General features: G+C 40.0%; 9 protein-coding genes, 5 long non-coding RNA genes and 2 pseudogenes across 17 annotated transcripts; 8 read left to right on the top strand and 8 right to left on the bottom strand.

Annotated features, from left to right (window-relative positions):
* Nucleotides 1–16,071: 16,071 nt before the first annotated feature.
* Nucleotides 16,072–23,568, top strand: LOC134219469 (uncharacterized). Its single transcript, XR_009981575.1, has 3 exons — nucleotides 16,072–16,117; nucleotides 22,239–23,219; nucleotides 23,289–23,568. It is a non-coding gene; the product is annotated as an uncharacterized LOC134219469 (long non-coding RNA).
* A 4,969-nt stretch (nucleotides 23,569–28,537) lies between these two features.
* LOC134227690 (zinc finger protein 883-like) lies at nucleotides 28,538–39,060 on the bottom strand. The gene is made up of 2 exons (XM_062709347.1): nucleotides 38,774–39,060; nucleotides 28,538–29,919 (listed from the first exon to the last, which is right to left on the bottom strand). Exons 1-2 carry the CDS (start codon nucleotides 38,903–38,905, stop codon nucleotides 28,726–28,728), a joined length of 1,326 nt encoding a protein of 441 aa, XP_062565331.1. The 5' UTR covers nucleotides 38,906–39,060; the 3' UTR covers nucleotides 28,538–28,725.
* LOC134220488 (uncharacterized) lies at nucleotides 30,960–34,033 on the top strand. Of its 4 annotated transcripts, XR_009981922.1 has the most exons (5): nucleotides 30,960–32,997; nucleotides 33,071–33,150; nucleotides 33,231–33,488; nucleotides 33,548–33,725; nucleotides 33,781–34,033. It is a non-coding gene; the product is annotated as an uncharacterized LOC134220488 (long non-coding RNA). The 4 variants fall into 4 exon arrangements; XR_009981921.1 differs by having other exon boundaries at nucleotides 30,960–33,150; XR_009981923.1 differs by having other exon boundaries at nucleotides 30,960–33,150; nucleotides 33,263–33,488.
* A 339-nt stretch (nucleotides 39,061–39,399) lies between the features above and the next one.
* On the top strand, nucleotides 39,400–40,888 carry LOC134227691 (snRNA-activating protein complex subunit 3). Its single transcript, XM_062709348.1, has 2 exons — nucleotides 39,400–40,408; nucleotides 40,548–40,888. Exons 1-2 carry the CDS (start codon nucleotides 39,584–39,586, stop codon nucleotides 40,878–40,880), a joined length of 1,158 nt encoding a protein of 385 aa, XP_062565332.1. The 5' UTR covers nucleotides 39,400–39,583; the 3' UTR covers nucleotides 40,881–40,888.
* LOC134227693 (uncharacterized) lies at nucleotides 40,889–41,469 on the bottom strand. The gene is made up of 2 exons (XR_009983729.1): nucleotides 41,129–41,469; nucleotides 40,889–41,066 (listed from the first exon to the last, which is right to left on the bottom strand). It is a non-coding gene; the product is annotated as an uncharacterized LOC134227693 (long non-coding RNA).
* Nucleotides 41,470–61,155: 19,686 nt separating this feature from the next.
* LOC134228105 (uncharacterized) lies at nucleotides 61,156–62,179 on the top strand. Its single transcript, XM_062709889.1, has 2 exons — nucleotides 61,156–61,311; nucleotides 61,370–62,179. Exons 1-2 carry the CDS (start codon nucleotides 61,293–61,295, stop codon nucleotides 61,948–61,950), a joined length of 600 nt encoding a protein of 199 aa, XP_062565873.1. The 5' UTR covers nucleotides 61,156–61,292; the 3' UTR covers nucleotides 61,951–62,179.
* Nucleotides 62,180–118,574: 56,395 nt separating this feature from the next.
* Nucleotides 118,575–127,749, top strand: LOC134222166 (protein trunk-like). Its single transcript, XM_062701310.1, has 2 exons — nucleotides 118,575–119,178; nucleotides 127,229–127,749. The coding sequence occupies exons 1-2, from the start codon at nucleotides 118,773–118,775 to the stop codon at nucleotides 127,675–127,677; spliced, it is 855 nt and encodes a 284-aa protein (XP_062557294.1). The 5' UTR covers nucleotides 118,575–118,772; the 3' UTR covers nucleotides 127,678–127,749.
* A 17,730-nt stretch (nucleotides 127,750–145,479) lies between these two features.
* Nucleotides 145,480–146,669, bottom strand: LOC134224812 (uncharacterized). Its single transcript, XR_009983072.1, has 3 exons — nucleotides 146,601–146,669; nucleotides 146,323–146,453; nucleotides 145,480–146,152 (listed from the first exon to the last, which is right to left on the bottom strand). It is a non-coding gene; the product is annotated as an uncharacterized LOC134224812 (long non-coding RNA).
* Nucleotides 146,670–182,683: 36,014 nt separating this feature from the next.
* On the top strand, nucleotides 182,684–193,946 carry LOC134222167 (uncharacterized; annotated as a pseudogene).
* Nucleotides 193,947–198,345: 4,399 nt separating this feature from the next.
* Nucleotides 198,346–199,975, bottom strand: LOC134222168 (putative nuclease HARBI1; annotated as a pseudogene).
* A 73,521-nt stretch (nucleotides 199,976–273,496) lies between these two features.
* On the bottom strand, nucleotides 273,497–275,884 carry LOC134223499 (27 kDa glycoprotein-like). Its single transcript, XM_062702663.1, has 5 exons — nucleotides 275,745–275,884; nucleotides 275,405–275,664; nucleotides 275,173–275,336; nucleotides 274,999–275,119; nucleotides 273,497–273,716 (listed from the first exon to the last, which is right to left on the bottom strand). The coding sequence occupies exons 1-5, from the start codon at nucleotides 275,805–275,807 to the stop codon at nucleotides 273,587–273,589; spliced, it is 738 nt and encodes a 245-aa protein (XP_062558647.1). The 5' UTR covers nucleotides 275,808–275,884; the 3' UTR covers nucleotides 273,497–273,586.
* Nucleotides 275,885–296,627: 20,743 nt separating this feature from the next.
* LOC134225639 (uncharacterized) lies at nucleotides 296,628–297,796 on the bottom strand. Its single transcript, XM_062705893.1, has 4 exons — nucleotides 297,721–297,796; nucleotides 297,503–297,649; nucleotides 297,269–297,439; nucleotides 296,628–296,856 (listed from the first exon to the last, which is right to left on the bottom strand). Exons 1-4 carry the CDS (start codon nucleotides 297,769–297,771, stop codon nucleotides 296,692–296,694), a joined length of 534 nt encoding a protein of 177 aa, XP_062561877.1. The 5' UTR covers nucleotides 297,772–297,796; the 3' UTR covers nucleotides 296,628–296,691.
* Nucleotides 297,797–342,353: 44,557 nt separating this feature from the next.
* LOC134220093 (synaptogenesis protein syg-1) lies at nucleotides 342,354–919,798 on the top strand. The gene is made up of 13 exons (XM_062699069.1): nucleotides 342,354–343,255; nucleotides 516,873–517,971; nucleotides 675,564–675,896; nucleotides 689,049–689,192; nucleotides 717,251–717,445; nucleotides 726,703–726,963; nucleotides 727,088–727,208; nucleotides 728,501–728,832; nucleotides 728,904–729,077; nucleotides 730,604–730,720; nucleotides 730,850–730,883; nucleotides 820,482–820,614; nucleotides 915,522–919,798. The coding sequence occupies exons 2-13, from the start codon at nucleotides 517,917–517,919 to the stop codon at nucleotides 917,049–917,051; spliced, it is 3,429 nt and encodes a 1,142-aa protein (XP_062555053.1). The 5' UTR covers nucleotides 342,354–343,255; nucleotides 516,873–517,916; the 3' UTR covers nucleotides 917,052–919,798.
* On the bottom strand, nucleotides 380,657–381,302 carry LOC134221371 (uncharacterized). The gene is made up of 3 exons (XR_009982346.1): nucleotides 381,240–381,302; nucleotides 380,990–381,076; nucleotides 380,657–380,928 (listed from the first exon to the last, which is right to left on the bottom strand). It is a non-coding gene; the product is annotated as an uncharacterized LOC134221371 (long non-coding RNA).
* LOC134219195 (uncharacterized) lies at nucleotides 796,479–803,200 on the bottom strand. Its single transcript, XM_062697895.1, has 3 exons — nucleotides 803,130–803,200; nucleotides 797,388–797,441; nucleotides 796,479–797,277 (listed from the first exon to the last, which is right to left on the bottom strand). The coding sequence occupies exons 1-3, from the start codon at nucleotides 803,198–803,200 to the stop codon at nucleotides 796,575–796,577; spliced, it is 828 nt and encodes a 275-aa protein (XP_062553879.1). The 3' UTR covers nucleotides 796,479–796,574.
* Nucleotides 919,799–925,908: 6,110 nt separating the features above from the next.
* Nucleotides 925,909–930,219, top strand: LOC134222169 (uncharacterized). The gene is made up of 3 exons (XM_062701312.1): nucleotides 925,909–926,746; nucleotides 926,790–928,533; nucleotides 928,587–930,219. The coding sequence occupies exons 1-3, from the start codon at nucleotides 925,909–925,911 to the stop codon at nucleotides 930,217–930,219; spliced, it is 4,215 nt and encodes a 1,404-aa protein (XP_062557296.1).
* Nucleotides 930,220–930,785: the final 566 nt, after the last annotated feature.

A 930,785-nucleotide genomic window follows, 5' to 3' on the forward strand; every position in this document is an offset into this window, starting at 1 on the left:
TTAATTTTAATTTAATTTTAATTTAATTTTAATTTAATTTTAATTTAATTTTAATTTAATTTTAATTTAATTAAGTAATCCAGAGGTATTCTCATAGGAACTTCCGGAAGAATTCTCAGAGAAACTCCTGGAAGAATTCCCAGTCGAACTCCTGGAAGAATGCTCAGAGAAACTCGTGAAGGAATTTCTGGAAGTATTTTAAGTGGAGCTAGCGGAGGACATTCTGGAGAAATTTCCATTGGAACTCTTGAAGGAATTCTCAAAGAAACTCGCAGAGAAACTTCTGGCGTAATTCCCAGAGGATCTCCTGGAGGAACTTGCGGAGAAGATTCTGAAGGAACTCCTGAAGGAATTCTCATAGACACTCCCGCAGAATGAAGAATTACACAAGAAGCTTCTGGCGTTATTCCCAGAGGAACTCCTGGAGTAATTTCCAGAGAAACTTCTAGAGGAATTTCCAGAAGAACTCCTCGAGGAATTCCCAGTGGAACTCCTGGAAGAATGCTCAAAGAAACTCCTCAAGGACTTTCTGGAAGTATTACAAGTGGAACTCGCGGAGGAGATTCTGGAGGAATTCCCAGTGGAACTCCTGGAGGAATTCTCAGAGAAATACCCGGAAGAATTACACAAGAAACTTCTGGCGTAATTTCCAGGAATTCTCATAGACACTGCCCAGAGGAACTCCTGGAGGAATTCCCATAACAACTTCCGGAGGTATTCCCAAAGGAACTTCCGAAAGAATTCTCAAAGAAACTCCTGGAAGAATGCCCAGTAGAAGAATGTTCAGTGGAACTCCTGGAGAAATTCCCAGTGGAACTCCTGGAAGAATGCTCAGAGAAACTCTGGAATTTCTGGAAGTATTACAAGTGGAACTCGCGGAGGAGATTCTGGAGGAATTCTCACTGGAACTCCTGAAGAAATTCTCATAGAAACTCCCGGAGAAACTTCTGGCGTAATTCCCAGAGAAATTTCCAAAGGAACACCTGGAGGAATTTCCAGAGAAACTTCCGGAGAACTACACAAGAAACTTCTGTCGTTAATCCCAGAGGAACTCCTGGAGGAATTTCCAGAGGAACTCCTGGAGGTATTTCCAGAAGAACTTCTGGAGGTATTCCCAAAAGGAACTCCCGGATGAATTCTCGGAGAAACTCCTGGAGGAATTCCCAGTGGAACTCGTGGAAGAATGCTCAGAGAAACTCCTGAAGGAATTTCTGGAAGTATTACAAGTGGAACTTCGGAGGAGATTCTGGAGGAATTCCCATTGGAACTCCTGAAAGAATTCTCATAGACACTCCCGAAGAAACTTCTGGCGTAATTTCCAGAAAAATTTCCAAAGGAAAACCTGGAGGAATTTCCAGAGAAACTCCCCGAAGAATTACACAAGAAACTTCTGGCGTAATTCCCAGAGGAACTCCTGGAGGAATTTCCAGAGGAACTTGCGGAGGAGATTCTGGAGGAACTCCTGAAGGAATTCTCATAGACACTACCGGAGAAAATCCTGGAAGAATTACACAAGAATTCTCAGAGGAACTCCTGGAGGAATTCCCAGTGGAACTCCTGGAGGAATTCCCAGTGGAACTCCTGGAGGAATTCCCAGTGGAACTCCTGGAAGAATGCTCAGAGAAACTCCTCAAGGACTTTCTGGAAGTATTACAAGTGGAACTCGCGGAGGAGATTTTGAAGGAACTCCTGGAGGAATTCTCAGAGAAAATACCGGAAGAATTACACAAGAAACTTCTCGCGTAATTCCCAGAGGAACTCCTGGAGGAATTTCCAGAGGAACTCCTGGCGGAATTTCCAGAGGAACTCCTGGAGGAATTCCCAGAAGAACTTCCGGAGGTATTCCCAAAGGAACTTTCGAAAGAATTCTCAGAGAAACTCCTGGAAGAATTCCCAGTAGAACTCCTGGAAGTATGTTCAGTGGAACTCCTGGAGGAATTCCCAGTGGAACTCCTGGAAGAATGCTCAGAGAAACTCCTGTAGGAATTTCTGAAAGTATTACAAGCGGAACTGGCGGAGGAGATTCTGAAGGAATTCTCTCTGGAACTCCTGAAGAAATTCTCATAGAAACTCCCGGAGAAACTTCTGGCGTAATCCCCAGAAGAACTCCTAAAGGCGTGGAGATTTTGGAGTAATGCCCAGAGAAACTCTTGAAGGAACTTCTGGAAATATTACAAGAGGAACTCCTGGTGGAATTTTCAGAGAAGCTCCTGGAGGAACTTCTGAAGGAATTCCCGGTGAACTCCTGGAGGAATGCTCAGATAACTCTCAAAGAAACTTCTGGGAGTATTACAAGAGGAAATCCAGGAGGAATTCCCAGAGAAAGTCCTGGAGGAGTTTTCAGAGGAACGCTTGGAAGAATTCTCAAAAGAACCCCTGGAAATATTCTCAGAAGAACTCCTGGAAGAATTCCCAGAGGAACTCTTGGAGGAAATACTGGAATTCGCAGAGATACTCCTAGAGGATTTCGCAGAGCAACTCCTTGAGGATCTTCTGACAGAATTACATTAGTAAGGAACTCCCAGATGAACTCCCGAAGTAACTTCTGGAATAATTACAAAAAGAACTCCTGAAGGTATTCCCAAATAAACTAGAATAACTATTGGAGGAATTTCTTTAGGAACTCCTGGAGGTATTTCCAGAGCAACACTTAGACAATATCCCAGAGAGACTCCTGCAGCAATTCCCAGAGAAACTTCTTCCCGAACTTCCATAGAAACTCATGTAGGAATTTTCAGATTAACTCTTGAAAGCATTTCCAGAGGATCTGGTTGGAGGTGGAATTCTTAGCGGCCCTTCTGGAGGAATTATCTCTTGGAACAAGCTCCAGAGGAATTTGTAGATGAATTTCCGGTAGAAATCCCAAGGAAAATTGTGGCGAATCTCCTGGAAGAACTCATGGACGAATTTTCAGAGAAAATCCTGGAGGAATTTTCAGGGCAAGTCCTGGAGAAATTCCCAGATGAATTTCTGGACAATTTCACAAATAAATTTCTTGGGAACCCCTGAAGGAATTTCTCAAATAAATTTCTAGAGGAACTCCTGGAGGAATTCTGAAATTAGTTTTCGGAGCAATTTCAAGTGGAACTCCTGATAGAATTCCCAGATGAATGGTGGAATACTAAAAAAAATCTGGCCGAACTCCTGATAGAATTTTCAGAGGAAGTTGTGAAGGAGAGGATTTCCCAGCAGAAATCCTGGAGGAATTCCCAGATGAATTTCTGGACAATTTCACAAATAAATTTCTAGAGAAACTCCTTGAAGAATTCCCAAATGAGTTTTTGGAATAAAATCTAGAAGAATTCCTGGGAATTCGTAGTTGAACTTCTGGTGGAATTGCCAGAGAAAGTTGTGGCGGAGTCTACATTTTCAGAATAACTCCTGGCGCAATTCCCAAAGCAACCACCTAGGCATTTTCTGGGGGATTTTTAAGAGACTCATAGAATTCCCAGATTTTCTCTTTTTGAAAAAAAAACATAAATTCCTAGAGGAACTTCTGGAGATATTCTAAAATGTATTCCTAGGGAATTCCTAAAGGAACTCCTAGCGGAATTACCAAAGTAACTCCTGAATAAATTCCCAATTGAGTTTTTAGAGGAACTGCTGGAAGATTTCCTGGAACAATTCCTAGAGGAATTGCTTAAGGAAGTAGCTCCTGGAGGAATCCTAATGACATTCCCTATTTACTGTTTTCGGATTAAAAGAGACTTAAAATCAAAATTCAATGAAGTCTAATATGATTTTATCGAGAGAATTTTTTATTGACGGAGTCAAATCACAACTCCAAGCGACTTTCTTGCTTCGTCACGGCCTGTCCGCCATTGGCCATCTTGTTACCGTGCATCTTCTTCATACGGTTCCTGCGTTCCTTGCGCTGCTTGCGATTCATCTTCTTCCAAACACTTCGTGGCTGACCAATCGGTGCTTGGGCTCAAACGTCTTGGCATGTCAAGGTCATTGCAAAGCCGGTCGAGTTGCCACCGACAAAATTGGTTCCTAATCCAAAAACGAACACTGCATCGGAGGTACATGACCGCCAATTTGTCACGGATTGGAATCTTCGGGACTGAAGCCAGTCCCAGAGGCACGACGTCATAAATCTGCTGCTTGCGGCTCAGCTGTTCATAAACCGGCGGATATGGATCGTTGCTGCCGGCATTTTGGTGCACCGGTCGACTTGCCACCGTCAAAGTTGGTTCCAAATCCAAAAACGAACACTGCATCGGGATACATGGCCGCCAATTTGTCACGGATTGGAGTCTTCGGGACCGAAGCCAGTTCCAGAGGCACGACGTCGTAAATCAGCTGCTTGCGGCTCAGCTTTTCATAAACCGGCGAATATGGATCGTTGCTGCCGGAAATTTGGTGCACCTCTTTTTATAGACTGAGGGTAAGGAAAGCCTTCGCGAACGCACTTTTGTAAAACAAACTTTAAAAATAATAATTTCACAAAAATAAACGAACTATTCTTCATTTAATTCAGTTTTGTTTGCATCTAGCTGTGATTCGGTGCAAAAGTGTGCTTGTGTTGGTTAATAATATTTATATTTCGCGCCAATACATGCACTTTTTGCTCGTATGACAGCTGGATGTAAATAAACCAGCATGAAATCCCACCCGAAAATATACTCAATCCAGTTGAAACCCGAAATTGGGGGCTAGCGAAGTTGGATTTTTATCACAATCCGTACGTTAAACCTAACTTCGGAAGTGGTGCGCTGAATAGCGCTTCGCGATATGAAAACAGCGCACCATTTCCGAAGTTAGGTTTAACGTACGGATTGTGAGAAAAATCCAACTTCGCTGTCCCCCAATTCCGGTTTTCAACTGGATTGAGAATACCCTAACCACTGCCTAACCGCCTAAAGCGAAACATAGCTAACGTTCATCTAATGTGAGCGTAACGTGTTAGATTAAAATATGCATAAATCATAAACATACCTAACAAAAGTGTTGCAGATCTGTCTAATTTTAGTCTCATTTTACTCTAAAGTTAGTGAGAAAATTAGAGTAACTTTCTAACAGGTTACACTCACATTAGGGTCAAGTTAGAGTAACCTTGTTTGCTGGGTATGGCACGATTTGTTTATGCGGGTGCTTTACTTTTTTGGAATTATTTTAATTTCAGTGATTCCGGGTCATGGACATTTTAGTGTATTCTTAAACTAAACAAAATGGTATTTATGGGAATCCGATTAAAGGTTCCCCCAAACACACGCGACGCAACAGTCGCGACGCGATTCTATCGCTTGGCGACAGCGATTCTGTCGCCGTTGGTATGGAAGCGCAAATAGAACATTGCCTGCAGCGACCCAACGATAGAATCGCGGCGACTAGTTGTCGCCGTCGCGGCGATGAAATCGCTTAGGTCTGGGGGAGCCTTAAGAGTCGTCCGTGGGTACTTTCGGGAGGAGTGATGCATGAGAATTCGACTAATCAATTTATTTTTGAAATTTCTATGAATTTGTGGGATTTTTTGGGCTCTTGTGAATTCGGTTGTTTTAATGAAACTACAATCCGCTTTTTAGAAATAGGATTGAATCTCCTGAGAGTCTTTGTGGGTTTTGGGAATCCGGGTGCATGTGGATAGATTTATAAGACTCTGGATGGATTCTGGAGAAACCTGCGTGGATTCGTAAAAATCCGGGAACAATGAGTTTTGGTGACATTTTATTTTTAAATTTCTGCGTTCAAAATCCCGGAGGATTCTGAGGAATCCTGAGGATTCTGAGGAATCGGAGGATTCCCGGAGGATTCTGAATCCCGGAATCCCGGAGGATTCTGAGGAATCCCGGAGGATTCTGAGGAATCCCGGAGGATTCTAAGGAATCCCGGAGGATTCTGAATCCCGGAGGATTCTAAGGAACCCGGAGGATTCTAAGGAATCCCGGAGGATTCTAATCCCGGAGGATTCTAAGGAACCCCGGAGGATTCTAAGGAACCCCGGAGGATTCTAAGGAATCCCGGAGGATTCTAAGGAATCCCGGAGGATTCTAGAATCCCGGAGGATTCTAAGGAATCCCGGAGGATTCTAAGAATCCCGGAGGATTCTAAGGAATCCCGGAGGATTCTAAGGAATCCCGGAGGATTCTGAATCCCGGAGGATTCTAAGGAATCCCGGAGGATTCTACAATCCCGGAGGATCCCGGAGGATTCTGAATCCCGGAGTTCTAAGGAATCCCGGAGGATTCTGAACCCGGAGGATCCCGGAGTTCTAAGGAATCCCGGAGGATTCTGGGAATCCCGGAGGATTCTAAGGAATCCCGGAGGTTCTAGAATCCCGGAGGATTCTAAGGAATCCCGGAGGATTCTGATGAATCCTGAGGAATCCCGGAGGATTCTAGGGAATCCCGGAGGATTCTAAGGAATCCCGGAGGATTCTAAGGAATCCCGGAGGATTCTAAGGAATCCCGGAGGATTCTAAGGAATCCCGGAGGATTCTAAGGAATCCCGGAGGATTCTAAGGAATCCCGGAGGATTCTAAGGAATCCCGGAGGATTCTAAGGAATCCCGGAGGATTCTGAGGAATCCCGGAGGATTCTAAGGAATCCCGGAGGATTCTAAGGAATCCCGGAGGATTCTTAGGAATCCCGGGATTCCTCAGAATCCTCCGGGATTCCTCAGAATCCTCCGGGATTCCTCAGAATCCTCCGGGATTCCTCAGAATCCTCCGGGATTCCTTGAAATCCTTAGAATCCTCCGGGATTCCTCAGAATCCTTAGAATCCTCCGGGATTCCTCAGAATCCTTAGAATCCTCCGGGATTCCTCAGAATCCTCCGGGATTCCTCAGAATCCTCCGGGATTCCTCAGAATCCTCCGGGATTCCTCAGAATCCTCCGGGATTCCTCAGAATCCTCCGGGATTCCTCAGAATCCTCCGGGATTCCTCAGAATCCTCCGGGATTCCTCAGAATCCTCCGGGATTCCTCAGAATCCTCCGATTCCTCAGACTCCTCCGGGAATCCTCAGAATCCTCCGGGATTCCTCAGAATCTTCCGGGATTCCTCAGAATCCTCCGGATTCCTCAGAACTCCGGGATTCCTCAGAATCCTCCGGATTCCTCAGAATCCTCCGATTCCTCAGAATCCTCCGGGATTCCTCAGAATCCTCCGGATTCCTCAGAATCCTCCGGGATTCCTCAGAATCCTCCGGGATTCCTCAGAACCTCCGGGATTCCTCAGAATCCTCCGATTCCTCAGAATCCTCCGGGATTCCTCAGAATCCTCCGGGATTCCTCAGAATCCTCCGGATTCCTCAGAATCCTCCGGGATTCCTCAGAATCCTCCGGGATTCCTCAGAATCCTCCGGGATTCCTCAGAATCCTCCGGGATTCCTCAGAATCCTCCGATTCCTCAGAATCCTCCGGGATTCCTCAGAATCCTCCGGGATTCCTCAGAATCCTCCGGGATTCCTCAGAATCCTCCGGGATTCCTCAGAATCCTCCGGGATTCCTCAGAATCCTCCGGGATTCCTCAGAATCCTCCGGGATTCCTCAGAATCCTCCGGGATACCTCAGAATCCTCCGGGATTCCTCAGAATCCTCCGGGATTCCTCAGAATCCTCCGGGTTTCCTCAGAATCCTCCGGGTTTCCTCAGAATCCTCCGGGTTTCCTCAGAATCCTCCGGGTTTCCTCAGAATCCTCCGGGATTCCTTAGAATCCTTAGAATCCTCGGGATTCCTCAGAATCCTTAGAATCCTCCGGGATTCCTTAGAATCCTCCGGGATTCCTTAGAATCCTCCGGGATTCCTTAGAATCCTCCGGGATTCCTTAGAATCCTCCGGGATTCCTTAGAATCCTCCGGGATTCCTTAGAATCCTCCGGGATTCCTTAGAATCCTCCGGGATTCCTTAGAATCCTCCGGGATTCCTTAGAATCCTCCGGGATTCCTTAGAATCCTCCGGGATTCCTTAGAATCCTCCGGGATTCCTTAGAATCCTCCGGGATTCCTTAGAATCCTCCGGGATTCCTTAGAATCCTCCGGGATTCCTTAGAATCCTCCGGGATTCCTTAGAATCCCCCGGGATCCCTTAGAATCCTCCGGGATTCCTTAGAATCCTCCGGGATTCCTTAGAATCCTCCGGGATTCCTTAGAATCCTCCGGGATTCCTTAGAATCCTCCGGGATTCCTTAGAATCCTCCGGGATTCCTCAGAATCCTCCGGGATTCCTCAGAATCCTCCGGGATTCCTCAGAATCCTCCGGGATTCCTCAGAATCCTCCGGGATTCCTCAGAATCCTCCGGGATTCCTCAGAATCCTCCGGGATTCCTCAGAATCCTCCGGGATTCCTCAGAATCCTCCGGGATTCCTCAGAATCCTCCGGGATTCCTCAGAATCCTCCGGGATTCCTCAGAATCCTCCGGGATTCCTCAGAATCCTCCGGGATTCCTCAGAATCCTCCGGGCTTCCTCAGAATCCTCCGGGATTCCTCAGAATCCTCCGGGATTCCTCAGAATCCTCCGGGATTCCTCAGAATCCTCCGGGATTCCTCAGAATCCTCCAATTCCTCAGAACTCCGATTCCTCAGAACCTCCGTGATCCCTCAGGAACCTCCGGGATTCCTCAGAATCCTCCGGGATTCCTCAGAATCCTCCGGGATTCCTCAGAATCCTCCGGGATTCCTCAGAATCCTCCGGGATTCCTCAGAATCCTCCGGGATTCCTCAGAATCCTCCGGGATTCCTCAGAATCCTCCGGGATTCCTAAGAAATTAAAAAATTAAAAAAATTAGATTCCTAAGGAATCCCGGAATCCTAAGAATCCTCCGGGATTCCTCAGAATCCTCCGGGATTCCTAAGAATCCTCCGGGATTCCTCAGAATCCTCCGGGATTCCTCAGAATCCTCCGGGATTCCTCAGAATCCTCCGGGATTCCTCAGAATCCTCCGGGATTCCTCAGAATCCTCCGGGATTCCTCAGAATCCTCCGGGATTCCTCAGAATCCTCCGGGATACCTCAGAATCCTCCGGGATTCCCCAGAATCCTCCGGGAATCCGAAGAATCCTCCGGGCTTCCTCAGAATCCTCCGGGTTTCCTCAGAATCCTCCGGCTCTCAGAACTCCGGGATTCCTTAGAATCCTTAGAATCCTCAGGATTCCTCAGAATCCTTAGAATCCTCCGGGATTCCTTAGAATCCTCCGGGATTCCTTAGAATCCTCCGGGATTCCTTAGAATCCTCCGGGATTCCTTAGAACACTCCGGGATCCCTTAGAATCCTCCGGGATTCCTTAGAATCCTCCGGGATTCCTTAGAATCCTCCGGGATTCCTTAGAATCCTCCGGGATTCCTTAGAATCCTCCGGGATTCCTTAGAATCCTCCGGGATTCCTTAGAATCCTCCGGGATTCCTTAGAATCCTCCGGGATTCCTTAGAACTCCCGGGATCCCTTAGAATCCTCCCGGATTCCTTAGAATCCTCCGGGATTCCTCAGAATCCTCCGGGATTCCTTAGAATCCTCCGGGATTCCTTAGAATCCTCCGGGATTCCTTAGAATCCTCCGGGATTCCTCAGAATCCTCCGGGATTCCTCAGAATCCTCCGGGATTCCTCAGAATCCTCCGGGATTCCTCAGAATCCTCCGGGATTTTTGAACGCAGAAATTTAAAAATAAAAATGTCACCAAAAACTCATTGTTCCCGGATTTTTACGAATCCACGCAGGTTTCTCCAGAATCCATCCAGAGTCTTATAAATCTATCCACATGCACCCGGATTCCCAAAACCCACAAAGACTCTCAGGAGATTCAATCCTATTTCTAAAAAGCGGATTGTAGTTTCATTAAAACAACCGAATTCACAAGAGCCCAAAAAATCCCACAAATTCATAGAAATTTCAAAAATAAATTGATTAGTCGAATTCTCATGCATCACTCCTCCCGAAAGTACCCACGGACGACTCTTAATCGGATTCCCATAAATACCATTTTGTTTAGTTTAAGAATACACTAAAATGTCCATGACCCGGAATCACTGAAATTAAAATAATTCCAAAAAAGTAAAGCACCCGCATAAACAAATCGTGCCATATCGTCACCGCAGGACGACTACAACTGAATGAAAATTTTCCACCCTACCAGAAGCAAACAAGTCAAATACGAAGTCATTCGTCAATCGTTTGCCTACATGCGTCGGATTTTATTATCAAGGTATCATCCGATTTGGGCGAAAACAAAATAAAAATGATAGTTAATTACTGATGAAAAGCATTATCTGTAAATAAATTATGGCCGCTTATAACAGATAAGCCTTACATCAGACAGCGTGGATAGTTTGCAAATTTAACACTTACGCTCTTCAAAGTTAATCACACAAACGTGCGATTTTTGAACAATTTACGCCCTGATTAAAAATAACCAATTTTTCTATCAGCTGATCCATTGTTTGTTGAACCTCACTTCTGCACGGCATTAGTGGCATGCATGGTGTTTACAAACGATCGCACCACGTGCAGGCAACGAACGCCCGAACAGGTAGGGTTGCCAACCAACATTTTGAAGCAAACATCGCGATGAAAATTGCTGTTCGATGATTTTTCTTAATTATTTTAAATTGAAAATTACGGGTAAACTACAAATCATACAATGTTCCACCAAAGGACATTTTGGAAGCAAAGAAGCATAAGAATGTTTTGTAGAAGAAATTTTTTCATAATATCGAATGTATTGATGAAAAAATCACTAAATTATAAGAAAAAAGCACGTTATTTTTGACACTTTTTCAGAAGTTTGCATAATTACTGTACTTAAAACCACTTTTATCAACATAAGGTCAACGAAGCTCAAAAAGCTTAGACTTTAAGCTTTCGTTCTGTGTGCTGACTGAGATTATACGATCAATGGTTAATGAGATAGAGGTTGGTAAAGTTGACCAAAAATTAAAACATAGAATTTTGAATAACTCACTTAGCAGTGATTTCCGACCCTATGTTCCATGGGCACTTTTTCATGTTTTGGAGTCCCCAAGCTGCCCCCAAAATATGCACACTCAGGAAACAAACACCCTGTATTGACAATACTTTTTTCGTCAAACTTTTCTTCAATATTTTCACTGATTAGCCGGCATGGCCGTAGCTGAAGAAAAACTCATTTTTTTCTTGAACTAATACGAATCAAATAGCGGTATAACGCACAAAACACGCACACACTCAACCGTCATCGACTCATGTGGGCAAACTGCAGGGGGAGATGAGGGGAAATATTGAAAGGAATATCAAACTTTTCTGATTTCCCTCAATATTTACTTCAATATTTTGGGTTCGCCCTCACACCATCAATCTTTTTCTTCAATAATCAAGAGTTTGTCAAACTTTTTCCGTCGTGTGGGGTCTGCTTAAGGCTTTGGTCCGATTCGTGAATTAAAATAAAATTAAACTTAAAAGTGACAGTTCGGAAATTATGAAATCCCCCGCTCATAAGAATGGCTGGTGCTACCCAGCAAGACAAACAAAACATCTATCAAAATGATTCAACATCTGTCAAAAGTAATCTTGCTCTGCGAGCAGGGTTATTTGAAAATTTTTGAGCTGTCATTTTTAAGTTTGATTTGATTTTAATTCACGAATCGGACCAAAGCCTAAGTTTATTTATGGGCTGTAAACCATTCGACCGATTCGTTTAACTTTTAGTTAAAATTTGACAGTTCGATGGTTATTTCTCCGTGGTTAAAAATAACCCTGCTCCGTGTCGTGTCCTACTATAAAATTTCTGGTTGTCTCGAATGAGAAATTCACCTTTTTAAGAAAAATAATTTTTATGGTGTCACACATTCTATTTCTGCAAATATTTTTTTTCCCAGTGTCATACATGTCACAAACGAAACTTTATTATTATTGCGTTTCCGTGTACTTTTTTTTCAAACAAAATTAGCGCTCGCAATTCCGATTTTTTCTCCACTTGCGACCGAGCGTATAATTTCGGGAGCGCCACTGATCATAACGTACCGACTTGGCCATTGTCGTGTCCTCAGGAGACGGCTGCATCCGAATCAGCCGTCTCCAGCTGCTGCTCGATCCGCAGCAGCTCCGAAGCACTACTGCTTCCCGCGAAATACATCACAAAACTGAATGGTCACTTCGTTCAACTGTCACCTCTCACATCTAGTACTCATGACTATATGCCCTCTTATTCAGTCAATATATATACTCATACCCCTCTCAATCCCTACACTAATTAGTTTGACAAATAAAACTTCGGAAGAAAGTTCGGTTCGGAAGTCCCGACTTCCGAATTCTAACTTGGTGCTACGCCGACAATACTAAGGACACACCTGTGGTACTTGTACCATGGTACAAGAGGACAAGAAAATTATACCAAGACTGTCTTTGATAAAGATAATAATCGGTACGGAACTCATATCAAGATTCTTGTACCATGGTACTTATACCACCAATGTGTCATTAGTATAAATCCATTTTGTTTCAAATAACTATCAACCTGTCAAAACTTAAATGGGTCGGTTTCGTGGTGAAATTTTAACCACGATGGGAAAATAACCATCGAACTGTCAAATTTTAACTAAAAGTTAAACGAATCGGTCACTGCCAAAAATATCTATATAAGATATATGTGTCGCCGTTATAAATTTTTGCAATAGCTCCACCCTAATATAGTCGATATAGAACCACACATAAATTGAATAATTGTTAATTCGAGACCACACATAAAGTTTATTTGTATATATATTTTATTAGTAGTTTGCGTGGAGAATGGTTATGTGTGCGCTGATATACATCATAAGTTAAATCTATGGATTTTTGCCAATAAATATGTGTGGATTTTTAGTAGTGGTGGAATGGTTCACAGCCTTAATTTTTCATAACGACTAGGGATCCTATATATATTAAGAGATGTGCGAATACTTTTCCAGACGATTTAGCAACGCTGTTACTTTCGTAAACAAACGCTGCCAGCACTTGCCGCAGTGAAAAATGTTTAGGCTTGCACATGACTTTACATTCTAAGACACTTTTTGATTATTTTGTCTATCCTCTAGCAGTGCTTTTTCGCTAAAATTAAAGAGCAATACGAATAAACACGATATAAGGCATCAAGTAGACTACTTTTACTTACGAATGCAAAACTAATTGTTTATTCGATAAAACTTTTCATAAAATCTATTTCTCCAAAATCGCAATACCTTTCGATCTGCAACAATAACAATGTTCATTTGGCTCAGATTTTGGCAGTTTTCAATGCTCGATTGGCTCAAGATGGCCGCGCTTTCGCATATCGCTGAATATAGGATCCCTAATAACGACTTATCTTCAAGGGTCTGTTCAAATATTACGTAACGCAATAGGGGGTGGGGGGTTATTTATTTTTTGTTACGATTTGTTATATGGGGGGTGAGGGTTTCTCAAAATTTTGTTACGCGTAACAATAGAGAAAATTAGTAAGATATTTTTGAAAAATATTTATGATCTTTAAAATAGCATGAAGTACATATTTACCGCGCTGCCAAACGGCTTAAACTCACCACCGGTAATCTTGCTCTTAGGGTAAAATCAGCAGTGATTCAAATCGTGCGGGGCTGTCAGTTTGAATATGAATCTGAAACATTCATTTTCGGAAATTTATTATGGGAAGAATTTAGTGAAGGGGTCGTTCAAAAATTACGTCCAAGGTTTAAGGGGGGGAGGGGGGTCAGAGTTTTGTGACAGTTTGTGATAGGGGGAGGGAGGGGGGTTCGTCTTATGTGACGTCCATCCACAAGAAAAAATACTGAAAGCATTTAAGGAACAACTTGCATTTTAAAAACATATTCAAACTGTTAGTAAGGGACATAACTCATTATGTTATTGTAAAAATAGTGTACGAAAAAGAAAAATCAAAATAATCGCCAAAATAAAAATGACACATGTACGTACAGGGGGAGGGGGGAGTCAATGATTTGTGACAGTTTGTGACAGGTGGGGGGGAGGGGGGTTGAAAATGCCGAAAAACGATGGACGTAATTTTTGAACGATCCCGAAGTGGATATGTAAAAAGTGAGAAATGTGAGAAGTGTGAAGAGAAAACTAAGGAATGATAAGCGGGAAATGAAAAACTGAGTAAGTAAGCAATGAGCAATGAGCAGTGAGAATAAGAAGTAAGAAGTGTACAATTAGAAGTGAGAGTTGAGTGGTGAGAAATGAGTAGTGTAATGAGTAGTGAGAATGAGGCGCGAGAAGTGAGTTATGAAGAGTGAGAAAAGAAAAGTGAAAAGTTACTAATGAGAATTGAGAAGTGAAGTATGATAAGTGAAAAAATGAGTTGTGATAAGTGAAATGAATAGTGAGTAGTGGGAATTGAGAATGAGAAGTACCCAGAGTAACAATCTGTGAGGCGTTAGGCTCTGGTTAGGGTCTGTTAGTTATGCTTCCCTTCAGAAAGCATAGAACATTGACTCGTTTGTTATGCTCTTTTTCTTTTTTTTTGCGCCTTGTATTATGACAGCTGAAAACAGGAACAGCTTTCTTTTTATGCTGTCTTCTCGGTGCTCCTTGAGTGCTCTCGGCGAGAAAATAAACGTCGGCAAAAGCGACGATGTTGGTTTACTTTTTTCAAGTAAGAACTAGCGATTTTTTTAAATTAAGTTAGATTTTAACGATTTACTTGATTTCCAGAAGCCGTGGTCGTGGCTACAAAGGTGAGTCGAAGAAAAATCCCCGTCGAACGGGAGAAAAAGCGCATGAAAAAAAGATGCGTTAAAAAAAGATGGAGATTGAACGTTTGCTGTCCGACACCGCCTCGGTTGTGTCCTCCGATGAAGAGTTTACTACGATCGAAGTATACTGCTCGAGGTAAGTCATTTTTTAAATTGTTTCAAGTCGTGTTTTTAAATACTGTTTGATAATCTTTTTTTCATCCTTTTAGTGTTGCAAGGAAAAAAGTCCTGTTTGCCGATGGTGTAGTGTTTGAGGACGAATCCTCGTCATCTGGTGCTGAAACAATAAAATCACCTGCCAATATTTCCGCTTCCAAGAAACTGCGTCGGAAACGTACCTTAAAAGCAATTGCTAGGAAGCGGTTAATAGATCGTTTATAGTTACCGGTGAGCGTGGCGTTTATTTTGTAAAATAAGTGCTGTCCAATGAGCAGCTCGAAGTACGTTGAAGTTATTTCCATCCCTCTCATGTCCATTTGTTGATGAAAAAGAACGAGCAGGACGGGAACAACTTCGAGGTACTTCGAACTGCTTATTGGAACAGCACTATAACTTCACAGTATGAATGTAGCACTCGTGTAAGATTTTTTTTTTGGCGAAAGCAATTTAAAAAAAATGTAATCATCATCTCCTATGTACTTTATTGCGAGCTTAATTGTTCAAAATGTTTTTTGTGTCATTACAGGAACGTAACCCTGAAAAACAATAACAAGTATATCCGGAAGTTCGCCTGGTTCGCCGACACCTGATCTATTTCAACCACGTTGCATTAATCCGCTCAAGTGCAAATATTAGATGCTCAAGTGCAAATAAGCGATGCTCTTCAAATGATGTCCTTTCGTGGCAGCTCTACACCTTCGGGCACGCCTTCTTCTGATAGCTCTAGCATCAAACATCAAACGGTTGCAGAAATTCGGCTAATAATCCGAATCACAATATGATGGTACAGAGGCACACCACCACCCTCCTCGGCTGATGTTAGTCCCAGCATGTAAATGCCCGTTCCAAATACTTTGAATGTACATACGATCGCATCATCACCACAGTTATCATTTTCGTTCACACCATTTGTCATCACTGCCACCGCATCTGCATCTTCCGCCACCACCGTCATCCGGCATATCTCCAGGTGGTTTAATAAAAATATTCCGCAGGGAAGTTTAGTGTAGTACGCCTCATCCACGCCCATCAATGGATCAAATGCCTCAGCAGATTGACACAATTGGAACGTCTGGACCTCCTTCACGGCACTCAATATATGAGCCATCGCATTGAGATTATCAAGAGGGTGGATCTGTTGGAAACTACTTTGGAGCAAGAATAGAGCAGCTTTATTTTGAGCTTTCAAAGTTGGACAGCTAGTAAGTATAATATTTAACTTTTAAAAAATGGTTTGTGATTAGCAATAGAAAACCTCTACTTATTTTTTCAGCTATTAGTTATATTTGCTTGTCCACTCGCTTCTGTCCCAGTTGAAGGTTGGTGTTTTGAAACAGCTGATAAAGAATGCGAAGGTGTGCTACAATGATGCCCTTTACTTTAATTCCTTTGGAGAATCCTCCAGTAGTTTCTTTTCCTACAGGAATACTTTCAGAGATGCATTCAGGAACTACTTTGGTGATTCCTCCAGGCATTCCTACTGAGATTCTTCAGGGTGGAAATCCTTTTGGAAACCCGTGGAAACATTTGAGACTTCAACGGAAATACGTCCGAGATTTCGATAGGAATCCTTCTAGGATTCCAAATCTTTTTAGGGTCGCCATAGGAATTCATTTGAGATTCCGAAGGGAAACTTTTGGAGAATTTCTACGGACTTATGAGATTTCAAAAAGAAGCTTTCTGAGACTTCTGCAGGAGCTCTTCCGAGAATTTCTTTTGAAGATTACTGCAGGAATTTCTTCGGGTATTTCTCCAGGAATCCCCACAGAGATTCCTTCAGGAGTTCCTGCAGGAGATATTTTAGATTTTTTGGAAATTCCTACAGAAGTTCCTTGGGAGATTCTTTCAAAAAATCCTTAGCAGATTCCTCCAGTAGTTCCTTCAAAGAAACCTTCAGGATTTTCTCAGGAGATTCCTACAGAAATTCTTTCAGAGATGCATCTAGGAGTTAATTCGGAGATTACTTCAGGAATTCCTATTGAGATTTCTCTGATACATAGTTCCTTCGAAGATTCCTCCAGGAGTTCATTCGGAGATTTCTCCAAGAGTTCCTTCGGCGATGCCTCCAGCAGTTCCTTTGAAGATTCCTCCAGAAGCTCCTTCAGAGGTTCCTCCAGCAGTTCTTTCGAAGATTCCTCCAGGAGTTGCCTCGGAGATTTCTCCTAGAGCTCCTTCGTAGATTCTTCCAGCAGTTCCTTCAAAACTTTCTCCAAGAGTTACTTCGTAGATTTTCCAGAAATTCTGTCGGAAATTCCTCCAGGAGTTCCTTCGAAGATTCCTCCAGGAATCCTTACAGAGATTCGCTCAGGAGTTCCTCCAGGTGAGAGTTCCTCCTTGAGAGCTTCCACCAAAAATTCCTTAGGAGATTTCTCCAGTAGTCTCGAAGATTCCCCCAGGATTTTCTCTGGAGATTCCTACAGGAATTCTTTCAGAGATGCATCTAGGAGTTACTTCGGAGATTCCACAAGGAATTCCTACTGAGATTTCTCTAATAGTTGCTTCGAAGATTCATCCAAAAGTTCCTTTGAAGATTCCTTCAGCAGTTCCTTCGGAGACTTCTCCAGGAGTTGCTTCGAAGAATTCTCCTAGAGTTAGCTTCGGAGATTCCTTGAGGAGTTTGTTCGGTGATTCCTCCTGGAGTTTCTTCGAAGATTTGTCCAAGAGTTCCTTTCGGAGGTTCCTACGAAGATTCCTGCACGAGTTTCTTTAGAGATTCCTTCAGGAGTTACTTAGGAGATTTTCTAGCAGTTCTTTGGGAGATTCCTCCAAAAGTGCCTTAGGTTATTCCTCTAAGAATTCGTTAGGAGTTCTCTTCGGAACTGAGATTTCTCCAATAACTTTTTTGAAGATTCTTCCCGGAGTTCCTTCGGTGATTTCTCCAAAATTTACTTCGGAGATTCCTCCAGCAGTTGCTTCGGAGATTCCTCCAGGAGTTACTTTGTAGATTTTCCATAAACTGTTTCAGAGATATCCCCGGGAGTTCCTTCGGCGATTGCTCCAGGAGTTCTTTCGAAGATCCCTGCTGGAGTTCTTTTGAAGATTCTTCTAGCATTCATTCTAGATTCTTCTAAACAACTTTTGAGACTTCAACGGATATACTTCCGAAATTTCGATAGGAATCCTTCTGGGGTTCGTAATCCTTTTTGGGTCTCGTTTGAGATTTCCATTTGAGATTTCGAAGGAAGTTCTTCCGAAGATTCCTCCAACAGTTTCTTCGGAGATTCTTCCAGCAGTTCCTTCGGAGGTTCGTCCAGGAGTTCCTTTGGAGGTTCCGCCAGGAGTTCTTTCGGAGATTCCTACAGTAGTTCCTTCGGAGATTCCTCCAAAAATTCTTTAGGAGGTTCCTCCAGTAATTTCTTCGAAGATTCCTTCAGGATTTCCTTCGGAGATTTCCACAGGAATTCTTTCAGAGACTCATCTAGGAGTTACTTAGGAGATTCCTCTAGGAATTCCTACTGAGAATTCTCCAATATGTTCGTCGTCCAGGAATTCTTTTGGAGATTCCTCCAGCAGTTCCTTCTAATATTCATCCATGACATTCTTTGGAGATTTCTCCAAGAGTGTTTTTTTCTGTCCAGGAGTCACTTCGTAGATTTTCTAGAAGTTCTTTCGGAGATTCCTCTAGGAGTTACTTCGGCGATTCCTTAATGAGTGCCTTCGAAGCAGTTCCTTTGGAGGTCCCTGCAGGAGTTCCTTCGAAGATCCCTGCAGGAGTTTCTTTGAGAAACCCCTCGGTGAAAATCCTTTTGGGATCCCGTGGAAACATTTGATACTTCAACGGATATACTTCCGAGATTTCGATAGGAATCCCTCTGGGATTCGAAATCCTTTTGAGGTCTCGATGGGAATCCATTTGAGATTTCTAAGAGAAACTTTTAAGATATTTCTACGGGAATACTTCGGAGATTTCAATAAGAAACCTTCAGTGATTCCTGCAGGAATTCTTCCGAAGATTCCTGCAACAGTTCCTTCGGAGATTCCTCCAGCTGTTCCCACGACGATATCACCAGGATTTTTTTCGGAGATTCCTGCAAGAGTTTCTTTGGAGATTACTGTAGGAGTTTCTTCGGAGATTCCTCTAAAATTTCTCTAGGAGGTTCCTACAATAGTTTCTTCGAAGATTCCTCTAGGATTTCCCTCGGAGATTCCCACAGGAATTCTTTTAGAGATCCATCTAGGTGTTACTTCGGAAATTTCTCCAGCAGTTCCTTCGAAGATTCTTCCAGGAGTTGCTTCAGAGACTTCTCCGATAGTTCCTTTGGAGATTGTTTCAACAGTTCCTTCGGAGATTTTTCTAGGAGTTACTTCGTAGATTTTCCAGAAGTCTTCTCGGAGATTCCTCCAGGAGTTCCTTCGAACATTCCTGCAGCAGTTCCTTCGAAGATCCCTGCAGGATTTTCTTTGGGGAATCCTACAGGAGTTCTATCGGAGATTCTTCTAGGAGTTTCTTCGCAGATTGCTCCTGGAGTTTCTTCGATGATTCCTCCAGGATTTTCATCGTAGATTCCTACAGGAATTCTTTCAGAGATGCATCTAGAAGTTACTACGAAGACTTCCAGGCATTCCTTCTGATATTTCTCCAATAGTTTCTTCGTAGATTCCTCCAGTAGTTTCTTCATAGATTTCTCCAATAGTCCCTTTCGGAGATTCCTTCAGGAGTTCCTTCGAAGATTTCTGCAAGAGTTCCTTTAGAGATTCCTGCAGGAGTTTCTTTGGAGATTTAACTGGTATTCATCCGGAGATTCCTCTACGAGTTCCTGCGAAGATTCTTGCACGAGTTTCTTCGGAGATTCCTCCAGGCATTCCTATAGATTTACATACTATTTTATATTCCTCCAGAAATTGTCTTGGGTGATTCCTCCGAAAGTTCCGTAGGAGATTCCTCCAGAAGTTCCTTAGGAGATTCCTAGAAATATCCAAAATAACTTCTGGTGGGATCTCCGAATGAGCTCCTGCAGGAATTTACGAAGGAACTTCAGGAGGAATCTCCGGAAAAACTTCTGGATTAATCTTCGAAGGAACTCCTGTAGGAATCCCTGAAGTAATAACTGGTGCCAACTTGGAAAACCTACGCCTTGCTTGCAAAAGCGTTGTATTTTCTAATCCGGAGATGGCGAGTTCGATTCTTGATCCTGTCTAGTATGTTTCCGGTTGGGAAACATTCTCGACTTCCACATAAGATACATACTCATGCAATGGTGGGCAATGAAAGCTTTCAATTAATAACTGAGGAAATAATAAAATGATGCTAATTTGAATAGCAGACTAAGTTCAAGTTAGAATGTAGAGCCATAGAAGTAGAATAACTTGTGCAACTCCAAAAGTAACACCTGGAGGGACTTTCGAAGGAACTCTCGGAGAAATCTCCGAAGAAACTCCTGCTGAATCTCCGAAAGAACTCCTGCAGGAATCTTCCAAAGTAACTCCTGGAGGAACCTCCGAAGAAAGTTATGAAGGAATCTCCCAAGGAACTCCTGGATGCATCTACAAAAGAATTCTCGGAGAAATCTCCAAAGGAACTCCTGAAGGATATGCTGGAGAGCTCTCAGAAGGGTTCCCTCGAGGTATCTCAGAAGTATTTCCTGGGAAAATCTTCCAGGAATTCCTGGAGGAATCACCGAAGGAACTCCTAGAGAAATATACCAAGGAACTCTTTAAGAAATCTCAGTAGGGATTTCTGTGGGAATCTTCGAAGGAATTCCGTGATGCAGGCTCCGAAAGAATCCTTGAAGGAATCTGAGAAGGAACTCCTGAAGGATTTTTTCCACAGAAGGATTTCCTGGAATTCATGGAGAAATCTCCGAAGAAACTCCTGCAGGAATCTCCGAGGGAACTCCTAGAGGGATCTATCTTGGACGAATCTTCGATGGAATTTCTAAAAGATTTTCTTCCTCAGAAGGAATCTCCCAAGATTGCCAGGATGCAGCTCCGAAAAAAAATCTTGGAGGAATCGCCGAAAAGACTCCTGAAGGATTTTCTTCCTCAGAAGAAAATCTCAGAAATCTCAGAAGTATTTCCTAGAAAAATCTTCCAGGAATTCCTGGAGAAATCTCCTATGTAAGTCCTGTAGCAATCTCCGAAGGAACTCTTACAGGAATCTCGGAAGAAAATCGTGTTAGAATCTCCGAAGGAACTCCTGATGAAATCTCCAATGAAACTTCTGGAGGAATCTCCGGAAGAACTCCTGGAGAAATCTCCGAAGAAACTCCCGCAGGAACTTATGGAGGAATCTCCGAAGGAACTCCAGTAGGCATCTCCGAAAGAACTCATCGAGGAATCTTCGAAGGAACTCCTGAATGAATCTCCGAACAAACTCCTGGAAAAATCACTGAACGAATTCTTGTAGGGATCTCCGAAAGTACTTCCGGAGAAATCTTTGAAGCAACTCTTGGAATCACAGAAAATTAAGAATTCCTGGAGAAATCTCCTAAGGTACTTCTGCAGGAATCTCCCATGGAACTTCTGAAGAAATCTCAGTAGGGATTTGCGTGGGAATCTCGGAAGGAATTTCTGGATGCAGCTCCGAAAGAATCCTTGAGGGAATTAACGAAGGAACTCCTGAAGGATTTCTTCCTTAGAAAGGTTTCCTGGAGGAATCTCAGAAGAATTTCCTGGAGGAATCTCAGAAGGATTTCCTAGAGGTATCTCCGAATGAACTCTTGCAGGAATCTCAGAATGAACTCCTAGAGGATTATCTCAAGGAATTCAAATTCTTGGAGGAATCTGCGAGGGAATTTCTTAAGGGTTTTGTTCCTCATTTCCTAGAAAAATCTTCCAGAAATTCTTGGAGGAATCTAAGAAGGAACTCTTTCAGGAATCTGCAAAAGAACTCCTGGAATCTCCGAAAGAACTCATGTAAGCATCTCCGAAGGAACTTCTGCATGAATATTTCAAAGCACTGTAAGCATCTGCGAAAGGAACTCCTGAATGAATCTCCGAACGAACTCCTGTGTGCTCCGAACGAACTCCTGGAACAATCTCTGAACGAATTATTGTAGGTGTAGGGATTGAGATGGGCCCTCCAAAGGAATTTCTGAAAAATCCCCGATACTCTTGGAGGCATCTCTGAAAGAACTGTTCCAGGAATCTCCGAAACTATTTCTGGAGAAATCTTTGAAAAGAATTCCAGGAGCAATCTCAAAAAAAAATCCAAGAGAAATCTCCGAAGGAATTCCTCGAAGAATCTCCGAAGGAAGTCCTGTAGTAATCTCCGAGAGAACTCTTAGAGGATTCTCCGAATAACTCCTGCACTGCCGTGAATCTGTCCCATCTTTGCTGGGTTTCCTATTCATATCGGACAAATATGCGATTCACGGCAGTGCAGGAATCTCCCAATGAACTCCTGAAGGATGTTCTTCCTCCTTCCTTCTTTTCGACCAGGGCCACCGCAAATGTACCGTAGTCTCACTCCCGTATTAAACTTGGCATCACTAATTACAGTCCCCAGAGCAAACAGCTGGATCTATATTGCGGTCCCCAGCTGGGCCAGCCAGTGGAAACACTCAGCTGGAGCCATAAACCTCCACCACCACCGTAAGTCATCACCGAACAAACGAACAGAGCGCAGGGCATCCAATCTTCGCACTCGTACTATCAGAAAGCTGGCACGCTAGAAAGTCTTGCCGAAAAGGTGCGTTCTACCCAAGCGCCAACCGACGCATGTCAGCCGGAACCGGTGTCACCATGTCGCAATCCTATCAAAGGTTTCCACGAAGCGGTTTCGATCAACACCTGCTTCTACTCGGATACGCAGACTACCAATCACTCGGGAGACACGCCTAACATCCGACCTTATGCAAGCAGCTCCAATCGCCGGCGACACACTTGACCGTTGCGGACATTAGGAACCTCCACCGCCATCATGCAGTCCGAAGTACGGTTCATCGCCACTGGATCCTTTCAAAACCCTCCCGTCCGGCGTTAGATTAGTTCAGACTGCAGTACAAAAACGACGGAAATCTTTTCAGCTCTCAAGTAAGGATCCTCGGGATTTTCGCCATCGTTTAATCGGCATTGCATTAATCTTTGCCTCGGATGAATATCGAGCTTGGTTGCGACGAGCACCCAGCATTTCTGCTACGAACAAATCTTGGCATCCCAAATCAGCAGCGGACCATTGGTTCTCTTGTTCGGCCTACATCTACAGCAGCCGGTTGCTCACTGGACCAGATTATGCCGATGCCGCATGTCTTCACTGCCGGCACGGTCTATGTCCTCGCTACATATCGTCGTCAATTCGTTAATCAAGTGTCCAGCGTATGCGACAGCTGTTGGAACTGACTCAAGCTGGTCGGATGGTGTACCAGGATCAGCAATGGCAGCCCTCATCGGCCATCAGAGCCCGGCACCTAAACCGAGCACAGCACTGCCCCACAACCATCGTCAGATCGACATTAACCCGGCCGAGTATACAAAGCACAGGTGGGACGGAACTTGCTAACAAATTAGAAACTGTGGAATAATAATTTGTTTTGTTTTTTTTTCCTTTAGTTGTTGGCGCATTCGGAATGTCCAGAATGTTGTGGATCCATCTGCTTGCCGGTCGTGGATTACGGGGCATGTCTGAAATGTCCCAAGCGCAGCAACCGATGATCCGAGATGTACTGCTCACTACTTCCCAGCTGCTTCCCAGCGGCAATCCGTGGAGAACCTGCTTACTGCCCGCCACGCTGCCCGCAAGCTGCACCCGGAACGGATCTTGGCTTCGGCACGGCTGTTCTAGCGAAAATTCCGAAAGATGCAGGTGTTCCGTATTACTTATTTGGTACAATAAATAATTTCCCACGATCTATCTTTATTAATAAAGTATTTACATCTAACTGTCATTTGAGGCAGTTATGTAATTATATACTTTCTCTAGTAAATATGTATATACTTTACATAATTCTGCCTTGAATGACAGCTGGATGTAAATAAACCAGCATGAAAATCCCTTTTGGAACGAACCTAACCGCTACCTAACCGCCCAAAGCGAAACATATCTAACGTTTCCCTAACGTGAGAATAACAGGTTAGATGAAATTATGCACCAAACATGAACATACCTAACAAAAGTGTGTCATTCTAGCGTAACTTTAGCCTCACTTTACCCTAACTGTTAGTGAGAATGTTAGTGTAACTATCTCACAGGTTAGATGCACATTATGCTCAAGTTAGAGTAACCTTCCTTGCTGGGTAAGAAGAGTAAAGTGAGAAATGAGTACTAAGAAGTGAGAAGTGAAAAGTGAGCAGTGATAATTGAGAAATAGTGCATAGTGAGGCTTGCTCTAACTCATTCTCACTCACTCGCTCTAATTCTCTATCACTCACTCGCTCTAACTCATTCTCACTCACTTCCTATCACTCATTCACTCTCTCAATCTCACTCATACACACACATTCTCACTCACTCCCTCAATCTTTATTATTATTATTTAATCAGACTAAGGCCGAAGTGGCCTGTGCGGTATATAAGAGTCTTCTCCATTCGGCTCGGTCCATGGCTACACGTCGCCAACCACGCAGTCTACGGAGGGTCCGCAAGTCATCTTCCACCTGATCGATCCACCTTGCCCGCTGCGCACCTCGCCTTCTTGTGCCCGTCGGATCGTTGTCGAGAACCATTTTCACCGGGTTACTGTCCGACATTCTGGCTATGTGCCCGGCCCATCGCAGTCGTCCGATTTTCGCGGTGTGAACGATGGATGGTTCTCCCAACAGCTGATGCAATTCGTGGTTCATTCGCCTCCTCCACGTACCGTCCGCCATCTGCACCCCACCATAGATGGTACGCAGCACTTTCCTTTCGAAAACTCCAAGTGCGCGTTGGTCCTCCACGAGCATCGTCCAGGTCTCGTGTCCGTAGAGGACTACCGGTCTAATTAGCGTTTTGTAGATTGTCAGTTTGGTACGGCGGCGAACTCTATTCGATCGGAGCGTCTTGCGGAGTCCAAAGTACGTACGATTTCCAGCCACTATGCGTCTCCGAATTTCTCTGCTGGTGTCATTTTCGGCAGTCACCAGTGAGCCCAAGTACACAAATTCTTCTACCACCTCGATTTCGTCACCACCGATGCAAACTCGCGGTGGGTGGCTCACATTGTCTTCTCTTGAACCTCTTCCTATCATGTACTTCGTCTTCGACGTGTTGATGACTAGTCCGATCCGCTTAGCTTCCCTCTTCAGTCTGATGTAGGCTTCCTCCATCTTCTCAAAGTTACGTGCCATAATATCTATGTCGTCGGCGAAACCAAATAGCTGGACGGACTTATTGAAAATTGTACCACTCGTGTTAATCCCTGCTCTTCGTATTACCCCTTCCAAAGCGATGTTGAATAGCAAACACGAAAGACCATCACCTTGCCGTAACCCTCTGCGGGTTTCGAAGGGACTCAAGAATGCCCCTGAAACTCGAACTACGCACATCACCCGATCCATCGTCGCTTTGATCAACCGTGTCAGTTTATCCGGAAAACCGTGTTCGTGCATTAGCTGCCATAGCTGGTCCCGATCGATTGTATCATATGCTGCTTTGAAGTCGATGAATAGATGATGTGTGGGCACGTTGTATTCGCGGCATTTCTGCAGTACTTGGCGAATGGCGAACACCTGGTCCGTGGTGGAGCGTTCGCCCATAAAACCCGCCTGGTACTGCCCCACGAACTCCCTTGCAGTTGGTGCTAGTCGACGGCATAAAATTTGGGAGAGTACCTTGTAGGCGGCGTTCAGCAATGTGATTGCGCGGTAGTTGCTACAATCCAGCTTATCGCCCTTTTGTAGATGGGACACACGACACCTTCCATCCACTCCTGCGGCAAAACTTCCTCCTCCCAAATCTTGGTAATGACCCAGTGCAGCGCTCTAGCCAGTGCCTCACCACCGTGTTTAAATAGCTCTCCTGGTAGTTGGTCAACCCCAGGGGCTTTGATGTTTTTCAGCCGGCCAATCTCCTCCTGGATTTCCTGGAGATCCGGAGCCGGTAGAATTATGTCCTGCGCGCGTTCTCCCAGGTCCATCACCATACCGCCATCTTCGTCTGCCACATCGCCATTCAGGTGCTCTTCGTAGTGCTGCCGCCACCTTTGGATCACCTCACGCTCGTTCGTAAGAAGGTTCCCGTTTATGTCCTTACACATATCAGGCTGTGGCACGTGGCCCTTACGTGAACGGTTTAACTTCTCATAGAACTTTCGTGTGTTATTAGCGCGGTACAGTTGCTCCGTCTCTTCACGGTCTCGATCTTCCTGCTGGCGCTTTTTCCTCCGGAAAATCGAGTTTTGTCTGTTCCGCGCCTGTTTATATCGTGCCTCGTTCGCCCTCGTGCGGTGTTGCAGCAATCTTGCCCATGCTGCATTCTTCTTTTCCACTAACTACTCACATTCGCCGTCATACCAGTCGTTTCTCTGATCCGGGGGCACCGTGCCTAGTGCAGCGGTTGCTGTGCTACCAATGGCGGATCGAATATCTCCAGCCATCTTCAAGAGATGCTGCGCCTAGCTGCTCTTCCGTTGGAAGTGCCCATTCCAGCTGCTGCGCGTATTCTTGGGCTAGTCTACCGTCTTGTAGTCGCCCAATGTTAAGCCGCGGCGTCCGACTTCGACGCGTGTTGTACACCGTCGAGAGTTTTGAGCGCAGGCATACTGCAACGAGGTAGTGGTCGGATTCAATATTCGCACTGCGGTAAGTGCGGACGTTCGTGATGTCGGAGAAGAATTTACCGTCGATTAGAACGTGGTCGATTTGGTTTTCCGTTTCTTGGTTAGGTGATCTCCATGTGGCCTTGTGGATATTTTTGCGGGGAAAGAAGGTGCTTCGGACTACCATTCTGCGGGAGGCTGCGAAGTTTATGCATCGTTGGCCGTTGTCATTCGATACGGTGTGCAGACTATCCGGTCCGATGACCGGTCTATACATTTCCTCCCTTCCTACCTGTGCGTTCATGTCACCGATGACGATTTTGACGTCCCGCAGTGGGCATCCATCGTATGTCTGCTCCAGCTGTGCGTAGAACGCTTCTTTCTCGTCGTCGGGTCTCCCTTCGTGTGGGCAGTGCACGTTGATGATGCTATAGTTGAAGAAACGGCCTTTAATCCTCAGCTTGCATATCCTTGCGTTGATTGGCTGCCACCCAATCACGCGTTGGCGCATCTTACCCAGCACTATGAAGCCGGTTCCCAGCTCGTTGGTGGTGCCACAGCTTTGGTAGAAGGTAGCCGCTCGATGCCCGCTTTTCCACACTTTCTGTCCTGTCCAGCAAATCTCCTGCAGCGCCACGACGTCGAAGTTGCGGGGATGTAATTCATCGTAGATCATCCTGTCGCAACCTGCGAAACCTAGCGACTTGCAATTCCATGTTCCAAGCTTCCAATCGTGATCCTGTATTCGTCGCCTAGGTCTTTGCCGATTATATCGAGTCGCATTATCTCTTATATTGTTCGTAATGATTGGTTTTCTAGGCGGCTTATTGGGCCAGCGCAAACCTCCTGTCTCGTCGGAGGGCCGTCGTGTCAGGGCTGTTTAGCGTCCCACCTAACACCAGGACTTGGGCTTGTGCGCTTTGAGCGGCACACGGTCGCTTTGGTGGGGCCTACTTGCGGATACATGCAGCTTTTTATAGAGGTTTAACAGGGCCCACTGTCAAACCCCACCACATCCTAGGCAAGCCCCACAACTCGCAGATGGCCTGGGGAGGGGTCGTCAAGCCCTTGGACATAGTCCCTGCTCCCTCAATCTTACTCACTCACATTCACTAACTCTGGCTAATTTCCATTTTTCTCCAATATTTTGATTTACATATCAATTGGCAAAGTCACCTAATGAAGAAGTGCCTGGCGCTCAGCTCAGTACTAGAATCATGATTTTTTATTTCATGAGCATTGAAAAAATGTGAAATTGAATGAGACAATAACGTATTATAATATTTATTAAATAATTATAATCTGGGGGCTACGGATAGTAAAAAAATCTAATAAATGAGGGGGTCAAAGGCAAAGGGGTGTAAGTGACAAAAAGTTGGTTTTGAAAAAAATGGGTGCAAAGTTTTTCTACATTTTTTCGTTTCATACAAATTGTATGGAAGTTCAAAAAATTACTAATTTTCTGTGAATTTTCACATTTTTTTTAAACATCGTGCAACCTATATATTATACAACAATATATTGCCACAAAGTTCAAGAACCAAAGGATTTTTTGCTGTAGTCAACTCAATTTTGACAAAAATGGTACTTACACCCCTCTGCTTCTAACCCCGTCAAATATTATAACACATAATATATAGGCATCTTTTTCGTGGAATGTGGCCCTTCCATGATTTTGAAACGCTAGCGAACCTAGCCGAGCCGTTCGACCATTGTTGATACACAAAGAGCCTACTTTAAAACTTGCAGTTTGTTCTATGACGCCTATCTGTTTTATGGTTGAGGGGTATCCGATATGATTTGTGATCAACCAAATCTGCTAACCGAAAACTTGCACCGAAAAAATTCTTTATATTGAATATATTTGTCGCACACATAAATTTTTGCAATTTGGCGACCCAAATATATGCAATTTGTACCCACACATAAATTCAATAACTGCATATTAGAGACCACACATACATTATATTTGATTATAGATTATATTTGTACTTCGCGTGGAGAGTGGTTATGTGTGCACTAATTAGAATCATGAATTAAATTAATGGATTTTTGCCAATAAAAATGTGTGGAATTTTTGTAGTGTGGGTCGAAAAATGGGATTTTTTTTGTTGGCACTCGGTTCGATTTGAAAGATTCCCGGCCATACGGGGATATGTTCATTTCGGAACCGCTCGATCATCCTGCAGTCCTTCATTTGACAAGAAGTACGAAATACCTGGACGTCACCTCAAGAAAAACCGCGATAACTTCGAATATTTTAAATCCGTTTTTATTAATCAACAAAAAAAAACCTAGGAAGTTTTAGAAAACTATTCATTTTTTTCACATACTGCATGGCATTTCATATGCGATTTCAAAGTACATTTCAGGGTAAAACCTTTGGAGCAAATTTGGCATACAAATCGTTTTATTTGCGTGTGAGTAAGAGTGTGGGTTATAAGGTGTTGTTTCTCTACGAAGCACTTGCCGCAAGTGTCACATTTGTGGGGCCTCACACCAGTGTGAATCCGTTCGTGTCTCCTCAGAAGTCGGGTACACATAAAAGCTTTGCCGCAAATCTGGCACGAATAGGGTTTCACGCCTGTATGAGCGCGCTCATGCATCACGTGCGACGTATAGTTATTGAAAACTTTTCCACAGTAGGCGCAAACATATGTTTTGACGGTTTTGCTGCGGTACACTTTCAGATTGCATAGTTTGGGATCTCTTTCCTCCGGGGGGAGATGATTTTGCTCGTGGCGCATATAGAACATATAGCTTTTGAAAGCGGCCCCGCAGTGCTTACAAGTGTAATGTTCGCCTGAGTGAACTGAATGGTGCGCTTGCAAGTGCGTTTTTTGAGCAAATCTGTGACCACAAATATTGCAAACGAATTTTCTGTTTTGATCGTGAATTTCCGATATATGTCGAAGTAATGTTGTCCGGCTACAGAAATCTTTCGGACATTTACTACAAGGTACTCTCTCCAATGTACCGGCATGTTTAGATTCGTGTGTTCTCCATTCTGTTCTGCGAGAAAACCATTTCGAGCATGTTCTACACTTGAATCTTTTCTTACCGTGTGTTTTAATGTGCTGGTAATAGTCCTGACTTCTTATAAATTTCTCTTGGCAAGTATCGCATGTGTAGGCTTTGATCTTGTTTTTGACTACTTTAGTCGTAGTATTCACATTACCAGTTTGTTTATTATCTTTATCATTGTCAGATTCAGGATCGCGAGAAAAAACTTCAGCCTGATCTGCTTCAGTTATTTCAGTAACTGCACCTATTTCGATCGGTTTACAAGACTCAAAGTCACTAGAGTAATCTAATACTTCAAGTAGTTCGACATTCGCAATTCCTTCCAATATTATAGATTCCACTTCAACTTTTACTGGTACTTTAAGTGAACGTCGCAGCTTGGCATCCATCTCTTCACATTGTTTGCGAAATCTGTAGGATATTTGGAGATCTGCAAAACACTTTGTGCAAATATGTTGTGGTAGAGCATCGTTTTCAGATATCTGGAAAGAATAATACAATAAAGCTTATCAATGCATCAATATCTCAACTGGTATCAATATTTATAATAATTTCCTATCACCACAAATCTATTTTTCAACATACGACAAACTAATTCGGCCCAAAATATATAAAGAAAAACAATTTTTGGATTCAATGACAAAAGCTATAAAGCCTTTTTCGAATAGTTTAGTTTAAAATTAGACAAATATATAATCCTGTTAGAGTAAAATCAGCAGTGATTCAAATTGTTTGGGGCTGTCAGTTGTACTGTCCATTGTATTCCGTGTATGGTAGAAAATCGGAAATTTGTTTTCAATCAAATTAAAATATCTGCAGTTATCAGACGTCGCCACTAATTTAGATTAGTGCACATGATAGTGCATACATGCGTGCATGATGCGCACTATTAATAACATAATTCGAATTGTCGCGACTCGCGTCGCAGCGCAAGTGCTCAACCACGCGGTCCGGTTTGGTGGCGGCGCGACAATACTTGCCACACAATTAAGATACTGAGCTGAGCTTGGATCGATATTTGAATTGAGAGAGAGTTGGAGAATGAGTACATATTGGGATTCGTTACCGGAACTCGGAAGAAAAAACTAGCAAACTTCTTGAACTAGAGTTCTGTTTTAAACTACCACACTTAAGGTGACTCGGGGAGGCACTAAACACCGTGTTATTTTTCTTATCTTTCTTCTCTTTCTAGCATTATCACCTCACAACTTTAGAGCGGCGTATTTCGGTTTTTAGTTGTTTGATGTAACTGTAAATGTATCACCATGTTGATTACGAGTAAGCACACGCCGGTGATACTTTTTCAAAATCATATTTGTTGTAGAAAAAAAGCTAAGCAGTCAATAATGAAAATGATGACGATTTGATGATTGTTAGTGCTTCCCGTGTCACCTTAACTACACACACTTAAATCATTTCACAGATTTTGGTGAATTTTGCTTCAATTAACCTAAATCTCAACAGCAGAATTGTTCGGTAATTATTTCACAAAATTTTCGGCGATTTTTCCTTTGTCCAACTGTCAAAACCACCGAAAATCTGTAAAATTATTCACCGAACAGTTCTGTTGAAATCTGCGATGTACGCACACTTAAAATAAATCGCAGATTTCTTACAGATCACGCCAGATAGTCATATTGCTTCCGATACTGCTGAGCTGAGAGCGATATATTCTGCCTCACTGGACGACGTAGCCACAGTTGTTTGCTTTTTACTTGACCAGCTGACGATGTTGCCAAATATCAGAAAAGCACATCCGCTCACCGATTTACTGGGTCGTATGAATAAAAAGTAGCAAAACTCAACGCTTGTAGTATCTACTCAAAAATAAAGTCCACAGAGAAAACTACATGTTTGATATGAATAAAAACATTTTCGAACTTATGGCATATGCTACATTCGAACTTAGCCTTTACTACAGTTTACTACCATTTACTACACGGAGAAACGTCAAAACAAAATAGACCCCATGATGACGATGATGATTTCATCATTTTTTGCGGCTAATCAACAAAAGACATGTCTGTTTTGTTTGTTTTCCCTAAATTGGACTTCTATTTTCAAGAACAAAGCCGATTCGTTTCGATTCTGATGAATTATCTGCATTTGAAACATGAGTAGCAACGTCTTGAGCAGACTACAAGAAATCAGTAGTAAACTCTTGTTTTATTCATACCGAATCAGTTGTTTGTAGTATGTTCGAAATGTGTAGTGTAGTGAAGTCTCTTTTATTCATACGAACATGTTCCACAAGTGACGTTTACTACTGAAAATGTAGTAAAGTTGAACTTACTATCCTCGGTATCTGATGCCCAGTCGGCGTCAACGGAACCCACCAATGGTTTGGCAGATTTGGTACGCTTGTACTCCAGACATTTTCCTTTCGTCTTTTTGATGTGCCGGACTACTCTCTTGAGGCTTTGTCAATGTTGAATTGTTGGAGCCTGTTGAAATCTGCCTAGGAACCCTATGGGATAACAAATATCCGGCCTGGTTCACAGCATCACGTACATCAACGACCCGAGAGGTTCTCTATAGGGCTGCGTCGTTGAATCTCCAGAGCGTGTTAGCTGGATCCTCTTTTCCTATGGGTGATTTCACCGGATTGCAGTCTGTCATTTCAAAACGGTCTAGAATCTTATCGACGGCCGTAAGCTTCCTCGCTTTTCGTTGTACACCAAACGCATGCCAAGGAAATGGGTAACTTCTCCACAATCTGACATTGCAAACATCGTAGGTAAACATTTTTTCAACTCCCTAATTGTTCCTGGATTCTTACCGCAAATCAACGGATCGTCTACGTATAGCACAATGTATATTTCATCTTCGTCTTTAATTCTAGTGTAAAGGCAATAGTCATGTCGGGAGCGTACAAATCCGAGTTTCATTAATTTCTCATTAAATTTTTTCCAGCATCTGGGAGATTGTTTTAAACCATACAGAGACTTGAGCAGCCGACATATACAGTATTCGATGATGCCTTGACTCCAAGGATTTTTTCCCCATGTGTTTTTGCATATGCGATGTTTTCGTGATTTGGGCACGGAAAATCAAAATCCCGGCCCCATTTAAAATGCACGGAGACCAAAATCCGGCGGAAGATTTTCCCGAGGTTTAAGGTAACCTTCACGTCCATGTAATGGAAAGAAAAGCCTAGATGAACGCCAACGGATAACACAGTTCGTATTGTGGCAAGTTTTGCGTCAGGAGCGAAGGTCTCCTCGTAGTCCAGTCCAGACTTTTGGAGAAAACCTTTTGCTACGAGCCGAGCCTTATATCGCGTGGAGATACCGTCCACTTCATTTTTGACTCGAAACACCCACTTGGCTTTGAAAGGTTTTACACCATCAGGGCACTTGACAAAGCGCCAAACGTTATTTGCCGTCATCGATCTTAATTCGTCCTCGGTAGCGAAAGCTGTTTATCCTCGCGTTGCATGATGTCATCGTAACATATGGGGATATCTGTGGAGATTGAGCCGCCAGAAGTTGCTCTATAATTTACAAAAAAGTCAAACAACTTACCAGGTAAAAGCACTGTGAATTTCACTTATATTATTGGTAAGTCGGCTTTACCTATATATGAGTAAATTAATTTACTCAAATTTGGATGAAAAAATAATGTTTTCATTAGATTAACGAACCTGTAGTGGCGATAAGAGTCCTTCAAAACAGAAACGCAGAAACTGTTCGTTGACAAATAATGGTCTTTCGGTAAGTAAAAGAAATACAGCCTCTTATAATTACTCTAGTATATTATGCTACCAAATATTTATAATGTTACTTATTTATAGATATCTAAAAAACGAATGAAAACTATCGCAAGAATGTACCGCGACCACTGTTGTCTTCAAGCGCAGCGGGTTCGTGAAATTATTTCCATAATCCACAGCCGGAGGTATACACTATACAAGATGATAAAGACCAATACCGCTTGCTAGGTATCCAGCACCCTAACAAGTAGCTGCCGCTTTTCCCAGAGGCCCCGAAGCTAAAATCTAATCAGATACAACCGGTATCCAAATCAGAGGAAGCTGAATTTTCCCATTCAGGTAAGTTCAAATTTTATTCACTTCTAATCTCACAGTGACTATTTTTTTCCTCTTAACAGTTGGCTCGACGGTATGGCCTTTATAACAACTTTTCTCATGCACCGTGTGACACACGGATATTGACCTAAGGACTGCATCTACTATTCCGTTACGAGTGGACCAAATTGCCCAGTAGGTACATGAATGGATTACTGCTGATTAATTAGCGGGAAGTACAGGATTGCGTGCACGCAACAGGTGGGATATTTCATTATATCGAACAAAACCAATAGTAAATAATTTTGAACAATAGTCTCCAGGTGTACGACAGGATTCTTCAATTCCAACTGATCGTGCTGCATCCCAGAATATGTCCGCTATACCTTGAGCCTCTGAGGAGGTTTGGCATCATGATTCCCGTTCCAACTCTTACTATTAGTGGACCTTGTAAATTTCTCCGTCAGCTCATGCTGCAGCGGCTGTTTAATGCATTGTTGATTTATAATTTGCTTAATTGTATATTTGTCTTGCTTTAATAAATCGGTTTTTACCCGTTTCCAATTAAATCTTAATGTAATTATTAGTAAATGGAAAGTAGTCTCTGAAGGTAAAAACAAACGACGAACAAATCACCCAAATATGGGTGAATTTTACCAATTAATTTTTCATATTCATGTACCTATATATGGGTGAAAACAGTTTACCCATATATGGGTGGAGGGAATTTCACCCATATCTAGGTATGTGCAGTTTTTGGCGATTTTAGGTACTAATCACCCATATTTGGGTGAACTGAACTAAGCGTGTGGGGAAAAAGTCCGCGAACCAAATTTCCGAGGTGGGAGGCTACCTTTAAGGGGGGAAATTTTCCCGAGGTGTAAGGTAGCCTTTAAATGGGGCCGGGATTTTGATTTTCCGCGCTCAAATCCCGAAAACATCCGCATACGCAAAAATACATGGGGAAAAAATCCACGGACCAAAATCCCGAGGTGTGAGGCTACCTTTAAGCCCCAAACGCAATACAACGGAACGGCGACGGAAACGGAAAATTTGACAGTTAACCCATATATTTTCTGTCAAATTTGCCGTTTCCGTCGCCGTTCCGTTGTATTGCGTTTGGGGCTTTAACCGGCGCTCCCGTTCGCTGCGCCTCGACACCGACTCGTTATGAGTTTCGTATCTTTCTGATTGCGAAGGGAGCGCATCCATTGATGCTTCTTCAGGATCAGCTAAATATTCTTCATCGTCAGTCATGTCGTTAGCAATGCCTTCGCCGCCGAAATCATTTTCATCATCGACAGGTATAGTGACAACAGCTTCTTCCTCAAATATTTCCCCCTCTTGCTCGAGCGGGAAATTACTATCATCAACAGGCTTCAGGTGAGTGTTGAGGAAATATGTTCTCGTCGAATTTTACATCTCGAGCAATTTTTACCTTTTGGGCCTTTACCTTTACCTTCTGCGGTGTGTAGGCAACGGTGGCTTCAATTTGGAAACCTTTTTCTTTGTAGAACTTCCTTTGAGCGTAAGAGCAGTATTCTCGTCCTTGGTCAACAGTCATTTTTGAAATCGATAATCCGAATGCTGCTGATATTGTGGCTTCATATTCACGGAACTTGTCGAACACTTCTGATTTCCTGTTTAGCAAGTAGATCATGGCAAAATGACTGTAGTCATCGATGAATGATACGATGTACCTTGACCCATCCCAGGCTGGTGGGTCGATTGGGCCGCACACATCGGAATGAATACGCTCCAACGGCCGATTAGCACGACTACGAGCACCACGAGCTTCACAAAGACCAATATTCTTTACCTTTTTAAGTTCATGCAACATTCCTTCTCGAACCATGGTTTCTATACCATTCTGGCTGATATGACCAAGGCGTCTATGCCACAACTTGTTCGTTTCGCAAACATTTGCATATCCGTTTTCCAACGTAAGCACTATTTCGTACAGACTACCTACTAACGCGCCTGATGCTAAAACATCACCATCCCTCTTCAAGAAGGTCATGCCATGCTGCCGGAGAATACCACATCGATTCTAGCTCGTGCAAGTTTCGTCACTGACATCAAGTTCTCTCTCTGCTCAGGTACGAATAAAACGTCTTTCATCTTGAACAATACTCCTTTGTTACATCGCATCATCGCTTGACCTTCTTTAGCCACTTTAATCTCGATAGCGCTCTCCAGCACGTGAGAACATGAAAACAATGATTTTACACTCACCAAATGATCACTGCAACCGGAGTCCAATTTGAATTTAACTTTGTTAGTAATGGCTTAATTTGAAATAGTCGTGTCTGCCATAAAGCTGACTGCACTGCGTTTTACACAGTTGGCTTCGCTTTTACCATGCCTATGGCGACCGTTACAAGGGTGACCATTGTTCTACCTGTTGCCATCGATATGCTCTCCACCACGTTGCTTGCATTTTTTTTCGTTTGACCAAGCTTACCGCATTTATGGCATTCCCCAACGAATTTGCTCTGGCTAATTCCAGAAAATACTGCTGGTTTTTCCTTCATGCTATCCTCTTTACGATCGAACCGTTTCGATACATCTGCCAAAAGCCTTTGCTTTACCACATCTAAGGTTAAATCTTCTTCGCTAACATTTTCCAACGCCGTCACCAACGGGTCAAACGATTCCAGTAGAGTTAGAAAAGTTGCGACACCAGTTTTAAGCTTTCTCACTAGTCCATCAAACTCCACTAGATGGCTTTGCATATCAGTTCCTGCCTTCATCCTTAGCCGAGCTAACTGCTTCCGAATTACCCGGATAAAAATTTACAGTAACTTGTATGACATAACCCAATGAAATACCATAGATTGTGTGGCAAACAATACAAACTATTGAAATGTTCACGGTTGTAAAAGATCTTTATTGTACGTACATTAAAATAACAATATATTTAAATGTTATCGATATATTCTATTATATTTTTATTGTTCGCTTATGTTTACCACAGATAACAGACATCCAGGCTAGAACAAATTTTACCCAAAAAGCTGTGTAAATCAAAGTACGTTAGAATACTGACTGTGGCAATACGTCGTTTGGTGGCGCTAGGTGTAATTCATGGCGTCATGCGTAATAGCTGTCATATTTCATCAAACAAACATATCGCGCCAAAATGATACCAAGCTTGTCGCCTCTTCCAGCACGTGATAACTGTTGATGTTTATTTTTCATGCACTATGGGATCAAAATAAAACAAATAAAAAAAAAACAAATTCTGCAAAACGTATGTTCATACCTTCAAACAACCTAGTTCAATTGCCAAGTAAAGTTTCTACTACCAAACTTTTCATATTGATGAATAAATATGTGCTTATAATAGTTTTTTTTAAATATTGCAATTAGTTAAAATTGTTAACTACTATCGAAGAGATCATTTTCTTCTTCTCATTGGCATTACATCCCCACACTGGGACAGAGCCGCCTCGCAGCTTACTGTTCATTAAGCACTTCCACAGTTATTAACTGCGAGGTTTCTAAGCCAGGTTACCATTTGTCCATTCGTTTATCATGAGGCTAACATTACGATACTTTTATGCCCAGAGAAGACGAGACAATTTCCAATCCGAAAATTGCCTAGACCGGCACCGGGAATCGAACCCAGCCACCCTCAGCATGGTCTTGCTTTGTAGCCGCGCGTCTTATCGCACGGGTAAGGAGGGCCCCACTATCGAAGAGATATAGTGTTCCAAAACAATTATTCATTGCCGAGAATGCTAGTTATATTCTTATACATAACATGAATTGAAAGACTAAACGGGACATGAAAAGTTGAGGAATCATGAATATACTTGAGCACAAAATATGGCCTTTTCATCCTTTTATATGGGGCACACACTTGTGGTATTCGTACCATGGTACAAGGCGACAAGAAAATAATTTCAAGGCTATCTTTAATGAAGACAATAATTGGTATGGCACTCATTTCAAGATTTTTGTGCCATGGTACGAATACCACAAGTGTGTCCCCCATATTAGTGCTTCGATGCTGGTTGTGACGAGGACTGTGGGCACTGTGGCTAATGGAATGGATGGTAAAGATTCAAAAGAATTACAATAATGAAAATACAAACAAAGGGTGTAGCTGCTGTTCACCATCGAAACATTTCAGGGAACATCCATAAATTACATAACCTTAGAGGGGTGGCCTGAAGTGTGAAAATCTATACAAAAATTCTAGATAATTCATATAAAAAGTGTAACATAGGGAGAGGAGGTGTCATACATCAAGACAAAATTTTCAAAACGACTTATCTGCTTTTGTAAACAAAGATTCGAACGACGATTTGACGAATCTGATAGCTCTCCCACGCAAACCAATACCATATCAATAGGTAGGTGAAAGATTCCGCTACCTGTTGATGGTGTTGGTTTGCGTGGGAGAGCTATCAGATTCGTCAAATCGTCGTTTGAATCTTTGTTTACAAAAGCAGACAAGTCGTTTTGGAAATTTTGTCTTGACATGATAGTTTTAGCGTTACGTATTTAATGGATTTTCCCTCATCAGGAAACAAACCATGCGCTCCATGATGGCAGAGAAAACGCTTGCATTAGTGTGACAAAGAAACATCACATATGGAACTGAAACCAGAGTGAGGAGGATGATGTGTTGTTTATGACTATGGTAGGTGGTTGCGCCTAAAATTTTGACAGCTTCTTGATGAGAGAAACTATGCGATGCCAGCGCCTCCATGAGATTGCCACTTGTGTTGCGTTTCAAATCGTCCGTTAAATTTCTTACACACGATTGAAAACGGACTTGTATGTCTGTTCTCTGTGGTTTTGCAGAATTTGTTTTTTTTTACCTTTTTGATCACATAGTGCATGAAAAATAAACATCAACAGTTATCACGTGCTGGAAGAGGCGGCAAGCTTGGTATCATTTTAACGCGCAATGTTTGTTTGATGAAATATGACAGCTAGTACGCATGACGCCATGAATTACACCTAGCGCCACCAAACGACGTATTGCCACAGTCAGTATTCTAACGTACTTTGATTTACACAGCTTTTTGGGTAAAATTTGTTCTAGCCTGGGATGTCTGTTATTTGTGTTTTAGGTAAAAAATAACGAAATCTTCTGAAAATGCCAAATACCTAAAATTCGGTAAAAATTAACGATAATTATCGCTAATTTATAACGATATCTGTAGTTAACATTTATTACCTAATTTTAGGTAAAAAATAATGTAATTTTAGGTAATGCTATCTAAGAGTGTTCGGGGTACCTCATTTGATATTTTTTTCACTGGGGCAATAAATACCGCACGCTGATTGCTTACCTGAATCGAAGCACAAAAACAAAGTTTTTCCACTATTTTTTGCGACTCATTCACGAATATATTCATCAGGAAATCTTTTGATTGGCACACTCGGCACTTGAATAAGTTGTAGTTATCTTTCAGCGGATACATTTTCAATAAATATTGAAGTTTTGCTAAAATTGTTCTGCTATTCTCTTTTTACACGAAAACACGTCAAGCAAAATGTGCAAAACAAAGGTTTGTTTGATGGGAAAAGGACGGTGATAAAAAACATCGAATCCTTCTGTCGTGCAGTTTTATTTTGCAGCGGGGTGAAGAGAGAAGTTTTTCGAACCTGGTTTTTGAAAAAGTCGTAAGTCAGAATAAAAGCACATCAGAAGCCATTCGTTTTTCCTTCTGAAATAGTCTCAGCAACAAATTTGTTTATGTATATATATTCTGTCGATACATATATGCATGTAGTATACTACAATAAAAACTACATATATCAAGCATAATATTATACCCATTCTTAGGTGACTATTCAGAATACTAAAGATATCCACAAACTATTAATCCAAAATTTAATGTATACTCATGTCTTTTGAGTATACGACCGTTTATAAAATTAAGCCCGATCAAGTTGTTTTCAAACTTTTCAAAGTACACTGGGGGTGGCTTTTTACTCTTTTTACGCGGATAGCAGAGTCCTGAAATAAATGTTCAATTAAATTCCAAAAGCCAAATCAATCAAAAACTAACCGCGTGAAGAACACCACCAGTGTTGTTCGTATACAGCCGCAAAGATTTTAATCAGTTCAAGAGAATTTCTGTACCTAAAACAAAAGAATGGAACAGATTTATAAACCCAAAAATGAAGAAATCGTGTCACCCCGCCAAGTTCAAAGTGAGTTTCAGCGGGAGTTGCTGACAACAAATTTGACCAGAGTTCCCTGCATCGAAGAGGACATCGGAGAAGCTATCGGATTCACTGGCTCGAACGTCCAATTCAATGATCTTATGCAGTCCATCGATCTGGATTTGAATCTATCCAGCACGAAAGATTTGCGAGTTTTGCCTTTCCATCCCTCACGAATCCAGCCAGTCCAGAAGCATATCGAAGTACCGGAAAAAGCTCGGCAGCTTCGTTGTGTTCAGAATGCGCTGAAAATAACGGGAAGGATTCGGAAAAATCTGGACACCAGAATTCGTTATAACAAGCATAAGTACACAGCCGAACCACCGTTGGAAGACCCGGACCTCCAGCCGTTCGGAGAAATATTGCTGCAAATTCGATTCTACGAGCCCTTCAAGTACAAAACCGGTCTTCGATTGGGTCATCCCAAATTTCACCAGGAGTTCTACGTTATTGGGTCTCAAACACTGGCGGAACTGCGAGACAAAATCTACTGTCCGTGTGATTCGGGTCCCTTTTTCGACATAAGCGAGAATCCTCACCAGTCGGAACCGAAACGAGCACCGGAAGAACCGAATCCGGGATTCTTTTTCATCCATGACGTTTTTTACAACGATATGAGAAATCAGCGCAACATGGACTATTCGGAAGTGATTCTCAAGTGGGCCAAGCGACAGAAGTGCATCGGTAAATTGGAAAGCCGAAATATGGAAAACACACGATTTGATGAGTTGAAATTTCGATTGGGCTATCCGCAGGTAAGTTGAAACCAAACTACTAATGAGAAAAGAGCGCTGATGGCGCAATATCTTATTATGCCCATTCATTTATATATAACAATGACCCCTTGGACTTGGATAAAATATGGGTTCAATTGATTCACTGCTTTGCTTTTAGGTTTATCAACATCATGGAAATTGCGAGCACATATTCGTAGTTTCAGATTGCCGGTTGCTATCCCCTTCAGATGTGCTAACCCGTAGGCGATATCCGCTCCTTAATTCGTATGTTTTTCCTCGGTCTATTCCGTGCAATATTTGCGGGCATTGCGAGGCAAACTTTATTGTTAAAAACAGTGATCAGCACATTTTCGATCCCGCTTACGTATGTCAGGCTTGCTTCGAGTCGTATCACTATAAGCATGGCAAGAAAATTGGTGAATTCGAGGCGTATCGATTCCTCGGTACCAAAGTAGCAGTTAAGGAAGACGATGCACAAATAGAAAACTAAAAAAGACATTCAACCTCGGGCTTATTTATTCCGAAACTTCCTAATCTAATTTCGAATATTAATTTGATTTCTGTTTCTCCAACTGCGCCCTCAGCTGCTGGTTGAAATCATCTTCCACGTTATCGTCGTCCCAGTTGTCTTCCCAAACGCTAAGCTCCTCTTCGTCCTCTTTGTTGCCAGTCCAATCTACGGAAGAGGGTTAACAAAACATGAATATTTTTTGCCAATCATTCACAAAGTAAGGTTACCTTCTGCGGGGAACTCCTCGAATTCGTCATCCTCCTCCAAGAGGCCCAGATCCACCTTAGACTTTTCCTTGTTCTCCTTATCGGCCATGGTTGAGTGAGATGTTGATTGCAACGAAGTTCAAATTAGGAAACTCGTAATTTTACGTTTGAAGTTGCAAACACCGAACAATCAACTTGCTGTTTTGTGTTTGTCCCGTTTGTCCGCTTCGGTTTGTGCACGACGTCGCTAGAGATGTCGCAAATTAATCGATTACTTCGATTAATCGATTCATCGTTGTGATAATCGATTAATTTTGAATCGATTATTACCCAACGATTAATCGATTCAATAATCGAGAGGAATCGTGAGTAATCGATTAGTTACTAATCGATTAATCAGAATTTTACGACATCATAAGGCCGGTCCCAATGCTGAAGTTGCAGTTTCAGTTTGGTACTGCTTGATGTTATAAAATTTATAACTGTCAAAATAGAACTACAACTTGGTGCCCGCAACGCAGAGTTGTAAACGAAATGCAACTTGGTTTTATTTTTTCATAAAACAAAAATAAAACAAACTAACATTTTTCGCGGTAGTTTTTACCTCGCATACGAAAACAATGAGTTTGTCCATCATCTCAAACAAACAAACACAATTAAATAAATTTGAAACTCAGTTTCATTCAAGTTTCAAATCAGGTTTTATTTGCAACAAATCAGTCGAGCAGTTGCAAATCAGTTTCAAAAAGTGCTCGAAAAATAAAACTGCAACTCTGCGTTGCGAACTGCTAGTTTTAGTTCTAGTTTGATTTCCAAACACGCCATACAAAACCCAACAGCATTGCGACCGGCCTAAGGATGTCGAAAATTAATTGATTATTTCGATTAATCGATTCATCGTTGTGATAATCGATTAATTTTGAATCGATTACTGTACAATGATTAATCGATTCAATAATCGACCAGAATCAAGAGTAATCGATTAATCGGGATTTTACGACATCTCTAGACGTCGCCTGCAAGTGTCAACGTGTTACACGCGTTTAAAACTACTCAAACGTGAGTAAAAATTGACTCAATTTAAAAGCTTTAAAACTACACTGAAAACAATGTTGCAGTAATTTTAACTATAGATAGTGGAATATATAGATGAGCGAAGATAAATCCTCTGTCTCCAAACGAACTGTCAAACGTGTCTCCAAACGAGCATGACGTCACGATTTCAATGGAAACGTTAAGGGCTGTGACGTCATATGCGCGTGTGCACGGGCAAAAAAATCGACTCAGCCATGCTTTCGCTCATCTATAGATTCTACTATCTATAATTTTAACCATGCAAAAGCTCTTAAGGCTCGATGCCCACGTAGCGTCATTTCAACGCAGAGTGCACGTGGCGTCAAAAAGACGCAAGTGTGCACCGGGATAAAGCGGTAACGCAGCGTCACCACGCCGATGCACACCAGCGTTATTTTAACGATGCGTGCACGTGGCGTTGAAAAGCCGCTACGTGGGCATCGGCCCTAAAGGCCAGTATCGACTTAAAAAGTAGAGAGGTTACGGAATTTTGTTTAATATTACCAAGAGGAATTTGGACATCTGATCTGCATGGAGCAAATTGTCACTTTTACTTACGGAATAATCGAGCAGAATATTTTTCCGAAAGTAAAGTGACAGCTCCCATTACTTTGCGTGAGAACCTTACAAGTGCCAATTTTGTTTTTTGTTCTTTTCATGTGGATACTGCTGTAAGAATTTTGTTTCGATTCTTTACTTTTCCGATTCAGTGAACGGAATTTAACATGTGATTGAGATAGAAAAAGAAATTTCTTTTGAACACGATACCAACCTTAAGGGCCGATGTCCACGTACACTGAGCTTAATTACCATCTAGATTGTATGTGCATTGCACAAAGATTTTTGCAATCAAGCTTTGCCAATAACTTTTATTAATCATGCAAATAAAATTTGAAAATTTGGGGGCTCTTCAATTTTATGTGCTATGCACTCATAAAATAAATGCGTATCTAATCTAATTTAATTTGCTTTTCCAATATAATCTAAATGCAGCTGCAAATATTATTCATGTGGCCTGCTTCATAAACCAAATGTACTTAGTTTAGTTTTTTGTATTATTTATAAAATAGGTTAACAAAAACACAATGTATTTAAATAAAGATTTTTAAATGTAATTTTCTGTTAGAGGAATAAAATCACGATGTTTACAATCGATGGTGTGCGGCCTTGTTCTGCCGAACGAGCTATCACGGGGTGTGCTGTCTAATCGCGCGTGCGACTCTGTTGGTTGTCCCACGAGGGAAGGGCAAAGTCATGGCTTGCTATTTGCTAGTAACTAGCAGTGTTGGCAACCGAACCGTTATACGATATTTGCATATCTGTCATCAATGCACTCTAAACGTGGATTGCCCAACTCTTAATATATCTCACCCTCACATTCCCCTTCTTCTCTCACTAAAAAAGAGAAAAAAAACCATTGACTTAGGATTTTCATAAACAACTATTTAAATCGCATTTTTTTTCTAATTTTACAATCCAGTATCCAGTCCGTACTCAATTCCTATATTCAAAATCATCCTAATTCAAATTGGAACTCAAATATTTTAATGTGATTTTCCAATCTGATACTCAAATCCACTGTATGAGCACGAAAAGCAAATCCAATACTCCTATTCCATGAACAAAGTTTTATTCCCAGACCAACATTGGAACGTTTTTATAATGGAATACTAAAATCAAACATTCATATAAAATGATCAATTTTTTTTTCATTCTCCTCATCTTCACACTTAAAATAAATCGCCGAATTCGGTGAAATTTTACCGAAATCTCAACAGCTGAACTGTTTGGTAAATAATTTTACTGATTTTCGGTGATTTTGACAGTTGAACAATGGAAAAAATAGGGACGACGATGGCATTTCGCCAGCTAGTGGGAAACTCGCCACTGCGCCAGATATTGTTCAACAGCTCGAGAAGCGTCATTTTTACGGATAGCGGAAGATGTTGCAGCAGGGGGTACCCGATCGAATCTGGACCTGTTGAGGCACTTCGCCCTTTGTCGAGGGCCCACAGAAATTCGTTCAAGGTAATATCGGTGTTGTAAACATCATCATTGTGGGGCGAAAGATCAATGGGCCGTCGTTCAGCTGAAGCTTTCGCCATCTGGAACGATGTAGGGTAGCTAGAAGTCGCCGATCTCTCGCAATATACTTTCGCCAGTTCTTCTGCTGCTTCTTTAGGGTCGTCCGTGAATCCGTCCGCTCGCTTGAGAACTACAGGGCGCTGTTGCCGATTACCTCGCAGAGTATTCACCGTTCGCCACAGCTCGGTTGTTGTGCTACTGGGTGATATTTTCGCCACGAAATTTTCCCATGACTGCTCCTTTGCCTTACTGATCGCTTTTCGTGCCGCTGCTCGCGCTTCCTGAAATTTAGCCAACGCCTCGGGGTGGCCCGGATCACCTTGCTGTAGACGTCGGAGGGATCGGAGACATTTTCGCCGGTATCGGATTGCGGCTTTCGCTTCGGGGCACCACCATGGTGCTGCTTTCGGTCCGATTCGGCCGCTGGTTCGTGGGATGGATTTTGTTGCTGCTGCCAGTATCTTCTCGGTGAAGCTGTTAACGTTCCGAACTGCCACGATTCAGGATCAAATGCCTTCCGGCCAATCTCGCTCACCAGTTGCATGGCGAAGCTACTCGAGCGTATTATTAATCGGCGACTGATTACTGAACTCGAATCAAGTGGACGGCTCGACAAGCGACAGCACGCTTTTCGTGCAGGACGTGGCACCGATACGTACTTTGCTGAACTTGAAAGGTCGCTGCCTACTACCGACGAGCACTGCCTGATAGCATCTCTGGATATATCGAAAGCGTACGACACCACCTGGCGACACGGTATCTTGCGAACTCTAAAGTCTTGGCGAATACGTGGTCGGATGCTGAATCTATTGCAAAGTTTCCTGTCGGAACGCACTTTCCAGGTGTCCATAGGAGCACATATGTCTCAACAGTACCTTTTGGAGAACGGAGTACCTCAGGGGTCTGTCCTATCCGTGACGCTGTTTCTTATCGCGATGCAGCCCATTTTCCGCATACTGCCCGCTGGAGTCGAAATCCTTTTGTACGCAGATGACATCCTCTTGGTGGTGCGTAGAGCAAAAGGGGAAGGTTTACACCGCAGATTGCAGACCGCCGTCAAAGCTGTGGATAAATGGGCGAAGAGCGTGGGTTTTCCATATCTGCGACCAAATCGCAGACGTTCTACTGTAGTCCCAACGCACGCCGAGAACCGGCGAAAGAGATCACCATCGATCGAACCCCTGTTCCGAAAACCAACCGTCTAAGGATCTTAGGTATCACTCTGGACCGAACGCTTACGTGTAAGCCGCACTGTAAAGGGGTGAAAAATCGTGCGACTCACGATTGCGAATCCTCCAAATGATTGGAGTAAAGCTTCCACGTGGCAACCGAGCAACCCTGCTGCAAGTAGGCTCGGCGCTAGTCACTGCGAAGTTGATGTATGGAGTTGGACTAGTGAGCCGAGGAGGACCGGAGACCATACAGACCCTCGCCCCAGCATACAACAAAATGGTACGGTACGCTTCCGGAGCGTTTGTGACCAGTCCGATTAATTCCATCATGGCCGAAGCCGGCACTCTCCCATTTGGATTACTTGCCACACAGTCGATAGCGCGTACGGCCATCCGAATTATGGCTAAAAGTCGCAATAACAGCACCCTTCCGTTAATTCGCCGGGCATCAGACCGTCTTTACGAATATACGGGTACAGTACTTCCCACTGTCGACCAGCAAGCAAGGCAAAGTGATCGTGTCTGGCACGCACGAAGACCATCGATAGTGTGGGATGTGAAAAACTGCGTTCGAGCCGGTGCCCCGCCGGAAAGAGCTATACCAGTCGTCCAACAATTGCTCTCGACAAGATTTCGTAGGTCGACTGTGATCTACACTGATGGCTCAAAATCTGATGACGCTGTAGGAGCCGCATTTCACATGACGGGCCTTGTGGATTCCTTCAGCCTTCCGCAAGCATGCAGTGTTTTCTCTGCGGAGGCGTATGCAATCAAGAGAGCGGTTACGACCCCGAATATCAGTGGTGAGATGGTGATCCTTACAGATTCGGCCAGCTGCCTGATGGCATTAGAGTCCGGGACATCAAAACACCCGTGGATACAGGAGATAGAAAATCTGGTGTGCAACAAACTCGTCCAATTTTGCTGGATACCGAGACACGCCGGCATTAGTGGAAATACCAAGGCCGACCGACTAGCAAACGAGGCTCGGAGACAGCCCGCAATCGATGTACCCATTCCTGGCGAAGACGCTTTAAGAGCGGTGAAGCAGGCGATACGATGGTGCTGGAACCATCAGTGGCACGATTCTCGAGACGTGAAACTGAGAGAAATTAAGGACGATACGCTCAGGTGGAAATATCAGATTAGTCCAGCAGACCATGCGTTGACCCGACTTAGAATTGGCCATACGAGGCTGACTCATACGTTCTTACTGAAGAAGGATCCCCCGCCAATTTGCGAGTGCTGCGGAACCATCATCAATGTGCGGCATGTTATCCTCCATTGTCGAAAGTATGAGCAGCAGCGACGGGACAACGACATCAACACGACTAGTCTCAGAGCTGCCCTGGGTAATGCCGACGAAACGACAAAGAAACTGTTGCTGTTCCTGCAGCAAACAAACCTATCCAAACAGCTATAAACGGTCGATCGAACTACACAAAGCCTTTCCCCAGTGCCGGCTGTTGCCGGTGTATCTGGAAACAATGGTGTAGTAGTTTCGGCAACGGCTGGCACTGTGGGGCACTGGCGTCCCACAGGTCAGTACTCGGTCTATTCATCTGCATACATATACTGCTTGTGAATATTACAGGTCACCAACCGCAACCTTATTCTCACCTGGAGAAGGACTGTTACCGAAACAATATTACACAAAGCGCATCCACAGTGCTGGCTGTTGTCGGTATTGGCAAACTAGTGTAATGGTTTCGACAGCAGCTGGTACTGTGGGGCAATGCGCCCCACAGGCAAGTACCAGTGTATTTATACATTTGTAGAGTTTACCGCTGCACCTTCTTCCCAACAGTGATCCACGGAGACGGTATGACTGTTGCTTCACAGCTGTTTTCCAACCAGAAAGGAAGCCTTCGGTTGGTACCACCGGAAAATGTCTGTCACCTGACCAACACGGACCATAGGATAGAGCTCCGACTCGGTCGCCAGAATAGACACCAGTAGAAAAGATAAAGAAGAAAGAGAGAACAAGATAAAGAGATGAGAAGATAAAAAAGATGAGGAGAGAGAGAGAGAAATTTTAGGAGAAGAGTAGAAGATGAGGAAAAATAATAACAATGTAAAGAATTCGAAATTGTATGCCAAAAACCGCTCCCCGACACAAATGCACCCTTCTGGTGTAACGTGTCGTAAATACACAAACAAACAAAACAAACAATGGAAAAAATCACAGAAAATCTGTAAAATAATTACCGAACAGTTCAGCTGTTGAGATTTCGGTAAAATTTACCGAATATTGTGAAATGAGTTAAGTGTGTTCCATGGCTCTGCATTACAACTACCCAAGTAACCATCAAGCATTAATTATTGCAGGTAATCAATCACAGATCAGTATATTAAATGCTAATTGCATTAAATCATTTTTATCGATGTAAAGATGCATTTATTCATCAACTGTCAAGCAACGATGCACTAGTTCTGCATTACGAAAGCATGTTTCTTATGTTTTATTTCAACATGTCAAAGTAATGAAGCATTATTTCGGTCGTAAAAGGGCCTTTTTCCACTTTAAGTCAACTTTAATGGCTGTATTATTTGCAAGCATATATAGCTCCATCACAGACAAACAGACATAACACTCGACAAATTTCCATCGTTCACTGATTTACTGGTCAATTCAAATAATCATTAATTGGCCAATCGATCACTCGTGGCGCGCGCATCGTTTTTGCTCGAGTTTGACGTTTGCTCACTACCGCCATCTGATTCGTGATTTGCCCAACTAACTGAAATCGACAGATGTCGTTAGTGTTTGAACGACGATGAATTTGATGAGTAAATGTTCAATGTGTTATGTCTGTTTGTCTGTGGCTCCATGGTTACTTGGGTAGTTTTCGGTTTACTATTTATGTGTTCTTTAGCATTTCCACAGTAATTATTTGAAAGTTTTATTTATGCCTGCCATTGCATGGTTATGTATTTCGTCCATCCAATTTTTACAACTAATATTCTAATCCAACTCCATCTTTCAAATACAATCTCTAGCTTATAACCAAAAGTTGATTCTAAAATAATATTAAATATTTGCAACCAAGCCAATTCCAATTTTTAAATCTAATAATCATGTTACCTCACCCATTAAATACTGTACATATATGTAAGTCAGTCTAAGCTAAGCTTTTCTGCGGTGCAAAAACCTGCACTTTTCTAGAAACAAATTAAACGACAAAATATGATTGATTCTTTGGAAGCGTGTGATAAGTTTTTTTTGCCCTCACTGTAGATGGTTTTTGTATTGGGTAAATAATACGCCATCTGTAGCTGAAATTCACTCTAAACTTTTATAGAAGCTTGCATGCAATTCGTTGCGATTGAAAGCTAAATAATTTAGTACACAAGTTGAAATGTAAATAGTACTACGAAACTTAACTACAATCAATCAAACAAATCTTTTTTTTTAATCTTTATTATAGAGATTTTTAAATTTGTATAGGGGGAGATCCCCCAGTGCCGGACACATAAGCCATTTAAAAAAAAACTCTTTAATTATCCGGATTATATTTACTTGTATACCGTATAAACAAAATATGATCGTTGATGAATCATACAAACTATAGATTTGATCATGTGAACACGTTTTTGAACGATGTATTTTAATGTTGAATTTTGGTCAAAAATTTAACGGTTCAGAAAATTGTCTCCTAGTACCGTACACTATTGCATCATGTTCATATATGACCAAGTTCTTGTTACAGGAGTAAAGACATCATTAAGAATAGTAATATTTCTCACTTGCTTCAAGTTGTAGATATTAACACGTGTTAGTAGAGCTTATTTGACTCTCCAGCTAAATTTCTCGCTTAACTTTTCAAAAGGACCTAAGTAACATTTTTTTCATTATTTAATTTGAGTACTGCAATCAAAAGCTTTCATGTTTTTCTGTTGATTGCGCTATTCAAATTAATTCATGAAAAAAATGTTACTTAGGTCCTTTTGAAAAGTTAAGCGAGATTTCTTATATCCATTCAAAATTCCCACCTTTTTCAATGACATCCTCTAATTTTGTTTCTGCTCATTTCTGTGGCTTTCTAATACCTTAGCAAGAAAAAAACAATTGAATTGAAGTAAGTTTAACAAAACAAGTGCAAAGAATGGCTATTTGATATACATATACATTATATATCTGTGCAAATCGTGAACGCTATTTAAAATATGATTAATATTGACCATATCTCGACTCATTCAGAATGTATTCGATTGATTTTAATATTGCTGATTCAAACCAATTTTTGACATTTTTGTTCAATTTCAAATTTTGTACAACAGGATCTGATATATTATGCAGGTAAAGGACTTTTCATTAGTTTCCTTTTGTACTACATAAGATGACGGAAGGATCTCTGCAAGTGCCGTTATTAGAAGTGTCCGGTATTGGGAGGTAGCCGGCGCTGGGGGATCTCAAAAGATATTTTAGTTACCAGATAAAGATTGTCGCTTCGGTTCTCTTTGTTCTGCTGTCCGAAACATGTGTGGTACCTAGAGATGGGCAAAACGGATCACTTTGTTGGACGGATCAGAAATGGATCATTCAATCTAATGATCCGGATCTTCCATACGGACCGGATCTTGGGAGCAAAATGTAAGGAGAAAGCAAATTAGTGAAATATGGTTTTCATTCAAGCTCACAATATTGGTCCGTACGTATAATCACAGATAACAGATATTGAGGCTGGCATCCGATACGTGTGTAAACATCCGCAACCGTTAATTCAAATGTATTTTAAATTGGGACCGCGTTTGGCAATCGATTGAAGATGGCGCAAGGATCATTGTTATTGAAAACGCAGCCCGAATGCGGCTGTCAATTGCATTGGCTGAGTTCGACGGTTGTAGATCAGCTACGTCCGTATGTACTGCCGCAATCAGTTGAGTAGATGGCAGTAGTGGGCCAACGTATATCAATTTAAAAGTTTACACAGGATTTTCAATAAAATTTGTACTAGCTTAAATATCTGTTATCTGTGGTATAATAAAGTCATCCTTCTCTCGCTCAGAAGCATTATAACATCTATGGAATACTACAAAAAACTCTTCATTTTGTCATTTTCTCACAAATATAGTCCGATGATTTGCTGATCTGGTGATCCGGGTCCTTTAAAAAGTGAGCTATGAATCATTCGTTCACATCAAAGATCCGGATCATTTTACCGGTTCCGGATCTTAACGCCCATCTCTAGGTACCTAACTGTTAAATCGTATGTATTTTTCCTTCATTGACATTTAGATCTCCTATCCTCGCCAGCAAAAGATGTTCCGGACAGCGACAACAGCGACAATGTTTATCTTGTAACTAAAATATCTTTTGGGATCTCTCTCTGAAGTTTATCACTTATACAAACAAATCATTTTTCATACTTGCAAAGTTGCTGCAAAAACGCGCCTTGGATAGCGCATATTTGGAAGGCGGTCAGACAGCAGTACGGTATTGTAACAGTTTAATCTTCATCTTCATGTTCATTCGGGAAATCAAGAACTGCATCAGTGGATGAGACAATTCTTCACAGTAGAGGAATCCAGTGTTACCGTTAAACCAGAGGCTGAAGAAGATAAGCGAGCTCGAAGTATTATGCAAGCAACCACAAGAAGAGTGAACGACGCTTTCGAGGCGAGACTGTTATGAAAGTATTATCACATCCCCTTTCTTGACAGTTACCAGATGGCGGTAAGACGGATGAACGTACAGAAGCGACTGAGTAAGAATCCAGAACTCGAGGCAAGGATGAAAGAGCAGCTTAAAGACTACGAGGCGAATCGATATGCACATCACATTACACCCGAGGACGGACCCCAGTAAAGTCTGGTATCTGTCTCTAGGAATAGTTCACCAACCCACCAAGCTACGGTTGATTTGGAATGCCAAGGCTCGAGCCGGAGGTGTATCGTTCAACGATATGTTACTGATTGGCCCAGATATGTTGATGGCGCTAGTGCTGTTGCGCCTCAGACAGAGGAACATAGCGGTTGTCGGTGATATAAAAGAGATGTTCCACCAAACCCGCATTCGAGACGAGGACAAACAGTCGCAGCGCTTTCTCTACCGTCACAGTTCAGAATCATCTCCACAGATCTACGTGATGTATGTCGCAATTTTCGGTTCAACCTGTTCTCCCAGCCTGGCACAGTCTGTGAAAAACGAGAACGCAACGTGTGTCCGGTAGCGTGAAGTTCCCGATGCTATTGCCAAGGAAGCATCAAGTAGTGTATCTCCTAGTTGAAGATAATTATCGTCGTTTCCTGCACGGCAACGTCTGCGACGATTCTGTATGCTTGGACTACGAACCCTCATTCGCCAAGTGTCTAAACAATCCGTAGTCTATCGCGTTAGAAAGTCGGTTCCGCAGCTACAATGATGGCACCCCTACCAGAGGCCGGATTCGTGCGCCCGTTCACCCACACAGGAGCGTATTACTTCAGGCCGATACAGGTCAAACAAGGACGCGGTTTGGTGAAACGATGAGTGGCGCTCTTTATGTGTCTGACAGTACGAGCCGTACACGTAGAGTTGGTACATAGCCTGTCAACTTAGTACTGTATCATAGCCATAAAACGTTTCGTCGCCTATCCAGGATCTCCGAAATCCTTCTACAGTGACAACGGGACGAATTTCATCGGAGCCAGTAATATTCTAGGAAAACAGATTCGAGAGATCCATGAAGACAGCGTGGTGACGTTCACCAACTTTGCGATCAATTGGGAATTCAATCCACCTTCGGCAACCCATATGGGCGAACAATTGCAGATCATCCTCATCACCCGAGCGATGCATTCCTGCAGACTGTATTGTGTCGCCAGCACTAAATTGTATTCCGACTTCCGACGTTTTACTTCCGAACTTACTTCCGACATCATGAACGTCAGAACAAAATTTGAATTTGTTACCAACACATTGTCGGAAGAGCGTTCGGAAGTGTGATAATCGACTTCCGAACTTCAACTTGGTGCCAGCGACGTTGTCAGCGACAAAACAAGCTCGATTTTGTGACAGATAACACCGTGCAGTGCTGCATATTTATTTTATTTTTCCGTGTGAATCTCGTCGGAAGTGGGCCTTGCTGCCAGTTAGTCAGCGCCATAGAATCAGTTTTGGTCTAAATGCACAATAATAATAGACGCGGAAGCAATCGTCAATTCTAGACCGCTAACCTATATACTGGACTCCACAGAGCAAGTGGCCCCAACAACCAATCATTTCCTGCTGTTTGGTACCAACCAAGGGCGTTGTGCAAACCCACGAGTCAGATGGAAACAACCGGGACCGTTTAAGGAACAATTTACCCCAATGTAAACCCAATCGCGGGAATAGTGTACGGTTAAAAATCCCATATGTAGAGTAGAGTGGGGCAAGAGTACGCACTTAGTTTTCAATCGATCATGTGGCTCTTATGAAGCAAGCTTCTGCATATCAAATCAGTGTCGATGATTCATGTACTCTTCCTTTATGTTACCCAGTGGAAAAAATATTGAAATTATTGAGATTCGTTTTAGTAGAACCCTTTTTGCAAGACAAGTGAAAAACGCACTCTTACCCCACCGGTGGGGTAAAAGTGCGCATCGAGTGGGGTAAGAGTACGCATTTATCAAATCATGTGCTTTAAGTATATATTAACACAAATAAGAGTTAATAACATTTAATTGATGTTTAATGAGCATATATTTGTTGCCCATAAGAAGGGAACCCCCTCACAAAGAATAACAACAAGAGCTCCCTCTCTACACCACGGCAGGCTACTGACTGATACTTCTGCCAGCAGCTGCAGTTCTCTTCATTCAACAATAGGTATATACAATAATCCGTAACAAACTTCCTTAATCTATACCAAAGAGCAACTACAACTAACCGGCGCCCGCTTCTTATTCATCTTCGATCTACAGCGAAGCGTCGCACACTACCATACTCATGCAGTGCTGCTAGTTTATCTTTTTTTATTACTTCAAAAAATCAAAAACGTACTCTTACCCCACGCGCACTCTTGCCACACTCTACTCTAGAGATGCAAATCCCGCGGGGAAACAATTCCGTTTGAATTGTTTCCGCACGGAAAATGTGTAATCTATAACGGAAATTTATTATTGGAAGAATTTTGTGAAGTGGATAGTGAAAACTGAGAAATGTGAAAAGTGTGAAGAGAAAACTAAGGAATGATAAGCGAGAAATGAGAAAATGAATAAGTAAGCAATGAACAATGAGCAATGAGCAGTGAGAATAAGAAGTAAGAAGTGTACAATTAGAAGTAAGAGTTGAGTAGTGAGAAATGAGTAGTGTAATGAGTAGTGAGAATGAGGCGCGAGAAGTGAGGAGTAGGAAGTGAGTTATGAAAAGTGAGAAAAGAAAAGTGAAAAGTGATTAATAAGAAGTGAAGAGGGAAGAATGATAAGTGAAAAATTAGTTGTGAGAAGTGAAATGAATAGTGAGAAGTTGGAATTGAGAATGAGAAGTAAGAAGAGTAAAGTGAGAAATGAGTACTAAGAAGTGGGAAGTGAAAAGTGCTCTAACTCATTCTCACTCACTCGCTCTAACTCATTCTCACTCACTCGCTCTAACTCATTCTCACTTACTCGCTCTAACTCATTCTCACTCACTCGCTCTAACTGATTCTCACTCACTTGCTCTAACTCATTCTCACTCACTCGCTCTAACTCATTCTCACTCACTCGCTCTAACTCATTCTCACTCACTTGCTCTAACTCATTCTCAGTCACTTTCTCTCACTCATTCACTCTCTCATGCACTCACTCATACACACACATTCTTACTTACTCGCTCTAACTCATTCTCACTCACTCGCTCTAGCTGATTCTCACTCACTCGCTCTAACTCATTCTCACTCACTCGCTCTAACTCATTCTCACTCACTCGCTTAACTCATTCTCAGTCACTTTCTCTCACTCATGCACTCACTCAATCTCACTCATACACACATTCTCACTCACTCGCTCAATCTCACTCACTCACTCACATTCACTTATTCACTCTCACTCAATCACTCACTAACTCTTTCTCACTCACTCACTCTCTCTCATTCACCATGGCTTGTGGAGGCGATGAACCGCAAACGCGATGAGCTTTCGGCCTTCGAGGTGGCGACGGAACAGCTGGACGCCATCATCGACTTTGCGTCATCGAAGCATAATATCAGCAAGGACCTCAAGAGGAGCTTGCAGAAACTTCGATGCTGGACGCCAAGCTGGAGAGGGCGGTCGGGACGGCCAAGTGTAAACCCGTGAAATCGGTGGAGTCGAGGTCTACCCAGACTGAGGCCCAAGGATGCGCGGACTCGGGCAAGGTCGAATCGAAGACGGTGGTGCCAAAGTCTACCCAGACTGAGGCTAAAGTATTTGCGGGTACGTCGGGGGTGACTGCTCGAACGGAGGAGACAGTCTCCAGGGGATGGGCTCCCTGGGGGCCGTTACTACCCCGAACAAGGACTGGGAAGCTTAACCCCAGTCAGGTACCTCCAAAACCGGGGGAGGAAGGACCTGGAAAGGTCCGTCCACTCAGGAAAGAGGGTGGTAAGGGGTTACGGCAGGCTGAAAGTTCTCAGCCGCACCAGACCAGGGAAATAGAGGGGGATGACGCCTCCTGGACCCTGGTCAAGAACAAGAGGGGCGATGCCCTAGTCATCACGGCGGACGAGGCTAAGTACTCGGATGTTTTGAAGGCGATGAGGAGTGACGTCAAGCTCGGTGAACTCGGCGCTGACGTACGTCGAATAAGACGTACCCGAATGGGCGAGATGATACTCGAGCTGAAGCGGGGCGTCTCGCAAAAGGGCGCCGCCTACAAGAAGTTGGCGGAGGAGGTCCTAGGCGAGACGGTCAAGGTGAGGGCACTCACGACGGAGGTGAATCTAAGGGTCAAAGACCTGGACGAGATCGCTGAAGTCGAAGAGCTCGTCACGGCACTGCGGCGACAGTGTGAAGTGGAGACGCCCACCGCAGCCGTTCGGCTACGAAAAGGTCCGCCAGGGACGCAGGTAGCATTGGTTCGGCTATCTGCAGCGGACGCCTCCAAGGTAGTCAAGTTAGGGAGCGTCAAGGTGGGATGGTCGGTATGCCCTGCGCGTATATACGAGCAACCCGAAGTTTGCTTCAAGTGTCTGGAACCGGGGCACAAGCAATGGGACTGCAAAGGCCCTGACAGAAGCAATCTCTGCCGACGCACTGAGGAGTATTTCAGCCCAAATCCTGGCCAAAAGTCAAAAAATTTTTTTTTAGATATTCCCATATTATTTTTCGTTTTTGTACTCTCAAATAGTAATACTAACTTGCCATGGGAACTATAGAACAATCTTGGTTAATTGTAAGCAATGCTGGCTGCCAAAACTTCACCATAATTTACATGCCAATTTAATCGCAATTGTCCATAAAAAAATGTTCACGTTTCATCGTGTTTTTCTGGATTTTTAATGATTTTCAAGATGAAAATCAATATAGGTACTAATAATGAGGGTATGTAGAACGTTTTCAAGCATGATTCGATCTAAAACTGTTTTCAAGTGATCCTTAATGATGATATTAATTCGTAGCTTATTTCTACCTTTTTACAAAAATATGATTTACAAAATAAAACTTTTGCTTGGGTTCCAAACCCGATCAAGCAACAAAATTGTCAGCGTGGGAAAGATTGAAGTTTCCTTAATAAGCTCCACGAAAAACATTTCACGCATCCTCACGCAATCGTGACTTGTTTTGATTTGAATTTAGTGAAGTTTGCTAGAAAAAGTTAGTTTTTCTTATTATTCAATTTAAGTATTTATGATTTTGAGCGACTAAGTTCACATAAACGATTGTTTCCAGAAGAGTTAAGCCCCAAACGCAATACAACGGAACGGCGACGGAAACGGCAAATTTGACAGAAAATATATGGACTAACTGTCAAATTTTCCGTTTCCGTCGCCGTTCCGTTGTATTGCGTTTGGGGCTTTAGACTTTGATGAACTATCCGTAAAAAGCATACGCATTTTTCGTATGTAAAAAGTTATTAAGCGGTTGATTTGCACCTAGAATTTATTTGATCTGCTACAGTGTAATATCGATGCATTATCCAGGGACTTTAACATTATTCGATGATAAATTTACATAGTCGAAGTGAATAAACAAAGTACATCTTTCCGGAAAATTTAGTAAGTAATAATTGAAGAATGAAGATTATCATAAAAATTATACTCAGAGGTAGGCACCACTCGTCGCAAGCACGCTGTAGTTCTCAAAGGCAGCATACTTGTACCAAGTGGTGCTCTATCAAATAACAATTACTGACCCCGCCAGTGATCATATATCACTGCTACATCAATACAAAAAGCACAAAGACAAAAAAGAATACGCTTCACTGCTTATTGTATGCATTTAAAGAGGACAAATGATTGACATAGTTTTGGCCACGCTTTTACACTTCTTCTTCTTCTTCTTATTGGCATTACATCCCCACACTGGGACAGAGCCGCCTCGCAGCTTTTACACTACGTACTCCTATATGCGACGCTGCGGATTGGAGGGACATAAGGCACAATGCTGCACGAACCCTCCCAATTGTTTGATTTGTTCCAGCAAAGCTGTGAACAGCAAGCACCCCATGGGGGGTTCGATGTGCCCGGCGTTTAAGCGTGCTGCAAAATCAAAGTGCAGGTAACGCAGCTGGCTTGCTCGGCCTCGCCCGAGTGTTTGGTGTGCGCAGGTTTAGAGGAAACGGCGGAACACGTGTTGTTCGTGTGCTCACGTTTTCGCGCAATGCATGACCACATGCTTGCCACATGTGGTCTGGACACTACCCCGGACAACCTAGTTCGAAGGATGTGTAAAGATGAAGTTGGCTGGAACGCCGTTTTATCGGCTATCGCCCAAATCGTCTCGGAGCTACACAGAAGGTGGCGCGTGGACTCAAGGATGGCTAGTTCAGGCGCAAATAAGAGGTGGTCCAAGGGATCGGAGTCGGCTTCATGGGTCATACCGGTGGTCATGCTCTGTGGTCGAACTCGATCCTTTTATCGAACAAGTGACCGCGCGAAGAACAACATGGTATCGTCACTTTCGCGGCGTTGGTCAACCGGGCGGGTTCCGAGCCCGAGGACGGAAAGGGGTCCTCGTCAAGGCTGGAGCAGGCGTAGGCACCGCGTCGGCAAGTCCCTCTGTGTGTTGGCGAATAGACCCTATCGCAGAGAGGTCAATATGGGGTGCACGCGGCACCATCATTCTTGATACCACTCGTGCAGAGGGAAGCAGGCGCAAAGTCGACCCTTCCCACCTTCCGAGGCCATAGGCCGTGGTAAGGCCACCTGGAAAGCCGGCAATGCGCTGGCACGATACCGGTACTGCATACCGATGTTCGGTGCTGCAAGGACACGCAGCTAACCTCGAGGGTGCGTTATGCACTGGCCCTCCTTTGAAGCATTACTTTCTGGTTGTACCGAAGGGACTATGGGTTTGGCGGCAATGGAAACGGTTTAGCGGGTCGGGGATGTAGTCCTGCCTCCCTCGTTTGCTGTTGGAGGTGGTCCCTAATCCCGCACTTCCTGGACATCCTGGGTTATGTCTGTTGAGCAGATTCCCCCTCCATTGCTTAGAAAGAAAAAAAAACACGCACACATACATACATACGCACATACAGACATCGCCTTGATTCGTCGAACTGAGTCGATCGGTATATAACATTATGGGTCTCCGGGCCTTCTATCAAAAGTTGTTTTTTGGAGTAGTCCTATAGCCTTTCGGTACAACTTTGTTGTACGAGAAAGGCAAAAATGCGCCCACTTCATTTCATTTAATTTATTTAGTCTACATCTAAACAGATAACACTGAATCAACAATTTGACGCCACAATACACGGTTCGAGGCCGCATCTCTCCATCCTCGAATACGCCCCACGCTCGCCAAGTCGTTCTGCACCTGGTCTGCCCATCTCGCTCGCTGCGCTCCACGTCATCTCGTACCTGCCGGATCAGAAGCGAACACCATCTTTGCAGGGTTGCTGTCCGGCATTCTTGCAACATGCCCTGCCCATCGTACCCTTCCGGCTTTAGCTACCTTCTGGATACTGGGTTCGCCGTAGAGCTGGGCGAGCTCATGGTTCATTCTTCGCCGCCACACACCGTTTTCTTGCACACCGCCAAAGATGGTCCTAAGCACCCGTCTCTCGAATACTCCGAGTCCTTGCAAGTCCTCCTCGAGCATTGTCCATGTTTCATGTCCGTAGAGGACAACCGGTCTTATAAGCGTCTTGTACATGACACATTTGGTGCAGTGGCGAATCTTTTTCGACCGCAGTTTCTCCTGGAGCCCGTAGTAGGCCCGACTCCCGCAGATGATGCGCCTTCGTATTTCTCGACTAACTTTGTTGCCAGCCGTTAGCAAGGATCCGAGGTAGACGAATTCCTCGACCACCTCGAAGGTATCCCCGTCTATCGTAACACTGCTTCCCAGGCGGGCCCTGTCGCGCTCGGTTCCGCCCACAAGCATGTACTTTGTCTTTGACGCATTCACCACCAGTCCAACTTTTGTTGCCTCACGTTTCAGGCGGGTGTACAGTTCTGCCACCTTTGCAAATGTTCGGCCGACAATGTCCATGTCATCCGCGAAGCAAATAAATTGACTGGATCTGTTGAAAATCGTACCCGGCTGTTACACCCGGCTCTCCGCATGACACCTTCTAGCGCAATGTTGAACAACAGGCACGAAAGTCTATCACCCTATCACCTTGTCTTAGTCCCCGGCGCGATTCAAACGAACGAGCTTGTCACCGGCTCGGGGTGAATAGCATTGCGGTGTACCGTTTGGCGCGGCCGTACCTTTCGACAGTCATTCGCCGCGTGAAGTTTTGTGCAAGTACCCATTTGGGAACTTTACAAACGCCACGCAGTGTATCACATCCAGAGAATCTGACAATATGCACTTGCCATGAAAAACACTCTATGTGCTCAGTGACTCTGGTGGTCTCTCACTAATACAATCGAGCAATAAAATACAATTCAATCTAATGTAATTTGAACGGTTTTCTTCGGATATTTCAACAATATATTTACGATAGACTCTATTGTTTGACAAAAAAAGTGTATGAAAAAATCTCAGATTTTGTATAGCTACGATACTTAACAACCCGTAGTTCTAATGCGAAAACTTCATTTACAATTTAATGAATGGTTCATTACAATACATTCTAATGTACTTCTATTATTTCATCTACAATAAAATCTATTGTAAATTTATTGTGTTTTATGGTGATGTTACAATAAATTGTATTGTTTTTCTATAATATTTTTTATTCGGGAGACGCGACAATAAATATTGAATTTTGCTTAAGAATAATTCAAGGCAAAATTTTCAAAACGACTTATCTTCTTCTTCTTCTTATTGGCATTACATCCCCACACTGGGACAGAGCCGCCTCGCAGCTTAGTGTTCACTAAGCACTTCCACAGTTATTAACTGCGAGGTTTCTAATGGGTCAAACACAATTGATACGTATCAATTGTGTTTGGCCCATAAGGGTGCGGCCAGAGTAGACGCGAAGTGCGAAGCGAAGCGAAGCGAAGCGAAGCGTCCATACGATTTGAGCTCCTTATTATTGATTGTTATTCCTTTGTGTGCAATTTTCGCGCCGCCTCGCGTAGACGCGTCTACTCTGGCAGGCACCTAAGCCATGTTACCATTTTTGCATTCGTATATCATGAGGCTAGCACGATGATACTTTTATGCCCAGGGAAGTCGAGACAATTTCCAATCCGAAAATTGCCTAGACCGGCACCGGGAATCGAACCCAGCCACCCTCAGCATGGTCTTGCTTTGTAGCCGCGCGTCTTACCGCACGGCTAAGGAGGGCCCCACCACCAATAGGTAGGTAAAGGTTTCCGCTACCTGTTGATGGTGTTGGTTTGCGTGGGAGAGCTATCAGATTCGAATCGTCAAAATCGTCGTTTGAATCTTCGTTTACAAAAGCAGATAAGTCGTTTTGAAAATTTTGTCTTGAATTATTAAATTGAGATTTTGTTATTTGTGTTAAAGAGGCTGCACTCATAACAAAGAGATGAAGTGTCAAAATTGGAACAGCGCATTTGCTGTCAAATTGGTTGTTCCAATCGAGCACAAGGTTGTTAAAGGTAGGAGTATTGCGTCTCTTTGTTTTTAATCCAGGCTCGTTAATTTGTGTTAACGAGCCTGGATTAAAAACAAAGAGACGCAATACTCCTACCTTTAACAACCTTGTGCTCGATTGGAACAACCAATTTGACAGCAAATGCGCTGTTCCAATTTTGACACTTCATCTCTTTGTTATGAGTGCAGCCTCTTTAATTTGTGTTTGCCATTTTTTCTCCGTGTTATAGCGGAGACTTGTGGAGAGTTTTTTTTTACCGTTTTTGCAGAAAACTTCAATCTCTTCTTATCCGTAGAGATGTCGTAAAATCCCGATTAATCGATTAGTTACTAATCGATTACTCTTGATTCTTGTCGATTATTGAATCGATTAATCATTGTATAGTAATCGATTCAAAATTAATCGATTATCACAACGATGAATCGATTAATCGAAATAATCAATTAATTTTCGACATCCTTATGATGTCGTAAAATTCTGATTAATCGATTAGTAACTAATCGATTACTCACGATTCCTCTCGATTATTGAATCGATTAATCGTTGGGTAATAATCGATTCAAAATTAATCGATTATCACAACGATGAATCGATTAATCGAAGTAATCGATTAATTTGCGACATCTCTACTTATCCGTTCTGCTCACTGCTCCTTCTGCTCAGATTCTGCTTTTCATCAGTGGTTTATAACTGGTTTATAATAATAATTATTGAACATTTCGGAAAATAGTTTTGTGTTTATTCATCGGAAATAATGTCTCCGGCGATCAAAGGTAATTCAACATGTTGTATTATCAATATCATTTTAGGTTCTATAGTACGCATTTTCAGCAAAATCGTCTCTGAAAGGTTCTCCCCAAGAGAGATCCACTTTCATGCAAATGATTGTTCTCACTTTGAACGAAGCCCTAGAGGATCTTCCCAAACGCAAGGGAATCTCCGTAAAAAGCCTAAAAACGAAAATTTCCGAAAAATTTTCCGTTTCGGAGAACGCTATGCGATTTCGCATCAACCGTAATATTCACCAGGCGCTGGACGAGAAGGTGTTGGTGTCCACCAAAGGAAACGGTCTCAACGGATCGGTTCGGTATCATAGCGACTTCGTCAGGGCGCTCGAGAGATTGGACGACCCTTCGGATGAGAAGGAGCTCTTGAAAATATTGACAAGATACCGGAGCAAATACCATGCCGCATCAGATGACGGCGATGATGATAATGACAAGGTTTCTGGCGCAGTGGAGAAGAAGAGACCAAAGGCCACCAAAGCTGCTAAAGACACTCTGAAGAAAAGTGAGCCGATGGTCACTTCCAAGTCGAAGAAAGCCACAGAGGAATCTGCCAAAATGTCCGGAAAAGCAAGTAAGAGGCGTTCAGTAGAAAAGTTGTCGGGAGAACCCGCACCCAAAAAGTAGTTTTGTTTTTCTTTTCACCGTTCCGATTGCTCATTAAATTGAGCTAAAATCGTGAGCAAGCTTTTCTTTTTTGTTTCAGTATTTAAGACATATTTTCTTTGTTTTTATAATGATTTAATTGTCATTAAAAATAACTACTTATGAGATTAGTTATGAATATATTGACTGTTAATTTGCCTTTTATAGTTAAATAAAAGATAAATAAAAAAATAATTTCAAAAGATCATTATTTGAACACTGGTGGTTCCGATATCTCAAAATACAGGGCCGGTAGAAGGTTACTTTTTAACTCTTATCTCAGCTTAGCTCTTATGTCTAGTAATTTTGTGTTCCAAAGTCACTATACTGGGGTCGTACACTAATTACGTAAGCACTTATAGGGGGAGGGGGGGTCTGCCATTTTCTTACGTTCCATATAAATAAAAAAATATTTGTATGGGGAAAATCTTACATGGGGGGAGGGGGGGTTGAAAAACCCAGAAAAAATGCTTACGTAATTAGTGTACGGCCCCACTGCACAAACTTACAGTGGTGTTCGGAATAATAGCAGCAAAACAACAGTTTTTGTTCTGTAAATATCTATGAAACAATTGAATTAATAGTTACTAACTTGATTGTAGGTGTCAAAGGATACCTAGAAGGTTATACATTGTCGACCCGATTTTGTCTACCCCCGATTTTGTCACGCTTTCGACCCGATTTTGTCACCCAAAAAAAATCGAAAAAATTTAATCGTTCTTATTATTTTTGTAAATAATACTGCAAACAGCAATGATTTTCATGAAACAACTTTCACCTCCTATGATTTATTATAAATCATTTCTGAGTACCTGTCAAGGATTTTTTAAGTCTTTCGACAAGAAATAACGGGTACCGTTCACGCATTTTAACTTTCCAAGGCATAAACTATTTCATATGTGGTCGGGGTTCACCAAGCGGCTTTTTGACTGACTTTTTGTTCGCACGAGGAAAACGTGAATCAATTCATACGTATATTTGACGTATGATAACCTCAGTTATGGGGTTAGGTTAGGGGATATTCGATACGATTCGGAATCAAATTAATGCAAAATTATAGAAAACTTGCGATCGGGGAATAGAGTGCTTTTCTGACCTTTATAATGTGATTAAAAAAATTTTATGATGTACGAGAAAGGCAACATCGCAGCTATGTGGAATAATCTGTTTTTTTGTTGTTGTTGAATCAATTCGATGAAGGTAAGGGGGTGCAAAACTTAATGATTCTTTACAGACATCATTAGAGAAGGCTAATTTAAAAAATATCAACCTTAGATATTGCGCACTTCCCACCTTGTTGGACTCCGCACTTCAGAAGTGCGAGACATCAAATTCCTTTGTTCTCCCGGTTGGCGGGCTGATGAATTGGGTGAATGGGGATAGCGCCAACGAATTTGGTTTAATTTTAAGAAACGGCAAACTCCAAGAAAATAATAATGATGGAATTAAATGAAATTTAATCTTTTTCTTACTTTGGATCAAGTTATATTGTGATTTGCTGCAATATATTACGCTAATTGCAGTAGTGCTTCAACAGACGATTTTACCAAGTTTTATGCATTTAGATAAAACTTGGCATAAAAATAAATTGTATGTAAAACATTTGACATCATGCTTAAAGTGTGATCTAAAATATTCCCAAAAATCTATTGAGAGCTTGGCAATACCTTTCGCCATACCGATTTTTTTAACTAATTTTATTTGCTAATTGAAATGATGTTTTTCAAAATTTTATTTTGAATCCTCTGGAGTGCCTTCTTTCTGGTATTGCTTTCAATGTGACTTTTAAAAGTTAATTTTTGATCTAGCAGAAGTCCTAAATATTTAGCTTCGCTAGACCAATTAATTGGAACCTCATTCATAGTGACAATATGTCTGCTAGAAGGTTTCAAATAAGAAGCTCTTGGCTTATGTGGGAAAATTATAAGTTTTGGAAGCATTCGGCGAAATTTTCCATTTTTGTAAGTAAGTGGAGAAAATATCCAAACTTTTTTTGCAATCTACTACAAATGACACGAAGGCTTCGCCCTTTGGCTGAGAAGCCGAGTCATCTGCAAACAAAGATTTTTGACACCCTGGTGGTAAATCAGGTAAGTCAGAAGTAAAAATATTATACAATATGGGCCCATCATGCTGCCTTGGGGGACACCAGCCCTTACTTGTTGAGCCGAATTCATGCCAAACACTGTCAAATGCTTTCTCTATATCAAGAGGAACAACTCCAGTCGAATATCCTTCAGATTTGTTGAGCCGAATTAAATTCGTAACTCTTAATAACTAATGGGTGGTTGAATGCCCATTGCGAAAACCATATTGCTCATCAGCAAAAATAGAAATGTCATTCATATGAACCATCATTCTATTTAAAATAATCTTTTCAAACAGTTTGCTTATTGAATAAAGCAAACTGATTGGGCGATAACTAGAAGCCTCAGCTGGATTTTTGTCCGGCTTCAAAATTGAAACAACTTTGGCGTTTTTTCATTTACCTGGGAAGTATGCCAATTGAAAACATTTGTTAAATAAATCAACCAAAAAGGATAAAGAGCTCTCAGGTTTTTTGATAAGTATGTAAAAAATACCGTCATCACCCGGGGCCTTCACATTTTTAAATTTTCTAAAAATAGATCTCACTTCATCCAAATTAGTTCTCAACAAAGGGTCAAAAACATTCTCTTGATTGAGAGTGTCTTCGAAGCTCCGTGTAACCTGATCCTCAATTGGACTAGTGAGACCTAGACTAAAATAATGGGCACTCTCGAACTGCTGAGCAAGTTTTTGAGCCTATTCGCCATTTGTTAGTACAAAAATTTTATTCCCCTCTTTAAGCGCTGGAATTGGCTTTTGAGGTTTTTTAAAAAATTTCATTGATTTCCAAAAGGGTTTCGAACTGGGATCCAACTTCGAGACATTATTCTCAAAGTTGGTATTTCTCAGAATAGCGAAACGTTTTTTAATTTCATTTTGCAAATCTCGCCACTTTCAAAGCGGTATCGCGAGTTCTTTGGTATTGCCTTTGCCTCACATTTTTAAGACGGATCAGTAGCTGAAGATCGTCGTCAATAATCATGGAGTTGAATTTAATTTCACATTTAGGAATTGCAATGCCTCTAGCTTCGACAATTAAATTAGTCAAAGATACGAGCGCATTGTCAATATCACTTTTGGCATCCAAAGGAATATTAACATCAAAATTCCTATCGATATATGTTTTATATAAATCCCAATCAGCTCTATGATAATTAAAAGTAGAGCTGATTGGATTATAAATGGCTTCTTGAGAGATTTCAAATGTCACAGGAAGTTGATCAGAGTCAAAATCAGCATGAGTTACCAATTGGCCACACAGCTGACTTGAATCAGTTAAAACCAAATCAATTGTAGAAGGATCTCGAGTGGATGAAAAACAAGTTGGGCCATTGGGATATTGAATAGTATAACATACCGCAGAACAATTTTCAAATGAAATTTTGCCGTTGGAATTGCTTTGAGCATTATTCCATGAACAGTGTTTGGCGTTGGTGACAATTACGAAGAATTTAGATTTTTAGATTGCGAGTTAGAATTTGAAGATGGTAAGTTAAAATCAAATAGCCTATAAATGCTGTTAAAAGCAGCCGCAGCAGCACGGAAAGGTTCATTCATGCCATAGGGGAAAGTGTAATTATGCCTTAAGTGAGCATTATATTCACATTATTATTACAAGAGATGATTCACAATAATGTAAAAGGGCTATACAACTGAAAAATGCACTTTGACAACCTCACTTGTTCTTGTAATATTGAATTGAAGATGGTTTAGTTGAAATTTTCTAGTTACATAATTTAACAATTGAAGCCTAAATTACTAATTTTTCTGGACAAATTGATATTTACCGAAGCTTTTATATAACTATAACCTATATACAATAATAATTTGAGGAGGTTCACAGGTTCGATAGGATATAAATCTTTGGAAATACGTCGGCTTGGGGCGGTATTGCCAACTGTATAGGAACAAGGTCATCTCCAGGATTAAAAGTCGCCTAACCCTTAAATGCATTTAAAAAATTATCAAAATAGTTTCTGCATGAATCAGAGATGATTTAAACAAAGGATATGGTTTTAACAGTAGAAATTAGTTTTAGGCAAATTCTGATATGTCGTAGTGCCAGTTGTCAAGAAATGAACATGAAATACGACATTTTTAAACAAAGCATCATTTGAACATAATCCATAGAAGTGCAAGAAATAAGTAATTCTAAATAAATTTAGCACACTTTTGATATAGTTTTTGGTCCATGCTCGTCTTGCCCCGAGGGGGTGGTCATATTGTCCCATAAGTGTAAATATAGGCATCTTAAAAACAGCTTTTTTAAAACCAGTTTATAAGATACTGAAACTTTATTAATCAGTGTTTATTGATACTATGTCAAAGACGGGTCATCATAAAGGTGTTTCGTGGACAAATCTGCAGAATTTGAAGGAGTATCACTATTTTACAAGGGTTACCGCTTAGGATGGCCATCTTGCCCCACTTTCCCCTACATTCGATTACGTGGAGAAAGGTGCAGGAAATCTCGTTGACGCATTGTTCGTTCCGGAGCATAAAGGGTACATAGGGTTGATACAATAATCAAAAACTTTCGGCTTGTGTTTCCGGTAAAAGGAAATAGCATTACATTTTTGAATACTGAGCGCCAGGAGATTAACAGAGCACCAGTTCGCCATTCTATCCACATGCGATTGCAGTTCTCCACAATCCTCGATGCTGTCGATAATCATAAACGTTTTAACATCATCTGCATAAAACAAACGACAACTGCTACGTCAGGAGAGTTCGTTGATAAACAGCGTGAACAAGAGAGGCCCCAGATTATACTTCCTTGTGGTACACCTGAAGTATTAGAGAAGTATTCAGACTGCGAAGATCCGATTTTCACAGAAAGCAAACGGTTTGACAGATATGATTTGAACCAGCACACTAGATGGCGACTAACTCCAAGTTGAACTTTGCAAGCAATATTCCATGGTCGACGCGGTCGAACGCTGCTTTTAAATCCATATAAACTACTTTCTACAGAGCGCTTTGGATAGAAGCCGTGCTGTGCAGTAGAAATGTACGCTTTACTGGCATTGAATAAAACCAGTGGCGTCTGGTCAGCCTGTTCAACCTGTTCATTGCACAGTTAGGCCAACTAATGAAGATTATATTTTGATCTTGTGTTCAAAAACATAGTTGCACGGTTGGCAGAAAACAGAGAGCTGTTGCAACAGCTACGTTCAATTTTGTTTCTGAACCAGTCAACACATTTGAAACATAGGCAAACATGTAGCTTTCCTTTTTGTATTCAGGGTTTTGGTTGTTTGTGTCCTACCAATGCACAAAAAGTCACTCCTGCATCAAAACACGTGTTTTTTTTGTCTCTGCCCGCCTACATGTACCTAGAACACGAAGCGATGCAATAAACCTTGCGTGACGTGAACGAAGAAGAAAATATGAGAGAGAATTGTGAGGAAAATTTTCTCTCTATTCGTCTGTTTGGGAACGAAGTCCTGCAACACACTGCGAGCATAATATCGACGCCTTCTCACATTTCGTTGCAACTCGTTCAACTTCAAATTTGAACGAGCAAATAACATATTCCTATGTCGTTCAACTATGCGCGGAATACAAAACTACAGATTATACGAATGCCAGTAGTAACAACAGTTACATATTTGACTTAGTTCGTGGGGAGCAGCTTGGTTCAGCATAATTATTTGAACGTAGTTCTCTTCTATTTCAATATTGTTTGTTCAAGTTCATATATTTCGAGGATGTCTCTGCATGTGGATGTCTCATATGTGGCTCAAATATAGCTGTAATGATGTGCATAACCTTACTCTTTCAATGAAAATTTATTGGTTGTCAAATGGTTGCATAATGCTGTTCCCTTGCTAACGGCCAACAACGAAAAGTGAGCTTCATAAAGTTATTTTTCCGATGGTCACTGGTGACGCCAGTCATAGTTATTTGGTAGGGCACCATTTGTTGCAGGAACGTTGCCTTTGGCAACAAAGCGTGCTAGCGACGAGTGGCGCCACACCGCGCACGTGCTGAAGGGTTATTAAGATATTTGATTGTTGAACATTTTTGAACAGGTTCCCAATTATTCCACGCGACGCCACTGAATAAAACGTCATCCATGATTATCTCGAACTCCTTGGAGCAAGAACATAAGGATGTGATGCCTCAGTAATTTTGTACATTCCTTTTGTCGCCTTTTTTGAAAACGGCAAACATGTGCGACATCTTAAATTCATCAGGAAACTTTCCCTACAGGAGCGACAGTGTGAAAATTCTGGCTAAGTGGGTAGCCAGCGAGTTCGAACAATTCTTGAGCACAGAAGACGGAATATCACTTGAATTCATTGGAATCTTCTCTCACAGGACATGCGTCCTTGGCGTGAGAGGTTCCACCACAAATCATGCATTTAGCATCCATGTGACAATGTTTGGTTCCATGACCCCACTTTTGGCACTTACGGCACTGGGTGGGGTTTTGGAAATTTCCCCCAGGCCTGCGGAACTGTTCCCATTTTTTGTTAAAATGAACTAAATAAAATTCTTGAGAAATGCCTCCCTGGGAAGTACCAGAGTGAGATTTCTTTTTCATCTTAATTACTTGGACTGGCGCAAATCCAAGTAATTGAGAAATTTCAATTTTAATCTCATCCAGTGATTTATCATCACTAGGAAGACCTTTCAAGACGACTTTGAATAATCGTTCAGTTTTGTCGTCGTACGTGATGAATTTATGCCGCTTCCAAATATACTCTATTACCAATATAGTCCACTCCAAGAATCCCCATACATTAGACAACGGACAGCACAATCGCACCATCTTGCGCCACGAAAGGCAACTAACGTCTGAAAACGATAGCCAAGTAGATTGTAAAAATTACAGTAATATAACAATTTTCACCAATTTGAATTACAGTTTTTATTTAAATTTTATTTACAAACTCAGATATTAAAATAGAATCATATGATGATTTCTAACACATTATTTAGAAATATCATACTGCATATTGCATCATATGTTTGAACACCCCTCGTTATGTCTTCTCACTATATTGCTTGCCTTTTGTAACACAACGGCGCTACTGTGTTGTCTTTCGAAATCAGCCAGAGTGGACTATATTGTTAATCTACTATATTTGCCGATCGTCAAAGGATCCCGGCAAAACGCGGCAGTCACGCTTCCTAGTAATCTGAAATGAAACCTTGATACCCTGAAGGTTACTCAAGATTTCATTCCGAAAGCCAGAAAACTCGGCAACAGATACCACAATTGGCGGAATCCGTTGTTTCTTCGCGTGAATCGAATCACCTGGGCTAGAGGTAGATTCAATTTTCTCAAATTCGTCATTAATCAAATCGAACTGATTGCTCAGTTCGATAGGAGAAGAAATAATGTCAACGTTAGAGTTAGAAGGAATATCTGAACTTTCCAGCTTCCTTCTATTTTTTTTCCGCGCTTGGGCAGGACGGTCTTGAAACCTTGTTTCTTAGAAGGAAGTGGAGAATTCAGCGACTCCCCCTTCCTTTTGTTTTTATTAATGCTCATTGTTGAGCGTGGAGACGTGACCTTCTAAGAGGTTTTTTCCCAGAACGATGTCCCGCAGGATTACTACCGCTTGTCGGAATTTTACTTCCGCAAACGGGTCCAACGTAAAACGAAGGCACGGGTCCTTGCAAAGATCGTAACGGGTCCAATAGGTACAAATAGCGCTGAGAAGCACTGTTGAAATTAAAATAGCTTCGGGTAATATTAAAAACTTCCTTCCGCAAAGAGAGAAAAGAACCGCAAAGCACGAAAGCACGATGCGGTCTGGCCGCCATACTGATTTAAAAATGTTAACTCCTAGCCAGGGATGCCAGAGGATATTTTCAAATGTCTTCACAGTCGAGTAAAAATGTCTTCAAATGTCTTCAATATCAAAATTACGATTATCAGTGAGAAATTTCAAAATCCAACAGGCTTGTAATTTCAAGCATCTCCTTGTTTCTTGTAGCATTTTTTTTAACACTCAAATTGTTAGAATTCAAGAAAATATTCCTTCAAATCTTCACGAGTAAGGGCGGAGCTAAGCTTACAACTTGGAAGCTAAAGGTTTCGAAGTTGTAAGCTTTGCAGATAACGTAGTTGCGGAGAGAATGCAGCAGGCTCTGATGTTCACATATTTGTGGTGCATGGAAGAGGGTCTAAGCATTAATCCTTCAAAGATCACTATAGTTCCTTTTACTAAAAGAAGGAAATATAACTTGAAACCTCTCAGAATTGAGGAAAAGATAATTCCATTCAGTAAAGAGGTAAAATTCTTAGGAGTGATTTTAGATGCCAAACTGAATTGGAATAAACACTTGGACGCTACGATAAATAAGTCAATCAGTGCGTTTTGGGTGTGCTCCAGTACTGTAGGAAGAAAATGGGGTCTTAAACCAAAAATGATTATGTGGATATTTACTTCCATTATAAGACCAAAAGTAACGTATGCTTCGCTAGTGTGGTGGCCAAAAACCAAGGAGGCCACTGCAGCATCAAAACTAGCAAAACTTCAACGACTTGGATGTATTGCTATTACGGGAGCGATGCGCAGCACTAGAAGGCAATCCTAAATCTGCTACCGTTGCATGAGCACGTACAACTGGAAGCGGAGAAGAGTGCGCTGAGGCTTAAAAGATCCATGAATGTTCTACCAGGAGACCTTATCGGAGGTCACTTGAGCATTCTACAACATTTTAAAAGAGGACCGGTGTTGAACATGATCGGAGATTGGATGAATGCGGAGGACAACTACGACATTCCCTATATGGTGCACGCAACGACGCGTACGGATTGGGATGCCGGTGGTCCTATAGTTCGTCAAGGTTCAATTGTATTCTTCACTGACGGCTCAAAAATCGGTACGAAAACTGGTGCAGGAATCTCTGGACCTGGAATATCTATTTCAGTAGCCATGGGCCACTGGCCAACTGTATTCCAAGCAGAAATTTTTGCAATTATAGAGTGTGTAAATGTTTGCTTGAGAAGAAAATATAGACATGCAAATATCTGCATTTTTTCTGACAGCCAAGCTGCACTAAAAGCATTGAGTTCCTTTAAATGCACATCAAGAATTGTCTGGGAATGTATTCTCTCCTTGCGGATCCTGTGTCAACTAAACTCTGTATGTTTGTATTGGGTTCCTGGACACTGTGGTATTTTTTTTTTCCAATTTCGTTTATTTGGTAGGCTCAGGCGTGTATAACACTTTACGGAGCCATGGTTCTTTGTGATATATACAATCAATATCATTTTATTATACAGTTAATAAGAGAGGGGAAGGAGCCAGTGTACTCGTGGTGACTCGAGGTTAGTTTACAATGTTTAAGGATGGACGGGGCTTAGGATTTGGGATAAGGAAATTTCAGCTTCTCATCCGGGCATTTGGCGTCAGTGACGATGTGGCGTGTCGTCATGCTCGAGGAATGGTTCGACTGGGAGCATCTTCCGGATGGCAAGAGCTATGGAGCTCTACGGAACAAAAAGGCAGAGACTAAACAAAAAAAAAACTTTGAAGAAAGAAAAAAAAACAAAATATTAAATTTTGATGTCAGAAGCACAAAGAAAACTATAAATGGCCTGCATATAGACAACACCACGATCTCCCAAAACACCTCGAACTTCCCTGAAGGGTTGTTTACCTCGGGCCACAAGGGTATCCAATAATTGCTCTCTGGAGGCGTCATTTTCCGAGCAGGACCAAACTACGTGATCGATGTCATCATAATCGGCTCCGCACCTACATAAGTTGCTATCGACAAGGTTTATTCTGTACAGATGTGCGTTTAGTGAATAGTGATTGGACATAAGTCTCGACATCACGCGAATGAAGCCTCGACTTAAGTCCTCACCTCTGAACCACGCTCGCCCAGAAACTTTTGGAACTATGGAAAATAGCCACCGTCCAAGTTCATTGTGTGTCCAATTCCTTTGCCAACTTTGAAGAGTACTCTGACGGACTAATGGGAAAAACTCGTTGCTCGAGAATTGTCTATCATAAACCTCACCTTCCTGTGCGCCCACCTTTGCCAGCGAGTCTGCCTTCTCATTGCCGTAGATTGAGCAGTGAGATGGGACCCAAACAAAGGTAATCTTGAATGATCTTTCGACCAAAACACGCATCTGCTCTCTTATGTTTGAAAGAAAGTAAGATGCGTGCTTAACAGGTTTCATCGACCGGAGTGCCTCGATAGAACTAAGACTATCCGAGAAGATGAAATAATGGTCTACGGGCTGATTGGAAATTATCCCCAAAGCGAAGTTAATTGCTGCCAGCTCAGCAACATAAACCGAACACGGTTCCTGAAGTTTTTGGAAGGTGGTTGAAGTTACATTGAAAACACCGAAGCCAGTGGATCCGTTGATGCGAGAACCATCAGTGAAATATCTGTTGTTGCAATTGACATGTTCATATTTTTCAGAAAAAGTGAGGGAATAGATATTTGTCGAAGATGATCTGGTATTCCTTGAATAGCATGTTTCATGGACAGATCGTATACAATTGAGGAACTGTCGTTGGTGAAGTGAACTCGAGGTGGATTATAACACGGAAGACAAAGATCTGACGATATGTAGTTGAGATAAACTCTCAGGAATCTTGAACGACAAGTTAGTTCAAGCATATTATCGAAGTTATCTAGAACAAGTATGTTACTTGTTCCACATTTGATGAGTATTCTAAGTGAGAGCTCCCAGTAACGGTGCTTTAAAGGAGTGACTCCAGCAAGTACCTCCAGGCTCATGTTATGCGTTGAATGCATGCAGCCAAGGGCAATACGCAAACAACGATACTGAATTCGTTCCAATTTGATCAGGTGGCAATCAGCTGCTGAGAGGAAGCAGAAGGAGCCATACTCTAAAACAGAGAGAATAGTCGTTCTATAGAGTTTGATGAGGTCTTCCGGGTGAGCACCCCACCATGTTCCGGAGATAGAACGTAGAAAATGGATCCTTTTCCGGCATTTTTGTATCAAATACTCAATGTGGAGTTTCCAGGTACATTTGGAATCAAACACGACCCCAAGATATTTAGAAGATAAAGATTGGTTGATGTCATCATTCAACAGCTTGAGTTTCAGTTGAGCAGGATACCGCTTCTTAGTAAACACAACCAATTGAGTTTTTGCGGTGAAAACTCGATCCCTAAATGTCTGGCCCAAACAGTCAGATTATCTAAGGTACTTTGCAATGGTCCTTGCAAGACAGCTGCACATGGACCTCTTAGAGAGACCACGGCATCATCTGCAAGTTGTCTGAGCGTGCATTGTCCTTCCAAACAATTGTAAAGCAAGGGACTTAAACACGAACCTTGGGGAAGGCCCATGTAGCTATTTCTGGAAGTTGTCAGAGTGCCGAGTGTGAAGTTCATTTGTTTTTCTGACAACAAATTGTACAAGAAATTATTCAAAATAACGGGTAATCCACTACTGTGCAGATTGCCTGACAGTACTTCTATGGAAACTGAATCAAAAGCGCCCTTAATGTCCAAGAATACTGAAGCCAATTGCTCCTTGTGCGCAAAGGTCAGTTGTATATCTGAAGAAAGCAACGCTAGACAATCGTTTGTTCCTTTCCCTTTTCTAAATCCAAACTGAGTATTTGAAAGCAATGCATTTTCTTCGACCCAATGGTCGACTCTTGATCATTTTCATTTTCATTTTCTCCAATAATTTTCTCATGCATGATAGCATGGCAATCGGTCGGTATGAATTGTGATTAGACGCTGGTTTCCCAGGCTTTTGAATAGCTATTACTTTGACCTGTCGCCATTCAGGTGGCACAATGTTGTACTCCATGAAACAGTTGTACAGGTCAAGTAATCGTCTTTTTGCGATATCTGGGAGGTTTTTAAGAAGATTGAATTTGATGTTATCGCATCCCGGAGCAGAGTTATTCGATGAAAGAAGAGACATAGAAAGTTCCAGCATTGAGAATGGTCCACCCAAAGAACCGGGATCAGCGACTGATTCTCGAAATAGCGGTTCTGCTGGTACGGAATCTGGACAGACCTTTTTTGCGAAGTTGAATATCCATCGATTGGAGTATTCTTCACTCTCGTTGGTGGAAATGCGGTTCCGCATGTTGCGGGCCGTTTTCCAAAGTGTTGTCATTGAGGTTTCTCGTGATAGTCCCTCGACAAAACGTCGCCAGTAGCTACGTTTTTTTGCCTTGAGAAGATTTTTGAGTTTTCTTTCGAGCCTCAAATACTCTTCAAAAAGCTCGGACCTTCCGTGTTTACGGAAGGCCTTGAAAGCATCAGATTTCTCAGAATACAACTTAGTACATTCATCATCCCATCCAGGAGTTGCTGGTCTTCTGATGACAGATGTACTTGGAACGCGTCGTTTCTGAGCTTCTAGTGCGCTTTTTTGAATCAACTCAGTAAGGAATCGATATTCATCCAAAGGTGGAAGAGTATCAGTTGATTCAATACCAATTTTTACCGCCGATGCAAATTTTGACCAGTCAATGTTTTTCGTGAGGTCGAAAGGAACATTAACTGGCTCAGATTGTTGATAGCCACTCTTAATTGTGGTGACTATCGGCATATGGTCACTACCGTGGGGATCTTGGATAACCTTCCACGTGCAATCTAATGATAGTGAATTTGAACATAAAGACAGATCAATACGGCTATGTTGACCATTTGATCCTATTCGAGTTACTTCACCAGTGTTCAAAATATTCAAATTGAAATCGTCACACAAATCATAGAAAATAGGCGCTCTATAATCGTCATACGTTTCGCCCCATCCAATACCATGTGCGTTCATATCACCCAATATCAATACTGGAGATGATAGGAGGGAGACTGCGCTCCAAAATGTCGACGATTAATAGAGGCATTTGGAGGAATGTACACTGAAGCTATGCAAAGATCTTTATTCTTCACATTTACTTGGCATGTGACGATTTCTAAGCCGGGAACAGTTGGAATGGGAATTTTGTAGAAGGAGTAGCATTTTTTGATCCCCAAAAGAACGCCACCATAATCATCATCCCGATCTTGGCGAATAATATTAAAATCGTGGAAGTTGATTTCATCTTCAGAAGAAAGCCATGTTTCACAGAGTGCAAATATATCGCAATCGGAATTGCGAATCAAAAACTTGAACACGTCTAATTTATTTTTCAGACTATGACAGTTCCACTGCAGTACAGTGATTGTATCTTCGGTATTGGCCGTATTATCCATCGAAAGATACAATTTCTGCAAGAAGGGGCCATGAAACAGTCAATTGCTTCAGATAACTTTCAACTGTTGGAATAAAGAGGTCAATGATTGGCCTCAATGAATTCGGAATATTGAACAAGTTCAAAAAACGGTCCACAAGGTCCTTAAAGGAGATCAATCCTCGCTTGGACGGAATACTTTTTCTAGAAGTGCGAATTTGTTTTTTTTTTCTTCCGTTGATTCTCCTAGCCGGATGTTTCTTCGAAACATCGGATTTAGGCAAAGGCGAGAATGTCTTACTGCAACTAGGATCAAAAGAAGCAGTAGGGACAGGTTGCTTCGGGATCTTGAATAACCCCCCATTACCTTCAGATTTTGGCTAGCTTTTATGGATGATTTTTGTTCTCTTACGGCGTGATCCCAGGAAAGACGGTTGCTTCCTCTTTTCGGGCACGTGTACCTCCGCAGAACATCCATATCAGCTACGTCCGAGTCCAATTCATCAATGAATATGGAATCATAATAATCACTTACACGAACGGTGGCTGAAATAGCAGTCGATGCAGTGGCTGTGGCGGATGTGTCTTGCGACCTAACCATTTCCGCATACGACTGCTTGCAGCACTGTACCAACGAGCGCTTCACTTTTTGGGTGCGCTTTTTGTACACCGGGCATTCTTGCAAACCATGGGGAGGGTTCAAACCACAATAAGCACATTTTGTTGCTTGTTGCTGGCAGAACTCCTCCCGATGTCTTTCTGAGCATTTGCCACAACGTGGTTTGTTGTCACAAAACTCGGCAGTGTGACCAAGTTGTTTGCAATTGGTACAATTAAATACCCTTGGCACAAAAAGACGCACCGGAAACAACATATTTTCTATATCGACATATTTTGGAAGCATCGAACCGGCGAATGTCACCCGAAGCGAGCCTGACTTGGAATAAACCTTTTGCCATCTACCGTGGCTGCTGAATGCAATTCCTTGCAGTCCAGAATATCCACGGTAGATTGCAGGGCGTTCTTTAGGCGACCTTTCCCTGCAAGCACATCCTTGCAAGTCAAGCTCGCTGCGTTGATTACGCCTTCTATCTCGACCTCCCGCGAGGGCACATAAACTAAATATTCAACATTGTACGCCCTGTCGCCAGCAATTTCATTCGCCACCTGGTATGTAGGTGCGGTGATGCGTAGTTTGTTCCTGTTGATTTGGTTGAATTCAAGCTTCGTAAAACGATGCGTCAAATCTCGTTTTATGCCCAGAAAATCAAGGCTCTTCACTTTCTGCCGAAAGTAAACAACCCAAGGCCCAGGCGAAGCCGCATGGTACAATCGAGTGCGCCCTGCATCTTTTGGAGGCCCATTGCCTTCCACAGTCTCTGTCTCCATTCTCACCCCGCAAGGTGGAAGGATGATTTTGCTTATGTTAACTTAAGACTAATAGCTAATCAGAAAAAAAACTTTAAAAAACTAATTTTATTTATTCTATCAGTCCCACTCCGAATCAAGCAGATGGGAGAACAATAAAAACGTTTCTACTTATCTGCCCCTGCTGCTGTAGGTAGCAGCAGTAACAATAGCCTGCTTCACTGGCGTCGCCAGAAGCAGCTACTTCACTCGCCGACAGCGATCGCCTTGGATCCGTAGGTAGGAATAGCACCACACAATACAACTCGCACTACCGAACACAATCCGCGATGAGACACAGCACACACGTCTGGCTCGTTCGAACTATCGGCACGGAATGACACTGTGGTATTGAAGGGAATGAAATAGCAGACCATCTCGCAAAGCAGGGCTCCAACTTGCAGCTTGTTGGCCCTGAACCATTTTGTGGTGTATCGAACAGTGCAATTAAAATGGAACTTAAAAGTTGGGAATCACAAAGGGTAATAACCAACTGGTTGGCAGCCACAAAGTGTTACCAGGCAAAAAGATTTATTGTTCCAAATGCAATTGTCACTAAAAAGCTCTTAGAGCTGAACAAACGAGCTCTTTGTACATATACTGGTCTAGTAACTGGGCACTGTCCGTGCAGATATCATTTGAAAAACATTGGACAAATTCAGAATGATATCTGTCGCTTTTGTAATATTGAATGCGAAACATCGGAACATCTGCTTTGCAGTTGTAGTGCACTACATAGACGCAGATCGAAATTTCTCGATAGCGGCTGCATACAGCCCATAGAGATTTGGTCTGCTCATCCAGGGAAAGTGATTGGTTTTATAAATCACATCATTCCTGATTGGTAACGTGTCGTGGCATATGACTGACCATATACTAAGTTGTGGTCAGTAATAAACGACACGTACATAAAACAGGGATATACTACAATAGTTCTAATTAATGGACGCAGTAGTTCTAATCCCCCAACAAAAAAAAAAAGGGCGGATTTTTTTTAACTGAATTTCCATGTGGAATTCTTCCAAGTTTCATTTTTAAGAATTCCCTGAAGGGATTCGGAAGAATTTACCGTGAAATACCTGAAGAACTTCCACAAGATTTTCTGAAGAAATTTCTGGAAGAATTTGTGAAGGAACTTCAGGATAAACTCCTGATGGATTTTTCGGAAGAATTCCTAAAGAAACTCCTAAAAGGTACGGAGGAATTGCTGTTGGAACATCTAAAGGATTTTTTGAAGGAACTTCCGGATAAACTTCTAAAGGAACTTTCGGGTGAAATTCTAGTTCCATTTGCATGGAACTTGCAAATGAATTGCAGGAGAACTTTCAGAAGGATTTCCGGAGGGATTTTCTGGAGGAATTACTGAAGGATTTTCCCGAAGAATTCGTGAAGGATTTTTCTGAGGAATTCCTGAAGGATGTTCCTGAGCAATTACTGAATAGATTTGCTTGCAGTGGAGCTCCTGAAGAAACTTTTGAAGAAACTTCCGGAGGAACTTTTGGACAACTTTTTGGAGGAACTTCCTGAGGTATTGTTGTAGGAATTTCCGAAAGAATTCCTGGAGGAAATAACAGAAAAATTCCGGAGTATAATTTCAGAGGTATTATTGGGGAATCTTTCGGCAACATTCTTGGAGAATCATCAAGAGGAATTACTGGAAAAACTTCCGAGGGGATTTTTGGAAGAGTTTCCGAACGAATGCCTACAGTAGTTTCGAGAGGCATTTCTGGAAGAACTGGTGGAGGAAGTCGTGAAAGAAACAATTTGTGGAGGAACGACTGGAGGTATTTCCGACGGATTTCTTCGAGGATCCTACGGAGAAATTTCTGGAGGTATTTCCGACGGAATTCTTCGAGGATCCTACGGAGAAATTTCTGGAGGAACTTATGGAGGAGCTCCTAGAAATATTTCTAAACGAATTTCTGGAGAAATTTTCTGAAAAATCTCTGAATGAATTTGCGGACGAATTCCTGGAGGAACTTCAGAAGGAATTTCAGAAAGAACTCCAGAGAGGGCTTTACTGGAGAAATTTTTAGAAGGATTCTAAGATAAAAATCTGGAAGAGTTTCCAAAAATATTTCTAAAAAATATACCAATGGAATTAAAGGAAGGAATCAACGACAAAGTGTAACGATAGTCGACTGAACTTTCTACTGAGTCTTTATAAAAACTCTGGCGGATTTTTTAATGAAATTTTCCTGATTTTTTTCATCAAATTATTTACGTGGCAATTGTGAGAAATAGCCATTCAACACCAGAACAATTTTAATTTCGTGCCGACATGCGTAAGAATTTTTAATCTTGGAAACTAAATAAAAATTACTGAGAAAATTGAAAATAATTTCTTGTTGAAATTTAGAACTTTCTACAAAACTGTGGTACATGGAAAATCCGAAGAGACATTCCTAAAATTTCAAATACAAATCCGGAGTGCATCCCACGAAAATTTAGACAAATTTCTTGTGGAAATGAAAAAAAATTCATTGTGGGAGTTAGGGAGTTAGAACTTAGACAAAATCTTGTGGAAATTGAGATGTATCTCCCGTTTAAATTTTGGAGTAATTCCTTTATTTGCTCATACGGTAATTATTATAAATTTCCAAGATAATTTGGAAAGAATTTTCTCTTGAATTTTTACGAGAAATTCCCCAGAATTTTCATGGGAAATTCTCCTTATTTCAAGGGAAATTATTTTTTAAAACGATTTTTCAATAAAAAATATTTCTAAAACTCACAGAAAATTCAAAGAGTTCTTCAAAACCCATTCTCATTCTCGACGGGTATTCTGGAAATACCGATTACACAGAGAAACAGACGTCTTACTCATCGTTCCATCGTTCACCTTTTTAACGGTTGTTAATTTTTTATTTGTAGGTGGTTAATCGGCCCCATATGGCGCTTCGATGGATTTTGCTAGTGTTTGACTTTTGCGCACCACCGCCATTCGGTTGCGGCTTGGCCGCGCTCAATGATTTTAGCTTTGAAAGGCAATGCTTTCGAAAAAAAAATTCTTCTAAAAATTTGGTCTCTGGGGAGGGTTTTATGTCCAAAACCACCCCCGTGGCTACGCCACTGAACCTTATCTTGTGTAAATGTGTTTTGTCGTTTAAGATTTTTAGTCCGGGACATTAGTTTATTATGTATAACTTTTGTAATATTTATATTATCTGCATATAGAAGTCGCAGAATTTATAGGTAAGTTAGTAATGAAATTATATTTTCTATTCACTAGTTTATTATTGTTTTTTCTCCTTTATTTAAGTGATTTTAAAATTTTAAAATTAAGTTCATCACTAGCTTATTGATTGTCTTCAAGTACCTTTAAATAGGAAGATAAGTCTTCAAATATTTTGAAAAGTCTTCAAAATGTCTTCATGAAATAAATGTCTTCACAGAGATTCAAATGTCTTCAAATTGAAGACATGTCTTCAAATCTGGTATCCCTGCTCCTAGCGTGCCGCTCAAAATAGATAATTCATTAAATCTCAACTGTGTTCGTTTTGCCAGAGCGTGAATTTTCTTCCCTAACTTAACTAATAATTCTATGTGACCCGTGATTGTGAGAGTATTGAGATTTACACTGATAGGTATTTTCCGGAAATAATTTTTCAGCATTCTATCACATACTTCGGTTATCATCTATCACCATCCGAAAAAAAAAACAGGACGAAAACCATTATTTGCAGACATTCGTTTTCAACTGTAATTATTTTTCCATTCCCCTACTTCCGTAAATATTTGCCAAGACATCAGTCTCCCAGTCATTGAAACGTGTCAACGTGGGGTGCGACAATTTGAATGCTCGGTCTGTTTCTTTGCTTCCGGTGCGGTCAGGGCCCCATGTATCTGATTTTGTCTGCAGCCAAACTGTATTCGTCCCTAGCTATAGATAGGTGCCTACCCATCCTAAATGATCCAGCAAATCGATGTCATTCATCTGTGGTAGACGGATATTGAAGTGGTTGGTTGGTTTAAAAATAATGCCTAGGTCAGGGAGGACCAAGTCTTTTGTACAGAGATGTCGTTTTAAGAGAATAAACGGAGGCGGAATCGGTATGTTTGCTTTTCATTTCTAATGCTCTCTCTGGTGTACTGCAGTTGATAAATAGTTGTGATGTGTGAGAAGCATTTGAACCGTTTGTTTGAGAAACTGCATATGTAACATTTTGGTCAAAACGTATACATTTTTTTTTTCGTTTGTTTGAGAAACTACATATGTGCAGTGTCCACGCACTTTGAAGACCAATTATGGAGTACTGCGGACAGTTTTCGCACTGGTAGTGCCCCAGGTTTTGTGTTTGGACAAAAACTATTGATCTGTATTGAAGGAAACGAAAGATTCGACGCATTTTGTTGAAAAACAGTTTTTTTTTGTTTTCTCGAGATTGTGGAAAATGGATATATGATGTTTCTCAAACGAATTATTCATTTGGTACCGTTCGATACTGGATGAAGCCATATGAAGATGAAAGGGTTTGAAATAATCGACAATCGGTACTAATGCATTGAAAAATTTGGATACCGTCCAGGGGGCACTAGACTTCAATTAGTTGCATATATTTCATCACATATCTCTGGTTGGTTGAAGTAACCATCCTCTATTGGAACAGAACGTTATAGAGATTGGTCTTTATCAACCTTCAGAATTGAGTTCTACGCGGAAGTTACTAGAGCATTCCCATGCCTGCCTTTGTGATAAATCACCTTGCTGAAAAATGACTATCAACGCTCCATGTTCGTGATACTCATAAGTTATGTTGATCAAACTTTCAAAAAAAATCGCTTAAATTCCGAAATCCGCGTAAACAATGACTTGATTGAAAATCGATTTCGCCATTCTCCGCAGCAATGCTGGTAGAGGTTATAGACGGCCCATGGCTTGTGGAGGCGATGAACCGCAAATGCGATGGGCTTTCGATGGCGACGGAGCAGCTGGACGCCATCATCGACTTTGCGTCATCGAAGCATAATATCAGTAAGGACCTCAAGAGGAGCTTGCTGAAACTTCGAAAGTCGATGTTGTGAGCCAAGCTGGAGAGGGCGGTCGGGACGGCCAAGTGTAAACCCGTGAAATCCGTGGAGTCAAGGTCTACCCAGACTGAGGCCCAAGGATTCGCGGACTCGGGCAAGGTCGAATCGACCGAGGGCGTGCCAGCGAAGACCGTGGTGCCAAAGTCTACCCAGACTGAGGCTCAAGTATTCGCGGGCACGTCGGGGGTGACTGGGTGTCGGGAGCAGACACAAAAACGGGGTAGACAGTCTCCACGGGATGAGCTCCCTGCGGGGCGCTCCAAAACGCGGAGGGTCACTACCCCGAACAAGGGTAGAGCGGCTGAGAAGCTGAACCCCGGCCAGGTAACTCCAAAACCGGGGGATGAAGGACCTGGAAAGGTCCGTCCACCAAGGAAAGACAGTGGTAAGGGGTTACTGCAGGCTGAGAGCTCTCAGCCGCCCCAGACCAGGGAAATAGAGGGGGATGACGCCTCCTGGACCCTGCTGGTCAAGAACAAGAGGAAATCGAAGACGTCAAGGGCCAAAAAAGAAGGCCCAGGCGAATGAGGGTAGCAAGAAGTCTAGGGTAGGCGCCAAACCCTCCAGGGGCGATGCCCTAGTCATCACGACGGACGAGGCTAAGTACTCGGACGTCTTGAAGGAGATGAGGAGTGACGTCAAGATCGGTGAACTCGGCGCCGACGTACGTCGAATAAGACGTCTCGCAAAAGTCTCGCAAAAGGGCGCCGCCTACAAGAAGTTGGCGGAGGAAGTCCTAGGCGAGACGGTCAAGGTGAGAGCACTCACGACGGAGGTGAATCTAAGGGCTAAAGACCTGGACGAGATCACCGAAGTCGAAGAGCTCGTCACGGCTACGGCGACAGTGTGAAGTGGAGACGCTCACCGCAGCCGTTCGGCTACGGAAAGGTCCGGCAGAGACGCAGGTAGCATTTGTTCGGCTATCTGCAGCGGACGCCTCCAAGGTAGTCAAGTTAGGGAGCGTCAAGGTGGGATGGTCGGTGTGCCCTGTGGGCATATACGAGCAACCAGAAGTTTGCTTTAAGTGCATGGAACCGGGGTACAAGCAATGGGACTGCAAAGGCCCTGACAGAAGCAAGCTCTGCCGACGCTGCGGATTGGAGGAACATAAGGCACAATTCTGCACGAACCCTCCCAATTGTTTGATTTATTCCAGCAAAGCTGTGAACAGCAAGCACCCCATGGGGGGGTTCGAAGTGCCCGGCGTTTAAGCGTGCTGCAAAATCACAGTGCAGGTAACGCAGCTGGCTTGCTCGGCCTCGCCCGAGTTTCTGGTGTGCACAGGTTTAGAGGCGGAACACGTGTTGTTCGTTTGCTCACGTTTTCGCACAATGCGTGACCACATGCTTGCCACATGTGGTCGGGACACTACCCCGGACAACCTAGTTCGGAGGATGTGTAAAGATGAAGTTGGCTGGAACGCCGTTTTATCGGCTATCGTCCAAATAGTCTCGGAGCTACACAGAAGTTGTCGCGTGGACTCAAGGATGGCTAGTTCAGGCGCAAACAAGAGGTGGTCTAAGGGTTCGGAGTCGGCTTCATGGGTCATACCGGTGCGGGTTCCGAGCCCGAGGACGGAAAGGGGTCCTCGTCAAGGCTGGGGTTCTTTCTTCTGCTCGCGACGAATAACACACGCGCATTGTACTTACTTGCTCGATGGCTACTGCAAACTATTGAAGATCACGCTTGTTTCTACTGGAGCAAAGCGCAATACATGCGTATGAGCCACCGAATTCACAATGACTAAAACACACATTGTACTTACTTTACTTACTTGGGTGCAGTTGACCTCCACAAACGTCAAATCAGAGACTAGCCCACAGACAAGTTGACGACCATTACCGTTCGCAAAAAACTTAATAGCCTTCTTGCGTTATTTAACAGTGCAATTTAACATATGCAATCTATTCATTCTATGAAGTGTATATGTCATAATAGCTCAGATTCTAAACTGCTGATTCTATTTCAATAACAGCTGAGTCCTAATTTTTTCCATCAATTTATTAATTTGAAAGTTATTGTTCGTTGATTTTCAAAACAAATTGACCAAAATCCTATGCTGCCATACACCCATCGGACGATGTCCTCAATCGCGGTGGGAGACAAATGGATTCGCATTTCTTCCGGAGCAATTGTTTTGGCGTTGTCGTGATAGCCTGCCCTGTGGAAAAAAGCAGAAAGAGAAAAACCATAATTTGTGATTTATTTCCATTTTATGCAAATTTGAGACCGCTGAAAGCGGTTTCTTCCACCAAGCTTAGCCAGCCGGTGCAAGATACTTTTTCTTGTAGCAATTTATCAGGGTGAATGTTCATTGCTGACTTCTTTTGATGGGATGTGATACTAGAGGTCGAGATGGTGCCCCTCACGGAAAGTGGGAAATAGAATGAAAGGTGATAGAGATTGAAGACCCGCTTGATCCGTGAAGTCACCAATAAAATGTTGATTGCTTTTCAAGCGGCGACAGTGATAGTTGCCAGAATATATTTAATTTAAAGTGTTTTCGAACAAAAATTATATTTTGATTACTTATATACGGCAGTAACCACCTGAAATGGATTGTTCAGATACCATGAATCATATTTTATCTCAGTATGGTGCAACCGGTGCAACGTATGAAAACGTTTTTTTCTTGGGTAATTTCAATTCCAATTTATTGAATAAGAAAATATCAAAAGTGTGAAATTATCAAACATTCTGAGTACCTATGGCTTACTTAGCCATGGAGTTAAACCGATATTCCATCATCAAAATGGAGCGCCACAACTTGATTTAATCATTTCTAACGATGCTTTTAAAATTCTATGGTTTAACCAGATTGAGGTACCTGTTCTATCCAACCATGACTTGATATTTGCCGCATTGGATTTTGATATTAAACCATCTCGTAATGAGAGAACATGGTTTGCATGACTACAACGCTATGAATTGTCGTGGGCTTGCTCAACTTTTCCATTCAATGGATTGGTCTGAATATTATCATACAAATGAATTTGAATTTTTCATGAATTTTTTAGCAGAGTATTTCTTCACTTGCACAAAAGATATGTTCCACTGAAATCAAGATTTACCGACCGGAAGGTCAATTCATGGTTTAACTCTAGCATTTGCAGTTCTATGATTGATAGTGATATTATGTACATGTACAAGAAATGGAAATTAATTAACAGCGCATAAAGCTTTCAAACGACTACGTAACAAGGTTACTATACTAATTAGAAATGCAAAACTCGACTATTTCAAGACTTTTCTAGATCCTAAAATAAACCCCCGATTGCTTTGGAAAAATCTCCAGTCACTTGGAATATCCAGAGCTAAATCACATTCATCTTAAGCTTTCAATGCAAACGATAATAATGTAGCGTTTGAGAACAGTTTCACCACACCTGATGTAGAAGATTGTCATTGTACAGATGTTCGACACAATGGTGAATTCTATTTCAACCGTATTGATGAGTTTAATGTTGTTTAAGCTATGTAACCCAGCTTAACCATCAAATGCAGTTGGATTTTATTTACTTCCTATCAAGTTTCTGAAATTAATTTGTCCATTTGTCATAGAACCAATCACGCATTTATTCAACTCTATTGTTACCACCAGAGTATTCCCTTCGAAATGGGATATTTCTAAAATAATACCTTTTATCTAAGAAACTACAGTTAATTCCCTGGAAAATTTGCGTTCGATTAGTATTCTTTCTGCGCTTTCGAAAATGTTTGAAATATTTGTAAAGGCCGACATAAGTGCTTATATTACCAGAAACAATTTGTTACATGAATTTCAATCTGGCTATCGAGTAAAACATAGTACCAAAACTGCTATGTTAAAAATCATTAATGACATTGAAGTTGTAATGAATCACATATAGTGGTTGGTTTCCTACCCGCCGTTGCCATATCCAGGTGCTTACGTATATGTAAAAATAACCATTATGAGTTAACCACCTCACCTGAAGTTTGTATGGCGAAAGACATCTAATGTAGGTTTTCTCAACAGCAGGAACTTTTCCCGAAAATCTATTTGGTACCAGTTATGTAGGAAGGTGTCCGTTACTACGCCTACCGATTATTTTTTCGAATTAGTTGTTTATTTTCGAGATTTTAAACCTTAGATGCTTTTCCCCGATCTATAATGCATAACAAAAATATAACAAGCGGAGTTATTTATTTCAGAAAAATATTGTAACAAAATGTGTTATAAATTTGGCTGGTAAGTTGTTAAAATAACATAAATTATATCAAAAATCCCTCTAGCCGTAGCACAATTAAAACAGAGGTTGATACCTTCATATCAACGTTATAACAAGCGTCGATATAATCATACGGTTCAAAAATCTACTTTCTAGGTAATTGCCTACATCACGGTTAAAAATCTGATGCACTATAAGGACGGATATCTAACTATCTATAATGTAGGCAATTATATTTGTTGCAACTATATCGAAGAGGGGTTCAAGCTATACTGAAGGTGATTACCTCCGATTTTTTTTCCAATATCTGCAAAAATTGTAGGCAATTATTTTGTGAAAACATATATAACTAACGTTGTTATAATTTTGATATGAAATAGAACTGGCCGGAGACACATTTTTATCGAATTATCTAATTATAAAACACGATGTTTTAAATAACAACCATTGATAGGATTGAGTTATAATTTTGTTATGCATTTATGATCTAATGGTCGAAAACCATTCCAAGATTTCCTTCGGGAGTTCCTCCAGAAATTTCTCCGGGAGTTCTTTCGAGTCTTCCTTAAAAGAAATTCCTCCAGAAGTTCCTCAAAGGAATTCCTCCGGAAGCTCCACAAAGGAATTACTCTGGGAGTTCCTCTAAGGAATTCCTGCATAAGCTCATTAAAGAATTTCCTCCGGAAGTTCCTGCAAGAATTCCTCCAAGGGCCATCCCTCTATACCAGCGGTTCTCAACCTTTTTCATGAGCCCTTGGAGTTTTTGCATTAATTGAGGTACCTCCTATTTTTTCTGTGAATGAACATAATCGTTACTTATAACAGATCTGAAAAATAGACCTTAACACTAACGTTCTCTCCATGAAGTTTGAAGTTGGCTCAAATTTTCATTATTCCGTGAAACTTCCCAATACAAATTTAGTTTATACATCAAGCTTCCTACAAGGAAGGTTCCGAACCACTTGAAAGAAGGCTTTCGAGCTGCTTGGAAAGAGGTTCCGAGAAGCGTAGAAATAGGCTAACAGCTTCTTACATGACTTTTATGACTATGAGGACTTCTGGCCCTCTTGAAGGAGCCCTAGCAGCATACATGTTTGACATAGGTTACTGCAACTCATATGTGACCAGATCTAGGCACAATAAAGTTGCTGCAACCATTTTTGTCTAACTTGTGTTGCTCGGGAGGCTTCCGGGCCTCTTGAAAGGAGGCTTTCGGGCCTCTTGAAAGGAGGCTTCCGGGCATCTTGAAAGGAGGCTTCCGGGCCTCTTGAATGGAGGCTTCCGTGACTTTTGAAAGGAAGCTTTCCTAGTAGCACAATTCAGATCGATTTTGTTGCAGCAACATTAATGTGACTGGATTTAATTGCATATGAGTGGATATGACAAGTGTGCTGTTCCGGTTCCGGTCCTCTTTAAAGAAGGCTTCCGGGCCTCTTGAAAGGAGGCTTTCGGGCCTCTTGTAAGGCGGCTTCCGGACCTCTTAAAAAAAGGAGCCTTCTAGGCCTTTTAAAAAAGGAGACTTTCGGGCCTTTTAATAAAATAAAGCTTCCGAGCCTCTTGGAAGGTGGCTTCCGAACGTCATGAAAAGAGGCTTTCGAACCTCTGGAAAGGAGGCTTCTGAGGCTCTTTAAAGAATGGTCCCGAGTCACTTGAAAGGAAGCTTCCAAGGCTCTTAAAAGGAGGGTTCCGTGCCACTTGAAAAGAGGCGTCCAAGCCGGAGGTCTCTTAAAAGTAGGCTTCCGAGCTGCTTGCAAGGAGGCTTCTGATAAGCGTAGAAGGAGGCTGTACATGTACCCCGGGTTGAGAACCGCTGCTCTATACAATTTCCCGAAAGTTCCTCAAAAGAATTACTCCGGAAACCCCTCCGTAAGTTTCTTCAGAATTTCCTCCGGAAGTTTATCCAGGAATTCTTCTGGAAGTTCCTCCATGAATTCTTGCGAAAGTTCCTCCGGGTGTTCCTCAAAGAAATTCCTCCAGAAGTTCCTCGAAGGAATTCCTTCGGAAGTTCCTCAAAGGAATTCCTCCGGAAGTTCTTCAAAGGAATTATTTCTCCGGAATAAATTCTCTTCTGCAAAGGAATTCCTCCGGAAGTTTCTCGAAGGAATTATTCCGGATGTTCCTCAAATAAATTCCTCCGGAAGTTCCTCAAATGAATTCCTCCGGAAGTTCCTCAGTAAAATTCCTCCGGAAGTTCTACGAATGAATTCCATTGGAAGTTCTACAAAGAAATTCGTCCTGAAATGTCCCAAAGGAATTCCTCCGAAAGCTCCTGATACGAAATTTCTCAAAGGAATTACTCCACAAATTCCGTCAGTGTGCTAATTACAATGTATATTATAAAGCAATCCAGTCCAGAATGGTGAATCTAAGAAATAACATTTTGAAACATCTAACATTATGGCGAGCCAGAACGCCCCGCAGGGGCAGATACCCGGACATAACCCCTATTTTTATTTTTTCGCATTTTTTCAAAATTTAATTTAATAACATATTAAATTTGATGATTGTGGCTTGTAAATAAAATTTTCGGTGGCTTGTTGAAGTAACGCTTGACCCCCACCCTCCCCCTACAGCGTTACGTAATTTGTAAAAGGCCCCTAGCCACGCCGCAGCTGGAGATGAACTTTTTCAGTGTTAGAATGAGGACGCTGTTACTGTTGTACAGTCGCACCGGGAGCGGGTGTTACGCATGAATTGTCCTTGGTGGGACAGTCAAAGCATTGTCCTACCCATGATTATGGTAAGAACTTATTAAGTCATTTGCATGGCAACAATTTGTGTGTTAGCAAAAGGTGATTTTAAACTTAATCAGAGTCTAAACAACAATGACCACAGAGGTTTCAGGGATCCTAAAACAATAGACTATTAATTATTTTTTAGGACTTCAGGCAATTTATAACCCTGAAAATACTCGAAGATATCCAAACTTTTCTTCTTTAACTCTAAAGGTTTTCAGAGTTGTTGACATCTGCAAATACGATCAATTAGAATTTTTAGAAGTAGGCTAGATGTACCAGTTGTGGCTATAGCATCAGTTGTCGCACTAGTGCTTTATATGCCAAATGTCCAATCAAATCACCGCCAACCAGTTTTGTTTTCTGCAATCCGCAAAAGGTTTATTATAGAATCTAATTAACCAGAAACATCCCAAAGGCCACCCTAAATCTGATCCGTAAGAGATTTTGATTTCTGTGCTCCCAAAGGATTATTTGACAATCACATTTTTTTGGTATTACGCTTTGAATCTCTAGATTCGTAACTATTTCTGAATATTAATATGAAGTCCCAACAGTAAGCAATAATTGGACCATTGATTTTTTTTTGTAATTTCTGAGATCCGTGATTTCTCCTGGAAGCTTGTGAAGATATTCGATAATCGTAAAAAATCCAAGATGTTGTTCCATTGTTCCATGCTTCTTGGAAATAATTAAACTATCTTGGAAAAACAATAATTATCCTATAAACCGAGGAAATTTTCTCAAATTATGTGAATAGGCTAAAAGCACTGAAGTGCTGATTATTTTTAGAATTGTCCCGTACTGAAATGGTTTTTATATAAACATGGGACAATTATACTTATAGCTGCAGTATAGATATAATATGCATCGATTTCTCAACACGAAAACTTCGGAGACCAACTCGGTGGTCTATTGGCTATCGTTTCGGCCTAGAAGCAGCAAGTCATGGTTTCGGTTGCAGAGTCGTCACCCAACGTATTCTGTATGTAACACAGGAAGGTTTCACGTTCTACCAAAACGATTTCTACTGTTATATCACCCACACTAACAATTCTAAAACCTCCTGAGGCACATATGAGAAGTATAGGTTTCAAATTTTCTCAATAACGTGACCAGGAAATATCACAAATGATGGAGAGTGCCTTGCTTCCAACTAAGAGATAGCGATTAGCTCAAAATCGATATCTGTGACAACGGATGGAAGTGATGCTACTGTCATACAATAGTCTAGGGTTGTAAAACCTTCGAATTCAGGCGAATTGTTGGTCGAATAAATTGATTGTTCGTGCCGCTGTTGGTAAAACTTGATGGATGTTTGAATAAACAAGAGGTGGAGTCAATGTTGGTCAAACTGCTTGACCGTGTGTACGTTCCATCATGGAAGGCATGAGCACAGAGAAACAGACGATTCACTCATAGAACAAAATACAATCAAAAACATCATCAAAACATCAATGCTAAATGCACTGTAGGTGGACAATCGGCAACCAGATGCCGGTAGTGAGCAAACGTCAAACATAAGAACAAGATTAACGGGCGCGAGTATTAGTTGTTTAACCTGTCAGTTTAACAGTAGCGCGACTGACAGGTTACTAAATTTGGTAGCGCGGTAAGAGCGCTGCTATTTGATAAACTGTCAACTGTCAAACATCACCGGTCACCAAATTGAGAGCCGAAAATAGTGACCGATACGGAAACGAGTGACGAAACTAAAATGACAGCGATGCGCGGGTGATTCAAATGCTCGCGACCGATAATGATACTCTAAGCAAAACCGATGCAAGCGCATCGGTGGCCTATCGACCACCTTCAAAAAATTGAATCCGTCGTTAAAAAGAAGAACGATTGAACATGTGTAGAGTGAGACTGTTTCTCTGTGATATGAGCTTCTGGAATAGGGGAACGGTACGGCACTTCATCTCATTGTTCCCATCAGTGGCGTAGCTAGAAAATTGGTCTGGGGTGGGTTTTCTGAACATTTTTTTCCCCTAAAAAAATTTTTCTTCTAAAAATTTCGTCTCTTGGGGGAGGGTTTTATGTCCTGTGTTTCTCTGTTTTGCGATGAGATGAATATATGTTCAGTGAGATGGAAAATGGAACAGTTCCCCTACTTGAGTACCATAGCATATGTCAGATGACAATTCTAACCTCAAAATGAATTCAACAATCCAAAATTACTCTTTGGTGAAAAATTCAAGCATCATATGAGGTATTGTCCGGCATTTTTTGGGGACCCGCCACTGTGCTCCCTTGTGAGACTAACCTACAATGTACTACGCGTCACCATGCTTTGTCCATACCAGAATGTGATTTGCCCACGCGTGATGCGTTGTTTCATAAGATCTGCCAGCTGAAAGGCGTTTTGCTTCATGTATTTTCCGGCCATGAAATATGACCACTTTTTTTTTATTTGAATCTTATCAATATGATTGAGACCTTCTAAAATTCTAGTGTGGCAAATTTGGGGTAAGATGCATGGCTACAAAGCAAGACCATGCTGAGGGTGGCTGGGTTCGATTCTCGGTGCCGGTCTAGACAACTTTCGGATTGGAAATTGTCTCGACTTCCCTGGGCATAAAAGTATCATCGTGTTAGCCTCATATACGAATGCAGAAATGGTAACTTGGCTTAGAAACCTCGCGTCGCAGTTAATAAATGTGGAAGTGCTTGATGAACACTAAGCTGCGAGGCGGCAATGTCCCAGTGGGGGACGTAATGCCAATGAAGAAGAAGGTAAGGTAAAAATACCCATGAAAATTGTTGTAGCTAAGACATTTTTGCTAGGGGGCATATTGTCCCCGTTTACCCTATGCCGAAAATAGCAATAACGTGGTCACAAATAAAAACTCAAATCTGTATCGATTGTGGGCCCATTTGTAAAATACGCTGTTTGCTAAAAATGGATGGATTCGGCTCCCGGTCTAGTCCTGAGATGTCTAGTCAAGGGAATGTTTAGGCTAGAAATTATTTCGATTTTCGTGTGCATTGAGCATCATAATATGGGCGTGTTTGGCTCATGACATTTAGATACAAAACTGGCTCTAATGCAGCTAAAAAAAGTAGTTTCCACCGATTAGATATCTTGTCATGGACGGCGCTTAAACCTTTTTTTTATATAAAACCAGGATATAATGATGTAGGATACACTTATTAATAACCTTTTAGCTGACAATTAATAAATGAAAACTTTCCGAAATCGAAGAAGAATGGGAGGCAGCCGCATAGAAACTAGTGTTTCTAACAACATTAAAATCAGAGACAGGCGGAATGGAGAACTGTAAGAATAATAGTATAGTATTATTAGAAAATTAGTAGAAAATAATAAAAGTATCTTTTGCATCGTAGCCTTAAAATAGTTACCGTTTAATTCGTAGATTGAAAAGTAATGATAATCATGTATTGCTTTTAAACATCTAGAAATTATTAATCGGGGAGGGGAGAGATGCTTGATTTTAATGTAAGACAAACATAACAAAGGATTTAGGGTTACTACCCCCGGCCATTCTTATTTTCATCGTAACTTGGGGGAGGAAGAAAATGTTCATATGGTGCTTACTTCAGAAAGGCACCGATTTAGCGATGTTAGTTCAAGTGGATTCACGTAAAACTTGCTATGTGACCGCATAGTGAATCTTACTCCGCAAAATGCCGAGCCTCCGCCGTTCTTTTATCCAACTATTACTATTGTTCACCAAGAAAAATCACAAAGTTTTGTGGTTCTTGCATCAAAAACGTGAATTGAGCATAGACAAAGCAAAAAGGACAGCTTACGTTCGCAGCCGAGACAAAATCACACGAAAAAGCCGGTCGCAAATTGGTATCGTCGGGAGAAAATAAATTTTTAATTGAATTTTGTGACAAATAAGTCGGAAAAGTGTCACTACAGAGAGGAGGCGTAGAAGCAAAAAAGCCAAGCCGGCCGCCACATGGTGTCACTAATGCGATACGAAGCCGCAGCTATATCCTTCTTGGACGTTGCCACAGACTCAAGTCCAACCTATGTTTCGCACTTTCGCAATGTGCAATGTGCGGGCAGGCAGTGCGGGGAAAGACGAAGATAAATGGGGCCTTTTTTTCGATTCGTGAATAGATGAGTAGCTGTCGGTGTGCTATAAAGAAAAACACAGATTAATCCATCTGGTGGTGATAGTGCCTTTTCTAAAAAATATATTGATAGAGTGTACTTCGATGCATATTTAAGCCCATTAAGACTATTTTACGCAAAATCCATACATTTCGACAGTTTTGTTCCTACCAAGATGATTGCATATGATAAAAGAGAGCACCTCGACAGTTTTCTTCTACAATTTTTATTATTAATTATTTACGACAAATGAGTAAAAGATTTCAAGACAGCCAAAAGCGTCTAAATCAGTTGAAAATAGCCAATGTGTTCGCCGACAAGAATTGAACCCGGACAGTCCTGATGACAATGAGACACTTAATTAACAGCGATTAAAATGTTTTCTTCGATCAAAAATTAAGTCCTAGTATTGCGACAACCGACAAGTATATCGGTGAACGATATATCCCACTCTTTCGAGACAGTGTTCTGGACGTTGCGTTGGTTTAAAATAATCATTCTCTTCTCGCCAAGTCACTATTCATTACAAAAAAAGGCGTTTCGTAAGCTAAATGAGAACTTGGATTGAAAATTATTGATTTGAGGTTAAATTTCGGTTCATTAAAATGTTAATGTAAATCATGAATGTGATTAACCTTCCGGGACTCGCACCGTTGTAAAAAGTACAACACCTTTGAAAAAAGCTCGCAACCATGCGAGTCCCGCCCGGAACAACCATATAGAATCGATAGTCAAATAACGTCAACTCAGCAACAATTTATTTCTGGTTCAATTTATACCTACAAGAAATGGAGATAGTATTTGATTTCATCAAGATTTCAAGCTTGCGCGAAATTTGAAGAATGAAATGATATATGCACTTCACCCTTCCGACCTTTCATCGAAACTTTGATTTAAGTGTGACCATATAGTCTCTCGATATGGCTTGATGTACGCAGAAAGCAATAAAAGTAAAATACTTTCTCTGAGTCGAGTTTAATTGAAAAAAGAAAAAGTACAGGGGTTTTTGTTTGCAGGTTGTTGTTTGATAATTAAACTGCTATCACTAATCACATCAATGATTCGTTTTTAAAACTGTTTTAGGTTTCGGTCGGGTTCTCTCGATAAGAAAGGTGTGCAAAAAATAGGAATAGCCTAGGGTACAACGTCCTATCGTTGTGATATGTATGTCCTAATGCTGCGGTAGTGTTAAAATAGTCCATACTGGATATAAAAGCTTCAAAAATGTGCGTCTTTTGAGCCTTATATTGCAGTAGTGCTAAGGTCCTATTGTTTGGGTTTCGTTCTCCATAAGAAATACACGCAATACCAAAACAATAGGACTGACCTTCATAATAGGTCTTTTTACCATACACTTAATTTAGAATCTTCATAATATAGTGCAGCGGTTCTCAACCTGGGGTACATGTACCCCTGGGGGTACCTTCACTGGTTCCAGGGGGTACCTCGGACATAAATGCCTAATGGCGGATGCATTACAATTCCAATAAAAACTTATTGAAAAACTTCTGATAATTGTTTGACTTTTTATTCTAAAACTTCGTGTCGTACATAATATGCATGGCGATCAGTAAATCAAAGTTTAGCCAAATTTTGCCTACCACAGTGTATGAACGACTTTAGGAAAGGTTAGAAGACGATGAAGGAACAAAATTTGAAAATCTTAGACGTAAAATCTAAATCTATCTGATGAAGAAAAGAAAATGTATTTGTATATGCTTCCGAACTAAACTCTAGAATCTAATGGTTAGGAGCTCCCCAATGTAAAAAGCTTATAACACTTTTTTTGAAAAGCCGAATAGCTCTGTTGCAAAAGGCTTGGAAGCCTGTTGGAAGCGGTTCGTAAGCTTCCTTTCAAGAGCTGTGGAAGCCTTTTTTTATTAGGCCTACTGTGTACACACTTAACTCATTTCACCGTATTCGGTAAATTTTACCGAAATCTCAACAGCAGAACTGTTCAGTAATTTATTTTACAGATTTTTTGTAATTTTTTCCATTGGTCAACTGTCAAAATCACCGAAAAGCAGTAAAATTATTTACCGAACAGTTCTGCTGTTGAGATTTCGGTAAAATTTTACCGAATTCGGTGATTTATTTTAAGTGTCTATATAGAGGTTTCGATGCCTCCTTTCAAGAGGCTCGAGAGTCTGCCATCAAGAGGCTCGCAAGCCTGCTTTCAAGAGCCTGCGAAGTCTTCTTTCAAGAGGCTCGGAAGCCTTCTTTCAGAAGTCTCAAAAACCTTCTTACAAGAGTCTCGGGAACCCCTTCTAAGAGAATCGAAAGCTACCTTTCAAGAGCCTTAGAGGCCTTCTCCCGAATGATTCAGAGGCCTCCTTTCAAGAGGCTCGGAAGCCTCCTTTTAAGAAACATGAAAGCCTCTTTTCAAGATTCTCAGAAGCCTTCTTTCAAGAGGCTCGAAATCCCTTTCTAAGAATCTCGGAAGTCTCATTTAAAGAAACTCATAAGCCTCTTCTTTAAAGGCGTGGAAGCTCGCTTTAGGGAGCTTCAGAGGCCTCCTTCCAAATATTCTAGAGAGATTGGAAGTATCCTTTCAAAAAGGCCCAAAGCTTCCTTTCAAGAGGAAGCAACTCTTAAAGAGCCTTAGATACCTAATTCCGGATGATTTACAGGCATCCTTTCAAGAGGTTTGAAAGCCTCATTTCAAGTGGATCGTAAGGCACCATTCAAGAACCTTAGGGGCCTCCATCGAAATGGTTAAGAGGTCTTCTCACAAGAGGCTCAGATGCAGCCTTCCAAGAGGTTCGAAAGCCTCGTTTCAAGAGGAACGGAAGCCTTCTTTCATGAGCTTTAGAGTTCCAAATGGTTCAGAGGCCTGTTTACAAGAGATTCGGAAGTCCTTTTTCAAAAGTCTCAGAAGCTTTCTTGTAAGTGGTTCAGGATCCTCCTTTCAAGATTCTCAGAGCCTCCTTTCAAGAGGGTCAGACACTTCCTTTCAAGTGGCTTGAAGCGTTCTTTCAAAAGGCTTGGAAGCTTGATGTATAAACTTAATTTGAATTGAAAAGATTCACGGAATAATGAAATTTTCAAACTACTTTTTGGAAAGGGCAACAACTTATTGGATTGAACCATGTGAATAATGGAGAATCATATATCCTTTAGTTTTCTGGTCCATTTTTCATATATTTCATCAGTTTATTTTTTTTCATTACGGCGATAAAAAAGGGGGTACCTCAATGAATGCAAAAGTTCGAAGGGGTACCTCTCAAGAAAAAGGTTGAGAACCGCTGATATAGTGAGAAAAAGTGGAACAGCACAGACTTATTTTCATCAATCAATGTTATTAAACATGAATTGTGACCTGTACAGGGTACCTAATGTGTGGAATTGATTTTTTGGCTGTTTTTAAACTAAGGGCTTGAATATCCTCGTCGACAGATAGTTGCAGAACTATAATATTTTGATAGTTCCATTGTGCAGGATTCTAAGACAAACTTGTTCCGTCTGAGGACATCCCTGCAGGAGTTATCAAGTGATCCGCAGTAGGTCAATGTTGTCTAATGGGATGAAAAGAATGGGACTGAGAGGCTTGGCAAAAGCTGTGAGAACACATTTCTCGGGTACTTATTCAATGTTTTGCGTGAGAGTGCTATCATATTGGAGAAATCAACGTTTGAATCTTTGTTTACAAAATCACTTACGTCCTTTTGAATAAGTACCCGAGATTTATTGTTAGAAAATTTACACTTTGTGAGGACAACTTGGATGATTTTTAATATATATTCAATGAAACATTTAACATTAACAACTGAAGATGGGAGGGCGATATTTTGGCAATAGGCAGTTGGACTAATGAAACTTAGCGGTTACAGATAGAGCTGGAGAGACCACAACAGCGTCTGTTCTCCATGTTCTCCAACGCTCAGGTTGGTCAAGAGCGACTTAAGCAACCTGATGTCGCCACTGCATACGCGCAGCACATCGAGGCAGCGTTGCCGGAAGAGGGTGAGCTCGATGAGGCCCTTGCTGAGGACTGCTGGAATACAGTCAAAGCAGCCATTAACGACGCAGCGGAAAACAACGTCGGGTGTGTGGGACAAAGTCGACGGAACGATTGGTTCGACGAAGAGTGCAGACAGATTCTGGAGGAGAAGGACGCATCAACGCGGGCGATCGCGCTTCAGCAAGGTACCCGGCAGACGTAGAACGTTATAGACGGAAGCGGAGACAGCAGACCCGCCTTTTTCAGGAGAAGAAACGCCGCCGTTCTCAAGAAACACGCGAATTATATCAGAAGCTCAACGCATCCCGCAAAGGCTTCGTGCCGCGAGCCGAAATGTGCAGGGATAAGGATGGGAGCATCTTGACGGACGAACGTGTGGTGATCGAAAGGTGAAAGCAGCACTACAAGGAACATTTGAATGGCGCTGAGAGTACAGGCAGCGGAGGAGATGACCACGTCAGTTCTACAAGAAAGGCGACAAGCAGGAGTGTGAGAACTTTCGAGCGATCACCATCACCATTTTTTCTGTACGACAAATCCTTCAAAAATGCCGTGAATACCAGGTCCCTCCTTAGCCGTGCGGTAAGACGCAATTTTCGGATTAGAAATTGTCTCGACCTCCTTGGGCATAAAAGTATCATCGTGCTAGCCTCATGATATACGAATGCAAAAATGGTAACACGGCTTAGATACCTCGCAGTTAATAACTGTGGAACTGCTTAATGAACACTAAGTTGCGATGCGGCTCTGTCCCAGTGTGGGGATGTAATTCCAATAAGAAGAAGAAGAAGAAGACCAGGTCCCAACGCATCATCTGTTCGTTGATTTCAAGGCGGCGAACGACAGTATAGACCGCGTAGAGCTATGGAAAATTATGGACGAGAGCAGCTTCCCTGGGATTTTTACTAGACTGATCAAAGCAATGGTGGATGGTGTGCAAAACTGTGTGAAGATTCGGGCGAACACTCCAGTTCGTTCGAATCATGCCGAGGACTAAGACAAGGGGCTCGACTTTCGTGCCTGTTGTTCAACATTGCGCTAGAGTGGAGAGTGTCATGCGGAGAGCCGGGTGTAACAGCCGGGGTACGAAAAAAACAGATCCAGTCAATTTATTTGTTTCGCGGATGACATGGACATTGTCGGCCGAACATTTGCAAAGATTGCAGAACTGTACACCCGCCTGAAACGTGAAGCAACAAAAGTTGGACTGGTGGTGAATGATTGTAGGCGAAACCGTGCGCGACAGGGCCCACCTGGGAAGCAGTGCTACGATAGACGGGGATACCTTCGAGGTGGTCGAGGAATTCGTCTACCTTGGATCCTTGCTAACGGATGATAACAATGTTAGTCGAGAAATATGAAGGCGCATCATCTGTGTAAGTCGGGCCTACTACGGACTCAAGAAGAAACTGCGTTTAAAAAAGATTCGCCACCGCACCAAATGTATTATGTACAAGACGCTGATAACACCGGTGGTCCTCTATGGGCACAAAACATGGACAATGCTCGAGGAGGACTTGCAAGCAATCGAAGTATTCGAGAGACGGGTGCTTAGGACCAAGGATGTTATCGATCATTTATGTAGTAATCTGCGTTCGATCATTTAGTAGTTTGTCGACAACTCATTCTAGAGGCCTAATTTTATAATGTATTGTAGGTGGGCTTTTAGTGCGAATGTTTTTCTACAACTCTCCTTAACAGGTCGATGTCCGAATTCCATTATTAAAGGAGTTATGGTGCTAAGTTACTAGTTGCTATACTTATTATAATACTTAGTATAATACTAAATGATAACAAAATATGCATCAATTAGTCTCAGTTACTTCTACTAGCGCTATAGCTCCGTTATTAGTGAAATTCAAACATCGAACTGTTAGGCAGAGTTGTAGATAAGCCTTTGCACTAGAAGTCTACCATACAAAACAAGACGGTGTGTGGCGGCGAAAAATGAACCACGAGCTCGTCCGGCAAACTCAGTATCCAGAAGGTAGCTAAAGCCGGAAGGGTACGATGGGCAGGACATGTTGCAAGAATGCCGGACAGCAACCCTACAAAGATGGTGTTCGCTTCCGATCCGGCAGGCACGAGACGGCGTGAAGCACAGCGAGCAATGAGGGCAGACCAGGTGCAAAACGACTTGGCGAGCGTGGGGCGCATTCGAGGATGGAGAGATGCGGCCTCGAACCGTATATTGTGGCGTCAAATTGTTGATTCAGTGTTATCTGTTTAGATGTAAACTAAATAAAGGAAATTGAAATTTTATGGGAGACCCCAGGAGCCGTGACGGGAGAGGCTGCTAAAAGCGGTTTGTGCTGGAACCATTCAATATTTTGAAAACGGGTGCAGTATCTCTGGTTTCGGCCAGACGTATACCAATATCTGTTACATGGGAGCGAAACTGAGGAGAGCGTGGGGCCCTCCTTAGCCGTGCGGTAAGACGCGCGGCTACAAAGCAAGACCATGCTGAGGGTGGCTGGGTTCGATTCCCGGTTTGGATTGGAAATTGTCTCGATTTCCCAGAAACTTTGATAGCATAAAACCGAAATTTGCTCTAGAAATAATGCAAAATTACGCGATGTAAAGTTAGCAACAAGATTGTTTTCTTTTTTGTTAATTTAAATTTTTTGAAATTTTTGAATTTTTTGAATTTGAAAAAAAAATTGATTTCCTGCTCATGATATACGAATGCAAAAATGGTAACCTGGCTTAGAAACCTCCCAGTTAATAACTGTGGAAGTGCTTAATGAACACTAAGCTGCGAGGCAGCTCTGTCCCAGTGTGGGGATGTAATGCCAATAAGAAGAAGAAGAAGAAGGGAGCGAAACTGGCGTTTCTTGTAGACCAAGCGACTACAGATGGATTTGCATGGAGCTGGTGCGGTATTTCTGGAACCTTTATCCTTTCAGTGACATCATTAGGCGCGCAAAATCATTGACTTCGGCTAGACATTCTTCTTCTTCTTCTTCAACGGCTCTACATTCCAACTGGAACTTGGCCTGCTTTTTCAACTTAATATTCTTCACGGTCTCGATCTTCCTGATGGAACTTTTTTACCCGGAAAATCGAGTTTTATCTGTCCCGAGCTCATTTATATCGTGCCTCGTTCGCAACAATCTCACCCATGCTGCAATCTTCCCCTGCTAACTGCTTACATTCGCTATCATACTAGTCGTTTCCTTGATCTGGATGCACCGTGTCTAGTAAGCAGTTGCGGTGCTACCAATGGAATGGCGGGTCGAATATCTCTCCAGCATCTTAAAAAGAAGTTGCGCTTGATGCAATTTAGAAATTCTGCGATTTAGCAGAACCCCGGCCAATTTTCACTGGATATAATGTATTTGACGTTACATATCAAAATACTCTTTATCAAGAGATAAAGTTGGTAGTTCGAATAGGCTATTTAGCAGACATAGGACATTTCATCAAGACTCATACTTGCCATGATTCAGTTGAATAAGTAATTCAATATAACAAAGTATTACCAAACACTTCATCATTGATAATGTTCCATTGGAATAGCCAACATGCAAAAGAACCTCAGTCGATAATCAACGACACGTTCTTGAAATTTATGGAGCCAATCTCGTACTTGAACGCATCGTTAGAGTAAATTAGACACTGAAGTATGTATTCCATTTTTACACTGCCTTTTTCTCTGTATTGGCATTGCTTCCTCAAATGGGACTTTGCCGCTTCGCAGCTTGACATCAATAAACACTTCCACATCTTGATTGCTGGAATTCAAGGTTAGGTCATATTTCGCCTGCATGTTAAATATAATTTAAACGTATAAAGAACTAAATATTTTAGCATGTCTGTTGTAAATAATAATAAAGATTAAAGATAGAGCTATGGAGTCTCAAATAAAAATAGATGATTTGTGAATAAATGCCAAAACAATCCCTACACGAACAATTCTTAGACCGGAATTGGGTTTGCACTCAGTCACCTCAGTATGGTTTGCTTTGTAATCACTTATCTTACCGCTGAGCTATAAAAGGTAGCACATAGTATTCGCGCCCTTACATTTCGTACGGAAATAATCCCTGTTACCAATTTCGAGAATCCGTCCAACGAGAGTCGGGTATAGAGCACGGTAAAGACCCTCAGTCCACCAACTTTGACAAGCTTCCACTAGAAGGTAGAAATCTAAAACCATCAACTCTATTCGCACCTCCAGCAACATCACGTCTCAGATGAACCATGAAAAATGAAAAAGGAAAAACGGATTTCTTTTCTGCCCTGAGGGGTGATGAATGGAAAAAGTAGCAACTGGCGCTCCTGTGGAAAGCCAAACGAATTGAGAGAGAAAGTTATGGCGAAGTAAGTGAGACGTGAAACTTAATATTTGCGAAATAAATTAGCTTGCTCCCCTTTGCCGCTTTCTCAACCACGCCACCCGCTTAAGGTACTTTATAAGGGGAAATTTGAATTTCGTTGTAATTTGCGTGAACTGTCGTGGCGCACATAAAATAGACATTTCCAGGGTAGTTTAGAACACGACATTTGGGCTTCCTACAAGCAGGAAGGCGACACGAGAAGAAAAACTCCTGGATGCTCCCCACAAACAAACGCAGCACTCAACTCATTAAAATATCATTTTACCCAGGTTATAAAATTTTTTACGTCCTTGCAAATCTACTCCTGCTAAGCATGAGCTGATCTTCGCTTGAAGGAATGTTTTCACAATCAGTGCGTTTACAGCTATGAATATAATACTGTTTTAAAGGATAGGATTAGGCGCGAGGCGATGTTATCAGTTAGCGTGGAGCTATGTAAAAGAACATTCAGTTGACTAAATAAATTGTCATTTTTGCACAATCGCGAAAAGTGTTGGAAACAGCTATGTTGGATATATTTTTAAAATAATAATTAGGTTCTATTGGAAACATTGTGATTAATACTATGGCTGCACTACGGACTTGTAATTGTAACAAGTTATTCATTTATAATGGCCGTTAGGAAAAATGGGCGTGTACATCACCTTACTTTTTTTATATAATTGTTTTCTTCAAAAATTATTAACCTTTGCATTGAGGAGTTTTTATTGTGGAATTCTGTTTAGTCTGTAGGGCACTATTTACGTTCTACATCCTTCATACTAGCTCTTGATTCCGAGATATTGAAATGACAACCGGTATAGTACATGGTCTCCAATCAACCTTGCGAGCAAAGCCGTACAATTGACAATTCGAAGGTAGCGAGTTTGATTCTCAGTCCGGCCTAGAATGTTTTGGGTGGGAAACATTATCGGTTCCCTGGGCATAGTGTATCCGTTGTACATAAGATATATATTGATGCAATGGGGGGCATAGAAAAGCTTTCAATTAATAACTGGGAAAATCATCATCATCGTGTGTCCTGCATCGTCGAAAGAGCTCCATATTCGAGATCCAGTTGTGAGACATCGGTTGATAAATATTTGCAGTTTCTGTGTGATCTCTGCTGATACACTGGCGGTATAACAACACAGATTTCACGATAGAGTTAAATATTCGGAATTTCGTGCGTTGACTAATCTGATTTGATCTGATTTGATATTTCGTAAAATCGCAAAAGCAGCCTTAGCCTTGTTGAACCTTGCTCCTATGTCGATCTTGGTTCCACCGTCCGACGCATACTGGCTTCCAAGATATTGAAAGTTTTCGACCTTCTCCACTGCATGCCCGGCTACCATAAAATTGGAAGCGTTGTTCGTGTTGGCATCTTGTTGACCCGCCGTAAAGGAGCGTTCGGCCAGGTCGTTCTTCTTCTTCTTTCTTCTTATTGGCATTACATCACCCACTGGTACATTGCCGCCTCGCTGCTTAGTGTTCAATCAGCACTTCCACAGTTATTATCCGCGAGGTTTCTAAGCCAAGGTACCATTTATGCATTCGTGTGTTATGAGGCTAACACGATGATACTTTTATGCCCAGGGCAGTCGAGACAATTTCCAAACCAAAAATTGTCTAGACCGGCACCGGGAATCGAAACCAGCTACCCTCAGCATAGTCTTGCTTCATAGCCGTGCATCTTACCTCTAAACTAAGGAGGTTGTCGTTCGCATTTGAGCATATTCTGCATATCAGAGCGCCGTTGCGCTAGTACAGCAATATCGTCAGCCAAATCGAAGTCGTTTAGATGCTCCGTAGTAATAGGCTGCCAGAGCAGCACGCGGTTTGGTATACGGCCAATCACACCCACCATGATCCCGTCGTTTACGATACGGAACAATAGCGGAGATAGAATAAATCGTTGCCTCACTCCAGCGACTACCCGAGTGGGATTAAATAAAGCTCTGTTATGCAGGACTCTGCATGTGGAAGCTTTGTAATGCGCTTCGATGAGGCTGACAATTTTGTTTTGAGGCCTTAAGACCTTAATTTAAGGTCACTCCCGTGACGCAGCAATGCTGAATCAACAAAAATGACAGTCGTCCGCCGCCTCCGTATCGAGTGGTGTGTCCCCGAAAACGCGAGCACTTTGAAACTTGGATTCTGTCAGGAGTGACCTGTGTGAGGCTGTGTGAGGTTGTGCCAGTTGGTCATCAGATCCCACTTTATCGAAGGGAGAGATCGCCACTCAAGTTCAGTCCAATCAAAGGCCTGATAATGTGGCCAAGGGCCAATCAAATTGCCTGATAATGTGTTTACTCAAATAGGGGAAAATACAAATTCTTAGCAATCTAAGACGTTCGTTAAATTGAAAAACTAAAATAATGGATATTTACTCCAAAACGCGGACGAAGTTCAAAGAGAATACAATTGTAGGCTCTTCTTTGGTGCTCACTAAATATTAGAGCTATTATCACAGACTTTTTAATCTCAATTTAAAAGTAACATGTCACATTTCTTTTATTGACATAGTCATTTCTACTGTTCGCAATGAAAATGCGTGCTGTTTTTTTTTCGTGTGAAAGTGTCGTTGAAGGATCCTTAGCTTATAAACTAGGAAGCGGAGCTCATTTGCGACGCAATTGAGTATCTGTGGAGAAAGTTTTTACGTGTTTTCTTTTTAAAAAAATCACACTTGTGCAGAGTCAGTCATGCGCATCCATCGATCTGAACATCATCTGTGCCCCCACGCCGCCTGTCACCGTGGTTCGCATGATTTATCCAGAGCCAGCAGACAGCCGCAGACGTCGATCGCAGCCCAAGCCATTTGTTTGTTCGCTGTGTGCGGGTAGAGAGAAGATCAACACATACGCCCGGTTGGTCTCGTTCGTGCCACGTGCTATCGTCAGTGTTGCCACATATTTTTTTTGAAAACCATCTGTGTTTTTGGGCCAAAAAATCTTTAAAATCTGTGATTTACATAAACAATCTTGGATTTAATCTGTGAATCCTTTGAAAGTGTAAATAGAGACGAGCTCGGTGGTCTAGTGGCTACCGCTTCTGCCTTATGAGCAGGAGGTCGTGGGTTCAATTCCAGGCTCGTCCCTTTCCTACTTTGTATTTCTATCTTAGTTCTTTATGTGTTTCACGTTCTACCAAAACGATTCCTACTGTAATAACCTTCCACACAATCCCAAAACCTCCTGTGGAACCTATGAGAGGTCGTAGAGCTCTCTGCATCTTTCTTAAGGTGTCCAACAAACCATCCTTCCCCTTCCTCAGCATTCGCAAGGACGTGGCCAGGACAGATCTCGACTATTGGAGAGTACATTGCTTCCATCTAAGAGTTAGTGATTAGTCCCAAATCAATATCTGTGGTAACGGATGAAAGTGATGCTACTCTCATACAATAGTCTTGGCTTGTACCACCTACGAATTTGTGCGAACTGCTAAATGCTAATGCTAATCCTTTCAAAGTGTAAATAGGGTAAATCACTACTTGGGCCTATGGACCCGGTTACCGGCTCACTGCACAGAAAACTAATGATTTATGATTAATTATTTTAGAGCGTCTTAGGGAAAATGCTACAAGGTTGAAAGACTATTATTCTTCCATTTACTTCCACTATTCAATATATAGTGGAAGTAAATGAAAGAATAATAGTCTAATGATTTATACTGTTTGGAAGCCGTAGGTTCATGATTGATAATTTTTTGAAAAGTCTCCCATTTATTTTTCACAATACTCAATATTTTTCAACCACTTGTTTTGCTTCTAATTGATCCAATTGTAGAAAATAAAAATGTAGATTTCAAAATTTCGCTCTCCGATGCCACACCACTGAGCCGGAGTGATTCTTTACGCTTTTACAAAACGGTAGGGTTAAGGCAGGCATTTTCGTCTTATCGTCATAGTCTCAAATATCAATAAAATAGAAGCTTTTTTGCCAAATTCATCCGTACCCAAACGTAAGCTTAGGCGAAACGTTCTGCTATAGAAGAGTTCTAGCAAAATGACGTTGATTTCATTGATTTTAACCTCTATGACGATGGACGGAAATACCTGCCGTGTCCCTATCATCGAATAAACACCTACCTGAAATTCGTCACAGTGCTCGATACATTGCTCGATACATTGCTTGAAGCTGTTAATCACCACACCAAAATTCTAAACACACGCGCTTCAATTCTTCCTAATGTTTCGTTTCACTAGAACAAATTTAAACATATTTGAATACATTTTAAAATGTATCCTCAAACCGCACAAAAATTCACCTCGGCCTAAGAACTTCTAGCCGAACCGTGCTGCCAAAAAAACAGGAGCGTCTTTTAGTAAGAAAATAATCCTTCATTGTTAAAAGGAAAACTGTCTAATACGTTGACGCTATCATGTTATTTATAATTCTCTCGATTTCAAAAGGTGAAAAAAATATTGTTTTTAAGTATTTGGAAGAAATTTGCCAAATGAAAATGATTATGAATAATTCCATCTGGCGTCTTGTTGTCGTGGAACGTGCATATTTTTGTTTACGTCGCATTTTATACCGTCCCGAGAGAGAATGAGAGAAAAATGTTGAGAGATTGAGTGAAATTTAGCTTAGGCCGGGAACTGGTTTTTGTATGCCGGAATGGTAATCACTATGACTGAAATGAGTGCTGAACCTCGTTAATTTAAATCAAATAAAAGCTTTTTTGAACGATATTTAGCACGAATAGCTATTTTTTAAGAAGAAGTGAATTTCAATGCAGTATTATACAGCCCTCAAAACTCAGGAAAAGTGGTTTCCTGTCATAAATATCAATTAAATAATGCAGTCGTATGCAAGTTAGGCCGGGAATGTGGTAAGAAACCCTACACAATAACTTTTAGAAATATTATGAAAGTAAAGCATTAGCAATGCTGCAATTGCAATGTTGTTGTATATTTGCTGTGCATGCAAGTATGAAGTATTTATGCTCTGGGGGTAATCTTCCCTCCCTCAACTTTTCTTGATTGGACAGAGCTACAAACCAAGTCAATTTGCTTTTAAATCACGCATGTCATATCTAAAGTACGAAAGGCCCTCTATATTATTCAGAATGCTACTACAATCAATTGACGTGTACTCTTTTACGGCTAAAACGTATCGTCTCGATAAAAAAAGAAGATTTTTGATTCCATGAAATGTGTTCTGGACTATGATGATGTTAATCATCTGTGCGCCTTATTTTAATTCTCAAGTTATGAATAAATAATTAAAATTAAAAAAAATTTACGTGTATGCCTCGTTGCAGCGGGACGTTTGGTCTCCGCAATGCACGAAGGCGGCGGGGGTTCGTTGCATCCCTTGTCCCATGATCTTTTCAGAGTAAAATGGAAACAAGCAACACCGTCTCCATCTTCCCTGTGAATAATGATGCTGCTCTCTTTACGACCCCCCGCCACAAGGCCTACCCACCGGACCCTAGTGGGCCATACGTTGTTTTTTCCGACCCAATCGAATATCAGTCAGATTAGCAAAGATCTGGAAAAGCGATTTTCGTCTGTCTCGACCATTGACATGGTTGGGTCAAGTAAGCTTCGCGTCACGGTCAGTGATCGCAAACAGGCCAACGAGATTGCCACCTGTAAGGGGTGGTGACGGATGGTAGTATGACATGCGACGATTTGAAGCAAGGTTTCGGTCGTTTCAAGAACGTTTCTTTGCATCCTGTTGCGATACTGGATTGTAAACAAATGTATTCGGTTTCGCAGGAGGAAGAGATGCGGATTTATTCCCCGTCTGATTCATTCTGCGTCTCCTTCTTCGGGTCCACGCTGCCTGACTACGTAGTGATTGGTAAACTTCGTCTACCTGCTCGGCTGTATGTACCGAAGGTGATGAATTGTGTCATTGCAAGCAGCTGGGCCACATCGCTCAGTACTGCTGCAATAAACCTCGCTGGCGCGTCCAAGACAGCACCGAATATGTATAGGGGAAGTGCACCGGTTTTGGCCACTTTAGTGCTTAATTTGGCCAACCATGAAAAATACATATTTTTCCAAAATAATCGATCAGCTGAAAGCAGCGTAAAAGCGTAAGAGATATATCTCTTGTTGGAACTAATAAAACCGTCGCGAATTGCTTTATTTTTGGTGTTATTCGCAAAATTGGTCAAATTAGGTACATGGCCAAAACCGGTACAGTTCCCCTATTGTAACGACAACCCTCCCCATGCTCTTGAAGCTTGTCCAACGTACATACAGCAGCGATTTTACCAGAAACTGTCTCTTCAGCAGCGTTCTCGGCGAAGTTACGCCAAAATGTTGAGGAAGGCCGCTTCTCCAGTTGTTTCTGACACCATCTACTCGTCTTTTCTTTTAGACGATCAAGGTAGTTCTGACTCCGAAGCTGGGAATGGGACCCCCTTTGTTTTCAATGGCTCAACGAGGAAAAGAGTAATACAGAGCCAGCGACCCTCGTAAAAGCCAAGAAAACAGCCGCAAAGTGAGCCCCAATCCGACATAGTGAAATTCAAAGCTGGTGGAAATACTCAAAAACGTTCAACTTTTGTGGTTTCGCATCAGGATGATCAAGAGTTTCCACTGCTTCCGAGAACCTCTAAAATCCCAGATTACCCAGCCGGAAAGAGTGCATAGAGTGCGAGCAGAACAACCTTCGAGCGCTCTAATGTTCACATCTTCTGGCAACATCAGGTTTCTCATGTCCAGGTTGCTATCTGATATCAAGGTAGGTGTAGTCCTTGATTTCAGTTTAAGACAAAAATTACAAAAAGCGTGAGGATTATTATTCCTGCCTACGCCCATATGTACCACAACCAGAGGGGTAGAAAATGATGGTGTGACGACTCAGCTATAAAAAGACTGTTGTAAATGAGAATATATCAGTTGTGAAGACTTATTACGTTTAAAATTCAAAATGGATAAATCATGTGCCAATAAGTTCCAAAAATGTTGTGCAAATATTGGAAATCCAAATTGCACTCGCTTCAGAAAACTGTATAGGCATGTATTATTTAAAAAACAAATTCGCTGGGATATACGCACCAACAAATGCCGCGAATACAACGTGCCCACACATCATCTATTCATCGACTTCAAAGCCGCATATGATACAATCGATCGGGACCAGCTATGGCAGCTAATGCACGAACACGGTTTTCCGGATAAACTGACACGGTTGATCAAAGCGACGATGGATCGGGTGATGTGCGTAGTTCGAGTTTCAGGGGCATTCTCGAGTCCCTTCGAAACCCGCAGAGGGTTACGGCAAGGTGATGGTCTTTCGTGTTTGCTATTCAACATCGCTTTGGAAGGGGTAATACGAAGAGCAGGGATTAACACTAGTGGTACAATTTTCAATAAGTCCGTCCAGCTATTTGGTTTCGCCGACGACATAGATATTATGGCACGTAACTTTGAGAAGATGGAGGAAGCCTACATCAGACTGAAGAGGGAAGCTAAGCGGATCGGACTAGTCATCAACACGTCGAAGACGAAGTACATGATAGGCAGAGGTTCAAGAGAAGACAATGTGAGCCACCCACCGCGAGTTTGCATCGGTGGTGACGAAATCGAGGTGGTAGAAGAATTTGTGTACTTGGGCTCACTGGTGACTGTCGAAAATGACACCAGCAGAGAAATTCGGAGACGCATAGTGGCTGGAAATCGTACGTACTTTGGACTCCGCAAGACGCTCCGATCGAATAGAGTTCGCCGCCGTACCAAACTGACAATCTACAAAACGCTAATTAGACCGGTAGTCCTCTACGGACACAAGACCTGGACGATGCTCGTGGAGGACCAACGCGCACTTGGAGTTTTCGAAAGGAAAGTGCTCAAACCATCTACGGTTTGGTGCAGATGGCGGACGGTACGTGGAGGAGGCGAATGAACCACGAATTGCATCAGCTGTTGGGAGAACCATCCATCGTTCACACCGCGAAAATCGGACGACTGCGATGGGCCGGGCACGTAGCCAGAATGTCGGACAGTAACCCGGTGAAAATGGTTCTCGACAACGATCTGACGGGCACAAGAAGGCGAGGTGCGCAGCGGGCAAGGTGGATCGATCAGGTGGAAGATGACTTGCGGACCCTCCGTAGACTGCGTGGTTGGCGACGTGTAGCCATGGACCGAGCCGAATGGAGAAGACTCTTATATACCGCACAGGCCACTTCGGCCTTAGTCTGATTAAATAATAATAATACGCACCAACAAAGTGAAGGAATGCGTATTTGTGATTCCTGTCGATTAATGATAGTGTATAACAGGATCCCAAAATTAAAAAAGCGGCGAACTGAAGTGAAACAAAGCAGCGAAGACGATGATCCACAATCTTCTACAAGTGCCCCCTCAAGTAAACAGCAATATGATGAATCTCAGCAAGTGTGTAGAAGCCCAACATTAGTAGAGCAGCGGACTGGCATGAAAACCAGTGGCGAAGACGAAGATCCAGGACCTTCCACAAGTGCCCCCCATATCTCTAATGACCAATACTCAACAATGGCAGACGATTTTGAAGAACTTTTCAAAAAAGCAAAAACTATAACTGACACACAAAAGTTTCATTTATTTATACCAATCGCTCATAATAAAATCCTGGCTAAAAAATATTTCAACTCAGATGAAGACCCAGAAGTTTTCAGATTGTTCGAGTAAATTAACAAATTAATGAGTATTCAAGTAGAAATAGGGTAAATGATATATTTTGGACATGTACATATTTTGGACAAGCCTGAGCTTCTTCGATCAATTTTAGATAATGTGTAAGAAAATTTTTATCGAAAGTATGATCCTTGCATACTTTTACCTCAACTCTAGCGGCTTCTAATAAGAATTCACAAATCAACTATTATTTATCTTTAAAATTACCTAAAATGTAAAGCTTTCTACCAAAGTGCCTGCTGGACGCCAGTATGCAGGAGAACATGCATTATAGGACTCTTCGTAACATGCACCTGAAACACGTTTAAATTGGTTCAAACGGCAATCTTGAGGTCTTGCGGCCAAAGTTTGATTGTAATTGAGATACTAACATATTCCAATCGCTTACCATGAACTTGAGACGGATGAAAAAGAAGTGAAGTTATGTTTTTATGCATCAGACATTTATTGGTCACCCCATGTACAGTACATGGATGAACCATTAATTGCCAACTTTCAGGCTGTTTTCAATGATATCGATAAGATTGCGAAACAATGTTAATTTCTGGTTTAATCTATGTCAGTTAAGCATTTGCATTTAAATGAATGTGGGTACGTGTAGGTAAGTCATACCATTGAGATCTATAGATGGCCATTTTTAAATTATGAGAAAATGATTCTGTCCAAAATATATGCATTTTCCATGTCGAAATTATATATTTGATGTCCAAAAAGAAAATATTTCAGTTCGCAGTATATCACAGTTTACACCTAGTAAACGTAATTTACTCAAAAATTGGGCAATGGAAACACAATACTAATCATAGGTTATGTATTTGGATGAACCTAGTGGTTTTCAATTGTTTTATACTATTCAATCTCGATATATTTTCTAATGAATGTCCTGCGCTTGTCCAAGATACATCATTTACCCTAAGAATTGAATGTAGTTACAAATAAAATTGAAGAGAAAAAAAAATTAAAATGCGGAAAAGTTATTATTTTTTAATGTACCTTATATCCGGAATCCCCCTAATGAATTATCTACCGAGTTTCATTGTTTGGAATCAAAATGTTCTTCTGATAAAAAAAATCAACCTCCATTTTTGTTTTGCTAAATCAATTTTAATCTTTACATTCATTGATTTATTTTCTCGATGAACGAAACGCTCTTTTATGTTTCAGATTTTACAGTTTAGACAAATTTACAATAGTCCATTAGACATCACAACTTTGTAAATCTGGTCATTTGTGTGTAACATTGATATAAGAAATCAAGGAAAATATACGCCCTTTTCAAATGTTGGTCTACATTAATGTTAGATTAAGTTAAATTGCTCCTAAACAAATTTTTATGCGTCCAAAATATGTCGTTAGTTGATGAATAAAAAAGGAATAAAAAAAACTTTTTTTCCTTAAATATGTCACAAGAACATTATTCCCAGAAAAGTTAGATAATTGAAAAACCTATCTTCGGAAAAAATTTCTTCGATTTCTAAGATGTTTTTTTTTGTAATACATATCGATTTTAATTTTTAAAACCTTTTTTTTCAGTGTAGAAATTATTTTTTTTCTATGTTTTCCAAAAAACTTCTGGGAATTTCACAACAGTCCGCCATACAACACTTTTTTGTAGGTCTTGTCATTTTAGTATTACATCGATTTTTAAAAAATCAATGATAAAAAATTAGGCCCTCATCAAATGTTAGTCTTGATAATTTTTAAAAAACTAAGTATGTAGAGTGGTTTAGAAATACCATATCTTCATGCCCACCAAGTTTCATTCGATTCTGAGATGGTGCTGCCAACCGCTGGTCAAGTTGGCGCGAAATTTGTCAGAAGTGGATTTGAAAGCCAGCGAAGGGCAATATTTGTGATGGTATAAAGTATGACAGAAGGCAGTTCGTCAGATTTATACCATATCATATCATTGTAGAGTATCTCACTTAAATTAACGCACGCTCAACTGACTCAACATGAATTTGGATCAGTTTTCTAAATAAGAAAATCTCAAAGCTCAAAATATAAATTTAATTTGTGGCCTTATAAACTTTGGGTCATGCATGCAGATAGGCAAAACACATGTTTAACACTTTGTAAAACAAATTGAAAATAGACAAAAGATGAGTACGATGTGACTCATTGGTGTAACTACAGGGGGGCTAGGGGGGTATAGCCCCACCTAGAACCAAATTAGCCCCCCCTAGAATTTCTGCCAGGAATGAGTTTTCTTCATTCACATCTCCCTCTATACGTAACATTGAATCTTATTTAACAAATGTTGGACAAATTGTTTAAGGAACACAGGATGCTTAGCTTATCAGCATATTTCTAAAAAATCCTGATTTAAAATTGGTTTTCTCAGCAAGTATTTATTCTTTAGATATTTTAAAGTTTTTACAGAGTTTCTGTAGCTTTAAATTGTAATTTGGGGGATTTTTCTGCTATTTCCAGAAAATCCATTAAAAGATTCGAGAAAGGCAAAACCTTGAGTTTTCAAGAAGAGGTAACAAAAATTTAAATGAGAAAGAAATTGGAGTTCTTTCGGATGGATAAAACTCCACAGGCGTCTTACTATAGCTCATATGTTTTATAAGCTCATATGTCTTCTACTTGCATAAAGTTTTTCTGGAATCTGACGACAGAAAATTCAACACTCACAATCAACCTCCTGTGAAATGATGGTTCTGATACAAACCGACAATGCGCCTTTCCAATCACAGGCAAAATCAGAATTGTGAAAGAAAATTTGTTTTGTCTACTCTGACATCAACGTCAGATGATTTGCCATCCATTCTGCAGCGTCACCAAGCGATTATGATTTGCACTTTGAAGTATGTTCGTCTCGGCTCAACATCCTCTAGTGTATCTGAGAAAAACCGATTTGTTTTCAATAATGTTTCTTTCCAATTACAAACAGAAATAAAATCTGAATTTTGAATACCGCCATCGGGGGTGACAATGGGTCTGGGGGGTGATAGTGGGTCATCGCTCTCACCACACCGGCTGCCTGGAGGTCGTAGAGCGAAATCGTTCAAAAAAGTCTCTTATATTTTAGTCTTCTTGCCCTCAGATACATTCAATCCATACTACAAGCATTCTAAGTAGTTGAAACAGTGACCCATTCTCATTCCATTCCGACGACGGTATCACTTGACTGCTACTGACGCCAACGTTTCTGTAGTGTTGCTCTCCGACTAGCGTTTGTGATTCTGATACTGACGGAAACTTCCTTCAGTACCTACGCCATTGTTTGCTATCAACCCTTTCTTTTCATAAAATGCTGGTCCTGAAAAGAGTTGATTTTCAATCCACAATGCGTCTTTCGAATCACTCACAGCAATCAAACGTTAATCTGAACCGTGTGTTAAAAATTCACTGCTGCTGCTGTCCGACGGCCGCTCGATAATTTCCCGCTAACACGCTAAGAATAAAAGTTCAGCACCGCCACTGATATCCTGAGACCGCAATCGACGCCTATGAAGAACGTTTTTTTTTTTTCACAAAGTGCTTTTCTAATCACTGATAGAAGCGAAACGATAGTCTGAGCATTGCGTGGATATTTCTCTTGAGTACTGCTACTTTCGGCGACGGCCAGCGCATATTCTAATCCATTATTGTTGGGAAAAATCTTAAAGAGTTCGTCGATCGATTGATACCAAAATCTCGAAAATCGGTACTTTTCGCGAAGGTCTCAAATTTGAATATGCAGAATAACCTCCCTATCTTCGCAAAGGAGGTAATCCTACGTCAAGAATTAGCCCCCCTAGAATTTTTCGTTAGTTACGCCAATGAGTGACAATCATTTTAATCCAATTTGTAATCAGCGTAAGAGCCGGATACAAACTAATATATTTTAGCTAATTTTACAAAATGGAAAGATTGCCAACGCCGACAATATTGTTTGTAGTTTGCACTGAAATCAAATCGTGATCCTCCCGCTAGGTATCTATTTAGCGTGTGCTTCATATTTTCACAAATACATCCTCACGCTCTATTCCGAAGTTTGTTGGTGCCAATGAAATCGATACCTATTTTCATCTCGTGATTTAATTTTTCCAAAATGAACCAAAAATATATTTGCTCTTTCTAATGATAATCAAGTCGTGAACAAGTTTTTACAGAGGTATACATTTTAAATTTGTTGTTGTTGGAAAAACGGAGAATCCAAAACAGTAAGTACAAGTGTTCTATTCGTGTACTGTTTTCTTCGGCAATGCATAATGAAAAGGATTTTAATTTCTACGCTAAATAACATAATCAAAATAAGGGTGGTCCCGTAGCATAGTTGGCTACATGTTCGCCTCATAAGCGGGCGGTCATGGGTTCGATTCCCAGCCCAGGTGCAGTCCCAAACGGTGGCGTTTTGGGGTACGCGTCTTACCGACACGGCTGCCCGATGACAACTGACAAATTGTTCTTCTCGGAGGCATTCCTCCAACGTACCCGGATAAATGGCAACCAAACAATGCAACGAGCAATTTAATTCGCGATATGGACGGGGTTCTGCCAAATCACACCAAGTGCCAATGAAAAATTTCCAATTTTTTTGCCAAAGTTTTCGTTTATCGCCGATGACAACTCGCCTACATTTCACACCAAGTTATCAAGAAATTATCCAATAATTATCATATGAGAATGGATCCATCTCCGATGCAAGATGGAACAGAGCTAAGCACCCGTCACTAAGTCAGCCTAAAACTCTGGTGGCTCATTACAGAAAAGCCCATTGTCAAAGCTGGGCTGTCAACAGCGTTTGGTGGTCGTGGTCATTTTGTGGAGGAAGTCAGAGTAGATGCAACGAATAAGTTTGACAATTTATTGATAATAACTATTATTCCTTCACGTGAGTTGCGTCGGACTTTGCGCGTTTAGTTCGGCAGACACCTAGGAATCAACAAAAACAAGCCGGAGAAAGTTTCCTAGAACACATCCACTGTAGCACCGAAGAAGATTCCGAGCCCCTCTACTGGCATCAAAAGACGTAAGCGAGAAGCTGCCGTCAAACGCCCAGAAGCATTCGAGAGAAAACGCGCGTGTAAGTTAACAGAAACGAACCGCACCTGCTAAAAGCCCTGTAAGTTGCATTAATTTGACGTCTATGCGTCGCAGAATCCCGGAGATGACGAGATCGATTCTCGACACCCTGGGCATGGTGTATCCATTATACCAATGCAATGGCGGGCATAGAAAGCTTTCAATTAATAACTAAGGAATGCTAATAGATTACTAAGTTAAAAAGCAGGCCAAGTTCCAGTTGGAATGTAGTGCTATGGAAGAAGAAGCTTGCGATGTACTTACGAGATTGACTGATTCATCGAAACCGATTGCCAAACTGTCAGCAAGTTTTCAATAGTAAATATTATCATACATAAATATTGTAACTCACTGGAGTCGGTTTTTACGCGGAGGATATGAGCCGCGTAAACTTAAACAACGTAAATCCCAAAATATTTCTTATTGAACCACGGAAATCCCGAAATTCGAGTAAAAAATTAGAAGGGTTATGTACAAGACACAACCGCCCAACGTAAACTACGTAAGGCAGTTTTGTTCAGTGAGGATTGTAGTGCCATCATGCATGAATATTTTTAGAAAATTCATTTGATTACTTATGTCACTGGTTTCGAACAAAACTAGCGTATCTTAAGATATGAAAATTGTTGGATACGACAATTGTTTAAAAAATTTACTATGAAAACCCAAATTTATTCCTCAGTGGTTATGATGCCTTTCTTGGATCCGAATTGCCTACATTTGGGTTTTGAAGCATTTGATGAAATATTTCAATAGAAGAAGCCCTAGGAGAGCATCCTCTTTTCCGTTTGCAACATTTATTATTCAGAAACATTCCAATCATAGGCATATCTTGTTTTTCGTGCATCATTAGAAATCATAAAATGTCAATCATGTACCAAAACCCAATTAATTTGGTTGTGATGCGCGTGAGTAGTAAACGTTGCGGACGGGAAAAGAGGGTGTGTGTGTTATTACAATCTAACTCCTACTGTCTGGCAGTGTCACCAGTGTTGGTAAAATCTCAAAATTTCAAATCTCATCGGCGATTCAAACCATGCGTGAGTAAAATCCCATCAGAATCATGGCCCAGAGATTTGCTCATGATTCGAATCGCGATTTGCATCATTGCATGATATTTACGTGTTCTTCATTGTTGAATGCATTGAATTATCTGTTTTTCGTCTAAAACAATGGCTAATAATTGCATATATAAACAAAACATACGCCTCGATTGCGTTTTGACACTTTTTAGAACGAAATCATTTTTCGGTGAGTCTGGCCGAGAATCTCAAGCGCGATGCTCCCCCTACAGAATCGCAGGCGAGTTAGCTCGTGCATGAAACCTCGATGATTCAGATTTGAGTATGATTCTACCAACACTGAGTTCTATGGATAAAATATTCGTGCAACCATTTTAATATTATCATTGCAAGACTTTTGAATCAGGGAGCAAGAAGGTGATAGCTCTTTTGTAACTCATATAGCCCGTCTCAAGAACGTATGCGTTCCGAAGCTTTTGTCGTGTACAATAAGTACCGCATGATTGCACCCACGTATTATAAAAAATATCTTAAGTGCATTCACACTTCCTGAATCAAAGTTAAATCCTTCTGATTCAGGCGCGCATTTAATTGGACAAAATATTATTAGGCCGATAAAAATATTTTTATAATATATGCCCCCCCCCTTTGGATTGTTTTGCTCAAAAATAACAATTTGAGGGGCAACAAAAAAAATTTCGGTAAATTTTGAGAACTTTCAAAACATTCTTTAACAAATCCGAGGATTTTTTTTTCCATTGTAATATTCATTTTTTACTAGCAGACCCGACGAACTTTGTTTCGCCTAAAATTGATTTATTCTCTGATTAGTTCTCGAGTTATGCAGAAATTTTTGGTTCATTTGTATGAAAGCCCCCCTTTCCAGAAGGGGGAGGCGTTGCAAACCACCATAGAAACATATATTCCCTTCCAAAACCTCCACACGCCAGATTTGGTTCCATTTACTTGATCTCGAGTTATGATGAAATTGATGTTTCATTTGTATAGGAGCCAGGTTTCAAAGAGGAGAGGGGTCTCGAACCATCTTAAGAACCTTCCCCGGCCCCAAAAACCTCTGCATTCAAATTTTCACGCCGCTCGATTCAGTAGAAGAAGAAGAAGAAGATTACTCCCTCCTTCTTGACTTTGCGGAGACCAGTAGACCTTGACCTTGCATAGACCATAATTTTTAATAAATATGTGTAACGGCTTTATTAGTTTTCAGTTTGCAAAAAAAAAGGTTCAACATTTTTCCAAAGTCGTTTTTTAATATAAACATGTTTGTGCAATTACATTGCGAATTGCGATGATTGCATTACTAGCAAGGGCATTGGCATTGATAGCAATTGATCGTGACATGCCTGCACAAACATGCCCCTATCTGCATCACTTTTTATGCGCCATGCACTACATAACGCATTTTTGTTACCTTTGTTTCGACCGCGGTCACTGGTCCGGCTCCATTGTTCTACTTTTTGTGCAAAACACCGCACAAAAAGCAAAGTCCAAAAGTCAACCGCACTGAACGGCGACGGCCGAAACGAGACTCTTGCGGACAAGAAAAGAGAGTGCTGCCAAAATGATCCGATACCCTATTTTAAGGTTTATAACCCAAAGTTTCAATATAATTGACAAATTGGTAGAGAATTTCTGAGTCGATTGATATATGAATCTCAAAAATCCATCGTAAGATAAAGGCGCTATTCAAGTTCAAAATCTTACATGATTTCGTGACGGTCTCGAATTTGAAAATTTTCATTTGTCACCCTGTATCCGAGTCTTCCCCTTAGACGTAGTTTACGTCAAAAATCGCATAAAATACGATTTGTTTGAAAAAAAAAAAACTTAAAACGACTTTAGTGTACATTATAGATAGTAGAATCTATAGATGAGCGAAAGCATGGCTGAGTCGATTTTTTTGCCCGTGCACACACGCATATGACGTCACAGCCCTTAACGTTTCCATTGAAATCGTGACGTCATGCTCGTTTGGAGACGCGTTTGACAGTTCGTTTGGAGACAGAGGATTTATCTTCGCTCATCTATATATTCCACTATCTATAGTGTACATCGGGTATGAAACGTTGGCTTGATCGAATGGACCAAGAAAATTTAAAATCCACCAAGAAACGGCTGAGATATTAACGATCAAAGTCTATCATATTTTCGTGACGTTTTTCGATTTTTCCTAATTGTTAAGTGTACCCCAAATTGTGGTCCCCAATATAGAAAAGACAGACGTACTACGTCAAAAACATAATCAAAAGGAAGCCTATACTTTAAAATGTGTGTGTAAAATTTAAGCTAATGTTGCTAAGGCTGCTAACAATCTGAGACGAGACCTGCAAAGACGCTGCTTCTTTTCTCTTGTTTTGACACTTGTTCTTCTTTTCATCACAGTTGACCATCGAGTTTCAACTGTTTACTTGACTGTTTCACCTAAGCCCCAGGTGGACCCTTCTGAGCACAATAAAAGTGTATCTAATTCACGAAATAGTTAATTCATTTTCATAAGGATTTTTATACCGGGAACAAAACACAGGTTTATTACTGATTATTAACAAGCTAAACGGAAGGTTTGGAATACTCGTTAAAGTAAAAAAAGTCTTCGTAAAACAAGAATGATGTGGAATATTTTATTTGGGATACCAATACTTTCACTCAAAAAGCTGCTGGTTGCACCTGACAGTTCGTGACAGCAGTTGACTGGCAGCAGCTGAAGTTACATTTTTTCCTCTTTGCAGGTCTCGTCTCAGCTAACAATAGCCGCGAACTGTCAATGCCATATTTTTCAATAACATGAACTTGGTCATAATTGAACAAGCCGCAGTAGTGTCTGGTACTAGGACTAGGAGACAAGATTTTATGAATCTGCAAAAAGTTCACCAAAATACATCATCAAAATGCATTGAAGAAAAATTTGTTTTATGTATATGGATTACAAGTCATATTACTTTTAGGGTATGAACAATTAAGAGTATTACTGCTTTACCTGACCTCTTGGTACGAAGCATGCATGTATGAATTGTACCTAGTCAAGTCAGTAAATTAGGCGATTTGAAAATGGAATTCTTTTAGTTTTACCTCACATTCCTTTTGTATTCGTGTTTGAGGAAGGTTAATTTTGTGATTAGTGTATGCTGTGAAGAATGCATGTTTCGTTGACTTTGTTAATATTATTAATATTCCAAGATACAATTTCGAGTGAACCTATCCTGAGCTACTTGACCAATAGAAGGCCGAAGAACTGTGCGGAGCTGTCGCCTCCAATACTGTCCAGCATTCTGGGACCGGCATTCAACTCCCGGTACATGAGCATCGACAAACCCCCTGTTATGGATGATGAACCGGCCCACGGTGAGTCGGATGGGAAACGATATGCCACCAATGGACTGTTCCCCGAGTTCTACGTTGATGATGACTATACAGAAGAGCTCGGGAATAAACCTGCTTGGCTTGTGGACCACGTTAACACTCCTCCGACCGTGATAGGTTTTACTTACACGAACGACCATGCCTCGAAAGACACTATTTTCAAATCGCTATATCTCAGCCGTTAGTGAACCGATTTGAACAATTTAGGGACTCACAAATTTTCCCGTCCATCAAGATTTGTCTGAGATGTTGAGACCTCCGATCGGACCAGAAATGACCTCTGTGGATCTCCAAACGTCGGAGCAAGTCGTGATTTTCATACAAATTGCGTGGTTGGTGCTCACCAGCTTGATGTTCATGCTAATATTAGTAAGATATTTCGAAATCCGTGAGATTTAGAAAGTTGCCGTCTTCTACAATCTTGTTCAGAAGTGTAAAACCATACTGTCGCAGATCATATTATTTCGGAACCCGTCCGCTAGGCGGCGCTAGTGTATATGGGAATACTCGTTGGGTCAAATATTTCGGAATACGAAAGATTTAGAAAGCTGTCGTCTTTTACAATTTTGTTCAGGAGGCCAAAACCATACTGTCGCTGATTATATTATTTCGAAGCTCGTCCGCTTGGCGGCGCTAGTGTATATGAGAAAAATCGCTGGGTCAAATATTTCGAAATCTGTAAGATTTAGAAAGCTGCCGTCTTCTACAATCTTGTTCAGAAGTGTAAAACCATACTGTCGCAGATCATATTATTTCGGAACCCGTCCGCTAGGCGGCGCTAGTGTATATGGGAATACTCGTTGGGTCAAATATTTCGGAATACGAAAGAATTAAAAAGCTGACGTCTTCTACAATTTTTCTCAGAAGTGTAAAACCATACTGTCGCAGATCATATTATTTTGGAACCCGTCCGCTAGGCGGCGCTAGTGTATATGGGAATACTCGTTGGGTCAAATATTTCGGAATACGAAAGATTTAGAAAGCTGTCGTCTTTTACAATTTTGTTCAGGAGGCCAAAACCATACTGTCGCTGATTATATTATTTCGAAGCTCGTCCTCTTGGCGGCGCTAGTGTATATGAGAAAAATCGCTGGGTCAAATATTTCGAAATCTGTAAGATTTAGAAAGCTGCCGTCTTCTACAATCTTGTTCAGAAGTGTAAAACCATACTGTCGCAGATCATATTATTTCGGAACCCGTCCGCTAGGCGGCGCTAGTGTATATGGGAATACTCGTTGGGTCAAATATTTCGGAATACGAAAGAATTAGAAAGCTGACGTCTTCTACAATTTTTCTCAGAAGTGTAAAACCATACTGTCGCAGATCATATTATTTTGGAACCCGTCCGCTAGGCGGCGCTAGTGTATATGGGAATACTCGTTGGGTCAAATATTTCGGAATACGAAAGATTTAGAAAGCTGTCGTCTTTTACAATTTTGTTCAGGAGGCCAAAACCATACTGTCGCTGATTATATTATTTCGAAGCTCGTCCTCTTGGCGGCGCTAGTGTATATGAGAAAAATCGCTGGGTCAAATATTTCGAAATCTGTAAGATTTAGAAAGCTGCCGTCTTCTACAATCTTGTTCAGAAGTGTAAAACCATACTGTCGCAGATCATATTATTTCGGAACCCGTCCGCTAGGCGGCGCTAGTGTATATGGGAATACTCGTTGGGTCAAATATTTCGGAATGCGAAAGTTTTAGAAAGCTGTCGTCTTCTACAATTTTGTTCAGGAGGCCGAAACCATACTGTCGCAGATCATATTATTTCTGAACTCGTCCGCTTGGCGGCGCTAGTGTATATGAGAAAGATCGCTGGGTCAAATATTTCGGAATCCGTAAGACTTAGAAAGCTGTCGTCTTTTACAATTTTGTTCAGGAGGCCAAAACCATACTGTCGCTGATTATATTATTTCGGAGCTCATCCCCTTAGCGGTGCTAGTGTATATGAGAAAGATAGCTGGGTCAAATATTTCGAAATCTGTAAGATTTAGAAAGCTGCCGTCTTCTACAATCTTGTTCAGAAGTGTAAAACCATACTGTCGCAGATCATATTATTTCGGAGCCCGTCCGCTAGGCGGCGCTAGTGTATATGGGAATACTCGATGGGTCAAATATTTCGGAATACGAAAAAATTAGAAAGCTGACGTCTTCTACAATTTTTCTCAGGAGTGTAAAACCATACTGTCGCAGATCATATTATTTCGGAACTCGTCCACTTGGCGGCGCTAGTGTACATGGGAATGCCCGTTGGGTCAAATATTTCGGAATCTGTAGGATTTGGAAAGCTGCCGTCTTCTACAATCTTGTTTAGGAGTGTAGAACCATACTGTCACAGATCATATTATTTCGGAACTCGTCCGTTTGGCGGCGCTAGTGTATATGAGAAAGCTCGTTGGGTCAAATTTTTCGGAATCCGAAAGATTTAGAAAGCTGTCGTCTTCTACAATTTTGTTCAGGAGTGTAAAACCATACTGTCAAAGATAATATAATTTCGGAACTCTTCCGCTTAGCGGAACTAGTGTATATGGGAATGCCCGTTGTGTCAAATATTTCGGAATCTGTAGGATTTGGAAAGCTGCCATCTTCTACAATCTTGTTCAGGAGTGCAGAACCATACTGTCGCAGATCATATTATTTCGGAACTCGTCCGCTTGGCGGCGCTAGTGTAAATGGGAATACTCGTTGGGTCAAATATTTTGAAATCCGATAGATGTAGAAAGCTGGCTTCTTCTACAATTTTGTTCAGGAGGCTAAAACCACAGACGAACAGACGTAACAGCTTGAACATTTTTCTAAAAATCGATCGCTCAATTCCTCTACCACCACCACCACCACCACAATGTTTCGTATGACATTTTCACCAGAAAGCGCTGGGATACAAAGAACAAAGGGATCCGATCGATTCCAGTTTGAGACAGCAGCTCGTACCAACGTGTTTTTTGCTCGCGCATTTTTTCCAAGTGTTTTTTCTCGTTCGTTCGCTGTTTACGTTTTCGCTTCGTCGCGTTCGCGTTATTTTCTCCCGGACCCGTCATGGGAGACTCGGTGGCCGATTCGGTGGCTGGAAAAGTGCCTAAGCGCACTGCTCTTGGAGGCGCGGGTAAGCCCTCCAAGCAGCTTTTGCAGAGCAACATGTTCTCGCCGTTGCCGCTTGATGACGCCGACAATCCGCCAAAAAAGAGCTGCCGAAAGTGCAACCGGAGCGGAAGGAGAAGTGCCCGCCCGTGTTTGTGAAGGGCGTTCCGCCGGACTTATGCCCAAAAATTCGCCAGCTGATCGCTAAGGGGCTGAAATGTACTTTTCGGCTCTGCAGCGAGGGCGTGAAAGTGATGCCGGCAAACAAGGACAATCATCAATCCGTCGTGGAGTTCCTCGAGGTCCACAAGTATAAGTACTACACTCATGACCACACCGGCACGAAGCCGCTCAAGGCTTTGCTGCGAGGACTCCACGGAAGGAGAGTCCATGAAGGAGAAAGAGCTCCAAGCAGAGCTTGAAAGTTGCGGACTGAAGCCAGTAGCCGTGCACAAGATCGCTCGTCACGACAAGGCGAGGAGATATCGCTACCAGCTTTACCTGATCCAGGACCTGAAGCTGGTTGGCGTTATAAATTACACCGTCGTTGACTGGGAGCGATTCAATTTCGGGCACGGCACCAGGAACTGCCGCATGAAGCCGCGCTGCAACAAGTGTGGCGAACCCCATCCGACTGACGAGTGCCACAAAATGGAGGTGGCCGATCCCAAGTGCGCCAACTGTGGCGATAAACATCGGGCCACCACAAAGGGCTGTCCAAAGCGAGCCAAGTTCCTGGAAATCCGGAAGAAGGCTTCCACCAGGACCATTCCGAAGAAGAACCGTGTTCCTGTAATCAACGAGCAGGTGAACTTTCCAGCCATCCCGGCTCGCCGTCGTGCGATTCCAATACTCCCACCGCTACAGCCGCACAAGCGACTGGCAGCGACAGCTGCATCGGTCCAAGCTCCAGCATCGCTACACGGCTATATATGGGAATACTCATTGGGTTTGATATTTTGGGATCCGTGAAACTTAGAAAGTTGAAATTTGCTCAATATGTTCAGTAGATCAAAACTGGACTAGACCTGTAGCTGCCGCGCCACACCACTTCCAGAGGAATTTCTGGATGAACTTCTGGAGAAATTCCTGGGTGAGCTTTTGAAGGAATTACTGGATGAAGGACGGAGGAGCTTCCGGAGAAATTCCCGGAGGAGCTTCCGGAGAAATTCCCGGAGGAACTTCCGGAGGAATTCCTGGAGGAACTTCCGGAGGAATTCCTGGAGGAACTTCCGGAGGAATTCCTGGAGGAACCTCCGGAGGAATTCCTGGAGGAACTTCCGGAGGAATTCCTGGAGGAACCTCCGGAGGAATTCCTGGAGGAACTTCCGGAGGAATTCCTGGAGGAACTTCCGGAGGAATTCCTGGAGGAACTTCCGGAGGAATTCCTGGAGGAACTTCCGGAGGAATTCCTGGAGGAACTTCCGGAGGAATTCCTGGAGGAACTTCCGGAGGAATTCCTGGAGGAACTTCCGGAGGAATTCCTGGAGGAACTTCCGGTGGAATTCCTGGAGGAACTTCCGGTGGAATTCCTGGAGGAACTTCCGGTGGAATTCCTGGAGGAACTTCCGGTGGAATTCCTGGAGGAACTTCCGGTGGAATTCCTGGAGGAACTTCCGGAGGAATTCCTGGAGGAACTTCCGGAGGAATTCCTGGAGGAACTTCCGGAGGAATTCCTGGAGGAACTTCCGGAGGAATTCCTGGAGGAACTTCCGGAGGAATTCCTGGAGGAACTTCCGGAGGAATTCCTGGAGGAACTTCTGGAGGAATTCCTGGAGGAACTTCCGGAGGAATTCCTGGAGGAACTTCCGGAGGAATTCCTGGAGGAACTTCCGGAGGAATTCCTGGAGGAACTTCCGGAGGAATTCCTGGAGGAACTTCCGGAGGAATTTATGGAGGAACTTCCGGAGGAATTTCTGGAGGAACTTCCGGAGGAATTCCTGGAGGAACTTCCGGAGGAATTCCTGGAGGAACTTCCGGAGGAATTCCTGGAGGAACTTCCGGAGGAATTCCTGGAGGAACTTCCGGAGGAATTCCTGGAGGAACTTCGGAGGAATTCCTGGAGGAACTTCCGGAGGAATTCCTGGAGGAACTTCCGGAGGAATTCCTGGAGGAACTTCCGGAGGAATTCCTGGAGGAACTTCCGGAGGAATTCCTGGAGGAACTTCCGGAGGAATTCCTGGAGGAACTTCCGGAGGAATTCCTGGAGGAACTTCCGGAGGAATTCCTGGAGGAACTTCCGGAGGAATTCCTGGAGGAACTTCCGGAGGAATTCCTGGAGGAACTTCCGGAGGAATTCCTGGAGGAACTTCCGGAGGAATTCCTGGAGGAACTTCCGGAGGAATTCCTGGAGGAACTTCCGGAGGAATTCCTGGAGGAACTTCCGGAGGAATTCCTGGAGGAACTTCCGGAGGAATTCCTGGAGGAACTTCCGGAGGAATTCCTGGAGGAACTTCCGGAGGAATTCCTGGAGGAACTTCGGAGGAATTCCTGGAGGAACTTCCGGAGGAATTCCTGGAGGAACTTCCGGAGGAATTCCTGGAGGAACTTCCGGAGGAATTCCTGGAGGAACTTCCGGAGGAATTCCTGGAGGAACTTCCGGAGGAATTCCTGGAGGAACTTCCGGAGGAATTCCTGGAGGAACTTCCGGTGGAATTCCTGGAGGAACTTCCGGAGGAATTCCTGGAGAAACTTCCGGAGGAATTCCTGGAGGAACTTCCGGAGGAATTCCTGGAGGAACTTCTGGAGGAATTCCTGGAGGAACTTCCGGAGGAATTCCTGGAGGAACTTCCGGAGGAATTCCTGGAGGAACTTCCGGAGGAATTCCTGGAGGAACTTCCGGAGGAATTCCTGGAGGAACTTCCGGAGGAATTCCTGGAGGAACTTCCGGAGGAATTCCTGGAGGAACTTCGGAGGAATTCCTGGAGGAACTTCCGGAGGAATTCCTGGAGGAACTTCCGGAGGAATTCCTGGAGGAACTTCCGGAGGAATTCCTGGAGGAACTTCCGGAGGAATTCCTGGAGGAACTTCCGGAGGAATTCCTGGAGGAATTTCCGGAGGAATTCCTGGAGGAACTTCCGGAGGAATTCCTGGAGGAACTTCCGGAGGAATTTCTGGAGGAACTTCCGGAGGAATTCCTGGAGGAACTTCCGGAGGAATTCCTGGAGGAACTTCCGGAGGAATTCCTGGAGGAACTTCCGGAGGAATTCCTGGAGGAACTTCCGGAGGAATTCCTGGAAGAACTTCCGGAGGAATTCCTGGAGGAACTTCCGGAGGAATTCCTGGAGGAACTTCCGGAGGAATTCCTGGAGGAACTTCCGGAGGAATTCCTGGAGGAACTTCCGGAGGAATTCCTGGAGGAACTTCCGGAGGAATTCCTGGAGGAACTTCCGGAGGAATTCCTGGAGGAACTTCCGGAGGAATTCCTGGAGGAACTTCCGGAGGAATTCCTGGAGGAACTTCCGGAGGAATTCCTGGAGGAACTTCCGGAGGAATTCCTGGAGGAACTTCCGGAGGAATTCCTGGAGGAACTTCGGAGGAATTCCTGGAGGAACTTCCGGAGGAATTCCTGGAGGAACTTCCGGAGGAATTCCTGGAGGAACTTCCGGAGGAATTCCTGGAGGAACTTCCGGAGGAATTCCTGGAGGAACTTCCGGAGGAATTCCTGGAGGAACTTCCGGAGGAATTCCTGGTGTGAATTTTTTTGACAGTTTGCTATAACATTTAGAAAATTCAAATATCTCTCTATTAGTTAAACTTACTCAGTTATGACTATAAAATCGTTCAGATGGAGTAAAACCAAAGAGCAGAATTTTTTCCCTGAGCGTAGGACAACCTGTGCGACAGTATGGTTTTGGCCTCCTGAACAAAATTGTAAAAGACGACAGCTTTTTGAATCTTGCGAATTCCAAAATATTTGACCCAACGAGTATTCTCATATACACTAGCGCCGCCAAGCGGACGAGTTCCGAAATAATATAATCAGCGACAGTATGGTAGTGGCCTCCTGAACAAAATTGTAGAAGACGACAGCTTTCTAAATCTTACGGATTCCGAAATATTTGACTCAACGGGCATTCCCATATACACTAGCGCCGCCAAGCGGACGAGTTCCGAGACAATATGATCCTCGACAGTATGGTTTTACACTCCTGAACAAGATTGTAGAAGACGGCAGCTTTCTAAATCTTACAGATTTCGAAATATTTGACCCAGCTATCTTTCTCATATACACTAGCGCCGCCAAGCGGACGAGTTCCGAAATAATACGATCTGCAACAGTATGGTTTTGGCCTCCTGATTAAAATTGTAAAAAACGACAGCTTTCTAAATCTTACGGATTCCGAAATATTTGACCCAGCGATCTTTCTCATATAAACTAGCGCCGCCAAGCGGACGAGTTCCTAAATAATATGATCTGCGACAGTATGGTTGTGGCCTCTTGAACAAAATTGTAGAAGAAGGAAGCTTTCTAGATTTTATGGATTCCAAAATATTTGACCAAACGAGTATTCTCATATACACTAGCGCCGCCAAGCGGACGAGTTCCGAAATAATATGATCAGCGACAGTATGGTAGTGGCCTCCTGAACAAAATTGTAGAAGACGACAGCTTTCTAAATCTTACGGATTCCGAAATATTTGACCCAGCTATCTTTCTCATATACACTAGCGCCGCCAAGCGGACGAGTTCCGAAATAATATGATCTGCAACAGTATGGTTTTGGCCTCCTGAACAAAATTGTAAAAGACGACAGCTTTCTAAATCTTACAGATTTCGAAATATTTGGCCCAGCGATCTTTCTCATATACACTAGCGCCGCCAAGCGGACGAGTTCCGAAACAATATAATCAGCGACAGTATTGTTTTGGCCTCCTGAACAAAATTGTAGAAGACGGCAACTTTCTAAATCTCACGGATTTCGAAATATCTTACTAATATTAGCATGAACATCAAGCTGGTGAGCACCAACCACGCAATTTGAATGAAAATCACGACTTGCTCCGACGTTTGGAGGTCCACAGTGGTCATTTTTGGTCCGATCGGAGGTCTCAACATCTCAGACAAATCTTGATGGACGGGAAAATTTGTGAGTCCCTAAATTGTTCAAATCGGTTCATTAACGGCTGAGATATAGCGATTTGAAAATAGCGTTCCGACTGTTTGGGAGGCACGGTCGGAGGAGTGTTAAATTGACGAATAATCATGTGCTGAGAGCTCCGTTGAGCAAACGCGATGCAAATGGATCGAAACTGGCGAACCGTTCAACTCGAAACGCCCGTCGAGGACAGAAAAGTAGCGGCAGCTCTCGACCGTGGAACTGTGAAGCGAAGATCCGCTGGATGGACCTGGGTGATGAGTACTATCCGCGATTCCTACGAACTGTCGAATGTGCCAAGACTAGCTGTTGGTATGGCCACTACCAATGTACACCTCGATCATTCACTATTAAAATATTGCGCAAACGTCCCGGAGAGTGCGTTCCGATTGATGAAACGCACAAAATCGGCATTGAAGGACTTCCAGCGGAACTGAGCGAACTCTGGGTTTGGGAGGAACGAGCTGTCAATTTTTGCTGTGATTGTGCTCCACGGTTTTAAAACTAGTATGTAGGATTTTTAAAAATGTGTAAAAATGAAATAATAAGAATAAACATTGATTGGTAGAACTGAAAACTGAATGCGTTTATTACCTACCTGTACATTTGTTGCTTATATTTCCATTCCTTTTTTATTTGTACCTGAGAGGTAGTTTAAATTTATACCAAAAATAGATCATTTCTTGTTGTACTCACGGAAATATATGTCGCATATTTATATTTCTTCTTCTTCTTCTTATTGGCATTACATCCCCCATTATTGGGACATTGCCGCCTCGCTGCTTAGTAGAGTGGGGCGCAGTTGTATGGAAAAACGCAAACTTCGTCCGATCAAGTGAGATCAAGGTTTTTCTGAATCGTTTTGGGACTCCAATCAACTGTGCAAAATATGGGCTCGATTGGTTGCAACCTCGCATGCCGCATCGCGTTTTAAATTTACACGGAGATTAGTATGGGAAAACGTACTTTTTTACATTTTTGTTATTAGCGGCTTCAATTTATCATCAATCACGTTACTCGATACGCTAGCATACAGTCTGGACGATGCCGAAAGACTTTGCCGAAGAAGGTACATAGCTGGAAGGTCTACAAAAAATGTTATTACGTTTCGAAAATTGATTGTTCAAACCATATGCAAGAAATCAATGTTTCTGCCAGCACTACCGGACGACCTATGGTTATATAAGGGCAAAACCCATCTTACTTCTTGTCGAATTTTTTCTTTGTGAAATGAATCCGGATAGCTCCCATTAGCTCTAAAGCCCTATAAGATCAATTATTTTGAAATAACACTCAGTTAAATTATTGGTCTACGTGGTTCGGCAGTGCTGGCAGAATTAACGATTTTTTTTTGCATATGGTTTGAACACTTAATCTTCGAAGCGTTATAACTTTTTTCGTGGACGTTCCAGCAACGTTCCTTCTTCAGCAAAGTTTTTCAGCATCCTTTGGGTTATACTTTAACGTAATGTGTTACTTGGTTTACGATGAACTGATACCTCTAGTAGTAGAAATGCAAAAATATACGTTCTCCCATACTAATTTCCATACAAACTTCAAACGCGATGCGGAAAGCGAGGAATCAACCAATCGGTCCCAAATTCTGCACAGTTGTTCAGGACCCAGAATGGATTCGGAAAACCATTGATTTGAAATAATGACCATGACGCCCCACTCTACTGCTTAGTGTTCATTTAGCCCTTCCACACTTATCAAACGCGAGGTTTCAGTTTCAGTCACCATTTCTGCATTCGTATATCATGAGGCTAACACGATGATACTTTTAAGCCCAGGGAAGTCGAGACGATTTCCAAACCGAAAATTGCCTAGACCGGCACCGAGAATCAAACCCACCCACTCTCAGCATGGTTTTGCTTTATTTATTTATTTGTCCACCGTCTTCAACATATAATGGTTGCACAGACTGTAACTTAAAGTAGTAACCTTAACCTATTTTTAAACGTAGTCTTACTAATATTAAAATCGAAACAGTCGCTCACGTCGTTAAAATGTCTGCAGCAACTAAGCAGTGGATTATGATGGCCATATAAGGTTCGACGTGAGGGGATATAGAGCAGTGCGCGGCGTCGTAGAGAACGGTGTGGAGCGTAAAAACTCAAAGGTGCAGCCCAATCGGGTTGTACGCAAAGGTGACGTATGACTACGTAGCTATACGAAATGGAGGGTATTTTTCATCATAATTTGTGTAAATTTATTAGCATTGTGCAAACTGCTCGGAGGTCAACCGAATCAAGAAACTGAAGGTAGCTCCCAGTTGGATGAACCAGCCGTGGAAAAGGAACGACTCATCGGCCGCATCGCCACTGAAGGCATTCGTCTATCTTTCAGTGGATATCATCAGAATCCTAGAAGACATTATGCTCACAAATGTCCGGACGAAAGGAAAAATACGCAGAATCGGAGGTGGCGCGAAACAAAACACAAATATATTAATTTGCAACGTTCGACTTCCGCCCGCGATGGAAGCGTACATGCATCGTTTTCTATAGCGCTGGTGGCAACGTGAGCAGGACTTCAAGAATAAATTACAAACAGTCCTTTTCAGGACTTAAACTATTTATCCAAGAAGAGGTTTTGACCGCTAGGAAAATTGTTTACCCAGACAAACAGACTGTTCGGCTGTTTAAACGACAATGACGATTTTGGAAAGATTTGTTGTTTTTAATAATGCGCCATTTGAAAAACTAAGGCAGCTAAACGACATTTTTCACAGTACCATTATTTTACACAAGGGTAGTTTAATCCGGGATGCAAGAATGTTCATCAAAGTCCAAAATTAATAGTTTGGCGTTAACAGAAGGTTTTTCTTCGATAGCAGAATGAAAAGCGCGCGTCGGTGAGTGACAACGCAACAAATTTGTTCGAATGAATGGAATCGCTTACAGCAACCGAACTATCACGCCAAACGCCAATTCCACCGAAACAGTCCATTTTGCAATCAACCCTTTCTGTTCAGAAGATGCTGGTCCTGAGAAGGACCAATTTTGTGTCCCCAATGCACGTTTCCAATAACTAACTGCAACCCAATGCTTGTCGAAACGTTAGGGTTAGAATTCCACTTCGTGTTGTTATTGTTCGACGACCACTCGATGAGTTTTCGCTAAGACGCCACCATCTTCTATATAATAAAAATGAAATGGTCTGTGTTCGTATCCGCATAACTCGAAAACGGCTGGACGGATTTTCTTCATTCCTTCAGCAGTTACGTTCGTTATAGTTTCCGACGGGTTTATATTACATTTCCCAATGTGAAAATCATAAGCAAAGTTGAGTAAATAGCAAAAAAATAAAACAAAGATTCGTATGAGAATTTCGCATAGGCAGTTCACAACACGCATCATTGCCTGCTATGCAGGACAACGTCTGCCGGGTCAACTAGTTTGGAATAAATCGCCACTGCATCGCACGGGATCGAAACAGACGTCATTTTTGTAATCAACTCTTTCTTCACATAAAATGCTGGTTTGTTGAGGTTGAATGACGACCACCAACGCAGACTTCCACCACCAATTCGATGATTTTCCTTTGAAAATGCTATCAGAGCGCCTTCGTGCTGCTGTGTTCGCTCCGCTGCGTCGGCTCTGCGTAAAATCTTATTTAACCGCTCTCTGCGAAATCCCTATCAAAATGGCTCGCGCGCGCTAGAAAGCAGCATTCTTGTATTCAATAAATTAAGCTCCGCCCCTTTGTTTTTTTTTAACTTTAAATTCATTTATTTTAATCTTTTTGTTTTCCACAGTGATTTTTACATTTAAAGTGTTTAGCCCTCTGGCCCTTCATCTTAGGTTATGAGTATTTCTTTTTTTATGTAATTTTTATATAATGAAACTTATTTTCTATTTTTACAGTTTAGCCTTTTGGAGGCATCGATTTGTTTGTGAAATTTGATAACCTAACTACTATGTACACTAATATTTACAATAAAAATTTGATAACCTAGATTGGAACTAGCGCCCTAAGCGCTTGTTGGTCCGAGTGCAAGCAACGGACCCTAAACTTTTCTTTACACTCACCAAAGCGTTCATGTAAGGTTTTTATTCCGGCCAGACGGTGGACCTCGGATGTTCTTGTCCTGGGAGGGGTGTTGAGGATCATCCTCAGGAATTTGTTTTGGACCCGTTGAAGTTTGAGGTGGTGGGTTTTAGCGCAGCTCTCCCAGACCGGCATGCCGTATTCGATCACAGGGAGGATGATTTGCTTGTGGACAGCAAGCTTATTTTTCAGGGACAATGACGACCGGCGGTTGATCAAAGGGTACAGTAGTTTCAACAAGACGTTACACTTTGTCACCGTTTAGTTAAGCTTGCTGTCGAGGGTCAAGCCAAGGTAGTCGGCCTCATTGGCCCATTCCACAGTCGTGCCATTGAGGATGATTTTACAGTCCCCAGGCGGAACAAGTTTAGGGGATTTGGAGTGGGGGAAAATGATGACCTGGGTCGCCGCGTTGATACAGATCTTCCAGCTGGTGAGGTACTCTGTCAGGGCATCCAGGCCTCGTTGGAGTTTTGCCACTAGCGCTCTGATCACTCTACCGTTGTAGACTATGGATGTGTCATCTGCGAACAGAGACAGAATGCCGCCTTCTGGAGGTTCTGGCATGTCGGAGGTGAACAGATTGAAAAGCAGGGGCCCGAGGATACTGCCCTGCGACGATGTTGTGCGCATTGGAACTCGCTCCGCTGATTGAGACCTGGAATGTCCTTGCCGACAGGTAATTGTTGACAGATACTGGGAAGATTGTAGCGTTGTAGTTTGTACACCAGGCCATCATGCCATACATTGTCAAATGCCTTCTCGACATCGAGTAAGGCCATGGCGGATGTTTTCGAGACAAACTTGTTCCGTCTGAGGACGTTGGTAACTCGGGTCAGTTGGTGTACAGTTGACCGACCGCGTCGGAAACCAAACTGTTCCTCGAGCAAGATGTTGAGATTTTCGGCAGACTCAAGTAACCGGTGATGAATAGCTTTTTCGAATAGCTTGGATAATCCTGAGAGAAGGCTGATGGGACGATAGCTTTTGGGTGAGGAAGGATCCTTCCCAGGCTTCCGGATGGGGATGACTTTCGCTGACTTCCAGGCCGGTGGGAAGTAGCTGAGCCGGAGACACTGATTGAAGATCAGCGAGAGGTGCTCAAAGAACGGCGCACTCATGTGTTTGAGCTCGAGATTCAGGATGCTGTCGAAGCCTGGGGCCTTCATATTCTTCGATGATTTGATATAGGCCGTCAATTCGCCAGCTGAGATCTCCAACTCCTCCGAGAAGTCGTTGGGAATCAAATGGATGTTGTTAGCATGCTCGTTGACGGCTGCTTCGTGTGGACTGACGATGTTCTGCCCAAGATTGTGTGAGCTGACGAAGTGACGACCTATTTCAGTGACCTTCTCTGCAGGAGTTATCAAGCGATCCTTAGAGCCATTATTGTCTAGTGGGATCAAAGGTGGAATGGGCCGAGGCTTGGATTTTAGAATTTTGGCCATTTTCCAGAACGGCTTAGCATAATCTGGGAGAGTGCGGATCTTATTCGAGAAGTCGTTATTTTTGAGGTCCACCATTCTGGCCTTGATAATTTTTGTGATTCGATTGCAGCGTGCCTTAAGCTCAGGCCCAGTTCCGCCACCACCGGATAGTGATCCGAACTGAGCTCCTGGTATCCAACCGGCTGCGAGACGTGGTCACTCAGGTTTGTTATGTAGAGGTCGAGCGTTGCGTGGGCACCGGACCGACTCAGCCGAGTGGGGGAATCCGGGCTCAGGATCGTGTAGTGCCCTTCCTCCATGTCGTTGCTCCAGATGGTGCCGTTTCGATTGCCGCGACTGTTGCCCCAGGCTTGATGTTTGGCATTCCGCTCCTTTGTGGTCTGGTATAGGTGTAAATGTAATGTGCACTCATAACGATTAATGAAGGGGCGGGGCTAATGAAATTACTTCATTAGATATAAGAAAGCTGGTTATCGACGCGCGTGAGCCATTTTGATCGGGACTCCGCAGACAACGGACCGTTCGGAGGATGACAAATTTTAAGAATCTTATGAAATTTTCTCGCAAGATTCTGAATTTTGTTATGAGATGTTGTTTATCTAAGATGCGTATTGTTGCGAGGAATGACAACAGAAATTTGACTCAAGACGAAGTTTCTCCATACTACAAAACATTATCTTTCGGCATCTGTCTGTCCGAGCGACGTTCACCGATGGGTGGTTGCTGTAGAAAGTTTCCACTGAGGTGGCGTCTTCATTGATTTTATACAAAAGGCACCATTTTATACAAAAGAAGGTTGATCCGAAATAAACTTTCTTCAAAGTGAAAACTCAATCGTAAATAGCAAATTTGATGGCGCGTCGGAGGGAGATGATGTAGTGAATTTTAATGGATGGAATCACTAACAGCAACCAAGCTACCACGCCAAACCCGATGCCACGGAAACAGTCCTTTTATCTTTCTTTTCGTAAAATGTTGGTCCTGAGAAGAACCAATTTTCTTTTCCCAATTCCCATTCAAATAACTAACTGCATCCAATCGCTTGTCGACACCTTGCGCTGCAACTGTCCGACAGCCACTTGATGATTTTTCGCTAAGCCTCCAAAGGTTGAAATAAATTTACAGCATTGCAACACTGCCACCCACTTCGTGCTGCTGTGTCCGCTCCGCTGCATCGAATGTCGAACCGCTCTCTGTGAAATCCCGATCAAAATGGCTCGCGCGCCGAACAGCAGCTTTCTTATATTTAATAAATTAAGCCCGTTAGCCCCGCCCCTTTGTGAGCTGATATGGTTGTAAATATAATGTGCACTCATAACGATTAATGAAGGGGCGGGACTAATGAAATTACTTCATTAAATATAAGAAAGCTGCTTTTCGATAGCGCGCGAGCCATTTCGATCGGGTTTCTGAACAACGGACCGTTCGGAGAATAATAAATTCTAAGAATCCTATGAAACTTTTTCACAAGATTGTTGCGAGGAATGACAACAGAAGTTTGACTCAAGACGAAGTTTCTTCATATTACAAAACATTTTCTTTCGGCATCTGTCTGTCCGAGCGACGTTCACCGATGGGTGGTTGCTGTAGATAGTTTCCACTGAGATGGCGTCTTCATTGATTTTATACAAAAGAAGGTTGTTCCGATTATCCGAAATAAACTTTCTTCAAAGTGTAAAACTCAATCGTAAATAGCGAATTTTATAGCGCGTCGGAGGGAGATGATGTAGTGAATTTTAATGGATGGAATCACTAACAGCAACCAAACTACCACGCCAAACCCGATGCCACCGAAACAGTCTTTTTTCGCAATTAACTCTTTCTTTTCATAAAATGTTGGTCCTGAGAAGAATCAATTTTTTTCCCAATGTTCCTTTCCAACTAACTGACACCACAATTTGTAATAAATTTTCAGCATCGGCACTGGCGGTGCGGGATCGCCACAGTGCTATTTTTATGGTCAACCTTTTCTTCATATGAAATTCTGGTTCGTTGAGGTTGAATGATCTGCAGCAACACATCGAGGACCACCACCAATGCGATTGATTTCCTTTGAAAATGTTATTAGCGCCTCCGTGATGCTGTGTTCACTCCGCTGCGATCGCTTTGATGCGTCTGCTCTGCATGAAACCTTGTTCAAACTGAGGATTAGATCCAAATCCGCAAGTGATTGATTTTTGATGTCTGTGCTAGTGATGCATGAACGTGATTGGTTAGTTTACCTATTTCTAAACTTTTCATCAATTATCGATAATAAATAGTTGAAAATTAGTATTTACAAATAAATACAAAGAAGCGTTGACTCATCCTTGATCGAATGGTAAAAAAAAATGAAAATCCATCGAGAAACGGCTTAGATATTAAAGTTTAAAGTCTATCATATTTTCGTGACGGTCCCCGATTTTCGCAATCGTAAAGTGTACCCCAATATAGAAAACACAGACGTAGTCCTACGTCAAAATTTACTTGTCTCAATAAGTGTTCACAGTCAATCACATTCCTCACCAGGTCAAAACAGAAAACCCTCTGTAGAAATACACGCCTCGATGTCAGGATACTGAGTCCCATTAACTTGCACCGGTTTTCATACGGAGGGAGTCTAACCCGATAATTCCACGTTATGTTTCTTAAAGCATACCGGACGAAGGATCGTTGTACTCGCTCGATGCGGTCCTCCTGCGTCCGGTGATACGGTGCCCAAACTTGCACCGCGTATTCTAGCACGCTTCGGACTATGGCGCAATATACCGATTTGAGAGCGTGAATGTCGGTAAACGATTTAGCAATCCTCTTTGTCAACCCGAGTAACGCAAAAGCCTTAGAGGTGATAGTGGCGATATGTTCGTTAAAGTTCACTTTGCTGTCAATGACAATTCCAAGATCCTTGATGGAATTTACACGCTGTAATGCTTGTGAAGCCATTGTATATTCCTGCAACAATGGGGAACGTGATCGGGTAAACGATATAATCCTACTTTTCCCGGCATTTATATTCATGCCGTTAATTTGGCACCATTCTTGCAGCACATCAAGGTCACGTTGAATAGCCGCGCATCTTACCGCTAGGTTAAAGAGTGGTCCCTATTTATTCATTCCAATTAATGAGCTGAAATGCATTTTGAGTATTCGCGTTTCTCGTACACATAGTATAAATACGAGATATAGGATCCCTCTGTAAACGAACTTTTGATAGTAGACACAGAACATGCAGGGATATGTACTGTTTGAGCTGATGTATATTGGACATTCAGGACAATGGCATGGATTTGTTTGTGTTTCGATGGCTGACCACGTGGAGTTTTCACGGGTTCCCACATTGTGGCTTTATTCCGCAAACATAGTCAAAAGAATCTATTCCTTGTGACGCGACAGCTGCTGATGCCGTTATTTGATGAATGGCGTCGTTTTAATTGGATTGCAGCCCAACTGATGGGTGTCCAGTTGAAATGTAACACAACGTGCGAAATTCGACATCATAACGCTTAAATGAAAGATGAATCTAATTTCGAACCCTTCATCCCAAATTTCCGAAGGCATGCAAAACAAACTAAGAACAGTATTTCGACGAGAAATTCCATTTACGAATTAGGGTTCCGAATATGGATCTACTTGGAATTTGAAACAAAACGTTAATTATTTTTGAAACGTTTATGAGTAAAAGCACAGGTGCTGGATTGTAACCTTCATTAAAATCCGTGGCGTCGTCAAGCTGAATTTATTGCAATTGGAGCGGCGGAAAGCTCTGTGTTTGGGGTTATACCGCGTAACATATCTCATTATATAGCAATAACAAGCTGCTGCTTTGCGCGCGTATTATGCTTTAATGCTTACACCACTAATGCAACTATTTGCCACATTGTTATCGTTCCACGCTTCTGCTGTTGTATTTATTTTACGGAATAGCTACACTGCACCGTGTGGCAAACAAATCATCTCTAGTGCTATATTAGTCTTTTGTTGCAATTTCGTTTCTCTCCTACTCATACCAGAGTCAGACTGTAAAGCAACACAATATGTCCTGCGAATGAAGCATACTCCAGACCAGCCAGTGCAGTGGAGGCCTCGCGTGGCGTGTGTGGTCTTGAACAAGGAATGGCATCCCATGGGGGGATAGGATGGGGATAATTTTGCAGCTCGATGGAATAAGTCTGATCCGCGGAAAGAACAAGCGTTCATCATGGGCAAACAAACAGACGTGTACGTTCCTAGTCTTCTCGGTCGGGAGGACTAGCGTTCGTTCGTGGGTTGGAAGTTTTAATTTATAGATCTTGAATCAAGCGCTGAGAGGGTATGAACAATGCTCGAAATGTTTCTGGAATTGGAATTTCAACTCACGCTGTACCCACGAGCGGAAAGTGCACATCAGACATTGTTTACTTTAAGTTTTTGGACAGGAGTTCTGGCATGCAATACGGAAGCTCATTCATATGAACGGGCAAAGGTAGAGGATTAGATGAGAAATTGCCAGAGTTTCCAACGGGACGTGATGGAAAGTTTGGCTTTCATTCAAACTGTTCCCTAAAGACGTTAGGTACCTATCTGTATATATGTTTGGTGGAATAATTCTTGCAATTGTTTGAATCAAATTAGAACTACGATAGTATTTTTATCTCGTAGGTTTCCTGTAGGTTATCTGATTCTCATTCTGTTGCTTTAATTACATTGTATCAAAAACTGCATCAAAGCCCATGTTTATGCTGGATCACAAAAAAAAATCTAGCTTGCAAATGGTCTCTGTTAGAAATACCTTCTTTCCAAATATGGGATCCTTTTTCTCTAATTTGCTATTATGCATTAATCTAACGCAGCCGTTCAGGCTAACCTCATACCTTGGGAAATTTTACCGGTTAGCATTGCGAGCGAAGGCGTAGGATTGTCAACCCGAAGATGACGAGTTAATTTCTCGGTCCAGTCTAGGATGTTTTCGGGTGGGGAACATTCTCTACCTCCTGGGCATAGTGTATTCATTGTACTTGCCTCACAAGATATATACTCATGCAATAGCGGGCATAAAAAGCTTTTAATTAATAACTGAGGAAATACTATTCTATGGATTCTATTCTTAAGTTGTAAAGCAGGCCACGTTCCAGTTCGAATGTGGAGCCGTAGAATATGAAGAAGAAGTATTTAAAAATATGGCCGAATTTTCTAGTTTCTATAAACAGGCCCTACCTGCATGGCAAATGCTGGATAATGCGTACCATTGGTACTTCGCGTATTTGAGTATTTAGTTGTGTCTGGCATCTACTCGCCTACGAGTCTGGCATCCTTCTCGGTTGGCGTTGTACACAACAAGGGGTCGTACACTAATTACGTAAGCACTTATGGAGGGACGGGGTTTGCCATTTTCTTACGTTCCATATAAATAAAAAAAAGATTTGTAAAAAATTTGTAAAATCCTAAATGGGGGATGTGGGTTTGAAAAACCCAGAAAAATTAGTGTAGTGGTTAGCTAGTAGTGGTTTTAAAAATTGATTGCGAGAGTTCGACTATGTTGGAAGGTGTTGATCTCATCAGCACCCGCGGTACAAACTGAGCAGAGGAAGACGGCTGAGGTCCTTCGTAGCTTAGTAGGGAAAGCACCTATCTAGCATACTGAGGTCGTGGGAGCAAACCCCACCGAAGGAGGTGGTAACCCTCCAATACAATTTTCGAACTAAATCTTTCACATGTTGTGCAATTGCACATATCGAGTTCAGGCAAAGTAATTCTCCTATGATGATTTTGACGTCGTGGGTTGGGCACATTATCGCATTGATCGGCACCTCCCGATCACGCGCCTTTGCATATTGGTCATCACTATGAAAGCTGTTCCCAGAAAGTGTGTGTTGCCGCAGCTCTGGTAGATGGTACACCCAACTCCGTAAATGGATAAATTTTGTGAAACTTAGTAACACCTGTTGGCGATCCTCAGGATGCGATTAAGTTAAACATGAATATGAAATCTAGGGCGACTCCGAAGATTTCGATACAACCCAATCTTAGGTAATGAAATTTCAGTACACCTGGAGGCGATCCTTAGAGTTTTAGTGAATACTAGGGCGATCCCAGTATTCTGAAAAGAAAATTGTGTCATAGCACCCGTAGACGATTCTCAGTGTGCAGGGTAAAACAAGGTTGAATCCTGAGTTTATGACAAACTGCTCATATTACAAAGCCGATCCTTATGTGTATTTCAGAGGCGATCCTCGGGAAGAAAAAAATAAATAAAGAGAGCATCATTGTAGAGGCATAAGAGAAAAAAAAATCGCACGAAAAAACAATTTACAAGGAACCACATACATGTTTATTGAAGGATTTTTTAAAATGCAACTCGTGGTTCATTCGCCTCCTCCACGTACCGTCCGCCATCTGCACCCACCATAGATTGTATGCAGCACTTTCTTTTCGAAAACTCCCAGTGCGCGTTAGTCCTCCACGAGCATCGTCCAGGTCTCGTGTCCGTGGAGAACTACCGGTCTAATAAGCGTTTTGTAGATAGTTAGTTTGGTAGTTTGGTACGGCGGCGAACTCTATTCGATGGAAGCGTTCTGCGGATTCCAAAGTACGTACGATTTCCTGCCATGATGCGTCTCCGATTTCACCAGTTCACCAGTCACCAGTGAGCCCAAGTACATGAATTCTTCTACTACCTCGATTTCGTCACCACCAATACAAACTCGTGGTGGGTGGCTCACATTGTCTTCTCTTGAGCCTCTTCCTATCATGTACTTCGTCTTCGACGTGTTGATGACTAGTCCAATCCGTTTAGCTTCGCTTCTCAGTCTGATGTAGGCTTCCTCCATCTTCTCAAAGTTAGGTGCCATAATATCAATGTCGTCGGTGAAACCAAATAACTGGACGGACTTCGTTAAAATCGTACCACTCGTGTCAATCTCTGCCCTTCGTATTACTTCCTTCAAAGCGATGTTGAATAGCAGACACGAAAGACCATTACCTTGCCGTAACTCTCTGCGCGTTTCGAAGGGACTCAAGAATGCCCCTGAAACTCGAGCTATGCACATCACCCGATCCATCGTCGCCTTGATCAACCGTATCAGTTTATCCGGAAATCCGTTTTCGTGGCTGCCTGCCATTAGCTGCCATAGCTGGTCCCGATCGATTGTATCATATGCGGCTTTGAAGTTGATAAATAGATGATGTGTGGGCACGCTGTATTCGCGGCATTTCTGCAATTCCTGACGTACGGTGAACACATGATCTGTGGTAGAGCGTTCACCCATAAATCCCGCCAGGTACTGCTCCACGAACTCTCTTACAATTGGTGTTAGTCGGTGCTATAAAATTTGGGAGAGTACCTTGTAGGCGGCGTTCAGCAATATGATTGCGCGGTAGTTGCTTCAATCCAGCCTATCGACCTTTTTGTAGATGGGACACACGACACCTTCCATCCACTCCTGCTGCAGAACCTCATCCTCCCAAACCTTGGTAATTACCCAGTGCAGCGCTCTGCCCAGTGCCTCGCCACCGTGTTAAAACAGCTCTCCTGGTAGTTGATCAACTCCTGAGGTTTTGTTGTTTTTCAGTTGGCCGATCTCCTCCTGGATTTCCTGGATATTCGGAACCGGAAGTCGCATGTCCTGTGCGCGTGCTCCTAGGTTCATTACCATATCGCCACCGTTGTCTGCCACATCGCCATTCAGGTGCTCTTCGTAGTGCTGCCGCCACCTTTGGATCACCTCACGTTCGTTTGTAAGAAGGTTCCCGTTTATGTCCTTACACATATTGGGCTGTGGCACGTGGCCCTTACGTGGACGGTTTAACGTCTCATAGAACTTTCGTGCGTTATTAGCGCGGTACAGTTGCTCCGCCTCTTCACGTTCTCGATCTTCCTGCTGGAGCGAAAAATCGAGTTTTGTCTATTCCGCACCCATTTGTATCACGCCTCGTTCGCCCTCGTGCGGTGTTGCAGCCCATGCTGCATTCTTCTCCTCAACTAACTGTTCACATTCGCCGTCATACCAGTCGTTTCTCCGATCCGGGGACAGCGTGCCTAGTGCAGCGGTTGCAGTGCTTCCAATGGCGGATCGAATATCTCTCCAGCGATCTTCAAGAGACGCTGCGCCTAGCTGCTCTTCCGTTGGGAGTGGTTCTTCCAGCTGCTGCGCGTAGTCTTGTGATGTACACCGTCGAGAGTTTTGAGCGCAGACATACTGCAACGAGGTAGTGGTCGGATTCAATATTCGCACTGCGGTAAGTGCGGAGGTTCGTGATGTCGGAGAAGAATTTGCCGTCTATTAGAACGTGGTTGATTTGGTTTTTCCGTTACTTGATTAGGGGATTTCCATGTGGCCTTGCGGAAATTCTTGCGGGAGAAGAAAGTGCTTCTATTGTGCTAAGTGCGACTACCATTCTGTGGGAGGCTGCAAAGTTTATGCATCGTTGGCCGTTGTCGTTCGATACGGTATCTAGACTATCCGGTCCGATGACCGGTCTATACCGGTCTATACCGGACGATGGGCTTGGCGACAATGGAAACGGTTTAGCTGGTCGGGGATGCAGTCCTGCCTCCCTCATTGGAGGTGGCCCCTAACCCAGCACTTCCTGGTCAACCCAGGATGTCTGTTGAGCAGATAAAAAAAAAACCGGTCTATACATTTCCTCCCTTTCTACCTGAGCGTTCATGTCACCGATGACGATTTTGACATGTTATGTCAGGTCTGTTTAGCGTCCGACCTAACACCAGGACTTGGGCTTTTGCGCTTTGAGCGTCACACGGTCGCATTGGCGGAGCCTACTTGCGGATACATGCAGCTTTTTCTAGAAGTTTAACAGAGCCCATTGTCAAACCCCTCCACATCCTAGGCAAGCACCACAACTCGAAGATGGCCTGGGGAGGGATCGTCAAGCCCTTGGATATAGAGTCTGAAACAGTAATATTACTAACTGTAATAAACCAGTTGAATCGGTAGATAAAGTACTTGAAAATTTCGATGGGTGGATAGGCCCGGGGCTTCAAAAATTATATATTCTAAATCCGATCTCTTCTACATATTTGGACATATTATGGGACCACCAGGAATTGTTGGGCCCTTTCCGACTAAGTCCGCCCCTGCGTGGATGCTGTAGACTGTTTAGAAACCAAAAGCACACAGACAAATAGTTGGTAAATGGAACTGCATGTAGTGCTCCATGAAAGTTTCGATGCATTCTATAAATAACCTACATTTAATAACCGCGATGTAATTTTTTCGAATATTTTGTGTCAAATTTAGAAAATATTTAGCTTTTTTTGGTCAGAAAATTTTGGTTACACAAATGGACTATGTTAGAAACGCTTTTTCTTGAAAAATCACCTAGCTATTGGATCAGTTGAATTCGCATTGGAGGTGTATAGAAATGTAGATCCTGTTGTCGAGAAGAGATTGCAAATATGTTGCGATGGCCAGAAAACCCGGAAAAAGTGAAAACATTACCATGATGAATAAGTTTTTTTTTAATAATATCAACTTGTGTTTGTTTCCATTCTATCTCCCACTGTCCGGCAGTGCTTTTATGGAAGAAACATGTCTACATCTAGGGGAACTGTTCCATTTTCCATCTCACTGAACATATATTCATCTAATCGCGAAACAAAGAAATACGGCACCAATTTCGTCGCTTCTTTTTGCTAACATGCGTGCTTACTGCTGAAAAAAATCACAAAAATTATAAACAAACCAAATACCTTTTCATTGCTTTGTTTTTCGTGAGACCAATATCGGAGCTATGAGATGAAGTCCAGGAGCAGTAACCCTATTTATTGATATTCATAGATGGAAACATTTTTAGTCATGGAGGTAGAAGATGATAGCTCTATTGTGCATCCAAAGACCCTATAACGATAAGCTCAGACCACATCTTGAGGTAATTTTCAACACAGTAAGCCCCACATAAATACACTCAGATATCAAATGGATATAAGCAAGTATTTACACTTCCAAGAACAACAATTTATACCAATGATATTTATCAAAGACGTATATTCCTGATCCTATCGCGTTTTTAGTAAAACAGTTGTATATATTACAATCATGGAACGGACTCACCATATCTACAGTTGGATACATTTTTGATATATGTATTACAAATATAAGTGTATAATTTACAATAATTTTTAAAAGTTTATTGGCGTCAGATTTGTATAGTTTTCAGTGGAAACACAATAATACCAATACATTTTATATACATACACATACATGTCTTGCCCGTTTGACTCTATTATGAAAGTAATTATACAAACAATAAAAAGGCATTAAAAAAGCATGTTTTCTGAAAACGAATGAAATGTAATTTTAAAAAGAGATATTATTGATACTTAACGAACTCCACAAATCGTATGTTCATTCATTTCATTTATTTAGTTTACATCTAAACATCTGAATCAACAATTTGACGTCACAATACACGGTTCGAGGCCGCATCTCTCCATCCTCGGATTCGCTCGCCAAGTCGTTTTGCACCTTGTCTGCCCATCTCGCTCGCTGCGCTCCACATCGTCTCGTACCTGCCGGATCGGAAGCGAACACCATCTTTGCAGGGTTGCTGTCCGGCATTCTTGCAACATGTCCTGCCCCATGTATTTGGAATAGCAAAACTAGGATGGAAAACTTGCACTGTTATCGGATATACCGGAAAATGCTTCTACCGCCGATTCCGAGTTCTCCGTTGAATGTGACGGAGATACTACAGGATTCACTGTTGCTTGTGGGACCATTCCATGTAGAAGTACCGAACTAAATTGGTATCCTCCAGATCTCTTTGAGCACATTTCCTGCTAAAGCTCCTTTTTTGTGGCACTGCAGCAGAGAACCATTCCAAATAATTTCAGAATTTTTTCTTGGCACTTTTTTTAACCTTCACATCGTGATCACCGTTAATTTATCCTCTTCATATTCTTAGAGCTTCGAACTTAGAATGTTAGAACTTTGCTATCCATTTGAGCAAATGTTTGATGAACCCAAATACTTTTACTGCTAAAAAATGCCATAATTGAATAAGTTTTTGACGGGACGAATTCATTTCCACGTCTATCAGCTACCACAGTTATTTAAATTTTTCAACGTATTCTAATAATATCAACGTAGCTCAAAAATCAAATGATTTTGGTGTTTGGTTTATGTTATGTTATTCAGAATCCTAATTATACACAAACACCGATAAAAAAAAAAATGCAAAAAAATATATATATAAGTGAAGGTGCTTTTCAGAGCACCTTACTGCGAATTTCAAATGCCTTGAATTCCCCTTCGAAAACATTATTTTGAGTTTCAGCATCAATGCTTGGTAAATTAGTATAATGACTATATGCAATGGATTTATTTGAGTACAAATTTGAAGAAACTACTTGAAAAAGTGTTGTGCAAAAGCCTCTAATCCATGTGAAGGAAAACATCAATTCTCAACATTATGAGAAACAAGACAAGGTAATAAATTATACGTAACCAAAACACGGCAAAAAAATCGAAATATTTAAAAACTAGGTGTGCGTATAATTTCAACCCATTACGTTGTATAATACTCGAAATTGTGTAGGGTAGCGTAATAACCTGGGTAATAACCATAGAAAATAAGCATTTGAAAGCCTACAAGCAGAAGAATGCAAAACTAAATTTGTGTAATTAGTTATAGTAATAAAAAGTGCGATTAGTTTATTGTAATCTAGGCTTTCCAAATAAAATGACGGCAATTCTGAGAGCACAACTATCCAATCGTACACACTATATTGAGAATCAGAAACATAAACTTCCGCACCCAACAAAGGTCCATGGCACACCGCATGATGGAGCTTCTGAAAAACAAACATTTCCATTGCGATACATTCCACACGTAGGTATGCATAGGATTCTACCATAGATATCCTACAAACCGAGGAAGAGAAGCATCATCACCGCCGCTGGATAAAGCAAAGTAACCACTCTTTGGATGTGGGGCTAAACATTCCACCGTTATGGCTAAACAGTGGGAATGATATTGGACCAAAGGAACATATACCTACATACCGATAACGCAACAGCGACGACGACGACAACGGTGACAGGATCCGCTCCCCAGGTCGTCTGCATGCATGTTTGTTCATATGTTTGGTTTGTGGTTTTAACTTGCCGAGAACTCTGATTGAAAATATGCGAGTTTTCCTTGTCTAGTACCGCATTGTTGGAAGTATGGGAGCGTGGAAGTATGCATTATGTGGAATGTAGGCGATTGCAAAGATTATTGAAATGGTGCACATTAATGCGGTTTTTGCATCATCTGATATGTAAGATGGCGGTGTACTTGGTATGTTGACGACATCATTTTGTAAGATTGACTTATGTTCTATTTTGATTTCTGATGGTTAGTGAAGGTTGATAGTGAAGGTGTCATAATAGCAAACATAGTCTAACTATATATTTTAGGCAAAAATTTAACAGACCCATCCCGGATAAAAAATATCATAGAAAAAACATAAATTTTGCTGCTACAACACCATTTAGTACATAATAATTACCATTGATTATAATGCAAATTTTACAATAAAATTGCATTAGAATTTATGGTTTTGCACGATAAAATGAATGGTAAATGGGACTTTTACATTAAAAAATAGGGGTTGTTATGTATCTTTACAATAAAAAATTCGATTTTTTTTTCATACAAAATTTAGAGCAAAACAATTGATTTTACGGTTAATCAATGGGATGATTTCTATGGATGAAACAATAGAAAACAATGTGTTTTAAATGTTATGCTTCACTTTTTTTATTCTTTTACCATAGACGTACAACAAGTTTTAAAATAAAATTCACTTCAGTATTACAATAGAAATACAATACAATTGAGTATTTTACAATTTATTTTACTAACAGAGAAAAAATCACATTTGTTGTGAAATGCAAAAAAAATGATTCACTTTACAATAATACATCATTGCACTTTGTAATATTGAATCGATATTACAAAGTTCGATGATATTTTTTAATGGTGAAAATCATTTATTGCATCTCACAATAAATGTAAATTTTCCCTGTTAATAAAAAAAATGTAAAACAAATTGTAATGTTAAATTTATATAAATTAAAATTACTCAGTCCATACTTGTCTCGATAGTTGTAGCATTGACGAATTCGTCAATGGTTGTAGAGTCCAAAATATGCACGATTTCTAGCCACGATGTGTCTCCGTATGTCTTGTACTCATGCTGCTGGCGTTGAATTGGTCCACCAAAAGACGATGTAACCGTGGAAGAGGTACCTCATGTGAAATTTACGTCTAGGCATTCATCACGCTCTTGGTCGGAGCTACATCCAGTTCGCTATAATTCAATTCTCTGCGTCGATTTCATCTGGGAACCTCTGGGCAGTTTCAAATAAGAGTCCGCTTGAATCGCTTGGCTTTCAAGATGTTGGATAGAACATTTACTTGAAAGACAGATTTTTTTTGTGCAGATAAGGAGTCTTGTCATGATACTTTGCCAATCGGTTGACCAACCCCCAGCTCTGAGCATCCGTGTAAACTCTGAAACGGTAAGAGAATTACACATATAATACACTGTTTCTAACGAATTGAATGTGAAATAATTCGATCAACCGATTCGTAAATCGTCGTAAATCAGACTAACCAAAGTTTGCGTAATTCACTGCCATCCCTGTCGCAATTCAATAAAAAAATATTCATAACAGACTCACTTAGGATCAATCCGCCTGAATCCAGTCGAGCCACCGGTTAGCCAAATCCGAATCCAAATCAACTGAAACCAGCCGGCTCATCCACTCCGAAAGATAATTTGTTATTGTTGTTTCCAAACAGAGCTCAATAGCTGAAAATAGATTAAGTTGTTAACAAAAACGTTCTCACCTGCTTCGGTGGTAAAAATTAAGAACCCTCCGAAAGAGATTTGAAATATTTCCCTGGCATCAAAATCATCCGGTACATATTATATATGATGATAACACTCAATACTCACCATTATTATGGATAACGCGGCCAATGATCCGTCGCTGGCTCCCTACCACAACAAAAAACACACTTTATACAACATTCCATTTTTTTTACAAATCATAAACAAACTGTACACGCTCAAATAAATTCACTCTTTCTCCGAGTAAAATGAAAGCAAAAGTTTTAGTTATTTTTTATTTAAAAAAAATACAAACTATTCTTAACATGAACATTTGAAGACCCGCAATAAAAAAATATAGGGAAAAATTGGAATAACTTTTTTTTTATTTAATAATAAAAGCTATTGTTATTTTATTGTTGCCCATTGTTTTTTCATCAATATAATGAATCAATAAAATATTCTAAAATTGTGTTATTTTTTCCTTCATGAAGGATTTTTTGATCTCTCAGATAGAATATGTTTATAATTTGTTTAGTTTTTGAATACGCAATACAAAACATAAGCGAACAATAAAAATATAATAGGATGTATCGGTAACATTAAAATTTACTGTGCTTGTAAAGTAAGTACAATAAAGCTTTTTTTCAATCGTGAGAAATCTACAATAAACGTACAATAGATTGTATTATTTATTATACAATCAAAAATATTTTAATGGATTATGCCATACAAGGTACTGTAAATTTTTATCCGGGATATCTATTATTAGCCTAGTGGTAAAATGCGCGGCTATAAAGTAAGACCATGCTGAGGGTGGTTGGGTTCGATTCCCGGTGCCAGTCTAGGCAATTTTCGATTTGGGAATTGTCTTGACTTCCCTGGGCATATAATGAATTTCACTCAAGTAATAGTCTGAACTACGGTTTGAAACTATCGTGTATTTCACCAGACAACATTGGCGTAACTAAGCAAAAATTCTAGGGGAGGGCTAACTTTCTTTTTTAATATTTCCATTTCAATTTTTTTTACCTTTATTAACGTGAGAATTTCTATTTTACAGTCAAAACACAGAAAAGCTACTATTTTCGCTTTATTGGCTTATCAAGCAGCTCTTTCAACACATCTATATACGACTTGAATATTACAAATGATGTTCATCGACAGGATTCTCGAAAATAACAAAGAAAAAAATCTGTTATGTTTTGGAAATCCATCCGAAAGAACTCTAAGTTTTCTCTCATTTAATGATTAGCTACTCAAACCCAGCGTAGCAATTCAAAATTTTCAGAAAATAATGACAAAATCCCTAGAACGCTTTTTTAGACAAATCTGCAGAAAGAAAGTTAGACACAGAGAACAGACGTTGAAGCTGTTTACTGTTAATTTTGATATAACTTGGAATGTCACCGTACTCTGTTATATAGAGTCATACAGTAGGTTGTATTTGCGAAGTCGAAACAAAACTCTTCACACAACTTAACACAACTAATGACTTCGCGAATTTGGCTATCATATTTCCGAAAGTATTCCATTGATAAACTAATTATTAACGACACTCTGGAAAAACTTTAAAATCTTAAATGATTCACTTGCTTACTTACTTGATACTTGATGGGCTACAGCTCTTCGCTGAACCTACGACGAATGGAGTATCCTTCTCCACTGGACTCGATCCTGGGCCAATCGCTTCCAGTCGCCCTGATCATTGAGCGCCCTCAGGTCCTCTTCAACTGCAAAAAGCCATCGTGTACGCTGCCTTCCACGAAGCCTGCGGCCTCTTCCGGGTTCTCTACTAAATACTATCTTCGCTTGACATTTTTCCGGCATACGAACAACGTGACCAGCCCACCGTTGTCTGCCGTGTTGTAAAAGCTTAATAATATCCAGCCCTGGTACAATTCGTGATTCATGCGACGCCGCCAGATACCGTTCTCCTGTTTACCGCCGAGTATTGTCCGCAGCACTTTACGCTCAAACACTCCGAAAGCCCTTCGATCAGCCTCCTTTAACGTCCATGTCTCATGGCCGTATAAAGCCACCGGAAGAATCAGAGTAGTATACAGCGCGAGTTTTGTTTTCGTTTGCAGACTACGGGACTTAAGCTGGTTACGAAGTCCGTATTAAGCCCTATTTGCAGCTGCAATACGCCTTTTCACCTCGCGGGTAACATCATTATCGCACGTCACCAATGTTCCAAGATACACAAATTCTTCCACCACTTCAAATTTTTCACCATCCAGCACCATTTCGCTACCACTACCACTAATGAACCCACGTTGATTGCCAGCGACCATGTACTTCGTTTTGCTGGTATTGATCGTTGGTCCAATCCTCGCTGTCTCCCTCTTAAAAGGCACAAAAGCCTCTTCCACGGCACGGCGATCAATCCCGATAATATCTATATCGTCCGCAAATCCCAGGAGCATATGCGATCTTGTGATAATGGTACCGCTTCTTTGCACACCAGCTCTCCTAATCGCTCCCTCGAGCGCTATATTGAACAGTAGATTCAAAAATGCATCACTCTGCTTTAATCCATCTAAGGTAACAAATGACGTCGATATTTCATCCGCAACCCTTACACTTGATTTCGATCCGTCCAACGTTATACGAATTAGATTGTATCAGTTTCGCCCGAAAACGATGTTCAAGCATAATTTGCCATACTTCATTCCGTTTCACTGAATCGTACGCCGCCTTGAAATCAATAAACAGATGATGTGTCTGCAAGTTGTACTCCCGGAATTTATCAAGGATTTGTCTCAGGGTAAACATTTGATCCGTCGTTGATCGGCCCTCACGAAAACCTGCTTGGCATTCGACGACGAAGGACTCTTCGGACATTCACTTGCTTACTTGCTGACTAAACTAAAAACTGATTTTAATGGATTTGTTAGATTTTTTCAGTAACCTAAACATTCTGTGTCTCTGTAAATCTTAAATATTTTTATAAAATTTTATATTGCCTCAATATTAAGACCATATAAGCCGTTAAGTACTTTACTTAAACTTTCTTTTCCCTCTCAAAATCTCAGAAGTTTTGTTTGTTCTGAAAGATTGTTACTATTATTTATTCAACCAGCATTGAATCAATTTTCTTCATCTCATAGCTCCCATCAAAAACAAAGCTATGGAAAGGAATTTGGTTTGTTTATTATTTTTGTGATTTTTTTCAGCAGTGAGCACGCATGTTGACAAAAAGAAGTAACGAATTTGGTGTCGTATTTCTTTGTTTAGCGATGATATGGAAATATTTACAGTGAGATGGAGATTGGAACAGTGCCCCTACTATATAAAATTGTATGTACTATACTTATGCAAAGTGGCAAAACATTCTAGGGGGGCTTATCAAATCCTAGGTGAGGCTAAAGCCCCCCCAAGCCCCCCTGTAGTTTTGCCAATGCCAGGCAATTCTTCTATGTTGAACAGGAAAATTCTCCGAAGTATTCTATGAAAAGCCTCTAAAATTTTTCAAAATTTCCGATTGGATTTTAACGCAGATTTTACTAGAATATCTTTTGATTTTCGGCATGAACTTCTTTGGAAGCTACATGTGATTCTTTAGAATTTTCACGGGAAATTATGTCGTAGGGGAAAAGACGGCTTTGGCAGGTTTTGTTCTATTATTGGCAGGGGGGGTTTTGTCGACCAAATTTTATGAATTTTGGCCACAATATTCTTTGATATGCAAAGAATGTTTAGGCCAAATTTGAGCATAATCAGTCATAAAAAACCCCCCTGACAATAATAGAACAAAACCTGCCAAAGCCGTCATTCCCCCTACTTCAACGGAAAATTCTGTGGAATTTACAGAGGAAGCATTTTGGCATATCCAAGAAACAGTTTTTGGAACTTCCTAAAGACATTCTTTGGAACCTGTCAGGGGAATTATCCAAAATTTCCGCGAGAAACCCTTCAGAATTTCCACTGGAGATTTGGCTGGCATAAACCCCTAGCTGCTGGTCTAGCCACGGCAGCCGTTTGGAGTGGACTCAAAAGGCCTAGGTGCACTAGTGGCCGGTAGGTGTGGGGCCGGACGATGATGCAGCCTATAAATCCCCCGTCGGGTGGCCAGGTGTCACGACAATGCCTACGGGCTGCCGTTTAACCGCGTGATGGGTGGGATGCCGGGTGGTAGGGTGACCAACAGGTGGATCCACAATCGAGTTGTTCGATGTTCCAGACGGGTGATGTCGGTTGGATGGAGTAGTGTCCACGGGCGTCTACCCAAGATGGCACCTCTGGGTTGCCGAACATAAAAAACACACGATTCACACCGAACTGCCTAAAAACAAGCTCCTTACACCGAGCCACAAATCCAACTGCCTCTCTATCTTATCGGCTTCGCTCACCCACCGTGTGACTTGGTCACTCATCACCCCAAGGAAAGCGCACGTTCTATATTTCCTGATTTCAATCAAACCTTCGCTGTGGTCGAGATCGCTCATTGTCGGGTATGCGTTTAATCCACCCACCGTGTAAATTTGAAATTGCCGTTAAAACTCTAGCAATTTGTTTTCACGCTTGAATGGATTTAATATATATCTAATTAAATGTTACCCGCCGGTAACAGCATAAAAGCAAAATTCTTCGAATTGTCCATGGTAAATTCCTCGCAAATTTCACGGCAATTTCATCGGAAGTTTAAATGTTTTAATTTTGGAATTATCAAGTGTTTAATTATCTTTGAGTTTCCACAAAAAATATTTGTAATTTTTGTGAGAAAGCCTTTGTAATTTTCATTAAAATTTTTACGAGAAAATTTTTCCAGCATTTCAATTGAAAATTGTCCATTATTTCCACCGAAAATTATTCGGAAAGTTCTTTACAATGTTCATAGACATATTTATACATTTACTCGGGAAATTGCTCCAAATTTGAAAATGAAATTTAAAAATATCTAGAAAACTATTTTAAAATTGTAACATGTAATATGTTGGAATGTCCGTTTAAACTCAAAATTTCCTAAGGAAATAATTCTAAATTTTCACGGAATATTAGTCGCAATTTTAACAGGGAAACTTTTGGTATTTAGAAGGAAATTCTTGGGATTTCAAAGGTTGATCATTCAACGGGATATTGCATGGAATTTTCCAGAAAGCATCGAAATTTATTGGAATGTAGAGTTGAGGTGTCGATAGCGATAGGTACCAACAGTTCTAGGCTACGACCCTCCTACCTCGACATGTGCAGTCCATACTCGAACCTTTGCGTTCACTCTTCTGCCATGCCTCGAGGTGGCGCTACGGTGATTGCTACCCGCTGCGACACTCTTACATCGACATGTTCAAACCTCTCAGCCTTTTGACGAGGACTTACGTCTGTCTTTATTATACTGGGTGTCATTTAGATTTTTGGAAATCGAGAGCGTTACGCTGCAAGGGCAGATTTCGAACGTTACTAGCGCCTTTATCTTTCGATGGATTTTTAAGATTTATATATCAATCAACTCGGACACTCTCCAGCAATTTGCCTATTTAATTGAAACTTAAGAAAGGTAACGATAAGCCATTGAAAATTTTAATTTTTGCAAAGCCAGCAAAAATTTCATATGTAACCAATCCCGTCCATTCCTAACACGGACATCAGAATGCGGTATGTCACGAGCCTTCGGGTCCACCGCAAGATTTTCTTTGTGTATAAAAGAAGCAGTGCCTGCCGTGTGCGAGTCATTACAATTTGTGACAGCAGGGCGTAGGGATCCTGAAAGTTGAAACAGAAGCGCTTGATAAAGCCTAGCATATTATTAGCTTTGTGAATGATTGTGTTATTGTGATCAACAAGAGTTAGTTTTGAATCTAAAATCACTCCTAAATCCCTAACTTTTTCACTTCTTTCTACAGTTTTGTTTCCTAGTACAATTTGTGTGTTTGGTGTTGTTCTTTTTCTGCTGAATGATATGATGTTGCATTTCTTTACATTTAGTTGCAATAGGCTTTTTCTGCATCGTGTATAAAACATCTGTATTTCATTCTGGAATATGATAATGTCGCCTTAACTTTTATTTCCATAAATAACTTTATGTCATCGGCATAAATTAAAAGCTTTATATTTTTGAGAATGAGGGAAATGTCATTTACATACAATATAAATAAAAGAGGGCCAAGATTGTGGAACTCCTGAAGTAACTTGAATGGGATTGGATTTCTTTCTATTAAATTTAATCATTTGTTGCCGGTCTGTGAGGTAAGATTCAAGCCATCTAAGGAGTCCTGGCTCAATTCCATTTTTTTGCAATTTGAAGAGTAACAATGGAATGTCAATGCGATCAAACGCCTTGCTAAAGTCAGTGTACAGAGCTTCCACGTAGTTACCATTATCCATCGCATGAAGAGTATAATCAATGAATTCTATTAAATTTGTAGCAGTTGAGCGACCTTTAAAAATCCGTGCTGTTTATTTGTAATTCTGTTTTTAAGTTGTGAAAATAATTTTTCATTAATAATAGATTTAAAAAATTTGGGAATGCAAGAGATAATGGCTATTCCACGGTAATTACGAATGTCCGATTTTTTGCCCGATTTGAAGATAAGTACAAGGTAAGAGCTTTTCCATACCCTGGGAAAACTTCAGGATTCCAGTGACAATCTGAAGAGCCAAAATAAAGGTGCCGTCAGCTCTTTAGCCAGACTCTTCAAAAATACCGGTGGAATACCGTCAGGGCCAGAGCCTTTAGATGCATCTATGTTTAGAATATCGTTTACCATGATCTGATTAACACCAATATCCCTAGCAAATTCTGGGACAGGCGCAAAAAAAATCAAGGTCGCGATCTTGTTCCGAAAAGGTGGTGTATATTTCTTGGAAGAAATCTCCAAAGAGATTACAGATGTCTTCCGAGGAATTACCGACGCGTTCATCTAGATACATGGATGAGGGAAAATTGTCTGATTTTAATTTTGATTTTACGTAATTGAAGAAGTTCTTTGGGCATGACTTTATTTCGTTTTCTGTTTTCGTATTATACTCTTCAAATGCTACATCAATTGCTAACTCCAAACTCCATAGATCCAAAAGTTAGAAATAAAATGTAAATACGTTACGTTTATACAAGTCCTACGTCTACTCGCGGTTATGTTAAAAACATTACCCATTGCTCGTTTTTTTTGCTCTAACTAACCAATCACAAGTTAGTCATGCTTGTTGACTGCTTCTTGGCGCTCTAGATTCTCTGCAAGCTGCAGGCAATTTGAGTGGTTGCAGTCGAAACTGCGTTCCACTTCTCCACCGCTTGGTACATCCTCTTGATAAGATCTGGAGTTGTGTCCCGACCGCAAACGTCTGGCATAGCTCTTCTTTCGACGTCGAAACGAGGACATACGTATGTGCTCTGCAGTTTCATCAACACCTGGGCAGTCAGGGCAGGCGGGGCCCTCCGCGTGCCCAAACCTGTGGAGGTACTGCTGGAAGCAGCCATGGTCTGACAGGAATTGTGTCAGATGGAAGTGAATTTCCCCATGGGGTCTCTCCACCCAGCTCGATATGTTAGTTATTAGCCGGTGGGTCCACCTACCTTTAGAATATTTATCCCACTCGCGCTGCTATATTGCAACCGAAGTGCGGTTGGCATATATCACTCTGATACACATCAAACGGTACGTGCTCTCCAGCTTCCGCAGGTAACTGATTACCCCCAGAGCTCTTGCCCAATCGGCCACCGTGCTGATCGCGTGTGATGCGGTCAGTTCTACTTCGGGAATTGACTCCCCGTAGACCTCCAATGTTACGTCATAGGTGAACTCGACTATCTTAACACCATGAGGGAACTTTGGTTTCAGAACCCCTTCATACATAAGGTTACATAATGCCGGGCCCAGTATTGAATATTTCGGAGCTCCAGCGGTAATAGGAACACTTCTCTGACCGGCATCAATCTCATATAATAGTACACGGTTCTGGAAATAGCTTTCCAAAATCCGGCAGGCAAAGCTGGTGTAACGCAATGGCATTCCAGCTTACGCTGTTGAATGCGTTCTTCACATCAAGTGTCACTAACGCGCAGTATTGAATGCCTCGCCTTTCCTGTTGGATCGCTATCTCAGCGGTCTTTACCACCGAGTTAATAGCGTCCAACGTGGACTTACCCTTGCGAAAACCGAATTGATTGCTTGTCAAGCCGCTCGTACCTTCTGGGTACAGTCGGTGGTTCATCCATCTTCCCTACTACTGTCTGGAATAAAGGCTGCATGTCAAGAAAAACCGACAACCCTAGGGCATAGACAAACAGACGTAACACTGACGAAATTCCCATCGGCCATGAATTCAACGGCCGTTTTAAATTCAATTGATTGCGAGTTTCACATCCAGAGGCGTGCGCATCGTATTCCTTCGTGTTTGACATTTCGCATTAGCGCCTCCTGTTGACATTGTCGTACTAAGCTTGATTTCGTGCAACATGCATGCGATGAATTTGACAGGATAATGTTCTAGCTTTTGCGCCTGTTCGCATTGGCGTAACTAATGAAAAATTCTAGGGGGGAGGGGCTAACTTTTTTTTTAAACTTTTCTAATTTAACACTCATATAACAGAAAGTTTACCATTTTAGCTCGATTCAACTAATGTATATTGTTGGTCTACCAGATATCAATGGACGACTTAAATATTTCAAATGATGTTCATCGACGCTCAGCCCTGTTTCAAAAATCTAGAAATCTCGTAGGATTCCCAAAATCCTTGATAGGTTCAGAAAACCATAGGTGTTGCGCTCGCCGTAAATCCTGATCACAATCCTGATTTTCAAAGGATTTTTTTATTTGCTTCGAACCTAGAATACTATATAAATTAAATAATTGTTGAGCCAGCCTAGGGCTGCAAGCCTCTTTAATAAAGAAATAAAAAAATAAAAAAATAAAAGAATATTAGTAATTCAAACTCTTTTCGCCAGCTTTCAATTCAGTGGCCTGACAATTCCTACGAGCTTTCAAACGGCGATCTGACCACAACAAACTAACCTGTTAGAATAACTTCTAGGATGATTGAAAAAAAAAAATCAGTTTTACATCCCAATACAACTTATTTGTCGTTAATTTTCAATTTAGTTAAAAAATTGCAACAAATTAACTTATAGGAGCATTTGTTAACACATAGGAACATTTAACACATCTTTTCTCTCAGTAGGTCTGTTTCACGCCTACTGAGACATTTTCACTAGTTTCATTGCTGCAGCGACAATAGGAGTTTAGAGAATTAAATAGTGTGCAGAGTTTCTAAAATCCATTCGAAAGAATACAAATTTCTTTCTTATTCAACTTTTTGTTACCTCTACTTGAAATCTAAGAGTTTTACCGAACATTTCTCAAGAAGCCTGCATTGATAATTGAAATGCGCTGCAGCTTTTAGGATTGGTATAAGTTAGGAAGGTTAAGATCATACGCTCGATTTAGATAACAATTACTCACAAAACCCTGGAAAAAACTTAAAAATCTCAAGGAATTGTACATTAGCCATTAAGTACTTGTAATACATACTAATAAATAATATATTTTTTTATTCACTTGTTGATGAGGTATTTCCTTTGGTATTTCATAAGTTATAACGTGTTTTGAGGGGTATAGATTTTGTCGTGAGCAAGCCTTATAACAATTGCTCGAAGTTCAAAAACTTGAGCGAATAAATTCAACTTGCTGTAGTGTTTCGAAGAGAGGGATCCCAAGTAACCAATAAGCACTATATTCCGCAAAATCGGCCATATAGTGCTACTTTAATGCTTATGAGTTTTTAAATAGCCTTATAGTGGCCCTATATGGCGGTTTGACGTAATATAGTGCTAATGGTTACTTGGGATTGGATAATGAAGACAATCCCTTCTCTGCATTTACCCCCGTATATAATCAGTGGACTAGATATGTGCAATACTTATACAAAGTAACAAATTTTCTAGAAAGGGCTAGCCAGATCCTAGGTCTAGCTACGCCAATTCCTGTTTGTCTGTGCCTAGGATTTGTTCAGGAATTGGATGTTGCTGGAAAAACACTTCAAAGATTTTTTAGAGGCATTTCCAATAAATTACTTATTACTGATTATTCAACTCCCCTTTGATTATAGTTCTTACTGTTAACACCAAATTATCAGTGAACCGATCACGCCAAAATTGTCAGAATTCTCCACCATTATCAGAATTCTAGATTCGCCAGTGTTTTCATCGAATCGCCTTTAAAATCAATAGCTGCTAGTTTTATGCAGCAAATATCATCGGAGGATGACCGTCACTAATGCTGATTTGTTTGGTTTCGTACTTTGAATGAAATTCCTCTCAAATCTTTTCTCTATGTCTTGCAATGTGGGACAAATAGATAGGTCGAATCCGAGGCTGTCCCGTATAACCCACCGTCTGGTCACTTGAGGTGATTCCATAACGATAAAAAAAATGTAACCATTTTTATACAGAAATGCTTAACCGATTTTCTCGCAACAAGTTGCAGTCGGCAGGGGGCAAAGCCTTATTGGTCGCTATTTAATTTGATAACGATCGGCAGTTGCGTTTAAATGTTATGAATAAAATGCTGCATCAACCCATATAAGGTTGGTGTTTTGACTGAATGCGAGAAAGGCAGTACAGTAATATCCCGATTTTATCACCCCCCTGGGGAATTTTGGGGTGATAAAACAGGGTATGTGACAAAATTGGAAAAAAAATTATTTCCAATTTTTTAATTTATTCTACAACTATGAATCATGTTATGCCTTGGAAAGGCCAAATGCGTGAACGGTACCCGTTATTTCTTGTCGAAATTACTTACAGAATATTTCCCAGGTACTTAGAAGTCGTTCGTAATAAACTACAGGCGGTGAAAGTTATTTCATGAAAATCAATGTTGTTTGTGGTATTATTTACGAAAATAAAAAGAATGACAAATTTTTTTGGGGTGACAAAATCGGGTCGAAAACGTGATAAAATGGGGACGTGATAAAATCGGATCGAAAACGTGATAAAATCGGGGGTAGACAAAATCGGGGAGTGACAAAATCGGGTCAACACTGTATTACCACTCATCAGTGAATTAAGTTGGGATTTTAAAAAGATTTTTTATCAGCAGTGTTTAATGCTACTGAATCAGAATGAGCATAAACAACATACATCATAAAATAAAAAGCGTATGTAGCCTTCGTTGGTTTCTTGTTGTTCATCTCTGACTGTTTTTCGTTTTCTTCTCTTGCCTCTATGTATAAAACATATGTATATTTATGTATATACGACTGTGGCGACGGATGTGGCTGGTAATGGACTGCTTCACAAGCTGTTTCATACTTTCGCTTCAGATTATGATTTTATTGCTTTTGATGTTACTTTTGTTGTTCAGCCAAAGGGTTCTCTCTAGAACCATTCATCTACCACGTACCGCCACATATTTTTTTCATTCGTCGATTGATAGATATATGATTGAAACAGCTTAGGCCCATCGGAGTGATTTTGAAGTTGAGATGTTCTTTGAAAGTGATACCTTCAATTACCAACCTCAATGGAAAATCTTCTGCTTGCTAAATGCTTACTTGCTAAACCACTACTCCTTCGTGGATAAACGTGGTTCTTTTCGTACCCCCTTCTTCCAAGTTGTCTACGCGGTTTCTAGGTGACTCCTTTGCAGTTCGTGGCCCTTTTAAAAGGATGATGTGTATGTACCATTTTGTTGGGGCATTTTGCGATTCCAAGAGTTCTTTAGCATAGAAGTGGTCTGCAGGCAAGTGGATGTGTAGTGAGTAAACGAATTTTACTCTCGGTTGCAGAACTTCTAAAGCATAAGTGGTCCAGTTCCTGTAATATAAAAAGAATACTAAAAAATTAAATAAAAAGGTTTTCAAACTGCGTGCTGAATGTAATAGAAAAAGTGCTGATCTGAATATCATATTTAATCTTATTTTATATTTAATCTTATTTTATATTTAATCTTATTTTAAAACATAATACATCAATCATACAGATTACCATATCATTTTCAGGAATCTATCATTGTTCTGGATTGTATATCTTTCAAAAGCAGTTGCAGAATACAGTTAAGGTCTTCAGTTAACCTTGAAAGTAATACCACAGGATTGCTAATAAAGAGTTAGATTCTGGGTCAGGATTATGCCGTTCGCGGGTTGGAAACAACTATAGTCATATCAATTTGTCCATTTCGAAACATATGCTGTGCATATGCACAGCCAAGATATTTAACAAAAAAAAACTATAGTCTATTCAAAACAAAGTTAGAACGCTTTTTATACCGAAGTTGGATTTTTCTCCAGATACAGGCAACTTACATAACTTCGGAAGTAGTGCACTAGATTCGCCTAAAGATGCGCTAAACAACGCATCAATTAGTTTGACAGATGAAACTTCGGAAGAAAGTTCGGATCCGAATTATAATTTGGTGCTACGCCGACTATACTGCCTTGAATCGCATATCTGTCCCATATGAATAGGAAACCCAGCAAAGATGGGACAGAACTGCGATTCACGGCAGTAAATGTCTCCCATGTAGACCTGTGCGCCGAAGTATTTGTGAACGGCGGTGGCGTAAGGCCATTTTTACACCAGCGGCGGCGGCGGCGGCGGCGTCACGCCGTGAGCAATGTTCGGCGGCGGCGGCGGCGGCGTGAATCGGCGTGAATGATTTTAAGCTGGGAAAAAAATCACGCAGTAAGGCCTATCATACTTTTATTGTATTTTAGGCTTTTGTACAATTGCTAGCTACAGATAGACTGATAGGGTGAACATGCTAATAGCTATAGCTTGTATCTCCACAGTTTACAAAAAGTTTAGCACACAGTTTACACATTTACACAGTTTAGCAAAAGTTTACATAACATCTTCCATTAGGATATTGCCGCATCACAGCACATAAATTCAGTGGAAAGTACTAAAGATATAAATCCAGAAATTTGTTTGGAAATTCCTCAAGATATTCCTCAGAAAATTCGAAAAAGGAATTCGGTGAACTAATTAAGAATTTCCCCATGAATTCCTTCAGAACTTACTCCAAGAATTCCCTTGAAAAATTATTTGGCTATTGCTTCGGAAATTCTTTCCAAAATTTCTTCAAAAGTTCCTTTAATAAATTCCTTGGAAATTACTTTAGGGATTGCTTCGGAAATTCCTTTACGGAGTCTTTTGGGATTTTTTTCGGAAATTCATTTGAAAACTTTTTTCCTTCGGAAATTCCTTTAAGAATTCTTTAGAAAATACCCATGGAAACTCCTTTATGAATTTCCATCGGAATACCTACGGACACTGTTTGAGGAATACATCCGGAAATCCCTTTAGGAGAAAGCCTTCGAAATTTGATTTACTTTTTTCAATTCCTTCAAGAATTTCTTTTAGGGATTTCTAATAGAAATTCTTCCAGTAATTCCTTAAACATTTCTTCGGAAACTCTAAGAAGATATTTTTGGTATTCTTTCGAAATTTTCCTCTGGAATTTATTCAGAACTTTTTCCAGGAATTCTTTCTGAATTTCCTATAGGAAAGGAATTCCTTCGAAAATTCCTCCGGAAATTCCTTTAGCAGAAATTCCAGAATTCCTGTAGCACTTCGAAAATTTCTTTTAAATTTCCTTTAAGAATTCTTTCGAGAATACCTTCAGACTTTTTTTTTGAGAAATCTTCTAAAATTTCGTTTGTAAATTCCTTTAATTTTTTTGAACCTTTGTTTAAGTGTTTTTTTTAATTGAAAATAAGTTTAACGAATGAGGTGAACCGGTCAAGGGCCGAAAACCTTATTAATAAAGACAATAAAAAAAAAGTTTAACGCTCAAATACCTTTGGAAATTTCTTCGAAGAATCCTTTATAAATTCCTCCAAACTAGAATTCTTTCCGGAATTATTCCTGTATAAATTTTGTTTAGTTTATTGAAGGAATTTCCTAAGGACCTCCTGGAGGAATTTGCGACTCAATTCTTGAAGGAATAACCGAAAGAGAACCTGAAAAGATTTTCTAACAGAATTTTCAAATTAACTTCAAAGAGGTGAACCAGGGCTGAAAAACTCTATAATAAATTTTGTTTAACTCTTTCAGTCATATAAGTATCACGAAAGTATCACATCAACTCTATAATAAAGAGTAAAAAAAAAAAGAATTTCTGAAGGAATATCCGAAAGAATTCTGAAAGTAATTTACGAAGAATTGTTTAATGGATTTACCGAACAAATGGCTATTGGTATGTACACAGAAATTCCTATAGTTCTCCAGGAATTTCTTCGAAAGTCCGGATAGTAGTAGAACAAAATAAGTTTTGGCTTTATAATCAAGACTGCATGTCAAGAAAAACTCCCAAAATATCGAGATTGCAGATATTCGGATATTCTCAAGAATTCTTTGGGAATTTCTTGCACGAGTTTCTTCGAGTATTTCTACAGATTTTTTTTTATAAATACCTTAAGTAATTCCCTAGGAAAAATATTCAGGAATAATTCGGTAAGTCATCAAGAAACTCATCCTAAAATACCTTCTAAAACTCCGTCAGCAATCCGATCAAGAATTTCTTCAAAAATCTCCCCAAATGAAACCAGGCTTTTCTTTTAAATTCCCCCTAGGAGTTGCTTCGGAACTTCTTAGGACCTTAAGAAATTTCTTGAGGAATTCTTCTGGAAATTCCTTCAAAAATTCATATAAGATTCACACTGACCATTCCATAAAGAATTCCTTCAGAATTTCTTTTTAGTAATACTTTTAATAATTTCTACTCATGTAGATGGGTACACTTCCCCACAGTTGTAATGGACTCGACGTGCCCTTCTTCAAAGAGTCCATCCCTCGGAAAACTACACACTTTGAAAAATTTCTACAAAATTCCTTCGGAAATTATTTAAAAAATTCCACTGGATTTTTTTCAGGTATTTCATAACACATTGCATTCCCTCGGAAATTAATCTAGTAATTCCTTCGGAATTTCCAACACCATTTCCTTCCAAAACTGTAGGATGAATTTTAAGATACCTATCTCCGTACGAATTCCTAGAGCAATTTCCAAAGGACCTCCTGACTGACATACTTAAATTTCTTAAACAATTTTTTTGGACATTCCTCGTAGAATTCCTTCATGATTTTTCTCCAGAGATTCCTTCAGAAAATCCTCCAGAAATTACAACGGAGATAAATTTAGAAATTCTACAAGGCTCTAAGAATTTTTTTCAGATATTCCTTCAGAACTTCTTCCAGGACTTCATGGAAATTATTTCAAGAAAATCAAGAAATTGTTTATCGAAATAAATCGAATCCAATTTTTTTAAAACAATTCTAGCAATTACAAGGAAGATGAATGAAATGTTGAATTTGTTGGGTCACGTGCCCAATCGTGCTCAAGCTCCAGAAGCCAAAAGATCAGTTCTGCATTCGCATATCATGAGGCTAACACAATGATACTCCATGCCCAGGGAAGCTAAACAAATCATACCAGACTGGGAATCCAAATCCAACATTCATTATGTTGATTTTTTGTTTTGTTTTTCAACATTCGTTAGTGTTGATTTTTTGTTTTGTTTTTTTTTCGGGATCTCAGCAATTTGTTAAACTTTTACCGAGATTCGCACAGCCGTGCCCCAACAAACGTGTTTTTTGTCAAGATTTCTTTCAAATTTTCTGAAAATCAGCAAATTATTTGCCGAAAACCAGCTAACAAACGTTATTTTTGCCGGGAAATCAGTTTTTATTTTGCTGGGCTGTGTGGAATTTGCCGAGCTGTATAAATAAAAACTGAGTGTGTAAGCACTGGACCAATTAAGATATGTAACATTCCAACCATTAAAAAGATGATGAACCACCCAATGCGACCAGAATGAGGTTATTCCACATGAAGTTACATATGAGATTAGAAGTTAATCGCCACGCTCATTGATTTGTAGATCTGTAGCCAAGAAGTTTTTGAATGACCTAACATTTAACACGCCAAAGCGTGTTAACGTGACAGGGATAAAATTCAACAAATCTGCTAAAGGTATAATAGCTATTTAATTAATGCTTGATAGGTGCCTTGGTTCGGCAGATGCAAACGCACTGCATATTGTGATTTTTGTGTTGGCCAAACATCGGCGTGAAATACGAAATTCGGCGGCGTGGAGCCAACCGGCGTATGGCGCGCCGCCGACACCTTGACCGGCGTCGGCGTACGTCAATAAGTGTCGGCGGCGGCGGCGTGGCGCGGCGGCGCACAGGTTTACTCCCATGTTGATTCATTGTGCTTGCATGACTGTGAGTGTGGACGGACATGGTAACAAAATCACTTAAGCTATCAGTACACTCTTTGCCTTGATGGCAAATATTTGTTCAGGCTACCCGAAATCCATGTCGATATCGAATATGTCTGTTAGATGCCTAGATGAATTAACTTATCAAAGCGTTTCAAAAGAAGTTTGCGTCCATTTTTTTTTAAACATGTTTGAAAGAAATGATTTATAATCTTGATCTTGTAACCGTGAGGTTTGCGGCGCGTATGGTATAGTATATGTGTATGTATTTTGTGTATTCTGAGCTGAGGGTTTGATTCCTGCTTCAGTCGCTGAAATTCTTCGTTAAGCAAAGCATTTTTCACTGGTCGATTAGGTATTTTTCGTTGTCATTTTTTCATTTATTTAGTTAACATCCAAACAGATAACACTGAATCAACAATTTGACGCCGTTGATTTTTCGTTGTCCTTTATCTTATGTATGTTATATGGAACGTACACACGGTCAAGCAGTTTGACCAATATTGACTCCACCTCTCTTTTATTCAAACATCAATCAAGTTTTACCAACAGCGGCATGAACAATCAATTTATTCGACCACACGTATCACACACGAACGGCCGAAGCGCCAACTTGAGCACCAACCATCAAAAAAGATATACGGGTTTGTGCAACTTCACTACAAATGCTCAAACATGTTCGGCAAACATTGGCTCCACCCCCGACAACTCAAATCAAAATCAAACCGTTTTAATTTTTTCCTACCGAGTCGCCAACTGTCAAATGGTTGGTCGAACAACTTCACACACGTTCAAACAAAGCAGTAACCGAAGCGTTTCCTTGGGGGTGGAGTCAATTTTCGTCAAACTGCTTGACTGGTGTGTACGTTGCATTATGTTCAGTCTAGAAAAACCATTGAATGGAGCCGGTGAAGTTTTTCAATCCTCCGGATTTTACACATTTTCTGATATTCCGATTTTCAGATCCTGGAAGTGACACAGAGCCTTCCGACTCAGATCATAGTCACCCAAAGAAAAAAGTCCAATAGAATTACAATAGAAGAAATTGTAACAATACGATAAATTTAATTATAATAACAATAAACTCTATTGTTGCTCACAATAGAATAACAATTAAGAACATACCCTAGTAGTACAGTTCAGATCGATTTGATTGCAGCAACTCCAATGGGACTGGATTTGGTCGCATATGAGTCACAGTGACTGATATGTGATAAGTTTGCTACTCGGGGTGTTTTCCACCTATTTATCCTATTGTAAATGGCAGTTTTACATTAGAAAATAGGGGTTGTTAATTATCGTAACAATAAAAAAAACGTTTTTTCTTGAATGTAGTTTTGCCATTACAATAGAATTTATTGTAATTCTATTGTCAACATTTTTCTGTCAATAGATTTTATTGTACGTTTATTGGAACAACAACACACGCTAACCTACCCAGAATTATGTCAAAGTGACTCAGATTCAGCAAAACCGTGGCTACTCTAATATGGGTAAGGGTACCTTGACTCAAATCTGGGTAACCGTACAAGAGAAAAAATCTGGGTAACCGGTACCCAGCTCTTCTTGCTCCAGAAAATTATTATTGTGTAAAAAATATTAAAGCAAACAATTTTCCCGGCTGTGCCGACAATGCTCCGCCATAAAAAAATCAGCTATTCTTACCTGTTTCTTGCTGCATTCGGCTAAAACCCCCAATATTTATTCCAGCATGCGACTTCAACGCCGGTCGACGCCATGTTGCTATATCCGAAAATGTTTGAGTCCCCACTTACCCAGATTTCGGGTTCGTCTGACTCGGATCCATTTTGTTGACATACCCAGATTTTGACAACTGCTAATATCGAAACAATCCGGGTACAAACGACCCGGCCACTGGGTTGTTTCAGATTAGCGTATAAGGCAATTTAATTGAATAGAAGAACAATAGAATTTAATGTTTATCAATAAAATGTATTGAAATTTCATGATATTTTAATGTAATTGTATTTTCTATTCGGGCATGATCTAAACTTTTCAGAAAATTTTGATGAATTTACATCGTACATCGTACATCAAACTAATTTTCAATATTTCCACATTTTCCAGAACCTTAAGTAAAGTAAGTAAAGGTCACTTTTGAATTGAAGATAGACCACATTTACGATCCTCAATTTTAAATGAATCATTAGAAATCTATATAATAAAGCTTAGTTCACTTTTGTGAACTTCACTATTAATACATCGCAATTAGCCCAAGTGATGTGCGGCAGAAATAAATACTTGATATTTTTCATTCGAATTAAGGACAATCCTCACGGAATCGCGTTTTCAAGGGCACACCACTCAATACGGAAGCAACGCACAACTGTCATTTCTATTATTTCACGCATGCGACGCAGCAAAGCTGAAAAAATAAAAATGACAGTTGTGCGTTGCTTTCGTATTGAGTGGTGTGTTCTTGAAAACGCGAATACTTTTTAATTTGTATTCCGTGAAGATTGTCCTTAAACACTAAAATTGTTCGAAGAAAATACGAATGATTCTATTATGGTTTATTAAATTTACAAGATGATAAATCGATTGATTCAAGTACTTTAATTCGATACTTACTTAGTATCGGATATTAAAGTATCGATTCCAAAAGTACTTGGTATCGAATCAAAAGTATCGATTATTTACTCGTATTTACTAGTATCGATTCATCCCTACTCTACGTATCGATTCATCCCTACGGTAAAAAATCAACACGCTCAATTTAACTGTTCCATCTATTGAATGATCAACTTTTATCTCAACTCACTATTATTGAAAATGATATTCCTTTGATTTTGAAGTGGTGTCACACCTTTCACAAGTGTGTTGAATGCAGACAATTCCATAACATCAACAGTGTTGATCAAAGTGCCACTCACTGGATGTTGAAATGATTAGCACTTCGATCAGCCCCAATAATGTCTCCACTAGAATTGAAAGTGCTATGCTATTGAATTCACAGGTTCAATGCTATTGATTTAAAAGTGGAGCGATATTGGTGTTGTTCTAAAAATAGATGACAGTTCTTTCATCTGTTCTGCTTATTTCAAGAGGTATTTCGAAGTGTGAGATGGAGCCATGGTAAGACGAAGGACTTTCAAGCAAAGGTATGTTATTCAAATCTGAGCTGAGGTAATTCTATTTTTTTATTTTGTTGTTTTATAATCAAAACATTGTGCACGTCAAATGGAAGTGGTGGTCTTTGAAAGCGATAAGCTCAGCTATTGATATTGATTTGATTCCAAAGTAGTGCATATTCAAATGCAGAACAGTTCGCATGAACGTGTATATTTTTTACCGTGTAGGCAATATACCGTATCTCCTCCATCTTCTTGGCGAGTTTTTTGAGCCAATTTACCATTTTTGCATTCGTATATTATGAGGCTAACACGATGATACTTTTATGCCCCCTTAATATACCATGTACGTATATAATTCACCGAAATTTATTCCGAACTAATTATAAAAAACTGATAAGATTTCTTGATATTGATTTGAATAACGTTGTGGTTTTGCCATTCTCATGCCGAAGTTGACGACGGATGCGTGGGGATAAAGGCAATATACGCTAGCTGTGCAAATCCTGCTTAAAATTTTGAATCGTAATAATCTTTTTTTAAGTCATAACCAAAAGTTTCTAATTAAAAGAAAATTATTTTTAAGTAAATGAGTTCAGTAATGAAAGGCTTGTGAAAGAATTCAATAATAAGTTCGGAAAATGCCAAAGTCTCTATCTATGTAGTGAACAAAAGTATTTATTTCACATGGGTGAACTGAAAATATGCGAAAAGAATGCAGACAATGTTTTATCCAACATATCGAAAACAAGAATAGATTTTAAACATGAGTTGTAGCACATGAAATCGCTCTACCCTTGAAATATTTTTTTTTCTATCCGGTAAAACTATTGCGATGGTCTCACCGCAGGTATATTATGATGCTAGTCTAGCTGTCGAATGTTATAGCTGTACTAACTATTGAGCATACAGCAGCCAACCATCATCCCCGGAACATGCCATGCCAACAAAAACCTCCCTCCAGCTTTTCCATTATAGTTAAAGCAACATAGCAGCGGCAGCAACGATGTAAACCAATAACTCCCGGTGGTGTTGATGGGAATGCGAAGCCTTTCATTGTGAGCCATGAAATATGAATAACACCAAAGTTTTTACACAAACCAGACCAAAGCTTGCCAAGCCAATATTGAAAATTGAAATTTATTGATTTCGCCAGATCAAATTATCAAACTTTTGTTTCGTGCATGTCCCGGACGAGGAATGTGCTAACAATGCACATTGGGCCGCGTCGATAAAAATCATGATCACTTAAGTGAATTTCCTGAAATAAAGTATTTTTGACAAGGTTAAAACTTATTATCTTTTCTATGATGTTTTTCGCAATAGGAAATTAAAGTTTAAGACAGAATTTTCATCTTATACCTGATATTTCTTACTTTGAGATTTCATGTTGATCTTCCTAATTCCAAAACATTTTTTTTATCATTATTTATAATCGTTACTTTAATAACTCAACATTCCAACGAGAACTTGGCCTGCTTTTCAACTCAGTGTTCTATTTATTAGCATTTCCACAGTTATCGAATATACTTTTCTATGCCTGCCAATTGCATGTATATGTTTCTTGTGTGGCAAGTACAATGGGCTTTACTCCCGAGATTATCCTCGGGATGTCCGTGGAACCGTTGTGTAAATGTGCCTATATAAGCTCCGTCTTTGAAAATATAGATGAGAGCAGTGATGCTGGCTGCATCCTTCGAGAGTGCGTCCCTGATGCTGGCAGGTATCCCATGGATATCTACGTGAATTTGGAATTTGGGGCATAGGCAGATGAAATCTTCCACTGAACTATGGACCTGGAAAACGGCACATGTTACCAGAAAGGGTCTCCCGCCAAGATTGTACGAGAGCCGCGTATGCAGAGATGCATCCTGAACAGAACATGGGCCAAGAGCGTGCCTTGATGTTCTTAGTTTTGAACTCTGAACACAGTTCAGTGTGCACTGGGTTGGTACGCAAGCAAAACGATAATGGTAACTAAGATTCCTTAGATTTGAAACTATGCAAAAACGAATCTATGACAAAAGGTCGAGGGACAAAAGGTCGACAGACAAAAGGTCGAAGGACAAAAGGTCGAATGGACAAAAGGTCGAAGGGACAAAATGTCGAAAGGACAAAAGGTCGAAGGGACAAAAGGTCGAATTGGTTAAATTGAAAAGCCATAGTATTAAGTACAAAACAAAAGAAAATTATGATGTGAGTACCGTCATCGGGGGTGACACTTGGCCAAATAAAGGTCAGGTTGGCCCATGTTTTCATCAAATTCAGCACAAGGAAAATGTAATATAAGACCCTTTCGAGCGATTCAGATAGCCGACCTACAGACTCTAATTTCTACACAAAACTCTATCACTAATATGCAATATGCATAAGCACATTCATTCATTTATTTAGCTTACATCTAAACAGAAACCACTGAATCAACAATTTGACGCCACAATACACGAGTTAATAATTCGAGAACACGGAGTTCTGTTTAAAAAAATTAAACTTCTCACTACCTTCACTGTACACAACCAACTGATAACTTAACTACATTACAAGTATGCTAAGTCTGCACTGGCTCGGTAGGTACAGGTTTGATGATCGCCCTCGATATCGTTCGCCTGGTTCTGCTGATGCGCCTCGATGTTGCCAACTCCAAAATGCTGACACCGATGGGAACGTCGATGGAAATTCACAAAGTCCGGTCGGCAACGACGTTAACTCACGGTTCGATACCGCATCTCTCCAGCCTCGAATGCGCCCTACGCTCGCCAAGTCGTTTTACACTTGGTCTGCCCACCTTGCTCGCTGTGCTCCATGCCGTCTCGTATCTGCCGGATCGGTAGCGAACACCATCTTTGCAGGGTAGTTGTACGGAATTCTTGCAACATGCCCTGCCCATCGTACCCTTCCGGCTTTAGCTACCTTCTGGATACTGGGTTCGCCGTAGAGCTGGGCTTGCTCGTGGTTCATTGTTCGCCGCTACACACCGTCTTTTTGTACACCGCCAAAGGTGGTCCTCAGCACCCGTTTCTCGAATACTCCGAGTGCTTGCATATGCACAATCATGATTTTATCCTGAAACACTAATGCAGGATCGTTCATGCTGTGTACCATGAGAGAGATTTTTTCGTTAATGTTGTACAATATACAACATCACGCATGTTTGAGTGTTAAAATGATTCGTACGGTTGAATCACCGAATAATGTGCATAATGTAAACTGTTATGTACGGCTTAAGGCCAGTCTTTGTGTACATGATTCAGTGTTTATTTCTTATTTAAAACCAATAATAACGTCACTTTGAATTAAAACCAATAATATTCCCATCTAATACATGATGATGAGTGGAAAATGAATTTGACACACATTTATACAAGAGACTTCTGATTCTCCATGATCGACATCGGAATGTAATGTATAGGAATGTATAGGAAGTCGCGTTGGTGTAATAATTAATTATACGACACTGAATCAAAGATACCAAAACCAACGTATTTCACTCAAACATGCACTCGTAGCGACACGTGTTACAAGAGCACGATCTAACAAGTTTTAATTTTCAGTTCTCGTCCCGAGAACTAATCAAAATCATACAATGCTCGCCCTGGCTGTTGAATATTCACCGTAAATTGATTAAAGAACTGCCCATGAAATAAAGAAGGAGAAATCTCTGGGAAATGTAACAAGCTAATTTTTTTCAGAAACATGTTTTCAAACTTGTCGTATATTTAGTATTTTTCATGTATACAGAATTATAGATTTTTAAATTTTGTCCATTCGACTTTTTGTCCCCTCGACCTTTTGTCCCGTCGACGTTTTGTCCCCTCGACCTTTTGTCCCGTCGACCTTTTGTCCCGTCGACCTTTTGTCCCTTCGACCTTTTGTCCCATCGACCTTTTGTCTCTTCGACCTTTTGTCCGTCGACCTTTTGTCCTTCGACCTTTTGTCTTTCGACATTCTGTCCCAAAGCCGCAAAAACATACGAGCATGCTTGATTTGTATCCGTTAGATGCCCACGTGTTCCATTACTAGCCGAAAAATGTGTAGCATGCCGTCGCTTGAATTTGTTTTCCTAGGATACAAGTTGCTAAGTTAGGTCAGTGCTCTTGAACAGTGTGGAGTGTTCAGAACGTTTTAAACACGAACACGCGTTCTCGTGTTCAGATGCATCTCTGCGCGTATGTCCGGTTCGGAACCAAGAGACCATCCCTTAAGAGGTTAGATCCGCCCAGGCCGTGGTGGTACACTGACGAAGCTGTTGGGTAGTAAAAGCTCTCCAAATCATTTCCTAGTTGTCTCTAGGAAATAGCCGCATAGCCTTTTTCATCTGGGTTTTACGTTTTATCGTTCCAGTCTCGTGTCCGTAGAGAACTACCAGTCGAATGAGTATTTTATAGATAGTCAGTTTGGTATAGTCAGCTGTTGTCACTATTCCTGACGATGAAGAATATTTTGCTGATCCTGAAGAAGCACTAGTGGATGCGCTCCCTTCGCAATCAGGAAGATATGAAACTCAAAATATATCGCTCTCAGCTCAGCAGTATCGGAAAAAATATGGCTATCTGGCGTTCTAGAAGATCTAAATCTAAAAAACTCCTGTACACCTGTAACAATCTATGAAGATAATCAAGGATCCATTGGGCCAAGAATTGCGAATCAAAACGCTCAAAACACATTGATGTGAAACACCATTTCGTTCGCGACCACATTGCTACCGGAAGGGTGAATGTCGAGTATGTCCGGACGGAGAATCAGCTAGCAGATCTCTTCACTAAACTAATGGAAGCTGGTCGGCTAGAGCAACTAGGGCGTCTCCTCGGGATAGCGGATTGAGATGGGGTGTCATCCAAGCAGTCGTCTATCGTATTTATAGCAACGCCCGTTCCCTAACAACTTACTTAGCAACGTGTTTGTCGCACGTTTTAATTTTTTTTCTATCTTCATTCCAAGCGTGTATGTAGTTAAGTGCGGTAGTTTAAAATAAAACTCTAGTTCAAGAAGTTTGCTAGTTTTTCTTTCCGAGTTCCGGTAACGAATCCAAATATCATCGATTCTGGAATTCGTTCAGGGATTCAGAAATTCTTCAAGGGATTTGGTGATTGCTCCATGGAATCATTTTTTTTCAGGAATTCAGATATTCCTGTATATTCTTCAAAAAATTCTGGAAATCTCGCAGGGATTCAGAAAATTTTCCAGGATTTCAAAATTTTCTCAAGCAATTTAGGAACTCCGGGATTCAGAAATATTTCTTCACGAATTCCGGAATTCTTCCAGATTTTCAGGAAATATTTCACGAATTCAGAAATTACTGAATGGGAAATTCATCCGGAGATTAAGAAATTCCTTCAGCGTTGCAGGAATTTATCTAGCGTCCCAGAAATTACTCAAGGGATTCAAAATGTTTTGCATGAATTCAGAGATTACTCCAAAGATTCAGGAATTCATGAATGAATTGAAAAACTTTTCCAAAAAATTTTGGAATTTTTCCAACAATTCGAGTGTTTTAGGAGTTTCAGGAATTCTGAAACTCCTTCAAAACTTCGAGTATTTTTTTCAAGTGTCTAAGACGAATCCACTACATTTTTTGTTAAATATCTTGACTGAGCACATTGGCGTAACTAAGGAAAAATTCTAGGGGGGCTAACTTTTTTTTAATTTTTTTTCTGTTTTACAGTCAAAACACAGAAAAGCTACTATTTTCGCTTTGTTTGCTTATCAACAGGCAGCTCTATCAATACATCTATATACGACTTAAATATTACAAATGATGTTCATCGACGGTCAGCCCTAATGACATACAAAATCTAGGATTCTCGAAAATAACAAAGAAAAAAAACTGTTATGTTTTGGAAATCCTCCCGAAAGAACTCTAAGTTACTAAGTTACTAAGATCTCTAACAATTCAAAAATTTCAGAAAATAATGGCAAAATCCCTATAGAACACTTTCTTAGACAAATTTGCAGATAGAATGGTAGAAACAGAGAACAGGCGTTGACGAGAACTGTTCTCGCTATGTTGTGATAACTGTTTACTGTTCAAATTGAAATAACTTGGAATGTCGCCGTTCTCTGTTATATAGAGTCATACAATAGGTTGTATTTGCGAAGTCGAAGCAAAATTCTTCACACAACTAATGACAGTTCTTTATTGGTTCTTACAGTAGAGCAACAGAGAGGAGGGAATGGTGGCCATGTTTCACTCAAACTATGACAGATAGCAATGGGTTTCGGAAATCTTCACCTACCTATTGGTGGTGTTGGTTTGCGTGGGAGTGCTATCAGATTCGTCAAATCGTCGTTTGAATCTTTGTTTACAAAAGCAGATAAGTCGTTTTGAAAATTTTGTCTTGAATATGTCTCGACTTCGCGAATTTGGCTATCATATTTCCGAAAGTATTCCATTGATATATCTATAGACTAATTACTATCGACGCCCTGGAAAAACTTAAAAATCTTGAAGGATAAACTTGCTCACTTGCTCCATTAAAACTAAGGATTTGTTAGAATTTTTTCAGTAACCTAAACATTCTGTGTCTCTGTAAATCTCAAATATTTTTTTAAATTTTATATTGTCTCAATATTAAGACCATATAAGCCGTTAAGTATTTTACTTAAATTTTCTTCTCCCTCTCAAAAACTCAGAAGTTGTGTTTGTTTTGATAGATTGTTTCTATAACTTATTCAACCAGCATTGAATAAGCATACATTCAGTGTTCCTACTCCAACTTCCTGGGGTTGAGCATCAAAAGAACGTGAAATCCTTCGTGTTTAGCATTATTATTGCAAGATATAACTATTGTTCGAAATAAAAAAAAACTATATATTGCGCTTTTTGCACTTTACAAGAGTTATGCGAGATTATTTTTCTCACAGTCATCTTTTTCTCACACTCAATACACTCAAAAAAGTTCGATGTTCCGTGTATATTATTTGTGTTTGAGTGCTCAATCTGTAAACAAATATACGTCAAATCATGGCGAGAATCGATTTGGTGTACACATTTACATGAACCTAATGAGTAATGAATTATAATTGGGTAGATTTCAGTAACAAAAATTGATCAACCCGAAATGAGGTGTGTGAAAAAGAATCGGGCAAATCACAATCATCACATAACTCTTCAAATTGGTGAAATCAGCAATAAAATTCTATGTACTATACTTATGCAAAGTAGCAAAGAATTCTGGGGGGGGTTAATTAAATCCTAGGTGGGGGTAAAGCCCCCCCTAGCCCCCCTGTAGTTGCGCCAATGACTGTGCATATGCACAGCACATGTTTCGAAACGGACAAATAGATATGAAATTTGCGAAAAACAACAAGACCACAACAGGTCACGTTTTCGGAAAAGCCATCACAATCCGAGTACCTACCTCCACGCGGTTAGCTCTTTTTTTGCAAAAGGAATATCTATCGAATGCTTGATTTGCCTAATCGTTACATGTGCTTTATTGTTGTATATCCACTAGAGTGGGGCGCAGTTGTATGGAAAAACGCAAACTTCGTCCGATCAAGTGAGATCAAGGTTTTTCTGAATCGTTTTGGGACCCCAGTCAACTGTGCAAAATATGGGCTCGATTGGTTGCAACCTCGCATGCCGCATCGCGTTTTAAATTTACATGGAGATTAGTATGGGAAAACGTACTTTTTCACATTTTTGCTCTTAGCAGCTTCAATTTATCATCAATCACGTGACTCAATACGTTAGCATATAGTCTGGAAGATGCCGAAAGACTTTGCCGAAGAAGGTACATAGCTGGAAGGTCTACAAAAAATGTTATTACGTTTCGAAAATTGATTGTTAAAACCATATGCAAGAAATCAATGTTTCTGCCAGCACTACCTATGGTTATCGAAGGGCAAAACCCAACTTCCTTCCTTTCTGATTTTTTCTTTGTTGAAATGATTCCGGATAGCTCCCATTAGCTCTAAAGCCCTATAAGATCAATTATTTTGAAATAACACTCAGTTGAATTATTTGTCTACGTAGTTCGGCAGTGCTGGCAGAATAAACGATTTTTTGCATATGGTTTGAACACTCAATCTTCGAAGCGTTATAACTTTTTTCGTTGACGTTCCAGCAACGTGGCTCCTTCGGCAATGTTTTTCGGCATCCTTTGGGTTATACTTAAATGCAATGTGCCACTTGGTTTATGATGAACTGAAACCTCTAGTAGTAGAAATGCAAAAATATACGTTCTCCCATACTAATTTCCATACAAACTTCAAACGCGATGCGGAAAGCGAGGAAGCAACCAATCGGTCCCAAATTCTGCACAGTTGTTCAGGACCCAGAATGGCTTCGAAAAACCATTGATTTGAAAAAATGACCATGACGCCCCACTCTAATATCCACAGTCAAGCGATCCCATGGCCGAGTTGTCGAATAATATGCAATAAATTGGTTCGAGTATTTTCCTATTTTTAAATTTTTCCAAGAATTCGAGAATACCTTTAGAAATTCGGAAATACCTCCAAAAATTTGAGTATTTTTCCAGGAATATTAGAATATTTCAAGAATACCTTAAGTAATTCCAGGAATTTTGGTATTTTGCCAAGAATTCATAAATAACTCTAGGAATCCAATATTTCTAGTATTTCTCTAGGATTTTCGTAGTTTTTTCATTTCGAGATTTTTATCAGGAATTTGGATACCCCTCCAAAACTTCGAGTATTTTCCCCTTGTAGAAATTTTTCCAAGGATTCGGTCAAATCACTAGGAATCCAGAAATTCCTCCAAAACTTCGAGTATTTCTTCAGAAATTTTGAAATTTTTCGAGAACTCGAGAGTTCCAACAGAAATTCGGAAAATTCACCAAAACTTTGAATATTTTTGGAATTTCTCCAAGATGTCGAGAATGTCTCCAGGATTTCGTGAATTCCCCAAAAATACTAAAAAGACTTAAGAACAATAAATTTACTGGCTGTTATGGTACATAATAACTTCTTTCAGCTATTGCAAGCGTTGAATTAATGCAAGATAATAATAAAATGTTGCATTCTCGGGTTGGGTGTAAACTAGACATTTGCTCTGTTGAAAACTATCACTCACTTGATCAGGGCATAAAGCGTTAGTACATGCTTAGATCCATAACACAATACTTTTCCAACAGCCAGATTAGTCTAAGATAAAGTAAAATCCACGGTTTTGGATCACTTCCATCCTCAGTTCGGATGCGGTTTGGGATGGGTTGATGGATTCTAGGAAGTTCTCTAATATATTGCAGACCGGCATTCATAGTGTTTCTGCCGGTAGATCTCTTGAACAAACCTCACTATGCTGCCTGTTAGGGGTATAAGAGATCAGACCCTAGCAGCACAATTCGGACTGATTTTGCTGATGAGTAGATGCTGTTTTTATTGCATCCTGAGTGGAGAGTATGGCAAAGTTAGGTCCTGCTTTCTGGGGAAGGCTTCGCGGTTAAACTCGGAAGCTGAAATTAAATTCCCGATAAGGCTGTCAGACAAGTGCCAAGGGTATTTCCGGTGACGAAAGGATATCTGCACTGGAATCCCCGACTGCAAAGGGAGCTGTTGCTCAGGCGTTTATTGACTGTGAACTATGACTTTATCGACGTCATCCTAAAATATCATCCTCAAGCTGAACATAATGTTTCCTGCTAATTTCCCTTCGTGGCCCATTGTGCATCGAGATGGCGCCGGGGATAGCGTAATACTGTTGCATTTTACACTATAGTTGAGATAGTTATTTTTTGTTGGACGTGTTGTAAAGTGATTTAGGTTGAGAAAATTGAAGTTTATTTAATGTTTGTGCATTGAAATATGTAGTTTTTTCTCCACAATCTATACCTCTTCATTTTGTTTTTATTAACATGTTTTGAAAAAAATATTCATGATCGTTTAGTTTTTCTTTCAGTTTACCATAATTTATTTGGTACTTGACCTTCTTTACAACTTATTGTGCTAAGTAACATTTCCAGAGTTTTTTTTGCTTTATGAACTTTCAATTAAATTACAAATTGTGAAACATAGAATTGCGCCAGTTTTACAAAATTCCGGAAACATAATAAAAACTGGAAGTTTTAGTGTAAAATTTGCATTACGATTAGAGCATTCACCAATTTGGTTCTTACAATCATCCAATCACCACTAGAAAATCGCGAATATTGCAAAAGGGTTGAGTATTACTGCCTCGTTTGGCTGAGATGACACTTGCAAGCTTTTAAAACCCTGAAAATGTTAATAGAACACCAAGTTGATTTTTAAGTAGGTCAAGTTCCAGTTGAAATGTAGGACCATTGAAGAAGAAGAATAAGGGGAGAAGAAAAAGTTGAATAAGAAAAGGGAGAAGAAGCAAAAAAGTAAATGTAGGCACAATTATCTCTTTATTCTAGATCAAAAAATATGAAGAAGATGGTTCTTAGTCATATATGTAGCTTCACATGCTACTGTAACCCTTCCTTCCACTTATAAAATATTGTATTAATTACGCTAGTTCGAAATTCTAAAGTTTTCGTGTGCTGAATTGTAGCTTTGTTGTCGCTGAAGACGAATTCTGAACGAACGCCTCTGGAAAACCTGCAAGTACTTGGGCCAGCATTCGTCCCCATTGATACGAAGCTGCATATATTATGCAGAAACCAGACACCGTCGACAGTACAACACAACAAAAACGCTTGCAGACGTCAGAAATTTATTGCGTTATGGTTTTACGTTTTAATAAACAACATCATAAATTCATTTCAATGTGGCTGATTTTGTGCCACCAGAGAAAATGTGTATCTCGCACTCGAAGGTTTTCATTTTCGTATAATGCAATGGGAGCACTGCGGGTCCAAAGTGTTGGTACGATTAATGTTGTAATATTTGTCCCATCAGACGGACTATCCGACCTGCTTAGAATGTCCATAAAAGACATGCAGTTGCTACCCTTAAGCTTTGATCATCCGTTTCTAATGTTTCGTGCCTCCACGTAGCCCTAATAGGATGGAACACTATCTCTCGTAATTTCTGCATTATAAAACTGTGCAAACGTATATTGTCATCCATCCATAGTCGCCCATCTCTGTAAAGTACGAGAATGGAGTTATGTGCCTGTATTTGCACGTACGTGTGTATAAATAAATTGCTAGTATGTGCGGTTGAAGTGGCGCTGAGGGTAGATCCGTAGATAGGTATATGGACACATATCTTTCTGTTATGTGTGTATGAGCACCGAACCAACCGGCAATGGGTTTATTTGCGTTGCAGTTTCCTCTCTTTATTTACGAGCAGTAAGTCGACACTTTCCCTTCTCAGGACATTATCCACGCAACAGGGATGTAATGGAATGAAAATAGATCACTATCGCGTGGTTATACTGCAATGGAATAAACAATCTTTAATTGCTCAGTTTATAGTGCGACGATTCGACAAATAGAAGTATCCACGATTAGTAAGAGCAAAATTTAGCATGACTTAGTTCAAAGAAATTTAGTAATTCAGTGGACTCCATTTAACAGAAGTACAGTAATATCCCGATTTTATCACCACTCTAATGAATTTTGAAATGATAAAATAGGATGTGACAAAATCGGAAATTATTTGTTTTAAAATTCTTAATATGTATGGGGTAGACAAAGTCGGGCAGTGACAAAACGAGTATCATTTACGCATTTTGTCTTTCCAAAGCTTAAACTGATTCATATTTATTATGTGCGAGGCGGCTCTGTCCCAGTGTGGGGATGTAATGCCAATAAGAAGAATAAGAAGAAGAAGAAGAAGAAGTACTGCACAAGCAGATGCTTTGTTTTACTTCTACAATATTCAAAATACACGGTTAAAGGTCACATGTCTCAATCCTTGGTTGATTCGTCCACCTAGCTCGCTGCGCTCCCCGCTTTTTTGTATCTGACACATGGAAGCGAGCATCATATTTGCGGGGTTACAGTCTGGCATTCTTGCAACATGCCCTGCCCATCGTATCCTTTCAGCATTTGCCACCTTCTGGTAACTGGGTTCGTCGTAAAGTTGGGTGAGCACGTGGTGCATCCTTCGCTGCTACACCACCAAAGATGATCCTATAATGTCGAATTCGTTTTTAAACCTGGGTCAGTGCCAACCCGAACCCTGAATAAAAAAAATTCAGCATCGTGTTTGTTTTGATTTGAAACATATGATCCAGAACATTCAGTGCAGTGCACTGCCAGTGCGTTGGCCTTGACTAATCAGATCATGATAAATAAAAATGTTTAAGTGCGTGAACTGATTTTTGCGGATAGTGGAATTTACTTTTGGGCGGATATATGTATTTAATTATATTCTATTATAATCCCGTGCACATTTTTATACCAAGAATTCCGTATAGAATTCATGTAAAGGAGATTTTCTATTCTACAAGAATTCATCTAATAAATCATATTGAAATTCCAATCACTATTTCTGCAAAAGTTTTTTCCGGAAAACACTCAGAAGCATGTAATAAAAATTTTCCAGATTCCGCTAATTTTTTTTCCTCGCCGCTCCTCCTGATAAAGGTAGCCTCATACCTCGGGAAAAATTTTCGCCGGATTTTGGGCCCGTGCATTTTCAGTGGGGCCGGGATTTTGATTTTCCTCAAATCCCGAAAACATATCTAAAAATATATGGGTAAAAAATCCGCGGACCAAATTTCCGAGGTGTGAAATTCCTAATCTTTCAATAGTCCAACATGGAAAACTTAAGAACGTTTTGCTCCTCAAATATATTTTTCTGACAATTCTTAGCGGATTTTGTTAACGGGTTTCAAGTGGAATTCCCAAACTAATTCCATCCAATTATTTTTAAAACTGAATCTGGACAACAGTACCAGATTAATTTCATTTGAAACTACAATAACAAATATAACAAAATTCCCAAAAACAAATGAGCATTTTATTTGAATAAACGGACAGTTTCGTTTTTCCCTTCTGCTTCTGGGCGGAATAACTCAGTCCCAACCATCCACATGGTTTTGACAGTTGAAGTACAGTTGTATTAGTGAACCCGGTGCGAAACCGTGAAACAACACAGGGCGAACCCGACAGCTTTGGAGTTGGAACTGGTACGAACCAGAGTCTATTATCACAGAGAAACAGACGTCTCACTCAACACATGTTCCATCGTTCACCCTTTCAAGGGTGGATTCAATTTTTTTTAGGTGGTCAATCGGCCACCGATGGCGCTTCCATCGGATTTGCTTGTGTTTGACGTTTGCACACTACCGCCATCTGGTTGCCGTTTGACCACACACACTGCATTTAGCACTGGGCGATAATGCTTCCGTGACGATGATTTTGATTGCATTTTGTTCTAAGTGAGACGTCTGTTTCTCTGTGCTATTATGGTCCAATGCACCGAGTTCATCATTGACGTTTGAGCGGTGCGCTGTTTACTTAGAATGAATACTTTTTCATTCATCGAGTTCATGCAAGTGTTCATTTTTAGTAAACAGCGCCCGTCTCAAACGTCATTGTGTTCATTCGGTGCATTGGACCATATAGAGTTGCGCAAAGAGAATCTTCTTACACTTATTCTGAATGATCCTCTTGTTATTGTGTTTGAAACTTTCATTTTTGTTCAACCCTTAAAGTGACTTCACGGGAGTGTTCACTTCTAAAGCTTTTTAATTCGATAACCAAGTCACCCACAGAGTGCAAACACGTGAGTTTCTTGTTGCTAGGTTAAAGTGCCCAATAGTGGACCCCCAACCAATAGTGGACCCTCCAGCCATTTTTGCATTATTACAGCACAATGTATACATTTTGCTATGAAATTCCAACGGGAGAACCTACCTTACAGTCCTATGATTTGATTCCATGCATTGGAAATGCTATGGGAAGAAAAACTTGATGATTTTTTACAATTCTACAAAATAAACACGAGAGTGTCCATTATAGGAATATTTTGGGGGGTCCATAATAGGCAACAAGAACGTCCCGAAACGAGACGTGAAAATCAAATGAAGTGTCGACTATAGGGAAGCAATTTCCTATTATGGACCCCCAGGGGGTCTACTATAGGGCGAAATCAGCCAGATTTTAAAATGTTAATTTCAACTAATAACGTCGTGTGTTTGAGTGTTTTATGTATGTATCGTAGGAGGAGACGCATAACTTGTTATTAGACATCAAGCAGAATTAATATGTTGAAAACTTCTACTCCTTATAACAGGAAGAGCAAAATTTCGCTACTAGGAGGTCCACTATTGGGCATTTTACCCTACTTTACTGGGGAGTGTATTGAAGTTTTTTTTTGAAGCTGTTTCTAGAACAAATCTAATACATTTCAATTCTTGCGTTTCAATTCGCCTTAATAATCATTAGGCGATATCAATACTTCCGCCTTACCAACAAGTATTTGTTTACTTTGCTCGATAGGTAGACGGTTTGACAGTTCAATAGGTAGATCTGCACGGACAGATAAATCAACCCAAACTTTGAGTTCAATATACGCACTATTGAGAATATCGCAGAAAAAATTTACCCAAATTTGGGTAGTTTTCCCTTTCTTTCCCATGTCAAAACTAGAGCAAGTTGTAAACACCTCACCGGGGTTGCTCAGCCCAATAACCCAAATTTGAGTAAATTCAATATTCTCTATTTTGGGTTGATCAAGGTCCGCTTTGGATAAATTAAACTCAGCTTTGGGTAAATTGTTTACATGGGATTAAAGGCAAACTACCTAGTGCCAGAAAAGTCATTTTACTCAAATTTGGGTTATTGGCCCAAACCACGGTTTTGAGTGCAAACAACTCACTTTTGGGTAGTTTTGGTTTTCAGTGTGGCTTCACTCTTTGAGTAACTCTATATATAATAGACTCTGGTACGAACCTAGTTCCAACTAGAGGCCTTGATAAGAGAAACGCGGATTGACATGTGCCGCAAATCGAACTTAAATCGGCTTAGATACTGAAAACGGCTAAGGCTGTGAACCATTCCACCGATTCGTTTAACTTTTAGTTAAAATTTGACACTTCGATGGGTATTTTCCCATCGTGGTTAGAATTTTACTCCAAAGCCGACTCATTTGAGTTTTGACAGATTGATAGTTATTCGGAACGAAATGGATTTGGTGCCAATTTTCTCGCGAACAAAGTTTAACTATTGAACTGTCAAATCTAACCATGCTCCAGAGCAGGGTTATTTATAACCATGGCGAAAAAACCATCGAACTGTCAAATTTTAACTAAAAGTTAAACGAATCGGTGGAATGGTTCACAGCCTAAATTCGATTTAATACCATTTACGAATGAACCAATTTTCAATGCATTTTTAATTTGTTATCAATTATATATGCAAATCAATGATAGATTATAAAATGTAATTGCTTTGTTTATTGGATTCTATTGTCATATGATGTAAACACATTTCATAGCGGTACGTAAAATTTTACCTGGATAAATCATTTCTTCCTTTTCATATGTTGTTCTTTAATGAATATGATTGGCTGCAGTGTTGGAAGAGTTACATTTTCTATCCGCGTTCCTCTTCCCGACTAGAAAGGCAAAACAAGATTATAACATGATTGTAACAACATCAGTTATTTATAACAACCGTTGAAATAATCGAGTTATGATAAATTATTATCACATTTTTTCATAACAAAATTATAACAGAATGAGTTATGTTTCATTGTTTTGTTAGAAAATTTAGTTATTTTAACAACATCCTGAACCAAGTTTATAACAGCCTATGTTAGAAAAACTGTTGAACTTAGTAACACAATATGATATAAATTTGTTAATCTCTCCTGATTGGGTTATCAAGGCCTCTAGGTCTAGTTCCAACCTGAGCGAATAAAAAAACGATTTGACAGCACTTAGGTTGGAGCTGGTTCCTCTCTCTCCAGTGCCTGCAAGTCCTCCTCGAGCATGGTTTAAGTCTCATGGCTATTAGGTATCAAATTCTGCCCAAAGGCACCACTTTGCGAGATATAGCAATTTGAAAAATTGTCCGTTTTTTGGCAAAATTATTCATTTTTATCAAATGTTTGACGGAATTACTTACTAAAAATGAGTAGTTTGGTATCACATTATACATTAATAATGTAACTTTATTTGAATTGGGTGTCAAACACATTTTACGTTACATTTTGAGGGGGGAGGGTTGGGGTATTTCCCACACAAAAAGCGTTACGAAGGGTCAGAGAAGGATCCAGGACATTACATTAACCGTATATGGCGCATTTGTACATAATTGATATGCCTTAAAAATCTAACCATAATGTATTGATTGAACAGTATGTTGAATGACCCCTTGCTACTATACCTTTTATTATTATAAAAGAACGTATTCTTAATTTTGACTAAGAATACGATCTTTTATAATAATTATAGCAAGGCGTTATTGCTTGCTATTACTAGCAAACACAACAAGTGAAAATGATCTGTCTCATTCAGTTTACTGGTAGACATAGTTTCTTTTCCATTGAATTATCTCTAGTCGCAATATCGCTTCTCGCTGATGACGAAATACCATCGGAAAGCAAAGTTGGTCGTCGAAAACTATGCTATGAAGATCAATCATTTAGATCAAAACGGTGAACGATAAGTAAAGCAGCAGAATGTTTCGAGAATAACACGAAACTGCCTTTGGATATCGCAAAGTATGTTGCTGCTAGAAATGGTGATAAGAAGGTGGTCGAAGAATTGAAATCCAGGGACCTTAATTCTCATTCTGATATAGTAGGTCCGAAAATGATGAAGCGGCCTTGGCACTTCTTTTGGACTGTGAGTTGACGAAAGAACAGTACACGAGAATCAGGAATGCAGCTCTGGTGCATGGTCATTCTTTTCTACCACCTTACCATCAAGTGAGAGATTGTAAAAAAACATTGCTGACCCGATAACATTCTGGTAAATGAGGTTGAAGCTAGTGTGTCCTTGCAGGATTTGATGAATTACACTGTCACTAGAGTTATTCGAAGTCAACAGGAGCATATTGGCAATCATGTAAACATGTTTGAGTCTCCAGAGGTGAACGCCAAGATGATTGTCATTTGAGGATTCGATGGCAGCTCGATTTCAGCAAGGCTGCACTTCAACTGACGATCATCACGAATCATCGCTGTTCATAACTTTGACGGTTCCTCTGCGATTAACTGCGGAGAGTGATACCGTTCTCTGGGTTAACCTAACGCCGCAATCAGTAAGATTTTGCAGGCCAAAATCTATAAAATTTGAAAAAGAATCGAAAGAACTCGAAAAACCAAAAGCGAAATAACAACCATGCTACAAATTTGGAGAAAAAACTCTAAACGTTGACTGTGAGTTTTAGTTGACGATATTGGATTGAAAAGCATCGCTTCATATTTCGAATGAAAAATCCAGTCCGAAATTACCATGCGAATCCAAAAATACTGAATCAAGGATGTAGTGTTCTGCACTTGTGGATACGTTTCCTTGAAGTCCTCACTCACATTTCTTACAAACTGGCCATCAAATCTAATCAAGCTAGAGGAGAAAAGAACAAAACTATTGTAGCAAATCGTAAGAAAGAAATAAAACAACGTTTTTGGAAGGGGCTGCATTTGCGGCTGGACTATCCTCGTCCATCTGGAGGCACCAGCACAACAGGTATTTATCGTGATTGGAGGAGTTGGACTTTAATTTCTTATTTTACGTTTTTAGCAGGACGTTGCTCGACGTGCATTCGCAGATTCTGTTCGTTTGACCGAAATACTGGAAGTTGACGTGCAATTAACGACAATCATGCAAGCAATTCTAATTTCACTTGCATGTCAGCAGCCAACAGATTCGACCAAATTTGACTAGCTATGCAAGGAAACAGCTGAACTGTACGTGGATAACTTGGGCACCTATTACTCCAAAGTTGCATACAATTTTAGTACACGGTGGAGATATATTGCGTAACATGCCTTTGCCTGGACAGATGTCGAAGAAGCTGCCGAGGCGAGAAATAAGTCTACCAGAGAATACCGGTTGCGACACGCTCGGTGATCATCTCGAGTAAACAACTTTGAAGATGTATTCTGCCGGTTCTTGGACACAAGTGACCCACTGATCTCTAGCATAAAGGTTCACCCAAACACACGCGATTCGACAGTTGCGACGCGATTCTATCGCTTGCCGACAGTGATTCTGTCGTCGGTAATATGGAAGAGTAAATACGACTAGTTGTCTGCGCGTGTTCAATTATTACTACTGTCGATAGAAGAGGAGTTCGATGTATTACATGACAATGCTAACGAAGATGATGATGATGAGATAATGTCATCTTTCTTTGACGAGCTTGATCAAATAGATATTATTAGCATAGAAGAGGACGAAGAAGATTTTAATTAATATGTATAGTTTGAATGAAAGGCCAAATAAATTGAAACCGATTTAGTTGATGCCCCGTCATTTCGTTTTTATCGAATCTATTGTATCATCCATTGCAATGGATTGGGAGTTCAAGTTACACCCAGTGATTTTTCACACCAGTAAGTAGAATTTTGGGGAATATGTGTTGCGTCCCTTTGTCTGTGATTTGAATAAACTTTCATATGCCCTTTATGATTTTATCCACCATCAAACAGGGTTATTGCAAACAAAAAGGTGACCGAATTCCAATGATTATCATAAATATAACAGCCCTGTTTGTCTGTCCGGTAACTAGCCAACCAGAGGCAGCACGCGGGGAAATTCTCACAAAAAATAAAATATTTGACACTTTCATTCTTTTTTACTATCAGATGCAGAAAACAAAACCAGTGACAATCTTAGACAACCAGACACAGCATTTGATGAAAAAAATAACGGACAACAGACGTTGAAAATTTTGATTGAAAAAAAAAACACTGCGTCCACAAATAAACTAGTTTTGTAGAATTTGCCAAAAATCGGCACTAAGCCGAAAATTGGCGCCACACCCATCTTCTTCTGATTGGCATTACATCCCCGCACTGGGACAGAGCCGCCTCACAGCTTAGTGTTCATTGAGCACTTCCACAGTTATAAACTGCGAGGTTTCTAAGCCAGGTTACCATTTTTGCATTCGTATATCATGAGGCTAGCACGATGATACTTTTATGCCCAGGGAAGTCGAGACAATTTCCAATCCGAAAATTGCCTAGACCGGCATCGGGAATCGAACCCAGCCACCCTCAGCATGGTCTTGCTTTGTAGCCGCGCGTCTTACCACACGGCTAAGGAGGGTGACACCATACTGAGGACCAAAAAAATTTTTTTTCTTGTTTTTACATGTTTCTATGACAAATAACACCGTTTCCTGTGGTTTATAGAATTTTGACCAAACTTACCTCCTTTTTTCCATTTGTGCTATGAAAGAATGTCCAGGTATTCATATAAGCTGTAAAGTATTAACTGGATTCAGTTCCTCAATTTGAGTTCAACATGCGATTACTAACTTTGACCTTGAGTAGGCCGAAGGAAGAGCTTTAATAACTGCTTGGCTATCAGAACAGAGGTGTTTTACTTTGCCCATAATGCATAGCTGCAATGAGGAATGCACTCCACACATGATGGCAAATATTCCCGCTTGAAAGACAGTGCAGTGTTTACCCAGTGAGTGGGACTGTTCCAATCATAGCTCACGTGAATAGACGCCTGCACCTGCTCTACCTTCGAGGAGGGAGCCACCAGTGTAACAAACAATGCTGTCCGACATACTTCTCTCCAAATAGCCAGATGTCCACTTATCCCGCGAGTGGAATTGTGTTGAAAATATCTTATAAGGAAAACTACTAACGCGTGTGTGATCACTTGGAGCAAAAACAATTTGGTCCCAATTAACCATAAGCGGTAACAACGAAGTACAGTGACTCTCAAAATTGAGCGTACACCATAGATTAGATGAATATATTCGAAAATTCCAAAGGAAATTTAATTGTTGGCTCGGTGGTTTTTAATGCATTTCAATATTCATCCCTTCCTTCAATGTATGCGTACATAAAATGGTTGAATTTTTTCCTAAAGTTCATTTATTTGAAAATAATCTCAAAATACGCCTATCAGATGTGACAAAATTGAGCGTACAGCTAATGTTTTTCTATAAAATTTCTTATTATAAACACGAATTATGTATTTTAAAATTGTTTTTTCATGATTATATTTATAATAATAAACATCCGCTACTTAAACATTCAATGTTTTGAAATTAAACCATGTTTTAATCAAAATGGCGAACAAGTAAGATGTATATACAATGTTATTTAACAATTCAATGCTGCTGGGCAAAATAGATGCTTTAAGATATGGATTTCACCGGCATCGTGTCTTATATATGATAGACAATCGAAATCGAGCGAGACCAGTGGCGTAGCCACGGGGGTGGTTTTGGGTACAAAACCCCCCCCAGAGACAAAATTTTGGAAAGAATTTTTTTTTTTCGAAAAAAAAATGTTCAGAAAACCCCCCCCCAGACCAATTTTCTGGCTACGCCACTGAGCGAGACATATGATAAATTTGGGAAAATTCAGTCGGTAAATGATGAAAACAGATGTAAACATACAAAGAAAACGACAAATGTTGGGAACGGCATATTTCAAATTAAGTATAACTTTATTTAAAAGTCGATGTATAGGTAGCTTATGAGCTCAGGACACTCATTAATAATAATATTACTAAAAGAGCAGCACACGGATACATTATAAGATGTCATATCATATTTGAAGACTCAGTCACCGTAGGAACAAATTTGGGTGAATCATTTAAATTCACCAAGATATCATTAAATAAGCTGCCAAACTCTTCAAAAAGTTTATTTTTACTCGCCACATGGATATCATCCAATTGCATCCTTTATGGTAACAGATCGTGGAGTTTAATCCAAATTTAATTATGAAATTACGGTGTGAGGCTGTATTTACAATATTTAATCAGAAGTGCTCTACGGGGTTGAAAAGCTGTTTTTATGTTCGGTACCTTAACATGCACCTTGTACTTTTAGAATTTGACTGTGAATGATTGGATTCAATAATATTACTCTTAATGAAATACCTGAGACAATAATCGAGTTTTAAAGCTTTAAAATTTAAGTTAAAGAAATTCTAAATTTGAATTATGTCATTCCTAACATTTGTCGTTTTCTCTGTATGTTTACATCTGTTTTCATCATTTACCGACTGAATTTTGACAAATTTATCGTATGTCTCACTCGATTTCGATTATCTATCATATATAGGATACTATGCCGGTGAAACATACAAATTAAAGCATTTATTTTGCCCACAGGCATTGAATTGTTAAAAAGCAATGTTCTTACTTCTCACTTGTTCGCCATTTTGACCAAAACATGGTTTAATTTCAAAACATTGAATGTTTAAGTAGCGGATGTTTATTATTATAAATATAATCATGAAAAAACAATATTAAAATACATTAATCGTGTTTATAATAAGAAATTTTTAGAAAAACATTAGCTGTACACTCAATTTTGTCACATCTAATAGACGTATTTTGAGATTATTTTCAAATAAATGAACTTTAGAGAAACAATTTCAACAATTTTATGTACGCATACATTGAAGGAAGGGATGAATATTGAAATGCATTAAAAACAACCGAGCTAACTATTGAATTTCCTTTGAAATTTTCGAATGTAGTCAACTAATCCATACTGTACGCTCAATTTTGAGAGTGACTGTATGTGTAGAACTGCGGTTCATAGGATTCTCTTCCATGAAACCAAGTACCTACAATCGATAAGTATTGGGAAAATTTTCTTATTTTAGATGTATGTGCATTGCACTATGGTCCAGGATTCAGATTTACGCGGAAAGATGCATTTTACGCCAAAACTATAATTTTTAGAAAAAACTGTTGTTCTACGAAATTGTTCGAAATAGTAAGGCCATCATTATGGTTTTACCAAAAAATAGGGTGGCCCATCATATAAAAAAAATTAGAAAATATTTTTTTTATTTCTCAGAATATTGACATGTTATGTTCTACAATGTTGTAGCGTAGCTTATTCCAATCAATTTTGCTAAAAAACTTTTCCTGTAGCTCTTAAGTTGGCTGATTTAGAGCAATTTTACCTAATTGGATTAGGGTGTACCTCAAAAAAACTGTATTTTTGATCTACTTTTTTTGTTTTACATTTCTCGAAAAAGTCGTCTTCAGGTGACTTTTAGAGCTCAAAAAAATGCAACTTTTGATGGGTGAATATGCTGAATATCTTTTTCCGATCAAATGTTATAATCGTTTTTCTGTCAAAATTACATTTTTTTCATAAGTTGATATCTCCGGTTAGGGCAGACCAAAAAAATATATTTACACAGCATTTGAAAGAAAAATTAATATTCTTTATTATGTCAAAAAATTGGGGATATGTTATTTTTTTATCTCAAGTTTTATCAATTTTACTAAAATCATTTTTTTTCAAATAAATTAATTTAACTCGACAACGGAAGAAGATACAGACGATATTCTTATAGCAAAACACGCGTTTTGAAAAGCCCCAAAAGTCTTCAGAAGATGACATTCGTGAGAAATGGAAAAATAAAAATCTACAGCTTAAACACTTTTTATAAATTTTATCATTATCGTCGTATTGCAAGATTTACCAGAAAAGATGCATTTTCGGTCTGAAGCATACTTTTAAGAAACAAAACTTGTTCTACAAAGTTGTTCTGGATACTTGGGCCTTTATTATAAAGTTACTGAAAAATAGGGTGGGCCATTTTATAAAAATGTGAATTTTTATTTTTTTTTATTTTACGGAAAATTTACATAAAATGTTCTACAAAGTTGTAGCGCAGCTTTTTCCCATCAACTTTGCTATATAAACTTTTTATGTAGCTCTCAAGCTCACTTGTTTAGAGTAATTTTACTTACCAAGATTAGGGTGTCCCTCAAAAAAGAATATTTATGATCTGCTCATTTCATTTTTCATTTCTCACGGATGTCACCTTCTTAAAACTTTTGAGGCTTTTTAAAACGCGTGTTTTTCTATAAGAATATCGTCTGTATCTTCTTCCGTTGTCGAGTTATATCAATTTATTTGAAAAAATATGATTTTAGTACAATTGGTGTAACTTGAGATAAAAAAATAACATATCCTTAATTTTTGACATAATAAAGAATATTAATTTCTCTTTCAGATGCCGTGTGAGTATATTTTTTTGGTCTGCCCTAACCGGAGATATCAACTTATGAAAAAAATGTAATTTTGACAGAAAAAAGATTATAACTTTTGATCGGAAAAAGATATTGAGCGTATTCACCCATCAAAAGTTGCATTTTTTTGAGCTCTAAAAGTCACCTGAAGACGACTTTTTCGAGAAATGTAAAACAAAAAAAGTAGATCAAAAATACAGTTTTTTTTGAGGTACACCCTAATCCAATTAGGTAAAATTGCTCTAAATCAGCCAACTTAAGAGCTACAGAAAAAGTTTTTTTAGCAAAATTGATTGGAATAAGCTGCGCTACAACTTTGTAGAACATAAATTGTCAATATTCTGAGAAATAAAAAAAATATTTTCTATTTTTTTTTATATGATGGGCCACCCTATTTTTTGGTAGAACCATAATGACGGCTTTACTATTTCGAACAATTTTGTAGAACAACAGCTTTTTCTAAAAAATATAGTTTTGGCGAAAAATGCATCTTTCCGCGTAAATCTGAATCCTGGACCATAGTGCATTGGGACCACGTCGAAGAGCACTTCGAGAGCAGCCGTGGAAGCCGAAGATAAGGCACCAGTAATTGCCATTGGGCACATTCTTTGAAGATGGCCTATTTCCACTTCATAAAACATCCATAAGCCAAAATTGGGCAGACAACTGTTGTGTAAATCCATTTGATATATTTGGGTTCAAGAGTCCAAGTTTTACCAAAAATTTGTCATCATTGGCCAAAAGCCATACAAGCCTTTGAATCGAGAGCTAGACCCAAATACCTTACCTGATCAGTTACATTGATTTCAGAACCAAAAAGATGTAATGGACGAATACCATTGCGGTTACGTTTTTTCGCGAAAAGAACAATAGATATTTCATTCGGATTACTCGAAAGGCCATATTGGCGACACTAACTTTCAATCACCTTAAGAAAGATTGAACGAAGTACTTAACAGAAGTTTCCACTGGAAAGTCATATAAATTTGTTAAGAAAATTATTTTGAGCTTTTTAGTGGAATGTCTTCACTTATCATAAGACGAGTTTGTACCATCAAGTGGTGGAATTAAATGGGATGGTACAAACTCGCCTTATGACAAGTCATATAAACTTTGAAAGCGTTCCAAATTACAGAATTGATCGAATATGGCTGAATGTTGTAAGGATTCACTCACAGCAAATCTTATTCAAAAAAAGCTATCCTTGAAAAATGGAAACATTTCGTTTTCCAATGGGCATGGTAAGAGTTATGAAAGTGAATAGTGTTACAGAGAAGAATTAAAAATCTACACAATTTTCTCATGAGACTCTATTTGCGTGAAAAACTGATTTGAATTTCATCAAAAAGGTAATTTATTTGTTTAGTTTTCGTACTCTATTCTTTATGTTTACTAATTTACCCCTAAACGATTAAATTGGCTCAGAGTATTAGAAACGTATACCGAGGAGTTATTTAATCTGGATTTGAGCCAGAACTTCAAAGCAACTGGACGAAGCCTTTACTGCGAAAGCCTTTAATGAGAACATTTATGAAATATGAATTATTCATTCGTACAACAGTAACGAAAACATCGCTCGTGGTACACAGCACGATCGAGCCTTCATGATCGTTCCAGTACCGCGCCTGCTAAACTGTTAAAAAACATTAAAACTTGGTTCAATCAAAGTTAATTGCCTATTTCCGGGGATTAAACCACCCGACTTGGACGTTAATTTACAATGTTATGAAAACTCATATGTGGATATGTACGTTATGTGGAAGATATTGATTTGGAAAATGTATTGGAGGTAGCCACTTTCCCTTCGATGGGACTCGAACCCATGACCCTACAGTACGCTAGACTGGTGCTTTAACCAACTAAGCTACGAAGGACCTGCGTACTGTAGGGTCATGGGTTCGAGCCCCATCGAAGGGAAAGTGGTTACCTCCAATACATTTTCCAAATTAATATCTTCCACATAACGTACATATCCACATATGAGTTTTCATAACATTGAAAATTAAAACTTGATTTTCTCAAAATTTCACCGATAGAATATTTTGATCTCATTAGAATTAGTACTAGAGCCCAATGATAACAGATCAGATGTTCATTTTAGTTCCATGATATTGTGATTACCGTGTATGCGTGATAGTCAAATTACTTCTTTGTCCAAACATTTTGATTTTCCGATCGAAATATTCGGCTAGATGACTTTCGGCCTAACGTGTTATTCGGCCAAGTGGCATTGGATCAAATGGCTTATGCGGAAACGTACACAATATAGTATGTCTATTTTGTCGCCGCTGAACTAAACTTTGTTCAAAGAGATCGTCTACAATATGCTCTCCTAAGTCCACTTAATTATTTTCCATTTACTCTGGAGTCACCCTGCATATTGGCTATTATACTATTCTATTCTGTAGTATGCGTAAAAGATTAACTGATGTGTAGAGAGGTAAGGCCATCGGCCCAGCTTATTTCCATAATGGGATTACAAAGGCATAAGTTTGTGAGCATTTACATTATGGTTTCAACCCTTGATGGCAGCCCACAATGTGGAGTGCCATCAAGGGTTTCAAATTCAACACAAATTCTCTCGGTACTCCTGGCTCGATGAATTATATCACTTACAGTGTGCCACAAGTATGGTTTTGGATTCCGAACCCACAACACTGCACACGTTGCATCCTAGGTCATTTACTATAGCATGTTCTAATGATTCCGATGAGCCATTTAGGCGGAATGATGCTAAGTGCATACTTTGGATATTTTTTGACACCAGAGTGGGTTGCACGGTGGTAATCGCCTCCCCATGGGAATGTGTGCTAATGAGCATAGCTTGTTTCTAACATCGAAAATATTTCACGTTTGCTTCAATCATGGGGCCATTTCTACGAAGCAGATAATTTGAGCCCGAAATTGGATTAAACCCAGATTGAGCTGCGCCAAATTGATGGTTTGGGGTGAATTCAATTTTAATCGCTGGCACAATGACATGAGATCTCACACATTCGAATGAGTGGAGAGAACGCGTCGCGTGGACTGACGGTGATAATCATCGGCCGCCACCAATTAGAACTCATGCTGGAGCACCCTTGCTGACAAACGCATGTATGACGATGATAGTGCGTTCTGGATTGATAACACTTGCTGTTCGCTGCTTGGTAGTTTGCTGCTACACGTTTTCCAGAAATTCGTTGCATTGTAGATGCAACGTGCACACTATGGATAGATTAGAGTGTGTTGCGCGGCGAAGCAAGGGTGCTAAAATTTCAAGGACATTGGTGTAGCAAGGCTTAAAAATGCATGAATTAAACGATAGAGAATGTTTTCCATCACATAGAATAATAGTTTCCTAGCGTGGAAGCGTAAGAATAGAAACTGGTGACGACCAGAGCTATGTTTGTCGCCCCTTCCCAGATGTCAACTCACTATTTCGTAGCCCATCTTCTCAAAGTTACGTGCCATAACATCAACGTCATCGGCAAAGCCAAGTAGCTTGGTGGTCTTTGTGAAAATGGTACCACTCCGGTCAATCCCTTCCCTTCGTATTATCCTCTTCAAAGCTTTGTCAAATATCAGGAACGAAAGTCAATCACTTTGCCGTAACTCTCTGCGCGTTTCATAGGGACCTTAGGGCGTCCCTGAGACTCTTAATACGCACATCACTCGACCCATCATCGGCTTGACCAACCGTGTCGGTTTATACAGAAAACCATGTTCTTCTATAATTTTTGTTAGCTGGTCTTGATCGAATGGGTCATATGGGGCGCTTTAAAGTCGACGAATAGATGATGTGTAGGGGTATACCCCGTTAGGCATAAGTACGTTAGGCATAAAGACGTTAGGCATAAGTACGTTAGGCATCATGGACGTTAGGCATGACGGACGATAGGCATAATGTACGTTAGGCACAATGGACGTTAGGCATAAAATGACACAAAGAACAGTCTATGATATGAAGAAGGCAGAATTATGCCAAGCGTCCATTATGCTTAACGTACATTATGCCAATCGTCCGTTATGCCTAACGTCCATTATGCCTAACGTACTTATGAGTATTGTCCTTATGCCTAACGTCGCGAACCCCTTAAAGTGAGCGTACCGCAAGCAATACCGCAAAAAACAATCGGTGAAGAAATCATGAAGCCAAGGTGGCGAAACGCTTCCAGGGCCATCGAGCGAAGGGATTGAATGGGAATTCGCGGAAGATCTATCTTTTCTCCCAGATGTTTTGCGGAACCGATTGTAAGTAGTGTTCTAAGTGTTTGTCTAATCGTGGACTATTTTTAGGGGTTGTTATGATTTCAATATTATCGTTAAACACGTTCGATAAGCCACCTAAAGTCGCCCGAATCTGTTACCATCATGCGCAAACTTTTTTCTCAGGATGGGCACGAACGACTTTAAGTAGTTCATTTAACGGAATAAGAACTACCATCCCAACATACATTTTTAGCTGTATGCTAATGTTCAGCAGCTGTTTTGTCTGTATAAACTTTTACTGTTTGGTTGTTTATGGGGACATGTAACAGCTATGTAACAGCTATGATTTGGATTTGGACGCTAATCCTTTTTTTAGGATGTTTACGACAAGAGGACAAAATAATTCCGAAATCGATTTGGAAAGAACAAATGACGATACTGCTGACAGATCTAACACAACTTATTTTTATAAAATTTATACGTATTATAAAATGTAACGAGAAAAGCACATAAGATAGATCAAAATTACACTTTAGAGAGATAGATTCAGTTGTTTCCGTTTATTACACATTTATTTGCTATCATCTGAATGCATTGTAGCAGCTTCTGAAAAAAAAAACGATTTAGAAATTTTATGGAAAACTTGGAGAAAAACCCAGATTTATCCACCTGGCGATGATGCCTTTCTTGTGCAAAGAAAAACGAAAAACATGTTTTAAATTTTTTTATCTTCGTAAAAAGTTCTTAGTTAAAATTGACATTCTTATATTTTTTCAGCAAATCCATCCAACTGAGCGCAATAATAAGGCATCGAAGGAAGACAGCACTCAAACAAATGCCGATTATTGACCAAAACATTTTAATACCCAAAGCTTACTTAGTATATCTACCGAATGCTGCAGCAGCTTCCACCAAGTGCTGTGGAAGATGCCTTGTTTGAAATAACAACTCTGCTTTATGACAACATTAAACAAAACCGTTCTGGGGCACAACCATGATACATAATTTCTGTTTTGATTCCTGACAATGTTTGGAAAATGATTTGAAAAATAAATGGAAAGTTATGGAATTTTATAACGTGTATTTATTTTTACGAACAAATTCAACTGACAATCTTCTTAACTACGAACTGTACATTAATCAAGATTTATTACAAATTCCTATTCATTTAAACGACATACGTTGCACGATACTACCAGGGTAATTCGCCTATGTTGGAGTTCACTTAGTTAATCAGTACGTTTCGGAAATATTTGACATAATCCGAGCTCCTACCTGCAGTTGCGTTTTGATAGGATGAATTAAACAGAGAATCAGAAGCGATTCGGCTACGCCAGGCTCCTTCAGTAATTATTCCATCTTCAATCATGATGTCCAAATAGCCTGCTGGCCAGTAGATACCATACTTCTGGTCTAACAGAAAGTTGTGCAATAGAGGCATTCCACGGGGGCATGTCAGTCGATCCTGAGCGACCATTTCGAAAATATTTGAAACTCTGCACAGTTTTTCAATTTCATCTAAATCGTCATTTTTCGATATCAAATCTTCATATTGAGTCACGACTAACTTTTCAAAAGGGTGTAAAAAGCTGCACAGCAAAAACGGAATGTTCGATTGTTATGATTTTTTCAGCAAAGTTAGACAACTAAATGGTGATTCTTAAGAAAATGTGCACAGTAAAAAAAATTTTTTTTTCCTTTAAAAATATCATTTTTGTCACAAAAACTCAAATATCTCAAAACCCTATCTTTTTCGAACGTAATTTTTTAGGAAAACGGTCCATTATATTAGCTATCTACCATAAAAATTTGGTGATGGTAAACTAATAAACAAAAAAGTTATGACATTTCAAACATTTCACAATTTTCACATTTAGTAAAAAAATTTTTTCTGTGTAAGTTATTTCGAGAATTGCAGTTTGATGCAGATTTTATTGTTAAGGGACGTGATTTAAACAAGTTGTTTTCATGATATTTTGATTTAATTATTCATAGCATCTATAAGAAACTTAGACACGATCCAGTGTTGTGATCAAAAGTATTGATAGTGTCATAATTTTCATTGCACGTGACTGGCGAAAAATTCTTTTAATAGTGTTGAAACCTGTTGATATTAACGTTGATAGAAACATATCAGAAATGTTATTTTTAAGACAAAAGCTGCAAAATCAAAGATTTATATACACGTGTACGTCTATAGTTTACCTGCAAAAAATATACCTCTTAGAGAATAGACTTTATGATCGGGAGGAAACGGGTATCTTCAACAACAACAAATGCATGATAGGTACATACCATGACAATGCTCACGAAAAAGCAAAAAATTACTACTACTAAGGTTGTTAAAGATCTTATAGTAATTTTTTCTTCAGTCAAGCAAATGACACCAAACTAGTCAGTAAAAACTTAAAAGTGATTTTGTTTATTGAAATATTACGAACAACATGAGTAGCCGCTTTCTCAACTGTTGTAGGCCGTTTGATGGAAAAAGTGTTCAAAAGAGTTACGAAATCTCACCGAAAGCACCATAGATAAACTGAAAGCGACTGGTTATGCTCCAATGTCCACATTGAATACAAATTTACGCATTTGCACGTCCTGCCGTCTAAACGTTGACAAAAGAGCAATCTGTATATCATCGGTTGAGCAGAGCGCAGGAAGTTCGAAAACGACAGCAACTGAGGAATTGCCAGATGTATCGACAACAACTGAGGAATTACCAGAAGTATTAAGTGCTGAGAGCCTTGCCACCGTACCATCAGCGAAATCTGTTTCAACAAATCAATCGGAAGATGAGTGTATCCAAAAGGTCAACATCGAACGCTTTAACGAGGGCATAGCTGGGATAAAAGTGACTCCGATTAAATGGAGTAAGATGGACTACGTTTATTACCCGGAGAAAAATACCGTGAAATAAACGAAGCTGTACGAAGAAACCTCTTCAAATTAGGACCTGATGATGTGGAAAATACAGACTACGATGAGGTAATTATAAATATGAAGGAAAGGTTCTCGAATGCAGCCACGACAAGGAAAGAAAAATTATTGATTTTGTCGATGCTGCCAAGTTCGTGGTCTATTCAGGATGCCATTGATGAGTTCAAAACCAATAGAAATACAGTAAAAGAGGCAAAACAATTGAAGAATAACTGTCTTTCAACCAAAAATACTAGGTCTAGTACTGCATTAACAGATGAGACAAAAGAAATAGTAGTTCAATATTTTGAAGATGATGAAGTAAGTCGAGCTATGCCTGGTCAAAAAGATTATGTATCAGTAAAAAAAGATGGAAAGCGTCAAGCAATCCAAAAACGATTAATGATGACGACTTTGAAAGAAGCGTACACACGCTTCAAGGAAATTCACGATAATATTAAAATAGGTTTTTCCTCATTTGCAAGCCTTCGGCCAAGGCAATGTAAGCTTCTTTCCAATTCAGGAACACATAATGTGTGTGTGAGAATATTAATCTTATTTTACATAGTTTGAAAAGAATCAATTTAACAAAGGATATTAAAATGTTAACTGGTAGTCTTTTGTGTGAAAATACAACATCAAATTGCTATCTACGATCTTGTTCGGATTGTCCAGATTCTTCATCATTGGAAAATACTTTATTCGCTGAGTTTGAAGAAAAATATATTGATCAGTTATCATTTGAGCAATGGGTGACCACGGATAGGTGTGACATAGAAACTATTGTAAAACCTGTAGATGAGTTTGTGTCATATTTTGCTTGAAATTAGAAAGTTTATTCCCTCACGATTTCATTAAAACAGAACAATCCAGCTTTTTAAAAATACGAAAAATACATTACAAAATGGTGAATTTTTAGTCATTTGTGATTTTCTGAAAATTACAGCTTTGTATTGCAAGATGAAGTGCAGTCCCATCACTGGAACGTACAACAAGCTACAATTCATCCATTCGTTATTTATTTTAATGGAAGTACGCAAATTGAACACTTAAGTTTTATTATAATTTCCGAAGATTTAAGACACGATTCAGTATCCGTAAACTTGTTCATTGAAAAAATGATTAACTTTTACGCGTTGATAGGCATAAAGAAGTCAAAAGATATATTTCATGTCTGATGGAGCAGCGTCGCAGTACAAAAATCGTAAGAATTTTTCGAGCCTATGTCAATTTAAATCAATGTACGGAATTGATGCAGAATGGCATTTTTGCTACATCACATGGCAAAGGTCCTTGTGATGCTATTGGAGGAACAATAAAGCGCATGGCCACAAGAGCAAGTTTAGCCAAAGAACGTGAGCATCCAATTAAAACTGCGAAAGAACTGATTGGGCAAATCGTAGAAAAGAAAAAGATTTAACCAAATTATCATTTTGTTTTACTACTACTGAAGAGTACGAAATAAAGGCTTCAGAGCTCAGCGAGCAATTTAATAACGCGAAAACGATCCAAGGAACCCAAAAATTTCACTGTTTCATTCCATTGTCGGAAAATAAAATTAAAGCAAAACTATACTCAAACTGTGCTGATAATAATTCAAAAGTGTTCGATATTTTAAAAATTTGAATAAAAATAAATAAAAAATAAGTATTAATAAACTGTTTTCATGATATCATAACCCATACCAAAATTCAAACCCAAAACTCTTAGAGTTTCTATAACAACATTGTGTAACTGCCACATTTAATTTAATACTTAGGATAATATAATTTCATTATATAATTAATTCATTTTTATTTATTTATACATATAATATTTATACATATAATATACATAATATCGATGAATACATAAATATGGAATATCATACAAACTTGTTTAACTCACGCAAGGCCCTTAACAATAAAATCAGCATCAAACTGCGATTCTTGAAAAAAAAAATACACGGAAATTTTTTATTGTTTACTATATGTGAAAATTGTGAAATGTTTGAAATGTCATAACTTTTTGTTTATTAGTTTACCATCACCAAATTTTTATGGTAGATAGCTAATATAATGGACCGTTTTCCTAAAAAATTACGTTCGAAAAAAGATAGGGTTTTGAGATATTTGAGTTTTGTGACAAAATTATATTTTTAAAGGCAAAAAAAAATTTTTTTTACTGTGCACATTTTCTTAAGAATCACCATTTAGTTGTCTAACTTTGCTGAAAAAATCATAACAATCGAACATTCCGTTTTGCTGTGCAGCTTTTAAATATTTTTGAACCATTTTCTCATACACCCTTTTGAAAAGTTAGTCGTGACTCAATATGAAGATTTGATATCGAAAAATGACGATCTAGATGAAATTGAAAAACTGTGCAAAGTTTCAACTCAATAGAAAATCATGAATTAAATTTTTTTTAAATTTTGATGCTGTTGCTTGGAATCGCTCAATAGACAGTTAGCGACAGTAATTTTGTGGGCTCTGTCCTTGGTTACAGCACAGCGTTTTTTTTCAGGCAAGTCCATTTTGAACATAGAAGCCCAAACGCATTTTCTACGATGCTTGCTCGGCTAAGACAGTAATTGAAGACAAGTTCCTCTGCTGTTAAATTATGCTTGCTGAAAGGTTTAATAATACGTTTGCATAGAGGGAAAGTGCCATCAGCCACATACAAGAATGCAAGCTCAATACGATTCACCATTGTATTAGAAGGGAATGAGAGCCGATTATATAACACATTACGTCCAAATTCGGAATTCCTGAATATGTTGCAATCTCCGTCGCTTCCATATTATCCAACATGTTGTAACAGCCCCACCTTACTATTATTGTACAAATATAGAGATACACACTCTTCATGTAACCAATAACAAATCAAAATAATTCACGTTCTCTGTTGGTGCCCTGAGAGAGAGACGGCTAGGTGGTTCCTATTACGGGATAAGACAAAGTTTCATAAGAGATTTCGGTCCATCAGTCAAATCCCGCAAATATGGTAGAATCAATTAGTGCCTAGAGATGTCGTAAAATCCCGATTAATCGATTAGTTACTAATCGATTACTCTTGATTCTTGTCGATTATTGAATCGATTAATCATTGTATAGTAATCGATTCAAAATTAATCGATTATCACAACGATGAATTGATTAATCGAAATAATCAATTAATTTTCGACATCCTTATGATGTCGTAAAATTCTGATTAATCGATTAGTAACTAATCGATTACTCACGATTCATCTCGATTATTGAATCGATTAATCGTTGGGTAATAATCGATTCAAAATTAATCGATTATCACAACGATGAATCGATTAATCGAAGTAATCGATTAATTTGCGACATCTCTATTAGTGCCATTTGGCATCAACGATTCGAGTCTGGAGCAAACTTGGGACAAATCAATTTATTGCCTACTTTCAGGCTTTCTCTTGGATCAAGACACAGAATCAACAATCAAAACAGACACTATGTAGCACAAGTGATTGATCGACAAGTGACAAGACAAGTGGGCTTGATCGAATATTAACATATGTGAACCGATAGGAAGCATCACATATTGCTAAGAACGCCAGCGAACGAAAACCCTGTAAAGTGAAAAATATATTAACCAATTTAGAGGTTTTACGTTTAACATATTTTTGAAAACGAAAAAAAGTAAGACCTTAATCCACTGTGGAACAAAATGTTATACTTAAAGAGATTTTCACAATTTTTCGTAAACATTGAACACATGATCCAGTTGAATCACATTAGAACCTTAATAGAATTTCATTGGCTCATACCGTAATTAATTATATGTTCGTGATAGTATATATGACCTTCAAGAACCTTTGTTCTAAAAATTGGCAGAAAATTATAACTTTCCCAATATTTTTTTTACAATTTACACATTACCTTGTAGTTATAGAAAACGCTGCCCGGATTCGGAGGAGCTCTAATAGAAACATGTTTTCCATCAATAGCCCCAATGCAGTTTGGAAAGTTCCATCTTAAATTGTATCCATTTGCTACTTTCAAAAATGATTCTTGATTCGCTGTTGAGAGCACAGAATGGCATAACATACTTGATCGATAATCGTTCCCATGTGTTGTTTGCTAACTCTGTAGCATGATGATAAGTAAGTCGTAATGTGTAAAGTTTTTCATAATAATTTTGATTTAGTTTGACAGGAATGGTTTCGATATTGATAAGAAAATTATTTTGAGCTTTTTAGTGGAATGTACCTGTCATAAGACGAGTTTATACAATCCCATTGAATTCCACCACTTAATTGTATCTTGACAGATACGTATTTCGACCTCAACAGTAAGGCCGTCTTCAGTGTCTCGTACTTGACTCGTACGACTCGAAGTCGAGTCAAGTACGAGACACTGAAGACGGCCTTACTGTTGAGGTCGAAATACGTATCTGTCAAGATACAATTAAGTGGTGGAATTCAATGGGATTGTATAAACTCGTCTTATGACAGGTGATGGTTTCGATAGTTTGACTCATTTGCAAATAGCTTTTTTCAGAAGCTCTATAATTTTTCACAACTTTGTCTAACAGTATGTACATTGGACGAATTACAATAACAGCAACATGAGAGTGCCAGTAACGTTTTATATACAAAATGATTTTAAATTAATTATCGTCTAGGATATAAAGCATTACTGGCGCTCTTACGCTGTAGCTATTGGCATTGATGAATGTGTTGTTAGACAAATTTGTAGCAAAAGTATAGAGCTGCAAGTTCATTGAATATCACACCACTCAAAATTTTTTGTTGCTTTCCCAATTAAGGAGAATAGTGATTCAAAGGCTTGTACATTTTGAAGTTCGATTCGTAGGTTTTGTAAACTAGACGTGATACACTTTATGTCCGCACTCTAGTTTACGTCCTTTCGCTCCCACACTTACTTACTTACTTACTTATGGGTCCTCTACACCTCCTGTGGTGCAAAGGGCCGACTTGAAAGTTCTCCATCCTGAGCGTTGCCCTACTATCGCTTTAACCTGTTGCCAGGTTAGATTTCGGTCGACTTCTTTTATTTCTTTATTGAGGCTTCGCCGCCATGAGCCTCTAGGTCTGCCTCTGCTGCGATGTCCCGCTGGGTTCCAGTCTAATGCTTGTTTACAGATTTCGTTTCCGCCCCTACGTAGAGTGTGGCCGACCCAGCCCCACTTCCGATCCCGAATTTCTGTTGCTATCGGCCTCTGGTGACAACGACGATGGAGCTCGTTGTTTGAGATCCAGTTTTGAGGCCACCAGGCCCGAATTATATACCGCAGGCATCTGTTAATGAACACCTGCAGCCGTTGAGTGTTCTCCACTGATACACACCATGTTTCGCTAGCGTATAACAGCACAGATTTCACGTTAGAGTTGAAAATTCGTATTTTGGTGCGTTCACTTATCTGCCTGTTTTTCAGATATTTCTTAAACTCGCAAAGCAGCCCTTGCTTTATTGATCCGTGCGCCTATGTCGATATTGGTACCGCCGTCTGACGCCATTTGGCTACCAAGATATTGGAAGCTTTCAACATTCTCCACTGGTTGCCCGGCTTCTGTGAAACTGGAAGGAGTCACCGTGTTTACATCCAACGATTTGGTTTTGTTGACGTTGATGACTAAACCTGCCGAAGAGGAGCGCTCGGCATGGTCGTTGAGCTTACTCTGCATATCAGAGCGCCGTTGCGCGAGGAGTGCAACATCATCCGCCAATTCGAAGTCATTTAGGTGCTCCATGGTTATAGGCTGCCATAACAGCCCGCGGTTTGGTTCACGGTCAATCGCATCTACCAGAATCTCGTCGATTACGATGAGGAACAGTAACGGTGATAGAATACATCCTTGCCTCACACCAGCTACGACCCGGATAGGGTCGGACAAGACTCCATTGTGCAGCACTCTACACGAGAAGGCCTCGTACTGTGCCTCGATGAGGCCGATGATTTTCTCAGGAACTCCCTTGCGTCTCAGGGCGCCCCACATATTCTCGTGATTGAGACGGTCGAAAGCTTTTTCGTAGTCAATGAATACCAAGTAAAGGGACTCTTGGAATTCGACCTGCTCCTACACTTAGTAATTAAGTTATTCTTTTTTTACAGCCCCGACACCTTCAAATTCAACATTCGGTTGATTCTCGTTCGCGGGCAATCAATTAATGCTCGCGAAAGATTTTACGGGTCTTATGGAGGTTCAAGTGTTGTGTCTACCAATTGCATGAATGTAGGCGAAACTTTAATTTTTTTACTAGCTTAAATCTTTTAACACTCCCCAGACGCAAGGGTTTTCATCGCCGTCAACTAGGGTCGGTGTACCAATTGTCGCCATACATAAGAACAACTATTTTTAAAAAAATAAGTATGTACAAAGCATGTGGGTGGACTTTATATATCAAGCGAAAGGCTTTACTTCCTTCTCAGCTGTGAAAATCACAATAAAATTTGTTATTATCCTCAAAATTGATTAACCCATAATAGGAACGCATGCACTAGTTGTGGCACTATTCTTAATTTTGGTTCCTTATTTGGCAAATCCCATTGTTTTCTTATGGGACTGGCCAAATAGGGACCACTAGTGCGACAACTGGTGCAAAGGACGTCAAAAATTAAGCAAAATAAATTTTTACAATTTTGCTTTGCTTGTTTTGGAGAAAATCAAATGTGTTATCGTGTCATATGAATATGCTTTATCGATATGAACTTGGTTTGCGGTGATTTGATTGGCCATTTGGCATATAAAGCACTAGTGCGACAACTGGTGCTATTGCCACAACTGGTACACCTAGCCTAGTCGTCGCGTTTCTATCGTTGGGTCGCTGCAAGTAATGTTCCATTTACGCCTACGTGCAACAAAGTATTAAGTGTAATTAACAGTTAGGGAAACAGTTAGGACTACTGTTACAGCCTTTTCGACACATTTTATGTTAATTGCTGTTTTAGGATCCCGGGCTGAAAAAAAAAAGCTGACAATTTTCCCTCAATAATGTACATAGACATCAAAGTAGGTACTAATTGTGATGAGATTTGGAATTTGTTTGCTGATTATTTCCGGGAAATTTACGCTGAACACTCAGAGGAGGACCGTGATCGCGCTTCTCTTTAAATTACAGAAAATGGAAATCCAGCCTGGACTTCTTAAATGGCTTGAAGCATATCTGACCAGTCGTAATCAAATAGTTAGGTTCAAAGGAAAGCAATCTGTAGCTATTCATACCACATCGGGAGTCCCGCAAGGCTCTCATTTAGGTCCGCTACTGTTTATTTTGTTTGTAAACGACTTGTCCTTCATTCTAAAACATCTAAAAGTATTGATTTACGCTGACGATATGAAACTTTTTATTGAGATCAAAGACGCTGAAGACCAAATTTAAACACGAGATCCAGATATTTCATAACTGGTGTATACAAAGTTTACTACAGCTCAATATAAAGAAATGTAACTTAATTACTATAAGCAGAAAACGAAATATTCCAAATATGACCATCACTTTAGCTAGCCAAAAGGTAACAAAAAAGATTATAGAGTTATGAATTTTGGCATAATTATAGACTCTAAGCACGTTCATTGACCATTATAATACTATTATAAACAAAGCTAATAATATGTTAGGATTCATAAAAAGTTTTGGCTACAATTTCAACGATCCATACACTAGAAAAACATTATATATTGCTTATGTCAGATCGATACTTGAATATTGCAGCATAGTTTGGTCACCTTACACAGTCACACATGACACAAGAATTGAGTCGGTACAAAATCAATTTTTATTATATGCACTACGCAAGTTAGGGTGGACTCAACTTCCACTCTCGCCTTATAAAACACGATGCATGCTCATTAGTATACAAACATCGAATGAACGAAGGGAATATGCTATGGTATCTTTCATTCATGATATTATCTCAAACAAGGTCGACTCAAATGCAATATTATCTAAACAATACTTACGTACTCAGTAAATGCTTGGTGTGTCTAACCTTCATATCGGATAAAAGTTGTGTTTAGTAATTTAGTAACGGTGAACAATATTCTAAGATCAAATTTGTATCAAACGGTCTACAAACATGATTGACGACAATAAATAAATAAATTTTGTAACATATATAAAAAACTTTATAGTTCTTGTGCATCAATAATACGAATACATGGCTATCCTTGAACTGAGGAAGGAAGGAAAAATATATGTTTTAATGAAAAGAAATTGAGATCTCGTGGGTTTTGTGCATGAACCTGTTGACAGCGATTTTTTTTCCGTCATTGTATTTCCTTAGTGTAAAATGGTGGGTCCATCAAAGAAGGAGCGTCTAATATAGCTCTAGGTCTCTACAAGTTTCTTTCTCACGCTTCCACGAATCGACCGACGACAGGACCGCCAGCCAAGGATTTGTCCTTCTGACATCAGCTAGAGTGAGAAGGTACTTCCCGAACGTATGTCCACCAGAAGGTGCGGCTCAAACAGCGTCTGCCTGGTATCCAGCGGATGATAAACGGAACCCTGTATCGCGTCAGATATACCTAAGGTGACAGCTCCACCAGCGTGATGTAGGTAACGCGACCCCGGTAAGGTAGGTAAGGTTTTAAAGCCTTCCAAATACCACAAAAAATGGAGAAAGAAGAAAAAGAAACTCGGTATCTGAAGTCAGGACCCTTTACGAACCAGGAGGAATGAGCCATAGTGAGCCTTTTGGCTCGTGAACTACAGACAGTTGGAGTTATTGTGGTCATGGTTAACATTCAGAGGCCGGAACACTGACTCTGATCACTACCCCGTTGTTAGCAAAATTCGATCACGGTTGTCAACTGTATCGAATGAAAGATCACATCGCATGGTGCATTACAATATCCAGCGATTGTCAGCGTATGGAGTATCAGCTGAATACCGCCAGAAGCTTGATGAACGTATAAGTGAAATCAACGTTAGGGACAACGTCAAAGATCTATGGGAGTCGATCCATGGAGTGGTGAGCACAACAGCATGATAAGTTATATGCACTGCACAGAGGCGACCTAGTTTAAAGAACCCAACCATAATCACCCAACAGTTTAAAGAACAAGTGATTATGAAGTTGCAAGAAAGAATGGAGCATAACGATAGGCGGAGGTTTTATGAGACTGTCAATGGTGTGCGGAGAAGGACTGCGCCATCTCCCGCCATGTGCAATGACCAAGAATGGAATGGAAAAAATGGTCTTATCTGTCAACCAAAGTGGTTTTCAGGTGGAAGCAACACTTCGAGACTTCGTTAAACGGTGGAAGTGACGGTGGACGGATAGAAATCAAGTGTAGGGGATGTGGATGGAATTTTGACATCATTGTAACCTTATATTGATTGAAGCAGGGTGATGCACTCTCGAATTTACTGTTCAATATAGCGCTCGAGGGAGTGATTAGGCGTGCTGGTGTGCAAAGAAGCAGTACCATTGTCACAAGATCGCATAAGCTCCTGGGCTTTGCGGACGATATCAATATTATCGGAATTGATCCTCGTGCCGCGAAAGAGGCTTTTGTGCCTACGGAAGAGGCCCTAGGCTTCGTGGAAGGCCGCGTACACTATACAGAAAGAAAAATCCACTGAAATTTACGATAGAAATCATGCACATAAATGTTACGCCATTATTAGCGTAATTCCATGCGGGATATGGCCTAAATGCATACAACATTTGAAGTGAATGATCAATATTGCATGCATGTTGTAAGCAAACTTGTTAGGAAGGGCACCATTTCAGCGTAGAAAAGAGTAAATTTCCGCATCTCAAGTTCTACGCGCTGTTTACTTTACGCTTTTTGCAGTTGAAGAGGACCTGAGGGCGCTAAACGTTCAGGGCGAGTGTAAGTAATTGGTCTAGGATTGAGTCCAGTGGAAGGGGATACTCCATTCGGCGTAGATTCATGGATGAGCTGTAGACCATCAAGTATCAAGTAAGTATTTCCTTATATTCTCGGGTGATCTCTTTCGTTTATAAAAAGGATCATGGAAAAATCGCGGTAGGTAGAAACAAAGCCTCTAGTTCCCCTTTCTATGTTTTGGTCGTTATTATTGAACGATTACGTGATGCGAATGCAATGAGTACGCAGACATCTTCGAATTAATGAATCATTGCCAGAATTTTATTATTCTATTTTTGCTACTGCCTTGCACTTACGCCACTGGACGCAACCACTGCAAACTAATGAGAACTCATTAAAATATGCAAATTATGTGTCAATCTTTATCAGTGCCATTATGTGTTATGTCGGTCGACAGTTGAGATGTAGACACACGTTTTCCACTCATACGCAAGCGACACTGTAGAAATAACACGCACTGGGCACACTCCCTTGGCTTGAAGTGGTTATGCTTGGTGGCACGGTGGCACCATTGATTTAAGTGATGTTTGTTTCTCTTGTCTTTCAGTTTGCCACTGCCGTGCATAATCGGAGATATCCCGAAGGATGGGTGTTGCATCTAGGATGTGAAAATTAAATCGTTGCTCTGCCACTCTGCCACAGTGCCTCTGCGTCCTCGAGATTGAAGTTTCCTCCGGTAGCGAAGAGCATAACCAGTGTAGGGCAATTGAATCGAAATTGAAAGCGTTTGCAATGTGTACTGTGCCAGATGAATCCTAGGGAGATTTTAAAATTAATCCTACGGCATGAAGTATAAAGTTGTTGAAATTATCACTTCAATCGGTGTTTATGACTGGAGAGTTGAATCGAAGGCAGAGCAAGCAAATGTGCCTTTGTATGTATGTATGTGTGCCTATATATGCCTTTGGCAATAGATGTGCTGATAGCAAAGTGTCTTCACCAATATCGGCAATCGAATCGCTGGCAAGGCAAGAAACAATTATAATTATAGTCATGTGTACTTTGCGGGCAGTCGAGAGCAGAGAAGGCTCAATTTAATTAATCTTATTCTTTGGCCTTTGATCTCCGGAGATGAGGGAAAATATTGTATTGAATTATATCATATGCAGTGGTTAGTGCTGACGAATCCATTGTAGACGATGTTGTTATAAATTGATTAAACCTCTTGCTACCCTACGATATCTGTATTTGCATGTGGCCAAATATGAATAGATCATTATAGGTACACTTTTTTTCAATCAGAACATCTATTGAACATTGGTACTGGTGAATACACTTTGCTCCTTAGCTTTGTGTCACATTGGATCACTGTCCTATGGTAAGAGTTGATTGTTTAGTTTAGGTATTTAGTTCCAGCGGTATCTGTCCAAATAACTTAACTGATACATATATTATGGAAATTCAAAATTGTTTTGAAAAATAAAAAAATAATATTAAATAATTATAGTAATATTGAATGAAGTGAATACGAACAATTTCACTTAACCTGACCTACAATGAAATAACCTTGCAATCTAATCTCCTAACAAGTTGTTAAAAGCAATCTAACAATCTAATCTCGCTCCGAAATTTTACAAAATTTTATTTTTGCCTTTTGTCTTAAAAATTTCCATTCCAGCCGTATTTCCATCACCATGTGGAAATTACTCTGGAATGCGGTGCAGTTTCAGATGCTGTGACAAAACTTGCCTAATAACGAGAATTGTGATCTGTTTGTGTATAGACAAAAGGCTGATATTCCATGGACAATATCGATATTCGATTTAAGTGGTACATCAAATTCAATTGTTGTGACATTCGGAGACTGATTTGTCAACTTATTGTCTGGATATAAGCTTATTGTGTATAATGTCAAGCCAAGATAGTCCAGCCACATTGGCCACCATTTTTACTTGTATATGGTTCTCTAAACGAAGGTTATAATTGAAATAGATTTATTTATTTATTTATTCAGACTAAGGCCGAAGTGGCCTGTGCAATATATAAGAGTCTTCTCCATTCGGCTCGGTCCATGGCTACACGTCGCCAACCACGCAGTCTACGGAGGGTCCGCAAGTCATCTTCCACCTGATCGATCCACCTTGCCCGCTGCGCACCTCGCCTTCTTGTGCCCGTCGGATCGTTGTCGAGAATCATTTTCACCGGGTTACTGTCCGACATTCTGGCTACGTGCCCGGCCCATCGCAGTCGTCCGATTTTCGCGGTGTGAACGATGGATGGTTCTCCCAACAGCTGATGCAATTCGTGGTTCATTCGCCTCCTCCACGTACCGTCCGCCATCTGCACCCCACCATAGATGGTACGCAGCACTTTCCTTTCGAAAACTCCAAGTGCGTTGGTCCTCCACGAGCATCGTCCAGGTCTCGTGTCCGTAGAGGACTACAGGTCTAATTAGCGTTTTGTAGATTGTCAGTTTGGTACGGCGGCGAACTCTATTCGATCGGAGCGTCTTACGGAGTCCAAAGTACGTACGATTTCCAGCCACTATGCGCCTCCAAATTTCTCTGCTGGTATCGTTATCGGCGGTCACCAGTGAGCCCAAGTACACAAATTCTTCTACCACCTCGATTTCGTCACCACCGATGCAAACTCGTGGTGGGTGGCTCACATTGTTTTCTCTTGAACCTCTTCCTATCATGTACTTCGTCTTAGACGTGTTGATGACTAGTCCGATCCGCTTTGCTTCCCTCTTCAGTCTGATGTAGGCTTCCTCCATCTTCTCAAAGTTACGTGCCATAATAGCTATGTCGAAACCAAAAAGCTGGACGGACTTATTGAAAATTGTACCACTACTCGTGTTAATCCCTGCTCTTCGTATTACCCCTTCCAAAGCGATGTTGAATAGCAAACACGAAAGACCATCACCTTGCCATAACCCTCTGCGGGTTTCGAAGGGACTCGAGAATGCCCCTGAAACTCGAACTACGCACATCACCCGATCCATCGTCGCTTTGATCAACCGTGTCAGTTTATCCGGAAAACCGTGTTCGTGCATTAGCTGCCATAGCTGGTCCCGATCGATTGTATCATATGCGGCTTTGAAGTCGATGAATAGATGATGTGTGGGCACGTTGTATTCGCGGCACTTCTGCAGTACTTGGCGAATGGCGAACACCTGGGAAAAATAATTGAAATAGATGTATTGTTCTTATATGTACTCATTTTTAGAGAGAACGGCGCTGACATTAGGGCTGTAAACATAGGTGTTGACAAAACAGCATCCAATATACTGCCCATATCGCTGAGCACAAAAGGCTTCTCCCGGAGCTATAACTTAGACGTCCTGTCCACCCATCGTGCTGCACTAACTTTAATAACCGGAGCTTTAATAATGTTCTCGAGACTGAAACAGAATGGTTGTAGATTGATTGAACAGTAACGGTACAGCAGACAAGAATTGGATATAAAATGTCGGGTGTACTACAAAAGGCTGAAACACATAAGGCAACACACTATGGGCTGAAATAACGAAAGGCTGAAAGTGTCAAAAGGCTGAAATCGGTGGGATCTAATGACAAGTTGAGTGGTTGAACAGTTATTAATGAATGAAATAGAAATAAAAATAAAGAATAAAGAATAAGGAATTGAAAATAGGGGCCTTCCTTAGCCGTGCGGTAAGATGCACGTCTACAAAGCAAGACCATGCTGAAGGTGGCTGGGTTCGATTCCCGGTACGGTCTAGGAAATTTTCGCGACTTCCCGGAGCAAAAAAGTATCATCGTGTTAGTCTCTTTTCATTTATTTAGTCTACATCTAAACAGATAACACTGAATCAACAATTTGACGCCACAATACACGGTTCGAGGCCGCATCTCTCCATCCTCGAATACGCCCCCTAGCTCGCCAAGTCGTTTTGCACCTGGTCTGCCCATCTCGCTCGCTGCGCTTCACGTCGTCTCGTACCTGCTGGATCGGAAGCGAACACCATCTTTGCAGGGTTGCTGTCCGGCAGTCTTGCAACATGCCCTGCCCATCGTACCCTTCCAGCTTTAGGTACCTTCTGGATACTGTGTTCGTCGTAGAGCTGGGCGAGTTCATGGTTCATTATTCGCCGCCACACACCGTTTTCTTGCACACCGCCAAAGATGGTCCTAAGCACCCGACTCTCGAATACTCCAAGTGCTGAAGTCCTCCTCGAGCATTGTCCATGTTTCATGTCCGTAGAGGACAACCGGTCTTATTAGCGTCTTGTACATGACACATTTGGTGCGGTGGCGAATCTTTATTGACCGCATTTTCTTCTGGAGCCCATAGTAGGCCCGACTTCCACAGATGATGCGCCTTCGTATTTCACGACTAACATTGTTGTCAGCCGTTAGCAAGGATCCGAGGTAGACGAATTCCTCGACCACCTCGAAGGTATCCCCGTCTATCGTCACACTGCTTCCCCAGGGCCCTTTGACCCATTCACCACCAGTCCAACTTTTGTTGCTTCACGCTTCACCTTTGCAAATGTTCGGCCGACTATGTCCATGTCATCTACGAAACAAATGAATTGACCGGATCTGTTGAAAATCGTACCCCGGCTGTTACACCCGGCTCTCCGCATGACACCTTCTAGAGCAATGTTGAACAACAGGCACGAAAGTCCATCACCTTGTCTTAGTACCCGGCGCGATTCGAACGAACTGGAGTGTTCGCCCGAAATCTTCACACAGTTTTGCACACCATCCACCGTTGCTTTGATCAGTCTGGTAAGCTTCCCAGGGAAGCTGTTCTCGTCCATAATTTTCCATAGCTCTATGCGGTCTATACTGTCGTATGCCGCCTTGAAATCAACGAACAGATGATGCGTTGGGACCTGGTATTCACGGTATTTTTTAAGGATTTGCCGTACAGTAAAGATCTGGTCCGTTGTCGAGCGGCCGTCAACGAAGTCGACTTGATAACTTCCCACGAACTCATTCACGAATGGTGACAGACGACGGAAGATGATCGGGGATATCACTTTGTAGGCGACATTAAGGATAGTGATCGCTCGAAGGTTCTCACACTCCAGCTTGTCGCCTTTCTTGTAGATTGGGCAAATAACCCCTTCCTTCCGCTCCTCCGGTAGCTGTTCAGTTTCCCAGATTCTGACTATCAATTTGTGCAGGCAAGTGGATAGCTTTTCCGGGCCCATGTTGATGAGCTCAGCTCCGATACCATCCTTACCAGCTGCTTTATTGGTATTCAGCTGTTGGATGGCATCCTTAACTTCCCTCAAGGTGGGGGCTGGCTGGCTTCGATCGTCCGCTGAACTGACGTAGTCATCTCCTCCGCTGCCTTGACTTTCACTGCCTGTACTCTCAGCGCCATTCAAATGTTCCTCGTAGTGCTGCTTTCACCTTTCGATTACCACACGTTCGTCCGTCAAGATGCTCCCATCCTTATCCCGGCACATTCATGCTCGCGGCACGAAGTCTTTGCGGGATGCGTTGAGCTTCTGGTAGAACTTGCGTTTTTGATAAGAAAATTATTTTGAGCTTTTTAGTGGAATGTTTTCACCTGTCATAAGACGAGTTTATACAATCCTATTGAATTCCACCACTTAATTGTATCTTGACAGATACGTATTTCGACCTCAACGGTAAGGCCGTCTTCATCAAGTCGAGTCAAGTACGAGACACTGAAGACGGCCTTACCGTTGAGGTCGAAATACGTATCTGTCAAGATACAATTAAGTGGTGGAATTCAATGGGATTGTATAAACTCGTCTTATGACAGGAGAACTTGCGTGTTTCTTGAGAACGGTTCAGCAGTCCTCGCACTCCGCTTCTTCCAGGCGGCGTTTCTTCTCCTGAAAAAGGCGGGTCTGCTGTTTCCGCTTCCGTCTATAACGTTCCACGTTCTGCTGGGTTTCTTGCTGCCAATGAGCTACACTTTACTAAGGTGGCGCAGATCAGCGCTGCGTGCCACTAGTCGTCTCTTTTATTCTCCCGCTGATCTTATGTAACGCAAATAGTGACGTCACGAGACGACTAGTGGCACGCAAGGCTGATCTGCGCCACCTTAGTAAAGTCTAGCTCCTTGCCTTGCTGCAGCGCGACCGCCCGCGTTGCGTCCTTCTTCTCCAGAATCTGTCTGCACTCTTCGTCGAACCAATCGTTCCGTCGACTTCGTTCCACATACCCGACGTTGTTCTCCGCTGCGTCGTTAATGGCTGCTTTAACTGTATTCCAGCAGTCCTCAAGAGGGGCCCCATCGAGCTCACCCTCTTCCGGCAACGCTGCCTCGGGATGCTGCGCGTATGCAGTGGCGACATCAGGTTGCTTCAGTCGCTCTAGGTCGTACCGCGGCGGTCGTCGTTACCGAACATTGTTGATGACGGATAGTTTTGGGCGCAGTTTAACCATCACCAGATAGTGGTCAGAGTCGATGTTAGCGCCACGATATGTTCTGACGTCGATAATGTCGGAGAAGTACCGTCCATCAATCAGAACGTGGTCGATTTGTGATTCTGTCTGCAGTGGTGATCTCCAGGTGTATCGATACGGGAGGCTGTGTTGGAAGTAGGAGCTGCGAATGGCCATATTCTTGGAGGCGGCGAAATCTATTAGTCGAAGGCCGTTTTCGTTCGTCAGCCGGTGAGCGCTGAACTTTCCAATAGTCGGTCTAAACTCCTCCTCTTGGCCAACCTGAGCGTTCAAATCTCCTATGATGATTTTGACGTCGTGGCTTGGGCAGCTGTGGTACTCACGTTCCAGCTGCGCGTAGAATGCTTCCTTATCATCATCAGTGCTTCCGGAGTGTGGGCTGTGTACGTTGATTATGCTGAAGTTGAAGAACCGGCCTTTGATCCTCAACCTGCACATTCTCTCGTTGATCGGCCACCACCCGAGCACGTGCCTTTGCATATGGCCCATCACTATGAAAGTTCCCAGCTCGTGTGTGTTGCTGCAACTCTGGTAGATGGTATGATTACCTCTAAACGTTCGTACCATTGATCCCTTCCAACAAACTTCCTGCAGCGCTACGATGCCGAATCCACAGTCCATGAGTACATCGGCGAGTATGCGTGTGCTCCCGATGAAGCCTCATGATATACATATGCAAAATGGTAACTTGGCTTAGAAACCTTGCAGTTTATAACTGTGCAAGTGCTTGATGAACACTAAGCTGCAAGGCGGCGATGTCACAGTAGGGAATGTAATGCTAATAATAAGAAGAAGAAAAATTGAAAACAAAAAATTAAAAAAAAACAAAGAACTAATAAAAATTAAAAATCAAGAATGTAGAAGAAAGAAGAAAGAAAAAATGAAGAAGGAAGAGAATAACAGGAAAAAGGAATAAGGAAGAAAAAAGAAAAACGAACAGGCGGCGTTTCTTCTCCTGAAAATGGCGGGTCTGCTGGTTCCGCTTCCGTCTATAACGTTCCACGTTCTGCTGGGTACCTTGCTGCCAATGAGCTACACTTTACTAAGGTGGCGCAGATCAGCGCTGCGTGCCACTAGCCTGTCTTGGTAAGAGTAGTCACCATCAGAGTCTCTTAATTCTCGTGTATACATGGATGAGACAGTGTGCCATGAGCTACACAAGCTCACGTAGCATCGATTCGGTGCGACGAGAGAAGCCAGCGCGCGCAAAAAATAACTGAGTGAGCGTGTCTCAATGTACGTCTCATGAGACTCATCTCATGCGCTAGGAATGTATAGCTGGCGTTACTAAGGTGACGATATTATTGAATGAAAATTTCCCGCCCAAGTTATTTTACGCACTTCCGCTGTTGTTTGCAAAAGTTTGCCATGGCAAAAAGCGCATGAGCTGATCGCATTGAGACGTCTCAATGCGACACACCAATGTTAATGTGAGGTACATAAGCTTCGTGAGACTCGCGTGCGCCGAATTTTATGTGCGCGTAGCAATCTTTGCTCAATCTCATCCTTTTTTGTACGCGTGCACGATGTCTGGTCACCATGCTACTACCCAAGCCGTTCCTGGGTGGACGTTAGGCAGAATAACAGCGATTTCAACAATGCTGTTCTCACAACTGGCCCTCTACTAAAAATTTCAATTTCTGTTCGCTTCATACTCGTCGCTCGCTTGTGACACCTATCCATACTGTTCTTCATTGTTGCGCTCCCTCCTACTTTGAGCTTTAGCTGTTGTACTCACCGATAAATGCCAATAAATCAATAATGATTGAGTCATGTACGGTGATCAAAAAAACTTTCCCAAAAAGAAAGAGAAAGCAAAAGGAAGGAAGGAAGAAGACGGGAGAAAGCAGAAGTAAGAAAGAAGAAAGAAGGAAGATATAAGAAGGAAGACGAAAAAAGGAAAAGAAAGATAGAAAAAATAAGTATAAGTAAAAGAATAAGAAGGAACAGGAAAGAATGAAGGAAGATGGAAGAAGAAAGTTGGAAGAAGGAATAAAGAAGAATGATTGGAGAGGGTGTAGTTGGAAGACGAAAAAAGGAAAAAGAAAAATGGAAGAACGAATAAGGAATAAAGAAGGAAAAATAAAAGGAAGAAGAAATAAAGGAAAAAGAAGAAGGGAACGATGGAGGAGAGAGAAAAAGAAGAAAACAGGAACAAATGGGGATGAGTGAACGAAGAATAAGAAAAAAATAGCAAGAAGAAAGAGGTAAGATGAAAGAAGGAACTATGAACAGGCAGGATTAGCAACAAGAAAGAGGTGTAAGAAGAAGAAGAAAAAGAAGAAGAACATGGAAACATGTAGAAAGATTAAGAAAGAATAAAAAAACCCAGATTAATCCACCTAGCGGTGATAGTGCCTTTCTCGTTTCTTGCGAGTGAGTAATTTTTCGCACTTTTGTATTTTGGCCGTAACTTCGGCGCCAATAGTCCGATCCGGCCAATTTTTAATAGGAAACAGTGGGACATGATTCTGCGTCGAATATTGCGAGCAAATCGGCCGAGAGTAAGTGCCTAATAGAGAGTAAGAAATTTTCTTGTAAAAACTGGCCATAACTCCGAAGCCCATAGTCCGATTGGGCCGTTTTTTGATACGAAACAATGGGACGAGATTCCGCGTCGAATGCAAATTGATGCGAGCAAATCTGTTGAGGATAAGGGCCTAAGAAATGAAATGGTTAAGGATAAGTGCCTGAAAAATTAGTGAGATAATTTTGCGCATACACATACACACACAGACATCACTTCAATTCGTCGAGCTGAGTCGATCGGTATATAACACTATGGGTCTACGGGCCTCCTATAAAAAGTTCGTTTTTGGAGCGAACATATAGCCTTCAAGTATACTTTGTATACGAGAAAGGCAAAAAGAATTTTGGTCATAACTTCTAAGCCCATAGTCCGATCGGGCCAATAATGGGATAGGACTCTGCGTCGAATAGGGGCCCGCCTTAGCCGTGCGGTAAGATGCGCGGCTACAAAGCAAGACCATGCTGAGGGTGGCTGGGTTCGATTCCCGGTGCCGGTCTAGGCAATTTTAGGATTGGAAATTGTCTCGACTACCCTGGGCATAAAAGTATCATCGTGTTAGCCTCATGATATACGAGTGCAGAAATGGTATCCTGGCTTAGAAACCTCGCAGTTAATAACTGTGGAAGTGCTTAATGAACACTAAGCTGCGAGGCGGCAATGTCCCAGTGTGGGGATGTAATGCCAATGAAGAGAGACTCTGCGTCGAATGCAACTTGTTGCAAGCAAATCGGTTGAGGATAAGTGCCTGAAAAATGAGCTAGACTTTTCAACGTGCTTTAATATAAAAAAAAAAAAGGATTTTGGCCATAACTTCTAAGCCCATAGTCCGATCGAGTCAATTTTCAATAGGAAACAATGGGACAAGATTCTGTGTCGAATGCAACTTGTTGCGAGCAAATCGGATAAAAATAAGTGCCCAATAAAGGGTTAGACCTCTTAACGTGCTTCATTATGAAAAAAGTATTTTGGCCAAAACTTCTAAGCCCATAGTCCGATCGGGTCAATTTTTAATAGGAAATAATGGGACAGGATTCTGTGTCGAATGCAACTTGTTGCAAACAAATCGGTTGAGGATAAGTGCCTAAAAAATGAGCTAGATTTTTTAACATGCTTTAATATGAAAAAAAAAAGTATTTTGGCCATAACTTCTAAGCCCATAGTCCGATCGGGTCAATTTTCAATAGGAAACAATGGGACAGGATTTTGTGTCGAATGCAATTTGTTGCGAGCAAATTGGTTAAGGATAAGTGCCTGAAAAATGAGCTAGACTTTTTGCGCACACACACACATACACACACACAGACATCACTTCAATTCGGCGAGCTGAGTCGATCGGTATATAACACTATGGGTCTCCGGGCCTCCTATAAAAAGTTCGTTTTAGGAGCGAACATATAGCCTTTACGTATACTTTGTATACGAGAAAGGCAAAAAGGTAGTTTGGCCATAACTTCCGATCCCATAGTCCGACCTGGTCAATTTTCAATAGGAAACAATGGGAAAGGGTTCTGCGTCGAATGCAACTTGTTGCAAGCAAATCGGTTGAGGATAAGTGCCCGAAAAATGAGTGACATTTTTACGTATAAATTTGTATTTTGGCCATAACTTCCGATCCCATAGTTCGACCTGGCCAATTTTCAATAGGAAACAATGGGAAAGGATTCTGCGTCGAATGCAATTTGTTGCGAGCGAACCGGTTGAGGATAAGTACCCGAAAAATGAGTGACATTTTTTACGCGATTTTTACGTATAAATTTGTATTTTGACCATAACTTCCGATCCCATAGTTCGACCTGGCCAATTTTCAATAGAAAACAATGGGAAAAGATTCTGCGTCGATTGCAATTTGTTGCGAGCAAATCGGTTGAAGATAAGTGCTCGAAAAATGAGTGACATTTTTTACGCGATTTTTACGTATAAATTTGTATTTTGGCCATAACTTGCGATCCCATAGTCCGACCTGGCCAATTTTCGATAGGAAACAATGGGAAAGGATTTTGCGTCGAATGCAATTTGTTGCGAGCAAATCGGTTGAAGATAAGTGCCCGAAAAATGAGTGACATTTTTTACGCGTTTTTTACGTATAAATTTGTATTTTGGCCATAACTTGCGATCCCATAGTCCGACATGGCCAATTTCAAATAGGAAACAATGGGAAAGGATTCTGCGTCGAATGCAATTTGTTGCGAGCAAATCGGTTGAAGATAAGTGCCCGAAAAATGAGTGACATTTTTTACGCGATTTTTACGAATAAATTTGTATTTTGGCCATAACTTCCGATCCCATAGTCCGACATGGCCAATTTCAAATAGGAAACTATGGGAAAGGATTCTGCGTCGAATGCAATTTGTTGCGAGCAAATCGGTTGAAGATAAGTGCCCGAAAAATGAGTGACATTTTTACGCGATTTTACGTATGAATTTGTATTTTGGCCATACCCTCCGACCCCCTAGTCCGACCTAGCCAATTTTCAATAGGAACCAATGGGAAAGGATTCTGCATCGAATGCAATTTGTTGCGAGCAAATCGGTTGAGGATAAGTGCCCGAAAAATGAGTGACATTTTTTAGGCGATTTTTACGTATAAATTTGTATTTTGGCCATAATTTCCGAGCCCATAGTCCGATCAGGCCAATTTTCAATAGGAAACAATGGGACAAAATTATGCGTCGAATGCAGTTTATTACAAGCAAATCAGTTGAGGATAAGTGCCCGAAAAATGAGTGACATTTTTTGCGTCGTTTTGTGCGCACACACACACACACACACACACACACACACACACACACACACACACACACACACACACACACACACACACACACACACACACACACACACACACACACACACACACACACACACACACACACACACACACACAAGCTCGCAGAGTGAAGTACAAGGGTGATGCGCTAATCGTGGAGGCAAACAACCAAACTTCGTATGCTGCACTACTCAGGAAAGTGCAAGAAGACCCTGAGTTGAAAGAATTGGGCGAAAACGTGGTTAAAACCAGGCGTACTCAGAAAGGAGAGATGCTCTTCGAGCTAAAAAAAGACCCCTCGATCAAGAGTTCGGCCTTCAGGGAACTCATCGCCAAATCTTTAGACGAGGAGGCAACGATTAGAGCCCTGACCCAGGAGGTTTTAATCGAATGTAGGGATTTGAACGAGATCACCACTGCCGTTGATCTAAGAGATACACTAAAAGCGCAGTGTAACCTGGGGGACATGCCAATGTCGATAGGTTGAGGAAATCGTATGGAGGCACACAAACGGCGACGATTCGACTGCCGGTAGAAGCGGCCAACCGGCTTATGAAGACTGGGAAAGTCAAAGTGGGATGGTCGGTGTGCTCTCTGAAAGCCATCCCTAGAGTTTCCAAACAAATGGAGAGATGTTTCAAGTGCATGGACTTCGGACATCTGGCAAAAAACTGCAAGGGTCCTGACAGATCTACACTTTGCAGGAAATGTGGCGGGGTAGGACATTTTGCTATAGACTGCACGAAACCAGCAAGATGTATGCTTTGTAAAGCGGAGGACGGAAACGACCACATGACGGGTGGCTTTAAATGTCACGCATATAAAAAGGCGATTACAGGCCAACAGTGATGGAGATAACCCAAGTAAACCTCAATCATTGCGACACTGCTCAGCAACTGTTGTGGCAGTCTACAACGGAATCTAACTGTGATGTCGCAATCATTGCAGAGCCGTATCGAGTTCCTCACGATAACGGTAATTGGGTAACGGATAAAGAACGGATAGCTGCGATACAAGTTATGGGCCGATATCCCATACAGGAAGTAGTCGATAGCTCACACGAGGGATTCGTAATCGTCAAAATCAATGGTATCTTTGTATGTAGTTGCTACGCACCGCCAAGGTGGCCTATAGAGCGGTTTAACCAGATGCTGGATGTGCTCACCGACACGCTAATCGGCCGAAATCCAGTAGTTATCGCAGGAGATTTCAATGCCTGGGCAGTAGAGTGGGGCAGTAGGCTAACCAACGAAAGAGGCTACAGTTTGCTGGAGGCTTTAGCAAAGCTGGAAGTTAGACTGTGTAACGAAGCAACGTTAGCACATTCCGCAAAGACGGTCGGGAATCCATAATCGATATCACGTTCTGTAGCTTGTGTCTGATGGGAGATATGAACTGGAGAGTTAGTGAGGATTACACTCACAGTGATCACCAGGCCATCCAGTACAGCGTCGGCCAGAGAAACCCCACGTCGATACATAGGATGAGATCTTGCGAGAGGATGTGGAAAACGCAGTACTTTGACAAGGACCTTCTAGTCGAATCACTTCGTGCGGCAAGTGGTAATCTAAACCTTAATGCAGATCAGTTAACAGAAACTGTAGCGAGGGCATGTGATGCATCAATGCCGAGAAGATTGGAACCACGCAATAGGCGACGTCCGGCTTACTGGTGGAACGAGTCACTCAGGGATCTTCGTTCTGCTTGTTTAAGGGCAAGAAGACGCGTTACAAGATCGCGAACAGAAGAGGATAGAGAACAGAATAAGGTAGTATTTCGTGCGGCTAGGGCGGCATTGAACCGCGAAATCAAGTTGAGTAAGTTGAACTGCTACAAGGAGTTGTGCCGCGAAGCCGATGCCAATCCGTGGGGCTACGCTTATCGGACGATAATGGCAAAGACCAAAGGACCAACAACGCCAGTTGAAATGTGCCCGGAGAGGCTAAAGATAATAGTGGACGGTCTCTTCCCGCATCACAGCCCAACGCTGTGGCCATCAACTCCGTACGATGATGAAGACGACGCTGTTGATGCTACGGTCTCCAGCGAAGAGCTTGAAGTTGTCGCGAAAGCTCTGAAGGTTAAAAAAGCTCCTGGTCCGGACGGAATTCCCAATGTAGCATTGAGGACTGCTCTACTGGCGTTCCCGGACATGTTTAGGACGGTAATGCAAAAATGCCTGGAAGAAGGCAATTTTCCAGATAGATGGAAGATACAGAAGCTGGTGCTGTTGCCAAAACCAGGTAAACCGCCTGGGGATCCAACATCGTACAGGCCCATTGGCTTGTTGGACACCCTCGGAAAACTCTTGGAACGGCTTATTCTCAACAGGCTATCAAAGTACACAGAAGGTGAGCGTGGTCTATCGAATATGCAGTTCGGATTCCGGAAGGGTACATCGACGGTGGACGCAATCCGGGCCGTCATTCGGAGGGCCAAGATGGCCTTTAAGCAAAAAAAGGAGAGGTGGTCGGTACTGTAATGTCGTAACAATCGATGTTTAAAACGCGTTCAACAGCGCTAGGCCATCGCCGTAGCACTGCATAATATGCGTGTCCCGCCGTACTTATCTAGGATTTTGAAGAGCTATTTCGAGAATCGTGTCTTGACTTACGAAAGAAACATCGGGCAAAAGTCGATAAGGGTCACAGCAGGAGTGCCACAAGGTTCAATACTCGGACCCATTCTTTGGAATGCGATGTACAATGGAATACTAACGCTGAAGCTGCCCAAAGGAGTAGTGATCGTTGGATTTGCCGATGACGTTGTCTTGTCGATAACGGGTGAGAATCTAGATGAGGTGGAAATGCTGGCAGCTGAAACGATCGATATAATTGAAAACTGGATGGCTAGTGTCAGTTTACATTTGGTTCACCACAAAACAGAGGTTGTGTTGGTGAGTAACTGCAAAGCCGCACAGAGGGTGAACATTTCTGTCGGAGGGCACGTAATTCGGTCTCAGCGTTCACTGAAACACCTGGGGGTGATGATAGACGATCGGTTAAATTTTAATAGCCACGTTGACTATGCCTGCGCGAAGGCTGCGAAGGCAACCACAGCGTTAGCCCGAATCATGCCAAATGTTAGGGGTCCGAGGAGTAGTAGAAGGCGGCTTTTGGCGAGCGTATCATCCTCGATCCTAAGGTACGGCGTCCCCGCGTGGGGTAATGCGCTCAAAACCAAGCGTAACCAGGCAAAGCTAAAAAGCGTGTATCGGCTCATGGCTATGAGAGTCGCTAGCGCCTATAGGACTATATCGTCGGAGGCAGTATGTGTGATCGCCGGGATGATTCCCGTCGGCATAATGCTGGCTGAGGACATTGAGTGCTACCATAGAAGGGACATTAGAGGTGTGAGGAAAACAGTGAGAATAGAATCAATGGCCAAGTGGCAACATGAGTGGGATAACTCGGACAAAGGAAGGTGGACCCACCGCCTCATTCCAAACTTGACGAGTTGGGTAAACAGAAAGCACGGCGAAATAGATTTTCATCTGACGCAGTTCCTGTCAGGACACGGATGTTTTAGGAAGTATCTACATCGCTTTGGTCACGCACGTTCACCATGCTGCCCGGTGTGCGAGGATACGGAGGAAACACCTGAACACGTTCTATTCGAATGCACTAGGTTCGAGACCATACGAAGAGAAATATCAGCTTTGAGCGTGGAGAACATAGTCGGTGAGATGTGTCGCGATGAAGCCACTTGGGATGTCGTCAAAATGTAGTATCGCACATTCTTACGGAGTTGCAAGAACTTGGAGACAGGACCAGCGAATGAATTGACAGCGACAGCGACCACGCGAAGATAGGGAGAGTGATACAATCGGTAACTGGGGAGGTTCCACTGTCGGGGAGCCTCTTGTCGGAAAGGATAGATCCGCCGCCGGGGACTATTCGAGTAGTCCGCGATTAAGCTGGGAGCTTAATGGCTCAAGGTTATTGATTATCAATCTCGTAATAACTTTCGTCGCCGGGGAGGTGCGTCGGTGTAAGCTAGATCCACCGTCGGGGACTAAGCCGAGTAGACCGTGACGCGTAAGAGTACCGGGTTCGGGTCGTCGAGGCGCCATTGAACCGGACGTTATGCCCCACCCGGAATCTCTGGATAGACTTCGGCACTCGACCGGTCACTCGCTGAAGTGAGAAAGGACTGAAGATTGGAGAAGACAAATTAGATGTTAAGAGTAGTTCAGGCTACGCAACAGCCTTCCACGAAAGCGGGTCGTCGGTTTCGAGGAAAATCCTTCGCCGGGGAACTCCTGACGGAGTAGGATAGATTCGCCGCCGGGGATCATCTGAGTAGTCCGCGACGGAACTGGGAGCTAATTGGCTCAACGTTGATAGATGGTGATGAATGGCACGAGAATGTTGAATGTGACTATGATTAGACCTATATCAGGCTAGGAGCTGAATGGCTCATAGACAAGGGAGAACAGATCCGGGGGAGATTCCGCCGCCGGGAATTTTTTCGTCGGTGTAGGCCAGATCCATCGCCGGGGACTAGGTCGAGTAGATCGCGACGCGTTGAAGGGCCGGTTTCGGGTCGTCGAGGCACCATTGAACCGGACGCTATGCTCCACCCGGAATCTCTGGATCGACTTCGGCACTCGTCCGGTAACCCGTTGACGTGAGAAAGTGCATAGGACCTGCTGACCAGGTGTATTAGTGGTGTTGAAAAGAAACAGCCTTCCACGGATGCGGGTCGTCGGTTTCGGGGAGCTTCCGCCGCCGGGGACTCTCCGTCGGAGTAGGATAGATCCGCCGCCGGGGATTATCTGAGTAGAGTGCGACCACGTTGGGAGCTAAATGGCTCGAAAAGGAGATGGTGCTGAATGGCACGAGGAAAAGATAAATAATTTTGTGTGCTTACTGGTACAAACAAGAGAGCCAAATGGCCCAGAAGTAAATATAAAATCGAAGAGAGGCGCCATGGAACGTGCCATTTTGGGAGGAGTACATTTAGTACTGCCTATCCCCAGAAGTAATACTGGAAGGTAGTCCTGGGGTTCAGGGTATTAGGGGAGAGGGTAACTCAAGTAACCTTCTGTTACTTGGGTGGGTTTAGTGGGTCCGGCGGTTTGGCCTTCTGCCTAACGCGTCAACCCCACTCCCTGAGTGATAATTTCAGGTGTCTGTATGCAGATTTGCCTTCATCCCTCTATAAAAAAAAAACACACACACACACACACACACACACACACACACACACACACACACACACACACACACACACACACACAGACATCATCAGAGCGATCATATAGCCTTTACCGTATACTTAGTATACGAGAAAGGCAAAAAGAAGGAGGAAAGAGGAAGAAGAAAAAGGAAGAAGATAGAAGACAGAAGGTAAATGGAAGACAGAAGAAGAAAGATGGAAGAAAGATGGAAGAAAGAAGTCAGAACTTTCTTTATTTAATTTCACACAAGTCAGGGCAAACGAATTGTGGTGACAAATAGGTTTTTTGCTGAGGCTAATGTGACACCAACAAAATAGGTTGTTTGCTGAGGCTAACGTGACAGGCACAATACATGTGTCCGAAACGTCGGATGAAAACATAAAACCCCGTTTTTGATCCCTAAAGACGGAAAGCCAAAACCTCAAACGAAGAAGTCAGAAGAAAAAGGGAGAAGAATAGTACCTACTAACCAATTTTTTGACAGGTAAAGACTTCCCATCCCACTTGAAGAGTTTAATCATTTTATTTTTTTTTCGGAAAAATTATCATAGGGTCACAATTGTGAATTATGAAAATTGATTAAACTGTCTCTTTTGATCATAGAATGCATATCAAGAGCCATCCTTCTAATAGACTCGCTCTATGGGAGCCTGTAACCCTGAAACACATTTATGACTTGGCTGATGATATCACGGTACATGCCTAGCCCAACGGTATTCTGCAAAATAATCTTAAAGGCCTTGCCGAACGCTCGTCATCGGTAGATGTAACTTGAAAAGCTTCCAATATCTTAACAGCCAGATTGCTATAAACGATCCGCAATTGTATTTTTTAAGACATTGTCCGAACCGTCTGTTCACGAATACGACTAATAAAGGAGCATATCAACAATAATGGAATAGTTATCTTTTTTATGTTTCAGAGCAGTCAAAGGCTTTAATCAATAACTCACTTGAGAACAATGAATAAATCTTTGTAAAATCATTCATTCACAAACTATTTCTAAGACTTAATTCTATATTTAGTTGGTTGGCTCCAATTATATAGCTTTCCGATCGAATGTACTACTCAGAAGCTTATGAGGTAATACCTACCGGATCAAGAGCTGACCGTCCATTGTTATTGCGAATGTATCTGGCCTCTCAAAATTTACTTCCAACCATAATAGTTCATTGACAAGAAGTTCTGCAGACTGCAATGTATTTTAACCGTGATAGTGGTGTTTCTTATCTTCAAATAAGTATCTGAAGTTTGAATCCGTTCACTATTATTGTTGAAGCTCTGATCCATTATCAGACGTACTTTCACCTTATTTGCACCGTTGATTTATTGGATGCCTTCCTTGTATAAATAAGTATACGGGGATTGACCATGCTTGTCGGTCTTTAATGTTCTTTGTTCTTCCTTTTGAAAGGAAGCAGGCTTACCGTAAAGGATCGATTGCGGTCGTGATAGTAATAAAACTCGTGCTTTTGTAAATAGAGTGTGTAATTCAGATTTTGATTGAAATTTTCCAATGTATGTATAATGTATGCTTAAATAACACCATAGATTCATTTAGCCAGAAGTGATACCCTTTGCGGTAATTTAATTCCCATTCTTGTGTGTTAGGCAATTTACGTTCTATTATTCCTTTCCACCTGACAGGCTGAACAACGTCAGTCCGGTGTTATCGTCTGCAGAGGATAACAAATTGTACCTCGTCGGGTTGTTCCTCGTTTGCAGTTTCTATTAAAAGACCCTGGTGAGAGTAGTTCGTTGCCACATCAGGAAGCCATTGTACCTTTTCCTCAGGAAATGAGTTGTGGAGTTTGGTGAAATATTTACACCACTTGCGTGCAGATAAACCATGATGCGGCTTAATTAATTAACATGTTTCTTCGACTGACAGACTGCTAAAGATATGTGGAAGTCGAGTCCATCACTGGAAATGAATGAGAAATATGGTATAGCAAACTATCATCCAATAAGTCAAATTTGAACGAATATATTGTATTGGATTTCTAATTTATAACGTTAGGCAAATTGCATTCACACACTTTCAAATCGTAGGGGTTTTGGGGATCGTTTCAATACACTTACATGGCTGTGTGACATTGTTGTTGGTGACGTGATTTGTCTAGGGTGCATTTACATCTTATGTGGCGGGGATTTGATTTTCAGGGTCCGTCATCGGAGAGTGACGATGGCTGACATGGGGTTGAGAACGGATCAATGTTTGAACTACTTAGAGTGCTTGTAGAATAGATTGAATGAATCCGACCTAACACTGTCAGTGAGAGCGATGGCCTATTATGACCCCCGATGACGGTAGTGTACGTTGTCTAATGCTCAGCCTATACAACATCTGACCCTTTATTTTTTTTCTATTTCTGGTGAAAAAGTTCATTTCTACACATAACCGAGAAAAATATGGATGATAATTTTAATAATTATAGTTTAGTTTTGTTTTCGGTCTACTTGCTAGTGGCGAGTAAAATGACAAAGGCAGTTTGCCCCGTTTCTGTTCATTGCATTGCATTCAGGCTCACGCACAATCGCATAAATGATTTTACAGAAAAAATGACCGTTCCCCATCAACATGCATCACTTTTTGTACGAGAGGCCAGAACATTTTGTATTGCTTGACAGCATTCGTTTCCCCCCAACAGGCATGACATCGTTTGTGCATGAGCTACATATCTTCCCCCCATGAGGTAGTCCTTCGATGCGTTCTTCTTCAGCGCGAAAACCGCACTTTGTTACAGCTTCCAAAGCATTGTTTGATGGCACAACATTAGCATAATGAAGCGTGGTTCTCATTCAAAGCACATCAGCACTTTCATCTTCATTGTACATCGACGACATTCAGGGTGGTTTAATCCCATAGTCCCATGGGTTCCCAAAAACGATTTTTCCTTCCGTGGAAATGTGGTTTTGACTCATTTGTTTTATTATAATTGGAGTCAGGGTTTCCCGATAATCCATTAGTTGTGACTTCGTCTTCTATCCAAATTTAACATAAAAGTGATAGTAAAATTGTCCTCAGTTAACCCAATAGCATTATAATTTGCATTGTTAGGTGTAATTCGTAGATCGGGCACTACCCAAGTAACATTTTGAATTCTATTTGGATTTATTCAAGTTTTATTGCAGTTTTATCAAGGATTCGCATAAACTGTAGAGTTTTATTGTAGTTTTCATCTAGTCCAAGTTACCTCAAATCTAAATTCTCTTATAATAGTTTTATGATATGCTCCAGGTCCATCTTAAGCTGTTTATTTTGATAAATTTTGCAGCAAGAGCACTATATCCCAATTGAAACCAAATAGTTTTGAGAAAGTTTTATGGTACTCTTCATTAAGAAAGAACGATCTTGAAAATGCCATTATAAAACTTCCTTAAAACTATGTGGCTTTGAGTGGGAGAAAGTGCTCTTGTTGAAGAATACATCAAAATAAACAAAACATAATGTCAAATTGGACGCAAACAAGTGGATCAAAGAGAAAAATAATGTAAATTTATCCCATATATGGAAACTCCATTTGCGCAAGCATCTGTTTTTTTTCTATCGAAGCTTTCTTTCTATCGGATCATCAGCTGCAGTTTTCTTTCTATCGGATCAAATTTACCACCAGCTCCATCAGCTGTCTTGATCTTCCAATATCAGGCAGATTTCATATCCTCCCATTTATCATATGATCGATAAATTTTCTTTAAAATACATTTTCTCGATTTTTTGGGCGTTCGTAATCATAACCAACTGGGTACAATACACAGGCGAATTTCTCCAGTTTTCAACGAACGGTTGAGCTACGCAACAAATACTAGCAAGTTAAGTAGATTTTTGAAATCTTTAACATATTGTTGCAAAATCGCGACTAAAAATCATTATCGAACTATCAACTGTACTCGTATTTCGAAGTTGGTTTATTTTTAATAAAGAAGTATTAACCATTTACTTTTTGATTAAACATAACCCTATAGATGTTTAACTGACAGGTAAACAAATAAGTTATATGCATTTCTTTTTCAGTTGAATTGCATGTTATTATATGACAATATTCGCAAAACGGATGATTTCGGATGAACATGGAAATCAAAACATTTTGCGCTTTAATTATTTGTTCTCGATTGTTATTGATATAGATAGATAGGTATTATGACCCCGAGGAGCAGTAACCCTATTGAGTTTTCATTCAATTCAGCATTTTGTGCAGATATTTAGTTTAGTTAATATTTAACGGCGAACTCTTTTCAAATGAACGACTTGTTTTCGTTGGAATTGTAAACAACATGTTAAAATGAAAGCACCAAACCTATAACGCTCTTCAATAAAACTTCTTAGTTTTGACCAGTACTAGTTAGTTTTATTCAAGACAATCTAAGCTTCGTCAAGATTGCGATAAATCTAGTTCAATTTATCATGCTCCTGCATAAACCTAACAGGTTTTGTATGAGATAAAGTGGTTTTAATCCAATCTTATGATGGTTTTCGATAAAACTATTGAAATCATGGCGGATTATCGTCTGCGTCAAATTTCTTGATAGAAGCCATTTCTATATGAACGATGAAAACTATTTGTTTTAATTTTACATGCATGAGTCATTTCATAGATTGGGGCATAAAACAAATATTGTTACATCTGCGAAATAAAAAGTAGAGCAAAATTTTTTTTTGGTATGTACAATTTTTTAAATAAAAATAGTTTTTAAAAATAATATTTTATCTTGCAATATAAATAAGGCGCATTCAATATTTGTTACATTTATTCGGAAAAGCATCGACAAAGTAGTTGTGGTATGTGGAATTACACGATCACAATGCAATTAAGTTTCAATTTATCAACGTATCCATAATAATTTTCATCATTATGAGATACTGTTCGATTTGGTTCAGACAAAATTCAATATAAACAAGTATAAACATCAGCGGATCTAAATAACGAAAACACATTCTGTCAAATTCCTTAGTAATCCTAAAAGGGTTTTATGCTGATCTTTCATGCCATCATAAGCTCACTTTGATAAAACTAACAAGTTTTAAGCGAACCTTGGAAAATGCTCTTGAACACCTTCTCAAGAGTGGGCCTCTTTCGTCTTATAGTGGTTTTATGGCTGTCTTGAAGCAAGCTTGTAGGACAATTGGCTTTAAATGTGGTTTTAAGGCACAAGTCTAGAAGTGTGCTTCAAGTGCATCATAAAATTAATTTTGCTACTTGGGTAATGATACTCAAGTTTTTGAATCCCTATCTGGAATGCTATCAGACAAGAAGGGAGGGATCCTTGGTACCAGAATTAGACAAAAATTACAGAAGTATGAGGGTTACTATTCCAGGTTACATCCATCTTCACCGTAAGGGACTGTACACAAATTAAGTAACGGCTACAAAGTAAAACCATGCTTTAGGTTGCTGGGTTCGATTCCCGGTCTGGTCTAGGAAATTTTCGGGATGGAAATTCTCCCTACTTCCCAGGTCATAAAGTATCAACGTGTTAGCCTCATGATATACGAATGCAAAAAGGTAACATGGCTTAGAAGCCTCGCAGTTAATAGCTGTGAAAGTGCTGAATTAGTGTTCACTAAGCTGTAAGGCGGCAATGTCCCAGTGGGGGATGTAATGCGAATAAGAAGAAGAAGTGGGCTCAATCCGTAATCGAGTTGGAGCTCCGCTCATGATATCATGAGTCATTTAATCGGAAACTTCCGGTTGGTATAGAAACGTCAGAAGATTTATTATTGCTTATTGCTATCCCAATTTCCATTTCGATTTTTTATCAAACTCCAAACTTCATTATGCCGAGTGTTTTAAAAAGGATTACTATACAATAGATTTATTGAAGGATTTCTCATAATAATTGCGAATTGCGAAAAAGAGTATCAGTACCGGATATGGCTTTTTCTAGCTCGGCAAAATCGGGCACCAGCTGTAGAAATCATGTTTGCTGAAACGGTTCCCACCTCGGGAAAATAAACAAAAAATGCTGAAATCTCGGCGAAAAAAAATTAAGTGTGTACGGTTGTTATGGCTTATAATTTTAGTCACTTCGTGAGTCATAATCATGATTTCCTAAAATAAGATGGTTCGTGAATGTATGATTTGAAAATCATGAAAATGTTAATCGATTTGTTTTCGTGTGTCAATAACAGAATTAGGCAGTACTTAGTTATTGTTTGTATGGGTTGACCACTTTTTTAGACAGGCCTTAGAGGCCTTTCACATATTACGTAATGCTGGTTGTAGAGGAAAAAAAGAGGTCAGGCCCAGATTGATCCACCTAGCAGTGATGATTCCTTCCTCGTGCATTATAAAATATATTGAAAAAATCACATTAGAAAGGTCTAAAAAGCTCTTTGGGGGAATGGATCACATTTTTTCGATAATTTTACATGTTTTTGCATTGATTAAAATGCATTGCCACCATTTTTGAAAACAAATCGTGTTCTGAATTTTTTCCCAAACAATGATTTTTCAATAATTTCGAAATACAATATCCGATCGGGCCAATTTTTCAACTCGTACTATCAGCAACGCTCGAATATTTCTCAACCGCCATCCAACATTGAATCCACCATAAGTATACCTAGTGTGCAAGTTTACTCTAAACAAAGTGTTAATCACACCCAGCAGTATAGCGAAATTCCAGCGGTAAACGGTAACAACCCTGTGCAAACTCACAACACCCCGGGTAGTAATAGATATAAATTAGGAATCACTGTTCTTTCCGAAAGGGTAATAAGGGGGGGGGGGGGTTGGGTTGGTTCGATGTGGAGTGTCAGAGAGTGACAGACGAGAAGAACATTGCCAGAAGCCGGATGTTGGTGTCAGGTACCCGATCGAATAGAGATCGGTACAAGGAAGCAAGAGCAGCCGAAAAACGAACCCACCGCAGGAAGAAAAAAGAGTACGAAGAACAAGTTATTAGTGAGGCGCAGGAAAAAATGGAGCAGAACGATATGCGGAGGTTTTATGAATCTGTCAATGGCGTGCGGAGAAAGACAGCGCCATCTCCCGTCATGTGCAACGACCAACAAGGGAATTTGCTGACAGATAAAACTGAAGTGGCTGCCAGGTGGAAGCAACACTTCGAGACTTTGTTGAATGGAGGAAGTGACGGTGCATCGGTGAACAGAATAAATATTAGCGACGATGGACAAGCTGTGGAATCACCTACAATAGATGAGGTTAAAAAAGCTGTCAAAGAGCTGAAAAACAATAAGGCTGCGGGGAAGGACCAGCTCCCGGCTGAACTTCTCAAACATGGCAGTGAGCAGCTTTATGAAGTTCTGCACCATATTATGTCGAAAATATGGGAAGACGAGGAAATGCCTGCTAGCTGGTTGGACGGCCTCATTTGCCCTCTCTTTAAGAAAGGGCACAGACTGGAGTGCGCCAATTACCGAGGAATAACCCTCCTTAATTCGGCGTACAAAATTATGTCCCGTATTCTGTTCAACAGATTGAGACCGCTTGAAGGGTCCTTCGTCGGCGAATACCAAGCAGGTTTTCGTGAGGGCCGATCAACGACGGATCAAATGTTTACCCTGAGACAAATCCTTGATAAATTCCGGGAGTACAACTTGCAGACACATCATCTGTTTATTGATTTCAAGGCGGCGTACGATTCAGTGAAACGGAATGAATTATGGCAAATTATGCTTGAACATGGTTTTCCGGCGAAACTGATACGGCTGATTCGTATAACGTTGGACGGATCGAAATCAAGTGTAAGGGTTGCGGATGAAGTATCGACGTCATTTGTTACCTTAGATGGATTAAAGCAGGGTGATGCACTCTCGAACCTACTTTTCAATATAGCGCTCGAGGGAGCGATTAGGAGAGCTGGTGTGCAAAGAAGCGGTACCATTATCACAAAATCGCATATGCTCCTGGGATTTGCGGACGATATCGATATTATCGGAATTGATCGCCGTGCCGTGGAAGAGGCTTTTGCGCCTTTTAAGAGGGAGACAGCGAGGATTGGACTCACGATCAATACCAGCAAAACGAAGTACATGGTCGCTGGCAATCAACGTGGGTTCATTAGTGGTGGTGGTAGCGAAATAGTGCTGGATGGTGAAAAATTTGAAGTGGTAGAAGAATTTGTGTATCTTGGAACATTAGTGACGTGCGATAATGATGTTACCCGCGAGGTGAAAAGGCGTATTGCAGCTGCAAATAGGGCTTATTACGGACTTCGTAACCAGCTTAAGTCTCGTAGTCTGCAAACGAAAACAAAACTCGCGCTGTATACTACTCTGATTCTTCCTGTGGCTTTATACGGCCATGAGACATGGACGTTAAAGGAGGCTGATCGGAGAGCTCTCGGAGTGTTTGAGCGTAAGGTGCTGCGGACAATACTCGGCGGTAAACAGGAGAACGGTATCTGGCGGCGTCGCATGAATCACGAATTGTACCAGGTGTATAAAGGGCTGGATATTATTATGCTTATACAACACGGCAGACTACGGTGGGCTGGTCACGTTGTTCGTATGCCGGAAGAACGTCAAGCGAAGATAATATTTAGTAGAGAACCCGGAAGAGGCCGCAGGCTTCGTGGAAGGCCGCATACACGATGGCTTTTTGCAGTTGAAGAGGACCTGAGGGCGCTCAATGTTCAGGGCGACTGGAAGCGATTGGCCCAGGATCGAGTCCAGTGGAGAAGGATACTCCATTCGGCGTAGGTTCATCGAAGAGCTGTAGCCCATCAAGTATCAAGTAATAAGGCAGCCTAATCCTTTACCACTAAACCGTACCACTACTATTCACACAAATGCAAAACCAACTCTTGCTGTCGCTCGTCCTGTTATTAAGGACAAGTGGTTCTACGTCACTCGATTTATGCCACACGAATCGGAAGAAAATGTCAATGATCCCAATCATATATATTGTCAGAAACTTGCTCGCCAGGACACAAATATGAGACCTCTTTCATTCCTTTCCTTTAAGTTGAATGTTCCTGAAAACATAGAAAACATCATTCTTGCAGATGGTTTCTGGCCCGAGGGAGTATCCATCGCCCCTTTTTTAGACCGCAAACCGAGCACCTTCAAACAAGTTCGACCAGAGTATCAAACCACTTCGTTTCCCTCTCCGGCTGCGACCCATGGCATCCGTTCACGTGGCCCTCCTCGATTAATGTACCCTCGATATCGACAACCAACCCCATCAGCCCAAACACCTGTCTTGCAGTTAGCACCAAACATGTAACAGCACACACCAACGCAAACACAACCTCCCAGAGTTACCCTAGTTTAAACAATGAACTTTCACTTTATTATCAAAATGTTGGTGGTATTAATTCGCGAGTAAGTGATTATGCCCTTGCTTGTTCCTGTGAAACCTACGACCTCTACATATTCACAGAAAGCTGGCTTAATGATAATACTAATTCAAAGCAAATATTTGGCAATTCATACACCGTTTTCCGACAAGATCGCTCGTTTAACAATAGCAGTAAACAATCTGGTGGCGGCGTTCTCTTAGCTGCGCGATCTAAATACAAGGCACATCTTCATTCTCCACCTAACTGTTCTGGCGTTGAGCAATTGTGGGTTTCACTTGCTCTCCGCTATTACACACTGTTCATCTGTGTCATATATATTCCACCTGACCGGCTGAACGATACATCCCTCTTTAATCAACACATCGACTCGCTTGATTGGATAACTGCTAAAATGGGGCATCGTGACAAGATTTTAATCATCGGTGACTTCAACTTCAGCGGCATCAACTGGATTCCTAGCAACGCATCGTTTCTCTATGCTGATCCATCACATTCATCGATGAATTCTTCTGTCACCAGGCTGCTTGACTGCTATAGTACTGCTGGTTTAGTTCAACTGTGTGGTATTTGTAATGAAAACCGTCGTATGTTGGATCTCTGCTTTGTCAGCGATGAAATAGGCGGACACAGCCAAGTTCTTCGTGCTCCTGTTCCTCTTGTTAAGATAAGTCGTCATCATCCAGCGCTTCATATTCTGCTCAGCGAATGTCAACCATACATCTTTGAAGATTTCGCTGAAACTCTGACCTACGTCTATCGGAAGACTGATTTTGACGGGATGAACCGCTTCTTGTCTCGTGTCCAATGGAACGAAATACTCGACGACTCTGATGCTAATGCTGCTGCGATGACTTTGTCAAATGTATTGGCTTATGCCATCGATCAGTTCACTCCCAAAAGAGTACATCGAACCCCGACATACCCTACATGGTCTAATCGACACCTCAAACGTTTGAAAGCGGCTAAGCGATCGGCTCTCAAGAAATACTCAAAGTTTCGAACAAATTTGCTTAAATCGCATTACATCTCTCTAAATAATCGCTACAAAAAGTTGAACGATTCCCTTTTTAGTTCTTACCGCCAACGCATCCAGTGCAGCCTAAAAAACAATCCTAAACGGTTCTGGAATTACGTGAACGAACAAAAACGAGAATCTGGTCTGCCGTCTTCTATGACACTCGGTGTTGCAGAGGCTTCTTCCATAAAGGACATCTGTGAACTTTTCCGCATGCAGTTCAGCAGTGTTTTCACCAACGAGACTCTTAATGAACAACAAGTATCTGCTGCAACACTAAATGTGCCCACCTTATCTACTGTTCGAACTCACCCTCCAATTGATTCTGAGACTGTTTTGAATGCTTGTACGAAACTAAAACGCTCATCGAATCCCGGACCAGATGGAATTCCGTCCTTAATTTTAAAGAAGTGCTCAACTGCTCTATCTCTACCATTGGCCGCCATTTTCAATACATCTTTACGATCCGGAGTTTTTCCAGATGTTTGGAAGTGCTCCTACATTTTTTCAGTCTACAAAAAAGGCGACAAACGCGAAGTTTCAAATTACCGTGGAATCGCTTCTCTCTGCGCAATGGCTAAACTACTCGAGATTATTGGCCTCACATTCTTAACTCACAGCTGCAGTAATTATATAACTGAAACTCAACATGGGTTCATCCCTAAAAGGTCTACCACCACAAACCTCGTGTCGTACGTTTCGTTTATAGCTCGTTCTCTACAGAATCGACTCCAAGTTGACGCTGTATACACTGATCTATCAGCTGATGCCTTTGATAAAATCAATCATCAGATTGCAGTGTTCAAACTGCAGCGACTTGGATTTCATGGAAACATCTTAAATTGGCTCAATTCCTATCTAGTTGGTCGCAAAATGTCTGTCAAAATAGGAATCAATATTTCTACATCTTTCAATGTTACATCAGGTGTTCCTCAAGGAAGCCATCTCGGGCCATATCTTTTCCTTTTATATTTAAACGACGTGAATTTCTCTATCGAAAGCTTCAAAGTTTCGTATGCAGATGATTTTAAACTCTATCATGTAATTCGAACTGAAACTGATGCTTTGTACTTGCAATCTCAGCTCAACGCGTTTGCCGAATGGTGTGTTACAAATCGGATGGTTTTGAATGCCTCGAAGTGCTCTGTTATTAGTTTTGCTCGCAAGCAATCAATTATTAATTTCGATTACAAAATCTTTGACACAACCTTACGGAAGGACAAAACCGTGAAAGACTTAGGAGTAATGCTTGACTGTAAGCTCTCATTCAAGGACCAAATAGCGTATGTTTCTTCAAAAGCGTCTAAAAATCTTGGATTTCTATTTCGAGTTACTAAAAACTTCACAAATGTGCACTGTTTGAAAGCTTTATATTGCTCTATAGTTAGACCAATATTGGAATTCGCAGCCGTAGTGTGGTCCCCATACTATCAAAATGGCATCCAACGCATTGAGTCTATCCAGCGTAAGTTTGTTCGTTTTGCTCTTCGTCTCTTGCCTTGGAACGATCCTCAGAACCTCCCAAGATACGAGGATTGTTGCAAACTCATAGGACTTGAACCGCTGTATCTGCGGCGTGATGTCGCAAATGCTTCATTTGTATCTGACCTTTTGCTCTCAAACGTTTGTAGTTTACTCCGTCTTATAAATATTGATATTCGTCGTCGTGATCTTCGTTCCCACAATTTTATTCGTCTCCCCATGTCCCGTACAAATTATGGCCAAAATGAACCAATCAGTAGTATGTGTAGAACTTTCAATCGTTGTTATAGTGTATTCGATTTCAATTTGTCTCGTTCCACACTGAAAAAAAAGCTATAGTAGATATTTGTCCAATTCTATGTAAGTTGAGCCTTTTGTTATGTTAGACGTAGTAATAATGTATTAAGATTGTATTGTAAAATCTAGTGTTTGTCATCAATTGTTAGTTTTAAGGTTATCATGTATGTATCATTTGGTTGTGAACTGTTGATATAAAAAAATAGAGGTTTTATGCCTACGGGAGAAGGAGCGTAATATTGCCTAAACTCCACTCCCGCCGGCTTTTCCCTCTCAATAAAAGATAAAAGATAAAAGAATTTTAAATAGCAAACAATGGGACCGCATTCCCTGTCGAATGCAACTTGTTCCATAAAGTGTGTCTACAAAATTTGTACGCATACACACATTTACACACACATACATACATACATACAGACATCAGCTCAGTTAGTCGAGCTGAGACGATCGGTATATAACACTATGGGTCTCTGGGCCTTCTATCAAAAGTTCTTTTCGAGCAACCATATAGCCTTCCGGTACAACTTTGCGTAGCGTAATTTGTGAAAGAACCCTTCACTAAATTTACGGAAAGTTTGAGGAAAATGAAAAAATAGGCCATGTGGTATGGCAAATGCTGGGTATTGCGTACGGTTGCACATTGCAAAAATGTGTTCATAAAGTTTTTCAGCTTTTTAGAACGATATTTTTGCAGACCGCTTACATTTAAGCCGAAAAATTTGTTAGATAAAAAGGGTTATTCCACAAATTACGTAACGCTGCATTTGATAATTTTAGACCCCCAACCTCCCCCTCGCAACACTTTTTGTATGGAAGATTTAATTTTTTTTAATGGATCGTAACGTTCGGCCTGACCCCTCCCTCCCCCTACAGTATTACGTAGTTTTAGTAAGGCCCAAATAGAAACATGAGCGAAATAAGAATAACGCTATATTGTAAAATAGCACCCTGGGTCCATACTTTGTATCTTTCTCTATATCTATCATGTTCTAGCGATCGCTAGAATTGGAAATGGACTTCCATACCGTTTCCATTTCTATGCTATACCTTATATGTACTAGTAGTAACTGCTAGAATTGGAATTGAACGAAAAAGCTCGTTTCCTTCATCCAACCAATAAGAAATTTTATCAGTTGCTTTCTCCTATCTGTCACATTAGCAGCTCGTTAACCAAGACGAACATCTGCCCCTCGATCCTAATCCAAAAGTTCCTACAAATTCCGCATGAACTCGTAGCAAGTGCAGAGGTATATTTGGCTGCAATGGGCGAGTGATTGCATCATCATAAAAAAAATATACTTGTCCAAAATTAAGATAGTCGCCTAAGAAACATACCTGTAGCAAAAAGCAAAAATTTGACTGCCACGTGGTGGTTTGTAGCAGTGAATGCTTTGATAGCACGTGCTATATGTACTGCGGATAAATTTTTCGCATCTGTGGAAGCCTTGAAAATGATCACGAAAATTGTCATTTTATTGCAAGGCACAATACTATTTTTTTTTTATAAATATGGTTGAAAATTGTAATCTGGGAATGAAAAATAAGAATGATTTTATTGGTATTGCCAAAATTTCAACCTATTGTACGTCAGCTATGGAAATGGGCATGTACATTATGACCCCACAATTCGTAGTTGCTACTCCGTGATTGAACTTGCGAAATTGTACAGAGAACACAATAAATGGGGCTTGGGATTAGCTACCCATTCTCAACGTACGCGTTTCGGGAGCTCAAATATTTAAAGTCAATAACGGTGCCGGCCACGTCCTTATAGTCATATAGGAAGGGAAGGATTGTCAGTTCGACTGTCGAGAACACCTCTGCATCTCCACGATTGTCTTGAGATGTGGCATTGTGTTAGTTGTACAGGATATTTTATCTGGTTTCACTTTGGTAAGCGATGCGATCTATGGGATGGGAAATAACACTAATTCGCTGTCTCGCCGTGAGAAAAAAGTTAAACCATATGAAAACTGAGGAGAATCGCGTTTTGGACGACCGAATGGACGCGCAACACTCTGTACTTATTAGCCCGATAGCTACAGCAAACTATGGAAGACTGCACTTGTTTCGACCGTAGCATGCGTATGAGCCACCGAAAACCAAATAGATATTTTATTATTTTCCCGATGAATAAAACACGCACTGCACTTACTTGCTCGATGGCTACTCCGTTGGACGTCAGCTATGGAAATTGTAACTTAATTTCAAATGCGTTCTCCTCACTTACCAGTTTTTAAATTTGGTAAGAGCATGGAGGATCACACCGAATTACTATAGATATGCTTTTACAAACACGGCCGTTGATAGACTCAGCATAAGTTTTCTGTAGGATAATGTCACGACTCACTACGAATAGACTAAAGCATGGATTTCATATGAAAGAATAGAAGTTTTTGAGAGGTTAAGCATGTTCTCCGACCAAAATTCTTTAGGAAACCTTTTGTCTATTCTTGCTTGTCACTTTTTTTATATTCCTTTCTTTTTATTTGAAAGGCACTTTTTGTTACTTAACCGCTACTGTGCCGAGATCTACTGTGATATGCTACTGTACAGAATCCACACAGAATCTATTTTTGCCTTTCTCGTATACTAAGTATACGGTAAAGGCTATATGATCGCTCCAAAAACAAACTTTTTATAGAAGGCCCGGAGACCCATAGTGTTATATACCAATCGACTCAGTTCGACGAATTGAGGTGATGTCTGTGTGTGTGTGTGTGTGTGTGTGTGTGTGTGTGTGTGTGTGTGTGTGTGTGTGTGTGTGTGTGTGTGTGCGCACAAAACGACGCAAAAAATGTCACTCATTTTTCGGGCACTTATTCTCAACCGATTTGCTTGCAACAAATTGCATTCGACGCAGAATCCTTTCCCATTGTTTCCCATTGAAAATTGGCCAGGTCGGACTATGGGATCGGAAGTTATGGCCAAAATACAAATTTATACGTAAAAATCGCGTAAAAAATGTCGCTCATTTTTCGGGCACTTATCTTCAACCGATTTGCTCGCAACAAATTGCATTCGACGCAGAATCCTTTCCCATTGTTTCCCATTGAAAATTGGCCAGGTCGGACTATGGGATCGGAAGTTATGGCCAAAATACAAATTTATACGTAAAAATCGCGTAAAAAATGTCACTCATTTTTCGGGCACTTATCTTCAACCGATTTGCTCGCAACAAATTGCATTCGACGCAGAATCTTTTCCCATTGTTTCCTATTGAAAATTGGCTAGGTCGGACTATGGGATCGGAAGTTATGGCCAAAATACAAATTTATACGTAAAAATCGCGTAAAAAATGTCACTCATTTTTCGGGCACTTATCCTCAACCGATTTGCTCGCAACAAATTGCATTCGACGCAGAATCTTTTCCCATTGTTTCCTATTGAAAATTGGCTAGGTCGGACTATGGGATCGGAAGTTATGGCCAAAATACAAATTTATACGTAAAAATCGCGTAAAAAATGAACCGGTGCCAGCGAAAGTGGTACATAAACCATTTTGTCGATTTTGTGTTTTTATACCAACGGCTTCTAATAGCAAAGATCTAGTAAGGGAATGAAGAAAAAGTGATTTTTGACAACTAAATCTGTAGATATGTACTTTTTAATTTCTGGTATATATCACAATGGCAATTTCGTTGACAGGAAAAGTGGTACATGTATAGTTCTACCCACTAAAATCAGCTTTTTGAAAAGAAAATTTAACAACAAAGATGTTCCCGCAACAGATTTGAACTCTATTTTAAATTTAAAAATGGTTTACTACCGTTTAAAATAATTTTATAAATGAACATGTACCACTTTTTCTGGCAACGATTTTCGGTTTCTGTTGCATTTTGTTCCCATTAATAGTGGTACATGTGCATTTTGTTCAAACAAACTTGAAATTTGTCAAGAAACTTCGCATATTTCTCATTATTACCTTTAGGCACACCAGTCATAACACTGTACCAACAGTTCAATTGCAAAAAATAGCTAATTTGAATTTTATTTTTGAGGTTTTTGGAAAAATGCGTCTCCTGTAAAATTTACTCAATGTAACATGTACCACTTTCGCTGGCACCGGTTCAAATGTCACTCATTTTTCGGGCACTTATCCTCAACCGATTTGCTCGCAACAAATTGCATTCGACACAGAATCCTTTCCCATTATTTCCTATTGAAAATTGGCCAGGTCGGACAATGGGATCGGAAGTTATGGCCAAAATACAAATTTATACGTAAAAATCGCGTAAAAAATGTCACTCATTTTTCGGGCACTTATCCTCAACCGATTTGCTCGCAACAAATTGCATTCGACACAGAATCCTTTCCCATTGTTTCCTAGTGAACATTGGCCAGGTCGGACTATGGGATCGGAAGTTATGGCCAAAATACAAATTTATACGTAAAAATCGCGTAAAAATGTCACTCATTTTCGGGCACTTATCCTCAACCGATTTGCTCGCAACAAATTGCATTCGACACAGAATCCTTTCCCATTGTTTCCTATTGAAAATTGGCCAGGTCGGACTATGGGATCGGAAGTTATGGCCAAAATACAAATTTATACGTAAAAATCGCGTAAAAAATGTCACTCATTTTTCGGGCACTTATCCTCAACCGATTTGCTCGCAACAAATTGCATTCGACACAGGATCCTTTCCCATTATTTCCTATTGAAAATTGGCCAGGTCGGACTATGAGATCGGAAGTTATGGCCAAAATACAAATTTATACGTAAAAAGTGCGTAAAAAATGTCACTCATTTTTCGGGCACTTATCCTCAACCGATTTGCTCGCAATAAATTGCATTCGACGCAAAATCCTTTCCCATTGTTTCCTATTGAAAATTGACCAAGTCTGACTATGGGATCGGAAGCTATGGCCAAACTACCTTTTTAATAGAAAAATCACAAAAATTTTACCTATATTTCGGACACCTAACCTTGATCGATTTACACGCAACAAGTTGCATTCGACGCAGATTCCTGTCCCATTTTTCCTATTGAAAATTGGCCAGTTATGGCTAAAATGCAAACTTTTACGAAAAAATCGCGTATAGAATGTCACTCATTTTAGGCATTTATTTTCAGTTTATTTGCTCGCAACAAGTTGCATTCGACGCAGTATCCTGTCCCAATGTGTCCTATTGAACATTGGCCAGACCGGAATACGGGAACGGAATTTATGACCTAAACACCATGTTTGCCCTTTGCCTTCAAAGTATACGAAAAGGCTAAATGTTCGCTCCAAAACCAAACTTTTACAGAAGGCCTGGAGACCCATAGTGTTATATACCAATCGACTCAGCTCGATGAACTGAGATGATGTCTCTGTGTGTGTATGAATGTGTGTACGATGCGTGCACCAAAACTGCGAAAAGTTTAGCTAACTTTTTTGGTACTTATTCTCATCCGATTTACTTGCAACAAATCCCATTCGACGCGAGATCCTGTCGTATTGTTTTCTATTGAAAATTTGGAAGATCGGACTATGGGCACAAATTATGGCCAAAATGCTTTATGTTATAAAAAAGCGCGTAAAAAAGTCTAGCTCATTTTTAATGCACTTACCCTCAATCGATTTACTCACAACAAATTGCATTGGACGCGGAATCCTATTCTATTATTTTCTATTGAAAATTGGCCAGTTTGGACTATAACCTTAGAAATTATGGCCAAAATACTTTTTGCCTTTCTTGTGCTACAAAGTTGTACCGAAAGGCTATAATTTCTCTCCGAAAACGAACTATCGGATGCTTCCACACTGATACACTTCCCTCCCATCTTCATACGGGAGTTTGGTAGAAGGACGGTCATGAGATTCATATCATAACAAATATTGCCCTCCGCTCGCTTGATGGGAATGACATTTTCGTTTTCTTTTTGTGTAGTCAGAGCTTCAGTTTAACAAACATCCAAATGTGATATCCTTAAAATATATAACTGGGTAAAATAAAACAGGGGTATGTACATCAAAAAGATTGGAAAAGGAAAAATATTGTAGATCAAGTTGAAAACCGAACCGAGATCTCGCGTTTTCAACTGGATCTAAAATATCTTGGCTTGAAATAATCCGATTTTCATAGAACGGACAAAGAAGTTTTTCTTTTTTACTCCTAGCTACTAGCTCATCTACTTTCAAGCAAACACATTTTACGAAAGTCGAGAAAGGCACCATCACCGCTAGGTGGATTAATCTGGGTTTTTGATTTTCATTTCTCATTATTGTTGCCGTTGCCAGTCCATCTCATAGTGAGGCCATTGTGTCCGTTTGTTCATGTCGTGCATCCAATGATCGTTGCATTGTTCGATTGCCTTTTATCCGGGTGCGTTGGAGGAATGCTTCCGAGAAGAACAAGTTGTTAGTCGTCATCAGGAAATCGTGACTATAAGGCGCGTCCCCCAATACGCTACCGCATGGGTTGCGCATCCAGCGACTAACGAGGGTTTGGCGGAGAGGCTGGGAATCGAACCCAACACCATCCGCTTATAAGGCGAACGTGTAGCCAACTACGCTACGTGACCTCCCTAACTGCTTGTCACTCTTATAAAAAATAGCCAAAACAACAACATAAATTACTATTTTCTTCCTTTTACTTCCACTAATTAATTTTTGTGTATCATACAGATACGTATTTCGTCCTCCACTAGAGGACTTCTTCAGTGTCAGCCGTGAATACCAGGTCCCAACGCACCATCTATTCGTTGATTTCAAGGCGGCATACGACAGTATAGACCGCGTAGAGCTATGGAAAATTATGGACGAGAACAGCTTCCCTGGGAAGCTTACCAGACTGATCAAAGTAACGGTGGATTGTGTGCAAAACTGTGTGAAGATTTCGGGCGAACACTCCAGTTCGTTCGAATCGCGCCGGGGACTAAGACAAGGTGATGGACTTTCGTGCCTGTTGTTCAACATTGCGCTAGAAGGTATCATGCGAAGAGCCGGGTGTAACAGCCGGGGTACGATTTTCAACAGATCCAGTCAATTTATTTGCTTCGCGGATGACATGGACATTGTCGGCCGAACATTTGCAAAGGTGGCAGAACTGTACACCCGCCTGAAACGTGAAGCAACAAAAGTTGGACTGGTGGTGAATGCGTCAAAGACAAAGTACATGCTTGTGAGCGGAACCGAGCGCGACAGGGCCCGCCTGGGAAGCAGTGTTACGATAGACGGAGATACCTTCGAGGTGGTCGAGGAATTCGTCTACCTCGGATCCTTGCTAACGGCTGACAACAACGTTAGTCATGAAATACGAAGGCGCATCATCTGTGGAAGTCGGGCCTTCTACGGGCTCCAGAAGAAACTGCGGTCGAAAAAGATTCGCCACCGAACCAAATGTGTCATGTACAAGACGCTAATAAGACCGGTTGTCCTCTACGGACATGAAACATGGATAATGCTCGAGGAGGACTTGCAAGCACTCGGAGTATTCGAGAGACGGGTGCTTAGGACCATCTTTGGCGGTGTGCAAGAAGACGGTGTGCGGCGGCGAAGAATGAACCATGAGCTTGCCCAACTCTACGGCGAACCCAGTATCCAGAAGGTAGCTAAATCCGGAAGGGTACGATGGGCAGGACATGTTGCAAGAATGCCGGACAGCAACCCTGCAAAGATGGTGTTCGCTTCCGATCCGGCAGGTACAAGACGGCGTGGATCGCAGCGAGCGAGATGGGCAGACCAGTTGCAAAACGACTTGGCGAGCGTGGGGCGTATCCGGGGATGCAGAGATGCGGCCTCGAACCGTGCATTGTGGCGTCAAATTGTTGATTCAGTGTTATCTGTTTAGATGTAAACTAAATAAATGAATGAATGAAAAGGACGAAAATAGTCGTTTAACAGTGTAATCATTTCCCCTAAGACGCTCGCAAATAATTAATTAACAACATAAATATTTTGAAATTTTGTATTTGTTAATGCTGGGAATATTTCAAGCCAAACACGCTAAAAATGAATCTGTCCATGAAATCACGGATTTTTGTAGTAATAAAAAAATTTACATGGTACTTCAATACGTATTTTAAGATGTTCTTGTTCAAATATTACCGAGCCTTGGCAAAAATCTAAAGTGATGTTATTTTTATTTTACACATTTTTTCATGACTTTTTTCAAACGATCATAATCTGTTCATTATTTAAGAAAACATTGTCCAAAACATGGTGGTGATATTTTTATTTCACCCAGTGTAGCCGTTGTCATTGCCTATTGCTAATTTGATTCACAATAATTTCCTTCACACCAAGCCATTGCCTTCAATACTATTGAAAGGCGTCATGGATCAGAAGCATAAGCTTTAAACTAAATACAAAACTGGGGTGGCATTGCGCATCTCGACTCGAAACCAGCCAACCATGCAAACTGTCATACGAAAGAGCTGGCGAAAGGAGACGCGCAATGAGGCCCCTGATTTGACCTCCGAGACACCCCTCAACTTGGGGTCCGTACACTAATTACGTAAATATTTTTTCTGGGTTTTTCAACCCCCGTCTCCCCTTGTAAGATTTTTTCCCTACAAATCATTTTCTATTTATATGGAACGTAAGAAAATGGCAGACCCCCACTCGCTGAATAGCAGGCGATAGCATTTTACTGGTCGATATATAAAAAAATGACTTTTCGTTGAAAGCTCGACGACCTGAGGTCATATTTTTAATAACTAGTGGAACTGCTCATGGAATTCATCTCATGGCTACGATATTCATCCAATCAAAAACAAAGCAACGGAAAGCAATTTGACTTGTTTCTTATTTTTCTGATTTTTTTATTGCGTGCTCACTGCTTAAAAAAATCAGAAAAATAAGAAACAAAAAGAAGCAACGAAATTGGTGCTGTATTTTTTTGTTTTGCGATAAGATGAATATATGTTCAGTGAGATGAAGATCGGGACAGTTCCCCTATTAGAAATTGGCTGGATAGCCATAATACCAATCTTAAAACGTGTATGTATGTATAAAAAAGACAGGATACCGTATGTCAGTCGTCCGTCTTATAATGCAATGCAAAGACAGTACATGTTACTAATGAAACAGCGTCACTTAGAGGTAAAAAAATGGATAGGATGCATTTTTCCATATATTTATTCGATTTTTCTATTCATCTTTAGATTTCGTTGAGCAGCCATTAAGACATGACAGATCTGGCTTTACATTTCGATGGTATCAGTCTCTATAATATGATTTAGATTTTTTTTGCCTTTCTCGTATACAAAGTATACGTAAAGGCTATAGTAAAATTCGCTCCAAAAACAAACTGTTTAAAGAAGGCTCGGAGACCGGATAGTGTTGTTGTGTTTGTATGTCTGTGCGTACAGTCCGCCAAAAAAAACTCACTCATTTTTTGGCACTTATTATTAACCGATTTGCTCGGTTCAACTTATCATTAACCTATTTGCTCGGTTGCATTCGACGAAAAATCCTGTTCCATTGTTTCTCATTGAAAATTGGCCATTTCGGACTATGGGCTCAAAAGTTATGGGCAAAATACTATTTTTATAGCACACGAGAAGGATCCATCACCACTAGGTGGATTAATCTTGGTTTTTCATATAAGTGTGGTCCACCTTACTCTTCATCAATTGAATAAAACCTAAAATAAATTTTGTTGATAGTTTTATTATTCTTGCTAGTTACAAAAAATAGGAATCGATAACGCTACCTGAAAGTTTGGAGACGTCTGCCTTAGTGTCAGTCTCTCGAGTATGTACGGTTGGCAAAGATTATGTTTAGCGTGGATATACGTCACTGAATGCATTCTGCTGCGGAACGATGCCATCGTTTAACACCTTTTGCATGGTAAACAGTAACATTCTGCAGACTAGCTGGCATTAACTTTTCAGGCACTACTGGCTGGTTTCGACAGATCGTTACGGCAGGATAACAGATAATTTACCGCTGACAGAACGGCGCGAACCCATGACACGTGCAGAACAACAACACTCTAGTATCATAATCTTACCCATTGGTTGTGCAGCTGAAATGAAAAGGATGAGAAGGATTCCATTCAAGCAGTAGAGCCAACTTGCAGAGTTTAGAAAGTAATTTAATTTTCATTCCAAAAATTTTCTGACATTGATGCGACAGTTTGTCTTCTACGTGAAACGTTAATGAACAAACTTCAGATGCAGGAATGCGCTACGGCATAGAGAAAAGTGGTCGAGATGGGTTGGCAAAAATGCGCTGATTTTCCACGTTTGACATTGGATTGGAAATTATGATTCCACTCTTTGACTGAAAAAAAGCCAATGGAACTCAGTTACTAGACAGGCAGAAATGCTATAATTTGACTTATAGTTGACATAACAAAGGCACGTTACGTTATCTTATATTCCAATATGAATATCTGCAGTAATTCAAATACAAATAAATTTAGGAACTATTTTCAAATATGTGAAAGTGTATTTGACCTTAACATTTGAAACAACTTATATTCTCTCAAATTAGCATATTTCATTCACACAGTGGCGTAGCCAGAAAATTGGTCTGGGAGGGGGTTTTCAGAACAATTTTTTTTTTGAAAAAAAAAAATTTCTTCTTAAAATTTTGTCTCTGAGGGGGGGTTTTATGTCCAAAACCACCCCCGTGGCTACGCCACTGCATTCACATAAGTTTACCAAAATAGTTCGAATGAAGAGCACAAACGCCGTTCCAAAGTTCCTAGAAATAACCATTTCATGTTTTTGTCGATTATTCGTTTCCATTCACTCAAGTTTCTAAGTGAAAAGATAGATGGTCTTGATAAATATTGAAAACGTTAAAATTTCTACTTAAATCAATATTAGTTCAATATTAATAATTTATTGAACGGATCTATTGAACATTGGAAGTAGCTTCAGCGTTGCTTTTTATTTTTTTTATTTTTATGGAATTTTCCCTCTTAATGCATTTGGGATTTTTTTTGTAGTCAATTGAATGCCACGATAAATAGTTATTGATTTCCAGTACTAGTCGGTGAACAACATATCTATTATTCTAACAAAAAGTACAAAGCAAAGTATAAATATATTCACAAGTTGTCGGTGGAAAATGTAACGTGTGTTAGCCAGAAGACAAAACAGTGGACTCGCCAAACATGACAGCAAAACTGTAGAGCAGTATAAAACATTGTAAGAGTCGATCGAAAAAAACCGAATTGTGGAAGGGAAATAAATCACTCACTTCTTTTGTCCTTTCGATAGCTGCCATTTCTTCGAGCAATTTTTCCCTGGTTTTCAATTTCTTATCCTCTTTCAGTGCGCTTTGGACCGGAGGTGATATTATTAGAGCCGGAAACGTTGAGCTTACAGTGAGAGTTCTTGGCTGGACTTACATTCATTTACCGAACCATTTACTTTGCAATAAATCCTAGACGACTCAGAAAAAAATGCGTATAAATAAATGAAAATAAATTACCGTTTGGAAGTATCAGCAGTGAAACCATGATTGCTTAATTGATTTACGACGATAATGAGACAGCATCGGTTGATTTTGGATGATGAAATTAATCCACATTGAAAGCTCATACCAAACGTCCATTAGAATGATTAATGCCACGAACTGATTTATTCATCAGTCCTTCCTGTGGGCTGGTGGGTGTTGAGGAAATCTATCTACTAAACATAACATCAATGTAATCAGTGATAATAAGATACACTCATGAATAATTAACCCCACAGCTGACTCAAAATACAATTTGTTTTCTAGCTTAACATTTTCCTTCAATACCGTAAATAAAATAATACTGTCTTGCATACTACGCACAAGCAAGGATGTTGCGTATCATTGAACACGAGTTTGGACCATTTGATGAAAGTAACACTATGTCACGGGTTACTTTTTGCAAAATAAGTAGGTTGAATCAAGGGTTGAATAAAAGAATACCAATTGGGATTTATTTCTCTTTGATTGTTCTCTTCTGGAACGTGCTAATTAGTTTTTGTTCTCATTTCTGTTTGGCATATTTTTAGTAATTTCATATGTTGTATTTGCATTTTTACCCTATTTTCCTTTATTGGATTTCTTAAGAAAATTCCAATCTAATTATGGGTAGATTGTATACTTCAGAATAAAAAAAAATCGTATATTTTTTTATAAATCATCCCGACAAAGTTAACCACTGTTTACAAAAACAATCAAAACCATCTCGGAAATACGTTTAAGGTGAGTTACGGCGGCGTCCAAAAATGGCAGCCACAATGGCCGTGCTATCCCTCACCTCGCGTTTTTGCTCGCACAAATGTGAATATTTAGGCGGTTAGCACATCTGGAAACCATTTTTTCGTGTATGCTGCAAGTGAGCAAAGGTGAAAAACTACTTTCCGTTTATGTCTGTCGTTTACTTTTCGAGTTATGTGCCCTTCAAAGCGCTATGTAGAATTTTAATTGGACTCCAACGCGATTCACCTTAAACCCAGAAAATGCATTCAACCGGAACCAGCAAGCATACTTTCGGGATCCGTTCCGTTTTGCTCTCGTTGCCATAAATTACCCTGTTCGCAGGCTACGGTGTGATTTATTTCACGTCAGCACAGAATGCCTCAAGGCTGTACCGGCATACAGCACAACACCGATTTTATTATGATTGATGTGTCTATTCAAAGTAATAGAATTCAATGAGCAGCGGGGAAAGGAAGCCCGCCAGCGATGCTGTTTCCACGAGGTTAGTATGAAAAATGAGCGCAATTTTAATTGATTTCCTCGGGAAGCGGATGAAGTGAAAGCAAGTATGAGCCCGTTGAGATTTATGTGATTAGTTCTTGACACCGAAAATAAGTGAATATTGCGAAATGAAGCTGATGTGTTAAATCGGATAAATTTTATTTGGTGTTAATGTGATAAATAACCTGTTTTAACAGGCTTGATTTTTGGGAAATTTTAGGATCACAACAAAGGGCCTTCGGGAGATATTTAGATATTGAAACTTGGCCCGCTTTTCAACTTAGTATATTGTATTAGCATTTCCTCAGTTATTAAATGATAGCTTTTCTATGCCCGCCATTGCATGAATATGTATCTTGTGTGGCAAATACAATGGATACACTATGCCCAGGGAGTCGCTCACCTGAAAACATCCTAGACCGGACCGAGCATCGAGCTCGCCATATCTGCATTGACAGCCCTACGCCTTTGCTCGCAAGGCTACTGGAGAACCAAGGCCCTTATATAGATATTGACTCACGTGCAAAGCAGAAACCAAACTCGTCACTACGTTAATTCGTGGAATGTTATTCACAAAAGCTGCGGAAGCTATTTCTTGATAATTCATTAGTACGTATGACATCTGCCTGTACTCACATCCCAGATTACAATTTTCTTGCCCCTAGGACTTATTTATGGAATCCAAATGTCCAATGCTATCAAGCTCAAAGAGGGAGATAGATTGACAGAAATATAGATCGATACATGGATGCAACTCGTTGTGATCACTGTGATCAATTTCTTTAATTTTTTTTAGGCTGGGTGCTAAATCGAGATTTTGATTATCAACAGGGATGTCATTATGCCAGATTTATCTGGCATTGCAACATTTTTTATCGTCAAAAAGACAAAGATTTTTCAAAAACTATTGCTGATCATCGTCGTTATCACCAGAGGCCGATAGCAACAGAAATTCGGGATCGGAAGTGGGGCTGGGTCGGCCACACTCTACGTAGGGGCGGAAACGAAATCTGTAAACAAGCATTAGACTGGAACCCAGCAGGACATCGCAGCAGAGGCAGACCCAGAGGCTCATGGCGGCGAAGCCTCAATAAAGAAATAAAAGAAGTTGACCGAAATCTAACCTGGCAACAGGTTAAAGCGATAGCCGGGCAACGCTCAGGATGGAGATCTTTCAAGTCGGCCCTTTGCATCACCGGAGGTGTACAGGATCCATAAGTAAGTAAGTACACAGGATTTTGTTTTTACACGATTTTTTTTCGCTCGTATTTTCGATCGTGTGACTTCAACTTACCACCAAAACCTTCGCAACATGTTTCAAAAAATCCTGAATAAATCAAAGAAAAATCACATGATAATTAATACGCGTTAAAGATTCAGGATGAGTGCATAATTGAGAAACAGTAAATCGCGTAAAAACAGAATCCAGTGTATTGCTGTTCAAATATGAGATTAGGTGTAGACAATTTCAATAGTACAACTAGGCTTATGCTTACTGTTTTCTGTTAAACTGTGGGGATTAAGCATATTATTATGTATTATCTAAATTTTTCTTCAACTTTTATCACCAGTAACAAAACTTAGTAAACGCTATCTACGTAACATAGCTTACAGAACGCCGATGGTAGTGATATATAATATATAAATTTGAATATAAAATAAACTGATTTTATTTTTATCAACGACAGAAGCTGAATTTTAAAGTGTGAATTGTATAATTCTTATTTGAACTTTTCTGTTCATTTGTTCATTTTCGAAACAAGCTATTTCTAATACATTTTTCTTAAACTTGCCAAGCATAACTTGCGTTCATATTAGGAATGTTCAATTTGTTTTAAAACCTATGTTTGTCGAAGGATTATAATTTATAGGAATTTAAACAACTGGTTTGCGGTATACTTGAATAATATCCAATTGATCCTAATCTCTAATATTTATTTTGAAAAGGTTTGCAAAAGAATTATCGTTTGAACTCTCATTTGCTGGACTCGGGAGCATACAAGTATGGTGGCAAATAATATGTATAGACAGACAGTCACGACTATTATTTATTAAATTCTGGTCAAAACATGTTCCAGCTTCGTTTAAATCTAACCGTAGTTGAATATCAAACCACAATGCTATCACGCTTTGCAAACACTTAATTAATTAATAGCAATGAAAGTAATTGGCAATAGAAATCTAAAAATCTATATTGACACATTCCGGCGTGACGTTACAACGTTTTGACGTACTTTTAAATGGTTTTTTGAAAAAAACTTGCATAAAACATCAGTAAACATATGCATATTATTACATATTCTGAATCCGTATAAAATTTCGGATCGAATAGATATATAAATACCGTATATGTGTAGGAAAATGGCTTTCTGGGATGCAATTTGCTGCGTGACGTTACAACGCGCGTGAATTCGTGATTTTGTACCTCTACTTAAACATGGTTAATTCTCTGCTCTGATTGTTATTTTACTCCAAAAATAATGAACACCTTTCAAATATATGAGGATAATGAATGATCTTAGGGGGTAATATGCTTAAAATACGGACTAAGTTCGTTTTATTCGACGTCAACATTTCGTGACGTTACAACGCGAGGTTCTTCAAAAACAGGTTTTTCAATACGTTGTAACGTCACGAAAAAGTATACCAATTTAAAATCAATTTTTAAATAAGCTTTCGATCCGTATAGTTTGGAATTGTTCCAAAATGAAAAAGATAAAATGTTCCATAATGTATTAGATGACATCCAATGCCTAAATTTGCAAACTAAAACACATATTTTGTCTTCTTTGTAAGATTCCACCGAGTAGAAACAAAAATCTGATCGTTCGAGCATAATACACAGTGTTTGGTCTTATATTACAATTGCGGATTAACTGAAATTGAAAATTCTATATAAATACGATTGAAATCTAATGATAAATTTTATTAAGATAGTAGAAGAAAGTGTGTACAATTAGATTTCATATTCCGAACGATCGCTTTGATACTTGTGTTTTCAAAAGCCCAAACTGTTTGAAAGTAACTTCAATAACAGAACTAGTTCTGAAAAAAATGTATATATAGGTTGTCCATTCCTCGTGAAATACAATATACATACATACTTCAAAAAATCTAACATTAGTTATCTGATAAGTCCACTGTTTATCAACACCATTTTATAATTTTACACTAGGTGGGTCACATTTCTCGCTTAACTTTTCAAAAGGTCCTAAGTAACATTTTTTTCATGAATTAATTTGAATACTGCAATCAATAGCTTTCATGTTGTCCTGTTGATTGCGCTATTCAAATTAATTCATGAAAAAAATGTTACTTAGGACCTTTTGAAAAGTTAAGCGAGATTTCATTTGATATCAGACGCATGAAAGCACATAGTCACTCTCAATGCAGTTTGAGGTTCCTAAGCCCCAGGAGGCTATGGATACAGCCCTTGATTACTAACGTTGCTGTCGTTGTCGTTGTCGTTGGATACAGTCGTTGCTCAGTAACGCCCAAACTTATACACCGAGAAATCTAACATTGATGGTTGCATAGTACTGTTCCTAACTAAGCTGGCATGGCACCTTTGGAGCTCTGAAAGCAGTATTTCTTTCGGCAGAACAAATTAGCCGAGGTCTAGCTGATCATGTATGTTCGTGTACGCGATATTTTAGAATATATCATTTGACACGGGGAAACCGAATATGCTCATTGAGATTTTAGAACAGACCTTTTAATTTGTTTTTTTTTTCATAAATATAAGTTCATTATTAAATAAACCTAAATCAGATGGATTACGACAGTTTATTTATTGATTTGTTTTATTATTTTTTTGTTTATATTGACCGAAGTAGTCGTACACGATTTTATCGCTTCTGCATGTAATACAAAGGCATTTGATAGCAAATTTCGGGCTCTGAGCATGTCATTAGACGAGTTTTCTATTATTTTATTTAATTTCACCACGTTGTAATCTTCATAGATACGTATTTCGACATCAACTGTAAGCCTTAAGTCGAGTCAAGTACGAGACACTGGAGATGCCGTAGCGGAATAAACTGTTTAGTACTAACTCGTCTTATGACAGGTGAATACATCCCACTAGAAGAGCTTAATTATTTTTTAATTCCCTGAAGTCAAATATAATTAAAAGTCAATATAGCTGATTTACTGTGGGCAAATATCTTTTTTATTTATTTAATGTATAAAAACGAGTATTGTGTTGTGTATTCCTGTTAGTAACCGCTTTATTTACTTTACAGAGAATTATTCAACAGATTTTTCACTTATCCTGCATATACTGACGGAAATAGGTGATGACGCCGAAATACTACTTCACCCTATGTCACATCGATTGAAAACTTGCTTTTTGTATTTATATTGATATGTTCAACCTGTAGCTGTACACAAATTGAGCCAATTTGTTCGAATATCTTACAAGCTCCGTAGGCATTATGAGGAATATTTTTCCGTGACGTTACAACGCAAACCTCACCTAGGTGAAACTCAGGATATTTACCACCGATTTTATTTCTATTACCACCAAAACAAAGCTTTTTTCGAGTACAAAGAGCATACGAAATTTTAAATTCATGGCTTATATGTACTTCTCAGAAAACTTAAAACAGTCAATTTTTCGTGACGTTACAACGCTTTTTTGTGACAGATTTTACCTGGTCAAAATTCAGGTTTCTTACAATTTTAAATCAAATTTTGCAAAGGGCACTGATTCTATACTTTTTCATCTTTGAATAGATGAGAACAGAGTGCAAATTGATGCATCAGAAACCAAATTACAGTCAATTTGGGAAAATATATCTAAACAGCCATTACTCTTCATTATTATCAATTGTACTAATTGTTAATCAAAACTTATTTTTCGCTAAAATATTATCATACCAAATATTTTATTTGATGATTTATATATTGGAAAATAAGGGAAACACATAGATAATGTCAAAAATTACGTTTGAAAAATTGATGCTCCGGTGGACCTGTACGAAGAATGTGTCATTACTTGGACTTGCCATTTTGCAACGACAAGTTTGAAACTTTGCCAAAAAAATTGATCAAAGAAGATAGTCGATGGAATAAGAAATATTTGTTCGTATATAAAAATTTATTATTTTAGAGCTCCACTTTCAATTTCGCACAAGAGGGTCTGGTTTTCCTTTTTTACGCCAATGACTGACTAGTGAATAAAATGATTATATCTGATTTTCGAGTTGGAAGTATAAATATTATCATTAGCGAAGCAGATACACTTTGCTTACAATGCTCCTTCATGAAAAAGCAATGCTTGAAAATTTGGTAAAATTCTTTTTCATTGTTAGTGTTTTCTAGGAAAGGAAGAGGGATCTATATATTAAACTGGGGTCGCTTTTAACGTGAGTCGTTTTTTTTACGCTGCATATGGGATTTACGAGGTTTTAGTTTTAGGATTTACGCTGTACGTATCCCTCGAGTAAAAACCGACTCCAGTATATCAAGTATTATCTCCCAATGAAAATAAGCCAGGGAAATGCCCAGGAAAGTCGAAAAAATGTTCAACCCGTAAATTGTCTAGACCGGGCCATAGTCTTACTTTACAGTCGCGCATTTCATCTTAGACTTGGAAAATCTCATTCAAGAGACAACATTTTAATCAAATCAAAAGTTTTATCTTACTAGCTGCATGCGTAGAACAATAATTGTTACAAAGTCCTTTTGTTTTGGTTATTTATTATATTAAAAGTTCAGCTTTCAAATGGTTCCGGAATAAGTTTATATTCCATACGAGATATTGTACGTGGATTTCCCTATTGGACCCGACCGTTCGAAATAGTCGCTCCTTGAACGGTCGTTGAAATCCAATGAGCTAGACTTTACTAAGGTGGCGCAGATCAGCGCTGCGTTCCACTAGTTATCTCTTTCACTCTCCCGCTGTTCTTATGAAACGCAATTAGTGACGTCATTATTTTCGTTGCATAAGATCAGTGGGAGAGTAAAAGAGAGGACTAGTGGCACGCAGCGTTGATCTGCGCCATCTTAGTAAAGTCTAGCTCCTTGGTTGAAATCGCCGTTTTCACCTTCACACCCGTCTTCATAGTAAAATCTGTCAAAACTGACAAGTCTTCCACTGTTTCCCTCGGACTTCTCTGTTTCCCTCGGACTTCTCTTTCTTTTTCTAATGTTTTGACATCTGTTTTGATAGACAAGGAGCAAAAAACAAGGTAATCTACCAAACATTTATTGAGTTTGGCAAACCTTGCTGGAAAAGGGAACGTTTGAAATAGGCAAGTGAACCGACCTTCGAATCCATTGGTCAAGTAAATCCACAATATAAAATGATCTAAGTATATGTCAATAGTTTTCCAATATCTGAATGGAGTAGAAAATTAATCGCAAGTTAAAACTGTCCATAAACAATTAAATTTCACCTCGCATTTTCAGAGCCACCAATCTAACCAAAGAAGCAGCGGATGACTGTCATTTTTTTATTTTGGCTTTTTTTTTTAACATTGGATTCGGAAAAGTTTGTGTGAGTTTCTAGCAAAATATTTTAAGTTGGAACATTATTACAAGGATTCATTCAGTAATGCTTTCGATATTCTTTGCTTCAATTTCAGAATATCCAGAATTAATAAATTTTTATTTTTTCCAGTATGAATATGCCAATTTTTGACGTTTATGTTAGGCGAAGGTAGAACTTTTTATAGGACAGTGAAAAATAAATTTAAGGATTCAAATTTACAATGAAGCCTAGATAATGTATTCATTTAACAGTATTATGTTTGAAAAGCATGAAGAATTTCAAAACAGAGAAATTTTAAATCAAGTCAAATAAACTGGGTTGTAGTTTTGTGATTAACACCCAAAAGGCCAAGCTCTTTGAGAAAGCGATTTTTGATTTTGAAAAAATCATAACTTTTTTATTTTTCGTCCAATCTTGATAAAATTTTGACACAAGGTCCAATTTTTATTCTAGTTTTGGCTGCGCATTGAGTTTTTCGGAAATTCTAGATGGTTCCGGAATTACGAAGCGGGCTTGGTAGTCATATGGCTACTGCTTCTGCCTCATACGCAGGAGGTCGTGGGTTCAATCCCAGGTCCGTTCCATTCTCCTACTTTGTATCTTTCTCTTTATTTCTCATGTTCTAGCAATCGCTAGAACTGGAAATGGACTTCCATACCGTTTCCATTACTATTCCTATACCTTCAATTTGAGTATTCTAACAGTCTGCTAGAATTGGAAATGAACTTATAGAGCTCGTTTCCTACATCCAATTAGAAATTCCATCAGTTACCTCCTCCTATCTATCACATTGGCAGCTCGTTAACCAAGACGGACCTCTGCCTCTCCAACCTAACCCAGAAATTCCAACAAATTCCGCATGAACTCGTGGCAAGTGCAGAGGTATATTCGGCTTGCAGTGGGCGAGTGATTGCATCATCATTTCCTCCCCCTTCCCTACATTGACTTGCATTCTGACGTGGCAGGCGCCAGTATGACCTAACAAATGAGATCACCAGTACTTGTACATTGAAGATGTGTGCTAGTCCCAAGCAAACATCTGTTGGTTCCCTGTGCAAGAACAGCTGATCTGGTCATAATGGAGTAGCAACTACGAGCAGTCAATCAAGCTCAAGCTCAAGCTCAAGCTCAATTCTAGATGGTTCCGGAATTATTCCAGATTCCCTTGGGGTACCAGGAAAACTGGTGTTTGGGGTATTTCGCCAGTTATTCAATTTTTCTCCATGGAACCCATATCAAACAGTATAAAACAATATTGCCACACTAATAACGAGTCTCATAGCGATTTTTCCGAAAGTTAGTCTTCCATACGGACATTCCAAGGAAGCTTCCAAATGTCCCCAGGGAACCTGTAAAGGGGACAATTTCGTTTTTGCTCCGAAACATGTCGGGCGACGGCTCTTTCTTCACAATGTTTCAAGAATATACTCGTTATTGTTATAAAAGTGGTCTATAATCAGCTTGACCACTCTTGTGACGCCCGGAATGCCCCAGGGAACCTGAAAAGGGACAATTTCGATTTTGCCCCGAAACATGTCGTGCGACGGCTCTTTCTGCACAATGTTTCATGAATATACTCGATATTGTTATAAAATTGGTCTATGGTCAGTTTGGCCCCTCTTGTGACGCCCGGTATGCCCCAGGGGAGCTGTAAATGGGTCAATTTCGATTTTGCTCCAAAACATGTCGTGTGACGGCTCTTTCTTCACAATGTTTCATGAATATACTCGTTATTGTTATAAAAGTGGTCTATGGTCAGTTTGGCCACTCTTGTGACGCCCGGAATGCCCCCAGGGAACCTGTAAAGGGGACAATTTCGTTTTTGCTCCGGAACATGTCGTGCGTCGGCTCTTTCTTCACAATGTTTCATGAATGTACTCGTTATTGTTAAAAAGTGGTCTATGGTCAGTTTGGCCACTTTTGTGACGCCCGGAATGCCCCAGGGAACCTGTAAAGGGGACAATTTCGATTTTGCTCCGAAACATGTCGTGCGACGGCTCTTTCTTCACAATGTTTCATGAATATACTCGCTATTGTTATAAAAGTGGTCTATGGTCAGTTTGGCCACTCTTGTGACGCCCGGAATGCCCCCAGGGAATCTGTAAAGGGGAAAATTTCGATTTTGCTCCGAAACATGTCGTGCGACGGCTCTTTCTTCACAATTTTTCATGAATATACTCGCTATTGTTATAAAAGTGGTCTATGGTCAGTTGGTCCAACTGCAAATCACTGTTTTTGGATGTTTCTGCATACATTTTTCCATATAAACTTCCAACGAGTTTAGCACCGCCCAAACGTTGACCGATTTGACTGAAATTTTGTCCAGAGCATCAGGGCATCAAATAGAACCGAATAAGAAGGCGGCCCATCAAAAAGTTTGAAAAAGTGTTTTTTGAGCCACCCTAATGGTCAGTTTGGCCACTCTTGTGAAACTCGAGATGCCCTCAAGGGACCTGTAAAGGGGACAATTTCGATTTTGCTCCGAAACATGTCGTGCGACGGCTCTTTCTTCACAATTTTTCATGAATATACTCGCTGTTCTTATAAAAGTGGTCTATGGTCAGTTTGGCCACTCTTGTGACACCCGAAATGCTCCCAAGGAACCTGTAAGGGGGATAATTTCCTAAATAAATTCTGTTCAGAAAATCATTCGTTTTTTTCAGAATTGCAAACAGATTCTGTTAGGAACTTTCAACGAATTCTATTCAGAATCTCAAACGGATTGGGATCCGAATTCCAAACAAATTATGTTCCAATTCTCAAATAGATTCTTTTCTGAATCCTTAACGGACTCTGTTCAGAATTCTGCCCAAATTCCGAAAGAATTCGTCTCCAAATCTCAACCGAAATTATGTTCAGAATTACGAACGGATTCTCTTTAGAACTCCAATCCAAACGGATTCTGTTTGAAATTTTGAATCCTAAACAGATTCGTTTCAGAATCTCAGATAGAGTCTGTTTAGAATTCCAGACGGATTTAGTTCAGAATCTCAAACGAATTCTGCTCATAATCCTGAGTGGATGCTTCTTAGAATCTCGAGCCGATGCTGATCAGGATCCAAATAGGGTTTTTCTCAGAACTTCACCCTAATTTTTTACGACAAGTTATTGTTCACTAAGCCTCGAGTATAAAAAAACATAAGATCGAAATTACAGAATCGGCCGAAAGGTGCTATGGCGAAAAAACAATTTCTCGTGTCAAGTCCGCTACTGCAAAAAATGTACTATAGACCTGGGTGCTGCTGATAGAGCCGTTTTTTTGCTCTCAAGTGAAGGGGTATTTTGAAAATATTCCCATGAGCCAAAGTATTTTGCAGTTACTTAGTTGTCAAACATTTCCCGCTCTTAAGATTTATCTTTTCATGCTGCATGAGGGCGCACAAATGCGCGATAATTATGTTCTATTTCTGAGACTGCTTTTGGTAGCGAGGACTAAATACGATATATCGTAAACCGTAACACACTACGTCAAAGTGATTACCGTGTTAAGGGAAAAAAATATATGCCATCATTATTTTCCATAAACTTTCACACAGTTCTGTTTTTTCTTGAATATCTGAAACATCATAATTCTGCTCCTCAGATTCCCCAGTATGTCCTGGTTGAAAGTTTACTTTTCCTCCGACTTCAAGGCAGTATCACTAGTTCATTAAACTATTTCTATGTGTGCACATTTAGATTACTCCGAGGCTACTGCAAGTAGCGAAGGGCAAGTAGGATATCGTAAGAGACAATATACAGAATATCAGGTAGAAATGACAGAATGCTTCATTACTTATTCAAAACTCCCATTGCTTGTAACTATGAAACAATCAGCTTTTGGCTTTGATTTTACTCTAAACATTCTAACGAATACCGTAGTTTACTTGCTTTCATATATGTTCACGATGTCAAGCGTGAATAATAGCGAAGACTGTTTTATTTGTTCCTCTTTTGACTGGTGCCGCATCAAAATCAATGACTGGCATCGTCAAAATTTTTGGAATTCTATAATCCCATTGTATTATATTATGCGGGCATCGATGAAACACAAGGTATTCGGCGATACATCATTTACAGCCTTTTGCAATATCTTTATGTAATGAGGCAATGTTTTCTTGAGTGCGATGAACTTATTTGGCTCTGATGGCAACCAAGCCTCGTAATGGCAACCAAGCCTTTTGCAAATAGAAGCCGGTTGCGACAGTAGGGTAAGACGGTATAATGCGCCCCACCTGGCCAAAACGCCCCCCTTTGATTTCTAGAAAACTATAACTAACTAAGGGTCAAATTCAGTTGGTACCTATAAATATTTGTAAAACCATTATCCTATGTGAATATGGGAATATTTTTGTATTACATAATGAAAATATATGCAAAATACAAAAAGTCACAGTTTTGATGTAACTTTTAATGTTTGTTTGCTGAACATTCTGGAGCGACGCTAGCATACTGTCCGCAAAACTTGCACTGGAGCACTTAGTTGGGCAACAAAATAACTTTTCTCATTGGTTAATATAATATAAAATTGCTGCTATCTTCAAAAATGTAACGTTTTCCAAAAACATGTTTCACTGGTCAAAACGCCCCAGTGTAGGCAGGACAATAAGCCCTTACCAACTGGACACAAGCGCGGCGAGCTTGCATCAGTTGCTTCCCAATTATATGGAAACTATTGAATTGTAATTCTAACCTGCTTAAATGGATTTATGTTGGTTTTTTATTGTCAAGCACATAAGAATTTGTAACCTTTTTATTATGTGATTGAAAAAAAAAACTAATGAAGGGCTATGAAACGTCTTTGGTGAAGGTGGGGCGTATTGCCCAGGCACTTTTTGAAATCTATTTTTTACGAGTTTTTATAAAAGTTTTATTACGTGTTCTCTGTAATATTTTTAAATGACTACTCACGGGCAATGCATTTGTGACTTCCTGGACTACCAAATAACACAAAGTTTGCATAAATTGCGTTGAAAAGTAAAAAGTTGTCAAGGAGTTGCCTTAGGGGGGGCATATTATACCGTCTTACCCTATATAGATGCAAAAAGAGCTTGTTTTTATCTGAATTTTAAATCTAACTTTTCTTCGTATCGATAAAATTTTCAAATCCAGTTGTCAAGTGATATTGAGATTGGCCTGTTGTGAAAATGGAGAGCTCATCGGAGTCGGATCTAGTCAACGTGAATTCTGATGTCGACGAATTCGTCTGTGATCTGAACAGCGACGAAGAGCTTTTGAAGAGCATCCGTTTGCATACGAAGAGGGTGAAACGACATTTTTAACAAATAAGGAGATTTTAAGTGGTCAACAAAACGACCGAGTTCGTAAAAACAATGCAAAACTTGAAAATGACAAAAGTTTCAATCTAAGTTAAATTAAAATAAGTTCAACTAAAAAAGCATTTATGGAGTTTTTCGACGAGGAGATGATGGACAGGTTAGTGCTGTACACAAATACGGAAGCTGCTGCAAGGGGTGATACCAATTATCGTCCAATCATGAAAAATTGTGAAGAAAGAGCCGTCGCACGACATGTTTCGGAGCAAAATCGAAATTGTCCCCTTTACAGGTTCCCTGGGGGCATTCCGGGCGTCACAAGAGTGGCCAAACTGACCATAGACCACTTTTATAACAATAGCGAGTATATTCATGAAAAATTGTGAAGAAAGAGCCGTCGCACGACATGTTTCGGAGCAAAATCGAAATTGTCCCCTTTACAGGTTCCCTGGGGGCATTACGAGTGTCACAAGAGTGGCCAAACTGACCATAGACCACTTTTATAACAATAGCGAGTATATTCATGAAACATTGTGAAGAAAGAGCCGTCGCACGACATGTTTCGGAGCAAAATAGAAATTGTCCCCTTTACAGGTTCCCTGGGGACATTCCAGGCGTCACAAGAGTGGCCAAACTGACCATAGACCACTTTTATAACAATAACGAGTATATTCATGAAACATTGTGAAGAAAGAGCCGTCGCACGACATGTTTCGGAGCAAAATCGAAATTGTCCCCTTTAAAGGTTCCCTGGAGACATTCCAGGCGTCACAAGAGTGGCCAAACTGACCATAGACCACTTTTATAAGAACATCGAGTATATTGATAAAAAATTGTGAAGAAAGAGCCGTCGCACGACATGTTTCGGAGCAAAATCGAAATTGTCCCCTTTACAGGTTCCCTGGGGGCATTTCGGGCGTCACAAGAGTGGCCAAACTGATCATAGACCACTTTTATAACAATATCGAGTATATTCATGAACAATTATGAAGGAGAGCCGTCGCACGACATGTTTCGGAGCAAAATCGAAATTGTCCCCTTTACAGGCTCCCTGGGGGCATGCCGGGCGTCACAAGAGTGGCCAAACTGACCATAGACCACTTTTTTAACAATATCGAGTATATTCATGAAAAATTATGAAGAAAGAGCCGTCGCACGACATGTTTCGGGGCAAAATCGAAATTGTCCCCTTTACAGGTTCCCTGAGGGCATGCCGGGCGTCACAAGAGTGGCCAAACTGACCATAGACCACTTTTTTAACAATATCGAGTATATTCATGAAAAATTATGAAGAAAGAGCCGTCGCACGACATGTTTCGGAGCAAAATCGAAATTGTCCCCTTTACAGGTTCCAGGTACAGGTGTTAATGAATTCGTAAACTAACAAGTTCACGATGTATTTTTAGTCACGGATTCAGGAACAGCAGTCACGTCTCCTGGAACGTCCTGGAAAACGTGACTTGTGCTCCCGAATCCATGAATTAAATCACGGTGTATTTTTGCTGGTTCACGAATTCGGGAACGCTTTTTTTTGCGTGTAAGTCCATTTAGAAAACTATATTATTGGGCCAAACAAAAACTCTTGAGCATCCTGCCAGCTAAAGTGACTGCTAAAAACCGAGTCATAGTTAATTTTCACGCAAGTTTATTGCGTTTATCAGTCAAAGAAGTGCATGAATCTACTATAATGTAACTAACATATGATTGGTACACTTTTTTGAAAAAGCAGTGATAAATATTTCTTAACAAAATGGTGTGTTATCGCTGAACTATTGATCAATTTGTGTAATTAGCCAACGTTACATCTTAGGCTCACATTTCCTCCTATAATCCATACAAAAACAAATGAGTTTGGCTCGATTCTCGTGATTTTTCTGAGGCTTGTACAGACCTTCAAGTCCCTATTATTTATGCCAATTATAATGCGCAACGATTTTCATTGACTTTTCCATCTATATTAACATGATATGAAGAGCAGTTGTTCAGTCTGCTCTTATGTATTTAATATTCATCCTTCATACTTCAATGCTAATCTATGGCTGTATAGAAAGGTCTTCCACTGGTGTTGCATTGAATTATGGGGTCCAAGTGAAATATATTTAGGCATCCTTTCTCTCCCCTTCATGATCAACGGAATCTCGCCTCTATCAACGTTAATGGCATTTATAGGCTGACGGGTGTGCCCGGCCAGCACCTTTCATGAAATTCAGCAGTGCTGTATGTTGCGCCGAAAGCCCAATGAAACATGGCCCCAGTATATCCTTTCCCTTGTGCACCACCATTTGACAGGGGAGCACCAACTCATTTGAACTGGGCTTAGAGCTCAGACCGGACAATGGTATCTTGTGCTGGGTTCCATTTAACTGACGAAGCGTCTCGCTGCTGGCATGCTCGTTCGCACGAACTTATAAAAGCCAAATGGCCGTTCGGAGGAAAAATTGAAATTGATTGAAATGAAACAGAATTAAGTTCAGTGTTTACACATTCCAAAACAAATAAAATCAATTTAGCTTTGGACCGTATTAAATGGAAAAGTCATTAATAACGGCTGAGGGGACAACAGCCACTCCGAAGGGGCATCAGGCTTGCATTAATTGCAATGGAATGGACACCAACGATGGTCAGCGTCAAACCAATTGGACTTTCCATGCAGCACCGCACCGGTTCTATTTCAATAATTGAATTCTGTTCAATGGCTTGGACTGCGTAGAGGCAGAATGTGCATTGAAAAAACTCCCAGATTAATACACCTAGCGGTGATAATGCTTATTAAGTTAAGTTATCAAGATATCCGAAATTCAGTGTCCGATCGGGCTAATTTTGAAATGCAAGTAATGGGACTAAAATCCCCGTTGCATGCAACTGGTTGCAGTGTTGGTAAAACATCAAATTCGCAAATCTCATCGGCGATCAATGATCTCAATCGCGAAATCGAAATCGAAATGAATGATGCAAATCGCGATTCGAATCATGAGCGATTCTCTGGGCCTTGATTCTGATGGGATTTGACTCATGCATGATATTCACGGTTTTTCATTGTTGAACGCATGGGATTAACTTTTTTCGCTTAACACAATGGCTAACAAATCCATATGTAAACAAAACATACGCCTCGATTGCGTTTTGAGTGGTCCTAAGGCCTTTCGATTGTGGTCCTAAGGCCTTTGTTGTAAAATAAAGGCAAAACATTTCAGTCCGTGGGGTCCCTGATGCTCGGCCGAAGTAACTTGCGGAGTCAAAGGTAACAGCAAATTCCTTCCACTATGGTTCTTTATAGTGAGAGCAAACATTATCTTCTCTGGAGCCTCTTTCTATCATGTTTTTTTGTCATCGACATGGCTGATGTAAGTTTCTTCTATCTTCCCAAAGTTACGTACCCTAATATCAATGTCTACGAATCGTAGTAGTTGGACGGACCTTGCGAAAATCGCACTGCTCGTGTCATTGCCTGTTCTTCGTTACCACCTCCGTAGCGATGTGAAACTGCGAGCACGAAAGATTCATTACCTTGCCGTAACCCTCTGTGCATTTCATAAGGACTCGAGAGCTTCTCTGAAACTCGATCGCGCGCATCATCCGATCCTCCTTCGGACTTGGGCTTGGGCTTGTTTGGCGGGGCACTAATCAGACCTGACATGACGGGCTTCCGGCGAAACATAAGGTTTTCCCAGACTCAATAAACAGCCTGTAGAACCTATCACTACGAACGAACAACTGCAGAAACATATTTCGTTGCACCATCAATCGCTCCGCGGCGTCGGAAGCATCATTGTCAAAGTTGTGAAAAAATCTACTCTGAAAGTGGACGAAATGATACTTTGCTTCCATACACAGTTAAAAATTCTTAAAATTAAACGCTATGGAAATATTAGAACCCATATTTGTAGGTTCAATAACTTCTAATTTTATATCCAACTTTTTCTTGTACGCAATATTCAATACAAGCTCCATAGTAACGACGACCTCTAATTTTAAAAAGTGATGGAAAAATGAGCCGAATCAAACGGAGCCTTTTTGTTACATCATACATGCTGTAACATTTTTAAACTGTGTAGATAAACATTTAGGGAGCAAAAAGTGGCCCTCCCCCTAACAGTTGGCGCCTATGGTTGCGAACCATCTATAATGGGGTGCAGATGGCGGATGAAACGCGGAGGAGTCAAATGAAACACAAGCTGCATCAGCTGTTGGGAGAACCAATCATCGCACTGAGGAGTATTTCAGTCCAAATCATGACCAAAGGTCAAAAACAAGAATTTTAGAAATTTACATTTTATTTTTCGTTTTTGTACTCTCAAATATAATACTAATAATATATAATACTAATTTGTCATAGGATTTGTGGAATAATACTGTTTACTTGTAAGCAATGTCAAAACTTCATCATAATTGCGATGCTAATGAATCGCCTGCTTTGAGCGTAATTACAGCGGCACACTAGGAGTTAACGTTCTAAAATCAGTATGGCGAAATGCATCTAAGGTTCGATTTCTCGAAATTAAGCACCTTCATCGAAAAAATATTTGGTAGGCGTAGTAGCGGACACCTTCATACATAACCGGTACCAAATAGTTTTTCATGAAAAGTTCCTAATTTTGAGAAAACCCGCGTTAGATGTCTTTCGCCATACAAATTTCTGGCGGTTAACTCATGCTGGCTATTTGCGCATATACGATAGCGCCTGGATGAGGAAGCGGCGAGTAGAAAATCAGCCACTGCCAATAATTCATTGTATCGTAATTGTGCATGAAAAAATCTTAAAGTTTTATCATGTTTTCATTGGATTTTAGTGATTTTTAAGATGAAAATCAACGAAGATATCGATAATGAGGGTATGTAAAACGTTTTCAAGCATGATTCGATCTGAAAAAGTTTTCCGGTGTTCCATAATGAATTGCTAGCTCTTTTCTACCCTTTTTACAATAATATATTAAATAATCATGGTTTTGAGCGACAAAGCTTACCTAAATTATGTTTCGCGTCCAAAGAAGAGTGAGACTTTGATGAACACATCGCTACAAAAATGCATACGTATTTTTCGGATGTAAAATGTTATTTAGAAATAAAGCGGTTGAGTTGCATTTATTGGATCTGCTCCATTTGATATTACAAAACATTATCCAGGGTCTTTAATATTATTAGGTGACAAATTTATATAATTAAAGTAAGCAAACAAAGTAAGTAATAATCAACAAATGAAGATTAACATAAGTAAAATCATATTAACTGGCGAAGCTACAGGTGGGGATCACTCGTCGCATGCACGCTGTAGTTCTCAAAAGCAGCGTTGTTGTGCCAAGATATGCTCTATCAAATAACAATAACTGACGCCGCCAGCGGTCGTAAGCTGACTACATGAAAACAAAAAAAACACATTGCTGTTTACATTTGTAACCGTTCGTAGCTTCAGCTCGAGGTTTAATTATAACCGGTCGCTTAAGCGCCACTTCCGGTATACGGAAGACCACCGGTCGAGTTGTTTTGCCTGACTAATACTCGACTTCTCTCCTCAGGGGTCACTCGAATGGTTGCTGGCTGAAACTTAAAATAATGCGTGGCGCCAAGTGCTTTCCCCAACTTGTCCACCTCCCAAGTTACGTAACTCAAACTCTCAAACCCGCTAACAAATCCCGGCAGGAATTATGCAAGGTGAAGAACCGAAGTAGATGACGGAATGGAACGAAAAGCAAACGGAGCTATCTTTCAGCGATTGATTCAACTAAAAGGAACTAAAACAGAACTACTCGATCTTCTTACTTAAAAAATCATGGATTTTATATGTTTCGGGTTGAACACATATTTGGAATTGGTACGGAAATGGAAATGATTCTCTAGATCATGGCCATGTTTACACACTAGTCACATACCTACGCAGGTTTTCTTCTTCGTCGACTTGCTGGGTTTCGCCGGCGTGATGGCGTCGAACCTGTTCGGAACGATGGCGTCGAACCTGTTCGTGGCGATGGCGGCGAAGATGTCCTTGACGATGACGGCGAAAGAAGAATCGCCTAGCTGCAAAATGATGCGCAGCTGATGAGCACGTGCAAGTATGGTCAAACTAAAGTTGCGAAGTGGGTGGCGACTGGACGGAAGGCCTCCGATTTTCTCATGAAAGCTGTGTCGACGGATGTCGCGCTTCCTAGGTTGATATTCCCTTCCGGACAAGGGCCAACGTACCTCCGCACGGCTTCGATTTTTACGGCTATGACCGCCCGTGATGAAATGAACTCCGCCTTCGGTTCCAATCCGGCACTGTGGTACGCTATTGGCAACGTATTCCACGCGCCGAGCTCTCCGAACGGTCCGTAGGGTTTGAAACGTTTTGGATCACCTTGGATTAATCGACGATCGACGGTTCTCTTTTTGCTTCACTTTACACATGAAACTTCACCACACTTCGTTTCGCTACCCCGAAGGGCGGGCCTTGACGAGTGCACGGACTCCACAAAACCTTCTCTAAACGATCAAACGGCGGAAATGCCGCAAACCCTTTTCGTCGACTCCGGGTCGACTCCGATATTCCACCCCGTACCAAAAAAAAAGCGCCACGCGCTGGAAGGCCAACGAGAAACATTTATTTATTTAATCAGACTAAGGCCGAAGTGGCCTGTGCGGTATATAAGAGTCTTCTCCATTCGGCTCGGTCCATGGCTACACGTCGCCAACCACGCAGTCTACGGAGGGTCCGCAAGTCATCTTCCACCTGATCGATCCACCTTGCCCGCTGCGCACCTCACCTTCTTGTGCCCGTCGGATCGTTGTCGAGAACCATTTTCACCGGGTTACTGTCCGACATTCTGGCTACGTGCCCGGCCCATCGCAGTCGTCCGATTTTCGCGTTGTGAACTATGGATGGTTCTCCCAACAGCTGATGCAATTCGTGGTTCATTCGCCTCCTCCACGTACCGTCCGCCATCTGCACCCCACCATAGATGGTACGCAGCACTTTCCTTTCGAAAACTCCAAGTGCGCGTTGGTCCTCCACGAGCATCGTCCAGGTCTCGTGTCCGTAGAGGACTACCGGTCTAATTAGCGTTTTGTAGATTGTCAGTTTGGTACGGCGGCGAACTCTATTCGATCGGAGCGTCTTGCAGAGTCCAAAGTACGTACGATTTCCAGCCACTATGCGTCTCCGAATTTCTCTGCTGGTGTCATTTTCGGCAGTCACCAGTGAGCCCAAGTACACAAATTCTTCTACCACCTCAATTTCGTCACCACCGATGCAAACTCGCGGTGGGTGGCTCACATTGTCTTCTCTTGAACCTCTTCCTATCATGTACTTCGTCTTCGACGTGTTGATGACTAGTCCGATCCGCTTTGCTTCCCTCTTCAGTCTGATGTAGGCTTCCTCCATCTTCTCAAAGTTACGTGCCATAATATCTATGTCGTCGGCGAAACCAAATAGCTGGACGAACTTATTGAAAATTGTACCACTCGTGTTAATCCCTGCTCTTCGTATTACCCCTTCCAAAGCGATGTTGAATAGCAAACACGAAAGACCATCACCTTGCCGTAACCCTCTGCGGGTTTCGAAGGGACTCGAGAATGCCCTGAAACTCGAACTACGCACATCACCCGATCCATCGTCGCTTTGATCAACCGTGTCAGTTTATCCGGAAAACCGTGTTCGTGCATTAGCTGCCATAGCTGGTCCCGATCGATTGTATCATATGCGGCTTTGAAGTCGATGAATAGATGATGTGTGGGCACGTTGTATTCGCGGCATTTCTGCAGTACTTGGCGAATGGCGAACACCTGGTCCGTGGTGGAGCGTTCGCCCATAAAACCCGCCTGGTACTGCCCCACGAACTCCCTTGCAGTTGGTGCTAGTCGACGGCATAAAATTTGGGAGAGTACCTTGTAGGCGGCGTTCAGCAATGTGATTGCGCGGTAGTTGCTACAATCCAGCTTATCGCCCTTTTTGTAGATGGGACACACGACACCTTCCATCCACTCCTGCGGCAAAACTTCCTCCTCCCAAATCTTGGTAATGACCCAGTGCAGCGCTCTAGTCAGTGCCTCACCACCGTGTTTAAATAGCTCTCCTGGTAGTTGGTCAACCCCAGGGGCTTTGTTGTTCTTCAGCCGGCCAATCTCCTCCTGGATTTCCTGGAGATCCGGAGCCGGTAGAATTATGTCCTGCGCGCGTTCTCCCAGGTCCATCACCATACCGCCATCTTCGTCTGCCACATCGCCATTCAGGTGTTCTTCGTAGTGCTGCCGCCACCTTTGGATCACCTCACGCTCGTTTGTAAGAAGGTTCCCGTTTATGTCCTTACACATATCAGGCTGTGGCACGTGGCCCTTACGTGAACGGTTTAACTTCTCATAGAACTTTCGTGTGTTATTAGCGCGGTACAGTTGCTCCGTTTCTTCACGGTCTCGATCTTCCTGCTGGCGCTTTTTCCTCCGGGAAATCGAGTTTTGTCTGTTCCGCGCCTGTTATACACCGTCGAGAGTTTTGAGCGCAGGCATACTGCAACGAGGTAGTGGTCGGATTCAATATTCGCACTGCGGTAAGTGCGGACGTTCGTGATGTCGGAGAAGAATTTACCGTCGATTAGAACGTGGTCGATTTGGTTTTCCGTTTCTTGGTTAGGTGATCTCCATGTGGCCTTGTGGATATTTTTGCGGGGAAAGAAGGTGCTTCGGACTACCATTCCGCGAGAGGCTGCGAAGTTTATGCATCGTTGGCCGTTGTCATTCGATACGGTGTGCAGACTATCCGGTCCGATGACCGGTCTATACATTTCCTCCCTTCCTACCTGTGCGTTCATGTCACCGATGACGATTTTAACGTCCCGCAGTGTTCATCCATCGTATGTCTGCTCCAGCTGTGCGTAGAACGCTTCTTTCTCGTCGTCGGGTCTCCCTTCGTGTGGGCAGTGCACGTTGATGATGCTATAGTTGAAGAAACGGCCTTTAATCCTCAGCTTGCACATCCTTGCGTTGATTGGCTGCCACCCAATCACGCGTTGGCGCATCTTACCCAGCACTATGAAGCCGGTTCCCAGCTCGTTGGTGGTGCCACAGCTTTGGTAGAAGGTAGCCGCTCGATGCCCGCTTTTCCACACTTTCTGTCCTGTCCAGCAAATCTCCTGCAGCGCCACGACGTCGAAGTTGCGGGGATGTAATTCATCGTAGATCATCCTGTCGCAACCTGCGAAACCTAACGACTTGCAATTCCATGTTCCAAGCTTCCAATCGTAATCCTGTATTCGTCGCCTAGGTCTTTGCCGATTATATCGAGTCGCATTATCTCTTATATTGTTCGTAATGATTGGTTTTCTAGGCGGCTTATTGGGCCAGCGCAAACCTCCTGTCTCGTCGGAGGGCCGTCGTGTCAGGGCTGTTTAGCGTCCCACCTAACACCAGGACTTGGGCTTGTGCGCTTTGAGCGGCACACGGTCGCTTTGGTGGGGCCTACTTGCGGATACATGCAGCTTTTCATAGAGGTTTAACAGGGCCCACTGTCAAACCCCACCACATCCTAGGCAAGCCCCACAACTCGCAGATGGCCTGGGGAGGGATCGTCAAGCCCTTGGAAAACGAGAAACATAAATTAACATTTAAACAAAAAAAAAACGAGTTGTTCGACCAAAATTTACCTTTTTTGATAAGGTACTACACTTTAAAAATAGAACTTTGCGAGAGTCGGCTCCAATCACTCCAATCATTTTAGTTACCTTGACAAACTGAACTTTACTCAAACTCTATAATAGAAATTCTTAAAACTCGCAAAACTTCTATATGCCAGCTGTTATGGAAGCGAAATGAACGAGTTTAAGTTTGTTCTTGAACAAGAAACCTTCTGCAATAATTAACCCATTATTTAGCAATTGCGCCAATTTAAATTTCAAATAGCGACATAGAGTTTGCGCCTTCGGAGACATCGAGCTAACTTTACTCCATGGAACATTACAAAGTTCTGTTGCCATATTGAGTATGTCTGTCGTCATAGTACTCAATCATCAGAACATTTAGTCGAGCCACAAACCATGTCGATAACTTGCTTTCTCGTTGACGCGTGCCGAATTTAATTTTGAGTATAAACATGATTTTGCATAAAAAGAAAAAAAAAACGTCCAAAGCTACAAATATTAAATTAGACTAAAACAGACGACACGTAAAAACTATTAGACTTAACAACAATAATATAAATTAATTTCATCAATTTATTCTCACTTGATTTTGCTTGAAAAGATAAAAACGTCTGAAGCTACGAATATTTACGTAAATTTAAAACGATAAAAAAGGTTCTCAACAATGATCCGACGAGCACAAGAAGGCGAGGTACGCAGCGAGTCAGGTGGATCGATCAGGTGCAAGACGATTTGCAGACCCTCTGTAGACTGCATGGTTGGTGACGTTTTTTTATTCTTTAGAGGCTTGCAGCCCTAGACATACCATGTTAACACCAGATTAGAGGCTGGAAATTTATGGAAATACTTGTTCGTGAGAGAATTCCCAGTTTGCATTCCTACGCATATTACGCTGGTAAGAGGTTTCTTAACATATAAAACTTCTCTGTGTTAAAAGTGTGGGTATAGTTGCCTCATACAACCTGATGTCGCCACTGCAGACGCGTAGTATCTCGAGGCAGCGCTGCCGGAAGAGGGTGAGCTCGATGGGGCTCCTCTTGAGGACTGCTGGAATACAGTCAAAGCAACCATTAACGACGCAGCGGAGAACAACGTCGGGTATATGGGACGAAGTCGACGGAACGATTGGTTCGACGAAGAGTGCAGACAGATTCTGGAGGAGAAAGACGCAGCGCGGGCGGTCGCGCTGCAGCAAGGTACCCGGCAGAACGTGTAATGTTATAGACGGAAGCGGAGACAGCAGACCCGCCTTTTTCAGGAGAAGAAACGCCACCTGGAAGAAGCGGAGTGCGAGGAGATGGAACAGCTGTGCCGTTCTCAAGAAACACGCAAGTTCTATCAGAAGCTCAACTCATCTCGCAAAGGCTTTGTGCCGCGAGCCGAAATGTGGCGGGATAAGGATGGGAGCATCTTGACGGACGAACGTGTAGTGATCGAAAGGTGGAAACAGCACTACGAGGAACATTTGAATGGTACTGAGAGTACAGGCAGTGAAAGTCAAGGCAGCGAAGGAGATGACTACGTCAGTTCAGCGGACGATGGAAGCCAACCAGTCCCCACCTTGAGGGAAGTTAAGGATGCCATCCAACAGCTAAAGACCAATAAAGCAGCTGGTAATGATGGTATCGGAGCTGAGCTCATCAAGATGGGTCCGGAAAAACTAGCCACTTGCCTGCACAAATTGACAGTTAGAATCTGGGAAACTGAACAGCTACCGGAGGAGTGGAAGGAAGGGGTTATTTGCCCTATTTACAAGAAAGGCGACAAGCTGGAGTGTGAGAACTTTCGAACGATCACCATCCTTAATGCCGCCTACAAAGTGATTTCCCAGATCATCTTCCGTCGTCTGTCACCATTAGTGAATGAATTCGTGGGAAGTTATCAAGCCGGCTTCGTTGACGGCCGCTCGACAACGGACCAGATCTTTACTGTACGCAAATCCTTAAAAATGCCGTGAATACCAGGTCCCTACGCACCATCTGTTCGTTGACTTCAAGGCGGCATACGACAGTATAGACCGCGTAGAGCTATGGAAAATTATGGACGAGAACAGCTTCCCTGGGAAGCTGACCAGAGTGATCAAAGCAACGGTGGATGGTGTGCAAAACAGTGTGAAGATTTCGGGCGAACACTCCAGTTCGTTCGAATCGCGCCGGGGACTAAGACAAGGTGATGGACTTTCGTGCCTGCTGTTCAACATTGCGCTAGAAGGTGTCATGCGAAGAGCCGGGTGTAACAGCAGGGGTACGATTTTCAACAGATCCAGTCAATTTATTTGTTTCGCGGATGACATGGACATTTTCGGCCGAGCATTTGCAAAGGTGGCAGAACTGTGAACCCGCCTGAAACGTGAAGCAACAAAAGTTGGACTGGTGGTGAATGCGTCAAAGACAAAGTACATGCTTGTGAGTGGAACCGAGCGCTACATGGCCCGCCTGGGAAGCAGTGTTACGATAGACGGGGATACCTTCGAGGTGGTCGAGGATTTAGTCTACCTCTGATCCCTGCTAACGGCTGACAACAACGTTAGTCGTGAAATACGAAGGCATATTATCTGTGGAAGTCGGGCCTACTACGGGCTCCAGAAGAAACTGCGGTCAAAAAAGATTCGCCATTGCACCAAATGTGTCATGTACAAGACGCTAATAAGACCGGTTGTCCTCTACGGCCATGAAACATGGACAATGCTCGAGGAGGACTTGCAAGCACTCGGAGTATTCGAGAGACGGGTGCTTAGGACCATCTTTGGCGGTGTGCAAGAAGACGGTGTGTGGCGGCGAAGAATGAACCACGAGCTCGCCCAACTCTATGACGAACCCAGTATCCAGAAGGTAGCTAAAGCCGGAAGGGTACGATGGGCAGGACATGTTGCAAGAATGTCGGATAGCAACCCTGCAAAAATGGTGTTCACTTCCGAACCGGCAGGTACGAGACGGCGTGGAGCGCATCGAGCGAGATGGGCAGACCAGGTGCAAAACGACTTGGCGAGCGTGGGGCGTACTCGAAGATGGAGAGATGCGGCCTCGAACCGTGCATTGTGGCGTCAAATTGTTGATTCAGTGTTATATGTTTAGATGTAGACTAAATAAATGAAAAAAATTGTTGGGGTTGTATACAAGACACGATCGCTCGACGTAAACTACGTAAAACTGAATATTGTACACTGAACCAATTATTCCGCTCTATGTAGAAGAGAAAGAACTATCCCACCGACACTACCACCCAGCTTTAGCAGCATCTCCCACTCTGTGAGGGAGTAGACACCCCACTGTCTAGCAGCTGGGCCACCCCAGTTCAACAATTGATAATACCCTAAAAGTAGGCAATTTTTAAGGATTGGAACGCGCTGCATAGGAGATGCATGGTGCATGAAAGAACTAATCCATTGAAAGATAAAGGACCTATTAGTGTTACAAATCTTACATGATTTCGTGACGGTCCCCAATTTTGAAATTTTCATTTTACACCCTGTATCCGAGTCTTCCCCTTAGATGTAGTTTACGTCAAAATGAATAGTTGCTTCATCTTTCCACGATCTTGATCATCTTGTTGTTTTGCGACCGCTTGTATCGTGTCTCGTTCATCCTCGTGTGGTGCTGCAATGAGATCCGCTGACAAACACCGTTCTAGTGGCAACCGAATTTCCCTTCGTCTCAAGTCACCTTAAGGACACTTCTTACGGAATCCAAATTTAAAAATACTCGCGTTTTCTATGGCACACCTCTCGATACGAAAGTAACGCACAACTGTCATTTTTATTATTTCACGCATGCTTCGACGCAGCAAAAATGACAATTGTGCGTTTAAATTTGTGCTTGTTGTGCTTTTAAATTTGGATCCCGTGAGGAGTGTCCTTAAACAAGAGCTGCGCTTTTCCTTTTGGAATGAGGGACCGACTGTTTACTTCGATGACATTTACTTCCAGGGTGCAGCAGCAGTAAAAAGTGTAGACAACAACCTTCCGTGCACCATGTTTACGGAACTCGTCACTGAGTGGTGATACCGGCGTTTCTATCTGTTTTGTTAAACCTGCTACTCTATGTTTTGAGATTTTCATAATTTTCACCATGAGCTCATGGAAGAATGGTAGTTGGAAATCGATAAAATGTATGGGAAAATCAGGTATTTCGCAAATGTGTGGAAAATGAAGGTGTTTTACAACAAAGTAGTGATAAGGAATGAAGTATGAGGTGAAAAGATTATCTCCTGTACTTAGTTTGTACTGATTAGTAGTTTTATAGTGATGAAATTTCGATTTTACTACCACTGAAAAAACGCCATCTCTTGCATTAATCGTTTTGACTGCTACCTTATTGTCACTTCCAGCTACTGTGCGTTGTCTAGGAACAGTTTACCGGCTTATGGCCGCCCAATGTTCAAGGTGACTATACAATTCATCTCGTGGTACATTCAAAACTCACTACATGGTTCTCTACTTCAATTTCCACAAACCCAAATCTGGTGTAATATTTTAAAAATAAACTGCCGAAATTAAAGTGAATTGTTCAGCAGAAGTAAGCAAATGATCTATCGATGTTTCATTCTAATCCACGTTATGAGTTTGTTCGTTTGTGCTGTTGAAAAAATAATTAGATAAAGCACGTGGTTTCCAAGATGGTCAATTTAGCTTTTTTCATATATTTCACAATGTACGTACTTTTTTGAACGAAGTACACCCAGTTTTTTTACGTGGTTGGATTTTAATAATTTCTCGGTTAACCCCAATTTTCACACCTTTTTAATACCACCTGAATTTTCTTTGATTTCTTGTGATTTTTTTCGTGGGATTGACTCATTTTTTCAATGAAACGACTAAAACTAAACCGTGTAAAAAAAACCTTGGTGTAAAGGCACACCACCTATTTTGATTGTTCATTACCCAGCAGGCAATTCAGGGAGGTTGGGACGAGAGTAATTGCACATATGGCTACGGTTAATAGATTTTTAATAGTTCATCAATGATTGTTCAACAGAAGTGTTTTTAATATAACAATGGTATAAACAGAACAGCTTCAATTTCAGATGACCTTATTGCAGTTCGCATATTTCAAAAGTTTGTCATATGCTATTTCTAGAATACTGTGCAACGTGGGAGTATTGCAAATGGCAACCTTTTCTTGCAAACATTCACGTGTTTGTACCACATCTCTGTAATATAAAAAAAAGTTTCATGTACTCATCTTATAGGGTATCCATTCGCAGATTGAACTAGTGCAAAATTATATCATGGTTTAAACCATTTTGAAATTATTCGAAATTAGCATCTCATTGGTACCCAAGCAGCACAACTTGTTTCACTATTGAACATGTCACTGTGTTGTAACTATTCCTGCCTTCTAATGCTTTTAATGAAACTGAATTGAAACAAGGTGATTTTTGGAAGATGTTGCGTGTGCTACTTGGGTAGGAAATTAACCTAAAACAGTATGAATAGCACATTTTGGTATTTAGGAAATTAAGCGATTGAAAAACGTCCTGAATTTGCACCAGTTCCCCCCACTAGTGACACAATTTCAAAAATCCTTTAAAGGCCGCATTTCATGACAAGAGAGTGAGTTCAATACATCAAAAGATAGCATTAATTATCTAGAATCGATTGATATCATTGTTTTTCAATAGTTCAAATTGTAACATTTATACACCCAATCGGCGGTTGTTAGATTTTCTAACAATTATGTATAAGAATCCACCAAAACCTGTATAAGAATTGGGCATATGCGAAATTACTAGATTCTTATACAAATATTGTATAAAAATCTAACAATTTTGTAAGCTTTTCTTACATTTTTTGTATAAGAATCTAACAATTTCGCATATGCCCAGTTCTTATACAGGTGTTGGTAGATTCTTATACAGAATTGTTAGAAAATCTAACAACCGCTGGTTGGGTGTACTAGATGAAAACTGATCGTAGTTTGAACCTGTGTTGTAAAATGTCATTGGCATTCTTATGTATATTTTTTCCAGAAGCTAAATAGGAATTCATGAGATATGACGAATTTATAGGGTTTAAACGCACCAACAACTTTGTCTAACTTATCATTGCTGTGTCATGAGTACATGAAAAATTATGAAGAGTATTTCGCTTCTAAAAAAGTTTTCAACAAATTATTCAAATGACAAGCAGAATACATTTTACAACACTGGCTTAGGAGCATCCATAAATTACGTAACGCTTAGTGGGGGGGGATTGCTTGAAGAGTGACAACCCATACAACAATTATAAATGATTCATAGAAAAAGTGTGACATACGGGGGAGATCTACCCTTTGAACTAACATGTACCGTGGTTTGAACTTGTTAAGAAAGTTCCATTACTATGCGATTGGAGCGCTGAATGCATCTGTCGACGACACGTCAAACACCTTCATTTTGGTTCAAACCATGAGTGGATAACCTACTTGTCCAAAAATTAAAAAATATAACTTACAGGCATTGTTCCACGCTTAATCCAGTGGGTGGTATCGACCTGATTGCTTCCGTAAGCCTACACTCAGCCGCTCGTTCCCTTATTAGACTTAAACAAGCACGAATTATAGGACTTTGCAGTTCTGTAAACAATCGTCCATGTAAATTTCAACAATTATATGATCACACATCTTACCAGATAATAATTGTCCATTGCTTTCACAAATAAGTTCTACAACACCATAGAGGATTTCATTCAAAATATTAACTAATGTTTGATAATCTTCACTGGTACACTTAGCTATTCCTTCTATTACTTCATCAAAACAGCTCACAGTTTCGTTGAATTTAGGACATGATCTGCGTTGTTAAAATCACTAATTATTAATAATCAAATTATAATGTATAATGATAGAAGAGTTCCTTACTTTTTGAAAAAATCTGAAGCATTTTTCTCGGCTGGTGCAGTTTGAAAAATCGTTCTCAAAGAATCCACGACACAGGCTCTGCTAGGTTGTATTGAGCCAACGAATTGGTAGAACCCTTCATCAGATCCGCTAATATTAACGCACACTTCCCTATATCTTAGCAGCGCCGCAGTTGCAGCCTGCTGCGCCGAAATCTGCTGCGCCGTTGCAGTCTGCTGCATCACCGGAGCCTGCTGTGTCGCAATATATTGCGATGCGATCTATAAATTTTATAGGTAGGCGAACGAGTCATATATTATAGACCATAATTTTGATAATTACACTTTCATAGTTAACTTACTAATGGGAAGGATATTGCAACAAGGATGGACACGAAAAGCACACAATTATTGGTGGAATTCATAATCACGTCAAGGTTATTAGATGGTTAACGCAGAACTGATGTAATTCGAGACTCGCATTCTTATTTATGAAGAGCTTTATTGGTTGAGCCTGAGCGTAAAACCCCAGAACAGCTTATATGCACAAATGAGTAAACAAGGGTAACCATGCGCGCGCATATATGCAAAACAGTCTCAAATCAAAAGTTTATGTGCACAAATGTGTCACCTACCATAGTTTTCAATCGAATTATATTTTTCAATATTGCACGTGAGGCAAACATTCGACAATAGGCGTTCGTACCGTTCGTACGAATAAAGTAGAGAGTTACTCCCGATCTTAATGATTTAGACTGATATAGAATATAAGTCAGATATTCAAATGTGGGAAATGGAAGAACAAAACGAATCTGTAGAGTTAACACAATTTAAATGAATACATGCAATAATTGGTGTTAATCTTTCAAATAAAAATATGAATATATGAAATTCATATTAGAATTAAGTTTAGATCAATAATATTATCTACAGATTGATCCAGAATTAATATTTTGAGAACCAATAAGGCCGATACAAATATTAAATTTATTTTATGTCCAACAGCTCTACGAGGGGGGAATAAAAAAAATTACAAGGAAACGAAAAAAAAGTCCAAAATGCAATTTATTCATGGAAAATTTTAAATTTTAATGAAAAATGATAGCAAAGAATGTTTCAAAAAAAGCAAAGAATATGAATATTTGTAAAATGTTTATCCAGTAGTGAATTTAGCATAAACTTTATATAGTTAAAAAATACTGGAACTTATTTTTGTAGAAATTTCATTTATTTTTTGGAAAATGGCTGGTTTTGCTAATGAGCTCCAAGTAAACTCTTGAATCCATAACATAACAGTTTTCCATAATCCATAACACCAAATTATTGCTAGAATTACAAGCTTATGTTTAAGTCAAGTATGAAACTCAAACTGGTTGAATCAATAGGGGCAATGGTTAGATGTACTTCTGAAATCACTTAAGTCGCTTAACTCTGAAATCAATTAAGTCGCTTAATAACTACACTTGTAACTCAAAGCTAGTGTGGGAATGCATTCTGGCTTTGAAAAACTTATCCATACGCAATCGAGTCTACCTATATTGGATCCCAGGACATACGGGTCTAGAGGGAAACGAGATTGCTGATGAGCTAGCCAGGAATGGATCTAATGAAAGGTTCATTGGCCCTGAGCCCTTCTGCGGGATCTCAGACTGCTCTGTAAAAATGGAACTGAACAAATATATGGTCAGTCAAATCACATCAAACTGAATGCATTTCCCCATACGAGCCAATCCAAAAGGCTCGTAACGATTAACCCCAAGAAAACCCAACAACTATTAGGTCTCAACAAAGGGATCTCAACATCTACACCGGTCTAATAACTGGACACTGCCCCAGCAGATACCATCTACAAAAGATCGGAGCAATCCAAACCTCAAATTGCCGCTTCTGTGACGAGGAGAGAAACATCAGAACACATCCTCTGCTATTGCAGTGCACTCACCCAACGTAGGTTCAAAGTTCTCAGCAAGCCCTTTTAGGGCCTGCTGACATATGGATCTTATCCCCAAGGACGTGGTTGGCTTCATAAAGCTAGTCTCGCCAGAATGGGGAGTCACATACTGTAACTCAGGATCTCTATTCATCAATAATAGATGGTCTTGAGTTCAGTCGATACCAAGGTATCTCAGTGACAAACATGTTACTGAGATAACTTGCGTATTTCACAGCAAAAGGGTATATCACAATAGTCCTAAAATCTGGACGCAGTGATCTTCACCCGACAAACGAGAAAAAAAAAAAAAAAAAAAAAAATCACTTCCTCTTTCAATTCGATCACTCAAATATCGAGGCAGTAAACCGTTTATTACTTTAAAAATGAACACCATAGTCAAGTACACTATTCTTTGCTTCACTGACAGCCATTGTAAGGCGTCCAACAGGAAAGTTGAGGAAGTGAATCTATCACATTTTAAAATCAAACGCATTATTTTATTTTGTAAGCGCTGCAATCTCGATATTTGTGTTTTGTTAGCCAAGAAAAGGATGGAAGGGCAAAAATCCAGATGAGGAGAGATGATTGATTTATACAAGAGTATTTTGCTACCAATAGTCAAATCGTGTTTTAATCGACAGAGCATTCCATACTTCTTGGCTATTTTCTTGATAACATTGTCAATATGTATGTCAAATTTTAGCTTGTCATCAATAATCACGCCAAGATATTTAATATCGCGGACGCGATCAATTGTCTCATCATCAATTTTAACAGAGACATCCTCATTTACTCGGGTTCGCGAAATTATCATGTACCGTAATCCGGGGTATCATTGATCAATTTTTTCAATGTTTTGTAAATATTTCCTCCGTAAATTAAATGATTGCTTTTTTCATATTTTTAAAACGAGTACTGCTACGTGTAGAACGTTTGAGGCTATTGTTCTTGATTATTTGATAATTATAAAATTGTTTTAAAAATCTGTTTTGTCTAGTTTTTCGAATTTCCAATTTGGGGTAACTTTGATCATCAATCATTTCACTTTGTTACGTCTATAAAGCAAGCGTTTGTAAACGCCTTAAGGTAGGCAATTACTTTTGAAATCCTTATACTGAGGCGAAGCGTATTGATTGTTTCGAGTAAGGCATCATGACCGCTAGGTGAATTATCTGGTTTTCAACAATAAAAATCAAAATTTTGAAACAAAAATATGGATAAACAAAGAAAATAAGATTACTTATCACCCAATTGTAGGTACGATCTCAATTTTTTGTTATTATGCTTGTTTTGAGTGCTTTTGGCAGCTTACTGTGAGTTAACAAAATGATGTTGATTTTATTTTTCAAACTATGGCAAAATTAAATGCAAATTCTAGTGGAGATTATATTATTCGGTAGCAAATTTAGTCAAGATTAAAATACCTAACTCATAATAAGTAATCGTAATAACAGAAAGTAATACTTTATTCATCTTTTGAAAATGGTTCAACTGATCAATGTTACCCCGCTGATCAATGTTCCCCCGGATTACGGTATTTTGTTTTATCAATATTCAATTTCAATTGCTTGTATTTTAACCATCTACTTAGAGAGTGTAAATCCTCGTTCAAGCGTGAAACGGCATCTGCTAAATTTTTAGCTGCAATGAATATCACGGTGTCATCAGCAAAAAGATTTATATCACAAAATCGTAAGACTCGTCGCATGTCATTTATGTACATAATGAATAAAATAGGCCCTAATACACTTCCCTGTGGCACTCCTAGCGTGTTCTCCACGGGACTAGAAACATAATCATTAAAAGCAGTCCTTTGAGATCTGTCAGACAAATAGCTTTCAAACCAATTGTATGCAGATCCCGAAATTCCAAAGCGCTTGATTGTGCTCAACAATAAGGGCCGAGAAATTGTCTCAAAAGCGCGTTTTAGATCCAAGAACACAGCAACAATCGTATCTTTACGCTCTACATTTTCCTTCCATTTAGCTAATACCAAGTTCAATGCGGTTTCACAAGAATGACCTTCTCGATATCCCGATTGTTCCGGTATTAGTAAGTTATTTCTATTCAAATACTCAAGTAGCTGGCCTTTTACTACAAGTTCCAAAATTTTCTCTAATGTGTGCAACATATTAATGGGACGAAACTCTTCGGCTTTAATCGTCCCAGCAACTTTTTGAATCGGAATCACTAGAGATTCCTTCCAAACTTGTGGCACGTGCCCAGTTCGTAAAGATTCATTTATAAGGTCCAGCAAGTTGTGTCTTGTATTGCCTTGGCATTAACATTATCGATTCAGCCGTTTTTACAATAGAAAAGCAAATATTTTTAAGTTCTTCTGATGTTATTGGGTGTAATCCATCAAATCTACTATTAAAATTAATCGGCTGTTTTATTTCGTCAGGCTCATCAACTAACTCAATTGACTGGTTAATCAGTGAGACACTGTTGACGAAATATTGATTGAATTTATCTGCAATAACTTGTTCTGACTGTTCTAATGTGCCATCGAAGGTTATGGATCGCGGTTTGCTACTATTAGGTTTTAACAAGGATTTCAAAATTTTCCATAACTCTTTGCTGTTGTTTTGATGCTGATCAATTTTCCTCTGAATATATTCGCATCTCGTTTTTTTCAACATATGCGAATATTTATTACGCGCGACACATATACATATTTAGAGATACATATTTATGTTCTATTAGATTATTGGTACAGGTTTTCAAAACGTCAGTAAGAACAGCTGATTTTTTATCTAACGAACCGACGTTTGATTGAAAATCCACGTTTCTTGCGACAAGACCCGAGATAGCTTGTTTTGAATATTTTCTCCAGCACTTTAATTTGATAAGATCACTATTATTATCACTATTATCATCTATGTTAATTACTAGTGTTTCATGATCGGTTATTTTGAAATCACAAATCGTTACAGTACGGACGGAATCAAAGTTAGAATATACATGGTCAATTAAAGTTCTACTGTGTTGAGAAATACGTGTATGATCGAAGACCTTTTGTTTCAAATGAAAAAAGTCTGCTAACCGTTTCAAATGATTCGAATTATGGATGTCACACCAATTGATATTAAAATCGCCAGCGAGTATATTTAATTTACTAGGATCTATGAACATCTCCAACCAGTTCTTCAAAATTTCAACAAATCGCTGGTCATTTGAACTGGGAGAGTGATATAAAACTCCATAGTTACCCATCTTCATGCCACGTTCAACTGCAATGCCTAAGAACCAGTTACCATCACAAACTTCGTTCAATTGAAGCTTGAATTGAACCGATTCTTTGACATAAATAGCAACACCGCCAGTGTGTCTAGAATGTGATAAACAAGCAGCTACACTGCAACCCGGGATACTGTACTGTTCGAAAGAATCACTGTCAACGATATGCGTTTCAGATAAAAAGACTAAAAATGGACGTTTATCTTCTACAAGCTGACGTAATGCAACGTAGTTTGTAGAGAGACCTGCAATGTTCAAATACAAAATATCGAATTTATTTACATTCATACTAGAACTTGGTTGATATTCATTGAAATGCAAGCTGCTCTTTTTGCGATCAACTAATCTTTTATACACTTTGCATTCAGTACTGAATGCTCCGTGGTTAACGTCCAAATGCGTTTTACGCTCTTGATTCATTTTATTACAATTAACACATTTCAATACAGATGACGTGCATTCAGATGTCTTGTGAGGTCCACTGCACTTAGAGCACGCGAGAGCGGTTTTGCAATCTGTGCTCATGTCCCCAAATTCGCCACATTGGAAACACCTAAGAATACTAATCTCAGGAACAACATGGCACCGATCAAACCTTATATTTACTTTCTTCGCGGTCAACAAACAGCTATGACTGTCTTTATCGACTTCAATCACAACGTTGTACTTGTTGTATTTGAAACGAGGATTTTCAAACACCCGTATTACTTTTACATCATTGATAACGATGTCTTCATTCTGATCTTTTAAAATCTGAATGAAGTCATGGGAGGAAAGTTTCTCGCTCATGCCCATCACTTTTAGCCATGGCACCGATGAGGGAACAACAGTGTTGTAATTTTCACCCAACTCGCTTTGAATGCCTTCTTTCACAACATTAATACTATATCCTGTTGCACACTCAGCAATAATAGAGCCGTTTTTCCCGTTTCTAAAGTTACTGATTTTGTGTGTTTTTGGATCTAATTTGGTGGTCAAAAATTTCCGAGTATCATCGCTACTCTGGTTGGACTCTTTCGGTTTTATCACTATAGCCGGACGAGCCTTACGAACAACCTTCACATCATTAGCGGTCGTACTTTTTGTCTTAGCTTTATTACTACTATTACTTTTCATCCCAATGCACTTCTTCTTAACAATATCCGCGAAACTAACCTTTTCATTAAAAACATCATCAACGCGTCGTCTGCTTCCTGAACCTTTCGCTTTTTACCTCTGGGATTAAGTGCCGACTCCGAAGTCGAACGAGATGAACCTTGCATTACATTCATTGCATCTACTTTACTGCGCGCATCAAATTGTAAAAATGAACCTTTCATATTGTCCAACTCATTTCCAATTAAATCCCGAAAACCAGAGACTGCATTGTCTAAGGCATTTTGTACCTTTTTCCCCAATTGCTCCATCCCGTATGTCAACGCGATGTTTATCTGAGCAGCAATATTGTCTCGAATACCACCGATCGAATCAGAGAGTGAAGAAATCTTCTTCATCTCTTCTTCCAACTTTTGTGTATTCGAGAACAGAATATTCTGCTCGCCACAACACTGGCTTGATAAACATTGATCACACTTGAACACAACATTTACATTCTCCGTGACCAGCTTTGCCAATGGTTTGGTCATGGAAGTGCACTTGTAGTGGTACACTTTAGCGCAACCACAACCCGAACAACTTATAGGCAAATCGCTGGGCAGAACCCCCATACCGCACTCACTGCACTCAACCATCTCGCTACTACCTTCACACAGCTCAAACGGTACCAATGCAGACGACACAAAACACAAAGAAACAATAAAGGCGCAAAAATGTTACCGGCCGCCAGCTGCTGCTGGGGCAGAATATCCACAATTAAACGAAAATAACCAGCAGCGACAACCTGTCGGCTAGTTATTTCGATGCAGAAAACACTTGGGCACGCAAAGGAAATATATTTCCCGCGGCACTTGATCAATTTCACACGTTAATTGATTTTTATTTATCACTGCACTGCAGAGACAAACTACACCGTTCACCGTTCACCGTTTCACCAATGATATTCGCGAAGTCGAAGCAAATTCTGCTCTTCCCTCCTATGGGAAATCCTATTGCTATCTGTCAGAGTTTGAGTGAAACATGGCCGCCATCTCCTGCTCTTTGTTGCTCTACTGTAAAAACCCATAAAGAACTGTCATTGTTTGTGTGAAGAATTTTGCTTCGACTTCGCGAACCGGATTTCGATGGCATCATCGATGGGACTTAAGATTCAGAATCCAGTTGTGAAGCCATCAGGTCTAAGCTGTAGAACACTGTTGTTCATATCCAATGATTCGGTGTTATTTAAGTTGAAGAGCGGAGCGTTCAACCAGGTAATTCAATTTACTCCACTGTTGCGTTAGTACTGCAGTATCGTCATCTGGGTCAAGGTAGTACGATTGCTATTATGCAAAACATGACAGTATGGTTCTCCCATGATCATCCGGGCGAAATCTTGCCTGCTGCCATCGAAGAATTGTCAATCTTTACCTATCTGAATTACGATAAGTCGTCAAAACTCAAAGAAATTGTTCTAAGTGGTCGAGCCAACAACGTTTCAGTTGATCAGTTGGATCGGTGACTGACATGTCGTGTCTTTGTCTGACATACACGGATTTGTCCTTGCTCCAATCAGGCATCGTGAAATATCGTGGAGGAGGCTATTATCGCCGGTTGTTGCGGCTTTCCTACCATCGTTGACTGGGGAGTCCACCCGCCCCCGCTTCTCCCGTCTACAGCCAACAACTTCTCTAGAGCCGCTTTTAGTTGTCAAGACTAGTATTTGGCTCCTCTGGAAATGGGTAATCTAAAAATGAAGACGGTGCCTTCTTGAGTCCGTAATAAACTCAGCGATGATATCGCGTTTGACTATCATCATTTAATTGATAAGATCCTACCACGCATTTCCAGAATTCAGCGGCGGGAGAATTCACTCGGGTGTCGATTTACCATAGACCGACCAGAAGATCCAGCTGTGAAGAGATCTTTAGTTGAAGAATATGGAACTCAGGTAGTGGATGTTCTGGAAGGTGGAAGCGTAGAATAGAAGTGGGCGGCGAAGGATACTTTTATTGAAACCGGAGAGATCAACTTGGATGAGCTGCGCACTCAGCGAATAGAATGGATTACAGATGTAACCCGACTGGAGATTGAGAAGCGTATAGAATCAAAGGCTGAGGAACGGGAAGAATCAGAGGAGTAAAGTACGAGTCCCGTCTACGGTATGTATCTCTGTAAGTGGGAGTCGGGCGTTGCTGCAGACAGGGCAGGCTGGCGTGGGTGGACATCCTGGCCGATGAAGAAAACATGGCTGTAACAACTGAATTAGTGCCTCAATAACTCACTGACTTGGAAATCTGGAATGTTGGTTCGATCAATTCGAACAGCATCTTCAAGTCTCAGCCAGCATCAGCTGAAGCAGGAAATCTAAAGCGGCCCCAAGGTCGATCGGCAGTCGGCGGAGGTGACCCTATGCTGTCTGTTTTGTCTGTCTGTTTCACAGAAATCTGTTTGGCGCCCAGGGATGCAATGTATTCTCAAATAGGGTCAGCTTTGTCTGACCTCATTCGGACAATCGCAGATCTGAGGCAAGGATGCACTTCATCTGCACTGTTACTTCTCAGCGTAATCGAAAAGATCTTGGTGGGTGCGATTGACCGTGTACCATACCTTGAACTGATTTGGCAGTTTATTGTTGTGGAGCTTCTAGACGATTCTGATTTGGCTAATGAACACGAAACGCTATATTAGTACTGCGATGCTCTTTTATGTGTGCTGACCATATGCTTCTTTGCCCCGGGTCCACCATCAACGCCCACAGGACCAGGTGGTTGAGTGTCAACGGGAAAAGCCCCTCAAACTTAGTAGCCGGACGATCGGAGGACTTCAATATCTTGACAGTCTGATATCATCAGATGACGAAATTGGGATTAACATGGAACCATGAGTCAGAAAGGCTGGGGCTACCTTCGCGAGTTTTCGAAATATTTGGAGATCCAACCGGGATCCACGCACCAAAATTCGAATGTACTACTCTATCGTGAAGCGTGTTGTATTTAGGCAAAGATAACGCAGATTATGTCTAATATTTATAATTCGAACGGCCTTACAGTACCGTGCAACCTAAATGCCATCTAATACCGATAAAAATAGGTGTTGGAAAACGTGGATGGAACTGGGTCGGCCATATATTGCAAGGGAGCTTAGACGGAATCTGTAAATATAAGATACTAGCTTATTTGTGGACGCAGTAGCGCCCATGGCAAGTGTTTAGATTCTTTGCTGCATTAAAAAAATCAAAATTTCCAACGTCTGTTGTCTGTGGTTTTGTTATCAAGTGCTGTGTCGGGTTGTCAAAGGTTGTCACTGGTTTTATTTTCTGCATCCGGATAGTAAAAAATAATTTAAGTGTCAAACTTGTTTTTTGCCTTTCTCGTACAACTAAGTTGTACCGAAAGGCTATCATTTCACTCCAAAATCGAACTTTTGATAGAAGTCCCGGAGACCCATAGTGTTATATACCATTCGACTCAGCTCGATGAGCTGAACAAATGTCTGTCTGTCCGTGTGTGCGTGTGTGTGTGTGTGTGTGTGTGCGTGTGTGTGTGCACAAAATGCCATAAAAAACATTAGCCAAATTTTCACATAGAAACTCATAACCGATTTTCTTGCAACAAGTTGCATCCGACAGAGACTGAAAGGCTGTTGATCACTATTGAATTTCATAATAATTGCAAAAAATAGATAATAGTAAAATAGTGATAAGACATAGTCACATAGAACAATAATGTGTTATGAAAAATGCCTTGCATCTATGAATATTTTATCCGTGGCTTCCCATTAAGAGTTTCATCGTACTATAAAGATGCTCGTGTTGCACTTATTTAGGCGTAAGTATGCTCTTCGTTCAGTTTCATAGTACTATGAAATTGTCCGAAAGTCAGAATTCGAACATAGGAAATTCGAGAAACTTTTGGCAGCGCCATCTGTCGTCTACTAGTGTAAATTTTCTATCATAACATTAGACGGTGTAACTGTTTTGCCTTTCTTGTACATCATCGAGGTGTAAGCGTAAAGGCTACATTTATTACCTTTTGCGCGAGAAAGGCGCCATCACCGCTAGGTGGATTAATCTGGGTTTTTTGTGAGAATTTCCCCGCGTGCTGCGTCTGGTTGGCTAGTCACCGGACAGACAAACAGGGCTATTATATATATGATGATAGCATATTTATGCCGACAGAAATATATGCTCGTATTTTCATTTAAAATAATCTTGGGGGCACATTGATATTTAGTCTATAAATGATATATGTATTTCGTATCTCGATAAAAACAGTGATGGATAGTAAAGTCCAAATTAAAACAAATAAAACAAAAAATTAAAAAAAAACTTCGCCCCATCAATATTTTGGGAAAGTTGAAAGGGGGTGGGGGTGACATAAAATAAATTTAATATTTGAATCGGGCTAATTGAAATCATGTCTTGCGTTTTCAGCGTCCAATCAAAAGTGTACGCAAATCTAAAATATACACGAATTTATTTGAAGGGAAACTACAAACATAACCATTTCTCGCTTACTTTTCAAAAGGACCTATTTAACATTTTTTCATGAATTAATATGAATACTGCAATCAATAGCTTTCATGTGAAAAAAACGTTAGTTAGGCAAGGATGTTATCGATCATTTAGTAATATGCGTTCGATCATTTAGTAGTTTGTCAATAACTCATTCCATAACCTGAATTTTGAACGTGTTGTATGGTGGACTTCTTGTGTGAAGGTTTTTCTACAACTTTGCCCAATGGTTTTTGCATTCCACTAGTAAAGGAGTTATAGCTATAGTTTCAATTAAGTACTTAGACTAAATGAAAACAAAATTACAATCATTTAGTTTAAGTTACTGCGACTAGAGCTATCCCTCCGTTATTAGTTGAATTCTAACAACGAATCGTAAGGCAGAGTTGTAGAAAAACCTTCGCACTAGAAGCCCACCATACACCATTTGAAATTCAGCTTCTAGAATGAGACATTGACAAATTACTAAATGATCGAACGCAAATTACTAAATGATCAATAACATCCTTGTACTTAGGTCCTTTTGAAAAGTTAAGCAAGATTTGTTATCTGACACTGATCTGGATGAAAACTATAATTCTGTTGTTCCCTTCTCGGTGCCAAGACTTAAAGTGAGGGACATGTGCGATAAACTTTCCTCCGATGGCTTCATTGAGATTAGAAAAAATCAATTTGAAGACATCGCTATAAAATTGTTAAAGTTAATCAGGATGTACGGAAATCCATGTTTCAGGTACAACAAATATGTACAATGTTGTGATTCGAGTCGATAAGGTTACTCATAGTTATTTGTTGACCGCGTATAAACTGAATATAAGGTTTGGTCGGTGTCTTGTAGTTCCCGAAGTTTCTGATCTAAGATGTTTCCAATGTGGAGAATTTGGGCACATGGTCCATTTGGGCACGGAATGCAAATCATCAACACTCGCAACTCCTAACTAGAATGGAAGTGAATTTTGTAGCTGACAATCTTAGCCATGCGTTGTAGAGTCAGACTTATTTTATTCAAAGACACTCGGGCTTAGAGGATAGAGGATAGAAGATCCATTGATTACGTAACGCAAAAATTGGGTATTTTCGAAACCCCCTCCCCCCTATGTCACACTTTTGGTATGCAAAGCATCTGAAAATTTGGTATGGACCGTCACACTTCACCCTCCCCCCATCGCCCCTCTAAGCGTTATGTAATTTGTGGACGCTCCCTAATAGACTGAGCAAATAAAGAATGGATTAGCTTGAAGCCATTCTCTGGCATACCAAAGTGCTCACTAAACAGTAACACATATCCTATAAAGGGAGATTCCCTAGCTTTAGACACATAGGCACGTTATTGAACGAAAAAGCCTCTACCTGACCACGGTAACAGATTTATATCAGGACTTGTTAATGTGTTGTAACAGAGTTGTAACAAAAAAATATACCATTAGTAGTTAAAATACAAAAATTGTAACAAAATGTCTTTTAGTTTTAACAAAAACGTTTCTAAATATGTTTTCAATTTAACAAAAATATAACATGAACAGTAATGAAAATAACCAAAATTATTAAAAATTATTTTAATGTACACAACCGATGATTGTTAGATTTTATAACAATTATGAATGAGAACTTACCAAACCTGTATAAGAACCGGCCGTATGGGAAAATGCTAGATTCTTATACAAATATTGTATGATACCTTACCATTTTTGCAGGTTTTCTTACAATATTTGTTTGTGAGCTTACATTTTCCGTATAAGAATCTAACAATACCACTTATGCTCAGTTCTTATACAGGTTTTGGTAGGTTCTTATACAGAATTGTTAGAAAATCTAAGAGTCACTGCAGTTGGTTGGGTGTGGAAAGAACAAACTTATCACTAGATATGCACCCTGTCAATGCCGTATTCTACCCTGTAACATTATGAATTGCCTCCTACAAAACCGTTTTTGGTGGTAAAGTTTTTTCGACCAAGCGGTGAATCAATCAAATCAATGAAATTGACTACCATATAGCACCTAAAAACTCACCGCAAAATCATCACCTTCGAAGAGCTGAACCGGTCTTGTACACCATGCAAATAGTTGAGATTGTCATTAACGTCACTGAATATTTGCAAGCAGTAGTCAAGTACACAAATTGACTGTGAAAAATGTGCTAACACCTGACAATTGTGTACAATCAATTATGGTCTGCGATATATGTGGGAATTCCACTTTTGATGGGAATAATGACGTCACGGTTTGACACAGTGATGCAAAAATTAGTAAAAAATGGAAAATAATTGGTAGATCCAAAGCCGTAGCGTGCGACATGTGCTGCATTTGACAGATTTACTGCTCGTTTTTAACACGATTTTGTATGGGAATGACAGATGATTTTTGTTCCAATTCTGACAGTGTCGCCACTCTAAATTATATACACTCTGGTAGCGTGGATTCTCAGCGTTTTTGGTGAAACCTTTGTTGAGTGCCATCATATTAATGGAAATTTCTCACGGTGTAAATATATAGGAAATGAAGTTAATTTTTATTCTAGAACAACAATTAGTGATCTCTTTAAAAAAAATGTTGGAAAATTCCTTAGCATTTTAAGGAACCCACATAATGAGCATGTTATCCTGATTTTTATAGTTTGATTTTCTCAAGCAGCCAAATCTTCCAGCTGTTAAATTTCTAACCCCACCGATCAAACATTTTCTTCTTCTGTGGCTCTACATTCCCACTGGATCTTTGCCTGCTTTTCAATGTATTATTCTATTAGCATTTCCTCAGTTATTTATTGAAAGCTTTTCTATGCCCGCCATTGCATGAATATTAATTTTGTGTGGCAAGTACAATGGTTGCAAGTTGAAATGCTTTTTTCCAAAGTTGAATTTTGAAGTGCTGTAAAAAATCAAAATAAATGTTGAACCCGTTTGCGGTGTTTGCTAGTTCGGACAAAAAATTACACATAAAAAATAAGCAACCTTACCTGTTTTTATAAATATTTTTTATACGTAAATTATTATTTTTTTGCATCGTTTCAACTTACCGCGCATATCGAGGCAATTTGAAACACTGTGCTATATATGTACATTCGTAAGCTAATATTTTCGTATTACAAACAAAATAAAATGTATTTACTCAGAGAGAGGTTGTGAAGGTGACTTGACTATACTGCCCAGATTCGCAAAGAGCCTTTTTGATTTTTTCCATAAATTAACCTAAAATTGTCCCTTGTTTAAGAAAAACTAATAAGGCCGTTACAAATATTTAATTACCTTTTAGTCCTACTGGTCTCCGAAAGGTTAAGGGGGGATGATAAAAAATAAATATTAAAATAAAAAAAATCAAAAAACTCCTCGGATTTGTTAAAAAATGTTTTGAAAATCCTCAAAATTATCCGAATTTTAATTTGTTGCCCCCTCAAAATATTATTTTTTGGCAAAAAAATATTTGTATCGGCCTAAAATAGCAGGCTTTGCTCTAGAAATTTGAAAATCAAAACCCACTTGTGTTAGCCCATCTTGATATATAACAGTCACATTCCAGATTTTGATACTCTTTTACCCAATAACTTTACCTAATAACTTGAATATGGTTCATTTAATTTTCCCATAGCAATGTAAACGGATAAAGAATATGTCAAAAATCTAGAAAAATTGCAGTTTTTTTTTTCAATTTAATGGACTTTCTTTTATTTCTCCATGTAAAACTAATTTGAAAAATTCAACGGAAAATTACTCAAGTCGGAGAAAAATGACATGGGACTCTTACGCAAATAGGAGCAGTGTACGAAGAATTCTCAAACGTTTGTATTTTGTAGAGCAAAATACTAACACTACGCTGAATATTTCCTACTGGTGAGTGATGACCACTCGGATTATGTCTCTGGAATTCACTTGAATTGTGTGTTTCAAAATTCAGTTGTGGTTCAAGTCTTATTTTCCAATGCAACAATAAAATCTATTATCATTTTCCAAATTCATCCAACTTCAGTATTTAAATCAAATATTCAAGTCCCATAGCTGATTCGAATTTCCAATATTCGGATTCAATAAACAGAAGCTAAATTTAAATTCAATAATGAAATCTATTTCATACTGAATGTCAAAGTCAAACATTCAAAGCAAATATTGAAATGTAATTCCGTAATATGGAATCCCAGTCCGTAATATGAAATTGCAGTAGTCGATATTCTAAGCCCATATATTTTTTTCTCATATTCAGATCCATTTTTTTTTCAAACCAGTTTTCAACACATAAATAAATTCGTTTTTTAATATATCCAGGTTAATATCCAAAACCAATTTCAACAAGGTATTCATTTGAATACCGAGACCAAATAAAATACAATATTCATGTTTAATGTTTTCATCTATTATCAAATTCACATGCTTTATCCAATGCCGACAGCAGAAACAATCCATTTCTTTAAGATTCAAAATCCAAATAAAATATCTAAAGCCGATATTAGGAAACAATATCTGATGCTAATATACCATATTTAATACTATACAAATCAATCAGGAATTCTCCCAAAACGCTTTTCACTTTGGATGTTTTGTCTATCGCAATTTCAGAATTCCTCTTTTTACTTCCCGGATTAAAAAGTACTATATAGAGGGTCTTGTTTTCCGGACTATGAAAAATCCCGGGATCCGGGATTAAATTTTTCGTTTTACCGGGATATCCCGGTATTTTCAATTTCATATATTTGTTACATTTTTAAGAATGGTAAAGTATGTATGAGCTCAATTTTCTAACGAATCGCCACTTGTCTACTCGCTGGCAATACGGTTTAAGAAATGTTTAGACACAGAGAAACAGACGTCTCACTCTACACATGTATCATCGATCATCTTTTCAACGGTGGATTCAATTATTTGTAGGTGGTCGATCGGCCACCGATGGCGCATCCATCGGTTTTGCTTGTTTTTGACGTTTGCTCACTACCGCCACCTGGTTGCCGCTTGTCCACCTACAGTGCTTTTAGCATTGGGCGGTAATGTTTTCGTGACGATGATTTTTATTGCATTTTGTTCTAAGTGAGACGTCTGTTTCTCTGTGGTTTAGACGTTGATGCTTGAATCCGACAAAAAAAATCTTCTTAGTGCAGTTATTTCAGAATTATAGTTAGTCAAGTTTTACGCGCTGTTTATTTTTCATAATTTTTTTCTGTGTAGTTTTCAGAACATCCTGAGTTGAAGTTGTTGCCTAAACCATTTTTCATCCTTTCTCTGGAACATTGAGTTCTCCACTGGCGAGCGACGGAAAATTCGAGCAATGTTTTGGATCCTTTTAAATGTTTCTCCAAAATTGGTTTTATATAATCGTGAATTAAATTCAGCAATTGGTTAAGAAAATCAATAAAAGTTCAGATATTACCAAATGAGAACGAATTGAATTCGTCATCTGATTCTTCACTACCATTGATGTCGTTGAAACAATCGTCGTCAGCATTATCTGAAAATTTTGATTCCGACATGATCGTCTTGGACTTGGGCGCTTCGATTATTGTGAAATCTGGAAAGATGATTCTTTATTTTCATCAGCTCCAAAAACAAGTTCGCTCCAAAAACAAAGTCAGAAGGCTAGGAGACCTATAGAATTGAGAAGATATCTGTGATTGCTTGTTTGTGTATGTTTGTATGCATGGGTGTGCATAAGACATGCGGGCAAAATAAAAGTTGATGGGCTAACAAACTAGAATCGGTGCAATTATGCAGAACATACATACATTAATTTTTCTTAAATATTTTTGTTATCATGTTTTTTTTTATTTTCGAGAAATCCCGGGATTTACATAAAAATCCTGGATCCAAGATGCATTACATCCCGGATATCCTGGATTTCCTGAACAAGACCCTCTAGTACTATAGGATCAACAGTTGAATTACCATATGTTCTACGGTATACAATAATATATATTGTTTCTTGAAAGTTGCACATTAGACTGGCCCAGGAAACGAAAGGTTGTCGAATTCTACGGGGCACCTCTAGGATTGTGCCTTTGGGTAAGCAAATCAATCTCTGAAAATTTCAGCTCAATCGCTTGTTGCATAAGCTGACGCATTTGATTTGAAGTTTGTATGGGGGTTTTAGCCAAAATACATAGGAAAATACACCTCCGTTACTTTTTTGTTGAGGAAATTGGTTCGGTATGCCCGATTGAGCTCAGAATTGCAACAAAGGCAGTTGATATGTTAAAGATCAATTCCACTGAACATTATATGGTGATTAAATGACTTTTTATAAAGTTTCGGATGATTTATTAGTAGTTGGGCTGTGCACTTTGGAATTTATTGAATGTCATGAAAAACATATGCATGCCATCAAAGATGCCTGCGATATGTGACAACTTGTTTTTCTCCCCATACAAGGCTGGGCCACTCTATTGCACATATTGTAACAACAACGTGTATATAATCCATCAACAAAGTTCTCTAATGTAACAATACTTGCAATTGTTTTCGGAACATTGTAGTACATAAGTTTTAATCATTGATAACTTTGTTCAAATTGCATATTGGCAGTATAACAATATTTACCACATTACGTCAAATATGCCTTATTTTTCTTTAAATTTTATTGTTGAACGGTAAAGCCGTCATAATCAAGAAATCCAATATCGTATTGTTTAACCATAAAAATACAATTCAATCTAATGTAATATGAACGGTTTTCTTCGGATATTTCAATAAAATATTTTCGATATACTCTATTGTTTTACAAAAAAAAGTGTATGAAAAGAATCAGATAGTATAGTTACGATACTTAACAACCCGTACATTCTAGTGCGAAAACTTTATTACTATTTAATGTATGGTTTATAACAGACGGCCTCCGACCAGGAAAGCAGTCATAATTCTGGTGGCTTTCCAAACATGATGTGTATTAGATTTTTATGCCAAAGCCAATCTATACGGCGCTTTTCCAGAGTGAATTCAACATTGAATTTCAAATCGTCGCAAACTGGTGATTTACGACACTATATTTCGACACACTCTTCGGAGCGATATTCCGCTATCGATATCAAAAAGCCGAATCAGTTGAAAACTTCTAAATCTAGCGCCTTCGACTTCACAAGTCGAAACTGATGAAAATAATGCAATCGATCCGACGTTCTTCCAGAGCGTCTTCAACACCAAAAGTCGAAACCGATGAAAACGATGCTATTAATCCAAAATTCTTCCATCTTGAAACCAAAGAAAAAAATATAATTCAACCGATGCTCTTTCAGAGCGTCATTGACATGGAAGTCGAAACCAAGCCACAAAATTCACAATTAATCATCACTTACCATTTGAGTGTCCAACCAGGCTGCTTACATTGAGATAGCAAAATGACTGTTTCCAACCAAGAACAACCTGGTAGAATCGTCAAATGTGGGGCCCGCTTTCGCCAAGCACTGTTTTTAACTCGAAAACACCCTATACTGGACCGAGAATTGAACTCGTCATCTCCGGATTGGCACTCCTACGCCTTTGTTCGCGGGGCTACCCGACTAGAAGAGCATAACAGAAACTGAACACAATATTAACATATTGTGATATTTATAACTTATTTTGATACAATTTTGTCCTTAGTGGCCATTATCTTTCAAATGTTGTAACAGGATTTTATCATAATATGATTTAAAAAATGCTTAACACCGAATCGCCCAAAAGTAGGCAATTAAAATAGATGTAGCAAAGTCTTCCGGCCATATAGATATCACAACGCTGATATAATTTGCAAAGGTTGCCTTATTTGTAATGTTGTTAGTTTCATGTTCTCGAAAAATATTCTTGTTCAGACAAAAACAAAAGTTTTGTATTGTTGATCACAATCTGGAGACCTATCACGAACTGTAAAAATGTGCAACTGCACAGAAACAATATTTTTGTATCTGATTCTGTTATAAATTTCTAACAAAATATGTTATTTTTATGATAAAATTGTAACAAAATTTGATAGTTTTTTGTTTCCAGTAGTGTGATTTTTGATAGAAATTTAGATATTTTAACAACATCCTGCACCACGTTTCTAACAAATTTTGTTATAAAAATTTAGTATAACATAATAACATAGGTTGATATAATTTTGATATGACCTTCTAGTCGGGTAACTGGAGACCCCATAATTTGACTGAAAAAAAAGTTTGTAGTAGTATGGTTCGCTAGATATCCATCAAAATTTGTAGAAGACCATTGAAATTTCTTAGAATTTTTGGAAATTCAGTATGCGATTTTAAGAATTGCTATCTGAAGTAAGCTTGTAATAATTTATTCACTCAGACTAAGGCCGGAGTTGTCTGTGCCGTACATAAAAGTTTCCCTTATTATGCTCGGTCCATTTTCACTGGATTACTGTCCGCCATTCTGGTGACACGTCCGGCCTACCGCAGTCGTCCAATTTTCGTGGATTGAATGATAGGTGGTTCTCCCAACAGCTAATTCGACTCCAACTGGAAAAATCTAAGTGCACGTTTGTCCCCCATGAGCATCGCCTAGTTCTCGCGTCCCAAAGTATGTACGACTTCCAACCATGATGTGTACCCGATTTTTTCTGCTGCTATCGTTTTTGGCGGTCACCAGTTAGCTCAAGTACACGAGTTCTTTAACCACCTCGATTTCGTCACCACCAATACAAACTCGAGTGGGTGGCTCAGGCTGACTTCTCTTGAACCTCTTCCTATCAGGCATCGTCTTCGACGTGTTGATGACTAGTCTGATCCGCTTAGCTTCCCCCTTCTGACTGTTGTAGGCTTCCTCCATCTGCTTAAAGTTACGAGACATAATATAAATGTCGTCGGCGAAACAAATAGCTGACCGGACTCCGTGAAAATCGTACCACTCGTGTTATACCCTCCAGAGTGATGTTGAATACATAGCTGGTACGAAAGACCATTACAGTGCCGTAACTCTCTGCACGTATCAAAGGGACTCGAGAATCACACAATCTATCATCGCCTTGACCAACTGTGTCAGTTTATCAGGAAATCCATGTTTGTGCATAAGCTGCCATAGTTGCCCGACCAGTAGATGGAAACAGATTTATATCAGAACTTGTTTTTTTTATATAACAGAGGTTGTTATAAAACAAGACGGGCTTGGTAGTCATATGGCTACTGCTTATGCCTCATACGCAGGAGGTCAAATCCCAGGTCCGTTCCATTCTCCTACTTTGAATCTTTCTCTATATTTCGCATGTTCCAGCAATCGCTAAAACTGGAAATGGACTTTTAACCGTTTCCATTTCTATGCTATAACTTCAACTTGACTATTCCAGTAGTAACTGCTAGAATTGGTTTCCTACATCCAATAAGAAATTCTATCAGTTACTTTCTGCTACTTGTCAAATTAGCAGCTCGTTAACCAAGACGAACCTCTGCCCCTCGAGCCTAACCCAAAACATTCCAACAAACTCCGCAAGAACTCGTGGTAAGTGCAGAGGTATATTCGGCTTGCAGTGGGCGAGTGATTGCATCATCATTTCCTCGCCCTTCCCTACATTGACTTGCATTCTGATGGGGCAGGCGCCAGTGTGACCTAACATATGAGATCACCAGTACTTGTACATTGAAAATGAGTGCTAGTCCCAAGCAAACACCTGTTGGTTCTCTGTGCAAGAACAGAGTTATTGAAAAGAACAAAGTTATCACTGGTTGTGTTACAAATATTTCCATTCAGTTTAATTATATCACATTTTCGTCACACGATCATGAATTTTCCATTTTTTTCATCTAAGACAGAGAATTTATAACAACGTTATGGCAGATACTGTTATTTGTAAACACATGTAGATATAATTGTGATATAATTTTGTTATGACTACCTCGGATGGTCACGATCGATTGTATCATATGCGGCTTTTAAGTCGATGAATAGATAATGTGTTGGCACGTTGTATTCGCGGCATTTCTGAATTATCTGGTTTTGGAGCATTCATTCATGAATCCTGCCTGGTACTGCCCCACAATCTATCTTGCAATTGGTGCTAGTTGACGACATACAATTTGGACGAGTACCTTTTATGCGGCGTTCAGCAATGCGATTTCGCGGTAGTTGTTACAATCCAGCTTATCACCCTTTTTGTATATGGGATACACTTAATCTTTCAGACATACCAACCTCCTCCTCCTAAATTTTTGTTATAACATAGTTCAGCGGTTTAGCCAGTCTCTCACAACCATGTTTAAGTAGCTCTCCTGAAGGTTGATTAACCCCAAGGTCTTTGCTGTTTTTCAGCCGGCCAATGTCGGCCATGGTTACAGTTTTATGAACTATTACCAGTTCAATGTTGTCGCCTTCTATATCGGATCTGAAGTATCAGCAACATATCAGTATTGCTTTTCCTAAATTTTTATATTATTTTTTTGACTATTAGTTATCAGTAACTTAGTTTCGATGTCAAAATTATTGCGACTCCCACTCATACAGATCTCAGATAAAACTAAATTAGACATGAGAACATTTAAGTACGATAAGATAAAAAAAAACTATAAAAAAGTCTTTAGTTTTGCTAGAATACATTTTATTCACTGGTCCCAATAACTGCATTATTACTTCCGTTACTTCCACTGGCAACAACATGACGAGTTTCATTGAACATCGGCGTAAAATGACAAGATTATCACCTTATTTAACTGGCTGCTTCCGGGAGATTGATGGTGTGAAGTGAAGCTCACTTGGTACATTCCCTTCGGGATGAAGTTCATCAAAGCGCTGCTATTCTCGAACGCAAAATTATTCACAGCATAATGTCCCTGAAAGGAAGAAAGTTATCCGAAGGTTGGCGGTAGGAAAATGACATTTGATTGGCGGGTTTTGAAACTTCTGATGATTTATGTCAGGCTAAAATGTTATTAAATCATTTTTGGTTAACTTTTCTATCATAGATCTAAAAACAAGTTGAAATTAGGGAGACCTGAAAAATGAGCATTCCCTGAAAAAAAAACTCGATTATGATAATAACGTTTGCAATGATTATTTCCATAGTGGTTACTTATACTATAATATACAAACTAAAATTCTTATGAATACAAATTTTCGCAAATATTAGGGTGAAGAATTTAGTTTAGTAGACGCTTCTGTTACAAAATTCTATTGTATTGAAAAGGTTCATCCGACTGACCCATTGTAATTAAATTACTGCTAACAAAGAATAAGGATACTTACAGGTTCATAGGGGCACTTCAATCCAAAGGTCACAAATTTTTTCGCCTCGGTAGAAACAAATCGTATCAAAGGGCTCTCTGCCTCTGATGGATCTGTTTGACATGTATCTAGTTTTATGTCGACAATTGGAACGTATGTGTCATCCATTTTCTTCGCAATCACGATAGCTACCTGATGGTAAATCCATATTTTGAGTCCTATCATAACAATTTAGTTGGAATTTATTTGACATACCCAAAAGTTTCCGTCCATTTTCTTCAGAAGATCAGTATCTAATCCAATTGAATATTTACCGCCGTCAACTTTAACATTGATTTTGCCTTTTAAATACTCTGGGTTCATCTCGTATGTCAGGTTAGAAAAGCTGACACTTGCAGTTGTCTGAGCACGTAAAAGCAACATAAAAATTTAATGGTTATTTAAAACTTTTTTTCCATAAGGTTAATATTTACCGTGTGGACACAACTGCATGCTAGGGCCAACAAAATAATAATATGTTTCATTGTTTGAACGATGACAAGCACTAGCAACGAGTTAACTTCTAACGAATAACGATACGCTTTGATTTCGTTTATATAGCCGCCAAGAAGATGTTATCTTTGCTACAATAATTACCGAATTGTAGATTATCTATAAATTACCTAACATCCGGTATCGAGTTTTTGGTTGTGTAGGCACTAAAGTGGTTTATTTTTTCAACGTGGCACAAATTATCAAGCAGTAATAAGCATAGCTTTGCCAGTTAGTTCAAGCTAACCCAGTTTAATTGCAGAAAGCAGCTCCTCCACTTATAATAATTTTTACAATAAAATTAGCAACTATAGGGAAGATCCATAAAGTACGTCACGCAAAAATTGGAGATTTTTTACCCCCTCCCCCCTTTGTCACACTTGGAATTAAATATCTAAAATTTTTGTATGACTCGTCACGCTGCTCGGAGCCCCACTCCCGCTAGAAGCGTGACGCACTTTGTGGATGACTCCATACTGCAATCGGCATACTAGCCAATGTTTAAAATAATATACGGATGGTAGGATTGACTTGCATTGTTTGGCATAGTTAAGTTTATTTATTTTATTGTCGTCAATCATGTTTGTAGATTGTTTACAAGTAACTTTTAAATCTAAGCCACAAGAGTTGATTTGTGATATTTCTCTGCACATTGATTTTTTTTTACCAAAAAGGATCTGTGTGCACAAACGATAAATATTCGTGATGCAGCGACGCTCGCTATTAAGAAAATCAGCTTTACCTAAGCGAGGAAACTCAACCACTACTAATTCCAAATTATGTTGACGGGAATGGAAGCAGAATACGTATGTTTGTTATGTTAGTTCGTTGGCTAACAGTATGACACCTTGCTTGAGAGATTTTATTCTCTTCCAAAGGAAATCCCATTATTTTTACAAGATAAAGCAAGACCTATGCTCAAGCTACATGGTCCTGAATGGGTGAGTTACTTGACCTTTATAATACATGTCACCAAACATCTCAATGACTTGAGCATAGAGCTGCAAGTCAAAAATCAACACGTCGGACTTTTATTACTCAACTTGCAAACTATTGAAACAAAATTGAAACAATTTGACACAATTGATTGTCGAAAACAAATACATTTCTCCAATGCTGTAGAAAACAGTTCATACAAATCTGCTAAATATGCTGTTAAACTAGAATCCTTTCGACATAAATTTTCAAGCCTTTTAGCTAATTTTCGAGAACACAGTTCCTCAACACCGTTTGTTTACTGATGTGGATAATGTACCTGAAATGTTTCAAATGAAGATAATTGACCTACAATGCAACAACGAGCTCAAATCTTAATTACGGAAAGACACATCTCTTGTAAGATATTTTCTATCTTCAGAAGTACATATCTGTGTGAACAACTCTTATCAAGAATGAAAGTAGTAAAAGTAATTGTTGACCTTCATTATCTGCTTGCAAAATTTGGTCACCGATTGTGAAATAAATATGCGTTGAGTATTGGAAAGAATCAAACATTTCCATGTCCTTTTAAGTGAAAAACAGAAAATAAGCACACAAAAAAAAAGATTGTACAAACGCAATAAAATCGTGTTTACTTACTTGATACTTGATACTTGATGGGCTACAGCTCTTTGATGTACCTACGCTGAATGGAGTATCCTTCTCCACTGGACTCGATCCTGGGCCAATCGCTTCCAGTCGCCCTGAACGTTGAGCGCCCTCAGGTCCTCTTCAACTGCAGAAAGCCATCGTGTACGCGGCCTTCCACGAAGCTTGCGGCCTCTTCCGGGTTCTCTGCTAAATATTATCTTCGCTTGACGTTCTTCCGGCATACGAACAACGTGACCAGTCCATCGTAGTCTGCCGTGTTGAATAAGCTTAATAATATCCAGCCCTTTATACACCTGGTACAACTCGTGATCCATGCGACGCCGCCAGATACCGTTCTCCTGTTTACCGCCGAGTATTGTCCGCATCATTACGCTCAAACACTCCGAAAGCTCTCCGATCAGACTCCTTTAACGTCCATGTTTCATGGCCGTATAAAGCCACCGGAAGAATCAAAGTAGTTTACAGCGCGAGTTTTGTTTTCGTTTGCAGACTACGGGACTTAAGCTGGTTACGAAGTCCGTAATAAGTCCTATTTGCAGCTGAAATACGCCTTTTCACCTCACGGGTAACATCATTATCGCACGTCACTAATGTTCCAAGATACACAAATTCTTCTACCGCTTCAAATTTGTCACCATTTAGCACCATTTCGCTACCACCACCACTAATGAACCCACGTTGATTGCCAGCAACCATGTACTTCGTTTTTCTGGTATTGATCGTGAGTCCAATCCTCGCTGCCTCCCTCTTAAAAGGCACAAAAGTCTCTTCCACGGCACGGCGATCAATCCCGATAATATCGATATCGTCTGCAAATCCCAAGAGCATATGCGATCTTGTGATAATAGTACCGCTTCTTTACACACCAGCTCGCCTAATCGCTCCCTCGAGCGCTATATTGAACAGTAGATTCGAGAGTGCATCACTCTGCTTTAATTAATAATTTGCCATAATTCATTCCGTTTCACTGAATCGTACGCCGCCTTGAAATCAATAAACAGATGATGTGTCTGCAAGTTGTACTCCCGGAATTTATCAAGGATTTGTCTCAGGGTAAACATTTGATCCGTCGTTGGTCGGCCCTCACGAAAACCTGCTTGGTATTCGCCGACGAAGGACTTTTCAAGCGGTCTCAATCTGTTGAACAGAATACAGGACATAATTTTGTACGCCGTTATTCCTCGGTAATTGGCGCACTCCAGTATGTGCCCCTTCTTGAAGAGAGGGCAACCCAGGTAACATTTTGAGTTTTATCATATTCTATTAGCAGTTTTGAAGAGCAAATTTTCAAGACTAGCAATAAAACTAAAATCTACATGACAACCTCTTGATGGCCACTACAAGATTATGTTATGACCAAGTGGACCACTCTTGAGATCGTCTTCAAAGCAAGTTCAAGAGTTCCATAAAACCGCTGTCAAAAAAGGGAATTTATTTTCCGTGGAGTGTTTTGTTATTGTATTGTAGAAAAAGGATAATCGTAGAAATGGAAGAATGAAATAAAAAACAACATCACGGACATGGATGAAATAATGTTCAATTATTGGAAATTGGATGCCCAGAATTCGTTCGCATGCTTGCAAATTTTTCTGCGCGTTCGAATTTCTGGTGAAAACAGGTAAGAAAATCAGAAATAGTTTGCTTGATTTTTGTCATCTGTTTCATTTTTAGAAGTGAAATTTGACATATAAACAAAATCTTAAATATGCGAATGCCCAGTTGGGAAAATTTATGTGTTTATTGTTTTCTTTGTTTAAAATATTTGGGGAACATAGAACAGAAACATCAGATTTAGTCGATTCGATTGACCAAAGTTCACGAAGTTCAACATAAACATTGTGTTCTTGTACAATACCATTATTGACCTAATTAAAACTACTAAGTTTTATTTAGGTTATGCGTAATACAAGTATTTGACCTATATATTCATATTTATGACAGTTTTCAAAATTGGTTTTATTAGGGTCCTCAAGATAATCATTAGGCCCCTAATAAGCTTATAAAGCATTTGACATTTGTGGTCTTATTGAACGTTTTATTACGATTTTGAAGATAGCTACAAGTCTTCCAATAAGGCTAATCTCGCGGCATTGAGCAAAGCAGCGATAAAGCCGTTAAAAAACTTAAATAAATCCATGAAGCCTTGAAATTGTTACTTGAGAAATGAGGCCGTCCAACCAGCTAGCAGGCATTTCCTCGTCTTCCCATATTTTCGACATAATATGGAGCAGAACTTCGTAAAGCTGCTCATGGCCATGTTTGAGAAGTTCAGCCGGGTCCTTCCCCGCAGCCTTATTGTTTTTCAGCTCTTTAACAGCTTTTTTAACCTCATCTAGTGTTGGCGACTCCACAGCCAAATTCCCTTGTTGGTCGTTGCACATGACGGGAGATGGCGCTGTCTTTCTCCGCACGCCATTGACAGATTCATAAAACCTCCGCATATCGTTCTGCTCCATTTTTTCCTGCGCCTCACTAATAACTTGTTCTTCATTACTATGTCTGAAACTTGATTACGCATATGTACAACATGTGATAGATTTAGTTCGGAAAAGGTATTGGAGGGTAACCGCCCCTTCGGTGGGGTTTGATCCCACGACCCCAGTTCGCATGACAGGTGCTTTCCCTACTATTGTTCTTCATATTATTTCTTCTTCCTGCGGTGTGTTCGTTTTGCTGGTGGGGCTGCCACCTTAGGTATAGCTGACGCGATACAGCATTTCGTTGATCAGCCGCTGGGTACCACGCAGACGCTGTTTGAGCCGCACCTCCTGGTGAACAGACGCTCAAGGCTTATCTTCTCACTCTTGCTTCCTTGTACCGATCTCTATTCGATCGGGTACCCGACACCAACATCCGGCTTCTGGCAACGTTCTTCTCGTCTGTCACTCTCTGACACTGCACATCGAACCAACCCGTCCTGGGTCGCCTCTGTGCAGTGCCTACCACTGCTCGTGCTGTTGTGCTCACCGCTTCATGGATCGACTCCCATAGATCGTTGATGTTGTCGCTAACATTGATTGCACTTATCCGTTCGTCGAGCTTCTGGCGGTACTCAGCTGATACTTCTTCCGCCGACAATCGCTGGATATTGTAACGCATCGTTCGCTGTGATCTTTCGTTCGATACAGTTGACAACCGTGATCGAATTTTATTGACAACGAGATAGTGATCACACCCAAGTAACAATTTCCATGCTTCTTGGATTTATCTAATTCTTATTGTGGACTTATGGCAGCAATCACCAAGCTTATTGCTCAGTTTTATTGGCGCTCTTATTGCTATCAATAAACCTCCCATAAATCTGCTGAAAAAAGCTTCAAACGTCAAATGCCTATTGACCATATGAACAGATCTATGGTAGTGATGAAGAGCGTAATAAATCCAATTTGCAACGCTCGAATAAAGCTACAATTTTTGGTCATAATGTGGTAAAATGAATTACCTCCATAAGAATGTTTGTATTGCGAAGAGTTTATGACGGTGTTTTATAAAAGCAAAAATTTTCTGATCAAATTCCATGATGGCCATATTGAAAACGGAAAAGCATTTCACAGTCAGTGAAATATATCACTGAAATGCATGATTTCACGAAATTTTAACCGCTTGTCATACTTTACGGTTTTCCGGATAAACTGAAACGGTTGATCAAAGCGACGATGGATCGGGTGATGTGCGTAGTTCGAGTTTCAGGGGCATTCTCGAGTCCCTTCGAAACCCGCAGAGGGTTACGGCAAGGTGATGGTCTTTCGTGTTTGCTATTCAACATCGCTTTGGAAGGGGTAATACGAACAGCAGGGATTAACACGAGTGGTACAATTTTCAATAAGTTCGTCCAGCTATTTGGTTTCGCCGACGACATAGATATTATGGCACGTAACTTTGAGAAGATGGAGGAAGCCTACATCAGACTGAAGAGGGAAGCTAAGCGGATCGGACTAGTCATCAACACGTCGAAGACGAAGTACATGATAGGAAGAGGTTCAAGAGAAGACTATAGAGCCACCCACCGCGAGTTTGCATCGGTGGTGACGAAATCAAGGTGGTAGAAGAATTTGTGTACTTGGGCTCACTGGTGACTGCCGAAAATGACACCAGCAGAGAAATTCGGAGACGCTTAGTGGCTGGAAATCGTACGTACTTTGGACTCCGCAAGACGCTCCGATCGAATAGAGTTCGCCGCCGTACCAAACTGACAATCTACAAAACGCTAATTAGACCGGTAGTCCTCTACGGACACGAGACCTTGACGATGCTCGTGGAGGACCAACGCGCACTTGGAGTTTTCGAAAGGAAAGTGCTGCGTACCATCTATGGTGGGGTGCAGATGGCGGACGGTACGTGGAGGAGGCGAATGAACCACGAATTGCATCAGCTGTTGGGAGAACCATCCATCGTTCACACCGCGAAAATCGGACGACTGCGATGGGCCGGGCACGTAGCCAGAATGTCGGACAGTAACCCGGTGAAAATGGTTCTCGACAACGATCTGACGGGCACAAGAAGGCGAGGTGCGCAGCGGGCAAGGTGGATTGATCAGGTGGAAGATGACTTGCGGACCCTCCGTAGACTGCGTGGTTGGCGACGTGTAGCCATGGACCGAGCCGAATGGAGAAGACTCTTATATACCGCACAGGCCACTTCGGCCTTAGTCTGATTAAATAAAAATAATAATTGTCATACTTTTTCCGATAAATATTTTTATAAATTAATAGTTTGGGCAAAAATACTAATCGATTTAGTGGACATCCTAGATGTTGTGGCAATCAATATTTTCGATTTATTTCCCTGAACTACGTTATATGGCCGGCGCGTGGTGTTCAACCTTATTTTTTTCACAACATTTGACCATAAAATCGGAAGCGCACTTCTTTTCAATGGTACTGAATCGAAAAAATAACCTGAAATAAAATATTATTTTGTTGTCATCATCATAATTTTCATTAACAATCCATTTAGTTATTATTTTTCTGCAAAGATTTGTTTCTTTTTTTTAAAGCAACATTTTGACAGCTGCCGTAGCCAAATTCCCTTTTTTGCGGGTAATTTAAAAAGGGTTTCTAAATGCTTTTATAATAGGTTTATAGTGGTTATCTGGAGAGGGCCACTTAGCAATATTTTACTCTTATAGTGGTCATCAGAAGATTGCCGTGTATTACTCGGTTTTATTGTTAGATCTTATAAATTGATCTTGAAAACCATTCTTAGAGCGGAATAAAACTTAAAATGTTACTTGGGCAGTCAATGTTCGGACCTCTGAATGTCCGCAAATCGATAACATCCGAGAAATGGCGCCCATCCACCAGAACATGGTCTATCTGGTTGCAAGTTTCACCATTTGGGTGTCTCCAAGTGTGATTTCGGATATTCTTTCGTGCAAAGTAGGTGCTACTGATGGCCATCCATCTGACCCTCTGGCAGCAGCAAAATTTACAAGCCGTAGGCCGTTGTCATTGGTAGACCGATTATGGGATGGAAAAAGTCCTCTCTACCGACCTGAGCGTTAGCGTCTCCGATAACAATTTTCACGTCATGCTTTGGCACTCTCCATAGGCTTCATCAAGACATTCATAAAACGTGTCCTTCACGTCGTCGGATTTATCGTTTGTCGGTGCGTAAACGTTGATTAGGCTGTAATTGAAGAATTTGCCCCGTATCCTCAACACACAAATTCGTTCGCTAATAGGTTTCCACCGCATCACTCGCTTCATCTGCTTGCCCATCATTACGAAACCAACTCCATGCTCTGCTTTTTCACCGCCGCTGTGATAGATGTTATACTTGAATGCAGTATTGGTCGTGGGGTCCACGGCTCGGAATTCACGTTCTCCGGATCTAGGCCATCGGACTTCTTGAATAGCGGCCACGTTCACTCCAACCTTCTACAGTTCACGAGCCAGAAGGCTTACTCGTCCAGGTTCATTTAGGGTCCTGACATTCCAGGTACCGAGTTTCCAATCATAGTCCTTATTTCGTTGCCGGGTCGGTACCAAAAATAACTTCTTCTTTCTCCATTTTTCGTGGTACTTGAAACGCTTCAGTAAGCTACCTTACCGGGGTCGCGTTACCTACATCGCGATGATGGGGCTGCCACCTTAGGTATAGCTGACGCGATACAGCATTTCGTTAATCAGTCGCTGGGTACCAGGCAGACGCTGTTTGAGCCGCACCTCCTGGTGAACAGACGCTCGAGGCGTACCTTCTCACTCTAGCTGATGTCAGAAGGACAACAGTGCTCAGGCTGCACTACCAGCTAAGTACACAACCCTTAGCTGGCGGTCTTTTGTCATCGGACGACCCGTGGAAGCGGGAGATAGGGACTTGTGGGGACCAGAGCTCTGTTGGGCGCTCCTTCCTTGATGTCAACCCACCATGTTCCACTTTGAAAAAAAAAATGAATTTGCAATTTGTTACAAGAAGTTGAAGGGCGATCTACACGTTCTCTGTGAAAAAATTAAAATGTTTCCAGAAGGTAAGTGAAATAAATAGAATAGATCCGTTATAACCACCAATTATTGTTGTCCATATTTATAATGCTCATCATAATTTTTTCCCACAGGCAAGGCCGGATTTAGTCCGAAGGGGGCCACGGCCCGCAGGAGAAAATCAGTCTGGAATACGGCATAATATTCATCATTGAAATAGAGCAGAGGAACATGGCTGATGCGTGTAAGGTAAATATGATTAGAAATACAACCACCATATAAATTATACATTTAAGATCTCTTTACAGTACGCTGCGGATATTGTTTGAATCATCATATCGACATTGTTGTTTCATAACGGCCAAAGTCGCATGCATATGTCTTTTCCTGCAAATTTCTCGAAACCTGGGACCGCTCCCAGCCATAGCAACCCATTGGAACCGATAGAGCTCCGCGCCTTCTATGTAACGGAAGTGGAACATACCACTAGAAGTCTTTAATTATGCTGAAATCAGCAAAAGTATTTGAAATTTAAGCTTGCGAGAAAAAAATAAACAATAAAAAAATTATTATTTTGCCAAAAACGGACTTTTGAATCATTTGCTATAATAATAATAATAATAATATTAAAAACACGGGGAATGAACAACAAAAACATTTAATTTCAAAGCTTTTTCTGTTTAAAACAATAAACAATACATTTTGAAATCAATACCATAGCATTTGAGATCCAATGGGGAAAGCATTTATTTTCAAGCATAATTCCGCATTGTTCCGAAAGTGTTTTGCTGTTGAAACTATTATGTTTCATGGTGAAGTGCTGAAAGTGTTTAACACTCGAGTCTCACATGTTTGACCAGTAGGGCAAATCAAAGGGCGAAACACTTTATAGTCGCGTGTGTATTATTTTGAGTGAAGGAATCCTTAAAACGGCATTAGAACACTCAATCCCAATCCCCAAAAAAAAGGAAGGCCAGCTTATACATGGCGAACGTGCATAAGGCAAGACATTGAAAGGAGTGGAATAAATGTTCATATTTGGCAAGAGGCCAGCATGGACAAATCAAAGATGAAGCAGATGACAAGAGAATTATTCAACAACATGGTAGAGTCCGAATATGAAGTAAGCGACAGCGAATCGGATAGAGACAGTACGGGTAGGTCCCTATAATTCCATCGGAGTTTCTTGGCTTCAGCGAAGAAGAAGACTGTTTCTTTGGAGAAGAAGACCTATCTCACTATTTTCATCGTCAGCAATAAGTACACAAATCAATATGTTCATATTTTTACCGATAACAACTACTAATTTCATAACACACAACATTGCATGTAAATAAACAACCATTTTTACTATTTTATATGCGTAACATAAAAATGCATTACAGAGAATGAGGGAGAAGTGCAAGAGTGAGAGAGAGTATGAGATTAAGGAGAGTTTATGGGCGAGGGGAGGGAAGAAGGAACATGACCAGAATTACAATCATACAACACCGACATTTACAATCAACAGTGACCATGACGAACCCAAATTGGACTACAATTTATTAATGAAAATTTTCAAACGGATTATGCGAGCTGATTCCCACAGTCCGGTGTTTATTTGGTAAAAGTAGACTAATTCTTTCGGCATAATTACTTGTTAATTTTCAAAAACTCACACCGATCATAGCAATCCTATGGGGCAAAAAAAAAGAAACATCCTACATTTTTTATAAGTATATTTATTTCTTACAATAGCCTATCAGTTACAGGACTTTTACTTAGGTCAAGGAAGTTTTAATGGGAATTAAAATAACATATTTATGCTTAATTTAATTGAAAAAACCTAATTATTACATTACTTTAATTCGTACCATCTATACACGTACATCGATTTGAATGATATGCAGGCTTGTAAAATGTCATCTGCATGTCATTTGACTAATTTGTTCATAACTTTCTTCAGAAGCCCAATTTACTTCAAAATTTTAGATGTACGCATAACGCTTGAGTAGTGCTATATTTTTGTCCAAGGGTACATTGTTCTAAATATAACATCTGAGGCTAGAGAGTGAAATCTCTCCAAAATGTCACGTGTCATTTGACATAATGTCATTTGAATGACATTTTGCCTCCCACGCCCCAGATTACATATTTACAGCAATGTCTTGTTAGACAAAGTTGTAGCCACATTTAAGCGCTATAAGTTCGTCATATTTGATAGTCGCTAGCTAACTACTGAAAAAAGTTCTGGGAAAATTATACAAACGAATGCAAATGACATTTAACAACACTGAATTATGAACTTCTGGCAGCAGCTCTTAAATACAATACTAATTTCATGCATGAAATGCCGACGATATCTACAGAAAAGCAAGATTGATTACCTATTCAACATCTTGCATTGGATTAGTAGATTAGTAGACGGTATAATGTGCTCGCTGGCCATAACGCCCCTGTGAGGTTACTTAAAACCTATAACTAACTAAGGTTAAACACTAATTGATACCTTCAAATATTTGTAAGTCCATCACACTATGTGAATGTGGAAGTATTTTGGTATTATACATTGAAAATATTAGACAAATGCAAAAAGTTACAGTTTTGATGTAACTTTCAATGATTTTTTGCTAAACATTCTGGAGCGACGCTAGCATACTGTCCGCAAAAGTGGCACTGGAACACTCAGTTTGGCAACAAAATAACTTTTCTCAGTGGTTAAGGTGATCCAAAATTTCATCCATGTTCAAAAATCGAACGATTTTCGAAAATATGTTTCACTGGTCAAAACGCCCCTGTGTAGGCAGGACGATATGCCCTTACAGACTGAATACAAGCGCGGCGAGCCTGCATCAGTTGCTTCCAAATGATATGGAAACTATTAAAATGTAATTCTGACCTGCTTGAATGGACTTATGTTGGTTTTTTAATGTCAAGTACATAGGAGTTTTTAACCTTTTTATTATGGGATAGATGAAGGGCTATGAAACGTCTTTGGTTACGGTGGGGTATTTTTCACGACTTTTCAACAAAGCTTTATTACGTGTTCTCTGTAATCTATATATATAAAACAAAGTTGGCATTTGTACTACCGCGCATCACTTAAGAAAAGACAACCCAATTTTTGCTAATTTATATCCCTTTTCTTCTTCTATTTACGAGGAAAAATGTTAAGATGAAATGGAATACTTTAAAGATCAGTGCCCAATCTTTTCGTTGAAATGGGTTTTCGTACAATTTGCATGATTTTTTTTAAATTTTGATCATCTCTTCTTCTTCAAAGATGGCATTCGTACAACCGCGCATCACTCAAGAAAAGACAACCCAATTTTTGCTAATTTATATCCCTTCCTATTTGAAAAAAATGACAATCGAAATAAAATCTCTCCGATGAAATGGCTTGTCGTGCATTTTGTATGATAATTTCAAATCATGTCATCTAAGTTGACATTATCATCAGATAACGGAAATATCGATTTCTGTTAATTTTGATTTGGCTACTAAATTGATTCGAAAAGTGTCATGATAAAATAATGTCAAAAAAAGGAAAAATTACTTTGAAAAACCGGTTTGTTTTTTAGATAAATTGTGTACGTAAAAAAATATATCAGCAAATTGATCAGTTTTGGGCGAGACAAAGTTCGCCGGGTCAGCTAGTCAATGCGTTTGCGACTTTTTGGACTACCAAATAACCCAAAGTTTGCATAAATTGTTTTAAAAATTGAAAAGTTATCATAGTATTGCCTTATGGGGGCATATTATACCGTCTTACCCTATACAACGTTAAATAGTGTAAAATTCCGCATCACAAGTCTTACACGCCGTTTATTTTTCATCCTTTTCATATGTGAATTGTATTGTACAATCCTGACATACACCATTTTCTTGACCTTTACAACCGTTCAACTTTTTGACGAACGTCGCAGATCCCAATAAAATCTAATGACTAAATGGCAATAATTAAATCATTATTGCGAATGACATACGGCATCCCAAAATTGTGGACAGCAAACAAGCAGAACACACTAAATTATAGTCAAGCAGTAAAAAAGCAACCTAGGCAAGACAATTTGCCCTACTTTATGAGGCGCCACCGGTTTGAAAATTTACGACATTTTTTACATTAAAACAGAGACCCTGCGACAAGGTTCAAACGATTGGTGGTCACCAAGGCCGGATGGAGTAGAAAAGAGAGGTGAGAATAATTCAGACGGCGGCTTCCGAGGAAGGATACGATGATAAGAACTGTGTGCCCTGCACTTATTCACTGGAGCCCACCATTCAACTGCGTCAAAAGACACGCACGCAGACGACAGGTAGAAGGGCAAGTATGAAGAGAACCAAGCCTCTGGAGGCCGTCGATGTTAACTTTTAAATTGTGAAAATTCCAGACAAAACAAAATGCTAATACCATAGGATTGGAATTTCTTTTATCTTGGGACAGTAAAGAACAACGTTAAATGTAGCAATATTTATAGCATGCATAGGTAAATAATAGACAAAGGAAATATTCTTCCATTGTCTCGATCTTTTCCGTGTTCATCGTGTGCTCTTGCTCGAGGCACTTGTTGTGGTTGTATGAGGTTTGGAGGGCCAAACCGATACGGAACCCCGAGGGCAATTCGAGAACAATCTCTGCAAAATGCATACCGACTGACTATAGACTGCATGCCATCGCCACCACTTCCATAGAGCGATATAAATAATGTGAACAGGAGGACACAATACAATGAGGCAAAGTTTTTGGAAATGTGTTATGATCCACCGCAAAAGACCACCTGTCCAGTCGATTCGATGCACTGTTCTTTGCGGCAATTTAATTCTTTATCACCAGCTCATCAGAAACCCGCTTTTATTGCCACTGCTTACGCTTGGTGAACTATGCGGATAAGTTAAGATGATAGACTAGGTATTGTGTTTCAGCTGTAAGGTCAATGGCAGCATACATTAATCTCATTAAAAAAATACCGGCTGAAAAAGTGTAAGGTTAATTTGCTCAGAGGAGTCAAATAGCGAAATAGCAAGTGGGTGGTAGTGGGATGTATAGATTTACCTTTTATCAGCTTATTCTGCTGAAAAATTGCAAGTTAAACAAATAAGGACCACACAATGATCAAATGTACATTTCCATAGTTGAATACAACATGAAAATTTGCGCATTGAACTATAAACGAATGTGTAATAAACTAAATAAACAGGTTTAGACAACGTACATGCTTTGCTTTCATACTTATTTTGTGAAAACTTTGACCTACGTCTACTCTACGTACTGTTTGACGACAAATACAAAATAAATGAGATCGCTATCCTTAAATAATTTGAAACTTGGAAGAAATGGTTCGCACATCCTCATGGGCTCAGACGAGCGTTTAACTCACTACTATACAGCCCATATGAATTGTCGTCGTTTTCGAGTTAGCACCTATAATGGTATTCTTCTTCTTCTTCATATTGGCATTACATCCCCACACTGGGACAGAGCCGCCTCGCAGCTTAGTGTTCATTAAGTACTTCCACAGTTATTAACTGCGAGGTTTCTAAGCCAAGTTACCATTTTTGCGTTCGTATATCAAGAGGCTAACACGATGATACTTTTATGCCCAGGGAAGTCGAGACAATTTTCAATCCGAAAACCAGCGTCGGGAATCGAACCCAGCCACCCTCAGCATGGTCTTGCTTTGTAGCCGCGCGTATTACCGCACGGCTAAGGAGGGCCCCAGTATAGTGTTAAGTTAAACGTCTGAGTCCATGAGGGTGGACGGAGTAGCAATTTGCGTACAATATGGATGCTCTTAAGCGGTCGAAGTGGATCCAGCGCTCGTCTGAGCTAATGAAGGCGGGTGCAGCATATTCTTAGTTACTTTTCTTCATCCACAAAAGTATTATTGTTAGAATGCTGAATTCTAAAAATAAAAAAAAAACATGCCGTAGACTAACCGTGACCTCTTTCAACTACGATTGGACTATGAAAAGTAGAATCTAGGCTAGGATACCTTCACAGTCTCTATGTTGCCCTGAGGGTATACAGCCTATGATCGCATATCAGTCCCATATAAAAAAAACTTTGTTGTACTAGAAAGGCAAAACATATGCACAGCCAAGATGTTTAACAAACAAAAAAAATATATTATTTATTTATTACCAGACTAAGGCCGAAGTGGCCTATGCAGTACACAAAAGTCTTCACCGTTCAGCTCGGTCCGTGCTAGTCCATGAAAAAATGTTTGTCCGTGTTTTATCGTGTTTTTATTGGGTTTTGATTTTTAAGATGAAAATCAATATAGGTACCAATTATGAGGGTATGTGAAAACGTTTTCAAGCATGATTCGATCTAAAATTGTTTTCAGGTGATCCATCCATCCACGACATAATCATATTCCAGAATGAAATACACATGTTCTATACATGGTGCAGAAAAAGCAATTGCAACTGAATGTTAAGAAATGCAACATAATATCGTCCAGCAGAAAAAGAATAACACCAAATACACAAATTGTACTAGGGAACAATACTGTAGTAAGACACGAAAGAGTTAGGGATTTGGGAAGTGATTTTAGATTCGAAGCTAACTCTTGTTGATCACTATAACACAATCATCCACAAAGCTAATAATATGCTAGGCTTTATCAAGCGTTTTTGCTTCAACTTTCAGGATCCCTACACAATCAAAACACTATATATTTCATATGTACGATCCATACTGGAATATTGTAGCATTGAATGGTCGCCTTACTTAACCACACATGAAGAAAGAATAGAATCAGTACAAAAACAATTTCTACTAGGGTTTCTTACCCCATTCCCGGCCTAACATGCATACGACTGCATTACTTAATTGATATTTATGACAGGAAGCAACTTTCCCTGAATTTCGTAAGCCGTGCAATACTGCAAAGGAGCTCACTTCTGCTTAAAAATAGCTTTTCTTGGTAAACATCGTTTGAAAAAGCTTTCATTTGATTTAAATTAACGATGTGCAGCACTCATTCCAGTCATAGCGATTGCATATCCGGCCCACATCCAACCCAGTTCCCGGCCTAAGCAAAGTTTCGCTCAATCTCTCAACATCTTACTATCATTCTCTCTCGGGACGGTAGAAAATGCGACGTAAACAAAAATATGCACGTTCAACGCCGACATGATGCCAGATGGTATTATTTATAATAATTTTTATTTGGTTGAAAAGATATATTCACTCATCCAAATTACTTCCAAACGCTTAAAAACTATATTTTTTCCACTTTTTGAAATCGAGAGAATTATAAATAACGTGATAGCGTCAACTAATTAGATAGTTTTCCTATGAATGATGAAGGATTTTTTTCATACTGAAAAAGACTCCTGGCCTTCTGGCAGCACGTTGTGGCTAGAAGTTCTTAGGCCGAGATGAATTTTTGTTCGGTTTGAAGATACATTTTTAAATGTATTCTAATATGTTTACATTAGTTCTAGTGAAACGAACAAATAGAAAAGATTAAAGTGCGCGAGTTTAGAATTATTGTGTGGTGATTAACAGATTGAAGCAATGATTGTATCGAGAACTGTGGCGATTTTCAGGTAGGTGTTTATATGAAAATACCGTTTTGTAAAAGTGGAAAGATTCACTTCGGCTCAGTGGTGTAGCAACGGAGAGCGAATGTGCGGAATCTACATTTTTATTTTCTATAATTGGACCAATTAGGAGTGAAATAAATAATTGGAAAATATTGAGTATTGTGCAAAATAAATCGGAGACTTTTTAAAAATTACCAATCATAAACTTACGGCTTCCAAAAAGTATGAATCCTTAGTTTTCTGTGCAGTGAGCCGGGAATCGGGTTCATAGGCCCAATTAGTGATTTACCCTATACGCTCTTCGTAAATTAGGTTGGACGTCATTTCCTCTTCCATCTTATGAAGCACGTTGCATGCTTATAAATATACAAACATTGAAAGAGCGTCGAGAATGTGCAACGGTTTCATTTGTTAACAATATAGTTTCTCAACGTGTTGATTCAACTGAAATTTTATCGAAATTTAATAAATTTAATTACATACCTTCTCGGCTACTTCGACATAGAACATTATTTTTAACCAACCACTGCTGAACAAATTACGCCAAATTTGGGCCTCTCAACCGAATGATGGCTGTTTACAATCAACACTGCGAAACTATTGACTTAATTATGTCTCGGCAAAAGATATTTTAGTTACTAGATAAAGATTGTCGCTGTCGTCGCTGTCCGGAACATCTTTTGCTGGCGAGGATAGGGGAGCTAAATGTCAAAGAAGGAAAATCCATACGATTTGACAGGTATGTACCACACATGTTTCGGACAGCAGAACAAAGGGAACAGTAGCGACAATCTTTATCTAGTAACTAAAATATCTTTTGTCTCGGCATAACATTAGACAATATTTTCAAAGAACAAACATTACAAATTCAGCAATATAAATTCAAAATCTAAATTATACATCACTTTACTAAAAAAAAACTATTATTTAATCATACTACAGCATAACAAAAACAAACATGTATATGTATATGTACTAGTCTACGTTGGTTGACGAAATAAAATAAACAAATAATGATTTTACTTATTACTAGCCTTTTTTACCTTTTTTTTACAATAATATGTTTCAAAAAAAGGTACAATAATATGATAGGTTCCAAACCCGATCAAGCAACAATATTGTCAGCGTTGGGGAGAATATCCTTAATAAGCTCCATGAAAAACATTTCACGCATCCTCACGCAATCGTGAGTTGTTTTTATTTCAATACAGTGGAGTTTGCTAAGAAAAACTATACGAAAAACCCAGATTAATCCACCTAGCGGTGATGGTGCCTTTCTCGTTTTTTTTCGAGTGAGTAATTTCTACGCCATTTTGGTATAAAAAAAATATTTTGACCATAACTTCTGAGCCCATAGTCCGATCCGGCCAATTTTCAATAGGAAACAATGGGACAGGATGCGTCGAATGCAACTTGTTGGAAGCAAATCGGCTGAGGGTAAGTGCCTCAAAATGAGTGAGACTTTTTTTTTGTAAAAAAATATATTTTGGCTATAACTCAGAAGCCCATAGCCCGATTGGGCCAATTTTAATACGAATCAATGGAACAAGATTCCGCGTCGAATGCAACTTATTGCGAGCAAATCGGTTAAGGATAAGTGCCTGAAGAATAAGTGAGATTAGTTTGCGCGCACACAGACATCACCTCAATTCGTCGAGCTGAGTCGATCGGTATATATCACTATGGGTCTCCGGGTCTCCTATAAAAAGTTTGTTTTTGAAGCGAACATATACTGCCGCTAACCGCAAGTCAGACTTATCTGGATATGGCGTCCATATACAGATAAGTCTGACTTGCGGTTAGCGGCAGTATAGCCTTTACGTATACTTTGTATACGAGAAATGCAAAAATTAAATATTTATGATTTTGAGCGACAAAGCTCAGATGGATCGCTTTCAAAGAAGAGCTGGGCTTCGATGAAAAGCATTCGCATTTTTCGGATGTAAAAGGTTGTTAAGAAATAAAGCGGTTGAAGTATTTATCTGATCTGCTACACTGATTGTAATATCAATACATTATCCAGGGACTTTAGCATTATCCGATGACAAATTTATATAGTCTAAGTGAACAAACGAAGCACATCTTTTCGGAAAACTTAGCAAGTAATAATTAAAGAATGAAAATTAACATAAAAATATTACTCATTGGCAGAGTCAGCGGAGGACACCCCTCGTCGCAAGCACGCTGTAGCTCACAACGGCAGCGTTCTTATGCCAAGTGGAACTCTACCTAATAACAATAACTGGCGCCACCGCTGGTCGTAATGGTGGTTGGGATAAATTGGACACATTAACAAAGCCTGTTGTGAAAAAAAATTAAAAAGATATTTAAATATTAATTTTGATCATTTAAAATTAGTCCAAAATAATTCAATTTTGTCGGGGTTTAATGGTCAGGCGGTGGGGTAAAGTGAACAATATTATAAATAAAGCAAATAAGTCAATCAAAATATTTTAAACCAAATACATATTCTTAATAATATTCAAAATGTAACCTGACAGGTATAATCCCTTCGTTGTTTCACAGACAAGCAAACGTAACGGGACTGGTCAAAATGATAATGCAGGATTTTTTTTTATATTCAATTGACCATTGACCAGTGAAATATTACCAGGTTCCTTTGGTTTTGGCATGGTTTGGCAAAAAATTCATCTAGTTTTGTAAAACGGGTTAAAAACATGTTCTGGCCGCAGGAGAAATTTCGGATTATTTGAGGGCACTCAGTGTCATCCTAGATCACCTTCCGACGTCTGTCACCATTAGTGAATGAGTTCGTGGGATGTTATCAAGTTGGCTTCGTTGACGGCCGCTCGACAGTGCGTTGTATGGACACCCGAATAAAAAGCACCATAAAAAAACAGTAACTTTTTCTGTTACATTAAGAAAGAATACATTAGAACTACAATAGAAAGGATTGTAGGTTTAACATTTAAAATACAATACAATATATTGTCATGAACCATAAAATTTATTGTTCTTGGAACTTTTACAATAGAAAATAGGGGTTGTTAGTTACCGTAACAATAAAAAAATACTTTTTTTCTCATATATTTTAGAACGCAAAACAATAATTTCTGTTGTTATTTTATTGTCAATATTTTTTAACTAAACAATAAAATGGATTGTTAAACAACTGTTTTTCCAATTCAAATTAATCATTGTTACGTTATTGTATTTTATTAGATTTTTTGAGAAATTTGGTTGTATTAACCTTTAAATTGGTCATTTCTTGCTGCAAAACAATAGAGCTTTATGTCAATCGATACCATTACAATGAAACAGCGCTATAATTTATGCAGTTATTTTTTTTATTTATTTCCTCAATTCAACATGTAATATTATTTATAATCAATGTTTAGTACATGCTATAAAATCCTTAAAAAAGCAGCTCACGTGCTAAAAAACAAGAATGTTATCACGGGTGAGACGGTATAATATGTTCTACTGAAGCAATACACTCAAAAACTAATTGCTTTTCGTTATTTATGCACACTTTGAGTTATTTGATAGTCTTAAAAATCTTAAATGCATTACCTGTGAGTAGAGTAGACATATGAAAATATTACAGAGAACACATTATTAAGCTTTTCAAAAAGTCATGAAAAAATAGTGTCAACAAGTACCTGGGCAAAACGCCTCACATTAATAAAGTGCACACATAGCAGCACTATAAAGACGTTTTAAATCCCTTAATTGGTATTTTATGTACCACATATTAAAAAGATTACAAGCTGCTGTGTTCTTGTTATCAAAAAACCAGCATAAGCTCATGTAGGAAGGCTTGAATTACATTTAGTTAGTTTTCATATAATTTGGAAGCACCTGGTGCTGAGTATGCTGTGCTTGTGTTCAGGTGGTAAGGGCATATCGGCCTACCTACATGGCATGGGAGCGACCAGTGAAACATATTTTCGAAAAAGGGAACATTTTTGGAGATGGAAGAAATTTTATATCATATTAAACACTGAGGCAAACTATTTTGTTGCCCACCTGAGTGCTCCAGTGCAATATTAGCGGACAGTATGGTAGCGTCGCTACATAATGCTGAGCAAACAAACATTGAAAGTTACATCAAATCTTTAGCCTTTCGAATTTTGTTCATATTCCCATATTCGCATAGTATGATGATCTCACAAACATTTGGTTTTGGTCAGATGATCGACGCATTATACCGTCTTACCCGATCAAACAATCGATTGGAAGGACAATTGCAAATGCAATACTCACCCCGTGCAGTAGAATTACCAGGTTAAAAATGTGCCATACGAGATACCGTAAATCCGTAAATTTTAACAGTTTGTATTGGTGCCCCCGGACCAGCACTACGAACTCCGGCTGGGAGGTGTTGAAATATTCCAGATTTTTTCGCACACGTCGTCGGTCGTCGGCGTTATAATCAAGTTCCCCAGCAGATCACCAAAGGATAAATCGCATACAACAAAGGAAAAAATATGCAGTTTTTTAAGCCACTGCTCATCCTCCGTGTCTCGAGTTCCGTCGGTTGGGTTATTGGTCCGGTGAAAGCGGTAAGCGATTAATTCAATCGACTTCCACCTTTCTTCGGTGTCACTATTGGTGGTCCTTTGGTTTCGGAGGAGGTTTCGAAAGCGTTTGCTTGAGCATGAAGTCGATGAAGTCCGGCGAGTCGATAATGGCGATGTGAGTGAATCCGTGATCCCGGTAATCTCAGATTGAGATTGGTTCCAATCTTTTCGCTCTGTCGCGCCTGAACCATTGGTCAAAAGTTTGACGCACTGAAATCATCTTAAATTCTAACCAACCAGCATCATACCTGCACGAAAATAAATAAAAGAGAAAAATCAAATATGATCGAAGACTTTGTAAATATTTTAATTTAGTTGATACTTACAGAAAACGAATATTAATAACTGCTGCAGATAGATATCGAAATCAAAAACCTTACGGAAAGTATCGGAATCGCCATTTTTGTTATTATGTTTTTGTTTACTGTCGGAGCAATATAAATTATTGTAATTTTATTGTGAATACAATAGAATGTTTTATTTGTATCATAAATCGCACAATAAAAGTACAATATTTTCAATTGTTACCAATAAATTGTATTGTTTATATACAGTTTGTACAAAAGAACTTGTGGTTTTGTTTTATTCGGGCATATTCGCACAGGAATGTAGAATACATGCAGGGTTTGAATTCAAAGGAGAGTGAGAAAATCTCCCACTTATCATGTCTGTATACACTCTTGATAGGTAGCATACCGTGAGAGACGTTTTTCGGTGTTACGATAATGTACTAATTCGGGGGGCTACAACCCATGATAAATTTCTTTTAAAAAGGCCCAATTGCGGGGGCACCGGTTCTGATGATGCATTTCAACTTGTTTTACACAACTGTGCGATATAAATATGGTCCTCAACATGAAATGAGCGAGAACAACGCGTTTTATCAAACTCCATCGGTGGGGGCCGCCTATCCGAATCAGTTTTTTTTTCAACTTGTATACAAGTGTGAGACCTTACTGAACGGTTTAACTTCTCATAGAACTTCCATACGTTATTAGCGCGGTATAGTTGCTCCGTGTCATCATGGTCTCCTTCGGAAAATCGAGTTTTGTCTGTTCCGCACCTGTTTGTATCGTGCCTCATCTGATCTCGTGCGGTGTTATAGCAAGCTTGCCCATGCTGCATTATTTTTCTCCACTAATCGCTCACATGACTGTCATACTCTGTCAGGCGCAACGGGGAGGCAGAGAGATGAGCTGCAGGGCAGCTGCAGGATTGAATGGTGTCTATTTTATTCCAAAGGCACACGAAGCATTTTCTGCACCGGCACTATAAAGTATGAATATAACTTTCTTGATTTTAAAAGCTCAATCATTGTTTGGGTAGAGATGAAACCTTTTTCATTAATGTCGCAAGAACTAGATGGATGGATTGTTTGACCTAATAAAAGTCCCATGACTAATGACTAGCACTGATACAGGGACGCACCTTCTCACCATATTGGTAACGTTCCTCATGTAGGTGGCTTAAAGTATTTGCTATAAGAAACGTGAATCTAACGTACCGTATCGTGGTAATACGCATATACACCATTGATAATTTGCATAAAAAAGTTGCTTTGCATTCTATCCGCACTGCTGCCAGAAGAGAAATGTGGTACAGTACAAAAACGTTTAGTTATTTAGCCTTTTTTCCCTGTACTCTGCGGCTGTCTTCCATGCTCTATCTGTTCATTGTCTCAATACCTTTCACAATTTTTACCAGATCACATTCGGCTCTCGTGAACGGAAAATGAGCACACAGCAAAACAATACGAATCGCCACACCGCGTAAAATTCGAAGCCACAAATATCTATAGGCTCTCTGTTTTACGTTGAATGCCGCGCGCTGCGTTTGACCGACCGATGCGCAAGGGAGTGTAATTCGAATAAATTCTTGGACAAAACTAAAAAAAAAAACAGTTTTTAAGTTTTATTACCGTTTCAAATTTTCATTTTTCATATTCCAAATTGGTTTATAGAATATGCATTTAAAAATTGAAATATATTTTAAAGACGCAAATTATTCTTTTATGATTTCAGCCTCCAGGGTCTCCAGTTAGCCTTGCGTGCAAATGCGTAGGATTGACAATCTGGAGAAAGAAAGTTCGATTCTCATTCCGGTTCAGGATGTTTTCGGGTGAGAAACATTCTTAACTGCTATCCATTGTACTTACCACACAAGATAAGACTCGTGCGATGGCGGGCATAGAAAATCTTTCAATCAATAACTAAAAAATGCTAATAAAATACTAAGTTGAAAAGCAGGCCAAGTTACAGTGGGCATGAAGAGCCATCGAAGAAGGATAATAATATTAAGAAGAAGAAAAATCCACATCCAGATTTTTATTTTGGTTCTCTACGATGCATTTTTTTAGTCGCTCACAGTTTTCTGGAGCCTATTTTATAGTTACTTTATTATTTAATGTCTTTGTATGTCTTTTGAATATATTTCTAGTTTGACTTTTTTCTTATGAAAAGCTATACAGAAGCATTCAAACGCATTTATTTATGTGTGTAAAAGTCAATAATATCATATACCTATAAAATTTCAAAATTTGGATAAATGATTTAGAGTATTTTTTTGACAGTTTTCATCTCACAATAGTAATAATTATGATTTATTTTCTAGCATTTTAAGGGTAAAATTCCCAAGCACAGTTATAAATTTTTTTTCTTTTATTTACTTCCACTATGATGTTCCAATAAGAAGGGATTTTTGTTGGAAATTGTCTAGCCTATTTGAAATGCAAATTATAACACTCTAAATAATTGGTATTCAATTTAGAAGAAAAGAATCTTATATTTGTCACAATAGTTCATAACCATTTTAATATCATCAATAAATTTAGCTCACAATAGCGCTTCAACGTTTCCAATAATTTCAGCCATGCATTTGGGCTGGTCACCCCTAAATGCGATATGGCCGGAGCAGATCGGCAGCAAAGGGTAACACGTTGCCCGCCGCCGTCGTTGTTGGTCGTCGTCGATGTTGGGGAAGCGGAGACATTGCGAAGCAAATGGTAGTAAAGTCGAGTCACCGAATCGGGCACATGATGATCAGCAAGCGTAACGAAAGTGAGTTCCCCTCGCCAAATCCACCCTTTCCATCGCATATTTCGTCGCTTTTTTTTTTTTCAGATTCAGCTGTTATGGTTGGGCGGTAAATTTGGGCTTGGAAGTTAATGGTATTTTTGTTGTTGTAATGTTTGTTCGGGAGCACTACCGGTATAGGAACATATGCTGTGCTCTACGGAATGTATTCTAGCATCGTACTGACATCTTTAAGGGATCGTGCTAAATCATTTACGTGAGATGTCATGGTTTACATGATGGAGCTGATGTGACTCTATTGAAGTTGGGTTTATTTCAGCAGCAGAAGCAGTTTTTAACAGATTTTATTTTCAAGTTATGTTCAACACTTGCAAAAAAGGGGATCGGTTGTGGGCAGCGTTCGGCTATGGATCCCCCTACATATATTTTGAAAAAAAAAAAACCAGATGCTGTTATTCTGACAACTGTCATTTGTTTGCTAAATAGTAACATGATGTGCTCAATATCAAACCAGATAGACATATCTACTTTGTACAACGAACAAATTTGTTTTTACAAGAAACACAACACGAAAGTTTTGGTACCCTTTTCAAAGGGTCATAAAGTGAAGTTAAAAGTGAGAGTGAGTATTTATACAATAAATTTGATCTATTCTGAGGTTCAATAACGATTACCATGGAAATTTTTGCACGAATTTTTTTCTGCACATTCCAAAAATGTGGCAAAATTTGGTTCGGTTATGGGCACCCAAATTTTATTGACAAATCGTTCAATATCGTTGAAGTTGTTACCTTACTTATCTTAATGATGTTTTATGCAGATTTTTCAACCTATGTAGACATAATTCATTTAACCCTTATGCGGCCTACAAAAAAAACACGTAGATGACCGACAGGGTACCCGTGTTCCCATAAATTGATATTCTTATAACTTCAACAGTTTTCAACCGATTTGGATAATTTTGACAGTTTTGGAAACAGAAACTCATATATTTTTTGAAAATTGTCAAGGTTTACAGCTTTTGCCCATGGCTATACAAGAAATCTTTGAAGTAAGGCTTAAGAGTCTACACGCGTAACCAAAGACCATTCAACCAGTTTCAAATATGCTACAAGCTCTTTGCGCTTATTAGAATTGAAGGTGTTCACAGTATATGCTTTGGGTAATGCAAAAAAAATCCCTGAAGTGAGGTCTTAGCCATCCAAGAAATCTCTGGAGAAAAGCCTAAGGATCTGCTCGCATAACCAAAGGCCTATTACCCAAATTCAAATTCGGTACATGCTCTTTGTGATACATAGCATAGAATGCGTACACAGTATATGTTCCGAGTCATCCAAGAAATCTCTGGATAAAGGCCTTAAGGTCTACACTCGTAACCATGGGTCTATGAGCTTGTCTCAAAAGTGGTACATGCTCTTTGTGCTCCTTGAAATCAAATGTGATCAGTACATATGTTCTGCGCTATCGAAGAAATCTGACGGATAAGTCCTCAGTCATACACACACCTAAAAATATTCATGTAATTTTAGGTGTTGTGACGCTGACATATACGAGCGTGACTTTTGACGCAAATTTAGGTGAAACTTTAACGACTTTACGACTTTAACGATAACGACTTTATTGACAAAAAAATTAGGATTGGAACGAGAATCGAACATAAGCCCGCTGAGTGAGAGCCCAACGCCTTACCACTCAGCTATCTTCGTTTCTTTAAAGAGGGGTGATCGAAGTAAAACAGGTTCCACGATTTACACTGGACAAGTATACTGCCCATGATCGCATATTTGTAACATTTGCATTTTGGTTGGTTTTGTAAATCATCGCCACAAACTCAATAATTTGCAGCTTACCAGAGAAAAGCAAGTTAGTAAAGCCTTTTTCACTGTTGTGTGGTTAGATGCAATAAATTGAGCTTTCTGAACGATTCACAGGCTTTTTACAAAACGAACAAAAATGCGAGTGTTACAAATATGCGATCATGGGCAGTATATCACTGCATCAAGCCATCGGCTGGTTGTGCGTTAGGTGCATCGCATCGGGTGCTGTGTTTAGGTTCCGAGACATGTAATTTTCAATCACCTGACAATGAAAAATATATGATTTAGTTTATGTCATGTGGTTTTGTGTCATTTTATTCAAATACGTCACATGTAATATTCATAATTTTTTGGTGTGCAAGAAATCCCTGGAGAAAATCTATAGGATCTACACGCGTAACCGAAGGTCTGTCAATTGGTTCCAAAAGTGGTACATGCTGGTACATGTCCTCGTAAAATAATACGATCACAACATATATACTGCAAAACATCTTTTTGCAATTCGTGATCATAATACCGGGTTTACAGTTCGTCTTTGTATGCTAAAATGGCCTACTTTTCCATACCAACCAAATGGGTGCTTTAATGACCATTATGCAACTCAAATGGGTTGCATAATATCCATTATAGCACTCATTTGGGTGCTATAATGGAAAACCAGCATAAGAACAGTGACTTACATGACTACATTTTGCTGAATTTGCTTGGGTAAGTGTTAAAATAGTGTATTCTCTGCGTCGCGTCATAAATTAATTTGATGGACATGACATTATAATTTTCCAAATGCAAGTGCATCTATCGCTTCATGGTATACAATGTGGTACGATAACATAGAATCTGATAGTTCTCTGCGGCAACATGATTTATTCGCAAGAATGATCATGTGGAGTAGATAAGACTGTAAAATTTGGTAAATTTTTACTATAATGAAGCTCATTTTCGTCATTGCAAAAAATAGCGTGTGCAACTCGTAGCAAAACTCGATTTTTTCAGCACTCGTAGTATTTATCCAACTCGGCAAGCCTCGTTGGATAAACGTACAACTCGTGCTGAAAAAATCATCTTTTTGCAACTAGTTGCACAAACTACTATTTTGTCCCCAAAACGGGGGAGCGTAAATGGAATCAGAGTGTATAAAGAGGGAGTGTTATTTCGAATTTAGGGCGTAAAAAGAGGGAGAGTTATTTGGAATTTTGAGCGTAAAAAGAGGAAGCGCTATTTGGAATTTGGAGCATATTAAAAAGTTTGCCATCATTTAGGTAAGCAAAGTTTGATATTTAACTTATTTTAGTCTTAAGATGCTTTTACCAATTTCGATATTAGGTTCGTCCAAATTGTTTTCGTTATCATGGTCGTCCAATTTTTTGAGTGCTGAGGCTTTTAGATGTTCTTGGTACGCCGAGAAATCAAGAAGTCATAAGAGGTGCAGATCCTTGATGACGCTATTTAAAGCTTTTCGAGATCCTCCTGGAGCTTGGACCTATGTGTTTTGTGATAGATAGAATAAAGCGCATTCATTGCATATGTTCATGGTCATCCAAGAAAACCCTGAAAAAGACCTTCAGATCTACACGCGTAACCAGAGATCTTTTAGATTGTTTCAAAATTCGTACATGCCCTTTGTGGTACACAGAACAGAGCGCCTTCATTGCATATGTTCATGGTCATCAAAGAAAACCCTGGAAAGGCCTTAAGATCTACAGGCGTAACTAGTGTTCTTTCGGCCTGTTTCAAAAGTGGTATATGTCCTTTGTGGTACATAGAGTAGAGCACCTTCATTGCATATGTTCATGGTCATTCAAGAAAATCCTGGAAAAGGCCTTAAGATCTACACGTGTAATCAGAGATCTTTTAGAATGTTTCATGCCCTTTGTGGCACGAACATTCGAATGCGTCCATTATTGCATAGGTCCATGGTCATCCAAGAAAACTCTGAAATAGGCCTTAAGATCTACAAGCGTAACCAGAGATTTTTCGGATTGTTTCAAAAGTGGTACATACTAAGGGTATGCGATAAGACATTTTTTCCTAACGAAACGAAACGAAACGAATTTTAAAATGTGTATGTTGATTCGAAACGAAATGAAACGAAATATAAATTATTTCCGCAACTTCGAAACGATACGAAATCAAGGTCCATTTAATTCGAAATTTTACGAAACTAAACGAAATTTTAATTTTTTCCGCGGAATTTTTATTAAATTGATTTTACATTTTCCAAAATTGGTTCACACGCAACCGAGATATGTATCTCCAAAATTTACCATTTTGTATGGAAAACTGCAAGTGGGCTTTTTATTATCCTGGTCACTGTAGTAACAAAATTCTGAGATAAATCGCCGCTTCCCCGTTTACAATTGGCGAAAAGGAAAACCCCAGCAGTAGTGCCGTTCCACATTTCTCTTTATTACCATATTTAAGATGTGATTCCTTCTTTGGAAGTAGAAATTTTGCCTAGACTTGTAGATGTATCTTCTTCAATGAAACATGTCTAGGTTGACTTTAAGTGATATTATCTAATTGTAGATATGATTCTATTTTTGAAATCAAGTCTGCGTCTGGAATAAGGCGAAGAAATATGATATCCATTCTAAAACAGTTTGTTTGGCATTAGACAAATATTAATGTATTTGTTTGACAAATAGTATCCATCTTTCTGAAAATTGTCTAATATGTTAAATAGTCCCTTTTATGAGTAATTTTGAAACTTCAACGACGTGTAAATTTGCAGCTTACCGCATCAAACGAATTAACATTCGATATTCAATTAAATTTGACTGAATTTTACAAGCAAGCACAGTTTAGGTTTATTTCGATTTAATAGAATTTAAAAGATAATAGGTCGATTGAATGTTGCGTTTATTTGCATGCTCCAAATATGTGCATGAAAATACCTTTAAAATCACAACATATTTTTATCTGTGAAAATTAATTACAGTATACCCCCGCTGATCCGACAAATGTATGGCCGGACTGACGAGGTTTCTGTCGCAGCACAAATTAGAAAACTGACAGCATAGTGTATTTAAATGGGTGTTGCTTATTTTTAATCCTGAAAATTCCGAATTAGCGAGATCCGGATAAGCGGGGGGATACTGTATACAGAAAATCCTTTCATTAGTAAATAATTCCAAAACCACGTTTTACAAAATTACCTTCTTTTTATATACTTTTTCTATTCTTTAGCCACCAACAATAATCGGAATTCCGAGTTTTACTATTTCTGGGGAACTGTACATTCTGGCAAATTACGTTCTGGCAATTGGTCAGTTCTGGCATATTATCCATTTTGGGGAATGGGTTTCTGGTAAAAATAATTGTGACAAATGCCATACAATAATTGAGCAAACTCAGAACCAGAAAATGATAGATAGTAGATATTGAATTGTTAATAGCATACATTTGCTCGCTAGACGAATCATCTACACCTTTCTAAAATGAACAAAGATCGCAAAGTTTTTACGACAGCAGTTTGCCAGGTATGAAGAAATAATGTTTCCTTTCTCATACAAAAACTTGTTTCAAAAGGATATCATTTAGTTCCAAATTCAATCTTTTTATATGAAGCTTGGAGACCCATAAGAGGTGAGGAAGTCGGCCGTTAATAAGAAAGAGGCGCTTTAAAAATAAGGGCCTCAAGAATCCACGCCACGGCTTTGCCTCTTTGACAAAGTTGTACTGATTCGTATCTGATTACATTTACACTCTGAGCCTGACGTCTTAAATATTGAGTTAAAATAGTTAAAGATATTTTTCGTTTTCTGTTAGACATTTCTAATAAAAAATTGAAGACGTTTTATAGATAAAAACTAAATACGTATTTGTCGATTCAGATTGGGATTATGCAGTAACCATTAATATGAAAATTTTTATAACATTAAGTTTTGAAAATAGCTTTATTATTTTGTTCAGCGGCGTAGCCAAAATTTTTGATAATACACTACCGTACAAGACAGTATGGTTTAAGTCTAAATTTTGTTTCGAAATTCCGCGGAATACCGTTTTTTCTAGCGAAATTTTTGTGATTTTACGAAACGAAACGAAATCAAGAAATCAGATTTCGCCACGCTCAAATTCCGCGAAATTCCGCGGAATTTCGTTTCGAACCACCTGAAACGAAATTTTTCGAAATACCGCATATGCTTAGTACATACCCTTTGTTGTAAATAAAATAGATTGCGTTCATTGCATAGGTTCATGGTCATCCAAGGAAACCCTGGTATAGGCCTTCAAATCTGCATGGGTAATAAGAGATCTTTAAGCTTGTTTCAAAAGTGGTACATGCCCTTTGTGGTACATAGAATAGCATACGTCCATTGCATACGTTTATGGTCTTCCGAAAAAAGCTAGAATAGGCCTTGAATAACCCTTGGATAATCCTCAAGAACTTCACGCGTAACCAGAGTTCTTTCGGTCTATTTGAATAGCTATACATGCCCTTTATGGTACGTAGAATAGAATGCATCCATTTCAAATGTACATGGTCAATAAGTCAATGGTCAAGTAAGGCATTAGGATCTACACCAGAGATATATCAGGCTGTTTTAAATTTGGTACTTGTCCTTTGTGGTCCATGAATAACATGCGTTCATGGCATATGCTAATGGCCATACTAGAAATTTATGAAGTAAGACTTCTAGGCTTACACGAATAACTAGAAAATCTTTAATGTAATTTCAATATGGTACATGATCTTTGCGACATTAGCCCGTTTTCTCCCTTACGTTCTCGGCGTGAAGTTGTATCGTTCCAATTTATTCACATTTTGCATTTCCAAAAATAGACAGCTTTGTATTACTGATATGAATTAAGTTTGTATACTACCTGGAACCAACAACAACAAGACAACAATAACTATTATTCTCCAATAACTGCATAGAGCTTGCTGACGTTTGATCATCTTTCTCTTTCAAGCGCATAAGAAGGATGGGATTTGTTTTCATCGGGAAACGTTTCCCGATGAAAACAAAACCTATCCTTCCAATGCGCTTGAAAGAGAAAGATGATTAAACGTCAACAACCCTTATAGAACTAATGACAACAACTTGAACTACTTGAAATGTAAACATATACCAATAGCCTTCCGTTCGTTAGTTCATCTCCAGATCATTCCTGTATAGAGTTCATAGACTACCTAGTACCATGGCAAAAACAAAAACTACTTGGAATGCATACATTCACTCAGATGAGGTTGTACAATTTGTTATTTTTTCAATTATTGGCTACATCACGGAGGTTGATCAGCAGGTCTTGGCTCTATGAAGTTTGTTGGCCACATGAAACCAATGGCAACAATAAGAACTACTTATGTAATCATATAGCAAGAAGCGGTCACACAACTTGCCTATTCCCAAGGGGCAAGTAACTCTAAACTTTGCAAAAATATTACGCATTGTCTCGCAATAGTATTTCGTGATATTTCTAGTATGCATTATTTTCGTTAAACAAAAAAACGGTTGCTAGTTCGGTTGTTATGGCATTTGCCAGTTAGTTGATGAAACACAGTGCTCCCCCGTATTGGAAACACCTGATTTCTACCTGCTACAGATTCTAGAATACTTTCAAACCGCATTTTATAATTCTAATGCCATCAAACCAAAACATGGACCCTAAAGATTGCCCAAAAACTAATAGTAATAGAAATAGTTGTTAGAGTTTCCATTTCCCGGCCATTTTCGTTGTCCCGGGATTCGGGATAAACTTGTTCGTATATCCCGGGAAATCCCGGGATCCCGGGATTTTTAGATGTTTCCTTAAAAAACTTATTTTTTTGATTTTAAACGATTTTATTCAATATTCAGGGGTAAAGTTCATACTTTAGAAAGGCCAGATAATACAGAGTTCAAATTGGAACTCATTTCAATTCTAATTTGAATCGATTCTTTCAAAAAAAAAACTACTTCAAGAAGCAAATAATATTCACGTTTTTCTTGGAAGGAAGAGTACCCTTTTGGAATATATGAGAAGCTGAGTCCGAGAAGAAGAGTTGGCTAGTGGTTGAAGTCTGCTTGACTGTTTGCATTGTTTTGAATATGCATAGGTGTTCTGATAAAAACTATCCAGACAGATGTACATCAATATATGTACGCTTCTACCGCCGATGCATGATGACTTTTTCTTTGTCAATCCTTCTTATCGTTGGGATCCTAGCTCTAAAACAATATTTGATGCAGCGACCTGCATTACTGCATTCTAGGCATAGAGTACCTGCACCGAGTAAAAATACTCTCAATGAATTGGTGAACTAACCTCGTCCCCTATTCAGTATGATTCGATTAGGCTGAGGAATTTTGTCCTCACTGTTGGTCATAAAATAATCGTTTAACTGGGTGTTTTGCATCTTCAAAATATAAATTTGGTTAATCATACTAAATTAAACAGTTAAGACATTAAAATATTCTCAGATTATTTACTATGGAAAACTAAGACTCTGTAAGAAGTTAAAAAAAATAGGCCTAGCATCGGGGTTGGACCACTTGTACTTGCGCATGTGCTGGAAAGTTTGTTGTACGAACGTCGATTGGAAGGACATGAATTGGATCAAGAATTGTTTTGGAGGCAAGAAGCTCAGGAAGACTGACTCAATGTTGGGCGGCGCGAGGAGATTAGCAAGGCGAATATCAGCTAGTGTACACAACCTCGCTGTAGACGGGAGATGGGTAGGAAGCAGGCGCCAAATAGAAGTAGCTGATCTTGTACTGTAGATACTTGTCTTTAATTAATAGTGAGCTGTAGCTGCTGGAAAAAGTAATAGCCCTCCATTGAGTGGTATAGGGGAATCTAATATTGTTTGTGAAGGTGTTCTATTAACTATCTTCGATATTTTCATGTCTGTTCCTCTCTTACTAATTTAATAATAAGATGATATCGATTGTGCATCACAAAGAACCTTGGCTCCGTATACATGCCTGAGCCTCCCAAATAAACGAACTCGGAAAAAAATCATGTCTGATGGGAGGTATAAAAATATGATATGAGTTTATCACCTAAGTTGGGTTTCGCGTTCAAAACAAATAACTTTTGTAAGAAGAAAAATTACATTGTTTGCGAACCGGAAATGAAACAGTATTTCTTGTCCCGGGTATCCCGGGATTTTCGGGATTTAAAAAATAATATCCCGGGAATCGGGAAATCCCGAATTTTCCTAAATCCCGGGATTTTTTGTCCCGGGATGTCCCGGGATGGAAACTCTAATAGTTGTTCAGTGATTTTTTAAGTATTTAAAGGAGACTGGAATCATGTGTTGCCAAAAACTGGGTGGACTGTATCGACTGGGTTGCGTTGTGTTTCATGCTTCCCAACCAGGGCTCTTCGATCAATTTACCGTAGATAAGACGTAGTTTTTCGCTAGTATTTGTTAGTATTTCTAGATACTGCCGAAAGTTTTAAGTAAGTTGCCCCTTTCCTATTCCTTAACAACTACGGATGTCGATCTGCATACCTTGACTTTACGGAGTTCGTAGACTACTTCGAACCCATGACAATAAAAAGCACTACATGATATGCGAACATATATGTACCAAAAAGGGGTCACACAAAGTGTGGAATGTTCAATAACTGCCTTCATTACGGAGCCCACGACAACGAAAATAACTACTTAAAATACAAACATATACCAAGGAGGTTTCACAACTTGTTTATTTTCAAATAACTGCCTCCATTAAGAAGGTTGATCCATCGACCTTGAATCTATGGAGTTCATAGACTACCTGGAGCTAAAGACAACAACAAGAACTACTTGGAATACAAGCATATACCAAGATGGGGTCAAGAAATTTATGTATTCTTCGATAACTGCTTCCATTAGGGAGATTGATCAACAGACCTTGACTACACGCAGAAGAATCTTGCACGATTGAAACAACTATTCCGATTGTTGCATCAAACAAGGTGGATATTGTTGTTTCAATCTTCAATGTTGTTGGTTCAACACTTGTTCACTGCTTGATTCAATTTAACATTATTGTGCCATCTATTTATTTATTTATTTAGGCCAACAGGTAAAATTATACCCCAATGACTTCAGAACTACACTGTATATAAATCTAACATAAAATACGTTTAAAACTACACTTATTTGTTTCCCTAGACACGTTAAAATCGAACACAAAATAACATGTATTGAACAAGCGGCACATACTACGCAACGGTTCATGTAACCCATAGTTGGTTCTTGCGGTGGGAATACTAAAAAATGAGGGCAAAAAAATGATTGCATCGTGTTAGCCTCATGATATACGTATGGAAAAATGGTAACTTGGCTTAGAAACCTAGCGGTTAATAACTTTAGAAGTGCTGAATGAACACTAAGCATCGAGGCGATGTCCCAGTGGAGGATGTAATGACAATAAAAAGATGACACCTTTTTATCTAGAGTGATATTTTAGAACTTTCTAATATGATTGGTTTTATTATCTTCCTTAATGCAGTAGAAAGGCATCGTCAAAGCTAGGTGGATTAGTCTGGGTATTCTGTGCCTGATTGCTATTAAAATAAATAAATAAATTCTTTTCTTCAAATTTGGGTTATTTTCATTAATTTTTATTTTTTTAGTCGAGTTTTCAATGGCGCTAACAACCGAACCAGAAAATTGAAATGACCATAAATGCTAAAATAGCAAAATTGTCAATAATTCTATCAAGTCGACGAAATCATGTCAATTTCTTCGTTGGAAGTAAGGTTCTTTGTCTAGATTTGCATCGGTATAAAAATGTCGGCATAATATCAAGTAAGAAAAATAGGGTGCCCACTACTGAACCTCTCCCCTATCATTCTTTTTGATTTGTTGAATACATCCTTTATACATTTATTACTACCTTTTTTCTGCCTTTTACAGTTATAATCTTTAACTGTTAAACTCGTCTTAGATAGTTGAAGACATTCCACTAAAAAGAGCTTGAATAATTTTTCTCAGTTATAATCTTATCAAATGTCGAATTGATTCTGCACGTAGAAAGTGCAATATTTCGAACTATACATAGCCTAATTAGTACAATATGGTAATCAAATAACGGCAATTATTGTCTATTGTTCGTGTTTTTTCGGTTTTGAAAAGCTGTTCAATATTCTACGTCACATTTCACTTTGATTATATATGTATTAAGAATCATTGGGACAAACATAAATCATGTAAGGCATGTTTTCGAAGGTCTGTATAGGAACGCAAACTGAATCATATCAGAATACTTGACGATGACGTAAACACAGTTTTAATAATTCAAAAAGGATTGATTTTACCTTTACAAGTTGAGCATGTTGTCGATTTTTGATTCTGTTAAATTTTATAGCATTTATTTTCCTGCAGCAATATGTTGGTTACAACGTGTGCATCGCCCAAACCTATTATATTTTGCACCATTACAAAGTGTAGTCCTAAAACTAATAAAGCCACGCTTATTCGTTCGTAAATTATTTTTAATCGCACAGAAGTACTCGGTCTTTATTATGTATGTAATTATTATTGTATTATCTTCTTTCTGTATTCATTGTAAAATTCGGTACCCAATAATGAAATTCACACTGTAGCTTGTGTCGGGGTTGAGTAACATGCCTTCAGCGTATGTTTATAGATTCACACCTCAGCGTGTCAATCGGCGAGCAGCAGGTTATTACTCTGCCTTTTCTGGGCAGATCTCCGCAGCGGCGTGCACACGCATCCACGGAGACTCACTGTCATCATTTCGTTCCGGCCATTTAGGGCCACTCAGCTTCAGTTTTGTTGTCAGGAACACAATCCTGAAGAAATTAGGTTCCGCCACTCTTCGCCCGCTCAGTTATTTCGGTTTTACTGACGGTGGTCCTTTCGGTCTTGCCAATCAATTTTGATAAGGACAGTAACGCACAATATGTTTTCACTTCTCCTTCACATTTGCCTCAATGCAATGGTGCGACATCAGCCCAAAACTGTCTACCACCATTTTTTCTTGTCTCACGCATACATATAGAACATATGTTGTGATCGCATTTAAATCTTGGTATTATTAAGAGTATCTACAATACTTGAAAGAATTTTGCTGATCTCTGGTTACGCTTATAGACTCAAAGGCCTTAACTCGAGGAAATTCTTGAATGGCCAAGAATATATACTGTGAACGCATTTTATTCATTTTATTACTAAGAGCATGTACCATATTTGAAACCGACTGGCTGACCTTTGGTTACGCGTGTAGACTCAAAGGCCTTAACTCCAGGGATTTCTTGGATGGCCAAGAACATATACTGTGAACGCATTCTATCAGTTGCATCACTAGAGCAAGTCGAATGAAAATAAAACCTTTAGAATACTCTACCCCAACTTTCATGTTTGCCAAAAATACTACGCCTCAAAATACATCAGATCTTACATGGAACAATATACTCAAATATAACTGCTCACTAGCGCCGCCTTTTGGATGAAGTACTCATTCTACTGAGCACCGCATTGTAGTCCTGCACATCCTGAACAACTTTGCCGAATACAACTTGAGTGTAGGTACAAAGGATCTCAAGCTAGAGCCATATTTCACACATATAAGAATACTGCAAGCACACTAGGGCCACATATTTGACATATACAGTCCATTCCCACTAGACGATCTTTGCTAAAGACAAGAGATATTTTAGTTACAAGACAAAGATTGTCGCTTCGATTCCCTTTGTTCTGCTGTCCGAAACATGTGTTGTACCTAACTGTCAAATTGTATGTATTTTTCCTTCATTGACATTTAGATCCCCTATCCTCGCCAGCAAAAGATGTTTCGGACAGCGACGATAGTGACAATGTTTATCTGGTAACTAAAATACCTTTCTAAAGACATCATCTTTAAAAATTCCAAATTTGTTCGATAAAAATATTTGCAATGTACAATATTCCATATATCGGAGCATCTTGAGTAGTCTAAAATAATGGTAACCACCACCTAGCGGCCAAATTCTTAACTAATCAATGTCTCATATCAAAGCACACGCCTTTCTACATTACCTTTTTGAAAAGGTGCAGTTCAAAATTGGTAGGATTTTCAGATATAAGCAAAAGCATACAAAATCACTGTTTTCGAACCACGAAAACCCCTCGCCGCGAAGTACCCGCCCACCTATGGTCAATCTTAGGTAACGATGATTAAATTATCTTTCAAAACAGCCCAAAAAATTCGGCCAAACAACTAAAAAGTTATAACAATTTCAATTTGTGGTCAATATGACCCCAGAGCACAGACAACGTAAGTTTTTCATTAAAATTAGACTGTAGCGTTTATTTTCAAGATTTTTCTAGCGAGTTTGTATCTAGCGGAAAGATCTCGGCAAGTTTTACCAAACTACCAAAAATTACAAAAATCGGTTGAAAAATAAAAAAATGGCAGCCTTTCAAAGTAGCCTCTGGGGTCATATTGACCCCAGAGCATAGACAAAAGGTTAAGGAAATCTAGCGTGATCATGAGTTCTTACAGGCTCCTGCGAGATTTTCAAAATATTGATAAAGAAATTAAGACAAACTATCAAGTTATGTCATGTCTAGTCGCAATGGATCCCTTAACTCGCAGAGGCCATGGGGAGGTGCCGTAAGGCCCTTCGACATAGTCCCAGCTGCTCCCCGAATTGAACGTATGCAACAATCGTTTCCTGCAGTGGAATAATAGGACAAGGCTTCCTCCGTATGAAAACCGCTACAAGCTAATCGGCCTCAGCACGATGGGCTCCAGACGAGTTCTTCTACAGAAAATGTTTTGTTTTGATCTTCTGGCTAACAGGATAAACTGTGCACCACTGCTACAACTAGTGAGTTTCCACACACCGCCCCGTATGCTTCGCAACCAAGCTCTACTCTATATTCCGACAGATCGCACATTGTATGGTAACAATAGCCCCCTACTCAGATGTTGTAGATTCTTGTAAGAGGTTTAAAATATCTTCGATTTTAATATTTCCTAGACGATTTTCAAAAACAGATTAAGATCACTGCTTTAAGTTATACAATCTATGCAACACATAAATGTTGAAGATGGTGAATAAATAAATGAATAAATAAACTGTGATACACTGCGAACTGAAATATTTACCTTTTGGACATTTTTTCGACATGGAAAATCTATATATTTTTATTAAAAAGTTATTGCATAATATTTATTATAACACTCATTTGGGTGCTATAATGAAAAACCAACAACCGAACAGTAGTTACATGACTACATTTTGCTGAATTAGCTTGAGTAAGTGTTCAAATAGTGTATTCTCTGCGTCGCGTAATAAATGAAATAGTTTGATGGACATGACATCAAAAATTCCCAAAACCAAGTACATTAATCGCTTCACGGTTTATCGAACAATGCAATGTGCTACGGCAACATGGAATCTCTGCACCAACATAATTTATTGGAATTAGCATAGAATGATCATGTGGAGTTAATTCTGGAAGGAATTAGACAAGTACAAGTATAATTTTGGTACAAATTTGTCATATTAAATTTTTAATGGTACTTGATGTTAAATATCAAAATTCTCACTTTTATTACCAAATTTATTAGTTTTTTTTTCTATCGTCTAAGGTATTAAAGCCGTATTTTTATTTATTTACCGTTTCTCTAGGAATGAGCGTCAGTCCTTCTATATAAAGTTTGGTTTTGGAGCGAACATGTAGTTTTTTCGTACACTTAGTATATGCTTGGTTGCTAAAACAAGTATCTAGGCACTGTAGCTAAAAATCGTGAACAATTACATATATAATATTGTTGTGTTCACACTATGCTTGGCGAATTCTTCATTGACTTTTCCAAATAAATGAAAGACTTCGCAGTATTCCTGTCAATGTGTGCTGTCTTCGTCCAAAAGTATTCGTCATATTTTTGCCGCAACAAGATTACCACCCACTTTTATTTTATATATCCTATACAGTGACGTTGGTGTGCGAAAAACTGCGCTTAGAGAACTCAATTACTAAAGTAATCTTAGAACTGCACTTAGCTAGCGACTGAAAATAGGTTACGTTCTTATAAAAACTTAGGAACTTCTCAATCATTATAAAAAGCAGCAAAATAAAATTTCCATAAAAGGGGGGTCTCGTAGCGTAGTTGGCTACACGTTCGCCTCATAAGCGAATGGTCATGGGTTCGATTCCCAGCCCCTCCACCAAACCCTTGTCAGTCGCCAGACGCGCATTCCGTACGGTGGCGTTTTGGGGAACGCGCCTCACCGCCTCACCTCACTGAAAATTCCATTAAAAAAAATAGAATTTTTCCATAAACAATTAGGAAAGTTCCAATAAAGAAATTACGGTATGAACAATAAATAAATATAAAATAACCACAAATAAAACAATATTTCCATAAACAATTAAGAATTTTCCACAAAGCAAAAATTAATAAGCACTTTTATAAAAAATAGCAATTAAGAATTTTCCATAAAGAAATCAAAATGTTCCACGAAAAAAATACAAAATTTCCAAAAATAAATCAATATTAGCAATAAACAATTACAAAATTTCCCACAAAATGAATATTTTTTTCCATAAAAAAATTAAAATTTTCAACAAAATAATCAATAAAGAGCAATAAAAAAATAAGAAAATTTCCATAAAAAAATACAAGAAGGAATAAAGCTGATAAAGCTGATATTTTACATGAACTTCAAACGCTTCATCTATTGAAAAAAAGCACAGTTTGATTGCTTTTTTATATTTCTTTATGGAAATTTTCTTATTTTTTTATTGCTCTTTATTGACCATTTTGTGTAAAATTTTTAATTTTTTATGGAAAATATATTTATTTTGTAGAAAATTTTGTAATTTTTTATTGCTAATATTGATTTATTTATAAAATTCTTCTTATATAATTGCAATTTTTGCTTTTAAAAGTGCTTTTTTTTTGTTTTGTGGAAAAATCTTAATTGTTTATGAAAATTTTGTTTTATTTATAAAATTCTTCTTATATAATTGCAATTTTTGCTTTTAAAAGTGCTTTTTTTTTGTTTTGTGGAAAAATCTTAATTGTTTATGAAAATTTTGTTTTATTGGTGGAAATTTTTTATTTATTTATTTCTCTTTATTGGCAATTTTTTAATTTTTTAGAGGGAGTTTTTATTTTAGTCATTGTAAAATGGGCCCAAGTATCCGGTTAAATTTTAAGGCAATAAATGGATACTTTCTCATATTTTAATAAGGCTAATTTCATCCTGTAACACAAATTTTGTGAAAAAATATTTGCTTCGAGTATACAAAAATTCCCGATTATATGAACTTTTTTTAGGCTGACCAGATAATTTGGATGAAAAAACGGGACATACACACTTGCACAACGGTATAAGTCAAACCACCTTGTGACAATGTGTTGTCGTCAAAAGACTGTATGTCATGTCCTACCCTATTGCGTAGGATTGTTGATTTCCCGCGCCGAATTCCTTTTGGTTGAAATAAGTGGGAATGTGGATAAGAATAACAAGAATCTCAAGAAGGAAAAAGCAACAAAAATATTTAACAATTCAAATGTTTTTCATGTAGATAGTTGACGCGTGAAAACAATCTATGGCGAGAAATCGTCAATTTCGTCCCTTTGAAAATACATGGGAGTGAAATCCACAGCCAAAAGTTCCCGATCAATAAACTATAATTAAAAAAAAAAACATTAAAACCACAATCCGACTGAAAATTTCTCCGAGGATTAAACTGCTTTAAATTCTAAACAGTTCGGTTGATTAAAATTTTTTCACGTCGTATTTCTCCGGTGGACGATTTCCAAGTGTTTAAAATTATTCAGAAATGCTTTGAATGAATTGTAATGTTTCGAGAAAATCAAATGATTCAAAAATAGGTAGGGGGAAAGACGACTGGCAGGTTTTGTTCTATTATTGGCAGGGCGGTTTTTGTTGACCAAATTTTATGAAATTTGGCCACAATGTTCTTTGATATGTAAAAAATGTTTAGGCCAAATTTGAGCACAGTCAGACATAAAAAAAAACCCTGCCAATAATAGAACAAAACCTGCCAAAGCCGTCATTGCCCCTATATGATTTAGGATTTAGAAAAATGTGTAAAAAAAATTATTTACTAATTTCAAAATATTTGAAATGAATAATCGAAAATAAGCCGAATTTGAAATTGTCCCTCTGCTTCATTATATTGGCGTCGAGGCGTGACATTGCTTGCCTATCAAGTTACCGCACAGTGTTTTCTAACCCAGGAATTCGTGATCGAAAATGTTTTGGCCATGAAAAGTTGATTTTAGAGTCTCAGTGACTTCGGAGAAAAGTTTCAGTATGTTAAGCTCCATATTCTGGAAAACATTTTTTTTGATTAATCCCCCTAACAGTGAGATGGAAATTCTCTTTCCTCCAATTATGAAGATACATAATTGGTGTCTTCGAAAAGTTGTAGAAAAGTTTCTATGAAAAATTTTGCTATATAAACTTTATTTCTATCTGCTATAGAAGTCGAGATATGGGTCGTTATTTATGAACAACCACAAAAAAACAGGTTTTTCACGATACTTTCGTCAATATATTTTTTAGATTTTTCAAATGTTCTACACTGTTAGATGACTTTACCCATTAATGGGTACTATGTTATTGTTGATATTATTCCCACCGTGAAAAATTCATCCATTTTCTTGAAAAAGTGCCACTACCCATTTTAATGAGTAGTGGCGCTTTTTGAAGAAAATGGGTGAATTTTTCACGGTGGGAATAATATCAACAATAACATAGTACCCATTAATGGGTAAAGTCATCTAACAGTGTACAAAGATGTCCGTCGCGATAAAAAAACATGAACCTTTCGAAGACAGTTTCTTCTTATTTTCAATATTGACGGAGTTATTGATGATTTTCGGTTCAAAAATGGGCATTTTGACATTAACTGTATACATGTAGGGGCAAAATGGGGCAGAATTTTATTTAAGTAATTGAAAGTATAACTCATGCTCTAATGGTTGCATTGCAACATATATGTGACATAGCTTGACATAAGTGCCGTATGAACATCTTTTTCTTCTTCTTCTTGTTATATATAAAAAATGAATTGGTCTGTATTGTGCAAAACTAAGAAACGGCTGGATAGATTTTCTTCATTTCTTCAGCAAATTTGTTTATCAACATGTCTGACGGATTTACAGAATATTTTCTCATGTAAGAATCTCGACCAAAATTGGAAAAAATATGAAAAATTGAAAATAAAATTTGTATGGAAATTTTAAAAAGGTAGATCGGATTCTCGCCTACTGTGCAGGACAACGTCTGCAGGGTCATCTTTAGTCTTTACACTTACGCCAGACCTATGATTTAGCCAAATACAAAATTTTCGAAATGATTATGGATGGATGTTTTACAGAACTGACATGAATTTCAAATTCCGCGGGAAGAAACAACGCGTATTAAAAAAAAAATCATCAAAAAGTCACGTAAAAAGCGACCCCAGTGTATTTGGACAAATTGTATTATTTTAGAAATCACCATACAGCCAGGAATGCTGATAAGAGGAAATGCAGTATCGGGTAAATCAGTAATCTTTATTGAGTGGAAACTATGGTTAGCGACGCCTCAAACATCATAAGTTTAAATATAATTTTATGAAAGCAATTCGAAGGTACTTGTTTTACCTATTTACTTTTCGAAATATCCCGGAATAATAAAAAGCCGGTTTGCTACGTCTAAAACATCACCATATTGCAAAACAGGTTAACAGAAAAGTGTTCCAAAAAAATTAGTTTATTTCTTTTTATTTAGAATTCTCTGGAAATACCAATATCCCGATATATTGGTATTTCTGTGTAAAATATCCGTCGATTCGATAATCTTTTTCAAAATTTGGACATTAAAACAAGACATAGGTCTGGCGTAAGTGCTATTATCATGAACTAGATGACCCGGCAGACGTTGTCTTGCACAGTAGGTGAGAATGTGTGTTGTGATCTGCCCATACAAAATACCCATACAAATTCTAATGTGAATTTTTCATATTTTTCAGTTCAAGTCGTGACTTTTACATAAGAAAATATTAATTAAGCCCATAGGAAATTGTGATGAAGAAATTTGAACCCAGCCGTTTCTTAGTTATGCGGAATACAGACCAATTCATTTTTTATATATAACAAGAAGAAGAAGAAAACATATCCATACGGTACTTACGGAAAGCTAAGTCACTTATATGTTGCAATGCAACCGTTAGTGCATGAGTTATACTTTCAATCTCCTAATTAAAATTCTGCCCCATTTTGCCCCTACATGTATGCAATTAATGTCAAAATGCCCATTTTTGAACAAAAAATCGACAATAACTTCGAAAGGTTCATGTTTTTTTATCACGACGGAGATCTTTGTAGAACATTTGAAAAATCTAAAAAATATATTGACGAAAGTATCGTGAAAAACCTGTTTTTTGGTGGTTGTTCATAAATAACGACCCATATCTCGACTTCTATAGCAGATAGAAATAAAGTTTATATAGCAAAATTTTTCAAAGAAACTTTTTCTACTACTTTCTCGAAGACACCAATGATGTATCTTCATAATTGGAGAAAAGAGAATTTCCATCTCACTTTTAGGGGATTAGTCAAACAATTTTTTTTTACAAAATATGGAGCTTAACATACTGGAACTTTTCTCCGAATTCACTGAGCCTCTCAAATCAACGGTTCCAATTATTGAAAAATTGAAATTGGCCAAAGTATACCTTTAGCGTTGATGAAACTATTAGAAAAACTATGAAACTATGAAAAAAATCACAAAAAATCAAAGAAAATTCAGATGGTATTTAAAAAGCTGTGGAAAGTCAGGTTAACCGGGAAATTAAAGAATACCAATCGTGTAAAAAAATATTGGGTGTATTTGTATTTTTTGCTTCCTGAAAATGTTTTAGGCCTTATTGTACTGTCCCGTCGTTATTTAAAAAAAATCCACAATTTGTCCCGTTTTTCCATTGATTTTTCCAAAGAGCTCTAAAATTTCATTTAAACGAACGAAAAAAAATCCCGTATGGTACGGTACGGTACGGTACGTATGGCTAGCTCAACTATTTTGCATCGCAAAAGTCCATATAATCAAAGTATTCCTGCATTGTTTAAAAATATTTTTTTTTATTTGAATTTCAAGAAATGGAGGTATGAAGATTCTCAAGCAAATGATTCATTTGGGTTTGTTTTCCTGTTTCTGATATGATCAATATGAAAAAGCGAAACGGTTAGTCTGAATGCGAAGACATGCCCAAACGAAAATAGCCTTTGCTTAGTTGTTAAAAGACCGTGCCGTAGCATGTCATTGGTAGATAATGGTAGCTTATTTGAATTTATGAAATACTCGGAACACGTGTGTACTTTGATGTCGTTGACATTCTTTACACAACGACACATATTCCTACTCCAACGCGTCATTAGCAGTTGGAAAACAATGCTAATTTATTTTGGACGCGCACTTCCGTTGAAATGCAGTACACTCCATCCATACAGCAGCATTGTGTTGCGTTGATCGCCAGGCCGGAGTGAATCACTAATTCTCATGAATGAATCCAACAGGGGAAAGCAAACCCGAAAAACAGTAACGCACATGCCCGGCGCTGGCTCATGTTGGCTTTGTTTACGTTTTCGCAGTTGGATTCTGCAGTGGGAAAAGTGAGAAAACCGGAGAATCCTGCTCCCAATTTCAAAATGCGGCTGCAAGTCCACACTCCATTCGTATCGGTCGGTCGGGCTTTCGTTTCCCTCTCATCCGCTTGCAGAGAGGTTGATTGTTATGCGTTATGCTTCGGTGGGTTGTGCGAGGCACTGAGCAGTGAACGGCCAAATTCGCCTCCTGAACACACCACCCACTATATACCGACAGTTCTCCGTGATTGTTGGCAAAATAGCGACGCTATGACGATACGGAACAATGTTTCGTAGCGTGATTTCGTTACGGTAGCCAGATGGAAATACAATTTATTTTTGTTGATAGCATTTGTTGATAGCATTTAACATATACCCTTTTTATATTAATCATTAAAATATTACGAATAATATTAATTAAATGAATAAAGATATTAATAAGCAAATACAGAAAGTCAGGACTATTTTTCTTTGTTAAACATTTTTGAATTCTAGTTAAATATCTGGAGATTTTTTAAATATTCAAATATCGTCATTTATGTAACATAGATTAAAGTTATGTATATAAAACTTTGAGTATGAAAACTTTATGAGTCCTCTTTAGCTCGTCCTGAATCCGTAAACTGTTTCAGAGTTCCGCATTTCTATTCCGTTTGCATATTGTATATTAAACTTTGACTTGTTCCAGCTCTGTTTGAAAGGCTTCGTTTACCTTTTTACTAACTCGTTACACATGCTTGCGTTCTCTCCGGACTGTCAGTCAGTCGGTCAGGCAAAATATCCTCTCTGTTTCGGCGTTGTGTTTTATGGATCGCACATTTCCATGGAGAGCTGCCGTGTTCTCGTTGCTCCGGTACTTGGCTGAACTCCCTCGCGCGCGCACGTTCCGTTCTCTCGCTCTGTGTCGTCTGCCTCCAGCGTGGTTCGCATTCTTCGTGATGCATTGACAGTTTTTCCCAGTGTACCACCTACCTCACGCCGACGGTCGTTGTATCGGTTCCATGCAGCAGCAGTAGCACCAGTCTGACGGTGAACAGTTTGAGCCTTTCTGGATCCAACGTTTCAGTTGACTTCTCGCGGTCGTTGTATGTGGACAAGTTTTCAGCTCCCGGTAAAGCTCCAACCGAAAACAGTGATACCACCCAAAGATACACCAGGGGGTCTTTTGTTGGTGCTGAAAGTGCATCTGTGGCAGGCCAGGATCTTCGGGTGAGAGCTTCACGAGAGGACCCATCAGAGCGGCGGTGGTCTTAGTTTGAGCTCGTGGAAAATCCGTGTGATCACATTAGTTCAGAGCATCTCTGACACTGATAAATGATAAATGGGAAACGAGTGAGGCTGTTGGGGTTTGTTGGCTTTGATGTTGTACGTGTTGTTTGGCCGTTGGAACAAGTTCCACTGGGAGAAGAATTTGAAAATCGTTGATCCTGATTAGCTGTTCTTGCGAATGATGGAGCGTGATTGAATCGAGAATAATTAATGTGATTATATGTATATCTCTTGATCGCTTACGCAGCTGTCCTCAGTGAAATCTGGAATTTGCATAAATATAATACTGCTAACAGCAAATAAGTGTGAATTCAATATTTGGAGTTAATTGAATAAGTGCTACAATTGATGTAATCATCCCAGTTGTTATTCTCGTTAGTTGAATAATCAGAACAGTGCATTACTTCGCAGTTTAAACGTTCCAGTTATCCAGTAATCAAAGTGAGACATCGTTTTATGCTAATTAATAAAGTTGTGGAAAACCTCTTCCCTTCATCAACGGTAGAGTGATAATTAGTGAGCATAAAATTTTACGAGAAAAAAAACGAAACGAGAAAATCAGAAGAAAAGTGAACCAATTGCAGCTCAGTTGAAATCCCGACGGAAGAGCACCGGGAACTGAACAGAAAATCTCCGTTGGAAAACACCGACAACCAATTGGATTTACGAAAGGAGCATCAAATAAATCACATTCAATGGCAGCAGCGATTGCGACGGGATAAAAGGACAAAGTTAGTATAATTGTGTCATTAGACAAAAGCAAAAAGGGCAAACTCGAAATAAGAGAAATGGTTGTAATTAACGACGACATTTCTTTTTTCGAAATTCATTCAACGTTTGTAGTATAGTTATCCGTTTTCCGGTGGATTGTGTGATCCGCTTGTTCGCCAAGGTTGGCATTGTGGCTGACTGTGCACAGCTGGATACAACAGTTGTACAACACACATCAAAGGATAATGTGCTTTGAATGGGATGAGGATGTGGTGAATTTATTTTTCTGCTTTTAATGAATTACGTCGTGATAATTGAAACAATACCATAGGACACGAGCACGATATCGTAGCAATGTTGAAAATTTGGTGACCTAAAATGTTTTTTTTTATTGTTAGGCTCTCAGACATGAGTATTTCAATGTTGAAGATTACAGTGGTGTACACCTGTGTTCAGAATAATAGCAGCGGAAGCCGTTTTTCATACAAAATGGTCAACTTTGACAAGCTGCAACTTTGTACCCCGATGACCGATTGAGCTGAAATTTTGGCAGTGAACTACAAATATGATGAATTTTACACATACTACGTTACAATTTTTTCGAATGACGCGTTCAAAAATTACGCACTAGGTCAAATTGTTCAAAAAAATAGCAGTTTTTATTTTTGTTATATTGGCCAATTCAAATGTCAAATTCAACAATTTATATTTTTTAAATTTTAAACTTAGTGTCTCGCAGCACCTGAATTCAAATTGATAACATTCCAATCAATTGTTTTATTGATATTTCGAAAACAAAAACTGCTATTATTTTGAACAATTTGACCTAGTGCGTAATTTTCGAACGCGTCATTCGAAAAAATTGTAACGTAGTATGTGTAAAATTCATCATATTTGTAGTTCACTGCCAAAATTTCAGCTTAATCGGTCATCGAGGTGCAAAGTTACAGCTTATCGAAGTTGACCATTTTGTATGAAAAACGGCTTCCGCTGCTATTATTCTGAACACAGGTGTAGATGAAAATTAGGTGCATTGGCATGTGTTTTTGATTTTTTTTATCGATTTGATAGACGAATCCAAGTAAAAATAAGAAGAAGACGCACGACGGTGTTAACTTTGACATATTCTACAGCATTGCATAGGAAGATCATTTTGAAATGCTTATAATAAATTCTAGACAAAATGTGACTAAAATCTGATTGATGTATGATACGAAAAAAGTTCCGAACTGTATGATAGATACATTTTTGGATAATATACAAAAAATTAGATACGCTTACAAATATATTATTCAGGACTTTTTCCGTATCGTACATCAATTAGATTTTAATTAGAATTTATTATAAGCATTTTAAAATGATATTCCTATGCTGTGCTGTAGGATCTGTAGGTAGCACCATCGTGAGTCTTCTTCTTATTTTCACTTGGATTCGTCAATAAACATCTCTACTTATTACTCCTGCACAACTATCCAAGTTCATTTACCACTCTAACTATTTATCTTGTTCAACTTAAAAGGTATTTATGTCTATTTTGAATATTGATGATATATAAATTGATATGGCGAAAAGAGAATAATAAATTAGCAATGTCATTAGTGGATGTAAAAAAATGTCACAAGAGAGATATTTTTATAAACATGGATATGCATACCTATTTCAAGATTGTCGAAAATTCATAAAGTTCATGGGAAATCGCTTTATTAAGATTTAGTGCATACTAAGAGTATGTCCAATTATTCGGAAAAGCATGTGGTCAAATGTATACAACATACAGTAGGTTACAAAAACAATTTGGATTCGCAATAATACCTAGTATTATCATGATTTATCGAAAGCGCATTGGATTGTACTATCTTAAACTGTTAATCCGTGTTACAGGTGAACCTGTCATGAAGCACAAAACAATATGAATGCATGACAGAACCAAATGCCGTGAGTTACCGTTACATTATTCCAAGCGGCATGATATGTGTCACAAAACGAGTGGAATATATTTTTGAGAGTATTGAATGCATCGTCAAGGAACCTAAATAGTTGATAAATAATTCAGTTAATTGCTTTTTTTATGCATTTTTACGCGGATTGTGGAAACTTCGAATATAATAAAACATTTTCTATTTTCAGAAATTGACCACCCTCTATAGAAATTCAGTTTTGAAAACTCGTTGTGTATATACATAGCCTGTGGATGATTCAAAATATAAATGACAGATTTACCAGATTTTTCACACTGGTTTATCTAAGAAGTTTTATTTCATGCATACGGTAATTACCGTGAAAAATCGTTTTCGTCAAGTCGTTTTTACGTAAGATTTGGGATTAACTGTATTTCATAATCATACTATAGCATCCATCTAGCATTGGTGGTGGTGGATCTCGTGGATTATAAAAATGACATAAATATATAAGAGAGGTCAAATCTGCACTTGAGGGGATAGATTTTACTTTATTCTTCAAATTATATCTATTTGCGGTCATTTGAACGCATTACAGCAGTTCCTGTAAACAAAAGAGTACTATGTAGAATAGACCATAGTTTGTGTGATGAAAAGGAATTCTTAGCATTAAATTATTCCGCAGTTGTCGGGGTTGTGCGTTGATATTTTAAAATTAAAATTTGTCCCAGAAGAGTGTCACAAGCGATTCTTCCTTGCAAAATATCGGCGACGGTGGATGCTCTGCATACATCGCTTCTGATACGCAGAGGTTATAAGCTGATCAGCTGGTAACGGCTCTCGTAGCTTGGAAGTCGTAGAGGGTTCCTCCAGGGAAGGTTGCGGAGTGCGTACCGAATAAATCGACGTTGAACGGATTCGATGCGTTCGACACCGTTGTTATGGTTCGGACTACAGACCGCAGAGCAGTATTCTAACGTGGATCGCACGAGTGAGCAATAGAGTGAATATTCGTGAAACTCTTCGTCACTTTAATCATAAATCCCAGAGACCTGGTTGCTTCATAAACAACATATGAAATTTGATTCGAGTATGTCAGTCTTGCGAGCAAAGGCGTACGATTGCCAATCCGGAGATGGCGAGTTCGATTCTCGGTCCGGTCTAGGATGTTTTCGGGTTGGAAGCATTCTCGACTCCCTGGGCATAGTGTATCCGTTGTACTTGCCACACAAGATACATATTCATGCAATGGCGGGCATAGAAAAGCTATTAATTAATAACTGAGGAATTGCTAATAGAATACTAAGTTGAAAAGCAGGCCAAGTTCCAGTTGGAATGTAGAGCAATTGAAAAAAAAAAAACATTCTGGAATCCAATAGAATACTGAGATCTTTCACGTAGTGCACTTTTTTAAATAGTTGTTCCGAACAGGCAGTAGTTAAAGTTATGATCGATTTTTGATGATTTTTTCGTATTAAATACCAGTTGATTTAGATTGCACCGATCGGGTCATGAAGTAAGTAATAATCGGCTCAGGGATGGGAAAAATCAAATTTTCAAATAAGCGATCACATATCCAAATTATCAATTCTAGACCAACATTTGTAAAGGGCGTAACAGCCAAAATTTATTCCTTCTAATTATTTGTCCACATATACTACCCGCCAAAAGTATGGAAGCGCAAAAATGAGTATTGCAACACTTACTTTGACTATTGCAACACCCCCCAAAAAGTTTAGCATACAGTTCAAGTTTTGGTAGGAATTATCATTCTAATGTTTCTTTACAAAAGCATGTACGCCCAAATCACGCCGAATTTTTTAACCCACAGAAGCTGCCATTATCGGGATCTTAGTATGCTGAGGCCGCGAGCGGACGTTAAAATTTTCGCGCTGGTATTGCCAATTTTTTTATTGAAATATTGAAGATTAGTGAAGATTTGTTCACCAATTTTGCAGTGGAGAATGTAATGCCCGGAGAAGCTCTATTGCAAGAACAATCCTGATGTTTATTCCTGTACAAGCTATAGGATATGAATGACCGGTACCAAATGCAGGCATGGCAATACAGAAGGAAGAACGGGAATGCCTTGTAGTTTTCTTTTGAATGAACGAATACAAGACTAAGATTGAACTAATGAGCCACTGTATTGGGGGTGACATGATGGTATAACCATTGGACGGACCATTCCGAATCATGAAGGAATAAGGTTTGATAATTATTATTATTGGGATGAAGAACAACTTCGGCATGTTATTTTGTTTCTTATAATTTAGATCAATCAAAATCATTGCATTCAATCTAGACCAACATTTGAAAAGGGCGTAACAGTCAAAATTTATTCCTTCTGATTCGTCGTCTACATATACAGGGGTTAGGCAAAATGATTGAGATAGGCAAAATTTGGCCCAAATTCAAATCCTTATAACTTTTTGAAAAATTGATGAAATTGGACAAAACCGGAAGCATTCGACGGCAAATTTAGTCAAGATTTAGGAACATGTGCGGTCACGAATACTGGCCACCGGACACCGGAGATGTTCCGGATTTTCGGAGGCCATGTCAAAAACACATTTCTTCTGCCGCTCGTATTTTTGTGTGGTTTGAAGTTACATCGATAAACACTATTTTCCTAGAAACTAGATCTTATTGAAAATTGAATGCGGGCTGTTGCGCTAAGATCCGTTGAAAAATATCCGAGATATGGCCATTTCAGTGAACCTGGTTCCGGATACTATGGTCAATTATGTATATCCTTCCAATCACGTATATATTATCCGATACCATATCAATATCGATATCAAACTTCAAGATTTTTCATGGAGATGCTTCAGGAAGCATATGCAGGACGATCAGTTGCCCTGACCACTCTGTGGTAGGTTCCAGGTTCCCCGGGGGAAGTGGCCAATTTGAAAAACGTTCAGAACCCTATCAATATGGGTATCAAACTTCAAGATTTTTCATGGAGATGCTTTAGGAAGCATATTCAGGATGGTCAGTTGCTCTGACCACTTTGTAGTAGGTTCAAGGTGCCCCGGGGGAAGTGGCCAATTTGAAAAACGTTCAGAACCCTATCAATATGGGTATCAAACTTCAACATTTTTCATGGAGATGCTTCAGGAAGCATATTCAGGACGATCAGTTGCCCTGACCACTCTGTGGTAGGTTCCAGGTGCCCCGGGGGAAGTGGCCAATTTGAAAAACGTTCAGAACCCTATCAATATGGGTATCAAACTTCAAGATTTTTCATGGAGATGCTTCAGGAAGCATATTCAGGACGATCAGTTGCCCTGACCACTCTGTGGTAGGTTCCAGGTGCCCCGGGGAAGTGGCCAATTTGAAAAACGTTCAGAACCCTATCAATATGGGTATCAAACTTCAAGATTTTTCATGGAGATGCTTCAGGAAGCATATTCAGGACGATCAGTTGCCCTGACCACTATGTGGTAGGTTCCAGGTGCCCCGGGGGAAGTGGCCAATTTGAAAAACGTTCAGAACCCTATCAATATGGGTATCAAACTTCAAGATTTTTCTTGGAGATGCTTCAGGAAGCATATTCAGGACGATCAGCTGCCCTGACCACTCTGTGGTAGGTTCCAGGTGCCCCGGGGGAAGTGGCCAATTTGAAAAACGTTCAGCACCCTATCAATATGGGTATCAAACTTCAAGATTTTTCATGAAGATGCTTCAGGAAGCATATTCAGGACGATCAGTTGCCCTGACCACTCTGTAGTAGGTTCCAGGTGCCCCGGGGGAAGCGGCCAATTTGAAAAACGTTCAGAACCCTATCAATATGGGTATCAAACTTCAAGATTATTTATGAAGATGCTTCAGGAAGCATATTCAGGATGATCAATTGCCCTGACCACTCTGTAGTGGGTTCAAGGTGCCCTGCGGGAAGTGGCCAATTTGAAAACGTTCAGAACCCTATCAATATGGGTATCAAACTTCAAGATGTTTCATGGAGATGCTTCAGGAATCATATTCTGGACAATCAGTGGCCCCGACCACTCTGTAGTAGGTTGCAGGTGCCCCGGGGGAAGTGGCCAATTTGAAAAACGTTCAGAACCGTATCAATATGGGTATCAAACTTCAAGATTTTTCGAGGTGATACTTCTTAATGCATTTTAGAACCAGCAGCTGTCATGACCACTAGTAGTAGGTTCCATGTGTCTTGGGGAAGTGGCCAATTTGCAAAATGTTCGAAACCATATAAAATACTCAATACTCATTATCAAAGTTCAAGGTTTTGCATGGAGATGCTTCTGGACTCTCCTGTCGAATAGAATTCGCCGCCGCACGAAGTTGACCATCTACAAAACGCTCATTAGACTGGTCGGCCTCTATGGCCACGAAAGTTGGATGTTGCTGGCGAAGGACCAAGGCCCTTGGAGTTTCCGAATGGAAGGTGTTTCGGACTGTTTATGGTGGGGTGCAGATGGAAGCCAATGGAGGTGGTGGTGGAGGCCAATGAATAACGAGTTGTAACTTTTAGGAGAACTACCATATGGTACAATTTTGGCGGTTACGGTGGGCCGGGCATGTAGCCAGAATGTCAGACGACAACCTGATTGAGATGGTGCTCGATAATGATCCGACCGGTACAAGAAGAAGAGGCGCGATGCGGTCACGGTGGATCGACCAAGTGAAAGATGGCCTGCCATCAATGGCAGCAGGTCGCAAGCATGACTTAGCAATTGTGTGGGGTGCTATATCTTGACATGGCCATGGTCCTATTACGGCACTTAAGGGCAAAGTGAAGCCTGCCGATTATCAAATTGTTTTGAAAGACAAGGTATTTGTTGATATGATGACAAATCCTGAATATGACGTCTGTTTTCATTTTTGCGAAAGATCCGCAGGTCGCGTTCCACTTGGTCGATCCACCGTGACCGCTGCACGCCTCTTCTTCTTGTACCGGTTGGATTATTATCGAAGCATCATCTCAATCGGGTTATCGTCTGACATTCTGGCTTCTTGCCCGGCCCATCGTAACCGCCAAAATTGTACCGTGTGGGTAGTTCTCCTAACAGGTACAACTCGTGGTTCATTGACCTCCATCACCACCTCCATTGTATTCCATCTGCACCCCACCATAAATAGTCCGCAACACCTTCCATTCGGAAACTCCAAGGGCGCGTTGGTCCTTCGCCAGCAACATCCAACTTTCGTGGCCATAGAGGCAGACCAGCCTAATGAGTGTTTTGTAGATGGTCAACTTCGTGCTGCGGCGAACTCTATTCGACAGGAGAGTCCAAAAGCATCTCCATGAAAAACCTTGAACTTTGATGCTCATTTTGATATGGTTTCGAACATTTTGCAAATTGGCCACTTCCCCAGGACACCTGGAACCTACTACAGAGTGGTCATGACAGCTGCTGGTTCTAAAATGCATTTAAAAGTAGCACCTCGAAAAATCTTGAGGTTTGATACCCATATTGATAGGGTTCTGAACGTTTTTCAAATGATCCACTTCCCCCGGGGCATCTTGAACCTACTACAAAGTGGTCAGAGCAACTGACCATCGTGAATATGCTTCCTGAAGCATCTCCATGAAAAATCTTGAAGTTTGATACCCATATTGATAGGGTTCTGAACGTTTTTCAAATTGGCCACTTCCCCCGGGGCACCTGGAACCTACCACAGAGTGGTCAGGGCAACTGATCGTCCTGAATATGCTTCCTGAAGCATCTCCATGAAAAATCTTGAAGTTTGATACCCATATTGATAGGGTTCTGAACGGTTTTCAAATTGGCCACTTCCCCGGGGAACCTGGAACCTACCACAGAGTGGTCAGGGCAACTGATCGTCCTGCATATGCTTCCTGAAGCATCTCCATGAAAAATCTTGAAGTTTGATATCAATATTGATATGGTACCGGATAATATATACGTGATTGGAAGGATATACATAATTGACCATAGTATCCGGAACCAGGTTCACTGAAATGGCCATATCTCGGATATTTTTCAACGGATCTTAGCGCAACAGCCCGCATTCAATTTTCAATAAGATCTAGTTTCTAGGAAAATAGTGTTTATCGATGTAACTTCAAACCACACAAAAACACGAGCGGCAGAAAAAATGTGTTTTTGACATGGCCTCCAAAAATCCGGAACATCTCCGGTGTCCGGTGGCCAGTATTCGTGACCGCACATGTTCCTAAATCTTGACTAAATTTGCCGTCGAATGCTTCCGGTTTTGTCCAATTTCATCAATTTTTCAAAAAGTTATAAGGATTTGAATTTGGGCCAAATTTTGCCTATCTCAATCATTTTGCCTAACCCCTGTATAGCTTGATAAGTGGACGAAGAATCAGAAGGAATAAATTTTGGTTTTGACTACTAAATGTTTATAACATTTTTACCATGATTTTTTAGTCTAAATCCTAGCCTAAAATCTAGATTTAGATTGTTATTTATAAATTGTTGATTTCGTATTCTTTTTCACCGACATGGCATTTAACCGTTATGTCGCTGGCAAAAAAAAAACACCCTTAACAGGCCGGCAGGGTACCCGGGTACCCACGAAACTAAAATGCTTATATCTCTGGAAATTTACAACCGATTTCAACAATTTTGGGCTTATTCGATTCAGAATTCTCTCTTCTATAAAGATGTTACCAGGATGAACCGATCCGGTCAATTTGGTTCCTGGAAAATCCGGATTTCCAGGAACATGTCCTGCGTAACTGATACTGATCGTGGATTTCGGTAGCTAATCAGCTATATGGATATCAAACTTCTTGAAATTCCATCACTAGATTGATTTTTATCGATTTGGGTCTATCAAAAGTGCAGATTTTCGATTGGCCAGTCCAGAACAGGTTCCTCGAGGGGTCATATGTGGCCATGAACATTGTTCAATGAAACATCAACAATATGGGTATCAAACTTCATGAAATTAACTCTTGCGTATATCCTTCATGATCCTAGGTTCACCAGACAAGTTGACTCCGGAGTGGCTATTCTGGAACAGATTCCCCGGGAGCCGGGGTTGGCCAAAAACATTTCTCATTGGAACCCCAACAATATGGGTGTCAAACTTCTTGAAATTGTCTCAAGCGTTTATTGGGTTCATCAAACAAGTTCAGACCGGTAACGCTGGGTAGACACCTTTACCTGGTGTGTTACGGGGTAAGATCTACCACGGTTACATTGCCAGCTACAGGCAAATCCTGACCCAACGAATACCTTCTTCATTATCCAACTCCGTGGTATTTATGAGGGTGTCGCTAAGTCGATGGCCTCTCGTTGAGTAAGTACCACGTCAACACTTCCTTCCTCTCCCTAGTTACGGTGAAGATGGGCTTGGCCAGGAGTAGTAATCCTCATGCTTTTGTTATTTTTTGTTCAAGACGGGAATCAAGGACCACTCCCCTTCTTGATTTCTGATAGCATTCTAGATAAGGATCTCAAAAGTAAAACATGGACCTCTGCCTCTCGAACCTTAACCCAAAAATTCCAATAAATTCCGTACGAACTCGTGGCAAGTGCAGAGGTATATTCGGCTTGCAGTGGGCGAGTGATTGCATTATCATTTCATCCCCCTTCCCTACATTGACTTGCATTCTGAATCCACTGATAAACTGTGTGAAAAAAAATCTGTAACTAGACGCGCTCCCTCAGTAGATGAAGAAACTGGCTAGTCTTATCAGTTACGTCGTTCCAGTTTCAAAATCTACCTGTCTGGCCGTGAAGGCCGATCAACGACGGATGAGATGTTTAGCCTGAAGATGATCCTTTATGAATTTCGGGAGTACAACTTGCAGACTCACCATCTGTCTATTGATTTCAAAGCATCGTACGATTCAGTAAAATGAAATTAGCTGTGGCAGATAATGTCTAAACATGGTTCTCCGGCGATGCTGATTACGATGATACGTGCAACGCTTGATGATTCGAAATAAAATTTCGGGTTGCAGGCGACGTATCATTAGAGATGTCGCAAATTAATCGATTACTTCGATTAATCGATTCATCGTTGTGATAATCGATTAATTTTGAATCGATTATTACCCAACGATTAATCGATTCAATAATCGACAAGAATCAAGAGTAATCGATTAGTAACTAATCGATTAATCGGGATTTTACGACATCTCTACGTATCATCCGCGGAGCGATTGAAGCAGAGTGATGCGTTTTCAAATTTATTGTAAATATTGCACTCGAGGGGGTAATTAGGAGATCTGGTGTGCAGAAGAATGACACTATTATGGCATGGTCGCATATGCTCCTGATCTTTGCGGACGACATTGACTACATTCGATCGCAGGGCAGTAGTGGAGGCTTTTGCTCTAATGAAGAGGGAGCTGGCGAAAATAGGCTAAATCATCGACTCTACCAAGACGGAGTATATCGTTGCGGGTAAAGATAAAGGTAGACCTATTGTTGTTAGTGCTAAGGTAGTGCTTGATGGGGAAGTTGTTGAAGAATTTGTTTATCTTTGAACACATGACATGTGACAATGACGTTTCCTGTGAAAAGAAAAGACGTATTGCTGCTGCGAACAGGGGCTTCCTCGAATATTGGAAACGAAATTTGCCCTGATTCGTAAGAATGTAAAAAGAGGCGGACAGGAAAGCTTTTGACGTTTTCGAGCGAAGAGTGCTACGTACAATTCTCGATGGGAAACTAGAAAAAGATGTGTGGCGCAGACGCATGAATCACGAGCTGTATCAAGTGTATAAAGAAGAAAATATTATGAATCGTATAAAATATGGCAAACTCCAGTGGGCCGGTCACTTAGTGCGAATGTCGGAAGAAAGAATAGCAAAAACAATATTCACCACAGATCCGGATAGAGGCCAGTGACTTCGTGGAAGGCCACAAACACGCTAGCTGCAGCACGCGGGGGAATCGGACCTGGGAACCCTAAACGTTTATGAAAATTGGAGGAACATCACCCAAGATTGACAATTGTGGAGCTCTACAATACGCTAGTCAAAGGTTGTTTTGAGCTGCTAGTGGAGTGTCTTCACTTGTCATAAGACGATTTCGTACTATCCCATTTTATTCCACCATTTGAAGTGAACGAACGATTTATTGAAAGTCGCAGCATTATTGGATGTATTGTGGCTATCCGTTTAGATTGCATCAATTATGCTCTCACATTTCTCAACAAGCGATTTCTAAAAACTCACAACTTTCTAGGACGACTTAAAAATTGGCACATCTTCGAAAGTTCCGAAGCTTCCAGATGCTCACCTAACGGCCACACGGTGTCAATGAATGATTCTCGAATTGATTTTGATCGCACACAGCTACAAAAAAAGTCGCAGCTTTCTAGGGCGAGTTTCTAGCACCACTTAGTGGCCTCCCGGGGTCAATGTTCGGTTCTTGAAATGATATTGGTCTCATTTTGATGCATACATCGCTTTTTGGAACAGTACGGTTTACGAGGATGAATGAATAGTCCTTGTATTGATTTTGCTCGCTCTTTGCTACCACACTAAAATTCTAAAAAGTCTCAGTTTTCTAGGATAAACTTTCAGAATCGGCAACTTCTTCGAATGTTTTGGAGCTTTCGGTGGTCCACTTAGTTGCCTTCTGGTGTCAAAGGGTGGTCCTTGCAATGATTTTGCTCTCAACACACGGATTGCAAAAAAAACTGCAGCTTTCTATTTTTTATTTATATTTATTTATATTGACAAGTATTTATGACCACTTAAGACCCTACGGGGAACCGGGAACCTGTCCTGGAATAGAAACTATAAAGTCAGCACGTCTGGTGGCTCTAAAACAATCAGAAACAAACTGCTGAGGCAATTTCAAGAAGTTTGATACCCATATTGTTGAGGTTCCATTGAAAATTGTTTATGACCATTCTTGGCCCCACTGGGAACCTATTCTGAAATGGCCACTTAAATTTTCACACATCTGTTGGAACCAAGATAATAAACAACAGTCTGCTGTGGAAGTTTCAAGAATTTTGACATCCATCTTGTTGGGGATCCAATGAGAAATGTTTTTGGCCAACCTTGGCCATTAAGGTGCTTCATTTTGAGAAATCGAACCTTAGATGCCTTTCGCCATACTGATTTCAGAAAGTTAACTCCCAGTGTGCCGCTCGAAGCAGGCGATTCATTGCCAGCATGAGATAACCGCCGGAAATGTGTGTGTGGCGAAAGCCATCCAACCCTGGTTTTCTCAAAATAAATCGCCTGCTTTGAGCGCCTGGGGCTTGCCTAGGATGTGGTGGGGTTTGACAGTGGGCCCTGTTAAACCTCTATAAAAAGCTGCATGTATCCGCAAGTAGGCCCCACCAAAGCGACCGTGTGCCGCTCAAAGCGCACAAGCCCAAGTCCTGGTGTTAGGTGGGACGCTAAACAGCCCTGACACGACGGCCCTCCGACGAGACAGGAGGTTTGCGCAGGCCCAATAAGCCGCCTAGAAAACCAATCATTACGAACAATATAAGAGATAATGCGACTCGATATAATCGGCAAAGACCTAGGCGACGAATACAGGATCACGATTGGAAGCTTGGAACATGGAATTGCAAGTCGCTAGGTTTCGCAGGTTGCGACAGGATGATCTACGATGAATTACATCCCCGCAACTTCGACGTCGTGGCGCTGCAGGAGATTTGCTGGACAGGACAGAAAGTGTGGAAAAGCGGGCATCGAGCGGCTACCTTCTACCAAAGCTGTGGCACCACCAACGAGCTGGGAACCGGCTTCATAGTGCTGGGTAAGATGCGCCAACGCGTGATTGGGTGGCAGCCAATCAACGCAAGGATGTGCAAGCTGAGGATTAAAGGCCGTTTCTTCAACTATAGCATCATCAACGTGCACTGCCCACACGAAGGGAGACCCGACGACGAGAAAGAAGCGTTCTACGCACAGCTGGAGCAGACATACGATGGATGCCCACTGCGGGACGTTAAAATCGTCATCGGTGACATGAACGCACAGGTAGGAAGGAGGAAATGTATAGACCGGTCATCGGACCGGATAGTCTGCACACCGTATCGAATGACAACGGCCAACGATGCATAAACTTCGCAGCCTCCCGCGGAATGGTAGTCCGAAGCACCTTCTTTCCCCGCAAAAATATCCACAAGGCCACATGGAAATCACCTAACCAAGAAACGGAAAACCAAATCGACCACGTTCTAATCGACGGTAAATTCTTCTCCGACATCACGAACGTCCGCACTTACCGCAGTGCGAATATTGAATCCGACCACTACCTCGTAGCAGTATGCCTGCGCTCAAAACTCTCGACGGTGTACAACACGCGTCGAAGTCGGACGCCGCGGCTTAATATCGGGCGGCTACGAGACGGTAGACTAGCCCAAGAATACGCGCAGCAGCTGGAAGTGGCACTCCCAACGGAAGAGCAGCTAGGCGCAGCGTCTCTTGAAGATGGCTGGAGAGATATTCGATCCGCCATTGGTAGCACCGCAACCGCTGCACTTGGCACGGTGCCCCCGGATCAGAGAAACGACTGGTATGACGGCGAATGTGAGCAGTTAGTGGAAGAGAAGAATGCAGCATGGGCGAGATTGCTGCAACACCGCACGAGGGCGAACGAGGCACGATATAAACAGGCGCGGTACAGACAAAACTCGATTTTCCGGAGGAAAAGCGCCAGCAGGAAGATCGAGACCGTGAAGAAACGGAGCAACTGTACCGCGCTAATAACACACGAAAGTTCTATGAGAAGTTGAACCGTTCACGTAAGGGCCACGTGCCACAGCCTGATATGTGTAAGGATATAAACGGGAACCTTCTTACGAACGAGCGTGAGGTGATCCAAAGGTGGCGGCAGCACTACGAAGAACACCTGAATGGCGATGTGGCAGACGAAGATGGCGGTATGGTGATGGACCTGGGAGAACGCGCGCAGGACATAATTTTCCCGGCTCCGGATCTCCAGGAAATCCAGGAGGAGATTGGCCGGCTGAAGAACAACAAAGCCCCTGGGGTTGACCAACTACCAGGAGAGCTATTTAAACACGGTGGTGAGGCACTGGCTAGAGCGCTGCACTGGGTCATTACCAAGATTTGGGAGGAGGAAGTTTTGCCGCAGGAGTGGATGGAAGGTGTCGTGTGTCCCATCTACAAAAAGGGCAATAAGCTGGATTGTAGCAACTACCGCGCAATCACATTGCTGAACGCCGCCTACAAGGTACTCTCCCAAATTTTATGCCGTCGACTAGCACCAACTGCAAGGGAGTTCGTGGGGCAGTACCAGGCGGGTTTTATGGGCGAACGCTCCACCACGGACCAGGTGTTCGCCATTCGCCAAGTACTGCAGAAATGCCGCGAATACAACGTGCCCACACATCATCTATTTATCGACTTCAAAGCCGCATATGATACAATCGATCAGGACCAGCTATGGCAGCTAATGCACGAACACGGTTTTCCGGATAAACTGATACGGTTGATCAAGGCTACGATGGATCGGGTGATGTGCGTAGTTCGAGTTTCAGGGGCATTCTCGAGTCCCTTCGAAACTCGCAGAGGGTTACGGCAAGGTGATGGTCTTTCGTGTTTGCTATTCAACATCGCTTTGGAAGGGGTAATACGAAGAGCAGGGATTAACACGAGTGGTACAATTTTCAATAAGTCCGTCCAGCTATTTGGTTTCGCCGACGACATAGATATTATGGCACGTAACTTTGAGAAGATGGAGGAAGCTTACATCAGACTGAAGAGGGAAGCTAAGCGGATCGGACTAGTCATCAACACGTCGAAGACGAAGTACATGATAGGGAGAGGTTCAAGAGAAGACAATGTGAGCCACCCACCGCGAGTTTGCATCGGTGGTGACGAAATCGAGGTGGTAGAAGAATTTGTGTACTTGGGCTCACTGGTGACTGCCGAAAATGACACCAGCAGAGAAATTCGGAGACGCATAGTGGCTGGAAATCGTACGTACTTTGGACTCCGCAAGACGCTCCGATCGAATAGAGTTCGCCGCCGTACCAAACTGACAATCTACAAAACGCTCATTAGACCGGTAGTCCTCTACGGACACGAGACCTGGACGATGCTCGTGGAGGACCAACGCGCACTTGGAGTTTTCGAAAGGAAAGTGCTGCGTACCATCTATGGTGGGGTGCAGATGGCGGACGGTACGTGGAGGAGGCGAATGAACCACGAATTGCATCAGCTGTTGGGAGAACCATCCATCGTTCACACCGCGAAAATCGGACGACTGCGATGGGCCGGGCACGTAGCCAGAATGTCGGACAGTAACCCGGTGAAAATGGTTCTCGACAACGATCCGACGGGCACAAGAAGGCGAGGTGCGCAGCGGGCAAGGTGGATCGATCAGGTGGAAGATGACTTGCGGACCCTCCGTAGACTGCGTGGTTGGCGACGTGTAGCCATGGACCGAGCCGAATGGAGGAGACTCTTATATACCGCACAGGCCACTTCGGCCTTAGTCTGAATAAATAATAAATAATTGAGCGTGCTCACAGGAGTTAACTTGCGGAAATCAGTATGGCAGAAGTCATCTAAAGTTTAATATCTCGAAAATAAGAACATTAATCGAAAAAATATTTGGTAGGCGTAGTAATGGACACCTTCCCAAATAACTGATACCAAATATTTCTTCGTTGAAAGTTCCTACTGGTGAGAAAACCCGCGTTAGATGTTTACTACGCCTACCAAATATTTATTCGATAAAGGTGCATAATTTCTAGAAATCAAACCTTACATGCTTTTCGCCATACTGATTTCAGAAAGTTAACTCCTAGTGTACCGCTGTAAGTACGCTCAAAGCGAGTTATTAATTGCTAAGAATCAAGTTAGAATGAAGCGAAATAGGGGAACTGGGGGTAGGACGCCCACGTTAAGGAAAATGCCATTTTTATCAATGAAAACCACCATTTCAGCCAGTTTTCATCAGCGCATACTAAAGAACAGCATATCTGCGACTGACTACCGATGACAGATATCTAATTGTACATTTTATTGCACAGAAATTTGATTTTTAAAAAGCACCCGAAAAATATTGATTTTGAAACCATGCGGGGTGAGATGCGCCAGTGGATGGGTTAAAACGCGCATGTGTTTATCGTACTGATTTTCATTTTAATTGCATACATTAAGGCAATTAACCGAATGTTTCAGCTGTTTCGGTCATACGAAATGAGCATGGGCGTACTGCCCCACACCGACCTCAGAAGTTTGAAGGCCCATCAAATCGTTTTAAGACCAATTTTGACGACGATTTCGTGTGGAATATAAAGAACACGAGTAAGCAGCATGGCTCATGGCTCAATTTTCAATTTACCAATGAATAACAGCGATAGAAAGACTAAATTTCACCGAGCTAGAATTGCATCAAAACACGCAAAAATCATTTTTTTCGAGTTTTTCATGTGTATGTGTGTGATATTTAACCTTATTCAGGGGTGGCGCGTTTTAACCCCTATAGGCGTGTTACCCCCACTTCCCCTATAGGAAAAATAACATTGCGAGTCACACAGTCTAGAAAAAATGCTCGTTGATGTCCATTTCCATCCACAGCTTTATTTGTATTTTACAGATGAGCGTATTTCGACCTCAGATGTGATAAAGGAAAGCTACACAAAAATTCACTTTCATGAAACAAATGAAGAGAAACCTTAGCTGCAATGTCTTCTACAATATCTCGACTTGATGTGATTTCCTCGACTCGAGTGTCCGAGCCGTCTACAAAGTACCATGCAACAACATGCAACAATTTATTGTATGTCGCTTTTTTTTCTTTGAGTTTGTCTGTCGACTGGCTAAGGCGTTCGTCGCTTTTGTCGATGATGTCAAAAGGACAGTGGTTGCATCCAATCATTTTTTTTAAATTCAATCTACCACATGTTGTGCATGCTGTAGCTACGTTGCATTCTCCAACCATCAGTTGTTCGAACCGACTAACGTTGGATTGCTGGATATTTAGTAATCCCTGTCATTCGACCGCCACACTTCGCCGTACGGAGTGAAATCCTAACCATTTCCGATAATTCCAGTGGTACGAATAAACGCAAAACGTCTTAACGGATCATTTTGATTAATGGGGCTGGTCCATCGAGGACCGGATTACGGTAATTGAGTGTACAGCCTCGAGCGGCCATACTGAGCGTGAACATTTTGTTTCGCTCTCTCTGGATTGATATCTCTATTTCTGTGGAAAATATGCATGGTGGCAAGTAGGAATGGGTTCGTAGCATAGATCTATCCCAGCAATATTATCACATCTGGATTTATCGGCTTTGCGGCTGAGTTCGTAAACAAACTGCCAGAAATATGAATGATGCGAGAAAGATGTACCTTGGCTGGAACTTTATGATATTGATGGCATCAATCGCCAGGAGATATTTTGCAAGCGTATCCCAAACGTGGGGCTTCATACTTTTTTCTCAACATTCTGATATTGTACACTCGTTCGTTTCAAGTTTTGACTTGTTTTTATACCATGATAAGCTTCTTACACGGTTTCCTCCGGCAGTTACATTCTTTTTCTCTTAGCAAAAGTCAAATTTTCATATATAGAAACTTTTTGCTACTTGTTCATCCTGACAACACGTGGTAGGTTAATTTAATTCCATTTTTATTCTTTTCTCGGGCCAATCGTGCCCTGCTAGGGACTCGCAGAGTTACTCTCGATTTCCAATAGAGTCGCTAAACTTTCTTCCCCAAAGCACCGAGAACTTTCGCTTAATGAGAAAAGTTCCACCCTAAAACTTTCGGCGACGTCACATCTCGATGGGTGAGTGACTGTTCGGACGTTGGATTAGCTAAAACAAAAAGATGGTCAAAATCGAAAAAAAGTGCACGATTTGTGACAGAGTATGTGATTGGCATGCGAAGGATCATGTGGGGAGAAGGATGCGAATAATTTCAATAAGTGACATATGTCATAATTGATTTCCCACTTTAGTAAAAACTTTATTTTATCATTTTCCTCGACCACTTGTCGACGACAAGTTGTCGTTTGATGGGCGGCATTTTTCGAGCGCTGTTATTTATTATAGAACGATGCATATAGGATTTAATTTGTGGACAAAATATTTACAACTGTTGTTAATGTTTTTTTTATAAATAGAGTCTCTTTGTAGGTATGGATTATTTTATGTTGCTGTAGCAGAGGATCATGTGGAATATAAACACAGTCAACTTCCAGTGAACAAAGATACTAGAGTGGGGCGTCGTTGTATGGAAAAATCGCAAACTTTATCCAATCAAGTGATATCAAGGTTTTTCTGACTTTTTTCGGGACCATAATCAACTATGCAAAAGGGGCTTGATTGGTTGCGTCCCCACTTTTCGCATCGCGTTTGAAATGTGTATAAAGATTAGTATGGGAAAACGTAATTTTTTGCATTTTTGCTCCTATCGGCTCAATTTATCGCCAATCACGTCATTCAATACATTTGTAAGATGCTGACAAATTTTGTTGAAGAAGGTCCGTTGCTGGCGCGTCTTCAAAACATGTTATATCGCTTCGAAGACGGATTGTTCAAACCGGGTGCAAGAAATCAATGTTTCTGCCAGCACTTGCGGGCTGGGCCTATGGTTGTTAGAGGGCAAACCCCTTCTTCCTTCTTTTCCGGATTTGTACAGTCTTATAAGACCAATAGTTTTAAGATAACACTCAGTTAAATTATTGGTCCACGTGGCTCGGCAGTGCTGGCATAATAAACGATTTTTTACATATGGTTTGAACAATCAAACTTCGAAGGGTTATAACATTTTTTGTGGATGTTCCAGCAACGTACCATGGCCAGCAAAGTTTGGCCTATACTTTTACACTGCGTGTCACTTGGCTTACAATGAACTGAAACCTCTATGAGTAAAAATGCAAAAATGTTCGTTTTTCCATACTAATTCCCACACAAATTTCAAACGCTATGCGGAAAGCGAGGAAGCAACCAATCATTCTCAAATTCTGCACAGTTGTTTGGGACCCCGAATGATTTCGAAAAACCATTGATTTGAAAAAATGACCATGATGTCCCACTCTAATAGTTAGATACTATGCTCATTGCTCAACTTTCTTCTGTTTTTTTTTTCAACGAATGCAGAACAACATTTTCCACAGATTGTCCATTACTGTCGTACTCATTAGACGTAGTAAACTACTATTTCATTTAATTGGAATGGAACATTAGGTTCAACACAGTCTTCTTTAATTTGTCAATTGCTAAATTTAAGGTTACTCCTGACGGAATCCAAGTTTCAAAGTGCTCGCGTTTTCGGGGGCACACCACTCGATACGGAGGCGGCGCACAACTGTCATTTTGTTTATGTAGCTTTGCTGCGTCGCAGCATGCGTGAAATAATAAAAATGACAGTTGTGCTTTGCTTCCGTATCAAGTGGTGTGCCCCCGAAAACGCGAGCACTTTCAAACTTGGATTCCGTCAGGAGTGACCTTAATAATGGTTTGGATTAAAAATCGCGCGATTATCAGTTGTACATGCAAGTGTTAAACGATCACCAAGCTACGAGTCGGCATTTTCTCGGTGGGCGATGTTATGTCAAAAAGGAGACGATCAGAGGCTTTACAGCAATTACTATTTATTTCTATATTTCATTTAAATGAAATACATGAAAGCCTTACCATTGGTAGAGCTTGTTTCAATCAGAGTCACTCGAAGCAGCAGAACTTTCACTTCCATGATGAAGTCTATTCAGCGATTTCATAATTTTCCAGCTCTTACTGCCTTTGATCAGTTGAACTTATGCTTTGAAACAGAATAATAACAATTTTGTCCTGCATGTTAGCTAATCACCCCACAGTATTCTTGGCATGTTGCGCTTCATTGTTCGGACAGATTATAGGACATTCGATTCGCAGCAACTTCCCTAATGAGAATAATTTCGCCATCGTCATCCATCCTTATAACCGGTCGGAACTTTCCCACCCTCGGCGTCTTCTATAGAGTCTAGTCGAACCACTCACTTAGTGTCGCTGGTTGGGCAGGAGACGGAACATTGTTCCACGTTGTCGCTATCTGTCACCTTCAATCTTTGGCTGACAGGAGTGTTTGATTGAATTTTCCTTACATAATTGATTACTTCGCTTGATTGATATAAGAGTGCTTGTTTTGCCAAGCGGTGACGGCGGTTTCTGTTTACATACTCATTGTGGAAGAATTGAAAGCAAGAAAAAGCGAGTGACCGAATGATAAATGTGGCAAACTTAATTACCGGGAAAACTGTCTCGCTCGGTCGCTTCTTCCGACTGCATGGTATAGGGGGAGACTATGATTGGCTTTTATGCAACCACAGAAAAGCGTCGAACAAAAAAAAAGAATTCGTCCTCGTGTCACTATCATTAGGTCGGTGCCTATAAGTCTGCATCCTGAATGAATATTTTATATCCTGCATGCAAAATACTGGGATCGGAACGGGTACCTTCGGTTGTTAGAAATTCTAGGAATTTCGGGTTTATGTTTAGGATGGGTGAATGCGCTGTTGCTTTGATACTCACGAAATTCGGTGCACAACCACTAGGGTGGCTCAAATTAGTATGGGAAAAACTTTTTTCAATTTTTTTGATTCATTCAGATCTTGAAGAATTTAATACAAAATGTTATGCAGAAAACCGCGAGAAGATTAGAATTTCACCAGCTAAGTTATAAGCATTTCTCTGAAGTGGGGTTTGAGCAAATTTCGTTTCTTTTACCTTTGAAAAGAAATAAATTCACCCCTACAACACTCCAGTAAAATGCTAATATCTTTGCGTAATAAACTCTAATCTTCTCGCGGTTTTCAGCATAACATTCTGTATTTCTAGACCAACATTTGAAAAGGGCGTAACAGCCAAAACTTATTCCTTCTGATTCTTTGTCCACATATATAGCTATATATATTAGAGTGGGGCACAGTTGTATGGAAAAACGCAAACTTCGTCCGATCAAATGAGATCAAGGTTTTTCTGAATCGTTTTGGGACCCCAATCAACTGTGCAAAATATGGGCTCGATTGGTTGACACCTCACATGCCGCATCGCGATTTAAATTTACATGGTGATTAGTATGGGAAAACTTTATTTTCACATTTTTGCTATTAGCGGCTCCAATTTATCATCAATCACGTGACTCAATACGTTAGTATATAGTCTGGAAGATGCCAAAAGACTTTGCCGAAGAAGGTACGTAGCTGGAAGGTCTACAAAAAATTTTATTACGTTTCGAAAATTGATTGTTCAAACCATATGCAAGAAATCAATGTTTCTGCCAACACTACCGGACGACCTATGGATATCGAAGGGCAAAACCCATCTTCTTTCTTGTCAGATTTTTTGCTTTGTGAAATGATCCCGGATAGCTCCCATTAGCTCTAAAGCCCTATAAGATCATTTATTTTGAGATAACACTCAGTTAAATTATTGGTCTACGTAGTTCGGCAGTGCTGGCAGAATAAACGATTTTTTGCATATGGTTTGAACATTCAATCTTCGAAACGTTATAACTTTTTTCGTGAACGTTCCAGCAGCGTGCCTTCTTCAGCAAAGTTTTTCGGCATCTTTTGGGTTATACTTTAACGCAATGTTCACGTTGAACTGAAACCTCTAGTAGTAGAAATGTAAAAATATACATTCTCCCATACTAATTTCCATACAAACTTCAAACGCGATGCGGAAAGCGAGTAAGCAACCAATCGGTCCCAAATTCTGCACAGTTGTTCAGGACCCAGAATGGCTTCAAAAAACCATTGATTTGAAAAAATGACCATGACGCCCCACTCTAATATATATGTAGATGAAGAATCAGGTGGAAAAAAATTTGGCTGTTACGCCCTTTTCAAATGCTGGTCTAGATTTAATTCTACAAGAACTGAATGAGTATCATGGTTCTTGATAGTAAATTGTGCAGTCCAACTACAAATCACTGTTTTTGAATGTTTCTGCATACATTTTTCCATATAAACTTCCAACGAGTTTAGCACCGCCCAAACGTTTATCGATTTGGCTGAAATTTTGTCCAGAGCATCAGCGCATCAAATAGAACCGAATAAGAGGGCCCATCAAAAAATTTGAAAAAGTGTTTTTTGAGCCACCCTAACAACCACCGATGGTTTTCTAAAAGATAATAGTGATCGTTAGAGCTGAAGAATATTAGTCGATTAATAAATAAATCTTATAGGTATAAATTTAGCTTTGGTGAGAGTGATCTCCATTCCGAGCCAATCCAAAACGCTGAGCAAATATGCATGTGTAGCGATCGTTCGAATATTGATTAAAAGTTCTTTTCTCCAAAGTGTTTTATAAAAAAAAACTCTTCGTAGCCGAAAGCAAAAAAATTTCAAGATTATAACGAATATAAAAAATATAAATAATAATGTGTCCTAACGTATTTATTTTTTCTGTGTTACTGGACCAGTACTTTAAGTGGAACCCGAAACTGCTAATAAAGTCATTTGCTGATGTGCCATTGGATAAGACATCGCTTTTTAATAACGATTGCTACCTCTTTCTACGCTACGTCCACTTTCTTCCGACGAATTGTTTTGTCACGATCAACCAACCACTTCCAGATATCAGAGTTCAGATTGTCTTCTGTAACTTCTATAGAGTTCAGTCCTCATCTGAGGTTTCCGATGGAGCTTGTTCTTTTCCATTTTCGGATACAACGCCAGCCTATGTTGTACATTGTCCTTGCTTAGGGTAACGGTACCAATAGTGGAGGTTAGTAAATCCAGAAAAGAAATATTTTTTAAAACATCGATTAATTATGCGAAATTTACATCTTTAATACCTCCGCAAAAAGATAAACTAATAAATTTGCCAACAAAAATGAGGTTGATGTTATTTAACATCAACAACTACAAAGTATTGCTTGCACTACTAATAGGTACACTGTTCCTTTAGTGGCGGTAAACAATGATTTTGGTTCCAATAGTGGTGCTATCCATTGATTTCTTATGAGACTCACTACTATTGGCACAGTTGCAGCACTATATGTTTTTATTCAGTTCAATCAAAGTTTATTGCCTATTTCCGGGGATTAAACCACCCGACTTGGACGTTTCATAACACCCAACTTTGGTTTCATAACATTGTTTTTATTGTTTTTCAAGCGAAATCTTAGGATAAGATGCATTTAACAGGATACTTAAAGCACGACGCATCAACTGAAACCATCGTATAGTGTATAATTATTAAAAATCTAATTAAAACCCAAATACCTCCACTAAGGGTACGGTGAACCTTCTGTACTGGACATGAATATCTCCGATAACAACCTGCGCGACACAGAATTCATGTATCCTTAAGGTGAAGGTGGGTTGAGTACCAAAACAAAGCGTTTTAAAGTATTGGTACAATAAAAACTGTCATATACTGTAGTAGTATTGGGGTCGTATCTATAAAAAACAAAAATTATTAGTAGGGTGGTTCAAAAAATGACCCAGTTCCACCACGCTTACTCGATTCCGTCCCATGCTCCGAGTGTCCTCCAAAAATCGATTTGAACAAAACTGGTTGAGCACAAGCCGGTTCAAGTTAGTATAACAACTAGTACGGGAAACTAAACCAAACGCTGGCGAAAAGAGAGCCCACATAGCTGAAAGTAACATTCCAGAGACTTCACTCGCACCGCAGAAAAGATCCATTGACGTAACGCAAAAATAGCATTTTATACCCCGCTCACCCCAATGTCAAACTTTTTGTATGAAGTATCTGCTCCTGGTGCGATAGATATCACAGACAAATTCTGGCTATTTTGTTGAATTACGCGTTTCACTGATGCCTTCTGAGAAGCCTAATTATCATGCTAAAGATTCGCAACCTCGATTAAAATCGACTCCCAACTATTGGAACGACCATTCAATGCATTGTCTATGAAGTTTGAGCTCTTGAATATTTTATCTAGTCATATGGTCTTCCCCCTCGCCAGCGCCCAATGACGGAGTGCCACAATCAGAATTATGTCAAATTCAACCTCGCTGTTCGGGTGTCCGGTCGCTGATTCGCCGTGATTAGGCACGCTGATAAACGTCAGTTAATAACTGACAAATATGGAAGCGACTGAAAAGAACATTCGTTAACAGCTACAGCATAAAAACATAAACAAAGATAACATTAGTCAGTAGGGAGTGAAACGGAGGAAAACAGAAATTAGAAATCGTTTCAGTAGTAGAAAAGTATATTGAATTTCGATCGAGTTGCGTAGAAGTTGATCATAAGAACACAAAAAACCCTGATTGATCCACATAGTGGTGTTTGTGCCTTTCTCGTACATTAGATATACTAATAAAAAATTGAGTAAGAATTTCTTAGCGTGTTTTTTGTAGTTAAATCTTATTTTGACCATATCTTGAAAATTTGTGAAAATTTGACTATTCTTCATAAAACTCCGATACGACCGAATTTATCTGTGTACCTGATTGATCGTTGATTAGATATTTTACTGAATAAATGCCGGGTGGCTCACTTGCCCCAAAATTCGCTACAACTCGTCGCTGCTGTGTCAACATTATAAAAAAAATAGTCAAACATTTTTAAGGTTGTGGGGATAGGAATTCAACAATCTTAAGGTGATTATAGAATGAAGCCAGAAATCGGCCATTTTGTAAACCACGTGCTTTTCCAATATTTTTTTCAAGAGCACGAGATGAAAGATCCATAACGTGTATGGGGCTGAAATGATGGTAGATCGTTTGCTTAGTTATGCTGAACAATCATAATTTGAGTTTCGGCACTGTACGGAAACTATTACGCCAGATTTGGGCTTTTGGAAATGTATGTAGATACACGTGTGGTGAATTTGAAATTCACCACGGGCTTCATTCTATAATCACCTTAAGTTATTAACTGTTGAAAATAATAAAAATCGAGATATCATACATATGTTGTGTCCTTGTAAAAACTCTAACCCATTGAACCAAGTTTTTTTTTAAAACATTTTTATTTTTGTTTTATTACAAAAATATACTTCATTTCCTATACCTTCTTCTTTTTCTTATTGGCATTACATCCCCACACTAGGACCCAGCTTAGTGTTCATTAAGCACTTGCACAGTTATTAACTGCGAGGTTTCTAAGCCAGTTACCATTTTTGCATTCGTATATCATGAGGCTAACACGATGATACTTTTATGCTCAGCGATGATACTTTTATGCTGATTTCATAGTCCGATCTGGTCAATTTTCGATAAAGAACAATGGGACAGGAATCCCCGTCGAATGCAACTTATTACAAACAAATCGGATCAGGATAAGTGCCTAAAAGTTTTTGAGTTTTATTCTGCGCACAAACATACACACAGACAGACATCATCTCAATTCATCGAGCTGAGTCGATTGGTATATAACACTGTGGGTCTCCGGACTTTCTATCACAAAATCGTCTTGGAAGTGAATATATAGCCTTTTCGTTACACCTTGGTGTACGAGAAAGGCAAAAACATACAGTAAGTAGAATGTTCGATATTACTGTAAGTGAAACACATACAAGTAACGATATTATAAACAGCTGATTGAAAGGACAGAGGACAGTGCAGTGGGGCTTGACCTATAATGAATCGCCCACCAATCAGTTAGACGACAATTTTTTACACAATATAAAACAAGTCGGAAAATCAGAAACATTGAGAAGGACTAGAAGGAAGGAAGTATATTAGAAGGGACATCAAACTAAAAATTGTTAGTAACAGATATTAAAGTGTGTGTAACTAATATTAATAATAAAATTGAATTCACAGTTTGATCATCCTGTGCGAGGATCGATTTCGAAAACGGTTTGTTACTCCAAATCCGACCGTCCAAACACTCGCCATATCAACTGTCATACAAACCTGAAACGACCTGTGCACGATAAGCCCCTATTTAAACCAGCTCAAACCATCGAACGACACCCAAAATATGAAACACAATCGACTGAGCCTGGCGGAGCAAAATCATTTTTGAACCGCCCTAATTTTTAGTTAGCTGCTATCGGTGCCGGTGTTTACATTCGCTCCGCGATCAGTTTTTAATTGGTTTTTTCGGGCAAAAATGGCAAAAATAGCAGTTTAAATTAAGTTTTCGGTTCAAACAAGTGACTGATTTCAAAAAGTGATGTTTAATTTGCATTCGATCAACATTTCGGGCTGTTCATGTGCGGAGAAGTGAGTAAAAACTTGATTTTTTCAATGCCCTTTGAGAAGAAGTGAAGTGCAGTGATAAACCCACCAAATCGCGAACGGCTATTAAATTGGCACGAAACTGCTGTTTATGATATAATTCGAGCCGAAATACATAGGACTCTTTAAAGAAACATGTTCATTGTCACGGGAAGTGAATGAATATGCTGTGAACAGGTTAGTAATTTGAATATTAAACTTTTGTTCGATGCTGTTCGATGCTTCCGAATGTTGATGGGAGAGACGTGCGGGAAGTGTGGGGTTGACCCGTGGAAAGTCCGGTGCCATATTGACTGCCACCGTGGTACTCTTCCAACTATGTCCTTAAGTCCGTCTTTAAAAATTCTTTCTTTCGCCCTATTGACGACATCTGGCTTCCATGTGTACAATTACAAGAGATATTTTTCTTGAATAAAACGATTATTGTTCTGTACAATTCGAACACGAATGATAGACTTTCGTTATTTACTTATGTTGGCAAATTGAACGTCAACTGACGTCCCTGTCAAAATTTGAATAAAAAGCTTCATCGAGTCCGTGTTTGGATCTTCGATTCTCCTATTGCACAATAGGAAAAAAGGAGGTATTTTTGGCCAAAATTATGAATCCTGCAATAAATCGTGGTATTAATCATAAAAACATAGATAGAAACGAAAAATATTTTTTTCGAGCCTTTAATGGGGTATGGGACCAATTTTTGGCGTAGTATCGATTTTAGTCATATTCTACAAAACCAACGGAATTTTGTCAATTTTTTGGCTTGCAATAAGCCCGCTTGATGCTGGATAAAATACGAATGGTCATATAAAGGGTTTTACTGTATATTCGTGTCACAGACAAATGAACGCAACACAGTTTTCCTAAAATGATCAAAAAAGCACTATTAGCTTCTGGTGTTGAAAATTCACTGAATAAAACTTATTAAACCAGCAAAGGAGAGTAGACCAGATTCAATTAGCGTCATATTGTGACATCAACGAAATGGAATTTCATTTATTTGATATTTCCATAAGATTTCTTTCATAAATATAAAAACGTATTGTGACAAGGAGCTATTTAACACACTACTCATCCACCACTTTATGACACGTTATGGTTAAATCTATAATTCGCTTCTATTATGTAGTAATGTCAAAATTGTAAATTTTGAACCCCTTCCCTTCTACTGCGTGACGCTTTTTATGTGTTAGTTGATTTTTTCTTGAATTAGGCTCAACGTTAAGACATAACCCTCCCTCTTCAAATGTTATGTAAATTGTGTTCGTCACCATTTTCAATTGAAGTGGCATTATTGAGTAACTCAGATGAAAATTGAAAAATAAGAAGTTTACCAAAACACCTGATTAATCCTCCTAGCGGTAATGTTATCTTTCTCGTACATTACAAGAAAATGTATTTTGGCCATAACTTTTGAGCCCATAGTCCAATCCAGCCTATTTCTAATGGGGAGCAATGGAACAACGTTCTCTGACGAATGAAACTCGTTGCGAGTAAATCGGTTGAGTGTAATTACACTTAAGTGCCTAAAAAATAGTTAAGATAATTTTTGCTCACACACATACAGACATTAACATACACGTACACACAGACATCACCTCGTCGAACTGAGTCGATCGGTATACAACACTATGAGTGTTTTGGCGTTCTTTTTAATGCTTTTGGAGCAATCATATAGCTTCAATGTATGCTTAGTACACGAGAAAGGCAAAAATAGGCATTTTTAAAAAATCATGTATCTTACAAAGTTGTGAATTTGGGCAGAATTTTATTCATGGTCCTCAAAGCTTAAGCGTTCAATAGTATAGTGCATGATGTTTTACTGCGGGGTACCAAACTGTTTTGTTCGTTAAAAACTGCGTAAAATATGCTTTTACAAAACTACTTAAAACTAAATTCTGGACGGAGCTATTATTACATTATCAAGCCTATTGCATAGATCTGTTTAAGAGCTTTGTAACGATATATAAATATGTTACTTTTGAGACGAAAATATGGCAAAGCTGGCCGATTTCCCAAAAAAACGTAAAAATATCATTTTTAGGAGGGGCTAGCTTGAACGCCCCCCACCCCTCTCAAAAAAATCTTAAAAATAAAAACCGTCCTGATTATAAAAATATAGGTTATAAGTTGTGTATTCATCACATTTTACTCGCTCAAATCGAAAATTGGTCTTTTGGTAGTTTTGGCCACTCCTTTATATGAGGCTGTCCTATTGTGATATTGTCACGAAAAATTAATTTGGTGAACAGTGAGCGATCTTGTGTCGTTTTGCACGCTGCGTCCATCTGCAATAAATCAGTATACTCAATCCAGTTGAAACCCGGAATTGGGGGCTAGCGAAGTTGGATTTTTCTCGCAATCCGAACGTTGAACCTAACTTCGGAAGTGGTGCGCTGTTTTCATATCGCGAAGCGCTATTCAGCGCACCACTTCCGAAGTTAGGTTTAACGTACGGATTGTGAGAAAAATCCAACTTCGCTAGCCCCTAATTCCGGGTTTCAACTGGATTGAGAATACCCAGCTGGTTCAAAAGGGTAGTGATTTCAGCCCAAAAGGGATGGAGACTGCAAACTGAGCAATAGAACTGAACCATTGTAGCAAAAACGTTTTCACTCATTTTATAAATTTGATGCTACTGCAACCGAAAGGCACCAATACTGGCGAATGAAACAAATATAAACAACTGAATAACAAAATAAACCAAACACGTGTAAACACAAAATTTTAAAATGACTCTTTCGAAAAAGATCGTATTTTCCTACAGGCATTGCTGACAATGGGAGATAAGAAGACCGCCTGCTGTCATAGCGAGAAAAAGTAGAATCATGGAAATTTTACACGGTGTGGTATAGGAAATGGGCCCTCCTTAGCCGTGCGGTAAGACGCGCAGCTACAAAGCAAGACCATGCTGAGGGTGGCTGGGTTCGATTCCCGGTGCAAGTCTAGGCAATTTTCGGATTGGAAATTGTCTCGACTTCCCTGAGCATAAGCACTGTTAGCACGTTTTCAACGCAATACACCAAAAATCACTGGAAGAAATCATTGTTCCTGATAGTGGGATTTTGTAACTTGTTTTTCAAAATACTTTTAAGGCAGAGAATTTCACTCAAATCTTTAAGCTGTCAGTGTCATTTTAACTCAAAATTTTTCAATCTTTCCGAAAAAAATACTTTTGAAACACGGAGAGGAGAGGAGGAAACACGGAGTACATTCGAAAAGGGCCAAAACTTATTAAGTTATCAAAAAAATCAATATTAAATCAGTAATATCTTCTAAACGGTGCATCTTAGAAAAATGTTACCGAAGTACTTTTTGCTTGCAAATTGGATGTACTTTCATAAAATTATGGTGACAAACTTTTTCGACTTTTCTTAATAGTTTTTTTGAAAATCGTTACTTAATTTTTTTTCATTGTAACCTATTTTTCTCCAGAACAACCCACTGCACTAGACAGCATTTTCAGTCAGCTATAACATAAGGATAATTAAAAAAATATTGACATGTAACTTTTAAGGGAAAATCTATATTTTAGTTCAAAATACAAAAACCAAAAATATTTTTTACCATACATATTTTCTCCATATAGCACCTACAATTGTCTAAAACTTCGCCGAAGACACCAAACTGATCAGACAAATCGTTTTCGAGATACAATTTTTTGAAGATATCATGTGCAGTTTTCATAGGCCCTTCTCATAAGTAAGGCTAGATTCAAAATGGCAAACCAAGTATGCATAACGGCGTTTTTCTTCCCCAAAAACTTGAATGCAAGGTTTCATGCAAATCAAAAAATACAAAAACTAAACTGGACAAATTTTCCACTTGTTCGTGGAATCGCTCACTTAGGAATTTCCACGAATTTTACGAGATTTCAACTAAAATTGTTCAGAAGTTCTATGTCAATAAATAACAAATTACGGAAAACCGTTCGGTATATATACGGTATATATTTCTTCAACGAAGAAAAAAAAAACGAATTTTGAAGGAATTTATTTGGATTTGCCTTTGTGTTGTCCATAAGTCGTTTGACCGAAAATCATTTCGCGGCCGAATAATATGTTAAGTCGAGAACCATCAAGCCAAATTATATTTAACCGAAATGAACGTTTGGGTGAAACGGTTATACAACGGAAGACAGTTTTGCCAAAAAATTCATTTCGCCAAAGAATAGCTAGGTAATAAACTATAAGTACGATTGTCGCTGTGGTTCCCTTTGTTATCGTCCCCAAACATGTTGGGTAACTATCTGTCAAAACGTACTGATTTTTCCTTTGTTGACATTTAGTGCCCTGTCCTCGCCAGCAAAAGATGTTTCGCCAGTGACGACAGCGACAAGCTTCCTCTATAGTTTATTACCTCTATTGGCCAAAGTGACTTACGACAGAGTTGGTAATTTTGCCGAAAAAGCACTCTTCTCTATCACGTCGTTTGGTTGAAATGATCGTTTGACCGAATAGGTTATAAGGTCGAATGATATGACCAGATTTACCACATTAGAAACTACGATAAAGAATCTCTATTCCAGCCCACATGAGCACGCGGAATAGCAATAAACATTACATAGATTGAGACGAGTTCGTTCTTTTTTCATTATTATTGAACTCGGAGCATGTTAATAATTGGCAAGAAATGCTTACTCAAAATAACACGTCAATATTTTGTATTCTGCGTTTCTGCGTTTTGGTTTTTTCCATACGTCTTTATGTTACATTAGGTAAAAATAATTTCCGTTGGATTTTGGAAGAATATTCTGTGCACATTTCGTTGACTTGCTGGTGAAAATTTCAAACATGTTTTCGAGAACACCAGAAAGGCATCCTTGCGGATTGAAGAATGGTCAAGATTTTTTTAAAAGGAACTCGAAGTTTTTTTTTTAAATCCGAAAAAAAGTATTTTCATTAGAAATCCCGGAAAATTGTATCCCTCGCAGAAATTCCAAAAAATTTCCGGTTGGAGTTCCAATAATATTTTCGTGAAAATTCAAAAAAAAAATCCCGGGGACTTTTCAAAAAAAATTCCCCTGCAAATTTCAAAGAATTCCCGTTGGAATTCGAAATAATTTGTGTTAAGTTCCTGTGGAAATTCCAAAGTATTTTTCGTGGAAACCGCAAAAAAGAAAAGTTTTCTGGAAGAGTTTTTAGAATACATACTTAGAATAATTTTCCTGCTCAATTCAGAATAATTCTCTATTGATGTCTTGGACAGTTTCACTCCGAAATGCTTGAGAAATTCAAAATCTTAAAGTCTTGCAAAACATTCCAGCAAAAAAAAAATAATGCAATAAAAAACGACGCCGGGCACATATCTGATCCCTCCTGTACCTTCTAGTCAATCTGTTACCAAAAGTTCTGAATAATTTCAGAATACTGTTATTTCGTTTGTGTCCACTTTGCACAAAGGTGCTGTATTTATTATTTTCAAAAAAAGGGAAGGCGATGTCTTTTTTCACTCTATGGAAGTTTTTTTTTTCAACGAATGGAGTATATATTCTTGTAGTGCTATTTTGTTCTTTTCAACGTGATTTTCAAATCACACAAGACAGAAGGATTTATTTGGCTTTACATAACTATCAGAGTTTCGTTTACTTCCATCAATTAAGTTAATCTCTTTGTGTCATTAGTGTACCTTTACCTTTCTCACAAAGAAGAGTACTTTTAACCAACCTTTTGTCATGGATGACTAAATCTTTATCATAATGACAAACAAGTTTTAGTGGAACACCCCACTCCAGAATTACTTCAAATTTCACGAGGAACTAACAATTAATTAAACTTAAGAGCCCTATTCATAACAGCTTGTACACAGCTTACGGCTATTTCCGAAGCATTCCAACAATGAACGCAATTGAATTCATAACCTTAAAGCATCCTGTCGCGCTTTGATTGCGTGCGTGCCGCGATAAAACAATGAAACCCGTAGTCTCAGTCAAAGAACGCGCCAGGTAAACGACCGACCGAAGTGCGCGTTGAAAGCATTCGCTCAATCATCCTCAGACATGACGCCGCGACCAACCAGTCTTCGGTATAGATGGCACTCAAACAACAGCGCAGCAGCGGTGGTTGGGCTTCATTTCGGGTATTTTCTGGTGCCATACTAAAAATCAACCCTCCGTCGGGGGTAAAACTCGACACAGCTTACGACAGGTAACGTGGTGAAGAAATTAGTTTATGCTTATCATGCCATCAGGTGACAGGCTCAATTGTGTTGTTAAATACATTCTCGTTAAATTATTCGTGCCAAACCCGAGTTGTTCTATGCAATATATCCACCAATTGCGGAATTAGGAAGGGCAATATGATTGGAATTAAAATTTAATGATTACGAAGCCCACTCAATACATATCGGCAACACATCTGTAAATATGTCAATAGTTCTAATTAATCTAATGTTAAAAATACACGTTTTTGTTACAGTTATTATTATTACTGACACGAATGCACCTTTCTGGTGTAAAATGTCATTAATAAATAAACAAACAAACATTATTATTATTATTTATTTTTATTATTAACTAGTCGACCCGGCAGACGTTGTCCTGCATAGTAGGCGAAAATGCGCGTTCTGAGCTGCCCATGCGAAATTTTCATACGATTCATGATTTTGGTTTTTCACGATTTACTCAACTTACTAATGATTTTCGACTAAAGAAATATCATATAAACCCGTCGGAAACTATAACGAATCTAACTGCTGAAGGAATTAATTAAATCCATTCAGCCGTTTTCGAGTTATGCGGATACGAACACAGACCAATTCATTTTTATTATATAGAATAGAAGACTAGTCGACCCGGCAGATGTTGTCCTGCATAGTAGGCGAAACTGCGCGTTGTGAACTGCCCATGCGTAATATCCATACGAATCTTAATTTTAGATTTTCTTGATTTACTCAACCTTACTCGTGATTTTCGCATGGGTAAATATCATATAAACCCGTCGGAAACGATAACGAACATATCTGCTGAAGAAATGGAAAAAGTCCATCCAGCCGTTTTCGAGTTATGCGGATACGAACACAAACCATTTAATTTTTATTATGTAGAAGATTAGTCGACGCGGCAGACGTTGTCCTGCATAGTAGGCGAAAATGCGCGTTCTGAACTGCCCAAGCAAAATTTCAATACGAATATTTATTTTAGTTTTTCACGATTTACTAAACTTTACTCGTGATTTTCGTAGGAAGAAATATCATATAAACCCGTCGGAAACAATAATGAACATATCTGCTGAAAGAATAAAGAAAATCCATCTAGCCGATTTCGAGTTATGTGGATACGAACACAGACCATTTGATTTTTATTATATAGAAGATTACTAACGAACATGGGAGAAAAAACTATCATCAAACAACAAATTTAAATAATCGATGGTTATTTTTTTCTACTTTCAGAGAGTACGTCTTGCTTGGCTGCTATGATCTTTTTTTAAACTAATCAGTGGAAACTATTTTGACACCATATGATTACTTTTGAATTGATTTGGTAGATGATTTGTGCACAAAATCAACCGTGCTCCGTTCCCCGAGCAAAAGCAGAAACTTCAAATCAGTAGAACAGGACTTATGTCACTTTGGGAATGTAGCAAGGTTCTGAAAAACTCCTTTGTGAATATGTATACTCAATTAAGTTGAAAACCGGAATAGGGGACTAGCTAAGTTGCATTTTTCTCGCAATCCGTACGTTAAACCCAACTTTGCTAGTGGCGCGCTAGTCTAATTATGGCCTAATTAGACTAGCGTCCTACTAGCGAAGTTAGGTTTAACGTACGGATTGCGAGAAAAATCCAACTTCGATAGTCCCCCATTCCGGTTTTCAACATAACTAGCGATACATTCTGTGGAGGAATTTGATTTTAAAATCGTATTGCAGGTAACCACTTTCCTTTGATGGGACTCGAACCCATGACCCTCATCGAAGGAAAGTGGTTACCTTCAATACGTTTTTCAAATCAAATTCTTCTACATAATCATCGGAGTTTTCCTGAACATTGTAAATAAAAAACATTGTAGATGGTGGCTAATACCCGAAAAATAGGCCACTAATTGAAATGTAACAAGGGTTAACAGTGTCATAATATCTTATGTCTAGTTATTGGAATCTCGTTTATTTCAACGCTGCGTAACTCGCATATTAGATCTATGAGAAAATATGAATACACCCTTCCGATCCTTTATGCCTAGCATCCGCCAGTGTCTTCACCTACTAAAATATTTGTTTTTCACTTTTGACTCGATCGGTATTGCTAACCTCGCTCGTTTGTTGAGTATACATTCAGGCGTAAAGCGTGGTTCCGAAAATTACCAAAGTTCCTGCATTCCAGAGCTTTATCATTTGTGTTCTACGCTACCAGTTCGTACGGAACGGTAGTAGTAGTTGCTGCTTAATCAAAAATCAACAGCAGTCTCTCAGTGCAAGCACGGAAAGTGGGCGATAGCACGAAACAGTTTTACGAGCCAAGAGATCAATAAATTTTATTTTCTATATCTACACATTTATGCCTTTGTTTCTGCCTTGTGTCTACACGGCAATCCAAACAACGGCTGACGGACGAGGCAATCGACGACCGGCATGCGATTGATAAATTTGTGCCGGTTCCGGTTTGCGGTTCGGAAGCAGGGGCTTTCCCAAAAGTGCCGCAACTGTGAGTGCAAACGAATGGGGCTCGCTGCAGTATATAGAAATCGGTCGCCGCCGGTTGGTTGCTCGGTTGAAACCGTAGAAAGTTTGCGGAGTCAACTGATCGGCTTTAGTGTTACTCGCAAATAAGACAATCAAAATTGAATAATGCTTTGGATTGCGGAATTTGGTTTTAATTTGATGCTGATATTTTGGGAAGATGTTACACAAGTCTGTTTCGCATACATACGCATTACCATTGACGACTTGCTAAACTAATACACTGAACGAAATAAAAATAGCATCACCATGCTTTTTACTAATATTCTATGGAATTATGAACAAATGACGGTAACTTCAGTTCATTCTTTTTTCAGCATATTCTAAATTTTTCATCAATATTTATTATATATACTATATATAATAGCCCTGTTTGTCTGTCCGATGACTAGCCAACCAAACGCAGCACGCGGGGAAATTCTTACCAAAAAATAAAATATTTGACACTTCAATTCTTTTTTACTATCAGATGCAAAAAAAACACTTGCCACGGGCGCTACTGCGTCCACAAATAAACTAGTTTTTTAATATTCTAGCAAAAGCCATTTTAAATTTGATGATAAAGTACTTTGTGATGACATTACGAGTCATTCTCTGCAATTACATCACAAATTTGATATTTTATAGACAGAACCGTTTTTGGTTCGAAATGCTCCCAGCATCAATTTTTGCATTCAACTTTTCTTTCCGTGTTAGTTGTTGACAACTGACTCAAATTCGAAAGAAATATCGGTGGTGATTAAACTAAATTGACATATCAACTAGCCCAATCGAAATTTAACATTATTCACGTTCCCAGCCTTTATCATTCAATGATACATTTTAACTAAATTACATGTTATGAAAACTCATATGTGAATATGTACGTTATGTGGAAGATATTGATTTGGAAAATATATTGGAGGTAACCTCTTTCCCTTCGATGGGACTCGAACGCATGACCCTACAGTACGTTAGACTGGTGCTTTAACCAACTAAGCTACGAAGGACCTCCGTCGGTCTTCGCAACCTAGCAGCTACTGAACGAGCTCGAGATTCCCAAATTGGACGCATAGTCAAATCACTCGCAATTCATTTCTCAAGCCAACCCTTTCACATGTGTATAGTACACGTCCACATTAGAGGAGTGTGAGTATTTAGAATGTCTGGCGGTTCTTGCCTACGCAATGCGGTCGGGTCTGAGCTTGACGACTGACTGGCAAATAGCTTACACAACCTCACTTGATCAGTTCAGTTGCTGATGAAGAATGTGTATAGCCGCCAGACATTCTAAATACTCACGCTCCTCTAATGTGGACGTGTACTATACACATGTGGAAGGGTTGGCTTGAGAAATGGATTGCGAGTGATTTGACTATGCGTTTAATTTGGAAATCTCGAGCTCGTTCAGTAGCCGCTAGGTTGCGAAGGCCGACGGAGGTCCTTCGTAGCTTAGTTGGTTAAAGCACCAGTCTAGCGTACTGTAGGGTCATGGGTTCGAGTCCCATCGAAGGGAAAGTGGTTACCTCCAATACATTTTCCAAATCTATATCTTCCACATAACGTACATATTCACATATGAGTTTTCATAACATTATAAATTAACGTCCAAGTCGGGTGGTTTAATCCCCGGAAATAGGCAATTAACTTTGATTGAACTAAATTACATGATTTTCTGTACGCATGACTGTAGCACCATAACGCATATTCAGGGCAATATCAAGGACTTATTTTTTGGAGTAATTATATAGCCTTTCGGTACACATTTGTTGTACGAGAAAGGGAAGAACAATTAGATTATAAAATAACAATCTCAAATCATTTTACATTTTTAGATTTATTCATGTATGAAAATAAGCAAATAGTTTCTCAACTTATTCTAAACGAATCTATTTGTCTATTAAATAATATTTTCTTTTTATGTTTCACTCCCAAGAGAGTATTTTATATTTTTGTTGTTTTTGGTTTATTATTTGTCAATACTACTCAATCTAAGAAATCAATATCGCTTAATCTAATAATTAAAATTTTTGTTTATCCTGAAATAATATGAGTTATTTGCTCCTTGTACATAAAATGGATATCCATTTACATTCCTTAACTCAATCAAATCTACACTTGGTGGTCAATGTCGATAGCTTCTGCTGCTGATGAATCGGAAGAATGGACACAACGGGGTGAAACCTTAAAGAAAGATTTCGAATAACAATTATGTATTATTATGATTGATAGTGTACGTATTATTCATGTAGGTACATATATTCATGCGACACATTTATAGTTATTAAATTAGGGACGAATATTATAATAGAAGTTATTGAAAGTTGCGATACAAACATGTTGCTTCTAGAAATTGAGAGAAATAAAAGAAATTACACAAACCTTTAGCAAAGCAACATATGTACACAATACGAGGCGATACTATGCATGTAACTTGTTTTAAATCCTTTAGTTTTAAAGGTATTAAAGTTAATAAATTACAATTACAAACTATTGTTATGTGTAAACTTTTTTTTATACATTTTTGACAGTTCGGATCTGACTGAGAGCGGTCATTTGGTATAGCGGACAGTTGGAATAAATTTGAACTGCACTTAAAGAAAAAAACTTTAGTTATGACAAAAATCGATTCGTAAGTTCTAACCAAAATCAATACATACAGAAAAAGCTTATAATATTTATTATGTATTGATGCTGCAATGCTGCATCCACTTGTTATTTATAACCTAATAAATAGTATGAGTTTTGGAATGTATGTGGATTTGCATGACATTTACTCAGTGCATTGAGCTGAGCATACTCTATAGATAAGTACATATAATAGTATGGATCAGAAACTCATATAAAAAGCCCGTATTTTGAGTGAAATTAAAACATCCCGGTACAACTTTCTTGTACGAGAAAGGCACAAATAAAAAGAAGAATAGAGTTGAAAAGCGACCTACTTTTTTGCTTACGGCAATGACGGTTTTGCTTGTTTTAGAAGGTGGAGCTGGCTGACTCTCAATCACTTCTGGTTCAGAATCCGGCTCAGGTTCAGACAGTTCTTGCTCACCGTAGATATCGAATAGCTAAACAATATTAGCTAATAACCATTAAATATTATACGAATAATATATAAAACAAATTTACCTCAGCTCCAGTTTCTAATTCGCCGTGTCCTTCCGGTGCCTCTTCCTTTCTGTCAAGCGGGGCGGAGCAGAGTGGATCGGCTTCGGCCTATATAAGAAAAATGTTTGTGGCACTTTTAATAACTTATTTTTGATTATCTATGTTGTATATTTCAAATTGCCTAGTTATCTTATTATTCAAATTTTATGTCTATCTTTATGTCTTTTGGGCATAAGCGCATTAGCCAATTGTATTTTTTACTAAACCTTACCTGCGTTTCAATATCCTGGTTCAACTCGGATGAGGAATACACATATTCTATGTCATAGTGTAGATAGAATTAAGTTATTGTTATTACATTACAAATAGAAAATTATAAATTTTACTTATGTTTTCATCGTTGTCACCATCAATTTCATCCAAATGCTCTTCGTTTCCCGTGTTTGAAAAATGAGCCATTTTGATTTTAATGTTTTCCGTTTTTTTAATGACACTGGAGAAAATCGAGCAGTGATCATTGTGAATTATAAGGCACCTTATGAAATTGTTAATGTGAACATAATAAAATCATAATGTGTACTGTACTGTTTTCGGTTCGAAATGCTCCCAGCATCAATTTTTGCATACAACTTTTCTTTCCGTGTTAGTTGTTGACAACTGACTCAAATTCGAAAGAAATATCGGTGGTGATTAAACTAAATTGACATATCAACTAGCCCAATCGAAATTTAACATTATTCACGTTCCCAGCTTTCATCATTCAATGATACATTTTAACTAAATTACATGTTATGAAAACTCATATGTGAATATGTACGTTATGTGGAAGATATTGACGTGGAAAATATATTGGAGGTAACCTCTTTCCCTTCGATGGGACTCGAACGCATGACCCTACAGTACGTTAGACTGGTGCTTTAACCAACTAAGCTACGAAGGACCTCCGTCGGTCTTCGCAACCTAGCAGCTACTGAACGAGCTCGAGATTCCCAAATTGGACGCATAGTCAAATTACTCGCAATCCATTTCTCAAGCCAACCCTTTCACATGTGTATAGTACACGTCCACATTAGAGAAGTGTGAGTATTTAGAATGTCTGGCGGTTCTTGCCTACGCAATGCGGTCGGGTCTGAGCTTGACGTTTTCTGAGCGACTTTTTCGACTTTTTCCGTTTTTTTAATGACACTGGAGAAAATCGAGCAGTGATCATTGTGAATTATAAGGCACCTTATGAAATTGTTAATGTGAACATAATAAAATCATAATGTGTACTGTATGCCAAACGAGTCTTTTGAAAGTCATATACACCTTATGAAATCAAATATTTTTCAATTTAGGTTGTATCATAAGGTAGCACTTATGAATATCAATATTTTTTTCTGGCAGTGCATGAGAACTTCTTCAATTTGAGAATCTTCTCGTCATCTTCTAACTCACATACTAATTTGTTTCTAGGAAGTCGTCTATGAATCGATTACATTGTTGTATGTACAACTAGTCTTATAAAGGGATTTAAAATTCACCATTCGAGCTAGAGATTTTTAGATTTTTTTTAAATTTGCGGTGACTGGCTGTTGGAATAATATTTCAAGGCTTTAATTATGAACAAAAGATATGATTAATATTAATCAAAAAATTCAATATAAAACACAATTGAAAAACGCTCGCTCACTTTTATAGACATTGAAATGGGACAGGATTACAAGTCGAATGAAACTTGTTGAGAGCAAATCTTTTGAGGATAAGTGCCCAAAGAGCGGGGTAAGCTTTTAAACGCATTTTTGGTTTAAACAAATTGTTTTTTAATCATAACTTCCAAGCCCATAGTGCGGTTGGGCCAATTTTCAACAGGAAACAATGGGACAGGAGTTTTAGTCAAATACAACATGTTGTGAGCAAATCGGTAAGAAATAAGTGTCCAAACTTTTACGCGTTTTGGTTTAAAAAGATTGTATATTGGCCATAACTTTCAAGCCCGATCTGGCTAATTTTCAATGGGAAACAATGGAACAGGATTCCCAGCCGAATACAACTTGTTGTGAGCAAATCGGTTAAGGGTAAGTGCCCAAAAAGTGAGTTAGACTTTTTTGCGCACAGACACACAGACACACATACACACTACACATATATATATACAGTATACACACACAGACATCACCTCAATTCGTCGAACTGAGTCGATTGGTATATAACACTATGGGTTTTAGGGCCTTCTATGAAGATTTGGTTTTGGAGCGAATATATAGGCTTTACTCGTACTTAGTACAAGAAAGGCAAAAACATGGCGGTTAGGGTTGCTCAAAAAACACTTTTTCAAATTTTTTGATGGGCCGCCCTCTTATTCGATTCGATTTGATGCCCTGATGCTCTGGACAAAATTTCAGCCAAATCGGTCAACGTTTGGGAAGTGCTAAACTCGTTGGAAGTTTATATGGAGAAATGTATGCAGCAACATCCAAAAACAGTGCTTTGCAGTTGGATGGCACAATTTACGATTAAGAAGCATGATATTCATTCAGTTCTTGTAGAATTAAATACAGAATGTTATGCTGAAAACCGCGAGAAAAACGGCCCATCAAAAAAATTGAAAAAAGTTTTTCCCATACTAATTTGAGCCACCCTAATGGTGGTGCTATTTTGACGTAGGACTACATCTATCTATTCTTTATTAGGGTGCCCTTTACGATTCCGAAAATCGGGGACCGTCACGAAAATATGATAGACTTTATACTTTAATATCTCAGCCGTATCTCGATGGATTTTTTTGGACCATTAGATCAAGGATGAGTCAACGCTTCTTTGTATTTATATGGAAATACTGGTTTTTAACTATTTATTATTGATAATTAGGAAAAAGTTTAGAAATAGGTAAACCAATCAATCATAAGCACAGACATCAAAATCAAGCAACTTGCGGATTTGAATCTAATCCTCAGTTTAAACAAAATTTTATGCAGCGCGGACGCATTAAAGGGATCGCAGCGGAGCGGACACAGCATCACGGTGGCGCTGGTTACAATCCATCGCATTGGTGGTGGTCCTCGGTTTGTTGCTGCAGATCATTCAACCTCAACGAATCAGCATTTTATATGAAGTTTTGAAGGGTTGACTACAAAAATAACACTTTTGCGATCCTGCGCCACCAGTGGCGATGCTAAAAATTGATTACAAATTGTGATGTCAGTTAGTTGTTGGAAAAACGCACTGGGGAAAGAAACTTGGTTCTTCTCAGGACCAGCATTTTCTGAACAGAAAGGTTCAATTGCCAAAATGGACTGTTTCGGTGGCATCGGCATGTGGCGTGGAAGCTTGGTTTCTGTTAGTGATTCCATCCATTCAAATTTACGGGCTTAATTTATTGAATACAAGAAAGCTGCTTTCCGGCGCGCGAGCCATTTTGATCGGGAGCAAAGAGCGCAGCGGTTTAACCATTTATAAGGCAGTGGAAACTATATTGCCACCAAAAAATTATATGTTTTTCTGAATTAATTGCATATTATTCGGCAACTCGGCCGTACGAAAACCATTTTTTTGTTAAATATCTTGGCTGTGCATATGCACAGCATATGTTTCGAAATGGACAAATGGACGAAATGTACAACTCGGCCGTACGAAAACCATTTTTTTGTTAAATATCTTGGCTGTGCATATGCACAGCATATGTTTCGAAATGGACAAGATATTTAACAAAAAAATGGTTTTCGTACGGCTGGGGGGCATGGAGTGCGATCCTCTCGTTTAATAAACAATGTGCACTCGCTTGGCTGTGGATATACAATAGTAAAGCGCATGTAGAGATTGGACAAATCAAGCATCCGAAAGATATTCAATTTGCAAAAAAGAGAGCTAACCGCGGTGGAGGTTGGTACTCGGATTCTGATGGCTTTTCCGCAAACGTGACCTTTAAGTGGTCTTGTTGTGTAGGGGTTATCACGCCTATCTAGAGAGTAGGAGGTTGAGGGTTCGAGTCCCTCCAAGACACGTGGATTCTTTTTCGCAAATTTAATATCAATTTGTCCATTTCGAAACATATGCTGTGCATATGCACAGCCAAGATATTTAACAAAAAATGGTTTTCGTACGGCCGAGTTGCCGAATAATATGCAATTAATTGTAATCAAGTGTCGGTCTTTCACCGTCATTAGTCGTCTGAGTACACGCGACCGCTTACGTTAAAGGCAATCAAACTCATCAAATGCTTTAGCCAAGCAAGCCTTTGGCACAGCAGAGTGCGATTGAATTCGCATTCTATACCGTCCCGCCCAGACAGTTACTGGGGCATGGAGTGCGATCCTCTCGATTAATAAACAATGTGCATTCGCTTGACTGTGGATATACAACAGTAAAGCACATGTGAAGATCGGAAAAATCAAGCATCCGAAAGATACTCCATTTTCAAAAAAGTGTAAACCGCGGTGGTTGGTACTCGGATTCTGATGGCTTTTCTCCAAACGCGACCTATTAGTGGTCTTGTTGTGTAGGGGTTATCACGCCTATCTAGAGAGTAGGAGGAGGTTGAGGACTCGAGTCCCTCCAAGACACCAAATTTCATATCAATTTGTCCATTTCGAAACATATGCTGTGCATATGAACAGCCAAGATGTTTAACAAAAAATGTTTTCTGTTGATTAACAAGAGCTCTACTTTTTATTTCCCATGTAGTGGCTATATTTGCTACCTAGTAACCCCCCAGATGAATTTGAGCCATTGAAAATTGAAATGTCAATTTCAGAACGGTTTTTTAAGAACAGATCGTAAGTTTCGAGTGGAAGAAGGATTTTCAATTATAATTGAAAAAGATATGCATATGGTTAGGGGTGCCTCTAATCGAATAAAGTTCAACATTTCAACCCATGAAATGCTTATGGGGAAAGGGGGTAATTTTCTTACGTTCCAGATAAAAAAATGTATAAAAAAATCTTATATTGAAGGAGGGGGGTTAAAACCCCAGAAAATCCCTAACGTAATTAATGTACGGCCCCTACATGTCTGTGACTGTCATAAGCGCCCGACATTTAAATAAGCACAATCGGAGTATCAATGTTTTCTACCTGAAAACAATGTTCAAAAAGTAATCTTGAGCCTTTTTAGCCAGTACAATTTGTGATCAACTAAATCGGACAATCATAAATAAATTGATGAAACAGATTTTATTGCCCTATTTTTCATAGCACAAAAGTCACTCAAAGTGAGGATTATCTGTCTTCCCGTCATATCGAATTCATTTATCAAGACATGTATTTAATAGCACGGAAATTAGTTGAAATGCTCTATCTCCGTGAAAATATTATCATCCAACCATTCAACCTATCATTGCGAAGCGATGTGACGTCCTGCCCTGCACGTATGAACATCGTTTACAACGTTTTATAGTGGCACATCGGCCGGAAAATGGAGCGAAAGGAAAAGTTAAAATCTCTCATCCTTATTTCCTGCCGTTTCCATTCATTTCCTATAAACATTCATATGATTTAATGTATTTCACCCCGCACGACATCATCATAGTCAACGTCTGTGGAGCGGGGAATGGATCCGACCATCCGTTCGTCTGACCGACCGTCCGTTGTCCATTCAAATAGGGAACGATGGTATAATAAAGCCACTTGGGCCTCAATTTAGCAGTCAAGCATTTCTCTGGTGTACACATCATATAATAAGTGATAAAAAATATGAGAATTTTCTACTAGGATTATGACAATAAAACATTAATAATGATAATATCACTAAATTCGCTATCAGGTTGATCATTTATAGTAAGAGTAAATTGTGTTTGAGCTATTTCAGTCATCCTCCATAAATGATCTAAGAAGGTCGAAAGCAATCTTTAAAATATATGAAATTGAAATGAATGTGTGCGTTAATAATCACTCGCTATCGGAGAATCCACAATATATTATGCCATGTGAATTCATATACAATATTGGGGAAATGCTTTAGTAAAAAAATATTTGTGCCACACATAAATAATATGATTGGCTTTTTGTCAGTGTACCAGCATAGAAATTTACTAGAAGTTATCACAAGAATTTATTTTTATGAAATTGTATGCGAAAGATAATATATGATTTTTAATAAATAAGGCCGTTACAAATATTGTATTTGAATTTTGTCCTACTGGTCTCCGAAAAGTCAAAGGGGGATAAAAAAAAATAAATATCAAAATGAAAAAATCAAAAACTCCTCGGATTTGTTAAAGAATGTTTTGAAAAGCCTTAAAATTGTCCAAATTTTATTTTGTTGCCCTCAAAATATTTTTTCAAATAAAAATCCGAGGCCCCCTCAAATAGGGAGACAAATATATTAAATATTTGTATCGCCCTAAAATTAGTAAATTTTGATGGAAAAATATTTTTAAATTGCACAATAATTAGCTAATATTGCCAACAATTGTAACTTTAAAATTTTAAACAAACATCTCGCTACGTTGAGCCACTTGGTCGCTTTTTAGACCATTTTCTCGCACGTGATATAGTTACCGGTCCGTATTCCACCCAGCTGATAGCCATCCCAGACATTTTGTGCGGTATGTGAACACGTATGTGTGTCAAACAATGCATGTTTTGTCTATCACCTGCTGCGCTGCCTGCCATAGCATTTTTCCGTGAAAATGTATAGGCATGATTCCGGAATGCAATGCAGTACCTACCTATTTGATTCTGTACTCTGGTATGGGATAAAAAAATACCAGTGCTTTTTTTTGCTGTTGTGCAACCCAAAATAAACTAAACAAAACTTACGCGGTTCGTTTGACCTTATGCCAATGCTGAGAGCATTTTGAATAAACTGCGAATATGTAACAGCATGGGCATTCCTTTATGTTCATCCACTCGTTTAAAATTGGAAAATTGCATGTCGTCATATGTATTACTTATGATTGAATATCTATTTAAAGAGCGTCTAAAATAAAAAATAGCAGGTCGCGTTACAAGCATTATCGCTATTAATAAACATGTTTATGTTTTATATAAACTAAACAATCAATTTTAAATAAAAAAAAAACAACCTGAGGTGAAATAACATTCAAAACTGACGCAGAATGATCGTTCAGTGTAGTACTATTCCGATTTACAATAGTCTTAATTTTTTCGTTTTTTGTGTTTATTTATCCTATTTTTTTAATGATATTATTCATTAATCTAGTTAAATATTAATTCTGTGGATATAGTCAATACCTTGAAATAGTATTTCAATAGTGACTTGGTTGATTCAATATTTTACAATGTTATTATCATAGCATCAATCCATAAACAAATATGTATAAGATACAATGATGGGCAGATTTTTTGGGTTACGTAATTTATAAAAAAATCATAATATATTTTTGTTGATATAGGGTAACCGTACCCTTAGTGGAGGTACCACCAATAGTAGGGTGGCTCAAATTAGTATGGGAAAAACTTTTTTCAATTTTTTTGATGGGCCGCCCTCTTATTCAGTTCTATTTGATGCCCTGATGCTCTGGACAAAATTTCAGCCAAATCGGTTAACGTTTGAGCGGTGCTAAACTCGTTGAAAGTTTATTTGCAAAAATGTATGCAGAAACATCCCAAAACAGTGTATTGCAGTTGGACGGCACAACTTACGATGAAGAACTATGATACTCATTCAGATCTTGAAGAATTTAATACAGAATGTTATGCCGAAAACCGCGCGAAGATTAGAGTTTTCCCTGCTAAGTTATTAGCATTTCTCTGAAGTGGGGTTTGAGCAAATTTCGTTTCTTTTACCTTTGAAAAGAAATAAATTCACCCCTACAACACTCCAGTAAAATGCTAATATCTTTGCCTAATAAACTCTAATCTTCTCGCTGTTTTCAGCATAACATTCTGTATTTAATTCTACAAAAACTGAATGAGTATCATGATTCTTGATCGTAAATTGTGTCGTCCAACTGCAAATCACTGTTTTTGGATGTTTCTGCATACATTTTCCCATATAAATTTCCAACGAGTTTAGCACCGCCCAAACGTTGACCGATTTGGCTGGAATTTTGTGCAGAGCATCAGGGCATCAAATAGAACCGAATAAAAGGGCGGCCCATCAAAAAATTTGAAAAAGTGTTTTTTGAGCCACCCTAACCAATAGTGAAGGTAGTGGGGTTTTAATGAGATTTACCATATTTAAACATTTTACGACGGTTTCAGTTGATGCGTCGTGCTTTAAATATCCTGTTAAATAAATGCAACTTATCTTAAGATTTCGCTTGAAAAACTATTGGAAACAATGATTTTCCTTAACAAAATTGACTCCCTTGCACCTATAGTAGTGCAACTGTACAAATAGTGGCGAGTCTCTCAAACCAATGGTTAGCACCACTATGGGAACCAAAATTAATTTTTACCGTTACTAAAGGAACAGTGTACCCATAGTGGTCTAAGCAATATTTGGTAATTGTTGATGTTAAATGGCATCTATCTCATTTTTGTTAGCAAATTTATTAGTTTTTTCTATTGACTAAGATATTAAAGCTTTAAATTATCAATTATTAAAATATCAATTTTTGAAAAATATTTTCTTTTGTGGATCTACTTTTACCTCCACTATTGGTACCGTTACCCTATACTTAAAACACATGATTAGAAATTTGCGTAGTCTTACCCCACTAGAAGCGTACTCTTACCTTACCGGTGGGGTAAGATTGCGTTTTCAGGTGTTTTGCAATAAGGATCTAACAAAAATGAATTTCAATAATTTCAATATTTTTTCCGCTGGGATATTTTTACCGTGATATTGTGCCACATTGCATAGCTCGACAAACCATGAAGTGATATATGAACTTTGGAAAATTTTGCTGCCATATCCATAGAACTTTTTCATTTGTTTCGCAATGCAGAGAATACACTATTTGAACACTCACTCAAGCTTATGGAGCAAAATGTAGTCATGTAACTACCGTTCTAATTTTGTTTTTTGATTATAGCACCAACATGAATGTTATAATGGATTCCATGCAACTCATTTGAGTCGCATAATGGTCATGAAAGCACCCATTTGATTGGCATGGAAAAGTATGCCGTTTAATCAATCAAACACGAACTGTAAAACCCGGTATTATGATAAGGAATTGCAAACATGTTATTCATACTATATTTCCACCTACCACTTCCAATCCACCGCGGAACAAAATTTAAAGGACCGCGCTTTAATATATTCTAGAAGAAATCATCATGAGATGGGATACCTTTTCAGCGTCAGTTACCCTACTTGATCGAAGGCACTATTTTTTTTGCTCAAGTAGGACTTTATCTTCGTATGCCAGAGAACCAATTAGTTTCATACCAGCCGACCAATTTTAACTGTGTTGAACTTGATGAAATCCCTTGAGAAATATTTCCCACCTTCTTTGCAAGACATGTGCATATGGGAGCCTTGCCCTTGTTTGTTTTCATTTTAGAGCTTATTTTATATCCTTCACTGGGATCCATGTCAAACAGTTCTTTGGAATAAGGTTGTTTTCTGAAGAAAACGGATACACAATCATCAGAAGCGTCGTGCATTTATTTGAATAGGGCAAATATATCTTCTTATCGTTGATGCTTCCAATCCATCTTACGGATGTGGAGCGTCTGTCCCAGAATGTGGCGGAATATGTGTGTATTATTGTGTCACGCATGGTATCTTTCATCATGTAAGATAAACCCCGGGTCACACACTTCTCCACCACCAGTTCTATTATAATCAATGGAAAGAAAGACCCTCTGCCTGGGAAATAGTTCGAGAGGACCTATTACAGAAGAGCAAAAAAGCAAATAAACCCCATCGTTGTTGATTGATCGGAGTGGAGATTATATGGGGACTTGAGCCTTGTTCCTCAAATCAGTAAACAATGGGATCAAGAATTTTAAGTTATTTTCTTGTTTATGTAGGGTGAACCTTTTTCGTTCTGTGATGTCGCTTCTATTTTGTTCTCGACCATATAACAGCTCGGATTTATGGTCATCTATCGCATACTCGTTGCCAATGGCATAGCATAGCGTTGCGCGAACCCTTGCACAAATCGTTGAAGGGTTTTAAGATTTTGTCAATAAGTCTTTTCTTTGGCATCGCACCGTTCAACCGTTCCATTGCCGTATCGCAGCGTAGTATCCATCAATCATTTCCACACTGTCATTATCTGGCAAGGTTAACGTAAAAAAGGATTTATTTTTTAACTATGTTTGTGAGGAAAGAAAAGAAAAAGTTGTACTTTGAAAGTCCGAAATCAAGAATGACGCTATGAGAAATAGAACATGTTTATATACCCGTTTTTGGGGTAATTAAAAACGACAAGTCTAAAGATCTATGGTAGAGATATTTTTGTGTAATGTGAATACTAAGAATATTTCTATCTATTTTCTGGAATTTTCAGTCTGAAAAATATTCAAACGGGTTCACATTTGCATTGCCTGACGTTTAGGCCTGTTTATTGTGTCTTTTTCAAGGGAAAAGCTGCCTCCCGTTTTTTAGACCCCTCCCCCTTAAAAACTGTGACGTCATTTTTGAACAACCCCATATGAAAAGATGGTATTCGTATTACGGTTTTGCTGAATTTCAGCAACTAAATATTTGCTTTGTTATAACTTGTAGCTGGGGCATTAACGCAGGAACAAATGTTATTATCTTCGCCCCCTCTACATTTGCTGGCTACATTTTTACCGAAATAATAAAATTTTAATCTTTCACTGGATAGTTTTCAAGGAAATAAAAAATTTAACGATTCTACCAGATGATCAATTTATTTTTTATTTCCTTCATAGGAAAAAAAAACTCAAAGGTGCAGCCCAATCAGGTTGTACGCAAAGGTGACGTAGGACTACGTAGCTATACGAAATGGAGGGTATTTTTCATCATAACTTGTATCAATTTATTAGCATTGTGCAAACTGCTCGGAGGTCAACCGAATCAAGAAACTGAAAACATCCCAGTTGGATGAACCAGCCGTGGAAAAGAAACGACTCATCGGCCGCATCGCCACTGAAGCCACTCGTCTATCTTTCAGTGGATATCATCAGAATCCTAGAAGACATTATGCTCAAAAATGTCCGAAATAAAGGAAAAATAAGCAGAATCGGAGGTGGCGCGAAACCAAACACAAATATATTAATTTGCAACGTTCGACTTCCGCCGGCGATGGAAGCGTACATGCATCGTTTTCTATAGCGCTGGTGGCAAAGTGAGCGGGACTTGAAGAATAAATTACAAACAGTCCTTTTCAGGACTTAAACTATTTATCCAAGAAGAGGTTTTGACCGTTGGGAAAATTGTTTACCCAGACAAACAGACTGTTCGGCTGTTTAAACGACAATGACGATTTTGGAAAGATTTATTGTTTTGGCGCCATTTGAAAAACTAAGGTAGCTAAACATCAGTTTTCACTAAGGTGGCGTCTTCATCGATTTGGCCGTCGTCGATGGAAAGTGAAATTTTCTGGCAAGATTCATTGGTTTTGTTTCGTTAATCATTAGAAATGATATCGATTTTTTTCCGGGTTACCATCGTTTGGTGACGACAGAAAGTTGACCTTTTTTAGCACAACCACAAGCGCGCGTCGGAAGGAGATGATGCAATGAGTTTGTTCAAATGGATGGCGTCAGTAGCAGTCAAATGGAATTTCCTTACAAGATTTTGATTATGTTTTGTTGTAGTTGAGGATTGAAAAGCTCCATTATTGGAAAAATATCGGCTCTTTACAGTACCATTATTTTACACAAGGGTAGTTTAATCCGGGATGCAAGAATGTTCATCAAAGTCCAAAATTAATAGTTTGGCGTTGACAGAAAGTTACCCTTCGATAGCAGAATCATAAGCGCGCGTCGGTGAGTAACAACGCAACAAATTTGTTCGAATGAATGGAATCGCTCACAACAACCGAACTATCACGCCAAACGCCGATTCCACCGAAACAATCCATTTTGCAATCATCCCTTTCTGTTCAGGAAGATGCTGGTCCTGAGAAGGACCAATTTTGTGTCCCCAATGCACCTTTTCAATAACTAACTGCAACCCAATGCTCGTCGAAACTTTAGGGTTAGAATTCCACTTCGTGCTGTTATTGTTCGACGACCACTCGATGAGACGCCACTCATCGCCAGACTAAGATCGCCACTGCATAGCACGGGATCGAAACAGACGTCATTTTTGTAATCAACCCTTTCTTCACATAAAATGCTGGTTTATTTATTTATTTATTCAGACTAAGGCCGAAGTGGCCTGTGCGGTATATAAGAGTCTTCTCCATTCGGCTCGGTCCATGGCTACACGTCGCCAACCACGCAGTCTACGGAGGGTCCGCAAGTCATCTTCCACCTGATCGATCCACCTTGCCCGCTGCGCACCTCGCCTTCTTGTGCCCGTCGGATCGTTGTCGAGAACCATTTCACCGGGTTACTGTCCGACATTCTGGCTACGTGCCCGGCCCATCGCAGTCGTCCGATTTTCGCGGTGTGAACGATGGATGGTTCTCCCAACAGCTGATGCAATTCGTAGTTCATTCGCCTCCTCCACGTACCGTCCGCCATCTGCACCCCACCATAGATGGTACGCAGCACTTTCCTTTCGAAAACTCCAAGTGCGCGTTGATCCTCCACGAGCATCGTCCAGGTCTCGTGTCCGTAGAGGACTACCGGTCTAATTAGCGTTTTGTAGATTGTCAGTTTGGTACGGCGGCGAACTCTATTCGATCGGAGCGTCTTGCGGAGTCCAAAGTACGTACGATTTCCAGCCACTATGCGTCTCCGAATTTCTCTGCTGGTGTCATTTTCGGCAGTCACCAGTGAGCCCAAGTACACAAATTCTTCTACCACCTCGATTTCGTCACCACCAATGCAAACTCGCGGTGGGTGGCTCACATTGTCTTCTCTTGAACCTCTGCCTATCATGTACTTCGTCTTTGACGTGTTGATGACAAGTCCGATCCGCTTAGCTTCCCTCTTCAGTCTGATGTAGGCTTCCTCCATCTTCTCAAAGTTACGTGCCATAATATCTATGTCGTCGGCGAAACCAAATAGCTGGACGGACTTATTGAAAATTGTACCACTCGTGTTAATCCCTGCTCTTCGTATTACCCCTTCCAAAGCGATGTTGAATAGCAAACACGAAAGACCATCACCTTGCCGTAACCCTCTGCGGGTTTCGAAGGGACTCGAGAATGCCCCTGTAACTCGAACTACGCACATCACCCGATCCATCGTCGCTTTGATCAATCGTGTCAGTTTATCCGGAAAACCGTGTTCGTGCATTAGCTGCCATAGCTGGTCCCGATCGATTGTATCATATGCGGCTTTGAAGTCGATGAATAGATGATGTGTGGGCACGTTGTATTCGCGGCATTTCTGCAGTACTTGGCGAATGGCGAACACCTGATCCGTGGTGGAGCGTTCGCCCATAAAACCCGCCTGGTACTGCCCCACGAACTCCCTTGCAGTTGGTGCTAGTCGACGGCATAAAATTTGGGAGAGTACCTTGTAGGCGGCGTTCAGCAATGTGATTGCGCGGTAGTTGCTACAATCCAGCTTATCGCCCTTTGTAGATGGGACACACGACACCTTCCATCCACTCATGCGGCAAAACTTCCTCCTCCCAAATCTTGGTAATGACCCAGTGCAGCGCTCTGGCCAGTGCCTCACCACCGTGTTTAAATAGCTCTCCTGGTAGTTGGTCAACCCCAGGGCTTTGTTGTTCTTCAGCCGGCCAATCTCCTCCTGGATTTCCTGGAATCCGGAGCCGGTAGAATTATGTCCTGCGCGCGTTCTCCCAGGTCTATCACCATACCGCCATCTTCGTCTGCCACATCGCCATTCAGGTGCTCTTCGTAGTGCTGCCGCCACCTTTGGATCACCTCACGCTCGTTCGTAAGAAGGTTCCGTTTATGTCCTTACACATATCAGGCTGTGGCACGTGGCCCTTACGTGAACGGTTTAACTTCTCATAGAACTTTCGTGTGTTATTAGCGCGGTACAGTTGCTCCGTTTCTTCACGGTCTCGATCTTCCTGCTGGCGCTTTTTCCTCCGGAAAGTCGAGTTTTGTCTGTTCCGCGCCTGTTTATATCGTGCCTCGTTCGCCCTCGTGCGGTGTTGCAGCAATCTCGCCCATGCTGCATTCTTCTCTTCCACTAACTGCTCACATTCGCCGTCATACCAGTCGTTTCTCTGATCCGGGGCCACCGTACCTAGTGCAGCGGTTGCGGTGCTTCCAATGGCGGATCGAATATCTCTCCAGCCATCTTCAAGAGACGCTGCGCCTAGCTGCTCTTCCGTTGGAAGTGCCACTTCCAGCTGCTGCGCGTATTCTTGGGCTAGTCTACCGTCTTGTAGTCGCCCAATGTTAAGCCGCGGCGTCCGACTTCGACGCGTGTTATACACCGTCGAGAGTTTTGAGCGCAGGCATACTGCAACGAGGTAGTGGTCGGATTCAATATTCGCACTGCGGTAAGTGCGGACATTCGTGATGTCGGAGAAGAATTTACCGTCGATTAGAACGTGATCGATTTGGTTTTCCGTTTCTTGGTTAGGTGATCTCCATGTGGCCTTGTGGATATTTTGCGGGGAAAGAAGGTGCTTCGGACTACCATTCCGCGGGAGGCTGCGAAGTTTATGCATCGCTGGCCGTTGTCATTCGATACGGTGTGCAGACTATCCGGTCCGATGACCGGTCTATACATTTCCTCCCTTCCTACCTGTGCGTTCATGTCACCGATGACGATTTTAACGTCCCGCAGTGGGCATCCATCGTATGTCTGCTCCAGCTGTGCGTAGAACGCTTCTTTCTCGTCGTCAGGTCTCCCTTCGTGTGGGCAGTGCACGTTGATGATGCTATAGTTGAAGAAACGGCCTTTAATCCTCAGCTTGCACATCCTTGCGTTGATTGGCTGCCACCCAATCACGCGTTGGCGCATCTTACCCAGCACTATGAAGCCGGTTCCCAGCTCGTTGGTGGTGCCACAGCTTTGGTAGAAGGTAGCCGCTCGATGCCCGCTTTTCCACACTTTCTGTCCTGTCCAGCAAATCTCCTGCAGCGCCACGACGTCGAAGTTGCGGGGATGTAATTCATCGTAGATCATCCTGTCGCAACCTGCGAAACCTAGCGACTTACTTTGCCGATTATATCGAGTCGCATTATCTCTTATATTGTTCGTAATGATTGGTTTTCTAGGCGGCTTATTGGGCCTGCGCAAACCTCCTGTCTCGTCGGAGGGCCGTCGTGTCAGGGCTGTTTAGCGTCCCACCTAACACCAGGACTTGGGCTTGTGCGCTTTGAGCGGCACACGGTCGCTTTGGGGGGGCCTACTTGCGGATACATGCAGCTTTTTATAGAGGTTTAACAGGGCCCACTGTCAAACCCCACCACATCCTAGGCAAGCCCCACAACTCGCAGATGGCCTGGGGAGGGATCGTCAAGCCCTTGGACATAGTCCCTGCTGCCCTGATGCTGGTTTGTTGAGGTTGAATGACGACCATCAATGCAGACTTCCACCACCAATTCGATGATTTTGCTTTAAAAATGCTACCAGAGCGCCTTCGTGCTGCTGTGTTCGCTCCGCTGCATCGGCATAGCGCGTCGGAGGGAGATGATGTAGTGAATTTTAATGAATGGGATCACTAACAGCAACCAAGCTACCACGCCAAACCCAATGCCACCGAAACAGTCCATTTTCGCAATTAACTCTTCCTTTTCGTAAAATGTTGGTCCTGAGAAGAACCGATTTTCTTTTCCCAATTCCCATTCCAATCACTAACTTGCATCCAATCGCTTGTGTAAATTTGCAGCATTGCCACACTGCCACCCACTTCGTGCTGCTGTGTCCGCTTCGCTGCATCCGATGTCGAACCGCCTTCTGTGGAATCTCGATCAAAATGGCTCGCGCGCGCCGAACAGCAGCTTTCTTGTATTTAATAAATTAAACCCGTAAGCCCCGCCCTTCGTGAGCTGATATAGTGTAAATATAATGTACACTCATAACGATTAATGAAGGGGCGGGGCTAATGGGATTACTTCATTAGATATAAGAAAGCGGCTTTTCCGCGCGCGAGCCAGTTCGATCGGGTTTCCTGAACAACGAACTCGTTCGGAGAATTATGAATTCTAAGAATCCAATGAAACTTTCTCGAAAGATTCTGAATTTGGGTATGAGATCAATCGTAAATAGCGAATTTGATAGCGCGTCGGAGGAGATGATGTCTGTCCAAGCGACGTTCACTAATGGTGTAGTTGCTGTAGGTAGATAGTTTTCATGGATTTTATACAAAAGAAAGTTGATCCGAAATAAACTTTCTTCAAAGTTCAAAACTCAATCGTAAATAGCTAATTTGATAGCGCGTCGGAGGGAGATGATGTAGTGAATTTTGATGGATGGGATCACTAACAGCAACCAAACTACCACGCCAAATCCGATGCCACCGAAACAGTCCATTTTCGCAATTAACTCTTTCTTTTTATAAAATGTTGGTCCTGAGAAGAACCAATTTTCTATTCCCAATGTTCCTTTCCAACTAACTGACACCACAATTTGTAATGAATTTTGATAATTTGGTGCGGGATCGCCACAGTGCTATTTTATGGTCAACCTTTTCTTCATATGAAATTCTGGTTCGTTGAGGTTGAATGATCTGCAGCAACACATCGAGCACCACCACCAATGCGATGGATTTTCTTTTGAAATTGTTATTAGCGCCTCCATGATGCTGTGTCCGCTCCGCTACAATCGCTTTGATGCGTCTGCTATGCGTGAAATCTTGTTCAAACTGAGGATTACGTCCAAACCCGCAAGTGATTGATTTTTGATGTCTGTGCTAGTGATGCATATACGTGATTGGTTAGTTTACCTATTTCTAAACTTTTTTTCAATTTTCGATAATAACTAGTTGAAAATCAGTATTTTCAAATAAATACAAAGAAGCGTTGACGCATCCTTGATCGAATGGTCAAAAAATTGAAAATCCATCGAGAAACGGCTGAGATATTAAACTTTGAAGTCTATTATTTTTTTCGTAATGGTCCTCGATTTTCGCAATCGTAAAGTGTACCCCAATATAGAAAACACAGACGTAGTCCTACGTCAAAACCTTTGAACCGGAATTGACTGGAGTAGAATGTCCTTAATGATAATCAGTATCCAAGTAACCAAATACACTTCAATTTGCCAAATCGCCATATAGGGCCAATATACGACTATTTAAAAACTTATAAGCACTAAAGTAGCACTATATGGTCGATTTGGCGAATTGAGTGCTTATTGGTTACTTGGGTATTCTTTAATTAATAATCAAATCCAGATTGGTTCTGGACTTTAATTATCCCTGACCTTCCTGCTTCAATGATGACTCCGGCTTGCATTGACTAGCTCACGTTAGTGTTGAATATTGATGACCCGACTCTTATGTTTTATCCACTTATGTCAAATCCACTTGAGAAGTTGGAAGGGTTGTTCGTGTTCACATCCAACGATTTGGTTTTGTTGAGGTTGAAGGTAAGACCCGCCGTAGATGAGCGTTCAGCCTGGTCGTTTATCTGGCTCTGCATATCAGAGCATTGCGCTACTAGTGCAATATCATCAGCCAAATCGAAGTCGTTTTCCAAAGATGCACCAAAGTAATAGGCTACCAGAGCCAGAGCGGTTTGGTACACGGTCAATCTAACCCACCAAAATCTTGTCGATTACGATGAGGAACAGTAACGAAGATAGAATACATCCTTGCCTCACTCCACCGACTACCTAGATGGGTTGTAGAAAAAAAAACCGTTATGCAGGACTCAGCACGTTAAAACTTCGTACTACACTTCTTTAAGGTCTATGGTTTTTTTTTGTTGGAGCTCCCTTGCGTCTAAAAGCGCCCCACAAATGTGTGTGGTTCATACGATCGAAAGCTTTTTCGTAGTCATTGAATATCAAATAGAAGGTTTCTTGGAATTCGTTGACCTGCTCTAGGATAATACGGAATCCTGCCTGCTGTCGTCGGAGAATCGTGTCTATTCTCTCCTATATCCGATTATCTCATTAAAAACGCAAAAAAAACTTCTAGCATAGGATGCAATGCTTGTTTTTCTTCTGAGTTATTCAAATGAGATGAACGTTAGGTTAGCATTTGAGCAACCGGTTAACTCAATTGAAAACTGCACACCAAAATAAACTTGTCTCAACATCATGGTTCAAATACCAGAGCAATAATGGGTTCCCAAACTGTGGGTCGCGAAAGTTAAAACGTGATTCAAACTTTCGTTCCTATTCCGTGTCACAATTCTATACAAGCTTTAAAATGAGGATTTAATAAATGAATGGATGATTGAAGAACAACGAATTTACGAAGCCAATGGTCTACTTTTGTTATCCGAGATTTGAGCATATACAATGAAGTTTCAATTTCTTCCAAAAACATTTACAAATCCTTCAAATTCAATCCAAAAATAAGCTGTGCTGAACTTTATTACTAATAGATTTAAGAACAACCCAATAAAGATAAGAAATTCCATGCTAATCCAAATTCAATCCTAGGTGATGAACTTCTAACACTGAAAATCATTTAATAAAGAATAAAAAACAAATTCAATCCAAATCATGTCCAATTCAAATTCAATCTAAATCCACCTAATTCAGTCTGAATCAATATAATCCAAATAAAAAAACCAATTCAAATCCAAATCCAATCGCAATCCCAATCCAATCCAAATCAAATCCATAACAAATAGAAATCAATCCAGATCAATTCAAATCCATTTCCAAATCCATTCCAAATCCAATCAAAATCCGTACATTTAATCCATCTTTTAATTTTGCGTATAGTACACCATCAACCTGAACTTCAGCATATTGATGTTGATCTTCCGAACAAACTTTTGCAAATAACATTTATCTTAAATTCCGCTAAATCTGAGATACTATACCCAAATGAGAGACTGTAAACTAGTACTGCTGGCTAATCACTCCAAACTAATCTTACGCATATTAAATTCGAGACTTCCGACTAGCTTTGTCAAATCCGGCAATTTAGCCAATTCCAAGATGTCTGATCTTATATGTAATCCCGCTATGGCTACTAAGTCAGTACATTCCAAAATGAATTTCCAGATATTATATTTGGTTTTCCGAACAGTTTTGAACAGTACAGAATAGAATATTGCTCCGTTTCTCTCAGATTTCGTTATATCATAGCTCAACTTATAGTCTCATGTACACTAACGCCGTCAAGTGGCTACATGAAATCTAAATTTGTTTTAACCAAAATCAAAGTTCGCAGGACTTTGAGATTTCCTAGATCGTCAACCGTTTTCTGTTGGTCTTCCATACGTACCTTGTAGTTTAACAAACTGCTATACATTTTTCTGCCACATTTCAGACATGCCTTATGGTTTTCTGAACTACAAACCATTTCCCAGTCTTCCAGATGCGCGTTGTGATTTTGCAAACCACAAACCAATTTCCAACGGTCTTCCAGACGAGCCATTTTTCCATCGGTCTTTCAGACGCGCCACCACACCACGTGTCTTCGGGACACGTCTTGTGATTGAAAACCACAAACCATTTTCCAACGTCTTCGGACGCGTCTTGTGATTTCGCAAACCACAAACCATTTTCCAAAGGTCTTCAAAACGCGTCTTGTGCTTATGAAAACTACAAAACCATTTTCGACGGTCTTCGAGACGCGTCTTGTAATTTTGCAAACCACAAATACATCACTCTTCACAATTTAACTACTTGAATTCAACTCACCTCATGAAATCAGCAACAAAATCAAAAAAATAGACTGGCCGGATCGCCAAAATGTGCGGCCCTAAATGGCCGAAACGAATATATGTATGAAAGCGACTCTCCGTGGGCGCGAGGCACACCGCGGAGATCTGACCAGAAGAGGCAGAGTCATGGCTTGCTGCTAGCCGATTTGACACTCTGAGGCGTGAATCTATAAACACACGCTAAAAGCATTTTACTCAATACCCATAGCCAGCGATTAAGAATCGTTTGAAAATCGTATCTTGATTTGGAAGCATTTACCGTTAAATTTTGAGCTCTTTTACATTACTACCACGTAATCATAACGCCCAATAAAAGATATAACGGGACTGTTGACAATTAGCTAATATTAGTAGAAATTAATGTTTGAATGAAAATTATGTGTTTATTATCGTTTGAGAACAAAATTTTAGAAGTTGTCGCGGGCGCCACTTCTCCTTCCGCTGCTGAATGTGATGTGATTTGAATGTGATGGTCAAACTCGATGTTAGCGCTGCGTTTATTCCGGACGTCAAGATGACTCCTATTTTCGGCTGATGCAGATGTGGTCGATTTGATTTTCAGTTTGTCCATCACGGGAGACCTACGTGACTACTGGTCGATGGGGAAAGAACGATCTATAACGAATTATAACGGAATATAACAATACCTGCCCCGATGGTAGTTTGTGTTCTCCAAAGTTTGATCAACGGACTTCACTCAGTCTCAGGATTCCAAGCTTCATGCGCCGTGTTTCGCTGGTGAACTGTGTCAGCAGGTTACAGATAAAAGTCGAAAGACAAAAGATCGAAGGTACAAAGGGTCAGAAAAGAACAAAAGGTCAGAAAGGACAATACATCAGAAAGGGACATAAAATCGAAGTAGGGCTTCCTTCTTTATTGTACCTCCTCTCCTTCTATCCTTCTTGTTCTTTTCTTCTTCTTCCATTTTTCTTTATCCTTCTTCCTTCTTTCTTTCCCTTCTTTTGATTCTTTCTTCTTTCTTCCTTCTACGTTAGTCTTTTTTCTTCTTCCTACTTCCTGTTTCTTATTTTCGTCTTCTATCTTCTGCCTTTTTTCTGCTTTCTTCTCTCTTCTTTCTTCCTTATTTCTTCTTCATTCATCCTTCATTCATTGCTTCTTGCTTTTTCCTCTTTTCTTCTATTTTCTTCCTTTCATTTATTCTATATAACTTCTTCCTTCTTCCTTCTTCATTCTTTTCCTTCTTCTTTCTTCCTTCTTTCTTTCCTTCTTCCATTTCGTTTCTCCTTCTTATCTTTTCCTTCTTATTTCTTCCTTCTTTTTTCCTTCTTCCATCTTTTTTTCTACCTTCTTACTTCTTCCTTTTCCCTTCTTTCTTCTTCTTCGATCTTTCTTTCTTTTCTTTCTTCTTTTTTCTTTCTTCCATTATCCTTTTTCTTTCTTTTTCGTATTCTCTAGGACAAGGGGATAATAGGGAATAAACAACACGATTATTGCGCTAAGCTGATGTAATAAAATTGTCAGCAATCTTCTTCTTCTTCATCTTCAATGGCTCTACATTCCAACTGAAACTTTTGCCTGCTTGTCCCAGGGTGTCGAGAAAGTTTCCAACCCAAGAACATCCTAGACTAGACTGAGAATCGATTTCGCCATCTCCGGCAATCATAAGATAATCAACATAACAATATTATATTTGAGGTTATGGTTCCTCCTTCTCATGCTCAAAACGGTTTTTACTTTTTATCCGACGTTTCGGTTACATAATGTTGTAACCGAACGTCGGATCCGTAAAACCACGTTTTTGAGCATAAAAGACTAATATTCATAATCCCAAATATCACCATCATAGTCGATCTCTCTTAGGAAGAAACAATATAATAAATATACAAAAAACATTGTTCTGATCAGGTCTCACACCGTCATAAATGTATACAGTCTATTATATACCATCAAAATCTCTAGTGCCAAACTCGTTTCCTATGCCGCAACATGTCATCGGAGCTTGTAATGTGCTTCTCTGTAGTCAATGCATGAGTCAATTTCCCAAATTTAATTTTATAAATTCTTTGATTATAATCTTGCCAGCGCCAGAAAAGATCGAAACGAGACACGAGTCATGTTTACAAAGTGGCCTCCGCAAGTCAACCTGCAAAGCAAAGGCTGATGTATTTTCACGAGAAAATGTCTTTCCTATTATCTCTATGGAGTAAAGTACGGAAGCAGAATACTGATTATGTGGAATGAACCATACGCCCAGAGTGACTTGAAAACTTGTAAACACGGGCATCATCAATGAAGCTCAATGCTGTTACAGAGTGAAGTACCTACACTTGGTAGATGAGATACTCTTTGGAAGTGGAAACCAATGTAGCAGTTTATTTGTAGTTCTCGTAAAGATTTGATATTATGAAATTATTTTACGTTCTCAGGATAAATCAGGATTTGAAATGGCATCACATATTACAGGATAATTATTTTCTACGATGTATCCTGATGTGTTTTTATATTTTGTCATAAAATCTGAATATTTAAAAGTTTATCCTATCACAAAACGATCAGCGTTTCGAAGTGAAACACTTAAATCTAGAATGAAACACCAGTCGCATTTCCACCAATGGGCCATTAATCCTTAACTTCAGCCGTTCGTTTGCTATTTGTAGCCACAACTGCTGGAAGATGTAAACAAACATAAACAAATGTATCAAAGAACCAAACTACCATGTCTATAGACACCGAAAGTCAAAGCCTTCCATCGTCAGTCCATCATTGAGAAAAGCTTCCAACGCCGACATAAACTGGAGCCGTACCGTCGTCACTCGTCATCGTCTATCATCATTTTCCTACTCGCGCCACTCACTCACTCCAGCGAAAGGAAACAGCAACGCTAACAACATATCGTGTATCGCAACATTTCCTGTCGATGGACTTCGTTTCTAATCACGTGGCATTACTTAAATCATCAAGAGCAGAAACTTGATGCGGACTGAAAGTTAAAAATAACAAGCCGCGTTTCGCTCTCCAGCTCGGCACAAGCATCGTCTGCAAGCTCGATATGATGATGGGCCTTCAATTGAGCTTCCTGTTTGGGTTGTACACCACTAGCAGCCTGCAATCGGCAACTTGTGGGCGAACTCATATCGAGGGAAGTCTGGGAAATTGATTTTTCCGTTTTGTTTGCCCCTATCATCAGAATTATATCCAAAGGAACATTTCTTGGCGCAGACAGCAGGGCTGTTCGATATTTGATCGAAGCTTGGAGCTTCAAGCCGACTGACTTACTTTCATTTCAATGGGCGCGATGTGAAGCTTTCTTGTATCTGTTCCTCGGGGCGTACGGCTGACGACGGTGCTGATTGGGAATGCTTGTAATTTGCTTTCCGTGTTTGATATTTGACGATACCGTCTCTTCTTAGAGCTACAGGACGAATGTATTCCCTCAGATTAGACGTAGCCGCGAATAGGTATTTTGTGAATACTCCTTTTGGCAAAACAAATAGTGCGATGGTGATTTTGGTGGCTTGAGATGCAAATTAATTGAGATGATATAAATATTAAATATATTACATAACTCTCTTAGGGCCTTCCTTCACTCCTGCTTAGCCCAAAACCAGGTTTAAGCGTATGGGTAAGAACAGCTGAAGAGTTTGACATCTTCGGTTTCTAAGAAAGATAAGCCTAAATTTGTGTTGTAAGGGTAATATGCTGATTTTACGAAATTATTTTATTGCACCAAGTCTGTGTTCCCAAACCAGCCTCGCATGATGTGGTACATATAGTCGTGGATCCGCATTTTGTTCAGCGCTGCAGCGCGCTGTAGTAATATGACTCATTTGTAAAGGCCTCTTCTCAGCGCTCTACAGTATTGATTGAACATATTGAGAAACCCAAATTGCGTATGTCAACAAAATGGAATCTGACTCTAAATAAGATGTTTGAAAAGTCCAGAAATTTTTTATTCTACAAACTACATATGTAGTACAAAAATATTTTGAATACAGTTCTTCATCTCTCAAATATGGTGTTATTTCTTTCCAAGTAAATTTGAGCAAAAAACTCCTTTTTCGCAACTCCCGAAGCTTACATTTAAGTCCCATGGTTAATTTTGATAAATGATTCAATTTACAGGAGCAGGATTATTTTTTGTCATTTTGGAGCTAGACCACCAGAAGGTGCCCTCGCTAATAGATACTTTGTTTTACTTCCTAATACCAAATAATGGTGGGTTCTCCAACAAGTACACTATAGTAACTGTGCCCTCTGCTGACTGATTTGACTAAAACCAGCATAATACCTATTTGTTTGTCGTACACATGCAGCGAAAAACGCCTCTGTCAAAATTAATTCCGTTGTTGATTAATGACGAACGATCTCGGTTCCTGGCAGCAGCAGCAGGTCCCACTGGCAAAAGCAAATAAATGGCACGTAATTAGATTAATTCTACCTTGGAAAATATATCCGTCTCCGCTTTTCGTTTCGTAATCAAGACTGATTTGTATCTTGGAGCACTTTTTATTTGATTATATTCCATTGAGTCCACAAACGGAATCAAATTAGATTGTCGAAAAAATGCTGGGTGAAAGTTTGCGAATCGTGATATCTCTCAGGACGATGGAGGCTGTTCGGTCTAAATGCTGTTCTGTTATTCTGAATTGATATCACCGTGCCCGCCTTCCTGTTTTATTCTAAGCTAAATCGAAACGCGGTCGCAATGATAGATGTTTGTTTCCTTCGGTGGTATACAATTGATTTAAAATTTGGATAGAATAAATAACAACGAACAAATTTCGTTTATTATTTTGTGCTGGACTGAATTAAAAAAACTGCCTTTGCCGAGGACTTGACCGCAATAGTTATTTAATAACTCAGAACAAAATTGATAAATTAGATATAGGTATTTGGACAAGGAAAAAACAAATCGCTGGGTGTTATTTGCGCCAGAAGGTTTCTACCCTATTGAAAATGACTGATGACCTTCCTAGTGCATTAAAAATGTGACACATTATTAGCATTAGCGGGTTAAAAATGAGCACAACTTTAGTTCGCAAACAATTCTTCAAACAAATTTTCAATCTTTAGGAACCAAATTGAAGGTATGGATTCCGCGGATGTCGATACGGACTTTGGCTTTTGGCATTATGGCTTTTGCAATTTGGCCATTCTGGTTCCCAGGAATCATTTTTGAAGGAACATAAATTCTTAAGCCAATGTTTGGCGTGATTTTTTGCTTTTCGAATGGTAATTATGGAAATGCTCTCTAATTGAGGTAGCAACAACCCCAATAGAATGTAGCCATTGTCTACGGAAGATCCGAAACGTCCGTTAAAGTAGTCAATTCAATGCTCATTACATCAAGCTGAGTAACAAACGATTGTGGTGATCCATTTTGATGGACCTGATAAGCCCTACCTCAGCATGTCCATACTAACACCTATGCGCTCACTCTTCTGTCATGCCTCTCGTGGTGGCGACTGCCAGAATCTTACCTCGACATGTCCAAAACAAACATAATATGATTTAGAAGAACTTCCATGTTTGAGAAGTTCAGCCGGGAGTTATTTGCCCCTTCCCGCAACCTGATTGTTGTTCAGCCTCTTTAAAAGCTTTAAAAGCCTATTTTAACCTCATCTAAATGTGAGGTGATGATCTTTCCCAGTTTCACAACTTGTCCTGCGTCGCTGATATTTATTCTGTTGTTCACCCGATGCACCGTTACTTCCACTATTCAACAAAGTCTCAAAGTGTTTGCTTCCACCTGGCAGCCACTTCGGTTTATCTGTCAGCAAATTCTCGTCTTGGTCGTTGCACATGACGGGAGATGGCGCCGATCTTTCTCTGCACGCCATTGACGGTCTCCATAAAACATCCGCATATTATTTCTGCTCCACTGCGCCTCACTAAATTACTTGTTTTTCGTACTTTATTTCTTCCCTGCAAGTGGGTTTGTTATTTTGGCTGCTCTTGCTTCCTTGTTCCATCGCGCTTTATTCGATCGATGCACCTGACACCAACATCCCCTACTTCTGGCAACTTTCTTTCTCGTCTGTCACTCTCTGGCCTCCACATTAGAACCAATCCGTCCTGCCTGGATCTCGTCTCTACTGTAAGGTGCCAACCAGCACTTCTCGTGCTTTTGTGCTCCTGCCGATCATGTGCAGATCGACTCGTTGATTATTACTTATCCGTTCCTCGAGCTTCTGGCGGTACTCAGCTGATACTCCTTCCGTGTTGATAATCGCTGGACATTTGTAACGCATCCCGTTCGCTGTGATCTTTTGTTCGATACAGTTGACAACCGTGGTCAGAATTTTACGTGACAACGAGATAGTGATCAGGTCTATGTTCGGACCTCCTAGATATCCGCACATTGATAACATTTGAAATGGCGCCCATCCAAGAACATGATCTATTTGATTTGCAAGTTTTAACCATTCGAGGAATTGTCTCAGGTGCTGCTTTCGGATGTTCTCTCGTTGCAAAGTAAGGGTGCTACTGAACTTTGTCGCCTTTGGCAGCAGTGGAATTTACAAGCCGTGGAGTCATTGGTAGCTGTGGGTGAAGGCTCTCTCTACCGATTACATATGTGACGCAAAAGTCCCTTTCTACCGACCTGAGCGTTGGCGTACTCCGATAACAATTTTCACGTCATGCTTTTGGGCACTGGAAGGCACTTATGCTTTATCAAGACATTCATAAAACGTGTCACCTTCCACGTCGTCGAATTATCGTTTGTCGGTGCGTAGAGCGTTGACTAGGCTGTAATTGAAGAGAATGTACGTATCACTCAACACACAGATTCGTTCTCTAATGGGGTTTCCACCTCATCATTCGCTTCATCTAGCTTGCCCGTCACTGCCGAAGACCAACTCCATGCTCTGCTTTTCGCCGCTGCTGTGATAGATGTGTCTTATATTTGAATGCGGCAGTGTTGGTCCAGTAGGTTCCACGGCTCTGAATTCACGTTCTCCGGATCTAAGCCATTGGACTTATTGAATAGCGGCCACGTTCAGCTCCAACCTTATATACCCAGTTCCACGAGCCAGATTGGCTCCACTCCGTCCGGGATTCGAGAGAAGCAAGTGCAGCCGAAAAGGCGAACCCACCACGCAGAAAAGAAAAAAAGAGTACAGAAGAACGAAGTTATTAGTGAGGCGCAGGAAAAATGGAACAGAACGATATGCGGATGGTTTGTATGAGACTGGTCAATGACATTGATAACGGAGAAAGACAGCTGCCATCTCTGTCATGTGGAACGACCAAGATGGAATTTGCTGACGGATGTCAAAACCGAAGTAACTGCTAGGGGAAGCAACAACTTTGTTGAATGGTAGTAGTGACTGGTGCATCCAGTGAACAGAATAAATATTTGACTGATGGACAAACTGTAGAGTCACCTACACTACAGGGTGTCCTGCAAATTATCCGTACAGATTTTTTACGATAGTTTGCTTCTACAAATCAAAAACAGACAATAATGGACTGAATCGGTAGCTATATGGAGGCTAACTAGGGCAGCAGGGACTATGTCCAAGGGCTTGACGATCCCTCCCCAGGCCATCTGCGAGTTGTAGGGCTTTCCTAAGATGTGGTGGGGTTTGACAGTGGGCCCCTGTTAAACCTCTATATAAAAAGCTGCATGCTTGTCCGCATAGTGAAGCCCCACCTGAAAGCGACCGTGTGCCGCTCAAAGCGCACAGAAAGCCCAAGTCCCTGGTGTTGGGTGGGACGCTAAACAGCCCTGACAACGTGACATGGCCCTCCGACGAGACAGAAGGTTTGCGCCTGGCCCAATAAGCCGCCTAGAAAACCAATCATTACATACAATATAAGAGATAATGCGACTCGATATAATCGGCAAAGACCTAGGCGACGAATACAGGATCACGATTGGAAGCTTGGAACATGGAATTGCAAGTCGCTAGGTTTCGCAGGTTGCGACAGGATGATCTACGATGAATTACATCCCCGCAACTTCGACGTCGTGGCGCTGCAGGAGATTTGCTGGACAGGACAGAAAGTGTGGAAAAGCGGGCATCAGGCGGCTACCTTCTACCAAAGCTGTGGCACCACCAACGAGCTGGGAACCGGCTTCATAGTGCTGGTAAGATGCGCCAACGCGTGATTGGGTGGCAGCCAATCAACGCAAGGATGTGCAAGCTGAGGATTATAGGCCGTTTCTTCAACTATAGCATCATCAACGTGCACTGCCCACACGAAGGGAGACCCGACGACGAGAAAGAAGCGTTCTACGCACAGCTGGAGCAGACATACGATGGATGCCCACTGCGGGACGTTAAAATCGTCATCGGTGACATGAACGCACAGGTAGGAAGGGAGGAAATGTATAGACCGGTCATCGGACGGATAGTCTACACCGTATCGAATGACAACGGCCAACGATGCATAAACTTCGCAGCCTCCCGCGGAATGGTAGTCGAAGCACCTTCTTTCCACGCAAAAATATCCACAAGGCCACATGGAGATGACCTAACCAAGAAACAGAAAACCGAATCGACCACGTTCTAATCGACGGTAAATGCTTCTCCGACATCACGAACGTCCGCACTTACCGCAGTGAGAATATTGCATCCAACCACTACCTCGTTGCAGTATGCCTGCGCTCAAAACTCTCGACGGTGTACAACACGCGTCGAAGTCAGACCTCGCAACAACATTGGGCGGCTACAAGATGGTAGACCAGCCCAAGGATACGCGCAACAGCTGGAAGTGGCGCTTCAACGGAAGAGCAGCCTAGGCGCAGCGTCTCTTGAAGATGGCTGGAGAGATATTCGATCCGCCGTTGGTAGCACCACAACCGCTGCGCCTTGAGCACGGTACCCCCCGGATCAGAAGAAACGACTGGTATGACGGCGAATGTGAGCAGTTAGTGGAAGAAGAAGGAAGAATGCAGCATGGGCGAGATTGCTGCAACACCGCACGAGGGCGAACGAGGGCACGATATAAACAGGCGCGGAACAGACAAAACTCGATTTTCCGGAGGAAAAAGCGCCAGCAGGAAGATCGAGACCGTGAAGAGACGGAGCAACTGTACCGCGCTAATAACACACGAAAGTTCTATGCAGAAGTTAAACCGTTCACGTAAGGGCCGTGCCACAGCCTGATATGTGTAAGGACATTAACAGGAACCTTCTTACGAACGAGCGTGACGTGATCCGAAGGTGGCAGCAGCACTACGAAGAACACCTGAATGGCGATGTGACAGACGAAGATGGCGGTATGGTGATGGACCTGGGAGAACGCGCGCAGGACATAATTCTACCGGCTCCGGATCTCCAGGAAATCCAGGAGGAGATTGGCCGGCTGAAGAACAACAAAGCCCTAGGGTTGACCAACTACCAGGAGCGCTATTTAAACACGGTGGTGTGGCTCTGGATAGAGCGCTGCACTGGGTCATTACCAAGATTTGGGAGGAGGAAGTTTTGCCGCAGGAGTGGATGGAAGATGTCGTGTGTCCCATCTACAAATGGGCAATACGCTGGATTGTGGCAACTACCGCGCAATCCGCAATCACATTGCTGAACGCCGCCTACAAGGTACTCTCCCAAATTTTATGCCGTCGACTAGCACCAACTGCAAGGGAGTTCGTGGGGCAGTACCAGGCGGGTTTTATGGGCGAACGCTCCACCACGGACCAGGTGTTCGCCATTCGCCAAGTACTGCAGAAATGCCGCGAATACATCGTGCCCACACATCATCTATTCATCGACTTCAAAGCCGCATATGATACAATCGATCGGGACCAACTACCAGGAGAGCTGTTTAAACACGGTGGTGAGGCACTGCACTGGCTAGAGCGCTTTCCGCGGATTTCCGGATAAACTGATACGGTTGATCAAGGAGACGATGGATCAGGTGATGTGCGTAGTTCGAGTTTCAGGGGCATTCTCGAGTCCCAGGAAACCCGCAGAGGTTACAGCAAGGTGATGGTCTTTCGTGTTTGCTATTCAACATCGCTTTGGAAGGGGTAATACGAGCAGGGATTGACACAGGTGGTACGATTTTGAATAAGTCCGTCCAGCAATTTGGTTTCGCCGACGACATAGATATTATAGCACGTAACTTTGAGAAGATGGAGGAAGCCTACATCAGACTGAAGAGGGAAGCTAAGCGGACCGCACTAGTCATCAACACGTCGAAGACGAAGTACTAAGGAAGAGGTTCAAGAGAAGACAATGTGAGCCACCCACCGCGAGTTTGCATCGGTGGTGACGAAATCAGTGGTAGAATAATTTGTGTACTTGGGCTCACTGGTGACTGCCGAAAATGACACCAGCAGAGAAATTCGGAGACGCATAGTGGCTGGAAATCGTACGTGCTGGACTCCACAAGACGCTCCCGATCGAATAGAGTTCGCCATGCCGTACCAAACTGACAATCTACAAAACGCTAAATTAGACCGGTAGTCCTCTACGGACACGAGACCTGGACGATGCTCGTGGAGGGACCAACGCTTGCCTTGGAGTTTTCAGAAAGGGAAAGTGCTGCGTACCATCTGATAGTTCAGGGGTGCAGATGGCGGACAGCGGTACGTGGAGGAGGCAGAATGAACCACGAATTGCATCAGCTGTTGGAGAACCATCCATCCCGTTCACACTGCGCGAAAAATCGGACGACTGCGATGGAGCCGGGCACTATAGTGGAATGTCGGACAGTAACCCGGTGAAATGGTTTCTCGACAACAACGATCCGACCTTGAGCTGCACAAGAGAAGGCGAAAGGGTGCGCAGCAGGCAAGGTGGATCGATCAAGGTGGGAAGAGATGACTTGCGGACCCTCCGTGAACTGCGTGGTTGGCGACGTGTAGCCATGGACCGAGCCGAATGGAGAAGACTCTTATATACCGACAGAAGCCACTTCGGCCTTAGTCTGATTATAAAATAATAGAAATGAGCCTAATTTCTTTAACTCAACGAGGCTGTAACAAATGTATATTCTGCAAGAACACTGAGCGTTATTTCATGTATAAAAAATCTTTGTGAATGTTTTTATTTTTTAGAAAAAAATATAAAATCTCTTTAAAAAGGAGTGAGAAATTCCCAGGAGGTTTCAGTGCTAGTCCAGCAAGGATTCCCGGAGCCAGATTTCCCAAATCAGCAAGTAGCACTTTCAACTCGAAGACAATATTCCACAGATATATATGGACAGTCAGCAGCTCCTTGATTAGGAGGAGGACGAGCTCTTGACCAACAGGTGAGCAGGTCGAACCGAGCAATAGAAATAACCAACGAACATTGCAAAGCCAGCTCCAGGATTGGATGTCATCGATACCACTTTTCAATTGAAGTAACATTCGTTTGTTCCATTCTGTTTGTTTCGAGCACTTTATGTCCCTGAAATTAAAACAAGTTCTTGGAGAAGACACAACATACATCAACGAGGAAGAGGTCCAGGCGGAGAAGAACGGCATGCACAGAATGTTGTCAAAATTGCTTCCATGCACCAAAAGCAGCGAACCTCAATGGGGGCCGGATACAGGATGGCGATTCAGCGACAAGATTCTAGTGGGTACATTTTCGATAACCTACCTCTCTCGTTGACTTCCGATACGAAGATTCTCACATAAGGAATGGTAGCTTGTAAGTCCAATCAAGGATTTGGTGAGAATACATTACACATTTATTACTATCGTCATCCTCATTACATTTCTTATATTTTTTTATTCGCATAACATTTCTTTTCACCCAATTATATTAATAAAATTTATTATAGTCGATTCTCCATGGGTCGATGTTTTAAAACTTCATCGTGGTGAGTTTCATGAATGAATGATTTCCTAGATTTGTCTGTTAAAAGTCCCAATGTTAATAATATATATTTATGATATCAATATATAAAATTATTACCTTTCTATTATATTCATTGACCTGCAAACTTTTTGTGGAACCTTGAACAATGAACCCAAAAAAAACTATTTATACACTAAAAACCTTTTTATATTCTTTTCCATATGAATTAGTTAGAATTTGTTTTGTATACTGTTTTATATGTTTCCTGTTTTATGATATTCAAAACTACTATCATTGAACTAAGAATGCTGAACTGGACACCAGAAGAAATACATTATCTCCGGGATTGTTGATACTAAGCCTATGTTTCCAGGGATTTTGGAGACACATGATCAGTCATGTGTTATATTTTAATTACATTGTTCATCGTACTCCTTCGATTCGTTTTAATCATAATGTTATAATTGTGAGTTCCATTCAAACATATCGCATGAAAGTTATCATTGCTATCAATATATTCATTTTATACTACTTTCAAGGTCAGTGACACCCGTTACAAAAGGTGTTTTTAAATTAATGAATTATTACAGTTTATAAAATACTCGAGTAATCAAGTATCCAGTCACTTTATGTAGAATACATGTATTATCTTTTCATAGACATTTTGCTGACCAAGCTTCTATTGGAGATATTTTTTAGACCGTTTTTCGGGTATTGATCGACCCTAACATTCTATTTATGGAGACTACATAAGGAGTCGCTTCGAAAAATGCCATGAAAAATTAGCGGTAATTCATCAAGCTTTATCTCTAACATTTTGGACGTGTTACAAAGCACATATCTAAGGACATGTTATTCGGATTCGGAGAGCCAGAAATCTACTGGAACCACATCATTTTCGTTCTGAGGACACACAAAAGAAGTTAAAGATTTTGTTCCCCTGTATAAATCATTTTGTCCAATGTACTAACGACTAGTAGGGATGGCCATTTTTCCGATATGAATTTGATTTGGTCCAGTGATAGCCGGTATTCTTCAACCCGAAACACCACTTTGGCCATTGCATTGTGCTTACATGAAGTACTAATTAATAACTAAATGTACTGATGAAATTGATGTTTCAGAGGTGGATGGTAGAACAAAGCAGCTTTTTAGGATCGTCTGCCCAGATCACTATTTCATATATTCTTTTTTAATTTACAATATTGCTTATTTGACTGTACATATATGATATGGGAGGGTTGGGGAAGAGAGGTGCATCAGAGGGCATCAAATGAAGTTACAACTGGACAATGAAGTGGTAGCCAATCAGGAGTCAAGGAAGGAAAGTATTAATCGTTCGCGTCTATTACGCTTTATCTCCAACAGTTGTTAACCAGTTGACGTGCGCCCTTCTTCAAACAGAACCATCCCGTGGAAAGCTTGACAATGAAGTATTGCAGAATTTCCATTTATTCTTTTGTTGGATCATTTCTGCTGGAAGGAGATTCCTCTATTTCCCCGTGGGTTTTTCGATGTAAGTGTCCTGCTTACAGGTCCACCACCCCATTTTGGCCCATTCATACAGCAACATGTTGAATTCAAACTCATGTTGAAATTTATTGCCTTACAAGTCAAGTGGAACCGCATGCAGAAGCAAGGGACTCTAGCCAGGATTGGTGGCTTACTACGCTATACATACATACATTAAAAAAATCTCTTTTGTATGAATGCTTTTTTCCGGTTTCCCGAACAAAAAGAAATTGCCTTCCTACTCACCCGATTTGGATTGAATTTATCATTCAGGTATAGATCTGTATCTTGAAATCAACAGCATCAAAACACCGAACATATTATCGAGGACATTTGAAATCATGTCACAATCACGTCCAAAAATGTGTGAAAAGTATCTGTATGGAAACGTGCGGCCATCGTGATTTTCTCCCAAAACACGATTAGAAGGCGTACAACTCAGGATTCAGAGGTCATTTTATTAGCAGAACAAATTCAGCTTGGTTTTATGTAGTCCTATTTACATAATAACATGCAATGCCATGCTGGTTTTCTTGAATTTATTCAAAAAAATATTTAAAGACCTGTCTTGTTGTACGGATAATTTACAGACACACACTGTAGATGAGAAATGCCTGCCAGCTGGTTGGACGCCCTCATTTTGCCCTCTCTTTAAGAGAAAGGGGCACAGACTGAAGTGCGCCAATTACCGAGGAATAACCCATCTCCTTGAAATTCGTCGTACAAAATTATAAACCTTATGTCTTCATTCAGCCTTGAAGATGGAGACCGCTTGAAGAGTCCTTCATCGGAGAATACCAAAACAGGTTTTTCGTGAGGCCGATCAACGACGGATCAAATGCTTTACCCTAAGGAGGCAAAATCCTTGATAAATTCCGGGAGTACAACTTGCAGAACCCATCCTTATATGTTTATTAATTTCAAGTGCGGCATGTAAGATTTAGGTGAAACAGGAATGGAATTATGAGGAAATTAGAAGCTTGAACGCCATGGTTTTCCGGCTGAAACTGGATTCGGCTGATTCGTATAACGTTGGACGGATCAACGAAATCAAATCGCTGAGGTTGCGGATGACACTATCGAGCATCATTTGTTAATACCTTAGATGGATTAAAGCAGGTGATGCACTCTCGAATCTAGCACTTTTCAATATAGCGCTCCGAAAGGGGCGATTAGGCGAGATTGGTGTGTAAAGAAACGTTACCATTATCACAAGATCCGTATATGCTCACCTGGGAGTTTGCGGACGATATCGATATTATATCAGGATTGATCACTTAGCCGTGCCGTGGAAGAGGCTTTTGTGCCTTTTACAGAGGGGAGACATCGAGGGTTGGACTAAAAATCGTCGGCGGGCGGCGTTTGTCCCATAATTTTACTAGTCGGCGGCGGCGGCGTGGCAGTTTTCGGCGTCACGCCGATAGCCATTTCTGGCCGGCGGTGGCGGCGGCGTGGATCAACGTGGCGTTTTTTCTTATTGTATTCGATTTTTTATTTCTCCGAGACATTTCAGCGGAATATCTGCGGGATAATATTTTGAATATCGTCGTAACAATCTAAAGGGCTGTTCACAAATTGCACGTAAAGCCTATAAGTGCGAGGGTGGAGAGTCAGGCCAAGGCGTTACAGTTCAATGCAAAAACATATTAAAGCTTTCCAACCACAAAAGTAATTTACGGAAGCGGAGCGTGGGGGTTTCAAAATTGGTAAAATTTGCATTACATGAATTTACGAGACCTAATGGAGATCCCAACAGATAAAGTTTTCAAAATATTCAAATGGAATTTTATTATCCTATTTTATCTCTTCCACGGGAACTAACTTAAAGGTTTCCACAAAGAAAATTTGTAGAATTTTACAAGGGAGGATCTTCGAATTCCCAAAAAATATTAACCAAGAAAGTAATTTGAATAATCACTTGAAAAAGATTATCCAGAATTGTCACAGAGGTATTGCTCCAAATTCCTACAGAAAATTATTCAAAATATACTGATGAAGCCCTTCCGAAAATTCAATATTTTCTGAGAAGAGATTCTTCAGAAATATTCGCATGAGGAAACTCTTTTCCGGACATTTCATGAAGAGAAACTCCCTGAAATTTTTTACCGGACATTTTTCCAGATTTCCACGGAAAACTGTTCAAAAGGGTGGATTTAATAAATTCTTTTGGATTTTAAAGAAAAATTGTTTTGGAATTTCCATGAGAAATTCTTTGGAAGTCCCTCGAGGATTCCCTAATATTTTTTTAAATTAAGGGGTTCTTAAGATTTCTAATAATAATACTTTTGTATTGTCCATAAGAATTTCCCACGAGGAAATAATGCAAAGAAAAGAAAGGACAAGAACCATTCGACGAAAAGCTATTTGGCCGAGAAACAGGTTATACTGAAGTAATTTAGCCAAATTCCATTTGGCCGAAATTAATATTTAAGCGAAATAGTTATTGATTCGAAACCTTTAATTTCATTTGACCGAAAGCGATATTGTGGCAGAAAAACCGTTTGCCCAACAGATCCTCTTTTCGGCGAATAGGTCAATCTGGTTGAAAATGCCTGCCATTTTATTGTGGAAGGTCACGAAGTAGATCTCAGCAATTTGTTAAACTTTTACCAAGATCCACACAGCCTTTAACCCCAGCTAACATTTTTTGTTGAGATATCTGTCAAAAGTTGCTGAAAATCTACCAAATGGTTGCCGAAAGCTCCACTTAACAAGGTAATTTAACTTCCGAGATATATCTGTTTTGTTTGTTGGGCACACGGTTTAATACTGTGCATTTTCCAGAAATAAAAAGCTGATTGTGTATGATCAAAAAAATCTTTACCGAAGTCCGTTATGGCCAAATGACATTTTCGATCAGAATTAGGCATTTCTGTCAGAACGACTTTTTCTCGACCAAAGGATCAGTTCAGGCCGAGCACGCCATTTCAGCCCGTACTGACCAAATGAAATTTTAAGCCAACGGTGGAGGACTGGAGTCATTTCAAAATTCACGGAAGTAAAGTTGAAAAAAATCAGCTAAACGACCATTTCATGGCAAACGGCATTTTGACAAGCTACTTTTTGTGGCCATAGGATCAACAATTTGGCCGAAGGAGATTTGTCATTTCGTCTAAGTGATCATTTTCGACCAAACTACATATTCAGTCAAAAACATTGTTTCAGCCTTGTGGTCTATGCAAAACAGATCTGCCTGTCCCGTTTTACTGAAAATCATTCTGAGGAAGCCATGTTTTTAATTCCACTTAAAAGCCGAATTAAACATTTGTCCAAAACAGGTTTATTAGGTCGAAAATGGTTTGGCATTAAACATTTCATTTGGCCGGTGACATACAGCCGAAAGGGACATGGAGCTGAATTGGTAGTTTGGTCGAAGAAAAGTTATTAGCACTAACAGGTCTTTTGTCTGTAAATGCCGTTTTGCCGAAGTGGCCGAATGATCGAAAATGTCTTTTGATAGAATAGATCATTAAGTGGAAAGATGTTTGATAGAAATGGTCGTTTTGGCAGAAAGAGCCATCTGTAGCTTTTGCGAATATATTCTTTCTTGCCGAATAGCCATTTCGACCAAATATCCTATTCCAGCCAAACGACTTTTTTTCGATTAAATGACCCAGTCGATAAAATGACCGAATGATACTTTCGTCCGAATATCCTTTTTATCGGCCAAAATGATCGATCTACCAACGATGGGAGTTTTCAGGCCAAACGACTTTGTCAACCAACCGATCTGACTTCTGCCGGTCAGATGTCCTTTTCTGAAGCCAAATGATTGTTCGAAGTCAAATGGCGTACTCGGTCAAAAGAACAACCTTCGGCCTCGTGGACTTCAGCGTTCCAAAAGTATATTTCAACGAGAACTTTTTCGGGTTTCAATACGAAGTCTTCTGGAAAATACTTACGTATTTACACTCGATGTTTTCTTCGTTTTTACGGAAGCTTTTTCGAAATTTCATCAGATTTTTTAAATCCTCAAAAAAAACCTTTGGAATTCTTACTAAACAATCTAACTGGAGTTTCAACGTTATGTTGTGAAATGTACGAAAACTACACTGGATTTTTCGGAATTTGCTCAGAAAAATTCACTGCTGGCTTCTACATTTGAATCGGCGTGGAAAATAACAAATCAGCGGCGTGACAAAACTTTGACGGCGCGCCGTCGAAAAAATTGTCGGCAGCGGCGGCGGCGTATCAAAAACTGACGACGGCGGCGGCGCACTATCTAAGTTGGACAAACGATCAGCTTCCAGCAAAACGAAGTACATGGTCGCTTTGGCAATCAACGTGGATTCGATTAGTGGTGGTGGTGTTGGCGAAATGGTGCTGGATGATGAAAAAAATTTGAAAGTAGAAGAATTTATGTATCTTGAAACATTACTGACGTGCGATAATGATGTTACCCGCAGGGTGAAAAGGCGTATTGCAGCTGCGCCATGTGCGGACTTATTACGTGGACTTCGTTACCAGCTTAAGTCCCGTAGTCTGCAAATAAAAACAAAACTCGCGCTGTATACTACTCTAGTTCTTCGCGGTGGCGGCTTTATACGGCCGCCCAAGCGAAACAATACTCAGCATGCGGACAATACTCGGCGGTAAACAGGATATTGGCAATATCTGGCGTCACGCACGAATCAACGAGTTATTACCAGGTGTATAAATGGCTGGATATTATTAAGCTTATACAACTTTTGACGGCAGATTCACGGTGGAAATGGTCACATTGTTTGTATGCTGGAAGGCAATGTCAAGCGAATATAATGTTTAGTAGAGAACCTGAAAGAGTACCGAAGGCTTCGCCGAAGGCCAACGTACACGATGACTTTTTGCGGTTGAAGAGGGCCTGAGGGCGCTCAATGTTTCAGAGCGATCTAGAAGCGATTGACCCGGGATCGTATCCAGTGGAGAAGGATACTCCATCTCAACGTAAGTTAAACCGAAGAGCCTGTAGCCCATCAAGCAAATAAGTAAAGATCTGATCCGTTGTCAAGGCGGCCGTCACAAGAGCCGGCAATAACTGCGAACCTCATTCACTAATCGGTGACGAATGACGGAAAATGATCACGGGATATCACTTTGCTGGCGGCATTAAGAATTTTGCTAGCTCGAAAGTTCTCACATTCCAGCTTGCCACCTATAACGCCTTCCTTCCACTCCTCCGGTAGCTGTTCTTCGAATTCCGGTAACTTCTTGGGAATTCTGACTATCGGTTTATGCAGGCAAATTGGCCAGCTTCTTCCGGGCTTCTATCTTGATGAGCGCTCAGCTCCTGCATCCTTACCAACTGCTTTTCTGTTGGTCTTTGGCTGTTGGTTGTAGCATCCTTAACCTCAAAGGGTGGGGGACTGGTTGACTTCCGTAACCTGTCCGCCCTGAATGAACGTAGTCATCTCGTCCGCTACTGCCATTGACTTTCACCATGATGTACTCTGGCATTTAAATGTTTCTCGTATTAGGCCTACTTACACCTTGCGATCCCCACACGTTCGTCCGTCAAGATGCTCCCATCCTTATCCACTGCACTTTTTGGCTGCATGCGCCTTACTAAGCCTTTGCAGGATGCGTTGGAAACTTCTGATAGAACTTGCGTGTTTCTTGAGAACGGCACTTTGACTGGTCCATCTCATCGCACTCCGCTTCATACAGGCGCTTATTTACCTCCAGAATCTATCGTGCACTCTTCGTCGAACCAATCGTTCCATCGCCTTCGTCCCACATATCCGATGTTGCTCTCCGCCTGCGTCGTTATTGGCTTGCTTCTAACTGTAATCGCTTTGAACTCGGACGATGATCAGCTGTCCCTAACATAGAGAAACATACGCTGACCTGTGAGCCGCTTGTGACTTGAGAACAGACGCTCTCAGTAAGAGTTGCACCTCCAGAGAAGTGCCCCTGGGTACCAGGAAACAAGGCAGTTAAGACAATAGTTTCCACCGGGGTTGGTTACCCGATCTTCCTAAAGGTTGGTTTCGGTATCCTTGAGCAGCACCACGAGGAGGTAGGAGATACAAGGTGTTGCTGGGTAAGATGGTAAGGACCGCGAGATGGGGTCTTATTTTGTTTATAAAGGTACGCGAAGTACCAATGGTACGATTTTACCCAACATTTGCCGTGTCGTTTAGGATATTGCTTGCGATTATTTCCAAGGCGTTTTATATCTCTAGTTACGATTATTCTCAAATTGAAAATGGCTCAAAACACCTAAATTGATTTATGCCAACCTCGAAATTTTTATGCTAATTAGGGAATTGTCTGAAGATACTTAAATGAGCAGTCGTGATCCCAACCTGGAATTTCGTCAAGGTCCTCCAAAGGTCTCTATAGACCGAGGACTTCATTTCTTCCTCCACCTCATTTCATAGTGTTCGGCCATCAAGCATCAATCTCATTAAAAACCTTATATAAGACCATAGAAGAACAAATCTAGACCAACATTTGAAAAGGACGCAACATTGGAGAAATTTATTCCTTCCTGATTCTCCGTCTACATATAAAGCCATGTAACAACGGGGACAAAGAATCAGGAAGGAATAAAATTTTATTTGTACTGCTACAAATTCTTTTTCAAATATTGATCTAGAAACTCTTAACAAGTCTCCTCGAGGTTTTATCAGCCTCCAGCCAGAAATGTTGATTGGACGGCAAGACTGCTGTTCCTTTTTTGAGGACTAGAGCAGGTGTTCTGTTTCACTTTTGCCACCATGTACAGAACCGCCTATTTCACTGAAACATAAGTATAAGCTTTGCTTGGCATTTAAATACGACTTTCTCCACACATTCGGAAAGCTTACAGGATCCGCAGTTTCCACATATTTAAGGGGTCGCATCCCTGCATGCGATGGCACAGCGTCAGTCTTCCCCCAGTGGCTAAGGTTCACTGGTACGGAGCTTTTAAATTTAGGACAATATGGAAGCTATGTATGAAGATTAACACTGGGTTTAGGGAACCATGAGCACCGCTATACTGACAGTTCTCTTTCGAGGGAAAGTGATCAAATTTAGGCAATATGGCTGGGAACGCCCTAACGGTTTTGGGTAGCCTGCTTTAACAGCAACAATGCAGCGATTTTTCTGCGAAAAACCGCGGCGAGGTGCATTGCCGTTGCCATTTCAGCCGACCGAACCGGTTCCAGTCCTGATTGATTCCACCAGTATCATCGCTTGAACTGCAAGCCGGCTGACAACCTCTGAAAGCCTATGAATCCAAGCCATTCCTGCGGTTGAAAACCTTTGCATGGATTCCGGAGAACTGTAGAGTGCTAGGGAACGTCTCTGGCGGCGCACTCTTGCTGGAGTTAGACCGATTCACGCCAAAGTCGGCGTTCCACGCTAATTCGGTTCCTCTAGCTGACGTTAGGCTTTGAGCCAATGGGTAGCTTCCAGGACCACGCTTACTGGAATGGCGACTCTGATCTCAAGGAGCAGATTTTCAACGTAATTTCTTAATATCATATAAAACTTGTATTTTGATTTACAAAAAACAAGGAACTCTACATGCTAAGGGTGGCTGGGAAATTTTCGCGACTTTCCTGGGCATACGAATACAAAAATGGTAACTTCTGGTTTTGAAAGCCTCACAGTTAATAACTGTAGAAATATCCAGTGAACACACTAAGCTGCGAGGCGGCAAAGTCCCAGTAAGGGGCATGTAGTACCAATGCAAAAGAAGAAGAATCCGATAGAAGCGAACCGCAGGTGCAACTATCGTTTGTGCGCTGTGTATGTTTGTGATGAGATTTGCGGTGGAAATAACCGGACTAACCTCCATCCGTTAGGAAAAACCGCTGCTGCAAAGATAAAAACTTCCAGTAATCTTTGGCTCTAGACAAAATTTTATATAGATAGTGTTTTTTCAATGTCGTTTATTTGGTAGGCTCAGGCGTGTATAACACTCTACGGAGTCATATGTACAATCAGTATCATTTTATTATGAATTTAGTAACAGAGGGGTAGAAACCAGCGTGTTCATGGTGACTCGAGGGTAAAATTCCATATTGTTTAATGATTGAAGGGATTAGGATTTAAAAATCAGGGAATCATCAAAATCAAAGGAATGTCAGCTGCTCTTCCCGAGGTCATTTGACGTCTGGGACGTGCTCGAGGAATGGTTCGACTGGTAGCATCTTCCGGATGGCCAAAGTGCTGCGAGCCTCTACGGAACAGAAAGGCGGGGAAACTTTGAAAGAAGAGGAAAAAACAAAATATTATTTTTTCAACGTCAGAAAACCAAAGAAAAGAAAACTATAAAATGGCCTGCATATAGACAACATCACGATCTCCCCAATCACCCTCATGAACTTCCCTGAAGGGTTGTTTACCTCAGGCCACAAGGGTATCCAGATAGTCGCTCTAGAGGAATTTGTTACTTTGTTCAAATTTGACAAAAAGTTTTATCCGATCCGGAATTAATTGTATGCTTTAAAAAGACTATTATTCACTCAATTATCACACTAAACTTGATATAATCATCATATGGATTCTGCACCAAAGACTGTCGCATGAATCCTTCATAATCGTTTTGAATTTTTATTGTATAATTATGGCTGTGAAGCAAGTGTAACTTCATCATTTCAGTGAACACTTTTCCCTTTCCGGTCGGCCTGGATTGAGTCCTGCATAATAAAACTTTCTGATGATAATCCATCAACCATCTAGAGTGTGAACACCGGTTCCTATTTTGAGGTTATTGCAGGTGCACACCAAGCCAAAGAACGTCAACGTGGTGATGTAAGCCATCGTACCTTTCTGAGTGTCCGGGGCCGGAATATGACGAAAATTTTCTGCATCCTTTAAGCTTGGCAGGAACTTTTTGCTTCCTCACACCATGGTTTCAACACAACAACCAGATGCAGAAGCAGTTCTAGGGACTTCTTCGCACGCATGACTCGGCGCTCCCATAAAACCGTTGTCAGTGCGGAAGCAAAAGGGGTGCATTTAATTTGCATGCGATTTGGCTGACTCTCCATAAAAACCTATACCGTGAAAAATTTCAAATTGCGATACACGATCTTGACATGTTTATCGTTTTGACGCTATGGAAAAGCTGAATGACCAGATGAAAGCAACTTTTCAACAATGGTTCAGAGTGGAGTATAGACCAAATAGAGGTGACAAACTAAGAACATTTGATCGAAAGAAAAAAAAAATACAAAAAGATTTTTAAGATTTTAAAACTCAGTCGATCATACAACACTAACACTTATGGGAAATATTTCAAATTCTGTAACCACATATACTAAATGAAATCGTTTTACTGTATTATAGCCAGCCTGAATATATTTATATTTGAGCTGGTTATAACTAATCTTGATTTGGGTTATGGCAAAGCTCTACGTCTGATATTGGACCACAATAATGCAAAATATTGTGAAAAGATATCTTATTTTCTAGAAAGTAGCATACGAAATGTATGAAGACATTCAAAAATCCCATGGAACTTAAGGGTTATCTAGAGAAATCCTGTAGCTAAAAAATGTTCATTACATCTTACGATAGCAGTCACTGGTTACGCTTCTGTGTAACATATCTATTGATTTTCTTAGAGTTTTTTTCTCACTGTCAACAGATTGAAATAATTTTCCATATCCACATGCCCACTTCAAATAAAATTTAAAAATGAAACGTTCGCTTAACCTCGTTTGAAAAGACACGGCAAGAGTTAAAATCAACATCGTTTTACTTTGTCAAAAGCATGGGCAATGCTAAGAAGGTTTTCAAAGAAACGAAATGCAAATTCAACTTTCGTAATCTGCTGGAGTTCATTCCTCCTGTGCTCTGATAATAGACTCATGTAAAACGCTATCCGCTTCAGTAAAGTGGAGAGTCATTCTATTTGCTTTCAAGGTAAGCCTCGCACTTCCTTCAGCGGTGTGCCGATCCTCTCTGTTCTGCCTCAGAATGACAACCACTTCCTTTCAATGTCCATTCTTCGATTTTATACTTTAGGTGCACAAAATGTTGCTTTTGCCAACCATCTTCAGGGTCGAAAGTACGGAAAAGCCATTGTTAAACTGAGAAAAGTTATCTTCATGGAACCTTTATACGTGAAATATTTCCCTCAAAGATTTGCGGTATGCGACCAGCACAGCGCATCGAAGGCCCGAAGCGAAAAGTCCTTGCCTTCGCACCAGAAGAGGGATAAGGGAAGATAAAAATGAAAATTCTGACTCTTCACGTCCCACTCGAAACGATTATATTTGTCGAGCTGGGTCTCTGCTTCTGGTTCTGGTAGAATGATAGCAACCCAAGGGCGTTCCCATGATGGGACATCGGAAAGTGAATATTTCTCAAGTCGTTGTTGGAGTGTAAGCACGTCCAAGTCTTACTTGGGTGCGACCACCACGCGATGCAGTTGCCAGTGCACCAGGTTCGGGTACATAAACATTTATCTCATCTCCAGGCAAATGTTTTTGCCCGTAGTGCGGAGTGTCACGTGCAGAACTGGACGAAGAAAAGTTTAATTTCTATCCGGCAAGTGTATGCAAAGTTCTCCAATCTTTGCTGTGCCTGTTGGATTGCATATCAAGGGATGCTCATGAACGGCCATGTAGCTATTTTACCCAGAATCTTTTCAAATGCATCTCACATTATTCTATAAATGTGATGTGCTCAGATCTGATTGTATGTTTCTTTTCAACAACAGTTAAGTTGTGTTGAAGATTTATTCTTGTTTTTAGAGTTTTGTCACAGCTTACACAAAGCGAATGCCAGAATCTTACTCGATGAAGAAAACTGGGGTGGCATGGCGCATCTCGACTCGAAACGAGCAAACCATGCGTCATACGAAAAAGCTGTCGAAAGGAGATGCGCAATAAAGCCCCTGTACTAACAAAGATGATGCAGACCAGCGGTGCGTGCCATCAGTTGTCGCTTTATCCAGCAGCACGCATGTTCTATGCAAAATTATTTTTTTTGTTGGGGCGTAGAACCACTGCGTCCATTGAGTTGAACTTTTGTGGTATACCCCTGATTACTCTTAACTATGTATTCGCATCTTGTAGGTTGATCACCATTTGTCAAGTAAACAACCTAAGACGCGTCTTTTCCCAGTCCGGTATAATTGAGTTAATAAAATCCACTACCTTTCCAGGATTTGCAGTCCAAATATCTCCTGGTTGCATAAAGCCACTATTTAGACATTTAGATCTACCCTTGTACAATGCATCGCAACTGCAAAGCAGATGTTCCGAGGTTTCACGTCAAATTTATATTACATTGGAGTTGTTTTTTTTGCGCGAGAGATATGTACGTGTTAATCCAAAAAAAAATCGTGTAAATTCCTAAAACCGCATTAATTCCAAAATCCGCGTTTAAAAACACGTAAATCTCAAAATTTACTTAAAAAGCGATTTTAGTGTACTTATAAAACCACATTTTTGTACATCACTAGATATCGACAGCAACTAACCATGTACTAAAAAACAAGCAATTCGATTGTGCGCTCGAGCAATGAACGTTGCTAACGGGAATAGGGGGTGCTGCCCAAATGGTTCTCTATCCTATATGGTACAGGCCGGACTCGATTATCCGGAGTGTTGAAAAAAATTTCACTTCGGATAATCGAACCCTCCGGATATTCGAACCATTTTTTTGTTGTTGCTGAAAATTTACCTTTGTCTCAAACAATCTTTATTTTGGTTATATAACATCTAATAAAATATTCCGTTGGTCCGTTCATGGATTCTGACTACCGTTAGTGGTCAGCGCCGATCCGAAAATCGTCGGCGGCAATGTTTGTCATAATTTTGGTCGGCGATGGCTTGGCGATTTTTCTAGTTTTTTTTTCAGGATATTTTAAGACATTAATACTATGTTCACACTACAGCCTGAATAACATGTTATTCAAACTATCGACAAAAGAAAGATCATCAAGATAGCCGAATAACATGTTAGTGCGAACATAGTATAACTGGATAATACTTTGAATTTCGCCGGAGAAATCTAATGAGCTGTCCCAGAAGATAAAAGTTTTTCGAATTTTCAACAAAAATTGCTCTAAAAGTTTCACTGGAATTTCTTTGAAATTTTCACGGAAAATTGTTTAGGAGTTTGCCTATGCCACGAATTTAACAGAATTTCCTTGGGATTTTTTTAATGTTCCAAAACAAAAACTGTTTCCAACGGATTTTTTTTACAGAATTTGGTTAGGTTTCTACGTAAAATTTCTCATGTTGTCTATTAGTAATTCTTTGAAAATTCTACGAGAAAATTTTTAGAAGACGAAGTGTCGTTTGGTTGAAAGTAATTTGACCGAATACCACATGGCCGAATAATACGTTATGCCGAAAGCTATCTAGCCGTGTTTCATTTGTGCGATACGGCTATTATGTGGAAAATGGTTTGGCGGTACGACCTAACTAGTCATTTGGACGAAAAAGCCGTATGCCCTAACATTCAGCCAAACGCCATTTTCGAACAAATGAGCTGTCGGAGTAAACGTTTATTTCGGCCAAATTATCAATTCGGCCGTATGATCTTCACCCGTACGTCGTAGGGTTATCACGCCTATCTAGAGTAGGAGGTTGAGGTTGATTACTCAAGACACGTGGATTCTTTTCGCAAATTTAATATCAATTTGTCCATTTCAGAACATATGCTGTGCATATGCACAATGAATATTAACAAAAATGGTTTCGTACGGCCGAGGTTGCAGACAATATGCAATTAATTGCCAATCAAATTAATCGGTCTTTTTCACCGTCATTAGTCGTCTAAGTACACGCGACCGCTTGCGTTAAAGGCAATCGACTCATCAAATGCTTTAGCCAAGCAAGCCTTTAACGGCACAGCAGAGTGCGATTGGTCACATTCTATACCGTCCCATGAACGGTTACTGGGGGCATGGTGCGATCCTCTCGATTAATAAAACAATGGTAAATTTCGCTTGGCTGTGGATGTAATAGTGAAGCGCATGTAGAGATTGGACAAATCAAGCATCGAAAGATGTTCAATTTGCAAAAAGAGCTAACCATGGGGGAGGTTGGTACTCGGATTCCTGATGGCTTTCCGCAAACGTGACCTTTAAGTGATGCTTGTTGTGTAGAAGTTATACGCCTATCTAGAGTAGGAGGTTGAGGGTTCGGAAGGTCCCTCCAAGACACGTGGATTCTTTTCGCAAATTTCATATCAATTGTCCATTTCAAACATATGTATATGCACAACCAAGATATTACAACAAAAAAATGTTTTCTGTTTAATGTAAAGATACTACTTTATTATTTCCCATGTAGTAGGCTATATTTGCTACCTAGTAACCCCCAGATGAATTTGAGCGATGAAAATTGAAATGTCAATTTCAGAGCAGTTTTTGAAGAACAGATCGTAAGTCTTCGAGTGGAAGAAGGATTTTTCGAATTATATTGAAAAAAGATATGCATTATGGTTAGGGGCACTCTAATCGAATAAAGTTCAACATTTCAACCCCAGAAATGTATGGGAAGAAGTAATTTTCTTACGTTCAGATAAAAAAATGTATAAAAAATCTTATTTGAAGAGGGTTAAACAGAAAATCCCTAACGTAATTAATGTACGGCCCCTACATGTCTGTGAGCTGTCATAGCGCCCGACATTTTAAATAAGCACAATCGAGAATCAATGTTTTCTACCTGAAAACAATGTTCAAAAAATAATCTGGTTTTTAGCCAGTACAATTTGTGATCAACTTCGGACAATCATAAATAAATTGATGAAACTGATTTTATGTGCTTTCTTCTAGACAAGTATCAAAGTGAGATTATCTCTTCCTTCGTCATATCGAATTCATTTATCCAAGACATGTATTTATAGCTCGAAATTAGTTAAATGCTCTATCTCCGTGAAAATATTATCATCAACCATTCAACTATATTTGACTGAAGCGATGTGACCCTGCCCTGCATATGAGAACATCGTTTACAACGTTTTATAGTGGCACATCGGCCGGAAAAAAATGGAGCGAAAGGAAAAAGTTAAAATCTCTCATCCTTATTTCCTGCCGTTTCCATTCATTTCCTATAAACATTCATATGATTTAATGTATTTCACCCGCACGACATCTCATCATAGTCAACGTCTGTGGAGCAGAATGGATCAACCATCCAGTTCAATGACCGACCGTCCGTTGTCCATTCAAATAGGAACGATGTATATGAAAAACACTGGGCCTCAATTTAGATCAAACATTCTCCACGTGTTACATCCTTATAATAAGTGATAAAAATAATGTAGAATTTTCTACTAGGATTATGACAATAAAATATTAATAATGATAATATCACTAAATTCGCTATCAGGTTGATCATTTATAGTAGAGTAAATTGTGTTTGAGCTATCAGTCATCCTCCATAAATGATCTAAGAGGTCAAATAATCTTTAAATATATGAAATTAGAAATGAATGTGTGCGTTAATAATCACCCTATTATAGAATCACAATATATTATCATAGTCGATTCATACTAATATTGAGAAATGCTTTAGAAAAAAGAAAATATTTGTACCACACATAAATATAATATGATTGCTTTGTAATGTATGTACCAGCATAGAAATTTACAGAAGTTATCACAGAATTTTGTTTTATATGAAATTGTATACGAAAGATAATATATGATTTTTAATAAATAAAGGCCGTTACAAATATTTATTTGCTTTTGTCCTACTGGTCTCCAAGAAAAGATTAAGGGAGGTAATGAAAATAAATATTAAAATGAAAAAATCAAAAACTCCTCAGTTTGTTACTGAAGAATGTTTTGAAAAGCCTTAAATTGTCAAATTTTGTTTATTGCCCCCTCAAAATATTTTTTCAAATAAAAATCGAGGCCCCCCCTCATAGGGAGACAAATATATAATATTTATTCACTCAGAATAGATAATTTGACGTGGAAAAATATTTTTAAATTCACAATATGTTAAGCTAATTAATTGCAAAAGTCTTTGTTTTAAACAAACATCTCTCGTTCACTTGGTGCGCTTAAGACCGATTTTCTCGCACGTGATATGACCAGTCCGTATTCCACCAGCTGTATAGCATCAGACATTTGTGCGGTATGGAACACGATGTGTCAAACTGCATCGTTTTCTATACCTGCGCTACCTGCTTTGCCATGCCGTAAATGTAAAGGCATGATTGACCGGAATCAATGCAGTACCTACCTATTTGATTCTGTACTCTGGTATGGGATAAAAAAATACCAGTGCTTTTTATCTGTTGAACCTCAAAATAAACTAACAAACTTGCAGGTTTCAGTTTGACTTATGCCAATGCTGAGAGCATTTTGAATAAACTACGAATATATAACAGCATGGGCATTCCGCTATATTCATCCACTCGTTTAAAATTGGAAGGATATGTCGTCATATGTGATCACTTATGATTGAATATCTATTTAAAGAGCACGTCTAAAATAAAATAGCAGGTCGGACACAACTATTAATAAACATGTTTTATGTTTTATAATAAAAATCAGTTTATAAATAAAAAAAAACAACCTGAGGTGAAATAACTTCAAAACTGACGCAGATGATCGTTTCATTGTAGTACTATTCCGATTTACAATAGGTCTTAATTTTTTTTCGTTTTTTGTGTTTATTTATCTATTTTTAATGATATTTCATTAATCTAGTTAAATATTAATTCTGTGGATATAGTCAATACCTTGAAATAGTATTTCAATAGTGACTTGGTTGATTCAATATTTTACAATGTTATATCATAGCATCAATCCATAAACAAATATGTATAAGATACAATGATGGGCGAATTTTTTTGGGTTTACGTAATTTATAAAAAAAATCATAATATATTTTTGTTGATATAGGGTAACCGTACCCTTATGTGGAGGTACCACCAATAGTACGAATTAGCTAAATTGAGTATAGGGAAAAACTTTTTCAATTTTTTTGATGGGCCGCCCTCTTATTCGAATTCTATTGATGCCCTGATGCTCTGGACAAAATTTCAGCAAATCGGTTAACGTTTGAGCAATTTTAAACAATCTTGAAAGTTTATTTGCAAAATGTATGCGAACATCCCAATAACATTAATATTGCGTTGGACGGCACAACTTACGATGAAAAACTATGATATATTCAGATCTTGAAAATTTAATACAGAATGTTATGCCGAAAACCCCATGAAATTAGGAAGTTTTCCCTGCTAAAGTTGATAGCATTTCCTCTGAGTGGGGTTTGAGCAAATTTCATTTCTTTTCGCTTGAAAAAATAAATTCCCCCTACAACACTCCAGTAAAATGCTAATCTTTGCTAATAACTCTATCTTCTCCTTTGTTTTCGACATAACATTCTGTATTAATTCTACAAAAACTGAATGAGTATCATGATTCTTGATCGTAAAGTTGTCAATTACTGCAAATCACTGTTTTTGGATGTTTCTGCGACCACATTTCCCATATAAATTTCCACAAGGTTTAGCACCGCAACGTTGACCGATTGCTGGAATGCCATTGGATAACGTATCGAACATCAAGTCGTGCCATCAAATTCAAGGGTAAAGTACAAATAAAAATGAACATGAACAAATGGTAGTCAGGGGTTTGACAGGATTTACCATATTTAGACATTTTACGAGCAAGTTTCAGTTGATGCGTCGTGCTTTAAATATCCTGTTAAATAAATGCAACTTATCTTAAATTTCGCTTGAAAACTACAAAATTGAATTTTCCTTAACAAAGGTGCTCCCTACCTATATTAGTGCAACTGTACTCAAATAATGTAGCGGAGTCTCTCAAACTAATAGTTAGCCTTATATGGGAACCAAAATTAATTTTACCGTTACTAAAAGGAACGTGTACCCATAATTGGTAACAATATTTGTAATTTTGATGTTAATGGCATCTATCTCATTTTTATTAGCCATAATTTATTAGTTTTTCTATTGACTAGATATTAAAGCTTTAAATTATACAATTATTAAAATATCAATTTTGAAAATATTTTCTTTTATTGGATCTACTTTTGACCTCCCTATTGGTACCCGGTTACCTATACTTAAAACACATGATTAGAAATTTGCGTAGTCTTCACACTAAAGCGTAGCTCTTACCTTACCGGATGTTGGGTGAAGATTGCCGTTCGGAGTTTTGCAATAGAGGATCTAACAAAATGATTCAATAATTTCAATATTTTTCCGCTGGGATATTTTTACCGTGATGTTGTCCACATTGCATAGCTCGACAAACCATGAGTGATATTGAACTTTGGAAAATTTTGCTGCCCTATCCATAGAACTTTTCATTTGTTTCGCAATGCAGAGAATACACTATTTGAACACTCAAAGCTTATGGAACAATTAGTCATGTGAACTACCGTTCTAATTTTGTTTTTTGATTATAGCTTCCAACATGAGATATTATAATGGATTCATGCAACTCATTTTGAGTCGCATAATGGTCAGAAAGCCTTTGAATTGGCATGGGAAAAAGTATAGCCCGTTTAATCATCAAACACGACACTAAACCCGGAGCGTATGATAAGAGAATTGCAAACATGTTATTCTGTCTATATTTCCACCTACCTTCAATCCACCCAGGAACAAAATTTAAAGGACCGCGCTTTAATATATTCTAGAAGAAATCATCGTGAGATGGGTACCTTTCGCGTCAGATTATCCCTACTTGATCGAAGGCACTATTTTTTGCTCGTAGGACTTTATCTTTCATAGCCAGAGAATCCAATTAATAGTTTCACTGCCAGCACAGATTTTAACTTTGTGTTGAACTTAGTGAAATCCCTAAAATATTCCCACCTTCTTTGCAAGACATGTGTGCATATGAGGAGCCTTGCCCTTGTTGTTTTCATTTTGAGCTAACTTTCTATATCCTTCAGGGATCCATGATCAAACAGTTCTTTGGAATAAGGTTGTTTTCTGAAGAAAACGGATACACAATCATCAGAGCGTCGTGCATTTATTTGAATAGGACAAATATATATCTTCTTATCGTTGATGCAGCTACAATCCATCTTACGGATGTGGAGCATCTGTCCCAGAATGTGGCGGAATATTTGTGTATGTAGTCACGCATGGTATCTTTCCCATTAGATAACCCGGGTCACACATTCTCCCACCACGTTCTATCATAATCAATGGAAAGAAAGAAGACTCTGCTGGAAATAGTTCGAGAGGACCTATTACGAAGGGCAAAAAAAGCAAAAGACCCCATCGTTGTTGATTGATCAATGGAGATTATGTGGGACTTGAGCCTTGTTCCTCAAATCAGTAAACAATGGGATCAAGAATTTTTAATTATTTCTTGTTTATGATGCAGGGTGAACCAACTTCGTTCTGTGATGTCGCTTCTATTTTTGTTCTCGACCATATAAGCAGCTCGATTTATGTATCTATCATACTCGTGCGCTAGGGTTTTCGACTTTCGTTCAATGAGACCAAAGCAAGCGTTTTTTCGGGCCAAAGGGAAACTCTTTTTTCTAGTTGTTTATGTAGAGTCATCTTTCACCCATCAATTTCCTGTAGATTAGCTTGGAAGATAAACGAAAATCTTGCATATGTGAATGAAAATCCTTCGTTTCATATTTTCTTCTCACTCTTTCTGCTGAGATATCGCAGAACAATTACAAATTGTTTGGCCGCGCGGATTGAATCCAGAATATAATTAATATCTGTGAGGGATGCGCCTACTCTAGCCACACCACCCACGCTGTCTGTATACGAAGCGTTATGATTATTTGTTCCATATAAGCTACTCATTCTTATGATGCCACGAAAAGATTCGAATATGAAGAAAAAGGCAAACCAACGTTTGGCGGCAAATCAGAAGTGAGCGAAAAGTGTATACTCTGGCTGTTTTCTTTCCCGGCAGATTTCTCCCGAAAATGTTCTGAGGAGCATCATGTGCTCCTGAGATTGGTGAGCATTACGAACCCTGCTCGTTGCCAATGGCATAGCATGGTTAGCGCGAACCTTGCACAAATCGTTGGTTTTAGATTTTGTCAATAAGTCTTTTCTTGGCATCGCACCGTTCAACCGTTCCATTGCCGTATCGCAGCGTGGTATCCATCAATCATTTCCACACTGTCATTATCTGGCAAGTTAACGTCGCAAAAAAGATTTATTTTTTGGCTATGTTTGTGAGAAAAGAAAAGAAAAAAGTTGTACTTTGAAAGTCCGGAAATCAGGAAGACCTATGAAATGAACTTATAGTGACCCGTTTTTGGGGTAATTAAAAACGACAAGTCCATAAAAGAATCTCTGGTAGAGATATTTTTGTGTAATGTGAATTCACCAGAACTTTTATCTATTTCTGCGTTCAGTCTGAAAAGATATCTTCAAACGGGTTCCACATTTGCATTTGTCCTGACGTTTAGGCCTGTTTTTGTGTCTTTTTTCAAGGAGCTGCCTCCCGTTTTAGGCCCCTCCTTAAAAACTGTGAGCGTCATTTTTTGAACAACCCTTATGAAAGATGGTATTCGTATTACAGGTTTTCATGAATTTCAGCAACTAAATGTTCTTTATTTACTGCAGCTGGGGCGATGTAGCAGGAACAAATGTTATATCTTCGCCTCTACATTGCTGACACGCATTTACTGCAGAAATAATAAATTTTAATCTTTCACTGGATTTTCAAGATAAAAATTGACTTATTCTCGGTCAATTTGTTTTTGCGCTACCAACTCATGAGGAAAAATAGTGCAGCCAATCGGGTTGTACATAAGTGATGGACTCGTGCGCTGTAACAGTGTGCGTTATTTCTGTCTGTTCCAATGTTATAGCATTGAATGCTCAAGGTGAATCCAGATAACGAGCGATCAGTTGGATGAACCAGCCGTGGAAGAACTTGACTCATCAGGCCGCATCGCATAAAACCACTCTCTAGTCTTTCAGTGGATATCATCGAATCCTAGAAGGGCATTATGCTCACTGAAATGTCCGAAATAATGGAAAAATAAGCAGAATCAGGTGGCGCGAAACCAAACACAAATATATTAATTTACAGACGTTCGACTACGCCGGCGATGGGGAAGCGTGACATGCATCGTTTTCTATAGCGCTGAAGTGAAGTGAGCGGGACTTGAAGAATAAATTACAAACAGTCCTTTTCAGGCTTAAACTATTTATCAAGAAGGGTTTTGGAACGTTGAAAATGTTGTACACGCAGACAAACAGATATTTCAGCTGTTTAAACGACAATGACGATTTTGGAAAGGATTTTGTTTTATATGGCCAATTTGAAAACTAAGGCAGCTAATCGTCAGTTTTCACTATTAGCGTCTTCCCGTTTGGCCGTCGTCGATGGAAGAGTGAAATTTTCTGGCAAGATTCACATTGGTTTGTTTCGTTAATCTGACAGAAATGATATCGTTTTCCGGGTTGTACACGATTGGGACGACGAAAGTTGACCTTTTTAGCACAACCACAAGCGCGCGTCGGAAGGGAGATGATGCAATGAGTTTGTTCAAATGGATGGCGTCGGCAACAGTCAATCGGTTTCCTTACAAGATTTTGATTATGTTTGTTGTAGTTGAGGATTGAAAAGCTCCATTATTGGGAAAAATATCGCTCATTTCGTACCATTATTTTGCAAAGGTAGTTTAATCCGGGATGAAATGTTCATCAAATCTAAGATTAATAGTTTGGCGTTGACGAAAGTTACCCTTCGATAGCAGAATCATAAGCGCGCTCGGTGTAACAACGCAACAAATTTGTTTTCGAATGAATGGAATCGCTCACAATGGCAACCGAACTATCACGCCAAACGCCGATTCCCGCAGAACAAATCCGTTTTACCGATCCTTTCTGTTCCAGAAGATAGCTGGTCCTGAAGGACCAATTTTGTCCCCAATGCACCTTTTCAATAACTAACTGCAACCGATAATCTCCGAAACTTTAGGGTTAGAATTCCACTTTCGTGCTGTTTGGTTCGACGACCACTCGATGAGACGCCGCTCATGCCAGACTAAGAATCGCCACTGCGCAGCCGGGATCGAAACAGACGTCATTTTGTAATCAACCTTTTCTTCGCAAAAATGTGGTTGTCATTATTTATTTATTCAGACTAAGGCCGAAGCCTGTCGGTATATGAGTCTTCTCCTTCGGCTCCGGTCCGCATGGCTCACATCGCTTAGACACGCCAGTCTGGAGGGTCCGCAAGTCATCTTCCACCTGATCAGTCCACCTTGCCGCTGCGCACCTTGCCCTTAGCATTGCCCATCGGATCGTTGTCGAGAACCATTTCGACCGGTTACTGCTCCGACATTCACAGGCTACGTGCCCGGCCCATCGCAGTCGTCCGATTTTCGCGGTGGTGCGTGTTGCTCCCAACAGACTGCAGTGCAATTCTATGTTCATTCGCCTCCTCCACGTACCGCATCGCCATCTACGCCCCTCACTAGATGGTGCGCACTCCCTTATCGAAAACTCCAAGTGCGCGTTGATCACTCCACGAGCATCGTCCAGGTCTCGGGTGTCCGTGGAATCCGGTCTAATTAGCGTTTTGCAGATTGTCAGTTTGGTACGGCGGCGAACTCTATTCGATCGGGCGTCTTGCGGAGTCAAAGTACGTTACGATTTCCAGCCACTATACGTCTCGAATTTCTCTGCTGGTGTCATTTCGGCCAGTCACCAGTGAGCCCAAGTACCGATTCTTCTACCACCTCGATTTCTACCACCAAGCAAACTCCGGTGGGTGGCTCTACTGTACTTCTCTTGAACCTCTCACTTACTTCGTCTTTGGCGTAGTTGAGGACAGTCCAATCCGCTTAGCTTCCCTCTTGATCTGATTAGGCTTCCTCCATCTTCTCAAGTTACGTGCCATAATATCTATGTCGTCAGCGAAAATGCAAATAGCTGGACGGACTTGAAATTATGTACCATTCGTGTAATCCAGCTCTTCGATTCCTTCCAAGCGATGTTGAATAGCAAACACGAAAGACCACTTAATCCTTGCCGTAACCCTCTGCGGGTTGAAGGGACTCGAGATGCCTGTAACTCGAACTACGCACATCACCCGATCCATCTCCTTTATGATCAATCGTGTCAGTTTATCCGGAAGAACGCGTGGTGCATTAGCTGCCATAGCTGGTCCAGTCGATTGTATCTATGCGGCTTTGAAGTCGATGAATAGATGATGTTGGGCACGTTTATTCGCGGCATTCTGATACTTGGCAGAATGGCAGAACACCTGATCCGTGGTGGGCTTCGCCCTCAAAGTCCCGCCTGGTACTGCCCACGAACTCCTTGCAGGTTGAATGCTAGTCGACGGCATAAAATTTGGGAGAGTACCTTGTAGGCGGCGTTCAACCAATATGATTGCGCGTAGTTACTCAATCAGACTATCGCCCTTTTGTAGATGGGACAAGCGACACCTTCATCCACTCCTGCGCAAACTCATCCTCCCAAATCTTGGTATTGAGTGCAGCGCTCTATTGCATTTCTCACCACCATGTTTTAAAAGCTCTCTGGTGAGTTGGCACCGCAGGCTTTGTTGTTCTTCGGCCAATCTCCTCCTGGGATTTCCTGGAGATCCGGAGCCGGTAGGGAGGATTAATGATCCTGCGCGCGTTCTCCCAGGTCTATCCACCGCTATACCGCCATCTTCGTCCTGCCACATCGCCATTCAGGTGCTCTTCAGTGCTGCGCCACCTTTGGATCACCTCCGCCTGCTATGAGAAGGTTCCGTTAGTCCTTCACATATCAGGCTGTGCGCAGGCGGCCTACGTGAACAGTTTAAGCTTCTCATAGAACTTTCAGTGTGTATTGTGCTGCTGGTACAGTTGCTCCGTTTCTTCACGGTCTCGATCTTCCTGCTGGGCTCTTTTCCTCCGGAAAGTCAGAGTTTTGTCTGTTCCGCCTGTTTATATCGTGCCTCGTTCGCCTCTCGTTTGATGCGAGCAATCTCGCCCATGCTGCATCTTCTCTTCCACCTAACTGCTCACTTCGCCAATCAGCCTACCAGTCGTTTCCATGTCCAGGGGCACCGTCCCTAAGTGCAGCAGTTGCGGTAGTTTCAATGCGGATCGAGTCTCTCAGCCATCTTAAGAGACGCTCCTGGCTGCTTCCGTTGGAAGTCCACTTCCAGCTGCTCGCGTATTCTTGGGCTGTCTACCGTCTTTATGGTCGCCTTAATGTTAAGCCCGCGGCGATGGCACGACTGTTGATACACCAGTCGAGTTTTGAGCGCAGGCATGCTGCAACGAGGTGAGTGGTCGGATTCCAATATTCGCACTGCGGTAAAGTGCGAGACATTCGTGATTCGGGAAGAATCGTCGATTACAGAACGTACGATTCGGTTATTCCCGTTTCTGGCTTTGATCGATCTCCATGTGCCTGTGGATATTTTGCGGGAAGAAGAGTGCTTCGGACTACCGATGTCCGCGGAGGCTCGAGAGTTGTATGCATCGCTGCGTTGTCAGCTGGTCGTGATACCGGTGTGCAGACTATCCGTCGATGCCGTCCTATACATTCTCCTCCTTCACCTTGCGTTATGTCAGATGCAGATTTTAACGTCACCTGGTAGGCATCCATCATCGTCCTGCTCCAGCTGTGCGTAGAACGCTCTTTCTCGTCGTCGGTTCCTCCCTTCAGTTGCCGGGGCAGTGCGTTGATGATGCTATAGTTGAAGAAACGGCCTTTAATCCTCAGACTTGCACATCTCTTGCGTTGATTGGCTGCCACCCAATCACGCGTTGGCGCATCTTACCAGCACTTGAAGCCGGTTCCCAGCTCGATTGTGGTGCGACAGCTTTGGTAGAAGGTGGCGCTCGATGCCGCTTTTCCACTTTTCTGTCACTCAGCCATCTCCTGCTAGCGCCGACGTCGAAGTTGCGGGGATGTCCAATTCATCAGATCATCCCTGTCCAACCCTAGCGAAAAACCTAGACACTGCAATTCCATGTTCCAGCTACAATCGTGATCCTGATTTTCGTCGCCTAGGTCTTTGCCGATTATATCAGAGTCGCATTATCTCTTATATTGTTCGTAATGATTGGTTTCTAGAGGCGGCTTATTGGGCCTGCGCAAACCTGATCTCGTTCGGAGAGGGCCATCGTGTGGGGCTGTTTAGCTCCCACCTAACACCAGGACTTGGGCTGGCGCTTTGAGCGGCACACGGTCCGCTTTGGAGAGCCTACTTGCCGGATTCAGCTTTTATAGAGGTTAACAGGGCCCACTGTCAAGCCCCACCACATCAGACCCAAGCCCACAACTCGCAGATGGCCTGGGAGGGGATCGCAAGCCCTTGGACATATGGTCCTGCTGCCCTGATGCTGGTTTTTGTTGAGTTGAATGACGACCATCAATGCAACTTCACCGCCAGATTCGATGATTTTGCTTAAGAATGCTCCGGAGCGCCTTCTTGTCTGTGTTCGCTCCGCTTCGCATCGGCATAGCGCGTCGGAGGGAATGATGCAATGAATTTTATGTAGATGGGATCTACGATAAGCAAAGCTACCACGCCAAACCAATGCCACCGAAACAGTCCATTTTTCGCTATTACCTCTTCCTTTTCGTAAGAATGTTGGTCCTGAGAAGACCGATTTTCTGTTCCCAATTCCAGTTCAATCACTAACGCTCAATCGCTTGTGTAAGAGTTGCAGATTGCCACACTCACCCACTTCGTCGCGTCCGCTTGCTGCATCGATGTCGAACCAGCGTTCTGTAGGATCTCGTCAAAATGGCTCGCGCACCAGATCAACTTTCTTGTATTTAATAGCAATTAAACCCCGCTAAGCCCCCACTGCGAGCTGATATAATGTAGAAATATAATGACACTCGTAACGATTAATGAACGAGGGCTAATGGGGATTACTTCATTAGATTATAAGCGACCTATGGTACGGCTGTGTAGCCATAGTTTCATCCGGGTTTCCTGAACAACAAAGTCAAAGTTTGAATTCTGAATAAATCTTTCTCAAAGATTCCTGAATTGGAAGGCTCTAATGCGAATTTGATAGCGTGGAAAATCTCAGACTTACAATGTGTGGTAGTAAAGTTGATTTCAAAGAAGTTGATCCGGCACTTCTAAGTTAACTCATGATAGTAAGATATAGCTGAGGATTGTAGTGTTTGATGGAGGATCCTAACAGCAACCAAGCTACCACGCCAAATCCGATGCCACCAGAAAGGTCCATTTCGCAATTAACTCTTGCTTTTTATAAAATGTTGTAACCCTGGGAAGAACCAATTTCTATTCCCAATGTTCGCTTTCCAACTAACGACACCACAATTTGTAAATGATTTTGATAATTTGGTGCGGGATCGCATACAGTCTATTTTTATAGTTAACCTTTTTCTTCATTTGAAATTCTGGTTCGTTGTGAGGTTGAGATGATCTGCAGAACACACATCGGCACCACCACCAATGCGATGATTTTCTTTGAAATTAGTTATTAACGCCTCCATGAATTTCTGTGTCACTCCTACAATCTACGATGCGTCTGCTATGCGTGAAATATGTAACTGAGGGATTAGATCCAAACCCAAATGTGTATTTTTGATGTCTGTGCTAGTGATGCATATACGTGATTGGTTGGTTTACCTATTCTAAACTTTTTATCAATTGTCGATAATAAATAGGTTGACGAATCAGTATTTTCAGAATAAATACAAAGAAGCGTTGACGCGTCGCTTGATCAAATGGTCAAAAAAGAATTGAAAATCCAATCAGAAACAGCTTAGTATAAGAAGTTTTAAAGTCTATCATATTTTCGTGATTCGTCGATTTTTCGCAATCGTAAAGATACCTTTAATAGAAGAAACACAAAGGACGTAGTCCTACGTCAAAACCTTTGAACCGGAATTGACTGGAGTAGAATTCTTAATGATAATCAGTATCAAGTAACCAAATAACCTCATTTGCCAAATCGCATATAGGGCCAATACGACTATTTAAAAACTTATAAGCACTAAGTATATATGGTCGATTGGCGAATTGAGTGCTTATGTTACTTGGGTGATAACTATTAATAATCAAATCAGATTGGTTCTGGACTTTAGTATCAGGCCTTCCTGCTTCAAGAGTGACTCCGGCTCATTGGCTAGCTCACGTTAGTGTTGAATATTGATGACCGACTCCTTATGTTTTATCCACTTATGATCAAATCCACTTGAGGGAAGTTGGAAGGTTGTCATTGTTCACATCCAACGATTGGTTTTACTTGAGGTTGAGTAGACGCGTAGATAGGTTCACTAGTGTTATCTGGCTACTCATATCAACATGGCTACTAGTGCAATATCATCAGATACCAAATCGAAGTCGTTTTTAAAGATGCCAAGTAATAGGCTACCAGAAGCGACGGTTTGGTACTTGTCTAATCTAATACACAAAATCTTGTGATTAGATGAGGAACATCGAAGATAGAATACATCCTTGCCTCCTCACCGACTACCTAGATGGGTTGTAAGAAAAAAAACCGTTATGCCAGGACTCAGCACGTTAAAAACTTCGTACTACACTTCTTTAAGGTCTATGGTTTTTTTTTGGGACTCCACTTCGATCTAAAGCGCCCCACAAATGTGTTAGTTCATACGATCAGAAACTTTCGTAGTCATTGATCAAATGAAGGTTTCTTGGAATTCGTGACCCTGCTCTAGGATAATACGGAATCCTTGTCTGCGATCGTAAGTCAACTCTCTCTCTATATCCGATTATCTCATTAAAACAAAAAAACTGCCGCACGGATGCAATGCTTGTTTTCTTCTGAGTTGATCCAATGAGATGAACGTTAAGTTAGCATTTGAGCAACCAGTTACTCATTGAAACTACACATAATAACTTGTCCATCATTGGTTCAAATACCAGGAACAATGATTTAATCCTATGGATTCCCTTGATCAGACGCAAGATGACAACTGATTCAAACTATTCCGTGCCTATTCCGTCCACTATTCTACATTAGCTTGTGAATGAGGATCTGAAATGAATGGATGATTAGAGAGCAACAAATTTGCAGAAGCCACTTTTGTTATCCGAGATTTGAGCATTAACATGAAGTTCAATTTCTTCAAAAACATTACAAATCCTTCAAATTCAATCCAAAAATAAGCTCGTCTGAACTTTATTACTATTAAGATTTACAGAACAACCAATAAAAGATAAAAGAAATTCATACTAATCCAAATTCAATCCTGGAGTGATGAACTTAACACTGAAAATCATTTAATAAAGAATAAAAAACAAATTCATTCCAAATCATGTCAATTCAAATTCGAATCTAAATCCCACCTAATTAGATCTGAATCAATATAATCCAAATAAAAAAAACAAGGTTCAAATCCAAAATTCAATCGAATCCCAATCAATCCAAATCAAATCCATAACCAAATAATCAATCTAGATCCAATTCAAATCCATTCCAAATCCATTTCAAATCCAAATCCGTACATTCAATACATCTTTTAATTTCGTGTATAGTAGATCATCAATCTAAACTTCAGCATATTGATGTTGATCTTCCGAAACCAAACTTTTGCTACCAATAACATTATCTTAAATTCACTAAATCTGAGATACTATACCCAAATGAGGGAGCGTAAACTAGTACTCTGGCTAATCACTCCAAACAATCTAGTTAAATTCGAACTTCCATTAGCTTTGTCAAACCACTTGTTTTGCAAATTCAGATATCTGATTCTGATAGCTTATCCCGCTGCTACTAAAGTCACTTCCACATTTCAAGATAAATTTCCAGAAATTATATTTGGCTTTCAGACAGTTTCGAACAGTACAGATATTACTCCATATCTCTCAGATTTCATTATATTCATGGATCAACTGAGTAGTCTCATACTTTTTAACGCCATCAGGTGACTACGTAGACATGATCTAAACTTGTTTTAGCAAAATCAATGTTCGCAGGACTTTGAATTTTTCCTAGATCGTTAACCATTTTCTGTTGGTCTCAGTTCTGCTCCAACTGCATCATTTTCAGCCACCTTTCAGACATACCTTATTGGTTTTTCTAAACTACGAACCATTTCCCAATCTTCGGAATGCGCATTGAGGTTTGCAAACCACAAACCTTTCCTTTGATCTTCCAGACGAGCACTTCAAACCCACGCTTTTTCCGCAGTCTTTCGACGTTGCCACCACACCACGTGTCTTCAGGGATACGTCTGTATTGAAAACCTAAACCATTTTCCAACGTCTTCAGGACGTTCTTGTGTTTCGCAAACCTAACAAAACTTAAGGTCTCAAACGCGTCTTGTGTTATAGAGAAACTACAAACCATTTTTGCAAACGGTCTTCGGAATCGCGCTTTATTTTCAACAAATACATCACTCTTCACATTTCTACTTCGAATTCAACTCACCTCATGAAATCAGCAACAAAAATCAAAAAAAATAGACTGGCCGGATCCACTTAAGTGGCCCTAAATATAGCCTGAACGAATATAATAAGCTTGTAACGAGCTTGAAACCTCACCGTGGGCGCGAGAGCACACCGCGAGATCTGCCAGAAGGGCAGAGTCAGGCTTGCTGCTAGCCGATTTGACACTCTGAGGCGTGCGAATCTATAAACACACGCTAAAGCATTTTACTCAATACCCTTAGCCAGCGATTAAAATCGTTTGAAAATCGTATCTTGATTTGAGTTTACCGTTAAATTTGAGCTCTTTTGCATTATACTGACGTATCATAACGCCCAATAAAGTATAACGGGACTGCTGACAATTAGCTAATATTAGTAGAAATTAATGTTTGAATGAAAATTATGTGATTTATTATCGTTTGAGAACAAAATTTTTAAGAAGTTATCAGCAGGCTACGTTCTCCTTCCGCTGCTATGCTGAATGACATTCTTGATTTGAATTGATAGTCGAAAACTCGATGGGCACTTGCGTTTTATTCCGGACGTCAAAGATGACTCCTATTTTCGCTGATGCAGATGTGGTCGATTTGTTTTCAGTTTGTCCATCACGGAGACTGTGACTCTGGTCGATGGAAAGACGATCTATAGACAATTATAACGGAGATATACAATACCTGCCCCGATGGTAGTTTGTGTTCTCAAAGTTTGATCAACGGACTTCACTCAATCTCAGGATTCCAAGACTTCATGCGCCGTGTCTCGCCCTGGAATTGAACTGTGTCAGCAGGGTTACAGATAAAGTCGAAAGACAAAAAGGATCAGAAGGTACAAAAGGTCGAAAAGAACAAAAGGTCGAAAGAAATACATCATGAAGGGACATAAAAATCAGTAGGGCTTCCTTCTTGCTTACCTCCTCTCTCCATTCTATCCTTCTTGTTCTTTTTCTTCTTTCTCTCCATTTTTCTTTATCCTTCTTCTTCTTTCTTTCCCCTTCTTTTGATTCTTTCTTCTTTCTTCCTTCTACGCATAGATCTCTTTTCTTCTTCCTACTTCCTGTTTCCTTATTTTCGTCTTCTATCTTTCTTGCCTTTTTCTGCTTTCTTCTCCTCTTCTTTCTTCCCTTTTCTTCTTCATTCATCCTTCATTCATTGCTTCTTGCTTTTTCCTCTTTTCTTCTATTTTCTTCCTTTCATTTATTCTACTATACTTTTCTTCTTCTTCTTCATTCTTGCTCCTTCTTTCTTCCCCTTTCTTTCTTTCCTTCTTTCATTTCGTTCTCCTTCTTATCTTTCCTTCTTATTTCTTCTTCTTTTCCTTCTTCCATCTTTTTCTACCTTCTTACTTCCTTCCTTCCTTCTTCTTCTTCTGATCTCTTTCTTTCTTTTTTCTTCTTTTTCTTCTTCGTATTCCTTTTCTTTCTTTTCGTATTCTCGGACAAGGGATAATAGGAATAAACAACGTTACTATTACGCTAATGTGATGTAATAAAATTGTCTTAAGATCTTCTTCTTCTTTATCTTCAATGGCTCTACATTCAACTGAAGGCTTTGCCTGCTTGTCCCAGGGGTGTCGAAGGTTTCAACCCAGAACATCCTAGACTAGATACGAGAATCGATTCTACCTTACCGGCAATCATAAGATAATCAGCCTAATCAATTATATTTGAGGTTATGGATTTCCTCCTTCTCTCATGCTCAAAACGGTTTTAGCTTGCATCCGACGTCGTTACGCCGATTGCTGTGTACGCAGAAACGTCAGTGATCCTAGTAAACCGTTTTTGGAAACATAAAACAATATTCATAATCCCAAATATCACCATCAAGTCATTCTCTTAAGGAAGAAACAATATAATAAATATACAAAACATTGATTTCTGAGATCGGTCTCACCGTCATAAATGTATCAGTTGATCTATTATATACATCAAAATCTCTAGTATCCAAACTCATTTTATGCCCGCACATGTCATCGGAGCTTTGTAATGTATGCTTCTCTGTTAGTCAATGCAGTCAATTTTCCAAATTGTAATTTTTTATAAATTCTTTGAATTATAATCTTGCGCCTAGAAGATCAAACGAGACACAGTCATGTTCAGTGACCTCCGCAAGTCAACCGCAGAAGCAAGAAGGCTGATGTATTTTCACGAGAAATTCTTTCCTATTATCTCTATGGGTAAAGTACGGCTTGAATACTGATTGCTGTGGAATAGACCATACATTAGGATTGAAAAACTTGTAAACACAGGCATCATCAATGAAGCTCAATGCTGTTACAGAGTAGAAGTACCACCTTGGTAGATGAGATACTCTTTGGGAAGAGTGAGAAACCAATGTAGCAGTTTATTTATGGCAGGTTCTAGTAATAAGATTTGATATTATGAAATTATTTTACGTTCTCAGGATAAATCAGGAGTTGAAATGGCATCACATATTACAGGATGGAATATTTTTCCACGATGTATCTGATGTGTTTTTTATATTTTAGTCTAAAATCTGAATATTTAACGTTTATCCTTCAAAAACGATCAGCGTTTCAGTAAAACACTTAAATCTAGAATGAAACACCAGTCGCATTTCCACCAATGGGCCATTAATCCTTAACTTCCAGCCGTTCGTTTGCTATTTGTAGCCACAACTGCTGGAAGATGTAAACAAACAAAACAAATTATCAAAGAACCAACTCTTGTCTAGCACCGAAAGTCAAAGCCTTCCGCATCGTCAGGTCCATCTGAGAAAACTTCACGACATAAACGGGCTAATACCGTCGTCACTCGTCATCGTCTATCATCATTTTTCCCTGTCGCGCCCTCCCCTCCTCCAGCGAAAGGAACAACAACGCTAACAACATATCGTTATCGCAACATTTCCTGTCGATGGGACTTCGTTTCAATCACGTGGCATTACTTAAATCATCAAGGCAAGAAACTTGATGCGGACTGAAAGTTAAAATAACAAACGTTTCGCTCTCCAGCTCGGCACAAGCGTCTGCAAGCTCGATATGATGATGGGCCTTCAATTGAGCTTCCCGTTTGGTTCTTACTAGCAGCCTGTAATCGCAGCAGCTTGTGGGCAGAACTCATACAGGAAGTCTGGGGAAATTGATTTTTCCGTTTTGTTTGCCCCTATCATCAGGAATTATATCCAAGAACATTTCTTGGCGCAGACAGCAGGGCTGTTCGATATTTGATCGAAGCTTGGAGCTTCAAGCCGACGTGCTTACTTTCATTTCAATGGGCGCGATGTGACTTTCTTGTATCTGTTCCTCGGGGTACGGCGACGACGGTGCTGATTGGGAATGCAATTTGCTTTCCGTGTTTGATTTGACGATACCGTCTCTTCTTAGAGCTACGGGACGAATGTATTCCTCAGATTAGACGTAGCCGAATAGGTATTTTGAATACTCCTTTGGCAAAACAAATAGTGCGATGGTGATTTTTGGTGCTGAGATGCAAATTAATGTGAATGATATAAATATTAAATATATTACATAACTCTTGGGGCCTTCCTTCACTCCGCTTAAAAACCAGGTTTAAGCGTATGGGTAAAACAGCTGAAGGTTTGACATCTTCCGCTTTCTACAGAAGATAAGCTAAATTTGTGTTGTAGGGTAATATGATTTACGAAATTATTTTATTACCTAAGTCTGTGTATTCCAAACCAGCCTCGCATGATGTGGTATATAGTCGTGGATCCGCATTTTGTTCAGTCGCTGCAGCCTGTAGTAATACTGCTCATTTAGAGCCTCTTCTCAGCGCTCACAGTATTGATTGAACATATTAAGAAGCGAAATTGCATGTCAACAAAATGGAATCTGACTCTAAATAAGATGTTTGAAAAGTCCAGGAAATTTTTTATTCTACAAACTACATGTAGTACAAAAATATTTTGAATACAATTCTTCTCTCAAATATGTTGTTATTTCTTTTGGTGAGCAAAAGCTCCTGCCAACTCGAAGCTTACATTTAAGTCCATGGTTAATTTTGATAAATGATTCAATTTACAGGAGCAGGATTGTTTTGTCATTTTGGAGCCTAGACCACCAGAAGGTGCCCTCGCTAATAGATACTGTTTACTTCCTTCAAATAATGGTGGGTTCTCAACAATGTTATAACTGTGCCCTCTGCTGACTGATTTGACTAAAAAGCATAATACCTATTTGTTTGTCGTACCTTAGCGAAAACGCCTCTGTCAAAATTAATTCCGTTGTTGATTAATGACGAACGATCTCGGTTCCTGCAGCAGCAGCAGGTCCCACTGGCAAAAGCAAATAAATGGCACATAATTAGATTAATTCTACTGGAAAATATATCCTCTCCGCTTTTCGTTCGTAATCAAGACAGTTTGTATCTTGGAGCACTTTTATTTGATTATTTCCATTGAGTCCTACAACGAATCAAATTAGATTGTCGAAAAATGTCTGGGTGAGGCTTGAATCGTATTGTTATCTCTGGACGATGGGCTGTTCGGTCTAAATGCTGTTCTGTTTTCTGAATTGATATCACGTGCCCGCCTTCCTGTTTATTCTAGAAAGCTAGATGAACGCGGTCAATGATAGATGTTTGTTTCTTCGGTGGTACAATTGATTTAAAATTTGGATAGAATAAATAACCACGAATTTCGTTTATTATTTTGTGCTGGACTAATTTAAAAAAACTGCCTTTCCGAGGACTTTGACCACAATAGTTATTTAATAACTCAGACAAAATTGATAAATTAGATAAGGTTTGACAAAGGAAAAACAAATCGCTGGGTGATTATTTGCGCCAGAAGGTTTCTACCCTATTGAAAATGACTGATGACCTTCCTATAATTAAAATGGCGACACATTATTAGCATTGGGGTTAAAAATAGGCACAACTTTAGTTCACAAACAATTCTTCAAACAAATTTTCGCAATCTTTAGGAACCAAATTGAAGGTATGGATTCCGCGGATGTCGACGGACTTTGGCTTTTGGCATTGTACTTTGCAATTTGGCCATTCTGGTTCCCGGAATCATTTTTGAAGGAACATAAATTCTTAAGTAATGTTTGGCGTTTTCTTTTCGAATGGTATTATGGAAATGCTCTCTAATTGAGGTAACAACAACCCCCAATAGAATGTGCCATTGTCTACGGAAGATCCGAAACGTCCGTTAAGTAGTCATCATATGCTCATTACGTCAAAAGCTGGAGTAACAAATGATTGTGGTGATCCATTTTGATGGACCTGATAAGCCCTACCTCGCATGTCCATACTAACACCTACTCATCTCTTTCCTTTCGTGCGACTGCAGTCTTACCTCACTAATCAAGCTATAATATGATGAAGAACTTCCATGTTTGAGAAGTTCAGCCGGGAGTTAGCCCTTCCCGCAGCCTGATTGTTGTTCAGCTCTAAAAGCTTTAAAAGCCTATTTTTTAACCTCATCTAATGTAGGTGATGCTACAGTTCAGCTTGTCCTGCGTCGCTGATATTTATTCTGTTCACCGATGCGTTACTTCCACTATTCAACAAAGTCTCAAGTGTTGCTTCCACCTGGCAGCCACTTCGGTTTTATCTGTCAAAATTCTCATCTTGGTCGTTGCACGGAGCGGAGATGGCGCCATCACTCACCACGCATTGACAGTCTCAAAACATCACATATTGTTCTGCTCCTGCCCTCACTATACTTATTTTCGTACTTTATTTCTTCCTGCAGTGGGTTTGTTTATTTCCTCTTGCTTCCTTGTTCCCATCGCTATTCGATCTTGCACGACACCAACATCCTACTTCTGGCAACTTCTTCTCGTCTGTCACTCTGACCTCCCATTGAACCAATCCGTCCGCCTGGATCTCTCTGTGGGCTGCCAACCACTTCGTGCTTGTCACCGATCCATGGATCGACTCGTTGATTGTTCTTGTCCGTTCCTCGAGAGCTTCTGGCGGTACTCAGCTGATACTCCTTCCATTATAATCGCTGGACTTGTAACGCATCGTTCGCTGTGATCTTTTATTTCGATACGGTTGACACGGCGATCGAATTTACTGACAAACGAGATAGAATGATCAAAGTCTATGTTCAGACCTCTGAATTCCGCACATTGATAACATTTGAGAAATGGCGCCCATCCAAGAACATGATCTATTTGATTGCAGAGTTTAACATTCGGTGTCTCGTTATGCTTTCGGATGTTCTCTCATGAAGTAGGTGCTGAACTTTGCTCCCTTTGGCGGCAGTGAAATTTGCAAGCCGTAGGTCATTGAAGTAGCAGGTGAAGCTCCTCTCTACCGATTATATGTGACAGCAAAAGTCCTTTTCACCGACCTGAGCGTGGCGTCTCCGATAACAATTTTCGTCATCTTTGGGCACTGGGCATATGCTTTATCAAGACATTCAAAACGTGTCCTTCAGTCGTCAGTTATCGTTTGTCGGTGCTTCGGGCGTTGCTAACAATTGAAGATTGCCCGTATCCTCAACACACAGATTCGTTCTCTAATGGGTTTCCACCTCATCATTCGCTTCATCTGCTTGCCCTCACGAAACCAACTCATGCTCTGCTTTTCGCCGCTGCTGTGATGAATGTTATATTTGAATGCAGTGTTGGTCGTGGGTTCCGGCTCTGAATTCACGCTTCTCCGGATCTAAGCCATTGGACTTTTGAATACGACGGATTTCACTCCAGCCTTATGCAGTTCACGAAGCCAAGATGGCTCCTCCGTCCAGGTTCAGGAAAGCAAGTGCAGCCGAAAAAACGAACCGCACCGAAGAAGAAAAAAGGTACGAAGAACAAGTTATTAAGTGAGGCGCAGCGAAATGGTGAAACGATTATGCGGATGTTTTATGAGACTAGTCATGACGTGCGGAAAGACAGCGCCATCCCTGTCATGTGGAACGACAGATGGGGAATTGCTGACAGATAAAACCGAAGTAGCTGCCAGGAGAAGCTAACTGCTGAAGACTTTGTTGAAAGTGGTAAAGTGACGGTGTCGGTGACGAATAAATATTAGTGACGATGGACAAGCTGTGATCACCACACTACAGGGTGTCTGAAAATTATCAACAGATGAATTTTGATAGTTTGCTTCTACAAATCAAAAACAGACAATAATGGACTGAATCGTGTAGCTTGGGCCTAGCTAGAGGGCAGCGGGACTATGTCCAAGGGCACGATCCTCCCAGGCCATCTGCGAGTTGTGGGGGCTTGCCGGATGTGGTGCGTTTGGACAGTGGGCCCTATTAAACCTCTGCAAAAAAGCGCATGTTCGCAAGTAACCGCCCTACCAAGCGACCGATGTGCCGCTCAAAGCCTGCAAAGCCCAAGTCCTATGTATGGGTGGGACGCTAAACAGCCTGACGACGGCCCCTCCGAGCAAGAGACAAGAAGGTTTGCGACTTGGCCAATAAGCCGCCTGAACCAATCATTACGAACAATATAAGAATAATGCGACTCAGATATAATCATGAAAGACCTAGAGCGACATACGGATGCGATTGGAAGCTTGGAACATGTGCGTGCAATAGGTATGGTTGCAGGTTGCGACAGGATGATCTAGATATACATCCCCGCAACTTCGACGTCGTGGCTGCGGAGATTTCTGGACGGGACAGAAGGAGTGTGCAGAAAAGCGGGCATCGAGCGGCTACACAAAGCTGGCACCACCAACGAGCTGGGAACCGGCTTCTGCGGTGTACTGGTAGATGCGCAGACGCGTGGGATTGGGTGGCAGCCAATCAACGCAAGGATTTGCAAGCTGATTAAGGCCGTTTCTTCACATAGCATCTCAACGTACTGCCCCACGAAGGAGACCCGACGACGAAAAAGAAGTTCACGCACAGCTGGAACAGACGCCGATGGATGCCTGCAGGACGTTAAAATCGTCATCAGTGACATGAACGCACAGGTAGGAAGGAGGAAATGTATGGATCATCGGACCGGATGTCTGCCACCGTATCGAATGACAACGGCCAACGATGCATAAACATGACCTCCCGCGGAATGGTAGTCGAAGCACCTTCTTTCCCCGCAAAGAAATATCCACAAGCGCCACGCAGGAGATCACCCTAACCAAGAAACGGAAAACCAAATCGACCACGTTCTAATCGACGATAAATTCTTCTCCGACATCACGAACGTCTCGCACTTACGCAGTGCGAATGTGCAGATCCGACCACTACCTCGTTGCGGTATGCCGCGCTCAAAACTCTCGACGGTGGCACAACAGCGTCGAAGTCCGACGCCGCGGCAACATTGGGCGGCTAGATGGTAGACTGGCCCAGAAATACGCTAACAGCTGGAAGTGGCCTCAAGGAAGAGCAGCTGGGCGCAGCGTCTTGAAGATGGCTGGAGAGATATTCGATCCGCCATTGGTAGCACCAAACCGCTGCATTGCACGGTGCCCCGGATCAGAGAACGACTGGTATGACGGCGAATGAGGCAGTTAGTGGAAAGAGAAGAATGCGCATGGGCGAGATGGCTGCAACACCGCACGAGGGCGAACAGGGCACGATATAAACAGGCGCGGAACAGACAAAACTGATTTTCCGGGAAAAGCGCCAACAGGAAGATCGAGACCGTGAAGACGGAGCAACGTACCGCGCTAATAACACACGAAAGTTCTGAGAAGTTAAACCTTTCACGTAAGGGCCACGTGCCACAGCCTGATATGTGGGACATTAACGGGAACCTTCTTACGAACAGGCGTGAGGTGATCCGAAGGTGGCGGCAGCACTACGAAACACCTGAATGGCGATGTGGCAGACGAAGATGGCGGTGGATGGTAGGAGAACGCGCGCAGGACATTCTACGGCTCCGGATCTCCAGAATCCAGGAGGAGATTGGCCGGCTGAAGAACAACAAAGCCCCTGGGGTTGACCAACTACCAGGAGAGCTATTAAACACGGTGGTGTGGCACTGGCTAGAGCGCTCACTGGGTCATTACCAAAGATTTGGGAGGAAGTTTGCCGCAGTGGATGGAAGGTGTCGTGTGTCCACATCTACAAAAGGGCGATAAGCTGGATTGTAGCAACTACCGCGCAATCACATTGCTGAACGCCGCCTACAAGGTCTCTCCCAAATTTTATGCCGTCGACTAGCACCAACTGCAGAAGAGTTCGTGGGGCAGTACCAGGCGGGTTTATGGGCGAACGCTCACCACGGACCAGGTGTTCGCCATTCGCCGAAATGCTGCAAATGCCGCGAATACAACGTGCCCACATCATCTATTCATCGACTTCAAAGCCGCGCTTGAAGTACAATCGATCGGGACCAGCTATGGCAGCTAATGCACGAACACGGTTTCCGGATAAACTGATACGGTTGATCAAGCGACGATGGATCGGGTGATGTGCGAGTTCGAGTTTCAGGGGCATTCTCGAGTACCTTCGAAACCCGCAGAGGTTGCACAAGGTGATGGTCTTTCGTGTTTGCTATTCAACATCGCTTTGGAAGGGGTAATACGAAGAGCAGGGATTGACTCGAGTGGCGATTTTCAATAAGTCCGTCCAGCTATTTGGTTTCTAACGACATAGATTTATGGCACGTAACTTTGAGAAGATGGAGGAAGCCACATCAGCTGAAGAGGTAAGCTAAGCGGATCGGATAGTCATCAACACGTCGAAGACGAAGTACTGGAAGAGGTTCAAGAGAAGAAATGTGAGCCACCACCGCGAGTTTGCATCGTGGTGACAAAATCAAAGGTGATAGAAGAATTTATATACTTGACTCACTGTTGACTGCCGAAATGACACCAGCAGAGAATTCGAGAACGCATAGTGGCTGGAAATCGTACGTACTGGACTCCGCAAAGACGCTCCGATCGAATGGCGTTGCCGCCTTACCAAGACTGACAATCTACAAAACGCTAATTAGACCGTAGTCCTCTACGGACACGAGACCTGGACGATGCTCGTGGGACCAACGCGCGAGGTTTCGAAAGGAAAGTGCTGCGTACCATCTGTATTGGGTGCAGATGGCGGACGGTACGTGGAGGAGGCGAATGAACCATGCGAATTGCATCAGCTGTTGGGAGAACCATCCATCGTTCACCGCGAAAATCGGACGCTGCGATGGGCCGGGCACGTATGTAGAATGTCGGACAGTAACCCGGTGAAAATGGTTCTCGACAACGATCCTACGGGCACAAGAAGGCGAGGTGCGCAGCGGGCAGGTGGATCGATCGGGTGAAGAGACTTGGACCCTCCGTAGACTGCGTGGTTGGCGACGTGTGGCCATGGACCGAGCACGTGGAAGACTCTTATATTCGCCGACAGGCCACTTCGGCTTAGTCTGATTATAAAATAATAAAATGGGCCCTAACAACTCACGGCTGTAAATGTATATGTCTGCAGAGAACACTGGGCTTATTTCATGTATAAAAAAATCTTTGTGAATGTTTTTATTTTTTGAAAAAAAATGTAAAATCTTTAAAAGGGTAGTAATTCCCAGAGGTTTCAGTGCTAGTCAGCAAGTTCCGGGCAGTTCCCAAATCAGCAGTAATGCTAACTCGAAGACAATATTCAAGATATATATGGACGATCGGCAGCTCTTGATTAGGAGGACGAGCTCTTGACCAACGGTGAGCAGGTCGAACAAAGCAATAGAGTAACCGAACATTAAAGCCAGCTCTAGGATTGGATGTCATCGATACCTTTCAATTAAGAAGTAACATTCGTTTGTTCCCGTTCTGTTTGTTCGAGCACTTTATGTCATGAAATTCAAAACAAGTTCGCGGAAGACCAACATACATCGAGAAGGTCAGGCGGAGAAGAACATGCAAGAATGTTGTCAAAATTGCTTCCATGCAAAACACAGACCTCAATGGGAGCCGGATGCAGGATGGCGATTCAGCACGACAAGACTAGTGGTTTTCGATAACCTACCTCCTCGTTATTTCGATACGAATTCCACATAAGAATGGTACATAAGTCAATCCAAGTTTGTATTAAGTACATTACATTTTACTATCGTCATCTATTACATTTCTATATTTTTTATTCACATTTCTTTTTAATTATTAATAAAATTTATTATAGTCGATTCTCATGAGTCGATGTTTAAACTTCATCGTGTAGCGTTTCATGAATAGATGATTTCTGGTTGTCTGTTAAAAGTCCCAATGTTAATAATATATATTTATGATATCAATATATAAAATTATTACTTTCATTATATCATTGACGCAAACTTTGTGGAACAGACAATGAACCCAAAAAACTATTTATACACTAAAACCTTTTTATATTCTTTCATATAGTTGATTTAGAATTTGTTTGTATGTGTTTTATATTTCTGTTTTATGATATTCAAACTACTATCATTGAACTAAGAATGCTAAACTGGACACAGAAGAAATACATTTTCTCCGGATTGACGATACTAAGCCTATGTTTCCAGGATTTTGGAGACACATTAGTCATCATGTTTATATTTAATTACATTATTTCGTACTCCTTCGATTCGTTTTAATCTTAATGTTATAATTGGTTCCATTCAAACATATCATGAGATTTATCATTGCTATCAATATATTCATTTATACTACTTTCAGGTCAGTGACACTTGCAAAAGGTGTTTTATAATGATTATTACAGTTTATAAAATATCGAGTAATCAAGTATCGTCACTTTGGAATACATTATATCTTTCATAGACATTTGTCTGACAAGCTATTGGAGATATTTTAGACCGTTTCGCGGTATTGATCGACCTAACATTCTATTTATAGAGCTACATAAAGTCCTTCGAAAAATGCCATGAAAATTGGCGGTATTCTCAAGCTTTATCTCAAGCATTTGGACGTGTTAGCATATCTAAGGACATATTCGGATTCGGAGGCCAGAGTCTACTGGAGCCACATCATTTTCGTTCTGAGGACACAAAAGTTAAATTTGTTCCCCTGTATATCATTTTGTCAATGTACTACGACGGTAGGGATAATTTTTCCGATATGGGCCCGAGGTCCGAGTATTGCAGTATTCTTCAACCGAAACACACTTTATTGCATTGTGCTTACATGAAGTACTAATTAATAACCTAAATGTACGATGAAATTGATGTTTCAGATTGAGGTATTGGAACAAAGCAGCTTTTGGGATCGTCTGCCAGATCACTATTTCATATATTCTTTTAATTTACAATATTGCTTATTTGACTGTGGACATATATGATATGGGGTTGGGAGGTGATCAGGGCATCAATGAAGTTACAACTGGACAATGGTGTAGCCAATCAGTCAAGGAAGGAAAGTATTAGTCGTTCGTCTATTACCTTTATCTCCAACAGTTGTTAACCAGTTGACGCGCCTTCTTCAAACAACCATCCGTGAAAGCTGACAAATGGCGAATTTCATTATTCTTTTGTTGGATCATTCTGCTGGAAGGAGATTCTCATTTCCCGTGGGTTTTCAGTAGCAAGTGTCCCGCTTACAGGTCCACCACCCCATTTTGGCCCTTCATAGCAACATTTTGAATTCAACTCATATTGAAGCTGACCTTACAGTCAAGTGGAACCGCATCTAGACAAGACTCTAGCTAGGTATGGTGACACTACATACATACATACATAAAAAAATCTTTGTGAATCTTTTTCGGTTCCCGAACAAAAGAAATTGCCTTCTCTACTCACCGATTTGGATTAGATTTATCATTCGTAAAGTCTATCTGAGAATCAACGACATCACCACAGAACATATTATCGAGACATTTGAAATCATGTCACAATCGTCAAAAATGTGTGAAAAGTATCTGTTGGAAACGTGCGGCCATCGTGATTTTTCTCCCAACACGATTGAAGGCGTACAACTCCAGATTCAGAGGTCATTTAATGTGAACAAATTCAGCTTGTTTATGTAGTCCTATAATAACATATATTAGTGCTGGTTCTGAATTTATTCAAAAAATATTTGAGCACTGTCTTGTTGTACGGATAATTTGAACACCTGTAGATGAGGAAATGCTCGCCAGCTGGTTGGACGCCTCGTTGCCCTCTCTTTAAGAAAGGGCACGACGAGAAGTGCGCCAATTACCAGGAATAACCCTCCTTGATTCGTGCTGTACAAATTATAACCCGTATTCTTTTCACAGATGGAGACCATTGAAGAGTCCTTCGTCGGAGAATACCAAGACAGTTTCGTGAGGGCCGATCAACGACGGATCAAATGTTTACCCTGAGGCAAATCCTTGATAAATTCCGGGGTACAACTTGCAGACACATCATATGTTTATTAATTTCAGTGGCGTAGATTTAGTGAAACGGAATGGTGTATAGAGTGAAGCGAACATGGTTTCCGGCAAGACTGATTCGGCTGATTCGTATAACGTTGGACGGATGAAATCAAATGTAAGGTTGCGGATGACATATCGACATCATTGTTACCTTAGATGGATTAAAGCAAGTGATGCACTCTCAGATCTACTTTTCAATATAGCGCTCGAGGGCGATTAGGCGAGTTATGTGTGAAAACGGTACCATTATCACAAGATCGTATATGCTCTGGGATTTGCGGACGATATCGATATTATCGGGATTGATCAACCGTGCGTGAAGAGCTTTTTGTGCCTTTTAAGAGGGAGACATCGGTTGGACTAAAAATCGTCGGCGGCGCGTTTGTCATGGTAAGTCGGCGGCGGCGGCAGCGTTTTCGCGTCACGCCGATACCATTCGGCGGCAGTGGCGGCGGCGTGGATCACGTGGCGTTTTTTTATTGTATTCGATTTTTTATTTCTCGAGACATTTTCAAGATATCACGGGATAATATTTGAATATCGTCGTAACAATCTAAGGGCTGTTCTAGTACGTAAAACTATAGTGCGAGGTGGAGTCAGGCCAAGCGTTACGGTTCATGCAAAAACATATTAAAGCTTCATACAAAAGTAGTTACGAGCGGAGCTGGGGTTCAATGGTAAAATTGCATTACATAATTTGAGAACGAACCAATGTAGGTCTGCCCAGATAAAGTTTTTTCAAAATATTCAAATGGAATTTATTATCTATTTTATCTCTTCCAGGGAACTAGCTTAAAGTTTCCACAAGAAAATTTTGTAAATTTTCAAGGAGATCTTTCGAATTCCCAAAAATATTCAAAATGATACGGAATAATCATGAAAAATTATCCAGAATTGTCACGGGAAATTGCTCCAAATTCTACAGAAGAATTGTTCAAAAATACTGGTGAAGCCCTTCGAAAATTCTGTTGAATATTTTCACAGAAAAATTCTTCAGAAATATTCGAAACTCTTAGGACATTTCATGAGAAACTCCTGAAATTTTTACCGGACATTTCCGGATTTCCACGAACTATTTCAAAAATTTAATAAATTCTTTGGTTTAAAGAAAATTGTTTGGAATTTCCATGAGAAATTCTTTGGAAGTCCCTCGGGATTCTAATTTTTTATAGGGAGTTTCTTAAGATTTCTAATAATAATACTTTTGTATTGTCCATAAGAATTTCAAGAATAATGCAAGAAAAGAAAGATCTGAGAACCATTCGACGAAAAGCTATTTGGCGGTTATGTGAAAAGGTTAGCCAAATTCATTTGGCCAATTATTTAAGCGAAATGGTTATTGATTCAGACCTTTAATTTCATTTGACCGAAAGCGATATTTGGCAGAAAACCCGTTTGCCCAACAGATCTTTTCGCGAATAGGTCATCTGGTTGAAAATGCCATTTTGTGAAGGTCACGGTAGATCTCAGCAATTTTTAAATTTACCGGACGTCACGACCCAGCAACATTTTTTTGTTGAGATATCTGTCAAGTTGTGAAAATCTGCAAATAGTTTGCCAAAAGCCATAACAAAGGTAATTATGGAGAGATATCTGTTTGTTGTTGGGCACACGTTGGGGATTTTCAGAAATAAAGCTGATTGTGTATGATCAAAATCTTGATCCGTTTGCAAATGACATTTTTGATCAGTGGCATTTCATCAAACGACTTTTTTCGACAAAGGATCAGTTCGGCCGAACGCATTTTCAACCGTATGACCAAATGAAATTTTAAGCCAACGGTGGAGACTGGAGTCATTTCAAAATTCACGGAAGTAAAGTTGAAAAAAATCAGTCTAAACGACCATTTCGCCGCAGCGACTTTTGACAAGCTACTTTTTAGCCATAGGATCATTGGAAGGAATATTTGTATTTCGTCTATGATATTTTCGACCAACTACTGTAAAAAGTTTCCCGGTCTATGGCAAGGATCTCCTGTTTTCTGAAATCATTCTGAGGAAGTTTTTTTAATTCCATTGCAGAATTAAACATTTGTCAAAACGGTTGTTAGGTCGAAAATGGTTTGCCAAACATTTCTTGGTAAAGTGACATGCACACCGAAAGGACATGGGAATTAGTGTTTGGTCGAAAAAGTTATTAGCACTAACAGGTCTTTTGTCTGTAAATGCCGTTTTGCGAAGTGGCAGATGATCGAAAATGTCTTTTGATAGAGATAGATCATTAAGTGGAAAGATGTTTGATGAAATGTCTTTTGGCAGAAAGAGCCTGGCACGAATATGTTCTTTCTGCCAGATAGCCATTCGATATGATATCTATTCAGCCAAACGACTTTTCGATTAAATGACCAGTCGATAAAATGACCGAATGATACTTTCGTCCGAATATCCTTTTCGGCCAATGTCAGTCTACCAACGATGGGATTTTCGGCCAAACGACTTTGTCAACCAACCGATCTGTTCTGCGGTCGGATGTCCTTTTCACCAATGATTTGAACGAGTCGTGGCCTCGGTCAAAGCAACCTTCGGCCTCGTGAACTTCGGCGTTCAAAAATTATATTTCAACGAGACTCGGGTTTCAATGGAAGTCTTCTGAAAATACTTCCGTATTTACAAACTCGTTTTTCTTCGTTTTGGAAGCTTTTCAAATTTCTCAGATTTTTTTAATCCTCAAAAAAAAACCTTTGGAATTCTTACTGAAACAATCTATGGAGTTTCAACGTTCTATTGTAGAAATTTTGAAAACTCACTGGATTTTGATTTGCTCGGAAAATTCTGCTGACTTCTACATTTGAATCGGCGTGGAAAATAACAAATCAGCGGCGTGACAAAACTTTGACGGCGGCGCGCCGTGAAAAAATTGTCGGCGGCGGCGTAGTCAAGCTACTGACGGCGGCGGCAGCATCGGGTGTGACAAACGATCCATACCAGCAAGGCAGAGTACCAGAATTAAGCGGCAATCCGTGGATTCATTAGTGGTGGTTAGCGAAATGGTGCTGGATGATAAATTTGAAGAAGTAGAAGAATTTGTGTATTGACTACTGACGTAGCGATAATTGTTACCCGCAGGTGAAAAGGCATTAGCTGCGCAACTAGGGACTTATTACGGACTCGTTACCAGCTTAAGTCCGTATTACATAAAACAAAACTCGCGCCCATGCTACTCTGGATTCTTCCGGTTGGCTTACGGCCATGAAACAATACTCGGCTGCGGACAAGTACTCTGGCGGTAACACAGGACAGCGGTATCTGCGTCGTGACAGGTTGCTACCGGTGTATAAATGGCGTGGAATTATTAAGCTAACAACAGGCAGACTACGGTGACTGGTCAGTTGTTTGTATGCTGGAACGTCAGACTGAATATAATAATTTTAGTAGAGACCCGAAAGAGACCGCAGGCTTCGCCAGCTGAAAACGGTACGATGACTTTTGCAGTTGAAGAGCTAGGCTCAATGTTCAGGGCGACTGGAAGCGATTGTTATCTGACCAGGATCGTGTCCAGTGGAGGAAAGGATCTCCATTCAGACGTAAGTTCATCGAAGAGCTGGCCCATCACAGCAAGTAAGTAAAGATCTGATCCGTTGTCGAGCACGTCCGAAGCCGGCAGTAACTTTCGACGAACTTTCACTAATGGATGACACGACTGGAAGATGATCGGGATATCCACTTTGCTGGCGGCGTGGGTGCGGTTGCTCAAGGTTCTCCACATTCTGCAGCTTGCCGCCTATAACCTCCTTCACTCCATCCGGTATCTTCGGATTCGGTAGCTTCTCGATATTCTGACTATCAGATTTATGCAGGCAAGTAGCATTTTCCGGGCCTATCTTGATGAGCTCAGTCTACCATCCTTACCAGCTGCTTTATGTGGTCTTTAGCTGTTGGAGGCATCATAACTTTTCCCTCAAGGTGGGGCTGGATTGGCTCCATCGTCCGCTGAATAACGTGTCATCTCATCCGCTGCGCTGCACTACTGTGGTGTACTCTCAGCGCCATTTAAATGTTTCTCGTAGTACTGCTTCCACCTTGCAGTCACCACAGTTCGTCCGTCAAGATGCTCCCCATCCTTATCCACTCACTTTTGAGCTCGCGCATATTAACCTTTGCGGGATGCGTTGAGCTTCGATAGAGACTTGCGTGTTTCTTGAGAACAGCACAGCTGATCCATCTCCTCGCACTCCCTCCCAGCGCTTCTTCTCCCAGAATCGTCTGCACTCTTCGTCGAACAATCGTTTCCGTCCGCTTCGTCCCCCTTATATGTTCTCGTTCACGTTAATGGCTACTTTAACGTAATCGCTGGAACTCGGACGATGATCAGCTGCTCCTTGCCAAACATGCTGTGTAGCCGCTTGTGACGATGAGAACAGACGCTAAACATAGAGTTGCATCCTCAGAGTGCCCCCAGACAGCCAGAACTAGTAGTTCCACCGAGGGTTGGTTACCGATCTTCCAGGGTTGGTCCTATCCAGGCAGCACCCTGAGGAGGTAGGGATAAGTGTTGCTGGGTAAGATGTGGTAGGACCGCGAGATGGGTCTATTTGATTCCTAATTACGCGAAGTCCAATGGTACGATTCCAACATTTTGCCGTGTCGTTTAGATATGTTGCGATTGATTCCGGCGTTTTATCTCTAATTGATTTGGGTGCCAAAATTGAAAATAGCTCAAAACACTAAATTGATTTGTATCCACCTCGAAATTTTATCTAATTGGAGAATGTCTGAGATCTTCAAATGGGCGATCGATCCCAACGGAATTTCGTCAAAGGTCCTCGAGTCTCCTAAGCCGAAGGGACTCCCTCTCCCCATTTCTATGCGGTCCAAAGCGTCGAAGCGTCAATCTCATTAAAGCCTTATCAAGACCGCAGTAGACAAATCTAGACCAACATTTGAAAAGGGCTAACGGCCAAAATTTATTCCTTCTGATTCTCCGTCTACATATAAGCTATGTATGGGGACAAAGATCAGAAGGAATAGAACGCTATGCCCTAAATGATGATCTTTAATGAGATCCTCGATATCGTATCCAGAAGTGTTGATTGACAGCAGACTGCTGCTACGGACTGGAGCAGGTGTTCTCTCATTTCGCCATACCATGTGCAGACGCCCTATTTCATAAACATAAATATAAACTTTAAGCCTAAACACATAAACTTTCTCCCATTCGGAAAAGCCACAGGATCCGTTTCCATGTTAGGGGTCGCATCCTGCATACGATGGCTGAGCGTGATCTTCCCCCCAGTGGCTGAGTTCCTGGTACGGGCTTCTAAATTTAAGGACAACTCGGAAGCTATACGAAGATTAACTGCATGGTTTAGGAACCATGACACCGCTATACTGACGGTTCTCTTTCGAGAAGTGATCGATTTAGGGACATATTAGGAACGCCTAACAGGTTTCGTAGCCTACTTTAACAATGCAGCGATTTTTCTGCGAAAACTCAGCGAGATTACGTGCCGTTAACATTTCCTTCGACAGACCGGTTTCAGTCGATTGGTTCCAGTATCATCTTCTGAACTCTAAGCGACAACCCGAAAACCCTATAATCCAGGCCATTCTCGCAGTTGAAAAGCCTTTGCGCATGGATTCCGGGAGAACTATAGAGTGCTGGGGAACGTCTGCGACACTCTTGCTGGAGTCGGTCGCCAAGAACCGGCGTTTCTAACGCTGTCATCCTCTAGCGTGCGTTGGAGCGAGGCCAATGGGTAACTTCCAGGGAAAACTTTCCTGGAATGACATTTCAATCTCAAAAGGAGCAGATTTTCGCGTAATTTCTGTAATATCCATAAAACTTTGTAGCCGTGCGGTTACAAAACAGAGACCCGAGCTAAGGGTGGCTGGGAAATTTTCGCGACTCCTGGGCATACGAATGCCAAATATGTTAACTGTTTTGAAACCTCGCAGTTAACTACGTGAAATTCAATGAACACTAGCTGCGAGGCAGGAAAGTCCCAGTAAGGCATGTAATGCCAATGCAAAAGAAGAAAGATCCGATAGAAATAGAAGAAGTGCAACTATCGTTTGTGCTGATGTTTTGGTAAGATTTTGCAGTGGAATAACCGGCTAACCTTCCTCGAATATGAAAACCGCTGCAAGATAAAAACTCAGTAACTTTGGCTCTAGACAGGAAATTTTATAGATAGTTTTTTTCAATGTCGTTTTATTTGGTGTGCGACAGGCGTGTATAACAACTACTCGCAGGTCCTGTACAATCAGTATCATTTTATTATAGAATTTAGTAACAGGGTAGAAGCCAACGTATTCAATGAGTGACTCGAGGTGAGTTCATATTATTTAATGATTGAAGGGTTAGGATTCGAAAATCAGGAATCATCAAAATCAAGAATGTCAGCTGCTCTTCGGTCATTTTGACGTCTGGGACGTGCTTCGAGGAATGGTTCGACTGGTAGCATCATCTTCCGGATGGCCAGTGCACAGAGCTCTACCTGGACGGAAAGAGCAGAAACTTTGAAAGAGAAAAAACAAAATATTTTTTTTAACGTCAGAAAAACCAAAGAAAAACACTAAATGGCCTGCATATAGGACAACATCACGATCTCCCAATCCTCTCGAACTTCCTGAAGGTTGTTTTACCTCGATAGCAACAAGGGTATCAATAGTCAGCTCTCAGAAATTTGTTACTTTGTTCAAATTTGACAAAATTTTGTCCAAATCCGGAATTTAGTGTAGCCTTTAAAAGACTGTGTTTGTACGCGTATCACACTAAGCTGATATAATCATCATGTAGATTTACCAAAGCTGCATATTTATTCGAAATCGTTTTGAATTTTATTGATATAGATATGGCTGTGAAGCAGTGTAACTTCATCATTATATGACGCCACTTCTGGTCAACCTGGATTGAGTCCTGCATGATAAAACTTTCCTGATGATAATCCATCAACATCTGGAGTATGTGAACACCGGTTCCTATTTTAAGTTTTTGAGATGCACGCAAGCCAAGAACGTCAACGTGAGTGATATAATTCCGTGCCTTTCACGAGTAATCGGGCGGAATACTGCGAAAATTTTCCCATCACTTAAAGCAGCAGGAACTGCGCCCTCACACCATGGTTTCAACTATAACCAGATGCGGAAGCAGTTCTGAGGGACTTCTCGCTACGCATGACTCGCTCATAAAACCGTTGTCAGAGTGCCCGGAAGCAAAAGGGTGCATTTAATTTGCATGCATTTGGCTGACTCTCCTGAAACCTATACCGTAGAAATTTCAATGTGCGATACACGATCTTGACATGTTTATCGTTTTGACGCTATGGAAAAAGCTGAATGACCGAATGAAAGCGCTTCAACAATGTCGGGTTGAATTATATAGCTTCAAATGAAGGGTATGCGACAAGAACATTTATCGAAGAAAAAAATACAAAAAGAGTTTTATAGATTTTAAAACTCGGTCGATCATGCACCTTAACATAGCTGAAATGCAATTCTGTAACCACATATACTAAATGAAATCGTTTTCTGATATTATAATGACCTGACATATATTATTTGAGACTGGATTATAACTAATCCCCAGTTGGGTTATGGCAAGCTCTGCGTCTGATATTGGACCGTAATGCAAAATATTGTAAAAATATCTTATTTTCTAAAAGTAGCATACGAAGTGTAAAGACATTAAAAATCACATGGAACAGGGTTTATCTAGAAATCCTGTACTTCTAAAATGTTCATTACATCTTGATGGCAGTCACTGGTTCTAACTACCAACCAATAACTTTGTATCTATTAATTTTCTTAGAGTTTTTTCTCCCATGGCAACGTGTTGAAACAATTTTCCATATCACGTACCCGCTTCAAATAAAATTTAAAATAGAAGTTCCTTAACACTCGTTTGAAAAGGAGCACGGCAAGAGTTAAAATCACTGATCGTTTTACTTTGTGCAAAGCATGGGCGAATGACTAAGAAGGTTTTCAAAGAAACGAAATGCAAATTCAACTTTCGTCTCCAGGGTTCATTCCTCCTGTGCTCGATAATAGACTCATGTAAACGCTATCCGCGCTTTCAGTAAGTGGAGAGTCATTCTATTGCTTCATTAAGCCTCCCTTCTTCAGGCAGTTGCCGATCCTCTCGTTCTGCCTCGGAATGACAACGCTTTCTTCAATAGTCCATTCTTCGATTTTATACTTTAGGTGCACAAAATGTTTGCTTTGCCAACCATCTTCAGGGGTCAATGCATAGTCTTATAAAGGGATTTAAAATTCACCATTCTGAGCTAGAGATTTTTAGATTTTTTAACCTGGTGGTAAGACTGGCTGTTGAAAATAATATTTCAAGGCTTTAATTATGAATGTAAAAAGGATATGATTAATATTAATCAAAAAATTCAATATAAAACACAATTGAAAAACGCTCGCTCAGCCACTTTTATAGACATTATGAAATGGGACAGGATTACAAGTCGAATGAAACTTGTTGGAGAGCAAATCTTTTGAGGATAAGTGCTTGCTTAAACCCAAAGAGCGGGTAAGCTTTTAAACGTGCATTTTTTGTTTAAACAAAATTGTTTTTTAATCATAACTTCCAAGCCCATAGTGCGGTTGGGCACAATTTTCAACAGTGGAAACAATGGGACAGGAGCTTTAGTCAAATACAACATGTTGTGGAAACAAATCGGTAAGAAATAAGTGTCCAAACTTTTTACGCGTTTTGCTTGAAAAAGATTGTATATTGGCTATAACTTTCAAGCCTGATCCTGGCTAATTTTCAATGGGAAACAATGGAACAGGATTCCTAAAAGCCGAATACAACTTGTTGTGAGGCAAATCGAAAGATGGGTAAGTGCCCAAAGAAGTGAGTTAGGACTTTTTGCGCACAGACACACAGACACACATACACACTACACATATATATATACATTACACACACAGATATCACCTCATTCTGTCGAACTGAGTCGATTGGTATATAACACTATGGGTTTTAGGGCCTTCTATGAAGCATTTGCTTTTGGAGCGAATATATAGGCTTTACTCGTACTTAGTACAAGAAAGGCAAAAACATGGCGGTTAGGGTTGCTCAAAACACTTTTTTCAAATTTTTGATGGGCCGCCCTCCTTATTCGATTCGATTTGATGCCCTGATGCTCTGGACAAAATTTCAGCCAAATCGGTCAACGTTTGGGGAAGTGCTAAACTCGTTGGAAGTTTATATGGAGAAATGGTATGCATAACATCCAAAAACAAAGTGCTTTGCAGTTGGATGGCACAATTTACGATTAAGAAGCATGATATCTTATCTTAGTTTCTGTAGAATTAAATACAGAATGTTATGCTGAAAATCATGAGAAAACGTCTATCAAAAAATTGAAAAAGTGCTTTTCCCTATACTAATTTTGAGCCACCCTAATGGTGGTGCTATTTTCTTGACGTAGGACTAAGAATTTATCTATTTCTTTATTAGGGTGCCTTTACGATTCCTTGAAAATCGGGGACCGTCACGAAAATATGATAGACTTTATACTTTTAATATCTCAGCCGTATCTCGATGGATTTTTTGGACCATTAGATCAAGGATGAGTCAACGCTTTTTGTATTTATATGGAAATATTGGTTTTAACTATTTATTATTGATAATTAGGAAAAAGTTTAGAAATAGGTAAATCAATCAATCATAAGCAGACATCAAAATCAAGCAAATCTTGCGGATTTGAATCTAATCTTCAGTTTAAACAAAATTTTATGCAGCGCGGATGCATTAAAGGCGATCGCAGCGGAGCGACACATTCACGGTGGCGTTGGTTGCAATCCATCGCATTGGTGGTGGTCCCTCGGTTTGTTGCTGCAGATCATTCAACCTCAACGAATCAGCATTTTATATGAAGTTTTGAAGGGTTGACTACAAAATAACACTTTTCAGGATCCTGCGCGCTCAGTGCGGCGATGCTGCTAAAATTGATTACAAATTGTGATGTCAGTTAGTTGTTGGAAAAACGCACTGGGGAAAGAAACTTGTTCTTCTCAGGACCAGCATTTTTCTGAAAAGAAAGGTTCAATTGCGAAAATGAACTGTTTCGGTAGCATCGGCGTTTGGCGTGGAAGCTTGGTTTCTGTTAGTGATTCCATCCATTCAAATTTACGGGCTTAATTTATTGAATACAAGAAAGCTGCTATCCGGCACGAGCGAGCCATTTTGATCGGGAGCAAAGAGCGCAGCGGTTTAACCATTTATAAGGCAGTGGAAACTATATTGCACACCAAAAAAATTATATGTTTTTCTGAATTAATTGCATATTATCTTCGGCAATCCGGCCGTACGAAAACCATTTTTTGTTAAATATCTTGGCTGTGCATATGCAATAAGCATATGTTTCGAAATGGACAAATGGACGTAAATGTCAGAGGTACGAAATACCATTTTTTGTTAAATATCTGGCTGTGCAGTATGCATACAGCATATGTTTTGAAATGGACAAGATATTTAACAAAAAATGGTTTTCGCATTTGGCTGGGGGCATGGAGTGCGATCCTCTCGTTTAATAAACAATGTGCACTCGCTTGGCTGTGGATATACAATAGTAAAGCGCATGTAGAGATTGACAAATCAAGCATCTCGGAAAGATATTCAATTTGCAAAAGAGAGCTAACCGCGGTGGAGGTTGGTACTCGGATTCTGATGGCTTTTCGGCTAGCGTGACTTTTAAGTAGTCTTATTGTTTAGGGGTTATCACGCCTGTCTAGAGAGTATGAGGTTGAGGGTTCGAGTCCCTTCCAAGACACGTGGATTCTTTTACGCAAATTTCATATCAATTTGTCCATTTCAAAACATGTGCTGTGCATATGCACAGCCAAGATATTTAGAATAAAAAAATGGTTTTCGTACGGCCGAGTTGCTGAATAATATGCAATTAATTGTAATCAAGTGTCGGTCTTCACCGTCATTAGTCGTCTGAGTACACGCGACCGCTTACGTTAAAGGCAATCAAACTCATCAAATGCTTTGTAGCCAAGCAAGCCTTTGGCACAGCAGAGTGCGATTGAATTCGCATTCTATACCCGTCCTGCCCAGACAGTTACTGGGGGCATGGAGTGCGATCCTCTCGATTAATAAACAATGTGCATTCTGCTTGGCTGTGGATATACAATAGTGAAGTATGTAGAGATTATTGACAAATCAAGCATCCGAAAGATATCTAATTTGCAAAAAAGAGAGCTAACTGCGGGGGAGGTTGGTACTCGGATTCTGATGGCTTTTCTCCTGCAAACGTGACCTTTAAGTGGTCTTGTTGTGTAGGGGTTATCACGCCTATCTAGAGAGTAGGAGGTTGAGGGTTCGAGTCCCTCCAAGACACGTGGATTCTTTTTCGCAAATTTCATATCAATTTGTCCATTTCGAAACATATGCTGTGCATATGCACAGCCAAGATGTTTAACAAAAAAATGTTTTTCTGTTTATTAACAAGAGCTCTACTTATTATTTCCCATGTAGTGGCTATATTTGCTACCTAGTAACCCCCCAGATGAATTTGAGCCATTGAAAATTGAAATGTCAATTTCAGAACGGTTTTTAAGAACAGATCGTAAGTTTCGAGTGGAAGAAGGATTTTCAATTATAATTGAAAAAGATATGCATATGGTTAGGGGTGCCTCTAATCGAATAAAGTTCAACATTTCAACCCATGAAATGCTTATGGGGAAAGGGGGTAATTTTCTTACGTTCCAGATAAAAAAAAATGTATAAAAAAATCTTATATTGAAGGAGGGGGGTTAAAACCCCAGAAAATCCCTAACGTAATTAATGTACGGCCCCTACATGTCTGTGACTGTCATAAGCGCCCGACATTTAAATAAGCACAATCGAGTATCAATGTTTTCTACCTGAAAACAATGTTCAAAGTAATCTTGAGCCTTTTTAGCCAGTACAATTTGTGATCAACTAAATCGGACAATCATAAATAAATTGATGAAACAGATTTTATTGCCCTATTTTTCATAGCACAACAGTCACTCAAAGTGAGGGATTATCTGTCTTCCCGTCATATCGAATTCATTTATCAAGACATGTATTTAATAGCACGGAAATTAGTTGAAATGCTCTATCTCCGTGAAAATATTATCATCCAACCATTCAACCTATCATTGCGAAGCGATGTGACGTCCTGCCCTGCACGTATGAACATCGTTTACAACGTTTTATAGTGGCACATCGGCCGGAAAATGGAGCGAAAGGAAAAAGTTAAAATCTCTCATCCTTATTTCCTGCCGTTTCCATTCATTTCCTATAAACATTCATATGATTTAATGTATTTCACCCCGCACGACATCATCATAGTCAACGTCTGTGGAGCGGGGAATGGATCCGACCATCCGTTCGTCTGACCGACCGTCCGTTGTCCATTCAAATAGGGAACGATGGTATAATAAAGCCACTTGGGCCTCAATTTAGCAGTCAAGCATTTCTCTGGTGTACACATCATATAATAAGTGATAAAAAATATGAGAATTTTCTACTAGGATTATGACAATAAAATATTAATAATGATAATATCACTAAATTCGCTATCAGGTTGATCATTTATAGTAAGAGTAAATTGTGTTTGAGCTTATTTCAGTCATCCTCCATAAATGATCTAAGAAGGTCGAAAGCAATCTTTAAAATATATGAAATTGAAAATGAATGTGTGCGTTAATAATCACTCGCTATCGGAGAATCCACAATATATTATGCCATGTGAATTCATATACAATATTGGGGAAATGCTTTAGTAAAAAATATTTGTGCCACACATAAATAAAATGATTGGATTTTTGTCAGTTATTACCAGCATAGAAATTTACTAGAAGTTATCACAAGAATTTATTTTATATGAAATTGTATGCGAAAGATAATATCTGATTTTTAATAAATAAGGCCGTTACAAATATTTATTTAACTTTTTGTCCTACTGGTCTCCGAAAAGTCAAGGGGGATAATGAAAATAAATATTAAAATGAAAAATCAAAAACTCCTCGGATTTGTTAAAGAATGTTTTGAAAAGCCTTAAAATTGTCCAAATTTTATTTTGTTGCCCCCTCAAAATATTTTTTTTTCAAATAAAAAATCCGAGGCCCCCCCTCAAATAGGGGAGACAAATATATTAAATATTTGTATCGCCCTAAAATTAGTAAATTTTTGATGGAAAAATATTTTTAAATTGCACAATAATTAGCTAATATTGCCAACAATTGTAACTTTAAAATTTTAAACAAACATCTCGCTACGTTGAGCCACTTGGTCGCTTTTTAGACCATTTTCTCGCACGTGATATAGTTACCGGTCCGTATTCCACCCAGCTGATAGCCATCCCAGACATTTTGTGCGGTATGTGAACACGTATGTGTGTCAAACAATGCATGTTTTGTCTATCACCTGCTGCGCTGCCTGCCATAGCATTTTTCCGTGAAAATGTATAGGCATGATTCCGGAATGCAATGCAGTACCTACCTATTTGATTCTGTACTCTGGTATGGGATAAAAAAAAATACCAGTGCTTTTTTTTGCTGTTGTGCAACCCCAAAATAAACTAAACAAAACTTACGCGGTTCGTTTGACCTTATGCCAATGCTGAGAGCATTTTGAATAAACTGCGAATATGTAACAGCATGGGTATTCCTTTATGTTCATCCACTCGTTTAAAATTGGAAAAATTGCATGTCGTCATATGTATTACTTATGATTGAATATCTATTTAAAGAGCGTCTAAAATAAAAATAGCAGGTCGCGTTACAAGCATTATCGCTATTAATAAACATGTTTTATGTTTTATATAAACTAAACAATCAATTTTAAATAAAAAAAACAACCTGAGGTGAAATAACATTCAAAACTGACGCAGAATGATCGTTCAGTGTAGTACTATTCCGATTTACAATAGTCTTAATTTTTCGTTTTTTGTGTTTATTTATCCTATTTTTTAATGATATTATTCATTAATCTAGTTAAATATTAATTCTGTGGATATAGTCAATACCTTTGAAATAGTATTTCAATAGTGACTTGGTTGATTCAATATTTTACAATGTTATTATCATAGCATCAATCCATAAACAAATATGTATAAGATACAATGATGGGCAGATTTTTGGGTTACGTAATTTATAAAAAAAATCATAATATATTTTTGTTGATATAGGGTAACCGTACCCTTAGTGGAGGTACCACCAATAGTAGGTGGCTCAAATTAGTATGGGAAAAACTTTTTCAATTTTTTGATGGGCCGTTCTATTGATGCCCTGATGCTCGGACAAAATAGCCAAATCGGTTAACGTTTGAGCAATTGCTAAACTCGTTGAAAGTTTATTTGCAAAATGTATGCAGAAACATCCCAAAACAGTGTATTGCAGTTGGACGGCACAACTTACGATGAAAAACTATGATACTCATTCAGATCTTGAAAGAATTTAATACAGAATGTTATGTTGAAAACCATGAAGAGTCGAGTTTTCCCGGCTAAGTTATTAGCATTTCTCTGAAGTGGGATTTGAGCAAATTTCGTTTCTTTTACCTTTGAAAAAAATAAATTCACCCCTACAACACTCCAGTAAAATGGTAAAATGCTAATACCTTTGCCTAATAAACTCTAATCTTTCCGCGGTTTTCAGCATAACATTATGTTTTTATTTCTACAAGAACTGAATGAGTATCATGATTCTTGATCGTAAATTGTGTCGCCCAACTGCAAATCACTGTTTTTGGACGTTTCGCATACATTTTCATATAAATTTCCAACGAGTTTAGCACCGCCCAAACGTTGACCGATTTGGCTGGAATTTTGTGCAGAGCATCAGGGCATCAAATAGAATTGAATAAAAGGGCGGCTCCATCAAAAATTTGAAAAAGTGTTTTTGAGCCACCCTAACCAATAGTGAAGGTAGTGGGGTTTTAATGAGATTTACCATATTTAAACATTTTACGATTGTTTCAGTTGATGCGTCGTGCTTTAAATATCCTGTTAAATAAATGCAACTTATCTTAAGATTTCGCTTGAAAACTATTGAAACAATGATTTTCCTTAACAAAATTGACTCCCTTGCACCTATAGTAGTGCAACTGTACAAATAGTATGAGTCTCTCAAACCAATGGTTAGCACCACTATGGGAACCAAAATTAATTTTTACCGTTACTAAAGGAACAGTGTGCCCATAAAGTGGTCTAAGCAATATTTGGCACTTGTTGATGTTATATGGCATCTATCTCATTTTTGTTAGCACATTTATTATTTTTTTCTATTGACTAAGATATTAAAGCTTTAAATTATCAATTATTAAAATATCAATTTTTGAAAATATTTTCTTTGTGGATCTACTTTACCTCCACTATTGGTACCGTTACCCTATACTTAAAACACATGATTAGAAATTTGCGTAGTCTTACCCCACTAGAAGCGTACTCTTACCTTACCGGTGGGGTAAGATTGCGTTTTCAGGTGTTTTGCAATAAGGATCTAACAAAATGAATTTCAATAATTTCAATATTTTTTCCGCTGGAGATATTTTACCGTGATATTGTGCCACATTGCATAGCTCGACAAACCATGAAGTGATATATGAACTTTGGAAAATTTTGCTGCCATATCCATAGAACTTTTCATTTGTTTCGCAATGCAGAGAATACACTATTTGAACACTCACTCAAGCTTATGGAGCAAAATGTAGTCATGTAACTACCGTTCTAATTTTGTTTTTGATTATAGCACCAACATGAATGTTATAATGGATTCCATGCAACTCATTTGAGTTGCATAATGGTCATGAAAGCACCCATTTGATTGGCATGGAAAAGTATGCCGTTTAATCAATCAAACACGAACTGTAAAACCCGGTATTATGATAAGGAATTGCAAACATGTTATTCATACTATATTTCCACCTACCACTTCCAATCCACCGCGGAACAAAATTTAAAGGACCGCGCTTTAATATATTCTAGAAGAAATCATCATGAGATGGGATACCTTTTCAGCGTCAGTTACCCCTACTTGATCGAAGGCACTATTTTTTGCTCAAGTAGGACTTTATCTTCGTATGCCAGAGAACCAATTAGTTTCATACCAGCCGACCAATTTTAACTGTGTTGAACTTGATGAAATCCCTTGAGAAATATTTCCCACCTTCTTTGCAAGACATGTGCATATGGGAGCCTTGCCCTTGTTTGTTTTCATTTTAGAGCTTATTTTATATCCTTCACTGGGATCCATGTCAAACAGTTCTTTGGAATAAGGTTGTTTTCTGAAGAAAACGGATACACAATCATCAGAAGCGTCGTGCATTTATTTGAATAGGGCAAATATATCTTCTTATCGTTGATGCTTCCAATCCATCTTACGGATGTGGAGCGTCTGTCCCAGAATGTGGCGGAATATGTGTATTATTGTGTCACGCATGGTATCTTTCATCATGTAAGATAAACCCCAGGTCACACACTTCTCCACCACCAGTTCTATTATAATCAATGGAAAGAAAGACCCTCTGCCTGGGAAATAGTTCGAGAGGACCTATTACAGAAGAGCAAAAAAGCAAATAAACCCCATCGTTGTTGATTGATCGGAGTGGAGATTATATGGGGACTTGAGCCTTGTTCCTCAAATCAGTAAACAATGGGATCAAGAATTTTAAGTTATTTTCTTGTTTATGTAGGGTGAACCTTTTTCGTTCTGTGATGTCGCTTCTATTTTGTTCTCGACCATATAACAGCTCGGATTTATGGTCATCTATCGCATACTCGTTGCCAATGGCATATATAGCGTTGCGCGAACCCTTGCACAAATCGTTGAAGGGTTTAAGATTTTGTCAATAAGTCTTTTCTTTGGCATCGCACCGTTCAACCGTTCCATTGCTGTATCGCAGCGTAGTATCCATCAATCATTTCCACACTGTCATTATCTGGCAAGGTTAACGTAAAAGGATTTATTTTTAACTATGTTTGTGAGGAAAGAAAAGAAAAGTTGTACTTTTGAAAGTCCGAAATCAAGAATGACGCTATGAGAAATAGAACATGTTTATATACCCGTTTTTGGGGTAATTAAAACGACAAGTCTAAAGATCTATGGTAGAGATATTTTTGTGTAATGTGAATACTAAGAATATTTCTATCTATTTTCTGGAATTTTCAGTCTGAAAAATATTCAAACGGGTTCCACATTTGCATTGCCTGACGTTTAGGCCTGTTTATTGTGTCTTTTCAAGGGAAAAGCTGCCTCCCGTTTTTAGACCCTCCCTCTTAAAAACTGTGACGTCATTTTTGAACAACCCCATATGAAAAGATGGTATTCGTATTACGGTTTTGCTGAATTTCAGCAACTAAATATTTGCTTTGTTATTATTTGTAGCTGGGGCATTAACGCAGGAACAAATGTTATTATCTTCGCCCCCTCTACATTTGCTGGCTACATTTTTACCGAAATAATAAAATTTTAATCTTTCACTGGATAGTTTTCAAGGAAATAAAAAATTTAACGATTCTACCAGATGATCAATTTATTTTTTATTTCCTTCATAGGAAAAAAAAACTCAAAGGTGCACCCCAATTGGGTTTTACGCAAAGGTGACATAGGACAACCTAGCTATACGAAGTGAATGGTATTTGTCATCATAACTTGTATCAATTTATTAGCATTGTGCAAACTGCTCGGAGGTCAACCGAATCAAGAAACTGAAAACATCCCAGTTGGATGAACCAGCCGTGGAAAAGAAACGACTCATCGGCCGCATCGCCACTGAAGCCACTCGTCTATCTTTCAGTGGATATCATCAGAATCTTAGAAGACATTATGCTCACAAATGTCCGAAATAATGGAAAAATAAGCAGAATCGGAGGTGGCGCGAAACCAAACACAAATATATTAATTTGCAACGTTCGACTTCCGCCGGCGATGGAAGCATACATGCATCGTTTTCTATAGCGCTGGTGGCAAAGTGAGCGGGACAAGAAGAGGTTTTGACCGTTGGGAAAATTGTTTACCCAGACAAACAGACTGTTCAGCTGTTTAAACGACAATGACGATTTTGGAAAGATTTATTGTTTTTAATAATGCACCATTTGAAAAACTAAGGCAGCTAATCGTCAGTTTTCACTAAGGTGGCGTCTTCATCGATTTGGCCGTCGTCGATGGAAAGTGAAATTTTCTGGCAAGATTCATTGGTTTTGTTTCGTTAATCATTAGAAATGATATCGATTTTTTTCCGGGTTACCATCGTTTGGTGACGACAGAAAGTTGACCTTTTTTAGCACAACCACAAGCGCGCGTCGGAAGGAGATGATGCAATGAGTTTGTTCAAATGGATGGCGTCAGTAGCAGTCAAATGGAATTTCCTTACAAGATTTTGATTATGTTTTGTTGTAGTTGAGGATTGAAAAGCTCCATTATTGGAAAAATATCGGCTCTTTACAGTACCATTATTTTACACAAGGGTAGTTTAATCCGGGATGCAAGAATGTTCATCAAAGTCCAAAATTAATAGTTTGGCGTTGACAGAAAGTTACCCTTCGATAGCAGAATCATAAGCGCGCGTCGGTGAGTAACAACGCAACAAATTTGTTCGAATGAATGGAATCGCTCACAACAACCGAACTATCACGCCAAACGCCGATTCCACCGAAACAATCCATTTTGCAATCATCCCTTTCTGTTCAGAAGATGCTGGTCCTGAGAAGGACCAATTTTGTGTCCCCAATGCACCTTTTCAATAACTAACTGCAACCCAATGCTCGTCGAAACTTTAGGGTTAGAATTCCACTTCGTGCTGTTATTGTTCGACGACCACTCGATGAGACGCCACTCATCGCCAGACTAAGATCGCCACTGCATAGCACGGGATCGAAACAGACGTCATTTTTGTAATCAACCCTTTCTTCACATAAAATGCTGGTTTATTTATTTATTTATTCAGACTAAGGCCGAAGTGGCCTGTGCGGTATATAAGAGTCTTCCATTCGGCTCGGTCCATGGCTACACGTCGCCAACCACGCAGTCTACGGAGGGTCCGCAAGTCATCTTCCACCTGATCGATCCACCTTGCCCGCTGCGCACCTCGCCTTCTTGTGCCCGTCGGATCGTTGTCGAGAACCATTTTCACCGGGTTACTGTCCGACATTCTGGCTACGTGCCCGGCCCATCGCAGTCGTCCGATTTTCGCGGTGTGAACGATGGATGGTTCTCCCAACAGCTGATGCAATTCGTAGTTCATTCGCCTCCTCCACGTACCGTCCGCCATCTGCACCCCACCATAGATGCAGGTACGCAGCACTTTCCTTTCGAAAACCCAAGTGCGCGTTGATCCTCCACGAGCATCGTCCAGGTCTCGTGTCCGTAGAGGACTACCGGTCTAATTAGCGTTTTGTAGATTGTCAGTTTGGTACGGCGGCGAACTCTATTCGATCGGAGCGTCTTGCGGAGTCCAAAGTACGTACGATTTCCAGCCACTATGCGTCTCCGAATTTCTCTGCTGGTGTCATTTTCGGCAGTCACCAGTGAGCCCAAGTACACAAATTCTTCTACCACCTCGATTTCGTCACCACCAATGCAAACTCGCGGTGGGTGGCTCACATTGTCTTCTCTTGAACCTCTGCCTATCATGTACTTCTGTCTTTGACGTGTTGATGACAAGTCCGATCCGCTTAGCTTCCTCTTCAGTCTGATGTAGGCTTCCTCCATCTTCTCAAAGTTACGTGCCATAATATCTATGTCGTCGGCGAAACCAAATAGCTGGACGGACTTATTGAAAATTGTACCACTCGTGTTAATCCCTGCTCTTCGTATTACCCCTTCCAAAGCGATGTTGAATAGCAAACACGAAAGACCATCACCTTGCCGTAACCCTCTGCGGGTTTCGAAGGGACTCGAGAATGCCCCTGTAACTCGAACTACGCACATCACCCGATCCATCGTCGCTTTGATCAATCGTGTCAGTTTATCCGGAAAACCGTGTTCGTGCATTAGCTGCCATAGCTGGTCCCGATCGATTGTATCATATGCGGCTTTGAAGTCGATGAATGTGTGGGCACGTTGTATTCGCGGTATTCCTGCAGTACTTGGCAAATGGCGAACACCTGATCCGTGGTGGAGCGTTCGCCCATAAAATCCGCTTGGTACTGCCCCACGAACTCCCTTGCAATTGGTGTTAAAAAAATTGGGAGAGTACCTTGTAGGCGGCGTTCAGCAATGTGATTGCGCGGTAGTTGCTACAATCCAGCTTATCGCTCCTTTTGTAGATGGGACACACGACACCTTCCATCCACTCCTGCGGCAAAACTTCCTCCTCCCAAATCTTGGTAATGACCCAGTGCAGCGCTCTAGCCAGTGCCTCACCACCGTGTTTAAATAGCTCTCCTGGTAGTTGGTCAACCCCAGGGGCTTTGTTGTTCTTCAGCCGGCCAATCTCCTCCTGGATTTCCTGGAGATCCGGAGCCGGTAGAATTATGTCCTGCGCGCGTTCTCCCAGGTCTATCACCATACCGCCATCTTCGTCTGCCACATCGCCATTCAGGTGCTCTTCGTAGTGCTGCCGCCACCTTTGGATCACCTCACGCTCGTTCGTAAGAAGGTTCCCGTTTATGTCCTTACACATATCAGGCTGTGGCACGTGGCCCTTACGTGAACGGTTTAACTTCTCATAGAACTTTCGTGTGTTATTAGCGCGGTACAGTTGCTCCGTTTCTTCACGGTCTCGATCTTCCTGCTGGCGCTTTTTCCTCCGGAAAGTCGAGTTTTGTCTGTTCCGCGCCTGTTTATATCGTGCCTCGTTCGCCCTCGTGCGGTGTTGCAGCAATCTCGCCCATGCTGCATTCTTCTCTTCCACTAACTGCTCACATTCGCCGTCATACCAGTCGTTTCTTCTGATCCGGGGCACCGTCCCTAGTGCAGCGGTTGCGGTGCTTCCAATGGCGGATCGAATATCTCCAGCCATCTTCAAGAGACGCTGCGCCTAGCTGCTCTTCCGTTGGAAGTGCCACTTCCAGCTGCTGCGCGTATTCTTGGGCTAGTCTACCGTCTTGTAGTCGCCCAATGTTGCCGCGGCGTCTGACTTCGACGCGTGTTATACACTGTCGAGAGTTTTGAGCGCAGGCATACTGCAACGAGGTAGTGGTCGGATGCAATATTCGCACTGCGGTAAGTGCGGACATTCGTGATGTCGGAGAAGAATTTACCGTCGATTAGAACGTGGTCGATTTGGTTTTCCGTTTCTTGGTTAGGTGAGTTCCGTGTGGCCTTGTGGATATTTTTGCGGGGAAAGAAGGTGCTTCGGACTACCATTCCGCGGGAGGCTGCGAAGTTTATGCATCGCTGGCCGTTGTCATTCGATACGGTGTGCAGACTATCCGGTCCGATGACCGGTCTATACATTTCCTCCCTTCCTACCTGTGCGTTCATGTCACCGATGACGATTTTAACGTCCCGCAGTGGGCATCCATCGTATGTCTGCTCCAGCTGTGCGTAGAACGCTTCTTTCTCGTCGTCGGGTCTCCCTTCGTGTGGGCAGTGCACGTTGATGATGCTATAGTTGAAGAAACGGCCTTTAATCCTCAGCTTGCACATCCTTGCGTTGATTGGCTGCCACCCAATCACGCGTTGGCGCATCTTACCCAGCACTATGAAGCCGGTTCCCAGCTCGTTGGTGGTGCCACAGCTTTGGTAGAAGGTAGCCGCTCGATGCCCGCTTTTCCACACTTTCTGTCCTGTCCAGCAAATCTCCTGCAGCGCCACGACGTCGAAGTTGCGGGATGTAATTCATCGTAGATCATCCTGTCGCAACCTGCGAAACCCAGCGACTTGCAATTCCATGTTCCAAGCTTCCAATCGTGATCCTGTATTCGTCGCTAAGGTCTTTCGATTATATCGAGTCGCATTATCTCTTATATTGTTCGTAATGATTGGTTTTCAGGCGGCTTATTGGGCCTGCGCAAACCTCCTGTCTCGTCGGAGGGCCGTCGTATCAGGGCTGTTTAGCGTCCCACCTTACACCAGGACTTGGGCTTGTGCGCTTTGAGCGGCACACGGTCGCTTTGGGGGCCTACTTGCGGATACATGCAGCTTTTATAGAGGTTTAACAGGGCCCACTGTCAAACCCCACCACATCCTAGGCAAGCCCCACAACTCGCAGATGGCCTGGGGAGGGATCGTCAAGCCCTTGGACATAGTCCCTGCTGCCCTGATGATGGTTTGTTGAGGTTGAATGACGACCATCAATGCAGACTTCCACCACCAATTCGATGATTTTGCTTTAAAATGCTACCAGAGCGCCTTCGTGTTGCTGCTGTGTTCGCTCCGCTGCATCGGCATAGCGCGTCGGAGGGAGATGATGTAGTGAATTTTAATGAATGGGATCACTAACAGCAACCAAGCTACCACGCCAAACCCAATGCCACCGAAACAGTCCATTTTCGCAATTAACTCTTCCTTTTCGTAAAATGTTGGTCCTGAGAAGAACCGATTTTCTTTCTCCCAATTCCCATTCCAATCACTAACTGCATCCAATCGCTTGTGTAAATTTGCAGCATTGCCACACTGCCACCCACTTCGTGCTGCTGTGTCCGCTTGCTGCATCCGATGTCGAATCGCCTTCAGTGGAATCTCGATCAAAATGGCTCGCGCGTCGAACAGCAGCTTTCTTGTATTTAATAAATTAAACCCGTAAGCCCCGCCCTTCGTGAGCTGATATAGTGTAAATATAATGTACACTCATAACGATTAATGAAGGGGCGGGGCTAATGGGATTACTTCATTAGATATAAGAAAGCGGCTTTTCCGCGCGCGCGAGCCAGTTCGATCGGGTTTCCACAGACAACGAACCGTTCGGAGAATTATGAATTCTAAGAATCCAATGAAACTTTCTCGAAAGATTCTGAATTTGGGTATGAGATCAATCGTAAATAGCGAATTTGATAGCGCGTCGGAGGGAGATGATGTCTGTCCAAGCGACGTTCACTAATGGGTAGTTGCTGTAGGTAGATAGTTTTCATGGATTTTATACAAAAGAAAGTTGATCCGAAATAAACTTTCTTCAAAGTTCAAAACTCAATCGTAAATAGCTAATTTGATAGCGCATCGGAAGGAGATGATGTAGTGAATTTTGATGGATGGGATCACTAACAGCAACCAAACTACCACGCCAAACCCGATGCCACCGAAACAGTCCATTTTCGCAATTAACTCTTTCTTTTTATAAAATGTTGGTCCTGAGAAGAACCAATTTTGTATTCCCAATGTTCCTTTCCAACTAACTGACACCACAATTTGTAATGAATTTTGATAATTTGGTGCGGGATCGCCAAAGTGCTATTTTTTATGGTCAACCTTTTCTTCATATGAAATTCTGGTTCGTTGAGGTTGAATGATCTGCAGCAACACATCGAGCACCACCACCAATGCGATGGATTTTCTTTGAAATTGTTATTAGCGCCTCCATGATGCTGTGTCCGCTCCGCTACAATCGCTTTGATGCGTCTGCTATGCGTGAAATCTTGTTCAAACTGAGGATTAGATCCAAACCCGCAAGTGATTGATTTTTGATGTCTGTGCTAGTGATGCATATACGTGATTGGTTAGTTTACCTATTTCTAAACTTTTTATCAATTATCGATAATAAATAGTTGAAAATCAGTATTTTCAAATAAATACAAAGAAGCGTTGACGCATCCTTGATCAAATGGTCCAAAAAAAATTGAAAATCCATCGAGAAACGGCTTAGATATTAAAGTTTAAAGTCTATCATATTTTCGTGACGGTCCCCGATTTTCGCAATCGTAAAGTGTACCCCAATATAGAAAACACAGACGTAGTCCTACGTCAAAACCTTTGAACCGGAATTGACTGGAGTAGAATGTCCTTAATGATAATCAGTATCCAAGTAACCAAATACACTTCAATTTGCCAAATCGCCATATAGGGCCAATATACGACTATTTAAAAACTTATAAGCACTAAAGTAGCACTATATGGTCGATTTGGCGAATTGAGTGCTTATTGGTTACTTGGGTATTCTTTAATTAATAATCAAATCCAGATTGGTTCTGGACTTTAATTATCCCTGACCTTCCTGCTTCAATGATGACTCCGGCTTGCATTGACTAGCTCACGTTAGTGTTGAATATTGATGACCTGACTCTTATGTTTTATCCACTTATGTCAAATCCACTTGAGAAGGTGGAAGGGTTGTTCGTGTTCACAACCAACGTTTTGGTTATGTGGAGGTTGAAGGTAAGACCGACCGTAGATGAGCCTTCAGCCTGGTCCTTTCTCTGGCTCCGCATATCAGAACATCGCGCTACTCGTGCAATATCATCAGCCAAATCCAAGTCGTTTTCCAAACATGCACCAAAGTAATAGGCTACCAGAGCCAGAGCGGTTTGGTACACGGTCAATCTAACTCCACCAAAATCTTGTCGATTACGATGAGGAACAGTAACGAAGATAGAATACATCCTTGCCTCACTCCACCGACTACCTAGATGGGTTGTAGAAAAAACCGTTATGCAGGACTCCAGCACGTTAAAACTTCGTACTACACTTCTTTAAGGTCTATGGTTTTTTTGTTGGAGCTCCTTGCGTCTAAAAGCGCCCCACAAATGTGTGTGGTTCATACGATCGAAAGCTTTTTCGTAGTCATTGAATATCAAATAGAAGGTTTCTTGGAATTCGTTGACCTGCTCTAGGATAATACGGAATCCTGCCTGCTGTCGTCGGAGAATCGTGTCTATTCTCTCCTATATCCGATTATCTCATTAAAAACGCAAAAAAAACTTCTAGCATAGGATGCAATGCTTGTTTTTCTTCTGAGTTATTCAAATGAGATGAACGTTAGGTTAGCATTTGAGCAACCGGTTAACTCAATTGAAAACTGCACACCAAAATAAACTTGTCTCAACATCATGGTTCAAATACCAGAACAATGATTTAGATCATGGATTCCCAAACTGTGGATCGCGAAAGATGAAACGTGATTCAAACTATTCCGTGCCTATTCCGTGCCACAATTCTACACAGCTTGTGAATGAGGATCTATGAAATGAATGGATGATTAGAGAACAACAAATTTACGAAGCCACTTTTGTTATCCGAGATTTGAGCATATACAATGAAGTTTCAATTTCTTCCAAAAACATTACAAATCCTTCCAAATTCAATCCAAAAATAAGCTGTGCTGAACTTTATTACTAATAAGATTTAAGAACAACCCAATAAAGATAAGAAATTCCATGCTAATCCAAATTCAATCCTAGGTGATGAACTTCTAACACTGAAAAATCATTTAATAAAGAATAAAAAAACAAATTCATTCCAAATCATGTCCAATTCAAATTCAATCTAAATCCCACCTAATTCCAGTCTGAATCCAATATAATCCAAATAAAAAAAAAACAATTCAAATCCAAATCCAATCGCAATCCCAATCCAATCCAAATGAAATCCATAACCAAATCCAAATCCAATCCAGATCCAATTCAAATCCATTCCAAATCCATTTCAAATCCATTCCAAATCCGTACATTCAATACAACTTTTAGTTTCGCGTATAGTACACCATCAATCTGAACTTCAGCATATTGATGTTGATCTTCCGAGCAAACTTTTTGCAAATAACATTTATCTTAAATTCCGCTAAATCTGAGATACTATACCCAAATGAGAGACTGTAAACTAGTACTGCTGGCTAATCACTCCAAACTAATCTTACGCATATTAAATTCGAACTTCCGACTAGCTTTGTCAAACCCGGCAATTTTGCAAATTCCAAGATATCTGATTCTATAGCTTATCCCGCTATGGCTACTAAGTCACTACATTCCAAGATAAATTTCCAGAAATTATATTTGGCTTTCCGAACAGTTTCGAACAGTACAGAATATTGCTCCATATCTCTCAGATTTCGTTATATCATAGGTCAACTGATAGTCTCATGCACACTAACGCCGCAGAGTGACTAGGACATGAAGTCTAAACTTGTTTTAACCAAAATCAATGTTCGCAGGACTTTGAGATTTTCTAGATCGTTAACCATTTTCTGTTGGTCTCCAGTTTCACAAACTGCAATACATTTTTCAGCCACCTTTCAGACATGCCTTATGGTTTTCTAAACTACGAACCATTTCCCAGTCTTCCAGATGCGCATTGTGAGTTTGCAAACCACAAACCAATTTCCTACAGTCTTCCAGACGAGCCTTCAAACCACACAGCATTTTTCCATAGGTCTTTCAGACGTGCCACCACACCACGTGTCTTCGGGACACGTCTTGTGATTTTGAAAACCACAAACCATTTTCCAACGTCTTCGGGACGCGTCTTGTGATTTCGCAAACCACAAACCATTTTCCAAAGGTCTTCAAAACGCGTCTTGTGCTTATGAAAACTACAAACCATTTTTCGACGGTCTTCGAGACGCGTCTTGTAATTTTGCAAACCACAAATACATCACTCTTCACAATTTAACTACTTGAATTCAACTCACCTCATGAAATCAGCAACAAAATCAAAAAAATAGACTGGCCGGATCGCCAAAATGTGCGGCCCTAAATGGCCGAAACGAATATATGTATGAAAGCGACTCTCCGTGGGCGCGAGGGCACACCGCGGAGATCTGACCAGAAGAGGCAGAGTCATGGCTTGCTGCTAGCCGATTTGACACTCTGAGGCGTGAATCTATAAACACACGCTAAAAGCATTTTACTCAATACCCATAGCCAGCGATTAAGAATCGTTTGAAAATCGTATCTTGATTTGAAGCATTTACCGTTAAATTTTGAGCTCTTTTACATTACTACCACGTAATCATAACGCCCAATAAAAGATATAACGGGACTGTTGACAATTAGCTAATATTAGTAGAAATTAATGTTTGAATGAAAATTATGTGTTTATTATCGTTTGAGAACAAAATTTTAGAAGTTGTCGCGGGCGCCACTTCTCCTTCCGCTGCTGAATGTGATGTGATTTGAATGTGATGGTCAAACTCGATGTTAGCGCTGCGTTTATTCCGGACGTCAAGATGACTCCTATTTTCGGCTGATGCAGATGTGGTCGATTTGATTTTCAGTTTGTCCATCACGGGAGACCTACGTGACTACTGGTCGATGGGGAAAGAACGATCTATAACGAATTATAACGGAATATAACAATACCTGCCCCGATGGTAGTTTGTGTTCTCCAAAGTTTGATCAACGGACTTCACTCAGTCTCAGGATTCCAAGCTTCATGCGCCGTGTCTCGCTGGTGAACTGTGTCAGCAGGGTTACAGATAAAAGTCGAAAGACAAAAGATCGAAGGTACAAAGGGTCGAAAAGAACAAAAGGTCGAAAGGACAATACATCGAAAGGGACATAAAATCGAAGTAGGGCTTCCTTCTTTATTGTACCTCCTCTCTCCTTCTATCCTTCTTGTTCTTTTTTCTTCTTTCTTCCATTTTTCTTTATCCTTCTTCCTTCTTTCTTTCCCCTTCTTTTGATTCTTTCTTCTTTCTTCCTTCTACGTTAGTCTTTTTTCTTCTTCCTACTTCCTGTTTCTTATTTTCGTCTTCTATCTTCTGCCTTTTTTCTGCTTTCTTCTCTCTTCTTTCTTCCTTATTTCTTCTTCATTCATCCTTCATTCATTGCTTCTTGCTTTTTCCTCTTTTCTTCTATTTTCTTCCTTTCATTTATTCTATATAACTTCTTCCTTCTTCTTTCTTCATTCTTCCTTCTTCTTTCTTCCTTCTTTCTTTTTCCTTCTTCCATTTTCGTTTCTCCTTCTTATCTTTTCCTTCTTATTTCTTCCTTCTTTTTTCCTTCTTCCATCTTTTTTTCTACCTTCTTACTTCTTCCTTTTCCCTTCTTTCTTCTTCTTCGATCTTTCTTTCTTTTCTTTCTTCTTTTTTCTTTCTTCCATTATCCTTTTTCTTTCTTTTTCGTATTCTCTAGGACAAGGGGATAATAGGGAATAAACAACACGATTATTGCGCTAAGCTGATGTAATAAAATTGTCAGCAATCTTCTTCTTCTTCATCTTCAATGGCTCTACATTCCAACTGAAACTTTGCCTGCTTGTCCCAGGGTGTCGAGAAAGTTTCCAACCCAAGAACATCCTAGACTAGACCGAGAATCGATTTCGCCATCTCCGGCAATCATAAGATAATCAACATAACAATATTATATTTGAGGTTATGGATTTCCTCCTTCTCATGCTCAAAAACGGTTTTTACTTTTTTATCCGACGTTTCGGTTACATAATATTGTAACCGAAACGTCGGATAAAAACGTAAAACCCGTTTTTGAGCATAAAAAGACTAATATTCATAATCCCAAATATCACCATCATAGTCGATCTCTCTTAGGAAGAAACAATATAATAAATATACAAAAACATTGTTCTGATCAGGTCTCACACCGTCATAAATGTATACAGTCTATTATATACCATCAAAATCTCTAGTGCCAAACTCATTCCTATGCCGCAACATGTCATCGGAGCTTGTAATGTGCTTCTCTGTAGTCAATGCGCCAGTCAATTTCCCAAATTTAATTTTTATAAATTCTTTGATTATAATCTTGCCAGCGCCAGAAAGATCGAAACGAGACACGAGTCATGTTTACAAAGTGGCCTCCCGCAAGTCAACCTGCAAAGCAAAGGCTGATGTATTTTCACGAGAAAATGTCTTTCCTATTATCTCTATGGGTAAAGTACGGAAGCAGAATACTGATTATGTGGAATGAACCATACGCCCAGAGTGACTTGAAAAACTTGTAAACACGGGCATCATCAATGAAGCTCAATGCTGTTACAGAGTAGAAGTACCTACACTTGGTAGATGAGATACTCTTTGGAAGTGGAAACCAATGTAGCAGTTTATTTGTAGTTCTCAAAGTAAAGATTTGATATTATGAAATTATTTTACGTTCTCAGGATAAATCAGGATTTGAAATGGCATCACATATTACAGGATAATTATTTTTCTACGATGTATCCTGATGTGTTTTTTTATATTTTGTCATAAAATCTGAATATTTAAAAGTTTATCCTATCACAAAACGATCAGCGTTTCGAAGTAAAACACTTAAATCTAGAATGAAACACCAGTCGCATTTCCACCAATGGGCCATTAATCCTTAACTTCAGCCGTTCGTTTGCTATTTGTAGCCACAACTGCTGGAAGATGTAAACAAACATAAACAAATGTATCAAAGAACCAAACTACCATGTCTATAGACACCGAAAGTCAAAGCCTTCCGCATCGTCGAGTCCATCATTGAGAAAAGCTTCCAACGCCGACATAAACTGGAGCCGTACCGTCGTCACTCGTCATCGTCTATCATCATTTTTCCTAGCTCGCGCCACTCACTCACTCCAGCGAAAGGAAACAGCAACGCTAACAACATATCGTGTATCGCAACATTTCCTGTCGATGGGACTTCGTTTCCAATCACGTGGCATTACTTAAATCATCAAGAGCAGAAACTTGATGCGGACTGAAAGTTAAAAATAACAAGCCACGTTTCGCTCTCCAGCTCGGCACAAGCACGTCTGCAAGCTCGATATGATGATGGGCCTTCAATTGAGCTTCCCGTTTGGGTTGTACACCACTAGCAGCCTGCAATCGGCAACTTGTGGGCGAACTCATATCGGGGAAGTCTGGGGAAATTGATTTTTCCGTTTTGTTTGCCCCTATCATCGGGAATTATATCCAAAGGAACATTTCTTGGCGCAGACAGCAGGGCTGTTCGATATTTGATCGAAGCTTGGAGCTTCAAGCCGACTGACTTACTTTCATTTCAATGGGCGCGATGTGAAGCTTTCTTGTATCTGTTCCTCGGGGCGTACGGCTGACGACGGTGCTGATTGGGAATGCTTGTAATTTGCTTTCCGTGTTTGATATTTGACGATACCGTCTCTTCTTAGAGCTACGGGACGAATGTATTCCTCAGATTAGACGTAGCCGCGAATAGGTATTTTGTGAATACTCCTTTTGGCAAAACAAATAGTGCGATGGTGATTTTGGTGCTTGAGATGCAAATTAATTGAGATGATATAAATATTAAATATATTACATAACTCTCTTGGGGCCTTCCTTCACTCCCGCTTAGCCCAAAAACCAGGTTTAAGCGTATGGGTAAGAACAGCTGAAGAGTTTGACATCTTCCGGTTTCTACAGAAAGATAAGCCTAAATTTGTGTTGTAGGGTAATATGCTGATTTTACGAAATTATTTTATTGCACCAAGTCTGTGTTCCCAAACCAGCCTCGCATGATGTGGTACATATAGTCGTGGATCCGCATTTTGTTCAGCGCTGCAGCGCGCTGTAGTAGCTATGACTCATTTGTAAGGCCTCTTCTCAGCGCTCTACAGTATTGATTGAACATATTGAGAAACCCAAATTGCGTATGTCAACAAAATGGAATCTGACTCTAAATAAGATGTTTGAAAAGTCCAGGGAAATTTTTTATTCTACAAACTACATATGTAGTACAAAAATATTTTGAATACAGTTCTTCATCTCTCAAATATGGTGTTATTTCTTTCCAAGTAAATTTGAGCAAAAAGCTCCTTTTTCGCAACTCCCGAAGCTTACATTTAAGTCCCATGGTTAATTTTGATAAATGATTCAATTTACAGGAGCAGGATTATTTTTTGTCATTTTGGAGCTAGACCACCAGAAGGTGCCCTCGCTAATAGATACTTTGTTTTACTTCCTAATACCAAATAATGGTGGGTTCTCCAACAAGTACACTATAGTAACTGTGCCCTCTGCTGACTGATTTGACTAAAACCAGCATAATACCTATTTGTTTGTCGTACACATGCAGCGAAAAACGCCTCTGTCAAAATTAATTCCGTTGTTGATTAATGACGAACGATCTCGGTTCCTGGCAGCAGCAGCAGGTCCCACTGGCAAAAGCAAATAAATGGCACGTAATTAGATTAATTCTACCTTGGAAAATATATCCGTCTCCGCTTTTCGTTCGTAATCAAGACTGATTTGTATCTTGGAGCACTTTTTATTTGATTATGTTCCATTGAGTCCACAAACGGAATCAAATTAGATTGTCGAAAAATGCTGGGTGAAAGTTTGCGAATCGTGATATCTCTCAGGACGATGGAGGCTGTTCGGTCTAAATGCTGTTCTGTTATTCTGAATTGATATCACCGTGCCCGCCTTCCTGTTTTATTCTAGAAAGCTAAATCGAAACGCGGTCGCAATGATAGATGTTTGTTTCCTTCGGTGGTATACAATTGATTTAAAATTTGGATAGAATAAATAACCACGAACAAATTTCGTTTATTATTTTGTGCTGGACTGAATTTAAAAAAAACTGCCTTTGCCGAGGACTTGACCGCAATAGTTATTTAATAACTCAGACAAAATTGATAAATTAGATATAGGTATTTGGACAAAGGAAAAAACAAATCGCTGGGTGTTATTTGCGCCAGAAGGGTTTCTACCCTATTGAAAATGACTGATGACCTTCCTAGTGCATTAAAAATGTGACACATTATTAGCATTAGCGGGTTAAAAATGAGCACAACTTTAGTTCGCAAACAATTCTTCAAACAAATTTTCAATCTTTAGGAACCAAATTGAAGGTATGGATTCCGCGGATGTCGATACGGACTTTGGCTTTTGGCATTATGGCTTTTGCAATTTGGCCATTCTGGTTCCCAGGAATCATTTTTGAAGGAACATAAATTCTTAAGCCAATGTTTGGCGTGATTTTTTGCTTTTCGAATGGTAATTATGGAAATGCTCTCTAATTGAGGTAGCAACAACCCCAATAGAATGTAGCCATTGTCTACGGAAGATCCGAAACGTCCGTTAAAGTAGTCAATTCAATGCTCATTACATCAAAAGCTGAGTAACAAACGATTGTGGTGATCCATTTTGATGGACCTGATAAGCCCTACCTCGGCATGTCCATACTAACACCTATGCGCTCACTCTTCTGTCATGCCTCGTGGTGGCGACTGCGAATCTTACCTCGACATGTCCAAAACAAACATAATATGATGAAGAACTTCCATGTTTGAGAAGTTCAGCCGGGAGTTGGCCCTTCCCCGCAGCCTGATTGTTGTTCAGCTCTTTAAAAGCTTTAAAAGCCTATTTTTAACCTCATCTAATGTAGGTGATGCTACAGTTCACAGCTTGTCCTGCGTCGCTGATATTTATTCTGTTCACCGATGCACCGTTACTTCCACTATTCAACAAAGTCTCAAAGTGTTGCTTCCACCTGGCAGCCACTTCGGTTTTATCTGTCAGCAAATTCTCATCTTGGTCGTTGCACATGACGGGAGATGGCGCCGTCTTTCTCTGCACGCCATTGACAGTCTCATAAAACATCCGCATATTGTTCTGCTCCTGCGCCTCACTAATTACTTGTTTTTCGTACTTTATTTCTTCCTGCAGTGGGTTTGTTATTTTGGCTGCTCTTGCTTCCTTGTTCCCATCGCTATTCGATCGTGCACCTGACACCAACATCCTACTTCTGGCAACTTTCTTCTCGTCTGTCACTCTCTGACACTCCACATTGAACCAATCCGTCCTGCCTGGATCGTCTCTGTGGGGTGCCAACCACTTCTCGTGCTTTTGTGCTCACCGATCCATGGATCGACTCGTTGATTGTTCTTATCCGTTCCTCGAGCTTCTGGCGGTACTCAGCTGATACTCCTTCCATTGATAATCGCTGGACATTGTAACGCATCGTTCGCTGTGATCTTTTGTTCGATACAGTTGACAACCGTGATCGAATTTTACTGACAACGAGATAGTGATCAGAGTCTATGTTCGGACCTCTGAATGTCCGCACATTGATAACATTTGAGAAATGGCGCCCATCCAAGAACATGATCTATTTGATTGCAAGTTTAACCATTCGGGTGTCTCCAGGTGTGCTTTCGGATGTTCTCTCGTGCAAAGTAGGTGCTACTGAACTTTATCCCTTTGGCAGCAGTGAAATTTACAAGCCGTAGGTCATTGGTAGCGGAGTGAAGGCTCTCTCTACCGATTACATATGTGACGCAAAAAGTCCTTTCTACCGACCTGAGCGTTGGCGTCTCCGATAACAATTTTCACGTCATGCTTTGGGCACTGGGCATATGCTTTATCAAGACATTCATAAAACGTGTCCTTCACGTCGTCGAATTATCGTTTGTCGGTGCGTAGACGTTGACTAGGCTGTAATTGAAGAATGTGCCCCGTATCCTCAACACACAGATTCGTTCTCTAATGGGTTTCCACCTCATCATTCGCTTCATCTGCTTGCCCGTCACTACGAAACCAACTCCATGCTCTGCTTTTTCGCCGCTGCTGTGATAGATGTTATATTTGAATGCAGTGTTGGTCGTGGGTTCCACGGCTCTGAATTCACGTTCTCCGGATCTAAGCCATTGGACTTATTGAATAGCGGCCACGTTCACTCCAACCTTATGCAGTTCACGAGCCAGATGGCTCACTCGTCCAGGTTCAGGAAGCAAGTGCAGCCGAAAAACGAACCCACCGCAGAAAGAAAAAAGAGTACGAAGAACAAGTTATTAGTGAGGCGCAGGAAAAAAATGGAGCAGAACGATATGCGGATGTTTTATGAGACTGTCAATGACGTGCGGAGAAAGACAGCGCCATCTCCTGTCATGTGGAACGACCAAGATGGGAATTTGCTGACAGATAAAACCGAAGTGGCTGCCAGGGGGAAGCAACACTTCGAGACTTTGTTGAATAGTGGTAGTGACGGTGCATCGGTGAACAGAATAAATATTAGTGACGATGGACAAGCTGTGGAGTCACCTACACTACAGGGTGTCTGCAAATTATCCGTACAGATTTTGATAGTTTGCTTCTACAAATCAAAAACAGACAATAATGGACTGAATCGGTAGCTATATGGGCCTAACTAGGGCAGCAGGGACTATGTCCAAGGGCTTGACGATCCCTCCCCAGGCCATCTGCGAGTTGTGGGGCTTGCCTAGGATGTGGTGGGGTTTGACAGTGGGCCCTGTTAAACCTCTATAAAAAGCTGCATGTATCCGCAAGTAGGCCCCACCAAAGCGACCGTGTGCCGCTCAAAGCGCACAAGCCCAAGTCCTGGTGTTAGGTGGGACGCTAAACAGCCCTGACACGACGGCCCTCCGACGAGACAGAAGGTTTGCGCTGGCCCAATAAGCCGCCTAGAAAACCAATCATTACGAACAATATAAGAGATAATGCGACTCGATATAATCGGCAAAGACCTAGGCGACGAATACAGGATCACGATTGGAAGCTTGGAACATGGAATTGCAAGTCGCTAGGTTTCGCAGGTTGCGACAGGATGATCTACGATGAATTACATCCCCGCAACTTCGACGTCGTGGCGCTGCAGGAGATTTGCTGGACAGGACAGAAAGTGTGGAAAAGCGGGCATCGAGCGGCTACCTTCTACCAAAGCTGTGGCACCACCAACGAGCTGGGAACCGGCTTCATAGTGCTGGGTAAGATGCGCCAACGCGTGATTGGGTGGCAGCCAATCAACGCAAGGATGTGCAAGCTGAGGATTAAAGGCCGTTTCTTCAACTATAGCATTATCAACGTGCACTGCCCCACGAAGGGAGACCCGACGACGAGAAAGAAGCGTTCTACGCACAGCTGGAGCAAACATACGATGGATGCCCACTGCGGGACGTCAAAATCGTCATCGGTGACATGAACGCACAGGTAGGAAGGAGGAAATGTATAGACCGGTCATCGGACCGGATAGTCTGCACACCGTATCGAATGACAACGGCCAACGATGCATAAACTTCGCAGCCTCCCGCGGAATGGTAGTCCGAAGCACCTTCTTTCCCCGCAAAAATATCCACAAGGCCACATGGAGATCACCTAACCAAGAAACGGAAAACCAAATCGACCACGTTCTAATCGACGATAAATTCTTCTCCGACATCACGAACGTCCGCACTTACCGCAGTGCGAATATTGAATCCGACCACTACCTCGTTGCAGTATGCCTGCGCTCAAAACTCTCGACGGTGTACAACACGCGTCGAAGTCGGACGCCGCGGCTTAACATTGGGCGGCTACAAGATGGTAGACTAGCCCAAGAATACGCGCAACAGCTGGAAGTGGCACTTCCAACGGAAGAGCAGCTAGGCGCAGCGTCTCTTGAAGATGGCTGGAGAGATATTCGATTAGCCATTGGAAACACCGCAACCGCTGCTTAGGCACGGTGTTCCGGAATCAGAGAAAAAACTGGTATGACGGCAAATGTGAGCAGTTAGTGGAAGAGAAGATGCAGCATGGGCGAGATTGCTGCAAGACCGTACGCGGGCGAACTAGGCATGATATAAACGGGCGCGGAACAGACAAAACTCGATTTTTCGGAGGAAAAAGCGCCAGCAGGAAGATCGAGACCGTGAAGAGACGGAGCAACTGTACCGCGCTAATAACACACGAAAGTTCTATGAGAAGTTAAACCGTTCACGTAAGGGCCACGTGCCACAGCCTGATATGTGTAAGGACATTAACGGGAACCTTCTTACGAACGAGCGTGAGGTGATCCGAAGGTGGCGGCAGCACTACGAAGAACACCTGAATGGCGATGTGGCAGACGAAGATGGCGGTATGGTGATGGACCTGGGAGAACGCGCGCAGGACATAATTCTACCGGCTCCGGATCTCCAGGAAATCCAGGAGGAGATTGGCCGGCTGAAGAACAACAAAGCCCCTGGGGTTGACCAACTACCAGGAGAGCTATTTAAACACGGTGGTGTGGCACTGGCTAGAGCGCTGCACTGGGTCATTACCAAGATTTGGGAGGAGGAAGTTTTGCCGCAGGAGTGGATGGAAGGTGTCGTGTCCCATCTACAAAAGGGCGATAAGCTGGATTGTAGCAACTACCGCGCAATCACATTGCTGAACGCCGCCTACAAGGTACTCTCCCAAATTTTATGCCGTCGACTAGCACCAACTGCAAGGGAGTTCGTGGGGCAGTACCAGGCGGGTTTTATGGGCGAACGCTCCACCACGGACCAGGTGTTCGCCATTCGCCAAGTACTGCAGAAATGCCGCGAATACAACGTGCCCACACATCATCTATTCATCGACTTCAAAGCCGCATATGATACAATCGATCGGGACCAGCTATGGCAGCTAATGCACGAACACGGTTTTCCGGATAAACTGATACGGTTGATCAAAGCGACGATGGATCGGGTGATGTGCGTAGTTCGAGTTTCAGGGGCATTCTCGAGTCCCTTCGAAACCCGCAGAGGGTTACGGCAAGGTGATGGTCTTTCGTGTTTGCTATTCAACATCGCTTTGGAAGGGGTAATACGAAGAGCAGGGATTGACACGAGTGGTACGATTTTCAATAAGTCCGTCCAGCTATTTGGTTTCGCTGACGACATAGAGATTATGGCACGTAACTTTGAGAAGATGAAGGATTCCTACATCAGATTGAAGAGGGAAGCTAAGCGGATCGCACTAGTCACGAAGACGAAGTACTAAGGAAGAGGTTCAAGAGAAGACAATGTGAGCCACCCACCGCGAGTTTGCATCGGTGGTGACGAAATCGAGGTGGTAGAATAATTTGTGTACTTGGGCTCACTGGTGACTGCCGAAAATGACACCAGCAGAGAAATTCGGAGACGCATAGTGGCTGGAAATCGTACGTACTTTGGACTCCGCAAGACGCTCCGATCGAATAGAGTTCGCCGCCGTACCAAACTGACAATCTACAAAACGCTAATTAGACCGGTAGTCCTCTACGGACACGAGACCTGGACGATGCTCGTGGAGGACCAACGCGCACTTGGAGTTTTCGAAAGGAAAGTGCTGCGTACCATCTATGGTGGGTGCAGATGGCGGACGGTACGTGGAGGAGGCGAATGAACCACGAATTGCATCAGCTGTTGGGAGAACCATCCATCGTTCACACCGCGAAAATCGGACGACTGCGATGGGCCGGGCACGTAGCCAGAATGTCGGACAGTAACCCGGTGAAAATGGTTCTCGACAACGATCCGACGGGCACAAGAAGGCGAGGTGCGCAGCGGGCAAGGTGGATCGATCAGGTGGAAGATGACTTGCGGACCCTCCGTAGACTGCGTGGTTGGCGACGTGTAGCCATGGACCGAGCCGAATGGAGAAGACTCTTATATACCCGACAGGCCACTTCGGCCTTAGTCTGATTATAAAATAATAAAATGGGCCTAACAACTCAGCAGGCTGTAACAAATGTATATTCTGAGAACACTGAGCGTTATTTCATGTATAAAAAAATCTTTGTGAATGTTTTTTATTTTTGAAAAAAATGTAAAATCTTTAAAAGGAGTGAGAATTCCCAGAGGTTTCAGTGCTAGTCAGCAAGTTCCGGAGCAGATTTCCCAAATCAGCAGTAGTAGCACCAACTCGAAGACAATATTCAAGATATATATGGACAGTCGGCAGCTCTTGATTAGGAGGACGAGCTCTTGACCAACGGTGAGCAGGTCGAACCGAGCAATAGAGTAACCCGAACATTGCAAGCCAGCTCGGGATTGGATGTCATCGATACCTTTCAATTAAGAAGTAACATTCGTTTGTTCCGTTCTGTTTGTTCGAGCACTTTATGTCAAGAAATTAAAACAAGTTCGCGGAGAAGACACAACATACATCGAGAAGGTCCAGGCGGAGAAGAACATGCAAGAATGTTGTCAAAATTGCTTCCATGCACCAAAAACACGAACCTCAATGGGAGCCGGATACAGGATGGCGATTCAGCACGACAAGACTAGTGGTACATTTCGATAACCTACCTCTCGTTGGCTTCCGATACGAATTCTCACATAAGGAATGGTACTTGTAAGTCCAATCCAAGTTTGGTAAGTACATTACATTTATTACTATCGTCATCCTCATTACATTTCTTATATTTTTTTATTCGCATAACATTTCTTTTAATTATATTAATAAAATTTATTATAGTCGATTCTCCATGAGTCGATGTTTAAAACTTCATCGTGTGAGTTTCATGAATGAATGATTTCTGATTTGTCTGTTAAAAGTCCCAATGTTAATAATATATATTTATGATATCCAATATATAAAATTATTACTTTCATTATATTCATTGACGCAAACTTTTGTGGAACGGAGCAATGAACCCAAAAAAACTATTTATACACTAAAACCTTTTTATATTCTTTCATATAGTTAGTTAGAATTTGTTTGTATGCTGTTTTTATATTTCCTGTTTTATGATATTCAAACTACTATCATTGAACTAAGAATGCTGAACTGGACACAGAAGAAATACATTATCTCCGGATTGACGATACTAAGCCTATGTTTCCAGGGATTTTGGAGACACATGATCATCATGTTTATATTTTAATTACATTATTCATCGTACTCCTTCGATTCGTTTTAATCATAATGTTATAATTGTAGTTCCATTCAAACATATCGCATGAGATTTATCATTGCTATCAATATATTCATTTATACTACTTTCAGGTCAGTGACACCGTTACAAAAGGTGTTTTAAATTAATGATTATTACAGTTTATAAAATATCGAGTAATCAAGTATCGGTCACTTTGTAGAATACATGTATTATCTTTCATAGACATTTGCTGACCAAGCTTCTATTGGAGATATTTTTAGACCGTTTCGGGTATTGATCGACCTAACATTCTATTTATAGACTACATAAGAGTCCTTCGAAAAATGCCATGAAAAATTAGCGGTATTCATCAAGCTTTATCTCAACATTTGGACGTGTTAAAGCATATCTAAGGACATATTCGGATTCGGAGAGCCGAAGTCTACTGGAGCCACATCATTTCGTTCTGAGGACACACAAAAAGTTAAATTTTGTTCCCCTGTATAATCATTTTGTCAATGTACTAACGACTACTAGGGATAATTTTTCTGCCCGAGGCCCGAGGTCCAGTGATAGCGGTATTCTTCAACCGAAACACCACTTTATTGCACTGTGCTTACATGAAGTACTAATTAATAACCTAAATGTACGAAGAAATTGATGTTTCAGAGTGGAGTATTGGAACAAAGTAGCTTTTTAGGATCGTCTGCCAGATCACTATTTCATATATTCTTTTTAATTTACAATATTGCTTATTTGACTGTACATATATGATATGGGGTTGGGAGGGTGCATCAGGGCATCAATGAAGTTACAACTGGACAATGAAGTGGTAGCCAATCGGAGTCAAGGAAGGAAAGTATTAGTCGTTCGCGTCTATTACCTTTATCTCCAACAGTTGTTAACCAGTTGACGCGCCCTTCTTCAAACAAACCATCCCGTGGAAAGCTTGACAAGTATTGCAAATTTCATTATTCTTTTTGTTGGATCATTCTGCTGGAAGGAGATTCTCATTTTCCCGTGGGTTTCGTGTAAGTGTCTCTGCTTACAGGTCCACCACCCCCATTTTTGGCCCTTCATACAGCAACATGTTGAATTCAAACTCATATTGAAATTTGACCTTACAGTCAAGTGGAACCGCATGCAGAGCAAGACTCTAGCCAGGATGGTGGCTTACTACATACATACATACATAAAAAAATCTTTGTGAATGCTTTTTTTCCGGTTTCCCGAACAAAAAGAAATTGCCTTCCTACTCACCCGATTTGGATTGAATTTATCATTCGGTATGGTCTATCTTGAAATCAACAGCATCAAAACACCGAACATATTATCGAGACATTTGAAATCATGTCACAATCGTCAAAAATGTGTGAAAAGTATCTGTATGGAAACGTGCGGCCATCGTGATTTTTCTCCCAACACGATTGAAGGCGTACAACTCAGGATTCAGAGGTCATTTTAATGTGAACAAATTCAGCTTGGTTTATGTAGTCCTATTATAATAACATGTAATGCATGCTGGTTCTTGAATTTATTCCAAAAAAAATATTTAAAGACCTGTCTTGTTGTACGGATAATTTGCAGACACCCTGTAGATGAGGAAATGCCTGCCAGCTGGTTGGACGCCCTCATTTGCCCTCTCTTTAAGAAAGGGCACAGACTGAAGTGCGCCAATTACCGAGGAATAACCCTCCTTGATTCGTCGTACAAAATTATAACCCGTATTCTGTTCAACAGATGGAGACCGCTTGAAGAGTCCTTCGTCGGAGAATACCAAACAGGTTTTCGTGAGGGCCGATCAACGACGGATCAAATGTTTACCCTGAGGCAAATCCTTGATAAATTCCGGGAGTACAACTTGCAGACACATCATATGTTTATTAATTTCAGTGCGGCGTAGGATTTAGTGAAACGGAATGAATTATGGGAAATTAGGCTTGAACATGGTTTTCCGGCGAAACTGATTCGGCTGATTCGTATAACGTTGGACGGATCGAAATCAAATGTAAGGGTTGCGGATGACATATCGACATCATTTGTTACCTTAGATGGATTAAAGCAGAGTGATGCACTCTCGAATCTACTTTTCAATATAGCGCTCGAGGGAGCGATTAGGCGAGTTGGTGTGTAAAGAAACGGTACCATTATCACAAGATCGTATATGCTCCTGGGATTTGCGGACGATATCGATATTATCGGGATTGATCGCCGTGCCGTGGAAGAGGCTTTTGTGCCTTTTAAGAGGGAGACATCGAGGGTTGGACTAAAAATCGTCGGCGGCGGCGTTTGTCATAATTTTAGTCGGCGGCGGCGGCGGCGGCGGCGTTTTCGGCGTCACGCCGATAGCCATTTTAGCCGGCGGTGGCGGCGGCGTGGATCGGCGTGGCGTTTTTTTTTATTGTATTCGATTTTTTTTATTTCTCCGAGACATTTTCAAGATATCTACGGGATAATATTTTGAATATCGTCGTAACAATCTAAGGGGCTGTTCACAAATTACGTAAAGCTATAGTGCGAGGGTGGAGTCAGGCCAAGCGTTACGGTTCATGCAAAAACATATTAAAGCTTCCATACAAAAGTAGTTACGAGCGGAGCGTGGGGGTTCGAAATTGGTAAAATTTGCATTACATAATTTGAGAACGAACCCTAATGTAGGTCCCCGGCCCAGATAAAGTTTTTCCAAAATATTCAAATGGAATTTATTATCTATTTTATCTCTTCCACGGGAACTAGCTTAAAGTTTCCACAAGAAAATTTTGTAGAATTTTCAAGGGAGGATCTTCGGAATTCCCAAAAAAATATTAACCAAAAATGATACGGAATAATCATGAAAAATTATCCAGAATTGTCACGGGAAATTGCTCCAAATTCCTACAGAAAATTGTTCAAAATATACTGGTGAAGCCCTTCGAAAATTCTGTTGAATATTTTCACAGAAAATTCTTCGAAATATTCGCGGGAAACTCTTAGGACATTTCATGAGAAACTCCCTGAAATTTTTACCGGACATTTTCCGGATTTCCACGGAAAACTGTTCAAAAAGTGGATTTAATAAATTCTTTGGATTTTAAAGAAAAATTGTTTGGAATTTCCATGAGAAATTCTTTGGAAGTCCCTCGGGATTCTAATATTTTTTTTTAAATTAAGGGAGTTTCTTAAGATTTCTAATAATAATACTTTTGTATTGTCCATAAGAATTTCACGGGAAATAATGCAAGAAAAGAAAGGACCGAGAACCATTCGACGAAAAGCTATTTGGCCGAGAAACAGGTTATGCTGAAAGTAATTTAGCCAAATTCCATTTGGCCGAAATTAATATTTAAGCGAAATGGTTATTGATTCGGAAACCTTTAATTTCATTTGACCGAAAGCGATATTTGGCAGAAAAACCCGTTTGCCCAACAGATCTTTTCGGCGAATAGGTCATCTGGTTGAAAATGCCATTTTGTGGAAGGTCACGGTAGATCTCAGCAATTTGTTAAACTTTTACCAAGATCCACACAGCCAACCCCCAGCTAACATTTTTTTGTTGAGATATCTGTCAAAGTTGCTGAAAATCTGCAAATAGTTTGCCGAAAACCACTTAACAAAGGTAATTTATGCCGAGATATCTGTTTGTTTGTTGGGCACACGGTTGTGCGGATTTTCCAGAAATAAAAACTGATTGTGTATGATCAAAAATCTCGATCCGTTTGGCCAAATGACATTTTCGATCAAATGGCATTTCTGTCAAACGACTTTTTCGACCAAAGGATCATGTCGGCCGTATGACCAAATAAAATTTTAAGCCAACGGTGGAGGACTGGAGTCATTTCAAAATTCACGGAAGTAAAGTTGAAAAAAATCAGCTAAACGACCATTTCGGCAAACGGCATTTTGACAAGCTACTTTTTTGGCCATAGGATCAATTTGGCCGAAGGAAATTTGTCCATTTCGTCTAAATGATATTTTCGACCAAACTACATATTCGGTCAAAAACATTTCGGCCTTGTGGTCTATGGCCAAACGGATCTGCCTGTCGTTTTACTGAAAATCATTCTGAGGAAAGCCATTTTTTTAATTCCACTTGGCCGAATTAAACATTTGTCCAAAACGGTTGTTAGGTCGAAAATGGTTTGGCCAAACATTTCATTTGGCCGAAAGTGACATACAGCCGAAAGGGACATGGAGCTGAATTGGTAGTTTGGTCGAAAAAGTTATTAGCACTAACAGGTCTTTTGTCTGTAAATGCCGTTTTGCCGAAGTGGCCGAATGATCGAAAATGTCTTTTGATAGAATAGATCATTAAGTGGAAAAGATGTTTGATAGAAATGGTCGTTTGGCAGAAAGAGCCATCTGGCACGAATATGTTCTTTCTGCCGAATAGCCATTTCGACCAAATGTCCTATTCAGCCAAACGACTTTTTCGATTAAATGACCAGTCGATAAAATGACCGAATGATACTTTCGTCCGAATATCCTTTTCGGCCAAATGATCAGTCTACCAACGATGGGATTTTCGGCCAAACGACTTTGTCAACCAACCGATCTGTTCTGCCGGTCGGATGTCCTTTTCGACCAAATGATTTGTTCAGTCAAATGGCGTACTCGGTCAAACAACCTTCGGCCTCGTGGACTTCGGCGTTCAAAAAGTATATTTCAACGAGAACTTTTTCGGGTTTCAATGGGAAGTCTTCTGGAAAATACTTCCGTATTTACACTCGATGTTTTTCTTCGTTTTTACGGAGAGCTTTTCGAAATTTCATCAGATTTTTTTTAAATCCTCAAAAAAAAACCTTTGGAATTCTTACTAAACAATCTATGGAGTTTCAACGTTATGTTGTAAGGAAATGTTACGAAAACTACACTGGATTTTCGGAATTTGCTCGGAAAATTCTGCTGACTTCTACATTTGAATCGGCGTGGAAAATAACAAATCAGCGGCGTGACAAAACTTTGACGGCGGCGCGCCGATGAAAAATTGTCGGCGGCGGCGGCGTGTCAAAAACTGACGACGGCGGCGGCGCACACCTCTAGGTTGGACAAACGATCAATACCAGCAAAACGAAGTACATGGTCGCTGGCAATCAACGTGGATTCATTAGTGGTGGTGGTAGCGAAATGGTGCTGGATGATGAAAAATTTGAAGAAGTAGAAGAATTTGTGTATCTTGAAACATTACTGACGTGCGATAATGATGTTACCCGCGAGGTGAAAAGGCGTATTGCAGCTGCATATAGGACTTATTACGGACTTCGTTACCAGCTTAAGTCCCGTAGTCTGCAAATAAAAACAAAACTCGCGCTGTATACTACTCTGATTCTTCCGGTGGCTTTATACGGCCATGAAACAATACTCGGCTGCGGACAATACTCGGCGGTAAACAGGACAACGGTATCTGGCGGCGTCGCATGAATCACGAGTTGTACCAGGTGTATAAATGGCTGGATATTATTAAGCTTATACAACACGGCAGACTACGGTGAGCTGGTCACGTTGTTTGTATGCTGGAAGAACGTCAAGCGAATATAATATTTAGTAGAGAACCCGAAAGAGACCGCAGGCTTCGCCGAAGGCCGCGTACACGATGACTTTTTGCAGTTGAAGAGGGCCTGAGGGCGCTCAATGTTCAGGGCGACTGGAAGCGATTGACCCAGGATCGTGTCCAGTGGAGAAGGATACTCCATTCGACGTAAGTTCATCGAAGAGCTGTAGCCCATCAAGCAAGTAAGTAAAGATCTGATCCGTTGTCGAGCGGCCGTCACCGAAGCCGGCTTGATAACTTTCCACGAACTCATTCACTAATGGTGACAGACGACGGAAGATGATCTGGGATATCACTTTGCTGGCGGCATTAAGAATGGTGCTAGCTCGAAAGTTCTCACATTCCAGCTTGCCGCCTATAACCCCTTCCTTCCACTCCTCCGGTAGCTGTTCTTCAGATTCCGGTAGCTTCTCAGATTCTGACTATCAGTTTATGCAGGCAAGTGGCCAACTTTTCCGGGCCTATCTTGATGAGCTCAGCTCCTATACCATCCTTACCAGCTGCTTTATTGGTCTTTAGCTGTTGGATGGCATCCTTAACTTCCCTCAAGGTGGGGGCTGGTTGGCTTCCATCGTCCGCTGAATAGACGTGGTCATCTCATCCGCTGCCTTGACTTTCACTGTAGTGTACTCTCAGCGCCATTTAAATGTTTCTCGTAGTACTGCTTCCACCTTGCGATCACCACACGTTCGTCCGTCAAGATGCTCCCATCCTTATCCCTGCACTTTTTGGCTCGCGCGCGGCACTAAGCCTTTGCGGGATGCGTTGAGCTTCTGATAGAACTTGCGTGTTTCTTGAGAACGGCACAGCTGATCCATCTCCTCGCACTCCGCTTCTTCCAGGCGCTTCTTCTCCTCCAGAATCTGTCTGCACTCTTCGTCGAACCAATCGTTCCGTCGCCTTCGTCCCACATATCCGACGTTGTTCTCCGCTGCGTCGTTAATGGCTGCTTTAACTGTAATCGCTGGAACTCGGACGATGATCAGCTGCTCCTAACATAGAGAACATACGCTGTTGTGAGCCGCTTGTGACATGGAGAACAGACGCTCAGTAAGAGTTGCACCTCCAGAGAGGTGCCCCCCCCCCCCCAGACAGCATAAGACAATAGTTCCCACCGGGGTTGGTTACCCGATCTTCCCTAGGGTTGGTCATATCCCGGGCAGCACCACGAGGAGGTAGGGATAGGTGTTGCTGGGTAAGATGGTAAGGACCGCGAGATGGGGTCTATTTTATTCCTTAAGGTACGCGAAGTACCAATGGTACGATTTACCCAACATTTGCCGTGTCGTTTAGATATTGTTGCGATTATTTCCGGCGTTTATATCTCTAATTAGATTATTTTCAAAATTGAAAATAGCTCAAAACACTAAATTGATTTATGCCACCTCGAAATTTTATGCTAATTAGGGGAATTGTCTGAAGATACTTAAATGGGCAGTCGATCCCAACCCGGAATTTCGTCAAGGTCCTCGGGTCTCTATAGACCGAGGACTGTTCTTCCTCCCTCATTTCGTAGCGGTCAAAGCCGTCAAGCGTCAATCTCATTAAAACCTTATCAAGACCGCATAGAACAAATCTAGACCAACATTTGAAAAGGGCGTAACAGCCAAAATTTATTCCTTCTGATTCTCCGTCTACATATAAAGCTATGTATGGGGACAAAGAATCAGAAGGAATAAATTTTGGCTGTTACGCCCTTTTCAAATGTTGGTCTAGAAATAACAGGGTCACTCGATATCGTATCGGCCAAGTGTTGATTGACAGCAGACTGCTGTACGGACTGGAGCAGGTGTTCTCTCATTTCGCCACCATGTGCAGACGCCTATTTCATAAACATAAATATAAACTTTAACACTTAAACACATAAACTTTCTCCACATTCGGAAAACACAGGATCCGTTTCCATATTTAAGGGGGTCGCATCCTGCATACGATGGCTGGCGTCAGTCTTCCCCCAGTGGCTAAGGTTCACTGGTACGGAGCTTTTAAATTTAGGACAACTCGGAAGCTATACGAAGATTAACACTGAGTTTAGGAACCATGAGCACCGCTATACTGACGGTTCTCTTTCGAGAGAAGTGATCGATTTGGGCAATATTGGGAACGCCCTAACGGTTTCGGGTAGCCTACTTTAACAATGCAGCGATTTTTCTGCGAAAACCGCAGCGAGGTGCATTGCCGTTAACATTTCCTTCGACGAACCGGTTCCAGTCCTGATTGATTCCACCAGTATCATCGCTGAACTGCAAAGCGACAACCCGAAAACCCTATGAATCCAGGCCATTCTCGCAGTTGAAAACCTTTGCATGGATTCCGGAGAACTGTAGAGTGCTAGGGAACGTCTCTGCTGACACTCTTGCTGGAGTCGGTCGCCAAAGCCGGCGTTTCACGCTAACGGTTCCTCTAGCTGACGTTAGGCTGAGAGCCAATGGGTAGCTTCCAGGACCACGCTTCCTGGAATGACATTTCCAGTCTCAAGGAGCAGATTTTCACGTAATTTCTTAATATCATATAAAACTTGTAGCCGTGCGGTTACAAAACAAGACCATGCTAAGGGTGGCTGGGAAATTTTCGCGACTTTCCTGGGCATACGAATGCAAAAATGGTAACTTGGTTTTGAAACCTCGCAGTTAATAACTGTAGAAATGTCCAATGAACACTAAGCTGCGAGGCGGCAAAGTCCCAGTAGGGCATGTAATGCCAATGCAAAAGAAGAAGAATCCGATAGAAATGAACGAGTGCAACTATCGTTTGTGCGCTGTGTTTGTATTGAGATTTTGCAGTGGAATAACCGGACTAACCTTCCTCCGTATGAAAACCGCTGCAAGATAAAAGGCTTCAGTAACTTTGGCTCTAGACGGAATTTTCTATAGATAGTGTTTTTTCAATGTCGTTTAGTTGGTAGGCTCAGGCGTGTATAACACTCTACGGAGTCATGGTTGTTTGTGATATGTACAATCAATATCATTTTATAATGAATTTAGTAACAGAGGGGTAGAAACCAATGTATTCATGGTGACTCGAGGTAAGGTTCATAGTATTTAAGGATTGAAGGGGATTAGGATTCGAAAATCAGGGAATCATCATAATCAAAGAATGTCAGCTGCTCCTCCGGTCATTTGACGTCAGGGGCATGCTCGAGGAATGGTTCGACTGAGAGCATCTTCCGGATGGCCAGAGCTAAGGAGCTCTACGGAACAGAAAGGCAGAAACTTTGAAGAAAGAGAAAAAACAAAATATTATTTTTTAACGTCAGAAAACCAAAGAAAAGAAAACTATAAATGGCCTGCATATAGACAACATCACGATCTCCCAATCACCTCGAACTTCCCTGAAGGGTTGTTTACCTCGGGCCACAAGGGTATCCAATAGTCGCTCTAGAAATTTGTTACTTTGTTCAAATTTGACAAAAAGTTTTGTCCAAATCCGGAATTAATTGTATGCTTTAAAAGGACTGTGTTCATATAATTATCACACTAAGCTTGATATAATCATCATGTAGATTCTGCACCAAAGACTGTCGCATGAATATTCATAATCGTTTTTGAATTTTTATTGTATAATTATGGCTGTGAGCAAGTGTAACTTCATCATTCCAGTGAACACTTTCCGCACCGGTCAGCCTGGATTGAGTCCTGCATAATAAAACTTTCTGATGATAATCCATCAACCATCTGGAGTAATGAACACCGGTTCCTATTTTAAGTTGTTACAGGTGCACGCAAGCCAAAGAACGTCAACGTGGTGATATGGCTTCGTGCCTTTCACAGTGTCGGGCGGAATATGACGAAAATTTTCCATCCTTTAAGCTTGGCAGGAACTTTGCGCCCTCACACCATGGTTCCAACTTATAACCAGATGCGGAAGCAGTTCTAGGGACTTCTTCGCTTGCATGACTCCGGCTCATAAAACCGTTGTCAGTGCGGAAGCAAAAGGGGTGCATTTAATTTGCATGCGATTTGGCTGACTCTCCATGAAAACCTATACCGTGAGAAATTTCAAATTGCGATACACGATCTTGACATGTTTATCGTTTTGACGCTATGGAAAAGCTGAATGACCGAATGAAAGCAGCTTTTCAACAATGGTTCAGGGTGGAGTATAGACCAAATAGAGGTATGCGACTAAGAACATTTGATCGAAAGAAAAAAAATACAAAAAGATTTTTAAGATTTTAAAAACTCGGTCGATCATGCAACACTAACACTTGTGGAAATGTTCAATTCTGTAACCACATATACTAAATGAAATCGTTTTGCTATATTATAATGACCTGAATATATTTATATTTGAACTGGTTATAACTAATCGCAGTTGGGTTATGGCAAAGCTCTGCGTCTGATATTGGACCGTAATGCAAAATATTGTGAAAAATATCTTATTTTCTAGAAAGTAGCATACGAAGTGTAGAAGACATTAAAAATCACATGGAACTTAAGGGTTATCTAGAGAAATCCTGTGCTTCTAAAAAATGTTCATTACATCTTACGATGGCAGTCACTGGTTACTAACTACCAACCAATAACTTTGTATCTATTAATTTTCTTAGAGTTTTTTTTCTCACTGTCAACTTGATTGAAATAATTTTCCATATCACGTACCCGCTAAATAAAATTTAAAAATGAAACGTTCGCTTAACCTCGTTTGAAAAGACACGGCAAGAGTTAAAATCAACATCGTTTTACTTTGTCAAAAGCATGGGCAATGCTAAGAAGGTTTTCAAAGAAACGAAATGCAAATTCAACTTTCGTAATCTGCTGGAGTTCATTCCTCCTGTGCTCTGATAATAGACTCATGTAAAACGCTATCCGCTTCAGTAAAGTGGAGAGTCATTCTATTTGCTTTCAAGGTAAGCCTCGCACTTCCTTCAGCGGTGTGCCGATCCTCTCTGTTCTGCCTCAGAATGACAACCACTTCCTTTCAATGTCCATTCTTCGATTTTATACTTTTAGGTGCACAAAATGTTGCTTTTTGCCAACCATCTTCAGGGTCGAAAGTACGGAAAAGCCATTGTTAAACTGAGAAAAGTTATCTTCATGGAACCTTTATACGTGAAATATTTCCCTCAAAGATTTGCGGTATGCGACCAGCACAGCGCATCGAAGGCCCGAAGCGAAAAAGTCCTTGCCTTCGCACCAGAAGAGGGATAAGGGAAGATAAAAATGAAAATTCTGACTCTTCACGTCCCACTCGAAACGATTATATTTGTCGAGCTGGGTCTCTGCTTCTGGTTCTGGTAGAATGATAGCAACCCAAGGGCGTTCCCATGATGGGACATCGGAAAGTGAATATTTCTCAAGTCGTTGTTGGAGTGTAAGCACGTCCAAGTGTCCTTACTTGGGTGCGACCACCACGCGATGCAGTTGCCAGTGCACCAGGTTCGGGTACATAAACATTTATCTCATCTCCAGGCAAATGTTTTTGCCCGTAGTGCGGAGTGTCACGTGCAGAACTGGACGAAGAAAAGTTTAATTTCTATCCGGCAAGTGTATGCAAAGTTCTCCAATCTTTGCTGTGCCTGTTGGATTGCATATCAAGGGATGCTCATGAACGGCCATGTAGCTATTTTACCCAGAATCTTTTCAAATGCATCTCACATTATTCTATAAATGTGATGTGCTCAGATCTGATTGTATGTTTCTTTTCAACAACAGTTAAGTTGTGTTGAAGATTTATTCTTGTTTTTAGAGTTTTGTCACAGCTTACACAAAGCGAATGCCAGAATCTTACTCGATGAAGAAAACTGGGGTGGCATGGCGCATCTCGACTCGAAACGAGCAAACCATGCGTCATACGAAAAAGCTGTCGAAAGGAGATGCGCAATAAAGCCCCTGTACTAACAAAGATGATGCAGACCAGCGGTGCGTGCCATCAGTTGTCGCTTTATCCAGCAGCACGCATGTTCTATGCAAAATTATTTTTTTTTTTGTTGGGGCGTAGAACCACTGCGTCCATTGAGTTGAACTTTTGTGGTATACCCCTGATTACTCTTAACTATGTATTCGCATCTTGTAGGTTGATCACCATTTGTCAAGTAAACAACCTAAGACGCGTCTTTTCCCAGTCCGGTATAATTGAGTTAATAAAATCCACTACCTTTCCAGGATTTGCAGTCCAAATATCTCCTGGTTGCATAAAGCCACTATTTAGACATTTAGATCTACCCTTGTACAATGCATCGCAACTGCAAAGCAGATGTTCCGAGGTTTCACGTCAAATTTATATTACATTGGAGTTGTTTTTTTTGCGCGAGAGATATGTACGTGTTAATCCAAAAAAAAATCGTGTAAATTCCTAAAACCGCATTAATTCCAAAATCCGCGTTTAAAAACACGTAAATCTCAAAATTTACTTAAAAAGCGATTTTAGTGTACTTATAAAACCACATTTTTGTACATCACTAGATATCGACAGCAACTAACCATGTACTAAAAACAAGCAATTCGATTGTAATGCGCTCGAGCAATGAACGATGCTAACGGGAATAGGGGTGCTGCCCAAATGGTTCTCTATCCTATATGGTACAGGCCGGACTCGATTATCCGGAGTGTTGAAAAATTTTTCTTTCCGGATAATCGAACCCTCGGGATAATCGAACCATTTTTTTGTTGTTGCTGAAAATTTACCTTTGTCTCAAACAATCTTTATTTTGGTTATATAACATCTAATAAAATATTCCGTTGGTCCGTTCATGGATTCTGACTACCGTTAGTGGTCAGCGCCGATCCGAAAATCGTCGGCGGCAATGTTTGTCATAATTTTGGTCGGCGATGGCTTGGCAATTTTTTTTTTTCAGGATATTTTAAGACATTAATACTATGTTCACACTACACCCTGAATAACATGTTATTCAAACTATCGACAAAAGAAAGCTGTTCAAGATAGCCGAATAACATGTTACAAGGTCCTAGTGCGAACATAGTATAACTGGAGAATCCTTTTAAATTCGCCGGAAAAATCTAATGAGCTGTCCCAGGAGATCCAAATTTTTCGAATTTTCAACATAAATTGCTCTAAAAGTTTCACGGGAATTTATTTCAAATTTTCACGCGAAATTGATTAGGAGTTTACCTATGCCACAGGCATGCCGAATTTAACAGAATTTCCTTGTGATTTTTTTTAATGTTTAAAAAAAATGTTTCCAACGGAATTTCGTTGGGTTTCTACGTGAAATTCCTCATGTTGTCTATTAGTAATTCTTTGAAAATTCTACGAGAAAATTTTTAGAAGACGAAGGGGCGTTTGGTTGAAAGTAATTTGACCGAATACCACATGGCCGAATAATACGTTATGCCGAAAGCTATCTAGCCGAATTTTGTTTGTCCGATACGGTTATTATGTGGACAATGATTTGGCGGTACGACCTAACTAGTCATTTGGACGAAAAAGCCGTATGCCCTAACATTCAGCCAAACGCCATTTTCGAACAAATGAGCTGTCGGAGTAAACGTTTATTTCGGCCAAATTATCATTTCGGCCGTATGATCTTCACCCGTACGTCGCAATCCGTTTTCGACCTTATGTCACATCGTCCGATCAAGCAGCATTTTCGGTCGAACGATTTTTATTCGGCAGCTCGGTCAAACAACACCATATTTTCATTTTGGCCAAATGGCCCTTTTCTAAAAAAAAACGACCATCTAGGCCTTTTTGACTAAATGACCTATTGGATTAGACGACTTTTCAGTCAAATGACCTGTTCGCCCGAACGACATTATCGGCCATATGTCTATTTCGGCCGAATGATTTTAAGCCAGTCGAGTTTCGGATTAATGACATATTCGGCCAAACAACAAACGGGCCTTCCCCGTCAAAACATTCATTTAAATTCAACGTGAAGTTTTGTGAATTTCTCCAGGAAATCTTTGGACATTTACGCAGGTAATAATTCGAGATTCCCAAAGGAAACTCTTTATAATTTACCCGGGAAATTTCTGGAATTTGCATTGTTAGTGGCGTCAGTCGTATAAGTGTATTTGCAAGCCATGGAGTATGAGTTTGATTCCCGCCCTAGTAAGGAGAAAACATTCCGTGAATCGGAAAACGCTCAACTTGTTCACTAGGTGCTGTGTGAATGTCCTGTCTGTTGTCTAATGCTAGGTATTCAGTCTGTGCGAGCTCTGGATGACGATCCTGTTTTTCTTTTTTTTTTTTAATTCTACAAAAAGATCTTCCTAATTTTTGAAGAAATTTACTCCGAAGGTGTTTTCGAGATTTCGAAGGATATTCTTCAGAATTTTCATTAAAAGTTCTAATTTTTACTAAAAGCTTTTTCCATTTTTGAACGAAAAAATGTAAGGAGTTTTCAAAAAAAATAGCCTTTTCACGAGAAATCCTCTGGAGTTTCAACGGGATTGCCATAAACTGTCGGCGGCGACGGCGCACACCTCTAACCACCGTGTGATCCTCCGGGAAATATGGAGGATCCCAAAAAATAAAAACTTCTAAATTTTATCGTCAAGCACCAAGATTTTTCTGATGCATTTGTTTTTGTATTATGAGTATGCACTTAATCTTGTGGCTTATACAGTAGCCGTTCGATAACTGCAAAATTTTTACTTTGCAGTTAACGAATGCCGTTCGATAACTGCAACGCATCCTAGACGTCAAACGGTTGTCAATCGACGTCAGATGCAATAAAAGTGCATCTAAATGTGCATCCCAATGCAGCTGTCATCAAGTCTGACATCAGTTTGAAGTTTAGTGGTCCGATAACTGCAAAACTGTTGCAACTATCGAATTGCAGTTAAAAAGCATTGCAGTTAAATGACTTGCAGTTATCGAACGTCTACTGTACATGCTGAGGCCTTCCGAAAATTCCGGAACATCCGTGAAATAAAACAAAAAATAATTAATTTCATTGCATAGCACCATTTGACATTCTAACAACGGAATTTCTTTCATTAGATTTATTCAAACTAAGGCCTCTGCACTACATAAAGTTCGTCTACATTCAGCTCGGTCAATATTGGCTCGACGCCTACTTTGTAGTCCACAATGGGACCTCAAATCGATCCACCTTGCTCTCTGCGCACCTCGCCTTCTTATCCCCTGCGGATCCCTATCAGGAACCATTTTCACATTGTGTATGGATCACCTTGGCCATCGAGTGATTCTTTAGAAAATGAAAATATTCATTTCATAATTAAGGGAAGATCCATTAATTACGTAATACAAAAAAATGGACATTTTCAATCCACCTTCCCCCTCTGAGCGTTACATAATTAATGGATGTTCCCTTAACTCAAGGATTTTTTGTTGTTACTATTCGTACACCAGTTCCAGTGTTTGAATCTATACATGGACCAACGTTGGCGAAATAACCATTTTTTCATATAAATATTGAGGCTGTTCACAAATTACCAAACGCTGGAAGGAGAGGCAGCCGGTCAGACCGTGCGTTACGATTCATACAAACCAATTAAACCTTCCATACAAAAAGCGTTACGAGGGGGAGGATGGAGGTTCCAAATTGTCAAATTTAGCGTTACGTAATTTGTGAACGAACTCATTCCGGATATTCCGGAGAACCATTTGGTAGCATGAATCACAATGTCAATGCTGTACTCAGAATGTAGATGCGAATGCTTAAAAAAAATATTGGTGCTTTGAATTTAAATTCATAAATTGGCAATTTTTATGAATGTTCTTGATTTCCGTTTGAAAACCCCTGAAAAAATGCTTACGTAATTAGTGTACGGTCCCTAACGCTGAATTTAATAATTTTGATACCCCACTCTCCCTCTCGCAACCCATTTTTATGGAAGGTTTAATTTTTTTGTACGGACCGTGTCGCTTGGTCTAAATTCCTCCCTCCCCCTAAAGCGTTACGTAATTAGTGAATAGTCCCTTAGGGAAGCGAGGGCACTAGGGCACTATCATTACTAGGTGTTTTACACATATTGAATAAGTTTAGGATACACACTGATAATACATATTTCTATTTTTGTCAGATGGTTAAAAATATTACTCCGGATAATCGAGCCATTTTCTCCGGATAATCGAGCCCCGGATTATCGAGCCTCCGGTTTATCGAGCCTCCGGATAATCGAGTCCGGCCTGTATTTCAAAACATTTCGTTACAGATGATTCAAACGAAATTTCTCGTATGGCCACGGAGTTGGAGAATGCCAAAATGTAGTTTTTGATAATTTTGATGATGATGATGATGATGATGATGATGATGATGATGATGATGATGATGATGATGATGATGATCTATTTTTTAATCTCCTGTTTAAAAGGCACGAACGCCTCTCATACTGTTCTGCAATTATCTACACCAATGATGTAAGACTTGTTGATAATGGCTTTGTTTCTTTGCACACTAGATCTGTGAAGTGCACCTTCCAGAGCTATCTTAAGGACAAGCCACCAGGAATCCAAAACTAAATGCACTCGCGCTTTCAAGGGCACCCCATTCAAGTCGAAAGCCATGCACAACTGTCAGTTTTATTATTCCACGCATGTTGGCTGCCAAAGCTGGGATTAGAAATGACAGTTATGCGTGGCTTCCGTTTTGAATGGGGTGCCCTTGAAAAGGTGAGTACATTTAGTTTTAGATTCCGAGGAGCTTGTCCTTAAATAGGAGATAAGAGAGCGCACGAACGAATTGGATGTCTTACCAGATATTCTGACGCTCGATTGTACCCATGCATCCACGAATCCACCTTACAAGCTTTGCCGGAAAGCCATGTTCTAGCAATATATGCCACAGGTCTTTCCGTTATACTGAGTCGTACGCTGTCTTAAGTTTTGCAAACAGTTGATAAGATGATGAGCAGCCACCCCTGTTCGGTAAGTATCCAGAATTCCAGAGCTGTCATTTATTATGATTGGCGCAGGTGCGCTATTTTGCGCATGCTGTTGATCGTTTTATCAAAAATTACGAGAGTACTTTTTCTTCGTACCCACGTTTCATACGCCAGTGGAGTCTGGTTTTTCTTTGGGACTCTACACTAAACTAGCATTTCCGTTGTAATATAACGTAACCAACAACAAAAATACCGTTTAAACGTGTAAATGAAAAATTTACAAAACTTGCTACATTTCACAATGATCTCCTGTTTATAACAACAAGTTGTTTTTTACTTTCTAACGCATTTAAAATATGTGTCAATAATGAACCTGGGGCTATACGTCCCAATGGTGGTGTAAAAAATATACAAACTCTACGGAGCCGAAAACATTACGAACAGTTTGAAAAAAATATGCTGAAGAAGTATCAGAAGCATTTCGGCGGGAGATCGATTAATCGATCCTACTTTAGCTACTGTCACTAACTCGTCGACTGCGCTTGATGCACGGCATACAAATGCTCTATGGACTCAGCATGCTTACTTTTGTACTCCAAGTGTCTGCCTCATTTGGAGTTAAATTTAAAAGTGACAGTTCGAAAATATATGCCAACCATTACATGGATATGTATCTTTGGGGCAAATACTACGGATAAACTATGCCCAGGGTGTCGAGAAAGTTTCCAACCCAAAAACGTCCTAGATCGGACAGAGAATCGAACTCGCCATCTCCGGATTGGCAATCCTACGCCTTTGCTAGCAAGGCTACTGGAGACCCCGATTTTTTTAGTTAAAGAAATCCTATTCGCGCATGCGTTCTGAAAAATATTGTTTTTTTAAGGAATCTCATTCGCTCATACATGAAGACATTATTTCTATTATTTGTCGATCAGATTCACCATCGGCACCATATGCGTCATATCCTACCTTATCGTCAGCCGGGCAAATGTACTCTTCGAAAGAAGGAATCTTATTTTTTCTTTCCTTAAATTGATCAATGTCTGAATTAAAAGAATGAATCAAATCCTATCTTGCCTTCTATCGGGTAAATGCCGCCTGAATTGGAAGGAGTCATATTCTCTCTTGCCAGAAAGAAGGGGTGGTATCTTTCCTGTATTAAAAAATTTGGGTTGTATACAAGACACGACCGCTCGACGTAAACTACGTAAAACCAAATGTAGTACAGTGAAAAAAAATCACAGAGCTCGAAAAAGGTTCCGCGTTCTGAACGAAACACGATTGATCGCGCTCTCGCTTGTATACAAGACACGACCGCTTGACGTAAAACCAAATATAGTAGGGGAAGGTGGGTAGACTTGATCCCCGGGGAGACTTGATCACCACCTGTTTTATCGAGGACTAAAGAAGTTTTGTTCTAGCGTATTTTTTAGTATAGACCCTCTAGACAAATGACCTTTATGTGGTGAGTTGTTTTTTGGATTGACAACCTTATTTATTCTGCAGGGCGGTTTGTATGTTTTGACCTTCCTAAAGATTTTTTGATTGGCCAACAATGACTAAATGCTTTCGTTTTTTCACAGCACAAAGCCATAAATATAATAATAATATATATAATAGCCCTGTTTGTCTGTCCGGTGACTAGCCAACCAGACGCAGCACGCGGAGAAATTCTCACAAAAAATAAAATATTTAACACTTCAATTCTTTTTTACTATCAGATGCAGAAAACAAAACAAGTGACAACCTTAGACAACCAGACACATCATTTGAAGAAAAAATCACAGACAACAGACGTTGAAAATTTTGATAAAAAAAAACACTTGCCACGGGCGCTACAGCGTCCACAAATAAACTAGTGCTTAATGATTCTGTATTGATGAAAATGTTAACATTCCATATAAGTTTTAGGATATTTCGATTTGAAGTTATTGCCTCAATATGGGGACACTTGATCCCCCATTAGTCACCCATACAAAAATTTGGCGAAATAATTCAAAAAAATATAAATCTATTCTCAGGCTTCTATTTTTTTATAGATTAGACAGATTTGATGAAGGGTTGTCAGGAAAAATTATTCATTGCGTAGATATCATAAAAAGGGGATCAAGTCTCCCCAAATTTTAAAATTACATGTGCTGTCGAATTCAATAACAAAAATCGTTCACGTATACACAGAGCAATTCGAAAATTCCTCGTATTTTGAAGGAAAAATATTTAAAAAATCTGAGGGCACCTTTCTAATTTTATCAAAGCAAGTTCTTGGGGAGGGATCAATTTCCCCCGAATATTTTAAAAGTCGATTTTTGACAGCACTCCAAAAAATCGATTGTGTATCAATAACAACAATAATTTAAGGACTGTCATACATCAGTAAAGTTAAATACTATATTTCTTAGAGAGTCTGTGTGGAAATCGCGTATGTTCATTTATTTTTGGCTGTGATACATCGGAAATCAGAAAAGGGGATCAAGTCTACCTAGTCTCCCCTACACTGAACCAATTATTCCGCTCTACAATATAGAAAAGAAGGAACTATCCCACCGACACTACTACACACCCAAGTAACAATTGCCAGTTGAATAAACATCAGTATGGTCATATTTATTCAGCCAGCGTTGATTAAAAATTATACTATCATACATGACAACATTTGTTACAGCATTGTTAGCCCAAAAATGGAGTATTTATTCAACAACAACTAGCAACCTCTCTTCAACTTTACTTAAATAGTAGATTAAAATATTTATTCATCAACTTTGTTCAAAAACCAAACATAATGTTAATTCAACTAGTCAGCAACTCACTGATTAGGCTTTTTTAAATTATGCTTTTCTAAATACATTTATTTCATAACATTGTTACACTTATTAAGGCATTGTTCAACATACTGGAAATAAGATGAAAAATAAATTATGAACAGGATACCGGTATCGATCCAACGACCTTTGAATCCCCAGCCCTCTTGTTTACCATCAGCTATATTTGTCACCTTGGAAAGTACCAAGCTGAATTAGAAATATAAACCATACGTTGTTGAACAATTTTGGTTGAACAGCTGTAACGGGGTTGTTGGTCATTACTCAACAAAATTGTCAACAATCGAACAAAAGCTTAATAAGAGTTCAATGACGTTGTCATTCCGAAAGTGAATTATCAGTCTTGATTTTATTGTTTTATTTAGTAAGTTGTGAAGCTGCTGCCTTCTATCTGCCATCATAGAGGTAGATTTTTCCTGCAGATTTCTTCTATCATTCCTGAAGTAAGTATAAAAATAATAATTTATTCTCTAGTGAATGGCAAAGTGCAAAATGTTTTAAAAAGAATAAGTCCGCTAAAAATAAATTTATTTGTAGAGTGGAAAAAACGTTCGTACAACGTTAAACTAAAGCCATTGTTGTTATTGCAATAAGCGAATTATTAAACGTTTATTCAACGTTTCAAAATTATATAAATAAACAAAATTGAAATCGGATACAGAAGTAATGATGTTTACCGATAACGTCAATTATTAGACTTCTTAATAAACTCATGCTCGTGCGTAGATTGTAATAGAGTTTTCAAACGTTTGATCGAGGCTTCAAAAACAAATTATTTAAACATATGCATCACGATGAACAGCATAAACTTTGCAAGTTTAAGTTATTTGTATTTAGCTAGTTGTTCAATATACATTTTGGTTTGAAAAGAAATATGTCAGTAGCGTTTATAAAAGTATTATTCAGATACATAGCTGAAAGCAGAACAGAAGCTGGTTACAAATGTCAACAATGTTTGCCCAATTTGTTATTCCATACTACATATTGTTCAGCTACGAATACTTTAATTAAACGCTAGTTCGACAATGATGTCTATTTGTGGTAACTGATTGTTACTTGGGCAGCTTTAGCAGCATCTCCCACTCTGTGAGGGAGTAGGGACTCCACTGACTAGCAGCTAGGCCACCCCATTTTATACACCCCAGTTCAACACTTGATAACACCCTAAAAGTAGGCAATTACCAAGAATTGAGTTCTCCAATCGCAGTTTTCCGCACACTAACGTCACTGTATAGAATATATAAAGAAAACGTGGGTGGTAATCTTGTTGCGGCAAAAATATCACAAATACTTTTGGAGGAAGACAGCACACATTGACAGGAATACTGCGAAGTCACGTACACCTCCATTCATTTGGAGAAGTCAATTGGAACGCGATGCAAAGGGGATGCATGATACATGAAAGATCTGAAATGTTCAATAGTTTAGCGATGATACTCAAAAGTTTCAATGGTACTGGCAAATTTGTGGAGAGTTTATGAATCGATTGATATATAAATCTTTAAAATCCATTGAAAGATAAAGGACCTATTATTGTTACAAATCTTACATGATTTCGTGACGGTCCTCAATTTTGAAATTTTCATTTTACACCCTGTATCCGAATCTTCCCCTTAGACGTAGTTTACGTCAAAAAATGAATCATATTCTCGCTAGCCTTCTGCCGGGCAAATGCATCATTCAAAAAAGGGTTCATATCTCCCCTTGCCTTAAACCGAGTAATTGAATGAAGCAAACATATATTTTTTTTGCATTCTGCCAAACGAATGCATCCGTTAAAAAAGGAATTATACCTTTCTGTGTCTTAAAGAAAGCAAATACCCGAATGGAAAGTTGGAATCATATCCTCCCTTGCCTTCTGCCGAGCAAAAAAGATGGTAGGTAGAGAAGGCAGATATAAAACACAACATCTCTCCTTACGTGTAAAAGCGAAAACAATTATAAAGAATTAAACTGATTTTACATTAGTTCCGAAATGGTTGATTTTACAATTATTATGCCAAACGACATTTGTGCCAAACAGTATTATGCCACACGGCGTTATGCCAAATGGTTTTATGTTAAATGACCTACCACCCCCTTAGTCATCGAGTGTTTTATTTTTCTAATATACGAGAAAGCTTCTATCTGTGTTTTCATTCAGAATTATATATGTGGACGAGTTTAAATTGAGTTTCAGAGATGGTTCATTTTTATATCTAATTCGATAATAGTCTTAACTTTACAGTAACTGGACCACCAAACGTGCAAACAATAAGCAAATAACAGCACAGTGCACAATCAGATGATAACAAGGATTAATATCAATTTATTGCATTTGACAACTGATGTATAAAATTCATTAGATTTCTCGAACGGTATTCATTAAGTGAAACGTAAACAAATCAAATGGCTAGCACCAACTTTTAAAAGACCGCTCTTTAAATATTCATCGTAGTTAGTTTGGTATGCATTCATCGGTGAGAACAATTCCAGGAATAAACTAATGCAGTGCAAAGTTTTCAACAATTCAACAAACAAGCCTACAGTCAAAAACACCCCAAGGCAACATAACAATGCCAGAGAGCACAATCCCTTTTGGGTGAAGTGTGTACCTACTTACAACGAAAGTATCATCTTTCATTCCCCTGGGTTGGAACTTTTTTTGCTACACCATCACACGGCTTCCATTGCATCTTTTCCGCAAGAATACGATGCTCCCCCCACATTATACTCTATTCAAATGACGTTGAAGTTGGCAAAAGATGCAATTAGAACAGGATTTGGAAGTTTAAATTCCCATTCTTCTGTTCCAAGTTTCCATGCAAAAATATTGTGATTTGTCGAAAAGGAAATGATTTGAGGGAATTATAATCTTCAACAATAAGAGACAGTTTAATTCTTCTTACAATAATAGGTACTGCCTTTTTGCCTTTCTCGTACAACAAAATTGTACTGAAAGGTGATCATTTCACTCCAAATCGAACATTTTATATAAGGCTCGGAGACCCTCAATGGAAATAGGTAATAAGAGATTCAGCTCAAGGAACTGTCTGTATGTACGTGTATATGTTGGTATGTTGCACCACATTCCAACTGGAACTAGACCGGATCGAGGGAATCGAACTAGCCATGTCCGGATTGGCAATCCTATGCCGTTGCTCACAAGGCGAGACTGGTATGTATCCACATAAAACTAAAAACCGTAAGCCAACTACTCACATAGTAGTTCCTAACCGATTTTCCTGCAATCAGTTTCATTTAAAGTTTAGTTGATCATTATTGAATATGAAAAGTTATGAAGAAAAATGGTGATTTGAACCAAAGCGGTTATGGGAAATTTAAAGTTTTAATATCTTAGCCAATAGAAAATGAGGTTGGTGTTGTTTAACATCAACAACTACCAAATATCGCTTGCACCACTCTTGGGAACATTGTTCCTTTAGTGGCGGTAAAAATTAATGTTGGTTCCTATAGTGGTTGTATCCATTGATCTCTTATGAGACTTGCCACTATTGGTACAGTTACATCACTAGGTGAAAAAGAGTCAATTTTATTAAAGAAAATCATTGTTTTCAATAGATTTTCTTGTGAAATGTTAGGATAAGTTGTATTTGACAGAATATTTAAAGCACGACGCTTCAACTGAAACCAACGTGAAGTGTATGATTATAAAAAATCTCATTAAAACCCCACTACTTCTACTATTGGTGCTACCTCCACTAAGGGTACGGTAACCCTATGACAGAAACAGATTTTTTGTTGGAGTGTCAACATCCATTAGGCCAGTGAATTTATTGAACTCCTACACAGGTGTATCACTACTTCATGAAATATTTTGGGATTTATGATTATCAAAGACACTTTCATGTGATTTCAAAATGGATATACAGCAAACAATGGCTTAAAATATTCTTGGTAAGTTGGCGAAATTAATTTCATTTAAGGCAGTTAAAACTTCTCTTAAGGTCAATCGTCTTAAAAAAAACAATGATTATTAATGCACCATCCATAATACATTGAATACATTGTCACAGTCGTTAAAAATGAATAAAATTTTCAAGCAATGTTCGTGTCAGTAAATCTACATTTTTAGCCCCAAGGCTGCAGTATATCGGAAAAGCTACTTCATAAAAAATAGATACGTATTAACATCTACTAATAATACCAATTTGATTTCCTTTCATTACAGAAAACATGGGCCTCGTTCCTGGCAACATATGACATATGACGTTAATCAATGTGATGAAATATCAACTTCTCGAATGAAATAAGACTCTGAAATAATAAGTAATTACTTAGAAATAACTGATGACATACATGTGACACGTGAGCTGGCGTGCTTAAAATCGATTTTTCAGTTTCATGAATGTCACGCAATAAGTGAATAAGCTATATTCAATACCGAAGCAGTAAAACGGAATAATCGAAGTGAGAACGTTATCCCGGTGGGGTGATACTAATATGATTACCGCACAAAGATGTCAATAAAAAAATGTCGATCAACGAATATTTGAATCGTACATTGCTGAAAACCAACCTGGCAACATTTTCCTCCATTCAATCGATTACAAATTCAACATTTCATAAATTCAACTAATTCTATCCAATTATAATTATTCAAATTTGATGTGTGCGAGTGTTCCGTTAACACAGCCTGGAATGGAAAACCTCTTTCTGTCGGAACACTGGTAAGGATTTACCGAAAAACGGCTTTGCGAGGAATCCCCGGCATCACATTCCGCGGGCGTTGCGTGTGCAAAACTAAATAAACTGTGTGAAAATGCGAAGCTCGGTATTCTGCTGAACTGCCACGTTAGCGGAAAAACAACTCTCCTTTTCCCCCGATCCGCATCAGTTACCCGCCCACCACATTACCAAAGAACCAACATAGGTGCACATGTTGCGGGCGCGCGTATCGACATAATGTTCTATGGCGATATCGGCTATCAAAAAATGTGATGCTAATTGGGTTTATGTAAATTAATTAAAGGTAAATGATGACAAGTGATGCAAACTGACGAAATTGGACGCCCGTACTCTAATAGCCTGAATGAAGCCCTGGATTAAGCCAGATCAGTGCAGTGAATTGAGCTTCAGGCACCTCGTTAATAGTGAAGGTAAACCGAGCAGGAATTCTTCTGATGGACGTCGTACTGGAGTGGAGTGATAATTGAGAAGAAGGCTGCTGTTTTTTGCTCGTTTTTGAACCGGCCAATCGAATCTATCGAACGAAATGGATTACAGGCATTTGATTGTGTTCATCTTCGCGCTAGTGACTCTCGTTAAAGGTAAGTGATATTGCAAACATTATTTTCATTGCTTTCAGTAGACCGTTGGGTGGCAATCAATTTGTTTGTAGATTGAGATTGTATTGCCGGTAATGCTCAACCATGAAAGAATGGAGCAAATCTGGAAATGGATTTGATTATATTGAGAGGAAAGGTTTTTCTATTTGAATACAGATATCATTCACATACTTAAGGAAGAGTGAATTGTCAATAAATAATAATCTATCTAGTGGTGTTATTGCCTTTCTTTACATTAAAAATTATATGGAAGGACATGAGACAGCCAAAAGTGCCATAACACAAATAAAATTAATGTTGCCGAAAGTTAATTGTCTTGCTTCATGATACATGATACATTTTTGTCGCGATAAGACTTCTAACTTGTTTAATTCCTTAAAACAAAAAAACACCGAAGCACTAAACACCACGGTATTAGAAACAAAACTAAACTATTGGTGATTTTGTTGTTAATCAATGTTAAAACATGTGATGCCAAACGAGGGAAGGGACGCTATGTACTTACATTTCTTTGCTGATTGTGAATGAATTAACAACATAATACAAGATCATAAGGTATTTTTGGAAATAAGTTTCTCGGCAAATGTTGCAACCATGCCAAAAATGTCAGCAAAACAGCAAAAAAGTGCAGTGTCAAAAGCTGCACCACATTCAAATAAAAAGTGAAGTATAAGCGCATTGATTAAAAAAAACCAGATTAATCCACCTAGCGTTGGTGGTGCCTTTCTCGCATTTAGTTAAGACACCAACCTTATATGAGGTTTATATGGTCCGATGTACCATTTTCTTCATAACTTTTGAACGCAATGACCGATCGTTATAAAATTTAATAGTGATCAACAAGGCTTTGTCCCCTGTCGAATGAAACTTGTTGCGAGAAAATCGGTTAAGGATTACTATACGAAAAGTTGTCTAATGTTTTTTATAGCTTTTGTGCACACACATACACACACACACACACACACATACATACACACGGACAGACAGACATGTGCTCAGCTCGTCGAGCTGAGTCGATTGGTATATAATACTATGGGTCTCAGAGGCTTCTATAAAAAGTTCGTTTTCGGAGTGAAATGATAGCCTTCCGGTACAACTTAGTTGTACGAGAAAGGCAAAAATATGTTAATGACATGTTTAAAAATTAGAATTTTACCAAAATAGAATGGAAGGAATCCATCGATCTTCCCGAAAATCTCCTTCCGAGGTTCTTACCTTTCAGTTCTGCCCCGCCCGCCAACCTTCTTCCATGGACCAGATGCCATCCAGGTTCGGTTCCTGAAGAAACTTTCACTATCAGCTGCTCCTCAACAACGGTGACCTCCGGGGAGTATAGCCTGGATTCTCAATATTGGTTCTTCCCCCAATCCCACAACAGTTTAGTTGATGCGACACGATACTTTCGACAGGATTGAACCAAGGCAACCTTTCAGTCACGTTTCCGACCCCCACAACTTTCCTTGAAGAAAAAACGTTCCCTCCAGTGGAATACCAATGGATATTGAAACCTAGAGCCTGTTGACCAACGATAGTTAAGGCCTAGGTTATCGGCCTTCAAAAAGCACATTGTGTCTCCGCAGACCTTATGGACCGTTCCCTTGGAGAGACGTGTGAAGGAGTCAATAAGATAGAAACCAATAATAGGCATTCCGTGGCGATAGATGTCCTTCAGGAGATCCCCTTCGACGTAATTGTCGACCAGTTATTGGAGTCCGCCCTCCGAGGCAACAAACCGATCAGCATGGCAAACGTTTATCTATCCTGCAGCTCACTAGCGGGCATCATACAGTGAGTGATTTCCTCCTCTCCTTCTGAAGGACATAAACTCACACCATCCGGTTCCTCTCAGCAGCAGCCACTTGGGGTGAACGGGTGGTGGTCGAATGAAATGCATCGAAGGCCTTTGGAGTACTCATGGGGTTACCCCTGGTCACCATGGGAAAGTAAGTGCGTTAGAAACCAACAAAAAATATTACGAAATCGCGAAGGCACTTAAGGCATATTTTGCAATCACAAGAATCTGGTATCCCTGGACATCTCGGAGGCGTTCAACCACACCTGGACAGTTCTCCAGTGGCTAAGAAAATTTTCGGGTAACATTGGACCAGTTGGACCAGTTTCCATCCCAAACCGGAAGATTGTGAAGTTTGAGGTGGTATCGATCGACTGGGGATTAGACTTTCTGCCACATTTCCGAGCATTTAGTGCAAGCTATAAGGGTAGGGAGAACCTGCTCAAGACTCAGTCCATGCCAAACAGGGCCAACAAACGATTGCGGATCGGGAAGTTCATTATCAATGGCAAACTACTTCACAGCTTGGAACTCACGTGCTTCTCCCACCGTAAGCTGACCGACATTCTATCACCGACCCTCAACCAATTCGTCAAAGTTGCTTCCGCATTTAATATACACCAGCCAAGTCTGCCTGTGCTGTCGGCCCCCCTCCACTGCTGGAGCACCGGGAACGTCGGCTACCAAGGACCGCGTTTTGCCACATCCACACCCCTAGTCGATTAAGTGGACAAACGCTTCGTGGATTGACCTTTCTAATTTAAAGGGCCAAAAAGTTTCCTCCTGACTTTGAATCGGTCATATCTGGCTCTTACAGCACTACGATAGCTTTTTTCTGATTTCTTCGAAACCTGTGGAGTCATAACTTAGTTATGGATCCTGTACACCTCCGGTGGTGCAAAGGGCCGAATTGAAAGATCTCCATCCTGAGCGTTGCCCGGCTATCGCTTTAACCTGTTGCCAGGTTAGATTTCGGTCGACTTCTTTTATTTCTTTATTGAGGCTTCGCTGCCATGAGCTTCTGGGTCTGCCTCTGCTGCGATGTCCCGCTGGGTTCCAGTCTAATGCTTGTTTACAGATTTCGTTTCCGCCCCTACGTAGAGTGTGGCCGACCCAGCCACACTTCCGATCCCGAATTTCTGTTGCTATCGGCCTCTGATGATAACGACGATGGAGCTCGTTGTTTGAGATCCAGTTGTGAGGCCACCAGGCCCGAATTATATACAGCAGGCATCTGTCAATGAACACCTGCAGCCGTTGAGTGGTCTCCACTGATACACACCATGTCTCGCTAGCGTATAACAGCACAGATTTCACCTTAGAGTTGAAAATTCGCATTTTGGTGCGTTCACTTATCTGCCTGTTTTTCCAGATATTTCTTAAACTCGCAAAGGCAGCCCTTGCTTTCTTGATCCGTGCGCCTATGTCGATCTTGGTACCGCCGTCTGACGCCATTTGGCTACCAAGATATTGGAAGCTTTCAACATTCTCCACTGGTTGCCCGGCTACTGTGAAACTGGAAGGAGTCACCGTGTTTACATCCAACGATTTGGTTTTGTTGACATTGATGACTAAACCTGCCGAAGAGGAGCGCTCGGCAAGGTCGTTGAGCTTACTCTGCATATCAGAGCGCCGTTGCGCGAGGAGTGCAACATCATCCGCCAATTCGAAGTCATTTAGGTGCTCCATGGTTATAGGCTGCCATAACAGCCCGCGGTTTGGTTCACGGTCAATCGCATCTACCAGAATCTCGTCGATTACGATGAGGAACAGTAACGGTGATAGAATACATCCTTGCCTCACACCAGCTACGACCCGGATAGGGTCGGACAAAACCCCATTGTGCAGCACTCTACACGAGAAGGCCTCGTACTGTGCCTCGATGAGGCCAATGATTTTCTCAGGAACCCCCTTGCGTCTCAGGGCGCCCCACATATTCTCGTGATTGAGACGGTCGAAAGCTTTTTCGTAGTCAATGAATACCAAGTAAAGGGACTCTTGGAATTCGTTGACCTGCTCCAGAATGATGTGGAGCGTGACAATATGGTCCACACAGGATCTTCCGGCACGAAATCTGGCCTGCTGCCAGCTTGCTTCTCCTGAATCCGGGCTAGGATAATTTTGCATAGAACTTTGAGAACGGTACACAGCAACATAATGCCTCGCCAGTTATCGCATACAGTCAGGTCACCCTTTTTGGGCACCTTCACTAAGATACCTTGCATCCAGTCGACCGGGAAAGTTGCGGTGTCCCAGATATTACGAAATAAACGATGCAGTAGTTGAGCGGATGTCATGGGGTCAGCTTTGAGCATCTCGGCTGAAATGCGGTCGACCCCTGGGGCTTTATTCGATTTCATGCTTTGGATGGCTGTTTGAATCTCTAGCAGTGATGGAACTTCGGTATTGACGCGTGTTATACGTCGGATCCTAGGCAGATCATGCCGAGGTGGTGATAGCCTGGCTGGCACTTGAAAAAGTTGTTCGAAGTGCTCGAACCAGCGTTTCAGCTGGACAGTTGGGTCGGTCAGTAACTGAACATTCGCGTCTTTCACAGGCATCGTTGCATTCATCTTCGTCCCGCTTAAGCGTCGTAAGATATCGTAGAGGAGGCGAATGTCCCCAGTTGCGGCGGCTCTCTCTTTCGTCGGCCAGAGAGTCTGCCCACGCTCGCTTGTCCCGTCGACATGAGCATTTACTTCCTTCTCAAGAGCCGCGTATCGTTGACGGGCTAAGATTTTGGCTCCTCTGGTTTTCGATCGCTCTATCGCGGCTTTGGCTTCTCTTCGCTCCTCTATCTTTCTCCAGGTCTCATCGGTGATCCATTGTTTTCTCTGGGTGCGTCGTTCGCCCAGATTGTTCTCGCTGGTGGCGATGAAGGCATTCTTGATGGCGGTCCATTGGTCTTCCACGCTGCCACCTTCCGGAATATCTGCAGCACTCGTCTCCAGTTCTTCAACGAAGGACCGTTTCACCGTGGCATCTTCCAGTCGGCGTGTGTTGAATCGTCGTCCAACTCTTTCCTCCTGCCGACGAATTCGCGCAATGCGCAGGCGTATTTCGCCGATGAGGAGGTGATGATCAGATGCGATCTCGGCACTACGTTTATTCCGTACATCAAGAAGGCTCCGTTTCCATTTTCAGCTGATGCAGATGTGGTCGATTTGATTTTCTGTAAAGCCGTCACGGGAGACCCACGTGACCTTGTGAACCGGTCGGTGAGGGAAGAGCGATCCCCCGATCACCATGTCATTATTACCACAAAATTCTGCGAACAGACCTCCGTTTTCGCTCATTTCCCCATGACCATGGCGTCCCATAATGCGCTCATGGTTCGAGTTGTCAGATCCGATCTTCGCATTGAAGTCGCCCAAACAGATCTTGATATCACCCTTCGGAATTCTATCTACGACGGCATTGAGTTGACTGTAGAAGTTCTCTTTGTCTTGCAGGTCGGCAGCATCGGTTGGCGCATAACATTGGATTATAGTAAGGTTTCGGACCCGTGTTCTAAATCTGGCAACGAGTATCCTTTCACTTATAATAGGTTCCCACATCATAAGCGCAGAGTGTGCCTGAGCGCTTAGTAGGAAGCCAACTCCGCGATGCCGGGAAGCGTGTTCACCTCTTAAACCAGAGTATAGCAGAACTTGTCCCGACGGCGTTCTGTGTTCTGTGGAGTCATAAGCATAGTAAAAAACTTTCTGTGTCAATGCCTCAGTTTCCTGACGGAATTACTTATCTTCTTCCTCAGTTTTGCTGCCATCAAAGGCTTTCTGAGTTCCTCATCTCGGGCTGCAACACCCATACTCAGAGGATAATGGCATTTCCTGATGTCACCATAGCTGCAAGGCACCCCACCTGGACTATAAGTCTCAAATTGAGGTGAACGTGCCCCTGGAGCCGACGTTCTGATACCTGGAGGAGCCTCCTTCAGGTATACCCCTGAAAATACTGTAATCAACAATCATTAGTAGCACACCAATTCAGGGCACAAGAAGACTCTCCGGCAATCTCAGAGTCAGCTAGCTACTGGTGGTTCGTGTCATAAAAAAAAATACAATGCCAAGGTTCTTTCACTTTTCTTTAAAAAAAAATGTACAAGTGCCTACAGTGTCTCGTATGAAGTAGAGTCAAGAGACACTGAAGACGGCCTTACAGTTGAGGTCAAAATATGTATCTGTAGATATAACGACGCGGTGGAATAAAATTGGTAGGGGAAAGTGATCGGTTGCAGGCACTGGTCAGTTGTAGGCACCCCGTCGTAACTTTTGACAGAAAACAAATGTGGTCATTTTGACATTTGCCATATGTAAGCACGATTTTGTTGTGCCCATTTCCGAAGCATATATAAGCTTTTGTTTCGTTTTACCGGGCAAACACTTTTTTGTCAAGTGAAAACCCACTCCAAAGTTTTTTTTTAATGGCTTAGTGCTATAAACTGTAGTAAAACGATCGAAATAGTGCGCATTATAAATACGTAAGCAAATTTACTCTATTTTGTGATTCAATATTAAATGCCACCGTAGCGATCACAGTTTAACTATTATTTTCATTTTTCAAAAGAACTACTTATTTTGGTTGTCGGCACCCAGGTGATTATCAAGGGAAATCATCAGTGTATTGCCTAATTCCAAGCTATAAGCAAAACTAACAAATTTTAAAATCTTTATAAAATGTGTATAATGTACTTAAATGTAATAAATTTCATTGCTATTGACACAATAAATCTTGATATTTCCAGCCATGACGCCTCCACTTCATTGTTTTTCATTTTGAGTGGGTTTTTGGGTGCCGGCAACCGACCACCTTTTTCGAAACGGCATAAAATCAACGTTTAACAAAATTGGTAATAATTATTTTTCCGATAGATGAAATAAAACAAATCTCTCCACTAGTTATTAGCTTATGCCTATTGGTATCCATTTTCCTATTGACTCTAGCCAGTGCCTCGCCACTGTTTTCTAACAGCTCTCCTGCTAGTTGAGCAACCCCAGGGGCTTTGTTGATTTTCATCCGTCCAAACTCTTCCTGGAGCTCCTAGAGATTAGAAGCAATGTCCGTCTGCGCCTACTTCTAGGTTCGATGCCATGCCGCTCTCGTTTTCTACCACATCGACGTTTGGGAGCTATTCGTTATCTTTAAATCACTTGTTCGTTGCACATAGCAGGCTGTGACACGTGGCTCTTACGTGGACGGCTCTACTTCTCATAGAAGTTTCGTGCGTCATTAGCGCAGTACAGTTGCTCCTTCTTTCCACGGTATCGATCTTTCTGCTTGCGGTTTTGCCTCCGGAAAACGAGTTTTGTCTGTTCCGCACCCGTTTGCCTTTGTGTGGTGTTGCAGCAATCTCGCACATGCTGCATTTTCTCCTGCGCCTGACTGCTCTTTCGTTGGAAGTGCCTTTTCCAGGTGCTGCGCGAAGTCTTGAGCTAGTCTACCGTCTAGTACCCGTTCAATGTTTAGCCGCAACGTTCGACTTCGACGCGTGTTGAACACCGTCGAAAGCTTTGAGCGCAGGCATACTGCAAAGAGGTAGTGGTCGGATTCATTATTCGCACTACCGTAAGTAAGGAACAAGAATCGATTAGAACGTGTTGGGTTTGGTTTCATATTTCTTGTTTAGGAGATCTCCACTTGGCCTTGTGGATATTGTTGTGGGGGAAGAAAATGCTTCGGACTTCCATTCTGAGGGAGGCTTCAAGGTTATCCTTTACTCGTCGTCTAGGTAGTTGCCGATTGTATCGAGTAGTATTATCTGGAGTGCCATTCGTATTTATTGGCTATATTAAGCTTGCGCAAACCTCCTGCCTCCGGTGAGGATCGTCGTGTCAGGTTTGTTTAATGTCCCACATAACACCAGGACTTAGGCTTTTGTACTTTGAACGACGCTTTGGAGGAGCCGTTAGCCTTTAAATGACTTTTGAAATAGCAAAAAAAAAGCAAATAAGTCAAAGATAGTGAATTAAAATAAATGTTTATGTAGTTATGTTTCTTCGTTTATTGTTTCAACATGAAAAATGTTCGAATAGTTGCTTCGATATGAAAAATAAAACCATTCCTAGTTCCAGTTGGAATGTAGAGCCATTGAAGAAGAAGAAACCACACAGAATTGCCAGTCCATCTTATCATGAGTCCATAGTGCCCATTTGTCCTTGTCGTATTTCATAAAAAATGCTTTGATTTTTTAGGCTTTAGCTGCCGTCGAACCATTTAACAACGGACAGAATGAAGGGTCCCGATTGAACTGTCGTTTTTGAGATCCAATCGGGCAGAACGTCCCACTTTTAATCGGTAATTAAACTATTTCTATTTCTAAATCTATTTTCAATTTGCTAAGTGGGAAACAATCATTAAATTAGAAGGACAATCATTTGTAAACTTTAATTGCTTGTATCATGTATCCATTTGCTATACCAAAAAACAAAACACTGGATACATCCCACGCCTTTTTGCTTTTTAAATGTTCCCTTGTACGTAACACAATGTTTAGTGCCTGCCACCATTTAGGTCGAAGTTGTTTGTAATGCTTGCCGCCACAAATTGGTATGTAAATTGACTGGCACAAGTTTGCTCGTGTGTCGTTTCGTTATTTTCACATACCATCCACAAACGACTCCCAGATCAGCACTTTCTTTATGCTGCGACACGTTCGCACATGTGATTTTTCACTTCAGCGGCGTGGATAATGTACGCGCTCGCCTAATAAAAATCTGAAATAGTCCACCTGTGAAGTAACGTATAAGAGCTGTAATAAGTAGTACGCACTACTGGTTTGAATATATTTAATCTTTAGTTAATTCTATTGAGATGAAAATGTCTGATTATGTGGAGTTTGTAGATTTGGATCTCGTTCTAAAGTCATCCTAAAACTTCTTATTTTTTCAACATTAACAGTTTAATCTCAATGAATCCTCCTAGCGGTGATGGTGCTTTACTAGTGTATTATTCTATGTAGAGAGAAAAGCACACTGGAAAGATTTTAATAGCTTTTTACAATTAAGATTTCACTTTTTTCATCATAAATCCATATTTGTTGTTTTTTTTAATTTGTTCCCAAGGATTCTTGGGAAAAAAAGAGCTAATGAATCCACCTCACGGTAATGGCTTTTTGTGAATTATAATATATGTATGTAAGTATTTTGTTTAATCTACCTTAAAACGTGTTTTGTGTAAGGATTAGGAATAGAATCTTAGAAAATAAAAAGACGTTAAAAATAAATTAATTTAAAAAAATGAAAAATCTCCAATAGAACGATTTTTCTAGATATTGTGCCAAGGATTCCTCAAACATTTTTTCGATAATATCTATCATGTGTCCCTCTTAAAGTGTTGTTGTTGTTGAAGGAACATATGGAATTTACTTGGTGTAGATGTTGAACTCAAACCCATTACCCATAACATAAATTGAGAGGCTATATCCCCTGTGGAGAAGAATATTGTAGAAACACCTTTTGAAATATTAGTCTACATGGTAACACAATGTAACGCATTCAAGAGACTCTCCTGACTCGATAAGATATTTTGGAGAACAGGGAGACTTTCTCTTACGCATGCGTACACGCTTGAGCTTGAGCTTGAGCTTGATTGACTGCTCGTAGTTGCTACTCCATTATGACCAGATCAGCTGTTCTTGCACAGGGAACCAACAGATGTTTGCTTGGGACTAGCACACATCTTCAATGTACAAGTACTGGTGATCTCATTTGTTAGGTCATACTGGCGCCTGCCACGTCAGAATGCAAGTCAATGTTGGGAAGGGGGAGGAAATGATGATGCAATCACTCGCCCACTGCAAGCCGAATATACCTCTGCACTTGCCACGAGTTCATGCGGAATTTGTTGGAGTTTCTGGGTTAGGTTGGAGAGGCAGAGGTCCGTCTTGGTTAACGAGCTGCTAATGTGATAGATAGGAGAAGGTAACTGATGGAATTTCTAATTGGATGTAGGAAACGAGCTCTATAGATCATTTCTAATTCTAGCAGATTACTGCTAGAATACTCAAGTTGAAGGTATAGGAATAGTAATGGAAACGGTATGGAAGTCCATTTCCACTTCTAGCGATTGCTAGAACATGAGAAATAAAGAGAAAGATACAAAGTAGGAGAATGGAACGGACCTGGGATTGAACCCACGACCTCCTGCGTATGAAGCAGAAGCAGTAGCCATATGACTACCAAGTCCGCTTTTCTCTTACGCATGCGTACACGCATAGAAAAAGCAAGGGTGTTGGCCTCAGCCAAGACATAACTCGAGGCAGTCTTTCGAATACATATAGTCAACACTGACGGATGTGCAATGGCCAGCGTTCTGGACGACGATAATTCGGCCGATGGTGCTTCGGCTGACGGGGTTTCGGCTAGCGAGTCAGTTTGGCCGGTCGCCACATCCCCTTCTAGACTTCGAAGCTTTTTACACCAATGATTTATCCTCTTATGCAAGGTTCTCAAATACTTTATTAAGGTCAGGGTATCGAAAGCCAAGTATAACAAAGACGGTAGAATCACTGTTTCATGATGTACCGCTAGCTAAACATCTTATAACATTTCAACATTCTTTTAAGCATAACGGTCATGCTGCGCTTTGCTTCTAACTCCCTTTGCTTTGTTTTTTGTTTTGTTTTAGAAACTTAACATTCTGATTCGAAGCCTTGCGTTGAAAACATACTCCTGGGTATAATGCCATCAAGTACATTAGCAATCTCAGGGATAATATTTTGTTCGGTACTGTCCATCAGTCTGAGTGTTTTCCATCTTTCTTCCTTCGTGGATACACTGCACACATCCGAATACAAAAGCGAAAGCACCCTTCGGGTCGTTTCATTATGCGGGAAGGTGGCTTTCAGCGCAAATGAAGCTGCTGAGCGTAAAGTGGGAGCTGATTAAATCACTGTATCGGACCGAAAACTAATTATCCTCCTAATGATGGTTTTATAGGTCACCGCAACCGAACCGACCGCTGAATAGCGTACATATACCTACCGTCGTGTCCGTATAAGATGATGAATTACCCCGAAAGGTAAAAGCGTTTCCCGTGGCATGAATGTGTCTTGCCGCTTTACGTACCATCTGCTGGGACATGGAAGAATGGCACAGTGTCGAAAGTTCACGCCTCGTTTCATGGAGCGGTGCGCTCACTCTCCTTCAAAGGCTAATACATACACTGAGGCAAGCTTAGACGAAGACTTTTGTGTCACAAGCTTCTTACCACCCACAGTAACTTAATTATGTAAGCTAATCCTTCGGCGGAGGTTGTATGAATAAACAGAAAGGTTGGGTCTCTATGTCATAGTGATTGGTACCACCCCGGGCTTGGTGATATACAACATGGGTAAATAGTTGAGGGCATTTAGAAGGGACGAGATAATTTGAATACCATATTTACTGAATACCGAATTTCTTGTTATTCTGGCAGAAAACCGTCAATTGCAATATGACACTGATAAAATTAACACTTTTGTCAGTTCAACAGAGAGGCTATTCGACAGCGTTCGCAAATTTTTGCCAGTATGATTATCATTGATGGAAAAATTAGCTTCTCAATCCAGGATTTCTAAATTTATAATGGTTTTTAATCATAGAATCCAAATTAGAAAACATTTTTTCTAAACCTTCTGTACAGAAGTTTTGGCAATAACGAGAACAACAGCACGTGACCCACATGAACAAAGTATTTGGTTGTATTTCCCATCTCACAGAAACCAATTAATCTCATATCAAATGAAAAGAATAAACCTGTTCTTCTTGTGTGATAAAACTTCTTCTTCTAAGTTCTTCTAACTGATAAAAAAATAGTTAAAATAAGGAATAAACTACTGAAGGAAGGACTTTTTATTGTTATTTCAACTTAAACTGGCTATGCCGTCTTTAAAGATTGAAACAAGATTTATATTTGTACAACATTTCGACACGGGGTTGTTGTCTACTTCAGGGGAAAAATTATATGTTTGTTCCTTGTCTGATGTTTGGTCTAACAATAATTATCTTGTATTGATATTTGTGGTACATTACTTCGGAAAAACTTAATTTGAACATTAATAACACAGACACACTTCGCAATGATTGAATTCAAAAGCGCGCAAAAGACACGCAAAAAAAGCGTTCCCGAATTCGTGAACTAGCACCGTGATTTAATTCATGGATTCTGGAACACCAATCACGTTTTCCAGAACGTTCCAGAAAACGTGACTGTATTCCCGAATCCGTGACTGCTGTTCCCGAAAAAACACACCGTGAACTCGTTAGTTCACGAATTCATGAACGCTTTTTTTTGTGTACGGTCTTCAATACAAAATGAGCGAAAACGAAAATCATCACTTCTCTGTGGGGCTGCCTATCCGATTCTGTTTTTTCGCACTTGTATACAAGTTTGGTATATTGGGTTTTGCATTGCGCGGCCGGTAATAAAGTAAATCAGTTCAGTGCGAGTTGGCTCTTGTTTCGGACGGCAGAACAATCGCGCGATTTGCCGAAATTTTGTGTTTTGCATTGCGCGGCCGGTAATAAAGTTAATCAGTTCAGTGCGTGTTAGCTCTTGTTTCGGACAGCAGAACGATCACGAGATTTTCCGAAATATTGTGTTTTGCATTGCGCCGTCAGTGCCTGTTTTGTCGTGTTTCTGCTCAGTAAGCAGATAGTTCGCGCGGCCGAGTGAGTAAACAATTGGTGCGTGATCGGACGTGGTTCAGGTAGGATTTAGAACATTCGTGTTTGTAAAATCCAGGTTACTTTGTCCTCCTTTGGACGGTTCGTAAGTAAATTGATGACTATATTTTAATATTTTTTCAGCATATACTGTTATTGACAAACGCTCTATATTGTCGAATAGAGCTCCCTATTATTCACCTTACCCACTAACACAAATTTTCCTTCCCGAGACATCTATGAAGGTAGTATGGGTTCCCTGCATCTTCACTAGTGGATGTTGAACTAACATTCCTTCCCTTCCTTCCGTGTTTGTAAGGACGTGGCCAGGTATACAACTGCTACTGTATAGGAAAAGGTACTAATCCCAAGAACCAATTTGCGACAATATACAGTAGATTGCTCAATTGAGCATTGTATAGCCACCCACGATTTGTACAATCACATATGCTATGCTATGCTATGCTATGCTTGTATACAAGTTTGGTATATTTGTTATCATGGCTTGCTATGATTCGAAACATTTGTTGCCTTTCTTTTATCGTCACATGTTGATATAGTTGATCACTATTGAATTTGATAACGATCGACCGTTGGGTTTAAAAGTTATAAAGAAAATGGTACATTGAACCATATTAGCACCATATAAGGTTGGTGTCTTGGCTAAATGCGTGAAAGGCAGCATCACTACTCGGTGAATTAAGTTGTTTTTTTAACCGCCTCATCATGGCGGTTTGAAAAAGAAAAAAATCGTTGTTTGTCAGTGTAAATGTCGTTGGAAGCCAGTTTAAAAAGACAAGCAACGAAAAATCAGTGAGAGAACAACTAACAATTGGCGAAGATCACAGCGACGAAAAGGGACTAGCGATTGGAAACTCCCTTCGTGGAACTGAAAATATCTTAACTTCATCGAGAGCACACGCACATTGGTGTGCTAAAGAACCACGGATTTGGCATTGTAGCGCACAGGAGGTTTGTTGGAAGAGATCAAGGCCACAGTGTTTTATTTCGTCACTTTCAGGATCGAAGCTTAGCTTAGCTTTGATTGACTACACATATCTATGGTTGCTACTCCGCGATTGACCAGATCCGGTGAAATTGCTCAAGCAATCAGCTGAATGATTGACTGGGATTGTTCAAGCATTCTCAGTGACTCAAATTTTCAAATGATCAATAACGGCGCAGGCCACGTCCTTGTAGTCTCTTTGGAAGAGGGAAGAACTATTAGCAGATGGTTTTTGCTATTTGAAGGCCGTGTTTACCTCTGCGTCTCCACAAAAACCACAACCTACCTGCGCACCGAGTAGGATCACTATCAAACGCATATCAATTGATTTACTCCTTGACCGCACAAAGTACAACGATCCAATTCGTTGACGTGTCTATGAACCGAGCATGCACACTACTCATCATGCATGCCCGTTGACATATGCAAACTGTGGAGGATCGCGTCTTGGAAGACCGAACCGACGCGTAGCATTATGTTCATTAGGGTGGTTCGAAAAATCGATTTTGCTCCACAGAGCTCATCTGATTCTTTACCATGTTCTGAGTGTCCTCTAAAAATTTGAGCTCATTTGGATAAAAACTGATTTAGCACAAGCCGTTTCAAGTTTGCATGCAAATTAGTATGGGGAAATTTATATTTTCATTATACTGTTAATGACGCTTCCCCATCAAGCGCATGTTAAAAGAAACCCTACATAGCTAAAAGGAATACTCAACAGCTTTCACTCAGTGAAAACCGCATCTGAATTAATCGTTTCAATAATTAGTAATCGACCCTTTTAGCTATGTAGGTTTTTTTTTAACCTGCGCTTAATGGGGAAACGTCATTAACAGTATAATGAAAAAATAAATTTCCCCATACTAATTTGCATGTAAACTTGAAATGGCTTGTGCTAAATCAGTTTTAATCCAAATGAGCTCAAATTTTCAGAGGACACTCAGAATATGGTAAAGAATCAGATGAGCACTGTGGAGCAAAATCGATTTTTTGAACCACCCTAATGCTCATACTTTCCCGATGGCTACTGCAAGCTATAAAAGAGCGCACTTTTTTCGATCGGAGCAAAGCGCAATACAAACGCATGATCCACCGATTTTCAAATAGGTATTTTTCTTCCGCTCGCGACGAATAATACATGCACTGTACTTACTTTCCCGATGGCTGCATTTTCACGATCGAAATACAAAAACTCGAAAAGTGTTGGTTTTGAATATATGGTTTTAAGTTTCAAGATATTTAGGAATAAATTAGGCCAGATGTACCAGTCGTGGCTATAGTACCAGTTGACGCACTAGTGCTTTATATGCCAAATGCCCATTAAATCACCGCAAACCAAGTTCATATCAATACAGCATATTCATATTGATTGTACCGAAAGTCAATTAAAATATATTTTGAAACTATGAAGTGAGAACCACCATTGCGTGTGGTCACTCATTCTCGCAGTTAGAATGCCCGGCGGCCGCCGCACTAAGGAATATTTCAGCCCAAATCCTGGCCAAAAGTCAAAAACAATATTTTTAGATATCTCCATATTATTTTTCGTTTTTGTACTCTCAAATAGTAATACTAACTTGCCCTGGGATTTTTGGATCAATATTGATTACTTGTGAGCAATGCTGGCTGCCAAAACATCACCATAATTTATATGCTAGTTTTATCGCAATTGTCCATAAAAAATGTTCATGTTTTATCCTGTTTTTCTGGGTTTTTATTGATGTTTATGTTGAAAATCAATATAGGTACCAATAATGAGGGTATGTAAAATCCTTTCCAAGCATGATTCGATCTGAAATTGTTTTTAGGTGATCCATAATGATGATATTAATTGCTAGCTTTTTTACATTTTTTTACAAAAATATGTTTTACAAAATTAAACTTTTAATTAGGTTCCAAACCCGATCAAGCAACAAAATTGTCAGCATTGAGAAGATTGGAGTTTCCTCAATAAGCTCCATGAAAAACATTTCACGCATCCTCACGCAATCGTGAGTTGTTTTTATTTGAATATAGTGAAGTTTTCTAAGAAAAGCTATGCGAAAAAAAATAAATATTTATGATTTTAGTGACAAATCTCATAAAATAGTTCGCATCCAAAGAAGAGCTGGACTTTGATGAAAAGCATACGCAATTTTCGGATGTAAAAGGTTGTTAAGAAATAAAGCGATTGAAGTGCAACGAATTTATCTGATCTGCTCCATTGATTGTAATATCAATACATTATCCAGGGACATTAACATTACCCAATGACAAATTTGTATAGACGAAGTGAACAAACAAAGCACATCTTCGGAAATCTTAGTAAGTAATAATTAAAGAATGAAAATCATCATAAAAATCATACTCAATGACAGAGTCAGAGGAGGACACCACTCGTCGCAAGCACGCTGTAGTTCCCAAAGGCAACGTTCTTACGCCAAGTGGTGCTCTACCTAATAACAATACCTTACGCCGCCAGTGATCATACTTCACTACTAGTTTAATACAAAGAGCACAAAAACAAAAAAAATACGCTTTGTTATTAATTGAATGCATTTACACCCGACAAAATGATTAGCATAGTTTTGGCCACGCTTTTACACTGCGTACTCTTATGTGCGCCGTACCGTAGACTGCTAGGTAGGTGCCGATCACCTCACGATCGGCTGTTGCTTTGCTCAACACCACCTCTACTGTTTAGAGGCAGTAGAACAGCAAACAGCTGATTTCATTTCATTTACTTAGTCTACATCTAAACAGATACCACTGAATCAACAATTTGACGCCACAATACACGGTTCGAGGCCGCATATCTCCATCCTCGAATACGCCCCACGCTCGCCAAGTCGTTCTGCACCTGGTCTCCCCATCTCGCTCGCTGCGCTCCACGTCATCTCGTACCTGCCGGATCGGAAGCGAACACCATCTTTGCAGGGTTGCTGTCCGGCATTCTTGCAACATGCTCTGCCCATCGTACCCTTCCGGCTTTAGCTACCTTCTGGATACTGGGTTCGCCGTAGAGCTGGGCGAGCTCATGGTTCATTCTTCGCCGCCACACACCGTGTTCTTGCACAACGCCAAAGATGGTCCTAAGCACCTGTCTCTCGAATACTCCGAGTGCTTGCAAGTCCTCCTCGAGCATTGTCCATGTTTCATGTCCGTAGAGTCATCCGCGAAACAAATAAATTGACTGGATCTGTTGAAAATCGTACCCCGGCTGTTACACCCGGCTCTCCGCATGACACCTTCTAGCGCAATGTTGAACAACAGGCACGAAAGTCCATCACCTTGTCTTAGTCCCCGGCGCGATTCGAACGAACTGGAGTGTTCGCCCGAAATCTTCACACAGTTTTGCACACCATCCACCGTTGCTTTGATCAGTCTGGTAAGCTTCCCAGGGAAGCTGTTCTTGTCCATAATTTTCCATAGCTCTACGCGGTCTATACTGTCGTATGCCGCCTTGAAATCAACGAACAGATGATGCGTTGGGACCTGGTATTCACGGCATTTTTGAAGGATTTGCCGTACAGTAAAGATTTGGTCCGTTGTCGAGCGGCCGTCAACGAAGCCGACTTGATAACTTCCCACGAACTTATTCACTAATGGTGACAGACGACGGAAGATGGTCTGGGATATCACTTTGTAGGCGGCATTAAGGATGGTGATCGCTCGAAAGTTCTCATACTCCAGCTGGTCGCCTTTCTTGTAGATGGGGCATATAAACCCTTCCTTCCACTCCTCCGGTAGCTGTTCAGTTTCCCAGATTCTGACTATCAATTTTTGCAGGCAAGTGGATAGCTTTTCCGGGCCCATCTTGATGAGCTCAGTTCCAATACCATCCTTACCAGCTGCTTTATTGGTCTTTAGCTGCTGGATGGCATCCTTAAGTTCCCTCAAGGTGGGGGCTGGTTGGCTTCCATCGTCCGCTGAACTGACGTAGTCATCACCTCCGCTGCCTTGAATTTCACTGCCTGTACTCTCAGCGCCATTCAAATGTTCCTCGTAGTGCTGCTTCCACCTTTCTATCACCACACGTTCATCCATCAAGATGCTCCCATCCTTATCCCGGCACATTTCGGCTCGCGGCACGAAGCCTTGGCGAGATGCGTTTAGCTTTTTGTAGAACTTGCGTGTTTCTTGAGATCGGCACAGCTGTTCCATCTCCTCACACTCCGCTTCTTCCAGGCGGCGTTTCTTCTCCTGAAAAAGGCGGGTCTGCTGTCTCCGCTTCCGTCTATAACGTTCCACGTTCTGCCGGGTACCTTGCTGCAGCGCGACCGCCCGCGCTGCGTCCTTCTCCTCCAGAATCTGTCTGCACTCTTCGTTCTTCGAACCAATCGTTCCGTCAAATTTGTCCCATATACCCGACGTTGTTCTCCGTTGCGTCGTTAATGGCTGCTATGACTGTATTCCAGCAGTCCTCAAGAGGGGCCCCATCGAGCTCACCCTCTTCCGGAAACGCTTCCTCGAGATACTGCGCGTATGCAGTGGCGACATCAGGTTGCTTCAGTCGCTCTAGGTCGTACCGCGGCGGTCGTTGGTACCGAACATTGTTGATGACGAATACCCAGCAAACACAAGGTCGTATATCATAGCGAATAAGTGTACAAAGTGGAGGCCATATACGTACACTTTGCATGCAGTCAAATGGAGGAATGCGCCTATATCGCCTCCACCTTATACACTTATTCGCTAGCATATGCGACTTTGTGTTGGCTGGGTAGTTTTGGGCGCAGTTTAACCATTACCAGATAGTGGTCAGAGCCGATGTTAGCGCCACGATATGTCCTGACGTCGATAATGTCGGAGAAGTGTCGTTCATTAATCAGAACGTGGTCGATTTGTGATTCTATGTGCAGTGGTGATCTCCAGGTGTACCGATACGGAAGCCTGTGTTGGAAGTAGGTGCTGCGAATGGCCATATTCTTGGAGGCAGTGAAATCAATTAGTCGTAGGCCGTTTTCGTTCGTCATCCGGTGAGCGCTGAACTTTCCAATAGCCGGTCTAAGCTCCTCCTCTTGGCCAACCTGAGAGTTCAAATCTCCTATGATGATTTTGACGTCGTGGCTTGGGCAGCTATCGTACTCACGTTCCAGCTGCGCGTAGAATGCGTCCTTATCATCATCAGTGCTTCCGGAGTGTGGGCTATGGACGTTGATTATGCTGAAGTTGAAGAACCGGCCTTTGATCCTCAACCTACAAATTCTCTCGTTGATCGGCCACCACCCGATCACGCGCCTTTGCATGTCGCATATCACTATGAAAGCTGTTCCCAGCTCGTGTGTGTTGCCGCAGCTCTGGTAGATGGTATGATTACCTCTAAACGTTCGCACCATTGATCCCTTCCAACAAACCTCCTGCAGCGCTACGATGCCGAATCCACGGTCCTTGAGCACAACAGCTGATAGATTTTTTTTTTTAAGAAAATTATTTTGAGCTTTTTAGTGGAATGTCTTCACTTGTCATAAGACGGGTTTGTACAATCAGAATTCGATGGGATTGTACAAACTCGTCTTATGACAAGTGAGCTGATAGATAATCAGTATAGATAGTGGAATATATAGATGAGCGAAGATAAATCCTTTATCTCCAAACGAACTGTCAAACGTGTCTCCAAACGAGCATGACGTCACGATTTCAATGGAAATGTTAAGGGCTGTGACGTCATATGCGCGTGTGCACGGTCAAAAAAACCGACTCAGCCATGCTTTCACTCATCTATAGATTCTACTATCTGTAATAATCAGTAATAAACCTCCGCCGCGATCGGTACTTTCCCCACGAAATAGAAACTTGTGTTACTTTGCTCCGAAAATAAAATGTTTCAATAGGGCAAGTGTAGTTTGTTGATTACGAAAATCTAGTGTCTAATCTTCAAAACATGCAAAGCATAATTATAAAAAATATTTTGCTTAATTTTTGACATCCTTTGTACCAGTTATCGCACTAGTGGTCTTAATTTGGCCAATCTCATAAAACAATGGGATTTGCCAAATAGGAGACCAAAATTAAAAATAGTGCCACAACTGGTACATGCGTTCCTATTATGGATTAATAAATTTTAAGGATTATAACAAATTTTATTGTGGTTTTCACAGCTGTTCTAAGTCCACCCCAATGCCTTTTACTTATTAAAAAAAAAGTTGTTCTTATGTATGGCGACAATTGGTGCACCCACACTACACATATTTTAAGAGGTATTTTCACTCCCTTAATTGTAAAAAGTCGCAAATTTCTTTACGATATGCTGAAAGTCTACTGTCTTTGGTGGTGGCTGGCCCAATTATTACTTCCGGTCTTTTACTATACTTAGTATAGTAATAGTCAAGCATTCGTTCTACATATTACTAATATGGGGGTAAGCGTGGTGAATCGTTATAGAATTTAAAAAGAAAACGAATGCTAAGACCAAGTGCCACTGGATGACTCCAAACGGGCCAGTATAATGTGGGGTAGTCAGGGTTTAACTAAATTAGCTAATAGTATAACTTATTTTGCCACGCACCTATTTCAGTATAATTTGTTTCTACGAATCAAATTCCTAGAAGTTAGGTTTTCAGCATTACTTAGCGCAAGAGAGGGTTTAAGCTCTGCGTTAAACTGAATTTTATTCGCCGATTCGGGGCGTTATCATGAGTGATCAGCACTCATGGAACACATTGTTTAACGCGAATGTCAGCCGGGTTCGATCAAAGTGTAAGATTTAGTGTAATTAGTTTAATTATTTTTATTTTTAGGCATCAAACGTTAGGAGCATGTTTTCAGCGTCGCACAGCCCAGGAGAGGGTGTAAGCTCACAACGGTATAGTGTAGGCCGTCCTCGATTGGGGTCCTGTGGGTCGCATGTAGTGGCTGTGCTCGGGGCAGTTATGTGTTGAAAGCGGTTTCGGGGCAGTTAGGATTGAGTTTTAATATAAACAGATGTAGGATTGAACAAAGTTATAACCTTTAAGGTTCATATTGTGGAGATTATTGACAGCCAAAGCGTTGAGGATAAGCTTTTAGTTAGCAACTGAATTAATTTATCCGATTTGGAATCCTAGATTGAATAGTAGGTATATATGGACAATAATAGAAACTATATACAGTTATCATTTTATTAAGTATTGAGGATATGTTTTTGGTTAAGTTGAGTATCAGATGGGCATGTGTGATATCCATTAATAAGACAGAATTATTAGAACTGTATTTTTGTCTTTGTAGTAAGATTAATTACTTACTAATGTTTTGCGGGCCGGCGAGTAAAAGCGGCCCAATTCTTTTATCTACCTCTTTCCAGACGACCAGTGATGAAGAAAATCTTATTGTTCCGGTATCAGCAGTGGTATTCATATTCATAACAACCACCGTCAATACAGGAAGTCTGTGTTCACAACGTGATTACTTCAAGGACAATCCCAACATCTTCTGTGAATTGCAAGTAAGTATTGCGTTTATATTTTAATTGCACTGAGCTCGTTCTAATCTGATCGATGAATGAATTTACTTGTCACTAATCAATATCATTAGTAAATTTAAATAATCTATTTAAATATAAGATTAGAAAAGCAAGTGCATATATTTCTATTTTATGGCAACATATCACAACGAAACGGACCCTTGGGAGCCTTAAGTAAGATCTCGGTCCGGTTGCATCTAAGGAGATCTTAGTGCAGTGCACACCGGACGTGTTGCCCAGTAGACGTATCGCTCAGCGGTATTTAAATACAACGCAGATAGGCTATGGTCAGAGGGTGCGTTGATATTACAAGATTACAAGATTACAAGATATGCTGAAAGTCTACTGTCTTTCTACTGATATTGAAAACTTTTGTCGAAAAGAGTCTTCTCGATTGCTGTGTTAAAACTTGTAAACCCAAGAAAAATTATGATATATGTATTTTTGCTGGTTTGACAACTTTGTACAAGAGATGGAAAATGTGAAAAATCATAAGAATTACAAAACGTATTTTTACGTAGAATTACGGACATGAAACTTGGACCATGCTCGAGGAGGACTTGCAAGCACCCGGAGTAAGTGTTTAAGAAACGGGTGCTTAGGACCATCTTTGACGGTGTGCAAGAAGACAGTGTGTGGTGGCGAAGGATGAACCACGAGCTCGCCCAACTCTACGGTGAACCCAGTATCCAGAAGGTAGCTAAAGCTGGAAAGGTGCGATGGGCAGAACATGTTGCAAGAAAACTAGACTACAAGCCCGCAAAAATGGTGTTCGCTAGCGACCCGACAGGTACAAGAAGGCAAATTGTTGATTCAGTGTTATCTGTCCAGATGTGAGCTAAATAAATGAATTGTTCACGAACTAAGTACCATTAGACGGTCAAAAAGCCGCTGTGTGCGGTTTGGCAGGAATTCGACCTGTAACTCAAATATGTAGGAATATAGAAGCGTTATCAATTCATATAAAATTAGAAAGTGAATAAGGCTTTTAAATAAAAATAAGTAAAAAAAATAAGTACACATAAATAATAAAATAACATGCAAACGAAATTTTCCATCATCGCCAGAAAAAGTAAAAAGCTACATGTCCCGATTTGAAGTGAATCGTGCTTTAATTAATATTCTCTTTCTTTTGAACATATGGATACTTATATCACTAAGAACGTAATATTAATTCCGTATAAATACTAACAGTCGAAGCACACAGTTCGCAAATATATGTGCTTCTTCAATCAGCTCATAGACTATAATGCATCCGTCATGAATAATTTTCATCATACCAGTTAGTAATGGAAACGCGTACACAAAATAAGGTACATCTGGGCAGTGGAGCAAGTGAAATTACTATAAAATATTTGACTAACTAGTTTGTTTTTCTGTTCAGATTGGATTGTTACGGTATAGGATGCTCTTAATCAACAAATATCAAATTTCTATGCAGATGGTTTTTTGCCTTTCTCGTACAACTAAGTTGTACCGAAAGGCTATCATTTCACTCCAAAATCGAACTTTTGATAGAAGTCCCGGAGACCCATAGTATTATATACCATTCGACTCAGCTCGATGAGCTGAACAAATGTCTATCTGTCCGTGTGTGCGTGTGTGTGTGTGTATGTGTGTGCGTGTGTGTGTGCACAAAATACCATAAAAAACATTAGCCAAATTTTCACATAGAAACTCTTAACCGATTTTCTTGCAACAAGTTGCATCCGACAGAGACTAAAACGCTGTTGATCACTATTGAATTTCATAATAATTGCAAATTGCAAAAAATAGAGAATATTAAAATAGTGATGAGACATAGTCACATAGAACAATAATGTGTTATGAAAAATGCCTTGCAGCTATGAATATTTTATCCGTGGCTTCCCATTAAGATTTTCATCGTACTATAAAGATGCTCGTGTTGCACGCATTTAGGCGTAAGTATGCTCTTCGTTCAGTTTCATAGTACTATGAAATTGTCCGAAAGTCAAAATTCGAACATAGGAAATTCGAGAAACTTTTGGCAGCGCCATCTGTCGTTTACTAGTGTAAATTTTCTATCATAACATTAGACGGTATAAATGTTTTGCCTTTCGTGTACATCATCGAGGTGTAAGCGTAAAGGCTACATTTATTACCTTTTTGCGCGAGAAAGGCGCCATCACCGCTAGGTGGATTAATCTGGGTTTTTATTGCTTAATCCGCATGTTTCGTTTCCGTTTCGAAATCACGTCAAAAGAATTTCTTTTAATTTGGATGTGGGGTTAATGCATTGTTTTTATTGACACCGATAGCCGGATCAGCCGAGAACAGATTTAAAAGCGACCTTAGTGTAAATGTGAAAACACGAATCAGAATACTAGTAGGGGAAGAGGCCCCAAAACGCCCCCCCGGGGCAAAACGACTTTCGGGTATTCACTTAAATTTACCATGTTTGAGATAGCCTTAATAAAACTAGACGTGAAATTATGTAGGTTAGGCGAAAATAGTGTCAAAATAATAGATAGGAATGTAGGAAAAACCGAAATTTTCCACATTTTGATGAAACATCTAACATTTCGGCGAGGCAAAACGCCCCAGTGGAACTATCATACAATGTACGCGCGTCTCCATGCACTGTCCATACCAGAATGTTGATGTGCCGACGCATGGTACGTTGTTCCTTAAGAGCTGCCTGCTAAAAGGCGTTTTACCTCATGAGTTTTCCGGCAACGAAATATCACCACTTTTTTGAAATGCGAATATTATCAATATGATTGATTTTTTTTTCTAATTTTAATATGGCATCAGCTAGCCATATTGTTCAACTGTTGCGTGAGGTAGGAACAGCCATGAAAATCGTTATAGCTAAGGCATAAAAGCAGTATATGCTTAGCTAGGGCGTATTGCCCCTCCTTCCCCTAGAGCTGATTAGCAATTAAAAAAAAATCGGATCATGAAAATAGATGCATGATGTGGTTGATTTTTTTCCTCATAGGCATTATGCATCAAGCTAGCAAATATAAACTTTAAATACACTGTATCAACTTTCCCTGTTGAGGTCTTGCTTGCCCCGCGGTGCATTAATGATTCGTTCACTATTTTCCCATCGAACAACAAACAATCTGGTTGATGGAAAGTGTTTGTTTTCTAATTTCCGGTTCTGTGTAGTAAAACAAGCCACACCGTGGAGGTTGTTTTCCTGTTTCCGCTTCGCAGAACGTGCCACATTGCGTGTGTTATTTGTGAAAAAATGGCTTGCCATTAGATAACTAACGCTAAACAAATTTGCGTGTGTGGAAATCGGTAAACAGAAATCAGCTGAAGAATTTTCTTGACATTGTCGGAAGTTTCTTGTTTGTTAGTATCCTGAACATAATTTCAGAAGGCTGCTAACGATGGGTGCTGACCTAATCCTGTCGGAAGTGTGGAACATGTTTTCGTTGCATAATCCTAATGCGTAATTTATTGAGCGAGCATACAGTTTCCGATTTTTCTTTGTAACTATCACGCCTCCGGTGGCCTAAAGTGATACTGCCTCGTTGTGTAGTAGGGAGCAGGGTTTGAATCCAAAGGAGATTGAGCAAATCTCTCACTCATGTGACATGTCTGTATACACTTAGGTAGAATACCGTGAGAGACGTTTTTCGGTAGCTGTTACGATAATGAACTGATTCGGGGGGCTACTACCCATAATAAATATCTTTAAATAAGCCCTAATTGCGGGGGACATGGGTTCTGATGATGCATTTCAACTTGTTCTACACAACACACAAATATGGTCCCCAACACGAAATCAGCTAGAACAGAGCGTTTTATCAAACCCCATCGGTGAGGCCGCCTACCCGAATCAGTTTTTTCCAACTTGTATACAAGTGCGATAGTTTTGTTATTATGGCTTGTTATGATTCGAAGCGAATTTTCCTCTCTTTTATCATTGTTCGTTATCTTTTGAGAGCGATTCCTGCAAACCCTGGTAGGGAGAGATACCCCAGTGCCGGACACATAAGCCAATTAACGAAAAACTCTCTAACTAGGGTTTCTTACCCCATTCCCGGCCTAACACGCATACGACCGCATTATTTTATTGATATTTATGACAGGAAGCAACTTTTCCTGAATTTCGTGGGCCGTGCAATACGGCAATGGGGTTCACTTCTGCTTAAAAATTGATTTTCTTGGTAAACATCGTTTGAAAAAGCTTTTGTTTGATACAATTTAACGATGTGCCGCACTCATTTTAGTCATAGCAATTGCATTTCCGGTCTACTTCCAACCCAGTTCCCACCCTAAGCAAAATTTCGCTCAATCTCTTAACATCTTATTCCCATTCTCACTTGGGACGGTAGAAAATGCGACGTAAACAAAAATATGCACGTTCAACGAAGACATGATGCCAGATGGTATTATTTATAATGATTTTTATTTTCTTTTAGTTCTTATGCCGATTCACCTCGTTCGATTTGAGGATACGTTTTTAAATTTATTCTAATATCTTTTCATTAGTTCTAGTGAAACGAATAAATAGGAAAGATTAAAATGCGTGAGTTTAGAATTATTATGTGGTGATTAAGAGCTTCAAGCAATGATATTGCATCGAGAACTGTGACGATTTTAGGTAGGTTTTTATATGAAAATACCGTTTTGTAAAAGTGGAAAGATTCACTCCGGCTCAGTGTGGCAACGGAGAGCAAATGTTCGGAATCTACATTTTTATTTTTTTATAATTGGACCAATTAGAAGTGAATTAAATGGCTGAAAAATATTGAGTATTGTGCGATATAAATGGAAGACTTTTTTAAAACTATCAATCATAAACCAACGCCTTCCAAAAAGTATAAATCCTTTGTTTTCTGTGCAGTGAGCCGGGAATCGGGTCCATAGGCCCAAGTAATGATTTACCCTACCCGGATTATGTTTACTTGTATACCATGTACACAAAATATGATCATTGATGATTCATACAAACCACATTTGATCATTTGAATACGTTTTACGACGATGCATTTTGATGATGAATTGCGATGAACAAATTCACGGTTCAGAGAAGTGTCCGCAAATTATCGAACACTATAGGACTGTCCATGATCGCATATTTGTAATACTCGCATTTTTGTTCATTTTGTAAAAAGCCAGTGAATCTTCCAGTAAGCTCAATTTACTGCATCTAATCCCACAACAGTAAAATAGGCTTTACTATCTTGCTTATCTGTGGAAAGCTGGAAATGATTTAGTTAGTGGGGAGGATTTACAAACGATTTACAAAAATAACCAAAATGCAAATATAACAAATATGCGATCATGGGCAGCTGAGTATCATATTCAAATATGACCCAGTTCCTGTTACACGAGTTAAAACATCATCTAGAACAGTGCTTCCCAACCAGTGGTCCGCGACTCCCTGGGCGGCTCTCTCGAGACCGTACCAAGTTTTCTGTGAAACCTTTGCAAAGAATACATCTGTTGGGGCATTTGCCTAATACCTTCGACAGAGATCGTTGTTCTAGGCCCAACATGTTAAAACAAATACCAAACGAACTGATTTCCCTGTGTGGCCATTTCTCATTGCTCTTTTCTTGTCTCTTAGAATGTTCATACTTCTTCACAATTAACACAAGATTTATGCTTTCCACATAGTATATTTAGGTTCACAACAACATGATTTACATTAACTACAATCATTTATTTAGAACATTTATTACAGTTTTTAACAATTAAAACAGAACAATGAACATTTAAATTCGCTTGTCCTTAGTGTGTTTGGACCCTATCGTAGCTTCCAGCGCACTGGTTTGAGCTTGCCTATTTCTCTCAAGTATCGATTAATTTAATGATTCAAGCTGATTTTAGGTGAGAGTGTTTGCCTCTCTGTGGGGATGTTCGGGTGATATGGAACTGAGCAATTATGTAACCTGAGTAATTAAATCTCTTCGTCTCACTCTCAAACATCCTCACCCACCCAGAAATTATACATTTCTGAATCTTACAACAAAACCATTCGTTTACATAAAGTCAAAGTTTTAGATAAATTGGAAGCTCTAAGTTTTTCATGTTGTCCGGTTATAAGGTATCCATCCTGTACTCGAGCGATCTGGAATGACAATCTGTCCAGGTGATCGTTATCCTACCTGTGTACGTTAGAGTCTTCGACGATCCGAACATTTGCCTTGGTGTGGAAAATGTTTAGATCGTCATAGTATGCGAATTCCCACTACGTAAAAGTTGTTGTGCTCGAATGTTTGTACTTCTTCGATCGAATCTGTTGTGATATTGTGCCCGAAGGGATAAGGAAGTGTGGTATGCGAAAAAGTTCTGGCTTCGGCCAGGCATATACCAAGTGCTTTACCGGTCGAAACATAACGATGTTTCCAGCAAGTGATGTGTCCGAAATATAGTCCCTAGATGACGAAGTTATGTGTCGTAATTGCCGCTTGACGCCAGTTCAATACGGGAAGCCAATTTTGAGTTTTATTACCTGATGTCGAAATTGAGTGAAATAAACCTCCATTTAGGTAAATACATTTTTTTTGATGAAATGCTGGCAAAGTGCAGAACTCAATAATACACCATATTGATTTCATTGGCGCGTATGATTTTAGATGATAGCTGCCGTATTCAATGCGAATGTGACAATTGTCCTTGTTGGTTGCATGATGGCGTTATGATTTCTTTCGATACGAATTTGGTTATGCTTTCGAGTCCTTATATGCTATCAGTTCGTCCTGAGACACATCCGGCTCGAAGGACCAATTATGTTGGGGCCTTTGCCTAATACCTTCGGCATAGATCGTTGTTCTAGGCCCAACAACATACTTTTTGTGGTTTCACTATCATGAACGCGTTTTTTTGTATAATTATATTATTTTATGTGTATTTAAAATATCAATCTATTAATTGTACTCAAAATCTGAAGTTTTTTTTTGTGAGATGGGTTCTTTTCTGTAGTGATTTGAAAACTTCAACCAAAAGCAGCCACATCATAGTACAAAACATTCATTTTTTTAAATCTGGTGGCTTGCAGTAGGAAAAGGTTGGTTTTATTTGTACTGACCTTAGCAGCACACATGTTCCACTAATGATAATGCAATTTATATGTACCGTCGTGCAGGGCTTCTTTTGACTCCGGGGGCTTGGCTTGGATTTTGGATTTTTTTTTAAATACGGGAAAAAATACCAAATTTGAAACAGAAAGTATCAACAAGACACCCAAATGGTAGATGAGTAGAACTCAAAAATCGATGTTGAAATCCAAAATGGCGGATCAAAAATCAAAATGGCGGCTGTACGGACCAATTTTTTGACCAGAAACCATGCAAAATGGGTGTCTATCGATCAGACTTGATGAGTAGAACTCAAAAACTGATGTCTGACGTTATTTTGAAACACAACATGACGGATCGAAATTCAAATGGAAGCCATATGGACCAATTATTTGACATGAAACCATGTAATATGGGTGTTTATCGATCGGGCTTGATAAGTGACATGCTGGAAAACTGGCGACGCAAAGTGAATGTTGGAAATATTGCAATGTTTGATAAACTGTGCAGTTTGATAGAGGAAGAATCAACTTAGATCAAGGGATCTCAAATTTGAACTCAGGGCTCATCTTGACAGACTGAAGCAATAGATTGATCGATACTTTCATGAGCTTATTCAAGAAGACGCTTTATTAGCTCGCAGTTCGTTTTCGTTCACATTGGCTGGAATTCAAATGAAAATCAGAATGGATTCAGAATGAATATGGACATTAGGAATGTTTCATCGTCTCGTGAATTCAGTAAAAAAAATTAGAGCCGGTATTGATGTGCATTATCCGAAGCACAGTCTTTGGGATACAGTCGCTTTTCAAGCTTTTAAGATTCTAATAACGTTTACTTTTATATAACTTTTCGAGAGTGGATTTTTAACACACTCCGGATAAAGACCAAAGCAAGAAACAGATTAAACGTTGAGGAGAATTCGAAATTCGTATTACCAGACGTGCAATCTCGAATATTGAAGTACAAATCTCGTACTGAATAAATTACTGCTGAAGAAAGAAATAAATCGTAAATAAGGTCGCAAACCCGAAAAGTTGGAAAACACTGACTTAGAATATTCAAATTTTCACTTGCTTAAGGTTTTGGGTACCGTAAGCCGGGGGAACATTGATTATTTTAAAATTGTTTTGTAAATACTTCCTCAGTGAGGGACATCATGGCTTTTCTCATATTTTTAAAATGAAAACTGCTACATGTAGAACGTATTAGGCTATTGTTCTTGATTATTTGATAATTCTAAATTTATTTAAGGTGAAGGTGGGTTGAGTACCAAAACAAAGGTTTGAAAGTATTGGTACAATATAAACTCATATTGTCATATACTGTAGTAGTATTGGTGTCGTATTTATAAAAAAACAAAGAAAATTAGTAGGGTGGTTCAAAAAACGACCCAGCTCCACCACGTCCGTCCCATGCTCCGAGTGTCCTCCGAAACCCGATTTGAACAAAACCTAATTGAGCACAATGCCAGTTCAAGTTTGTATGTAAACTAGTATATGAAACAAAACCTTTCATTACACTGGCTACAGCGCCTCGTCCCAAACGCTGGCGAAAAGAGAACCCACATAGCTGAAAGCAACATTCCAGAGACTTCACTGAACGAAAACCTTACCTTAGGATAGATCCAATGATTACGTAACGCAAAAAATAGCATTTAATACCCCGCTCTCCTCGACATCACAGATGAATTCTGGCTATTTTGTTAAACAACACGTTTCACAGCCTAATTATCTTGCTAAAGATTCGTAATATAGAATAAAATCTACTACCAACTATTGGAACGACAATTGAATATGCATTGTCTGTGGAGCTCTTGAATATTTCATCCTGTCATATGGTCTCCCCCTTGCCAGCGCCCAATGACGACGGAGTGCCAAATAATAATGCAAAATTCAACCTCGCCATATCAACTGTCACACAAACCCTTAACGACCTGTGCATGGTAGGCCCCTATTCAAACCAGCCCAAACCATCGGACGAAACCCAAAATATGAAACATAATCGACTGAGCGTTGCGGAGCAAAATCATTTTTGAGCCACCCTAATTATTAGTTTGCTGCTATCGGTGCCGGTGTTTACATTCGCTCCGCGATCAGTTTTAAACAGTTTTTTTCGGACAAAAATAGCTCATTATATTAAGTTTTCGCTTCAAACAAGTGACTGATTTCAAAAAGTGAAGTTTAATCTCCATTAGATCAACATTTTGGGCTGCTCATGTGCGGAGAAGTGTGTGAAAACTTGATTTTTTCAATGCCAATGGAAAAGTGAAGTGTGTCTCGACTTCCCTGGGCATAAAAGTATCATCGTGTTAGCCTCATGATACACGAATGCAAAAATGGTAACCTGGCTTAGAAACCTCGCAGTTAATAACTGTGGAAGTGCTGAATGAACACTAAGCTGCGAGGCGGCTCTGTCCCAGTGTGGGGATGTAATGCCAACACCCTACTGTCATCGCCTATCTCTTCAATGGGAAAAAATTGTGGCTAACATCTCTGGGGTTAGCGCGCGGTGGGCCCCACTGACAATTCAAAATTAGTAAACAAAAACATCATTTCAGGACCTATTTTCTGTGATAGAGTAATTATTGTTAAGCGATTCGAATGAAATTCATTAATATTATCGTTATGTACCATGCATGCCGTGCCGTGAAAAGTGTTTTCGATTTACAATTTAATTGTAATAAGACCGTCATTCAACACAACACGGTTAGTACGGTGCAAAACAAATTTGAATATTTGGTAACAATATTGTATCAGAAAATAACGCCCACAGCAAAATAATAACGAGAATTTTATGCTGGAGCCAGAAGCATAGCTGTGTGTCATCCGGCTGAATGCCAGTAAGCAGCAGAAGAAGAAGATAATGTTCATTATCACGGGAAGTAAATAAATATGCTCAGGTTAGTAATTTTAATATTTATCTTTTGTTCGATGCTATTCGATGCATTCGAATGTTGGTGGGAGAGGAGTGCGGGAGGTGTGGGGTTGACCCGTGGAAGGTTCGGTGACATATTGGTTGCCATCGTGGTACTCTTCCAACTATGTCCTAAAAATCTTTTTTGACGATTTTTTTTTATTTTTTTTATTTAGGTCAACACTTTACATAATCAGAATGCATTCAATTGATTTAAAAAATTTCGATTCAAACCAAAATTTGCAGATTTTGTCGATATAGCATAACATGTTTGATGCCCTAGTAGACTGGCCCAGGAAACAAAAGGTTGTCGAATTCTACGGGACACCCCCCATGATTGTGCATTTGGATAAGAAAATTTCAGCTCAATCGGCTTGTTGCGTAAGCTGGCGCATTTGATTTGATACGGGTTCAAAATGCATAGAAAAATACACCTCCGTCACTCTTTCGTTCAGGAAATTGGTTCGGTATGCCCGATTGAGTTCAGAATTGCAACAAAGACAGTTGATATGTTAAAGATCAATTCCACAAAACATTATTTGTTGAATGAATAAACTTTTCTATGGTTTCGGACGATCTATTAGGAGTTGAGTTAACCACTTTGGAATTCATTGATTGCCATGAAAAACATATGCATGTCATCAAAGGTGCCAGCAGTTTCGTGCGCGCTCAAACAAATGCAGAGGAACGCGCGCCACAGCACATATCTAAGCCACCTTTGATAACATGCGCACGTTCTTCGTGGCAATTACCGAATTCCAAAGTACACAGCCCAACTCCTAAAAATACAGCCAAAATCTATATTAAAATTCATTCAATCATCGTATAATGTTCTGTGGAATTGATCTTCAACATATTAACTGCCTTTGTGGCAATTCTGAGCTCATTCGGGCATACCGAACCAATTTCCTGAACGAAAGAGTGGTCGTGGTGTATTTTCCTATACATTTTGGCTGAAATCACCATACAAACTTCAAATCAAATGCGCCAGCTTATGCAACAAGTGATTCAAACTGAAAATTTTCAGAGATTGATTTTCTCATCCAAAGGCACAATCCTGGGGGGTGCCCCGAAGAATTTCCCAATTTTTTTTCTACCTGTGTGTAGTACACATTCACATTAGACTTAGAGTGAGCGGGAGTATTTAAATTGTCTGGTGGCTACACACACATTCTTCACGACGACCGACTGAAAAATAGTACTTGATCAGTGCATATGCCTATTGCTCCCCATTAAAAAGGCCGTTATCGGACTACCCGAACAGCACAAGTCAGTCAAAAATGGTTGCAGCAACTTGATAATGACCAAATCTGGTCACATATGAGTTGCCGTAACCTCAGTGGATCATGTGTGCTGCTTGGGTATGGACTCAAAAGTAATGGAATAATTAGGGGTTTGGACATTGGATCCGTTCTCGCCATAACCCAAGGCTTATGCTCAGGACATCTTGCCAATTAGGCTGGTTAAAGTTATTTCGATTAAGTTATGCTTAGAATGACTTATTAATTCACTGCCAATCAATAAATCTCAAATTATCCATTTTAAGTGATTGCATACAAGTGAATTGAAATCGTTTAGTTTTGAACATTGCAAATTCAACATGTCTAGTGAAATTAATGTTTTACATTTTATGCATACTAACAAAGAAAAGCAGTACAAATTGAGCCCGGATAATTTACGATTATTATAAAAGCTAGCAAGTGCATTCATATCACCATCTACTAGTTGCTTACCATTGTTGTCGTTGCGAAGAAACTTAAAAATATTTCTTTCCCTCAACTTTCAAGCACCATTTATATCCTTCAGACAACTTCCGCCTTTGGCATACAGAGCTGATTAGCGATAATCATACAGGAGAGCGCCCACAACTCAATGACTATGTATGTACCGTTCAACTTTCCCGAAGTTTTGTGAATGGTACTTTCTTCAACATTTACACTCAAAATGTGCTACCATCGACCGACGAGACAAGGGGAGCGCTAAAGTATTGCGTGTGCCAAAAAGGTTAAGTGAAATAACAACTCTAAGGTGAAAGGGAAAACCTTACACCTTGCATAAACATGAGCTCTCCCCTTTCGAATGAATTGAACATATTATTATTGCCAATAACAACTTCTGTTCTTACCTCACATTTCTAGAAATTTGAATATTTTATGGCACTCTCACATGATTTATAGCAGTTTTGGCAGACATACGCTCTTCAATGAACTCCGTGCGGAACAGAAAAAAAACTTCTCGAGGTGGCGCAACTCGTTCTTGGCGGGAAATGATGTGCCACGAATAAAATGAACATTATCTCAAACTTTTCTTCTGTTCATATACCTATAGCATAACGTGTCTGACAGTCGGTGGTGGAGTTTTCCCTGCCACTTCCACGGAGATCTTTCACCTCAACCATCCATACCCACGGCTTCTGCATTGTCGCGGAACCCGAGCAGGAGTTTCACTTCCACTCTTTGCTCTGAACGATGGAGTCGTTCGTAAGTCTTATAAACCGTCAAGCTCAACTTTTGCCATGTTCTCACTTCAGGGAGGCGAACTTTTACCCGTGATTCTTTCTCCTTTCGCACTGGTGGTATAAGTATGTACTGTGACTCACGTCAGGACTAGAGTGATTTTTTCCATGGAATATCTGCAGTGCCACACTGCGGATATTGGTCAAAACTCTGGCAAGTCTATTTGAATAGTACCGTTATCGAGAGTGAAGATGGATTAAGCTCTCGTGGATAGTCAAGAGGTCAAAAGTCATTAGAATTTTATTCAGTTTTCTCTAACTTGAGTACATTAAGGACAAGCCTCCCGGAGTCCAAAACTAAATTCACTCGCGTTTTCAAGGGTACACCACACTGTCGATTATTTGACTCATGCTGTGACACAGCAAGGCCAAAATAATAAAAATGATAGTTGTGCGTTTCGTTTTGAGTGGTGTGCCCTTGGAATCGAAATGATGTTGTTATATATAGCACAAAACTTATTTTTTGTACAAGTACATACAGAAATACAAGTAAAATATAGTAAACATATTTGATTAGACTTACTACTTTCTAAATGCGAACCGTTTGGATTTACGTTTTAGACCATCCATTAGAATTTGTCTGTCGGCGATATACTATTTTGGAGCCATTTTCAGGTAATGGGAAGCAGCTAAATCTGGCCACAACAGTACGGAACAGGAGTGTGTTTTTTTAAGTTAACCGATGTTGTTGTAAACAATCATTTACATTATCATTAATAGTGCTAGTTTTCACACAAAATATACTTTTCAGTCCACAGGTTCAAATCGACTTCCAAGTCAAACTCTATTTATTTTATGATGATTAAGGGCAAGGTTGGGGCTGTATCTAAGATGGCCGCCAATACTGACCAGTCACTGAAATCGCGAAGCGAGTTTATTCTTTATAACCAATTTTACCCATCTAATCTTTACTTTGAAGCCAAACCAAGCTATCAATATCATAATAGATCTGCCCAATGTCCCATGTTGAAGAAATGCCATGCTTTTCGATATTCCATCGAACAGGGTGGTTGGGAAGAATTAGGTTAAATGATAAATGATAAATGGAATATTTGTTTCTCAGCAGAAAAACAAATTCTATCAAACGTTTCAATGTGTATGTGTAATAAAAACATTTCCTTAACAGTTAAGGTCGCATACATTTTCATGACAGATAATTTCGAAAAATGACAAAAATTTCAATGATATTGCCCTAATACTGTCTTGATTCAAATCCGAACAAAATATAAACCTCGATGAGTGACGCTGAAATGCTCTAATTCTCGACTCCTTGGGCATAGTGTATCCATTGTACTTGCCACCCAAGATACATACCGTAATCCGGGGGAACATTGATAATCGGGGTAAAATTGATCAGTATCACCATTTTCGTGAAATGAATAAAATATTATTTCCTGCTATCACAATTACTTATTGTGAGTTAGGTATTTTAATCTTGACTAAATTTGTTGCTGAATGGTATAACTTTCGGATGAATTTGCATTTATTTTTCGCCAAAATTTGAACAACAAAATCAACATTAATTTTTGAACTCACAGCAAGCTGCCCAAAAAGCACTCAAAACAAGTATAATTACAAGCAAATTAAGCTCGTACCTATAGTTATTTGATAGGCAATCTTATTTTATTGTTTAATCTTATTTAAGTTTTTGTTTCGAAATTTTGATATATATTGTTGAAAAACAAGCAATGAGTAATGTTTTAAATATAACCACGAGTAGACGTAGGGCTTATATAAACGTAACGTATTTACATTTAACTTTTGAATTTATGGGGTTTGATTATAAGTATTGATTTTGGAAACAACATGCTGTGTAGAATTATTAGCAATTTGCTTATTCAAAACTTTTGGAAATAAAACTAATAATTAAATACATAATTGCTTTATTTGCAACTATTAGGCCTCTATTTACTCAAGCAAATGTTAAAGTTTTAAAGTTTAAAAATTCTAATAATAAATTTTTAGATTTGGACAAAAGGTTTTAAGGAAACTGTCTCGTTTTCCATGTCATTGAACATATATTCATCTCATCGCCAAACAAAGAAATACAGCACCGATTTTGTTGCTTCTTATTGCTAACATAGGTGCTTACTGCTGAAAAAATCACAAAAATAAGTCAAGGAGCAGTACACCTACTAAAAAAGATGAGGTTCTGCTAATACGTCAACGAAAAAATATTTAATGTTGTGGCTCCAAACTGCTAGTCTAGGTCAACTTTAATGATATAATTTCTCAGAAAATAAAAACCAAAGGAATGATGTTTATTCAAATATTCTTCTGGAAGTTTCCTTCTTACCGAGGCGGGAATCGAGCCCACGCTCCATAGTCCATGCCTCTAGACGATTGACGTCGCTAACCGCACAGCCACAAAGCCCACAAAGATTCGTTTTTTATCTAAAATATTTAAATCAACTCGTGTGGAAAAGAAGTCGAAAAACTCAAAGGTGCAGCCCAATCGGGTTGTACGCAAAGGTGACGTAGGACTACGTAGCTATACGAAATGGAGGGTATTTTTCATCATAATTTGTGTAACATTTTGTGTAGCATTATGCAAACTGCTCGGAGGTCAACTGAATCAAGAAACTGAAAGTAGCTCCCAGTTGGATGAACCAGCCGTGGAAAAGGAACGACTTATCGGCCGTATCGTCACTGAAGCCACTCGTCTATATTTCAGTAGATATTATCAGAATCCTAGAAGACATTATGCTCAAAATTATCCGGAATAAAGGAAAATAAGCAGAATCGGAGGTGGCGCGAAACCAAACACAAATATATTAATTTGCAACGTTCGAATTCTGCCGGCGATGGAAGCGTACATGCATCGTTTTATATAGCGCTGGTGGCAAAGTGAGTGGGACTTCAAGAATAAATTCCAAACATTCCTTTTCAGGACTTAAACTATTTATCCAAGAAGAGGTTTTGACCGTTGGGAAAATTGTTTACCCAGACAAACAGACTGTTCGGCTGTTTAAACGACAATGACGATTTTGGAACGTTTTGTTGTTTTTAATAATGCGCCATTTGAAAAACTAAGGCAGCTAAACGACATTTTTCACTAAGGTGGCGTCTTCATCGATTTGGCCGTCGTCGACGGAAAGTGAAATTTTCTAACAAGATTCTTTGGTTTTGTTTCGTTAGTCATTAGAAATGATATCGATCTTTTCCGGGTTACCATCATTTGGCGACGACAGAAAGTTGCCCTTTGGTAGCACAACCACAAGCGCGCGTCGGAGGGAGATGATGCAATGAGTGTGTTCAAATGGATGGCGTCAGTAGTAGTCAAATGGAATTTCCTCACAAGATTTTGATTTGTTGTTGAGGTTGAATGACGACCACCAACGCAGACTTCCCCCACCAATTTGATTAATTTCCTTTGAAAATGCTACCATAACGCTTTCGTGCTGCTGTGTTCGCTCCGTTGCGTCCGCTCTGCGTAAAATCTTGTTCAACCGCTCTCAGCGAAATCCCGATCAAATTGGCTCGCGCGCGCTGGATAGCAGCTTTCTTGTATTTAATAAATTAAGCCCGTTAGCTCCCCCCCTTTGTGATCTGATACAGGTATAAGTATAATGTGCACGCATAACGACTAACGAAGGGGCGGGGCTAATGGAATTGCTTCATTAGATATAAGAAAGCTGCTTTTCGAGGCGCGCGAGCCATTTTGATCGGGATTCCGCAGACAACGGACCGTTCCGAGAATGACAGATTATGAAAATCTGAAAAAAAATGTCGCAAGATTCTGAATTTGGTTATGAGATGTTGGTTATCTAAGATGCGTATTATTGCGAGGAATAACAACAGAAATTTGACTGAAGACGAAGTTTCTTCATATTACCAAACATTATCTCTTGGCATCTGTCTGTCCGAGCGACGTTCACCGATGGGTGGTTGCTGTAGAAAGTTTACACTGAGGTGGCGTCTTCATTGATTTTATACAAAAGCCACCATTTTATACAAAAGAAGGTTGATCCGACTATCCGAAATAAACTTTCTTCAAAGTGCAAAACTCAATCGTAAATAGCGAATTTGATAGCGCTTCGGAGGGAGATGATGTAGTAAATTTTAATGGATGGAATCACTAACAGCAACCAAGCTACCACGCCAAACCCGATGCCACCAAAACAGTCCATTTTCGCAATTAACGCTTTCTTTTCATAAAATGTTGGTTCTGAGAAGAACCAATTTTTTTTTCCCAATTCCCATTCCAACGACTAACTACATCCAATCGCCTGTCGACACCTTGCGTTGCGACTGTCCGACCGCCACTTGATGATTTTTCGCTAAGCCTCCAAAAGGTGAAATAATTTTTCAGCATTGCCACACTACCATCCACTCCTTCGTGCTGCTGTGTCCGCTCCGCTGCATCGAATGTCGAACCGCTCTCTGTGGAATCCCGACCAAAATGGCTCGCGCGCTGAACAGCAGCTTTGTTGTATGTAATAAATTAAGCTCGATAGCCCTGCCCCTTTGTGATCTGATATGGGTGTAAATATAATGTGCACTCATAACGATTAATGAAGGGGCGGGGCTAAAGAAATTACTTCATTAGATATAAGAAAGCTGCTTTCGGCGCGCGCGCGGCGCCATTTCGATCGGGATTCTGCAGACAACTGACCGTTCGGAGGATGACAAATTCTAGGAATCCTATGAAATTTTCTCGCAAGATTCTGAATTTGGTTATGAGATGTTGTTTATCTAAGATGCGTATTGTTGCGAGGAATGACAACATAAATTTGACTCAATACGAAGTTTCTTCATATTAAAAACATTATCTTTCGCCATCTGTATGTCCGACTGACGTTCACCGATGGGTGGTTGCTGTAGATAGTTTCCAATAAGGTGGCGTCTTCATTGATTTTATACAAAAGCCACCATTTTATACAAAAGAAGGTTGATCCGACTATCCGAAATAAACTTTCTTCAAAGTGCAAAACTCAATCGTAAATAGCGAATTTGATAGCGCGTCGGAGGGAGATCACTAACAGCGACCAACCTACCACGCCAAACCCGATGCCACAGAAACAGTCCATTTTCGCAATTTACTCTTTCTTTTCATAAAATGTTGGTCCTGAGAAGAACCAATTTTTCTTTTCCCAATGCTCCTTTCCAACTAGCTGACACCACAATTTGTAACAAATTTTCAGCATCGGCACTGGCGGTGCGGGATCGCCACAGTGCTATTTTTATGGTCAACCCTTTCTTCATATAAAATGCTGGTTCGTTGAGGTTGAATGATCTGCAGCAACACATCGAGAACCACCACCAATGCGATGGATTTCCTTTGAAAATGTTATTAGCGCCTCCGTGATGCTGTGTCCGCTCTGCAGCGATCGCTTTGATGCGTCTGCTATGCGTAAAACCATTTTCAAACTGAGGATTCGATCCAAACCCGCAAGTGATTGATTTTTGATGCCTGTGCTAGTGATGCATGTACGTGATTGGTTGGTTGACCTATTTCTAAACTTTTTATCAATTATCGATAATAAATAGTTAAAAAACAGTATTTTCAAATAAATACGAAGAAGCGTTGACTCATCCGTGATCGAATGGTCCAAAAAAAATTGAAAATCTATCGAGAAACGTCTTAGATATCAAAGTTTAAGGCTCTATAAAACGTAATCAATTTGATGATGAAGATGATTTTGTTCTCATTCGCACTAATACTAACGCAATTTTAGCCAAAATTCAATATTTCACTGCTATTCACCAACTTACCTCTGTCAACGTATATTCATGGTATTTTTATATGAATTTTTCACTCACCTAGCAAATTAATTATTAATTATTTGACTGAAAAGCGCTTAAAACTGCCTTTTTCCTAAACAAATTGTCGTATACTAATTGTACACTAACCAACTCCGAACGATCGAAACACATCCATACACTTATTTTGAACATGCACTCAGTTTTTCACTTGTTCTTTTCTCGCCGTTTTCTTGATTTTATCATAACTAAACATAATTCACTTTTGTCTTTGATGTTGAACACCAATTTCTTCACTTCATGTCGAAATACCAACGAAAACTGCTTTAAAAAAATAGAAGTGAGAGACAAATTTGACGGCCGTATTGTGAATGTTGTAAAATTCGGAACACCCAAATTCACTACCGCATTAGGTGAAATAGTGCGCACAAAATCTCGGCAAAGCAACTTAGAAATATCAAAACAATTCATCGAATATGCTAGTCGACACTAGAGGTGGGCATCCCGCTCGTGAACGGTTCAAAAGAACTAGTTCTTCTACGCGACTGAGAAAGCGCTCGCTCCTTTTTAACGAACGGTAGTTCTTTCGCTCTTTCCACACAAACGCTTGAAACTGCTTACTGCTGGTAGTTTATTCATTGCGCCACACTAACGAACGAATGAATGAGCGTGGAGCGGGAGCGCAAAAAGAGCTACTTACCCAGCGCAGTCTGACTGAGCCGCGGAAAGGGTTTTTTGAACGAACGAACGAACCAAAAAAAGAGCGTGGAGCGGGAGCGTGTTTTTTACACAGTGCAGATCTGGCTGTGCTGAAGAAATGGTTCTTTGAATGAACGAACGAACCAACAGAAATAGGTTCACACGAAAAAAGAGAGTGGAGTGCGAGCGTTCAGTCGATGTGTTCCAGAATATCGGCGTGCCCCACGGCGCGTTGGGTGCTTAGCGGTAGCTTGAGCGTGTATGTGAGTGTATGCGCGTTTCTGTTTCGTATCGACAAACAGTTCGAGAGCGGCAACGATGGAAACGGAAACAAATGAAGGGCTGCAAAGTCGAATGGGAAACAGTGAAATGCGCGCAATTCTAAGTCGTCGATTGTAGCAAGCGTGTGCTGTGCGAGTATAATATACTATATTATATTATAAGACTAATGCTATGCTTAGACAAGGCAGTGAAGTAAAGAACAAGTCGCTTGAATTGAACGTCTAAACGCCTTCATTCAACTCACTTGAACGAAAAGAAAGTTGAACAAGTTCAACTTTTGGCAAGTCAATAGAATTCAACTGAATTGCTTAATTGACTTGCCCTGTCAAATCGTAGCATAAATTATTGTGATTTATGACAGCGAATAACAAGAATGAATTATGTAAGAATAACCTTCTGTCAATGATTATTGGTTGATAAATATGTCCTTCATATTATTTCATCTGTCTAATTTCTATATGAGTGAAAGTCAATGGAGACATAAGAAGAGGCAGTAAGGCAGACAGGCGTTTTTAAGAAGAGTTCTGGTGCACTGCAGCTTATTTAGTAGTCATGTAGTGCTTTAGTGATATTAAAATTTTATTAGGGTAATAACGTATTATAGGGTAATTAAAATACATGCGTTGGTACGATAGAAGCGAAGTCTCAACGAAAATAATCTATCTCTTATTGTATTAATACCATAAAGTAAATAACCACTGAACTGAACTAAAAAAATCTATTATATTTCGCTTTATTAAATATACTTTATAAAATGTAGTGAGCGGATGAACCGTTCGGATGAGCTAGTTCACTTTATTGAGCGGAACGATTCCGGATCGCTCAATAAGGTGAGCCATTTTGCCCATCTCTAGTCGACACGCAAACAACTTTATGCATATACAAGAAAAGAATAATCATTTCATCGTTGCCAGATTTATTTAATCAAATAATTATTGCGATTTGTCGAATTAATCAAATCAACCAGAAAAAAAGAAAAGATTATGCAAGCTTCTGTTGGCAGGGTGGAGAATGGTTGACATTTAATTTAACCGTACCATTCATCCTACCATGCAGTAAAAAAACAAAACTACGGCAGCCGAGCAGCCTTGACCAAGCAGACGACAGCGCATACTTTTACTATTTTCTCCCCCCACAATCAATGTTTTCGTAGAATAATTTCTCAACGTATAATCGGTTTTGGTGGCAAATATACATTTCATTATTCCTTACTCATTTTACAGATTAGAACTAATAAATCAGTATCTGTGGCTAGCACTCTTTCAAGGCTGTGTGCCACAGCCTAATTCAACTCGATTCTGTTCTATTTGCACTGCGCACAAGAAAGTGTGGATGGATGGCACGAGACTCACGCAGCAGCAAACAAACAGTCTGCGGATGAAGAATAAAAAAAGACTTAATTTCGTCATACATTAATTTGGGAAACTGTCTCAGTGTGCTCGGTGCACGAAATTTTACCGGATAAAATGTAAATATTCGGAGAATCAAAGTGTTTTATTGTACTTTACCCCAGAGTGTATGTAATTAAGAGTGGCGACACTGTCAGAATTGGAACAAAATGCATCTGTCATTCCCATACAAAATCGTGTTCCATACGAGCAGGAGACTTGTCAAATGCGGCACATGTCGCCACTCTTAATTACATACACTCTGCTTTCCCCAACACTTGTATGTTGAAAACCCAGTGGTGTATGAAGAATTTTAAAATAAGTTTCCATATAAAAAATATTTCATAAATGCTCAAAAGTAAACATTTTGTTGCATCAGGCAACATTATGTAGCAGCTGACAAGCTTTTACCACCCCATTTCCACCCACCTCAAATTTTCGTCACTTTTTCGTACAAGTTGCCTCACCAATACTAACAAGCAATAACGTCATTAATTTTCAAAACAGAGTTATGGACCCTTGAGCCTTAAAGTGTATCATACTTTCGTGACGGTCCCCGATTTTCGAGTGTACCCCAATATAGAAAACACAGACGTAGTCCTACGTCAAAAATCATTTTGACATTTGAACTACTGGAACGATTTTCAAGGTGTTCTCATGAAATAAATGCTCAAGAGCGCTACTTTTGTGGCGAAATACAAAATCATAAAATTCAAGTTGTTTTTTTAATGCCTAATTTGCAGAATAATTTCATTTTCGCAGTTTCTAAGTGAGGGTCGCCAATGACTACAGGTGATTCCATGAACATTGATAATTGGTGCAGTGGTTCAAAAATCATGTTTAAAAAAAAATTTCAAAAATATTGATTTTTTCGACCGAAATCAGACAAAATTAAAAAGTGAGATTATTTATTTTTAAAAAAGAATGATTCTACCAACTATTGCAAAAATCAGAGATATGGTACATATATGTGTGAAAATACACCTCCGTCACTCATTCGATCTGGAAATTGGTCCTGGTTGTTCTATTGAGCTCAGAATTGCAAAAAGGGCAGTTGGTATGTTACAGAACAATTTCACAGAACATTGTACGATGATTTTCAATTTCCTGCGGTGTTTAGAACCCTCAAAATGTTTCAGTTGCAAACGAAAAAGGTACCCGGGTACCCTGTCGGTAACATAAGGGTTAATGTGGGACACCACTTTTTTCACATATTTTAATAAATAGACGAATGAGCCAGGCCATCCTACGCCAAATGTAGCTAAACATTGTTAATTCAACCAATGAATCCACTCAAAAACCTTGGTACGGATTGGTGCAAAAGAAAAAAAAGGTTATCCTACAAATATGGGGTGTATCTTTTAATGCAGGACAAAGTGTAGTAACCCAACATTGTGCCAATTATCCTAGAAAACTTCAGAATTGTGGCAAATCGCAAGATATTGGGCTAGAATTAAAACATGAGCTTCGAATGCAACCACAATTTGTCATTACGAAACATATAATGTTGGATTGACCTCTCCCGTTAACTTGTTTTAATAACTAATATCACTAACGTTAACATTTCCGATTATTTTACTATTTCCAGGTCAACTGAAAACCCCATACGTTTTGAGGCTTATAGTAAAAAACAAACAAAAAATATTAAATAAAAAGTGCTGAAGTTTAATTTTGGACTAATGTTTGAACAAGGGAAGCGCAATAATCTTATTCTTCAAGCAGGAGATTTATTATTTTGAAATATTTAGAGGCATACAAATATGGGTTTTTTGGAAAAGTCGACCTTGATTAAGTCAAATAGTCGACTGAGACAATAGAACGACATTTTTTTGTATTCTTTATTCTTTATTTTAGAGCAGGGAAGAGCCCATTTGAATAGAACCATGGAACCTTTCTCAAATGAGCGCAACACCTCCTCATCTTTTCATATCAACAGAAATACAATAATTCCAAATGATACATTGTTTGACTTAAATTACTTAATACTATTGAATATATTCTAAAGGCCTATGCCAATGTGTGGTACTGTTGGAAACTGAGAGGAAACCGTTTCCGAAGAACACCCCGTGAAAGAGGAAAATGAAATGAGATGGAGCAGCGATTGAAGATGCGACACCTACTAGTAAATGGTTAACTTTTTTATGGGAAAGGTTGAAAGCAGAAAAATGTTTTTTCCGGTCTTGTACAAAATCTTATGAGTGCATTTAGGAAACAAGCATTTGAATTTGTAGAAGAATTAAAGTATAATAGCCATACGTAAACAAAGTTTACGTATTGTAGGTATACTTCAGTCTCTGAAAATTTCGTGAACCTTTTTAAAATTTGTATGGGCCATAACGCTCTGATAGAAACCCTTCCAACTTCTATAGAGTTATGTAATTTATAAATAGGCCCCAATATTGGGACGCCATGTCAAGCAATTAGTTTTACTCCTTAAGGAAATACAAAATTTGATGTTTCAATAAATATAATACATTCAAATAATAATTGAGAAGACTGCTTTGACAGTAGTGGAAGCATATGTACTAGACTGCCTGTAACCGCATGTTTTCCATATGAATTGGAAACCCAGCAAAGATGGGACATTTATGCGATCTCAGGCAGTAGAACTCTAGTGTAAACAGCATTTTTTTTTCAAATTATGCTTCAATAAGCTGAACCTGGCTATTTATGGTGCACTATGTTTTAGGGAATGTTTCATTTCATCAAGAACATACAGGGGTTGGACAGACTGATCGGGACAGGCAACATTTTGTAAAAACTCTGTGAAATATCAACCGATTTTCATGATTTCGGACATGCCCTCACAATCCGGAATATTTCCAGTATCCGGTAGTCTGGACATATATTTGATCTAGTTATCCAAAATGTTATAAATTATCCCGTCTAACCCTGGCAGAATCACAAAAATCCGTTGATATTTCACTGAGCTATGATCATTTGAATTTTGACATATAATTTTGGCTGTCCCGATCATCTCTACAACCCCTGTAAGTTTGACATTTATAGTACCGGTACTTTGGATTCTAAGCCAATGCAAATTAGATGTCGATCACGCGACACTAGCAATTTTATAGTTATGAATCAACTGCTTTGACCATAGTTATTCATTGATTTAACTCATTGTCCAGATGCACTATTACATACACTTTTTTTTCGCGAGGTGTTCTCATGGCTTGAATTTGAGTTTTTAGTTTTTTTATTTTCCTAGGCAACACTTAACTGTTCACAGTTTCCGTTTCCCATCATCGTCATGTTATTTTTCATTGCTCCAAGGCAGCGAGTCAGCCAGCAACATCATCGCCCGAAATCAAACCCGACGGCAACCATGTGAGGCTACGCCAGCCAGCAGTCCGTTAAGGAGTGGAAACCCATGTCGGCTCGATGAGCTTGATTCAGTTGGCTATATGATAATTAGAAAACTTTTCCCCCGACCGATACAGCGTAGTTTGGTTCGTACGAGATTGTAGTTTCTTTTTTTTTTCTTTTAACTTTCAACCAAGCGATCTGAGCATTATATTTTCGCGTCAAAATTTAAACTTGGAAGTTTCTCATTCATGTTTAGCAACCACCGCACAGTGGAGAGATTGTATAGAAAAGAAACATATGCAAACGAGCTAATACGACGAACAAGCCCGGAAAAGTTAGGAAGAAAGTTTATAGGGTAGCAGACAGCATTTCGATTTTTGCCCAGGGATTTCTCTGGTGATAACACGACTTGAAATATTTCTCATCAAGATATCGCAATGTCACCTTCATACCAGTTTTATCTTATTGTATTATGTTCATTAGATGCTAATGTAGGGGGATCATAGAGCTTGTCCTCATATTTTGTCTATTCACATACGTTGTACATTAATATATACCCAAATAAACCCAACAATTTTGAATAAATTGTCATAATGATTTATAAGTATTGCTTTTAGCAATTTCAAAACTATATCAATTTATATCGTTTTGGTTGCAATTTGCACCAATGTACCCTAGCCTTCCTAGGCGGAGTACGTCTTCGTCCAGCTGGGGTTGCTAGTCGGTGACAACTTTCGACTCGGTCTGAACCGTTTGTCGCCTTGGAATGCTATTCTTTTGCGCCCGTGTACTATTTCTGCATAGTGAATTCTAAAGAACAAGTGCTAACGAGCAAACTGCACATCGAACGACGCCGACAGTAAGGCCCGATCGGAGGAAAAAGTGTCCCGGAAATGGAGAGAAACTTTAATTCATTAAATTATGTTAATTCCACTGAGTATCTTGGATAGTTTACTCCAGGGAAAGTTCCATGGTCTCGTACTGTTTTAATTGGTTTCATTAAATATGCATATGTTGTTTAGGATTTCACCGAAATTTGCAGAGGGATCTTCTTGCGAGGGTTTAAAAGTGAAGCTGATTATGTATTCAGGAAGCAGACACTTTATCTGCATAGCATGTTTTCAAATGATGCTTTTATGTTTACTTGCCAGCTTTCTATTTAAACAAAAATTACGAAATTTTAACCAATAATAACAGTATGATTAATTAGTATATCATTAGTAATCATGAGATATAGAATCATTCAAAATAAAAAGGAACTGTGGTGAAATAATTTATGTATTTAGTTAAGCACAGTATTAGACTTGCCAGAAAACAGTTCAATGCCTTGATACACTCATGCCTTGTGCTCAAATATCTTATGATTGTTTTATTTGAGTTATCGATAAATTTACTATTTTTTAAACGGCAGCGAATCTCCCTATAATGAGAGAGACAATAATAGTTCAGTTGATCTACATATAATAAATATAAAAATGACTACTACTGCTACTCTGAAACATCAGATAAGGAAATGCTAATACATACTGTTTCATATAAAAAACTCAGAGGTGCAGCCCAATCGGGTTGTACGCAAAGGTGACGTAGGACTACGTATCTACTCAAAATTGATGGTATTTGCCATAATAATTTGTGTCATTTTATTAACATTGAGCAAACTGCTCGGAGGCCAACTGAATCAAGAAGTTGAATAGTTGTTCCCAGTTGGATAGACTTTGAGTTTCTAACCGTGGAATTAACATGACTCATCGGCCGCTGAAGCCACTCGACTGGCTTTCAGTCGGGGACATCACAATCCTTACTTTGCCACGTACGCTTACATCGCGGGCGAAAACCAAACGTTGCAAATAAATATATTTGCGTTTGGTTTCACGCCACTTCTGATTCTGCTTATTTCTCCTTTATTTCAGTCATTTTTGAGGATGGTGTCCTCCAAAAAGGTCTTTATACAAAAGAAGGTTGATCCGACAATCCGATATGAATTTTCTTCAAAGTGCAAAACTCAATCGTAACTAGCAAATTTGATAGCACGGCGGAGGGAGATGATGCAATTAATTTGAACGGATGGAATCACTAACAGCAACCAAGCTACCACGTTTAACCCGATGTTGCCGAAACAATCCATTTTCGCAATTATTTTTTTCTTTCCATAAAATGCTGGTCCTGAGAAGAACCAATTTTCTTTTCCCAATGCGTCTTTCCAATAACTAACTGCATCCAAACGTTTGTCAGCACCCTGCGTTGAAACTGTCCAACCGCCACTTTATGATTTTTCGCCAAGCCTTCACCATTTGGAATAAATTTTCAGCATTGCCACTGCGCGCCGGAAAGCAGCTTTATTCTTCATTAGATATAAGAAAGATGCTTTTCGGCGCGCGAGCCATTTTGATCGGGATTCCGCAGCAGCCAACGGACCGCTCGGAGAATGACAAATTCTATGAATCCTAAGAAATTTTCTCGCAAGATTCTGAATTGGGTATGAGAATGAGATGTTGTTTATCTAAGACTAGCTTTATGTACCCGGCCTTGCTCGGAATTGCCAGTTTGATTCGCAGTTTTTTTTTCACAATCGGAAAATGAATAAACCAATTGGTCAACAGGATAATTGCGTTATCTTATCGATACTTCATCATTTGATCAAAAGAAGGCAGATTTCATTTGAAAACATTGACTGATTTTGGAAAAGGGAGCGAATCCATAATCGCCATATTCCGGGCAAACGTCTATTTCTAAAGAAGGACAAACATCCACCGATGCCTTATTCCGAGCAAACGTCTATTTTAAAGAAGGGATCACATTCACCATCCAGAAGGAAACACATTAATCATTGCTTTTACGTTGGGCAAACCATGATTTCGATAAATGGTTGAATTGATCGATAACTAAACAATACAATAATGGGTTCAGAAGTTAGGCTGGAGCACACACGACAAACATACAAACATTGAGTTTTATATTGCCCGGCAAGTTATCTAGACCGACGTATGTGATTTTGTAAACACAGATGCATACGTCGATTTGTCAAATATGATGACACTCCACGCAAACCAATACAACGAACATGTAGCCGAAACCTCCCCTACCTGTATGTGGCGATAGTTTGCGTGGGAGTGCTATCAGATTGCAGAAATCAACGTTTAAATTTTTGTTTACAAAATCACATACGTCACATACGTTGAATAAGTATCCGAGATATATAGATAGCTAATAGCTATATGTATCCGGCTTTGCTAGGGACTGAAAAGTAAATTATAGAATTAAAATGTCCAATGCTGTAGCACGAAACCCACAGAGGTAGATCTACCGCTCATAGAATTGAACCTTTGTATCAATATATTTTATATCTTTGTTTGGCCCTACCTTTTCAATAAACATCTTCCAAAAATAGAGAATAAGTGTACCAAATCTGGTTGGAATTTATCCTGGGAGTTACACTGAATTGCTCATTTTTAAAGACAACCCCTTCCCCCATAACTTTCCCTTTTCCAAAATGACCCTCCCACCTTCTTTGTTATCTTCTCCTTAGAATAGAAAATGTGTGCACCAAATTTGGCTGAAATTGGTCCTGGGAGTTGGGTGTTACACTGAATTGCTCTTTTCTAAAGACAACCCTTCCCCTTACCCTCCCTTTTCCCAATGATCATCCCACCCCTTTGTTATTTTCTCCTTAGGATAGAGAATGTGTGTACCAAATTTGGATGAAAGCGGTCCAGGGGTTCAAAAGAAACACTGAATTGCCTGTTTTCTGAACAATACCCTCCCCCAGACCCCTCCCTCTTTCCCAAATTACACTTCCATGTGATCGACTTCTCTTAGTGAATACGTGTACAATATTTGGTTGATATGGGTACTGGAAGTTGGGAGTAACACTGAATTGCTCGTTTTATAAAGACAACCCTCCCCCATACCTCCCTCTTTACAATGACCGCCCCACCCCATTTGTTATCTTTTCTTTAGGGTAGAGAATGTGTGTATCAAATTTGGTTGAAATCGGTGCAGGGGTTCAGAATTTACTCTAAATTACCCGTTTTCTGAACAATATCCCTCCTCCAGACCCTCCCCTTTCCCAAAATCTCTCATATGATTGTTTCCTTATAGTGAATATGTGTACAAAATTTGGTTGAAATCGGTCCTGGGAGATGAAAGTTACACATAATTGTTCGTTTTCTAAACAAAACCCCTCCCCCTTTCCTAAATGACCCTCCCACCCCCTTTGTTAACTTCCCCTGAGGATAGAGAACGTGTGTACCAAATTTGGGTGGATTCGGCCTAGTGGTTCAGAAGTAGTTAGCGAACATACATACATAGATTGGTTTTTATATATATAGATGCGTTTTGTTGCGAGGAATAACAACAGAAATTTTACTCAAGACAAAGTTTCTTCATATTAAAAAACATTATCTCTTGGCATCTGTCTGTCCGAGCGACGTTCACCGATGGGTGGTTGCTGTAGATAGTTTCCACTGAGGTGGCGTCTTCATTGATTTTATACAAAAGCCAACATTTTATACAAAAGAAGGTTGCTCCGACTATCCAAAATAATCTTTCTTCAAAGTACAAAACTCAATCGTAAATAGCGAATTTGATAGCGCGTCGGAGGGAGATGATGTAATGAATTTTAATGGATGGGATCACTAACAGCAACCAAGCTACCACGCCAAACCCGATGCCACCGAAGCAATCCATTTTTGCAATCAACTCTTTCTTTCCATAAACTGTTGGTCCTGAGAAGAACCATTTTTCATTTCCCAATGCGACTTTCCAATAACTAATTGCATGCAAACGCTTGAAGGCACCTTGCGATGAAACTGTCCGACCGCCACTTTATGATTTTTCGCTAAGCCTCCAAAATTTGGAATAAATTTTCCGCATTGCCACTGCCACCCACGCCTTCATGCTGCTGTATCCGCTCCGCTGCATCGAGTGTCGAACCGCACTTTGTGGAATCCTGATCAAAATGGCTCGCGCGCAGTAAGTAGTAGTAGTAAAATTCTTCTTTATTTAAATCATTTTTTGTTCTACAATCATTTTATACATGTACAGTGATCGGCCGGCATGGCCCTCCAACTTCAATTTCAATTATTGTTATTATTATTATTATTATGCTATTACTTGATTTTTAAAATATAATGTATCATGACGGCCTTTAGGAGGCGCTGGTGTGTTTTTTTTAAATTTGATAACCTAACTACTATGTACACTAATATTTACAATAAGAAATTTGATAACCTAGATTGGAACTAGCGCCCTAATTGGAGCCTGATCCGAATGCAAGCAACGGACCCTAAACTTTTCTTTACACTCACCAAAGCGTTCATGTAAGGTTTTTATTCCGGCCAGACGGTGGACCTCGGATGTTCTTGTCCTGGGAGGGGTGTTGAGGATCATCCTCAGGAATTTGTTTTGGACCCGTTGAAGTTTGAGGTGGTGGGTTTTAGCGCAGCTCTCCCAGACCGGCATGCCATATTCGATCACAGGGAGGATGATTTGCTTGTAGACAGCAAGCTTATTTTCCAGGGACAATGACGACCGGCGGTTGATCAAAGGGTACAGTAGTTTCAACAAGACGTTACACTTTGTCACCGTTTTGTCAACCTGTTGCCTGAAAATAAGCTTGCTGTCGAGGGTCAAGCCAAGGTAGCCGGCCTCATTGGCCCATTCCACGGTCGTGCCATTGAGGATGATTTTACAGTCCCCAGGCGGAACAAGTTTAGGGGATTTGGAGTGGGGGAAAATGATGACCTGGGTCTTCGCCGCGTTGATACAGATCTTCCAGCTGGTGAGGTACTCTGTCAGGGCATCCAGGCCTCGTTGGAGTTTTGCCACTAGCGCTCTGATCACTCTACCGTTGTAGACGATGGATGTGTCATCTGCGAACAGAGACAGAATGCCGCCTTCTGGAGGTTCTGGCATGTCGGAGGTGAACAGATTGAAAAGCAGGGGCCCGGGGATACTGCCCTGGGGGACGCCTGCGACGATGTTGTGCGCATTGGAACTCGCTCCGCTGATTGAGACCCGGAATGTCCTTGCCGACAGGTAATTGTTGATGATTTTCACCAGGTAGCTGGGAAGATTGTAGCGTTGTAGTTTGTACACCAGGCCATCATGCCATACATTGTCAAATGCCTTCTCGACATCGAGTAAGGCCATGGCGGATGTTTTTAAGACAAACTTGTTCCGTCTGAGGACGTTGGTAACTCGAGTCAGTTGGTGTACAGTTGACCGACCGCGTCGGAAACCAAACTATTCCTCGAGTAAGATGTTGAGATTTTCGGCAGACTCCAGTAACCGATGATGAATAGCTTTTTCGAATAGCTTGGATAACCCTGAGAGAAGGCTGATGGGTCGATAACTTTTGGGGGAGGAAGGATCCTTCCCAGGCTTCCGGATGGGGATGACTTTCGCTGACTTCCAGGACGATGGGAAGTAGCTAAGCCGGAGACACTGATTAAAGATCAGCGAGAGGTGCTCAAAGAACGGAGCACTCATGTGTTTGAGCTCGAGATTCAGGATGCTGTCGAAGCCTGGGGCCTTCATGTTCTTCGACGATTTGATATAGGCCGTCAATTCGTCAGCTGAGATCTCCAACTCCTCCGAGAAGTCGTTGGGAATCAAATGGATGTTGTTAGCATGCTCGTTGACGGCTGCTTCGTGTGGACTGACGATGTTCTGCCCAAGATTGTGTGAGCTGACGAAGTGACGACCTATTTCAGCGACCTTCTCTGCAGGAGTTATCAAGCGATCCTTAGAGCCATTATTGTCTAGTGGGATCAAAGGTGGAATGGGCCGAGGCTTGGATTTTAGAATTTTGGTCATTTTCCAGAACGGCTTAGCATAGTATGGGAGAGTGCGGATCTTATTCGAGAAGTCATTATTTTTGAGGTCCACCATTCTGGCCTTGATAATTTTTGTGATTCGATTGCAGCGTGCCTTAAGCTCAGGCAGTCCAGTACGCTGAAACTGCCTGCGAGTGACATTCCGCAATCGAATCAAATCTTTGGTGAGTGTATCGATGTTTAAGGAGTTGCTTACCTGCCGAGCCGTCGGTACGTGTAGCTCTCGGGCCGCCGTGATCGCCTCCTCGATAGCGCACAGCTGGCGGTCGATACTTTCCGGCGTCTCCGGACGCACCTCGTAGTCGACGGTGTTATCGACGCACTGCTGGAAACGCTGCCAGTTCACTCGGTGGTAGTTCCGCCGTAACTGCTGGTGCCGATTGACCGAGGAGCCCAGTTCCGCCACCACCGGATAGTGATCCGAACTGAGCTCCTGGTATACAACCGGCTGCGAGACGTGGTCACTCAGGTTTGTTACGTAGAGGTCGAGCGTTGAGTGGGCACCGGACCGACTCAGCCGAGTGGGGGAATCCGGGCTCAGGATCGTGTAGTGGCCTTCCTCCATGTCGTTGCTCCAGATGGTGCCGTTTCGATTGCCGCGACTGTTGCCCCAGGCTTGATGTTTGGCATTCAAGTCGCCCGCAATGATATACTGGCCTTGCCTCCGCGTCAGCTTGACGATGTCTCTCCGAAGGGCAGCCGATGATCCATCGCCGGCTTTGGCTTGCGTTGGACAATACGCCGCGATGAGCGCGATTGTGCCCACCGAAGTGGTGATTTCGACACCGATGGCCTCGATGACACTGAGCTGGAAGCTTGGAAGCAGACGACAGTTGATGTTGTAGCGAAGAGCGATGGCCACACCACCTCCCCGGTCGGCCGGTCGAGTCGCACGATGCGGAAGTCCGGGATGTTGATGTTCACCTCCGGTTTTAGGTGCGTTTCGGTGATGAACGCCACGTCTATTTCCTTCTCCTCAAGGAAATCCTTCAGCTCGATTGTTTTGCTCTTTAGCGAGCAAGCGTTCCAGTTGACCAGGCCCACCCTAGCAGCCATTTTCAATGATGAACATGCCAAGTGTGAAGACCTGGTCGAATCGGGTTTTGCAGCCGCGCAGTCGAGTGGCGAGCTGCGCGAAGATCGGCATCAGTTGCTCCGGAGTGTACAGCGGGGCAGATTCTTCCGGTGGGACGGCTTCGTTCTCCGACTGCCGACGGAACCCAGGAGGAGGAAGCGGGGCCATTCGCTGGTGGATGGTGCCGACGATGCTGGAGCTTGGACCGATGCAGCTGCCGCTGCCAGTCGCTTGTGCGGCTGTAGCGGTGGGAGTATTGGAATCACACGACGGGGAGCCGGGATAGCTGGAAAGTTCACCTCGTTGATTACAGGAACACGGTTCTTCTTCGGAATGGTCCTGGTGGAAGCCTTCTTCCGGATTTCCAGGAACTCGGCTCGCTTTGGGCAGCCCTTTGTGGTGGCCCGATGTTTGTCGCCACAGTTGGCGCACTTGGGATCGGCCACCTCCATTTTGTCGCACTCGTCAGTCGGATGGGGTTCGCCACACTTGTTGCAGCGCGGCTTCATGCGGCAGTTCCTGGTGCCGTGCCCGAAATTGAAGCAGTTGGTGCATTGCGTGACATCGCGGTGCACTGGCCGATATCGCTCCCAGTCAACGACGGTGTAATTTATAACGCCAACCAGCTTCAGGTCCTTCCAGGTAGTGGAGCCGTGCTCCAGATGGATCAGGTAAATCTGGTCGCGATATTTCCTCGCCTTGTCGTGACGAGCGATCTTGTGGACGGCTACTGGCTTCAGTCCGCAACTTTCAAGCTCTGCTTGGAGCTCTTCCTCCTTCATGTCGTGAAGTCCTCGCAGCAAAGCCTTGAGCGGCTTCGTGCCGGGGTGGTCATGAGTGTAGTACTCATACTTGTGGACCTCGAGGAACTCCACGACGGATTGATGATGGTCCCTGTTGGCCGGCATCACTTTCACGCCCTCGCTGCAGAGCCGAAAAGTACATTTCAGCCCCTTAGCGATCAGCTGGCGAATTTTTGGGCGTAAATCCGGCGGATCGCCCTTCACAAACACGGGCGGGCACTTCTCCTTCCGCTCCGGTTGCACCTGCGGCAGCTGCGATTGCTGCTTCTTCCTCTTTTTCGGCGGATTGCCGGCGTCATCAAGCGGCAACGGCGAGAACACGTTGCTCTGCAAAAGCTGCTTGGAGGGGTTACCCGCGCCTCCAAGAGCAGTGCGCTTAGGCACTTTTCCAGCGACCGAATCGGCCACCGAGTCTCCCATGACGGGTCCGGGAGAAAATAACGCCAACGCGACAAGCGAAAACGTAAACAGCGAAAGAACGAGAAAAAACACTTCGAAAAAATGCGCGAGCAAAAAACACGTCCGTACGTGTTGCTGTCTCGAACTGGAATGAGAGATCATCCCGATCAAAATGCGATGGCTCGCGCGCACAGAACAGCAGCTTTCTTGTATTTAATAAGTTAAGCCCGTTAGCCCCGCCCCTTTGTGATATGATGTGAGTGCAAATAAAATGTGCACTCATAATGATTAATGAAGGGGCGGGGCTAATGGAATGACTTCATTAGATATAAGAAAGGTGGTTTTCGGCGCGCGCGAGCCACTTTAATGGAAATTCCGCAGAAAATGTCGGAGAATGTTATTTGCCACTGCCTTGCAAGCGAGAAAAAATGCAAAAAATAATAAGAGATTTAAAAAAAAATAGGTTTTACGTAAAACAAATCAAAACAAGGCACGTTACATTTTTAGCGAAGAGTCCTAGTTGAAAAATGTATCACAAATGAAAAAAAAAATTGTTCTGCACTTTTTTTCCCAAGCAATTTTGCCAAAAATCCAAAAACCAAATATATAAGAAAGGCGAAGTATTTTTCACGCTTATCACGCCATAATCTAACACATGAGATTCAAAATAATTATTACCAATGGGAAAAAGTATATCTTTGCCGTCATTTTTCAACGAATTATAACTGAAAATCCATCTTCCACTCGAAACTTACGATCTGTTCGTAAAAAGCCATTCTCAAATTGACATTTCAATTTTTATGGCTCAAATTCATCTGGGGGATTACTAGGTAGTAAATATAGTCACTACATGGGAAATAATAAGTAGAGCTCTTGGTAATAAACAGAAAAACATATAATTTGTTGGTGGCAATATAATTTCCACAGCCTTATAAATGGTTAAACCGCTCTTTGCGGAATCCAGATCAAAATGGGTCGAGCGCTGGAAAGCAGCTTTCTTGTATTCAATAAATTAAGCCCGTAAATTTGAATGGATGCAATCACTAACAGAAACCAAGCTTCCACGTCAAACGCCGATGCCACCGAAACAGTCCATTTTCGCAATTACCTCTTTCTTTTCATAAAATGTTGGTCCTGAGAAGAACCAATTTTCTTTTCCCAATTCCCATTCCAATAACTAACTGCATCCAATCGCTTGTCGACACCTTGCGTTGCAACTGTCCGACCGCCACTTGATGATTTCTCGCTAATGCTACGTTTTGACAGGGCAAGTGAGTTGAACAATTCAGTTGAATTCAATTGACTTGCCAAAAGTTGAACATGTTCAACTTTCTTTTCGTTCAAGTGAATTGAATTAAGGTGTTTACACGTTCAGTTCGCGTTCGATTCACGCGACTTGCTCAATTCACTTGCCTTGTCTAAACGTAGCATAAGCCTCCAAAGGTTGAAATAAATTTGCAGCATTGCCACACTGCCACCCACTTCGTGCTGCTGTGTCCGCTCCGCTGCATCGAATGTCGAACCGCCTTCTGTGGAATCCCGATCATAATGGCTCGCGCGTGCCGAACAGCAGCTTTCTTGTACTTAATAAATTAAACCCGTAAGCCCCGCCCCTTTGTGAGCTGATATGGGTGTAAATATAATGTGCACTCATAACGATTAATGAAGGGGCGGGGCTAATGGGATTACTTCATTAGATATAAGAAAGCTGCTTTACGGCGCGCGCGAGCCATTTCGATCGGGATTCCGCAGACAACGGACCCGACAACGCAGAATGACAAATTCTAAGAATCCTATGAAATTTTCTCGATTCTGAATTTGGTTATGATATGTTGTTTATCTTAGATGCGTATTGTTACGAGGAATAACAGCAGAAATTTCATTCAAGACGAAGTTTCTCCATATTACCAAACATTATCTCTTGGTAGCGGGTTTGGTAGTCATATGGCTACTGCTTCTGCCTCATACGCAGGAGGTCGTGGGTTCATTCCCAGGCCCGTTCCATTCTCCTACTTTATATCTTTCTCTTTATTTCTCATGTTCTAGCAATCGCTAGAACAGGAAATGGACTTCCATACCGTTTCCATTACTATTCCTATACCTTCAACTTGAGTATTCTAACAGTAATCTGCTAGAATTGGAAATGAACTATAGAGCTCGTTTCCTACATCCAATTAGAAATTCCATCAGTTACCTTCTCCTATCTATCACATTGGCAGCTCGTTAACCAAGACGGACCTCTGCCTCTCCAACCTTACCCAGAAAATCCAACAAATTCCGCATGAACTCGTGGCAAATGCAGAGGTATATTCGGCTTGCAGTGGGCGAGTGATTGCATCATCATTTCCTCCCCATTCCCTACATTGACTTGCATTCTGACGTGGCAGGCGCCAGTATGACCTAACAAATGAGATCACCAGTGCTTGTACATTGAAGATGTGTGCTAGTCCCAAGCAAACATCTGTTGGTTCCCTGTGCAAGAACAGCTGATCTGGTCTTAATGGAGTAGCAACTACGAGCAGTCAATCAAGCTCAAGCACAAGCATTACCAAACATTATCTCTTGGCATCTGTCTGTCCGAGCGACGTTCACCGATGGGTGGTTGCTGTAGAAAGTTTCCACTGAGGTGGCGTCTTTATTGATTTTATACAAAAGAAGGTTGATCCTACTATCCGAAATAAACTTTCTTCAAAGTGCAAAACTCAATCGTAAATTGCGAATTTGATAGCGCGTCGGAGAGAGATGATGTAGTGAATTTTAATGGATGGAATCACTAACAGCAACCAAGCTACCACGCCAAACCCGATGCCACCGAAACAGTCCATTTTCGCAATTAACTCTTTCTTTTCAGAAAATGTTGGTCCTGAGAAGAACCAATTTTCTTTTCCCAATGTTCCTTTTCAACTAACTGACACCACAATTTGTAATAAATTTTCAGCATCGGCACTGGCGGTGCGGGATCGCCACAGTGCTATTTTTATAATCAACCTTTTCTTCATATGAAATTCTGCTTCGTTGAGGTTGAATGATCTGCAGCAACACATCGAGCACCACCACCAATGCGATGGATTTTCTTTGAAAATGTTATTAGCGCCTCCCTGATGCTGTGTCCGCTCCGCTACGATCGCTTTGATGCGTCTGCTCTGCGTAAAATCTTGTTCAAACTGAGGATTAGATCCAAACCCGCAAGTGATTGAATTTTGATGTCTGTGCTAGTGATGCATGTACGTGATTGGTTAGTTTACCTATTTCTAAACTTTTTATCAATTATCAATAATGAATAGTTAAAAATCAGTATTTTCAAATAAATGCAAAGAAGCGTTGACTCATCCTTGATCGAATGGTCCAAAAAAATTGAAAATCCATCGAGAAACGGCTTAGATATTAAAGTTTAAAGTCTATCATATTTTCGTGACGGTCCCCGATTTTCGCAATCGTAAAGTGTACCCCAATATAGAAAACACAGACGTAGTCCTACGTCAAAAATATTCGTGCTAATTTTTATAGAAGAAGTTGCATAGGTCACATCACTTTCCATGGTGAATCCCCATCTATGTTTCTTATTACCCCACCCAACTAATACAACATCTCTCCCGTCCGTGGTAAGTGTGGATATACAGAGGTATTCTTGGTCTATTATAGTAGCATCAATAACCACACTCCCTTCCTCTCCCAACTGACTGTAAGGACTTGGCCGGCGTCGTTATTGATCAACATTTGAGAGCTGCTAAAACGTGCACAAATGATAAACCCCAACCACTATTCACTTGGATCGAGGTGCAATTTGCACCAGCTCTGATCATTTACTGAGGGCCTTTTGGGGCTTTTTTTCCTAGCTTGTACGTATTGTTCTTTCCATGCGTCAATCGGCGAGGTGTTGAAAATCGATACGCTTATTACCATAAATAAACTTTTTTTTTTCTCTTTAAGCTAATGGTTCCACTAAACTAGACTTGTTTCGGTATCAAAGGAATCCTAACCAATCAAAATTTCATCAAATTGAACGAGTGCTCTTTTCCATATTCCACGACTTTTGATAGATTTCATCTAGAATCCTTCCCAGCCGGAACCACACGAAGTGCTGCATGAATTCCGTTAAATTTTCTAACCTCACATTCAATGAAGCGGAATAGTGCTTCCGAGAATGCGGGAGGCAGCAGCAAGTAGCAATCGCTCATTGAACCCAACCAGAGGAGTCAAAGGATTGGAAATTCACCAAACGAAAACGTGATTTCTGGCAATTTACTTTCATTTCCCTTTCTTCGCTGCTTTCCGCTTTATTGACATGATGGAGTAGCTAGGATTTTCCACGCCAGCAATCATTCAACAAAACAATTTGTATTGGCTCGTCTCCGACATTCGTTTCACTTGGATCCGCGACCTTTCGAAGTGGTGCGACCGCCTTTTTCCTTATAAATGTCGTTCCAAACAGCGGATCCTCAACATGGTGGCACGTTGTGCTGATATTCCAATTTCTTGTGGCACGGCAACGCAATAACAAGCGAGCTTATTATTTGAAGATTTGGTGGTTTCCGGTGCATGGTATTTCCAAAAAGACAGCTTCCTTTTTGGCTGCTCTGGATTTGTTTCGTTTGTTATAGTAATGATGGATTGTACGACCTGTGTGTTTGCTATTTGTTCCTTCCCCACGAAGATGAATTATTTATTGTTTCTTCATGTATGTGACATACGTATTTTCTTATCTAATGTAGGTATGAACGTAAGGATTATTTTTTGATAAAATTCGTCGTAAAGTAAAATAATAATGGCATCTGTTAAAAAAGGGTTTGAGCTGAAACGAGAAGAAGATATAATTCTAACAAACATTTGACTGACTTTTCACATATACGAATGTCACACTTATCAGGTACTCCTTTAAATGTGGCGGATTTTGATTAACTTCATAGTGCTAACTATATGACCCATATTTTATTGTTTATTGCTTTTATTGTTTTATTTTAGCACCAGTTATAGCCACAGTTGGAATACCATCCAATGAATCTCCTTTTAACTTATTTTATTTGAGATTTTCCGTTGCATAATTGAAACATTTTTTTTCGTTGGAATAAAAGTTTTCATTACTCGATCTAGAAGGGTTTGAAAAACTCAAAGGTGCAGCCCAATCGTGTTGTACGCAAAGGTGACGTTGAACTACGTAGCTGTAATGTACAGGTTTTCTACGATAAGACAAAAGCAAGCTCAGGGAATCTGTGAATCTGTTTTCGATGTTCATTCTGTGCTCCTGAGATTGAGTGAGCATTACAAACCCTGGTGATATATATAATTTTGAGACCACCATTTGAAAAGAACGATAAAAATAAAATTTTCAAATAATCGCGGATGAACAACACTCTCAAGAGATCACATATCCAAATTACCAATTGATATAACTCGCTAGAGAGAAAGAATCATTCGATAATTGTATCTGGTAAAGGCTATTTGAACTGATTTTCCTACATTTCCTACACCAAAATATAGAATGCCAAACATCCGATTGAACTTCGTTGTTGAAATTAAATTGGTATTAGTTAAGTTTACATTTAAATGATAATTTTGCGTTTATTATCAATCGATTCCAAAATTTGAAAAGCTATCGCCGATGACAACTCGCCCACTTTTCACACTTGAGATGATAATTCCAATAATTATCGCATGAGAATGATTCAGCACAACTCTGGCTGATAGTGTACCGCTGCAACCATCACCGACCAACCATTCACCTTCTTCTTAAATGTCACCATATCCCAACTGTAATTTGGCCTGCTTTTCAACTTTCTATGCGCGCCAATTGCATGCATATGTATCTTGTGTGGCTAGTACAATGAATTGGATACAGTATGCCGCCCAAAGATCTTAACCCATAAATCAGCTTTTTAAAAGTATTCCGTAGAAAATCGATATTGTTATGATATGATGACTAACTATAGCAATATTTGATAGACGGTATTCTGTTACTTTCTTGTCATAAGACGAGTTTGTATAATTCCATTTAATTCCACTACCTTATTGTACCTTTGACAGATACGTATTTCGACCTCAACAGTGAGGCCGTCTTCAGTGTCTCGTATTTGACTCCACTACTACATTCCACTAAAAGCCTAAAATAATATTCGTATCATTCTGTTACTTGCCAACATCAGGTAATTCAAAATGAAAACCAGTTTCTCAATTTCCGTGATGAACTTTTGTTAAATTAAAAATCACGTAAATAAAGTAAAAAAAAAAGTTTCGCAATTCGTATTGATAAATTTTAGTATGTATTACTATATGTAACTTGTTTTTCTGCGTGCCTACAATAATAAAGCAAACTGGGTTAAATGATCATAAAGTAAACGTATTAACATTCGAAATTCATGTTTGCTTTTTTTTATTTGCAGGTTCGTAAACATATAAGCCAATAAGATGTAATGAGTAAGTAAACATATAACCCAATAAGACCTCTGAGTCGATAGTTTTTAGCATATTAACCCATGCTTACTTCATTTCACGACGAGCTCAGTGCTCTAGTGTCTACTGCTTCTTCCTTAAAAGCAGGGAATAGTGGATTCAATCCCAGACTCATTCCTCTTTTTTTTTAATGTGACATGGTCTACATCACTTCACTTGGTGAATCCTTGATCTATGCTACCCTACCCAATAAACAAAACATTATTTCCGTTGTAATGTGGGGATCAGAGGTATTCTACTAGCAACAAGAACTACACAAAAACATTCACCTCATTTCCAAAATGACTGAAAGGACTTGGCCCGCACCTTTAACCGATTTTGTGAGCTGCTGAAACGTGTACGTCGATAAAAGGTGGCATAAATCCCAACCTCTACTCACTTGGGTCGTAGTGTAATTTACATCAATCCTGATCAATCACGGAATAGCAACCATTAACTAAGCTAAGCAAGCTATTAATCCTTTCATTTCTTAATTTCTTCTACATTCTTCACCACTTTAGATTGTTTTAGAAGGTGCTTCATCATATTCGCCATTCCATTGGGCGCAGTTTCGTCGTGTTTGGAGAGCTCAGACCTTTCACCATCATTCGCCTTACTACTCTAGTACGTCCTTCGTGTAGTGGCATGATGCCAAATGATCGTCGGTCCGCTGTGAGCCTTCAGGAGAAGGAGAAGCCGCTTTTGGAGATATTCTTCCAATTACACCTGTCCATTCATAGTCCTTGCAGTAAATCCGCTTCCCACAAGTACAAATTGAGAACTTCTTGGCGAACTTCGACGGGGTTTGTAAACTTCTTCACGATATGGGGACTTTTAAACCTTAATCGTACGAAGTACATATCGAGTTTAGGTTTTTACACGAATATTTTGCACCCACGTGGCGGCGTTTTCGTAAAACTATTTTAACTAGTCTTATTGCGTCCATTTCTTCGAGATTTTTCACGCAAAATACTTTAAAGTTTCCATTTCCTACGAAAATTCTATCGACTTTCCGCGAGAATAGTTTTTTTTTCTACAGATTTGCCACAGAAAAATCTTTGGGATATACGAGAACTTTACTAGAACTTTACCGGAATTTCTACGGGAAATTCATCAGAATTTCCATGAAAAATACTGCAGAAATTTTGTGTAGTTTCTGTAAAAAAATGTAAATTTCTATTAAAAATTCAGAATTATGAATTAATTTCCTTAGATTCCTACGAAAACATCTTAATATTGTCCTAAAGAAACTCTTCGGAAATGTCACGGGAAATTGTTCAAAACAGAGAAGGGTCGATTAGCCGTATTTTACTTAGCCTGAAAACAGGTTAAGCCAAAAGTCATCTAGCCGAATTTTGCTTGGTTGAATTGAACGTTTGATTGAAACTGTTATTAGTATAAAAACGATGTGCTCGAAAATGTCATTTGACCAAAAGCTACACACGCCTGAAAAGGGCATACGACAGAAAACGACATATAAATATTTTAGCAGTTAAATCCATTTTCCCAAACAGGTCGTTTGGCCGCAATAGGTCATTTGGTCAAAATGGTTATTTGGCAGAATGGGACATTTGGACAAAAATGTCATTGCTGGAAGAGTAATATGGCCATAAATTTTCCCAAACAGGTCGTTTGGCTGCAATAGGTCATTTGGTCAAAATGGTTATTTGGCAGAATGGGACATTTGGACAAAAATGTCATTTGCTGGAAGAGTAATATGGCCATTCGTTCGGTCAAATGACATTTTCGTTCAAATGGCCATTTCTTCCAAACGACCAAAAAACGAGAACGACATTTAAGGCCATATGTATGTAAAAATACCAGGTTTTGCTATTAACAAGAACTGAGCAATATCTTGAACTATTAGTTTGTTCTTATGCATAACAAAATTTTATATTTTTATGGTATTTCGGTACAATTTTTTGTTATTTTCACTTGTTTTTCTAATACTTATTTCAAACAACGGCTTTTTCAGTCAAATGACCTATTCGTCCACACGACATTCTCGGCCGTATGTCCATTTCGAAAAACTTTTACCATTCGGCCTAAGATCCAGTTCGATTGAAGGACTTTTTCGGCTGTAAGTCCATTTCGGTCAAATTACATTTATGGCAATAGCTTTTGACTCGTTCGGCCTAATTATATTTTCAGACAAATGGCCATTTCTCCCAGACGACCATTTTGGCCGAATGACCAAACTATCAGGACGACATTTTTGGCCGTATGTCCAATATCCATTAAAGCCAAGTTGCACTCTTAGCCAAATGGCCCTTTGTGCCTTAATATCATTCCAGCCAGACGACATTTTCGGTCAAATTACCTATTCAGTCAAACGACTTCTTCAGTCAAATGACCTGTTCGGCCAAACGACATTTTCGGTCGTATATCCATTACGGCCCTATGTTCATTTCGAATAAATTAAATTTTCAGCCAAATGGCTCTTTGCTCAACGGTCAAATGACCTAATCGTCTAAAAGAACCAGTTCGACCGAATGACATTTGCAGCTGTTAGTCCATTACGGCTGTAAGGAGTTCGTAATTAAGGTGTTTAGATCTGTTTTGAGCGGTCCTGTTTTCTTTCGGACGCAAAACGATCGCCTATCATCGAAATGCTTAATGCGGGTGAATACATTTCTTCGTAAAACAATATTATTTAGTCGCTTAACAAGGCGACGAGTTGTTTCAACCATTTTTACGAAGTGTACAGTCAATTAGGCTAAGCGGTAAGACGCGTGGCTACAAAGCAAGATCATGTTGAAGGTGGCTGGGTTCGATTCCAGGTGCCGATCTAGGCAATTTTCGGATTGAAATTGTCTCGACTTCCTTGGGCATAAAAGTATTATCGTGTTAGCCTCATGATATGAACCGGTGCCAGCGAAAGTGGTACATGTTACATTTAGTAAATTTTACAGGAGACGCATTTTCCCCAACCTTCGAAAATAAAATTCAAATATGCAATTTTCTGCATCTCAACTGTACTAACATGTTTTGACTGATATGCCTAAAGGTAGTAATGACAAAAATGCGAAGTTTCTTGACAAATTTCAAGTTTTTTGGAACAAAATGCACATGTACCACTATTACTGGGAACAAAATGCAACAGAAACTGGAAATCGTTGCCAGTGAAAGTGGTACATGTACATTTTAAAATTATTTTAAACGACAGTAAACCATCTTGAAATTCAAAATAGGGTTAAAATCTGTTGCGGAAACATTCATGTTGTCAAATTTTCTTTTCAATAAGCTGATTTTAGTGGGTAGAACTGTACATGTACCACTTTTCCTGGCAACGAAACAGCCATTGTGATATATACCAGAAATTAAAAAATGCATATCTCCAGATTTAGTTGTCAAAAATAACTTTTTCGTTATTCCCTTACTAAACCTTTGCTCACAGAAGCAGTTGGTGTAAAAAACACAAAATCGACAAAAATGGTTTATGTACCACTTTCGCTGGCACCGGTTCATATACAAATGCAAAAATGGTAGCTTTGAAACCTCGTAGTTAATAACTGTGGAAATGCTTAATGATCACTAAGCTGCGAGGCGGCTCTGTTCTAGTGTGGGGATGTAATGCCAATAATAAGAGGAAGAACCAAATGACCAGCACGGCTGAACGACATTTTCTGCCGTATGCCCATACTTTTGAGCCCCATCTCAAGTTGAAGCATTCGGTTTCCATTTAACCACGTGTTTGGGTTTGTTCTCGTTGACCTGGCGGTTTTTTACGGATCTTAACTTTCGAACAACTGTCAGACGTTTTTCGAACCGTTCTACGATACCAGGCACCGTGGAATTCGCGATTCGCGGTTAAATTAAGTTTTCCCACAGGTCAGAAGTTATAGCAATTTGAGGCTTTGCGGATTCAAAATTTAAAGATGACACCAGCATTCACGCTAGACCTATATTTTTTTCTGAGAGCAAAATTTATAAAAATGATTGTTTTGCAACAACATTTTTTTTTATTATGGATTTCAAAATTCATATAGGGTAATTGATCCGATAGTCGTGGGTGTTCCTATAATCGCGGTAGTGTAGTTTTTATCAAATACTAGTTGACCCGGCAGACGTTGTCCTGCATAGTAGGCGAGAATGTGCATTCCGAACTGCCCATGCAAAGTTCGCATAGGAATCACAATTTTAGTTATTCACGGTTTGCTCAACTTTACTCGTAATTTTCCCATTGAGAAATACCATATAAACCCGTCGGAAACTATAACGAATGTTTCTGCTGAAGAAATGAAAAAAATCCATCCAGCCGTTTTCGAGTTATGCGGATACGAACACAGACCATTTCATTTTTATATATAAGATACGCAAATAACGCAGCAACCCACATTGTTTATCAATTAGTTGACCTGTCATTAAGTGAAAGAGTTGAAAACTGTTTTGGATTTACTAAAAAATCGGTAAAATATCACTGAAATACTGTAATTTATTCTCTGCCTTGTACCAAAAGTTGCGGTAGTGTTCCCATAGTTGCGAGTCCCGTATGAAAACAATGGGATTCGCAACTATAGGAACACGAATTAGAAAATATCGCAACTATTGGAACATTGCAACAATAATTGGAGGATTAATTTTAGGTAATAATGACAGGAGCTGCTGCCATCGGAATACTTTCTACTAAAAATATAAAAGAGGAGCTTTCGAATGCACAATTTAGGTAAGCGAAATAAATTATAGCTTCTGTGCATGCGAACAAACAGTGGTGGAATGTGCTTAGTTCCTCCACTATTGGGTCATTTACCCTATCAGTTTTTGTAATTGAATTCATTGTTTTTAAAATGATTCTGGAAACGGGGATTAAATTTTGAAATTATTTCTGAAATGGGTGAGATGTCAAATCTAAAGAAAGGGTTTTTAGGTTATTAGTCCACATTAGTCCAAGTCATTAGAAATGAGGTACGGAGTGTTTCAAAATACTTCAGCTGCGATCTTTTGAAAAAAAAAAGATTTATATTAACATTTCTTTATAAAGAAAACCTATCTTCAAACGGATTTAAACTATTGAAAAATCATTTATTTCAATTCCTAGCAGTTTTGAAGATTTTTTATAAATAACCCATTTTTATTGTTGCATGCCTTTCAATAGTTTTTCAGCAATTATCATCTGTTTTCCGATTTTATCCAGTTCTCTGTTCAATATTGCATTCGCATTTTTTTTTTTTCGACATTCGTACTGGATAGCCAGCCCATTAACATTACAGACATTAATAGATGGAGACGAAATTCGCCCTTCATAATACCTTAATTCTTCTAATGGCAGTCAAGAAAGCTTTCGGATTTTCTTAGCGGAAGGTGTTGCATACAATACTCAGTCAAAGGCCAGAAAAGCCTCAGGCGCATACACATGAATTAAGAGCTTAATGAAGGAAATGTTATAAATCTTAAAATACGGCGCATATCAGTGGGCAGAACATCTAGCGCAAATGTCGGATGATATAAATGCAGATACATTATTCAACAGAGAACTGGATGGATGCCGGATATAGAAGATAATTATTGAAAAAATAGTCACAATTAAAATAGTCATAATTATTGAAAGAAAGTCACACAAAAAATAACCCTACTAAAATACTTCAAAAACGGTTGAATTACCATACGATTTTGATTTTTAATTAGCCATACGATAAGATGCGCGGCTACAAAGCAAGAAGGTGGCTGGGTTCGATTTCTCGACTTCCCTGGGGATAAAAGTATCATCGTGTTAGCCTCATGATATACGATATCAAAAATGGTAACTTGGCTTAGAAACTTTTCAGTTAATAACTGTGGTAATGCTTAAAGTTGCGAGGCAACAGTCGGGGATGTGATGCCAAGAAGAAGAAGAAGAAGAAGAGGAGGAAGAAGAGGAAGATACAAAAAGGCTACAAATGCGAAACACATTTTGAGGGAAAGTTACTACGATTTATCCATTGCTGAGTTATCAATTGACTTTTATATGGTATATTGATAAAAAAAAAAACAATATAAATAACTTTTTTCAAAAATATTTTAAAATATCCCGTGCCTCATTTCTAATGACTTTGCCTAACTGTCCGAAAAACAATCAGAGGTACATAAAACTTCGATAACAATCCGTATTTTTACACCGTGAGATGTCACTAGCCGTTATTCTCGTACAATAAAGAATGCTAAATTACCCGTAACTGCAGTTCCTCTTATTAATATCCCTGGATTCATGGCATTTTCTAAAACAATGTCGTTGTCGCAAATACTATTTATATATTATTTCAAAATTTACCACAGAAACCATGGAAAAAGAATTTCCTTCTCACTTTCAATGGGATTATTCATAAAAGCAATCAAAATTTAGGGCTTAACATACTGAAACACATCTCCGAAGTCACTTAGCCTCTAAAATCGATCTTTTCTGGGTTAAAACATTTTCAATCACTGAAAACCATTTGATTAATCCGCGATCCAATCTTTACTTCTTGCTGTTAGAATTACGATACCTACTTGGACACCACGATGCCGTAATGCTAAAGCTAGAAGCTTGATCCATATTGCCCTTAGAAGGTTAGACTCAGCCATCATGTTCCAGATCCTAGAAACCACCATGAGAGCAAATTTTTCAAAAGCGAGCCACAGCTTAGCTCCACAATGAGACGTGACGAATGGAGGGAACATGATTGGCGGAAATGAGAGGAAAAAGTTTTTTTCTCTTCTCCAGTGATGCTGAATAATTACGATGATAGAGCGAATAATAAGTATCAAAGCATGAAGTGGGGAAAAAGTTATAACTGCGTTTTATGACAAAACAAGCCGCGGTGGCAACATAACGAGACATAAAAATATTCTTCGCCTGCGGCTCTCTCTGGGAAATAGCTGAAATGATTAAATGATGTATTTTATTCAAGGAAGGCATTTGGGGCTACATCCTCGTTGCTCGCTGCGTATTGTGCTGGTTCGCCATTTGGTCGAGGATAGCAAAAGTTTTTCCTGCAGATCCAATTCCTTGGTCGGTGCTTTATTCCAACGATTCTATGCAAAGCGAGGCATACTTCCATCCAGTTCTGGCTAAGTTGAACCCACGGGGGAGGTAACGATGTAATGCCCTCTATCATCAAACTTTATTTCTTCGTTCCGGTTTGGCTCTGTTCGCAAAATGTTGGTAACTAGTTATCTTTTCTTCTTCGTTTTGCTGGTCGACTTTCATTACAAATTGCCGGAATAGAGATCTTGGGTGGTACACGGCTTTGGAACGTGTTTTTGACTTGCTGAAACAAATTGGCATCTACAATTCAACCATAGACTTTCATAGACTTTTCGGAAATGCTTCAAACTGTTATGATAATGATGTTTAATTTCAATTTTACGATTACGTATCTTGGTTTCCACTCATTCACTCACTCACTAATGTGTCTTCATCTCCATCCTTGACTTGGGCCCTGGTCAGATGCCTGTCGACTTCTTTTATTTCTTTGTTGAGGCTACGTCGCAGCGAGCCTCTGGGTCTGCCTCTGTTGCGATGTCCTGCCGGACTTCAGCCCAGCGCTTGCTTGCAGATTTCGTCTCCGCTCTTTCGTAATGTGTGGTCGACCTCCATTTACGCTCTCGAATTTCTGTTGATATCGGTTTTTGATAGCATTGTATCAAATTCCGTGAAATTGTTCAGCAAAGTGGCGAATCTATCCCCAGTTTTGCTCTCCGGCCCAGGCAAGGCGCTGCTCATTGTGAGTATGAGGATTTTCTCGACAGAATGCTGATCGAACAGCTTCTGCACGGCCTTGAATCGCGGGAAATGTGTGACGAAATTATCGCTAAGAAGCCTACAACATTCAAAGTAGTTTTTGAGGTAGCCCACTCTCTGGAGGCTACGCGCAACACGGCCAAGGAAGTGCGAATGGCTTGACCATTGTCGGTTGCTGAGGCGACCAATAAGTTAGGTTATGAAAACCGAAAACACGTAAAGTGGACTCTTCCTCACAAAATCCATGGCAGAAGTATAGTGCGGTTACCCTCCAATACCTTTTCCGAACTAAATCTATCACCTGTTGTACATATGCATAATCAAGTTTCAGACACAGAACTCGTGTGTTTCTTGAGAACGGCAAAGCAGTTCCATCCATGGTAATTTTGGTGTGAGTTTTAACTTTCGCCGGAACCATGTTCTAGCATAATTTACCATAGGGGCTGTCCATAAACCACGTAGACTCTTGAGGGGGAGGGAGGGGTTTCGAAAAAGTCTACGATAGTCTTCGAAGGGGGACGGGGGGGTATACCAACAGTCTACGTATATCTTTTTTATTTATTTTTTTTCGAAAACGATGTATGTACAGCAGCTTTGAGCGGAGTTCGCAAGTTTGATTTTTTTAAGGATTTTCCGTGTTTTTATGCATGATTTGACCAAAATAATCTCTTGCGTTTCTCCATAAAAATGTTATGAATTTCACTAAAGCAAAAGTCTGGACTACGGGTTAAAACTATTAAGAATTTTACCAGGAAGTTCTTCTTTGTTGAGCAGAAAAAAGCTCCTAAGTATTCTATAAAAAAATTCGAAATTTTTCCGACATCCTCACTTGGATTTTACTGCAGATTCTACTAGAATTTCTTTGGATTTTCGAAACTTCTTTGCAAACTATGGAAATTATGTCGTACTTGAAGTACTTCCACGGATTTTTTTTGAATTTACAAAAGAAGCATTTTAGAATATCCCAGAAAAAGTCTTTAGAATGCCCAAAAGATATTCTTTAGAGCTTGTAAAGGGAATTCTCCGAAATTTCCGCTAAAAACCCTTCAGAATATTCACTGGAGATTTTCTGGGAAGTCCTCAATTTTTTTCTTAATTTCGGAATTTTTCGGAATTTTCGCGAGGAATTCTTTGGACATATAAGCAAAATTATTCGAAATGCCCATGGAAAACTCTTCAGAAAATTCTTTTATATGCCCATAAGATTTATTTAAATTTCCTAAAAAAATTGCTCTAAATTTGCAAGAGAAATTAAAAAATATCGTAGGAAACCATTCTAAATTTCCACGGGAAATATTTCGGAATGTCCGTTTAAACTTAAAATTACCTTGGAAAATAATTCTTAATTTTTACGGAAAATTACTAGGGGTTTTTTTAACGGGGAAACTTTTGAAATTCAGAAGAAAAATCTTGGGATTTCAACAGATGATTATTCAGCGGGGTATTGTATGAATTTTTTAAGTAAAGCATCGGAATTATCACGGAGAGTTTTTTGGAGTATTTCAAGGTTATCAATTGGGGAATTTTACGAAATTTCCACGCAAAACTTATTGGAATGTAGAATTGACATTGTCGGAATTTCAACTCGAAATTTTTCCAAATTCTGAAAATTCTTCGGTTTTCCTAATTTTGAACCGGCGTTGAGAATGATCGGTTAGATGCGTGACAGATTTTATCAGTAGCGCGCCGATGCAAAAGTGTCGGCGATGGTGGCGCACACATCTAGGAGGAATTGAATTCAACAGTAATTAAATTAATTGGCTTTGAGATTTGATTTCAGATTTTTTTTTTGTTCGGGGTGAACCACTGCGTCCATTTCATTGAACTTTTGAAGTATACCCATGTCATTTGTTTAGTGCATGTCTTTCTGCTCCATTTATATTGAAAAGAAATGAAGTAGTCATTTTTTATTCATATATTTCTCAAGCTTAATGTAAGGCCTCTTTAGATTAAGGTACCGCTATTTATACCCTTCGAAAAATGGCTTATACCAACACTCAAAGGCGCGCCCCTCAATTAGTTTCGGCTCAACAATAAGTGGGATAGTGCTGATTTTGACCATGCATCGGCACTGCAGTTCAAACATATTTTTGCTTCTTCTTATGAGTTCCGAATTCGTTTTTGTATAGAGATCTGATTTCATTGCGTTTGGCATTTCAGAATCTCACCTTTACACAGAGCTCTAATCAGTCAGAGGACTCAGCAGATCCACCAAATTTATATCCGCTTCTTTCCTTATTAATGAGCTCTCTGGAACTTGGGAATTCATGTCGTTGGCTTAGAAACCAGCCTAATATTGAGTTACGTTTTTATAATTTACTCCATCCAAAAGGTGCAAAATGTGGGTCATCTAAAAGCAAATGATAGCCGTTCCATACCCTTCCGACCATCACTCGTGAGTATGAACAAGAATAGTAAGAACTAGAGCACAGGGTGGTAGATCTTACTCCGTAATGCACCACGAAGAGTGTCTACCCAGCATTACAGGCTCCGTTAACTGCCTGGCTAATTGTTTCACCCCCCAGGCCATTCATCCCCTCAGCACGGGTCGCCTGACACCTTGGGATTCGGGGATATGACCGGATTTACACCGTTACGCACTACTTCAGAGTATCCATATCCCAGCGTAACGGGAACTTTCAGAAGTTTAAAGAAGGGTTAAATTTGATTTCGTTTCAATTTGATTTTCGTTTGTTGGATTTTTTCAGTTTGATTTTATTATGTTTGAAATACGAATGTTTACATGGAAATAGAATTGAATAGCTGAATTGCTTGAAACGTGGTTGATTTCCATATTTTTCCAATCACATATGAGATTTTGTAAAATTTGGAAAAGTCTACGTAGACTTCAAGGGGTGGGGGGAGGGGTTTCGAAAGTCGAAAGTTCTACGAAAGTCTACTAGGGGGGACGGGGGGGGGGGGTTTGGAAAAGTGAAATTTCGGTCTACGTTGTTTGTGGACAGCCCCATAATTCGTTTCGTTTCACGGAATCGTACGCTACTTTGAAATCAATAAACAGATGATGTACGCGGCTGTTTTATTTCCGAAATTTATAAAGAATTTGTCTCATGGTAAACATTTGGTCCGTCGTTGGTCGGCCCTTGCGAAAACCTGCCTGGTATCTGCCGTCGAAGGACTCTTCAAGCGGTCTCAAATTGTTACAGAATACGGGACGTTATTTTGTGCCCGAATTAAGGAGAATTCCTTGGTAATTGGAGCACTCCAATCTATGCCCTTTTATCTTCTTCCTCTTATTGACATCATATCCCCCACTGGGACATTTCCGCCTCGCAGATTAGTGTTCATTAAGCACTTCCACAGTTATTAACTGCGAGGTTTCTAAGCCCAGTTAACATTTTCCTAATATATATCATGAGGCTAACAAGATGATACTTTTATGCTCAGGGAAGTCGAGAAAATTTCCAACCCAAAAATTTCCAAGACCGGACCGGAAATCGAACCCAGCCACCTTCAACACGGTCTTGCTTTGTAGCCGCGTATCTCACTGGACGGCTGAGGAAAGCTCCGCCCTTTTTTTAAAAAGGGGTCAAATTCTTCCCATATTTTCTACATAATATGATACAGAACTTAAAAGCTGCTCACAGCCATGTTAGAGGCGCTCATATGGGAGCTGGTCCTTCCCCGTAGTATTATTGTTTTTCAGCTCTTCAATGGCTTTTCTAACCTCATCTCAGCTTGTCCATCGCTGACCGTTCAACAAAGTCTCGAAGTGTTCCTCCGCCACTTCGGTTATCTGTCAGCTTCTGTCTATCTATCTATCTGCTCCTTTTGTACATGACGGTCTGAGTTTGATACTTTTGATGAAATAAGTCTTAGCATGGAAAATAATAACCCTTGATATAAATCAAAATCTCATTTCTCAGAAAAACTTTGGCTTCTGAATAGCTTTAAATTGTGCTCGACTATTGAATGCTAAAATTCTTCATTTTCAATTTCCTTCACTATGCAATATTAATACCTTCATTCAAAGCAGTTAAATGACGGTGAACGCTTTGCAAGAATTTCTCCGAATTGGGGACCCAATCGAATTAATATTGAACGTAATAGCCATTTTGGGGATAGCAAACAGTACCAGTTGGAGTGTTGGCGATAGTCCCTCCCTTTAGCACCAGGAGTTAAATATTGAATGAGAGCCGTAACCAAAAACTTTAAATGGCCTAAGGCACACACAATAGAAGGTGAACCGGTTACGCTGCTTATTGTGTTTAAGTTTGTGGGGCATTTTTATTTATTGAATCATGAACGGCTGGTGATGCGAACGTGCCACGCAAACGCGAATTGTCGACATTCATAGAAATGAATGAAGTCCGATAGCCTTAAAGCTGTACGTAAAATCTATACACAGGATGAAATTTAAAAAAAATCAATCATTTCTTATGCGCCTTCCACCTCTACATGTATAATTCAAATTTATGAAGTAGAATGTTGCGAGTAGCATACTTGATTTTTGGGTAAAATCAATTAGTATTAAAATAGGTAATTGATAATCAATCAATGCATTTTAGGCTTTTATACTTTATTGTTGCAATTAGGTGGCATAGTTCACTGCAACAATCAACCGCGAGGGCGAAAGGTGAGAAAAAATAGAATAAAGCAATAGGACGCGCACGCACAGAAAAAATGAATAATTAATCATGCTCCATAGCTGAAAGCGTGAAGTGAATGGGAATGTGGAGATTATCGGGCGGTGCTTGGTTCGGAATGTGTGACATGGAGTGATTTTCTCGGTAACAATTTTTATGAATAATTGAATGGTGGTGGAGGTAACTAGTAAATGATAACGGAATGCTTCACTGAAAATGTATGGCTCAAATAGGGGGAAATTGATTAATTCCAATAAAAGTTCCATGTTCTTCGTGTTGTAACTGTGAATAATTGCTGATAAAATGTTGTCGATATATCAATGGAAAGTAATCTGAATAGACTTCCATTTAACCTAGTCAACAATGTGTGTTGTGTACCGCCAACGCAATTTAGCTTACGGTAAAAGTTGTTTATCTGTACTTTATGCAGTTTATTTTAGCTAGTTTCAGTCGACAGAATAATTGAAGTATACATGCACTGTCTTAACCCACTACGAAAGTAGGTATTTTTTTCAATTGGTTTCGATTTTCAAATCCTTAATAAATTCTGAATATGAATGGATTTTAAACAGGAGGTCAAATAAAGTTCTTTTGGAGTTGACTTCCTATGAAACTTATGTTAGGGTTTCGACATTGAATGAGGGGGCTGAAAGCATAGGGGTGTGAGTGACATTTTGATCGAATTTCACAAAAAAAACTCATTAATCCACCTAGAGGTGATGGTTCCATGATTTATATTATTAATGTCTTTTTGCAATCCTGAAGTAAGAGAGTTGTTGAATTGGAGTACTTTAATATGGGGAAACGATAAATGTCGACCACCGTGAGTAATGATATTACTAATTATGATAATCATATGGTTTTGATCGTGATCATACATTTAACAAAATAAACGTAGTGGCTCTTAACGCTGTTAGTTTTGGATGCTCTTTTTTTAGAAGACTTACCTACCCCAGCTGGGGGCAGCAGGGACTATGTCCAAGGGCTTGACGATCCCTCCCCAGGCCATCTGCGAGTTGTGGCGCCTGCCTAGGATGTGGTGGGGTTTGACAGTGGGCCCTGTTAAACCTCTATAAAAAGCTGCATGTATCCGCAAGTAGGCTCCGCCAAAGCGACCGTGTGCCGCTCAAAGCGCACAAGCCCAAGTCCTGGTGTTAGGTGGGACGCTAAACAGCCCTGACACGACGGCCCTCCGACGAGACAGGAGGTTTGTGCAGGCCCAATAAGCCGCCTTTAAAAACAACTATTACGAACGACATAGAAGATAATACGACTCGATACAATCGGCAACGACCTAGGCGACGAATAAAGGATCACGATTGGAAGCTTGGAACATGGAACTGCAAGTCGCTAGGCTTCGCAGGTTGCGACAGGATAATCTACGATGAATTACATCCCCGCAACTTCGATGTCGTAGCGCTGCAGGAAATCTGCTGGACAGGACAGAAAGTGTGGAAAAGCGGGCATCGAGCGGTTTCATAGTGCTGGGAAAGATGCGCCAACGCGTGATTGGGTGGCAGCCAATCAACGCAAGGATGTGCAAGCTGAGGATAAAAGGCCGTTTCTTCAACTATAGCATCCCCAGACAACCACACATCGCATAAGAATGCACGATCAAAATCGTTTACCGATCCAAGTTTCATCAGATTCGCATTGTTGTGCAAAGCTCATCAGTTTATTTATAAATTTTCCCGCACAGTAGGCTATTTTACGAGTTTATTCCAGCTTCATTTGTTGACATCGCATATTCCTGCAATCAAACTCACATGAAATCGGATTATCTGTCAAACAGAGTTTGTTATCACAAACTACATCGCAATGCATAACGAACAAACTCGCATAAAAAACGTGCACATCGCATACACTTCCGTGCAACGTCGGATAAGAAATACACTTATATCGCCTCCACTTTTGTACGTAAAAAGTGTTTTCGCGACTGGTAAGCGATGAAATTTGTGCGCATAGGCATCGCATAACAGAAAAACAATTCTATAATGCATGCATTCTGGTTGTCTGGGTCATCAACGTGCACTGCCCACACGAAGGGAGATCCGACGACGAGAAAGAAGCGTTCTATGCGCAGCTGGAGCAGACATACGATGGATGCCCACTGCGGGATGTCAAAATCGTCATCGGTGACATGAACGCTCAGGTAGGAAAGGAGGAAATGTATAGACCGGTCATCGGACCGGATAGTCTGCATACCGTATCGAACGACAACGGCCAACGATGCATAAACTTTGCAGCCTCCCGCGGAATGGTAGTCCGAAGCACTTTCTTCCCCCGCAAGAATATCCACAAGGCCACATGGAAATCACCTAATCAAGTAACGGAAAACCAAATCGACCACGTTTTAATCGACGGTAAATTCTTCTCCGACATCACGAACGTCCGCACTTACCGCAGTGCGAATATTGAATCCGACCACTACCTCGTCGCAGTATGTCTGCGCTCAAAACTCTCGACGGTGATCAACACGCGTCGGAGTCGTCCACCGCGGCTTAACATTGGGCGGCTACAAGACGGTAGACTAGCCCAAGACTACGCGCAGCAACTGGAAGTGGCACTCCCAACGGAAGAGCAGCTAGGCGCAGCATCTCTTGAAGATAGCTGGAGAGATATACGATCCGCCATTGGAAGCACCGCAACCGCTGCACTAGGCACGGTGGCTCCGGATCAAAGAAACGACTGGTATGACGGCGAATGTGAGCAGTTAGTTGAGGAGAAGAATGCAGCATGGGCGAGATTGCTGCAACACCGCACGAGGGCGAACGAGGCACGATACAAACGGGCGCGGAACAGACAAAACTCGATTTTCCGGAGGTAAAAGCGCCAGCAGGTAGATTGAGACCGTGAAAAGACGGAGGAACTGTACCGCGCTAATAACGCACGAAAGTTCTATGAGAAGTTGAACCGTTCACGTAAGGGCCACGTGCCACAGCCCGATATGTGTAAGGACATAAACGGGAACCTTCTTACGAACGAGCGTGAGGTGATCCAAAGGTGGTGGCAGCACTACGAAGAGCGCCTGAATGGCGATATGGCAGACGACGGTGGCGGTATGGTAATGGACCTAGGAGCACGCGCGCGGGACATGCGACTTCCGGCTCCGAATCTCCAGGAAATCCAGGAGGAGATCGGCCGGCTGAAAAACAACAAAGCCCCTGGAGTTGACCAACTACCAGGAGAGCTGTTTAAACACGGTGGTGAAGCACTGGCTAGAGCGCTGCACTGGGTGATTACCAAGGTTTGGGAGGATGAGGTTCTGCCGCAGGAGTGGATGGAAGGTGTCGTGTGTCCCATCTACAAAAAGGGCGATAAGCTGGATTGTAGCAACTACCGCGCAATCACATTGCTGAACGCCGCCTACAAGGTACTCTCCCAAATTTTATGCCGCCGACTAACACCAATTGCAAGAGAGTTCGTGGGGCAGTACGAGGAGGGATTTATGGGTGAACGCTCTACCACAGACCAGGTGTTCGCCATACGTCAGGTATTGCAGAAATGCCGCGAATACAACGTGCCCACACATCATCTATTTATCGACTTCAAAGCCGCATCGATCGGGACCAGCTATGGCAGCTAATGCACGAAAACGGATTTCCGGATAAACTGATACGGTTGATCAAGGCGACGATGGATCGGGTGATGTGCGTAGTTCGAGTTTCAGGGGCATTCTCGAGTCCCTTCGAAACCCGTAGAGGGTTACGGCAAGGTGATGGTCTTTCGTGTCTGCTATTCAACATCGCTTTGGAGGGAGTAATACGAAGGGCAGGGATTGACACGAGTGGTACGATTTTCACGAAGTCCGTCCAGTTATTTGGTTTCGCCGACGACATTGATATCATGGCACGTAACTTTGAGAGGATGGAGGAAGCCTACATCAGACTGAAAAGCGAAGCTAAACGGATTGGACTAGTCATCAACCCGTCGAAGACGAAGTACATGATAGGAAGAGGCTCAAGAGAGGTCAATGTGAGCCACCCACCACGAGTTTCTATCGGTGGTGACGAAATCGAGGTGGTGGAAGAATTCGTGTACTTGGGCTCACTGGTGACCGCCGATAACGATACCAGCAGAGAAATTCGGAGACGCATAGTGGCTGGAAATCGTACGTACTTTGGATTCCGCAAGACGCTCCGATCGAATAGAGTTCGCCGCCGTACCAAACTGACTATCTACAAAACGCTTATAAGACCGGTAGTTCTCTACGGACACGAGACCTGGACGATGCTCGTGGAGGACCAACGCGCACTGGGAGTTTTCGAAAGGAAAGTGTTGCGTACCATCTATGGTGGGGTGCAGATGGCGGACGGTACGTGGAGGAGGCGAATGAACCACGAGTTGCATCAGCTGTTGGGAGAACCATCCATCGTTCACACTGCGAAAATCGGAAGACTGCGGTGGGCCGGGCACGTAGCCAGAATGTCGGACAGTAATCCTGTGAAAATGGTTCTCGACAACGATCCGACGGGAACAAGAAGGCGAGGTGCACAGCGGGCAAGGTGGATCGATCAGGTGGAGGACGACTTGCGGACCCTCCGCAGACTGCGTGGTTGGCGAAGTGCAGCCATGGACCGAGCTGAATGGAGAAGTCTTTTATGTGCAGCACAGGCCACTTCGGCCTTAGTCTGATGATAAATAAAATAACCTACCCCAGCTAACTGAAGCTGAAGGCGACTAGATTTGATTTTCTTGTAGATAAACGCTTTCGACGCTCAGAAATGGCGGCTTGTGAGTGTGGTAAAATCAATAATTCACTGTTCTTTTTTACATTTCTGGGGGTTATAACAAATGTGTTATTAAAAAAGCTTATCCGTCATGGAGTTGACCTGCAGTGCCCCGATTAGCCGCTGTCGCTGGATAATAAATTTAGAGTACCTACTGTAAGGCAAAACATTCTTTTGCATATAAACAATAAAGAATGATCCATAAAAAAATGAAAAACCTAACTGTACCTGAAATCCATAAAATAGTTCAGGGACCCCCATAAAAATAATTTTGAGATGCATAACTAAGCTTAAATTTAGCAACTAATTAGAAAATAAATACCGTTAAACATGATCAAGAAAAACAATATCGCTATTTTCCTATGAGCGTATGACAAATGATTCATAACTTTTTGGAAAATGATCCATAAAAACTATATTTCGATCCATAAAACTTCAAATTTGCGCAATTTTTATCGTGATTTATGGTCCATAACTTCGGTAATATGATCCATAGTTTTGGTCATATGATCCAAATTTTGGTGAAATGATCCATGATCCATAGATTTAAAAAAAATGTGGCTCAATTAATATAGATTTATTGGCCTTCTTTCCTAGCGTTATGGACATATTAGAAACATTATGGATCAAATGACCAAAATCATGGATCATATAACCAAAACTTTGGATAATATTACCGATGTTATGGATCATAATCACGATAAAAATTGTGAAAATTTGTATTTTTATGGATCAAAATATAGTTTTTATGGATCATTTTTCATACGTTCATGGGAAAATTACAGGAATGATATTGTTTGTCTTGATTATGTTTAACGGTACATATTTTCCAATCAATTGCTACATTTTAGCTTAGTGTTGGATCTTGAAATTATTCTTTATGGATACTCCTGATCTATTTTTTGGATTTATGGTAGCGTTTTATGGAACATTCAGACGTTAATTTATTGATTTAATTTATTAATTTCGATACAATGACTCGATGTTTGTTGAATCAATTGTTAAGTAGACAATAAATAAATGCGTAGACAATAGATGATACTTGCTCGCCAACCTTCCATTCGAACATTTTGTTCTATAATGAATATGCACGTTGTTCACAAATCCGTTCCATTTCCCATTTTTGTTCACGGATTGTTCAATGGTGCGTACCGAATGTCATGATATTCTTAACCGAAGTCTATCCCATACAATAGCTGGAGTTTACGAACCATTTCACATATTGTTGACCACGTTCGGTCATTGACTAACAGCAATATAGTTATAATGAAGCACGAATGCACCCACTTACAGAGGAGAATGCTGACTAACATACATACACGTTGATCCCAGTAATCAAAAACGGACCCCTGCCATGTTGGGGAATGGAGACTTTGTAAATAATCATGCACTGTCGTCGTTTCTCTAGAAAGCTTACACCATCCTTGATCCATTCGTTCGGCATTTCATGTTCTGCAAATCTAGGGCTGTGTAGATTCTGTTAACCATACACGTCCGCAGATATGGCCAGGAACGCTGTTATCACAGCTTTCATAGCTCATAAAATTTTATTCCTTATCGTCGTATATTTACTTGTATGTGAATGAGTGTGTGCATGGTTCGTTGCCTTACTTTATTCCAATTCTCATCATTTTCCGAGCGGTCAGCATAAACAAAGGCGCTTTGTGTCTGCCAACCAGCAGCACTCATCCAGCCGCATGGTCCAGCCTCGGTCAAGCGCAAGCCAACGGGTATGTCGGCGTCTAGCTCTGTATCCACAGCACCGCAACGAAAAAAACTGGACTTTTAAACGAACTGGTGTCGCGGGACAGTTTGCCCTGATACCTTTATTAGAGGTTGCCAAACGGTACCATTCGACTCCTTATTCTTCGATGGGAATCACTAAGGTCTTTGTTCTGAAATCTAATTACTATGTCTTAAACTCGATTTATGCATATGCACAATATGTGATAAATTTATTTCGAAAAATGTATTGGATTGGGGTTTGTTTGTCCAGTACGCTAGACAAATTCTTTCTCTACTAAGCTACGAAGGACCTTCAATTGACCTTTGTAGGGACCCCCAGTAGACCATAGTAGGGGAAGCACCAGTCTAGCGTACGAACCTACGGCTACCTATCTGAGGAAAGACATGACCAGGAATTTTTTGTCTTAGAAAATCTGCGCCAACAGGGATTGTACCCACGCTCACCACTCAACCACCGGCACCACCATGCAGCCTGTTAAGTGTTAAATCACGATTATTGGGACAGCACAGAAAAAAGTTCGTTTTTCATTCATACCGATATATATCATACAAGCGGAAAAGAAGGACAAATATGTTCCAAATCAATGAACTTATTACTTTAAAGTTAAAATGGATATTCAAGTCAACCAAATTCATCAAATTTTAAAAAAGCTTCTCAATCTGCATATAATGAGGGCAACAGTCAGTAACAGCACTTCACAAGTTTGTTACTAAGTAGGGAGCCTACGTCGAAGAAAAACAATCCCAGACATCGTTCCTTGAAAGGCAGCATTCGATAGCACATCCCACATTTCAATGAAAAATAACACGATGAAACACGCTTTTTCGGCGCGTGTACTGGAGTTGATTGGGGAAAAAAATATCAGCAATCCTTGGAAGCTCATCATTTAGAGCAAAAGCGAACAAAATGTGTCCCCAAGCAATGGTGAAATTACCTGTTTTTCTATCGTTAATCGTTGCTGATTTTTTTTCCGTGCAACTGAAGGCTCGAGGCTGCCAAATAATTGGCTTCGCGAATAATACACTTATTTAGGTATACATCAAGTTTAATTGTGTTTTGTCGAATGTTAATTGCCGTCAATTGACGAATTAATTCTATCGCATAAAAGAGGGACTACTATCTACAAGACGAAGAAATAGTTCATATTATATATAACACGGAATCAATTTACTCATGCCAACATTTGCTTATTTACTTATGGATCATGTACACCCCGAGTGGTGCAAAGGGCCGACTTAAAACATCTCCATCCTGGGCGATGTCCAGCTATCGCCTTTACTTGTTGCCAAGTTAGATTTCGGTCGACAACTTACCCCAGACACGGGGTAAGTGTGCGAATGTAATAAGAAGTTTTGAAAACAATAAGATAGGGTACATGCTTGTTACTAAGTCAAACTTTTGAAGAACTCCTATCAAATGTTTTTTTTTAAAGAAAACAGTTAGGTGCGCAAACTTGCCCCGCTTTAATCTACTGTAGGCAGATGAAAAAAGTCCAGTGAGCGGTACCAAACAAGATTCATAGCCAAACACTCTGATATGGACCAGATGTTCATTATACGCCAGATACTACAAATGCATCACTCATTCATCACTTGCAAATTGCATTATGGTTCGAGCCCAACTGTGGAGCGGATCCACGCCAAATCGGTAAGTGACAAAGCTTTAGTATCTTGGATTTGGCCGAAACGATGCAAAGGTATTCAGTATAACAGTAGAAGTGTTTTGGCTCAAGGAGAGATCGTTTGTGGTCGAAAGTAGCTAGTAGAAAAAAAAAGTTCGCTATTATAATTAAGAAATAATATTAAGAAAAAGTGTTTGAGAAGAAAGCCTATAGTAACAATGACGATGGAGATCGTTATTTGAGATCCACACAATTAGAATAAATTACCGACTTCGGTAAATTATTCACAGAATTCTCAACAGCTGAACGATCGGTAAGCGTTTCGGTAAACTAAGAAGTTACCGAAAAGTTTGTAATCTGTATCAGAGGCATCGTTTATCAAATTTACCGAAAATTCGGTAACATTTCTCGGGTACTTATTCAAAAGGACGTATATGATTTTGTAAACAAAGATTCGAACGTCGATTTGTCCAATCTGATGGCACTCCCACGCAAACCAACACCACTAACAGGTAGCCGAAGGCTTCCCCTACCTGTCTGTGGTGATGGTTTGCGCGGGAGTGCCATCAGATTGGACAAATCGACGTTTGAATCTTTGTTTACAAAATCACATACGTCCTTTTGAATAAGTACCCGAGATTTATCGAAAAATACCGAAAAATTACCGAAACCAAGATCTGTAATTTACCGGAATCGTCGAATACATTGCAAATCACCGAAAATTCTGTAAATTTTTACGATTTCACCAAAAATATTGTAATGCCGGGTTTTACGAAACATATTGTAATACCGGGTTTTATTGTTTTTAATAAAGCGAGACAGTTCATTTGATTTGTGCATACCATGATTTCTATTGATGCCATACATGCCAAATATGTGTTTTAATTGATTCAAAATGCACTTATACCTAAAAGACATAATATATCACAAAACCGTTTTTACGATAAAAGTTCAGGTACTGGAATCCAGCTGTAAATGCAGATTAAATTTCTTCTCTGTCATGCACGCTCATGTAAGCCAATGTGCTTGAACAGCTTAGCAAAGCAGATTTCTGCCACGGAAGATTTTGAAGTCCGATGGTCGCCATTTTTTTGTGGTTAGATGAAGAATATTCAGCAGGCTTATCCCCTGCAAAAACAAATTAACGCAGTACTTACTTATGGATCCTGTACACCTCCGGTGGTGCAAAGGGCCGACTTGAAAGATCTCCATCCTGAGCGATGCCCGGCTATCGCTTTAATTTGTTGCCAGGTTAGATTTCGGTCGACTTCTTTTATTTCTTTATTGAGGCTTCTCCGCCATGAGCCTCTGGGTCTGCCTCTGCTGCGATGTCCCGCTGGGTTCCAGTCTAATGCTTGCTTACAGATTTCGTTTCCGCCCCTACGTAGAGTGTGGCCGACCCAGCCCCACCTCCGATCCCGAATTTCTGTTGTTATCGGCCTCTGGTGACAACGACGATGGAGCTCGTTGTTTGAGATCCAGTTGTGAGGCCACCAGGCCCGAATTATATACCGCAGGCATCTGTTAATGAACACCTGCAGCCGTTGAGTGTTCTCCACTGATACACACCATGTTTCGCTAGCGTATAACAGCACAGATTTCACGTTAGAGTTGAAAATTCGTATTTTGGTGCGTTCACTTATCTGCCTGTTTTTCCAGATATTTCTTAAACTCGCAAAGGCAGCCCTTGCTTTCTTGATCCGTGCGCCTATGTCGATCTTGGTACCGCCGTCTGACGCCATTTGGCTACCAATATATTGGAAGCTTTCAACATTCTCCACTGGTTGCCCGGCTACTGTGAAACTGGAAGGAGTCACCGTGTTTACATCCAACGATTTGGTTTTGTTGACGTTGATGACTAAACCTGCCGAGGAGGAGCGATCGGCAAGGTCGTTGAGCTTACTCTGCATATCAGAGCGCCGTTGCGCGAGTAGTGCAACGTCATCCGCCAATTCGAAGTCATTTAGGTGCTCCATGGTTATAGGCTGCCATAACAGCCCGCGGTTTGGTTCACGGTCAATCGCATCTACCAGAATCTCATCGATTACGATGAGGAACAGTAACGGTGATAGAATACATCCTTGCCTCACACCAGCTACGACCCGGATAGGGTCGGACAGGACCCCATTGTGCAGCACTCTACACGAAAAGGCCTCGTACTGTGCTTCGATGAGGCCGATGATTTTCTCAGGAACCCCCTTGCGTCTCAGGGCGCCCCACATATTCTCGTGATTGAGACGGTCGAAAGCTTTTTCGTAGTCAATGAATACCAAGTAAAGGGACTCTTGGAATTCGTTGACCTGCTCCAAAATGATGCGGAGCGTGACAATATGGTCCACACAGGATCTTCCGGCACGGAATCCGGCTTGCTGCCGCCGGAGAGTCGCATCGATCTTCTCCTGAATCCGGGCTAGGATAATTTTGCACAGAACTTTGAGAACGGTACACAGCAACATAATGCCTCGCCAGTTATCGCATACAGTCAGGTCACCCTTTTTGGGCACCTTCACTAAGATACCTTGCATCCAGTCGACCGGGAAAGTTGCGGTGTCCCAGATATTACGAAATAAACGATGCAGTAGTTGAGCGGATGTCATGGGGTCAGCTTTGAGCCTCTCGGCTGATATGCGGTCGACCCCTGGGGCTTTATTCGAATTCATGCTTTGGATGGCTGTTTGAATCTCTAGCAGTGATGGAGCTTCGGTATTGACACGTGTTATACGTCGGATCCTAGGCAGATCATGCCGAGGTGGTGATGGCCTGGTTGGCACTTGAAAAAGTTGTTCGAAGTGCTCGAACCAGCGTTTCAGCTGGTCAGTTGGGTTGGTCAATAACTGATCATTCGCGTCTTTCACAGGCATCGTTGCATTCATCTTCGCCCCGCTTAAGCGTCGTGAGATATCGTAGAGGAGGCAAATGTCCCCGGTTGCGGCGGCTCTCTCTCCTTCGTCGGCCAGAGAGTCTGCCCACGCTCGCTTGTCCCGTCGACATGAGCGTTTTACTTCCTTCTCAAGAGCCGCGTATCGTTGACGGGCTAAGACTTTGGCTCCTCTGGTTTTCGATCGCTCTATCGCGGCTTTGGCTTCTCTTCGCTCCTCTATCTTCCTCCAGGTCTCATCAGTGATCCATTGTTTTCTCTGGTGCGTAGTTCGCCCAGTTTGTTCTCGCTGGTGGCGATGAAGGCATTCTTGATGGCGGTCCATTGGTCTTCCACGCTGCCACCTTCCGGAATATCTGCAGCACGCGTCTCCAGTTCTTCAACGAAGGACCGTTTCACCGTGGCATCTTCCAGTCGGCGTGTGTTGAATCGTCGTCCAACTCTTTCCTCCTGCCGACGAATCCGCGCAATGCGCAGGCGTATTTCGCCGATGAGGAGGTGATGATCAGACGCGATATCGGCACTACGTTTATTTCGTACATCAAGAAGGCTCCGTTTCCATTTTCGGCTGATGCAGATGTGGTCGATTTGATTTTCTGTAAAGCCGTCACAGGAGACCCACGTGACCTTGTGAACCGGTCGATGAGGGAAGAGCCATCCCCCGATCACCATGTCGTTATTACCACAAAATTCTGCGAACAGCTCTCCGTTTTCGCTCATTTCTCCGAGACCATGGCGTCCCATAATGCGCTCATGGTTCGAGTTGTCGGATCCGATCTTCGCATTGAAGTCGCCCAAACAGATCTTGATATCACCCTTCGGAATTCTATCTACGACGGCATTGAGTTGACTATAGAAGTTCTCTTTGTCTTGCAGATCGGCAGCATCGGTTGGCGCATAACATTGGATTATAGTAAGGTTTCGGACCCGTGTTCTAAATCTGGCAACGATTATCCTTTCACTTATAGGTTCCCACTTCATAAGCGCAGAGTGTGCCTGAGCGCTTAGTAGGAAGCCAACTCCGCGATGCCGGGGAGCGTGTTCACCTCGTAAACCAGAATATATCAGAACTTGTCCCGACGGCGTTCTGTGTTCTCCAAAGTTTGGCCAACGGACTTCACTCAGTCCCAGGATCTCAAGCTTCATGCGGCGTGCCTCATTGGCAAGTTGTGCCAATTTACCCTGCTGGGCTAGGGTTAAAACGTTCCATGTTCCTATTCGTGTCCGTTGTTTCGCGCTAAGATTCGTCGCCGTAAAATCAGTCCGTATTCTTTCATTATCGGATTCTCGAACAAATTGATGTTTCGGGAACAGTAGGTTGTTGGCCCAAGGTTCCCTATCCACCGGGATGAGGCTGCCATCTTAGGTATAGCTTCCGGGGAATAGCATTTCATACTCAGCCGCTGGATGCCAGAACAGACGCTGTTGGAGCCGCACCTCCTTGGTGGACAGACGCTCGATCAGTCGGTTAACGCAGTACTGTAGTACAGAAAACCAATACTTAGTGTCAGAAACTCGTAAAGATTACGACAAAAAGATTATTTACTATATTTACCTTAGCTCTTGAAATTATTTTTTCGCAGACGAAGCGGATCCTCACTGGAACGAAGAAAAAACATGGCGTGATGACGTTTTGCTTGGTGATTATTGAAATTACCGAAGTTTCAGCTGCTAATTTACCGAAGTCGGTAGTTTAAACAATTTACATTCTTTGTATGTATGTATGTATGTAGATAGCCACCATCCATCCATTAGCTTGAGTCTTGCTTTGCATGCGGTTCCACTTAACAGTAAGGTAAAATTTCAATATAATTCTGAATTCAACAGACTGCTGTATGAAGGGCCAAAAATGGGGGTGGTGGACCTGTAAGCAGAGACACTTACACGAAACCCACGGGAAAATGAGAATCTCTTTCCAGCAGAATGATCCAACAAAAAGAATAATGAAATTTGCAATACTTGTCAAGCTTTCCGCGGGATGGTTTGTTTGAAGAAGAGCGCGTCAACTGGTTAACAACTGTTGGAGATAAAAGTAAAGGACGCGAACGACTAATACTTTCCTTCCTTGACTCCGATTGGCTACCACTTCATTGTCCAGTTGTAACTTCATTGATGTCCTGATGCACCCTTCCAACCCCATCTTATCCAGTCTTTTGCGAACTGTAATGGCGGCGTGAGTTCCCTTCAGTTTGACATTCAAGAGGTAGAAAACATTGGAACTCATCAAGTATGCCTTGTTTTAGTGAAAAGAAATATTGTAAATAAACAAAATGTCAAATATCTTCCGTAGCGGTATCTGGAAATAATTTCAATTATGAGTAAAAAAAATTATTACTATTGTTTTAATGATTCTTAATATATTCTAGGCGTGATAGTAACGAATTGAAAACCTGACACATGATTGTGCCTATATCTGAGTAAATGCATTGGAAACTCTCTCTCGTGGATGTAATAAGATAGAAGATGCCCAATGTCACTCTCAAAAACATCTTCGAACTATCGAGTATACATATTATTATTATTAGATAATATATCCGGCTGTTTAAGCATTTTGGGGTGGGGGTTGGGGTTTCTTCAAGGAACTAAATAAATAACAACGCGTGTTGATCGTTTGGGTGTCGATTCAATAAGAGAGCTCTGCTCTATTTTATTACGTTGCGTACACCGCTGACTGCCGTTGAATCATATACAATCAAATAATTCGGGACCGCTTTGCGATTTGGGCGTAACTTATTTTGTAAACAAACATTGGAAGGCGAATTCCTGCTAAAACAAGCATTTCATGAGGAAACCACGGTATGGATCCGATAGATTAAGCTTTCCTCTACCTGGGTGTATGTCAACTGATTATCAACTCAATTTTTGCAATATGAAACAGTATATAATTTAGAGTGAATAATGTTTTTATGTTTCCTTTTGATTTGTTTGATGAAACGCAAATACATATATTTTATCGATATAGACTAGACCTCCAGCTATGAGAATTCTCCCTTATGGCCTATAAAAAGTGTCCTATGAGAAGTTTCGCATAAAATTAGGCTCCTAAAAATGTTAACAACTCGAGCAATTTCTACCAACACCAATGATCACCATTTTCTTGAAGCTTTTTAAGATAAAATGCCAACTAATCCATTTAATAGAGATAAACCTAAACGTATAACGTATAAAATCTAGACTAACATTTGAAAAGGGCGTAATAGCCAAAATTTATTCCTTTTGATTCTTCTTCCACACATATAGCTTTATATGTAGACGAAGAATCAGAAGGAATACATTTTGGCTGTTACGCCCTTTTCAAATGTTGGTCTAGAAATAATGATTTTTCATCCAATTTTTCAGTAGCATTGCTTTTGGAAAAGTTGCATTCCCAATACATAACCTAAAATACACAAAACATTAAAACTAATAAAATATTAAATAAGATAAATAATTAAAACTTGGTTGTTTCCTGGAGTCCGCTATGAAAAATATTTGACTTTTGTTTGTTGATACCAAAAATGTAGATTGAATCAAGGCATACTAGATGAGTTCCAATGTTTTCTACCTCTTGAATGTCAAACTGAGAGGAGCTCACGCCGCCATTACCGAGCGCAAAATACTGGATATGTTTACATTCAAATCAGTAATATAATGTAATGTATGTATACCATTTATATAGGTATTCTTCGATAGTTCATATATGGCCTTGCTTTCTTCAAATTTATACTTCTCAGAAATAAGAATCTTAGCATCAATCCAAAAACATCACTAGCATAAGATTGAGTCTTTTGAACCCTAATTTACCGGAATATTCGAATTCCAGTTTGTTAGATTAATTAATATTGAATTAAATTTTGCATGTACGTACTACTTCGACAGTACCTTTATTACCTTTATAATGAAATGAACATGAGGATATGATAAAAAATGACGAATATATGTATAAAATTACATAATAAATATAATACATGTGCAAGCTATACATATGATATTTAGTGTGAAAACATTTTAGATAATTTCAAAAAATATAATGGAATTTAGCGTGTTGCGGCTGAGGATGAATCACGAGCTCGCCCAGCTCAACAACAACTCTAGTATTCAGCTAGCTGAAAGGATGGGATAGACAGGCCTGTTGCTAGAATGTCGTTCAACAACACTGCAAGGATGATGTTCGCTTCAGAGCCAGACGGAACAAAAGGGCGTAAAGCGCATCGAGCATGGTAGGTCACCAGGATACAGGGCCTGTTTAGATGTAAGCTTCAAAGATAAATAGTATAATGAAATTAAAATGGATTTATAGTCTAATTTCCTTCCACATGATGAAAAGCACTACGATAAATACAAACAAATAAATAAGATGATCGAAAGGTTTCCAGAATACTTGAGAGCGAAGGCTTAGCATCTTGTATCCAAAAAGAAAAGTTTGATCCGTGTCCGGTCTAGGATGTTTACTTAAATGATAACCATGTGAATATCATGAAGCTGAAATTAATTAAACTTTTTATAACATACATAAATTTTTAAATAACATAGATGAAGACAAAAAAAAGTTTAGATGAATAATGAGTTCATTGCTCCGTTCCATAAAAGTCAGCCTCAATTAGCGTAATGAATAGTATACTATAATAGTTTCATATATTGAAAATAATAATGGAAATATAAACTATCTTCCAAGAGACGAATTAGGAGATTCAATTCTTAACAATAAGCCGATAAGAAATAGAAGAAATAATGAGCAGAAGCTAATAATACATTACCGAAAATCATGTAAACTCCAGGATAGTGCTGAAACTAAGTTATTATTATTAATAATATCGGATGAATTATTATTAATTTATTTCTATTAAGTCAATTACTTAGTTGCAGTTTTGACGTAGAACAATCCAGCATATCCAGCGTGTAAAATCAATGGTTGAGTCATAAAGTTTATGACTTCTGCTATTTGTCCATCGTGATATCCATGTAGTGTAGTATAATATGACATAACATAATATGATACAGTGAACAACAATATACAATAAAATAGAACAACATTTATTTTTTTAATCAAATGATGGTAACACTCATGTTTTATTAGGAAAGATCAAAGTTGGGATTAATCGTCCACATAACTAGTCACGAAATGATTTCGTGAGAGTTGCTACTGTTTGTCACTATTTTTTTACCGTTTATTGGGAAATGAGAACGAATTGTTGTGTTATTTAATTGACTCGTGCCCAGACCCAGGCACCCCAATAAATAGCATATAATAATAAATAGCACGTACCTGCATAAGCACTGCCTTACCAATGCTAAACTTATTAATGTTTGTACAAATCAGACTCCAGAATTTGAAACAGGGCGAGTTATTATTCGTCTTATACAGGTATTACAGCACATCTTACGTAGAACTATTCCGTCTATTCCGTTTTCAAGTATATACATGTTTCGTTCCGAGTTTCGATCTTCAATCGTGTACTATTCCAAAACACGGCTTATTTTATATTTTAAACTTTATTGACGGAAGAATCTTGAACGAGGAGAAAAACACTTCCACCAGAAAACTCTTCAAAGTTTATCATCATGTCGTCAAAAAGCATATGTAATGTATTAATGCTGGAATATGGTGCGTAGAAATCACAAACGATTATATTTTGTGTCCTAAGTGTACCAGGCATCATCATCCGGATACTGATTGAATTATGCGTTGAATTGCACCGACACTGTACCCTATATATTGTCTAGATCATGATAAGCGGCGTCGGAATTCGACAAGAAGTATCGTTCTGCTTTAATGGAAAATTCTAACGAGCAGTCGCGAGTTAAACCCTAAAAAAATACACTTAGTTTTACTCAAAGTTCTTAGTAAAGTGTTGAATCTTCTTCTTCTTCTTCTTCTTCTTCTTAGCATTACATCCCCACACTGGGACAGACACGGAGCCGCCTCGCAGCTTAGTGTTCATTAAGCACTTCCGCAGTTATCAACTGCGAGGTTTCTAAGCCAGGATACCATTTTTGCATTCGTATATCATGAGGCTAGCACGATGATACTTTTATGCCCAGGGAAGTCGAGACAATTTCCAATCCGAAAATTGCCTAGACCGGCACCGGGAATCGACCCAGCCACCCTCAGCATGGTCTTGCTTTGTAGCCGCGCGTTTTACCGCACCGCTAAGTCTTGGATCTAATGATTGTAAATTGAAATGTACTTACCCGATAGGGTTTCGGTGGGGAGGGAGAGATTGGTGCACCAATTTACATACCGTTATCTGCATCATTCATTCCAATTTTTGAAAAGCTAAGTGCTGTCGCTATGGTCTTAGAAATAGCCCCTGTGATCCGGATCCAGGCTTGGCGATCTGTTGATACATCCGATACTTGCTCTGCCTCTTATTGATAAACGTCTGTTTAAACAATTTACATTCTTTGTCGGTAAAAAAGATTACCGTTCTCGGTAAAATTGCATAAAATCCACGAAACTCGGTAATGCTTTCAGTGATCACCCGAGAAATTACCGAAATGTTTGATATTTTTAGGATTACTGACGAATTCAGTAATATGCTTTACCGAACTCATAGAATCTATTTATGTGTGCAGTTGTGAGGCCGCCGACATTGATAACAAAACCTGTCAAAGAAAAGCGCACGGGGAGACCGTTGAGCTTAGGGGCACAATGAATAAGTTTGCGTTCGGGTTGATAGTTTTCCCCATGGGAATCTTCCGCCAGCTCCCATCGGAGATCAATTGTTTTATCTGGATTGCTGTGCAGTTCACCCAGATTATTCTCGCTGGTGACGATGAAGGCGTTCTTGGTGGCGGTCCATTGATCTATCACGCTACCACCTTCCGGAATATTTGCAGGACGAGTTTTTCAACGAAAGACCATTTCAACATGGACATTTTCTCTTTTTTTCTGCTGGCGCTCGAAAATGCAAATGCAATCATTTATGGTGAAATTATTTCATATATCTTATTTGAAATTAGGATGGTCTAGTGAGATTTTCCGGATATGGCAGATTCCTGTTCGACATTCTGGCTACGTGACCACCGTAGTCTTCCGATTTTCGCGTTGTGAACGATTGATGGTTCTCTTCACAGTTCATGCAATATGATAACTCGTGGTTCGCCATTTTTCACGTACCGTCCGCCATCTGCAACCTACCATAGATCCTTTTGAAAACTCCAAGAACGCGTTGCTAATGCACGAGCATCCGATTTTATAACGATCTCAATAGTATCGCGTTTTTATCACCATGCTAAAATTGATGAAACGAAATCATGCAATATTCTTGTCAATGGAGAATGTTTCTTTGACTCATTCCTGAGTTCAGTGCGTGTTGGCTCTTGTTTCGGACGGTAGAACGATCGCGCGATTTGCCGAAATTTTGTGTTTTGCGTTGCGCGGCCGGTAATAAAGTTAATTAGTTCAGTGCGTGTTGGCTCTTGTTTCGGACGGTAGAACGATCGCGCGATTTGCCGAAATTTTGTGTTTTGCATTGCGCGGCCGGTAATAAAGTTAATTAGTTCAGTGCGTGTTGGCTCTTGTTTCGGACGGTAGAACGATCGCGCGATTTGCCGAAATTTTGTGTTTTGCATTGCGCGGCCGGTAATAAAGTTAATTTGTTCAGTGCGTGTTGGCTCTTGTTTCGGACGGCAGAACGATCGCGCGATTTGCCGAAATTTTGTGTTTTGTTTTGTTTTTCCTTATGACGGTTCGTAAGTAAATTGATGAATATATTTTATAATTTTTACAGCATATACTGTTATTGACAAACGCTCTATATTGTCGAATAGAGCTCCCTATTATTCACCTTTCCCACTAACACAAATTATCCTTCCCGAGACATCTATGAAGGTAGTATGGGTTCCCTGCATCTTCACTAGTAGATGTTGAACTAACATTCCTTCCCTTCCTTCCGTGATTGTAAGGACGTGGCCAGGTATACAACTGCTACTGTATAGGAGAAGGTACTAATCCCAAGTACCAATTTGCGACAATATACAGTAGATTGCTCAATTGAGCACTGTATAGCCACCCACGATTTGTGCAATCACATATGCTATGCTGTGCTATGCTAAAAACATCTTTGACTCATTCCTCTTCTCTCTGTGAACTTGTAGGCTTTTTTTGATGATTTTTTTTTATTTGTTTCTTCATTTTTACTCCTCACTCATTTTTCGCGAAAATTTGTGGTAAGCAATTTCAAAAAATTGTGTTTTGACGAGAGAAGGGATTGAATCTTAAAGAGAATAAACAAGTCTCTCACTTATCATCTCTGTATACATATACGATATGTAGTATACCGCGAGAGACTTTTTTTTCCCCAAGCTGTCATGATAGAGAACTGATTCGGGAGGCTGTACCCCATGATAAATTTCTTTTAGAAAGCTCCAAACGCGGGGAGCACTGGCTCTGATGATGCATTCCAACTTGTTCTACACAGCTGTGCAGTAACCAACACGAAATGAGCGAAAACAAAGTGAGAATCACCATTTTTCTGTGGGGGCTGCCTATCCGATTCTGTTTTTTCGAACTTGTATCCAAGTTTGATAATTTTGTTATCATGGCTTGTTATGATTCGAAACAGTTTTTGCCTCTCTTTTATCGTTGTTCGTTATCTGTTGAGAGCGATTTCGGCAAACCCTGGACGGGAGTAATTTAAAAAAACGATTCTAAGCACGGAAAATATAGAGATGCTGGAAGTAAACATATGGTATAATTTTATCGTCTTATGAGTTTTCGCTTGCTTTTCATCGCTTTTGTTTCTTTTTCTCGTTCCAGAGAGCGAGTAATGGTGCTTAAACTAAGGCCTATATGTGCACTGATGTACAAAAGTATTCTTTATAATTTCATAGTAATCTTTCTGATTTTATGCGAATACTTTTGCCCATCAGTGTATAAGCCAGGGCACCAGACTAAAAACTGTGTCCCATTCCAAGACGTCGAGGACCCAAGGAGTGTACAATAATCTGCTTAGCAAAGTTACTCCTAACGATTCGTCAATCATCTTTCCCCCTAAATGTGAAACGGTTGGTACGGCTGTCCCCGTTTCTTCCTTTCGTAGATTCAAAACTCTTCGTTGATCATGTTATTTATCACTAAATAATCTGATTGCCAGGGAGTTTTGAATTTTCTCCCAAATCCAAGCCTGCACGGTGGGCCTGGCCGTTTTAATACTTGTGTCATATTTATGATATTATTTATTATTTATTCAGACTAAGGTCGAAGTGGCCTGTGCGGTATATAAGAGTCTTCTCCATTCGGCTCGGTCCATAGCTACACGTCGCCAACCACGCAGTCTACGTAGGGTCCGCAAGTCATCTTCCACCTGATCGATCCACCTGGCCCGCTGCGCACCTTGCCTTCGGATCGTGTTCGAGAACCATTTTTACCGGGTTACTGTCCGACATTCTGGCTACGTGCCCGGCCCACCGCAGTCGTCCGATTTTCGCGGTGTGAACGATGGATGGTTCTCCCAACAGCTGATGCAACTCGTGGTTCATTCGCCTCCTCCACATACCGACCGCCATCTGCACCCCACCATAGATGGTACGCAGCACTTTCCTTTCGAAAACTCCAAGTGCGCGTTGGTCCTCCACGAGCATCGTCCAGGTCTCGTGTCCGTAGAGGACTACCGGTCTAATGAGCGTTTTGTAGATTGTCAGTTTGGTACGGCGGCGAACTCTATTCGATCGGAGCGTCTTGCGGAGTCCAAAGTACGTACGATTTCCAGCCACTATGCGTTTCCAAATTTCTCTGCTGGTGTCATTTTCGGCAGTCACCAGTGAGCCCAAGTACACAAATTCTTCTACCACCTAGATTTCGTCACCACCGATGCAAACTCGCGGTGGGTGGCTCACATTGTCTTCTCTTGAACCTCTTCCTATCATGTACTTCGTCTTCGACGTGTTGATGACTAGTCCGATCCGCTTAGCTTCCCTCTTCAGTCTGATATAGGCTTCCTCCATCTTCTCAAAGTTACGTGCCATAATATCTATGTCGTCGGCGAAGCCAAATAGCTGGACGGACTTATTGAAAATTATACCACTCGTGTTAATCCCTGCTCTTCGTATTACCCATTCCAAAGCGATGTTGAATAGCAGACACGAAAGACCATCACCTTGCCGTAACCCTCTGCGGGTTTCGAAGGGACTCGAGAATGCCCCTGAAACTCGAACTACGATACTCATTCAGTTCTTGTAGAATTAAATACAGAATGTAATGCTGAAAACCGCGAGAAAATTAGAGTTTATTAGGCAAAGATATTAGCAATTTACTGGAGTGTTGTAGGGGTGAATTTATTTCTTTTCAAAGATAAAAGAAACGAAATTTGCTCAAACCCCACTACAGAGAAATGCTAATAACTTAGCCGGGCAAACTCTAATCTTCTCGCGGTTTTCTGCATAACATTCTGTATTAAATTCTTCAAGATCTGGATGAGTATCATAGTGTTTCTTCCTAAATTGTGCCGTTCAACTGCAATTCACTGTTTTTGGATGTTTCTGCATACATTTTTGCATATAAACTTCCAACGAGTTTAGCACCGCCCAAACGTTGACCGATTCGGCTGAAATTTTGTCCAGAGCATCAGGGCATCAAATAGAACCGAATAAGGGGGCGGCCCATCAAAAAAATTGACAAAAGTTTTTCCCATACTAATTTGAGCCACCCTACTGTGGATATATCATGCTGTTGTATTAAAAAAAAACTTTAGGAACCTCTGCCGTAAATGTCATATGTAGGTACTAAATAGAAGGCAGAAAACGCCGGTCATTTTTCCCTTTCCCATGTCCCGAAGATAGATTTACCTAAAAGGATAGATAGTTATCCCAGAGCAGCGGGTTTCGTTGGAATCTGGCGGATGCGACGAGGCTTCAAGGCGCCGTGTCAAGCACGAGGAGCGTTCGAGCACCCTCGCGCGACAGCACCACAGAGATGTAAAATGCTTTTTTATTCGCTCCATTTCCAATCACCTCACACCAATCAGACTCTTCGTCGGTAGATACCTGTGTCAGATAACCGACAGCGACAGGAATGGCTTTTTTGAAATCTGAGAGTCGCGTCGGGCTGCCTCCGAGCCATCGACTGCGCCCGATTCGTTCATTCGTCCATCGAGAGGCTTCGCGATTATCTAAGGACGTTGTTGCCTGTTATACTGATCATGGTGTGGTGCTGTTATTCACATCTATGGCTTTAAATGGTTCTAACTCTGTTACGGAGCAATATGGCAGTCATTTGAAAGCCACTTGAATGGGGTTTCGCGTGGGTTTTTAATGAGCCTTCTTTGCCTGTGATAACGATGCGATGTATCAATTGGCCATTACCGATACAAAAATTAGTAGCTTCTTAGTATTCGCGGTCTAATAAGGAATTTATGGAATTGTAAAGGGGTTTTTGGGGTTGCAAAGACATTATCACGGAGCGAAGTTTAGTGTTGTCACCTTCATTTAATAAAATGTAAAACTACAATGTTTATTGGTTTAAATTCTCATTTAATGTTTTGCATAACGTTGTTTTTCCAATAATTGTGCTGTGTTTGTATTAATATGTCAATGAAATTCTGCAACTTTTCGACGTATTTTGTATCAAATTGAAACCCTTTGTAGACATATCCAATATAAATGAAGATTGTATTTATTTTACCTGAAGCGCGTAAGCTGCCATGCTCGTTTTACTGTAAAATATACAGAGCCCAGATGACAGTCTGAAATAATTATCATTTTGGAACGGGATACACGCAAGATGAACGAATTAGCCATGCATGAAGCGTGAAGCGACATTTAACGATTGAAACAAAGCTTCTGCATGGGGAACATATGTTCCGGTAGATTTAGATACAACCTACATATACGTGCTGCGTGGAACCTCTTTCAGCATTTCGTCAAGCATATCGGCAAAGCAAATGGTATTGCAAAATCAATATTGAACCATCCGAATGAATCGTCTGGAAATAGAGTTTTAGTTTTGACTATTATTATGTGACAGTTAAAACTTTCGATCACTGGCGAAACAGCACAAAGATGAACAAAAACAGTCACAGTCTTTGTCACAGACTGATGATGATGCTCTCGGATGGTTACTACAGTACGCAACGATATATGTATATATGTAGATCCCCATATCTTAAATGAGGTTTCCCTCGAACGAAAACACCCATCGGCCTCATGTCGTATGCAAAGCGTGAAAAAAGAGGTGCGACAGGAAGGCAATTGAATGGGAGGACATGTTTTGCAAACGTAACCCGGTGAAAGTGCTCCTAATTTAATTCCATCGGGGCTTATCTGTAGGTTCTAGGCACAATTCATGGCTCGTTTTGGCCCCAACAGAGGACTTCAGAAATAGGCATGGGTGGGACGCCGGATCGGATGTATGCATATTTTATTTTATCGTAGGTTAAGCATATCACTACGGACTGGGTTTTTATTTCATGAGGGAGGGCGAATAGAAATTTCCGTGCCATATGCGTTTATTTATACGGCTCGAGAGAAAGCTTTCGAGTTTATTACGCGTAGCATCTATTCAATTTACGCGCATATTTTATGAACATAGATGCTTGCCAAAAGCTAATCATTTCAATATTTTTCTCGACGGCTCATGGGCACGGAAGGAAATATATTGCAAGATGTGTATTTTTTATTTGGTGGCTGTTCACATACATAACAAACCAATATTTAATATAATGATATGTTAATATTTTCGTAACTATTGACAGAAGTGAAAACCCAGATTAATCCATCTAATGATGATGGTGCCTTCCTCATGCATTATGAAATGTAATGAGAAAAACACACAGGATAGATCGAGCACTGTAGGAAGATAGGTTCCATTTTTTATTCTTCTCTTATGGATCTACATTCCAAAGGAAACTTGGCCTGCTTTTCGTCTTAGTAGGGGAGACTGGGTAGACTTGATCCCCTTTTTTGATTTCCGATGTATCACAGCCAAAAGTAAATAAACATACGCGATTTCCACACAGACTCTCTAAGAAATATAGTATTTAACTTGACTGATGTATGACAGTCCTTAAATTATTGCTGTTATTGATACACAATCGATTTTTTGGAGAGCTGTCAAAAATCCTTTGGAAATATTCGGGGGAAATTGATCCCTCTCCAAGAACTTGCTTTGATAAAATTAGAAAGGTGCCCGCAGACTTTTTAAATATTTTCCCTTCAAAATACGCGGAATTATCGAGTTGCTGTGCGTATACATGAACGATTTTTGTTATAGAATTCGACAGCACATGCTATTTTAAAATTTGGGAGGACTTGATCCTCTTTCTATGAGATCTACACAATAAATAATTTTTCCTACCAACCCTTCATCAAATCCGTCAAATCTACAAAAAATTAGAAGCCTAAGAACAGATTTATATTTTTTTGAATTTTTTCGCCAAATTTTTTTATAGAAGACTAATGGGGGATCAAGTGTCCCCATATTGAGGCAATAATTTCAAATCCTAATATCTCAAAACTTTAATGGAATGTTTTGAGCATATTTATGGCTTGTTGCTGTGAAAAAACGAAAGACTTTGGTCATTGTTATGAAAAGTTGTTCATATTTTGCGTGGCCAATAAAAATATCTTTAGGAAGGTCAAAACATACAAACCGCCCTGCAGATTAAACAAGGTTGTCAATCCAAAGAATAACTCACCACATAAAGGTCATTTGTAAAAAATAAAAAAAAAAAATAAAAAATACGCTAGAACAAAACTACTTTAGTTCTCGATAAAACAGGGGGTGATCAAGTCTCCCCGGGGATCAAGTCTACCCACCTTCTATTGTATTAGCATTACTTCACCCAACCAGCGGATGGCAGATTTTAATGCAGTTCTGCATAAGAACCTTACAGAAACTGTATAATATTTGGGCATATACAATTTCGGAAGATTTTAATACAATTGTTGTATTGAAATAATACAGATGTGTAATATAATATCTGTATACAAATCTTACAGAATTGTATATGCCCAGATTTTATACAATAATTGCCAGATTTGTTTTTTGGGTGCTCAGTTAATTATTGAAAGCTTTTCTATGCCCGCCATTGCATGGGTATGCATATTGTGTGGCAAGTACAATACACAATAACCAGGGATTTTTTTCAGCCGAAAGCATCCTATCCGAACCGAGAGTCGAATTCGCTATTTCCGGATTGGTAAACATACGCCTTTGCCTTTACTTCACATGTTCCATCTTCCCCAATAAACAATCTGGTGCAGTAAACAAACAGATTCCCCGATATCGTACCGCAGTACATAGTTTGACAAAGCATGAAGCGATAAATGATGCTGTCAATAAAGAATTTGTTGTCGTGTTCATCAAAGATGTCTTTAATTACGAAATGCAGAGAATACACTATTGGAACACTCACTGTTACGAACTTCTCAAACACGGTAAATATGAGAGAATACCCAAAGGGCGTTTTGGCGCCTCTTCCCTTGCTTTTATTTTACAAAGGAGAGCAATAGAACACCTATGATTCTAATGTATGATTCAACTCAGCCATGAGTTGGGTGCGTTTCAACTTACGACTAATTTTAATTCATCTTAAGTTATGAGATTTTGAGTTTTTATAGCACTGCTATTTCTGTGCACAGAGATCTTCATTTCATTTATTTATTCAGACTAAGGCCGAAGTGGCCTGTGCGGTATATAAGAATCTTCTCCATTCGGCTCGGTCCATGGCTACACGTCGCCAACCACGCAGTCTACGGAGGGTCCGCAAGTCATCTTCCACCTGATCGATCCACCTGGCCCGCTGCGCACCTCGCCTTCTTGTGCCCGTCGGATCGTTGTCGAGAACCATTTTCACCGGGTTATTGTCCGACATTCTGGCTACGTGCCCGGCCCACCTCAGTCGTCCGATTTTCGCGGTGTGAACGATTGATGGTTCTCCCAACAGCTGATGCAACTCGTGGCGACCCCAAGTACACAAATTCTTCTACCACCTCGATTTCGTCACCACCGATGCAAACTCGCGGTGGGTGGCTCACATTGTCTTCTCTTGAACCTCTTCCTATCATGTACTTCGTCTTCGACTGTTGATGACTAGTCCGATCCGCTTGGCTTCCCTCTTCAGTCTGATGTAGGCTACCTCCATCTTCTCAAAGTTACGTGCCATAATATCTATGTCGTCGGCGAAGCCAAATAGCTGGACGGACTGTGGGTGGGTTTCGAAGGGACTCGAGAATGCCCCTGAAACTCGAACTACGAACATCACCCGATCCATCGTCGCTTTGATCAACCGTGTCAAAAAAAAAATCTTTATTTTAGAACAGTTTTAGATAACGCATTCAATGCCTACGATTCGGTAGTTGGAATTAAAAAATGACGGGCCCTGTGTGGAAATCCGACGCACTACATTTTGAACATGCTTGCTTCTCAGTTACAGAAAAACCCAAGCGTCAGAGGTGAGCCAGCCTTGGGCTGAAAACCTCTTAAATAAAGATAATAATAATAAACCCAAGCGTAACAAGATGTACCTACCCTACATGTTATAGACCAGAGGTTCCCAAACTTTTAGATATGCGACCCACCTAGCAGAATCCCATATTGCTTGCGACCATCAGGTACCAAATAGGGTAAAGTGCCCAATAGTGGACCCCCAACCAATAGCGGACCCTCCTGCCATTTTTTTCATTCTAACAGCACAATGTAAACATTTTGTTATGAAATTCCATCGGGAGAACCTACCTTACAGTCCTATGATTTGATTACATGCAATGGAAATGCCATAGAAAGTAAAATTAAATGATTTTTTACAATTCTATAAAAAATAAACACGAGAGTGTCCATTATAGGAATATTTTGGGGGGTCCATGATAGGGAAGAAGAACGTCCCGAAACGGAACATAAAAATCAAATGAAGTGTCGACTATAGGGAAGCAAATTCCTATTATGGACCCCCAGGGGGTCTACTACAGGGCGAATTCAGTCAGACTTTAAAAAGTAAATTTCAACGTCGTCGTGTATTTGAGTGTTTTATGTATGTATCGTGAAGAGGAGATGCAGAACTTGGTATTAGATGTCAAGCAGAATTAATGTTTTGAAAATGTCTACTCCTTATGAAAAAAAGAGCAAAATTGCGCTACTTGGGGGTCCACTATTGGGCATTTTACCCTACATTGATTTTGTGAAATTAGATAAAAATGAGTTCGCGTTCGATTGGACAAATTATAATAAATTGCTTTATATCCCATCATTGTATTTGTCAAAAATTAGCCCACATCCAATCCACAATTTATTCAGATTAGGATTTGAATTGGATTTCGATTTGATAAGGATTGGATTGGAATTAGATTTGGATTGGATTTGAAATAGATTTGGATTGGATTTGATTTTTTTTAAATTTCTTTATTAAAGTGATTTTTAAATTATCACTAGATCTAGTCATCACTAGATTGGATTTTAAATAGATTTGGATTTGATTTAGATAGGATTCGAATTGAATTAGGATTGGTTTTGGATTGGGTTCGGGGCTTACATTTGGATTGTATAGGACTTCTTTCTACCTGCCCAAATATCGTATAACAAAAAAAGCCGTTGACCTCGTCAAGTTTGTTGTTCTTCAATCACCCAATCATTAGTTAGTTCCTAATTCAAAATATGGAATAGATTTGTGGGACGAAATAGTAACAAAGACATGAATTAAGATTTGTCTTTCGCGACCCACCACTGAACAGCCCACGACCCCTCTGGGGGTCGCGACCCACAGTTTGGGAACCTCTGTTATAGACAAATGAGTGTCGATGGATAACGCTCCTAGAATCTGGAATCATAAATAATGGTTGCAGTGTTGTAAAACGTCATCTACATGACAAATTCTTTCAAACCTTTTTTTTAGAAGCCAAATTTACTTTATGATTATTGATGTACTCATAACGCTGGAGTAGTTCTGTATTTTTGTTCAAAGGCACATTGCTCTAAATATAGCATCTCAGGCTAGAGTGTAAAATCTGTTCAAAATGACACGCGTCATTTGACATTATGTAATTTTGACTCCCACGCATTAGATTACATATTTACATAATTGTTTTGTTAGACAAAGTTATAGGCAGCTTTAAGTGCTTCAAGTTTGTCATACCTCATTATTTGATATTTAGTTTCCGAAAAAAGTTCTGGAAAAATTGAACATTTGAATTCCAGCGACACAACACTGAATGATTGCGATAGTCATGATTTAATAAAAAAAAACAGGAAAACTTTAATGAAATAACAAAATAAACTATACCCAATTGATAGTTTAGGTTTTATTGCATTTTTCGCCAGATTTTGGGCGCAAAATATAAAAACTGTCATTAAATCTTAATATTACACAACAGTACATAATGATTTCTCGATTGGATTTAGAAATGATATGCTTTTTCAGAACTTAAAATAAAATCTTCAGAAAATACTTCAATACCGGTATTATACCGGTATTACCGGTATCAACATCGTCAATACCGAAATACCGGTTTTCACTAAAAGTGGTCAAAACCGACCACCCTATGTCCCACGAACTCCCTTGCAATTGGTGCTAGTCGACGGCATAAAATTTGGGAGAATACCTTGTAGGCGGCATTCAGCAATGTGATTGTGCGGTAGTTGCTACGATCCAGCTTATCGCCCTTTTTGTAGATGGGACACACGACACCTTCCATCCACTCCTGCGGTAAAACTTCCTCCTCCCAAATCTTGGTAATGACCCAGTGCAGCGCTCTAGCCAGTGCCTCACCACCGTGTTTAAATAGCTCTCCTGGTAGTTGGTCAACCCCACCCGAGTAGCACACTTGTCACATATCAGTCACTGTGACTCATATGCGACCAAATCCAGTCACATTGGAGTTGCTGCAACCAAATCAATCTGAACTGTGCTACTAGGGCAGGGGCTTTGTTGTTCTTCAGCCGGCCAATCTCCTCCTGGATTTCCTGGAAATCCGGAGCCGGTAGAATTATGTCCTGTGCGCGTTTCCCCAGGTCCATCACCATACCGCCATCTTCGTCTGCCACATCGCCATTCGGGTGTTCTTCGTAGTGCTGCCGCCACCTTTGGATCACTTCACGCTCTTTCGTAAGAAGGTTCCCGTTTATGTCCTTACACATATCAGGCTGTGGCACGTGGCCCTTACGTGAACGGTTCAACTTCTCATAGAACTTTCGTGTGTTATTAGCGCGGTACAGTTCCTCCGTCTCTTCACGGTCTCGATCTTCCTGCTGACGCTTTTTCCTCCGGAAAATCGAGTTTTGTCTGTTCCGCGCCCGTTTATATCGTGCCTCGTTCGCCCTCGTGCGGTGTTGCAGCAATCTCGCCCATGCTGCATTCCTCTCTTCTACTAACTGCTCACACTCGCCGTCATACCAGTCGTTTCTCTGATTCGGGAGCACCGTGCCAAGTGCAGCGGTTGCAGTGCTACCAATAATGGCGGATGGAATATCTCTCCAGCCATCTTCAAGAGATGCTGCGCCTAGCTGCTCTTCCGTTGGGAGTGCCACTTCCAGCTGCTGCGCGTATTCCTGGGCTACTCTACCGTCTTGTAGCCGCCCAATGTTAAACCGCGGCGTCCGACTTCGACGCGTGTTGTACACCGTCGAGAGTTTTGAGCGCAGACATACTGCAACGAGTGGACGGTAGTGGTCGGATTCAATATTCGCACTGCGGTAAGTGCGGACGTTCGTGATGTCGGGGAAGAATTTACCGTCGATTAGAACGTGGTCGATTTGGTTTTCCGTTTCTTGGTTAAGTGATCCCCATGTGGCCTTGTGGATATTTTTGCGGTGAAAGAAGGTGCTTCGGACTACTATTCCGCGGGAGGCTGCAAAGTTTATGCATCGTTGGCCGTTGTCATTCGATACGGTGTGCAGACTATCCGGTCCGATGACCGGTCTATACATTTTCTCCCTTCCTACCTGAGCGTTCATGTCACCGATGACAACTTTGACGTCCTGCAGTGGGCATCCATCGTATGTCTGCTCCAGCTGTGGGTTGAACGCTTTTTTCGCGTCGTAGGGTCTCCCTTCGTGTGAGCAGTGCACGTTGATGATGCTATAGTTGAAGAAACGGCCTTTAATCCTCAGCTTGCACATCCTTGCGTTGATTGGCTGCCACCCAATCACACGATGGCGCATCTTACCCACCACTATGAAGCCGGTTCCCAGCTCGTTGCTGATGCCACTGCTTTGGTAGAAGGTAGCCGCTCGATGCTCGCTTTTCCACACTTTCTGTCCTGTCCAGCAAATCTCCTGCAGCGCCACGAATATGAATGACGAAGTTATTTTTCACTAGACAATCATCTAAAAACAATTAAAATAGCTTTATCGAAAATGTTGTTGAAATTTGTCCCACTTGCCCCATGTATGTTAATAGTAAAGGGCAAATGAAAATGGCAGATTTTGACATTAATTCAAAAATTTAAATCGTTTTCGATGTCACACAATTATTTAATTGCTCAAAATATACACTTTCCACATCAATGATAAAATCAGAAACGACTATTTAGTTGGAAATCCATTGAATTAAAATAAAAGTAATAGATTTTGCCGGTAGTTTAAAGTCATTATTAAGCAATACCATTAGTATGGTGCTTCAAATGGTTTTGATTCCAATTACTTTTGTGTCGAATTCGTTTATAGCTCTGCTTCATCTTCTTAGAACATTGTTACCATTAAAAACGTTCATTGATTCATCTGCAGTCATAGTACCCACTTACCCAGTATTTTCACTTGCCCCGGGGTACATACCTTATACGTCTCGACGCTCACTCAACAGATCTAAACTATTTAAATTATTTGGATCATTCCAAGGAAGACGACGTACAGTGAAACGGACAAATTTGCGCTGTATTGCTTCGATTCGCGTTATGCCGTTTTGGCCAAGGGAGCCCAGACAACTTTTTGAATATTCTAGTAATGACCTCTTTAATGCGTAATAAAGTGATTTTGGACATTTCTAGATACTGTGCATATGCACAGCCAAGATATTTATCAAAAAAAAAAACATTTCTAGATATTTGGTTAACATTGCCGCTATCTTGAATTTTGCTTCGCCATCTTGGATTTTAAAATCGTTGTCAGATATCGATTTACAAGTTGTACTCATAAAGTCCAATCGATAGACATCCATAAAGCATGGTTTCTGGTTGAATTAATGATCTATATAGCCGCTATCTTGAATCGTGGTCCGTTATCTTGGATTATAAGATGACATCTGGCATTGATTTTCGAGTTGTGCACGGAGAAAAAAAAATCAACTTTACGCGATAGTGAATTCAACTTTGGTATATATTTGTTTAAACCACATACAATACACAATACCATCCGGGACTCGCATTGTTGTGCAAAGTACAGAAAATAATAAAACTGATTCGATAGAAAGCTCGGGTAAACATAGCTAAATAAAAGACGGAGGTGCACTGGGAAAAGCGAACAGTAATGAATTATTCATTTATTTCATTAACAATTCATTCCATAGTAGCGCAATTGTATCCGTATCAATTCTGACAATAACATTGGAGTTCGCAGTTCGCAGTTCTCACTCACCTATCACCGTAGGTAGCCACCAGACGGCCTTCCGGAAAACCCGTAACGTTCGTGAAAATGACCAATTTGGAAAGTTCGTCCTACAGCAACGTAATTTTTTTAAGCAATCCATGCCGGTAGGCTTCGATTACGGCCTTAAGGCTGAATTCTGAACTACACAGTTTTTCAACATATTGGATTTCAATGCTCGAACAACTTTATAGAAGATGACAATTTTCTAAATCCAACAGATCCCGATATATCAAACCAAACTGATCTTTCATGTACAGTGGCGCCACTTTGCACTAAACTAAACAGTTTCTAAACAACATATTGATTTCCAATTCTCGAACAGCTTTGTGGAAGACGGCAACTTTATAATTTCCACAGATCCCGAGATATCAAACCAAACTGGTAGGTTCATATACACTAGCGCCGCTAAGTGAAAGAATTTTGAATTATTTTCATTCTTGACTGTATGGGATGGATCATAGATGGATTTAGAATTTGTTTCACTTCACCAAGATTTTTAGAAATGTTTTAACAAACGCCAAGCCATATATTCAGAAAATTTACTATATTCACAACATATGTTCCGTTAGTTCCGAATCTTCCGGAGGACCAACAGAAGTTTCATTAGGCTTAAAAAATGTCCTCAATGAGAGTAGGGACACGGCAGGTATTTTCGTCTGTTCGTCATAGTCTCGAAAACCAATAAAAGAGACGCTTTTTTGTAAAACTCATACGTACCAAATCGTAAGCTCAGGAGAAACGTTCTGCTATAGTGGAGTTCTAGCAAATGTACGTTGCTTTCGTTGGTTTTAGCCCCTACGACGATGGACGGAAATACTTGCCGTGTCCCTATACATCCCATTTATTTTTTATTTTTTTTGAAAAGATCACGTAGATATCATTTTAATTGGCTTCAATATAACGAATTTTCGGACTGTTGTACTTTTTACAGCACGCGAGTTCTCGTGGTTAGAAGTTAAATAATACACCCGAAAACAACAATATTCATGGTTTGTTTTTCCTTCATAAATGCTTCAAAAACTACTTTATCGGCAATACGATGACATACATAAAAGTAACGGGCTTGGTGGTTACCGCTTCTGCCTCATACGCAGGAGGTCGTGGGTTCAATCCCAGGCCCGTTCCATTTCTCCTACTTTGTATCTTTTCATAAATTTCTCATGTTCTAGCAATTGCTAGAACTGGAAATGGGCTTTCATACCGTTTCCATCTTCTATCCATATACCTACAAATTAATTAGTTCTAGCAGGTTACTGTTAGAATTCGAAATGAGTGAAAAAGTTCGTTTCGGCATCCAATTAGAATACAACACCACCCTTTCATAACAATCGCATTGGCAACCCGTTAACCAAGACGAACCTCTGCCATAAAACCTTAACCCCAAAGATTCCAATAAAATTCCGCAGGAGCTCGTGGCGAGTGCAGAGGTGTTCTCGGCTTGCAGTGGGCGAGTGACTGCATCATCAATTCCTTCCCATCCCCGATGACCGTGAGGACGTGGCCAGCGCCGTTATCGACTATCCAGAATACTAGAGCTCTCGGACTGTGCACATTGAGGTTGGAGAGCAAATCCCATGCTTCCATCCATTGGTTCCCTGTGCAATTGCGATTGTTCTGGTCGATCACGGAGTAGCAACTACGAAATGCACGGTCATCATGCTCATGCTCATGCTCATGCCCATGCTCATGCTCAATACGATGACATAAATAAAAGATAAATTACATGAACAGAATTGAACTAGTTACACGAGGTGTGAGATTCATCCACCTTACCTCCGCCCCGAGTAGCACAATTTAGACCGATTTGATTGCAACAACTCATATAGGAGTGCAACCAATCAGAGAATGCATGATTATATGACAATATTGCAAGCCATTGCATTAGGTCTCTGGTCACGAACTAACTATGTTTTTGTGTCTACATAGAATCTATTTTCAAACTTCCGTTGAGGAACAATTCTTAATATACTTCGCCAACCTTATTTTCTCACAAAGAAAATTGGCCGAAGACGAGAATTGAACTTAAGCCCTCAACCAAGCCTAGCGCTATTCGACTGATGCGCTAGCCATCTGAGTGGTGAATTCTCCGTAGAGATTAATATTCCTGCATGGTGGTAAGGCATTGGCTAGAGCGTTACACTAGGTACACAGCCAGAAAAATGATATAAATTTACGTTTATTTTAAATTTTTGATAAACTTTGGAGTATGAAAATAAAAGCAAAAATAAACGAACACACTATAATTTTAAATATGGATTAAATTAAAAATAACACGATCTTTTAAAAATAAAGCAGATTTAATTGAAATCTACACACTTAAAATATTTTACAGTCTACGGTAATTTTTTACCGAACTTTCAACAGCTGAACGTACGGTAATTAGTTCGGTAAACAAAACAATTACAGTTTGTTCGGTAATTTGATTTTGTAACGATCTGTCAAAATTTACAGTACTGTTCGGTAATTTCAAAATATAGACTACCGAACGCTACGGTACTTTTTTAATTTCAAAAAAATAATGGAAAAATATAAATGTTTGATGTTTTCAATGATAATTATTAAATAAAATACAGATGCGGTCTCAAATCGTGATTTCTTTTATTCATTTTATTCTCAATTGAACTTAACTTGTAATAAAAATACGTTAAAAAAATCTGGCACATTTTCCATGCATGCATGTTCTATGGAACAACTGGTCAGCAGCAATCACAGTATTTCCAATGAATATTTACACACTCATACTTTTCTCAGCAGAGATAATATCACCCAAGAAAGAATCTAAAAAGATTATTATTACGTTGAAAAACGAACTACTTTTATAAAGTACGTAAAATACCTGTTATTATTCCTGCTATCAACACTTGGGCATTGGGGGGTCCCGTAGCGTAGTTGGCTACACGTTCGCCTTACAAGCGAATGGTCATGGGTTCGATTCCCAGCCCCTCCACCAAACCCTCGTCAGACGCCAGATCCGCAGCCCATACGGTGGCGTATGGGGTACGCGCCTTACCGTCACGGCTGCCTGATGACGACTGACAACTTGTTCTTTTCGGAGGCATTCCTCCAACGTTACCCGGATTAATGGCAACCGAACAATGCAACGATCATTGAATTCACGACATGGACAAACGGACACAATGGACTCACGACAAGATGAACTGGCAACGACAACAATAATGGTAATGGAAATCTAAAAATAGATTCTGTGTGGATTCTGTAGAGCAGAATACCGCAGTAGATCTCGGCACAGTAGCGGTCAAGTAACACAGAGTGCCTAACAAATAAATAAAGGAATAAAAAAAAAAAACACTTGGGCATATTTTATCTGATAAATCCGATGAAAAATGGTGACCGTTGTGTGAAAAAAAGTCTTGATTCAACAGCTAGCTGCAAATGCAATGTTTGTAGGCAAGTATAGCTTTACAGTTTGACAGCTCAACCTAGTTTACCGAAGTACTGTAAAGCAGAATTTGTTTTACAGTTTGTTCGGCATTTATTTTACTATGTACGGCAATAACCAGATTTTACAGTACGAACTGTAAGTTTCAGTACCGAACTCTGTCAAATAATTTTTGAATTACTATTGGATCGGTAAAATTTTACTGAAATACGGTAGAATGAATCTTTTCAACCGAACTTACTGTAATTTTTAATGTTTACCGAAGTTTTTCGTCAAAAAAATTACCGAACAGCGAAATGTATTTTAAGTGTGTAAATAAAAATAAATTTAAATTTACATGTCAGTAGTGATTACATCAAATATAGTTTATTTTTACATTGGACACTGTTTTACATGTGTAGTTAATTTTCTTTATTATTTTCTGTGTAGTTAATAAGATTTTAAAGGATGAGGTACGGCAAACAGTTAAAAATTCTGAAAATTACACGCTACGGAAATATTCGAACCTATGCTTTTGTGTTCGAACACCTTTAATTTTACATCCAACGTTTTCTTGTATACAATATTGGATGCAAGCTCCATAGTAATGGCAGCCTGTAATTTTAAAATGTGATGGAAAAATGATTCGAATCGAATGGAGCCTTTTTGTTACATCATATATGCGATAAAATTTTTATACTGTGCAACTACCGGGCAATCACATAACGGTACTCTTCCAGATTTAATGCCGTCGACTAGCACCAACTGCAAGAGAGTTTGTGGGGCAGTATCCGACGGAATTCATGAGTGAAGGCTCTATCATGGACCACATGTTGAAAAGCCGCGAATACAATGTGTCCTAACTGCACATCATCTATTCCGAGCCACCATCACAACTTCGTATCGGTGGCGATGAAACCGAGGTACACAGTTAAAAATTCTGAAAATTAAACGCCATGGAAATATTTAAACGCATATATTTTTTGTTCTATAGACTCTAATTTTACATCCAACTTGTTCTTGCACGCAATATTGAATACAAGCTCCATAGTAACGACGACCTTCAATTTTAAAAAGTGATGGAAAAATGGGTCGAATCGAGCGGAGCCTTTTTGTTACATCATACACCCGATTCTGTTTTTACACGGATATTTTTACACGGCCGTGTAGCTGCTGTGATGCATGCTGGTAGCTAGATTGTCAGACAGTAAGCCGGCAAAAATGATTCTTGACAACGATATGACGGGCACAAGAAGGCAAGTTGCGCAGTGAGCAAGGTGGATCGATCAGGTGGCGGACGACTTGCGGATCCTCATTATACTGCGTGGTTGTCGAAGTGTATGGCCTCACTTATAAAATCACTCATATAATCTGTTGTAGAACATTTATAAACGAACATTACCATTACAGTTCATAATTAGTTATCCATTATTGAGCGCCATTGGAAAAACTTAACAAAATCCCTTCATATTCACTCAAATTTAACGATTTGCTATTCTTCCACCACATCCGTAAGATTGAAAATCAATCCATTAAGAAAAAACAAACAACCATGCGTTCACCATCATTTTACATGCAATTGAGTTATTTTAGACCATCATTCGGCCATTTTACCATAGGCCTATTTTAAAAACATTTTTTAAATGCGTTAGATAGTCATGAAAACCTTATTGTTTTGAATAAGAGATCATTGTGAAATGTAGCTGGGTTTGTAAATTTTGCACCTATACGTTGAAATGGTTGAGTATTTTTGTTTATATTGGCTAAAACATCGAAAAAGCTTAAGGGGTGCATTTTGGACCGTTCTCCCCTACAGCCAGGGCCACTCAAGCCTCAGTCTGAGTAAATAATAATAATAATAATAATCATATCTTATTCTGCTTTGAAACCACCATTTGCAATTAATGAGCTATTTTCGTCTGCTCGGAAATTCAGCTTTTATCAGTGTTTCAGTGTCAATATTAATTATTACTTTTTGTATTTTATTTTGGCAAAAGGCTTATATTGCCAACAGTTTGTGTTCTCCCCTAAATAAAGCGTAATTATGTTAGATGTATTAGTTATGAATTGAATAGTTCGTCCGAAAATTCATCAATTATGAATCCTATAATTATGATGCGATTTATGTCAAGAAACTGCTAGCATTCCCGTTCCCATTTCACTATCATTGTGTTTCCGACTTCACTTGCGTGTAATTACACATTTCCCTTTCGGGACGTTTGTTTCATCCAATCCAAAACGTGCACAGCAGCATAACTATTGGCAACATATTCATATAGCTAAAGCGTATTCGTCGGTAAGCAAGCGAGCAATAGTAACATACTGGAGTGTCCCCCTTTTGTGGTCGCTATTCAGCAAAGCATATCCGTTTTCATCGAAGCATCGCGCACATGTTCGGGGAAAAACACACATAAAAAAGACAAATACAAGCAATTATAATGCTCTCTGCTCCGATTTCAGCCAAATGCTTCAAATCCGTTGTGTAATTAATGGGAAACAGTTCCATACATATAAGGTTATTTATAATGGAATTACATAGCCTTGATATTTGAGATTTCCCGTGGCACGAAATCTGTCGATATGCTTCACGTCGTCGCACGATGCCAGACTATGCGAATCGGGAAACCGTTAGGATTGTTCCATTAATTTATGTAATCACATTGTTTGGTTCGCGCTCCGGCCCATCCATACATACGCCCGATCGTGTGCGACACATTCTATTAGCGGGATCACTAGGCTCCGCGTGCACTTATTCTCTTTTATGTTGACCTCGCCTTTCATAGAGTGAAATTTGGATTAGAGACCAATTTACTTCGTTCAATCCAATACGCTGGTGTGTTCCATGGCCACTTCAAACTGGCGGACTCGATTAAATAGATTATCATTTAGTTAGCTTGATCCTCTTTTGCACAATTGTATCATATTAGAACTAATTTTTAAATCGTATGTATGTAAAGCGAATATTTGAGGCACAAAGGAAAAAAAGAAAAGATTTTTTTTTCAAAAAGGATGAAAGGTAGCTTTTTTCAATGTTTCTTGGATCTGTTCCTCTCAAATTTGGCAAGATGATTCTTTGTATATTTAATTATGTTGCAACAATTTGACACACACACTAATACGATGAATCAATAATTTACAATTATAAAATGTTCAAACTTGAAATAAATCTAATAATGACGCCAAATTCGCCATAGTCTTTTCTTTGGCTTTGATTCGACTTAAAATGTAACAAATAATGAGTGTTTCACTAGCCATAACGGATGATTGGGTGGGAATTACTACTCATATGCTCGTATCGTTCCTTTGGATTCAATTCCATAGAGGAACAATTAGAAAAATGTTCCATCATTAAACAACTATACGTTATTGATTGGAATAGTATTGAATCATCAGTCTTATATTATTGTTTTTTTTTTCTCTTTTTTTGCAGGTAATTTCACGGATATGATTTCATCAGCTGGAACTGGTTTGTATCTGTATTATCCACGTGACGTAAGCGCTATTGCTTTTTTTTCATAAATTTCAGATAATTAAATTATAATTTAACAACAAGCAACGTGCCTGTGAAGCAATTGAAATTGCAGATACGAAGTTGACCCAATCTTGTCTAACCACGACATGATTTTGATCTGATTTTATCACGTTTTCGATCCGATTTTGTCACCCAAAAAAAATTGGCACAGATTATTGTTGATTTTTTCATAGTGTCAACTCAATGTTTCATTGAATTCTAAGTCCAGAAGCAAACAAAATTATTTTTAGTTTTATTTTGAGTATTATTCAACTAACGTCCTAGATGTTGTCAAATAAGCATCACACTATTTCAAGGCGTTACGAACAGTGTTTACATGAACACAAAAGCGTCTTAGCAAGTTTTCGATTTGCACGGCCTAGATTTTAATGGTGGCTGACATACGTTCATCTCAATACAAAAATTTCACTAGTTAATAAGATATTTCAAAAGTTATACGTGTTTTAGGGTGTCCAGATTTTTTCGCAAGCTTTATTCTTGGAAGCAGCGAAATAAATTAGCCGTAGGCTGTTTCGTTCGTCAGCCGGTGGGCACTGAGCGTTCCAATAGTCGGTCGGAGCTTCTCCTCCTGGCCACCCTGAGCGTTTTAATCTCCTATTACCATTTTGACGTCGTGGCTTGGGCAGGGGTATACCCCGTTAGGCATAAGGACGTTGATGTGGATCAATTTCTCATAGCTGCTATCAGCGTTCCTGTTCGTTCCCCAGTCGGTAATCATCCGTTCGTCAATGCTGAAATGGTTGATACTATTTGTTGCTCAATTAAGGCCTCAAAGAGCTCCGGACCCGATGGTATTCCTGCATTCGTTTTGAAGAAGTGCTCCAAAAGTTTATCAAAACCTTTCTGGAAACTGTTCAACCTATCGCATCGAAATGGAACATTCCCTAATCACTGGAAAAACTCCTATGTTTTTCCTGTTTTTAAAAAAAAGGAAAGAACGGGAGGTCAGTAACTACCGTGGTATAGCCGCCTTGTGTGCAATTTCAAAGATATTCGAAAAAGTAGTTTATAACTTCATGTTTCATAACTGTCGCGATTACATCTCTGAACATCAACATGGATTCATCCCGAAGCGCTCAACACCCAGTAGATAACTGATTTACGATGTACGAAGCATATTTTAGGGACTTGTGCATACCCATTATTTTGCGATCATTCACATGATTTCCTCTCCGATTTACATTTCACGTGACCACTGTTCATAAATTTCTATTTCTTTTTTGTAAGGTTATGACTTGGTGATTGTTTTTCTGTTATCGGTAACAACCTGATTGTTATTGAAAACGTCATTGAGAATCCGATACACATTTCATAAGAGCTAATTGATTTCTTACATACGAAAAATCAATGTTCGAAGTCAGTGCACCACAATGGTGTTGTGGGCACATACATACACCAAGTACATTATCCTGACTACACATAGGAATCTTCATTCACTTCATTTCACATAGCAATGAATCACTATTGACTTATAGAAAAATACTAAAATTTGATGTTAGGGTAATCTCCCGAAACTTCTGATCATCGTTCGGATGCTGCAAATGTACCACCATGCTATAACCAAAGCGCATATTTACGTAACACGTGCTCTCGATATTTCTGTTTGGCTTGGCTTTCCACCCGGGCGGCTGCTGCACTGCTGTGACAAATCCTGCGATGCACAATGCTAGTGAGCAAGTTTCAAAACAAATCTCCGACGAAGCAGACAGAAGAAAAGACCCGGACCGGAAATTTCAGACGAATATGCAGGGAAATTTATTTTTGGTGAAATTCCAGTGTTGATTTTGGTCGATGTTTTAGAAAGGAAAACTTTGTCTACATAGCTGACTGTTTTTCGAGCGTCGGTTTTCCCTGCTTTCATGCTCTATTTTCAATGTTTTCCTCCCGAACTCGGCCAGCTCGTTCGCATCGCAGCCGTCCGGCGACTTGCCACATGACGGCTTGGCTGCTCATCGTCGGAAAATTTAGGGATTCTGAAAGTGGGTAAAAGCACAAACTTTTGTGGACTACAGCAGCGGTAGCATCAGTAGCAATTGTAGCTTCTGTAGTTTGTTTTGTCACCCTCCAATTGTGACCCAGAACATGAGCCAAATGAAGACGCTTCAGTACATATGTCATGCTAATTTATTCATTTTGTGCGACAAATGCCAACTCAGGAAAGTTCTCTTTGGAGCGGGAAGGATATTGAATTTATGCACTGGCCGTACTCAACTCGCAACAAGGGCGTCATGTAGTTGTGGCTGTTCGGTTGTCTTAACGCTAATGTACTGATGATGTCGAATGACTTCCCCTTTCCCTGACTGTGTTACACTATGGTTTGCCATTTCTCACTCGAATAATAAACATTTTGTCGTCGACTAAACTTTTTAATTGATTTTAAATAGAATTTTCGTACATTGTTCTTCGCATAATATACTCAATTAATGTATTCTGTCTATCCGGCTCTAGGTGAGATACAAGATCGCTACTTACTTACAAACTTATCTAGGAGTCCTGCAGAATAGTACAAATGGACTAATGCTTACTGAGAGATTGTCTACTGTCTCCGGTAGGATTTTGGTCTACTTGGTTGGTCGTTTTCAGCAACATAACCACGTGGACAGTATACTTTAATAAATGAACCGGTGCCAGCGAAAGTGGTATTTGTCACATCTAGTAAATTTTACAGGAGACACATTCTCCCAAAAATAATAAATTCAAATTTGCAAATTTTCGGCAGCTCAACTGTACGAACCAGGGCACAATAGGAAAAAAGGAGGTATTTTTGGCCAAAATTATGAATCCTGCAATAAATGGTGGTATTAATCATAAAAACATAGATAGAAACGAAAAATATTTTTTTCGAGCCTTTAATGGGGTATGGGACCAATTTTTGGCATAGTATCGATTTTAGACATATTCTACAAAACCAACGGAATTTTGTCACTTTTTTGGCTTGCAATAAGCCCGCTTGATGCTGGATAAAATACTAATGGTCATATAAAGGGTTTTACTGTATATTCGTGTCACAGACAAATGGACGCAACACAGTTTTCCTAAAATGATCAAAAAAGCACTATGAGCTTCTGGTGTTGAAAATTCACTGAATAAAACTTATTAAACCAGCAAAGGAGAGTAGAACAGATTCAATTAGCGTCATATTGTGACATCAACGAAATGGAATTTCATTTATTTGATATTTCCATAAGATTTCTTTCATAAATATAAAAACGTATTGTGACAAGGAGTTATTTAACACACTACTCATCCACCACTTTATGACACGTTATGGTTAAATCTATAATTCGCTTCTATTATGCAGTAAGTCAAAATTGTAAATTTTGAACCCCTTCCCTTCTACTGCGTGACGCATTTTATGATTTTTTCTTGAATTAGGCGTAACGTTAAGACATAACCCTCCCCCTTCAAATGTTATGTAAATTGTGTTCGTTACCATTTTCAATTGAAGTGGCATTATTGAGTAACTCAGATGAAAATAGAAAAAGAAGAAGTTTACCAAAACACCTGATTAATCCTCTTAGCTGTAATATTATCTTTCTCGTGCGTTTTAAGAAAATGTATTTTGGCCATAACTTTTGAGCCCATAGTCCGATCCACCCTATTTCTAATAGGGAGCAATGGAACAACGTTCTCTGACGAATGAAACTCGTTGCGAGTAAATCGGTTGAGTGTAAGTGCCTAAAAAATAGTTAAGATAATTTTTGCTCACACACATACAGACATTAACATACACGTACACACAGACATCACCTCAATTCGTCGAACTGAGTCGATCGGTATACAACACTATGAGTGTTTGGGCGTTCTTTTAATGCTTTTGGAGCAATCATATAGCTTCTACGTATACTTAGTACACGAGAAAGGCAAAAATAGGCATTTTTTAAAAATCATTTATCTTACAAAGTTGTGAATTTGGGCAGAATTTTATTCATGGTCCTCAAAGCTTAAGCGTTCAATAGTATAGTGCATGATGTTTTACTGCGGGGTATTGCGGGGTACCAAACTGTTTTGTTCGTTAAAAACTGCGTGAAATATGCTTTTACAAAACTACTTAAAACTAAATTCTGGACGGAGCTATTATTACATTATCAAGCCTATTGCATAGATCTGTTTAAGAGCTTTGTAACGATATATAAATATGTTACTTTTGAGATGAAAATGTGGCAAAGCTGCTAGGAGGGGCTAGTTTGAACGCCCTAAAAAATCTAAAAAATAAAAACCGTTCTGATTATAAAAATATAGGTTATAAGCTGTGTGTTCATCACATTTTACTCGCTCAAATCGAAAATTGGCCTTTTGGTAGTTTTGGTTACTCCTTTATATGGGGCTGTCCTATTGTGCAGGGGTGCGAATTCTCAATCTCAGTGACTGAAATTTGTTGGATATTGATACCATTCCCTCTTCACACTCACTTCCTAGAAGTGAAAACTGAAAATGGTTAGCAGCAACAATCAAAGATAAAGTAAACAAAAGACCTCTCTTCTCATTGCACACGCAGCCCGCACTGACAGTCTATTCAGTTCACTCGCTGCTGTGTGAATGCGACGGCCCTATATAAATGCATGGGTGAATACTATCACTTGAAAGACAATGACAGGAAATTTGTGCCGAATGATCATCAGCTTCAGCCCGCTGTTGGCAAACCGAGTTTGCTAAGCTACTCCTGCTTTGTCGTTCTGACTGAAAGACACCGTCATAGGCAAAGAGGAGAAGAGAAAAATACAAAACAAAAGAATCACACTCAGCAGGCATTGTTGATAAATTGCACCACTGCATGCAATGCGTAATGTGCCTGAAGATAGTGGTGAGAAATAAGGAAAGTATCTTGACAAATTTCAAGTTTAATGAAACAAAATATACTTGCACATGTAACACTATTAATGGAAACAAAATGAAACAGAAACCGAAAGTCGTTACCAGTAAAAAGGGTACATGTACTTGTATAATATCATTCTAAACGGCAGTAAAGCATCTTGAAATTCAAAATAGGGTTACGGAAACATCAAAGTTGCTGAAATTTCTTTTAAGTATGCTGATTTTAGTGGGTTGAACTGTACATGTACCACTTTTCCTGGCATCGAAAAGGCCATCATCGCCGACAAAAAAGAATAAAAAATAAAGGCTACTTTACACCTCGGGAAAGATTTCCGCCGGATTTTGATTTAAATGGGGCCGGGATCTTGATTTTCCGTGCTCAAATCCCGAAAACGGCGCATATGTAAAAACGCATTGGGAAAAAAACCGCGAACCAAATTCCCGAGGTGTGAGACTACCTTAAGGCTACCCTAAGGTTTTCGGGATATGGGCACGGAAAATCAAAATCCCGGCCCCATTTAAAATGCACGAGGATCAAAATCCGGCGGAAAATTTTCCCGAGGTGGAAAATAGCCTTAAAACTTGTCATGCGGAATTTAACGCTATTCTATGCTGAAATGGTCTTCTTCTTTTAACAAGATTGCTTACAAATTGTATGAAGTATTGACGATTCATGTCAAATATTGTACACATTTAGGCTATATCGCGTGTGGAATTGCGCTAATAATGGAGTTCCATTAATGTGCGTGATTTTTAGCGTAAGATAGAAATAGCGTGGATAGAAATCTGTAATAATTTATGATCAAATTTCTATTTATAAATAAAAAATTAGAATGATTTTTATGATTGCAGATTTATTGAATGGTCCTGTTTTTATATTTCCTTTTAACGTTAGCAACGGGATTTGGAGTACAATTTTAAATGGCGCTAGTAATGGAGCCCCTAATCAGACGCTCCGCTAGAGTGACTCTGCCGTTCTGCCTCTTGCCGTTCTGTAGCATCAGATATCATGCGACAGGTATCAGCAACGTGTTTCGTATATTCAATTTTACTTCTTCAATCATCATTTTGAAATGATGCAGTCATAATGTGCGTCATTTTGATTTACTTGTTCCAGGCGCTTCTAATGGACCCCCCCCCCCTGTGTGCTACACACTCAGGATTTTATTCAGTTTTTATTTCTGCATGTAAGTAAAAAATCTGCACAGCTGTTTGCCCAGCCTAATAAAACTAATATCCCGGCAAGCCTTACGTTTGTTAGCTGATTTTTGGCAAATTATTTCCTGATTTTCAACACCTTTGACATAAATCTCAGCAAAAAACATGTTTTTTAAGGTGAAGGTGGGTTGAGTACCAAAACAAAGCTTTGAAAGTATTGGTACAATAAAAACTGGCATATACTGTAGTAGTATTGGTATCGTATTTATAAAAAAATAAAGAATATTAGTAGGGTGGTTCAAAAAACGACCCAGCACCACCACGCTCACTCGATTCCGTCCCATGCTCCGAGTGTCCTCCAAAAACCGATTTGAACAAAAACTGGTTGAGCGCAAGCCGGTTCAAGTTTGTATGAAAACTAGTATGGGAAACTAAACCTTTTATTACACTGGCTAAAGTGCCTCCCCTCCAAACGCTGGCGAAAAGAGAACCCACATAGCTGAAAGCAACATTCTTGAGACTTCACTGAACGAAAACCGCACCGCAGGAAAGATCCATTGATTACGTAACGCAAAAATAGCATTTTATACCCCACTCACCCCCACGTCACACTTTTTGTATGAAGCATTTGCCCCTTGCGCGATTGTGTAGACTAGACTAGAAGTATCTGCCCCTGGTGCGATAGATATCACAGACAAATTCTGGGTATTTTGTTGAATTGCACGTTTCACTGATGCCTTCTGAGAAGCCTAATGATCATGCTAAAGATTCGCAACCTCGCTTAAAATCGACCTCCAACTATTGGAACGACCATTCTATATGGATTGTCTATGGAGCTGAAGCTCTTGAATATTTCATCCAGTCATATGGTCTCCCCCCTCGCCATCGCCGTATGACGGAGTGCCAGAATCAGAATAATGTTAAATTCAACCTCGCCATATCAACTGTCATACAAACCTGAAACGACCTGTACACGGTAAGCCTCTAATCAAACCAGCCCAAACCATCGGATAACACCCAAATTATAAATCATAATCGACTGACCGTGGCGGAGCAAAATTATTTTTTGAGCCACCCTGTTTATTAGTTTGCTGCTGCCGGTGCCGTTGTTTACATTCGCTCCGCGATCAGTTTTTAATCGTTTTTTTCGGGCAAAAATAGCAGTTTATATTAAGTTTTCGGTTTAAACAAGTGACTGATTTCGAAAATTGATGTTTAATTTGCATTCCATCAACATTTCGGGGTGTTCATGTGCGAAGAAGTGAGTAAAAACTTGATATTTTCAGTGCCCTTTGAGAAGAAGTGAAGTGCAGTGATAAACCCACCAAATCGCGAACGGGTAATAAATTGGCACGAAACTGCTAATTTATGATATTATTCGAGCAGAAATACATGGGACTCTTTGGATAAACATGTTCATTATCACGGGAAGTGAATAAATATGCTGTGAACAGGTTAGTAATTTGAATATTAAACTTTTGTTCGATGCTGTTCGAAGCATTCGAATGCTGGTGAGTGAGGGGTGCGGGAGGTGGGGGGTTGACCCGTGGAAGGTCCGGTGCCATCTTGACTGCCATCGTGGTACTCTTCCAACTATGTCCTTAAGCCCGACTGTTCGAATCTCGAAGATCCCTTAACAAAAATTAAGTGTCTACATAGAAAGAATCCTTGTCACAGGTTCAGATATCCATTTACAAAATTGATGATTGATCTGTGCCTGGAGACAATAAAAAGTACATCAGCAACAACTACGAATACAACGAATTACAGTACTCTTGAAAACGTTAAAAACGATAATCTTCTATATATAATAAAAATGAATTGGTCTGTGTTCGTATCCGCATAACTCGAAAACAGCTGAATGGATTTTCTTCATTCCTTCAGCAGTTACGTTCGTTATAGTTTCCTACGCAGTCTTGGGAAATGTACATTAAAACACTTTGATTATGCGAATGTTTATCTTTTTTTCAGCCAAATTTCTTGCGCCAAACAAGCCGAAACAGTTTGCCAAAAAAAATGTACGCGACATCGTGACATTTATTTTTCCGATGAAAACAAACTGTTTGCTTGCTGCTACGTTAGAGTCGTGCCGGCGCGCGGTCAACATTTGCGTGAGATTTTTTGTTTCGGCTCGTGCGCAGCGCAAACAGCACAGAATCGAGTTCAATTACCTGTGGCGCAAAGCCTAAAAGGAGTGCTATCCGTAGGTACTGATTTATTCGTTCTTTCCTCTAAATCAAGCAAGAAGTAATGAAATGAATATTTCCCACCAAAAACGGTTATACGCTGTGAAATTATTGTACGAAAACATTAATTGTGGGGAGAGAAAATGGTAAAAGCATGTGCTGACTGTCGTCTGCTTGTCGTGGCTGCTGCTGTGGCTGCCGTGGTTTTGATTTTATTTTTTTGCATAGAAGAAGGAATGGTAAAAAGAAATGTCAACCATTCCCGTCCCTGCCGACCAGGGATGCCAGATGATAATTTCTAATGTCTTCACAGTCGTTTAAAAATGTCTTCAAATGTCTTCAATATTAAAATTATGATTATCAGCGAGAAATTTCAAAATCCAATAGGTGTGTAAATTCAATAATCTTTCCTTGTATTAAATACTGTTGTTGAATAATATTTATATTTTTAAAATTCAAATTGTTAGAATTCGAAGATTAGAAGAATTTAAAATTTAAAACGAGTTTCCCCTGGATTTTGTACTGAATCGGATTTTTAAATTGAATTTCCACGTGGAACTCTTCCAAATTTATTTTCCTGTTGGAACATCCAAAGGATTTACTGAAAGAACTTCTGGAGAAAGTTCTGAAGGAACATCCGGAGGAATACTTGGAAAAACCTAAGAAGGAATTCCTGTAGAATCTTCAGGATGAATTCCGAAGGGATTTTCTGGAGGAATAGCAGAAGGATTTTCCTGATGAATTTCTGAAGGATATTCCTGAGGAATTATTGAAGCAATTTCCGGTGGAATTTCCGACGAAACTTCTGGAGGAATTCTTGGAGGTAGTTGGAGAAGCTTCTTGAGGTATTGCTGTAGAAAATTCCGAAAGGAATTCTAGAGGAAATAGTATTATACTTTCGGATGCATTCTTGGAGTGTAATTCGGCAACCTTGAAGGATCTTCCCAGAGGAGGAACTTCCGCAGGAATCCCGGGGGAAAACTTTTGGATGAATTCCTGGAAGAACTATTGGAGGAATTCATGAAGGAACTACCGAAGGATCTCTGGAGCAACTTCTGGAGGATCTTCTAAATGAATTCCTGGCGGATTTTTCGAAAAAATCACTGGAACTTCCGGACAATTTCCTGGATGAATTTCGGAAAGAATACCAGAATGTATGTTTGAAGAAATTCATATAGGAATTCTCAGAGAAAATACTGCACGAATGTCCAAAGATATATCTAGAAGAGTTACTAAAGGAATTCAAGGAAGAATTTAACGAAAGTGTGTAACAAGTTTCCTCTGATTTTGCTACTTAGTCTTTAATTAAATTTCCACCATTTTTTTGTAGAATTTCTTTTAGGAAGATTTACACGTAGAAATTTTCCATGGAAATAATGAGAAATATCCATTCAACACCAGAACAATTTCAATTTTTTGTCGACATTCGTAAACATTTTCTATTAAAATAATTGAGACAATTTTCTTGTGGAAATTAAAAGGGATTTATTGTGGGAGTTCAGAAGAAATTCAGGAGAATTTTCAATTTAAATTTTGGAGGATTTCCTTATTATCTTTTTACGGAAATTATTAGATATAAATTTTGTACTGAATTTCCAATTTCAATTCTCTTGAGTTTAGACAAGAAATTCCTCATAATTTTCATCGGAAATACCTCTTATTTTACACGAAAAATTCTTTGAAATTTTCACAGAAAATTATTTTAAAAATTCACGGAAAATTCAAAGAGTTTCCCGACGGATATTTAGAGGAAAGTCACATGGAAATGCCGAAAAGATCAAATGAATTCAGAAGGAATTAAGATAAAATTCAGGTTCTAGCTCAACGGTTGAATACACGTAAAAAAATAACCTTATATGTCATGGCAAAAAACCATTCGATGCCACCTAATGAATGATTCCATATCAAAAAGCTAATAACATTCATAAGTTAATGAGAAGTATAAGTTTCGGAATGTATGTGACTAATGCGATGTATAAGTTTTTTCTTATACGTATCATTAAGCGCCTGCTTTGGCAAAAAATTATTAGAAATATTAATAATAAATAACATTAAATTTTTTTACGTGTAGATTAAATCAAGTCATAGAAGAATTCAACCAATTTTTGCCGTAAATTTGATCGGTCATTCATTCCGATGTATTGATCGAAATACCTTTTTACATACACGGTGAAACTCAAAAACTCTTTAATGAGTAAAAAAGTACGCATTTTAAGTTGTAGTATGTAAATGTCAAAAAATGGGGGAATTTTGACAACTTAGAATGAGTGAAAAAATACTCTTTTCAAGAATGCAGTTTTCGTTTGGAAAGGGGTATTTTAAATACATAAATGGGTGAAAAAATACTTTGACAGTTTTATTTACAAATTCGAGGCTGCTCAAGGAAATTATTAAATTAATCAAAATATTGATAATAAACGGAAACTAATAGCATAAAACGTCTAATAAAAGAGAGAGAGAAACAGGTGAGTAAAAATACGGGATTGTTTGTTGCTATATTACAAACTATGAACAAATAACATATTCTTTCAGAATCAAAGCAAAAGAGCCCGGAGCATGCCGAGAATCATGCGTGATTGTCGTGATCGTCCATGTGGATCTGCATCCTGATCAGGAAACCAACTCACAGCGTGAACAACGGAATCGGCAGCCCGTTCCGGTTATTTGTGTTTCCTTGTTGTTAGATTAGGATCAATAATATGTGTTACCATCTTGGTTACTATCCGGTTCCGTTGTATGACAATTATCAAATTTAAATAAATGTGCGACTTTGATTTGAATTATTCTATGGAATTAATATATTATTGTAATCGAAAAGAATATTCTCAAAACTCACGAAATTTTATTCTCAAAAATAGGAGTAATTTACCCATTTTTAGATTCGATTTCATTCCTAAAAATGGGTAAATTTTCCACATTTTTTGACGTATATGTCGTTTATTCATTAATGAGTAAAAGCAAGTTTACTCATTAAATGAGTAGATCCACCTATTCTCTGAAATGAGTGAAATTTTACCCATTAATGAGTTTCTGAGGTATACACGTCGAAAACGCCGCCGCTGCCAAGAAAAATTCGAACAAATTCTGCCATCGGGAATTTTTAACCAGGTGTGAAGGTATTTTTATGTTTCAGATTCTAGGCCCGGGACAAAGACTTTTATAACTTTTGTAATTTTTTTTGTATAATTTACTTATAGAAGTCGCAGAATTTATAAGTAAAATATAAAACTGTGTTTTCCACTCGCTGGCTTATTGATTGTCTTCAAGTATCTTCAAATAAGTAGATAAGTCTTCAAATGTTTTGAGAAGTCTTCAAAATGTCTTCACGAAATAAATGTCTTCACAGAGATTCAAATGTCTTCAAATTGAAGACATGTCTTCAAATCTGGCATCTCTGCTGCCGACGGGTTCATACACTGCAAAAATTCCACACATTTTTATTGGCAAAAATCCATTAATTTAATTCATGATTCTAATTAGTGCACACATAACCACTCTCCACGCGAAGTACAAATATAATCTATAATCAAATAAAATGTATGTGTGGTCTCTAATATGCAGTTATTGAATTTATGTGTGGGTACAAATTGCATATATTTGGGTCGCCAAATTGCAAAAATTTATGTGTGCGACAAATATATTCAATATAAAGAATTTTTTGCGTGTATGATATTTCCTCATGTGAAAATCATTAGTAAAGTTGAGTAAATCGTGAAAAACTAAAATTCATATTCGTATGGGCATTTTGCATGGGTAGATCAGAACGCGCATTTTCGCCTACTATGCAGGGCAACGTCTGCCGGGTCGACTAGTGTTGAATACAAAAGATAAATTTACGAAAAACAGAATCGGCAAGTTCTATTAAATAGTTGATTAGCTCAAAGTAGTTTTCAAGAAAATTCACTGTTAGGACTCGACAATTTCAACTCTTGGTCATATTTTTTAATTCTTGCGAGGCTAAAACATTGTAAATACAAGCTAATATACTGCAATAAATGCCAAAAGGTAAAAAAATGCACACGGCGTGTCATCTTCTATTGGTTCAAGAATAACATACACACTTAGTTTTTATTTCTGCAGCTCGGCAAAAATCCGCACAGCCGTGCGTCAGCAAAATAAAAAACTGATATTTCAGCAAAAATGCCGTTTGTTAGCTAAATATTTGCTGATTTTCAGCAATTTTGACAGAAATCTCGGCAAAAAACATGTTTGCAGGGGCACGGCTGTGCGAATCGCGGTAAAAGTTCAATATTTTGTTGAGATCCCGTTAAAAAAAAATTAAGTGAGTAGGCTTCCTTTTTATCGTAATGTTGTCGTTTTCCAAATTCATTTCAAATATTTGTCCATCATTTAACCATCCTGATCTACTTTGCAATTTTAAACATGTGCCTTCCGCTTTAATATATACCAAATATCAGTATGGTGTGGTATGGTTGTAGGATTCTTTCCCAAGAATAGAGAAACTTTGATATTTCGGAAAATAAGTTATTTGATTTTTTCTAAGTAGTTTTTTTTCTAGAACCTTATACAATGAAAACTCAGTGCGTCGATATATTGGATATCTGTTTGAGAGGTCTATCACAGTAACTCAGAACATTTTTTTGATATGGAGGCTTGACTGTACAATGAGAACGGCCGCCCACCAATATATATCGACGATTCAGTTGAATTTAATTCTAGGTCAAATAGATTCGAAAAACATTCAAAAATTACTGAAAATATGAAAAATCGGTTTATTTTATCTTATAACCGCTGTATCTCAGTAACGGCAGCACTTAGAAAATAATTACTGTATACCATTGAATAATTACTGTATTCCATTGAAATTTTACGTACTTTAATAAAATCGAGATGAGAAGAACGTAAAAAATATATTCAGATCGTTTTTTAAACACCAAAATTTTTGAAACAAATTCTAACTTTATTGTCCATCATTTCTCCAATATGAAGCATAGTGCGAAAAAAGCATATATTATCTACTACAACATATTAAAAAATAAAAAAATATGGATAAAATCTTTTTTGAGAAACTCGATTTTTAAGTTTTATTTTTAATGACTGAACGATTGTTTTTACAGTGTATATTTTTTCGCCAATCCAATGATATAGATTACCTATGTTTTTGCCTTTCTCGTATACTAAGTATACGTAAAGGCTATAATTTCACTCCAAAACCAAACTTTTGATAGAAGGCTCGGAGACCCATAGTGTTATATACCAATCGACTCAACTCGACGAATTGAGGTGATGTCTGTTTGTGTGTATGTATGTATGTGTGTGTGTGTGTGTATGTGTACACAATTTGTAGACACACTTTTTGGAACTTAGCATTACTTGATTTACTCGCAACACGTTGCATTCAACGGGGAATACGGTCCCATTGTTTGCTTTTGAAAATTGGCCCGATTGGATATTGCATTTCGGAATTATTGAAAAATCATTGTTTTTTCCCAAGGGTCCCCCCTTGGAAAAAAAATTTCAAAATCGAAAAAAATTTTTTTTTCAAAAATGGTGGAAATGCATAGTAATTAATGCAAAAACATGCAAAATGATAGAAAATATGCGATCTATCCCCCTAAAGTGCTTTTTTGACCTTTCCTATGTGATTTTTTCAGTACATTTTACGATGCACGAGAAAGGCATCATCGCCGCTAGGTGGATTAATCTGGGTTTTTTGTTATAAATATCGTATGTGCAAACTTTTAGAAAAAAAAATACAAAAATAATTCAAGCTTCGGTTTCACAGGCTCATGCAAAAAACTTGGCTTAGAAACCTCGCAGTTAATAACTGTGCAAGTGCTTAGAGAACACTAAGCTGCGATGCGGCAATGTCACAGTGGAGGATTGTATGCCAAGAAGAAGAAGAATAGGAAGAAAAAGAAGAAGAAGAAGAAGAAGCCAATTACTTTAGATCTTGAGTTCCTCACGAACGAAGTGGTTGCCAAGTCATAGTACAGTACTACGTAAAATAATTAAAATTCTAACTGAAGCTGAAACTACTTTTAAAATCCCCACGATCGTCCCACGTGTCAAACGTAAAGGTCGCACACAATGCTGCATCATCGCCGACTTGAACATTTTCGCATATGAATCCAACCAATTTTCATCGCATGTTAATCTAACCATATGCAAAGAAGTCATAGTAGGCGATGACGCTGTATTGTGTTCGCCCCTGTTTGTTTATAGACAGAGCATAGAATATTCATCTTCATGAAGCAACTTCAGTCCGAATTTTGATAAACATCGCATGATTATTCAAAACATAGAATGACATAGTCAAACGACTGCTCCACCAACTCATTCATTCGACTGTCACTGAGTGTGCTTACTATGTGCAGAAAAAAATAAAATTAGCATTGTTTATATTGATGTTTACCGTTGAAAGGGCCTCGCGGATGCAAATCGGATTCAGTTCTGTGTGATAACTTACTTTACTCAATAAAAACGTGTTCAGAATTCAGATAATTTATCGATTTGTAGAATGTGCATAAATATTCAATGACTAATATTCAACTGAATATTGACAGTCCAGAGCCGAAAATGAATGTGCCTGAAAGTGAAGAAAGGAGGTCTTCACCAAAAAAAAATCGATTATTTTACACTCTGTTTATAGATCCTTACGAATATTTTTTCCATTAAGGTGACACGGGAAGCACAAACAATCATCAAATCGTCATCATTTCATCATTAAATGCTTTTCTTTTCTACAACAAATATGATTTTGAAAAAGTATCACTGTCGCGTGCTTACTCGCAATCTACATGCTGATACATTTACAGTTACATCAAACAACTGAAAACCAAAATACGCCGCCAAAATACGAAAAAGTATCACTGTCGCGTGCTTACTCGCAATCTACATGCTGATACATTTACAGTTACATCAAACAACTGAAAACCAAAATACGCCGCTCCAAAATTACGAGGTGGCAATGCTAGAAAGAGACAAAAGATAGGAAAAATAACACGGTGTTTAGTGCCTCCCCAAGTCACCTTAAATCGAAGCAGTTATGCACTAATTTTTGTCTGCCGATAAGCAAAAGATCGTGGAATCCCTAACTCTTTACAATTTCATATTACGTTTTTTCCTACCGTACAAGCACAAAGAAATGTTTTTCGCTTCTAATTCGTTTTCCGACTAGGACTCTTCACTAAAAAAATGTAAGTGTCTTGTATTGACGTACGTAAAATCAAATTTTTCAAAAAACGTTTTGTTGTTGCCTGTTTTCCCGCTTGCAAAGCAGTGGCAAATATATTGCCACCAATGCGCAATGTTGTCCCGCTTGCCGGGCAGTGGCAGCTATATTGCCACCAATGTTTAAAATGTTTCTAAACTGTTTAATGTATAACAAACATACATTTGAGCGCCTAAGACGAGTTTATACATTTGAGTTTAATACCATGTCAACATTGTGTCTTATTGTTGTTTTTGTTCATTTATTGTTTAGATTCGTCTGCGTTATAAAGGATTAAAGAAGAGACTGTCGAGCAAATCCGGTTTGCTCCCCCGTTTGATGCTAGTGATTCGAACGTAAACATGAATATTAATTAAATTTACATTTGATTCCTACTCATTTGTACATTATAATTATAATTTTAAATTGTAAATATCCATTATACCTATACAAATGAAGACTAGATGATATTTATTGAATTTAATTTGCGCAAATTTTAAAAATTAATTGATGGGCGTAATGGAATTTTCCGGAAATCGAGCCTCGTCATGGTGTCTTTGGGGTCGTACAAATATTACGTAAGCGCTTATGTAGGGAGGGTGGGTCTATGGTTTTCTTATGCACCATGTAAATAAAAAATCATTTGTATGAAAACAAGTCATAGTACAGTACTACGGGATCGAAAATCCCAAAAAAAATTGCTTACGTATTAAGTGTACGACCCCTTCGGCCAAAGAACCGTAATAAAAAGAAAACAAAATTATCCCCAGTGCACTTCAGTGGTGATGATGCAATATGTTGAATTCGAATTAGTGTAAATGTAGTGCTAATTACCTACATTTGGACGGTTAAAAGATTTAATGCAATTCTTTGGTAGTTAGCTGCTTAAAAATTACTCAATTGTGAGAGTAATGGGCTGCGCCACGGCTAAAATGATTAATGGCACCTGGTCAGGGACATGGCCAGATGGACACAGACAAAAAAAACACGGACGTTGTTTGATTCGGATCAATATATGACCACCTCCCCTAGGGCACCTGTTCAGGGGCATGGCCAGATGGACAGAGACAGCAATGCAATACCTGAAATAATCAGGAATGTACTGGCATTGTAAAATCATGAAATTTGAAACGTTACAAGGCCTTGTTCCGAATGAGTTGGGAAGTGGCCACTTCCACCAGGGCACCAGGCACCAGTGGCCTAACAATCAAAGGGAATCTTTGAGGTCATTCTGCATTACGTATTAAAACATCTGTTGATGAATTTATATTTTAAAACCATTAAATTGCTGAGAAAAGGATTTTTTTCATACGATCTTGATAATGGCGGCTGAGTGAGTGCCTTTTTGACATTCAAGAGGTAGAAAATATTTACCCTTTTTAATCAATGTAGGCCTTGAATCATTGAAAAACATTGCTTTTACAATTCCTCTTTTAACTTTAATACTTCAAGATCTTTTAACAACACAGTGGCGCCGGGAGTGGGTGGGACAGGTAGGACATGTCCTACGCATGAATTCTCCTGGGTGGGACAGTCAAAGCATTGTCCCACCCATGATTATGGTATGAACATATGAAGTCATTCGATGGTAAGAATTTGTGTGTTAGCAGAAGGTTATTTTAAAGCTAATCAGAGTCCAAACAATAATCATAGATGTTTTTGGGATCCTTAAACAATAGACTGCTTGTTCTTTAGGACCTCAAGCACTTTATAATCCCTAAAGCACTCAAAGATGTCTAAACTTTACTACTCAGACTCTAAACGTTTTACAGAGGTAAAATAGAAATCGTTGAGAAACCAGACATACCGTAGTCCGCTCTAAATCTGATCCGTAAGGGATTCTGAACTCCTAAAGCAGATTCTTTGGCAATCATGCGATTTTTTGGTAGTTTGATTTATATCTAGATCCATAACATTTTCTATAATCCTAGCAGTTAACATAAAACCATTGCCTATTTCTGTAACCCCTGACTTCTTTTTGAAGCTAGAAAAGAGATATTACATAATCGATAATGGAAAAGCAATATTTGTCCTAAAAATCAAGGAAATTTTCTCAAATTATATAAATATTAAGGTCGTCGTAAATATTATGGTCGTAAGAACTTTTCAAATCCTAATTATTTTTAAAATTGATTACATTGCAATCATTACTTTCCCATAACGAAATGGATTTCATATCAACATAGAACTTTTTTTTGTGGGGTTTCGGTCACCGTAAAACTGGTTTGTTGATTTTTATCGGTGATTATTATCAGACGTAGCTCCTTTCTTAAGTATAGATATCCCAATTAATAATTCTTTTCCCTCCACCATGCCCAAAACGTGACCAGGACTGATCTCGACTGTTGGTGTTAAAGAGTGCCTTGCTTCCATCTAAGAAATAGTGATTAGTCTTAAATCATTATTTGTGTTAACGGAAGGAAGAACAATTTGCTCTTTATGACCCTCATAAAACCAGCATTAAACCAAAATGTTACTAGAGCAGGCTTGCAACACCTGCGAATTTATACGAATCGCCTAATGTTACCGCTAATACCAGATTGTAGCCCAAATCGGCATTTTCCATTTGTCCTACCCACGACTCGGAACGTGGATGCGCGGACAACATAATGGAGAATGCTTGGCATTTGTTTATTTGTAGATACCTTAGAGTAGATACTAGTGAGGGCCAATGTTTTTCAAAGAATCAAGGCCTACATTGATTAAAATATGTAAATATTTTCTACCTCTTGAATGTCAAAAAGGCCCTCACTCGGTCGCTATTATCGAGCGCAAAATACTGGATTAACCCAACGGAATCCGGAATATCTCCGAAACAATGTTACCAAACAATGTCTTCAGATTTCAAGAACGAAAACTATATGAACTTCTGGATCCATCAATACCAGAAGCATCAAAATCAGTGGATTTAACCAAGTTAGAGTAGATTGTAGAAAAAAAAAGTTACTAAAAAATAGATCAGCATAGTAAAGGTTAAAATTGCACAATTATGAGAGTAGTGTGTTGCGCCAGTAGCCTTGCGAGCAAAGGCGTAGGATTGCCAATCCGTAGATTGCGGATTCGATTCTCGGTCCGGTCTAAGATGTTTTCGGGTTGGAAACTTTCTCGACACCCTGGGCATAGTGTATCCATTGTACTTGCCACGCAAGATACATACTCATGCAATAGCGGGCACTGAAAAGCTTTCAATTAATAACTGAGGAAATGCTAATAGAATACTAAGTTTATAAGCAGGCCAAGTTTCAGTTGGAATGTAGAGTCATTGAAGAAGAAGAAAGGTTGCGCCACGGCTAAAATGATTAATTATCATTCAATGTGTTTTTGTTGATTGAAAAATAAAATTATAATCCAAACTGCTTGATTTATTGAAAAACAAAAACAATAGTGTCCAACTAGGAACTTTGCTCCATCGAATGAAACCAGTTGCAATAAAATTGCAAAAAAAAATCATGGGCTACACACACGCACAGACAAACATGTGCTCAGTATTTCGAGCTGAGTCAATTGGTATATAACACTATGGGTCTCCGAGCCTCCTATCAAAATTTGACTTTTTGAGTGAAATTTTAGCCTTCTGATACAACTTTGTGTAACGAAATAGGCAAAAATCAGTGTAGGGGTATTCACTCAATGGCGAAAATAACTGTGTATCGGTTTATGAAAATGTTTCATGGGCGATCTGCTTTTTTCCGCTTTTATGTTGGTTCATTTACACAATGCTGTATTGGTGGTCATTTTTCCATACCACTTGCGAGAAGGTGTCGAAATATCTATCATGATTGCGGCGCAAGCTCTATAAGGTATGATTCTTCATGTCTCGAAGACGCCATTACACTAAATCACATAATAGAGGTACCTTCTATTCTACGGTTTTAGCCACTGTGCAATGGTGTGATTGCATCATATGGTCCCCCTATCTTCGCCAGTGGCTATCGTTAAGATTTGTATGGAATTTGCACTGAAAATACAGGAAAATAATCTGGATCCCCCGATAGAATATTTTAATTTACTTATGACAACGGATTCCTCCATCTTTTCAAAGTTACGTGCCGTCGCTGAAACCAAAAAGCTGAACGAATTTCATGAAAATCAAACCACTCGTGTCGATCCTGCTTTCCATCTTACCCCCTCCGAAGCGATGTTGAATATCAGACACGAAAGACTTTGCCGACACCCTCTGCGCGTTTCAAAGGGACTCAAGAACACCACTGAAACGCTAAGAAAGTGTACTGTACTGATTGATCGATTGAACTTTCTGCCTTCTATATAGGTAAGCAAAATATTTTTTTTGTATATGCAAAACACAAAACATGTTTGGAAGAACTAATGCACGAGAAAGATACCAACATCGATAGGAGGAACAAATAGTTTTTTTTTTCATAGAAATAACTTTCCGAACTAAATTAAAATATCTGAAAACTTGTAACAAACTGAATTACCCTACCTAGGTGATATTATAAAATAAAATATATTAGAAATTAACTTATCGAAGTCAGCTATCTTGAATGTCGTCTTACTATGTAGCCTGCATCTTCTACACTTTTCGCACCACGAAGCTACTTTTATTCGAATGCTGCTATATCAATACTATTGTTATCAACAATACGTAGTATAAACATCAAACCAACGCAGCACAAAATTTAAAATTGATTACGATTCGGAACAGGTGCTTTAATGTAACTTAGTATTTCGACTGCTACAAACAAGAATTCAATTAAGCTGTCATGCCTCGTACTCATTAGTAACTTAATTCTGAAGCAGCACCCGGAAAATTCAATTCTTCATCACTAATGCCCTCCGACGTACCGTAATTACCATAAGGAATCAGGCAACTACGTAAGCAAATTATACAACGAGGCGGTAACTTTCTGGGCTCCCACGAACAACGTGAAATACTCCTCCCGTCTTAGCCAGCGATGATCAAGAGATAAGAGATAGAAATATCCAATCAGCGAAACTTAAAATGTAATCTCGCTTCCCCTCGCACGGGTTTAAATTTACCTATTCTATAAATTATGATAATAAGTTTAGCGGAACTGCTGAGTTGTACCGATCTTTCTGGGCTTACAACTCAACCGGAAGCACAGCAGCCACAGTTAGTATGCGCCTGCTGCCCGGCCTGCCGGGGTAGTTCCATCTTCGTCTCGAAGATAAGGAAACCGTACATTTGTTACCATCACTATATTACTCAAGCTTGCAGAGCTTTCGTGGAATACGTTATGCTCAAGATGCATGGGGTTTCTACTTTTAGAATGAAAGCTAGGGTGGTGCACCTGAGATGATGAATGCGTCACAAACAATATAACATGTAAAATGTTCCAAGGGGCGATGTTAGGATGCGAGCCACGCATACGCAGGAAAAAATGAATGCTAATTAGCACAAAAAAGCGACGTGTAAGATTAACTATTCTGGGTGGATGTAATTCTTTTTCAATAAGTCCGCCTGTTACACGATTTAAAGTCAATAAATCATAGCAAGTGTTTAGGTCTGCTTTTAAAAAATAGGGAAAGACATATGAGAGATGCTGACACAAACGTTGTAATCACAACCATACCCACCATTATAGGCTTTTATCAAATTTTCTTTCTTTTGCATCACCCTAGTACCAGACTAATAGAACCCAAGGAAATGTGAATTATATTCGAATCGCATTATATTTGCATTCTTCTCTTCGCACTTTTGCTTCTGAACGTGAACTGCATTGGTAATGTACCGGCTGCCGGTTGGTTTCGGTATCGGAAGCTAATTCCAGGACTCACTATCATGGTAGATTGAATCCATAATCTCCTTCCGATCGATCCTGGATCGAGTGTTGGTAGCAATGAAGAAAATCTCCTAGATTTCTCAGTAGAGCTCATGATGGATGTGCAGCATTTATTGGATTGAAAACATCTTGGATTCTCGATTTAGACATAAAAGGATGGGCTGCTGATAGAACTATTTTTCCTGGCATTTATTCAGAGCATGGTTCTTTTTGGTATCGATGGTTTTTATAATATTTGCAAAAACAACATATATTCACAACGCTTTCAGCAAAAATGTTGATATATTTAACCTCTAAAATAAAATGTTGATAGAATTTTCTGAAAACAAGTATGAGTCATCGATGGAGCTGCTTGGTGAGTAAAATGAATATTGGTTTTGTTAAAAGTTGTTCGGCATATGTTAGATTATAATTGACCGTAAAAAGCCACATAGCTTACGCTGAATTCAAGCTCTCAGAAGCAAAAATGCAAAATCGCATGATTAGATTTCAATAATAATTTTAGTCGATCAGCGAAAATTGGGCAAAAAGATCCAGCTTTTTCTCAGTTAAAGTCATCATAGTGTTTCTGGATAGACGGATGAAAAAATGTTAGTAATTGCACAGCAACTCTAGTAGGTATTATTCGAGAAAATTTTCAAAGAGCTAACTATCTTATATCCAGTTGTACATAAACAGTTTTTGTTGAAAAAAAATGCTCAATTAAAAATATGATACGTACTTTTTATACAGAACAAATCGCGGTTCCCAGTTTATTCAACATAAACTTGCATCAATGATCAATGATCTGGACTAGTGCTTCAATAAAAATGGCTATTGAATTATGTTGAGTTAAAAAAAATGTTTAAGAACTATGTTGAGTTGAGGAAACTTTTAAACCTCTTGAATAAATAGCAACATAAACTACTGGAGCTGAATGTTGCCATCAGGTCAATCGACGCGTCGATTACTCGAATAGCATAGCTCTATCAGAACTACCGCATCGGAAAAGCCAATCGATGTGAAAAGCAACAGAAAATCGTTTCACGGAAGCCTTTACCGACAAAGGAGAGAAATACCATACTTCAATCATAAATCAGGCGATTCCCACTGTACGGGAGAAGCTTTCATTTCGGTGCCCACCGTCCGTTGACTGGTTGCCGATTTTCACCTCCAATCCTCGTGGCCATTTGGGAAATATGTTTTATGTTTCCGCTCCGAAAGATTTTCACCGATGTTTTCTCCTCCTGTGAAACTGAAATGCTCTGGTTGGCTACGAATACTTTGGCTCTCGAAACACAGTTATGTGTGCCCCCTGCCTGCGAAGCTTCCCCAGGGGAGAAATTTCCAAATTGGAACCGAATGGAGAGAGTGATATTAATGGTAACGTTTATGGGAAAAGTTTGTGTTGCCGGTGGTGGCGAGATGCTGTGGGAAATCGATAGGAAGTACACTAAATGTTTTTTTTTTACTGAAACAGTACCATTATATTTTATGACGGAACAGGTTTGGACCAAAGCTTTTAGAATTTAATTGCATTTCCTGTACGCGGTATCATCTATGTTTTTTGTTTGAAAACAGGAACTATCTTTGAAAGACGTTGGAGTTGAAACGCTGAGATTCTGAAGCTCAACTATTTCACGTACTGACTTGAAATCACCATCACCCAGAACAATAGTTTTCAAAACTACTACACGTACAATAAATGATATGAATTCTATAGCACTATATAAATCATATCGTTAGTTTCGCGTTATCAGCCATAGTGCGGTAAAATTAACAAAAAAATAATTTATCGATGTCTTATTGGTATTGCTGAGTAGCACCTGTCATTCTTATGACCGGGTGTTTAATTCTCCAAATGACACAGACCTTAACAATTGAAGTAAGTTTGGGTAACCGACGTACTCGCGGATAGCTGGAGATGAAAGATTACGAACATACAGAAGAAGAAGAAAAAGTGCAGGGTTCTTAAAATGAGCCGGTGCCAGCGAAAGTGGTACATGTCACATTGAGTAAGTTTTACAGGAGACGCGTTTTTCTAAAAACCTCCAATAAAAAATTCAAATTAACATTTATTTGTAACTCAATGGTTCCAACACGTTACGAGTGAAGTGCATAAGGGTAGTAGTGAAAAATATGTGAAGTTTCTTCATAAATTTCAAGATTATTGGAACATTATGCACATGTACCACTATTCCTTGAACAAAATACTACAAAAACTCAAAATCGTTTCCAGGAAAAGTGGTACATGTACATATTCATTTTTTTTCTAAACGGAAGTGAATCATCTTGAAATTTGAAATATTGAATAAACTTGATGTAGAAACACCCACATTGCTGAGTTTTCACTAACATTAGCTGATTTTGATGGGTATACTGTGCATGTACCACTTTTCCTGGAAACGAAATGGCCATTGTAATATATACCAGAAATTAAAATGTGCATAGCTCCAGTTTTAGTTATCAAAAATCACTTTTTTGTTACTGCATTGCAAAATCCTTGCAAATAGAAGCTGTTTATGTAAAAAAAAAATCAAAATTGGCAAAAATGGTTTATGTACCACTTTTTCTGGCAACGGTTCAAATATTGATTGCGATGCTGTTGACTTGTTTCGGTGTTGTTATTTACCGTTGATTTGAAAGGTGAACAAACAAAGAACAACGGGAAATGAAGGAAATAAAAATACATTTATAAAGAAATGCATAGCACACATATTCATCCTATTAAAATAAAGACATATTTGCAGAAAGTTGGCAGTTTTATTATTTTTGTGATAGTTTTTCCAGTGGTGAGCAGGCTAGCTTAGACTTAAAAAGAATCGACTGATTTAATTCTTTGATTTAGTGATGAGATAAAAAATAGAACAGTACTCTGTAGTTTCTTACGATTGTCTGCTAGGATGCAGGGATAGCAGGGTTGATGATATCATTTTAGAATTTCGAATACCGCGTCTTCATGTACGATAAAATTTTATTTTTTCAAAAATCAAAATCGCAGCTATAAACCATTTACCGAAAATCATTTCTTTCCAAAAACTATTAACGATTCATGGAGGCGCAATTTATTCTTCACATCTGCAATTTTAACTATAATCTCAGTTCTACCAGATCAGTCTATTTGTAAGAATTTGCTCTGCACGCGAATGTCTAGTAGTGAACTTTCGCATTCGGTTGATCAGTGATGACATTCGGACGGACAACTCATAATTTTGGTTGTAGAAAGGAAAGGTGGTTAAATGCGAAGGAGGCGCACGGTATTTTTTCTCGTTGGTGCAGATACAGCCAAGATGAATACACCACTAGGTGTTCCAATCTGCCAAATTCACGATTCAGCCATCTTGGATTTTAGTATGGGAGAGCCAGCCGGTTTATTTATGTTTTGCACCGAAAATGAATTTTTCACCCCCGCCTTCTTCTCGTCCATAAATTGCGCAGACTGCAACACCTAGCTGTGTATTCATCTTGGATACAGCCGACTGTATCTTCGTAAGTGCAAAGGAGATGCACGTAATTTTTGATTTGGTTCATCGGAATAATCTTTTTTATGAAACGGGTGAAATGACAGGAGACCTAAGACTAATATTTACTTTTTATACGGAACACTTGAGAAAATGAAACGAAATGATGATGATGATGGTTGCCATGCACATTTACAAAAAACAAAACGCTATGCTTTCCACTCAATTGATGGTGAAGTCTTGATCAGCTGATCGAAACTGTCTCATGAAATAGCTTATTGGCTAAAAAACTATAACTAACTAAGGTTAAAAATTAGTTGGAATCTTTAAATATTTGTAAGATCATCATTCTATGCAAATGTGGAAGCATTATGGTATTACATAGGGTAACGGTGCCAATAGTACCTATCTACTGGACAAGCGAGCTGGGAACCGGCTTCAAAGTGTTGGACAAGATGCGCCAACGCGTGATTGCAATAATACACCGTGATTTAATTCATGGATTCGGGAAAACCAATCACGTTTTCCAGAACGTTCCAGAAAACGTGACTGTGTTCCCGAATCCGTGGCTGTTCTCCACGAAAAAATACACCGTGAACTTGTTAGTTCACAGTGGATGGCAGCCAATCAATGCAAGGATGCGCAAGCAGGATATAAACACGGTGGAGATGCACTGACTAGAGTAATTATGCAAGGTTTGGAAATATGAGGTTCTGCCACAGGAGTGGATCTGTTTCCCATCTACAAAAAAAGCGATAAGCTGGATTGTATCGACACCATGGGTTGCTATTGGCTTTGTATTAAGTTCAGTTGACTTGGTAGATCAATTGGTCTGAACTCCAGAATGATTTGAAGAACTTAAAACATCCGGTTTGGACATATTGTGTCACCAGCACTAAATTGTATTCCGACTTCCGATGTTTTACTTCCGACATCATGAACGTCAAAACAAAGTTTGAGTTTGACACCAACACATTCTCGGAAAAGCGTTCGGAAGTGTGGAAATCGACTTCCGAACTTCAATTTGGTGCCAGCGACGTTGTCAGCGACAAAATAAGCTCGATTTTGTGACATATAACACCGTGCAGTGCTGCATATTTATTTTATTTTTCCGTGTGGATGTCGTCGGAAGTGGGCCTTGCTGCCAGTTCATCAGCGACATACAAACAGTTTTGGTCTAAATGCACAATATCTAGATCGTAAATAATACACATCGCCACTAAAGGCCTGTATGTCTTGTTATTGGCTAGATATCCAGCCCAGTTGACTTGGTAGATCAATTGGTCTGAACTCTAGAATGATTTGAAGAACTTAAAACATCCGGTTTAGATATATATAGATCGCAAATCTTGCGCATGGTCTCTAAGGGTCTGTATGGACACCATGGGTATTGTCTTTGTATCGAGCCCATTCGACTTGGTAGACCAATTCGTCTGAACTTCCGATGATTTAGAGAACTTAGATCATCCGGTTTGAACATATCTAGATCTAGATCGTAAATCATGTGCATGGACTCTTAGGGCCTGTATGGACACCAGGGATTGCTATTGGCTTTGTATTGAGCTCAGTTGACTTGGTATATAAATTGGAAAGAAAATTATTTCTCGCTTTTTATTGGAATGTCTTCACTTGTCATAACACGAGTTTGTACTATCCTATTATATTCCACAACTTGATTGTACCTTAACAGATACGTATTTTGACCTCAACTGTAAAACAGTCTTCAGTGTCTCGTACACGCAAAAAAAAGCGTTCATGAATTCGTGAACTAACGAGTTCACGGTGTATTTTTTCGTGAACAACAGTCACGGATTCGGGAATACAATCACGTTTTCTGGAACGTTCTGGAAATCGTGACTGGTGTTCCCGAATCTATGAATTAAATCACGGTGTATTTTTGCTGGTTCACGAATTCGGGAACGCTTTTTTTGCGTGTACTTGGCTCGAATCGAGTCAAGTACGAGACACTGAAGACGGCCTTCCTGATGAGGTCGAAATACGTATCTGTCAAGGTACAATCAAGTGGTGGAATTAAACGGGATAGTACAAACTCGTCTTATGACAAGTGAGATAAATTGGTCTGAACTCCAGAATGATTTAGAGAACTTAGAACATCCGGTTTGGATATACCTAGATCGTAAATTATGCGTCAGGTATTACAGAAATGCCGTGAATACAACGTGCCCGTACATCATCTATCCATCGACTTCAAAGCCGCATATGATACAATCGATCGAGACCAACTATGGTAGCTAATGCACGAAAACTGATTTCCAGATATACTAATACGGTTGATGTGCGTAGTTCGAGCTTCAGGGGCATTTTCGAGTCCCTTCCAAACGCGCAGAAGGCTACGGCAAGGTTATGGTCTTTCGTGCCTGATATTCAACATCGCTGTGGAGGGAGTATTACAAAGGGCAGGGATTGACACGAGCAGTACTATATTCACGAAGTCCGTTCACCTATTTGGTTTCGCCGCCGACATTGATATTACAGCACGTATCTTTGAGAAGATGGAAGAATACGTCTAAGACGAAGTACATGATAGGAAGTGGCTCAAGAGAGGACAATGTAAGCCACCCATCACGAGTTTGTCGAAATCGAGGTGGTTGAAGAATTCATGTACTTGGACTCACTGGTGACCTCAGATAACAACACCAGCAGAGACATTCGGAGACGCATCAAGGCAGGAAATCGTCTCCGCAAGACAAATAGAGTTCGCCGTCGTATTAAAATGACTATCTACAAAACGCTCATTAGACCGGTAGTCTTCTACGGACGCGAGACCTGGACGATGCTCGTGGAGGACCAACGCGCACTGGGAGTTATCGAAAGAAAAGTACTGCGTACCATCTATGGTGGGGTGCAGATGGTGGACGGTGCGTGGAGGAGACGAATGAGCCATGAGCTGCATCATCTGTTGGGAGAATCACCCATCGTTCACACTCAGACCGCATCGTGCTTTCGTGCTGTGCGGTTCTTTCTCTCTTTGCGGAAGGAAGTTTTTAATACTACCCGAAGCTATTTTAATTTCAACAGTGCTTCTTAGCGCTATTTGTACCCACTGATCCCGTTACGATCTTTGCAAGGACCCGTGCCTTCGTTTTACGTTGGACCCGTTTGCGGAAGTAAAATTCCGACAAGCGGTGGTAATCCTGCAGGGACACCGTTCTGGGAAAAAACCTCTTAGAAGGTCACGTCTCCACGCTCAGCCATGAGCATTAATAAAAACAAGAGGAAGGGGGAGTCTCTGAATTCTCCACTTCCTTCAAAGAAACAAGGTTTCAAGACCGTCCTGCCAAAGCGCGGAAAAAATAGAAGGAAGCTGGAGACTTCAGATATTCCTTCTAACTCTAATATCGGAAATAATTCTTCTCCAATCGAACTGAGCAATCAGTTCGATTTGATTAATGATGAAATTGAGCAAATCGAATATACCTCTAGCCCAGGTGATTCGATTCATGCGAAAAAGCAAAGGATTCCGCCAATTGTGGTATCTGTTGCCGAGTTTTCTGGCTTCCGGAATGAGATTTTGAGTAACCTTCAGGGGATCAAGGTTTCATTTCAGATTGCTAGGAAGGGTGACTGCCGCGTTTTGCCGGGATCCTTTGACGATCGCAAACGTCTTCTTCAGTATTTAACTGAGAAGCGCCATAAATTCTTCACATACGACGACAAAACTGAGCGATTGTTCAAAGTCGTCTTGAAAGGTCTCCCCAGTGATGATAAATCACTGGATGAGATTAAAATTGAAATTTCTCAATTACTTGGATTTTCACCAGTCCAAGTAATTAAGATGAAAAAGAAATCCCACTCTGGTACTTCCCAGAGAGGCATTTCTCAAGAATTTTATTTAGTTCATTTTAACAAAAGTGAACTAAATAATATGAAATGTTTGGAAAAGGCCTGTATTATGTCCCATGTCCGTGTTACATGGGAACATTTCCGCAGACCTGGGGGAAATTTCCAAAACCCCACTCAGTGCCGTAAGTGCCAAAAGTGGGGTCATGGAACCAAACATTGTCACATGGATGCTAAATGCATGATTTGTGGTGGAACCTCTCACGCCAAGGACGCATGTCCTGTGAGAGAAGATTCCAATAAATTTAAATGTGCAATCATAAATCCAATTTCTGGGAATGCCCTTCACGCAAAAAAGTTTTGAATTCCCGAGCAAAATTGATGACGGGAAATTCCAATCGGATCCCAGATTCGACGGGTAGAAAATTTTCAAACGCTCAAATTTCGAAACCGGTTACCGGTCGAGCAATTCATACCCACCACAATTCACAAACAAATTTTGCCGCTCGTCAACGGGTAGCAAGCACTTCAGTAAATTCCAATTATTCCAATGTACCTACGTATGCAAACATCGCTGCTGGTAGACAAAATTTCTCTTCTCAAAATGAGGTTTATACCCATGTCTCAACGGAAAATAACGGTCATGTTGCCGATTCAGGTAGCATGACTGCTTCCGATTTTGATTTTTTAACTGAGCAATTGCATCACATGATTGACGCAATGTTCAAAGCAAATACCATTCCTGAAGCTGTTCAGGTTGGTATAAAGTACACACAAAAAATTGTTATCGGACTCCGTTTCAATGGATCCAAATAATTGTGTGAAAGTTCTAAATTGGAATGCCCGCTCTTTAAAGGGTAAGGAAGATGAATTATTCAACTTCCTATCAGTTCATAATGTGCATATTGCCATTATAACTGAAACCTATTTAAAACCAGGACTCTCCATTAAACGAGATCCAAATTATTTTATCTACAGAAATGATCGTCTTGACAGCGCCTGTGGTGGGGTCGCCATTGTCATTAATAGACGTATCAAACATAAATTATTTTCTTCGTTTGAAACCAAAGTTTTTGAAACCTTGGGAGTTTCTGTTGAAACAAATTTTGGACAATTTTCCTTCATTGCAGCCTACTTGCCTTTTCAATGCAATGGGCACCAAAAGAATTTGTTGAAAGCTGATCTTCAAATTCTGACTCGCAACAAATCAAAATTCTTCGTAATTGGTGACTTCAATGTCAAACACCGTTCATGGAATAATGCTCAAAGCAATTCCAACGGCAAAATTTTATTTGAAGATTGTTCTGCGGAATATTATACTATTCAATATCCCAATGGACTAACTAGTTTTTCTTCCAGTCGAAATCTTTCTACAATTGATATAGTTTTAAAGGGTTCAAGTCAGCTGTGTGGCCAATTGGTAACTCATGCTAACTTTGACTCTGATCCCCTTCCTGTGACGTTTGAAATCTCACAAGAAGCCATTTATAATCCAATCAGCTCTACTTTTAATTATCATAGGGCTCTGATTGGGATTTATATAAAACGTATATCGATAGGAATTTTGATGTTAATATTCCTTTTGATACAAAAAGTGATATTGACAATGCGCTCGTATCTTTGACAAATTTAATTGTCGAAGCCAGAGGCATTGCAATTCCTAAATGTGAAATTAAATTCAACGCCATTATTATTGACGACGATCTTCAGCTACTGATCCGTCTTAAAAATGTGAAGCGAAGGCAATACCAAACAATTCGCGATCCCGCGTTGAAAACTTGGCGAGATTTGAAAAATGAAATTAAAAACCGTTTTGCTATTCTGAGAAATACTAACTTTGAGAATAATGTCTGTTGGATCCCAGTTTTAAACCCTTTTGGAAATTAACGAAATTCTTAAAAAAAAAAACTCAAAAGCCAGCTTAAAGAGGGAAATAAAATTTTATTAACAAATGGCGAAAAGGCTCAAAAACTTGCTCAGCAGTTCGAGAGTGCCCATAATTTTAGTCTAGGTCTCACTAGTCCAATTGAGGATCAGGTTACACGAAGCTTCGAAGACATTCTCAACCAAGATAATGTTTTTGACCCTTCGTTGGGAACTAATTTGGATGAAGTGAGATCTATTACTAGAAAATTTAAAAATATGAAAGCCCCTGGTGATGATGGTATTTTCTACATACTTATCAAAAGACTTCCTGAGAGCTCTTTATCCTTTTTGGTTAATTTATTTAACAAATGTTTTCAATTGGCATACTTCCCAGATAAATGGAAAAACGCCAAAGTTGTTCCTATTTTGAAGCCGGCATACATTTCTTCAATAAGCAAACTGTTTGAAAAGATTATTTTAAATAGAATGATGGTTCATATTAATGACAATTCTATTTTTGCTGATGAGCAATTTGGTTTTCGCCATGGGCATTCAACCACCCATCAGTTATTAAGAGTAACGAATTTAATTCGGCTCAACAAATCTGAAGGATATTCGACTGGAGTTGCTCTTCTTGATATAGAGAAAGCATTTGACAGTGTTTGGCATGAAGGTTTGATTGTAAAATTGATGAATTTTAATTTTCCTCTGTACATCATTAAACTGATCCAAAATTATTTATCAGATCGCTCATTGCAGGTAAACTATCAGAATTCTAAATCTGATAGATTACCTGTAAGGGCTGGTGTCCCCCAAGGCAGCATACTGGGGCCCATATTGTATAACATTTTTACTTCTGACTTACCTGATTTACCACCAGGGTGTCAAAAATCTTTGTTTGCAGATGACACGGGCCTTTCAGCCAAAGGGCGAAGCCTTCGTGTCATTTGTAGTAGATTGCAAAAAAGTTTGGATATTTTCTCCACTTACTTGCAAAAATGGAAAATTTTCACGAATGCCTCCAAAACTCAGCCTATGACTTTCCCACGTAAGCCGAGATTATCTAATTAGAAACCTTTTAGCAGACATATTATCATTATGAATGGGTTCCATTTTAATGGTTTAGCGAAGTCAAATATTTGGGACTTGATAGATCAAAAATTAACTTTCAAAAACCACATTGAAGGCATTCAAGCCAAATGTAACAAATATATTAAGTGTCTATATCCACTTATAAACAGAAAATCAAAACTTTGTCTTAAGAACAAACTTTTAGACCAGCCATGTTGTATGCTGTGCCAATATGGACTAGTTGCTGCAATACCAGAAAGAAGGCACTCCAGAGGATTCAAAATAAAATTTTGAAAATGATTCTGAAGTTGCCTCCGTGGTATAGTACCAATGAACTTCATAGAATTTCTAATATTGAGACATTGCAACAAATGTCCAACAAAATAATTTCCAATTTTAGACAAAAATCGTTGCAATCTTCTATTGCAACGATTAACTCCTTGTACCCTTAGTATAAAATAGGTTAAGTTTAGTTTAAGTTGAAAACATTGTAATTCCTACATGGTTCAATTCAACCAGAGGAAAAACAACCAGAGGCAATTGAAATGTATTAATAATAACTAAAAAGTAACATAGCAAATAAGGATGATAGTGTTAAGAAAACACGGAACACCTAGTCTAAGAGATGAATGCATGTATTAGATAATTAGCAAATAAAATTAGTTAAAAAAAAAAAAAAAAAAAAAAAAAAAACCATCTTTCACACCGCGAAAATCGGACGACTGCGGTGGGCTGGGCACTTAGCCAGAATGTCAATCAGTAATCCGGTGAAAATGGTTCTTGACCACGATCCGAAGGGAACAAGAAGGGAAAATGGTAAATGCATCATGAAACAATCATGATTATCCTTAAACAATTGAAAAATGCTCCTTAAAAAATCTGATCATTTTTCCTCAAATTATTGAACAAATTACCTTGGAATATATAAAATGCTCCGTAAACATTTGAAAAGTGTACCGTAGAAACGGAAAAAAAAAATACCGTAAACAATTGAAAATGCTCGTTCGAAAAACAAAGATTTGCTATTTAACTAATGATAATTGCGCAGTATATTGATATAAGAATTATTGTGAAATAGTTGAAAAAGTACCTTGAAATTGGCTGTCATAAAGTAGAATCTTATGCACCATTGTATAGCCCCTGGAATATGAAGCTGATTGTTTTGCTTGGTAACCCTATTCAACAGAAAAATGCTCCGAAAACTAAGGAAAATGCTCCCTAAAAAGAAGAAATACTCCTTAAACCAATAAAAAATGCTCCTTAAACTGAGAAAATGCTCCTTAAACTAAAAACAGTGCTCCGTAAAAAAAAAACTAAATGCTCCATAAACTTATACAAAATGTAATCTTAGCCTACAAGCAATTCAAAGCATTGTTGAAGAAATTGTACACCAGACTGCTCATAGACAAACAGACGTCCCATACAACTGCACATCGCATAAACATGCTTGACGATACGAATTTCATTAAAATCACATTGCATATAATGCTAATAGGTTTATTCATCAATCTCCCTGCATAACCACAAAAGATATCTTAGTTACAAGATAAATATTGTCGCTTCGGTTCCCTTTGTTCTGCTGTCCGAAACATGTTGGGTACCGAACTGTCAAATTGTATGTATTTTTCCTTCATTGGCATTTAGCACCCTATCCTCGCCAGCAAAAGATGTTCCGGACAGCCACGACAGCGACAATTTTTATCTTGTAACTTGAATATCTCTTATAACCACCCACGGCTTGAGGAACTCGAAATTGTCGAAATCTGCGCTTACAAAATTTTCTAAGGAGCATTTTCAATTGTTTACGGTACATTTTTTTCGTTTTTACGGTACACTTTTCAAATGTTTACGGAGCATTTTATATATTTCAAGGTAATTTGTTCAATAATTTAAGGAAAAATGATCAGTTTTTTTAAGGAGCATTTTTCAATTGTTTAAGGATGCCCAGCGAGCATATGGTCTGTTTCCGATTTCGTCTACCAACAATTTTGTAACAGTTGCGTCTGAATCTTGCCGCAATTTGGAATAGAATTTTATGCTCAGAAATAATACTGAAAATAACTAACGATTTCCATTGTATGCTGCTTATTATAAATTCGTCGTGTCAAATCTTTTAGAAGTCTATATAATAATCAAAAACTAGTACTTTCGATACATTTTCAGCACCAAGCCATTAATTGATTTATATTAAATATTCAAAATCAAATTTTGATCTGTGTTAAGCGAAACCGCACTAAAAGCCTTTTTGACTGACTTGTGACATTTTATTTGTAATAGGAAAACTAAAATCAATTCATAATAATTTATGTACACATTTGGTGTAGGATATCCTCAGTCATGGGATTGAGGGATATCCGATACGATTTAAGATCAATTGGGTATGCTGCACGAAAACCTGAGCGAAAAAATGGGTAATTCTTCAATGGCACTTGGTGCGAGTCAGCAGAACCCCGGCATACAAACAAATATAATGGAAATAATGGGATTAATCCCCAATAATTGTTCGCGATACATTTTATAATGAGCGAGAAAGGCATCATCACCGCTAGGTGGAATCATCTGGGTTTTTTGCTTTCTTCTACATTTAATAGGCATAATATAGAAGCTATGTCATATTTAAAAGTCATGTTTAGAAACCTGATTATTTCCCCTGACATCCGTAACTATCGATATATCTTAGAATACGCGAGAAGAAACACATATTTTATTCTATTTGACTCATAGAGACGAAATAAATATTAATTTAAGTGGACAAGGATATAACGTTCAAAGATATGATAAAGCAATTTGATAAATTCGGAGTACTTTACTGTTTTGGGTGCACATGATTTATCAATCAAACTCTTGTGCTTGAGATTTCTAATTATGGAAATGTTGTTCTGAAAAACAAAATGCTTCAAGCTGATGGGATATTGCATTTTCTCAGAAAGCGCTTGTTTTTAGAGGCATTTGCTTCCAAAGCGTATGTTTACAAAAACATGTACGCCCAAATAGCTAAGTACTCCTGACTTCATCCTGTTTTCTATTTATTTTCTGCCCATAATTCTTCAAGCACCACTCAGTATTTGCCATGCTGGGTGGTTTACGATCGTGGTCAATTACCTTCCACTGATGGGGAATGCTGTAAGAATCTCTTATTTCAAACAGCCAGTCCAACCAAAAACAGCTCCAGGAAACCGCACTTATTGCCTTCATCGCATGGTTTGTCCTTCCTGAGTCATCATTCTATTAACGCACATTTCTCTGTTTACCGAGATCTTCATCGGGAAAATTAAATCTGTCAGATGCCTCAGCTAACGTCCTCTGATGTACAGGGTACCTATTACCTACTACTGACTGTATTTTTGTCTCGAGTGGGAAAAATGTAGCAGAAGCACTTTTTTGATACCCAACCTCGGCGAAAATTGATGCCCACACCAACAACAACGGTGGTAGTGGCTAACTTGTTTCCCCTGCGGAATTTCTTGGGATCGTAAAAAGTAATGGGAGCCGAAGCGGTGCTTGTGCCTTGCGTCCATCTCTGTTGGCATTTTTCTAGTAACTGTAGGGGATTGTGGATAAGAATATTTGAAGACTTCTGCCAGCAATTAGCTGACAGCAGCTACATAGCAAAACGATGCTGAATATGAATGGCCTCAAATCTTTGTCCGATCTTGTTGTATTTTTCATCATTATGAAACATGGTGAGCCACGTGATGTACAAATTCATAAATGGTGACATGTCTCAGAGATCAAATCAATATCAAATTGCCTAAAATTAACTGCGGAAAGTCAGATTTAATTAACACTAACATATATATGAAGAGTGCAAGAACACAATTTAATTTACATAATTCATTTTCCTCCAGAAGAAAATACGTTACCATTCTCCGGTGAAAAATGATTATTAGTTCGGAATCCAACGTAAAATTACAATCCCCTAAAGTTTATGTTAGCAAAAAAGCGGTTACCCGGTACGCGCGGAAAGATGATTTCGGTACACCTTTCAAATACCTGACATTTTCCCCCAGGGATGACGGAAACGGATCGCCGAGGGTCACATTTTCCGTAGGCATGTCCTTCTCTGGTGAGCAGCTACATAAAATGCCAGACAAGCAAAGAACGCAAAAAAAAGAGTCACCCCAATGAAGTGTGAAAATTGATAGCAATCAGATATAATAAATGAAATCAGATAAAATTCCCACGGTGTTTTCCATTATGGTGTGAAAAGGAAAAGCAAGTGATTTGGGTTCACTTGGGAGGGCATCTTCTTTCTTGATCCTTTTTCACAGTATTGCAGCTTAGTATTCATTAAGCACTTCCTTACTTGTTAACTTCGTGGTTTTTAAACCAAGTTCCAATTATGAATTAATGTATCATATGATTAGCACTTCCACCAAATATAGCATATTAACTTATTAAGGTTGATAATATGTAAATAGCAAACAATGTGACCATGTTATGCATGTGCTAAAACTAAAACATAACGGTAGATTTTAATACATTGTCTGTATTAAATTTTCCCGAATTTGTATATGCAAAAATTGTATACAGAATTTGCATGCTTTTGATACAGAACTGTATTAAAATCTGGCATCCACTGATTGTGTGGATTGAAATTTGGGGCCTTCAAATATATACTATAGTTCAAATCCGAGGAAACATTGATCATTTGTTTCATTGTTTTGTAAATATTTTCTCCGTACATGAAATCATGGCTTTTTCATTGTTTTAAAACGTGTGTTTACATGTTTACGTGTTTACATGTGGAACGTATGTATCAGGCTGTTGTTCTTAATTTGTTTGATAGTTTTATACTTGTTTTAAAAATCTTTTTTTTCGGGGTTTTTGATTTTTCAATTTGGGTATTTTGGTATTTTGATGAATCGAGGAAGAAAAATGTCTTCCAAAGAGCTTTTCGCTGACGACCTCAAGATGTTTTGTCTAATTCGCTCAACAGAAGATTGTTGCTTTCTCCAACAGCAGCTTGAATTGTTCGCTGATTGGTGCAGACTTAACCGTATGATGGTACACCCGAAGAAATGTTCAGTAATTTCCTTTTCGCGGAAAAAAAAATCCGATTCACTTCAGCTACCGTTTGTTGAACGCAGATATCGTACGTGTGGACAATATTAAGGATCTGGGAGTTATCTTGGATTCCCAACTCACATTTAAACAGCATGTATCGTATGTTGTAGCTAAAGCTTCTCGATCTCTCGGATGCATCTTCAGAATCGCCAAAAACTTCAGCGACATCTACTGCCTGAAAGCGTTATACTGCTCTTTATCGCGCTCCATCTTAGAGTACTGTTCTGAAGTCTGGAGCCCAAACTACAACAATGGCGTTGAGAGAATCGAGTCGGTACAACGCAGGTTTTTGCGCTACGCACTACGCAAATTACCATGGAGAAACCCTGTTCATCTGCCGAGTTACCACGATCGTTGCCAACTAATACATCTGGAGCCCCTGTATGTGCGTAGGAATACGGCGAGGGCTTTGTTCATCGCCGACGCTCTTCAAGGTCGCTTAGACTGTCCAATGATTCTTGGGCATGTGAACATTAACGTTGCCCCTCGGTCTTTGAGAAATAACCTCATGCTCCGTTTACCTTTCCAACGCACCAACTACAGCATGCACGGTGCGATTACTGGATTGCAAAGGATCTTCAACAGAGTGGCTTCAGTGTTCGACTTTAGTGTTAGTCGTCCTAATCTTAGACGAAGGTTTTCCAATTTGTTTGCTCTTCGTACATAGTTCTACTTTTCGTTTATTTTGTAACTTGTTGAACCATTAAGAGCCTGTACGCTTTAGTATTAGTTTGAATAGCATTATATAAAATCATTTGGGCTGTAAGATGCCTGTTGATAAACACATTAAATAAATAAATAAATAAATATGTAGAATCTAAATTTAGAAACCAAAAACATGGTACAACCAACAATATAACAATACAATTACGGGGCCCTCCTTAGCCGTGCGGTAAAACGCGCGGCTACAAAGCAAGACCATGCTGAGGGTGGCTGGGTTCGATTCCCGGTGCCGGTCTAGGCAATTTTTGGGATGGGAAAATGTCTCCGCTTCCCTGGGCATAAAAGTATCATCATGTTAGCCCCATGATTTACGAATGCAAAAATGGTAACTTGGCTTAGAAACCTCGCAGTTAATAACTGTGGAAGTGCTTAATGAACACTAAGCTGCGAGGCGGCTCTGTCCCACTGTGAGGATGTAATGCCAATAAGAAGAAGAAGAAGAACAATATAAAAAATAAATGCAAATTCAGCCTAAGATTATATCATTCAGCAGCAAATTTAGTCAAGATTACACAGCAAATAATTTTGAAAATTCAACGACGTGTAAAAGTGCAGCAAGTCCTATCAAACGAATAAACACTCGATATTCAATTAAATTTGATTGAATTTTACAAGCAAGCACGGTTTAAATTTATTTCGATTTAAAAGAATAGTAAGATCGATTGAATGTTACGTTTATTTACATGCTCCAAATATGTGCATGAAAATATATTTAAAATCACAGCATATTTTTATCTGTGTAAGATATCTAGCTCACAATAAATGATTGTATTACTAGAAAAAAATAATTTCTTCATTTCTTGAAAATGGTTAAACACATCAATGATACGGTGATTATAGTTTCCCCGGATTACGGTACCACCAAAAAATAACATACTAAACTTTCATACCCAGAGTAAATGGAGCGAATAAGGATCTCAATCTTGGCAACTTCGTTTCATTTGTTTAGCTTACATCTAAACAGATAACACTGAATCAACAATTTGACGTCTTGTAACTAAAATATCTTTTGCGGCGAAGCCTCAATATCGAAATAAAAAAAAGTTGACAGAATTCTATCTTGGAAACAGGCTTAACCGATAGCTGGACATCGCTCAGGTTGGAGTTCTTTTAAGTCTTCCCTTCGCACCACCGGAGGTGTGCAGGACCCATTAAGTGAGTAAACACTTCATTCTCGCATTCAGTTACTATAATATGCAACTATTATTTAACTAACAAGTTTGTTATATGTTCTACTTGACATGGATCTCTATTTTTCTAATATGACACATATACTAATTGGGTAAATGAACTCCTCTTGAATCAAACTCCATCCAAATGCCCGACGTTGTTATCCGCTTCGTCGCTAATGGCTGCTTTAACTTTATTCCAGCAGTCCTCAAGAGGTAACCGATAACCTCCCTATCTCGATGTGTGCTTATCATATTGTGTTCTGGATTCACTCTCCTTATGTCGATATGTTCAAATTTTTAGGCTACTAGACCATCTTTGGACAATAACAAACATGTCAACAATAAGAAACGACATTTGTGTTGTTGTCGTTTTTCATAGCAACAAGCTTTTTTGGATCTAGTACCCATTTCAATTTTTCTTCTATTCCTCGATCTCTCCCTATCTCGAAGGTCCCTTCAATATCGAGATGTGGAGAAGCGACTGTATTATTATTTACACAGTTATTGAAAGCTATCCTCATTGGCGTAACTACAGGGGGGCTATGGGGGGCTATGGCCCCACCTAGGTTCTGGCTAGCCCCCTAGAAAGTTGGTAACTTTGTATAAGTATTGCACATATCTAGTCCACTGATTATATACGGGGGTGAATGCAGAGAAAGGATTGTCTTCATTATCCAATCCCTTTCTTCGAAACACTACAGCAAGTTAAATCTGTTCGCTCAAGTTTTTGAACTTCGATCAATTGTTACAAGGCTTGCTCACGACAAAATCTGGACCCCTCAAAACACGTTATAACTTATGAAATACCAAAGGAAATACCTCATCAACAAGTGGATTAAAAATATATTATTTATTAGTATTACAAGTACTTAATGGATAATGGACAATTCCTTGAGATTTTCAAGTTTTTCCAGGGTTTTGTGAGTAATTATTATCTAAATCGAGCGTATGATCTTAACCTTCCTAACTAATACCAATCCTAAAAGCTGCAGCGCATTTTAATTATCACTGTAGGCTTCTTCAGAAAGGTTCGGTAAAACTCTTAGATTTCAAGTAGAGGTAACTAAAAGTTGAATAAGAAAGAACTTTGTATTCTTTCGGATGTATTTTAGAAACTCTGCATACTATTTAATTCTCTAAACTCCTATTGTCGCTGCAGCAATGAAACCAGTGAAAATGTTTCAGTAGGCGTGAAACAGACCTACTGAGAAAAAAGATGTGTTAAATGTTCCTATGTATTAACTAGACCATCTTTGGACAATAACAAACATGTCAACAATAAGAAACGACATTGTCGTTTTTCATAGCAACAAGCTTTTTTGGATCTAGTACCCATTTCAATTTTTCTTCTATTCCTCGATCTCTCCCTATCTCGAAGGTCCCTTCAATATCGAGATGTGGAGAAGCGACTGTATTATTATTTACACAGTTATTGAAAGCTTTCCCCATTGGCGTAACTACAGGGGGGCTATGGCCCCACCTAGGATCTGGCTAGCCCCCTAGAAAGTTGGTAACTTTGTATAAGTATTGCACATATCTAGTCCACTGATTATATACGTGGGTGAATACAGAGAAAGGATTGTCTTCATTATCCAATCCCTCTCTTCGAAACACTACAGCAAGTTGAATCTGTTCGCTCAAATTTTTGAACTTCGATCAATTGTTACAAGGCTTGCTCACGACAAAATCTGGACCCCTCAAAACACGTTATAACTTATGAAATACCAAAGGAAATACCTCATCAACAAGTGAATTAAAAATATATTATTTATTAGTATTACAAGTACTTAATGGATAATGGACAATTCCTTGAGATTTTCAAGTTTTTCCAGGGTTTTGTGAGTAATTGTTATCTAAATCGAGCGTATGATCTTAACCTTCCTAACTAATACTAATCCTAAAAGCTGCAGCGCATTTTTATTATCACTGTAGGCTTCTTCAGAAAGGTTCGGTAAAACTCTTAGATTTCAAGTAGAGGTAACTAAAAGTTGAATAAGAAAGAACTTTGTATTCTTTCGGATGGATTTTAGAAACTCTGCATACTATTTAATTCTCTAAACTCCTATTGTCGCTGCAGCAATGAAACCAGTGAAAATGTCTCAGTAGGCGTGAAACAGACCTACTGAGAAAAAAGATGTGTTAAATGTTCCTATGTATTAACAAATGCTTCTATAAGTTAATTTGTTGCATTTTTTTTACCTAAATTGAAAATTAACTACCAATAAGTTGTATTGGGATGTAAAACTGATTTTTTTAAATCATCCTGTAAGTTATTCTAACAGAAAAGAAAGGTTAGTTTGTTGTGGTCAGATCGCCGTTTGAAAGCTCGTAGGAATTGTTAGGCCACTGAATTGAAAGCTGGCGAAAAAAGTTTAACTAACTAATATTTAATTTATAATATATTCTAGGTTCGAAACAAAAAAAAAATTTTGAAAATCAGGATCGTGCTTCACTTTCTATTTACGGCGAGCGCAACACCTGAACCTATCAAGGATTTTGGGAATCCTACGAGATTTCTAGATTTTTGAAACAGGGCTGAGCGTTGATGAACATCATTTGAAATATTTAAGTCGTCCATTGATATCTGGTAGACCAACAATATACATCAGTTGAATCGAGCAAAAATGGTAAACTTTCTGTCTTCTTCTTCTTCTTCTTATTGGCATTACATCCCCACACTGGGACAGAGCCGCCTCGCAGCTTAGTGTTCATTAAGCACTTCCACAGTTATTAACTGCGAGGTTTCTAAGCCAGGTTACCATTTTTGCATTCGTATATCATGAGGCTAGCACGATGATACTTTTATGCCCAAGGAAATCGAGACAATTTCCAATCCGAAAATTGCCTAGACCGGCACCGGGAATCGAACCCAGCCACCCTCAGCATGGTCTTGCTTTGTAGCCGCGCGTCTTACCGCACGGCTAAGGAGGGCCCAACTTTCTGTCTTATGGGTGTTAAATTAGAAAAGTTTAAAAAAAAGTAAGTCCCCACTAGAATTTTTCGTTAGTTACGCCAACGGCTTTCCCGTACCTTCCAGTTGCATGATTGTCTTGTGTAGCAAGTACAATGGATACACTGTGCACAAGGAGCCGAAAATGCTTCCCACCCTAAGGGAACTTAGGCCGAACATAGAATTGAACTCGCAACCTCCGGATCGGCAATCATTTGCCTTTGCTCGCATGAGTTATCGCCTTGTGCCGCACTCAAAAAGGGAGATGCATTCGGGGAATTGTTATTCGGGGAAATTGCATACGGCGAATTGTTATTCAGGGAATTGTCGTACAATCAGCCAGTACATACATGGTTTTTTTTACATGGTTTGGTTTTAGTCGTTTAAGACCTTCAGCGTCAATGAAACAATAAGTTAACACCACGAAAAAATTCACAAAAAATCAATGAAAATTCAGGGGGTATTTAAAAAGATTTGAAAGTTCAGGTTAACCGAGAAATTAATTAATTTCCAGTGGGTGTTTCAGAGATATTGATTTTTTGAAAATAAGTCTCTTTGGACAAATGTTGAGAATGTTTCCCATCCGAAAACATCCTAGATGGGACCGAAAATCGAACTCGCCCTTCTCCTGATTGGCAATCCCATGTCCTTGCTCGCAAGGCTAACTGGAGTATCAGTATACACCCGATTCTTTTTTTACGTGGGGATGCGTTCCATGTAAAAAAAATCAGTTCGAAATTCGAAAACCCGTGTAAAAAAAGTTTTATGATTTCTCGACGAATCATGCAACTTTGCAAAAAATTTGTATGAGATTTTTTTACACGGCCGTGTAACAAAACCGTGTAAAAACAGAATCGGATGTATATGATACTCAAAAGGCCTAAAGTGATGCTATGCTTATGTTTTGCCAGCTCTAGATTCACTGAGATGTAGAATAAAATCTTTTATGAAAAACCATTTAGATACCGAGCATCACTAAGCTGCATTAACATTGCTCTTTGAGTCATAATGATGAATCATACAAAGAGATCCGAGGTTTCAAGCTATTAAATTTCTGATTTTAATTTGTCTCAACCATTAATTGTCATTCGGTTATCAGGATCAATATAAACCATTTTCGCTCGAAAGACTCCCCCAGAAAGCCAAATGATTATAACCACTAAGAATGAATTTCATTATCTTTATTGATGTTCGTTTGTCCACCGTCCGAAAATGGAAAGAAAGAAAGGCTACCGTTGCCGAGGAGAACCATTAGACATTAAAATTATCACCAAATCACTTTCTCTCACATAATTTTCTCCTCGCGTACTGTACGCGCTGATTCATCCTGCGACAATCAGTTCTTTTAAGTTCGACCTTTCTATTTCCCGTTGCGATCCGCTTGAACAAGTCTTAGTTGGAAACCAGCTACTTTTTTGCCCTTTTAATGCATGGCGAGTATAACGTCGTTGTGGAGCGAGTGCGGCGTGAAAAAGTCATCTACTCTGCCAGTATGGTGCCTCCTTCAGTGACCTCTTTGCTTTCTTATCAAAGCATCGTCTAACGAGGGGAAATATTTGCGCAACTTTAATTCAATCTCATTTTTCATTATTCGGCAAAAGCAGCGTGGTTAATATTCTTTCACAACTGGATCGAGATGGCAGGATTGGGCCCAAGGAAATGGGAAGGCAGGATAAAACCGAAATTGGCATCCAGCTAACTGAATTGAGAGCTGTCAGTGGGGAATATAATATTGGCATGAATTTTCAATTATCATCAGTTCGACCGTGGCACTTTGTGAAGTTTCAGTCACTTATTATGGAATTTGAGAAGCTATTGACAGGCGCAGACGCTGAAATGGGAAATTAATAACTATGGCAGAACGGCCCAGATAAGCAGAGCCACATTGCCATGGTGGGATCAATTCGATCGATACCAGCGTCAATGTAGAAAAACAATAAAATGAATAATGAGTAGGTAATTGGAAAACAAAAAATGCCAGAAGTATTATAAAAGTCGTCTGAATTTTTGGTGGTAATTCTATTGTTGACGCTATTCAAACTGCAAGATTAATATTGATACAGTGTTTTAACTATAATCTAAAACAAATTATGGAATAATAAAATAATTATTTTCATATAACTGTGATTTTTCAATAGTTAGCAGAAAATGGAAAAGTTATAATAAGCCCTTTTTTTTCGTTTACCGAATGTTTAGACCTGGCATAAATTAAAATGCACTGTTATAAAAAAACTGATAATAATTATTTTATTTTATATGTGATACAATGACATTTTTATTCGCCATCAGTATCTACCAAGAGTGAATGCAAAAGTATAATAATGCTCTTGCTCGTGTGGCCAACATCTAGTTATTCGACGCGACCTAGCAGCCATAAGTGTCAAATCTAAGTTGTTGATCAAGCATAACATACTTAACAACATAGCACAGCTAACAAATAGCCTGATTTGGCCTAATTGAGCGTAATTCAAGGAAATATGTTTAATTTTAACAGCGCAACTAACGTTATAGTACCAAGAACGTTGTCTTACCGTTGATATGTTGACACAAAAATGATTGTAGTCAGGATGTAGTATGGCTTGATTGATACCCCAGTAGGTGTTAGGTCATCTAGTGGATTTAACAAATAAGGAAACTATTATTTTTTGTTAATTTCTATTTAACAATAAACATATAATTGAAATTAAAAGCTCATATTATCTCGAGTAGCCTACTTACTAGTGGAAGACTGGATTGTATGGAAAACAAAAAGGAATAGATAATATAAAGATGGGAGAGTCATGTTTCTTTAGTCTGATTGTCTCTTGTGAGGAACTAGGAGGAAAGGAAGCAGATTGAAAAAAAAAATGCTTAACAGGCATATAATACGTACTTCCAACACGATTCATGTGTGTCGAACATCAAGTTTTCTTATAAAAAACGAAACGATCTATTAATGGCCATGGAATGACTATGCATAATAATTCCATGCTGAAGTGCTACCCCTGCTATTGTAGCATTGTATTTATGTATTTTTGTTCGAATAACCGGGTCAGGTCACTGCCAAAGACTACCTTTGCCGCAGAACGTTGCGGTTGGCTTGCTCGTATTAAAAGCTCAAAAATGGTGAGATATACCCGTAGTACTCATCAATCATCGTACTCTTTGTGGAAAGCTGATAATCTCTCAAGTATACTAATGTGTTCACCTTGCTACTTGAAAGAAGTTAAATGTAATAAGTCTGATTTATTATCTGACAATAAAACGAATAAAATTGGTCCAAAGCAGTCTACTTGTGACAAACGAAATGCAGAGGTTTCCGAATTACACGAAACCTTTCTCACCCATTCGTTAGAAACATTGAAACAATTTCCGCAAATGAACAATGAAGATGCCATAAAAAAATTGGGGTTGTATACAAGATACGACCGCTGGACGTAAACTACGTAAAACCAAATATAGTACACTGAACCAATTATTCCGCTCTATATAGAAGAGGACAAACCAGGCTTGTAAAATGTCATCTGCATGTCATTTGACTAATTTGTTCATAACTTTTTTCAGAAGCCAAATGTATTCCATAATTTTAGATGTACTCATAACGCTTGAGTAGGGCTATATTTTTTCCAAGGGTACATTGCTCTAAATATTACATATGAGGCTGGATAGTGAAAACTCTCCAAAATGTCACGTGTCATTTGACATAATGTCATTTGAATGACATTTTGCCTCCCACGCCTCAGATTACATATTTACAGCAATGTCTTGTTAGACAAAGTTGTAGGCACATTTAAGCGCTATAAGTTCGTCATACCTCAGGAATGATGGCTACCTTCAGAAAAAAGTTCTGGGAAAATTATACAACCGAATGCAAATGACATTTTACAACACTGGGAGAAACCATCCCACCGACACTACTACCCAGTTTTAGCAGCATCTCCCACTCTTTGAGGGAGTAGGGACCCCACTGTCTAGCAGCTGGGCCACCCCATTCATACACCACAGTTCAACAATTGAAAGTAGGCAATTACTAAAGATTGGAACGCTTTGCATAGGAAATGCATGTTGCATGAAAGAACTAAAATTTTCAATAGTTTAGCGTCGATAGTCAAAAGTTTCAATACTACTGGGAAATTGGTGGAAAGTTTGCGAATCGATTGATACATAAATATTTAAAATCCATTGAAAGATAAAACCTTACAAATCTTACATGATTTTGCTGGCAATGCACAATGGACGATCTTCATACAAAGGGACGGCCACTGACTGGGGTTTAATCACCGTGGACACTTATTTGTTGTTTTAATTGGCTTTTTTTGGTGACAATGGACCATCAAAACATGATTTCGCAGATTGTATACTTGTTTTGATCTCATTAAACAGTAAATAAACTATAATAAACGCACTGGTTCAAAACTAATTTGAAATTGGTTTACATTGTTGTTAGAGGCGTCAAAGTGGCCCTAGTGAAAAGTTTGGAAAAAGTTGAATTCCAAAAATGCTTAAAGAACACATATCGACACCGTATGACATTTTCTATTTTATTTACTTCCTTAATAGTCATACTAAAACCTTCCAATATGACATTTTACATTCATAAAAAATGCTTTTGTTGTTTTTAGCGAATTGAATGAAAATTTCTGAAAATTCGACGATTTTGACAATGAAAAAAGTCTTTTGTCAACGCAACTTTACATGTACCACGTTTCAGAGTATCATCAAACCTTCCAAAGAGCGTCGAGAAAGTTTGCACATATTTGCACATTTCCAAGTTAGAGCTATTTGTAAAAAAATGTCTAATTCGAGATAATTTCTTATAAAAAAAAATGATAAAGATCACTGATAGGTGGGTATGTCCCACAATTCACATTTATTTGCATTCAATCCTCGTCGTACAAAACTTATTACGAGTAAATTTTGCGAAGAAAATAGAAGTAAAACAAATTTTGCTGATTCATTTTTAACCTTACTCATACTTTTTTGTTTATGAATAACACCTAACGTCAATCGCTTACAAAGCGCTTTTAAAATAATGTTTGGGTTCTCATATGGTATAATAAAGAAACATAAAATACTGGAGTTGTAGTGACAAATTATCTCGCTGACAGGTTGGGGTCAGCCAAAACCAGACACCGAAGAAAACTACAGCCGTTATTATGACCATTTTTATCCTACCCATGGAAAAAAATAAAACCATTCGTGTTTTCACATTCACAGTCCACTCGCACATACCTAATAGCTCATCTAACAGATGCTGCACATTCTCGAGATGGGCAAGCTCATAAATTTTAAATTGTCTTCGTTATCTCGGTGGGTAGTTTTGAAACCGTGCCAGGGTATCGCTACCATATCCGGATTTCTCACTCCGTTGCATAAATTGCTGGCAAACGCTCGGATATAACAAAACATATGTATCTCCAGATGTGCATTAAATAATTATTTTGCTAATTGTGCTCTGTCAGTCGTGTGTGACCTAACAAGGTTTTGTTTTTCCGGTTTTCCCATTTCAGACTCCGTTGGTCTTCAGCGTTTCGCCGAGCAGCCAAAATACACAGAAGTCAACCCGGGCCAGGATGCTTTGCTGGTATGCAAAGTGATCGACAAACGAGGCGTTTGCTCGTGGCAGAAGGACAATAAGCCGGTGGGGATTTATCCTAAAAAGTACGAATGGGCCAGCCAGTACGGCATCGGCCAGACCACACACATGGGCGGCGACTGCTCACTGTGGGTTCGAGCGGCTCAGCTCGAGTTTGACGACGGTCTGTGGGAGTGTCAGGTCACTGCAAGCGATTTTACAACGCAGGATGCCCTCACCAGTCAGCCCGTCCGATTAGTGGTCAGAGGTGAGTAGCGTCTGATGGTTATGGGTTTCCAAAGAAAAGAGTAACATGAAAATCCTTTGAATACACTGCTGCACAGAACGCATCATGTCCAATGCTTCACGATCATACTTTCCGGTTCACGTATGTAACGTTGATGATGGAGAAATTATGAAAGATATTTTTTTTCAGAAAAGTATAATCATAAGACGAGTTCGTACAATTCCATTCCCACCACTTGATTGTACCTTTGACAGATACGTATTTCGTCCTCAAAAGTAAGGCTGTCTTTGCCGACTTTAAAGTCGATACAATGAAGACGGCCTTACTGTTGAGGTCGAAATACGTATATGTCAAAGGTACAATCAAGTGGTGGAATTAAATGGAATTGTACGCACTCCTGAACAATTTCTTATTCCTACTGTGTTACAATACACAGTCGAGGATATTAGTCATTAATAAGCATTTACTTTATTGTTTTTCTCTCTCAAGACATCACCTCAATTCGTCGAGCTGAGTCGATTGGTATAAAACACTATGGGTCACTTCTATCAAAAGTTCGGTATTGGAGTGATCCAATAGCCTTTACGTATACTCTGTATACGAGAAAGGCAAAACGACGGTTTTCGGGAGCCTCATCGTAATAATGTAAAGATAATAAATTTCACTAACAAGCTTGATTGAATCACTAAAGCGCCACCTAGAGGTAAACAGTGGAAAGTATGCCTTTTCCCATATATTTAGCCAGTTTTCCCATAAAAGTTTCATGCTCGTTGAGCATCCACTTAGGATCTGGATGAATTTTTTACAGTAGCTGCTGGTAGCACAAAAAAAAATCAGGGGTTATACGTGATACGTGATTGATTGTTTTTCATTTCAGTGTGGTCCACCCTAATATATAGCATAGAATATGGAAATTGTATGAAGTCAATTTCCAATTCTAGCGATTGCTAGAACGTGAGAAATATATGGAAAAATACAAAGTAGGAGGAATCGAACGAGCCTGGGATTAAACCCACGGTCATGTAATTACAAACAATGTGCTCGTTAGAGTGATTCAAATTTTGACTTTTTCGCTCCTCTATGCTTAAACGATGACATTTGCTGTTTTACTATTCCTCTTTAATGTTTAGCTAATTTGGATGTAACTAGACTGAGCTCGCGTTATCAATCAGGAATCATTCAGGATTGTTCGCCAAAGATATGGCTAAAATAGCTAACTATGCCCACAATCGGGCAACTTCCTCTAAGCTTTACAGGCACTAAATAAAAACTCATTCATGACAATCTCAAATACCTTTGATCAAGAACATATAAATGTAATGCTTCGGTAGTTTTGTACATTCCTTTTATCGCCATTTTTGTAAACATGAAACATGTGCGACATCTTTCTTCAATCAGTAATCTTTCTCTCCTGGAGCGACAATGTGAAAAGGCTAGCTATTTAAGTGGCTAGTTATCGAACTCGAACAATTCTTCAGCACAGAAGACGGAATACCATTCGGGCCAGCAGTGTACAAGCTTCGGCTTTGCTGGCAATGCTAACTGGATTTCAATTTCCAATTCCTATTGACTTTATTCTATTCCGATTTAAATATGAATATGAACATGAAACCCTAAGTTGAATTCCTCGAAAAAATAAAACTTGCATCTAGTATTCACTGTGGAAAGCAAAGTAAAGTGTTGGGCACTTTATTGTAATAACCATTGTCGCAACACGCGCATGAGAAAAAAATTGTATCGCGTCCGGTCGTGTTTTCTTCAGTAAGCAGAACGATCGGTCGGTCATCAAAGTTTTGTTCTGTTTTGTGCGGTCGATAACACATTTACTGAGATTTGGGGTCTCTAGTGGCCCTTGGTAAAAGATTTTGTTGAAAAACATTGGAACGCGGCTTCAAAATCCAAGACGCAAGTTTTTATGAAAAATTAGGGATGTTCAAGTCAATATCAAACATGGCTGGTTGATCAATTTTTGCCTAATTTACGGGTGCTATCAACCCGGCACTGCATTTAGGGGCTGTCCACAAACCACGTAGACTGAAATTTCACATTCTCAAACCCCCCTCCCCGCTAGTAGACTTTCGTAGACTTTTCCGAAACCCCTCCCCCACCCCCTTGAAGTCTACATAGACTTTTCCAAATTTTACAAAATATCATATGTGATTGTTGAATTCGATTCCTCCTAGAGATGTGCGGTTGTCGACACTTTTGCATCAGCGCGCCACTACTGAAAATCTGTCACGCATCTGACCTACAATTCTCTACGCCGGTTCAAATTGGTAGAAAACCGAAGAATTTTCAGAATTTCCGTGAAAATTTAGAATTATTTACCGAAGTAATTTTAAGTTTAAATGGACATACCAAAATATTTCCTGTGAAATTTTGGAATGGCTTATTACGTTCTTGCAGATTTGGAGCAATTTCCTGAGGATATTTCTTAATCCTATAGACATTCCAAAGACTTTTCCGAATAATTTGCGGTAGAAATTACAGAGAATTTTCAGTTGAAATTTTGTTTTGTCGTAAAAATTTCGAATATTTTTTCATGAAAATTACAAAGGCTTTCTTACAAAAATTGCAAATATTTTTTTGCGGAAACTCAAAGAGTTTTTGGTGGGAAATTCAAATAATCTCTCGTGGAAATTTTCAACAGTTTCTTTAGAAATTCCTAAGAAATTGCCGTATACGTATACGAGGAATTTCCTATGGACATTCTCTCCAAAAAATTCGAAAATTAAGAAAAAAATTCCAGGGGCTTCCCATAAAATCTCCAGTGAAGGGTTTCTCCCGAAAATTTCGTGGAATTCCCCCTTGAAATGCAGCATAATTTCTCGTGAAAATTCTAAAGAATCACTTGTAAATTCCAAAGAAATTCCCGACGAAAATAAAAATAAAGTAGAATCTGCAATAAAGGTGTGAAGTGAAAATTTTGAAATTTTCTCGAAAGTTTTTATAGAATACTTCGGAGAATTTTCCTGCTCAGCACAGAAGAATTTCCTGGGAATATCCATATAGTTTTAAGCCGTAGTTCAGACTATTACTTCAGTGAAATTCATTAGATTGTTTCGATAAAGTCTTGCAAAAAGAAAACTGGGAACATCCTTAAAAAATCAAACAAGTGAACTTTGCACATAGCTGCTGTATAAATTGTTTTCAAATACATAAAATAATAAGAAAGTCTACGTAGACTTTTGGTATACCCCCTCCCCCCCGTCCCCCTCCGTAGACTAACGTAGACTTTTTCTCAGAAATGTGAACAGGCATGCTACATTAAGTATTACTACAAATGCTCTAGGTTCTCCAAATTATCCTGGAGTTTAGATCGTATGACATTCCAGGCAAACTACACCTGATATGGAACAGAGTCCTATAGTATTATTTACAATTCAGTGTTTCCCTACGCAAATGTTCCAGGCACTCCAAACTGTTTTGGAGTTTATATCGTTGGTAGTCTGGTTCAACCGTTAGCATCCCATCATACCGATGTGTTCTAAAGATATGATTTACGATACAAATATGCCCGAAAAGGATGTTGTAGATCAGTTGTTCCCACCATGCATAATATCAAGGGCCGTACAGCTATTTCAAACTGTTGAAGCGGGTTTACTTATCATAAGATGAGTTAGTACCATTATAAGTAATCGGCAGTGAAGAATTTTTTGGAAAAAAAAATGGAAAGTGAAATTGAAATCCAAAACGAAAGTTTGTTTGCAGTCCTGGTGATGTTTGTTCCAGAAGTAATTGGTCAGTTTTGAAAAATCTCATAGCTTTGTATGCCGGATCGCGTTTCAGGATGCAACCATTGGGATCCCTTATGATCGGTAGTGAAGAAATTTTTGAAAAAGAATGGAACGCGATCCTGTTTGGTTCAAAAGGAATTGGTCAGTTTTGAAAAATCTCAATAATTTCTTTCCGAACCGCGCTTCAAGATGCAACCAAAAATTAACTGAAGTTTGTGGTCCCTTATGATCGGCAGTGAAGAAATTTTTTGAAAAACAATTGGAACGCGGCTTTGCAATGCAAAGAATAATTAGTGTTCGTACGAATGTGTTTGTTTAAAATCAATCAAACTATAAGGTAAATCCGGGTGAGGTGCCACACCAGTCATTTCTCCAAAACAAAACGTTAAATTGAAACTCTTCTTATTGTTTTTGGTAGTTTAGGGATCCTACTACATTGTGTGGAAATCATTTGCAAAACAAATAAAATCGGAACCTTCTACTTACATTTGAATAAAAAAGTCAAATCCGGGTGAGAAGCCACAACTCAGGGGCAGTGTTGGTAAAATCATTAATAAAACTCAATCATTGAGCGCTCCCGCGCGAACTAGCTCGTTGCGATTTTAAAATAATGCATCACGAGTTTTTCATGCTAAAACGGATCATTTCACTCATTTCCCAAAAAAATCATTTCGCTCTAAAAAGTGTTTATAATCAATTTGGGGGCAATTTATTGTTTATAAGGTACACTGGGGGAAGTGGAAAAAGGGGGTAAGTGTAAAAATCGACTCGAAAAATTTCAATTGTAAAGACTTTACAGTTTTTACCACACCTTAACATTGTGCAAAAATATAGTTTAATGTTCACACTAATACTATGTTATAATCTGTGTTATACTTACACTAACACAGTCTACGCTGGAGCTGTCATTTTAGGTTTCGCGAGAACTTAATTTTTGCATTCATAAAATTAATTCTTACTTGCATAAATTGTTCCCTTTTCCGGTGATTTTGCACCACAGGTGACTACTGTAATACAATTAAACTAATCACATTCAATTTGTAGTGGTTTGTACCATGAAACCAAATAATTTGAAGATTTTACACTTACCCCTGGTATCAAACACTGCGGGGGAAGTGGAAAATGTTCTGATCACGCAAATTTTTCCTTTCTTCAAGGGTTTATTTTGATAGCTGTGAATCTTAATATGTTCCTTCTTTGTTATCATTGTGATTTTGGTGATGATTAAACTAATATACATAAGAAAACGCCTGATTAATCCACCTATCGGTATTGATGCCTTTCACATGTTTTACATATAAAAAAATGTACGAGAAAGATAAAAATAGCACTGATAGGTAAATATATTCCATAATACATATTCATTTATATTCATAACAAGTTTCGCCGTTGAATGGAATTTGTTTGGAACAATTCGGGTAGGAACAAGTGCATGAAAATAAGTGATACTTTTGTACGTGTATTGCGCACACACATACATACAAAAACACACACACAGACATCATATCAATTCGTAAAACTGAGTTCGATATAACAATGTAAGTCTCATTCTCCCTAAAAAAATCATCTTTGGGGCGAACATACAGATTTTACGTACACTTAGTGTTCGAGAAAGCACAATCACCCCTCCCCTACCTATTTCAAGAATTCCTTGGGGACCTATTCCTTGAATCCAATGAAATTATTCAACAAACGATACTCAGAGCAATTACCGTCTTGGTTTTAATCACATATCACTACTCATCACAATTAGAGGTCAAGATAACTTGGGTTTTCCACTTACCCCATTCCGCTAGGGAAAGTGGAAAAATAACTCCCAAATTTCAAATATATTTTTATAAATTCCAAGCGGCTAAAATGGTATGAATTACCGCACAGTTGGTGCAAAATGGACTGTTTTTGAGAGCCCATGATGATTGAAAGCATTTAGATCATTTAAATTGGTTTTACAATAATTTGAACATGAACTATCGATTTTTCCTTTTCCACTTCCCCCAGTGTACCTTACTCGCAAAAGTATCCATTGTTCTATGTGTTAATTTACTGTTATTTTACGAAGAAGAACCTACGAACCTAAGAAAACCTACGATGATTCAAATGGATGATTCAACACAACCATATTTTTTAGGTGCTGAGTTTGGTGCGTTTCAACTCACGAGTGAGTGGGTGCGAGTCAACTCACGAGCCGCACGTAGAAAATGTTGGAGAAATGAGATTATAATTTGTTTTTGGCATTGAACGTACTTTTTCAAAAAAGCATAATGATTTACATTTGTATTTGAACCCAAAAACAACCAAAAAGACCAATTAATTGGAACCCCATTCATAGTGACAATATGTCTGCTAGAAGGTTTCAAATAAGAAGCTCTCGGCTTATGTGGGAAAATTATAAGCTGAGTTTTGGAAGCATTCGGGGAAATTTTCCATTTTGCAAGTAAGTGGAGAAAATATCCAAACTTTTTGCAATCTACTACAAATGACACGAAGGCTTCGCCCTTTGGCTGAGAGGCCCGTGTCATCTGCAAACAAAGATTTTTGACACCCTGGTGGTAAATCAGGTAAGTCAGAAGTAAAAATGTTATACAAAATGGGCCCCAGTATGCTGCCTTGGGGAACACCAGCTCTTACAGGTAATCTATCAGATTTAGAATTCTGATAGTTTACCTGCAGTGAGCGATCTGATAAATAGTTTTGGATCAGTTTAATAATGTACAGAGGAAAATTAAAATTCATCAATTTTACAATCAAACCTTCATGCCAAACACTGTCAAATGCTTTCTCTATATCAAGAAGAGCAACTCCAGTCGAATATCCTTCAGATTTGTTGAGCCGAATTAAGTTCTTAATAACTGATGAGTAGTTGAATGCCCATGGCGAAAACCAAATTGCTCATCAGCAAAAATAGAATTGTCATTAATATGAACCATCATTCTATTTAAAATAATCTTTTCAAACAGTTTGCTTATTGAAGAAGCAAACTGATTGGGCGTTAACTAGAAGCCTCAGCTGGAGTTTTGTCCGGCTTCAAAATTGGAACAACTTTGGCGTTTTTCCATTTATCTGGGAAGTATGCCAATTGAAAACATTTGTTAAATAAATTAACCAAAAGGATAAAGAGCTCTCAGGATTTTTTTTATAAGTATGTAGAAAATACCATCATCACCTGGGCTTTCATATTTTTAAATTTTCTAGTAATAGATCTCACTTCATCCAAATTAGTTCCCAACAAAGGGTCAAAAACATTATCTTGGTTGAGAATGTCTTCGAAGCTTCGTGTAACCTGATCCTCAATTGGACTAGTGAGACCTAGACTAAAATTATGGGCACTCTCGAACTGCTGAGCAAGTTCTTGAGCCTTTTCGCCATTTGTTATCAAAATTTTATTTCCCTCTTTAAGCGCTGGAATTGGCTTTTGAGGTTTTTTAAGAATTTTCGTTAATTTCCAAAAGGGTTTCGAACTGGGATCCAACTTCGAGGCATTATTCTCAAAGTTGGTATTTCTCAGAATAGCGAAACGTTTTTTAATTTCATTTTGCAAATCTCGCCAAATAACTTTCAACGCGGGATCGCGAGTTCTTTGGTATTGCCTTCGCCTCACATTTTTAAGACGGATCAGTAGCTGAAGATCGTCGTCAATAATAATGGAGTTGAATTTAATTTCACATTTAGGAATTGCAATGCCTCTGGCTTCGACAATTAAATTTGTCAAAGATACGAGCGCATTGTCCAAATTTGGTATCCAAAGGAATATTAACATCAAAATTCCTATCGATATATGTTTTATATAAATCCCAATCAGCTCTATGATAATTAAAAGTAGAGCTGATTGGATTATAAATGGCTTCTTGTGAGATTTCAAATGTCACAGGAAGGTCAAAGTCAGCATGAGTTATCAATTGGCCACACAGCTGACTTGAATCCGTTAAAACTAAATCAATTGTCGAAGGATTTCGAGTGGATGAAAAACAAGTTGGGCCATTGGGATATTGAATAGTATAATATCCCGCAGAACAATCTTCAAATAAAATTTTGCCGTTGGAATTGCTTTGAGCATTATTCCATGAGCGGTGTTTGGCATTGAAGTCACCAATTACGAAGAATTTTGATTTGTTGCGAGTCAGAATTTGAAGATCAGCTTTCAACAAATTCTTTTGCTGCCCTTTGCATTGAAAAGGCAAATAGGCTGCAATGAAGGAAAATTGACCAAAATTTGTTTCAACAGAAACTCCCAAGGTTTCAAAAACTTTGGTTTCAAACGAAGAAAATAATTTATGTTTGATACGTCTATTAACGACAATGGCAACCCCACCACAGGCGCTGTCAAGACGATCATTTCTGTAGATAAAATAATTTGGATCTCGTTTAATGGAGAGTCCTGGTTTTAAATAGGTTTCAGTTATAATGGCAATATGCACATTATGAACTGTTAGGAAGTTGAATAATTCATCTTCCTTACCCTTTAGAGAGCGGGCATTCCAATTTAGAACTTTCACACAATTATTTAGATCCATTAAAACGGAGTCCGATAACAATTTTTTGTGTGTACTTTATACCAACCTGAACAGCTTCTGGTATGGTATTTGCTTTGAACATTGCATCAATAATGTGATGCAATTGTTCAGTTAAAAAATCAAAATCGGAAGCAGTCATGCTACCTGAATCGGCAACATGACCATTATTTTCCGTTGGGACATGGGTATAAACCTCATTTTGAGAAGAGAAATTTTGTCTACCAGCAGCGATGTTTGCATACGTAGGTACATTCGAAAAATTGGAATTTACTGAACTGCCGTTGGACGCATAAATGTCACATGTTACATTTTAACATTTTTGAGGTTTTGATGTCTAACGTTATAATATGATACGTATTTTTGAAATATTTTGTCAAAACATAGGTTTTATTCTAGAAAACTCGAAAAAAATCTGACGTCAATTTGTCACATTCGAACAAATGGACGCATACTTGTCACACCGGGATAAATGGACGCATATTTGTCACACTAAAAAAAAGAGATATGATAATCACATAAAAAGACACATAGTACTGCGTGATGTGTCCTGAGGTCCGTCCATAAAATGTACCATGCTTTTGGGGTCATCTACAATCCACGTAAATAGTTAAGAAGGGTGGCTGGTAAGTATGCAAGGTCTTTCCCTACTTTCAGAATTTATATGGACGTTTGTTCATGAAAGAAAAGGGGAAGTATTACATTGTCCAGAACTTCTCCAAATATAACGTGAAGAAAAGAATGAAACTGTGACATAATTAAAATATTCAAGGACCATAAAAATGTGATAAAAAGGACGATCAATGAAAAACGATTTTTCCTCTTCGGTAACAACAGGTTGAACCACTTTCATTAAAGAAGTTTTCTTTTCTTCTTCAATTCCTTGAGGAGCATTTTGCCAACGTACATTTGTATCAAATCAAAAGAGGATGAATCCTTTACAACCAACATTAATTCCTTCTTGGAAAACAACTAGCAGTATTTAAGGTCTTTACTGTTGATATTGTTTGCGTATCCAAGTTCATAACGACTTTTTTCCAAACACCACTTTTCGCATGGAATCCACGTACAGGCGTGACTTGCAGAGGTTTATCGCATACTCCAAAACGGTGAGCATTGAAGAAGTCAGTTGCTTGCATATCAATTACGTCAACATTGTTCTTTGCATTGCCAACCACAGACTTAAAATTTCATAACTGACGACACGTTCATGGCGCATTTTGGAATCAAACGCCGCATGGAAAAAGTCAGCGGCCTTTAACGTATGTCTCGATTCAAAGTTCTCCAACAATATGCGCTCGACCTGAATTTCATTACTGTTTATGAGTAGGGTAATGTGCTGGAATTAATTCCAGTTCTTATTTTGCGAACAACAATTATCCGACCAAAAGACACTGTTCTGACTTCATATTAACTTTGAAGAAACAGCTAAGGATTTCGTTGGCTGTGCGACTTACTCGGACCAAATGCACGCAGATAATGGGAATGCTCGTATGTAGGGACAAACAGGCTCAAAGCTTTCATTAAAGACCAGCAGCCTTCACGAGAAAATAATGCTCTTGAAGCAATCCAGCCGTGGAAGCCGTATGACCTAGAAAATAAGTTCATAACTTACAAATAATTGAGAACTTTTTCAAATCCACAAATCCACAGAAAAAAAACTGCTTCACCTGGTAGCACTTTGTCAAAATCATCTCGATAAGACAATCGTGATTCCTTTGGACGTTGAAGATGTAGTGCATGTCCTTGTCCCTGGCAAGGAAACTACGCCACTGCTGCTAAAAACCGGGTGTTCAACCTCTTGGACCGGTAATTGAACGATTGCCGGCTCCGCAAACAGAAAACGATCACCTGTTTCTTTATTTAAATCGAACCCGAGGAAGTCCTCTTCCGATTCCGCGCCACTGGATTGTCTGTATTGGATATTCCATTCCCGGTTCCACTTCTACCGACAGCAAAAAATCACACCAAAGAAATACAATCGTTGCTCGCGAAATGTAGAAACAAATTAACAACAACTATCTCTCAGTTCACTGTGTGACAAATATGCGTACATTTTTCGCCTGACCAGTGAATTTCGCGGCATAAGTGTCACATTCGGGGTTTGATAGAAAAAACGTGGAAAAAATAGTTGTTTTTGGCAATGTTTCAGTCCGGCCCAACGAATATGAATATTCTTTTATAGTTTATTGCGTTAAAGTCAATAAAAAAGCGAAATTTTGCGATAATAGGATGAATGCATTTTGAAACTTCAAATGCGTTTTTCTCATTTTTATCGTTTGTAACATGTGACATTTATGCGTCCGAAGGCAGTGAAGTGCTTGCTACCCGTTGACGAGCGGCAAAATTTGTTTGTGAATTGTGGTGGGTATGAATTGCTCGACCGGTAACTGGTTTCGAAATTAGCGTTTGAAAAATTTCTACCCGTCGAATCTGGGATCCGATTGGAATTTCCGTCATCAATTTTGCACGGGAATTCAAAACTTTTTGCGTGAAGGGCATTCCCAGAAATTGGATTTATGATTGCCCCACAATTTGCACATTTAAATTTATTGGAATCTTCTCTCACAGGAAATGCGTCCTTGGCGTGAGAGGTTCCACCACAAATCATGCATTTAGCATCCATGTGACAATGTTTGGTTCAATGACCCCACTTTTGGCACTTACGGCACTGGGGGGGGTGTTGGAAATTGCCCCCAGTCCTGCGGAAAGTTTCCCATGTAACACGGACATTAGACATAATACAGTCCTTTTCCATACTTTTCATATTATTTAGTTCACTTTTGTTAAAATGAACTAAATAAAATTCTTGAGAAATGCCCCTCTGGGAAGTACCAGAGTGGGATTTCTTTTTCATCTTAATTACTTGGACTGGTGAAAATCCAAGTAATTGAGAAATTTCAATTTTATTCTCATCCAGTGATTTATCATCACTGGGGAGACCTTTCAAGACGACTTTGAACAATCGCTCAGTTTTGTCGTCGTATGTGAAGAATTTATGGCGCTTCTCAGTTAAATACTGAAGAAGACGTTTGCGATCGTCAAAGGATGCCGGCAAAACGCGGCAGTCATCCTTCCTAGCAATCTGAAATGAAACCTTGATCCCCTGAAGGTTACTCAAAATCTCATTCCGGAAGCCAGAAAACTCGGCAACAGATACCACAATTGGCGGAATCCTTTGCTTTTTCGCATGAATCGAATCACCTGGGCTAGAGGTATATTCGATTTGCTCAATTTCATCATTAATCAAATCGAACTGATTGCTCAGTTCGATTGGAGAAGAATTATTTCCGATATTAGAGTTAGAAGGAATATCTGAATTCTCCAGCTTCCTTCTATTTTTTCCGCGCTTTGGCAGGACGGTCTTGAAACCTTGTTTCTTTGAAGGAAGTGGAGAATTCAGAGACTCCTCCTTCCTCTTGTTTTTATTAATGCTCATGGCTGAGCGTGGAGACGTGACCTTCTAAGAGGTTTTTTCCCAGAACGGTGTCCCTGCAGGATTACCACCGCTTGTCGGAATTTTACTTCCGCAAACGGGTCCAACGTAAAACGAAGGCACGGGTCCTTGCAAAGATCGTAACGGGATCAGTGGGTACAAATAGCGCTAAGAAGCACCGTTGAAATTAAAATAGCTTCGGGTAGTATTAAAAACTTCCTTCCGCAAAGAGAGAAAGAACCGCACAGCACGAAAGCACGATGCGGTCTGATGTTGAAAAACAGTGATTTCACGCACACGTCCGTCACCGCTAGATGGCAACAGCGCGGCTGCGTCAAAGCGAATAAATCAAGTCTGTTCTCTTGTCATAAGACGAGTTTGTGCTATGTTGAGGTCTAAATACGTATCTGTCAAGGTACAATCAAGTGGAGGAATTAAATGGGATAGTACAAACTCGTCTTATGACAAGTGAAGACATTCCACTTAAAAGCTCAAAATAATTTTCTTAAAAGTCTGTTCTACCAGATCTCTGAAGTGCGGCATTTATACTTACGCGGCATCTCACCCGGATTTACCCTACGTTATATACGACTTACCTTTTACCAAAACGAATACTGCCACACTTCCTACCCCATAGGGGAACGGTTCGGCACTTAATCCCATAGCTCCTACTTCCATCCCATCAAAAACAAGGCAATGAAATAGAATTTGGTTTGTTTCTTATTTATATGATTTTTTCACCAGTGAGCACGCGTGTTAGCAAAAAGAAGCGACGAGATTGGCCCTGCGATGAGATGAATATATGTTCAGTGAGATGGAAAACGGAACAGTTCCCCTATATGCAACATTCCAGTGATTTCTCGTGAAAGTGCAGATGACTCGTCGGCTTCTATCAAAGCGAGCATCATGTCAACATTTTACTAACTATTCCTCAATTGACCTGCATTCAACACGGACGGCGCTATTATTGCTTATTTTTGGGTCACCAGTTCTTACACATTAAAGGTGATGTTAGTCCCAAACTTCATCTGTTGGTTTTCAACCGTGGGCGGTCAATCTTGCTCATGCTCATGCTCATTACCATTGTCGCAACACGCGCATATACCGATTATCATAGTCATTGTTAATTATAGTTTCTATCACAACTGGATTACTTTTAGATTTTTAAAGGACAAAATGTACCTCACACATGCCAATCACAAAATGGGCATACATGTGCTCCAATTCCCAACGAATCATAAACCAATTTCATTTGTTCAAATTCATATTTGCTCCTCGATCAGCGCCACCTCAACCACGGACTGCTTTTGAATCATATGAAACTCAATTTCGAAAAAGCTCAAACGAATTCTGATCGATAAATTGTGCGCCTTCGACGGGCTAAACTGATTTTGCAAATCTACTGCACCGGTTATGCCCCGTAAACTCCCGCAACGCGCCGCCAGCAGAATGAACCAATCTAACTTTTATCGTTTGCTGTTTTTATTTGCAGTTCCACCGCAACGGCCCAGACTGGAACACGAAGGCGTTCATGTTCCTCCCGGGCACAACGTCACCGTAGACTCCGGTGCGATGGCCACCGTAAAATGTGTCTCGCACTACGGAAACCCTCCGGCGCAACTGAAGTGGTTTCTAGGTAAGCATTTTATCCGATTAAATCTAGCACTCTCCTACATCCGTATCCGAAATTTAGCGCAGATTTTTTTTTTGTTTCAAGCGCCTCCTGTTGCCAGTGCTTCAATGCACCTTTGTCAGTGGTTCCCAATGTGTTTAACGATAAAAGAAATGTTGAGGAAGCTGAAGTAAAAATTAAGATTTCATTTCGACAGAATGAAAAAAAAACGAATATTAGACGCTGTACAAAATTGAAGATTTCAGAATACAACTTTTACTTCATCAATAATTTGTTATTGGTCACAAATGTATGAGTTTCAACCGGGTTTGTGACTTGAAAGTTCTAAAGATCTTGGTGATTATATGGCATAAATTACAAAAAATGTCACCGGTGTCCGTGCACTGATCATTTCTCTACTGAGAGTTTTAAAAATGGAAACGAAAACGATTTCACGCGAAAGGTGGTTTTCGAATATTAAACTATTTGTATATTATTAGATCAAAGTTAATCATTGCATTGATATCATACTCTACATAAATTAAGATAACGATTTATTAAATTTTATATAATTTTTAAGAATAATTTAGTGTGAAGAAATATCAACAAAACTATTTATTTTGTATACATAACTTTTGAAGGAGTTTGAGAAATTGGGATTGCTGAAGACATAATATTCCGGGATTATGTGATTCCCTTCATAGGAAACAACTATATTACGGACGCTTCTCAATACTCCGGCCGCAATATTTTACGAGACACAAACATAGATAACACGCAAAACAAAAGTTGGTAATACCGCGCGTCGCTTTCTTTGATATATTTTGCTCGTCGATCATTTGCTTGTGTCATGACTAGGGTGGCTCAAAAAACACTTTTTCACATTTTTTGATGGGCCGGTTCTATTTGATGCCCTGATGCTCTGGAAAAAATTTCAGCTAAATCAGTCAACGTTTAGGCGGTGCTAAACTCGTTGGAAGTTTATATGGAAAAATGTATGCAGAAACATCCAAAAACAGTGATTTGCAGTTGGACCGCACAATTTACGATTAAGAACAATGATCCTCATTCAGTTCTTGTAAAATTAAATACAGAATGTTATGCTGAAAACCGCGAGAAGATTGTCCAGAGCATCAGGGCATCAAATAGAACCGAATAAGAAGGCGGCCCATCAAAAAAATGAAAAACGTGTCTCCCATACTAATTTGAGCCACCCTAGTCATGACGTTTAATTTTATTGTTATTTCGTGTGTAGTATCTGGATCTCCCACCTAGAAATACTAGAATAAGAGATCGGCGAAGACGCCAGCTATTTTCCAATCATGATGCCAATATTATTTTCACGATTTCATACCATTTTATACGTTGCCATTTCAAAAGCTTTTCACCCGCTGGTCTCTGGTTATAGGGTTACTACTCCCGCCTAGCTCTTCATACTAGACCTGTGCGCCGAAGTATTTGTGAACGGCGACGGCGTAAGGCCATTTTTACACCGGCGATGGCGGCGTCGGTGGCGTCACGCCGTAAGCAATGTTCGGTGGCGGCGGCGTGAATCGGCGTGAAGAATTTTGAGCTGAGAAAATAAATCACGCGGCAAGGCATAACATTCTTTTTATGAATTTTAGGGTTTTTTGGACAATTGCTAGCCTCAGTCAGACTGATGGGGGGAACAGCCGTATAGCTATAGCTTGTATCTGCACAGCAAAAGTTTACATTACATCCATCACTAGGACATATTCGCATCACAGCACATGAGTTCATTGGAAAGTACTTCGGATATAAATCCAGAAATTCGTGTGGAAATTCCTCAAAATATTCCTCAGAAAATTCGACAATGGAATTCTAAGAATTAATTTAAAATTTCCCTAATGAATTCCTTCAGAACTTCCACCAAGAATTCCTTTGAAAATTTATTAGGATATTTCTCCGAAACTTCTTTCCGAAATTTCTTTCCAAAAGTTCCATCAGGAATTTCCTTCTACTTGAGGGATTTCTTCGGTCCTTTACGGAGTCTTTTGGGAATTTCTTCAGTAATTCATTCGAAACTATTTTGAGGGATTCCTTTAAAAATTCCTTTAAGAATTAGATACCCATGGAAAATCCTTCAAGAAGTTCTATGAGAATACCTACGGACACTGTTTTAGGAATACATTCGAAAATCCATTTGGGAGAAATCCTTCGGAAATTTCCAATAGAAAATCTTCCAGTAATTCATCAAAACATTTCGGAAGCTCTAGGAAGTTATTTTTGGTATTCTTTCGAAATTTCCCTCTGGAATTTATTTGAAAAAAAATCTTCAGGACTTCTTTTCAAATTTCTTATAGAAATCCCTTCGGATATTCCTTTAGCAACTCTTCCAGAAATTCCTGTAGAACTTCGAAAATTTCCTTTTAAAATACTTTAAGAATTATTTCGGGAATCTCTTCAGAATTTCTATTGTGAATTCTTCGGAAATTTCGTTTGTAAATCCCTTCTTTTTTTTAAACGTTTTAAGGGTTTTTTTTTGAAAATAAGTTAAACTCTCAAATACCTTTAGAAATTTCTCCAAATTCGAATTCTTTCTGGAACTATTCCTGCAGTAATTTTACTGAAGTAATTTTCTGAATACTTCCTGGAGGAAGTTCCAAAAGAATTTCTGAAAATATTACAAATGCCTTTCCGGAGGGGTTTCTGAAGGAATCCCTAGATAAATGTCCAAATTAGTTCTTGGTGGTTTTTCTGAAGAGATTTTCGAAGAAATTCCTGAAGAAATTTCCGACTCAATTGTTGAAGGAATAACCGAAAAAGAATCTGAAAAGATTTTCTTTTAAAATGAGTTTCTGAAGGAATATTCGAAGGAATTCTGAAAGTAGTTTACGAAGGAATTTTAAATGGATTTTCCAAAAAGCTATTGGAATTTACATAGAAAATCTTATATTTCTCCTGGAATTTCTTCAAAAATCCGGACAGTAGTAAAACAAATTCAGTTTTGACTCTAAAATCAAAATTACATGCCAAGAAAAACTCCCAAAATATCGAGATTGCAGGGCTGGTAGCGACCAAATTCGTTGAAAATAGTGACTTTAGTGACCAATGCTGACGAAAAAAGGGACCCAATAGACCGTTTTCCATTTCACTAAACATAAATTCATCTCATCGCAAAACAAACAAATACAGCACAATCTTCATTGTAACTTTTCACAAACATGTATGCTCACTGTTTGAAGATCAAAGAATCATTTCAAAATCTTTTTTTTTTTTTTGTTAATGACATGTCTGAACAAGCAGTTTGTTCGGAATATCATACGGTGTGTGTCAAATTCAAAATCATTAAAATTTTTAAACATTCACGATTTTTAATATTTGCGTACCCAAAATTTATGCATTTTCAGTTTCAGATGTATATCATCTGAATATATTTTTAAAAATTCACAAGTATTGATACGTTATCAATAAACAGCCTCAAATCCCATTACCTTATTAAACACAGATGTAGATTTTAATATTTCGATTCATTTTATGTTACAAAATTGTTATATTTATTTGTTACAAAAAATCCCTGTGCGCATTCTGTTTGCATCACTTATAGTTTATAAACTATGACATGAAACTCTTTCAATAAATTATTGTCGAAAATCCCATAAGAACACCAAGTTGGCCAAGTTTCAAAGTGAATATTAAGTCACGAAGAAGTTAAGAGCAACTATCGGACCAAAAGGCACTTAGCGGCCATATAAAAAAAAAAAAATTAAAAAAATTAAAATTAGCCAAAAGTTCCAAAATAGTTGAAAATAGTGACTTTAGTGATTTGAGAATTTTTAGTGACTTGCCAAAAAAAGTGACCAAGTCACTAAAAAGTGACCCGCTACCACGCCTGAGATTGCGGATATTCGAATATTCTCAAGAATTCCTTGGGAACTTACAGCAGGAGCTCCTTCGAAAATTTCTACATATTTTTTTTCGTGAATACCTTTAATAATTCTTTAGGAAATCAAGAAACTCATTCTAGTATACCTTCAAAAAATTCCGTCAGGAATTCGATCGAATTTCTCCAGGAGTTCCTTCAAAAAACCTCCACAAATGAATGCTTAAATTTCTTAAAGAATTTCTTTGGACATTCCTCCAAGAATTCCTTCGGAATTTTCTCCAGGGATTCCTTCAGAAAATCTTCCAGACGGAGATAAATTCCGAAATTCTTCAAGACTCTAAGAATTTTCTTCAGGTACTCCTTCAGAACTTCCTCCAGGACTTCCTTCAGAAATTATTTCAGGAAAACCAATAAATTTCTTTGGGAATTGTTTATCAAAATAAATCGAAACCGTTATTTTTATAGCAATTCTGGCTATTTAAGTACAAGGAGAGTGAAGGAAATGTTCAATTTGGTGGGTCACCTGCCCCATCGTGTTCCAGCTTCAGAAGCCAAGTTACCATTTTTGCTTTCTGTAGCCAATAAGATAAATGTGTCAGAGATAGAAGCAAACAAATCTGCTAAAGGTTTAACAGCTATTTAATTTATGCCTGATAGGTTGCCTTGGTCCGGCAGATGCAAACGATCTGCATACTGTGATTTTTGTGTTGGCCAATCATCGGCGTGAAATACGAAATTCGGCGGCGTCGAGCCAACCGGCGTATGGCGCGCCGCCGACACCTTGATCGGCGTCGGCGTACGACAATAAGTGTCGGCGGCGGCGGCGTGGCGCGGCGGCGCACAGGTCTACTTCATACATACCCAATTGGTTTACTGACGATCACACTGTTGGCGTTTATATGTGTGTATATTTTACTTTTAAACATCTCATGATGACTATATACAACCGATTTCAACCGAAAAATAAACCTTAACTCTTCACTCATCACTATACCCAAAAAACAAATTTGACAATTATTGTATAAAATCTTGGCATATACAATTCTGTAAGCTTTTTATACAGATATTGTATTAAAATAATACAAATCTGTAAGATTTCAATACACCAACAACAACAACAATAATTATTGTATTAAAATTTTCCGAAATTGTATATGCCAAATTATTATACAGTTTCTGTAAGATTCTTATGCAGAACTGTATTAAAATCTGCCATCCGCTGGTTGGGTGTACTGCTGCTACGATGAAAATTAGATTGGACACTGCGTCGCTGAATGATATTGATTCACCGGCGTTAAGGATGTTAATGATACATGCTCTGCTACTTTTGCCTCCGGAATGGAATGTAGATGGCTGATGAGTGCTAATCGGCTAATTAATATATAATTGCGTCGAACTTGAGCTGAATTGCGCGGGCGGACAGTTCGTATTGGTGATCCACCGCTCTTCTTATATTTTTTTCCCACTTCACGTTTCTGATTTTGCTGTTTCTTCTTTGTTAGGCTAGCTAGATCATTTCGATGAAAAAAACGGGAAAAACATCGCCAGACAAATACAAAAAGAGCAATTGCTTTGTCATTTTCACACGGGATTTCCGTCCCAATGTATTTCAATAAGGTGGGATTATTGAGATTATTTCGCATAAATTGTTGGGTTCTTGGTCACGCGATCAGCGGCGTCAGTCGACTTTCCGCATTTGCTTACCATAGAGTATAGGCTCCATTCCCGCCCGTAGAGTAGAGTGGGGCAAGAGTACGCACTTAGTTTTCAATCGATCATGTGGCCCTTATGAAGCAAGCTTCTGCATATCAAATCAGTGTCGATGATTCATATACTCTTCCTTTATGTTACCCAGTGGAAAAAATATTGAAATTATTGAAATTCGTTTTAGTAGAACCCTTATTGCAAGACAAGTGAAAAACGCACTCTTACCCCACCGGTGGGGTAAAAGTGCGCATCGGGTGGGGTAAGAGTACGCATTTATCCAATCATGTTCTTTAAGTATATATTAACACAAATAAGAGTTAATAACATTTAATTGATGTTTAATGAGCATATATTAGGGAATGTTTTAAGATTACGTAACTCTTAAAGGGGGAGGGGATCCTAAAAATGTGCACTTTCATACGAAAAACCATTGTTTTTTATATATACAAAAAACTATAGAGGTAAAAATATATATCAGGTTTCGCGTGGCGTATACAAAGGCATTTTCCTCAAAGAAAGTCCACCAATCACGTAACGTAAAATTTGGCTATTTCATCACCCCTCCCCCCCTATCTTACACTATTTGTATGAATCCTCTAAAAATTATATGGATCGTCACACATCTCACAACCCCTCCCAGTTAAACGTTGCGTAATTTATGAATGTTTCTTGTGATTAAATGAAATTATCATTTAGATGAAATTGTGTTTTCGTACTATGTTTAGGTATACACAAGTCCTAAAACAATTTCATTATTTCGCTTCAGTGCTTTGTTCGCTAAGTCCTTTCTAACACCGAATTACTTCAACTTATCCTAAAAACTTGTGATAATTTCGAATTCTGTTCCTTTTTTCTTAGTTGTGGATCATAACGCTCTGGAAGAAGTCTTATTTCGGCCGGAGATACGGGTTTGACACCATAATTTGAAGATTCATATGCGTACTCTTGCCCCACCGGTTCCTGCGTACTTTTACCCCACAGTCCCAAAAATTATTCAAGTAATGGTTTTGACTTCTTGGGAAACCAACCGGATTGGTGTTCTGTACCATAAAGTACTCTATACAATAGGTTATCGAAATGGTATAATGTTCAACTGAAAATTTCTAGAAAGAAAAATTCTACACTGGTCCACTCGGGGCTGAGTAAATGTCCTGCCCGATGTCTAATGAAGTGTACAGTCTTGTCCAAACGGAGACAATGTATGTTGGAAATGTTTTGAATAGTCAATGACGTACACGGGATTGACTATTTTTATTTTCACTTTGCTCTAACTTTCTTTCACTTTCTGGGAACTGAAAAGGATGTTTTTCGACTGGATATGATATAATACTCGGAACTTGGCTTTCGGAGTCTGAAGAATCAGAACGATGGTTTTTCTTACTTGCCCGACGTTTCGGCCGATCCCGAGCATATCGATAACGGAAATTGGTAGCCTTGCATAAGATATAAAATTCCAAAAAATAATACCAAAAACTTATTTGCAGAATACTTGAGGCATGCCATGCTTAGGTATTTCAATACCAAACGAATAATAATTGGTTATGCATTTGGTATTGAAATTAAATTTAATAACTGAGTTTGTTATGGCTTAAGTATTGTGCATATTAGTTTTTTTTATTATTCCTTTGGTATTTTACCTCTTATGCAGGACTAGTTCATAACAGTTTTTGGTATCAATAACAGAATTAAGTATTATTGACCAAATTTCTCCTGCTCGGGATGGGTTGTGGTCTTTTTCAAGGGTCGTATAGTCCATCCTCTACTGTAAATGATTGTAAACCACGTTCGAATCACCCCCCATTAGTGGAGAGTGTGCTTTTCATGCTTGCTTTTTGTAACTCCTATCTCTACCTCCTCGTGCTGCAAGCCGGGGTACGAATAATCTTGCGGAAGATAGGGTAACAATCAGTAACCGGTTGGTGGAAACTTTGATCGTTAATATGCTGACAGAGAAGGAGGGTTTGGTCTTCTCTAGAGGTGCAAATCTGATCACGCGTCTGTTCCCCATGTTAGGAGCGGCTGATTATCGTTCGATTGCCAGCGAGGGATTCTAAACATAACTATGCACTATGGAAATTGAGAGATAATGACCGTCCGGAAAGGGGTTTGGTGGCATGCCCTGCAAAAATTATCAGCAAGAAAATGCACTTCGGGTCATAAGTTTATGATCATTCACTTAAATATATGACAAATTTTGTTAAACATACTTTTATATGCAGTAAGATAATGAGCAAATCCTAAACTTGAGATATGCGACAATTTTTTTTGAATGCCAGTTGAAATTTAGTTCAAAGGTACGATTCTGTCCAATATTGCTTCCATTTTTTTAAGTTTTGTCGGCCCATTTTCTAGAAAATGGGTTAAATTTTTATATTAAATTAGCTTTATGTACCCAGCTTTGCTCGGGATTGAAAAATAAATCATGCAATTCGAATGCCTAATTTCAGTACCAAACGCACATAAGCAGATAGATTGTCAGAAAGATGTTTCGATACATAGGGTAACCAACCTGATTTGGACCCCTACACATTTTGGACCCTCCTGGCGACATTTTTCTGTTTTCTGAACTAAAAACAATGGCGCTGCTAAGTCCCCCATTGGCTTCAGGAAATTAATATTGTTCAGCATCTGTTTCACTGGTTTCCCGTGCGAAAAAGCGATATTTAGATGAAATTTCGAGGAAATTAGTTTGTTCAAGAAGGCAAGCGTTACAATGCGTTACGCTTAGAAGTATACATCACTGAAAATCTCAGAACGTACACTATCAGTTTTTGTCGAAATTGTGAATTTAAAACGCAGGAATCTTCTCATTGATGCATGTCAATCGAAAGATAAGACTTGGCTTCGGCTCAATTGACCAGGGTAAATTAGAAATTCGATTTTGCAGAGGATTGGGGGTGTCAAGAATGTGTACAATTGGGGGTCCAAAATATGTTGCACTGTCCAAAACAAAGAATATTTTCATTTCAGAAAATGGGAAATCAATAACTGAATCTTATTTCGAATTTCTATTTCATAAGTAAGACTTTCACCTTGGATCGGTTCGATATGGGCGGATCATCCGCCCATATCGAACCTGTATTTCAATAGATATGAGCATATATTGGGATGCACTTCCTCTAGGGGTCCAAAATAGGACAGTTACCCTAGATACAACTCGATGTTTACAATAGGGGTATTCGCTAAAGGGCGTAGGATGCTGTGTATCTGTTTATATAAATGTTTCATAAGCGATTTGAAATATGTCCCTTGTGATTGTGCGTGAAACATTTCTATAATCAGATGCGCAGCAACCTATACGCTGTTAAGTGAATACCTCTGTTGTGTTTTCTGCAGGGTTTCGACTTTTCGTTTCAATGAGATCAAAGCAAGCATTTTTCGGGCCAAGGGATAATCTTTTTTCGTTGTTTATGCTGATGCTCATCTTTCACGCATCAATCTTTTCTCTAGAATCAGCCTTGGAAGATAAACAAAAATCTGGCCTATTAGATGAAAATCTTTTTTCGTTTCATCACTTTTACCTCTCACTCATTTTTCGCGAAAATTATCGCAGAACAATTACAAAATTATATGGCCACGCCGGGATTCGAACACAGAATAGTAACAATAATAGCCGTAGGGATGCGCTTACTCTAGCCACACCACCACACTAAGGGTATGCGATAACACATTTTTTCCTGACGAAACGAAACGAAACGAAATTTGAAATGCTATTGTTGGTTCGGAACGAAACGAAACGAAATTCAGATTTACTTCCGATACTTCGAAACGAAACGAAATTGAGGTCCATTTGATTCGAAATTTTTCGAAACGAAACGAAATCAAAAAAAAATTCCGCGGAATTTTTATTGAATAGTTTTTTTTTGCATTATATACATAATGCAAAAAACTAATAAAAATAATACGAATAAAAAAAAAAATAGTTTCGTTTAATATTGTTAAAGAAAAATATTGTTACCCAAATTCCATAGGGAGAATCTAGCTTAATTTTACAAAAGGACATAAGTAACAGATCAGTTTTGTACCTGTTTCCCATTTTTAAAAGTATGCCTCTTTACCATAAACAACGTAAAAATATTCATCGCTTAATATTTCCAACAGGCCTTAGTAAAAATAAATTAAAGCTGATTTTTTAACTGCAATTAACGGTTTTCATATTTATTGGATCTGTTCATCATTTTGAAAAGTATTACAGATTCAAAGTGCCACCCTTCCATTTCAATCGACATCTTGAATAAAGTCTCCAGGCAAATTTCCAACCAAATTCATGAAGATTTATTGAATCTGAGAGACTTTCCAAACAGCTGTTGGTTGCAGTAGTGCACACTTAATTTTTTTTACCGGGATGTCAGCAAACTGGTTGGAAATCAGCAAATAGTTTGCCGAAAATCAGCTAACAAACATCATTTTTGCCGGAATATCAGTTATTTATTTTGCTGGCGCACGGCTATTCGGATTTTTTTCCGAGCTGCAGAAATAAAAGCTAAGTGCGTAAACTCGACTTTTTCTAAATTTTTACCGAGGTCTGATGGAAATATTAAGCCAGCATTTTTTTTTGGTTAGGGTGAGGGGCATTTTTCTCCATCTTTTTTTCTCGGCCTTTGAAGATAAGGTACAGTGGGGTTAGTGGGTAAATGGGGTAAGTGAAAAAAACGCAAGTATTTCACTGATGAAGCACAGAATTATTTAATTTCACTTCACAACCATACAAGGCCATTCAAATCAATGCGTTGAATAAGTTAAACATGAAATAATGAACCATTTCAACATGCGAGAGTAAAAATTTATTAACCTTTCATGTTTATCTTTTGCACAAGTTGTTTTGCATGTCAATAAATTTAAATATTTTTTTATGTTGGTTTCCATAACACATTCAATTTGTGCATTTATAAGTTGGTTTTCTTTGTAGTTTTGAATTCCAGCCACAAAAATATTGATATGAACATCGAAGATTTTGAAAAAAATATTTTATTGCTTTGCCTATTTTTTACCATGGGTGGGGCAAGTGAAAATTTTTCGACACTGAATGCATTTCTCTATTTTTTCAAACACAAATAATTTCTAATAAGCGTATATAAACAAATGATACCAATTCGAACTCATTCGAAGGCTTTTGGTTATTACAGTGATACGTGGTAATACTAAATCAGGAACCCATAGTGCCAAGCGTGTCAGTGTTTTAAATAATCCATGTTTGATAAATAATTCGTGAAAAAAATTTATTTATATAGCTTAAATACAAGAATCACTACTATTGCAAATATATCAACAATTATGAATTATTTAGTTAAAATTTATGAAATTTATTTATTTGTTAATGTAGACTCTTCTACTGAAATCATAAGTGGATTGTTAATGAAACACAATATGATTCCAGGTTTGATGAATATTTCAAAGATAATTTCTCTGCATTATCACCAAGGTTCATTATCTTACTATAAACCTGAAATAGAAAGTAGTGTTAGACACAAATGGAGATGAGATATTAGATCTCAAAAAATTCAAGTAAAGTAAACATAAAAATCATTTAATGGAGGCACTCTAGTGCCCTTTGACTTTCATGTAGTGTCAAAAAGCATCACAACAAATCACAGTTATGTTCTATTCAGTATAATTATCATTTGCATGAAATATATGAACAGAAAATGTGTTCTTATATTTAAAAATCCTCTTTTAAAGTCATTTTTTCACTTACCCCACATGTGGGGCAAGTGAAAAATTGAAACCGATATTTTTGTTTACCAAATATTTTGTATCCTAAAAGTATTTTTCAAAGATCTTGTTCGCAGGCATATAAATATTGGATAGATGATTCGTTATGTCATAAATATGATCAATTTCAATATTATATTCAACTTTTGTGACTTGATGAACATGAAATATACGATTTCCTTTACCCACTTGCCCCACTGTACCTTAAACGAAAATCGTGACTGCTAGACGAAAACCTTTTTCGTTTAATCACTTCACCTCTCACTCACTTTTTGTGAGAACGATTAGAAAAATTCTATGGTGCGCTGATGGGAGTCGGACCTTAACAATAATAGCTGTGAGATGCTCTTACTCTAGCGACACTATTACGCTATCTGCATGTAGGCATTAGGTTACAAACGTCCCGGATTATGCGGGACAGCCTACTTACCTCGCATTGCCTGGCGCCCCGGAAAACGTTCTCCATTCCATGATGAATCTGTAAAGCCTGGAAATTCAAACCATTGGAAATAGAATGTAAAAAAATTTATAGATCTGAATAATTAAGAGAATATAGGGAACTTGAACCTGCTGAAGTTGAGGGTCTTGAGGGTCTACTGAAGTTATAGGATGAAGGTAATTTTGAGTATCCAAACAATTTTCGCAATATTAAAAATACACAATCAGTTTTTATTTCTGCAGCTCAGCATAATAAAGAACAGACTTCCGTACAAAATACGGTTATTTGCTGATTTCCAATAAACTATTTGCTGTGTTTTAACAATAAAACATAGGCATACGTGTTTGCTGAAAGCTAGGACATGATGTGACAATTCAATCGAATCTGTCTTTGTCTGTATTCAGTCGGTAGCTCTGATGAGGTGGTCGCCAAAGTAACCAAATTAATTAGTACACAACCTTCCATACAATAGGGCACTGCACGGACTGCTTTGTCTCTTTCTCGCTGCAAGGATATTAGAAAACAACAAGGCCAGTAAACGTCAAAAGTTTTGAGGAACGAAAGAGAAGGAGATGTTTCCGTGCAGTGCCCTATATGTTTCAAAAATCGATGTTTATCTTCCTGGTGGTGCGGGGCAAGTTGAAACAACGGTTCAAAACGTCACCCTCGCAATTTAAAATAATTTTTTTTTTTCCAGAATTCACATTGGTCCGTAAATACATTCGGATAATATAAATTTATAAAAAGGTCCAAGCTTCTGAAAACAAATTTAATAAATTTTCGCTCATCCCGACATGAATGCAACCCACCTGTAATTTCCACTAAAGAATAGAATTAAAAGGGGACATGTTCAAACTGCATGGTCCTGTTTTGAGATTCTTAATCTACTTTTCCTCGTAGTGAGCTCTGGCTTTCAAAAAAATAAAACAGAGCATGTAACCATTTTGTTAACTCCACCTTTCACTTCCCTAGTCCCCTATTTCTTCAATCGTCTGTATATAGCGCAGAGTTTCAACTTGCTCCGATACGTGGGGAAGTTGAAACGATACATATAAAAATATAATTTTAGTATACTAACTATTTATAAGAAAGTTTGGTAAGGTTGCTAATTTTTTATGTATAATCTTTGCCCCGAACTAGCAAATGCCGCAAACGAACTCAAAATTTATCAAAGAATGAGTTTTTTATAGCACTACAAAATTCAACTTTGAAAAAACCGTTTCGACTTGCCCCGATGTACCTTATAAAATTTTAAATAGAGTTTGAATGGCTTTATTCAGCGGCGCAGCCAAATTTTTTTACGATGTGAAAATATGAAATATTAAAAATTTATTTCGAAATTCCGCGAGATTCCGTTTAATTTCGTTAAAAGCATGATTTTTCCGTCGAATTTTTTTAAATTAATCGATACGAAATGAAATCAGAAAATCAGATTTCGCCATACTAAAATTCCGCGAAATTCCGCGGAATTTCGTTTCGAATGCCCTAAAACGAAATTTTTCGAAATACCGCATATGCTTACACCACACTATCTGTATGAAAGCATTAATTATTTGTTCCACATAAGCTACTACCATTTGCATTAATGATGCCATGAAAAGACTCGAATATGAAAGAAAAAGAGCAAACCAACGTTTGGCGGGAATCAAAGTGAGCGAAATATGGTTATCACTCTCTAGGCTGTTTTTCTTTCCCGAAAAGCGATTTCTCCCCGAAAATTTTCGTGAGGGAGAATCCTGTGCTCCTGAGATTGAGTTACCATTACGAAGCCTGTTTCTGTGATTTCTCAATAGGGCGGCTGTACCGGTTTGTCTTTGTTTCATATTTGGTATTAGGTTTGGCTTAATACTATCTTCTACCTCCCTTCTTGCTTACTCTTCGTTCCTTCTTTCTTTTTTTACCCATTCTAGTTTTTTTTCTTTTTCGTTTATCTCTCTTTTGTATTCAGCCTTCTCTATTGCTTCAAATTGCTCCTTGCGATCACTTGCACTAAACTACTCGTTTCCTCCTTCACACCTTTTCCTAATAGCAGTCCTATTCCCTATAATTGTCATCTTAGTAGAAAGAACATGTCTCACAATCCATCAAGAGGTTACCCGTCACGCAGCCACCGACGATTTTCGCACGCCGTCGCACTATGGGGAAAAGGGTGGCCATTAATAGGAAAAAAATTTTAAATCCTTGTTTTTATTCAAAAATGTGTTTAAGTCAAAACTTTAACATTTGATAAACCCCTCTGGGGCTCGCTTGGCCCTGGATCAATCACACAATCCCACCTCTGTTGTGAATGAATCTGTTCAACTTTTTACAACGGTGCGAGTTCCTGAAGGTTAAACTTATTTGTATTGTTTTGTTTGTTTGTTTATTTTTGACATTTTACACTCTAAAGTGCATTCATGTCCGTATTATTTGTATTGATTGCATGATTAATTTAGCTAACATTCAAAGTGATCGTATTATTCGTTTTATGCAATTAGGCAGAGCGCTCAAATTTGCTTAAAATGCGTACATCTTACTCAGGTTTTTTATTATTCCCCGCAAACTGATACACGATTTATTATAAGTTTTTCCATAAGCTTGAAACAAAAAAGATCCGAGCTACTTAAAATTCGTCAAACTTGCTCAGATTTCAAGTGAAGTTTTTACTGAAATAATAACAACATACGAACACGATGTGAGTTGAAATGGTTGAGCTAGGCGGTGTTGAACTTAATCTAGAATTAAAAAAACCCCTAAATAAAGATTAAAAAAAAGTTAAGCTAGGGATCCTACATTCAGAGATCTTGAGCCAATCGAGCATTGATTACTGTCAGAATCTGTGCCAAAGGAGCATTGTTATTTCTCTTATTATTTCTAGTTGTTGACTTCTACTGTGTAGTGTTGATTTTCGAGATTTTTCGGCTATGCAGTCTGATTTATTAGACAATATTTTTAAATTTTGTCCAGCGTTTCGTCATCGGGTTCGATGTCTTCTTCCAGGAGAAAAAATGATCATTTTTTGTTAAGTATGGTGGGCGTTCCGTTACAAAGAGCAAACATTTTTTTTTCCCTGAAGAAGTCATCAAACCCGATGCCGAAACATTGGAAACGTTAAATCAGACTGTATAGCCGAAAAATCTCGAAAATTTATTATTTCTGTGAATTTTGAAATGATTTCAGTTCTTCACTTAAAAAGCATTGTTATTGTTGCAGATTGAGTAAAATATTCCTCAATAGCACGTTCAAATCTTCCATTTCGCTTATTATATTTCTTTTAGTAGGTATCCAATTAAATATCTATCCTCGTTCTCGTGTCCATGAGGATTTGACTAGGATCACTAGAATACACTAAAGCAGGCTTGTCAAAATTCCTCAAACTCGCTAGAGTTTAGGACGAAATAAAATTGGAAACCAACAAACACGTGTTTTAAGTGAGTGCTTGTGCTGCCGCTCGGCGTTGCACTACCACAGTTATAATTTTGTGGGAGACGGAAAGATACAAATGACGTTGATGACAATATGAGAAACCTCTTTTCAGTTTCCAAATTATATTTCTTACATCTTAAATAAAATTATCATTAGTAACAAACAGAGTAAGGAAGAGCTAAACAAATTTGTTTAGCTCTTCCTTTAGCCCCAAACTCAATACAACGGAACGGCAACGGAAACGGAAAATTTGACATTTACCCCATATATTTTTTGTCAAATTTTCCGTTTCCGTCGCCGTTCCGTTGTATTGCGTTTGGGGCTTTACTGTGTTTGTTACTGATGATAAATAGTTTTATTTAAGATGTAAGAAATATAATTTGGACGCAGAAAAAAGGTTTAAACAACATGCGAGTGTGGCCGTGGCGTTGGGTGAAAGACCACTCATCAAGCCTCCGGAGCGATGCTTTGTATGTGACGAAAATCGAAAATCATTATTCAATATAATAAATTTTCAAAATCTTATAAATTCTTGAAGAACGTTTACTAAATTACTGCTATTTATTAAATATTTCTTCATTTCGCGGGACATTATCTTGAAATAAGTGAAACGCAGGACATTTCGCGGGACTCTTTTCAGCGCGGGACAAATGGCGAAAATGCGGGACGTCTGGTCACCTTAGTTAAAGCTCTTGAATATTTCATCCAGTCCCCCCTCGCCAGCGCCCAATGACGAAGCGCCACAATCGGAATAATGTAAAATTCAAGCTTGCCATATCAACTGTCATATAAACAGGGGGTCTCGTAGCGTAATTGGCTACACGTTCGCCTTACAAGCGAATGGTCATGGGTTCGATTCCCAGCCCCTCCATCAAACCCTCGTCAGTCGTCGGATACGCAGCCCGTACTGTGGCGTTTGGGAGACGCGCCTTACCGTCACGGCTGCCTGATGACGACTGACAACTTGTTCTTCTCGGAGGCATTCCTCCAACGTACCAGGATAAATGGCAACCAAACAATGCAACGATCATTGGATGCACGACATGGACAAACGGACACAATGGACTCACGATGAGATGGACTGGCAACGACTACAATATGGTAATGGAAAATCTAAAAATAGATTCTGTGTGGATTCTGTACAGCAGAATACCACAGTAGATCTCGGCACAGTAGCGGTTAAGTAACACAGAGTGCCTAACAAATAAAGAAAGGAATAAAAAAAACTGTCATACAAACCTGAAACGACCACCCCCATGAAACGGCTGTCATCCACGAACAACTCGCCTGAAGCCGAAAACATGGTGCTGCAACATGGTGCTGGATGTAAACATTGCCGGTTAAGCAATAAACACACGAAGTCAGAATGTCGAAGTCGGATGCGTAAGCGGCATGTGTTGGATTGTTAAATTATATTCAACGAGATGTATTGCATTGTTGCGTGATTCTCGACGTGATTAATTGGCGCTTTGATGTTGCATGAAGAAGAAAAAGCAGAAAGATGATATTTAAAAAATTTCGCACAAGAAAACATACAAAGATATCTCTGAAATTCTAAAGGCAATCTAATTAGAAACGGTAAACAGTACGGGGTTGGACTTATATTATACTGTGTATCTGGGTGGTGCGGATAGAATCGATTTGGTTGTCAAACTGAAGCCAAAATTTTCTATTGTGCCGGAGCCAAACATTGAAGATTGTGGTTATGTTCGTTTCTGATCAAATATTGAGAAGTATTGTTATTATTTGGGGAAAAAATAAAAATAAACTTTGTTTGAGTTTTGTATTCTTTGTAACAAATATTCTCACATTATATTTCGAGTGGAAAATTAGTAGGAATGCAATTGAAAAGCACTCGTTACGAAATTTCACGAGATTCAGCAGCTGATTGGAGCATGAAAGTATGTTAACAATCGTAAAGTCATGTAGAGTCTAGCGCATTTGTTCGCCCTCATGCAGCGTGGAAAGAGAAATTCGAAGAGCGGGAAATGTTTGACAGCCAAGTAACTGCAAAATAATTTTGTTTATGGGAGTGATTTCAAAATATCCCTCTACTCGCTTGAGCGCAGAAAAGTGGCTCTAACCGCAGCACCCAGCTGTGTATTAAGTATGATATCACAGAGTAAAAATTGAAATTGAAATATTGTGTTTATTGTGCAGTAGAAAACAAGCCTAACCTCGTACTGCTTACCGTTTTTAATTAAATTGCTTCTAGAATTTTAAAGAGAGAGAGAGTTTCAAAAATTTCTTCGTATGTTTTCCCGTGCGAATATTTTTGATTATCATCTTTCTGCTTCTTCTTCTTCATGCAACATTGAAGTGCCAATCGCCAATTCTCTCAAGGCAGTATGAACGGAGCTTAAAATAGGAAAGGCAACACTAGCGCCACCCAATCGGTAGACGGCTTCAAGAACTACATCTCATTTCAGGGGGGTGGAAACGACCTGTGCACGGTAAGCCCCTATTCAAACCAACCCAAACCATCGCATGACACCCAAAATATAAAACATATTCGACTGAGCTGAGGCGGAACAAAATCATTAGTGCTGTCCAATGAGAGCTCGAAGTAGCTCGAAGTTTCTCCCTGTCCTGCCCATGCCCATTTGTTGACAAAAAAGAACGAGCAGGACGGGAACAACTTCGAGCTACTTCAAGTTGCTCATTGGACAGCCTTATTTTTGAACCATCATAATTGTTAGTTTGCTGCTATCGGTGCCGATGTTTACATTCCACGATCAGTTTTTAATCGTTTTTTTCGGGCAGTTTATATTAAGTTTTCGCTTAAAACAAGTGACTGATTTCAAAAAGTGATGCTTAATTTGCATTCTATCAACATTTCGGGCTGCTCATGTGCGGAGAAGTGAGTAAAAACTTGATTTTTTCAATGTTCTTTAAGAAGAAGTGAAGTGCAGTGATGAACCCAACAAATTGCGAACGGCTATTAAATTGGCACGAAACTGCTGATTTATGCTATAGATCGAGCTGAAATACGTAAGACTGTTCGAAGAAACATGTTCATTATCACGGGAAGTCAATAAATATGCTGTGAACAGGTTAGTAATTTGAATATTAAACTTTTATTCGATGCTGTTCGATGAGGGAGAGGAGTGCGGGAGGTGTGGGGTTGACCCGTGGAAGGTCCGGTGCCATATTGACCTCCATCGTGGTACTCTTCCAACTATGTCCTTAACGCATCTGTCCTATTTTTAGAACACTGGGATAATATGAGTTAGAGCAGCTGCTTTGATAAACGCTTTTAATAATACACACATAATTATGCCAAGAATGTTCAAGGCAATCATAAAAATAAGAACGAAGCAACTTCCATAACGTGCAAACAGCCAGCGAATCACGAACCATGGATTAAGAAACACTGAACCACACGGTGGGTGACATGTACTCGCCTGCACCATCAATGATGCTTTCGTTTCTCTTCTCTGGTACGGTACACTTTCTGATTCACTGAGATTTCCCAAAGCTCAAGAGTTTTCCAAATTTGCTGCATCACGTGCAACGTATATTCGTAAATAAGCTTAAAATTTAAATCGCTGGCTCGTTTCAACTGTATTTAACTAGAGCCTGATCTCGTTTTAGCAATATGCAAATTACACTTATGAAATAATTCACAAAAAGCTTGCGCGCACGTTTTCAGGATGAAATAGCAAACAAAAACACTCGCGCACTCTATCTCACTTGTAGTTTCACTTGGCGTTCTTCGGCAAAGCAGACCCACTCGACATCCGCTGTGTTCCGGGAGGAAAAGAAGCAAAAAGCGTGGCTGGATTTAATTTAACCCAACATATTTTCCCACATTCTCTGCTCTGCTGGCCCGAACTGGTTCCCAATTCCAATCCTCTCACCAGAGGACCTTAGACTGGCGTGTATTCATGTTCCATCGCAATCCGCGAGCCTGCCGTTTTACGGAATGTTGTCTAGCCAGAGTTGGCGCAATCGGAATTGTTTGAACTGATAAACGACAAACGACAAACGATGTCAATGAACATTGCTTAATTAGTAAGCGATTGGGATCGATGACCTTCTTTGCCAATGAGAACAACCCTAGCAACATTTATTTATTGATCTAACAGTGCAAAATTTTGCGGTTCTAATTAAAATTTTGTTATACATCGTAAATTTAAAAAAAATAGTTATGTAGTACACAGTTGGATTATCCGTGAACTGATTGTTATGATCAGCGTAACACGTAACAAAGTTCATGTGTGCAAAATCATGTGTATTTCTCGCTCCATGATTACGCCGGCCCTGTTAAGGCATTGCATATGCCATGTTAAGCAAGCGGCACCGAAAGCATCCTCCCTCACTGATTATGTGCTGGGTTCATATACAGAAAAAAAAACAACAAAATTAAATTTTCAACAGCTGCCAAAAAATCATCCTCAAACCAACACCATGAGCACTGAGCGGCAGGAATTGGCTGCATCGAGAACGAATACAAAAAAAGCACTCCCAAACAGGATCCTCGAATTGGTTAAAAGCCATCCTTCGCAGGAAAACGTCTAGTTTCCGTCGAAAAATCTAAAAAAAAAGGCACTCCAGACCCGATGTAATACTGGGAAAGTGAAAAACTATGTCCACGGCATGGAAATCTCAACTGCAAAGCGCTGCACTAAAGAGTTTACTCTCCTACAGAGGCCACTCAAAGAAAATTAAAATGCATTTTAATAAAATTGCAGTAACGTTGAGGCGCATATGAAACAACAAGAGCTTTTCGCGCAATAGGCCATCGTCCAAAAGGATGCGAATAAAAGCGCTGTTGAGGGAAAAATCTCGCAAATATTATTTAGGACGGGGATGAAATTGAGTTAGTTGAGATGGAAAGCCTTTGATGAGCTTCACATTTATTTTTATTTAAATGGCATCGTATGGAAGAAGCGTCTATTATAAGGCACCTTTTTCATCACTTATGATAATCGTGAAATAAAGATGTTGATATACTAATGAAAAGAGAGAAAAACTGAAATGAAAAATTAGGAAAAGTGGATCAATTGAGGGGTTTAAAGATGTAAGTAAAAATTTTGGCAAATGTGAGTAATATAACAAGCTTTGCAGTAATATGATGAGGTCCTGAGGTCGAATCATTTGTCCAATACTGCAGAGAGAATTAAGTCATTCATCATTGGCTGTGATGCTCAACAGTAGCGGTGAATGCTTACTAGAACATCTCTCATCCAATAATATTGATATTTGCAATAGGGAAAATGATCCAACATTTTCTAATACAATTAGACAAGAGGTCTTAGATCTGACACTGTGCAACGGTGCGAATTATGAAAGAATAGCAAACTGACATGTCTCCAAGGAAACATCGTTGGCAGATCATAGACATATTGTGTTTGAGTGAAGTTGGGGAAAACGATCATCAACTTCATTTAGAAATTCTAGCGAACTAGGAACAATATGAGCAATATTTAAATTCAGACCTATTTACAGAACGTGGAAAGATTGGTTTAGTTCAAAAACTAGAATGTTTTTCCCAAAAGGTAAGATTTTAAATGCTTTCTATAACAGTTGTCCTATGAAGCAGTCGTCCTTTAACAGGGACGTTCCGTGGTGGAACTCAAAATTAGAAAAACTGCGGAAGACTTCTCGTAAACCTTTTGACAAAGCAAAAAGAACTTCGATTTGGACTCCATATAGGAGTGCTCTTAGTACAATAACGAAATAAGAAAATCAAAAAAAATCTTGGGTTCAAACGTGTGAAAATATTAGCAATACTCCAGAAGTCGCGAGATTTCAGAAGGCACTTGCAAAAGATCATACTAATGAACTAGGGAATCTGAAAAAAAAGGATGGATTTTCCATACAAACTACTGGTGAGACATTAAAGTTGATTATGGAAACCCATTTTCCTGGATCGATTATGTGTGTTGACTCAACAACAAGTGGTTCGTTTAAAAGCCAAAGATGTTCAGCAAGAACAGCTATAATGTTTGATGATTCGAAAAATGTTGCACAAGCATTGGCTGACGATATCTATACGAAAGCCAGGGTAGATAATGCAGTGAGATCGTTTCAAGTTTATAAATCTGCAGGAGATTTTTAAGGCAAGTCTAAGACTCAATTATATTCCATCTTCATGGAGGCATGTAAAAGTTATCTTTATACCAAAAGTAGTAAAGCAAGGTAAGACGTATCCTAAATCATTCAGGGCCATTAGTCTTTCATCAGTTCTGTTGAAAACTATGGAAAAGGTGTTACAATTACATGATCAAACATCCACTGTCTAAGTCCCACTTTGCCTACCAGTCAGGTCAGTCATCAATTACAGCACTTCATACAATGATATCTAAAGTGGAGTAAATCAGTAAATACACCAATTATGGTGTATTCAGGAAGGCCTTAGCATTAATCCTTCAAAAATTGTAATTGTACCATTCATAAGGAAAAGAAAACTTGATCTAAAAGCTCTAAAGCTTGGAGGACTAGAAATTCAGCTTAGTGAACAGATCAAATGCCTGGGAGTCATTCTGGATTCTAAACTGAACTACAATGCTCGCTCATATTGAGTGTGCGATCGGAAAGACAACAAGTACTTATAACCGTACGCCGGACCGTCTTCCCCTTTTTAGGTACTTAAGTACGATGGTTTATGCGCCACTCCCGTAGGAGACCATCGACCGTGTTCAAATGTGCCCGACCGTTGAGACCCTCTAAGGACGAAGGTTCCTTTTTTCCCAATAAGTATGAAAGACAGGTGGCTAACTTAAATTGCGCCTGTGAAGGACGCTACTAGTAACGGCTTACTAAAATAATTGCCAGTTACCTAATTACAACCGCCGGCCAGTGATGAAACTGTGTGGAGGGGGTTTATCATCACTGGTAAAGCGACCAAATTTTCCCTCAACCCAATCGTGTCGAATTAGAGAGTTGCCCGGTTGGTTTCGGAGCCAACCTCCCCAGTAGAAAAATAATTAAAAAAAAAACTACAACGAAAACGAACTACATTAAATACTCTCAACCAGTTTCACTTCATCGGGACAGCAATTAGCAAAAATAACAAATAGATTACAAATAATTTTTGTCTGTAGTGTTTATTGAAACATTCCCTGTAGTCGAATAGAGCAGCGGAGCTTTTATCCCATTTTTATCAAGCTTTCAGCTTACTAAAACTATTGTACATATTACTTTCACTGTTTGCCTATCTCTTCGCTTCTACAGTTCTATACCTTTCCTATTGATGCCTACTCGGTCGGTCCCTAGCCTCCTATCGTGTGTGCTCTCCTGGTGTGGTTTCACTCAAAATCTAATGTGTAATTTTCCGGTTCGACTATTGTGTCGAACGCCTCGACTATTGTGCGTACGGTCTTAATCAGTCCTCAACATATTCTCTTACGGCGGTGCCGTGTCCTCGCAAAGCAACAGGTATTGGCTATGTTGCGGCGGCAAATCACATGCGCATGGATTATATTTGGAAATGAGTACTCACTTTGAATGGGCGACAATGACTTACACGACGGAGGAACGGATGGACGGTGGCGGTAAACTTACACGCGGTTCGCCGGCGGGTCGGCGGTTTGCCTACTTAGTAGTTGATGTTGCTACTGCTGTTGGTTGAACGGATGAACTTTACATCGCGGTTTGCCGGCGGGTCGGCGGTGGAGCTAGCGGGCTAGCTGATGATGCTGCGACTTCGGTTGTCGCCTACGGATGGCTTTGCTCCGGATCGAAAACTTACGGTCTCATCGATGGTTTGGCGCGACGCAACACGTGCGTCGATGTCCGTCGGTCGTCACCAACGGAACGGAAAAACGGTTGTCTTACTTCTTCTTCTTCTTCTCTTCTTCGGTGATGCCCTGCCAAGGGCGCATTGATTGGCGATCGCGTCCCTCTTCCGGCGTGCCCCGGGAAAATCTCGCAGCCTGATGGTGGGGTCAGAAATGGCCTCGACGGTTCGTTGTGGTATCTTGGGCGTCGTAGCGGCATGGTCGCGAATCTAAATACATAAGATGACCGTTGCACGTTGCACGTGTCAGCACTAGATATCCACATCTAAATTGCACAAATTACCTTTTAAAAACCACCAGCACACACGATAACACACCAATATTAACTTCGCACACACGACTAGCTACGATAACTATCTAAGGGAAAGGGTTTAAGGTTTAATTACTTTGGGAAAGGGTTTTGCTAAAGATTCACTGATTGAGAACACTTAATGGCTTTTACCTTAAAGAAACTACCACGGCGCGAGAACACTTGGGCCACTCCTGTCTCTTCCACGGATCAGTTCGAAGTGAATCTGATCACTTCAATAATCCTCAGATTAACCGCCGAATTAATTTCGTCACCGGAAATCACGAAGGTAAATTCGCGATACCGACGGTTGCTCTCATGCTCATGACAATCATTTTCGCGCATGTTCGCGTCTCTTCACACGAACAGCCTAGGTTAGCCACCTTTCTGTCCATATGTGAGAGGGACTTCGGAAAAGATCAATAAATCTTCAAAAGAATCCCAACAGGTCGATGCACGCCGAAGCTCATATGCAAATATTGCGGGATCAAGCAATCTTGGGTGGCTTACGCAATTTAATCCCACGGTATCTCACCACCTGAGTTGGATCTCATAAATTATTTAATTCAGGGGAAATGCAGAAATGAACGCGAATGAACTCTCTCTAGTGGTTTCTGTTTTCCTCATTAGACTGGTTTAAACTTTTATTTAACTTTATTGATTTAATTACTTCAACCGTGAAAACGAATAAAACATTTAACAAAAAAACATAGCACAATAATAACAATTAGAATATTTACAATAATTGTAACGACCCGAAGGCTCGTTACACACTTTCTATGCTCTAAAACATTTGGAAGAAAATGGGACTTAAGACCAAAAATAATAAAGTGGATCTATACTTCCATTATTCGTCCAAAATTGACATATGCTGCTCTTGTATGGTGACCAAAAACAAAAGAGGCTACTGCACAGAAGAAGCTGACAAAACTGCAAAGGTTAGTGTCCATTGCTATAACGGGATCGGTGCGTAGCACCCCTTCAAAATCGTTAGTTGTAATTCTAAATCTGCTACCATTGTATGAATTCGTGCAGTTAGAAGCGGAAACTAATATGCAAACACTTAAGCGATTGAAGTTATTCAAGTTAGGCGATTTATTAGGCCACTTGACTGCCCATATGATTGCATATTTGTAACACTCGCGTTTTTGTTCAGAAAGCTCAATTTACTGCATCTAATCCCGCAACAGTAAAATAGGCTTAACTATCTTGCTTATCTGTGGTAAGCTGGAAACTATTGAGTTTGTTGGGAGGATTGACAAACGATTTACAAAATCGAACAAAATGCAAATGTTACAAATATGCGATCATGGTCGTATACTGTAATTGAGTATCTTCCAACATTTTCAATATGGGCCAGTGATGAATATAAATGGAGAAGGAATGAAACCTGTGGAGAACAATGACATTCCTTATAACATACGTGAGCCATCACGTATGGATTGGGAAGTCGGAGGTCCCACTATTCGAGACGGTTCATACTGAATTCTATACTGATGGCTCAAAATTGAAACGAAACGGGAGCAGGAATAACTCAGTGGCATTTTTTTCATAACTTTAAGTTTGTTTCTTAGTTGTTAATGTTAATATAAAATATAAATAGGTGTCCAATCCTAATACATTTTCATTAGATTTTATATGATAACTGAAAAATTGACCTAATTGTTTTATAATGCAATTCCCAGGTGTTCTATTAAGGTTCTTTAATTCTAGGTAAATAATCTCCTCTGATTCAATTCTTGCTAGCCTGGGTTCGATGCTCAGTAGTTGCCATGTCTTTGTAGGAATCTCCAGATGTGACAAACTCGTTGACGGCGAAACAGTTTGTGTACAGTTGTTTCTAATTCTCCTGGACACGTTTCACAATAGAGATTGTCCACTACTTCTCGTTCGTACAGCAGCCCACGATGTTTAATTATTTTGTGCATAACCACAAACCAGTTGGGCTTCTACACAGATGTCAAAGATTTTTTGTGTAGATGTTTGAAGATAGCTGCTACAAATCCAGAGTCTGGCTTCAAACTCAGATAAGGAAGATGGATCGCTTGAGACGTTGTTGTATTTACCAAATTATTTGGCAATTGAGTAAATTCCGTTTTTAATTGAGAGATGTGGCTAAACATGGCTGGAATAGGGTTGTTTAGGTTGTTTAATAAACTACTCAAGAAATGCAACTGGTGAACCAGACTTATTAACCTATTCAAAAGTAGAGCCTTTGCCTTTGTCTCAGGACAGTGAAGATTGAGGCTACCTCTGGATTTCGGGAGAATAATGTTAGTAAATGCTACTCTGCGTAAGTTTTGCCCATACCAAATGAATTTTCCCACCTCTGTTTTAATTTTGTTAGCATATTTTCTTGTAAGAGGGATGTTTGAAGCCATATACCATATTATTTTTTGCGCTAAATTTTACTTTCTTGGATGACGCAGCCACAAGCGGATGCGCAGATCATTTAGGACACCTTCCCAGTTAACGTTATGTTCTTGTTTGATGTTGTCCCCGAACTGCACTCCCAGGATTTTTATGAAGTTCTCGATGTTAAGCCATTCCGAATCTCCCGTAAGATTGACATTCCCGATCAATACAGCTACAGTTTTTTGTGTGTTCAAAATAGCACCAGAGACGATTCCAAAGTTTTTGAAGAAATTGACCACTCTTAGTACTGCTTGTTCATTTTCAAGAAATATCGTCTGCATACGCATTCAGCATAGCGTTGGAAAATTGTTGCGCTATAGTGTCAAGTAACGGTTGGAGGTATAGGACGAACAGGTACATAGACAGTGGATCTCCCTGCCGTACCGAACAATTGATCTTGATTTCATTCGTTAAGTGTCCATTGAGCAAAATTTTCGAATATGACTGACTCCAAATCTGAATGAGTACACGCCCCAACAAAAAAAAAATGATGATTAAATTTTGAAGTCGTTTCCGTGTATGGTATACTGTCCGCAAGTTGGCCTTCTTATGCCTCTTCTTCTTCTGCATCTTCTTCTTCTGCTTATTCTTCTTATTATTATTTATAAGAAATTCAAAATTTTCGGGAAATAGCAAAAAAAACGCTAGATCACTTGACCAAAGTAATCTGCAGAAGGAAATGCATTCAAAATGTTTAGATTCGATACATGCACACGATACGTTGTACTTGGCTTTTTTTTTTGAAAGAAATCATATGATAATCCTTTCAAAAATGCCATAATTTTTTTTAGGATTATACTAGTAAGCTAGAGAGTAAAAATTAAAATTACTCACTCTGAAAAAAAAACCTAAAAATCGCAAAGGATTGATCGTTTCCAAAATAATTCCTGAAAAATCAAGATATGCTAAAAGTTCTTCGGCAACTTAGGCGTGCCTATGAAACCTAAACAGTTTGTCCAAAATTTATTGTTGTCTTAATATTACGACCTGCATGATAGTAATTTACTTAAATTTTCTTCATTCAATCAAGATCACAGAAATTGTATTTGTTCTTTCAGCATGTTACTTCTATTATTTATTCAACCGGCATTGAATCAGTATGAAATCACTGTTCCTATTCCAAATGCGCTGAGAATTAAGGGAGCATAACTTTCTTCGCGTTAAGCATTCCTATCGCCAGATATTATAATTGTTTTCATTCAACTGAAGTCATTTTCTGTAGTTATCCAATATTTTATCTGAGAACTAGATATGTGCATTACATTATGCAAAGTATCGAAAACTCTAGGGGACTAGTTTGATCATAGGTAGGGCTAAAGTCTCCTCTATGTTACCATGCAAAAAAGTTCTCAGAAAAGAAGCTAGATATCTGTTTTAACCTACTATGTCAATGGACTAAAAAATATAGGTAGAAACACTGTTTAACTTATTATCACAAATTACATTTTTGTGTCTTAAGTTAATACATTTATAATGTTTTATGATTTTTGTATTTTTTTGCGTCATAAATAGTTCAATACACCCGATTCTGTTTTTACATGGATTTTTTTCAAACGGCCGTGAAAAAAAATCCCATACAAAATTTTTGCAAAGTTGCTCCATTTTGCATGATTTGTCGATGGATCATAACACTTTTTTACACGGATTTTTAAATTTTGAACTGAAAACTTTTTTTACACGGAACGCATCCCCCTGTAAAAAAAGAATCGGGTGTAGATCATATAAAAACAAGTGTGGGGATGCTGAGAGTAAGCTGGTAAGACAAAATGGAAAAGGGTTTTATTCAAAAAGATTTCAGCTCCAACAGAATCGCCCATTTTACTTAAAACGAATAATAATCCAAAATGCATTTCAAAACAACTCATGTTATTTAAGAGTATTAAATTTCACTGTAAAATTTCTACCAAAACAATGAACTCTTACAAATTGCAGTCAATTGATTAGCACTCACGCGTTGAGGATAAAGCAAAATAGGAAATAATTGAACAAATTAAATTTTCCGGAAAACTTTCAAATATACCAATTTACACTGACATCTCCCTTCGTGCTCTTCTGCCACGGATCTCAGCACAATTGTCTTGCACGGAGCGCAAACTTTTACAGAGAAGTCTCGACACGCCCCCAAGATCCCAGATTCGCGTAATATCCGCATAGCTTAGATGACAAGCGAAGTCGTGCTGGGGATGCCAAGCGCTGCGAGTTAATTATAAATTTTCAACTACACGGACTTCCTATTGTTGAGGTGGAAAACTTTTTCTCCTGCAAATTTCTCCAAGGCACCGTAAGATGAGCAGCGCCGATCAATGAATGGTAAGCTGATGCTGGCGGAAAACTGTGAAGCGATAGAACAGACAATGCTTTGCGATAAATCGACGGCTCTCAAGGATTACAGCTCCTAGATAGAAAATAAAATCCGACTGGCAATGAAAGCTCAGGGATAGATGAAAATGTGAAAATTAACATTCATTAGTATCGTTTAATTGTTGCTCATGTTATCTTTCTTTGCATTCTGTTTCATTCAAGGTGACCAGGAAATATCGGCTCTGCATCCGCAAACGAACTCCACCGAACCAGACAACCCGAGGACGTGGTCGGCAGCGTCCGTTGTCCAAATCCCCGCCAACAAGGATAGGCATGGCGCTATTCTAAAATGTTTGGCGATCCATGAGTCGTACTCTGCTCGTTCGGTAGCTGTCGAAGCACGACTAGATGTTAAGTGTAAGTACAAATTGTATTTCATTTGCGAATAATCTATCGTCTTTTGTCATTTTTGTTTTACTTTGCGGTGCAGATCTACGTGAACAGTGTACCACTGTGTTCTATAAAGTCTAATGTTATCGGTGCACTTTATGAGTAAGGAGCTTACCTCTTTCCGTAGGATGGTAATACTCACTTTGAATTAGGCGGGATTTTTATGTTTTCCATTCCGCGAATCACTTCCCTTTGGAAGCACATGAGTACATTCGATTCGAAAAATATGTAAATATTCTTAATTTGTTCTACCTAGTGGAAAATTTATAAATAATCAAGAGGCAAAACCATGTGCATTCTAAACTACAGCTTCTCCATTATTTTTACTAATGACAAACCCATGTGTTTCCTCCTGCGTAAATGTCATATTAACCTATAACTAAAGCAAATGTGGAACAATGCTTTACGTTGCTTTTATTAATAGCATTTTTGATTTCTTGTGGAATATTCCCACTTTTTTTCAATTTTTAAAAACAACATACATAACAATTCTGCCATCAGAAAAAAAAATTTAAGCTCTTTTTAGTAGAATGTAGTGCTATTCTGCCATGCTATTTTGATGCAAAGAGTTTACTTCCTAAGATGTTCGGATCGGATGAATATGTCCCGAATAGCACTTTGAAATTGCAATAACCTTCTAACGCAACAATGCAAAGGTCGGGAACTTCTTGATTTTTCCTATTCCGTGAAAAACTTTGTTCTTGAACCTTGAACTACTTTGTACGATGTTCCTAAAGGGCTTCTTATGGTGTTCAACTCATATTAACATGCTTTTATACCTAAAATAATAGTCAGCTCATAAATTTTAGATTGACACCTACATTCTGTAATCGTCGGAGGAAAGAATAACAGTTGGCCACTATTACTTGTATAAAAATTGCACAGTAACACCGCGCTATAATGATTTATCAAATAAATCAAATAAAATTTTAGAGATGATGGAATACGAAAGGCAGTCAATATTTCTACCGATGTTATAGGTTCACAAAACTATTCTGGAGTTCAGAACCTTGATCTGCTATGTCAATTAAACTTGGTACAACACCAATAGCAACTCATGGTGTCCATATAGACTCTCAGAGGCTATGCGCGTGATTTACGATTTAGATAGGTTTAGATCCTAAAATCATCTGTTCCCAAAATTACTCTGAAGTTCAGACGAATTAGTCTGAAAGAATTTCTTTTTTCAAATTCGTTTATTCGATAGGCTCAGACGTGTACACTGTCCGAAGCCTCGATTCTTTGTGATATGTACAATCGAAAACACCTCGAATTTCGCTGAAGGGTTGATTACCTCGGGTCACAGGGGTATCCAATAGTCGTTTTCATTTTCCGAGTGCAAACCAAACTACGTGATCGATGTCATCATAACCGGCTCCGGACCTATATAAGTTGCTATCAACAAGGTTCATTTTGTAAAGATGTACGTTTAGCGAAAATTGATTGGCACGGCCAGATTCAGCCAGAAGAGAGCACCGGGGTCGAAAATTGCCAGGGGTCTCTAAATGTACATAAAAGGTTGATTTAGGTACATAAGGTTATGTGGGGCCCGGGAACATGACTGAACTCATCAAGATGGGCCCGAAAAGTTGGCCACTTGTCTGCATATACTGAAAGTCAGAATCTGGAAAGCAGAACAGCTACCGGAGGAGTGGAAGGAATGTTACATACGGCATATCTACAAGAAAGACGGTAAAATAGAAATGGGGAACTTTCGATCGATCTGTCGATCACCATTCTAAGTTCCACCTAAAATTTAACATATCAGATAATCTTCTGTCGTCTTTCCCCAATAGTGTAAAAGTTCGTGGGAAGTTATCAAGCTGGCTACGTTGCTGGTCGCTCGACATCAGGCCAGATCTCTACTATATGGCACTATCTGTTTATCGATTACATGGCAGCCTACGACATTGAAGACCGTGTATCTTCTTCATTGCGGGCAGCAGGGACAATGTCCATGGGCTTGACGATCCTTCCCCAGGCCAGCTGCGAATTGTGGTGCCTGCCTAGGATGTGGTGGGGTGGGCCCTGTCAAACTTCTATAAAAAGCTGCCTGTATCCGCAAGTAGGTTCGCCAAAGCGACCGTGTGCCGCTCAAAGCGCACAAGCCCAAGTTCTGGTGTTAGGTGGGACGCTAAACAGCTCTCCGACGAGACAGGAGGTTTGCGCAGGCCCAATAAGCCGCCTTTAAAAACAGCCAATACGAACGACATAGAAGATAATACGACTCGATACAATCGGCAACGACATAGGCGACGACTAAAGGATCACGATTGGAAGCTTGGAACCTGGAACTGCAAGTCACTAGGCTTCGCAGGTTGCGACGGGATAATCTACGATGAATTACAACCCCGCAACATCGACGACGCTGCAAGAGATTTGCTGGACAGGACAGAAAGTTTGGAAAAGCGGGCATCGAGCGGCTACCTTCCAACAAAGCTGTGGCACCACCAACGAGCTGGGAACCGACTCCATAGTGCTGGGAAAGATACGCCAACGCGTGATTGGGTGGCAGGCAATCAACGCAAGGATGTCGCAAGATCAACGTGCACAGCCCACACGAAGAGAGACCCGACGACGAGGAAGAAGCGTTCTATACACAGCTGGAGCAAACATACGATGGATGCCCACTGCGGGACGTCAAAATCGTCATCGGTGACATGAACGCTCTGGTATGAAAGGAGGAAATGTATAGACCGGTCACACAAGGCCACATGGAAATCACTTAACCAAGAAACGGAACACCAAATCGACCATGTTCTAATCGACGGTAAATTCTTCTCCAACATCACGAACGTACGCACTTACCGCAATTCGAATATTGAATCCGACCATTACCTCGTAACAGTATGTCTGTGCTCAAAACTCTGGACGGTGTGCAACACGAGGCGGAGTCGTCCACCGCGGCTAAACATTGGGCGGCTACAATACGGTAAATTAGCCCAATACTACGCGCAACAGCTGGAAGTGGCATTCCCAACGGAAGAGCAGCTAGGCGCTGCGTCTCTTGAAGATGGCTGGAGAGATATTCGATCCGCCATTGGAAGCACCGCAATCGCTGCACTAGGCACGGATCTGGATCAGAGAAACGATTGGTATGACGGCGAATGTGAGCAATTAGTTGAGAAGAAGAATGCAGCATGGACGAGATTGCTGCACGAGGGCGAACGAGGCACGATACAAACTGGCGCGGAACAGACAAAGCTCGATTTTTCTAAGAAAAAGCACCAGCAGGAAGATCAAGACCGTGAAACGCACGTTCTATGAGAAGTGAAATCGTTCACGTAAGGGCCACGTGCCACATTTCGATATGTGTAACTATATAAACGGGAATGAGATTCTGCGGCAGGACTGGATGGAAGGAGGATGAGGTTCTGCGACAGGAGTGGATGGAAGGTGTCGTGTGTCCCAACTACAAGAAGGGCGATAAGCTGGATTGTAGCAACTACCGCGCTATCACATTGCTGAACGCCGCCTACAACCCGAGCAACACAAATCGAACGAAAGTGGTTGCAGCAACTTGATTGTGACTGAATCTGGTCATATATAAGTTGAAGTAACTTTTTTGGAACAAGTGTGCTGCTAGGGAAGGTACTCTCCCAAATTGTATGCCGCCGACTAACACCAATTGCAAGAGAGTTCGTGGGACAGTACCAGGCGGGATTTATAAGTGAACGCTCTTCCACAGATTAGGTGTTCGCTGTACTACAGGTATTGCAGAAATGCCGCGAATACATCATCTATTTATCGACTTTAAAGCCGCATATGATACAATCGATTGGGACCAGCTATGACAGCTAATGCACGAAACGGATTTTCGGATAAACTGATACGGTTGATCAAGGCGACGATGGATCGGGTGATGTGCGTAGTTCGAGCTTCAGGGGCATTCTATAGTCCCTTAGAAATGCGCATAAGGTTACGACAAGGTGATGGTCTTTCGTGTCTGCGATTCAACATCGCTTTGGAGGGAGTAATACGAAGGGCAGGGATTGACACGAGTAGTACGATTTTCACGAAATCCATCCAGTTATTTGGTTTCCCGACTACATTGATATCATGGCACGTAACTTTGAGAAGATGGAGGAAGCCTACATCAGACTGAAAAGCGAAGCTAAACGGATTGGACTAGTCATCAACACGTCGAAGACGAAGTACATGATAGGAAGAGGCTCAAGAAAGGTCAATGTAAGCCACCCACCTCGAGTTTCTATCGGTGGTGACAAAATCGAGGTGGTTGAAGAATTCGTGTATTTGGCCGATAACGATACCAGCAGAGAAATTCGGAGACGCATCATGGCAGGAAATCGTACGTACTTTGGACTCCGCAAAACGCTTCGATCGAATAGAGTTCACCGCCGTACCAAACTGACTATCTACAAAAGGCTTATTAGACCGGTAGTTCTCTACGGACACGAGACCTGGACGGTGCTCGTGGAGGACCAACGCGCACTGGGAGTTTTCGAAAGTAAAGTGCTGCGTACCATCTATGGTAGGGACGGTACGTGGAGGAAGCGAGTGAACCACGAGTTGCATCAGCTGTTTATCAGCTGTCCATCGTTCACACCGCGAAAATCGGAAGACTGCGGTGGGCCGGGCACGTAGCCAGAATCTCGGACAGTAATCCGGTGAAAATGGTTCTCGACAGCGATCCGCCGGGAACAAGGAGGCGTGGTACATAGCGGGCAAGGTGAATCGATCAGGTGGGAACGATTTGCGGAACCTCCGCAGACTGCGTGGTTGGCGAAGTGCAGCCATGGACCGAGATGAATGAAGAAGACTTTTATGTATTGTACAGGCCACTCCGGCCTTATGCCATGTGGAGAGCCGTGTGTAACAACCGGTATACGATTTTCTATAGATTCAATCTATTTGTTTGTTTCACGGCTGAACATTTGAAAAGATACAGGAACTGTACATCCGCCCAAAACACGTGAAGCAACACAAGTTGAACTAGTCGTGAATGCGTCGAAGACAAAGTCCACCTTGAATGCTTACTAACGGGTGATAATAACGTTAGTTGTATAACACGAAGGCGCATTATCTGTGGAAGGTCCGACTACAGGCTCCAGAAGAAATTGCACCAAATGTATCGTGTACAAAACAATCGTGCAAGCACTCGGAGTACATATTTATTCGAAAGACGGGTGCTTAGGACCATCCTTTGCGGTGTACAAGAGGATGATGTGTGGTCAAGCTCGCCCAAATTTATGGCGAACCCAGTATCCAGGACATATTGCAAGAATGCCAGACAGCAACTGTGCTGCCGTTATCTGAAAAAGTGACGAATGCGACCAATCACAACATATAGGTTTTCCATTTTACTGTTAAAGAATACGACAAGTAGTCCGTTAAAACTAATACAGTAATATCCCGATTTTATCACCCCCTGGTGAATTTTGGGGTGATAAAACAGGGTATGTGACAAAATTGGAAAAAAAATATTTTCATTTTTTTTTAATTCATTCCACAAATATGAATCATTTTATGCCTTGGAAAGGCCAAATGCGTGAACGGTACCCGTTATTTCTTGTTGAAATTGCTTACAGAATATTTCCCAGGTACTCAGAAGTCTTTCGTAATAAACTACAGGCGGTGAAAGTTATTTCATGAAAATCAATGCTGTTTTTGGTATTATTTACGAAAATAAAAAGAATGACAAAAATTTTTGGGGTGACAAAATCGGGTCGAAAACGTGACAAAATCGGGACGTGATAAAATCGGGTCGAAAACGTGATAAAATCGGGGGTAGACAAAATCGGGGGTAGACAAAATCGGGGAGTGACAAAATCGGGTCAACACTGTATCCCAAAATAGCGTATACGTAAAGCGAGGGGAATGGTTGACATATGTTTACCATTCATTCTTCCATGCAATCACAGAGGAACAAAACCACGGCAGTCGCAGCAGCAGCCACGCCAAGCAGACAACAATGAGCCCATGCTTTTACTATTTTCTCTCTACACAATTAATGTTTTTGTACAATAATTTCACTACGTATAACTGTTTTTTGATGACAAATATTAATTTCATTGCTTCTTGCTCATTTTATAGAATAGAACTATTACATCAGTACCAATGGCTAGCACTCTTTCTAGGCTGTGCGCCACATGTAATTAAACTCGATTCTGTTCTATTTGCGCTGCACACGACCCGAAACAAGGTTATTAAGATAAAAACACCCTGATCTTATAAATCCTGATTTTAAAGCATGATGGATTATAATGATCTAGGGACCATTGGCGTAACTAAGGGAGGGGGAAATAAACGATAATACTGTTTGTGTGACGACTGTTTCTTCTGCATTTCTATTGTCACTTAAATCCTATCCTTTTGTATTTCTATTGTCACCTAAATCCTACCAATAAATACTGAAACAACAATGCCTTCGAAACCTTGACAAATCTTTTACAATCGGCTTTTATGTGTCCCAAAGCAGTTCAAATTCGTTTTTAGTGGAATGTCCTCCAAAAGTATTTTTTAAAAGCATTATTATAGTGATTTTTAAATTTGCATAAAGTTCATCATCTAGTTTTCTTCAAAAATTCTTTAAAATCTCCATGAAATTCTTGGAATTGGTGTCTTCCATACTTTTTATACTTTGCTTATATCTTCTGGATCAGCATTTTTTTATAAATCCTTAACATCAAAGACATAAAACAAAATAAGTTTTGAATAAATCCCCTAATGTCAACCAATTTATTTCAAGAATTTCAAATATTTTAAGAATTACATAAGAGCTCTAAAAATTCTCAATGGTTATAATAAATCTCTTTAGTATCTATGGTGTTTATATAAGATTCCAAATTCTGTAAGACTCAAAAATTACTTTTAATCTGAGAATATTCTACAAATTCTTTTATAGGAATCTTTTCCGTTGTCTAAGAAACGTCTTCCTTATCTACAGAGATATACTGATTGACATATTTTTTTTCCGATTTCCTAGAAAAGCAATCTTATTGCATGACACTTTGAAACTGACGGAAAAAAAAAACACAGAAAAAAATAAATAAAAAAAACTTTTGCGTTTTTTATAAATATCAATTATATACATCAGCCAAGTTAACAATAAGCTGCCCTTCTGAAAATGTACCACCGCCGATCGAAGTAATCGAGTGTCATTTTCACCCAATCAGCAACCGGTACGATGATGAAGGAATTTTTATTAACTTATTGCCACATCCTATCCTAGATTCATAGATACTCTCGGGCTCTATCTATTTTCCAAATGAAATTTTATTTTACGTAACAGTGACAGTCCGAAAATAAAAAAAAATCACCCGGTTTTAAGAATGACTAGTGCCAACAATGCCAATAAGAGATCTATGGAAAATTATTCAATGTCTATCAAAAGTAATCTTGCTCTGGAAGCACAGTTTGATTTGAGTTAAGTCAGGAAATTAGACAGATCTATACTGCCGTCATACGCATATTTGTCCCATGTTTGCTGGGATTCCTACGTACATGAGATAGTTATGCGTATAACGCCAATATATAAATATGGGGAAAGTCATTAATACTTGTAATAATTATGACTATGCTTTTTGACATTTATTTCAAAATGGAAAGGTTCCTGATTTTTTGATAAGCGAAGCTGTTTTAATAAAATGATTGAGTAATCTCAGAAATACAATAGAATATATTCAAACCAGATTCGATTTACAGACAACGCAAATAAGAACTCCTTATCTAGATCATATATTGGGTCTTCAGTAGCCTTGCGAGCAAAGGCGTAGGAATGCCAATCCGGAGATGGCGAGTTCGATTCTCGGTCCAGTCTATGATGTTTTCGGGTTGGAAACATTCTCGACTTCCTGGGCATAGTGTATCCATTGTACTTGCCACACAAAATACATACTCATGCAATGGCGGGCATAGAAAAGCTTATAGTTAATAACTGAGGAAATGCCAATAGAATACTAAATTGAAAGCAGAGCAAGTACCAGTTGGAAAGTAGAGCCATTGAAGAAGAAGAAGAAGATCTATACCATACATATAGGGTGGCTCAAATTAGTATTGGAAAAACAAATCGGTCAACGTTTGGGCGGTGCAGAAACATCGAAAAACAGCAAATTGTAGTAGGACGGCACAACCTACGATAAAGGACTATGATACTCATTCAGATCTTGAAAAATTTAATACAGAATGTTATGCAGAAAACCGCGAGAAGAATGAATTTTGCCCGGCTAAGTTATTAGCATTTCTCTGAAATGGGGTTTGAGCAAATTTCGTTTCTTTTACCTTTGAATAGAAATAAATTCAGCTCTACAACACTTCAGTAAAATGCTAATATCTTTGCCTAATAAACTCTAATCTTCTTTCGGTTTTCAGCATAACATTCTGTATTTGAATCTACAAGAACTGAATGAGTATCATGGTTCTTCATCGTAAATTGTGCCGTCCAACTGCAAATCACTGTTTTTGGATGTTTCTGCATACATTTTTCCATATAAACTTCCAACGAGTTTAGCACCGCCCAAACGTTAACCGATTTGGCTGAAATTTTGTCCAGAGCATCAGGGCATCAAACCGAATAAAAGTGCGGCCCATCAAAAAATTTGAAAAAGTGTTTTTGAGCCACCTTACTTTACAAGTATCAATATTTCTTATTTGGATATAAAAAGAAGACGCAACGTGTTGATGCTTTCACACAATTATTGGAAAACCAGTCGATTTTTTTCGTTCATTTTTAATGCAAACGACATAAACGACAAAGACTAAAGGAAAATCAACTATTTTGCGAACATATGAGACCTGTACTATCGGCTAAGAAAAATAACCCTTATACCAAATGGGGTCATGATACCCCTACTGACCAGGACTCTCATTGATCCTATGCTAGTGACTGCTTTACTGTCATGCCTTGAGATATTGAAGTTGGAGCTGCGTTATGATAAGCGAAATTGTAAATTTACTCAACATCTGCCATCTTATAATTTGCCTTGTCTTGAAATTCGTTGTTGAAATGAGACAAATAATTTTATTTTAGGCGAAATGAATATTACAGCACTGCAGCTAAATTGGGTTCATATAACTAAGCTAGAAATTTGACTTCATCAATCTGTAAATCAGTACACATATTCCTGTGAATTCAATGATGAAAATATAATTCAAAAATACTAAAATGTTCAACAGTTTGACAGAGAAATGAAAATAATCAGTGCATGAAAAATTCCAGAGAAAATTGAAAGTTTATTACATACCGACCTATCTTTTGATTTCAGATGCACCCACAGTAAGACTGCTCGGTGCGCCTCAAATTGATCTGGAGGAAGGGAAAGATTCGCTCATCTTGCGTTGTCAGGCGGATGCCAATCCCACGGCCAGCATCGTATGGCGACGAGCGGGTCGCTCCGAAATAGCTAGTTTACAAGAATCACTCCAGCTCAGGCCCGTTGGCAGGCGAGATGCCGGCCTGTACACGTGCCAAGCGCAAAACTCCGTTGGAACCTCGGAGACCCTCTCGGTTCAATTAGATGTTAAATGTAAGTTACAGAAATTGTATACCTGGAATGAGAGATATCCACTCGCAATACAAATGAATAATAAATGCCTCCCATCGGTACTGATTTCACGCTATTTGCACGCCTTCTCCGAAATGTATTCCAGATGCCCCAAAGATATTATCGGCAGGCCCGGATCGATTAACAACGGCGCCGCTGTTCAGTCCCGCTGCCTTCGAATGCGTGGCGGAAGGAAATCCACAGCCCACGTACAAGTGGGTACAAAGGTAAGCTTGCATGAATATTGATTATATAATTTTCTTTCTGATTTTATTTTTGTTATCTCATATTGGATCTTCTCATTAGAAGGCATTAAATAAGAGTGGAAGTAAATTAAAATTGAAATTATGTATCAATTGCTATCAGAATCCTCTTCTAGTATTTAAAACCCACGCAGCCCTTGTAATAATATTTTGCACAGTTCTTTTGTTGGGCGTCTTTTTCAGTTTTTATTAATACATTGCTACCTGCACACTTTTCAAAAGTTTGAATATTACTCCTTCTTCAGTACTGAGGGTCGTGGGTTCGAGTCCCATCGAAGGAAAATAGTTACCTCCAATACAATTTTCAAATCATAATCTTCCACATAATATACATATTCACATCTGAGTTTTCAGAACAACATTTATTATTTGAAGCTAGGAATCAAGGTTTTCATTTTCAATCGTGATCATTGCTTTAAAAATCGTACATCCGTGAAAATCGTTCTCTGGTAATATCTGCGCAATCGGTTGTTGCAAGACCTGGTGCATTTTATTTTGATGTTTATATGGGAGTGTCAGCTGTAAAATGTGAAAAGAGATACACCCCCATCGCCAAGCCCATCACTCTTTCGCCTCGAAACATTATATGATTGAATAAAATTTAAATTTGTTTTTAGCTGATTTATTAGGAATTGAGTGTTGTACTTTGGAATTCATAGATTGCCATGAAAATCAGAGATGGCTCACTCAAACATATGTGAATAAAAACACGCACGTCACAACATATGTCACAGCCACCTTCGACTACCTATATGTTTTTCATGGAAATACACAGCGGAAGGTTTCTATTATTGGTCATTTTTCCCGATTCTGTAAAAAATATGAATAGTCACACTTCTCGACACCCCATGAAAACATGATGTTTACAAATGGATGATGGATTTGTACAATAAAGAGTATCGTACTCCAACTATTGAACAGTTGATACGAATTAAATTGCAAACATGGATCTCATTTTGTATTCTGGTCTCATTTACTTTTCACAAGCTCCTGTTGAATTAATTCTATTCAAAAAGAACCAACAACCTCGGAAGCGTCCATGGAAATGTATTTATAAGAGTGAAAAGAACATACTTTTAATTAAAATTCATTAACGCTTCTCGGCGAACCCAAGGTACCTAGTTTTTTTTTTCAAGCGGTCCTATAGTAGTGCCTTTCACAACTGGCCTGCGACAGATTTTTCATTACGCCTTCTGCTGTTTCGCAATGTTTTCATAAAATCTTTCACCCATTTTCTCTTTCGCCTGTCACCATAGAATATCAACACAGGGAAAACCCTTCCTCGACAGAGGACGAGAGTCAAGACTGGTAATAGATAACGTAACGTACGACTATCAAGGCGAGTATGAGTGCCGAGCGACCAACTTCATCAATGGCCAGGAAAGGACGGCCACATCCGATCCGATTGCACTTCAAGTTGTTGGTGCGCCACAGGTCCTGCGAACGTCATCAACTGCTTCGGGCCATTCGGTGTCCGTCCGGAAGGGGGACTCGGCCACACTTTCACTGATAGTGTGCGCTGACCCCCGGCCCCGGCACGTATCGTGGGAGTGGGGTTCACTGCGGTTAGAAGCCGGATCCGGAATAGGTAAATATAGCCCACCCGTTCGCACTTTTTAATCACTATTTTGGCCTAATTGAAATTCTCCGCTCGTAAAGGCCGCTTTCGGGTTGATGACGTGACGCAGGATAGCCGGGAAGACTGTTACCTGGCGACGTTGCATATCGACGATGCTGACTTGCAGGATCAGCGGCCGTACTATCTGGTGGTGGAGAATGAGCGTGGTCATGACCGACACGCGGTGAATCTGCGCGTGGAGGGCATGTTTTCAGGTGAGTAACAACCAAAGAACACAAACGAACGAGAAGTGGTAGCACCGGTGAATATATTCAGCTGACTATTCATCGTCGCGTCGTTACGAAAACACTAACATTGTTCAGTCTGTTGTCTGTGCTTAGAGAATATTTTGAGATGATTTCCACTGTTTTTAGAAACAGCACCTTGCACTAATTAAAGAGAAGCAGTTGTGTTATAGGCTGTTGTTATAAGCTGTTGGAGTATCGAACAATTTTGTGTTTAGAACTCGCAGTTGGTGTCAGAGCTTTGCGCCATGAATATACTAAATTGTTTATATGAAAAATGGAAAACACATAGATGTTCATGATTATGTTCATGACTTTCTCGTACTTATCATGATGGCGTATGAACAACAAACGTTTTTTCTAAAAATCCAACCATCATGATGTTGAAATGAAATATTGTATTTCAGACCATACATTTTTCCCAACATTCCACAGTGACCATTTATGAAAATAAACCAAATAGTACAACAACCAGAAAAAAATATTATATGCTCTTTTTAGTGGAAGATATTCAACTGTCTAAGTCGAGTCAAGTACGAGACACTGAAGACGACCACACAGTTGCGGTCGAAATACGTATCAGCAAAGATAACAAAACGTAGTGGAATTAAATGGAGAGTACTAAACTCGTCAACAGCAACAGCCATTGTTGCGATACTATTTCGCTCTGTTGAATGTGTTTCCTGGAACAAAGTTCAACATTAAAACTTTACTGAGTGAGAGTTTGAGTGAAAGCGAAATCGTGGACAGAGACAGTTTAGATACAAAGAGTTGAGACGTAGTTTAACAGAATCAAAGTAATAGTTGAATTACGACAACAAATTAAATAGAATCTAAATACCAGTGAGGATGCGGCGACTAGAAGATAGCCGATGCCAGTTAATGCGTGCTGTTGAAAGACAGGGCAAAAATACGGTTTACACTAAAAAATTGTAATATGAACTAACTGAGTTTAAAGCTCGTATAATTAATAAATATATTTCGCTAGCTTTAGCTTATCCACCAATTTGGAGACTTCTGGTCTGCTTAAAGAAGTTTAGTTTCAACCCCATCGCCCTACCCTTCGGCAACAGCCATTTTAGAGGAGCGTACCGAATCGGAATAGCATACCGGAAATACCTGTCGATTACTTAAATGTTTCCTTCATCTAACGTTAAGTACATAACCATTTCGCCCTTTCAATATAAAAGCTGTGATTTAAACCTTTTTTTAATAGATGATAAGTTAAAGGGTCAGCATTGAAAAAAAGTAAACACCACTTACCTTCTGAAGGCAAAGCTTTCTTTTTTTCCGATTCGATGAAATGTAGCGAATTTCGCCAACCCAGTCCTATGGACCGCTATCACTTACCGAGAAATGTTTTTCTTTGCATATTTAAATCCCTCGACCCGAAACATCATTCTTCAACGCTTCCGACGCACCGAACCCACTTGGCGCAAAACAACCAATCTCCGGATGAACGAAACATAAAAAATACGGATCACCAACACAAACAGTGGAACCACTGGAATTGAGTTACCTGCTCGGAATCGCCGGGGGATGCCTGGCGGCTTTCCTAATCCTTGTTTGCTTGTGTATCTACGCGATACGGACGAGAAAGTGTTGTTTCAGAAGTAAGTATCACTTTGATATCCTTTCTTCATCCATATTATAATGGCATTCAACGAGGCACTTTTCAGCAGATTTCCCGTAGCATGTGTTTACAGCTTTCATTCTTCTCTATCTTTTTTGCTTTGTTTTAGATCGAAACAACTACAAAACGTCAGAAAAGGACAGGTGAGTTTTGAAATATTTCTCGTTCACTGTTGTCGTGCATTCCACAGTGTCGTTCTCATGTGAAACGTAAACTGGAATATTTTTATGAATTTCATAGCAAGGTCTAGATTATAATTCTACTTTGAAAATGCAAAAACCACTTTACTCCAGAGGAGGAAAACGCAAATATTCAAATTGGCATAATTTTCATGAGCTAGTTAACTCCATGTAAAAATTGATAATACTTTTCAGTGAAATCAATATTCAACGCTTTAGAAACAAAACCGGCATACATTCTGATAATGGAACATTTGAGAAGGCAAACCGTCTGGTTTGCTAAAATTTGTTAGAGATCATGCACCACGCGTCCGCTTTTTAAATACGGCATTGATCGGTGCAGTAACTCAGTTAGTATTGCAATAATTAATTTGTTTTCGGTCAAATATATTGGGACTGTATAAGGTTGCAAGATTTTAATGTTATTCACAAATTTCTCCTAAAACAAAACGAGGCACAAAAAGTGCCTGGGCAAAACGCCCCACCGTAAACAAAGACGTTTCGTAGCCCTTCATCAGAATTTTATCTAACCCATAATAAAAAGATTACAAATCCTTATGTGCTTGACACTAAAAAACCAACATAAGTGGTTTAGCTCGGTGGTTTAGTGACTACCACTTCTGCCTTATAAGCATGAAATCGTGGGTTCAATTCCAGGCTCGTCCATTTCCTACTTTCCCTGCCCTTCGGTTCAGAAAGGGGAATGGGCGCGTTCTGCCAGGTTGGTCGAGGCAGATTTCTATCGAGAACAAGTTTGATATGGACGTTCAAAAGTGCCTGAATGAAATATAAAGCTTGTGAGGATCGCTAGAAGGTGGGATGAAAGATCATTCATCTATAATTTATTATATGTAAAAGAATTTTATTAACAGCATAATATGTAGTTTAAAACGAAATTGAAGAATCGCAGTTAGCCGTGATTGGAAGAGGTTGTGAAATAAAAACGCTTGTCAAAAAATAATGCCATTTTGAAAAATATAAAATAAATCAAAATGGAAATGATTATCGGTGAAATGAAATTGATTATCGGTGAAGATTGTTTGCTGTACTGGATCCGCAAACGCAATACTTGGAGATCGAAGATTTATCATGTCACAAGATACTTCATATTGAGCTGAGGACCAGGAGGACGGTTGCAGAAATTGGGCACAATCATAGACATCGTGTGAGGAATGTCTGGAACCCTTATTATCCCGGTGAGATCAAACCATATTATTTATATCTGGACAAACTATTTAAAATATGTGATTACTTCCCTAGACAAGATTATGGTCTATAGGGAGACATGAAACCATTTAATATCATACTTTACTCTATTGCAAAACTCCACCTCTATAACACAAGATAATATTTTGATTATTGTTAGTACCAGAGAAGGATTGACTAATGTCGTTGAGGTCCAGACATCGTTGAATAACGAACTGGGATTTTCTTACGACTTGTTGCAGGTTGGTACGTTTTACCCGATTCTGGTAAAGGAACGCTTAATTATGTGAAAACTGCGCATCACTTTCAAAGTTTGATTTGGTTGATAATACGGATTGCGAGAGTAGTTCAACTTCGATGATCGACTGTTCTGCATTTCAACTGGATTAAGGATACGATTAATTGACCCAGATTGACGAAATTGAGCACGTATTTCGTCTTGTATGGATGCGTACGAAGGTGGTCGAATATTAACTCATTTTTTATATGGTAATTATGTATCTCGATGAAAATCCTAGTTGTTTTGATCAGTTCTTCACTTAATAATAGGTCCACTGGCTCCACTAATGACAAAAGAACTTTTGTTTTCATGTTTGTATGAAGCAAAAACATAACAACACACAACCCATTCTTTTTAAACTCTTCCGAAATTGTGTATGACTCCTAATTGCACAAGTTCACCTCTCTAACTTGATATCTTTCCCGATGGCCCTACTAAATAATGGAAAAATCACTGTAATTTTATCCTTAAAGTGTCAGATTGGAATTTGACTATTTGCATTTACTTCATATATGATAGATTTTTAGTGAAAGTAAATGGAAATAGCAATATTGTAATCGTATCGTTGTGTATGTTCCGATTGATGCTTGGGCATATGTGTAGCAACAAAAATAAACAATAATATATTGCGCTTTTTGCACTTTATAAGAGTTCTGCGAGATTTTTTTTCTCACAGTCATCTTTTTCTCACACTCAATACACTCAAAAAAATTTGATTTTCCGTGTATAATATTTGTGTGTGAGTGCTCAATCTGAAAACAAATAGACGTCAAATCATGGCATGAATCGATTTAGTGTACACGCTTACATATGACTAACGAGTAATGGGTTATAATTGGGTAAATTTCAGAAACAAAAATCGATCAACCGATCAATTTCAATGTATGAAAAATACTATATACAGCATTTTTTTTAGAGTTATAAATACACGGAGAAAAAAATATGGTAAAAACAAACAAATCTCAGTTTATTTCAACCAAAATCCCGGGTTGAATATAGCCCAACCATAATTTCAGTTTGAATTAACCTGGACTTCTAATTTGCATTTCTTGAGCTTCTTTAATTCATTTTAACAAAGTTTTAATTGAAACAACCTTAAATTTGGTTGTTTCATTTTGACAGCTCTATCAACAAACAAAAGTGTGGGTTGAATCAAATGTAAATATTAGATTGATTTCGACAAAAACTAGTTTGGGACAATGTAATATGTTAGCTTGTATTAACCATCGATTTGGTTGTTAGATTTCAAGAAAGAGTTTCGTTTCCGTATTAATTAGAAAAAAAAAACTGAAAATGAGATCAAGATTGAAATAATTTATTTGTATTGCAATGCAATTATGCAAAATAGGATTGTTTTTCTAATATATTTTCTAATATAATCAAGTAGTCCCTCGTAGATGTCGACTCCTTGGCATATGTATCTCCTACGCCAATGACGAATTGTTCCAACTTCCAGAATCTGTTTCCGAACCTTTATCAGCATAGCTCCAACGTACTCGCCAAGCTCGAGACCTTCTGCTGCCTGAATCCATCTAGAACGCATAGAATTTGTCAGATAAGAAAATGGTCTTCACTTTTAACTGTATTTACCTTATTGCAAGAATATCTAAGGTCCCGGGAATAACTCTGTAGCCATAGTAACACAAACATTGTTTTCTAAACGAAAACATACCTATTTAATATTAAAATTGCGGAAATCTGTATGCGAAGGAAGTATGCAAAACCAAGTGCAAAACAATAAAGTTTAACGGCAACGAACTCACAAAAAAAAACAACCTGCAATATTATTTATTTCCAAGCCAAAGCAAAGGTTGTTTTTCTGTACAACAAAAATTCGATTTGCTTTAACTTGATAATTTTGTTGAATCTACCTAAAATTTTAGATTGATTATTGCAAATGAAATGTAATAAAAACAACCTCACTTATGGCAGAAACAAGCAAAATTTAAGTAGGTAGGAAATAAAATGTTAGTTTGAAACAACCACAATAGATGTTATATTGACATTAAATTATAGTTGAAAACAACCTACGAAGTACATTTATAATGAGTATTTGTTTATCGTTTGATTCAAGCAAACTAGGTCTAAAAACAAACAAAATTTTAGTTTGAAATTTAACCAACACGTTGGTCCCTGTCCATGGATGATGGGATCGACGGTGGTTCGTCAAGTATCTAGGTATACATGAATTAATGGAGTTAAACTAAATTCACTCTCAATAAATTTTGTTCTTTGTATTGCGTTCGCATTATTTAATATTTTTTTAGATCCTTAGCAATTTTCCAATTACATGCATATTTTTATATTGTGAAACATACGTACAATCAGCGCCGTAGCGTGTGGTTGGCCGGGTTGGCCCCCGCCAAGGGCGCCTGGCCTTAGGGGGGCGCCAAAATCAAGAATTGTGCTATAGGAAATGATGGTAAATTATTCAAAAATTCACTGGTTCAAAATGATACAAATTTAACCTTTTATTACGATTCTCTCGGGGACTACATACATAATCAATCATTTGACGTATTTCCGGAAGGCCCTGTTCCGTCAATAACTGATACAGGTTGTTACCGAATGGTATCACTTTGTGTATGGTGTTGGAATGCAGGGAAATAATTTGTCAAGTTAGTGTCTAATCGTAATTTTAAAACGGGCAAAGTGGGTGGCAAAAGAATACGGTTATCAAAAATATGTGCTCCAGAGTCTTCGATGAAGAAAGGAATAAAGCGATCAGTCGAGGTACGAGATACTAAAAACCTACAGCCAACTCGCATCTTTGAAGTTTATTCCATTCCTCGTGAAACTCGGAATTTGATGATAAGTGGTAAATCAGCCCAAATAGTCAGTCCGATAGTTTGACGTTCGGGAACGAACTAAGTGGGAATCCAGCTACGTGCATGTGTGCGCCTTTTCGACGCCTCTCACCAACTGTAGGTGTTATTACCACGAGAACGCCATCTTGCAGTTTTCCGCGTGCCTAAGTGCAACTCCGGAGCGAGGAATTACCATTTGGCTGGCCAACGTTTGGTTATTCGTTTCCGGGGTTGACAACTGTTGGCTCCAGTTCTGTGAGACGACTTCCGTGGACCAAAGCTATCTGGTCGGCAGACGACTTCCAGTGAGCGGTGCGTAGTGAAGAAGCCGATCGTCCCCGAGTTTGGTAAGACCTGCCAAGTGAGAATCACGGAGGTTGCTAACATTCTGCCCAGAGGTGCCGGGACTTCTCGTATTCCTGAAGGTACTTTCTCGCCCGGACCGACGGTTGGTACCACGCAACGAACGCCATTTTGTCATACGGATTCCTGATAACGACAGCTATTGTTCGTCCCAGCTTTTCTCACGTATCGTGCCAATAAGGGTTCTTCTTGATGTGACTAGGTTCGATAGCAATCAAAATCGAATAGCAAGCAAAAATTGAGAACTATTTTATTTTCCTAATTAAATCCTTTTTTGTCGTGAATCCACACACTACTGGATCTATTTTTTTTTACTTGGGTTAGTTTACTAAATCTTTCAGAAAATCGTTAATTTTCAGCGGATTTCTAGAAATGTTCTGGGCTTTTAATGACCCTTACTTTCTACCTTAAGGAACATATGCAGGTTATAGAGGCTTTAGGAATTCATAAAGCAAAAATTCATTAGACTCTCCCCGCAAAAAAAAAAATAAATCTCCCTGCACATAGCACATAAGGGGCGCCTAATAAAGGTTTCGCCAAGGGCGCTGGGAGTCCACGCTACGGCTCTGCGTACAATTGATGACTAATTAACAATTCTTAATTACCTAAACAAAATCGTTTGAAACTTGACGCTCCACGCCCCTAATATGCGCATTGAACACTGGCACATCCTTTACCGTCAGCAGACTATGCGTAAGATTAGAGGAGCCGGCAGGGCCCAGTACGAGTCTTTACTAACCTTATACACAAATAAGAAAGACTTCGGAAGCTAACGATCATCCGCTGTAGCTCTTAGGAGTAGTAATAGTTGTCTTAATAGTTAATATATTTTTCGTAGTAATAGCAGCATCTGTTGTAGTATTACCAGTAACTTGTAGCAAAAAACTAAGTAGATTCGCTGCCTCTATTAGCGTAATGATCTCAGGCTGATTTTCTTTTAGTTGAGTGTATTATCGTTGAGATTTTTAAATTCATTCTACAAACACTTTAAAATTAATAAAAAATTAAACTCTAGGTAACTTGAAATAACATTGTTTATATTCATATTATCATTGAACTATTTATTGAGCCAAAAATGAGTTTATGTATTGTGTTGTGTATGAAAAGCTAAAGTTGAACTTTTATTTCCGAAGGCAAGGTACAGCGTAGGTAACCCTTTGGTATTAGATTGGTATTTGGTATTAGATGGGAAGAATGGAAGTTTAGTGAACTAACAGTTGACGCAACATGATTTGCAAATATTATAGACTTAAACTGAATAACGTTAGGTACAGAAAATGACTGAGACAGATAGGTGATGGGTGAATTGAACAGGGTGAGATGAAGTGACATCGTGTGAAACGTTTGACTTATTGGGAAATGAACTTTTCAAACCTACTAACACTTGTATCCCTGGCTTTGCTACAATAGGTTGAACTCATATGGCTCGACGACGCAATTCTCAAAATTGCTTTTTTATATTATGATACGTTCTCCAACAACAGATTATATTGAAAAAATACTGACTATTTATTTAAATCATGTAACTTTAGCATCGGACGTTACTTAGAACTCAGATATTAGGATGACTTAACGAAATACACAATTATTCAAAACCCTGTTTCTATGTGTGAAATATGAAGACAACTCTTAAGCGAATATATCTTATTACCATAACAAAATTTGCAGAATTTCGCTGATTTGATCACAATCTGAAAAATTTCATTACATTTTTATTCAAGATTGGTTACTTGGAGGTGACAATATTACCACCCGTTGTCAACATAGACTGCTTTTAGGTATCTAATGTCATATCCAAGAAACCCTATGTTCTACTCCACGTTAAACTAATTCACTTTCGTTGTAACTATTTATTGATCCAATAAATGATTAACAATTGACAGAAAGACTGTAAAATTACTACGAAATACAAATTATAAACAATAACAGAAATTTTGACAATATGCTACTATGCGATACTCAATACAAACAGTGTTCACCGCATCAACATAAACTAATTGTGCTAAATATTGGTACTAGTAACGGTAAAACTTATGTCTAGTCTTGTGTTTCGCCATTTAAATAATGTTGGTATAATCAATAACATAACATCTAATTATATCCCTATTTCAAGAAGTGTTACTTGGAGGTGGCAACGGTATCACCCGTTGTCAACATAGACTGCCTTTAGGTACTGATTGTCGGCTCCAAGAAACTATAAACTAAACTTTACATTTAAATTCTGCTCAAATTTAACATTTCAAATCGCCAGATAACATTCGTTGTGTGTTTAAAACGCTTTAAATTAGAACTTCCATTATTTGCTCGACAGACTGACGGGAAACGACAATGGAAAAGGGTAAAAGGGAAATCTACACTGAGAAAATTCTTCATATTGAATATATTTGTGCTACACATAATTCTTTGCAATTTGGGGACACAAATATACTCGATATGGATCCACACATAATTTCGATAACTGCATATTGGCGGCCACACATAGATTTCATTTGATTATAGATTTTATTTGTGCTTCGCGTGGAGAGTGGTTATGTGTGCACAAATAAACATCATAAGTTAAATTAATAGATTTTTGTCAATAAAAATGTGTGGATTTTTTGCAGTGTATACTACAACAGAAATTTTGAGATTCTGCTAGCCATCACAATACTAAAACAAATAGTGTTCAAGTGGTCAACATAGACTAGTTCTTCTAAGTATTGGTCCTAGTAGAAACAAAACTTCTGTTCGGGTCCAGTCTTGACAATTTAAGCTACCAGGTAGCTCCAGCTGGATACCAAAAAAAAAAAATGTGGTTTAAAACGAAATTGTTATAAATTTTACAAATTATAAATCTCGCTCGCGTACTTTGATGATCTTATCTGCACCCGTCGAACCATTCTGAACGACCGTCGTGAGAATATCACCTTTGAAATACCACTAATCCATGATTTCTCTTTTCTATTTTTATAAATCAAATATTTAATAACACGGAAAATAATTGAGAGGCGGTCCACAATAATTAAATGGATTTTCATCATCAACATTTTCCACTCCCATGTGCCTTGGACTAAAACTGGCAAAAATGATTGGTAATTCCTGAAGAACAACACAGTTTATTTATAAGTGAGTAGGCACCTAATACACTACTATCTTCAAGGTAAGAAAATTTTGTTCTTTTTTTAAAAGCATATGTTTCAAACCATGTACGACATGGACCCACCGAATACAAGTTTTATATGGGCAAAGTGGCACCTGGGAAAGTTGAAAGTTGGAAAGTAACGCCAAACTTTCAACCACCATACGATACAATTATATAACGGTTTCATTATGGATAGTTTTCCACAAATTGATAGGGATCAGTGTATGATGGAATAGGCAGATCAGACGTGATAAAACTTTAATATACTATCACGACTTGAAAATTTCTTCGTAGTACATCATGAAAATGAAAATGACTTGAAAATTTCTTCGGTATCGGTAATTAAAATTTAGCCTGCGAAATATTTTTGCAACTGGACGACTTGAAGTTTAGTATTGGACGAATAAATGGAAGAACAAAGAACAACATAATAAGTGAAATAAAATAGGTAAGACGAAGTGACATTGTACGAAACATTTTGCATAACTATGACTAAGGGAAATTGAAAACTAAACATAGCATCTTTCGAATCAATATAACAGTATCTCAGTGGACAACTGGAAATAATAGGTATCAATCAAACTTGTAAATGTAAAAGCTTTTGAACCAGTTCAACAGTGTCAATATGGACGACATGATCCTTGTACGGCTGGAGAATTGCTTCAAAAGTAATAAGCTTGTTTTTTTTTCTTATGCCTAATAAAAAAAACTCTCGATTCAGTTTCTTCGATGAAGTATTGGGCAACATGCAGCATGCGAGTCGAAAAAATGCTTCGATAGAGTTTAACCACCCATAATAACAATAGACATCTACATTACATAAAAAATGACGACATGTTTTGACATTGACAATAAAATGACAAAACTGACCTAAGAAATCTTACGAAGTTTGTAACGAGTAGACTCATGGACTATATAACATGAACGTAATTCCCTCCGATTCAGTTGCAACAGCGTCTTCTTGGACGACATGTTCTCTGTACGGCTGGCAAACTGCTTTGAAAGGAATTATGCAACGAGATTACCAAAGGCCTGGCGCAGAGGTTTCTACTCTATTCAGAGTCCCGCCAGTAAACCTTCAAAAAAAAAAAAAGGAATCGTGGGTTCAGTTCCAGGCTCGTCCATTTCCTACTTTGTATTTCTATCTCAGTTTTTTCTGTGTTTCACGATCTACCAAAACGATTCCTACTGTCATAACTTTCCACACAATCCCAATATCTCCCGTGGCACCTATAAGAGGTCGTAGAGTTCTTTGCATCTTTCTTAAGTAGGTGTCCAACTAACCATCCTTCCCATCAGGGTTTGCAGAAATCGCTCTCAATAGATAACGAACAACGATAAAAGAGAGGCAAAAACTGTTCCGAATCATAACAAGCCATGATAACAAATTTATCAAACTTGTAGGGACACGGCAGGTATTTTCGTCTGTTCGTCATAGTCTCGAAAACCAATAAAAAAGACGCTTTTTTGTAAAACTCATACGTACCAAATCGTAAGATCAGGAGAAACGTTCTGCTATAGTGGAGTTCTAGCAAATGTACGTTGCTTTCGTTGGTTTTAGCCCATACGACGATGGACGGAAATACCTGCCGTGTCCCTATACAAGTGCGAAAAAACAGAATCGGATAGGCAGCCCCCACAGAAAAATGGCGATTCTCGCTTTGTTTTCGCTCCTTTCGTGTTGATTACTGCACAGCTGTATAAAACAAGTTGAAATGCATCATCAGAGCCAGTGTTCCCCGCATTTGGAGCTTTCTGAAAGAAATTTATCATAGGATATAGAATCAGTTCTCTATCATGCCAGCTTACAAAAAAAAAGTCTCTCGAGGTATGCTACATATCGTATATGTATACAGAGATGATAAGTGAGATACTTGTTCTTTTTCTTTAGGATTCAATCCCTGGTAAAAAGTAATGTAGCATATAAATTTGATTGGTATTCGCTGTCGATTAGTTCCAAATATCTAATATTTAGCCTACATCAAAAGTGACATGATGAATCTCACTCAGCAAATGTCAACAAATAACACCATAGCAATAAAAATGGTTAAGGCGTTGCTTGAAATATTGAATGTGTCGACACATGACGCGTTGCGTCAAACGCAAACGAATCATCGCTGCCAGTAATTCGAGTAGATCGTGCAACAGATGCCTCTAGTGTTTCAGATGACGAGGATTTTTAATTGTTTTTCACTAAGAGTTACGTCTGTTTGTCTGTGGCCTTATATTTTTCGAAGCAATGTTTTTTTCATTCCTGGTTTTTTTTTGTAGTGTATCTGCTCTTTTATTCCATATATTGTACCCATATGAAGCGCACATTTTTTTATTTATTTAGTTAACATCTAAACAGATAACACTGAATCAACAATTTGACGCCACAATGCACGGTTCGAGGCCGCATCTCTCCATCCTCGGATACGCCCCACGCTCGCCAAGTCGTTCTGCACCTGGTCTGCCCATCTCGCTCGCTGCGCTCCACGCCGTCTCGTACCTGCCGGATCGGAAGCGAACACCATCTTTGCAGGGTTGCTGTCCGGCATTCTTGCAACATGTCCTGCCCATCGTACCCTTCCGGCTTTAGCTACCTTTTGGGTATTTGGTTCGCCGTAAAGTTAGGCGAGCTCATGGTTCATTCTTCGCCGCCACACACCGTCTTCTTGCACACCGCCAAAGATGGTCCTAAGCACCCGTCTCTCGAATACTCCGAGTGCTTGCAAGTCCTTCTCGAGCATTGTCCATGTTTCATGTCCGTAGAGGACAACCGGTCTTATTAACGTCTTGTACATGACACATTTGGTGCGGTGGCGAATCTTTTTTGACCGCAGTTTCTTCTGGAGCCCGTAGTAGGCCCGACTTCCACAGATGATGCGCCTTCGTTTTTCACGACTAACATTGTTATCAGCCGTTAGCAAGGACCCGGGGTAGACGAATTCCTCGACCACCTCGAAGGTATCCCCGTCTATCGTAACACTGCTTCCCAGGCGGGCCCTGTCGCGCTCGGTTCCGCCCACAAGCATGTACTTTGTCTTTGACGCATTCACCACCAATCCAACTTTTGTTGCTTCACGTTTCAGGCGGGTGTACAGTTCTGCCACCTTTGCAAATGTTCGGCCGACAATGTCCATGTCATCCGCGAAGCAAATAAATTGACTGGATCTGTTGAAAATCGTACCCCGGCTGTTACACCCGGCTCTCCGCATAACACCTTCTAGCGCAATGTTGAACAACAGGCACGAAAGTCCATCACCTTGTCTTAGTCCCCGGCGCGATTCGAACGAACTGGAGTGTTCGCCCGAAATCTTCACACAGTTTTGCACACCATCCACCGTTGCTTTGATCAGTCTGGTAAGCTTCCCAGGGAAGCTGTTCTCGTCCATAATTCTACGCGGTCTATACTGTCGTATGCCGCCTTGAAATCAACGAACAGATGGTGCGTTGGGACCTGGTATTCACGGCATTTTTGAAGGATTTGCCGTACAGTAAAGATCTGGTCCGTTGTCGAGCGGCCGTCGACGAAGCCGGCTTGATAACTTCCCACAAACTCGTTCACTAATGGTGACAGACGACGGAAGATGATCTGGGATATCACTTTGTAGGCGGCATTAAGGATGGTGATCGCTCGAAAGTTCTCACACTCCAGTTTGTCGCCTTTCTTGTAAATGGGGCAAATAACCCCTTCCTTCCACTCCTCCGGTAGCTGTTCGGTTTCCCAGATTCTGACTATCAGTTTGTGCAGGCAAGTGGCCAGCTTTTCCGGGCCCATCTTGATGAGCTCAGCTCCGATACCATCCTTACCAGCGGCTTTGTTGGTCTTTAGCTGTTGAATGGCATCCTTAACTTCCCTTAAGGTGGGGGCTGGTTGGCTTCCATCGTCCGCTGAACTGACGTAGTCATCTCCTCCGCTGCCTTGACTTTCACTGCCTGTACTCTCAGCGCCATTCAAATGTTCCTCGTAGTGCTGCTTCCACCTTTCGATCACCACACGTTCGTCCGTCAAGATGCTCCCATCCTTATCCCGGCACATTTCGGCTTGCGGCACGAAGCCTTTGCGGGATGCGTTGAGCTTCTGGTAGAACTTGCGTGTTTCTTGAGAACGGCACAGCTGTTCCATCTCCTCGCACTCCGCTTCTTCCAGGCGGCGTTTCTTCTCCTGAAAAAGGCGGGTCTGCTGTCTCCGCTTCCGTCTATAACGTTCCACGTTCTGCCGGGTACCTTGCTGCAGCGCGACCGCCCGCGCTGCGTCCTTCTCCTCCAGAATCTGTCTGCACTCTTCGCACATGATAATAATAAATAACGACAAAGATTAAATCGTTCCTTGTGCAAATATTTTTAATTTTGAAGCATGTTATTAAGAAAGGGACAATTTTCTGGGTAGGATTCTCCTTCCCTTGCAATATCTTGATCTTCGTATTTCACATGATTTTCCCACTTAAAAATAATATTTATTGAAGTGCTGGTAGTAGGTAGGTCGGCATATCACCCTGATTTTTTCGCGGTATCTATATAACGATTGTAAGGGATAGACGCCACATCACTATAATTTTTACTAAAAGCGTAAACTGCTTAAAAACATAACCAATAAGCGTTTTAGAGGATCCAAATAATGAAATAAACATGTGGGTTCGTAAAAATTTTCGCAAAACCGTACGAAAAATCTTTATTAAAAATAGCGTTAGAAATTATACGGCCTCCGCGGTATAAATAAAAGTGTGTAACAGTCATATTTTTTTTTTGGCTGATAAGAATGAGCAGTTACTACTTACGTTTTTGTTTTTGCTACAAAAGACACACTATCACATATATTTGCGCCAATAAATCAAGTCTGTTATAGGTACCAGATCTCTGAAGTGCGGGATCTATACCTCCGCCTCATCTCACCCCGCCTCATCGGTCCTAATTTCATCGAAATCGGATGTTTCTACACAAAGTTATGCTGATTTGAACTTCGACAAAATTTTGCCTCTCTCAACCTTTTTGTCTAACCCCTGTATATGATTACATCTCCTTCTTTTTCATCTTCTTCTTCAATGGCTCTACATTACAACTCAACTTCCAACTTCAAAATGATGACATAATCTTCTATAAAAAAATTCTGTCATGAATTATGGCCATATCTCTGCGTATACCTAATGGATTCTCGATCTATAGCCACCATTGGTCGGCATATTAGTTCTAGTTTTTGGACAAAGCTTAAAACATGAAGAAAGTAATCGTCATATAAAATTACAAGCAGTGGAAAAAATGCATATTGAACATACCCTCGGAAAACCCGGAACATCACCGGTGGCCAAGGACCAATCTCATGTTTTGCATGGGGATAGTATACTAGAAGAGTTTCCGCGTCCGATGGTACCAATTTCATCGAAATCGAATGTTTCTACACAAAGCTATGCTGATTTGAACTTCGACAAAATTTTGCCTATTTCTCGGGTACTTATTCAAAAGGACGTATGTGATTTTGTAAACAAAGATTCAAACGTCGATTTGTCCAATCTGATAGCACTCCCACGCAAACCATTACCACAAACAGGTAGAGGAAGCCTTCGGCTTCGTGTTGGTGGTGTTGGTTTGCGTGGCGGTGCCATCAGATTGGACAAATCGACGTTTAAATCTTTGTTTACAAAATCACATACGTCCTTTTGAATAAGTACCCGAGATTTTTTCTTTGCCTCAACCTTTTTGTCTAACCCCTCCTGTATGCCAATCGGAACCCTGTACATTAGGGTGCGGCTTATTTTTCGAATGTTTTCAAAACCTGGAATTAGTATGCTTAAACTCTTTTTCATGGCAAAAAAAAGAGAGATCAGAGATTGAGCCTAAAATATTGAAGTTAAGAGGTCGCGCAAAGAACATTCCACGTCAAGCATCCGTGCGAGACGGTTGTAAGTCCGCGTACGGTCTGCTTCTCATTCGGTTTTTACCTGAAGTACAGGTAGCGGTTTTTTTTTCCGAAAGTGTTTTGAAGCATAGTGCTTGAGTGGAAGTGATGCTTAGCTGTATCAGTTAAGTAGCCATTTCGTTGGTTTTGCAACTACGCAAAACTTTGCAGTTTGTTCGGCGTCCATCGCAGGCACAGACATCATCGTCCCACGCCGACGGTCATCATCCATCGTGCGTCTCCACCAACACAGACGCTGCCGTCCTGCCACCATCCATCCACCCAGTTGCAGTGTTTTGTGCGGCGAGAACACCAACAATAGCGTGGTTCGCTTCGACCGCACCACCGGCGAGTGTTCATCGAGCTAGTGTGTGCTGCCAGAACTGTTAGCCGGCGACACAGCAGTGTGAACGCAAGTATTTAATTGAGCTCCCTCACATTGTTCCCCTCTCTTCTCCATCTTATTGGAATAGTTTTTTCTTTCTTTTTTACTCTTCTTCCCCTCTGTCCCAAATCATTATTTTGTTTGTGTGCGTGTTTTTTTCTGCCCTTGTGATCATTGTTTAGTTTTAAAATAGATTGTGCCTCGCTGCAGCGGCGCATTTCGTGTCCGCAATGCGGGAAGGCGAAGTTGGCGGAGGTACTTAGTATTCCATGTCAGATGTTTCGTTGCATTCAGGTGCTCCAAACCAAAACGAAATGGACACCAGCAACGCTAAAATTTCCTCTACGAGCCCCCGTCCCAAGGTCTACCCTCACGACTCTAGTGGGCCGTATGTTTTTTTTTCGACTTAAAGGCAAACGTTTGAATATCAGCCAGATCAGCAAAGATCTGGAAAAGCGATTCTCATCTGTCATGACCATTGACATGGTTGGGTTCAGTAAACTCCGTGTCACGGTCAGTGGTCGCAAACAGGCCAACGAGATTGCCACCTGTGAGCTTTTCACTCTCGAATATAAGGTGTATTTAGCGTCAGCAGTGTGTGAGATCGCGGGGGTGGTGAACGAGGGAAGTATGACATTCGACGATTTGAAACAAGGTTTCGATCGTTTCAAGAACGTTTCTTTGCCTCCTGTTGCGATGCGATACTGGATTGCAAACAAATGTATTCGGTGTCGCAGGAGGGAGAGAAGCGGAGTTATTCCCCGTCTGACTCTTTCTGCGTCACTTTTTCCGGGTCCGCACTGCCTGACTACGTAGTGATTGGCAAACTTCGTCTACCTGTTCGGCTGTATGTACCGAAGGTGATGAATTGTGTTAATTGCAAGCAGCTGGGCCACACCGCTCAGTACTGTTGCAATAAACCTCGCTGCGCATCATGCGGAGAGAAGCATGTGGAGGGAGCGTGCAAGACGGCACCGAAATGTGTCTATTGTAACGAAAGCCCTCCACATGCTCTTGAAGCTTGCCCAACGTACATACAGCAGCGAATCCACCAGAAGCGGTCTCTTCAGCAACGTTCTCGGCGAAGTTACGCCGAAATGTTGAGGAAGGCCGCTCCTCCACTCGTTTCTGACACCATCTACTCGTCTCTTCCTTTGGACGATCAAGGTAGCTCTGACTCCGAGGTTGGAAATGGGGTTCCCTTTGTTTTCAATGGCTCAACGAGGAAGAGAATAAAACAGAGCCAGCGATCCTCAAAAAAAGCCTAGAAAACAGCCTCAAAGTGAGCCCCAATCCAACATGGTCAAATTCAAAGCGGGTGGAAATACTCAAAAACGTTCAACTTGTGTGGTTTCACATCGGGATGATCGAGAGTTTCCACCGCTTCCGGGAACATCTGAAATCCCAGATGCCCCAATTTTTGCGATTTCTCAGTCGGAAAGAGAACATAGAGAGCGAGCAGCAGAACTCCCGAGCGCTTCACCGTTCACACTTTCTGGCATCGTGGAGCTCATCCTCAACTTCTTTGATGCTTCCGACCCTGTGAAGAACATGGTCAAAACTGTTTTTCCTATTCTGACTCCTCTCCTGAAGCAGCTGGCTTCAAAAATGCCCCTCCTCGAGTCATTTGTATCCTTCGATGGCTGACTTAGTCAATAAGGGTAACATGATTTCGATTCTACAGTGGAATTGTCGAAGTATTCTTCCAAAATTAGATATTTTTAAATTTTTAGTTAACAAATTACAATGCGATGCTTTTGCTTTATGTGAAACATGGCTAACACCAGATGTGAACCTTCATTTTCCTGATTTCAACATAATCCGCCGCGATCGGGCAAATCGATATGGAGGGGTGCTTTTAGGGATCAAAAAACAGCACTCCTTCTATAAAGTCGATCTTGCGCCGATGTCTGGCACCGAAGCTGTCGCATGGCAGGTGACTATTCGAGGAAAAGACCTCAGTATCGCCTCGATATATCTTCCTCCAAACACCGCGATATCTCGCAGAGACCTCTCGCACATCTGCTCGGTTATGCCCGAGCCACGCTCGCTCCTGGGAAGTTTTAACTGGGGGGAATTGTACGACGACAACCGTTCATCAATGATATACGACCTTTGCGACGACTTCTATATGTCAATTTTGAATACAGGAGAAGCTACACGAGTGGCTCCTCCAGCAAGAGATAGCCGTCTAGATCTTTCCATTTGTTCGAGCTCATTATCGTTGGACTGTACTTGGAAGGTGGTCCAATATCCCCATGGTAGTGATCATTTGCCGATCGAAGTTTCGATTTCCAATGGACATAAGCAATCTGCTTCCATAGATCTTGCATATGACCTCACGAAGCACATCGATTGGGGCAAATATGCGGACGCCATCAGCGATGGCATACAGTCGATAGAAGCACTTCCCCCGCAGGAAGAGTACAAGTTTCTATCGCAGTTGATTCTTGAAAGCGCCCTTCAGGCACAACGTCGGCCGGTGCCAGGAGCTTCGGTTCGTAGGAAACCCTACAGTCCGTGGTGGGACATCGAGTGTACGCAACTTTATCGCGAGAAATCCGCCGCGTTCAAATAATTTCGGAAACACGGGGCGATCGTTCTTCACAATCGATACACCGCGCTCGAAATCCAGTTCAAAAAACTGATCAAAGTGAAGAAGCGCGGATATTGGCGCACTTTTGTTGAAGGTTTATTGCGCGAGACTTCAATGAAAACTCTGTGAACCGTCGCGGTGGATACTCAACTTCGCAAAGAAAGTTTGTCCGGATTCGGTACCGGTGAGGCAAGAGCTACTGGATGCTTTTGCTGACAGGGATGATATGGATCGTCCCTTTTCGATGATTGAATTCTCACTTGCTCTCCTTTCATGTAACAATTCCGCTCCAGGGATGGATCGAATCAGGTTCAATTTGCTAAAAAACCTCCCAGACGTCGCGAAGAGGAGCTTATTGAGCTTGTTCGACCAGTTACTGGAGTGCAACATTGTTCCGGATGATTGGAGGCAAGTGAGGGTGATAGCCATCCAGAAGCCCGGAAAACCTGTGTCGGATTATAATTCGTATCGCCCAATCGCGATGCTTTCCTGCCTTCGGAAGGTGTTGGAGAAGATCATCCTCTTCCGGCTAGACAAATGGGTTGAATCGAATAGTTTTTTGTCAGATACACAATTTGGTTTCCGCAGGGGCAAGGGAACGAACGACTGTCTTGCGTTGCTTTCTTCAGAAATTCAGCTTACTTTCGCTAAAAAAGAGCAAATGGGTGTTTTTGGACATTAAGGGGGCTTTTGATTCAGTTTGCGTTGATGTCTTATCCGACAAACTCCACTCGTGTGGACTTTCACCAATTTTAAACAATTACTTGTACAATTTGTTGTCAGAGAAGCGTATGAGTTCCTTCTCATGGTGACTCGGCAACTTCACGAATTAGCTACATGGGTCTCCCCCAGGGCTCATGTTTGAGCCCCCTACTTTACATTTTTTACGTCAGAGACATTAATGAATGTCTCATGCCAAATTGCTCGTTGAGACAGCTTGCAGATGATTGTGTTGTATCCATTTCGGGGCCAACAGCGGTTGATCTGCAAGAACAATTGCAAGATACTTTGGACAATTTGTCTGCTTGGGCTTTAAAGCTGGGTATCGAATTCTCCTCGGAGAAAACTGAGATGGTTGTCTTTTCAAAAAAACATAAGCCAGCTAAGTTCTCGCTTCAACTGATGGGTAAGACAATCACTCATAGCATGTCTTCTAAATACCTCGGGGTCTGGTTCGACTCGAAATGCACCTTCGGGAAGCACATTGTGTATCTGACACAAAAATGCCAGAAACGGGTCAACTTCATGCGTTCAATAACTAGAACATGGCGGGGTGCACACCCCGAAGATCTTATCACGTTGTACCGAACAACCATTCTGTCGGTCCTCGAATACGGTAGTTTCTGTTTTCAGTCCGTGGCTAAAACACACATGCTGAAGCTTCAACGGATTCAGTACCGTTGTCTCCGTATCGCGTTAGGTTGTATGAATTCGACTCATACGATGAGCCTGGAAGTACTTGCGGGAGTACTGCCGTTGACAGATCGTTTCGCGGAATTATCGCTCCGGTTCCTCATCCGCTGTGAGGTTCTCAATTCATTGGTCATTGACAACTTCGAGAAGCTGCTTGAACAAAACCCTCAATCTCGATTCATGAATATTTACCATTGGTATATGACGCTGGAGGTAAGCCCATCTTCGGTTGACACCAATCGTGCTAACTTCTTAGACTCTTACAGTTCCTCTGTTACTTTTGATCTGTCCATGAAGCAGGAGGTTCATGGGATACCGGACTTCCTTCGCGTGGAGGTCATACCTCCATTGTTTGCAAGCAAATACGGACACGCCAGCGAGGAGAGAAGCTTTTACACAGATGGGTCAAAAAAGGATGACTCCACTGGTTTCGGTGTTTTCAATGTTTTTCATAGCGTCTACTTTAAGCTCAAAGAGCCTAGTTTCGTGTATACTGCTGAGCTAGCAGCTGTATACTATTCACTCGAACAAATCGCATCCCTACCTCCTGACCACTTCTTCATCTTCACCGACAGTCTAAGTTCCTTGGAGGCTGTTCGGTCAATGAAACCGGTTAAGCACTCAGCGTGTCTTCTGAATGGGATTCGAAAAGCTTTGAGTGCCTTATCACAACGGTCTTACACAATCACCATGGCTTGGGTCCCTTCTCATTGCTCGATCCCGGGAAATGAGAAAGCAGACTCTTTGGCTAAGGTGGGCGCTATGGAAGGTGATATTTACAATAGGAAAATCAGCTTCGATGAATTTTTCACATTAGTTCGTCAGGAAACGTTGAACAGCTGGCAACATAAATGGACAAATGGGGAGCTGGGTAGATGGCTGTATTCAATTCGCCCGCAGGTATCGAAGCGTTCATGGTTCAAAAAATTGAATATGGGACGAGACTTCATTCGAACCATGTGTCGTCTAATGTCCAATCACTACATTTTAAACGCACACCTTTTCAGAGTGGGACTCTCGGAAAGCAATCTCTGTGTTTGCGGAGAGGATTATTCGGACATCGATCATGTCGTATGGGCGTGCGAGGAGCATCGTGGCCTCAGATCTGCGCTAACTGAACATCTCCGAGTCCGAGGAAAACAACCAAAGCCTATTAGGAAAGTGTTGGCGGGCCTTGATCTCGAATACATTTCCCTTGTCAACCAAATTTTAAAAGTTGCTGATGTAAGACTGTAATCATAGTCTGCTCATCACCTTGTGTCTCGTATTCCATTACGAATGTCTTCCTCTTATTGTACATTTCAATGTCTGTCGTTAATCCCTTCCGTATGTCTTCTTCTCGTCGTTGTCTCCCAAAAAAAAAGTTTGTTTGTCCCGTTACAGATGTGAAACATCGCGAGGAATGTCAACTTTGTGAACATCAGCATTGTAATTACTTAAGTACCCTAAAATCCTTTCCTTTCCTACTGAATTATTGTATTCCCTAATCTCGACTAAACCGCGAGTCTTTCGGTTCCCCAAAACTAACACTATGTATAAGCATCAAGAAATGTATTGCTAAACCTGACCCCGGCTCCGTAACGCTTCACGGCAAATGAGCCTTCCAGAAAAACGAAAGATTAAAAAAAAAGGTCGCGCAAAGGCCTTGAAGGTGATTTTTCTACCACCAAGTTTTGACTTTTATTGAAATAAACATAATCTTTTGTAACTCACCTCTTCAGTATTTAATCTGTGAAAACTTTGTACGGTGTCTCTATGAGGAAATATTATTTTTCAAAAAACAGTATCTCTGAAACACCGCCCACGTGAAAGTATATGCCTTCCTCTTTCATATCTTGGGTAAACTAAAATGTTCTATCGGGGGATCTAGAACAATTTTTATTTTTTTCACTATTTGTGGTGCAAACTCCATAGAATTCTCAAATGATAGTCGATTTAACCCCCTTCAAAATGTATGAAAAAATGACCCCCGATAGAACATTTTAAAAATGCACCTACGTGATAGAGGAAAATCTATACTTTCGTGTAGTGGGTGTTTTAGAGTTACTGATTTTTTGAAAATAAGCCCCTTCGGACAAAGACACCGTTTTTTCTTGAAATCAGCTCCAAGTGATGGTTATATGCTGATTTAGATTTTTTTCTACTTTTGAAGAAAAATCACCTTCGAGGCATTTGCGTAACCTCTAAACTTCAATACTTTGGCCTCAAACTCTGATTTTTGACGTAAACTACGTCTAAGGGGAAGACTCAGATACAGGGTGTAAAACCGAAATTTCCAAATTCGAGACCGTCACGAAATTAGGATAGATTTTAAACGCTAATAGCGTCTTTATCTTTCGATGGATTTTCGACATTTGCTTATCAATCGATTCAGAAGCTCTCCAGCAATTTGACAATTATATTGATACTATTGATTATCAACGTTAAACTATTGAAAATGTTGTTTCTTTCCAAACCGGGTGAAAAATTCAATTCCGTTCATAATTCCCCAACACGGACATCAGATTGCAGTAAGGTACGGGCCTTTTGATCCACTGCTTCGTTTTCCCTGTGTATAAAAAGCCCCGTGTTTCGCGTGCGCGCGTCATTTTCATTCTGGATGTCACGGCGAGCGGACCAGGGCGTCCAGAAACGGTCCCAGTGACAACGGCTGTCTCAGCGGTGGTGATGCGGATGATTTTTTTTCGGTCGGTGGTGGTGGCGGTCGTGGAAGCAGCAGCACATCATTTTCATCCGTGTCCCATCTTCGGCGGATCTGGCAATCGACGGCGTTCGTTGAGCCGAATCATCGCATGGCGGTCGCGCAGCCCTGTGGCTGCTGTCAATAAGGCACATAAGTGGCAATTAATCGGTTCTTTTCAGGACCATCATTATATTTGGGAGGAAGGTTAAGTTGAAATAATTTTCCTAAAGTGCAACCGTTAGGAACTGGAAAATTCTTCGGTGAAATTTTCTAGCGTAATTCGGAGTTATATGATTTTAGTGATTGAGAATGTTGATATTGGACGAACTTTCTTCATAGAACAAAGCATAATTGTTTGGCATTGGTAGCGGAATCATAGCATTAGTGCCGGTCCGAGCATAGGCTGTCATCGGAAGATTGCTACAGCAATTTATTCACTGATGTGGCATTTGCAACGATTTGGATGTTGTCGACACAAGATGAAATTTTCCCGCGAGACTCTATTTTTCTCTTTCTCCTGTTGATGATTGAAAAGAAATCGGTTCCGAGATGAACTTTATTCAAAGCGCAACGCCAACGTCGGTAGTTGAATCCCAAGCAAGTATCGGAAGGAGACCATGCAAACAATTGATTCGCATTATGACTAAAGAAAATTATATGGCGTCAGTATTGATGTTTGCTACAGATTTTTTGACGTTAACTTCGTCTAAGGGACTCAGATACAGGGTTTAAAACGGAAATTTCCAAATTCGAGACTGTCACAAAAATTAGGATAGATTTCAAACGCTAATAGCGTCTTTATCTTTCGATGGATTTTCGACATTTACTTATCAATCGATTCGGAAACCCTTCAGCAATTTGCCAATTCTATTGATACTATTGATTATCATTAATGCTTAATTTTTTTTCTACAACAAATATGATTTTGAAAAAGTATCACCGGCGCGTGCTTACTCGCAATCTACATGCTGATACATTTACAGTTACATCAAACAACTGAAAACCGAAATACGCCACTCCAAAATTACGAGGTGACAATGTTAGAAAGAGATAAAAGATAGGAAAAATAACACGATGTGTAGTGCCTCCCCAAGTCACATTAAGGGAAGATCCGTTAATTACGTAACGCAAAATTGGGCATTTTCAACCCCTCCTCCCCCTATGTCACACTTTTTGTATGAATCATTTAAAAATTATGTATGGGTCGTCACACTTCGCCCGACCCCCCTTGCCCCTAGAACGAAATGGCTCGCGCGCGCGGAAGAGCTGCTTTCTTGTAATCAATCAAGTTAAACATGTAGCCACGCCCCTTTGGCGAGCGTTACGGTTACACAATATTTGCACTCATACCGGACAACAAAAAGCGGGACTAATGGGCCATCTTTATTGATTATAAGAAAACTGCTTTCCCCGCGCGCGAGGAAATGTGTCGGAGAGCAATCCCGGCGGAGTTGCTGAGCTAATTGTATTCCAGCCCGTGGTGTGAATCGTTGCATCATTTGAAATTTATCGGTTCTTTTCAGGGCTACCATTTTGTACAAAGGAAGAGGCGAGGCGAAAATTATTCAAAGATCAAATTTGGCGACGCCATAATGTTGCCGTCCGTAGCAGAATCACGAGTGCGCCCCGGGGGGAGATGCTAGAAATATGAATTTGTATTATTAACAATCAATCCAAAGATTACAATTTTGTAGAAACGAAGGTTAAGCCGAGACGAATTTTTTCTAAAATGCAAATTATAATCGCTTGGCGACAGCAGAATGTTGCCATCGGTAGTAGAATCACGAGCACGCGAGCTGCAAAATGTATTCGCATGGATGACTATCTACTAAAATTATAAGTCTTTCTCTGATCGTGCTCTCGTGATTCTACTACCGACGGAAAACAATCTTTTATCACCAAGCAATTAAGTTTTACTTTGATTAAAATTTATCTCGCCTCAAGTTGTGACTTAAGAGCTATTTCATTGATGGTAGCCAATCGTTAGTAGGGGAAATTGCGGCTTTGGCAAATTTTGTTCTATTATTGTCAGGGGGGTTTTCTGTAACTAATTATGCTCATATTTGGCCTAAACATTCTTTGCATATCAAAGAATATTGTGGCCAAATTTCATCAAATTTGGTCAACAAACCCCCTCTCCCCGACAATAATAGAACAAAACCTGCCAAAGCCGTCATTCCCCTACTTCATACAAGAAAATTTAAACTGAGCGCTAATTTTAATGACGACGACCGCGCGACCCACATCATCGCCGGGAATAAAATTTCCGGTAGGAGCTCCGCCGATGCCGAAGGTGGTACCACGGTTTGCTCTCCGCGACATCTCGAACGAAATGGTTTACGCGCGCGGAAGAGCTGCTCTCTTGTAATCAATAAAGTTGAATCTGTAGCCACGCCCCTTTGGTGAGTGTATGACGTTTACACAATATTTCCAGCCATACCGGACAACAAAGAGGCGGGACTAATGAGCCATCTTTATTGATTATAAGAAAACTGCTCTCCGCGCGCGCGAGGCATTTCATTAGAAATGTCGCGGAGAGCGGTCCCAGCATCGGGGGAGTTGCTGAATGATTCAATCGGTTCTTCTCAGGGCCACCATCCTATACAAAGGAAGAGGTGAGGCGAATATTATTCAAAGAGCAAATTAACCACTTGGCGACGTAATAATGTTGCCGTCCGTAGCAGAATCACAAGTGCGCCCTGGGAGGAGATGCTACAAATATGAATTCGTATGGATGGCATCAGTGGCAGCCAGGTGAAATTTTCTCAAGATCTTATTACGCCTTGCAAGAAAAATTTGGAATCCTGGAAAATTCAAATCGCCACCGATGAATATTTTCCCGATAAGTGATCATAGGTAGCTATTGCTAAATTCGCAATGTTATGTTATGTTTATATTTATGTTCATGACATTTAGAATGTTGATAGCTCTGGATAACACAATAGGTGGGAAATAGAATACAAATAAATTGCAAAGCTTCAATCAATCAGTTTAAGAATTTCTCGAAAGTCCAATGTTTAGTTTTTCTAATACCTCCCCCTAAAGTAATAAAGGGAAGGGACGATTCTGAAATAAAAATGTTTCGCTGACCGGAATAGAGAATGCCGTGCAAGGTTTTGGCGACATCTGCTCTGACCACTGCGAATTGTGGGGCTTTCCTAAGATATGATATTGTATCACAACGAGCACTGTTGAACTCTTATATTAACATGTAGGTCCTAACAAAGCGAACGTTTGTCGCTCAAAGCACGCTAGCTCAAGACTTGGTTTTGGTAAATACTTCAAGGCACGACGACCCTTCGCCTAGACAGGAGGTTTGCGCAAGCCTATACAGCCGCCTGTAGAACCAATCCAAAGCTTACTTACATGAATATATACGAAATCATTCTTCCAAAGTTAATTAATAAATCATTCCATATTTCATGTCTAAATACGTAAGCACACACCATCCTAGTCATGACAGTTAGTTTATTTTTATGTTTGCACTTGATTCAACGCACACTATGCGTGATTTGTTCTATGCGGGGATTCACCTCTGCGCGTTATTTCCGCGTAGCCTTCCAAATTTTTCTTTTTCTCCGTAATATTTGGTTTTGTTGCAGCTTGTGATTGGGAAGGCGGATTATTAACAATCAATCGAAAGATTACAATTTTGTGGAAGCGAAGGTTAAGCCGAGACGAATTTTTTGACGTAAACTACGTCTAAGGGGAAGATACAGGGTGTAAAACGGAAATTTTCAAATTCGAGACCGTTTCGAAATTAGGATACATTTCAAACGCTAATAGCGTCTTTATCTTTCGATGGCTTTTTAATCACTAACTCTGCAGAAGTCAAATGATGGATTGAATCTAATGAATGTTAGCGTTACTGCTGCCGATTTAACGGAACAATCTCATGAATTTACTCTCCGTCAAACCAAATTCCTCCAATGAAAAATTTAATGCCCTGAAAAGGACAGATTTCAGATCATGCGGATTCCTAAACACCAGCACAACAGCAACCATTCGTTAGTCAGAATATCACAAGAGTATTTCACTTAAATGCATATGCTGGATCTATGATTTTACCGCTAAACTGCAACATATTGCCATCGTTGGATTTTATGTTTTGAATATTGCTCGAAACCAGTGTTGTCTCAAAAGTAATCAAAAGAATAATTTTGTAATATTCATGAATGATGAGACTTGCTAGGTTCTTCATTTCACCAAACGGTTTTACGTAGTTTACGTCGGGCGGTCGTGTCTTGTACACAACCCTTATGATTTTTTTGCCATAAAAAAGCGTTTAAGCACACGACTTTCAGGAATTCCTGAACAAAATTATGTACAAATAATAAAGTTTTGAATCACAATTAGGACTAAATTTGAAGTATGCTACTCACAATAGTGTCAAGATATGGAGAGCTTTTAGGGCGGACATGTCCAAAATTTGATAGTCTTGTGATGTTTGAAACATAATGATTTGATGATACCAGCTTAAACCTTTCAGGGCGGATATACATGACACATTCCCAGTGATTAAGATTGGCTGGGTAAAATCACAGAAGAGAGCTATATCCCATTTTTTTCAGCAGAGATGTCCATCAGGGTACTGGTTTTAAGGGATAAATACTGGAGGTCATATTTTCCTGAAGATTCAGATATCCGAAACCTTGGGAAGATTTCGCTTCAGAGAGCAACCAAATGAATTTCAAATATTTGAATCCTGTACCATATTGCATGATAAAACTGAACACTTTAGAACACAAGTTTAGATATCTTGAACGTTGAACCATTGATCAGTTTCCACGAATACGAGACGTTCAAGGTTTTCCAAAACAATCTCGAGTTCAACCGAAGGTATCTACCAAAGCAACCAAAGCCTTTGCAATTTCCTCATCACCGGTATACACTCAATCCGGTTCAATAGGCATATATGTGTGTATCATGTAATCCCATTTTCTTCCATTACGAGATGCTCAAGGTTCTTCAACACATTATTAAGTGCAGTCTATGGTATCGACCAGATCAATCAGGTGTTTTGCAAAGTCCTTATTATCGTTATATACCCAATAGGGTGGTTCAAAAAATCGATTTTGCTCCACAGTGCTCATCTGATTCTTTACCATGTTCTGAGTATCCTCTGAAAATTTGAACTCATTTGGATTAAAACTGATTTAGCACAAGCCGTTTCAAGTTTGCATGCAAATTAGTATGGGGAAATTTATTTTTTCATTATACTGTTAATGACGTTTCCCCATTAAGCGCAGTTTAAAAGAAAACCTACATAGCTAAAAGAGATACTCAACAGCTTTCACCCAACGAAAACCGCATGTTGATTAATCGTCCCAATAATTAGTAATCGATTATAAGACAGGTTGCGAATCTTTAGTCATGATCGTTAAACTACTTTCAGGGCATCACTGAAATGTGCAGTGCAACATAGTAGCCTAAATTTGAGTGTGCTATCTTTCGCGCCACGAGCAGTAATGTCGCCTGTTGATGAGTTATGCAATTAGCTCCAGAAAACCACGGTATAGTTTAAATTCGATTACTAATTATTGGAACGATTAATTGAGATGCGGTTTTCACTGAGTAAAAGCTGTTGAGTATTCCTTTTAGCTATGTAGGTTTTCTTTTAACATGCGCTTGATGGGGAAGCGTCATTAACAGTATAATGAAAAAATAAATTTCCCCATACTAATTTGCATACAAACTTGAAACGGCTTGTGCTAAATCAGTTTTAATCCAAATGAGCTCAAATTTTCAGAGGACACTCAGAACATGGTAAAGAATCAGATGAGCACTGTGGAGCAAAATCGATTTTTTGAACCACCCTAATACCCAATCCGGTTCAATACGCATATGCACATCATTTGAACCCAATTTTTCCGGAAAACGAAACATTCAAAGCTTCATTCCAGAACGTTCTAGAGTTCAGCTCAGATTCATCAGGACTATTGGAACATCCTCATTATCGGTATATATCCAATCCGGTTCAATAGGCATATGCGCATCATCTAATCCCGATTTCCTCCAATACTAGATGTCCAAGATTCTCCAAATCTTTAACAAGCCTAGCTCACGGTATCTAACACGTCAATCAGGTGTTTTGTAATATCATCACAATCAATATACTCAAACCGGTTTAATGAGTATATGCACTTAATCAGGGAATCAATATTCGAGCAACGCCTAACAATATACTCTTTGTCATCAACAGAGTTTATTACTGACAAAGGCACTTCGCAACAAGCCTTTGTCAGAACCCGAACACAATATGACAAGAATCATTTCCATTGCATGCTCTGATATTTCCGAAAATACGATGCTATTTTCGTAATCAGAGTTAGATTCTCAAATATTTCCATAATAGCAGAAACTACGATAGCATAAAACCGAAATTTGCTGTAAAGATAATGCAAAATAACGGTATGAAAAGTTAGCAACAAAATTGTCATCTTTTTTGTTTCTGACAAAATAAATCGCATCTTTGTCATTATTATCTCCGACAAAAACAAAGCTTTGTCGTTGACTCTCTTTTGTTGCTTGTTTCGCAAGCGCATCCAAGGAAAATTGATTCCCTGCACTTAATATAAATCCAATATCTTAAATACGACATGTTAAAGGCTCTCCAAAACGTTCTCAAGCTCAGTTCAAGATATCTACCAGATCAATCAATACTTTTGCTACGTCCTCGCCATTGCTGTACATCCAATTCGGTACATTGAGCATTTTTCCCTAAGCCTATTTTTTTTTATAAAAATGAGATGTCCAAGGTCCTCCAAAATTATATTGAGTTTAGTCTTGAGTATATACCAGATGCACAATTACTAAATCAATCGAATGGTCTAAGCTTCAGGACGAAACAAAAAGCGTGTGTACTACGACCCTCCGAGTCACTAATGAAAGGACAATTGACGCCTCCATAACGTCGCTAATGAAAGGACAATTGACGCTAGGATTTATCGAGATGTGGAACAGAAGTTCCTTTGAAAATTGTTCGAGGGAACCATCAGAGTAACCGTTAAAATATCTTTCAAATATGGCTGATATACTTCCATGTGTCGATAACGATTCATAGAACATCGACTACAGAGCCAGCTGTAGGTTGTACAAATAATTAGTGGAAAATTTTCAGCTCAATGAACCTGATGAGATATATTGAACCAGGAACTAAAAAGCATGTAGTATGGACCTAATAGGATGTTCAGCGATGCATGCATACATTATTTAGGACTTGGTCATTCAGGTAGATCGCATGCACTGATCTCCACGACGATTTGGAGGACCAAAAAGAAAAGTAGTAATATGTAAAAGAAATGGGTCCTACCAGCTCAAATAATTTGATTGTATATATAACGATGCACGGATACATTTCTAAATTGTATGATGAGACATCCCACTGATAACTTATTTTGTTATTGGAAACCAATCCAACATTAGTTTTCGATGTGGATATCAAATTCCCAGCATCAAAACAAGTCTTCGATTTACACTCCAGCTTTGCTAGTGCTGTAGGAAGGCTGCAATAGTATTGTGCACATTGGAAGTCGTTTCGCTGTTTGAGACCTGAAATGTGCTAACCGATAGAAAACTATGGATTATTTTTACCAGGTAGTTGGGAAGAATTTGTGGGAAACTGACGACTAGCAGATTTACAGCGAAAACAGCTTTTAAATGACCCTTTCAACAAAGTTCACATAATTCATTCCATGTAACGTGATTCACTTGTGAACTAAATGCTCCATACTATGTAAGAAACACCCAACATTTTGATTTTAGTGTAAAACCATCAGTGTTCGAACCTTGAGACATGTTCGAGATTTGAGTCAAAATGGTAACTAGAAACAGGCTACATTTGAAGATATAACTACATTGAGAAGGAAAGCAAAAAGTTGCGAAGGAATGGTCAAGAAATATGTTATTCATAACTGATTTCAAATTTGCTACAGATGTCAGGTTAAATAAGCTGACATTCTCAACCTCAGTTCTAAACAGGTACATTATGTTTATGTAGTTGATTGTCCAATACCAAATCACAATCCATATAATCATCCCAGAATCCATGCTTTCGAAGTATCGAACGTGGGAGTTTCATTTTAAAAAGAATCAACTCCAAACACGCTTGTGAATTCTTTCGGAAAGCAAATTATACTTTATAACCAGCTATGGCTGGTTTTTCTACCGTTTGAGCTTACATTTTCTCGAGATCAACACATATTTTAAACAAAGAACTAAAAACACCGCTCGACCTCATGCAAGCGACAAAATATGTACTTGCACCTGCCTCTGGGCTCCGCAAACACTGCGGAAGAGTAGCAGTTGTATGAATTTTCCTTCATCAACGACCGTGTGTCGTCGTGTTCACAGATCGGAAAATGTCTTTTTGCTTCCACTTACCGAATTGACTTGTGCTTGTTTCTGCTGTTTGTTGCCAAACTGCCAGCAATCGACGATAAAAGTTGCTTAAATATTCAGACGGAGGTGAAATATTAAAATACTTTTTTATCCGCTTTCATCCCGCGACTTCCGATACCGTTCATCCGGTTTCCGGCAACCGCTACCAAAGTTTGACAGGAAGATCTTTTCATGAAGTGAAACATGCTTTCAAACGATTATGTCTTGGTGAGAGACGACTTATGTTGCATAATCTTTAGAACTCAGTGCATTATTGATAACTTTCCATATGTTTCTTGTATGGGGCCTGCATCTCATTCAGCAAATCTTAATATGTTTGAAGATGATAATTTCACACATTGTTTATACCCATTCAACTTTATTTTTGGTATTATACAGAATCTCAATCTAATAAAGAAGCTGTACAGTGTACAGTCTGTACATATATGCATCGAACAAGCCGTCAATAACTAGAGAGAGCGCAAAACTTATAAATTCATCTAGTCCAGGAAACAGCTATGTCCAACGATAGCCTTGCAGATAAACTAGAGCGCAATCGTTTCTTACTGATGAAAGATTACGGTATCCATGGCCAATAAATTTATGATGCGGAGCGCGTGTGCCTTCCTGCCAGTGGGTACCTCCCGAACGAAAACATAAATCATGTGAACGACATTGGAAATTGAAAATAACACATGACAAATGGTTACCGGGAAGGACCAATTTCTCTACTCCATCACATGTGCGCGCCGAACTGCGGAAGTCGTCCACTCCCTGCAGATTCGATAACATGATAACAGAAGAACGGCACACCATGCTGGATGTATTCTGAATCGAAATTGCACAATTCAGTTGGACAGTTCTTAGAACTTTGCTTGAGAATGTTCCATCAATTTTTATTTTTTAATCAATTGATAAATAAACTTTTTAACATTTTTGCATTCCTGGTTATTCTAAATCGTTCTTTTCTAAAAGTTTAAGTATGTATTAAAGTATTATAAATTCATCAGATTGTGAAATAACACTTCTGGATAAGCTCAGCTCAAGTTTAATTAAAAATTTACACGAATAAACCGAAAAATCTTGGTTATGAAAATAATGTTGTTATGACTTTTTCATTGAGTTACATACTCGAGTACAATTACACAGATGTTTGTAACTCATCTTATTGCCTAAGGAGATATCAATCAGAAGAACACAAAAAACATGCCGCGAATCGGTATTTGACTCAATTAGTTTGAGTTGACAGTGAGGTGAGTCAAACCAAGGATGTTATCGATCATTTAGTAATCTGCCTTCGATCATTTAGTAGTTTGTCAATAACTCATCCCAGAGGCTAAATTTCAAAATGTGTTGTATGGTGGACTTGTAGTGCAAAGGTTTATCTACAACTCTGCCTAACAGTTCGTTGTTTGAATTCCACTAATAACGGAGCTATAGCGCTAGTAGCAGTAACTTAGACTAAATGATTGCGTATTTTGTTATCATCTATATAATAAAAATTAAATGGTATGTGTTCGTATCCGCATAACTCGAAAACGACTGGATGGTTTTTATTCGTTCCTTCAACAGTTACATTTGTTGTAGTTTCCAACGGGTTTATATGATATTTCCTCGGTCAAAAATTATTAGTAAAGTTGTGTAAATCGTTAAAAACTAAAATAAGTATTCGTATGGGTGTTTCGCATGGCCAATTCGCAACGCGCATTTTCGCCTACTATGCAGGACAACGTCTGCCGGGTCAACTAGTTTAGTATAAGTATAGCAACTAGCACCATAACTCCTTTAATTGTGAAATTCGAACATCGACCTGTTAAGGCGAGTTGAAGAAAAACCTGCGCACTAAAAGTCCACCATACAACACATTTTGAAATTAGACCTCTGGAATGAGTTATTGACAAACTACTAAATGATTGAACGCAGATTACTAAATGATCGATAACATCCTTGAGTCAAACTATAATAGAAGGCTTGGATACCAATAATATTTTATTCCAATTGACACTACGAATAAGGGTGGTGTCTGTACGTGTGTATATATCTTTAGGTAAATGAAAATAGACGCACACATTATGGCCGGCATTGACCGGTTAATCGGCGTTGTTCGACATCGGATGACTAGTGCGTGTTTTTTTTTTGTTTCTTGTTTGTTGCACAGCGAGCTTGTTTTCCTCGTTGCTTCTCGCCTCGCCCAGTGTCGACCGCATGTCAAAAGAGATGCTCAGAGCTGATCTTAGAGTGAAATCAGTAGTGATTCAGTTTCATTCCAAATTTTCAACCACCAATGTTTTTTCAAATTTTCAATTAAATGAAAACATCATGTTAACCCCAAGAAAGGCGCCGTAATTGCAAAGTGGATTGATCCGTAGATAAAATGACGCATTCACACACCAAAACAATTGATAAATATTTGAATCCCGTGATTCATTCGTGGTTCAAATCTGCAGAAATTAGAACTGAGCGTTAGACCAGTTTCAATTTTTGACAGTTGACTAGTTGACTGGTATAAAAAATGAATCTAGAACAGCTGCTGGAAAAGTTAATGTTTCAGATTTATATTCAAACTGACAGCCCCGAACGATTTGAATCACTGCTGATTTTACTCTTAAGCCATCAGCGCAAATGTTGCATTAACTATTCTGCAATATCTGGAACACCACAACTTTTCTGGTCAACTGGAAGCAAGACATATTAGTGAAGGTTTTCATGTGTGCGACATCATATTACTGTGCATTGTTCTCAAGGTTTTGTGCAAAGTTATCATAAATTACATGCACTCATATTTTTAAGCGGTTGGAAATAATTTCTTGGTCAAACTGTACTTTCACAGCTTTCCACCACCTGAATTTTCTTTGAATTTCGTGGATTTTGTCGTGGCATCAACGTATTGTTTCATTGAAGCCGAAGATCATAATCGACTAAAATCAAACCGCGTAAAAATAACCTGGGTGTACAGGAGAATATAAACACGAGTGTTCGGCAGCAGCTGAAGGTAATCCTGCATAATGAAGCTTTGCTGTCCCCATAGTAGTAAGGCCTGATTGTATTCTATTTCCGTTACTGCTTCTCATCATGATCAACGAGTGCGTGGGAGCGATTGACCGTGTATCAATCTATTATTATGGAGCACCTGAAAGACTTCGATTAGGCTGGAGATGTAGCTCCAACAGTACAACACTCGACTCATTTTCATTAAAAACGGAAATACTCAAAATTTGAGTAAAGAATATTACTGCAATAAAATGATGACTGCGCTTAAACTATAAATCTTTTTGCTGTGAGTTGCACTATGATAGATAGGTAAATTTGTTTCCCATCAGTCGTATAAAAAAATATGGTAGGCCATGTACTTTGTCTTTGCATAATTATTGTTTAAGCCTATCCTCGCCGTTTCCCTCTTCAGTGGGACGAATGCCTCCACCGATGCCAATGAGGTCGATGTCGTTCGCAAAGCTCAGGAGTATATGCGACGATGTGATGACAGTGCCGTTCTTCTGCACGCCAGATCTCCTAATCACATCACCTAACTAAAAACGGAAAACTAAAACGACTACTTTCCAGTCGACGGTAAATCACTACCTCGTTGCAGTAGGCCTGCGCTTAAAGATCGAGGCCGTGAACACCGCGCGCTCTGTGGCACATAACTCCAAAAGAAAGCGACTGTCATAAGTGACAACCATTTTTTTAACTTCGCTCAGTTGCGGTACGCATGAAAAAATATTTTCAGATGTGCTGATTACTCATTAATTGACATTTTACCGTCTAAAACTCAAGGGCTAGGACGGTCATTGTGGCAGCCATTCTTGAAGTATGTCATGATTCTCTTTATAAGAAATGTTTAAGGTCACTCCTGACAGAATCCAAGTTTCAAAGTGCTCGCGTTTTCGGGGGCACACCACTCGATACGGTTCATTCGCCTCCTCCACGTACCGTCCGCCATCTGCACCCCACCATAGATGGTACGCAACAATTTCCTTTCACGAATGAACCTCGAGTTGCATCAGTTGTTGGGAGAACCATCCGTCGTTCAAACCGCGAGAATCTGAAGATTGCGGTAGGCCGGACACGTAGCCAGAATGTCGGACAGTATTTCAGTGAAAATGGTTCTCGACTATGATCCGACGGGAACAAGAAGGCGAGGAGCACAGCAGGCAAGGTGGATCGATCAGTTGGAGGACGATTTGCGGACCCTCCGCAGACTGCGTGGTTGGCGAAGTGCAGCCATGGACCGAGCTGAATGGAGAAGACTTTTATGTGCAGCACAGGCCTCTCCGGCCTTAGTCTTGTGAATGGCTTGGTACCGGCCGAAAAGGGAATCACCCAGGAGATGGCTGTCGCACGTCTTACCTGGGTGGCGGTCAGCAATAGAAAGTGTGGTGCTGGTCAAGGCCTACTGCGATGAGTGTATATCAGTGGTACTCGTGACCTGCTGCGATAAGCGTAGTCAAACGGTATTCACGGCCTACTGCGATGAGCATATTCAAATGGCACTCACCACGAGTACATAGTACATAGGGTAAGCTAGTCAATGTTTCGACTAGCTTACTAGAAAAGTATCACCCACACATCTACCTTCTTCTCGAAAAAAAACAAAGAAATTGTTTGGCTTTGATAAATTAATTGGAATTTTGTTCAGTGGAAGGGTTGGCTGATTGTATCGAAACATGGTCTTCACTTTCATTCTCTACTAGTCGACCCGGCAGACGTTGTCCTGCATAGTAGGCGAATATTCCCATGCCAAATTTTCATACGAATTTTCATTTCAATTTTTCACGATTTACTAAACTTCGCTCGTAATTTTCGCATAAGGAAATATTATATAAACCCGTCGGAAACTATAACGAATGTTTCTGCTGAAGAAATGAAAAAAATCCATCCAGCCGTTTTCGAGTTATGCGGATACGAACACACATACGAACCAATCACACTCGTTATTATTTTGATTTCAATCATGGCAACATTTCGTTTGACGATAAAAAAAAATCTCTCGACTGCAAGAAAAGGTTGGTTATCAAATGTTAGAATGTTTTTCTTTACGTGTACTGGTTTCATAATTTATAAATTGCTCAATTTTGGGTAAATTGTTGAATGTTTTGGGTTTCTTTATACATGCGTGGACTTCATATGGAAAAGGCCTTTCGAGGCCGTTATAACGGCTATAATCGTTCCATTGCATTGGAATTGTCCCGTTGTCAAGGCATTTGTTTGTTGTTTTGTTTGGTATAGTTTTTCAAAAACCGTCGCCGTGAATAATTTTGTTAAAATTGTCGATTTAACTTATCGATTTTTATGTACTTTCATCCTGTTTTTATATTAATCCGTATCAGGGCTTTTGATGTCTGGTGCGGTAGTGTTTCAGGCAGTTTATATCGTGTATTACCAATAGGCCGAATAAAATGAAAGTAAGCTGACATGATATATTTTTTTTTTGATTTCCTTCTTTAATATAACGGTCTTCTCTTACCTACCAGACAAAAAAAACTCGTCGAAGCTGGGTAATCGATTGCGGTGGTTGCAGAACTTACTGGGCGGTAGTATTGGATCGATCCAACTATGGATAGCTTTGCCTTTGTGTATAGCTTAAGGTGGTTATACAACAAAGCCACAAATCGGCCATCTTGGAAACCACGTGCTTTTTCTAGTGATTTTTCAAGAGCACGAATTGAGAGAACAACAACGCTCATGGGGATCACAACATCTGTAGATCGTTTGATTACTCATGCTAAGCAATCGACTTTAATTTCAGCATTGTACAAAAAATATTTCGCTGGTTTTGAACTTTTGATAATAGGAGTAGAAAACCGTGTGGTGAATTTGAAATTCACCACATGGCTTGATTGTATAATCACCTTAAAGGAGTTGGAAATAGTTTGAGAACAGTAAGTAGCACAAATCTAGAGTGCTTTGAGAATAGGTCGTATGTGCAAAAGAGAGTCTCTCTTTGCCTCCATTCTCTTTCGATTATTACAGATCTATAATAAAGTTTACTTCAGATTTCTTGGCAGATATCTAAAGATTATAGCTTTGTCTAGCGATCTGATGTAAAAATGTGCCAAATGTGCAAAACTAGCATATGTAAAATCGAAAGAGAGAGTAAACAAAGAGAGCCTCTCTTTTGCACATACGACCTATTCTCAAAGCAATCTAGAAATGGTAACTCGCACATACAGTATTGTGAAATATTTGGTCATTGTTTGCAAAAACAAGAACAGAGATGTAATGAGAAATAATTCACTCGTTTCATTTACTCGATGGTGTATGACATATTTTTAGCATCATTGGTTACAAATTATTGCAATTAAGAACTATTTTCTTTCAAGCGATCGGAGATAGTTATTTAAATATGACGGAATCTTTTTTTCTCTGGTTGGACGTTGCTTTGGTATTTCTGGTCCCGCTGTTGATGAATCAATAGGTGTGTCGTAATGATCCTTTTCGGGATTTGTAGATGCGTCAGTAGTTTTTCGGATGCGAGAGTCACGCCAAGTACCAATCTTTTTTGTCTGTGACACATGCCGTTTAGTAGTTTTTCCTTTATCGTTATTTAAAACAAGATTTCCGTTCTGCTGTTGAACTACTGTATACCTCGTAGGGGAGAAACGCGAGTCTCCTTTCACGCGCATATGTCGTTCGATCACTACTTCGTCTCCCGGCTTGATTCCACATTTACGAGCTCCACGGCGTTTGTCCTCTCGAATTTTTCCTGCTAGCTTTCCTTCGCGATCTCTGCATTCCAACTGATCTCGGTTGGTCGGAAGGTCGTCCTTCCCCGTTGGATCAATGGTAATCCTCGCTTGATCCTCCGGCCGTACATTGCTTCCTCGGGTGGCATTGTAGTTACGCTGTGCTCAGCAGCGTTGTGGGCGTTAACGGCGTTGCCTAATTCTTCGATGTAATTAGTATTGTTCTCAATTGCAGTGTTCATGGCCTTGTTTACCAGCTTCATACAACTTTCTGCAAGCCCATTCTGTTGTGGGAAAAAAGGTGTCGAAAAAGAAAGCGCGATATCACGGCGTTTGCAATAATCAGCGAAATCCGCACTGTTGAATGGTGGTCCATTGTCCGTTCTAATGCTTCTTGGGTATCCTTCCTTTTCAAACACATTTTCAAGAACTTTCCGGGTACATTCAAATCTGGTCGATTTCACAGGCCGGGCAATTATATATCTGGACCTGTAATCAACTATGACAAGTATCAGAATTCCTCCGTATTTGCTGTATGGACCATTAAAGTCCATAGCTATTGATTCCCATGCGGTCTTCGGGGCGAATACTCGTTCCATTGGTGTAGGTCTTTCTGCTCTTCCATTCAAACAGCAAGTCTTACACGATTCTACCCACTTTGAGATGTCTCCTGGCATGCCAGGCCACCACACACGTTGCCGCATGATGCTTTTCATTTTCGAAACCGTTGGGTGTCCTTCATGCGCAACCTCCAGAGCTCGTTCTTGAAGGGTTTCCGGTATGATTGCACAACCAAGCTTGACAAGAATTCCTTCTCGTATAGTTAAATCCTTCTCTACCGATTGGTATCGGCGAAGCTTTTTAGTCCACATTCCAGATTTCAGTGCACCGATTACTTTGAACAATATTTCATCCTTGTCGGTTGCTTTTCTTATGTCAAAAACTCCACTGAGTTGGCCTCCAATGTCGCAATTTCCCAAGGACTAACTGCCTCTTCAAATGAGTTGTCTTCTCCATTGTAGAGCCTCGATCATGAGTCCGCAATATTGTCCATTCCGCGGACGTATTCAACATCGTAGTTATACGGGCTCAATCGCACTGCCCAACCGTCGGCGTGTGTCAGTGCTCTTTTTGACTCCTCTCGAGATCGGTTTAAGATAAAGGCAACCTCCTGAGCGTCGGTACGGAGCGTGAAGTGTCTACCGAGTAGGAAGTAGGAAAAATGTTCGACCGCCCACACTGCACCCAGGGCTTCTCTTTGATTCTGGGGATATCTCCTTTCAGTGGGTGTGAGTGATTTAGAGGCGAAACTAATTATTCTTGCTGCTTGGCTCGTATTTTTCTGTACTAAAACTGCGCCTAGGGCAACCGGTGAGGCATCGGTATACAGAATAGTTTGATCGTTATCGGAGAAGAATCCCAATGAAATGGTGCAATCAATTATGCGCTGCTTTATTATTTTGAACGCTTCACTCTGCTCCAGTCCCCATGACCATGTCCTGCAAGTGGTTACTGCCCATAGAGGACTCGAAAGTCTCGCGAAATCCTCCAGATATGGACTTAGGAACGAAGCCAGCCCTAAGAAGCTGTAACCTGTAACCAGAAGAAAACCTTCGGCATCGAGTTCATGGCCGAGAAATTTCAATCTGGTCTTATCAAAATCACATTTAGTCGTATTCAACGTTAAGTTGTTTTGCTTCAAGATTTTTAGCACCTTGGTAACCGTAGCGCGGAGTTCTTCCAGAGTATCAGCAAAGATGAGAATATCATCGATGAATACTATAACGTTACTCACGTCTTTTAGAATCCTCATCATCTCCCGTTGGAAGATTTCTGGTGCGCAATTTACACCAAACATTAGACGAGTAAATCTATACATCCCATCCTCGGCTAAAAAGGTGGTTTAATCGCGCGAATCTTCCGTTAGTTCGAGATGGTAGAAAGCATTACTGAGATCCAGTTTCGAGAAGTATTGTGCACCGTGCAATTTTACCCTCATTTCATCGAGCAAGGGGAGTCTGTAGTACTCACGATTTATCGCACGATTGGGAGCGCGCATATTCACCACCAGTCTGAAGTCGTTACTGCCTTTGGCCACAGCGGACATGCCGCTGATCCAGTTAGGGGCAGAAGTAACTTTTTCTATTATGCCCCGTTCCACCATTTCGTGTAACCTTGTGCGTGCAGCTTCCCTGTAATCAGCATAATAGTGGTATCAAATAATAGAAGGCTAAGCGTTTATTTATTGCAGCTTAGGCTTGATGCGAAACAGTAGCCCTCGATTTAAAAAAAAATGAGCTGCACAAACTGGCTGTATTTGAGTTTGATAAGTTTTGAGCATTACTGTTCTAATTTACGGTTTCAATCATGCCTAGGGTAGAATACTCTCGAAATTGACTTCGAATTATTTGAAAGTTTGTGTACTTCTACTTACCGATATGCAGCTGGCACGTTATAGTAGGCACTTTTAGTGGGTGGAGCGTTTTTGTTCACGCTAAACTTCACAATTACCCCTGGCATCCTCGCACTGGTTAACCATGTTTTTGACCTGTAGTAGCCCCATATCGCTGGCTACCGAGCGACCAAGGAGGGATCTGGCTCCTTTCAGTAAGACGTGAAAAGTCGCGGTCGTTGGTAATCCAACGGACTCTACAGTCATGACTTTTGCTCTAAAACTGCATTCGATGATCATTGATTCTTGTGCTCCGTAGGCATGCAATTTATTACTTGAACTTTTATCGATCATCTCTAGTATTGCTTTCCCTGATCTGACATCTCGCTTCAGTTGTTCCCAATCTTTCCCACCGATAACGTTAACATCTGCTCCAGAATCTATTAGGAATCGTATTGGATTAGACGAACCAATAGAGCAGTTGATCAGCACATCTTCTAGGGAGAGCGCGTTGACTTCCTATGGCGGATGAAAGAAATATGTATGTGGTTGGTATAAGCATCTTTACAATATTTTTATTTTTCTCAGTTCTTGGTTCTTCCAATTACAATTCAATTTTAAATAAGTGGAGTATATTTCCATTACAAATTAATTAATTATTCTGTACCTGTTTGTTGTCTTCGCACTTGTCTTCGTTTGGTAATGCTGCTCTGTCCACGGAGCTGTCGTTTCGTACACGTTGCATGGCATTTACTTGTTTTTGTCGGCAGGCTGCTACGAAATGCCCTCTCTTGTCGCATCTGTTACAACTGCGGCCTAACGCTGGACATAGACCTCTACGATGACGGAACCGGAAACATCGCGTGCATCGTCGCTGGTGTTGTTCTTGAGATCGCTGTTTCGATTCATTACTTCAGCGTCGCTTAATTGAAGGCTCATCACGTCGGTGGTCTGCAGGCGACCGCTTGTTACTGTTTCGATCATACATTCTGTTGACCTCATAGGCACTATAGGTATGTTGTCTGGTCTCTGCTTCAAAAGCTTCGTCCCTGGTGGCCGACTGCACAATGAAGTTCGTTTCATAGCCATATGTGGGTGCTTGTTTTACCAATTCATGGTTCCGTAACCCGGAGAGCAATTGTGCTCTCATAAGTCTGTCTTCATCGTCTGCGCTATAGTTACACGATCGTTCTTTACATATCAGCCGTGCATGAAAGGAAACGGCTGTTTCGCCATCGTCCTGTTTTATCTTTGAGATTGCTTCATGCTCAGCGGCGGTGTCTGTCATAGAACGGAAATATCTCTTGATGTTAGCAACGAATGTCGTGTAACAATCCGGACTTGTCAAATTCGGACGTAGCTTAGCAGCTCTGATGATTTCCTGCAACTCGTTGCCCATGGAAAGGAAAAGTAGCTGCGTTCTCTTAACGGGGTTGCTTACATTACTGAGTGAAGGTGCTATTTCAAAATTTTCGATGTAGCGATTCCACTCCTCCCACATCTTATTCGCGGCGATTCCACTCGGAGATTCAATGTAATCCCAACGAATACTGGAAGAAGTAGCTCCCCCGGCGCTTTCATCAGAGTTCACGTCACGGGATAGGCCCCAGCTGTTTTCTGGGTTTTCGCTATACGTTTTTCTTTAGTTGGGTTGAGAACGACTCAAAGAGGCTTCACCGTCGTCTACGTTGAGGCTGCCATCGTGGACTAGGTTCCAGTTGTTGTCGGTATGTTCATTCCATGTTGGGTTTTAGCTGGGTTTGAAACGATTCAAGGTCCATTCGGTCCATTCGCTCCGCATTTCTGACTTGCTCCTGCCCGGTATTTACCACCGAAGTGTTATTGAAAACTGGACTGTCGACCAGCGAAGCATTAGATGGCAGTGTGGGTATGTTGGTCATATCGGTTTCGGAATCATCGGCTTCACTACCTGCTACCGCTTTGGGTGTTTCTATTATCCATCGCCTCGCTACTACTGGTTTGGCGGTCCGATTCGTCGGAGGTCAAATTCTCGTCTTCATCGCTAGACAGGCTACCCGTCGGTCGGACAAATTTTCCCTCATTCGCCATTACGTTACGTTTTCTGATTCGCAGTTTGGAGAAGTTATTTTACGCTGTCTGCAATGAGAATGGGAAACATTCTTATGAGTACAAACACATATAACAAAAGTGTTCTTTCAGGTTTTCATGTCATTCGGTTGTTACGATTTGAATTTGAGAAAAAAATGTGTGCAAATTTGTCACAGTGAATGTAGTGTGAACCATTTTGGGTAATGTGACGAAACATCGTTATATCGTGAGATAATATATCTTTTTGGTGTTTTCCTAATGCACGATCTTCCTGATCTGCTTTCCTATGCGCGATCTTCTAAATTCGCTTTTATATGCGCGACCTTCCTGATCCGCTATTCTATGTGCGACCTTCCTGATCCGCTTTCCAATGCGCGATTTTTTTCAATCCGCTTTTTTTTTTATTTTGCGCGATTTTTGCAAAATCCGCTTCTCAATTGCACATTTTTTCTAAGCAACTCAATGAATGCGCGATCTATCTGATCCGCTCAATAGATGCATAATCACTTAGGTCGGCAGCGCGGTTTTTTGTTTAGCCCGCTTGTGATGCGCGACTTTTAAATCCGCTCGTCAATCACGCCTAAATTCCAACCTATCCGTATCAGCGCGATTCACACAATCCGCTCTTCAAATCAGTCAAAAACCAAAAACACGTATCACAAAAAAAAATCACTGCTCCTAGGTGATTCCTTTTCCAGGTTCAAGATATATTGAAGAAATAAAACCACTGGCTAAGGATCGCCATTGTGAATGGCTTGGTACCGGCCGAAAAGGGAATCACCCAGGAGATGGCTGTCGCACGTCTTACCTGGGTGGCGGTCAGCAATAGAAAGTGTGGTGCTGGTCAAGGCCTACTGCGATGAGTGTATATCAGTGGTACTCGTGACCTGCTGCGATAAGCGTAGTCAAACGGTATTCACGGCCTACTGCGATGAGCATATTCAAATGGCACTCACCACGAGTACATAGTACATAGGGTAAGCTAGTCAATGTTTTGACTAGCTTACTAGAAGAGTATCACTCACACAAGTCTGATAATAAATAAATAAACCACTCGATATGGAAGCAACGCACAACTGTCATTTTTATTTTTTCACGCACGCATGCGACGCAGCAAAGCTGAATCAACAAAAATTACAGTTGTCCGCCGCCTTCGTATCGAGTGGTGTGCCCCCGAAAACGCGAGCACTTTGAAACTTGGATTTTGTCAGGAGTGACCTTAACATGTCTAATGTGCTTTCCAATTCACTTTTCATAATTCACTAGAAAGGCACAACTATCAGGGTCGTCAGTAGCCTTGCTAGCAAAGGCGTAGGATTGCCAATCCGGAGATGGCGAGTTTGATTCTCGGTCCGGTCTATGATGTTTTCGGGTTGGAAACTTTCTCGACACCCTGGGCATAGTGTATCCATTGTGCTTGCCACACAAAATACATACTTATGCAATGGCGGCATTAGGGTGGCTCAAATTAGTATGAGAAAAACTTTTTTCAATTTGTTTGATGGGCCGCCCTCTTATTCGGTTCTATTTGATGTTCTGATGCTCTGGACAAAATTTCAGCCAAATCGGTTAACGTTTGGGCGGTGCTAAGCTCGTTGGAAGTTTATATGCAAAAATGTATGCAGAAACATCCAAAAACAGATAATTGCAGTTGGACGGCACAACTTACGATAAAGAACTATGATACTCATTCAGATCTTGAAAAATTCAATACAAAAAAAAAATTGTCCATTTCGAAACATATGCTGTGCATATGCACAGCCAAGATATTTAACAATACAAAATGTTATGCAGAAAACCGCGAGAAGATTACAACACTCCAGTAAAATGATAATATCTTTGCCTAATAAACTTTAATCTTCTCGCGGTTTTCAGCATAACATTCTGTATTTAATTCTTCAAGATCTGAATGAGTATCATTGTTCTTGATCGTAAATTGTGCCGTCCAACTGCAAATCACTGTTTTTGGATGTTTCTGCATACACTTTTCCATATAAACTTCCATCGAGTTTAGCACCACCCAAACGTTGACCAATTTGGCTGAAATTTTGTCCAGAGCATCAGGGCATCAAATAGAACCGAATACGGGGCGGGCCCATCAAAAAATTTGAAAAAGTGTTTTTTGAGCCACCCTAGGCGGCATAGAAAAGCTGTCAATTAATAACTGAGGAAATGAGGAAAAAGAAGTTGAATGGCAGGCCAAGCTCCAGTTTTAATGTGGATCCATAAAAGAAGAAGAAGAATAAGAAGAAGAAGAAGCACAAATATCGATGGGTGTAATAATCTGGTATTGATTTACAATAAAAACTATTTTATCGTACATTCCGCATGCTACAATTTTGTGACAATTTCAAACCAATATGTATGTAAATGCTTATTGCCGATTACGAACAATGACATTATAAATATACATTCAGGGCTAAAATAATCATTTGGTAATTATGTTAAATGATTGCAAATGCCAGTAGTAGTTGATTTTTGGGGATGCGACCCATATGTATGCATATAGCTTTTTGAGGAAGGCAAGTTTTCAACAGAATCGAAGAAATTATTCATTTATTCTTTACCTTCCTTTAGACTTTGAACCGGGCGCGAAGAGTGATGCCTATGGCCCTTGGCCTGCACAAAACCGCATAAACCTAAACCAATCCATCATCAATGTGATTTGTGATTTAGATGCAATCAAAAGCCCCCACAAATCATCGGCACCAGGTTCCCGCAAATATAAATCCAGCGCGTCCCACAACCCCTTCTTTCAGTTCCAGGCTTTTTCAAACCTGTGTATGCTTTAATGTTCCCCACGCAATGGGACAGCAAATAATTCCATCCGAACCTCGACTGGAATTAAGTTTTAACCCATCCGTATCAAGAAGCTGAAAATAGGACAATATATCTTCCTGGATTCTTTTCCGACGTTGCATCGGTCGGTCCCCCATTGTTGCTGAACCATTTCTCACATTGTGAAGTTTTATCCTTTTCCATGGTGCTGGCTTTGATGAATGTGCCGAATTAGAGATAGCAACAAAAATCTAAACAAATTTCCCACCATATTTTATTTCCGCATATCCCACATATCGTCCCATGTGCTGCACCGCATTTCAAGACCGACATTTGAATAGAGCTGTAGCATTAAAAAGGCCCATGTTCATGCTTTTTAACTTTCAATATTCCCGTCGCATTGAATTTTATTTGAAATATTTGTAACAGTTTAAATAGATTGCCTTAACAGTTTTTTTATTCCAAATCTTTTCAAATGTTGATCGCCATTTGGGCTGAGCTGGTCTGCCGAACTATGACTCCAGGCAATGATGTTGGAGATAGCTACTGCCATTGAAGAATCTCTTCGGGTCTGCCAGTAGTGTTTTACTGGGAAAGTTTTGTGTTCCCATCTGTGCGTCCGTCATTAAGCTCCGATCTGAGCGGGCAGTTGGTTCCAGCATCCGGTGTCCGAGGGGAAAAATAAAGCTTACACATATACACTGTGAATACGGTTTAAGTGGAATGAAATGTTTCCTTAATCGTCATAATAAATAATGCTGCCACTGATGTTGATGGAGGATATGCTCGTCCGGGGCAATGGCTGACCAAAGTTGATGTTGGTATATGTGAATTGTTCTACTGGGGAATTCCCGCTCCATCCGTCCCATAGAAAATAATTCTACTGGGGGCCAGCAGAAAAGAGAGACGATGTGAAACTTTTTTTTCTTACCGCTCCAAACACTTCGCTATAATAACTCCGCTGACGGATATATTGTGGCGAAGATAGCTGTCATTTGCACGTTGTGGCCTTCAATTAGGTGACGATTCCGGGAAAACGAGAAGCGTTCGAGAGTATACGTATAATGCTGGTTTTATGACTTTGATTACACCAATTTGTAAAGAAGTTTCATACTAGGGGTTATAGCTGGTGCTCGACAATATTCGCTTATCACTTTCTCATCATTTCTTTCATCACACTTAGTTATATTGCATGTAGGGACTGGACAAACTCTGGAGAATACAATAAATTCTATTGATATCTTTATTTTTATGTTGGCCAGTACATTTTATCACAATGTTTCTTAACACTCCTCCGACCGTGCCACCCAAACAGTCGGAACGCTATTTTCAAATCGCTATATCTCAGCCGTTGGTGAACCGATTTGAACAATTTTGGGACTCACACATTTTCCCGTCCATCAAGATTTGTGTGAGATGTTGAGACCTCCGATCGGACCAAAAATGACCTCTGTGGACCTCCAAACGTCGGAGCAAGTCGTGATTTTCATACAAATTTCGTGGTTGGTGCTCACCAGCTTGATGTTCATGTTAATATTAGTAAGATACTTCGAAATCCGTGAGATTTAGAAAAATGCCGTCTTCTACAATTTTGTTCAGGAGGCCAAAACTAAACTGTCGCAGATCATGATGTTTTGGAACTCCTCCGCTTGGCGGCGCTAGTGTATATGGGAATATTCGGTCGGTCAAATATTTCGGAATCCGAAAGATTTAGAAAGCCGCCGTCTTCTACAAATTTGTAAAGGAGGCCAAAACCATACTGTCCTAGATCATATTATTTTGGAACTTGTCCGCTTGGCGGCGCTAGTGTATATGGGAATACTCGTTGGGTCAAATATTTCGGAATCCGAAAGATTTAGAAAGCCGCCGTCTTATACAAATTTGTTCAGGAGGCCAAAACCATACTGTCGCAGATCATATTATTTTGGAACTCGTCCGCTTGGTGGCGCTAGTGTATATGGGAATACTCGTTGGGTCAAATATTTCGGAATCCGTAGGATTTAGAAAGCTGCCGTCTTCTACAAATTTGTTCAGGAGGCCATAACCATACTGTCGCAGATCATATTATTTTGGAATTCGTCCGCTTGGCGGCGCTAGTGTATATGGGAATACTCGTTGGGTCAAATATTTCGGAATCCGAAAGATTTAGAAAGGTGCAGTCTTCTACAAATTTGTTCAGGAGGCCAAACCCATACTGTCGTAGATCATATTATTTTGGAACTCGTCCGCTTGGTGGCGCTAGTGTATATGAGAGTACTCGTTGGGTCAAATATTTCGGAATCCGTAGGATTTAGAAAGCTGCCGTCTTCTACAAATTTGTTCAGGAGGCCAAAACCATACTGTCGCAGATCATATTATTTTGGAATTCGTCCGCTTGGCGGCGCTAGTGTATATGGGAATACTCGTTGGATCAAATATTTCGGAATCCGAAAGATTTAGAAAGCTGCAGTCTTCTACAAATTTGTTCAGGAGGCCAAACCCATACTGTCGCAGATCATATTATTTTGGAACTCGTCCGCTTGGTGGCGCTAGTGTATATGGGAATACTCGGTCGGTCAAATATTTCGGAATCCGTAGGATTTAGAAAGCTGCCATCTTCTACAAATTTGTTCAGGAGGTCATAACCGTACTGTCGCAGATTATATTATATTGGAACTCGTCCGCTTGGTGGCGCTAGTGTATATGGAAATACTCGTTGGGTCAAATATTTCGGAGTCCGTCGGATTTAGAAAGCTGCCGTCTTCTACTAATTTGTTCAGGAGGCCATAACCATACCGTCGCAGATCATATTATTTTGGAACTCGTCCGCTTGGCGGCGCTAGTATATATATAAAAATACTCCTAGGGTCGAATATTTCGGAATTTCGCAATTTTTTGTAGCATCATTTCGAGATCTCCGTAAAAAAACACCATCTTTTCGTTGGCTTCGATAGCGAGAACTGTTTTGTTATGTCACCAAAATATCTACGCCGCATTTCATTGGATTGTAGTGCTCATTCACAAGTGGCAATACGACAGAGGAACTTTTAAAGGAATTTCTGGATAAACTTCTGAAATTTTTTTTAGAGGAACTTCTGAAGCAATTCCTGGACGATCTTTAGAAAGAATTCCCGGTGGAACTTACGAGAAAAAATCCTGGGGGAACTTGCGGAGGAATGCCAGTAGAAACACCCCAAGGAATCCTGTAGGGACATCACGAAGAATTCTTGGAGCAATTTCCGGAGAAGCTTTCGGCAGAATTCCTGGTGGAACTTCCACGGAAACTCCTGAAGGAACTTACGAAGAAATTCCTTGAGAAACTTTCAGAGGAATTCCTGAAAGCAATTCCTGGAGGAACTTCCGGAGAAATTCCTGAAGCAACTTCCATAGGAATGCCTGAAGGAACTTCCGAAGGAAGGAGGAATTCCTGGAGGAACTTCCGTAGGAATTCCTGAAGGCATTTCCGGAAGAAATTCCCGGAGGAACTTCCGGAAGGAATTTTCGGAGCATTTCTGAAGGAATTTTCGGAGCATTTCTGAAGGAATTTCCGGAGGAATTCCTGGAGGAACGTCCGAAGGAATTCGTGGAGCAACTTCCGGAGGAATTCCTGGAGGAACTTCCGGAGGAATTCCTGGAGGAACATCCGGAGGAATTCCTTGAGGAACTTCTGGAGGAACTTCCGGAGGAATTCCTGGAGGAACTTCCGGAGGAATTGCTGGAGGAACTTCCGGAGGAATTCCTGGAGGAACTTCCGGAGGAATTCCTGGAGGAACTTCCGGAGGAATTCCTGGAGGAACTTCCGGAGGAATTCCTGGAGGAACTTCCGGAGGAATTCGTGGAGGAACTTCGGGGGAATTCCTGGAGGAACTTCCGGAGGAATTCCTGGAGGAACTTCCGGAGGAATTCCTGGAGGAACTTCGGAGGAATTCCTGGAGGAACTTCCGGAGGAATTCCTGGAGGAACTTCCGGAGGAATTCCTGGAGGAACTTCCGGAGGAATTCCTGGAGGAACTTCCGGAGGAATTCCTGGAGGAACTTCCGGAGGAATTCCTGGAGGAATTTCCGGAGGAATTCCTGGAGGAACTTCCGGAGGAATTCCTGGAGGAACTTCCGGAGGAATTCCTGGAGGAACTTCCGGAGGAATTCCTGGAGGAACTTCCGGAGGAATTCCTGGAGGAACTTCCGAGGAATTCCTGGAGGAACTTCCGGAGGAATCCCTAGAGGAACTTCCAAAGATATTTCTGAAGGAACTTCCGGAGGAGTTTCTGGAGGAACTTCGGAGGAATTCCTGGAGGAACTTTCGGAGGAATTCCTGGAGGAACTTCCGGAGGAATTCCTGGAGGAACTTCCGGAGGAATTCCTGGAGGAACTTCCGGAGGAATTCCTGGAGGAACTTCCGGAGGAATTCCTGGAGGAACTTCCGGAGGAATTCCTGGAGGAACTTCCGGAGGAACTCCTGGAGGACCTTCCGGAGGAATTCCTGGAGGAACTTCCGGAGGAATTCCTGGAGGAACTTCCGGAGGAATTCCTGGAGGAACTTCCGGAGGAATTCCTGGAGGAACTTCCGGAGGAATTCCTGGAGGAACTTCCGGAGGAATTCCTGGAGGAACTTCCGGAGGAATTCCTGGAGGAACTTCCGGAGGAATTCCTGGAGGAACTTCCGGAGGAATTCCTGGAGGAACTTCCGGAGGAATTCCTGGAGGAACTTCCGGAGGAATTCCTGGAGGAACTTCCGGAGGAATTCCTGGAGGAACTTCCGGAGGAATTCCTGGAGGAACTTCCGGAGGAATTCCTGGAGGAAATTCCGGAGGAACTTCCGGAGGAATTCCTGGAGGAACTTCCGGAGGAATTCCTGGAGGAACTTCCGGAGGAATTCCTGGAGGAACTTCCGGAGGAATTCCTGGAGGAACTTCCGGAGGAATTCCTGGAGGAACTTCCGGAGGAATTCCTGGAGGAACTTCCGGAGGAATTCCTGGAGGAACTTCCGAAGGAATTCCTGGAGGAACTTCCGAAGGAATTCCTGGAGGAACTTCCGGAGGAATCCCTGGAGGAACTTCCGGAGGAATTCCTGGAGAAACTTCCGGAGGAATTCCTGGAGGAACTTCCGGAGGAATTCCTGGAGGAACTTCCGGAGGAATTCCTGGAGGAACTTCCGGAGGAATTCCTGGAGGAACTTCCGGAGGAATTCCTGGAGGAACTTCCGGAGGAATTCCTGGAGGAACTTCCGGAGGAATTCCTGGACGAACTTCCGGAGTAATTCACGGTGGAACTTCCAAAGGAATTCCCGGAGAAACTTCCCGAGGAATTGCTGGATGAATTTTCGGAGGAATTCCCAGAGGAACTTCTGAAGGAATTCCTGGACGAACTTCCGGAGGAATTCCCGGAGGAACTTCGGAGGAATTTCTGGAGGAACTTTGAAGGAATTTTCGGAGGAACTTTCGGAGGAGTTCCTGCAGGAACTTCCGGAGGAATTCCTGGAGGAACTTCGGATGAATTCCTGGAGGAATTTGCGGAGGAATTCCTGGAGGAACTTCCGGAGGAATTCCTGGAGGAACTTCCGGAGGAATTCCTGGAGGAACTTCCGGAGGAATTCCTGGAGGAACTTCCGGAGGAATTCCTGGAGGAACTTCCGGAGGAATTCCTGGAGGAACTTCCGGAGGAATTCCTGGAGGAACTTCCGGAGGAATTCCTGGAAGACCTTCCGGAGGAATTCCTGGAGGAACTTCCGGAGGAATTCCTGGAGGAACTTCCGGAGGAATTCCTGGAGGAAGTTCCGGAGGAATTCCTGGAGAAACTTCCGGAGGAAATCCTGGAGGAACTTCCGGAGGAATTTCTTGATGAACTTCCGGAGGAATTCCTTGATGAACTTCCGGAGGAATTCCTTGATGAAGTTCCGGAAGAATTCCTGGAGGAACTTCCGGAGGAATTCCTGGAGGAACTTCCGGAGGAATTCCTGGAGGAACTTCCGGAGGAACTCCTGGAGGAAGTTCCGGAGGAATTCCTGGAGGAAGTTCCGGAGGAATTCCTGGAGAAACTTGCGGAGGAAATCCTGGAGGAACTTCCGGAGGAATTCCTTGATGAACTTCCGGAGGAATTCCTTGATGAACTTCCGGAGGAATTCCTGGAGGAACTTCCGGAGGAATTCCTGGCGGAACTTCCGGAGGAATTCCTGGAGGAACTTCCGGAGGAACTCCTGGAGGAATTCCTGGAGGAACTTCCGGAGGAATTCCTGGAAGAACTTCCGGAGGAATTGTTTTTGGCCTCCTAAACAAAACTGTAGAAGACGGCAGCTTTCAAATTTTTTCGGATTCCGAAAAATTTGACCCAACGAGCTTTCTCATATACACTAGCGCCGCCAAGCGGACGGTTTTGGCCTCCAGAAAAAAAAAATTAAAGGGTGGCAGCTTTCTAAATCTTACGGATTCCGAAATATTTGACCCAACTAGCTTTCTCATATACACTAGCGCCGCCAAGCGGACAAGTTCCGAAATGTAATGATCTGCGACAGTATGTTTTTGGCCTCCTAAACAAAATTGTAGAAGACGGCAGCTTTCTAAAATTTTCGAATTCCGAAATATTTTTCCCAACTAGCTTTCTCATATACTCTGGCGCCGCCAAGCGAACGAGTTCCGAAATATTATGATCTACGATAGTATGGATCTGACCTCTGGAACAAAATTGTAGAACACGGCAGCTTTCTAAATCCTACGGACTCCGAAATATTTGACCCAACGAGTATTCCCATATACACTAGCGCCACCAAGCGGACGAGTTCCAAAATAATATGATCTGCGACAGTATGGTTTTGGTCTCCTGAACAAATTTGGAGAAGACGGCGGCTTTCTAAATCTTTCGGATTCCGAAATATTTGACCCAACGAGTATTCCCATATACACTAGCGCCACCAAGCGGACGAGTTTTAAAATAATATGATCTGCGACAGTATGGTTTTGGCCTCCTGAACAAATTTGTATAAGGCGGCAGCCTTCTAAATCTTTCGGATTCCGAAATATTCGACCCTAGGAGTATTTGCATATACACTAGCGCCGCCAAGCGGACGAATTCCAAAATAATATGATCTGCGACAGTATGGTTATGGCCTCCTGAACAAATTTGTAGAAGACGGCAGCTTTTTAAATCCGACGGACTCCGAAATATTTGACCCAAAGAGTATTTCCATATACACTAGCGCCACCAAGCGGACGAGTTCCAAAATAATATGATCTGCGACAGTATGGTTATGGCCTCCTGAACAAATTTGTAGAAGACGGCAGCTTTCTAAATCCTACGGACTCCGAAATATTTGACCCAACGAGTATTTCCATATATACTAGCGCCACCAAGCGGACGAGTTCCAAAATAATATGATCTGCGACAGTATGGTTTTGGCCTCCTGAACAAATTTGTAGAAGACGGCGGCTTTCTAAATCTTTCGGATTCCGAAATATTTGACCCAACGAGTATTCCCATATACACTAGCGCCGCCAAGCGGACAAATTCCAAAATAATATGATCTGCGACAGTATGGTTTTGGCCTCCTTTACAAATTTGTAGAAGACGGCGGCTTTCGAAATCTTTCGGATTCCGAAATATTTGACCGACCGAATATTCCCATATACACTAGCGCCGCCAAGCGGACGAGTTCCAAAATATCATGATCTGCGACAGTTTAGTTTTGGCCTCCTGAACAAAATTGTAGAAGACGGCATCTTTCTAAATCTCACGGATTTCGAAGTATCTTACTAATATTAGCATGAACATCAAGCTGGTGAGCACCAACCACGAAATTTGTATGAAAATCACGACTTGCTCCGACGTTTGGAGGTCCACAGAGGTCATTTTTGGTCCGATCGGAGGTCTCAACATCTCAGACAAATCTTGATGGACGGGAAAATTTGTGAGTCCCAAAATTGTTCAAATCGGTTCACTAACGGCTGAGATATAGCGATTTTTCAATAGTGTCTTTCGAGGCATGGTCGTTCGTGTAAGTAAAACCTATCACGGTCGGAGGAGTGTTAACCCGAGAATCAGGAACAAAAACTTTCTCTTTCACTTGAAAGGAAAATCTACTCTATTTAGATGTGTGGAAGAAGGACCCTCATCGCTGGCCACCTCACAACTTTTTAAAATGACACTTGCAGGAAGTCCTTTAACATCTTTTGAAGTACTAGAATGAGCTATTCAAAATCGTTCAACTGCATGGAACGTCAAATCCTTATGTTGAAAAAGTTGCTTCAAATTTGAAATTGAAAAGTATCGTTCAATATTGAGATGCAATGTCACCTTACTTCAGAAAGTTTAAACGATCAAACAAAATCGATCAGACTCATAGCTATTATAGGGAAATAATAAATTGTTGCCATATTTTTAATAACGATAATGATTATTGTAATATACGTGTAATATAGTTATAAAGTTTTACGTTAAATGGCATATGTGTCCCGTACTGTGGGATCTATCTGTAGGGACAATGGGGCTAATATCGGTTTTCATCTTCCATGTCCATATGGTACGTCCATTCTCTTCTGCATAGTCTCCAGTTAGCCTTGGGAAACAATTTCGACTCCCTGGGCATAGTGTATCCATTGTACTAGCCACACAAGATAAATACTCATTACTCATGCAACTATGGCTTTCAACTAATAACTGAAGAAAATGCTAATAACTACTAAGTTGAAAATCAGGCCAAGTTCCAATTGGAATGTAGAGCCATAGAAGAAAAAGAAGAAGTCCATTCTTTTTATTCTATTGTGAAAACGTTTTTCGATAATAATTTTATTGGTAGACAAAGCAGCATACTACTGGATATCTATACAACAGAAGAAATGATTGATATTTCAGTGTTCCTGCTACAATGAATAAAAATACGAACTCCACCTTAGCTTACTCTCAGAATTGATCATATAGTAACTTCAAATAGAAATCAACAGTGATCACAGTGGGGATTGAGATGGGTATGATAAAATATATATGAACTGAATAAGAGGGTGTATACATTGGCCATGAGTGCCACATGTGAGTGAGACAGATGAGCGGAGTTAGCCTTCAATTTTGGGATGTACTTCGCGGTTTTTAATGCTTCCGAGCTACTGCAGACCGAGCAACAGCTAGAGATAGCTGATTCGGATGCCATCTCAATCCCTACAATGACTATTTTACTGTGCTTTTGATTGCCTTATTCTTTAATGGAGGATTTCTATAAATACCATGTATATAACTCATATCGAATGCGTAAAGCAATCTTATAGAACCAAGAATCTTACCTATCACAGGATAGTCTCCCTAGCGGCACAGTTCTGACAGATTTGGTTGCAGCAACTCTTATGTGACTCGATTTGGTCTTATTTGAATCACTTAAACTCTTCTATGACAAGTGTGCTTCTCGGGCTCTTCAAAGTATTTGCTCACAAAAGCCTTAAAGCTTACTAGACAATCACAAAGTCATCAAAATTCCTACAAGCTTTTGAATAATGGGAGTAGTTTTTCTATTATATTAACATGAACTTCTTTAAATATTGGAGTTTTGAACCCTTGTGTATTCTATATTCTGTATTCTATCACAAATAGGTTACCCGAAGAGGATCCTCCGCCAATCGTTCATGTATATTTCATGAAACACGCTGTGAAAGGATTTACAAAATGGGAATGATTCCTCGCGACTTGGTTTTGGGAAGGTTTATTTTTTGTACTCTATCTCTTGGAACGATTTCATTTACTGTAGCCCGCGGTTGGGGATATCCCACGTTTGGGTTGTGTGTGTCACAGCAAGCATGTTTCGGTCATACGGTCGTCAGTAGTGAGCGTCAAAAGCAATAGCAGCTGAAATTTCGCTGGTAGGTGGAGGGTCGTGTCCTGTGTTTTGCTGCTGTGGCGTTCTGCCATGCCACGTATCGCAGACGAAGTGTAACGCTTCCGTATAATAGGTAAGGGATTTTGGACCACGCAAATTTGAATATTCCCTCAGTTATGTACTGTCTGGCACTTTTGCGGGTGTTTTTTTTTTATTTTCGAGAGCTCACGTTGTGCTGATGAAATTTTCGGAGCGAGTTCCTCTACTCGTTTTACGTTCTCAAGGGGTTTCACGGACGTAAAGTCACTTCATCCGGTATGGAATACCCACTTCCACTAAGAGTCAAATTGAATTTTCTGTGTTCCTGAGCAGCAGAGAATAGCTTCAAAATACTCGGCGTATCACATACGTTTTACAATGATCAGTTATTGAAAATTCTTGCATGATAGCTAAATCTACATTGATCTTTAAAACCGTCTTATTGATACTGAAAATGTAGAAGATATCCAAAGTATGGATATAGAACAGGATTATAACATAATTTTGGCAGCTTCAGTTATTTATAACAACCTTTGATATAATTGAGCTATGGCAATTTATTTATATTTTTTTTCTTAACAAAATTGTAACAAAATAAGTTATGATTCAATGCTTGTTATAAATTCAAGTTTTTTTTTCGGGATTTGTTTCCAATAGAGTAACAACAAGAAATTCATTTTTCTCGGTTTGTGGATCATTGTGGGATTGGAAGTCAAACTTTAGGATTGACCAATAGTGCAAGTTTCCAATATAATAACATAACATCATTTAAAAAAATGTGCTATCAGTTTGAACACGCAACTTCACTATCAGCGACTGTAGTTCTACCAAATTTATACACATTAGTATGCATAGTCTTCAAAAAAGCAGCGTATCATATCACGGTACTGTCTAGGATATTTTAAAATGGAAGAATTTCTCGTCTTCCCTGGGCATAAAAATATTCGTGCTTGCCACGAGCTGCCAGAGTTGCTTGATAAAAGTTGCTGGGTGAAACATGGTGACTGAATAATTGCTTGTAAATCGCAGAAATAATCTTATTGAGCAATTATTAACTACGAGGTTTCTAAGCCAATTAACCATCTCTGCATTCGTATATCATGAGGCTAACACGATGATACTTTTATGCCCAGGGAAGTCGAGACAATTTCCCATCCGAAAATTGTCTAGACCGGCACTAAAATCCCGAATACTAAGTTTAAAAGAAGGACACGTTCCAGTTGAAATGTAATGCCATAGAAGAAGAAGAAGAAGAAGAAGAAGTTACATTGTACTTTGCAGATTAGGCACTAATAATATTCATGTTTATTTAAAAATCTCTATCCAGATTGCTATCAGAAATCAAGGTATGTGTAGGGTAACTGTACCAGTTTTGGCCATGTTCCTAATTTGGGCAATGTTTCGCATAACTCCAAAAATAAAGCAATTTCCGAGGGTTTTATTAGCTGTAACGAGAGATATATCCCTTACGCTTCTTCGCTGTGGAAATGATCGATAGTTTTTTGTAAAATATGCATTTTTCAGGGTTGGCCAAATTAGGCACTAAGGTGGCCAAAACCGGTACAATTTCCCTAGTTCTTCATTTCATTCTTAGATCAAAATGTTAGCGTAATTTGAGAGAGGAAGGAAGTGTTGATGCAGTACCTACTTAACGAGATGTCCCCGTCTCATCGACACCCTTCCCTAGTAGCACAGTTCAGATCGATTTGGTTGCAGCAACTCCAATGTGACTGGATTTAGTCTCATATGAGTCACAGTGACTGATATATGACAAGTGTGCTACTTGGGTTTTCATTTTCTAATAATAATTCAAGCTCTATCTGGAATAAGGGCGAATGTCGCAAGAAAGAACTCTCTTCGCCGACTTCCCCTCTGACAAGCAGAGGATTTCTTTGCGGTTTCCCCCCATCAGAACCAAAGAAAACAATGGAAGCTTGCATTCTGAGGTGATAAACCGCAATTAAATCCTCTGCTTGTCACTTTTATTTTAAAAAGGGGTAGTCGACGAAGAGAATCCTCTCTTGCCACATTCGCCCTTTTCCAGATAGAGCTTGAATTGACCGAATTTCAATCACAACGATGAATTCGATAGCGATCACAGCCGCCTTAGATCTGCATCAGTAAACATATCCAGAATTTCAAAGTTTAATATTTTACACTTTACGTAATCCTAGGTCCAATTGACGGTCTCAGATACAACAGTAAACTCAGATTACTGGGGTCGGTAAAATTTTACAGGAAATTCTTCCAATCCACAGCGAATTGTAAATGGCGACTTAGTTTACACTCGAAGAACCACGGACAGCTATCTTATTTTCCGGTGCAGTCAGTAAATCGGATAACACTTTTACGGGGAGCTCGACAAAGTTTGAGTGTTTACTGGCTTTGTCAGTATATATTTACCGACCTTTTTCTTGCTACCGATGGAATTTAAAATTAAAGCTCGATCCATTTAGTATTTGGCCGTTTCTTTCCAATTACTGCGGCGCCTCTGGTGGCCGTACCGAGAAGTAAAATACATCACATCGTTGCGGAAGGTTTGTTTAATTTATGGTGAAAGTTTCATCAGTATAGATGCTCACGTCCAAAAGTTATCGAAAATGGAACGCGATAGATGGGAACAAATTTTGCACACTCACGTTGGAAATCCAACATGGTCAGGAGGAATGATTTCAAAGTATCTAAAATTACCGAAATTGACTGTAAAAACTGTCAAACGTTATCGGGAAACACTATTGCTGGATCGCGTAGATCGAAACAATCGTAGAAGTGAAACATATGACCAGAAACTACACATGAAAGTCTGCAGAGCAGTTCGGAACTCTTTTGGGATTTCCTTGCGTGATTTAGCGAAAAGGTTCATTGCGCCGTACAGCACAGTTCAAATAATCTGTCAGGGCGGAGGTTTCAAGTCGTATGATGTCAGTAAGCGTCCCATCAGGACCCCGAAACAGAACCTGGTTCTAACCATCGCGCAAGAATGCTGGTCGAGCAAGTTCTGACGAAATACAATTGATGTATTTTGATGGGCGATAAAATTAATATTAAAATTGACTTTCAATTCCCGGGACACAAGTTTTACCTTGCCAAACGGAAGGGTAATGCCCCAGGAAAATTCAAATATGTCTATGCAGGCAAGATGGCCCACAAATTGATGGTATGTCAAAGCATCTGCAGTTGTGGAAAGAAAACTAAAATTTTCATCACTGGAGCGACCATAAATGGGCAAATATACAAGGGGGAGTGTCTTCAGAAGCGATGTTTGCCATCCATTCAATCACACGACTGTCCGGAGTTTCTTTGGCCTGACTGAACAAGCTGTCATTATAAAAAGGATGTACCTAATGGAATGGTATAAACCGAATGATAATGGCGTTATTGAAAAAAACTATCAACCCACCAAAATGCCCAAATTTTCGTTCCAACGAAAAATATTAGGCAATTATCATAGGGAAACTTGAGAAATGGTGCAAAACAATCAGAAAACCATCTTATATGGAAAAGTGGTGTGAAAAAATAGCAGATTAAGTTGACCGTTCTACTGTGCAAAAAATAACGAGTGGTATTGAGAGAAAAGTCCGAGAATTCATCCGAAATGCCAATGAATAATTTTTCGATATTTTTTCCTTCAAAGTTTACTAAATTCCCTGTATAATAAAACCTGAACCACCTTTTTATGTACTTTTTTGGCAAAGAAATGTCTAATTTCGTGCGGCCAAATACTAAGTGGATCGAGCTTTACATAAGTATTTTTCATTGCAGTATGTAGTATTTTATTCACAATTAACTGGGCTATCGCTATAATATTTTCTACTTAAAAGTATATTCAGCAAATAAACAATAAGTTTACTGAAACTATTGTAAATTTATGATTTACTGATTAATAACTGTAATTTTTTAACGAACAGCAGAAGCCTGGTTAAGTGTTTCTTTTTTTACATATTCAACGACAAAAAAATCTATATTTTGTCAGCCCAAATAGGAAATAAAACTACCAGAGCCGATGAAGCTAATTCTGATTACATGCCTTAATATATAAATCGCCACTGGTTTTAAAGAAGTCTAGTAGAGTAATTATTCATTTTTTTACATACCAAAAATTTAACTTGGCGTGTTTTGGAGTTAAACACTTTGAACTTTCACTCGTGGCAAGTGCAGAGGTATGTTCGACTTTCAGTGGGCGAGTGATTCCATCTTCATTTCCTCCGCTTACCTACATTGACTTGCATTCTGACGTAGCGGGCGCCAGTGTGACCTAACAAATGAGATCACCAGTACTTATGATGATAGTCCCTAGTCCCAAGCAAAACATCTGTTGGTTCTCTACACAAGAATATCTGATCAGGCCATAATGGAGTAGCAACTACGGACAGTCAATCAAGCTCAAGCTACTATCCATCTACCGGTCAGAATTTCATCTCATCTCCAATGAAATATAGAATAAGAATGCAATACTCCATCGTTTTTTGCTTCAAGTTTTACTATTCATTTTGTTATGATAGGATGAATATGGAAGGTAACTCTTTCGTCCTCATTCTTTTTCATTATTTCAATAAGGTACACCGGGGCAAGTTGAAACGGTTTTTTCAAAGTTGAACTGTGAAGTGCTGTAAAAAAATCATCCTTTGATAAATTTTTAATCCGTTTGCGGTGTTTGATAGTTCAGGCCAAAGATTATTCATAAAAAATAAGCAACCTTACCAAACTTTTTTATAAATATTTTGTATACTGAAAATATTTTTTATATGCATTGTTTCAACTTGCCCCACATATCGGGGCAAGTTGAAACACTGCGCTACATACAGACATAACTTAATTTTGCCGTATTAAAAACAAAATATATGTACTCAGTGAGACTCAAGATCCACGAGGTTGTCAAGGTGACTGTACTGCCAGAATTCGCAAAAGAGTCCCATGTAAATTTTTGACGGTTTTTATTTACTTTCAGGAATTTGTTCAAAATTGTCTCCTGTTTAAGAAAAAATGATAAAATAGAAATTTGAAAATCAAATCCCATTTGTGTTGTCTCATCTTGATATTTACTCTCATAAAAGAAATATTCCAGATTTTGATACTCTTTTACACAAAAATAAACTGAAATATGGGACTCTTATGCGAAAAAGGGCAGTATACAACAAAGTCACAAACGTAATTTTCAGGGACCAAATTCTAGAGATCGCACCACGCAGAAAATTTATCCACGCAAAAAAAAGCGTTCCCGAATTCGTGAACCAGCAAAAATACAACGTGATTTTATTCATGGATTCGGGAACACCAGTCACGTTTTCCAGAACGTTCCAGAAAACGTGACTGTGTTCCCGAATCCGTGGCTGTTGTTCACGAAAAAATACACCGTGGACTTGTTAGTTCACGAATTCATGAACGCTTTTTTTGCGTGCAGATTGATTACGTCCTACTGGTGACCACTCGGATTACTTTTCAGGATGGTTCATTAGTTGGTTCACTTGAATTGTGTGCCTAATTAATTCGGTTATGGCTTCTCCATAAATTCACATTAATTAACCAGCGTATCTCTCATAAACTCCTCGATTAGAAAAAGAGGGGACTGGGGAAGTGAATGGTGGAGTTACTGAAATGTTTACATGCTCTATGTTTTATATTTTTGAGTGCCAAAGTTGATTAAGAATCTTAAAACTGGACCATGCAGTTTAACCATGACCGTTTTCATCTTACTCATTAGTAAAGATTGTAGGAGGGCATTCATGACGGGATGGGCGGAAATTTATTAAATTTATTTTCAGAAGTTTGGACCTTTTCATAAATTTTTGTTCTCTGAATGTATTTACGGACCATGTTGAATTCTGAAAAAAATTACTTTAAATTACGAGAGTAATGTTTTGAATCGTTGTTTCAACTTGCCCCACACCACGCATTTCTATTTGCCCCGATAGGTTAAAAATGCGGATCAATTTTAAACGACCATATTTCAAAAATTAAAATGGGTTTTCCATCGATTTTTCATAATCATTATGCTTATTCAACATTGGATGATTGCCTACCATGCAAATTTGATGAAAAAACTATTCCAGACATCATTTTGAGACCTGTTTCATTGGCACGTCAAATAGTTGGTTTAGATTTTGCAAAGGGTGGAAAATAAACAATGGCAGGAATTGCTTCTAGTAGCTGCAATCTGCCGGGAATGGCAGTCAGAAGGTGCGCTTAGGGGAGTAGTTTGTTGAAAAAAATAATCAAGACATTCGGTCATTTCAGATCTAAATTACAGCTTCTAAATTACAGCTAAGGCAGGCATTTTCGTCTTTTCGTCATAGTCTCGAAAACCAATAAAAGAGACACTTTTTACCAAACTCATTCTTACAAAATCATAAGCATTGGACTCGAGCAGGTTTCCGAGAACATGTTGTTAGAATCGGAGCTGTCCATGTGGCCAGAGTTATCCCCGGGCCAATGGGTAAAATGAGGTCAAAGTGGTCATTTTTTGGGACAATAATGAGGTTAGTCGAATGAAACGAAATAATTTTCCTCAATTTCACTCAAAATAAGCACACTGTGGCTGTCTAAAAAATATGTTTTTTATTTACTTTTTTTTATAATTATAAATGTATGATAAAAATATAATACATATGTTTATTCTGCCGTTTTTCGGCTACAAAACATTTTTTGTCCTACATATCATTTGGCAACTCCTTCAACTACTACCGTTTTGACTCAATTCCCGAACATGACTCATATTCCGAACACTCGCTTTTGGACGGCCATTTTAGCTTTATTCGCGTAAATCTTTCCATAGGATATTGAATTTGTTTGTAACCTTGATCCTTCGTACATAAAACCGGTGGAGAATTTAGTTAAAATGTGCAAAAACGCCAGTGTTCGGAATGTTCGGGATTTGAGTCAAAACGGTACACCAGTTGCAGTTGCAGCGACGTTGCTACCTGCTGATCAGCGGACATCAAAAATTCAATATTTGTCAATAAACTTCCTTTTTTTATTATGTTAAAAAATTAAAAATTGGCAACGTTTTGAATAAAAATCAGGGTTTCGGACGCAAAAAAATTAACATAAAGGTTTAACCGGAAAGCCATTGTTTTAGATAAAGAAAAACGATGACGTAGGTACGATGATAGAAAAATGGTGTAGAATTCAAAAAATCAAACCGCGTTCAAATCGGACGAACCCAACGGGCAACTAACTCTAAACTTTCGATAGTATCCAGGAATACTAACAAATACTAGCGAAAAACTACTCCGTATCTATGGTAAATTGATCGAAGAGCCCTGGTTGCGAAAATAAGAAACACAACGGCACTCAGTCAATACAGTCCATCCAGTTTTATTCAACACACGATATCTGTCTTCTTTAAATCTTAAAAAATCGCTGAACAACCATTTCTATTACTAATACTTTTTGAGTAATCCTTGAGGCCCACGTTTCGGTTTGTTGGCATTAGAAATATGAAATCCAATTTGAAAGTTTTCTAGAATCTGTAGAAGGTAGAAATAAGGTGTTTCCAATACGGGGAAGCACTGTGTTTCATCAACTAACTGACAAACGCCATAACAACCGAACTAGCAACCGTTTCCTTGTTTGACGAAAAACATGAATATTAGGAATATCACGAAATACTAATGCGGGACAATGAGTAATATTATCGCAATGTGTAGAATGCGACGAATTGGACGAACCGTTTCTGAGTTAAAATTGGCCGTCAACTTCTGCTCGAAGCTCGAAACGCTTCGACACTGCTTTACTTTTCGGCCTATAACTTTGGAACGAATGGGTAGAGTTTACGAAAAAGCAGACACTCATAGGGAAGAAAAATGTCAAAATGTTAACCACTCTACGACTCAAGTGTTTACTTCATTTCATGCTAGAAACTAAAACTGTATAAGTATGCCAACGGAAGTTTGAAAGAAATCTTGATGGTATTAAAGAGACATTTAAAATTCAAATTTCTATTCAATTCCAATGAAGCTTTCGAATTCAAACTTCAGCATATGTGATGCAATGCACAATGTTTTTATCACTACGTAATCTCATGCAAAAGCACTCTAAAAGATAGCACCCCTCAAAATTCTTCTTTTTATGGCGTAGCTCTGTCTGTTAGTTCGAGTACGATTTCCTCCCGACGATAGTCTGTTCGCACTAGATATGATACATTATTCAGCACGGAAGCTTTAATGTAGTCATGGTGGGCCTCTGTAGCAATGCCAACATGTGGATATGCATATTTTGGACCAGCATGAATGTCTGAAAGCACTCACGAGGCGCAGGATAAATTAAGGCGGTGGAAGAATGGTCGGGGTGTTGAACGTTGCAGTGTAGCAAAAAAAGCGGGTGCCGGCTCCTTCGTGGAAATGCCTTCCACCGAGATTTGGCGCTCCTGTTCCATTTTCATCCATTTTCCGAAGGAACCACTACACAAAATTACGTTAACAGTCAGTGAAAGAAAAACAGCATCATGCCCCGCCACTGCTTGCCAAGTACGTGGGCTTTAGTCCTGTTTGGAGCCGTCCAAGTGTCGAGAGACAGGCAGACGGGAATCCGACTCGAGAAGTGATACTTGTTCTTACTTGAGTCAACACTGGCAAAGCCGATGCGCATAACAAGGGCTTCATTTTTATTTGAAATTTATTCATCGGCACGTGATCGAACAAGAGTGTCTGATGTAAAATCGTTACCTGGAATAAAATATCGCATTCAGAGGAATGGCTAACGGGGTTGATTCCTGTGCCCTTGAGAATCCATGGAGTGAAAATAGCTCCAGGCTATGCCTGTTAGTCGAAACAGTTTTACTAGGAGCACCGAACATTCTTCAACTGAATGTTTCCTCCGAGGCACGCGGAACTGATTTCGTAGAATTTATGAATGGAGTCAATGTCCATAATCGCGAATACTAGAAGACTTGATGGGCTATTACTTGCGCCAGACAAACAAAACGGTATTTATTTTTGTTATCAATGGAAATTCAGCGACGTTCAAATCTTTTACTGTAAATACCAACACACAGGTATTAGAAATTTCAATGAGTAAGCTGGAATTCAATAGGGTAAACTATCCAATAGTGATAAATGATCCGTTGTTAAACAAATCATTATGCAAAACTAAAATTATAACTCCAACTATTGGTCCAGTGTTCCAATAATTGCGGTATTTTTTAATCTGCGTTCCTATAGTTGCGAATCCCATTGTTTCCTCACGGTACTCGCATTTATAGAAACACTACCGCAACTATTGGTGCAAAGACAAAAAAAAAGTATCAAAGTATTACGAGGATATTTACCGATTTAGAGGAGCTAGCAAACATGTTTTGGCTCGGTTCGGGTACGGACAGATTAACTAATGGTTTGACAATATGGGTTGATGCGTTTGATTTGTAAATTTTGAATATACTATACTACCGCAACTGTAGGAACATCCACGACTATCGGATCTTTTAGCCTACATTATTATTATTCGAATCAATTTCAATTTAAAATAGCTGCAAGTATGATTTAATTTTACGTGCATAATAAATATTGCATAATTTCAAAATATTTTTAGTTGTATAGATGAAGTTGCCATTCATCAACATAACTGAATATAATGCAATATAAATTATCGCACTACGTCCTAATCTCATATACGAGATGGAGAGAAGATTTACGTGAGCAACAACCCCTTTTTCCCGTATCCAACCTCTATTAATGAATCGCATTCCAACCCATTGACTTAATGTTTTGTACATCACAATAAATTGTGATGCCAACTAGGGTAAACGGTCCGATAACTGTGGGTGTACCAATGTTGCGGTAGTGTATTTTCCGTAGAAACTACAGATTGAACGCAGCAAGCTGCTACGTTGATCGATTTATTGACAAATCATAACATATTTCTAACAAATCATTAATAAAAGACGTGAAATTCGATCGAAACCGGTAAATATATTGTGCCTTGCAACAAAATAACAACTCTCGTGATCATTTTCCAAGGTTCTCATAGATGTGTAAAATTTATCCGCAGTACAAGTAGCACGTGCTATCAAAGCACTCATCGCTAGAATCCACCACGTGGCAGCCAAATTTTCAAATTAGTAGCAATTTCAAAGTAGCTATTTTTCTAAAGTTACATATGTTATTTCTTAGGCGCTTATTTTTCGTTGCTTATTTTTTGTTATTTGATGACCTTTGCACTAATAGTCGCGGTTTTTTATTGTGTTATATATTTTTTATTATCCTCCTCCTCTGATCTTTTGGAGACCAGTAGGACATAATTTTAATTAAATATTTAGAACGGCCTATTTCGTGAAAAATATTGAATTTGTTTGTTTATTGCTAATAATGATTTATTTGTGAAAATTTTGTATTTTCCTCAATGGAATTTCTTTATGTTTGAAGTTATTGATTCAAATTCTCTTATGTTCTTGGATACTTTGCATTATTTAGGAAAATTTTATATTTATTTATTGCTTCTAACTTAAATTCTTTATTGGAGGTTTGCTAATTATCTATGGACAATTTCTATTTTTAGTGGGAGTTTTAGTAAATGGCAGCGTTCAACTGACAATACGGATATTCACCAACAACACCATATGTGAGAAAGATTTTCACTGAGATATCAATGCTTTAGCTGCTGGATGCATTTGACAGTTTGTGACAGCGATTATCTGGATGCAGTTGACGTGACATTTCTTCCTCTTCGCAAGTCCCGTCCTAAGATTTTTTACAAACTATATTCAAAAAACTATATTTGACAATATAGTCCACTTCGGGAATCCCCATATATTAGGTAACAGGTAGCACATTCACACCATCTTGCGTCACAAAAGGTGACTAACGCCTGAAAACGATAGCCAAAGCGGTAAGTGTAGAGATGTCGCTAATTAATGGATTACTTCGATTAATCGATTAATTCTTGTGATAATCGATTAATTTTTAAATCGGTTTCTACACAACGATTAATCGATTCAATAATGGACAGAGCAATCGATTTGCTACTAATCGAATAATCGTGATTTTACGACATCTCTAGGTAAGTGATGAACTTCCTCTATTGAAAAAAAAATTACTAAAATGAAGATCTAAAAAAATATCCAAGGCGTGTGATAATTTCAACAATTACTCTAATTTTACAATATTTGAAAATTCGAATTATATTTTTCAAAATTTTATTTTCAAACTCAGATATTAGAATGAGTCATGGGATGATTTCTAGCATATTATTTTGACATGTTATACTACATACTCTTCACTACAGCTTTTGCCTTTTGTGACACCGTGGCGCTACTGCGTTGTCTTTTCAAATCAACAAGAGTGGACTATAGACTATAGTAGACTCGGAAACTACTGAACCGATCGGATTGAAAATTTATATGCAGAGGTTTTTGGTGCCGGGGAAGGTTCTTAAGATGTTCAAGACCCCTCCCCATTTTATTATACAGATTCATGTTTTCCATAATATTCTGTCAAATGTCGCACACAAGAATCAAGGCCGTCCGAACTGGTCTGGGACATGTATTATGATTTATGAAATCAAAGACATGCCTAAGTGTATCCATTAGAATATATAGGAGAGATTGTTTACAAACCAATTTCTAAATGGCAGTGGCCATAATAGTGCGAAAACATGATTTTTCGGCCAAGTGTCGTTTTCTATTTCCATGAACAAAAATCTATATACATAAAAATGAATTTCTGTCTGTCTGACCCTTATAGACTCGAAAACTACTGAACCGATCGGCGTGAAAATTTGTATACAGAGGTTTTTGGGGCCGGGGAAGGTTCTTAAGATGGTTTGAGACCCCTCCCTTCTTTGGAAAGGGGAGCTCCCATACAAATGAACCAGCAATTTCTGCATAACTCAAGAACTAATCAAACAATAAATCAATTTTAAAACGAAACAAAGTTCGTCGGGTCTGCTAGTCAAAAATAAAACCAAAAACAAATTAGAAATTTGAAACGTAAGAATTGCAATTATAGAAAAAGATCTTTTTAAAGAATCTACAATTTTCCTTTGGAAGAGTAATAAAATTTCCACAAATAAATTAATATTAGCAATAGACAATTACAAAATCTTCTACGAGTAATTTTTTTTTATAAAAAAAAATAAATTTTCCGCAAAACATATTCAGGAGCAAAAAAAAGTAAAGAAATTTCCATGAAAAAATTGAAAAAAGTAACAAAATTGATTATTTTTTTAAAAACAAGAAGCGCTTTTAAAAAATGGTAAATTTTGACAAAAAATGTTCACTTCATTGCTTTTTCATATTTTTCAAGGACCTCTCCTTATTTTTTTTTGTTGCTCCTAATTGTTTTTGTATGGAAAAGGTTTTATTTTTTGTGGAGAATATATTTAGGCCGATACAAATATGTAAAAACAATTATGCCTTTCCCCTCGGATTTTTTTTTCCCAAAAATAATATTTTTATTTCTATTTTGTAAGCCCCTGGCTGCTCAATGGGAAAATTGTGGTTTGGGAACCTCGAGCACGGGGTCGCTTATTTTGAATTGCAACGTCACAAACCCTTGCAACACTCCTTCGCCACTCACCTGTCAGAAGTTGGATTCTGTATATCAGTTGTCACTTTCGAGTTCTGAGGCTGAGTTCCAGCAACCAAAGTGGACACGATCAAGGTGGAACTTATTTTCTTACAGCGGACCAGATGGCTTAAGGTCTGGATCCCTCGTTTAAGGTAAAAATCGCAAAATATTCAAAAGTGTATACCATACATGGAAGTGAGTCTTCGAATAAGGCCAACTACCAATTACATTGCTTACATCCTATTTATTGACCCTCGCAGAGGAATAATCAAAAGAGAGGTGGAATGACATTTTTAGGTGTACTTGCGGTTTGATTACAGCTGTTCACGTTGGCTAGCTTTCGATGACGTCGTTGGAGGGCCCTCGTTTGGTCGATGTTCTTCGGCGGTAGTTCCATCCGGCGTTTGGGACCGATGAGTCCAGCAGCTCCCAATGCATTGGCTCCCTTGAGCGGCTTTGGACGTCCGACGGCCGGCTGGTATGGCGATGGACGGATGATCACCAGGCGATCGGTTGATCCGGAATGGCCACGGGTGGTTTGTGGCTGGATGATTTTGGCACGGGACGGCTTGGCTCCCTTGAGCTGCTTCGAGCGTCCGGCGGCTGGTCGGAATGGTGGCCACGTGTGGGTTGGCTGGAGGTATTCGATGCGAGAAGGACGACTTGGCTCCCTTGAGCGGCTTCGTGCGTCCGGCGGCTGGCCGGAATGGTGGCCTCGTGAGGGTTGGCTGGCTGAATTCGGTACGACGATTTGGCTCCGGATTATCGTTCCGGCCGGAAATGTCTCCGAGTCCACTAAGGTGGCCGAAGATGCGATACAGCGATTGATGGTCGTCTCTAAGCCGAGTCACGTGTCTGTCCGAGCTGTCAATATTACCAAGATGGCGTAAAAATAACCATTCCTTCACGATTGCTGCCTTCTGATCCTCTATGCCACCCAAAATGGCGGTCTGTAGAGTACTGCGTAGAACGGAACCACTCCGAGCGGTCGAAATAAAAAGAAAAGGCCCAATGGACCTGCACAAGAGTAATTAGTACACCCATTATGTCATATTTTGCCACACTCTCTGTCCCTTTTTACCGCACAAGTACTCATTCACCTCGATTATTGTAAATAAATGAATTACCTTTTCTTGTAGTTTGCCGTCTTTTTTTTATAACCTCTTAGTGGATTTATTTTTCTCAAGGCCCATTATTTCTATCAATATAACCACATGGTTAGATTTAGCTAAATTACCACAAAGCAGAGTCTATTATATATAGAGTTACGCAAAGAGTGAAGCCAAATCTACCTATTGAACTGTCAAACCGTCTACCTATCGAGCAAAGTAAACAAATGCTTGTTGGTAAGGCGGAAGTATTGTTATCGCCTAATGATTATTATGGCGAATTAAAACGCATGAATTGAAATGTATTAGATTTGTTCTAGGAACAGCTTCAAAAAACTTCAATACACCCCCCAATAAAGTAGCAACAAGAAACTCACTGCCGTGAATCGCATATTTGTCCCATATGAATAGGAAACTCAGCAAAGATGGGACAGGTATGCGATTCACGGCAGCTCACGTGTTTGCACTCTGTGGGTGACTTGGTTATCGAATAAAAAAGCTTTAGCAGTGAACACTCCTGTGAAGTCACTTTAAGGGTTGAACAAAAATGAAAGTTGCAAACAGAATAACAAGAAGATCGTTCAGAATAAGTGTAAGAAGATCCTCTTTGCGCAACTCTATATAATAGACTCTGCTTCAAAGTAAACGGACAGCTCTGCGCATTTTTTCTGACAACTGAGGATGCGGCCACCAGTGAGGCTGTCAGTTTGAATTAATAGGGTGGACCATGGAATTAGGTTCTCACTAGCAGGGGTGACGTTTAAGGTGGTTATACAACAAAGCCACAAATTGGCCATCTTGGAAATCACGTGCTTTTTCTAGTGATTTTTCGAGAGCACGAAGTGAAAGAACCACAACGCCCATGGGGATGAAACATCCGTAGATCGTTTGCTTACTCATGCTAAACAATCGACTTTAATTTCAGCATTGTACAAAAATTATTACGCTAGATTTGAACTTTTGATGTTACGAGTAGAAAACCTTGTGGTGAATTTGAAATTCACCACATGGCTTGATTGTATAATCACCTTTAAGAAGGAAAGTTGTAGAGGAGCCACAAAATTACAAATTTGGGACCAACGGTTACAATTTTTAGTGGGAGTTTTAGTAAATGGCAGCGTTCAACTGACAATACGGATATTCACCAACAACACCATATGTGAGAAAGATTTTCACTGAGATATCAATGCTTTTAGCTGCTGGATGCATTTGACAGTTTGTGACAGCGATTATCTGGATGCAGTTGACGTGACATTTCTTCCTCTTCGCAAGTCCCGTCCTAAGATTTTTACAAACTATATTCAAAAACTATATTTGACAATATAGTCCACTTCGGGAATCCCCATATATTAGGCAACAGGTAGCACATTCACACCATCTTGCGTCACAAAAGGTGACTAACGCCTGAAAACGATAGCCAAAGCGGTAAGTGTAGAGATGTCGCTAATTAATGGATTACTTCGATTAATCGATTAATTCTTGTGATAATCGATTAATTTTTAAATCGGTTTCTACACAACGATTAATCGATTCAATAATGGACAAGAATTGAGAGCAATAGATTAGTTACTAATCGAATAATCGGGATTTTACGACATCTCTAGGTAAGTGATGAACTTCCTCTATTGAAATTTTTTTTACTAAAATGAAGATCTAAAAAAAATAGCCAAGGCATGTGATAATTTCAAAAATTATTCTAATTTTACAATATTTGAAAATTCGAATTAAATTTCTCAAAATTTTATTTTCAAACTCAGATATTAAAATGGGTCATGGAATGATTTCTAGCATATTATTTTGACATGTTATACTACATACTCTTCACTACAGTTTTTGCCTTTTGTGACACCGTGGCGCTACTGCGTTGTCTTTTCAAATCAACAAGAGTGGACTATAGACTAAAGTAGACTCGGAAACTACTGAATCGATCAGATTGAAAATTTATATGCAGAGGTTTTTGGTGCCGGGGAAGGTTCTTAAGATGTTCAAGACCCCTCCCCATTTTGAAAAGGGGGGGCTCCTATACAAAAGAAACACCAACTTCTTCATAACTCGAGAATTAATCAAGCAAATGGAACCAAATGTGGCATGTGGAGGTTTTGAAAGGGAAGTTATGTTTCTGTGATGGTTCGAAACCCCTTTCCCTTCTGGAAAAGGGGGCTCCCATACAAATGAAACAGAAATTTCTGCATAACTTGAGTACTAATCAGAGAATAAATCAATTTTGGGCGAAACGAAGTTCGTCGGGTTTTCTAGTAGAGTATATCTGCTATAACACTACATTCTGATACAACCGCCTTTATTTAACTTTTGATGAACGAAAAAATAAAACTCATTTTTCTTGTTCCAGATTTGCTGAATTAACTAATTATGGTGCTATCAAAATGAGCGGTACTAGGAATCCGTTGAGAGCTTAATAAATATATTCGCATGATTGCTTTTTATAACGCCCCTTAAATGTCTCAATATAATATTGCTTTTTTACCGCCACTCAGCATTGTGACGACATGGGAGTAGTCAGTGCTGGTCATTAATGATCAGCCATTCCAAGACAATGCTCTAATTATGACACCAGTATCCGACCCGGCTAATGTTCATTTTATGTGAATGAGCAATAATCAGCAGTATAACATGCAGGCGCATTATCGCCTCAATCAAAGCGTTCCGAGCGGACGGTCGTTTGGGTTGACAGAGAATCAACGAAGGCTGGTGCCGGCTCCTAGATTTTGTACCATGCATGAGCTATCTTTTAGAAGAGGAAACTCATAGAAAAAATACACAAAACTGCAAAGAACATCACACCCACCACAGCACATATGCTGACGATGTTTATAATATTACTATCTCTCGTATGCATCCTTCTTCTGGTGGTGGGTCCTGTATATATGTACATATTCATGTTTGATGAAGCTGTTGATGGTGATGTTGATGATACTTATGATAAAAATCCTTTCGCCTTTTGCTATTCATGTTTTGCACCATTCATGAATCTCATGGCAAGCTCACCACCGGGGCTCTTCACCAGGTTATATCGAATGTGTAGTGTACATATTCATTCGCACTTCAGTCGTGTCTGAAGCTCGCCGTTTCTATCTTTATGTCAGAGTTTTCCGAGAATGTGGGGAAAAATGCAATGAAAAATATATATCATGGCAAATCTGTCAAAAGGATGAAAACGAATCTCGGTGCTATTCGTCAGAAGTGAGTGCAGTGATGACATTCATTCGAAATGAACAATCTTCTCAGTATATGAAAACAACAAGGATAGATTAGCAACCCTATAACCAGAGACCGGCGGAGTGAAAAACTGTCGAAATGGCAACGTATGAAAATGCATGAAATCTTGAAAATAATACTGGCAGCACTTGAACTTTTTGCTTGCTTCTTATGGATGCAAAAAGTAAACAAGTCGAAATGGAACCGCTTTTGACGGTTCGATTGGAAACAAGATGGCGTCTTCGCCGATCTCTTATTCTAGTATTTCTAGGATAGATAGCATAACAAAATCGAGCTTGTACGTCTAATTGTGTACCTAGGAGTCGCACTCGGTACCGTTGGCTTATAACGCAAACGTGTATGACAACTACGCTACCGGATCCTCATTTCTGTGCCTGGTGTATATATGTACTGTCGTCTTTCCGGTGACGCTTCTGTAACTCTAAATTATTGAACCCATTGATGAAAAAGAGAGAATTTAGTTCCATGCAATTCTTTACATCTAAAAAAACCCTAATTTTTAAGAGAGCTGTAAATTTGCTACATAAAATGAATCCTAATTGCAAATATTAATTGCATTTATATTATTCTCGGGTAATTATCAAATTCCTGTTGTACTTGGATCATTTAATGGACTAATCACTTGCAAAACTTTACCTTATGCTCAAAGAAAGAAGATTACCCGAATGTCAAGTTTTTCCAATTATTCGAAACATTTTATATTATGCAATTAATTATGGAGGAGTTCATTGGATGCAGCCTACACCAAGGGCTCCGAATGATGTCCCACTCTTATCCACAATCCATACGCTTCATTGCTTTCCAAAAGGCGTAGCAGGGAACAGGTCCGAAAAAGTTTTTGGAATGTTCTATTACAATCTTCCATAGTTCGTTCGGTGTTAATTAAAAACTTTGCTCCCTACCATTGGATTAATATGAGAGGCAAGCACAGTGATACACTACGCCCAAGAAGTCGAGAAAGTTTTTCACTCGAAAAGATACTTGACCGATCCTTAGGCACTAGGAAGTTTTCATAGATCAGCGGTTGGACTGTAAAATTAATTCATGAAAGATGATGACGTGATGTATTGAACAAACCTTAACGAACCATTCCAATTTTTTAAAACATTTTCGAATTATTTTAAAAACTTTACTAGAACGAACTTTGTTATTGTTTGAATATGTTATTCATGCTCTAGCAATTTTGCATATGTACAGTGATCAGTAATTTTTATAAATAATTGTATGAAAATCTAGTAATCACTTTATGGATGAATGTACTGTTCTCATAGCGATATGACCTATTCAGTTTTTCTGGGGTATTGTTGATATTGCATATAGTGGATCGATAATAAAAATTGGAAATTATTCCAATATTTCAAGAAATTCGGTACACGGGAACAATTCTAAATTTATTTCGAAAAACCCTATATTTTTGCATAATTACGCTTACTTTCGACGTAACTGCAAAAGAGTGAATTTAAAAAAAATATATGCAAAATTAAAACCCAATTGGGCATTATTTGACGAGTTAAGGGATGAACAGAATAGAAACGTACGCAAACGTATCTATTCTGCTCAGCTCTTTAATACTATCTCATTTCATTTATTTATATAATGTTTTTATTATAATAATCAAGATTAAAAGCTGATCTATATTAGCAACTAGTCGACCCGGCAGACGTTGGCCTGCATAGTAGGCGAAAATACGGGTTGTGAATTGCCCATGCGAAATGTCCATACAAATCTTTATTTTAGTTTCTCACGATTTTCTCAACTTTACTCATGATTTTCGCATGAGGAAACATCATATAAACCCGTCGGAAACGATGACGAACATATCTGTTGAAGGAATGAAGAAAATCCATTCAGCCATTTTCGAGTTATGCGGATACGACCATTTCATTTTTATTATATAGAGGATATACTAGAGAACATGTGCATCGTTTCTCCAAAGTGTATTATACCTAATAAAAAGCATGGAATGAATTGCATATACTCACTACAGCGAAAAATACTTAAACCGATAAAGCAATATTTTCGTGAATCCTAAGTATTACCAAAGATAAACCATAAGACACTCAAGTATTGAAACAGCAATCAACTTAAGTACCATACAAATCGCTTGAATGTGCTCAACTAATCGATTTACTCAACAAAATTGTTTCGCTTTCATCGACAACTAAAATGCAAATTTAAAATCTTCTATTGTTCCAACTTGTATGATGGTGACGCAAGTATAAACTCTCTTTAATAGCTCCCTGCTAAGCGTGGAAACATCTCGGGGAATAATTAACATAAATATATCGAATTGTAAAAGTTGTTCTCCTGAAAGTGTTCCATTCTCGCATTTAACCATTTTTCTCACATTAGGAAATCCATTTCCTTCGCCTTTTATTCCTTCTCTTGTCATATAGGGTAAAGGATGTATTTTGGACCACCCTTACGGGGGCCCTTATTTTGGACCACCAAGAGCAATTTGCACTCAGTGGTCCAAAATATGAGCCGTCGAACTGGTGGTCCAAAATACCTCCCTTACCCTACTTTTCCGCCGAGTCGTGCACTGGTTTAGCATGGTGAAATGCGGAAAAGGAAAGTTTCATCGAGTGCGCCATTTCGCAATTCCCTCGGAAAACGGAAGGCACGGTGTGGTACCAACATGCACCCTTCCACGACCAACATCCCGAAGCATTTTCCACTTATTCGTGGCAGTTCTAGTTTTTCAATTGCCATACACTCGTGCGGTGCCTTTGGAGTTGCTCTGAAAAGCAATTCACTTAGTGGGAATGATACGGTGCCTTGAAACTTTTTTTCAGAAGATTCCAACCCTTATGCTTTTCTTGCAAAAGAATAAAACAAGTCCTATTATTTTGTCGATAATATTGTCTAAATTATAGGTAGGGGAAGAGGCTCCAAAACGCCCCCCCGATGCAAAACGCCTTTTGTGGTTTCCCTCATATTTACCGTCATTAAGATGTCCGTAACAAAAATAGATCTAAAATTATGTAGGATAGGCGAGGAAAGTTTAAAAATAGTGCATGGAAAGGTCGGAAAAACCGAAAATTTCCACATTTTGAAGAAACATCTAACATTTTGGCGAGGCAAAACGCCCTAGTGGCAAAGTACTTGCGTCTCCACGCACTATCCATACCAGAATGCTGATTCGCCGACGCGTGGTTCTTTGTTCCCTAGGAGCTGCCAGCTAAAATGCGTTTTGCCTCATGAGTTTTCCGGCAACAGAATAGGGACACGGCAGGTATTTCCGTCCATCGTCGTAGGGGCTAAAACCAACGAAAGCAACGTACATTTGCTAGAACTCCACTATAGCAGAACGTTTCTCCTGAGCTTACGATATGGTACGTATGAGTTTTACAGAAAAGCGTCTCTTTTATTGGTTTTCAAGGCTATTACGAACAGACGAAAATACCTGCCGTGTCCCTATCACCACCTTTTTTCAAATGTGAAAATTATCAATATGATTGAGATTTTTGACAATTTTTGAATGGCATCAACTACCTATCTTGTTTAATTGATGCATAATGTAAAAATACCCATGAATACTATTCATTGAATTCATTGAATAGTGTTACAAATAAGACAATAGAACAGTGTTTGCTTAGCCAGGGCATATTGCCCCCCCCCCCCCCCCTTCCCCTAAAATCATGAAACGAAAATTTGCTAAAAGATCCAAATGTCCAAAAGTCGTTTATCCAACAAATCAACTTCAATCTTATTTTTATTTTATCAAATCATAATGAATAATTTCGTATACACTTTCTGAATAAAATAACGTAGATGCTGTAGATATTAAGTTTTTTTTTGTTTCAAAATGATACACACTTTGTTTTTTTAGTTGCGAGTTCTTTTATCTATTATATCAATAAAGTCCATATCATGTTTTGTTATTCAGTTCATGGCTTCTGCCCGGGACCCGATAACAGAATTAGCGATTGACGCATATCTCATAACTTGATTCCAGTCCGTGCATTGATGATTTGGTATTCTCATCTTTGAGGTCTTTGCCAACAAAAGATTTTAGCACTGATGGCACGATGAGGATCATTTTTGCCTTTCTCGTACACTAAGTGTACGTAAAGGCTATAATATTGCTTCAAAGACAAAATTTTTATAGGAGGCCGAGGGCCGATTTTTATATACCGATTGACTCAGCTCGACGAATTGAGGTGATGTCTGTTTTTTTCTTCCTAAACAATGGAGGGGGAATCTGCTCAACAGACATCCTGGGTTGACCAGGAAGTGCGGGGTTAGGGATCACCGAGGGAGGCAGGACTACATTCCCGACCCGCTAAACCGTTTCCATTGCCGCCAAGCCCATAGTCCCTTCGGTACAACCAGAAAGTAATGCTTCAAAGGGGGCCAGTGCACAACGCACCCTCGAGGTTAGCTGCGTGTCCTTGCAGCACCGAACATCGTAACTCGCTTTTCTAGAAGAACACCATGGTATCGTGCCAGCGCGTTGCCGGCTTTCCAGGTGGCCTTACCACGCCCTATGTCCTCGGAAGGTGGGAAGGGTCGACTTCGCGCCTGCTTCCCTCTGCACGACTGGTATCAAGAATGATGATGCCGCGTGCACCCCAAATTGACCTTTCTGCGATAGGGCCTATTCGCCAGCACACAGAGGGACTTGCCGACGCCTGCCCCAGCCTTGACGAGGACCCCTTTCCGTCCTCGGGCTCGGAACCCGCCCGGTTGACCGACGCCGCGAAAGCGACGATACCATGTTGTTCTTCGCGCGGCCACTTGTTCGATAAAAGGATCGAGTTCGACCACAGAGCATGACCACCGGTATGACCCATGAAGCCGACTCCGCTCCCATGGACCACCTTTTATTTGCGCCTGAACTAGCCATCCTTGAGTCACGCGCCACCTTCTGTGTAGCTCCGAGACGATTTGGGCGATAGCCGATAAAACGGCGTTCCAGCCAACATCATCTTTACACATCCTCCGAACTAGGTTGTCCGGGGTAGTGTCCAGACCACATGGGGCAAGCATGTGGTCACGCATTGCGCGAAAACGTGAGCATACGAACAACACGTGTTCCGCAGTTTCCTCTAAACCTGCGCACACCAAACACTCGGGCGAGGCCGAGAAAGCCAGCTGCGTTACCTGCACTTTGATTTTGCAGCACGCTTAAACGCCGGGCACATCGAACCCCCCATGGGGTGCTTGCTGTTCACAGCTTTGCTGGAACAAATCAAACAATTGGGAGGGTTCGTGCAGCATTGTGCCTTATGTCCCTCCAATCCGCAGCGTCGGCAGAGATTGCTTCTGTCAGGGCCTTTGCAGTCCCATTGCTTGTGCCCCGGTTCCAGGCACTTGAAGCAAACTTCGGGTTGCTCGTATATGCGCACAGGGCATACCGACCATCCCACCTTGACGCTCCCTAACTTGACTACCTTGGAGGCGTCCGCTGCAGATAGCCGAACCAATGCTACCTGCGTCCCTGCCGGACCTTTCCGTAGCCGAACGGCTGCGGTGGTCGTCTCCACTTCACACTGTCGCCGCAGTGCCGTGACGAGCTCTTCGACTTCAGTGATCTCGTCCAGGTCTTTAAACCTTAGATTCACCTCCGTCGTGAGTGCCCTCACCTTGACCGTCTCGCCTAGGACCTCCTCCGCCAACTTCTTGTAGGCGGCGCCCTTTTGCGAGACGCCCCGCTTCAGCTCGAGTATCATCTCGCCCATCCGGGTACGTCTTATTCGACGTACGTCGGCGCCGAGTTCACCGAGCTTGACGTCACTCCTCATCGCCTTCAAAACATCCGAGTACTTAGCCTCGTCCGCCGTGATGACTAGGGCATCGCCCTGGAGCGATTGGCGCCTACCCTGAACTTCTTGCTATCCTCATTCGCCTGGGCCTTCTTTTCGGCCCTTGACGTCTTCGGTTTCCTCTTGTTCTTGACCAGGGTCCAGGAGGCGTCACCCCCCTCTATTTCCCTGGTCTGGTGCGGCTGAGAACTTTCAGCGTGCCCTAACCCCTTATCACCATCTTTCCTGAATAGACGGACCTTTCCAGGTCCTTCCTCCCCCGGTTTTGGAGGTACCTGACCGGGGTTCAGCTTCCCAGCCACACTACCCTTGTTCGGGGTAGTAACCCTCCGCGTTTTGGAGCGGCCCCCAGGGAGCTCATCCCCTGGAGACTGTCTCCTCCGTTTTTGTGTCTGCTCCGTTGGAGCAGTCACCCCCGACGTACCCGCAAATACTTGAGCCTCAGTCTGGGTAGACTTTGGCACCACCGTCTTCGCTGGCACGCCTTCGGTCGATTCGACCTTGCCCGAGTCCGCGAATCCTTGGGCCTCAGTCTGGGTAGACCTCGACTCCACCGATTTCACGGGTTTACACTTGGCCGTCCCGACCGCCCTCTCCAGCTTGGCGTCCAGCATCGACTTTCGAAGTTTCTGCAAGCTCCTCTTGAGGTCCTTGCTGATATTATGCTTCGATGACGCAAAGTCGATGATGGCGTCCAGCTGTTCCGTCGCCACCTCGAAGGCCGAAAGCCCATCGCGTTTGCGGTTCATCGCCTCCACAAGCCATGGGCCGTCAATAACCCCTACCGACGTTTTTATAGCCGAGAGGAAGGTTGAGTGACCCACACTGGCGCTGCGCACTGAGCTGCCGACTATTGCCTCTGGCCTCCTAGGCGGAGACCTGAACAACCCACCTCTTGCGAAGGGGTTGTCGCCTACACTACTACCACTAATTGAAGAATTGACTTGGTTTTCCATTTTGGTCTCAAGAGTTGCTCGGGAAAAAAGGTCCACCACGCCAGAGCCCAGCATGACGCGGTAAGGGACAATTACTGTGGAGGGTGCCCAGGTACCCCACAGGCTCCGTTAAAGGCCTAGCTTATTATTTCACCCCCCTGGCCATGCATCCCCTCGGCACGGGTCGCTTGACGCCTTGGGATTAGGGGTTAGGGACGATGGTCCCGGTCTAACTCGCAGTGGCCATGGGGAGGGGTCGTCAAGCCCTTGGACAAAGTCCCTGCTGCCCCCGCTATGACACTCCTGCCTCAGCACAAACAGATCACTCACTCCCTGCCGAAGCAGCTCACGCGCTACCCTACCGAAGTAGGGACACTCCCCATGCCAATTGGCACTCCCTGGGCTTGTACTTTTGAAGCGGCACACAGTCGCTTTGATAGAGTCTGCTTACGGGCACTTGTGGTTTTTTGGGAGGGATTTTAGCAGAGCCCACTGCTAAATCCCACCACGCCCTAGGCAGTTCTCCCTGACTCACAGACAGCTGGGGAGGGGTCGTCAAGCCCTTGGACATGGTCCATGCTGTCCCTGCTGTCCCTGCTGCCCCCAATGTGTGTATGTATGTATGTGTGTGTGTATGTGTGTATGTGTACAAATTTTGTAGACACACTTTTTGGAACTTAGCATTATCCGATTTACTCGCAACAAGTTGCATTCGACGGGGAATGCGGTCCCATTGTTTGCTATTGAAAATTGGCTCGATCGGACATTGCATTTCGGAATTATTGAAAAATCATTGTTTTTTCCCAAGGGTCCCCCTTGGAAAAAAAAAATCAAAACCGAAAAAAATTTTTTTACGAAAATGGTGACAATACATTTTAACTAATGCAAAAACATGCAGAATGATCGAAAAAATGTGATCTATTATCCTAAAGAGCTTTTTGACCTTTCTAATGTGATTCTTTCAATATATTTTATAATGCACGAGAAAGGCATCATCACTGCTAGGTGGATTAATCTGGGTTTTTAAAAGAGCAAATGGAGATAACAATAAGGACTCATATAAGGCAAGCTCCTGCTCAGTTGACGCATTAATTGGCAAGTATACGTTAACTTCAAACACTTTGTATTAGCTACTGTGAGTAAGGGACCCTCCTTAGCCGTGCGGTAAGATGCGCGGCTATATAGCAAAATCATGCTGAGGGTGGCTGGGTTCGATTCCTGGTTCGGTCTAGGAAATTTTCGGGTTGGAAATTGTCTCGACTTCCCTGGTATCATCGTGTTTGCCTCATGATATACGAATGCAAAAATGGAAACTTGGTTTAGAAACCTCGCAGTTAATAACTGTGGAAGTGCTTAGGGTCTGTCTCATTTGGAGAATTAAACTTAAAAGTGACAGCTCGAAAATTAGCAAATAACCCGGTCATAAGAATGACTGGTGCTACCCAGCAATTCCAATAAGACATCGATGCTAAATGATTCGATATCTGTCAAAAGTAATCTTGCTCTGCGAGCAGGGTTGTTCAATAATTATTGAAATGTCACTTTTAAGTTTAATTTCATTTTAATTCTCCAAATGAGAGGCGGCCATGTCCCAGTGGAGGATGTAATGTCAATGAAGAAGAAGCTCAATCATAGATATAACCAAGATGAATACACAGCTAGGTGTTTCAATGTGCTCAATTTATAGACGAGAAGAAGGCGGGGGTGAAAAATTCATTTTCGGTGCAAAACATAAACAAACCGGCTGGCTCTCCCATACTAAAATCCAAGATGGCCGAATCGTGAATTTGGCAGATTGGAACACCTAGTGGTGTATTCATCTTGGATATAACTACGTAAATAGTTTAATTTAAATGAAGTTACCCAAAGTTGTTGGGAAAATTAGGTGGATTCAATTTTTGATATATGGTTAATCGGCCACGCTTTCACCGATTTTATTTGTGATTGACTTTTTTGCACTGCCGCCTATTGGTTGCGGCTTGTCCATATACAGCGAATGTAGCATTGAGCGATAATGTTTTTGAGGCGATTTTTTTGATTTTGGATATAAGTCCATTAGACATAATGGACGTTATACATAAAATGCACCACCAACTGTAACCCGAATGACCCAAGTATCCCAAAATAAAATATGTTTTCAGGGGATGTTGGAATGCGATTTTAGGTGAACAATAGAATACTTTCAATGCAGAATCAATCCCTAATGGGCGCCGGCAATGCGAAGCCGTACTCGCGGATGCACAACATGTTAGCTTTGGGGGAGTTGATAGTAACTATCAGCGCTCAACTGCGACTCATGGGGGCGCCGGCAGTGCGAAGCCGTACTCGCGGATGCACAACATGTTAGCTTTGGGGGAGTTGATAGTAACTATCAGTGCTCAACTGCGACTCATGGGGGCGCCGGCAGTGCGAAGCCGTACTCGCGGATGCACAACATGTTAGCTTTGGGGGAGTTGATAGTAACTATCAGCGCTCAACTTCGACTCATGGGGGCGCCGGCAGTGCGAAGCCGTACTCGCGGATGCACAACATGTTAGCTTTGGTGGAGTTGATAGTAACTATCAGCGCTCAACTGCGACTCATGGGGGCGCCGGCAATGCGAAGCCGTACTCGCGGATGCACAACATGTTAGCTTTGGGGAGTTGATAGTAACTATCAGCGCTCAACTGCGACTCATGAGGGCGCCGGCAATGCGAAGCCGTACTCGCGGATGCACAACATGTTAGCTTTGGGGGAGTTGATAGTAACTATCAGTGCTCAACTGCGACTCATGGGGGCGCCGGCAGTGCGAAGCCGTACTCGCGGATGCACAACATGTTAGCTTTGGGGGAGTTGATAGTAACTATCAGTGCCCAGCAAACCAGCAATCGTATATGAATGTACAAAAAAGTCATATATGTTCGCAGACCAAATCGCAATCATATATGAATCAAATAAAAGTTATGCAGAATTGTTCAAAGGTCACATATAATGCAAACTTACGATCAAATTATAATCTATATCATTAGTTATATAAAAGGTAATTTAAAGTCAAAACAGAATTATATATCACGACTCTGCCAACTCTGCTATTTAAAGTGTTGATTTTTACCACAATTTTCAATACAAAACTTACTTTTATTTGTCGTTATATCAATGAGCGTATTGATTGTTTATTTTTGAGCATTTACTGAATAAGCAGAAAAAAAACAGAGTTGCCAGAATTCCACTGGTTATCACTAAGTAGAAGCATGATATTCAACAAAAAAAATGCCGTGCGATAAAATAATCTATAGGGGAACTGTACCGGTTTTGGCCATGTTCCTAATTTGGCCAATTTTGAGAATAACTCCAAAAATAAAGCAATTCGAGAAGGTTTTATTAGTTTCAACAAAAGATATATCCCTCACGGTTCAACGCTGCTTTCAACTGATAGATTATTTAGGAAAAATTTGTATTTTCCAGGGTTGGCCAAATTAGGCACTAAGTTGGCCAAAACCGGTGCACTTCCCCTATAGGATTTCTTTATTACTAACTAAGATTAATACCCCATAGTGGACTCCCAACTCGATACGGAGAAAGGTGTAAAGACACGATCAATCACATCCTAATTTGATCTGACTCCGATTTTGTCCACTCTCATTTTTAATAACTTACATCCCACACCCCTCCACCCATTCCAATTTTTCACTCCCTATGGCGAGATTTTTAAACTTTGAAATAAACCTGTAAATATCAAATGGTTTTCACGACATCATTGTTATCATCTATTGCTTATTATGAATCATTCCAATATGTTAGCCAAAACCATTGAAAGTCTAAATGGTAAACAAAAACAAGTAGTGTTCAAACAATTGCAGAATCAATCTATAAATTGCCTTAAATATATTTGTGAAATGCAAACAAAATTTCAAATCCAAAAAAAATCTATCTCTATCTCTATCTCTATATTTTATCACTCCAAAATTCACCACGATAAAACTCGAGTACTTCTGTGAGTTATATACATACTCGTACAGAACGTAAGGAATTTTCTCACATAATAACAGAAAAATGAAATTCAGTTACAATGTTCACTATCAGTTCTTATACCCTAAGCTTTTTTATGGGTTTTAATCCATAACATCATGGAGTTTTAAAGATAAAATATCTATGGTGTAATGTTTTTGAAAATGATTTTTTTAAAGAAATTCTCATAGATTGGCAGCATTGCAGTCCACAACTCAGAGATCATTTAAGCGGTAACATAAAGTTATATATGTATTCAATCAAATCGCATATATTGCTTGATGTAACCATCCAAATAAAGTTGTATAAAATGCAATGCGTTGTCTGTTACAGATTATATTCGTAGATCCTATATTACCATAAAGTGAAAATTATGGATTTGCAGCTGCGTGAACGTGGAGAAACGGATAGCGTGTAGACTATAAATTAGAAGGTCCGAGCATCGATACTAGTAGATGGAGGTCAAGTTTAGAATATTGATATATGCATTATACTTACTAAAACCCACAACATTTTCCATGATGATATAATTCAGTTCTGATCCAAGAAATATTTTTTATTGCATACAAAATAGCATGAATTTCTTTTTTGATAATATGACTGATATATTAGGATGCATACATGTTTAAAGCTGTTTTCATTCTATATATTCTAGATTTCATAGTTGTAACAGTCTTGTTATGCAACTGTATGACTGAACATATGCGATCTCTAAAGAAAAACATCATGATTGTTTAAAGATTCAATTGAAATCAGAATACGTCGTATATCTTGTTTTACCATAATACTAATTTGTACGTATATGGCCTCCACTTTTGTTCACATAGAAGGAATCTATGCATTTTATACAATCAATTTATATCGTGTAAGAGTGCACTTAACAAAACTGAAAGTTGATTATGTGAACCAATTTGTTGGCTGGGTGCTCAACTGCGACTCATGGGGGCGCCGGCAATGCGAAGCCGTACTCGCGGATGCACAACATGTTAGCTTTGGGGGAGTTGATAGTAACTATCAGCGCTCAACTGCGACTCATGGGGGCGCCGGCAGTGCGAAGCCGTACTCGCGGATGCACAACATGTTAGCTTTGGGGGAGCTGATAGTAACTATCAGCGCTCAACTGCGACTCATGGGGGCGCCGGCAGTGCGAAGCCGTACTCGCGGATGCACAACATGTTAGCTTTGGGGGAGTTGATAGTAACTATCGGTGCTCAACTGCGACTCATGGGGGCGCCGGCAGTGCGAAGCCGTACTCGCGGATGCACAACATGTTAGCTTTGGGGGAGTTGATAGTAACTATCAGTGCTCAACTGCGACTCATGGGGGCGCCGGCAATGCGAAGCCGTACTCGCGGATGCACAACATGTTAGCTTTGGGGGAGTTGATAGTAACTATCAGCGCTCAACTGCGACTCATGGGGGCGCCGGCAGTGCGAAGCCGTACTCGCGGATGCACAACATGTTAGCTTTGGGGAGTTGATAGTAACTATCAGTGCTCAACTGCGACTCATGGGGCGCCGGCAGTGCGAAGCCGTACTCGCGGATGCACAACATGTTAGCTTTGGGGAGTTGATAGTAACTATCAGCGCTCAACTGCGACGCATGGGGGCGCCGGCAGTGCGAAGCCGTACTCGCCGGTGCACAACATGTTAGCGTTAGAGGGTAGGACACTAACGATCAGCGCTCAACTGCGACTCATGGGGGCGCCGGCAGTGCGAAGCCGTACTCGCGGATGCACAACATGTTAGCTTTGGGGGAGTTGATAGTAACTATCAGTGCTCAACTGCGACTCGTGGGGGCGCCGGCAGTGCGAAGCCGTACTCGCGGATGCACAACATGTTAGCTTTGGGGGAGTTGATAGTAACTATCAGTGCTCAACTGCGACTCGTGGGGGCGCCGGCAGTGCGAAGCCGTACTCGCGGATGCACAACATGTTAGCTTTGGGGGAGTTGATAGTAACTATCAGTGCTCAACTGCGACTCATGGGGGCGCCGGCAATGCGAAGCCGTACTCGCGGATGCACAACATGTTAGCTTTGGGGGAGTTGATAGTAACTATCAGCGCTCAACTGCGACTCATGGGGGCGCCGGCAATGCGAAGCCGTACTCGCGGATGCACAACATGTTAGCTTTGGGGAGTTGATAGTAACTATCAGCGCTCAACTGCGACTCATGGGGGCGCCGGCAGTGCGAAGCCGTACTCGCGGATGCACAACATGTTAGCTTTGGGGAGTTGATAGTAACTATCAGTGCTCAACTGCGACTCATGGGGCGCCGGCAGTGCGAAGCCGTACTCGCGGATGCACAATATGTTAGCTTTGGGGGAGTTGATAGTAACTATCAGCGCTCAACTGCGACTCATGGGGGCGCCGGCAGTGCGAAGCCGTACTCGCGGATGCACAACATGTTAGCTTTGGGGAGTTGATAGTAACTATCAGTGCTCAACTGAGACTCATGGGGGCGCCGGCAGTGCGAAGCCGTACTCGCGGATGCACAACATGTTAGCTTTGGGGAGTTGATAGTAACTATCAGTGCTCAACTGCGACTCATGGGGGCGCCGGCAGTGCGAAGCCGTACTCGCGGATGCACAACATGTTAGCTTTGGGGGAGTTGATAGTAACTATCAGTGCTCAACTGCGACTCATGGGGGCGCCGGCAGTGCGAAGCCGTACTCGCGGATGCACAACATGTTAGCTTTGGGGGAGTTGATAGTAACTATCAGTGCTCAACTGCGACTCATGGGGGCGCCGGCAATGCGAAGCCGTACTCGCGGATGCACAACATGTTAGCTTTGGGGAGTTGATAGTAACTATCAGCGCTCAACTGCGACTCATGGGGAGCCGGCAATGCGAAGCCGTACTCGCGGATGCACAACATGTTAGCTTTGGGGGAGTTGATAGTAACTATCAGCGCTCAACTGCGACTCATGGGGGCGCCGGCAGTGCGAAGCCGTACTCGCGGATGCACAACATGTTAGCTTTGGGGGAGTTGATAGTAACTATCAGTGCTCAACTGCGACTCATGGGGGCGCCGGCAGTGCGAAGCCGTACTCGCGGATGCACAACATGTTAGCTTTGGGGGAGTTGATAGTAACTATCAGCGCTCAACTGCGACTCATGGGGGCGCCGGCAGTGCGAAGCCGTACTCGCGGATGAACAACATTTAAAACCGATTGGTTTACTATTTTTTGTACACACAGTTGATAGTAACTATCATACTGCGACCCATATAGGCGAATCTGAGTTTTAATGAGCTAAAATAGACCAAAAAAAAATTTTGCTTTAGGGGAAAGCTTCTTAGTTGTTGACTAAGCGTGACTAAACAGGACGGCAGGGCTGTATGACCCAAGTATCCCAAAATAAAATATGTTTTCAGGGGATGTTGGAATGCGATTTTAGGTGAACAATAGAATACTTTCAATGCAGAATCAATCCCTAATGGGCGCCGGCAATGCGAAGCCGTACTCGCGGATGCACAACATGTTAGCTTTGGGGGAGTTGATAGTAACTATCAGTGCTCAACTGCGACTCATGGGGGCGCCGGCAGTGCGAAGCCGTACTCGCGGATGCACAACATGTTAGCTTTGGGGGAGTTGATATTAACTATCAGTGCTCAACTGCGACTCATGGGGGCGCCGGCAGTGCGAAGCCGTACTCGCGGATGCACAACATGTTAGCTTTGGGGGAGTTGATAGTAACTATCAGTGCTCAACTGCGACTCATGGGGGCGCCGGCAATGCGAAGCCGTACTCGCGGATGCACAACATGTTAGCTTTGGGGGAGTTGATAGTAACTATCAGCGCTCAACTGCGACTCATGGGGGCGCCGGCAGTGCGAAGCCGTACTCGCGGATGCACAACATGTTAGCTTTGGGGGAGTTGATAGTAACTATCAGTGCTCAACTGCGACTCATGGGGCGCCGGCAGTGCGAAGCCGTACTCGCGGATGCACAACATGTTAGCTTTGGGGGAGTTGATAGTAACTATCAGTGCTCAACTGCGACTCATGGGGGCGCCGGCAGTGCGAAGCCGTAGGTTGATAGTAACTATCAGCGCTCAACTGCGACTCATGGGGGCGCCGGCAGTGCGAAGCCGTACTCGCGGATGCACAACATGTTAGCTTTGGGGGAGTTGATAGTAACTATCAGTGCTCAACTGCGACTCATGGGGGCGCCGGCAGTGCGAAGCCGTACTCGCGGATGCACAACATGTTAGCTTTGGGGGAGTTGATAGTAACTATCGGTGCTCAACTGCGACTCATGGGGGCGCCGGCAGTGCGAAGCCGTACTCGCGGATGCACAACATGTTAGCTTTGGGGGAGTTGATAGTAACTATCAGTGATCAACTGCGACTCATGGGGGCGCCGGCAGTGCGAAGCCGTACTCGCGGATGCACAACATGTTAGCTTTGGGGGAGTTGATAGTAACTATCAGTGCTCAACAGCGACTCATGGGGGCGCCGGCAATGCGACGCCGTACCCGCGGATACACAACATGTGAACATCGCGGGAGTCGCTAGTAACTATCAGTGCTCAACTGCGACTCATGGGGGCGCCGGCAATGCGAAGCCGTACTCGCGGATGCACAACATGTTAGCTTTGGGGGAGTTGATAGTAACTATCAGCGCTCAACTGCGACTCATGGGGGCGCCGGCAGTGCGAAGCCGTACTCGCGGATGCACAACATGTTAGCTTTGGGGGAGTTGATAGTAACTATCAGCGCTCAACTGCGCCTCATGGGGGCGCCGGCAGTGCGAAGCCGTACTCGCGGATGCACAACATGTTAGCTTTGGGGGAGTTGATAGTAACTATCAGCGCTCAACTGCGACTCATGGGGGCGCCGGCAGTGCGAAGCCGTACTCGCGGATGCAGAACATGTTAGCTTTCGGGATGTTGATGGGAGATAGCAGTGCTCACCTGCGCCTCTTGGGTGCGCCGGCAGTGCGAAGCCGTACTCGCGGATGCACAACATGTTAGCTTTGGGGGAGTTGATAGTAACTATCAGTGCTCAACTGCGACTCATGGGGGCGCCGGCAGTGCGAAGCCGTACTCGCGGATGCACAACAAGCTGGCTTTGGGGGAGGTGATCGTAACTATCAGTGCTCAACTGCGACTCTTGCGGGCGCCGGGTGTCCGAAGCCGTACTCGCGGATGCACAACACTTTAGCTTTGGGGGAGTTGATAGTAACTATCAGTGCTCAACTGCGACTCATGGGGGCGCCGGCAGTGCGAAGCCGTACTCGCGGATGCACAACATGTTAGCTTTGGGGAGTTGATAGTAACTATCAGTGCTCAACTGAGACTCATGCGGGCGCCGGCAGTGCGAAGCCGTACTCGCGGATGCACAACATGTTAGCTTTGGGGAGTTGATAGTAACTATCAGTGCTCAACTGCGACTCATGGGGCGCCGGCAGTGCGAATCCGTACTCGCGGATGCCCAACATGTTAGCTTTGGGGGAGTTGATAGTAACTATCAGCGCTCAACTGCGACGCATGGGGGCGCCGGCAGTGCGAAGCCGTACTCGCGGATGCACAACATGTTAGCTTTGGGGAGTTGATAGTAACTATCAGTGCTCAACTGCGACTCATGCGGGCGCCGGCAGTGCGAAGCCGTACTCGCGGATGCACAACATGTTAGCTTTGGGGAGTTGATAGTAACTATCAGTGCTCAACTGCGACTCATGGGGGCGCCGGCAGTGCGAAGCCGTACTCGCGGATGAACAACATTTAAAACCGATTGGTTTACTATTTTTTGTACACACAGTTGATAGTAACTATCATACTGCGACCCATATAGGCGAATCTGAGTTTTAATGAGCTAAAATAGACCAAAAAAAAATTTTGCTTTAGGGGAAAGCTTCTTAGTTGTCGACTAAGCGTGACTAAACAGGACGGCAGGGCTGAACCCGAATCTTTGGGGGAATGCTATTTTCAGAAAAAAGGTTTTTTAGGAGAACTGCAATTTTCAAGAAACGTTGTTTTCGGGAAAATAATACTTTCGAGGAAATTTTATTTTCAGCCAAACGATATTTTCGAACAAATGTCATTGTCGAGGAAATATCTTTTTTTGGAAATGTCATTTTCAAGGAAACGTTATTTTCGGGAAAATGGAATTTTCGGAGGAAATGTCATTTTCTAAAAAACGTCGTTTTCGAGTAAATATTGTTTAAGAAAAAATGTTATTTTCAAGCAAATTTCATTTTCGGGGAAATGACATTTTCTGGGAGGTGCCTTAGCTTAGATCGAGGGAAAAGAAAGAAAGCGTGGCCCTCCTGTACCAAACGCTTCCAATTAATACAGATACTGAATATATGTGCACTGTTTTTTTTTACAAAGGTAGAATGCATTTACTGTGTGTACTGGAGTGTCAGACTCGACCGGTGACAGGCAATACCGACTAAACTCATCTTGGGCTTGTCATAAGACGAGTTTGTACAATGCCATTTAATTCCACCAGTGTCTCGAGTCGAGTCGAGTGAAGTACGAGACATTGCAGATGGCTATACTGTTGAGGTCGAAATACGTATCTGTCAAAGGTACAATCAAGTGGTGAAACTAAATGGAATTTTACAAACTCGTCTTATGACAGGTAAAGACATTCCACTAAAAGCTCATTCACACTCACACAGGTACTTACTTGTTTTTTTTTTGTTCGTTAAATGATTGTCTAGTATATTAATTTTGAGTTCATCATTACTCACAGATTGAGATATGTATTTATATCTAACAAACTGGTAACTTCATGTACTAAAGCAACGTCAATCGAACTTTCGCGACACAGTATAGATTACAGCAATAATGTAAATATCTGATTCCATACAATTAATCCAACTGTCAGCCTAGTGTATAAAAGTGCCATCAAGCTGACCTTCAACATATCGATATTGACTTTCCAAACAATAGCCTAAAAAAAGATATTTATATAAAATTTCTCATATTCTGAGATATCATACCTAAATAAGGTAGTCTCATGTACACTAACGCTGCCAAGTGCATACATTTCAAACTAAGTTTATTTTAACCAATATTAATGCTCCCATGACTCACTTTGAGATATTCTAGTTCGTGAACCATTTTCCGGACATTTTCCAGACACGCCTTGTGTTTGTTCAATCTACAAATCTTTTTTCCAATGGTTTTTCAGCGCGCACTGTGTTTTTCCAAACGACAACCCATTTCCAGCGGTTTTCCAGACGTGCCTTGTGGTTTTCCAAACCACAAACCATTCTTCTAGCAGTCTTCCAAACGCGTGTTGTAATTATCCAAACTACGAAGAATTTTCGAACGATCTTCGGGCCTCTTGATTTTTCAAACCATAAAATATTAGCCACTTGTATTCAATTTACCTTATGAAATCAGAGTCAGGACAGGATACTTAACATAACCTTACCGGATTGCCAATATGTGTGCAGAACAGTGCATAATGCACCCACGGGGATAAATGGCCTCACTCATATAATTCATTACTGAGCTGCAATGAAAAAAAGAGCAAAATCTTTTCATTTTCACTTAATTTTAACGATTAGCGAATCTTTCACCTTACCCGTAAGATTGTTGTTCATTTCACTAAGACAAAACAAACAACCATGCGTTCACCATTATTTTACATGCAATTGAGTCATCGTACACCACCATTCGGGCGATTTTACCCCAGGCTCATTTTAAAACTTATTTTAAATGCGTTTAAAAATCATAAAAACCGGATTGCTTTGAATAGGCGATAATTGAGAAATGTAACTAGTATTGTAAATTGTTCTAGAAAACTAAGACATAGATTTAAATCGATAATTAGTTTTTGAAACGATTAATTAAGATGCGGTTTTTGTTGAGTGAATCCTCTTGACTATTCCTTTTAGCTAGGTAGGTTTACTTTTCAGCTGTGCTTAATGGGGAAGCTAGGGCGGGTGTACCAATTGACGCCATACATAAGAACAACTGTTTTTTTTAATAAGTATGTCGACTTTATATATCAAGCGAAAGATTTTACTTCCTGCTCCTTAGAACAGCTGTGAAAACCACAATAAAATTTGTTATAATCCTCAAAATTGATTAATCCATAATAGGAACGAACGCACCCGCTGTGGCACTATTCTTAATTTGGGTTCCTTATTTGGCAAATCCCATTGTTTTTATATAGGATTGGCCAAATAGGGACCACTAGTGCGACAACTGGTGCAAAGGACGTCAACAATTAAGCAAAATCAATTTTTACAATTATGCTTTGCTTGTTTTGGAGGAGATAAAAGTTGTTATCGTATAAAATGAATAGGGTAACTGTACCAGTTTTGGCCATGTTCCTAATTTGGCCAGTTTCTCGCATAACTCCAAAAGTAAAGCAAATTTCGAGGGTTTTATTAGCTCTAACAGGAGATATACCCCTTATCTTTCTTCGCTGTTGAAATTGATCGATATTTTTTGAAAAATATGCATTTTTTAGGGTTGGCCAAATTAGGCACTAAGGTGGCCAAACCCGGTACACTTCCCCTATGCTTTATCGATCTGAACTTGTTTTGAGGTGATTTGATTGGCCATTTCGCATATAAAGCACTAGTGCGACAACTGGTACATCTAGCCTATATATAATCAATATAATGTAAATTTTAATTTCCCTATACCAATTTCCACGCAAACTTGAAACAGCTTGTGCAAAATCAGTTTTTATCCAATTCAGCTCAAATTTCCGGAGGACACTCAGGACATGAGAGAGCATCAGATGAGCGCTGTAGAGCAACATCCATTTTTGAACCTACCTAATACATTCAAACTTCAATGAATTGATGTGCTATGAATCGATATCGACTTATGAAAGCAAATTATGCAATATTAAAAAATATTTTCTGGGTTACTATAATGATTCGTTCAAGCAACTTTCCGAAGATAGTTATTTCCATGAGTCGATGGTCCATGCAATATCGACTCATGGAGGTTTGACTGTAAACACACGTTTAACACACACACGAAGCTAACTTACTCAAACCAAATAGGATTTATGACTCGATTAAAATTTGACATCATAATGAGAGCAAAAAAATACATATTTGGTTTTTTCATAGCTTCTAAAATCACAATGTTAATTTGCATTAATTCAAAACAATTTTATTTGGAAATGACGGTTAAAACTATCACTCATACAGATAGCACAAATGAATGTTGCTGCTAATGCCTTTCTATGTCTCTTCATCTCGTTGCAGTGAAAAGGCGGACTTGAAATCTCGCTCCGACAGCACCAGCGTTCCACCACTCGATTCCATCTATACGACCCCGACCGGATTCCATCATCATCATCATCCGAACGGAACTCCCGGCTCACCGGAGGCTATGAAGGTACGAATGGCTGCTATGATATTACAACCACCGACAAGGGTTTAGCAGTTGCCCACAAGTGAGACTGATTGTACGGTAAAAGAATCCTTGGCGGAATTAAGGAACGACAACGACGACACTAACAGTCGCGGTAGTACTAGTCCGAAAAATGCTTCGAACGCTGAACGGTCGGTTCCAGACGGATCGGACCCCACTAGCCGGGCCACCGATCAAACGGAACCAACCGTCAGCAGTGTCAGTACTAGCTCTCAGTCTCAAACGACGACCAAATCTAACAACGATAGTCATATCGAAACGAACGGTGGTGGCATTCGATTGAGCAAAGTCACTGACTATAGTGTGGAGAAATTTAATCGATTATTGGATAAGTTGGACAAGGGTAACTTCTTAATGAAAAGCAACTTTAAAAAATCCTACTCATTAATTTTGACCAGGTCAAATGTAGAAGGGAGGGTTCATGTGGAGGGGAGCTCAACCAAAGAGAATAACAATGACAGTAACAATAATTGTAATGATAATATAGATGGGAGCGGGAGAAAGAAGAAAGGAAATTTAATTAAGGCTAACTCTAGCATAGGCATCTGTCATCAGAGTCAGAGTGTAAAGGGTAATGAGCAGCGGGAGGAGCATTCGGACAGCAAACGGAAGTCACCGGTGACGCATGATTTGAATTCTATCGGTAACACCGGAATTTACCCGGAAATGTCTACAGACCGAGACGGTGAAGGGGAGGAAATCGAAAGGGTAAATGAAAGACGAAGGCAAGCGGATGCTGGTAATAATTACAATGCCAAAAGTTTGTCATTGTCGTACTGCAATAACGAAGGCAGTATAGATAACAACAACGATAGCGATGAGTTTTGCCGCTCGGAAATATTCGATAACGACTCAACAGTTCCCGAGAGTCAACCGTACTTTGTACTGAATGATCTGACCGGAGATGCAGAAAAGCCAGCATCTAGACTTCCTGCAAGGAAAATGGAAAACAATTATGAGAATATACATCCCTTCAGTAGCAGTACGTTGAGCCACTACTCTAGGAAGCATATCAGAAGGAAATCCAATATCTCCTACCAGAATCACCACCAGGAGGACAATAACGGTCAACTGAGCCTATCGAAAGCGGAGCATGAAGCTGGTAGCAACAATGATGCAAGGAATAAAAGTGCCATACCCACACGCTTTTTCAAACGCCAGGACTATGCTCAACCGGAGCTTGATTTCCCTCCGGACCACTCAGATGCCACAGGCGAGGGAAAACTATTTAGCAAGCGTGGACCAAAATCCGCTTCCGATTTGTTCCAGCTTCCTTTCGGTGGGTCTCGCAAGAAGCATGACAAAGCGGCTCCGCAGTTGAAAAACATAAATCTTAACTTCCCCAATAAAACATCCCACATTGACGAACAGCAGCAGCAACCAACGATCAAGGTGGTACGCCAGCCACACCTGGTCGTACAGCCTGTGCACTGGCAGAAAAATGAAAATAAATACTTCAGCAAAGCCAAAACGCAAATTTTGAAACTTGGTCAAAGATGCAAACTCATTGGAAGCGGGAAGGAAAAACGAAATCACTACATCAGCTCATACAACTTGGACGACCTAATAAAAGCAACACATAAGTACGAAGAGAATGAAAAATCTAACCTCAGCAATAAAATTGTATATAAAAGCTACAAGTCTGAGTTGGATTTAACGAAAAACCTCGCCTATCTGGATACGTTCCTGAACGAAACCTTCGACACGAATGAACCATTTCAGCATGAAGGCGCGCGGAAAGTGCGTAAACCAACACGGCTCGGACATAAGCGAGCAAAATCCTGCTCAAAAACTCTTGACCAGATGCTGATGACAGCATCGACCACAACCGCACTTCTGCCGCAGCAGCCTAATAACGCACGTACTCCGCAAAACCTAATTCTGCTGGACGATGACACGTGGAGTAGTGGCCTACAGAAAAAAGTCAACACCGAACGACAGCACAAAAATAACACCGCCTCGTCTAGTGCTAGTAGATATAATAAAACCAAATTAGCTAGTCTTATTAAAATGGGAAATGACTTTGGTGCAACGGAAGCAAACGAGGAGGATCCGTTTTGCGATGCACGTCTGACGTTGCCCGGGGAAAAAAGTGGCAGGAGCAACACTACTTCAAGCTCACTCAGTAGTAGTGACTACGCTTCCGTTTACAGTGCACCGTCTTCCAGTGCTACCGGGGGGAACAACTCAAGTGGTGCTAATAAAATTCAAAATTTGAAGCTGATTGGAACTCCGGATGAAGCGGTGCTACGAAGCTGTGGCGAACGGGACAACGTAATCGAGCACTCCACTCCAAAACGTCACTCGAGATCCAGACCTGAGGACTACGAAGCCAACCTGAATCGGGCGATGTTGTTAGATGATGGTAGCAGCTATTATTCGCTACGAGCTAATAAATCACACCACCAAATTCATAACAATTTCTCCGACTGCACCATCTCTATCGAACATCACTTCCATCAAGACCAAGAGATTCATCCAAACGAATTTCATAACGCGTCCACTCTCCAGCTGCCACGACCAGCGCAGAGCAACACATACCGTGATTCTTCATCCTATCGTCAACGTGCAACACGTGATCCAGCTCAGCAGCAACAGCAGTATCGGAAGCAGCCGAGCAATCCACATCATCGACGCCACCATCAGCACCACCGCCATCATCGTCAATGGTCCCATCGACAGTCGCCACTTGAGGCTGATTTAACATATCAAGAGGATTATCTAGAGCACTATCAAAACACACGAGCAGCGGCAACGGCAGCATCACTAGTCGCTTGCTATAACCCAGCCCGGTCCCTGTGCGGAAGCACTGCAAGTTCCGCTGCCACCATCGAGAGCAATTGCGATTCCTCTTTGGAATACTTTTCAAATCAATCATATCACTACGGAAATACAATCATCGATAACGACGAGACTCTAAGAAACAATATTTCCGCTAACGAACGCGGCCACATTCTGAACGGCGAGGACAACGACGATGATGACGATGACGTTGATGGTGAAGATGACATTTCCAATTCGCTCGATGGCAAAGACGATGACAACGAGGATGACGACGACGGCGACGACGGGAACCCAAATGCCGATAACGATGTCGACAGTAGTAGTGGAAAAAATGTCATCCCCAGCAGCCATGGCTACAGCAAGAACCATGTGAGACCTGGGCGAAGCCGAGCGCACAGCTTTACCAACGATTTCAGTCACAGTTCGGATTTACTGTCAAACTCTAGATCTTTTAGCCGCGGTTCCGCAAAGCTCAGCGGAACCGTTAATCCTAGCTTCCTAAGTAGTTACGGACCGCATCGGGTGATAGTTTCAAAATCGCACAAACAACACGGCGGAGGCGGCGGTGAGCTCGTTCTGGAGTACGAATGTTAGCAGGAAATTAAACCCTGTGATGCAATCACATACTCGGCGGACATATCACATCGGATGTACTTATAGACGTGGGGTCGCCGGAGAGTGGCTCCGCCCATTTAATCCCACGGAAAATTCAAAATCGATTTCCACAAGTACGTGGTGCACGTAATATGGCACGGTGTTCCTTGGGTCGTTTTTATTGGCACTTAAAACGAATCCATCTAACGAAGGGAAAGGTTTGACTGTTGCGAATGTTGAATTGAAATTGAAGTTTAGTAATGTATGCCTTTGTCAAGGTACATTGTATTACTCACAAACTTTTTTTGTCGAATTACTTAATATGCGCTTACAAAATTGACTAATAACAAGTTCACGACAGCAGGAGTAGGTATTTGGCAGTCGAACGCAGTACCTAGGTCTTCATTTTTCACAGTGAGGTGAAGTTGCACTCATATACTTCACATTGATCTGACAAACGTCTACCAAAGACGGGACGGCAAGTATTCCCTTACTATACATCATTCTCTTTCACTCAGAATTGGAAACTGAATATTAAGTTAGCCTTCATGAAAAATTAAATGCCGCCGAGACAGACAGATGAAAAGCACTCTCGTGTCTCCTAATTTCATAAAATAAGCTACCTACCACTTACACTTCTTGTAACTTACGCTACAAACAAACGATCTGAGGAACACCGTGCCAAGTAGTTAAGACAATAATTAGTATGTAAGACGACAGGCACTAGAAAATCGAACGTACTTATTCCTAGTGCATAAGATAGTTATCCCAAAGATGAAAGTTAGTAAGTATTACATAGTATAGGCATTATCAACATCAAATGAGTGTGTACGTTTGTAAATGAGCTCGTCAAATTTCCTTTTTTCCGTCATCTAACAGATTTTACCCTCATCGTTGAAGTTGTTTAAGATGTGGATTTTATACCGTAACGATGAAGTTTGTTTATAAAGTTTAATTAATTACTTTTTGAATTAAGTAAGCATTAAGAGCACGCTCGCTGGTAGCCACCCGGTGCTAATGGAACTCTCAACTTTAATAGCCCTAACGTAAACTGACCAGGGAAAATTTAATTTTGTCCTCGCTTATTGCTCCTATGCATCTTCAAGCACAATCCAAGCGCCTTCGGACAGCCACTGGTGATAAAATCTTTCGAAAGGCCCGAGCCAACTTCCTCAACAACAACTGGAAAGTGCTTTGCCAATCAATAAATATCTTTACATTCAGTGATACCCATAGGATACAAAAATTCCTTGACTGCCGATTATCTCTACAGTAGAAGAATTTCGTAATTGCAAAATAACTTACTTTGACTCAGAAAATGTTAAGCAACTCGCACTCCGACACTGCTGCGATGCATATGTTCTGCCTGAATTCCCCAATCCGGGAAAAAGAGCTTTAGTAGCATCAGTCTCAATCTTCGTAACGAACCATCAACCACAAAGTATATTAGAAAATTGTTTCCAGATAAAGTCATAACTTTGACTTTGTGACCGGGCAGCTCCCCAATATGAAACGCTACATAGTGGTTTCAGAATTCCAATGCGAACACATCAGCTTAAATGCAAAAGAAACTTCTTCTATTTGGCAAGAAATATTGACTTGATTAAGTGTACTTTTGCACTTTTAGCTTAATCCATGTGTAGCTGATGTCATACCGATAAGGTAACTGAATCATGCAAAGGATAATAAAAGTGGATGTTTCATCAGAGTTAGGTTACTAACTTTAGAAAACAAAACTGTGAATTTGCATTAGGTGACTAACGAAGATATTTTCAGATTTTTCGGCAATATTATAAACAACCAGCCAATAATCTTAAAGGTACAGTTTCAATGCAACTTTATTCTACCGATAATATCTGTGTTTCGCGAAAATAAAACTCAAGAAACGTTTGATAAAGCGCAGTGGTTAATCAATTTGAACACTTTAATCGTCTGAACATAACGAGCTCCAATTAGACATTGGTGTAGTAAAGATTTTCCAATCATAGCGTATGGCATCTTCGCAAAAGAATAGGAAAATCGAGCCAAAGATATAAAAATAATGATACAAAGACCATTAATCAAGCGGCCGCACATTACTTCCGGAACCGAACAGCCAGCGTCACCACCAACTGCCTCAACTATAACACCGTGATCCAAAAGGAAAATAAGTTGACCTTTTTTGCCATACTCTATCCTTTTTGTGGGAAGGGGCTGAAGCTCAATTGAGTACAGGTTGATTATGGGTGCATGTTAGTGTTTGATAACAATGAGCTTTTTTAATGCTCTCAAGTTACGTTTATAACTTTTTTTTCCTTCGAAAGTAAAGTTATGGAATACTCAACTAATGCTGGTGACTTTTTATGAGTTTGCTTTTGATTCAACCAAAATAATGGTTATTCAATCAAAATGGTGAAAAAAATTATTGAATATTTCAGACCACATAAACACTAACTGTTTTCATTTACGTACTTAAAAATATAACATAGCGACAACATGTCGAATAGACTGGAACTGTGAACGCCTTAATATAATTTACGCCAAAGATGAATGAAGTTTTGTTGAAAAATATTAGGAATCAGTATCATGCGTGCCAGCTCCTTTTTTGTTTTGAAAAGTTTAAAGGTGTGTGTTCAAGAGAAGGAATAAAAGTTAACTCGAAATTTACTAATTGTATAATCTTTGATAAAAATCAAAGTTTGATCATTTTTAAGTTTTCCTTTCAATTTTATGTACATTTACTTTACTGACAACCAACTTTATTCATCCTATAGACCTATCGTTAAATAAATATATATATTTATAATGCTCAAACTAAGGCATATGCTAACCATGATGAATTTTTCTAAACGTATTCTGATCATGAATGGCGAAGGTATTCTATTTTAAATCTAACCTTTTTGACGAAGTCAAATACCCAAGCGAGAGGAACCTACAACGTACCACGTACCTCCATGCTCTAACAATATCTTTTGACGGTGGTAGGTCATTTGGTATAAAGTGGTTTGGCATAATGCTGTTTAACGTAATGTCATTTAGCATAAAGATCGTTTGACATGAAGTCGCTTGACATAACGGCTGTTTGGCATAACGTTTATTTGGTATAATGGCCATTTACACTAACAGTTGCGTAAACACCGATTACGGAACAAATGCAAAATATGTTCAATTCTTCATAATAATTGTCGTTACAACATCAATGGAAAGATTCTTGTTATCATGTTGTGGAACCGAGAATGTACATATAAACCATTATATGTTGGTAGTCTGCATGATATTTTTATTCAATTTACCTTTGCCGCTTACCATCTTTCTGTCTCTGGATCTGAAACAAGAATGCCCTTAACATGTTGCAAAAGACAAATACAAATGACGGAAACACGAATAGGGTGGCTGTGCCAGTAATAGTGGTGTACCAGTAATAGTGGAAACTCGATTTTCGCTTGAATTAGTGCATTTTGATTTTTACAAATTACTTCACAACATAGCGCTTTGCTTAAAAAAGGTGAACTTGTGCGAAAAAGTTTACAAATTTTGCGGGAAAACATCTAAAAAGAACATTTTTCCTTAAGTTTTTGGCTCCCTTGCACCAATAATAGTGAGGTAGACCCGTAATGCTGGGTAGACACCTTTGCGTGGTGTGTTACGGGGTAAGATCTACCACGGTAACATTGCCAGCTACAGGCAAATCCTGACCCAACAATTACCTTCCTCATTATTCAACTCCGTGGTACTTATGAGGGTGTCGCTAAGTCGGTGGCCTCTCGTTAAGTAAGTACTACATCAACACTTCCTTCCTCTCCCTAGTTACGGTGAAGATGGGCGTGGCCAGGAGTAGTAATCCTCATACTTTTGTTATTTTTGTTTAAGACTGGAATCAAGGACCATCCCCCTTCTTGATTTCTGATAGCATTCTAGATAAGGATCCCAAAAGTAAAACATGAGTATCACTAGTGTCCAATCTACCAATTACACCGTAACAATGCTAATGCTTGCACCAATAATAGTGAGGTGTTCCTATAATAGTGAATCCCATAAGAAACCAAATGGGATTCACTGTTATAGGAACAGAAGCTTACTTGTCCATGTACCAGTTAATGGTGGAAGCGATTTTAAAAAGAAAATAGTATTTTGAAGTATCATCAATATTTTCCCTAAAAAGTAGAGAAGAGAAGCTTTCTGCCAATATATTAACATCACAGGAAATATATTCCTATCAATTGTTATGAATTAAACAATTTGGACCTGCCACTAATACCACTAACAAACCATTAGGACGAAACCCATTTGGCCGAAAGTCATTAAGCCGAAAATGGCGTTTAGCCGAAATGGTCGTTTCGTAGAATAGCTCATTTGACCGTTTCGCAGAAAAGTAATTATGCCAAATAGGTAGAAAATGCCGTTTGGACGAAGTTGTCGTTCAGCAGTAAACGATGTATTGTCGGCCAGAAAAAAGAATTGTAGAAACAAAAACATTCGAGATATATTCAAATTAAATTTTAGTTTATTCAGGCATAAAAAATAAATACGATTGTGATCTAGATAATATTACATTAAAAACGACTATAAACATTTTTTAAATCAAACATGCTTTTCTAATTGTTTCAACCAGCGGGATGTTTGTAACAAACATAGATATAATTAAACCGTCTAAGACGAATTAAGTACTGTCCATTTAATTCCACCAGCTAATTTTCGTTATCTTTGCAGAAACGTATTTCGACCACAACTGTGTGGTCGTCTTCAGTGTCTTGTACTTGACTCGACTTTCGAGTCGAGTACAAGACACTGAAGACGACCACACAGTTGTTGTCGAAATACGTATCTGCAAAGATAACGAAAATTAACTGGTGGAATTAAATGGACAGTACTTAATTCGTCTTAGACGGTTTAATACATTCCACTAAAAGAGCTTAATATATTTTTCTGATAGATATAATTGTTTTAGTACTATCGCTCAGATTTTTTTCCTATCAATTTTCCAATTTTCCTATCAATTCCTACTACAAGATTTTCTTGCAAACATTCATACCTATTCTATTTAACTTTTCGTAATTGAAAAACATCCTCATTAACAATTTTTAAGGAAGAAAAAATATTCTTCCACTGCTTTGCTGACTTCCGATAGAATATGATCAGAAGTCGAGTTTTTGTTTACCTTTGCAAAAGCGAGCGAGGGGCTGTCCACTAGTGCATGCATAAAACGAAAAAATGCATTTCATTTATTTTTTGAAATAAATATGTTTGATTCTAACATATTATCTGTTTACAAATGATATTTGAATCAAATGAATGAAAATTGTATCCGCGATAGTTGTTTGGACAAAAGAAGTATTTGGCTGAAAAACTTATTTATTTTTTAATAAATTCATTTATTTATTTATCTGTTTATTTATAATTCATCTGACGTTTTGATGAATAACATTAATATTGTTTTAAATTAGTTTCAATCGGTTCACAAACTGGGATGAGGAAACTCGAAAATCGAAAGCAACTTCAACCGATGAAAGTAAACGAATCATGGTGCAAATGGCTTTATTATATCCAAATAGAGTGCGATTTAATCCAGCATGCAACAAACTCCGCTATCTCAGCATTGTTTCTGGTACGCGGAATCAGCCGAATTCGGCCGAAATTGTCGTTTGGCAATGATGTGTCATTTAGCGGAACAAGTCATACGACCGTAAATGTCGATTGCTGAACGGGTCATATGGCCGAAAATGTCGTTTGGCGGAAGAAAAAGAGTGAATGTAAAAAGTGTGCAGTGATTATTAATAATAAAAAAGAGAGACATGAGAAAAGAGACATTTTTGGTCGAACGGATCCACGGCATTTTCGACCAAATGACTTGTTCGGCCAAATGGATCTTTCAGCTAAACGACTGTTCCTGTTAAACAGTATTCGACCATACCGTTTTCGGCCTATTAACTACTTCAGCCCAACGTTTTGTTCTGCCAAATTGAAATCGGCTAGAAAGAAGCATTTGCTCGGCATAAGGCTAGGAAGGATATGATTCCTTCTTTAAGTATCATTTTCTTGGTTTAAGGCAAGGAATATATGTTTTTTTCAAGGGATGTATTTGCCCGGCATAAGGGAAGATATTATTCATTTATTTTTTCGATCAATGAATTTGCTTGAGTAAAGGCAAAGGCAAAGGAAGACATGATTCTTTCTTTGAGAAGATCCATAAAGCCAAAAAGTACATCACGCAAAAAAATGCGATTTTTGCCGACATTCTAGCTACGTGCCCGGCCCACCGCAGTCTTCCGATTTTCGCGGTGTGAACGATGGATGGTTCTCCCAACAGCTGAAGCAACTCGTGGTTCATTCGCCTCCTCCACGTACCGTCCGCCATCTGCACCCCACCATAGATGGTACGCAGCACTTTCCTTTCGAAAACTCCCAGTGCGCTTTGGTCCTCCACGAGCATCGTCCAGGTCTCGTGTCCGTAGAGAACTACCGGTCTAATAAGCGTTTTGTAGATTGTCAGTTTGGTACGGCGGCGAACTCTATTCGATCGGAGCGTTTTGCGGAGTCCAAAGTACGTATGATTTCCTGCCATGATGCGTCTCCGAATTTCTCTGCTGGTATAGTTATGGGCGGTCACCAGTGAGCCCAAGTACACGGATTCTTCATCCACCTCGATTTCGTCACCACCGATAGAAACTCGTGGTGGGTGGCTCACATTGACCTCTCTTGAGCTTCTTCCTGTCATGTACTTCATCTTCGACGTGTTGATGCCAAGCCCAATCCGTTTAGCTTCGCTTTTGAGTCTGCTGTAGGCATCCTCCATCCTCTCAAAGTTACGTGCCATAATAGCAATGTCGTCAGCGAAACCAAATAATTGGACGGACTTCGTTAAAATCGTACCACTCGTGTCAATCCCTGCCCTTCGTATTACTCCCTCCAAAGCGATGTTGAATAGCAGACACCTTGCCGTAACGCTCTGCGCGTTTCGAAGGGACTCGAGAATGCCCCTGAAACTCGAACTACGCACATCACCCGATCCATCGTCGCCTTGATCAACCGTATCAGTTTATCCGGAAATCCGTTTTCGTGCATTTGCTGTCATAGCTGGTCCCGATCGATTGTATCATATGCGGCTTTGAAGTCGATAAATAGATCATGTGTGGGCACGTTGTATTCGCGGTATTTCTGCAATACCTGACGTTCGGCGAACACCTGGTCCGTGGTAGAGTGTTCCCCAATAAATCCCGCCTAGTACTGCCCCGCGAACTCTCTTGCAATAAGTGTCAGTCGGTGGCATAAAATTTGGGAGAGTTCCTTGTAGGCGGCGTTCAGCAATGTAATTGCGCGGTAGTTGCTACAATCCAGCTTATCGCCCTTTTTGTAGATGGGACACACGACACCTTCCATCCACTCCTGCGGCAGAACCTCATCTTCCCAAACCTTGGTAATCATTCAGTGCAGCGCTCTAGCCAGTGCCTCACCACCGTATTTAAACAGCTCTCCTGGTAGTTGGCCAACTCCAGGGGCTGTTGTTTTTCAGCCGGCCGATCTCCTCATGGATTTCCTGGAGAATCGGAGCCGGAAGTCGCATGTCCTGCGCGCGTACTCCTAGGTTCATTACCATACCGCCACCGTTGTCTGCCATTCCGGTGTTCTTCGTAGTGCTGCCGCCACCTTTGGATCACCTTACGCTCGTTTGTAAGAAGGTTCCCGTTTATGTCCTTACACATATTGGGCTGTGGCACGTGGCCCTTACGTGAACGATTTAACTTCTCATAGAACTTTCTTGCGTTATTAGCGCGGTACAGTTCTTCCGTCTCTTCCCGGTCTCAATTCTTCCTGCTGGCGCTTTTTCCTCCGAAAAATCGAGTTTTGCCGGTTCCGCGCCCGTTTGTATTGTGCCTCAATCGCCCTTGTGCGAGTTTGCAGCAATCTCGCCCATGCTGCATTCTTCTCCTCAACTAACTGCTCACATTCGCCGTCATACCAGTCGTTTCTCTGATCCGGGGCCACCGTGCCTAGTGCAGCGGTTGCGGTGCTTCCAATGCACAATAGTCCCAGAGTCGAATCTAGCAAGACAAAAATGTTTGCGCCAAAACTATTAGTTTTAGATATATAGTGTCTTTGGGAAAAAAATTTCATATTTTTTGACGATTTTTTTCCATGTAGTGAAATTAGGGTGGTACCTATATTTCACAAGTTCATAATATCAACTTTTTAATTTTTCGGTAAACACTTGTGCAATGTTCCACAAAGTTGTAGAGCAATAAATTTTGAGCATCTTTGCCGAAGAAACCTTTTTTCTATCACTTATGGTTTACAAGTTATGAGCTTTTTCAATAAATACGTTAGGGCGGTCCCTAAAAATCGGTATTCTTCACATAACTTTTTATACACTCATTTCTCGCATAAACTTTGTTCCGAGCACTTTTAGGACTTTTGAAGACGCACATTTTTGTTAAAGAACCATGGATCTATCTCTTATAACAAAAAAGTTATTTGAGTTTTTGTATGAAAAATATGTTTTTTTCATATGCGTATATTTCAAAATGGAGCAAACCGATTTTCAATCTATTGGTTCTATTCAGCTCGCACTTTTCTGCGTTTATGGTGGGAAAACTGAGAGAGCGTTTTTGTTTAAAGCGTTTTATTTCATTTTGAAAAAATATGCTTTTAATCGAAAAACGGCTATAACTTGATAAATAAACGAGATAGGATCATGGGTCTTCAACAAAAAGATGAGATGTGCCTTTAGAAGTTCTAAATGTGGTCCATACAAAGTATCTCTCAAAAATCAATACATAAAAATATATTTAAAAAAACGGTTTTCGTAAGGAAATAAACGTTAGATCGATCAAAGTAGGCTGGTTGACAGAGCTTATGATTTTTTTACGTTATTGTGTCTTGCAACAAAATTACAACTTTCGTGATAATTTTCAAAGCTCCCATAAATGTGAAAAATTTCTCCGCAGTACAAATAGCACGTGCTATCCAAGCATTCACCACGAGGCGGCCGAATTTTAAAAATATCGAAGTAGCTTTTTTATCTGGAGGTATGTTTTTCTTAGGCGACTATCCGGCACGTATTTTCCGTTGCGACCAAAAATGAGTGGAAGAGTTGTTTTTTGTGAGCGGTACAGTACATGGTTCGTTTACAAATTACATAATGCCGAAAAAGACAATTTTCAATCCCTACCCACCTCTTTTTACAACTTTGATCTCGTACTTGATGAAGATTTGCGCCGTTTCAAGGTTTTCCGTTCCGGAATTTCTCCTGGTGTACCTACTTAGCCAAGTTTGTTGCGTTCAAGAAATGCTTTTTTTTCTATTACTTGCCTTTCATAACATTTCGAACTTTAATGCAAACCACTGAGATTTTCCCACCTGATGAAGATTTGCTTTTAACGTAATAGTAATAAAAACATTTCAGTAGCTAACCAATGGTCATCTTCGCTTTCTCCCACTGGCGATACCGAAAAAAATCTAATCAAAACAAGGTAGGCTTGTAACAAAGGCTATACTTCAAAAGTGACGTATTTTTAACGCTACATATCCAACAGAAAACCAAGGTACTACCATTAATATGCATAGTAGTCTGATTTTCTGTTTGATGTTTAGCATGACACACAAAAGACATGGCAGTCTCAACGCGTATAAAAACATTCAGTAAGAATGAACCGGTGAACCGAGGAAATGCGCTCTCTAGTTCAGCCTACTTTGATCGATCTAACGTTTATTTCCTTACGAAAACCGTTTTTTTAAATAAATTTTTATGTATTGTTTTCAGAGGGATACTTTGAGTGGACCACATTTAGAACTTCTAAAGGCACATCTTTTTGTTGAAGACCCATGATCCTATCTCGTTTATTTATCAAGTTATAGCCGTTTTTCGATTAAAAACATATTTTTTTCAAAATGAAATAAAACGCTTTAAACGAAAAACGCTCCCCCAGTCTTCCCACCGTAAACGCAGAAAAGTGCGAGCTTTCGAATAGAACCAATAGATTGAAAATCGGTTTGCTCCATTTTGAAATATACGCATATGAAAAAAACATGTTTTTCATACATAAACTCAAATAACTTTTTTGTTATGAGAGATCCATGGTTCTTTAACAAAAATGTGCGTCTTCAAAAGTCCTAAAAGTGCTCGGAACAAAGTTTATTCGAGAAATGAATGTATAAAAAGTTATGTGAAGAATACCGATTTTTAGGGACCGCCCTAACGTATTTATTGAAAAAGCTTATAACTTGTGAACCATAAGTGATAGAAAAATGGTTTCTTCGGCAAAGATGCTTAAAATTTATTGCTCTACAACTTTGTGGAGCATTGCACAAGTGTTTACCGAAAAATTAAAAAGTTGATATTATGAACTTGTGAAATATAGGTACCACCCTAATTTCACTACATGGAAAAAAATCGTCAAAAAATATGAAATTTTTTTCCCAAAGACACTATATATCTAAAACTAATAGTTTTGGCGCAAACATTTTTGTCTTGCTAGATTCGACTCTGGGACCATTGTGCAATGGCGGATCGAATATCTCTCCAGCCATCTTCAAGAGATGCTGCGCCTAGCTGCTCTTCCGTTGGGAGTGCCACTTCCAGCTGCTGCACGTAGTCTACCGTCTTCTTCTTCTTCTTCTTCTTCTTCTTCTTCTCCTTCTTCTTATTGGCATTACATCCCCACACTGGGACGGAGCCGCCTCGCAGCTTAGTGTTCATTAAGCACTTCCACAGTTATTAACTGCGAGGTTTCTAAGCCAGGTTACCATTTTTGCATTCGTATATCATGAGGCTAACACGATGATACTTTTATGCCCAGGGAAATCGAGACAATTTCCAATCCGAAAATTGCCTAGACCGGCACCGGGAATCGAACCCAGCCACCCTCAGCATGGTCTTGCTTTGTAGCCACGCGTCTTACCGCACGGCTAAGGAGGGCCCACCGTCTTGTAGTCGCCCAATGTTTAGCCGCGGCGGACGACTCCGACGCGTGTTGTACACCGTCGAGAGTTTTGAGCGGAGACATACTGCCAAGAGGTAGTGGCCAGATTCAATATTCGCACTTCGGTAAGTGCGTACGTTCGTGATGTCGGAGAAGAATTTACCGTCGATTAGAACGTACACCCAGGTTTTTTTCACACGGTTTGGTTTTAGTCGTTTAAGACCTTCAGCGTCAATGAAACAATGAGTAAATCCCACGAAAAAATACACAAAAAATACACAAAAAAATACACAAAAAACGTATATTATCCTGTCGCAACCTGCAAAGCCTAGCGACTTGCAATTCCATGTTCCAAGCTTCCAATCGTGATCCTTTATTCGTCGCCTAGGTCGTTGACGATTGTATCGAGTCGTATTATCTTCTATGTCGTTCGTAATGGTTGTTTTTAAAGGAGGCTTATTGAGCCTGCACATACATCCTGTCTCGTCGGAGGGCCGTCGTGTCAGGGCTGTTTAGTGTCCCACCTAACACCAGGACTTGGGCTTGTGCGCTTTGGCGGAACCTACTTGCGGATACATGCAGCTTCTTAAAGAGGTTTAACAGGGCCCACTGTCAAACCCCACCACATCCTAGACAGGTGCCACAACTCACCGATGGCCTGGGGAGGGGTTGTCAAGTCCTTGGATATAGTTTCTGCTGCCCCTAACAGATGAGATGAAGATAAAGATGAGAGATGAAAATATGATTTGTTTTCTTTCATGTAACTAAGTGTAAGAAAATGCTTGAAGATTACTCAAAAACCGAACTCTCGATAGAAGGCCCAGATACCATAGTGTCCTTTTTGAAAATACTTCTCATAAGTCATGAGAGAATATAAATCCTTTTCTTACAAGTCTCATAGGTAAAAGACCTATATTTAAAAGAAACATCGCTAAAATTTCAATTAAAATATTCCCATTTTTGTCCACTCGGATCATCGTGCCTAATGGTGCAGAGCAGAACGAAAAACGACTCTTGTTGCGGCACGCGATATTCGCCTTCGCCAAAGAATAAATACTAAACCCAAAATGTAGAGGTGGCTTCTACCAAACAGGAGCTTTCATGCCACTTACCTTCAGCAGAATGTGAGGTGAAGAAGCTCCACCAGCACCCATTCGACCATGGAAATATCGAAAAAAAAACTCCTCTCTGAAGCAATAAAAAGGGCGAGAAGCGAATCGAAGAAGCACGGCAACAGCAGCCACATCATTAGCCGCGTACTTCGGGAACGAGAGGAGTAACTTCGAATTAAATTATTCCCCGCTAATATTGATGGGGTGTCTGAGTGAGCACGGCAAGAGCACGCCACTCCGTTGGGAAAAATCCAGCCTGACACCATGAGCTTATTAGGATGATCCTCGAAGCAAATGGGGCAAAATTGTTACACAACTGGCAGATTGGGATTACCGCACGTGGGAACAATTATGAAAACGGAAAATAAAACATCGTTCGCACTAATCAGAGCCCCCAGCTGCGCCAATAAAGATTCCATTGTATTCGTTTGTGATTTATTTCTGTCGGTGGATAATTATACTTCAACTGGAAATTCTCGGAATATGATTATTGGAGCATTAATATTTTTTAATTATTCAAAATTTAAATAAATTAAAGTAGTTGGGATAATCTGGTTCTTCTGTAGTTGATACTCATATACACTTCCTCGGCACTTACGGAATTTGTAAACATGGTATTTGTACGAAGTATTTGAGCTACTCATCTGGATCACAAACTGATTTTATTGGACACTCATAATATTCGAAAATTGTACATTATGTGTGAGTTTTTGAATCATAGCGACAAAAGATTTGTCGCAACGTAAATAAATAATAAGCTTATTGTTAATCGTTCATCCACAAAATCTAGTTCATTTTTACAAATCTACTTGCTATCGGTAGCCCGTAGTTTGTGCTCTAGAATCGTCGACGGCGAATACGATCCTTAAAAAGACCCCATCATCCGTAACACGGGACAAATGGTCGAAGTACAGCCCAACCACACCAAGCGGCTTTTTGACTGACTTGTGATATTTCGTTCGTAAAAATTGATTGAAAATGATTCTTATCTATTCATGCATAATTTTTTTTGTAGGATATCCTCAGTTATAGGGCTAAAGGATATCAGATGGGATTTGTGATTAATTGAACCTGCTACATGAAAACTTGGGTAAAAAAATTATTAATTTTTCAATGGCGGTTGGTGCGATTTGACAGAATCCCGATCAAATGTGCAAATAAAATCATAAAATTGGAAAAGCGTCGCAAGCTTATGCCAATGTGCAAAAAAATACTTTTACCCTTACTTACAGAATAGATGGTAAAAGACAATCCAATGTGTTCTTTTTCCTTGTATAAATGGCATATTATTATTCCCTTTTTCATTTTTTTTTTTGGCCTCTGTTCCGTACCCTAGTGCAAGCTATCAATGCAGACAATTAATTAATGCGGACGAATTTGGATAAATTTAACTCCAATACCATCTTTTTTTCCTGTTCGGTGTGCCACTGCGACCTGTTATTAGATCTATTGTAGCGAGCTCCAATACCATCTTGAAGTCCACATATATGAAATGGCTGTCACAACCTTTTCAAATGTTAGTCTTGTTTAATTATAATTATTACTTAGTCAAGTCTTATAGGTCATGAAGTCATAGAAAAATGACACTTTCTCACACCAATTTTGAGATTATTCATTTTGCTTAGATTTAAATCGATAGCATTAAATTACAAATTAACGCCACGTAACTCTGGGATTGCGGTCACATCCCTTTATTAACGCTTGCGCCTCAGCCCAAGTCATCAGACATCTGATCTGCTCAACTAGCGCGCTGCGATGCACGCTATCTTGTGCCAACCAGATCTGAAGCAAACACAACTTTTGCAAGGATTAATGTCAGGCATTCTTGCAACATGATTTGCTCATTGTATCATTCCAGTTTTAGCCACCTCTACATTTTTATATTTTGTTTTAATTTGCATTTGCTTTAAAACGAACTGGTGATCAACGGGAAAACAATCGATTATTTACTAGGTGTGAGACTCGATTATGCATATACACAACATGTGATAGATTTAGTTCGGAAAAGGTATTGGAGGGTAATTGCCCTTTCGGTGGGCTTTGATCCCACGACCCCAGTACACTAGACATGTGCTTTCCCTACTAAGCTACGAAGGACCTCCGTCGTCCTCCGGAAACCAAATTCCCAGCACCGGGCCACCAGCCGCACTCTCGAGTCTCGCAATACATTTTCAGAACTAACTCTCTCATATGTATTTTTGTACACATGCCAACCAAGTAGGATGAGTATTTAGTATTGTCCGGCTCCTACACACTTGCTTCATCAGCAACGGCGCTCAATGAAGTAGGGTTGTGTCTAGCGTACGTGGATCGTGGGATCAAAGCCCACCGAAGGGGCAGTTACCCTCCAATACCTTTTCCGAACTAAATCTATCACATGTTGTGCATATGCATAATCGAGTTTCAGACATAGTAATTAATTTCCACTCCAGGTGGCTTAATACTCGGTATAGGGTAGAGAACCATTTGGGCAGCACCCCCTATTCCCGTCAGCAACGTTCATTACTCGAGCACATTACAACCGAATTACTTGTTTTTTAGTACGTGGTTAGTTTCCGTCGATATCTAGTGATGTACAAACAATCAAGCCATTTGGTTGGAACGCGGTCGAGTTATTAACGTTGCGGACGGGAATAGGGGGTGCTGCCCAAATGGTCCCGCTCCCTATAGGCAATTAACTTTGAATGTACTGAATCGATTATTGAAAGATCTGCTTGCAGTTAATAACCGGAGAAGTACTAAATGAAAACTAAGCTAAGAGGCGGCAATGTCCCAGTGGGGAATGTAATGGCAACAAAGAAGAGAAGAAGAAGGTCTTGAGTTCATTTGCAATCATTATTCTCCTACTAAAAATATGGTAAAGTTGAGAGCTTGTGTTCAAGCATACAGAGTAAGATACCATCAATCGCCCAAGGCCCAGTTTTCGCTCGTCTATTTTACCATCTTTATTTCTTTTGTTGAAAACAGTTAAAGTTCAAATATACAAGTTATAAAATACTTACAAAATACTTGAACACAATTGCTCCTGACAACTACAGTATGCGAAAAATGAAGGTGGCGAAATAGGTGAGCATAATTTATGGGTGTCCTAGTCCAGAGCGATTTATGGGTATCCTAGCCCATATGAATTTTAAACAATAGCAGAGCATCACACAAAAAAATAAATCATGAAATTTTACCGAAATCTCAAAAGCCTAACAGTTTGAAAACAGTTTTACAGATTTTCAGCGATTTTAACAGTAGAACTGTTCTGCTGTTCATATTTTGGGGAGATTTAACTATTTATGTTGAGATTGGGGTAAGCGAGAGTTTTTATTAGGTTAAACGAATATATTAATTTAATACAAAACTATATAAACAAATTGTCATTGTTACATGTATTTTTCACCAAAACAAATAAACTAACATTTTTAAAGAGTCGATTATATTTCTCCACACTACGATCGGTTAGTTGCAACTGTTACCACCAAGTAGTTCCGATTCCATTTAGTCAAGGATTTCAAAAGCTAACCAAACTGCGAAGCTAGATTTCAATCGATAAATGCAATCGAGTCCTTTCAAAGATTTATTCAGGTTTTATTTCATCATACGTTCTAAGACTTATTGATATTTGTTAATTTATTTTATTTTATTTAAGATTTAGTTAGTTTACGTTTTTATCTCTCAAATTATATTTTTTGCATCACATTTTTCAATAAGTGAAATAAACCAAATATCAAAATTTTCACACACAACTTTCATCTCACCTTCTGAATGTTAACTGGTTTTCTGCTAAGCATAAACAAAAGAAACGGAAAGCTAACTAATCCATCCATTCACGTCTACTAACCATCAATTAAGCAATCTGTCACAGCCGAGTAATATAAAATGTCGCACACCCCACGAGAGAGAGTGCAATGCAATGCAATCACACTAATAAAGAAAAAAAGCAAAATTATTTTTTCGAGCGTTTCTTTTTATGTTGTCCTTTTCATCTCGTTCTTTTGCCATTTCCCGTGTTCAATTTTTTTCCGATTTATTTTTACTTCGCTGCCAATTTCCCCGATACCCTATCGTTGCATCACACCTTTTCACTAACCTTACCCTTTCTTCTGTCTGGTTTCCGATTGGATATGAAATCGATAAATCTCACCTTCTACACCTTTCTAGAAACGCAATCTCGCCCGAGCAACAAAAAGTACTAAAATAATGCCGATGATTCAATTCCAAGATTGCCTTATCATTTAATTGGTATCAACGGCCTAGTTACAGAAAATCATAAGAAAGCAAATGAATTTGTCACTGAATGAAGCACGAGAATTGTTAGAAACTTTCTTTTGCTCGGACATCCTCTCCCAGCTCCCAACTCCACCAAACAACCCATCCTGCATCTATTTTGAACTGTATTCCGCATTCAAGAGTTTGATCTAGTTATTCTTGCAGGATACATTTTTTCCGTTCGGTCGTTCAGTTTGCATTTTCGTTTCACCGTGTGTTGTGTCACCTCTCTTTTTCACGTTTGTTCACCTTAGTTCCGTAGTTGCGATCGCGCGCTGGCTGTGCAAATCGAGGAAATATCTTTTTGTGTTTGTGATGTTGCTACACCACCCGAACCAGAAATATCACACCAACCCACCCAACGCCCTGAGCTCACCACCCACAATCTCGCCTAGCTGCGACATCCACTTTATTAGTTCACCCGTTCACCGTAGCATCCCGATCCTCCTCACTCACAAGGTACAAGGAACTTAGTATTCTGGCAATGAGAAGGAAAAAACACATGGAAAGAAGCCAGCGGCATGGTTTGGACTCGCAAAGCTCCATGCGATGGATAGAAGCTGATTTTTTTTTGCAGTCGGAAAATTGAACCTGCTGCAAGCTATCTTTGATACACCAAAAAAAAAAGCAAATTCGCTAAGGAAGAGCACGCTTCAGGTTTACTACCGTCTTAAATTGGTTTCCAGCAAAAACACGAGAACACTTCCAACAAATAACATTTGCATTATCGGTGAGTCTTTTTCTTTTTGCTAAACATCAATTAAATAATTATTAACGATCGCTAAATGCAATCACTCAGTGTGAAACAGAATTGTCTATACAGCATTTATACGCATTTAATGCTAGTTGTGCATCAGCTATATTGAAGGTCCAATGGTCTAGATAATGATAACTGGATTACCTAATGTTTTATTATTCAGCTGGCAATGCAGAATAGAGCAAAACATAATTCCATTCCGTCAGATTTATGAGAGCATTGAATTGATGAGTTGGTAATTATCATACAATGTGCACGTCATTAATAATGAATCGAAATTTTGAAGAAAAATATTCATCGATTCTGTCATTACCTATAAATAGAGTCTGTCTCGGAATAAAACGGGAGACGCAGTACTACAAATATCTGTTTTACTCGTCTCAATGTAGTCCAAATTGTCACTTTAAAATATAATTCGGAAGTTCAACGAGTTTTCCTTTGAAAAATCATCGAATTTTCCTTTGAAAACTCAGCAAATTTCCCTTCGGAAATTTAAATAACTAAATAAATTTTCTTCTAATCATTCAACGAATTTTCTTTTGGAAATCCAACGAATTTCACTTTGAAATTTCGTCGTATTTTCGTTTGGAAAATTAAACGAATTTCACTTTAGAAATTCAACGAATTTTCTTTTGGAAAATCAAGGGAATTTTCTTTTGTAATTTCAACTAAATTTCCCTTCGAAAGTTAATCGAGCTTTCTTTTCGAAATACATTAAAATTCCCTTTGAAAGATCAACAAATTTTCCTTCAGCAATTAAACGAATTTTCCTTTAGAAATAATTCAATAAGTTACTTTTCGGAGACGCATTTTCCTTTCAAAATTCAACGAATTTTCCAGACGGCTAGGTCTGGTAGAACTTTAATAGTAAAACCACTTCGTAAGTTGGATATATCTAGCGTCATGGAATGGAACATTGGTATAGGATTACATTCAGTTTTTTATTTCATGACTTGTTTTGAGACTCGTTTTTAACAACTTTTTAGTGAATTTTACCCCTTGACTTGTTCTTCACTTGTTTTGATACTCGCAAAACATACGATTGATGCAGTCCAAAATCGTTGTTAACACTACAGTGTAGAGAATTAATTTCTTGCAGTTAACAAGGGGATGTTGGTAAATATAATCTTATGACTTCTGAAGTTTCTGAAGATTGGGGAAAGAAAGGGATTAGTTTATGTATCCTATAAAGGGGAGAAACGAGTCTTACGTAACTTATGAACATCCCCATATGATGCTCAGCCCGATATTGTTTTCATGTGTCGTAAATAATTCACACACAGTAACTATTGCATAGGAAACGACCATCATGACGACATACAACATTGCTGATCAAAAAAGCCATTCACAAACGCAAAGTCAGCTTAGTAAAACGCATATACAATGAAACTCGTATCGATTCCTATCAACTCACCATGTTTTCCAATCCCTGTCGGGCTAGCCGTTGATGTTGATTACTTCCGCTACCGCGCCCCAAGCACGCACTCCATTAAAGTGCGGAACAAGAGACCAGTCGTTGTCACCGGTAAAGTACCGTGCGTTCCCATGGAATAAAAAGCTCAATATCTCGCATATTTATGATCGATATCAGGCAATAGCAAGCGACTTCCATTTCAAACAGCTATGCGATGGCTATTAAACGCTTCTATACCCCATGCCGCCTCCGCACATTGCGTGGCGGTCGCTATGAATCTGTGGTGGAAACTCATATTTTTCCCTCTCCACGAGGGCGCATTTATTTTATGATTTTTTATTCGAAAGCATAAAACGCAACCCGAAAAGTTTCACGGATTCACGCTTGCGGAACGGGCGACGACAGTGGGCTGGGCTGTGTCATCAAACATACCACCGCGATGGCACCGAGCGACAGCCGTTACCAGATGTGATCAGCAAGAAAGCGCATTTAAATGTGTTGGATTTCATGAATACTTTATTGTAATATAGGATGGTTTTGACAATAAAGCTATGTTAAATCGAAAATATGAGCTATGGGATTTGTGAAAGTCTTTGGTTTTCTGGAGTCATAGTCTTTGGGAGATATATTGGACTCCTGATAGATATTGTTTGGCACGAACTTGTAACATAGGGTGATTCGTGGCTTATTTTTTGCTACACTTGTAATCATCCAATTGGCTTTCAAATAAAATGTGTATTAAACGCTCTCTTCGAAAGCTACTATTGTTTTATGACATTGACTGTTTTCTGTTGATTGAAATATTCTTCTTCAACTTTTTTCACAAACTTGAAATTGTGTATGTACGATCGAAATCAGCTCAAAGTTGAGAGAACGTCTATAGTACGGGTAACCGCTAATTTACGGCTTTTACATTGCTTGAAAATTAATGCAAACGGAGAACTAGAATGTAACTTCAGGCGTCCCAATGTTTTTCAGCTGAATAAAATCTGTTCATTCTTCAAGTATGATGATTTTTGCATTGGACGTTACTCGTCTAATTTTCGTGTTCTAAAGTAACTACCAACTTATTTGAGGTCCAAATGGGTCAAAATGAAGCATTTTAATTCATTAATTGATTCGTTCTAAAGACACATATTGTAGATAAATCTTCTCATATCGCTCCGCAAAAATAGGCAATTATCACTACGCAAATTAGTTGTACTCATCCTCTCTCTCTTACAACATAAACTCTACGATTGACTTACTGTCTCATCATATTCATCCTTTTTCCTGTGATTAGTAGTTACGATGGATCAGATTTTATTAATGCACCTTCAAGACCGTCACAATCAATTTGAAACAAAGATCACATTCTCAATACTGGTTACATTACATCCAGTCGTTCAAAGGTCGTAAGCAACTGGGTATCGTCCGAATGAATAATATGAAACTGCCCCTAAACCTTATAACGCGGCCCATTGTAGCGTTTGTACATACCATCTAAGTGACGGGTAACATCGCGTTCCCAAATATTTATGAGAATGTTGTGTATTACAGCATTTCATGTGCTGGTGAACGCCCTGACAGATTTAAAATTTTATTACATTTCATGACAGATGTTAACTGTAAACTGCACAAAGTATGAAAATATAAAATACGACCCGAAACGGGCAGTCACCAAGTCATACCGAGAGCCGCGAGTGAGACGCTCAAAAAGCGCCTGCCGGGTTCACCACGAGACCGCCGACACTAACTCGCTTGGCAATATCAAAGGAAGACGGGAATCATCCACCCACCTTTGTGTAACTGCGAGATGCGACAGCGATGTGTGTTCCCCGAATAACACACATTCCAATATGTACAAGGCTTAGTCGTGGGGACCTCATGCAAACACAATTTCATTCCGCTCACTCAACGGCTACCCAGTGTTTACCATCTTTTGGCTTTGGTTCCGAAAAGATACTTGCTTCCCTTTTAGGACAACCAGCAACCGACCGGGAGCACGAGCCATTTAGTTGCTCTGCTCAGTTTAGCTCAGCTCTACTCGCCCGCCTGGGGAAGGGAATCCAACATCAGAGGATTCGCTCGGTGAGCTTCTGCTAAGACTTGAATTTATGACATCGAGTGTCAGCATAAATAAAGTGAGATTATAACGCGAACGGTTTGCCTTTCTGCTGTGACTCCCAATATGGTCTATCATCGACCCGGAGAATCGGAGTCGGTTCATTCAGCACCCACCCAGCGTGGCGATGCACAGCAGCGGGTTTTCGGACAGACTTGGTACATAATCTGAAACTGCTTAAAAAGGTTAGAGACTTCGAATATAAGACATATTTTGGGAACATCATTATTTTTAGCAAAGTTGAACTACTTCCTGAAATATGAGATTCAAAATCAATTATGAATTCCAATCATAGATGCATGCTGCTTCCTGGGTGTTTGCTCATGAAAAACTAAAAATCATAGGAGCGTAACTATAACGCAAAAGCTTGTTTCATAGTCTATACTGAGACTTTGAATATCTCCACCACTAGTGGAAAGAATGAATAATTAAATAAAAAAATAAATTTGAAAAGCCTCATTTTTTCATGTAGAGCGGTCATGTGTCGATTGCAGCAAGTATCGATTCTTACCAATTCGATAGAGCTGACACGGAATATAGCAATTAAAAATGGTTGAGAAACCCCTTTTCTGGATCATGCGGCTTTATGTTGGAAATAATTAAAAAGACAGCACTTGCATCACATGAAAAATTCATGTCTGCATAGCTGTTACCAGAAAAAAAAGATCAAAAATTAAAGCCCTGAATTCAAATAATTTTTCATTTTTTTTTTTTCATTTATTTAGTTTACATCTAAACAGATAACACTGAATCAACAATTTGGCACCACAATACACGGTTCGAGGCCGCATCTCTCCATCCTCGGATACGCCCCACGCTCGCCAAGTCGTTTTGCACCTGGTCTGCCTATCTCGCTCGCTGCGCTCCACGCCGTCTCGTACCTGCCGGATCGGAAGCGAACACCATCTTTGCAGGGTTGCTGTCCGGCATTCTTGCAACATGTCCTGCCCATCGTACCCTTCCGGCTTTAGCTACCTTCTGGATACTGGGTTCGCCGTAGAGTTGGGCGAGCTCATGGTTCATTCGTCGCTGCCACACACCGTCTTCTTGCACACCGCCAAAGATGGTCCTAAGCACCCGTCTCTCGAATACTCCGAGTGCTTGCAAGTCCTCCTCGAGCATTGTCCATGTTTTATGTCCGTAGAGGACAACCGGTCTTATTAGCGTCTTGTACATAACACATTTGGTGCGGTGGCGAATCTTTTTCGACCGCAGAGCCCGTAGTAGGCCCGACTTCCACAGATGATGCGCCTTCGTATTTCACGACTAACGTTGTTGTCAGCCGTTAGCAAGGATCCGAGGTAGACGAATTCCTCGACCACCTCGAAGGTATCCCCGTCTATCGTAACACTGCTTCCCAGGCGGGCCCTGTCGCGCTCGGTTCCGCCCACAAGTAGGTACTTTGTCTTTGACGCATTCACCACCAGTCCAACTATTGTTGCTTCACGTTTCAGGCGGGTGTACAGTTCTGCCACCTTTGCAAATGTTCAGCCGACAATGTCCATGTCATCCGCGAAGCAAATAAATTGACTGGATCTGTTGAAAATCGTACCCCGGCTGTTACACCCGGCTCTCCGCATGACACCTTCTAGCGCAATGTTGAACAACAGGCACGAAAGTCCATCACCTTTATTTATTTATTTATTGTGTGATTTCATCAACAGACTACAATTAGCCCTAATGATGTATGTAAATACTAATTAATACTAAAAAACGCACATAGTCAAAAAAAATATAACATAGTAGCATTGTCAAGATAAAAAATAAAACAAATAAAATGCAGCCTTATCACATACAATCAACGAAAAATTCAGAAAATCTACGACGAAGAACATTCCGCGTCAAGTTGAAGTCGAACATGGAAGAAACTCTATTAAACGTTCTCTGGAGGCCGTAGATTGCAGTTTCTGCACCGTAGTTAGTGCGACGAAAGGGAGCCTCAGCATCGAATTGTTCCGTAGTGGTCTTGGTTGAACGTTCATGTTCACTTGTTGTAAAATTCTTTCGCAATCTATTCTTCCTTGAAGTACATCAGCAACACATAGGGCTCTGCCCACATCCCGGCGGATACGCAGTGGCTCTAAGGCAATCAAGCGACAGCGCTCTTCGTAACTAGGAAGATGCAGCGGGTCTCTCCAGTTTAGTCTTCGAAGCGAAACCGCAGGAAACGCCGTTGAATAGATTCAATACGTTCTACGCCGTTGTTGTAATACGGGCTCCATACTGACGAACAATACTTCAATGTAGAGCGCACCAAAGAACAGTACAGCGATTTCAGACAATAGACGTTCGTAAAATTTTTCGCTGTTTTCATGACAAAGCCCAGGGTTCTAGACGCTTTGTCGACAACATATGAAATTAAAAGGTGGGGTGAAAATGTCAGTTGTGAGTATAAAACCACACCCAAATCCTTCACGTGATTCACTCGTTCGAGTGTAGTTCCCAGCAAATGGTAATTGAAGATAATCGGCTCTTTTTTGCGTGAAAATGTGATAACGGAACATTTTGTCGGATTAACAACCATCCGGTTCGTAGTGCACCAATCAGCGAAAGCATTGATTTGACCTTGGAGAGTATGGCAATCAGTAACCGAGCAGATACGTAGGAATATCTTGAGATCATCGGCAAATGATAATCGTGGACCCTTAACAGCGTGATGGACATCATTGAAGTACATGATAAAAATCAGCGGTCCTAAATGACTGCCTTGTGGTATACCCGACGTTGCACGAAAGTACGTTGATCGGTTGTCGCCTAATGCGACCGTTAATTGGCGGTCAGTAAGATACGAGCGAAACCATTTCAAAAGATCCCCACCGATACCTAATCGGTCCAGTTTTGCGATCGCGATGTCATGATTCAGCTTATCGAACGCAGCAGAAAGGTCTGTGTAGATCACATCCGTTTGGGCCTGAGTGTTCATACTTTCCGTGATGTACGAGGTTAGACACAGTAAATTCGTAGCTGTGGAGCGCCCAGTTACAAAGCCATGCTGGTCTGTGTTGATGTGTTGCTTGCAGTGTGCACTAACGTAATCAATGATAACAAGTTCAAATAGCTTCGATACGGCGCATAACGATGTAATTCCCTGTAGTTATTAACATCGCGCTTGTTACCCTTTTATATACAGGAACATTTCGGCTATTTTCCAACAGGAAGGAAAACTCCGCTGGAGATTGAAAGCTGGAAAATCTTTTGAACTGGAGCCAGTAGCCATTCGATACTTCTTTTAATAAAACAGGATGGCACCCCATCAGGACCGGGCTTATATGAACCCTTGAGTTGAGATGCGGCTTTAGTAATAAGTTCAGCACTCACGTCAATGCTAACCAGCTGTTGGTTAGCCAAGCGGACGTTCTCGGCTGCGGAGTTGATGGAGTCGGCGGACAGTAGCTCTTCTTCAAACACAATGGAAAATTTAGCCGATAAAAGGTTGCAAATGTCCTGTTGCGTGTCATCAGTTACGTCCTTGAGAAACATGGATGAAGGCTTTCCTTACGCTGTTCATTTATGTAATTCCAGAAAGATTTCGGGTGAGTTTTTAGGCGTTGTTGGATCCTTCTTTGATAGCGTCGGAAAAGGAACCGACTTAAGCGCTTGTACTGATAATTTATGCTGACATAGTATCGTTTCAAAGAAAGTGAGTGGAATTTAGTAAACCTTTTAGAGCAGCCTTTTATTCCTTCTTAACGAGCGAAGTTCGTTAGTCATCCACGGAGTGCGACTGTCAGACTGGACAATTCTTTTCGGGACATGCATATCGATGATGTATGCCAAGACATGAGAGAAAGTTTGTGCAGCTGTGTTGACATCGATCTTGTCTTAGTCTCCGGCGCGATTCGAACGAACTGGAGTGTTCGCCCGAAATCTTCACACAGTTTTGCACACCATCCACCGTTGCTTTGATCAGTCTGGTAAGCGTCCCAGGGAAGCTGTTCTCGTCCATAATTTTCCATAGCTCTACGCGGTCTATACTGTCGTATGCCGCCTTGAAATCAACGAACAGATGGTGCGTTGGGACCTGGTATTCACGGCATTTTTGAAGGATTTGCCGTACAGTGAAGATCTGGTCCGTTGTCGAGCGGCCGTCAACGAAGCCGGCTTGATAACTTCCCACAAACTCGTTCACTAATGGTGACAGACGACGGAAGATGATCTGGGATATCACTTTGTAGGCGGCATTAAGGATGGTGATCGCTCGAAAGTTCTCACACTCCAGTTTGTCGCCTTTCTTGTAGATGGGGCATATAACCCCTTCCTTCCACTCCTCCGGTAGCTGTTCGGTTTCCCAGATTCTGACTATCAGTTTGTGCAGGCAAGTGGCCAGCTTTTCCGGGGCCATTTTGATGAGCTCAGCTCCGATATTATCCTTACCAGCTGCTTTATTGGTCTTTAGCTGTTGAATGGCATCCTTAACTTCCCTCAAGGTGGGGGCTGGTTGGCTTCCATCGTCCGCTGAACTGACGTAGTCATCTCCTCCGCTGCCTTGACTTTCACTGCCTGTACTCTCAGCGCCATTCAGATGTTCCTCGTAGTGCTGCTTCCACCTTTCGATCACCACACGTTCGTCCGTCAAGATGCTCCCATCCTTATCCCGGCACATTTCGGCTCGCGGCACGAAGCCTTTGCGGGATGCGTTGAGCTTCTGATAGAACTTGCGTGTATCTTGAGAACGGCACAGCTGTTCCATCTCCTCGCACTCCGCTTCTTCCAGGCGGCGTTTCTTCTCCTGAAAAAGGCGGGTCTGCTGTCTCCGCTTCCGTCTATAACGTTTCACGTTCTGCCGGGTACCTTGCTGCAGCGCGACCGCCCGTGCTGCGTCCTTCTCCTCCAGAATCTGTCTGCACTCTTCGTCGAACCAATCGTTCCGTCGACTTCGACCCATATACCCGACGTTGTTCTCCGCTGCGTCGTTAATGGCTGCTTTGACTGTATTCCAGCAGTCCTCAAGAGGGGCCCCATCGAGCTCACCCTCTTCCGGCAACGCTGCCTCGAGATGCTGTGCGTATGCAGTGGCGACATCAGGTTGCTTCAGTTGCTCTAGGTCGTACCGCGGGGGTCGTCGGTACCGAACATTGTTGATGACGGATAGTTTTCTCGGAGAAGTGCCGTCCATCAATCAGAACGTGGTCGATTTGTGATTCTGTCTGCAGTGGTGATCTCCAGGTGTACCGATACGGGAGGTGTTGGAAGTAGGTGCTGCGAATGGCCATATTCTTGGAGGCGGCGAAATCAATTAGTCGTAGGCCGTTTTCGTTCGTCAGCCGGTGAGCGCTGAACTTTCCAATGGTCAGTCTAAACTTCTCCTCTTGGCCAACTTGATGATTGTGACGTCATGGCTTAGGCAGCTGTCGTACTCACGTTCCAGCTGCGCGTAGAATGCGTCCTTATCATCATCAGTGCTTCCGGAGTGTGGGCTATGGACGTTGATTATGCTGAAGTTGAAGAACCGGCGTTTGATCCTCAACCGATCACGCGCCTTTGCATATCGCCCATCACTATGAAAGCTGTTCCCAGCTCATGTGTGTTGCAGTAGATCTGGTAGATGGTATGATTACCTCAAAACGTTCACACGTTTGATCCTTCCCAACAAACCTCCTGCAGCGCTACGATGCCGAATCCACGGTCCTTGAGCGCATCGGCGAGTATGCGTGTGCTCCCGATGAAGTTGAGAGATTTGCAGTTCCACGAACCGAGTTTCCAATCGCTACCCGAGTAGACGAAAATAGCTCAATAATATCAAATGTTGATAAGATAGCAAAATGATATATGGACATGATTGATATAAGAGATAAAAGATCAGGCGATAATAACAAAATTTTGCACTAAAATATCATCAGAATATTAGGTTATGCTATTTGTAATAAGTGATCAATATCATGTGCCATTAGTTTGTTCTTATCCATAGCATATCTTGATATTTAAATGATATTTCGGTGCAAATTTTCGATATTGTTGCCTGTTCTTTTATCTCTTATATCAATCAAGTCCATATCATGTTTTGTTATTCTGTTCATGGCTTCTGCCCGGGTAGTCCCTTTTCGTCGCAGTGGTCTTCGCCGATGGTTCCGGTCCGTACACTCTTGTTGATTGTTCGTTGCGTGAGTTTTTTTTGGGCTGGTTTGCAGGGCCTGACACCAAACCCCCTAAATTTCCGGAGGACCATTCCTCCTTATTTCCGGTGGACCATGGTGCACAGTTTCACTTAGAGTCCCTCGCTGGCACTCGGACGATGATCAGCCGCCCCTATCATGGAGAGCAGACGCTGTTGTGAGCCGATCCTGACATGGAGAACAGACGACCAATAAGATTTGCATCTCCGGAGAGGAGCAAACCACCCCTTCCCTGCCAGCATACGATCATAGTTCCCACCGGGGTTGGTTACCCGATCTTCCCTAAGGTTGCTCGTATCCCGGCCAGCACCGTGGGGAGGTAGGGATAGGAGTTGCTGGGTAAGAGGCTAAGGACCGCGAGATGGGGTCTATTTTATTCCTTCAGGCACGCGAAGTACCAATGGTACGCTTTACCCAGCATTTGCCGTGCCTGCATTCAAATAACTTAATATAAATACAAGAAAATTTTTAGTCAAACCAATTGACTATGGAACGATATTTCATTTAAAAAAAAAAAATCATGCAAAATTTAAAAATTAAACAGTGTTCTGCTGTATAGTATCTAAAAAACGCGATAACCGAGTAATTAAATAATGAACAGCTTTGAAGAAAACAAAAAGAATACAGAATTTTTCATTTAACGATTTTGAGAAGCACTTCGACATACCAGGCATCTCCATATACCTCCAAACACTTCCATACCAAGAAGAGATGATGGTGATTTTTCCTTGCAAGCAGTCAGCTGCCTTATTACCTCCTTGAGCTTTCCGGCAACAGAACACCACCACTTCTTTCGAAAACATTGTCTAAAGTTTCGAAATGGTATTTCCTAGCTACCTTTGTTCACTATCACATGAGATCAAAATTCCCGTAACATTACAATTGAAAGATCACAAGCAACTGCGTAGCTAAAGCATATTAATTTTCGAATGCCTGCACTAGGTATGTACCATGAACAAAAAAACATGGAGATCCAAAAGAATTCCTAACTTTTTTGTGAACTAGCATTCAATATTTCTTGTCTTTCCTTTTGCATATTCTGAAATTATGAATAACACGAAATGTCGAAAGATCGAAAGGTCATAGTGACATGTTCGTTCCGCCATCTTCTAGATCTACTATTCCCCACGATAATACAACAAGACGATTGTAATTTAAAGGAAAATTGTCTGACAGCGAGCGATTTAAAATTTGATTCGTCCCGTCATTTCACGTATCAGACTAATCAGAAAGAAAATCTGGATCGATCATTATCTGCCACAGCTAATTTCTTTTCACACAATAAATGATCAAGGGTCATGAAAACCTGTCTGGTATTCGTTAATGAAGGAATTCTCAAGCGATCTGAGTTTGTTAAACAGAATACACGACAGAATTTCGTGGATAGACGATTCAAACTTTTTTTTTGTCATACAAGTTAGTGACCCGAGTTAATTTTCGGGCCTCTGAAGGTTTTCACATCTATAACCTCCAAGAAATGTCGTCTGTCGACCAGCACGTGCTCTCTCTATGTGTTTGCAAAGGTCACAATATAAATCTGCTAATTCCTAATTCCATCAGAAGTCAACTTTAGGTTTCTTAGATTTTTTTAAGAATCTGAGAATTAGTCGATAGCCATTATAAAATCAATGCACATTTTCCCGGATTTTTATTTTTCAATTCGACAATTTAACCGAATGTTATAATGCAATGTTCGTTCAATTCAATAACTATTTCCGAAAATAGCATCCCGACGAATCGAAAGAGCATTGCCGATATTTTCTCCACCTTTAGGGCACTGTGCGATGTTTGGATTTTACACTACTATAGTCCTATTGGTGGCCTTCAATGCAACAAGAGTAGTGCGGATACCAGCCTTTCTCCAGTAGGTGGGAAATAAGCTTGAGCAAGCACCGGTTTGTCCTATAGGCTCAAACCAATGAATCCGACCCGGAAGAACCATTCTCTCGCGCGTTCTTCAACGGAAGCCCCCATGGAATTGTCTTCGCCGGCGCTGAAGCCCGCCAGGCGAAAAGTGAATTAACTGTCTGCATCAGGGACAGATATCTCGAATAAATCACCCCTGCTCTGTGTCTTAGAACCGTACGGAAAGCACCGACGTCAGATACGGGAGGAAGCTTTCTTCCAACTTTGGAATACTAATGATTATCGACAAAGGACTTTCTCCCCTTGTACGATTCACAGGAACAAACAAACTTTTGGCAGCCGGGTCTAAAATTTAATATCGAACCAATCCTGATAAAGCAGTCAATTGTTTGACACTTTGAAAATTTGCACGATGAGGAAAAAAATTGAATTGTCAAATGGGAATAGATTTGGCCCACGTTGGCGTTGTAAATATTCCTCTCCTGGCTTCGATATAAGAGCTTTTTTATTCATTCATATCGCACTCCACTTGGAGCATAAAAATGCTGGCAATCGACTGTTTCTCAATATGGTACATTCAATACTGAACTGAACACAAATTGTTTCATCATGTCAATTGTGCGGCAAATAAAATATCATTTTCTTTCAAACTTTGTGCATTGCCAACTTCAGTAAAAGTTAAACAATACCGGCTAGATAGCTACATTCCATCTCAAGAACGATACAACATTCCACAGGAACCGACACTACAGCTAATGTGGCAACAATCAACGGTCTATTGTGTGGTTAAACACTTGAAAACACATGTCGTACCATCATACTAAGTACCGAGTACCATCATGTATCCTACCAGTAGTCGCAGCCCCGTCCGTCCATTCCCCCCACATCAGCATTCTCTATCTTCACCCCTCATATGAGTTGGTTTGCTTTCTACAATTATTTCACTTTTTACTCAGTGTTGCAATCGAACTTCCGATATGCTAGTTATTTTCATCCCGAGAAGTTTGATTTTGTTCAGTTCCCTGCCAGTGGCGATGATTATTGCATAAATATGAATTCTGATGTACGGCAATAAGTCAATGATATACTTCATGATTATTTTTGGTTTAGTGGAATGTGCCGGCTGCCCACTTTGGATTGAGGAACGTTAATTTTGATTTTTGAATTGCTACCCTTACTCTTTTACTGTTAGATAACTAAATGGATTTTATTAATAGTCGAAATATATAAATTTTTATATAACACTGTATTGATTGTAAAATAGTTTTGCTACAAAACAAAAATAAAACGTTGATTTTACAAACGAAATTCATAGTTTATACACGAACGAAAATGGATGAGCGGTAGACATTATTGATTATGATAATAAATATATAAATTTATATATAGTTAAACGATTGAAGACTGTGAAATATTAAAAGTACACTGCATTAGAATGGCCTCTCTTTTTATTTGTGAACTGTTGTCCTGTTTAATCGATCCTTGGTTTACTCACATTCAGTTGAATGGATAAGTTTTGTTTGTGTTCGCATCGACTGCAGAATATCATTAATGAATAGTGTTTTTATTTTTCATTATTTTAATTCCTCTTCGGTTCCATGGTTGGTTCTTCTGGATTGTCGAGTTTGATGAATGGGCGTTGTTAACATAGAATGAAAGTTCTCACCATATTTATTGATCTATTTGACATTTAGTGGATATTCAGCTGTGTGATTTAATTAAGTTTTCACCGAAACCTTCAGTTCTGGGTTCTCTTATTATGGTATCCTCCATAAGTTTAATTTTCTTAAGGAACGCTGTTATGGTTCGATGATTGAGCAATGATGACTATTTTACTATATACAAACTTACGAACGGGTATGATGAACATGTTTTGTGTGTGTTGTTGACTGCACTATTATGCACTTTTAGTTTTGTATCGGTTTCAAACGGTGGGCTTTAATTTCGAATGGAAAATACATAAAATATAGTTAAAGTGAATGATTTGAGTTTAGTCATTTGATTTTCAAATTTTCTCAGTCGCATTTTGAAAGCGTTGCAATCCATATTTTGAAAATAAGATGTATAAAGTCGCAAAATGTATTCACATCAACCTTGTACATTAGTTACTGCACCACTCTCGCAAGAAACGTACCCCGTCATAACACTTTCAGATTTTTGTGTTGATTCACTGCATTGACTTAGTTTAAATAATAGATGTAACTATCAAACACAATCACATTTAGATAGCATTATTACATAGTTGTATCATAGCACTTTTGACACTCGTCAGCATTCTTCTACACAAAACTAGTGATTCCAATCTCATTGTAATTACATTTTCTTGATTTTTTTCCTTGTAGAATATCATATTATTTTTGTGCTATTTTGAGACTAATAATTTCAATTTTTTATTGATCTGCTATATACTGTTTTACCTGAAAATACTATCTAAGTACCTATAACTATTTTCGAATAAACTCAGTCAAGATTTTCATTGAATTACTGAAGGTAGCCACTGGAAAATCGTTTTATTTCGATTTTTTCGAGAAAGCATTCCTCGTAATGAATACTGTAACAAGACCACGCCACTTTGTAACCAGTTTATCTTCAGCCTCCTTGTTTTGTTGGTTTTTGGATAATGTTTTGTTCCAATACAGGTTATGCAATGAATACAGTACCCATGGTTCATTCACCCCGAGCAACACACATGTTGTACATAGATCCCAGTAGCTTATGTGTGACCCGATTTAGTCACAATTAAGTTGCTTTAATCAGTTTCATTAGACTTGTGCTGCTTGGGACTCTTACAACATGTATAACATTTTTCATCTACATCATACATATGAAGCAGATTCAAACATTTTTAATAAATTGATTCTTCTTAGTCCTCGGAGACCACTGGTACATTCATAATGTCCTAAAGATTCCTCAAAGTACACGAGACGTAATTGTGATTGTCTGTCGCGTAGGTATGGGAACGTCAATGGAACCTTTCATGGAACCTTTCGTGACATTATAACGTCGCGTGTTGGGATAGCTTAGGCTTTCCAGTACCAGAGCTTCGCTAATAGTCCCAATATCGAACTGAGTGGTCTTCCAAGCTTGGGTTCTAGGAGCAGCTCCCCGGCTTCCTCTCTTTACAACATGTCTATCATGTAGCGGATAGCCAAATGGTCGCTGTGGGTGTGACCATCGTCTATCCATGACTGCAGGTTGCCTACAAGAATGGGACTGCAGGGCATTACATTAATCACTGATTCACTGAAAGTTCCCTCGGGAGCCGTCGTTGGCTGACTGGTTTGTTCTACCCTTGTTTTCCTCACACGCTTTTCGCCCTTGTGCGTGATCTGCGTGGGCCAAGTCACCTGAATCTGATCTCCGCTTTACCAGATAAGTGAGACCCTGATGGGTCCGCGACGTTAGGCATATGGACGTTAGGCGTAAGTACGTTAGACATAATGGACGTTAGGCATAATGGACGTTTGGCATAATTCTGCCTTTTTATGTCATAGGCTGTTCTTTGGGCCTAACGTACGTATGCCTAACGTCTTTATGCCTAACGGGGTATACCTTACCATGACGTGATTGTTTGTCTTTTCGCACCGCACTAACTCCTCCTGGACCATTGTCGTGGTACTATGGAAGGAAGCGATAGATGGGTGTGTGTGAGGGGGAAGGGTCATTTGGCCGAAAGCCATTTGGCAGAATGCCACTAGGCCGAACAGACCATTAGACCGAAACCCATCTGGCCGAAAGCCATTTGACCGAAAGGGTCATTTGGCCGAAAGGGTCGTTTGGCCGAAAGGGTCGTTTGGCCGAATGGGTCATTTGGCCGAAAGGGTCGTTTGGCCGGATGGGTCATTTGGCCGAAAGGGTCGTTTGGCCGAATGGTTCGTTTGTCCGAAAGGATCGTTTGGCCGAAAGGGTCATTTGGCCGAAAGGATAATTTAACCGAAAGGTCATTTGGCCGAAAGGGTTATTTGCCCGAATAGGTCATTTAGCCGAATAGTTAATTTGAAAAGTGAGAAATTAGGAATGAGAAGAGAGACGTCTCACTTCTCACTCTTCATTTTTCTCTTCTCACTGTAAAAAGTGAGAAGCACGAAATAAGTAGTGAGACGTCTCACTACCCACTTCGCACTACTCACTTTTCAAATAGAGAAGTGAGAAATGAGGAGTGAAAAGTGAGACGTCTCTCTTCTCACTCCTCATTTCTCACTTCTCGCTGTCAAAAGTGAGAAGCGCGAAGTGGTTATTGAGACGTCTCACTACTCACTTCGACCTTCTCACTTTTTACAGTGAGGAGAGAAAAATGAAGAGTGAGAAGTGAGACGTCTCATTTCTCACTCCTCATTTATCACTTCTGGCCGTAAAAAGTGAGAAACGCAAAGTGAGTAGTGAGACGTCTCACTGCTCACTTCGTGCACGTTTTTTTTTACAGTGAGAAGTGAGACGTCTCACTTCTCACTCTTCATTTTTCTCTTCTCACTGTAAAAAGTGAGAAGCGCAAAGTGAGTAGTGAGACGTCTCATCTTGATGGCTTCCATTCTTATCCCTGCCAATTAAGGTCACGATACCTTTGCGGTATGGGTTGTTTGTTTCTTTAGACCATGCAGCTGCTCCATCCCTTCTTTCACAGGAAGCATTTTAACTCTCAAAAGAAGTCGATCTGCTGTGTTTGTTGTGCATCTACCTACAGCGTTCCATGTTCTGCTAAGTCCTTTGGTGCAGTCCTCTTTCGTTGCATCCAACTGCTTCAGAATATGTTTACACTCCTTATTGGATCAATCATTCCGTCGGACCGAGCATAACACATTTTGTAAATAAGTTCATATTACTCATATATGACCAAATTCAATAATATATGAGTTACCGCAACCAAATCAGTCTGAACTGTGCAGCTGTAGGGGTAGTCGTTGGTACTGAATATTGTTAATGACGGGTAATTTTGGACGCAGTTTAACCATCACTAGATAGTGGTCAGAGTCGATGTTAGCGCCACGTTATTTATGTCCTTACGTCGGAAATGTCGGACAAACACCACCCATCAGAACGTGGTCGATTTATAATGAATTATTGGCAGTGGCTGATTTTCTACCCGCCGCTGTCATATCCAGGCGATATAGTATATGCGCAAACTAGCCGGCATGAGTTAACAACCAGAAATTTGTATGGCAAAAGACATCTAACGCGGGTTTTCTCAAAATTAGAAACTTTTCATTAAAAACTATTCGATACCGGTTATGTAGGAAGGTGTCCGCTAATACACCTACCAAATATATTTTCGATGAAGGTGCTTAACTTTGAGAAATCGAACCTCTGATGCCTTTCACCATACTGATTTCAGAAAGTTAACTACTAGTGTGCCGCTGTAAGCACGCTCAAAATGGGCGATTCATTTGTCGCAGTCCGTTCTCATTCGTCAGCCGGTGGACACTGAACTTTTCAATAGCCAGTCTGAATTCCTACTTCTGACCAGCCTGAACTGAAGGCCATTTTAGTAGGTGACAAGGGCGCCGTGAATCGGTGTCGTTTTTCGGGATATCTGAATGACACTAACAAAAAAATTGTATATATTCGCGCTTTATTATCTTCTTCGACTGTGAAAACTGCCTCGGTTCGGTAACACAAAAGCACTTGTAAGGAAGTGGCCAACCCTAGCAGCACAGATCTGACTGATTTATGACACTTATGTGACTCGATTTGGTCTTATATGAGTTACAAAAACTCGTGTATGTCAAATGTGCTATTCGGGAGGTGTGTGAAGAAAATCGAGTCCACCTAATTGTGGCAGAATCCACAATGATCGTGGATATGTGTATCTCTGCAGCTCCATCTACGATTTGTGCAAGGGCTCAAGCAATGTTATCTGAAAAACATTTACGAAAAAATCTTTTGAATTTCATAGGAAAAAAATCTAATGAACTTCTCCACGAAATTCTTCTAAATTTCTCAAAATATTTATTTGGATTTTTTTTTTCATTTTACTCGAAAGATACTTTGAAACTCAATTTGCAAAGGAAATTGTTCCAAATTTTTCCAGGAAGTTGTTTAAAATTTTCATGAGAAGTTATTCGGAATTTCCAACCGATATTCTTTAGAATTTCCACAGAAAATTCATTGAAATATCCGTAAAATTATCCGTATCCGAAATTCTTAGGAGTATTCACGGTAAAATCGCTGAATTTTTCACCAGAAATTCTTCGGGATTTCCAAAAAAAATCAACGGTAGTTCCTCAGAATTGAATATTTTTTTAAATTTTAACGAAAATATATAGATTTTTTTTATTTAAGGTGACTCGGGGAGGCACTAAACACCGTGTTATTTCTCCTATCTTTCGTCTCTTTCTAGCATTATCACCTCGCAACTTTGGAGCGGCGTATTTCGGTTTTCAGTTGTTTGATGTAACTGTAAATGTATCAGCATGTAGATTGCGAGTAAGCACGCGCCGGTGATACTTTTTCAAAATCATATTTGTTGTAGAAAAAAAATTAAGCACTCAATGATGAAATGATGACGATTAGATGATGGTTTGTGCTTCCCTTGTCACCTTAAACTTATTTTTTTCAGAACGATACGAACTTCTACGAAATGTTTTCAAATTTCATAAAACTGTTCGGAAATTCAGCGGAAAGTTTTCCGGAGTTTTGATGGAACTTCTTTGGATTGTCTCATTCTTTTGTCTTTTGTCTATTCAATTGTCTAACTCTTCAGAAATTCCATGGGAAATTTCTCAAAGAAAAGAAAGTCGTTTGGCAGAAAGTCATTCAGCTGTATGGTACTTGGTGGAAAAGCTGTATGGCACGTGGTGAAATAACACTTTAAGCCGAAAGTAAAATTCTATTTGACCGAATTAAACTTATTATCCCAAAAAAGATTTAGCCGAAAGCGACATTCGGCAGAACTGGTAATTTGGCCTAAGAAGCCGTTTGCCCTAACAGGCCATTTGGACGAAATAGTCGTCTGACAGAAAATTTAATTCACTGAATGGAAGATACGGGAAAAAGGTCGACCCGTTCGCCCAAATGACCCTTTCTGTCAAAGGACAATTTCGGCCAAATGACCTATTCGACCAAATGACATTTTCAGGCTACTGGATTTCTGTCAAACGACCAAATTAATTGCCTATATTCTGGAGATATGCCACCCGGAGTGTAAATTAATTACTATATCCGAAACTCGATTTATGTAATTGCAAAACATGTGAAAGATTTAGTTCGAAAAATGCATTGGAGGGTAACCACTTCCTTCGGTGTGGTTTAATCCCACGAAACCAGTACGCTAGACAGTTGCTTTCCCTTCTTTCCCTTCCCTTCTAAGCTACGAAGGACTTCCGGCATCTCCCACAGCTCAGAAGGCTACTGATGAGATCAAATTTCCAATACTAGGCACATAGCCGAGCTCTCGCAATCTATTTTCAAAACCAACTATTTTACAAATATTGCTTTGTGCAATGCCAACCGAGTAGGATGAGTATTCAGTATGGCTGTGTGGCCACACACAGCTTCATCAGTAACTGCACTCAACGAAGTAGGGCTGTGTGATCATACCGATTTGGTCGTCAGATCCCATCCCGACCACATAAGCGAGGAAAGAGATCGCCACTCGAGTTCAGTACAATCAAAGTTAATTGCTGTTAAAGCTGTGTGTGGATACCAGACATAACTAAATACTTACCCTGCTCGGTTGGCATTGCACAAAACAATATGTGTGAAAGGGTTGGTTTTAAAAATAGATTGCAAGAGTTCGGCTATGTGCCTGGTGTTGGAAATTTGATATCATCAGTAGCCTTCTGAGCTGTGGAGAACGACGTAGGTCCTTCGTAGCTTAGTGTAGAAATCATCTGCTAGCGTACTGGTTTCGTATACATTTTTCGAACTAAATCTTTCACATGTTGTGCAATTGCACAAAACTAGCTTAGAACATACTGCCCATGATTACACAGTTGACGTAATAGCCATTGCACTTCCGCATGTATTGAGGATGATTTGAGCACAAACCTCGAAAATTTAATCCATTTCAACCCACAAACACTTAAATGTGGATTTAAACATGCAACGTGTCGATGTTTCAGCGATTGAATTACCCCAGTAAATGTGTAGTAAGTCAAATTCGCAGAAATTAGATATGACCGTTACGTCAACTATGAAATCATGGGCAGCATAGTAATCGACTTTTTTGGTCAAATGAACCATTGAAACTGGTCATTTGCTTAGCTTATTCTAATCTAAGCTAAGCTAAGCTAAGCAAATGACCAGTTTCGGCCAAATAACATTTTCGGCTACATGTGATCTATCAAGAGCAATCAGCATTTTATGACTTTCGGCCAAATAGTTTTCGACCGAATTACCATCTGCCAAACGACCTCTCTCGTCCTCTGGCCGAGACATTTGTTCGAAAGCCACTTGGCCGAATAAAACGTTCAAGCGAAAATCATTCAGCCTAACAGGTCATATGGCCATAAAAGGCCTAGCGGGTAGTAAAGGTGAAAATGTCATTTGCTGAACGGATCATGTGGTCAAAAATGACCTATTCGGTCAGAAGACTTTTTCGGCCAAATCTTGTTCAGAACGACAGTTTCGGACGCCTGTTCAGTTTGGCGCCTCATATATAGTATTGACGTCCATTGTTGAAATCCAGGAAACAAGTTGTAAAGAAACCGTGGCGATTTTGCTAATTTTATATCTTCTATCTGTTAAATCCTTTCTTGCTCTTTGGAAGAATACAAAACCTTCGCATGTATCGAAAAAAAAAATCTTTTGGTTCAGTGTTTGGAAAACTGAGATAACAGGATATGTCCTATTTAATCTTATAAGCTATTTGATTATGTGTAGAAAATCTTGACCGTGTTTTTTTATTTGGTTGCAATTGCCACGTTTTATATCATTTATTCATGACTATGATTTTGCTTTTTATCTTTCATCTGTAAATATTTGCCTGGTAACAATAAACACATGCACATCAACAAATATACATTTTGAAGTCTGTCAACAATCATTTCACGTCACTTTTCTCGCTCGACCCCGTTTGTCCATTTCTCACCATTCCAGCAATTGCACTAAGAATGAGATATGTGCGCTAATGCACGCGCCATTTTGCGGTCCTGTTTATAACATTATTAAAAGTTTGCTAATGCATTTTATGATTATTACCATAACTGTTCATCGTTTCTACAATTTCCCTGTTATTACGTTTTATAAAATTTTACTGCTCTTCTCTTCGCTACCTACTATATCCTCTTCTACTTTATTCCTGCCATTTGATTTCTCCACCACCCTCGTCATTTCTCACGCTCACCATTCTACCGCACTTTCCACTTTTGTACCAGATTACAATAATTTCACAAACGATAAAATTATATAGACGGTTCTCTTTTTTTATTCGTTTATTTCCATCAGCCAAATGCCCAACACCAATTAACATAAACGCTCTGGGTGCCCGGCCGTGATCAAGTGCCGCTCTGTAAACCGATGGCAGTGACCGGGCGGGCGGTCCATCCTTTCCGCACCATTCGCGGGAAGAAAAATTGGGTTTCGTGTGTACATAAACGAGGATTGCTTCCAACATTACCTCGCACACCTACAACAGATAATCTCAATGTTTATGCTTTACTAACATTTTAACACCCGGTTGGCGGACGCATCGCCAGACGATAAATTATGTTAACACGAAACGGACAGCTGATGAAAGCGTTTGCTCATGGTGGTTAGATAAATCCCTGTTAACGAGTAATGAGAGTTGAAGTTTTTGAACATGAAGGTTTATATTTATCGACGCTACAAACGACAAAAGATTTGAATCAAAGATAAAAATGGTTTGAAAACTGTCTTTACAACTAGTTCAAGAAGTTTGCAATTACATATAGGTTGACCTATATGGCAGATCCTTTAACCGATTCCGACATGAAAAATTATAATTAAATTTCATATTCTACATAAAGCATCCAAAGAGCAGTCATTTATTGTTGTTTGATAAAGTTTCCTCCAACAATCAAGTATGTAATATAATTAAAATTCCCATCGCAATTTAAGTACCGGGATTGTAGTATTTGTTGACCATTGCTCTGACCTTTGACCTGAGGCCAAATTCCTGTCGACACCTTAAATTTAATTGTTTATATTACGCCGCCATGTGTCTGTCATGTGGCGGTATCCTGCACCAAATGCTGATTTTATTTCCACTCCAGCGGTGTTGTCCAAGCCACACCAACACTTTCGCTTCCGGATGTGTGTCGCTATCGGCTTCTGGTGGAACCGAGGCTCAGTTGACTGCCGGCACGGCATGATTTTTGTAAAGCAGTCATCGTGCTGACGTTAAGCGTTGCCCACTGACAGATTAGATTAGAATTTTATGATTATATCTAAAGGTCTATAGAATTCTTCTAGGCTCCAGGGATTTAACTTATTTTAGATATTCTTTTTGTAAGAAAGTTCTAAACATGAGCAGATGCACTACAATGCTTCTAGTGACCATTTTGCTCTTTACTCAAGTGAAGAAGTGAAGTCATTTCAAAGTTCACGGAAACAAAACACTTTTTGAAAGAAGCACTATATTAGAATGGCTTAGCATGCAACGTACATTGGCTCTGCTAAAAACTTTTTTCGTACGAAAAGTTATACAACTGAGGTGGGAATCAACCCTATATGCCTGTCGACACTAACCTCATGGCTCGCGTGTGTTTTCCTGGAAGCGTCGAAAGCACTTTGAGTCGTTCTCTGGAATTTAGTAGGAAAATTTTTAAGAAAAGAGAGAAAAAAAAAGAAAATTAAAAAAAAATCCAAAGAAATTCCTAAAAAAATCCAAGGAAACTTCCCAAGAAAAATTCCAAAGAATTTCCTGGGAAATTCTAGGAAATTATCCGTGGAAACTCCAAACAAATTTCTACGGAATTTCCAAAAATCTATCGAGGAAATATTAAACAATTGTTCGACAATTTTTCGAGGATGTTTCAAAAAATGTCCAGAGGAAATTCCAAAGTATTTCCCAAAGAACATACATAGAAATCGCTAAGGAATTTCAAAAAAAAATCCCGGGGAAATTCCAAACAGTTTTCCCAAGAGCATGAGCATGTGCATGAGCATGATTGACCGCCCAAGGCTGTTAGTCCGTTATTGCCAGGTTAGCTGTAATCACACAGAAAACCAACAGGTGAAGTTTGGAACTAACATCATCTTTATAAATAAAGCAATACCAGCAATACCAGCGCCGGCCGTGTTCGAATGCAGGTTTATTAAGAAATAAATAGAAAATTGTTGACATCATGTCTCACTTCTATAGAAGCCGACGAGTCATTTCTTACTGAAGAAACACAACTGAATGCGAAGTAAATTTTAACTTTCTGATTAATTAACGCACCTTCACAAAGCAGATCAAAATTCCGATGACTGGTCGATTGCACTGGTTGCTGAAGAAACACGACTGGACGCGAAATGAATTTTCAATTTCTGGTTAACTCACTAACCCTCATAAAGCAGAACAAAATTTCAATGAGCGGCGGATCGTTCTGCTTACTGGAGAAACTCCAAAGAATTTTCCGAAGAAATTCAAAGAACTTTCCGAAGAAATTTAAAAGAATTTCTCAATGAATTTCCTAATAAACAATTTTAATAAGAATTTCCGAAGGACTTCTTGTGCAAATTTGAAAGAATTTCCCATGGAAGTTCTAAAAAATTTCCCGGTGAAATACCGAAGGATTTTTCGAGGAAACACCGAATAATTTCAGGTGGAAAATTTTCCATGGGAATTCTGAAGACTTTCTTGATGCATTTTTTAAATTTCCCCGAGAATTTTTATGAAATTTCACCAGGAAATTCTTAGGAATATTCTCAGGTAATTCTTTGGAAAATTCTTCGGAACTTTCATTGGAAATTCTTTGGAACTTTCCCAAGAATTTCTCTGGAACTTCCCTGGGAAATTCTTTGATATTGACTTTTGAAATTCGTTGACATTTTCTTAGGAAATGCTTTGGAAATTCCTTGAGAAACCCTTTGGTATTTTTTGGAAAGTTCTATGGTAAATTCTAGGGAAATTCTTTGGAATTTCCTCGAACAAATCTTTAGAATTTTAACAAATTTTTTTTGGAATGTTCATGGTTTTATTTTAATTTTCACGGGAAATCCTCTGGAGCTCAGGATTTTATTTGGAATTTTCTCGGGAAATTATTTGATATTTCCTCGCAAAGTTCTTTGTAATTTCCTTGAGAAATTCTTTGGAGTTTCCTTAGGATTTTTTTTGAATTCTCTTAAAATTTTTTTTGGAATCTTATTGAGAAATTCTTAGAAATTTCCTCAAGAAATCCTTTGGAATTTTCTTCGGAAGTTCTTTGGAATTTTCTTGGGATTTTTTTTAATTGAAGGCTTCGAAAAATTTCCTTTGGAAAAATCTCCCAAAAAAATTCCAAAGAATTTTCCAGTTTCCCTATAAAACTCAGACGAATCCCCCCAAAAATTCAATGAAAATTTCCGAATTAAACTCAAATGAATTTTTCATGGACATTTTAAAGTATATAAGTAAGAACTTTCTGAGGAAATTTCAGAGAATTTCCCGAGGAATTTCTAAAGAATTTCCAGAAGGAATTCCTAAGAATGTATGGTGGAAATTCCGAAGAAATTTCTAAGGCATTTTCACAGAATTTCTCTAACAACTTCACCAAAAACTTTCCGAAGATATTTCACAGAATGAATTTTGTATTAATTTCTCGGAAATATTCAAAACATTTCGAAAGTTTTCTTGCGCAAATTTCGAAGAATCTCCCATGGAAAATCTAAAAAAAATCCCGTTGAAATTGAATTTTCGTGGAAAGACCGAGGAATTTTAGGTGGAAATTGCGGTTAAGGATTTTTTTTTTCAATTTCCTCGAGAAATTCTATGAAATTTTTCCGGAAAATTCTTTGGAATATTCTCACTTAATTCTTTGAAAAAATCCTTGAATAATTCTTTAGAACTTTTTTTGAAAATTCTTTGAAATTTTCTTAAGAAGTTTATTTTAGATTGAAAGTTTTGAAAAATTTTCCTTTGGAAATTTAGAAAAATCTTACAAGGAAGATCCAAAGAATTTTCCACGCCAATTCCAAATAGTTTTCCAAAAAAAAATCCACATAATTGTCCACAAAATTCAATTTCCCAATCAAACTGAAATGAATTTTACATGGAAATTTAAAAGTATATCCAAAAGGTTCAGAGAATTTTCCGAAGAAGTTTCAAAGAATGTCCCGAAAAAATTCCAAAGAATTTGCTGAGGAAATCCAAAAAAAATTGCATATGAAATTTCCTAAGAATCTCCCGGGAGGATTTTGAACAATTTCCCGAGGAAGCTCACCAGAATTTCCAGAGGAAATCCCTAAGAATTTCTGGAGGAAATTCTCAAGAAATTCATAAGGAATTTCCACAGAATTTCTCTATGAATTTCATTAAAAACTTTCCGAACATATTTCACAGAATTTCCTAATAATCGAAAATATTCAATACAATGCTAATACGAATTTCCGAAAGATTTCTTGTGCAAATTTCAAAGAATTCATGGAAGTTCTAAACAATTTCCCGTAGAAATTGTAAAGGATTTTTTTGAAAAAAAATCAGGTGGAAATTTTTCCGGAAAATTTCCCGTGGAAATTCCTAAATATGCCCAGTGGAAATTCTTTGGAATATTCTCGGGAAATTCTATGGAGCTTCCTTGGAGAATTCTTTAGAGAATCAAAATATTATTTGTTATTTCATTGAAATATTGTTTTAATATTTTCTTGGAAAATTATATAAATAGTTTTTTGGAATTTTGTATAAAAATTTATTTAAATGTTATCGAGAAATGCTTCGAAATTTCAAAGGAAACTCAAAAAAAAATCTGAACAAAATTCCGATGAATTGTCAAAGGAAATGTTTAGGAATTTCCAAAGGAAATTGCAAAGAGTTTCCAAACAATAACCCGAAAAAATCTCCAAGAATTCCTCGAGGAAATTCCTACCAATGTTCAAAAAAAAAATCAAACGGATTACTTGGGAAAATTCTAAAGATTTTTTCGAAGATATTTTCCGAAATTCCGAAATATTCCCTATAGATATTCCGAAGAAATGCGCGTGGAAAATTAAAAAAAAATCCTTTGGTACTTACTAAGAACTTCCCGATTATATTTCTGAAAATTTCTTATGAAGATTCTCATTAAAGTTCTTAGGGAAAATTCTTCGGGATTTCGAGGGGAAATTCTTCGGAGTTTCGATTAAATTTTTTTCGGAACTTACTAAGGAATTTATATGAAATTTCGTCGTGGAAGTCTTTGGAATTTTTACAGAAAATACTTAGGAATTTACACGGAAAATTATGAGGCTTTCCACGAAAAATGGATTATCGTTTTCACGGAAATTATTCGGAATTTCCACTTTCTTATTAAACGCATCCATGGAAATGAAAAAAAAATCTTGAGAACTAAATGTGCATATAGACAGTATGTTTGTACATTTGATTCGAAAAATGTATTGGAGGTAACTGCTTTCCTTCTATGGGATTCGAACCCATAATTCTCAGTACCCTGAACTGGAGCTCCCATCGACGGAAAGTAGTTACCTCTAATGCACATTCCGAATTATTTCATATGCATATCAAGTTTTCAAACATTGCAAATCAATGGCCATGCCAATAAACGGGAAATATTTACAATGACTGAAATATCTTCCAAGATAATCTTCCATGGAATTTTTTTGAAGAAATGTTTCGAAGTACTTCCAGTGGAAATGCAGAAGAGCAAAAAACATTCCGAAGAATTTCTCATAATACTCCCGCAGAATCTTCCGTTGAAGATCTAAAGAATTCCCCGTGGAAAAAATGGAGTGGAAATCCCGTAGAAATAACGAATTCCAAAGAATTTAACATGGTAATTTTTAAGAATTTATTGTAGAAATTCCAGAAAATTTATGTAGGAACTGCAAAAGTATTTTCCGTCGAAATTCCGAAATATTTCTCATAGAAATTCAGAAGAATTGCCGATTCAAAAAAAAATATAATCAGGAAAAAAATGTAGATTCTTATTATTTCCAGCAGAAATTCTACATAATTTTCAAATTCCTTAGAGAGACTCTTCAAAATTCTTAGGGAAAATTCTTCGGGATTTCCAATGGAAGTTCTTCGGAGTTTCAAATAAAATTTCTTCAGAACTTTCCCGGGAATTTTTTTGGAATTCTTTCGTAGATACGAAATATTTCTTGAATATTTACAATATCTGGAATATCTTCCCAGATTCTCAAAACTATATTTGCTTTTTCCATAGTAATTGTATTAAAAAGTAATTGTATTATATTATTTATCTTTATCATAGAGATTTGCAGCCCTGGGCTGGCTCATCTTTTGAAAGTAATTTTAATTAATGGTTATATAAAGTTTTTAAGAAAAACTACTCATGGTTTCCAATGCTACCCTAAATCAGAGAAGGGTTGTTTGGCCGAAAGCCACTAGGCCAAATAAACCATTAGGCCGAAAACTATCTGGCTGAAAGTCATTTGGCCGAACGGGTAGTTTGGACGAAAGGTTCGTTTAGCCGAAAATGTCATTTGGCCGAAAAGGTTATTTGGCCGAAATGGATATTTGGCCGCAAGACTCATTTGGCCGAAAGGGTCATTTTGCCGAAAGGGTCGTTTGGCCGAAAGGGTCATTTGGCCGAAAGGGTCGTTTGGCCGAATAGGTAATTTGAAAAGTGAGAAATCAAAAATGAAAAGAGAGACGACTCACTACTCACTTCTGATTTTTCACTGCTCACTGTAAAATGTGAGAAGCGCATTTGAGTAATGAGACGTCTCACTACCCACTTCGCACTACTCACTCCTCATTTCTCACTTCTCGCTGTAAAAACTTCACGCTTCTCACTTTTTAAAGTGAAAAGTGAGAAATGAGGAATGAGATTTGAGACGTCTCTCTTCTCACTCTTAATTTCTCACTTTTCAATTGACCTTTTCGGTCAATTGTCCTATTCGGCCAAATTACCTATTCGGCCAAATTACCTATTCGGCCAAATGTCTTAATCAGCCAAATGACCCTTTCGGTCAAACGACCCTTTCAGTCAAACGACCCTTTCGGCCAAATGACCCTTTCAGCCAAATGAACCTTTCGGCCAAATGATACTTTCGGCCAGATGACTTTCGTCTAATGGTCTGTTCGGCCAAATGGTATATTCGGCTAAACAACTTTCGGCCTAATGGCATTCGGCCTAACGGTATTCGGTCAAACGGCCCTTCCCTTCCCCTAAATAATTTTATGGAAATACATAATACGAAGGCATAATGTTTAAATCCAGGCCATTTTTGTCCTGATCTGTTTATAACGATAATGTTAGAATTGATCCTAAAAATGATTATAATTGTTCTAAAATATCAAAAGCAGTCCCTTGAAATATAGAAAAATAACAGTTCAAGATAGTGGAGATGAATGCTATTACAAAAAGTTATTAAATCGTACCCAAACTGTTTCGAGCAGCTCGGTACACAAATGGGAATTAAAGCAATTTTTGTAATGAATAGAACACTTACTGAACTCACCCGAACGTTACCAGGGTTAGAAATAATGAGCCATCAAACCGTTTGGCAATTCAAAACTAATCGAGTGGAATATAAACATTGCCGTATATGGGGCTTTAGAGCGCGAGAGGCCAGTAGTGCTAGAGCGTTTCAAAGTATGTCAAAACCAAATCATCATGGATGTACAGAGAGACACATTTAAATACATAAAACATAATTTCCGCTCCAGTAATCTTGTATAGTTATTGATCGAATATTTAACTACCGGAGTGCTGGGCCTATGCATTTTCCATGAACCAGTTCTGCAGAACCTATTAGAGAAAATCGCCGTGAACGCTTCTTAGTAATCTGAAATCATCGCATGAGTGGAGCTACACTTTGTAGGCGGCAATATTCCACAAATGCCGGAGCAACTACACAGTACAGTGTCGTTCCATCAAGCGATATGGAAAAGCCAATTGATATATAAACTGTGAGTCAAATGCTCTCGAAGAAAGTGAGCATAAAAATGGCAACGGAAGAAGCATGGTGAAAAATAAGATCTGTTTTCTCCGGCCATTAGGCACACTGACTTCATTCGCCACCGTTGCCAGGAGGGTGGTGAGACCATCCACAGTGTTGTGTTGTTGGTAACATTATATCCAGAAACATTGATACAATTATCATCATTGATTTTCCCAATCAGGCAATCAAAATGATGGGACAACGAAGGATAGTAAACAATTCAATCTTTTTTAACAACTGTCGGTCCCACCCTAGGATCGGTTTATTTTCCGGATGGTACCATACATGGTGTGCACATTTGTGGAAACGCTCACCAAGTATAAACATGCTACATGTATAGCGTAACGTTCACGATATTTGGTAACGGTTTTATTTTCCGATTTACTCGATTCCCAACTGACACTATTACGACTTCTACTATGTGGCACGTCTCACGCTTTAGATTGGACGAATCGTTACAGCAGCCGGAATAATCGTAAAATATCATGAAATGCAACAATGCTTCTAGTGAAGCTAGTAAAATTGTTGAAATGCTTTCAAACCGATACAAAAATTCAAATCACTTAACCTTTACTATGTGAGTTTACTCGAAACATTTGTAATTGAATTGCTACTTTTCCAGATGCCCTCCTTGCCTTTGTAAGCTTGAGAGCACGAAGATTGAGAAAAACCCTTGATTTGTGTGTTTTGTAACTCAAAGGTGAGTTTTTTGTTGAATCCGCTAAGGTTTAAAAACACCAATCATTGAAATTTGAAACGATTCGGTATATCGGAAGGCAAAAACACCAATAAAGCTTAAGGAAAACATTTTGGATTATTCTTCCCTTGGCCTATTTTGTGGCAGCCCAAAAATTGGGTTGGCAATTTTCCATAAATTTCTATCCAAACTTCGAATGATTTTCGAGATAAAACGCTTTTCACGGTGCTTCATTTACCGTTATTATAAAAATAAATATACCATTCAATCGGCAGCCGCCATTCGATTCCTACTATAATTCTACGCTTCTGGACAAATTTTCCAAAAAATCGTTGGTGGGATTTTCGAGTTACGCCGTTTTTAAGTTTTTTGATGAAAAACGCCCTATAAATCGATTAAAAGCCCATAGCATAGCGTAATAACGTGAAAACGAGTTTTTTTTATGCAGAATCAATTAAATTTCTATACCCACACAAAAATAAGCACTTTCTTTTGAAGCAATAGGGTAACCGCACCTTTAGTGGAGGTGGCACCAATAATGGAGGTAGTATGAACTTTTTTGTACTTATATACTCTACGATAGTTTGAGGTGATGCTTTATGGTATAAATATGATGTTAAATATAACTCATCAAAAAATTTTGATTGAAACCCAATGATTTTTCTGAATGAAATTGACTCCCCTGTACATATAGTGGAACTGTACGTGACTCTGGGAGGTGTAATTCGAAGATATTGTGTGCAAAGAAAGAGAACCCTCATCAACAAGTCTTTGTTTTGCGTATGACATCGACATCATTGGTGTAAGAAACTTTTAAACGGAAGACTGGAAGAATGGGACTGTTCATGAACTTTGTCAAAATTATGTACCTGGTGGCTGGCGTGGCAGCCCAAACGGTGTGAGTCCTGAGGTTGAATGGGTGGGATGCGATTTGAGGTTGTCGACAAATTCATCGAATCTTGGAACACTCGTTATATGTAAAAATGACGTTAGCCGCGAGGTGAAAACACGTGTTGCGGCTGCGAGTAGGACTTTCTATGATTTTCGTAGCCAGCTACAGTCTCGCAGCCTACAAACATGGTCAAAGCTAGCTCTGTACACATCGTTGATTCATCCAGTAGCCATGTACAGTCATGAAGCATGGTCGTTAAAATATGCAGAACATCGAATTCTGGGAGTGTTTGAGTGGAAAATACCACGATCAATACTTGGCAGTACGGTGGAAAATTAATAATGGCTCAGACTCTTCTTCTTCTTCTTCTTCATTGGCATTACATCCCCCACTGGGACATTGCCGCCTCGCAGCTTAGTGTTCAATTAGCACTTCCACAGTTATTAACTGCGAGGTTTCTAAGCCAAGTTACCATTTCTGCATTCGTATATCATGAGGCTAACACGATGATACTTTTATGCCCAAGGAAGTCGAGACAATTTCCAATCCGAAAATTGTCTAGACCGGCACCGGGAATCGAACCCAGCCACCCTCAGCATGGTCTTGCTTTGTAGCCGCGCGTCTTACCGCACGGCTAAGGAGGGCCCTTATTTAGCTATGAGGGAGGGCTCAGACGCTTGAATCAATTGTGCCAAGTGTACAAAAATGCGGACATAGGCAGACTGAAAATACGGCATATTACAGTGGGCTGGACATATGCCGAAAGAGAGACCAGCAAAAGTCATTTTTAGCAGAGAAGCTGGAAGAGAACATTGGCTCCAGGGTAGACCACGCACTCGCTGGCTGTGTGCAATTGAGGAAGATTCGCGTAAGATGCGTGTGTGGCAGGCGCGCTGAAGGACCTGTGACTGGCGGCCTTAGAATGAGCGACCTGGAACAAGATATTACAGTTGGTTTTGCTCCGGATAACATGGAGTATACGACCATCATATATACAGCCAAGTAGATATTTAATTGATTTTGCATTAAAAAAAACTCGTTTGCAAGTTATTACGTTGTGCTATGGATATTTAATTGATTTACATGGCGTTTTTCATCAAAAATAAAATAAATAAAAACGGCGTAACTCAAAAATCTCGCCAACGATTTTTTTGAAAATTTGTCCAGAAGCGTAGAATTATAGTAGAAATCGAATGGCGGCTGCCGATTGAATGGTATATTTATTTTTATAATAACGGTAAATGAAGCACCGTGGCTTTTGCGATGCTTATCTAAGATGTACCACGCGTCTCCACTCAACGTTTCTAAGAGAAGACGCGCAGAGCTTTATTTCCTAAGTGCTGGCAGCTGATTTGTTTGCATGAGTTTTCCAACAGCAGAGCATCGATACTTTATTGAAATTATTGATAACATCATCCATGAAGATAGTTTGAATTTAATAATTATAGTAACACTTGCTAAGCTACAGCATATTTCCATATGCCATATTCCAAATTGATACAAAAAAGATTCATAGATGTGATTGTATAATGTAAAGCAAACTTAAGAATGAACAATGCAAAAATTTCCTCGAGAAAAAATTGGTCGCAAAACTGCGAGCCCAAAAACAAACAAAAGGGTAAGCTTCCTCCATTTACGCCTACCGGATGTCATAACGCAACATCTGTATTGTGGAGTGAATCAGGAACTGTAAAAACATGAACCCAACAGCCTCTGGGAATTAAATTTGTTTACCGTACAGATCACGGCTGGAGGCATCCGAAAATAGCGCAGCACCGCCACGGCACCTATGGGCATGTTCCGATTTTTTTTATTCATTTTATTTGAACAAATAATTAAACATATATATATGCGATTTTTGGTTGAACCCTTTTCGTTAACCAAACAGTGTACCCACGGACAACTCAGTGGAAAAAATACTCACTCAAAACCATCCAGTTTGAAGCGGGAATTTGCATGTCGCTTCATTAAAAAATAAACAATCCATGAAACAAAAACAATGCTGCTCCATTTCAATCAGGCCTGGAAATTGGATGCAACAAAATGAATGGATGAAGTATCCATAATGCACAGAATGTGCGTGTGTGTATTTTTCATGTAGAGCTGTTATTTTTTGTTCTTTTACCTTTTGTCGAAAATAGCACACTGTTTCATAATCGCAGAAATTCCAGGAGCAATTGGTGTTTCGCGAGCTAAAATGTTTCATTATTGGTTTGAGTCTCAAATCTGCGTGAGATCGAAAACAGGTGTCACATTAACGTGATGGTCAGGGATCAAATTCCCTCCAGAGATTTGAAAATTAGTGGAAACCACATTGTTCAGCTTTCTACAACTCGTTATATTCCATCAAAATTCTTGACACGGGAGAACTACAGCACCAAAAGGTTTCCCCCATTAGTTTTTGATCCTATATCGAGAATTAATATTCTGTCTGAGTTACCTACAGTCACTCCAGAACTTGATATCATTTGCGATATCTTCACCACTTAAGTAAAAAAATATCAGTGTTCATTATTTATCTCACTTATCTTAGCTGCTCTTAGGTCAAAGTTACACATCTTGGACATTATGTTTTAAAAATTTCTAGCTGCATATTGTTTTTTTTTTAGCTTTTTATAATCCGAAATAATCCTAAAATGAAAATTAATTTAAAAAAAACGAGGTACCTATCAAAAGTGTCGGGAACATTACGCTCATTTGTATTGCCTTTTTAAATCACCGTTTTGTTTCTAATTCCGTATTCAAAGTGTGCGTTGGTCCTCAACAAATATTGTCTAGCTCTCGTGTTCGTAAAGGACTACCAGTCTAAAGAGCACATAGTAGGTAGTCAGTTGGATACGACGACTATCTCGATTCAATCGTTTATGTCGACTGGACCACACTCACGAGCTAATGCACATAATCCTCGATAATGCCGCAATGGCTGTGGCTGCCGAAGGTCAGCTTGTCGTCGAACATTATCCCCCGATCATATTTCTAGCTGTGAATGGCGCAAACGTAGATCACTGCCTCTTGCATTGACTTACGGTTGTTAACGATGACCACCTCCATCTTACGATAAGCTAGTTCCAACGTTTCTTCTTTGCCGATGATAGGAATACTACTCTGATCAATATCTGTTTCGTATAGTAGTACGCGGTACTGGAAATAGCTTTCCAAAATTATGTATAAGCCGACCAGCTGACTAAGCTGGAATAACGATAGCGCGATTGCATTTCCCTTTCCCTTACCTTTTTGATGCAGGCTTATTGCATCATTCGTCTGTCTCTAAGGCAGGTTGACCGAAGGCCTACGGCTTGCCAGGACTGCAGAACTTTACGTCAATGATCGTCTCCGCCTCATTTCTGTGGAATGTGCTGGATGATCCGTCATTGACTAACACCACGTCAAGTAATGCTGACGCCTGAAGCCTAACCCCTTTAATTGCAGCTTCCCCACTCCGCTGCCCGACGGTCAAAGTCGCTCGAGAGAATAACCGATTTCCGACCCATTATGTCAGACGATAACCTATCGACCGTCTGGGTTCTATTCCGAGACCAACTGCTACAGCAGATGTACAATGATTAGGCCTCAGCTGAGTTACTTGCATGGCATCTTCTTAATGCTACCACCAAAATTACATGTAGGCCCACCTTTAACATGGTTACGGGATTGCTTCCTACTGACACAGATAAGACACTTAGGGTCAATTTCTTCACCTCCGCTTATCTCTTAAGCGGTGCTTACCCATACGCTTAAACATGGTTTAGTGACTAAGCGGGGGTGAAGAAATTGGACCTTAGGTACCTTATCGGCGCCTTGTGTCCATCTAATTGCAGCAACGCAAAGGAGACTAAGATCCGGCACTTCACAATTCCAGGCCTGCGGCCAAACTAGAAGCACCTAAAGCGCCTTCCCACCGAGGGTGGCTGGACTGTGCTCAGTGGGGATATTTTCCAACCGATTGCTAGCTTCCCTATCGCGAGAACCTTTCTGGTTTTCACAATCGGTAACTTGAAACAAGCAAACCTTAATGCTAAAGGGTCCACTTCGGAGGCATACAGAATTCTGCTCAACTTATGCGCCGCACTGCGACCTAACGGTGGAAATGAGACGGTCTTCTTCCAGTTGTTTACACCGGAAAGTTACTAACTTAAGTATACGCAATGCCGCTTGCTTGCGCTCCACGCTTCAGTACCAAGATCAGTTCCTCATCCTTGGTGCGTCTGGCGCTTTTTGCACGTCCTCACCCAGTGCTGAAAGTCTTTCACATGGACTTTAAAACTTCAGCATACTTTTTTTCACTTGGCTTCGGCTCAGCTTCCTTGCAGGTGAGGTGCATCCACCTTGCGCTTTGCTCTGCTGACAAGTTGCCAGCAATCTTCGGTACGCTGTTAAACTGTCACAGACTGATTGGCTTCCCTCTGGTGTTCGACAGCTTTGGACGCACCGATGCCTTTCAGCCTCTGCTTCGACCAGGCAATTGCCTTCTCTGGTCATCGTTCCCCGGGCTCAGCTACACCGCGATCCATACCGACCAATCGTCACTTTGTCTTGGAGGCAATTGGCAATCATTTAGTTTTACATTCCCTGTGCATTAGAAATCTGTGTGGTTAAAGGTACTAACAATTCCTAAGAGTTTTTCTTAGTAATAATCACAGGCGATAGTTTGATTAAACTCAAGCCCCGTTTTTAGATGTAAACAACGGAGAAGGATCGTTTGGCCGAATGCCGTTTGACCAAATTCCACTTGGCCGCATAACACGTTATGCCGATAGTCGTTTGGTCTAATTGGACATTTATAAAGCAGAGATAACAGTTTGGCCGGAAAACGACATACGGCCGAAACGGACATATGACTGAAATGGTCGTTTGGAAACGAGTCATACGGCTGAAAATGTCTTTTTAACAAACCGATTATTGCTCCTAAAATGTCGTTTGACCAAAATGGTTGTTTGACAGAAAATTCGGCCGAACAACATTTTAGGCCGTATATTCACTTTAATCAAATAACTTTCAGCCAAATGGATTTTGGTCTAATGGTTTCTTCGGCAAAACGACATATTCATCCCAAAATCTTTCGGCCTAGTGGTCTTCGGCCGAATGAGATGTCTTACACCTCATTTGTCACATCGGAAAAGTGGGAAATGACTTTTCAAAGGAGTGTGAAGTGAAAAATAAATGTAAAGTGAGAAATGAAACGTCTCGTTCCTCGCTCCTCATTTTCCATTTCTCATTTCTGATTTCTTACTTCTCACTCGTCAATTATCATTACTCATTATTCCCAAAATTTTCTGTTCGGCAAAACGACATTTTCGGCCAAATGGGCTTTTCTGTCAAACGACCAGTACAGCCAAACGGCATTTTCGTTCAAATGACTAGTTCTGCCGAACGACATTCCAGGCCGTATGTTCACTTTAACCAAATAACTTGCGGCCTAATGGTTTAATCGGCAAAACGACATATTTGGCCCAAAAACTTTCGGCCTAATGGTCTTCGGCCGAATGATTTTCGGCCAAACGGCCCTTCCCCTTGAACAATAAACAGATTTTACCACTTTCACTATCAGTTCTCTTTATTTTGGGATTATTAATTTGTTATTAGAAACAAATGCAAATCAGTTGTATAACTTTGACTTAAAACAACATAACAAAATTATATTTTAGTCGTATAATTAGTTAAAAACTTTATTATTCGTTCCACTTAGTTCGATACTGATAAGAAATAAACCTGAAAGACAAACTCTGTTGTGTCATGGTTTTTTGTAACATTCCACTATCTTTTCTTATGCTTTTTTATTCCAACAATATAGACGATGCCCGTTCTTCGGACATTTGGCAATCATGTAGCCTAGCGGGAGCGAAACTTGCCGCCCGTCACAAGTAGTGGTCGTAGTAGCAGTGATAGTGATCATCACGATATCTACTACTATCACCATCAACACGATGGTCACTTTCAACACAGTCTCGATAGTGAACACAAACACAAACACAATCACTATGCCACTTATCACTATTCCAAATCCGGAAGCACAAATCAATCGAAAAAGTCTAAGACTAAGCACGAGAATCGAAACGAGTACGAGCCTGCCCAGTACTACTACAACAACGCTAAATCTAATCACAAGGGCAGAAAATTGAGTTGCGAACTAACGCCAGCCGAGATCCAGAATGTGCAAAATTATGAGATAAAAAAGCATAACAAAAGTAAATCACAGTCACAAATGCTGCTACTGCCAACACCTCCACCCCTCCCCCTCCCACCATTGCCGCCACGGGAGTCCAATCCTTCCAACGGTTCCTCCCCTTCATCCACACTTCAGATGCCAGCGGATATGGCAGATCCTTTACCACCTCCTTTGCCACCTATGCAAACCACTGCGAATGCAAATAAATCACAGCCACCACAACAGCAACATGGTAAAAAACACAGTCAGAAACAACAGCAGTCACCATTAAATAACATTGCACACAGTAATAACAACAACAATACTAACAATAAAAATAGTTAGCTTCCAAACAAGCAGCAACAATCATTGTGCGGTGGTGGTCGGAAAAGTAGAAAAAACTAAAAGCCGGAAAAATGCAAACCAACAGACAGACGAGAAAAAAATGAACATTTCAACAACATTACACAACCAAACGAACACGAGAATATAGAAAACAAAAACAAAGCAAAACATTTTACTCTCTGTGTAATTGTAAAAATTAAAAGTGTCAAAAAATGTGTATAAAAATTTATAGTCGTATACCGTTCTCGGCATCCAGAACATTGTACAACCAAATGGAAAGTAAACGCAAAACACTAAGCAAACCCTCCAGAAAGTCAGCAACAAAGAAATCACACCCACATTCACACCGACACAACCACACACCATGCACTTCCGGACAAAGCGGGTTCCACCCTCACAATACTGCAAAAAAAAAGTGCAACACCGGGGGCGGGCACAGATTTCATGCACATTTTAGCTAACCATAGCGCAGGATTTTGATTTCGCTCCCTCCAAGCTAATTTGTTTAACCTCGAAAATAAACACATTAGCTGCAGTGTTGTTGCTTCGCGCCGATTTCATCATGCATACACACACCTCAATTCTCAGCATAGTAGTTTGAGCGTAGATAAAAACAAATCCCACTTTCTAGTCGGTAACTCGACGCGTAACGATCTCTATCTCTCCTACCATCCGCAGCAAACGAGCTTCAGCACTTTTCCTCTTTTCTATCATGCACAATTTTATTCGTTTTTCATTTTATTTTCCTCAAACAAGAATATAAGTGAGAATTGTGTATTATCCCACTGCGTCACACAGTTGGACGTGTATTCTAACCGACACCCACCAAAAGGGAGGCAAAGGTTTCGGGTTTCATCACACGTACGTAAAATTGTACCATCCACCATCCCGGTGCAGTGCTGCAACTGTACCTTCCATTCTGCTGGTGAATTGTGGATATTTTACTTCACACCAATCTACGAAACAGGCCAACGATTTACTTGTTTAATTTTCCAAAAGAACGTGAAAAACATGAATCATATCAATTTTACCGATAATCAAAATAGTGCACAGAATAATTAACCATATTTCATCATGTTTTTCGTATCCATAATAATGTAAATGACTTTACTAAAATATTTTATTTCCATCAACAGTAGGAACAGTGCAGGTAAGATGCTTTGTTATAATTGGATTCATCTGACTTTTGAACAAATCTTTAAGTAATTCATATGTTTTGTTGCTGATTAGAAAATAGTTTATAAGTTGCAGGAATTCGTAGAAGTAACTACTTTTAATTAAAACTCATCAGAATCCGATTTATAAATTACTCCTATTCTCAACAAGAAAAACATTCAACCTCGAAAACCTATTTTCATTATTTTTACATTTGATAAAATACATAAAATGTTGGTTATTCGTGCGAATTGGCATATTTTCCACCATTGTCTTCCCAAATTAGAGTTCCAATAAAAATGACGTTTTCGAATTCCAAAAATCTACATTGCTCATAAGTTTCATTGGCAAAAGTTGAGCTCAATCAGTCAAATGTTTTTTTAGAAGGACGTTTTATTTCTGTGTGTATGTGTTTTTTCCTCAAATGCACAAAACTCTTAAAATTCTTTTAGACTTTTGGAAATTTTTCGGATTTTGGTTTTTTTTTTTAGTTTAAATTTTAAATTTTTTTTCATATTTTGGGCTAATGAAACTAGAGAGCAACGTTTCTTTTAGATATTCAACGTTCTTTTTTTCTATTTCATACATTCCGTTGGCACCTAAATCCCCAGTTTGTGTTTGGGATCATGTGACTCCAGACTGGCTATTTGAAGACAGCATGCTTTTTTTAGTGTGGGAAAAAAAGGGATTGTTTCATATGTATGGCGGTTGGGATAAATGTGGCAAATTTTGAATGTCTCCTGAAATTTCTTTTGGAACCTTTTCAGGAATGCCTTTCTTCTGGAAGTCCTTCAAAAAGTTGCTCCCAGGATTTAAATCAGGAATTCTTCTACGAACTTCTCTTGGTAATTCTTAAAAAGCTCTTACCGGATTTTCTTCTAGAATACCTTCAAGAATGTTTCCAAAAATATTCATCAGGAATTCTTTGAGAATTTAAGGATTTTTTTGGGGAATATCGAAAAGAATTTCGGAAAAATTTTGTGGACAAATTTTCGGGGAAATGTACGGAGATATTTCTGTACAAATTTGAGAGGAGTGCATAAGGATGTTTCTGGACTTTATAATTTTCAGGGGAAATTTCTGGAAGCTCCTTTTGTTCTCAATACCAAACAAATTATGTGCTCAACTGTCAAAACTAAAAACATATGGATTGAGCGCTGACATTTAGATCCCGTCTAGTCCTATGCGCAACCGCACCACCGAATATTGTTTTATCCTGCCAATGATTATTAGGGACCATTAAATTCATGTAAGCCTGGAACTGATTTTTTTAATAAAAAAAAAATGAAAAAAACGCCGTGTATAAATGTCTTTATGAAGGCAACTTGCATTTCATCGTATGCTCGACAAAACCTAAAAATATTCATACTTTTTTTTTGAAAATGTGGGCTTTGTTCTTCAGGAACGCCATCGGAAATTTTTACAAGAATTCCTTTGATATTTAGGACTGAAATGGCCGACACAAATATTAAATTTATTTTATGTCCGACAGCTCTTGAAATGTACGAGGGGGGATAAAAAAATAACAAGGAAACAAAAAAAAAGTCCAAAAATGCAATTATTCCATGAAAAATTTAAAATTTTAATGGAAAATGATAGCAAACAATGTTTAGAAAAAGCAAAGAATATGAATATTTGTAACATATTTATCCAGTAGCGAATTTAGGACAAAATTTATATAATTGGAAAAGTACTGCAACTTATTTTTGTAGAAATATCTGTTTTTCTTTTTGGAAAGGGCTGGTTTTGCTGATAAAATCTAAGTAAACTGTTGAATCCATAACACCAAAGTACTGCTAGAATTATAAGCTTTTGTTTAAGTCCCGTAACACGGTAGATCACTTTGACGTAGCATGTTGCGGTGTAAGATCTACCAAACAGAGCCCTAACTTAATCCATTTTTCTAGCTAGGGCAATAAGTTGTGGTAATTAAGGATTCATCGTATTTAGTCCCCGCTACCAACAGCAGTCTCAGAAATAAAATATAATTAATGTTACCTTGCAGACAGTTGAAAGACTTGAATTCCTCTTGTTTGAGGCTAAACTGTATGCAGCGGAAACAACTTTTCAAGCAATTAGTTAAAAAACCTCGGTACCCGGTCCTAGGCTGAAATGACTGCTGGAAAAATCGAGTTAGGGGTTTAAATAGGTACTAACGCTTCATGATCTGGTGAAAAATGGTAATGAGAGGAACACACGGAAGTTCTTATTACTGAACAAATTCTCTTGCTTGAAATGGTCTTGTAGACAGAGCTAAATCCCGGATTTAAGAGTTTCACTGGTGATATTCTAGAAGCAAGACAAGGATGTGGCTACTTAGGGCTCCGATGCATGGCCAAAAACAGTATTACTATTCTGTTTTCTCAAGAAAGGATTGATTTCCTATTGATAAGTGGCGCGCCTTCAATGGGATTGCTCTCTATGATGGGTCTAAATAGCGGGACCTTGTCATGGTGGTTTTGAGAAAACAAAACAACAACTGTATCGAAACCGATACTGCATTGCTTCTCAATAGCATTGGAGTAATTCGACATGCACTTAAACACTAAGGATACGGGTAACGCTACAATAGATCTAATAATTGGTCGCAATAGCACACCTGAACAGGAAAAAAAAGGATCTTTAAAATTATAACTGAATCTTTTGATAAAACTAAGCATGTTGCTTGCTTTATAAATAATATGATTGTAGTGATCTATCTTCCTTATAGAATTGATTCAGGAAATCTCTAAGCATCGTTGGGATGTTTCCACAGATATCTTTCAGGATTCTTTGAGAAATTGGGTATTTTTGGGGAAACATCGAAATGAATTTCCGGGAAATTTTGTGAACAAATTTTCGGGGGAATTTGTGGAGAGATTTCTTGTACAAAAAAGCTCTTAGAAGAATTTCTGGAGAGATTCCTGAAGAAATTCCTGGAAGATTAATCGGATAAATTTCCAGAGGAATTTCTTCAGAAATTTCTGGGGGAGTTCATGAAGAAACTTCCGAAAAATTGCAGAACGTTTTTCCAAGAAAATTCTTGGAGTTCCAAGTTCCAGGAATTATTTCCGAGAGGGGTGGGATTTGAGGTGGGTTTAGATGGAACTACGACGCGCGAGTTCTCGAAATAATTTAGGAAAAGTTCGGCAGGGGGACTTCTTAAGGAATTTCAGGAAGAATTTCAAGAGAAAGAGTTTTTAAAACAAATACTGGTATATTTTCTGAAGGAGTAACAGTGAAACCTTCTAAAGGAATCCCGTGGTGAATTTCTGAAATAATTTCTGTGAGATTTTCTTGACATTCCTAGAGGAATTTACAAAGATACTTCCGGAGATTTTCTGGAAGAACATTCAGAAGAACTTCGGCAAGAATTTCGGGAGGAACTTCCGGAGAGATTCCCGGAACTTCTGGAAGAATTTCCAGAAGAACTTCCAGCGAGATTCATGGAGGAACTTCCCACGGAATTCCCTAAGGAACTTGCAGGGGAATTCCTGAAGGAACTTCCTTCAGAATTCCCAGATAAACTTCCTGCAGAATTGCCGGCAGAACTTCTGGCTGAGTTCCCGGAAGAACTTCCAGGCGAATTCTGGGAGTAACTTAAGGTGGAGTTCCCGAAGGAACTTCCGGCGAAATGCTCTGAGGAACTTCCGGCGGAGTTCCTGGAGGAAGCTTCGACGAAGTTTCCGGAGGAAGTTTCGGCGAAGTTTCCGGAGGAACTTCTGGAGAAGTTTCCGAGGAAACTTCCGGAAGAGTTCCCAAAGTAACTTCCGGAGGAATTCCCAGATGAACTTTTGGTGCAAATCTTATAAGAATTTCCGGGTGAAACTTCCTACTTATTACACACAGTTTTGAATGATTTGGTTACAGCACCTCTTATGTGAAGCCCGAATGAACTTTCGCCAGAATTCTTAGTTAAACTTCCAGCGGAATTCCTGGACAGATTCCCAGGGAGAAACTTCTAGCAGAACTTTAGCAAGAGTTAACGAAGAAACTTCCTGAGTATTTCCTGGAAGAACTTTTGGTGGAAATCTAGGAAGATTTCCCGGGATAAACTTCTGACCTAGTAGCACAGTTTTGACAGATTTGGTTGCAGCACCTCCTTTGTGACTAAATTTGGTCACATATGAGTCTAAAAAACTCTTCTAGTGTTTTGCTCCTGCGTTGAAACTACCGATAGAACGATCTGCGGAATTTCAGGAGGAACTTCCGGCGGAATACTCGGGAGCACTCCCGGTGCACTTCTAGTCTAGTCTAGTCTACACATACACAACCAGTTCGTGAAAGAATCCTAAAAAGTGGTAGATTCGACTATATCTAGGGGAAAAGACGGCTTTGGCAGGTTTTGTTCTATTATTGGCAGGGGAGTTTTTGTCGACCGAATTTTATGAAATTTGGCCACAATATTCTTTGATATGCAAGCACAATCAGTCATAAAAACCCCCTGACAATAATAGAACAAAACCTGCCAAAGCCGTCATTCCCCCTATCACTTTTCTTGTCAATATTTATGTTTGAAGCACATCATGAATGTAGTTCAAACATAAAAGCGGCCAGGCCTACTGTGCAGCGTTGTTCAAAATAAAACTGTGAAAATCAATTCTTAACTTGATGTCACCACAGAGAATCAGACGTCTCACTTAAAACAAAATGCAATCAAAATCATCGTCACGGAAACATTACCACCCAATGCTAAATAGACTGTAGGTGGACAAGCGGCAACCAGGTGGCGGTAGTAAGCAAACGTCAAACACAAACAAAACCGATGGAAGCGCCATCGGTGGCCGGTCGACCACCTACAAAAAATTAAATCCACCGTTCAAAAAATGAACGATGGAACATGTGTAGAGTGAGACGTCTGTTTCTCTGTGTTTAAACCATAGAACGGGGACATCTCGTACCAACCTCTAGATTATCCCACCTCTTGATTTCTCTTGATTATCCCAAATATTCACTGGTCTATATTCACTCATACGTTGACAGCAATGTGTGACATTCTTAATATTTAATATGTATATGTGAAGATTAAAAAAATATCAAACATTTGGTGAATATAATTTGAAATATTCATTCGACACATATTAAAATCGAATATGCGAAAGAATAGAATAGAGAAGATATACACATCTGTGTATTAAGCAAGGTATGTCATTAAAAAAAATTAAGCAGCTTGAATAAAGTGCATTATGAGCATGAGCAAGAAGAAGTCAGACGTTTAGGCGTTCAGTCGTACGCTTAATATTTTTGTAGAAAACGGTGAGACATCAAGTGCTCCACTTGTATGGGGCCCCATATAAAAGTGTTGACTTTACAATTACTTCCAACTAAAACATCCAAACAAACAAACAAAGAAATCATTAATTGAAAACTTAGGCCATTTCAGGCTGGGATACAAAATATGTTCTCAATCTATTCGCTAGAAGGCTGTTCAAACATGACCATTGTGTATGTAAAACCAACGATGGTGTTATAATTATTTCCGTGGGTGTACATCAAGAGTTCTCAGCAAAATGAATGTGCACTACAGAAAAATGACAAAATCTTTTGAAATAGTCATTCAGCTACATTCCATGGAAGAAATATTATGGATGGAAATACAAAGAGAAATTATAAATTTTCAATCCTGAAACTATTACTATCCTATTGGATATTGGTCATTGAAACACCTGGGCTCGCCAGACTATGTTTCAAATAGACCTACACGCATTCGTAGTCTTCTAACAGCGTCAAGAAACATTTTTGATGATGAATGTGAAAGCGAAAATGAATCGGATTCGATGAACGATCCTGCTCAGAATATTACATTTATAAAGATGGAGTTCGTTTCTAAACCGATCTAGGCCATGATAAACAGACCAAGTAAATAGCATTTCTACATTGCGGTGCACAAGTATGCATGCTGTATAATATAAATGGAGACTTTTATCGGAAGAACATTTAATGGAAAACCACTTACCAAACCACCGTTCCTTACTAACTGAATATCGAGAACCCACCAGACATAGGCCGAATAACGACTGAGCGCCGGCAAAATCTGCTATGGTAGTTGTCAGGAGCACTCCCGATGCACTTCTTGTTAGAACTCCCGGTGGACTTCTCGGAGGCACTTCGGGTGGAATTCCCGAGGAGAACTTCCAGCGAAATTCCCGGAGGAATTCCTGGAGGGACTTCCTGAAGAGTTCGCAAAGAAATTTCTAAAATAATTTCCAGAGGAACTTCTGCAAATGTTTCCGGAAGAACTTCTGAACGAGTTTCCGGAGAAATTCTCGGTATAACTTCCCTCGGAATTCCCGGAAGTATCTCCGGTATAATTCCCGGAGAAACCTTGTGCGGAATTCCTGGAGAATCTGCCAACGAAAATCCCGGAAAAACGGAATTCCAGCAGGAAGTTTCAGCAGAATTCCAGCAGAAATCTTCAGCAGAATTCCCGGAGGAACACGGCGGAAATCCTGGAGGTATCTCCAGTGCTATTTCCGGAGGAATGTCCGGTCAACTTCTCGCGGAATTCTAGAAGGACCTGGCGGATTTCCCGGAGAAACTTTAGGCGAAATTTTAGAAGGAACCTCCGGCGAAATTCCCGGATAAGCTTCAGGAAAAATTTCCAGATATATTCCAAATAATTTGTAATTAATTAAATAGGGGGAATGACGGCTTTGGCAGGTTTTGTTCTATTATTGTCAGGGGGTTTTTGTTGACCAAATTTTATGAAATTCGGCCACAATATTCTTTGATATGCTAAGAATGTTTGGGCTGAATTTGAGCATGATTGGTTATAGAAAACCCCCCTGACAATAATAGAACAAAACCTGCCAAAGCCGTCATTTCCCCTAAGTTCACGTCGCAAATCACCAACGGCGTGACGCCACCACGATAAAAATTTCAATAGATTTACTCCCAACACCTTTCCCAATGTGAAGAGAATATCTAATTTTTCTAACAGTTAACAATTCATCAAATCCAAATATCAAATCAATATAATATAAACAACAGAAGCAGAAACTTCAGCAATTCTAACAATGCCCAACCTTTTCCTTTAATCAAAATAAGCAATTTCTTTTAGTTATGATTGTTACGTGCCAAATTTGTCTATGCTGTTTGCACTTTGTAATCCGAACCCTTCCCTTGGGGCCTTCTTTAGCCGTGCGGTAAGATTCGCGACTACAAAGCAAGACCATGTTGAAGGTGGCTGGGTTCGATTCCCAGTCCGGTCAGGAAATTTTTGGGTTGGAAATTTTCTCGACTTCCCTGAGCATAAAAGTATCGTGTTAGCCTCTGTCGTGACCGAGAACGCCAACTCCGTGCGTGCGATCCGCTCAATGTTAGCCAACAGAATGAATTTTCTTTGCAATCGTAGAAATCGAACTTCATACATGTTCAATAGAAACCAACGCTCATACTCCCTTGATATCGGTTAATAAACAATAATACTTACTTAATCCTACCAACTGCGCCAATTGTCGTAACCGGACACAAAAATCTTCAACAGATTGCACGCATGCAACTGTGTCAAGATTCGCCAACAGACACGTGGTTTCTGTTGAACATGTATGAAGTTCGATTTCTACGATTGCAAAGAAAATTCATTCTGTTGGCTAACATTGAGCGGATCGCACGCACGGAGTTGGCGTTCTCGGTCACGACAATTGGCGCAGCCGGTGAGTATTTTTGTGAAACGGAAACGGTATTTGAAAGCAATGTCTGTGGTTGACTGCAACATATTAAATTGGCGTGATAAAAATGAAGGAGTTCCAGTAGGCTCACCATGACGCTCCGGCGGTGGTGAGTAGGCTGTGAATGATCCGAGGCCAAAAAAAAGTTATCGAAAAAAAAACAAAAAAAAGTGAAGGAGTTCCAGTAGGCTTATTATGACGCAGTTGCGGTAATAAGTAGGCTGTGAATGATCCGAGGCCAAAAAAAAGTTATCGAAAGAAACAAAAGAAAGCGAAGGAGTTCCAGTAGGCTTATTATGACGCAGTTGCGGTAATGAGTAGGCTGTGAATGATCCGAGGCCAAAACTTATCGAAAGAAACGAAAAAAAAAACAAAAGAAAAGTGAAGGAGTTCCAGTAGGCTTATTATGACGCCGTTGCGGTAATAAGTAGGCTGCGAATGATCCAAGGCCGAACAAAGAGAAACACTTCTACAAAAATATAAAAAAAAAATTCAAAAATATAAGGAAAAAAAAGTTGAAATTCGTTTCTTAATCGGTTTCTGATTGAATTAAGATGCGGAATTGGATTGGAATTGTTTTTACTATGGATTGGATCTGAATTGGATATGGATTGGATTTGGATTGAATTTGGTCCAGATTTGGATTAGATTTGGATTGCATTTGAATAGGATGTAGAATGGATTTGGATTGAATCTTGAATTGGAATTGAATTGGATTCTGTTAAGATTTAATTTGGATTCTGTTAAGATTTGGATTCGAATTTAAATTGAATTTGGCTTGCATTCTGATTGAACTGGGATTGGATTGGATTTGGTTCGGATTTGGATTGGATTCGGATAGGCTATAGATTGGATTTGGATTGGATTTGAATTGGAATTGAATTGGATTTGGATTGAATTTGGATTGGATTTGGATGAAATTTTGATTGGATTTGGATTGGATTATAATTGGATTTTGATTTGAATTGAATTTGGATTGGATTCGAATTGGATTTGAAATGAGTTTGGATTTGGATTGGATTCGGATTGAATTTGAATTGGATTTGGGTTTGGATTGGATTTGGATATGGATTTAGTTTAGAATTGGATTGAATTTGGATTGGATTTGAATTTCGATTAGGATTGGATTTTGGTTGGAGTTGGATAAGATTTGGATCGTATTTGGATTTGATCCTGTCTGTGAATGATCCGAGGCCAAAAAAAAAGTTATCGAAAGAAACAAAAAAAAACAAAAGAAAGCGAAGGAGTTCCAGTAGGCTTATTATGACGCAGTTGCGGTAATGAGTAGGCTGTGAATGATCCGAGGCCAAAACTTATCGAAAGAAACGAAAAAAAAAAACAAAAGAAAAGTGAAGGAGTTCCAGTAGGCTTATTATGACGCCGTTGCGGTAATAAGTAGGCTGCGAATGATCCAAGGCCGAACAAAGAGAAACACTTCTACAAAAATATAAAAAAAAAATCAAAAATTTAAGGAAAAAAAGTTGAAATTCGTTTCTTAATCGGTTTCTGATTGAATTAAGATGCGGAATTGGATTGGAATTGTTTTGACTATGGATTGGATCTGAATTGGATATGGATTGGATTTGGATTGAATTTGGTCCAGATTTGGATTAGATTTGGATTGCATTTGAATAGGATGTAGAATGGATTTGGATTGAATCTTGAATTGGAATTGAATTGGATTCTGTTACGACAGCCTCATGATATAGGAATGCAAAAATGGTGATTTGGCTCAAAATCTCGCAGTTAATAACTGTGAAGTGCTAAATAAACACTAAGCTGCGAGGCGGAAATGTCTCAGTGGGGGATGTAATACCAATAAGAAGAAGAAGGAGACGAAGCCGAACCCTCTTCTCAGTCCCCCTCCCCTTCTCCTCCTTCAAGTTATTAAGTCTAAATCTGGCTTCAAAGACAAAAAGCAGATTTTATTTCGAATGCCATTTCGATAATGAACGGCTCACTGCTCACTGCTCTTGTCTATTGTTAATAACATTCGAAATAGGTAACCCATCTGTTAGGATTTATGTTGTCAAACAAGGTTTTATTTTATTGCTGTTCGCGAAAACTTTCTCCCAACTCTGTCCATTTTTCAAGGACCCGCCATTCCAACAGGAGTTTTCAATTCTATACAGTCTCAAGGTAAACCGATTTCATCACACCACATTTGTAAGAAGTAACAAATTTTAAGGTAGTGCTAGAGATTATTTTTTAACGTGTGTCCCTAACTTGAGTGCTCCAATCAGTTGGATTGGATAAGGTTTTTTGGCATCCCGTGATAAGCCAACTTCTGATAAGTCCACTGATGATTAAAAGACGCTTACTGTTTAGCGAGTAAACAATCGAGAATCATATTTCAACATTCAACATTCAACATAATTACCATTCTCTTCGGAGATTTAATTGAAACATAATCGGCGACTAAATACGGTGCAAAATTGGCACCACAAGTGCAAACTTTTTGGTCGACCATCAAAACCGCAAATCTAATTAAAAGATAAAAATCTATTGAAACGTGCTCGAAACTTTGTGGAGCATGGCATTCTGTCGACAGTAGACCAGCCAGCCCTTTTCTCGACGAAAATCGCAAGACTGCACAACTTCAAAGCGGCAGCACCGCACGAAAGAAGCATTCCTTCTTTTTCCGAGGCCAAAAGATCCATCCCAATGAATGATTTCGGCGAATGTCACAACCGTCAGCTGGGCAACGCTATTAAACTCCCTTCGTCAAAATTTTGCCAACTGTGAGGATAATTTTCAATTATTTACTCTCTTGACGATGAAGTAATTAAGGGGAAATTAGTCTTAAATGGCAAAACCGAGGGAAGGAGAATCGCCAACAGCAACGGAAATTGGCGAGGGAAATACCACTTCTTAAGAGTTTTCACAATTTAAGTTTTTTTTTCATTTGCTCGAATTTAAAGAGTTGTAAAGTTAAGTGAATGTCACAAAATTTAATTTCAATTATATTTACTTAATGCTAGGTTACCAGATTATTTAGAGAACCATTCCGGTTGGGAATCATCTGAATAATAAGGAAACCATCCAGATAGTTGAATGTTATTTATGGTCAAAACACCTAACTGAACACCAATTCGTCACTTCGTTTTGCTAACATGCGAGCTCACTGCTGAAAGGTATCACAAAAATGAGAAACAAATTAAATTCCTTTTTGCATTGTTTTGTTTCTGAAGAGGAGCTATGAGATAAAGTCCAAGAGCAGTAACCCTACATGCTTCGAGGTTTCTCGATCTCAATTAAAGATTGTGTGTTGTGTGTATTATTACAATCCAAATCACACTGTCTGGCAGTGGCAATATGAATGGAATGTTCGTGCAACCATTTTATTTATAGGATTGCAAGAATCTTAGATCCGGCAGCTAGAAGATGATTGCTCTATTGTAACTCCAAGAGCCCATTTCAAAAATACATAGCTATAGGGGCCCTCCTTAGCCGTACGGTACAACGCACGGCTACAAAGCAAGACCATGCTGAGGGTGGCAGGGTTCGATTCCCGGTGCCGGTCTAGGCAATTTTCGGATTAGAAATTGTCTCGACTTTCCTGGGCATAAAAGTATCATCGTGTTAGCCTCATGATCTACGAATGCAAAAAAGTAACCTTGCTTAGAAACCTCGCAGTTAATAATTGTGGAAGTGTCTCATAAACACCTAGTCCTAGTGTGGGGATGTAATGCCATCAAACAAGTTATTCGAAAAAAAAAACATAAATCAAATCAAAAATCAAATCATAAATACGGGCTTGGTGCCTCATATGCAGGAAGTCGTGGGTTCAATCCCAGGCTCGTTCCATACTTCCTACTTTGTATCTTTCCATATATTTCTCATGTTCTAGCAATCGCTAGAACTGGAAATGGGCTTTCGTACCGTTTCCATCTTCTATCCTAAACCAACAACTTGAAGAGTTCTAACAGGTAAGGGGAAAGACGGCTTTGGCAGGTTTTGTTCTATTATTGGCAGGGAGGTTTTTGTCGACCAAATTTTATGAAATTTGGCCACAATATTCTTTGGTATGCAAAGAATGTTTAGGCCAAATTTAAGCCTAGTCAGTCATAAAAAACCCCTCTGCCAATAATAGAACAAAACCTGCCAAAGCCGCCATTCCCCCTAACTGTTAGAATTCGAAATGAGCGAAAAAGCTCGTTTCGGTATCCAATTAGAATACACCTCCCTTTCATTACTATCACATTGGCAACCCGTTAACCAAGACGAACCTCTGCCATAGAACCTAACCCCCAGTTTCTAATAAAATTCCGCATGAACTCGTGGCGAGTGCAGAGGTGTTCTCGGCTTGCAGTGGGCGGGTGATTGCATCATCAATTCCTTCCCTTCCCCGATAGACCGTGAGGACGTGGCCAGCGCCGTTATCGACCATTTAAAATACTAGAGCTCTCGGACTGTGTACATTGAGGTTAGAGTGCAAATCCCAAAATCACTTTAACGTGGTCAAAACGTGAACGGAACGAATCACAATGTTCACATGACTTGTAGAGCTCACCAAAAGCTTTTGTATAGAGGTTGTTGCGATAGTTTTCAACCTTTATATCTCTTGTTAGATTTTTTTCAAAATTGAAAATAGCCCAAAACACTAAATCGACTTGAGCCACCTCGAAATTTTATCCGAATTAGTTGAAAATTTGACAGGAGGCTTTTTTTCTGGGCTGACCGGATGAATTTTGGATACTTTTTGAGAACATGAAGAGGTCTAATGGTTAGGTAAGTCGTTGAAGGCCAACAACTTCAAACACATCTCTGTCAAGCATTACCAATTCACGAACACCATTAGCTCAACTTGAATCACCAAATCCTCGATGTACTCCTTCCACCAGAATCTTGTCTGTCAGTAAATTTCTCTCTCGCCTATTGACAGTAACGGTAAACCTTTGCATATCAATACTATACATGGCCTCCTAGCTTGCTCACTGCACAACTCGCCATGTTGTGCCCGTCGGATCACTATCGAGAACCATTTTCACTAGATTATTGTCCGATATTTTGGCTACGTGCCTAGCCCACTTTGTGAACGATTGATTGTTCTTCCAACAGCTGTTGCAACTCGTGGCTCATTCGCGTCCTCTATATACCATCTTTCATCTGCACATTCCTCTCGAAAACTCCGAATGTGTGTTGGTCCTCCACGAGTATTGTCTAGGTCTCGTGTCCGTAGAGGACTACCGGTCTAATATGAGCGTATTGTAGATAGTCAGTCGGGTACGGCGGCGCACTCTTTTCAAACGGAGCGTTTTGCGGAGTCCAACGTAGCGATTTCCTGCCATGATGCGTCTACGCTCAAATACACGAAAGACCATCACCTTGCTGTAACCCTCTGCGCGATTCAAAGGGATTTGACAACGCCCCTGAAACCCGAACTACGCACATCACCCGATCCATCTCACCTTGACCAAATGTATCAGTTTATCTGGAAATCTGTGTTCGTGCATTAGCTGCCAAAGATGTTCTTGATCGATTGTATCATATGCGGCTTTGAAGTCGATTAAAAGATGTTGTGTGGCCACGTTGTATTGCAATATCTGGCGCACGTTCGCCCTTGAATCCCGCCTGCGAATTCGAACGAACTCTCTTACAATTGGTGTTAGTCGACGGCATAAAATTTTGGAGAATATCTTGAGGGGGCATTCAGCAATGTAATTGCACGGTAGCTGCTACAATCTAGCTTATCGTCCATTTTGTAGATGGGACACACGACACCTTCTATCCACTACTGTAGCAGTACCTCCTCTTCCCAAATCTTGGTAGTTACCCAGTGCGGCGCTCCAGCCAGTGCCTCACCACCGTATTGAAACAGTTCTCCTGGTAGTTTAGGGGTTTTGTTGTCTTTCAGCCGGCCAATCTCCTCCAGAATTTCCTGGAGATCCGGAGCTGGATAACGTATGTCTTTCGCGCGAGCTCCCAGTGTTAATAACACATGTTATTATACATGTTAATATTTAATCAAATAACTAATTTAGTTACCAGCCATCACTGTTCTATCTACTAAAATAGTTAAATCTTCTTTGCCGACTTCGTTACGCATTGAAAAACATGTTGGCATTCACAGGGATTCGAACTCGAATCGAGTGATTGTACGACGTCGTCGCTAGGCACCCATCCAATTACGCCTGATAGTTTTTGCTTTGCCTTTTCATTTTTTTTTGGTACGTATTGGGATGACCATTCACCATAAATAATGTCCGCAATTTATTCATATCTGTTTACTCAAAAATGAATTAAAACGATTGTCTTATACATTTTGCTCCTTGTAAGTAGGAAAACTAATTTTCGACCAAGGCCGGGTATATTTAGCGGAGGTTAGTTGTTTAAAAGAATAGAATGCTTAGAAACGATATCTGAAAGTGGCGAAATTTTTAAGAAAATAGCAAATTTGTATTGATATTTAAATTTGTTATTATTCAGTTATCAGTTAATCACGTGATTGATAAATAAATATCACATTGATAATAAGGATAACTTAGGATATTATCAGTTTGGATATCATTACAGTTATCTGTCTTTGCTCGGGTTATAATTTATTTTATTTATTCAGACTAAGGCCGAAGTGGCCTGTGTAGTACATAAGAGTTCTCCATTCGGCTCGGTCCATGGCTACACGTCGCCAACCACGCAATCTACGGAGGGTCATCTTCCACCTGATCGATCCACCTTGCCCGCTGCACACCTCGCCTTCTTGTGCCCATCGGATCGTTCTCAAGAACCATTTCCACCGGGTTACTGTCCGACATTCTGGATTTCGTGCCCGGCCCACAAAAGTCGTCTGATTTTCGCGGTGTGAACGATGGGTGGTTCTCCCAACAGCTGATGCAACTCGTGGTTCATTTGCCTCCTCCACGTACCTTGTCCACGTACCATCTGCACCCCACCATAGATGGTATGCAACACTTTCCTTTCAAAAACTCCAAGTGCCCGTTAGTCTTCCACGAGCATCGTCCAGGTCTCGTGTCCATAGAGGACTACCGGTCTGATGAGCGTTTTGTAGATTGTCAGTTTGGTAAGGCGGCGAACACTATTCGATTGGAGCGTCTTGCGGAGTCCAAAGTACGTACGATTTCCAGCCACTATGCGTCTCCGAATTTCTCTGCTGGTATCATTTTTGGTAGTCAGCAGTGAGCACAAATACACAAATTATTCTACCACCTCGATTTCGTCACCACCGATGCAAACTCGCGGTGGGTGGCTCACATTGTCTTCTCTTGAAACTCTTCATATCATGTACTTCGTCTTCGACGCATAGCTTCCCTTTTTCAGTCTGATGTCTTCTCAAAGTTACGTGCCATAATATCTATGCCGTCGGCGAAGCCAAATAGCTCGGGTACTGCCCTCGTTTTCTGCCACATTACTATTCAGGTGCTCTTCGATTACACATGCATGCAATTTGCGACATAGAAAAGCTTTCAATGAATAACTGTAGACATGCTGAAAGAACACTAAGATAAAAAGCAGGCCATGTTCCAGTTGTAATGTGAAGCCATTGGATAAAAAAAATGTCTCTAAAAGTGTCACTCATTCCGAAAGTATGTGATTTCGCTCCAAAAACATTACGTTCGTTCGTACATGAAGCAATTGTCTGAAGTTTCCGAATTTTTCACAAATCTCGGCCCATCTGTGTATCACCAAGACCCAACTCCTTGGAACATTCAATATAAAAATATCATTATGAATATCATAAGAGAATGTTTAGACAATATCTCAAATTTAACTATTTGTTATTAAGCAATAAGATGATTTTAAAGCGTGTGGTTTGATCCCACACCAGTTTATCTCGACGTTCATGATTTCAATCTGCATTGCACTTATGAGCGATTGTAGCCTTCTCATTATCTTTCTGAAGTAGCTTTTTAACTACCCACTTTTTCCTTCATCAGCATTCGCAAAGGCGTAAAAAGATATTTAATCTTTAATGTAATACATACACGATGTGTACCATGAATTTAATTTTTTCACCATTTGCTTAATGCTCTTGGTGTAAATGTGCAAAAGCTATTCCACACATATTAAATAGAACGAACCATATTCATTGATAACAAATAAGCTGTATGCAGGAAACATTCTAACGACACATGAGAGTAAAATACGTGAAGAGTATAACACACGTGTCAACGTTTACCTTGGAAGGAGAATTACCTTTACAAAAGAATTTCCATTATCCTTCATTCTACCGAACACCAAATAGGGTATATGGCTCAAACCTTAGCCTAATAACACATTTTTAGCGTTGCCCCAAACTTCGTATATTGAGGCTCTAATCAAAATTATGCCACCATAAGGCTTGCTTACTTTTAGTTATTACGCCAAGTATTCAAAAACAACCTGAATTGTTGTTTTGAAGCCATCAAAAGTCTCGAGCGAAATGGACTTTATGTTCAGATAATTTTCCTAATAAAAATTGTAAGGTAGGCAATTAGAATGTGCTGCTTTAAATGAAAATCGTTTGCTGAAATTTAGCAACAATTGCATCAAAAAGTTTTGATTGATCGTGAAAATGAATCAGAACTTTTTTTGTGAACTTGCACAGCCTGCCTGCTTTAAATGGCTGCTAAAAACCGAGTCAAAGTGATTTTCACCCAAGTTCATTGCGTAATGTAACTAAAATACGCTTGGCACACTTTTTAGGAGCTGTGATGAATATCTCTCTACAAAACGATGTATTTTCGCTAAATTATTGATTAATTTGCCTGATGATGAGATTTACATCCTAGGCTAACATTACTTCCCGTTACCCTAGCAAGTCGTTTTGCCTACGGTTTAACAGGCACAATAGTCTGAACTATTGCTAAATGCCGAACCATAGGTGAAATCACTGCTGCATGGAATTCTCCAGTACGAAAATTCACCTAAGTACATTTTCATCATTTTTTTCTTTGCGGAGTATCCGGTGGAATCACAATTTAGGTAGTGCCATGGTCCCACAGTCTATCTATCTCAAGCGCTGTCTGTCTTCTTTCGGTTCAGCAGATTTGCAATGTCCCGTTCCAAAAAAAACATCGAGCCCTGCCGGAGATCATCGGGGGCCCGGTGCTTTAGAAAATTTGCTCAACGGAAATTGATTTTGATATTATAGATAGACTAGACTAGACAATTCAATTTCGTTTGGGATACCCGGAGGATAGGAAAACAGATTCCTTCAGGGAAATGGTATGTGTATCGCCGGAGAAAAATACAGTTTAATAGTATCGTTTACGGTGCATGGTTGATATCACCTGCGCCAAAAATCCATCCGGGGACGTCTCTTGATGGCATCCTGAGCACCCGGGGCGCCCCAAACGAAAGCAGGGTAAAGTCGAAAGATACTACTTTTATGGAGATCCGTATGTTGGATCTCGCATACACATTCGAGTACCCTTGACCAACACCCGCCCGAGTTGGATCCGTTGCAAAACATTCAACATCTTTTCCATGTGATGTTGCCATACGGAATGAATCGTCCCCAAAATAAGTGCACCGACCCGTATGCTCCCTGCTGGGAATCATGTGCAAAAATATATCGGAAGAAGGAATCCGGGCAAATTTATCGTTCATAAGCTGAAAGCCAGATTTATGAAGAGTTTCTTTTGTTCTCATCTGGGCATGCAGAATGACGTTAATGTAGCTATCTATGTTCCGATATGACTTTTGCCGTCAGGATTTGCGACATTTCAATAATATTCTGACTAAAATACAATCCACAATGGAATATAATACTACCATGAATAAGAATTTAAAATGACAACCTAAACATGATAACGTGGAAAAAAAATAATTACAAATTTAAAGAAACCACGAAATTTTAATGGAATGGGGAACTGTTACCATTCCTATCTCACTGAACAATGATCATATGCATCTCAGGTGGAATAACACCAATTCCGTCGCTACTTTTTGCTTATATGCGAGAAAATTAAAAAAAACAGATCAAATTCCTTTTGGTTGCTTCGTCTTCAAAAGGATGAATATAGGAGCTATGAGATGGAGCCCGGGAGCAGTAACCCCAAATAAAAGGGTGGTTCGAAAATCGATTTGGCTCGGTACCTTTCGTACGTGTTTAGCTCAAAATGAGCGTTTGTTCGTTTGGATTTTGAGTAAAACGCCTGCACTATCGTTTCCTCAACGCGAGGATTTGCATCTCTCATAGCGCCAGCGGAGGGGCGACAGCGTGAGTGGAATTTTCTTTGTAAGTTCATAACATGGTCGGAGAGGTACATATTTACATTAGATTCAAAGCAGAATGAACCCGGCTTGAGGTTAAATGAAAAGAAAGATACGATCCTGTGTATGCAGCAGAATCGGAAGGCATATGAACCTACAAACTAGATATAATTTATACTAGATACAAAGTAGGAAAGGATCGGGGTAGATGTTGACCCTAGGCGAATACATACTGGGTGCGTGACGAATTTTAGCAGTAGGGGACCAGGGGGCCTTATGAACACCCGGGGCAAATTGGACACCCCCAATATTCTTGTTAATTCAATCATTTTTCTACTTTCAATGCAGCGAACTCTATAATCCTTTCATAAACTACTAATTTATAGCGTAGAAGCCATTGTTTTATTTTCTTAGCGCATAAATTTGACAAAAAAGTTAGAATGTCTTCCAAATGGTTAAAAATTATAAGTTTCACCTCCCATAAAATAAGCTTTACTTTACCACAGAAGAAGATTTCTCAATTATTGGTCATCCCATAGCAAAAGTCTGTTATTTACAGTGCTCTGGCATGCATTTGTGACAAGTTTCCTTGATTTTTACAAAATTTCCAACAGTTTTTAAATTTGTTCACTTGTTGGGGCAAACTGAACACTCTATATGTGGGTAGAACTGACACCTTAAAAATTAAAAACATAACCTCAAACTCATCGAACTTGGCTTTCATATCGTGTTATTTTCGTGTTATTATGGTGTGGAATTATAAATCGCTATAAAAGTTCCAGTACATGACATATAAACCATAGAAGCATATATATACCATAAAAGTCGCTGAAAGTGCGACAAAAAAGGAAGTGTTTTGTATAGGTATGGCAATCTCGTTGGCAAGTTGATCGGTACAATCCATTGAAAGGATTGGCGATACCAGTAGAGTGAATAAGAGTATGCATAGATTATGCAATGCTTAGAGTAGAGACGATTGATAAGGGGTCTTGCAATAAGAATGTGGATCCATATAAAAATCATATGCTTCATACAAAAGTTCGACATACATGTATGACGCCGGCTGAAAGTGACATATTTTTGCGTTACGTAATCAATCTTCTCCTATTCGTCATGGAATTAATATAGAAAACGACCATTATGACCTCGCTTAAGAAGAGGGAAATAGATTTTCGGATGTTGATGATCCAAACACAATTTTAGGTGTCTCATACAAAATCATGACAGGAAGATGAACAATTGGGTAATATTTATGTTGGATGATCCATAAAATAGGTTACAATGGCATATATTCACAAGTAAGATAATTTTCATCATATTTTATAAGGGTGTCCATACTGCCCCATGGGGGTGTCCAATCTACCCCGCTACCTTCCTGAGAGTAGTGAAAAATTAACTATTACAAAATCGTCCTATTTGATTGCAATTGCCTTATTTTCAATACGATTCAAAACAGAACTGGTAGTTAACGACTAATAGTATCATGTAATTGCTAGAAATCCGAATTATATTCAATTTAAATCACTTAAAATTGATTAAAACCTTAGGGTGTCCATATTGCCCCTTGTCCCCCTACCTAATTGAAATATTAAGCAAATTTACACCAGTTAGTGAAATACCAGATATATCTGAATCTTATTCTGCACACCCAACAGGTGATTTTTAGGCAATTTTGTATAAGATCCTACCAAAACCTGTATCTTGCAACGGTCCTGTCCATTCCCGGAGCTGAATTGATATATCTAGATCAGCGGTTCTCAACCTGGGGTACATGTACCCCAGGGGGTACCTTCGCTGGCCCTAAGGGTACCTCGAAAAAAATGCATAATGGCGGACGTATTACAATTCCAATCGGAGCTTATTGATAAAGTTCTGATAATTGTGTAATTTTTACTTCGAAACTTTGACTTTGGTTAATATGCATGGCGATCAGTAAATCAAAGCCAATTGAACCCTGCTCTCCTCAGCCAGAACAGCGAATCCAACGGACAAAACGTCGAAACAGCGAATTTAAAAAAATGCTTCGTTGCTTCGTTGCAAGAGGATTAGAAGCATCCTCCTACGTTTCTAAGCTCCGAAAGATCCTTTCAAGAGGGTCGGAAGCCTTTTTTCAAAAGGCTTGGAAGCCTCCTTTCAAGAGGCTCGGAAGCCCCCATTCAAGATGCTCGGAAGCCTTTATACACAAAGCTCGGAAGCCTCCTTTCAAGAGGTTCAGAAGCCTCCTTTCAATAGGCCCGTGCGCCTGCTTTTAAGAGGCCCGGAAGCTTTCAAGAGGCTCGGAAGCCTTGGAAGAGGGCAGAAAGCCTTTTCTCGAAAAGCTAGGAAGGCTCCTTTTAAGAGGCTCGAAAGTCTCATTTCAATAATCTCGGATGCCTTTTTTCCGAAGCTCGGAATTCTTCTTTCAAGAGGCTCAGAAGTGTCCTTTCAAAATGCAAAGAAAGCCCCCTTTTCAGTGACTCGAAAGCCGTCATTCAAGAGGCTCGAAAGCCTCTCTACAAGAGACGCAGAAGCTTCTTATCAAGAGCTGCAGAAGCTCCTTTCAAGAGGCTCGGAAGCCTCCTTTCAAAGGGCTCGGATTTATTCTTTCAAGAGGCTTGGAAGCCAAGTTTTAAGAGAGGGTACCTCAATCAATGCAAAAGTTCGAAGGGGTACCTCTCTAAAAAGGTTGAGAACCGCTGATCTAGATCAATATTTTAAAAGGACGTAACAGCCAAAATTTATTCTTTCTGGTTCCTCGTCTACATACATAGCTACATACATAGACAAAGAACTGGAAAGAATACTTTTTGGCTGTTACGCTCTTTTCAAATGTTGATGTAGATATGAAAGGAGAGCAAGCGAGAATCATCGAAAAAAAGACGATCCACATCATCCCTGTCAGAAGTGACACGTGACTCTTGCTTCGCCGGTACCACATTAAAATAAAACTTTTGTTTTGTAAAGTCAAGTATCCACCGTGGATACCTTTATGGACGAAGCGTTGGACAATGCACATTCTTAAAAACATTTCATGTTTTTATACCAAAAGATAGATTTTTCAGAAAGGAAGTTAATACCCTGCCGTCTGTTCACGGCACGCATCTATCTCTGGCAATTTCGACCAAAAAACGGTGTTTTTACCCTAATCTTACTCATTATTTATTTTTTATTGGCTTTTATTATGTCAAATCCATAGTTAATCTTTATCAATTTTCGATCAACAGGTTCCAATCGAAAGTTGTTATGTCCCTTCATTGTTCAAATGTATTAGTTTTGATTTGCACCTACTGCTCTTAAGGTACTATGGGGTTATATGTGTGGTATTTATACAATGAAAGTATAGAAATCAACTAACTCATGATTTCTATGGGCTAAATTTCATGTTCTTGTAAAAAGAAAGAGATTTTCAATGGGAACCTGATAACAATACGCTTATTTCTGGCATGCACATGTTGTTATCTGTTAAAAAACAGAACTGTAACCCTATTTTCACTTATTAACACCCAAATGACCTAGGTCTTCAGGGCGATCACTTTTGAAATCGAACATAACTCTGTTTGCTTTCAACGAGTTGAACGTTGAAACGTTGATAACATATTAGGGCAAACATCCCTGGGTCAGATAGGCCGTATGTTAGTTTCGACTAAATCATATTTTCGGCCAAACCATTTTTAACCTTATAACCGTTTCGGCCAAAGGTTGATTTCAGCCAAATTCGGATAGATGACTAACGTGTTATTCGGCTAAGTAGCATTCGAACAAATGGCTATCTTTGAACGTCTTTCGGCTAAAACCACTAGACCTTGACCAAATTCATTTGGAAGTTCTGAAATTTTAATGGGAATTTCGAAGTGCTTTCTTTGGAAATTTCAAAAAAAAATCCCGTAGGCAATCCAAAAAAAATATTCCTGATGGTTAGATTTTTTTGGCGAAATTAAAAAGACTCTCCAGATTAGAAGCGCGTCCAGGTTCCCAGTCGTGGGTAGGACAAATAGGTGAAATGTCGATGGTGGTTTTGAGAAACCGATGCACATTTTTTGCATTATCATTTCTAGATATCAAAAATCTGGACTTCTGAACCTTCCGCACAGGATCATCACATAATTTGTTAAATGTTCTTCGGTTTTCAGGACAAATATTTCCAATTATCATGATTGTACATTTCGTAGTTGCTCTTTTAATTAAATGGTGATCACAGTGAATGCAGGAAAATGAGAGGCAAATTAATTCGTTGGTACAAGAGACCGCGAAATTCTCTGCATCTCCATGATTGCCGTTGGAAAAGAATAGTGGGTTAGCAGGGATGATAATCAATAGGAAGTCACATTGTAAAGCAACCAAATATATAATTTATCGACAATACTTCAAGCTTGAGCTTGATTGACTGCTCGTAGTTGCTACCCCATTATGACCAGATCAGCTGTTCTTGCACAGGGACCAACAGATGTTTGCTTGGGACTAGCACACATCTTCAATGTACAAGTACTGGTGATCTCATTTGTTAGGTCATACTGGCGCCTGCCACGTCAGAATGCAAGTCAATGTAGGGAAGGAAATGATGATGCAATCACTCGCTCACTGCAAGCCGAATATAGGGTAAGACGGTATAATGCGCCTCACCTGGCCAAAACGGCCCCCTTTGATTTCTAGAAAACTATAACTAACTAAGGGTCAAATTCAGTTGGTACCTATAAATATTTGTAAAACCATCATCCTATGTGAATATGGAAATATTTTTGTATTACTTAATGAAAATATTTGCAAAATACAAAAAGTCACAGTTTTGATGTAACTTTTAATGTTTGTTTGCTGAACATTCTGGAGCGACTCTGGCATACTGTCCGCAAAACTTGCACTGGAACACTCAGTTGGGCAACAAAATTACTTTTCTCAGTGGTTAATATGATATAAAATTGCTTCCATCTTCAAAAATGTAACGATTTTCGAAAACATGTTTCACTGGCCAAAACGCCCCAGTGTAGGCAGGACGATATGCCCTTACCAACTGGACACAAGCGCAGCGAGCCTGCAGCAGTTGCTTCCAAATTGTATGGAAAATATTGAAATGTAATTCATACCTGCTTGGATGGACCTATGTTGGTTTTTTAATGTCAAGCACATAAGGATTTGTAGCCTTTTTATTATTGGATTGATAAAATACTAATGAAGGGCTATTAAATGATTTTGGTTGAGGTGGGCGTATTGCCCAGGCACTTTTTAAATTTCATTTTTTCACGACTTTTCAAAAAAGCTTTATTACGTGTTATCTGTAATATTTTTATGTGACTACTCACGGGCAATGCATTTGTGACTTCCTACACTACCAAATAACACAAAGTTTGCATAAATTGCGTTGAAAAGTAAAAAGTTATCAAGGAGTTGCCTTAGGGGGGGCATATTATACCGTCTTACCCTACCTCTGCACTTGCCACGAGTTCATGCGGATTTTTTTGGAATTTTTTGGGTTAGGTTCGAGAGGCAGAGGTCCCTCTTGGTTAACGAGCTACCAATGTGATAGATAGGAGAAGGCAACTGATGGAATTTCTAATGGGATGTAGGAAACGAGCTCTATAGTTCATTTCCAATTCTAGCAGATTACTGCTAGAAAACTCAAGTTGAAGGTATAGGAATAGTGATGGAAACGGTATGGAATTCCATTTCCAGTTCTAGCGATTGCTAGAACATTAGAAATATAGAGAAAGATACAAATTAGGGAGAATGGAACGGATCTGGGATTGAACCCACGACCTCCTGCGTATGAGGCAGAAGCAGTAGCCATATGACTACCAAGCCCACTCCTATAATTTAACGACAATACTTCAAGGTATAAAAACGAAACCTGAGGAAACTCAATCGCGTTCTCAATGTCCATTAACGTGACAACGTGCACTAAATGTGTTTTGTCTGATAAGCGATAGCACAATCCATTACGTACTCTTCACACTTCAGTGGCTTGTAAAGAATCGTGCGTATTTCAAACGAAACGACGCGTACTACAAGGCAAGCACTAATTATTTAACTTCACTGTCTCGCGACTACAGAAAAATAATAACCCGCGCATTGCCCGCCTGGTGGCTGCAGCATACTCACTTTAAATTGTTTATAAAATTGCCCGATAAAGAGGGAGATATTCTGGGGAATTATAAGCAAGATTCTGCTTTAAAAGTAGGGGAACGGTTCGCCACTTCATCTCATAGCTCCTATTTCCATCCCATCAAAAACAAAGAAATGGAAAGGAATTTGGTTTGTTTATTATTTTTGTGATTTTTTTCAGCAGTGAGCACGCATGTTGACAAAAAGAAGCGACGAATTTGGTGCCGTATTTCTTTGTTTAGCGATGAGATTGATATATGTACAGTGAGATTGAGATCGGAACAGTTCCCCTATGTGTTCGAAATTATTGCTGGAAATATTGTTTGAATTATCGTACGTATATAAGATTTTTTAATTTTGTCTATTCGAACTTTTGCTCCATCTACTTGTCCATCTCTTGCCTTTTCGTCTTCGATCTTTTTGTTCCACAACCCACCCTGGAATGCTTCTGATTTTCGAACAAATTTACAAGCTTCCAGCAGACGTCACGGGTCCCACAAATTAATCTAAATCTTTAATGGTTCCAACCAATCATTACTATATTCTAGGACCGATTCAGTACCAGGACGATTTGGGGAGTTCAAAACCCCTTGCGGACCAGATTTCATGCGGGCTTATTGATGTTTGTGATTCTTTGGAGTTCAATAAATCCTTCCAGGTTTTTACAAAACTTTAACCCGCGGAGCTTTAATAATCCATGTAAAATTCATATAATTATATTCAACAGCTGAAAATTTTGTAAATTTTAAAACATTCACACTTTTAGATTCCTTCTACTACTTTTTTACCTCTGGAAACCAAAAGACATCTTTGAGCGCTTTTGGGATTGTAAAGTACTTCCTGGAGTCTTAAAGAGGAATCCGTAGACTATTTCTTTAGGATCCCAGAAACAACTATGATTACTGTTTAAATTCAAATTAACTTCCTAACTTTCTTTCCTAACAGACAGGTCTTGCCAGACAATGACTTCATACAAAAACTACATACGTTAAGGCTCCATGACATGTCATTCAGAATGGCTGCCTTGCGGCTTACCAACACAGTAAAATAATCAACCACCCTACCCACCCCGATATGCACAGATAAATTTAATTCATACATTGCCTCATACCTGACCATCTTCTCACTAAAAAAAGTAAATCTGGCCTTAGTTCTAAGCAGCAGATTTCTTTGTGGTTTATCACCTCAGCACGATAGAAAACAATGCGAACTTGCATTCTGAGGTGATAAACTGCAAAGAAATCCTCTGCTTGTCACTTTTATTTAAAAGAGGGGAAGTCGACGAAGAGAATTCTCTCTTGCGACATTCGCCCTTTTACCAGATAGAGCTTGAAATGTTTGTTGCCTCCAATCAAGCGAATGCCGACGGTACTAACACCACGCCGTAGTCTATGAAAAATAAACACTGCAGTGAGTGAGAATGTTATGAAACGCACAAAGTTTCGATAATGCCAGAAACAACTGTTTCTGCTCAGCACAGAGTTTCTTCTACCAACATAATTATTTATTTGCATATTTCGCGTAAGAAATAAAGTGAAAACACTACATTTTTACGGAATTGGTGTATTCTTGTTCTTTGCAATTTTTAATTTAATATGTGCTTTCGACACCACTCTCTCTTGTTAAAACGGTAAACAATTCAAATTTTCAAAAATACCATGACAATTTATGATAGTATATGAGAATTTTGACATTGGAGTATAAATTTATGCGCCAAATAAGAGGGTACTGTCATACTTGCCAAACTCCATATGAAAAAAATCCGTTGTCGCCCCTCTGGGTAATTCATACCAATTTGGTCGCTTGAAATTTATGGAAATAGATTTGAAATGGGGTAAATGGAAAACTCAAGTTACCTTCAATTGTGATGAGTAGTTATATGTAATTAAAATCAAAACAATGATTGCTCTGAGTATCTTTTGTTGAATAATTGCATTGGCTTAAGGAAACTCCTCACGGAATTCAAATTTCAAAGTACTCGCGTTTTCAAGGACACACCACTCGATACGGAAGTAACGCACAACTGTCATTTTTATTATTTCACGCATGCTGCGACGCAGCAAAACTGAAATAATAAAAATGACAGTAACGCGTTGCTTCCGTATTGAGTGGTGTGTCCTTGAAAGTGTGAGTACTTTGAAATTTGTATTCCGTGAGGAGTGTCCTTAACGGAATAGGTCCACAAGGAATTCTTGTACTAACTAGTGGAGGGCTGGTTTTGCCTTCTCGAACACTAAGATTACATAAAGTCTATATGTTCGCACCAAAGATGAACTTGAAAATGAAACTTACAGTGTTATTAACTAATCGACTCAATTTAACGAATTGAGATGATGTTCCAGTCAACACAAAATCGTATATCATGCAGCTTAAGATGCTAAATTGGAGGCGATATACGTACAAAAGTATCACCTATTTTAAGCACTTGTTCCTAACCAATTTGTTCGCAAAAAAAAATGCATTCAACGGCGAAACTTGTTATGAACATAAATGAATGTGTAATATGGAATATATTTACCTATCAGTGCTATTTTTATCTTTCTTATACTATGTTTAAAGCACACTTAAAATAAATCACCGAACTCGGTAAAATTTTACCGAAATCTCAACAGCAGAACTGTTCGGTAAATAATTTTACTGATTTTCGGTGATTTTGACAGTTGGACAATGCAAAAAATTACAAAAAATCTGTAAAATAATTACCGAACAGATCTGCTGTTGAGATTTCGGTAAAATTTACCGAATACTGTGAAATGAGTTAAGTGTGTGTAAAACACGTGAAAGGTATCAATAGCGATAGGTGGATTAATCAGGCGTTTTCATATTTATTTTAGTCCAATCATCACTGAAATCACAAAGAAGGAACATATTAAGATACACAGCTATCGAAATGAACCCTGGAGGAAAGGAAAATGTGCATGATCCGGACATTATCCACTTTCCCCGCAGTGTTTGATACCAGGGAAAGTGTAAAATCTTTAAATTATTCGCTTTCATGGTACAAACCACTAGAAATTGAATGTGATTAGTTTAATTGTATTATAATTGTCATGTATGAATCAAATGCAAAAAACAATGTGTGGTAAAAGCTGTAAAGTATGTAGGTACAATTCCAATTTTTATAGTCGATTTTTACACTTACCCCCTTTTCCACTTCCCCGGTGTACCTTACATGAGATAAGAGAACCCCAAAATTTCAATTCCCTATTATCTGCAGCACAAGAACCCGCGCTGTAATTTGTTCAGCGCTAACGAAAGAACATCGCTCACGGTGCACAGCACGAGTGAGCCTGCATGAGCGTTCCAGGACCGCGCGCGTGCTGAACAGTCAACCGTGCGATAAGATGCGCGATTATGATATACGAATGCACAAATGGTAGCTTGACTTAGAAACTTCTTGATTGATAACTGTGGGAGTTCACAATGAACACTAAGTAGCGAAGCGGCAGTGTCCATATGGGGGATGTAATGCCAATAAGAAGAAGACAAGTTGTAATGATTGAGATATTGGGTCGTAAACTTATCACGCACAGCAATTTTACTGGGTTTTTCGATCCCCCTTTCCCATGTAAGATTTCTTTCTTATAAATGATTTTTTTATTTATATGTTGCATAAGAAAACGATAAACAGCCTAAACGTATAATAAAAGTAAACATTATGCATTTTAATATTTTGTCTGCACTAAGCCGATCATGAAACATAAGTTTGCTCTCATTATTATTTAGTATTCAATTGTCATAATATTTTCGGAATGTTTGCGACAGTTGTAGATGCAAAAACATGATCATATTAGTATACAATTTGCATGATTTTGCGATTTCATCCATAAACTTCCTTCAAACTGGTTAAGTATAGTCTTCTACATATCTATGCACAGAATAAATATTCCGACTAAGTAACTTAATTTTGGCTCGTTTACCACGGCACGGCTGGAGCAGATACACCGATAATATCCTACATAGCTTATTATTATTCAAATTGAGTACATTGTCGATTCCGCCAAACTTTAGCCCATCAGCAGAGAGCATATAGTCTGTCGCATCTCGAATATGTGCCATTCAGTTTAACTCCTGCAGAACACATGCCACCAGCACCACGCAGACAAACATTGTTCATTTATCCACATGAACGCATGTTCCTGCCGGGGACGACCCGGACAAAATCTGCAAATTTGCTGGCAACCACCGGCAAACATACGCGACATTGCACACACATTTTGCAGGGCCGGAAGTCAAACAAGTCGATAACCCAGCATAACTCGTAAAACTTTTGATTTTGTTTGCCACACGGAACAAGTTTGAGTGGACGAGTGAACTCTGCCCACACATACAGCAGGTAATGTTTTCGATGTTACCCACCACACTGGGAAAACAAACATGGCAATCAACATTCTGCATTAACTTTATGATCGGGGCACGGATATGTTGATAAACTGGTGCGTATGCATGTCAGAAAAGTATGATGAATTGAAAAGTCTCCAATATCGTGTCACAATTCTAGAGGCACAATTCTCAACAAACTTTATAGAAACCCCCTTTTAACGTTGCAACACACATTTTTCCAACAAATGGAACTTGTGCATTCGAGAAGTGAAATGAAGTCTATATCTGGCAGCTATAAGTTCCAACTCCACTGTTTTTAAACGTGAATTCTCAATAAAATTAGACCAGATCTCGACTCATTTTTGTATTTTTTTTTCTTAGCGAACATCTAAAAAGGATACAAAAATTTGCGTTGTCTATCAGAGTTGGCATAGCGCACGCACGATCCACGCAGAGTACACATCTTCCAACAATTTGTGTGTAGAGCGCAGTTTCTCACTACTGCGAACAAAGCCAGCCACTCACCCCCAAGCTCCATGACGCTGCGCGAGAAAAGGTTTGTGTGAGCAACTAAACATTTTATGTGAGAGCTGCTGCGTTGCGAGCGGCTGCCTTCGGTTCTGCGTCGTATCCGATCGGCAGCAAATGATGGCTCAGTGCCGCAGCGCTGCGCGTACACTGCTGCGTGCACTTTTCTGTGCTCTCGCAGTGTTAAACAAAATGCTAATGAATCGGCGTGCTAAGTGCAGTATATGAGCGTCGATCAATAAGTTGGTTTGCTTGTTTGGTGTCTTTGCCAATGGATTATTTTCGTGAAGATGAAAGTCCCACATATGCGGGTGCAGAAAATATGATTATTATTTTTATTTTTCATATGCACAACAGCACAACATATTGAAACTTGGGGTGATTTATGAAATGGCTTTATATTTTAATGCAGGTAAACGACATTTGCATTTTTTGTATTTTCGTTGAATAAATACCTACTTGTTGGTTAAATCGTTTTTCAAGACAAGTCTTTCATCGTTTTTTTCAAGGTTTAACAAAAATGTTTCTGACTTCAGTTCGTTCGTCGGTTTTGGAATTATCATTAGCCTGCTTGTAAGTATAATAAGATTACTATTTATAAAAGTTTTATTTGCTATCTGTAACAAGTTTTCGAACTTTCAGGGAAATGCATAACAAACTACAGGTTTACCTCGATTATATGGACCCTCGATTATATGGACTTCGATTATATAGACTTTTTACCTCGATTATATGGACATTTTTTTTTCGCTCAATTTTTTTTGTGTTTTGGGGTTTTAAAAAGTTGTTGAATATTGTAAGTCATATTTTACATTGATTCTATATTTATTATGGTACATTGGGGCAAATAAAGGCCCGTAAGGCATGTTGTGATGTTAATATGGAGATGCACTTTGAGTCATATGTTCGATTGACTTGATTGATTTACCATTTTCGCGTTGGAAAATTTCATTGTATATATTGATAAATATGCAATTCTTTAATCTGCAACAGCCTCGGCCACGTCCTTACAAATAGGTGGTGAAAAATAATGCGTATTTTTGGTGATCTCTGCCATACGAAAACATGAAGTGAATTGTCAGACTGACAGTATGCGGAGCAAGTGATAAGATGAGATTGTTATATTTAGCTGTTAGATCTTTGCTTCCAACCTTTTTCTGCTTTTGGTGCATGGAATTAAGTATAGAAGGACGGATGATGCATTAACATTTAGCAAACCGGACCCACTGAGACTGATTTTTTAGGTATATCCACGAAACTGAGTTTATTTCAATATGTGATACATAAAGTTCCAAATGGTTTTCAAACCTGGCATTATTTCTTCTGGACGAACTTGATAATTATTTGAATGTAAAAAACTGAAAACTCTTCGAGCTGTCTTTATGTTTAAATAATAGAGGTAATAAACTATAGAGGAAGATTTTCGCTGTCTTAACTGGCGAAACATCTTTTGCTGGCGAGGATAGGGCACTAAATGTCAATGAAGGAAAAATCAGAACATTTTGACAGATAGGTACCCAACATGTTTAGGAACGATAACAAAGGGAACCGCAGCAACAATCGTCCTCTATAGTTTATTACCTCTATTGTTTAAATAAATGTTGTCGAATATCCTGGTATTCACATTTGTTCAGCACAAGGCTTAAGGATTATACTGACGCTCAACGGTAGGAAAAGAAATTGAATATCTTTAGAATATTCTTGTTAGCAGTTCTTAAATCAATTGCTGCTAAACCGTTCAGCAAAGCGTGATCCTGAACCGCTCATGCAAACTCGTTCATGCTGTGTAATGTGAGCGATGTGTTAGTGTTAGTGTTGTACAAAATACAACAGCGCGCGGTGGTGAAATTTTGAATGCAATCTCAAGTTTTGTCCGGGATTTTTATGAGTGCCCGCCACTGTGCGTCGTTTTGAATTTTAAAACACGTTGCAAAATACAGCCCTGCTTTAATATACGAACATAATCCAAAATAGCCATAACAATTTATCCTTTAATATTCCACTTAGCAGGTATAGGTGCACTGTGCAATTGACCTTTCCCATCAACAATTTTTATCCGTTCAATCGATTCTTCAATTTTTTGAGGACAACTTTCCCAAAGAACCCACACTTTTTGACGCCATACTTTTTGACGAATAGTGCTGGTTTCCAAGCTTGACCTAACATTCGCCCGATTTTGAATTAAAATTAAAAGGCCAATTCCAATTCTTCAAACGTGCGGCACTTCTCCGATTTTTTTTTATTCTAAAGTATGAATTCTGTGAAAAAGTTGAATTTATTATTATTATTGTCTTTATTTTAGAGGCTTTCAGCCCTAGGCTGGCTCACCTCTAAGTTGAATTTAAATAAGTCAAAGAATTGACTGAGACAATAAAACGAGATACATTTTTTTGGCGGGAAATGACGGGAAACGGGAAAAATTGATTCTTGTAAAAATGACACAGATACGTGGATAGAGCCTCTTATTTACATTGATTTAAATTCTTTTTAAGAATATCAATCAAACGCAACTTGTTGCAAGGAGATCTTTTAAAGATAAGTGCCAGAAAAGTGAGACTGTTTCTACGCGATTTTTGCATAAACAAATGCATTTTTTCCATATCTTCTGAGCCCATAGTCCAATCCGGCCAATTTTCATAGGGAGACAATAGGACAAAACTTTACATCGGTTTCAATTTGCTGCGTTCAAATCAAAAGAGGACAAGTGTCAGTCCTTCAATATAAAGCCAGTTTTTGAATCTAACATATACCTAACTCGAACTCGACCACTCAGTGTTTGCTTTGTTGCTGAAACAGGAAGGCACTGTAGTTAGAATTCGTGAATAAGTATATTAGTGTGCTCACATTGAGCTGGGCGAAGTCTTCATTACTAATGTAATCTTAGAAACAAGCGGCTGGAAAAAAGGTTACGTTTTTATAGAAAATCATAATCTACTGAGTTATCATAAAATGAGCCCAAACATGCGGATTAGACTGTAAGGCAATATATGGATATTTTCTATCAACTTTTAAGACTTATTTCATCGTGTACCACAAATTTCGAGAAAAAAAATTTGCTTCGATTATATGGAAAATTCGATTATATGGACTTTTTTGCATCGAAAAAGTCCATATAATCGAGGTATACCTGTATCAGCGCTGTCGCCGAGGTTGTGGCTTAGCGCTAGCGCTTCTTGTGAATCGGAAACAGCGAAAATATGAGTGAAACAAGTTTGCGGCAATTATTCTTGTACAAAATTATTCGAAATAAACGACATACTGAGGTTTGCTTTATATTTACAGATCCATCCGCATTTCCATACCGAGTAATCGGTAATTTTTGACAACTCTTAATCGTGAATACATGAGAGAGACACAATCGCTGCTTTGTAGATGGTTAGGGTTTTTATTAATTAGTCCCCCTTGTTACATTGAGGGCGCTCAATGTTCCGGGCGACTGGAAGCGAATGGCCCAAGATCGAATCCAGTGGAGAAGGATACTCCATTCGACGTAGGTTCATTGAAGAGCTGTAGCCCATCGAGTATCCCTCTTGTTACACGTTTCAGAAGGAGTATTCTAACTACTTAAATGATCAAAATCGTTTAGGCTGCTTGAGACAGCTAATTGAAATTATTTGTTTGCAATTCCAGATCATAATACTTGATTTTACAGTTCATGCATGAGTTATAAAACGGCCTACATTTTTACCATTGAAATGGGGCCTTTAATGAATATTATGGAACTCAAACGGGTTGCATAAAATCCATTTTAGCACTCATTTTTGTGCTTGGAAAACCAACATAAGAACAGTAGATGCATGATCACATTTTGTTCAATTAGCTTGGGTGAGTGTTCAAATAGTGTATTTTTTGTGTCACGTAATAAATGAAATAGTAAGATGGACACGACATCAAAATTCTGCAAAGGAAGGTTTATCCACAGACAAACAGACATAACACATCGAACGTTCACTCATCAAATACATCGTCGTTGAAAGACTAACGACATCTGTTGATTTCAGCTAGTTTGGCAAATCACGAACCAGATGGCGGTACGTCAAACTCGAGCAAATCCGATGCACACGCCTCGAGTGATCGATTGGCCAACTAATGATTCTTTGAATCGACCAGTAAATCAGTGAACGATGGACATTTGACGTGTGTTATGTCTGTTGGTCTGTGGTTTATCTATCGCTTCATGGTTTGTAGAGCATGCAATGTGGTACGATAACATGGAGTCTGTTTATTTTCTGCAGTAAATTTTTTGCAAGAATGACCATGTGAAGTCAATCAGGCTGATACGTTTTGGTACAGATTTATCATGTTAAGACCCATTTTTCACCATAACAAAAATAGCGTGTGCAACTCGTTACAACACATGATTTTTTCAAGCACTCGTAGTATTCATATATAAACGTAGGGTATCCAATCATGGTTTGAACCAAATGGCAGGGATGAGATGAGCCGTCTGAACAAAGTTCATTTATTTCATTATAAAGACATGTTACAACTGCGTCACAACTCTAGTTTATATGGAAGCTTAGTTCATTATCTTTCTAAAAACATCCTGGGTTCACATATTTAAGCTCAGTTTTATTGAAAAAATTTAATACAGTGTTGACCCGATTATGTCACTCCCCGATTTTGTCTCGTTTTCGACCCGATTTTATTACGTTTTCGACCCGATTTGTCACTTCTGTCACTTCTTTTGACAAAATCGGGATATTACTGTAATTACATAACTTTGGTTCGTACCATGGTTTGAACTACACCGTTCATGGTTTGAACTAAATTCTTACCATGGTTTGAACTACTGGCAGCAGCTCCTAAATATAATACTAATTACATGCATGAAACGCTATAGAAAAGCAAATTTGTTTTACTATCCATCTTCTCGCATTAGATTAGTAACTCGAAACGTGTAAAAATCGTCTAAATTATCAATATGAAAATTTCGATTATTTCATTTTGGAAATATAAACAAATGCTCCAGCTAGGCGCATGCAGTACTCCTAGCGGACAGCAGTAGAACATGGCTGCATTTACAAGTTCAAACCACGATACATTGTTTTTCAAACCACGATCAGTTTTTACCTTGTATAAATGATGCTATTTTAACTACTTAAAACTAAACGTTAACACCAACCAGAAAAATACTTACTTAAAACTGTTTCTCATTTGTACGATGATGTCAATCGATTACAAATAAAAATGACTTTATTTTGATATATTGATCTCACTCCTGTGTCATGAAATGCGTCTTGTTAAATTGTGCGTGAAATGCGTCTATGAGCCTTTTGAAATTGTGCCACTGGTGGGGGGATATAAGCGCAAATTCAGGACGTTTCCAAATCGCTCAATTTTCGCTAGTTCAAACCATAATTGGATACCCTACAACTCGTGCTGAAAAATTAATCCTTCTTCAACTAGTTGCACAACCTACTATTTTACGATAACATTCTCTCGAGAATTGAAAAAAATGATAAAACAACTGACAAGTTTGTCATCATATCGAAAAATCTGTTAAAGAATTAATGCGATACTTGGTTATTTTAACCCTCTCGCGCATGTAGGGGTTTGTTAATTTTTCTATGTAACCTGTTACACTTCTCACAACCTCCCCTATTCACCAAAGGCCTGACAATTATATTACTGAAGGCCACTACGCATTCGGATTTTGGAAGTACAATCGTGGCTAATAACAATATTGTTCAATCAAAGTTAATTGCCTATTTCCGGGGATTAAACCACCCGACTTGGACATTAATTTACAATGTTGTGAAAACTCATATGTGAATATGTACATTATGTGGAAGATATTGATTTGGAAAATGTATTGGAGGTAACCACTTTCCCTTCGATGGGACTCGAACCCATGACCCTACAATAATGTTATTCACACGCATGCTAAGTTTAAAAAAAAGTTCACAGAATCAGGCAATGTGTGCTTGAATGTACACAGATAAAAATATGTTGTGATTTTAAATGTATTTTCATGCACATATTTGGAGCATGCAAATAAACGTAACATTCAATCGATCTCACTATTCTTTTAAATCGAAATAAATTTAAATGGTGCTTGCTTGTAAAATTCAATCAAATTTAATTGAATATCGAATGTTAATTCATTTGATGCGATGGGGTTTTAACTTTACACGTCGTTGAATTTTCAAAATTATTTGCTGTGTACTTGGATTAATGTCACCCCCTGTGAGGGGTGAGAATGGGCCAATTTTAAACAACATATAGCTTTGAAGAATTTCCCTCATTTATTATTTTTTCCCCATACAGTGGTAAATACATTGTTGAAGCTTGTATCAAACTAATTAAAACTTGATTCCAATGGTAACTACTAGAGTTGTGTAACATTTATTTGGAGCATACCACTTTTTGGCCCAATGACACCCCCGTTGGCGGTATTGTCTTATTAGCTCAAAATATCATGCGGTATTGAGCTTAATCTGGAATTTAAAAACGCAATAATAAAGTATAAAAATAAATCAAAATCACGCAACGATTACTTGATTCTTTTGGGAATTATTATTCCCTAACGGAACCGCAAATCAACTAAATTCTGGGTTCCTTTCATTTGAATTTGCCTTTATAGTGGAAAAAGCCAAATTTAAGTAAAATGCACCAAATCGGAGAATCAACTTTGCCTTTATTCCATTTAAAAGTTTTAACAAGGTTTTATCAATTCAAATTTATATTAATTTACTTTCGACATGAGCTTGAACCTCTAAGGGTTCGTTCACAAATTACGTAAGGCTAAATATTGTAATTTTTTACCAGCCCTTCCCCTTCGTAACACTTTTTATGTAGGTGGATTCATTTTTTTTGTTTCCTCGTTACGTAATTTGTGAACAGCTTCTAATGTGTAAAGTCTTCTAACCGATGCGACAGTCGCGACGCGATTCTAGCGCTTGGCGACAGTGATTCTGTCGGCGTTGATATAGCAGCGTAAATAGAACATTGCCTGCAGTAACCCAACGATAGAATCGCGGCGACTAGTTGTCGCCGTCGCGGCGATAAAATCACTCATGTCTGGGGGAGCCTTAACACCAAATCCACCGTTTTGTAGCTTATTTGACTTCCATACATTTCATTATCGCAGTGACTTCATTAGATCTTCCGTCTTCTGCAATGAAGGAACTCCACTCTTTATCTCAAACATATAGCTAAGCGCACACGCTTAAAATCAATAACACAGAGATGTGTTTGCTTCACACAAAACGGACCTAATGCAGAACAACACCTAGATGAGCGACAGCTACACAGGCACAAATATGCCTCGTACGGTCGTTATAACGGTCTTTTTTAAAATGTAAACATTTGTAAAGATTCCTTGTTTCATGAGGATCCAAATACTGTTGAAAATATTGAAATCCAAGCTTCAATAAAACTACACGAGCTATTTTTGTGGCTATGTAACTATCGCTCATCTAGGGGATGTTCCGCATTAGGTCCGTTTTGTGTGATGCAAACACATCTCTGTGTTATTGATTTTAAGCGTGCAGTGTGATCTGCGTACGCAGCTCTGCGCACACAGCGCTGCGCGCTTAACTGTGCTCTTATTTTATTTTATCTGCTGTGCGTGGATTTTTGGCTCCTTCTCACTTTTGCTTTCGCACACATTCGATGCGAGCTGTGTGGAATAGCCGGGATCGTGCGTATCGTTTGAGTGGAGAAACATAACAGCGCGCACTCCCTCTCTCACTGAAAGTAAATGTGTGCTGTGCGCGAAATCTCTTGCTCTTGATACGCACTGGGGAGTATGCCATCTCGTCTATTTCAAAAATGAAAACATGAAATTCTTAAACAAGTAAATCGTTGGTCGTAGTAGCGTACATGCATTACTAATAATTTAAGGTAATAGAAACAAGTAACTAACGCATAACTTTTATCACCCGATTTCTACGTATATGTCCTACAACTTTTTTAGGTTTATTTTCAAGAATTATCAGTTAGAATCATATTGTTAATACCTCTTCCGTTCAAACTTTCTGTTTCTTTCTGGCTTTTGTTGCAATAAAATATGTAAAATATGTGCAGTCGGCAGCAACCCTTACCACACAAAACAATCATCTTCATTTGGGTGATTCTGTACATAGTAACATCGGCAACGCCAGCGACCTGGTGGTAGGTGCCCTCAGACATCAACGCGATTTGTTCAGTGGCTCTCTCGGCATACCGGACGTGACGACACGCGTGGGCAGTGTAATTCATGCATTCGAAACCATGGCCCGCCAGCGGCAAGCGCTAGAAAGAAATGCCGGCGAAAAACCATATGATTCGACCATTGGGCCGCGATACCGCTCCCATAGGGCGAATGTAAAAAGGGTTAATGACAGCGGCAGTCGGCATAAAATCATATTACCATCTCCCAAAATATCCCCATCCTCGACCGATTCCTTGACCTTTGTACAGCAATCGTACCATCCGAATTCCCTGAACCAATTCTTGAACAACAGCAAACACAATAATAGCAGTAGCAGTAATAATTTACATATAAATAACAATAATTCAGGACAGTACTTTCTTCAGTCAAATATTCATAATAATAATAACCAGGCGATGGCCAGAACGACTTTCCAGTCGAACACTGGCTCCGAAATCCATTACAATCTGGCTAACGATAATGAATCAAGCAATTTCGATTCGCTGAATCTAGACGATGATTACCGTAAAAGCTCTTTTGGCAAACAATCAAAACTCCAACCGACGACTACCACGGCTTCGATTGGCACACTCGGTCGTAATCAACATTTAAATGATGCCACTACTAGTGGTACGGTGAACGGTGGTAATACTAACTTGCGCAGTTCTTTCCAACCAGCAGGAGACACTGGAAATAACAGCTTCAGTAGAAACAATCCGAACGTATTTTTCAACTCGGCGCCACTGTCCCTACCCCAGTTAGCATCCCAGGTCCTTGCGAACGACACACCACCATCTCCAACAACATCGGCAGCATTCGTTGGGACTGCAAGACCGACAGTGGCGACGACATCACCGGCGACGACCACAACGGTGGTAGCGTCGCTGCAAACCCCCGCTCCAACGATGCGATATTACAACCACGATAACAACAATAATAATAATAGTGGCAATCGTCGACCCACCCGCAGTTCCGTTGGGAATCCTACGAACGATGATAACGATGGCAGAGGCGGCGATAACTACACTAGCAATGACAAATTTCTCCGCGGTACCACTGTCAGTCAATCATTCATCAAGAACGTGAAGAACATGCGGCGAAAGTCCTCCTCGTACGACTTACAGAGCGCAAATGCTACTCTAGCGACAACGGGAGCAGCCACCACAAATTCCTCATCCGGTGTTGGGTACCGCCAGAAGAGTGGCGGATCGTCACTAATGACAACGGCTGCTAGACACCTTTACCGACGTGCACCGAAGGGTCCTGCCGCTGCCTCTGATAATGACACTGATGAATTAACCACCACCGCCGCCGCTAGCAACATCAACGCCAAGCCACGACAATCTGCAAACGTCGACAGTAATCGAGATTCAGGTAAGCGGAAAACGTTCCAACCCAGAACCATAGATAGAGCGGAAATTTGATGATTGAGTAAAAACTCGGCAAACCATTAGTCTAGAATTTACGGCCGTAAGAAGTTTCCAAGAAGTCGTTGGTACTTGAATTACTTTAATTGCACCCTCTTAAATGCTTTTTTTTTTGACTGCCATTTGTACAAAAGCGATTTCACAATGGCCGAACTAAAATAATTAGATTGTAATTACTTTCAAACGAATGAAACTCAAGTGTCATAAAATGAACCAAAACTGATAAAAGGAGAAAATATGATCTATAGATAAATTGTAAAGTAAGGGACATTGGCGTAACTTTCATTCGATGCTAGGGGTGCAGGTCAGTCACGAGAATGCATAGCACAGTGGATTCACAGAAATGTATGCCTATTTAGAGAAATGCATCTTGGCTAGAGATAACCATTGCAAACCCCAAAAACCATTACTACGAGGAAGTGCTTCAAACGAACTGGAAGGTTTTATAAAAAATCCTAAATAGGGAGCGGGACCATTTGGGCAGCACCCCTATTACCGTCCGCAACGTTAATAACTCAGCCGCGTCCCAACCAACTGGCTTTATTTTTCGTACATCAGTAGATATCGACAGAAACTAACCATGTACTGAAAAACAAGTAATTCGGTAATAATGCTCTCTAGTAATAAACGTTGCGGAAGAGAAAAGGGGGTGCTGCACAAAAGGTTCTCTACCCTACTGGCTATATTTCCGGTCCTGACGATTAAAATAATGGTTCTAACGGCTTCTGCATGTACCGTCTTCTATCTGCATCATACCGCAAAATACTTGAAATACCTTTTCCAGGTCTCGTCTGGTGTCGTTTACAGCGGTCACCAGTGAGCCCAAGTACACAAACGTATCAACCATTTGATTTCGCCACCACCACCGATTGGATCTCGTGGTGTGTCGCTAAGGTTATCTTCTATAGAACTTCCTCCTATCAAGTAGGTTTACTGTTCGCAATCTTTACAGATGCGTATTTCGACCTCAACAGTAAGGACGTCTTCAGTGTCTCGTGATGGTATACCGAGTAAAGGTTCCCCCAAACAGACGCGATGCGACAGTCGCGACGCGATTCTATCGCTTGGTGACAGCGATTCTGTCGCCGTTGGTATGGAAGCGTAAATAGAACATTGCCGGCAGCGACCGAACGATAGAATCGCGGCGGCTAGTTGTTGCCGTCGCGGTGATGAAATCGCTTTGGTCTGGGGGAGCCTTAATACTATACGTCTCACGACAAGTGAAGACATTCCACTGAAAGAGGTTAGAATAATTTTCTGTTTGTAAATCGTTATTATGACTTCTCTCTCCTCTTCTATTGCTGGCTTTTCTAAAACTGACTGAATTGCACCCCTTACTCGTTACGCCATTGAGTTAGGTATGTATGTACGTAAGAATTTTCATCGCCCTCTGTGCCAAGTTAACTTCTGTCTACAGTGACCTTCGACAGAAGGGAAAGATCTCTGTTACGCATAAATACACCCTCTCTGTAGACTATGTTAAGTTGTTAACCATTCGCGTTAGATTTGTTATCCAATAGCTTAATAAAGAACACGTTAGCAAGGACAAACACGTAGGCGCAATAAAATCAAACACGAATGTACTTCCAAACTGTCATCAAAAAGACTTTATCATATGAACCGGTGCCAGCGAAAGTGGTACATGTTACATTGAGTAAATTTTTCAGGAGACGCATTTTCCCAAAAACATCGAATAATAAATTCATATTTTCAATATTTTGCAACTAAACTGTACCAACATGTTATGACTGATGTGCCTAAAGATAGTAGTGAAGATAAGCGAATTTTATGACAAATTTCAAGTTTATTAGAACAAATTGCACATGTACCACTAATAATGGGAACAAAAGGAAATAGAAACCGAAAAACGTTGACAGTAAAAGTGGTACATGTACATTTTAAAAATCATTCTAAACGGCAATAAACTATCTTGAAATTCAAAATAGGAATACAATCTGTTTTGAAAACAGCCATGTTGCTAAATTTTCTTTTAAATAAGCTGATTTTAGTGGGTGGAACTGTACATGTACCACTTTTTCTGGCAACGAAATGGCCATTGTGATATATACCAGAAAATAAAATGTGCATATCTCCAGATTTAGTTGCCTAAAATCACTTTTTCGTTATTCCCTTACTAGATCTTTGCAAATAGAAGCCGTTGGTGTAAAAAACTCGAAATTGACAAAAATGGTTTATGTACCACTTTCGCTGGCACCGGTTCATATACCAAATGGAATCCTTTTTTTAAGTTGACGATGTCATCAGCTATTTATTCTAAGAAATATGTTGTAGAGAGTATTTATCGGATTTGAAACGACAAATAAAATCATCAAGAAAGACATCTACAAAAACTATTTTATATGAAAAAAAACACGTTGAAATTAACACAGAAATTGTAAGTACAATAAATACGAAAAGGGCATTACATGTAAAAACTTTATCATTTTCTCTCATGACATTGCATTTAAATACATGCTAAAATGAACATTTTCGTTTTATTGGTATTCCACGATTAAATACGACTGCCATCTTATGAGTTCTATACCAGAAAATGGGTGTGGATGAGATAAATTGCAAAATGTTCATAGTAAAATTATTGTTTTCCTGTAACTTTACAAATACAAAAAAAACTGTTCACTAATATACACGTCAGAATTTTAAATTGACATGAGCGAATCAAAATCAACAGAGAAAAAAAGATCAACAATCAATCATTAATTTGAAGAATAAATAAAATGCATGAATAGGTTATTGTTTTATTTGCTTCCGAAATATCACTTCGAATGATTACGTTAGAAATCGAAATAGGTAAGTAAGGGAGAACGGTCCAAAATTCCCACCTTAAGTTTTTTCGATGTTTTAACCATTGTGAACCGAAATACCGAATCATTTCAGCGTGCAGATACAAAATTTGTGAAACTAGCTACATATCACGGATCTCGATGAGGTTTTCATGCCTTTTTAAATTAGTTTAAAAAATGGACCTGGAGCAGAAAGTGGAGGTGTACTTGCATGAGAAATTTATGGTGAGCGCATGGTGATTTGTAAAACTAGTTTAATTGAACGAAAATCTTTCGAGTGAGTCAAAAGAACCATATTTGGTTGATCTCCGGTGAAAATCAAAGGATTTATCTCAATTTTTGCGCTACATCTGGATAATGAATATCTAATATTGAATGGTGATAATAATACTCTCTTAGAAACGTACTACAAACTTTTATATGAGTAAATTTATAAGCTGGGTTTTTTTTGGTGCGCCCTGCACTGTTATCCGGGTGTCAGGCCATTTGGCCGAATGCCGTCTGGCCGAATGCCGTTTGGCCGAACGCCATTTGGCCGAATGCCGTTTGGCCGAACGGGTCGTTTGGCCGAATAGTTAAAAAATTTACCTCAAATTACGAGTAGCGAAGATTGAGAAATGAAACGTGAGTAATGAGAAGTAAGAAGTGAGAAGTGAAATGTGAAAAGTGGGAAGTGGAAGTGGTTCCTTCTTCTTTCTTCTCCTTCTTCCTCCTTTTCCCTTCTCTCTTCTCCTTCTTCTTTCTTCCGTCTTTCTTTTTCCTTCTTTATTTTTTCTTTTTCCTTCCTTTTTCTTTCTTCCTTCTTCATTCCCCTTTCTTTCTTCTTTCTACTTCCTTCTTTCTACTTCCTTCTTCCTTCCCCCTTCTCCCGTTTTTCTTCTTCCTTCTTCATTATTTCTATTCCTCTTCTTCTTTGTTCCTTGTTCCTTCTTCCATTTTCCTTCTTCCTTATTCCTTCTACCTTCTTCCTTCTTCCTTATTCCTTCTTCCTTCTTCATTCTTCCTTCTACCTTCTTCCTTCTTCCTTCTTCGTTCTTCCTTATTCCTTCTTCCTTCTTCATTCTTCCTTCTTCCTTCTTCCTTCTTCCTTCTTCTTTCTTCCTTCTTCCTTCTTCCTTCTTCCTTTTTTTTTCTTTCTTCTTACTTCTTCCTTCTTCCTTCTTCTATCTTCCATCTTCCTTCTTCCTCCTTCCTTCTTCCTTCTTCCTACTTTCTTCTTCCTTCTTCCTTCTTCTTTCTTCCTTCTTCCTTCTTCCTTCTTCCTTCTTCCTTCTTGCTTCTTCCTTCTTCCTTCTTCCTTCTCCCTTCTTCCTTCTTCCTTCTTCCTTCTTCCTTCTTCCTTCTTCCTTCTTCCTTCTTCCTTCTTCTTCTTCCTCTTATTTCTTCCTTCTTCCTTCTTCCTTCTTCCTTCTTCCTTCTTCCTTCTTTCTTCTTCCTTCTTCCTTCTTCCTTCTTCCTTCTTCCTTCTTCTTTCTTCCTTCTTCCTTCTTCTTTCTTCCTTCTTCCTTCTTCCTTCCTCCTTCTTCCTTATTTCTTCTTCCGTCTTCTTTTATCCTTCTTCCTTCTTCCTTCTTTCGTCTTCCCTCTTCCTTCTTCCTTCTTCCTTCTTCCTTCTTCCTTCTTCCTTCTTCCTTCTTCCTTCTTCCTTCTTCCTTCTTCCTTCTTCCTTCTTCCTTATTCCTTCTTCCTTCTTCCTTCTTTCTTCTTCCTTCTTCCTTCTTCCTTCTTCCTTCTTCCTTCTTTCTTCTTCCTTCTTCGTGCTTCCTTCTTCCTTCTTTCTTCTTCCTTCTTCCTTCTTCCTTCTTCCTTCTTCCGTCTTCCTTCTTCCTTCTTCCTTCTTCCTTCTTCCTTCTTCTTTCTTCCTTCTTCCTTCTTCCTTCTTCCTTCTTCCTTCTTCCTTCTTCCTTCTTCCTTCTTCCTTCTTCCTTCTTCCTTCTTCCTTCTTCCTTCTTCCTTTTCCTTCTTCCCTCTTCCTTCTTCCTTCTTCCCTCTTTCTTCTTCCTTCTTCCTTCTTCCTTCTTCCTTCTTCCTTCTTCGTTCTTCCTTCTTCCTTTTACTGTCTTCTTTTTTCCTTCTACCTTCTTCCGTCTTCCATTTTCCTTCTTCCGTCTTCCATTTTCCTTCTTCCGTCTTCCATTTTCCTTCTTCCGTCTTCCATTTTCCTTCTTCCTTCTTCCTTTTTCATTTTTCCATCTCCCTTCTTCCTTCTTCCTTTCACCTTCTTCCTTCTTCCTTCTACCTTCTTCCTTCTTGCTTCTTGCTTCTTCCTTCTTCCCTCTTCTTTCTTCCTTCTTCCTTCATCCTTCTTCCTACTTCCTTCTTCCTTCTTTCTTCTCCCTTCTTCCTTTTTCCGTCTTCTATCTTCCTTCTTTCTTCTTTATTCTTCCTACTTCTTTTGTTTTTATTTTTTCCTTCTTGATTCTTTCTTTTTCGATGGTTATTTCTTCTTTCTCTTTCCTTCTTCTTCATTCGGAGAATTTTAACTATTCGGCCAAACGGCATTCGGCCAGATGGCGTTCGGCCAAATGACCCTTTCGGCCAAATGGCATTCGGCCAAACGACATTCGGCCAAACGGCATTCGGCCAAATGACCCTAAACCGTTATCCGCTAGGATAAGACGGTATAATATGCCCCCCCCCCCTAAGGCAATATCTGTTTATTATTATCTTATTACTTTTCAACGCAATTTATACAAACTTTGTGTTAGTTGGTAGTTGTCACAGGTTGTCATACAAAAATATTACAGAGAACACGTAATAAAGTTTTTTGGAAAATTCATGAAAAATGGGTTTCAACAAGTACCTGGGCAAAACGCCCCACCTTAATGTATATCAGTACAAAGATATTCATTAGTATTTTATCCACCTCATTATAAAAAGGTTACAAGCCCCTATGTGTTTATCATTAAAAAAACAGCATAAGCCCACCCAAACAGATTCTTCTTCTTCTTCTTCCTTTTCTTCTTCTTCTTCTTCTTCTTCTTCTTATTCTCCTTCTTCTTCTTCTTCTTCTTCTTCTTCTTCTTCTTCTTCTTATTGGCATTACATCCCGACACTGGGACAGAGCCGCGAATTCTTCTGAGATTTTAAAAATTTCGCCGCCGTACCAAACTGACTCTCTACAAAACGCTTATAAGACCTGTAGTTCTCTACGGACACGAGACCTGGACGATGCTCGTGGAGGACCAACGCGCACTGGGAGTTTTTGAAAGGAAAGTGTTGCGTACCATCTATGGCGGGGTGCATATGGCGGACGGTACGTGGAGGAGGCGAATGAACCACGAGTTGCATCAGCTGTTGGGAGAACCATCCATCGTTCACACCGCGAAAATCGGAAGACTGCGGTGGGCCGGGCACGTAGCCAGAATGTCGGACAGTAATCCGGTGAAAATGGTTCTCGACAACGATCCGACGGGAACAAGAAGGCGAGGTGCACAGCGGGCAAGGTGGATCGATGAGGTGGAGGACGATTGACGGACTCTCCGCAGACTGCGTGGTTTGCGAAGTGCAGCCATGGACCGAGCTGAATGGAGAAGACTTTTATGTGCAGCACAGGCCACTCCGGCCTTAGTCTGATAATAAAAAAAAATGCATTCACCTCATAGACTAGGTGTTCCGTCTTTTCTTAACACTATCATTCTTATTTGCTATGTTACATTTTTAGTTATTATTAATACATTTCAATTGCCTCTGGCAGTTAGGATTTTTCATCTGGTTGGAATTGAACTATGCAGGAATTACAATGTTTTCAACTTAAACTAAACTTAACCTAATTTATACAAATGGTACAAGGAGCTAATCGTTGCAATAGAAGATGTTTGTCTAAAATTGGAAATTATTTCGTTGGGTATTTGTTGCAATGTCTCAAAAACTAGAAGAGGTGGAGTTTTGATAGCAGTAGCGTCTAATTTAAGTTGTAGCATCTATACATACACCGTTGAGCAACAAGTTGGAGCAGATTTGGAAATTTGAAACCAAACTGCAAAGCAATTTCGTCAGTATTGGGGTGCTCTATCTTCCTCCAGATCGCAGAGAAGATCAGAGCCTTATCCAGCAACACATTGAGTCTATTGATTTCGTTGTATCTAACTTAAATCCGTCTGACATTGTCATCCAGCTTGGCGATTACAGTCACCCTGAATTACATTGGACTCGCTCCCCGTCTATCGTAACACTGCTTCCCAGGCGTGCAATGTCGCGCTCGGTTCCGCCCACAAGCATTTACTTTGTCTTCGATGCAACTTAGGTTGCTTCACGTTTCAGTCGGGTGTAAAGTTCTGTCTAAGTCCCCGGCGCGATTCGAACGAACTGGAGAGCCCGAAATCTTCACTCAGTTTTGCACACTATCCGCCGTCGCTTTGATCAGTCTGGTAAGTATCCCAGGAAAGCTGTTCTCGTCCGAAATTTTCCATAGCTCTTCGCGGTCTATACTATCGTATGCCGCTTTGAAATCGATGAACAGATGGTGCGTTGGGACCTGGCATTATTTACGGCATTTTTGAAGGATTTGCCGTACAGTAAAGATCTGGTCCGTTGTCGAGCGGCTTGATAACTTCCTCGCAATCATTCAAATCATTCTACTCCTCCGGTAGCTGTTCATTTTTCCAGATACTAACTATCAGTTTATGCAGGCAAGTTGCCAGCTTTTCCGGGTACATCTTGATGAGCTCAGCTCTCGTACCATCCTTACCAGCTGCCTTATTGGTATTTACCTATTGGATGGCATCTTTAACATCAATCAAGGTAGGGACTGGTTGGCTTCCATCGTCCGCTGAACTGACGTAGTCATCTCCTCCGCTGCCTTGACTTTCACTACCTGTACTCTCCTCGTAGTGCTGCTTCCACCTTTTCATAACCACACGTTCGACCGTCAAGATGCTTCCATCCTTATCCCTGCCATCTCGGCTTGCGGCACGAAGCCTTTACTTGCAATAGAACTTGCATGTTTCTTGAGAACGGGACAGCTGCTCCATCTCTTCGCACTCCGCTTCTTCCAGGCGGGCGCTACTTTTCCTTAAAAAGGCGGGTCTGCTGTCTTCGCTTCCGTCTAGAGCGTTCCACGTTCTGCCGGCTCCCTTCCTCTAGCGCGGTTGCCCACGCCGCTTCCTTCTCCTCTAAAATCTGTCTGAACTTATCGTCAAACCAATCGTTCCGTCAACTTTATCTCACATACCCGACGTAGTTCTTCACTGCGTCGTTAATGGCTGCTGAACGGTAAAACGTTGGGTTAATTTTAATTTGTTATTTTAATCTCTTTTTTTTGTTGTGTAAAATTACATTTCTTTTAATCATTACCAGCAACACTGTACCAATTCAAATTGAGTAATAAAGCAAACCTTAAGCAAATCGGAAGTGTTTTTCGTGAGCCGTTTCAAAACGCCGAACCATCCGAATTACCGGCCGAATTTCCCTGTCTGAGCTATCGGTGGACATTTTTTGGTCCGTTCTCCCGGATCATCGGACGGTTTTCGTGGTTTCCGGCGTTCGCGAGTCGTGTGATTAGTACCGTGTACTAATTTCAGCGTAAGGCCAAACAACGCGTTGGTGGTGCTTCGCCACTGCCGGTGTGCCCGTGGCACAAAAAAGCCGGAAATTGCCATCTTGGCAGAGAGCAGTTATAAAAGTGGATTGTACCAAACGTGTCCGTGGCACGAGATTGGGCGGTCGCCATTTTGTAAAAACAGTTTCGAGTGGTATCAACGTCGCGTGTGCAAAATAGACGCCATTTTGGCGAGTGAACAGTTCGAGAAAAAGTGTATCAGTCGTGCCCGTGGCACGAGGGATTGAAACGCCATCTTGGAAAAGAGTGTCGGTCGATTTCAACGTCGCGTATGCAAAATAGTCACCATTTTGGCGTGTGAACAATCCGAGAATATATTGTACCCGCCGTACCCATGGAACGAAGGTTTGGGTCGCTATTTTGGAATTTGTGTTGAGCGATTTCTAATTCGCGAGTGTAAAATCGACGCCATTTTGGCGTGCGAACAATCCGAGGAAGCAGTGTGTTCGAATCGTGTGTGGAATTGTGGCCAACGAATAGGCAGAAGAATTCAATGAGTGACAGTGAAACCCCTCGTAGACCGTTAAGTAGCGTTCAACGTAGAAATATTCTGGACGCGCTTATAGGATCCCATAGCAGAGAAGACGAGGAGATTCAACTATTTCCAACTATAGCCCAACAGAAACAAGCACAGCAGGCGCTGAATACAAAGCGCAGAATGGCCCAAAGCTTGGAGATTTTATCCGATCGGCAGGCACTTCTAACCGAGAAGTTGCTGCGAATGAATGCTGCGCTGCAAGAAGAAGGTATCAGCGTTCATCTGCTTCACGTAGAGACTTTACGCCGGGCATCAGATGAGTTCGAAAAAGTGTATTCCGAAATGGTCAGCCTTTTGCCGAGGGAACAGCGGAATGAGCTGCGTGTCGAATATTCCAACTTCGAAGAGCTGCATAACGAAATCTACGTCAAGCTACAGACGCGGATTGACCAAGTGCAACAGCTGAAAGTCCAAGAGCTCCAGAATGTTCCGGTTGCGCCACTCCCACAACAGGCCCAGGTGGCACCGGTGTATGTGCAGGCTCCAGTTCCTCACCTACAGGCTCCGTTTCCGACCTTTAATGGGACTCTTGAAAACTGGTATAGCTTCAAAAGCTTGTTCCAGAGTATCATGGCCCGGTACATAAACGAAACTGATGCCATGAAGATCTTGCATCTTCGAAACTCGCTAACCGGCGATGCGAAAGATAAAATCGACCAGGAAGTTGTTAACAACAGTGATTATGCCTCCGCCTGGAAGATTTTGGAGGATGCCTATGAAGACAAACGCCTGATTATGGACACCCACATCGACGCCATTATGGATTGCCCGAAAATCACAAAGGATAACCGTGGTAAGTCCCTATCGAAGCTCGTTGAGGTGTGTAAAACATACAGATGCATTGCACGGACATGGGTTCCCCATCGAAGGATTGGCGGAGCTCATACTAGTCAACATCCTATACAAAAAACTGGATAAGGAGACCCAAGAGCAATGGGAAACAAAGTTGGGTAGTGGCAATCTTCCTGAATTTGATGAATTCATCGAGTTCTTGCGCGAACGCGGACGTGTACTTCAGCGCACTAATCGGTTACAACAGCCCCCAGTGCATACGGGAGTATCAGGTCCAGTGAAGCGACAACCAGTAAATCAGAAGCTGCACGTGCCATCTAACTCATTCGTACAAGTTGCAAAGGAAATATGTCCATGCTGCAAAGCAGAGCACTCGATTTATCGTTGTCCGAAATTCCAAGGTATGCCCCTACATGAGCGAAAAACAGTTGTAACTAAAGCAACACTGTGCTTTAACTGTCTCAAGTCCAGACATCGCGTCATCAACTGTCCGTCGGAGCAAGGCTGCAAGGTGAAAGGGTGCGGTCGCAAGCATCACAGCTTGCTTCACTACAACGAGCCCCGTCGAGATGCGAATCCAAGCAATGAAGAAGATAACGAAGAGCGTTCAGCGGAATCGGAGGAGCAAGCACAAAAGAGGACCGCAGAGCCGCGCAGCAATGCAACCACGGTTTGTGCTAATGCCCACGGTGGTAAACAGCTAGTAGTTATTTCGGCACTATTATTAGTAGCGGGAAGGAGCAATACGATTGCCAAATGTCGCGCTCTAATGGATTCCAAATCCGACAGCAATATCATAACCGAGAAGCTGGCCAGCAAGCTTCAGTTAAAAATGATTGCTGTGGATTTTCCTATCAGCGGCTTGAACAGCATGGAAACACGAGTGAAGTACCAGTTAGAAACACGGCTCCAGTCCTGTGTTAATTCCTTCGCCACGTCACCGTTGGATTTTCTTGTCGTCCCTCGAGTAACGTCGAGCCTACCGGTTCTAGAGATAGACACCCGATACTGGCCAATTCCATCCGGACTAAGATTTGCTGATCCTTTATTTTCTTCACCTGGTGAAATAGACATGATCATCGGAAACGAATTGTTTTTCGACATAGTCAAAAACGGCCGATTGAAGCTCGGCATCGACAACGTAACGTTAGCGGAAACGGAATTAGGATGGGTCGTGGCAGGATCAGTATCCATCAGGAAAGCCCAGTCGTCTCGTCGTGTTTGTCAACTTAATCGGAATGAGGAGTTACTCAACCGCACAATGTCAAGATTCTGGGAACTGGAAAGTGTACAAATGGAGACCGCTACAACTGCAGCTGAGGATTTAGTTGAACAGCATTTCAAGGACACTCATTACCGCGAAGAATCTGGGCGATATGTCGTGCGACTACCATTTAATGGTATGGAACACCAACTAGGTGATTCCTTTGAAGTTGCCAGAAAGCGGCTAACTAGACTGATGGTCCAACTTGCTAAGTATCCAACTAAGCGTGGTGAGTACTACAATTTTCTATCCGAGTATTTATCACTGGGTCATATGACGGAAGCGGCTGAATATTCGGTTGGTCGTGGTTACTTTATTCCACACCACGCTGTTTATAAGGCTTCCAGTTCAACGACGAAAACAAGAGTGGTCTTTGATGCGTCAGCGAAAACCAGTTCAGGCCTCTCGCTCAATGAAACGCTCTTAGTTGGACCCACGGTGCAAAATGACATCGCAACGATCATACTCCGATTCTGCGTCCACCTGGTGGTGTTGACCGCCGACATTTCAAAATGTATCGACAGGTGCGGCTGCATAAAGATGATTGCAAATACCAACAAATTCTGTGGTGGGACAGTGAAGGGCATCTGAAGGTATATGAGCTGCAAACTGTAACATATGGCGTAGCTAGTTCACCATACCAAGCGACGAAGGTGTTGATTCAACTGGCCAGTGACGAAGGCGAAGAATTTTCACTCGGAAGGAAAGTTATCCAGGATGACAGTTATATCGACGATTTTTTGACTGGTGGTTCGTCTGTCGAAGAAGTTATTCGAATCTTTTCGGAGCTATCGGAATTGTTGCGTCGTGGTGGCTTCGAAGTACACAAATTTTGTTCAAACAGTGTGGATGTGTTGAATGCAATTCCCAAGCATCTCCAAGAGCAGCAGGTTAGCTTTGACGAAGCCGGCCTCAGCAACAGCATCAAGACTTTGGGATTGATATGGAACCCCCAGGATGATTATTTCACGTTCCGTGCTACTACAGCTAATGATTGCAATGGGGTGCCAACTAAACGCAAGGTGTTGTCGGAAATTGGACAACTTTTTGACCCGCTTGGATTTTTAGGTCCTATTGTCGTGTATGCCAAGTTAATAATGCAGGACATTTGGCGATTGGGTCTTGACTGGGATCAGGATCTTCCAGAGGAACTGTTGAGAACATGGTATCGATTTCGGCAACAACTCCCAGTTGTGAATCAAATGCGCAAACCTCGTTGTGTAACTCAAGGAGAGGTGACTACTGTAGAGCTTCATGGTTTCTCGGATGCCTCGAAGCGGGCCTATGGAGCTGTCGTTTATGTACGGAGCATCACTTCGAGTGGGAAGGTCTATGTCAACCTGGTGGCCAGCAAATCACGTGTGGCTCCTCTCAAGCCGATGACGATACCACGACTCGAGTTGTGTGGTGCGAAGCTTCTGGCGGAATTGATGCAGAAGGTAATAGCTGCAACAAAGATGAGTTTTGATAATGTGAAACTGTGGTGTGATTCCCAAATAGTTCTGTGCTGGCTTAAGAAATCACCTTTAGCACTAAATCCGTTCGTAGCTAATCGTGTTGCTGCAATTTTGGAGATCACGCAATCTTATCAGTGGGGTTACATACGATCCGAAGATAATCCTGCTGATGTAATATCAAGGGGTGAGCTGCCCGAAGATCTGCTGCAAAAACAATTGTGGTGGTGCGGTGCACAAATGCTTTGGGAAATACAGCTCACGTCATGTGAACCTGAATCGTTTGATGAATTGATGCTACCTGAACTAAAACCATCAGTGGTGTTGTCAGTTGTGAAGGTGAAACCGACGATAGTGCTCAACAGACTCAGCAGTTATAGAAGGATCCAGAGAGCGTGGGCGTATATTCATCGGTATATCGATTGTAAGGTGTACAAGAAACAGGTGTCTGGTGATATTACTGTCGACGAGATTATGAGGGCTGAGAAATCTGTATTATTGCTTGTCCAACGCGAATCTTACGGAGATGTTTTGAAGTCACTAAAATCGAACTCCGTTCAGCAACACCTGTACCGAAATCTGGCACTCTTTGTGGACGACGATGGGTTAATACGAGTTGGTGGTCGTTTAAAATATTCTTCTATTCCGTATGATGGCAAGCACCAGGTGCTCCTACCACAGAAGCATCACATCACCGAATCCATTGTTCGTGGGCTGCATCAAGAACATTTTCACGTCGGCCAGAACGGGCTTTAGCAATCGTTCGTGAACGTTATTGGCCTGTCCATGCTAAGCAGTTGATTAAAAGGTGGTTACGTCGTGTCAGGTGTGTGCACGCCAGCGTCCCATACCGGGCATCCAGTACATGGGTAACCTTCCTGGCTGTAGAGTAAATCCGTCACCGCCATTCTCCAAGGTAGGAATAGACTATGCCGGTCCATTTATGCTGAAACTTGGAGGACGTAGTACGAAGCTGTACAAAGGATACGTAGTTGTGTTTGTTTGCCTGGTCGTTAAGGCCATCCATTTCGAGGTGGTCTCCAGTTTGTCGACCGACAACTTCATTGCGGCGCTAAAGCGATTTTCCAGTCGTCGTGGTTTGCCGAGTGATATACACAGTGATAACGCCACTACTTTTGTCGGTGCAAATCACGAATTGGCAGCTCTCAGGCAACTGTTCGAAGACCAGCAACACCAACTGAAAGTAAAGGAATATTGTAGAGCAAAATGTATCCGCTGGCATTTTCATTCCCCAGAAGCCCACACTTCGGTGGGATCTGGGAAGGGGGTGAAATCAATGAAATATCACCTCAAAAGGGTTG

Source organism: Armigeres subalbatus, chromosome 3 (genome assembly GCF_024139115.2).
Source record: "Armigeres subalbatus isolate Guangzhou_Male chromosome 3, GZ_Asu_2, whole genome shotgun sequence".
Classification (NCBI taxonomy): domain Eukaryota; kingdom Metazoa; phylum Arthropoda; class Insecta; order Diptera; family Culicidae; genus Armigeres; species Armigeres subalbatus.

Excerpts from the sequence above, each read along its gene's own strand:
- LOC134227690 (XM_062709347.1), bottom strand. The coding sequence starts at position 38,905 with ATGTATCCGCTGAAAGATAACTACAACTTATTCAAGTGCCGAGTGTGC. Across the intron at positions 29,920-38,773 it reads GTTTTTGTGCTTCGATTCAG|ATATCTGAAAACGATGCTCT; the intron begins GTAAGCAATCAG and ends TATTCTTTCCAG.
- LOC134222166 (XM_062701310.1), top strand. The coding sequence starts at position 118,773 with ATGCATGTTTCGTTGACTTTGTTAATATTATTAATATTCCAAGATACA. Across the intron at positions 119,179-127,228 it reads CAAATCGCTATATCTCAGCC|CGTTCCGACTGTTTGGGAGG; the intron begins GTTAGTGAACCG and ends ATTTGAAAATAG.
- LOC134227691 (XM_062709348.1), top strand. The coding sequence starts at position 39,584 with ATGGAACAGATTTATAAACCCAAAAATGAAGAAATCGTGTCACCCCGC. Across the intron at positions 40,409-40,547 it reads TTCGATTGGGCTATCCGCAG|GTTTATCAACATCATGGAAA; the intron begins GTAAGTTGAAAC and ends CTTTGCTTTTAG.
- LOC134222169 (XM_062701312.1), top strand. The coding sequence starts at position 925,909 with ATGAGTGACAGTGAAACCCCTCGTAGACCGTTAAGTAGCGTTCAACGT. Across the intron at positions 926,747-926,789 it reads AATCACAAAGGATAACCGTG|ATGCATTGCACGGACATGGG; the intron begins GTAAGTCCCTAT and ends TAAAACATACAG. Across the intron at positions 928,534-928,586 it reads ATTTCAAAATGTATCGACAG|TGAAGGGCATCTGAAGGTAT; the intron begins GTGCGGCTGCAT and ends GTGGTGGGACAG.
- LOC134220093 (XM_062699069.1), top strand. The coding sequence starts at position 517,917 with ATGGATTACAGGCATTTGATTGTGTTCATCTTCGCGCTAGTGACTCTC. Across the intron at positions 730,884-820,481 it reads AAAACGTCAGAAAAGGACAG|TGAAAAGGCGGACTTGAAAT; the intron begins GTGAGTTTTGAA and ends ATCTCGTTGCAG. Across the intron at positions 820,615-915,521 it reads GCTCACCGGAGGCTATGAAG|TCGGCAGCAACCCTTACCAC; the intron begins GTACGAATGGCT and ends AAATATGTGCAG.
- LOC134223499 (XM_062702663.1), bottom strand. The coding sequence starts at position 275,807 with ATGAATTCCACCAATAATTGTGTGCTTTTCGTGTCCATCCTTGTTGCA. Across the intron at positions 275,665-275,744 it reads TTGCAATATCCTTCCCATTA|ATCGCATCGCAATATATTGC; the intron begins GTAAGTTAACTA and ends TAAAATTTATAG. Across the intron at positions 275,120-275,172 it reads CAATGGACAATTATTATCTG|AACTGCAAAGTCCTATAATT; the intron begins GTAAGATGTGTG and ends GATTGTTTACAG.
- LOC134219195 (XM_062697895.1), bottom strand. The coding sequence starts at position 803,200 with ATGGCGCACTCGATGAAACTTTCCTTTTCCGCATTTCACCATGCTAAA. Across the intron at positions 797,442-803,129 it reads GTGCACGACTCGGCGGAAAA|AAAAATAAATCCACTAAGAG; the intron begins GTAGGGTAAGGG and ends ATGGGCCTTGAG. Across the intron at positions 797,278-797,387 it reads ACGGCAAACTACAAGAAAAG|GTCCATTGGGCCTTTTCTTT; the intron begins GTAATTCATTTA and ends ACTCTTGTGCAG.
- LOC134225639 (XM_062705893.1), bottom strand. The coding sequence starts at position 297,771 with ATGAAACATATTATTATTTTGTTGGCCCTAGCATGCAGTTGTGTCCAC. Across the intron at positions 297,440-297,502 it reads AAATGGACGGAAACTTTTGG|GTAGCTATCGTGATTGCGAA; the intron begins GTATGTCAAATA and ends ATTTACCATCAG. Across the intron at positions 296,857-297,268 it reads TGAAGTGCCCCTATGAACCT|GGACATTATGCTGTGAATAA; the intron begins GTAAGTATCCTT and ends TCTTCCTTTCAG.